This window comes from Falco peregrinus, chromosome 4, assembly GCF_023634155.1.
Source record: "Falco peregrinus isolate bFalPer1 chromosome 4, bFalPer1.pri, whole genome shotgun sequence".
NCBI classification, from domain to species: Eukaryota; Metazoa; Chordata; class Aves; order Falconiformes; family Falconidae; genus Falco; species Falco peregrinus.
The window spans coordinates 12,287,664-13,423,282 of NC_073724.1; the positions used below are offsets into that span (position 1 = coordinate 12,287,664).

The 1,135,619-nt window shown below is 38.1% G+C and overlaps 1 protein-coding gene and 2 long non-coding RNA genes across 9 annotated transcripts; 2 read left to right on the forward strand and 1 right to left on the reverse strand.

Annotated features, from left to right (window-relative positions):
• The first annotated feature begins 220,704 nt into the window (after positions 1 to 220,704).
• On the forward strand, positions 220,705 to 871,472 carry ROBO1 (roundabout guidance receptor 1). 7 transcript variants are annotated; one of them, XM_055801229.1, is made up of 30 exons: positions 220,705 to 220,845; positions 486,832 to 486,915; positions 596,782 to 597,108; positions 757,091 to 757,248; positions 784,437 to 784,557; positions 788,147 to 788,285; positions 789,541 to 789,668; positions 807,798 to 807,922; positions 809,821 to 809,992; positions 812,780 to 812,985; positions 814,407 to 814,488; positions 814,654 to 814,822; positions 814,919 to 815,085; positions 818,706 to 818,827; positions 821,256 to 821,487; positions 822,779 to 822,900; positions 826,379 to 826,550; positions 833,695 to 833,892; positions 837,299 to 837,325; positions 839,992 to 840,034; positions 843,641 to 843,795; positions 847,179 to 847,514; positions 849,963 to 850,070; positions 852,742 to 852,886; positions 853,200 to 853,451; positions 857,298 to 857,707; positions 859,504 to 859,656; positions 867,366 to 867,674; positions 868,948 to 869,147; positions 869,740 to 871,472. In XM_055801229.1, the coding sequence occupies exons 1-30, from the start codon at positions 220,758 to 220,760 to the stop codon at positions 869,752 to 869,754; spliced, it is 4,965 nt and encodes a 1,654-aa protein (XP_055657204.1). In that variant the 5' UTR covers positions 220,705 to 220,757; the 3' UTR covers positions 869,755 to 871,472. The 7 variants fall into 7 exon arrangements, with proteins under 7 accessions (XP_055657204.1, XP_055657208.1, XP_055657210.1 ...); XM_055801233.1 differs by having other exon boundaries at positions 853,239 to 853,451; XM_055801235.1 differs by lacking the exon at positions 853,200 to 853,451.
• On the reverse strand, positions 504,522 to 533,139 carry LOC129784282 (uncharacterized). Its single transcript, XR_008746743.1, has 2 exons — positions 532,976 to 533,139; positions 504,522 to 514,303 (listed from the first exon to the last, which is right to left on the reverse strand). It is a non-coding gene; the product is annotated as an uncharacterized LOC129784282 (long non-coding RNA).
• A 43,847-nt stretch (positions 871,473 to 915,319) lies between the features above and the next one.
• Positions 915,320 to 930,176, forward strand: LOC114012598 (uncharacterized). Its single transcript, XR_003555149.2, has 3 exons — positions 915,320 to 915,480; positions 929,382 to 929,431; positions 929,611 to 930,176. It is a non-coding gene; the product is annotated as an uncharacterized LOC114012598 (long non-coding RNA).
• The last annotated feature ends 205,443 nt before the right edge of the window (positions 930,177 to 1,135,619 follow it).

The window sequence follows — 1,135,619 nt, forward strand, 5'->3', positions numbered from 1 at the left end:
AGTAACTCCATTAATTACTGTACCACTAAAAGACTATTCCAATAAAAGGTAGGAGGCAGAATACAACCCACAAAATAATCATACCTGTTAATTTGAAATTCTGAATGTGACATTTCAAAAATAATTATGACTGCATTGGCTGTGAACTGTGAGATACTTATGTTAATGGTGTTATAAAGTTAAATTGTTTTGTGTATTTTTGTTTGTATGCTCAAAATGAGAATTCTAGTAAATTGTTTCAGGTTATATACATATTAAAAAAAAAGTCTTTTGTTTAGCATAAAAGGCAGCAGAAAAGAGAACTTTCCTGTATTATTGCTCAAAAAATCATAAAGAAATCTGTAACAAATATGTCATTATGTGGGCTTTTTCATCTTTATTTGTTCCCAAGCTTCAAGTAAGACAATGATTGATGGATGTGTGAAAATAGTATTTCCACTACCAGTCTTGCCCTGTAGCAATCTCTGTGTACCTTTGTCCTATTTCAAATAATCACAATCTCTAGTGAGATACTAATGTAGATATTTATGGTTGTCTTAAACTAAATGCAAAATTTTAATTTAAAACCAATACTGGTCTGATTATCATTGCAATGGATGCAACCACAACAATTTATATACAATGCAGCTTTCCAGCCTCAGCTAATCCATAGAAACAGTTATATTGGACTAGTGAACTTGCTTCTAATGTCTCATGCGATATTTTTTTTTTCCTTCGCACTAAGCAGAGACCATTTTTGAGTTTGAAAAACATGAAAGAAAAGGCGGATCTTTCTCTTTTCCAAGAAAAACAGTCTGGTGTGAATTAAGGCTTTTTAGACTCTTCATATCCCATGTGAAAAATATTTTTTAAAATTTCTTTTTATTCCCTCCATCTAGAAACAATGCTATTGTACATGGGGAACTTTAATCATAACAGTGAGACTACTTGTATCACTGAGACTTGTCCTCATAAATAATTGCAGGATCAGGTTTTGATCATTGTAGTTGGATGGCTGTTACATTACAAGATATATTATCAGCATCTACTGCAAAAGAAAATGTCCTTTGCCAGAAATTTAGGTTTTTTCATATTATCTGAAGGGACATTTTGAAACCAAACCTTGTGTTTCTGATTCAGTTTCTCATCAAACTGACAGAAAAAGAGAGTTAAATTGTTAATGCAAAGAAAATAATTTCTTCTCAGCAGAAAACCTGAAATTTGCCAAACAATTTAAATTTTCTTGTTACTATCATCTTGAATTTTCATAGTGAGTTTTGAAAAAAAACTAGTCAAAGAATTTAGAAATTACCTTTGCCTGAAAAGTGTTTCCTTTTGGCCAACTCCACATTTAAATAATGTAACAAAAATGTTTGTCTATAGGTGATGTGTTTGGCTTAATCCCTCAGCCCACAAACATTTGCCATGCTCAGAGATTAAAAGAACCTTTGTGTTCACTTACAGTCTGGATTCCCAGTCTTATCCAACACAGAGGATCTACACAAGCATGTAGGACGCTGTCTGAAATACCTATTGAAATATTTTCAGATGACAATTATAATCTGTTTTCATGTACAGATTAATTTTCATTGTCCTGGAAGTATGTATTTTTTAAAAAGTCTTTTGTCTTCCATTTTATAAATGGGAAAGTGGGGTATGAAATGTCGTATTCTATTTTCTTAGACCTTGCACAAGACTTGAACAAACACAGAACTAGCTGTTATTTCAACTATTCTTCCATTCTCAAGGAAAGTAGGGTTCAGTCATGAGCTCTGTGTTCACATATCTCAAATGATATAAGTAAAAGAAACCAAAAAACAAAAACATAAAGCAACGCCCATGTTGGATTTCCATGTATAGCACAATGTAACACAATGCATCATATAATTTTTGCTTTATATAAACACGAGCATATGAAAGTAATCTGCAGTGTATGAAACGTTCTGGAAGGAGAATGAACAGCTGCAGATTACACAAAGCTGCAGATCTATTAACTTTGAAATTACCTGTCTGATACTTTATGAAAAGCAGCCAAAAAGCAAGAAGGGCTTAAGTGTTGCTGATTTAAAGGCTATTTTTTCCCAATAATGTGCTGGATGACAAAGCTCTTTCATGCCTTGTATGTTTTTCTGCCTGCAGTGCAGGCAGCAGTTACTGGTCCTTCAGTCTTACAAACCATCACAGATTATAAGATCTTCCATGGGACAAGAAAATAAACTACACTAAGAACAGAAGAAAGAAAATTCAATATTAGCAAGTTAACATTCATTTACATTTCTCGGAATAGCATCAAGTAATTGCAGAAGCTAATCAGAGTCTGATTGTAAGAAATATACAAAAGTTTAAAGGGCAAAAGACTGAAGGATCCAGTACGTGACAAAGACATGAAGAAATAGTAAAATGAGCCTCCTGAAGTGATATTCTTGGCTCTTCAAGTAGTCTGCTTTTGTCGTTTGTTCAGCTTTCTGTGGGCTTTTTCACAATTAGCAAATTACATTTGTAGGGAAAGGACACACAAAAAAATACAAACAGAAGTAATAAAAATAGCCTGAAGGGTGAAATACAGATGGAAAGAGGCCAAGAAGATCTGCAATACTGGGTACTTTATACATTTCACCTTGGTTGAGTTAATGGTTTCCAAGTAAATTGATCCAAAGTTGTCTTCCTTAATAGTATTAGAAGAAAAATATAAAACACACGTAATAAATAAAACTGGTGCTCTAAAATAACTTGGACGATTGCAGGCAAAGGATGCTCTGCTGTAGGTATCGCACTTTTTTTATTTCAGATTCTCTTACTAAATATAGTAGCCTATCCATTTACAAGAGGTACGGTTCACGTTTTCAAGGACACTGCTGTGGAAATGTGAAGGGACGGCTTTCCTTTCTGCTAGTCTGCTGCCAGGCCATTAGTGGGAGGAATGGAGGACCGGAGAATGTATTTCTCCTTGAAGCACACCAGGGTTCACACACTGCAGAAGCAATTTGGCAACCCTGAATTATGGACCAATCACATGGCCTTGAAGCCGCCTGAGTTAGGAGGCAGTTCTCATGAATGGATTGACAAAATGTCATCCCTGAGCGGCAGCAGAGGGGTGAGAGGTAGATGTGGCTCAGCAGCAACCAGCCCAGCCATCACACCTGAGCAGGTCTGGCTCTGCCCATGACAGCAGAAACTGGCAGAGAGCTGCAGAGGTGCTGCTCACCCAAAAAGCCCTCCCCTGCACCTGGGGAAGAGCCTGGGCACACCACCTTCTCCCAGCAAACACGGCAAAGCCTGACTTCCCGGTGTCACTGTCCCGGCATATTAAAGTGTAGGGTTCCAGCTAACCTCAACAAAATCAATAACTTCAGAAGATCTAGTGCTGGTGGTAGATGTTTGCACAGGTTTTCAAGTCTGAGCTTTGTATTTGCAAATGAGTTTTCAACAGAGAAAAGTGATCTGGTAATAATATGAGTTTTATTAAAAATAAAGGGCCTAATTCCTTAGTTCATCACCCCAGGATTACATTAACGAATTTCCATGGAGTTATAGCCAGTGGAAAACTCTCCAGATTTGCACCATTATAAACCTAGGGTTTGTGTGGGGAAACCTAGAGTTACTGTGGAGTTTTTACCCACTACATGTAGGGAGTATGTGCACAGCAGAACGTTTTCAGTGAGGAAAGGCAAGGTTTGGGTGGGAGTGGAAGGCTGGGAGTAGGCTTTTCTTTCTTTCCTTTATCACCTTCCTCTTTCCTGTATATTACAAACACTACTTCATCTTTTTTATGTATTATGAACCTTCTGTGAAATTAATTTGCTGATCAGGTTTCTGATGCAAATACCGTTTTAGTTAGTCTATGGGTTAAATTACCTATTTGAATGAATCATTTTTCACAAAATGAAAGAAAGCAGGAACAGATGGAGAGTGTATTAATATCTACAAATTATTATCTCTGAGAAGATTGACATCCATTGAAATCTAAACTTTATGACTCAACGGTTTTAACAAAAAGATTTTAACGCAAGGCAGTTGATGGTTTATTCCAAGGACTTAAAAAGAAAACTGGCTTGCAAATCAGTTGTTGATGTTTGGCTTTGTAACAGAATGTAACTTCTTTAGCTACAACAGCTTTACTTACTGTACACTTTGCTCTTCATCTACTATGTGGGAAGAAATACTATATATTTACTGTCTTCCATGGCTTGATTCATAGCACTAAATTCAGCACTCAGAAGGCAGCATTTATGAGACGGAGCCATAATACACAATCCTACCACCAAGTCAGAAACAGCAGGGGACAGAGAGGAAAGGTTGCTTTAATGCACCAAATCCACATCAGTAACCGCTCTGTGCGGCTGAATTAGTGTTCAAAGATACTCATGAATAGCTTTACAGATACATGCCTTTTGGTTTTCATTATAGCACACACCATATAAAATTAAGATACTTCTGGAGCTGGTCAGACCAGGAAATGAAAAAAATGCTTCCATTAGATGCAAAAGAAGGCAAGATTAAGAAAAAGTTTCATCCATTTCTGGTAGGTGAAAGTATACCTTTTCATTTGTCGTCACATATGGAGACTTCTAAGGGCTGAACCTGAAAGCTGTTATTGCATGTTGCCCACAAAACATATGAACAGAATGAGATTAAGGATAACGGAAACCCTCAGAAATGCTAAAAGTGCACTCAAGGAATTTCTCAAAAGCATATACTTCTTAGTGTACATCTACTGCAGAAGTCTTTCTCTCACCTCTTTTACATCTCTATGTGATAAAACTATTGGAAACAAGAACAGTTCAGGAGCAGTTAATGCCAGCATTTCTAGACCAACTGGTTCTCCTTGAAACAGCCTGTAAGACACTGAGAGTTGTTTTAGCTCCTAATTGTTCTAGAGTTAGCAAAATGATATTCGGACACATTTTCTTCCAGATGTGCAATGATATGAACATGTAATCCCACAGATGGATACTAAGTAGATAAAGGATCTGGGAAAGGGAAGGAGGCTTCTGATCTCAGCACGCTTTTGCAGTACTGATATTTTTTTAATTGGCAGGGACCTGATCTTCATTTATCCTGCGGTAATCAGAAGCTGATACAAGCCCAAAGAGCTCATCACAGTCTTGTCACTTGGGTCACCAATTCCAAAAGTTGAAAAAAAAAAAAAAAATGGAGGATTGCTTATGCATTGTAGGCACAAAAACTTGAAGCACCTAGTGTCTTTGATTTCATATGGATAAGCAGAGTAATGGAAATGACAGACAGACATGGACACATATGAGAAAGATATATTAGGGAGGTTTTAATATATTTTATTATTGCCTGGTTTAAATGATCTAACATAGCCAAATTACTTCCGGTGATATTTTGGTACTGTTCTACATTCAAATTTACTAGAACTTGTGGAATAAAGAAAAGCAACCTGAAGAAAAACTTATTTAAATAAAATTTCAATAAATAAAGGGAAGGAATTATAACCATCTAAATTTATCATAGAAAAGCAATACATTTATTGTGGTTCAACCTGGAAATTAACACTGCAGGGTGCTGTATATTTCTATCAAGTTCCAAGTCTTCTGAACTTTTTAAGCTTATACCACTGACGGGATGGAAATCAACACCTTGTAGAAGCAAACCACCAAGGAAAATGTCCAGATAGACCATAAATAAAGATTTAGTAACTTGACAAAGAAAACAGGAGCATTATTTGATCGGTACAGGTAACAAAGAACTACCAGCAAAGAGTAGAGTCCAGATTCTGTTGTGGTTTTGGGCATGTGCAGATGTTGTTAAATGAGTAATCTGTTGAAGGTTTAAATAGCATGAAAAAGAATTGGCAAGCATGACAGCATGACATTGAGCCTGCAACTTAGCAATGAGGAGCATAAATACTTGTTTCATATTAGTAGAAAGAGACAGAAGCTACATTTGAGTATTAAAAAAAAAAAAAAAAGTTTCCATTGAAACAGGGGAGGCAGGAGCTGTTGCTAAAACCAAAACACCAACCCCATAAACAAACAAACCCCCATACTTTTCCTTTGTTAAAAACATAGGCAGTTAAAAAAAAACAAAAACAAAGAATAAAAAAACAGAACATGAATTAATCCTGTCTGTTGAAAAGATAATTCCTAATGTTTTCCTATTCAGGCGATTATGGCCCAGAGGAACTGCTTGCTGAAATACTGTAGGCAATAGAATAAAGGTCAGTAGACCATGCTAAAAACATCAATAGACTTACAATCACTTTACAACAGTTGATGTTCTGGCTCTACCTAGAAATACACAGAAGACATTAGTGTATGTATTCAAAGGAGCCCCAAGTACCATGTGCGGCAGCACACCTATGACATTCATAGAACATTTTGTGGTATGTTTTAAAAACAGGCTGTTTCAGGACTAATGGATGATAAAACCAATCTAAACCAGATTAATGAATAATTCTGATGGCTTCGATGAGCCTTTATCTCAGGTTTTCACACATCATGTGAAATGAGAAGGAAAAGAGCAAACTGAAGCAAGGGTGTGTATTATGTGAGTCTGTCATCAATGAACACAAGGCTGGAAACATCAGCAGTCATTGATTCCTAATGGAAATTTCAAACAGAAGCTTGGAGTAGCATTATCCTCCTCATATGCCTGAGGTACATAAACTTTTCCCATTAGAAGAGGAGTATTAAAGGGAAATAATTTATATGTTGTATGTTACAGGAAGGGAATTTACTTGTAAAATAAAAATCCTTTATACTTATGGCACAATTTACCAACAAGTGCAGACAAACCTACTTCATGTATCTCTGGACAGGCAACACCGTCTCCCTCAAGGGACAATGAGGACGTCCCAGCACTGTTCTCCCTCCCTGTTCAGTGCCCTTCAATTATCATGTGAATAAACACATAAATAGGTGATTTTCTTTGGATTTTCCATGGGGTTTAAAAATATTTTTGGTCAACATTTGTTTGGTCAACACAAGCCTAGTTTAAGATAATGACAATTAAGTTGCTTATTTTTACAGTAGGCTAAAAATATGGAGTGTGATCAAAGGTTGCAATAAAGACAACACCTTTCAGATGTGAATGATTTACCTACTTCACTGGTAAAGGATGAGATGTAAAGGTTTCTTTTCCTGCTGCTGTTATTCTTAAATTATTGTTAATTTTAAATGACTATTTATTATTAATTATCAAAATGATTAATTGAAATTTATTCCTCTGTGATGCAAAGAACTCTATGTTCCTACAGAATAATACAGATTATCGATGCCACAGCCCTCAGAGAAACCATTCCTGAAGTCCTACCCAGCTTCAGTAGAAAGAAGTGTGGGTGACTGGTCATCCATAAAAAGCATGTAAGCAAAACTGTAACTGTTCAAATGTAAATTAATGTTTACTTTTATGCTGATTTTATACCTCCATTACCTTAACTTAAAAAAAATTAAAAGCCCAACAACAAACAAAACAAAAAAAACAAAACAAAAAACAAACAAACAAACAAAAAAAACACCCAAAAAAAACCCACCGGAAAAAAAAAAAAAAGAAAGAAAAGACAGAAACAGGTGTTAAATACTACAAGAACACAGTGGAATTTTTGGAGATTTCTCTAGGGTAAAAAAGAATAATCCAAGAATGAGTTTTCCTGTTTATCCACATGCAAAACCAGAACCTTTGAATGTCACAAGACAGCATTTAAATCGTTATGTTGCATAACTTCTAAGGACTTGTTGCTAGATGTGGCTTTTTTTCTGAAGAAACTAGTAAGATTAACTTTTTAAGTGCTTTTGTTATCGCTGATAACTAAAAAATTATTTATCTGAATATTATTATGCTGTCATTTAATGTAATTTTAGTACAGTCTAACAGCCTTTGATATTTCACCATTTTTTGTAGATGGTTGTTTTTAAAATCATTACCTTCTGTGAGCACAATGTGTATTTATTCAGAGGTCTGCATAACCAGCAAGACCACTAAAAAAGATTCACCTGCTCTGAAGCAAGCAGCAAAAGCAGCATCTACCCGCAGCTCCACTGGGGTCTAGTTCTTTTGTGGTTGTTAGATAAAATAAATAGTGAGGAATCAAAGACATGGAAGGCAGCAAGTTTCTCTGTTTCAGGCTTCCCATTTAATTGCTCTAATCAGCAGACAACTGAGCAACTGTTTCAGTCTGGCACAATAAGCATTCAAATAATTATTGCAAAGAGGACTTAAAGACTTGCCTCAGAGTGCCATAGCTTATTCCGTGGGCTGGGAAAACCATGGATTTAAATCTTTTCTTCCTTTCAGCCTGAGGAGAACCTGAACCTCACTTGTCCGAGTGACAGGATGTTCTAGTCACTGTGGTTTTGCTGTGAGGGTAAACTGATGCTGTTTTCCCTCCCTCCCATGTGTTACTGTGGGCCGCAGGAGAGGGAAGGTGTGCTGACTCCCTGCGGCACGATTCCAGCTCCGACCCTGAGTGGACTGCAGACATCAGCAACTCAGCTGGACAAGATTGCTGTGTGTGAGTTCAGGCTCCGTGCTGGTGGTGACAGCTCAGCGCTGTTCGAGAACCTGCACTTTGGGTTTGATATCAAAAGCAAAATGCATTTGAACGGATTTGTGAATCCAGAATAATGTTTTACATACTATCTAGGTGTCTGCATTCTAGTGAAATAAATGAGATTTCAGTGCCTCAGAGGCTTAAAACATTCAACTACTGACTAAGCAAAATGCCCAAGTCAACATAAAATTAAAGTGCACGTATTAGTCTTTGGATCAAGAGCAGGGCTTGGGTATTACATTTACAAGTACTGACAAGTCATTCCCATTCTTTTCCTCCACTTGAGAACTCAGAGGACTCCACCAGAATGAATATTATCTGTCCAATTTAAATGTTGACATTATATGGTACAAATGTGTTTGTGACAAACACTGAAGATCTTTAGATGAGAAGTAGATGCAAATTTGAAGTTTTTTTCTTCAGATTTTCCTACGTAACCCCTGGAAAGGCACTTCAAGGCTCTCCTGTTCAGGCTGTAATATGATTCTGCAAAATATTTTGCCTAGAGAAAGTAGAAATTTGTTTTAAAAACAAAGTAGAACAAAACGTGCATAAGGGATAACTGCATTAAGAATTCCCCAAAATCCCCTTCCTTTATAAACAGCCAACCAAAACAAAAAGCAAGCAACAGCATTCCACTAGACCTTATCTTTAATATTTCCCCCCCCCCCAAGGAGACAATAATGACATAAAGCAGAAACAGGGCATTCAAAGATGAGGGAAACAGAGCATATATGGAAAAATCCCTGGAAAATAAAATAAAATATAATAATGTAGTTTGGTATAAGAAGGGTCAAATAAGAAATGATATCAGAAGTACTCATACAGGTATGTTATGTCAAGTACAAAGAAACTTTACCTCTTCTGCTAATATCCAGAGCAGGAACAGTAAATTAAATTAAACCAAAGGGAAGAATTTAAAACTGATAACAGATGTCCTTTTAAACAATATAGAGTTAATCTTCTTTCATTACACCTGCTTTTATCTTTTTCCACAAAAATAATAAGGTCAAACCACACCACACAAAGAGGATTAGGTATTACTATGTCTTTTATAAATGAACATATATCTCCTCTATTAGAGAAAAAAAAAATACAATGGCTGAAAGGAATTCCCATGGGGAAGAATCATCATTGTCCACTATGAGTTTTACTCTAGTAGCTTTGGAAACTAGTGATGCTGCTCCTTACCCATGAAAATGTAGACCTGAACTGGTGTGAACTGTCCAAAACACACCTTCATCCTAAATGAAGCATCATTTAAAAACATCTAAAATCTTCTGATTCTCCAAAACATCTAAAATCTTCTGATCCTCCAAAACCGATGGAAAGATTACTATTGACTTTGTTTAGAGCTGAATAGGAGTTTAAATATGGATTTTGTTAATGACCATGAATGCTCACTCTTGAGCTACATGAGTTTCATAAGCACTGTGTTGTGGAGTTGAATCAACAGAGTTACTTAATTGTTTTAAAGGCTGAATCTAGGATTGTTTGGAAGTGCAACTTTGAAATGAGATTAATTTGAACATCAGTTTTAGCAAAGCTAAAAGTCAACCTAATAAACTATCATTATTTTTTTTTTTAAATTAAGCTGTCTAAAGACTTAAAATAACATTTTTAATTATAGTAAAAACTGAACTTCTTGAAAATATGTGCAGGAGGTAAGAAGCTTGTTATTTAAATCTACAGAAAAAAATTAAAGGAACAAAATGACTGTATGGATCCATATGCCTTAGGTTCTGGGGGAGCTGATCCCTGTGTACATTTTGTTGAAGTTGCCTTGTGCACTGCAGTCTAGCACTTGCTTTTGATGCCTGTTAAATACTGAAGTGTTAGAGTTTTGGTGTTTGTTTGTTGTTGTTGTTTGTTTGCTTTAAATACTTAAAAATTTAAAAATCTGCAGCAGGGAATAAAAAAAGAGAATGTTTTACCACAGTAAGGAGAAAATTCTTTCTTTACAGTAATTGAAAAGAGAATTTGAGGCACTGAGGAGGGAAATGCCCCTCATGTTTCATATCTTTTACTTTATTACCAAGCAACTTAGAAAGATGGGAAGATTTTTTAAAACTTTTGATACCTTGAAATACAATTATTCTATGAAAGAACAGCATTGATAGAGCTTAGTGGCTGTATTTTGAGTATTAAGACATGTAAATTTGTACCTACAAAACCACTTTACACTGTGGTTATGAACTGAGTTATAGCTCATTGCAGTATAAGGCTATCTTCACCTTGGTTACACATATGCATACGGCAAGCAAACGCAGAATTTGATCTGGTGGACAGAGCACAGAATTAAAAAAAATTGAGTAAGGGTGTTGTGGTTCAAATTCCTGAACTGCTACTGGCACCAGACAGAAATCAGACCAACCATATTTCCAATGAGATAGTGAACCACAGTTTCATAATCTGATAGGCACATTCTCTCCAAATTCTCTCCTCTAATTTCGTAAGTCCTTCCTTCTTTTTGTCTTGATTTGACCTATTCCTGGGTTCAAAATACAGTCTCCACCACATTTTCCAGCTGTGATTTTATATTTTATTATTCTGCACTTCCTCTGGGGCTCTTTCTTTTCTAATTATCACACTAAGTAGATCTGGCTCTCTTGCTCACAGCTTGATCACTTTTTTCATGTGTGATACCATCTGCCTAATAGGCTTTCTTATCTGGCTTAAGAGGGGGGCTGCTATTGTAGATTCTGCTGTATATCCCCAGAGATTTTAATCCATGTTTTCTTATCATAAAAAAAAAAAAAAAATCCATTCTCATTTTATAGCTGATTTCAGCAACAAGTTTTTTAGCCTGGTGTAACAGAATATGCCTTTTCTGCAACATGTTCTTACAAAACCCATAGCAAGACTATAACCATTTATAATTTTTCTATTCAAATGTGTACCTCCAAGTACAGATAGTTATCACATGCATGCCCTGAAAGCAACATATTTCCTTTATTCTGTCTATCGGCAGGGCAAAATTCTCACCTAGCACAAATCAGCGCTTATCTGATTGATTTTATAGATTTTAATACTGCAGTGCTGATTATGAGAGCAGAGCTAATAATTTTATGATGATTGTTTCTGTTAGCCAAATTAATAATAGAAATGCTCCAAGAAATTAAATAGCCAGCTGCCAGTGGGGAGTGTGAGTGCCTGGGGCTGCATTGAGATGAGCTTATACAATTCTATATCCCTTCTGGAAGAAGGATCCTGCTCTTTGTGTGCAACAATGCCCATGGCATAACAGCCAGATATCACCATAAAATTTATTTACTGTATGTTTCATTGATTAATCATTTCTTTGCATACCGTGATACAGAATACTATATAGAAATATTTGCTAATGCATGCAAACACCTCCTCCCCAGTACAACTGTTTTTGTATATCAAGAGAACTGTGTGAAAATTAGGCAGACAATGATAGCAGAATGAATTTGTTCTGCAAATTTGACTTTCACAGGGGATTGTCTTAGTGTTTGATCTTGTGAAGGGAGTTATAAATGATACTTGGAGGTAAAATACAACATAATTCAGTATGCAACAGAAAACAGGTAGATAAAGAAGGAACGTGCTTATTTTCTGAGGCTTATGCCAAAGGTTAACACTTAGAAAATGTTACCTTCTTTTTCCTCACACTTCGTGAAATCCTGGACCTCACATTTCATGGCAAAGTCCCTCTTAATTTCTAGAGGACCAAAATTTTATTCATATTAAGCTATTATTTGATATGTCAAAACCTTTGTTATAAATGGCATTATGCTTATATACGAACTGTGTTGAGGAGATGGCTGCAACTATCTAGCTTCAAACCATGAGCTCTCATCCTTTTCTTTGGAATGTTCTACTTATTGTTACACCATAAAATCTACTGGACAAAACACCAGATTCACATGTAACTTGATAAAAAGCCAGTGACTTCACTGAGTTTATCTCAGCGAGATGTTAGGTCTGTATTGTTGGGGCACATGAAAACACTTATGCAAGGAAATGGTAATTAGAAAAATGCCAACTTATCACATTAATGGACAAGCAGCAAAAGATTTATGGAAGCCTTCCCAGCAGGTCTGATAGATAAGATAAGGCATCTGTAATTCTTCAAATTTCAGTTGTGTGGCATATGTCTCACAGTGCTTGCTTTGATTAAGGTCATAACATAGGTTAAGATTAATTCCTTACTTTTGACTAATCATTATGCATAAAATCATCATTTTCTGTTTTGATTGATGCTTTCATGTTGGAAGAAATACATTTCCCACACTTAGAGTTTAAGCCAAGTTTATCTTGTCCTCATTGCTATTTTAACCCTAATCAACCAACCTGAGTCGGCTCACCTCTAATGACAGACAGGATGATCTGGCAGTCCAGGCAGCACAGGGCTGGTGTAGGTCCCACACAAGCATCTGATGAAGCTATTTATTTCTTCACCTTAAGTGGAAATGCAGTTGTATTCGTCATGTGAGTGCACTACTGTTTCAGCTGAAGTCTGCTTCGGTGCACTACACAATTATTCTGCCATCTGCACAATGCCGGTACAACTAAAACTTAGGGAATTTGGATAGAGCTACAAATATATTAGTTGTGGTGGTAAACCTTTTTCACAAATCAATACTGTTTCAGTGGTTTCTCTGTAATAATCTGAATGCAATGCAACAGAAGGCAGTAAATCTCAGGTATTCATTAATTCTGTCATCAAAGGTTCCATGCATAGCTCCATTTTCATTGCTGTTGCTTTATTTGACATCTCTGTGGATATTGAATAGACTCTCAGGAGTATTCAGGTACACTCTACTGAATTGTTTGACTTTTCACCCATGTTTCTTAAGAGACTACTGTCTGACACAGTTCAATATCTATTACCTGTAGGTTAGCTTGAGTACCTGTGAAAGACATTCTTTCGTTTAGCTTTGACTTAGAGGAGACTGTTAATTTTAGAACTGCACTGTGAGTAGGACATCTGGAAGGATATAGATCAGCTGTTCAAATACTGGCTACCCAGATGTATATTATATTACGGTCAGGTCTAGCCCATCCTTGAATTTATTGAACATCATGCAAAAATATTCCACTTCATGAAAAAATTAAAGAAAAACTTTTCTGTCTCATCAGGAAGATTAGCCTAAACTTCTAGATGGGAAGATTATAGAACATCTGCCTGCCCATGGGAAGTGGTGAATGAAACCCTTGGTTTGCTTTGTTTGCATGTGTGACTTTCGCTTTACCTATTAAACTGTCCTTATCACAACCCAGGGCTTTTCTCACTTATACTCTTCCGATCCTCTCCCCCATCCCGCTGTGGGGGGAAATGAATGTGTTGCCGCGTGGGGCTTGGTTGCCAGCTGGGGTTAAATCATGACATCTAGAAATGTCTTCATTTTAAAAGATCTAAATTTTCCAGAATTATATTAGTAAGTATGGTAGTAGCAAGAACTAGTAAAATTAAAAGTAAAAGATAAAATTTGTTCTTTTACAGTTTTCTGTCTAGTTCAGTTGCAAAATATTCTGCAGCAGTTTCTTTGTTGGGACACAAATAAATATTGGAAGTAATGACAGCTTCAAACTGTGCATCTGTTTTTCTAATGATTACTTTTCAAATACAGGATTATATTCCCCTGACCGCTGTTGAGCTGCCTGATAGTTTTTATGTATGGAAGCAACCAGCATCTAGTCCAGACAGGGAGAAGGCCAGATAAAAATCCTCTTCTGGCTTGAAGAAAGCTATTTATTGCAAGAACCGGCAGGCATTGTACGCCATGATGCAGAGCAGTTACATCAGGTTCTAAAATCTTGGAGGATTATCAGCTGAAAAGATAAAATTAGCAGCTATTTAACCTACATTTTAGAACATTTTTCTTAGGACCTTTCCTAGCCCAGAGAAAGATAATCAGCTTTATCATTCAGACTTAGAGAGGTGAAGTACTTGAGTCAGCGTTATAAAACCCACATCATCAGTTTAAACATTTCTAGTGGTATTAATGAAGATTATTGTGAAAGGAAAAAATGATCAAAGGCATCTAAGTTTATGGCATTTGTTTATAACGTATTAAAAATTAAACAAATGTTTGATTTTTAACTCCATTTGTTTTGGTAGAAGCAATTAAGTGCTGACCTTTTTATATATTTTTTTATTTCATTTTAACATTTATTCATGTAAGTTAATGAGCTGTCCAATCTAAGAGTCCCAGAATCAGATCTCAAATAGCCCTAGCAACCAAAAATCATGTGAGGTAGACTGCAGGCATCAAGTTAACAACCTAGGTCCCCACGTCAAGGTTTGGCAAGCACGGAAACTACTTGTGAAACTGCTTGGACACTCGCAGCGTGGGGTGACATTCCCTGCAAGATCTCAGCTTGAAAAGTCTGGTGTCCATTGCTGCCAACCCAGACCCAGGAATGCAGCAGCTCCTCAGAAGCTGTCTTCTCAGGAAGCCACCTCTGGGTGAATCAAAGCACTTTACACACACAAAGATGTTAAGCAAGGATGTATACATTTTTGATATTAACATAACCAAGCCTAACAATCCAGCCACTAGAAGCAGAAGGTCATGGAATAGGTGGAGTGGTTTTTCAGTTTGGTTTGGTTTGATTTGGTTTGGTTTGGTCTGGTTTGGTTTGGTTTGTTAGGGGTTTTTTTTACCCCAAGAGATGAAAAAAATGGACTTGTTACACTCCTCAGACTGTAGGAACCGAGTAGCTCCTGCAGGCAGCACCTCACCCCAGATTTAAAGGGCAATCTAGAAAGGAGGAGTTTCCTCCTTTCCTCTTAAAGCTCTTTTCTAAGATGAAGCAAGGAAGGCTAATTGGGCCAAAGACAGGCATGCTTTCGTGTGACCTAGGGGACACCAGTCCCCTGGGCTGCCCTATACATTTAGAATCAGAGTGTCTTTTGATACTGCATAGCTTATCATTGAAAGACAGTGAGGGGGAGAGAGAAATTCAGGACTTCTCCCCCTGTGTAAGCCTCTCCAGCACTGCACCTGAGAGTCATTTACCTACATTTTTCCTAGATCCCAAATGGAATATCTAAGTCTTACATCTAACCTGAGATTCCTCCATTTCCTGAGTCTTTTGCTGTCATAACGTACATTGAGAAAAAAGCACTTAGAAATTGTAACAGCCAAAATAAACATTGGTAGCCTAATGGATTTTGCTCCTGCAGAGTGAAACAGCACACACACAGCTATGTAATGCTCAAGCATTTTCGCAGTACAATTATAATATCAGATCTATACAAGTAAAAGCTTGTCAGACAAACCTGCTGGTATTCTATTCCTAATTTTTTAAAGGAAGACTTATTTTCTAAGAGCCCTCATTTTTACTACACGTGTAACTTGGACAAAATTTTAGCATTGCTTCTGACCCAAGGTCTTCCTAGCATAGATGAGCTTTTACTCATTAGCCAGCCAGGTTGTTCATTACTTTTTTGTGATGGTTTTTGCAGCAAGCTGTGTTCAGCCCCAACATTTAGGAATACCTAGTCTTTTTAATGGTGTGTACCACTGAAATAGTTTGCTTTAACACAAGAAAGCCAAGAACTTTCTCCCTTTCTTCGGTGCAGTATTCTGACATATTTGTCGGTATATATGGCTGAACTTTTAAAATATTTTAAAATCTGGTTTAAGTCTGGAACACAGGATTTAATTGTAGTTCTAGCATTACCTGTATTTTCACAGCCCCCTTCCCAGGGTGAAGGCTTGTATTACCAGTTAGTCCAGCATTAGAAAATTTTTCACCAGTAAGCACAGAAGTGCTGTCATCCAAGAACTTTCCTGAGGAAAAAAAATATTATTTAAAGTAGAAAGACAGACTGGGAAAATATGTTCATTCTGTTCTTTAACCATATTCAAGCAGATTGTTAAAAAATTTTTAAAAGGCAACAAAAATGTTGTTTCAATTCCATTTAGTTTACAGACTAAATGGGGAGATTACTGCTGTTAAGTTTCTTCAAAATGTTATATATGTTCTGGGTTCTTTGATCTGCTAAAGGGGCCTACTTGCCAGAATCTCCATCATGCACAAATGGTAGATATGCAGTGTTACCATAGAAATGGGACAGCACCACAGAGAGAGACATATAATCACGCGTGTATCTTGAATGAAGACACACATAACTATGCATGGGAAACCGGCATGCTGGGATTACTTCCCAAAACGCTGATGGGATTGCCTCTAAAATTGCTGTTCATATCTCAAGTGTTTATAGTGACTGACTCCAAAGCAGAGTACAAATGGGAAACAAAAGAAAACCTCACTGAGATTCCATACAGGGGATAGATACGGATAAGGTAGGAAAATGCAGAATATGTAAATGTAGCAAATGACAAGAGTAGAGTTAAAAAAGAGACTAATTTAAAAAATGAGAAATTGAAGAAATTGTGAGAGTGAAGTGAAAGGGAGTACAAGCAAGGGAGAGCAGAGCATGAGAAATAGAAAATACAGAGAAAACAGACTTGAATGGGAAACAGAGAAATGAGAGGCTGTGTAGGAAAGGGAACAGAAAGAGGAAAAGCAGAGATGAGAATAACAAGAAGAAAATTCCTGTGAGAAAATGAAGGAAAATGAGGCAGTGAGAAGAAAAACAGAGGAGGAAATGCCAAGATTTGAGAGGAATTGTAGTACTGGCTGATTTATTGAAGAAGCTACATATCCCATAATTTGAAAGCATAAAACCTAGATATATTTCCTTTTTTAACATTAATAACTAAACAATATTGTATTGTGCAGTACCTTTTTTTTTTTTTTTTTCAAGTTCACTAATATTAAAAATACAATGAGCAGAGTCTGAAAAATTTAACCACATTTTTTATTTCTGGAAAATTATCATCCATGTTTTATACCATCACTTAAAAAAAATCCAAACCAAACAGAAACCTGAGACTAAAACTCTAAACTCATGTTCAGATACTAGGTACCTGGTCAGCTTTTCAGATGTTTGAAGGACCCTAATAGGAACTGACATCAAGAAGAGCATTTTTATTTTGTTTATTTACATGTCTAAATAAAGGATATGGAATCTCCAGGTTTTTTTTCTTTCATTTTTCCTGAAGTTCAGGTCTAAACCTTACACGGACTGATCTTAGTGAGGATAAAAGAGCTTAAATATTTTTAAATAAATAAATAAAGAAATGTGCTAGCGTCACTATTTGGTTCTTATTAAAGTTTAATTTCTATATAATTTTTATTATATAAATATATGAATATATATATATATATATAAGAAAGTAATCTACTTTCTTTCACACTTTGGAAAACAATGTGACAATGAGAGAATTTTTTAGCTTTTCTTTTAGAAGTTGCCTATAGTTTTTCAGGGAGAAGATAAGGTTACAGCTATTTTACTGTATAGTTTGGCAAGACTTTCAGATTTTTTGCCAGACAGGAGATTTTTTCAGTCCCTTTCAAAACTTTTGTGCCTTTTACAAGTATGTCTTGATGAAATACTTTTTTCTTAAGTATTTCATCATAATTTCATCATAAATGTCATAAGATTTTTTAAAGAATTAAAATAATTTGAAATTGTAGGTTGCATAAATTCACAAGCATTTTAAAAAACAGTAGCAAAAACAAAGTTAGCAATTGATTTATGTGATTTTACTTAATCGGCCTATTTATTTAGAAAATTTTAAAATGTATGACATTAAACGGCTATAGTTACCCAAATTAAAAACTAAAATAAAACAAAACAAACAAAACCAAAACCCTTAAAGTCACTCTCTTGTTTTATTCCTAGAAAAAGATATTTCTGCTCCCTTGTAGTGATTTATTCTTGTTTTGACAAAACACAGTGTGGAAATTAAGTCCAGAATATCAGACAATGAAAAATTCAGGATTAAAGTGTATATACCTGAAGGCATGACAAATGATAAATTAGAAAGGGAACCAATCTGTTAACTTTTCCCATGTTACACTAGGGGACAAATCTCTGAAGGCACTTTCACTGTTGTCAAACTTTCATTAAGACACTGAATCCTTCCCAGGGTTCTTCAGGTGCCAGCTTGATGGATGTGCACTAAGCAATGTGTTTCTGGGCACTGAAGTGGGTTGCAACACCTACGGTACAGCTGTCAGGTGTTTGTTAACTTGAGCACTTAAACCGCAAAGGCCATGTAAATACGGGCTAAAAATGCAGAGTAAACAAAGGCATAAAGCTGCGCAAGAAAAACAACACCTGGAGAAGTCTGTAAGTCTGGAGAATTAAGGTTGCTGTAGGGAGAAATTAATGTTCTGTTTCCACTATGCTCTTATGACTTTCAAAAAACAGTTTCAACAATGAATTTTTAAAATCTGTATACAATTTTCAGAAAATTGAATTAATTTGCAGTCCAGTCTTGGTACTAAAAAGTATGAACTGGCTATTGTTTCGTCTCTAACTTTATAGGGTCATTATGAAAACAAAAATATATCTAATAAAAATGCGTCAAAACATTAAGCGTTACAAGTCATTTTCCATAGTGTCAGGCATGAAAATAAATTATTAGAAGAAAAATCACCCTAAAAATACATAAATCTTTAGGTAATGTTAATTATCTTAGTAGTAACATAGCCTCTCTCAAATTCCCAAAGAGAATATAGTGATAATGAAGGTTTGTATAACCAAATATGCAATAGCGATATTCCTTTTCTCCAATATCCATCACTTTAATGTTTATAATTGAAAATACATTTGTTTATTTAAAGGATGTGGTGGCATTATTAAAGCTTGAATGAAGAGCCAGATAGCAAGATAGTGCATCAGTAATATAGTTGTCATTGCAATTCCCTGTGAATAAAATTCATTGCAATGCATAAATTCATTTGTAACCATTGTAATCAACAACATCCCAATGAAATCACAAATATATTGGGCAGAGTTAACAGCTTTGGAAGACATAGCAGTTATGCTTGTAGCCTTGTCATTCAATTAGCATGTCAGTAGAAGGAAATGTCATGAATACTTAAAAAGCCCTTAGTGTTCTTAAATTTGGCTACTAACAGCCTATAAGAATAGGATTCACTCAAAGTTTACATTTGAATATCAGGTTATTTTAGAGAATGCAAATTATACTTAAAGTAGGATTTAAACTTTTAAACATCCATTGAATATTTCAAAAATCTGCTTACAGAATGTGCTTGTAACCCATGAAAATATGTTTATCAGTGCCACATAAAGTGTATTAAGTGTGTTGATCTATTTACATTGAAGTGGTTAAAGGCTGCACACTCAAACATAAACATACACATTTCACAGCTTTTGAGAAGGCAAACACAGATGAACTTGCTGAAAGATGAAACACTGCTTTCCAAAGTATTTAGCTGAAATACTCTGCTGCAAGTTCAGACCCTCCTGGAAACAGGCTGCAAGGGACCTTCTCCTGTTTAGGTGAGCACATGAAACAGTCCCTTCTGCAGTCCTGCGGCAGAATTAATAGCACAGCCAGTTAAATTCCCAGCACCTATTTTTTCCTGTCTCATTGCCCTGAGGGTTTGAAAGCTGCTTCTAATTTTCCATATACATTCATATATGCTGAGGTTATCTCTATTTGTCCTTCAACAAGTGTTATCTCTTAGCTGAGAAGAATTTCCCCTGCTCCATGCTTGCCTTTTATACATTTAAACATTGCTTTTATTTTGGCAGGTCCTTTTGTTGCCCCTATAAGCAAGGCTCCCACTTCCTCAGCCATTCTGTTACACTTTCACTTAATCTTCTGGAACACAGGCAACAAGAAGTCCACACAGTGATGCAAGTGATATCTCTTCTGTCTCCTGTTTGGAAAAGTAAGCACGCTCTATTTATACTGGAAACAGCTTCCTTAGTACAACTTCCATAATGTCAACCCCGCCAGGGGAAACAACCTCCTCTTGCTGCTGGTGGCTTCAACGCAGAGATAGGGGTCTCTTATGAAGGTCTCAAAGTGCTGGGAAAAATAATACCAGTGACGTCAGAAGGTTTTTGGGACAAACCCTTGGATCCTGTGCTTGCTTCTTCCTCTCTGCTTGCTTTCTGTCTTCTGAAGCTGCAATAAGAAATGTTCATCTCATTCTCCTACAAACGGGTTTTTTTTCCAGTCATCCAGTACTTTGCTGCTGGTGCAACTTCCCTGAGCTTGGAAAATGGCTGTATGCTAATTCTAGGCTTCATTCATTCTATATGTCTCGTATCATGCTAATTCCTATGATTATAATCTCTCAAGAGATTCAAATTAAAATTAGTTTTCCCAAAGTTAGCTAAATACTGTGTTTGTGGCATTTCCTTATTTCTCATTTATTTCTGTGCTCTGATGCCACTCCAAGGCTTCCTACTTTAGTACGAAACGAACAAATTTGATGGGACATTAGTGTGTATTTTATTATCTTCTAGTCTGGAGTAATTTTTGTAACATCTGCTCATCTTGCAAGCTCTCTGTTTTTACATGAGAGAAGATGTTACCCACAAGAACTTTGCTCATAAAGAATTACACTGAAGAACTGTTGTTTCTCCTAACGCTTCTCCTGCCTCATTGACGTAGACACTTAAGAATTCTGAGCTCAACACATTGCACTACGGCATTCATATGAGGTAATAGAAAATGTTATGAGCAAAAGGATATATATAGTCCTTCATATGTGTACACATCTGTACATAGATGAAAACGTTCCGTTTTCAATCAGAAGCTTTTACATTTGCTATTTCTTCACAGTGATATCAGCTAAGAACTATTTAGCAACCTGAAATTATTTTATAATATTTATTTATATCTTGAGAGATCAAAAAGGGATATATTTCTAACTGCCTATAAGATTCATATTTCTATCACACTAGTTACTGAAATCAAAATCAAAACTAAAACCTAAAGCTTACACAGCTCTTCAGAAGCCACCATAGTCATTCACTAGATAATATTTATTGAGAGGAATCATATTTTTTCCAAAGAAGGCAACATACAATATTTGTGTTTGTGATTGAACTTCTGTAAGACAACGAGATGTTTCATGGGGTAGGGGGGTGGCAGGGGAAAATCCCATTAGTTAGTGCAAAGCAGGTGGGTTTTAGCCATTGGCTTTCAAAAATCCTCCCTCCCAAGCATGCTCAGCACTGGCAGAAAATTGTGTTTGAGTCGAGATCTCTTCCTGGCACCAGAAGGAAGGAGGTGGGGAACATCCCCAATCCTCCAACCTCACTCGTCCCTCGCTTGCTGGAACAGCTTTGAAATTAGAAACTGAGCAGAACTCCAGGATAAATAAAACTTTCCCCTTCTTAAGCAAATACTCTAACCATTATGAAAGTAGGTAAGGCTACATCTATTTATTATCACAACCACCACATTTACTTAACAGTGGTCTCATTTTAGAGGGAAACGTGATACATGGTTATAGCTGTGGATATCCCATGGGGACGACTGGTATCATTTTTGGCTCAGGTACCTAGGAGAGAAGGTAAAGTACACATCAATCTTTAGGGGGTTTTGTCTTTCTCAGCTTGTGGCGATGGCAGGGCTGGGTCATATGAGCAAAATATCAGCTCTGACCATTAATAGTGACAAGGATTTAGTTTCTCTAGGATCCTGTGTCCAGCAGTGAGCAGCAGATGTTACCGAAGGTGCCATCTGACAGTGGGGTGCCCAAGACCTGCAGATAGACCTAACCATCATAAAATCATTTAGGTTGGAAAAGACCCTTGAGATCATCAAGTCCAACTGTTCACCTAACACTGCCCACTCTACCACTAGACCCTGTCCTTAAGGTCCCTAAATTCCCTGTCTACCTGTTCTTGCTGTAACACCCTTAGACATGTCTGAAGACTATCATATTTCTCATCTCTGCTTCTGCCATGTTCTGTTTCCCAGACCAAATGAAAATTATCCCCTCAGCCTTAACTCACAGTTCACGTTTTCTAAGCCTTTTATCACCCTTGCTATTCCAGTGTTCCATACTTTCATGTCCATCTCCATCTGATGATATATGCCATAGCTCAGTGTGGGTTAAACTGAATAGTCACTTAATCCTCAACTTCAGGTACCATAAAGGCCATGTACAAAACATAGACGTTGCAGCACTCAGGGAGAAGATGCCTGAATCTTTCATTGCCTAGCCCTGGGATGTAGGTGTTTGGGGATATTTTTGATCTTTAGAAGTATTCACACACAAAAATGATCTATGCTTCATGAAATGGTCTCTTCCTCATGAAAGAAAAAAGCTGCAGGGCAAAAAATGTTCTGCTTCTTTGAGAACTTACAAAGTGTGATTTTCTGCAGGTGAAATTTTTTGGCAGAGATGTAGCCACTGCATACCCTGCAGAAATACCTCCCTAGCCAAAGATCATGCTTTTTACTGTGTGAATCAGTCTCGATTTTGCCTTCTTTGTCCGCTATCATAAATATATGATTAACTGTGCTTTATCCATACCTCTAATATTCTCCAACATGATGATCTTTGGAGAGCCTCATTAGATGGTAAAAAAAAGGGTGCCACACATCCAACCATCCTTTAAAGGAGACTTAAATTTCCTTTGTAATTTTTCCCGGACAGTAGGATGGTTGACAGCACTGGTATGAAAATTAAGCCTATTTTTTGTAATGATTGGTCACCACAAAAAAATTGTTTATAGGCTGAATCATAACTGGCCTTTCCCTTCTCTATTCTCATTTAATCATCAGTGTAAGCATAATGCTTCTGATTTGTAAAACATCTGAGGTGTTTGTCCGTGCCTCTCTTACTGTTTATTTTCAAACTTTTATACATTTACTGTAATAATAAAATTAAATATAGTAAACCCTGCCTTGAAAAACCATTCTCACAGCATTCTTAATAAATAATCTAAATCACATGCAGCATTTTACAATTCAGTAAGAGATGAAAAGCAATAAAACTGATAACAAAACTAGGAACTCTGGGAACATTTTGTTTTATTGCAGTCCATCATGGTTGTATTTTGCACATTGATGTTACTGAGTTTTAAAGGAGTGACATTTTTATCTGGGCAGTAAAGTTCAGTCGATTTATGCCAGCAGACTTTTCTGCCTTCTTAAGCAGGGACAAAAGTTCGAATTTAAGCTTTGATTCAAGTTTGTCAACATAACACAATGCAGACCAAGTCTGCTACAGGGAATTGGAATCTGTACATTGTGGTAAAATGGGATCAGTTTCACAAGTTATAAGAAGAAAAGTTATTTTCCGAAACAAAAACAGAAAAAAAGAAAAGAAAAAAAAAAAGAGAAAGAAAAAAAAGAGAGAGAGAAAGAGAGAAGAAATCGTTCTGAGAACTACTTTTTTTTCCAAAACCATCACTGGAGTCTTGGATAAAGGCTAGCAGCTCTGTCCAAAGGATGGTCCAGGGTAGTTTTCAGTGTCACAGGCACTTTTGCTTCATGTTCTACAATGCTATGTATGGAAATCAAAGAAGAAAAGAAAAAGAATAAGACAAAAATATTGTACAGCTGCATATATCCTGGGGAAACTATTTAATAAAACATAGTAAATTGAAATATTAGTATCACTTCTTCAAGATAAGAACAATTGTATTTTGCAGGGCATTTTAATATATTAGCTAGCACACTGGATTAGAAAGAGAATGACAACACGATGGTCCTTGTGTTTTCCTGTAGGTGATCCTTTCCCTAAGACTGATTCTGTGTCCATAAACTACAGTCAATTTACTTAAAACATGTTACGAGAGATAATATGAGGAATCCTGTACAAGGGAGTGAAAAAGAAGTAATGCAATTGAAACATATTATTTTTAGAATATTTTTATGCAAAACAAGAAAGCCTGGGAATCCGTTACAGCAAGCTGAATGTTTTGTTCTGTTATTAGGTTTTTCCTCAAGTTTTATCTGAGACCAAGCACCCTTTTAAATATATGTTTACTGAACTGCAGATTTTACTTTGGAGAATATTAAATGAGACATCTACTGGAATAATACGTGTATTTTGGAAATAGAAAAATAACGCTAAGTGAACTTATTCTGTGTTTACACTGTGGCAGCTGATGACAATTGCACACATGTAGCACACACAAAGGTTAAGGGAAGAGGAGAATTTCTTATATATATAGATACATAAATCAATCTGTAAATACACAAATAAATAACCAATATATTTATATTCAAATATGCACATAGAATTTCTTATTGTAAGGCTTAGAACTATTCTTGTATGTGTGTAATATCATCACTGTCAAAGTTTGCTCACAAACTATTGAGTGATTGAAGGCAAACATACAGTAGTGTTCATAGCAAAAAATAGATTTCTAGGTCCTTTTACAAATACAAATATATACAAATGTGTGTATAAATAGAAACACATACTCCTGTGGCATTCAATGTCTTGTTGAAAAAAAAGCTGGTTTAAGTATTATCACTAGAACAGCTCTTTAACAGGCCTGATCCCACTGTCTCAGGTGTGCCACTGACTTGCACCAGTCATCAGAGAAAAAGTGTCAGCCCCTGTCTCTTTAGGAAGGTTAGCCCAAGTCTCACCTTGCACAGGCCTGCTGTAGTCCATAATCAGTTCCTGATGGTTTTTTTCCTTTATTATTAGTCTTAAAGCTATGGCATGTATCAGAGCAAAATGATAAATATGCCTGATATTTATATAAACCTGTTCACAAATAAACTAGCAACAGTAAATAAAATAAAATAAAATAAAATAAAATAAAATAAAATAAAATAATAAAATAAAATAAAATAGATAAGAAAATAAAAATACCAATAATAATCTTCATAAAAAATTTAAAAGCCTGATCTGGAAAAGATTTCTTAAAAGTATGTTTTGGAGCCAGAAGACAAAATCTGATGATTGTATAATAGAAAAGCATAATTAAGAAATTATAAACAAATCCTTGTTTACAGAAAAAAATGTGACTTCTTGCAATTAACTAATGAAGAACATTAAAACACGTCCTAAAACCATCTAAAATTAAAGCATAAATGTTCAATAGATAAGAGAAGTGACCGTTAAAAGAATGCTAGTATATAAACAGCAGGGAGCTACAGTAGGTGTCTGAAGCAGTGGATGATTTTCAAAAGAACAAAGAGAATGTGAGGAGCTTTTAATAAGTCTTTCAAGAAAGCTGGACTTGAGCCATACAGAGCTTGGTCTGCAAATACTATGCTTAAAAATCAATCCATTGCTTCACAGGAAGCCAAGGCACTTTTGTGAAAATTAGAGCAACATGAACATCTGTCTTGGAGCCAGTTAACCATCTCACTGCTTGCACTGTTCTGATTTCTCCTTTCCTCCCATAAGAGGAAGAGAGTAGAATTATAAACAACCACAGAAACCCAAAGGCCAGTACATTTACAGCGGTATGTCTGCATGAGCTCACTTCAGGATCAGTGACAGAAAATTCAAGCCATCATCAGTGCAAGAATTTGAGGGTACAAGGTCTGGAAGCAGAAACTGAAATCTGAACAAAATTAGAAGCAATCAAAAATGCCGAGGATAAATGAGGAAAGAGCAACATGGGATGTCAAATCACACCTTCGGAGTTTCCTTTTAAAATATTTCAGATATGCTTTTAGGAAACACTGGGAAGCTTTTAGGAAGATGTTGAAAGAATTTAACTTGCAATCTCCGCCTTTAGTTAGAAACAAAACCAGACAAAAGTTTTGAGAGAAAGCGTTCTTTTTTTCTAGACATAGACACATCAATAATAATATTAACAATAAAAAACATCATCCTACCAGAAATATATTTTACTTTCAGTATATTCCTATGCAGAGTCATTATTATCCAAAGGATTACGTGCCCACTGCTATAATCACTGCTAAACGGATGACACCGTTCTCTTTCCAGAGGAGCTCGTGTGCAGATGCACATGACTTGTATAAAGGAGCATGATCAGGTTCAGCTCTGCCTTCTGAATTCTGCCCTGGAGACAACCTGCCCAAGCACTTCCATCGACTGTCATTGCCTCCAATGGCACTGTTACTTCTTTCCCTGGGGCCGGATTTTGCCCTAGCTATTTACAGAACCATTTTGATGCCATGTGAAGAATCTGATTACAGTGTCATTTAAGAGAGAGACATGCAAGTGAAATATTCCTACAGCAAATCTGTCACACTTGGGACTGAAATAAGCTGGAAGCCTGCTCCCTGAAGCTCACCCTGTTAACAGGTCTCAAAACCCTGCAGCAAGCTGCAGATTAAATACCTCAGCCTCGGCAGAGCAGAACCATGAACATGAATATTGTGTAACACACTGGGCATCCCAAGGGAAGAGATGAGATGCTTAATTTTAAAAATACTTCAGATTCTTATGCAGCACTGACTGCCACAAACTGAGATTTGCAATGGGCATTGACACGTCTACCGAAGGCACACCTGGAACTACATCTGTTAGGAACCTTGCAATGCAGTACTGTGTGGCAGGTTTCATCTTGGGTTAGAAAAATAAAACCCAAAATCAACAATATTTTCAAACTTTAATTTTGAAATATATTTCAAAATAACCACACCTTAAGAATAAAAGAAACCTTACAAGGGGAAAAAAATAACAACCCAGAAAAAAAAGAGCGCTAACATAGATGACATATAGCTACTGGCTGACTCAGTTGCCCCTTGAAGCTAAGAATAGCCAGATAAAAGAACTTCATGGACATGTAAGCTCAAGATTAATGATCATTTTCAATTTCATTTCATGTTCGCTGCTATTAAGTAGTTGGATACTGAATCCTTTTCAAGAACAAGAAGGGAGTAATGAAACTGAATGTGGATTTTGGTAGTTTGAAAAACCCTTTCCTCTCACTGGAGGGACTGAATTGCAAAAAGTGCATTGAAAAACATCAAGCTCCATTTCCTCCTATTTGCACCTGGCAAACAAACCTTTACAGTGCACCGATCAGAGCTCTTTCTTACCTGGAAATCAGCTCCGCTCTCTTTCCCATACATCAACTCAAGTAATAAAGAAAGCCAATGAAATGAGGAAGGTGAAAGTACTAATCCCTTGACTGCTTTAACACAATTGTGCTGTCTTATGGTAAGGCACAGTATTACGATTTCTTCCCTGGGTGGTAGCTCATTAATCATTTCAGAGCAATCTTTGTAAGTTAAAATTCATTGTTATATCACACCTTGTGGGAAAGTCCCAGAACTCTGTAATGTAGTGCATTAAAGGTCAATAATAAATGATATTAATTTTTTGTCTACACACAAATAAAAGGCACTTTAATAAGTGGATAAGGCAATAAACGAGACTGAAAGGAATGTGATTATGACAATGTGTCATGGAATATTAAATAATGTAGCATTGATATAATTAAGGATCAGAGATAGGGATACATCAAAATAACTTATGCTAATTATTTCATTTGAGAGTTAAGAAATATTGCATATGTATCTAGACCCATATTTGTGTCCTTATTTACATATTTATAGCATTTTAACTATACTAGGACAATGGCTATTTCCATTTTGCTCTTTACAGAGCCTCCCTGCCGTGCTAATCAAATCCTGACATCTGACTCTAACACTAAGAGTTTTAAGATAATTAAGCACTTTAACCTAATGAACTTGCATTTTAATCCACTGTATTTGTTTAGGGGAAAACCCAGGAGACTAGTAATGAGATATGGAGATTTACATACATTCGTTCAGATTAAGCCCAGGTCGGGAGCAAGACAGATCTGAAACTTCATCTTGCAGCCATAGCACAGCAAAGAGACAGCAGAGTACATTACACGAGATTAGATTTTTCTTGCTCTAATAAAATGCATTAGTTGTTTCAATACATTTCTCGCATATGGCTCCCCAAACTCAAAACTCTGTTGCAATTGACTTTAATTGATGCTCTCAGCGGGCCAAATATTGAATGGAAATGGACTCTGAGTAAGAATTTTATGACCGTGGCTATGCCAGAAAAAGGGCAAAGACATGAAGTTGGAACAGTAAAGTGAAGAATGTAACTGCCGCTGCTGTGTCTTTGGAAGGTTCAGTCCCAATGCTGTTTTCATCAGGACTGCATTCCCTTACACAAGATGATATTGCCCAGAGCTAGAAGCATGCCTCTGACATGTTCAAATCCCTGCCAGTGGACAGAGCTATCAGGTAAAGAGCTTCACAGGGAAATGTGTTGGCTGTCTGGCATGGTTTAACCCCAGCTGGCAACTAAGCAGTTCCCTGAGGTACTGGGCACCTCTCCCTGTTGTGGTCCACTTGCCTGGGCGACATATAACATCCTTCTCAAAGGGAAACTTTTCCTTCATGCTTGACAGGAGTTGCCTGCAGAGGGTGAGGGCTTGTGTCCCTCTTCCAATTGCCTTGTCAATACGCCCTTCCCTAGAAAGTAAACCCAGCTGCTTGGCTTCCCCCCTACTCTAACTGCAGACTATTAGCCCCATTATCCCAGCATTGGAGCAGCCAGGTGATAATGTGCTCACATGGACAATGGCCAAAATCTTTTCACATATCCTGCAGCTCACTCAGGGATAGGGATCGAGTGGTTACCTCTTGTGCTAACTCTTCCTGCTGTTCCTGTGATGACCCTGCTTCGTCTTCCTTTACTAAACAAGCTGCCTTTTGTGTCCGTTTCTTCTTGTGTATAGGGGCAACTGATACCAGCATGGGTTGGTCCTCTGTGTCACCCATCGCCAGGGTCTGAGTAGCCTCAGTGCCCATTGTGGGAGTCAGAGTAGTTGCCTAACCTTAAACAAGATCTGAACCACATTCAGCATTCCTAGCAACAGGACCAGGACCAGGAATAGACATTCCAAGGATATTAAAACTTTCAAAGTTCTCAAATGCTTCTGTAATTAGCCTGGAGGAGAATGGGAAGATATGGGAAGATGTCTCCCCCATAGGTTGGCTCTCCAAAGTGCGTAGGTGATGGCAGTGCTGAGTACACAGACCAGACTAGTTTCACGACCAGCCATTCTATTGTATCACAAGCCAGTATTACAAAGCACAACAAAACAAGAACCTTATTCCAGGTCCCAAAGGCAATAAATACCAAAACAGCAAACACATGGTGCAAGTAAGGTGTTACACAGTGCAACCCTGAGATCATGCACAATAGTTCTGAGAGCAAATAAATCAAAATTGTGACCAGCACTATTAAACCAATACCATAAATACTTACAACAAATATGTTTTAACGTGCTCTGGTCAGATCTGTCGTTAACCCTTCATGCCCCATGTTGGGTGCCAAAAAGGACTGTCATGGTTTAACCCCAGCTGGCAACTAAGTACCACACAGCCACTTACTCACCCCCTCCCCAGCAGGATGGGGAGGAGAATCAGAAAAAGGTAAAACCCATGGATTGAGATAAGAACAATTTAATAATTGAAATAAAGTGAAATATAATAATAACAACAGTAAAACAATAATAATAATAATAACAAAATAATAATAACAATTTTAATGAAAATGAGAGGGGGGGAGAGAGAGAGGAATAAAACCCAAGAAAAACAAGCGATGTACAATGCAATTGCTCACCACCTGCTGAGCGATGCCCAGTCAGGTCCCAAGCAGTGACCAGTGGCCCCTGGCCAACTAAGCATGACATTCTATGCTATGGAATATCCCTGTGGGTAGTTTGGGTCACGTGTCCTGGCTCTGCTCCCTCTCGGCTTCTTGTGCACCTGCTCTACTGGCAGAGTCTGGGAAACTTGAAAAGTCCCTGATTTAGAGTAATCACTACTCAGTAACAGCCAAAACATTAGTGTGATATCAACATTATTCTCATCCTAAATACGAAGCACAGCACTGTACCAGCTTCAAAGAAGAAAATTAACTTTATCCCAGCTGATACCAGAACACCACCTATTCATAGCAAGCGTCACCAATGAAAGGGGCTATAAGCTGGAAAAGTTTCCCCAGCTTCAAAAAGGTTTACCTCTCCAAGATGAAAAACAGTTCCAGGAAAGAGATTTATTTTTTTTGCCAACCATGCCTAGCTTTTTTATTTTTCCTCTCCCTGCATCCCACAAAAGGTTTTAAGAATTCATATTTTTCTTTTGTTCCACTGAAGCAAACCAAGATTTGAAAAGGAAGATCAAAGACTATCTGCTTTCAAAAACAATTACTGTTCTTTATTTACTGTTCTTTATATGATTCAGAGAGAGGAGTTAAACCTTCACCTTAGACCTCATGCAGGCATCTCCTAACCAACTGGATTTGTTTATTCCAGCATGAACACTTTGGATATTTCCTCTTTGGAGCTCTTCTTTTTTGTAGCAATAGAACATTTTTCATCATCATGGCTCTGTAGCCCCGTAACACAGCAATGCATAAGAGACTAAGGCTGAAGCCATTGTGGCTCCAGGATGGGGTGATGACTGTGGGACAGACCAAGATGTGCACTGCTGAACACCCACAGCCTGACAGCTGGAGCACTCCCCTGGGTGCTGAAGACAGGTTTAAGTTACTGTGCTCCTTCAGCATGTGAGTTTGGGCAGCTAATGTACCACTGATAATACAGAAATGAAGACACCAAGTTACGATACACAGTAATACATCTTCTAAGCATTCAAAAATAACAGGCTGTTCCCCTCTCCCTAAGTGTCATAGCCCTCTCCTGGTTTTCTGGTTTCTTCTTTTAAGATCACATTTTCAAAACTTTCATACAGCCATGGAGAGTGGAAGTTTTGGGAATTTCTGCATTTGTTGGTGTCCTGGTTTTGGCTGGGATAGAGTTAATTTTCTTCCTAGTAGCTGTTACAGCGCTGGGTTTTGCATTTAGTATAATAATGTTGATAACGCACTGGTGTTTTGAGCTTTCACTAAGTAGTGTTTATACTGTCAACGACTTTTCAGCTTCTCAAGCCCTGTCAGCCAGAGGGCTGGAGGGGCACAAGAAGCTGGGAGGGGACACAGCCAGGACAGCTGACCCCAACTGGCCAAGGGGTCAGCATATACCATACCATATGATGTCACATTGAGCATATAAACTGGGGGGAGTTGGCTGGGGGCTGGATCGTTGCTCAGGGCCTGGCTGAGCATTGGTCAGCAGATGGTGAGCAGTTGTGTTGCCATGACTTCAGGGTTTTTTTGTAATTTTTTTCTTGTTTTTGTTTTTTTTTTTCTTGAGTTTTATTTCTCTTTCTGTTACCTCCATCTTCATTAAAATTATCAGTAGTAGTATATTTTACTTTATTTGAATTATTAAACTGTTCCTATCTCAACCCACAGGTTTTACCTTTTTTCCAGTCCTCCCCCTTATCCCATTGGGGATGGGGGTAGGGGTCGGGGGGGGGGGGGGGGGTGCGGCGGTGCGGGGAGTAAGTGAGTACCTGCATGGTACTTAGTTGCTGGCTGGAATTAAACCACAACAATCAGCTAAACCTGTCAAGCAATTTCTTGCTTTTCCTTAATAGACTAAAAAAAAAAAAAAAAAAAAAAAAAAACCAACCAAAACCACAAATGTTGGAGCTTGTAAAGAAAATAATGACACAAACACGAACTGGCAACACTGAGTGCGGAGTTCCTCCCCCCGTACCGCACTACAGGGTCGGAGGTGGGAGGCAGTAGGAAGTGGAAGTGATCTTACCAGCAGGTGACCAGGCAGTAAACACTAGGGAACACCCAAATCATCAGGGCTGTGGCTCTGCTCGCATTCAAATCCAGCAAGCTGAGGATACAATATCATTTTCTCATTCATTTGCTGCAATATTTTCCTTTGCTAATTTTGGAGGAAAAGTCTATAATACTAGAAATGGCTGCAGTAGAATAAACATCAAAAGAATCTTTTTCATTCTGTTTCGATAGATCGTAGAAAATAAACTATAATGAATCTTTAAGGTTCGTTGTATCAGTATTAAGATCCTTTACAGTTCTGAGTTGAGTCATTATATATTTCACTCTTCATTTTCCAATATTCTTTATTTTTCTAAAAGATGAACATACACTATACCACTTCCACATATTTGTGCTCAGTACTTTATATGAGAACAGTTTGGTTTGTTTCTTTAAGTCCTTTTTCCACAGCTAAACCTGGGTACATTTGCTGTTAAACACTCCCTTAGCTTTTAAAAATAACTTGCAGAAAGATCCACAAAATTATTCACAAAAGTAACTGCAACAGGGACAAACTGATCACAAAAATTTAAATATTTGTACTTATACATTAATAAGCCAATGTTAGCTCATTTTCTGTTGTTAATGCTATCACTGAGGATTTGGTAGAAGAATTGTAGCCTACTGAGATCACTACAAAGAGCCAAAGGCTTCTGATAAGAGCACTTATGTGGATTATCCATTTATCCTGTAGCTCAAATAGGTTATCTAGTAGAAATATAAGCAAAGAGCCCTCCAGCCTGAGTTTCTTGCAGATTTAGCTAAGCTGATTTTTTTTCCCCCCACTCTTAACTCCTATATTTTTCGAAGTAATCTTAGCACTCTGGTCTTTGGATGCCCACCCACCATCACCACTGTCACTAGCTTGCCACACTAACCCAGGCATGCGACCTGATGTGCATGTGAAAAAATGACTTTAAGAATCACACACCAATACATGCACCCATAAATCATGCATTAATTTCAGAAAAAAATGAGACTACAATTTCTCTGGTCATATACTGAAGCTTCTACAACATATTTTTCCTGATGTATCTTATTATAAATACAGTGTGATTTCAGGCTAAATAATAAAAATTGCATCCAATTTAATTTATGAAAACAAATATATATTATAGATGAAGTGGTTGTGTTATCAGTGTCTGGTATTTATGTCTATATGTGTGTGTACATATATATATGTATATATATTTTATTTAGGAGGTTTAGAATTGTAAAGCTTTGAAGTTTTCAAATGCATTTCATTGTGACATCTTTAGTGAAAATACACAGGTGAAAGGTTTTTTCATAAAATTTTGTAGCATTTCCATTTTTGTGACAAATCATTTTACTGATGAAACTATGCTACTCTGTGGAATTTTACATTAAACATTGAATTAAGACAAGTCAGTGGTATACAAGATTAGAACAGTAGTCACTAATTTCTGACATACTGTAGAGAAGATAACATATTTCAAATGCAGAGGAAAGTATTTAATGAACTTCTTATAGATTAATGATGTGGCAAACAGTTGTTTGTTTCTATTTGATGGGGATCCCATGAAACCATTAGAGGTCCAGCTCCAGCTATTAGTCACAATTCAGTGGCAACATTGCTCCAGAAAAGCCAAACACAACGCATCCTAGTGTCATGCTGCACTGAAGAACTGATGAAATATTAATCACTCTGGCTCTACATGTAAAATGTGACAAAAAAGAAAGTCAGAATAAGAAAAAAATTCACAGCAGGGGTGCTGTATATTAACATCAACAAGCAACTTTGAAAAGCTAAAGCAAAATGCAGCAACCCTAGCCCCACATGTCTGTAATTTTAAAACTCTTGTCATAGCTAAGTAATAGCACAGCCACAGCAGGATACACCAAAATTAAAGGTAAAAGCTCTCCTAAGGGGTTAAGAGAAGACATAATACTGCCAAAACAGCCACTGAAAAAGCCATTTAGATTGAGAGAGAGAGAGAGCTCAGAGCAGAAAAACTAGATTCATTAGAAAGACTCATTTATTATTACTATTTTTTCCTTTGTGATTCCTGAAAGCCTTTGGGTATCGTCTGCTATTGCAGAAATTTGCTATGATGTGGACATTTTGCCACTCATACGTATGCCAGCCCTTACTGACACAGAAATAAGCAGTGTTCTGCAAGAGACACTGCTCTCCCCAGGTCAGGGGCTCTTTTGAACAAAATACTTCAGGAATCTGTTATGACTCACTTTTTAAAAGCAGGGGGAAGGAAAATGAGAAACACATTGTAAAATGTAAATGTAAAAATGTAAAAAAAAAATGTTGTAAAAATGTTTGTGAATGACAAAAATTGCAAGTCCTTAAGTTTCTTAATGCTTCAAAAATTTGTAGCAAACAAAATTGGGGGATAAAATAATAACTTGCACCCTGGCCCTCCCCTCCGAATGTGCTTCTGACACAGAATATATCAAAGATCAGGTTGACACCAATCTCATTTTGATTTCAGTGATTACACCATCTTGGATCTTTTGGAGCCTTGAATATCAGGAAAACCCTTCAAAATACCTTCAGAAGACACCCTTTGTTTTGTTAGCTTCAGTAGAAGTTTTTTTAAATATTGTGCAGGTAATGGGGTTTCTATCACATTACATTTTTTTCTAAATACCAGCCAACTCCTCAGCAGTACATATACAGTCAGTACTGCCCCACTGAGGCCTTCCTCTTACTCCTTGTGAGTGTCACAGTTTAGTCCACAGGCCTGTTTCTCATATTGTTTGAGTAGCATATTCATATCAGATGCATGCCATTGTTCTCAAATTATACTTAATTCCTAAAATTACTTTTACCCTTAAAAGATTTCAGCCTTTCAACATCATCAGGATCTCCAGTAAGTAGTACTGGCCGTTATCAGTGAACCTACCCTCTGACATAAAGCTACAGCAGATTTTTCTAGATGTGATCATCAGCTGCTGAATGAGATGAGCCAGTGTGATTTTCCAGCTCCAAAGTTATACAAGAGAAAATTTAGACATTACTCCCTCGTTTAAATACTGATCTCAGTTATACCAAACTCCATTAAGTGAAAGTTTCTAAGCCACACATTGTTATAATACAGTCATCAGTTCTCATCTTTATATTTTTACATAAAGAATCAATAAATAGAAACAATTTCAGTCCAGGATTATTGCTGGTGCTCATTGCTGCTAGGAATATCTTTACTTTTTGTGAAATTCCAGTAGTCAAGCTGTCAGTGCTATGAACAGTGACTCACAGCCACCACTGCACCAAAACACAGATTTTTAATTCACCTTGCAGTATCTAAAATTATTTATGATGTTAGAGATCAAAGCAAATCAAAATTAACAACATTTAAGTGTACACAGGTTACCACTAATGCGAAGGAGGGAAAAAGCAAACACAAGGTAACACCTGTGTCTTTGTTAAATTATACATCTGTTTAACCAAAATCTGTAAGGAAAAAAAGTCGGTCTTGGTTAAGTTTCAGTTTCACATAAGATTTATTCAAGAAAATGGATGCCGACTTCACTAAGGTATAAACCAGGCACTTATACCACTTATACAAAATTCATTCTAGGTAAAGAGCAGAACTTTCTTAAATTTTTTAAAAAATGTTATGCTATCAGTATAAACTGCAGAACTCCACCGATCTTTAATATTTTCCTTCTTCTTTTTGTGGGTTTTTTATCAGATAGGACTTTCAAATGTGCAAAAAGTAGAAAAACCAAGACAGTTTAATAGATGTTCATGTTTTTTTCCGTTGTGTGACTCCATGTTGGCTGCTCGAGTGTAATATAGGAAGGGTGAGAGTAAAGGAGCACCACAGCTGGACAAGTGATATTTGAGGAGCACCTTGGAGTGTCCAGGTTAAGTTGCAGACAATGGTGAAATTCCCCTTTTTTCTAGGATACCAGGCTCAGTCTTCCAGTTTTGTAACAGCTGATTATGAAGTCTTGCTGCATCTTGTATGGGATTGATTTTTGTGCCAAATACATGAATGAAAGGGGAGTTTTCAAAGAGGGAAAGGATATCAGCTAGAGATCAGCAAAAAATCATTACGATCCCCTTTTTCCTCTAAATTGAATATCTTCTACAAACGACACACCAAAGGCCCCTGCCATTTGACCTCCACCCTATCTGTCAATACTAAAACATTTAGATATTAAGTCAAAGCCTGGAGATTTTGAAGGCTTCTTGTAGCCCAGTAGATGCCATTTTTTACACTTCTCAATGGACGTATAGACTTTTTATTCACCTGACAGCCCAGAGCCACAGGACTTGTGTGGGCTGCTCTCGGTATGCGTGAGGAGGTTCAGTGGCACTTTTTCCTGGTGGTAAAGGACTCTGGATGCTGGAGACTTGTTGAAATCCCTTGTTCCCCATCCTGCCACACCTTTGGGGACAGAAGGAGACTTCAAGGGTGATCATAGCACCAGAGGAAAAGGGGTGGGTATTAGCAGGTTTTCACATAAAAATTAAAACTGTACTGTCAAAGAGGTTTTTCTGCATTAATGTATTTGGCTGCAGTCATAAGTATCGTTGCAACTGGACTGAAAGTAACTGGGTATTTTTGATCCAGCTGTTAAGAATTTAATTGGACTTATAATAAATTATTATTTCCACTTATAAAGTACATTCCCCTTTCCATAGCAAGGTTCTCAATCCTTTCCCACTTTTCAGTTTTACATGGTAGGGCTATTTACCATCCTTTACTATCGTACTGCTCTACCCCTCCTTTTCTTTTGGAAATGTCGATTGTCATTTCTGCTTTAGAAGACTGAGAAAGCAGTTCTTCTTTATCACCCCATACAAGACAATTGTCCTATTTGTGCTTATGAAAATAAGAGTGGCTGGACATAACTTTAAAAAATAATAAAAGGAAACAGCATTACATGATTTTATAATGACATGACTTTTCCCAAGTTGTCAGGTTTGATTTTACATTTTTAAAAGGAAATATAGGCCCATACTGTGGATCCCATGTCACAGGCAAAAGCATAAAGGTTTAAGAAAAAGATTCACTGTAATGGCACCTATTTTATAAGTAAAGCAAAGGATATCAAACATGTTAGTTCTGAAAAGTAAAGCTTGCAGGAAAGAGCTGTTTTTCAACTTATTTGCAATGCTTACGATGCTCATCAGAAGAAAAAAAAAAAATGGAAAAAGGAAAAAATAGCAAAAAACCAACACTACAAATCAAAGTTACCCAGATCTAGAACTGAACAGAATTTGACTCATTACATCTAATTGTTCATAAAAATTACCAAGTAGAATAATAAGCCACTTATAAATTTATCACAACACAAATCTAGAGGGTGAATGAGATTTTGTGATGCTTTGCTCCTACAGGTAGTGCAGGCTTCCCCACAGAGAGAGCACTCTGAAATGGAGCAGATTTGGTGAAATCAGAGTTTCTGCTTTCCTTTGGCAAAGACTTTAGATTTTTTTTCCGCATGTCGTAAAATTACAACAGCAACTTAAAAAGTAAAATATGTTGTTATAACTAAATATTACCCTTATTTTTCTTTTTTCGTAATATACACTAAATTAATCTTCTGTGGTCCTCATATTAAAGTTACACGGGTATCTAAGAACACCAGTGAAGAAATTTTCCCGTTTATAAAGAACTACATGAACAGAAAATAGTACATTAATTCTTTCAGGTACTTCTTCATGCACTATATTTTAATAATGGCTATGAGTAGTTTTTTACCAGTTTAATCGTGTTTATATGTTTTTTTTCTAAGTACCAATCTTCTGATAAGGACTGCAAAATAATAAACATAGCACCTAAAAATCTCTCAGTTTTTAGAGTGTGGAGCCCTCTCCATCAGGAATATAAGAAATTTCACAAACAATAGTTTTAGATTAATTAAGGTTGCATAGCTGATAGTGCTGGCAATGGTGCAATTAACCAGTAAGACAGATAACAGATATGTTATTATGAGATAACAAATGCCTCACAGGTACTGGCAAATTTTGAAGCCTGCAATAAATAAAACAATGTATCATAATTGCTATATTTCATAAATTCAAGGTTATGTTAGGAAAAATACAACACATGATTTTTATTTAAGGAAATACTTAGTATTTTCCATTGGAAGAGTACTGAAAATGAAAGAAGTAATACTTTTACTAACACAACCAAAATGAGAAATTGCATGAAGAGTATGTAAAGTGTTTTCTTCATTTTAACTTATAAAACCTATAATACCTTTGATTTTGTTTAATAGCTGTTTGTTAAAATATATATTTATTTTACAGCCTGGAGTAAAGAGTAACCAAGACACCATCTTTTAGTGGTGAATTGCCACAGTGGGCAATCATGAGCAATATTTTTGAAGCCAGCAGAACTTTGTTTTCATTTGATTTCTCCCCAAACCAAGAATAAAATTTTTCCTTAGTTTCAGTTACCAGCTAGAACTGGAGTTTTCAGTAGATTAAGTACATTTTACTCTATCACCAAATAGGCTCATCTTGAAAAATATTAATTATCTTGTTACATCTAAAAGTTTTTAATACAGAAAATGTGTGGCAACTGCGTCTTGAAACAAGCGTACACACATTACAGCTCAGATTCTGTGGTTTTACCTGGGAGTCTCAGGAAACTTTCACTGCAGCAATTAGGATTATATTACCAATGGAAACACAGTAGCCTTGATTACCATATTTCCTATTCACTCATCCCAGCATGGAGAATACCTGCACCAGTCAGTACTGTCTTTTTGCACAAGGACCGGTAAATAAATCTAAGAAGGATCTAGCTAAGAAATGGCAGCCTGGCCATCCCCAGTTACGAATCACGTGAAAATCCATATACAGTTGCCAGGTATGCCACTGACACAGCTTGCTTTCATCAAACTGAGGCCCCATGTGCATTAACGACGGCCTGCTTTTGTTATTGTGGCACTTCAGATACTAAAAGGACCATGCCTGATGCTGCCCTATATTTCATTTTTTGTAAGTATTTATTAAAATGTGTAAATGAAATTTAACAGTTACTAACTCATAATTTATGTAAGAAGTGCCCAGTGATGCCTGCTTTCTAGGTGCCAGGGTAGTGACTTACCTTGAAAAGGTTCCAGCACCCAAGCTCCTTGGAAGACTTGGTGTGAAAAACCACAGCTCATCTTAGATGCATTTGGATCAACTGGAACCTAAAATACAATCCCAAGATTACAATTAAATAAAAAACAAAACCCTGCCTCTAAAATGATAACTTTTTTTTTTTTTTTCTGATGTTCTTTTCACCTCAGCTATGCATCTCCACCTTCTTCAATAAAGTCTTGGTACTTAATTGGGAGGCTGGCCTGGATGAAAACTTTTTTTTTTTTATTTTAATAAATCATTAGGTTTTTGCCTCAGTTCATTATGCATTAAAAAAAAACAACAAAAAACCCAGCAGAAATGTGCAGTCACCTTCAATTATATAACATGCTTCGGCTACTAAAAAGTAGGGATGGGACTGCAGCCTCAGGCACCCATGGGAACAAACAGATCTCTGCCAGGCTCTGTGGCGGAGGGAGTGATGGCAAAACAATCTCTCCGCCACATCATAATTGCATGAGTAGAAAACAGATTCGTTTGTGTCTTTGATCCTGTCTACAGAACAAAGAGATTACTAGCGTGTTCTTTTTCTCTTTTTTTTTTTTTTTTTTTAGGTAATTTGCATTTTCTCCAGAATCAAAGCAACTTTTTCCTCTCATGTCATAATACAAAAAGGCTGATCATCTTGAGACAATATATATGTGAGACAGAATATATAGTTCACAAAGTGTTATTTTAATAATTCATTATTGGGTGTTCGAAGGGAAGCCATGCTTTAAAGGTTCCTTTTCCTCCATGGTTGCTAGCACACACCACGTAACATTTTAAAGGAAGAAAAGCAACTGTTGGGTGGGCTCTCCTAAGTACCTATTGTGGTTTAACCCCAACCGGCAACCCAGCCCCACGCAGCCGCTCACTCATTCCCCTCACCTAGAGAGACAGGGAGGAGAATTGGAAAGGAATGTAGAACTCGAGGGTTGAGATAAGAACAATTTAATAGGTAAAGCTAAAGCCGCGCATGCAAGCACAGCAAAGCAAGAGATTCATTCACCCCTTCCCACAGGCAGGCAGGTGTCCAGCCATCCCCAGGAGAGCAGGGATCCAGCATGCATAATAGTTACCTGGGAAGACAAATGCCAGAATCTGTCTTGAATGGCCCCCCTTCCTTCTTCCCCCAGCTTATATACCCAGCATGATGTCATATGGTATGGAATATCCCTCTGGCCAGTTGGGGTCACCTGTCCTGGCTGTGTCCCCTCCCAGTTCCCCGTGCCCCCCCCCCCCCAGCCCTCTGGCTGGCAGGGCCTGAGAACCTGCGAAGTCCTTGACTCAGTATAAACATCACCCAGCACCAACCAACCCCATCCATGTGCCATCAGCATTGCTCTCACACCACATCCAAAACACAGCCCTGCTCCAGCTACTGAGAAGAAAAATAATTCTGTACCAGCTGAAACCAGGCCAGTACTGAAACCAGGCCTGTTTCATCTTTATATCAGAAATTTACCTGGAGCCCACCAAGCCAGAACCAGATGGAAAACAGCACATTTGCAAACCTGGGGACATACAGGTTGGAGATCACACCTGCAGCCAAGAACTGCTGTTAGGGTCTGCACCATCAGATACCCAGCGAGAGCCGTTTCCACTTTGTCATTCTGGAGGTAATGTACAGGGCAGCTTGGGGGCACCTCAGGACCTCTTGGCCCAACAATGACTCCCTAATAAAAGTGGAGAAAAGGCGGGCACCAGCCCGCATGAATGCTGAGCCAGCTGGTGCTGCTGGCATCAGAGCCTGGAGCCATCCCAGAGAGCTTCTGGTCAGAAGCATTAATGGGTGATTACATCCCATAGTCTTCCTCATGACTGCTGCTGCTGACATGCTTTAAGCGCTATAAACCCCACTCCTCTCAGGCAGCTAAGGAGGAATGCGATGAAACAAGAGACTTTGCATGCTTCTTTCCTAGGTAGACAGACCATTGTTGACCACATTTGGGTCATATCTAGCAGAAGACAAAAGAAGAAAAAAAGGAGGAACAGCTGTAGCTTTTATTGCAGCCATTCACAGTCCTGCTGAATGAGGTAAATGAGGAATTTTAGAGAAAAGAGTAATAAGCAGAAAGGCTGGTGACAAAAAAGAACAGTTTATCAGCACAGCTTCCTGTTTTGAGCTGTGACCCTGTCTTGATGACAAGAAACTGTAAAATAAAATAATAATTGTAGTCTAGAACATGTGAACTAAAAAATTCCTAGAGAAATGTTTAATTTTTAAACATATAGGTCTTAGGTTACTGAAAAAAAAATATGGCAATATATAAAATTAGCAGATAAGTATAAAAATGACTGTTTCAGTGAATGGCTCTCTAGAAAATAGTATATAGTAGTGACTAAGAAGTAACTTTCCATACCAGTACTTTAAAGCTCATAATGGAGCTTTATTAATATCAGTTATAAACAAAAAAGAATCTTAATTTTTTTATGTAATGATACATTTGCATAAACTTACCACTCAAATTTTTATTCTCTATAAAAGGCATGCCTTTTCTTATGAACATCTTAGATTCCTGGGACCACTTAAATGGCAATGAGAAATATAAAGGCTAGAGACACAGGGAAATCTAAAACCCAAAAAAACAACCACAACCCAAAACTGTGACATCAAATTAAACTCCTGTGTGCAAAAAGCAGAGAAACAAACAGCAGACAAAAATGGAATTTGGGACCCAGGCTAAAGCACATTGCAGTCTATAGAAAGACTTCCTTTGACTTCGATGGTAATTTTCTCAGATACTTAAGAGTGAGAATAGTGGGAAACTTATTCTGGACATATCATTCAGAATTATTTCACTAAACCAAAACAAAGCAAAAACACAAGACATTTTCCAAAAGAAAACTCGATTATATTTAAGATGGGCAAAACTTTTCTTAAACTTAAAATGCTTTAGCTATTAAAAAAATAAATACTGAGAGGTATTTAATAGCTAAGAGACCAATTAAGCTGCATGACCTCTTACAGAAAACAGATTGTTTCCAAGATCTGTAAGTACAGTCTATTCCGTAGATTTTTGCCAGTAGTGAAAGAGAGGAAGAATTTAAAGTTCGATCAAGTAGTCATTGAAGTCATCTACTTTTACTGGTTTTGCATATTTGTTCATATGCATATGTGCATACTGTTAATATGAAACCCATGCCCACAGTTGGAAGGGGGTTTTGCCTGTTTTGGGAATTGTAAGCTACAAAAAAACAGCTTTAAAGTGCATGCAGGTGAAATCTGAAACCTACCTGTTATTTCAAAGATCTGTATTAGTCAGACAAAAATCTGGCCATATAAGTTTGACTTATATGCAAGTCACTGAGACTTGATGAATTTTCCTGCTGAACAGGGGGAGCAAAAGCAGGCATGAGCAATCATCAGGATGCAAAATCTCCAACCAAGGCCAAGGATTCAAGTTCTGGCATTCCTCGAGGAATGCTAATTTGGCCTGTCTGGTTCCAGCAACTGAAGTAGAAAAGTTGTCCTGTTTAGTTGTAATGAAATATCAAACTAGAAAACATAAAAGCCTGTTGTTAGTTTTTACTCTTTGGAAATGTATTTATTTATTTACACACCTAAAAGATTCTTATTATAAATTCACAGTTCAAATTTAGATCTAAAGGCTTCTGTCACCAGCCACACCAAACATAATCTCCTGAAGAGCCAGTAAGCTGGGGAATATGTGCTTTGAAAGTCACTGTGTTGCATCCAGATTTCTAAGGATAGCGTGATACAAGACTTCAGCTCCAAGGTAGGTATAATACTTCAAAGAGCTCGCCAAGGTAGATCAGATTTATGGTCAGTACCTAGGGGCTCCTGCTTTAGGTAAAAATCAATTGTCCTTAACACAAATTTTTCTATGTCCTGCATAAATTAAATAAATACATAAATAAGTACACCTACTTTTGTTAATGAGAGGTGCTCTAAAATTGATGGTTCTGTTTTCCACTGAAATATGGGAACCAACATTTAAACACAAGAGTAGAGGGCAGAATTATGTCAGCAGAGTGTGGAAGTGTTTCCTCCTAGTAGTACCAATTCACAAGGCAATAATTTGGTCATCGGTACTTATGGCGACCAAGAACTTACAGGAAAAGCAGCTGAAATGGTATGAAATTATTTTGACCTCTGTTCTGTGGGCAGCCTACAAGTTTCTAATGAAAGATTTGCTAACCCATGCAAGACGTCATATTGTCAAATTCATCAGGCAACTGATACAGATCCCTGCCCCCCCCCAATCCCCTCATAAATACCTGCAAAGTCTGTTCTTAGTCTGCCACACAGTGACATTTCTGGTAACAAGGCAGTTCCCCAACTGCCTTTGATACTATGAACTTCATACTTTAAGGAGGCAGAAGTAAACTATCCCTTGCATACTTCAGTCTTTTAGAAGCGATGACCAGTCCAGGCAATGTTTTGCACGGACCACTATAGCAAAATTGTTGAAGAAATTGCAATGCATTTATTTTAATGCAGATTAAAATAGTGAGACTACAGCCTTGGTTCTGCAGTGTGCACTCAGAGCAGAACTTCTGTACGTTCAGCATCCCCCCAACTTCTGCAGGGGCTGTGGCAGGGACACAAAAGCCAGACTCCTCCTTTCCTGGTTAAGCTTTCTGCCTTGTGCAATGAGATTGTCGTGGCTGGAATCGCTAAACTCTACATTGCAGAACATGACTCACTGATTATGAGGTGTCATAACAGCAAAGAAACCACAGGTGTGTTTTATCTAGGATATTTATTCTGGCCTTAACATTGTGATAGGTTGAGAGTCCTAGTGCCCTTTTAATTTTTTTAATGCAAAAGGGTTTTGCAAGAATACACTCCAATCTTCAATAAGTAGGTAAAAAAGGTTCATTCATAACAATTCTTAATTTACAATAATGGGATATTTAAAGATAGGCTTTCTAAGTTAAATATTATGGCTTTGAGAAATACCTGATACATTTTTTGCTGTGGTTTAACGCCAGCTTGCAGCTCAGCCCCAGCCAGTCACTCGCTTTCTGCTCCACCAGTGGGACAGGGGAGAGAACTGGGAGGGCAAAAGTGAGAAAACTCATGGCTTCAGATAAAGACAGTTTAAAATGTAAAGCCAAAGCTGCACATGAAAGCATAGCAAAAGAAGGAATTCATTCACTGCTTCCCAGCAGCAGCCAGGGGTTCTGCCCTCCCCAGGACAGTAGGGCTCCATCATGCCTAATGGCACCTTGGGAAGACAAATGTCATCACTCCCAGTGTGCCCCCCTTCCTCCTTCTTCCTCCAGCTTTGTATGCTGAGCATGACATCATATGGTGTGGGACATCCTTCCGATGAGTTGGGTCAGCTGTCCCAGCCGTGTCCTCTCCCAGCCTCTTGTGCACCCCCAGCCCCTTCGCTGGTGGGGCTGGGTGAGGGGCAGGAGCCCTTGGTGCTGTGCAAGCCCCATTCAGCAGTAACAAAAACACCAGTGTGCTATCAACACTGCTTTCAGCACAAATCCAAACATAGCCCATGCAAGCTACTACGAAGAAATTTAACTCTCTCCCAGCCAAAAGAAGTACAACCATAAAAAAACCCCAAAAAACAAAAAACAAAACAACCTGCTAAATAATATGTAACTTCTCAACTGCAATGGGTTTTATTTTCCCTCATAAAAACAACAGCAACAACAAGAAGAAGTTATAGAAAAATAGACAAGGAAATTAAATCCAAAAGTTATGTTAAACATAATTAACATCGTGACATAAACTGACAAAAGCCAGGAAATTGAAAGCTAAGGCTGACATTCAATCTATAATGCTCCCTGGTTTTTCATGACATGACTTAAAGCCAGAGTTACAGCCTTAACGTTAAATTTCCTGTCTTTTGTCAGTTTGTGTCACAACCTTCATGTTATTTAAACATAGGGTTTGTGCATTTAATTGTATATTACCCTTTTTACTGCTGATTCACATTTCAATAAATCAGAACCTTTTAAATATAGTTTTAGAAAAAACCCACCTCTGTGAGTTCAGAGTTGTCTGAGTCTTGCATTTGACATTCATTACATATTTTCTTCAAATGAAAGTTAGCAGGAGATCCTAATTTTCTACTAAATTGTGAAAACAAATATTTTCTGTTGTCAAACACAGCTATTTCATTTATAAACTATGTGTGATCAAAATAAATCCCTAGAAGAACATAGAAAAATCTATTTTCACTGGAGAAACAATTTTTCTTTACCATAATTGTTATTTACTGCATCGGTAGATCCATTGCATATTAATAATTTTATTTTCTGAGGTATGGCAAAAAGATGCTAGTAACCGCCGCTATGGAGTTTGACTTATGACTGTAAATGCTCTGCATGGGCCTCAGATTTCTTGTTAAAATAAGATACTAACTTTCAAGCAAAATTTATTACTGTTGCATCATTTCAAATCTGCAGAAGTAGAGGAAATGTGCTTCTAAGCAACACCAGCAGTTTCAAAACACTACAAAACCTCAAGAATAGTTATACTGTATTCTATTATATTCAGAGAAAGGAAAAGGAAGAAAAAATTAATTCTTGCTGCTTGTAACTTACTATTTTATTCAAAAAGCTTACAGTTTTCCCATCTTTTTGTAGATATTAGGTTAACACAGCAGAGATGATAATTTAAAAGATAAAAGAATATAGCTTCGTTGAGGTATTCTACAGACTACATTTTAAATTGTTTGGTACAGGTATATATATTTTCTAATAAAAACTCATAAAGATTTTAAGTCTACTGAGACAACCTAATTTTTATTTACTGGCAAAATATTTCACCATTTTAAAAATAGTGTAAAATAACAAAGTAATAATATTGGCTGTGTAAGAGAAGAAAACCAGCTGAAAGTGTGTTATTAGTTCTAATTCAGCCAGTAAGTAAATAAGAAACAGTATATTTGAAATCTCTTTCTGCAAGCCAGTAACATCACATATGAGGAAGCTAGATTATTTCATGTGTGATTAAAGGGACACATTTATTCAGTGAATTCATTGGAATTACACCAAGAATCTTCCCTTGGGAATAGTTTTACCTGGTGATGCAGCTCCTTCTCTGGTATAAATCCCCCAGGCTACTCTGACTTGATTTATGGCCACTAGGAATGAGACCCATTGTTCCTAAAGAGTAACATTTTTGTTCCTCAAGAACTGCCAAGATGAAAAGTAAAGGAATCTTAATTGTGGCACGCGTTAAATACATATTTTCTCTAAATTTAGTTATATAGCCAATCCTTTTTAAATAAACATTTTTCTGAAAGTCTAAAGAATGGTATACATATTTTAAAATATAGCTTACTCAATACAATATAGTGTAATAAAGGTATTTCCTCGAGAAAAAAATCTCTTTGACCTTAAAACAAATTCATTCACATCAAATCTCTGCATAGTCCAAAGGACTCATCCACACAAGACACGTCTAATAAGCGGGCAAGTCTAATAAGATGGTCTAAGGTTCACCTACCCAGAGCAGACCTAGAGCCAGAGAAGTCTCTCTGTAGCTCATCCCATGACCCAAGTGACCATACCTGCCATTTTCCCTGGGCTGGGCTCCTGGCTGCTGGATTCCAGGACAATTTATGCTCTCTGAAAAGGATCATGGGTATAGTAGAAGAAGAGATAAATTAGGAAAACAATTAAACAATTAAGCTGCACTGTCTCTCAGCTCATTTGTGTTGCCAGCATAAACTCAGTAGCTTGACATACCAGTGGCTGTGGGGGAAGGGTTCATTTGGCGGTGTAAACACCAAAATCTGAGCTTTCTTCTCTAGGCTGCCTGTGCCATCAGTGGAAAAATATAAACATTAGCAGTTCTCCTCATGCACAGTAATCACCAAAAACAAGTTAGCTGGCTTACTAGAAGTGGCAGGTCATCTCTCTTGACTTAAAGGCAGGTTAAGACGTCAAGCTCAGATGCAGATGATACAAACGCCACCTTAGGTAACAGAAACTATCCTTCTCCCACCCCCACCCCCACCCCCCCCCACCCCCAGAGGTAAGTAATTTAAATCAGATATGCAGACTTCTAAGACATTTCATCTCATTCTTTTTTTTTTTTTTATCTTCCAAAGTCCTAGTCTTTGATACATACCATAAGCAAGACTTACCTGTTGCTCGATAGCATTTTAAGCACTACCGTTGTAGAAACTGATATGGGAATGGATTAAGCAAACGGTTCACTTCCAACAGAAGCTGCAGCACATGTGAAACATACTTTTTCCAGTCTGAAGCAAAATTACCTTTGAATTTACATTAAGGACATAACTGGTTCATATGTAAAATTGATGGTTTTTCTCCCTATAGGCCACCATTGGATAACCTGTTCTTTCACCATTTTGCAAATCTTGCATGTACAGTAAAGATTTTTTGGCAATTATTTAGAGGCTTCCTCCCCCACAACTTCTTATGAACTCCATCTGGACAGAATGAAAGAATCTAGAGTCAAACAGTACATCAAATCCCCAAGCGGTATACTCCTAAATCCATTGTTTCTCGTAATGTTTCAAAGAATTATGTTTGAGTAAGGAAATTGAGGGCTTAGTAATATATTGATAATTAACACAACAGATGTTGTATAAGTCTTGGCTGCAATAGCATTTCTTTCTGAAAAGAAAATAAGTATGTTAAGCAACAATAAATACATTTTAGTGGCATTATTTTAGGGCTTTTTAAAACAGTTTAGCCTTGTAAGTGGCTTATTTCATGTCTGAAATGAAAATATTCAGCAGTCCTCACAATCTGCTCCTTATTTTTTTTTATTTTTGTCTTATTTCGTTCAAGTTCAAAATGAATCCATATTTTCTGTGATTTATTGGGTGACACTGTAAGAAAGGCAAGACAGTAACCTCAGGCAAACCATATGTAGTGAACAGGTTCCAGAGACACTTTATTGCTTTCTACCAGTGGTAGGTTAGCACTGGCAGTCTTCCTTCTGAATAGGTTACAACTGCTATCAGATACATCTGTTCAGCATTTTACTGCAAAGAGAATGTAATGCCAAAACAATGCTAAACTTGGATTGCCCATTTCCTGAGATTACTGCTCTCAAAAAGTTCACATAAAGTTTTTCTCTCTGTAATTTTAACATCTGACAAACAAAATTTGAAGCAATATTTTAATTTCATACATTATCCATAATCTTCTGCAGAAAATATAACTATAATTAGTGTAATCACTGTCATCTGCCAGCAGAGAAAATAGATTCCAGAAATAATTTATGCGGAGTGTTTTACTTCAAGGGGTTTGTTGTTGTTGTTGTTGTTTTTATTGTAGAAAACCTACATTTCTATGTTCTCACCTTCCCTGAAAGACCTTTCTAGGGAATTGTTTATCCTTTTCTAATAGAGAAATAGTTTATATTTTATACCATACAGTCTAGCTACTTTCAATAACATTTATATGGGGATTTTATTTTACAACTGAAAATCTTAATAGAGCCTTTCTACTTTCTGTTTCTACAGCGTAAGCCCATACAGCCTTACAGTATACACCCCAGACAGTCCTCAGAGGCTAAGACAAAAAAAAAAAAAAAACAAAACCAAAAAAAACCCCAGGACAGACAATTATCACATTAAAGGCAGTCTCACTACTTTTATCTTCTGAATGTCAATGTCTTCCCATCTATATAGCTGATCATGATAAGAACAGACTACACTGAGGTGTGATGGGGGTGCAGCCTGTAACTTAGCAGCATGATAAAGGTCAGCTCTGGGACATCTCCTCCCTCTGATTTTTGCTTGCTGCCCTTCTGCAGATTCAGTGGTACAACAGAAAAGTTTTGGGTCCTGTAGCTATGGTTCAAAAAAATGCATGTACTAATACCTAGTGCCCACGTTAATTTTCCCAAAAGGAACTTTGCAAAGCACAGGTAAATGGTTGTTTGGGGTTTTTTCCAGATTATGTGGGTAGTCGGTATTGTGGTACAATGCCTCTAGTCCAGATGGTCAGCTGGAGTTTATACTGAGCATGTACACAGCTATGCATGCTCAGCCTTGCCACTGGCTGTGGCTGAGAGCACAGAGCTGTGGCAGCTTTGCATCCATCAGGGCGCAGATGCTGGTAACACCCTGCACAACACAAATCATGAAAATCTGCTTCATCACCTGACTTCTCCAGCCTCCACAGTTTACTTGCAGACAAGTCTCAGTGTTATTTTGACCTGCCTCTGGGCAGTGCTCCATCATTCGGCCCAAAATGAGAGATAATGAACAAAAAATAGCTGAAGAACGATCAGAGCAACAATCTTCCTTTTCTATTCCTGCCTTAATCCTATGTCCAAAGACAAGTGAACTGGTGTCTGACGTAGATGGAAAACTACTTGAAGCAAGGCAAGGTTGAGTCATTTTGCAAGGGGCATTGCCCTAGCTTTAGCAGTGTTTCCAATGTTATATTTAACACAGGAGGACAAGTAGCTCCACTCATTTTTATAAGTATGAGAAAAGATTTTTATGTTCCTTTCTCCATCAGAGATTGAACATAGCACTTACATATTTTATCTCTTGTTATTCCTCTGTCCCAGGTTTTCCTGGAAGGGTGGGAAATATATGACCTGGTATGAAATACAAAATTTATATATTATTATAGATATTTCTTATTACTACCACTTTTATTAGTCAAGAGTGTGAGGTTTCATGAAGGCAGTTTTTGTGCCTTCATTCATTCAGAGATACAGGAAGAATGATTATAGATATTGCTCTTGTAAACACGATGTCTTTTCTTCCTATGAAAATTCCCTGCTTCCCTTGTTTTAGAATATTTTTTGTGATCCAAATATTCAATGGTTCCATAACATCTACTGTTAAGTACAACCTCTTCTCAAAAATATCCCACCAGCCCAGATGTGAGTGTGATGATGTATATCTGTGGAGCAGCTGACGGAGTTTCCATAGTGCTTAGGAATGAAGCTTGTAGTCTACAGAGCCTGAAATACAGAAAAGCCAGGGGACAAGCAATTTTACTTATACCCTGAAATGGAAAAAGCAACAGAGCAAAGCTTTCTCTTTTCCCATTTCACCTATATAATGTACACAGGATTATGTTGCTGTCTCAATGTATAACTTGATCACTTTCTTCTTTGTACTACACAAAATTTCTCCAGGATATATCCAGAACAAATGTAAAAAGACTTACTTTCAAATACCTTATTCTTTGTCCTTTTCAGAAATAATAGATTTTTATTTTTTTTGCTTGATAATTTTTAAGTTTTAGCTTCCATAACCCCTTGAAAAGCAAAATAGAAAAACACTACATGGTGTATTTAGTGTGATGTTTTAATAATAGTAGTTAGTCAACTTAGAAAAAGAGAGTGGTCTAGGAAACTACTAAGGTTATGGTGACAGAAGCACCCAATTGTTTTCTTGATGGAAGTAGACGCATTTAAAATCAGTATATGTTATCTTAGTTTAATAAAGTAGCTGAGATTAACGTTTGCTTTAAATCAGTCTCTGTTATGCATTTGAAATGTATTCTTCTTGACAATTAGAATACTTAAAACTGACTTAATTCACACAGTATTCAGCAGTACCACTGCGTCTGATCCTTGTGAAGTAAGGGTTTAGGACACATTTATTAGAGAAGATTTCTAATGAATTGCTATGCGTTGATGGACAATTGAGTGAATTCTGAGAGTTACTTGCATTTCTTTATCACTATGACTATATCTCACCTCTCATTCCTCTACCCATCCAGTCAAAGCTATAACTATCTTTTTTTTCATCGGTTATATAAATACCAGTCTCTGAATCAGGGAAGTCAATAGCAATTTTAGCGCTGCCCCTGAACTGCTCAGGTTCAACCTATTGCTATTGCAGCTGAATAAACATCTAAGAAGGATTCTTTTGCTTTCCTGTGAGAAAATCTCCATAAATTCTCCAACACTGTAATTACTAAACCACTGGCAAAGTCATACAAGGCAATTAACTCCCTCAGCTTCTTTCTATCTCCGTGCAACTCAAAGCTGATATTGAGGGACACACGTTAAACAGGCATTTAACTTAACATAAAGAAATCAGTTGCACTTAAACACAAGCTTTCAAGGTTTTTCTGAAGGCTCGATTTCTGCATGTCTTGGCCTCAGAATTTAGTTGGGTCAGGACCTGCCAGAATTTCATAGGCAGTTTTATGCTACTCTACATGGCCCCTAATTGGTGGCACTCACCTACATTCTAGTCCAAAGTGACTCACACTCGTAAAACTGGGATAAAAACCAGGCCATATTCCCCTCTGATTTAACATAATTGTTCATAAATGAATGGGCAGTGACACTGCCCTGCAGCCCCACGTTAGATGGTAGCAGTAAAACAGAGAGGCTATCCTGAATCCCAACCACTGAAGCCCAAAACAGCCTTCCTGGTGCACCCTGCCTATGCAAAAGTGTTCTGTGGCAATGCCACAAGTAGTGACTAAAGCCTGAAAGAAACTCATCCAAATAGCTTCACAGTGCGACACCAGGTGTTACTAGTGTGGCTGAAATGACATTAGTAACTCCTGTGTTGTCGTACATTGATGCATACTGAAAAATACATGGGTGATCCTCTGTGGTTGGAAAATTTGGAAAATGTAATGTGGTTTGCTGGATTTTTTTGGTGGGAAATTCAGAAGAGGTTAAATCTTTTATAGCATGGACTGAAATGCTTTCTACAGCAACAAAAGACTATTTAGCAGCTGTTTTCCTACCAGAAAAAAATGCAGAAATAATAATAAAAAACCCATATTGAGAAGCCTAGAACAAAAGCACACTCTAAATTTTAAGTTTAAATGCCAGAACTGTTGAAAGTTCATCTTGTGTGTTGATATTAGAGGAAGGAAATAATAAATTCTATCTACGATCGGGCATGGACCTAGTATACTATAGGTCAGTCTGATTTATTGTAGATATTTATGATTTTCTTTGTTTCATAAACAGTTATTAGCTTAATGTTAAGCAGAAGACTTTGTGAGTGAAACATATCAACTGACGTGAGACCAGTCTAATCTCAGCTGCTGGACAAGCTGTTAATAGATATTCAAATCTCAATACAGCTACATTTACTTTCCCCTGCTAAGTATAAACGTGTTTGGTATTCACTGCAGCTGGTGTTACTAGAATGATGCTAATGATAGTTTATCTGCTTCCCACTCTTGCATAGCTCAATCCTCACATTTAAATCAGTGATGCCAAAAAGAAATTACATCATATACTGCAGATCTAAAGTTAATCTTCAGTTCTGGCATCACCTACCTGAAGGTGGAAAAATATTCCACCCTTTGGCAGATGCAATTGCCATCATAAACACTCATAGATGCCTTTGTTATCTCCTCAGTCATTGACTTTTACTTCGCAACAAAAAATGCTTGTTTGTGCAAGTGGCTGGCTTTGTTGCTTTTCTTTCCCCTCCTCTTTATCAGGAAAACTAGCTTGTTGCCTTATATAGTGTATTACTTACGGTAATTTGATTTTCATTAGTGATTCAAACAACACTGAACCTTGTCATGAACTCTGGGACTACGAGGTTATTTGTTGAAACTCACCCCTCTGTCACTGCAAGCTCAGTTTTCTTAGTGTCAGCCTTCTCTCTCTTCTAAAAATTGAAGTTTCTCACCCACCTTAATGCCTCATCACTGACAGAGATCTTGCAACTGAATCCCTCTCCAGCACCTCAACCACCTCTACACCATCAAATGACAAATTCATTAAACTTTTCTGTTAAATGAAACGTTCATTTTGGTGATATACAGAAAGCTTTCAATAATGTGGTTGAAAATTATTATCTTATTCAACCAGTGCCAAAGTAGCTGTTTACTACCATATGGATAGCTATTACATCTAGCTGAAAAAAACGTTTTGTTTGTGGTTTTTTTTTCCTTTGAAATTGCCTCTTTTCTAGATAGCTACGAACTTGAACGAGCACAGTTTAACTTTGGAAAAGTTGTTTCAGATGCAAGGAAGGTTCAACTGGAACACTGACTCGTGCTAAAACATGTTTGGTTTCATCAAAGCTAATACCATAATTACAGAATAAAGACAAAGAAGATATGAAGCGAGACCTAATTTTCTAGGCTTCTGATTCTTTACAGTGTAAAAGAGAGTCTTGAAATTTTAGGACAACTTATAATTTCTCAGTCTTACCTGCCACATACCATCGCAGGTCCAGGACACCAAAGAGTTGTACCATTCAAGTGCACAGAAGTGCAGGATGGAGGACTGGGCTTCGTAACCAGCAGCTTGCTCCATTTCTAATTCTGCTAAACTTGGTACTTGAAAACAAAATCTTCCACAAAAGAGCACTGCTTCTACACCCAACTTGAATCATTAGGCCAACATCCAAATAAACAAAAAAATAGGTTAATGTTCTCAATTCAAATTAATTTTAGGGTTTTACAGTATCCTGAGAAATCTCTGCATATGGTCTCCTTCCAAAAATTCCAGCAAGACTTCTGGATCATTTACTTTAAATATGTACATATAAAGATTGTATGGAAGATATGCTGCAAGACTGCAACAGAAACGTAAGAACCCCAGAGATGGGCTAGATTTATCAAGATACCTAGTCTGCTGCTGGGACCCAAAGTAACATGTTGAGCTATGGAGGTGTTTCAGCCTTCTCAGAGCCAGGTCACTATGGTGGTTACAATGTGAGATATATTTATTGTATTGCTCTATGCTGTGCCCTCCAGGTATATTGCTGAAAACATCATCAATCCTCTTGTTTATGAACTCCATCCAGACCTATCTCTTAGTCCCATGCCTCCTATGCAAGCATACATAGAGATGTAGTGACTCATTAGCACTGCACCACTGATACGACATAATCTGGAGTTTAAACATGATAATTCTGATTTATGAGAAAAAAATACTACAAATCTGTTATTAAAGCTCTAAAGATATTTCTCTAGTATCTAAACCATACAAATTAGGCCTATCATGTAGCTAACATTACCATTATTTGTGCCTGCAACATTCCTAAAAAGAAAAAAAAAAAAAGCAAAAAAAGGTTCGTGCAGTTTACAGTTGTCAGTTTTATGTAATCCTCATGCACTCTGTTTCAGTGTCAATGTTGATTATATCCCCAACACATGAACAAGCTACAGAGGCACAACATACAATTTATTTACAAAAGACAAGTATACAGAAATATGTATTTATAGTAAAGTAGTTTGGCAAATTTTTTGTTCATTCAGCTTGCTGAAATGAATATTTTGCAATGCAGTGAAAAAAAAATATTAATTCACTATGATGATTGATTACTGTGAAAAAGGGCAGACAAATAGACATTCGCATCTGTGCTGCTAAATTTTCATGACAATTTTGCAAGGCTGTATTATGCAGTAATATTAAAACAATTTGCAGTAAATCAATTTCCTACTCTACCCATTAAATTAAAGTTGGTTGAAGCCAGATATTTTCTTGACTTGCACTTACAGAAATACTGGATCACAAGGATTTTTATTTTTTTATATATATATGCTACCATGTATATTCACTATTTATCCACAGTATGTGTTTCACTATTGCCAAAGGATTTTGCCTTCAACCATAAGCCGAGCTCTAAAAACCAGAGAATTAAATGTCAGTTATAAGCCACAAAGAGAAAACAAAATGAAAATACATGTATTGGTTAGGCAGCTTTACTCACAAATACCTGAGCAAGATAGTTTGTCTAATACTAATCCATAACGATTCTTGCTGTCTGTCTTTCAGTTATCCATCTCCTTGATCGCAGTATGGAACTACTTTGTTTAGTGTAAAATTCTTTGCTTTCATCTAGCAATGGAGAAAGATTACTTTTGCCCCACTTTAAATTTCTGCTTCTGCAAGTTCTGATATTTCTATGCTGAAAGACTTCTTCAAAATGCTATTTTAAATATCCAGACTTTTATGCCCTCAATGAAATCATCAAGGTTGAATATGAAAAACCTCATGGGAAGCACCAATGTATAACAAACAAAATAAAGAAAATACAAGTTTATACAAGGATGTAGAGTATCAAACAGTATATCATGAAAATGTATCCTTTGAATGACATTTGGAGTCTGGGATTCCAGCCAAAAAGAAAAAGCTTTTAGGTTATGTTGTTTCAAGATCAAAAGATCAGAAGTTTTTTATAATCTATCAAGTAAGAGCCAACAGATTTACACTATATTTTGTCTTGTCCTTTCAGCCTTCAAGAAAATATTAGGTAGGAAGACAATAAGAACAGTCTGCAAAAAAAATGTAGAACATAATAAGTATATTAGAAATGTCCAAATATTTTATAATATTGATTTTACTGAATTATTTTGTAGCTTAATACATAGATAAATATGTAGATTGAAAAAACAGTGATGCTTTGGTAAGTTATATTTCTATTCAGATAGACATTTTTAGGCATGCTATTGCAGCTAAGTATAAGGGGGATAACTAATTTTTATACTGTACAACTTTGTTCCATCATGAAAATAGAAACATGAAAGATAAAATTAGAACTACAGATAGATAAAATTCAGGTCTACCTCCACAGCTTGGTTGAGCTTGACTTATCTGCCTTTTGTACTTCAATACATTAGTTCATGTGGTAATGCTCAATGTGAAACCCATTGGAATTTAAGACCCTTATGTCTTGTACTTTAAAGATAAGTCAGCAGTCTGTGCTAGCATAAGTGAACGAGGTCTTCATGATCTTTTGGGGCCTGTTCGCACACAGCATTTATTCCTTAGTGAACTGAGGTGTACCCTGTTATTCTTTCACCCAACCTTGATATATATACACCTGGGCTAAGTTTAACCTCCTCGCTTCCAGGTCAGACTTTCTTGACATTGGAGGAATAATCACCTAGCAAGATCCAACTTCTTTTTAGACATAATATCAAGGTCAAGAGAAGTCCTGGCCTTTAAAACATAAAAAATTGCATACTGTTAGTGGAGTAGTACCCTTTTTAATAATTACAACAGTTTTCAAAACAATCATAATAAGGCTAGAAGGGAAAACTAAAACCTCTAAAGCAAGTAACTTTTTTTATATCAGCATATATGGAAGTGTAGTGTTAAATCTCATCTTTTGCTGGTCCCTACTGTGTTTTGTGCAAATTTTACACTTCTGGTAAAGCAGTATGAAACACAGCTTTTCCTGCTTGACAAGGCTTTAAGCTCTCAGGTTTGAAGTGTAAATGATAGTACATTGCAGTGGTCTAGGAGATACTTTCAGGGAGTATTCTGTTTCTATATTACATATCTCTCTTTTTCCTGCCCAAACTCCCCTAGGAGTTTGGGAGCAGGATAATGGCATCTTCTGTACTTGGAACACACATCAAGCACTAATGAGCCATAATAATACATATTTTGCATACTTTACTTGGATTTATTTCTTATACATGCCTGTATATTTTAAAATAAGATGCTGATATGAAAAACAAGTTCATATTGAAGGTAATTATGAGAGGTTTTTAAACTTTAATCCTATACAGACAGGTTCGAAAAAGATTTCTCTCTGCAGTATTGTCTTTACTTAGACAGCAGACCCTAATTTTTCATGTGCTGTTGTCATTTATGTTAATGAAATCTCTTCCTGCACTTTTCTGCCTTAAATATATATATCAGAAGAAACCACCAATATACCTGCAATTTTAATTTGGTGATACAGATTAGCTCATTTGTGCCAGATAATACCAAACCAGACTACCAAAAGCACAAGTTTTATTTACCTTAAGTTGAGGATGTCATAAAACATATCTCAGACTTTAGGGCATGTTTCTTAAAGTCCTAGGATTTCAGTCATTTAAAAATGCACGGTCAGGATGAGGATTTCATAATGCCTTTGGATGGCAAAATCAAGGTTTGAAAAGTCCACTCCCATATTAAAAGATGTGCTGGAGATATGAGACCTTTTGCCACGATTCTCACAATTTTGTTGGAGCAAAAGCAGCCTTCACAAAAAAACAATTCAGCATTGGCTGTACATTCGCAGGTTGGAAATCTGAGAGTGGAAGGAAATGAGCTGCAGTGCTGGAGAGCAACTGAAGAGTATTAAAATACTTGGATTCTACTCAAAGCCCCTCTACATTCTTTTATAGACTATCTACTCAGAGGAGACCTCATGTCATGCTAGAATATAGTGAATAAACATCTGTTTGTGAAACATATCTCCCACTATATTAATAGAATATATATATAATTGGCTGATTTACTTAGCCAAGGAGGAGAATTTGGAAGAACACCCCATTAAAAGAATCACATCCTGCCATTTCATATTTCGTTTGAACTTTGTTATCTGACACTTCCATTCTTTACTGGAAAAAAAAAAGAAATGTAATTACTAAAGCCCTTTCAAATCTTGTCAGGATTTTTAAAATGTCATTCTAAAGGGTAAAAGGCTAGCGATGCTGTTGACTAGTGAATGTAGTGCTCTGTGTCTTTGTTGCATAACCTATAGCCTTTTAGTTACAGTTCTGGTATCTGCATTCAGTATAAACTCAGCATGTGATAGATATACTAACTGCAGCTAAAAAGAGCTGGAGCCTGAATCAAAGAACCATTCTGCTCACTCTTTTTGCATACGAGTGAATGAATCCAAAGCTAGTAGTAAAAGAGACTAGTAGCAGGTATTTCCTTTGTTGTCTGTCTGGTTTACCTGTAAATGTAGAAAATACCTGCTCACATTAAAAAGAAACCGTTGGCATTTTAAAGAAGTTTAAGTTCAATTCCATAATGCTAAAAATAAATCACCCTCCTTCCCCAGGAAGTTTTGTTCTTTTTCAGATTTCTTTTCTAATACTGGAATGTGTATTTTAGTACTATAGACTAAAATTTGGGGGGGAAAAAAAAAAAAAAAAGGACCAGTAAGAATTCTTTCGAATTTCTTTTCCATCTACAAGACATTAACACATACATACACAAACTGCTTCATTGTTGGTCTGGGAATTATATGAAAGTAGTGACAAGCCTAATAGGTCTTCTCACTTTCTTATGAAGGTAATGTTCTACTTTTTACTGCTTTGTTTTGTTTCTTCTTTTTTCCCCCAAGGTTCAATACATCCAAAGTATTGGTAGTGCCTCTATGTGTTTAAACTATTCAGAAGGTATCAGAGATGCAAGATGTCTTCTCGGTCATATCTGTGATATGTTAATGTCTAGATCTAAAGCCCCATTAATTGCATTAGTCAAGTGACTACAGTTCCAGCATAACTATATATATGAAGCAGCTGTGCAGTATTTGAAGTTAGCTGTAGACCAAATGTAATTAGAAATTTCTCTTTTTACAGGAAAATTCATATAGACTAAACAACTGGGAAGGATCTTTCTTCAAGATAGATACTGGCTCCATTTCTCAGCTACGTATCTTTGTGGACAAAGCAAGAAAAGCATCCATGAAGGAGCTCTGAAATGTAGGATCTATCCAAAGAACGGTATCTAGAGAGCAGGAGATCATGTGTAATGGGTTATAGAGGAAGCACTCGAAGCCTTTAAGTCTCAAACTACAGGACCAGCCTTAGAAAGTGAAGGTCTGGACAAAAAGGACATGAAAGCTGGTTTTATTCGTACAGATTCTGGACTTAATTCTGCTGAAGTGACAGCTTAAGGTATGACATTGTCCTTCCCAAAACAGCTACTGGTTTTCTTTGCTTTTCCCTTTTTCTCTTGAACAAGTTTGATTTCTTTCACGAAAATCATTATGGAGACTGATATGGATTAGCTCTGAAAGTTCAGCTAGGATTTTCTCAATTAGGTAAATGAAGGTAGGTCCTTAACATCCTACCCTAATGTTTAAATCTAAAGCAGTTTCTCATGTCAGTTAATATTACACTGCACTTGCTTCAATACTTGGGCAAGAGTTTTCCTGTCTATGCATAAATGATCCTTTTTTGTTTGGATGGGGGGGCTGTACAGTTGCTAAGATCTTGCCCTAAAATCAATTTAGGAGGTGACAAAGAGTGAAAGGAGAATCTTAAATTACTTAAATAAGATCAGAGAAAGTACTTACTTTGGAACACGAATATATTGATTTCAAAAATATCAATGAATAAATCAACCATTAACTGAGATTCTTTGGGTACTTTTCATCTCTGCAATCTAATAGAATTAAACCCTATGTTTCTGTTGGCACAGGATCTGTTGGTAAAAATAATCCTATGCATTGAAGTGTCCTTCCTCCTTTTTACAGATGATAAAGGGGGAAGGGAGGGAATCCTGCTTCCTTAAAGGGAATAGCAGGATTTAAAACACAACCGGAACAAACCAGCTCTCCAGAGCAGCACCTTCCTCTGACTGGTTCTTAAACAGACTGAACAGCTACGCAAGGTCAAAATAGTGTGGTAGGAAGGGATTTGCTTTTTCTGTTTATAGCATTGGATGTTTAAGTTCAGGGTCTAGACTTTTTCATTTACGTCTGCAGTACCTTTGGCAAAGAAAACAACCTGTTCTTTTTCACAGTTTATATGACAATGTATATACTATTACATTTCAATAAACTAGTGTTTACAAGCAGGCAGTAAAATACTAAGAAAACAATGTTAATAACTGTCCAGATATCAGGTTCTGTATTAAATCTTCAGTTATTACAGCTTGCTGTGGAAACACAGCAGTTTAAGTGGTGAGTATTAAACAGTTTGTGGAGTGCTATAAATTTCAGACGCATTTATATTATATAGTACTGTGCAAATCATAATCTGAAAGTCAGTTTCATTTGTGCAATATGTGCTTTAGTAGAAGAAAAACAGTTCAAGCCTGTGTCTTCCATTTTTATGAAGATTTTAAAGGATTATTTAAGTTGAAGGAAAAGCAGCTTGTAATTAAATTTGGGCTACAGCACCAAGAAAGGATCACAAGCAATAGCTGAGCTGGCTAAGCACTTACTAAAACTCTAACTTTCTTGGGTTTATGACCAATTTAAATATTTTCTTTAACATTCCATTAGGGGGACACAACTAAATTGCCTTATGAGGTACTTGGAGCAATGCTATCACATAAATCACTTAACCTAGTCCTGTGTTAAGGGATTTGATTCCAGTCAGTTCTCAACTACTGATTGTTTCAAATCACAATTACTTTAGCAAGCAATATAGCCGTGTTTCCTTTGGCCACAGGGAAGGAGTGCCTGCCTCGGTTTTGTCTGCAAGTGAAAAACAGTGAGTAATCTGGAAAGAGAAGAGAAGGTGCAAAGGAAGAACATTTGCTTCACTGCTTGCTCTTTGCTTCTCAAGAAATCCCTCAGTCAAGACAAAAGTGAGTGGGTCCAGCAAAAGCCCAGTTTGCACAGGAAGCACACCGGAGGACCAAGCACTGTACTGATATGGCTGGATGTTAAAGGAGCTCCAAAAAGCAATGCAGGAATTGCTCTGCCTGATGCAGAGGCAGAAAGTGTAAAAAGTACCTTTTTCTGGCATGTCTTCAGCATTCCATCTTTCCTTTGGTGAAATCTAACATCCTTCAAGTTCTGGAGCTGGAAAATTAATAATAACAATAATTAATAGGAATAGGAATAGGAATAGGAATAGGAATAATGATGATGATGAAAATTATGAGAGGGGGAAAAAAGGAAGCAGGAAAAAAGCATAGGAAATAAATGGGTAAAAAAGGGGAAGGAAAAACCCCAACCAAAATCCCCCAGAAGAACCAGGGGGGGGAAGGAAAAACAGGAAAAAAGAACATCACCATTTCTTGTAGCAAGAGAGGAACTAACCAAATTGCTGACTGAAGTAATCAGGCAATAATCAAATTGTTCACCTAGTTTAAATACATTTAGCAAAATACTGATTTAACATTTATCAAGCCATAAGGTAAATAGATTAACAGTGTTGGAGCTGCAGCAGTTCTGGAACAAACCCCCCAGAGGGAACAAACAATTGGGCTTTGAGGAACGAAGGAGTACAGAAGACACACAGCCATGGAGATTTGAGGGGACAAAAAGATAACTCTATGACTAAAAGATGGGACAAACTAGAAATCAGCAGTGTTGGAGACCCTAGCAACTAAGAACCAATTTCTAGGAGGATGCCCCCCCCCCCCCCCCTCCCCCTTCTCCTTCAGGTCACCCCAACACCCCAGCTGGGGCAGCCTGGAAGCCCCCACAGTGGGAGTGTGGGCTCACAGGGCCAAGAGAGGGGTCTTGCAGACCTTAGCAAGCTGGGACAACTCAGCAATTTGAGGGTGCCTGTCACAGTTTATGTTACTGTGATGCTAAAATTTACCAGAGTTATATGCTGGCAAACACATCCATCGTAACTGTATGTGGCATTTCTATGCTTGAGCAATCGCAGTTGTATCTTGCAATGCTTACTCTATTAAAGGATCATTGTCATATGTATTTTTACCTAATTATGGTCTCTTTCTTCCCTGGATAATGCCATTCTTATGCACATTTCCATCAACAGCCATTTGTACCCGTTGTTCTTCAGCTAGCAGTTTAAAGGAAAAAGAAATTGGTTTATATTTTGTATCTTCAGTTATTATTTGGAAAAGGATGTGTTTTCTCATGGGCAAACATCCTGAATGTTGCCTCAGTTACAGGATCTAGCCAGAAGAGGATGCTAAATAAAATATAGGTTGGCAAAATTTAAAGTTTAGTGGTTTATTTATTTTTTAAATAGTATCCAGGGATCTTGACAATAAGTCTTAGTAGAGAGACCAGCCTGACTGTTAGATCCGAAACAGACTACAGAAATATTTCTTTAATCCTGTACAAGATTTCTCATGTTCTGGGATTAACAGATAAATTCTAGCAAACTACGCTGTAGAAATTAACACTCTCCTATTCTTCTTTGCCAGAGCTTTCCATTATCACAAGAGTCAGTAGAAACTGTCAGTGACAGGGTATTTGAGCTAAGACAATATACATGCTTTCTCCTGCTAACATTGCTAAGAGACAGTAAGCTCTTGGGACAGAACACAAATCTGGGGTTAAAACCCTAAACTACAACAGCAAGTTTTGCAAGTGCTTGCAAATAGCAGCAAGTAAACACATTGGTTCAAGAGTCATTTTGCAATAATGCAAAAGTATTATATATATTTAAAGTTACTCCGAATGTGTAGCATTAACTTAACAAAGGGCTAGTTCCCATGAGTAGAAAAGAATGCAACACCTTCAGATAACTACCCATCTAGCAACACTTGAGAGGCAACACAAGGGCTGACCCCTTGTTGAACTCACCCGACCAGGTTGTGGAAAGAGGAAAGGCACAAAGAAAATGAGAAGACAAAGGTTTTCAGACTGGTTTGAAAAGTATCCTTCTTCTGAGAACAAAAGTAGTTAGCTCTTACGAAATTGCACTCAGAAGAAGACCACTCCTGTGGTCTATAAAGAAACCCAAATTCCTAGGTTCCAAGGCAGGTTGGGGACAGACTGGAGTAAAATAATCATGAATGTAGATATTTTGGTTGTTGCAAACTACCCTTTGTTAGTGTATTGTGGTCCCACCATTAAACAATACTTTGAGACACCTTTCTGGTCACCATTTTTGTCACTGGTCATGAACTCCAAAAGCAGCAGTGGGAGTTTAAACTGATCCAGGCGTTTCACACATCAAAAGGCCATAGGAATTACAAGTGAAATTGCATGGTCCATCAGGATCAGTGACAGCCCAGACCTCATCCCCACTGAAGTACGATCAAAAAAGGAACAAAAGTAAAAATAGCTCTGTAGGCATAAATGCAATGTGGTAAATATTGTTTTGATAGCACTTTTCTCCCTGGAGGACCACCTTTGATAATTCTACAGATCCTATTCTTAAATTAGTCCTGGCTATTTAAGGCTTGGTGTTTTTTTTTACCTTAAGCAATTTAATCTAGAAAAAAATTGCTTGTCAGAACAGCCTAAACTACTCATAAAATTTTTCAACATCACTGACCTTCTTTTGTCATCCTAGTGAGACATGTTCCCATGCAAGTGTGCTTTAGCCTTAAGATTAGGGCTGGTGATGGTCTTCATGCTGGAGTTATCATTTTGTATACTTGGGGGGTACAGGGAGTATCACATATTTCCATTACGCACTTGGCACGTGTGTCTTTGAAAAGCATCTACAAAGTGTAAAATTATTCCTGTGTTCTCAAGCAGATTTATCACTCCAGCAATGGTAGATAACACAAGTGGTTAAGGAGTCCAGTTGTATTTAGATTCAGCCTTCTAATTTGACTCGCTTTTTTTTCTTGTCAGGCAGCTCCAGCAGAGGTAGTCATGAACCTTGAAAGCTTTGTAGTAAATTCCATGGTTGCAGGCCTCCTGTGCTGGTTTCTAGCATTCTCTGGGAAGAAATAAAAACAAAAGCAACAACAAAAACGACAAATACAAAAACAAAACCCAAAACCACTACAACCCAAAAAAACCAGGACCATGATAGTCAAACTGAAGTATTTGATTTAGCAATATATTTGACCAAAACCCAAGACTATTGTTAATATTGACCAATAAGAAATCCTACTCTCACGTCCTTTTGAGTCTCAGTTTAGCAGTCATCTATTTTAGATTGTTTTTCTACAAGTAACAGAGATCTGAAAGCAGCCACCCCCTTACAACATACATGTTTCTGACTAAATCATACTTATTCTTGCCTGTAATGAGATGTCACACAGATCTATGATGCCAAAGGAAGGGTGTCTAAACTGAACATTAGATACAATAGTTTTTCATATCATGTAATTAAAAATCTCAAAATCTCTTTTTTTGGGGGAGGCCTGGTTGAATGCCCATGAAAGTCAGTGACGATGTTCCCACTGACATACCCATGCATGGTTTATACATTCATTTAACATCAGCTAGGGTTCTTTTTTATACCTATATTGTTATAATCATAAATATTTACCCACCTAAATATATATATAAATATATAAACATGCTTTTAACTGCCATATAGACATACCATATTAAGAGGAAGCTTTGTGATACGGCTTATCCTTTGCGTGCAAAGACTTGATTGCTACTGGGCTTTTGGCAGGGATAAATCTCTGAAAGTTGCATCTCCTTCCTGCAGAGGCACCTGGATGACCTGGTGACAGCCTACTCCTCTTGGGGCTACAGAGCCCATTTCACAGCAGAAAAAGACAGCTTTGAATGAAGAAGAAACCTCTTTTAGTTCCATTTCAGTGACAGCTGGCCCAGCAGAAAGGTTAGGCAGCACCTGTACAAGAGCTTTAAAAATGTCTGTGGCTAACACACAGTGGGTAGGTTGCAGTCATGTCCTGGTCTCATCATCATTTTTGTTTATCCAGTGAGAGGTTAGTGCAAAAGGCAGTAGCAATCAAAAGAAAAGAACACAGATCTCCTCCTTTCCTGTTTGAATTTCCCTCCTCCTAGGACAGGACACGAGTCCTGCCCTTGGCCTAGAGCTTGGGTCATCTCCTGGAAAGCCAAAAATGGAAATTAAATCTTTTGAGAATGAGGAGAGCATGGAACCTGTCTTTTACTACGTGAGAGACAGATGGCTGCAGTAGAATTTTTCTATGGCCTTGCTTTGTGAAGAACACAGTCATAGAGCCATACAATTATTATACTCCAAGCAGGTTTATAGGACAGGTACCAAGAAGCTTGCTTTCTGGATCCCCAGATCCTACCTGCTCAGGCTGAGCAAAAACACCTGAGGAAACTCCTCAGTGACACTGAGATTTTGTTACACAGCGAGGAAGTGGAAAGGTTTGGTACAGGTTGGCAAAAGGGCACACGAAGCCCCATTGCACCCTTCATGGCAACACAATGTTGATTCAGCCTTGAACTTACAAATGAAAGAATGACTGACCTTTCATTAATAGTTCATTGTACATATTGACCCTTAGCACTATATTGATGGCTATACAGCTGTTATCAAATAAACACTGAGATCTAGCCTATAGATTCTGTAGGCTTAGGCTTGGACCTAAGGCATATTACGAAAGTTCCACCTATAGCAGAACAGACTAGTGTATTTTTCCAGAAAATTAAAAAGATAACATGGAATTCCAGTCATAAATCAAATGTCATCCTTGGTAATGGACCTATACTATAGGTTTACAGTTCAAAGTCTTAAAATTTAAAAAACTCTTGAGTCCCTTCTCTAAAAATGTTATCAGCTGTTAAGTGTTTTGTAAATAAATCTCCTATGTTCAGTACCTGGGTCATTTTTGCTATCACTTGGGACAGAAGACACCGATGAAACCATACAGAGCTCTGAATGAAAATAGCCACGCACCTGGACAAGAGGACCGAATTCCCAGCTCACACAACAGGCACCGTTCAAGTACTGCAGTGCTGATGTACGAGTCCCTGATTCACCCCATTTAAAAATAATACCAAAGGTTCTGGCAGATCTTTTGTAGCAACTTCCAGCAGTTATTAGAATATAAAAGTGAGCAACTGACTAAACACAGAACCCAGTTGCTGACAGAAGATAGGAATAATTTTTCAAGCAAATCTTTTGAGTGGTGAGTCTTGGAGTATAAACTGTCGAGGCCGATTTCGTTGACTGACAGTTTTTAGTATTTGAGTAGGTAAAGAGCTGTGAAAATTCTTCACTTCATAAGCATTTTGAAAGTGATTTCTGACATATAAACTTTTGGCAGCAATTTTCAAGGGGGTCATCTAAAATGACTGATATAGTAGTTAGTGTGATGCAGGCGTAGCACATTTAACAGTCACTGAGCTTCGAATATGACACAGTATGATCCTAATTGCAGCACTGCAAGCAAGGCATAAAGGAGTTGCTCATAGTGCTTGACATATATTTTATGACTATGAAAAAAGAAAGAGGCTTCAACTGGTAAAATCAGGACATGGTACAATACCTCCACTGCATTTTACAGATAAGAAAATGCCATTTACTAGCATGACCGAGGCCATTAAAAAAGAAAAATAAGATAAATCCCTACTTATTTTAGGAGGTTTTTTAGATCCTAGGTCACACATACTCAAATGTCACAAAATTATTACAGTATATTGTAGTTTAGGTTTTCCTACACACTAAGAAATATGGAAGCTGAAGCAGTAAGATTTGGATTCTGGGACCAGCTCTCATGCCAAAAACTCAGTGGTGTGAAGAATTGCTTCTGCTACATGTTGTTTTATTATAGCAATGCACATGATTTATACCAGGAGAGACCTTGGCTCTATGGTTTTAATTCAGTTCCACTGATGGCTTTTCACTTGAACTGCTCAATGCACATGAACTTGGGTGAGCTGCTTTTATGAAGAGTTTTGCACCTACAAAAAGGCTAATTGGACTGATTAATTCTTCCTGGGAATGTTATTTCTGAAGGGAATCTGGTGAGCATTCCTATCGTGTTCTGTACAGGTATGCAAAGTCTGGGATCCAGAAAAACTACCTTTAGCATTAAACCGATAGGTGGAAAATATTTCAGATCTGGCCTTCTCTTTTTTGGCAAAGGTATTGACAATGAAGTTTTCACAGCATTTCTGTATCTTTGAAAATGGATACTGTATTTTCTGATATGTAATTACTATTTTTTTTTAAATCAAATATTTGTACAGAGCAGGTTTTCAGGTTTGTTTTTTTCCATGTCTCCCTCCTTAATGATCATACTGTTTAAGCCTCTGACTTCTATTCTGATTTTCCATTTTCCTCAGCTTCCAGAGAATCCAGTACTACAAATCCTAGATTCATGAGTCCTTTTGAGGCCTGATGTTCATTTAGAGTTGGGCTGGTAGACCTGGAAGAAATCACAGTGATAGACAAAGTACAGACTTCATAATTTTCCATTTTATCTTATGTCTTATCTTAATTCTTCATGCTTACATTTACATTTATTTGTTTTTATCTTAATAAAACTGTGGACAACCATCTTTTCTGCTTGTCTTTTTGATGTATCTTTTTATATTGCTTTTTCTTTCTGTCCATTCCTCTCCATTACTGGGTTAGCCCAATCATTCGATGTATGTAGGATATGTGATTATCTTTAGAGTACTGATGCTAGACCCTGTGAAGCAGCCGCTGCAGTCCTTGATCTTTCACATGGACCCTTCTATTTGCTCTGCGAGTACTCCCAAGGGTAGTGTCTAGTGTTTGCTATTCTACATGCACTACATGTAGGCGGTACATGTACATCCATGTAGTGCATCTTCACAGGCTGGCCTTAGGGTCAGGGGGCAAGACATTGTTCACATTGGTAAAATAGCAACGGATCACAGAAGCATCTGAGCGCTGATATGACTTCAGTTTGCTATTAGGTGATTAAAGTCTTGACCAGTGAACAACCGAACACAGCAACAGAGCAAGGTCAAACATGAACTGCATCAAATGGCAAATGGCAGTGGAATAGGCAGCTGAATTGGGTTTCAGCCTACTGAAAACTAGTAGCTCAATTAAGAAATATCTAGTGCTGGTACTAATTTATAAAGATTCTTTAAGGTCTTTGGAAGGTTTTATTAATTTTGTGCTTGAAATGCATATTTTGCCGTGTCCCAATCGTCCATGATGGCATTTTTTCCTAGAATTCCAATGGACCACCATTCTGGCATCGTGAAGGGTTAGCAGAACACTTTGTTACCTCTGTCTTTCCAGTCAATTCTCAGATCGTCTCCCTGCCATTTAATTTGGCCTGGCAGAACTTCTTAATTCACAGGTTTGGAGAACTGCCCCTGCTGCATCCCAATGCCCTGCCAGGGCAAGCGCCAGTTTGGCATCAGTTACTCTACGTATACCCTTATTCCTATGAAATAAAATAAAGAGATAAGCCAATAAAATATGCACAGGATGAATGGGAGACTAGACCCTGGTCCAGGGAGTGAGGAATCAGGACCCTGTGAGCTCTGGCATCTGACTCAGCCATGCCCTTGGCGGTCAGGAGTGAGCCTTTCCCACCACGGTAGAAGGGAGCAGCCTGCCCTGCTGGGGTAAGGCAGACAAGCAGAAGCCGCCCTTTCCAGCAGAAATTGGGAAATTGTGTATTGCCTTTGTTCTGGAAGGGTGATACCTATGTTCCCTCTGGCTGGCAAGGGAGCTCACCAGTCACCCATGCAAGCAGGTTGTGTATTTTAGCAGAGCTACCTACAAGGCATGGGGGGTGCTGGGGGGCTCTGGAGCTGGGGGGCTCTGGGGCTGGGGCCAAAGTGGTTCTGCAGATGCTTTAGCCATTCCTGTGTAGTCATGAATTATGAGATGATTTCATCTGTCAAAGTAAATACATTCAACTGTGTTTTATCAAGCACACAAATTTCTGTTTCATTCTTTAATATCTTTAGATCCATGACCAAAATCTTAGCCTATGTAAACCTGATTAGATTGGAATAGTGCATAATAAATCATTTTTTAATGATGTATCTGTTTGCAAACTAAGCCTATTCGTGCATCAATAGCAACACAAGGAGTCCCCAACCATGTATCAGAACACTGCGCAAACATACTACAAAAAGATGGCTGCTCCCCCAGATGAAATCCCAAATGAAGATGTGGACAGAGGAGTCAAAATTGTGAGGTTTAGGGAATTAGGGGATAGTAAGTTGAACATAGTGTTTCACACTGTTTTTCCACATGCACTTTAATGATTATTTTCCAGTCTTGTGGAAGTTGCTAAAGAGAACAATTTTGTTCATTTTAATGTGGAAGATTTTTTTTTTTTTTTAACACTCCAGGGGTGATCCATTAGGTTAATCTGCAGTTTAATGATCTGATTTATTCAGAGTATCTGAAACATCACGATGACTTGCTATGCATCTATTAAGTCCGGAATCCAATGTGAGCATGCAGAAGCACATGGGTAAGCAAATCAAATGAAAGCTGTGAAGAAAGTTGCACAGAAGCTGCATAAATGAGATCTTTGTATCTGAAAGGCTCATGGGAAGGATAAATAATTTCAAGATTGATTTAATGCAAAGACACAAGCTGAACAAGCTGAATGATTTTTTTTCATTTTCTGTTCTCTCCAATGAGGGACAATGTTGACTCATGAATTTTCCTGAAGTGACAGGAAACCCTGAAGGGAGAAAACTAAAAAAATCAGCTAAGATGAATAAAAAAATAATTATTAATTCAATACAGAGGAACTGTAGATGGATGATGTTACTCTTGCCAGTAGTAGGCAAAGTTAACAGCTTAGTCATAATATTTAAACTTAAATAATATGAGTACTTTAGTCATTTGGGTTTATTTTAATTTTGTAAAAAGCAAGATATAAATTTCATGGAAGGTGAGGGAGAGAAAATTAACCGAAGTAAGTTCTGGAGCTGAAAACACTAAAAAAATTATACCATGGGGCACATTCAACAAATATTACTATCAGTAAATTTATCTTACAGACCTAAGTGAGATTTGCAGCGTAGAGGGCCTGTAGGATTCTTCAGAAGGCAGATTGAGGAACTGTCATAGATATAAGACAAAGGTGACAACTATGCTGTGGCAAACAATGAAAGCTTTGAGTTTACTCAGAAACAAAGCCTAAGCCTACATGAACGACTGTGTATCTCTTTCCATCTTCACATACTTCACAGAAAAGCCTCGAGCCTCATATTTTGTAGCATGGTTCAATAACAGAACCATTAACATTTTCAACTATTTTCTAACACATGGTTTGGTTCGGTTCATAAGATGGGGCTGTAAAAATAAGAAAAATCAGCCTCTTGCAGATTCTGGGAGTAGCAACAGAACTGGGTTGAAAGAACAGCAGAATCTAACATGGGTACAAATAAAATGAAAAATGTTTCCAATGCAGATTGACATCGTCATAGTCAATTCTTATTTCAGATACTCATTGCTACAAAAAGATGTCTTTAACTTTTTCTATATTTGAGATCAAAAATAATTTGAGCATTGGCATCTACTTCAAATATCTATGAAATAATCCATAAATCTCAATATATGCATTTTATATGTATTTTTGTATGCTTTTACAGGATAATTGCTGGTTATGTCTTTGTGAGATCTTCTATGTTCCCTTCTTGCCCTTTTTTGGAGATACAGTGTTCTCTGACCTTAATTTATCTCAGTCTGGGAAAGCATTTGCAAACAACCACCATGGAAGTTTTTCCATGAAAACACTTTTTTCTTTTTTTCCCCTGTCTGTATTTATGGCTGTTTCCACTGATAGACACATATTTTTACTAACCTAGAGGTATGCATTTACCCAGATGAAGGTAATTTATTTACAGTGTTAATTTCTAGAATGTATTGACATTAACAAAATGTTTGAAAATAATGGTTTGCACTTTCTCCCCAGTCTTTTTCTTCATACGATAGAGTCTGTTGGAATTTTATGCATATCAAGCAAAGCAAATTCAATTTAAAAATTGCAATATCTACCATGTTTAAGAAATGGAAATGTAAAATATTTTCCTAAAAAACACACTTTGTTTTCAGTAGCTGGAGGAACCACCATTATTGCATTATGCATTATTGCATTATTGCAACATTGCATTATTGCCTTTGGAAATGAGGATCCACAAAGCCAAGCTACCAAACCAAGTCAAGACCTAGAGACAAACATTTCCCAGAACTGGTGGTAGATTTCATGTTTGCTCTCATAGGCTAGCAGAATTTTGAAAATGCTTGGGGTGCCCACCCCACCCTGAAAGCTTTCAGGGTTAAGCCTAGCAGCCTGGAGCAACTGCTGCCTGCCAGCCTGCCCTCCGTACAGCCCCAGCCGACACCCCCAGCCCCGGTGCCCCACTCTGGGTGCCCAGCTTCCCAGTACCTGGCCACAGATCAGCTCCTGAAGACACCCCAAAGTGTGTTTTATTGTATTCGTTACAGATCGATGGGAGATGCAGGCTCTGTAGTGAGAGCTCTCTCAAAGGTCCTAATCTGGCACTGTGGTCTGAGAGCCATACGTATCTATGCACCACTAGGTTCCAAAAAGGATTAAATCCTAAATGAAAATTAAGACCATTTTAAGACATTTTTGTGTTTTTTTCCCACAGCACCCTCAGGAATAACAGGCTTGATTCTTCTTTTCAATAGAAGTACTAGACAAACTACTGTTTAACTGCACTGATCAGATAAACCTGATCCAGCAAAACCATTCAGGAAGCAGAAAAGAGAGAACTGTACACAAAATTCTGTGGTAACGGAGTTTCTTTTCAATTATTTACATTATCCAAAGTATTTTTTTTCCACGTACTGAATATAATAATCTGGTCTTTAGCTAGGTAATGTATCAATAATACAAAATCTGTTCTCTTGGTACCTTCATAATTTTCAACTAAAATAAAGGTAATGTCAAAAAGCATTGCTTTATGCTCACTTTAACTGATACACAACGAGTAAGAGAAATTTGTCATGCTCTCATCCTTTTCTGGGGCCAGTCAGCCAGCTCTCTATTTGATTCTTTTTCTTGTTTACCTGGCAAATGATTGGTCTAATGGCTGGTGGGACTAACTTTCCCTATTACTGACTACCCTGCCAAAAAAGAAGCAATGTCATATCACATCAATAGGTCAGTAACAATTTCCTTATGGAAAACCAGATTTCCAATCCCACAAAATTACCCCAGGAGGGTTCACCAACCAGATGTCACTTTTCTTCAGGAGTTGCCACAAATGTCATGGAACAGTCCTTAATCCAAAGTATTTCATTAATTTCAAAATCACTATTATTAGATTTATCTTTTCATAATAAAAAAAATTGTCATAAAAACATTTATTCTGCCTAGGTAACCAGTTTGTTGTAAGATCAGGATCTGTATCTTTTGTCACCTCAAGAGTCTGTGCAAAACAAATTTTTGTGCAAAACCCTTTTTTTTTTTTTTTCATTGTGAATGCAGGCTAGTAGATACAGGCAGAGACACGCAATAATTATGTAGCATTTCATCCTGCCATTGATTTGTGCTCAAAATTCCCATTGATATGCAGGATCAGGCACATCTTTGCCAGATGGAATTTTTCCAGACTAACCCCTTGAAATTTCACAGTGCTATGTAACGGCAACACTTACCACCTTAGTCAAAAAAAGTAACAGTGCAATTTCATTGTAAACTTGGATTTGTTCAAATCCTCAACAGGACAGTCCAAGAGAGAATGATGTAAAATTCCTGTGTACCATTATACACAATACCCTCTCCCCATCTTAAAGAAGCTAGAAGGATTACAGAGCAGTGTCAACCCACGTGACATTGGCCTGACTCACCAAAACAAAGGAATATTTTATTTCCATGCCTATTTACTTTGCCTGCCTGTCAGTCTGTCAAACAGCAACCATCTGTGACTATAAGGAAAACCAATCCCCTGATCAAAGCACTGAAATACAGTGAGCAAAGAAGTAGCAACATCAAAATGATGATTATGAAGGTCCCCATAATCTAACATGAACCACCTGTGAATTTTCTGGATTGAAATGAGAGTAGGAATAGTTCAGCAGGTGCCTTTAGGCTGAGAGACCAGCACAGCTGAAAAAAATAATTGGTCCCTTTGAGTTCACGACTCCAATCTCCTTTTTAAGCAGGGCTGTCTTTTTCAGCAGGCTCCACTACAGGTACCAAGATTAGCCTTTTTCCAGGTTGTTATGGTATCCGTGTGTTGTGGTGACTACAGTCCTGTGTTGCCCTTGATGCTGTTTTCAACAAGATCCCAAAGCTTCCAGGAAATAACAGCTTTTTTCACATTTCCATATGTTTCTGCTGTGTCCAGAACATATGTTATGCTGAAACAAAAGCCATTGCTTCCCATACCAGTGTACCAAATTACCATCCCTGGTGTATCGATTTTTTGTCAGTAGTAACATCAGGTGAAGTATTTTGTAACTCAAATTATGGTCCTGTTTACAATTCCTTCTGTAGCCCTCCCCCGTCCTTTCAAAGTGATATCCTTTCCAGATTCCCTCTTGGAGTCCTTTGCTTCCTCACTACCCATGATGGCAATGAAAAACCCAATAATTTATTTCAGTACATTAAAATTAGCTTAAGTATAAACAGCATACCGCTGATAACAAAGGAAAACGTACATCCCACTGATGTTCTCGAGCCTGGCAAAGAGAGAAAGAGGCACTCCAGGGTGCAGTTCCCTACCATATGATCCCTTTTGACTGCAATGCAGTTGTTTACATCGTCTGCACAGTACCTGATATGAAAACTGCAGAGTCTGAATTCCTCCTGTGCACTGTTCTGCCCCAAGGGAACAGCCAGGCCATGGGAAAACCAAACAAACGACAGTTCCAAGGCCAGGATCACCTTCTGCTTAGGCAGGATGAATGACTTGCACTTCTGAGACGCCGTCTCTGGCGACTTAAGTGAATCAATTCCTCCTTCCCATCACTTACTAAGGCCCCAGCGTGACAGTGGCTTTTGATCTACCAATGGCCTGTATGGCACCACTGCATTAATGCCGCCTGTTTAGCAGAGAGCAATTTCTGTGTCTACCTATTTAATCATAATTAAAATAAAATAAAATGTGTTTAATAATAATTTAAAATAAAATTTCATCTATTTAATAATAATTCATCAGCAGAGGACCTGAGAGTTCCTCTGCTGAACTATATTGATACCACTTTTGGCATACCTAAAGATATATAGCATCTGTGCAATGGGGGAGCACAAATCAAGCAGGTACTCATACCAGAGTATACCTGAGAATATTAAACCCACACAATTCAATGAAGACTCAAAAGCATTTGGAAATAGCACATCATACATCACCACAGAATGAGCTATGTAACTCCCAGGCTCAGCCTACCTCATACAGAAGCAGTTCTGCACCTTCAGTTTTTGAGGATGGTTGAGGTTTCTCTACCATCTCTGTTTGGACACAAAGTCCCCCTCTCCAGAGAAAAACACTCAGTACCAGTGCCTTGAGAATTGTGGAACAGTGTTTCAAGTCCTATTATTTAGCATTTTTCTCAGCTATAACCAACTGCTCTCAAGCTCACAGGACTAAGCACAACACCATTGACACCAGCAGAATGAGATTTATTCACGACTAATGATGCTTGGTTCAATAAATAGACTGGAATTGGCTGATAGATACTATTGTACCACTTTATACCTCACTCCATATTGTTATATTTAATACTGGAAGCAATAAACAATTCTTAACTGTTGGTTTTTTTTAAAAAAATTGCATGTGTAAGCCCAACAATATTTATTGTGTAAAGCACAGCCTGACTAATGCTTTTTTCCCAGACAAAATAAACAAAATAAAGCAAACTCCTGCAGGTATTCATGACCAACAGTAAATGTCACTCTGAAAAGCATAATATATGGAGAATAAACAAACACCAAGGGATTTTTTTCAAAGAGCCTGGAAAACTAACATTGGCCTCTTTTTCTTGAATCTCTGAACCGCAATCTTAGACTTTTCTGGTTTCACCCTACCTGTTTTCTAATTTTCAGTTACACATGGTCAGAACTGGTTTCCTCATTTTTCCCTTTCCTTCAGAACTGAGAGCCTGTGTTGAAAAAATCCCTAGGATCACGATTTTTCAGAGATTGAATTGTCTTCTGTATTTAAAAAAGTGTTCATTCTGAAGCCAAGATTAAGGTCTCAGGAAGGGCAGGATTCAGAGGATTCAGTGGCTGCATATCACTCCGGGCTGGTTTTGTGCTGCTGATAAGATTTTAGTTGCCATGAAGACAGCAGGTTTTTCCACTCAGAGCACACAACTGGAAAAAGAGAAAAGAGAATGGGGGAAATTGGGCTTCCTAAATGGGATTGCTAGATTAAAAAGAAAATTGACTTGCTTACACCCATTTGATATTATGTATAGTATATTTGTAATGCAAATACTTTTATTATTAATAATGCTCTTAAGGTTCAGTTTTATGAAACTTGAAGATCTTCAACAAGCCTTCTTTCAAAAAAAAAAAAAAAAGTCCTTGTATAAAATCTCAAAGTCAAAAACGTATTCATGGCTACAAGTAAGTGCGATACTATTTCCCCCTTGTCTAAAAGCTGTTCCCTTTCATCTTTCTGAATACCTTTTTAACCAGCACAGATCATGTCTGCACTCAGCGGTGACATGGAAACAGAGGCTAAAAGCTCTGGAATAAGAAACAGCCTGGGTTAGTAAATGGTGTTGAAACTCATACGACTGGAGAGTGCTCCCAGACTCAAACTATAATATCAAAATTGCATCCTGTACTATTAACAGCCCAGGTCATTGCCAGCTGTGGCTCTGCTCTGAGGTGTAAACCTCACATGGCAAGACAAACAACACCCCAAAGACTTTGTAACGCTGAGAGGTCAACTGGTCAGCGCAGCGATAAAGGACACCTAGTAACTTAGAAATACACTGCAGTACTTTAGAAACAGGATGGTGCATCTTCTCCTCAATCTTGTGTTTTATTGGTCCACTGCTGGTAATGGAAAGGCAGCTGAAGGCCAAAATAATCAAGGGATCACCCTAATATTCTTGAGGTAATATTACTGTTTCCGATTACTCTCCTCTGAGCAAATACAGGGGCAGAGGGAGGGGGTTTGCTTGCCCAGGCTTTCTTTGCCAAACCTGCTATGCAATCCAGTCCTGGCAGGGCAGTAACTGCTTGCAAAGCACATTACAGCCCCCTGACCAAGTACAGCTATGTCGGACGAACGGATCAGCACATGCAGAACTGCAGACTGAAAAAGGGCCAAGCTGGCTTTCCCGATGAGCTGCCCCATATGCTCCTCAGCTGCAAGCTGCAACTACAGCCTGTGGTCAAAATTCTAGCACATACCAGCATTGTCTTTGCTGTACACTACTAATTCAGTTCCTCTGGGTTTTTTTCGTGGATGCTTTTTTCACTCCGCTTTCAAGTTATGCTCAGCATATTTCGCTGTGCCAAGTTTCTGGCTGGCTGTGAGGTGCAGCCTGTGTGACACCAGGTGCTGGAGGAGTTTAGGACAGCCATGGGAGAGTGCAGTCAAGGAGCAGTACCAGAATGCAGCATCTGCCCACGTGAGCCTCGAGGCCACTGCTCCCTCATTTTTTACTTCAAAAGATCTTAGTTGTTGCCACCCCAGCATCTTTTTAAAGAAGAGCATTAACTGTAACTCCACCTAAATACAAGGTTCTTCAGGAAAAAGTGCCACCACCACCAACAGGAATGGGAAAAGAATTTGCACTGGAAGCAGAGGCAGGCTGATGAATGGCTTCTCAGAAAGCAGATATTGAAGGTAATGTTCTATGGTTATCCATACACTTAAGGATAAGTATAGCAAAACAAAAATCGAAGAAATAATTTGAAAGCAACAGATTTCTATCGGAAAAGGGCATTTGGAAGAAAGAGTTTTAGTGAAGCAGTTTTGTAACTCAGTGTCACTCTAATAAATTCTACTGCAACATACAGAAGTGCTAAGATGCAATTTATACTTAGAATGTAAGCATATAATTGTGTGAAATATTCGCTGTACTAAAATGCATAGGAAACACCAAGATCCGTATTTCGTATAGTGTGCAAAAAGAGGTTTTACAGAACACATCCAATGACCAAATGTGAATGTTGCAGCATTCATGGTGGATTCTTGCTTTGCTATGATATTAAGCTGATGTTTTTATCCTGTATTTGTAAAACACCATACAGTTTGTCAGTGCCACTTTGCGTACTCTTACAAATTTGATTAAAAACTAGAAGACAGAAAACATCAAAGAAATAAACAGAATGTGCAAAGTAGCAAGTGATGGAGGCTGAAGTGGTATAAAAACCATGCTGCCAGTAAACTGGGCTTCACATTATTTCTCCTGTTTTATATGCTGATAAAGTGACTGACCCAAAAGCTGGAAAACTAAAACTGGCTGATGAAAGGAGGCAATAATTATTGAGGAAGGGGGCAAAGAATGTGTTTCATTGCCATACACAGCATGTGCAACAAAGTCATTCTATGATTCTGTCATACCTTTCCAAACAACACTGATTGCAACTTTTTCATCAGTATTTGTACCTTTTTTGTTGGCTCGTCTTTATTTCTCTAAGAACCTACTGTCTCTCACTATCCAACTGCAGCTTCTAAAGTCTTACAAACCCTTGCGTGCTGTGGTCCTTGAACAGCGTTATTCTTCTGTTGCTACATTCCTTCTATCCAGTACCTGCAGGTACAGTGTTGGTCATTCTCATGTACCATTGCAGCACCTCTGAAAACCATTAATCAAACATCAGGGGGAAAAAAAAATCTGATTAAGTTATACAGACATTTTGCTTTTCAATCAAACATAGTTTAGCTAGTGAGTGATTAAAGTATATAAGTTATTATTAGCTGTGTCAGAAAATGTTTGTCTTACTATTTAATATGTGTGTTCTCATCCTATTCTAATTTCCAAGTCATGAAACAGAAGACTTCTGCTGCTGGTCATTAAAGATTTACCTGTTATTAAGTGAAACACTGATACCCCGTTCATTAGGCTACCTAGATGCAACTTCAGTAGCCAGTTTGTCTGCATAAATAAATTATATGTTTTGACTTTACTGCATATTTTGCCTTCAAACGCACAGCTGAATGAAAGGCAGGAAAAAACCCCGACGTCTCCCTGCTCTGGAGCATACAAACAGATTGAGAAGTGTATCATCTGCACGTGTTACTGCAGCAGCCTTCCCTTTGTTGTCAAACTTGACTCGGATTCATTCCAAAATATCCAAGTCCAAACCTAATTTCTGGCAGGACCTGCAGGATCAAATATGTCTCCTTGGCATTCATTTGCTGTGAGAAAACCTCAAAAGGACAATGAATGACAGCCAAACTGATTATCGGTTTCAGTGAGTGAAGGTCAGTAAGTGTAACATCTGCCTTGCTGGTGCTTGCCTACATATTCATGTGCAACTTTCTGCTCATCCAGAGGTCACAAAAACTCACAGAATGAACAAGATCCCACTGGAACCCTCTGCTTCCATAGACATGCAGACAGATTATTTTTTCATTCACTCAGTAAGATATTTTTTTTAAAAATTTGACTGACTGAAGGAGCTACACGAGTCAAAAATTACTCTGGATTTATTTTAAAAAAAAATGATGATGCAAAGATAAGGAGGAGGAGGATGGCAATCATGGATATGAATATTTCTTCTACCTTTTACAACATATGCTGATTCACTGAGATGATAAAAATTATTATCATGTCCATAGTGCCTTTCCTATGGAAAAAAAATCACCAAAAAAACCAAGGGGGGTGGGGGGTTGGGGGTGGGGAGCAAAATAAGTGCTGCCTCAAGCATTTTGGATCATCATGTCATATAAATTAACATAGGTCTGTCACAAATTAACACTGAATACCTGTGCAGCTGTGCTTACAAAAAACAAAACTTCAAAATGCCAGTTATAAGCCATGCAATCAAATAATTTCTACAACAAATCCCAAATGCTGCTGAAAGTGCCCTGAGTCCTCTGCCACGATCTAGGAGAATGATCTAGTCCACCATGAAGGACTTAAAAAATATTTTTTGAATGCAGTTTTTACTACATATTGCACTACCTAAATGAGACCACACCCAAATCTTATTAACTGAAAAGATAATTTTGAGTTCAGAGCGACAAAACACAAATGAGTTTCAGAAGACATTTTGCAGAGGTCAGATTCTTTGCTCTGGAAATGTGGAAATACGGGACATAGTTGGTATGAAATAATTCATAAGAAAAAGAAATAGAAAAAAAATGAGTACTTCTTCAGCTGACACCCATTAGACTTCTGGTTTTATTGTTTTGGTTTCAAAAAACATTTTCATAGTTTGGAATAATATTCCTGAAGCTTGCTAAAGAATATTCCCTTTAATAAGCTATATGGAAGACATTCAGTGTATTGGTACGTTGAACACACCTCAAGTAAATTAGTTTTCATGATTCAACAGCCCAGACAGGGATATCCACGTAGCAGGCAGCGGAGCCAAAGCAGCTGAGTCGGTGCTGTTCTGTGTTGGGTACATTTTCCACCACATTGCTGGAACATGGCCTGAACATGTGTATTTGCACAACTTCCTCAGCACCCCAACAGTGACAAGCAGCTCTTCAACATCATAAAAGACGATCGTTGTTAAAAACAGGAAACTCTTCAGACTTCTTACTATATGTAGGGTTTTTATAGTCTTTCTTTTTCTTGAGTTCTCACCGCATGTTCTCATTCCATTCCATGCTTTCCCAGTATTATCGTTACACAGCAAAACTAGGGGAAAAATTTGTTCATCAAGACAGGAGATAGAAGGCTTTAGGTTCTTGATGAATAATATAAAAGAGATGAGACAAAATCATATGTTTGTTAACCAAAACTGAGCACTTAACCATTACAAAATGTTCATACTTAGCATTGCTATAGTGAAAAAAACCAGCAGCACCGTGAAGTGCAATTAGAGTATTACAAAAACAGACTGTGAAAGGCATAACCAAAAGAAGACATTAGTAGTTGTGTAGAGTAACTCCAGCAGATAGGCTGGAAAAATCAGTTTCGTAGAGATGGGTGTAACTTAATTTGAGATATGCCTGAAGCAACAACAACAAAAAGGTAGATTTCCTTCCTCAGTCAAATTTTATATTCTCACCAGAAGTTGATATTTCCTATTGTTTTATTACAACAAATAATTGCTAAACACAACAGAACCAAGAGACTTCAAGATGAGACATGGAGATAAGATCACATCTCCATTTGCTGTAGACAGAACACAAAAAGCATAGCAAGAGGTGTTGTTTCCATGCAGTCAGAGTGTGCAAAACAAAATTCTTACTTACCTAATGCAATTTCACATATATGCCATAGAGCTTGTGAGTGCTCTGAGAATTAAATTATGAACTTGATTCATTAAACAGATGTAGCTTTCTACTTACAAGGTCCTTAACGTGCTCCACAAAGTTTCATGAAAATTTTAATTCCACGGGAAGATTTTTTCTCTTCTTAATTTACAGTAAATTACCTGAATAGCATGTTCTTTTAATCTTTATCCTTCAAATAAATTAATGAGCAGCTTTAATTAATTAGTAGATACTAAGTGTTTGCTATTAATGATCATTCTCTTGTCATTGTCCTGTATTATATCAAATGTTTGTTAGAGCAAAAAATAATGAAAGTCATGATTAATAGTTGTGTTTATTATGGTAAATTCTAATTAGTCTATAGATAGCTTGCTCCACTGTTGTAACTGCTTATATAAACACAGCATAAAAGAAAGACGTATAATGTAAATAAACTGAAGACTGCAATTGCAGGAGCCATCATGGCTCCACAATATTTCAGGAATGTCTGTTTAGCAAGGATTGCCCAGCTGGAAAAGCAACAAAAGAAAAAAGAATGACTACATCAGAGGAAGAGAGAGGAGGGAGAAGAGCAAAATGTTTTAAAGTAGAGCTGAAGAACAAAGTTGCATGAAAGACAGGAAGAAAAACACTTGCAAGAAGTAGAAAAATTTTACTCAACACAAGAAAGTGCCCCAAACCCATTGATCACTCTGTCTTCTAGTTGACACCTACACCCCTATAGCTGATTAACTACACTTCTGATGAATTCTGCTTGTTCCTGTCCCAGATAGTGTGGGATCTCGGGGCTGGAAGTTAGTTTTTGTAGAAAGTACACATGAGATTTAAGCGTACTGGAGGGAAGATCTTGCAAGTGGCCCCTTTCATTAGCCATTTCTGAGATAGGAAAAATGTACTTTTGGCTTGACTCCCCTTCACTCACTTTGTTGTGTGCAAAAACACATTCCAGCTAAGGTTGAAAGCTGACCTGCTCGAGCGCAAAGACTGTCTTCAGCTTAATCACCGGCACAGGTACCATGGCTGGTCGGAGAGCTGGCTGAACTTTTTTTAAGGAAAAAATTAATTATACAGAAAATGGCTTCTCTACCAACTTTTACAGTGAAAAAATTGCTTTCAGCAAGCCTCTTAAAAGATAATAATTTTATATCAGTGATAATCCACTGGAAAAAAGGGCATTTTATCTATTTTCACATAAATCTTCATTTTTCAATATTGCTGAGAAAGTGTAACTTCTGAGTAACGTGAATAAAGGCACGGTAGATGTGCTCTTGAGCAACGGTCCATTGAAAAATGAAAAAGTAGATGAGCTCACTGCTCTGTTAAATAAGAAAGCACTCACCCTCACTGCCTGAAAGAAATCAACCAGTTATAGTCATTTGCCAGCTTTCAAAAAGCAGTTCACTTCTGTTATTTGAAATTAGATTATTAAGCATTTCTTTCCACAATCCTAACTTCAGGGACCAATGTCTATATAAATCAGCTTTAAAACTGTTTAAGGGTTACTTTTTCTTTAAAACAAGCAAACTAAAATTTTTTATTTGGTCACACATTTCTAGGATTGGAAACTTTATGTCAGAAGCTTTTTAATATATATATATGTATATATATATATTATATATATATATATATATGTATATACATATATATATTACTTTTTATACTCCAGACATTATTTTTTATCACTGAAATGCATGGGGAGTGTAGCCCCCAGCCTGATGGGGACAGGCAGGGAGGAAATCTTGGTCTCTCAAAACTTTTGGGCCAGGTATGTCTGTTCTGCAAGATGTTGGCCAAGCAAAACACCAAGTCTTATCTGAGCATGTTTTTTGTTCTAATCCACAAGACCTTCACTCATGTGCTTAACCTTAAACAGTTCAGAGAAGCTGGGGAGGTTACTGGGAGTATATGCTTACCCAGCGCAGGAGATGGTGGGGGAATGAGGCTACACACAGGATAAGCACATGCTGTATACTTCTAAGAAATCGGTTTGATTTTCCGTGAGTAACATTTTCAGAAACATAAACCAGTTTTGCCCTTAAATTAACATGTGGCAAAAAATACACTTTTACTTTCAGCTAAATAATATATGAGGGAAAATGTTTCTAAGCTAAGCAGCCTATTAAATCTAAAAGTCTTTAGTTGAGTCATTTATATGCAGTGCATGAGGTCAAACAATTTACTTTTTTTATGGTTAATTACAACTTTTGAAGGAAACTAAAAGGCCTTAATATTGTGTGTCTGCTAATAATTACCAGTAATGTGATTAAATTCATGTTTAATGCTTATCTAAATTAGCTCATTAGCTTGTACGGATGTTTGAAAACCTCCAAAGACTGAAAAATATTCAGCTTTTGTTATAGTCCCAATACTGATCTCACAGACCGTGGCTACCATATTCATTACTCTCTGTATACATAGTACTGTATAGAATATCACTTGTTTCAAACCAATTATTATGCAAATCCCAAGATCTTCTTGCTTGCCACTCCCTGGTGACAATGAAATCTTGTTTGGCTTAAATAATCATTTGAGAGACATATACCTTGTGAATTAATATTACAGATTTTTGTGTAGTAATGAACTATATTTTCTTCCATCAGAGAGTACCAGGAAATAGCAAACATCAATCAGAAGAATGACTTCAGTTTCCCTGCAACTAAATTCTGGTGCCTTGATACTTTTATCTGGTGTATATGTTGCTAGATGAAAATAACAGACTAGTTTCGGTTAGTCTGTTTATGCTGCCTGTTTTTCTTATACTAAGATGCTTCTTATAACGGACTGATTTCAGTGACATGAATCAGAGAAGTAAGTGCATCTGATAAGAACTACATAACTTGTTGCTATTCCTTCCCCCTAAAGAGAGTATAAGAAGACAGCAAATGAGAAATATTGTCTGACTCAATAGGTAAAAAAAAAAAAAAAATAAATAACAATTTCTCTTGTAAAACCATAGCAGATGCATAATTGCACATCAATATATTATAAAATTGTTTTTACAAAGATGTGCGGTTATATACCTATATAACTTTAAAGTTATTAGAGTTATACAAAATGTATTGATTTTATTTTCTTTATTTCTTGTAAGGCAACATTTTTTAAAAAATTCTGCATGACTCTAAAGAAAATCGGAATTTTATTCTCAACTTTCATGGGACCAAATTTTAATCTGTATATGAAATCCAGTCTTCAGACCAAAAACTCTTCGGTTTCTTTAGTGCAATTGTTTAAAGCACAGATTTATGATCATAGACTATTTGTCACCATTTTACAATATTTTTTAATAAATTTAATTTCATGAATGTTGTAACTCCATTTCTTGGAATAATGAGTACTGTATTAAAAAAAATAATAAGTAAACCTCGTGGCATTCATTAAAACTACAAATTAAGATATAATTAAGCAAATTCCTGCTGGCAAAACATTGCAACAAATTAAAAAAGGAAAGATTTTTGCTCTGATTTCTCCATAGTCAGGAGAACATTAACTGTATTAATAGTGCTACCTTAGAATATCTAGCTGTAAAAATTTTTCATCAGCCAGAATTGCTGACACATGAGTTTGTTATTAGATAAGCTTCCAAACTTTCAGATGCGTGTTCTGTTTGCTCATTCTTCCCTCTGTTTCTAATAAATATTCATTTCATGAACAAATTTTCAAATCCTTATTGAAGTAAAAAGAATAGCTAAATTTCTTACTCTAACTGGTACCCACATTTCAACAATTTTTCTTCAGAATAGATGTTGTAAGTTGTATTTTATGCAAAAGCCTGAATAATTTCAGAAAGAGAAAAACAAAAAAGTCTGTAGTTAAGTAAAACAGGTTATGTTGTCTAGTAATCATTATCATTCCAGTCATTCCAGCCATATAAAAACAATCCAGATAACCGTGGGGGTGGGGAATTTAACCAGTATTACTCCTTTATCTGACGGAGGCAATTTGTCTCCAATATCTGTACTTTTCAAACCCAGGATCATTCCCCATCTATGATAAACCTCTTTCATAAGTGGTCATCAAAACCAAGGCTCCTCCTCCTTGCTGTGTAGGTCACTAGCACTTGAGGTAATTGAGAAGGCCTCACCTCTGACAATCAGGAGCAGTCTCAAGCTTCTTGAAAACACTTCAATTTAAATGCAGTGATTATTTCAAGAATTAGTGCAATTCACATCAATATCTTCTTGTTCTCTCTATTCTATATAGAATTTTATAAAAAAGAAAGACTGGAATCTTGTGGTTCTTCCCTGGAAAGGATAATTTCTATTTTTTCTCAGTAAAACATCCTTATGCATTGTAGCATTCATGGGACCCAAAGCTTTCCCTGAGGATAAGAGTCCATCTGTATTTTATTTCAAGGTTCAATTTTCACTGCAAGCAGCTAGGTTACGGCCTCTTTTTGCTATCTGTACAATGTAATCATTTATAAATTAGAAATAGTGTATATAAGTTATCCTTCAAATAAATTATTCCAAGCCATTCCATTTGTATGGTTATGCAGCCAGGAAAATGCATAAATAAAAATAATGTATTCTACAGAAGATAAAGCACATTGCTCTGACTCAAGCTTGCATTTGTATTTGAAAGGAATCATAGAACGGTCCCCCATAAAGGGACCTTTAAAAGGCATCTAGTCCAACACCCCCTCCAAGGAGCAGGGACATCTTCAACTAGATCAGGTTGCTCAGAGCCCCCATCCAACCCAACCTGGGATGGGTCATCTCCCACCTTTCTGGGCAACCTGTTCTATTGTTTCCCCACCCTCATAATAAAGAATGTCTTTCTTATACCTAGTCTAAACCTGCCTTCTTTTAGTTTAAAAGCATTACCCTTTGTCCTATTGCAACAGGCCCTGCTAAAATGTTTGTTCCCATCTTTCTTATAAGCCCCCTTTAGTACTGAAAGGCTGCAATAAAGTGTCCCCAGAGCCTTCTCTTCTCCAGGCTGAACAACCCCAACTCTCTCTGCCTGTCTTCATAGGGGAGCTGCTCCAGCCCTCGCATCATTTTTGAGGGCCTCCTCTGGACCTACTCCAACAGGTTCGTCTTTCCTGTGCAGAGCACTCCAGAGCTGGACACAGCACTCCAGCTCAGGTCTCACCAGAGCGGAGCAGAGGGGCAGAATCATTTCCCTCCATCTGCTGGCCACACTTCTTTTGATGCATCCTAGGATACAGGTGGAAACAGAGAGAGCAGTCTTTCACCCCTGCATTAGTCAACTTCCGTAATGGCAAACAAAAATGTTACAACCCCATAACCTGATCTCCACCCGGGAGCTTTCCATCTGCCCTCACCTCCTGCAGTCAGGGATGCTTCCCCTAGAAACCCCTCATGCTGCAGGGATGCCGCAGCTCCCCAGTGCTGGTACCTTCTCCGGCTCAGCAGGCGACAGACCAGAAGATCCTGCTATCTCCCTCCTCCCACCCTGTCTTTGGGATAAGAAGCCCAGCTGATGATGTTGTTTGCCCAAGCCCTGCTTGTGTATGCACACCTAAACATGCTGTGAGAGCAAAGCTCTGCAAAGATCCAGATTACCAGTTTATCCGTTCACAGCAGCTGAGGTCTCTGGAAACTAGAGACTCACCTCCCTCCTTGCCCTGCTTTCAATCCAGCCACAAATCCTGTTTCTCAGCCTGAATCTTTCCATCAGCTTTTGGGGCCAGGGAGCCAGGTACCACAGCAAGCACGGTCACATGTACAGCTTTTCTGTTAGAAAAGACTAGCAAAATTATTTTGTAGCTTGAAGAAAAAATTCAGCTGCAGCCAGGTACCTAGTTTTTCATTAATCTACAATAGCACTTTTTAGAAAGTATTGTTTGGCTTCTCCTTGGCTGTAGTATATGTATCACGGTGCCTGAGAGACTTGTTATCGGTCTACATAAGGGGAGGAAGCTGGCCATTACATATATTGGGAAGCCTGCTTGGATTGAACATGGCATACAGTGAGTGACATGCACAAGAGATGCTCAGTATGTGTTGGGAAATATTAGGGAAGTACATGGAGACGCACGTTAACATTACCATAGAGAAAACCAAAATCTTTCTATGCATTTTAGAAAGTTGACATATACACACACACACAAAAAATTGGAGTTTTTATTTGAAATGCTTTTTTTCCCCTCCTAAGAACTATATAAATGAAATATTATGAATACAGTTCTAAAAAATCTTTAGATTTTGTGAGAAATATGAATCTTAATTTCTTGCCCTCTCTGAAAACAAATCACCTTTCGAAAAACTAGTTTTTACATAGATTATAGTTTCGATATTCAAAAGCCTCAATGATTTTTACACTTAAATGTAAACACTTCTTCCAAAAAGAACTTAATAATATCTACTGGAGAAGTATTCATTTTATAACTGGTAAGATAAAATAGGCTGGTTTGACTTATTTCCTTGTTTTTAAAATACCATACTTCGATTGCCAAACCAGGATTGTAAGGAGATATGTTTCAGAGGCTGACTCCTCTCGTTAGTTTTCAATTCTATCAGCGTTCTTGTACGGACCATTTGTACTGAACTGCCAGAGAACACATCAAAGGTTTCCTGCTGTTAGCAGCAAGAATATCTATCTTACCACCGTACTGGAGCCTGGAGTTTACCTATTGAATGGAATATCTTGTTTTCACTTTTAAAGCTTCATCACCTACTATACATTTTCACTGCCAAATGAGACCATAGGATCATCTTTCACTAATGAATATGCAGTGATTCATAGAAATGATTTTTTTTTCTATGTGCAGTAAGTACATACTTGTTAATAGCAAAGAAAGGTTTAAATTATTTTTTAAAATGACTGAAAGTAACATTTTCATCTGGGATTAGTTTTTTTAAAAATCTGTCAGAACACCAATATGTTAAACTTTAGGTAGTTACCTATCGATAAATATATATATTATGCAAATAAGCAGATTTGAGGAGGAAACACGATTTTTTAAATCTAAATCACTGGCAAGTAAATGCTAAGAAAAGGGTTGAATCATATATGAAAGAACATATAGAACATATAACCATATAACAACTGAATTTTGGCTTATTAAACAGGTATAATGTATACATTTTTCTAAACATCATACGAAAGTTAAGGAAAATATTTATGCCTTTATATAAAAAGGATTTTGGTACAGCTGATATAACCATTAAGAAAAATGTTTGCTGTGTTAACTGCTTTCACTTCTGCAAATATGATTCTAGAAGAAAACAACAGAATTCAGAAATGTCACACTGTATCTGTGTAGCTAGTGGCTATTTGGCTCTGATCTGGCATGCATTAACAGATCCGAAAGATGTGCAGCTATTCATTTGCAATTCAAAATGCCTACAGAACAGTATCACTCTATAAGAAATACAATCTATTATAATAAACTATCATTCAATGGCGACTTTGATAGTTTAGGAGTCTTGATTAATGAAGCCTTCTGTCTAAAAAAAAAAATCAGGTTGTGATAATTAATCATTTACGGAAACTGTAAGAAGGACTCTGTGTGTGAGCACACCTACTAGCCCTTCTTCAGCAGTAACAGAAATCAATGTTTTCATTTACTCATCATCAGGGGTAGGACACGTACGAGCAGTTCTGGTACCATAATACAATTCATTCACGTATCTATAAGAATAACGTCCTGCACAACAAGCATATCAATAATAGATGTGCCAAACAGAAAAGAAGCCAGTCTGCTATGGTAAGTTTAGGAATAACCATTTAGTCTGCTCTGACTCGTAGGAGCTCACTATTTTTCCAGTATGTGCACAGGTTTTCTTTTTGATTTTCAAAACAATTAATGGGTTCTTCAAGCTGAGAAAGTTGTACACTCCAGAATATTAAAAATACATGCATGTATAAAAGACTATAGGCAAGCTCCATCTAGCTATGTATCTGCAATACAGACACAAGTATTTTCATTCCCATCTGTAGAAGTGAAAGTGCTACAATCTTATGGCTCACTTTATATGTTATCCTGCCACAAAGAGACAACCTGCTGAGATTAATTGGAAATGCACAGGAAAGCTGCCTCAGCCTCCTAGCACTGCTGAGTCTGTCGCCCTAATGCTGGTAAATCTGAGGCTGCTACCATCAGTCCTCCACACTTAGAAAGAAAAAAGGATACGCTTTGGAACCTCACGTACCACTACATGAAACAGAAAGGGCAGAAACAAGCAATACACTTGTACCAGTTGCTTCAAACTTGTGAAGTTGTTATTTTCTTCGCAAGTAATACTGGTTTGCATAACTAAAATATGATAAATGGAATAAACAGAAAAACACCATGATATTTACTGGGAATCTTCTTACGTTCTCTGCATCCCCAAGTCATCTGAGAAATTAATATCCTTATACAAGAGAGACTAACAGCCAGCCTCACTTGCAAAAATTGCATTTTGATATACTTTTATATATCAATATAAATATATATTTATATATCAATGTAAAATACTCCACAGTCTTTAGGTAAGAAAAGAGAAAAGTGGTTGCCCATATTTTAAAGTAAACAAACAAAAAAAAATGGGGTTAGGATGGGAACTATCAGAAGAAAAAATAGGATTGGTAGCTGGTGGGAAAAAATGGGAGATAACTCAGAAAAGATCCATGGATCTGGTAAATATAGGAAACTGAGGGGGGGGGGAAGGTAGTAATTGGCAAAGCAGAAAATTAGGTTTATGTGTGAAAGGCATTCAAACAATACTTGAACAAGGACCTAGGCCAGGGGAAAAAAAAAAGGGGGGGGGGGGGGCAATAATGGGTCTATCAAGACAAGTAGCTTAGGTGCAAAAATCAGGAATAAAGGACTGAGATGAAGAACCTTAGAAGGAAGAGCACACACTGCAGAGCACAACAAGGGGCCTTTTGGTTTGCTACTTGTGGACATGGGGCCACAGAAGAATTGGTAGCAGAGGACAGAGTTTTCTGTGCTGCAAAGCCAGCAGGAAAATGGTAGAAAGGGAAGGTGGCTGGAATAGGCAGAGACGTAACAAGTGTCATTTAGTGAGGACAACAGAAACAGGTGGTCACAACCGCACAGTCTATTCAAGTGCTTGGAATGAAATCCTGAACTTCCCACATACATCTAAATTGCTACACCCAGAATCTGTTTCTAGTTTCTAGGTTCATGTGTGCAATCCAGATGCATCCCAGCCAGCCACTGGGCAAAAGTGGCAGGCAGAAGAAAACCAGTATGTATGGATATGGTGGGATGCAGAACACATGCACAACAGTATCGGGCAGCACAGGGATCACTACCGTGGGGCGCACCAAGGAGAACAGCAGTCCTGCCTTGGCTTCCTGGCATGGACAGACTAAGTGAATACAGGATCCTGCGAAAAATCAGTAGGGTGTTCATGAAAGAAAAGTTATATAAAAGGGAAAGGGAGAGTGAAAATTATGAATACACTTAACCATGCAATTTCCTATGCATTTTAACTTTATTACAGGATTTGAAATGTGCTACCACCAGAACATCTGCTTAAAATGCTTCAAAGTGATGCTTACTGTAGCATTTGCCTAAAGCTATCAGCAAATATTTATGAAATGCACCAGCTGAGTATGTCCAAGTATGATAGTAACAGTTTGTACACAAAATGATGAACAGCTACATTAGTTACCCTGTTACATCCAGAAGCAAACATCATATAATGGCTTTAGTATGTTCCAACCATGCAGGTAACCTATGAGATGTTATTTCTTGGTTTTCATTTGCTTTTTGAATAGACTGATGAAATTGAACCTTCTCCATAAAATTTAGTTATATGAAAAAAAAAAAAAAGGTAATCCTAGATTCACAGCTGATCACATGCCTAATAAAAACACTACACCTCTAAGTGATATAAGGTCAATATTAAAATATTTTGAAGTACCACAGAAATCTGCATTTTCTCCGTTATTCTGCATTTAAAGGACTGTGTGAATAGCATACACTAAACTCTAAGTGTATTTGATGGTTAATATATTGAAGTGCTTGCTCATCATCATGATCCACTAAGACAATTTCCACAGACAATGAATAAAAAACAGCGGATTTAAAGGGAAAGGAAAAATATAAAAATTGAAGAAAAATCAAAAAACATAGGGTGCTTAATCACGAGTGCGTAACTAGTCAAAGCATGTTTTAACAAATACATTTCAGGCAAATGCTATATATGCTTTAGATACCTTTCTTTTTGGTAGTCTGTCATTGTCTTCCTGCCTTACTATCAATAATTGTAATTTTATTATTTGAGCCAGGAGGGCTAGAGAAGAGGGAAAAAAAAGACCCAGAAGACTTTACAACTTTCTTAGGATTGGGGCATTATGGTCAGAGGGTGTATCTACATACATATACAAAGGCAAATGGAAGAATTTTTACCTCATCCAGATTGATAGAGTTTCATCTTAGAATTACAGGAAAATAATACCTCTTTTCTACTCACAAATCCTTGTTCACAAGAAAAAATTTTAGGTATGCATTTAATTTCAAAAGTACTGCTCCTCTGGGACAGGTCTCATGCAGAAAGTTACCCTTGTGTTCATGTTTTCAGGATCAGAAACTTAAAAAGCAGGTGCTTCTGACTAAATTCTCACTCTAATAACAGAGGAATTACAGGCAGCAAATGGACCTGCTGCATGAAAAGTCTAACAGAGTCTCCCTGCAGCTTGGAGGGGACAACAGCGCAGATGAGAACACAACTGTCCCTGTCGGCCACTGACTCCCAATCTCTTTCATACATGCAGCTGGTCAGAGATCAGATCCCTCCGTTTCTGTACATGCAGAAGTCCAGAAATCAGAATCTCTGATCTTTATGGTACGTTTCTTAACCATTACTTCTTTTTCAGTCAAGATCATGTGTCTTTATCGAGGGATAAAGCCCCCCTTGTTCTCCCTCTCATCAGCTTGTCCTATTTTGTTCTTCAGCTGAGAAACTTCTGCTTGAACTTCCTTCCTCCCTCGTCCCTCACTGTTTGTGATAACTGAGCTGTTCCAGCCCTGGTAATTTCCCCAGCACACCTTTCTTCTTCAACGATTATTTATAATATCGATTGCCTCTTTTTTATTGTTATCCAGTTTGGGTTTATTTGCTCCATAGATTATTCTGAGTATTTACATTGTATGATAGGCAGAGCGCTTGCTATCATGTATGACTCGTTAAGAAATGCACGTGAACCCCACAGATTCTTTAAGAATTATTCACCTGCAGAGATCTACAGTCTGAATCATCACAAAGTCTAATTTAAGCAAAGCAAAAACCATGAGTAGGAAGAAGCAATAACAGCAAACGCATCATATCAGAAAGGGTGATCTTCCTTACTGCTATCAACAGTTACAGTCAGATGTAATAAATACTAAAATTGATTTGGAATGAAAGAAAGGTGTGGTTTTTTCTTTGCTAAAGTATTACATTTTTATTGTTCATTCATTTTGTTGTATTTTAAACCAAGGATTTAAGTATGATTTACATTAGGCATACCATAAAATTATTATATACTTAGTAACCCAAATAAAAATTCTGTTTCTCATAGTGTTGTAATATCAAACATTTTGACATTATTGACACATGGTATCTTAAAAAAAATTTTTTTTCAATTTTCTTCCACTGACTTTCTCATTTTTTCATCACATTTACTTGCTTCTAATCAGTATTTGAACATTCTTCCTTTCTCATTGAAAGTCAGTGACCACCCAGGGGTAGGAACAAGTGCCCACAGTTCTCTTTGATTTCAGCTATTATAAAAAAAACAGTATTTCGCAGTGAAAAAACTAGTTAGCTATTTTTGGTCAATTTAAATATACTTTCAGCTTTCTAGCTACTGCCAATGGCATGCATCAAACCCAAGATTGTGTTTAATGTCAGAACGGTCACAGTCATTACCCACAAGATTAAAAGATGTGCAGAACTGAAGACCCACTGACTAAAAACTGCTTTTATTTCAGTTTTATGGCTTAAAAAAATGTTACAAAATGAAGGTGTTTACAAAGCAAATGTATATAACATGTCCTGCACTCTCTGAGTAAGACCGAGCATTGCAGTCATAAAGCTAGGCTCCCCACCACAAGACTATGGTCAAAGTCAGCTCAGTAATTGAGGTCAGATTTTTACAGCCCATAGGAAACTTGGGCCTTCCACTTCTATGACATAACTGGGCTGGATACACCTATGCCTCAGAGCACTGGGACACAAGGCTATTATGCTTTTCTCCCTAACTGAACACAATGCTCTATCAATCATGTCAAAATGGTCAAAATGCTCCTTTAAATTTATTACTTTTTAAGCTATTTTCCCTAGGTTTCTAACCAACCAGCTTCATGCAAAAAGGTTTTGAATTTTTTAATGTCATCTTTCAATTTTTATGGGCTTAGTATTAACATTTTCCAGAGTATAGTTTTCAGAGAACTGAGATTCAAGCAAAAGGTAGGTGAGATTAATTTCTATCCCAGGGTGCAGAAGTAAAAAACCAAACTGTTTTCCTATGCTAATCAACCTGTCTGCAAAATTTTGTTTTCAGTGAGAAATTTTTGGAGGAGGAAAAAAGGAAAAGTTACCTATCTAATGAAACCATTTTCCACAGAGGAACATTCCAATTCCTTTACCTCCTATACAATACTTTTTAATCCTCAGTAGCAGTCATTTAGATCAGCAAGAATTGTTTTATACATAGAAACTTCAATGGCATAAAAGGAACTATGCTGCCAAACATAATAGTATGACAAGAAATAGGAAATATTTCACCATAATTATGACCAATAAGATTAACTATACTAGCCTACTATGTACACTTCCGACTGAAAGTATCTAAAAACATTCATTTGAAAAAGAAAAGCTAGTTTGAGGCAGATATTGCCTAATACAAGGCAGTATCACAAGTCTAGAGAAACACTTCTGACCCTCAAAAGAGGAGGAGATAAGAAAAAAAAAATTAAATCTCTCTCAATAATATGGTTTAATGATTCAGCTTATCTACTACACTCTCCTCTGGGTATTCACTGTTTCAAACCAGATATTTTTTTATTCAGTAAGTGTTGAAGCATTACATAATTTCTAGCCTTTCCCTATCATTTCATTTTGTTATAAGAAATCAGAGATTAAAGATTCTGATCATTCTGATTGCAAAGATACTGACTTCATCAAGCTGTTAACAAAGAAAAGAATGAACAATAAGATCTTTGATTTTGCTGATCAGTGAATTTGTATTTTTACTTTACATTTTCTCCATCTACTTTTATGAAACTAATTTTTAAAATATATTTTTCATTAAACATTTCTAATTAGTTAAATTTCTATTATATTCATTTATTTACCAATTAGTAATAAAATTTCTGAGTTTAATTTGTTCCAGGCACTATAAAAATATTATCCATTTTCAGGAGAATATAAAACGTTTCACCGAGTGTATGCCTTCAAGAAAGTTACTTGAACAGAATGGAAAACAAAAAACATACTTCTGAAAGATTTTTTTTTCCACTATACTTGAAAAAAATGCAATCAAAACCAGCTTTGGTTCTTATCAGTGACTGACTTTGCTGCTGAATAGACTTCTGATTTCATTGCGTCACTAAAGCAGAATATTCACTACTATAGAGAGCATTTGTTTCTGTGAATAACCTTATTTAATTACTTATACAAGTTATATCATGGATGTTAACTACAAGATAAACTGTAGTCCATGCTGTTCATAGGTATCCAAATTAATGATTCAAAGACTTAGCTTTATATATCATTCATGTGGAAAGAAGAAAGCCAATGCAAGTATAGCATTTGCACACACTCACAAAAAAAAAAATTAAAAAAAAAAAAAAAAAGGAAGAGAAGAGAAATGGTGCCAGTGATCACAGCCAGTAAACAGCACCATGTTGGAAAGAGGAATGGACATTTAAAAATTTCAAAAATTATGAGCCAAATTACATAGAAATGAATAATTATTATCAGAATACATTATTGGTCAAGAAATGAATATGGCAGGCTGTTTTGGAAGGCAACTGCTTTCTTACGAACATGTTCTACAATAGTCACACTTGTAGTACTGGTTATAAAGGTTGCCCAGTGTATGTGTAAAGAGGAAACCCGATCAGTGGCCCAAAATTTTTGCCTCCCATGTGTTTACAACAGTATCTTCACTTTAGTGTGAGCAAAATTTGCATGCATAAAGACTGAGATAGTCAGCATAACAAGAAGGTACAACACAGAAGATGACATGCCACCAATCATTATTGTGTTAAGACCTAAATACATTAACTTTAAAATAATATCCTCATGAATACAAGTAGAGTAATTTAAAAGCAGCTTAAGCAAACATTTCACGCAGAACCACAGAATGGTTTGTGTTGGAAGGGACCTTGAAGATCATCTAATCCAACCCCCTGCCATTTGATCTTCAAAATGCCTCTCACAGCAAAGATTTCATTCTCTATTATAATTCTCAGTCTACTTTATTATCCCAAGACAGAGAAACCATATAATTAAATTAACTGTGACTTTGCAACTAATTTTCAGATTTTAAAAAACCATATGGTACCTTTCATGGGACATTTAATCTGTTCATTTATTAAAAACTTTGACCCCACAAGTATTTTCCTCAGTTCAATTAAAAATCTATTATAATATTAGTCAATGCATCAGTGTCATGTAATCATCACTACTCAACACAAGCCAAACATAATGGATAAGAGCTGAGTAAACCTTAGCATTAATTTCAATAACACAGTATGAAGTCTTTGTAGTGAACATGCTTTCCTCTTTCTTTCATTTTTGGCAAGCAGATTTCAAATGTTTATAATTATTCTCATCTTCCTGAGCATGTGCCTGTTCCATGCCCTCATGGGTGAACACCAAAGTGTCACAAACTTATAAGAAAGCACAGGTCTGATGTTTGGAGCTAGAGATGATGTTGGTCTACAGAGAGAACATAAGTGAAAGCTCCCACACATGTTTACAGCACTAGTTTGATTTGGCCCCTGTTTTGCTCTAACCTGCCATTTTCAAACTGTCCAGGGTCGGGTCTGGCGACACCAAGTTTGATGCTCTCTCCCTCTGTGCCTGCCTTCCATGTTAGCACTCCATGCCCCTGTGCAAGGGAAGCACATATTCAGTGTCATGTTATACAATAAATGTGGGTTTGTGAAGCAGCCCTCCGCATATTCAAGGTATAAGGCAGTACCAACAACAAAGCTACCAAAAAAAAACAGTCCTGGACAACTAGGAGATCTCCATGAAGTCAGCCAAAGCTCAAAGAATTTGTCTTGGATCAGTTTTCAAGTAGGTCTTATACACATATATTACCATAGCATGATAATGCTTAGCCACTCCATTGTGAAAAAATTAAACCATCCTACCTGGAGACTAGGGAAGTCAACCCAATAAATGGTGTAATTTTTGCAGTTACGTGTATATTATGCCTCACCATGCCAGACCTCTGCAGATGTGGGGCAAAGAGGGATGTGTACTGGAAGAGGGGACAGAAAGGAGCTCCAGCTGAAGCCTCCAGACCAGGACGAATGTGTTGCTCTGATCAAGGCTGCATTTTCCAATGTACTCACAGGAGCGAGAAAAGAGGCTGAGGCTTATGGGACACATTATGGGAAAGCGGGAACCCTTGACCACTCGTGGCTCAGTTGCCATCCAACATAGTGAGTGCTGAGCTTCCTAGTGCATGTTCATGGGTCACAGTATAGAGGTCTTCATGCGACTGAGCACAAAGGTCAAATCGGTCAAGTTACTCAGTTAGGATTTGTCCGACTTATTTCTTGAGAGGTCTAATGTTGAACCAGATTGTTCAGAGCTCACTGTTTGCTGGCAGTCCAAATACATTGCAAACATACCCCTGAGTAAAAGCTGTCATATGTTTAAAGACAGGTAAAAGTGACTGCAAAAAGTAAGGAAAAACCCACATTGTTTTTGTCTGAACACTTATTTGTAGCCTGGCTTGTGTTACGTTTCAATTAATGAAGAAGTTGTCCGAGCCTTTTCTTTCTTTCCTCCTTCACCATCATACTTCGGGTTATTTTGTAGAATCGTGGAATCATAGAATGGTTTGGGCTGGAAGGGACCTTAAATATCACCTAGTTCCAACCCCCTGGCATGGGCAGGGACACCTTCCACTGGACCAGGTTGCTCAAAGCCCCATCCAGCCTGGCTTTGGCATCCACAGCTTCCCTGGTCAACCTGTTCCAGTGTCTGGCCACACTCACAGTAAAGAATTTCTTCCTCATATCTAATCTAAATCTACTTTCAGTTTAAAGTCATTTCCCCTTGTCCTACCACTGCATGCCTTTTTAAAAACTCCCTCCCCAGCCTTCTTGTAGGCCCCCTTTTAGGTACTGGAAGACTGCTCTAAGGTCTCCCCAGAGCCTTCTCCTCTCCAACATGAACAACCCCAACTCTCTCAGCCTGTCATTAAAGGAGAGGTGCTCCAGTCCTCTGATGATCTTCATGGCTCTCTTCTGGACTCATTCCAACAGGGCCATATCCTTTTGATGTTGGGGGCCCTAGAGCTGAATGCAGTGCTTCGGGTGGGGTCTCATGAAAGTGGAGAAGAGGGAGAGAATCACCTCCTTCAACTTGCTGGTCACACTTTTTTAGTTGCAGCCCAGGATATAGATGTAGCCCAGGATACAGCTGGCTTTCTGGGATGCAAGTGCACAATGCTGGGTCATTTGACCTTCTTGTCCACCAGCACCCCCAAGTCCTTCTCCTCAGGGCTGACCTTAATCCATTCTCCACCCAGCCTGTATTGGAACTGGGTGTTGCTCCCAACCCAGGTGCAGGACCTTGCACTTGGCCTTGTTGAACTTCTTGAGGTTCAGCTAGGCCCACCTCTCAAGCCTGTCAAGGTCCCTCTGGATGGCATCCCTTCCCTCCAGCATGTTAACCACACCACTCAGCCTGGTCAGCAAACTTGGACTCAATCCCACTGTCCATGTCACCAACAAAGACGCTGAACAGCACTGGTCCCAGTACAGACCCCTGAGGAATGCCACTCATCACTGGTATCTACTTGGACATTGAGCCATTGACCACATCTCCTGTTGTGCCCATGATGCAGTGGAGCTACATCATTTTGTACCCCATGTACCATTTTGGACCATATAGAAAATCCAGTGGGATTTTTAACAAAAACAGTTTTCTAATTTTCTGTTATTTTCAACTAAATACCTTTGAGAGTACATAGGAAAGGTAAACTCTAGCCAAAAAAACCCAACACAAAACAAGCAGGTACAGGGGGTACCTGTTAGAATCTGGAACTCCCTATAAAGCAAATAGATTGTAGTCATCTTCTAGACATGGTCTTCATAAGGTCTTTTTGGTTCCTGCTGTATAGAAACATATATGAAACAACTTTTATGATAAATGGGCATCAGACTGAAAAGATAATTTTTTTTAAAAATTAGAATCATAAAAATGTTGTCGGGTGAAATAATACCCAACACATGGAAAACCTTCACTCAAACTTTCTTCAGTTATGCACACTGCAAAAAAACCCCAAAAATCATAATTTACCAAAATAATTTGCATAATACATTTACAATTCAGGGGTTTAATACAAAATAATAATATATGTATGAAGCACAATGCTTTGTATTGCATAAAATTTATGTTTAGTAGAGCAGTGCTATTTAATGTTTTAAAATGAAAATACTTTGGAAAAAAAACTCACTCAAAGTTATTCCAATGTTAGCATATATTAACTCTTACTTCCCTGGAAAAACTGTAAAACTGCAATTTCTACCAGCAGCCAGAGTCCTGGGGTTTTGTCATAGAAGATAAATAAATAAATAAATAAATAAATAGATAGATAGATAGATAGATAGATAGATAAATCTGGTTTTACTTGTCCCCTATACTTGTTCATGCTTCTTGCTCTAACATGGTAATGGCAATGTCCAGCATCTTGGAAAAATACCACAATTTCTGTAAATTAGATATATATTTTTAATATATTTTTTCATATATTATACATATATATATCATGTATAGAATGTGTATATATATATATATATATATATGTGGTAAATAATTTATATTTACCAAAACATTGGTAAAAGGTAAATAATATATTTTAAACAATACTAGTGAGTTAAGCAGGATATTATTTTGGGAAAAAGTTGATAAACATTTCTACAGACATAAAATCTTAATTAAATGTGCTCGCATTTAACGTATAGAAAGTGCACCATAAAGCGTCAAATTTTAAGTGCATATGTTCCAATCTAGTTGAAGAACACTTGTTTGGTCTCAGTAATATGTCTCAAAGAAAACAGTGGGGTGACATTACAGCTGCCTTACAAAGGGCCAGTCAATGAAGACATGTCGTCTTTGAGAGGGTAAATCAAACGCAGATGCAGAGGAAATTCTCTGGTATGAAAAATCTGACCATCAAATAGGTCACTAGTAAATATTAAAAGGAAAAAAATGTCAGCAGAAAAAAAATTGAGGCCACAAGGTAGATGATTCTGAAGTACTGGAAACAAAGAAAATATTAAAATAGATAGAGCAAAATTGGAAGGCAGGGAGAACAAACCCACATTTAGTTCTGGCAAGTATCTGCAGCCAGCGGGGAGACGTTGCCAGCTGGCTATCAGCTGTAGATGGAAATATGTTCTAACAACTGTTCTGGATGGTTTCACAGTGAAACGGTTTCTTCTCTCTTCTAAAAAGGTGCCTATCTTAGGAACAACCATATGTATGCATCCACAAAAATATACCCATTTTAGGAAAACTTAATTTTATCCCGTCTTTCCAAAATGTAAGAAAGCATCATGAATTCAGGAAATTACAGGCAGCCAGCGAAAAACATGTGCTTGCAGCAAACTTACCAGCTCTCACTTAGAGGGTTTCCAAGGGAGTTTCCAAAGTTTCCCACAGAATTTTACTGGAATAATATTCAACATGACAAGCCAATTTATAAACCTAAGCAAAGAGGAATGATTCTACATATGATAGGAACAAGGACAATTATACTGTTTTCAATGTCGTTTCCAGCTAGGATATTGTTCAAGAAAAAAAGATTATTTAGCATTTTGAAACATGGTACATTCTTGGAAAAACATGGGAATAAAAATTTATAACTACTGCAGAATACACACTAAAAAAAGCAAGTTATACAGCAATATTTATGTGATTATTTATAATTCTGCAAGTAGATAGCACTCAAGAATTGTTCATGGACTTTACCTTAAAATTGCATGTGATACACTGTATATAATTTAGTTCTTTAGGTGTTTTATACATGTCTAAACAGTGGAATTCAATATCAGATTTTCAAAAGCATAGAAATACCTATAAAAACATCCCGTTTTCTGGAGTCCATTGGAAGTGTGTTATTTAAATCCTTTAGTGATTTTGAATATTTGTCCTTCACTGCAGGATTCAGATATCATTAAGAAGTGACTGACTCGTTGATAAAGTGTCTTTGAACAATTAGTATTGGAAGCTATTATCAGTGCATATCCGTTTTTATAACTGATAGACTGCTAAAAATATATAACCAAAAGTGAAGATTTGCAAGGCAACCACATAATTATTTCTGCTTCTCAAATGTCATTAGACCTGTTAATGAGCAAACAAAAGACTTAAATACCTTCCTATGTAGACCTAAGATCTCCAGCAACCTCCCTACTATTGTTCTCTACTTTCTTCAAGACACACATTGGAATTGCCAGGCTGAAGACCACCAAGCTCCACTTGTTCATAGGATTTGAAGTCATTGTGCTGCCAGCACATACAAACAAAAATTGCCTTTACTTTTTGAAAGGCTTGACTTACAAGAGGGCTCAACTTCTGTTTTGCCTGTAGGGAAAGGAGCTACTCACAAATGGACTTGGCACAATGAATGCTGAGTACTTACAAAATTCTGGCCAATTTGCAAACATTGAACACTTGCAAACATCCATGTGCAGATTAAAAAGAAAATCTGATTTCCTGGTATAGATGAAAAAGTCCACAGCTCTGGTTAAGGAAACCAGTTTTTGTGTGATCATGAACTGATATCCTGTTCCCTGGGTCACCTCTCTCCAACCGTAGCCTCTGAAGAAGTTCTATTTCTGTCTCCCCTTCAAATCTCCCTGCTTGTCATGTAGTTTCAGAGGCACCTTTGATATGAGCCATGGGACAATCTTAGGCAATTGTTTCTTTTCCGTAGCACCTGCTCAGGACTGCCTCTGCTTACTAAATTGAAAGGGGAAAGCATAAAAAAAGAGGACTATTGCCTGTTTTGTTGTCCAGTTAGGGGATTCCCAGAAGAGCAGTGTAAGAGTTCAGTGAACTTTCCCTGTGCCCACAGAAATTCTTACTGTCTTCTATAAAAAGGAGATTCCTCATTTTTTGCAATTCCTCAATTGCAAATGAATGAGCTGCTTACAGCTTTCTGATCATTTGCCCCAGTCCTTGGTTGCCTGAAGTGCTGAAGCAATGTGCTGTATTTTTCAATCATCCCTGGAAAGCACAAAGAGAGGGGAAAAGTATGCTATATTTTCCTTCCATTTCTCAACATAAGCCTTTTCCAGAGGGTACACAAAATGGAGGTATAAAGTCTTGGGTTTAACAGCAGTACAGTGTGTGGCTCTTCCCTGTTGCAAGAACCTGCAAATGTTCTTTGCTTATGTTATAACACCCAGGTCTCAGAAAAGGTGGGAAGCTGAATATGGTGAAGACAGATAATAAAGTTTGATCTACTGTGAGACAATATAAAAGGGTTTTGATATTTGCAAGATAGCACACTCACAGTGAGAGACTGAAGCAGTTTGGAGGTTGAGCTTCCATCACAGCATGGATTTCAAAGCTTTTGAAAGTAATAGATGGTTAGAGACAAAGCCAGCAGAAATAGCTTTCTTCTGAATTTATGCTTTTAATAAGGGTGTACATGCTTGCAAAGTCTGCAAGACACACTCCATTTCTAGAAATGCCTCTGCAGGACTAATGCTTTCTGCATGACCTGTAGTTCTGACACACCTCTGCACTGGAATAGTCTTTCTTTTAATTATATTTCCCCACCCCTCAACTGCTGACTCAGGAAGACATCACTACTTCAATTACATGCTGGAGATGTTTTCAAGCCTCATCCCCTTCCTTCCCCAGTGGTGACAATAAGAATTAAAAAACCCAAATATTGATAATGGAAGCTAAGGTTATCATTTTTTACTCTAAGTACATGATGTTGGCCCCAGATATATTTACATTTTAAGCCTCAGTCCGGATGTGCCCTTCCCTTCCATCTCCCATGATATATGTATCGTTTTGTTATACGCTTCACCTGTGAACAAGAAAGAAAATACCAGTTCTGCTAATGTGATATTATCCAAGCCATGCAAGATATTTATTTTTTTTATATAGCATTCACCCAACTTATCTCCACTTCCCAGCCAGTCCAGGATGCTATCAGCAACCTTCATAAGTCTCCTGTCTTAAAACAAAAATGTCTTTTTCCTCCAGTTTGTCTGAGGGGTTTTTTTTTATACTTCTTTCTTGGACCATTTCCCAGGCTCATGTATTCTCTCTACATTGCTTCAGTTAATTACTTATATTTGATGGCCACCTCTGCGAGCCCTATTACTTATTGCCACTTGTGAACTGCTATAATGTAAGGTGTTTGTCACTTACACCAAGGTCATAGCTAGCCCTGTTATCATTTGGTTGCATTCCCTATCTAGTAATATTGATGATGGCATGGTATGAAGCATTTTCAGCTCACGCTGACCCCATATGAACAAGCACCATGTATTCACCTTACGTTACTTCTGCTGAGTAAGCCTTTAGTTCTCAGTAGCGCAGTGCTGCAAATGTTAACTGTAAGTCATCGTGGTGAGCTGGGAAGCAACATAAAAATTCAGTTGCTGCAGCTTTTGTGGCTTGAAAGGTGACATTGGTCATTTTTCCCCTCAAGCTTTTGCTGCTTACTGCTAATGTTTTCTATCCACTGGGCCTTGCAAGTGGAAGTAAAAAAAAACACCTCTCATTCTTTAATGACAAATAAAACACAAATTACTTTTAAAAAAATACTTTTATTTAGACTCATTCTTTAATGACAAATAAAACACAAATTACTTTTAAAAAAATACTTTTATTTAGAAAGAAATTGCTTACTTTTACATTCTGGTGATTTATCTTCTTACATTTACAGTGTCCTGATTACCACTATTCTACTTTGGTCTATAAAAAATATTAACAGTTCATAGTTAACAGTTTTGAATATTTGACTCCAGATGAACTTCTGTAGTCCCACCTGCTTTCATCCTATCCTGCTGCTGTGCTTTAACAACCACTTATTAACCCTCTACATTTTTTTTCCTACATCCATCCAAATTGTACACGGTCCCCAGTTGCCAAGGCTGGCATACTCCAGCTGTCTGCAAACCTTTTTGCTTTTACCACATGTAATCTTTTCTCAAGAAGGATGATGAGCATATAAGGTTACATATTTTTATTGTTTCTTGGTATCAGCCAGACAGTAGGCTGGATAAGATCATTAAGAATTTGTCTGTGTGTCTAAATGGAGAAAAAAAACAACCCACAAGAAAAAAAAAAAAAAAAAAGGGAGTCAAACTTCATCGAAGCTGCAAACACCATTCAGCTCAATGGTATCCTGACCAAAGAGATACCTATACCTTGTCTGGCTCCCAAGTGCAGCACCTCTGTCAGTGCTGTTACACCAGCAACTGATGCAGCTGGTGGCAGTGGGCCAGTCACCAGGCTTCCTTATGCCTCTGTTTTCTCTTTTGTAAATGGGAAAGATAACAACCCTGAAATCCTGCTTTGCATTTTTTCAGTCACGGCTTAGGAAAAAAAAAAATTAAAAAAGGCAAAAAACCAAACCCAAACCACAAAACACAAGACCAAACAAGCCCAACAAACAGCTTTCATGCAAAGTTCTGGCACACAGCCTGTATCCTTAGATGACTTCCCTTTTCTTTAAGCTGCAAGATCTTTTAAGCAGGAATCCATTTCCATTTATTTAGGGAACCATTAGGGAACCAGTGCAGCTAGTCCAATAAAGATATATATGAACCCAGTCCCAGAAAAAATGTTTCAGGATATACAAGTAGAAAAATGATCCTCTATCTTTAAGCAAGGCTACAGGAAAAATGTCAAGAACAAAGGCAAATATGAAGTCAGGATTTTCCAAATTGCAATCTTATGCACAGGCCTGTAAGTTACAACTTATACCTAAGAATTCATGGCTTCTGTTATCCATATTGCAGCAGAGATTATGGCACAAAAAGTACAAAGTAAACTCAAATCATGGGCACAGAGTTTATTTAAGAAGAAATACTGAAAAGGTCACTGATCTAAATAATTGAAAATGACATTTCATGTGTCTATGGCAATTCAGAAAATCCCAATATGCCTGAAAAACATGAGACAGACTTTAGAAAGTGCTACTAGAAATACATTATTAAAAGCCAGTTTAAAATCTAGCTGGTAGAATGCTTCCCCCAAAATTCAATCATTGTTTAACTTAGTTCTCCATTTAGTTTGATTAGACACATTTGTACATTGTTTTGATCACTACACACAGATATTATTGGATAAGTACATCTATAGTGGTAAAAAAATATCCACTTAATTAAGAAAGAAAGGAGGAAAAAAAAAAAAAAAAAGACTAGAAAAGAGACGCACTAGTGAGCAAAGCAGGTCCAGGAAGGAATAAACGTGCCTGTCCTTTAGATTGAAGTGGCAGCAGGTGGAGAGGATTTGGGCTCCACCTCAGAAGGACACTGCCCTGGGCAGTGTGTACTCCTGTATCTATCCAGATAGAAAGATTTGCTACTGCAGCTGAAATATAAATTCACTTTATAATTAGCAAACAGATACTTGTGACAGATACACAGGTCCGTCCTTTGTGACAGGTGTAGAATACAAACACATCTGTGCTATAAAAAAAAGCAGCCTTCAAAACTTTAGCTGTTTTATGATACCAAATCTCACACTTTTAAATGACTTAGGAAAATTATATAATTCCCTACTATTTCCTGCATATCTAATCAAGTATACAAAAGGCAAGGTTTAGAATAATACAGGCTGATTTAGAGCAGACCTGTCAGTCCAAACAAAGCTCCATCTATGGCAGCACGGTGAGCAGTATACTGAAGAAATAGTATCGTACATAAACCAGCAAGTCATGTTGGCATGACTTTGCAATGGAGAAGAAGTTATAACTTACACCTATGAGAGAGAATACTACCCATAAAATAGCTAGATTATAATTCTAAAAATTAATTCATTTGCTTTTTGCAATTACTATTTCTAATTAAAACTTTTTTAAAAACCTAACAATAATGTACTGACATGTTTTCAGGCATTAGGCAGAGAGCACGAATAGAACAATAGAACTCAAGCCAAAAATGAGGACCAAGGATACAGAATTGTATCTTTGTATAAAGTAGAGGAAAGAAATTCTGTCTCTTACACATTTGCCTAATTTTGGACAACAGTTCAGTAAAGTCTGATAAGATGGTTGATTTTAAGTCCTTAACTATTCCTAGTCTTATTCACAAAAGCATTTATATTTGGCATCTAAGACACCTAAAATAATCACCAAGTACATGTTGATGCTTCTCCAATAAAATATTAATTTCTCATAATCTGTGGTTAAAAAAGGCACATTCTAGTCAAAAATTTCCTTTCATCAGATATCAAACAGTCTATCAATATGGAAATACTGAAAGTGACAAGTGGAACCACATCAGCAAACATTTATATAGTAGTCATTGTACATGATTATTTGCAGGTACATTTGCCAATATGAGGAATTTTTTCTTGGCTGAGTTATTTTAGTGTACTCTTAATTTCCTCAAACCGTATTAATTTCCATGATAAAAATGAAGACATTCTCCCAAAACTCCCAACGGTGAGTTTAAATGAATTTTAACATATTCCTGAGGTTATGCTGAACTTGCCCTTTTTGTAATTTGTTTTCCTATCTTGTCAATTATGCATGCATTCTGTATCTTCAGCCACAGCCAAGCTTGCTTAGTTATACAGAATTATTATTTAATGAACTTTTTTTAATGTTTGATGGTGTACTTAATGAGACATGAGGTTATGAATTTACTCCTTGTTATTTTCCTCCTACAAGATGACATAATCAGAATATAATTGACCAGATCCTTAACCAATGTAAATTAGCTCCATTGAATCAAAACCAGTTTACATCAACTACATCAGAGTCTAACATGAAATAAATCTACCTAAAGCAAGATGACATATTTAATTAGCCATAGTAGAATTGTATGTGTATTATCACATCCGATTAAGACTTTGCTCACTTGAGTTAAAAAAAAAAAATATCTAGAAACTGTTATTTGCAGCATTAAGTTATTTGCAGCATTAAGTTTCATCCTACTTCTGATAATGTAGGAACTTCCATCAGCTAACGTGATGTATAGACTGCTTCCCAAAGACATGCATGACTCACTGTCTGGAACTCATCCTTTTAGAGAAAATCATCAACACTTGTAGAGAAAACCATCTCTATCAGTGTTTCCTTCCTCAAATTAAAGATAGCCAGTTTGGCAGATGCTGAGAGTTGGCTGTCAAAAGGTTTGACAGACTGAATAGAGCTATGAACAGAGCGCCAAAACAAAAATGGATTGGAAGATTACAGTGATCCCACTAACAAGAGTGGGATCAGACCAGTCATATAACCTGGATATACATTACATAAACTAAAATTATTTTTAAACAAGTAATTAGAGTTAAAGTTATCAACAATATAAATCCATTTTTTTAAAGAAATATTTCCTATCTCTTAATCTGTCTTTCCACAGAAAAACGAACACGTGTTACAATTTTGAATGTAATTATCAAGAAGAAAAATCTGCGGTCACCCAAAGTTCTGTTGTGGGATCTCCTGTTTTGGGTAGGAAAGGAAGGTTGAAGGCAAATAAAACACATGCAAGTGGAAAAGGTTATTGTAAGTGGCCTAAACTTCCTGAAAAATAAGTGTACTCTCTCCTGCTGAACACCCATCCATAACTGCTGGCTCTGCACATCAATGGCTTTCTGACCGTACAAAGGCAAACTGTTGTCAAATAAACTCTTCTATTCTCGCCCGTTTAGCAAATAAAGTAAATCCTTTCCCTTTAATTAGTTCTTGTTGACATTTGGTTTTTTTCCCCACTGCCAATAACAGAGGGACATGCTACTTCTGTTGCAAAATACTGTCACTCGTAATATCTGTAACTGTCTCCAGGAAAGTAACTCTTGATGTCTTTTTTTTATTTTCTTGAAATGGTTCTGTTCCTCCAGATGGTCTGAGGTGTTTTGTTTGTGTGTTTGTACTTAACTATGCAAAACTTGTTAATTTAACATAGGAAAGAACTATTAGAAGGAAGAGCTATAGACTTTGTGGCCCTTATTCTACTTTGTATCTCCTGGACTACTGGTCAATGACAGGGCTCATGCCCCACTGACAATATAAAGCCCTGACCTTACTGTAGAGGAAACAGCCCATAATCCTTTATTTTCGTTATTAGGATATACATCTTACTGAGAGTGGAAGACTATAACTGCAAGGACCCCAAGGACTGGTTTACATACTATAGCTAATACGCAATCACACAGACAGTGTAACACCAACAGCTCCAGCTCCTCTGTTTCTGCTGCTGCCTGAAAGTCATGGTTTGGGCTGACCTGAGATTTTTGCATGGGGGAAAGGGGTGTGCTGGCCTACAACAGAACGTTTCCCTGGGCCCATGCATATTGGCCCTGGCCCCACAGCTTACTCCCACTGCACCAAGCCCTGGGCAGCCCCAGAGGCTTAGGAGGTGCCGTAGGAACAGGATCAGACTGCTCCCACCGGAGCCACTGCCACCTTCACCCTTCTTGTCAGCAGGTCCATAGGAGCAGCAGGCCAGCGCAGTCTACACTCATTTTCCCCTCCATTTTCCCTTCTGATATGGAGCTGTGCTGTCTCCTGACCCTTATTCATAAAAGAAAAATAAATAAATAAATAAATAAATAAATAAATAAATAAATAATTTGATATAATGCACACTGCTAAGAGCATTGCTCTGATGCTACTCAGGTAGCTGAGCTCAGCACCCATGAAACACACTGAACTACTCAGTTCTGCCAAAGCAGTGTTGGTTTATGGAAGAACACAAAGACAAAAATTAGATTCTTAGGAACATTCACTTAACAAAATTTTTGTTCTTCAAGACTTCAAGGAGGACTGGGAATTCTAAAACTCAAAACACGGAATTTAAGCCCTAAATTTATCCTCTGTGCAATTTCAGGCATCTGTGTCCTTCTTTAAAATTGTTTAGGAAGTCTGGTTTTCCTAAATGTGGATAGGTATTTTGGGTTTCACCACCTTTATCTGACTAAGCTTACTAAATGATGATGTCAAGATTTTAGCTGCCTAGGCAGAGCTGCCAGTTCATTAAGAAAAGCTTATATTCCATAACGTGCTAATTAAACAACTTCCTAAAGTCACTCTTCTTAATGCAAAGCCATCTAACTTGCACTGAATTTTTGCTGTCTTATTTTGAATTGGGTGGGCCTAAAGGCATGCCAAAAAATGTAGTGCACTGATGATGGCCAGGCTGTACCTGAATCTATTTCAATCACATTTTAATATCATATATAGGATAATGATCTGGTTTAAAAGGATTCTCACCCAAGCTAAGACAAGATTTATGGAAAAAAGATCCTTTAGCTAGAAAAGAAAATAGACTTCCAGACACACAAACTCTTCAGATTTGAAACAGAGGAAATTTCAAAGCTGCGTACAAGTTGCAAACAATTAAGTTTTACTGCACATATTAGTCAGACTATCTTAAAGAAAGATATTTTCTGACTACAGAGAAGAAAGGACTATAGAAGAGAAAAAGGTTGTTATCTTTCAGAGAGAAAATCCATACTGTCTATAACCATCAAATAGTAATTAAAGTAGGAGACAAAAGAAAGGAGATCGTAATCTTAAACCAGAAAGACTACATCAAGGAGGCTGACAAGCAGCTCTGACATTATCCACTACAACAAACTTAAAAAAGGTACTGTATCTCCTGCTCTCCTGTGGTAGTAGGAGTCTATACTCAAACTGTCATTCTAAGGACAGAAAAAAAAAAACAAAAACAAAAAAACAATTTAGGTTGAGGAGCCCTGAGCCTTCTATAAGACTCTCCTGTCCTTTCTAAGCTTTAGCAGATAAGAAGCATGAGTTTGTCGGGACTAATTTTTACCTCCAAAACCCAGCAATCTTTCCAACCAGATGAAAAAAATTCAATACATGTCTTAAGAACCAAGAGTGATTACTTATCGATATCATTATTGAAAAAGTAGCAGCAGTAGTTGCACTAATTAGTCATTATAAATTCATTTTTTCAATATAAACAATATAAATAATATGAGTCATCCCTTTAAATACCACCATATTTTCTGAGCAAAACCACTGTAATACCACTGAACTACCTAAAGAGGATTTTTACTTGACTAGAACAGTATTCAGGGAAAATACCTCCTATGGACAAATATTTATTTATTTATTTATTTATTTATTCATTTATTTTAGAAAAATTAAAGTCCTGAAAAGTTACAACCCGTGCTGGAGGAAGTTTCAGTCTTAAGAAATATTACCCAGAAATTCCTGCTTCTCAAACAGCTCCTGTTTAACATGAATCTCCCCAATACATGACAGGCATAAATGTGACCTGCCCACACTGAGGGAAAAAGACCCCTGTCTCCTACCCTCCCAGGGAGGCTCCCAAACAGCCTGTAAAAGATGAACTAATTCAGTGCAAGCTGGAAACAGGAATTCGTAACACTGGAGGATACTCGCAATTATGTATTCAGTAGAGGCACTGCTCTTATGGAACATTGTGATTTCCCTCTGTTAACCAACAACATCCCACAGTTGATAAAATCTCTCTCTCCCTTTCTTGTAAGTAAGGAAAAAAGGTAAAGACATGGTTAACACCTCCATACAGACACAAACACCAATTATCTATTATCCCATGGTCTAAGTAACACAGCTAATTAATTAGAATAAGCTAATAAGTTAGAATAATTGTTTTCAAATGGTATTTAGTTTTAAAGATTGCTGTTTCTCTTTCAGACAGGAAGAGCATGTATCCTGATAAGCTGCAGCTTTTCTTTCAGACTACATTGGGTGGTCTAAGATGCTATTTCCAGCCAAAATATTATAGACCATAACAGCTACAGTAGTACTGCTACTGTAACAAAATGCTCTACATAAATCTAAGAGACCTAATTGACCTGAAGGTGTTAAACTTCAAAACACACAGCATTAAGAGAGACATCTGCGAAAGCAATTTTAGACCAAAAGGGGAATGAAATCAAATATAAACTGTGAGACACGTAGTTACTATGCTAGTCTGCTAACCGACTAGGAAGAATCAGATGGAAACGGATGAGAAGGAAGAAGAGAAAAAAAATTTCTTAAAGGATACATCAGCTAAAAGTAAACTCTTCAAGCAAAGAGCTCTTACTATCAGAAGGAAGGAAAAAAATTATAGGAAAAAGTGGGAGTGAATTAAAAGATAATATTAGAGGACACAAACAAACAAAAGCCCACACAACTAAGATTTATTTCACTATGCTCCCACATTATGTTGCATATCTCTGGTAGGAAATTAAAATGAAAGCTATGTACTCTAACTGCTGGAAATTATTTATGAAATTTGTCTTTTGAGCCACAGAGATTTGAAGTCCTGGGGTCTGATAAAAGAAAATTCTAGTCGGTTCCTGAAAATATGCAGGTCCCCTCAAAACACTCACCAGCAATGCTCACATTTGGAAAGATTACTTTCTCTGTTGCTGTCATTGCCTTTTCCAAACCATTACATATACTGGTAATGTTGTCAGTGCCAGTTCTCCAGTACTAAACGAAAAATTCTCAGGACAGTAAATTTCTAAGCAGGACAGATTTAGACTCAATGAAGACAGTTATACTCCCCTCACTCAGACCACTACTCCCATTAAAATCTCATTAGTCAGCCAATTGCTTCGTCCTACTTAAGATATTAAAGAAATGAGTGGGTCATAAAATTCTCATAACCATTCATTTGTATCAGTGTATCTTTGCAATAGTGTACTTCATACCCTCTGATGAATAACAGCTCAAACTTCACGGTGCATGTTGTGGAGGACTCTATTAAAATGAGGTCATTTTGGTTCGAAATTGTAACTTTGGTGTCCATCAAATTGGATTTTATAATATTTCAGGCCCCTTTGGGTAGCTATCTGTATCCAAGGAAACAGAAATATTTAAAAGGACAAGAGTAAAACATCTTTTCAAACCCCAGTAAGTTATCCTTATGTGTAAACAAAGCATAGAGCAGGCTCAGTCCAGATCCCTTTCTACTATCAGTCGTGAGTAGTCTTAAAGAACTGACCTGCACCCCAACAAACCTCACAATTCACAGATAAAACTGGCATATCTTTTTCGCTTCTTTCCTCCTTCCCTTATTTCTTCCCTATTCCAGGAATACTCTAATTTTTACAGCCAAAAAGTTCAGCCTCAAGCAAAGACCACAATGTATCTTCCACCTTGAGTGCTGTTTTTTTTTCTTATAAAGGTGTATATACCTGATGACTTGCACACTAGTAGAGCAATGACATGTTGAAAAGGGCTGAGTTTTGTCCATCTCAAATCTAATCACTGAAGAACATAAGTTCTCTGCCTGCAATTCAGGCAGAGCACAAATTCACCCACTGTAACAGCCTGACCTTAGCACTGATCTTCTCCAGATGCCTCAGAGGAAGGATCAAGGGAGTCGTAACACATCTGTACAGTGGATTAGAAGCACAATGTAAAAGGTAAAGTGGGGTGAAAAAATAAACGGTAAGATGACCTATGTTGAGAAAAATTACAAGAGAAAAAATAAAAATGAAGTGCCCTGAAATCCCTAACTGTTTTAGAAATGAAAGATCCCTTCTGGGACCTTCTTCATATCTTTCTTCAAGTACTTCAGAAGGACAACCTAGCACAGAAATAAACGCTACAACCAAAACGAAGGAATTTTAAAATTGCTTTTTATACATGCAAGAACCAAATCAGTGCTATTATTGCTGTTCTAAAATTATTGAAAGGTATTCAGATCCTAGCTAAATAAACCACATAGATTAAAAAGGGAAGAGAAAACTGTAGTTACCACAAAGAAACATTCTAGACATCAGAAGTCAAGGATGGGTTTTTTGAATCAAAAAGGATGCTAAGCAAACATCAGACCTTTGGTGTCCATCAGATTGGATTTTATAATATTTCAGGCCCCTTTGGGTAGCTAAAAGAGAAGGATTTTGTTTGTTTGTTGGCTTTGATTTTTTTACATGCAGCAAGGTCAATATCACAAAAAGCCTCCAGGATAAAAATATTTTAAGAACTACTCTTTAATCATCTGAAAGTGTCACTAACATGTCACGGCTTGGTGGCAAAGGACATTAACACCTTCCAAAGGTGCTAGAATTTACTTCAGAGCATTGCAATCGCCTGCTGTCCAGCAGCGCAAGAGGCTCCAAAACAGAAATCAACCCAGCTACCTCACAGAATAGGGAGGAACGTTCACCTTCCAAGAAGATCATGAATGTTACTAGCTTCTCCAGGTTTTACCCTTAAAAAAAACCAAACCAAACCAAAACCAAAAAACAAAGAAGCCCCCAAAAAACAAAACCCCCAAACAAAAAACCACCATCACATAAAAACAATTCCAAAATTCAAAACCCATCACAAAACAAGGTCCAAAAAGCCACTACCCAACTGCATGTTCCAAAATCTAGAAATAAATATTTAAAAATTGTACTTGAAGGCCTTAGTTCTCTCTTCTATGATTTTAACTTTAATCTGTGGGATTCAAAATTATTTTTTAACAATAGACATTTTAAAAGTTGAGAGCATTACAGAGTTAACAAAATCTAGTGACTTTCAGCAAACATACATTTTCCTGTTAAGTGTCTGTTATATATCTAAATTGTTTACAAAGCCTCAGCAAATAAGTTTGAGTTTATCCTTATTCTTTTGCTCAAACCAAACTTCTTTTCTGATCAATAGCAATTTAAATGTCATCCTACCAAGAATAAAAATGTCAAGCTTGGTTGTCTATTTATTTCATGAGATAACTGATTTTCAGTTTTAATCTGCAAAGCAATCACATTTGTTCTTTCAGATTTAAGAATCACACAAAGAAGAGAGCGCTAAAGTACGTGAGCAAGAGAACAAGGAGAAAAGAGGGCCTGAATTTAAGCTGAGAATTGACTGCAACAGAGCAAGTCAAGCCTGAAAGTTTGATGCTAACCGGTTTAGGACATGATTTATAATTTAAAACCATTATGAAATTAAATCTTAAGAAAAGCTCATTGTTTTAAGCTGTCCCTATAACAATGGTTTTAATTGATGGTAAAAATATTGTAAGACAAAAGAAGGACTAAAGCACTTGTAGGACACACATGTTAGCAAATACCTTACGATCCTTACTAATATTCTTTTCCCAGTGCACCTGTAAAGGCACCATATCTCAGAATTGTATCATATTTCTGATAGTGCTGCGAGCTAGCAAATAGAAGTCAGGGTCTCATAAATGCAAGCTTTATCCCTGGCTCTACCTTTGATGAATTCAGAAAAATCATTTAAATCACCCTTCAATTCGGTTTCCCATTGGAAGAAAGTAATACACTTTCTACAAGTTTTTGAAGACTTCTGATAAAAGCTAGCTGTAATTAATTAGTACTGCACATACAGAAATGCCAGTAGTTGGATTAAATGAACTGGACAGGTATAACTTTTCACATTTTCACGTTCTTGACATTTGCAATTGCTTATTCTTTCCAGCTCAACATATGGGGTCACTTTTGTCCCTGAGCTCCATGAAGTACATAGGCCACAGCCAGAAGCCAACACAGACACAAGTTTCAGAAAAACTCTAAAACACTGATGATCCCAAAGCAAGGAGATGACAGTCCTACGTCCTGGACTTCCAGCCTGAAGGTCACTCACTCAGCTCCGGCACCAGCCTCCATGTCCCCAGAGCTCATGACGCCAGACATGCCTTGAGCGCACAAGGGCGAGCGACCAGACGTTGCCCATCATGGGTGCCCCAGCATGCTGGTAACGGTGCTGCTCATTCTGGGAGACCTTGTTTGCCTTGTCAGCCACCAACCTGTGGTGTTTTACACTTAATCCATGACCTTTTCAAATCATGGACATGCATTTCTCTAGTGCTCAGCCTTGGTGCAACAAAGAGATCTGGACCTCGCTTCCCTCTTCTTCCTACCCTCACCTTCACCTTTCAGCTCTTCGCATGTCTGATTAAAGAAGACAGAGGAACCTGACGCCAGCCTCAACAGCCTTGTGGGGTGGGTGTGGGACACACAGGCTCCTACCACAAAAATGATGCTTGGCAGTTCTGCTCTGTATTTATATTGCATCTTCCTCTCCAGCACTTCACACTGTCACAGGGATGTGAGAGAACAGTTATCGCAGGGAGGGATGGGGCATTACAGAGATAACACAGATTCACATCGACAATTAAGCTAATGTAACAGGCAGGCAGAGCGCTTGCTTAAAAGTATAGTTTCCTCCATTTTACAAATAGGGAAGCAGAGCCATCAAGAGATATTGTTACCCAAATCTCCCAGGGTTTAAAAAAATAAATATTTTTTTTATCACATCTCCCTTTGCAGGTGTTTTATGGACTGTTTTGGCACACAGTGCTATGTCTTGTTCTGTTTCAATCTTATGGACTACATTAAAATAATTTATGCATATTACTTAGAAAATCTTAGGTCATTACTGTAGCTGAAACAGAGAAAATGTACAGATACTTTTGGTGGTCCATTAGATACTCCATTAAAATTTAGATGTCCTAAAAGCTAAAGCAGCCTAAGTATTTTTTATGTTGAAATCTTTCCTCTTTTCCTCCCAGACCCTAACATATTTCTATCTATTGTGCCTAAATAAATGCAAAAAAAAAAAAAAAAGTCTTGCATGCTAGGCTTTAAGGTCTTTAGGGCTTTTTATTATTATTATTCCCCAGAACATAGATTCTTTTTTTGGTGTGCCTATCACAATTTAATAACAAAAAAATTTGTAAAATTAATGTAAATATATAATTTTGATATTCTAAGTACAAAGAAGAATATAATAGCTACAACAAAACATATTGAAACATTGAAAACTTACTTGTTTCTAAATTATTTATATTACAAAAAGCAATTGTATCTGACTGAAATGTGCATTTTTCTTTTGTGTCTTTACAACATTAAAAAGTATTACAGTAAAATAACACAGTCAAAACACTTCAAATAATAATTACAGTCCGTTTCTTACAGATTTGCTTTTTGCCCAAAGAAGGAAACCAAGCGCTTAGGTACATTTTTGACTCCTACTGAACCTGCGTGTTTTAATGTATATTGAAAACATTTCCTGGAAAACTTTTAAGAGGCTTCACCAAGAAAGATAGAATTTGTAAGCTTGCAGAGAGAAGTTTAGATATCAAGAACTCATGTTACCAATATTTTCTCAACTTGACTAATTCCAAACTTTTATGCAACAGAAAAACATCTTTTTACAGGAGCTGATTAAATATTTTTCTCCAGAAAAATCACAAAATGACATGTTGCCCATGTTTAAATACCACCTTTAAGAATAAACTTTTATATCAAACTTCAAAACATTGCAGTGATTTATTGATTGCTTTCACATTGAAATTTTATTCTAAAGTAGAGGAGGCTAAACAACATTGAAAATATTTGCACATAGGTCAAAAACTTAAGAAAAGACACCTTCAGATAGTTTCCTAAATAATTAAATGCTCTAATGACCATTTTAACATTTGCCTGATATGTCAAGATATTCAAACCCCTGGTTCACAAAAAGGTTTGGTAGGAATGATTTCTGGAGGGAGTTTCTGGAGGTAACATGATTCATATGCTGCCCAGGACAGAAAGCTGCCAGTGCCCACCATAGATTACCTGGTGCTTTGGAGCTGCACTGGCCAGGGGCTCCATTCTCTGGAGCTAATTTCTCTGCCCCAGAGCAGTTTATCTCAAGGAAAAGTGCTTAGCTGAGGGGGTTTATGCCATGGTTACATTGTGTTCAAGCAGAAGTTCAGGATGTTGCAATTCTCTGGTTCATTGCTCCTCTCTCCTAGATCCCCCATGCTGGCATGTGACACTGGTGATGCAGACCGAGGAAGGCGTACGGCTGAAAACTGACCCTTGTAAAAGCACCACTTTGCTTAATACTAGAGAGAGATGGAGAGATGGAGCCAAAAAACAAGCTTTACTGAGGAAGAAGGTTTGTTCAATTGCCCCAGATTTAAAAACCAATAAATGCAGTTGTATGTCTTTTTGTAATTTCTCCGCGAGTACAAGAGACAAAACATATGCCAATTTCCAAAATCTCAGTTTTAAACCTGTCTTCCCCAGAAACTAAAAGCCTTTACTAGGACTGGTCAGATAGTTATCACAAAATGAAAGCATGCAGCTCGTTTTGGGCCTACAAAATACTATGGTCTCTGCTAATGCTTTTCTTTGAGATTTTTTTTTTCTTTATATGAAAAAATCATAGCCAGGATAAGAGTAGCCCACATTGTGAGTACGTTGTTATTTCATATCTAATCTTTTATGTTATACCTGGTAAAACACCAGAACAGGTTGCCTAGAGAAGTGATAGATGCCCCATCACTGGAAACATTCAAGGTCAGGTTGAACAGAGCTCTGATCAACCTCATCCAAAAGATGTCCCTGCTCGTTGCAGGGGCTTTTGGACTCGATGAGCTTTAAACATCCCTTCCAACCCAAAATATTCTATGATTCTATATTCAGTTTTCCTGACAGTATAATTTTAAAGGTAAAATATAACTGGGGTGAGAGGAGGGGATCTTTAAAATGGAATTAATAGCACTTCCTATTTCTTAACTTAGAAAGTCTACAATTGCTAAAATGGCCTTTCAGACACACTCCAACTTCCTTCAGGTTAAGCAGCACATATTAATGAAGTAAATAATAAGAAAATATTGATATTCCAAAATATATGGAAACAAAACACAGAGATTTTCTTGAAAAGATAGAGAATCTAATAACAACCAGCACGTTCTGTACACATCCACCTCCATTTCCTTCCTCAGTAGTAATATTCCTGGATGATTTCTTATCTCATTCATTTTCCTCTCTCCAATGAATGCCATTCATATTCCCAGTACAAGCACTGAAGTTACAGATATGTAGAAAAATGAGGGGTGCCTGGGAAGTGTTACACGCTTCCCCAAAAATTTGGACACACAGGACATTCTATACAAAGTTAGCATGAAAGACTTGTGATCTGTTCCAGCCCACCGAGCACAAGATTAGAGTTATTAATTCACTAGAATGATAGTTTCTATGAGCTCATTGATAGTAAAACATCTGCTGCCACAACACCTGGAATCAGTTCTACTTTGCAAACAGGAGACAGAGGCAGCAGAGTCAGTACCATGGCAGCTTTCAAAACAATTAATTGTACAATAAGGTAGGAGCTCCCTCCATGTGATGGAAGTTACTGGATCTTTCTAGGCATGTGATAACCATGTGATTAGCAGACAGTGAAAATATAATTCCACACAAAAAAAGTCTTGATAATTGTAATGAAACACTGTACTCTGACAAACTGCTACAAAATATGCTTTTGCTTTGATAAATTATTTCTAAAATGAATCAGCCAATATTTCTTGTGAATAGGTTTTTTCAGTCTTCCCACTCTCCAAGACTTCATAGCCACATTATGATAAGTAAAAATATGTCATAATGGCGTAATGGAAGTAGCCTAATAGTGTTCTTATTTTTTTTCTATTATTTCTTTGAAACAGATGTGCTTTTCTTTAATAATTTAACTTCTAAGATTTAAATAAACCCTCTCTAATAAATCTAGTAGGGTTTTTTTACATATTATTTAAAAATTTGTCTCAAAGTAGACAGCATGCTATTCATTCCTTTAAATAAGCTTATGTTGGCAATAAAAATCAAGAAAGAGAAATATAAATGGTGGTGTAATGCCTGAGGGAATATTGAGTTCAGTTGTGAAACAATAAAATTTGTTTCCTTTGAAAGTCTGAGATTAGCTTGTGGTTTCTGTACAATAGCCATGAGTGATGCATACAAGTGACAATTTTTATTACAGGAGGTTCTCCTCGTGCACATCTCTTATTTCTTCAAGATAATTCAGGCAATCAGCAAGGCAAAGACAACAGATCACATTGTTCTTAGTGTTAAACAGATAATCAATAGTCCAAGGCAATAAAATTAAATGTTTTGAGCTTTATTAAACTTTGGAGACTGCTGGTGAGTAGCTAGAAAATAAAACAACATTAAAAGTCAATTAGCATAACCATTATAGCAAAAGATTTGCTTTTCATTCCACTACAGTATTGAATTATAAAACAAAATAAGTGAGCCTGTAAGCTCATTGTTACAGCCATGTGAGTATTATATATCCATTTAACACCAACAAGAATAAAAATTTGTAATGCAAATGCAGACTGAGGTAATCTACATGAAAAGCCAATAGAAGATTGGTCATATCGATAAAACGAAGAAAACAAAGCCCAACTCGTTATGTTGCTGTGTTTCAGTTGTTCTTTTACATTCCAGAAATTCCTAGGTGATTAAAGGTTAGTATGTGCCGCGTACTCATGATCCACACAAGTTATTAAGGTATGCAAGTAGTCTATTAACATCTATTAGTTGAAACTACTCAGTGTTTCCAAGCAAGCTATGGGATTAAGCATTTTAATGGATTTAACCAAAATGTTTAACACATCTCAGATAACTCTCAGATACATCAGTTACATTTCCTTTTATAGTTGTTTATTGATAAAACGTTAAAATTGCTGAAGTGACCAAGTCCTACTATATTTAAGACTGATACTCAAACTTCTACCAAAAAAAAAAAAAAAAAAAGGCAGCCAGAAAAGGTTCCACTGTATATACTTAAAGTATACACAACTGCATATTAAAGCTTTCATAAGTTCCAGTCTTCACAAGTTTATTTCTAGTATCTGTAAACTCAACAACTGAAGCTTGGGAGTGACAAAGATCAATCTGTTTTAGGCAAGATTAAATGTAAAGTTCTTGTACCAAATATGCTTCCACATCTGCTCTGTGAATCTAGCTTTTAAAAATGTCTGGCTTTTTAAGAGATCCTTGTATCCATACCAAAGTATTGTGCAATGCTACATAAATAATAATACCTATATTCCACATCAAAAATAGCTGTAGAGCAGCTCTCCAGGGAGCTCTCATGAAATGGTGGGTAGAGAGGATGCTATACCTCCAGCTGTGAGCTCACTTTACAGCAGCTCTGTTCAGCTTGTACAGCACGAAGATGCTTCTGTCTCGTTCTAGAACAAATGCCATTGCTGAAAAGTGGGGCACAATATTAACCTCCTTACTGGAAACCAGAGCCATATTTTCCCCTAGATCCATTAAACATTTTCTTTTACAGAATAAAATGAAGTTTCAGATTGCAATTACCATGAAGAAAATGCACCTTCCAAGGATCTGAGAACTGCCTTAAAGACAGTGAAGCAGGTCTTAGTGCTGTTCCACCAAACAATGGAAATATCAGCATTGATAACAGTGGTCTCGAGTTCTGCATCAAAACGGGGTACCTGTTCTTATAAAATTCACTTTAAAAAACTGTGAATACTTGACTTTCCATAAGGGTTTTCCTTCTTCTGCCAAAATTTCTATTCAGATGGAGATTGCAAATCCTTTGAGATAGTTTCAACACCTACTGAGACTCAAATTTCTATTGTGGGCTTTCATTTAACAGTTAATTCATGGATTTCCCAGTTGCTTTATTAATCAGTCATTTCATCACCTTCAGCAACATAGACAGATTAGAATTTTCAGTATTCCTACTGTGGTTTTTTTGTAATAGTAGTATGCCAGTCATTTAATGTCTAATTTTTTAAAAAAAAATTTTTCAAAGTATTTAGTTTAGCTGGCAACTCTTGCATACACGTTTAACTTCATGCATAAGTGTAATCATATCAGGTGAAGTGTTAGTTACATATATTTTGTTTTAGTTGACCTGTCTTCCCTGGTTTCATGCAGAAGAAGGAGGGAAGTGGGTTAAAAGCAAAGTAAAAATCTTTTGACATTTATATGGCCAGAAGTTTTAAATTCAGCGAGTGTATAGGAACTATATTTACAATACTTACAGAAATAAACACAAACCTTATTGATCAAAATATTTCTATTGATATTTTTCTCTGAGAAGACTCCACTAATTCAAGTCTTCAGTCATGGTCCTCCTATAGCACAACACAGTTATTGAAAATAACCTGCTCCTCCGGCACTGCAGTGCTGTGCTTATTCCCCATTTACAGACTTGGAGTGCTGTCTCAAGACACAGAAAATTATTACTTTTCCCCTCACATACAAAATATTCACTGCAGAAGCCATCATTAGGATTAGTATTTTCATCATTTGTTGTGTCTGTGGTTTTAAGAAGCACTCCTGTTTGTATTTCAAATATTACCATGGGCTTCACGTCACGCTCCATTTTCTTCCTTGGTCTGGACATTATTTCTTACCATCTCAGTCTCTGGGATTCAGCTTGTCAGTGTTTCTTACCGTTCAGTTTTCCTGCTGAGGCCCAGAGAGATCATGTTTGACTCTCACTAGTCATTATTCATCTCTTCAGCCCATGCTCTCTCTGCTGTAGTTTGACCTCTGAGAGCAGGTCCAGCCGCCTGCCTGCCTGGCACAGCTCTTGCTCTCATATTCCGATGTTTGCCTTCTCTCCCTCTCTCTCTCTCAACCCCCTGCCTATTCCTCACTGTGTGGGACTTCTCAGTTTTTTCCCTAAAGATCATGGGCTGCTTTTAGTCATTTTCAAAAACACCCTTAAAAATCTCCTGATATGCAAGCTGGAGTTTAAGTTCTGGACTTCCAAAGAGCTTCCTTCATTTCCCCAAGCTGCAAGTCTCTTTCCTAACAGAGTAGCCATCACCAGTATTAGCTTTCAGTGGCAAAAATGTGCATCAGTTTTCCATAGTCTTGGAGTTAAGATAGAGGTTTTTTGCAAGTCTTCACTGCAGAAAGAGCTGCGTATTTATCTGGCTCATGAACAGATAGGCCAGACTGCATCCTTACAGCTGAGAAGTTTACATGGGTGATAGCACTTGACAGAAACAGAGAATGGAAGATACTTTCAGAGTTATTAAATCCCTGTGGTTCTCAGTTTCAGACAAGCTTAGTTTATACAGTTTTCCAGAAGCCTTCTAGGCAATATAGCCCTTTGCCTTTGGATCTCTTTATGACACTAGATGACTGGGTTTAAATTTCAAAAAAAGACTAAGAGTGGCAGTAAATGAAAGACAACAAAAAATAATCATTGACTATTCACTCAGATTTAGTTGTGCCTCATTTTCATGCTGTATCTTCTATTCCCACTAGAGCCAAAAACATCAGGTTCAAACTGAGCAAAATGCAGCAATGAGAAATGTATATTCATTTTCTAGGGACTACCACAAGATCAAGAAAGGAATGAAAACATCAGAACAGAAGAAAGAAATGAAAACTTCAGAACAAGTGACGATCTAGTGGTATTGTTTGGAACGATGTGGGGGTTTTTCTCTTTTATAAAATCACCGAGGCTTGTTATTCATGTTCTGCCCATCCTCAAAAACAACCAACCAACTGGCTCTAATTATGAAGGATTAGCAAAACCAATCATCACTCTTCTACCAAAAATCAACTGGTAACAATAGCTTCAAATTTTAGCAAGCTGATAAAAAAAAAAAATAATACATGGACTCAATGAGCTAATATCTTCACATAGCTGGAAAATAGGGAGGCTTAGCAAGAAATATTTATTGAAGAAGAGAAAACAGTAGTAGGAGAATAGTAAGGTAGAATAATTAAACACTTCTTTCCTGAAAGCTGGCTCTATTAAAAACATCAGTTGCCTCACTAAGACACATGAACAGAAAATAGCGGCAGGCTGCTCCCCTCCTCCCACACCAACACCCACCTCAGAGCAGGCAACGGAAGATACTCTCCTGCCTTGGTGAGCCCATCCACAAACTGCTGCTGAGCTGCTGGGAGAGCTGAACCGCCTGCCTCCCACGCCAGGCCAAGCTCCTCCGCTGTCAGTCCTCCTTCCTTCACCGCCTGCTAAAATCAGATGATCTTTTTATGCTGTTTGTTCTGGTTAATGGCTGCAGGTCTGCCAAGAGCTGGTGTTCCCTGTCAAGGGCACACGCATGAATCTTCCAACTCCAAAGGTATCTCCACCAGTCCTTCTGGTACTCTTCTGCAGCCTGTGCATGGCACAAGCCTGCGTGACACTGCCTTTGGTCATTTATAACTACCTATACCACGTAGATACAGCTGGTTGGCACAGGTATGACTACATTTTCATAGTTTTCTCCATACAAAAAAACTTTTTTTTTTTTTTTTTTTTTTTTTTTTTTTTAATGTAGAGCATATATAGCCTTATGGAAATACAGGAAATGGAAATTAAATATTTCAACCATGTCATTCATATTTCTTTCTTTCCAGATATCAAAATAATGCCTTTTTTTCTCCTGTAGTTTCATTTTGCAAATACCTATTAGGAAATAACAATCAAGTAAACAACAAGTATAGATTTTTTTTTAAGCAATCTTAAATCATAGTTACATGCATAATATTGGGGGTTTGTTTCTCTTTGGTATATCACTGAAATTAATGTCTTTTGTTCTGTTTCCACCCAAAAAATAATTGGGGAAAAAGTATTCAAGAAGCCTTTCTTCTTTTAGACTTCTTCCTAAAATTGGAGGATCCTTGCAGAACACGGTCTGCAACCCCCCTACAAACATGTACTTCTTCATGTAAGCCAATTGTCTTGGCTGTTTTCCAGAAGTATTCACTATTAGCTAATACACCAAATCAAACACCCAATAATAATAATGATAATATTTAATACTTCAGCACTTGCGCACCAAGCACAGTCCAAACATTCATTCATATTTGTAATTATCAGTGTCAAAAGAGAAGGGAAACAGGTGTGGAAAGGAGAACATATATTCTTCTAATGCAATCAGCTGAAATAGATATAGAGCCTGTTGACTGATTTCACGTTCTGGTAACATCTGAAAAAAACCCAACATTCTTGAGGTTCCTTTAATAAGAAGCCAATATGGAGCTAACTTGCCAGATAAAAATTTTAAATCATTTGGCTAATGTAGAAAACATTGCCAAAAATAAATTCTGAGCTTTGAAGAAACATCATGTGAGTTTGTGATACTCCCTGGAGGACTCACTAAATACAGCACAACAAATGTGTTTCAGTGGGAGGCGGGGGGACCAGAAAGAAAATTAAAAAAATGCATTTCAGTGGTTCAGTGTAAGATTTTTTAGATTAAATTTAAGTTTATGGTTTAGGAATGGTTTGGCTGACACCCAGACTGTGCCAATTTTCTTTAAAGGTGATTCAACGAGACGTTTTGAGAGAGAGCTTTTCCACCCTTGCACAGCACTTCAGATCATCTTCAGAATTCTAATTCGCAATTTTTTTTAAAGTAAAAAGGTGTATTCTTGGCTTTGATATTTCCTCATCAGTCTAGTGTAAAGTGGATTTAAAATCAAGACCAAAATGATGCAGAAGCATTACAACTGTCCTAGGTAGATACAAAGTTGTATTTCTGAATTTAAGTATTCAGTTAATATTTTTTTATTTATTTATTTGCTTTTCTAGAGTTCAACTGTTCAATAGGAAGTTAATTTCCCTAAAAAAGATCTATTTTTTTTTTTTTTAGTTAAATACCCAGTTCCCCCCCCCAAATATTGCCTTAACAAATATTATTGACCAGCAGGGAAATACATACATTGATGGAGAAATAATAGGCTTCTAAATTTCTCGTAGTTTCAATGAGAAACTCCCTGTTCTTTTTCTACTTCTGAGCAGCAAAGATATGAAAGGAGATAGGACCTTATTTCGTAGCCAGCAGTAAACTTGCTGACATAATTACTTTGTATACCAGCCCCTTAGTACATGCACACAATACTCACTTCACCAACTTTTTGAAGCACTGCATTGAGCTCCTGACAAAATCTCTTCTGCCATTCACACTTAAAGGCCTTTCAAATACAGTCAAGTGTGGCTGGGGTGAGTCCTCCTTTACAAATCATTGATTAACAGAGAGCAAACAACATGGCCTGCTTGTTCCCTTAGCTTTGTCTCAAGACTCATGTACCCAACTAGATCTTAGCAAGTATAAAAACAACAGAGAGAGAATAGCTAGAGCTGCCACCCTTTTTGTATCCTTGCCTGCTCCAGCCAGAGCCCACGTTAAGCTGAAGGACCACGTTCACTTGTCAGCAGGGGCAGCAGGCAATCTGTACATTCCTGTAGAGAATCAAGTGACTAGAAATTAACTATCAGCTGCTCCATGTCTAGCTGCTATACGTACACCCTGCCTTCAGGGGAACCCAATCCTGAGGTTCAAAGGTCTGCAACAGCTCAAAATCTTGCATACAGCTGAAGCCCTGTACATTATATGCTTTCCATATTGTTGTTTCAGTTTGTATTGAAACCAGCATTATCTACAACCCATAAGAAAGAATTGCACCATTCCGGTTTCATATTTCAGCTGGCCTTTGTATATTTTAAATTGGAGAACAATTGTCAAGGTTTCCTCTAATATTGGAAGCTGGACTTGATGAACAAGGAAGCACTTTTCCAAGTTCATATTTCAAACAAAAATGCAAGTTGTCATGTTGGTGTAGCTGTTATGGGCTAAGGATGTGAGTGAGACAAGCTGCCTTGAAGAGCCTGTATGGTTACCAGGCTTAGCTTCCACTCTCCAGCTGCTTTCGTGGGTCTAGTTAAACATACTGTATCTTCGTATGTCAACTCGCCTAGGCTAACCGTGACGTAATCTAGAACTGGTGTCTTCCACAGATTTTATTTTTTTAGGCATGCTTTTTTACTTTTTGGTAGAAGGTCCATCAGAAATATTTTCAGAATGACATTTATTTTTCTTGAACAGAAGAAAAAAGAATACAGAAAATGAAAGACTTCAGTGTCTGAATTAATTTTCTTCTGTCTTCATTTTCCTCTTCATTTGCCAGTAGGAAAAGTTGCTCTCTGACACTTTACTTTCCTCTGATAAACACTTTTGAAGTTCTTGTTCTTTCCTGTACTCCTTGGATAGCACTAACTCGTTTAGCTTTTTCCTGACATTATCTTTTCCCTGCAGCCCTCACTAAGTGGATATATGTTGCTTTCTCATTTTTCAGAATTTCTTCAAGCTCTCTTTAACCTTCAGTCTTTGTGCATGCACCACTACAACATATGGGTTAGTGTTTGGGTTTTATGTATTTATTTGTTTGTTTATTCTTAAGCTCTGAAAAAAAAAACCCTAAGCATATAGAATGACCATCCAATGGTCAGGTCTCCAATTCCACAATGCACTTCAAAAGATAATACTACAGAACTACAGTAGAAAACATTCAGATTGCAAATTTCTCCTCCACATTCAAAAAGCAGGAGCAGAGAGCCCTTGCTCTCACAAAATGTGGGAATCTCATTGTCCCGTGCTTCAGGTCTGCATGTCTTCACACACAACAAAATGAGCATGCACACTTTGGCCCTGCTGCAATTTGTTAGTCAGGAGCGGAGAGTACAGATCCTGAAATTGTGGACTTTGGTCCAGGGCCATCTCAAAGCATAAATACCCAAGCCCCGCTGACAGATACATCAGAGCTGCAGTGCATGCACAGCAGGGTTGTAGAGTCACATTCCTTTGCACATACAAATTGACTTTGTGCTACCTGTGCGGTGAGACATGGAATACGGACTACACAGGGGCTCCAATCAGATGCCACTGCCTTGGTTAAAGGATGTTCACATAGCTAAAGGTTCTCCTCCAGTTAACTCCGTTTCCATAGCCTCCTCACAACTGAGTTTCAGCCAAAATGCTTTTCTCTCTCCTTCTTGCATCTCAGATATTCTTAGATGTGACTGTGACTGTACTGTACAGATGGGCAAAGCAATGTTATGGGCCTACAGAAAGTACCTCATCTCTTCACTAACTGCAAGCCCAACAGCAGTATCTGGGAAAAAAAAAATAAACAATGGTAACAGCTGAGAGGCCACGGAGTTGTGATCTGCAACCATTCCTACCTGTGACAACAGCTGTCAGACTGGAAGTGTCTAGGGCTTTGGAATAAAGTGATTGCACGAAGGGCTGAAAGAAACAGGGTGCCGAATGTTCCTCTTCAATTACACTCCTTCACGCATCGCAACAAAGATAACTGCCAGCCTGAGTGGCATGAAATCAGTACTTAATCCTACCTTTGCCTTACACTCCTATTATAGGAAAGCTTGTTATTCTTTATTATTGTCTACTCTTAGTTATAGACCAGTGTTTCTGTCCAATGTAGCATACTTTTTGTATATATGTAGCATTGTACTGTTTCTTTTCAAGTCCTTTTTGAAGTCTCATGTTACTTTTTTTTTAATTTTCCTTTCTCCATTCCCTTTATTTCCTTCCTACATTTTCTGACAGCTCATCACTAGACATATCGGATGTTGAGTAGTACAGAGTACTTGAGAAAGTTACAGCCCATTATTCTAGCAGAATTTTAAAATCCAGTTTCACACACAAAGATGTTGTTCTTCGGAGACCATCCCACTATTTTTCTTGCAAAATTTCACTACACCAAGTTTCTGCCTTCACCAGCATGTTCTTTCTGATCGTCAGAAGGCATCTCTCGCTTTTATGAGTGGGAAAGGAAGAAAGGGAGGAGTCCTCATTTTTTAAATCATTTCATCCAGAAGTGATGAAATGGCAGTAGTCTCTCAGACTTTTCTTCAAATAAATTACCAAATATGAATAATCAAGGATAAAAATTAACTGCAAGTACATAAGTGAAGCGATATAATGTGAATGCTACCTGCTTCTGGGGGAATAACAGGACACAAGAGATCTGGTGAGGCTTCACACTACTTTCGCGAGAACACAAATTTTCCTGTTTCATTAGTACACTCCAGCAATACCTACATATTTACAACATATAAATTGTTCACTTTAAATATGTTCAAACTTGTATGTTTTCTAATTACTCTTGCCCTGGGAAAAGCAAAACAAGTTTGCCGAATGTGTATAATCTTTTTTGCATAAGACAAAGCATTAAAATGTTGAAAAGAAATCTTAGACGTACTTCTCTACAACTGGATGTTGCACTACTTACCCTTTATTTGCATTTTGATACCTGAGAAGCTCACCAAAGCTCACCATGGGTCTGTTTCTTCTCAAATCTTACTCAACTTTTAACAGAATCGGTGCTGCTATTAGGCAACATAAATACATGTATTTTTTTTCCACATTGAATTAATCATTACAAAGTGTTTGTTCCTTACATATTCAAAATACCCTGTGTGAATGTTTCCACAGATGAAATATGTATTATATTTGACCAGGACTCTGGATCAAGGGGCCAAGTCTGCTCATTGCCATTGACTTTGCATCAGGTTATCACAGTGTGCTTATACTACAGATAAGCAAGTTATTTGCCTTTATACACTAGATTTTATTTCATACAAACATATATGTTACCACTTACCTTCCTGTATAGGAATGCACGCTTTGCTGATTGCTAGATATAAAAATGTAAAGCTGATATACAGCAGTCACAGTTTGCTTTATCAGCGCCCTAGAATGCCCCACGTGCACATGAACTCCAGTAAGTGGCTATCATTTTCGAAGGGCAAGTTGGAAACCAGCACGTGTCATCACATATACCAACACTGGAAACTGATCCAAGGGGAAACTATTCCAGAACACCTTTGGTTGGTCGGCATGTAAAACACGGACTTCTTAGAGATCTAGTAATCATTGAAATGTGTTGTATCAGTAATCTAAATGCATGTTAGCAGTTTACCCACTGCATGCATTATCATGACGATATATCATTGATATTTACTTGTATACTACAAATAAATAGCTAAACACATTATATACAGCCTGGCTGCTGCTATGGAATACACTGTAAATATATTAGGCATAAATGTGTACAAATAAGGAATGTATATGCACACAGATGTTATTACTATTATACTTCAAAGAACTTTTGTTAGCGTGATGTTTTATTTATTTGCTTGTCCTCCATCAGGCTATTAGCTAGAGTGATAATTGATCAAGCAATTGCATTTTAATTGTGGTAATAGAGCAGCTTTGTGATTTATTCCTCTTTGTTTTGTTTCACTACAAAGTAATCATCTTTGCTCAGATGTTTAACCACCCACCCAATTTATCTATTAAAACAGTTTCACAGCCATATTTCATTAATCTCTCTGGGTTCTACAATGGGCATGGCAATTCCTCTCCTTCACAGGGTAATTTCTTAATTGCGATGGTGTTCGTTCTTTCCTCCTTAATTTGCACTTACATACTATTTTTGCTAAATTTGCAGATGATGCCAAGTCGTCTGATTTCACATTATTTTGTTGAATACAACAGGCCTGAGAATGTTCTCTTTTAAACTGATGTTAATCAGGAATCTCCTTAGGCAAGTGTAAGGTCCATGGAATCAATAAGCTACAAGAGGTGAGAGGTGTATCCCGAACTCTCAGGTAGGCAGAATTTGTCATAAGCAGAACTAAAAAGAAACAAAATCAAAACAGTGAAACAAAATCTGGTGTAAACTGCAAACAACTATAATATCTTCCTTTACAACTTCTATTTACTAGTGCAATAGTCACCTGTTCTCAAAGTAGCATAACTGAAACTTAAATGTCTTCTATTTGAAAAGAGAAAAAAAATATATGCGTAATTACAGTGATAACTGAACAGCATATTCATAGAAGATTTTTATTAATTGTTCTAGTATACCTCCTCTGACAACAGAAATGTTACTGTTCTGGGATATACTTGTTACCTAAGGGATAAAATACCCAAACCAAAGCAGTAACAGAATTCAAGAACAAAGAGTTAGAATCTTCTTCCAACAAGAAGCAAGGTCTTAAAGATGCAAGCTGTGAGGTAGGTCTGAAATGCAGAACTGAAAACCTGATTTTGAACTCACACTGTAATATTCATATCATCAGAGACTACCGATCCATAAAAATGCTGATACCCCCTGCCCTCTCTGTTGCTCTCCTCCAAGGTGTGTGGAGTACTTCAAAGACTGATCCAGCTACTACTGTTGATTCTCAGAGTGTTAGAGTTGTTTAAACACTGTATTTTGCTCCATGTTTTGTTTAAAACTAATTTTTATCTTTCTACCTATATACTTGGTGAAATAACAGGGTAGCGGCAACCTTGTGCTGTACCTATTTACTTTTCAATAATATTTGTAATACTGTCTGTATTTATGTTGCTAGCTCCCAACTAGCGTGTAAGGACCTTGCCATATTAACAATACCCTACACACAGGACCTCTTGAACAATGTCCCCCTGTCACTGATTTCCATTCTTCCGTGTAGGACAAGTGGGCATGTTTAGACCTTTAACTGCATCATGCATTGCAATATATTGCAGGTTTATTTCTAGCTAATCTTTATACACTATTTAAAAGACTTCATTAAATGCTTACAGTTTTAAGCCCATTAATGTTTATTATCTAGATGCATGCTTAGTATAGAACATATACTATCTACAAGACAGTAACAGAAGTTTAGCTACGTGTGATACTCTTGCATAAATACGTAAGTGCTGATGTTGTTTTCAGTTCTCAGCTATGGTGACCTATGTTGTCATTATCTCACATCTACTCTCCATTTAGCAGTCAATACACAAATGCTGCATCTGTTTTTTGTTCTTTTCGCTGCCTGAATTTTCAAATGGGGTAATTTCTTTCAGCCCAATGATTCTTGCATCCTATAAGGACCATAATTCAAATATTGCAAACTGCCTGTCTCTGTATTCTGTAATGGAGAAAACTTGCCCCGATAATTCTTTTTTGTCACTTTTTCTCTTTTAACTAGGAATAAGTTAATTTTTAAGAATGTTTGTTGACCCTTTCTGCACAGAGGAGTGTATGCATCCTTGGAAAGCCATAACTTGAGAAAGAAAACGCATAGGTAAGTGAAATTCAGTGGATAGTTGATTACTGAAGTAAGTATAAAATTATTAGGGAAGTGACAGATAATTTTGGCAGTGCAGGAAAGACTTGGAAAAAGAAAAAAGAAAAAAAAAGAAAAAAGGAAAAGCTGTAGACAAATAAAGCCCTGTTTTAAAAAAATCAGACACATTTCTCACACCAGACTGCACAATAGCCCTGCAAGAGCAGCAACGCAAGGCGAGATTGCATGACATCCGTTCATAATGTGGCTTTCTCCCGCTTAAACATTGCAACACGTATTACAATACCCGAGGTAACGAATCAATTACAGGGGCTCGGGTCCCCCCGTCCTCCCCCCCGCCCCCGCCCCCCCGCCCGTGCCCGCTCCGCAGCGCTCGCTGCTGCTCGGCTTTGTAGTTTGGCGGCGCCGGAGCAGTAGGACCCAGGGGCCCGCGGCCGCCACCAATAGACGCTGCTACTTGGATCTATTTGTATGCAATGCCTCCCGCTCCGCGCATTAATAGTAATACAGATAACGGGTCTGAAAGAATTCTCTGCTGAAGAAGAATTTGGTTTTCCAGGGTCCTGATACTGGGAAGAAAGCCGGTTTCATCCCCTTTTTTATTTCAAAAGTCTCCCGAACATCTTGCCGTCTTAGGCGCGCTCCCCCTCTCCCTCCGTATATATTTATACAGATATATTCTCGCTCTATGCAAGGAAAGTTGCGAAGGTCTGTCTGGATGATGGAACTGCTAGTTTGCTGAGAGCCTGCTGATCCCGCAGGGTAAGTCCCCGCAACTGCTCAAGTAGCGGCCGCTGCGGGGTCTCGCCGGCAGCCGCGCCGGGGGGGGTGGGGGGGTACGGGGGCGGCCGCCCCCCGCTCCGCCGCGCTCGGGCAGCGGCTGCGGGCGAGGCAACAGTTTCCCGGAGGCGCCGGGAGAGGTCACAGCGGGAGAGGGGGCTGCGAAAGTAGCTAGTGCGCAGGGTTAGCGGAGGGAGCGGCCCAACAAGTTTCTGTGCAGGTACGGGAGGCGTGCTTATTGTCCGCAAAGTTACCGGGTTTCCGCGGGACGGAGCCCCCCGCTTTCTGGCCACACTTCGCCTCGCTTGTTGCTAACAAAGAAGTTTTACGGCCGCGGGGCCGCTGTGTCCCGGGGTTGTGGAGGGGCTCGGGGGCTCGGGGCTCCTTCGGGGCCGCCCCCTCCCCCTGCCGCGGCCGCGGAGCGGGGTCCGCGCTGCAACTTCTGGCGGGGCGGGCGGCGGGGGCGGGCAGGGCCGGCTTTGTTTTCGCCGCGCTTGCCAGCCCCTTTCCGCCTGCCCGGGGGATGCCCCCGCCGGGGAGCAGCTCCGCTGGGGAAGCGTCCAGCTCCGACACCCCACCCGGCGGGGCGGACGGCGGGAGACCCGCGTTCAGCGGGAGCGGGGGCAAGATATATATATGTGTGTGTGTCTGTGTATAGGTGTACAAATCTCTTCGGAAATGGAAAGGGGCAGCAGGGGAGGGGGCTGTGATAGCGCACCCGCCAGCGCTTGGCTGAGGGGGGGAGCGGCCCCTCTAGGCTCGGGGGCGCGCAGCCCGCGGGTGTGCGGACGCCTCCCCGCACAATGGAGGGCCCCCGGCGCGGCGGGGTGGCGGAGGAGGAGAAGGAGGAGGAGGAGGAGTAGGAGGGAGGTCTCCGTCTCCGCTGCAGCAGCTGCTGCTCCTGCTGCAGTGCCGCAAACCCGCACCGCCCCCGCCCCGCGGGGCAGCGCCCCCGCGGAGGATGCTTGGCGCTGCGCCTTGCAGCGGAGTATCCGCGCAGACCCGCGCCCCGGCTGCGCCCGGCCCGGGGGCGCAGGGGGCCGGACACCCCCCCCTGCCCCCCGGCCCAGGTGCGCGGGAAATTAGCGCTTGAGGTGGGGCGGGTCGGGGGGCGCTGAGGTGGGGCGGGCCGGGGTACCCGCTAATTTCCCGCGCAGTGTGGAGATGCGGGAGCGCCACGGCGAAGGGCGCATCCCGCGCAGGGCTGGCAGCGGGAGTGCTGCCACACCTGAGTGTGAAGCTGTAACAAAAATAATAAAGATACGGAGGGAGAAATGCAAAACACATACGCAAAAAAAATTTAGGATGCGATTAAGTTCACCTTTAACACGATCGCTATCCATATATTTTTTTTGTAAAGTGTTGTAGGGTGGGTTTTTTTCCCCTCCACGTTCATTGGGGTATGTTAAGGTTAATTAAAGATCGATGACTCAAAAATGGATTTAAATGGGCTTAAGATTTTTTCCAGTTTAATTTCACTTGTTCAGATTTCACATTTCAGTGGCAAAAAATTGGAAATCTTTAAAGTTGCTGATTATTCTGAGTACACCGATGAACTTTAGAGACATTTTTCAGGGTGGGGTGGGGGAACAACACGTTTTGTGACATACCTGTGTTTCACAGATGTGTGGATTGAAGGGACAGTTCTCTGATCCTAGACCATTGTGCCATAGATACATGTTGAGGTTCAACTCGTAGGCAAAAACTGGCATTTGCGAAGGCTTTTTATTAAACTGGAGTTTGTACTCTTCATTAAAGGAAAAAGAAGCCTTTGTTGGATGCAGTTGGGAGACAAAACAGGTAAAGAATGGCCTGGTATATAATGAAATAATAAGGCTAATCTCCCAACATCATGTCTGACTTTTTTTTACTATGTGCTTCTTTTCTTCGTTCGTTTCATAGTTGTCTGCACGCACATTTTCTGCTTACATCTTGCGCTGCTGTAAATTCCAGGGGCATTACACTGGCGTAAACAGGCTACAAGAGCGTGAAAAGAGACCTAGCTTTTGGTGATTAGGGACTAGGAAGGCAGGCAGAAAGCTACTAAAATGATTCTGGTGCTTCTTAGTCTATTGCTTTTCAGTCTTTCAGAAAACACCACCAAACTTCTGCAAATTGTATAGTAATTGTGTCCCAAGCCCCTACAATAACAGATTCCTGCAAGCATTTTTGGTACCATGACTGAGACTTGCCAGGAAGCTGCACTGATTTCCATAAGAATCCTCATTAAAAACAAAGGATCCCATTGTGGCAACTGTGAAACAGCTTGGTGGCTGTTGATTGCTTTTTTCAGTCAGTGAGAGGAAATTTCGATCCTTACCTTTTGCTTTCCTTGGTAATATTGAATCCTCAATATTGAACATGGACCAGTTGAATATTGGAGAAATAAGAAGGATTTAACGAATATTGCAATGAGGTATCTGCAAGTGTCTTCACCAAGGCATAAACAAAAAGTTTATTAGACATAAGCTTTCAATAGGTTTTTAAAGAAAACTGAATTCTTAACAAGAGGGAAGGATATTTGAGTTCTGTTGCTTTCCTTTGTTGGTGCTATGTCATCTATTCCTCTGTTTTGTCCATCCATCGTCGTGTGTGCCCCCCCTCCCCCCCCCCCCAGCTTTATGGACTTTTCATACTGTCTTTTGCTGTAACTGGATTTGGACCACAATAAACAACGTAATCCACATGGAAGTCGTACATACAAAGTATTTCCATCAAGTAACTTTTCCAGGTCTATGGGCACATGTGAACTTCAGCCTAAGCAGCAGAGGGAAGTGTGTTAGCCAGAGGACACTCAGGTACTTTTTTTTTTTTTTTTCTGAGGAAACCATGGGAAACTACATTGTATACAGATGAGTGAATGCAATATACTTTCCTCGTGTAAAGTTCTAAGTAGAAATGAGAGTAAAGAAGTCTTCTGTCTGGCTTTCCCTGACTCATTTGTTGTGGCGTGTGGCTAGGTATAAATTTAGCAAACTTGTATAGTTCAACAGGTAAGTGTGTGAAAAAAGGGAGGGGGGAAGGTGGGAGGAAGGAGGGGATTTATATTTTCTTGACTTTTTACGTGAGAGGAGCTCCATGGGCTGTGATCATTCTGGGGTGGAATCAGCTGTCAAGCAGAGAAGCGCTTAGCTCAAAACATTAAAATGATTGGGAAACCATGATTTTGTTTGCCGAAGTTTTGCACTTGCCCGTTTAAGTGTGTTCTGTGTCCTCAGAAACATCTAACAGTCTTGTGTTGCTTTGTTTAGAGCCAGACCTGGACTCCTAGGTAGCAGGTGACAGAAGTTATACATGCAATGTGCTAAACTGTCAGGGGCTACAAACCTGTGTTTGTGAAAGAAAGAGATGAATTAAATAGTGGGCTTAAACTTTACTTTTCTCACTTGTATATCTTCTCCATATAGCCTTTTCTGTGGCTTAAAATGCAAACCGTCATAATTTTAAATGTGCATAGTATACGTGCTTGTACTAATATGTTTCTCTATGTCCTTGTTACTTTCCTAGCTACATCTTTGTTAATGTACCAGATCAGGAACTTTAAATATTTTGATCTTTTCTGTTGAGAAAAATACTCAAATAATTGCAGATCAAGACTAAAGTTACTTGGTAATGCTAATTGTGAACACTATTTTTACATTTATTAGTCAAGCCCTATGGAATTACAGGTTCAGCACTTGATTCTACATTCAGGGGTAGCTTATGGTTTAATGATTTTTCCATCTCTTTCTGTGCTCCATAATACTGTAACTGCACCAATTGGAGTGGATTTGCACACCTATTTACCTGCATTATAGGGAAAATGGCCTCTTCAAGAAAAGCTCAGACAATTTCAGTTTTCTAGTCTCACCAAAGTCATACATCACACAACAGAAACATGAAAAGTTATGTGTCCTTCTCTGCTATTATATAGCCTTTATAAAAAAAAAAAAAAAAAAAAAAAAAAAAAAAAAAAGCTGTAGAAAGGACAGAGAAAATGAATAACCCTATAACCCCTGAAAGAATTCTAAGGCAAGTATGCATACTTTGAGCATGTAAGTTGAATGTGCAGCAGCACCATAAGGTTTCAGAAGACTCAGGTAATCCTTACCCAGCACACAGGGGGACAATGAAATATTTCCTCCAATCTACAAGAGACTTAATAGATATACTGTGTTTCACCTGCAATATTCTATCTGTCTAAGCTTCTCAGTCCATAAATCTTTCATTCCCTATCCATCTTCTAATCATCAGTCCCATCAGTTCTCTCTCACCACCACCAATTTATAGTCTGCCAAACACATCAATCCTTTGCCTCAATTAACACTCTCTATCCTCCAAACTTCTCCACTCATTAATCTGTCCTTGTCTCTCTGGAGGTCCAAGTGCGTGCTATCCTCCTGCCTTCCCTGGTCATCACTGCATAACTTCCATAAAGGCGTGTTTGTTTGTTTCCAATCCTGTATCATCTGGCTTTCCTTACCCATTTCCAGATCTGCCAAGTCATGAGAATTTCTCACATTTTCATATGGTAAATTTATTTCCCCAGGTGTCTTTTAGCTTTCTCCACCGCCAGTAGTGAACACATTGAGTCTACTTGTTCTCTTTCCCGACTCAACTCATCTCTTGCTCCTCAGAGTCCATGTAAATTGAGCCTTACACCAAAAAAATGAGCGTGGCAGGAGAGAGAAAATGAGTTGGCAGGAGACAGCAGTGTGACTTTGGTAGCCTACTGGTTGTCCCCAACCTAGGGGAGATACTGCTCATTCTGCTGTGGCTTCTCTATAGTACAGCTGGCTTCAGACAGGTACCCTGTGGTTACAATGTTCAAAATTGGTCTAAGGAATAGCATCCAAAGCCCAGAAAGTCTTATCTTCAACCAAGTACTTGCATTCCTGGGCAACAGACTTTTCTTACATGCTTTTTGGCCCCAAGCAGCATCTGTTTCTTCTTGCAACCTGGTACAACAGGGATGGAAGACGTCACTTGGAGTTTATTTGTACTGGGCAGAGAAGAGCCATGAGACCTGAATTTCTGGCAAGAGTGTAGCTGGAATTGAGGTTCCATCCCTTACTTCCTCATGAAGCAATTCCTGCACAATATATCATTCCTTCTTTTTCTCCTCCATCTTTTGAATAAAGGAGCTGCCATGGTTCGCGTTGTACTTCATGCTGCCTGGATCTTCACCTTGGACGGAGCACAGGGTTTCCTTCCAACCAAGAAGTGGCACTGAGTTCCAGAGCCCTTTCATCTTGTTTCTGTATTTCTGGGAGGTTAATCTAACTTCCCTAGTTGAGGAAGTTCTGCATCATCCCCATTTCTCCAGAGAAATTTTCAGGCTGAAGAGAGAAACACCTTAAGCAGCAATTAGATTGTGGCTTTTTCTGTATCACTTTCTTCAATTTAGGGAAACAATTCTGCATAAGTTCTGTTGCATGCTAGTTTCCCTCTCAGAGCCTCTGCTTGGGAGAAGGAACAGTTGTCTGCGGGGCACAGAGTGAACTTCAGTGTGTATCTTTGTTACTCCCCATAATAATAAGTCTGTTCCAGTCCTGAAAATAGCAGAAAGAGGAATTTGACTCATCTGGTAAACTAGGGTTCAGTTGCCAATGATGGCAACTTTTCACACTAGCAGGTTTGCTATGATGGTGAATATATATTCAAAAATATGCGTATTTGAATATATGATCTAATATAGCACACTTTGTTGCTTCCAGTGTTTTATGTGTCTGTTTGACCTCAGCCATGATAGTCAATTAAATACTCTTGGATTGTTTTTGAGGGGGCTGGTGGTGATGTGTTTTTTTTTTTCTTTCTTTTTTTTTTTTTTTTTGTTTTGTTGTTGTTCTAGCTTTTCTTTCTAAAAGGGAACTATAGAAAGGTAATGGAAAATTTTTTTTTTAATGTAAGACAATGGCTGTGAGCATACATGTACTAAATTGCTGTCATCAAACCTTTTAGTGTCCTGCAGTACGTTCTACAAAAAACAAGACTCAAGGAACTTCATTACAGTCTTCATTAAGACTTCCACACTCAAAATAATTCAGTGTTAGAGAGCACCAAAAAACTAAACATGAAAGGTAAAGGGATCCTCCATAACAGTATACAACTAATAACAGACCACCTAATTGCAGGAGGAGATCTGCTGTATACATATGGTGCTGTCCTTGGCAAACACGGAAATCTTAACAAATGGCAGTAGTGTTTGTAACGTGCTCTTGTTCCAAGAACACGACGACTTTAGGGTAGGATTTTATGAAGAACAGCTGGACAGAAGAGCTGTAAACTCATTTTGATTCCTTATAAAACTTTCCAAATTTACTAAGCTTTTTCTAACTTCAAGCCCTGCCACACCCAACTTCGTATCTAAAAGTCAGACGCTTTTCCTTTACTGTCATTTATCATCGGTGGTAGTTGTGACTTGGATAAATTATGCTGAAAGTTTATGCACTAAATCCACCCCAGTTGTGTCAAGAATTTCATTAGTGATATTCTTTTAAGAATGTAACTTTACTCTTTGAACCCATGTTGGAGTTGTCAAATCTGACACTGAAAAACAAAAAAAAAATCCTTTCTGTGTTAAAAATTAAACAGGAAGATTAAACAAATTATCTGCAGGCAGAAAGGACTGTGGACAATTCTAACTGAAATATTTTAATACAATAAAGCCAACTTCAGTCCCCAGATAAGCCCCTGATGCAGCTAAGTATTTTTGGCTAATAGCACTTCTGAATGTTTTTAAAATTAAGAAAAAAGCTATTATTGAAAACATCGCACACATAAGGTCTAAGGAAAGTTAAAACGTATTGCTTGGTTTTATATCATGGTATTGTAATCAAATTTGACTGCCTGCGGCATTGAAATGAAGGACTAAAAAAACTGTTTTGAATAATTTCTTTTAGATGGGGTATGCTGTATATGGATGAAAGCAAGGCACAGTTTTGAACTATCTACACTCTGTTATGGAAAGATAGGAACACTTCCCCTGCGTGAAATAGGAGAGGAATGAGGGAATGGAAAGTATGGCAGAAGGAATGACAGGGTCCAAATATGCTTCATCTTGCATGGAGACTTGACACTGCAAGTTAATTTTATCTTTGTTCACTGAAATATATTTTTGAGTAACCCACAGCTTGTGGGCTCTGTGCCCTGGTAAATCTCATTACAGAAAATAGTCATAATAAGGAGAGGATCAACATATGATATATATATATTTACCTAATGATAATGACTAAGTGGCAAGCAAAACCAAGAAGGATTCCACTTCTCTTCTGAGGGGAAAAAAAGTACATTTTCCAAAATTTTACAGCCATGATCTGTCATAGTGGAATGAAGAGCATTACATCATTTGAGTTGCCTTTGACACATTACCCGAACCAGGATTTTAATTTCCTAGCTCCTGAACAGTGTGTGGAATAAGTGGTATTTCTCTGTCTTGAAGCATTATCTCAGTTGAAAAGGTTCAAAAAAATAGTTTAATAAAATCAACAGAGTTCTGTCCATAGTTTTTAACTTGAGAAATACAGAACTTTCAATCTTGAAATGTTCATGTAAGGTATAAGATATGAAGTTTAGCTCTGGGATGTGTTTTGAGGTAGTGTTTTTTTTCTCATCTTAAAAGTTCTGGTAACAACTACTAAAATGTACTGAACATAAATAGCTAAGAGGATGGGCATTTTCACGCCTTGCCATACTTAAACATCATCTATGTTCAGCCTTACTTGGTTGGAGGGAGGATGTTGTGTTTCTATCAGTAGCTCATCTAATCAAAATATTTCTGCTTGTGTTTGCATGTAAATTGCCAATGTGTGATTTCATTATTTTTTTTATTTCTAACATTATGTCCATAACATGAGCAACCATCCTGATTGTGAACTTTTTCCAGAAAGTAATAATTCTCCCAAAAATATTTGGTAGAAGTTTGAAGTAGGTGGTTTGAATGATTTTCTCTGGGGGCCATAACTCCTCTCTCAATATCGTTCCCTAATGTCACGTGTGAGAGAGCCAAAGTGCAGCTGCGCAACTGACCATTCACACTGACAACATAGTCCACAACTGTATTTCTGTAAAAAAAATATTTGAAATATTGTTAATTTAAGTACTGCAGTCTGTTTTTCAGGAGCAGTTATCCTGAATCTGCTAGACTAGATTGCTACTGTCATTACATTAAATGTCTTGTTTATTATCTGAGGCCACAGATACCTATTTGTATGGGAAAAGGACCTAATTTGCCTGTAGGGTCAAAGCAGCTCCCTGATTTTTCCCTGATGGATAATCTTAGCAGCCCCTTTTTGGTTATTTTAGGACAAGTCATAATGGGTATGTATTTGTTTCACTCAATAAATAGCATTAAGAGCAAATACAGTAATTCTTTTGTACCTATTCCCATTGATTTCGTGACAATGGAATAATTTCACTTCATGCAACTCTCAGCAATAAGCAGCACTTGAAAAGATGAAATCAGGTGAAACTGATCTTGATCTCTGTCAAGGTATGCAGAATAGTGTAGAGCAAAATAGATCAATTTGAATGTGATACTTTTTGGAAGGCTACGTAGTTCTTCATCTGCTGTCGCGAAGCACCCTACATGCCCAGCATCACCTGACTCTAATGAGACCGCAGGTTGTGTGCTAACCAGCGGAGATCAGAAGAGGCAGTGGCCTTAACCTTGCATTGATCCAGACAGCCCAGCCATAGGTGGATGATATTATTCGGAATGTTGGTTGTTTTTTTTTTTCTGACAACAGGAACCAAATGTGAATCCTGCAGATTTCCTGCTCGTCTGCTTATCATCAGCACAGATCAAGACATTCAGAAGGGGAATCAGTATGCTTTAGGAAGAGCGGAATAATCCAGATTGCTTCTCACTGACCTCTGTACGACTCTACAGTGCACGTCTAACCTCAGACTACACACGTCTTCTTATCCTGATGGCAGCAATAACCTATAATAAAGGCAACCACTAAACATTTCTTGCAGTTTACTGCCCTGCTCTGCTAAGATTATCGTGGATGACTGTAAAACTCTTCCTGATCTTATTTTGACTATAACACGTTGCTTGGGAGAATGGTTCAAACCCTCACATGTCTCTGGGAAGGCAGGAAAATTTCAGCTGACCTCAGTTACTCAGAGTTGCACTGATTCTTGGCTGAGCTACAGTTATGAGAAGCATGAAAGCCTAAATATTTAGAAAATACTAGGCAATATGAAATCATGCAGCATGTTTCCTGCTGGGGCTACCAAAAGCATATTGACCCTACTCTCTGCATCCCATCAAGTTCAAGGCTTCTGTCTTAATATCCAGGGAGCTTAATGTCTTTGGTCCTAGATAGCCAGAATTTTTTCAAGCTCTCTATAAAATGTCTCCATCTTTCTGGACAGATGGAATGTGTTACAGTAAAAGCTAAAGTGCAATCTCTAAGAGAGAGGACCTTCTAGGGGCATATGCTAAAGCGCTATGAAACTGATTGCCTAAGGAGTTAGGAACCAACATTTAACTGCACCTTCCTCTCCAAATACAGCACTTCTCTTTGCTGGAGTCTTGTCTAGATTGATTAAACAACACACAGCGGGTTGGTTTGTTTTAAGACTGTCTCAGTCATCAGGAGGAAGATTCAAATGTGATAGCTGCTAGTCAAAAAACCCAACCAGGAGGCAGTCACCTACGTGGCATCCATGTACGTATAAGCATATACTATGCTTAGCATAGTATTGAAGTCACCTACAAGGATGCCATCAGATAGTGCTCTAAAGGGGAGATAATATATCGGTCTGCCCACTGTTTCAGAGGGTGAGGAGGAGGGAAATCCATGCCAGGTTCCAGCTCTCCCATAAACATCTTCCTTTTCCGCTACAGCTATTCTCTGGCAGGTGAGATGGATAGGCTGGACTAAAGCCCTGTCTCCTTGTAGCCTTTCTTGTCTGCCTAAGATGCAGCTGTTCTAATGAACCTGTTTCCTTTGTGCTACACTAACTAGTCACAGGACTTGTTCCAGCCAAAGCTGCTAAAAATAGTTCCAGTAGTGAATTACTTTAATCTTTTCATTAAAGTGAATTGCCGTGTAGTTAGATGCAGGCGCACATATAGAAACTCTGACATGGGGGCTTTGTAGTTCTTGAGTTTCCTTGGGGGAAAATTGAACCTTTGCAATCTCTAGGTCTGTTCTATCTGAAATATATTTCAGGGGAAAATACTGGAATTTGAAATGTTAATATATTTATACTTTAAAATATATTAATAATCTGGAAGCTCTTAAATATACCCATTTTTAGATGAAGATAGTATGTTGTTACCAAATCTTAGCAGTAAGAAGCAGTGAATACATGAAAAGCAACATCTATGTGAAGCCCTTTACAAGAGAGGAAGTAAGCTACAAGTTGCTGCTCTGTACCAGGTAGTTTTATCCCAATATCAAAGGAAAGCATGATCTAGAAATCTAAATATAATATGAAAGACATGATTTGTAACTAAAAACACACACTATTTTCAGGAAAACAGAAACAAAAGCAGAAAATCAAATGTACCTCAGGTGAGATTCTTCCTTCTTCGGGTGGTTGTTGTTATAAAACTTTTCTGTATAAATGGACCTTCATGGTCCAGTTTTTCCCTTTTTGCTCTTTGTGACACCAGACCATCCTTCACCTCAGGGTAAGCCTATTATCGTAGGTAGTTGGAAATTCAGTTCCTGAGCCTGCTTCTCCCTCTAGTGGAACAGATACTCATGAGTAAATCGGGAGAAAAGTAATGGAAATACATAACCTGGCAATGTATGTTTCTTCTTCTCCATAACTTCATATAATGGCTTGGAAAACTGAATGGATGACTGCTTCTATGGGCAGCTAAAATAATTTCATGCTGCTCCATCTGGACCACCTGCTGGCTGGAGCCATTGCTGGAGTGCAGGACTAAGGTGCCTGTTTTGCCCTTAGCTTTTAAGAGTCCTTGGTGCTAGGGAATACTCTCAGTGTGTGACAGCTAATTATGTGTCTCTCGCAGAGATGTGGCACCCTTCTCCAAAACTCTGCTTCTAACAGTAGTAGGTTTTTTAAATTGGGTTGCATTGATTATCTAAAGTAAAATGGCTGTAGTTCAGAGGTGAAATGCTCATAACAGTCCTTTTCAGTGTGCTTTTTTCCAGATGTAGAAAAAATAAATAAATAAAACCCAAGCAAATAAAAAAATTTTCCTGTTGAAGTGAAGCTAAAAACTTTGGGCAGTTGAAGTAAAGCTAGTAAAGGACTTTTAAGGAGAAAATGCTTTGCAATTAAAAAAACCCCAACAAATTAAAAAATAGGCCAGGAAATGCAATATCCAAAATTACATAATCTGTCTTTCTATTAATGTGTTTTGTTCAAACATAGCATTTCCATTTGTACAGCAATAGGCTACTGATGAATAATAAAGGCAGTTTGCTACAAGAATGGAGATTGCACACCTGTCTTGTGTTCATGTGTAGAATGTAATATGCGTATAAAGAAAAAAAGAAGGCTGGGCGTGCTATTGCATTATTAACCACCAGAAATTTTCAATGGTTTCCATAAAAAAATGTTTTTACAGTACATAAACAATTTGAAAAGGTATATCTGAAGGCCTATTACTTGCCTGGCTCATTAATGGCTGGCCAACACTCATTTGTGACACTGATGTCGGTCTATAGCTTTCCTTAGACAATTAGGAGACTAAAGGTTATCACAACATTAAAGACTAAAACCTGCCTATATATGTTAATGTGGTTGAATAGTATGCTGTATTTTACTAATACCATATGGCTTGGAAGTGTGTTAGTGTCTTTTCCAGCTAGTTAAATGTCAATTTCCATTTTTATATTACCTTGCGTAGAAGTAATCCAGTAAATAAACACCATGGTCATGGCTTCAACCTGTAACCAAAATACCTAATTTGTTTTCCCTAGGTCAGTAGGCATATATTAGCTAGAAATAGATTGTCAAGGAACACCAAGGATCTAGATTCTCTAGATCAGCAGAAAAAGCACAAATGGGAACAAAAGGCTGAATTTTCCTGAATTTTGCCCATGTCTTTAAAGCCTGTTGTGAGCTTTTGAATTGCAAGATGTTAAGGTATGAATGCACTAACAAAGTAAGGATAATAAATAGGAAAGATATCGCACAGTACTTTGTAAATGTTTTCGTAAGTATATTTTTCTTTAAGTGGTATATGATTTATGGGGAATGCCTGTGTGAATTGTACCTCCCACCAGTAGCTTTTCCACATAGAGAAAGAACAGCTTATTGCAGCTGTCAGCTAATGAAATGACTCCTGCAGTTCAAGTAGTTGCAGCTTTCGGCTGAAAACTGTGGTTCTGACATTTTTGGCAACATATACCAGTGTCCCGTGGCAGAGAGTTTTTGTTTTGTCATGATGTACAACTACCGCAGTGAGCCAGGACCATAAAGACTGGAATATAAGAAATCATTTTGTCGTTAATGTGTGTTAATTTTTTTGCTGAAAAGCAGAAAGTAGGCCAAATTTTGTGCAGAACATAGTCTTAGAGGTCAGCGCAGTTTCAGTATATATGGTTACTTTCTCAAAATGTTAAGCTTAAAGAAAAATAGTGAGAAGGAGGTGAGATTGCCTACACAGAAGGTAATCATGTCTCCACATTGGAGCCACGCTTTGGCTGTCTGGGCACAGGAGGAAATATCTTCCATTAGTGCTTTTATTTGTAAGGCCTTTGGGTCAAGAGTTGTGTCACCTTGAATGTATGCTGCACCTAGTTTTTTTTTTTAAATCAGCAAGTCCAAGTATCATGCAAATGAATGCATAAAGTAGCTGGGAATAGTCTGATACATTACTGCACTGTTCAAGGCTGTGCGTGTAACTCAAATAGAGACGACTGCAATGCTAGCATTTATGCCTTACTTCTCTGAGTGTAAATGCATCTATAGGCCTTTTATTACAGTCTAACTGCAGGGCTGGTGAAAAATCTCAGCATGGTTGAGCAGCAAATGTTGGAGGATAATTGGATCTGCAGGCTAAGATAGTATGAATGTGGAAGGTCTGGTAGGGAAGATTGATAGGCATTTATTTTACATTATGTTTGAAATCTACTTTTTGTTTGTAATTTTATGTGGAAGATAACTTACCTTTAAAAGTTTAAAATTACAAGTTTTGATTCAAATGAAAGATTGAGGTTAATGTTCCCTAAATAATGTCTTTGTAGTCATAAGCTGATAAACAGAATATGCTGAAGAGTCCATTCAATAAAGCTTATAAGCCTTTAATTAAATTGTGAAGTCATTTATACAATGTATTAAAAGCAAATCCTCAAATGTAAACTTCAAACATTCATTTGGGGATATTGAAGTATTGCACGTCCTACAGAAACAACATACTTGCTTATAGGTGATTTTTTTCCCTCCCAAGTGGGATTTCAATGCAGTATTAAAAGACAAACAAAAAAATACAGCTGAAGTACTCTGGATGCATTGTGATCTTCTTCATCTTTTTACAAAGCTGTTAGTGGATTATTTTTTTTTTTAGCAAGGGTGGCTTGGACAAGTGCTGCTGCAGTAAGCCTTTAATAATATTATTATCCCTTAGTCTCTTGTCTGTGCATTCTGTCTCCTTTTGATAAGAAATCTGTTCTTTCATTGTTGTTCATCTTAGGACACTTAGCGGCTCAGAATAGGATACACTTTGCTTGCTTCTTTGCAAAGTTATTTTATTGAATATATATTTGATAAAGCTGTTAAGTCGTTAGGTAAAACTTGTTTGAGAGGAGGGGAATATAACTCTTAGTCATGGTGTTACTCATGCTAGGTTTCACAGTGGTGGTGGCCAAAATACGAGGGGTCTAGTACCTGTAATTGGAATAATTTTACATTGTTCTCTTCTAACTTGCTTCAAACAGGTAAAGAAAAAAAGCTTGCTCAATTACAATGATCGTCATTCTCTGTTTATAGCTAATCTTGGAATCTGCTATCCAACTATTGAGCTAAATTTGCTAGAGGGGTTGAGGTCTCAAAGATATCGAAGTTCCTACAAGTAGCAGGGGAGAAGAGAGAGACCTAAATTAATGCCCACATTACCACAGTATTTATCTATTCTGTTAGTCTTGCCGCATGATTGATCAGGGTGTACTTTTTGGCTGGCTAATGAGAAGCGAGCTGTGCCAGATCATTCCCAGATCCTTTCCTAGTTTGTCCCTCTGAGTGACTTTGGCATGTGCTGGTGGGAAACAGGCATGTGGAGCTGACTTGATGATGTGCACTGTTTTCCACTGTGATAGGAAGGAAGGGGAATGAATTGTAACTGGGATTATTGTAATAAAACCGCAGAAGGGATTAGGATCTGAATCTGTAAGACGGGAGGCTTCACAGCACAAATTGTTCGTTGCAGTTGCCCACAGGGACCACCTATTACATTTTCCCAAGAAGCTGAACAGCACAATTTTCAGAGCAAAGGAGAAAAAAAAAATAATAAAATAGGGTTTAGTCAATAGTAGTTGAACTATCAATAGTAGTTCCTGAAAATGTGAGAACATTCCCTAGATTTACAGTCATGAAACAAACCTGTAAGTTGGCTCTTGCTCTATCACAAATGCAGCTACTGAACCCCTCTATTCCAATAAAAGAAGCTACATGAAACAATTTTACTTCAGAAGTTGATCAAATATGTGAGACTGAGTAAAATGTGAAGTATTTAGCCTTTATCACTGCAAGAAAGGAGAATTACAATGTCTTTAGCTGCTGTCATTCACTGTTAGTATCTTAAATGAGTAGTGCAAAATGCATAAAGGTGATTTTTCACTTTAATAGACACATTTAATAGCTGGTTCTGAATCCTGCTTTGTAACTGCAAAGAAATGACAGAAACTTGAAGCAGTCTTGCTTTTCCTACTATAGATCCTTTTCTTTTACAAGCGTTTTAAAAAAAAAAAAAGGTAAATTTTGGGATGGAAGTATACAATTCCACTTCTACGATCATGGTCCATACATTTCAATTCAGCTACCTTAGCCCTGAACATTTCAGTATTGTTCCTTCCAGACTACAAATGGAAAGGCTCAAACTACTTGAAACTATTGAAATTCTTAATTTTTAATAAGGGTTAGAGAATATGAGGGAGGGAAAACGAGCTTCAGCCTAACTCCTTGGTTCAATTCTTGTAGCAGTTACATGGGATTCAGTCTTTGGATTCCGTCTCACACATACATAGTAATTGGCGCCCAGGACTTTCTCCTTTCTGGGAATTGAATTAACCTTTGGCTGGAGAACTCCTGTTGGAAAATGTATTATCCATAAGACCAAATTGTTGTACAGCATTGTCATAGGAAAGGGCCTAAGCAAGTTTGATAGCGTGGCTCAGTGTTTCACAAAACTTCTCTGCCACATTAGTAATCGAGAGGTAATTAAAAAAGCCTGCCTTAAACTTAGCCGAGTTCACACAAAATAGCTTTCCAGCCAGATGTAAATTACTGTTTTGCTTTCAGGTTTGTCAAGCAACAGCACCACCACTAGCAAACCCTCACTGTACACACATCTGGTATTCACCTTATACTACCAATCTTTGCTGAAGATTGCATGGTTATGAGATCTTTAGTCTAACAAAAAGATAACAGTTGGCTTAATTATTTTTTCTTTGAAGAATCAGAAGTAATTAGACTGCATTAGAAAATAATAATGTAGAACTGATATTTTAGAACCAAATCAAGCAAGAGTCTGTAGATGAATATATGTACACAGAAATTGCAAGTGGATGGTTCAGTTCGCTTACAAGCACAACATATGCCAGTGTGGGAAAAATCTGCCAGGTGTAGACGATCTCCTGAGAAGCATCCTGCTCAGTAATCTGTATGTACAAATTTGCCCTTTTTTTTTTTCTTCTGTAAAGCATCTTTCATGTCTTACCCACACCTCCCCAAAACTGGAGAAAACAATGTTACAAAGTCAGCTTGCCAGCATCATACCTGGTAGGAATCTGTACAGCTACATGGTTTTAGTGAAGTTGTGCCAAAGGACAACATTTGCAGATCTCGGTCTTTGTCTTGAGGTTGAATTTAGCTCTATCGCCTGGAGTTTAACAGACCATGAAAAATTAAGTCATACTAGTGAGAACAACCACACCTTTGAGCATCATCAGAAGGGAAGTAATGCTGCTACGAACATTGAAGGAAGTGTTCTGTATTTGACAGAAGCTACGTGTTTAGATTTTGTTCATTTCTGGATGAATTTTGGTAACACTCAATGCCACCATAAACATAATGGTAATGTATGGCACCACGTTTACCGTGATGTACATGCCCATTCATTGTGCAAAGCGGTTATGAATAATGGCGCGCTGATTTCCATTGATCTCTCTGGGAACAGAAGGTCAGTAAGGACAAACAGTTTTCATGAAATGAGGGTGATAATTGGGAGTGCATTTCTCCACATATGAAGTGACTATTTTTTGCTTTTTAGGCACTGTGGTCTTGAGAACTGACTAGTGGAGCTCACAGAAATAATTGTAGTAAATAAGACAACAGCTGATGAAAGCACAAAAGATTTCTGGTAGATGTTTTTAAAAAAAAGGGGGGGGGGAGAAAAAAAAAACCCTCAACAATCTAGACTAAAAATTAAAAGCTGTACCAGTGAAGAGTGGGCATATAGAATTAATATATTAAGCAAATTTAATGCAAAAAAAATATCAAAAGAACAGTGTCAGCTCTTTATGTGCCTATTAGACAATTACTTTGAAATGTTTACCTTCGGGAATGAAAAAAATTAAAAGCTAGTATACCATACATGTAAAAAAAATTGACTGCAAATTTATAATTATTAAAATATATAATTGATTTCAGTGTGACAAAATGATTAGCACTATTTGGAGGCGCAAACCCACGTATTTTCTATCTTCTCATTTGAAAGAAGTCACTCCCATTATATGGAAGTTAACAGCTGCTAATCAGAATACTGAGTTTTACACAAGATACTGTTGAAAGGCATCATAGTTATTATAATTAGTGCTGAAAGAAGAGAAAATAAATAAATAATCCCATTATCTGTATTGACAGAAATGAAAAATCTTAGACTAAATTATTCCTGTTTTCCAAGTTTAAAATGAATAAGTGTGGCAATTGATTACTTCTTTTGCATTCCTTCTGTTGTACCACTAGCTTTATTGATTGGTTTCAATTAATGTATGCCAACAAGTAAATTAACATAGCACCTGAGGCATAATTCTCTGGTGGCTTGCATACACTGACTTCTTGCTATTCTTGCTGTTTTAACTCCTACTGAGGATATTGCTGGGAGCTACAATATTTTTCAGTCTGGACACGGACATTACCCATGGCTCTAATGACAGGTCATTTACAGCAAACCCATGTTTCACTGCAGAGATGTCTCTTTAAGTGACATCTTATCAATGGCAATTCAATTAGTCAACCTTAAGACTTTGAGATATATCTCACACTGTGTCACACAACACTAGCTGTTTTGCATTTTAAATGTTAGCTTTTGTCATTGTTATGCTTCTTTGGTATATATAAAAAAATGCATTTTCAGTCCAATTCTTCATTCGGAACTCCATGGAAAACATTCTCTGCATTAAAACCAACTGTGTTCATTCCCAAAAAAAGCTGAAGACTTGTATACTTGTACTGTGGACAGGAGCTTTTCAAAGTTAGTGCTCACCCTATCGACATATCTCACGTCATTAATTGCTGTAAACATCAGATGATTCTGAACATCTGAAATATCAGAGCATCTGAGTGTCTACAGTATTTAGCTACTGCAACATAAATGGGATTTGTATAAAAATACTACTATGGTGGACACAATCTATACATACATACAGAAATACATTTTTTTTTTCTTTTTTTAAGTAGCAGAGTAGTAGAGAATTTGAAGGTAGGTCTTGATTTTTCTGGGATGCTTACACAATGAAGACATCCTAAGAAGACACGGTCTTACTCTGCATCAGCCAACTGAACTCCTTAGGGATAAACTACATTGCTTTCTATAAAAAGGGGTTACATGCTACAGTCTTTGGTGGGAAGAAGGTATTTTCTGGAGTACCTACCATAGCCCAGTGCAATTACATTGTTCTTCACTGTACCGTCCTGTATGTACTGAGCATACACTGTTCAGCATGCATAAATATAAAGCAAAGGAAGTTGGTGCACAAGTTGTGCTATGTGAAACCCTGAACAACAGTGCACACTTATGAATATAGTACTTTTTAATAAGTAAATGCTATAGATGCATATTGGAAACTGTCTTTGGGGAAATAAGCAATAAACCTGAGTTTTAAAAAAATAAATCCAAATATCTGCTGGTTGTAATTGAGCATAGGGGCTTCTAAACTAACTAGAGATCTTGAATACCAAGCATTTAATCTCCCTAAATTCTGTCTTCTAACTTCACTGTAGTGAATTTGAAGGACTAAATACGTAAGTCCTTTTTTCCCCCTACCCTTATTTATGAAAAAGTATGTTTCTCAGGCTTTTCAGTCATACTAAAATGTTTTGTGGATCTGTACTTTCTTATTTCTACACCAGTATTTGCACATGTTCATCTCCGAGTTTGTTCTTGTAGCATCAAAGAATCATGATTTAAAGCTAATTTTGCCATTGTTGCTGAGAAAGAAAACGCTTGTTATTTACATGGAGAAAGTATTGTCAAGGCAATTACACTGGTGTATTTGGCAAGACTAAGCTAAATGTGCAAATATAGTTTTCCCTGCTACATTATGTGGTGTTACAGAAGACCAGCTTGTTTAATGTGCAACATCTGTTTTACATGTATGTGCAACATTTAAGTCGGTATTCAGAATTCCATGCTAAAGAAAAATTTGAACTACTTTGCAATTATTGAAACACTATTTTTTCTCCATTAAAATTTGTATGATAAAGCTCATTAAAAGATTTTAAAATTTAATTAGACAGAAGTTTGAAAAAAATAATGGGCAAATTAATCCTGATATGCAGGTTTGTAGTAAAAAGGAAATGAACTCACGAAAAAAACAGATAAATGATATCCACCCATTTGTGCTAGAATCACTTTTTTATTTTGGTAATACATGTATGTTTATGTGCATATGTGTGTGGGCTGCAGTATGCATACATATTTTCAGGGTGCATCTTTGTTAGCTTATCAGTTTGAATCAAGAGTATGCTTTTGAAGTGCATATTTTTCTTTCTTTATTGTGCTTTGGTTCACGTCATGTGGAGCTTTTGCAGTGCCTCAACTTGATTCCTTTCAGATGAAACTAGGATTCAGATTTGGAAGATTTAGCACACGCCAGGAGTGTAACTAATGCACTCCAGCTGCAAATGGGCATTCAATCCATAGGGCCAGACTAGAGCTAATCTAAAATAAAAAGCCTTGAAAGGTGTATATTATGGACACGCGTTGTCAGCATCAACTGTTTCTGTCTACAGGGTTGCTGCTATCCGTCCATAAACTGTCTGCTAACCTAGACGTAGTCTTTGGGTTAATTATTTTATTTTATTTTATGATTCTCCGTAAAGGATAAGGCCGAATTCCTACACAACTGTAGCAGGCACTTCTATAGTACAGCACAAAAGTATATACACATATTCAGTGAGATAGCCAGTTATAACATCTTCATTAGTGTTTAATATTAATATGTTGCAAAACCTTCAGTATCTGGATCCCCCAGCAGAAGCTTACATCTGTGGCCTGACCCATCTTTCCTGCTGGCATTGACTTGTAAAAGCTTATCCTGAAGTTTGTATATGTTATATTTCAAGTTACTGTACAGTTCTACTAAGCTGGCTGAACACTGTTGGAGTATGTATAACAGCCCTAAGATTCACCCATACTCAGCTCAGTCCCTTGCTCTAAAGTATAAATTCCAATACGAAGAATATTTCCTATCATTACAACAAGAAATGTTCATTAAGAGTGTGAGTTACTGCCTGTAGTAACTGCTTTGCAGAGCTTTTCTGAGGTGTGGCAGGCTTTTTACATTTGTGTGTGTACAAGTTTTAAAATGCAAACATCCTTCTTTCATATCTCTTTAAAGCGGTTGGTTTTGTTACTGTGCTGTTCAACAATGCTTTGCTTTCATGCATTTGATTAAAATGGAATCACTGGGGAATATTAGCCCACATGACAAAATCATCCCATAATTTGGCAGAAGCATAGCACAGTTGACAGAGCCTGCTTAGGGAGAGCCCCAGGACAGAGCCAGCAGAGGGAATAGATTCACCTTTGACCAGAAGCAAAAGCAATGCCTTTTGGATTGAGAATTAAAGCCTTACCGTAACGTGTTCCATCTGCTCCAACACCAAACATTCAAAAGCTTGCCACAAGAGCATTGAAATATGAACTTTTCAGAAATGTATAATAAATTATACTATTGCTTATATCCTTAAAATGAAATTACTCAGCTACTCCCATACTCTGAAAAACCTGCTTGTATGATCTATGTCAAGGGTAACTTAGTGGGTCTTAGCAGTTGGAAAAATGATTTTTTATGACTTTCTCTGATTCTCTAATTAAAGCTGTAGGATCACGTACTTCTGTCATCTTAGATGTCCAGTTCAGGATAAGATGACCATTTAAAATGAAAATAACACAATGTTTTCCAAAAATAAAAATTTCCAAAAGACACTGCTGCTACACAACTTTGCTTTCCTAAGGATGATAAATATATTTTATTTATTTATATATATAAATATATATATAAAAATAAATATATATATAAATATAGATATATATAAAATATATATATATAAAAAAAACTTTAGTGACTTCTCTTTGCCATGTTGTATCACTTTGTAATCGGTATTTTGGGATTTCAGTGTTATGACTTTCTATGTGGATTTTCTATTGTTATATTTTGTTTTCTGAGCCAGTTTATAGATATGCTTGTTTAGGGTTGGTTTTTCTTGGGTTTGCTTCTCCGGTTCCTGTTATTAGGGAAAGTGAAAACTAGACAAGAAGGATGAAACTGCTGCTGAAAAGGAGCTTGGGATAAAGCAGCAATGCACTGGCAGGCAGAACTGGCAGGCGGAGGCAGCCCAAGGAGAAAAAAACTTCTCTGATACAGTAGGAGGAAAGAAAGTTATCCTGCTGGATTTTTTTTATCTCTCTCTCCCATCCAAATCATAGATTTCTAAATGATGTGAAATTCGTTTCCTTCATTACAGCTCTCTAGTCTGTGTTCTGCTTACAAACTTCATTTTGTGACTTTGAATTGTTTAAATGGAGCCATGATAACTTCTGGGTCTCAGCCTTTTATAAGACCACTTAGAAAGGAAAACTTGGGCTACAAAGCATGCCAAAATTATAAAGCTGAATATCTGGGGGGTTTCTACTGAACAAATTAACCTCAGAATAATCCCCAGTTACTCTCTAAATAGTCATGACCTAAATGGATACATCTCAGGAGAAAGCTGGTTTATGAAACAGAGCCTCAGAACCAGTGTATGTATATTAAGGACATGTGTGCTGTATTTCATGTTTAATTTAATCAAGATGTTAAATAGTTGTAATATAAGATAAAAATGCACTAGTTTTTGTTGGAGAAGTTTCTGGAATTGTTAGTGCATATATGTCAGTATATCTCCCAATAACTTGTCACTAAGTTGGCTAATGTTTATTGGGGAAAATAATAGTTTGCCTAACAAAATAGTACAGGAAATCTGATCAAGATTTGTGAAATTCTTTTACATCCATCCATCCATCCATCCATCCATCCATCCATCCATCCATCCATCCATCCATCCATCCATCGCCCAAATCGTGGATGATTAGGTTGCTAGAACTACAGAACCACTACAAGATTAGGAAAACCCAAACACAAAAAAAAAAAAACAACTCAAAACAAAACCAAATCCCAAGTGAGGTATCAAAGGTAATTTGGCTAAATGACTTTTTTTTTAGTCCGCTTCATGGTCACATATATTAAAGGAACTATTCTGTAGTATATTATGCTTTCTAAATGTTTACCATCTCTATCTTGTATCCAGAACTTAAGTGTATTTGTTTCTTTTTGTGACATTCACAAGGATTACGAAAAATATACCTTTATGAAAGTAATCTAAACAAATTAGTAGCCGAGTAGCCATAATAAACATTTGCTGCATTTAGTGCAATACATATTCTCACTGAATTATTGAAACAAATCAGGAAATATTTTTGTTTTAGACAGTAACTTCTTCAGCAAATTGGTCAAATGTTAGGTAATACTCACTTTGGAAAAGAAAAGAATCACAAACTACAGTAAAAGATATTAAGGACTGACTTTTTTTGTACTAGAATATGAAAATGAAGGTCAGTGTTTGTATTCCTGAAAAGACAGTTTTCCATCAAAACAGGGAAACTTACTGGTAAGTATAGAAGTAAGTTGAAACTGGGGAAAAATTCCTTCAAAAATTCCTTCAACTTTGACTATGTTGCAGAGGTTTTAACTAAAGAGAGAATTACTACTTTAACTATAGGATCTAGCATTTTTTTTTGTTGGTTTGTTGTAAAAAATAAGAACATATGAAAACATTTACCTTTTTTTAATCCTTTTTTCTTATTTTTTCTTACTCGGCTAAATGGCTAATTCGCCAAATAGATGATAGCATTTGGGGTCCTGTAGTATTCAGATTCTTCTGCTCACCTATATGTTTAACAAAGCATCCTTACCAGGATGTTCTACAAACAACAGTGTCTGGACAAAAAGAAAAAAATATATAATGGCAAAAACATATCCCAGATAGGGAGTCTAATCTATTGAAGATGGAAGAAACATGAGTCATAGAAAAAAAAATATTCTTGTGTTGAATGCTGGTTAAGATTTTAAAAGTAGTAATAAAAATGTATCAAGTGGACTTAACATTTCTTGCACTTTCCTCTCAGTTTTGGCAAGGAGGATGTATTGGAATTATATCCTGTGGCACCGCCTTGTAGGGTTGGGTAACCCACACCTGTGTTGCATCAAATAGTGCAGATACTCTTTCTGGCTGGCATAAGCCAGAAGTAATTTAAGAGTAAATCTGTTCTCTTAATTTGGGCTGCAACTGACTGCAAAAACATAAACGTTGTCAAAGTGAATTTGGTAGAAACACATTGACAGTTTCACAAATGGCCTAAAGGGGGAAGAAGGGGGAGAGAAGCAGCAATAAAGGAATGAGGGAAAGGGAAAAAATGCATTTTTAAATTAACATTCTTATATATGTAGAACCTGTGTATTTGTATAATAATGTTTTTCTCCAGAAAGAATAACTAATCTTTAGTGGCTAAACATTTTTTTTTGTCTTTTTTTAAACTTGTTTTAAGATAAGCTCAATGCTTGCAGAGGAGTCATGTACATAAGAAAAAGAAGTTTTAATTTGGAGATTACACAAATACAAATTGCTATTGACTGAGATAATAAGTGTTAGGAAACTTTTAAAGCTGATATGTAATTTGTCCATGAAATCAATTTCTTTTACATTCAGCATGTAATTGATCTGGGGAGTAAGTAGCAAGACTGTGATAGTGTACTTCATGATCATGAATTACCTAGGAATGAAATAAAAGAGAACATTTTATAACTGCATTAGATGTTATATATATACTGTTTGAAAACACAAGGCAGCATCTGACAGTGACCTCTGATCCTGATTTAAATGTTTGGTAGATAGGGCTAATTTTTCTTTAGCAAGTTCATGTGACTGAAAATTGTTGCAGGTTAAATGAGGACTGAAGAGGGTCCTACAAACATAGATGCTGATCAGAGCTCAGTTAGAATATTGTGATTTCTAGTGGTTTTCATCATGAATCTGTACAGTCAGCATCTAATTATTTACAGATAAAAGTATATGAGAAAAAAATTCAATATTAAAACCAAAATTTTAATATTCAGAATGTGAATCTGTTCTGTTTTGCATTAGCAACATGAAGTTTAATCCACTGTCTTATGAAGGTTGTAAGTCCTCATGGGGTTTATAAGCAATGTACTTGTTGATGTCATCTTTTGCTCTTCCTATTAGGTCATATTTCTTATTCAATGACTAAAATCACTTGATTCCTGTGGCAGCATAACTTGGACTTGTATCATGGGAATCATAGTCTCTCCTTAACCTCAAACCACATCAAAAAGAATCCAGCACCAAGAGTTGCCTTGGGACCCCTTATTGTAAGAATTGTGTTCCAGCAACTTCAGGTTTTTGCTAAATGTAGGGGAAGACTTTGTTTACTACTGTATTTGAAACTGTTAGAGGTATGGTCAGGAAAGGTGCATGGAATATACTGGATTTCAACTTCTGGGTTGGTCTTGTTTTTATTCAGGTGCTATCATGTTACATTATTTTTTTTTTTTTTTTTTAAATTGAAGTCTCTTAAGCTTGCAAAGGTTCTGCATATTTCTTCAGTATAGTATTTCATTCATTCTTCTCAATACCAACAAAGAAAAGTCCCAAACAACTCCCCTACCCACCACCAAAATTTGATACCAGTATGGATAATAGCATCCCTTAAATCAGTTGGCCCAATCTCTAAATCCTCACTGAAGTCAGTTGAAAGGCTTTGTCTTCTCAGTGGAGCATTTGTGGTTCAGTGACCCCCCGAGATGAAAGGTTACCATCATTATGGGGCCCCGATTAAGGAACAAACCTGCTGTGTGTTAGTTCAGCTGGTCAAAAATCCATTACAGAATATTTATGTGGAGACATTATTTTATGTCCTTACTGTCATTCATAAAAAATTAAGTAATGTGGAAAAGGCAGTAGCAGAGATTTCCTTTTTGACTATGAAACTGTGGAATAGTTTTCTGGGAAAAGTCCTGACATTTTCTCTCCAGTATAGAATATTTACAGTGCTAATAGAAATGTCTGAGGCACAATTAAAGTAATGAATAGTTCCTCCTGGATGAGTAGACTCTAAACCAGCAGACCTTTTGGAGATATGCCAAAGATTTGAACACTCTATGGCAGTTTTTTTTTCTTTGTGAGCCATACAGCGTTTAGATCTGGAGAATATAAAATAAAGATACAGTGAAACCTGTTTGAATGGCAATTTACCATATAGTCAACTATAGTGATCTGAGCCAGCTAGCGCTGAAATTTCTTTCCCTGAGAGTTTATTTATGTTAAGCATAGCATGTCACTGTAATTTTAAAGCACACTTTCAAATATATGCAACTCATGTGCTTCTCAGACGTTGCCATCGGGTTGGTTTCGTGGCTTCCCGTACTGCTGTGGCTGGTGGGATGGATGGCTCTGCCTTTAGGCATGCTGGAAGCAAGAATTCTTTCAGTGGATTGCTTAATTATGAATTGCAGGATTAAGGTAAAAAAATGTAGGTCTGTTTATGTTTCTAATTTAGCTTTGCTACTGGAAGTGTTCATATTCAAAGTCAGTGTGTTGGCTGAATTCTGGACTGAGAGGATGGTGGTTGTTCACAACTGGATCAGACACCTTGATTTTTTATTTTGCTGTGGCTGTATATAATAGCATAATAGCTGGCATAACTGCTCTTAAAATAAGTTTGTGAAACAGTCTTCGTCTCCTCATGATATTAATTGAATGCTCCTTCTGTAAGGCTGATGTGAACTTTTATTTTTGTTCTGTCACTTATTTTAGGACAGAGTACTCAAAGATTGTAGAGTATAATATTCTATGTTTGACACAGCATAATTTTCATAGCTTCCTAGAGAACTGTTACACTTTTCAACAAGTTTAGTTATATGTTTTGCTTTTCTTTCCATCCAAACATTTGAACTGTGGAATGCGGTAAGCTTCTACAGCTGCACAGCTAGAAATTTCAGTGAAGCACGGGTGTCAGGCCTGGAGAGAAAACGTGGAAGGTATGTCGTTCTGTGCTGCAAAGTGACTGTCCGTAATTTCAGTTCTCTTAGTTTTATCTGGCACTTCCTATGACAAAATGGCCATCTCCAAGCTTCTGTGAGACACTTAACAAAATCCACGGCAGCAACAGATGCAGTGTCAATAAAAGATGCCTGTATGAATTTGTGGATGCTAATGATACTTCAGATTAGGGTGTCCTTTGTTCTTGCATTTCCTTTATTCCTTACTGCCACTGATCTGCACGTTGGTGTTCCCATTATGACTAATCCACTTGTCTCCATAAAAAAATTAAGGTTTCTGGCCCATACTAGTTAAAAAAAATAATCACTTTGAATTTAAGATAAATCCCTGACCTTGTTAGGCTCATTGCATTTGTGATTTTGGGCTTTGACTCAGAAGTAGTTAGCAAATGAACAATTTTAAGCTGTACTGTGTCCAGTGAGGTCATCAAAGCTACAGATACATTGTATCTGTACATGATACAGATACCTGACCTTAACATGAAAATGGAGAGTCTCATCAGCACTGCCTTCTGCTGTTTATTTTGGTGGCAATTTTCTCACAAGATCACTCATTAATTTCAGTGAAATAAAATGCTTATTTTATGAGTCAGGTTCATGGTCTGGCTAGAGTGATTTAGAAATGCATGTCTACTGATCTTCATACTTCAGACATCATGGGTTTGAAGTATGACATTTCTTTTCCTTGACTTCATAAATAATTTAGATTAACAAAATCCAGATGGTTTAGAGCTCTCAGTAGCTACAAGTTCAAGAAATTACTTGTCCTTTGAAAGGAAGACTCTATACTTTTTCAGTTCTTCCCGCATTTTATTCAGAGTTTAACTGTTTAGGTTTTTTTTTTGTTTGCTTGTTTAGTTCTTTTTTTTTAAAAAAAAATTCTTTAAGATGTCAATGAGAGGACATACTTTAAAGTAATGAGGTTGTGTTAAATGACTGCCTGACGGAATGCACAACTTGAAGATGCAATTTTTAGTTCTGCCAGGAAACTCAGTGCAAGATTTCCTGAAGCGGCTTTATCTTCTGAACATCAATTTCAGTATTTAAAAGTTATTTAAAGGATACATGCTATCCCTTGAAAAACAAAGGACAATGTTTGAATTATAACATGGCATTTTAATGTATTGGTTTCTGTAAGGCATATAGCAGTTATTCTAGTTTTGCTCCAAAAACCAGGTGTTTCTCTATTACAGTTTTTGCTGAAAAATAATCTTCAGTGAGAAGGTAACATCCTTGTTGATTTCTGCGAGATTAGATGTCTAAAAAAGTGACAAATTTTCTTGTGAGTTACTCCTCTCTGTTTAGCTGGTAGATGTTGTGTAATAAGTAAAAAACCACTAGATGCATTTTTATCAAAAGCCATCTACTATCTTCCAGAAGCCATATTGTTCTTCTCAATTTTCTTAGTAAAAAAAATGTGGCTTTACCATTATGGTATTTTCATTTATCATGAGGGGGTTTTTTTGTTTTTGTTAAATTAAGTTTATTTTCAGATTGCTTCAATGCTAATATTATTAATATTTTGATTGGAAAAATAGCATCTGCTTCAAGCTGAAGCACTTTGACAGGTTAAGTATAGTAAGTTATCATAAGTTTGCTGGAAGTGCCAGGACACAGCAGCAGAGTTAGATTAGAAGAAGCTGATTGTAACATCTGGGTTTTAAATCAAAGCTGAAAGTTGTTTTTTGCGTGTGGTTATTAATTATACAGACTTTTTTGCTAGTTCTATCTAAAGTGATAAAAGATTGTTTCTCTAATAGAATTTCAAAAGTCACGTGTGAAGCTATTAAAATATTCCCCCATAAACAGCAGAAGTGTTTTGGTCTTCTTTATGACTTCTTCAGTCTCATTTTAGGCAGCAGTCAAGGTGGAGCAACATTGCTTGCCACAGTGACTGATGAATGATTGCATAGCTCTAATGGGACAAATAGAAAGTAGAAATGAAAGGGTAGAAAGACATCCCATCATGCCTAGTTAGAACAGTTCCCTGTACACTAATGTTATATTTTATGGTTATTTATCCCCTGGCACTACTTAACACCACCAATTTTGAAGATAAATGTAGTAAAAGCATTTTTATCCTGCTGCTATGAAAATGTGCTTTTAATAGATTTAGGTTTTCTTGGGTCATGAGAAAGGAATAGAAAGGTTTTGCAGCTTTCTAAAGGACTGTATTATATACGGAGTTTAAAATGTCATAAAGCAGCTTGAAACACTATAGGGAGTCTGTGCAGTAATTGGAAAAATGTTTCATACTAATGTTTGGATTGCATTAGCGTGAGCCGTTGGCATACATTTCATGACAATAAACATGTCTTTGCTTAATTGTAATTATAGCTTACAAAAAGGCTTAAAGAAAGGAAGTGAGAAAGATTCTTTGGTGAGTGTGAATAATGACATTTTAATGCACTGAAGGCACAAGACACCACTCCTAAAGACCAGCTCTAGCTTGCATGCACTGGGGATAGACCAGCTTTACATTTTTATTTAATAATATTTTTCAAGGTTGGGGAGTTTGTTAGGATTCCTCTGTTCCACCCCGTCTCCTTGCAAATTAAAACTGGCACAGTTGCCAGCCTGAGTCTCTTCCTCAGATTAAATTCCTGTTAACAACACATGAGCAGATTCTAATCATTATTCAGTACGGAGCTGTACAAGATTTTCTCCAGCACTGTTGTCTACATGGCACCCCTCCTACAGCAGGTTTTAGTCAAAAAAACATAGCAAAAGGTAGAACAACCAGAATCACCCACCTTTGAAATGTCACTTGAGAAAAAACACACCTCCACAGTAGCTCATTGTGAATGCAAAGCTGGGCTTTTGTGTGCAGATTTGGACCTTGTGGATATCCCACAACATCTTTATACATTCAGTTTCAGTTTCAGGAAACTTTAAATCCACTGAAGTCGCTAAGCTGAAATTCTGATTAGTAAGAAATCAGGAAATCTAAAATTCTAGATATTTATTTTCCTGTTGTCACTTGCTTCCTGAAGGATTAAATCATCAAATTAGAACCAGAATTTGTTTATTGATTGAATCAGAATAGCTTGTAGCTGATTATTATGCATTCAAATGCATATACAGTTTATTCTTTTCCTCAGAATTTAAGCCTTTCAAGATTTTAGTAGCTTTTTAATCAGTATGGTAGTGTAATGACAAAATACCTAACGGCTTTCAAATCCTGTTGGTATAGTTTTGAGATGTAGCTGATACCTTTGGATCCTGAGTGTTCTTCTGTGCTGCTTTCAGTACTGCTGAATTCAAGCTGCACTTTTAGAGTTCTTAGTATATTTTTCTGCATAAATCTGTACTAGGAATAAAAATTTGTGAATAACCTGGCCATTTGGGAATGGTGAAGTAAATGGAATAATCCTTTGTATTCTGACTACTTGATGGATATGCTTGTGAGTGCAATTGGATAAAAAAATGTTGGCAAGATCTGTTAGGATCTGCAGTATGCTTCAGGTCACCAGAACCTGGAATGAGAAAAGTTTGGGTAAGACCAAAAAAATAAAATAAAATAAATAAATTCATTGAAGCTCATCAAGAGAAGCAATTTTAACAGCAGCACTACTTTAACTTAGTAAATTAAGTTGTCGTGCTACAGCAGAATACTGATAAAGCCTTTAAATCTGTATTTCAGTATGCTTCCAGGGCTAACCTCTAAAACTGAAAGCCATAATAATGCTTTTGGCTCAGAGTCAACATCAATATTTAATAATCACCATCAAAATAAAAAATAATGAGGCCTTTCACCCTGAACGTGATATTGGTGGGAGGGAGTTGCTATTTAAATACATAAAACACATCTTTTTTTAACAAGTGCGTAATTGTACTTCATGAAACATTTTGCAATTCCTAACTCTTAAGTGAGGGAGAATTGCCATCTAGTTGTGGTTTGTGTCTAAGTCTGAACAGCAAGATAGTTCTGCATTGCTGAGGCAGATAATTTACAGAGAAAAATATCAAAAGTTTCATTTCTAAACAAGTACAAAAGGTTTACACGTAATAGGAGGACTTCAAGCAGCATGCTTTTCTGGTTGGTTTGGCTTTTTAAAGAAGATTTAAGATGTAACTGGTGTTTTCACTGCTGTCGTTAAAGATCTTAAAAGTGATGTTGAGCGGAATAACTGACATATAGCCAAAATACTTGTGATTATAGCATCTGTTGTATGCAATAGCTTCCACAGAGTACATGGATCATGGCAGCAGTGTAGTTAACTGGGCTTCAACATGAGCTATTTACCCAGAGTCTTCATGCATTTATTCCTGGTCTCTAGTGTGTGTTACAGCCCACACCTTCGTACGGGCACTCCTGTTGTTGGCATTGCCAGCTAGATCCAGCTGGATGGCTAAGGTAGCACATGCAGTACCCATCCTCTGATTGCTGGGTAACTAGATTTTAAATTTTGTGCTGGGCTTGCAGTTCCCCATCCTACCCATGCCTTTTTCTTTTGCATTTATAGATACTTTGATACAGAAACACTTGTGTTCGAAGTTTCTGTGCAAACAGCACTGTCTTTCTTTGGGCATGATCTGCTGAACACCTTTCGTGTAGTGGAACTGCTGTACATGAAGGGTGATCAAGGTGGAATCATTAGGAAATGAAAAATGTTATTTTCATCCTTTTCTCTACATAATTTTATGTATATAATTTTTGGTCTATTGCTGATATATCTGACTGCGGTATCAAGCCTTGAGCCCTTTGAGCTTTCAGCCATTTTAATCATAGCTGATATTCTTGATAATAGAATAAAAAATTATAGAGAAAAATGCAGAAATGTGGAAGTACATTTTTAAGCTGTGTTATCTTGCAAATGCCATAGCACAAGTAACTGAAAGTGATCGACATTAAATGATTATCAAATAGGATGATATTGTAAAATGCGTTACCAGTATGACTAACAGGTAGCTCAATCAAGCACAGCACACAGGCAGATTTGTTCGTCGCAGATACGATAAGAACAAGTCTTATGAAGAGCAGCTGAGGGAGCTGGGGGTGCTCAGCCTGGAGAGGAGCAGGCTCAAGGGGGACTTTATTGCTCTCTGCAGCTGCCTGACAGGGGCTGTAGGCGGGGGGGGTGTCGGTCTCTTCTCCCAGGTAACAAGGGACAGAACAAGAGGAAACAGCCTCAGGCTGCACTAGGGGAGGTTTAGATTGGATATTAGGAAAAAAATATTCACTGGAAGGTTACCAAGCATTGGACCAGGCTGCCCAGGGAAGTGGTGGAATCACCATCCCTGGAGGCATTTTAAAGATGTGTAGATGTGCCGCTCAGGGACATGGTCTAGTGACGGACCTGGCAGTGCTGGGCTAATGATTGGACTCGACGATCTTAAAGGTCTTTTCCAACTGAAGTGATTCTATGATGCGAAGTTGTATATATGTCTGTGTAAAATATGGTGCAGAGTTTTGCAGATAAGCCAAACTAACTATGTCAAGGACCTTTAGAAGAGTGCTTTGAAGCATTAAAATTGTTAGAGTAAGTAATGAAACGCCACTGAAGACGTTTTGCACTGTTTTCTCTTGAGCAATTCGGAGAAAATTGTTTTCATAAATTATTTCTTTTCCAAAGCTAAAACTGTAACTGTAGGAAATTTAACAGAGCACAGGCTATGACAGATGAGAAAATTGACCAAGCTCTACTAGGTGAAAAACTAAAAGCTTCTGCATTCCTGGTAACAATTTATGGTAGTAAAATAAGCCCTTTAAAATGTTCTGGGTTTAATTCATCTTTTATGTGCATGGCATAAATACTTATTTTTTAAAAAGATCTGGCCCTCATTCTAATGTAATCAGTCTGACTGGATGTTTATGGATCTTTGGTTTACCTGTCCTCTGTCAAATCCCTGGAGGTCGTAATGGAGAACCATCTTTGCCAATGACTTTTATTTCCAGGGAAGAGAAGCAAAACTGGATAAAGGAATTAAGCACCTCTCCATGAACAACTTATCTGGCTGTTTCTTTGGTGTTCATGACACTGCTCTTTCTTTTACTGTATTGTGTTAAATGTTTTGCTTAAAGAGGAACATTTTCATAATTGCATAAGTGCTTTTAGTCACAGCTTTCAGTGGTATACTGCATACCATATTAAATCATTTTGGGAGCTGCATTCTTCAGAAGACAGTCCTGGGGGGGACCCTGGAGTTGCCTGGAGTGGTTGAATGCAAGATGAATCCTCATCTGCAGCACGAAGAAACTTGGGGAACAGACCAATAAAAGATAGAGCTCCAGATGGGAAGTATGTCTAGCAGAGGACAGCCATGGATGCCAGGAGCTAAATCCACCGTGTCAGGACAGACTGGGAGACAAGCATTCTGATCAGAAGCTGAGAAACAGAGGCATAGCTCCTTCTCATCCTGCTTGCTGCACCAGGAAGCTTTCTGATGTAGCCCCATGGTGGTATTGGCATCCCTGCAGTAGTCGTAATCTCTTACTCTCCTTCCAGTAGCTCTTCAACCCTGTGCTGCCCGACTCCATCTGAAAGATCCCCTGCAAAGATGCGAGGGGCTGTGCCCTTGGCTTTGGTAACCAATGCCATGTACCGAAGGTGGAAATAACACCCTACAGCTGTGGTGCTCCTGTACATGCCTGAAGCTCATGACTTTACAGCATTCCAGACGCTAGGAAATAAAGGTGAAAGCGAATACAGTGGAGCAGTGTGCTGGAAAAACACACCACAGACCATTGTACTGTTTCTTCTACTACACTCCTGCATCTATTCTATGCCTATGTATTGAAGAAGATTTTGACCAAAAGAAATGTCAGAGGCTAGATCTAGCTTCAGCATAAGCATTTCATCCCTCTGTGTGGAATTTTACTCCACAGAATGTGTCACCTTTGAGTTAGCAATGCCACCTTCAGAGCTCTTGTGCAAGACAGTTGTTTACGGTTGGAGGGAATCATTTACTACCCAGTTAGTATTTTTTTTTTTTTGACTGAACATGTTAGTACTGCTCAAGATGAGTATATTTTACTTTTTGTGTCTCTGATATTTTTATAGATTATATTAGTGGACAGAGACTGAAGTTTCTGCTAATAAGTCAGATAATTCCACTTTGTAACTGTTCTTCCTCCAACTTCTTTCATAAGCCTGCTGTCAGAAGCTTGGAATGAAGGCTGAAATGCATTTATTTATCCTCTATAGGCCAAAGCATGTGGGCTCTACAGCAAATAACCGCTGTCTGGATGACTTTATTGAGCATCCATGTCAATTCATCCTGCAAAGTATTCTGTTCATGCACTACAAAGTCTTTTAAAGGCATCTGGGACCAAAGTATGGGTACACTAACACCAGTAGTTGAGATAACTGGTTAAGACATCATCCTTCTGACACGAGAGAACAGGTTCCTTGATATATTCATATAAAAGCCTCTTGATCATTGGGAAGTGACTTCCCTAAAGGGAGGAGAGAATCAAAAAGTAACATCGCACAGTGAAATCTATAAAATACTCCCCCCCCCCCCCCCCCAATCCTTTGCAATAGTCACATTTATATGAGAATTATTCACTTGTATTTACCAACATAACAAACCCCAATAAACCCAACTTACATATTTAAAGTAAAGGGAGATGCTTAATGACTTACTTGCCCACTTTGGTTATTTTCAGGAAGTTTCTATAAATCATTACCTTGATAAATTAATCACTTACAGGAGCCATAGCTTGGATCTTTTTGCTAATATTCATTAGAAATGAAACACCACTGGGGTGTACAGATAACACTTTAATACAAAGAGAAATTGCTATCCTTCCATACCCCGGGACATCAGTTTGGTGTCATCTTTTCCTGTACCATACCTCTGTTGCAGGGCAAAATGCTTAAATGTGTTTATTATATCTATTAAAGCATGAATGCAACTGTTCCACAGAAATAGGCAATAAGAATTCTGCATACTGACATTTTTCAGTGCCTCCAGAACACGATTTCTATGGGTTTCAGCTATGTATTCATTTCCTTACCCCTGCTTACATGAGGCTGAGCAGACTGCCCTTGAATATTTAGGCCTAGCCTTTTCTGAGAACTTCATTCATAATGATTATATGTTCTGCTTGACTGACAGTTTGTGGTAGGGAAATTCATTAAGGTTAATTGAATTCTGAAGGGGGGGAAAAAAATACCCTTGGACATGAATGTGAATTACTGAGAAACAGTGTAATGTACACGTTTATAACTTTCAAAGTGTATGATAAAGAACATACTGATTTTTAAAATAACAAAGATAATTCCATGTATGAAGTAACAGAGTTAAAAATCAGTGTGGAATTAAAAATAATACCTTTTGCTTCCTCATTAGCAATCATGATTGTTCAATCGATAGCTGGCAGGAGAAGTGACACAAAAACTTGCATAGCTGCTGAAGCAGACAGGGTATTGACATTTAAACAAATGCTTTAAACATACTGTGCTTACTCTTCTAGTTTTAATATTAAAAGCTGGTGGGGGAGCTTGTCTTATATTATTCTTGCATGCACAGCAAATGTAGGGTCGTTCTTTTTTGTTATTTTCTACATGAAAGAGAATCACAAACCTATCAAATCCTCCTTTTAAGAGATTGATTGGAACTTCTGCAACATTTGGGACTTGGGAGATGTTTCCATTGATCTCAGTTGCTACAAGCATGGGTAATAGCCAGAATAACCCAAAACAAGCAACCTGCAAGGATTTCTTCATCCTAATGATTCCTATCTTAAACTTTTCAGCAGCACTGTTGGTAGAATTTGTGTCTGCGCTGATTTTTTGGGGGAGGGGGAGAGTTACATTGTATGAAAAGAGGAAGATGTAGCATGCTGAGATACGCCATGTAGTTTTCAGCTGGGTGGTTTGGGCTGTGTCACCACTGCAGTCTGGCAGCATGGCAGTCACCATGGACTCTGTTAGATAGAGTACCTGGCTTCCCTGGTGGGTTTCCACTGCGGCTGGGGGCTTAGATGGAGCATCGCCCAGGGAAGCTGCTGTCTTTAGCCGAGGATGCTTCTGCAGATGACAAGGGGCAGCAGGCGGTTGGGCTTCTCTCTAGTGGTTCACGTACTTAGTAACAGGCAGTGGTGGGAAAGAGCCTGTATTTGTAGAGTTGTTTAACAGTCCTCTCTCTGTTGCAGAACGAGTGCCTGTATAGCTAGATACAGGGGCTTGTCCTATCTCTCTCCTTCCCTTTTTGCTTGTCCTGCTGCTCCTGTAGAAGTGTACGTTCAATTCTTTCAGCTGATGAGACTGTGAGTGTCCTTGTGGCAAACCATCCTGTTGTAAACCAGGCTCATGAGAGATGTGATAACTCCTTCAAAAAGTGAAAAAGAAACTTTTGTCGGCGGGCCTGTCTGTCCTCAGCAAGGAAGCTATCAGCTGCCAAACCAGGAGCACCACTGTCCCAAGCCTCTGCTAGAACCCTGATGGTGGAGAGTGACAGCTTCCCTTTGTGTGTGAACACCTGACCTGCAAACGTGCCTTTAGGTGAGCTCCTTGGGGTGAGCACCCTGGGCAGCCTGTGTGCTGGCACACCTCTGTGAGCCCTGCGTTACTGCAGGTGGGTGAGGTAGCAAGCTGCCAATTTCGGTGCCACTGAGCAGTCTCAAACAGCAGCATTTAGGTACCTCGAGGGTTTTAATATCAAAACCTCAGTGTCAATGGACAAGAGATGGCAAGATTTAGTTGTGCTGGTGTTTCAGGAATCTGGTTTTTGATGAAGTACCTAAAGTGGATTAACCACACTCAAGTTTTCTTACACACTGGTGTGATTTTCCATTTGGCCCTACTTCTGGTTTTTCTGTTGGTTTTTTTGTGGTTTTTTTTTCCAGTGGGATCAGAAATTTATATGTGTAGTGAAGAACATAAAATACTGGCAGGGTAGTCACCTTTCAATGGAATCTGGCAAATACCAGTGTTGTATTTTGTTATTCTCTATGACTTAATGAAATATTAAGGATGCATATTTGTGGTGAGGTTAACATGTTAGTGTCCTTATTTCATAAGAAGTATGATTCTTTGACTAATTTTTAGGCTACATTAAGATCCTTGAAAGTTCAAATGGCCTTAGTGAAGGACATACTGATAAAATTATGTTCTGGCTATATTATCATTGCTAAAGGTATTTGAAGATGTATCATTCATTACAGGGAGCTTTTTGGTTTTGGTGCTTTGGAACCATGTGATTCATTGCGCGTTTTGTCTATCTTGTGAATTTGTTGGGGGTATTTTGGTCTTTGCTTTTAACATCAATTGTGCTAAATATGGCTTTAACCAACTTGACAGAGCCACCTGGAACTGGAAGAGCACTTCTTGTTAATTTATGTGAGTAAACAGAGCGGAAATACTTTTGAATCCCTACTTGTAAAATCGCCACATTCAACAGAACCCAGATTTTAGCTCAGTACTGGAAAAATAATTAAACAGAGGGAAAACAAAATTAAAGACTTCTAGAATTAGTTTTGTCTTTTTCTTTCAGCCATCTGCCTTTTTCAATCTTTCTATTTTTCCACTTTTATCGCTCTTAGTCTTCAGCTCCTGCGAGGGCAAATTCCATGCTCCATTCCCTGGGAGATGAGCTGAGGGAGGGGGGTCCGACTGGTATGTTTGGTGTGAGTGTGTGCAGTCACCCTTTGTGTTTCTGAATGTTTTTGTTGCAAAATATGCAGAAAGGTATCAGTCCTCAGGTTATAATTCACTCATCCTTTTAGGTTATGGGGTACGAACAGGGCCAACAATAACAAGCTGAAGTCTAGAAAGGAGGAAGGTTTTGTGTCATGGTTTCCTCCTTCAACGCTTAATTCCAGTCTGTTTAACATATTGGCAGGGCAAGACAGCCTCAGCCCTGGGATATTTTGCTTAATTTGTTGCCAATTAACACAAACTTCTAATGACTGATTCGGGTATTGAGGAGAAAAAGCGAGCGTAAACCATTAAGCACCGAAGCAAACACCCCTCACCCACCATAGCTGGCACCAGACCCCTCTCCTCCTCCCTCCTCCAGCCCCCCCGGGGTCCCACCTGCGCTCCCACCCCAGCTTGGGGCCGGTGCCCCCCCCTCTTCTGGCGGGCACCCGTGTGTGGCAGCCTCTCATCATCCCCCGCTGGTGTCTGATGCAGGTGGGTGGCTTCCCTGCTTCTTCTCGGCAGCTGGGAGGTTGGGTGAGCGTGGTGAAGTCTTTACAGAGCTGTGTTACTAGGGAGAAGTGTTCCTTGCTGGTGTTACTGGTGTGGGCAGCGTGATAGAAACCCGGGACACCTCATCCGAACAAGTGAGGAGAAAGAGCAGCTTGAGAGTCCACTCAAAACCTTCTTGCAAGGGGCCAAGGTCATCCAGCCACATTCACAAGGTTTTCGAGCCTACCAAAGCATGCAGGGGCAAAGTAGTCACAAAGTGCAGTTAGTCACAGAAATATCGGTGGTCGCCAGCTAGTAAGTATTTATAGGCAAGTGCTTCTGTCATCGTTTCATTTAAAATAAACAAAGATCTCTGTGTGAAGTTGAAACTTAATGTTTCATCCAACTTGTTTGCAGTGCAGGGGAAAAAAAATAAGCTTTTGACCTGTCAAAATGATGGATTGCGTCTACTTAAAGGATGATGATAATTAGCTGAATAAATATCTAGAAAGTAATGAGCTGTAAAGATGCTACTATCCAACTTTCACATATAGTAATGGAAGTGATGGAAATTATTGGTGTGTTGATCTACGAACGAAAATGATGGCTGCACAGGATATCCCTAGTGATATAAAATGTGCTAAAACACTTGTGGTTTGAAGATGCTTCTTTGTAAGTTTGTGATAATTCAGTCCAACCAATTATGAATTAAAAATCAGTTCTGTGTAAGCATTCTCTATCTGTCACTATGAGTAGTTTGAATATGCTTTTCTGACTGCATCAAACATCAAGCAATCAAACTGAAATTTTCTCATCACAGCATGATTGAGGAGCAATGCTTATCTTCAATAGAAATAATGGTAGTTTGCCTAGAAGAGTGCTGTTCTTGGGTTTAAGGATAACGCTGAGAGTTAAAGACTTAGGCTTGTTTTCTGTAAGCCCATGGGGCTTCGTGGCATAGCTGTTGGTGCAGTGGCCTGTACTGCATCCCTCTGCAAATGGTCCCCTGTGCATTATCTGCATACCGTAATGACTATGGCACTATATTAAATATGAATGTAAAAACGATTTACACATTATTATGAGTGAATAGGTGTATTTGTAATAAGATCTGACTGTTAGATGAATAAGGCAAGCTTTATACTGTTATTTCTTACTTTGATTCTCACCTTCTGGAGGACTTCTTATATATTTGATAGATGGTTTGTTCAGTAGAGGTATTCAGACATTAGAAATTATCCTGTTCAGAATTTACTATCCTTGTATCTTGAAAGAGTTTACAAGTGCACACACGGCATATGATATGTTTATATTCCTGAGGGAGGAATGCATCAAACAGTTTATATAAGAAATGAAAAGACAGAAAGGGAATCGAGGGCATACAAATGGGTTTGAATAAAAAATCTGATTCTGGCACTAATACAGCAATTCCTGTTGTTTCAAATAAGGAATCTAGTATGTCTAAAAAGATAATGTTCATCAATTGACTTAAACCAGACTTAAATACCAGTTTAGTTGAATGACTGAAATATTGGGTTTTGAACTGTTGTGGCTTATGATTGTCAGTTTACCAATACAAGGTAAATCAATATGACTTTCATCTGACTGAAATTAAGGGTATCAGGTAGAAAGGCTTGTATTGGTCTAACTGTATGACCGTAGAGCAGCTGATGAAACCTGTGTAGGCTAGACCCTATCTGGTTTGCTGGTTTGGATCTGTGCAGCACTAGCAACAAGTGGTTAAAAAAAAAAAAAAAAAAAAAGTTGTTAATTTGGAGTTTGCTTTTAAACCATCCAAAAGGCAGTGCTGGTACTTGATTGTATTAGTGTTTATGTGGTGCCAGGAGTGACTGCTCAAGCTGTGACTAGATGGGAGAGAATCTCAGTGGCAATACATGCCAAGGAGTTCCCACCTACCTGCCCAATCTGTGTCCTACCAATACAACCATTACTCAGGTTGCTCTGTTCCGGACTATGAAGATAATTAAAACTTTTAAAAGAAGTGCCTTTCTAGAGAGGTTTTGAGAAATGGGAAATTTTTCATTTTCTTAGCTGCCTCTAGCTTTACAGGTAATCAATATCAGTAAGTAATCCCAACTTCAGTCGTTCTTAAAACCTAATGTTTTTTAATGCTCTGCCCATCTATGCCTCTCTCAGCAGTCCATTTCTTGTCTCCTCTGGGCCAAAAGGCCATCCAGCTCTGGGATCAATTAGGGTCTTCCCTGAATCACATCCATGTATCTCTAGAACAGCACAGGAAGATCCATGGTCTGTACTCCAAAGGGGGAGTTTTGTAGCCCCCGGTTAACCCCCTTCCCCTTCAGCACATGCGTGGACCCTGCCATTGCAGTGTGGCTTCTTTTTGAACTATCTGTTTAAATTTTAAACTGCTTTCTGGAGTGTTCCCCCGGGTGTTGTAGAGAAAACTTTAATCTCATGGCTGTGCTGAGAGGCATGAAGGAGGTCCCATGGTAGTTCCTTCTGACAGGGAAATAGATGCTGCCTCACAAAACAAGTGTGAATTTTCCTCCCAAAGTCTCCAGGCAATCCCTTCATAGCTTAGCTAACAGGCACAGACAACACATTAAAACAACTTAAAACAAACAGACACGTATAAAAAAAACTTAGTAGGAACTGGATTTCTGTTGCTGGCAACAAACTTTTCAGAATCTTAATTTTAAATCTGCCTAATGATTTCAGACATTTTTTAAAATTATTTATTTCTAGCTTGAAAGAGATTCACAAAGTGATTTAAAGACTTCTCAGTGAAAATTTACTGGAATGCCCAGGTTGTCATGGCTTTCAATCAATAACCACTCCTTTAATAACATAGTCACCTGTTGACAAGAAACATAGTGGAAATGTCTTCCTCTAAATCAGTCAAAGGGGATAAGCCCGGAGAAGGAATGGAAGCTAAATTCCCAGGATCGATATCTACTGTAGTATATCTGTCACCTCTGCTGTGTGGCACAAGTGTGGTTGAAGCAGAAATAGTTATTGATGCATTTTCAAATTCCAAATGCTCACTTCCTTGAAGATGCTTAATGAGAGTTTTTAGAGCACCTGGTTAGTGGTCCTGGTTCTCATGATGCACTCTGAAAGTCATAACAGAGCTTGGATTCTGCCTCCCCCTCATGTGTATTCATGGCTGGATTTCTCCGAAGGAACTGAATTGACTTGCATAAGACAGCACAGGGAAAGTCACAGGTGTGGTAGTTTCTAGAGCTGCCAGCAAGTGCCCTGAGCACCAGTTTACCTTTGCTCCCTGCTGAGGGGAGAGCCCTGTCCGTATGAGGCAGCTGAGCACAGACGGCATTGTGCTGACCCTGAAATACAGCAGGGCAGGGGCAGAGACCAGGGGAGAGGGCCAAAGAATCTGTCATTATTGAAATTACTGGGGTTTCTAACCGTAAGCTGTATTTATGATTCATGATACTCTTGCATGTCACTGTATGCCCCTCTAACAGCTTTTGAGTGGTAGAATACTTAAACCAATTTAAAACTGGGGGGTGAGGAGCGGCAGGGAAGACAATAAAAAGTGAAATGGGAAAGTCTGGTAAACTCTAGGTGTGTTCTGTACAGTAAGAGCATGTTTGTCACCGAAAGGAAACAGATACCATTCGTTGTCTTTCACGGAGTTACATGGTTAACACAAACTGAGGATCTCTCTCTGGTATGTGCTGCCTCTCCCCACTCAGTGGGAGTGCTTGGAAGGGGAAGCTCACTAGGAAAGGTAGGAGGACAGCAACAGAGTGTATTGGTTACTTAAAGGTGACCTGCAAATCAATTTGATGTTATTTGATGATACACGCTTAGTGCCCCCAGTAATAGCCGTGCTTTATGCACGTTATTACCCAGCATCGCCTGGATCACTGCCCTGTCTTCATAGACTGATGTCACACCAACGCTGCTGAACCACGAGGCAGGCGAATAGGTAAGTGTCACTGAACTGCACGGTTTGGTAAAGCCATTCGCTTTTAACTGTGTTAAATATTTCCAAAATCTTTTTGGACAGAACTGTAATTCATGGGAAAGAAACAGACTTTTCCTGGTTTGTTTTTTTGTTTGTGGGGTTTTTTTTTTCCTTCCATCTTGAAAAGGCTAAATACATGCCCTCTCATGTTCATGGCCTCCTTGACAAGAAGATTCGTAGGAAACTTAATATAGTCATCCAGGTTTTCTTCTTTGGGACTTGCCTTGTACTGAGTTGCCCTAGAAAGGAAAGGGGAGAGCTTTGTGGGAGGAGGGTAAGGCTTTTCAGCACTTCAGGATCAAATTAAACTATTCAGAATGAGCCTGAGAATCTGTTGGGCCAGATACATCTGAACATACATCTCCAAGGAAGAGGCTTTTTGCAGAGGAAAGCAGTAAGATGCTCTCAGAAACAAGATTTCAAAGAGGGAGGTAACTAGACTGTTAACTCCTGAGGTGAGAAAACCCAGAGTCATTCATGCCATCAGTCCTTGTGTGTGCAGACAGATATGAGTAAACTCTTCTCCATGACAACATGGAAGACTAATGTCTGGCAAGTCTTCCCAATGATAGGGATGGCAAAGCAGTGAAATAGATCACTTGGGGAAACTGTGAATATCTGTGGTATGATCGCCTCAAGAATAGCTTGGGAACACATCTGTCAGGAATGCCATGACGTGTATTTGATGCTGCCTTTGATCAAAGGGCTATACTGGATCATTTCTCAGCGTCTTATCCACTGCTTTTGTGACTGTGAAGGCTAAAAGAAGGTCGGTCAGAGTGGAAGAGGTGTGGGAAAGACTTGGGAAGAAGTGTATTACAGGTAAAAGATAGCATTTTAATAGAAAATACCAATTTAGATAAATGTTCCATGGAGAACAGAGAAAGGGTATGTTTAGAAATGTATCTGCAGTGACTGTAAAATGTCTATGCCTAACTGTAAAAATAGTCCATTCAAAGCATAGATAAATCTATTCACATGCAAGCATAATTGACTCTATGTGATAAAAAGCAGAATATGTTAAATCATATGAGGATAGACAGATTTAACCTTGAGAGAAAAAAAAAAAATTCTGAGATGTGACTCAAATACTTTTTTTTGCTTAAATATGTAGACCTTTCATGTCTCTTTTTTCTGTTGCAAGATGAAAGTGTTTTATTGTTCTAAAAATCTCTGGAACAGTATCTCTAGCAAACATTTATATTTTTAAAAAGATGGACTTCAAAATTTTGCTTCCAATTTTGCTCTGATTTTCCCATAAGTAAAAATAGTGATCAGCTTGCATCATATAGCTGTCATTGGAATTAAATTCAACATTGAAGTGTGATCAAATGGGAGCCCGAACGTATTCCTCTTTCTCCATTTCAATCTCAAAGTCATAGTCCACAAACTGCAATCAGTGCAATAAGGAATCCTCTTGTTTATATAATAACAGTACTTGGAAGTCTAAAACAAATGATTACTTTTTCCAACTTCCCATCTCAGGGATAGGTCTATTAAATCACTACAACTGAATGCATTTGACATACTGAAATATTAAATTTAGGTAACCCATGAGCTACCTATGGATAGACCTCTATAAGCAAGCAAATGGAGAAATTCTGCTGAAGATTTCTGAGATAGCCTAGTACAGGAATCCATATAGACTTACTATTAATCCCTATCATATATCTGCTTATGTATTAATAGAGCAAGTGAACTGTATTGGAATTTGCTGTGCCTGAAGCAAAGATTACCTCCAGCTTCTTTGAAGGTGAATTGTCTATCTCTCTAATCCATCAGAATAGGATGTTCTGTGCATCTGAATTATTAGCAAATGCACTGTCAACATTGAAGTCTTTATTTGAAAAAGTAATCTTTTAAATCCTAATGCTGGTAAGAACTGTAATTTCATACTTGTATTGGGGTTTTACATCTACACACCACGCACTCCCAGAAGAAATAGTAGTCACGCTTTTCAAAAATATACACTAGTCCAATAAACACTGATGAGGTGGGCAGAGGCAATAGGATCAGCCTTTTATGGAGTAGCAATACATTATTCAGTATAGAAAAATGTTAATATTAATTTGGGGTTTTCAATTTGGTTGTAAAGTTATATTCAAACCCTCCGTATGGGTATTGAGGTTGAGAAATGTCCATTATGTGTCCTTAAATAGCAATTTGTTACATTCACATGTGCAGGGAATGATGTTTTTGTACAAATTCTGAGTTACATACATAAAATATGAAACTATTATGAAGATATAGTGGCCAGCTTTACGAAGTTGAATTGCCTTATAATTTTGAAATACAACAAAATGACCCAGGGCATGCTATAAAAATCTTAATTTAGGAAAATGTGTATGTGAAAGTGATTTGATAGCAAATATAATCATTTTCTTCCATATTGCTTTAGCCAAATTGGTAGGAGATGGATTTTGTTTTTATTTTCAGTACAAAATGGTGTGGTTGTGTTTTTTTAAAAAAAAAAACAACCCGTGCTGTCAGCTGAAACCTTGTCTGCAAGTCCCAGCCTAAAGCAAGATTTTTACAATCAAGTTTTAAATCCCTTGATGTATCTGTGTTTGTAATGGAAATGCTAACATAACCTTAGCTTCTACAGGGCAAACAATATTGCAATAATAAATAATGAACAAAGTGGTTTAATAATTTGAAGCAAATCATGTCATGGGCCTGGCAAGATTTTATGACTAAATTATATGGGCAGGAACCTATCAACGGACATGCTGCATAAATACCATAAATAGATGGACTAAGGATGTGTGTTCATGAAGCTGAAACTAAAATTTTCATGATCTAGGGGATAAAATGCTGTAAGAGACTGTAAGAAACTGGGTGGAAGCCTTAGGCAAATCAAAAGCCAGAACAAATGATCAATGTGTCAGTTTTTAATCAATGGCTATTATCTCTAGTGCTAATGATCTGTACGATCTGTACAGTGCCTCAGTAAATCTGCTGGGCTTCTGAATATGGATGTTTTGGTTAATGATCCATTATGTGGCCTGTTGGTAAAACTTCTTTCCTTCTAATTGCAAAAAATACTTTCTCCCCCCCCTCCTTCTTTTTTTTTTCTTTTCAGTACCATGAATAACCTGATTGAATATTTTCCTCTTTATAGCTTAGGGAACAATAGGAATTTCCCTGGCAAGGTTTGGATCTGGTTCAGCCAGGCTAGCGCCTTCTTTCTGAGAGCTGCTTGTGCTCACTGTGTCCTTCTAAAATGATGTGATGACTCACAAAGTAGGAAACAGCTAATTAATTTACTCCCTGATCTCTGGTACGAAGAATGAGTTTTGGGAGTTACAGCCTGAAGGGCATCTCTTTTCCTGCAAAAGGTGAAGTGCTTGATCCTCAGTTAACTTTTTTCCTTTGGCTTAGATAACAATGATGCAAGATGGGGGCAACCACCACAGGCATGCCTAGAGTTACTTGCTTTTTAGAGCTGTGAAGAAGAGTATCTACGGTTAGGAGTTAAAGGAGTGGGCAGGATGCAGGCAACAGCCCCAGCTCAGTGCAGTTATATCTCTATATATAAGGCAGTATATCGCCTGCCCAGGGCAGGGGAGAGGAGCAAGGGAACCGTGAACCCATTGCACAAGCCTCACCTGAGTCAGGATGGGTATCTGCTTAGGCAGTTTTCTTTAAGGGATTGTTAAATGGGTGGAAAAAAGACTCTTCAGGTGGCACTTCAGCAGTAGGGAGACTTTGTATAAATAAGTCCCGTCTTCATACTACAGTGGCTGGGTAGCAGGGGCCGCAAGAAGTGGTGATAAGGCTGAGTTTTCGGAAAGACTGTACTTATTTCAGGTTTCTCTGAGAAAATACAGTATTTTAGAAGGTGGGGTTTTAAGCAGTCAAAGACTGTGTTTATTTTTGTCTGTGCAGGGCTTGGTTTTAAGGGCTTGCATTGCAGCTGGCATTCAGAAATGCCCTGGTACTGCACAGCAGCTCTTCCCAAATTCCTAGTGTGATTTTCTTCTACTTGCGACCTACAGGCACAAGCAAGTCATTATGCTAGTGTTAATGCATTTGTCTGTAGCTATCTGACACTTCTGCAGACCGTACCAGAGGTGACAGGGCTGTCAGGCTGCCATGCAGTCAGAAATGAGGATGATCCAGCATAGTCTGTGAAGCTAGGGGTAAGGCTATGGGGTTAGACTACCTGGAGTCAATTTGTGAAATACCCTTTATCTCGGAGTCTTACATCCAGAGAGATCATGAAATTTGTCTCACAATCTATGGGTCTGTCTGTTGCTTCAATAACATCTTTCTCTGATTGTAGCCCTTCAAGTAACAAGGCTCCATTTTAGTTCGAACACTGAGATTGGAGATCTCTGAGGCTGGGGATCATTCAGCACATGAAGTTTTCTGTCCAAATTAGTTTTAAGAGATCATAGTTTACTCATTTGTGATGAGAAAAGGCTCTATTGCTTTAATACATAAAAAGAATCATTATTATCTTTAACCTGTCTCTGTATGATGATGATGATGATGATTATTATTATTACTGCTGCTGCTACTACTACTACTACTATTGTTGTTGTTGTTATCTGTTGGCATGCTTTAGATGTTTTTGGAGAGATCACCCTTTGTCTGTTCTCAAGGCAGCCGATTTAGGGCACTCTGATTTTATACCGTTTAATATTCCCCTCTTAACTCATCTACTTATGGAAAAGCATGGCAGATGTTCCTTAAACTCTAGGGAAAGCCTTGTGAGCCTTTACCAGGGAATCTGTGCTCCCACCCTGTCACATGGCAGGAAGGGGGTCTTCTTGCTGGAGCTCTGCTAAAGGCAGCGTACACAATGCTAAGGGTTCTTGATATAAGAAAATACTTTCCCGCAATATAAAGTGGGTTTTTTTGGTGGGTTTGTTTTTTTTTTTTTTGGGGGGGGGGGGGCATGGGGAGTAGGTTTATAAATATGGGAATGCTAAAATTGATGTGTATTCACCAAACTTGTTACATTTCGGTAAGGTAAAGGCAGAAACTTACCCTCTAGTAAGATTCAGTACTCTGCGCTGTGTATTAGCTCTGTGGATTCGGCTAAAATTTTCTGTCATTATAGTTTAACTAGCTTTAATGATTTAGGATCCTATTAAATCAGAACACAGTTTTTCTTCCATCTCAGGTCATAGCAGTTTAAATCTATTAAGTCATGTCTGTTATATATTACAAGGAATGCAAGGCTAGCCCTACTTGTAAGATAATTCCAATAATGGGCCATTGGTTTTACAATTCACTACCAAATTTGAAGACACACGCTGTTTAGGCTACGCTGAAGGACTGGATTGTATCTTTATAGTTCTTTGTTACTAACCAGTTGCTGGTTTTTGTACCCGTCATTGGTTTGTACTCCAGTGTTTGACAGCTGCTGTTCTTGTTTCTCTTTTGGGAAGCTCTTGTGTGGTCTAGAGCATGATTAATTTTGTTCTGTGCTTAAAATTGCATGGAACATTCATTACCTTGGGTTCTGTATTGTTGTTAGCGATACCTCCTCCTGTGCTTCTCAGTGATTAACTCAGCTAAAGGGACTTTACCAAGGTCTTTAGCAGGAATTCGCAGGCAGAATGCAACTCCTTCACCCCTAAACCTTACAGAAGCTACTCTCCCCCAAACTGTTTTCAGTAAATGAGATTGTATTATACAGTATATAGAAAGTGTGTGGCCGTTAACATTTTTCAGAGTGGGAAGGAGGTTGATAAGGTTGTTCTAGGAGAGAAAGAAAATGGAAAATGAATGCAGAGTTATTAAATTGCTCTATTTTTTTTTCCAAATATGAAATTAATGCTTCAAGGCTTCTCTAAGAGACAATTAGAGTAGAAAAAGCACCCCAATCCAAGCTTGCACCTACAGGTGCTTGGTATTACAAGCACTTGATGCCAAGGATTCCGGAAAATCCTTCTTGTGTCTCTTTACTAGTGCAGGGCAGATGCTTGTAAAGTGCAGTTCCTTGTACCACAGACTCTAGCTACCTCTCCAGTATGAATTAATGAAAATTAATGTTGAGCATTTTATCAAATGTGCTCTGAAGAAATTGCATTAATTATTTTTATTTTGATTGGGGTTTTTACTTACTTTTCTGTCTCTGAATAACAAATCTACTCCCACCTCCTTAGTGAAAAAGAAATAAAAGAGAAGAAAAAAAAATGCTGTTGTAGTTGGAGAAATCTGCCTGTTAGCTGAATTTGACACTTTGAAATGCTAGTAATTTCAACAGAAGAACAAAGGCATTGGGAATGAAGTGCTATTTCCCTGTTCAGACACAGTTTTAAGTAAAGCTTGGGAAGGGGAAGGCTGGTTGTGTGACATACCTCACAGAAACAAGCGATAAAAACTGTATTAATACCAAAATGTTCAACTCCCATAGTCTTACAGCATACCTCTGCAACATATTTCCATTTAAAGTGGCAGCGCCTGTTTATATACACAGCAATATCTCTTGCAAACTTTCAGCAGCATTTGTAAACATCTGAGGATGACAGACGTGAATCAGGCGTGCAGGGTGTTAGGCATGAAGCTGTAAGCGGCGAAAAAGTGAGGAAGAGCAGGTTGCATTGGGAGGGATCGTTGTGTCACTGAAAGCCTAGTGTGGTGATGTCCACATTCCTAGGAAGGAGAAACCCTGTTACATGTGCCATGTGCTTCTTTTCCAGCTCTGGCTCTGCAGGGCTCCAGAAGCAGAGCTGAAGGCAGGCACTGTACAGCACGTCAGTCTGTAACTGACAGTCCATAGCTGCTCTGGTTCTGACCTAGCTGCCCCATTGCCGTCTCTCTTCTACCTATACTCAGCAGTTTCCAATAGTATTTAATTTGGATTTCACAGCTGTGAGGTCTGACCTGTTTGATACCAGCTGGTCCTCTGCTGCTGCCTGCCTTTCTCCTGCCTTCGCAACTCTTCCCTTCTCACTTCTTGCAGTTCACAGAAATCATCAGGTTTTATGTTGTGCATTTATTCCATCTTGCTTTATTTCAAGGAAATATGTTCTGTAGCAGAGAAAGTGTCCTGAAAGGCTGAAGTAGCAGAACTTGGAAGGTAGGTAGTGGAACAAAGGAGGAGGGAAATGGGAATGAAATTTGAGGCTTCTTTCTGTCAATAACCAATAATGCCTCAAAAAGTCTTTATTATTGTTATTATTATTATTCCTTGAACAGTATATTTTCTGAAGAACACATGCCAATTTACAGATTTTCTTTATCTTGGTAATGTATTTATTTCAGAAATAGTTTGGGAGGTAGCTGGAATAAATGTTATTTAATTGCAACCTGTTTGCCACAGGGGAGGAGAAAGGCAAAGTTATGACTAGCCAAGCTCTTTTGTGTGTGTTTTGTGGTGTTTTTTGGTGTGTTTTTTAAGGGTAAGTACTGCAGTCTTTCTCTTTACCTTGTCAATCACATGTAATTAGTACTTTCTGTGCATAAAGAGTTTTCATTGTCATGTAAATAGATTGGAAAAAAAGTGTGTTCTCTAAGGCCTTGGTTCTTCTCCTGATGAATTAAATAGTCTTGCTATTCAAGTTAGTAAGAACAGGCTTTGACACATATTACATATGTATAATTTCTGTGGTGTTTGGAGGGCTACTATGACTTTCATGGGATTTAGATCCGACTCATAATGCCTGCTATCATAAACATAAATGATCCCTTATAATAAAACATTTGGCATTATTTACCATCAGAAATGCCTCTTTGCAGAATATACGCTATTTTCTGCCTTCTGCAGGCTATCACTCTAAATTTCTATTTAATTGGCACCTATGCCCTATTGAAACTGGCGTTCCACCCTGTGTGTGGGCTAACTGCCATGCTGGCAGATGGACATCAGTGCTGGTATGCTGGAGAGCCACTTTTCGCATCACATGTAAATCTGAGTGGCTACATTTTCCTTTGCAGATCGTGAATTTGAAAAATCTTAAAAGGCTTTCCTGTTTAAGGTGAAAGGGATGCACCTGTGCTTTCCAACTCCACGGCTGGAGACTAGGAAAAAATACTGCAGTAGTACAAAACAGACATTTAGCTATGGTTAGCCAGGACTGCTGTTCAGAGGGAGGATTATCTTCATCTCCACCCTCGATTAGGTCCCTGCAGGGCACACTGACTTTTTAGTGACATTATTTCTGTGGCCAAGTTTCTTGCAGAATACCTCTGCTGAATGCAGAAATCTGATCTATCCTGTGTTCCATATAGGAGTCTGTCTATTACTTCTGCTCAGTAGAAGCTTTATAAAGACAGCCTTGGCAAAAGAGCATCGTTTGAATGGCTATTTAACTCCTCAGTGAAGAAGCTAAGATGTTAAGAAAAAGAAAAGAAATCAGTAAATATGCTGTCTTATTATTCTGCAGCATTTAATACACATCAATACTTCCTGTTCAGCGTTTCTCTTCCTTTCTTCAGGCAATTAGCTGCTAAGATATAAACATAATAAAAGCTAAACTGTGCAAGAGAGGGGTTTTCATCCTTTTGCTAAGGCAAGTGCAGACTTTAAATCTCAACCTGAATACCCTTTACAGATTGACAAGGGGTGCATTATTCTAAGTCACTCCGTATTATGTGTGAAGAGTGCCCCAGCTGTGTCACTGCTGAGGTTAAAAGGTGTTAGTGCTTGCTTCTTTTAAATGAGCATAGTAAATGAAAGTGAACAATTAAGTAAGAAATTTGGCTTGCTATCTCTGCATGCTGCGTTTTATTGTGGTGTTGCCAGCTTCTCTGAATGAAAATACAAGAGCAAATTAAACAGCTTTATGAACTCGCAGGAGGAGCAGTTGTTCTAGTGGCTTTCATACAAATGTCTAATTAATTCCTGAAGTAACCCAAATTGTTCTTTTGTGATCTGTGAATGGGAATTTGTGAGGAACCTGGGCAGATGAAACTAAGTGAAAGGAGGGCTGGGATGTAATGATTAGCTGGCAGTTTGCAGTTGCTGGGTCCAGAAAATTTTAGTTATCTTTCTCATTAATATTACATTACGAGGTTAATGAAACATTTGGGTGAATATGTTATAAGTAATAAGGCATTAATGTTATTTTTTGAGCAGTCAGTTATGCTAATGGGCATCTGTCATTTTTTCACCACTGTTTGAGTTATTTTGGAAGATCCTACAATAAAGGTACATTGCAATTAAAACCTAAAATGTAACAAAAATCTGTTTGGCTAGTAGCAGTGGACTTTGTACTGGTTTCAATGAGTGGTGCTTAATTGCTGGCTGGGGTTAAACCACAACAACTTGAATTCTTTTATTTAACAGAAAGACAATGCTACTTTAGGAGAAAAGTTCACAACTGTCTAACTTTTGATTTCTTCCTCTAAACGTTTTAGTCTCAGTTTAAAAGTCTCAAAAGATGTGTTCTTTTTGTTTCATGCCAAACCCGTATGAAATAATAAGTTCCTTTAAAAATAGATATCAAATATTCATTATTCATAGTCCAATACATACCAACTTCAAAGCATGTACTTAAATTACTGATTTGTCAAAAATTATTTTAATGGAAATAGTATTCCTGTTCACTACACCGATGCTACTGTCTTACTGCCCTGTAGAATACTGAATCGATATCATGGTGTCAAACCAACAGCACCTTCACAGCTAATGTTAATCCAAACTCTCCTTTTTTGTAAGCGAATTTGGTATGTATAAGCATCAAGCATTTATATTATCGAAGTGCTGTTCTGTTACCTAAAATCAGTTAGCTTTGTTCAAAATGTAATAGTTGACAAGGTGACTCTGCATCGTTTGGAACACAGCACTCCATGAATTGTACGCACACAGCTTCATTAACGGTTGTGGTTGTTGGTTTTTTTTTTATGGAGGAGGATGCAGTCAAAGAATGGGGAAAATATAAATAGCACTGTAAGGGCACTGAAAGGAACTGGTCATTTTCTTGGAGTAGAGAGAAGGGAAGAGCTTGCTTTCCTCATTCTCCATTAAATGTGTAATACCTTATGATTTCTCCTCTGCTGTGCTTTTATTTAAACTTGAGAATTCATTTTCAGCTAAGGATTTGGCCACTGTCTGTGTTTGGACCAGGCTTTACTGATCAAGCGTAACTTACATGTTTGAGTTTATTTACTTAGAAATACTTTTTCATTTAAAACTTCCGCATATGCTTGTCCTTAGGATAACTTAATTGAAGAACAAATTAAGCTCATCATAGCTTTAAATCAGTCTTATTTAACTTGCTGTTTTCACAATAGAGATATAATTTAACTCGCCGTTGTGTGACTTGATAGTTGAAGAATGTGGATGGAACTGGGCTACATTTCTATAGATCTGCAAAGTTTATCCAGCTGACCCATAAAATGGAAACAATTTCATGTAAAAGCAAATCTCCTCACTTTACTGAGGTTTAAAATAAGCTCCTCAACTCCTTGATTCTTGTCAGAAGCTGTAGCAAAGAATTGCTTGGCATTTTCAAGAAACGCACTGTGGAATAACGACAGAAAATAATATCCAGCCACAATGAAATTAAACAAGTCTTTTTTTAAAAAATAAAAGGTCTTGGGATCTTTGGGAAATAAAAACTCTTGGTTCCTCTGCGTGTGTTGCAGTGGGAAAGGTCCTGATCCAGGAGGAACATCTAAATATTACCAAAATACAATAAAATCCTTAATGGATAAGCTAATATTGTACTGTATTGTGATCTATAGTAGTAATCATTAGTGAGTTGATATGGACAGTGCTGCTCTCAGAAATGACAGGAGATGGGCAGCATTTTGGTTTGATCAGTAGTAGTGTACCTCAAGGTGTGTGTGCGCCACTGTAATGATTACTACCAGCCAGTGAATTCATACCCGATACAACTCTGGATCTAGTATGTTAAGTAAATGTAACCTGTACTGCAGTGTAACTGTAACTCGCAAATGGCCTTGATCCTAAGGTCATGATATAAGTCAGTAAATTCACAGAATGTCATATGAAGATCAGGATTTCACATGTGTTTGCTGCGTATTTACTTGCATCCCAGTGGAGCGTTTTATTTAGTGAGAGACTTGCAAACTTACGTTAAAAGAATATGAGACCTCTAACTGGAAGGAGTTACACAAGTCTGTGAATTATATTTTAATACAAGAGCAGACTTCGCTTTTACACCAGGCAACAACTGGTGGATATTTTATGCCCACCTGCCTGTTGATAGAGTGTCCCCCTGAACACTGGAGGAGTTATCTGGAGGAGAAAGAACAAAGGCTGTGTTTCCTGACTCATGCAAATCTGTTGTTAAAAATATGTATGAGTAAGCATATTTTATAATAAGATATAATAATCTTTTCAAGAACTGAAGATGTTGACAGCATTAGGGGACACTTAATGGATTATAATGATGCCTAATTTATCGTATCTGACTATGGAAATTTTTCCAAGTTGTAGAAGTGAGTGTCAGAAATATAAAATAATTAAGAGCACTACTTAGCCTACTCATATACCCTTGTGAGGCATAAGCTGTGCTGTTGGGGTATGCATTCAAAACTTCCAGGGCAGTGACTAAGACCAGCATGTGTATGTCTGAAAAGAGAGTCTAGCTCATACTCCCATATAAATAAAAACAGTTTACTGACATATATGCGTATATGTCTATTTTATTTATACATATAATGTCTAATATATGTATATATTTAATAGAGGTCATATCTCCTTGTCAGATTGTCACTCTAGCAATATCTTAAAGTTTCTGAAAGGCTAAAGCAGAGTCGTATGCTTTAATATAGTCAATATTAGTTCAGTCATCCTTTGCCAAGTACAACCATATGTGGTATAACTAATTCTGTGTAACCCCTTCAGCTTTCTGTCACAGTTATTGCTAATGCACTATATTATTTTCCCAGACCCGTGACTTGCCTCTGATCTCCCACAGGGCTGTAAGTGACAGCTCGGTAAAGACACTTAATGCCTTCCATAGCTGCATGTCAGCTGTAATGCACTGTTTTGCACCCTTATCCAGTAATGGTAGTGGTGCTCCATAGCAACGTCAGCTTCCCAGCTGTGTGGAGGTCTGCTGTGGGGAAGCCTACTGGGAGCTATTAGAGCCTACGGAAAATCTCCAGGAAAGATGCAAGGTGCAGTGCGCACAAAGCAGGGGAGAGAGAAGCTCTGCTGCTGTGTGTGCCTGAGCACCGTAATCACTGCTAAGCCTCATGAATATGCTCAAGTGTTGCCAACGGCGCGCCTTTTGACAAAATACTCTTTCATAATGATTGGAAGCCGAGGACAAATATTAATTTATAATGTAATCAAAGGTATAGCCCAGAGTCGCTACTGTGCATGAGAACTGTGAGATTTGAAGGAAAGATTTCCTTATGCAAATGAAAGGGTGATAATCTGCATACAAAGGGATTTGGGAGGGAATCTGGACCAACTGTTTCTGAAAATCCCTGCAAAAAGAGAGGAGTCCTTCTCCCTTCCAGTGCCTTTGAAATCTGTCCTGTGTACTGTACAAATGTGCTGCTACTTGAAGAACAAAAAGTAAAATTTAGTGAAAATCTCCAATTGGTGTTCTACCTGATGACCCTGAAATTGCAGGATGTATTGTGGTTCTAATTAAAGAAACTAACTCATTTTCATCAGGTCTGAAGACACAATCAGGCTTGCTGTTCATTACTCGCTGTTCATGAAGCTTAGTAAGGCTTCTTTACAAATCTGTGCTTACCATTTCTGAAAATATTTAAACTGGAACTTAAGTGTAGTAGCATGCTTCATAACAATTTAAGACTTTCATGCAAGTTACTCAATTTTAAGTATTAAAACCAAGAATAGTTTTTAGGTTTTTTTCTTTCCAAATTCAGGTTAGTTCTGATTATATGAACGCAAACTTTTCACAAACAATGTTATGTGGCATTTTTGGTTACAGAACTCCACAACCTGTTGACTTGTGCTGTCCATGTAATTTATTTATTTTTTTTTACCCTCTCAATTTTTGTTTTGTATTAGCCAGCCCTCATGTTTGAAATCATATGAAAAACAGAAAAGTGAAAACCCTGCCATAGAAATACCAGGATACACACCTGCTATAGAGCAGCCTATAGCCAGCTTTTTGGTGATTATTGAACTCTGCAGCTGAAGACTTGGAAGTGGCTTCTTAATTTTAAATTTGCATCTGTGGTTTTAATTTCATTGCTTTTCTGTGGTTTTTTCTTTTCATTTCTTTATGTTAAACTTATGTAATACAGGGAAGTTTCCATTTTTCCCTCTTCTCCAATTTTATGATCCTTTAAGCATGTCTCTCTTATTGTGGTTAAACTGCGTTTCAACGGGATACTGAAAGGAAACAGATTGAAGGCAAAATTACTTTCTTTTTTTTTTTAGTATTTCATCTATCTGGAGAGCTATAGCTTGTGATAACAAACACAGACCACATACTTTTTGGAAGAAGTTGCTTCCCATGGGAAAACCAAAAATAATGTAATCAATACCAATGCTTTCTTGCTTACTGGTCTGCAGCTGTGGGTACAGAGTGGCGCAGGGACACCTGCTTTGCTATCTCCATTTATAGATCTGAGGCGACATCTATGTAAAGCTCTTCAGCCTTCCCTTACGTTGAAAGCAGCAGGAGGGTGATTAACAAAAACTGACCGTACTGTCCTTTAGATCCATCTGCTAAGGGAGCAGACTTTAGATTTTTGTTAGAAGTGGATGAACAGCGCATTTGAAAAGATGTGAAGTGTAGATGTTTCACGCTGCTCACATGAAGCTTTACAAAATGCCAGGAATGGCATCATAATGCCTCTGGTTGCACCGAGCAGCACCCTGACCTGTCTGTGCCAGCTTCTCCCTGCACCCTCCATACCAGCCTTCAGGCATCAGGAGTCAGCAACTAAAGGTTTATCTGTCTATAAGGAGCGCCAAAATAACCATATATCATGCAATCTGGTATTTCTGTCCAAGCACTGCATTTATGACATGCAAAGGAATTGCTTCTTGTAATATGCAGACCACATTGGCATATGCAAATGCTGCAATGGCCAAAATGGATTAAAAGATCGATTAAATAAATTCAGGAAAAGAAAAATCTATACCAAAAATTGGAGATGACCTCAGGCTTGGGAACCTCCTCAGCCAGCAACTGCTAGGAGCAAGGCAGTCACACTGGAGAAGCAGCTCTGTGTACCTGCACTGTCCTTGTTCCTTGTCGTCCTCGTTGACTGATGTGCTCAGACGGGGTACTAAGGTAGAGAAACCCCTGGTTTGACACATTCTAGCTGGTGTATGGAGGGGGGGTTGTTTGTGTTTTTTTTCTCTACTTGTTTCTCCCCTCTTATTTTGCAATTATATAGCTGTTGGTTGACTGTGTGGGCCAATATGATTTCAAGTATTACTGTTTGTATAGTCATCAAAATTATCACCCTGAGCACATCATTTTAGTGTCTGGTGGCTTTTTCCATTGCTGTTTATTACCTAGAGAATTTGAAGTTTTAATGTGAAGTGAAGAAGTTTGCTGAGCAGAAATAGTTGTAGAGCACGTGGTTAAATGCCTTGCTGGACTGATGTGCCACTACCTATATACATGCACAATTCTTCCTAGATTAATAGAGGAATAACCAACAGTTTTTAATATGCAGCTGAATTTCAAAAATGCAGAGGAACAACACGTTTGCAGGATAATACTCCCTGTTCATACAAAAGGCCCTGAGGAAGGGCTTATCCTCTCTAGTTTTCATATGTTCTGAATGTTCTCCATTGACTTTGTGTTGTCAAGGAAAAGTTTGCAGGATCAGGTCCTTAGTTCAGCATTTGGCCTGAAGTGTTTAGTGACCTTCTGCACCAGTAGTTTTTGTTTTGCGAGGGCTGACATGATTTTTACTTTCCTTGACATGTGCAGATTAAGGTGTTCTTTGCTTCATCACCCATGAGAAGTAGCATCCTGAGCAAAGGATATTGACTCAGCAATTTTAGAGGCATTGGAGTTCTTGGAATCAACATAAATTTTGCCACCATATTGTTGTATCATTTAGGATGCCAGGGTAAGTGAGACAGTAACGAGACACAGAGAGAGAGAACCCTTTTGTTGTGAAATAGTTTAGACACTTCATAGGTTTCTTTGTCTGGGTTTGGATACTATAAAGAATACCTTATAGCCTATTATTTCTCTGTATAGGAATATATAATAGAGAAGGCTTTTCATTAAATTTGATAAAAACGCCCTAAACCAATCCAAAGTCATGGTGTTTGAGAACAAAGAGCTTGGAACAAGCAGAATTTGTACATAACATTAGTTTTATGCTTATGTACTTGTAGAGTGGTTACGTTGTTATTTGGGAGGGGGGGTTAGGAGATTCTTTTTATACTGCTGTTAAATCTTATCTCTTTTTGCCTAAGCTGCTACATAACAGTTTGTTAAAATTACGGATAGGATTTTGATAGGACCTTATCGCTCAGCATACGGCAATACAGATGGAGAGTGAAGTCACAGATGAGTGACAATCTCCCAAGACTGAGAATGAGCAAACCCTTCGATATGCAGAGAAGGGAGGAGAAAACAATCTGGTTTAACAGTTTTCTGATGGACTCCCTTGCAGGCTGCGTGTCAGATATACCTATTAGAAGTGTTGGGAAGAACAGTTCTATTTCCTTCCAGTTTTAAATCATACCGAAATGTTAACCAGGTGTCCACAGTGGGAAGGACTCTGCCATCCCCAGTGAGTCACCATCAGGTTAGACTTGCACTGTAAGCTTTAACAGCTTGACCAAAGAGCCAGAGGGAAGCAATGAGCATGTCCAGAGGTTGACTTCTGTCTAAAATAGGTGTTTAAGGTGAGTCACATACCTGGAGGTACCTGTATTTCTTTATTGGTTATAGACACTTACATTAAGGTTAGTTAAAGGCCACTCTTCTGCTCAAAGAAATGCAGGAGATGGAGTTTCAGGCTCTGTAGCCTTATTTGAAAATTTCGTGCCTGTGGAATTATTTTTCCAAGATGCAGGCACTGATAAGCATTTGTGTTATTTTTCTTGTGGGTTGTTTTTTTTGTTGCTGTTTGTTTTTAGTAGAAAGAAAACAGCATTTTCAAGAGTGATTAAATACAGCTGCGAACTGAAATGAATTAATGCTTTTAGGAAGAGGAATCTGCTTCAATAAAAATACTCATACAATATATTTTATTGAAATTAAAGTGATTACTGAGGATATGTATAGATTCAATTTGAATGACAAAATTATAATATGTCAGCAATCTGAAAAGTTGTGGCTGGAGCTCGCAGATTGGGATGTGGAAGATGCAGGAACTTGTGCTTCATTTTCCTATACCCCAAGACCGTATTTTGAGTGCTATTGAGGACAAGAGGATAAGCTTCATCAGAAAGTGGTGTTGATTTATTTCTAACAGATGTTGGAAGTCCAAGAGCTATAGCAAAGTGAGATTTGTTTTATCCTCTGATCAGCTTTGCTTACTAGCCGAGACTCCTCTTTACATGAGAGTGCATTCTCAGTGATCAGTCAGCTACTGTGTATTATTTGTTACTGCCTCCAAAATGCTATATCCAAACTGCTTCCTTCACAGCTGCCGAAATATCCTGCTTCCCTCCACCGCATTCTGCAGTATTTTCGTATTCTGCAGCCTTAAGTGCATCAAAATGTAGGTGCGCTGTCAAACTAACTGCATGTAGTCATCTCCAGTGGCATCATGCAAGGATTACCTACTGGTTCTTTTGCTCTTTGTTACTAGTTTGTTAGTAAGAATGCTTTCGATTCCAAGGATTTCTCTAAGATGTCAGCTTCAGCCTCCCAGTATGCAGCACTGTGCTGCTGCAAAGCCATGTGCTGCCCAGTCAGTTTAGTTTGAATTGGTTGTCGACTAAATGGGTACTGGTTGTACCTACTGCAGAAGCTGACTGTTTCTCTTACTATGTTAATTCTATTCTTCATCAGAAGTTCCCATTTTTCTTATCCTGCGCTCTTTTCCTTGTTACTCTCTTCTTTCTGTACTGCTGTATTCCACATACGAGATCTCTCTGCATATGAGATAGTTATTTCATTATTTACCTCAAATAAAAGGCAGTATCTGCAGTGCTCCTGGGAAATAAAAGTAAAACCAAAATGCAGTTCATTTCCTGCTTGTCTTTTGCTTTTCTGAGGGACTACAAACTCTACTCCAGCCTGACTGCCTGAGTAGGAACACTGCAGGCAGGGGCTAAGCCTCCCACCATCCTCCCATCACCTGTACAAAGGATGGACCTCAGGTGAGAACTGGTCTGGCAGTGCATCTCAGCCCCTCTGCTCTGATGTGCAGGGCAGGCTTCTAGCACATGATACAAAACTACTGAAGCAACCTGTCACAAGCAGTTTCATTGCAGTATGTGTAATTTTCTTTTCACCACTTTAGATCATCTTCAATTTATCCTTTAACTTTCTTTCTGCACTCTCCACTTCAATTTTCAGTTGCTTTATTTACTGAAAAAGATAAGGTAGCCTGAATGGTGCCAGAAACAAGAATTACCAAGCTCTGAAAGACAATCATGAATGATACAAGAAGGGGAAAAAAAGGGAAGAAAGAGTGGAACTTTATCGGGTTTTTTTTTTAGTGTCAGCATGCTGACTCTTGAATACAGCAGCTAATAGATGTAGTTCACGTTGGTTTGTACAATACATTGAAAACTGTCAATGGATGTGAAATAAATAAAAGATTGATGGGAAATGTCACCTTAAACTCAATAGGTCAGATTCTCAGCTGGTGTAAAACAAAAGCATTGTGGATTTCCACCTGTTTGAGGTCAGGCCTAATATATTCACAGGTGCCTATCCTGTATTGCTATTTTTCACAGTCATGTAGCTTCCTAGCCTGCTCTTTATTCCTTACCAAACTCATCCCCAATTGATTCACATCTGAAAAATCTATTAAAGATCAGCGATGGAACAATGTAAAAGCTCAGCTCTTACATTATGACTTTAAATGAATTCTTCATATCAAGTTAGTAATAATTTTTAAAAGTAAAAAAGAGTCCATTCAGAGCTGTGAATCTGCTGTAACTTCATTCACTTAGGGGAGGTTTGCAGAGAACCTTTGTGTTGTGGTTCTAGCTAGAAGGCTGCAGGCATGCCATGCGATCCATAAATTTTTGGGGATGGCTCCTTTCATGCTCATTTTAAACACATTTATGGGCCAGGATGTTAATATTGTAAAAATCTAAATTCCTCCCCCCAGCCCCCCAGTGTGACATTATGAAAACTGGGGGTTTTTTTTACATTCATATGTGCATGAGACACAAATACAGAAAGCAGATAACTGGCTACATTTCACTTCAAAATAAATCCCCCACAAACGAACAAAAAAAGAAACCCGACTTGTGAACTGCAGGGCTGATTCTGTCTCCAAGTGACTGCATGTGGAAATTAGACTGACCCTTCTTTTGCAGAATAACCTAAAGGCTAGTGTTGAAACCATCTTTAATGCCCTTCTAAGTCTTTACTGTAGTAGCCTACTGCTATCAATAACAACTCTGACCTTCCTGACTTTTCTCCTGGTATGAGGTGCTATCCAATCCGCACAGGACCAGCGGGAGTGCATCCTTAAAGGAGCCCCAGTGAGATGTTTTATTGCACCCCACACCCCTTCTTTTCCTTCTGCAGTTTAAAGTGGTAACAAGCTCTTTTCTGAAGCATCGTTCCTCATGCCAGTATAGGATGTTCCCCCAACTACAATGCTGGAAATCCTTTTGTGGCAGAGTATCCCGAATTCCTTGAAGTTTTAAACGGGATGTATAATATGTGGTACACTTGCATTAAAAATAGTTGTTTAAAATTAGTTTGGCAGTCTTTCCGCGTGCAGGTTGCTATTAAGTTTTTAGAAATGAGGTCTGAGAGTTGTATACAGTAATGTAGCACTCGAAACTCTTCTGGTTTAGGGTACATTTTGTTACTGTTAAGTTTTATGTCCTCTGAAGCTAAAACCCTCTCTCGTATTTCAATTTTAAAATGGAATGACAAAATTTTAATCTAAATTTTATATCAGGAATCTTAGCCGTTGCTCTAGGGGCTTGAGGCATATACAGGAGGAGTCTTCACGAGGGCTCTTTCTTCTTGAGAAACATCCTTAAGGAAGAGTTTATCAGGGTGCTGGATTTGTAGGATTTCCTGGCTTTTTTGTATTGTTTTATAAAGGTGACGCTATTTGCATTCCCATTAGTGAATTCTTTGTGTTGCACAGATCGGTCTCTGAGACTTTAATTCAAAAGCCAGCAGTAGATCTTTCTTTCTGTAATCTGTCTGTAGCAGGGCAGCTAAAGGTATATCCTAGGCTAAGAGGTTGTTCAATAATGTCAAATGAATCCCTGGAGCCCTGCTCTCTGTCATATTATTTTCTGCAAATGCTGACACAAATGAAGTGAAGCATTTATTTATATTCATATACCTATTATTATGGTAATAGAATTGCTATTGTAGTATCAATATGAAAATTTAAATATATGGGGTGTAACTTTATGGTCCATTTCTATGATTATTTCACCATTTTTTCCTCCCAAAACTGAAATGGAAACTCAGAGTTAAGAAATAGTATAACTTGGTTTCTGCACGAGTAAGGAGGGTAACAGTTTGGGAGATTAAAATAGTTATAGTTTAGGTGAGGGGCTATACTTAGCTGCTTCCTGCATCTATATCAGTGAAATACACCCAGTAATATACGGCAAGCTGTGTGACTACAAAGGATACCTTAGACTGCCAATGTGTTGTGAGGCAGAAAGAGAATACAAGTTTTCTTTATTCCCCAGAGAAAAGTGAGTATCCATTGTGAGCTCCTTTTATTGAAGTGCATTATTGCACTCATAAAATGCTTTTTGGTTATGGTTCAAGCAGAGGAGAGAGTAATTTAACCCCTAGCTTGCAGAAGCATCCAAGCACTTTAGAATTCCCATTTTAATTAAGCATTAAAACATAAGATAGAAGCTTCACTAGTAAGAGAAACCAGATTTAATTTTAATTGCCTAGTTTACTGAAAAACATGGCTGGTTTGTGTGCCTTGGGACAGACCTTTTGCTGAATCATGTGAGTATATAGTTATATATGTAGTTATATGTTGGTTATGAACTTTTTAGTCTTCTTTTAAAAAATAACAACTGATTATAAAAATAACAGAGGCCGCTAACTGGTTCTTTATTTCAGTTGATTTTGTAAAACAATTCGGCAGAAGTATGTTTTAGAACTTCTAACTGATTATTGTGCTACTATTCTTCTGTTAATGCCTGTTTAGTCTTGTATATCTATGGAACTAGCTATGCTGTCTTTTAAATACAGCTAACTGCTGTGAAAGTTTTCCATTTTCACGTTACCGCTTTCCTACTTGTCCATTATGTTAAGAAGGAAGGCATGAAAACATAGTTGTGATTTGGGGCTGCTAAATGCTAGATATCTTTTCTTTTCCTTTTTTTTCCTCTCTTTCTCTCTCTCTTTTTTTTTTTTTTTTTTTAATAATAGTGTATTTTCATGTGTCTTGCTCCTCGATATTTGGCTGTCATCCACTTTTCATTGCTTTGAGGATTAAGTGGTTACTACCTATTCCTCTTTTATATTGTTTCTAGTTTTCTGCCTCTCTAGTGTATAAATATATAGTCACTTTGACAGTTTCCTGTCTTTTGATGGTGGGGCTTGTTGTGGGTTTTTTTTCCCACTTTCTAGTATATCCTTCTGTGATTTTTATAGTTCTACAACATCCATTGCCTCAGGGTATGTTCAGTAAAATCCTGCAGGAGTGAGTTGCGTCTTTAAGAGGTATCAGTTTGTTATTAATGTTACAGGACTTGGAAAGCAAGAAAACATGTGATACTTGTAGGAGGAGGAGTTCATTCACCATGACATTTTGGCAGATACATTGATATACAATTTCTTTGGACTTACTGCTTTTCTGTCAGGATGAACTCAACTTTTTCTTGTCCAGTCTCAGCACTAGCAAACTCCAGGTGTGTGTGGTGCAAGTGTGTACCCATAAAATGTAGCATTATGCTTTACAATCTTGTCTTCATTTTGACTTTTAGTTTTAAAATTATTTACCATATATATCTCAGCTATGTGGTAGAATGCAAATACTTTTTATTGCCTTTTAAATTTTCCATGTTGTCATTAAGTATCTAGGTAGCCAGCAATTGTTATGTCCCTGGTCATGGGTGTCTGAAAGAGATGCACCAGCTGGTGCTATCTTACTGAATAATCAAGAAAACACATGCTATTGACTTAAAAAAAAAACAGACAACCCCTCCCAAAAAACCCATACAAACAAAAAACCGCCCAAACAAGACCCTCTGACCAAACCCAAAAACCAGTGGAAAGCAAAAGGCTCAGGGGTCTTGTTAATGAAGGAAATATCATGAGAGAGAGAATATTTGAGAGAGAGAATATTTCACTCCTAGGTCATCAGTTCAAATGCAGACTAGCTTAATAGTTAGCTTGAGTAGCTACCATCTGACAGCTGTTCTATAATCTGTGAGAAATGGAAAAATCATCACTATGTAGTTGCCCTGGCATCTAGATCTCCAAATGTTGACATCCTACAGACAATCATAATTTGCACAGGGATATTAATCATTCGTTTTAACCTTACAGACACTGAAGTGGAATATTAGAAGCCTGAAAGTAAAGAACACTTGAATTCTCCCACTCTTAAAATAATGTTCTGTAGGACAAAGTTGAAGGATATTTGAAAGCCCCTGTGAGACAGGGAGAGGTACCACCTACCCCTGCCATTCGCAGGTTGAGTTCCGTGCATAATTGATTGAGGATAGCGAAGATGCTCAGCATCAGAAAACACAGACCCTTTCTTTAAATAAGCTTTACTGGAAGCTCTTAATGAGTAAATGCAGTAATTCCAAATTGATTAAAGAAAAATTGATTAAAGAATTAAACATTTTGGAAAAAAACCCCTTCCTTAGAATTCATAACCCTGAGGTGATGGTATCTATTCTAAGCTGTACCTTCTGAAATTCTTAAGTTACACCTTTGTGTGTACTCATGAAAGTTAATAACAACACTCTTAAATAGCTGTAGTAATTGTATAAATACAGTGATCATAGTAACAAGTTACTGCATTTTTACTTTGCATTGTTTCAAATAGTAAAATAAATGTGTGTCTATATTATATGTATTAGTTGGCCATAGAAGAACAACTACATTAGGATTTATAAGCTTTGATTTTAATAGGCAGAAAATGTCAGAACTTATTTGAAGGCACAAAAAATCCTTGGACTAGATTCTGGAAGATTTAAAAAAAACCCCAAACACAAACAGACAAAAACCAAACCAAACCAAGAACAACAAAAAAAACCCTCAGCAAGATAAGTCTGGGCTGTGAGAAAATACTAGTATGCTGCATAGATAATTTTCTTTTTTTCATTTTTTCATAATGAACAACAGAGTTCTGCATAAATATCAGAGTCAAATATTACCCTGAACAGGGAAAAACAAACCAAGGAACTAATTCCATGTGTGTCATCAGTGTTACAGTTCTGGTCCATTTTCTGGTCTTTGATTTGGAAATATAAAATTAAAACTTCTTTAGGCAGGATTAGTTTTTAAAATACAAGGTCACCTGTTCATGTCGTCTTTGTCATTTGTCTTATTTGAAGGATTTGGGAGCTTGAGTGTGTCTGTTCCATTCCTGAAACCACAGCAATCATAGATATTAAATGGGCTAAGATTTATTTTAAGGCTTCAGATTTGTTTCAAATTAGTCTACTTGCGCAGTTTCTTAATGACCCACAGCCACAAGCCTTGTTATTGGCACTGCCAGGCACCTGCACATCCTTTTGACCTCCACAGGCCTCCTAAGCGCTCGGTGCCTGCTCAGGTTCAGAGTGGCACTCCAGGAGGAGTTACATTTTCATCCTCGTAGATTCATTTTGCACTTTGGTGCATCTTGTAAAGGCTCATCAGGTTAATGCAAACCCAACCCAGCTGCTAGGAATAGGGAAATGTAATTTTGAAGAGTTTTTGGCTGTTAGCAAACATAAATGATGCATAGGGCTGATATGTTTGCAAGGGACAAGAACATCTCCTGTCTCAAGTGGTAGAGCACATCTGAGCAGCTGCTGTTCATGTGTAGTTAGAAGCCAGATGTGGTAGAAAGCTGGTCATTTAACAGTAGTTAACAACAGACACAAACAACTTCATTAAAAGAAAAAAATGCAGCCACTAGATTAACAGAACACAGAAATTAGCAACCATAAACCAGACTGAATTTAGCTACGCACCACCTTTCATTAACCACGTTTCTAAACTAGCAACTATGTTTATATAAATGTGAACAGTCATAATCTGTTTTGGCATTTTTTTGAACTACCATCATGAAATACTCATTTCAAAGTAGTATGTTTATCTGAATATAATGAGAATTTTAGACTAACTCTGCTCCTCAAACACCTTTTTCTCTGGATTTAACACTTTGGCTGTTTAGTTAACTTGTTTTTTAGGGATGTGCTTGGAAGGTTCTCCGTTACTGTCTGGATCAAGAGACTAGAGAATTACTTACCGAAAAAATAATTGCAGCTTTCAAACTGAATACACAAGCTAGGTTTTCAGTGTAGGTATGTAAGAATCAGTTTCTTACAATGGGTTAGTGGCACACAGGACCGACCCAAAATGAAAATAGCTGATGATCAGTAAGTAGCAGAGAGTCTCCTTTCCACAGGCACTTCTACCTGAAGATGAGAGACGAAGCTGACAAACAAACCCTGATTTTAAAACTGCTTATTTAAAGTGTCTCTGTTTTTACTGTTGATTACATTTTCAAGATCCAATCTTGGTTCCTGCCATGCACCATCACATAGTCTGTGATATATAGCCAACCGATGGAATTACTGAATTGTATTTTACTGTAACTTGGGTAACGTTACTTTACTTGCCTTTTTTCCTTGGCAAATATGTTCTTTAGGGTTTTTTGCAGGGAAATCAAGCATGGTCTTTTAGAATTTATTTCTCCTGTCGCAGCTCAGTCATGACAACTCCACCTCCAAATGTAGCCTCATCCCTCCAAAATATTTTTAGTCTCCCAGCCTTCCCTGCCTGCCCTTCCGACAGCACGAGGGAGTCAGGGGTTGCCCTGAGCTCGGATGTTTTCGTTACCTGGCTGGCTTGTGCAGGGGGGGTGTTCGAGGGTTGCTCCTGCTGCTGGCTGCCCTTCAGTAAAAACACGAGTGGGGATCTCTGTTGGGGTGCCCTGTTCCACCAGGTGGAAATGCAGTTCATTTCTGAGACTCCACCTCTCAAATCTGGTTGCAGCTTATGAACAGATTCAATACTTGTTATCGTCTTGGATTCAGAGTATATGGCATATGATTGCATAAATCTTATTTTGAAGGAAACGGGGGGGGGGGAAAAGGAGTCCAATTTATTAATTTTGGTATAGACAGCTATGACTGGGGAAAAAAAAATATGTTTCTATTCATAGGTAATATTCACCTATTAAGGTGTATTTTTACTGCCATTTCCGTGCCAGTTTAACATTTTTTTTTTAACAAAAGTGAAAACTACATTCAGATGTATCTGTTCACACGGGGTTTGTGGATAATTCTGATTACACAAAGCAAGATAGGAGAAATACCAAGAAGTTAATCTGCATATATGTGTGTGGAAAGCCAGTTGCAGATCCAGGATAGAGAGTTCTTTTGATAAATGCTGTGTGGTGTTTTAGAAATTCAGAATCCTCTCTTTATTTTGCATATGAAGGTATCAGCACAAAGATAAAAGAAGGCATGTTTGAGAAGGATAGATGTCTGGTTCTTTGCAATCAAATTGAAATGAGCAAAGCAGGTACAGAGGAACAGACTGGAAATTCGGTGTTGTGTTATGCCCTCTGTATAAACCTATTAGCAAAATGGACTCTGTACTTTAAAAAATGCATTCTTTAAGAAATTGTTTGAGACCAAACATGCCTGAGGTTCAGTATGGCACAGTGTTGAACAGGGGTGTACGTAAGTGTGGCATTGTAATGGGTGCCCACTCGTTCAGCTCTGTGTAGTGTAGAAGAGAAGCCCACAAAGATGATGTTATGCAAAATAGTAATGCACCCTGTGGCTTATAAAGGCTTAGATGGCAAGCCAGTGTGAACAGAGGAGAAAACCTGACAACTTTCCTGCAAAGAGGAAATGAAAGTGGTACTTCTGGTTATCAGTGCTGTTTGGATTGTCAAAGACCCTTCTAACAGTACAGAAAAGCCAATGTGCTGTGGAGCTCATTGAGATAACACAGCACACACAGTATTTAAAAAAAAAAAAATAAATAAAACGGTGAAAACTGTGAATAATGAAGGCATATTTGAGAAGAATGTGTATCTATTATGTTGCATTCCAGACTGAATGGGCAAAGGCAGAGAATGCAGTATGCAGCTAAAACTACCGTCTAGGATATACTGGAAATTGAAAAGAATTTTGTACCTTGAATAGTTGAAGGAAAGGTTTGTTAAAAGAGCAGAAATTGCAGGCTGAAAAGCTGAAAAATGAAAAAAAAAAAAAAAATACGGTTTTCACCTGCCTCAATTAAAGCACACAATGAATATTGCATTTCCTGATTGAAATTCAATCTATTCTTAACAGTTTGAGGGGTAATTTAATGGCAGCATTGGGTAGTGTAGATTGGATAGTGCTTCTCTCAATCTATTTTCCTGCATTCAACTTTTCTAATTTATGTACTTACAGATAAAACAAAGATGTGAGTTTATAGCTTGCTATTGATTAAACTCCGTTTCCAGTTGATTTAATTAGGTCCTTTGCTCCTTGAAAATCTGATCTGAAGCTTAGATACGGATACATTGCTTCAGGCATTCAGGCTAAGGTGATGGAAGGAAGCAATGAGCCCATTGTGAATGGCTTGGAATGGAGAGCGGTGGGGGAAGCCAGGCAGCAATCAATCAGTGCTGTTTGCCTTTAATAGAAAACTCTCTAGTGCCGAAGTTACTATTGGGAACAGAGAGATGCAAATGAAAGTATAAATAGCTGTATAAATGCAAACTGATAAAGAGGGAGATCCAGCAAATTTTGTGGATATTTGTATTCAGTCCATACAGGTGGAGTGTTGTGGTATTTTTTTGTGGTGCTGTGTGGTTTTGTTTAGGGGTTTTGGGTGGTGGTGGTGTTGCTGCTGGTGCTGTTTTGTTGGCTTTTGTAAAACATGATTAAAAAGAGAAATAAGAGCAGGTTGAAAGATTTGCCTTTTACTGAGGCATGATGCATGAACTTTATGTACAGATATTCTAAATGGATGCAGGGACATTCCTAGATCTGTGACCTATTGGCCATCTAGCAAGAGAGCCATACTATAAAACAAGATCTACTGATATTACAGTAAAAATAATTTCTATGTGACAATAGTTATTTTTAGTAATATGACAAGTGATGAGACTACAATTACTACAGCTTTCTAGCATCTCAGACCCTTTGTGGAAGCTGTCTCTCTCCTATGCTTAAGATGTTAATTTTTCAACTCATTAGTATACTTTATTCTTTAAGGAACAAATATGAAACAGTCCTTGTACTCCCTAGCTATTTTCCCATGAACTAAGCAGCAACAACTCCATACATATATATACAGGATACAATCCTAGCTCTAGAATAGTAATTTATGACTGCATATTTAAACTAAGTCAAAATAAGGAAGCTCAAAGTAAGATGATTATATTTCCTAAAAGCATTTCAACAACTTTTTTAGCTCAATAGGCTGTGGCGTTTCAACTTAACTGTAAGTTTTTTCAAATTCCAACTATCCCTATTAAAATACTGAAATTTATGTGATAGGTTATAGGTCTAAGATCACTTAAGAATTGTGTGTACAGTACCAGATCTTTAGGCAAGCTCAGTTAAAGCAATATGGAGTGATATAAATGGCTTCAGCAGAATTATGTGTATTAATGCTATCATGTAGAATGCCTGACTAGGAAGATGATAATCCTTTTTCAGATACGGTAAAGCATATGGATTTTTTGTTTGTTTGTTTGTTTCTTGGACAGTAGAACTTGAAATGTAAATGATAGCAAATATCTTCTTTTTGGTCAGGTGACAAGCGGAGAATTGGGATTAATGAGCTGCACCTGTGGATAAAGGGAGATTGTTTTCCCATGTCTTCGCAGTTGGAACATATACACACATAAGATGAAGTATGTTTAAATGACAGTATTTGGCACTAGTTCAACCTCCTGCTGAGGGCAGGACTAACTTCAAAGTTCATATTAGTGATACTTTGTTCTATTTCATGGATATTAATATAAAGATCTTGACAGAATCCTGAGGCAGACTTTCATAATTCAGTAGGCAGGAGAGACAGGTTTGCATATTTCTGCTGCCCAGTACTATACTAGCAAGGCTCTACCAGTTTTGCCAAAATATTGCCATGCCCACATAATAAACTGGAGGAGGGCAGAGGCAGGGAAAGAGAGAAGGTCCATCTGACTCAAACTCCTTCAAGAAAAACCCAAGAAGGTTGTGTCCAACAGTGGTGGGTGGGCTAAGTCTTTCTGTGAGGACAGGGGGTCCAGATCTTTATAACTACTTTTTTGAGTCTTATTTTATTCCTGTGCTAAGCACAGCAATGCATATACCAACACAAAGCCCAGCAGAGGTGAGTGGGTGGTGCTCCCTGGAAGAGTAAATGCAACCGCGTGGGCTGGAGCCCTTGGGTCGGGACATCCCCACCAGCCCTGAAGTGTGGCACAGTTGTGGTTGCATGCATGGACTTTTGCCCCTTAACTGTCTCAGCTCTTAGCTGCCTGGCAATCTTACCCTTACACACGGTGAACTCTGAGCAAATAAATAAGAGGGAAATCTGCGCAGGCCTGGAACAACGGCATTTTTTTTCTATTCTGATCCAGTGATGATGCGAGGTGTGCCTTGGAACCTTTCCCTACAAATGTCCAAGAGATAACATTACAAAAGATTAAGTATTTAATAATTTCTGATTATTTATGATATTCATTTATTTATTTTTGTTTCACTTTACTGAGTTATGGAGAGTTAAGAAATAAATATACAAATACGTAAGAGAAGCTCTTACCAATGCTGTCTTTGGAGTTGCATCTTTAAAATGCAGCTATGCTTGCTTTGTGACTAGTTGTAGAATCTTAAAAAATATTTCGAGATTTTTGGTAATTTGGTTTTCATTTGCTACCCTTCCCACCAGACAGTTATCCAGTCTCAGTAAGGATTAACTGTTTCACTAAGGGAAGGGAGGAGTGTGTATGTGAACATGGTGAGGGGAAAAAAAAAAATTGATTCCTGACAGAGTCTGCAAGAAATTTAGTATTGTCAATGCCAACTACAGCTGGAAAACAGGCTTACCTTTTCTAGGGAACTTTTAGATTTTTTTATTTTTTTTTTTTGCTAGAGTGAATTGCTGCAGCCTCTTCTCCCCCCACCAACCCCAAAAAACCACACATACACACACAAAAACACAAAGGAAAACCAAAAACAAAACCAAAAAAAACCCACCCAAAAAAAAAAAAAAAAAACCCAAACCAAAAAGCATGTTTTTCAGGGGCTGGAGTCTGTGTTCCCAGTTCTACTCTTAACTTCAGGGACCCTATAATCTTGTTAGGCTTGCAGGTCACTAATGTTTCAAAATACCAAACTGGCATCAGCTCACAAGGGCTATCCTTGTTACTTGAATTTTGTCTCAAATCATTTGTAAAACATTTAAAATCTTCTCGGAAGGTAAATGTTGCTCGTAGGTCTTCATTTCATTATCAAAATACCCATGTTAAAACAAAACTCAGCACCTTCTTTGTTCCCTTTTCAGTTCAGGATGTGTAGAACCAGAATAACGTAGTGTAGAGGCTGATTCAGTATTTGACATATCTTATGGACAACAAATAGATCTGGCACAATGGGACAACATGTATCAATCCTATTGCACTGTTACTGTAGTTTGTATTACAGATCTGTACAGGTCTGACACATGGATTCAGTACACCCCTAACCACTCTTACTGCCTTGGTGGTTCAGGTTGCATCACTCCTTGGCCTGGGTCATCTTCACTCCGTGGTACCATATCACCCCCGGCCCCTGGGTGATATGGCACGAGCATCCTTGGACAAAAGCCAGGGTTGGTGAGCAGTTATAGATGTCCTTTATGCAAATGTACTAAAGATGCCTATGGGTGAGTATCTGTGGTGTAAGTACTGAGCCACAGATTGCTTCGAATGCTATGTGCATTTTCTCTCACGAGTGCAGCCAGACAACTCTAAGCAGAGGTTGCAAAGAACTGTATGGATGCAAGCCACTCCGAGCCAACTGGCATTTTCATAAATTCCATAAAATTATCCTCTTTGCAGGCAAGAGGATAAATGCATTTAATTATACTGTTTGGGCTTGTCTAGAGATATAGCCTAACCCCTTTCTTCTCCCTGCTTTTAACCCCTTCTGTCTCTTCAATAACATGTTTTCAATGTTGAGGCATACTTCTGTGTCTCCATTTTAACTTTTGACAGGTAGAAGATGATTAAATTTAACAGAAATGCATGTCCAAGGAATGTGCAGAAAAGTCCATGCTATTACTCCCACAGACTTTTGCAGCCAAAGTTTGGAACCCAGCAGAAATAAGTGTTGTTACTGGCAGTATTTGTTGTGCTCTTTGTTATGCTACAGAACAAAGTGAGTAAGTCTTATCCAGGGCTGAGTATCCAACAGCATTGGTGGGAACTGCATTCACTCAGACATAAAGGGAGGAATGTGAGGGAAGTTCTCTCCAAAATTCTGGACAGATGTAAGAAAGTATGAAGTCGAGCATGAGGAACTATGAGTGAGTTGTCAGTAGTGATACTCTCATGTGGAAGTGTTATCATGCTTATTGTTACTCATGCTTATGGTTACTCCTTCTGCCATGAGACATAAGGAAAACGCATTTTATTGGTCACAAATACTCTTTCATGAGAAACTAGGGTATGCTTCTTATTGTCCGTCATTTCAGTGTCCTTTACTGTCTGGGTCTCTTGACTGTAACTTTTAGGAGAAGTGGAGCCTTGAGAGTCATGGCCAAAATATACTCAGCAGAAGACCTAGCGAAGCGGTTCTGGTTGTATATTGTAGTGACTTTAATCCTCAAGTCTCTACTCAGCTCAAATGCCATTTCAGCTAGCAACAATTAAAGGGAGAGAAGTACATGCCATTATACAAAAGATAATACCAGATGATTAATACATGTGCTGGCCATTTTATTCCATCATGGAAAATGTGCTGAATTAACACTTCTGCCAGAAATTTCTTAGTGCTTCATCCCTAAACGTATCTAATGTCAGTCATTTTTGGCTTCAGTACTAGAGGTTTTTTGTGCAGAATGCTTAATAATACATATTGAAAAGGGCTATTCATATTTCTTTGATAACTAGAGCTTTGGATTCAGTGGTTTGTTTTTCTTTGACTGCAGGCTGTAGGTAATGCATGATTTAATAAAATTACTTGAGCATTCCCTTCTGAGCACTGATCATGATAGAATAATACAAATGATTGATGTTCACTTCCTTTACGGTAAGCCAAAAAACCTGATCATGGTATCATAAAAAAGAAATAGCATTTTATAGCAGCAATCAAAGTTGAATGAAAGCTAATGAATTAAAGGGGGAAGTTTTAGTACCTCTTTTAAGGAAAAATTCCAAGTATTTTATGAATGCTTTTATATAGGCTTTAACAAAGGCTTCTTTTTATACAATAGATATGATAGTTTTTGTTGTCACATGTAGTGTTTATCAAAAATACTCCAGTAGGAAAAAAACCAACAGGGCTTATTAAATAACAGGCTTTGCTATTTTGATTAAAATAAGTAAATATTGGTTTATTTAAGAGCTGTGACATGAATATGTAAATTAAATAACATGTATTTTCTGCAGTGGATAGAAAAGAACTCCGCAATTTTTCTTAAGTGATTTCATTATGTATAAAGCTTACCTGCAACGGCTGTTGAATACCTTCTCCCTGGGGTTTTTGTTTTGTTGTGCTGTGCTCCTTCACATATATACCTTAAAAATCCATCCAGAATGTAGAGATTTACTATTAAGAATCTCTGACAAGTTATCAAGTTGTGTTTTGGGTCATGGTCTAAAGCCATGGTCACATAGTCATTTAGTTTGGAACAAATGCCAGCAGAGGCAATTCCTCCCTTCCTCTTCTATAGTCACGGCTGCTTACTCTTGCTATGTCCTTCATGCTCCCTATAGCATTTATGAAGCTAAACCATAGGCTGAATGAAAAACTTATCTAATAAAAAAGAAAGTGGCTAGCTTGATGCATGCCTACAGGAATTATACCACCAGAACTGAACAAACAGCTAGGTGGATGGATGGTCTTTTTTACAGGGACGGAAACTTTGACACGTTGAAGACGAGCCCTAGCAATGGTGCTATTTAGGGACATAGGGAACAGGACAGCCCAGTCCACTGAACAGAGGAGAAATTTTGTTATTTTGATGTCATGCGTGGTTTGCGTTCATTTGGACTCTAAAGACAAAACTTCGTATTTAACAAAGCCTCTAAACCACACTGTTGTAGGCCGGGAATCCTCTCACCCTTCCGCGTGCCCTGGCTTCGAGGTGGGTGGATGCTGGCTGAGGGCCATGGCCCACTGACCGCTCCTCCTCTCACCACTTGCTGTTTCAGAATGGCACAGGGACAGGTGTTTTTCCCAGTCCATAAATTCCCCTCTGTGACATTAAGAGCATTAAGTTTATTTCAGAACAGGCTGATGCAGTATCAACAGGTAGTTCCCTTTGAATCAGTTGTGAACCACGGCTGTTAATTTACTGCTGCCTTAGGGTACACCACAAGATAGACACACATTGTCTCTGGCGGACAGCACAAAAACATTTTTCTCTAGTTTAGCCCTTTCTTTTTTTTTTCATATACTCTTCAAAGCTTAGATTTGAGACAGTTGGATCAACAAAACTATACTGTGATAGATGAGAAAGGGGAGTGCAAGGCAGAAATAATCCGGAAAGAATGAAATATTGTATATATTTATGTATGGTTGGCTTTAAAATTGTGGTATTAGGTGTTTGATAATTTTCTACATTGCCTCTGTGCCTGAATTCTTAGAGTTATGGGTTTAATATGTATATTGAGAAATGATTTCTTTTTCCCAATGAAGACTCAATCTCATTGTAAGACACACAGATGACACAGATTGGAACATAAAATCATTGTAAGAAAAGTGACAATATGCAATCAGATATATGTTGTTTATACACACACACACATGCTTTGTAGGAATAGTTAATTGCTTTGTTACTATTGTAGCATCAAGCATCTTAAATTTAGCTGTCATTAGTGAACTGCTTCGTAGAGTTTGCTGTACCGTTAAGAACAAAGTTCACAGAGGATGTTTTATGCCAAAGGCATGAAGTGAAATGAAATTTTAGACATTTATGGGAGGAATTGGCAAAGCTACAGATAAAATAGATGGTAGCAGACAAAGTAGAATTCAGAATGCTAAGAGAGAAGAGGAGGCAAAAAAGGACAGAGTTAAGAAATTATATGAAAAAAATGCCTCATGAAACACGAGAAGGTGGCAAAAGGTTTACAAGAGTGGGTGAGTGGGTAAAATTGTCCAATTTCCATGATACCTAGGGGCTGATGTGCCATTGTCAGAGAGAGAAGCTATTGTAGATGTTCATGTGTCTAATAATAATCTGCATCTTTAGCTGCATGAGTGCTTACAAAAATGACCCATATCCATTTAGAATCTTAAATGGATTCAAGGATCTTTGGGTTTTAGGCTGTTTTATGCTTTTGGAATTTTGACCCATTGTGATAAAACCTAAATGGAGATAAAACTAAAAACTGCATTTAGAATGGGCTGAAAGGGAATGGTTGATACGATGTAATGGAGTTTGAGAATAAATGAATCAAAATGAGAACCAAGAGCTTAAGTGAGCGTTTAGCTGTGCAGGCAAAAAAGGAAGAAAATTATCTTTAATGTGTAGAAGAAGCAGCAGAAAGATTTATTTATGATCTGGATTAGGAAGGCTAGGGAGAGATGAAACAAGTGACATTTTTATTACAGGCTTGAGTGACAGGGGGGATGCTGGTGATGCAGTGGTTGGGGTTGAAGACAAAGAGGTCAGTTTTGTCCATGTTAAGCAAACAGCATGCCACCTAGGTGAGGTATCGGAGAGGTAGCTGAGGCAGGAGATTAGGCTGAAGAAGAAAGTTCAGGAGTGAAGAGATTAATCTGTGATTTGTCAATAAAGCTGTTTAGTATGTATTGTTTAGTAAACAGTTTTAGTAAGCCTGTATGAGAATCGCCAAAAAGAAAGGAAAACCCCCAAAAAACCAAACCCAAAAGCCATTGATGATGACTAGGTATTTTTAATAAAGGGTGCGTTTATTGCAGGTTTAATGACTTGAAGATAGATCTGCTACCAGAAGAAGTTCTTCTCATATCTACTATTATTATAACACTGGGTTTGATTTATGTTTGAGTCAAGACAGCAATCCATTAAAATGAATTGCCTGAATGTTTGCCCAGCAGATCAGATTGACTTTCATATGTGAAATTTAGTGGTTTAGACTTAGACTGACAGGTTGCACTAAATGGAAGAGCAGTGAAACTATTGTGTCATTCCTGCACTATTTTCTTATTTCTCTTCTTCTGATATTGTGTTCTGAATCTGCTGTGTTACACTGAGCATACAATTCAGTTTGTTCCATTTCAGACGTATGTTTTCTATATGATGTATTCTATATTATAGAAAACTTAAATGCTTTGCCAAGTACAGAGTAAACCTGCTTAAAAACTGTGAAGATGTAGTTGTAATTATGTAATTTTTACATAAATGTGATCGATGCTATTTTAGATTAGTGCAGTAACTTGCTAAAATATTTAAACGGGAAGGTTTTTTTGCAGAGGGATTTGATTTGCTGAATGCCATTTTAAGAACAGCGTTTTTCTTACCAAGGACTGTTGGTTTTCAAACTGCTTTTCAGAAGCTTTGGATTTTCTTATTTTTCACTGTAATCAAAACTCCTGTAATTTCTATTCATGCGCTACATTTGTATTTTTCTTAATTTTCCTTGCCTGCAGTGGTAGAGCAGCATTTATTGCTTTGAAGAACGTCAACAAATTGTCAGTTGTGAATTATTTTGTATTATCTGTGAGAATATTTTTAAGCTGATTGTACCATGCGAGGGGAGCAGTTATTTTCTGTAGACATTCATAAAGGTAATTTTTTTCCCAGAGTACTGATGAAGGTGCTGTCTTCCAAAACATACACTACAGCATGTCCCACTGTCCATCTTTGTTGGTCCACTGCCTAACAGCACACATTAGCATGCTCTTTCTCCTTGACTTTTTAAAGTTTAACTTCCTTGTTTCATCAAAGGCAATTTCAGGCAAGAAGTTTAAATGCTGGAAGGGATAGTGTTCATTTTATGGAAATGTGATTTTTATTTGTCATCTGCCAGCACTTCAGTTCATGACTCTTGAGCTGTTCAAGGGCTTTGCATAAGCAGAGTCTGTGTGGGACTAGAAGACACCTTGAGGAACCGAGAAACAGTTTCTCATAGCAGCATCGTCTCAACTGAGAGGGAAAAACAGCATTATCAGCATTATTTTAATTTTTACACTTGTACTTGGAAGGAACTATTTAGAAATAAAAGGTATAAACTGTTGTGCAATGACCAGGATGGTTGTAGATTTTGTGCTTACAAACAGATCATCCCACAGCAATGACCTCAGTAATGGCTCAGTAAGCAAAGTTTGCCCAAGTGTTAGGATGCTGGTGTCCATGAGAGATATTAGCAAAAGTGTGCACACAGGGTGACACAAAAGAAATGGGAAGAGTATCAAGTAATAATTAAAATATTTTGTTTCAGATACTGAAATTCTTGAATTACTTTGTGGTTATGCAAAAGAGGCTTTATTGGTATTAATTACTAGTTTATGAATTATGATCATATATTGTTAGAGGTTTTGATTTTAGTGCTTGCTGTGCAAGGTATGGTCTTATACTATAAGAACATACAAGTATGCTAGTGCATACTTGTTTCCCTGCGAAAATATTATTAGCTGTTACTTTTTTCCAGTTAAAAAGTTTAGGGACATTTTTTACTCTATAGAGCATGCTTTTTGTGTTACCCAACAAATCTGCTTTTTGTCTGCCTGTACATAATGGACATCTCCAAGGCAGATTGAAAACAAATTAAGTATTCATTTTTCAGGAAATGAATGGGAAGTGCGTTGTGATTCGGGTTGGCACAGATGAGAGCAAGGATTTACAATGAATTTACTTCCCTCTCACTAACATGAAAAGATCTGGAGAAGAGCAGTTTAATGTGTGCAAGGAATGTGACTTTGAGGCATGTTATGAACTTCTTAAATTATACTGAGTAGTTCATCTCACTATATGATAAATCACATGCTCGAAATGTGAGTAAATGTACATTGCAGCCATATGAACATCTAATCCACTGCTTTCTTCTCACTGGTTGTGGTGTTAGAGTGCTGCCAAGAACCCATCTTGTGGATCGAAGTCTCCAGACTTATCTGAAAGGAAAGGAGGGGAAAGGACGGGGGTGGAAAGGGAACGTAATGGCAATATTAGAACTAAATTATTATTTTAAAAAGGGGTAAGTGAGGTAGTAGTATCTTGAGTCAGTCTTTTACAGTGTCTTCCTTTCAATAAGCTAAGTTAATGCTGCCTTATGAGTCCTAGAGAAAACACTATTGCCTTTCAGAAGTGCCAGTAGCACAAGCCAGATATGCGTAATATTCTTTAACGTCTCATTAAAACTATTTGTTTCGGTTTCCAGTTCAGAGAGAAAGTATATGATGTTGTCTTGCTCCACTGGTGTCTTATTTCTGATAGTATAGGGCTTGTTAAAAAATGAATGCCACTTTATTTCAGGTATTTCCAAAGAGGCAGCTGCTTCAGTGAAAGAAAATAAAACCTTTTTCTAAAGTCAAAGACAGAACCGTTTCTCTTGAATCGCTCTTAGCCTTGTTAATGTTACACTGTCACAATGTCTGGATGGTAGCTAGTCTGCTAGTAGTCCCAGATTGAGGGAACGGTTGAAATGAAATATGCAGAAATACAGCTGAGTATTGTCGTGAATACACAATTCCTGTGAATTCAGCCTTTTTTTTTTTTTTTTTTTCCCCCCTACCCCTGCCTAATTAGTCATCCATTACAAGTTAGTTTGGTCATTATGGTTTATTGCTAGGAAATCAGTTGTCCACCTCTATAAATCTCCAGTCGTCTCTGTCTGGCTCAGGAATATTTAAGTGTCAGTCTCTGAAGGTTTAGGAGATAGCAGTTTAGTCCACGTTTTCAAATTCCTGCTGATGTGACTGAATTCAGTGATACAAGATGTTTTATTTTCTTGCCCACCTGAGAGTGATTATACAGCAGTTCCTCTATTAGGAAAGGTCACACTAGTTATGTCAGGCACATCCATAACTTTTAAAATATGTTTATAGCTGGTGTCTGTTGTAGTTACAAGGACTGTGATACATGTATGAGCATCTGATTGTGCATCTGACAGTTACAAAATGTGTGAGGATCCGTACTAGAGACTGGGGACCTGTCAAAATACTAGCCAGTTAATCTGAACTTTTAGTATATTAGATGTTCTGACAAAACAAAATCCCTTTTGTTTGATCTGAATGTTCTCTCAGGAAAGTTCATTGCATTAATAGGAGAAAATACAAATGAAAATTATTGCCAGGCTTTGGTTTACTGTGCTGCCTGGGTTGCAGAAACCCTAGTATTTGTTATTGAAACACATGTGGGGGTTTCATGTTTTGAATTTTGCATCAGAATTTCTAAGTTAGGATAGCCTTTCTGAGACATAAAACCCTTGTTCTCTTTTCCGTATCTGTTATGCTTTCCTGGTCAGGACATTTTTAGGAGCTATAGCCTTATTATTTTTCTATAATGGAAAACAAAACTTAAAATGGAAACAAAACTTAGAATGCTCACTCTTGTTTACTGTACTTCATTTACTAATGGACACTAAAAGCTTCTCTGTTTCTAATAGACGGGATTAATGGTTTGGGAACATCATCGCATAGGAAGTTTTCCAGGCTCAAAATATTCAATCTATCAGTTGAGTTCTCTGCTACTGTTAGCTCTATAATAGATAACTTCAGACCTTAAATTATATTCCAGAACTGGTGAAATGGTTAAAAATATGCTGCAAGGGATTTCCTTAAAAGGAGAAACCAAGGAGGAAGGAGCAGGTGGATGGGGAGGGGACAATATTCTTTTTAGGAGTGATCTACATTTTCAAATTAGTGTTTAGGTTTAGAGGAACTCTTCTTTTGCATATCCTTCTCTTGATAAAGTTTAGTACAGTTTTAAAATACATTTAGTCTGAGACTTCAGTTCCATAGATAGATTAAAAATGAGTTGTCAGGTCTTGCCTCAGATTCTTTCTTCCCTCCTACTTGGAGGAACAGGAGCTCATCATGCTCTGGGAGGAGCTTGCTGATGGTACCTCAAATTTTCACAGGTTGTGGATAGCACATAGACTAAATCAATCCCTAAATCACCCTGGAGCTGGTGCACGGTTCTGCGTGGGCCGGTTAGCCAGGTGGACGGGGTAAGGGTTATGTCCTCCCTGCATCCCTCTTGGGGCTGGGAGTGGCGACATGATTTTTGCCTTTGACCCTAAGATTTACAGTCTCAGGAGCTGTAGAAATGCAATTACTTTAAATCGTTGTGTTTCTCTTCGTGCTGGACTCCTGGTTTAAAAGCTAGTGGGAGCAAAATCAACGCTGAGGCGGCAAAGTCTGCTTTAAGTATGAAATGTAGCAAAAAAGCTACTGCCTTTGGTCCCAGAAAGGATAGGAGGCAATAGTACTCCTCTTGCTTGCAGGAGAAACTCTTATGCCTGCTGGGATATGGACAGGATGGGGCATTCCAGAGGCACAGCCAGTCCCAAACATCCCCCTGCAGTGATGGCTTGGCTGCTCCCTGCCCCAAACTGCAGCTGAATGGCACAGCCTCCTCCAAGGAAGCAGAGGAGTAAGTTGCTATTAACAACCATAACGACCTTATCAGATCAGTCTCGGTTTCAAAGGGATTCTGCCACTCTTCCAGTAGCTTCATGAAAGCTGGCATCTTCTTCCTTTCCCCCAAGGAGTTAGCATTTCAAACAAGTCTATTTAACCAAGAAGCGGACAAGGTTGAAAGTCTTTATATTGTTTAAGCTTCACCTTTACTGGTGACCCCAGAAGGATGAATGTGCTGTAGGGCAGAGCTGAATATTCTTTGCATCCTGATGTGAATTTCTGTCTCTGAGAAGGCTTTTTGGTGGGGTAGGATCTGCAAATCCTTTCTAATTGCTCTCGTTCTTATTAAGGGCAAAAGCCAAGCTGTTTTTCTTTCCCTCAAAGTTGAATCTCAGGAGGAAAACAATTCTGGCAAGCCTTTTGCCTCCAGAGGCTGCAGTCCCAAAATGCTTATTGTTTCATAGCTTTGCAGTGGGAAGCATCCCCTGTTTTGCTTTGTGCTCTGAGACATTGTCTAGTGTTCCCTTTTTATTTCACAGAGTTCTAAATTTATGAGGGGCATTTACTGCCTCTGTCGTGATAGACAGAAGTCTAAGAATCTTGGAGGCTAGATGAACATAAAGCTTTCACCATGCACGGGAGTCTGGGCTTTTCTTTGCATTGGGTGACTAGCATTCAGGTCTCTTTTTGCTACATTGTAGCTGGAGAGAATTTATCTGGGAATTTTACTGCCATATTTAAACATGCTTTCACAACACTGGTTACACCAAAGCTGTGATCTGAAGTCAAATCTTAATCTTCAGACAAGCAAAACCCCAGGACTTCTTCCTGCCTTCCCCACTGAGTATGTACACCTGACTGCTGGAACCTAAATGCTGGCAGAATGTCAGCTCTTCTCAGCCAGCTTTAATTCATGTTTATGTGCAAGGTAAATAATGACACATACAGAAATGCTGTCACTTGCTAGCTGAGAAGCTGAAAAGAAGTTTTAAAACTGTCCCTCTGTTCTTGGTTACATGATCACTACCGTTCCGTGCCAGAGTAAAGGCAACCAGCTTAGTTTGCAATGGGGGGACAAAGATTTAGACTCAACAGCTGTTGACTCCTCTCTCTGCTATGTATGTGTAACATTCTTTGTGTCCTTATTTTTAAATTATGTGAGTGGGATTTACAGAATTGTATAGATTTCATCCCTATTTCATTGCATTTGCAAAATTCCAATCAATATGCTCCAATCTAGGAGCAGGGTTTGGTCAGAAATGTGTACTTTTGAGATTACCACCCCAAATCTGCTGCATTTTTCACAAAGCAAAGCTGTATTTCGTAAAGCCTGAGGAATATATAGCTTGGTCAATTTAGTATTGTTGAAGCATTATCAGTGATCTTCTGCTTCCCATCTGTGATTCTGAACTCTGCATCATTATGTTGGTACTTTATGCTCCCCACTCCATTAACATTTAGGATGTGTAGTAGGGGCCAACAATTCGCCAAGCACAAGGAATTCAGCAAGATTACAGGATTGGCTTTTACAATTTATAGTTTAAAAAGATTCACTGAAATCTGAGATGCTACATATACCTGTGGGTTTCTTTTAACTGGTGAAGATAACTTTAAAGTGAAATTACTCTGTATTTTTAGAAAGAATTGCTGGATTACCAGTTTTTTCCAAGAAGGCTGAGGTAGATCTTCAACACTGCTGACAATTTATAAATTCTTTCCTTTTTGACAATTAAAACTATAATTGTTTAAGATCAGGCTGCTCTAAGTTTGCATCAAGAATGCAATATAAAATACTGTAAAGCCAATTTCTTATTATACAGCATTATATATCAACACAAGATGAGGTTAGACTGAGTAGTGTACAAATGCTTTCTGGAAGAATGAGTGGTGTTAAAGGCTCAAATATTTACTGCTGTGGATTTTGGAATGTAATTGTTCTGCAGTATGCAGTCCTGTTTTATTTGAAAACGTTTTACTTCTCTGGTTAAATATTGATTCTGTTTACTATTTCAACATTTTATGAATATTTTGTTTTCTCTGGAGACTTTCTATGCATTTTATCAGCTGAATAAATGAAGTAATTCACAAACCAACCGCCTCTTGCTCTCGATGGCTTTAGGGGACCTTGTCATTCCCTGTAGCCTTTTCTCAGACCCAGCTGTGTGGCTCTGAAATCACTTGGCTGGTAATTAGGTATTTATCAGATTGTTTCTGAAAAGGGATGAGACAGTTATCTGACACAATTATCTTTGAAAATTGAATCCCTCTTTTCTGGTACTGCTGAGGACATTCAAAGATACTGCTAATGTTTAAAGCTAAATGCCTTTGAAAAACCCTTGCTTTTTTAGATCAGGTATAAGAGAGGAGTCAAAATACATTCAAAGGATTATTTTTTTTTTTAACCTTTCAGGCACTGGATTTTCTTTCTATCTAATGTTTCTCTTCCATGTGACTGACTGGAAGTCCTTTTGACGGCAAATACTTTACTTCTCCAAACTTACACTACTTAATAGTGTTTGAACATTGACAATTTTTCTTATGCGTCAAGAAATTACTAATTACATCAAGGCATTACTAATGATATCCTTTTGCATATTCAAAAAGTGATGAGTATGTTGCTCTAGAAATTGAGAAACATGGTATTTCGTATTGGGAAATCTGCAACAGATACAGTATTCAGTTTTATCCAGACATTCCCTCGAAAGACGTAGTAGTTGAGACACGAGTCATTGATTTGATATGCCAAAGGGCAAAAAGAGATAATACGTTGGTTATGTAAGATATGAGATGGTTCTTGATTTTAGATCATTGCTTGGTTGTATTTTCAAAAAGCAAAACTTTTTAAATTTAGCCAGCTCTTACAATTTGTCTATTGGAAAACACAGAACTCATTCCACTGCTACTCAATTTGTCATAAATTTAGATTAGAGTGCAAGCATATTCTTACTATTTCAGAGAGACAGCATTGCTTTTAACAAGTTTAAACCTTTTTGAAGGAACCTATTTATGTCTGAACAGAAGATACTTCCACCTTTCATTTGTATAAACTCCTTTTGCACATAAGTGATGCAAGAATTAAGGATCTGATATAATAGGAGTAGAGTACCACTTTTTTTATTATTATTATTTCTTCCTGACATTCACAAGTAGAAGCATCTCTAAAGGGGAATTTCCTTTTTACTTTTGCCATGCTGTTTTCCAGACTTGAGAAACAATGAGAAAATTTTATATCATACATGTTGCTTTCTTCTGAGTAGGCATAGACTAGTATCTGATGCTTGGCAGTCTTGTGATTTGGCTTCAGAATCATGTTGAAGTTTGGTTTCCAAACTCATGTTGTTGAGACACAGTCAGAAAAGAATCATCTCACTAAAACAGGGCAAGACATTTAAATGATAGTAACCTCATAGATAATCTATGAATTTTGTTACAATTTCTATTCTAATGACTATGTGCAAGTTCTTTGCAGACATCCTGCCTTAGTCAGCGATCCAGCTACTAACCAAGAATTGTCAGGGTTTTTTCCTTCCCCTCCCTGCTTTATACCTCATTTTGTCTATAGTGCCACATCCAAATCCAGCTCTGAATTCGATTAATTTTCCCATAGGGTTTTCCATAATGCTGTTACTATAGGTTTTGCTTCACATTTCCTTGCTTGCTCTTGTTAAGAGATGGTCCCCAAAAATGGAGGCCCAGGTTGATTAACGGTGATACAATTTTGAAAAATATGAAATTGCATTTAAAAAACCCCAAACCAAACCAACACCAAACAGTCCCAAACAGATGTTTTGAAAGTCTTGTGTTTTAGAGTTATGTGGAGTGAGTGAGCTGAAGCTCCTGGAGACTGTAGTTCTGCTCCTTTGGCAGGCTTCTTTATAGAGAAATTTGGTGTTCTACCTGTGAGAATGCTGCCAGGCAGCCTGGCTACAACTGGGAAGAAAGACCCAAAGTGTCACTGTCCTCTAGGCGTGAAGCACAAGTAAATTTTAGTAGATTAGAAATGTCTCTAAAGCTACATTCCTATTCCTGTTGCCCAAGCGCTTGTGCATGTGCCCACACACGGAGAGTGTCCTGCACTGGAAAGCTTTTAGCTGAGGCCTTCAGATCTTTCCTTCTGACTGTCTTGTATGGCTTCTTGAGAGTTATGACATAAATATCTTCACTTCTCCCCTCTCTTCTCACAGCTTTTAGCTATATCAGCAGTTTCAATGGGGAAAAAAAATAATAAAAAAATAAGCTAATTAACAGAATGATGTCACCTTCTGGATTTGAGGAAGGTTTTGTCCAATGAATCCACTGGTGACTGATACCAATTACCTTCGGCCCCTGATTGCTCCCCTGAGAGTGACTGAACAAAACTTGCAATAGCAGGTCTGTGCAAAATAATAGTTTGCAAGTTAGAATTGATTTTTGCTTTCCAGGGGAATAATCAGCATGAACACAAGCACTGTGATGACAGGCAATGGCTTACGATGTTGCATAGCATATTTAAGCGTTAGCCTGTCTGTATGTTCTGCTTACCTGTGGGATCATAAGGTTATTCCTCCAAAAATGTCATCACGAACCTCTTCAACTTTCCATGTTTGACTGTGCGTTTAGGACTTTTCACAGGGTAAGTGATTTTCCTAGTATTTCTATCTTTTTTATTATTATTATTTATTTATTTAAAATCTTTTAAGCCCTAAAAGACAAGCCAGCATACTGTTTCCATCCAACCAGCCTCTATTCCAGGACCATTTGATGCTGCTGGCTTTCTAGTCACTCTAACACTACAGCTTTCCAGCATTTTGTAAGTAGTTTTCTGTGAGAGGTAGCTTTCCCTCATTCTGTGCTAAATACTTTATAATACTGTATTTCCTGAAACAGTATATGGATTGCCGATTTTGGTGTCGCGCACAGCTGAGGCAGGGAGGAGATCTTTTAGTCCAGTGCCCTACTCAGAGCAGGGTCAGCCAGGGCAGGTTACCCAGGACTGTGTCTTGTCAGCTTTAGCATATGAGGATGGAGCCTCCACGTTTATCAGGGCTATCTATTCCACTGTCCAATCACCCTTACATTAGAAAGGTTTTTTTCTTATCTTTAAGTGGAATTCCCTGTGTTTCGGTTTGTGCCTTTTGCCCTGTCATTGGACACCGGTAACAAAAGCCTGACTCCCTCATTTTCATTGCCTCCCAGTAGGTATTTATCCACATGGATCAGATCTGCCTGAGCCTTCTCTACTCCTCACTGAACAGTCCCAGTCTCTTCCCCACATGATGGATACTACCACCCCTAAATCATCTTTGTGCCCCTTTGCTGAATTTGCTGCATGCTCGGTCTTGTACTGGGGAGCCCAACACTGAACCCAGCCCTCCAGGTGCAGCCTCACCAGTGCTGAGGAGAGGGGAAGGACCACCTCCCTCCATCTGCCATCAGCATTCTTCCCAGAGCAGCCCAGGATACCTTTGGCCTTCTTCACTGCAAGGACACCTTGCTGACTCAACTTCTTGTCCAGCAGGAACCCCGGGTCCTTCTTGGCAGAGCTGTTTTCCAGCCACTTGGCCTCTGGGGTGTACTGGTGCCTTGGTTTATTCTTCACCAGGTGCAGAACTGGGGATATTCCTTTGAACTTCATGAGACTGCCCAGCCTGCAGACATCCCTCTGGATAGTGGCACAACCACCTGGTGTATCAGTCACTCCTCTGAGTTTCGTGTAAACTGCAAACTTGCTGAGGGTGTGCTCAGTCTCACTGTCCAGGTCACTAGTAAAGATGTTAAACAGTATTGGACCCAGTAGCAACCTCTGGGGCATACCACAAAGGACTGCTCCCCAGCTGGACTCTGTGACACTGATAACAATCTTTTAAGCCTTGGCAGTTCAGTGAGTTTTTAGTCCACTTCACCTTTTGCTTCTCTAGGTTTTACTTAATCAGTTTCCTTAAAGGGTCTTATGGAAGACAGTGTCAAAGGCCACTTAAAGTAGAGATAAACAACATCCACTGATCTCCCCTTATTCACTAAGCCAGTCATCTCATCATAGAAGGCTTTCAGGTTGGATAAACAAGGTTTCCTCTTCATAAACCATGGTGGCTACTCCCAGTCATCTTCTTGTCCTTCCACGCCTGTGGAGATGTTCTCCAGAATAGGTTCGTACATCACCTTCTCAGGGATCGAGATGAAGCTGACAGAGCTGCCCTTCTCTGGATCCTTCATCCTGAAGATATGGGTGACGCTTTCTCCCAGTCCTCAGGAACCTCTCCTGATAGTCAAAGCTAGTCAGAGTGGCCTTGCAGTGACGTTGGCCAGCTCCCCTTGTATGTGTCTGTATGTGTACATACATGGTGTATGTGTCTGGGTACTTTAAGTGCTCCCTAACCTGATCCTCCCCCACTGAGGGCAAGCCTTCCTTAGTCCAGACTGCCTCTCTGGTTTCAGAGGCCTGGGATTCCTGAAGGCTGGTCTTTCCAACAAAAACTGAGATAAAGCATCAAATACCTCAGCCTTTTTCATGCCCTTTGTCCCAAGGTCACCCACCTCATTTTCCCTGGTCTTTCTTTTGCTGCTGATCTACTTGTAGAAGTCCCTCTTTGCTGTCCTTCATATGCCTCACCAGCCTGACCTCCAGGTGGGCTTTGGTTTCCCTGCCCGCAGTCCTGCATGCTCAGGCGGTGTCTCCGTGTGGCTCCAGGGACAGCAGGCAGGGACAGCAGGGAGCAGCGAGGGCTCAGCAACCTCATTTGGCTCCGAGAGAGAGACACCAGCAGTCTGGTGCACGGGCAGGGGCGGGAGCCTGTCAGCTTTCTCCAGTGCCCCCAGTTCACAGCACTTTTGGAAATCATTGTGTTACAGTTAATGGTGTTAGGGTTGGCTTTTTGTTGTTTGTTTAGGTTTTTTGTTTGGGTTTGTTTTTTTTTTTTTATTTCTCTTTACACTCCACTTCATACCTTGCATTGCACGTTAATTGCATTATGAACGTATTGCTTCCTTTACACGAGAATCGTGTTCTGTCGCTCGCTGTCTCACTTATGTACTCCTCCCTGAGGAAAATGTCTTTGTTAAAGTTGTCCCTTATTCAAAATTAATCTCAGTTTATACAGCCAGGCTATATATATAGCCACATGAAGCAATTAGCAGAACTTGTCATAGAGATTGTTTATGAGACTGAGACTGGTGGCAAAAAAAATGTTTCTTTTGCCCTAAGTTTGGCTCCTCATGCCGAGCTGTCATGTGTAGGCAGCATAGTAGAGGGTATTTAGGGTTTAGGCTACAGCTGATGCCGCTTGCCCGTCTGTCAGGCTGATACTGCTGTTTGGGTTTCTGCTGCAGTCTTTCAGTACAAGTGGATGAATGTGGCCAAAGCTTTTTTTCTTTTTTTCTTTGAGTTATATTGGGTGAACTATTCCTATGGTACTGCTTGGGCAATAAGTATGCTATACAGAGAATCACGTCAGTTAACATCTAGGTGAGATAGTTTTACATATAAGTTTGCCACCTGCCAGCCTAGAAATATAAATTGAGCATATTCAATCTATTACTAATATTATTATTTTACTCTTGGTTTTCTCACTGCATCAAAAAGAAACCAAAACAAACCACAGCTTAAAATAAGTAAATAATATGTCTTGCATCAGAATTGTTACAACTGACCTAACAAACAGTTGGTTCTAAAAAACCAAATGTTCTGGAATACTAAAAGATTAAATAAGGGGAGCTTCATGAATGCCTGCTGAAACTGTCACTGAAAGGATCACAGTCCAGGTCCATAGATACTTTATACTGATAACTACTTTAGTTTAAATAGCTTTTTTTTTTTTTTTTTTTTTTTTTTAGCTACTTTGATCTTAGTAGAGTTGATTTACTTTATAACAGAAAGGGAGCTGGCCTGAATTTTTTCCCCCTAGTTCATCAACCCATTGTCATTCTTGCTCTTAAGTGGAAACAGTTGAGGCAATATATGGCAGTGCTTCCTTTCCCATCCTCCTGGAACCCCAAATTTAGTTTAACAAAGACAGGATGTTTAACATAGTAGAGGGATGTTCTTAATTTCAATGGTATATAACTTTACTGATTATAATGCACAAGAAGAATAAATCCAGAAGTAGTGTCAGTCTAAACAGAGATGACTGGATAACTGGGTGTCCAACTGATGGACATTAGGACTTTGTAAACGAAAGGATTGAAGGTACGGGAAGGCCTATCCAATATCAGCAGGCCTAACAATGCATGACAAGCTTTGGAAATGTTCTGCATTCAAATTGAGGTAACATTGCTTCAAAAGGAAGGTTTTTCTATTTTTTTTTTCTCCTTGCAGTGAAATTTTTCTAGTTTGGTTACCTGGCAAATCAAAATTCTGTCTCATCCTGTAGGTAAACAATTTTATTTAGCATAATATTTTCCAAAGTGCATAGATTTTATAAAGGGAAGTTATATTTACAAGTGAGAATCTTAATTAGCTGGCTTTTGTGTCCTTTTTTTACGACTCAACACACTGTCAAATTTAGTCTTACCAAGCTGGTTACTATTTCTGAAAGAAGCAACAATATTAATCAAATTGTAAACAAATAAATGAATAGATAAATAAATCCAGCATTGGTTTTTGTCTTGTCTTTGCTTCTGCTGCTGGATGCTGCACTGGCTATAGTAATAAATAGCACTATACTTGGGAAGTGCAAGAAAATAATTGATTAGACCCTTTCCCTGCATTTACCATAGTGCTTCTTTCCCCTCTGGGTTTGTGCAGTTTAATTTGCCATTGATTATTTAATGATTATAATGTCATAGAGGAACCAGTGTTTATCTTCATTGTGCACTGTGGGGCAACACATTGGACCTGAATCTTTTCCTGCACGTTTTGGTGTAGATCTGCAGTCATTTGATACGGAGTTAAGTGAGGTCTCAGGCCAGCTGAAGTTTATATGGCAAGTTCATCCTTCTTCTGTCACTGGCAACATCTAATTAGTGTCAGTCCTTATTTGCAATATTAGTTTTCTATTTCAGACACTGAAGGACTAATTGCAGAGAAAGACCAAACACAGAAACAGTTAGCTCAGTTATTATAATCAAAAAAGTGTTATGACACTGAGAAGTTTGTGTATGAATAGAAGAATATGTGGCAGATATTTCACAGGCTTTTACTGTGTTCTAAGGGAAGCAGCATTTTAAATTGCCAGCTGGATGCTTTGGGTTGTGATACATTTCTTTGAGTTTCTTCCACAATAGTGTAGTACTTGAATTGTGAGAATGTGGCAATAGACTATGATAAGAAAGTTCTTATTTCTCTTCTGCTGAACTCGACTTCTATCTGAAAACCATTTTCCATTCTGATGACATCTTTTTCTACTTTGTCTTTTCTGTGATCAGGGCTACTATTTCAGAAGAAAGCGCTATACTCTGAATATAGTGGATTAACCTTCTATTCAGAATTGTTTTCATATTAAATTTATTTGGCTTCGTTAAAGCCATCATCACTGAAATTTTCTGTAAGAATAATGTTTTTCATAACACTGAAATAATTTCAGATTTTAGAATTAAATATCATATTTCAAACATAAACCACATGTAGAATTAGAGGGCAGAAAACATTTTAACAGCCAGGCAGTCATGGTCTGAGCTCCCTGTGGGGCTCTGTCTCATACAAAGGGATTACAGAGAAGCCTTAGTCTACCAAGTAAGTAAAAGGAAGTGAGAGGCATGGAAAAGAAAAAACTTTGGATTTATACATGGGATGCTGTCAAAGATAGGGCAAATGCCACAAAGTATGTTCACAGGATTTATCTCTTCCCGACCCCCCACCCCCACCTTTATGGTTGTGGTGGGTTAACCTTGGCTAAAGAGCAAAATTTATTGCTGATTAAAATAGACTTGGATGGTGAGAAAGACAGGCAAGAATTAAAAAGTTACCTCCCCTCCCCGTTTTTCCTAGGCTCAACTTTACTCATTCATTCCCAACGCCTCTACCTCTGCCCACCACCCGCCCCGGAGTGGTGCGGGGGGTTGCAGAATGGAAGGTTGTGGTCAGGCCATAACAGCTCCTCTCTGCCTCTGCTTCTTCCTCCTGACATTTTTCCCCTTCTCCAATGTTGATACTTCCCTTGGGCTGTGGTCCTTCAGGATAAAGGTGCTCTGGCACAGGCTCTCCATGGGCTGCAGCTTCCTTCAGGGCACATCCACCTGCTGCAGCCTGCCCCCCCCCCCCCCCCCCCCCCCCATGGGCTGCTGTGTGGATATCTGCTCCAGCATGGCCCTCTCCCTGTTCTGCTTTCACCTTGGTGTTCTCTCTCCTGGTTTTGACCTTTTTTTTTCTTTTCTTTTTCCCTGTTCCTCTGCTTATCTGGCATTTCCCCCTTTCTTACACAGACTTTCCCAGAGGCACCACCAGCCTGGCTGACCGGCTCAGCTTTGCCCTGCACAGGGTCTGCTGGAGCCATTTGTGTCTGGCACAGGCAACCCCTGGCCTCTGCTCTAAGAGCTCACCCTGCAGTACCACCTCAACCAGCACCTTGCCATGTAAACCCAGTACAATCTGGTTCACAAATAATATTCTGCCTCCAGAATGTGTGATATTAACACCTGTGGAGATCAGTAGGAGCTGTGTCCTGCCGCTGGATTGGAAGACTTAGGCTCTTATTAAATCAGAGTCCTTGAATAATTTTGTTACGTGTATAATGAAACTAGTCTTTCATGTTGACTTATGTTATGTGAGGACCTCACATTATGATGATGAAGTAAATCCTTAACTGAATAAGTTACTTTTCTTTCTTTGGGGAACAAAATTCAATGGGCTGCCTCATCAGCTTTGCATTAGAAACAGCATTCAATCTTGTATTTTCAGACAGAAAGCAAAGATGAGGAAGCTATGGGAATGTGAAGCCAAAGTGGTAAATAGTTTTCTAAAGCAAGCCTGTGTTACTGTACAGAGAAAGAGATCGATATTCTAAAGGCCCAAAGTTACAAATCCTCATTTTGGTCTTGTAGTTATATTACAAATAGCATTTAGAGCAGCGTGTAACACCTTGGCCATTAATTGCCGTTAACTCTGCCGTTAAGAGCTGTCAAGCTGTTTGCAACAGAAGAGCAGCCATACAAGTGATCGGGAAAATTAGAAGAATGGGAATGGAAGGAACTGGGTTTTTGTGTGCAGTGCACTTGAAGTGAGAAAAATGAAAGGAAATACTTTGTCAGATTCAGGTAATAGCAGTTGTAGGAAATGGAGTATTAATATTTCTGGTTACTAAGATAATAGAAGTGCAGGTGTAACACAAGAAGCAAATGTAAAATGCACCATGTGTAGGTGATTGAATCTACTCATATTTAACTTTTTTTAACATCCGCAAGTATCAGATGATACTGAATACTCCCACTAACAATGCAACTCTTCTATCTGTAGTCATCAAGTATATATTAGGTTTACAGCTAAAAAATCTCTGTCCCAGCAGACTTGAAGTGACTGATGGCACCGTAAGTTTTTTCACTGTTAAGATTCTGTCTGTTGGCATTTAGCTAATACAGGAATCGTAATCCAAACTGTTCATCTCTTGAGTATACATTCTTAACTACACGGGGAACGAGTATGAGGAGAGAGAAATGAGAAGTGCAGTTGTAATGTTATCAAAGTCTGATGTACTCATTTGTAGAGTAGAGCTTCACGCGTCAGCCTGCTTCAAATTTACGGTTGTGTTCAGCAGTCTCTAATTGTTGGTTAGGGTCAGGCAATTGTGCACATCTAGTAACTTGACAGACTCTTAAAATACTGTCTCTTTTGTTGACAAGAACATAACATGAATCCCAGATACTGTGCAATATATGGGACATTGCAGTCACGTGCATTTTGGTTTCTATTGAGTTAGAGGCCCTTTTTAAAAAAAACAATGCAAAACAAAGAAGAAGAGAAAACCCCCAAACTCTAAACCTGTTGATTTACAGATTGTGCATATTTAATTAGATTGTTTGAAAAACATCTTACTGTTTTTAGAAACCTATGGTTAACTAAAAAACACTGTACATTTTTTTGAACCTGTAGCAGGAAGACATTTTGCACAGGTCGGTATGCTGTAAGCAAGGCCTGAGGAGTTCTGACAAAGTCTGTACTAAACACTAACGTATCTGAAGTGTAAGAAATGAGTAGGATAGGCAGAGATTATTTTTCAGCAGTGGTGGAATTGTAAATAATTTTCAACCTACAGTTGTAGTGATCAGAAAAATGAGTCTAAAAGTCGCATTTTGATTAAAAAGATATTTTCCTTCATAAGATTCCATTATTCTACCGGTCAGATGAAATTTTTCTGGTCTTAAGAATACAGAAACTCACCAGAAAGTTGCTGTAACTGTTCCTGTTATTACTGGGCAAAATTATCCTTAATCCTCATTCAGCAAAAAACCATGTCATAAGAAGTGAACTAAAGTTTAAACCTTGCTTATATAGAAAACTGAATAGTGTTGAAGCATTTTCAGCATAGGCAGGTGTTTCAGTATGTCCTTGAACTGAAATGGATTAAATCTATACTGAATTATATTGCTGAACTGAGCAAATTCTTTAATAAATTGACCAAGCAACAAGCATCACATTAAAATATAAAAGTGCACTATGGGGTTCCTCATGTCTCCCTTTAAAACACTTCGGGTTCATTTATATTCTGTTTGTGGTTTGCAATTTCCTAGAAAATTTAGCATTATTTTAATAGCTAAAACTATTGAAACCAGCATACTTCAAAGAGCTGCACTGGGCAAAAATATTTGGAAGTACCTTAAATTTATCATTAATTTGTCTGTTTTATTTCTGTTGTGTATTGCAGGTGACATTTACGTTAGCGCTGCTGAGCTGGTGTAATGCAAGGAAGGACGCATCATGAAATGGAAACATTATCCTTTTCTCGTCATAGTAGCTGTATTCAGCCTTTCCAGATGCAATCAGTTACTGGGTCAGCTCATTCCAGGTAGGTACCTTTTATTTAAATATAATTGTAAAAGTTTTTACGGATCATTTTTTATGTCGTCCATGTGAATATATGCATGTATATTCCTGATGTTCTCTCTCCATGTATTAATGTGTGTGTGTGTGTGTAGGTAAGAAATTTATGAGCATATCTGCATATATAAAACACAAAATTTAATATGTACTGTGTTGTCTGTGTTGCAATGAGTTGCTTTTTTCAATTGCAAATTAAAATACAGAAAAAGAGTGGCCTAAAAATACAAGTACGAGAAGGTTAAGGTGGCTATTAAAGCATTCCTTTGATTAGCAGTATTGGTGGAGAGAAGAAATACAGAATGCAGGAGGAAGAGACTTGACTATCAAAGAGAATAGGAAATCTATAGAGAACCTTCCTGAAGAAGAAAAATAGCAGCAACTGTGAAATAGGTGAAATGCGGTGTTTTCAGTGAAGGCCTGGAGATCAGGGATTGTCCTGATGTTTGCATATGGCAAGCCTTACTAGTGCAAAGAGTAGGAAGTGTGTGTAAATATGGCAAGATACTAACCAACTTTAAAGAGAAGGTGGTGGTCCAATAGGTAACCTGTATCAATCCAATGAACAGTGCACTTTTATTGCAGTAACATACAGGAAACAAAATCTGTGGTGTTGTGTTGGGTTTTTCGAAGAATAAATCTGTAAAAACAGCTTCTGAGTCATTCTGAGTTGTCTTCGATATTTGTTAGGGAAAACCCAAACTAACTTTGATCAATACTGCTAATAACATACAACCTTGTAGTAGCATGTAGGAAAACTCGATGACCATAAAAAAAAAAAGAAGTGACATACTGATTTCTGGTGGGTTTTTTTTTTTTTTTCTGCTTTGAATCTGAATAATAACATAGAAGACTCTACTGGCTTGATTTCTAAGTTGAGTACATCATGTATGCAGAATTTTGTGGCTATACAACTGTTCTCCATATATCTGTGGGCAACTAGTTCAAATGTAGACTACTGAATGAAAAGAACAAGGAAAAGGTGTTGGTTTTTTTCTTTCCTTCAAGGGTTTGTTGATCTATAAGGTTCATGGAAAGGAAGTTAAGGACATGAATTCGTATTTCTTTCTCCTCCCCCGCCCCCCCCCCCCCCCCCCCCCCGCCTTTGTTGGTTTCAAACGTATTATGTAGGAGATGCAAAAAGACTACAGAATAAAGGAAGGTGTAAGTTAAAATTATCGTTTTAGAAGTTTGACCTCAGACGTCAAACATAATTTCAAAGTAATTTACCTGTCACACAGACATCTACCTCTCTTTTTAAAAGGAATGCCTGCAGATCCAAATATCTTTGCATGATGGCTACCTCCATCCACTTGCATTGGATTCAATTTAGTCAGTTTTTTTTAGACTCTGCTAAAAAGGCTGTTTGCATTTTATTACGTTTTCCATCAAATTAATTTCAGGATAAAATCACAGGTGGCATTTTGATTTTGCCCCTGCTTTGTAATTTTCATCACAGACCTCAGACTTGAACCAAGAGATTACTGTGCTTGGCCAGACATCAGCATGCTCAGCCTCTACTGGCAGGGTGCCAGGAGTGCGATTATCACAAAAGATCAAATAAAGCAGGATTATTATTTTTTTTTTCCTTTAAGCAGTTCATCCCATTCGTTTTTCTCTTTTCATGTCTTTTCCTTACAAAGGCATGTCTCTCATTTTATTTTTTTTATGCACAGGAAGAAAGAGCTGTGCAAAATCTCAAACTTTTTCCTCCATTTAATGGAGGGAAAAAAAGAAATCGTGGTTCTTTGGAATTCTGCTCTATCCATTAAAAATATCAATAGAGCAATAAGTAACAGCTTTTTCTGAGGACTGCTAAAAGCACTAAGCAGCTAAAACGTCTGTGATTGCAGTACTACAAAATTGTTATTTTATTTCAATAAAACCCATGCTTTCAAAGTAACAGTTTCAATGAAATTATTATTAGATCATGTTATTAGTAACCTTTAAAAATTAATTTTTATGGTTTCAAACTCTCCAGTTCTGTCTTACCTAAAAATTGAAAAATTGTTCCAGCTTATTGATGACATAGCTTTAATTTCACATGACAACTATCAGAAGGGTGTTAAAGCTTACCCTTAGAACTGGAATTCTCAACTCCAGTAAAATGTGATGAATTTTAATTTAGGTGGTCTTAGAACTTCGAGACATTTACTGTAGTTTTTGCTGAATCTTTTCATATATTCTTGTTGAGTCTCAGTCTTTTGCATATGGGGTCCACAGGGAAGTACTCTCTCCCCCCTTTATTAAAATCAGGGCTGGGCCTTTCATCTCATGTCATTACATCTTACCTCTAATTCACATATAAAATACACTCGCAATTCCACTATGGCTGTCTCCCGAGGCACAAAGTATCTCTGCCTTGGCACATCTTTATTTAATCAGGGGTTGAACATTATCTGGGAAAGATAGGATTTTTCTTTCCAGTTGCTCTGCATATTTAAAAGCTGGAGGACTTGAGAGTTGATTTTAAAGTGCACTGGTCGAAGAAAACATGGCATTAACTGAAAACATAGAGCTAAACATATGCATCTAAATATAATATAGCATTAGTTAAGTCATTGAAGAGTTTTAAAGTTACCTTGTCAAAAAATCACAGAACTATAAATCCAACATGCAGCAAAAGATTTTAGTAATTAGACTGAGAATTCTTTCTTTTTTTTTTTTTTAAATCAATAGAAGCGAGTACAAGCTTTCAGATTTGTAGCCTGTTAATAAAGACAGTAGGAGCATTCCTCATGGATTTGGTTGAGTTTGGGGTCGGGTCCTTTATCAGCGAGTATTATGGAAATGCCCTCCATCCAAACTAGAATAGATGCCCAATATGTGGGATCCTTGAGCTTTACAAAGATATCTGGATGAAGAAAGCCTTGTAAAACCATGGAGTGACAAATTTTGAATGTTCCTGTCAGATTATTAACAGTTTTTTGTAACAGAATTTTCTGTAGATCTTGGGGAGAGAAGTACGAGGAGAAAACCTCTTTTGATCCCAGATTTTTGAGAAATTTTGATAGAGACATCCATGGTCTACAAGTACTGTTTCTCAGTACTTGTGCAAAGACTGACGTCGCATTAGCAAGCCTGACAATTTCCATAATTTTCAAGTAAAAAAAGTTTGCTTTTCTGATACTTTTTTTTTTTATTTTTAAATCTGTGAAGCGCATTGTTTCTCCAGGAAATAGGTTTCCTTTAGGAGATGCAGATATATAATAAAGCGTAGGATATATAAACCATACATAGTAAAATGTACATCTGAGAAATACGTTTTGCTAGTGTAAGTCCAAAAAAAAATCCCAAAACCACCATGAAACAACCGTCTCTGATAATCATAAAAGCTTACTGAAGTCCTGAAGAGAAGCAGCCCAGGATCTGATCTCTTCTGGGCTAGACAAGAATATTTTAAATTTCCTTTTCCCCAATGCTTCTTGGGTTACTAATGAAACACTACAGGAAATACATTCACTATACTAGCATGTTTGCCTCTTTCAACAGGAGACAGTTGTTAATCATAACGAAACTTTCATAAATTCAAATTGTCTTTTTTCACTGCCTCTAACATGTTAAGCTGTAAGCAATTGTATCTGGCAACTGAAAACTCTTACATCCCAGTTCTTGTCAAGTTAATCATAGTTCAGTTGCATAAGTAAATTGGTGTGGGGTTTTTTTGTTTGCTGCTTGTTTTTTTAATCACTGTTAACTATTCAGTACTCGGGACTCTGTAAGCTGACTAGTGAAAACAAGACTTGTAGTTTTCTTCATCACCTGCTTGTCAAACTACTGAATTTGTTGTCTGAATGTGATACTTTGGGTTTATATGAGTGATTGATACATTCTGACAAGAAATTCCATATTCTTCTGGTTCCCCTGCAACCTGTGAATTTACCTGGAAAAAATGGTTCTTAGCACTGAAACATCTTCATTTGCTGCTTCATAAAGATCAATGTCTTGTATAATGTGTACTCACTCATTCATCTGGACTTTTTAAGTACAATCAATCAAATATCCCAAATAAATCTATGATCTGGATATTGACTAGTTCAGGTGAAGAATTTAGCTGGTGCTTTGGTTGTGCTGTTTTGTTGGGTTTTTTTTCTGAGAATAATGTTTAAAAAAGAAATGTTCAGCCAAACCCAACCCGAAGTGTGTAACTATTGACTGTCTTTTGGCACAGGCTGAGGCAAAGAGATTTGGATGCTCAAATTTCATGTAAGACCCTGATTGTGAAGCTGTAAAGGAAGAGCAAAGACTCACTTAGCTAAGGAAGTGACCAGACTCCCTTGACACCCCTCAGAACAGGGGATGTGGATTTAAATTCCTTCAATTGGGAGGTACTTGAGGGTAGTTTTCACCCTTTCTAAGCAAGTGATCCAACAGCTGAGCTAATCTTTTTAAAAGGTGGCAGTTCTGTTTGTTAAAATTTTGGTTTGTTTTAAGTGATGTTCATAACTATTTTGTGATGAGCCTGTAAGCATTTCAGAGCACCTGAACAGGAAAGCCTAGTTTGTAGGTCACAGGGGAAATGAGACAAAATATAGAAGCCAAAACTCTCAAAACTTATGTAAAGCTACACCTTCTCAGCAACAGACCTTGGAGTCCCAGAGGGATGTTAACTCTAAAGACGGAAGGACGTGATTTAACAGGGTCAAATTTTTAAATGCAAGTCCCAAAATTCCATGCAAATTCCATTTATTGTTTCCTTGAATCTGAGCTCAAATGAAGATAACCTTTAGCTATTTTTGATTAAAGACATATGTATAAATATAAGACTGGAAGTCCATAGCTCTGATGTAGGAACTCTCATAGAATCATGGAAAACGTTAGTCTAGAAGGCACTTGGAGGTCATTTAGTCTGACTTTTTGCCTTTGCTCGAAGCACTGATATTCTCGTAGTTAAACCAGGTTACACTGGGCTGTGTCCAGCTGTGTTCTGAGCACCTCCAGGGATGGAAATGTCATAACCACTTGGACCACTCTCAAGGTGAATTTTTACTTCCATTTAGAGCCCACTGGAACTTTTTGTATTGCAATTTGTGACCCTTGCATCTTGCCCTTTCACTGTGCATTTGTAGGAAAATCTGCCTCTCACTTCTGCAAAACTGTAAGGTGGTTGAAGACTGTAATTAGACCGCTACTGTAGATTTCTGTATGTTAAATCAAACCACCTTCTTTAGTCTCTTCCAGCCACCTAACTATCTCAGAGGGTCTCCTCTGATCTCCCTGCTGTTTTTTCTGTGTCTGTCTTGGTGTGAGTAGCCCAGAACTAGATGCACTCTTCCATGTGCAGACTCATGAATGACAATTGGAGGGAATTAATCCCCCCTTGACCTGCAGGCTGTGCTCTCACTAAGGCATCCCACTGTGCTGGTGTCCTTCCCTGTGTCAAGGGCACACTACCAGCTCAAATTCAACTTACCAACCAGGACCACAGATTCATCTCTGTCATGTTCTTAACTTTCCATCGTATAACTTCTACTGTAGAAAGGATCGTCTTGGAAGAACTGTTCTGTTGACAAACTGTAGTGGCAAGAAATAACGTTTTTTGGTACATGTTTTCCAGTAATTTTGTTTTCACAGGCTTTATGAAATGTCAGTCTTGGCCATAAATTCTTTTTTTTGTGATTCTAATTTAATATAACTGTGACAAATGCATCTGTAAGTGATGTGTAGCAAGGAATGATGATTTAATATATTGTTTCCAGTTCTAAGTGCCATGAAGCTTGTAGGTTGTGGTATTCAAGGTCAAAATCTCAGCGAGTAGACAGGCAGTTTAGACCTTCCTGGGGTCAAGGAACATGTGGAAAGATGTGCTCCTGTCATCCACATCCAATTAACTTGAAACAGACAGAAAATATTCTTCAATCCAGATCTAAAAGAAGGGCGGGGGGTGGGGGGAAAAACCAAACCAAACACCATCCACATTTTGTCTAGCCCCTGCAAAGAGAGGGCTCTAGGCAGACTAAATGAAATAAAAATTAAAAAAGAGAAAAACTGGTATCTGTGCTCTTCTGGAGCCAGACGTGAACACAAACACAGCCTTCTCCTTCTCTCCTGTCCCTGCAATGTGCATAGGCTATGCTTTAAGCTGTTGTAGAGAGGAAGCAGTGCCAAGATCCTCTAATTTGACCGCTGTGTATTTGGATGCATGTGTATACGCATTTGTAAGTATGTAATGACATAAAATTACCAGTAACTCTTAAGAGTGAAAAGTCATCTTCCCCCATGGAGTATTCAGCTTTCTCTGAAAATGTCATCCTTGCAAAATATTTTTAAATATTTTCCACTAATTTGTATTCCTGTATCCTGATATTCATGAACTAATGCTAAATCATGGTATGTTATGATACAATGTGTTTATTATCAAGGAAACATTATGATGTTTCTGTGGTATGATACTACCATGTGTAATTTACATTATGACTGTAAAAACTAGATTACTTAATAACACAAGACAGAATCATTTCTTGTTATCAGAAAATTGAAACTGTGTAGTAAATCTTGTATACTGTTTTCAGTTAATTTAACTACATAATGATCATGTAATTTATGTAGTCATCCATCCCTGCTGAGAGAAGTAAAAAAATACATAGCTGTTTTTTTCTTCATTTGGAATATTGTGACTACGTTTGTTCGGACTCTGTCAGATATATGCCAGCTGATTTTTACAGTTTTGTCATCAGCCCATCTTTTTTTTACTTTGATTGACGTCAACACATTTTCAAAGTACTCAGATTGTTTCATATTTGTTGTATTTATGGTGTGACCTTAGGTTTTTGGTTTTCCTTTTTGTGTTTTTTTTCTTTTGTCTGTTTTTTTTTTTTTTTTTGATAATTTTTGTTTTTTCAACTTCTCTCCCTGCTTGGGAGGATGATGAAGGTTTCTAATTCCTATAAGTAGAGCTGTTGTGCCTGGAAAGAGGACGTATATTAAAAAGGGGTGGGGGTGGGGGGAGGGAAATCCTGGCAGGTGCCTTGCTTCCAGAGATTGTCACTGTGTACACTGAGGTCTTAATAAATATAAAGATTGCCAGCTGTACTTCAATTCACGGCTTCTTTATTAGCCTTTTAAAAGAAATAAATAAAGCATGACGCTTTATTTAATTGTCTGAATAGATGGAGACAAACCAAGAGGCACAGTCAGCTGCAAGACACTTAATGAAGAAATCCCTATTTTTAATCTAGCTGTAGAAGACACAACTCTTCTGCTTTGATGATGTGGCCTTTGTGATGAACCTGGCTGGAAAACCACATGTGCTGCACCATCTTCCTAATTAAGTCATCAAAATGCAGTGGAGCAACCAGAGTGACTTGCGTAGACCAGTATAAGTAATTTTAGTTCCTCTATTGCTTGGTTAATAGAAAGTGGCACTGTTCTAGATTATGACTGATAGAGGTTAGATACTACAGCTGCTATTATTGTGCCTGCAGGTAGGCGCCTTTATAAGCCATTTCTCTGTGTGTGTAAGAAGGCACACTTTGCTTTGTTTCCCTTTCTTTTCTCTTACTTTTCAAGGATGTAATCCCAGAGGTGTTTCCTTATTTATTTATTCCCTTTGGAAGCCTCTGCCTGTGATTTTCCTTAAAACATACAAATACTCTACTTGTTTCGGATGCAGTGACACAGCATTCACCAAAACTGATCTGAAAAGTAAGGTTTTGGGAAGGCTGTCCACTAATATATATGAAAAGATAAACAAGAAGAAAAAAGTTCAGTGATGACAACAATCAGTAACATAAAAAGGTCTGAGTATATATAATTAGGAGGGACCAGGTTTTTCTGATATGGGCTTGATTGGCTGCTGCTAAGAATTTTGTTACTGTGTAGACCAGATTCTGCAGCTTTATTGGTAAAATTGCTGGTAACTCTTCATTTCTTGCTTCACAAGTACTCTTACTCAAAGCTCTGCACTTCTTAGAGACAAAAATACACTATGAGGATGACATAATCAGGTCTTGAATATCTATCATGGGCATTATAAATTTGTACTGAAAAGCTTTCCTGATTTACATAGCTCTATGACACTCCAAAGTTGATAGCAATGTTACTGTACAGGCATTTACATACAATAATCTAAGAATGCATGTGCTTGAATTCTTCTATAAAGTTCATGTTTCATATGGTTAATGGAGAAACTGGCATAAATGCTGTGTATATATTTGTAGGTAATATAAATAGAATTTTCACCAGAAGCTGTCCTACCTGTATTAAAATTAACAAGAATAGATGTTTCTTTACATAATTCATCAATTATGCTGAGAACAATATTTGGTTACAAAAGTAGAGCACAAAATAACAGTGTCTCTATTGAATCTAATATTTATTTAGGTGATGAATCTGTTAGAGCTTCAAAACAATTTCATGTCTTTAACATCAATTATAAAACTAATTTCCGTCCTATCGGTGAAAGAATCTAACAATTTACAAGGGTGTTTTCACACTTTTGACTACTCAAGGGCTTACTGTAGGCGTATCTACGCTTGCTAATTTATTTTCGATGCTGTGAAATAGAGTGTCTAGAGATGCTTTATTAAATATTTTAATAAGTGTTGAACATATTTGCACAATTCCTCCCTTGACAAAGGGTGATTTATATGCACCTCTATCTGCATATGCAGAAAAAAATATCCTTTTGTCAGAGACTGCCACCTTCTTTTTGCACAAACTAAACAGGAAATTACTGCCTTTTGTCTAATCTGAATTTAACATTAAAGTGGAACCGGTGAAGGGAAACAAATCTTGTATTTTAAGGATTTTTCTCAACCTAACCGTTGAGTTATGTTGACGGTAACGTTATTGTAAGTATTTTTACTATATCCATGATGGTGTTATCAGTACAGCAATGTGTAACTGACTAGTTGCTGTCAGAAAAAATTAGCACCTATTATTCTGATCCAGAGTGAAACTTATATATGGCCCATATTCATAGTAGTTGATATTTTAGATTTGGTAGATTATAGAGTATAAGGCTGCAGGTACCATTACTTTCAGTGACTTTCTGGTTTTGTTAATGCAATTTAAATATTTTTTCCTACATTAATTGTTGAACACTAATTGTCAAAATAATGTGCCACATATTCGATGCGTGCTACTGCTAAACCAGTCAACTCTCCTTCCTCTCTTGTATGAAAACAAAGAAACGCCTATCCTTTACAAACAGGTTTTGCTCAAGGCGTTGTTAACAGGCTACAGTGAAGATAAAAGAACCCTTACAAGTGCTGTGAAGCACATCTGGTTAGCCATTTACTGTTAAGTTTCCGTGTTTAGACATTTCTTTAATTATATTTTGGGGGTGGTTTTGCTTTGTCTTTTTTTTTTTTTCTTTTCAACAATACCCTAAGGGTAAAATTTAATGATATTATTTAGAACTTGTTTTTAAATCAGATCATAAACGACTGGGTTTTTAAGCCTACTTCATTTTGACACACATTTGACACCTCTAAGGTCACACTTTTAATATATGAAAATAAAAAGGCAGTTAATGGTACACAACAAAAGGATGCTTTTTTCCCCTTCCTTCCTCTCTCCTGTCTTTGCAAAATGGATCAGCCATGCCCTTCAGGATTTTATTCACTTACAGTACTTCCTACTCACAGTAAGATTAGACAATTTCCAGTTCACTTTATGTCCGTCTTGGCACTTCAATGTATAGGTGTAAAATTAAAGGTTCTATTCATGGTACAGTACCATTTCAGGAAACATACTTTCTTATATTCACTAACACTTGCCCAAAAATATGGCACTGAACTAACACAGAATTGATCACTTGTGTTTTTTGAAATTATTTAATGTCTAAGCATGTCTTGCTTTAAACATGTTACTCTAAAATGACTAGGATAGCTTAATACTTGAAATTTGGTGCACATGTACAGGTGCAAATCTTTGCTGTTTTGGCCGGTAAGACTTGACAGGCATCCCAGTTTTGAAAGATGTGGTGCTCATGACCACTTCTGTTAATAATTTTCCACCATCTCCTTTTGCCATGTCTCTTAAGTATGTTTGCTTAGGGATGGTAGCTGGTAAGCTGGATTTTATCTGGCTATAAAATCAGGACTAAACATTGTACTAAATCAGAATTGAAGTTAGCAGAGAGATTAGAGCTTGTGGATATTTACAACTACATCTTCCACTGAGGAACATAGAGAAACAGTTTATAGATGGTTAAGTAGGAGCTCAATCATCTCTTGGTCGCACATGTTCATTTGCCTCTTTGGTACCTAGACTCATTGTTTTCTGTTTCTGTTAGTTTAGTTCCTATATTTTACAATTTCATATGCTTTTATCAGTTTCTTATCTCACAAGTTTATCTTTCAGATTTTAATTTGTTTAGAATCTCATATATATGTGAATAGCTTTACTGCAGACTTGAGGTTTACTTCAGCCACCTTCACACAAAGAAGCTAACATCTGTTTTTTAAGTTTTAGCACTTTGATGGCATGCTTCTGATATAGGGTTTCTGTTTTTAAGGTGGAGCTGTTGCAGGAGAAAAAACTTCTTATGCATTAACTTTATTTTAGCATTTGGGTTGAACAAGGTTGTTTGGATTGGTCTCATAACTTAATCATGGCAGTTTGATAGATCACAACTGCTGTTTGATGGTACTGTGTCCTAAATTTTCAAAATATATGCACAAATCTGAATCTGAACTAAAAGGCATGAAACTTAGGACTAGGAAGAGGACAATGATTAGTCCTACCTAGTTTAGTTCCCATTTCTTTAAAATAGATCTTTTCCAAAACTTCTCTGTCCTTGAAAATTCTACTAGACAGGTCAAAATGTTAAATTTGGCTTATTCTGGCATTCACACAGATTACCCGAATTGAGCCCCCTGGTGTCACAGCTAGATTACTTCTGGGACCTGAGCTACTTTATTTAAAGCTAGCCTGGGACCTCAATTTTACATTGCAGTCCGCTGTTCCTTCACTGTCTGCTGTCTTTATTTCATAGTGCTGCTTTTCTTGTGAGACTTCATGGTGGTTTATCCTATTGTAGACATTTTAAAAGTTATAATATAGCTTGTAAGTGAAATTGGCTTCTAATTCCTGTTTGGTTTGGGTTTTTGTGGTTTTTTGGGGTTTTTTTAGAAATATTCCATTATTAAGGGGTTTTGTCTCCCATGGTTTTTGAAAGGCTGTGCAGAGGGTTTTTTAAACATGATAGGAAAAAGTTGTGCGTGCTTTAGCAGGAAAGTCTGAATCATCTAGTATTTCAAAGGAATTAAGTACAGTGAGAAAAAGGATGGTCTGAGGTCAGTTGTAGCTTATGAAGCTATTCAGTCAGTGTCAAGTCTGGCTTTGAGCTCTAGTTCAAAATATTTAACCTTTCTATTACTGCAGAAATTGCAATCAATCTATGTTACAGTCACCTTGCAAGAAATAAGTGAAATCCCTTGGTCAGCATTTGCAGAACAGTCCATTTTGCTAATTCAGAAAGACTGACAAAATGTTGATACTAGAAGTAAACCAACTTGTTTCTCCTTTTTTCAAAAAAAGACTGAAAGCACGTGTGATATATATGGATGGCTACAGTAATAACATTTACAATTCATAAAAGCACATTTTTCCACAATTCTTGAAACCGAAGGAAGGACTAGAGCAAAACTGCTCCATTCTAGGCCAATTGTATAAAAAACTTATCCTGATAGTTGATGGCATAGGTAGGTATTCACGTAAATAACAAAGCATAAGCAATATTGTAACACCGCAGTGCCAAAGTAACAAATTCCATTTAAAAGCCACAGGATGCTTGCAGTCACCTTAAAACTTGTTAATGAATTGACTTCTATCAAAGTGAATAGTTAAGTGATCAGAGTCATCTTCTGTTGAAGACTGTCTTACTTCCCATTTTAATCTTCAATATCTGTCTTCGTTCAGTCTCCTAGAAGTACATAATGTTTCATTCCCCAGCTGTAGACGACTGGTTTGCACCCTTTTCTCTGCAGAATTCTTCATTCCTACCTCATTGATGTTTCTCTGTGTTTGCTTTAATCTTACTTTTGTGTACAGAAGGATTAACTTTTTTTTTTAGCCTATTTATGTAAGCAGCTAAAATAGGCGGGGCTACCATGAAATTTTTATACTTCTGCAATTATCTTTTAATTTCATTTTTTCCTGTTCAGTTCCAATCATATAGAAAAGCTCTCCATCACTTGGAAAGCTTATTTCAATTTTCGGTAGTGATAAAGCAAAGAAATTGACTATATGATTAATAGTTCCCATTATTAGGACCTACCTTTTGACTAGCTTAATAATTTGGATTGCGATTTTCCAGGTGAACCAAATTCATATGTTTGTGTAATATAGGAGAAATAGTTTATGGTGGTTTTGTGTTTTGGTTTTTTTTTTTTTTTTTCAAGAAAAGATCAGATAAAAGGACCCTCTTGTGCTCTTATTGATATATAGTTAACATTTTGGAGAAAGAATTGAAATTGGAAATAGGACTTGCCTGACATCTTTTTGTCAGCTCTTCTTCAAATGTGCTGCAGTTGCATAAGCCCATGAAATCTCATATTCAGCGTCTGATGTTGTTTGACATATTGATGGAATTTGCAAAGCAATCTTTCAGTGTTCTTACATTAGGAAGAATGAAGAAGACTTTCCCTGTGATCATTGCTCCTGAAGAACAGCAGTTGGACTTTGGTAAAGTGATGAGGAAGATTACCAAATCCTTTGTTCTCTTAGGGTGGTCCCAAATAACTTTTCAGGAGAGACCTACCGAACTGAAGAACCAGTGAGGTGAAAACAATGTGTGGAAAGAGTCAGAGGATGTTTGCATTAAGGAATTAGGAAAATAAAAAGATTATGCTGTGGAATTTAACCTGATAGGTGGAAAAACAGAGTGGGATAAGAAGAGGAAGGAGAACAGAGAGGCAGTGGTGCAGAATGACTGTTGCTGTAGATGCAGCAGTGCTAAGAAGCTGAAAACAAATGTGAGGAGTCTGGGTCTCTTCCTTCACTGCCTTGTGCTTTTCTGTTATATCATATGAGGAGATCTTTCTCTCGACCTCCTTCCAACTACAAGGTTATGTAGAGTGAAACTCCTCAAAAGAAGGAGTTGCTGTGTTGCCATTCATACTGGGATGACTCTGGGGACCTACCAGGTGCTGTTTGGGCATTGGGAAGCACCCCTGGGCTGCATACGGTGATTCTGAGGCTGTGTAGTTCCTCACAATGAAGGGTGGAAAGAGGGTTAGCCAAGGAAATGCCAAACAATGAATTATAAAAAGAGAACATTAGAGCCACAAAATTCAGTTGTTATTTTATCAAAAATTCATCACCAGTATTTAAGATAAATGAATGAATATTTTCTTCTGTCAGTTGAGGACTTCCACGCTCATAGCCTGTTTGCTTCATATTATCAACCTATTTTGTATAACATGAGATGGCATTTCATGCTAGCAGCTCTATGTCCATACTGTCAAAACTATTGTTGCAAATGTGCTACTGTGTTCTGTACATTCTGTGGTATACTAGAACTGCTCTTGCACATGTAGTATTGTTGTCTTTTTAATGTGATTTAGCTTATCTGATAGTAGTGTATGTCTGCATGTTAACTTCAGCCACTCTTTCATTTTTTTTTAATCCCCCTTCCTTCGCTAGTCTTAGAATCCATTGACCTGTTTCTTGGGATGTAACAAAAGAGAATCCAGAGAGATGTGAAATTCCTGCAAGAATTGGGCTATGTAGAGAAAGATGCAGTCTGGTATCCGCAGGCATCTATTGCTCATCAGCACATGGCGTGGCTCAGAATGAACCCGGTACGTGTAGGGGTTTGGGTATATAACCAGGGGGCATGGAGGGCAGAGAAGGAAGAAGAAAGGGAAAAGAAATGCAGAAGCGTGAGGAGGAACTGGAGGAGAAATGAATCCACTGCTGAAAGGATTTCAGAGGTTACGTCATAAAGATCTGGGATTATCATGGTAGGAGAATGTAAGAGAAGAGGCGGCCGTGCTTTGTTAGATTTACCCCTTATGGAACAACATCTTTTTTTATAATAGCCCCCACCTTGAGCGCATAGCGCTTCTGAATTGTGGTCAGGGTGGTATTGTAAAGAACTGCTGGTTTTATGTTGCCTGTCTCGTTTAATGCGCAGCCACAGAGAACTGGTGTCCTTCCATGCATCTGCCACAGGTTTCTTCAGTGCTGTTGCGCACGAGTCTTCAAACATGCTGCCAACAGGTGGACATTAGTAGTCCACAGCTCATTTCATGAGTTGTCTAACTTGGCTTCCAGCAGGCCTAAGCATTCACCGTTAGAATTAAACATAATCACATTTTTCACCACAAAAGATCATTAAGGTGTAAAATATGCTTAAAAAATCAGACTTAGCATGTCTCAGTTTATCTGTACAGTATTGGTGGAAACTCTGGATATTGCAGATGGTAGTCCCCAGTTCTTTCCATCTGTATAGTGGAAGAAATATTACCTTACATGGAGAAGATTATATTTTATAGGTATGAAGTTCAGATACTTTTGAGAGTATAGTGTACTGTGATGATGTTAAGATAATACAATTGAAAATTCTTTTACACTCTTTTATATTCTAGCATATCTACTGATTCATAGGCTTGATTTCTTTGTGTGTTTTGTTTTGTTTACAGGATTTTGGGGGCAGAATCAATAGGGGTTTACCAATAATTAAGTTTAAGTACTGCTGTATGCAGAACTCTGGATGTAACTGTTCAGAAACAGAAGCCTAACAGCACTGTAACTTTTATCAACAAATTTAAATACACAAATATTTGCAAACAAAATAAATAATATTTTTAACAACATCTTGACACAAGAAATCCTAGTTTGCTTTATATAGATATTCTCTTACTGTGTTTTATAGCACTGTGCAAGGTTGCATCATGTTGCCTGGACTCATCAAATAGGCAGATTTTCCATCTCTGTGCTGACATTTTGTTCTTTACCATCTAATTAGCATCAGCGATGCCTATACCTGATGTAGATACTTACATCTGAGCTGATCACTTAGGCACTCATACTTTATACTCAATAAAGAGAGGCAATTCAGAGTATAGTTGATGTGTCCTAGGTGCATTTTGGGGGTTGTCCTCCGTAGTTCCCTGTTCTCTCCCTTTACTAAAAAGTGTGGATATGCTTTCGGTCAGATAAATCCCATCTTTGGTGTCTGTTAATTCTCTTCTGACAGCTGGGCTGCCTCTAGACTAAATGGTGGATATGCTGTTGTTTAACTTGCACCTGTCCCACCTATAATTATCCAAATCAGGGATCAAGACAAACTGTACTGTGGCTGCCTTGTAGTCCACATGTTCATGTTTTCTTTCCAGGAAAACCAAAGCCTAGGATAAAGGTGCTTGGTGCTTGCCTGAAGCGCAGGACAGGCTGAGAATGGACTGCTAGACCCACTAAAAAAAATTTACGTGCAACATAGAAGTCTTCATCAGTTTTTAAATGTGAAACTTTTTCCATTGTCAAGCTGATGAGAGGCCTCAGGATGATACATTATAGAAAACGTACTTTTCCCAACCTATTCTGACAGCAGCTCCCAATGATGCAGAAGGTTTGTAGCTGTAGCATGCATGAAGAGGGGAAGTATTAGGCATTCCTTAGTATGTTCAAAAGTAAGCGAGGCTATGGGAACACATATTTCATGACATTGTCTGGACATTGTGCTGTCAGAAATGAGGGATTTTGAAAGCCTTTATGAAGTCTTCAGCATCCTTGCATGCGCTTGGAAGGGATTCCGGAGTGAGCCTGCCCAAAAGCTTGAAGTGTGAGTCACAAGCTTCAGCAGCTGGGCCAGAGCATCTCAGGTCTCAGGAGGGGAAAAAGAGTTATGCCTAGAGCTTGAACCTCAGGCACGGTGCCTGAAAGCTAACCAGTCTCAGGAAATATAAAAGCTCAACCATGTAAAGCCCAAGGAAATGAATTCGGGTGTAGTTGCGAGGGTCTGGATTCATTGCAGCTTATGTTAAGTGGAGACACCTGAGGTTGGGCCCTGCTGCAGCCAAGGCTGAACTGGGCCGAATGACTCCTTGGCTACCCGTGCCTCTCCAGTGACTAAAGAAGGAACCAATAATGATACCTGGTGAGGATCTGATATTGGATCAAAAGTATTGAGGGCTTGCTTTTTTTCTTCTTTTTTTCTTTTCTCATCTAGATACTTATAAGCCTTCTTAACAAATAATGCAGCTCCACTCTTCAGGCTAATAACTGTATTCTCATTTTCTATTGAGACAGGAAGCGTGTATGCTATGTGAGAAATAGAACAACACTGTGAAGCAGCCTTGACATCACTTGCTCTAGTATGGATATAGCAATTTTTTCACACTCCTCAGATCCCTGAGCTTCTTCAGCCGTCAGGCTTTGAGGACAATTCAGAATTGCCTTACTCTATTTTTATCCCAGAATGTGTATGTAATGAAAGAGTGTTTGATTAAATTGCAAACTATTTCTTTTTGTGATTACTTTTCTCCTCTTGGGATTAAAAATAATAATAATAAATACATATAAATAAATAACTGCTTAAGGATGTAGTTTAAGGGAACAACATAGGAACCATCAGAAGAAGTAATTTACTACCAGGCTTTGCCTTGAATAATAAGCAAAATGTTGGTTCACACTTTTAAAGATGATGACAAAATTAAATATTGCAGCTAGGTATTGTGACCAATGTTCAGCCCATGCACGGAAAGAGGTGTTCTACCGTGTGAATAAACTTTACAGTATTACATATATAGAAGAAAAGAATGGGAAGAAATTAAGGTTTTCTGTAAACTTTCCCAAATGTTGAGTTTCACTTTATGATTTGCTCTTCAAATAAAGGAACCCCACCAAAAACTCATGTAGAATTTCCTATTTTTGCAGAAAGCCAATAAAATAATCAATTATTTTTGAACTTGAAATCAACATCTATTTTGAAAGTTGCTTGGCATTTTCTGTTACAAAATACTATAATATAGTAATAAATAAGTAAAACAAAAATGTGTATGAAAAGTCAACCTTCTTCAAGTCAAGCTTGCATACTTTGATTGCTTCTACCAAAGCAATTAAGCTCTTCCTGAGGGTATGGTTCCATATATTGTAACATTTTTTTGTCCCATATACTTGCTTCTGCATGAACTTCAGTTGTGCATAACTATTTGTGGTGTTGCAAAGTAAACCAAATCAGTAATATGCGTAGTTTACAGGGCACCTGCGCAACTGATTGCATCTTTATAACTAAGACTGGAGAGCAGGAGATGATAGTTTCTCTCAGAATCAGTGTTGTTTTAAGGAATTGTTTTAATGTGGTGCATGTGCAATACACAGCTTGTTAGAGCATCCTTGGCAGAGGGCAGGGGAACAGAACACTGCAGAAGAACCAACCTTTGCTTTTAGACTATATGCATTAGCAAAGGTAATAATTTTTTTTTCCTATATGGTGGTTAGAAAAGATAATCAGAATCTTTCATTTTCAAGTGACATTTTAAATTCTGGTTTGTGCTGCAGGATTTTTTTAATCACAGTAGTGTGTTAAGGTTGTAAAAAATATGCGTAAATATAGGTTTGCGTGTGCTTGGTTATATCAAAACTGCTGCTTCAGGGAAGGACTTCAAAAACAGGTATGAAAAAATGAGGTTTACAATAATTAGAAGTAACAACTGCTTTAAAACTGTTTAATTGAACCAATTTAAATTTAAATTGAGAAAGAATACACAGGAATTACCTAGTTTTGCATGCTGCTTGAAATTCAAATGTTAGTTCATAAACATGAAAGTAAACCTTCATATTCAACTTTGTAAGCATATCCCAATTCCCTAATTTATAGGACATGCAGATAGCATGTGCATAATTTTATGTATAGGTATTTTACTCCAACAGCATTGCTTAATGATGCCATGCTTTTTAAAATTTTCTCCTGCACTCCCAACCAGACTTGAAGATGTTTAGATCTTCTTTAAATTGCTCTTGGTTTATCACATGAAATATCAAATGTGATATTTGAAAAATCCAGAGTGGCTTACTGAAGTGAAATAGAATTTAGAAATCTGATATTTTCCATACTTGTTTTTATAGGTATTTGGTATCCTTTGGAGTCTAAAAAATATTCAGGGACTTACCCCTGCAATTACCGTGGGACCAAGAGTGGTCACAATCCTTTACAATTAATTGCTAGTCATAAATTGATCTTATCTTCTGATTAATGACTCAACATGTTGATGTTAGTGTTTTATTGCTCCTGCATTTTTACATACTTTGTGAGTTATAGATGTATTTATCACTCAATGTTGCAAGCAGAGTAAGAATATACATTTTATTATTGTTCTAGTTTTGGTACTGTTTATTACGCAGACTTCTGCATGAATGATTTCATTTCTCTATTATTAAAAGCATCTTTAATTTGCATATACAGGTGTCATTGCCCCAGCATGGTTCAGATGTAATCTCCATGTTAGGGCTGTAATTCAGTGTAGTTGTTTGCTGTAGCGATGAGTATCCATACCTACGGATAAGAAGTGCCAAATTACTCTAATGATTTCTGAAAATTGTATTGCACAACTGAGTCAGCAAAGTTTAAACTTATTTAAATTAGGGAGCAATGATCCCAGTTTACATGCTGATAATGAAAAGGAGATGGACAGTTTTAATTACAGTCAACCTGCCATTTTTATCTGCATTGTTATTTTTCTGTAATGATTTTGGAGTTTGAGTTTTTGTTTTGGGGTACTGAATACTGCTTCTGCTAAGCTGTTATTAATGGCGCTGCATAAGACAGAAACAAAGTCAATCAAGTAATATTTAATTTTTATTATGGGCTGAGTAGATTTTGAAAGAGAAGAGGTTTCTGTTCTTAGAAATAGCTGTGTCCAAATCTTTGATGTAGCATGCATTGAAGGGAAGAGCAGATTACTGATACTGTGGAGCCCTACTCTCTGAATTTAGCAGGGGCAAAGAGAGCACACAATACATGCATTTTGGGGATTGCTAGCTGGGGGAGGGGAGAACTGGTAGATAAATAGCTGAAAGGCATTTACTAAACACATCTGTGAAATTAATTAAAGAAATTCAATAACAGAGGGGAGAGAGAATAAATGATGGAAGTCCTAAAACTTATATCCTCACAGCAGCATTTGTGGCACACACTAGCTGTTAAAGAGGCAATTTCGAGGCCAGTGAGCAGCTCTAATATGAGAATTGGAGCTGTAGCCCAAAGGCGAGAGAAAAGGAGAAAGGAGGCCCAGGTATAATACATTTACTTTCTAAGAGAAAAACAAAGGAAAAAGCACATTAACTAAAGGGTTCAGCTCAGTGGGGTGACATGTCTGGTGACATGAATGAACCTCCCAGGTGCCACTCAGGCAGACTTTTTAGTGCTCATAGTGCAATTCAAACATGTCAGAGAGCCAGCGAGTCTCTCTCAGATGTCTCTGAAGTCAGTGTACCTTAGCTCAGGCAATAACGTACATTCAGGTAAGTGTGCAAGAAAGTGTGCTTCTAAAGGGATTCCTCATAAAACAGTTTTATTAGTGAGTTGATCTGAATTCATGTGACTTCAGAATAATAATTTGTGTACTTTCTTAATTATTGTGATGAGGAGTAGAGAAGTTTTTTTAAAAAACATTATAAAGAACTAGGGGTTAATATTTGTTGAATGTACACAGCTGTAACATAAGGCCAGCTCAAGCAGAAAAAAGGTGCTCTATGGATATTACTATATTTTATGTAAAAGAAGACCTATGAATTTTGCACCAGGGTCTGGCATAGAGAAGCTCATCCCATTATCAAATGATTATTACTTAGGACAAATAGATAAACTGCTTGGTTGCAAGAAAGTCAGATATAATTTCAAAATACTTCCTTTTTTAAAAATCTTAAATTTTCCTAGACTTCATATGCTATATTTTTGAAGGAACCAAGTCAGCAATGAGGAAGACTTGTGGGTCAGAACATGAGTAAAATAAGAATCGAGCATGAGTACAACTCTGTATGCAACGTCAGGCATGTTGAAATGACAAATTATGGTGACTGTATAGTGCAGTTTCAAATAAATTCTAGAGAAAGACAGACAATGGTCTGATAGCAGCCTTGCAGGAGAATACGTTAGGGTGCTTCTAATTTAGAATGCTACAAGATAAAGAATAAATTTCCTTTTGCTTGAAATTTTGAATTTTAGGGAGTTTATTTTAATTTGAAACAAATTTTTATAATATTGAACTACAATTACTTTTCTTCATGAAGTTCACAAGCAGTTTAACAAGGATTCTTGGCAGATTAAGAGGAAAGATAAGTGGTATCTGCACACGAACATATAACAGATAATATTGTCAAAGTACCTAGTCTATGTATTACCACATATTTTTTATTGGCAATGAAACAACATCTGCTTGCGGTTTTCCATTTGGAGGATAGATGTTGATTGGAGAAGAGTACCCAAATATGTGAAATGCCCCATCCATCCTAGTTTAAAATGATACCTTTTATATTATCTTCTCCAAAAGAACAATTTCTGCTTCTCCTTAATTTATGGATCTGTTTCACATGCAATGATGCAACCTTTTATATTCAGTTTCTCTGGTTTATACATTTTCTGTTCTTTGAAGAGCTCGTTGCTTAGATTAACTTGTATTTGAAAAATATAACACAAGGTGTAGGCATTACACAAAACTCCCGTTGACTATATAAAAAATCGCCTTGTTTTAACAACATAAAATCACTTCTGACAGAGATCAGAGAAAAGTGTACATAATTTCTTTATGCAGGTCTCAGAAATAATACAAATTGAATTGATCCAGTACACTGGTCAGAGATGCACAAGATCACTGTTCTGATTATTGTGTTTGCAGATCACTAAAAGAGATCCACTTTTCTCAGATCACTGAAAGAATCACTAGTATACAGGGTCATAGATGTCTTCCAGGATTTTCCACATCTAGAGGTTAAATTATGTTGGAATTAAAATGATTTCATGGTGGGTTAATCTTCTGAAAGTCAGCAGTGTGGTAAATAAGTGTTGGGAGTTCATAAACAAGCTAACCTCTTTTAATCTATCCTATGTAACAAATAAAATTTTTCCTAGACTTCATATGCTATATTTTTGAAGGAACCAAGTCAGCAATGAGGAAGACTTGTGGGTCAGAACATGAGTAAAATAAGAATCGAGCATGAGTACAACTCTGTATGCAGCGTCAGGCATGTTGAAATATGCTGTCTGCAATGGAGACCCTCGCTAAATGTGAGGTTCCATTTCCCCCAGCTAAGTTTCTTAGAGATTGTATCAAGGTTGATTTCCAAGAGAGCTCAGGGTTTTACAGCATGACTCAGCGGGACACTGTTGTGAGGTCAAGTTTGCAAACACAGTTTCTCGAGCTTATCACAGAAGTCACTATTATGTAAGTCAAAATATCCTGATAGACTTTGAAACCACAAGCGAAATTCAGAAAAGAGCTCACTGTAAAAGGTACAGAACTATGGGATGAGTGCTTTTTGTTCTTACAGAATGCAGGAGTAGAATGAAATTATTTCAGGATTTGGGAGCTGCCAGGTGTAATTGCATGTATCAGTGGAGAAAGTGGTCTTTATCCTTGCTTCCTTGTAAATGCAGCGAGGGATAAGGAAAAGGCAGGAAAGAATAAAGAAATGTCTTTTGTCTGGACACTTGCCCACTGTGGAACAGTACAGTGGAAGGGTATTAAAAAATTGATTGAGAGAGAAGGTAGCAGTGAAGTGCTAGGTAGTAACGAAGTGATATTGATCACTTAAGTTAAAAGCAGGAAAGACTTGGATATGGAAAGGAGATGCGTGAAAAATGTGAGACCATACCATCAATTACTTTTATATACCTATTTCTAAAATTTTCACGGATATGTAATCTATGTGGTTGTTTTAAAAATATATTTTATTGCCAATCTGAAAATTCTGAATGTGTTCTGTTATGATTCCTCTTAATACTATCCTGACACATTTCTCACAGTTGAATAGCTGATCCCAGTCTGTAGACTAAGCTATCCAACTACGTCGGTTCAAGGTGGGGGCGAATTGTCATATTTGTGTTATCCATCATACAGCTTAAAAGTCTTATCCTCATATTCTTTCAGTCTGCTGAATCAGTGTGAAGTCACCATATGAAAGGAAATTCTCCTTCCAAAATAAATTAATGCATTATTCATCTTATCTTAATATTCACACTTCCCCCCCAGAAGAATCAAAACACAATAAAATGACAAGACATTTATAGGAAGTATTTCCGCCCACGTTCAGTTCTACGTACTTCAATACATATGTAACATAAACCAGAACATGGTGTCCAATGTATGTTTTTGAGGAAATGATGGTTGCGTCAGGTACCGTTAAAGTGGAGGGTGTGTGTTGTGTGTATGTGCATGTGTGCCAGCCCTCCTGGGTGCCCAAGAGCTGGGTTGTTTTTTGCAAGGAGACCAAGATTATTCTCTAGATGGGAGCCTGATGATATAAGCAGGTTATAGACGATGTGGACAGTTACAGGACTGTAGAACAGTTCAGGTTGGAACAGCCTTGGGAGGTCACTAGTGCAGCCCCCTGTTCAAAACGGGGTCCGTCACCAGGTCAGACCAGGCTTTTCGTGTCTGTATCCAGTCATTTCTTGGAAATCTCCAAAGACTGAGTTTGCACAACCTGTCTGCGCAGCCTTCTTCAATGCTTGGCTGTCCTTATGGGGGAAAAGTTTTTTTCCTATATCCAGTCCAGACCTCTTTTCTTTCAGTCTGTGTCTGTTGTGTCTGATTTTCCCACCACTGTAAGGGGCTTGCCTCCTCCTTAGTGGGTCCTGACTTTGCCTACAGGCATCATAATGTAGGTTCGGATGTAGTGTCAGAAAAAATGTTCTGTAGCAGTTACAGTAGCAAGAAGAATCAATTTAATATCTTTACTGATATATTTTTTTTTTTTACTATTTAAACAGCAACTTGTTACATGGCTTATCAAAATATAATTAGTCATCACACACAGTCTTTCCAAAGTGGGACTGTCATATATCAGAAAGATAATGCTACTTTTTGAGCGATTAATCCATATTTTTAATAAAAGAAGACCTGTAAAATATGTTTGGATGCTGGTCATACTGTGAAGTGCTGAACTATTTCAATTCATGTTATTTTTTCATTAAAATAAATCAAGAGAATGCGGAATTACTATTCAGCTACCATGACCCACTTTCGTATATTCATGCTGTGAAATTAATTGGGTGAAATACTACTTCCTTCAGTTCACCTACTGCAGCCACTGTAATGTACGGGGTGGGGAAAAGCTGATGGCATAGTCTCTTTCATCTGTTCCTTTTAATTCTAGGATTTAAAAGGAGACTTCAAGTTAAAGATGAATCTAGAATCTACTTACAGGATTGAGGCTGTGTCATTGAATGGAAAACGAAATGTCTTTTATGGTTTTTCTGCCATGTTGTCAAGTGCTTGTACATCACGTTGCAAATTTTATTATAGTAATTTTAAAGTCTTTTTTTAATACTGATCTTTAAATAATTATTTCAGATTCCATGTAGTTATGTGTAATGCATACATTGCTACTAGCTCTGTTTCCTATGACGGTTTACAAACAGAGAATCACAGAAGAAGGTCAGGGTTGGAAGGGTTCTCTGGAGATCATCTAGTCCAACCCTTGCTAAAGCAGCGTCACCTAGAGCAGGTTTCACATGATCCATCCAGATGGGCTTTGAATGTCCCCAGAGAAGGAGACTCCACAGCCTCTCTGGGCAGCCTGTGCCAGGGCTCTGTCACCCTCAAAGTGAAGAAGTTTTTCCTCATATTCAGGTGGAGCTGCCTGTGTTGCATTTTGTGCCCATTGTCCCTTGTCCTGTCTCTGGGCACTGCTGAAAAGAGCCTGGCCCCGTCCTCTCGACACTTGCCCTTAAGATATTTGTAGATGTTGGTAAGATCCTGTCTCGGTCTTCTCCAGGTTAAACAGCCCCAGCTGTCTCAGCCTTTCCTCACAGGGGAGATGCTCCAGTCCCCTCATCATTGTAGCCTCTGCTGGACCCTCTCTAGGAGGGAGTTGAATCTTCATATGAATATTTGTGCTGTATATCTGCATTGTCCGCGCTCTTAGTGTATGTAGTGATTCAGGCTCCAGCTTTATGCCTGTGTAGTTAAGGAGCAATGAAAGATTGCTAACAACATCTATTTAAGCAATTGGCAAGTCAACAGCTGAGAAGCAGAAATTTTTTTACATATTCTTTTGGGGATGTGTCCACATGTTCAAAATTACTGGTGTGGATAAAGCACCTAGAAAATTCATAAAACTTCTTGGATGCATAATTTCTGTTTCTCTCTACAAATGTGAGATGTAAATATAAGATGTCATATTAGATGAATTGAAATGAACTGTCAAATTCAAATTAGTTAAGCACTTTGTTTTTAATGACTTTTGAATAGCAAGCAAAGGAGGATATAATAGTGGAATAGGGAACACATTATAAAAGTACTTCACTAATGGCATCCAAAGCCTATTCATATATATATGTGTGCATATATATATCTGTACAGAAATACCTATAGTAACTGAGAACCTAAAGTGCTCAGTAGAGTAAAAAAAAAAAGCTATGGATTTAATGCATTTTGGAAAGATACATGACATTTATTAAAAATAAATTTAAAAATTAGTATTCTTCCATTCAAAGGGAAGCAGAGTTCTTTTTGGTTTTGTGTGGTGGTGCTTTTTCAGTCACCTGAATAAATAGGGAAGGTATGTGTCATCCTGGGCCAAGGCTTATTTATATCAGCGGACTGGTATAACATGTAATCTGCTAGTGTTAGAGTTAACATATGGAGACAGCAGGGTAGATTGTACAGGTCTAGAGTCCTACTGATCTCAGAGTGAAAAAGCTAAATAATTTCTCTTTCTCCCGATTCTTTTTGCAAGAGAGTTGGGAAGGAGGGGGACAGCAAAAGAAAGAAGCAAAGACGGGAGTAGCTGTATAGAGCTTTAAACCTTCCATGGAAGCAATTTAATACCTGCAGTATGTCTAAGCTAATTAAATGGACTACTCTGCAAGGAAACAAACTCCCTTGCTTACTACCTATGTACTTGCTTACAGGCAGCAATTATTGGCTGGGAAGCCCCAGGTACCTTCATTCTAGTGTTAGAGTCAGTATCTGAGCAGGGGAATAAGAAAAATAATCTCTTTTTTTTTTTTTTTTATCCGTAGCACTTTAATGTAAATAGATATCAATAGACAGTCCCATGGCTATCCAATTAAAATCCAAAGTTGAGGAAATCAATTTTGTAGTAGAATTTATATTGTCAGCCTGTTATGATGAAAAGTATCATATTTATGTAAGTATTTACATACACTTGAATTCTGCGGTGGAATGATTCAAAGTGGTTTTAATAACCATATATTGAAGCTGGAGTTAGTCACATTCTAAAGGTGTACAGATGGAATAGGTTGACAGTGACTGTAACTCTATTGAAGGAATTGGCAAGGCATTAAGGGAGAGGGGAAAAAGAATGATCTGCATTGACACAACCCATGGCTCTTCACAGGGTAATACCCCAAATCTTTAACACGGTGATGGATTGCAGCTTGTGCAAGTCATTTTTAGGCTCATTACTTCTGACATGGAAATTTTCTTTGTATGTGACTGATGGGTATAAACAGTTTGAGGTTTTTATGTGGGGGTTTGTTGTGTGGGTTGTTTTTTTTTTCTCCCACAGTAGTTGTGACAAAATGCATACAATAAAAACCTGCTTATTTTCATTTGAGGGTTTAGTTTGTTATACATCCCTGTGTGAGCAGTGCCAACCCTCCTTCTGGCCAGAAGTTACCTATTTCAGCTGTTGCTGCTTTTGTTGTAGAAGGCAACTGGACAACAGGGTAGAATATTATATGCTGATATTGATTGGATTTGAGCAAAAGAAGGGGTGGGGGTTGAAGAGCTGAAAAATAAAGGCAGAATCCTAGCCTCCAAGCAGAGATGAGTCAGTCAGGAAACAGAAGGTAGGAATAAAAGGCTGCTCTTGAGAGGGGAAGGAGGTCACCAGCAGAGTCACACATGTCTAGGTTGTTCAGCGTTTTCATCAGTACTGAAAAAGGGGGTGTGTGTATGAGTAGACAGAATTTGCTGATGACACAAGGTTTTTCAAGGTAAAAGAAACAAAAACTAACTATGATGAACTGAAGAAATATATTACTGTAATAAGTAACTGCAGTAAACTAGCAGATTAAGTGTAATCTAGATAAATTTGAAGTGATGCACATGGGAAATAAACAATTTTAACTTTACATATATAATGATGGATTCTTAGCTGACTATTATATGGAAATGAGAGAATGAGAACTTGGAGTTATGATTCATAGTTCTATGAAAATGTCAGTTCAGTGCTCAATAACAGTAAAAAAAAGGCAAATCATATGCTAGGTGTTATGAAGGAAGGCATACAGAATAAGGCAAATAACATTAACATGCATATATAGAAATCTTTAGTGTACTCTAGTGTAGTATTTAGAATACTGTCTGAAGTTGATTCTAATTCTACCATCTCTAAAACTTGTAGTGGAGCTGGAAAAATGCTGGAGAAAAACGGTGGGTATGACTGAACAGAAAGACTGACTCATCAGATTCGGAGACCTCCAGCCCTTGAGAGAGGTGGGGAAAGGTAGACAGGGTGGAGATTTAGAAATGGATTGTAACAGAGGAACTGAGTTTGGAATGATTGCCCACTAGCTTTTCAGATTCAAGAACTGGAAGTGTTCAGTGGTATTTACAGGAGTAAAAATTGTGGGGAAAATAATCAAAACAAACAAAAAAGCTTTTTTTTCTTTTATGTAATATTTTGTATGATATGTGTGTAGATATTTGTTATATATATAACATATAAATTATATTATGTAATATAAAATCCCCTGGGGGAATCCTTATTGCAAGATGTCATGTCAAAAATTGACTGGAAAAAGTAATGGAAGAAAAAGTGCTATTTCATATGAAATGTTACTTTTATCACTGAAAGTCCATGGCATGATTATTCCTGGATATCAGGAAAGCGTATTCGTGAAGGAGCACTATACTTTTCCCAGCAATGCACCCTGACTGGCGTGGGCCGTTGGCTGCTTTGGAGGCAGGAGCTAGATTGACCTTGGCAGAGCCATTCATACGTAAGAGAGGATTTTAGGCAAGACCTATATAAAACCTCCCTATTTATGGTACAGCTATTTCTTCCACCAGGTGCATAGCTAAATGCAAATTTCTGGGCTTAGACTTTAAAAAGTGCCAGGCTTATGATAATAAACCAAGAGGTTTGTTCTTCTGATTCTAGGAAGTAATAAATATATAAAATTTACCAGAGACTATGTATTTATAGTAATATCTCTAAAACACCAGTTCTCCAAATAGCCAAGTCATATATATATATCATATATACCTTTGCTGGTGGTGTATAACTAACAGATTGCCTGAATTTTCCTCCTTTTTTCCCTGCCAAATTGAATGCTTAGAAAAACAAATTCCTTGAAACAATTACTACAAGCTACAACCTGAAGTGATAGCTCTTTATCATAAGCAAATTTCATTTCAGAGGCACAGCCTTCCTGAATATTTCAGAGAGCTCAGACACTCGTGAAGTTTTAAGTTTAACTTTTCCAGGGCTCACTCTACAGATTCCTTTGAGTTTTCCCTTCCTTGTGTTCATGTCACCCATTCCCATACTAATTCTGTTTTGCATTTATATTAACACATGCACTTGCATTTAATTCTGTTCAACTGAAGTCAATAGATATTTCACTTCTTACTTCAGTCAAAGCAGAAATGAGCTGCAAGCAACAAACACAACAATACCTGCTTTTCAACTTGGGAATCGACTTTTTCCTTCATCTTCTACATAAGCTGTAATTGCTAAAGTGGGACCTGCAGATCTTTGGTTGGTGACTTAATAGTTTGTGAAGTCTTCTGATCGAGCGCAGGCTGCTAAGAATAGAATTATAAAGCCAGTATGTTTATTTCACATTTGTATTTCTCCCTGCCTGAAACTTAAAAACAACAACAACGACAAAGCTCTTTGGTTAAACTAAATATTTCTTCTCTTCTGTTTTTAATTGTATTTAATTTGTTTTAAGCAAGACTTACTGGCTTTAAAAAAAAAGAAGCAATATGTGTTTTAGATACACCAAGAATGTGCCTTAGTAATTTTACATTGTTTATAACCAACTGACAAGTAAACGTATGTGTTAGACTGCAGAGTCATCTTTATCGAAAAAGAATATTCATGAGATCACAGAATAAAAGAAATAGGTTTTGTGTTCTTCGTGTTGCACATACTAAAAGCAGGAAAATATGGGCAATAACATTAATTGGTATCTTTATCTCTATAACCCCTGCACAGAGTTTCTGACACCTGCAAGATACGTATTAAGGGCCCTTTTTTCACATCAAAGGTACTCATTGTAGTCAAACAGGAGTAGACCGTTTTTGCTCAGCACGACAGTGTAGCCCAGCAGACTACCTTTGTCGCTCACTGCAGTTGGTCAGGATGTACTTGAACAGTCCTTTATACACTGTTATATGATATGGTGTATAAACTCTTGAAGCTATTTCATTCCTTTAAAAAAGATACTAATGTATATCTTTTCATATTACTCTGTTCCTGGAATGTATTTGTGCACTGAATCCCTTCTGGGTGGGCTGAAGCCACGGTGGTAATTCTGCAGGTAGTTCCTGCCCAGATGAGATGCTCAAGCCAGTGGCCACAGGGCTTGCTGGGAGGGAGCCCACACAGCTTGGAGGCACTTGTCTCTGCCTAGCAAATATTCTGTCATGAAACAAACCCCTGTCGTCTAACTGAACTGCATGATCTTCCTCATGGGAGGCAGTTCAGGGCATTTTTGGAAGTGTGGTTCCAAACACCAAGGGAACTTCAAGGCCAGATACAGAAAGGGCTTCATTTCTCCCTGTCTTGGAATAAAAGAACAGAATGCAGTCACCTCGGTTCTACTTATCTTAGTATAGGCCCCTAAAATTTTTATTGGGCAGAGAAATGCCCATTTTTTCGGTCAGCCCTTTGCCTGACTTTCATCTGAGAAAAGTAGGGCTTCCTCACAGGATGTTGTGAAGAGAAGTACCTAAAGCAGCAGTGAGATACCTCAGGTACTGTGCTTAGCCCTGGCTGCGGCTGTGCTGAGTTACCCTCGGGCGAGCTCTTGGGGAAAGTCTGCGTAACATCTTCTTCAAGGTAAAGGAGGAAAGATAAGCAAGTAGACACTGGCTTTATATGTCTGTAAGAAAACGAGCCTATAAACAAAGCAGAATTCTGTAAATCCAGTTGCAAAGGTACCATTTCCTCACTGGCATGCTGAGATAGCTTGAATTTATTTTTGTGTATTTTTTTTTAAGAAATGTTTCCTTGGGAGGCTCCTATATATTGCATTTTAAAAAAATGTAGCCTAGAACTCGTTAAAATTATTCCTTCTACAAAATCAAACTAACAAAAAAGCCTTGGAGCAACAGGTAGACAAGATGAAACTGACGTTTGTGTTCAAGAGATACATTTCCCTTCTAATCGTTAACTATCAATGTGTATCAGATATATTGCTCACCTTTCTGTCATAAAATCAATGGGAAAAGAACACAAATCTATTTCAGTCTCAGAAAATAAGTTGTCAGGACTTCAGGAAATAGTTTATCATTATCCACAATGTATCTTACAAAGAAGAACAGTGTTTGTGATCCAGTTTTCTTTTTTGTGTCTTTACAACAGGATATAGTGTCATTCAGAATGTCACGTATCGTTCAGGGGCAAGTTCTCAGCTGATATTTTATGAAAGGCAATTGAAACATCTGGGCGTTTTAGGATTTTGTATGGCTTGTGTTTGATTTAGTTCTTTTACTATTCTTAGGGGTTTTTATTATAGAAAAAGACAAAATATATTATGTAACTGTTAGTTGCACTACTGTCAGATTTTAATATAATCTACTAACTGCCTGGGGGTTGTAATCCAAAGTCTTCTGAAGCTATTGCAACCTGTTGAGTGCTTTGCACTCCCGTAAAGTTCAACAACTCTTTAAGCAGGAATGTAAGACCATTATTGCATTTTAAAGTTAAATTTAGGACACTTCCCACAGCTCTTCCCATTTTATTAGCATATACTAGCTGTGTAACAGTTTCAAGAATGATACTCAGGACTGATAGGAGAATGCTACCCTGAGAAATCGTTCAGTACATTGTATTTCAATGGGAGAATGCTCTGAGTTTCTGAAGTCAAAGCTCAGTTTAGGTTTTTACAAACTAGACGTCCTGAAATGGAGGTACAAAACACTTGTCTCATCTGAAAAATTTGAGATAATGGTAGCACTGGAAATGACACATATCAGGTTGTGCCTATCCTCCTAAATTAAAGGCTCTTGTGAGCCACCAAAACCTGGCAGTTTGCACTGGTAAACACCTGAACTGGCCTCTAGCAGGAAGCCCAGGAGGTCCCCAGGCGTGGCTGCATGGTTAGTGTTGGCCAGAGAACTATCCCTGCAGCTGTCCATCCTTTGGCAAGAGGGACAGTTTGCTGGTACAGACAGGGGTTCCACCACGTCAAAGGACCTCATAGGTGTGTTTAATTCACTATTGTAGCCACACAAAAATCTTGTTTTCTAGAAAGATACTGTGTTTTTATAATGATGATTCTTAAAAGAAGAAATACGAAACTTAGGAATACCTGTAGTTCATCAAGAAACTAGATAGCACCTTTTAGAGATCAATGTTAATGTTAGCTACCTAATCTGTAAAAGCTGATACCAGGTGTGAGCACCACCTCTGTGCTCATGTGGGCATCATGGATTTCTGGAAGTGTTTTTTGACAAAAGTCATTACCACAGCAAGTGGTGAACCATTTACATATTTGCTAATCTCCATAGGTGCAAAATGCTAATGCATAACATTTTAGATTTCTTATTAAAGGTGGGATTTAACAGTTCTGTGTGTCAGTGTCATCTGCCATGCTGTCAATGGTAGGTAACCAGGAAAAGACAACATTGCACCAGAAAGATTTCCACTACCTTCTTAAGTAAATTAGTCCCATAATATCTAGAGGCAGCAAAACCATCAGCCAATATTTAATTATGAAACTATTATTTCTTTTTTGTCTGGTGTTGCTAAAAAAAAAAATAAAACCTCAACTGTTTAGCTTTCTGAATTAAAAAAGTTTCAAATAAACATTGTCAATTTCAAATGTATTTTATACAGTTTCAGTACGAGTCATTCTAACATGTCAATAATGCTAGTGAGTTTACATTCTTTTTATTTTATTGGGTTTTTTCTTATATATTAATTTAAAAAAAATAAAATCAGTACACCCTCAATAAGTTTGCAGATGACACCAAACTGGGTGGGAATGTTGATCTGCTGGAAGGCAGGCAGGCTCTGCAGAGGGATCTGGACAGGCTGCATTGACGGGATGAGGGCACAAAGCTCAGTGCCGGGTCCTGCACTTGGGTCACAACCACCCCACGCAGCGCTACAGGCTGGGGGCAGAGTGGCTGGGAAGCTGCCTGGTGGGAAAGGGCCTGGGGGTGCTGGTTGACAGCCGGCTGGGCATGAGCCAGCAGTGTGCCCAGGGGGCCAAGGAGGCCAACAGCAGCCTGGCTTGTACCCAAAATAGTGTGGCCAGCAGGACTGGGGAAGGGATTGTCCCCCTGTACTTAACACTGGGCCCGCACCTTGGATACTGTGTTCAGTTTGGGGCCCCTCACAAGAGGGACATTGAAGTGCTGGAGCGCGTCCAGAGAAGGGCAACGGAGCTGGTGAAGGATCTGGTGCACAAGTCTTATGAGGAGCAGCTGGGGGAACTGGGGTTGTTTAGTCTTGGGGGGCACTTGGGGTGGGACCTCATTGCTCTCTACATCTGCCTGACAGGGGCCGTAGGCAGGTGGGGGCAGGCCTTTTCTCCCAGGTAACAAGCCATAGGACAAGAGGAAATGGCTGCAGGTGATACCAGAGACATTTCTTTTTGATATTAGGAAGAATTTCTTCACTGAAAAGGTGGTCAAGCATTGGACCAGGCTGCACAGGGAAGTGGTGGAAGCACCATCCCTGGAGGTATTTAAAAAACATGTAGATGCAGTGCTTGGTGGCATGGTTTAGTCATGGGCTTGGCAATCCTGTGTTAATGGTTGGACTTGATGATCTCCAAGGTCTTTTCCAACCTAAATGATTCTGGGGAAATTATTTTAATATTTTTTTATTAAACAATTTCGTTAAAATTAAACTTCAATAAAATATTTTGGTGTTAGTATATCAGGGCTATCAATATATGTCATGTTAAGATATGACCCTGCATCTGATAAAGTTTTCCTAGAAGCCCTAAAGAGTACCATATTTAACATTTCTGAACCCTTTTGGTCAAGTGGTATTGCTGAAGGAGAGCTGAAAAGGAACCATAGGATAGTTGGGATGTTCCTCTGCCCCTTGTAGCCACTCTTTCTGCAAAACATTTGTGCAGCTCTACAGTCAGGAGAAATAGGTTTTCTTGGAATAGTTAAGTCTAAGAAATCAGATCTTTAGTTTGAATAGACTGAAAACAAAAAAGATCGGAAAATTTTATCTAAGTTTATTTTATTGACATTATTCTAAATTTTTTAGGTGTGAAATGATTAATTTGCTTTAAATGTCATATTAATGGCAAATAAATAAAAATATTTCTTTAGGAACAAGTTTAAAAACCGTTGTACTGAAGAAATGTTTCCCCTGTTACTGGCAAATATTACTGAACAATTCTTTGATGCATAGATAATGTCTCCCAAAGGAAGTATCAGTAAATGCTCATGGGTAAAACACTCAGTGATGAGATGCGTGTTCTTTTCATGGTCTTTGTGTAGCCTTAATTCAGTTCGTTTAATACTGCTATGTTACTTTCAGTTGTTCTGTAAAGTTAGATAGTAATACTTCCTGAAGCATATACATGTGAGAATAAACATAGTAGTAAATGAAAAAGTTAGGTGCCACAGTGTTTATATATTTCTTTGTGCGTAGAAAATATCTTACACGGGTAACATTAAGAATACACTATATTAAGCTCAGCAAATGCTCCATGGAAAATGAGTTTATATAAGTGCAGTGACCAAATGATTATTTATTGATGTTCTTCCTTATGCTTCCTTATAGTGACATTTAAACTTAATTTTCTTAGGGAAGAGAAGTGGATCTGTGAATTTGACAAATTCTGATTGATAACTTTGACATACAGTGCTGTACAGAGAGTACAAGGATCAAAAGTTAGCCATGTGCTGTAACTTCCAGGTCTATTACAAGTATTTATCTTTGGCCAGCAAAGAGTAAAAACTAATTGATTTCACACTTACCAATTCACTGCTTATTTTTCAGCTCAACAGAAAGCTTTTTAATGAGTGAAAGGAAATCAATTGATAGCAGTTGCCTCTCTAGTCTTTTTAGGGATTATCTAACCATGGGCGCTAATCCAAGAAACTGTAGCTGGACCCTAAAAAACAGGGTGGTTTGACTTCATCAATTAATCTGACATCATAGATCTATTTTGTAATAGCTACATATGATAATAAACTAAATTAAATGTGTTCCAATTTCAGGCTCAAAGACTGCAAAACATGCGGTTAAAGCAAGTCAACAAACCTGTAATAGACTTCAGGAGTTGTGTCAGGGTACTAGAGAAGAAATGAAATTAATGACTCCTGGGACTTGACCGTGCTCTTCTGAAAGGAAGAGTAGATCTACTTGCATAATGTTTAGAGTAAGGAATTGTACAAAGAAATCTGCACTGGCTTCTCAACACTTCTGGGTCAATGTGTTATTTTGGGCAAGTATTGTAATTTTTCTATGCGTACATTTTTTCATCCCTGTAATGGAGATAAACCATTCCTATTTGTATGAACTGCTCATAGACCTATGAAATTTACTTGTTTTGACACTATCCAAACTGAGACTAAATATGCTGATTTTTTTTCCAAGAACAAGTTTTCCAGAAGTTCAAGACTTTACTTTCAAAAACAGTTACTGAGTAGAATTATTTTTCATTATAAGTAATGAATCAGTAAGATTTTCAGCACACTTCAAAATATTGAGGTTTTCATTCTCATTATAGTGTCTACTGTAACCATTATTCAAATTTCTGTTAGTCATCACACATTGTATTTTCTATCTGGATAGAGAGTCTAAATTACCTCTTGTTATATGAGTGTCTATATATGCATGTTTACCTTTTTATGAAGATATATTATATATACACCATGTGCATATATGTATAAATATATGCATAGAAATAGGAGGTTGTGTTTTTAAACACAGATACAGGTATGTATATATTTTAAACTGTCTTCTATTTAAGATGTTGAGGTGCATCCATGAGTGTTCAGGAATATGGCAAAGGAAAGAAAAAAATGCTGTTTTAATCCAATGAGAGGTAATAATATGAATTGATGAAGCGTTGTACAAGCAGATTGTGTAGTATCTGTGTCAGAATTATTGAGCTTGAAATCTGATCAAAGATGCGAATTATTGGAAGGTAGTGTTTTAGAAGTGGAAATTCTTCTTTGAGAAGGCAAGACAAGACTGCAATAACCTTGACTTAGACGTGGAATCAGAATGATTAGAGTCAGTGCAAATTTCAGACCCACTCTCTGACAATAAATAAATGGAGGTGTCGAGTCTCATTTCGATCACCTTCAGTAATGACCTTGAATGCATGCAAATGTGAAATTTGCTCAATGGGGACTCTGTGGCAACTCTGTGATTCAACTATGAAATTAGAGTAGCTTGTACTTAAACTGGAATTTCACACCTGCTGAACTAGCAGTCTCTTTCTGGCTTACAATAGGAAAGAAAGAAACCCCTTACAAAGCCAAGTTTTCATTTGTTTATTTGAAATAATTTCTTTTTCCTCAGTTATGATTAATAGGCTAAAAATAATTTTAAAACCCAGCTGGGGGGGGCTGAGACAGAGTGACTGTTGTGGATTGTATTTGAAAGCTATGCTCACTGTATTTGTAAAACATTTTTTCACTGCTGAAACAGATTACAGTCTTTGTAGATGCTGTATGAGTAAGAACTTACTGAAACACCGATAGTGTTCTAGTTCTTAGAGAAGAAAATAACTTCAGCACACTGTATCTGATACATTAAATAATAGAATTGTTAGAATTACTGAAGTTGAGAAAAATAGGCATATGCTTGATTTCATAGATGAGTCGGCTTATTTATTTCTTGACCTTACTGTAGAGGGATTGTTTTTTAGAGTGGAATGGAATATGCATTAGTGGAAGAGTGGTATAGTGCCAATCACACCCTAACCCAAGCGCTTCCCAAAGTAATCAATTGAATATCGTTGGTGTAGACAAATTGTGCTTTCACAGCAGGGAATCTCAAATAGGATTGCATGTTATGAAGCTTTGTCTTTTTGTTTTGTGAGGCAGGATTGGCAATTTCTGATTATATACATCCTCTGGAATTGCATCGTTACAGTGTTGTTTCCTGTCTTGGCCACCATCTGGCAAGAGAGAGCTGTTACATCCAGTTTCCCCTGAACTCATAGCCTTGGTCCTGCCCATCAAGGATTTTTACAAGTTAACTAAATTAATATCCAGGCAAATGGTGAATTGTCAGAATTTTAACTGAAAAGTGGAATAGTTTTAGTAAGTTGCGTATTCTTTCTTAAAAAGCTTTAATAATTAGCTGCTTAAACTCTGTCCAACAAAGCAAACAGAGTCTTCTGTACATTTTTCTCCCACATGGATAGTTGTTTCTGGTGAGTAATGTTTTGTGTATTTTCTGTGAACACATCTGATTGTTCAAACAGTTTTAGTGAAATTAAAAATTACAAAATAACAGAAGTTTCTGTATGTTTTCAAATTATGACTGTGTGAAAACTATACAAGATACCATGCACAGCAGAAGAGTCTCCATTACATCCTAGAATGTCTTCCTGTAGGCAAGAGTGAAAATGTCTATGCCCTGGAGTTGAGGTGAAAATACCTGTGTTATAGAGGGTACCTTTTGTCCAAACTGGTGGTTAGGGCATCTTTCCAGTCTTTGGACTTTAGCCCTGCTCCTTTGTAGAAGGGTTGAATTGAGAACATGTCCAGTCTATGTCTGTTCCTACCACCATTAGAGCTTCAAACATCTGTCATTTCCTTGAGATAAAATCTCATGTGCTGAAACTGCTCAGAGGGAAATGAAACGTTTGCGGGGACTTTCTTGCTCTAGATATCCAACTGTTAAAAGATGAGAAGACAACCACCACCACAACCTTCTCCTTAATGAATCAAATGATGAGCCACCAAGCCACTGGGTGAAGTCAAATGTCGAGTTTTTTAATTACGATTGCCAAAGTGGAAAAAAAAAAGAAATACCTAAGTGAAGTTTCAATGTAATATTACATTGTATTATCAAACACTATTAGAAAACACAAAAATACATGTTAATGCAGTCACATTTTTTTTTCAAATTTTCTCATTTTTTATGCTCCAAAAAGGGAATTATATGAACATATGCCTGCTATTGTTCAGCTAGTCCTGCCTGGGCTTATTCTCTGATAGTGTTACCTCTTAGCTGGAAAACAATTTCTGTTTTTCATTTTTATCTTCAACATAGCAGAGCAATAACACTGTCTGGTCCTTGGGTTTTTCTTGCACTTGTTCTTAAGTGTTTGTTTACAGGTGCATTTTATATTAGGTGCTTATCTCTTCAGTTAATCAACGCACAATTGAGCAAGGTTATTTTTACAATACCTTGTTCTGTTTGTTTGTTCTTATTAAATCCGTGTTTAAAAAAGTACCACCAGCTGGTGACTGTGGTGAAGAGATCATCGGCTGACATATCCAGATATGCCTCATCCTAAAGGCAGTATTTGTTCTCTAAGCAGTATCTTCAGTGTAAAATATAATTACTACAATGGTTTAGTCCCTAAGTTTCAGCAGAGGTCTCTACTGATATCCAGAGCCGTTGCCAGTGGTCTTACTACTATCCCAAAAGACTTACTGATTTTTGTTTAGATTTCTTCTATTCTAAGAAGCTGAAGCAAAAGTTAAACACCGGCCAAGTGGCTATATTTAAATTCGATTCAACCATCATGGAAAGATTACTTCAATAGTTATATATGCTCCTAAGACACACAAATTATGAAAAAAAAGGTCGCAAACTGCATCCTCTCTTTCTGTGATTAGAGATCAGAAATCTCTTATTTAGCTTCCTGGAATTTTTTCCAGATCACAGTGAATGTAACAGCGATAGAAACATAAGCATTTTCATTTCACCAAAGCCTTTTAGAATACACTTCAATTTAACAGATAGTATTTTCATTATTGGTTAAATATGTAATTATTGTGAGGCAAATGTGTTGTGTTTCAGTGTAGTTGCACCAAATCAGTAGGTCCCAGTCTAGAAAGTGCCTTAGGCAGATGCTTATCTTTAGGTTGATGAGGTCTGTTATCTTTGATAAAACTTAACTTATGCTCTAAGTGGTTTGCTGGATTGCAGCCATAGACTGTAATTGAGTTGGATTTTTATCTTGAATCCTCCATCCATTTGTTAAAATTTTTGATGAATTTTGTTCTTTTACACAGAATTATCTTTGTTTAATGCTACTGGTTTCCTAATGTAATTATCTTCCAGGCTTCATTAATCATGTTTAAAGTATTTTCAACTATTCGTACATAATTTCTGCATGTTAATTTAACTTGGTTATTGGAATTTATTTAATGTCCTTAAATGTCAGGATACACATCTCTGTGCCTGTCCTGGTTAATGAGCTGATCTGATTCTCAAATTTTAAGTACACTTATATTTGTATAAGGCTTAGCTATATAGAACAGAGAGTCACTTCGGCAATGTTTTGAACAGTAACGACAGTGCATACACTTCCTTCATTAGACAGGTCTGCTGAAACCTGTACCTCTGAAAGTTCCCAAGGTAACGGCAGGTGGAGGCGGCTCACTTTTTTCTGTGAACATCAATTTGCATCAGAATCTATTTCAGCAGTGATATTAGTGAGAAACCAATGAAAAGCAGATCAAATAGAAGCTAGTATTTGAAAATATAATATATTAAAGAGTAGAGAACATGTTATTTATGCATATGGTTACTTTTGTAAGCACAGGGATTTGTTATTGAAGTCTCTGTCTTAATTTTCCCATTGTTTGTTTTATATTGTTGTTCGTTTCAGTTGGAATGTCAAAGTTTTCAGGTATGGATTGCATAAAATACATGTACGCTTGCATAGTATCTATCATAATGATTCTAATTAATGCCTACGATGCCTGCCTTTAAACAAATATATTACAATCACATAAGGAAATTGGATACACTTTACCAGTCTTAGGAGACAAGGGCATCCTGACAACTACTGCTGTTTCAAATACATCATAATGGGCACTGATCCTTTCCCAGTGAGCTAATTAATTATTAAACATTTTAATTATGAGTTATTGCTTATTATTAATTATGACAAATTTACAGTAGCCATGGAATTGGTAACAACAGAAAAATTATTAACAAGTCTTGAGATTATGTACCTTGAAATATGTTTACATTATTTCATACTTTTTGTGTTGACAACTTTCAGATTTTAATTTGGGAATATTTAGGCATATTGATTGTCAGATTTTACCTCTGTTGCTTTGTATCATGTAGCGTAGTTCTGTTGTTTTCTATCTAACATATTGCTTCCAAATTTTCACTAGTCCTTTTTTTCCTCTACCAATATACTTGGCCATGGTCCATATCCTTGCTGGTTCACACCGTTACAGATTAATGTGATAATGGTAGTTAATGATGAGTAATTAAAAACATCTTCCTAGAAACTGCAAATATGCTTCTAAATTGTCCTTTCAATGCCCTTTAAACATTCATTTGTTAGATCCTGCATATTTCATGTGCTTCAGTTAGAGAGAGAGAGATGAGAAGTGGGCAAATCCTCTCCTTAGGCTACGTGTTTGTTCATACCCCAATATATGCCAGGAGGAAAACTGTCAATGGGCCAGCATTCCATAGGTAAAGAAACCTAAGGGTATTGCAAAATTAAGCATAGAGCTCTGTGGATAGGGTTCTGGTAGCTTTGAATATTCCCTGTTTCACTAGTTATCATCAAAAAGGCTCCTTAATTATTTCTTTTCCTAAGCTGATTTAATGGGGAAGCTGTGCAGCGTTATGGTAGATATCTACTTCTACTCTGAGGAGAGTGTGCTCATTTAATAATTTTTTGAGTCTTCTGTTCTCAAGCATTTTAATTCTAAATACAGAGTGTAGGATTTGACCCATATAATGTTTGTCTGTTTATACATATAATGCCAAAGTAGAAAAGACATTTTGTTGTTGCTTGTAGTTCTTTTGAGTTATGACTATGTCTGGGTGAATGGTTCATCCCATCAAATCTGAACCTAGCTAATAAAAACAAGATCGGTATTGTTCAGCAGATGCTAGTGCCTTGGTATGTATTAGATTCAGACTTAACTCTGCTGAACTCTTCACCTTTTCTTAATCATTAATCAATTTAGTGACAGCTTAAACATATGAGCAACTTTTTTATGACACTAGTATCATGCCTTTAATAGCAGAGATGAAATGTTTTCGCGTGATGCTTTCTGGAAAATGTGCTGTTCTGTATCTTCTGTCTTCCTTTTATTTTATGCATTTAAGTGTATACGGTCAACCCTGAGTAATAGGATGTTCAGCTGTCAGTCCTCGTAAGTCAACATTAAAGACACTGTATGTCCAGTTTATCACTGGATAATTTGCTGATGGAAGAAAGCTGTTACTGTTGGCTACATGGACAGAAATTACCAGCAAATTATAGATAGTGAATAAAACCTAAAAACTTTGTTTTCTGTCAGTTTCTACTGGTTTATGGTGAGGACATAAAAGGATGATCAGCTTTGCAGTTAGAGATTGGGAGTACTTCATTAATTGCTAGAAAGGAGTCAGTATTAATTGTATGAACTTATACTTGGGTCCAATTGGTTGAAAATTATCTATAGCTTTATAGAGCTAAAATATGTGTTCCTTTCTTAAAAGGTTAGTCTTTTTGCTTGCTGCTACAAGTTTTCTACCTTTGTTCATGCGCATGTGTACACCTGTGTGTGATAGAAGGAGAGAGAGAGAGTATGGTGGCAAGCACAGCCCTTAACTGTAAGAACTTTTTCAAAGAGCCATAGAGATGCCAAGCCCAAAGGCACATTTGCCTGAGGAGGGGCAATAGATCCAGGTATGGCTTTGTTAAGTTTGTATAGAACTTAGTATTGCTTTTGTAACTGTAAGATAAAACCAGAGAAACAGAAATAGGGAAAAATGTGGTTTGTGCAGGGAAAGGAATAATTTATCATTATTTTTAATAAAGATTATGTGAGTGGGATGATGTTTTGCATATTAAAAAGGTAGATCTCCGTTTCCAACAGAGCATACACAGCATTCACTGTAGCGGTAGCTGGGAAATGCTGCAACCCAGAAAGCCTCCAGATAAAACATTAACTGTATTTTTTTTAAAAAGGACATAACATCAACTTTTCTGTATTTTAAATAGAGGGGAGAAAAAACCCTAATCATTTAGATCCTTTTCTTCTTGCCAATCAAAGTCAAGTACACTGAAGTAAATACTGCATCTGTATTGCAGAGTTAAATTATATTGCATGTAGCAGGGTAAGTGCAATAGTTACAATTAAAAATCACTAAAATCTCTTAGGTTCTTGTCAAACAGTTTTATTCATCTGTTCTTTTTATATAAAACACATAACACTGCAACAGAAACACTTTTTTTTCATTTGTTCAGACTCATCTGTACAATTAATTTTTGACTTAGCTACCCATGAGTGGCAATCCCAAGTGCATACTCATAAAAATCTGTGCGCCAAACCATGTCATCAACTATTCTTTCTGAAATACTCATATAAAACCAATAGCTATTATAAAGGATAGAAATGTGACACATTTGAAGGGCTTTTAAAACAATCTGTACTGCTCATTTAGTGTTCGTGGTTGTATGGATATAGTCTGAATTTATGCTTGGTTTTGAGGACAGCTTTTAATTTTCTAATGATCTTTTCCAGTTTGCTCATTCCAACAGTGTCTGAGTGATTTAGAAATGTTGTTGAACTCATATGATTCATATGAACTCATATGTTGAAGTTCATATGACTCCAGCAAGGTAAAAGGGATGTTTTCCTGATTTATAAATGAAGATCTGAAATGCAGAGAGGATTAGATCAGAAGTGCCTACTTTGTATCTTCCACCAGGGACACCTTGGACCTAGTTTTTGTAGCTTTTGAAGCATTCAGAGCACAGATCTCCTTGTTCCCAGTTGCAGCTGTGAGCGCTGGGCAGTTTTGGGCATCAAGTGTTACACAGCTGCATGGAGACCTGCGTGTGAGCCATGGGCAGGTATTACTAGCGAGGACTCAGCTGTAATGACTTGGCTATTGCCACGTAGGACAGAGCTCCGAGCCATGTCTCTTGGCAAGTTTAGCCCCAGAACTGCTCTTTCTGCTCCCACCTCTGTGCCGTATTCCTGCTTTCTGGCTCTTGTAACAAGGGCAACTTACCTGACAGAAAACTGTTTCTTTGAGTTTGTAATGCTTCAGACTTACCTGTAAAGCAGATTATTGGCAGAAAATGATTCAGGATTCTGTGCACAACTTACTGCCACGTACTGGCTGTCGTACTACAGTTATGTCTGCATCTTCTGCTTGATTACAGGTACAAACTGTAAATTCCAGTATTTCCCTACTTCTGAGGCTTAGCTGTGAAGCAGTGTGAAGTGTGGTGTTTGTTTCTCTGTATTTTCTAAACTTTAAACCCAAGATTGTAGCAGACTTTTAAAAAATGGTAAAGTGTTGAATTTAAATCTGATTCCTTGATTATGAAGAGGCCAATCAAGAACTTGGCTGAGTAGGAAGCAGAAAGTGTTATCTTTATATGCTCCTTTGTATGCTTTATATGCTTTATAAACTACAGAAATGTTTAATGAGAGTACCGACATTCTTTCATTCTAGACCTGATGATGATCTCAGTAAAAAAATATGCCTCACTGTTTTAACAGAACTTCTGAAAACACTTGGCAACTCATTTTTCTTTATCATATTCATATATATATATAAAACATAACATTGCCTTATGCGATAAAAAGGACTCACTCTTCACAGTGTATTCTTTAGAATTATGTTTATAAGGGCAAAAGGAGCTTTACATGTTACATTTTATACTCTATATATTGGCAAGGAAACAAAAAGTCCCTTTGCAACCCTCATATCTTGAGGACATGCTCATTACCAAGCCATGGGCTTGGCATTATGTTTATCACATGGATGCTAAAAACCCCCCAAATTACTTTCGGTCATATCAGGAAATGAGCAGATTTGCTGTGCATCCTTGGTGCTTTGGATGGATGGGAGCATGCTTTGCATGCTCATGGCTGTTGCTGTGCACGCACATGGTCCCAGCCCCGCTTGTGTCAAAGTTAGTATTCATAAAGCCAGAAGATTCACTTGCCTTGCCACTGACCGATAAAATAACGACAAAACAACAAGACTATTTAGCAACCAGCTAGCTACATGTCAAACTTAGTTACTACTCAGGCACTATATTAAGCTCTTGCTAAGTGTACTTGCACTCTGCATCTCATTTAAAGATATTTGGTATGTTGTATATAAAATAGTTGTATACACACACACAAATATATACATATATATAAACATGTATGTGTACACAAATATATATAAATAAGTGTATGTATACCTGTTAATGCAGATAGACAGTGCCATTGGCTCTATTCATTACTCAGAGGTGCCAGAGCAGCAAAGACGCTGCATTCCGAAGGTTGTCAATGATCTTATTGAAGATACTGACACGTCTCCAAAATATGAAAGCACTATTTTAAGAAATTATTTTCTATATGTACTGTATGTACGTATATATATATCTAACCATGTACACAGGTATATAAATATTATAAAATTATTAACATTTCTTTCTTCAACAAAGGGAAAAGAGATATTTATCATGCTTAACCACTAAAGGAAACAGCATCTGGTGCTGCTAATAAGCTAAAAATCCTGAACATCTGAGTTCAGTTCTGAGAGAACAGGTTGTCTTTTCTTTAACATATATTGTTTTCATGCTTTGTCTACGAAAAGATTGCTCCTATGATGATACTATTATTAGCATTCACTTTCATAGGAATTTGGTTAGAAAAAGGGTGTGATATATTACTTTCTCCTCTTTATTTTAGGTTCATACTCACAAAAGGAGAAAAGAGGCAAAATGAAACACATTAAGCATGGTGTTGCCAAGGCAACAAGTACTTGAGCCTCCAAGGTGAAGTGTGACTGAAATGCCTACGATGCTATTGCATAGGGACATATGGTCTACTACACTTAGAACTGAAATCAGCTCTATTTAGAAAAAATAAAATTAAAACCTCTATTTTTGATACCTGTGGCTATTAACACAGCTGGCTTTCCAGCCAATAGCACCATACAAATAACAATGGATTTCAGATCTACTGATAGATATTATATTTGTATTCATCTGTGGACAAATACTTACATTGAGTTTTAAGGTCATCTGAGGAAGGGAGGAGGTTCCTGTGGGTTTTTTTGGCTTGGGAAAACTACGGACAAACACTGATATAAATTAGGGAAAAGGAACTGAGAATTCTGGAAATATGTGCAGACCTTCTGCTTCAGTAATAACTCATTGTTAGAATCAATATGGGCTGCATGAGGGTTCCCTATCCGACCTGAAGCATGGCTGCATCAGAATTGATCTTTGGTTTGTTTTTCTCTCTCCACTTGGAAACTGTAATAATTTTTTTAATTCATATAAATAAAGCTGAAAATATCATGTATATACCACACTGCCTATCCAAAGCTTAAAAAAATCATAACACAGACTGAGAAAAGATGCCATGTATTTTCCTTTTCAATGATTTGGATTCTTTTTCTTTGAGCTTCAATTTTTTTTCAGTCTCTGCAGACAAATTAATAAATAAGTTTGAGAGCCTGACAGAATAATGTGACTCCAGAACCTGAAGATTTAAAGCTGAAATGATATGCTCTGCAATATCAACTAAATTCCTAGCTTCATAGCAATGGGCCAGTTTTCTTCTTGCTGTTCACTGAGTTTTTGACTGGACCTTATTCCGTCACAAGAGATCCAGCTGTTAGTGTTGCACAAAGCACCTGAGGAGGAAGAGTAATGGAATCAGTCTGTATAGATTATAAAGTTCTAGCCTGAATGCAGCCCTGACCAAGTCTCAGGAAAACGCTGACAAACACATGCAAAATAACTGACTCTCATTTTTAAATCTAGTTTTATCAAATTAAAAGCATGGAGAGATATATGTATGAGGCTTTTCTAAAAAAAACTCTTCACACAGATCAAACCTCAACAAATGTTTTAATCAGTTGCAATATGAAAAAGCAGGTATTTTTAAAGAATTTCTTCTTACTGTGTAATATCTCTCCTGTGATAGCAATTGATGTTTTAGGATAATGTTTAAATACTTTTAAAAGGAGCAGAGTTTGATGAAAGCAACTCTTATGTACCACAGTGTGTTTGTCTTGCAGAGCCTTGTTTGCTATCCAGTGCTGCAGAGTAGCTATGAGAGTATAAGTTGAATTTTGTGCATAACTATTTTGGGCCAAAGAATTTTTCTAATGTTTGTTCTACAGAAGAAGGAAAAGAGACAGAAAAAAGTCCAAACTAGGATTAGTTTAAGAATGATAATTGATAAGTAACAGTCATAATTGGTTTGGGATTCATTGTACCATTAAGACAATTCAGTACTCATTTCCTAGCATCTAGAGCATTAGTTTCTAAACACTTCAGTAGGAAGAAATCTGTGAGATGCTGTGGAAAAAAGGAGAGTTAAATGGAGAAAGCAGAGTAAACAGATAAAATAGATTATTCTGTTACAAAGCACGTGTAGATTAATAACTATAAATTAAGCCATGGATTCTTTGCCGTTGGAGACATATGAGTAGAGTTCAGATTGGCATGGCTGGATGTGCAAAGAAGCAGAGTCTTGATTATAAGAGGCATCTTTCAAGATTATCATCATTATTATGATTTGGATTTTGAACAAAAAAAATATTGAAAATAATTTTGCAGTATGACCAAATAAGTGCATGTGCCTAATGTACTTCTATAAGAACATTTGTAGACATAGAGTTATATAGTTTCTATGCATATGCCCCATTCTAGCATCATTTATTCTAGGGGAGGTTGTGTTTGCTTGGGGAACTTTGTTATAAATTCTACCCCAGATATTTTTTATCTTAGGAAATATTTGCTGCTAGTGCTTTATGGCGGAGAATACTAGAATACTCAAGTGTTTTTGGAGTGGACAAAATGTTGTCGGTGCTTGCCTATGGTTTGGCTTCTACTGTAAAACAAGCTCTGTCTTTCATCCATGGCATTTTGCAGTGGCCATTTAGATATTTGGTATAAGCAATAATAATTTCTCAAAAAATTGAAGCTGAATCACATCAACATTGTGATAATATTGGTGTTTTCCTTTCTAGGAATATGTATGTTGCTTACATTAACTAGACTAGATAGAATGTAGTTTAAAATAATCTCAATTTTCTGTTATAAACCAAATTGCAGTTTTCTAATGAGAACCACTTTGGCTGTTCTTTGAAAAACTTTGCACAATCTTTTGAATTTTTAAAATTATCTTTGTCTCAAAAAGTTAAAACTTTCTACCTAACAGTTACTAAATAATCCCTTAGGTGAAAATTATTTAACTTACAAAAGCTTATTCTTGTAAGAAGAATGAGACAGCTCTGCATACAATAAACACATTGTCAAAATTCTCTCTCTTTCAAGTTCATGTTCAAAACACATGTGATTTTTAGCTGTTTTGTAACTTTTGTATTCGTTAATTTACAGAGGGATAACAAGAGAGCCGTAGACAAGGATTTTTTTCTCAACTGTCATGATCAGAAGCAGCCAAAGTAACGCACCTGAATTGTGCACATGTAGTCTGTCGCACTGTTGTTTTCCTTTCCTCTGAATTATCAAATACAGGACTTGTTTTCCGTTGCATAGTAACTCATAGCCAATGCATTCCTTTCATGTAGCAAAGAAAGAAGACAGGAACACTAAAAACTCGGTGAGTGTGTCCAGCGTGCTTTTGTCTAGCAGGTATGCAGATCCCCAAGCCAGGAACTCCTTAAATGCCTTTACCTAAGATATTCTCATTTTCTGGGCACTGTCTACTCCTCTTTCCTGCCTGCCCTGGTTCTCCAGATTAGGATCTTTTTGGGTCACACTTTGTGTATTATACATGGAGGATTTCTACAAACCCAGAAGAATTTGTTAGATCCGTGAGCCTCACCTTCACGTGGTGCTTGAGTAAGCTGGGCAACACTGCGCGCCAGTTTGTTGTTCTGAGTCGTGTTGTCCTGTGGCTCTGAGCTCTGGTCTTGATGCTACAAGCCGATGTGACACTGCTTCCTGGTCGGCTGCTTTTCATGTTCTCTTGAGTCAAGTGAGTGTCTTCAGGAGAGGGAACTGAAGTGGGGCATGTACAGACTGTTCCTAGAAAAGTCAGCATCACTCCACTGCCCCGTGCCTCAAGCAGTGAGAGTACAGAAGTGCCATGGGTAGAGAATAACTTGGTTATTAAACCCTACTTCCAGCTTTGGAAACTGAAGAGACAAAGAGAATAACCACCCTACCTTGGGGTGGGGGCTCTTTCCTGCCTCTGCTTTGTTCCTAGCTAGCACAAAGGGAATATGGATGCTTTGACCCAAATCAAAGTTGATTGCAACAGTCAAGGAGCTGCTCCTTCTTCTCTTGAGATGAAATTACTTAAAGAAGCAGTTTTCGCTAATGCTTTGTTTACCCGTCTTCATCCCACACCATAAAACTGTGCTTTTAGTTTAGTTCAATATTGTACTCATCTGTTAGTATTAAAAAAGAGAATAGGTTTTCATCTTTCTTAATCTTCATCTCTGGGCAGTCTCACATGAGAAGGAGGAAATTTGGGTTTTTCTTTATCAGAAATAATAATCCTGGCTATATGTGATATGTATACATAAACCCCTGCAGTAATACTTTTTTATAGGTCTTTCACTAACAATTTTAAAACAAAAACCACTCCCCACCAAATAAATAATTAAAAAAAATAAACCACGCACAGGTGGTGGTAAAGCTTATTTCCACACTGGAGTAATTGATAATTTGTGGGATTCCCCCCACCCACCACCGCTTCTATGAAGCCTGCAAGACAGGCAATTCCTTGGCGTATTGCAGTAGCATGCGGTACAGATGTAAGGGAAAGCTAGGTGTCACTCAGGAAGGAATCCTGTTGGTATGATTGACACATAAAGCAATTTTTTTTGCCATTCTGATGTGTGCTTTCTTGCGGAGGGATATCTCAGAGACAAACCATTGGAGTAAACCCTTTCTGTTGTCATTTGGTGAGATTTTTATTTTAATGAAAGCGATCTGTCTTGTGTGCAAATACTAGCCTTTGCTGTTTGATATGCACAGAAATTCAATCAAATGCTTAATTACATCTTAACATGAGTTCCAAACAGCTGGCTAATTCCCTTGTTTCTGATTAAAGAGATTACAAAAATAAAATTTAACATTGCATTTACATACAGCTCTAAAAGGAAACACTTGCCCATAAGTTTTAGTCATTTAGGAAATTCATGTCTGTTCAACGCTAGGGATCAAAGCTTTTAGCATGATGAATTGCAGAGTGACAAGAGATTAAAAAAAAAGAAATAGCAAATGGAATTTGTCAAATGTTCTGCTTGTTGATTATGGCAGGATTTAACTTGAAGGTGTGAATCCATAGATGTATGCAGGAAGTGTTTGTTTCATACTTGTGAAAACATAGAAATTAAGTTTGTTCACTAAACCGTCGCTTCCCATGAACTCAGAAGATTGTTTTTCAAACAGGGTTGTTCTGAGCTTATGCACTAATTGGCTTAAAGTTGATTTATTAATTGTCAGAAAATAAGGCAGAATTTCATTTGTTTTCTGTCTAGTTTAATCTTTGAGTGTTTTATTTTTTAATCATTTTAAATTCAATTTTTAATCAGAGGTATAGTTATTCTAATGTCATAGTGTTTGACATTTACATATGTCTTCAGCAAGGATAGTATAAAAATTACCGGTGACAAAATCAGATAAACTCCTTTTAGCTGTAATTCTTGTCTCAGTGTATACACCAGAGTTGAAGCCAATCTGGATAACTGCTAAAAGGTAGTAGAAAATAGATTCCCAGTGTTGTCATTTAGGCCTAATTGAGATTCATTTAAACACATTAAAAGAGCTATTGTTATACATAGAGAATTCATACAAAAATGTTCTTTAATACTTAAGTAAGAAATGTGTCAATTATGTAGAAATAGGAAATCATGGGAGCTACAGTGATAAGCAGCTGAATGAATGGCATGCGTGACTTGCAGGCACTGAAGCTTGTGAACAAATACCTCCCTCTTTTGGCAATGAAGGCTGAGCATTTGGAGAGGTTCTGGGACTATTCACACTTTAAAAAAAAAAAAAAAATCAACTAGGACAAAGTTAAGTCTACTAAGAGGACTGGAGTATAAAATAAATGAGAGGCTATTAAAAATACGCAGGCTTTTCTTATTCAGGGAACTGGAGAGTGACAGGTATCACATCCACATTTTACAGATGTCTGTGTTTGAACCAGGGTGCTACTGACCTCCAGAGCACGTACTTCAGCCTCGTCTGTTAGTGCAAGGAAGGACCTGGGAGACCATGGTGTGACAATTCTAAGCAGAAAAGCCTGTGTGAAAAAGAACTCTCCCTTCTAGTTCTGTTGATATTTTACAAACACATTATAAATGAGCATATTAAGAAGATCATAACTGACATTTTGTTTAGACTCTGCTGAGACTTGGAAGAGATCTCTTGCAATGCTTACCAAATACATTGAATAGTCATGGGCTGCAAGCTGTAAGCATTGCGTTGTATCCTATCAAAAACTGACTTAGGTACAGATGAACACTGAGAGTAAATGAGCACATTTCGCTGTTAACCCCTTGTGCCCCTGCACCCTCAATAAACAAACAAACTGAACAGAGTTAGTTAGAGCTTTCTGTTTTACCCAGTGCAAGAACAACGTACTGGGTCAGGCTAATTGGCCAGCTTGTTTTTTTAGTGGCTAGCAGCTTAGAGAAGAAGATTTTTTATAAGATGGCATTTCTTCTCACATGCAGGTTAGGAAACCTCAGATGAAAGATTATACTGAATAATGGTGTTTAATAGTCCTTAAAGGCCTTTTCTTACATGAAGTGATCAAACTGTGTTGGACTGCATTAATGTCAAGAGTCTACTTCTCTCTGACCAGGTTATTTTTGATATTCCACACGTGAAGGGTTCAATGTTTAATGTCAGATTTACTTACTTGACACTATCTGAATGTGACACGGGATTTTGATTTAGCACAGTGATGCAGCAGTGCGTGTAAGATCAAAAGTACACCTAACAGCATCTAACAATTGCAATGCACAGGCGGATCCCAGTACAACGGCTGGGTGTCCCCCGCTGCTGGGAAGGAGTACGTGGGTTCAAACCAGCTGAAGCCCTTGGCTCTCTTCTAAGTTCTCTTTGTCATTTGTTCACTTTTTGTAGTCTGTATTGGGCTGAGTTGTGTATTAACCTGCACCTCGCCAGTCTGGCTGGCTCAGGGGACAGCTGATGTAGCCTAAAGGCCAGCCTGGACCCTCTGTGTTGAGGGAAGTTCAGCTTTTGTTGCATCAGGAGCAGACAGTCGCTCCCCACATCCCGTCACGAGCTTCATGAGCACAAAGCCCTTGCCTCTCTCCTCAGAGCCTTCTTCCACTGCAGTGCTTCATTGATCAGTCACATTTTCTAGTTTTGATGTTCACAGGGTTTTGTGGCAATAAGGGCTGTCAGTTAGGCATGCATTGTGCGAAAAAAAAATATTTTTATTGGTTATTAGGAAGTAAGTGTTGCAAGGCATAAAAATAAAGAATGACATGGAGAAGAGTATTTCAAAAGTCATAGATGACATCAAATAAAATGGTCAAGCTTCAGATTCAAACCCACCTGAACAGTCCTAGGGTACTCTTTCTCTCCTCATACAAACTCTGCTTCCTGTCTCCCATGAATTTTCTCGCTCTTTCCTGCATTATTTCTATTTCTGCTATACACCACCTTTGATTGTTTCTAGTATCCAAAATGTGTACTCAGTGGGTTTCTTCTGTGGCATAACAATGCTAAGCACTGGACCCAGATGGAGCTCCAGCCACCTGCTGTGTTTTGTTCCACTGCCAGCAAGAACTGAGAGAGAGAAACCAAGAGTGGCCCCAGCAAACTCCCCTGTGCAAAATCCCTCCCTGGCTGATTCACGCAGTGCTGTAAAAACAGTAAACTGTGACTGTACACATGTCATGATACCTTGTTCTGCTTTCTGATGCATATGCGCTTCACCTCGTAGCTTAGCCAAGACCATAGGTTTTTGTTTCCATTTCACTGTAACACGATCTTTTCCCTTGCAGCTCAGACCACTTAGTGCACTAGAAACACTTAAGGAGAGTGGAAAGTGGAGGGTTTTTTGCCTTTCTTGGTAAAGAATCAAAGTGGTACAGATGCTAAGCTAACCTTTCTGCTAGTAATGAGAAAAACGTGCTCCAGGTAGTCATGAATTTATATGTTTATCATATCATCAATTAATTGTCTCCTTTCTAATCTAAAGAGATCATGGCTAGTTAATCTTTTCCTGGAGAAAACTTGTTAAATACCTTCTCAGTGATCAATGGAAAGACTGTGTAAGCTATTTAAAATATTATGAACAGAACGAGGTTTAGAATTACTGGTGAGAGACCAGGCTGGCTGTGAGCTTACAGTTCCGGCTCTGAGCCATGAAATGCTTCTTAAACTCTGCTGCTGGCCACCAAGGCATGTTCTTATGGGATTTCAGGATAGCATGAACTCTCTAATTTAGTGAGAGTGGGAGGGAGGTAGAAAATACACTCTAGAGACTGATGGAGGATGTGCAGGCCATGTAATGTCTGAAAATCCTGCAAAGGTTAACAGATCTGTTGGACTCTGCTAATGGTTTGCATTAGCTTTGCTGATTTCATAACGTCCTACTATTTCTGTCATATTAGATATGCACCTGCCTGCATGCTACAGGAATCCAGTGATCCAAATTTGCCTTGACTGATTCAGCTTGCTTTGCTCTTGTGAATTTTCTGATTTTTTTTCTCATTGCTTTTACCTCTTTAACTGATTTACCTTCTCCTCTTTCTTCCCCCTACCCTACCGCTACCCCCCGCTATAATAACTACTTTTTTGAAGGAGCAGTTTGTGCAAGATCGAGGGAGGAAAAAATATCTCTATAAAAGTATTTGGGAGGTTCAGTATCACATGGTTTAAGCTTCAGTTCATTTTGGAATCTGTTGAAAGATGAAGAGTGAGAATTATTATCTTTTTAAAGTAAGTGCAGCGTTTTAGGCCAGCTGTAAAAAATCAGCAAAAGCATATTAGCTTAATGGGAATGCAGTGTTTCAATAAAGTCAAAGTGTTTTAATCTTGAATTGTTCTATTCCATAATAAAATGCTCATAAGCAGATTGTGAAACTTGGTGTTGGAGTAAAGGTCAAGAATTAGTGGGATTCAGGTAGTAGTTGGACATCCCAATAGACCCAACAATATTAGTTGTCAAGTCTTTGAAAATGAGCTTTTTTAAATCTTTATCTTTAGTAGGAATGAAGAATAATTTTTGGTTCATACTTGTACATTTCCTTGCAGCCTTCATTTAAAAGTTATATTGAATTGGTGATGATTTGTAGTAGGAGTGTTAACTTCAGTAGGAGTCCAAGGTCATCATACAGAATTTGTCTTCATTGTTTGTTGGGTTTTTTTCCTAGAATGTTTTTTCTAGGGTGAAGGTTTAATAATCAAAAAAACCCCAGTGCTTCACTAGATATATCCACTCTGGAAGTAAGATTTTGAAATGTCTTTGAAGCTGCATTTCTTTCTGTCTTTCATTCTTTATTTAGAAAATGGAGAATTGTTGGTTTGGTCTATAGTTTTGTTCCATTATTAGGAATATCTTTTAGCATGTTGCTGTGTATACAAACTACCATAGTAGATGCTAATTGTTACTAGTCTACAACAACATAGCTAACAGTAACTATATAGCTGTCATTTCTTTTGAAAACTATTTGTGGGAAAATACAGCCCCTAATCATAGAGAGCCCTGAATACTTGATTAACACAGTCTTCAACTGCATTCCTTATGGTGCAGTATTTCTCTCCATATTGCTTATTTTAAAGCTGGACCTAAATATGCCATCTAAAGTACCAGATAAAAGTCATTACAGCAGTTTTTGTGAAGAAACGGAACAGGTCAGGCCATAGCTGACACTGTAGTGTAATTGTGGTTGCAATAGCATTTCCATTATGAGTCCATCTTTTGCACAATTCTTAAAAGTCAAAAAAGGCCTTGTTTTCATATTTACCCTATTGGAAGGAGGGCAGCTTTGAGCATATACAGGACTTACTAGTTATTTTTTTCAAGTTCCATTAAAACTACATAGCCACGTATTTTGCATGTGAAGGAACACATGCCTTAGGATCAGGTTGATAAAAGAATAGAACGATTTCTTTGCTGCACTGTCAACTAAGTTAACTGCTTATATTCCTGCTTTACTGTAATTATCCTGTTTCAATAACACTTAATTTTCGATCTTGGAGACTGTTTCTGTAAATGAAACCCCTTTCCAATTCTTAGGATTTCAGTTCTGCATTATGCTGTTTGCATCGTGGGGTTTTTTTGTTTTGTTTTGTTTTGTTTTTAAAGAAGTCATAATTTCCTGGAAGTATCTGAGAACTGGTTAATTGACTCATGAATGTTTCCTCCAGTTGAGCAAATGCCTCAAAAATCAACCCAAACCCAAGTCCAAAGAAATAAAAAAAAACCAAAACAAACCACCAGTATTTGGATTTAGCACACAAATTCCTAGCCCGCTTATAGTCAGCCCTGGAAAAGCTGTAATGTTATCTAGAAATCCAGCTCAAACTGACCTCAGAGGAAAATGAAGACAAGACTTGGAGCCAGGGGTACCCCTGCGTTCACCAGTGTGAACCAGTATGAACCAGTGAGATTCTCTCTCAGTCAATGTGGATATGTTTGTGTGTTTGTGTTCAGTTTACTATCAGTTGTGCTGCAAATACTATGACCAAACACTTGTACTGTAATGAGTAACCATGCCTTGGGTTCCGCAGGCAAGTTTTCGTCAAATAAGCTTCAAAAGAATTCATGGTCTGCAAGCATGGGCACATTTAGATATTCTCACAGTCTTCAATTAAATGAATCAATACTTAATATTAAAAACATTTCAATAAAAATATTATCTTTCAGGTTTTAATTATCTTTATAAAATGAAATTCATTTAGAAATAGGCTTGCAGAGGCATGCAGTCGATGAATGGGTGAATAAGCAAGAATGAGACCATAAATCTTAATATTATCATTGTAAACATGTGAGAAGAGGTTATATCTTCTTTTGTTTTCCTGGGGAAATTGCAGTGGTTTTAGGGAACACTGTTGTTGGTCCTTTGCGATCTTTAATGGTTTAGAGATCTGAAGTGCAATCTGAATATAGTAAAAGATACAGGTAGATAAACTTTCAAAACTGTTCCACATACATATGGTAACTATCCTGTAATTCAGATAACTTAGTTTTGAATAATTACATTCATTGTATTTTCATTTTTAAATTACTGCAGTATACCACAGATGCTGCATCATGGCAGTGCCACATGCCATTATTTTAGCAGCCTACATATTTACTTAGTTTTCAAGATTACATAAAATTGAAAGGATGAAAACATATGGCACATAATTATACTTAATTGTGGAATTTAGCTTGAAATGCAAACTGCCGTATTCATAATCTGTCTCCTCCGAAGGGTATTGTTTAGGCCCCTGTCAGATAAGGGTTACATGCAGGAGATACGGAGGCAAGTATCATGCAGCATATCATCACATCAGAGAACTGACAAGTAGCCAAGAAGGCTGGAATGCTGCCAGCCCAGCTATATTTTATTTCCGTATCATTTATACTGCTTGCTATGATACACGGTACTATCTTTTAATCTTGTTTCCTATATTTAAAAGAGTTCTTTGAGGGGGAAGAAATCACAGTGATGCTGCTTTAGAGGGTGTGTTTTATTATTAATATAGAGCATAGATTTTAAAATGCATGAATTTTTAAAGGGCTCTTCCCTCCTCCTGCCCCTAAAACACACACAGCAAGCTTACCAAAAGGCTTGGGGGGAAATGTAAAGACTTAACTCTGAATAAAGTCCTTACTTTGCAGTTTTAGCTACAGCCTTCACTGAGGCCCCAGGATGCGGTCCCAGGTTATCTTTATTCTTCCTCTCCTAAATTATGTGTCTGTTTTGTTTCTAGCTCTTCCCTCAGTGAACAGGTTGACTTACAGCATCTTCAGCACTGACCTACCCAATATTAAAGTCTTTATGCTTGCATAAGAACTCGTGTTTTCCTGCAATAATTTCAATAATAAGTGTATTAGTGCTAGTAATTTGGCAATATGTATTTTGTGTGATAGCAGAGACAGGCATGAAATGGGAGTGGGTGAGTCTGTTTATGCAGCTCAAACTAATCTACCTTCTAGTGATGACCCTTCTGTCTCGGAGGTCATGTAAACTCTCTTAGGCGATGTATATACCAATCCTTTGTGTGTATGTGAATTTCAATGACATTTTACATTAAGGCTAGAATAAATACCAACAGGATGTTTTGCTGAGGGCTTAGTCAGCAGTCTTCAAAACTACTGAAATTAAATTAGAAAGAAGGGGTAAAATGTCTTTTGATGTGCAAGAAAGAAAAATATGAAAAATTCAGAAGAGCTGAGAAGTGTTCATAGCATCACTTGGATTATGGATCTTTCAAGAGTGGACTGAAAAGAAACACAACTTTGTACAAAACATCTATTTTTAAAACTTTCTGCCTAGAAGACATGTAAAGGAGATAAGCTTATGTAGTTATATAAGAGAAGTAAATAATGTGTATTAGTAGAAGACCAATGACATAGTTGTAAATTGTGGAAATGATGCAGTATTTATCAAACTACAAAAAAATCATTTAGAAACACTTCCAAAACCTCCAACCTTTTATGTGAAGGTTAAGATGTAAACCAGCTACATTTAATGCTCTGAAAAGTAATCAACATCTTAGAAATTAAATCACTGTATTCACTTTATCTGTCTCCTGAAACAGGATATATACTAAGCAATGTTAATACCATGGTTATAGGTAGCAAAAAAAAAAAAAAAAAAGCTAGGGAAACTAACATTACTGGGTTTGGCACGCATTGCATTTGACTAATGAATCACTTCCCTAGATTGGGTTTCTGGTCTAGAAGGCAAAGAAAATAAGCACATCTATGTCTGCCTTATTAGCTGATGTTTGTGAAGTAGTTGATGAATGAGGGTTGCAAATGTTAAGTGCTATTACCACAATAAGTAATCTACTTGTGATATTTGAATTGCAAGAGAATGTAAGCCTTTGGACTTTTCTTCTTAATGAAATCTTGGTGTAGAATATGACACTTTTACTACTGAAACAATTAGGGCATGTTCAGGGCTTGTGGGTCAGGAAGAGTATGGATTCCTTGACCCTATAGACAGAGATGAGATATTTACTGTCGACTTTTCTTGCTCAAGACACAGACACAAAACTCACTATCACAAAATATGATACAGGTAGCAAGAGTTATCACACATTTACATCTCCTAAACACTGATCTAGCCAAAGTCCAATCTGATAAACTTTTTTCCATTAGATTTTATAATGATAATTGTCGTCTTATTCATATTCTTGTAAATGTGCCACACTACTCACACCTTTATAAAAGCGTTCTACAAAGACATCAGAAAATTTCAAAACCTGTAATTGAACACTTTGCATGGTGCAAAATAATGAAGCAGCGGGCCCTCTGCTTTTTGTCTTGTATTTTGCTTGGTAATCATGTGCAGGAAGGATGCAAGAAGGCTTGCAAAATTTTATCTCCCTCAATCAGGAGAAAAATGTCTTACATGAAGCTTTCCCATCATGTTCAGACTCCTCTCCAGTTTTACCTTCCTGCAGGGGCATTCAGTGTCACAAGCAGTTGATATAGTCATCAGGCAGAAACGGCTTTTTACCTTTCTTCCCCTGCCACCCCCCCCACCCTCGCTTCTTTTTTTTTCCTGGGGTCGACTCTAAGTATTCCAGGAGTCTGACTTGAATAGTTATTTCCAGCTTGTTAAACACATGGTTATGCTGCTTCCTAGTGGTGGATGAAAGAGTATCTCGTTCTCATTTGGTGAAACTTTTTGTGATGAAGCATGTGTAGGTTTTTATTCTTTGGTCTTGCTGCCACACCAGAGTATTTAGAGTTTTTCTCTTTTCTGTTGCGTGGGTTTATATCAGTGTAGATTGACTTCAGTGAATTCGTCCTAGTTGATACCAGTATGTGTAAGAGAATATAAAAGCAGAATGCCTTTCTGTTTTACAAAGGGGTCTTAACTGAAGGCTACGGCATGTTCTTGGCAGTGCAAGACAAGGCTAGAGGCTGTAATCTCCCTGGGTGGTGGGCAAGCAAAATATTATTTTCCCTTACCTCAGCTGTGACTTACTGGTGTTGGATAGCAGCATGCACTTCTAAAAAGATATTTTCTAAGGTAGGAAAGAAAATGTGAGTAACTTAGAATACATGGAGATCCATTAAAAAAACAGTTTGGCAGAGAGAAACATCTGTCAATGAGAGAGCTGATTGCTTTGTGAAGCATTCACTGGGAAAGTAGTGACACTGTGCACTGACCTCCCCAGGAGAACGAAGCTGTGAGTACCTTCAACGCATTACTGATATTAGCGTGGTAGTACAGATGTAGGCTCAAGAGATCTGCACACAGCTCTTGCTTCTGCCATCGATTTCTTGCAAACAACTGAGGATGTACTACTTGGTACCAAAGTTCAGCCCTGGCAAAATGGCAGGGTTAGATTTCTGTCTCCCTCCTTTCTTCTGCTTAGGGATGGACTCAATGCAATTATTTATGTTCAACTATCGCTGGACTATTCCCACTAAATTTTAGTGATGTTATGGAAGCAATAAGATGCTACTGAGTGAGTGAGCGATGGATCTGCACTTCAGAGCAGGGCAGCCATGTGCAGTCTGTTTAAACAACACCTGGAGCTGGAGGTCCCTGTGCCTGGCTCTGGGAACAAGGCTCATGAGTTCAGCAGTAATAATTCTTCCTCATGTCCTTGCAAGTTGCATACTGTGTTTCTCTCTTTGAATTATTATTTTTTTTTTTGCCTAGAATCCTAAATCCACACATAATCAGAGAGAAATTTTAACAGAATCCACATTTTCATGGTTTTGTTGTTTGTCTTTATTTTTTGGTTTTTATTTTGTATTTTAATTTTTTTTTTAAATCAGTTCAGATTGTCTAAAATTGCTTTACACTGTCAGCTGGTTTTCTTCAAAGACTCCGTGGCTCATGGACCTACCTACCACTGTAATGTCTCAACTTAGATGGTAAGAAAGAGAACTGGTAGTATCACAGAATATCTGTGATGCCTTCTTCTATTTGTAAGAAGAGTTGAATTTTTGATTTTATATAATTCACAATCGTATTTTCTTGTTAGACATGCTTATTTGTTGATTCCCTGTAGTATGACAACGATACAATACAATATGTCAAATAATAAAAAAAATAGAATCTGTACATAGTACCTACTGCTGTTAATTGTGGTTATGTATATGACTCCCCTGTGCATTAAAGTGAAACTATATCCCTTTTGGTTTAGACAGAGATATACCTAGATTTAAGTGTTGTGTAACATTTAGGATTTCATTATTGAAAGTTAATGCAGCCTAGAATGCATCAGATTTCAAACATTTGTTTTTCAGGGTTCAAAATACCTGAGTACATATGCGCTTGTGGGAACTTTATACGTTTTCCGTAGCCTATAAAAATCTTGAAAGTGTTCTTCACTGAGTGATTTTAGCCAAAGATCCACACATTTTCCTCTCCTAAATTAAACTTTACTTATTTCAGCAACTTTTACCCAAGTTATATCGATACCAAGATGCTGTACTCTTTACTTTCATGAAAAAGCCATCCATAGCAATTTCTAATTCACATGAAAATTATCAAACCTAAACTGTGCAGCTGGTTTCAAAAGGCATTCTCCTGCAAACCTTGCTGGGGTGGTTAAGATAGGAAATGATTAAGTCTCCGCTATGTTCTTTACATCTCTGCAAGAAATTATGTCCCTCAGAGAAGGCGTTGCAGAAAGGACCGTATCCCTGTGCTCCAGGCACATCAGCCTGCCGTGCTGGCGTGAGCTGCTGTGGCTCACGTGCCCACCCGAGCAAAGCGCGGTGGGTGCTGCTTCTGCAGAGCTTCAGCCTTCGGCGCCCGTTGTGTGTTGTCGCTGCATGCCTGCACCAGCCCCAGCCCCAGCACTGCTCCTGGGTTTCAGCTATGGTTTATCGTGAGCACCACCAGAATCTGACCGTTTGAATTCCCCTGTCAGAGACTAACACACAAGGTTTTCCAGAGGATTTGGATTTTTATTGTGTTTATTTATAGAGACTGCTCTAGAAGTTTAATTGGACCTAAATGTTTTTTACAAAGCTGAAGTCTGGCTGTGGGCAGTTTCTGTAACTACCAGTGGCAAAGTGTTTCCTTTCAAAATAGAACAGCAAAGCTCCTGTAATTAACTAGCAACATCATTTCTTTCTTTTAAGTCAGAAAGGGCTATCAGCTTTCAATGGTAAATTATAGCTGAAGGTACTCTTCACATGTTCAGGAAGGCACAATAAAAACAACATGAACTAACTCATACACTGACTGATTCGGCTATGCTTAATCAGTTTAAAGAATAATTTACTGTCCAAGAGGTCTTATTTAGTTTAATGAAACTAAAATCTGTCTCTGTTTATGCTCACTATTAGCGAGGATGACATGTTTTGACATGGTTGGAGTACAGACTGTGTTCAGCAGTAATTCTGTTTAGTTAGGAACTTGCCCTGGTCTGAATGAAAATACACAGAAAAATGCAGGGAAGCAGGGAAAAGCCAGTGATTTTGCTAGACAGATTAACCAGGGACAGCACTAGCACAGACTTCGTTAATGAAAACTTTTCTTTAAAATCAACAAATTTAAAGTTGCGTTTCTTCAACTAAATTTTATAGCAACAATTGAAATAATTGAGGTGGGTTAACATGTCACTCGTCAAAATACACTGAAGCTGAACAAGAGTGTAGGAAAGCACGTCACAGAACCCCTGTGTGGTCTGCCTATCTTGCCACCTCAAATCCAAAATCACCAACAGCAAATACATAGGCAATATAAGAACAAGGGAAGTCCAGCTCCCTAAAACACTCCCAGCCCGAGGTAGTCTTTCACTTTAACATCTTTCACTTTAACAGTCCTTAATGGGGGTGGAGGTTGTCCATCAGTCTAAAGTGTTGCTTGAAATCATGTAAACTTTTAGCATCTTCTCTGTTTTATGTCAATATATATAATGGTTTCTTTGGCTTTTGAGAAAAGGTAGCCCAGAAGACAGAAATATGCCACCCGCTGCCACCTCTGTGGTTCTTGTGTTACAGCGGGAGAGTAGTTCTTCCTATCTTTGAGTAACCTCTTCTTTAGGTATTACTATTTTTAATCCAATCAATATGCTAGAGAGCTGATGTTTCCGAATAGGAGAGAGGATGTTGTGCTCAGCCAAGTGTGAAGGCTATTGAACTTAGCAGGTATATATATATGTAAGTAAAAACTGTGGGGCATCAAAGTGTTCACAGAGTTTTTGCTCTGGTGATATGTAGTTAGGGTTGTATTTTGGTTCACCTGTGTAATACTCGGACTCAAGCAGAAAACCTACTTGTATCTTTGTTCTTTATCACATACATATATTCGTCATTTTTGTGTTGGTTTTTTTTTTTTTTTAATGCCAGTTGAATAATCGTGTTGCAGTAGCAACTTGGCAACTGCTTGAAAGAAACTGGAGTCTGAGGTGAAAACCAAGCAGGTTTGTTCTCATCGAGTAAAAAAGAGCATAAGGTTTCTGAAACAGCTGGGAGCAGTGTGAGATGCTGTGAAATTACCTTTTCCACAGTGTTTGTGCAGTGCTCTGTGTTAGTAAAGAGAGGGTTGAAAGAGACCGGCGAGATGGATTCCTGGGTGTATACGTGAAGATGTTTCTACATAATATGAGGCATAGGAAAGCAGAAAAATGATAGGAAAATCAAGCTATCCAAAACCTACTTGATTATGAGGATTCTGGGTCTCCCCCCTCCGTATAGTACTTCTCCACTAGTTTGACTGATTGCAGTTGATATGCAGCTAATTAATACCAGAAAAAGACAGGAAAAATTGATCCCTATTATATATTTGTAATTTGTCATTTTGATATTTATGACTACAGATGAGAAAACACCATTTACCCCTTGTTCTGCTTTTAAAGCATACGAGGGGTAAACTTGCACTGCCTAGTTAACCTGAGCAATGCTAAAGCCTGGACATAAAGCCTTGCATAGCTCAGCTGCGAGCAGCTGTGAAAGGCAACTCATACTAGCTTACCGTGGCATCCTTTTTGCTGAAACTACCCTTCTGCAGATGGGTAAGGAATCTTACCATGATGCCAAGGCATCTGTGAGGAAAAAGAAAACAAGCATGAATCTTTTGGGGTATGGGCGTCTGATTTTCCCTGTGATCCTCTCTCGGTCATCCTGGAGTTTGTTCCCATTTCTGGTGGTTGGGGCTGGCTGCAGAGGGGGAGCTGGGGAAGGAGGAGCAGTGGGAACAACAGACCCCAGGGAACATCGGTGGCATTGCCCCAGTAGTGCAAGGGGGATAGCAGCCCAAGAGCCATATTCTCACTATTTCTACTCGTTTGGGCTGAAGTTAGTGCTTAATTCCAGCCAAATGTGCCGTTTTAAGAATGTGGCAGAACTGGAACAAAAGAACAGCCAGTGGATAGCTTATATGGAGGGGGGCTTTTTCTTCTCTCCTCCTCTCCCTCTCCTCCTTCCCCTTCCTCCCCCCGCCCCCGCCCCATCTTTTATTGACAGTTTATGTGCTTGTATGTTGATTCTTGGGAGACAATACAACTTCATCCTGCTAAAGCAGCAATCTCCAGCCTATCTTTCAGCATGAAGCTTGAAATGTTATATATGCAATATTACAAGGCTGAAATAATATAATGTGAATTATGTATTTGATTACAAATGGTCGCTATGCTGTTGCCTTTAATTTTGCAATGCATTTGAGCGAGGTCCGTTGATGCCTGGATGTGCCTGCCTTTGCTGGCAGTGCCAGGAGCAGCTCGGCGTGAGGTGGGAGAGCTCCGAGCAGCTGCTCTGCCTTCCCCAGAGCAGCAGCTCAGCAGCCCTCCACGACCATTTGTTGCCTCAGTTTGTGACATTTCTGCCTTTTGTTTTCATGTAGTGTATGTTCAGAGACCTCCTAAGGGGCTGCAGAGGAAAGCTCTGCCAAAACCAGAAAGACTGAAGCTTCTGAAGTATAACTCTAGGCGTATGAAGAAATACAACGTGGCTAGGACAAGGCTTAGGAGAGGAGATAAAGTCTGTACACATTGCTTTTTTTATGATGCTACCCAGTGTATCTAGGCTGTAATGGACGCATCACTGCTCTTATGGAAAGCCTTTGGCTACCACGGATGATGCTTACTGTGCAAGAATGAAAGGCAGGCTTGCCATGCAGCCTCAGAGAAATTTGCCATCCCATGTGAAACATGCTATTAGTAGCAAATGACATGCAGTGCTGCTCAGGTTCAGCTGTGGGTAACTTCTCAGCCAAGGCACGTTTTCCACTTACCCAAAATGTGAGTGGCTCCACTGAGGTGATCCAGTGGGATTTGTCAAAGGCATGGTGGGATACGGGAGCCTATGAGCCTGACTGTGAACGGAACGGTATTTTAACTGCTTTCAGCAGCAATGCAGCTGAATCACACCTTGCTTTTGTTAGTTTGTTTAGGCGCTTTTGATGGTTGTATTCTTTTATGCATGGAGCTGGTCAGGTGAGCCACTGTGGCTGTTAATCTCTTAATTTCTGTTAAACTCTTAATTGAGCTAATATTGTCTGTAAAGAGCAATTTCAAATTTTAGAAGAGGGAGTAGAAAACATCTTTTTAATCAATCTGCTCATTTCTGTATTTGAGTGTTTTGTGTCCTAGCATTGTTTCTGTGTGTCTTACTGTTAGATTCCTTGACAAGCCTGAATGGTAAATCCCTTTCTCTGAGCTGTACATCAGCCAGAATCCTAAATTCTACATTCAATTCTCGGTCATTTTCAACTTAAACATGCAGCCCTTTGAACTCAGCACGGTTTGGCTTCAGGAGCTGACCTTACAGCGCTGGCTGAGCTGGAGCAACACCACTCGCTTTTCCTTTTCAGGGAGGGAAAACACCTTGTGTATACAGAGATTATAAAGTATGGAGAGAATTTTTGTGTAACCACTGACAGCTTTCATAGGGAAAAGAAAAAAAAAAAAAAAAAAAGGTGAAATATTTCAACGCTTATCTTAGAAATGCTCCGTGGAAAATGCAGGCGAGCTTTGGTGCTGCCTTTTGCCAACGCTCAGCCCCAGCCTTGTTCTGCCATCTAGTGTTTACGGTGCCAAATACCAACTGCAGCAAAGCGATTTTCGAACTATATTTTGAAGACAAAACCATTTTAAAATAAGACGAAGAAATAGCGTTTGTTAGTGTGAAAAAAAAATGTAACAAAACGGGGGAAAGACTCGATACAAACGGCATTTTTTGCATTCTAAGTAGAACTGCTCTTCTAGAGAGTAAATTAACTGGTCGGCATTGAGGCTAACGTTTTTCACTGGTAGAGCTCTAAAAATGTTTATTACAGTCCCATGATTCTGGACTCTCCTTTGCTTCGTTAAGAGCAAATTTATTTCAGGAGTGAAGTCAGATGTTCCTTACACTGTAGCTGTTGCCATAAACAGTCATTGAGCACTTTGGATAATTAGCTCTAAGATGGTTGCTTTGTTTGTTTGTTGCAGACGGTTTACTTTTGACTGTTTCACACTTGTATTTGTGCTGTGTTTGACTTGTATAGGCTTTTAAACCTAAAAAAATAATTGGTTCTATTGCAGATCTTACCAGATTGGGGTTTCTTATCGGACAGATTACTTCTGCCTTCTGATGGTGTGGAAACTTATCTAACTGGACATTATAGCAGAGCACAGCCTTCTGCATTGATAGAACTCCTGTTGAATTCTGCAACAAAAACCATATCAGTTAAATACAGTTTTTTATTGTACTTGGTTTACAGCTGGTTTCATCTGCTGGTTAGTAAAGTTTCTCGTTAGGAAAGTGATTCTTGATGATTTCTTTGAGTCTTGCACAGCCACTATTTTCTGCCAGTGAGTTCTACTTACTTGGCTGGTTGCTTTTCTTTGTTGTTGTTGTTTTTTTTTTTTTTTTTTCTCAGTTGTTGTTTAGTTTTTAGTTTTGGTTGTTGGGTTGTGGTTGTTTTGGGTTTTTTGAGTGTGTGCATTTTGTTTGCTTGTTTACAAATTCGCGTTAAAATATAACCAGTTGTGGTATGACAGACAAAGAAACCCCAAACTCAACATTTTCAGAAATGTAACAGTGACCTCTTGAAGAGCAGGTCTGTATAATTTCATTATTTGTCCGAGGAAAGGCAGGCGATGGGAGGAAGAAGGGTGTCTTTACAGTAAAAATACTGTTGGCTATGGCAAACTGAAGGAAAGCCATTGGCTATACTAGGAACCAGAATGTGTTTTGTCTGGGAAAATAGGCTGCGCCATACCTTTCTAGTTCTTGAATGGAAGACCATTTACAGACTGCAAGTAAATCACATGCAAAAAGTCATGATGGAACATCAGACCATGAGAATAAAAGTAGTGGGAATAGCTGGGAGTAGTGTTCTCCCAGCTGTGCTGAGAGGCAAAGGAAATGATGGAAGAATAAAGAGGTTTAAAATAGATACAGAGGGAGATTCCAGGGGAAAGAAATAAAAGAAATACAAAGCTATTGAAACAAAATACATAATTTACAACATTTTATGCTTAATAAGGATCAGTTTCATAAACACTGAAATCCATTCCATACTCTTGCACTTCTGTGGAGTTACACTAATCTGCGGTTGCTGGAAGACCCATTCTTTAGTGTTAAGTAGGCTCATTTCCTATTTCAAAATCTGAAATTCTCTCTTCATATTTTGCAATCTTGGAAAAAATTTCTATACAATGTGGAAATCCATAAATTAATTATATAAAATGCCCAAAGATTGCATGGTTTGATAAGCACAATGGATTCTCTGTGGTGCTCCTAGTCTTCTTTATCTACTTTTAATACTTCCTCTGATCAATCCTTGGGCATCGTCCTCTAGAAGCATAATCTCATAAAAAAGATGAGAGGTGATAAAGAAAACATTATTACTGCTATAGATTTATTGATAGCTCTGAGAAATGTATGGTATGTTTTTCAGTTCTGTTTAGTGCTGCCCATATTTTCATGTTTTATCCAATTTTTCAGATTTTATTTTTACTTTTTTCTTTTTGTTTCCAAGTATTCAACAAAGTTTGATATTCTGTTAAATACTTTCCAGTCATTGCTGTATTCCATGGGAATATGAGACTGTTCAGAGTCCTTTGGGTTAAACTACCATGTTAATACATTTTCTTCAGTGATACTGTTTAGTTGTGGGTCTAAACTCATCGAGGTGTTGGAGTGTTGAACCAATTTTCTAATACATTCTGAATGTCATTGGTTAGAAATTATGACTGAAGGAGCATCTTGTGATAAGAATTACAGCAGTGGTTTCATGGCTTATTTACCTATGCAAGGTAGTAAAAAGAGTTAAACATTAAAAAATAAGAAAAATCAGCTGTTTCTCCAAATTTTTGTCAAACTCACTGAAGTTTGACAAAACTGAGAAGTTTGTTCTCTTTATGAAAGCTTACAGCTCCTGCACATGAAGACTGTTATATACCCTTGTTTTGAAGCTACACTGGATAATTAAAAATACATAAAATCATATGTTTCAAATCAATCATACTTGAGCCTAGAAGTTTTTAGTATCTTCTGACTAAGGAATTCCTCCTGCACCTTTCTGGTTATTTTCTGTGAGAAGAGCATACACAATGAAATTAAACTAGATTAAAATACCCTGTTGGCATGTTGAGCAGTACAATATAGCAGAGATCTCTAGGAGAGCGATGAATCAGAAAATTGTGCATCGTATCTCTTCAGTGATAGCATGCTTTCACATTTCCTTCAGATTTGGATCCTTTTTGGTCGTTGTGATAACTGGAAGAATTAGGGACTTTTGGGGTGGAATTAGGGATTTACCTTTTTTTCAAAAGGTAAAAAACCCCCATCATTGAAAGGAGTGTGGTCATGAAACTTCCTCACATTTCTCAGCACCTTTAAAATGTCAGTAATGATACCTTTTTTTCTCCTGTCTTAAAGAGAGGCAAGCAAATCCTGGTTGTCTACATTTCCTTCAACGTTTTGATTGAAAATTTCATGTTTCACACACTTTCTTTGTCCAAGCATACCACAGGTTTCCATTTTTCCTTCGGTACGGACTGCTTGTCCTCAAAGAGCTTCTGTAGCTGCAACCCAAACAGCATTAGAGCATGCTGCAGTCTGCAGTAGTTCACCTCTGCATTGTAATCCACAGACTTTCAGTTGTTTTATTTTCTGCTTTCTGGAAAACATGATCCTGTCTGCTGCTATTTATATGCTGTATATTTATGAAGTAAAAAGAAAAAAAAAACAAACCAACAAACACAACTGCTTTGTTTTGCTTTCTGTCAGACATGGCTCATAACCTTAACAGCTAACTTTATGTTTGTAGAATAGGATCTTTGCTCCTTTTTGCTCTATCAAATGTGCAATTTATGTTCTAAAACATTCAGTGTTCAACCTTTTTATCTTGATCTTCCGATATGAAGCAACTTTTGACCAAAAGAAAAAAAATCTACTCCATAAAAATCAAGGACAGAATGCTCATTATTGGTGTGTTTATCTAAGTTATCTAAAAAAATTGTCCACTGTTAGCACAGAAGGTCCTTATCCCATCAAGTCAGGTCTTTGTGAATGTATTCTTGCAACCATTATAGTCAACTGATTTTATCAGGGTTCAGACATCCAAAAATATCTCATACGGTGTGAATTTTATATTTCTCAGCACCCAGTCTTGTCTCTATTTCTTTCACAGTAGCTTCTCAGCATCCAGAATTTTATATATATATATATATACACACGCACACGTATATGTGTGTTATTAATACATCTGTATTCTTCATGGAAAAACAGGATTATTTGTTTTTAAGTCAAAATCAACAGACCTATTCAGAACTGTCAAGTATGTATACATTATTTATGCAGTAGTAAAAACTATGATGGATAAGTATGTTCAACTGTGTATTGAGATAGCAAAACATAGCTCTGTTATTTTTCCCGTCGGCTGCAGACAAGTTTTACGTTTCACGTGGAAATTTGCATCTCAAAAAGAAGAGATGATGTGTTTGCCGTGCAGTAATCTCAAATCCTTTGTGGCTGCATTTTTGCATACCCTATTGCTTTGTCATTTCGAATCAAAAATTTTAATGTATGTATCTTGATAATTGTCCACATTCACACGCAAAAAAAAAAAAAAAAAAAGAGAAAGAAAAAAAAAAAGATTGCATAATTTCCGGGAAGGGAAAAGACACTGAAAAAAATAGTTTTCAATTTCCATCTTACAATAGGCTTAAAGATGTTTTGCTATCCATTTTAATAATGCTAAAATAATAGACATTTGTGCTTTTGTCCAGAGAAGGGTAACATCTTCACAGTGAGGGAAAGCAAATGCCCCTCAGTAAGAGCACACTTCTAACCTTTCTTCAGTGTTATGGTCCAGAGCAAAGCACTTGGTGTGTTTAAACAAACATACAACCTGTATTTTGCAGGAAACTTTAAACAAACATGATGTAACTCTAAGGGGTTACGAGATAAAAGGTGTCAGGGAATATTTTGCCCTCGGTTCAGAACAAAAGAGTGGTTTATTGTGAAGTAGCAGACAAAAAAGGAGCCATACCAACAAGTAAAGCTTGTCTGGCCCCAATTTCTTTCTCCCTCCCCACCCAGCCCACACATCTTCCACTGACTGCAGGTGAGGAAGCATGTAGAGCTTTTTTGCATAGAACCTCTGTCTTCTTTGTCCCTTTTGTGTCTTCTGGAACAGATGATACTTGCTGGCATTCATATATTTTCTGTGCTACTCCGGCCTTTCTCCCATAGTGCTCAGAACATTTAAAAAACTATATGAAAAGTGTTCTGTCATCAGCTTCTATTAGTTGATTCGCTGAAAATTAACAACTTATTCTCTGCCGTGAACTACTGGAGTTGCCTCTGAGCTCTATTAACACACACATATATTGTTTCTTAAATGTTTGTACTGCAAACTCTGATGATAATCCTGTAGGGGGAGAAAAGCAGCAACGTAAACTGGAGGTCGTCTGTGTTTATTTGGCATGGGAATGGACACGGAAGGGCTGCGGGAGAAGAGCTGCCCAGGAAGAGGCAGCAGATGAACACAATGTTAAATGGTGTGATGGGAAGGGAAAAGAGAGGAAGGTGATTCCTTTTTTCCCCTAATTCTTAGATAGAAATCACTCCTTAAGAAAGTAAAGGATAGGGCACCAGGAAAGACTGCTGAGAAAATTATATCAATACCTTGCCCTGCCCTATTCTAGTTGGTAGTAATTACAGAACCTTATTTTCCCAACCAGCATGTTCGTATTAAAAGACTGTAAATTCAAAGTGGAAATTACTTTATTGTTTTCAGTCTTTGCAGTCATTTCATCATTGTATTCCAAATGTAATCGAGGTGCACAATTTTACCTTGCATACTGTGTGTACATAAATGTAAGTACTACAACCCATTGGACTGCAGCTGTAAAGGAGTTCCTGCTGACAGCTTCACAGGTTCAGGTGCCTCCTTGGCTGATCCAAGCCACTTAGATGTGTTATTAATTCCAAGTTACAGTTACAAAACTGTATACTGTAAATAAATATAGCTCTGACTGCATTGTTTGGTTAACTTAAATCAATTTACCATCATCTGTTTCTATTTCGCATTCTTCCATGTGGGCAACAAAATCCAATGAGATTTATTTGATTTCCAGAACAAAGTAAATACATTTATATATTGTATATATAACTGACTTTCCAAGGTGTCAGCAATGCATCTACTCAGTATTCAATCTCCATTACTCTAAGCAGCTGAAGTTTCATAATTTATAACATCAATATTACCAGCAGCTTTTTTAGTTGTCAGAAACATTTGTAATGTCAAGAAAGAAGATGAAACCTTCTTAATGTCAATTAAGAAGGCACAGCTCACAGAAAAAAACCCTGCTTAAAGAGAAGGGGTTTTTCCTTTTAAAAGCATGAAATTAGCTAAGTAATACAGAACTTGCAACTTGTTTTCCTAGAAATGCTATTACCTTCTTCAATAAGTGCATGAAAACAAAATGTGCTACTCTTTATAAAAACAACAGTGTTCTCCCGTTGTTACAGCATTTTCTGAAATACTAGATCTGCAGATGCATGGATCAGTCAGCAAAGACAAAAAATGTATCTTATGCCTCATGAAATACAGTTTCTTTGCTGATATTCCTTTTGATATTATTTGTTCTTTGAAACTCTTCCTATGTCAACAAGCATTTCATAGATCAGTAAACAGAAATGAGATTTTAATGTTCAACCCCTAACGTTGCTGCTAGACATTATATATTCTATGTAAAGGTCAGTTACTGTTGACTCATAGTATCTACTTGGATATGCAGCATACAGAAGATTTCTGTTTCTTTTGCTTGAGGGATGCTCCCTGCTCCTCTCACCTGGCTGTTGTTGCCTAAAGGACTAGTTTTCTGTTTACTGAATTGAGATATAATGTATTTCAAGATGCTTCTCTTGAAAAGCTTGGGCTCTGGTCAAATGCAATAAAAATAAGAAGGTTCTGTAAACTTGTCACTGCTCACAGTATTTTTGCAGGTGAGTCCTGGTATGCAGTCTTGGTTCCAGTTACTGCAGCAGCTCTGCCTGGCAGCCAGCTCTGCACAGCCCCCCAAAAGCTCGTCCCCCAGCCCAGAAGATGCGCAGGCAGCTCCCAGCTCTGCTACCTGCAGGGAACCCATTTTTTATGGCTTAATTGGAATTTCTATCCTTGAACTGAGTCTACTCCTTCATTAAAGGTCTAGACATATTTTTGGAAGAAAGGAAAGAATGAATCAAAATTTGATATGTTTCTGCTAAGATAGGTGATCTATTAATAGCAGACACAGAAACTTGAAGTTTCTCAGAGACAGTTTTGGAATATGATGTATTCCTTTGGGATCTGTATCCCATTGGCTTTTAGTAGCTTAGGATTAAGTAGCTTTAGGTTACCTTAGTAGCTTTAGGTTACCTTAAGATAACCCAGATATTTTGATATCTTGAATATGGCTGGTACAGTTTTAGGAAAAAGCAGAAGCCTGAAGGGTTGTCCCAGCTCTACCAGCTGCTGTGCCACCCCAGAGGGCTGCCTGCCAGTGTATCCAGGCAGACACAGGCAGCGATCTGGCATCTTCCGAGCACAGATGCAGCATTCTGAAGGTGACGAGAGGTAGAATGTGAATAGTAGTTACCTCCTACAGATTTTTTGCCACTCATAAACAAGTAGCATACATAAAAATGAATAGTAGTAAGATGTAACGTGTGTTAGTATCCAGGGCAGGTTTTCTTTTTCACCTGTTGATGTGGCAGAAACACTCTCAGAGGTCATAGACAAATAATTTATTTATGAATCAATGCAAGAGAAAAGTATGGAAATCAACATGAAATCCAGGAAAATCTCCAGGCAAAATGAAGAAAATGTTTGTATCTGTTTTTATGAAGTTGTTTCTAAAATACTGAGCTGGAACAAACAAAATATTTTAAATGTTTCTTTAAGCAGTGACTTTCTTCTGGGTTGGAAGATCTTGCAAATTGAGCCCACAGAATTCTAGAGTAAACCCAGGGGTAGTTTTTCCCCTGACTTAGGGCTGGTTTAGTGTTACCAGCCCTAAGTGTTACCAGTTAGTGTTACCAGTTTAGTGTTATTTGTTACCAGCAAATAGGTTGGTTGGCTGACCCTTCCCTTCCGCTCTTGTTGGAGCTCTTGCATAGATGGCACTGATGGAAAGCTCCGTTCTCTTCTCCCTGCTCTTGATTATTATCAGCCGTAATGGCCTGGAGCCCTGTTGTGGGAGGAGATAATGGTAATTTGCAGGCAGCTGGAAAGAAGGGTATTACTTAATTTACTTTCTTATTTCAGACTCAATTTCTGTGCTTTACTAACTATTTTTGGTTGACTCTGCCCATTCCAACTTCTCTAGATGTTCACAGCACTTCACAGCTGGTGGCATTATCTTGTATAACTCACTCCTTCCACAAGTTATGACTTCACTCCTAGAAATTGCATAGGTGTCTCATCTAAGTGATTAAAGCAACTCTTAAAGAACACTATTGATCTAAAACATTTAGGGGTTTGGCTTACTCCTTAAAAGCCATCAGTCTAAAAGCGAAGGATAGCGGTCTTGAAATAGAGGCATGATTGTAGATACATTTATTTTGAAAATGATGATGGAGAATGTTAACGAGGAATTGAGGAGCTTGCCAGTTCCAATTGGGAAGAACATTGTGGGGAAAAGGGAAGGACACTAAAAGGGAGGGAGGGAGGCAGAGTAAAAGCTGTAAATTTTTCATCATGAGGAATCATTCTAGCAGACGTGACTCAGGGCTTCTGAACAATGTAGGAAAAAATAAATTCTGCTCTCCCAGCTGCTGTGGAGTAGAGCTTTGACAGACTGCTGGCTGAAGAGCAAAGAGAAATTTTGTAGCGTTATGCTGGTGTTGCCAATAGCCATTAGGTAGGCAAAAGGCATAAGGCTAACACCTCCTCCCATGGGTGGAAAATTGAAAATGAGAGGTGCATCCTGCCAGCAGTGTCTGCTGCCACCACTGGCCCCAACCTCTCTCTTTGACTGGCACGCGGACTAGTTTTCCAGGACTGTGGCACAGACTAACAATTCAGCAGATCCATGTCTGTTCTTGCCAGGGAGAGGGAGGGAGGGCTTAGGCAAGCTTTTGCTATCCCTTTCAATGCTGTCTTGATATGAGTGAATAAAATAAACCGTATGTTATATAAACAATTTTTTCAGTTTAGAATTTTCATTCTGACGCCTATGTAAATAACTATTGAATTATGTTGAATCCTGTTGTATTTTGCCCAGGACCTCCTCTTTATCATATTATTCATGTACCTTGTAAGTGGTCTTGCGTGGGTTACCACAAGCTGTGATCATGGCTCCTGTCACCCATCATTTCCAGTGGTTGTGTAAGGGTTATTGGGACAACAGTGAAGAGCAGAAGATGTAGAAGCTGCAGATAGCCATAAGAAATGACAGAGAAGCGTCATTAAAGAGATGCAACCTCCTTTTGTTACTGGCCTTTAACATTAGGCTAATTTTAACTTAGGCTGTTGCTGGAGGCTAACGCACTAATTTAGAATGCACTGATTTTAATAAATTTGTGGAGATTTTGGGCTGAATGCTAATATTTCGTATCCTTGTTGTATTCAGAATCAGGTTTGCTTGAAAATCCTTATTCTTGTGATTCAGTTTTAGAACAGAAACAGAATGAAATGCCTTAGTAAGTTGTGGTAATGCCTTCTTCATATATACCGTGTGTTAAGATGAAGTAGTATTCAATATAGTAAAATGTATTAGGTATTGCTCTGCCAAGATGTTACTGCACAGAGGAGCATTGTGTTAACAGTCTAACAAACAAAACAAGAGATCTGGAAGTTTTACATTGATTTTAATTGTAAAGTTGAGATACATGCACATTTGCTATGAAGCAAAGTCAGCAGAAGAATGAAGTACCACATAAATCTTTTACTAGCTGGAAAGCACAAAGAATGTCAGTAGGGCTAATGTTTTGGCCTCTCACCCCTTCCTACCTCCCATGAAGTGTGTTAAATAAAGGTATTTTATTTGAATTCCGGATACTAAAATAAAAAATAATCCATGAGAGAAGACTGTATGTTTTGAACATTAGAAGTTGAGTTGTTTTGAACGTTAAATGTTGAGTTGTGGTATCTTTGGATATAATAACATTGTCTATGGGGGAGATAGATGAAAAAATATTTGGGGGAGCGGTCCTATATTTAATATATCCTTTTTAAAGTGCAGTAACTCTTGAAGGTAAAATGTTTTAAAGCATATTGATTTCTGGAGGGGAAAAGAAAAAAGAGGCTATTTTAGAGGCTCTTTGAGACATCCAGCCTTTGGAAGGTCTATTGAACAAGGAGCTTTTTTCACCCACCTTTGCAAAGGAGTACAACTGCTAACCTAAATTTATCGGAATATGAAACATTGATCATGACCCATGAAATGTTTTATCCAACTGAAAGTACTTTGTATACACAGAATGGCTTTTATTTGTTCCTCAAAGGGACTGTTTGCAGACATTCTTAATAGTCTTTGGGCTGATCATTTGTGTTAGTAAAAGGGACTTGCAAGCAATAGCTTGTGTTTCTGTATTACTCAGTAACAGATAGAAACCAGAAACCACTTTTGCTTGCTGTGTTTGAAGACCTGATTTTCAGAATATATAAGATGCTAAGGAAGTGTTATAAGAGCAAATCGGGTGATGTTTTCATACATTTGAAACAGTCATCACTTCATTGCTTAATCATTACTAACGTAGTTACCAGTTAAAACTTCACAGGCTGCACTAGAGTTACTTCTGCACTAAGTTTCAGTGGTGAAATTCAGACCTAGTATGACTCTCATCTTAATTCTTGATTATAATATGCTTAATCCTGACCATTTGCTTGCTAAGCATCAACTCAGAATCACATCTTTTTTTCTTTTCTTTTGCACCCAAGTGCAGACAAGCTTTCTAAGAAGTGCCCTTTTCTTCTCATATAACTCATCAATTTATGAAGGTTATGTATGGACAGTATTTAGTATTTTTCACCTAAAGCTGTGAGGGCATGAAGGAGATGGCAGAGATGCTAGAGGTTGGGACCCTCTCCCCGCACTGACTGCAGTATTGAATATTGAACATTTTTCCTTGGATCATTTCACACGAAACATAATCATTCCTAATTTTATGCAGATGCAACTCTCTAATTCACCTCTGCAGAAGTAACCCAAAGATGGGTAACTCTGCCAGGAAGTTCTAACCACACAAAAATATAAAAAATTTGACTGACCAAGCCATCAGGCTGATAAAGACCCAAACCGCTAACACTGGTTTGCCTGTATCTGGCTTGCAGAGAACCCACATTTTTTTCTAGACAACTGCAGGGATTTCACTTAGTTTTCTGCGCATGCATGTGTATGTGTGTCTGTGTACGTGCTGCGTATGAAGGACTAGTTTTGAATTTTTTTCACATTTCACTAGTGTTTTTCATGAATAAAACATTTTTTGGTGTTCTGATGATTTTCTGATCTGTGTGAATCATTTGTCAGAATGAACAGAAATATCAACTATCATGGCTGCTCCTTCATGACTCTGGCATGTACCTTTCTGTTGTAGCTTTCCAAGATGATCTACCAGACATAAAATGAAGGTGTGATTGGCTAAGCAAGAAGTCAGAAGAAAATGTGTTTTACTCTTTGAAATGAGAGCAGTTGCCGCCCAGATATTACTAGAGTTACTGGTGCTGTGTTTATGTCTGGTTTTGAGCAAGAATGTAAAAGAAGTCACTTTAATATATGTTTTCATTTATCCTTGGTTTGGATGTTATAGTAATTACTCCTGAAGTTTCATGATCCGTACCTTCCTGGTGTGGAGCTCAGTTCTGCTACATGATGCATCTTCATGAATAAAGTTACAGGAACTCGCGGAAAGGGCAGGAGCTGTGTCAGTACTGCTGTTCCTTGTGAATACGTGAGCCTAATGCTTTGTGATATATGTAGGTGGTTTGGATTTTAAAGTCTGGGCATTATTGACCTCAAACCACTAAAGCCTCAATTCACCTCGGTCATCCAACTGTGGTACTGCTTCACATCTCAATCAAGTCAAAGTAAATTGACACTGTTGACAAAAGCGATGGTGGTGTTCTCTGCCAGGCATCCCTTCCGCTTCCCTTGAGCCAGCATTAATGCTTGTGAAGCTACGTGCTCAGTCAGCTCAAAGTATTGATCACACTAGCCCTGATAAACAAAACAAAACAAAAAAGTAAAAAAAAACCAACAAAACAAAAACTTTTCAGTCAGATCAGCTTATCTCATATTGACATAAGCCTGATGAAATAGTTTTGTTTCTATATTAATAACATTGAGATTATATTTTGTTATATGTTTGCTGATAGAAAAGCCATAATGCATTAAAAATTGCAGATGCTATTTGCCTTTAACACAGTTCTGTGAAGAAGGGGTAACTCAAGTAATTTAAGTCCAATGAGCATGTGTAAGTTTACGTTAGAGGCATATATATGTGTATACAAACACAAGGATACACATTCTAATACTATAAACACATAGAACCAGATTTAAGGAATGTTTTAGATAAAATTCTGAGGTCAAAGTTCAAGAAATTCAAGACTTGTCTTAGAAAACTGGGCTAGAAGAAACCTGGAATAATCATCTGAGGATGCTAGAAAGTATTTTTAGGGCCTTATGTGTCAGCATAACCTCATCTTATAGGATGCTTATTAATCATTGTATTCCTAGAGCAGACAGAAGCCATAAACAAAATAAATGCAGAGGGGAGAAAAGAAAAAAAGGGAGTTGCTAGAAACGAAACAAAGCCTGAGGACTTCCATTCATCCAAATATTTATCAACGACGTTGTGGCCCCAAGTCATTGACGGTCCCCATAAACAATCCCATATATTGAAAGAATTCAAACGTCCTGGAAATTTACTTTTTGTTGTGAGACAATCCAGGGATACCAACCCGTTGAACTTTGAAGCCTCTGCCTCCTGGATCGATTTCATCCAAGCAAATCAGGCAAAATGTTTAGTTTATGCCAGCACTAGGAAAAGGGTCATGGGACAGGGTGAGCCAAAATGTGTTAGCTAATCACAACCTCCCTTCAGCCCCTTCTTCTAAACCAAATAAAACCTCAATGGCCGAAGAATAAAGCAGTCACACCAAATCCATCAGATTCTGCAGACCCATTAGTAACACCTAGCTGTCAGTAGTATCAGAGGCCTCTGATAACATTAACATGGACACCTGACCTTTGTCCACAGTTGATGGAAATCTTTGATCAAGGGTACAAGTGTTGTACCAAACTGACTCATGTCTGAAATCAAACTAAAATGGTAAAAAGAAAACCAAACCCAAACAACAAAACTAACCACTTAGCGGTATCTGAAGTTGCCCTAATTATAATGCTATGTAAATGTGTTAAATGTACCTTCCGTTAGGAGACATGCTAAAGGAATTAAAAGACTCATATTTTTATATGAGTGGATTTTCCCAGGGAGTATTTAGGTACAGTTCAATTTTTAACTCTTAAGATATCCTGATAATGTGCTAAACTGCCTATGAAGTTCTTGATTCTTCTTTTTAGCTTCATTAAAATATGTTTTCTAGTTCTCTAATGTTTGATTAAATGTTTAATTCAAGCTTCCTTATTTTATTTTTGGTTCATAAGGAAAATATTTCTCTCTTAAATATGTATTGGGAAAAACGTGATTAAATTGATTGTTCTTTGAAAGTTAGTATTTTAATTACTTTGCATGTAAAGTATGTGAGTGATTTGATAGTGAAGTATGAGGCATCCAAGGGATTCTATTTATGTCATATCTGATGCAGGTAGTAGCGGTGAGAGGTGGGGTTAAGCCTGGATTTTTCAATAACAGCTAAAAATTCTAAAATACCATTTTGCATGGTTAGCAAGAATTGTAACTTTGACAAGGATCTAAAATTATACATCTTATATATATATGTAAATTTTCCCCCCACCCCCCAAATGAACAAATGAAACTTTGACTAATATTCTAAGGTTCTACAATTTGCAGGCCATCAGCCTGATTTACTAGAGTTAATTACCTAGGTTTGCTTGTCAAATGTAGCCATTTACAGAGTATACTTAGTGTTTATCATGATAAACTACTCACATCGTGAATTGAATAAATCATTACATTCCAGGCATTGCAAAATCATAAATACAAAGTAACTTGTATTTTTTCACAGGTTCCACAAGAGGGCAACATGTACCAGGCATTTAAGTACAACGGTGTTACTAAAATTCTTTCATTATTCACTAGACTTGGATGAAGTTCATTGATTTCGTATTTAGCATCCTTCTGTATTAATTTGTACTGTTATCTAAACCTTGCACATTGATAGGTGTTAATAGAAACCAATCCTATTTTATACGGTACTGAACATGGGCGTTGTTATGTGTATTTATAATTAATTACAATTAAGGCTTAATATGCATTTCATTTATCACTTGGACTGTCTTACACAAGCGTTCTTGTATTGGAAATGCCTTCATGGCTAACGGAAGCATACAGTGTCTGTTAGAAGGTCACACATTAGCGGAGCATATGCTAAGATTCATGTTGGAGTAGATTAATGGCAATGTTGGGAGGTTTCGTGAAGAAAAAAAAACAACAAACCAACAACATGTTACACAACTGAAGGATATAATCTTTGCAGAATAATGTAAAAATCCCCAAATTGTAAAGATGGAAGTGCAATTTTAATCTGAACAGTCCTCTTGCATTCATTAGGGCAGGAGCCTGCATTTCTCATACTCACTGGATAGAACTTTTCTCTGCAAGTAATCACAGTGAAATCAATTACACTATTAATAGAATAAGGGTGGCCCAACCTGATCCAAAACAATTAAATCAGTCCTGTGAGACACTGACATCTGATCAATGGCATTGGCATAAAACTCGCTGTCTCATCAGTTTCTTGAGACTCACAAAACTCACATCTAAGGGCTGAGCATTTTTATTTCTCTCCTTTCAAAGAAAGAGGATGTTAAATTTATCAAATGTTTGTGTGGATGTCTTTATATAGTCTAACTTTTATTTTAGAGGGATTGATATGTTGATATTTTGGTGTCAAAATGGGCAGTACTGTTATACAGTATGGTTATAAAAACCGGCCAATACAGAACGATGCTCAAACTCTGGAAAATAATTTCTTTAATACATGCGAAATACTTCATTTTCAATGCACTTATCTCTTCAGCCTGACTGTATGATGAACAATTTTTTGTAACTTACAGAACATCTGACACTATATCAGTACTTAGGAAGAGCAATAGCCATCATTGCATTCACCTCATACTCAACAGTGACTTCTTCCTTCTTTATAGTAGTCTTCACTGAAATGGGCAAAATTTTGCTGGAAAAATTCATGCTACCTGTCCAAAGGCTCCAGAAACATCAGACAAATAATACTTTTTTTAATGTTTTATTTTGCTTTGAGTAATGCTTATGCAACAAAAATAATAACCTATATACCATTCAATATACTAGGAACTCACTGCTTTATGTCAGCCATATGATAAAACAGCAAATGTATGTGGAGAGTGAATACCCTCACTTAGAAAACAGGAGACATAATGCATACCCAAATGAGCCCATATATATTTCAAGGACAGTCACAGCAGTTATTTATATATGAATTACCTTGTGGTGAGCTCTGTGCTGTCACAGCTGATTGACTACTGAAACCCAAGCCAGATAAAGATTGCCTGGTTTATCTCTCAGCTACACAGCTCTGACTACAATGTAGACGTGATTAACTCTAGCATACCTATTTAGCTGTATTTATCTTTGTTGTCTAAGAGTCTTGATGTGATCTTTTTTGTTTTTCTGTTTGTTTGGTTTTTTTCCCTTTGCTTTGTCCTGAAATAGCGTGAATTGGAGGCATTAAGCATTGCTCAGTAGCTAATACCTGCTTTTGCAATCTGCTGGCCCACTGGGCAAATGGCTGGATGTGGGAGTTCTTCTGTCCTTAGGTCTTCCAGATGCACCTTAGTTGAATAAAAATCTCTGCTTGCATGTCCTTTCTCATGTGAACAAGTTCTGGATGCTATGTATTGCTTGTCTCATCACCGCACATCAATAGTTCCTTTAACAAAAACAAACAAACAAACAAAAAAAGTTTGGTTTTATAATTATGCTAAGAATCAGAATGAAGTGACCGTTAAGTCTAAACAGTCCTCAGGATCCACCTCCATTTCTTTGGTATTGTAGCCTTTTTTGGGGTTTGTTTCTGTGATAATTATCCTTTGCAGAGTGATGGGTTAAGTCAAAATGAGCTTCATTTGTGTTTTCTCACTGAGGTGTTCTTCCAGATTCAAAAGTTGTCCTGTGCTTCTAACAAAACCAAGATAGCTTTGCTTCCAATCTCTTACCACTGATATCCTTGATTGGTGCTAAAAGATTTCTAACACCACATTTGAAGCTGGATGGTAGGGAAAAACTTTATTAAGTTTGGTTTGTTCTTAGGAAGTTTTCAAAGTCAGCACTAGTAACATTTGAACCCTTGATAAAGTGTTTCTTGTAGTCCCTGTAAGATGAAGTTTCATCTCACTTTTCCACACACAGTTTTTTCTATTCCAAGTGCCATCTTGAATAAACATGCACTGAAATTAAAAACCCTCTCCCTTTGTTTGACCCTGCAAAACTACATGTCCATGAAGCTGCTGGCCTTCCTGGGAAGAGAATGTAAGAGAAAACATATCACTGATGCCACTATTTTTTTCCTCATTGACAGACTGTCACGATATGTAGTTCATGGAAAATATCTTGTAGTTAAGCACCTGGATATATTTCATATCGTGCTTTATTTCATTCTGGGCGAAGGGAGGAAGGCAGGGGGAGGGTGGAGTGCTGCTTCTGCGTCCTGCAGTATACATGCAGATCTCAGTGAATCACACTAACCCTTTCAAGGTTATGAATAGCCTGCAATATATATTGCTGCACCAGGAAAGGATATGATCCTTTTATTTTTTTCTTATCTGGGAAGCCTTTTCTGATGGCAGGTCAAGGGTGTCCCAAGAGTAATGCAATCTCCTCTGGAAATTTCAAAGAACATGATGATTATCTGCAATTGACTGAGGACATCTGTGCTGGCATACTGACACCCTACCTAATTGATTATCCCAGATTCACACAGTTACATTCAAAACCAGGGCCCCAGCTGAACAAATGCCATGGCTAACACCCCCTCGCATTTCATCAAAAAGTTCCACAAGTGGTTTGTTGTCTGTCAGAGCAGGGAACGTGTATGTATACTGATTGTATTTTATCAGATTTTTCTTTCTGTTGTTGGGAAAACCCCTATAAAACTTCAGCCAGTAGGCTGGAGGCATAACTACCTGGTTATTAAGAATACCCGTGGCAAAACCATCCTTACCCCTGGCTATGAGGTAGCAACATTAACAAGTGACTTTGTCCTGTAACTCAGAAGGTGCTGAGGGTTCTGAGGGCAGTGCCTGGAAAGGTCCCCTGGCTCTTCCCCCAGGGACTTGCTTTCTTCAGTCCTCTAAAAGAAACAAAACATTCGGTAAAACCTAATAGTGCATGATCATCTCTGTGTTTTTCAGTGGGATGGTGGCTTTAACCTTGACTTCCACAGGAGTGATTCTCCCTTCTAGTCTCTGCAGCTGACCACGTGCACTGATTTTATATAAAGATAAACAGTTTAAGCAAATTCTCATTGCCTCTAGTGAGTCCAGTCCCCATCTATTGCCGACAGATGTTTATCATCATTTCTGCCAGTAGTGAAAACGCCATCAGTCCTTAATGTAACATACGGGATACTTGTCAATATATTTTCCACAGCAATCTATCCAGCAGCTGACAATTTAAGTGTGAGTGTGTATTACAGTACCTCTCTTAAAGTTTGTTGATACGTAAGTGGGAAGTCCATCGTAATAAATTTTCTGTCTTTAATTTCAGTAGCAGGTCATGCTTGTATGTAAAGGAACAACACTTAGTCAGTGGCAAGTTTATGATTCCTGCAGACACAGATCATGTAGTTATGAGCATTACAGATAATGTCTCTTAAAAGCAAATTAAAAACATGAAGTGAAAAATTGAAACTATTCTTCCCCAACTCATCTAACTCACCTTTAATTTTCGTGACTAAACAAAGGACTGATCTACTTTTGGCTTGACTATATGTCAGTTCTTCATATGGATCTTGGCTGTAACACTTTTCAAGGTACTTTCTGTGAAAGTGATTGGGTGGACATCCACAGCATAGCAGGAGTTCTTATAGCTGATCTTTGCTTAATGTATTCTGACTTTCTGTCCTGATCATCAGAACCAGGATGTCTTTGAGGTGATACAAAGCCTACTATCTGGGTGAAGCCTGTAGTTAAAGTGGGGTTTTGTGGATTATTTCTGTATTTGCAATGAGGTCACTGCAGTGCGGATATGTTCATTCATTATCACAGCTGCTGAGCTCTCTGTCTGCTTCCACCTGTATCGTTACTTAATACAATCCATCTCACTGTCTCCATTGTAGTAACGGGTAAGAGCTAAAATGAAAGCAGTTACAGTTTCTTTCTCTCCCTTGGTGTAAAATGTGCTGTGACAAGAGGTCTGCCCACTTTGGCTCCTTGACAGGTAATAACCTTAGGTTGATCTGCTTTAAAATTATAAATCAGTGTACAGAAATGTCCATAACAGCAAGAGAAACAGAAGCCTCTTATAACTGGCTTAACGTTTCACTGTAATGGAAAATATCTGTTTCATCTAATTTTTCTGCTTTGAGGAAGATTAAATTATAGTTTGCTAGACATGATCTCGGATTTTCTCCTGACTGATATCTGAAGTTAATTTGTCTTGCAGCATATTTTCTAGAGCATTTCCTATGCTGATCAATGCTCAATTAATGGTTTAGTTCCACCCATTTATTTTGTTTTCGGCTTTCTCATTGATTAGGAAATTTTTTCTGTTCAGCAATTAAATTTGACATTGGTGTGTTCTGATATAAAGGAGCTCAGAGGAACAAGAATGGAAGTTGCCTTCAAAAGATGGCCACCTGGGAACTTGTGACCTTCAGTTGCATTGCAAGAGAATGGGAAGGAAACTCCCACTTGTAAAACAGAAAATAATAAGTTAGAACATGTCTTTGTGCTACACTACTTTGGAAAATGCAGTAAATGCTCTCCTGACCATTCTACTATACTGTTTCTGCTCCAAAATGTCATCCAGCTATTTGCTTACAGAACTAAAATGTTGAGTTTTCTTATTTGTTTGTTTCTTTTTTTTTTCCCCTGGAAAACAAACAAGGATTTTTCTATGGTTATAGAATTAGCTAGTTGCAGCCTTTCAGATTACAATAACTTTAATTCAGCTTTGAATTTTTGAATGTAGTCCTTCTCTACTTTAAGTCTCTACTTCTTGACCTCGATGCTGTGGAAGCACACAGTTTGATAGCAGCTATTGTCCCTATTCCAAAAGCAGGTTGGTGTTATCTCTCAGGTGTTCTCGTGATTTGTTCTGGAAGAGGCAAACAAATACTACAGATAACTTTATTTCCTTTTCAGTTCTTAATGCACTGAAAAATGTATAGAATTGGCTAAGGATGGGGGAATTTCCAATAAGCTGTGGGGTTTCCTCCATTAAACTCTCCATATCTGAAGTCCAGCTCAGTGCAAGGAGAATAAAAATACTTCCCCTCTCACAGGTGTGTCGTAAGTACGTTGAAAAAATGATATAATGCTTAGATACTGTAGTAAGGGGAACTGTGAATGTCAGGAAAATAGGTAAGTCAAATTCTAAGGAGAATTTTAGAGGAAAAGGTAAAGGAATGATCCCAGGAATATCCTCCAGCTGCTTTGTGCTGCTTTTACACAGCAACACGGGGCTAGACATAGCTTACTACACCTGGGTACTCAGTGCAGCCCCAGACAGAAAGGGGCTACCAGAGAATTCTCATAAATAGGCACTATCCCCAGACATGGGGCGGGGGGTGGGAAGCTGTAAACACACATGCAAAACACACTGTGTGTGAGAATGAAAAAGGTTGTTTCATTTGGTCAAGGCATACAGATGACTGAAAAGACACAGAAGGGAGTAGGCTATTTCATCAATTTAGCAGCCTGGTGCAGGGGTTAGGAGACGGTGGTAATTATTTAGCCTCCCAAAGGAATTCAGCTCAGTGTAAGAGGGATAAAATTGTATATAATAGCATTGTAAATAGTAGGAAGTCTACCAGTAACATGGGGGTGTGGGGGTGTGTGTGTTGCCTTTTGTCTTATTGTTGTCACACAGAAAGGGAACAATCATAACATTCGTATTAAGCGTGGAAAGTATTAATTGTTTCCAGCCTTTGCTGTCTGTCCTGAGAAAGGTGAAATAGTCAACCGAGCCTCTGTGTTTTGACCCACCGTTAGGCAATCGTGGTTCAATTAACAGTCAGTCTGTAAAACCTGAAGCATCCTGCAAATGTTGGCCTTAAATTACAACATGGCAGAAAGGTGCTTTTGCTGCAGTCAAAATACATGAGTGAACCTCTGCATTTTAGGGGAAGATACCATCCCTCACCTGCTGGCCAGGGAACTGGAAAAGCCATCAGATTTGTAAGGGAGAAGCGTGCTACGAAATTTATCATTCACATTGTGAGGAATCTTTTCATCTGATGATGTTTCGATTGATATCAGACAGACATTAGATTATGACGTTTTCTTTGAAATTGTGAAATACAGTGCTTGCATGTATATAAATGCACATATGTATTTGACTGAATTTCCTTTGGACAAGGTATTGGCATCCAACTAAATGGATAGTCTGGATAAGATGAAATATTTCAAGAAATTTAAAAAAATCATTATTCACAGAATGAAAGTTATAATCCCATTTCTTCAGCTATAGGAATTGAAATTAGTTTTAAAGTAAACAGTTTTAATTAATGATTGCTAACTGATAACGTCTTGAGCTTTCCTCAACACTGCTGGTCAGTGGAAAAGCCACTTCAGCAATATTGAACAAAGGATTATCCCAGGGTGTACTGTAAATTGCATTAAGATATCAGAAAGAGTTCACCCAAGCAGCAGAGGCTGCTGCATCCTTGACTGTAATCAGTAGAAAGGAAGCAGTAGCTAAGATTATATTTGAATTTAGCTAGTCTGTGACAGGAAAAATCCTGTTAGTCATGCATTGCTTTGGAATATTCAAGTGCAGCCTGTGTTGGTTTGTTTGAGAAATAATCCTGATTTAAATGTTAAGCTTCTGAGGGCTAGTTTAATTTAAAGAAGATAAACCGTGGGATTGTATAACGTATTTGCCACAAAGGACCAAAGAACAAGCTCTATATTTGAGATACTACTTAGCAGTTTAAAGAGCCAGAGAAATTTGAAGTTCTGAAGGTTGTAGAGATGTTAAGAGTTCAGTAACACTTTTTCACATGTTCTGTTGCCATATGTGTAAAAATTAAGAGTGCCTGTTCCATTACACTAATTCAGGCTTGCAGCAGCAGCAATGAAGGCAAATCTGTCTATCAGCAATGACAGCTTTTGGTCATGGATCTAGTTTATTTTGTGGCATACCTGGAGAAGCAGTGGTGCAGCAGACATGTGGCTGCTGAATGCCACAGCTCCGGAGTGCCCGCCCCAGGAGGTACATCACTGCTCCAGGACTCACATGGGCTTGTTTCTATTCCAGCAAGCAAAGTTTAGGTCTCCCTTCATACTTTTGTTTCTTTGTTCGTCTTGCTTCACTGTGTATGTACCATCTGGATGAAGATGGCTAGACATTTCTGTAACGTAATCGCAAAATGGAGGTTGGCGGGGAGCTCTGGAGGTCACCTCATTCCTCTGCCCTGCTCAAGCAGGGCCACCTAGGGCAGGCTGCCCAGGAACACATCCAGATGCCTTTTGAATATCTCTACCAACAGAGACTCCACAACCTCTCTGGGTGAACTGTGCCAGTGCTATATCACCTCACAGCGAAAAAGTGTTTTTTCATGTTCAGATGGTACCTCCTGTGTTTCAGTTTGTGCCCGTTGCCTCTGGTCGTGTCACTGGGCACCACTGGAAAAAGCCTGGCTCTGTCCTCTTTGTACTTTCCCTTCAGGTATATACATACATTGACAAGACGCGCCCTGGGCCTGTCCTTCCCTATGCTGAACAGCCTCAGCTCTCCCAGCTTTTCCTCACAGGATTGACGCTCCAGTCCTTTAATCATCTTGGCGGACTTTGCTGAACTCTCCCCAGTAGCTCCATCTCCTGTACTGGGGAGCCCAGGACTGGTCCCAGCGGTGCAGCTGTGGCCTCACCGGCACTGAGCAGGGGGAGGATGGCCGCCCTCCACCTGCTGGCAGCGCTCCTCCCAGTGCCGCCAGGGTGCCTTTGGCCTTCTTGGAAGCCAAGGCACATGGCTGGCTCCCGTTCAACTTGGCATCCACCAGGACCCCCAGGGCCTTTTCCACAAAGCTGGAAAAAGCATATAGAACTTAAAATATTTGTAGAAGTTTTGAGCGGATCATTAGCCGATACAAATTAGTGGAGCGCCGTAGAACAAATTCTAATGGGCGGCTAATCAGTATGTCGAAGCATAATGGTGAAGCCTGTGATTGGCTTGTGACCACTGTGTCTCCAGAAATTAAAATATTTACTTTTAATATTACTTACACAGTTTTAAAGTTTAATATGCATATAATGTATAGAAGAAAAAAATAACTGTAATTCCATTAAGTTTAAAATTACTTCAGACAGTGTTTTGACAATTTTTAAACTAAATAAGTTGATTTTCCCTGGGTAAAAAGAACTTATTTCACAATTTTATTCCATTATATTTAAATAAAAGCATATAAAATAATAATTAAAACATAAAAATCCTGCAATATAAAAAGAATCTAGTTGTTCTGAGATGCATGAAAAAGATCATGCCATCTGATATTTTTCTGGTGTCATCACCAGCAAAACAGAAAAACATTTTCGTACTGTTCTGTTTAGAAGGATAGTATTCAGTGGACCATGAGAATCTGGCAAAAAAAAAAAAAAATATTGAGGAAATAAGTTGACTGCTTTCAAAGGGCCACAAAAAGAGATAAATTCTGTAACCAAAACAAATGTTATTTACATCAATCAAGAACTTTTCTGTTGTTGTGGTGGTGGTATTATTGTGTTTCTATATTATATCAGAGCAAATGGTTGAGTATAGTGATTCTGACCTTTGTATTCTGATTGAATTTGAAATACATACTACCTTTTTAAAAAAAAAAAACAACAAGAGGAATATTGGTAATGACTTAATGATCTGCAGAATGAAACATGCAAGGGGGATTGTGCTTTAGCTAAGGTGGTACTTTAAATTCCATATCCTGTGATTTCCTTACAGGTTCTGGATGGACACAGCTGAATATTTTTCTTTGAAATCGCCTTTTGTGATACACAAGTTGCCCTTGTAATGCAGTAAAACGTGTTCAATACATACAAAACATAGGCGTTATATATAAAAGCTTACTGCTGAGGTGGCATTAATGTACTCTGTCTTTTTGAATAGAAAGAAATGGACAGAAAGGAGCTAAGATTATTTTTATATATATATATATGGTTTCATATTTCATCGTCTATTCCAAGTAGACTTAATGAAATTCAGAATACCAACCAGGTATCATAGAGAAACCATATTGGGACATTAAAATGAACAACAGTAAACATAAACATAAAGTCTCTTTCAGTTTCCAATTACAACATAGCCATCACTCTCCATTTTCTTTAGTTCCCAAGGAACACAGGGAAAATACTACTCAATAACCTAAGATATGATTTAGTAGCAAGCTATGTCATTGTAGCACACACTAGGAATACCTTTACATAAGAGTTTACTTCATTCTATCTTGCCCAGTTAGGTTGTTAGGAATTAGTGAAAAAGGTGCAGTATATTTTAAATCCATGATTTCATGTGATGTGTAGGAAGTTTTTGCATAGACTCAATATTTTTTTGAAGGTAGAAAACTGAGCAGGAAAACAAAATGTCTACTATTAATCTAGGGAACATACAGACCGTTCTAAGCCAGGCAAGACAGCTGGATGCGTTTATTTTGAGATTAGTGGACATCCCAACCATAAAGACAGTTTTGTGCCTGAAAAATTTCTGTGGAGTTATTTTAATACACACCTCTGAATGAATCAATCAATAAATAAATACTGAAATAATTATTCAAGCTAGTGCAAGAATTGGAGACAGTGCCTTGAACATGGCATGGACACCAACGTGAAAATCAGAGGTAGTATTTCGAAAACCATTTAAGGGGTCACAAAGTTCACACTGAAAAAGTATGATAAAAACATTGTGAACTTTCCTGTGGTATCAAAAATTACAAAGAGGGTGTAAAGTTCCTTGTTTGTACTTCCCATTCAGCTCTCCCCTGATTCATCACACTCTTCACCTTGTTTTCTTTGTTCCTATCCTCTATTCTGCTGTTATTTATCATCTTCCTGTAAATGCACTCAATCATTTTCTGTTGCTTTTCTTTTCATGTTATTGTTCAGTCTGTGGTTTGATTTATAGATTACATGCTGAAGTTTGGAGAGAGCTTTCTGTTAAACCTATCATCTCCCATGTGGAAATTATGGCAATTGCTTTGTGTAAAAGCCTGAAGACACTTAACTGAGATTTCCTTTCTGCTCCCCACCCCAGAGGGGCAGTGAAAGCAGCTGATGGCTTTTCATCCAGGATCATATTGGAGCTGCGATGGGGCAGGGAGGGAATCTGTTGCGTGGGAGGCTGGCGCCAGGGACCATTTGGGTTTCATACCAACTTCTCCATTTGAAAGTCTTCCTCAAGTAGCCGAAGACCATTGACCTTCCCAGAGTGTTAGGAAGATGTGATTCAGTATTTGCAGAGGGTGGGGAAGCCTGAGATACTGTTGTGTGTATGTCTGAGAAGGAGAGAAGGTTGCTCCCCTTTTTTCCTCCAGAATTCAAGGGCTGGGAAAGTCTTTGGCCTGTGATACTTACTTCCTGTCAGTCCTTTCTTTTTAGAGATGTCCTTCTATTTATATCTTATTAAAGCATTGATAAGAGATCTTAGAATATGAAAGAGAGGATAGCTTTATTATTTCAGATAAAGCTATGAAAGTAAACGTGTATTTGTTGTGTTACTCTGTATGCCAAGGCTCATTAATGGTTGCTAGTTTTGCTCAAGCCTATGAATGAAATTGGGCTGTTGCTTCGTAAAGGAGAAGTTAACTCTTAGATATGTGTTATATGCACTAAATAGTCCAGGAAAATTCCTAACAGCCTTTTTTTTTTTTTTTTTTTTTTTGGGGGGGGGGGGGGGGGGGGGCGTGTAGTCGTCCATCCTCAAGATACAAAGAAACATTCAAGGAAAGGAGAACCAGTACTTACAAAAACACATGCCTGACATGTTTATGAAGAAAATAAAACATGAGTAAGATGAAAATGGTATTCAGGTACAAAGTTTTGAAGCTAAGCCTTAAGTCATATAAATGTTGACTACATATTGATCTTCCAAGAAAGGATTTTTAAACAGAGCAAACTACATAAGGGGAAGAACTCTAGCTGACTACAGAGACATTGCTAAGGTGATACATTCTTGGTGCAGTAACTTCAGAACATACTTTCAGATAGAAAGCAGGAGATACGTGCTACAAAATGTTAAGCCATATTATGTTACTTGCGTATTTCACTAACCTCCTGATAAATCTGCGAAATTTCAGCATACTTCTTGGTTGTGAGATACTAATGGCTTAATAGTTTTTAACTTGCTTTTCTCATCTTTCTCAAATCAAAGGCAATATATCGGTATTCTGTGAGATAACTGGGCTTGAATCATTTCAACTCTTGCTCCCCATAAAAACAAACTCCTGTGTCAGACATTCCCTACCTGTATCTGAATTTTCTTGCCAAGAAAACCGGAATGTGAACCAACATGCGAAAAGTGAAAATAACCTGGGGGTTTGAGCTGCAGCGCAGGCTGGGGTCCCAATGTAACATGATGTTACAGTCACAGTTCTGCCTTGCTTTCTCTTCGTAAAGAGGAGGAACGATATTGGGCTCTCACACCAGCGAAATACGTAACACGTTAAAGGCAAAGATTCGTTCTGAAAGCCCAATGTGAAGAATCAATTCTAATCCATAACTGCTTGTTGCGAGTAGCTCTTTCATGCATGAATAGTAATGCTGAATTCAACGAATGCACAGGTGCTTGGTTTCTCTGAGATAGCCAAGTGCCGGGTTTTTTTCTGCTTTGTGATTCCTGGTGGAGATAGTACACCATGTTATGAACAGAGATGACTGAAATATTCTAAAACCAATGGATAATAATGGGCCAAACCTCTGAATATAAAAGAAATAGTTTCTCATATATTTACAGTCTGCTATGGCTCTTGAACATCGGCCTAGGTCCTGATATTATTACACTACAGTTTCATGCCTGTTCCAGCATAAAAAGAGTTAACTGGCCTGACCAGTAAATGTGTTCCTTCATATTTGTAAGCTCCTTTGGCAATTCCAGTACTTATTAAGGATGACTGATTTTTATCTATGGCTTGGATTGCTTGCTTAAAAAGCACGTTCTCTTCCTAAGCCAAAAATAATAATGATTGCAGAGTGATGCTTCTGCTTCCCGGCATTCTCTGGGACCTAAATCAGACCATGACACAAGTGTGACTGGCATAGCTACTGATACAGCAGTTATGAAAGTACTTTTTTCAGAAATGTACACTGGCCTACAATGTGTATTGTCATACTTCTCTATATTAACATTGATTTTAAGTTACAGTCATTTCTTTTATTGCAATTTTCACAGGAAAATCATATACTAGCTGCTAATATGCTATCTGTCTCCAGGATGCTTGAGTAGCTGAACCTGATATTAGTATTGCACTGACCTTGTAAATTTTACCTTTGAGTTTATTTGGGTTTTGTAATGGAATTTTTTTTTTTTTATTATTGTATTTAAGCTTTAAATCTTGTTTGATGTGTTAGAGGACAAATAACCGCTAATGAAACTGATGGTACTGTCCCTTTCAATTACAAAGACAAAGGAATCAATGGGACTCATTTCACACATTAAATGAGGTTGGTATTATTTAACACTACAATGAGGGACAATAACTGATGATAAATTACAAATACAGTCCTATTGGATTATGCATTACTTATAGTGGTGTGAAGGATTAATTAAATTGTGTAGGAAGCTGCAATACATGAAGTTTTCTCAACTCTGCCTCAGCTGTCAAACCATAGGATGAGCACGTGAAGCATGCTTTTCTTTTTACTTCTTTGAGGGGAGAAAAATCAAGTAATGCATTTAATATTTTTCTGTACATGCGTTTAGATGGACCATCATCAGTCTTTAATTGTTAGTTTCAGCAATGCCAGGGAAAGAAAACATAAAATTAGGAGGGAAGTCCTAAGATAAATCTTAGATCCTAAACACAGAAACTATCATTTGTGTAAGGCAAGTATTCAGTTAAACTATGTATCTTAATTTTTACTGTACACAATATATATGAAATTAGTTCATATTCCTCCTCGGTCACTGCAAGTAAGTGCTAGTGCACTTTTCTACACTAGCATTGGCAGTTCTTTTGTAAGAAAGAATTTATAAAGATTCATTCAAATTATTTCTGGAAAAACAAACCAACTAAAAAAAAACAGCACTAAAATAAATGTATTTATAGCAGTGATTTCTGTAATGTCTTCATCCACCAGATACAAATGGATCCCAGCAGTACCTCCCAGCAGCAAGTGGGTTTTACATGTTTATTTTAACTCATGTATTTAAATGGGTAAAGGTATGAGGCTTGATATTAACTTCTTAAGGATCCATTTAATACTCTTCTGCTTTATTCCCACCGTTAGTCTCCCCATGTGCTCAGTAGTTCCGCCTGGTACCCCTTGCCCTATCAAGTGAGCTCAGTTTCCTCAGCCATCTGGTTACAAAGGAGTAGAGAGACGTCCATAGCCCACCTTCGCCTCTGGGAAATGCTCATTTACAGCTCGATCAGCCAGGACTGCTGTTCCAAGGTGAATCTGGGGCGATGCTCAGGTGAGCCTTGCTGGAAACTTTAGCCAGAAGATGAATTTTTTGCTCCAGTGTCCTGTGCAGTTCTTCTAGGAAGATTACCTGGTTCTGCCTCTGGGCTGGCTGCTCTATTTCACTAGCCAATTTCTTTGAAAGTGTAAATGTTAGAGGCTGTCGAGGATTCAGCTTCATTGCTGACTTCCTATATCGTGAGGATCTCCCGTAGTCACTGTGGCAGCCTCTACAGCTTTGTTGTGATGCCCTGGCTCTTTTACAGGTAGGTAACACGGGATAACGTATCACAGATAACATCTCTCCTTCCATACAGCGCATTGTTTTCTGCTGAATCTGGGGCAGGCTAACCAACATAAAGGAAATGCTCTAACCGATGTAGGCCAATTTAGGAATGTATTTGGACAAGTTACTAGATACCCTTTTATTCTATGAAATACAATCTTGTGAAATGTAATATCAGTATCAAGGATCGAAAACAAAAACCCCAAACAAAACCAGACACCTTCTCACATGAGCAAAGAGTTGCAAGATCTGTTATGCTGGGAGTCACTCCGTTACTTACTTTCTCTTCCCACTAGGAAGAAAATTAGAAAGTTAAATATGCAATTAGAAGGTGTTTCCTAAGAGATAAAATTATACCTTTGACTGACCTTGTGAGGTATTTATAACGTTGGGAAGTATTATTTCAAGGTTTTCTGCAACCTGTTTTTGTAGTCTGTAGTTCCTTTTTTCTTTTAATATTTTTTATGTAGTGATGGCAATACAGCAAACTGTCAGTCACAACTAGCTCATGCACATCCTCCTGTCAGTATGTGTGTGCAGCACTGTGGAGATCTAATGGAGCAAGGGAACAAAAAATCAGAAGGCAAAGTCATCCCTGTATGACTTTGAAAAGTCACTTAACCTTTTTAAACAGGAGCTGTCACAAGTGGACTCAGCTGGGCTCGTTCTCCTTTGTTGTGTCTGGGAAAAGATCTGTGCATGTTAATCAACACTTCCACCTCCTGCACTTCTGTTTCAAGTCTTGAAAATCCCATCTGCTTCTAGCTCATACTCACAACATCAGAAATTTAAACCTTTTCTTTTTTTTTCTTCATTTAAAAGAAGCGTTTTCAACTCTCTTGTTGAAAGTAAACTTCCAGAGAATGCTTAAAAACTTCAAATGAATGCATGTTAAAGTCACAAACAGGAAAACAGAAAGCAAATTAGAACACAGGATCTGAACGGTATTTTAAAATCTTGTTATTTGAGAGGTCTTGATATATAGTGCTATATTTTTGTGGACTAATTATAGTGAGAGTTGTTCCTTTTGAATGGCAAGCAAGCCTTTAATACAAAAATTGCACAGTGTTTTATTAAGATATGTAGAAAGTGCTTAGCTTCTGCATGCTGTAAAATAATGTTGAAAACTCAACAGTCCCTGAAAAGAAAAATCAAATTCTATTATCCCACTTAAATGAGAATACACTTAAGAAAGGTTAATTGCGCTGTTCTGACTCCAAGCCATCTATCATCATGTTGAGAGAACATTTCCTTCACTGGTGGGAACAATGATAGGTTGTAGCAGTGATGGTATAAATTTAATAGTCACTTTTTCATGTGGATGTATGCACTTGCAAAAATAATGCTTTGGGATTCCCAAGTTGTGACAATGTAGGAAGTTGTGATTAGAAAAAATGGTGAGAAAGGGCTTGAAATTTTCAAGTATATTTCATTGACAGCAAATGCAGAACAAATTATATTTAGTAACCGCCTTTTAAAATTATTTCTAATTAGTGAGACATTCTGTCAGGTGCACTTTTCTTTTCATCTTTGAAATTTTACCTTAATTTTTTGACAGACTAGTCTCATAATGAATCCAAAAGAAAAGGCAAAGCACCTAAGTCATCTAATCTACAATTAACTCTATTAATTTCCTTGAAGAACAAAAAAGATTGAATGGAAAATGTTACACGTTACCTGATTCATCAGAATTATTGTTCAACCTAGGAATAGAACTTCAAGGCATATTTATTCTGCTAAAGGCACATCGCTGCAAGGTAAAAAACTTTGCAATGAAAGTATTTTCTGATCATATGTTAGTGTGTGCAGTAAGGTGAGAAATCAAATCCAACTCAGTGACATGCCTTTAGCCTCTGCAAATTTAGTAAGTGAGAGAGATTTTTCCTCTAATTTTATAACTAAATGTGATCTAAAAAAAGAAAAGTGAATTTTCTATAAGGGAAATGTTCTTGACTGTTGAAGAAATCTTCTGTGATGTGCTTTAATTTCAGTCATTCTGTGTTTGCAAAATCATTTCAATGTTGTAGTGGTGGAAGCAACGAGGAATGTTTATTTCAAATTCTGAATGACAAATATAACTTGGAGTCCACAATTACAAGTGCAACATAGATAGCATAGATGCAAGCCATAATTATGCCAAAACCAAGTAATGGTTCTGCTTCTTCTGAATGTCACCTGCCTCTTCTCCCATATCCTTGGAAAGTAAAGAGAGAGGGTCAAGACCAAGGGGCCATGCCATGAATGTTTTGTTTCTGATGTGCAGTTCTACTCAGTGAATGCAAACCAGCAAACCCCTTCTGTTTATGATGAAACAGCTGTAGGTAGCTATTGCACAGAGGAAGGAACATTCTCATCTGAGCATATTCTTAAACTATTTGGAGCTTTTTAGATTAAAACCAACGTGTTGCATTCTAACAGTTTCTTCTTTGGCACCATGTAGATCTGCCCAGAGAGCTGATGTAACATCCCCCAGGTGTGAAATCCCCTATAACCAGAAAGTCCCAGAACGCTGCAGTGGTTTGTTTAGCTCAATTTCACCGTGACACTTGTCTAACATGGGTTTTATAGTAATCAGATGCTCAAGTACCAAAGCCATGAGTATTTGTGTGGCAAATTTTATATTGCAGAAAAGTTTCACAGTTTCAGCCAGAGACAAATCATTAGTAGAGCTTTATTCAAAAGGCAACCATGATGCAACTCTGTTTTCTGTTGAAGGCAGCATTAAAAATCCCTGCTGCTTTTGGCAAGATCAGTTAAATCTACACTAAGCCCCTCTGAAAATCCTATTTTAGAAGCTTTATGCACAAGTTAGCAGTTCTGTCCACACTCACAATTACCAGCACCTAGTGTTCCCAAGGGCATTGGCAGGAGCATCATGTTAAGCGCTGTCCCTTAATATTATGTGAGTGGGTTATGTGTGTGATGCTGTATCTTTCTGTCTTTCTAACCTTTACAGCTTTCTGTCAGAGGAATGAAGTTACTCCAGTTTTTCACTACCTCTTAGGTTCTTTGTGAGAGTAGCATTACAGCGTTACACTGAAGGCTTTATCAGCCTCTAAGATACCTTTTAACTTGTCATCCTGTAGTGTCCTGGTATCAGCTGGGATAGTTTTAATCTTCTTCTTAGTAGCTGGTACAGTGCTGGGTTTTGGATTTAGGATGAGAATAGTGTTGATAACACACTGGTGTTTTAGTTCTTGCTAAGTAACGTTTACTCTAAGTCAAGGACTTTTCATGCGTCCAATGCTCAGGCCAGTGAGCAGGTGCACAAGAAGCTTGGAGGGAGCAGAGCCAGGACAGGTGACCCAAACTACCCACAGGGATATTCCATAGCATAGAACATCATGCTTAGTATAGAAACTGGGGGAGTTGGTGGGGATCTGCTGGCCACTGCTCAGGGACTGGCTGGGCATCACTCAGCGGGTGGTGAGCAAGTGCATCATTTGTTTTTCCGCTGGGTTTTATTACTCTCTCTCCCCCTCTCCTCTTCATTGCAATTATTATTGGTTGGTTGTTGGGTTTGGTTTTTTTGTTTGTTTTTTGTTTTTGGTTTTTTTAGTTATTTCAATTATTAAGATGTTGTTACCTCAACCCACGAGTTTTACCTTTTCCCAGTCTCTTCCCCGTCGACTTGCGGGGGGGAGGGGGGGGGGTGTCAGGGTGGAGTGAGCAAGCAGCTGCATGGTACTTAGTTGCTGACTGGGGTTAAACCACAACATGTGGATATGGGAGATTGGATCTTCTAATAGGAACAGCCAAGGCAGGCTGTAAAGCTCACCCTTTCCAATTATTTTTTTCATTAACCACAAACACTTGTCTCCACCACAATGTTCAAACCCCAACTCCCTTTCCTTTTTTCCTAATGTATTACTTTTCTAAACCCATTTACTTCACGCTATTCACCAATCCATTCCCTAAATTACCTTGAAAACCCAGTAAGAATTAAGCTTACTCAGAAGAAATGAATGGCATCTGTTGTGGGGTATTACTTGTCACTAGGGGGAAAAAAAAACAACCCACCAACAATTCCTTATGCCATAAGTATTTCAGTTTATGATAGAGGGAAACACCTTTAGGAAACATGAGCTGTGGAGGGATATTTGAATGATTAACTAGGGAATGAAAGTCACCTAACTAAAAAAAACCCCACACTGTAGATTTTTAAAGTTCTATTACTAAATGACAAGCATGCAGGTATACATAAGTAACAGTGCTGAATTGTTTCTGGTGCTCCTCTAGATAGCTCCCCCACCCCAAAAATTGTTTCAAAAAATGAAAATTCAATGTATGTTTGTGCGAATGTACATTGCTTTGAAGATTTGTGCCAAAAGTGTGGGTTTGTGTGGCACTCCTGGTTGTTTTTTTTTTGTTTTTTTTTCTCTCAGTTTCCTTTTACATATTCAGCCAAGGCTTAGAACAACACCATGCAAAAGTAGCAAATATTTGAAGACGTGGCTGAAACTAAACACAAAATACCTAAAAATATTTTGTGACTGCAAGAAATTCATAAAGCAAAGGAAAAGTCTATTTGTTTAGCAAGTCTTATAAACACTACCAGTTTACACAAAAGTAACCAAACTTTAAGTTGGGAAAATCATTAGGCAAAACATGATGTGCACCCACACGCACAGGCAGCCAGCCATGGAAGAGATGACATACAGATGTTAAACAATGGTGTATCTCTACCACTGAGAAATAATCTCAACAATAGTAACAAAATCCTAGGTGAAGGTCAGGTAAAAAGTATTTACTGCTGCTTGTTCTTTTTTCATTTACTAGGCATTGCTGAACAGGGATTATGGATTCTGACCACAAATTTCAACACACATTTCTATTTTTCCTCCACCTCTGTGTGACACTTTTTTTTTTTTTTTTTTTTATCAGGACTGGAATGTATTCTAGTGAGCTTGAAATACCCTGACAGCTAACAGGCAGGTTGAATAAATTGTTGTTGTGTGCCTGGAGGTCTACATTGCCCTGACTCCTTCTCTTTTCTGTCCCTGTTCCTCTCCCTCCCCTTCCCCTCTCTCCCCTCATTTCCCTGTCCTGTCAGTTGTTGCAGAATTCCATTTTTAACGCATTGTGTGCAGTGTGTACAAGACTGTGTGCATGTGAAGGCTCATCTTCGTAATCATATTTTACCCTTAGTAGCACACTTTGCAGTGACAGCAATAATATTGTCGTGTTTGTAGCAAGGTATTTTACATGCACAAAATTTGGAGGTTTTGTGCTGCCTAATACTGTGCGCTTTTAATATCACATGCACTTCAGTGTATGTGATGTTGGTAGACCAGGCAGTTGCACCCAGGCTTTGTTCTGGATTGTCCCTTTGATCACGTCATGCGTTAAGGAGTCTATTTGCCAGCAAATAGAAGTTGCCCCTCTGACCTTAAAGAAGAATATTGTCCCTTCCCACTGCAGTAATGACTTCTTTTTCCCACATGCCCAGAAGGATGGAGCTTATGAACTGGATTCCTAATAGGTTATGCTGACAGGCAGTAGCGCTCTGGTGCATATGTTATAATTTTGCTGGCTTAAAATTGCATAATTTTTTTTTCTCTTTGAGTGACTATAATGTTTGGTTTGGGTTTCACTTTGCTGTGGCATGATATATTCACAACTTACAATGATATGGGTGTGTTTATTAGAAGCATTTTCAATTTATTTGTATGTATCACATCAGGACCTTTCAGAATTTGCAAGGTGTGTCGTGTAGCTAGAACTGACCCGGATTCTTAATTACTAGGAGTTTCTACACTTTCTGTACAAATGAACAAAGAGAAGAGTGAGAGGTAGGGTGTCCATGGCACTGAAATATTTTAAAGGTCAAGAGTTTTTTTGTGCAGCACGGCTAAGTGCAGGCTGAGAAGCTGGGCATAAACTTTTGTTTTGTACTTTTGCTTGTTTGCCTTGGCTCCAAGCTGGTGCAAGCGACTCAGGAATGTTTTGTGTGGGCTGTCTGGTGCTGATCTCTTCCCAGGCTCCACGCACCCATCCTGGGGGGAGAAGAATACCCTCGAAGGTGTTAAGGCAGTGGCATTCCTCCTCCAGAGGTACCTGATCCATGGCCTGAGTGTGCCATGGGGGTGGTAGGACTGGCTGAGCTCAGACCTGAATTGGCTGATGCAAGTGACTGACTTGGGCTGACCGACCCGCGGGGTTTGCCCTTTGTTGACTTAGAAACAAAAGACAGGACGTTCGTATGTCAAAGTAGTTGCTACCCTCATCTTTCTGTCTTGGTGAAGCTCAATATGCTGCATGTCAAGCAGGTACTGAACTGCTGGCAGCACAGTTTGACATTGAAACGCTGGGCTGTAAATTGTGGCACCTGTGGGCTGATTCATTTTTGGTTTAGGTGTCAGGCAGAAGAGATGGATGAAGACCGTGAGAAATAAACTGATAAGCTTCCCTGTGGTAACCCATCTTCCCTCATAAATACAGTTCTTGGGCTTTTTCTTGTCCAAGGCTGACTAATGACTCGAAAAAGGTCCTTCTGCTTTCTATGGACAGATATTAATTAGTTCACTGTATCCCTGAGCTGTATGTTGTAATGTAATTTCTGGAGAGCACAAAGATTAATTTCGGTGCTAGTTACGTTTCATAATGAACTCTTAGAAAGTACAGTTTTGACATTCCTGACTTCTGTGATGTATCAATTCAAAACCTCATTTGTCTTGACTGAATTTATGGTGTGTGGTAATTTGAGAGAGATCATCTCTCTTTTATCAGCTATGCTTTTATCATTTTATTGTTGCCTCTACCATTTTATCTTCTGTACTCTGTGAGTTATATGGAAACAGAAATTTTCTTTAACTTAATTATACCTATAGGATATTTTCAGTACTTTAGTTACATTTTTTGGACATCAGTTATGCAGTAGGCACTTTGTGAGATCTGAGCTTTTTGGGGGGACTGACAGTATTAATCCGCCTAAGGTCTCCACTTATAATCCTCTGAGGACTATCTGTGGGAGATGTATGTGCTTATCATCTGTCTTATTTCTGGAGAAATATTTTTAATTGTTTCCTACAGAACGTAAACTAAAAATATTGATAAGGGGCATTTTTTTTTATGTACATGCTAGCTTCGTTGTGAGAATTAATCCACTTAAGTCTCGCATCTTAATGGCATCATATATACGGGTTAGATTTTAGAAATCTTCATGAAACTGAATTTAAACTGCAAAGGCAATGTTTAATATAAATGTAATAGGAATCTGTTTTGTAAGTATATTGTTCATTGCAAACCTCACTAAATCAGAATTAGCATTTGCTTTAGGAACAGTGAGGGCTGAAACACATTCTGCTGTATTAAATTAGTTGGAGGGGGAGGATACCAGTAATAAGAAACATTGATGATATTTCTGCTGGAAAAATTAATTTAGAAAAAATAGTAAATCAGGCTGAAGTCTGAGTAAATAATAACTTTATTGGTAAACAAAGACATTAGATGCATTATTGTAAATTACTTCAATATTGAAGTTGTCTTTACTTGTAGATGGAACATACAGAAAATTTCAGAAGGATATAGTGAAATATGCCTAACAATTACATTCAAAAAACTGAATTTTATTTCCTTAGCATGCACACTAATGAGAAGAAAGCATAGAACTGTCCTGTTCAAAGTAAAACTACTTCAGCACATTTACTAATCCTTTCCATAATTTTGTAGCTATGATTCTTATAGAACGCAGAAAACTAATTAACAAGTGCTAAATTATTAAACATTATGTTCTAAATTACATCACACAAGTTTTAAATACCTGAAGATTCTTTATTGGGTCTTTCTAAAATGAATAAAAATTACATTAACCTCCAGCAGTCTTTATTTAAAGAAAACGTACACAATCTAAAATTTTTAAATAAATCACATCCTTTATCTTTATACATTGCTTAAGTTTGTCAAAGCAAGTTTATTGGGTATTTTTCCTTGAGGGAAGAAACACTGTATTTTGGGATTTTGATCGCATTGTATCATATTTTGATATTAACATATCAGCATTAGCTGTGATTTTTATTGCATGCATATTTTCCAGAATTTATCACTTCTGAGCAAAGCAGTGCTTTGCTTCTTTCCTCAGCCATCTGATTTAGAAGCCTTTTTGAGACACCAACATTACTGTTTTCTCAAAGTCTTTGTCTAAATTCTGTATGAGCCAATGGAAAAATTTCCATTGACCTCCACATGGCTAAATCACCTCTAAGGACATAGTGTTCTGTAGGGAAGTTTATGTGACTGCCACCTACATAATTAGTTCATGTGTGTGGGGCTTCACAGCTTTGCACCATATTGATTGTAGATCCTCTGCTTTCAAAATGTTTGTCTAATGTTCTTTAAGCAAGTGAAGATTAGTTGAAGCTAAACAGAACTTCATTCAACAGAAAAATAACTGGAAACTGCTTCCATAGTGTTGGAAATTTGACATGTCTTATTTTGGATCATTCTCTTTGACGTTCAGCTTTTATTGTGACATTATAACTCTCCAAATTTCCTTAATTTTGAGAGAATGAGGAAGAAGAATGAGAAAAAAACCCCAACAACCTTAGAACAGTATTAATTTTTAAGATAGTTGAATTGGTTTTGACATTGTATGCAGTAGAAACAACTTAAATTACTCCATGTGAGCATTTTGCGATATTCAAATCCTACTACCTCACCTAACAATTTCATTGGAGTTTTATTATGTGCCTGAGAGCCATAAGATATCCTCAAATCTCTGCTGCAGATCTCTGACATCTGGTTTTATTTTTGTGTTTATGGGGCTAGGAGCAGCCCCCATGGCTAATTGAAGACTTACTTCTGTGTTCCCTTTCTCCAGAAGTTGGATGACTCAAACTCTACTCTGTGGCTGGAGCAAAAATGAATATAATTAGTCCAAAGTGATATTATTCAGCATATATGGTATTCTAATAAAATTAAAACTGGGATGTATTGTAGAGCATACACTGTTATTAGTGTTGGCTGCAGTAGCCTACCTTGTTCAATACATACTGAGTATAAGAACCTAATACTTTTACACTAGTAAAAAAAGAAATGTTCAAGCTATGCAAAGTTATAATTCCTAACTGGTAATGATCCTGTTTCATAGGATCACTAGATTGTGAAACTGAGATTGCAAAATCAGGAATAAAAATAAATTCAGTGTATCACATTCAAATTTTTTAAAGAACAAATAAGCAAGTGAACTATACACACATTTCTCAGAACAAAATGCAAAGTGAGGTTATAGTTTCAGTGATACAAAAATTTACTAGACTTATGTTGCAACTTTTGGATTGTCACTTTGTACAATATATAACAGATATTTTAAAATCAGTAATAAATCTATTGTAGTCTCGCTCCTGTCTTATGAGTACAGTACATATACTTTCTGCTTTATTTGTCAAGTTCCAGGACAAAGCAATTAAGTTATAGTTTTGAGTAAATTATACAGCTTTTAAAAGTTTCTTGGTAAACAAAGCTGCAATCATTCACTAGACTATTGTAAATTACTTCTGTTTTATACTCTGTTTAATTATAGACTTATAATTACAGTCATACAGAGTATTTCAAAAACAAGTTCTGGTGTAGAATGTCTAACAGAATTTCATTTTAAAGAATTGCTATAAGAAGAGCGCTAAACAGTAATTTTTACCTTATGGTTTTCAGACAAATTAAATGCACAAAACAAAGCAGATTTTGAGCAGATGAGTCTACAGGTATTTCAACCATGAAGTGAAAAAGGTCATGTGATTTTAGCTTTACAGTTTTTTAACTATTTTGTAAATTAAAAAGAGATGTTCAGACAGGAGTGGCAAGCACACTGCAACTGACCTCACTGGAGTGGAGATCGCTTTTTCTATATGAAGAACTTGGTTTAGAAGGTCATTGTGATACCGTATTTTAAGTTTCTTCGTTCTCAGACCTCTCATTTTCTCTGCTTTTCTGCCAAAGACTGTTGGAATAGTTTATCAGCTTCACAGCTCAAGCAAAGTGCCTGACAGAAATCTGACCAAAAACAAATCTTTTTTTTCTGCTGATTGTTTCTTTTTCCTTTTTGATTTTCATCTTGATTTTTACAGCTTTTCTTCATTGATCCTTCTTACCATTTTACTTTTCAAATTCTGCCTTATGATTTTCTTTTCTACAGTTCTCTTCTCTGTGCTCAAAGAAATAGGATGTTCTCGTGCTTTTTTTTTCATAAGGAGATGGAGAAATCCTTAAGATTTGAATAATAATAATAAAAAAAAATCTGGATGATCTGCTGTCAGAACCAGAAATCTTGCATCGAGTACTGTTTCAAGAGTAAAAACTGGGAAGGTGGTTTTGAAGGAACCATCTGCTGGCACAGAAACACAGAATAAAAGATTTGGCTCCTGAAGCTATTCCTATGCACTCTAGAAAATTTTAAAACCATTACCTCTGTTTCAAGAATGGTGAAAAATACTGACATTACTGGAAAAGGTTGACTATTTCCAAGTGCATATGTTCCTGTTTGACAAATTGTACCATTTGGCTATGTATAAATCACACTTTTATTCTAATGACTCTTGGTTTGCCAATAAAAGTGAAATATGTGCTACAATTATAAAATGCTGATGCAGAACTTCACAATTTAATTCAATCCAAATATTTATTCATCAATGTATGGTGGCTCAAGTTCAAAAGCACATGCTTGTATCCTGGAACAAATTGTATCCAGAGGTCTCAATCAATACTTTTGCAAATACTAATTAATTAGTTGATCTGTGTTGCAGAAGAACAAAATGTTCCTGTATATCAAAGGAATATTTATAGGTCTGATGAATCCTCACCTTAGGAATTTGAACTAAGAGAGCTGAGTCTGTATTTGATAGCGGAGGATTTATAAGTTATGCCCTAAGCCTTTCACGTCTCAGCATTACAGTGTGAAAAACATTTCATGATAAGTGTGAGTAATAATCATAATGTCTACAGTCACTTGTCGTAGCCTTCGTTTCAGCTGGCTACATAGTTTGGGTCCAAATATTCTTAGATTTGTTTAATCATTTTTATCCAATATCAACAAAAATTGTGTTTTCTTCATGTTAAAATTCTGTTGTTTGAAATTCATCTGGCTATATTGGTGCCATTTATAATTGCTAGTATTGGCTTTAACAACAGTTGATACAGTGACATTTACAATCTTAACTTTATTAAACAAAACATGAAGAGGTGTTTTCAAAAAAAACAGTTTTCAAAACTTACTGCTTTCCAGACTTTCTTTGGGGTTAACTTTAAAAAGCCAATATGATGAACTTGAGTTAGTCATGAAATAAAGTTCAGACATTTTCCTGTAGCTGCAAATTTAATAGACTGTTTCATTACTCTGTTAAGTACTAAGTCATCCTTTGTTTATAACTCCTGCTGATTTCAAGAAAAATTAAGTAGACTTTTCCTACTTCTTCTTTCAGCTAGTTTGTTTGTTTGGGTTTTTGTTTTTTTTTCCCCCCTCTTTTATACCATTTTCTAACCTGTGACATAGCAAGTTAAAAGTTCCTAACTTCTGGTCTACATTGCATTACATAATGAGCACAGTAAGCATGGTAACGTATGAAGCAATTACATACATCGCTGAATCATGAATTTAAAATATCTTTTTCAAAACAAACCAAGCAGCAACGCGCATTACAAATATAAAGTGACTCTAGGGATTTGTGTGTGCACTGCACAGTTCTGCAGTGTGCTCACACTTCAGATTCAGTAAATGGACCTCACAGAGTGAAACTGCCGACATGTGCTGTAAGCAGAGAATTATGTCATGTAGTGTTAAGGCTAATAGGCTAAATTACAGATAAATGGAAATGGATCCACAGGTGGCCTTACAGTGCCTGCTACAAAGTGTAGCAGTTAGCTAGAGAAAAGCTATCAACTTACAAAACAAGACGTTAGGTATTTGCTTCAATTTATTCTCCATCTATTTCCTCACTATAAACAAATAGTAAATATATATCCTAATATATGTTGTGCATACATATGTATCTGTAAGGGTATATATAATATATAGCCATGAAAAAGACTTGAACTGCTCCAAAGACAGGAAAAGAACAAATCCCTAGGAAGCTAAAATGAAGGGAATGGGCTTGTTAATTCAAGTGAGGACAACTGTGTCTGCAAAAAAAGATCCTCTGAATGTGTAGTCTGATAAGCCAATCAACTTTACGTTAAATGAATAAATTATTTAAACAAACTGAATTGGCATAACTGAAGTTATGACATGTGACTTGTCTGAGCTGTCCAGTTACATGGGTGCCATGTGAAGAAGTGTAGAGGATGGAGAGGAGGAGGAGAAAAGGGAGATGAAAAAAGGTGAGGGAATGAAGGAAAGGGTGTGCAAATGGAAGAGCTCTGTGCTCTCCTTACAGGGTTCTCTCACCCCTCTTGCCTTGTTTCCAGATGCCATAGTCATTTATGTGGGATTGAAATGTGCCCTGAGGTTTGTGAACCAAATGCTTTTGATTCCTCTGGAGTTTGTTTATATGAGAGTTGACTGTGGCTTCTCTTGGAGTGATTTATTTTGTTTTTTAACTTAAAGTAATTAATGAAATCCCACTCCATAGCAAAAGCTATTGGTAGGTCTTGGGAAATGGTAGGAGAAATAACACTTCCAGAAGCAGAGTTTCATACCAAAACCAATGTGAATGGTAAAGGTGTTCCTGTACAGCGAGGCTGAGATTCCTTTATACAACGTACACTGAGTGTATCTAAAATGAAAAAACAAACAAACGACTTTGAGCTAGCCCTCTGGGTTCGTATTAGATATCTTGAGCCAAATTGCAGCAGTCTGCAGTGGAGGGAAGGAAATGCAGAGTGGGAGTCAGCCAGGACACTATCACCTACTTCCAGGACCCCCAAAAAATGTTTATTCAGGCTGTTTCCAGTAGGAGCTGCCACCAGACCATCCGCTGCCACCGCACCAGCGTGGAGCCTGCGCGGTGCATCCCCATCCCCAGCACTGCCACTCACGCTTGACATTTGCTCACCTCTTCTGTGGCACTCTTGGTCTTGAGTTTTGCTCGCGTCTTCAGTTTGAGAAGACTAGTACTGGCTTTGCAAGGCTGTTGTACTGTGTGCTTCTGCAGGCTTCGTTCTTACAAACTACAGTTTCCCTATGCATTGTGTGCCAGCCCAGAAAGTTTTAAAGGTTTTACTCTTTTCAACCATCTTCCCTGTTATACCATAACATATGCAAATATACTTTGAGTTTATGCTAATCCTTAATAGTAGTAAAATTCTTATGCTTAAAAAAAAATAATCTTCTATCTGGAAAGCTAACAGTATTTCTGTGACTGCTAATGTTTTAGCATCTGATTAAAAATCAGAAAAGGAAGTGGCTTGTGGGTTTGAATTTTTTAAAAATGTGGTTTTTACAGACTCCCGCAAATTTGAAACTATTGTCTTAACTAGCCTGTCTGAGAAGGTCATGTTAACAGCTTTCATCTTTAAAATAGCTCTGAATGCACCTAGAATAGCTGTCGACAGAGCAGAAAGCTGTGAAATGTATCAGACAACTGGTCCACGTGCAAGTGTGAAGCAAAAGTGTTAATTTAGCTAACATGGAAAATCAAACAATCAGGAGAGAAAAATAATAATAAGAATACACTACACATACTAATTAGAGAAGAACTAGGTTTTCTGTGAGAAACAACACCTACAGGTACTGAAACCATTTTTCAACATTCAGGTTGCATTCATTTTCATATACAAGGATTTATACCGGTAACTCTAAAAAGTGATACTCATCATTCCCAACTTATAAGAAAGTATGATTGTCATTCTGTCATCCTCCCTTACTGAAGTTGAGTTTTTTTCATTTTAGTTTGATGGTTATTGATTATTTTTGTGCTATACTTACTCGTAAAAGAAAGCCTGCTAGCATATTATGTTACTAAATAGCTCTGCCTCCCAAAAATTAATCTTTTCCATAGCATAATTTAGCCCTGTTTGATCCTGGTATTACTAAGGTGAATTTGATTATTACAACCACGCTGGTTTTGTTAAAACCACATATTTCACTTAAATGTACCATTTTTTTATTCCCACAACAAACTCTTACCAATAAATGAAAGGTATCTTTGCATTATAGGCGTTCCAATTTTTTTCAGAGGAAAATGGTCAGGATTAAAGGTCTCCAATATGTGATTTGATAATGTTTAAAACAATCACTTATATATTTCTGGTTATTTTCTGGCTATTTCACATGCACATTTTCAATGATTTCCCAAAATAATGCTTCTCTTTATGGCAGATAAAAATGGTAACATGAACCCAGATTTTAAGCAAGTCTTACAGTGGCACATAAGAAATTTCATCTAGCAGATGACAAAAGGTTCTGTGCATTAATTGAGTCAGAGTTTAATATTGGAAGCAGTTACAAAATACTATGAGAAAAGTTTTGATTTTATTACTGAAGGTATTAACTTCAAGTAGCTCATATACTTGGGAATGTTTATTATCCCGTGTCTTAGTTATTATTGTATCACTCCAAACACCAATATATTATACTGGTGATGTTTCAGATTAGAAAGTGTGGAACTCATTAAAACCACATAGTCATTGGGCTGATTTCCATTAACACATCTACGTGCAATAGGACTACGTGAAACCTAGAGTGAAATGCCCTGAATCAGCTAAGAAAGTATTTTTTTGCCAGGCATACTGACCTATATTCTGAGTATCTCTATATCTTAACCCATCGAAAAATTTACTTTTATTATATTCCACTTGAACTTAGAGTTGCCTTGAGATTTTAAATGATAATTTTAGCCCCATTCTCTTTATGACATATCAGCTAGTTGTGAGACTTTTTTATTTCCACACATTGATTAAAGATACAACATTTTTAATTCCATCAGCTCAGGCTTAAATTACAGTTTAAGGTAAATGTTCTCATTTAGCTTATTGATTCTGTTCCAATTTAGGAGATTACCCCATAGTTCTAATTCAACCAAAGAATCTCACTGGGGAGATTTTCAAAGGCACAAGCAGAAGTCAGACCACTAACTTCCATTGACTGCTGAAAATTGTATTACTGGCTTCTCTCTGGATACATGGAAACCCAGTTCCCATTGTTCTCTTAATAGGAATGAGCATCCATCTTTCTCAAGTAGGCTTTGAAAATGTTGATCAAAGCAGAGGAGGCCAGATGCTCACAGTTTGCTATGGTTCTGCTACGGTCAATGAATTATTTGCACCATTTGGGACACAAGCCATATCATTGCTAAAATGATTATAAGTTACTTAGTCTCCTAATAACAAAATTCAACATTGACGAATTAAATTTGCTGAGATAAAATGGAAAAACAAAAAACGTTCTTTTAAAGAAAAATTGATTCATTAACACCAGTGCAATTGCCCGTTAAAGTTGTCCTTTAACTGGGATATTTTGTTTTGTCAGGCTATGAGACGCTGACCTTCATTCTTGTTCTGAAGATCAGCATGGAAGCACTGCAGGGGAAATGCCCTCACCTGCTTGGATAAAGATAGTGTAACGCCTTCACTGCATTGCCATTTAGGTTGGAATAGTGTTGGCAGATGCAGAGGCAGCTTAGCCAGACTCTTACACCTGCTTTTACACATTTTGTCGTAGTTCCTCTTCTCTGCCCTTCTGCCAAAATAGTTCCTCTTGCTTCTGGTGCCTCCCACCCCAGCAAAATTTACCTGATTTTGTATTCCAGCACCGTGCCCATTCAGCAAGCATGTGTAGAAAGCAACATCTTTTCTTAAATGAACAGAATGATTACCAGGAGTATCTCCATCTTCTGGAATAAATTTCATGTGGTTTTATATACTTGGCAGCCTAGCTCTGGTTTCCTGCTTTTTGAACTGAAATGTAGAACAGGGCCAGTGAGCAAGGTGTATCGCATTTTTATCTCATGTCACCTACTCAAAATCAGCTGCTGAGATAATGCCACCCTCGCCTTGGCTTCTCATCATCAGTTACTCACTTGTGTTGGCGCAGTTCTCAGCCCAACCACCTTTCCTTTGCACGTCTTCCATGTGGTAATTCATTACTGAGTAGGGGTCAGTTAACCAGAGATACAGAAGAAGGACATGAGGAACAATAAACGGAGGGTACACTGCGCAAAAAAGACTCTGCTGAGACGGAGAATGAAGAAATCAGGGCTAGGTGAAAAGGAAAATAAGATTTCAGTAAAGAGCAATTAACAAAAAGGGAAGAAATTTTAAAAGCATAAATAATAAAGAAGAAAAAATGCAACAGGCTTGTCTTTGATCTTGTAACCATAAAATGCCCAGATCTTCTCTGAATGCTTTCTTGAAACCCGCTAACGGTATATTTTAAATGTGTGAGAAAAAGTAAAAACAGAAATTCAAATTAGGCCTGACAGATTAGCCTAACAATCATTTTTTGAAAAACAGAAGGCCAACTGCAGTTTAGCTGTGTATTTTGAGAGCTGAGTAGGATGGCATATTTTTAAATGATCTTCATTTTAGTTTTCTTGTGTTTATTTTTATCCAAACACATCCTTTAATTCTCCATCGCTCAGTAAACACTCCTACATTTGCCTGAATTAATAGGATAAAGATTGCCAGTTAGTTAGAACAGATAATGATAAATGGCTTGCATACATTAAATGTGTTTTGGACATGTTTAATCCATAAGTTTGATGTTAATAGCACCAACATTATCTTATAAAATTTTACTATGAACATGATCTGAGAAGCATTCTTGTGGTAGACTCATACGGCTTCTCATTTATGCTAACATAAAACACTGGCTGTGCTGAAATAGAAGTTCACATAGAACTGTGTGGATTTGTTGGTTGCACAATCACACATAAAAATCCTAAATAATCATTAAAAGAAGGCATGCTATAGCTGCTGTTTTGGGGTCAAAACAGAAAGAGACAGAGTGCCTTTAAAAGGCTGAGGTGCCATGGTGTAATGGTCCTGAGAGCTCTTAAGATGTATTCAGGTGTTTTGCTGATTTAGTGCCAGAGCTAAGAAGGGATATTGAGATGTGATGCTGTTGTGAAAGTCGTGCTTTCTTTAGTAATGGTGTGTTGGGACTCTGTGGTACTTTCTGCTTTTAAGAAAGTACTTTGTATTCAGTAGAAGCGATTTGTCATATAGGAGAAGGTACAGACAGGAGCTTTTCTTGGTAGCCCACAGTAGCATCAGCATCACTCAGGTACCCTGGCTTAGCTGGGGTTGGTCCTAGCCATTTGGCTAGCTTTTTTTTTAATAATGACTTTAAATGCATAAACTCTCCTGTAATGCCATGGTACGAAGGGTAAGTTAGCCACCTCCAGCTCAAATAGGAGCCCTCAAGAGATTCTTTCTCATGTAGACTTCAGCTGGTTACAGTAATTCGGATGTCTAGATTGCTTAGGCAGGCTGGTATTTTTGGCCTGAGTACAAGTCTGGAGGTATGTCATAGGAACTTAATTTGCATTCTTAACAAGAACAAAAACTCTTATGTATTACATGTTTCTGGAAAAGTTTTTCTTTCATTTACTTCCTGGTGGACTTAAAGTGTCTTTTGCAAGCAAAGAGAAAAAAAATATGTGTTATAAGAGAAGAATAAAGTTGTAATTCTTGCTTTTTTCATACGAGTTAGGCCAGAAATGTGGAATTTTTTTGTAAGACTCAGTAGTTGCTGACTTAGCTCTACAGACTTTGTCTAATGCCTACTCTTCTGCAGCCAGATGGAAAAAATAAGTTTGGTAATATTTTTTGATCTCTGTATGTGTTTTGAAGTCTCTTTTACAGTTGATAGCCAAAGACCCTTGCACTTAAAAAAAAAAAAAAAATTAAAAAATTGTGTTACCTTGTGAGCACTGAGCTTGAGAATTAGATGGCAAATAGATAAGGCACATAGGTAAAAAAAAAAATACATTTTTTGCCTGTAAAACCAGATCATATCTTTTAAATTTTTCATTAAGAGGTACTTTATTCCATGTTACTTGTACAATAAATGAGTATATATGTAAGACTGGCTGACCCAAAGAAAGACTGGCTTACTCAAATGTAGCTTTAATCAAGATTAAATAATATGTATCAAAACTGAGTTTTTAATTGTGCAACTCTTGCTTTGTTTATGTGTTTGTGAGTTTATTAGCAGGAGCATATATACATAGATGCATGTACATGCACTTAAAGATTCATACGTGTGTGTATTTTTGCAGAACACATTTGTTTTCCCTTACCCCCAAGAACTTAAAAGGTGCTAACAAAATGTATAATGTTACGGGTGAGAACTGAAATGCTCTAGAAGTGAGGAAATTAAGAAACAAAAATGTGTCCTCATGGAAGTGACAACTTTTAAGACGTCATTGTGCTAAACCATGAAGTCTTTAGGGGAGAGGCAATGTCAGTTTATATGATTATACAGTGCTGGGTGCACCGCTGGTGTTCAGTAAGTAAACAGAAAAAGTGTATGTTAGTAAAATGGTAAATTTTGCATATTTTTTTAATTTTATGCATTTGGATGATACAAAAAAAACAATAAGGTATGTTTTGTACTCCCCATGAGCTACAACAAGTCTCAGGATCCTTTGGTTGCTGTATTTAATGGTTCTATATTACAAGCAAAATAAAAAACCCCTACCAAGCTGATCTGGGAACTTTACTGTTTCCCCAAGCTTTCAGGGCTAAAATGGTGTGTGGGTCTGGTCCCCACACGCTTCTGGGTTATGTGTGCGCCCTTCGCTTCACAGGACTGCAGTGTTTTCATGGCAAACATTGCTGCGTCTGGGTTGATCTCCCCAGAGTTGTTAGTCATAGGGGCTGCAAAATAAAACTTGGCAAGTTTTTAGCCTTAATGAATTCTGTAACTGTTGTCCTGTCATGCCTTAAAGTCTCTGTGTGGCTGCCTCGCAGAGGCTCTCTAAGAGTCACCAGATTTAGTCTTTCTTCTAAAATGGGAGATTGTTGGGGGAATGCATCAAAGGCAACGTAAGAACCGCATGTGTCAGCAGTTTGCATATGGCTTGTACTGCAGCAATAGAGACCTGCTTTGTTTCACAAACTTGATAAAAGACGCCTTACAATGAAGGACCCTAAAGAGCAGCTCATAAGACAGGGAGAGAACAATACTTAGGAGCTGATCCAGTCCTACTGTGACTTTCAGGAGAGGGTGGATGACTCATGAGCCCGTGCTATGGTGGCTCTTCCTTGTCAGTCTGTCCTCTTTCAGCACTAAAGCAGAGTGTGACCTCTTGGGGGGGGGGGGGGGGGGGGGGGGGGGCGGGAATCAAAACCACAACAAAACACCAACTTTCCCTGACCATCAATTTCCGACACAATCAGTAGTGGGTTCTTCAGAAGAGGTGACAGAGAGGTCCCTGTGTAAGGAAGTGGCTTTGGCTTTGAGGAGAGTGGAGACAGACTTCTGTGCACGAGAGGGCTGACCTCATGGCCTTGCAAGCTTCCAGTGAGAGAGACTGTAGCTTTCATCATGTCTTCAGTGAATGAAGTATCCCGGTGCAGAAGAGAGGAAAGTTGTTTCAAACCCTTCGTGGAAAGCTGTGCCAAGATGCTGCAGAGAGCTCTGCTACCCTGTAGAAGAAGCTAAAGGTGAAGTCTCTAATGAAGGGAGAGAGAACTGTAGAAAAATATCTGCCCTTTATGGATAAAAAGCTCTGTGGAAGGTATCAGATCCAAGGAAAGGACTGTGCAGAAAATTGCTAGTGACTTTTATCTATAACACACTAAAACAAAAATTAAAAGGCTGGGACATAATGAAAGCTGAGGAGAAAACAAATTAAATATGTCTGAAGATTTTAGAGAATGACATATATTAAAGCTAGATAGAACTAGCATAGCACACACCATAAATTCATTTTGTAATTTTATGTTCAAGCCCTTAACTTCTGACTGAGCTGCAACATAGAAGTCAGGAAGGCATCCTGTCTTGGTGTAATATCTTCAAGTGGTCCACTGCATCTCTGAAAAAGTTGTCCACATGGCTAATTCCAGAATTAATTACATTGCTTTTGAATAAGCTTTCAAATTGCTAAGGAGCTCACATGAGCAGAAATTATACAGCAGAAACTGAAACTAGTTAAATGAGCTATAAAACACTGAATCACATAGGAGCAGGCCACCTTTTATTGGGCTTCACACCTCTGAATGCTTAATCAGTTTGGTTTTACTTGCTATTACTCCAGTGGGGAAGGCAGTGGACTGGCATTGCTTCTATGGCAGTAATTGTCCTCTATCTTGCTAACCAGCAGCGCTGCATGAGACACCCTGTTAGACAGGGTGATAAAAATGCTTTTTTGGCAATGAGTTTCCTCTGCCTGACTGCATTTTCATTGTGAATGAAGAGAAAACTTGTCACTTAGGAGGTGCTGCTTTGGGCATCCCTTCATACCCATCAGGATACAGGGTAGCATTTCTGAAGGCAGCGCTCCTTCTCCTGTGACAGGATAAACAGACACAACCTGTACAAAAATGTCCGTGCAGGCTTTGTGTCCATAACGGTACCCTTTCATTAGTCTTGTAAGATAAAAAGCCTTCTGGCCTACTTTCCATTAACTCTGCGTAAGATTGCCTGCTAAAGAAAACAACTGTGTGGCTTGAGAGCTCAACAGACTTCTGCTGGAACACCAACCTGATGTGCCAGTTTACTTTTGCACAGCACAAGGCTCAATGAGGTTTGACTCTGGGACCAAATAAAAGACTGAAAGTGTTAACTACAATGCAGGGGTTTCTTCTATGAGGCAGCTCATGTTTTTGGCTCAGACTTGTTTTTCTCATTCTGGAATTCCACGCTGTATTATTTTCTTTTTTTTTTTCTTTTTTTTTCCCTCTTTTCTCTCTTTTTTTCCTTTTTTTTTTTTCTCCTTGAAAATGCTTATCTTCTGTCCTTTGAACAGTACGCTGCCAACTGCAAGATCACAAAGCCTTTTGGTTTTGGTGCTCAAAACTCCAGCTGTCATTTAAAAAGACAATTTTTCTGCATTCAGAGTAAACTATACCATTTCACATTACTGCTGATGTGTTCCTAAAGGGCCACCTTGTATCAAGTGAGGTTTTTTTCCTTTGCTGTATTTTGGTGCAGTGAACAATTTGGTACAGTCAGTGTCTCACATAACCAGCAACATGATGACACCGTTAGAGAGTGGCTATTGCTGCGATTCCCCAGCATGAGTTCGGATGGTGAAGGATGTGCAGATGGAATGTACTTTAGAAAAAAGACAATCTGAAATCCCTAATAATTTCTTTTTAATTCTGTATGTTACCATAGATCTTTATTATTATTATTATTATTATTATTATTATTTTGCTTTAGGGCAAAGACCCAATGACAGGTATAGGAGTGATGCTCCATTGTTCTTCAACCCATAGATGTGACTTCTGTAGATTAAAATGCTCACAACAAACCAAACCTCTTCATCAGGAAATTCCACTAAGGCAAGGATGCGATGACTCATTCCCCACCCAGACCAGTGCTGGGTCCATATGCGGAAACCATCCCCTCCTGGTCAGCTGCACAGAGGAAACAGCCATGCAGGGGCTGCTGGTGTCACAGCAAAAACCAAGACTACCTGTAATTTGTAACATGTGGGAGATTTGGCAATCACTGGTTTTGTGTCCTGTGCTGTAATTACCTTGGTTTTAGTTTTGAACATAGATAGCATAAATTCAAATAAGAACACATCTCCCTTCCTAATTTCTCCATCTGGTCCAAATGAAGAAACAGTATTGCTTTTAAGGGACTGATAGATATCTACTTTAGTAGTCATGGAAAACTTTCTGATACAATAATTTCTGTGGTCATCTGAAGTCTGCCAGCTCTAGGCAAAAAAATTGCTCCTGGCCTCTTTTGGAAAGTTACCATCAGTGATATGAGAATGTCTAGAAATGAACGGCTTCAGATAGTCAGGCTGTAACATGTCACTGTGCAGTAGTATTTAAATAGCACCGATTTTGAGCTGAGATTTCATAAGAGCAGTGGTGTGAACACTCTCTATTAATAGATGTAATATTAAGACTAAAATAGCTTACTTTGTCTCTCCTTTCTTGGTAATTCAAATTGTATCTAGAAATTTATTCTGGTACTTTATTAAAAAAAAAAACCACCCTTGATTCTGTAGTTCGGTTAAAGCCATAGCATCTACGCAATAGCCAGTACGGAATGTGTGAGGCAGATCAGCTTGCAGAATGTACCTAGAATTGCTGTTTTGTTAAGAAAATAAGTTTTCCTGTTGTGTAAATAACAATTATAAGTATTCCTGAGGATGATGCCTGTGATGTTAAAGAACTAGGTATTTTGCAGTTTCTTTTATTAATATAAATGTAGGCTTCATCCAGACTCTGGATGACCTCCAGAGAGAGAAAAGCACTCTGGTCTTATAGTGATTTTCAGCTCCCAAGATGAAGCCTTCCTGGGCTTCCACAGGTCATGTGGAATGATTTCATAATCATTTATTATGGTCGTGAAAGGGTTAGCAGATGATTTTCCTTACATTTTTTCCCTGAGGCTGCTGTGATCACCACAGGGAAGTTTGCGATCCAGCTCCCTGGCGCCAGTAGCTGTGGGGTTCACTACCTTCCAACCACGCTGCTGGTGGTGCTGCCAGCACCGGGTGCTGCCTGCCCAGAGCCTGCTGGGCTGCAGGGCGAAGGTTCTTTAGGTAACACAGATTATAGACATCAATTCTTAGAGCTTCTCTTACTGTCAGTGAACTGTTTCATTTTTGCAGCATCTGCTGACAGAAACCTGGGTGGGAGGTGGTAATGTTTGTGTTACTTTCCCTAGAAATAGAAGATATTTGTGCTAAATAAGAGACAGTTACTCAACAGCTTAAGGGGAAAAAAAAAAGTTTCTTTTTTTAGCCTTTCTTTCTTGTCCTAGATACATGATTTCCCCCCCACCCCCCCACCCCTTGCCTTGCTTCCCCTTTGGGGGTAGGGGAGGAAGCTTTACGAACTGTGCTTTTGCACCCATTGATAAATGTAGTGAGTTTTGAGTGTCAATGTTAAAATGTTCCATGTCATCAGCTCTGTGAAACTGCAGTGAAATATGCAAGTGAAGGAGAAAAAGACTCCTCCGGTTTCAGCCCGGCTGTGTCCCCTGCTAGGGTGCTGTGGGGAATGTTGATAAACATTGGGAAGGGCTGAGAGGTGGCAGAGGCAGGTGAGGAGCCGGTGGCTTCTGCGAGACCACGGGAAGCTGTCAGTGCATCTCCTCTGGCGTCTGAGTGCCAGAGGCTGAGGGTTAGGGGAAGCCTTTACGACTCTTCTGTTTTTACATTCCCCGGATAAAGGAAAGAAGCGATGCAATGGAAATTTTTAATAAACAGTTCTAGTAGGAATAATATGTTACATCTCCCTCTGCCTCTGCTGAGTAAGTGCTGTTAGCTCCAGTTATTCATTCCTAAGGAAAGTCTTCTAATTCATCTTTACCAGTTCTCCAGGTAGAGGTGATTTTTTTTTTTTTTTTTAATTTTTTGTTGTTACCTGGCATGGCTATGCTGTCACTGCTCCTGCTGCTTGGGCTAGCAGACATAACTGCTGCTGCGGACGTCGCGCCTAGAATAAAAGCGGGGTCAAGGTGGAGAGGTGAAAAGAATCGTGAGTAACCCGGGATTTTCCTTCTCTTCTTCTCAGCTCTCTGTTTGAAGAAATGTGTTAGGCCTCGTTTTGCTGTGTAATTCTTCCTGAGGTTATTCTTTAATAAGAGCCTTAAGGCCGTATAATTTTGGGTATTTAAGTTTGTATGGAGATAGCACGGACCACACCTTCTGTGTGCTCCACACATCTGCAGTACAGTCCTGTATTCCACTGCAAGCTCCCAACTGCCTGTGCCGATTAACTCCTCTGTTCCCAGAGAGCTGGGAGACTTCCAGGCTAATTGCAGCCGTACCTGTTCTGTTTATGGTCTCACCCTTTCTCAGGCTGTTTCACGTGTTAACGTTGATAAAGGTAGGATGTTACAGGTCTGCTGTTTGTCTCCTGGAAACTTGTAACCACGGCGATTGCACTGGGTAACTTTAGGGATGTAAATGGGTAACTGCGGCTTAAAATCCACAGATTTTAAACGGGGATTTAACACAGCCTGCAAGCTTGTGCAGGGTTTATCAACACTGCACTTACAGAGAGAAAAGAACATCACCATTAGAAAAGGAAAGTAAATGAGTCATGATAATATCAGGGAGTGAGGCTTCCTACTGCATACACAGCTGCTTGGCTGAAATAGCCAGATGATTATTTTCATTTAAAGGACAACTCAGTTCTTGTTGACATTATGCTTTATTCCCATCAAGCTATTTATAAATAAGCATGTCCACGATGGGTAACATACTGTTATCGTTATGCCTGTGGATTTTTACTGTGGATTATTTTTTTTTTAATACCTAGATTACAGAAAGGGGAAGGAGTATTGAAAACAGAAGGAAGGTTTTCAGTTTAATTCAGCTAAATGTGTTACTTGGAATTATATGTGATGGAAGTCCCTAAAATAACCAGAACTTGGAGGGGTGGCTGTTGGTATCCTTGGGATGAGTATTATCTTCACAATAGTGTTATCTGGAAGCTGATCTGCAGCTTGAGTAATATTTGTTTTTCTTAAAGCATGAACATACATATCAATAAATCTGTCACTTGACTCAGTCCCCCAAATCAGCAGCATGAAGGAAAGAGGCACTGGTCTGAGTGGAACTGAGAACCACCTCATCCACTCACGAGGAATTTACATCTAAAAATTATGCTGCCCAGACTAGCAGGTTGTTAATGTCTGCATAAGTGATGAACAAAAATAACACCCTACGGCTTATAAATATTTAAGCATATTAACTGCTTATAACTAAAAGAGCCCTTAAATTTAACGGATGTAGGAAACTCAGGCAAAAATATAATGAGACCTGAAATAATGTTGATTGAAGTTTTTCCACAGTGTGTTTTTGGTGCTGCAAAATGGTCTTCTAAAATATGTATCTGTACATCTTCTCAATCACTATCTTTTATGAAAAAAAAAGCCAATTCCCACAGCAAAAATACTGCATTTTCACTTTTGATTTATTGATTTTCAGGTTTTTGGAAGTTTGTGCTTCTTAGTATTTACTCTGATGTTTTTTTCTGTGAAGAACGATGGAAATATAGATACTAATACCTCACAAAAGTATTAATGAAGTTAATCAGTTTGGGACAACGTTTATCCACAATGAGTAAATTACACAAAGATTCAGGACACTGAGAGCACCACATCTTTTGGAAACTGTTTTGCAACTATAATAGCTCATTTAAGGTCATCTGTAGTTAACTGTTAGACCTTATGGATACAAATTGCTTGCTTTCTCCTCTAGGCTAAGGGGCTCTCAGTCCAGCACATTAGCTCATTGCTAATACTTGATTAAAGGAAAAACAGGAATTTAAATTAATTTTTATATCATATTGATATTGTGGTACTTAATTGCTTAGAGAGATCAGTTGTGGAATGTGTTAAAAGTTATGGATATGAATCAACTTTCATTGAGATGAAAAGATATTTGGATCAGACTTTAATATTCCTTTTATTTAAATATTAGCAGCAGTGTCACTAAGAACAGTAAGAGTGATTTTACAGGAATGCCATTCGCATTGTATACTATTTGGCTTTGCTATCCATGATGTCAAAATTTCTCTGCTAGCAGAATGCAGATACCATGCAGAGCTGGATGCTGTAAGAACCAGAGAGCTGCTTTCTGAGAAAGGAGAAAGCCAAAAGGTTGTGTAATCAAAGCTGGTGGATTCTTTGTTGATTGCTATTACTGTTGTATATTTGCCAGTCAGTTGACATAGCACTTTAAGATGTTCTTTTGCTGGTTTATTTTTGCACGTCATAGTTAAAATACAAATTAAAAAAAAAAATACCCTGAAAAGGCTTGTGATTGTATAATATATATGTTCGTTTAATTGGGTTACACTTACGTTGCGTAACCAAAGCCAAAAAATATGACTTTAAATGAAAGGGGACATGTCTGTTTTCTGTATCTCTTAACAGGAATTTTCACTAAAGTGTTCAGATGGAGCAGTTTAGCAATGCTTTAAAAGTATTTCATATTTACAATATAGACAGATTTCAATACTTTTGCTCCAAGTGGTGTTTTAAAAGATCGAATAATTTTGCATTTCTCTAGACTCTCTGTGATTCTTCTCCAAATAAGATCATGGTATATAAAGCATAATGAGTTGCCCTGAAAAGTTGTCAGGATCCAAGTTCTAGCCATGCACCTCAAGGGTAGGACCAAAGTGGTTCAGAAAGGACCACAACAAAACTCTCATTTCTGTGAGTAGTGTTCGCCCTATCTGAGTTTACATCGCCTTGGGTGAAGCTTTTTCTTTCCTTTCCCATAGAAGGGTCTTTGAGCTGGGAAAGTTGTAGCCTAGTTCTGCTCCACCACAGCTTGAGTGAGTGAAATCAGATTTGGGGAGAGTGGGGAGAAATTATGATTTCTGACAAATACAACTGTGACAAAAAATAGTATGGAAGAAAAATTAGTGGATTTATTCCCATAGGCATCTGTAGTTTTCATTGTAACAGCATGTGGGTAGGGCAGGATGGGGAACAGCATGTAATATTAAACTTATCGAATGTTTAAATATATTTTTAACAGTCATTGCTTAATTGCTTAGGCAATGATATCTTCTTCTGCGCATGTTACTAATTGTGTGTATTCACTTCATTTTTAAGAATGACAATTATTACTTGAATGCCTATATTTTACAACTTACGTGCTTATCACCATGGGAAATATTGCAAAGTAATCTCATTGTTATTTTAATACTGAAGTGGCAATGTATTAAGACTGTCTTACTGTCCCACGGGAAAACTGTATTATAGAGTAAACCCATAGCTGTTATTAATTGCTATATACTGCAAATAATGTTTACACTGAAGACTGTACAAGCATATTTTCCAACATTTATAACTTTGTATATTTATTTCTGTACTGTATATATATATATTTTTTTTAGGAAATTTTAATCAAAATGTCTGCTTACTCTGTGAATAAAGTATACTTTCTCATTTTATAGAGAATAAAAATGTCACTTTCTGGGATAGTTTTGGATGTCATATGTAAAGATCAGAATGTGAAGTTGTCACAGAGTAAACTGCTGGAGCAGAAACGTGCCTTTCATATTTTTGATAGGAATAGAATTGTGAAATATTAGGGCTTTAAAATGTGTTAAAATTATTCTTTCCGTTGTTCAATTAATTTTGCATTTCAGAAAAAAGAGCTTGAGATCAGCATCATTGTCTTATTTACTATAGTTGTCACTAGGAACATCGAAGTCTTCATTTAACCATAGTTATTATTGGGAATGCCACTAATATATCACTAGTAAAGAAGAGACATACCTATTTTTGCTGATTCTTTGTATGTTGAAATGTATGTATGTATACATGTACGGATACATACATACATGTATGAAATATACACATACACTTACTAAAAGCTCCATAACTTTCTCACTTGAGCACTCTGGAACAAAATACACTTTTGTTGAACCTGGATAATTGTAAAAATTTGCTATAGTTTTGTTGGGTTTTGTGAAGAACTAACTTTAATGACATTTCAATATTTTTAACAGAAACTGTGTGCTAGGGAAACATCTGAAAGAGAAGGTCTTGCAGTTGGACTGACTCTTAAGCAAGGGCTGACTTTTATTCAAACTGCTACTCTGGAAGCTTACGTGCCTCATTTCTCTGGAGGAACTTGGTGTAGGCAAAAGGATGGGCAAGAAGGCAAACCACACAGTTCCAGGATTCGGGCTGTTGCTCTAGAGCAGAATGTGTTGTACATTTGTGAACGCTGATTTTAATGTTCAAAACATTTTACGACTCGAACTGATAGAAAAAGAGGGTAAAAGTACTTATCCAAAAATAAAGAGCATAGAACTAATATTAAGATGGTAAATACATAGATATTTTGCATAGTAATGATAACTTCTTATAAAGCATTTTTAACCTTATTATGGTCTTGTTTTATAATTATTATATTCTTTATGTCTTGTTCAAAAGCACGGTTTCTGAGTTTTATCCCTACATTTTACTCAACTAGAACACAGAATATGCAGGTTCAGGAGAAGGAAGTAATTAAGGTTATCAAAGTTTTTTTAGCAATAATTATAGTAACTAGAACTAAACACCCCCCACCCCCCAAAAGTCAGCATATATGTGATATTCTTCTGGATTTCAAAACTATCAAGCTGTTCATAGACTATATTGAATTAGGGAATGTAAGAAAAATGTCAGTGTATTTCTTATTCTAATCTATTGACAAGTAAATTACCATATAAAAATAATCTATTATGTTAATGAGAATTTTAACTTTTAAAAATTAAATGCGTATATACATATATGAAATAGCAAAAATTACTGGTAAATAATTATGGTATTTTTCTACTGCTGTTTCCCTATAGAAGAAAGCCAACCAAAACAAGCACCTGTTTTTATCTGGACAGTGAATATATTTCATTTTTCAGATCTATTTAGAAGTAGACGGTAGTGAAAACTTTCAATCCATTGAGGGATTTATTGTGACAGATAGCTTTATAATTCCTGTAATGTGCGTGGTAAAAAGTGATAGAAAACATTTGCTCTAATTACTTTCAGTATTCACATAGGCTTCCAGTAACTAAGGAATTTCCTTAAAATGATAGTGGTAATCATAATTTACTTTTTGATTTTAAAATGTTTTGCTTTCTTCAGGGTTCACGCTGGTACCTAAAGCAGATTTGGTATTTCTGTATGACTCAGCTAATGCTGAGTCATCAGTCTAACATTTCATGTAGGTACATAGAGAGCTACTTCACTCCGTTAAAAGCTTTAACAATCTTCTGGTTGTGGTGCTAAAAGCCCATCAACAACATATTAGTCATTTCTCAGTTGGTCCCAGTCCAGTGTTTTCTAGGTAAAGTAAATATACTAAAATTGTTTACTTATTTCCTGCTAAAAATATCGTATTGCTGTTCATTGAAAAGTTGATAGGTTGTGAATTTATTACAGCATTTGATATCATAATTTTTACCCATCTTTAAGTGATAAAGAAACACTGTACTAACTTTTTTTAATGCAAAATCTAGCTGTTACTTTCCAAGTTTCCTCAGATTCATCACATTTTAGACAAATTGAAGTGTGCATTAGGGTTAAATGTTGCAAGTTATTCCATGGTTTATATTTTAATATAAATCATATCAAATATGTTATATATCAAATAAGTACATCCTTCAAATAGTTTTTTGTAAGAGGGAAATGAAATCTGCTATGTGATGTTATCTGTGTGGACCCATAACAAAAATACAGATTTAACAGTAATGTTACTACCTCAAATATAAATATGCTTGAGAAGCAAAGGATCAAGGCCGGTACTGAAAGAAATTAGGAGGATGTCATGGTTTAACCCGGGCCGGCAACCCAGCCCCACGCAGCCGCTGGCTCACTCCCCCTCACCCAGGGGGATGGGGAGGAGAATCGGAAAGGGATGTAAAACTCAAGGATTGAGATAAGAGCAATTTAATAGGTAAAGCAAAAGCCGCACATGCAAACAAAGCAAAGCAAGGGATTCATTCACCCCTTCCCACGGGCAGGCAGGTGCCCAGCCATCCCCAGGAGAGCAGGGATCCAGCACGTGTAATGGTCACTTGGGAAGACAGACACCATAATGCCAAAATGTCCCCACCTTCCGCCTTCTTCCCCCAGAGTTTATATGCTCAGCATGACGTCATATGGTATGGAATATCCCTCTGGCCAGTTTGGGTCACCTGTCCTGGTTGTGTCCCCTCCCAGTTCCCCGTGCCCCCCCAGCCCTCCCCCTGGCAGGGCCCAAGGAACTGAGAAGTCCTTGACTCAGTATGAACATCACCCAGCAACAGCTAAAAATATCAGTGTCCTGTCAACATTGCTCTCACACCACATCCAAAACACAGCCCTGTACTAACTACTGAGAAGAAAATTAACTCTATCCCAGCTGAAACCAGGACAGAGGAATATCTTATGACTGAAATGCTTTTCAAAAACAACACCTTAAGTTAAAAGTGGTGGTAAGAACGTGTTCCTTCTATCTGCTATTTCCATGAAAAAGTCATCTCTGCCTTCAGACCAGACCCAGGTCCATAGATTAGCACTGCAAGCCCAGGCTGTACACGTTGCTTGTGCCTGGCAGGAGGTGACACAGCTGCCCTACCTGACACCCGCTGGAGTGGCCCGTCCCTGCCTCCTGCGGCACCAGGCAGGCAGGAGCATCCTCTGCCAGCACCCCAGCTGTGGGTGCACAGCTGCGGACTGAAGCACTGGCTTTGTGGTGGGTGCGCAGTCCTAAGGTGTGCGTCCAGCCCAACCCATGCACGGCTCTCACACGGTTTGGAGGTGAGGGGGTCTCAGGACAGAGGACAGCAAAGGCCCCAAGCAGTTAGTGCAATCCAGTGGTGTCCTGTGCTGCAACGATCCCAGACATGCTTTTTCCAGGAGGACTTTTAGAAGAAGGCAGGCTCTAAGGTTTGGGGCAGGTGGATTGCTCTCCAGTCACCATCTTAGCAGGGAGCCATTATCCCTAATGTGACACCACCCAGGCATGCCACCGGCCATGCGCCCGTCTCTCCATGTGGGAGCGACCACTGGGGCCCCAAAGAGTCGCTGGGAGTGCGGCATGGACAAGAGATTTATTTCTCTGCCCAGATGAACTCTCCTGGTTTGATGTAAAAAAGTGTAAGGTTCAAATCTGCTCTTTTTGTTACAGTATTTAACCCTGACATGTATCAAATTACTTTACTAATTTTAATAATTTACTTATTATTCTTACATGCTTCACTAGAAGCTTCAAACAGAATCCCAAACCAATGCCAGTTTGTGATCTTTGGTGTCAAAGTGTAAACAGGAGGGTTTGCTTCAGCCTTTCCTAACCTTGAGGCCACTTCCAAAGTATTTTTTTCCTATTTTCAGGTAGTTTTATTTCTTATAAGAAATCTTGTTTCACACAACACTGTCTTGGACGATAGCATTTTATCACAGATATTTTAACATCAGGTAACTCAGTATCTAAAAAGAACTATGAACAGAAAAGATAGTTGCTTGTAGATGCTGGAGACTTTTTTTTCTCTTTGAGTAGATGTGGCTGATAAGAAATTTACAGGAATGGTGAAAAGAGAGGTTAAGAAAAAAAGGAGAAAGATTTTTAAAAGGGAGAAAAAGAAGAAAGAACTGGAAGCAAACAAATAAGTGACAGTTAAATAGCTGAAGGCTGAAGGAAAGTATAGAAAAAAAGGAAAACAAAGATAGGAGAAAATAAGAGGATCTAGAAGGGCATAAAGCAAACTACTTCTGCTGTTACCATTTAATTTACAATTTCTTGTGCAAACTGCTCAGTCTATAACATTAACTGCCGTGTCCCACTTTCATCACACTGTCTGTAGGAGCTAGGAAAAGGCTTCTTATATCAAGAAATAAATTTACTTAGAACTTTAATTTGTCTAAGTTACGAGGATAAAATGAACTGGTTTATTTTAAAATTGCCTCAGTAAGATTTTATGGTAGAAACGGAAGTGAGATGACATTGATTCATAAAAGCATAAGTATTTCAGAGTAATTAAAATTTGGAACATTTGGTGCCCCAGAACTATTGACCTTTAAAAAATTTGAATGGAAATTGAACTGAATTGCAATGTAAAGTGTACCATATGATAGACAGTCAATGAAACTGCTGGAAGATTACATTTCTGTGAGACACTCCACAATTTCAAGAAAGCCCTTAAATGATTTTGAAGTAATTACATGAAGATTAAAAAAAACTATTTGTGTGCTCCTATTTGTTCTATTTTTGTGTACAATTGTTTAATTATATTTTTTTAAAAAAACATCCTTTTCCATTTATTATTTCTGAGTAACAAAACCAAAAATGTTCTTTTTGTAACTTAGTTATGTTGAGACATAAATCCCCATTTCTCTTTGTGGGCCCTCCTGTACATACCATCTGTTAAAGCCAGTCTGTGTATAAACTCCTTTAAACATATTTGATGGTAATTTCTTTTTAATCACTCTGTAGTCTTTTTTTAAAGCGTTATATGCATTTCCTAACACCTGAAAGAGTAGCTTTATATTTTAATTTATTTGTAACTTCTTATTTTAGCTGTCATCTAAGGACAATGAAAGAGTTAACGTCATTCTCTGCGTGAACTCTACTAAAATCCTCAGTGACTGCATTCCCTTCTTTTTCTCCTAATCTTAGATAGTTGGGCTTCCCAATAATTCATCTCCCTCTGCCTCTTTCCTTGGTGATATATGGAATCATTGGCACCAGTATCCAAACGGGAACATGAGGACCACCCAGTACCTAGATAAGCAGTTTACGGTGCTCCAAGTCTGCTTTCCTGCCAAGAGCACTGTTAGTAACTTCAGATATCTAAAACCATGATTAAAAAAAATCTCAAGATTGAGAAAAGAACAGTAAAGAACCTCCTCATTCCTCTTAACAGTGATCTTACAGCCTTGCACTTCCCCTCAGCTCCTCCATTTTCAGGCCATTTCCCAACACAAGGAAGATTCAAACAGTCATCGCTTATGTCCAGGGCCTGAACCTGTAACTGGGACGTTGTCCTGTGTCCCACTGCTGACAAAACCGCAAGACGTGGCCAGCTACGTGAGACACGGGTGCATTGCTTACTTACAGGGAAAGAACATCTCTGGACCACAGCACATTATGTATTTCCTTTGTATCTTCAAGGGATGCTTTCAATTTGAAGATCTTTCTCCTCTTGTAAATCTGAAATCCCACTGTCAGCCTACTTTCCCACAGCCAGTGAAGGGAAAGGAACAAGGACTATCGATTCCTCCCCACCCCTCCAGGGAATAACTATTGGGACTACAGCAACACTGTGTTGCCTGGGCATGTACTTGGGAGTCTCTTTATGCCTTCATCTCATGTGTTCACTTCTGCCTTACCCTTGTACCTTCTTCTTTATCACATACTTTTCTAGTGCCCCAGTTGTGATTTTTTTAAGCTTTTCCAGGCTTCTCGAACATCTTTTCCAGTACCTTGTGTGAGTATTGCCAACCCACATGGCAGTGACCCCTGGACAACCAGCTTTCCCATGGAAATGAGCAATTTGGTACTGCTCTGATCGATATTCTACTCTGTTCTTGGGATTTTATTTCATACCTCCTGGTTAACTGGAGACTTGACTGGCATTTCCAGCATCAGAGTTACTTTATGTGGCTCTCCGAGGTACCTAATGAATTCCAGCAAGATTAAGTTTTTGAGCTGCAGGTTGAAGGATCAGAAAATCTGCCTAATGCTGCATAAATTCAAGTTATGCCAAGAACATGGCACCATTTCAGGGCTAATTGTATTAGCTGAGCGAGCTGTTTTAGCCAAAATAAAAAGCTTTTCTTTTAACTTTGATTTTTTTTCCGAAAGTCTTGATTTCTGTATCATGGGTTGCATGTGTGTGTTCTACAGGGGGCTGTTTTGTTTCCACGGATACTGTAGATGATGTTGCTTGTGCATACCTGTCTCAAAGTTTCAAGAGTGACCCAGACATAACAATCCATTTGTACCCTCAAGACTTTCTTAAGTCAGAGTCCTTTGTCTTTGGTTATAAAAAAGGCTTTATGTTTTTTCTATACAACACAGTTTTCCAGGAAACAAGTATAAATTTAGTTGTTAGTTCATTTTAGATTTATTTATTATAACATAGGTCGTAAATATTTTTCTGATGTGCCATTTGGTTTTTGTATAGCCTTAAAAATGAACAGTTGCCTGATTCATCACTGTTCTGCTTCAGGTCTGCCCTCCAGTGAAGGTATCACTTTATCATGATATGATGCTGGACTACTGATGTTATCAATGTGACCTTCTCGTTACAGATGAAAAAAAACCAAAAAACAAAAATCCTTATGACAATGAATACTCATAGAAATACTTATTTCTGTGTGAGGTATTAATGAATGAAGATACCACAATCAAGTAGAGATTATATGTGTGTGTGTCTTTTAGGAACAGAACTCGGTGTCAACTAGGAGGTATTTCTGTATTGTGAAAGGATGCACATGGGAAAAATAGTGAAACAAAACAACGTGAAGCTTGCTCTATATAGAGCACCTCTAGGGTAATGTGTACTTTATGATTCCTGGACATTCTTTGGATTTTTGTATTGGGCTATAAAAACACCAAATCAGATCCACTGTTCCAAAAGTGGAAGTTGCTGATAAAGCTGCATTTCTTTCCTTCACTATTCCAAAACCACAAGAGAGCAAACTCAAGACAATCATTGGTATAAATCCTGAAGAGGAGCTCTTGAGCTTGAGTTTTTCTAAATGGCTGTTTGTTCAGTGGCCCCATCAGTGATGTAATTTACTTGCTTTTTGCAAACAACCCTTTAAACTGGGTTTGTTCACAAGTTATTAGGAAATGGCTGTTCTTTGTGTAATTACCCATATTTGCATTCTTGCAAGTAATAAATGACAAGTATTTAAACTCTTCTCATTCTCTTTAAAGATTTGCAATGCAATTAGGCACCAAAATCTGTAATGTATTAGGTCAGGGACTAGTCACATACTACCTAAACAAACTTTATCCAAATGTGAATGAACGTAGATTTAAAAATACATATGCAGAGTTTGTCTTTCAGAAGTATATTGCCTGTATTTGCAATTAATATATTTGTAAAAATCAAGATTACTTCTTATACAATGAAAGAACACATGAGATCATTTATTTTCCATAACTAGTTTTACCCGGTATTGTGATACAACATCATGCGTTTTTTATGTGATACAAAACAACTAAGGCAAAATGCCATAAAACGTGATTTGTGCCTTGCAGAGTGCTTGGAATATCAGTGTTTTTATTCAAGATTGAATATGGTATAAACCAAAACAAGAAATTAGGACGTTCACATACAGCAGAAATAATGAAGCCTATAAATGTCTGTCTCACACTGGACATTTTTAGTATCTTTAAAGGCCCATGCATATTTTTAATTCCTTCCTCTCCCTTTCTGTCTTGGTAGAACAAATCTCTGTCCCTGGCACCCTGGCACCAACTTTTCCTGCAGAAAGGATGCTTGTAGGGTCTCTCTCTCCTACCCAAACTCCTGTTTTCATGCTACATATAAAATCTTAGTGTCTCAGAGATACTCCATGCTGTAGGACTCGGTAGGAATGTGGGTAAAATAGAACAAAAAGGCTTTTTCGTTTGTGAACCAGGTACATGAGTGCAGGAAGGCACTGGCTGCTCATAACATGCTGGAAGTTTGTATTTGAGTAATTAATGTGAAAATTGAATTAATTACAAAATTAAAACCTCTATACACTGTGTAGTAAATCTTTGTATGAAAAATCTGTCTGTGATGAGCTGAAAAACATAGCTGCTGCAGAAAAATACATTTATTTACTATTCTTCTACATATGTTCAGAATCAACGAGTTTGCTACTCTCGATTACACTCCCTTTCAGTAAGGTTTTTGTATGTTTCAGCTTACCCAATGGACTGAATTGCCAAGCTGGGAAATTACCCCTGTGGAATGTTTCCTCTGATGTATTGCAGTCCAGAAAATGGACCTGCTTTTGTTCCCTGCATTTTTATTTGTATTTTCTCCTTAACAGGCTTTGCTGAAAGGAGCTACTTTTTGGAGGTCTCACTGTCATTCATCCCTTCATCCATGGTCTCCCAAACCAAATCTTGGCAGTCACACAGTGCACAGGGAAAGCCCCTTTATCTCTTGGGGCTACCTTGGATATCTTTGGCTAGTGCAGGATGAGGAGACACATGGGGAGTCTAAGCAGAAGGAGTTCGTGAGGAAGAAATGTCTCCCAGTTGCTGACCCTTCTTTTTCTATATGCTGAATTTGAGGTGAGGAGGCTTCGAGAATGTACCAAAATCCTTAGTTTTGAAACCCGTTTTTCTCTGAGAGATTTCTGCAACAGAAACACAATGCACTGCAGAAAAAGTAAGGTATTTAATGAGAAACAGCTGGGTCCTGTGTACTGTTAGTGGAGAAAGACTACTGTTTTGTGTAAAGAGAAGCCAACACATCAGGATAAAACCAGAGCAGGTTACAGGACATTGTAACAAGATGTTAGTTTTATGTTTGGTGGTTTATTTTGGTGGTTTAGGTATTGCTTAAATAATGTCTTTATAATTTACTCTGGCCAATGTACAGTCTGTGTGTATGTCTTCATTAAAAAAAAACAAAACAAAACACCCCCAAACACAGAAACTTATAAATATATCTTCCAATATTTTTGTTGTTTCTAGTGCTTTCAATAGAATTTTACAGATATACTCTTTCTTTCTTAACACCATTTGTCCCTTTACAACTATATCCAAAGATAATTTTCTCACAATCAATTTCTGGTTGCCTGAACTCTGTTGTGATTTTTTAATATTTGGGTACCCATAAAGATACTTTTTTTCTTTTTTGTGTGTTCAGCAACATAAAAAGAATCTAACTACATGTTTCCTTGAAAAGAAAGTCTCACTGACTTAGCTTTTCTTTTTTCTTAAAGACCATTGGGAATATTACAGTTTTACATGTCAGCTACTAATGGTTTTATATCCAATATTTGATTTAAAAATCACATGGCCCTGAATAGTAGTGTTTGTTGTTTTTTTAGCAAAGCCTGCTTAGTTTCGTATCACACTATGACATTAATGTCTTCTTTTTAATGACTGTAAACATTTTAGTTTGCATTTTATATGCAGCACCTTTAAGCTTTAATTGGACATCTGATAGTCTGTGTATATAAGCACCTCCCAGATAATGTGGAAATTGTAGACTGAGAAGCAATGATGCTATTGTGCTGGTGGATACAGATTTTAGCCTGTTTTGTCGGATTGTCTCCCAGGAGTGTCTGCTGTATTTCAGAAACCCTTCTCATATGAACTGTTAGAGAAATATGAAAATTATGAGGCAGGTGCTAAAGCAAATCTTTGATGGATGTTTTATCCCACTCAGATTATAAACTTCACAACTTTTTTTTTCTTTTTTTTTTTTTAATCTTAAATAATAAAAACTTAAACCATAACCTTGGTAAGGTTACATCTCTGACTTTTGATATTTGTTCAGTCTATTAGCATATGTTGTAAGTAAATACTATCCACCATTCTATTGCTGTAGATGCTTCAGTCTATACCATATCTTACTTTTGGGGGATTCTAGAGAGTCTAGAATCTAGCTAGAGAATAACAAATGCTATTGATTTATTTTATGACAGGTTCTTTAAGTTCTGTCTCTTTCCTTCTGCAGCTGCAGCACTTTCTGCTCTGTGCAAATGCGTATCATCAGAATGAACAATTTTGACTTTCTAGCTCATTGTCACTATGTACTTTAACTACAGAAATCATCAATGGTCACCTAACAGTGCTGCATCAAAAGGTTCATCCTGGGATTCAATCTTTTGGGATGGTATTTTATCAAAAGCATTTTGTTTCTGAAGTAGCCCCAGCCCAAGAAATATAATCTAGCAACCTTGCAGCAATTGTGGTATCTAAAGGCATTAATTGATCCATTTCTGTCACATCACTACCAGGTGCTATAAGTAGTACTGTGTTTGCTGTCTTTCTTTAATGGATGAAGTCAATGATAGATGAAGTATATATGAGAATTAGCAAAAGTCACAGTGAAAATTAGTAGTTTTAAAGATTCTTGTCTTGTTCTAAGTTCATGAGAACATGATGTTGCTAAAAAAATAATACATTGATATGTCAGTACATAGTACAAAGTCTATATATGGATATTCTTTTGTACATATTTTTGGCTCTGGATGTATTTTATGATGGTTACTGACAGTGTGGCCATATGTTACGAGCAGCTAGGGAAATAGGGTCAATCCAGAAATATCCGGGAATATGTGGTCTTTTGAGGACATTGCAGCAGAGGTAGAAAGCAAATGCAATTCTGGATTAGCTTATGCATAATTTTATTCATAAAATTGTTTTGGCACAGATTTCAGTAAAAGTTCTACATAATCTAGTGCATATATATATAGCAGCATGTTCTCTCTTGCTGTATGAGAATGCTTTTCAGTACCTAGTTCTTCTCACAAAGACAGCAACACATAACAATGATGATAAGCAAAGAATAAAAATTGAAGTTACAGTTTCAGGACTTCAGCAGCTCTGAAAAATCTACAACAGCTTTTCACGATGGAGGAAAATGTGCTTTCTCTGGGTTGCAGCAGAATCAAATGATTTAACGTTTTGTTTGGAGTCCAAGAGACCAGATGTATAATTAAGGTAGTAACTAAATAAGGGTGGTATTTCCATAAAGGCTGAATTTAGCCTAGCTATCCCAAAGCTTCTCAGCAGAGAGTTTCCTTTGAAGGAGCCAGTAAGGGGAGCCTAGGGAAATTAACCTCATTAGGCTAAAGTTTGCCTTTGGACCACTCAAAATGCAACAATATTTTTGGACAACACGTCTCCTCTGTGGGCTTAGCGTCCTCAATAAAACAGAAAATATCTTAAAAGCCAAGAATATATCTGGAAGTATGTAATTCCAAAGCAGCCAGGAAAAGGATTCTCAGCAACAGAGAAAACATGTAATAAAGCATGTTGCTTAGGGAAATAAAGCATGTTGCTTAGGGAACTGAATGCTTGCAGTCAGATCGATCTCTTTGACACGTGAAGTTGAAGATTTCAATTACACATTAGTGTACCAAGACTACCTTAGAAAACCTGAGTCGCTGTGCTCTTATAAAAAGCCCTGCTTTATATTTAAGTGACATTACTCACTAAGCAAGAATAAGGTATTGCCAAACAGTAAATTCAGGTTTACAATTACACACAGCATTGTCCATGACTTACATAAAGAAGTGTTAAAAAACGTAGAATGTGATGGTATGATTCTGCCATACAGAACCTTCCCAATGATTGAGTGATTACCAAAAGGGATGAATTCTTTTGTGACAGAGCATGAAAACAAAGTTTTAATACTTGTAAAGTATGCACAGCAGTGTATGTCCCTCACACATACTTGAAGTGTTTACTCAGTACTTGAATAATTGTTTCTTTTTCCAGATAAAAGAAGTCACGAGCTATAAAATAGGTTCCCTTAGTATGTGGAATGAGGATCTGGAATAAACAGAAGTAGAAAGAAACTTCTTATTAGCTGGTTACAGAAGACCTGAGTACATATATTTCAAAATATGCTATGTTAAGTTAGGATTAAACTTCTCCAGTACAGCAAGAATTAGACAACTATAAATAAAGTAAATATATCTGCATGAAACATTCAGATGTGACATCGGCCTGTGCAGGTGTCTATGTTTTTCTCAGCAGCTTCCATAGTACACTTAATTTTTTTTATTTTTAACTGAGAGCAACCTAGTTGCATGTTACAGCAACTGACTTCTAAGAATCGGAAACAAGCGTAACACTTCACTTTTCACCATTGTACCAGCACAATAAAAAATGGTTTTGTTAGGAGCTGGCAAGGTCAACTTCTCTGTTACCAATGAAACACAGATTCCAGGTTCTTCTGTGACATGTTTTGTATCAGTGGTAGGGTTAGCTGGCCTGGGTGGAAGGCAGGATAGAAATACCTCATTCAGATGAGAAGCGTTACAGCTGCTTTAAGCAATACCTTGTTATGATACCTTTGGTACTATTTAGCAAAAACACCTCCTGAACCTCCCCAGTTTAGCCAGTCTGACCCCAAGTTTACCTGATGTGACACAATTCTACTGTTTCCTTGGAGTCAAACTGTTATAAGGACTCACCTGCGAGTTTCGATCTTTTATAGATAAAGTAGAGCCCAAAGGCCCATGTCTCTGCTGTGTATACACAAAGATGGGGAAGATAAACGATGGCAGCTGTGTTCAGCCTGACAGTGTGTTGCTGATTATTTGTAGAGCACTCGGAAGTTATGTTGTATTTGTATAGGTATGATATTTCAAATAAAAATGTCACTGCCCTGCAGCTGAGTTATACCTATTTCAGAAGGTTAGCATTTGTAGTAAAATTATAAATTACAAAAGGATACACTGAAGCTGCCAACTACGCTGAATGTGAATTCATGCTCAGATACTCAAAATGCCACTAATGTAATCATTGATGAACACCCTCAGAAAATGCCAGAATTCAGATTAAAAATTCAGCATTTAGTTTGCATTTGCATTATCCAACTGCCTCTGATCCTACAACACTTTTTCTGCCCTCTGCATATTCATAAAGTTGTGTTCACGTTCTTTGCTTGCCACAGCCTTGTTACTACAGTACTTCAGTGCAGCAGTTACAAGCTCAGCCTGCAGTCCTGAAGTGGGGGAGCATTCATAAGATGTCATCATAAGTTGTTGTTTTTTTTTTAAATTACTCTTTTCTCAATCACTTGGGTTAGTCTTAATGCCTAACAAAAATCTTTGTGGTTCACTCTATGCTCATTCCGTGTTTGCAAGCTTTGTGCCCTTAGCCCTTCCACAGCCTGTGCTACAGTGAGTCTATGGTAACTCAGGTGGTTTTACCCTTTCAGAAAAATTCAAATGTCTAACCTAACATTTCACTTGTGCAGTCTTAATTATCTCTGCACCCTTATGTTGTCCCGCAATACCCAGTGTGTAATAAGCCAATTTTACACACAGAGCCAAAGAGACTTGTTTCTTTCATGTCTGCATAGAGATGGGTTCTAGGTGGTATATCCACAAAGCTAGCACACCACACAGAAGAACTACAGCATGTTTTTCTTGTTACATGATCAGTAAAAGTAAAACCCACTTAAGTTCACACTCATTGGTTAGTTATGTTCAAATTAGCCTGTCTTGCCACGTAGATTTGCACACATGCTCCTTGCAGGACAGGACACAAGTCTTTCCAGTCCTAAATTGAGTGAGTGGCCACAATCTCCCCCAGCCGCCTTTACCTTACATCTCATTTCAGTCTTATTCTGCTGACATCTTGTCTTTGTTGTAACTAACTGGCTGTTGGCAACTTCTCGGGCAAGATGCACCCCTCTTATCTGTCTTCTAGTTCTTCTTCAAGGGCATAGCTGTTAGTAAGGCATGCGTTAGGTATACCAAGTAACTAGGTTAGCACAATGAAGCTATTGATTACTATAGCCTAGGTATTAACCCAAACGTATGGCTGCACTCACATAGCACATTCTTAGGATATAATTTCCAAGTTCAGGGAAAGAAGCATATTTTCATAGGATCATTTAGGTTGGAAAAGGTCCTTAAGATCATCGAGTCCAACTGTATTTTGTTTATTTAGTGTATACTTTCCATGTATTTATACAGTAACAGGACCAGTACCTTCCAGAGCCAGGTGCGCACAACTACTTGCTGAAACAGATGGCTATAGTAGATTCTGTCTTACAGACTACACCTGTTCCAGTTATTCAAAGGAAACATACTTGTGTGCTTAATAACACAGCAAAATAGTTATTTCACTTAAAATGAACAGGGCTACTTTTGCTTAATTAAAACAAATTACTTTCATGTGGGATGGCATTATGGAAAAATATCAGCATCTCGCTGGTGAAAGTTCCAAAAAGTTATTAGCTCTTGAAAAAAAAGGCACTGAAAGGTAACAGTTGTTCTATTTTGCCTCTAGACTGCTATTTTTTTTCTTATCAATAGTATTCACACTTTTCTGACAAATAAAACATTAATTTGTGAGTTAGAAAGTACAGGGATGAGACTGAAAGGAGTATTGTGAACTATTTAAAGAGTATTTGTAAAGAAATTTAAGATTCTTTGAATAATATACTGTAGAATGTAAGGCACATTTATTTCAATAATATACTTTCATTACTGTAAGAACGTTTGTTTTTTCTTTTGCCCTCAGCCTTAGCAGTTTAACTTTATAGTAAAATGCATATATAAAAGTTACAAAAAAGTTCTTAGATTCTCAAACTGTAAGTGAGAAAACTTTTTCCACTTGGATCTGAGCCATTGAAGCTACATAACTGTCAACAATAATTGTTATTCTGGTGATTTGAAATCAACTCTTCACACTTCACAAGTGACAAGAAATTTTGCTTAATTTGCAAAATGTGCATGCATTGGTTTTGAGTTTGAATTTCAGAAGGATGATCAAAATAATGTAGAAAAACTCCATTCATGCATTAATTCTTTTAATGTAGTTATTCATGTGTAGTATAAAGTTACAGTATAAATCTCACTTTGTACAGAATATTTATTTAGACAGTCGCATTTTAACAACCGAGACAAAAAGCCTTCCAGGCTCATGCTGTAGAAAGCAGCCCACTGTGTTCTCATCTCATGGGAAATGCGGTAGTACATTTAGTGAGATGAGTATCAGTAGGTAACAATCTTAAAACAGTACTTGCACTTTTTAGCTGAGTTTTGTTTGCAACAGTATTCATGTGATCATCCGGTCCTAAAGTGTGGTGATGGGGAAAGGAATAGTTTAGGAATTTTCATGCTTTGGGGTAGTCAGCTGTCTGAGCGCATGGGTTCTGAGTTTTGAGTAGAGAGTTTGTGCACACCTATTTATGAAGGAGAATGAAAGACTGTTGTTAAACCGGCCAGGTGTTATGATTCACTGCTATGAATTATCTTGAGTCCATCTATAGAGAGAAATAAGTGTAAGAATACCCTCAGGCTGAAAAAATCAATCCCTACTTGTATACTCAAAACTTGCATCTGATTTCAATAACTATTTAATATATTGTTACAGATCATCCAATTGATTTTATTGTTAAGATTTCAACAGGTGGATATATGTGGTCAGGTGCTATTTAAAGTAAGGAGAGTAGCTGTCTATCAGAAACATAACCATTTCTGTACTAGGTCTGCTGCATATGAGATGAGAAATGACAGAGTAGATGGAGTCTACCCCAAGCTACAGAGAGGCCCCTTCCTCAGCTGGCAGGAATTAATTTAGTGATGAGATTGATTTGTACCAGCTGTGGATCTGGTCCACTGTTAGAGAAAAGTGGGAACAAAGATGACAGCCCATTAGCAGCCCAGTCTTGCTGAAATCAAGACCTTAGAACGATGTAGGAGCTGAAGGTATGTGGTATAGAATTGCTCAGTAAAACATGAGGCTATCTTACGTATGCTATGAAAATACTGTATATTGCTTTTTGTCTTGGTGGCTTTCACTATCAGTTTTCTAGTCTGAGCTTGGTTTGGTCTCCAGCAGGTTTTTTTGTGAAGCCCTGTAGCCCCCAGGGTGATGTTTAGCTGGTGAATGCTTGCAATCTGGTCTGGAGAGGTTGTTGCTGAACTGCACTGGGAAATGAATGAAAAAACTTGAGAAGGAGCGAAGCTCAATATGCGTCCCCTCTCAGGGGCAGGGAGAACAGCGAGCTGGAAGCATGTTACCCATAGTTTTCTCTGAGGAAATAATAGTAGGGTGGGCTTTGGCCTTGAGCTGGTAGCTTAAATTCGCATTGGAAGACAAAGCTAAAATAACATAGCTTTTATTATTTTATTTTTTTTCTCCTTGTGTTTCTTTAATCCTTTTCTCTGTGCTGTCCAAAATTCCATGGTTAAAGCTTACCTCGCTGGCTCTTTTGGTGCCCCTCTGTCCTGTCTGTCCCCTGCTTCTGTTTCTCTGCTGCAGTTATTGGCTGCAGGGTCCTAGCCGTGGTGAAGCTGGCAGGTTAATACAGCATATGCCTTATGTCTAGTTCTGATCCTGGCAATCTAGCATTAAGGATTTTCTTGTTACCGAGTCCAGAATATCAAAATGAGTAAACTCATTTCTCTCCCAAAGCTTTACCTACTAGTCTTTAGGAAAGTGGTATCTGAGTTTGAATATTGTTGATCTCATTGAAGTAAGGTTGCTGAAAAGCAAGGGAACCCCTTTTGATACAAGGAGTTGAAGTGTACTTGATGATTTTTATGTCTGAAAGATAAAACTGGGGCCCTGTCAGCTGAATAAAGCTATATACAGCTCGGTGAAGAATAGTCAAAGTCGTATCTTGCTATTAACTGTTAGGTGGGTACATGCATTTAACTTAATGAGAACTTCCTAATGTAATGTATTCCTGATTATTTTAATATACTGTATAAATGCAATTAATAGTTGTGCTAAAAGTTCTTAAATGATAATGCATGGTGCATTAGGTTGCTAATATTCTGAAGCTATGGGAACAGCAGTCCTTACCGTACTGGAAAATCCTCCGTTATCCTTCCTACAAAAACATTCTTAAAAGAAGTTCAAGGAGGTGGTTTCACAAAACTGGCATTTCTTCAGGTTTGTTGCTTTCCAGCTGAACTAGGCATGTTGGCAGGTAATTGGTTTGGGTATGAAGTTTCCACATAAAGATGACTAAGGATCTCTTTAGCAATTCTTTCTCCTAACAGCAGTTTGTGATTTCCTGCTGGTATTTTGTATGTTGGGGGTTTTGTTGGTTTATTTTGGTTTTAATGTCAACAGCTGCTGTCTCAAAAAGCTTCTCTAAATGGTTATCTGAGTTTTGTGAAGCATGAGAATGCCCCTTGTACTTCCGAGGGATGCTTGTTCAGTGAGCTAGCCTTCATCTTTAGGAACCACGCTTTGTGCTTGTGGTGATACTGAGCCCGTTTCAGTCTCAAGTTTGGAATTAATGTTGTTCAGTGGGGTGTGTGGCACAGTTACCACCTAGCTTGCTCTTTGGTGTGTTTGTTTGTTTGTTTTTCTTGTGCTGTAGTGGCCTTTTTGCATACAATGTGATGTTTTTGCAGTGCGTGTGTTTAGCTAAGGGTTTGGGTACTGGAGTTCAGCGGTACAGTTCTGAAATTGTGTTTCTTACCAGCTTTCAAAGCAAGTCCCAGTATGCCTGCAGGGCACAGCGCCCTTTAGTTCTGACATATCTTTAATGCTCTCAGAACCTTATTCTTGGGTATCTGTATGCCTTTAATAGCTTCAATGTATCAACACTCTCTGTTATTTGCACCTAGTCTCTATTGAAACAAAGTATTTGGTCTTCTTGCTCTCTGGGATTAGCCCGCCTGTGGGAGCACGATTCTTCAGCTTTAAGTAACTAAAACAAATAATTAGGCTAGCAATATTTGCTAGACTCCTCAACGGTAAGCCTGTCTATCAGTTTGCCTCAAGTGTAATGGTCAGTGTGGGCTGTTTACATATTCTGCATCATGGCAGTTACTTTAAGGTCACTTTTGAATACTACTTTGTATTTTGATTCCATTAGCAATGTACTTAACTCTCTTGAAGAGCTTCATTTGATTGGAAGAAGGAATCTCCACTGATGGTAACTGTCAGCAGTGTTTACCTTGTTTTACATTTGAAAGCGTAGCTATTGAAAACAGTCTGAGGGGGGAAAAAACCCCACAACCCTCTATGCAAATAATGTGTTTAAAGCCCAGGCAGATCTCTTGGCTCTGGCAAACAAACTCTAGGAAGCTCTAAATCAAACATCAAGGCGCAGATCTCTGCTCTAACATGAATATTACCAAGTTTTTATGTTAGGTTTGTGAAACATTAAACTAAAGAGACCATATCTTTCTAAAGCAGATAGCATCACTGAGCTAATTCAAAGGGGAAAACTGAGAGCTGTGAAGATAGGACTATTGTGGAGGTAGGTAAGGACAAAGAGTTTGAGGACATACCTGAGACTTGGCTTGATGATGGAAATGCAGCGATGAAAGTTACTAGGTGGTTGTGACTTTTAATGCACTTAGAGAAATACGCTGGCCTAGCCCGAGATGCTGCCTGTGCTACGGCTAGGGAGAAAGTGTGTGACATAGTACCCAATATCCTTGGAAACGTTTTAAGAAACTCAGTGCAGTTCAGCTATCACATTGATGGTTTTAATGGTTGTTTTACCTATGAGCAGGGTTCACAGTTAAAATCTATGTTACTGCAGAAGCTATTAAGAGAATATAGGCAGCATGTTTTAAGATAACATGATCTTCCATCTCTACAGCATTCTTTCGCAAGGCTTTCTTTAGTACTGAGTGGTAAGTGAATTCTTGGTGTATTAAAGAGTCTTTCTGATGAACTGTGATGAAGGGAGAGATCCCTGGTCCTTAGTGCTCCCCTTGCACACTCTGATTGATTTGAGGAGTAGTAATTAAGGGTTAGGGTAGGCGTGCAGGCACAGAGGATTGCACTTCATCTAGCGCTTTCAGTCATTCTGGCTACGGTTAACATGTACAAGGCAGGTCTGGGGCACACCGTTAAGGAGCTGCTGCTTGCTGGGAACTCCTCCAAGTGGCCTGAGCAAAGAGCTGAGTATAAGCCATTGTGTCCTGTGAGCATGAGCGTTGCATTCTCACAGCTGTAACAGAGGAGTTATGCTCAGTGAAATTGGACTAGGCAATACGTGCAGTAGTCTTTGAAGAGTTACATTTAGCTGTGATAAAGACAAATTACTTGTTTCTTTATGACTGGATTACAACAATAAGAATGTAATGGTGATCTTGAAACAGCTTCAGCTAGGCCACTGGTCTTCTTCCTCAGCACATCCCCATTTTTTTACAGTTTGCAATTTCCTCTGTGATTAAACTTGAGTCTAAGTGAAACTACAATGCTGGCAAATGCTGGAGCTGGCAAACACAAAAGCTGGGCTCCCTGCTCCTTAGCGTTATTGCAGAAAGTCAACCACTGGAACATGAGCTAACCACACTACAATTTTTTCAGCTTTTCTTTTGTCTTTTCCAGACAGCTGAGTAATTGCCCATTCTCTTAGGTATAGAGCCTTGTGAATGATTGTCTTGTTACTTGCCTGACAGATGCTAAACCTGCTATAATTTAAGTTGTCTACTTATTTTACCAGGCGAGTGGGGCTGCATTAGTCAATAGTTGAGCTAATGGAGAAATAGGAGGAGGAATGTGGAATGTTCATGGGAACATGAACCAAAAACTTGGGCCTGGGAGCCTTCAGGGACTGGCTTGGGTTGGTTTGGGTTTTGCTTGTCCCTGATGATTTTGTGTGGAAGTTGATGCAGTTCAAGTGGTAAAGTCATCCCAGACTTCTTCCCGTTGTTGCTTATTAGGTGGAAAGCCAAAGAATCGGCATGAAGGACGTACTTTTTGCAGGTTCCCACACTAGCCTTTGCTGATACGAGGCAAATTGTAGTGCAGAGCTGTTGGCTAAGCTTGGGGAAGCTGGGTCAATATCCTGTTCGCTGTACGTTTGGCCACTGCTGGCAGGTGTTCTCGTGCATCCATGAGCCTGTTGACTTGGCTTTGATAAGATCATTGAACAGCCATGATTGTTCCTAATGAGAACAGAGGCTGGATGCATCTGAATTGATGATCTTAAATTGCTCTTGTACATCTTCAAGTTGCAATACTAATAACACTGACTAAATACTGTGAAACTTTCTTTTACATTAATAATAACAAGTTGAGGACTTAATGTTCAAATTTAAACATGCCTATAGTGTCCTGTTTGTCTACAAAATGGTTGCATTCTGCAGAAGGCATTGATTAAACTTCATCGTGAAACTATTTCTGTACAATTGCTGTTTCCTTGGCTATGTTTTTTACCAAACGCGTTGTTAGCCCTTCCACAACAGAACCTTCTGGAAAGGAGCAGAAGCCTTATGGGGGAAGGGAGCAAGCTTTTGTAACTTTAAATTTCTCACAGATTGCTAAGGGTAGCAAAACAATGAATGTTTCATTATTACCACAATGGATTAAAACATCTGCAGTAAATAATGCTGATGGCTATTTGTGATGGCACAAAGCATTGTTTTTGTTCTCTTTTATAAAATTACAGCTCATTAACCGTCATAAAGCAAAGATACCATAAATAAAACAACTAGTAGTGTTTCATTTCCCAGAAATGTGAAAGCCTGCTGGTTGGGAACTTTGAAAAGTTTGTTTTCACAGCTGGAACAGTCAAGTATCTGAATATGTTGGGGTCTGTCACTTTTGTGGCTGGAGAAGCTATGAGGATTCAAACGGTTTCATTTGTCCTCTTCATAAAGCTAATATTGCTCCTGTCTTCCTTCTAATTATGAAGTACTTTTTATTTAGACTATAAGACACCTGTATGATCAGCAAGTATATATCTCTAATACAGCCATAATTATAGAAGGGTTGTTATTTCTAAAAAGTAATTGGAAAACTTAGCTTGACTTCTGCTGTGCTACAAATCATGGAGTAGTTGCCCAGATATCCCCACAAAGAACCCTATAACTTGTGTTTATAATGGTGTTTCAAGAAAAGGCCTAACCTTAACATCAAGTTGTTTATAATAATCCAATTGGTCCTTCATCAGAGATCACCTCATCTCACCTGAGATCCCAGTGGTTTTATGTGCTCTCAGTTTTCAAGCTGTGAGAACAGACTTGCGGTGGCTCGCTCACCTCACAGATGTGCAATAATACAACTTCAGTTTTGTTTCCAATTTATTTGCCATAGACAGGCTTCTACAGAAAAAAACGTTCATTTGAAAAGTAAAATAATTAGAAACATACCTCTTTGTCTCAAGTTCTGAAGGATAGTTCAAGTTTCCAACCCTAGATTTTCTCCTGTGTGGCTTGGTATTTGTGGCAGATACAATCATGTGGTAGTTATGGGTTAGCTTGGAATTTATTTTTTTTTCCCACTGGCCGGGACGTGAGCTGCGTTCGTGCTAGAGCTGCAGACTGTGCACATGCTGCATCTTGTTGTGGGACACTTTAGCCCACAGCTGTAGACTGCACAATAGGAAATCCTCCTCTGGATTTAACATTTTTCAGCATAAAGGCTAAATTGGTAATTTTGGCTCTAGCCATCTGTATTTTGAAATGAGTGTCATACAGCACTCCTGAGGCAATTTAGGATTAGATTAAAAAAATCTTGTCTGGCAGTCTGAACCAAAGTGCTCGGTTGCCTGCACAGTGTAATCCTCCAGGTCAAAGTTCCAGCAGAGATCAGGTGACAGTTTTTTGGGGGTTATGGGTTTTGGTTGTTTGTTGTTGAGGGTTTTATTTGGGGGGTGGGGAGTGGATTTTGTTACCTTTTTTTTAAATGCACCAAAGATGCTTCTGCTGCTACAGACAGTTGCATTGTAGAATTCTTTGCCAAAGGAGAGTGTGGGGGCTGGAAACCAGCAGGAGCCCAAATAAGCTCTGGAAAAATATCTTTAGGAGTGCATGGAAGGGAGGAAAAAATGCCAAACCCTAAGCACATTTAATAAACAAAAAAATACCTCTGGCTTAGTAATTGCCTGTAGACCATATCACTATACAGGGGATACTGATAATTCAGGAGAAGTATCTGTTTTGTGTTGAATTGCAAATGTTTTTTGGACACCTGTCTGAAACAGGATACTTGGCTCTTTGGTCTGATTTACCATCTACCAGTCAATCCTCTTTATAATACTCACTCCTCTCTTTTGAAACCATGCCAATATGGAAAGATTTTCTTAATTTGGAGTTAAGTCCACCTTACTGCTAAGATGCTCAGATGGGAATGGGAAGTTTTAGGGTATTGTTTTGTTGTTTTTTTTTTTTTTTTTTGCTTGTTGTTGTTGTGGTTTGTGGTCTTTGTATTTGTTTTGTTTTTACAAATAAGCCCAAGGTGCCTTTAAAGAGTGAGGAAGCCTGTTGGATAGATGCAGGCTGTCTGCACTTGCTTCTGCTAATGATGGTGATAATCCCTTGCAGTTTCACTTTGGGATGTTCTGCAAGAATGTTGACCCTATTTCCCTTTTTCTGGGGTGCTGCTCTGATTTTTTGAAATGTGGGAAACCTCTTCTTGAGCCCTTTTAAAATAAGGTGATGTTCGAGCTTTGCCATTCAAGGAAGATCTGAGCACTCAAGTTAGTATCAGTGAAATTAACCTTGGTAAGGTTTTCTTTGGGATAAATTAGTAGTATGGCATATCCTTTTTATGCCATATTTTTTAAAATGCATTTCAGGATGGGGAGTTTGATACAAATCTCAGAAAGGAAAGTTTATAGTATGCTTTGATCTAAGTGATTTGACTTGATATTTCACCTCTAAATTACGGAGAAGAAAGGCTGGGATAACAGATGGGGTCTATATTCTCAGAAGCATACAGCTATGTTTCAGGAAACACCCAGTCTATTATATGAGAAGGAATGATACATGTGGGGATCATAGAGGAGGGTGTCATTTGTTTTTTGTTTGTGGTTGTTTTGTTCCTTGCTCCTTTGTAGTAATTAACTTGACATCTTTCAGAGTTAGGCACAAATTCTGGCTGGGCTGCCCACGTACACTAGCCATGCTTTTACTGTCTCTCTATGCATGTTTACAATACTAAAAAACCAAAATGAAGTCTGCATGTTGAAAGTATCAGCTGCTCCAAGTGAATGTGCATATGTCCATGTTGTGCAACACAGCTTTAGGCAGCAGTAGTAGCCAGAGCCCTGGAAGCAGTCTAGTCCCACTGCAACTGGTCTGAGCAGGGACTTCTCAGCTGCTTCTGGGTCTGTAGCTATTTGTTCAGAACTAGCTGTTTCTGCGCACAGATCGGTAAGATATGGTGCAGTGCAGATGTTCTTTGCTGTATGAAACTTGGCAAGACCGTGTGCGGTAGACTTCAGCAGTCTGAAACTTTTTGAACAAAAAGAGCATCTCTGCCACTTCAGCAGTATTGGAGGCTTGTTAAGAACCTCTAATTTCACAGATGGAAACTGAATACAGATTTCTATTCATGCTTGCTTCAGCGCAGGAAGTCTGGTCACTCCAAGTGCTTAATATTACTGATGAACAACTCTGTATTGCATGAGCCTATTCACTGATTTCTAAACCTAGAGAGTCCTTTGCCTTTCATTGCAGAAAGACTGCAAAATACAGAAGGAAAGTGTGTCCAAGCAATTTATCCTTAAAGGACTTGTCACTGCAGTGTAGAACGTGTGGATCTAAGGAGAATTTGTGTGTGTCTGTGCTGGTGTGATACACAACAATCCCAATGGACCATAACTTAATTTACACCCTGGAATGTGCTAGACAACCTGCCCAAATCTGGGAGATCCTGGCACTGAGCCTTCTACCTGTACCTTTTCTCAACTATTCGGTGTTATTTTATCTTCTGCTATCCTAACAGATAGGAAGGGAGCAGTCTCTAAAGGAACACTTGTTCCTACCAAGCAGTCTAAATGACATCTGTGAGCATGACATAAAGACGCAGCAGTTCCTGTTCAGTGCAGAATCCGAGTGCTTACAACCAATTGCAGCTGAGGTTGACTGAGGACATACAAAACATAAGGAGTATTTTATATCTTAAGGCTATTGGATTGGTTTTATTCATGCGGCATCCCTGAAAAGCATCGTTTGTGTGACACTTGGAAGAAACACGCAGAGAAATGCCATGGGATGCAAGAATATGTATGTGTACACACATTTTTTTATATGTGTGGACACACATAATGTAATTGCAATACGGTATAGCAGAAGACAAGATGCCTAAAAACACAGGGCTGAGAAGCTGGTATTACTCAGCTATAAATGGCCAATTCTTGAGGCTCCAGTTTACTCCTTAATAATCCTGGGATGCCCTTAAAGCTGAGGATAATAGACCAGCTGTGCACTGTGGATTGTGATGTTTCTTGGGTGGGGAAGTGTTAAGTCTCTAGTGATAATCCCATGTCTGGAATAATTTGCAAATCAGCTGTTTATGATGTGTACAGGAGTCTACTAATGGTAAAACTTGCAATTACTATCTACTCATAAATGTAGCCTAATGAACAAAGCAGTCTGAAATGCCAGGAATCAAGAATTTTCTCAGTGACCTACAGATGGCAGACCAATATAACAGATGAGTCATATGCTTGAAGCATGTTTCTCTGAATATTAGAAGCATAGTACACCCGATTTATGAAGGTTTTCATGGAGAAAGAAATTTTAACCGGGTCACTACAAAATGTAAGCACTTCTGCAGTTTCTTGCTCTACTTCAGAATATATCCAATATCTCTTGCTTTGTGCTATAAATTGTGTTCAACACTCAATCCAAAAGCTCTGAGCTGGAAATATTTTAAGTATTGTTGGATTTACAAAAGATCTTGATAATTAAGCCCAAATTTTCAGGGATTACTATGTACAGGAGCATGTAAAGACTAACTTGTATGTAGTTTACACCTTCAAATTACTCCATTTTCTTAATAAGGATGATGCATTTTTTTTCCACTGATGTCCTACATATTTTTTTGAGTAAATCTAGGTTGTTTTCTTTTTTTTTTTCCTCTGAAAGACACCAATAGATAAAATTTAGGTTGACTTTTTTTGCTAATCCAATAAAAAGCAAAAATTCTGTAAGAAACATTGGGTTTGGAAGGAAGAAAGAATCATAGATATGCTAAAGCTTTTGTTTTCTCTTGGTCTTGGGCATTGGACTTTAGTGGATGACTTGATACCCTTCTGAAGCTTTAGTTCATAAAAGCCCTAATTCCAGAAAAGTACAAAAAAACCCCAAAACCAAAGCCTTTTGCTTCACTTGGAGAAAAATGAACTTGGGGGGTGGGGGGCAGATGGCAGGGAAAATGTGGGGGTTTACCAACCTTGTTGTTCAGTGAATACCTAACAGAAAAAACATCTTGAACTCCATACTCTTTCAAGTGTGTTGTATTTATTATATAACATCATTAAAAAGGGATTGGTAGAGAAAAGCTGTTGTAGGTCATACCCTTTCCATATTGTTTTTTAAAAGGCTGGATGGCTAGAAAGACAAACTCACTGTAGCTCAGTGTTTTAGTCTTTCTGGTTTTGTGACTGTAGATTGAAATAGGCATATTTAAAATATTGCAAAGGATGGAAGTGATTACAACCTGCCGTGTAAGGCACTACTCAGGAAATTGAAGAACAGGGGCATAAAAGTAGTCCCCAAACAATGGGCTTAACAGACTCCTTCACAAAGTGCTTTGACAATTATTTTTTTTTTTTTTTAACTAGAAAATACTCAGTTTCAACCAAGTGACTGGAAAATATTTTGCTATATTCTTGAACTGTTTTCTATTATGGAAATCAAACTTTCATGATGGATTATTCTTCAGGCAAGGAGAAATGCTGGCTGAGGCTGCACGCAGGTCTGTGCTCAGCCGTACTGTCACAGCTAAGCCTGTCCTGACTGTCCTCTGACACTGGGGCTGTTAAAAACGTAGTGAGACAAAAACTCCTAAACATCATTCTTTTGGGCAATATATACTGAATATGCAAAGTGTCAGGAGAACCGTACGTGGTCTTTCTGAGCTGCTCTTGTGCTGAGAAAACCGTGACAGAGGGGAGTCATGGCTGGCTGTGGCTGGTCTGAATTACTTGTCATGTAGATGTTGGGCTGGGAAAAGAATGAATTTTCCAGAATATTAACTTCAAATGTGATGGGGAAGTGTCTGGTTGCATATTAACTGCTACAAAGGTGAAACGTGGGAGAGGCTGCAAAAGTGTCCCCTTGACTTTGCTATATGTGAATGGTAGAGCCTTGCTGTCTGTTTCATAAGTAGATGTTGAGGAAAATGGTCTTGAAAATCTGCCTGTATCAGAAGTCCAAATAAGAATGCTGAAGGACGGAGGTGGTGAGAATAATGATGCACCCTGATAATTAGAGATGGAGCATCAACCTGGCTCATGCCTGGCTGTAGGTTGCGCTTTGCTGATTGCCTTTTTTTTGTTTGGTTTTTTGTTTTTGGTTGTTTGGTTTTTTTGTTGTTAAACTGGGAATTACATGCAGTTGGTGTAAAAGAGGGGGAGATAGTCTTGCTTTGAAAACGGCTTCTGTCATGACACTAAGCTTTGCTGTCTCCTGAGGTTTTTCAAACACCAAGAAGCAACTGAGACAGAGTAATTAAATGCGAAAACTGATGAAATAAGTTATGTAAGTCATGCACTGGCTCATGGGAAGGGGCTTCTGAATCAATCCTAGAGTGATGAACTGGCATCATATAAAACGAACAGCATACTGAAAAAATAAGATTTAATGAGTCTGCAGTCTGTGAGTATCAGCATTGGAACTGAGAATTCAGGTGACTAAAATGTGACTTGTATGTTCTCACACTTTCTAGAACTTTCAGAAGATGACAGGGTTCTGACCCATTTTCTTTCTTTCTTCAGACTGGAGAAACCCTGTTTTCTGTCCCGTATGCCAATGTATAGTGTTCTTGTAGCAACAACTGTATAGTCCGAGTTACTTTGAAAGGTAATACTTACAGTGTGCTTTCTTTATAATCTGACCTAGCAGTTACGAAACGGGAGGTTAGTGAAGATTATAGGAACAGCTGTCTGCTTTATGCCACTCCCACGCATTCCCCAAGCCAGACTTTGAGGACCTAACAAAGCAAGGCATATTACAGCCAAAATCTTTTCTTTTTAAGGATCCCTGCCTACATAAAGAAGTCAAAATAGATTCAGCAGTAGCGAATCATACTTCTTTGTAGTTTATTCTGACTAGATTACCATGACTCCAACACCCCTAGCGTACAAGCAAAAAATACGTGCAGCTGCTTTTCCCAAGCTACTCTGGAGAGACATTTCCCCAGGCATCTATACAGGGAGAAAGAAAAATTGAACCGGGATCAGTTCTGTTATTTTTCTCTAAAACATTAATTTACTTAGAGTGCAGGGAAAGTGTAAAGTGGTTTCTTCTTTGTATGTCTTTGATTTTTATTTTATAATAGTAAGTATGAGCTCTGAGCCTGCAGTTTACTGTGTGCATGTGGACAGCTGCACCTGCACGGAGCCACGCTGACTTCAGTGAGGCACCATGTAGGCACAGCAATCTGCCCACCCATAAGTTGTAAATCTCAGAATAAGGAATTTAACTTGTTTGTTTAGTGTTCTTGAAGGAGTACGGGATTGGAAAGTGCCTGTGGGGTGTTAGCAGGTGCCATATGCATTTTACTGCACAATCGTGCCAAGGCACAGCATTCCTGACCTGTAACTAGCCTCCTTGTGCATATGTTGTTCAAGCTGATGACCGTCTAGGACTGGGCTAAAAGGTAACTGAATGAAATACAACTTCCAAACTTTATTCTGTTTAAAATTAAACACATTTATTTTTGTTAGTGTTTTTTTAGTTGTTTGTTTGTTTGTTTTTTTTACTGTTGTTACTGCAGTTCAGTTTTTGCCTGGACATGAGGTTCTGTGGACAAGTGGTTCCTTCTAGCAAGACAACAAGTAAAGATACTGAGCTGTAAGGGGAAAGCAGCACTGCTAATTCACCTTGCAAGAAAACACAAGAAACTGAGTCTACCTGTTCTAACCAGGCTGCACAAACTCATATGCATTTTTATCCATCTTACCTAAGAGTCACAAGCCTGGCTTGCCCGGGTACCACCGTCAAAGGAGACAGTACCCAAACAGCAGCTGCTTCTGGCCCTGGGCCAGGCCTCGCACCCTCGCACACACAGAAGAGTTGTGCCTTCTGCCGCCCCCCTCTCAAGGATCTCGCACCAAAAAGTTTGCAGTATTCCATATTATCTGCCGCTTACCCTTGTTCTGCCTTCAGCTATCATCATTCTGTCTTGACGCAATTAATTTTAAAATAATTCACTTTTTTTAACCTAGAGGTGTTGAAGCAATGGTGTGCAGTGTAACATAGGGCCAAATTCTTTGTTGGAGACTGTTTCATGTAACTGAGTTTCACTGTGGTTTTGGGTTTTCCTAGAGTTAGTCTCAGACTTGTGTCATTATTTAATCAGGACTAAAACCTGCTCTCTGTTAATAATCAAGGGTATCAGAGGGCTGTATCAAGTTTCTGTGTTTTGAGAAGACTGCAAATAATTATCAGGAGGCGGGTAGGTAAATACATGGTCTTTTGTGTCTTTTTCAACTGAAATTTCAGGAGAGTGTTTATCTGAAGATGTGAAGTAGATGGAAGTATCAGTAGTGTATATTAAATAGACTTTTTGGTATGCAGAGGTATCCTTCTTGTCATGAAAGAGTTAACATCTGTGGGGAAGCATGTGTTGCCTTCTTCAGCCAAGCAGCCAAAATGCTTTCAAATACTTATAACAGACTGAGGGTTTTTAGAACATAAACTAGGCCATTTAACTACTTAAATAACACAAAACTCAATGTTCTAGGTAAGACCGAATAACAAACCCAAGGGTTTAACCATGACTGTCTCCTTTGCCCTGGTGTCCGCTCCAGTCCAGTGCAAGGATGGGCTGCTGCCCCCTCCTTTTGACAGTTTTTAGCTTCTTTGTGCAGCACTCAGGTGCAAGATGTATTCTGTATTTTTGTGTCTGTGATAGTTGTTTTATTCTTATAATTTTTAGGTGCTAAATTCTACTGCATTCTTCTTACAGAGAAGTGAAAAGAAACTCAAGTCTTTGGTGCTGTAATTGGAAAGAACAGGATGTGCATGACTCTAGATGGAGCAGCTACTTAGTGCTTCAGATTAATCCTGTAATATGCCTGTGATTTAATTTCCATTAAATGTCGCTAGCAGATTAATCCCTCTTAAAATGCTGATGAGGCAAACAAATTACTGCCTTATTATCAAGTAATTTTAGTATGGGTTGAGAAGAACCTAAATCAAGTTGATATTTTTCTAAATCAAGGATACAACCTGGTAGGCAGATTTATGTGGAAAGGGCCGAGAATTTAAATATTTGTCTCTTCTGTAATTGTGCATTGATTTTTGTCTGAATAAATATTCATCCTGGTATCTGTATCTGGTAGGAGAACAGATAATCACACATCGTGCAAAGGATTACCATGGCAAATGCAGTAAGCATTTTTTTTTTTAAAACAGACTTTTGGGGGACCTGTTTGACTTCTTGTTTTTCTCCAAAGCTGTTTTATTAAGTTAAATTACAAGCAGCTTGGATGGCTGCAGAGTTTTATCATGTGATCCTGAATGGCTAAATCACTCTTGAATACCCTGGATATTATTTTTGTGTGCCATAGTTGTTTTGGTCGAGGTGGTCATGGTGTTTTAGTCAGTACCCTGAGGACTTGGTTAGAACCGTGGAGTCCAGAAGAACATAATGATAATCTCTCTTGCTATTTATTTTCTAAAGTGCAAGATTGAACTCTGTTGAAACCAATGGTGACATCTTGAAGGAAAATTCCTGCTATATAAAAACTGCCATAAAAGTGGGGTTTTTTTCATGGGCATCAGTACAACAAACTATAATAATGTACAGTAATTTTCTTATTTCTTTTTATCTCTTGCTGGTTTCCATTGCTAGTGCTTTTATATCTGTCTCAGTAATCCAATTCTACTTGAACTTTGTATGGTATTTGAAGGTAAATGAAACATTTATGATCTTTGCCTGAGTAAAATTCCTCCCTATTTTTCTATCATACTGAAAACAGCAGTTAATTCTTCTTGAGTTCTTTCATTAGTTGTTTCAGACAGATAGGATGGATAGATACAATATAGCATATGTCCAGATAGTATTTGCTTGGGCATGTCTCTCTTCTCAGGAAAGAGCTGAAAGCAGCTGCAAATACATAAGAGGATCTTCCTTTTTTTTTACTGTGCAGTTGTCCAGACTAGGGATAGTTCTTTGGCTGTCTTTGCAGACAGAATTCCGTTGCCGAAGTGTGCATGGGTTTTTTTGACTGTAAGTCACCTTAGATTATCCTTCCTAGTTTCCAACTGCTTCTCTGGATTGTCATTGATGTCCCATAGGTCCTGCCTTATATGTGCCAGCTACACATGGGGTGTCTGGGATACCCTAGCACAAATGAAATAGCCAGCTGGGGACTAGGAGGAATATCATAAGTCATACAAATGTCACCAAGCACCTGGATTTAGGCAACTGCATGCAATAAAACTAGACAAATCTTTGCATTGTAGTCAGACAGTATTGTGAGACCTGTAATATTAAACTTTTTCCTTGATGTTATTCTTTCCAAGGGTAATGGGCTTATCAAAGGGATGTTACTAGAGCGATAAGCATAACATCAGATGTAATGTTTCCTTTGTTTGAAATCAGTACTCTGAGAAAGAGTAGAAACTGTGATCTGAAAAACTGCTGAACTTCATACCCCAAAAGAAACTAAGGCCTCTTTCTGTGTTTTTTGGGGTTTTGGGGTTTTTTTGTGTGTGTATGTGTTTTGGGTTGTGTTGGTTTTTTTTTAATCATGGGGTCAAATCACATTCAGCAGTGGCAGACTTGGATACTTAAACCACTGAGGTTTTGTTCACGTCACCTTGCTGCACTTCAGTTAATAGCATTTATACTCTTAATCCCTATACCAGATGGAGGTAGTCTATATACACATGTTAGAAAAGATGGTAAAATGCAATCTGTGCTGCCGTTATCCCTCACAGCGGTAACTCCAATAGCAAAGAGAGTTAGTCTGGGATTTGGGAACCTGTCTTGGAAACCTCATCAGTCCATGGTGATTGGTGATGTAAAAAATGGAAAAAATAGTTGTAGGAATGCCTCTGATGGTCTTCCATGTGGTGCTAGCAATGGGGATTTTTGTAAGGCAGGACAGTAAATCATGTCATGTGTGATTGTGTGTTATGATACTGTTTTTTCCATTCAAATATTGTGTAATAAGGAAGATATTAGTTACATCACAAAGTAAGCTTTAATGTGCTAGAATTCTTCTCCTAGCACAGAAAGTGATTTGCAAGACTGCTGTAGTACATGTTGCACACTGCTGCATTTTATAGCCAAACTTTGGTAACTCCTAACCGAGACCTGAGGTGTCCCAACTTCTCTTCATACATCATCACCCTTGGCTTTAATCGCTAACTCCAGGCTTACTTTGGTTTCTGGAGTAAAGTTAGGAGTTTGGTATGTTCTTTATGACCTGCAGTGGTGTAGGTCCCGCAGCTCACAACGGGAGGCTCTGCCGCTTGGGGTTCAGGAGGTCATTCCACTCGAGGAAGTGAGTGCTCTTGCTTAATGGGCACTAAGGGCAGGATTTATCTTTTCAAAGCAGTTGGAGAGAAGCACTCTGGAAGATAATTAGGGCTGTTTCTCTCTTCTGATTGTGGAGGAAACCTAGGAGCACCATCTTTGAGAGCTTCTGGGAGGAATTCTGATTCATGTGCACAAAAAACACACCACCACCTTTCAGCTTTAATCTCAAGTGATTTAGCCTTTTTTCACATTTGATCTCAAAACATGTATGATGATTGAAACACAGTTTTTCCTGTACCTTGTCGGAATTCTTCAGGAGTTTTTGCTTTAAGTGATCATTTCCTGTGCTTACAGTTGAGAGGTCTTTAGTATAAACCTCTGGCTGTAATGATATTTACTGAACAACTCCATGCCTGGTGCCTGGCTTTCTGCTTTATAGACAGTGTTGTTTGTGCCCATTATGAGAGTTCACTTTTCTTCTCTCTGGAAAATAAAGGGACTCATTAACAACTGCAGAAAAAAAATGGGTTCTGCAATGCATTTTATTAATGATTGCTTACTACAGCTGAGTCCAGATGAGGAAAGAGATTAAACTAAGACTACTCTTGTGCTTTCTATTAGAAACATATTCCTGGTATTTTAAGTAACTTGGCTGCACCTACTAATTTTAAACAAAACAGCTGATTCCTGCATGTATATCTCACATGTGCAATTCGTTGCTCTTTGGTGTAATTGATTAGCCCCTACAGGGGGAAGTTTCTCAATGTGAAGTTATTTGCAAGGAATACCTGTATAAAGGCTTCTTCTGTGAGGCTGTACACAAAGGGAAATTTTTGCATTATTTGTCTGTCATGTTATTCTGTTTCTCCACTTACTTTTTTTTTTTTTTAAGAAAATTTTTAAAAGAACTAAGCAGAAAGTTAAAGCAATGCTGGACCATACTTACTGAAGCCAATTTTTCAACTATAAAAATTAGGCTTATAGCCAAGAAGAGATAGCTTAGGACAGCTTCTTGTATTCCTCTTTGGAGATGATGCCGTATCAGTTCATTAAAATGTCTTGCTTTGCAGGGAGGATTCAGGAAAACTTTTAGGTACAGGCTGATGCCAAATGACATGGAATGTGTTAGCAGAAAGTGATCTGTAACTTGGGTTAAGAGGGTACAGGCAGCACAGCACTTGGCTCATGGCTTGATGTGAAGGTCTGTTACAGGTTAAGCATTATGCAAAAAATCTTTGTTTCATTTAGCCAATGTGTGCACCATTGATCAGAAGAGAAATTGTACTGTCCTGTGATAAAACATTCCCAATGTCACTAGAAAAGGCTTATGAGGAGGTGTCCTGGTTTAACTTCAGCTGGAAACCAAGCACTACCTAGCCGATCACTCACTCCTCCCTTGTGGGATGGGGGAGAGAATCAGAAGAGTCAAAGTGAGAAGACTTGCGGGTTGACATAAAGACAGTTTAAAAAGTAAAGCAAAAGCCATGCATGCAAGCAAAGCAAAACAAGGAATTAATTTGCTGCTTCCCATCAGCAGGAAAGCAGGGCTCCATCATGCATAATGGTTATTTGGGAAGACAAAATGCCGTTGCACCAAACATCCCCAGCCTGCTTTCTCCCAGCCTTATATGCTGAGCATGACATCATATGGTATGGAATACCCCTTTGGTTAATTGGGGTCAGCTGTCCCAGCTGTGCCCCATCCCAGCATCTTGTGCACCCCCAGCCCACTCACTGGTGGGGTGGGGCGAGAAGCAGAAAAGGCCCGGACTCTGTGTAACCTCTGCTCAGCAGTAATGAAAGCACCCTTGTGTTATTGATGCTATTTCCAGCACAAATACAAAACATAGCCCCATACTAGCTACTATTAAGAAAATAAACTCTCTTCCAGCCAAAACCAGCACAGAAGGGGAATGCTTTTTGGGGCTATGACTGAGGCTAAAGCTTAAAAGAGACTGTTAGAGCATTCCAAGAATGAGTCTTCATTAAGAAACGAAATTGGACGTTGTTTTAGGTATCTAGCAGTTTTGAGTGTGTTGACTTATTAACATGTTAGTTGGCCATAGTGTTTTGTTGTTTGTGGTTTTTTTGTTTTTTTTTTTCTTCAGGAAGAAAGATATGCAAGATACAACTTTCCCCCTATGTATTTAAGCAATCCTCTTGTTATTTCAGAGGATATCGTAGCCTTTCAACTTCCCAGAGTAGCAGAGGACCCTCCAGGTCTAGGTGTCTTGTACAGTCAGGCACTGAGAGCTGTCATGTTCTATAGACCCGTTCCTCAAAGTTTTCCCTTTCTGGAGATCCTAGTACATATTTACCTGTGCAGTTTCTAATGTGTAGAAAAGTAGCAAAAATACCAGTGATAGTAGTAATCCCCTGTGTCTTGCCTTTCCTGTGCTTGTTCTGTGCAAGTTTTCACATTCTCCCCAAATTTTGTAGAGACCATTAATGAAAGAACTAGAGGCTGGATATTCTTCCTGCTTGCCAAATGTAGATATGCTCCACTCTTATGTCTGCTGGTCATAGTCTTCTGCCTTCTTACTTGATTCTTATCAGATACAACTTTTGAAGGCAAACCTATATTTTGACTGAAAAAAAAAAATAATTACAGAGCTATCCTGAGGTTTTTTGAGGAACAGAATTTTTTTTTAAGACTTAACTCTTATCTTAATAAATAAAAATAACGTTCAGACTAAAGCAACATTCGAAATACTACAGTAAGAACATTCTGAATCATGCATTTGTTCCTGTAACAACAGTTACGTTCTTTCCAAACAGGTCACAAGAACAAATACTATTTTCTTTGCATCTTCTGCATATTTTACTCATGAAAAGAGAACTGACGAAAAATATTTTTTGAATAACATCACTCTTGGGGCTTAAAGACAGCTCTAAATAATTGTGCACTGTTGTTTAGCTTATACTACCACTGACATTGGAAATACTACCTATAGTGCACACTTGTGGTTTCATTTTTCCAACGAAACAGATGTGAGGTACTTGTAAGAACTATCAAATAAAAAAAAATCAGAAATGAAATTTTATCTGCTAAAATGACTTAATGGTTGAAGACTTACTATAATTATTACTTATTTAATTTACATTAAATCAGTCTTAGCATGGGGTCAAGACTTTAGAAAAGAGAGAATTTTGATCTTTGGATGGTAATATTGATTTTTTTGTTTGTTTTGGAAGTACTTCAGCAGATAGAGATGGAATCTCTTGAATTCAATAGTGTAATAGTGGTGACTAGAATATAATTTTCCTTAATTTGTCTATTGGGAAGTAACCTTTGAGAATAAAAATTACTGCTGATCATAAAGTTATCCCATGTATACAGGCAGATGCAAAACTTCTGATGTCTGTTTCTTGTTAAAGCATAAACCGTAGACACGCTGTGTAACTCCTTTGAGGTTTATTAGTGATTGAGGGTTGCTTCTTTCTTGAAGGGAAATTCAGTTGTATAAAGTATTTTCAGCCTTTTAGAACTTAATGGCTAAATGCTTGTCCAAATGCTAGTAAGGAGGATTTAGACTGGAAGAAATGGTATTTGTTTTACAGAGCAGAAGGCTGAAGGAGGCACCAGGAAGTTGGTAATATTAAGAATCCCAAATGCCAATTAAAAGACTTTGAAACATTATTTATGGAGCACTCAAATGTATCATACCATCTATGTGCTAGGAGTAATTTCTCCAGGCTTCTATCCACAGGCAAAATATCCTGAAGTTTTCAGATTCTTTGTTTACCTCAACTTTTTCATAGTTCTCCAGGTATTAAGAGATTTAGGAATGCCCTGAAGAGGGCCTACAAGAAAGCTGGAGGGGATTCTTTTTACAAAGGCATGTAGAAACAGAAGAGGTAATGGCTTTAAACTGGAAGAGTGTAGATTAGATTAGATATTAGGAAGAAACTTTTTACTGTGAGGGGGATGAAACACAGGAACAGGTTGCCTGGAGAAGTTATGAACATCCCTGGAAGTGTCAAGGCCAGGTTGGAAGGTGTCTGAGCAACCTGGTCTAGGGGAAGGTGTTCCTGCCCATGGCAAGGGGGTTGGAACTAGGTGATCTTTAAGGTTCCTTCCAATCCAAACCATTCTGTAATTCCACTACTGAAAATAAACTTCACTGAAAACACCTCTAAGAAAAGCTGCTTTCAATAAAGCATTTTAAATAAATGTGTCAATGAACTATATGAAGTTTGAAACTCAGATGAAGCCGTGTAGTTGTTGTAAGTCATGCTAAACTATGAAGGCCAAGCCTCGGATCCAGTATAACTTGGGGTTTTTTTTATGTTAAGAAAGGAGTGTTGGAGAGTTACAGTCCCAACAGCGAGTATGGTCAACAGATTTGTATTTCAAATACATGTATTTATTCCTGATGTGTTGCTGGTGTTTCCCTTCTCTGTGTGTCGGGGAGGTAAATAACTCCCTACCCTGTCAATTCTGCAATGAAAGACAAATATGTTTCTGGGAGGCATTTCCCAAACGGAGTTCAGCCTCCACTAAGGTACTGCCCAGTGTCATTGCTGCCCAAGACCTGCTGTGGAGGCAGAAGGCACAGACCTCCAGGTAGCTCCACCTCTGAGAAGGCCAGGTGATTGTTGTTAAGGTAGCTTACTTTCTCTTTGAGTTTGAGAGGGGTGAAGCTGTCTGGAACCTGTGAGGAATATGTACCAGCAGAAGCTGAATGCCTGTGAGGACTAGAAAAAGGTCAAATGGAAAGGCAAACAAAAAACCTTGTGAAAAAGGTATGCACTCTAATGCAAAACCCAAGCATCTCAAACAGATTTGTTGGGGTTTTTTTTCATGCTTACTCACTCACCAAGCTTGTTTTAGTTGACATGTCTCAATACTTGGTCTTGACTTGCACACTAGACTTGCTGCCTGCTTCTGAAATGCCTGCAGCCCTCGGTGCTTCTCTCTGGGTGCCCTGATGCCCAAATCCCAGGTGCCTCCATCTCTTCCCTCCCTTCCTCTTGATTGCCATTTTTAGTAATTAGAATCTTCATTTCATTTTCAGTGAAATGATTGTCTTGTCCAGTGTTGGCATTCCTACCCAACAACCCACCCTTGAAAAGAGAAAAAAACAAACAACACAACAACAACCCCCCCCAAAAAAAAACACCCAACCCCCCCAAAAAACCAAAGCCCCCTTAGCTTCATTATCAATGACAGCAATGAAAAGTTTCTGTTCCTAAATATCACGATTACAATAAAATTACAAGAACTGGTTATTCATACTGCATAAAATAGAAACATAAAAATCACCGTTTATGTGTTGTTGATGACTTTACTGTATGCAAGAGGAACACGTAAGTGAATTTTCTCAGTGTTCCTTCACTTCTTCAAAGAAATGACTTAATCTGTGCTGGAAGTTGCCAAATTCACGTACAGTGTTGGTGGTTGCATTCCCAACAGTTAATCTGAGGACAAGTAAGAGTGAAAAGATGTATCATCACTTTTTTTATTTATAGAAATAATTAAAAAAATCCAGCTTTCCCATGTGAAATGTTTTTTAATTTTGAAATGTCAGCCAGTGTTATTCCAGTGCAACCAAACATTGGCCAAACTACAGTATTTGTCAATTTAAAATATTTTAACTGTCTTTCTCTTAATACATATTTTTTTATTGGTATTATAATGGTTAATGTATAAGTAAGTAGTAATTACTCTTGAATGATTGGAAAACAAACACTAAAATTGTAGCAGATGTGTAGTGTTGTTTAGAAACTGACCTTCTGAAATAGTGTTGCTTTTTTTGTTAAAATCTCTTGAACGCAGTTATGAAAACTGATTAATGTAGGTTAAAAGGAAGAATGTTGGACTTCCTTCCTATTTCTATTGCAGACTGTTGTTGGGGTACACAAGTAAAAGGACTGCACAAAAGCAAATTGCCCTCATTAGGAGATTCACAGAAAAATGAGGTGGTGAGATTTGAATACCTAACTTCCCTATGATTTTCAAGAAGTCAGGAGCACCTAAAGTTAAAAAGTTTTTTTCAACAGCTCTGTTCTGCTTTTTTTTTTTTACACTTTTTCTTTCTTTTCTTTTTTTCCTCCATATAGGTAAGTGCTGGTTCTTGTTTTCTTTGTCTTGAGGGTGCTGGTGCATCTTTCATGTTGAAACTACCAGACTCTGTACTGGGAGCAAGCTGGGATATTGTACGTGCTCAGGTGTTATGCTCAGCTAACAGTAACTCATTAAGCCATGGTAGCTTGCTCTTGTGATTACCTATTTGTACCCGAGTAGCTGCTGTTCACACACATAAAAACCTGTTATGAGAATTTGTTATGTACATCTTGGCTAGCACAGCATCTTTCTTGTCCCCCACCCCAAGCTTTGACAAATGCTGTCTTTCTTTATTCAAGTGTGCCATGTTGACTGTAGTAAAGATTTGGATGTCCAGTGACAATTTAAGCAGCAATAAAAAGGACAGATTGAAGTAATAACTTTGAAAATCATACTGTAGCTAAATAGGAGGGCATATAGACAGTGTAGTTCACATACTGTATCCCTAACATCTCCATATTTCCACATCTGTAGTCGGTTGACTGATAAAATTATTTTGTAAGGCACTGTGGGTTTGTGTTTGGTTGCTTTGTGATTACCCCTGCCCCACCCCCCTTCAGACTATGGCTGAAAAAGTGCTGGTTAGTCACTTTAAATATGTTCCAACAGTAGCATCAAAATAAACTGCCTTTGAGGCCTGTGAAGGAGGAAGCTGCTGTCAAGCCTGAAATGACATTATTTCTCTTTTTTCCTACTCTAGTTGTCTTGTGCGTGATCCCAGTCAGTTTGTATATAATGCTTTGCTACATTTTTAACTAATTCAGTTTCTTTCCATTTCAGTTTTTTGTTGTTTTTTTTAAACTGCCTAATTTCACCCACCAGACTATTTTCATCTCCCCCCCAAGGCAGGAACCCAAGAAGGGTCTCCGCGCCTCATAAAAGTTCAAAACTTCATTTCATTTCACTACCAGTCTGTTTTTTCATTACCAAAATTTTAGTAGCATATTCTTCCATTGAGTAAACGCAAGAGCTATTAGCTATTCAAGGAATAAAACTGCTTTTATCGACTGCAAATGAATTTAGGGACACTTCTTGATTATTTTTTTTTTTTTTTTTTTTTTCTTCTGTGGAGAGGAATCCTGGAATTCCTAAAGGTCGCAGTGGCAGCAGTGCTGGGCTGAGGCGCTCTGCCTTCACACCATTTGGCAGCGCTGATGGTGTCACTCACTCTGTGTTAAGAATTAATTGGCCATCATAGCTGCCAATGGTGGGTCCTGTGAACTTCTATACTATGGAATTCTGTGATGCAGTGACTGATGTGATAGGTTCCCATATGTCAAAAGCTATTAGCTCTTAAATACAGTGGAGAGATAGCCTGTCTTCTTCCTAGGGCAGTAATCAGCCTTGCAGGTATAGAACTTCAGCGTCTGATATTTTGCGGTTTGTTTTTGTTTTCCATATGGATAACGGGGTTGCATAGGACAAAGATTTGTTCATCTCCTATGAAAAGCCACAGAAACCAACGATGGATAGGTTGATGCTTTTTGGTTGGGTTTTCTTTTTGTCAGTTTTTTTAACGTGCTACCAGGTGGATATCTGTCTGGCAGATCTACAAATTAAGAAGGAAGGGGAAAGAAAGACCTTCACAGTCAAAAGCAGGACTACTGTCTACAACCATAAGGAAAATGTTTGCTCTCCCTCCCCAAATACATACATGCACTCCTCAGAATAGGAGGAGGGTTAGACTGGTTTTCTACAAACCAAAAGAGGTTTTTCCCTCACCCCTGTTGCACTCGCTACTTCCTGATTTACTTCTCTGAAATATGAAATGTTTGTCATGGAAACTTCCATGTGTGGAGATTGAAGTAAAAGCAATAATAAAAGTAGAGGAAAGTGTTAGTAAGCCATTAAAGCATACTTGCTTCTAGTATTTGTGTTGAAAAATCTTTAAAATCGGACTATGAAGTGTGATGTGAATAGGCTTCTTTTTTTTTTTTTTTTTTTTTTGGAAATGCACTGTGAAACTTGGATTTAGCTACCCCTTGTGTAACTGAGAAAATCATAAAGTTGTCATTGCTTCCTGGTGGCACAACCATAGTGGCATAAAAATTGGTCACATTTGCAGCAGTCAGAGTGAGAAAGTATAAGTAACTGGATATTTTCTCATTTTGCTGTCTTGATCCCCTGTCTTGATGGATTGTGTTCTTCAGGAGATGCAGTCTAGAAGTGTTCAAATGTTCTGATATTTTGCAGAGTTGGTAAGGCACATGGAAGTCAAAGGGCTATGCAAAAGTGCTTGATGTTAGAATGTTACTAATATTTGTCGCCTCTCTTGAATCTCAGTACAGTACCAAGCTCATCTTAAATGCATTATAGTACATTAAATACAAAGAGAAAAAAACACCCAAACTTGCTAACTCCTCATACATCCTTCAACTGATGTGGATGCTGTTTACCCAGCCATTTTTATACAGAAGCCCAACAGTGAAACAAATAAAATTAAGACATTCTCACCGTGACAGAGAGAGATTCATCCCAACAGCCTGTTTCTGCAAATACTATTAGATGGAATGTAACATCCAGATGTTGTCTCATGAGTTTAGCTCATATGCAAAACATTCCATTAGTAATATGAACTCACAAAAACCCATAAAACAAGAATAAAATAAAACTCATCAAGAAATGGTAAAAATTTACTTCTTTTTAATCACTGTGATAAGTCTTTCCTCTCTATTGTCAATTCAAAATTATTTTCTTTTGCAGTTCAGGTCAGAATACGTTCTTGCTGTATAAACCAAACGAGTATGGTGGCCTTCTAATTGGGTGATCTTGAATACTGGGGAGTTGACTTTGGGAGTCAGTTTAACAGTGTCATCCAGTTTGACAAATAGATTATCCAGCTATTTACTTCCATTTGTATGATACCATTTGTATGATGTCTTTTGGACAGGCAAATTCTAAAATATTAAATGCAAAACATACTTTAGACAGTTCTGTAGGATCTCAGAGGATAATGCATGATAATTGTTGCAAAATCACGGTTTGATTAATCATCACCTGTGTCTTGTAACAAGCAGTCTCCATCTTTGATTTTGCGGAAATAGTTGATGGCTTGGTATTAGTTGGGCTTGGAGGTTTGGCGTGGGGAACATCCCCCATTCTTCCCAAAAGACCTTCATGAGTTAGTTTTGGAATTTAGCCAGTCCATGAGGCATGTGCAAACATCTGTGAAATCTCAAGAAATGTGACAATGTTGAAGACTCAAAAGAACAAATAGAGAAAATGGAAGTTCAAAATATGTTTTTAAGTAAACTGGAATTCAGACATAAAGACATAGTTATACTTTTAAGACTTGTATTACAGCAGACTTCTATTACTGGTTTGAGGTGGCATAGTATAAATTTTTGTCCTTGAAGGCTATGTTTACAGAAAGAAAGCAACCTACAATAACATCAGTGTTGATAATACAGTGATAAACATCTGAGTTAACAGACCAGCATGGGGTGATTGTACCCCTATGTTAATTTTTGATGGTGTTGCAGAGAGGTACTGTATTGGACTATACTGGATTATATATGCTGCATTAGAGGCTAACTACAATACATATATAGCAAAAATTGTCTGACTTAGCCTGGTTTCAGCTCACAGTTACTAACATGTACTGCGCTGTGTTATGCCTTTTGAGGGAAGGTTTTGAAGTAGCGTGTGTGTGTTTGGTTTTTCCTTTTTAAAATCTTCCTACTTAAAATTGATGCATCATGTAAAACCAGAGTAAAAATGTAGGGTATTGTCTCCTAAAAGTTCCCTTAAATTTAACAATTACAGTTTTGCAGGCTCTTTCTTTCCTCACAGACACATATCCCTTCCTCTCCTCCAGTCCTATCATTCCTAAAAAAAAAGGAGTCAAGAATGAGGCTATCCATCTCTCCTTTTAGAGTAGTCAACTGAGTTCTAAACTTGCAAGGTTGTGACATCACCAGGATTGTGATATTTGACATAATTAACAAAATGCCTGTCTTGGTGCCAGCTGCTAGTCCTTGACTTGATGCATGGAAGCAAATATTTCCATGCTTTTCTGTAGTTCTTCAAATAGCAGAAATCCCTCCTTGGTTTTCTTTATATGACTTGGTATTGCAAATGGTTACCTAGGCACAATGTATTTTCATTATGTAAGGTGCTGTATAAATACTTCAGTAAATGACAAGAAGAAAATTGCTAATGAGAAGACAGTTGAGCTTTTATGTAACTCCAGGGGAGATTTACATAACCTTAAACTACCTTTTCCATGAAGTCACTTGTGCGTAAAGTTCTCAAAGAAGTCATGCTACTCCAGAAGCATGTTTGAGTCATGGGCCCGTAGGGATGGGATCTCTGACGTTTGTCTACCTTAGGAAGGCATGGTTAAGATTTTACTACTTTGTCCAACTAATTTCTACTTCCTGAGTGGAAGAACTTACTGCTATTAATAGTTGGAAATGCAGTTAGCAGTTAAATAGTAAACAGCAGCTTCAGTAGTGTGATATGCAGAGAAATACTGTTAGAAAACAAGAGGGGGAGAAAAAAAAACACTACAAAAAGAGAAAATCCTTAAGTATTCCTTTGCTTCTTGATGAAGGTCAAACTTAAGGCAAGTACTTCCAGTTTGATGTAATACTGTCATGTTGATACAAGGTACGATTAAACAAAACCTTTTGGTGGTGTATAGAAATAAACCTTTATGTAAGGATTAAATAGTGTACTACTGCTGGACACAATTGTGTATAGTATAGTCAGTCAATCTTTTAGACACATTTCTTTTCCCAAACATTAAGAAACAAATTATATTGTATGCAAGATAAAAATGTTGATCTAATGTTAATTTCTCTGTGTATTTAATCTCCCATTAAATTTAGATTTACATTTTTATTGGTTTGGAGGTCATTATTTGCGTATGCTGTAGCATGGGTTTTCTAAATTGCAACTTTGGGCTTTCAAGCATAGCCATTTTCATTTGAAAGGGGATATACTGAAAATGGGCTAAAGAGAGCCAACTGTTATACAATGCTTTGCAAAGCTTTTTTCCCAGGACTTAATGGCCAGCCCTCTCGTTTGACCTGGAGTGAAACAAGTGCCTCTCTTATCCAAGTGTAAGTCTCCCAAGCAGGAAATCTTATATGGGAAAAAAGTAGTATTCTGGGTTCGTTTTCTTCTAAACTCATTGTGATTTAACTTGGACTAAAATCACTTAAACTGTTTGGGTTTACTGGGAAGGGATTGTTGCACATTTTAAGTGAGCATCTGGTATGCATGCAACTGTGCCATACACAATCCCAGTGTCTTTAGAAGGTGAAAGGCCAGTGTGGTGGTAATTTTGCCCTTTTTGCACCAGATGTTAAAGCTCTGCAATGTCCCTGAGTGACCATTAGATCACAGGCAGCTGGGATCAGTGGTTTATGTTTAATTTATTATCACACTATTAATCTATCAGACTGTCAGAACTCTCTCTTCCTCATCATTTCCAGAAGTCCTTATTTTAAGGACAATTTAATTTCTTTTATGATGGATCACTTTTATTTTGGCTATATATTTATATAGGTGAAACTTGGCATCCATTTTGGGGGAATAGTATTGAGAGTGGCAATATATAACTCTAACAACTTATTAAGCTTTAAAAACATGCCTGAATTTATTTCATGCAATATGCTATGAATTAAAACACATCTCCTACAATCACCTCTCTGTTTAAAACAAACAACAACAAAAAACAAAAAAAACCAATGTACCCAACCCACCAACAACCCCCCGTCACTGTATTTTTTTCCGTTTACAGGTTTATTTAGATTTAGCTGGTATGTTTCTTGGACGCCTGGCTGGAGCTGGCTCATTTGGCTTTGTATTTGTGTGTTTACAAAAAAAAAGGGAGAGGAGGGAGGGGGGAATGTTGGGAAATGGAAGAGATGATGATAGTAATAAGGGAAAGAGGCTTGGAGTTTGCTATTGGTAATTCTTGGAATATTTTAAGCCAACAGCAGGGAAAAATTGACGACACTATTCTCATTTATTTCACCATCACAATGTTTTCTTGCTTCAGTAGTTTCATAGGCAATTTTAATAGCTTATTGACTTAAACACTGTGGCCTTGACTTACCTGTAAGGGAGCAAAAGGGAATATTTTTTTCCCCTGTAGATTTGATTTCTGTATTTCTTCCCCTGCACCCCTGCCTATAGCAGTGTCAAATATTTGTAATGCTGGGGGGAAATGTGTTTTTGTAATTAATGTTTTGCTCCATCAAGTGAAGCCTTCATCCAAATGGGATGTTCATTACACTGCTAAAAGTGATGGAGGAGTCTGTAGGACTAAATTATTCTTTGCTGCTGTCCTAGCTTCTGACACGCACCCTGCCGCCACCCCCATCAGTGCCAAACCTGCAGACCAGCAGCTATAGGAATAGTTGATGAGTGTCTGGATGCTCATCACTGGGAGCCACATGCAGGCTTCTGTCCTCAGCAAGTCTCACCCCCTCTTCTAGCCATAAGAAATTCATAGTTCCAAATTCACTTTTTGCTTTGGGTTCAGTGTGTGTATGCCCAGGGTGCTGCCTTTCAAAGACAGTTTTCAAAGGTTTTATTGAAAAAGATCTGTTGCTCTTACCTCTGGCAGACTTGTTCTTTGTTGATGTACCTTCTTTTGGGTATTTCTGGATCAAGAAGACAGAAACTATTACGTTTCTGTCAGTATCATGGGACAGGTATTTTCACACTGCTGTTCTCGTCCTAATAGGCTTGTGTACTCCTGGTAGGATATGGCACGTCAAAAGGCTTTGGAAATGGAGGGAAAACTTACTGGTCCCTTTCAGGAGCCTGAATGTTTTAAAAGAAAAGGAAAATCAGGCAAGTTTGGAAAGTCCTCAGAAGTTAGGATTTCTGTGTGCTTCTGAAAAGGTGATTCTTCTATGTTAGCAGATGCATGGATAACGGATAGCAATCATTAATTTGTAGAAATCTATGGATAGATGGGTCTTTTAATACTAATTGAGAAACAGTAATATGTTAACTTCTATGAGTAGATGCCTTTTATTATTAGAGCTTTTAACTATTATTAGAGCGTGAAGTGCTTGGGCATTGCACTGTCAGCTGATGCAGTGAAATTAGGCATGAATCTAAACCAGTACTGTTGAAATTTCAACGGGACCAAAAGGAATGTAAATATATCAATTAACAAAATGCAGCATGAATTATGGGTTTTATTACTTGAATATAAACTTTTACTGTATTTTCTTAGTTGATATAAATTCAATAAGATAATTCCCAGAGATTTTTAATGCTCATTTTTATTTACAGTTATTTTATGCAAAACACATGAATCTTTCCATGCAAATATTTTTTTCTATGATTAATGGCAATAAGTATTGCATAAAAACGTGGGAATTCTTATTTTCTTTATGAAACCTCATGTAGTGAAGTCACAGTATTTTAAAATGAGTTACTTAACATTTAATGTTTACAGCACTGTTTTGCAAAACTGGTGATCTCATTATTCAAAATATATTTGTGTTAATTTATAGTCAGTTGTATGCATGGAATTTTATGATAAATACTTCCGTTTCTACAAACATTATGACACTTAATTGAGAGCAGAGATCAGGCAGAAATCCACACGGATGCACAATGATTCATATTTGTTCACTGGGATAAAGCTGCAAAGATTACTAGGGCATTCTGTGTGTTTAATATCTAATAAATATTATGTTTGTGCAATTACTTGCAAAAGAATTTGTAGAGAGTTTAATGATGATCTCTTTAATGCAAATGAGATTAAAATTTTCTCTAAATTAGCACTTGCAATTTGCTTGGGTCAGCAGCCAAATTGTAATTACTATTTAACATGTCTACAACCCCTGTAGTTTGCATGCTCCTTTGCAGACATACCAGAAAACAAGATCTCTGCCCAGTAAATCTTAGCATTGTGTTTGTTCTTAGGACTGTACAGATTCCACTGAAGATAATGCAAATGTTCGTCTTAAAATAGGTGGAAGGTAAATTTGGCTTACTGAAGTGATAGTGTAGGTTTGAATCCTGTTGGAGTATGCACTACTTACGGTAGAAGAAAACTAAGTAAAAGTGGATTCATCCACTGTTAAGGTTTTCATGCAAGCATTACGTTTCTCAGGTCTTTAAAGGAAAAGATACTCGTCAATTAAATCATATGAAAAAGTGAAATAAAATAAAACTGTGAGGAAAAAACCTCAAGTCCATAGCAATGAGATAAACTATTTTTCTCACCTGTGGAGAGCACAACCAGCAGAAGCAGCAGTTTACCTGGCTGGGGTCAGGCTGCTCAGGGCTGGTGCTGGTGCTGAGGCCGCGGTGCCCAGTCCCCTGCAATGGCCTGGGGCAGCTGCACCAGACCAGCCATGGTATGGGCTCGGCAGAGCTCCGGGTGCGGCTGGTCGGGTTCAGCTCTCCAGGACTGGGATGGCAGCAGGGTCCTCACTCACCTGTGGTGGTGCATGCTGCCAGCGGGGCTGTCCCTGCCAGGTTAGGGTGCTGCAGGAGGAGGGGAGCAGACTACATGGTGCCAGGGAAGAGGGAGCATGGGGACCTTCATAGGGACCCTGCAGAAAGGTGCCTGCGCCCTATCTGCACAGAAGGGGGGCAGATGGAGGCTACTTGCTTGAGCCTCCATCTGCCTGTCTGCTCTGTCTGCCCCTGCAAATAACCACCTGCAGAGTAGGTTTGTTGCCCCCGTGGCAAACAAGAGGACGGGAGCTCCCTCTGGGGAAGTATCGCAGGTGCTGAGTCTGAACCTTCTGCCCACCAGGAGAGTAACTGCCAAGGAATCGTGGTGGGAGACTCTGCTGCAGGGGGCAAGGGCCCCATCTGCAGACTTGACCTAATGTCCAGGGAGTCTTGCTGGTGGCTCAGAGCTGGAATGTCATGGAGGCTGCCAAGGCTTATCTGGCCCTTGGACAATTTCTCCTTCTTTTCCACGTGGGCATCTGCAATATTACCAGGGAGACCTGGAGAGCATATCAGCAGCAACTGCCACACACCCCTCACCTTCAGAAAGGGCCAAAAGGACAAACTGGGGAACTACAGGCTTCAATTCAATCTCTGGAGAAATCAATGAGTAGAAATTTTGGCCCATGAAGGCAGTGATTGGGAAAAAATGGCACAAACAAGGTTAAATCATGTCTGACCAACCTGGTTGTCTCCTATAATAGCTGGATTTCCAGGTGAGGAAAAAGCAGTGCGTGTCACTTCAGCTTTAGCAAAGCTTTCCCCAGTGTCTCCCACAATGTTTTATGTCCAAATTAAGCTAATGCAATCTGAGTGGAAGGACAAGATGAGTAAAATACTGTTTGGATGGACTTAAGCTGCAGGAATGGGCCAGCAGGAGCATTAAAGAAGTTCAGCAAGGAAAGTCTTGCACTTAGGAAGAAATAGCCCCTGGCAATGTTAGTTGGGGACCAGCTCTGCAGAAAAGGACCTGCTTCCTGGTGACAGCGCACTGAGCGTGAGGCAGCAGCCTGCCCTGGCAGCAGGGATGGTCAATGGTTTTGTCAGCTGTATTTAAAGGAGCACAGCTGGTAGGTTGAAGAAGTAGAGATGGAAGATCAAAAGGATATCCTTCCTCTACAGAGAGTCCTAAAATCAGAAAACTTTTCTCAAAGGATACTAACAGTGCTTACACAAAAGAAGGTCTAAGATGACGTTCCAGAAGAGGAATATGCAATAGATGGATTTTTTCATTACTATTAATACTAAAAAATAAGAGCTATTATCTCATACCTGGGTGTACCTGGCATACCATCTGCAATGACACCTGAAACTTCTAATGGCATAGTTATTTCTTTTATTAGAAGCATTTTGTTTCTTCATGTATGTTCTTTAATAAAACCTAAGTATTGTAACTCTGGCTTTTTTAGGGCTTTCTATATAATGTATTTTTCATGTAACGACTATTTAAACTTAAGAAGCAGGAAGGAACAATAGTTGGCTTGGAGTTATGGTTTGAACTAAGGTTAGCTGGTTGTTTTATTTCAATTCTTTTTTGCTACACAAATATTATGGTGGTAGTTATCTATACCTCCCTTTTGCCTCCTGCTTAAGATTTTTCATAGTCAAAAAACCAGTCTTCTAGGAGTTACAGTAATGGAAGCTTTGTAACTGAGTATTTTTGTACTTGCCGAAACTTTTTGGGTTTTATTCATTCAGTTTTCTTCATAAAACTGAACTTTTGAATTCAGATACTTCTTAAAGTGTGGAATTGATAACGAGGCATGTGCTTGTATTTGTTGGGGGTTTTTAAGTAGTCTTACTATGATATCGTCTGTTACATTAACTTGGAGGTGCGTATTGATTAGCTCTGACTTCTGAAAAAATCTTGCCAAAAAGCTCAGTTGTTCTGAAACTTTAATTTGAACAGTAAATTTTCTCAGGTTGTTCTTTTAGAAGTGATGTTGTTTAGATACTCCTAACTTTTATAATCCTTGGGAATTCATACCAAATTAACTATATTTGGCTAGGTGCAAGTTAGTGTGATACAGAATACATTTAAAAAACAATCTGTTTAGCACATGGGACTTCTCTCTTCATTTGCTTACAACCAGAAACATGCAGAGAGTGAGGTTTAAAAACTTCACCTTTTGTTAATGGCCTGAATTTTCCCTTTATTCAAATGAAATTCTGCATTTTTGACAACAGTAGAAGCTCTTGGGAATGCATTTTCTAGCCAATGCTTTCGTAGCTGTATTGTATACAATGACAGCTTTTAAGTTTGTAACATTGAGTATGTTTCCGCTTTCCACTGCAATTACAGCCCGTACAGGAGCATCACTGGGTGACTTAAGAAAGGGGGGTTTGTAGTTAAAGCCGTATAATTTGGATATGGAATAAACTCTAGCAGCACAATTATAGCAGTGTTATTGGTAAACTAAATTCTTGAGGTTTTGGTTTTTTAAAGTGGTACACATAGTTATGAAAGTTAACTATGGCAATAGGGCTTTTCGTGTAGAGTGCTAATTCTTAGGGAACATCTGTTATAATCATTATCTCAAGAAAAAGAAAAATCATATTGGTCTTTTAATAACACCCCAAACGTATGATGCAGAAGAAAAATCAATTATTATAATTTAGAAGAGAGAAATGGTATTGAAATGGATGTGATTTGTTTTCTTTGTATCAATTGTATGTTGCAAAACCTCATGATGAAATTAAATCATTACCAGTGAAATGCTTTTATACATTCTAGGATTATTAAAATATGCTCAAAATACTGTAGTGGACAAATATTCCCAGAACTGTAATGGTGAGACCTTTTACTACTTTTGATGTTAAAAAGAAAAAACACCAAAAAAACCCCAATAGCTCCCTGAACAGCAAAAAACCAAACCACCACACAACTTATTTGTGTGCCTTTCTGTTACTCTTAGATGACATATGTGATTTTGCATTGTCATGTCTCTCCAATTTCAACATATCTGCCAGGGTGGGTTGGCTGGTTGTTGGTTTTGTTTGGTTGGTTGTTGTGGTTTTTGTTTTGTTTTGTTTTTTTAATAACAATCTTTTCTTTTCCCCAAGATATTAGTTGCTACTAAAAATTTTAAGCCATACTACATGATAATTGACCAGTCTGATACAGTGTGAAATAGTCCATAAAAGACTCACTTTTATCTTTTCTCTTTACTTTGTATAATCTGCTTTATTCTGAGGACCAAGCAAAACCACTGCATTGAGTCCTAATGTCTCAGGAGAGTCAGGAGGAGCAAAGCACATCCTTGCAGTGTGATGAAGAAAGCTCAGCAATACCCGCAGCTGCCAAACAGATGAGCAGTTTTTAAGAGAGTGAAGATTCACAATGAAATCTGGGCCCAGAACTAATCACATCTAATTAAGACAGACACGTTATGGTCCAGTACTGTTAACAGGGTCAGGGTTCCTGTAGCTCTAAATGAGGCATGTTATAATTATGATCTAATTGAAAAGCTGGGAGTGATACAGAACCTGTGCACTGCTGGGTCTGAAAGAAAAGTTGCTCTTCAGGTCCTGTTGTGTACCTTATTAGATTGTTAATGCTCAATTAGACAGCTGTGCATTTTAAGGAAAAAAAATAACCGTGCATGTCAGTTGCACATGGCTCAAATAAAACCTATATGAATTTTCAGTATCTCTTTGGATTTGAATCATGGAATCATGGAGATCTACTAAATTTACAGAAATAAGTTTTTTGTTTGTTTGATGTTGGTTTTTGGTTTTTGTTTTTTCTCCTCACAGCTTCTCTTGACATACAGCAAGGCAAAGGGCTCTTATATTATTTTATCATGAGGCAAAAACATAGTGGATTTTCAAAGTGTAATATGCTCATGCATCAATCTGCAGTATGATATATGAATTTTGGAGGCTGTATTTTCTAGCTCTCTTCTGTCACTATCAAGCAATCAAAGTGCTGTGGAGTGTTGTGGTTTTTTTTTTTATTCTAGACCATGATGCCTTCATTTCTGTTTTAAGTATTACTTGATGTATGGTCTTATAAATTATCCTGATTCTGTCATGCACAGTTATGGTTTCCCTTTTTTTTGGTGCAGACTTTGTGGACTTGAAATCATTCATTTCTTCTTATAAGACCATCTCTGCAATGAAAAGCTTTATTACAAAACAGGAGTTCTCACTCCACCTTGAGAAGTCATTCACATACACACTAAGTGTATAGAAAATTGCCACCATTGTGGAGAGTTCTACTTTGACGGAGTGTGTTCTTGCATCTAGCATGCACACATATGCATGAGTGACAGAGATACTGAGCCTAAATCTGCACTGCTTAGAATGTGTTAGAAATGGCGATCACTATTTTTTTTTTTTCTTTATACAATCTATGGGCAAGTCCAATATCAAAAATTAATTTTGTTCTAGACTCTTATTCTGCTTTTTGCCAAAATGGGGTTTGAAAATTCTGAATAAGCTCTGTGGAGGCTTTTCATTCTCCAAAGCAAAGCAGCCGTTAACACTTGTGTGGTAGTTTAGCCTTGCCTAACAGCCAAATGCCCATCCAGCTGCCCACTCGTTCCCCGTTGTGAGTGGGACAGTGAGTAAATAGGATGAGCAGGGTGGTGTATGAAGATAGGCAGGAAGATGGCTTGCCAGTCACTGTCACAAGCAAAATAGACTTTGTTTGGGGAAATAAATGCATTGCTAATTAAGAGTAGAGTCAGATGTTGAGAAATAAAGACAAAAGTAAAACCAGTTTCTCTCCATGCTGCCCCTCCTTCCCAGGCTCAACATCACTCCTTTGCTCCCAGCTTCTCTGCCACCTGCCCCAGGGAGCAGGGAGCGGGGCTGTGGAAAGCCATTTCTCTCTGATGCTTTTTCCCTCTCACAGTTTCCCCCTGCGCTGGCGTGGGCTTTTCACAACCCACAGGGAACCTCTGCTTGGGCACTGTGGAGCACCTCCTTCTCGCTGGCCCTGGCGCTTGTTTGCCTTTCCATTTCTCACAGGTTTTCCCTCAACACCGGGCAGCGCTGCCTCCCCTTGCGCAGGCTTTCCCTGTGGCCATGGCGGCCGCGGTGGCTACGGGGCCCAGCCGTGCCCTGCGCTGGGGCCCTTGGAACTGGCTGTGCCTGGCGCGGGGCAGCCCCAGCCGTGCTTCATGGGGACGCCCCCAGCCCCTGACAGACCCTCCATATCCACACCCTGTATACACTTTGAAAAAAAATAAAAAAATAAAAAAAAGCAACCAACAAATAACACAAAATACTGTGACTTACTCTTCTAGTAGTAGCAGCCAACTAAATACAGAATTGTACAAACTTTGTGTCAGTGAACGGCTGGTTTGTGAAACCATCTCTACCTGGGTGCTTTTCCTCAGGTTGACAGGAAGAATTTTACGGGCTCCTTTGTGCATACCCTACATCTCCTCCACCGGCTTGTGCCTCCCTCGGGTAATCAGCACAGTCAGCTAAATGGCCAGCTAATTGAAGAAACAAGAAAAGCATTCGCTACCTTGATAAAAGCTTAGGCTGCTTCTGCCTTCCGTGTATTTCAAGTTATCGGGGTAACCCTTTGATCTGCTGCCAGAAGGCTCTCTCTTCCCTATCTTCCTAGGGCTGCAAAGCCGGCTTGCCTCCTCACTCGGGGGATTAGCCAGCCTGGGACATAGGAAATAATTATGTTGAACCATTCTTGTGCTGATTTAGCAATAGCCATGTCTGCCTGAAGAGAAAAAACAAGAAAAAGGGGGGAAAAAAAAACCAAACCACCCCACATCCAAAGCAAAAAAAAAAACCACAAAAAAACAAAACAACCCAACACCGAAAACAACCACGAAACAAAAACCCCACAAAACCAAACCAAAACAAAAAAAATCCCATCAACCCCAAGTTGTGCACAACTGCATTGATCCCATCCATCTTTCTGGAGACTTTGACTTGAACTTCAAGACCTTGAATGCCTGAAGAGGTTTGAGTTGTGGCCAGGGAACGAAAGAGTGGATATTCACAGTGCTTGCTGTCTGTCGATAGCACGGCCATCCCCACCCGCTGTTGGAAAGCAGGAGCTGGAGTGAGCTGAAAGCAGGAGCGGGTTACGTTAGAAATGGCAGCTGCTTGGGTTTAGTCAGTAAACCCTTTGCTCTGATTTGCTGCATTGCCTGGTCTGTGCAAGCGGCTTCTGACAGCTTCCCCAGCAGTTACAGGAGGCCAGCAAAGGCAACCCGAGCAAGGCCGAGTTAGCCAGCGGCAGGCAGCTGCTTGTGCCTTTTCACATATCTCCTTCCAAGCAGGAGGTATGTCCAGACCTGCAGGACACATGCTTGCTTCTGTCTACTTAACGCTCGGCTAGATCTTTGTGCCAGTCCCGTGTGTGTCTTGGTTGTTTGGGTTTTTTTAATTCCCTTTCAAGCAGTCAGAGTAAAGTAACTGCAAGCTGAGTCTTCTTCATAAAGTCTCTTCTTTTCAGCAGGTACAAAGAGGGTCCCTGATGCTCAGTTATCCCTTTGGCTAACCCTTTGTGCTGATGACTCAAGATACACTGTAAAGAAACATAATTAGAATGAAAGGTGAAGCTTGACTTCTCAGTTGTTGCCAGTGTTTAGTAACCTTTAATCTTACAAAAGATCTCCAATAATTTATTCTTCCCCTCTCCTGTCCCAAAATTATAAATTTCATACAGTTATCAGATGTATTTTGGTCATTTAACTATTCCAAGTGTATATAAAGAAGGAAACAGATGATGATGGAAGTCACTGCTGTATAGTAACTGATGGGAAAAAATGCCTTTTAATTGAGAACACTTACTTCTAGAAAAAAAACAGGACTTTTAATAGGAAGTTCTTTGTAGAGTCAACATTCTTTTTGAAAGCACAGTGAAAAATACACAGGCAGATGTTTCCGTGTTCTATTTAAACAATCTATTACACAGATTTGCATAACAGCTTAACTGCTTATTTTACTTAGTATCATAAAAACTTTAGTTTTTTATAATACATATTTGTTTAGATAACATTATTCTTCAGAATTACAGAAACTAAGCTCTTGCCTCCTTTGCACCTCTCCAACTACAAAATATTCTGAATTTTGTGCACAACAATTTCAAAAATTCACATTTAATATGATTTAAACCTATATTTTCTCTAACTTTTACCTCCTACAGAAGTTGTCATTCTAAAATTATTAGCTAGTCTGTGAATAGATACTGTTTCCTAACCCCTCCTTTAAAGCCAGGAGAGGTTAGGAAAGAGGTTATATAAAGACAGAAGGAATTAAGAAGATACCTTTTGATTCCTCAGCTGAATAGATTTTAAAAGATTTTGCCAGTCACATACACTTTCTTAAAACTAATTCTCATTAATTTTGAGCTGCAGCCTCTGGAACCCTGATCTCCGTGTAAAGGCATTTGCAGTTTTGTAGGTCTTCCTGTTCTGTGAACAGTGTTTCACTACTCACTTGTAGGAAAGAACTGAAATTTCTTTTAAGTGCTCTTTTTTTCTGTGTGGATTTTTTTCATCTTTTTTTGTTTTTGTTTTTAATGGGAAATTCACATTAATATATTTCTTTGTGAGTACGCCTACACAGATTAAGGCAGCTATGAAACTGACCCTTCCCATTGACACAAAGGTCTGGTCTATCTATCACCTGCAATAATTCCTAATTATTCAGAATGTGTCATGTGTCAAGTGCTGATAAACTTCAACATTAAATTCTTTTCCACATGAGTTATCATCAATATTTCATGTGGGCTGGCAGGACATAACATTTGTTATTCTGTTTTCCTTTGACTGCACTTTATTTTGCCTTGGCGAATTACAGTGGAAAAAATACTTAATATGTGTGGAGGACTTCAGCTGATATGGCAGACTTTTGAATGCTCATTCTTCACCGGTGCTTTTGTCTTTGTTTTGGGGGACTTGGCCTTTTTGTGTGTGTGTTTGTGGGGGTGGTTTTAGCTTGGTTTTGCGTTTCTGTTCTAATTTGGGTTTGTTTGGGTGTTTTGTGCTCTGTGTGTTGGTGTGTGTTTGGTTTTTTTAACTAAGACTGTTCAACTGTGGCCTTTATCTTTGGTTTCTCCTGAGCATTTTCTCTGTATTGAGAAGTCCCATGCTAAAAAGGATCACTCGGAAAGCAAGACAGTGTGCACAGTATTCGATATTAGTTCTGTGGCTGCAGACTGGCTACAGGATTAATGCCTGTTTGAAAGGGAAGGGCTCTGAGAAATGGCTGAATGGCAGTGTACACAAAACCTGCAGATCAGGTTAAGGATATATGGTATTTCTTTCCCTCGTAAACCAGTACCTGGAATGTTGTTAGATGTACAAGCATTTGGTTGTTCTCTGTTCTTAGTCCGGGAGTGTGGTGGTTTTGATCAAAGCTCAAAGCCCTGAGAAGCTAACAGAACAGTGGATGGATCTAACATATCCTGCCTTGAAGTTTCTTTCACTAGGGCTTGGTTTCTGTGAAAATCATATGTGAAAATCTTTCAGACCAGGGTCATCTTCCCTTCTCCCTGTACCTTCTGGACTACTTTCAGTTAGATCCAAGTAGCCCTATTTATTGGGGTACAGTAGAAACAATAAGTTATTCTACTGGGAGGAACTGGTTTAGAACCACATCATAAATATAATGGCTTACAGTAGCTATACTGGGATGATAGGTCAGGGCAAAGTGCAAATATTGATGTGTAAGTTATATACATGCATATTTCTGTTCCTTTTTGCTCCCGGAAACGCTCCTAAGATGTGAAAGATACAGGGGAAAGTGTGGTTAATTGTTTCCTCTATCAACTTCTAAGTGAACATGAGCATAGATTTGCAAAATAAGGAGAGGGGGAGAAAAGATGAGGAGGGAGTTTGTTTCTTGAAGGAAAAGTATGATATTGAACTTCAGTTGCACTATTAGATGCTAGCGTGGCTTCCCAGGGGCTTGGGGGAGGCACGTCTTGGGGAAACAACTGTTCTCCAAGCAGAGAGGAGAGAAAGGATAGTGTGTCATGCAGGCCTGTGTTCCACCACCATGGCCATCTATCTCATCTTAACAAACAAAGCACCCCTTACACAAAAGGGTCTTGTGTAAAAGCTACTACGTCATCTGTTAAAGCAAAGCAGTATATTGAAGATTTGGAATGTCTTATCCAAGCTGAAGAAATTAAATTTTAAATATTAAAAAAATATTTCCCTTCTCAGTGCTAACCCTAGCCTCAATTACTTAATTTAAAATAATGAAGAAATAAATCAGTCACAAGATATATTGATAAACAAACAAACAACCCCCCCACCAAGAACAACAACAACAACAAAAAACCAACACAAAACTAGCCATGTTCCGAGTGATTGACATTCCTTGTCACAGATGGAGAACTACGCACTGTTTGAAGGAAAAAATGTTCAACTACATTAAGTAATAATCTCTGAAAGCAAGCACAATGGAAGCACGTATACCTGTCAATTAATAATTTAAAAATGCTTGAGCAGTGTAATCACTGATAGTTGTATTTATACATTTCAAATTTTTATCAGTATTTTGATCTTAAAATTGGTCCTCAATGCTCAATAAAAAAAGCCAACATACGCTATTAACTTACTTTTCAGCAGTGTTATAGAACGTATATATGGGGAAGAAGAGAGCAAGCACAGCATTTTGTACTGTTGCTGTGTATTATGCAGATAAAGGTGTCACAGTAACTGTTGTGCAAGAAGGAAAATTTATATTTATTTCTTAAATTTGGCCTGAACATTTAGGAGCCACAGGGGTTGGTAGCATTTTATTGGGGGTGGTTTGTTTTTCTTCTTCCTTTTATCTTGATTGTTGTAAAAATACCTTCAACTCTGTTAGCCTATAACCTGTAACCAGTTTCTGAGTATGAACGCCTTTATGATGGCACTATCTAGTATGCACAATGCTTGCTCTTTCTTGTTCTTTTCATTTTGCTAATCCCTTCTGTTGTTTAGCTAGTCCAGTAGTTCAAGTAAAGCTAGAAAAACTACGTGCTGCTGGTCTGCTTGACTTTGCCCCAGTGCATCCAGGAACAGGATTTGTTTTCATGCATACACGTGTAATGATATGGATCCATTGGCCATGAAATAAATGGAATTTGATATTCCCATTTCTGAACTCAGTTCGGTCAGCACATTATCAATTTACAGACTTAAGGTTTTAATGACTCGTCATCCTCTGTTCAAAAATAACTGTTTCCCTCATCCATCAGTTCTGGAAACATCAAGAATAAGTACCGACAAAACTTCTGCAATATGATAGTTTCTATTGTGCATCATGCATAAGTTGTTGTATATTTTGTATAAAACTAGCTTTTTGAGTGTTACCGCTGGAGAAAACAAAGTGATAGGACACAAAACAAATCCAGTCTTTATTCTTCAGATCTGTAACTATTGCACTGTTGATGAGCAAAAGCTTGGACTCCTGCTTCCTTAATGAAGAGCTCTAGCATTAAGCCATAATTACTGTATTGTCAGACTAGTTGCTGAAGGGAGAATCACCATACTTCTTACCAAACAAGTAGGTAACTATTAGCTTAACAGGTAATATATGTATAAAGTATCTATCTTCATTTGCTGCTGACTAGAATGCTTCGTCAAGGAGAGCATGCTGTATGCGACAGCCAGGCACAAAATGCATTCCCACAAAATCAGGGCTAACGCAAAAGCTCAAAATGTGTCTTTGGGAGAGTTTTATCTCATGAAGTTCTTGAGGAATTTCCCTGTGGATAAAAGTGAGCTGTCTCTGCCTGGGAACAGCATCATGACAGCTGTGAGGAACCTGGCGTTTATGCAGTTTATATGTAGAAAACAACTTTTATTTTTCAATTGATGCACAAAAAAACCCCCAACACAAAACCCAAAGCAAAACAACCCTCAAACCCCCAAAAAACTTATATCCATGGCTTAAGAAATATTCCTTTAAGAGTTTTCAAAATGTTGAAGGCAAATCCCTTTCATACAAGTTTTAGAGATTGGAAAGCTGACTTTGTGGAGTCTAGAATGTAATTTCAGGAAAACTAGAAAAAGTAGAATATTGCTAGTGAAACAGAACTGTTTGCATAGGCTTCCCCCCCCCCCCCCCCTTTGCTACAAATACTGAAGGAAAGCTTGTAAATATTCAAGTCAGTTTAGAAATTACTGTTACGTATTTCAAAACAATGCTGTACCCTATCTGAATCCCCAAGGTTTTCAACTTGAGATAACCAAGTAGTTGTGTTCCATTTTGGCAATCCTGTGTTTTTGAGAAAAAATGGGGGACTAAGACATTAAGTGACAGGCAATTCTTCTTCCTTTTAGTTTAGCTTTCTTTTCAGCATGTAGATCCTGTTCCTCATCTTCCTCTTTCATTGCAGTTTTTTTTAAAAAAATACAAAAGAAATCTAAATTTCTATTCTTATTAATAGCTTCTATTGATAGCAGTTTTCATCTGTTTATTTTTTCTTCAGTCCAAATCCCAGTTCCAATAAGTCCTATTCCACATTAATTTATGTCTAAACCCTGAAGACTGTAGTAAAGTCTTTAATCTTCTTTAGCACATTGAGGAGGAAAACAATTGAATTGGCAGTCATTAATGAAACATCTGTATGAAGTGCTGTATCTTGCTCCCCCGCCCTTGCTTCAGTCCTTTGATATTTGTAGATTTTCTCATTTCTTTGGCAAAAGCCATCCTTTCCTCCTTCCTTTTTCAGGGCTATTTCACTAATGCCACTGCTGATTAGTCAACTAGGTTTTCAAATTATACCATTCAAGAGCATATCAAAACTTAAATTTAAGTCACCCTGTGCCTGAAATGAAGTCTCCTCTGAAGAGCTGCAGGATGTGGAGGTATTCAGTCAGTCTTACATGTATATTTTCTTTTGGGGCTTTCTGAAGCATTACAATTTATCAGCACGTTGTATGAAGGTACTGCTGTTGATGCACTTTGTGGCTTCAGTGGCCATTTCCATATTAGCATTTACACACCCCAATAAAGTTCTGATCTGTCACTTTCAAATTCTAGACATAAAAACTAAGAACATTTTGTGGTGTTCCTTCCCTCAGTAAACAATCTGCATTTTTTAAAAATGTATTAATATAGGTTTTACCTCTGTATGTTATGCCTTTTCAAATATGAGGCAGAGAAATGAAATGAAATCTTGACAGCAAAAACCTGGGGGAGGCTTTTTAAAAAAAAAAAAAACAAAAAAACCAAAAAAACAACAAAACCCACAAACCAAACAAAAACAAAACTTGACTTGAGCTTGGCATGTAAAATTCATAAGGAAATGACAAGTTAAGAGTATGTTAGTGGTCTGCCCTAATAGCTCTAGCTATTGATTCTCTGTAGTTGCAAACACATTGACCGTGCTTCTTTCCTCCTCTGACCGCCTTTTCAAGTTAGCCTAGCAAAAGGCTAAATATCATGAAGTGATGTTCCTTAAAAAAAACATAACTTCTGGTTAAGTAACCCTGCCTATGCTCTGCTACCTCATATATCTCAAGCAGCCGAATTTCCAGTCAGTTATACGTTTAAAAGCTGCCTGTGCTCATAAGCTAAGACTTAGAGTCTCTGCCAGTTGATGAGACTTTTTGCTAGAGCTTCCGAAGTATTAAACCCTGAATGACAAAAGGTTAGAAATATCTCAGCTATGCTACTATATGATGCAGTTGTGTTCTGGTCTCAGACAACTAGTTATTCCTTCCCTTACACCAATTTTTGTGACTACATTTGGAGGGATTATTCTTCCCATCTACAGGAAAAAACTATGAAATCCTCAAGGAGTCATTTCCGTTTTGGATTTGGTCTCATGAATATCAGCCTTGATCAGTGGACACTGTAATGTTGTGTGGAGTCTCCTGTGAGAGTCCAGTATGCTTAACAGAACAGATTTCAAATGTTTGACCTGTCAGGCTGAGCAATCAAAACTAGATGAACTGTAATGGCTTCTAAATTTTGGACAATATGCACTCCTGATGTATTTCCTATACCTTGTCTCTTTCTGCATAAACTTCATTCTTAATCGACTCCCTCATGCTCCACAACATCATAATATTACTTCTTATACTAAAACCAACCCAATAACTGTAGCAAAGCAATTCTTCCAATAATGGCAGGGTAGGGACAGATAACCTCCTCCTCCTTCTCTGAATAGCTGGATACTCAAGGCTTCATTTTCTACAACACCATTACACTGTATATGTTTCAGTGTAGCAAGGTGGTAAATAAATCAGTGTGTTCTGAAATAGATGCGCCTTTTTGTTTTTCTTCTCCCCCATTACTGAGAGAACTGGTACTTTATTTACAAGTGGTGTTCATTTTTCATGTCATTGTTCCCACGGGAATTAACATAAATCAGATGAGCTCAAATGTTCTAATTTCAGTGTGGGACCAGCAGCTGTTTCCCAGAAGTTCAGACATGCAGGACTGGGTAAGTCACCAGTCAGACAGGCAAAGTCAGCTATATCCAGTTTCACGCCGTGATATATTCACGCTACATATGCCCATTAGAGATTATGATAACAAAAGGATTGTGTAGGGCTTCCAAGAAATTATGAGTTTAAGTAAACAGTTATGTAATTGTTCCCCTTGCACTCCGTAAATCATAGCGGCATAAAAATGCAATCTGCCAGTGACTAGGTCTTTGGAGGTATGCAGTAGTGAACTGGCATAAACATGAGTCACTAAGTAGTAGCAAGAGCTAAACCCACTTTTTTCAGTGTTAAGCATGTCTATAGAAGCAGCTAAATGAATTCTATGTGTGGTTTTCAATCTATAGTATCTAAACCCCCTAAATTCTTAGAGCAGCTAGGAAGAGGTAATCAACTACTGCATTATTCTTGTGGTCTGATCTTTATTCTTGGACTGATCTGATGGCATAATCCATGGAAAGGAGAAAAGCCTGCTACAGGGGTTTCAAGAGAAAGATGCGTAGATTCTTCTTTGTCCCTTCTGGACACAGATTTTCCTGGGTGGACTTTTCTCCACATTAGCTCTGACTTACTGGCCAGCATGTGGAAAGAAAGGAAAGGCAAAGGAAGGAACCTTTATAACCTTTTTTACTGATCAAAGGTATTGAGGTGATTTTGTTTGATTATTTACTGTGTGTAGTATGTGGGAATGTGCTGTGTTTTGCAGAACTATGGAGAACAGTAAGTTAAGAAGGATCAGCCATGTCTTGAGTTGAACCTCTCAGTTTAAGAGTCAGTGCCCAGACCTGGGGTTGAAGTCTCCATTCTTATGAAGTCTGTAATATTTTCTCTCTGGTACGGGTAAATCTATGATATTTTTGTGCTACGTATATGGGGGTGGAGAAGGAGTAGGTGAGAGAGTGCGGTATTCATCTCTGTCTTCCAGTTTCACCATCACTTTGCTATAGATGAGATCAGATCCTTGGTTCATATATGGTAAAGTGTATTTGTGGTAGCATTTGTCAAAAATCTACAACATTTACCTACCGTAATGTAAGCATCACCTGGTCTTGAATTTTGATATTTGTTTAGGAAAATTCAATATTAGCTTAATATGATGCACACATTTGTTCTGCACAAAGTATTTTTGTAAAACTCCTCGATCTCTGTTGAGATCATTTTGGTTTACTTACATGCTGTTTCACAAAGTGCTAGTACCACGCAGCTGTGGATTTCTGTTTCTTTATTTTATCTTGTTGAAGGCTTCCATTTTCAACAGTGAGACTTTGGCTCTCGGATACAGAATGTTTTGTGGCAGTTGGCCAGTGGATGGGACTGCCAGCTCGAAAGTGGCCATGAGAAGGCACAATTCTGTTGAAGGACGGCGTTATGGTTCTGATTTGCTGACGTGGGTTTTGGTTTAGTTTTGTTTTTTAAGACCTGTATCTTGAAAACTATGTATCAATTAATTATATACTACATATTAATGATGCATTTACCTATCTAGTGATCTGGTCCTTGATGGCATCCAAGTTATTATCAATCTTTTTCTTTAAGTATATACATTACTTATATGAAGAAAAATCATTTCCAGACTTATTACTTCAGTACTAATTGGAATTTGCTGGAGACTTACTACATTAGGCCTGAAGGTTCCATTTGGCTATTTCATTAGTATGACTGATTTTTCTTTTACAGAAAGAAAGCATTATCTTACTTTATTTTGTTGAATATTCAACAACAGTCTAGCTACAGTGGATTTATCTCCTTGAAGTGTATGTTTGTGTAATCATCTCTTCCTCCCCCACCCACCCTTATTTCTCTTATTTCCTATTCCAAAAGCAAAATGAAGCAGGATGAGATTGATTAATGTAGGAATAAGGAGGTTCGGCAGCCTGCACTTCTGCTGACTTTTGACTTTGGCCTAATAGAGATATATTGGGATATTTTAGAATGGCATGTTGTGTTTAAAGATTCATTCCCTTGTACGGTTGCTGAAGTTTCTTCCTTCTCCTGGTCACAGAGCACTAGTATAAAACATTCAATAAACAGGTTTGAATTATGCATTCATGGAAAGTGGAAATTTAAGTAGTTGTTTTCATATAGGGAAAATTATGCTTTAAAGCACATACTGGGATATGCAGGGATAATTATTATATTACAAACAAAATTAGAATGTGTCACACTCAGAATGGGAAAAAGTATTTATAGTTCATAACCAGATTATGTTACCAATCAGTTTAAATAAACAGAATCATAGATACATTTATGCAAGAATAGAAAGGTTATTTATTCATTTCTTTCTCTTTGATACATACTTAAATTATTACTAATGATATTTAACATGTACTTAGGAGTACTAGCTTTATGAAACCATAAAGATGACTTTGTAATAGCAGAAAAGGGGGTCTTTCCTCGTTAGGCAGTGCTGTGAGCCTCTCCAGCTTTGTCAGGTAAAACAGACACTAAAAAAAAGTTTGTAATTGAAACATGATCAGATATGAGATGGGATCAGGTAGGTTTTGAAACCTGCCCAGAGTGTTTGGGAGCAGTAATTGCAAGATTCACTGATCTGTCCCAAATTATATTTCTCTGTCAACGTGAAGGCCAACGAAGGAGGGCAGACAGTATGCTGTTGTTTCCTACGCATTCATTTTCCCTCATGGAGGGGGTTTATCAGTCTGTTCTGGATATCCCTTTATTAATTAAAATAAATTAAGAACTATGCACCTCGGATTAGGAAGAGGATCTATTTATTTTATTCTGTTGCATCTGCACATCTTGTTCTTGGTGCCTATAGGAATAGGCTTCCTCTAATCAGTAACAGGCTGTTCTCACTGCACTTAGTCTGATCAATGATATAAGAAAGTACCAAGTACCAGTACCCAAGTACCAGTACCCCTAGCTGTGGCGCATGAGTGGCGCAGCAGTATTTGGTTGAATATTTATAAGTATCTCACATCCCTATATGTTCAACAGCTATGCTCCTGCCTGAAAGAGGAAAAAACTTAAAAAAAAAAAAAAAAAAACCAAAAAACCAAAGTTCATAATACTCGCAACACTGAGTCAGGCAGAAGGTTGAAGGTCAGGCTCGGGGGCAGCTGTGAACTTCTAAGGGAGACAGTTCAATAAAGAAAACCACAGTGCTGGGGGGCAGAGGAGATTTATTGCCAGACCAGTGGATTCTGCATCTGCTCTCTGGTTTCATATGGATCCAAAATCGGAGTTTTGGATTGCTTATCAGCTCCCATCTGAGCTTGTTTCATTCAGTCTTATGTAGGTAGATAATTTATCTTTTTCAAGGCACAGGCACAGAAAGCACTGTGGGACTGTGATTTCATCAGTCCAGATAGTGTGTTTGCAGCAGAAATCTTGATTTCTGTGAAAGTAGCTGATACCATATTGGGAAATAACTCCTGATGTAGCTGTAGCTGGATTGAGGGAAGGGAGCTAATACCACTGAGGAGCTTCCTGCATGTGTTGTGCACGTGCCCTAGCAGCTACTGAGAAATAAAGGAAGACCTGCTTCTCTCTTCTTTTGCTAGCAATGGCCTGTAAATAGTGTGCAACCGAGTCCCATTTGTGAAATTTTGGGGCTCCTAGCATATTTAGGTGGTTCTTCCTTGCTGATTTTGAATGTAGGTACCTTTTAATTAAAAGTTTCCCCAGAATAAATAAATATATATAATTTCTAAACATAATGGTAGGTAAAAGGTTACACATTTTGTGAATTACAGATGTAGAAATTATTGTATGTTTTAAGAAGTAATTTTAAACAGAAGAACAACATTCAGAGTGCGCTACAGACAATCAGAATCACATTAATGCTAACACGCACATTTGTTAACAAGATTAGATCTGGTGTTTAAAAAAACCCCACTTATTTCTCTTGTAACCACTTAAAATAAAAAAGAAACTTCTTTTTCTATTGCATTTTTTTAATAGAGTACATTTCAGTGGCACTGCTCAACTTTGTGATAGAAGCAAGAGCTACTACAGTGGAGCACATCCGATACTTGAAAATATGCTTTGAATTAACTTGCCTTGTTTGTTGCTGTGGTTTTTGCTTCCTTTTCTTTTCAAAGGCAAGTGCTTCTTGAAGATTTCTACAATTTCTGGGGAATGTGCTCTAAGGATTTTTGGGGTTTTTTTTAGCATTCCCAGAAGATTGTTCTAAAGATATTTCCCTCCAGGGTTAGCAGGTGTGAGGATGAAATATCCATGCCTTTCTGCAATATCGGGTTTAGAATTTCTTAAGGGAATGAGACTGCAACCAAGATGGTTAATAGTTTGTTAAACCCTTTAAAGCCCGGAAGTTAACAGGGAAAACAGAGCGGCATTGGTGTGAGATGAAGCCCGTTTCGACTTCAGCTTCTCTTTTCTAATTGTCAGCTTTGGAAAAGCTTGGGTCACAGCATGTTGGGCAGACTTGGTGTTTGGGAAAGGCTGTTCAGTGAAATAGTCCAACATTTGCTCTTCAGCCACTGTTCCTTTGTTGAGATATGTTTCTGTAAAGCCAGCTGAGGTCTGTCTCCTAGCATTGTGATGGCATTTGATCACTTGGTTGCAAGGACAGCAGCATGCAGTGGGTTTCCACCGGCCCCTGGAGGCTGACCTTCTGCCTTACGGGGTGTTGCAAGTGTTATTGCGTTGTATCTTTTAGCACGTATCAGCAGTTCCTGTACAATTAGATGGACTGTCACTCAAACAGGCAGCTGAAAATAATACTGTTGATTTGTGTTTCTGCTGTAAATGAAGTAAAAACATGTCATGTTTGACCTAATGTTCACTTGTAAATTAAAGCTCTGTCTTCTTTTTAACTCTTCTCACTATCAGAAAAATGACTACAACATCCAAAAGTACACAACAATCTGAATTCATGTATGTAGGACTGACATGATCTATTAGTGTACTATACTGAATTCTTACAATGATGGGATTACCTGACTTGAACAGAGCCATGTTATGGAAAGCTCACTAAATTCAAGAAAAACTCCACGTAATATTTCACCTTTTGAGCAAGCATTTCAAGCAATTATCAGGGTTTTTTTCCATACAAAACCAAAATCCTGCTTATAATTTTTGGAAGACTGTTTTTCTGAAATACTTCAAAACACGCTGTTCTAAATTCTGCTTGGCTTTCAAACCAGAGAGCTAGCTAATGATTATATTAATCATCCCAGTAAACAAACTCCTTTTTACACTTCTGGTATCTCAGGGTTGATAGTGTGGCCAGCTGCCACTACATGTGGGGATAGTTTCTGTGATTTGGACACCTGTCAGCGAGAAACTGAAAACCACACAGAACACAAACCAGCTGCCATGTGTAATGATTTAATATTAACATACAACAAGGAGTTGGGGCATGTTTCTCTCTTTGTATTGCAATACAAAATAAACGGTATAGGTAAATCTCATGTAATATGCACTGTCAAGTGTTTAATTGATAAAAGGAAGGCTATTTTATGATCTCCTTGTTATATTAGATTTTAAACTGTCTGGCATGCTTCAGAAGGTAGTTTTTCCTTTAGTCCTGCAAACTCAAACCCAACTGTCTCTTTTCCAGAACATGCTGGAAATGCATGCCCATGTGTGTCAGACTGGAACTGAGCCAGTGTCTTATCCATCAGTATTAAGAGCGTGACAGGGAGCTGTTCTGTGTGTGCGTGTATCCGTAGATCAGCACGTTATTGCACAGTATTTCAATCTGCTTATTTTTACATAATTCTGTTGCAAATGTTCATAGAGTTGTTAAAACCAGTATTTCTAGTTTGATAGTAAATCTTTACTAACCCTCCTTGTTTGCATTAATTTCATACACAACTGTTATGGGTTTTCCAAGCCTTAGAGAGCTGTATCCTAAAAGAAGCTGCTCTCACCTGTTTTCTTTACTGGTTGACACTCAGAAATGCAATGTGATGTGATAATCATTAAAATATAATGTTGAATTAAAAATAAGAAACAGTAGTGCTGTTATCTCACAACAGATTATTCTGAGGGTAGTAGAGAAGTGCCACGTTTCTTACATTTTCTATATAGAGGGCAGTGCTTTGCAAAATTGTAAGAAAGAAATTTTATGACTTGTCATCAGTGATGCTGTGCTCTCTTCCCTGTCTGCTTGTCTTACAAATTTTTGGCCATATCCTTAGAGGGTTAAGTCAAGGGTGGAGCATGCCAAGGTAATTCACTTCTTGTTTTAAAGCTAGCTTCATCAGTTTGACTTTGGGAACATTCCAAAATACATCCATTTGTACAGGTTGCCACAGATGATTTAGTCGTTAGGGAGGGTCATGCTTTATTTTGCTTTCTGTTTAACTTAATTTCTGGTTTTATAATTTATAGTGAAGAAATCTAAGAGGTCTGGTTAAAACCCTTTTATTTTCTTCTGTGCAAATATTGACTAAAATAATTTTAACAATAAATCTGGTATTTGGACTTGGCAGAATAAGCTGTGCATTTCTAATCCGCTCAGTAAGGGAAGGTCTAACACTGGAGTGAGAGAGTGGGAGAAAGGAAAGCAACAATGTCCTATAAACGTGGAAGTACACCAGTTCTGACCTCACAGGAATGTGAAGTCCCATGAACCTGGTGGTATCTTTCACTGATGCCTGTGCCGTTTTATGGAAATGTAGTAAGTAATGTATGCTCCAATAGTCCATGATTTATTTATTTATTTAGTTTATTCAGCTGCTTTGGATGGTGTAAGGCGGCCCCATAAAATGCATCCAACTACACATTTCATTGCTTTACTTCATCAAGTACACAATTTAAAAAGGAATTGTTTATGGATTGTTAGTCTTCCTTTCGGTGTTCACTAGCTGGAAACAAGGTATCAGAAATATTCAACAGTGTATTATTTTTAGTAAACTGCTTCAGTTCAAAAAGCTATGCTGGAGCACTAGCTTTTAAAAGCCCTTGAGATGTTGATTTCTTTACTGCTGGGATTGGCTCAAAAACAGAGCATGGGCTGTATGTTTTGCTAAAATAATGTGGGCAATTTAAGTGATTGTGTCCATAAACTGTGCAGGCTCATTCATAAAGAGAGCTTCTATTTATCTGGTTTTAGGAATGTTGCTTGTTTTCCCAGGCATGGCTCCTTAGGGAAGGGAAAGTGTTGGCTCCTCAGTGATGCCGTATTTCACATTGAAGGGTTACACATTTTCAGGAGGATAATAAATGTGCCCAAAGTGACAGAGCTGACATGTAGAAATCTGGAAGTGTTTTTGAATAAGCTATTCACAGGGTACAGCCAGGTTTTCTTCTGAATCTGTAATATGTTAGTTTTAGACTGAGTCAGTTCTAATTCATTTTTATACAGATTATACCTTCCTAAGCTTAATTACCATTCTTACTCTAATATGTCCCTGAAGAGCAGCTGTTTTACTACAATTACTGAAGAAGAAAAGAATGAAATTCTGTGACAGTAAACTAGGTTCCTCAACCATACTATATGCATTTTGGGGATCTGTTTTTTGCTGGCTTTCTTTTTCCTCTGGTGAATGAAAGATAGTTCCCATGTCATTATGAATTTAACAATCAAGCTCTTAGGAGTCAGAACCAAATTCTTTTCTGTTAATCTTATTGATATAATTAAGTGAGGGATACTCTTGAATTCAACTCATTCATTTTTTGTTACAGTAGGCTTAGGATACTTTTCAAATACTAAACATTAAACGGTGTTTTCAGCGTAGATGCCATCATTGGTTGTATCTTCTAAGGGTTGTCTTTGTTGGTTTGTTTTTTTTTTTTGTTTTTTGGGTTTTTTTAAAAATATCTGGAGTAGAATTATTAAGTGAAATGGTGCATTCATTAAAGTAATTATTTTAAATATCTTCAGTTAGTGGTAAGTATCTGTGTGGAACGTACATCTGGAATGTAATTAGTAAATTAAATTGGGGCTGTACTGCGTGACTACAGATTTTAATCCAAATATTTACATGATATTATCCAAGCGCCCAAAGCAAAATCAAAGCTGTAAGATCTGAGTTCCTGAACACAGGTAATGAGAAAGATGATGAACTTCCAGAAAAAAATGATCTTAACCTTAAAGTTAGGTCAGGCTTGAGACAGCAGTAAAACATAGGTGGTCCTTTAGATTGCAAATGAAAAATAGAAAACTTTTTTTTTTTTTTAAATTTATGTGTACATATATAATTTCAAATAGCTGTAGCAGGGAAGTGATCCTCTATTCAGGCTCTAGCCTTATTCTTTTTCCGTCCGTGATTGACAGTAAGCAGGATTTCTGGATGAGCTACACCTCTACTGTAAAGAGTGGAGAAGAAGGTAAAAAAAAAATAAATAAAAATCATACACAATGGTGCAAAATGACCCCTTCCCTTTCAGTTCTGCAACTTCTGTCTCTTGATGCCAAACTTAAAAATAGCTGGTTATGAATTTTTATTTCCTGATAAGAAATAACACTTTTGTATGGTGCGTATCTCTATTAGCCCTGTGAGTGGGAAGGAGCCACAGCCATTTCAGACTCTGCCTAGCAGGCCTTCTTATTTGTAGATTTTTGCGTTCCCGATGTTTTCATTCATTTCATTCATACTGTCCTCAAAGGTACTTGAAGGTGGTGATTAGGAGAGAACTGCTAGAATATCTTCCAGTGAAGGTTCCACTTGTAATAGGAAAATGCTCAGATAGGAGAAATCGTTTGGTACAATTTACTGTACAAAACAGTTTTCAAAGGAAGACATTACTTCTTTTATTCAAAAATATTCTCTACCAGAGTATGAGATGCCCAAGTCTAATTCCCAGCAAAATTATTAACTGCATTAGTCTAGGTGATTCTGTAATTGCTTAAATGATAGAAATAGCTGATAGAATACATCTAGTCAGGCAATTCAGCATTTTTGAAAGTCCGTACTTTTTTTTTTCTTGTGAGATTTTATTATTAGCCTAGAAACACTGGATAATTCATGTGGAGTTAAATTGGGAGTGTCATGCCATGAAGTTTAGATTGGTCGCTACCCTGGGACACAGCTCTCTTGGTGATCGGTGGAGTCTTGAATATTTGAGTCTTGATGGAAGCTAAAAGGCCGGTGTGCTGAGCCTGAGCAAGGGGACAGCGAGTGCTTCCCTTGTCCAGAGACAAGGCTTGTCTCCTGGCATGTAAAGGAGTGGGACCCAAGCCTGGCTGTTTACGGGATGTGGAGATAGCTGAGCGTGTGTTGGGGGAGAGGAAGAGGGCAGACCTGCTCACCCAGGCCAGCGAGACACGCTCTGTCCCTCAGGGTTTTCCCTCAGGGTTTTCAGTCCGGTGCAGGTGCAGAGCAGAGAGAGAAAACAGTTGCAAAGGTGCCAAGATCATATTCCCTGTTCACCCCAAATCAGATCAGATTTGAGACATTTAAGGTAATTTCATAGTATTATTATTTCTCAGCTTTACGACATTGCATGCAACGAAACAGCATTTTGTTTAGATTTGGGATGACTATGTTCCCTCACTCATAAATGTTCTTCTAGGTTCTCAAATCCAATTTCTAAAGGCACGTATATTGCTTGTGCTTAGGATCCAGAGTTCAAAGCTGTAATTGAGAAGTCCCAGCTATTTGAGAATCATTGGGGAGGAGGCACTGCAAAGCACTTTGCATGAGAATTGGTCATTCACTGATGTCTTCTCCTCCTTGCTGTCTCCTCATGGGCTACCTTACCAGCCCATTCGCCTGTGAAAATCATCTTCCCTAGCTGCACTCTGATAATGCTCTCAAGGGTAGAATTAGTATCAGAATAGTATATGCTTTGTAACTTCTCATCCCATCTCACTTTTGGTTTCTGCCTCACAAAGGCAACCCTACAGTATTACATTTTTAAGGTGTTCAAGAGACTAGCATCTACTAATTTGATGTGGTTTAAATGCCAAAGGTATTTATGTCTTTTCAAAAATGTTGCCCTATTTCACGCTTACCACAACATAGTTGTGGCATTAATGGCAGAATTCAGGTCATCGTGTCTTGGTGTCTGCTGAAAGTAGGACTTGAGCTTTGCATTCTCTGGGGCACAGCCTTTCACTGGCTCCCCAGATTTTAGGATAGTCTAAAGTCATAATTATACAGAATGCGTGCCATGCAAACAGCAGCTGCCCAGACCATAAAGGAGCCTTTTTTGCTAGATAAGCATAGAGGTCACTGAGAGAAACTTCGAGAGAAGTTACCCTTTTAGTCAAGTAAGTTGATTTTTTTTGTGGATCCTGTTCCTATGAAGCTACACTTTTTAAAATACTTGGTGTCTATACGTGGCTAGCTTCAACATTATATTATTAAGTATCTCAATGGAATATTTAAGCAGTAAAAAAGAATACAGTTTGAAATTATTTACATTTATATAAAGGCACTTATAATTTAACTTACATTGTTTTTTAACTAACCTGAATGTTGTATCAAACCACTATTTTCATATGTTAGAAGCTAAGTATAATTTATTGACTGAGACTGCCTCCAGCTATGACAGATGAATTCATGTGACATAAGTACCTTAAAAAGGAAAATAAAAAAGATGAAAACAATTGTATAGCTAATAGAAATAAAAATCAATATATAATAAAGGAAGAGGTATGTAGTATAAAAAGCACCAAGTCAGCACAAATCAAGGACATTGATGAAAACCTACGGATAGCTTCAGCATGTGGAATCAGCAATTCTGTGACAGATAAGTAGCTCATACAACTCTTACAAGGCATTAAAAAGACACATTTGCAAAGGGCTGTGTAAATCTGTAATATTTTATTAATAAGTTCTAATATTAGACAAACAATAAATGTCTTGGCAGAAATTTCTCCATATTATATCAGTGAATTTAAGCTTAGTTTTCCTTTTAGGAAAACTAAAATTAGGTTAGCAGTGAAAAAGGTTACTGTTACCTGTGGTCACAGATGAGGCTCCTGACTTGCACATGCTGATGAGACCTAGATGCATGACAGAAGCATTACTAGCTGCGTTTTCCACGGAGACTAGGCAGGTATGAGTCACCACAGGTATGGTGACATGAGGTCTGATATGAACTCAAAACGATTGAATCCAAAGGGATAATACCCATTACCTCAGGGCAACGTGGCCACCAGGCACCACACGTGAAAACCAAATAAAGAAAAAAAGATATAATTCTTTATTGTAAACATTTCTCAAAACTAAGGCCCATTAAAAAGATCTGTCAGAATTTAATGAACAGGAATTATTTCTGCAATTTGGAAAAAAAGAAATCTGCATTTTTCTATAATCTATTTGCATTTCTCATTACACTTTCCTTTTCTTATTACTTGTTTATTATCCCCTATGGCACATCTAGACCTAAAACATACACTTTAAATTACACCTGAGTAATAGTAGTTGTCACACTTAACTATATTTCGTCTGAAGTTTACATCAAAACCTGAATTGTGCTCATAGAAATAAAATGGGAGTAAGAATTTATAAATAATTGATATTTGAGAACTTACTCAGTTTGGAACTTTATCTGAAATTAATTTCATGAACACTACATACTTCATTCTTTCCACTTCCATTTTGGGACACATGACTTCTACTTGCATCTTGAGTTATAATGGGGAGGCATATCTTTAAAGTTTTCCAGAAACTGGCATTCTGATGCAGTGTTGAATTTGGGGATTATAACCTTATTCTCTGCTGGTTTGGGGAAATGGGTATATCCATTTTAATACAGAAATAAAAAAAAGTTTTCTGTATATATTGAGCATCTTTTCCCCGTACTGTCTCGGAAATGCAAGGGAAGCTGTTGCTAATTTGAAGACACTTTCAGCACTGTTTCCACCCAGCTTTTGCAATATGATTAGTCCCACTAGCTGTGCTGATCAGGCCTGTGTACAGCTGAGAGGAAACCACACGTATGTGCTGTGGTAATGGGAGGGAAACCGTGAAGACGAAGTCCCATTCCACTCCCAACCCTTGACTAGTCCCTGAAGAATCAAAAAGGAAGCCACAGCTCTGGGTCAGGTTTTCTAATGTAGTTTATGTCAAGGCAACCCAGCAGCTATATAGCTGTAGGGAGAGAGATACGTAGCGTATGAAAGTAATGTGCAGTGCACAGCAAGTTTGTGACCTTTCAACCACACAGCTTTAAGTGTTCTCTACATAGTCCGTCACCAAACACGCAGGTAGAATTCTATGTGACGTGCTCACAGTATCTTTTTCCTTATTTTTCAGCTTAGATTTTATATTGTGAATCCTCATAATGAACAGCAATGTGTTTAAACAGAAAATAAAATTTAAAGGTGATGTCTCTCTCCTGCCTGGGACTTTGCATGATTTGGGTGATTTGCATGGCTCTTTCCTCTTAGAGCAGAATTTGTTTTCAGGAGGACCAAGTTCCATTTGTGCCTTTACAGGCTAAAAGCCATAAGGGAAAGGAATGCACATCAGATGTTTGTATCAAGGTGGTTTGTTTTTTGTTTGTTTTTTTTTTTTATGTCAGTACTCAGCAATTAATAATGAAGCATTTAAGTAGTTAGGAAGCATAGCAGTTTCCGGAGCAAGCATGTCCTTAAAAATAAATGAGCTGTGGCAAGTCAGCCAGAGAGAGATTCTAAAGGGAATCATGAATAGAGGTCCGTAAAGAAGACTTCTAAATGATGGAAATAATTATTGCACTTTAAATTACTAAGACTACTTATTTTGCAAGCATGAAATAAAATCTTCCTCCAAAACTGTTGGATTTGTTTTAATTAAGACAAGTACAAACCTAGTAGTATTTTAGTGTATTAAGATTAAGACAGATTAATACACATATCTGAAAGTAAGCTGGGTTTTTTCTGGTTTGTTTTGCTTTTTGTTTTTACTGGCCTAAAATATTGTGTACAGGCTTTTCCTTACTATGGTAAAAGCTTTGCAACTTTTAAAAGTTTTTTTTTAATCAAAAGCATTTAAATAGAAATTTCAGCAACCCTTTGACTAGCATAATAATATTATCTTTTACTGAATTATTGAAATATAGAGGAAGATTGATATTGCAGTAATAGAAAAAATAATACACAAGGAGTAGAACTCATTCTGACATGGGATGATAAGAGTCTGCTCTGTCCTGGAATTGTGAATGTCATTAAGAAATGCTGAGAATGGAATTTCAAAAGTGCAGTTGAAGTAATACAATATTTATGATGATAAAGAATGTACCATTGGCTTCCCACATAATCCCTTGAGGCTCGTTGGCTGCATAATTAACGTAGATATAAATTAGATTTCAGTAAAATCAGATGGAAATTTCATTTTTTTTTAACAAAAAGACAAAGACTATCAAAAGACAAGTACCAGAAAACTTAGTAACATATGACTACCTTTTTTTTGCCTATATATAAATGGCACACTATCATGTGTTGAAGGGGCAAAAGTGGTAGTGGACTAAAGCTGCTTTTGTGTGGGTGATGGCTAAAAACAGGAGACTGCTGACTGTGTGATAAAGAGTGATTGCTGCAGTCACTGGTGAAGAGGTTTGAATATTGCACTGATTGATTGTTTGCCCCCGTGAACATGTGGCATCCCATTAGAAAGCTTAATCATCAAAGTCAAAAGTCACTAACTTAAATGGAATATAACTTTAAAAAGTGGACTTACCAGTTAAAGTTAACAGTGCAGTAAGCTTTGTGTGCAGCCTATATATGGCCTTAAAAATTCCTTTTAGGACTGGAATTATTGGAACCAAACCATCAATATGTCAAGTCATTATGTATTGCCTCCTCATCTGCCTGAGCTGTTCTCATTAAACATGTCCGTTAACTGGTGTGGGCCAGAAGTGACATTGGTAAAGCAGGCACGGGTTTTAGAGGCAAAAGTAGGATATTTTGAAATGAAATACAGTTACTAAATATTGACTATTTTAGGCTTTTGGCTGCTTTCCCAGTATTATTGACAGTTGCCTTCGTTTCCCTAAGGAAAGACCTCGTCCCGGTTGAAATCAATGGGAAATTTGGCACTGCCTTAAGTATAGCCAGGAGCTCCTTTTCGATGCCTGACACTTAAGTGAATGCAAGGGAGTGAAATCTTAAATCGAAATGTTTAGCCTAAAAGTTTAAGAATGCTGTTCATTTGTGAGGTCTAAGTCTACTAAATAGTTTCTCCACGAGAAGCTGTTTGGGATATGTGTCCATCGATTGCCCATATGGAATAATCTCCTTGCAACATAATAGATATTAAATGAGGTGGTACTTTGTGGCTTATTGAGAAAAACCTCAGATTTTCTGTGGTGTTCAAATCAACCATGGCTGCCTGGGAAGTTAGTTGTTTTTACCTGGTGGAGCCTGAGACAGATGCCTTTATAAACTTTAACGCAGGCTGGTAATTTGTCTATGTGAAAAGAATTAAAATGCAAGATTGTATTTTCATTTCTCACTATAATAAGCAATTATTGACTCCCGTTTCCTTGGCATAGTGTAAAGATTTATTAGCATCCAAAATTAATATTGATCAAAACTAAGACGGTGGGTCAATGAATATTAAATAAAGGTATTTTCATCTTCCCAAGGTTAAACTAAGATTTCACTCTGTGAATTCTGTCATCAAGATTTTGCCTCAGGTTTCAGATATGCTGAAAATGTAATTGCAGGTGCAGGACTCTAATTCTAGATGTGTTTTCGTATGCAACATCATGTTTCAAGCAGTTTTAAGACAGATGGAAATGATTATTGAAATCATGCAAGCTGTTAAAAAAAAAAAAAGGGGGGTGGGGTGGGGGTGGGGGTGTGGAGACTGAAATTTTACTGTACATAACAGGTTTGCCTACAGTGCTATATCGTATCCTGGCCCTGACTGACATGATGGCAGATGCCCTTATGGTGGATTATCTAATCACGATATTTGTATACCATGGCCCTATAGAGCCTATCATGTCTGCAACACCTTGAGGAGACAAGGAAGTCTGTTGAACTGGGAAGCTCTACATTGCCATTGCCTCCACAGATCGTTTCTCCTATTTATCTATTCTTAAGACTGCCTCTACCCACATTTTTTTTTATTCTTTGGTCTAGCGTTTTCCCCTGCAAATTATAAGCATGGCTTCTATTAATGGTCATGGTCCCTGACCTAAATCCTTCACTTTAGTGTAGATTAACAAAGCATCTTTCTGAAATACACATTTTTTTCTTTATTTTTTGAAGTTAATTTGAGTTTTAATTTGAAAGATGTGGTTTGAAGTTTTTACTGGTATAAAATACCTTCACTGGGATGCACATAAGGATCTGTTTGGCCTGATGTTTTGAAGTGTTAGTTATGCACTTTGGCAAATGTTGTCAAGACTTGCCTCTTCTAACCGTTTGTTTACAGCTTCTCTACTGAATTTAGTAACTAAAGAAGAGAATATGGACATTTTCTTGAGTGTCAAAAAACCCCCACAAAAGTCTGCTGCTTAAAATGGTCATCTTCAATGAAAATTGAACTCGGTGCTTAGACCTAAAGAATGTCTTTAAAGTGTCTTTGTGTTGCCATTATGTGAACAAAGAACTATTTTAATTTCTGATTTCCACACTAAGTTTTTTTGGCCTTATGATTGACTACAAAGCTAGACCATTGGTGATGTGCAGCCAGTCCATGGACTAAGATAGCTGTTTAAATATTTCCTGCATACAATGTGATGGGGGCAAAATAAAATTGTAAGGTTGGTCAAGATACAACCCTAAAAAAGATAGAATTGTGCTGGCAGTTAAGACACAGGATTTGTCTCCCACTTCTGCTGTTAACAGAAGGATGAGCAGGTTTTGGTTTTATTCTTACCTTTTCCTGTCTCTTTTTCCTGTATTTCTTTGTCTTAACTGTCTAGATGTAGAGATCTCTTTCAGAGTCCTCAGTACTGAGGAATGTATAATACTACAAGCAAAGGAAAATTAAGTCTGTATTTAGGTGAGTATATTCATTAGAGCAGATAGCTTCAGACCGATGCCTTCTTGTTTAAAGATGATCTCCAAAGGCCGAGTAATGAGGCTGCTGCCCTACATACCACATTGCAGTGTGTGCTGAATGCACATAAAGGACAAGGCCCAGAAGTTGTCATGAAAGTTCCATGGTGGGAATGAGAAACAATGTATTAGATGCAGGCATATAACAGAGAGAGCTACAGAGTTTTGTATTACCAGTAATGCCAGGTCCCATTCCAGTTTCCTGGGATCTGTTGTAGCCCATGTGAGGCCTGGGATTTTAAGAGTGGGGTGAGAGGAAAGGAGCATGGAGTCTGTCCTTCCCCCCTACTTCTCCAGTGCTCTTATGGCCCTTCTTCAGACCTCCAGTACCTGCAATAGAACCAGCCCATTAAGAAGAGGTAAGGTTGGGAGAAGATGATGTCCAATGACCAGAAAGTTTATTCCACCTCCTCCTGGTTATGTTACATCATCTTATTCACAGCACTCTCCTGATCTATGCCAAAGCTGTCTCCTCTGAGCAAAGAGAAAGGTCACTGACTCCACAAAGCTGTCTTTCTGCGGTCCCTTTTTTAGCATCCCCTGAAGTTAGGAAAGGGAGTAGGCTTGCCCTGGCAGACACACCTCACCTATTTTTCCTGGTGCTCAGGAAGTTATTGAAGAAAACTGGGGACAATAAGCAACACATTTATTCTGCCCCATTGCAGGCTGAGGCTGTTCCTCCAAAATGAAATGCAAAGCAAAAATTATTTTTTAAAATAGCCGATGGTAATGGCTTGCCCTATGTGCCAACTAGAAAATAGGAAGGGCTTATATGGCTGAGCCACCCTCCTGTTCTTGGACTGATTTTTTGAAGCAAAGCAATTACATGCTCTCACATGTATTAGGTTAATTTAAAACACAATTTTGCCCTTGTAACATGATGACTTAAGAGATGTATTTTGCTCAAAGTTACTAATTCAATGAGAATTCTCTATTTCAATGTCATGTCTGAAAATTCAAGTACCAAAACTGAGTGCAAACACATGGGTTTGAGATGACAGATTTGCCTTTAATGCTCAACTTCTGTCAAGAAAAGTCCCTGATTTGTATTCATTTCCTGTTTCCTTTCTTCATTCTGCATTTGGGTAAAAGCTTGAAAAGTCCCTTATTCTCACTGACTTTCTTATCTTAATTTCTCTTTGATCCTTTTTTTTTAGTTCCTTTTCCCTTTTAACCTTTCTTTAGCTGTACATGTTGTCTAAAGCTGTTATTCTCTCCAAAAATCCCTTCTCTTTCCTCAAGATAATTTCTGTCCTTGAATAAAACTTTCAAAGTAGCTTGAGTCCCATATTCAGAAGCTATAATTACTTAGAAGCCTTTTCTCTTTGAGAATCATTGAACTAAATATTAATTTAATAATTTCAAATGATTTATGTTCTAAACTCACTTTTGTAATCTTTAAAATTTTGGCACCTTTTAATTTTTCCCAGTTGTATCTAGTTCTTTCCCTCTTTCCCTTCCTCACTCCCCCCCCCCCCCCCCCCCGCCTTTTTTTTTTCTTTACGATGAAGTCTTCTGGTTTTTTATGTCCATTTTCTTAATTTGTCAATTTGTCTGTCACGTTAATTCCCAGTTTTTTCGTATCTGTGTCCTCTATGTTTTGGGGTTATTTTTTTATCCAGTGGCATATTCAGCTTGCTTCCCCAACTCCCCACCCCCATCCCCCTTTTACAATCCCATCACACTTCCTACATCACTTTTTTGTAACTTTCATCTGGTCTTTCCTTTCAAGTGTGTGCAAGAGCAATGGTGGTATCTCAACAAAGGGAAGAAAAAACTCTGTATGTCAGCCAAATATAGCATTCTATTAAGCTTCTCTTATTCTTTTCATAAGACAACCTCTTCATATCAGTTTTCCAGCTCGTATTTTTTAAATGCATGCTATACAAATGTCTCTTAAGGGAGAATTTTTGAACCTCTGCAAGGTAAGTTGACAGCCTCAGAAGGGAAAATTTTAATACCTTCATTAAGCATGGCTACAAGGCAAAGATACTCTTCCATCTCCAGCCAATTCCCCAAGCACTTTCTTTCCTAAGTTATTCTTTCTACAAAATGGTATGAAGTTATGAGTCTTTTTTGCATTTATGGTAGCCTGCTACACTATAAATTACAGTCTGAGATTTTTAACCTGTTGGTTCCTTCTACAGATACTTTCTTTAACAACTTTTATAACTGAAAAAACTTCCTGAGAATTATGCAGTAAAATTTGACATCCCTAAAACTGCACCAGTGTACAAAATTCATGATGTGTGTGTTTCCTGTGGAAAGAAAACGTTGGATCTATTTAAACCGAAGCATTATAGGGAAGTAGTATAAATACAAATTAGGTTAAGAGATTATTCATCCTAAATCAACTAACGCCTTTAACTTCCAAAAGAATTGAATATTAAGCCTACAAATGTTTTTTCTTTGTATGACTATACAGTACGTTATATTAATATGTTAGCATGAGATAATGATTTAAATTTTTAAAAGAGGTTACACCTCTTCTAGTATTTTACATGTTTATTGGTTCCGCCTTCCGTTTCTAATAGGCACCAATATTTCTTAAGTTAGGCCAAGACAGTAGTTTTGTTAGAAATGTGATAAAATTGACCTGATTAAGTTATGAATTGTGAATTATTTGTGGGTGAAAGATCTGAGTATGAGGGAGACTTTGAACATAAAAGATAAAGTGTATTCTAGCAAAGGTATGCTCCAATGGAACAAGTTCTTCAGATGAAGGTTGGGTAGGGCTGGATCTCAGCTGTGAGTCTTTGATCATCTGTTATATTAGATGGTTAGATGGATAAAGCAAGAATGAAGCTTCTTGGAAATTAACTAAAATGCAAGTAGATGTAAGGATTGTTTCCTTACGTGCATATGCTTTTGTATATACCTGCTCATACTTGATGTTTTAGGAGTAATGAATAGATTGCTTAATTACTTTTACTTTAACATGACTTGGGTGTCAAGAGGAGTTTCAGATTATCTGACAAGCTAGAGGTATGATATGACAAGTCTTAAAATCAAGGACCTGGAAAATTCTTCTATTCTGGTATTAGCAGCTTAAGATACAAGCCTACAATGGGAGCAAGCCTCCTTCTCACATGGTTCTAAAAGAGGTTTAAGCTGGTAAAGCAAACCACTGGTGTGGAAGAGGACTTTTTTTCTAGCTCATCAGTTGACTCTTCAACACATAACTGCAAAAAACAAGGACAGCCTCCAGAACCTCTTTCAAGGATGTAGCTACAAATTGGTATGCATTACTCCTGAGTTACTAATATTATTGAGAAGTTATTTACTTATTTATCATTTAAGATCTCATAAATTACTGAATGGGTAAGATGCATTACTGTATGTCAAAGTTTTATTTCTAAAGTAGTGCAATCAGATAGGATTTTGGTAAGCCTCAATATACAACTTCATGTGCATAAACTTAAAACTTGAGTTTATAACACTTTAATGCAGCTGCAGCTGTTAAAAATCCCACATTTGTCACTATTTTAATTTCCTCTCAGAATTAAAGGAGGTGCTTATATTTTCCATAAAAAGGAAATGATAGAAAAGAGAGTTAAAAGATGTTACTCATTTTTATTTTTAAAATACCATTTTACTCTATGCATGTAAAATTTTATTTCTTTAGGTATCAATACATGATAGTAACAGCACACTTTCATTGCTTTTGTGTCAAAATATTACAAAATGTTATCTATTTTTATTTTAGTACATTTTTTTTAATTGTTGTGGACAGCTACTGCTAACTAAAATATTCCTCCTTTTTTCTTCAAAATGTCTCTTGGTCTGAAAACAACTTCACGTAACTTTCTTATGTATATACAATTCAAGTGTAAACATACAGAGCATGATCAGAAATAAACATACGGTAATACTTTTTTTTAATGGTAAAAAAGGTAAAATGCAGTACAAAATTATGAAATCCTTAATTTTCTAAAGGAAAACTTTAAAATTAAGTCACATTTCCCCATGGGAATTTTCTTGAAAAGTAAGCTGCTTTCCGACAAGTCTTGTTTTAAACAAAATAAATTCTAAATTCTATCCCTCTTCCTTCCTTCCTCTTTCTCCCTTCACCTCCCACAAAAGTGAAGAACTTTGCAGTAGCTCAGCACATAAATAAGCTCTAAATCAAAGATCCCAGATGGTAGTTATAAACCCATCTCCTTATCAAAAACAAAATAGGATGATGTGGAACTGCATCAAGATGCAGCTACAGCATTATACTCTATGGTATAATAGGACCGGCGATTCTGAACTAGAGAAGAGCACTGAACATAGTTTATGTGTGTTACAGCTTTATTTCAAGTTCTACTTAAAATTCAGAGTTACTTCTCAGGTGTTACATATCACAGCCTCTGCTCTATGAGCACTTGCATTTCTGTACACGTTACACCCATGCTCCCAGGTTCTCTGGGTGCTGCAGCTGTACAGTCAACACAGAGCGCTACAATTACAATCAGGTTTATTTCTCTTGTACTTAGTTTCTAGAAAAAAAAATCATCATGTACTGTCCTTCCTTGCTTCCTCAGAGAACATGTGCACTTTGAAGAAGTGGTTTTTTTAACATCACATTTTTCTCATTTCTTCTGTGCTGAGTTCGTGGCTGTTGGGCATGTACCTTTTTTATACCTTCCAGGCTCTTCTGACTATTTAGAAATTATTATCCTAGACCCCTTTTTCATATGATCAGAATATTATTAACTTCCCTTCATCTATATTTGCAAAACATTTGTTTGGTATGCAAGTTAGGAATAAACATTTCCAGACATTCAGTATACAGCTTTTAATTTCCGTGAAAATTAAGCTGACAGAAGTTTCCTTCGCCCTGTTCTGGTTCTTCCTCAGAGCATGGAATGCCGTCGGTAATCAGTGATGTGTTTAAGTATTATGAGTGATTTGAGGGAAAGTTTTAGGTTGCTGATCTGGCTTTTAAGGAAAGAAACTGAAAACAAAATCCAGACATCTTAAATCCCAGGGTGTGGAATCACATTGACACTCTTAGAGGTTATTATGAACCTGCAAAGCTTTCAGTCTGCAGCTATATCCAGTGTGAAAATCTTTTGCCCAAATCATAAAAGGTATAAGCAATTGCTAGCTGGGCCTTAGGGAAAGAATCAGCTGCAGCAACACCCAGCATTAGCAATGGATGTGGTAATCTTCACCAACAATTAGAAAAAAAAATAGAAAAAAATCTGAGTCTCCTAAGTGTGCTCTCAGTTGTGCCTTTTAGCAGAGGTTTACATGGTCTCTTTGCATGGTGAGGTAAGTTCTTCTCTTTCAACTGTTTCTAGCTTCCTACTTCTTCAGAACTTTGATTGTTCTCTTGATCCTGTATTGTGAGGTATGGTGAACTGAAAAGCCTGAATTTTTTTTTTTTGCTTGTACAATGTTTTTCATTGTGGTGTTGTATGACTCCTATTATTCATCTCTTCTGAAGGCAAGCCCACATCCTTGGCCCTACTTTTTACTCTAATTTCTTTGCTGGACAGGTTTTAAAGTACAAGTTTTACCTACATTTTCTACATGCTTATCTGACATCTTGCAAGTGAAACTGGTTTCACTATACTTAAAAGCTTAACAGTTGAAAACCAAAATATGCTGCAGTAGTATGTGTCTTCTAGTATGAAACTGTTGTTCCAGATCACAGAAACAGATGCTGTTGAGTTTGTTATTCAGTTGTAGCAACAAGAGGACAAACTTGTGTGTACCATGGTGCTATAGCTCAGTTGGGTAGTCCAGCTGGTTCTGCTGCCTTGTGTGTGTGATGCCTCCAAAGAGAACTCAGCAGATGAAGAAAGTGGTTTTCTGTATGGTGCCCACTTCTTGTAGGGATGGAAATATGATTTCATCTAATTTCCTATAAAGCAATTGGGAAAAGACAATTTTGTTTAAAACAGGTATTTTGGAATTCTCCTTTTCTGGTGACTTAGTAAAATGCCAAATTATTGTAATATCTTCTAAAAAGAAAGACTGCTGAAGGAGAAAAAGTCAGGGTTTTGTTTGGATGTGGGTTTTTTTGTTTTGTTTGGGGATTCTGTTTCTTTTTGGTTTGGGTTTTTTATTATAATTTTTAAAATTATTATTCCAAAGACACTATATACATTATTTGTCTGGCACTAGTAGCAGCTTAAAATCAAAACAGTATCATAACTCTTTACTATCAGAGGAAAATTTGGGGTTTCATTGTGTAAGTCCCACTGGGGTAAAAGGATCTGATCATGTAAAGATTTCCGGGAGTGCAGTACATTCCCAAATTCACTGTGTACACTTGACTCTATGTATGTGTTGCTAAGAGAAGTGTATTTGTTCAATGAACACAGCTTTCCAGTCTTTATGCCCCATTACTGGGTTTACTTGCATCTGGTGTACAAATTGTGTTCTTTTTTTACTGATTTTGTGTTTTTACCTTTTGCTTGAGGAGCATCATAAGGCTTACAGAAAATCCAGGGTGGCTTGTGAGCATTGTAGTACAAAGGACTGAAAGCTTTTTCTTTCTTTCCTTTTGGAATTCAGTGTTGAAACTGAAGCATTTAAGTACAGTTGTTGAAAAGCTTCTGTTGTGAGCAGAACTTGAAAAGAAAACAATACCATAGCAAGTCACTTGTTCTTTTATTGCTTCTCCCTGTGCAACCTGCTTTTAGCTGTTTATTTAATGCTGATTAAACAGACTCCTTTCATTAACTGCACTTCCTTAGATATTGTTTCTTCTGCAAACATGGCAAGTGCCAAAAATAAAGTCATCTTTTGAGCTTTGTTCAACCTGAACTTTTGCTAAGCCATTCCCATGTACTCTGTAAATAATATTGTGATTTTATTAGCCTAATCATCCTAGCACAAAAGGAGGATATTTGACCAAGTCAAAAGCACATTTGATAATACAACCTGGAGAACTACAAGCAGCTGGTTAGTGTAAGAGAGAAAACTAAAAAATACTAAATTAAAAAATAAAAAGGTGTAAAATTTTCAGGCCACTCTTTACTTTTTGTGCTTTGCATTACCTTCCACCCTTTACTGAAGTTTAGAAAGTATTTCTAGGTTTTGGGTTTGTTTTCTTCAGGAGAGTGTTTTCTGTCATTCAAGGTAATGTTATTTGTATGTTCTATTATTCAGGATAATAGAACACTATGGCATGTGCTATGTAGTGCTGGGCAGGAGCCCAGTCACCCCCAGTGGGAGTTATTTCAGTTCTGACAGGGAAACTTAATTAGTTAGCTATGAGCTCTGTCTTTCAGAGCGTCTCAGGTGCTTTTCTGCTATGCTTCTCCTTTTGACAGGTTTACTCACAGTGGCACGATGCTTCCCTGGCTCTGCCTGATGCAATACAGGACCACAGTGCCAGGCATCCCCTTGTCCCTACAGTGCGAACGTGCCCTTGCGCCGAGACTGGCCAAGCCAGGCTCTGACCACCCAGCACCAGGGGCCGAGATGACTCCTGGTAAATTCAAGGCATTTTGGTACTGGCGCTGCACTGCTGCCACAGGGTGTTCCATGAGTTTGTCTTAGTGTACCAGGTGAGGGTGGCTGTCACACACAGCTGGGCTTGGGACATGTAAGGATGACCCGAGGCAGGCATGAGTGTCTGGAACCATGGTATAGTTATCTAAGAAACAATGTGCATCCCCACTGGGTCAGAATCTACCACCATTCTAATGGGTAATGAGTAGTTTATGGCTATTATATATTCATTCTTGTTTAATATTACTTTGCCATGTGTACTCCCACCACTGTGGCTGCAGATTTTAGGAGAGAGTAATTTAGGAAGGAAAACAGTGTTACTTAGCATCTGAATTCCTTTCAGTCCTGGCAAAGGCTGAGCATACTGACCTTGATCCAGCCAGTTGTTTAAATACGTGCTGGTCCAGTGGTTCTCCTTTCCTGCTCATTAGACATTCCCAAGCTCAAAATTAAAGAAAACAATACAGTTCATTATTTCATTGTTTCCTGCCTCACACTAACTGTTTAATTTTCATCACTGGCAGAAAGAAACCCCACACTTTTACTCTATATATTCTCATTGCTGAAGACCTGCCTTCACATCTTTTTGCAGTGAATCAAAGCATGGAAATTTTTGTTCCACACTGACGCTTGAATACTTATACAAGAATGCATATAAGGTTTTGATCACCTCTTTATTAGATTAGATATGGATCAATTAATACCTACTCAACTCACCTCTAACTAATCACTCTGGGATTTTTACAGCAAAAGTAGAGGTTTATATAAGGGCAAATCTAGAGTTTGTGTTAGCATTCATTATTCTTCAGAGCCAAGTTAGTTGTATGTCTTGTTTATATTAACTAGGCCTGCCAGAAGTCAGGTATTAAGTGGTCCAGAAAAACAGTGTAAGGATAGCTCGCCGACCTTAAGCATTTTAAACAAGCATTTGCCACCTTATTGTCCTATTTTATATATTAATAAAATAGAAACTCTTAAACTGTGTTTGGATATAAAATTAGTGTGCACTTCTTGGCATGTTTCTGTTGTTGTTGTAGTCTCACACTTCATCACTAACTATACATATTCTAGATAGCACTATGTATTCTAATATATATAATATTCTGATATATAGATATTTAAATCTAGCAATAGTAATGTACCTCTACTTTCCTATAGCAAATAAAGTATTTCTTAACTAGTCTTCTGGATAAAAGGGCTCTATACTGTGACATCTACAGTTTACAAGATTTATTTCAAAGTGAATGAGATTTATTTCAGGCTTTTCAGGTCTAAATTTTCAAAAAAATCCTATATTTCGGTTTCTTCATTGCTTAAAAAAAATAAGACCAAACTGAGTCAACACATCAGTAATTCAAAGTGAAACTGTCCCTTATAATAGTGTATTTCATGTAAGAGAATTTCTGGGCTTGTGTTAGTTGAGCATACTCAAAATTAGTGTCTATAGGTCAATGTATTCTTGAAGTCATACTGAAATGCATCCAATGGAAACTCAAACATGTCCAAGAATCATTGATCCGTTGTTTTATTTATTGTCCTGGTTCCATACTACAGTAAACAAGAGCTGCTCAACTGTTTTGTATTTCTACTAGTTTTTAGAGCAACAAATACTAGATTCTTAAAAACTGTATGCAAGAAACTTCACAGGTAATAGATCTATCAAATAAGGTGGCTGAAATCAGTAGACAGACTGCATAGCTTTACATTTTACTTAGCCATTCAAACAGAGATATAGTTGAGAAGAAATAAGGAAAGGGTTTGAAAAATTAATAAAATGCTTAGTTGGTTTGAATCACCTGTCAAGATCAGTAACAGATTAACTTTTACAAAAACAATGTTTAAGATGATCTGAAATTATTTAAAATTAGAAGTACATTCTGTTATCAAGCTATCTAGGGGAGAATAAATACCTTTATTAAGTCATTAATGGTAATGAATAAAGCAGTTAATAAAAAACTTAACTGCATATGATTTTCTTACAGCCCCTCAATTAATCTATTTTCAAAAATGACCTTAGTAACACAGGTCCTGGCTGAGGGTAAGTTGCATTTTAGAAATGCCTCTTACTTACGTGAATGAGAAAGTTGGCATATAGCTTGCCATCAGTGCATCACTAGTATTTAAAAGCAAACTGCAAGGCTTCTGTCCTTATTTTCACTTTCTTCCCACTCTCTCTTTTTTCCTCATCATAGTTTTGTTTGCCTGCCTCTGTCTCGTTGGAGAAGCTCAAGGCTGTGTGTATGGAACAGTTTGTCCGTGCTGAAATGTCAGTCCAAGTGGTTATTTAGTACTAGCATTCTCAAAAGTCATAAAAAAATCCATCAGCAGAGTGAGCTGTGGGAGCAGCAACTGTAGGAATGAGGGTGAACTTGTGAAGGCAGGGATGCTTTAGGAATGGAGCAGGGGATGAGGAGGAGATGTGGTGCCCAGGGCTGGACGTGGCACATTTTAGGTATGAGGAGTGGTAGAGCTCAGCAGAGAGGAGAGTGGGTTTGTGGCTCCCTTGCTGGATTATTTAGGTCCATCTGTTCAGTCTAACTATTGAGTTGCTATGGGACCATGGTAAATCACTTCTGTTCCTCATCTGCAAGGTGAGGAATGACAGCATTTCTGTGATGAGTGAATATATCCCAGATATAAAACACTGTGAAAGAGACAAGCAATATTATTTTGTCTGGGGATTTAAGATGGAAAGAAGGAACTTCTGGAACAGATCTGAGGAAGGTTAGCCACAAAGACCAAAATTAGGAGGGGCCTCACCCATTTGCCAACCTATTAACCCTATGATACTCAAAACGTGTTCCATAGTACAGTACAAAATATCTTCCTACTGTTGAAGAAGTATGCTTGATGGTTGAAATGAAATTCATTGAGAATTGTGCTGATATTCTAGATCAAGAGGAGCACATCTTGCTGGTATTTTCACAAAGCTGGTTGGGAGATGTAGTTTGTCTCAAATTTTAATACTTTAACAAAACTTTAGAAGACATTGAAAAATTGAAAGGAAGTCTTTAGTTTTGTGATTTCATATTTTCCTGTAAATTCTGGAGATCTCTTATTTAATCTGTTCTTAGTGTAAAGTAAAATGTAGTATTTCCATTCTAATTACCATATTTTTCTAGCACTGTACAAAAGTATATAAACAGACATGCTCTTATTCTAAAGAGCTCTGAACAGACTGTTGAATGTTCCCCTCCCATTTTACTTTTCTGATTTATAGCTAGAGTTGGCAGCAATATCTACAGCTAGAGTTTCTTAACACTTGCTGTTACCACGTCTGTTTTCAATTGCTTATACTTTTGCCAGCTTCAGCTGCTTCCCAGTGTTTTTAGCCCTTTTGGCTTGGCCAGTGGTTTTGAGCTTTTATGATACTGGTGAGTTACTTCTGAAGTTTTATGGACCTCATCCTGAGCTGATCTAAATTTGTGTAACTTGAACACTGGGCTTAGCTATACTTTCCTGGATATAATGCTACAAAAAGAAGCCCAGCTGGTTTTATTTATTTTTTATAGAGTTGTGATGTGAATAAGAATGAGACAGACAGTAAGGAAAATAGGAGGAAGTTAGGCTGGAAACTCTACAGTCATGACATGTAGTAACTTCTTTCTATTATTCTGCCTTTTCATGTTGCACAAGCATGTGGATTCCATTTGACTGTAGCCAGCGCTGCCCTTCATCAGGCTCAAATTTCTTACTATTGCAAAAGCAAGCTTGAAGGGGTTATCCTAAAGGAAGAAAACTTCAATAAGTAATGTAGTGCATTTTTCACTGAATTCCTGCACAGAGGAGTTAGTAGAAAGAGTTGCCTCCTTTGTTCAAGCAGTCCTGCATTTGTGACCCCACAAGACTGAGCTCCCATGTTTGCTACAGAAGTGGATGCCCTGGGGTACCTGGTTTTCTGCTGTTTACGTGCCGTAACACAATGTCTGTAGTAGGAGGTTCCCCTTCAGCATGGGTGCCGGGGTGTGCTTACTTGGTGACGGATGCTACAGTCAGAACAAGTCTGATCCAGCAAAGTGGGTTGCTCCGCTTCCAGTGGCTGCAGTAAAACTGCACACATAAAAAGCTTCACATGCATAGTGCCCTAATGGCTATTGTGAGATTTTTCTTAGTTTTATGAATAGAGAATGATAATTTAGTCAGAATTTTGAGTCCTGCAGCAACGTTTTAGCGTAACAAAGTGTACTCAGTCAGCATACTTATTGCTAGTTCCTCTCGGACACAACAATTTTTCTGCCGAGCTGATCCACAGTTTGGGTACCGGACTCAATTTATGCTAAGCTGGCTGTGGTTAAAAATAAGGTCAGGTGTCTTGCACAAAGATAATACCTAGTTTGTTCAAGAGCATGAGACTCTTCTGAGCCAACATCTTCCTTTTCATGCTGGTTTCCATAGTGCCTGTGCCTTTATTACAATTTTTCATCAAGAAATCAAAAACTCTGAGAAATAAAGGATTTTCACTAAAAATTGTATGCTTACCTTCAACATCTTCATTTTTTCTGCCTAGCAATTTTAAGTCTTTTTGAGGGGAGTAAGCCATTTAAATATCTGATAGATGACTGTAGATGAGTGGTATCAGGGAAAAAAGACTTTAACCAAATTGTTTTTGTTAGTGAAAAATTACTTGAAGAATATCTTAATACATTTTTGTGAATTTTAATTTGCAAATTGTTAACTCCTCAGGCTCTGTGCTTGGGCCATATGTTTTGGTTTCTGTGACTCAGTTTCACTATCTAGTCATTTGCTTGATAGTTAAGCATGCCCCTTAATATAAGAATACCTTTAGTATTCAGGTTTTAAACCCTTTATTGCAAATATATGGGTTTTCACTGACTATGACTCAGATTTGTATTTTGTATGGCATTGAAAAGCATTGTACTTTAAAAAAAATAATAATAATGGCCAGCACCTACCTCTGTTCATTTTCTCTTGTGATTTCAGCTTTTGGACTTCATCCTGTTTTCTTATCTTTTTATCTTTTAGTTATCTCAGAACAGCAGTCTTTGTTATTGTGAATCTGGGCTTACTCTATTTCAGGCATATATGGGTTAAAGCAAAGAAAGTCTGTGTAGTATTACTGTATTTATTTTATTTCCAGTACTTCACTGAAGGTGTCAGTATTTTCAAGGAGACTTCAGTGCTGCTGAAAATGTCAGTCTTCTGTAGTCAGCACTATGGCTAAAATACACATGCAACAAGTTAAAGAGGATACTTAATTAAATCCATAATTAAGTTTCAGTTTACTTATCTGAACTGTTAGAAGGACACATATAATTAGTAATGAAACCCAATTGTTGCATTTCTCTTTAAAAGAGGGCTATGGGTAGGGCTTGGGAGGGGGACTGAACCAGCAGCTTTTTATTCATGTGAGAAATACCTGCTTTAGTTTGACCATATTAGAGACATTATGTACTGTTGGATTAAGTAACTTACTAAGAAAATGATCTGAAGAAAGATAAAAGACATCCACAAAACCCTCAAGCAGATTATTTTGAGCCTGAGTCCATTCTTGAGTATGGTTCTCTTCATGGTGTCATCACTAGTGTCTTGGTCTGACGAAGGGATGTGGTGCTAGGAGGAGGAGAGGTGCTTTTTAAGTCCACACTGCTGTTGCTTGGCGAACTGAGGTTTGAACACAGCGATGGGCAGAATTCCTGCTCATGAAACTGTTGCACAAATGGTATTGGCAGCCAGTGAGTTTTAGACCAACAAATCAATACTTTGTTATTATCAGTGCATTCAGCTATTCCACTCTGCTCCACAGGAGAGCCAGTACCAGAGTAATCTTTGCAAGTCATATAACTTCGTCAAGGAAAAACGTTCAAATTACCTGGACAAGTGGCAGAGTTCTTCTCAGGAGACTCACTTCTTACTCAATATAAAACAAGTATGATGCCTAAATCTAAGACCTCCTGGATGTATCTGAGTTTTTACCTAGCTGGATTTTTTGACAGATCATGTCTTCTGTCTGGTCTTTTAGAGACTGTTCTAATTTTTCCAAATCCTTGTCCTGCTTCTCTTGCCCTTCACCATTCAGGATTATGATTCTTTTTTCCCCTTCCCTTGCGTCCTGACAAATTCCTTGTGAATGCATCTTTCAGTAATATAATCAATGCTTACTTCTTACTATGGGTGGATGCAGAACTCCACGCTTTTGGGTTTATACAATTTGAGCTAGTAGGATGCAACTTGGAGCATCTTTATCATCCCCTCATCTCTAGGTGTTGAGGCCTACTTTCAGACTAAATGTCAAAGTTCTGAATGCTGTTCTAAATTATCTTTTTCTGAGGATTAGTTTAAAAGGAACATTGAAAGCAGCCCTGAGAGAAAGACTTGGGGGTGTAGGTGGATGAGAAGCTCGACACAGCCTAGCAGTGTGTGCTTGCAGACCAAAAATCCAACCATATCATGGGCTGCATCAAAAGAAGCATGACCAGCGGGTTGAGGGAGGTGATTCTCCCACTCTGCTCTCATGGGATCCCACATAGAGGACTCCTATGAAAACAGGCTGAGAGGGTTGGGGTTGTTCAGCCTGGAAAAGAGAATGCTCCAGGCACACCTAATAGCAACCTTCCAATACCCAAAGGAGGCCTATAAGAAAACTGGAGAGGGACTTTTTACGAGGGTATGTAGTGACAGGACAAGAGGGAATGGCTTTAAGCTGAAAGCAGATGGATTTAGATTGGATATTAGGAAGAAATTCTTTGCCGTGAGGGTGGTGAGACACTGGAACAGGTTGCCCAGAGAGGCTGTGGATGGCCCCTCTCTGGAAATGTTGAAGGCCAGGTCGGATGGAGCTTTGAACAACCTGGTCTAGTGGAATGTGTCCTTGCCCATGGCAGGGGGGTTGGAGCTAGATGACCTTTAAATTTCCAACCCAAACCATTCTATGATTCTACCATCAGAGCACAGTAATGCCCTGACTGCACCCAGCAATGTGCCCTAGATAGCCGAGTGGTACGCAGGCTCCTGTTGCCTATCTATTCCATTTGCTGGTTTTCATCTATTAAAAGTAGGTGAATGAGGGTGCAACTGGAAAACAGGGGCATAGCTGATCACAGGGTTCACTGCCACTGAAAGGGATGATCACATGTTCTCCCTCTGCTCCTGATGCTCAGTTGACCCTTTGTTTAACAAGCAGAAAAGTAGTAAAAGGGGTAGAGGGAGGGAACTAGACTTTCTGCTACTGTGGTGAACCACATCAGCTTGCTGTTAAGTCAGATTAGTACCAAAGTCGGTGCAAGAAGCACAAGAGTATGAGTCTGGGAGCAAAACAGAGAAGAGGTAGAACCAGGAGACAGTGAAAGAATAGGTGAACTGCCACTTACAGTAGCCTTTTAGGTCAGCTGAGCTGTCTTGCCTGCCATCACTCTGAATTTTATAGTGGTTTTATGCCAACACAGACAGGCAATGTGGATAGATTGTGACCCACAATCTGGCCCTTCGTATTCTTGAGAAGTCTCCCAGAAGGAATAATATTTGAAGGAGAATGCAAGACGACTTTCTTAATGGACCATGAAGTGCTGACAGGCTGCTTTTAAAACAAATAAAAGCCCAAACCATCCAAAAATCCACACTTGTTTTTGTATGTTTTTTGTTGTCAACTCCTCCAACATGTGTAGATGTCATACATAATATTACACTTTGAGAATGTTTTAGGTCATCAGTCTGTTACTTGCAGGATTAAAAATCTGTCTTAAAAGACATTATGATCTGTCTGGAAGGCCGGTGAAAATGTATCTTTCTCATAGTTGTTAATCTCCACATCTGCCCCTCAAGAATGCTTTCATGTGATCTGCCCCTGTTGTTTTTCAAGCTTATGTGACTGATGCTAGATAAAGATTATATAGATCAAATGGGAAAGAAGTATTATTTTACATACAATATAAAATTCAAAAAGCATGCTTTCATCTACCCACTCAGGAAAAAAAAAAGGGGGGGGGGGGGGGGGGGCGGAGAAAGGTGTCAGACCTTACTCGGGGGATAATTATCTTCTCCTGCACAGTGAGTTAATATAAGAAACATTGAACTCATCAATATGAGAATATCCCCCCAAGTTATAAAGTGAAAAAAAGAGGGTTGAAACTAAGAACAAAGGCTTGTCAGACTAAAATGGATACAGCTGTGTGTACTATTTTAATACTGTTCATAAGGAATTATGCTAAGACTTCTACAAAAGGAATCATGTGATCATCAAAGTGGACATTTCTGGAATTTAGAAATATAGCAATAGTGGTGAGGTTTTTGTTCAGTGAATTTGAACACATCATCCTGGTTTAGGTATGTTACGCTACTACTGCTATTTGCATTTTGAACACCAACACTCAGTTGGCCAGGGCTTTTTGTAATATCTAATATCTGAGAGCTGTAGCAGCTGTTGGGATGTCAGAGGGTGGACAGTCACTGTAAGCAGCCCTGCCCTAAAACCTCAGAGGAGCATGGTAGCTATTATTTGATGTAACCAAGGTTTTAAAAGAAAAACTTCTTCATCTCCCACTGTTTTTCCTGTGTTTTGATAATATTAAGTGATTTCCTGAGCTACTTCTATGGTAAGAATACTTAGCAATTCAACACATGCAAAGCGTAGAAGGGATTCTGCTTGAGAAAATCACTTGCAAATTGTTAATTTTGCACGCAATTAACATGGTGTTGCCCTTTCTTAGTACTAGTCAATATGATTGATGGCTTTTTTTCAGGGCAGTCAATTTAGTTTATTGAGGACTTTTAAACAGTGACTGATAGCTCTGTAAGTCAAATAAAGAGTAGTTTAAAGGACTGCCAGAAAAAGTACTGAATATAAAATAACATTTTTTTGAGATGAGAAGTTGTACTAAAAAGTTTCATGAAAACAGTAAATCATTGTACCTTTCTGAGAGAGACTGTATAGCCAGAAAGTTTTAAATCCAGAAAGTTTTAAGTCTTACAGAAAACCCATTGAGGGCTTTTTAAGTATATGTACCTGTTAAGATATCAATAGTATAAATAGCTTTCTTTTTTTTTTAATTTTAATCTATCAGTTAACATGTTGTGCCAGTATTCAGAATAGAGTCAAGATGTTATCATTTGAAATACAGTGATACATTTACCTGTCTGAAAACAAAATACATACTTTGTGAGAATTATTCTAAAAGCGTTTCTTTTTATGTGGGGGCAGAAGGTATTTTTAAAAGTGAAAGTGATATGAAAAGCCAAACTTCTGTGGTCATGGGGTGTGAATTTCCAACCCACAATCAGCTTCCTAAAGGTGTCTCAGTGGCATGAATTTCACTGACAGTCACAAACTAGTCAAGGCAGGAACGCACCTTTGGAGATTGCCTGGTCCGACCCTGCTTAGAGCAGCAGGGTCAGCTAGAGCAGATTCTTCAGGGCCATGTCCAGTAGGGTTTTGATTATCTCCAGGGATGGAGGTAACTTCTTCACTATTTCCTATTACTTAAAATATGCTCTGCTCTTGCTACTGGTTGTTGTAAATGTTATTGTAAGGAGCTTAGCTCTCCCCAGGTATTGTAGATTGAATTCAGGTGGCAAACTAGAACAGTTCTGCCTGAGCACTACATACACACACAGATTCGCAAGATTTATTTTCCTTTGTACCTTTTCAAAATTGTACCTGGAATCTGATTTCACAGGCAGCTGAGGCCTCTTTAAAGGCAGAATGGACCACTAGAGGAAATGATCCAACTCTTCTTTCTTTCCAGTTTGGTTCACAAACTTGGTTCTTACCAAATACCCAGTACCAGACTTAGTACTGTGTGTGGTATACCTTCATCCCAATAAAGGATCTGATCTAGCTAAAAACAAATTTCTGGGTTTTTTGTTTGGGTTTTTTGTGGGGTTTTATGTTTGGGTTTGGGAGTTTTGCTTGGGGTTTTTTTGTCTTTTTTTTTTTTAAGGGACTGAGATTAGTTTTCAGCTGGATATGTTGAAAGACTGAATAAAAACAGCCAAGCTGCCTTTGGTGGGCTGAAACTTCTCAAGAAAATTTAGCCTAAAAACAAGTTAGTAGGCATTTCATTCCTATGTCCTGAGCTTTTTTCAAATTATAAATTTTTGCCTTTTTTACTTACCGGTCTTGGTGTCTTTACAGTAATCTCCCCTGTGAAATAAATATGTAGCTGGATGAGACTATTTCCTTAAACTTTAGATCTCTTAGGTTTCAATTTCACTTTGTTTGAAATACTAGGGATATTGTGTGTTCATCGTGGTAGCTCTTTGCGCTGGAAATGGAGATACACTTCCCCGCCCCCCGATAAATTCTATATTAGTACAGACTATGTCTGGGAGACCATTTCAGTAATAGAAGTCAGCAGTAGGTTGGATGATCTTGGCGAAGTCATCTGTTATAATCCCCTCCCTCATATAGCTGGTGGTGGTGTGGCAAATGTACTTATACTTCCTTCATGGTCTGCATGTGATGAAAGGGGTTTGGTACTATTACTGTTGAACTTGATGGTTTCTTTACGTGACGTTAGTAAGAATAAGGAGGACTTGACAGTGTTTGTAAAATTATCTTCCTATCTTCAATGAAATTATTTCATAAATGTTGGTAATATGGTGTTATCATGCAGTAGTAGAAGTAGCTGTTGTAAAGGTGTCAACAGTAGTTGCTGCTTCCCTCAGGAAGTTAAACATTTTAAGGCATTTTATCATTTCAATTTGACTGCTTGCGGCTCAGGAGTCAGACTTAGAATATGTGTGTTCAGATTTTGCTGCAATGGAAATAATCTGTGATGTTGAGTCAAGCAATCTGTAAGCATTAATTCTCTGGAAATAAATTAGGGATGACAAGATGGTTCTTACCTTATGGGATATTAAAATTTTACTAAATAAGTAGCTGGAATTCTACAGTGTCGAGGATCATACAAGATCTTGGGTCTGGACAGATATGCTGTTCATTGGAAGCATCATCTGGAGAAAAAGTGTGGTGGGTTAACCTTGACTGAGGGATAAATGCCCACCCAGCTGCTGACACACTACCCCTCCTCAGCAGGACAGGGGTAGTAAATAGGGTGGAAAAATTTCATGCGTTGAGATGAAGACAGTGAGATCATTTACCGATTACTGTCACAGACAAAACAGCCTTGACTTGCAGAAAACTAAATTATTTCAGATTAATATAGTGAGAAACAAAGCGGTTGAGTTAGTGAGAAACAAAAAAACCCCAAAATTAAAACACCAGTTCCTCCCCACACTTTCCCAGGCTCAACTTCATTCCTGACTCCTCTGCCTGCTTCCTCGTGAGCAGCACAGGGGAATGGGGGCTGTGGTCACAACACTGCAGCTCCTCTCTGCTGTTCCGTCCTTCGTCCTTCGTGTGCCTTTCCCCTGCTCCAGTGTGGATCCTTCCCACAGCCTGCAGGCCTCCAGGGTAAACCTGCTGCAGCGGGGCTCTCCATGGGTCCTTGGGCAGCAGCTTCCTTCAGGGAACACCCCCTGCGGCGGCCTGGGGCCTGCAGCAGAGTCCCTGCCTCAGCACTTGTAGCACCTCCTCTCCCTCCTCCTCCTTCTTTCACCTTGGCGCTCACATTTTTTTTTTTTTTTTTTTTTTTGTTCCTCCTTTCTTTTTGGCATTTTCTACCCATTCTTACACATGCTTTACCAGAGGTCCCCTCATCATGCCCTGTGCTGGGGCCACTGGAGCCAGCTGGAAACGGCTGTGCCAGCCCGGGCCGTGCCTCATGGGGGCTGCCCCCAGCCCCTGAGAGACCCGCCGCACCCACTCTGAGCACAAAATCTCAGTAATTCCATTGAAAATTTTAAAGCTTAAAAGATCGCATACAATGGGCGCGTTTACTTTTCCCCAGATTTTGGGGGGATCAAAATCTGGAGGTCTACTACCAGTTCTGTGAAAACATAGCAAGCATTGCATACAGACAGGTAAGTTTGCACTGTTTTGGAAACTTCCTAAGCCTCAACTGACTAAATGCCTCGATCATTTTTCTATTTTTTTTTTTCCAAGAGTAATGTGAAAATGTTGGGGTTTGTATCAAAAGACACCTAGCATGGATGCAACAAATGAAAATATTTTCCCTTATTTTGTTTCATTAGTAAAGAAACAAACACTTTTTTGCTTTGTTCAAAGTGGGCCACATCATTCCCTGTGGCCTTTCTTTGCCTGTGCTTCTGTGACTGGTGGGATGGCGACCGGGATGGACTTGGTGGTTATTTTGCAGCAGGCATTTTACTTATCTGCCTTAGGGCACGTAAAAAGCCTACAGCAGCAGTCATATGGTATTTCATATGCACATAGGATTTCCAAATTTTTTTTTCATCTTATTTGTACCTATTTGAAGTGAACATACAAATCTGATAGTAAACAGAATAAATGTCAATTATGTTGGCATTTTTACCTAGCAATGTTTTCAAAGACAGGGGGAAGACACTACTTTGATAGGTAGACATTAGGACACGTTGTTATTCCCTTTTCTACAATTTCAGCAGAATGTATGGCTCATTTTTCAGAGCTCCCGCTTGTCCTTCTTTGTGTGACATTCCAGTTCTAAAACAGTTGATCAGTGACCTGTACAAATCAATGGGCTATCTTTTCAATATCTGAGAGATAGGTATGGATGAGTTGCAGGCAAACAGACTAACGTCATGCATTACTAACATGTTCTTGGCCAAAAGACACCAAAGATCAGAGAACAGGAGGCAGCCCAGGGCTGCTTTTCTGTCTTTTGCCCTTTTTGTGGCTATCTCAAATCCATCAGGCTTGCATGCTAAAGCGAGTGGGAGTGGCAGTCTGCTAATTTCTCGTCAACTGGCATCAGTAGGTACTGTGGTTAGGTATATGTGAACAAAGAGATGTGGAGGAGGAAAGAAATTCTCAGAAAAAGACTTTGTGTTTGGACGTATTGCTTCTCTTGCCTCCTATGAATGTACTTATTTATACAGAAAACTGCTTTCTTACACAGGAACCTTCCTGCCTTTTGCTGCACTGTATTGTTTACAAGTTGCTGGTACAGTTCTCTGGGATCTTGATGTGTCTGTGTTTCCATGAAAATTTAATTATGGAATGGCTGCTCTTCCAGATAATTAATCTGCTAGTTCCAAAGCATCAGAGTGTGTTAAGGGTTCCACTTTCAGAAATAATGTATATTCATAAATCAGTTTGAATTGGGTGAGAGTTTTGGCTCAGGGGACAAGGCTGTTGGGGATTCTTACATTACTTTATTAGATGAGGTGACACAGTTGGAAAATACAGATTCCTTGGCTCTCAGGCACCAAGGTCAGAAACAGCAAACTTCAAGCTAATCACAGAAGAGAAGAGTTGCTTCAAGCTTAACTTAATTATATTAGGGAATTAAAGATAAAACTCTTGTTGGTACTTTTTAGAGCAGAGGTGAATGAGCAAGTAGAGACTTGGTAAGTTCATACAAAATCTTTAACACTTTGTAAATGAAAAATACTGAGAAGAGTGAAATGCTTTTCTTGGGAAATCTCTTGCTGTCAGGAAGAATAGTTCTGAGACCAGAAGAGGTGCAAAGACTCACTTCCTTCACCTCTAAAGACTTATATGCTCCCATTCATCCCAGCAGCCTAACTCCCTGCCCAATTTCTTCTATATTTCTGTTTAAAGTCACTATGTTACTTGCCCTAGTCTCGTACATTCCTTGGTGAACTCTTAAACCATCCTGAAAACTTCTTATACTTTGACCAAGTGTTAAAAGCAACAGGTTCTGCAGCACATTGATGCTGTTTGATCAACGAGAAATCATATAGAATAAAAAGTTAGTGTTAGAAGAAGTTATTATTACTAGAGGCTTCTTGTGAGTGTTCTATTATTTATACTTTTCTGTAAGTATACACATTGCAAGGAAAGGAAAAAACTATTTAATCAGTTACCTTCTAAATTATACAAAGATGTGGTTATTTAAAAAAAAAAGGGGGGGGGGCAGGGCGGAACTGTAGCCTGTTCTAAATGACTAAATCAAACCAAATACAGATGGGTCTCTGCTTTGCCTTTTGGGAGAATTAGGGAAGGGAACTCAAGCAGCCATAATTTTTTATTTGCTTAGCTTGGTCATGTAAAGACAGTATTTAAACACCTAAGAAAACTAATATTTCACTTATATTTGCAATGGGCTTCACATAGGTGTTATGAACGAATAATAATATGTTGATTGATTGGGGGTGGGGAGAAAGAGCGGCAATACAGCAGTATAGTCCAAGAAGAACTACAAAAAACGCTGGAGATTAAAAAGCAGTTGTTGGTGACTCTACCCCATTTTTAAAAATAAATTCAACTGAAAACCTACATACAATTAAAATGAAATCTGGCAGAGTTAATATGAATACTATAAGGTTGCCTAGAACTTTTGACATAACTATAGAGACCCCAAGACAATATTTTCATTATTAAAAGCTTTAGCTTCTTAATAGCACAGAACCATCTCCCTAGACCTTCCTAGTTAATTGAGTAAATCCTATTTTCAGAATTATTTTCCTTAAGTCATAGCATTGTAGAATAGTTTGGGTTGGAAGGAACCTTTAAAGGTCATCTAGTCCAGGTCCCTCTGCAATGAGCAGGGCCATCTTCAACTAGATCAAGCTGCTCCGAGCCCTGTCCAACCTGACCTTGAATTTTTCCAGGGATGGGGCATCTTCCACTTCTCTTGGCAACGTGTTCCAGTGTTTCTCCACCCTCACTGTAAAAAAATTCTTCCTTGTTTCTATTTCTTCTCTTTTCTCTGTCTATATTCTTCCTTAATCTAAATCTACCCTCTTTAGGTTTAAAACCATTACCACTTGTCCTGTTGCTACAGGCCCTACTAAAAAGTCTGTCCCACCTCTCATATAAGTCCCTTTTAAGTATTGAAAGGCCACAATAAGATCTCCCTTGTGCCTTCTGTTCTCCAGGCTGAACAACTCCCAACTGTTTCAGCCTGTCTTCATAGCAGAGGTGCTCCATCCCTCTGATCATCTCTGTGGCCCTCCTCTGGACCCGCTCCAACAGGTCCGTGTCTGCCCTGTGATGAGGACTCCAAAGGTGGATGCAGTAGTTCAGGTGGGAGTTCTCACCAGAGCAGAGCAGAGGGGCAAAGTCGTCTAAGAATTAATTATACAATACACTGATAAAATACATACCAGCTTTGTTGCCAAAATGAAAATTGTAAGAGCTCAGTAAAGCTGGTCTTGTTTGTGGACACACTGCATGAAGGAACAGTTATAGACAAGGCACTGTTGTTTTCCATACACAGAAGGTTTTTTCTTACATGCTGTGGCCATCATTTTAAAAGTTACTATTTTAAAATATTAAATTATACGTGCTTCCTTGTGTGTACTATAAGTTAACAGATTTTCAAATGAGTTTTTTGCCACTAATCCAAAGAAAGAATGTTTTTACTTCTAAACAGATACTAGCTTAAAGGAATAATTAGACATTTATGTGTATCTATAGAAAGAAAATACAAAATGCCATCCATTTATTGAAATGGGAGGGGGGAAAATTGGTTCTTCTTCTGACTTGCAGGTTCCAGACTACACAGATGTTAGCACAGAGTACATTTGATGTAGTCCAGAAGCGACAGAAACTATTTTTACAACAGTTAATTAGATATTTCACCTCACTTAATAAAGGATTTAAAAATATCTTTACTTTTTTTTGTTGTTTTGTTTTGTTTTTACCATATTATCAAGGAAACAAAAAATATATGGAACCTCTGTAAGAATAAGAACTACTTCTAGTAGTGTTAGTGTTGCTTTCTCTTTATCGAATATTAAGTTGCATAAATATACATACATCACATCAGCAGAATTGATGGGAGAGATTGAGGGCAATGTGAAATGCAGTCCTGATTCATCACCAGGTGATTTAATGTATCATTTCTTTGATCGTCTCCATAAAAACTGGTAGCAGTATATTATCATACACTTAAGAGAAAAATGAGCAGCATGGCTCAAAAAGGCTTGGCAATTAATTAAATGATATGCTTGTTCATCTTGCAGGTCAAGCAGTTAATTGTGCCAAGAATTGCTTTGAAATCATGCATGCCTCAACTTAGACCTTTTGCCTCCCGAGAGAATTCCTCAGGTCTTACTGTGTATCATGCTTCCTGTGGATGCCAGTCTAATGCTAGTTAATCCTGTTAGCATGTATAATAGATACAGTGATATTTCGAAATCTGAATCTATTTGGCAGGCCTACACACCAGTGTAGGAGAAAATTGAAATCTTTGTGGCTTCTTGAACTTGAGAGTAAAATATGATTCATGGTTAAAATTAGCGTCATGTGTTTTGATAAGTCATACTTCACAGGGCAAAGGAATAACTGCAAGGATTAAAGATTTTTCAGCTACTTTTTTATATTGTTCCTGTACAGTGAAATTGTGTTTGAATGAGTTCTGCACTTCTCAGCTTCCCATGTTCCCATGTGTGTAGAAGTCTACTTTTCTCGTGCAATTTTCCTTCTGGTATTGATGTTTTCATACAAAACACTATCAGAATGTATACCTGGTAAGGAATGTTTTTAATTTTTCATTTGTTTTATAAGGTGGGAAAAAGATTCCTTCAGTTTAAGAATGCTGAATCTGGAATCTTCAGAAAATGTCCAGACAGTGCAAAAGCAATCTAAAATGAATGGTATCTGATCATTTATAGTCTTTCCTTCCCTGCAATAGCGAGTATAAATTCCAGTCATCTTTAGTGTAGCAGTAAAGTAATGCAAAGATCAGGTCCATTGAGTTGTCAGGTTCATTTTTGAGAGGTCCATAGTTGTAGTGATTATTCAGAAAGATTCAAATGGAATTGTAACAGAAGTACTGTGTTGCAAATATATTAATATTGCTTATTACTTATAGTCCAGCATATTGCACTTCAAACAGATTTTATTAATGTCTATACATGTTTTTTCCTGAAGAACTTGAAGTTGGTTAACATACATCATTTTGAGCGGTTTAAAAATATTGCTATTAAAAAAAGGTTGTCTTTTCTTCAGAATCTGTGAAGTTTTTTAATAGAAGTACTCTAACCAGAAGGTGAAGCTGATTAAAAATGGCTGTATCTATAGATATGTATTTGCTGAGACAATTGAGCAAAATCAGGAATTTACAGTTTTGTAAATGTTTGTGAGTGATGTCAGAGTTTCCTCAGCTGCAAGTACACCAATTAGTAAGTATGTGAACCATTAAGAATCCCCAAAACAATGGCAAATGGACTTGTGCCTGTAACAACAAAACAACTATGTATTAGATTAAGAATGTACAGGGTAAAGTACATTCCTGGCTACATCCCAGCTATTGCAAAGAGTTTTCCTCTCTCTCTTCAAAGCAAGAAAAAGATGTTTTTCAATTTCCTGTTAGTGTTCCTCCTAGAAACTGAGATCTTTCCTTCTTTGCAGGTTCAATATCTTTTCAGAGATGAAAACAATGATCATACACAAAGATATCCAGCAGGATCAGACCTGCTACAATAACTTCAATTAATACAATAATATATATTACTATATAAAAATAATTTTTAGAAGCATAGGCAGCTTTCTTCCCTTTTAAGCCTGCTGTGAGAGACAAAAATTCCCATGCTTTAAAACAAAATTAACCTCATTTAAATAGAATCAATTTTGTTCAATCTGGAGGGAGGACTATGTCACATTGTTAAAGCAATAGTTTTTAAATAGTGTGAAGGCTTAAAAATAGTATATATAGAAGCAGAAAAGTCTATCCCATAAATGAGTGTTACACAGGGTTAATTTTACCATCCCTGTAAAAGTGAAAAATATTTTCTCTCTTTTTAATGCTTTTCTACCTCCACATTCAGCAGATAGGGAAAGTGGATTGGTGTTACAAGGATGTTCTGTAGAAAGACATTCTTTCTTGGCATCATGTCTCACTAATTATTAGTACAATACCACAAAATTCTCCAGGGCTTTGTAAGCCATGTGGTACAGGCTGTGCATGTAGAAACCATTTCTGTACGAAGCCTTCATATATAAAGGCATAAAGAAATGGAAGGAATGGAAAAGGAAGCAACTTAAAAGGCAAAAAAAATAAAATAAATCCATTTGTAAATCACTGACATTTATGGACAATGTTATTTGTTGAAGGTCTTCCATGATAATATTTTAATGACAAAGTCTGTTTATTTCAAAACTAGCCTTGTGTAACCTGTCAGTGAGAACTTTCAGTATTCTTTTGTATCTTCCAGAAGAAAACTTGGAATTTACAGTTTCATTTTTTTCATTACCAGGTCATGTTGTATAAGACAACACAATCCTAATAAGGATCCCCATTTCATATAAGAAGGTGGCAATGAAGATCAGTGGGAATTTACCCCAGGTGCTTGTCAGAGAAGATCCCATACCCAACTCTTTTTAGACTTGATATTCACTGACACACCAGTCTTCAGGATCTCTCTGGCCACCGACCCATTCCTCATAGCTTCTGTGAATGGACATGAATCCAGTCAAAATTTCATTGTCTTTGTACAGTTTCTGGCTTTTAGCAATTCTCTTCTCAGTTTTGGTGTGTTTTTTTTTTTTTTCTTTCAATCTGTCTCATTAGGTCAGAGAATGTTTATAGGTACCTTGAAATACGTGAATATTTCTAAGATCACCTGACATAAGTGATGCTTATGTATTCCTCAGGAAACACTGATGTATCCTTCATAAAAAAAAAAAAAAAAAACAGAATAGCGTCCTCACACCAACGTTCTTTGTTGTTCTTTGTTCTTTGTGTTCAATATTTTCAGTAGGGTTGGTTGCTGAAAAGATAGAAGGGGGAAGTAATCATTAAAAACTGATCTGCTCATTCAGATCTCAAGGTATTACAGGCCATCCTTCTACAGCATGTCTTGGGAACACAAAATTCGCTGTTTTGGCTCACTGATCTATTATTGATTCAATGAATTCACGTTGCCTGTCTGCAAGCTTCATCCCTTTCTGACCTCTGTGCTTCTAGACATTCAGTAAGAACAATTGTAAGTCTGAACCATGAAAAAGATGTGCTTGATAGCTGCAGTGGTGAATGATACTGTAGTGGGTCTTTTTGTTCTCTGATAAAGTCTATCCTATGCGTATATCAAGGAATTTGTTTGAGAGGAATCCCAAGCTTCAAGTCAAGAAATTATTTTAAAGTATTTTTAAAGTTGCGTTGAAAGCACTGCTGCTTAGGATGAAAATAAGTATGTGCTTAAGGAGTTAGCTTTACAGGGATGCTTGCCTGGATTGGGACCTCTATAGAATCACAGTCCTATTTAGTCTACATTTTTAAATTCTTGGTCATTTCTCTTGTGAATACTTTTGCTGTCTTAGTTGTTATGAATGGAGTTCTTTGTTTTCTGTATCTGGAATTTAGTCTAAATAATGACCTCCAATGAAGTACTTCTGTAAGGTCACAAATGTCTCTCAGAGCCAAGCTAAAGTAAACATCCTAAATAATGATATTTTATTTTTTATGGTCCTAGTATATCACTGACAAATATTGAAAGTTCTCCAGTAAGGGAACAGCAACTCACCACCTAAGTTTCATTGACATGCTGTCACGTAGGCTGCTTTTTCTTCTGAAAAGTTGGTTTAATTGGAAAGGACTGAACCCTTGACTACTCATGTAAGCACATATGGCTAACTTAAAGCCACTAAGTTTGGTTCAGAAGAAGATGGTTAAAATGGGCTGATTCTGTATTGGTGAAATTCCCTCAGCCAGGCAGTGTAGAGATGTTTAATTTTGAAGCACTCGCTTCATCCAGAGTATGATGGTCCTTACGTACTCTCACACTGGGATGCCTGAACAGATGACCTGCTTTTTCCTTTAAAGAAAAATGATAAACCCAGATCCTGAACAATGTGTTATTTGATCCCATTATTAGGGAAGCCTGCAGCTGTTCATATTTTCTCTCTGCAGCACGTGTCACTGTGGCAAATGGAAAATATTTTCATCCTCTAGGATTACAGAGCTGCTGAAAAGCCATAAACAAAACATAACTAGAATTGTGCATGTAAGTGACAGTTTATGTGATGTCTCAGAAGAAGGTAAGGTAGAGAGGAAATGAAATACAGGAAAGAATTCATACTCTTATTTGCAGCAATACACTTCAGAGTTTCAGAAGAAACTATTACACTTATCAGTGGATAAGTTTTGCTTCCATTGTTCTCAAACTAAACACATAAACCTGTTTTCATATAAAAGAGATGTATGTGTGTACATATGTATGTACCTGAAAGGAAGGCCCCCCTGTTTCAAGTGGAGATCCATTTCAAGTCATCCATATCAGGAAAGTCGCACCGATGTTAGTGCACTTTAATGCTTTCTGTTCCCAGGGTATCTCTCAGGCTTGCAGCCCTTATTGATAATGAAGGAGAATGTGTCAATACTCCCACTTTAAGATCTGATTTAGAAGGAAAGTGATTTTTTCAAGGTCAGACAAAAAGTCTACATCTTAGTTCTTGATTTCATCAGGCTAAGGCCCTAATCCTGGCACTCTTACTCCTTTCCTGTGAGAAGGTGGCCTTAGCATATTTTTTTTTTTCAGTGTTGCTGATCCTTTCCACATTCTATCTCGAATTTATCCCAGCAGTACAGATGTGCTCAATGAAGAAAACAATTACTAACAAAATAATTTGGAAACTTTTGGTTTATGTGTTGTGGCTGGTTAAAGTGTCTTGAAATAGGATTGGCAGTTCACACCAGAGCAAAAGAAGAAGAGTAGGGAGGTGCTGTTTATTCAGACTCAGAGGAGAAGACACAGCACATCCTCTGCTTTTCGTACTAAAGATGCAGGCAGTGATTATTTTATTTTATCCAGCTGCCTCCCATGTATCTAGAGGTCTCCCATCTCTCTCCTTTCCCCACAGTCATGGATTTTACTGGAGTTACATGGCAAAGCAAAAGCGCATTACCAGTGTTTCCCAAACCTCACCTTTTTGCCTTCCTGCTTTCTATCACACACCTGCTGAGCAGGGCTGCTGGCCCATCCCAATGTTACAGGCATCCTTTCATGGGGTGTCATTTTGACACTCCAGCACAACTGTGACACAGGTATTCCTGAGTGAACTGCACCTCACACTGCTTGAGTGGGTGCTGTTCCTGCTGGAAAAAGAAATTCTTCATAACTTGAATAGAAAAGTGGTAGTTGCAGCAAGTGTGTAGATGTATCAATTCACTGGGGTGGTGTCCTAAATGTAAAAAAAAAAAGATGAAGCAATGCCAGAAACCACTCATATAGCTAATTAAGGGTGACCTGATAATCCATTTTCTTCATTTGCAAAGCCTTTGAGCAGAGAAAAAGAGAGGCATTTCAAAAAAGGGGAGAGAGAAGCAGGGCTTAAGAAACTGGGTTTTTTTCAGCCTTGGCACCTATAGCTACTCAGCTGCAGAGGGCAGTTGCCTGCAGGCCAGCCTGGCAGGGCTCTGCTGCCAGCCGGCCCTTCTCAAGGCAGAAGGAGCCATAGCAAAGTTCCCAGTCCTGCCACCATATGTGAAAGTACATGTGATGGTTTATTGCAAGTACGAATGGACCAAACCTCAAAATGGCATGACCTTATGTCTGTTTAAAGTTATGGTAAGGCTGTTGGCTATGGGTAGGCTGGAAATAGAAAGATCTTAGAAGGCATTACTTCGTGGCTAAATATGGTCTGCTAATTCACTTCTGTTGCTTTTTCAAGTGTTCAGGCTAGTGTCTACAATTAAACCCAGACATCTAGGCACTAAAACAAGAACAGTATTTTTAGGGTTTAAAATGTTAATTCTGAAGTAACTGTCTACTGTTTATTAATTTAAAAAAAAAAAAGTGACATTGTTACTACTTTAAAAATAATCTGATTAATGTGTTTTGGTAACCAGCTGGGACTCAGTGTTCACCTCCTTACTGAAAGCACAGAATAAAAACAACACAAGTGAAAAAAGGTTTTAAAACGCTCTTTTCCTGTTCAGGTGACAGGAAGGCTACAGCCAGCAGTGTTGGAAATGCATATTTCACATCACAGACATGAATAAACATATGATATATTTCTAGTATCAAATCTGTCCATTGCATCAGATCACGTTTTCAGGCTGTACCATTGAATTCAGAACTTCATCTGCTAAGGGTGTTTTGGTGAACAAAAGCTATGAAATTGTTTTTTCCTTTCCATCTTTTGTAATTCCACCACTTAGAAAGCAATGTTGTACAAGTAGAAAATACCTGGGCATTCTTTGTGAGGCAAGCTTTACTCTCTTGTTATCCCTTTTTTGGGGGATCAGCTCCTGGGAACATACTCCAAGGTGAACAGTGATTTTTACAATGTTAATTCTATGGCATCAAGACCGTATACATGTGCAGAAACCGGGTAAAAAGGGTCATTCATATCTCTGATAGTGTGGATGAAGTGAGAGAAGAGTTTTGTATTTACAGTTGGACCTTGGTTAAGGTTTTGTTTTATTGGGTTTGGCTAAAACGTGAATATGAATTTCACTTTCATTTAACTGGTGACAAAAAGTCATGGTCTTTCTTCACATGCTGGCACTAAAGTGCTGTTGGCACATCCACAGCGCCGAGAGCAAGTCCAAGAACTCAGCACCCTCAGGCCCAGCAACGTTGCCAGCTCCTGTGGTGCTTTTGGGACTGGCTGGAATTTCTAGATTTCACTTTTGGCCCACAGACCCCTGAAGGATCCTGCAGCAGACAAAGATTGCTATTGTAGATATGGCCTATGCCTTATCATGCTAGTTTGTTTTTCATACTTCCCCTACCGTAATGTAGATGTGTACTACATGCTAACTGTAGTATGTAGTCAGAAAAATCCTGCTTGAAATTCCCAGATTTTCTGACATCTATTAGCTATCCAGAAAGGGGCAGAATTCAAGGTATAACTTGTGCAATCAACCTGTTTCAAGTGGGTTCTTCGTCTCCAGTCTGGAATACAACTTTGGCACTATGAGGAGAGCCATAGTGATGCTGTTCAGCATGGAGGCAGCTGAAGTCTGCATCCAAAGTGACATCACAATGTCTGGTGGAAACAACTGGTTCTGTCTTAAGGTGGTTGGATGATGTCATTCCCTAGGGGAAAAGATGTCAAGCTTTTTACTTAGCGTTGTTGATATGACTGGAACAGATAGCACAAAAGGGTGGAACTTCGTGACTGTTACGGCTGCTAGATATTGCCACAGCTACAAAGTGACCTTTGTAGATACCATGACCATGTAGATTGGACATGGGCTACTGTATGATGTGTAGTTTAAAAAAATGTGAACAATTACAAAATCTGTCTTTATAATACCCTTTTATCTTGCATACTTCTTTCTTGCAGTTTTGAGTGTTTTAATTGCACCATCTAAGAGGGATGACATCTGGATGACATGTTATCACCTAGTATTTTGAAGTATAGGAACATATGCAATTTTTGTGATGGAATAGCTGTGTGAATGGTTGTCTAGCTTAATGAATTTCTCATTCACAAGTTAGTATGGAGCTAACATCCATTTTACAAATGGAACAAATGGCTCATAGGAGCAGGTGGCTGTTCACAGGAATTACTCCAGCAAGTCTGAGTTTATAAGGGAAGAGTATCTTGTGCTCCATTTTAGTTATGCCTATACAGTTTCACTACAGATAGCAGTAGCAGTTTCTCCAGCAAGGTCTTCTAAAGACCTCATTGACTGACCATAAAGCAATTGTTTCATGTCTTCCCCAAGGCACAAAAATCAGAACTGTGTCTAAGGAATTCTGGAATTCCTTTATAGTTGCAAGAACACTGAGGCTGCACCATAACATGTCAAAAATACTGCTTTCCTGTAACTCAAGCTTAATTGGAAATTATCATCTGACAGTATATATAGCACATAATGTTTTGGTGCTAAATCCACTAAAATATGATCTTTAAATTTATTTCAGTTTAGTCGTAATCTTTATGATTGTAACAATTATTTCTGTGGCTCAGTTTAGAAAGCTATTGTGCCTCTTGTCTAGCGGCACCAAGAATTTAAAAAAATATTTTCTGTTGTGGTGGTTAGTAAGGAAAGATTACAGAAAGAGCATCTTAAAAAGGAGCTGCTAATTAAAATGCCTTTGTAATAAGTTTTTGAAACAAACATTTGTTGCTTGACTTTTTAAATATTCAAGCTGATTTTTATATATTTAATGATTGTTTCAGAAGTTTAAATTTTGTCATTTAGTTTTTAAAATGACGGCCATATGCTTTTGTAATTCTTGAATGCCTTGGTATAGTTTTATACCATGGACAAAATAAGGAGAAACTGAGCAAGGAAGACATTTAAAAATCACTCTGGAATGATCAATAAATGCCCATTAAGGAATCATTTTTTTGCAGTACTTGGTAGAACCTCATTGTCTTTGTGAGATTTCCCTCTGTTCACTTACCTCAGACTGCACAGCAAGATTGCTGTTGTTGGTATAATTTGGGGGGGGATTGAGACTATTTCATGGAAATACATGTACATATATAATTCTTCAGATAATTAATCACATCTATTCTGTGTCATATCTGGCACACTTACAAAACCATGACAGATGTGGCCAGATTTTGGCTCTCCCTTTGGGAAAATACTACTACTGTATTTCAAATCTTGCCAAATTACTGCATGTAAAATCCCTACTCTTGCTACAGGGGTAATAATTCATATTCAGATTCTTTTTTCTACCGTTTTACTATGAATATTTTGTTTAAACTAGTTACTTTGTTATTTTAGATTGGATAGTGCCTGTCAAGATCAACATTAAATTACTAAAAGAAAGAAAAAAGAATAAACTGATTATTTTCTTTAAAATTCAGGTTTATCTTACTTTTGTGACGTACAAAGAAAAAAATGCTTTGTAGTTCAGTGACATCTTGATTGTTTGCAAACTATAGCCCATCATCCATAGTAGTTCCAGCTTTGGAAGACAAATCCCTGTACATGGGAAGGGATACATAGCCTTGCATCCCTCTGATACTTTCCAGAACTGAAAACTGTAGCCAACATTAAAGGCATTCTGTGGTGATTTTCTTGTAAATTTGACACCAGTGATAAAAAGCAGCCCTGCAGCACCCACAGTTAACCGCTAAATTTCAGGCGCCAGTGGCATGATGTTGTTCCCTGTCCATGAAATTACCCATGGCATGCATTTCCCCTTCTGAAAATCCTTGTGTTCAGGACTACCTGTAGGAAAGTGGCTGCTCCCTGTCAGTATCCCAGAAAAATGACATTAATTGGAGGTGGATGCAATGGTTAAGAACGAAACGCTATGTGAGAGTAGCATAGCACGCAGAAAACATAGATGCTTATTGCAAAATGAAAAAGAGATGCCACTCTAACAACCATTAGTGAAGAGAGCTGATAGGTTTAAAGTTTGTGGGGGATGCTTTATTCCAAGTTCTTGGAATCTTTATTCTGAAATAACATATGTAGGCAGTATGTCATTTCCCTCTATATCTACCACCTCATTAATACAGGCTGGCAGCAGGAAAAGAAAAAAGAAGAGGAATGTGCAAGACTTGCTACACATAGTAAAAGGGCTTTTGCATACTGTAAAAACAGGTTTCCTTTAGGTGTCTATCCTGTGTTATCACTACTGATTGGTGAAAATAATGCTTTCCTAACACGTGCCATTAGATTGCAACACCTATCTGAGCTGCCGCAAAATCTACCAAGTGACCTGTGAAAGCCTGGGCTTCATGTAAATACCAAATCTAGTTTCAAAACACTAGTGAAGTGAAAATCAAAGGGTCTTGTCTCTGGTTTAGGAAGGAAGTGCCTAGTGTATACACATACTCTGATTTAGCGTACAGATTCATAATTTGGGTAGAGGGTATAACAACAGGTGGTTATTGAGGGCAGGGGGTGAAGATTTAATAATATTGTGCTCACACCTAATATTTCCACAGTAACAGCTGTTCAGCAAAGGTTTGCTGCTTTGGGCTTCATCCCCCTGAAATGTGTAGAGAACTTTGAGGACCGGGGGTTGTCAAATGTGGACTATGGGGAGCTCATTTGAACAGGCTCCATAACTTCTAGCTGGAGACCTGGGAATTTTGGTCTGTCAGGACAACTGCAGCAGGTTTACTTTTCATTTGCCAAGTAGCTGGCTTGGTTCACAGCTAGGGTTAGAAGTCTCTCAGGGGCTGCAAGGCTCACAAGGCCGCAAAGGTTGTGAAGATTCGTCTTTTGCATTGTCATTGTTTTGGAGCTGTTAAACTCCAGTGTGATTAATTTATTTTTTTTTTCTCACTTGTACCTCCATGGGTGAAACACATGAATTCTCCTGAATTCAGAGCATGACTGAATTCATTGTTCATCTTCTGCTTTGGTACTGACCCTGTGTTTTATCTAGTATGGGTCAAAATAGGAATTCTCAGAAGTGAGTAAATGGTGGCACATTTCTTGCCAAGTGGTGGTAAGATGAATCAAGAAGGTTACAGGAATATTGCAGAATGTCATATAGGAAAGGAAGTACCTCTCTTACACCTTTGCATTAATTATTTTTACGTGTCAGTTGCAACTGACTTACCCACTTGATTTGTAAGGTGTATGCCAATGGAATATAACTTCTTAGTTTTTCATGAGTCTCTCTTTGGAGCTTGTATATGGAAATATTTGTAATACTCCCTATTTGATCAAAGACTTTGGAATTACTTTGCATCATCCATTTGTATAAAGTATGGACTTGTGTTTTTAAGCACATTAGAGTGACTGTAACTTGTAAGTTAATTTCATAAGTTTGGAGAGAAGGAAAAGTGTTACAAGTTTCTATTTCTTTTAGGTCTTTTATGACCTAAACTGTTTTTCATCATGGAACCTATTACTAAAACAGTTTTCTGAAAAGAAAATAGTGTTTACAAAGTAAACATTTTTTCTGGCTGCAAGATTGTTTGCTGTCCAGGAAGCAAACACATTCTAGTTCATTAGATATATTTTGAGTGTATGAAAGGAAAATAAGTTTATACATTTTAAACGTGCAGCTTACAGACTTTCCGGCTGGAACCCACTTGGGAGTCATAACACAGTTCCAGGACCTCCCCTAGTGAGACTCCTCAGATATCAGAGTAGTAGTGACTCATCGACCGCAGGAGAGGCAATTGAATTAAAACTTAAATATTTATGTGTCTGACTCACTCAAATTGCAAAACAAATACAGCCCGATTTCTGGGTGAGATATCTGTGTTTCTCAAGAAAAGCTGGAGCTGGTGTTTCAAGAGCTGCAAAGGCCTGAATTTGGCTATTAGTCCCTGTTTTCACACCACTTTTTTTTTTTTTTTTTTTCCTCCCCAAGTAGTTTTCACAGCTTTAGAACTATAGAAGTAGGGCTACGATAGCTTAGTTGTTAAATATGTCTGGACTACTTGATAGTATGACAGAAATGGAATTTCTATCAGATGGTTCAGCATGGTCTGTTGCACTCGTAATTATTGCATTTGGATCTACTGAGGGTCCAAGGTAAAGGTGGCTGTAAACGTTACTGTATTAGAAAAGGGTCATCCTCCCATCACTTTCCACATACATAAATGGCTGGCTGAGAGGAATTACAATGAAAAACTGAGCAAAGAAAGAGATGCTGTAACTACTGCTGCCAAGCTGTGTTTTTGCCAGGTTCAGAGATTGACAGTAACAGCCACCAGGTCAAATGTCTTGCTCTCCCCAGCACAGCATCAAGATCTTTGCAAAAAAGGTTGAGCTTGATCCTCTGAATTTGTTTCTGAAGTTGGTCTTGCTAACAGCGTACAGCACAGATGTTGCTACCCTCACTCCACCGCCCCTTCCCCCATAGTCAGGTGCTGGGTCTGAGGCCATTTCATTCTTCCAGGTCAGTCTGTCTGGAGAAGGCTATAATGTATACCTAATTACCTTACAGCTAAGAAAGCCTTAGCAGATCCTACATATTGAAAACTGAGCATGTGCTTGATACAGTCATAATTTGAACCTAACTATTTCATTACACATTTTCTGGTCCAAAATCCTGATTTCCAGCTTGCCTTTGAACAAGAAGCGCAGGCACTTGTCTGTCATCAGCAACATATAAGGTATTTCATGAGACCACAAATAAAGCTGTTGCTTGGCAAATCCAAGCACAGCAAGTGGCTGCTTTTCTTAAGATAGCTTTCTGAAAAACACCAAAGTGTGATCTGAAAATACAGCTGAATGTCCTATACAATGTTCTTCATTTAAAGAATGTCTGATGTCCTACTGCCAGTAATTATCAGCTCTTCATGGCCCATGGGAAAATTATATGACTTGTTGCATTTTTTTGGTTGGTTGGTTGGTTTTTTAATGTTCTTATTTAGCTTCAGATCAGAAATATCTTCTGCCACTCCTGTTTCCAGGTCTTAAACAAATTTATAGATTTGGTTTGAAAGATGGCATCAATATGTTAATGTTTAAATTCTACATGTATAGATGAATTATCCAGATGTATATCATAATACTGTCTCATTAGGCTCTTTTTGTGATGCTGAATAGCTCTGCTATGCAACGTGTGTTGTTTATCCTTTTTCTTCTGGTTGCAGTAGGGACAATTCCACATACTAGATAAAATCAAATTAAGCTGGATTTTTGGTGAATCTTCTTAGATAGACTTCAGCTTCACAAACACTTGAAATTAAATTCGGATGATTGGTCCCATCCCTAGTTGTAGCGGTAACTGCACCTTGGAATGGCACAGTTGCTTAGCAAAAAATAACATTCACGTTTCAATATGATTTTGTGATTACAGGTGTGTGTTTTTTATGATTAAAAAAATGTTAGGATAGCATGGTGTTAAATTTTTTCATCACAAAAGTATATGGTTAACGTTGAGACAGCTGTTTTTTAATACACTGGGTACTTTTTTTTCTTAAATTCTGTTGTGCTTGTTGCGGGGGGAGGGGGTGGCACGGCGCAGCTGTAAGTCTTTGGCTATAACAGAAGCTAGGAAGAGTTCATCCAGTGTAAAACAAAACAAATATACCTTGCTGCTGCCATCTCTGAAGGTCATAAAAATATTACAGATTTGAGGGAGCTTGATCAGTTTACATAAGGGATTACAAAATGTGGTTGCTTGTAATACCATACGACTGTACTTGATGACCTAAGATTTTTCTTCCAGTATTTCATTATTAAAATCTAGTCATAAGAGAGAAAACAAAACCATAATCGCTGATGTATTATATTAGATGCTCGGTACATAGTCTGCTACTCAGCCAATAAATGCTGTGTTGCTGAAGTCTGCCAGCTGAATGGCATGAAATGGAGTGAATGACACAGCTGAGCATCGGATGCTGCCCAAGTTAAGAATGGTACAGACCAACATTTCATGGATTTCCACTTGCGTATTTGCACATTGTAAACAGTACATAACAGGTTATGCCAAGAGGACCTAAACTCTAATCCATGTAAGAAGGTGAAAAAATGGCAAATTTCCCTTTGGGGCATCTGACATCAATAACCTGAAAGAGCGTTCTGTTTGGTTTGCTAAAATTCTCAGGCGAATCAACAGCATGTTTTAGTCATAGTATCTGAAGCTGCTTATGATGCTAATAAAAAAATCACTTGAGGGCAGCCTTTCCTGGCCGTTATGTAGGTATGGTTTTAGTTCCATTTCCACGTTATTTCAGCCTCTTAAGAATAAATACCAAATATTATGGCATCCAGTTGTTCCTGAAGCTGCCTCATTACCACACCCTTAATAACTCTTTACAGTCTGTCTGGCAGCTATTTCACTATTTAGGTTAACAATACTGACAAATATTATTGTTTTCAGTAAAAAATCTACCCAAATTTTCCTGCAAGTGTCCTCTCAAAGGAAAGTATTAACAAGTATTGCCAACTGCCTGATATTTCTGTATCAGCTTTATATTTGTATCAGTTCCATGTATAACTGATGAAAGCTACATTTGTTGAAAGTAAAATAAAACAGCAGAAATTGGGGATTTTTTTTTACAGGTTTTATTTAAAAGAAAAAAAAGAATATACTTTTAGTGTGCTTTTCAGGAATGTATTTGTGGCTTGCATGCTTTCAAATTGCTTTAGTGAAGCTTCTAAAGATTGCTTAAAAGGATTAATTATATTGTTTTACAGCCGTTTTAATCACATCGTTATTATTCTTTAGGAGAACTAGGAACCTCAGATGTGTGCTGTGAATTACTATATTCAGAATTAATCTGAGGAAATCTCTTAATAAGGAAGAATACACGCAATGCATCACATTTTAAAAGTACTAAAATTTATACAGTCAGTGAAGAAAAAGGTAAACTGTAAGTCTTGTATTTTCTGGGATGGCTTATGACTGTAATAACTTTAATCCTTTTGGATGACTTGGCACTTTGAAAAGGTAAGAATTCATTCTTTGCTGAATATAGGCAGACAAAGTAAGCAAAATCTTTTGAAGTGTCCTACTGACTCTTGGTAGTGAAAAACAAAATACCCTGGCTTCACCCATCTAGATCTCTAGTAGTCACCTAGTTTTAGATGTCTAAATGTGGTGAGATTCTTGTCTCCTGTAAAACTGTTTTAAGAAGTTATAATACAAAATAAAATACTGTGTGTTGCTAGTGTTATCCCCACAAATATGTTATGCATAATCCACTCTTGGCAAAACTGAAGCTTGTGGAGTCTCACTTAGCGTGATCATCTAACTGTCTTTCATTCTTTAGTTCCTCTTATTTTTTCAGTTGACTTTCAAAACACCTCGTGTGAAACCTCTTCTAGGATTTCAACTGAAACAAGTATTTTCTCAGAGAATATTTCATGTTTCAGCAATACAACAAAAATTATTTGGGTTTTTTTGACAGTGTTATTCTCTAAAAGAAACAGTGCTATAAATGTGGGTAAATTGCAGGAAAAGGAAAAGCACATAGTCACAGCAAAGATACAACTCAGAGGTCATGTAAAAAAAAATAATAAATCAGTTACAGCTAGTGGTGGGAACAGAAATAACCTCGCAGGCATCACTGCAGACCAGTCAGAGTTGCTTTAATCAAGAAGTCTCTCAGTAACTGAAACAAAGGGCTAAGGCAAATATGCCAACACAGAGAGAGCTGTGGCAATTCTCTGTAACTTTTTACATTACTTTTCTGTCTTTTGTGTACATGGAGTTTTCTCTTTTAGAAGCTCAGTATTGAAGGTTTTATTTGGATAAAATCAGGGTTTTTGATCCTCTGGTCCACTTTTGCTACTCGGCCTAAGAGAAGAGTGTAGGCATATCCACCCTAAAGATCTGGCCCATTCAGCAATCCCTGCAAGAAGTGGAAAAAAGCCCAAGTGATAGAACACCACAGCTTCAAGTTTATTGGTTTTTCATCTTTCCACAAAATGAAGTTGTTTGAGTTTCTGTAAGACAGCCTGGCATGTCTACTCAGCAGGGATATTACAGCAGGTGTCCAGTATTACTTGTTTCATGTACAGAATTGAGTTATTTTTTATTATTTATATTTATGTTGTGACTTTGTTCAAGTCGCTAGGGGATTGCAGTGAATTATATGAGTGTTTGATTACCTTGGAGTGTCACAAGTGATAACACAGCACTGAATGATACTTTGAAGAAATACTTTTAGCTTGGTTTGCTACTTTTCTTTTTCTGTTGTTTGATCGAGATGTTTGTATTATTTCAAGACAGACACAAAGGCTCTGAATTTGACACTGGATTTCAGTATTCAGCTCACAAACTGATCTAACATGCTGTGGGGAGCAGGCTAATGCTTAGGTACTCAGGTGAAAGGACTGGAGTTTCTGAGGAGGAAAGAACTTTAGTGTGCAAGGATCCAGAAAATCATCAGCCTTTCCCCAGGCACAGCAGGGGCAGATCCACAGCCAGCTCTTCGAGGCATTGAACAACTCCTAAGCCAGCCAGCTGCCACGAGACTCGCCACAACACAGGCTGTCATTTACTGTCAGCAGTCACTGCTGTTGTACGTATTTTAGCTCATTTTTATTTTAAATAAGCCCAATCCAAGATGAATATGGCATTCCAAAACCCAGCTGGAATCAGCTAGGTTCCAAACTCACTGATTTTTGCAACCAGGATCCGCTCTTTGAAGAAGCCCAGTGGAAAATCACTGGCAGAGGTTTCCATCAGAGATGTAATCAGCCACATTGGTGAGAAGGCCAGGCAACAGGAAAAGGGACACACTGAAGTGTTTTATGGGAATATTGTAGTTAACCTACGCAGGGTAACTTGGAATGGATCCTAGAGTGCAGTAATCAGACATCGCTTCTTAAACATGCCTCATGGACACTACAGATGTGAGACAGAGATGTTCCCTACAAAGAAAAAATATTTTACGTGTACCCTTCTCAGCCTCAGTTTATTGCAATATTTAATACCAGGTGCAAATCTTGCTTCCAAGATTTCTTCACACTGAAAGCATGGAGAGTCGCAGGTGCCTGGGTAGTGAGGAACAGGCATGCTGTGGCTGGCTCTGGTTGTGCTGGAGCCCCTGTGTCTCAGCTCAGCTTGTTCTGCTAAGCTAGGCTCTTCAGGAGGTGAAAGCTGGATACATGATACCTGTGCACGTATAAATATTTTTGGTATAAATAATGGAAGCCGGGGCATTTAGTGGTCCCTCCAGAAATACCGACCCCCACTGTTGTGATCCTAATCATCGTGTAACTTTCACCTGTGAACAGGCTATTGTGTTTGACATCTGTGAAAGTCTGCTTCCTACTTGGGCATACTGCCCTCTCAGTGAAGTGTACTAAATCTTCTTAGCAGGGAAAAAAAACCCTAAACTGATAGAGATAACATAGCCTTGAGTCCATAGAGATTTATGAACATCAGTGCAACTAAACATTGAAGTTGTATCATGAATTAGCTCCGGCATGCATGATGTTCTGCTTCTGGCAGCCTGTGACCAGATCCTGTAGAAGTTCAAAAGTAGGAAACGTATGCATGCAAACATACAAGGAATTAAACAGTATACAGAAATGGATGTTAAAATGTCAGTTGTGTTGTGAGCACTGAGTAAGAGAAGTACACCACAGTTTTGAGAATGTACTCGGAATCAGTACAGTTGCAGAATTACACCCAGTCCCCAGGTGCAGCAATTCCCACTGCTTGCAGAGGAGCCACCCCAGAGCTACAGCACTCAGTAAGCCCCAGAGCTGCTGATCTGTGCGTTGCAGGCTGGGACAGCTTTCCTTGATTGCTATCATCAAGCATCCTCTAGAGCAATCACTCTTGAAGTTGGAGATAGAAATCCTCTACTGTCTTACACTTGCACTCTGGGCACAAAAGGTTTGCTTGTTACTTGGCAATGTAACTGCTACAGGTTATTTTTGCTTTTTGACTTAGCCCATCTGAATTCAAAACCAAGATTTTTTGTAGTCAGTGAAGATGCTCAAACCATCTTGCCTTTTTTTTTTTCCCAAGATGATCTTCCTTTAGTGACTCTTGCTCCATTTTGCAGCAGCGCAGTCCTAAGAGATGGAAAGATCTGAGACTCACTTTATCTGAGAAAATAGTCCTTAAAGGAAAATAGTAAACAGATTGTACCCAGTGCCAGCAAATTATTTCAGGTGAAAAGTACTTTGTAAACGTTTTAATTTTGAAATCAATATTTTATAGACTTGCTTCTCACTGTCAAGATTCACTTAGTTAATGACATATGAACCTATTCTTGTAAATGAAATTTTTCATCTAAATATTACAGGAAATGTGCTTGTAAAGGACTTTAAACTGTCTCAGAGGGTACTGTAACGCTTTCCCCTATGCGCTGCTCCGATGTATAATCCCTAATCTTGTTATCAAAGCAGTCCTGTAACAGAAAGCATAACTCAAGCATAATTACCTCCTGATTAATCAGCTCATTTGCATGTTTGCCACTCCAGTGCCTGTGGCGATATTATGCTAAACACAGATGGGTTCTCTGATTGTCCTCACATTTAGGTTTTGGTGCAGCTGCATGTGAAACTGGTGGTGGGAATAGCAACACATACGTGGCCACAGCTAGTCTGGAGAAACCTGAGCAGTTTCACCTTTATTGTGTAGAATTGGAATTCCTTAGGGGTTATCTCCTTCCCTGCACATATTTGGAATTTTTTTACTAATCTTGCCCTTCTGTATCACAACCTAAATACATTTAACATGTGGCAGTGATTTCCACTCCAAGTGTTGTTTGGGCCTCCTATTAGCAACAGTTCCTGAAATGTTCAGTGCATCTCTCTGATGTGCAGTATATTTTGTTTCTATAGAACTACTTGTTTTAGTCTTTTCTCTTGAAAAAACTAATTTCATTCCTCTAAGCATAAATGGATTATAAGTAGTCTTCCTCCATATCTAAGACTGTCTAATAGGTTAGGTGTATTTTAGTTCTCTGAACATCCAGCACGGACAGAAATCTGGGCTTGATAGAACCAGTTATCAGATATAATATGTCTGGTTCTGCATTTCATCAGTCTCTAGCCACATTATAAAAAGATGCCAGGAAATAACATTGTGCTCCATGATTTACCACTTGCTTACACGTGAACAGACATTTGTATCCTTTTCAACTCTCTCCACCTCTTCTATCCCTCCCTAGCTTACCTTGGTTTGTAATTTGATGGTTTAGTTCCAGTACTTGTCTGTCAAAATCGGCCATATTCATTCAGTAGGCTGTAAGAGCAGGTGTTTAATATTATTGTCCAATATTGGAGAATAGTAGCCAGCCTTGATACAGATGCCTGCAATTTTGTGTGGCTTGAAAAGAGGTTTTGCTAAGTGTCTGCGTGTTGAATTCACAGGGTATTACAAATTATGTTGTCCTTTTCCACAAAACAAAGTGTTCTTGGGGTGGGGGTGGGGGGGTCTTGGGTGTTGTTTGATTTTATTTGGAGGGTTTTCTTAAATATTTCATGTATTTTGCATTATTTTTTAAAATGCATTGCAAATACTCCTCAGCTCCTTGAAAACATTCTTCCTACACTGTAACCAGGATAAAGCTACTCTTTGTAGTACAGAAAGTTGTATGGGTAAAACTGCAGCTCAGCCACAGTGGAACAAGTTATCTGCGACAAAAGTATAGCAGAGATTTGTTTCCAGATGTGTCTTCAAACTAGTGAAAAATAAAGATTGTGGAAGAGGTAGGCCCTTCTAGATCTACGGAAAATGTATTGAGTAACTTAGAGTTAAATCCAAGGATTTTCACTGTGTAGCTGTCTGAGGTTATTTTAAAAATGCACAGATTAAAAGTTGTTACCTTAAGTAAAGTTAGCGGAAAGCTGTGTCATATTAGCCATATGATTGAAGTTCTGAAATAGACAGCATTTTATAAAAATCTGAGAGAAATTAAAAGTGAAAATATGCAATGAAGTGGACAATGTGTGCAGTATGAATAAAACCATTGATAATAGCAGTCTAATATTTTCTAGATTTTTTTAATTATTATGTACCCTAATCAATTTAATTGAATTTCATTTGGGTGTCACTTAAATTTATTCCAAAGACATGTCCTTTAAATTCTGATGATAAATAATTAATTTTTTAACTGTGCTGCCAGACGTAATTAGCAGGATCCTTTGCATTGTCTACAGTGTAGGTGGTAAAAAGCTATTTCTATTTTCTCAAAAATTCTGACCAGTGTGTTAAATTAAATTTAGAAAGCAGCTTGATTTACTGCAGCACTGAATTTGCTTCCTGAACATATTCCCCACAGCTCTGGCTCCACTAGCACCAAAAAGTTGTGCTTCAGGGTTCCTGGGAGTTAAACTAACTTGTAACATAGAAATATACTGGAAATGAACTTCTAGAATTAAAAATCTTAAAATCATTAAATTACTGCTAATAATTAGCCTTTCTTAAAAAAAGTCAGAATGTCAGGTAGCATCTTCCTGCCTTTTCTTCACTCTCTTTTTCTAAATGTCTTAAAAAAAAAAAAACAAACAAAAACACCTTAAAAACTGAACTTTTTTTGCGTTTTAAACCCCCATATTAATACCATAGAATAAAAACTCTTAATAGTACTATCTTTTTTATTATTATTTATACTATGTAATATAATAATACTCAGTCATCTAACACCAATATAGTCTTTTGGAAATTATCATTTTCGTTTAATTGCTTTGCAAGAAAGAGTATTGGTGAATACCTTTTATTCAAGTGCAAGTTTTATGAAGTGAATGCATTTCCCTTGGCAGCATACTCAATCTCTGAAGAGACATTTCTCCAGAATTCTGGAATATGGTGCCTAGTGACATTGATTTTGTGTATGTGCTTATGCCCCATTAACAACATTCGAAGAAAAATGGATCTTTTGTATCTACAGCACAAATTATGTGCAGCCTATGCTTTCAAATGCATAGTTTCATAATATAAGTCTTCATTAGAGAGGAGTTCAGTTTGGCTGTTTTGCTACAACTACCAGCTGTTACTCATCGGGAATTTTACTGTACCAGGATCTGCTCTTGGATTACTTAACCTGATTCACATGTAGCTCATGAAGTAGCCATTGCCTTGTATTGACTTTCTGTCAGTATTCATCTGACTGAATTTGAACCAGTAACCTACAGGTGACAGGCAATATATTTCTTAATTCTCTGAGTATTTGTATCCTGCCACTATTTTGTTCATATTTCAAGTTTCAGAATAAATGAAATTTCAGCATATTTATAGTCCACAGTTCAATATAAAGACATGTTCTTTTCCAAACTCTACAGGTCAGCCTGGCTGTATTTCCCAAATTTCTCCCTCTGAAGATCATTACAGATATTTTTTAGATCGTGTCTACACATTTTTCATTCTAAAGGTTCAATGTGACTTGAGTGACTTTTTTCCTAATCTATACCTGGAAATACTTTAAAAATAAGAAAGTTTTTTAAAACTTGTGTGTCTGTGCTTTACTGTGCTGACAGATTAACATCCAAGTGTGCGATTCTATAGTATGCTTCTCAGAAGAATTCCAGAGTCTCGTCAGCATCAACTGATAAAATTACCACATTCCTTCTAGGCCGGCACAAGAATGAGAGTTTTGAAGAAAAGCATCTCTTGGGTTCTTTTAACCCCCTGAAGGGTCGGGGTTGGTTCTTCAATGTCTCTATTCCTAACACCACAGCAAGGCTTGAAGATTTTAGCCCACTGTTGCAGAACAGGAATATATGCAAAGAAAACTTAAGAAGAACCTGAGTGATGTTAGAAATAATGTACATATTCTAAACTGTAATTAAAGCTATTCTCAAGTAATAATATACCGTTTTCTGAAGTTCCTTATTGTTTTGTTAAGCTGGTGAAACATCAGTGGTTTAGGACTCTACCTTGTTTGTATTTTTTTGTTTGATTTTTGTTTTTTTAACTTCACAGTCTCTACAAAACATTTACATACAACTTTTAATTCTTTCTAGAAATGCAAAATATAGAACAATTATTCGGATGAAAGGATATTAATAATGTACTTTTGATTATACACAAAGCATATTATACTTCTTACTAATTTTAAACAATCTGAAGACATTTATTTTCTGCACGTAATAAATGACAGAGCTGGAGCTTTTCTTTTTTGTGCCCCTTCCCAAGATTTTAGATTGGATTGAGATATTTTAAATGATTCTGTTAGTTTGTTTAAACAAGAAACTAAAAACAAACAGGAAAATGAAAGGGAACAGACTCTGAAATCCTGAATCATTAACTGAACTGAGTCAATCAAAACTCAAATATTTGGAATTTATCTTTCTTGCTTTTATCTGATGGATAAACAATAGGGAGTACCAACAGTAGGGCATCTTGCATAGCATGGGCACCTTACACAATTGTACTTGACCTGCTTTAGGTTACGGTTATTCTTGTTGGAAAGCTTCTAAATATTAAGTAATATGTGTTTTAAGAGCTTGTTGACAAACCTATGAATTAAAAGATTTTTCCTTGTCCTTAAATTGAGGGCAAGGAAAAATTTTCTGAAAAAGCACAGAGATTGTTTTATTAAGCAGTACGTTACCGATATGAAGTTCATTCTAGCCACAAGTACTCAAGGAATGGTCCATCAAACAGCAGATCAGGTGAAACATGGACATCTGAAGTGCCGGCATTTTTCTCTCAAGGTGTTGAACTGTGAATGGTGAATTTGAGTTGAGTCAGCAAGTGTCTTACTGTAGGAATAATTAAATAATACGGGGGTTTTTACCTTTAGATGCCACTTAACCTCTTTATTCCACTGTGGAAAAAACTCTCATGCCAGCTGAACACTTTAAAGCCAGGCTTGGACATTTCAGTGGTTTGTCGCTGCCTGTGCAGTTTCTGGCTATAGAGCTTTCCATTGGGGATGGGACTGTGGAGAAAAAAGAAAACGGAGTCTGTCATGACAGGTCGATATGAAAAGAATCTGACATAGTCACATTAGGACAGTTAATAATGCAGCATTTTCTATTGCTGTTTCATCCAGTAACAGCTGCATGCGTTTCCAGAATAGCTCAATGCAAGAAAAGAATCTTGAAACAAGGTAAAAAGAGACAGGATTTTTTATGTGTTAATAATGAATGTGTGTTTTCCTTTTTTAATGGTGAGCATAAGGAAGAGCGATAGTGGTGCAAGTCTGGGATTGTCTTCTTCCTTTACTACTTGAATCTCTACTATATCTGATGGACTCATTTCCAACTTATATGAGGAGACTGATATACTTTCATACACAAAATTAGTAACAGACGAAATTGCTCACATACATGCACACATATTCAGGATAATCGCTTGTGTATCCCAGTCTGAGAAATTCCTCGTGACAAAAGGGTTTCCAAAATTTATATTTCTTTCTTCTGCCACCACACAAAGTCACACAGGCTAAATTTTGGGCATGTGAAGTAAATGCCTTCTGATTTTTTTGGAATTCAGAGTAGTGTTTCTGCCAGAATGGTTAGTTTGCATAGTGGGGAATTTCAGCTGATGGCCGTCTCCGAGTTGGTTGTATTAGCAGCCATATAAAAAAGGGAAAGGCATGGTATGCATAGATCGAAGATTTTTATAAAAGTACCCATGATCTGGTGGTTTATTATAATTTCTGTTGATTCCTCAAGGAGTAAATGCCATAGTGCTTTCTGTGTCTTTATTCGATATGTGAGATGAGACTTTCAGTGAAGCCAATGTATGTGGTTTGTATAAATGAGATGAGCAATATCACATTTAAAATTTGATTCAGTCTTGATGGATGCAAATACTGGACTAGAAATAGCTGGTAGTTTCTTCTCTCTTACATGCTTTCATATGAACACGTTCTTTCATAATGTTAGTGAATCTTTAATAAAGATGTGCTCCAGAAAATCCAGGTGGTACCTAAAAGCACCTATGCTGATAGATAAATGTCACTACATTCTTCTCCCTCTTCTTGTGTGTCACATATCTCACTTCTAGTTGTCTGCATTTTGAAGTTGTTCCTGGTTTTTCTTTGCAGAGTTCTGTTCTGATGGGCTCATGATTCTTCTAAAATCATGTTTTAAACATGAAGACCTTTTTATTTTTGACTGGTTTTCTTTCATACTCTTAACCTAGTTTATTTTTACAAGTATTTACAGCATACTCATAATGGTAGATCTATTTTAACTGTCCAGAGTTCTACAGGGAATGAAATGAAGGTCTGTTTAGGAGGTTTTTATCCATTTAGAGCTTGCTTTCTAGAAATTAGCCTGCATATACATTTTTGGGGAACCATTTTGTTCAAGAAATTCTGTAAAGACACCTGAAAATGTATAGACATCATTACAGAAGCAAGGTTAGGTAAATGCAACAAAACTGTGGTAACTGATGGGCAAAAAGTCAGTCACAAGGTATGTGGGAGGATTAATACTTCCCAAGTATCTCGGTGTTCTCCTTTGCATCATGTCTCTGTGTATGCATGGTATCATACATATGTGACTTAAAAGCCTAGGTAAGCTTAAGGAAGATGTTCATGTGGTTTCGTCCTAAACTGGGATAGGAAAGGAAATACAGTAAGCCATTTTTTTGTATCCCATAATAAAGTTTTCACAGCTGTGCTTTTATTGTTCACAGACTAAGCATTCCCTAAGGAAAAGATCCAAATCCCATTTGAGATTAGTGGGAAGTATTTGGATGCAGCTCAAAGTCATAGAATAGCATGTAATCTTTATCTTAAAGTGTGGTAGCTGTTATCTCACCCTTCGAGATAACTTCTTTGCATCGGCATGAGAAGGCAAATAGCAGACATGTATAGCAGCAGGAGAGTCCAGCAGATCAAACGCTACTCGGAGTCCTCCCCAGGAAACTGATAAAGTATAGTTACAGGAATTATGTGTGGCTTCAGGTTATAAAAGACACGTGGCTTTACATTACCCCCTGAAACAGATTTCATATTTGAAAAATAGAACATATTTTACTGTACTGGTTTGTAGGGGAGGGTTCACAGCAAATTCCAAAAGCAGATCCCTAAACCATTGATTTTTTTCTGATTTTCACACAAAAGTGTTTCTCTGCTGTTACTCTATTTTTTTCACAACTGCTTTTGAAACAACACTTAGAGGCAAAAATAAAAAAGGGGGGTGGGTGGGGGGGGGTGTTGGAAGAAAAGGCCAAACCATCTGATGTACTTTGCCTTCTTTGTTGAAGTTCCACTGAGTCATTCTGAGATAAATGGAATTTTCTTCTTCAATCCAAAGCTTAATTATGGTAATTAGCCTGTGCAATTTGTAAAGTTTGGCAGTCAATTCAGCTCCTAATATGCATAAGCCTTTCTGTTACAAATTGAGTAGGTTTAATCAGTTTTAAAAAGACAGTGTCTCACTATGTCTGCATGGCACACTCTTAGATTTTCAGATTGGTTGTTATTCCAAACTCTGCTAAACCATTAGCAGTTTTGTTATTTTTAATATTCATGAAGCTTTTATTTTAGTATTACTCCCCAGCATCTGTGATTATGATGGGTACTTTTGGGATCTGTCTATTGTGTGTCTGCTGAGAATGAAAAGCCCAGCAGTTCCTGGCAGTAAATTAACCCTCACAATGCCAGTTGGTGCTGAAGTCCTTTTGAAATGCTGCCTTCTGCTATGTTCTTTTCTATTCAGATTTCACACTAAGGTCTGATTCCCTTAGCAGACACAAGCTCCATTTCATCCTGACAGCCATCTGTGACACTAAAAATTTTTCCTTTTTTCATTCAAAGAATGTATCTTTCATTGTGTGCTTCCCCACCCCCCCCACCCCCTGAGTCAGTATGGTAATCAAATGGGAAAAAATGGAGTTCAGAATACAGATTTATATCTTAATTGAGAAGATGAAGGCATTAAAGAATTTTACGTTTTTCCTGATTCAAGGAAGTGAGAAGGATTTTTTTTTCCTTTTTTCTAGTATTCATGGTAGAATTTTCTTTAGTGGGAGATTTTTCGCTTAAATTCTGTATGTGGTCATACAAACTTCTTTGGCGGTGCCCATGAAACCTAGTGAATGGAGAACAGACCTTAGGTACTGTTTCCCCTTCTGCTGCTAACTTGTGGCATATAGCAAATGAAGCCTCTGCCCGTTTTCTTTCTGTTCTTATTTAGAGCTGTAAGCATTTTGAGGCAGAAACCACCTAGCAGTATTTACAGTGCAGTGTCATATCACCAACTTTAGGCGTGCAGTTTTAGCTGCTTGTCTCTAGTTGACAAGTATTTAATGAATGAGAAGAGATTCTTCCAGCCACAGTTGTAGTTCAGGTGCTTTAAATCACTGGAGAGGAGCTTCCCACCATGGAGGGATCCTCAGGTGTGTAGATTGCATCCAAATTATGTTGGCAAGTAGAGATAGTGTAAAATATGTACACTCTTCCTTTTTCTTCTGTGCAAAGCACAAAGATGTCGCCATCAGCAGGGTATGAAAGTCCAATCAAAACTAACATAATATAAATATAAATATAATATAATAAATAAATATATATAATAAATAAATATAATATAATAAATATAATATAAATAATAAGTTTTTATGCACTGCCATGATTATATTAAGAGTGGTCACAGCTTGTCATACTTTGCGCCAGTTGTGGGGCTGAGTCCATATCCTGAGTAAATTCTGAGCAGTGGTAAGTTAGGGCAGCTTTGGATTCCTCTGTAGGCTGTGTCAAAGCCCTTCTAACAGGAATTGCCTAAAGATTGAAGTCTCTCTTGGCAAGCGTCACCTGCTCCTAATTGCCTTACCAGGCTCCCCTCCTGGGCTCAGCTACCTGATCATAAGCACGAGGTTGTCAGGGTTTGCTGTTTCATCCATTGTTCCAACCCCCCTTTGTCTCAGGCTGCTTAAAGGCTCTGCCAGCCTGCTCAGATTGAAATGAAATTTCTGTCTTAAAAATATATACAAGTAGGTGGCTTTTAGCACATTGTCGATAAAGGTGGAGGATTCTTTTGTCTCTATTCATCAAGGTTTTTCTCCAAGACTGCTTTGTTATTTACTGAAGCCATATGGGTTTAATTACGTAGTTTTGGAGAAATACAATTGTAGGTAAGTTGCTACCCTCAAAGATAATTGGCCTGTCATTAGAAGCCATGGTCTGCCGTACCTACTAAAGCACTGTACTTACTGTAGTGGGACTTGCCAGCCCATAGTTCCAGCAATACAGGGAGCACCGAGAGAGTGCATCAGCAGTAAATGCAGCGAGAAAGTTAGGCATGTAGTGTAGAATTAATGTCACAGGCCAGAAATGAGCTGCAGAGAAAGAAGATTGAGGCTGTGGTGTCTCAATGATGACAAGCTTTTCTGATGTCCTAATGGGACAGTCCTGAATGCCCAATACGGCCTGAGGCTGGGCACACACTGGTATGTTTAGTGCCAGATTGTGTGGCACGACTTCAAAGCTAGTCCAGGCATCCTGAGAGCTTTAAAAAATTACAGTGTCACCAAATTTTCCATACTTACTCTTCCAAAGTTCCTAGTATTTTTGACAGCAGGAGGATGCTGACATTTGAGTGGAAGAGTGTGCATCAGCAGGCATGCAGCAGATGATACATCTATAGTCATCTTCTTGTGTCACAGGGTTTAGATTCCATCTTCTCCGCTGTTGCATCACAGAAGTGCAGAAGGCAGACTTTCCCTTGGCACTACTTATTATATTCCTCTCAGTTGTACAGCCTTTTCAGGGCAAAGATCATCTCAGGTTTTTAAGCCTGACATATTTACCTAGGTTTCTCAGTTATTGTACTGTTTGTAATATCCAGGGAACAGTTTATAGGAAGATGCAAGTGCAAGAAAGCCCCAAACCTTGTCTCTTTTCCTCAGCTTACTAGGTGCATTGTATGTGTTGTGTGTATACAGTTTCTCTAGCGCTGTCTGGGAAATACTGGATATTCTGCTCAGATTTACGGGCATGCCCAGGCTCCCAGGAGTCTGGGAATACAGGGGAAGTGGAAAAAAAATCTTTGATTACTGCCTGGATGATGTTTTGAGAAAGAAAAAGTGAACGTGCTAGGAAAGCTGCAGAGTTTTCTTAAGCCCTGTTTACCCAGCTCCATGCCTTATCAAGGAGTTGTTCGGCATAGTAGCATTATCTGTCCAGATGGTGAGAGCCAAACTGGCCTCCGTCAAGCCATACGCACCTCCCAGCCCAGGTACTCCCTTCTGCCGTGCCAGTGGCTGCTCTGTGCTTCCACTGCTGTGGTCTGCATGGGGAGGCTTGTAGCCCGTCACTTACAAGTAAGAATGTTCCGCTACTCCCTGCCTCTTCACAAATTGTGGCACCTTTTTCAGTCCTTTGGTAGGATACCCATCATGGACTGTGTTCTCCCAGTGCACTCAGATTCTGTAGTTACCTGATCCTGAGTACAGCAATCATTAATATCTTCAAGTACTAAGGATGGAATTGTAACAGAGGTTCAGTTTTTATTATGAAAGGAACAAGAGCATTGCAGTTTAACAAATGAAAGAAAGGTGACGGCTGGAATTTGATTTAAGGAAGCAGGACTCTAAAACATAATTCCTTCTGTGTAATTTAATAGCCATTGAGGAAGTACTGGAATCTACAGTATGTGGTCTGTTAATCTAATTAATCTACCCTAAAGGTTAAGTCACACAAGCAACAAGTATAAGTGGATCTTGATCAAGTTTTACTGGGCCTATAAAATATAGGATATATGAGGATGTCCAGATTTACTTGTGTTTGCATTGGAAATAGCTCAAGTTTGTAAAGTCACATGCTGATATACATGCACACATAGAGAGGCATTTTTATTTTACTTTCTATTTCCAAACATAACATGCTGTGGATTTAAGAATTGCTTTTTATTAATCTGAATGTCATCGAAAAAGTATGGCAAAAAAGGAAGGAGAAAACTGCTGTTTTTTGCCAGTAAGGGAGTGTGTGTAAAATAAGCATTGAATTCTAAAGCCTATTATTTTTAAGGATGTAAAAGGGATCCCCATTTAGTTCTGTGTTGCACTTAGTGCTCTGCAGATCAATGTCCCTGTTTGCATGGACCCTGTCATCCTGAGAAGCACTGAAAACAAAGATCAATTTTTCTGTTCTTAATTTCTCTTCAGCTGCAACCAGATTCTTGTGACAATGACTTTTCATGAGAAAGATCGGGCAAAATTAACTTCCAGGATTTCAGATGAGACTAGCTCACCATAGCTCGCAGTAATCTAAATCCCAATCTGACCTAACAGAAAACTAGTCAAGTTTTTAACAATATGAGCTCCAGCAGCTCAGGTGAACCTGAATGTACGCAAATCTGTAGATTTATTTGGTTGGCAGAGACTTTGCCATTTGGTTACTTTCAATCTGTGTTCTCTGTTCTATCAAACCCCAAATTCTGCTTCTCTCTCCATGGTTTTCAATAGATCTTCTGCATTCCTGGCAACAACATAAATATACAATATAAATGTATGTATCAATACACTTTTAATTGAAGTTCTTATTCATTTCACAGTACATCTGCTATAGTTACTGTTATCATAGTGAACAGCTCTCAAAGAAACCTCCACATGAAAGAGAAGTCCCAACAAAGGGGCAGATTCCTACCTGCTTTTGGGGATCTCCAAGAGGTTTTGTTGCTTTCTTGCCCCAAAGGTTTTTGTTATCTGTATTTAATTCAAAAAGGCTTTTCTCAGATTGAATTTGAGCTCCCTCAAATCAGCACACCTTGTTACAGGTATGCCAGGCCAGATCTCTTCAGTGTGGTAGATAGCAGTGGTGAGGAAGCAGGAGGAGCTGCTGGTGAGGCCAGTGCTCAGATTTGTTACATGGGTCAGTTGTGAGTGTGGGTTCATCAGCAGACACACTCTCCAGGAACCTCTTATATGTATCATCATAGTTGTAGTCATTTCAAAATACAAATTAATTGCTTAGTATAGGAGTAAATTATGTAAAGAGGCTCTAGAGAACATAAATATTTAAACGTGTTTTTAAATACATTCGAATATGTGTGTATGGAGAGGGGAGGGGTTAGCGGAGGTAATAGATTCAAATAAACGTGTTCGATACTCTATTGTATAATGTATCAACCCAGCAAATTCACACTAATTAGTATTTTGAGCTCTCATGGTGTTGCTAAATCATTGGCATCAGATGAATAAAATGTTTAGAAAACTTTTTTATGATCTTATTGGTGCATTCACCCATATCAATGACCAAAATTTATCTTGCTTTAGCAAATCAACAGATTTCTTTCTTCTGCTAAATGTTTTTGGCAACACAGATGGAGAACGCAGCAGTCAGGGCCCTGCTCAAAGGCGCCAGATAACTGAATGGGTTACTTCCTACATTAAAACCAGCTTGTTGACTTGGCAAAGAGCCCTGGTCAAGTAATACAACCAGTGCTGCTGCCATTTGTTAATTCTGCATAATTAAACACCAATTGTACATAGTATTGTTTTCTAGCAGGCTCCTCAGCTGGCTTTTCTGTATTATGATTCAGTGCCAGTTTCCTTCCTTATTACTAAAAAGGACTTTTTATTTGTTATTGTAATTAGGAGGTTTTTAAATATATAATTTTTTTCTAAAGACAGAATAGCAAATAATTATGGAAGTTGGCATATCGTTTTACAGGAAAGACCTTGCGTATAATAGTCATTTTGATTTTATTTTTTTTTGTATAATCTGAAGAATCTGCACTGTACTATTATGGGACTCCAACACAAGTCTGTTAGTGAATATATAATAATAAATGAACATATTTACAAACCACTTCCAGAATCTGTCTTTAAAAGACACCGGGAAATTTAAATGTAGAACCAATATTAATTTCATAGCACTTTTATCCTCATTACACAAGGCATATAACTGCTGCTAACCATATGCTTAAATCCTATTGAAATGAATGTAGCTTAAATATGCCTAAGTGGAGTATATGCTTAACTGCTTTTTAAGGGATAAAGCTAAATACCTGTTTGGTGTTCTGCTGAAGCTGGAACATGTTATGCATCCTATCGTATTGCTAAGAATTTGGAAACTGTAACAAGAGGACATTGACTTCTTGGTGTTCTAAACCGCATTGTTGTTGTAATCAGTGATGCAGCTCTATTAGTAATGACGATGGAGAAATTTCAAGAAAGGTTTTGCCTGTGTTGCTGTTTTAAATGGAAACTGTGGAATAAGAGGAGCAGAAAGTCAGAGCCAGGTTTTATGCTTTCTTAGAGTTTATATCTTCCCCGCAGTACTGATGATCATATTTGTTATGTAGACTCAGTATTTATTTTTCAGCTACTTAAGTTTACAAAAATAGTCTGGAAAATATTTTTTCCCTTTCTTTATGATTGATTATTTAGTAATATCACCAAAGGTTACTGTACCGCCGAGATCACTATGGGAACTCTCTAGAGACTGTTAAGTGTGTATTATACAACTTATAAACTTTATTGGAGGGGAAAAAAAAGAGAAACTTTCAGGCTTGATTAGTCATTAGAATTGAAAAGCTCAGGATGGATGTTAACTGTGTCTATGGCTCTTAATCCATGGACTGTTCAGCAGTCACACACGCGCATACTGAATCCATATGCAACATCCTCATGAACTTTGTTGAGAAATGTTGCTGTGAGTCAGCAGCTGGAGCTCATTTCTCAACTAAACATTTCTCTTCCCTTTTCCATCCTTGTGACTCTACTCTTATCTATCATTCCCTTTCTTTGAGCCCGTATAATTATTGGCCCCTCACATAAAAATGCTTAGTTTTAAGCTTGGCACTTCTTTGTTCTTAATTTGCTAGATCACAAGCCAACTAAACTATAAAGAGGAGAAGATGCAGTTGCCTACTTCACCTTCAAAGCCATGATATCAATGGGACTTCCCACAGCACATAAAAGCACAAAAATCTTTGCAAGATGAAGCTTCTGTTCATGTTGCAGTCATGTCAATGGAGCTATGTTGCATTGTAATTGTCAGTAATTTCTTTACTCTTTGTAAGGAAAGGTCAGCTGCTTTGAATCATGTTGCATTATGTATGAAACATATATATTCAAAATTCCATAAACTCAGTAAAACAATACTGCTTTGTCTTATTTGCTTCAAGGAACACGTTATTTTGGCATCTTCTTTAGACCTTCTGTTGTCATAGCCCTTATTCTTCCTGTCTCAGGCATACACTTTAATTTTAATTATGATTTAAGAATAAAATAAAAAAAATAGAAGAATGATCTAAAGATCGTTTTCAAATATTGTATCTAGATACAAAATTACTAAATCAGGTATCCCTTTGTTTTACAACTTCATCAAATGCTGCAGATTTTAACTAGTGATACGTTTTCATGATAGAAAGCTTCCTTTTAGTCTTTTATCCTGAAAGAAATATTTTAGAGGACACCAGTGAGGAACACAACAGACTGTCTTGAAGAGAGGGAGTGGTGGGAATTACAAGGGAAAAGAGGGAGAAAAAGAAGTTTTACTCCTCACTGGCAATTCTTCTAAACACGTCCAAGGGATATTATTTAATATAGATATTACAGTAAGGGCCCAAACATGGCAGATGTTGAATTGTTTACCTGATGTACTCAAACCTGTCCCAAGTTTTGAAATGTTAGTTTGTAGTCTAAAGAGCTGGGATTAGATCCCAGTTCAACAAAAGCTGCTGAAAATGCATAGTTAATTTCTCTAGTAGTTTGTCGTTGATTCCATAGCTTTGTTTAAAGAACACTCCCCAGTCATGACGCTAAGATTTTGCTTGAAGCAATGTAACTGCATAAATCCTATCTTGGATTAGGAGAAGCAGGGAATACATGCATAAAAGTGGGTCACAGCAGCATAAGGGATGCAGCTTGCCTTACCTCCACTGAATGCCCATTTTAAAATGCATGCAGATATATCTATTTATAATATATATTTTATATATGTATTCTGATTGTATGGTGATATCCCATTGATTCATTGCAGAATGATGTGATAAGCTGCATTTATAATGCACCTGGGAATGCTCCCATACAGCCGTGCTATTGAGGCAAATCTCCTGGAGTCACCACTAATAGTCTTTCCAGGATCAAAGGTTGAAGGTCACCTGGCTAACAAACCATGACGGTTAAAAACAGGAGCATCAAGCCATGAGAAAGGATGGATCCTCAGCTTTGCTTGGGGAGGGCATTAGCCTCAAGCCATGGAAAGTCCCACAACAGTAGGTCTTAATAACGTGCAGTTTTTATGCCTGGAAAAGCCATTTCAGACTATAGCTGGAGTCTTTAAAGCTAATTATTTTTCTCTGCTTCTGGAATCAAAAAAAAATTAACTCTCCTCCTCCCAGATTTGGAAGAAAAAGAACTGGCAGAAATGTCAACATGTAATAAATAACTTGGGGAAAAAAAATAAAATTGGGAGATAATTTTGTCATACAACAATGGCACATGGAAACTCCATATGGCATTTGTAGATGCCAAGAATATTTTTTTTTTGCCTGGACTTCTTTGTATTGAGAACAACCTGGGCATGCTGCAGCTAGCACAGCTTCATGAAGCAAAAATATTTAGACCACGTTGTTATTTAAACCCCTTTCCAAAATAGATTTTTGGGTATACTTAAAATGCCAGTAATTCCTTAAAGTACAAAAGAGCAAGCTGTTGTGGTTTCTTCACCTAGACGTGATCCCGGAAATCAGTTTGGTGACAAGAGCTGTTTCTACATAATAGAAAATAAAAACCACACTCATTTTGCAGTTCATAATAAAAAAATAACAGAACCTGAGTTAACAGTCTTAGAAGCTGTTAATTAGGTTTATGCAAATGTGGGGTTTGCATTCAGCAAGACATTTGGAAGAAGGGAAGTATTTCCAGCTTGTGTCATTTCAAGATTGCACTGAGTTGTACTGCAAAATGTGATGCTTAAATACTGCTAGGGGCTTCTGCAGTATCACAGAAATACCAGAAACAATTTTGACATTAGTTTAGAGTAATGACAAAACCTAATCTGTTAAGACTTGGTGCTCATATTTGGTAGACATAGTTAGATTTTATAGCTTAGGAGTCTCATACTAAGACAGTTTTTTGTAAGACTAAGTTGTCACTTGAGCATTTTAAGAGACTTGCAGAAAGAACATTTTTAATACTTAACATATTAGTATTTCTCTTTATTTAGAAGAAAATCCCTGGGTTTTGCCTCTAAAACATGAATGGTGAGATAAATTAGTATTTTACAGAATACTGAAGACCTAGACATGCTCAGCAAAGTGCCCAGCTGTCAGTAGTGCCAAACTTAGGCTTAATAAAACTACTTTTTTTACAGGGTGCAGCAGTTGACGTTTCTGAAGATGTAATTATAATGCAAATACAATGTCCTCTTCAAAGTATAGGATTAGTATAGATAAGAGTTGTACTTACACTTTCTTAAACTTTCAGTGATTAAGAAGGTTACATGACTAAGAAACGTGTTAGATAAATTTATGCCTCATAGCTTGTAAGACACTGAGATTATTACTGAAACATATTTGATAGTGTAACTTATAGTAGTAACAAAGACATTAAGACACATTTCACTTTGATATGGACATACATATTTTATAGTTCAGGAATCTTTTATTCCCGTTTCATAAACTGGATAAAGAAGGGCTTGGGAATAGATCCACAGAGGTGTCTGGCATCTTAGTACCTGGTTGGTTTTGAGTATTATTGATCCAATTGTGAAAACCCAGTAAGAAAGTGACAAATTAAGACACTTGCTTTCAGAAGTTAGCAGTTGAGATGTTTTCCAGGCTAGCAGTCTTTCTTTCAAAACATCTATCTCTCCTTAAGGTTTTCTTTCCTTTAAACTGTCTTGCTTCCGGGAGCCAAAATATTCTCTAAGATAACTTTTGTTTTCTTCATAAGCAATCAGTCACAAACTGTTTTCTTTATTTAAAGCTAACCTTTGTCAGCATGACCCTGTTTTCTGCAGCACATAGAGAACCTTGCCTTGGCAATCATTTTCCACATGCATACTTAAAAATGGCAATAGGACTTATTTGCTTTGTTGGGAGAGGACTGGGAAGAAGGAGACAAAATAGAAAAAAAACAATCAAAGTTGATTCCATATTAGCCATGCAAACATAAAACCAGATTTTAAAAGATTGAACATAACATTAAAATGTATTTTTCAAAATTAAACATTAAATATGAATCCTATTTGGAATACTACAGATTAACGATTATATCATTTAAACACATTTGGTGGAAGTGAAAGATATATTTCATGCTCACTAATCCTTTCCTAAGAATTGGAAATGCTCCTTTGTAGGTTAAGCAACTAATTATTCATTGGTCTAGTAATGTTCATGAAGGCAGGAGGTGTCCCCATTTTTGGGCTTTGTAGCATTTTTGGCTTGCTGGGTCCCTCAGGTTAGCTAGGCTAAAACTTTGAAGCTAGTCAACCTTGTTCTATCAGACAGCAGACTAAAAGCTCCAAAACAGAGATCACCAGGGTATTGGGACATCATTGGGTGTCCTTTTCTCCCTGTCTAGCTCCAGCATTACAGACTTTTAAACATGGAGCTGGGAGCGTTGATGATGGAAGTCTGAAGAAAGCAACTTTCTTCAGAGAACTTGACTCTAACCACAATGGCATCTCAGATGTCCAGCTTTAAAATGGATACGATAACCGTACCTCCTCCACCTTGCAGGGTTTTGGGGAAAATGCGTTAGTTTACATTTGCAGAACATTGAGCAGTGATGTCTGCCAGTTTGTTAGTTTTGAAGAAGTCTGATTCCTAATCAGAGTTCACTGTCTACACACCTCACACACTTTGGGCTTCAGTTACTATGGGCCAGAGTCACTTAGCAAAACGACACTATGGTTTCAATGATGTTTTGAATATGTATTAACAGTAAGGACAAATCAAACGTTGCATAGTTGCTTGTATATTGAATATTATCTGTTCTCTGCACTGGGAGAATACTTTGATATGGTCACAGAATTAATGACAAAGACGTGCCTGGGGAAGCTGTAGTAAGATCAGTCATGCAGCTTCACTTTTACAATTCCCTAAGTTTCAAGTTTGTGTCTTTGTGACCATAAGACTGTAAAAAGTATTTTTACTTACAAGTATTTTTGGTTGGGAGAGTGTGTGTGTTATCCTATAACTGCCTATAATTTGATGTTATTGATTAAAAAAACTGGTCACAATGTTTGAAGGAACGTCTATCTGCCTGCACTCATTTCGTTGGGATTCAGGCAACAGTTTGTGGGGTTTTCAATGCTTGTTCATTTTCACTTTATTTCTACTGTCTGTAGATGCCTGCAAAACATAAAGACAGAGAAATCATACTTTCAAGGGAACTCTTTCACCCCCCCTAAAGCAATTCCTGAGAATATTAGAGGGATGAAAGTAAAACTGTGTTTTCATCCCTTCAGACATTCTGTTGTTCTCCCCTCCCTGCCTCCCCGCTCTACGTTATAATTCCTCCTCCTCCCCTTCCAGCAGCAGCAGCAGCTGTAGGGCAGCCCTGTCAGCCCCGAGGAAGCTCTCCCCGGAGGGGCCACTGCACCTCCCTGACCTCCGCGGGGCTCCAGCCCCAGCTGCAGTGCTTGGCGGCTCTTCCCAAGCCCAGCTTTTCCCTGTGGTTCAGCACTCCATCAGACACCAGCCAGATTTTACGGAGTGTCCTTGCAAATGGGAGATCTGGTTCCTTTTTCTTCAGATATCTGTTTTCAGTTTTTTCCAGTAATAAAAATCCTAAAGAAATCAATTGATTCCTTAAAAGGAGTCACAGACTGGTCCAACTGTGTGCGCTCCCTCCTCTCTCTTTTTCTTTTCTCCAAAAAGCTTAAATAAAATGGTAAGATAGACTTACCTGCCACCTTGCACCTTCCCGTAGCACAGTGACCTTTCAGCAGCTAATGGAAGCTCCTGTGAACACAGTTTTCACAAAGATGCGTCTTCAACGTTGTTTTGCTTTCTGCTACCTAAACCTGAAATACTGAACAATGAGAAGCATTGGAAAAAATGGCAGGAGACTTTAGGCTAGATTGGGGAAAAGTTTGCCGCTGAGAAAGAGGTTTTTAAATAAAGAAAGTACCAAAAAGATCTTTGCAAAGATTAAACTTTCTAAATATGCAAATAATACAGTAGTGACTGATTGAATTGGTCCAGGAATCGAGGACTGGTCATTAGTTGAGCTGTTTAGTTGGAAAATGAAAACCAGTTGTACAAGAAAGGTAGAACAGTAGTTACATTTGGTGAAAGGGAAGTCAAAGAAAAAACTGACACTGCTTCCAGTATTTTTTAAAGACGTATTGTGTTGATAAGCAATATTACATGTCTTGTGCTGTGGTTCAGTCACACAGTAGTTCAGTGTGCTCTATACCTTTCTTCACAGATTGAAGCCAATTGCACAAAGAGCAGAGCATCCTTTCTCCCTGTGGAAGGCAGATAATTTTCATTTCTGTCATTGATCAACATTTCTTCAAAACAGAAAAATGTTAGAGTGGGAGTCATCTGCTCTGCTCTTTACATTTCAGTGAGAGCAAAAAACCAAACTCTATAGGATGCCTGTGAAATCAGATGTGGGTAGAAATTGGATATTTTTCCTTCTTCTCATCTTTATAGACACTTGTAGGCTAGAGAAACCCTGGTCTCAGGTACCTATTTCACATTGTTCTCTGAATGATCACAGGTTTCCAAGCAATGCAGTACTCATGAATTTAGGCTAAAAGTGACACTTAACATGTATCACATCCTCAACTGAAACAATTCTGTTGAAATCCATTGTAGTTACTCACAATACACTAAATCCAGGGATCTCCTAGTGCATATTATGTGATATTTCCCCCTGAGATTAATGTGTCCTGTAATTTCAGTACAGCAAACCCATTGTATAATAATCACTCTTAACTGCAACTTCAAACATTTATCATTGCAATATATTTCTCTAAAATTAATATCTTACGGTTACTTTCACCTTGGTTGGATGGTGTGTATAAGAATGAACATAAAACAGAATCAATATAGTCATTAACTGACTCACTCACAGGATATGATAAATGAGGGGTCAGCTTAAATTCAACTAAATTTTCTTTGATACTATATCATCACAAAAATCTTCATGTCCCTATAGCATTTTTCATCAAGTGAATTTTCTTCTTATGAATGGCTTTTATTTTCAATTGTAATAATCTTTGTTCAAAGTGTGAAATTGGAGTCAGTCATTCAGATTTATGAAATACATCATTTGTATTAATGTTATTAATTCAGATTATGAAATAAGGGTTGATAAATTGAACTGAGGGGGTGGGGGAGGGCTTGGAAGTGGTTTACTTTAGTCTGATTTTCTACAGAATAGGGTTTCTGTTACTACATAGTCTACATCTGTTGGGCATACTCCTCTAGTGTCTTCTGAATTCAACTGCTAATCTTAACCAAAATCTTAAATGAAGATGTCAGGAGTCTCAAAGCTATGTCCGAACCAGTGGACGCAAGATGTAGTTACATTTTGTCTGCATATTAGGACAAGATTTCACTATACATCAGTTTCTGCCTTTTGGTTGTCTTGAGAAAGATACCTATGGTGAGAAGCTGCAAGGCAACCGGGAAGGTTTTGTCTAGGACTCTGACCGGGATTCCTGCAGGGACAGGACCCTGAGACACACTTAGCCTGAATCTAGTCAAACATAATTATGTTCAAGTTTCAAGCTGATTAGAAAAGCTTTAAATAGGAGTTTACCTAGCAAGCCTTCTTAGGCATGAATGTCAATCAGTGTAAAACTGTCAGTCAGTACTTATGGAAGATTTTATTGATTTATTTCATTTCTTTTACCTAGTTTACCTTTCATCACTGAGCATGACTTTATTTTGTATGTGTCAGTGCATTCTTTTCTGAGGCAAAATGCATTTTCAAATACACAGCCATTTGTTATAGCCATTTAAAAGAATAAAAGCTATAGTGAAAACATCTTGAATTATTTTAAATTATATTATTTCTAGTGACAAATGTTGCTGTTTTCATTGTTCAGCCTTTTGTAGCTAAGAAAAATTTCTAAAATGTTTAACAGTTTTAGAAGCTTTTTGCTTAAGTGGGCTTGAAACAGTCCATCTCAGATGTAAGCTCTTTTTCCCTGACTTGCTTAATGCTTCAGTTGTCCTCAGTTTTGAACAAACATGCTTACATATCTTCAGAGATAAACTTTCAAGACTGTATCACATCATCTTGGTTACTCTCCAGCTGCAGAACAACAACACACGTTTCATTAGAGTTAGATAAACTGTAAAACTTGAGTAATGGGAATGATGTGGTAAACTCATTACTGTTTCAAGTTTAAATTTTCTCAGGAGCTCTTCCGGTAATTTTTTTAAAGTGGAAATATTAAAATAGTGTAATAAAACAATACTATTCTGCTTTGTGTTGTTTTCTTTCAAACTAGTGTTCAATGTCAGATCAGTCTCTAGCTGGATATGATGATATTTGATCCAATCTGTTACTCTCTTTTTTTCTTGTAACTAGCACCTTCTGAAATTACATTGTTTTTCCAGGAATTTTATGTAGTCTGGCCTGCTAAAATGAAAGATGATTAATTGACTTTAATATGCTAAATATGCTTTTCTTTCTCTAGGTTCTTACGTATCTGTTTTGTTCTCTTGTCTCCTTCTTCCATAAACTTTCATACCTATATTCTCACCAAGATCAATAAAGTAAATTTGAAGTCTGTAAAAATATTAAATGTTTTTCCATTGTGGTCTGTTGTGTGGTAGAAGTTTAGTACACTATTTGAAATAATCTTGATCATACCTAGATATATTTAATAACATAATATGGTGAAGTTCCAGAGTAGCAATCTTTAGACACAGCATGTTATCGTTTAAATTCAGTAGTAGTAGTGATGTATCTCTGAATTGTGGGGCACCTCTTGTTTGCAGCTGGGAGTTACGGGTACAGATCTGGTTCAACCTCTCTGTGTTTGTCAGTGGCTTAATCTTCTGATTAGACTCCGTTATGTGGTATGCTCTTATTCTGCTCCATGTATTTAGTTTTAAAGGTTCATAGCAGTAAGTCAGTTTTCAGCTTGAGACTTAACCTGATTATCAGCTTCTCCGTTGACTAGGTAGTAAAAATGTTGCTGAAGGACATTCGTCTGGTCTACTGACACACCTACTGTGCTCCAACAGCCTGTTGCCCACCTGCAGCATGCAGCAAGGGCTAGGTGCTGCTGGCCCCACTGCCACAGAGCTGGGGCACCCCTGGGCTGTGGTCTCAGCCGTGGACGGTTGGAGAAGAACCCTGAGGGCACCAGGGCATGGAGCAGTGTGGAGGTGGCTGCTGTGGCCACCTCAGGGCTCAGGCCAGGTACTCTTACTGGCAGTTTGTGGGAGCATTCGGTGCTCAGATTGAAACCAGGCCATCATCTTCCTTGTTGGAGTTGCTGTGCTGGATAGCAGTTATCCTAGCCTGTAGGGATAAAGCATCTACTTGTGACTTTTATCCAGTTTGACATGTTAAAATTTGCAGAGGAACTCTGCTAGAGGCACTTGAGGGCCCCAACAATATGGAACCAATCATGCTAGAAACATATGATATGTATCATGTTGCTTCAGAAGTATTTTTTATTTCCTGCCCAAAGCAGCTGCACCAACACATTTAATGAAGTTAGGACAAACAAACAATTGGGTTTTGCTTAAGAAATTTTTCTTTTTTTGAGCTGTCACTCTCACAGTGTTGTACTTTAGAAATATTAAAGCTGTGACCTAGTCAGCAATGGTAGACTTGGGAAACTTTCTACAAGTAAATCTGACACAATGCATTCTTAGTCATCTGTGCTTTCATTTTCTGTTCATTGCTGTGATGATAAATGAGTCCCTTACTATGAGAAGCCTAATTTCCTGATCTCTAGCGCTATGGATTTTCTGGTTTTGCTTTTTAAGGGTGGCATAACTGTTTCCTTCCATTCGCTATTTAGTTGTTGTTCTGTATCTACCAACACACAAACTGAAGTTTCTGACAAGTTTATGTCTTACTGGGTAGTTTATCTGAAAGGCCTGGTTGTTTTTTGAACATAGAAACGTAATTTGGTCTGTCTTTGCCATCTTGATAGTCTTATCCATCAAAATTTTGATGTGGTTCTTTTTTTATTTACACTGGTATTGTCCTCATCATATTTGTGTCATTTAAAACCCATCATTTTTTCAGTGTTCATATGTTATTGGTTTGGGCTCTGCGCTTCTAGCTACAGCTCTAATTATTTCAGGAGTTCCCATGGACCTACTGAAGGTCCTATTTTGTCTCAAAATTACTGCCTTTAGCTAGTAATTCCCATGCTCAATGTACTCAGTATTACAAATTGACAATATCTAGAGAAATCTGTAGATCCTTGTAAACTCAAGTATCCCATGCTGTGTTGTGCGATTTCTTATCTGGTATTAATTTTGCAGAGCTGAAATCTGACAAGAATGAAGAGTTATTGATTGTTCTCCTCCTTGGCTATTTCATTTTATCATTGTTCTATTTTGTCTGGAGTTTGACTTCATAAACTTGGAGTAATTTTTGACCCCGTGCTTTCTTTTGAGGCTGACATTAATCACACAGAGAAATGAGATTCCCAGCTGGAAGATGCTAAAGAACCACTAGGAACTAATAAATTAACTTACCACTATTTTATGAATTTTGCGGTTTAGACTGAGAATTATTAAGTTGATTGGGACATATGTGTATGTTCATTATGAGCTAGATAGTAATTGCTAATTCTTTATTTGTGGCTCTTTCTCCCATTTCCCTGAAGTATTCACAGCTGTGCTAACAGAACCCTGCATACAGTCAATGGAAGCATTTTGCTGCTTTAACAAGAAAGGGCTTTAGCCTAATATCAAATTTTCCAGGCAAATGCTTACATGCTCCATCATTTGTTTTCTTAAGGATATGATTTTGAGCAGCGAGCAGTCAGCTCAGGTAAACAAAGAAAGGAGGAACACCTGTTGTACAGCTTCTCTCCAAGGGACAAACTTAAAAACCTTCTTTGTAGAATGCACTTCACTATGCTGCACAAAAGAAGTAGCTCTTAAAAAGAGCTTTACAGAAAGAATCCCTGTGATCCAATAACAAAAGACAAAAACTTCCCTGATGTACTTACCTCTGTTTAGTATGAATAAAAGCAAACACTCTCTGGATTAAAAAGAAGAAAAAAAAAAAAACAAACAAAAAACCAAGTGTTGCAAGTGAGTATTGTTTGAGATCTGCAGCTAATTCACTGTCTTGGAAGGTGAATAGGAAAGGGAATTCTGGACAGACTTGACTTACTACTACTTTACATGGATATGTATTTGTGATTTGATGACGCTTGTAGCTTGCTGTAAATTTGTTCTTGTAGAGCTGTGCTGATTGACATGGTATGTTTTTCAACTCCATGCCTTTTTTACAAGTCAGCGTGAATATTTGTTAACCATGCAATTCTCCTTTTCATTTCACTTCAAAATCATCCCTGTGTATCACTTACTAAATTACTTTCCTGTTAGGTCACAAAGATTTTCATTGTAAACTACGTCAGGGTTAAAACCTCATTTTTTTAATCTGTGAAGCACCCCATAGGAAATAGCATCATCAGTTTCTCGTTTTGTGCAGGAGGCAGGTTAAGTAGAATGTGAGTGGCTTGAAGTATGGAGGCCTGTCCTGTCTGCTGGCTTCTCCGTCATAGCCAAAGGGATGGGACTGTGGAAGGCAAAAAGGAAGGGAGAGCACAGCAGAACAACTGGACACATTTCCTCTGAGAAATCCATATGCTGAGCGTATCAGTAATCACAAGGTGGCTGAAGTCACTGTTGGGAGGTAAAGAACGTGTGTTCACAACAGCAAAAAGGGTCAAAATGCAGTTCTTCTAAAAGGGGGGGTGGGGGGTGCTAGGGGATCAAAACCAGGACAGGTAGAAATGTAGGTAGGAGTATCTCCTGAAAAAAAGGACCTGGGATTCTTGTGGTATCAGACTTTCTTGCTTATATAGCTGTTTTAATAGGCTTGCTTAATGTGCCAGTGTATTCCCTTGCTTGACAGTGTATTAGTGCAAGTATACCCATTATTTCTGTAAACAAGCATTGACATACATTGATTTAATATTATTCTTCATGCTGAGCTCTGCAGATAGATTAGTAAAATGTAAATGGCACAGCTGTGTTGCAGATATATCTGACAGCTTAGAAGATGACTTTGCACATACAGAAAAGCAAAGGAATGAGAAAGAGCTTTCTCAGCCCTTGAATTGTGTACATCCTCTTCAGTGTTCATTTTTATGGTAGTTGTAATTTCAAACCATGTGACTGCAAGGCTGTTGGCATTGGCATGTTCAATGAGTTTCTGCATTTTTGTTGTTTATTATAGTCATTAATGGAAATTCACCACCTTTCCTAAGTTCAACACTCGGCTGAATAACATAAGAGGTAATTAAGTACGGTGGGTTTCTTGCTGTGTTCCAGTTCTGTAGTAAAGAGAAATTGAACCCAGTTCTCTGCTCGTATTTTGGGGGCAGCTACTCATAAAGCAGCTGCATATTTGAGCCTCAAAACAACCTTACAGGGCTAAAGTCATAGAAGCAGCAGCCCCAGGGGTTAATGCCTGGAGGGGGTGGGTGTAGTCTCCTAGAGTTGCTTAAAATGCTTAGGGGGTTATTGGAAGGAGTGGAGCTGCAGGATTGCACGGGAAGCTTGCATAACCAGTTCTTAAACTGTATGTGGTGCTGGTGCTAATTGCTATTATTTAGTGCCCTGATGTTGGTTCCCACAGTAATCAGAACTCCTTTGAGTAACAGGTAAGTTTACTTGGAAGAAAACAAAATAAGAGAGCTTCTAAAGGAGAGGAAATTTCCTAAAGTAACTTCAAATTCAGAGCTTGTAGTAAAAAGAAAATAAAAAATATTGCTGTGAAGAAACCTGTGCCAAATTGCTTATGCCATATTGAATATAGTCAAGATGACTAGTGAGCACTTCTGAATAGGTAATTCATTTCTGTACATTCTGGAGAAAGTTTGTGTGTTGCCTTAGAGAAGAAAAATCTGTTATAAATCTGGTTGTCCCTCCTTAGAAAATGGATTCTTGCCCTAATTAATCATAGTTCCTCATACAGGCTACTGATGGGTCTCTTATCTACCCCTGCAACTAAAGCAGCTGAGGCCACCACCTGTTACCTCACTTCCAGCACCATTTAATTAGCCTGAATGGCTGTTACCTTTGGGTTTATCTGGCAGGGAAAGATATGGGAGCAGATGCAGAACAGGAGAGAGATACAAGGCACAGCTAAAGAAGTATAAAGAAGAGCTAGGGTAAGTCAAGGTGTGTAGGGAAGTGAGGACTATAGACAGGATTTGGGGCATCAAAGCCATACTACTCATGTTTACTTGCTGTCTGCTGAACTCCAAATTTTGAGAATTTAAGTGTTAAATCAGAAATGTTGCTATGGAATTATATTGGTAAAGTCTCCGGCATGACTGGTTCCACATAAGATTTCAGCTTCATAATCTGAAAGGAAATTATGCAGATTAAAACCCAATAAATAATAAAACAACAAAAACCCAACAACAAACCCAACAATCATAGTTATACTACTCTGTAAAATACGTTTGCTGGATCTGTTTTGAAGTTGGTAACACCTATGTTTACTACTTACTTCCTAAATAAAAAAAAATAATATGCAAAGAGGTTGTTTACCTGTAACAAAGATGCAAAGAGGTAGTTTGCTGCTTTTGCATAACTAGAAGTCCTCATTTCCTTTTTACTATGTTAAAGGCTATTTCAGAATGAATCATGAAAACGAAGGGAAGGAAAGGTGTTTAAATAACATTCACTACCGAGATTTTGTCAGGATTTCAGTCATATGCACAGTTGCCTGAAAACAACCAAAAGAAAGGTACTCAAATCATTAAATAAAAGCTAAATTCTTCTTTGTATTAGAAAACTGTTTCTAAGGGATTTTTTTTACACCACAAGGTATTCTGTTCTCATGTGAAAATTGTCTCCTGTGTGTAATGAGTAACATTTCTGTACCTGCCTATAAGTGCACATTTTATTTTTAGAACCATATATTGAGTTGCTACAACATACTTGTACAGTTTATTAATAAAAGCCTCCTTATGGATTCATTCGTAATTTATTTGTGCCATATCCTCAGATTAAAGCCAATATGTGTGAACAAATTCTTGCCTTTTCCCCTTAGCTTAAACCTTTCTTAATTTTTAAGACAAGGCAGCTGAGCAATATAAACTTTCAATGAAGAACTGAATAACTTGTGAAGACTCTTAGCTGATGAAAATGGTCATAACTCCCTAAAGTTATCCAATTTAAACAAGTTAGCTGGCTGAATGTGAATGTCTCTAGAAAATTGCTCTTGAAGCGATATGAAAAATAAAGAATATTTTCCTTCAGCTAATATGAAACATCAGTAAGGATATTCTCCAGGTCAATCAGCCATATGCTATATAGGCTTCTGATACAGACCTGTAAGTGTTTAACAAGCGGTGATAGTCCAAGGGTAGTCTAATTATTCCCAGTTCTACGCATCATAGCTTGAAGCTTTTCCTTTTTGCTCTGGATCTGAAGCATAGGTCTACAATCTTGAAACCTTGTCTGTGTGTTTCTAAATACAACCCCCAAATTACTTCTCACAGCTATATTAACAGTAGTTTTTTCCCTAAAGTATTAGCCTTACTTACCTGTACTCTGATAGCATGAAATCTTTTGTTATTATGAATAACCAAATGAAGAAACAGAATTAAATCAAATATTCCTTAAGACATATTATGGTGTATTTCTACTGTAATTGCAATAAAAACCTACAATCAATACTGGGAGAAAACAAAAAAAAGGCTACTAATTTAATTCCTCATCTTAGATTGTGGTTTGATGTAGTCACAGCTGTTTGGTTTTTTTTCTGATGTCTCTTCGTGAATTCCTCTAGATCACTAGAAGGGAATCAATGGGAATTGATCCAATTTGTAGAACACAATTCTAATATTGATAGTAGTTTATATTAATTTGCTTCACCCTAATCTTTTATTAATGTTCATTTGCAAAATGCTGTTCGTGCTGTTTCCTCCCAATTTTGTACCCCCAAGCTGATGATGATAATGAAATTTAGAGAAATGTAACAAGAAATAATGAAGTTTTATATTTTGAAATTAAATATGGTAACAGTTACTATTTTTGTAATCAGACATTGTTCAATAGATGGCGCTAATTTCAGATAAACAATGACCAGGGCAGATACATGAGATTCCTACAGTAGTAAGTTGTTTCCTAGCTATTTTCCATTTTTCTTTATTTCCTCCAGGAGGATGGGTCAGGGCATCAATACTGATTAATTTGGGGACTTTTTGAGGATGCATTGCCAATAAAATGTGTCACACAGACATATCTCCCTGGTACAAAAGACACAATAACTGATGGCATCACTTTCTCCTACCAGTGGGGAAAACCAAAATCACTGGTGAATTTTCAATGAATAGAAGAGCCATGGTTAAAAATATATTTAATATAATTTTTGAGGTTAGAATTGCACAAAGCACTTGAATGCAAGTATCCATGAAAATAAATGTGGCTGTGTGGTTTGAGGTGTTGTAGGAGCCAAGAGAATGAATAACAATAGTAAATATTTAGTATTTTGATTTTCTGATCATTTTGAAGACTTAGAAGATAGGTAATTTAAAGCATGATTGGTGTTTAGTAGTTCCTGCTGCAGTCCAATAAAATGGAATAACTTAGAGATTTCAGTGGAAATTTCATTGGAAAAAGTACCCTGCATTCACATAAATCTTCGGTGCTATCAAACTGCCATTGGACCACTTAAACTTGTTATGAACTTGTGTGATTAAGCTAAATCCTCTTGCTGCTTTGAAGATATTGTCTGTGCTTGGGCTGCAGTGACTAAACCTGAAACCATTCCACCAAAAAGTTAGACGGCTCAGTGTTGATAAACTTAGCACTCTCCTATCAAGTCAAAATAGATGCTTGTTGGGGTTTTTTTGTTGTTTTTGGTTGGTTGGGGGGGTTATGCTAGAAGATACTTGCCCAAATTACTGAATGGTTGCTTTGTAAATGGTTGTAGAGAGGGAATGAGATTTTTTTATCATGATGAGGCGCTTCCTCCTCTCAAAGGCAGCCTTTTTCAAATGTTCCTATGAAAGAAAACTGTAGTAGCAATCAATAAGGGGCAGCTTGCACCTTTTTTTCTCTTTGGTAGTCAAGTCTCCGCTTTTCATCTTCCTTTTCCAAAATAAACCCATTTGGTACTACAAAAAAAAGAGGGAGGGGGTACACAAAAAAAACCCTTTTACCATCTTCCTGAAGTATTGGGTATTTACAGGGAGAAATAATATTCTGTTGAATTAAATATTGTGTTTTGTTCTGTTTTTTTTGGTGGTTGGTTGGGGGTTTTTGTTGTTGTTGTTGTTGATTTTTTTAACTTCATGAATCAACCAATTTCTGCCTAGGTTTTTTTAAAGTGTAAGTTTTATTTCACTGAAAATGGTCTTCTCTTGGCAGCTAGAATATCAAAGACATTGGTTTAAATTCCTCCTGTCTAATACACAAATTCAGCCAAGATGTTCAGCCTTACTGGAGAGCTGTTTTGAGGGACATCTCTCTGTCAGTTCTGTGGAACCTGTTATAAAGTGATTATGCTATTTCTCTGAAGGATGAGGCATCAAGTTCAGCCTCCACTTTGACTTGGACCGAGCTGTAAATTTTTTCATATATCAGGTGAATCTTTCAGGTTTTATAATTCATTCTCTACACCTTTTTTTTGGCATGGTGACTGTTCAAGAAGTGTAGTGATGTAAAATTTTTCGTTATGTTTAACAAAGGCAAGTCAAAAATTGCCTGATCCTACAGCACACTAGTCATAAGAAATACGTCACTTCTTAACATTCAGGCACTTTACCACCCATTCAGCAGTGTGCCTTCACAGCAGTCTCATGGTGAAATGCACTCTTTTAAGTCAATAGCACTTATTTCTGTTAAGTTTTAAGAGGGAGTCCCAAGGAAAGGCAAAGCTGGATCTTGTGACAGAGCTAAAATTACATTCAGCCAAGTGCAAGGGGCCACAGCCCAAAATGTAGGACTTGGGCGCAGACTTACCATTGAGTGAAATGGGTAGAATTAAACCACAGCAAGAGCTGAACATCAGTGAGCATCATTATTGAAAGTAGTTTTCAGCCAGAGACCATAAGTTAACATTAGTTGACTATCATGTTTGATATCAGGTAGAAAAGCCATGTTTCTCAAAGAATGAGTGAATATATCTGTGTATTTTGGACTGTAAAGAACAAGTACGTTGTCAGTAACAGATATCATGTAAGTATCATTACTGTTAAAAAGAGACTAATCCCCTCATTTCCATCAGTGGAGGATTTGAAGCCAAGATTTTCAGGTCTAAATGGCTGCAAGTAGTTGCAGCCTAGTTTCTAAAGCTGCTGCTCTCGTGTCCTGTTGGCTGTATTGAATGCACAGCATTTCTGAAACGCAGACTGCTCCTATTTAAACTCCAAAGTGAGCCTTGCTAAGGGCATTAGCATTGGTGGGTTTGGGAGGTATTACGAGGAGGGTGGCCTGCTGGTGGGAGTGCCATGTCTGAGGTCATATCTTGGGTAAAAAAGATCAATTCATTATGCAATTATATTTTGTACGTGACACCAGACAATACACCAAGACATAGAACACTCCAGTAGCTTTCAGTGCGTCTTCTTCCTTCTTCATCATTTTGAGCAGTGTGTGGTTAAATCTCCTAAAAGGCAATCAGTCTTACAAAATGATCATCAGCATGTTTGTTGCTTGAAATCTCCGTCTGAGCTTTCTGTAGTTGATTATAAACGTTTGCCCTAAAATAAGTAGGCACAGCCTCTGCCACTTGATGTAATAAAAAGTCTTGTCCTTCTGTCCTTTACTGCTGTAATTTAAAACTCTGACCCGGTCCACCCTTGAATGCAAATAAGTGAGCAATCTGGAGAAGCAGAATGTTGATCCAGTCACTCTAAAGCCATTTTCAGAGCAGATTTTAAAGATGTACGTGACATTGGCCATTAGTGAGGCAAAAAAGATGAATGGACCAATAAACGAACATATTTCACTTCTTTCATCTGCCAAGATGAAGCACCATCTTGGTGTTTAGTTGGTTTTTGGGTTTTGGTCTCTTATTATATGTGCAGCAGTACTTTAAAAGACATGTTATCAATTCTTTAATTGACTTTTAAAAATAATTGTTTCTTCCATTAAGTCCCCTTAAGTGGATTGGTCTTGAAGATTTAGGTTTTATTTTTGTTTTTCTTTTGTAATTCTGTAAAAAGATTTCTATTTGTAAGGATGCTGTCTCTCTAAGATTTAAAAAACAAAACAAAACATGGAGAATATGAATGTTTGGCTTCACATTTTTAAAAATTAGATTGACAGAGCTAGTAAAATTAAGCATCCAGGGGGAAAAAAAATCCTCTTTAGTTTTGTTTTTATTTCTAGTTTGCTTTAAATGTTTTGTGGAACTTCAGAATACTTTTTTAGCAATATGTGCATTTTATTGAAAAGGAACAGTAACTTTCAGTGATTATAGAAGTCCAGAATAAGTCTGTGTGGGAGAAAGCATAACATATCTTTCCTATTCAGGGTCTTTACAATAATTAATAAATAATTTGACACCTGTCAACAGGAAAAAGAAATAAGCAGCTTATTGTTGTGTAGTGATATTCCTGCAAAGAGATTTGCTTCTTGCAGTTTTTCCTAAACAAAATATAAATGTTTCTTTTTAGGTGTTTTCTGTTGAACAGTGCACTATCAAAAGTAAATTAAAAATAGAATTTAAGTTTAACAAACAGTTTTACATTAAGCTGTATAGACGAGTAAAAAGATCTAGTGATATTGACTACAAATTCCTTTGGGTTGTGCTGTTTTATTTTCAGAGCCACTGGGATTTTAATTTTATTTTTTTCTTTGAATTATTTAGTTCATTATTATGAGTTATCCTCACAGTGCTTTGTGGTGCTTTGATCAGCAATTTATCTTGGGGTCTTAAAACACATGTTCATTTATGCGTTTAGCTGACCAGCTGCCTTTCCATTTTTTCCTTTTTTTTTTTTTTTTTTATGTGACATTGAAATCGAGTGTTTCTGTGCAAGCATCTTTGAACTCAGAAAATGCATCTTACTCCTTATGCTGCTGAACTGCTGCCTTTTCATAAAGGGGCTCTAGCCCTTTCCTCTGCCCCATCTTCCAGAAGAGGTAGAACAGCCCCCCCGCCCCTGTGCTTGCCAAGACACAGTCGTCCAGTCCCCCCCCCTCTGTCCCCCCCGCCTCCTCCCCACAAAGAGGTGAAGTCCCCTGAGTCTGTAATTGCCAGGAGATGAAGCGATGATGGGGAGTGATCACAGTCAATAGCTTTGATTAACAATAAGGTGGAAAATTAGCAATGCTAGCATTCAGCTCCCCTGCCTTCCCGTCCCCATATGCTCACCACAGCCTGTGCTGGCTGGTTGGCAGGGTGGCCACCACGCCTGGCGGGCTGCAGAGCGAGACCTGGAGTGGGCAGAGAGGGACAGCGAGCAGCATTTAGGGGACCTGGGGTGATGCTCCCCGCCACCTTTTGCTGGGCACCACCATGTCGGCAGGGGAAGGACAAAGTGTGCCGTGCGCTGGCACTGTGGCTTTTGCTGTCATGTGTGGATTTAATCGTGTCTGGACGTGTTGTGATCAAAATGGCAACTACTGTTACTCCTGTGACCCCATCAGCAGCTCTGGTGTTGTTTCCGACAGACTCCGGCGACCTAGAGAGGGGAAACGACAGCGGGACACCACTCCCCACCTCTGATAATGGCGACAATTCGCTGGGCTACACAGGTAGAGTGCATCTTTCCAAAATATTCCTGACTGCCTCCTTCTGACACTTTCAAAATACATCTGCCATTACCACCTGTACACGTTTTTTTAATCATCTTTGCTAGCTGACTATCTTTCACCATCACCCTAGAAGTTCAACTTTGTTAGTGCTGTTGGAAGATATTCTTGTGCCTTTTAACTAACCAAGATGACTGTCTTTTTGTTGTGTGTTAGTACATTTCAATTATTTAAATGTTTAAAGTAATTTTCTGTTCTTGAAACAATGCACCCATTATTCTCCTTCAAACTGTGTATGTTAGTGCATGAGGCAATGTATCATCCAAGAGAAATTTTTCCAAAGACCAAAGACAGGGATTTTTCAATGTGTTTATTTGGGATTGTTTTTTGCTTTGTTTCTGTTCTAAACAAACCCAAAATATATTGCAGCAGGGAAAAAAGTCCAAGTCAAACTAAAACGTGATTGGAGAAGAATCTATTTCACTGACCTCTGCATTGCATAAACTAGAGAAACATGTCTCTAGGCCAAATAAGAAAACCCACAGATAAGCAGCACCATACGATACGTAGCAGCAGGGATCTCTGAGGAGCCCATTTCTGTAACTCCTCTGCGTGCTGAGACGATACCCAGCTCCAGGAGTCACTCCAGACACGCTACTGACCGCAGCCCGGGCTCAGCTTCAGAGTTCCCGAGTTCAGGGGTTTCATGAACTACGGGTGGTCCAGGACAGTGGCAGACTCTTAGATCTAAATTACTTTAGGTTGTGAAGGTAAGTAATAATTCTTCTGGTGGTAGCAACTTTTGGGAAGGGAAGGAGTGAGGAGTTGGGCATTTAACTGGAAGATGTTCTTTGAACACTGTATTGGTGGGTTACTAGTGCTACTACTGCTCACACTGTGTAAAATTGCTTATAGTCAAGTTCCTAACAAAAGCGTATGAATCAGACATTCATAACTAAAACAGTCTTATAGGATAGAAGAAGAGGATAGGCAGGTATAACAAAGAGGGCATAATTTCTTGTCCATTCATAAAACTTCAAGTCTGTTATACACCACTGACAATGATTATGGCTTTCGTTGCCTACGCCTCACAAAACATCCCTGCATGTGGTTAAAAACCTTGACACAAAATTTTATTCCATTTTAAAAGTCTTTTTTTCTAAAAAGGTAAAAAAGCAAGGCAATACAAATTTCCCCTCAGTCAAGAAGATAGATGCCTTCTCAGAAAGCCATGGCATGAACTTTACTGCATGTGGTTATTAACTTTTCTATATTCTGATTATTCCTATTTTTTTTCTAAATGCCCCCCCCCCCCCCCCCCACCTCCCCCGTGCCCCGAGTTTGGCGCATCTGTGCTCTCTGATGCATATGGGGTCATCATATTGAAAAAAAGAAAATTAATATAGCTTAAATAATGCTTTCTTTTTGAGTTACTGGAAGTTAGATTTGGGCTTTCAGAAAATGGGGCTGGAAACGGTGATCCCTGGGTTTTGTGTTTAAGCAGCCACTAATTTACGTGGGACCACGAGTGAGACTCTATTAATAATAAAGTTGCTTGCTTTTACCTAGAGAGGAGCAATCAGTTCCCCTCCAGCTTCTCACCCCTCCCTGGCCTGGGGCTGGTGCTCAGCAGGTGGATTTCTGTGCCCAGAGCCTCACATCTCCCTATGGAGGTGGGAGAGGGGGCCCTGCATGTGCTCTCCATAAGCTCCCTTAGCCACAGGAGTAGCAGGGATAGGAATTCAGGGGGATACACCATCACTTTTCCTACTGGTATATTTCAAAGAGGGGCTGGAGACTTGCATGGCAAGCGTGCCAGGTGGGTGATGGCAGGCAGAGGGTGCGAGGGCTGCAGGTGGTGCTGCACTTTGTCGCCCTCCTGCAGGGCAGTATTTAAGGCATACACGGTGGTGTTTAAAAGAGTAGGTCCCCTCTGAGTGTGGGGACATGGGATTGCTTCCTGAGCAGAGCACAGACCCTTCTGCACCTGCCCATCCACAGGGATCCTTCGCCCAAACCAAGGTGTGCACCTGCACCTGGGTGCCATGTCTCTGCAGGGCATTGCAGCGGTTTAACCTGCCTCTCAGAGACTAATGGGGTCATGGGGAAGGCTGACAACATCAAACCCTGGTCTAGTAGTTCCCCCGAGGCTCCGGATCTTAACTCTAGGCCATGTTTTAATAGGCATTTTCCAAACAAGCACAAGAGTCAGGATCAAGTTAGAAGCAAACACAAGCTGACCAAATATGAAACCCGAGAGGATGGCCAGTTTTGTTTAATTGGAGTTTTTATGCCTCTTATTTGAAAGAGCACTGAATAAAGAACAAGGTTTTTCATGTTTAAAGATTTAATGATCCAGTATTTCTTCACCACAATGTAATAGTAATGAGTAGCACTATGTGTGTATACCTTGATTTCTATAGAGAAGCCCTAAGGTATTTAATAAAATTACTCCAAGAGGTTTCTGTAATAATCAGTAAAGATTATTAAGAACAACATTAACTGTAATACAATCTTATACGTAAAGTTACAGGGTTTTTTTTTCTAATTTATGGGCTCATTTATGTGAGCCTAATATGGAGTTCCTGGATTTTACAAAAGTATTCTTAGATCATTTTTTGTTCTCTCTTACCTATGGAATTCCATTCTCCAAAAGGAAAACCATTCCAGAAGCTTGCTTGTGCTGATAATTCTCTGTTTCGTTTCCAAAATCATTCAGCTAAGTCCAGGATGTCTGGACCCATGGGCAAAAAACCTCAGCAATTTATTCTCTAATCCTGTATTTATCTTCAGGTGGTGTCTGAATGGACAAAACCCAAACAAGCTAATAACTGCTGGCATACAGTAGGATCGTACATTTTTACTCATACTAAGAGCAGTGATAGATCTGTAGGGCACGTCTTCCTAGTTGCATGTAAGTTTAGCTGCGAGGTAAATAAGCAAAGCATTTGCTACTATGGGACGTTTCAGGGTTAAAGATTATGATTTCTTCCTACATCTTTTTCTTTCTGTATATGTTTTTCAGGATGAATATATGCAGCCGTTTCATACTGTTCTTAAGTGGAGGTGCCTGACTCCTAGAGAGTGTTTCAGTGTGTTCTCCTAAAGTCTGCTTTAAATTAGGAGATTTTTGGCTATCGCGTTAGGTTCTGGCTCCGCTGTGGATGTGAGCACTTGCCTTGAGAAGTAACCTTGTACCAAACAGGAAGCACGTCGCTTTCAGGCAGGGAAGAGGAGTTGCTGACCCAAGTTCTTTCAGATAATGATTAAAGTTCTTGGTAAATTTCAAGACCGATGATGAACTTGTATTTGACTTTTCCTGATTCTTAGTATGTTACAGGACCAAACCCTAGGCTTTTTATTTCCCTAATCAATGTAGCAATGTGGTATCCAATAGATTTTTGCACTTTTTATAGATCACCAGGTTTTTTAATTAGTAGTTTTTAACTGTAGACTCAAATGGAGAGACTGTATACACATCTATATTAAAGACGATCACTTTTGGAAAACATTTGTAATGTAAATAAATAGGGGTTGAATAATAACAAATCAGGATAAGAATTTCAGTCACTGAGGATTGTTCCATATGCACGACAATGATGTTAGAGTGAAGGAGTTTATAGGTTTTTCTTTTGCATATTTGATATGAGAAAAATGCTAAGAATTAAAAAACATCTAAAAGCTGATGTGACCAAATAGGAATCGTATTAAAGATGCCAGACATACCTGGCTTGATTCAGCAGAGGATTTAGGGTAAAAAAATAACAAAAAAATTTACTTGTAACTGTCAGTTTAAAGAAATGAGCCAACAAGATTACCTTGTCACCTTGTCTGCATCTTCACAAAAGACCAATTCTACTCTGTCAAGACCAGATTGGAAAATAATTGCATAGTTAAGACGTGTAATAGTAAAAATCTAAATTACTATTTTAACTATGTGCATAAAGAACAGGCCAGATCACAGTGACATTCAAGAGGGTAAAAGCATATGATTTAGATGCTTTGTGTTTTATTTAATTTGCCCTAAGGAAGACATCCAAAGTAGTTTTCTGAAATGCTTTATAACTCTGCCGGTTTCTCTTCCTACAGACTTTAAAGGAACTTCAGGTGACTAGCAGTGATGTAGATACCCAAAACCAATTGCCAGTAATTCCACCGCTCCAACAGTTTTGATCTAGGTTCTGAAAGGAGAAGCAGGTGATAGGAGTGTGCACCAGAGAATATAATGAAATCTTTTCTGGTCATCAGAGGAAGGCAGGGGAATGGAAGGTGCAAGTAGGAATCCAGATCTTGATCAGGTTTAGACTGCAGACATGTCTGGCAAAGACTATTGTATGAACAGTTATTTTACAGTGGAAAGAAACCCTTAAGTTGCCCATTGTTTTTTGGGGATTTTTTTTGTGTTTTTTTCATTGAAGTCCTGGACATAAGTACAGGGACAAACAGAAAAGAAAGGAAGCAAGGAAAGAGATCAAGGAGAGTTCCCACTGTGTATCAGAGGAGAAATATGGAAAATCATCCAAATAAGATACTGGAGGAACTCAAGAGATGGAGAATTTGGAATAAAAACTCATAGAAGGAAGGGCCTTAAATAACATCAGGATTTCCAAGAGAAGAGCTTGTGATTAATGGTCAGATGGGGTGTGTGATGTGCTGAATGATGTCCTTCGGTTCCTGAGGAGCTTTGAGAGCCAGAACCCTGCAACAGGGAGCAGGGAGTGAGGAAACCTGAATAAGAGCATAGGATAAAGCTGTCCTGACTAAAATGACTAAACATATTTTTCTGTTTAATTCTTCCTTGTTAGAGCTGATTTTCAAGAAAAGAGTAAAGCAGTATTTCCAAATCAGATTTCCCATGTAGTTTGCCAGCCTAATTAGTAAAGTACCCATTCACTCTTAGCTCATGAGCTTCTGTTTTCCTCCCCAAAATAGTGCAAGGGCAGTAAGCACCAGGTATGAGCCTCAGTTATTTTCCGCATAATCAATGGCTGCAGAGTAATCTCTGAGATTGCATTGTGCTGTGCTATCGAAGTGTGCGCGCTGAATGATATTCCAGGAAGTAGCACATTTCCTGTTAAATCAACTGTGACACAAATATCGGGGATCATTTAACAGATCACAGCGTATTGCTTGTGTTACGGAGACCAGAATGATGGCTTGTTAAATTAACGCTATATAGTCAAACATTTGCAGACAAGGATCACCACTCCTCATTAAGTAGATTCATGACTTTTGAAAGGAATCTTTCCAAATAAACTTTTTTATTCACAGTTTTCTCTAAAGACTCTTCCAGTATGCAGAGAAATCTGGTGGTTCCCATGTGTGACCCAAAGTTAGTGTTTTATTTTTCCCTCCCTGATTTTAATCACAAAAACATTGTGATAGTGTTCTGTGGTAAGACAAAGGATCCCATCCCTTCTTCTCACACTACCTTTATTTTTCATTACTATATTGTTATGTGATTAGAGGAGTTGTTTGTAGTGGATCGCTGCTTGTCCAGTGTCCAACAGGACGGATTGCCCTTGGTGAGCATTTCAAGGGGGAAATCTCTCTTCATTGCACGACCACCTCTAAGATATTTCTTTTTCTATTCCAGTAACTTTACACTAGTTATCCATTCAAGAAACACTTCTAAGACTTCTATGACATCAAAGGTGGAAATTTACAGTAATACTTAATGAGAAATGGAGTATTTTTCAGCCATTTCTATTGTAACAGATTAGTAGAGGTAGTAAATGCATATACAGATTTTGTGACTGAGAGAAAGGGGTGAGAGAAGAAAAAGCTACGATACGCAACACAATGACAAGTAAGAATGTTGTAAAGAGATAGTTGCTATTTGATTTGAAATTCCTTCTAGATTATCATCTTTAAAGTTTAGTTGAAAGAATAAGTAATATTGGGGAAAAAAAAAAACAAACAAACAAACCACCCCACGCTAAAAAGTAAGCAGTGTTTGGCTAATGGGGTGGAAAAATTGGTGCATGAACATGTATGTTGCAGAGTTTGGGTATTTTGGGCTGGGAGGCAGCTGTAATTTCAGGTGTGAGGCAGGTAGGTAGCACTGTCTGAACAAAGCAAAGGTCTTGTTTCTGTACAAGTATTCCAAGTAAGCTATTGGCATTTCTCATATTGCACTGAGTTCATCATGGCAGAAACCTGAAGAGAAAAACAAACACTCGTTTGCACTGCAGAACGAATAGACATCTGACAGAGTCGAATGAATCACTAGATTAAACCGCAGCAATGTTAATTTACTTGCAGTTAGTGAACCCTTATTGCTAGCAGTAATGCACAGTAGACTTCTGCTTGACTTTTACACCGCAGGATGTATGCAAAGCTAGCAGTTAAGACCTTTTTCGTAGTCTTTCTCTTTTTTAAAACTTGCCAACTGAGCAAGTGTGCTCTTGAGTCACTGGGAGAATGAACACAGAGCCCCATGATACGGATTTTACAAAGTTACTTCTCAGAGTACATCTGCACTCTAAATCCAGGAACAGATGGATACTGTTATGGTTATTTAAAAAAGAAGAAAGAAAGGAAGAAAAAAAAAATCCCCTGCTCTTGTCCATCAGCAATCTCTCTGTTCCCTATGTCAATCTAAACTGCCAGAGAGGTCTTTTCAGTTTTGTGCTTCTCTTTGCAAGCATTCTTCTGAAACAGATACTGAGGCTTTTTTTTTTTTTTTTTAATATGTATTAAAATATAGATTTAAATATAACACCAATCGATAGACTTCTCTGTCAATGATAGTGATGTTTGGGCAATAATAATTTTATTAAAACATATATTAGCAATATTGGAGCACAAATACTCCCACTGATATAAATCATGCTTTGCCAGTTTTTATGAAAAATTTTAAAGAAAATCTCCTCCTCCAGTTATTTCAGGGCAGAGCTTTGATTAAAATGGGAAGCAACGGCAACATCCCATGCTTCTCAACCTGTTAGTGAGTTTTCTGGTAGCCATCAGACCAATTTTAAATGACAGCCGCTCCCCACCCCCCAGCCACCCCCAAAGAAACCCCAAAACATTGTGTGAAGAATTTGTCTAATAGTGACATTAATATCAGTATATGACCCTATATAGCTGAGATACTAAGGATTGTTCTAAATACCCATATCTCAGGAAGATAAATTTGAGCTAGAGAAGGTGCATGAAAGGGCTATTTAAATAATCAGGGAATAGAAAGTTTATTTTGACAGAGGCCTTAGTGAAAGGGGGATGTGGTTGGCATTTCTTGCCAGCATTATGTTCTTAAGAGAAAAAAATAGCTACAGAGCATATAAACTCTACAACCTGAAGAAATCCGGTTATTGGTAAATAGCCTATCTTCAAACAGTGCTCAAAATGTGAACTCTTACCTTGGGTGATTCTAAGCTTTCACTTACACATTTCTTCTTGACAAAAGAATAAGCAGGCATAAAATGGAGCCTAGTTAATTTAGGATAGAAAATTAAGATGTTTTAAAGCAGCAGATTCTAGAGCAGTTTTCAGACAGAAGTTTGAAATCTCCTTTCCAAATATTTTAATTTTGCGATAAGCTGTGCATGCTAGATTTGATTCCCCAGGATAAGCATTTTAATCTTGAGTTTGTGTGTTCCTAATTAATCATAAGGCAAGTGAAATCAAAACAAAAGGCGTCCACAGAGTATTATACTTTCTCTTTTCTGTTTGGACTGTCACAGACAGGAACCCCTGGAGTTTGACGAGGGGCTTTCTGCTGAGGGCCTCCTAGCAAGAGTAAAGACAGAGAAAATTACGCTTAGACACTGCTGTCAGTTCAGTGAATTAAGGATACGAAGCAATTTGTGAAGATGTTCAGAAGTGCAAATTTCTGCCGGTAGGTCAAAAGAGTATGAGCTATCACAGGGTGAGAAATGCAAGAGGAGATCACTCCTAATCAGGCAAGTTAGTCTTTTGTTTTAGCCAGGAAATTTGTTTTATTTAAAGAAGTAGGAAGTAAATAATGCACATCTCATTAAATGCATAGCAGTGCAATGCACTGTATAGATGACAACATATTTTTTTTGGTCTAAAATAATGCACTTTCTAAAGTGTTACAGGAAAATAAAAATGTTGAAAGGTAATTTCTTGTAATTCAGATATTAGCATTTTTGGTATTTTGTCATAAGGACTATATAGGATCATGGATTTACAGGATAATTCAGGATCACAGATTTACAGGACAATTCAGGTTGGAAGCAACCATTGGAGGTCTCTACTCCAACCTCCTGTGCAGGCAGGGTCGGCTCTGAGGTCAGACCAGGCTGCCCAGGGCTTGATCCAGTCAGGTCTTGAAAACTTCCAAGGATGGAGCTGGCACAGCCTCGCTGGGCAGCCCACTCCACTGCCCATAGGGAAAAAACTTCTCCATATATTCGGTCTGAACCCCTTTTGTTTTGACTTAGGCATGTTGTGTCTCACCCTGCTTGGACCACTGCGAAGGTGGTCCCACAGCAGGACTTGCATTTGCCTTTGTTAAATTCCTTGCAGGTTCCTGTGGCCCTCCCCACCAGCCTGACTCTTTCCAAGTGGCAACCCTGCTGTTGGGCACGTGGGCTGGTTCCCCCATTTGCTTTTTCCTGCAAACGTGAGGAGCGTGCCCTCCCTCACTGCCTCCAGGGCACTGCCAAAGATCTTAAGCAGGCCAGGTCCCAGGACAGACCTGGTGGTCCCTCTTGTTACTGTCCTCAAGGTAGGCTGCAGCCCAACAACCATTATCTTCTGAGATGATGAATCATCGAGTTTTGACTCATCGGATGGCTCACCCACTCAGACCATAATGTCACTGCTTGGATACATGAATATTATGGGAGACAGTGTTGAACCCAATACATGGGGAGCTGAAAAATCTAAAGAATCTACCAAATTAGGATTTCCCATAAAAATTGATCTCTCCTTTTAGCACTGTTTATAATCACAACTCTTGTCCTAGCATCACCGCTTGATACATCAACACTGAATAAGAAAATAAAAATCAACATCTCTCGGAAGGCGCGGAGTTATTTTTGTCAGATCCTTCTGGAAGTATGACCAGTACTTTCATTCCAGTGCTTTGGATGTGTTGTGAGTGTGTGATTCTTTTATGTTCCTTATCCGTAAACCGTAACAAGTTGAACCATCACCTACAAGCGTTAAAACATTGTGGAGTGCTTTTTAGAAGGAAATGTATTGATTTTCACTGACCCTTGTTGAAGAAAGGAGACATTTTTCTGTGGCAACATTTACAATTTACTGGACAATACTTTATTTATAGTGTTTCTAAGTCTGATACTTCCTAAAAGGCAGTGAAAAATCACTACTAAAATTTACTGTTGGTTTCTTTATTGAGAAAATCCTAAATTATTTTGGACTTCTAAGTACAGGCAGAACCTTTCCCCCCCCCCCCCCAAACAATGAATATTATGAAATAATCCCTTCCAAACCGGCACTACCTTTGTGACTAGATTCTCTGCCTCTTCTTAGACTCTTCCTTTTATTCCCATTAGATGGTTCTTGTGAGGTAATAAACTCCGGTTGCTTCATTCTCCTGATTGGTTTTGGTTGGTTGGTTGTTGGTTTTTTGTTTTTTTGGTTTTTTTTGTTTGTTTGCTTGTTTGGTGTTAATTTCGTGTTTAATTTCTGAATATACAACAGGAAAAGAAGGGTGGCAGTTTGGCTAAACTCGGAATGGAGTAACCAGCCCACTCCAACACTCATAACTCACCCGTTCAAAAACCACTGAAAAACTAAGTTCTGTATTTATTTCTATCTAATCTTTAGCAGAATACGGTTCTCTATCTTGTTTCTAGATTAGTGCAAACCCAAACAGAAGATTTTGCTCTTTCTGTTAGGAGTAAGTATTGTGTGAGAGAAACCAAATTGCCTTTCTGTAGATTTAAACTTTTGGAGAGCAAAGTTTGTTTACTTGTACTCCGATGTGTACTGACGCCTTTCATCATTTCATATGTAGATTATTTTTCTTTATTTTTTTGCTTAAATAAATGGATAATATTGTAGTCTTCGCACCAATAGAAATGGTAAACTTTGACAGAAAGCACAAGAGAAAGGAAAAAGAATGTGAAAGGATCATGAACTTCCTGAACTAGTCACTACAAAGTTAGTGTTCTGGATTTCTTACAAAACCTCAAATGACAAATTTAGCATAATAGTATGGTGGGCGAGGAAGGTGCTTGTTTCTCTGGAAAAAATAACTGTGCGATGTTCAAGTATTATATAGAGGTTAGAGACCATTTTTATTGAACATTAAGCACATCACAGGAGGCTGAAAATGGCTTAGGGGTGATCTTTTCCTCCAAAATTGTAGCTGTTAAATTATACCTTCCAGACCATTATTAAATAGATAAAATAGAAAGAAAACTTATTTGAAAAAGATAGGTAGGAATTTGTGGGAATAGTGTGAATATTGTTCTATAATATGCACACAGTTGTTGACAGCATGATTTTCAGATCTTGAGCATACAATATCACCCAAGGCATAACTGGATTTTTGTGCAAAATTTATATGCATAAACATAACTACTTCTACTTCTGGGTTTATTAAGAATTTAAAAAAAATGCATCCATAACATAACTAAAACAATCGGATAGTATGCAACAAGAAATTAAATAAACCTTCTCTAAAGAAAATAATAGTAATTTTGAAATAGAAACTGCAATCAACATTTGACTTCCCCTCCTACGTTTTGGGGACTTGCAAGAATGTTTTGAAGATTTGGAGGAAAAAAATAAAATTCTGCATAAGGACAATGTTTTGATTCCAGAGAGCCCCTGATGGAAATTCTTCAAAATTCAAGATCTTATAAGGGAATACAAGCCAGGTAAACAGCATAATCATCCCAAAGGAAAGATTTCATAATGAAGGGAAGGACTTGCAGAGGGAATGTTTGTTTAGGTAAAGTAGGTGTGCATTTTTCCTACAAGTGAGATTAGTTTTAACACATTGCTAACAGTTGGGCAGCCATAATCTAGCTTTATCTCCAGTGCATCAGCACAGTATGCCATTTTTAGCTTATTAAGAATAGACATTGAGCTAACAGTGCACTCAATTTTGTAGTAACATGTGGAGATCTTATCAATGTGTATAAATACCTGGATGCAAAGAGGATGGAGCCAGGCTCTTTTCAGTGGCACCCAGTGGCAATGGGCACAAACTGAAACACAGGAGGTTCCCTCTGAACATCAGCAAACACTGTATCACTGTGGGGATGGCTGAGCACTGGCACAGGTTGCCCAGAGAAGTCACGGAGTCTCCATTCTTGGAGATATTCAAAAGACACCTGGACACAGTCCTGGGCACCAGGCTCTAGGTGGCCCTGCTTGAGCAGGGGGACTGGACAAGATGACCTCCAGAGGTCCCTTCCAATCTCAACCAGTCTGTGATTCTGTAAAGTAAGAACTTTGACAAAAAAACCCACCCACATTTGTTGATCTTAACCTACCTGTAGCTAACTATTTTCTTGGCTTAAAAATTATGCTTGAAAAATGAATACTTATAAGATGTGATGAACAGCAAGATTATTTGGCTGCCCTTAAACTCCAGAATGCAGAGGTTTTATCTTTCCAGAAAAAGAAAACTCCACAGAGGTTAGGAGTTGTTTGCTCTTCCTTCCAGGAGCACAGCCTAGAGTTGTAGAGCCCTGTTTTTATGGACAGGAATGTGCTTTTGCCATACAAATATGTTAGAATATACTTCTATAGTTTAAGGGCTTTATGAACTAATTAATTTATAAATAGATTCAATATAAGTTTATTATAAGCTTATTCATGTGTATACATGCAAATATGTCGGTCTAGCTTCTCTCTGTGTTTCTGTACTTGCCGACATACTGAATATCAATCCAAAGCAAAACAGCTACAAATATCAAGAAAGTAGGGACTCACAGGAGAACAGAATAGAAAGGATAAGTGTTTTTTATTTTTTTTTAACCCACGTGACTGTGAACATAATACCTAGAAAGAATATACTTGGTGAGATCTCTTTCTTAATAGGTCTATAAAAGTTCTCTGAAGAGTGGATGCAGCAAGTTTTAAAATCTGAATAATTAATTCCTTTGTAATACCCAGATGGCACCTTTATGAGTTTTCAACTACTTTGGTTGGCAAATGTCCTTGTATTAAGGTTAAGGTCTTTTTGTAGCTGCAGATGCTCTTAAATTCTACTGTTCAGAAGCTGAAGTGAGGTAAAGAAAAAGCATCATGACACATTTATTTTGGCAGCCTGATCAAAGCAGGACGGCTGTATTTAGGCAGACAAGTGTATCAAAGTGATGCAGTTTGAAAAGGCTGAGTTAGCATTCCTAAAACTGTGTCCCTGCGATAGGATCTGCACTGGCGCTGGCAGGGTAGAACAGTGTTAGAAAGTGCGTGTCCATCAGGACACAGCTTGAACTGAATATAGTGAGAAATTACAATTCACTGCGACCTTTTGCTGCCTGTATTAATTTCCCTCTAGCCATAACACATCTGTTCATGGTAAGACTGATCCAATGTCCATCCAACTACAGTCCATTTACTTCAGCAAGCCATGGAGCCTATTCATGGGAAGATTTCAAAAAATGACTAAAAACTGAGTTAAGGGTATGAATCTAAGTAGAACAACATAGGAAGCCAAGTCCTCTAGCAGTATTTGAAATGTGGTTTCCTTCTTTCTTCTGCCAAGAGAGCAAAGTCCAGTCTTGTGAGGTATGGAGCATTTCTTAATTATATTTTTTGCTTGCTTATTTGTTTCTCTTTTCCAATAGGGGTAAAGAACATACTTTCAGGACAATGTTAGGGCATGCAAATAATAGAAAAAGTGGATTTAAAATCTGTCATTTATCAGTATGGTTGAAGTTAAGTTTGAAGTCTTTCTCTTGAAAGAATTTTTTTTTAAGTAAATAGATAAAAGCCTCTTCTGAATTTGCTTTTCATTATCTCAGAATCAGTGGGGTTTGTTTATCGTTTTCACTAGATGAGATCCGTGGAATAAAAATATTCTGGATTCTTCTTAAACCAGCTGATTCCAACATATGCACACAGAGTATATAGTCAGGTCTGGGACTTGGATTACAATGAGCCTCTCTTGTGAAATAACCTGCAATTTGGAATAAAGTGGAGTATGCCATATGAGTGGATTGTTTTTCCGTAAGTGTTACGTAGAAGTCAGTGGGTAAAGCACTGCAAATACCCACTGGCCTCTTCTTTCTTCTATTCTAATGGAGCAACAGTGGAGATTTACAAGGGCCTAAGTGGTTAGTCTGCCTTTTCCCTGCAAAAGGACTCCTTAGAAATTATTTAAACAGTATTTCCTGCTGAGTCAGTGAGCTTGGCTTCTTAGTGCCACTACAAGCAGGCAAGGAAGAAAACAGTATGGAGAGAAGGAAAGTGAGAGTCTGGGGAAGAAAATGAGGAGGACTGGAACAGTCTGAATGTTTCCTGTACCTTTCTGTACTCAAGTAGAAGTTCAGTTAAAGAGTTAGTTATGAGCTACTGAGAGTCATGACACGTATTGTATGCAGTTTTCTGATTTACAGGTATTGATGTGTGTTTCTTTAAAAATAGCACTGCAGTTATATGTAAATAATAACATTATTTAAAAAATACTTTTAACTGCAGTTAAAAATAACACTTTAAAAACAACACAGAACACCTTTCTTGGTTAAAGAATTTCTTAGCCAATAGGCTAGATTACTGCCTATCCTCAACTTTCGCCCTGAGGCATAAAGGGACATAATTTTCATATTCTCCTGTGCCCCCAAACTATGTGTACTACTCTGGTCATAGAAGAATTCTTCTCTACATGTCCTTCTGTACATAGAGCAGAAGAGCTGGGAAGGAGTAATGGGCTGATACAGCACTAGGCTTGTTTCCTTCTCCTCCATCACCTGCTAACACATATGCCACACCAGAGGCACTAAGATGAGAGACTCTGTGTTTTGGGGTAGAGACCCAGAAATGCTGCAGATAAGTCCATAAGTCCTGGGCCTGTACTCTTGCTCTCAATAAAGGGTCTTTGTCCAATGTAAAGTAATGCAGGAGGACTAGCAGCATGCCGCACTTACCCTCTTGCTTTTCCTGCCATTGGGCTGTATGGCACCCACTTCTTCTGGCCTTCCCCCAAGGTCCCCACCATCTCTCATCCCCATTCTTCAGTTTTCCCTTCTGCACTTTCCCTGGCTTTACTCATCAAACCCAGATTCAGAAGCAATTCTGTTGGGAGCAGGTACAACAGAGCGAAGAGGACGTGCAGACAATATACTGCAGCAGATAAAGGGAGCAGCTGGTCTCAGCTGAAGTGAGAGCTCCTAGACAGTGGCTGCCACTGAGTCACTATTTGTTTTAGTATTAAGAACTTAGTATTTAGAATTTTAGTATTAAGAACTTTAGTATTTAGAATTAAGCCCTGTAACAAACAGGTTGCCCAGGGAAACTGTGGATGCCCCCTCCCTGGCAGTGTTCCAGGCCAGGCTGGATGGGGCTTTGAGCAACCTGGTCTGGTGGAAGGTGTCCCTGCCCATGCCAGGGGGATTGGAACTAGGTGGTCTTTAAGGCCCCTTCCAACCCAAGCTATTGATTCTACAGTTCTATAAATTGGACTGATAGACAAGCCACAGCTTGAGCTGCATGATTTGTAAGGTTCAGTGCACAGTGCTCAAAACAAAGGCCCGAGGAACTTTTTTTTTTTTAGTCAGAGATGACCAATTCTTTACAATATACAGAAAAACTACCGAAACTCAAATATTTTAATAGTATGCGAGCATCTTCTATTCCAAACAGTTAGATAACTACACTTGAAAAAGTACTGACAATTACAACTCCTCGTGTCCTTCCTTTGCGCCATTATTATAACATCCAACTCTGCCTCCATTCTTTTCTTGAAAATTTATTTTATTGATAACGTTCAATATTTTTTAGGGAAGCCTGTAAAAGAGTTAAATAGGAAAGCAGTCTTATTTACAAGGTATATTAAATGCTCCCAGGGTTGTCCTGACTCTTGATTTCATCTGAAGAGATACCAAGTGCGTGAGTTTCCATATCAATGGTTTCTTGCCTTTTCAAGCTCTAAATAGCTTAAGGCTCACTAATTATACTGGTTCAGAAACCACCTCACCAGCAGTACGCATCTGAACATATTTCAGGTGGTCAGCACAGAAGAACTAGGTCAGAGACCTCTAGGGATTTAATCAAAAGGTTAGCAAGCCTAGCAGTGCACCTTAAGCACCAACCACTGAGGCTAAGGCTAATGAGACCTCATTTAAATAGTTTTTCAGAGAAGCAGAAAAAACTACCTTCTTTTGAGAAATGATATCTTACTCTGATGTTTCTATCACACATCTAGTAGTAGATTCTTGTTTTATTTTCTTCACAAATTTTCTTCTTTATTTGGCAGGATATTAGATTAATAAACTTACCTAAAATATGCTGCCATTAGCACAGCAAACACTACTTTCCTGGGACATTAATTAAAAAAAAAAATTCTTCCACAGCTCATACTTTTTCTTTAAAATGGAGTCTTTTAGATCTATCACATTAATATTAGCTACTAAAGAAAACAATAACATACCGTCTTTTCCAAAACAATGTATTCCTTGATTAAGAGCATGCAAAGAATAATCTGAGTAAAGACTGAATAAAGTATATTATCTATGATGTTAAAACAATAACATTTTATACATTTCATTATTGAGATTGTTAAGTGAAAGGACTAATTGCTGTTTATCAAAATTAATAACGTACATGGAACAACAGTAAATGTATTGAATTAACATAATTTTGTATATAAAATGTTAAGTATTGATTGGTCTTCATTTTAAATACCACAAGCAGACCTACCACATAACTGTTCTTTAAAATAATCCCACTGAAGCTAGTCCTTCAGTGCTTTAGTGCTGAGAGGTCTTTCATCAAAACCTAGAGGTGCAAAAATATCAGCCCAGCATGCCTTCAGTACTTACATCACCTGAAAATTATTTCCTGTGTGTGTTCTTTCTAATTCAAAGTGCCTATGTTCAACTCACATTCCAATTTTAAATGTACTTTGATTTAATTTCCTTTGGCATAAGAAAGAATCAGCAGAGAAACTAAACAGTTAAATCCACAGTATTCAAATAAGAACCCCCCCCCAAAAAAACCCTAAAAAAAACCCCAACCCCACAACACAAAAGTAGTAAGCTGTACCTTCCTGCACAGACTTTGTGTCATTCTGAATTTGTTTTGATTTGCATTGTGTCCTTTCATGTACAAGAAGGCAAGAATGAGAAGGGATGTGAAACAATGAAATTTCCTTAAAGAGTGATCATTTAATAAAAGCCTGGGAATATAATATTAAAATAGTAAAATTAACTGCACCACTACACTTGAACTACATTTAACAGCATTATGTTCCCCAAAGGTACGTGGTGTATGTGTTGTGCTCAGTCAGTTTCTGATTTATAGACAGAAAATCCTCTTGACTACCAAATCAGGCATAATACTTTTTTGTTTCACATTGTATTACTCTCAGTGTGATATGATGGAAAATTCTAATTCACTAAAGAGATTTTACTGTAACACCCTACATATATCAAAAAGCTCTTTCAAAAAAAACCCAAAAACCAAACCACATTCAAGATACTCTGAATTTTATGTGGTAGCTTTATATCATTCATTTTCTTAAATGACCTCCCTAGAGATTTTCATTGTATTCCAGTAAGTGGAGTATTGAAGGGATTGTATTATTAGCTGTCACTTAAAAATAAGAATACAAGAATTTCTCAACAAAATTATTGTGACTTTCTCTTCTTTTTCAAGAAGCTTAAAAACTAGAAGCAGAATACAGGGATATAATGTATTATATCTCTAGGAAAACACTATGATTTGTATGAAATGCCAGGAGATGCAGCATTATTTTGGCAAAGTTGATTACACGGGAAACAAATCTCATCAAAGACCCCCTTTGGCATGGGTAAATTTAGTTAGATCGGGCCCGTTGATCTTTGCCAAGTGCTGTCTTGAATTATTCCATACTAAAATGCTGTATGCACATTACTAAAAGCCATGGTCCCTTTTATATTGATTATTCTAACCCATAGAGTTACAAATGAATTCTCAATTTTTATGAAGACATGGTTCAGTTCACAGTGGCCAGCAATTCAGGGGCTATTGCTTTTGATTACTAGTCCTTTACTCAGTACTGCTCAAAGCAAGGATTAAGCTTTATAAAGATCTATACGGATCCATGCCTAGAATTCCATCTATCTGAGGATCCGACCTCTGTCTAACTCAGTCCTTCTCTTCTGTAGGGTAACTAATGGAAATAGGTCTAACTGGAGTTCGATCAGTAGGAATTCTACCAAGATAGGTGTGCAAATACAAGACTAATTATTTGTCTGATTCAAGCAGCGAACACCTCATTTACTCTGCAGCTACCCCTACAACTCTAGCAACCTCTAAGTGCAGAGAGGAACAAATGCCCAGCATTTAACTGTTTTAACTGGTATAGAAAACTGTAACATTTTTGTGTTAGATTATATAAGGTTTCTCCCTCCTAAAATACAGGCTTTTGTGAGGACAAAGAGTAAAAATAAGGAAGACATTATAAATACCTAGATGAATTACCTCTGTGCAAGATGAACAAGATTTTAGAGTAAATTTTCACACATCCTCTTTATTACAAGACAGGTACACACATACATTGTCCAAAACACTAAAAAAAATGAAGTCGTGGATTAAAAAGTGTTGAATTTCACAATGACTGTGTTACATAAATACATTTCCATTGATGAACTGTAAACATGAGCAGAAATCAATGATGAAGCAAATACTATTTCTTCATATGTCAGAAGGAATGGATTTACATTTTGGTTCAGCATTTAAACTGTTACAGTGGATGGAGAATGCCTGGCAATTTATATTAAAAATATGAGACATGTTTTTCATAGATAATCACATCGAATGGTAAGACAAATATATACAGATTCTCAAATAACCTTTGTTTGGAACTCAGAGACTAGAACATTTCATGATATTGCTGCCATACATCAGAATGAATCAATACAAACCAAGAATAAGTTTCTCAGGTGAAACAAACATCAGAAAACACGTTCTGTCCTTATCGATTCCAACAATCTACCAGCAATCTAATGATGTTATAAGTTTTATACAATATCATGTTCCACAGCAAGGCATACGGTAAGGAGCTTTTCATTCTGTCTCTAGAATACTGTCTCCTGGGTTCTAGTTAAATAAGACTGAGCTCTGCAAGCAATGAATTACAAGGGTTCATAAGAAGGTTGTGTTTCACAATTTAATTCGATCACAGTTGTTTCCATTTTTTCTTTAATTTATGATCTATATAATTTCAACTGAATAGCAAAAAGCCTCTCATATTCATAATCCTGAAGGAAAGCCCCTTTTGAAATGATGGTTGCAAATATTGCATATTGGAGCAAATATAATCAAAATGAAAGGATAATATTTATTAAAGGTACATTACTTTGATAAATGACAGATAGTCATTTTGGGAAGTACAGTTAAGTAATGAAAACAGAACAAACGCTCAGAAGCATGATATACTGGAATCACGAGGCCTCCCTAACATTGTTATGCACTTCAGCCTTTACTAGTAAATCTCTGTTGAAAAGCGAAGGAAGAGGGTCAGGGGTTGCTTCTGTAAAGAACATAAAGCATAATAATCAGACACTTTGGAGTCAATAAAATGTTAACATGACATGTTAAGTAGCAAAGAAAAAATAAGTGAATAAAGTACTTGCTTCAAAGGTAGGATAATACATAAAAATAGTCTGAGTATTTTAGATATAAGGGCAAAAGCAGGTTTTATTTGTCGGAACTTCTGTGTGAACAAAATACCTCTGATCTTAGCCCTACTTTTAGCGTTTGAATGGCAACTAAGTTTGATAGAGGAGGAAGACTATATTTTGTCCAAAAGGCAGGTCCCATTCCGTTTGGACTGGCTGACAAATTAACAGATACTAGCTGCAGGCTGCCTACAAGCACGGACTGACTCCTGGGCAGCCAACATCTTCAAAATGGTAAATAGAAAACACAGGGGAGAGCTGAAATACTACAGTGTGCAAGGAAGATTGTGGGAAAACTGATGATGGTGCATTACACTGCGGACAGTACAGAGATCACAAGAAGTGAGAGCACCAAGACGTGGCAACGTGAGCGCTGGGAGAGAAGGCCAGGAACAGCTCCTTAGGAAACCAGGCTTCGCTGATCTGGCTGGTCAGGAAACTAGTTGTTCTCATGCCACGTGCTGTACTAGTCATATATTATTCATCGCTGATGACACTGCACAATTTGAAAGAAAGCTACATTTGTTATTGTTGTATAGAAAATAACTTTCCCATTCTCAATTTTAGGGACATATATATAACCAGAGGCATTATGTTACTCTCTCCTGTGATGCAGATAAATAGACAAAATATCAAGAATTGACCTCATGATGAAACTGTTGGTTTCCTGTCATTTGAGAAATGCTTTCAGTAAAGTAGTTTCTTACTGGGAAATAAGTACATTTTCCTAAAATACCTCCAGTATATAAAACTGCTTTGCCACAGGACAGCAGCAGTTACGCAGAAAGCTCTCTCACTTGAATGCACTAGAGATTCAGGTGTCCCCACACGTGCTTTTCATTCAAGCACAGGGACTATCACTGAGTTTCTTCCCCTTGTTGATGCATTTACAGACCTTGGCAGGCCTACCAAAAAATTTCTGGCTCATACCACCGTATTCTTCTAGCTGAAGGATGAAAGGTGGTGATGGGATTGTCATTACTGTTACCCTTCTTACCTCTCAAGCTCGCTGCAAAGTCCAGGAATACTGAAAATCTCTGTGTGAGCAGGTTTTTAAAACACACTGACTGCAGAACTGAGTCAGTAATGGCAGTGCGGAAAATCAAGGTAAGGCAGACACTCCAGTTGGCCTAAGTGAGCATCGCTGCCCTAGCATATTGCATACAACGTATACGCTCTACCCACAACAGAAGCCATCTGTCGGGATGGCTTAGTGCCTACACACAGCCGATACGATCTTTGTCCCTGCAGTATGGGTGCCAACAACAATAGACTTGCTTCAGGAACCACTGCAACCCTGTGAATAACCCCTCATCATGCAGGAAGCCCTTCTCTCTGTTGGCAATGAAGTATTAGTACCACATGTATCTTTTCAGTTGTTAACACCTGCTAATTAGCAGTAGTCATATTCTGAGCCTCATTTGTCAGATTGCATCTTGGCTAAGCGCTCAGCACAGTCAGAAATAGAACTGTTAGAAATAATATAAAATCATAGGGCCTCTGGAGCAGAAATTGTCTTTTTAAGAGCATCGTATTGCAGTTGGCTCAAAGTAAGCTTTTGGGTGTTAATGTAATGGAAACTAAACATGATTTTCTTTTCCTGTGAGAAGAAACCTTTGAATATGAAGTTCAAACCCCATGAAAAACATACTAGTAATGAAAAATTGTCAGTTTCATTTATATTGCCTTAGTCTGAAAGGGGGCAAGAGCCAGTAAAGGAAATAAGCCCTGACAGTAGGACCCTAGGCTTTGAAGCTTCAGTTGCAGACAAAAGTCCGATGCAAAAAAAAGTAGAAAAACAAAAAAAGTCAGTGGCATAGTAAAGAAGCTGCATCCTTTACATGAAGAAAATCCTACTATTGAGCATTCTTCTTCAAATGGATGTGGAGAATTATCAATTAACTACCTCTGCTAAGCAATGGACAACCTACTTGATTGCCTTGAGTGCCCGCCTGTCTTGATGAGTAGCAGTAATGTTGGATTTCTGTGGTAGATTTGCTTTTAGGCTCTCTCTGAAAGTCCCAGCAACACATGCACATACATGATCCTCATTTGCAGTCCTGTTTGCATTTCAGCACCTTGCTTCTCACTTCATGCATCACAGATGAGGACTAGATGGGCAAGGTCAAAGAAGAGGCAGCTGCAACTTAACTTTAGTAAAAGAGGTTTTTTTACACAAAGTATTTGAAGGAAATTTTCTGTCTTCTTTCAGTTCAGAGCTCAGTCATGTTCCCTGTTGGTCAGTGTTCACATTTTCTTTTCCATTTCTGTTTTAATGGTCATGCTTGGGTCCTACTCTCCTTTCTGCTGGGGTAAAGCTTATATTTTAAGGGTCTAAAATTCTTCCCAAACCCTCTCTTGTCGGTACATATTCGTCTTTTTGTGTTATTTACCAGTAGAGTAGTGATGTCTTCTAAACTGTATTTCATGGCACTTTAAAAACTAGTTCTGATCACTAAGATGTCATAATGAGATGTATTTTACTTGCCCTTACTTATCACTATTCATTTAGATGCAAAAATCCACTCTAACTGCCCAAGTAATACTGGAGACCTGACTTGAAGAATGCATTTGAACAATGCAGGAGGTTCTAGGTCATGTCTATAGCTCTTCCTTGCTCGTATAAACATCAGATGCAGTAGCAAAGTCAGATTTTAGCTGGTCAATTAACCTTGTTCCCAAATGCAACAGTGGGAAGAAATTAAACATCACTTCTTGAAACAGTTCTACATATTCTTAATATAAACTGGTATGACAGTGTCTCTCTCCCTGTCTATTTGATTTTTCCACTTTGCGCAAGAGACCAAAGGATACAGAGGGAAAAGTAACAGATGCCAGGGGGACAGTGAGCAAGACTGTGCTGGGATGATGATCTTGAACCAGTTCTTTCCTGTGCTGACATCTAGCATCTCTGCTCCTAGCTGAGACAGCCAGCACACTTTTGGGCCAGGAAAATTTTAGAATTTATAATGAAGCAGGTAACTATGAGGAGAAGTATGTTGCACCGTGATCAGTTTATAGCATTCTGGAATATCATTATGTGATGAAGTACCTGTTCAAGTCTGACTCCCATAGGATAAAGGAACTGGAAGTCTGGCTTTCGTACAAAATGCATTAGGTAATGTTATCTATAGTGAGTGGGGAAAATAGAGCTTATGTAGGTGTTTATTAAACTCTGGAATGTATATATCAAAATCTCTTCTTCCATACGCATGGATCAATTTTAGCAAAGTGGCTAATCATCCCTTGCTGACTTACGTCTCCTTCTGTTCAATATTGTTGATAATATGAATCAAATAGAAACTTCCTAGTTCATGTCTGTCACATGGAGAGACTTTCATTCTTGCAATTAAATCAGCCGCATATTCATGACACACTTTTACTTCAAAATAGATGTGGATTTGAAAACTGGGACTAAAATCCTAGCATATTCTAGAAACTCGGGGCTCTGGATGTGCAGTATAGGGATTAGAGTTCAAGTGAAACATTCCATTTGCTACACAGAAGGTAAGAGTTGCATAATAAGTACATTTAGGGCCATTTGAAAAGAAGGAATGAAATCAGATTCCTATTTAACAGTAGACTCTCCCAAGAGCTCTAAGCAGTACTCCATTACTCATTTAGAGAAGCAATGAAAACATTAATTGACCTCTTGATTAGTATTTAAATAATAAATTCCACAGTGGATTAATGCACTGGCCTTTTACCTCAAAGACATAGTTTAAAAATGACTTGACAAAAAAATCAATTTAATTACATGATACTAAAATTGCAAGTGCCAATAGGTGAGAGTTTCCATGCACAAAAGGCCACACATCACATAATCATGCCAAATTGGAATTTATTCAGTGCTTTCTCTTTTTTTTTTTTTTTTTTATTTTTTAATGAATGCATGCATGGTGTGTGTTGAAAGAAAGCAGGCTGCCACCTGCCACAGAAATATCCCACAGAGCAGCTCCCATCCTTGTGAACTAAAATATTTGGTTTAAATGCTGGAAACCTGAAAACTGACACAGTTCCATTATCACATTCAGCTAATTAAAATAGATGCATTCTGGAAAGAAATGTGAAATGTTTTCTGTAAAGGGTATATTTAGTAGAATCATTGCACACATAGATTTGTGGAGAATAAATTCAGATTTTGTTTTTATAGAAGATCTTTAAATGCAAACTTGGTGTTGGCCAAATTATTGGAGTCTGGAGGTACTTGTTTCTATTATATTAAATCAGTTAATGCGAGGCTTTCCTTATGACTTTGACAGCTGGGAAATATCATAAAGTCCTCTTAGTAGGCTTCTACTCTAAGGAGTGAAAGTCTCGTGAGGTCATCTATTCCTTTGAGTTTTATCTTACTTAGTCTGAAACTCCGTGAAAACAGCTGGCCAAAACAGATCAGGAGAAGAGTCTGAGTCCACATTTGGGCAGGTCCCAGAAGAAAACTCCTTAGGGCAGGCTCTGACATTTAACATTTCTGATTAATACATCTAGATGCATGCTATGTTTTGGGGAAATTAGTTGTGAACCCTCATACTGTGACTGTGATCCTGTTTTTGACTTACAACATCCTTAAAAGTAGCATTCATTAGATAAGTGGGATAAATCTTCAGCATTAGGCATCCTGAGGCATCAGCTGGAATTGAAGCGTTACTGGCAGGTTGCAGGAAAACAGAGATACATTCAAAAGGCAAATGCAAAAACTTGTTTTATTTTTATTTTTTCCAACTTTTCAACAACTGAGTGTTCCGTGGTGCCAACTAAAGGTCACTCCCATTGAGAAAATCTATGCAGAAGAAACAAGCATTTTGTTTAAAAAACCGATTCAAATGGCTGGCTCATTTCTATTCCAGAACAACTGTGCAAAGCTTGCATTTGCAGGAATTTCTCTAGCACATATTTTGGTGGGGTTTTTTTGTTTGTCTCTGCATATGTTCTCGACTTTTGAATCATATAAAAAGGGCAGTGAGATTCTGTTAAAATTCAAGAGCTATCTAGCTGTAATAGGAAAAAAATGAGATTACATCAATTTGATCAGTCTTTTCTAAGTTGTTTTGCTTTACCAGCTTTGTGTGATGAATGTACAAATTTTGCCTCCTACTAAAAACCCTGTTGAAAAATATAATTGTTATAGATTTTCACATATTAAAAAAATTTGGTTCAGGCAGCTGGATACATATTGTGGCAGAGAGACTACATGGTATTTCTCTTTGTAATCTTAATTTTCTCTTCCCCTCTTGCTATTCATAATTAGTTGTCTCAAATATTAGAAAATCTGTAGGTCCAGAATCATAAATTTTTCCACTTTGTAAAACATCTAAGGGAGCTTTATTATGGTACCATTTCACTACACTTGCAGCACCATTTTATATCTTCTTCACACTTTGAAAGTCTTGCTAAGAACCTTGGACAACTTTGGACTACTGAGAAACTATGCACTTTTTCTATGCTGTTTCATCCTATAAAATGTGCATTTCAGAAAAAGCTTTCATAAGGCCATGGAAGCAAGGCATTTATGTAAGTTATTTTTTTTTAAATGTATTTCAAAGTAAACAAGAGAAGGTCTGTTTTGAAAAAACGGATCTCATTTTTTCACAATGTTGCCTGTTTTGCATAAAGTGCTTTTAGATGGAAAAGCTTAATACTGAATTGTTTATTAAGTTTTGTAACTAACCTATTTTTGTGCTTCATCACAAATCCTTCCTAGGGCTCTGTATGTCATAGCAGTTTGTTCACTGACATATTCTTTGCGTTGACCCACAAGACATAATATAGCCATGAAAGCTACACCTGCTTTATAATAAGAGTCACTTTACTCATGAGAATGACTTACAGCTACAATGTAGGAATTAGTGTTGAAGTGCTGTATTTTAATTCTATTCAATTGACGCTTCTTGACATTAAGTATTTATTCAAGTGGCAGGTGTCCTGTAATTTAGGAGGGTGATGGGTGGATTCCACTCGAACAAGTTCAAAAAATCATAGGCAAACTGTAATTGCAAGTTATGTAGGTGCACGGCTATGAATGTCTTGAAAAAAATCTTAATAGGTAAAAGGATTTTGTACTGGAGTTTTGAAAACATGACTAGTCAGAAAATGTGACAGCTGAAGGCCCAGTCAGCAAAAGACCAATTCCCATATACAACTTCATCATCTAAATAGAATGGATCCATTCACACAGATAAGCATCTTGCTCGTTTGGGAAGGGTTTTCTGGGCTTGACTGGAAATGCACTGATAAATTATCTGTTGATGTCAGTCATAATTGTCTCAGACCCACAGTCTTTTAGAAAACTAGAAAATTACATCATCAACACCTGCCTAGGTGCTATTTATGTTAGGCTTACTAGATCTTATATCAACAAAAAATACCACTTAAATAATTTTAGTGATAATTTTTACAAACTTGCTAAGTCCCTTCATGTGTTTCAGAACCTGTGAGAGAGATTATTCACAATGCAAGTGTTCATTTTTGACAGAGGCAACAAAACAGAGCTCATCACCTGTAGAAACGCAATCGGCTTTGGAAGCAGTAATCATCACGACACATTTGAAAAGCAGTGTAATGTGTTTTGGCAGCACATAAATGAATAGCAATCAAAACCAATGCTGTTCTGTTTGATCTCTTACCAAATGATTCAGCGTTGTGGCTTAAAAGTCATACAGGTGTTCTGAGATTAAAACAGGACTACACTTTTCTTAAAGGAAAAGAAAATATTTGGGTCGTTTGGCTTATGGGATAAAAATTGACTGGAAAAAATTCTAATGTATTTCTGGACCTTGGTTCAGAATCAAAGGCAACAATTATAACTAGCCTTTATGGCTCAGCTAATTCATTTTGGAAATTAGTATGTATTATCAAATCACTTTACATGGGATAATCTGGTAGGAAATACAGTCTCCATTTTAAAGAGCTAAGAAGAGAAATGCTATGCTGAATTCATTTGGTCATAAATAAAAGCAGAGGTTGTAACAGGATAAATTACACAAAATTCTCAGTGCTGCAGCTTGCATAGCACCTCTGCAGCAAAACCAGTATTCTATAATAGTAATGTATATAATTTCAAATTGTCTACAAAAGGTCTGCAGGTAAAATGATAGGGTTTTATATGTGTATGGTGCCTTTCCTTCATCGGTATTCGATGTCTATCTTTTTTGACAGATCTTTGAACATTCTTACATTCTTCTGTAGCACAGTAACACCAAAACATCTTGAAAAAATGATTTATTTTGCTGTTAAGCCTTCTCTGGGAAATTACAAATGCTAAGTATTCAGTCCACTGATGTCAACAGGATTTTTCCATTGATTTCAATGAGCCTAGCATCCCAGCTGTCATTCTGAACAGCTCTTCTGTGTTCGAATTGCAGAGCGAATCATCCCATATGCTTAATGATTATAATTTTATATTAAAAATATAATTATAGTTCCATTAAATGCTTATCTCTATAGCTTATATATGACCCAGTCTCCCAGTTGTAGCTTTAGAAGGTAGACGAGTGGAAAAAATGTCTCCAGTTTAAAAGCTTATTTTAGAACCTGAAACAGATAGAAATCCTGATAAACTGTCCTTTTGTGGCCATTCACTCTGCCTCTTATAGCTTCTATAGTTTGAGATTTTAGATGCAAACCTAGAGGATGGAAGGAGTCCTATATTTTTCTTTTTTAATGTTTATTAATATCAGAAGATATTGAAAAAATGGATTCAGGAGAGTGTCAAACAGGTGGTTCTGTGTTTGTCACTGGAAGACTACTGACAAGCTTAGTTTGTTTTAGCTGAATTATTAATTATTAATTAAATCAAGGAGAAATTTGATCACAGTGTGTTACGATGCTCATGAAACAGCCTTTGGTGCAGAATGTGGCTGCACGTCACAGAACAATGAATGGCAGTTAAACCCAGGTATTTCATTGCCAAAGTAGCAACATATTTTAACATAATGGCCAAATCAGCACTGAATTCTAGATCATTCCGTGTCTTCAAATGCTTGAAACACTAGGCCATGACAGTGCAGTTCATTCAGCAATGCAGGTTATTAAGCACATATGGCAAAAAAAGGCATAAAATTGTATGGCTGTTTTAGGTAACATAGATGATTTCATGGTCTTCAGGCTTAAAATCTAGTCGGTGTTCCCATGCTCATGTTAAGTCTTAGTGACCTAGACCGTGCCAGGATAATCCACAGCCAGCTTCCACCTGCCTTGTACTTTCCTGCAGAATGCCATGCAGTCTGCTAAAGGGGCAGGGATACTCAGGGAGGTACCTATTCCTAAAGCTTTACGTTAGTCTCATAGTTTGCTGGTGGTGACAACTGAACCTGCCTGAACTGGCTGGACTTCCTCATCCATCTTCAGCTAGCGCCTTTGGTCTTCCCTCTCTTTTCCTTGCATCACCTTGCAGGAGGGTACGAAGGGTATGGCCCCAGCGAGCTGCTGGCTCAGCTGCTCCTGCAGATGCTCCCGAGTCAATGAGTGATGGAGATGTGCAAGTCACTGCTTCAGCTCACATCATGCATTTTCACTGAGCAGGTTAGAGAGCACCTGTATAGAACCTGACTTCCAGCAGGGAGGTGTTAGGCAGTGACTCGTGGATAAATCTTCTTCAGTTGACACAGCTTCAGCTGAAAGAAGATCTGTGAATAACGCAAGCTGGATGAAAACCACTATGTCAGTTAAACTAATTTACCACCCCTCCCAAAGCAAATTATTTACGTTTTTACTTTATCCTCCTGTATCGTACAGTGGCCTGATGTATGTAGACATTTTGTGCACTCTGAAATATGTAAAGTACAGTATAGTACCACATCCAATAATCAAAATTAATGAGACACTTCTGCGAGTGTACAGTAAGATCAATACACTGTATTTGTGAATAAATATGTTCAGGAATCAACCAAGTGAAGAACATCCACGTTTCATGCTTATAAAGGCAGCAGTTCCCAAGGGACAGAAAAAATTATCTGTTCATCATCATAGCCAGGCAGCACAAAAACTACACCTTTTTTCAGCTGTACTTTGGTTATTTTCATCTCAACTTTCCCAGCATACTTGACAGAATGAAAACGCTTCATGAATCATCTCTCTGAATGTAAATGTAAATGCATGTGACCATAAATAGATGTGAAAATGAATTTGCACTGTATATATGCATGCTAATTTTTCCAAGCTACAAATTTGCCATCTTTTAGATAGATAAATGATTTAATTTCTCTCCTCGGCATTCTTTTTAAAGATTGCCTTTTGTACCCTTGAAAACAGTATTTCATACGGTATAACAAATTGTCTTTAAGATTTATTTTTTGTTTAAACTTACAGCCAGCTTAGTATTTCTGAATTTTAAGGAAATTCTAATTTTCTAATTCTGAACCCATAATACTAAATTTGTAACTGAAAATACATGAAATATTTTGATATATATATATTTTAAATAAGATCTATTAAGGAAGAAGAGCTTGTACTTTTTAAAAATCAACATCTAGGATATGACTTGAATATAAACTTTCTCAGGTCTAAGTAATATAAGCATCAGCAAAAGCTAGCCAAATGTGTGTTACTGCTTGATTGAGACAAGACAGCCAGAGATGTCAATTTTTGAAAAATACATCTGTTTTCCAGTCTGTGAACCCGTAGCTTTGTTTAACCAAACTTTATCCATTTGCCGCCCAGAATGCATTGCCCCTGATGATAAAACTCCAGTACACTGCAATATAAATTGTGAATTTTCTTGAGTTAACTAACTTGCTGTGCTCTTCTGAAAAATTTGCAACATACTGCGTTGCCCTTCATGCAGCCATAGCTGCTCTGAGGCGCAGGAGGAGGGGTGAGCCCTCTGACTGTGGCATCACCAGCGCCCTGATGTTAGCAGCACTGATGGACGTTTGATGGCTAGGACATTTGATGGCTAGGACATTTGATGGCTAGGACAGGCTGGAGTCACTGCCTCGCACGGGAGCATGTCAGACTCTTGTACCTCTGAGAGACAAGGGCAGCCCCTGGGTTCCAAAGTCATTTTGAGGGGGAAGCCGCTATCACCATGGACACAAAGTGCCATTATTCACCTAACTCAGTACTGGAGGCAGTGTGCCTGCCAAGTTTGGAATTTTACATCCTCACATGACAAACTATTTTTTTCCTTTTTTTTTTTTTTCCCCCCCCTCGTTACTATATTACTTGTTAGAAAAAGAATGGTGCCTTTACTAAGCATCTTGGCAGGAGAGTAAAAAGGATTTGGAGATGTTGGGAGAGGTGTAGCTCAGAGCGCAGGGCAGTGAGTCCCTAATCTCTAGTGGAACTTGAAGTGCGAGGAACAAAACAGTTTCCTGGTGATGGCAAACTGGGAGGTGCTGTTGATTCTCTTGAGGGACAAGAATCCTTCCAGAGGGATCTGGATAGACAGGAGCATTGAGCAACGATTAATGGGATGAAATTTAACAAGTCCAAATGTATTTTTCACGTATGACAGGGTATGCTGGGCACAAGTATAAATTGGGAGAGGAGTAGCTGGAGAGCAGCCCTGCAGAAAGGGATCTGAGGGTGCTGGCTGCCAGCAGGTTCCATACGAGTCAGCAGTGTGCTCTGGCAGCCCAGAAGGCAAACTGCATCCTGGGGTGCAGCAAACACAGCGTAACCAGCGGTCAAAGGAGGTGATCATCTCGCTGTGTTCAGTGTTGGTGTGGCCTCACCTCAAGCACTGGGTGCAGTTCTGAGCCCCACAATTTAAGAAGGATGTGAAGGTCCCCTTGGTTATGTCCAGAGGAGGGCAACAAAGGTGGTGCAAGGGCTAGAAGGAATGTCCTATGAGGAGCAACAGAGGACTTCAGGCTTCGCTAGTTGGGAGCAAAGGAGGCCGAGGTGTGACCTCGTTGCTCCCTACAGCTTTCTGCAGAGGGGAAGGGGGGAGGGAGGTGCTGACCTCTTCTCCCTGGGATCCAGTGACAGGACATGTGGGAATGGTTCAAAGCTGCACCAGGGGAGGTTCAGACTGGGCATTAGGAAGCATTTCTTTGCAGAGAGGGTGGTCAAACACTGGACAGCCTTCCTGGAGAGGTGGCTGATGCCTCAAGCCTGTCAGTGTTTAAGAGGCATTTGGACAATTCCTGTAATAACGTGCTGTAACTTTTGGTCAGCCCTGAAGTAGTCAGGCAGTGGGACTAGATGGTCACTGTAGGTCCCTTCCAACTGAAATACTCTATTCTGCTTTATTCTTACAGGAAGTCAAGTAAAGATAGATCGATCTGCTAGATATTACTTCTATTTGTGTGATAATATACATATTTCAAATAGAACAGATGCAAGCATTAAGACATTAGAATTTAATGATTAAAATATGGTGTTATTTCAGTTCTGGTAAAACCATTCAGACTGGATGAAATAAAGATTAAACAAGCATGAGACTATATAAAAATTGCTTATTTTAAGGTGGAATGTAACAATACATTATTTCTAGATAACAGATTTAGAAGGAATAGTTGCTGAAAATATTAGACCATGGTTCCCAAGCTGCCCTAGCTGCCTAAATATATATACACCTGTAGCTCAGAATAAAAGGAAATAGTGACTTAAAAAAAAAAAGAATTTAAAAAAATTGTTTACTACAAAGTCACTTTTATAATCTCTGATCAGTCCTAGAGGCCTGATCTTGGACTAGGCAGGCTGTGTTTGATAAGAATACAGAAGCTCTTATATTTTTGAAACATTAGAAATTATTTAGGCTTGGTGTGCAAAGGGGCTAGGAAAGAATTCTTACTTTTTCCAGTTATGGATTTTTATCTTAAAAATTATAGCTGCTCTGGGTTGCAAGCTGGGCAAGATTTAGACTGTTACCTAAAGGATTCAGATGTAACAGGCAAATGAATATGGAAAATTAACTTTTTAAGTGCTCCTGCAAAAATGTTTGTAAAATCTATGAAATAGAAAGAACTTAGAGATTTTAGAAATTGTCACGGACTAAACTGCTTTTGTGGTGACCCGTTTGGGGCATTTGCAAAAGAAGCATCCACACAGTGCTAGAAAATATTTTATACTACGTGCACATTATCATGAAAACCATTTCAGTTGTATGTATTAAATATGTGTGTTTTTATATAGATATGCATTGTGTGACGTGTATATATATATAAATATATATATATACACACACACTGTTTTTGCGCATTTTGTCTAAACTGGCTAAATATCCCAGTTCTTTTCATTAGTGTTTCACTCAGTTTCCAGTTCTAAGGCATAGAAGAACCCAATTTGTTGTAACACCATGAACCAACAGAGTCATCATAATGAAACCTGTACTACTGGTTTTGAGAGTGAAAGTTATTCATGCTTGGACATTAGAAAAACATACAAATACATACAGATTCTAGGGAGGTGTTCTGCTTTTAAAAGGCTGTGTACCAACAGCATGGTTATAACTAAATGGTAACAAGAAGTGAAAATTGCGAATTCTGGGACATGACTTTATAAAGGATTCTCTCATTTCTGTATTGTGTTGGTTGCTATCAACTGTAAAATACTGAGTTAGTAAGACATGATTTCAAATTTATTTTACTGTTTTTATTTTCTAAATGCTAAAATAATTTAACTTCTTTCTTCTCCTTCAGAGAATTATCTTCTTTTCATGAGGGAGATAATTGAAAATCCAAATTACACGCTTAAGTACTTCCTGAGATACTAAATTACAGTATATGCAATAAAATGTAGAGGTCAGACACAAGCAAAACATCAGTGTGATCATGTCCCTGTATTTCCTGAGTATTTACGTATACTTTTCAATTATAAGACATACTAACCAAAACTGCAGAATAAAAAGGTAAACATGAGGATTTGATGAGATCTCCAACTCCAATGTAGAAATTTCATGTTTCATAAAGACGACAACTTTAAAGTAACTGAAATCCATAAATTCTGGCATAAACATGCAAACAACTTGAAAGCATATGTAGGTGGATCCTGGTTACTTAAGAATGCCTAAACAGCAACATAACTAAAAAGGCCAGTTTAGGGAAAACCAGGATCACGCTGGTATCATCCTTTCTGGATACAGAATGTTTGTTCTGCTTTCTGCTGACCTCCCTCTAGTGGGGGCATGTAAGTCTGCATGCAATGAAGCTTCAACGTCTCTCCACAATTTTTCATGCACCAGAGCTGTAACACATGATGCATATGTTACAAACATCTGTTTTCAGTAATCAAGACAAATTCTGTCAGTTCCTTTAGGGAAAAGCAGTTTATGTAGTATACACAGAGACTGGAATTACAAAGCCTTGGAATTCAAAGGCCCATCAGAGAATGGCCAGGAATGTCATTTGATTGCTCGCTAAACCCATTCCTTATTGATTGCAATTTTAATTTTTTTAAAAAAATAGAATTAATATACTGGCTAGATTCTTCCTAGATGTGACACCGGTGCAGAAGGAGAAAGGAAAAATAGAGAAACAGGTGTTTACAGAGACTTCTTTATCCCTCATCCTTATGGGGTGAGCAGGCTCTCAAGGGGATAGGAAATAAAGTCTGGCCTCACCTCCCCTAATCTCCACACCAGCCTGCACTCTGTGTTTGGTATGCAGGAGGAGTATATTGCACCCCATAAATCAATGTAGTGCCAAATCTGCTCTTTCCCTCACACCCACGTTTTGTGCCTTCAGACAAGTGGAGCTCTGATGCAGAATGTCTTCCAGTTCCTGCCGCAGAGCGCTGTGCCTCAGCTGCCCTCGGCTTTCCTTGGGTCGCAGTGAATGGTATGACGAGCTCCTCTAAAACCATGCACTGGTGATTCACAAATGTATACAACAAGATTACTTGTGCACGTATGACACGTGGCAGCCTTATACACAGAGAAGCAAACCTCTTACAGATACAGTGGGTAAATAGATAAAAGCCAGGAATACACACACATGTGCATACCTTCACTCCTGTATACCCTCAAATGCAACTTGTCAGTCATTTTAAGGAAGACAAAGTAGTTGCAAGATCACAGAAGGTTGTTCTTCTCATATCAATAGCATTAATCATATATTTCACTGTGAATATAACAGTAAAACACAACTTTGATTAATGATAGTGTCGCTGTATTTAATTAAGTGCATGCAACACAGCACCGGTTGGTTGTGATTATTTCTCCCCTTGACCTCGTCTAGCTGAGGAAGAATGTGAGTGAAATCAGGGGTGTTCCACTGATGCAAACCTGGCATGGGAGGGGACTTCTGGGGCCATCTTTGCCCAGATGACTTCTCAAAACTCAAGAGAAGGAAAAAGACGATCAAGTCTGAATGTTTGAACTCACATCAAACATTACAGTAATCAGTTATAGGCAGTTGAATCACACCTGTGGATCCCAACTCAAAGCAGCATCTTCTTGTCCTAAACTTTGCACTCATGTATACTGGGGAACTATTCCAAAGAGTTTCCAGTTGTTGGAAACAAAGGTTAGGGAATGCTTACAGGTGCAAAAAAGTTACTGATAGATCTGGACATTGACTTCAGATAGCCCTCTGGTACGCAGCCGTGTGCTAGATCGGTATGGTTGGGCTCTGGCTCTTGCTTTGGCAGGGGTTTGAGCTCTCTTTCACAATTGCCTTTTTTGTCAATACAATGGAGCCTCACAGTTCTCAGAGGGTGTGTTGCTACTAGCTGCATGCAACCCCTAGTGAACTGACACGAGCAGCAGAACAAAACCAAATGGAATGGCTTTGCCAGTGAAAAAGAGTAAACTCCAAGTAGCAAATCTCACAGAAGGGTAGAGGAAAAGAGAAGAAAGGTCAGAAAGAAATGATGGGAAGAGGGAAAAAAGATGGAGAAGGACAGGTCAACTGCAGCATTCATTGCTGCATATAAAGGAAATGGAGGTGAAAATCCTGCATGGATCTATCTGAAAGAAGAGGGAGAGGTCTTTACATAAAGACCTTGCAAACCATTGCAGTAGCCCCCAAACCACATTTCCTTCCACCGCACGCTATTTGATCCTGCTGCTGTATTGACTTTTGTGTGCTTTTAGTAGTTACTTCTTTGGCAATGGGAACGGGAAACGTTCTGCAGAGTTGTGGGCATGGCATTATGTCAGTGAGCAGGAAGGAACTGGAAGGGTTTTACCTGCCTGTGGCAAAGATAACTAAAATGCCTCCTAGGGCGTCTTGCCAGCAGCCTTCAAAAGCGCCACTTTGATTGCACCTTTAAACTGGGCAGCTTGTGCTGTTCACTGTGCCAAATAAAAATTCTCTTGGTTTCTTTTTAGACAGCTTTTGAATCATGGTGAAGCCAAAAAAGAAATGTCTCTAATAAGTGCTATTTTTTCCACTCACCACTAACACAAAAATGCTGAACAGATTGAAGGCAGGGGGATGGGAAGGCAAGAGGGATGAGTGAGGAGGAGTTCCATTGTGCTGAGACCAATTATAGAGGTCTCAGCCCAAAAAAAGACTCTTTCAGAAAGTCACAAACAAATGAAAACAGAAGACTGTGATAAATCGTGGCACAGCTTTAACAGCCATGCGTCTCTTGTTCCCCCCAAAGCTATAATAATAAGCAAATTTGAATGGGTCATATCCCTCTGAGGACTGTAAATTCTATCAGTATTTGAATACTTTGCGTCTTCACTGTGTTAGATTATTTCACTAGTAATTAATTATATTTTTTTATTTAAAAAACCTGCAAAAACATACCACTTTAAAAAATCTATTCATCTTTCTGATACCCTAATATAGTATTGACAAAAAAAGCTTTCAGCTTGGTGTTGGAAACAAAACAAAGCATCAGCTGGAATTAAGGCTTGTTCTGTTGAATATGAATTCATCCACCTCCTTCAATTTTGAAATCTTAACAGCCTCACACCACATTCAGGTTGTTCCCTCGTACTTCTCTGCCTATTCATGCATCTTTATGCTCACAGAGCATTACATCTCTTTTGCCTCCCTGAACTTGTTTGTCCAATATGTTTTTCACATAGCATATCCTTCCAGAGTGTGTTTTCAGAAAGCAACACATGGGAAATGCTGTAGAACCTCCACTTTTTCAAGCTCAAGAGGGAGAATAACCAGCTGATAATCATTAGATTGTGGGAGCTGAAGGCATATATGACATAAGTACGTAAGCATAGCTTTCATTAAAAAGTGTATAAATGGCTAACCGGAGTGGGTAAATCTGTCCTGAAAATTATTTGGTGATACCTATCAGACGCGATCACAACATACAAGTTACACTGTGGTGTTTTCCTGACTATATCTTAAGGCAGTTTGGAAGACAGATTATGTCACCACTCCGTTTCTGGTTGCCATTATTCATGCTTCTATTGAATTCCATCTATTTCTGTTCTCATCATTGTTCAAAAACACTGGATTGTGCCACCACAGTTGGGAATCAGTAAGGAGGACCATGTCAGTTCTAAAAAAGGAAAGCTTTATGCTTTCACAAAAAAGGCTTTGTTAATTAGTGCTGCACAAGGAGGGAAATGACAAAACTCCATACTTTTCCATTTAAATGTTTGTAAAAGTGACTTTGTTTAAATTTCACTGAGTGTAGCAGGAAATGTTAAAGCTGAAAGAGACCAGACAGAACATACTAATGTCCTTTGGGGTGGGAGTGAGAGGGAAAGGGACTTAGGATTATATTTTCTTTATTTATACTCTTTCCTTTCCACTAGAAAACTGTGAACTTTTAAAGCTTGTAAAAAAAACCCTATTGATTTGACAGCCCTGAAGATAGAACGCTTCTTTTTATATAGACAGCCAGCACAACATGAGCAACCACAGTACCAAACCCCTGTGTTCACTGCTGATCTGTGGACAAAGGGAACAATTACAGAGCCAGGGCAACAGCTGTGCGAGATGCCTCCCTGCACACATTTGGCTGGCTGTTTCAGAACACCCTTATACCAGGACACATCTCACCTATCCTTAGGTATTTAAATTCAGGCAACCTATTTACTTACTCTATGCAGATAATAGCTAAAGAGAGCTGCTTCTAGAGCATAAGCGAAATCTCAAATGGATTCTTCCATTTGAAAAAGTGCAGGACGCTTACACTCCTAACTTGGAGTCTTCAGTTACATGCCCAAAATTAGGTGGATGAATCTAGATCTTAGCATATCCATACAAGGAATTGATGTTGAGTAGCAAGTATACTTTTAATACACATGCTAGTGCACACTGCATTCATTTCCTCATATAGACAAGATATAACTCACAAATGGGACTGTTGTTTATTAGACAAATTAGTAAGATTCTGCTGCAGCTGTACAAGATAATTTCTGGAAACCGTATTGCTCCACTATCAAATAACTCATGCTCTGTACACAAAAATAATGTGCCTAAAGTACAAAACTTTAGCTTTTTTTTTCTATAGAAGCAAGGTTGCCTGTGGCAGTAAAATTTTGTATTTGGCTAGTCCTAAGAATACTGTTTATTTATTAGTGGAAATGATAATACTTATTTTGGCAACCAAAATTGACCTAATAAAACACAGATGTGTGAATGTAGCTATATTTGCATTCATGCAGAGATCTGCAATTTATAGTCACCTAGGGGCTCCCTGTGTCCGCAGTGAGCCACAGGCATTGGCTCCACACTCAGCAAAGCCACGGAAGCCTTTCTGTTTGGACTTCAGCTTCAGAGAGAGAAATGTGGATGTAGGTTTCATATAATTAATTTCCCGTTCTCTGCCTCTTCACTTTTTTGCTTGATTCATGAGAATCCAAAACCAATCTCTTGTGGCCAGCTAACTTTTATTTTTAGGTCAGAAATTAAGCTGCTAATATAAAGATTATTTTTCTCGCTAAAGCCAGGAAAATAGATTTCTCCTTTATCCTCTCCTGTCCAAACTGATCTCTCCTCCACAAGGTAATCAAACATTATTTCATGTTTCAATTCACCAGCTTTCTGAAGCTGATGAAGATGACCTTGCTTCAGCCACGTTCATCCTCCTCTCACCAAAATTTGACTTCTGCTCCACTACACCAGGGTCTGCGAGTAAAACTGACATAAAACCTGCCTTTATAAATTGCATGCCAGTTGACGATTTGTACACCTATCACATTTTTTGGTGTTGGTTTGCTCCAGACAAATATCAGCCAACCTGGTGCCTTCTTGCAACACTTCAAAGCAAAATTGATTTGGTTTGTATTTCTTTGGGACTTTTTATCCTGCGTGGTAGCTAAACAATAGTTGCTTCCCACCTGTTCTGCAGGTTCATCCTACAGCTTTTGCATGGATGGGAATACCTACACTTGCCTGCAAAATTTTAGAATAACTTCCATGCTTTCCACTAGTAGTTTACTGCATTAGATCTTGTTTACGTGTTTCTTCTGGTCTTCAAAAAACAACATACTCCACATCTCTGTTTTGGTTTGTTCTGCTTTGTTTGAAGTTGTGGCTAAATAATGCTGGCATCCCTATCTTAGCTAGGTATTCTGCAGCATCCATGGTCCATCCATGAAAGTCAGTTACGTTCCATAAGAACAGTTTTGGTTCAAGGTACCACTGGGAAAAAGTAAATAAGAGCGATTGGCTTGGACTTGAATTGAGGCCACAATTTCTAGGGAAAGCTAATCTATCAGCCTAGCTGCATAAAGAAATCTTTGAATATTGACCCTGCAGAACTTGGTTTCATTCCCTAGCAAATCTTGAGCAAAATTGTTTATCTGATTTTCTAGAGCAGGACTGAGTTACTGGCTTTGTATGAATTTTTGGTTCTCAGCGTATGCTGGTTGCCAAGCAAAACTCCATTGCCTGTAAAATGCCATACGTAGTTTATCTTTTTGCTAAATACCTAAATCAGTATCCCATGATTCTATTATAACTTAGAATGAAACTTACTACAGCTGTTTATTCCTCGGGGTTTTTTTTCTCCATAGATCATGTTATTTAATTTACTTCATTGATCATCTTGTGCCATCACATGCAAACTGCAGCAATTTACTAAAATAGGTCATGAATTTGGCTCCTGACGTATAGGTGTAAAGCTGGTATCTCAGCATGAGTTCTTACCTCGCTGGCTAATCTGGGGAGGCATCGGTGTGTGTTAAAGCAGGTTTGCTTCATAGCCAAGCTTGCCACATAAAAAGTTAGTAGTGCACAAATGATTTTAGAAAGGGAAAGCCCCAAAGTACTAAAAATAAAGTTAATTTGATGCTTCCAGATTAACTACAATATGCATTTCTCCTGGATTCAATCTGATCAGCCTGGTTTTCATTTCGTTATAGGAGTAAATATCTGTGATTTCTCATGAGACCATAAAGTACAATCATTCACAAAGAGATAACAGCACGCCAGTGTGCTTTGAAACATGCAGCTGCATTTTGGGTTTGCGTGTGCACGAGTCCATTACTTAGGCTCCATTTATTATTTGATATAAAGTACTGATGTACCTACGAAGAACAACTGTGCTGCTTTGTCCTACACTACTGCAGTAAAAAGCAACTGACTGCAGCTTTTGAACATGTCCTTTGCCCTGAGTATCTCATTAACACTTCAACCTTCGTTGCGCTGTATCTTTTTAATTTTTAATGCAAAACCTCAGATTGAAGTTGAAAGGAAAAGGAAAGTAAATAAGAATAAATAGGAAACGAAGATATTCTGATACAAATATGGATGTATGCACATGCAGGTTTTATACGGTATCTAGACACCTAGAGGGAAGGAAGTAACAGTGAAATACAAATGTTCGATGAGCCTGTGTGAGTGCATTGAGAAGTGCAGTCATTAGATTGACACAAACATTCACAAAGACTAAACTGAAAATTATTTATGCTTTTTATGTCCACATATAGGTAATGTGGTGTGTAGCTAATAAAGAAAACATTTTGGGTTGGACAATGGTGGAAAGCCCTTGAGTTCATATGCTTATATGTAGGACTCCTTTAATTTCTTAAAGTCATTCATTTGTCTGAAAGGTATCTCTGATATTGTTCTATTTTTTTAGGGTATATGTCTTTGTGCTTGGACTGTGCATAATTTTTACGATTTTGTTTTTCTCAGTTACAGCCCAGTTTCATTCATAATATATAATAAACTGCAAAAGGGCCAAATTACACAAAATAAAACATTAACTTTTTCTAAAAATACAAAAAGCAGAACATTCCTGAAGTCATGATTATTGGTTTATTCTGCTCTCGCTTCAGGAATTTCACTGACTTCAGGAGTTAATCCCTAAATGTTAATGTATATATAGATTATTTTGATTTGCATTTGCTACTCATCCTTAGACAAATCAATAATAATGTTAATATTTTTTGTAACAGTGAGTACATACGCACTGTGTATCTACACCGTAGAGTAAGAAGGGGGAAAGAAAGCCCCACAGTTCATTAAAGATGCATCAGGCTTTATTATTATTCAAAAAAGAGGAAAGAAAAAAGAAAAATGGGTGAAGAGGCCATCCTCTGCAGCGTGATAGAAGCTAGGCTCATATAAAACAAGCCAAAGAATTAGTTCCTTCACCAAGGAATGACATGAAACCCTAGCCATGGTAGCTGTAAAAACAGTTAAAGGTCTTCTTTGTGCTCATTAGCACTGCTGTGCTGGTATTCTGTGTTGGCAGCTTTTGGTTCTGCTGAGGCAGTCCTAAAGAAAGTTGTTACCAGCCTATATTCTACAGTTCACAGGCTCTCAAAAAGGACACATTAAAACAGCTAGAATCCCCAGGGCAAGTGGGGAGATTAAGTAGCCCTCTCCCTCGACAGAAGCCCCCACAGACAAAGCTTGGCATTGTGCATTCAGTACACTATCTCTTTCCAGTACTGAACTTTACTATTGTCCTCCCGGATCCTAGTTTACAAAGTGTTTGGGGGACTTTGCGTAACGGTTCACTGGCATCACCATTGACAGCCATCTGAGTGTGGGAACTTTTTTAAAGGACGTGATGCCCCCGAAATCATTGGCCTGCTCCATCAGTCCTTAAGCAGACGCCAGTGGCAGCGTTTTAGCGTGTGTGTGTGTTGGGGGAGTTGTTCCTCTGCAGTTTTCTTGGAGTCTTATCTTTCACAAGAATACAAATTCAGGCAGGCAAAGCAAACATGGATTAGTTGTTTCCCAAAGGATCAGGCTTCTTCACAACTTGTCAGTTACAAGTTGTGCTGCAGAGACTGCCATCACAAACACCACAAGGTGCCTTGGAATACTTGTAGAGTTTGGGGGGGGGGGGGGGGGGGGTAGTAAACTACTGGGGGGAAATAACGGTACAGCATTAAAGTGCTGCTGTTCCAGTTATAGCAGCCATGGCAAGGATTCACTACCTACCCTGTTTAGTTCCATGTGCTTCGATGCTGAATTTTTTTCAAAATTTTTTTTAGTTAATTTAAATAAAGAGTAACAAAAAGATCTGATCTGATGCTAAGCCCCATCCCTTTTGATATGCTGGTTTTGACTGAAGGCTCAAAGATGACCTGGTATGAGAGAAGCAGCCTTCCAGGAAACCCAAATTTGGAAAGAATACTGCAGCTGAATCTAGTATGTATCGTTCTCAGCTTGTTTCATGTTCTAAACAGATTTACCAGAGATTCTTTTTCTGATTCCACAAATGTTAGCATTGATGACTGGAAAACAGAAGAGGATCATTCTGGGCAAAAGCATGTTTAGAAGCAGAGTAAGTTCTGATGAGGAGCACAAGCTTCCCCCTTCCCACACAGTTTTCCTGTTTGTCCCTCAGCTGATCTGAGGAGCTCCACCAGTACCTGAGGATACAGAAAGAGTCAAGGTAACAAAATGCCGAAGGTGTGGAGCATGGTTTCTGTGAGGAGAGGCGTGCAGCAGAAGTGCTGGTGGAGCAGAAGGGAATGGACATTGGTTTGTGTTCTCTGGGGGAAGCTGAAAATACAGTAGAAAGCTGGTGGTGGTAGAAGACCAGGGACAGCGTGGTAGGGTTTGGTAGGAAGCTGGATGTCAATGTTACAAACCCAGGGCGTGAGATGCGCCGCTCTTCAGTTACCCACACTTGCCTGACATTCACAGCTGTGCGCTGGTAGTATAAGGTGTAAACTGAAGAGAAACTGTGGGTTTGCATGGTTTGTATTTACAGTATGGTGGGTGGAGAAAGGCTGTGTGTTGACAGGCACATTGATCTTTACATTGGAAAATACTGTGATCACAGTGGAGTTAAATGAGATTCATATTTATGACTGAGAAAGGGAGGAGGAAAAAGGAAAATGGAGTAAGATTTTCTGCGCTTGATGACCATGAAGACAAATCACGGGATCTCAGATTTATCTTTGATAACTGATTCCTGGAGATGAGACAAAAGCAGATATTAGATAAACCTGGACTTGGGTATGTATCTTTTCTGTTCTACAAAAGCAAAAATTAAAGTACGCTGCAGAAGATTGTAACTATTATGAAATCAGTAAATTGAGTAAGCAACTCACAGGGTGATGCTGTCAAGAGAACTACAGAAATACTGAAGCTGAAGTAAACAGTTGAATCTTTCAAATATTTGTCTTTAGTCTGCCCTAGATTACTCATTTTCCTAACCATCCTTGTATGAGAACATGATGTATGGTAGGATTTGGAGATACCATAAATACAGAAGAAAATCAGACATCATTTAGGGAAAACTGTATTGACTATAAGGACTAGCAAAACTGAAGTGGGACTGAGTATGTGAACAACAAGGTCATAAACTAGGGGACTTAGATTATCTACAACAAATTTGAGAATTCTTGATTGTGAAATGATAAAGGAAAACCACCTGAGTGTACACATCAATCACAAAATGACAACTGGTAAACAGTGATGCAGAAACAAAGCTGAGGGAGAAGGTTTGCTCCCAAAAGCAGTCATTAGGAGATACTCATCAGGGAAAGAGAAGGTAATGGTGAAACACAAAGGTGGTGTTCACACAATGCTAAGAAAAGGCATGAAGTGGCCATCAATAAACCCACCAATTAGAAACGGGCATCTGTGCATCAGAGAAGTAAAATTCTGGCACAACCTTAGGGATAATTGGTGCAAAATCAAATGTAAAACATAATTCCTTTGCAGAAAAGTTAATGAGTGAATTAGGAGTTAATGTTTAGCAAAACAGTATTTCCTCTGAAATGATGATTTATCAAAATCAAAACATCAGATGAATGAAAAAAATCAGTTAAAAAGAGAAAATTAAAAAAAATAAAGTTCTAATAAGACAGGATTGAGTGAGGCAATAAAATTTTCCTTTTTAAAACACTTCACGTAGAACTTAATATGTACTTTAGTAGTAAAGACAAAATTAGAGAATGTCCTCTTCAGCAACCACATACTTCAGACTTTGTAGATTTTTTTTATTTGGCTCCTGAATAGGAGAAAAACACGGAGTTGCAACATTCCTTATGAAGCCCCGAATACAATTTCCACACTGCCCTAGCAATTCTGCTAGGAGCAGCAGGTTTGTGGATGGCAATTCTGCCAGCAGCAGTCAGAACCGGGGGGACTACTCTCTGGCCTCGGTCCAGCTTGCTGCAGATTCCCAACTGAATAGATGGCTGTGGTATTTGGGAAAAAATAGTGCATCGCTTTTAAGAGCATGCAGTGCAGTGGAGAGCACTAGCTGGCTGGCTGCTCGGGGGGAGAGCTGACTCAAAGCAGCCATTTGAAGGCAGGTGGTGTTATTGTGGGCACGAGGAGAACCACCAAATGAATGCTTCCTCGAGGACATTCTGAATCAAAGGGTCTGTTATAAGACTCCCCAGGCATCTAGCCATTATGTCCATGGTCTCTGCAAATTTTTAGTCTGCAAGTCCTGTGTAAACTCATGACTACAGGATAATAATAGGAATTCTGTAATTTCAAAATAAACTGTTCTTCAGAGGTTCTTGTTTATTAATATATTAGTGGTATGGAAAATTAACTTGGTCCTCTTCTGTAGATACTTTATCTTCTTTCGTACATGTTCCTGTGAGGGTATACTTATTTATAGGCTCATAAATAAAAGCTTAAACTGGTATTAGTTAGAAAATATGTCACCCCTGATCTTGAAACTAATTGGTTTATATGGACTCTGTTTAATTTGCATAATTTCCTCAGCATGATGTCTTTACTCTTCTTTCATTTTAAAGGAGGAAAAAGTCTTTTTTTTCAATACTGAATGGAGAATTTTAAAAAATAAGCCTTCCAGTGATTAAAGGTTAGGTGTAATGTTTCATCTTGTACTAAATGGATCTATTTCTGTCACATACTTTGAGACTCAGATTTTAGTCAGAAGCCAAAAATATTATTCATAGACATGGATCCTTGTTAAAGAAGCGTTAACCTTGCTTTACCCTTTCCGCACCAGGGTTGTACAGCAAAATGTACATTCTAGTGGGTCCTTACTTCCCTGTGGCAATTACTGGAGAAAAATACACTAACTGGTGGGTCACTAACACCTGGCTGGGTTCCCCCACACCAGATGAGAGGTTATCTCATCTCCCTCCTTACAGCTGCCTAAATCTTTCTAAATACTCAGCATTTAAGAGTATAACTCCAACCACATTTCTCTAATGAAATAAGCCACTTGTTGCATTTGCAGTGTTTCTCAGTAGGCTGTAGCTGGTGCCAAAGCAGTTCTTTTAAGTAATCGATAATTTCAGACCTCCTATTTTTGGATAGCAGTAGAACTTGGTTCTACTTAGCAGTGGCACTTTTCATTTAAATTACCTTTAGAAGAACTAAATCTCCAAAATCTGAGGTTTAGAAAGGAAAATGTATGTAGCCCCCAATTCTCTGATGCTTTTCATTGCTTTACTTTAAAGTGTATTGACATGTTCTAGCACTAATAAAAGGGTGTATATTTTATTTCCAGGACTTGCAGGGGTGTATATTTTATTTCCAGGACTTGCCACAAAATGGTAGTACAAATAACGAGTGAGTGTGGTTCTGTTCCACATGGAAGTGAAGTTATGCAATAGCACACCCATTTCTTTTATAAGGAAGCAGAATGACAAGAGTGGCACTGCTTGTTAGCTAACTGATACTTTGCTTTTTGCTCTGTTTTTAATATTAGCTACTATTAAGTCCATGATGACCACAGTGTATATACACAAGAAAAAAAAAAAGGCCAAGAGTTGTTGAACAACTCTCCTGTGTCTTGTTAGCTCAAATATGAAATATTGCTCCCATTCATTGTTGGAATATAAACCATATGACCTGTTGTCATGCGGTCCTAATATGAACATTCCTTGGTTTACCTGAAGGAATAAAACACGTATTAAACATGTAGTTTTGTAAGTGGGCTATTAGGCCTGTATGCAAATGGCAATTCAATGTGATATATATAGATGATGTAAAATTTGATTGGTGTTTAAGAAGGTAAACTGTGATCTCTTAGGTCTTATCCCAGTCCTGAAACAATCCTTTTTATTACTGTCCTAAGCAATGTACTAGGCTGCTGGGCAAAAGTCTTTCTCTTTATACAACCTGCCTGCCTCACTGACATTGTTAGAAAAGCAGATTAGGAAATGGCAGAAAATAATGAAGTAAATGAGAAGTATTACCACTGTAATTTTGGAATATGAATTGAAAGTGTAAAAGACCAGTGTAGCAGAAGAGACAGAAGTGACTGATTCCTCCTTTAGTTAATCACCTCTTGTTAGGTGGAGGGAAAAATGCAAACTTGCGCTATAGGCAGTGCAAAGAAATGCTCACCCAGACACCACTGCTTCAAGGGAAAATCTTTGAAAGGGCTAGGTTAAAAACAGCCAATATGCCATGAATTGGGGATTAAATTACATTGATATCAATTGAAATCAGTACACTCAAGGTGAGAAGATTATGCAGGAATACAGCCAAACAGAAAGTGGATGGACATATATAGAAGTACACGTGGTCTGAATGTCTGGTTCTCGCTAATAGGTGAATAGTATTGCTCAGAATGTAGGGATCTATGGCAAATCCTGACTTCAGGATAGTGTGTGGAAATCTGTTTTGCAGTTTGGTACAAAGGCAGTTTAGTTGGCCAAGTTTCACGCAGTTTGACCAGCGTGTTGAAATTCAACAAAGCAGCCGCAAGTCTCAGCATAAAGAAACTGAGAGTGAACAAATTAAATACTCGTTTTTCTCATGCATCTCCTCATGTTGCTGTCCAATTAGAAGTCAGGTTTGGCACTGATTTCTGGGGTTTTGTCCTAGAAAGGTAACAATGAAATCCAAATACCTTGATTTTTGTTCTGCTATTGCAAAACACAAATCATGTAACGTATATTAATCTGAAAGTAGTATTGCATAAACATACAAAAGCTGAAAAGTAGCTCTGTGACATATTTGTCACTGTGCTAGGACACATGCATGATGCTGTGATAAACACTCTACAAAGCACTTGTTAAGACAGCCCTTACCCCGCAGGAATTTGCAGCCAGGGAGACAGAGAGAGATAAGATAAGATGCACCTGGTAACCAAGAAGTGATGCTATTTACATTTTTCTTTTCTGTTTGCTTTCTTTTCCCAGTGTTTCACCCCCTGTTTTATAATGAAGTGCTGGATTGGTTGATGTGACACTTTTGAGTCTCTAGGAAGAATCTGATTGAAGAAGAATGGTGGCTGGCACTGGGCTTGGGAAATCATACTTTACAACTTAGGCAGCAGCGAGGAAAATAGAAAGACAGTGATGACTGGAGATGATTCTTAAGGCCCAGTCCCTGTCAAACACTCAGCATTTTGACTCCTGTCAAAGATAATAAGGAAGGGAGTATTATTCAGAAAGGGATAGGAAGTCCTGTGTGCTCAGAGGATATTTTTTTTTTCTATTTAGATATTTAATGCATAGCCCACTCCTTCTCTCAACAGTGCAGTCTTTTGATGAACAGCAAGTAACTGTCATAACACAGGAATAAGAACTCAAGTGGTGCTGTTGCTAAAGATTTTCATTTACCTTGATAGCTTCCAGACTAGATATGAGGCTTTGTTTGAGTTCCCAAATGTCATTAGGTTTCTCAGGGTTATTGCTATGCTACAAGACTTGCCAAAGCTATTCTAATCCTTTCCACTTCTCATTAGAAGTTGCTGTCACTTTTCCCCAGCTTCTGTATCTGCCTGTTCCCTGGTTTCCTTCAAAATATTCCATCTGAACTGTCTTCAGCATTATTTCCTGCATTTCCTCTCCTTCACTTTTCCCCTTATCTCCTTCTAGTAGCATAGTATCATCATGTGAAACTCACAGCCAAGTTTTCAGATTCATTTTGCCCACTCCTATCCTACTCCTTTCTCTTAGTGAGCACTTTGTATGGCTATACCTTGCAGCATCTGCCACGTCACACTGTACATTTTCCAATGTGTTCTTTGTCACCTGCAAAGGTTTTTAGTAGTCTCAGTTATCTTCCCATACTTCAATTAATTTTGTTGGTGATACTGAAAAATAACAGGCTTACCTCACCTGAACCTCTGTGTTTTGTTTTGTTGTTTCAAGAAAGGTTTGCTTTTGTTATCTGAATTGATTTGGTTCCTGTTCTCCTCCCCCAGTTTGAAACTGTCCTTCCCAATGAGAAATGAAAATAATATCTTTGGTTCTTCTGCCTCCCCTGCTAACAGCCCACTCCTGTAAGAAAGTGGAATAGGCTTGAATATATAGCACGGGCTACAGCTTTGCAATAAATTCTTAACAACTGTAATATAAGAATATGCAGTGATACTCAAACAGGTAAGGCTGTGATACCCACCTCACAAATACTTACTGTATAGTTCGAGTGTAGTCTGCACAGACTAATAACAACATGCTTTTATGCTTGGTTATTGTAGCACAGTAGATGGCAAATGATTATGAATCAGGTTGAATGTTATCCAGATGCACTATAGCTGTTCAAGTACAATATTTATGATCGTTTTGAAATGGTATAATATCTATAGCCAATCTAAAAACTCTTAAACATGCATTCAAACATGATTAGCAGTAATTTATCTGAACAGAACATGAACAGATAAGCACCTCAATTGACAAAGTTATACTCAAAGCAAAAAAGAATTTGATTAATATAAAGCACCTGTACTCTTTAAATCATTTTAAAGGTGGCATGTGTTTTCTTACGAGATTAAATCTATGTAGTATCAGTGTTTTATCTCTGCTCTGTGTGTCTGATAATCTCAAAAGTAGTATAAAAGACACATACAAAGGAATGGATTTGAAAGAAGACACAGAAAGTTAGCAACACATATGTTTTCACAACAGCATTTTAACCATTTATCTTAAGAGCTTTGGAAGAATTTGTCCTTGGCTTTGAAAACAAACAGTAAGAATTAAACACTTACTTGGGTGTTAAAACTCAAAAGATGTGAAAACAGTAAAGCACGAGGCAACTTCTTATCATCATCACACTTCATATGTACTATACAGAACACAGGAGAACACAAGGAACTCTGTTGGTTTCCATTTAGAATAGCCGGATTTATTATTCTTTTCTTCCCCTGCTTAGTGTCTAATGTGTAGCATGTTTGGAGAATAAGACTTGATTTTGATGCTCATATTTCACATAGATTCATTACAATTTCTCTGTCATCTTCTCTAATTTCAAAGAAAAATGCATGTTCCAAAATGGGGCACGAGAAGCAACGTTGCCCCTGATAAAGGATCTCCTGCAGTTCCACAGTCATGAAAATAAAAAGCCCATCTTAGAAATTTTTACTGGAAGAATTAATAGTACCATCATGTGCCCTGCTTGCTTAATTAGACTATTGATTCAACTTCTGCACATTGACAATATAATTTCTATAAGCCAAGAAGTAATGCAAGTTCATAGGAAAACATTAAAAGATTTTTTTCTGTTGATAGACTATTATGATACTCAACACCAAGAAGCCAGCCACCTTAAAGCAAGAGGGATTCAAGACCTCTAATAGAGACACTGGCGCAAGATCTTAATTGCACAGACAGTTCATTACGGTTTCTTTCTGAAATACAAGAATGGGTAAATGACAAATGGGACAAAGAGAAAAAGCACACACATTGTGTACATGTCAGACTCAACAGAAGTCCTGCACTATGGCTTGACCAATTTCCTCTTGTACTGCAAAACTGCTGGCCAAGTGTTTGTCTGTTTGTCTTTGCATAATATTATAAGTAATGTAATGGTGGCAAAGGAAACTGCAGAGTAATTAGTCCATCCCTTTCTTGCTGCCACTTCAGTTTTTAGTTCATTTATGTATGCAAACAGATGATATATAATTTTATGTGGAAAAAATCAAGGATTCAGATGATTCAGTTGGCTGATGATTCAGCCAAACTACTCAGATCCAGATCTCTTAGAAGTGTCACAGCTTCTTCACAGACCGTGTCTACAGCAAAGGCTCCTAACTCAAAGACCTCGTTAAATATATCTAAAGCTAGATATTGAAAACGCCTTTGTGTGAACATCTTTTCCAAACAGAAGAAGGTTCACTCAAGTGGACCTCTAGTATTACCTGTAAAGATTGGATTTATCTTGCCTCACTTCAGGTGTACGAAAATTTGTTAGGCCAAGTCTAAACCAATCATGTAGTAAGATGGTAAAAACAGGCGCTTCCAGAAGATGCTTCATCGGTTCTATGATCAGTGTTAAGATCCACCCATTAAAAAGCCTCTGGAGTTGCCCACTTTTCTGTGCTGGCTGTAGATGGAATAAGGACAGAACTCACTTTCAGACAGCTGACCTTTGAAACACTATTCCCAACCAGGTACATAGAAGTCGTTAGTGCAAAAAAGAAAGTGCTCTACAAATTTCCACTTTGGCTTTAAGAAAAAGATTTGAAAAACACACAAATAAAACAAATGATCTTTGAATTTTCTGATGGAGATGATGGCTGATATTTATGTTCACAGAAAAGAAATCTGGGTTCAACAGAACAGGTTCTCTTTGGAGCCCTGGGCTCCACAGAACTGTACTCTATGTGATGTTGCAGACATCGATAAACTCTGGTTGGGACCCAGTGCTATACTTTCAATCACTGGATAAGGTTGTGAGTTTGAAGAGTATACATAATACTGTAAATACAGAGTTTTTTTCTGAAGTTTCTTCTGCTAGATTCTATACTATTTGCAGTCACTAATACAGCATTTCTACCTTCCTGTTTCCAATGCATGGAAGGGGGGGGGGGGGGGGGTGGGGGGTGGGGAAGAGAGGAAAAAAAAAACCCCAACAAATTGGGGAAATCACCTTACTGAGAAAAGCGCTTATTCTCTATATATTCTGCTAATTCTTGAGACTAGTGATCACATTTGAAGAAATGTGGCAACTTCTCTATTTTTTATTTTAGGAAGCAAAAAAAAAAATATTCTAATTTTAAGAATATAATCCATTTAAGGGGAGTTCTCCTTTGGTTTTAGTAGAAGCGGTGTTGTAAAACTAGCACCACTGAAATTTTTGGTAGTGTTCAATTTAGGTAATATGGTATAGTTTCATTTCTGACAAACATTTTCCTACTCAATGTGCTGATTCCACAAGAACACATTCTATCCTTGTTTTACTCTCTTCCCCCTGACACCAAGTCCCACATGAAAGCATTCCAACTTTATTGCAGATTATCAAATTGAAATAAACGGGATCTCTCATTCTAAAATGGGAGAAGACGAGAAACATTCTCTGGCATATGTCTGTTGCCTTGATTTAACTTACAAATTCATAGCCTACTGACAAACGCTTCTTTGTCTGATGGTGTGGGTTTAAGTTTTTTAGTAAGTTGGAGAGTGTATGCATTTTTACATATGAAGTTTGCTATCAACACTACTCAACAGTGTAAAACTAAGATAATAACATAGAAATACAAACCTTTCTTAATGGTGTACCTTCCAAGAAAATGATTCTTTGTATCCCAGTCTTAAAAATGCTGCAGCAGAAAGATTATACAATCTGACCATCATCAAACATTATCTGATGTCACTTTATACTTCAAATAGTTCAACTTGACACTCTGTTTGGTTTACTCTTTGCTAAGATGGAGGTTTTACCCTGAAATGACCTCTTTGGCTTTGCAGTGAATTGTTTTAGTAAACAGATGGATCATTTGACTCAAAGAAAAAACCCTAAAATATTCATTTAGGTCTGCAAATCATTTCTCTGAATGGGAACAGTAAATTCTAAGTGCCTGAGGCTTCAAACCTTTCAGGAGTTGGAATTCTGCATGAAATTGGGCTGTTAGTGTCTTGCCTTTATTTTATGTGATTTATTCTTTGTACTCCATGAAGCTGCATACTATAAAACCTTTAATTACTTATTTCATGGAAACATTTGAGGAGTTGTATTTGTTTCACTTTATTGGCAGCTTTGCTGAGCAGCGTGTGATTGTATTTAGTACAACTGTGTCACATATTTCATTAAAGAATTTGTTTTCCAATCTTACTTGTAATCAACTGAAGACATTACTTCATTGAAAGGTATGAAAATCTCCTTAACTTTCATAATTAGGAACATAAGTGTAATCAGCTTGTGTTGTAGTCTATAAACCACAAACTGAAGAGGTGTCAAAGGAGTAACCCATTCCCATTTTGTGGGTATGAACTATCACGTTTTGGATCTATGTTCATTTTTGTCAACAGAATAGAAAAGAATTTTTACAAGCTGTAGTATGGTTATAGCTGCAGACACAACTAGAACCCTTTCAATTAGTTGGCATATATAAAATCTTTAAAATGTTGATGTTGATTTCCTAGATAATTTAGTTTAGTATCAGTTACATGACTTGAAACATTTAAGATAGAAAAGACCACCTGATTAACAAATATAATCTTATAAAAGCCATTTAAATGTCACACATTTAACCCCTGTACTGGGCTCCATATGACATGCTTGTATTTGCTTAGGCTTCCAGAAAAGCACTTTTTCTTAATTTGCAGGGATCAAGAAACTTCTTCCCTTGACTCTTCAGTACTATGTTATTTTAGGTGGTTTGTAATAATAATAACAAAAAATTATTTGTAAATATTGGTTCTAGAAGCTGTATCTGATTTCAAAAGGAGAGCTGTATTTTGTATGTTTTATTAAACTTGTTAACAGTTAGGCATAAATGCACCCAAAAAGCTGTTTTTATCTTGTTGTTTTTTTTCTGTGAGTACAAAATACAATGTTCCTAGTTTTTCCAGGATTTGACAGAAACCAGACTTTATATTGCTCCAGAAGTCATGACCTCAAGCCTCACGAGGCAGAATTGTTCTGCTCTTATTTAGACCTGGCAGTTGAATGAGTGGGCAGAATGTAAGTATTTTGTTGTGGTTTTCTGTATAGACCTAGATCCAGCTTTATGGAATCTCAGTCTGACTTTGGGATTGACACCTGTGCAGCAAAAGAGCATTGAAGAGACAAGGGCTGTCAGTTTTCCTTTCTGCCTGCTGCTGTTAGTGTGTGCTTGGTTATGAGATGCAGGGAAGATTGCTATGCCACGGCAATGGCTGCCAGCGCGGGAACAGCTTAAGTTTACACTTTACCAAGACAGCTTTTTTTCCCTAGAACTGAGACCTTTGCTCTATTTAAAGTATCATGGCAAGCGTGGGAGCATTTGGGCGAGGATATTACATGATTGCTACACTTTAATTACAATGTTAAAGTGCCGCAAATGTGTATTTTTGTGGGCCAAGATTCTAGTAATTAGTTCTCTCCTCTCTGTAAGAGGGGTTTTTCACTGTATGCTTACTTCAGCCTCTTCACTGTTCACGTGAGAAATCAATGTAAAATCAATAGATAATCCTGAATCCAATAGGTAACAAAAGAATATGCTATTTCTTCAAGATGTCTTGTTTTAGCCGCTGGAGTCAATGCTAACCTCTTTAGAAAGAAATCGTTACGTATACTTGGGACTAACATTACCTTTAATACTGTATTTAATAGATAAGAGCAGAGAAAAGAGACAATTCAAGAATGTTACTTTTAGTAGACGACGTTGGACAATGTTTTCTAGAAAACCAATAAAGCAAGTGTCACAAAGGCTAGGCATCACATTATTTCACCGACAGGAACTCCGATCACTGATCAAACTGTTTCCTGTAGTGATTATGTTAAGTTTAAAACCCAAACAAAATAAAACCAACTACAATCCACATCAGAGCAAAGCAGATTTCAGAGAACCACATTATGCTCTTTAACATTTATCTCCCCTGTTGTCTTCACTGTGGCTTAAATGACGTGGACAATCAGAGATACAGCAAATATTAAAATGTTGGGGAAGAAAACAAATGGACTTCAGCTTTTCATATGTATCTGAAAAGTAGCAGTCATGCCTCCCACACCTGCTCTCAGGCAGTGGGTTGTCACCTCAAGCCACTGCCAGCTTAGGATGCAGCAGATCCATGAAACTAAACCCCTCTAAGGAGTACCCTAAATCCACACAATAGTCTTGAGTGCTAATTTTTGCCTTTAATGTGTTTATTACCCCATCTACGTGTATTCACATTTGGATCCAACACCATTGTGTCACATAGAAGCAGAATGGTTTTGCCTTCTGAAACGATGTTGTCTCAAAACAATATGGTATCACCTATTGTGTAACGATTTGTCTCATGAAAGCATTTTAGACTATGCAAACCCATATTTCTGTTGCACTAAAATTGTCTGGGTTTCGATTGTGAAACATACTGTGAGCTCAAACATGGAGAAGACAGGCTGGTTTTGAACAAAGGCAGCTCTCCGGAGAAATGCATGTCCAAACTGTAATCAAGGAAATCCTTCATGTCTCCTGTTAATTGGTGATTTGCCCTGCATATCTGATGGGAAGATTTCTGGCTTCAAGCAAAAATCTCTTTCAAGGGATTCTTAATAAAGGTTTAAGGCTGGGATTTTCAAGAATACCAAAGGGATTCAATGGCAGTTGAACATCCCCCTCTGCAACACACTTTTGAAACTCTCACTCACATTTCCAAGGTACCACATTCAGGACAGGTTTATAATTTTTATTCTGTGCTCACACAGAACTGAAAGACATATCCAAGAACATCCTAGACCTTCTTTTTATCAGTACTTCTATCAAATTAAGGCAATTTTAACCAAGCCACTACGAAATACAGACTTCAAGTGATATAGCACTTTAAAAATAATTACTTGATTAATCTTGCTGCACAGAATGTGTTTGGTATTTATTCATGGAAAGTATTAACTCCTTGGGAATGGGTAGCATCTCACTAAGCTTTCTGTAAGATAGTAGTAAGTTGGGAAGGAAAAAAACTTAGTTGATTTTCTGTATTTTCTTCTTCCCGTGTATTCATGCCATAAAGGTATTAGAGCAGGATTCTTCAGTACATGTATATTTAACTGTCAAAATTGTCATTCCCATTTTCTTAAAAGCTATTCAAAATATTGACCAAGAGCATCATGTAAGTCCTAGTGCCTATATTCAGTTCCTTGCTTGAACAGTGGCTTCAGTCTGTGGTTATTGTCATGGGTTGGCTGGGTAAAATATAAGCCAAAAACTGAAATTCCATTTGAAATACTGAAATCTAACATGACCATTCTGATAAGACTTTCAGTCTTGATATGCTAATGCAGAATTAACTTTTTGAAGTTAAATGGACATCAGTTGATGCTCTTAATTTTTTCTTTCTTTAGCCCTAGAATTTTCCACAGGATTTTGAGAATTTAGCAAATATTCTTTCATAAGAAATACCAAAAGGTCTTGACAACTTTGTAAAAAGTTTATATCCAATTTGGTATCGTTTAAGATCAATTTGGCTGTTTTTACTTAAAAGCCTCTGTAGAGTCTCACCAGCCTAGGGTACTGGTAGAAGTTCATAGTAGTGTGAACTCTCAATCTTTAAACCACTTTATACCTCTTTAAAAATCACCTAAAATGGGTATCTAAAGTGCTTTTACCAGGTTAACACCAGCAGAGGGCATTACAGCATAGTTCACTAAGACATAAAAACTTGCTGGAAACAATCCAGACAGGGACAAAGTACGTTGGAGGTTTGATAAGTAATTTACTGAAAGACATGTAGACTCTTTAATGATCACATTGAACTGATTGAGAGGATTTCCCCATTATAATGATAAAAATCAGGTTTCTAAAACCTCATTCGCTTCTTTAAATCAAAATGTCAACGTTGCAACACGAGTAGTATTGCGTACCAAAATGTGTTGCAAAATGAAAGCATGTATTTTTTCTTAAAAATTGGGGTGCAAGTTTAGAATTTTACAATTAAAAATAAAATTGTTCCTAATGAGAACCAACTGAATATGTTTGAATGAAATCTCTCCAACTTCTATTCAGCTGAACAGCTTCCCCTACCGGTTAAGAAGAGGTCCCTTGGCAATGTCATATTTTCAAGGCAATATGCAAAGTTTCAATATTGCAAACCCTCGCAATGCCACAGCAATCTCCCCTGGCCTGAGGTTGTTGTCTCTATGTGAGACTATTAATTTTGAATACAGAATACAGAAAAGCGAGTTTCCCAGCTCCATTATTAGGAAGCAACATTTAAAAATGTCCATGAAAGCTAAAACCAAAAATAATTTATTAAATAATGCAAAATTATCATGAATACTTTTCTGCGTGCATATGTGTTTATAGGTGTAGATTTAGAATTAGATTTTTGGTACATAACGTTTAGTGTCCTGCTGTTGCTTTTCTACTTACATGTACATGTACAAATTAGAACTACAAGGATCCTATGTGGAAGGAGTAGATCCTGGGTAGTATCTTCCACTGTTGTGGTCTAGAAAAACTTCACTTGAGACTTTCTTTGGTCTGAGTATTTATGTAGTCTGATATTACTATCTGAAATGCCATACTGGCGTGGTGTCCTTCCAGCATTAAGACTTAAAGAGCAAGTTTTTTGTTCTTGTTGCATTCTTTCAGGTTGGCTACGAGTCCACGCAGATCTGACTGTGCCCTCCAGCTAAAAGTAGGACGTTTCTTCATAAGTATAGTTGAGGGAAAATGCAGGTAAACTGTGTCTACTCAGTAACAACTGGGGAAACACAAAACTCGTCCTTTTATATAAGGGAGAAGGGCAAGTTCTTGACTTTTTATTTGAAAACAGATTGCTGTATGTTTTAGGCATTCTCCAGCACTCAGTGTGTAATTTACTCTTGCATCTTCTCTGTTAAGAGGTGATAGGAGAGAAAACTGCAGTTGTATACCTATGTGATCCTTGCTCAAGGTCGTGCTTTCTACTTGTGAAAACACCATTATGGTGTAACACAAGTGATCCTCTGACCTGCTAGAGGCAATGAGCACTTCACAACCTTTCACAAGCATACTATTTTTCAAATGTTCTTCTTTTATGCCAGTACAGTTTTTTCGAGAGGAGCAGCTGCTAGCTTTAAATTAAATGACAAAATCCCCGGGAAGAAGAGGAGGAACACGCTGACGGCATGTCTACACAGTCAGGAGCAGATACTTAAGTGCCTGCTCCTCGCACACAGCAAGCCAGGCACACAGAGCCAGCTGCAGTGCAGCAGCCATATAGCCATGTTATTATAGTAATGAGCCTGAGCTAATAAGGCCTGTTGAGACACAACCTGTGTTAGCTCAGGCTTGGCACTATGATAGCATATTTACTCAGCTTCTGGATTGGAGTTGGCTTGTGTCAGGCCGTCTCAGAGAGTGGGAGGAATAGCTGTGTTACTGGATGCTCCTAACTATGTAGACATACCCTGACAGATTTGTCCTTTGGGAGGTTTTAAGGAGAACACATGCAAGACCAGTTTTCTTTTTAATGAAATATTTAGCTGAGGCCCAAGGCCTTCCCTCTAGTTTGTTCTTCGGTTTGGCTTTGTTGTTTTTGTCTTTTTATTCTAAAGGCAGCCTGACCTTCAGTGAGAAACGAGGTGTATGCTGTATGGGAGCCTGGCACTGCTGTTTTCTGCACAAAGCTGGAAGGAATTATATTAAAATAAAATAGCCTGCTGGATGAATGGGTATACAAGGCTCATCGACAGCATCCTCTCCCTCAGCAGCAATCCTTACTTGCCCTGCAGGTTTTGTACTTTTATCAGTGTCTACTACAAAACTTCACAATATACAACACCTGGGCACTTCTCACCAGAATCCATTAGGACCTAGACCAAAAGTTTTGAGGGGGAAAAAAAAAAAAAAAAGCAAAAAGAAAACCCCAAAATAAATGTTTCTAAGGTCCAGAAAACATTTAGTATCTAGCAGACTAAGATGCTTTTGATCAACAGAACTCTATTCTCTGTTTTGAGGGTGAGGTATTTAACTAATATATTTTCCATTTTTTTCCTTCATTTCCTATCTCAAAAAGTAGCAGTACTTTGGTTTTACTTGAACACTTGAAATACATTTATACAAAATTTTGATTTGGTAATTAAATTAACTAATATACATTTTTACAGTTCTCTTGAAGTGTTGGCTTTGAGAGCTTTTACTATGGATAAGGATTGCTGGGGTCTTTATACCTTTTCACCTAGGGTATTTTGCAAGAAATTTTACATTGTATGTATTCCGTATATGCAGAAAAGGCTAAGCTGGGCTAGCCCTTACACACAGAGGAAGGCAGTTTTACTTGTTCGTTAAAACAGATATATTACCACTTCAAGAAGGATACTGCCAGCAAACCGTACCGCTAGTGTAAGATTTTGGCTGCTGGTTCCAGTAGTATGCTGTGTCTGCTGACAGCTAGTGCTTCTGACACCAGCAAATAAGCATACCGTCATGGGGCAAAGACTTCCTCCCCTTCCAATGCTGGTCAGACACTGAAAAATTTGAGGGGGTGCAATAAAATGTATGCTCTAGGCACTAAAACAGGGTGTCTCTATCATTTATAGTTCCATGTATTTTTCGCTTCTTCTACTCAAGGGCAGAAAGCAATATTAAAAACATAGTGAGCATTTTTTTAATTAAAAGAGGTTAAATATATGGGAACAGATAGGCTTTCATTATGCAATTATAAATTGTATGCTGGTTATTTTAAATTTCAACATGCAATTGAAATTGTACTGGGTGAGCTAGCCTGGGTGTCTGCTTCACATTTGACTGAGTTAATTCACTGCAGGTATTCAGTTCTTAAGTGGTGTCTGCTTTAAATATGTGCAGTAATTCAATCAAAGAAATAAGATGGATAGTTTATGTAATCCTTTTCATCTCCAGATTGCTAAGGTTAACCTTAACTATTCATGAATTATAAATGCATACAGCAATCTCAAACTAATACATGTAAAAAACCCTTTTTTGATGGCCTGTTGAAAACCATGGAACAGTTCCTTCTTTTAAAATATAATTGGTGGAACTTACAGGCACTGTATATCATTTCTTCCACTTATTTGTAATCTTAAACAAAAGTTTTGTGCAACTCATTTAAAACAGTCATCTGTGGTAATATTAAACCTCTCCTCTGAGCCAGGAACATAGGTAATTTTCCTTTCAAAATTTTGGATGCATCATTCTTACAGCCTTTTGCAGTGCCAATAGATTCTGTGACATGAATGGGAACCCAAAGGCTGATATTACAGAACAATAACGCTCTGTTGTAAGCCTTCACAATTCCTGGAGTAATTAAATAAAGAAAAAAGAATCCTTTTTCTTTCGTTTTGTTAGTTCATTCAATGCCATTTGGATGTTTTTGCTTGTTAGTTCTCTTACAGGCAGTCCAAACAATCCACTAGGTGACACCCTCATACTCTCCCTATACTCTGTATAGAAACAAGGAGATAGCATGGCTCATTTGTTAAATATTTGAGGCAAATACTGAGATTTCAGGGACAGGTCTCTCTTTGTTTAGTAGTATCAGAGATAACACTGTTATTTGTAATAAATACTGTGCTGTTTGTATATAAATAACATATTAAGCAGATTAGCATTCTGTCATTAACAGGAACAAAACCGCAGAGCAGAAGTTGTATGCAATATTTCCTACAAACATTGTTAAAAAGCGCTTGAGCTAGTCTGCTGAGTAGACTGAATAGAAAATAATGCCCTTAGCATTTTTTACTGGGGGAACAGAAGGAATATAGCTTCAGTGATGTTTTGGTTGGTTTTTTGTTGTTGGTGTTTGGGGTTTTTGGGGGGTTTTTTTGTTTTGGTTTTGTTTTTGTTTTTTTTTTTTTCCGGTGGGGATGTGCTATAGCATCTCTGAAACAGAAATGAAAAACCACATTCACTGCGAATGTAAAGGAGTCTTAAAAGACAAACTTCAATGAAATTTTGCATGTTTATGCCAGTGGTGAATTTTTCTTGTAATTCTTTATGTTGATAATGATGCTTTATAAATCCTGTGAAGAAAGCATCTTTTGTCATGTTATTTTTATACGCCTAGCATAATGAAGCTTGAGCTTGTTTACTGTCTCTGTCTATGAGTTCAACATAGCAAATAAAACCTTATATTTTATTGATAGTATTCCTTACCCTGCAATGACTATAAGTACTATTCTAAACATTGTACATTGCAAAAGGCACTAGAAGTCTGAATTCACTAGTGGTGTAATTCAGAGTAACATCAAAGAAATATGAGTTACATCCCAAAATTAAGGTAAATAAAAGCAAAATCATGTTAAGGCCCTAACAGTCAAATACAAGAAAATAATTCATTTGAATTACATGTTTAAACAGTAACCGGCCAGGTCAAGAAAGGCACAGAAATTGACTTATATGGCCATGGAAATCATAATATTTTTTGTGTAGTCATAATTATCCCAATTAATTATATGGCAACTGTAGGTTTTCAAGTTTTTGCTATCCATGCACTTTTTATATTCAGATACACTTCACAGTGCTCCTTCTAACAACTTCACTCTCTATTTACCTCTAATGTAGAAAAATCCATTTTTTTTACCACTGAAACCTGCAAAAAAACTACTGAAATTATATTCTTCTGCTGTCATGTATGTTTATTGACTTCAGTTAGGATTGCTACCATGGGTTAGGCCCATAATGCACTTAGAGACACGTGTAAAGAGAGAGATGTATCGCTCCTTCCATTTTTCCATTTCAGTGCAGTTTTTAATGCTTACACTTAGAAATAAGACTTTTCATTGGTTTTTTTTAAGACAGTTTGCTGAATTATCAAACAGGTCACTTCTGTGGTGTCCTAAATATTCTGGGAAGAATTGGTTTTCGAAACTTAGCTATATCTGATAGAACAATGGCAGGAGTACAGTGGACTCGTTAAGTGGGTACCTTTTTAAAACAAGTATTACATTATGAGGGTGGCATAATGTGATACAGTAATTTAAACATATTTTAGATTATAGCAGGTAAATAACTAACATTAAAGTGATTAAGAGATTAACTGGGGGGAAAAAAAAACCCAAACACCAAGGACACAACACATGGAATTGCATGAGTTACTACGAGCGAACGTGTAAGTGCATTGGCTACTTTTGTAGGAATCGAATCTATATGGCTGATCACATGAAAGCAGACCTAAACCTGGGAGGGATGTCATGCACACCTTGACAAAAACCTGTGAAAATAGTTCTAGTTTGAATAAATTGTACATACAGACATCCTCATAGTACTCTAATTGGTAATACTAACATTGCAGCCTTATCTGAACTAGTTCTCTGTGATGTCAATGGAAGCTTAATTTTAGCATATAGAATAATGTTATTTAGTCATCCTCCCTGCCAGCCTCAGAATGCTCAGAATCGTAAACTCTGTGCACTTATGCAGACATGTGCACGTGTGTTCATATAATATTATACACACACATGCTCATAGCTATTTCTGGCAGCCAGCTCCTGGAGATAACCAGAAGGCTACATGGTAGTTTTAAGATCAGGAAGGTAAGAGTCATTTGAAGTTTAAAAAGGTTTGTGGGGAGAGAGTGCAGTTGCCACTGTGACACATCCAAGACTTCAGAGAGAAGTACCCTGGGATCTTTAGTACTTGCAGAAATTCAGGTTCTTCAGGGTAACATGAAAAAACTAATCTCTAAAAGCACATTGTCCCTTCTATTCACCAGCAGCACTGATTTCAGTCACTTCGAGGGAAGAGTGCCATCTGCTGAATCACAACTATCAGTTCTGTAGAACCTTCTCTTTTTTTCCTGGAGGTTTCCCAACCAGAATCCCATGCCTCAAACACAGGCAGCATGTGTAATTGTGTGCATAGGAGTAGTCCTATTCTCTTGGAAATTAATTACATGTTTGTAAGTCTTAGAAATGACAGGCAGCAGGGGGTGTGTGGGGTGTGTGGGGATGTGTGTGTGAGGTTTACAGGAAGATAAATACCAGATTAAAAATTCAGCCCTACAACTGTTGTGCATTCAGTACTGTATGAAATTTAAATAAAAAGATAAATACTGGGAATTAGAGCTAATGTTTCACTTTGATGAATGCAGTAGATATATGTTATTGTACAATCAAATGCATACATTACTGTATTTTCTGTAGTTTTAAACTCACTTAAAAACATGACTTTATGCCACTGAAAGTGGGCTATTTTTTCCTAAGCGTTTTGGAGTTAGAACAATCCATTGATATAATTTAGAGTGGAATGTAATTTTATGGCATTTTTGCCTTCGCCTTTTCAGATGCCACCAAATTTAACTTCTCTTCTCTGATTATTTTTCAGGCATTCACATTTCACATATTACAGAATTAACACAGCAAGCACACCTGCATTTTAATACACATAGAAGAAGTGTTCCTCAGTTCTGAAGAGGTTAAAGCCATATTTCTTTTCCTAGAAACATTTTCTGTCAGATACGTGTATGTGTCTCATATAGATATATATATATATGTCTCAATATCAAGGATGATAAGGATGCTTGAATGGCACACATTTTGTAAGAACATCTGCAGTTAAAGATGATGTCAATTACTTATAAGATATTCTGATGGATTTCTGTAGGCTTACAATTTCAGAAGATTCACTCAGCTGTGCAGCTGTTATATATTATTACAATCTAAGTGGGGTTTTTTTAAGAAAAAGATAATTAGAGCAGTATATATACACTCCTAGTAATTTTTTTTTTTTCTGAAGCAAGAAAACACTGACAGCTAAACATGTTATGAAGTACCCGACACAGTATAAATTGAACAAGTCTTTGAAGCTCTAGTGTACTTTCACTATAGGTACCTAAAGTAGAATGAATCTGCACTTCTGAAAGGATGAAGATTTCTTTACAGTGGTAGAAACAGTCTCCAATGTCTGTAAAAGATGGAGTAACTGTGGGACAAAAGCTTTAAACTGTTTTACTTATACTCAACTCATGATCATATGGTAAGGTCATTCAAGCTTCAAAGCTTTAATCCACTGCTGTATTTAGAATATATCTGTATCTGAAATGGGAAATTAGAAAATTAACATCCAGCATGCATCAGACTTCAACACAGCATAAAATTTCACTGGGCATTTTTTTGAAAGACCTAAGCAAAAGAGTATGTGAATCTAGAAGCCTACTATTTCACTAATGTGCAGGAAACAAATTTATCTTGAGTAGAGGAAACACTCTGAGAATTAGCTAAATGCTTTATTTACTATCTCTGGACATCATATATACTTATTGCAGTTAAAAGGTAAATGGATTAATTTATGTTGCTAGAGGATACATATGTCATAGAAATACATTAAACCTGACATTTTTACAATTAAAGATTACAGGGAATATTGACAGCTTCATATAAAACCAGGGATACATAAAAATTACATTTTACAAGTAAATAAATACTTGTATATATAAAATCTATGTGTGTAAGTACATTCACAGAATATGTAAACCCATTTATTCCCTACAGAGTGACCTACTTGTAGATTTGTGGGTTTGCTCTTTCAACAGAAGCTATCAATTAAAATATGTAATTCAGTACAATGTGAGTCTGCCAATACTACAGAAGGAATAAAAAACACGCCTTCAAAATGTTATCGGTGGTGGTGCTGGTGTGTTTTCTTTTCTCCCTGGATACTATTTAGTCTAGGCTTTAAAATAATAAAAAGTCTGACTATATAGTTACTGGAACAGGTTACCTAAAGACAGTATGAAATTCAAGTCATTAGAAATGTATAGTAATCGGATTAAAAAATACTTGCTGGTGGGAGTCTACTTATATTTGACCCTCTATCAGAACAGTGAGGTGAAATAAATGAACTCTTGAGGCTCATTTTCAGCCCTGCATGTGACTCCTGTTTATTTAATTAAAAATGAAAAACCTCAAACCTAATTTATTGAAATCTCAAACTTCTCACAAGGGATTATCTAGGACCTCTTCACTGTTTCTGCGGTCTGTTTTAACTCTGGAGGTGCCAATGCATTTTTGCTTCATAAAATGCAGAATGATGCATGAGGTCACTGAACAGACAGAGAAATTTTTGACTAGGTACAGCCTGAAGAAATCTGGTCATCTCCAAATGCATTCACTGTTGTTGATTCCACCGTTATGATTGTTTTCTAAATGCATTTGAAGTAAGAGCTAATTCCTTTTTCTCTCTGAAAATTAATGTGCAGTTGGTGTCAAAACACTAGATTATTTTCCTAAACTTTTGAGTGGTTTAATGTCTGGTCTGTCCTCATCACTTTTAGTGGAAAATCTTGCCAGGGTCATTGCCGATGATACATAAAAAACCTGGATATACATAACCAGGGACTTCCTTTTGCAATGTAAAAGTTTTGTTTTAGATTATTGAAAAGTTGTCTTTACTACAGATCTCGTGTAAAAATGGACTGAAATAGATTAAGTGCAACCCACAGGACCTTTCTGTTGTTGGACTTCTAGTCAGAGTTTGCCCTGCGCCACCCTGAGGGAGACAAAATGGGGCAAATGCAGTGGGAGGCCAGCAAATGAGCGGTTCAGTTGGTGGTGGCTGAGAGCATCCAAACCTGTTTGGCTGACAACAGCGTGGGCTGCGTATGAATCCTGTGACAGGGAGCTACAGGAAGGTTCTTCCCCTGGTGTTTTATTATCCCACTGCAAGAAAAGCTTGCTTGCAATGGGGTTAATATATTCAACATGCTTCTTGGAAATTTAAATTTCCTTTCGCATCTCAGTCAATCTTCCTAACTTAATGAATCAAACCTAGGAAGAGCTGGAGCTTTGCTGTGAGGTGATAGTGCTGCTCGATGTCCGCCTTCCCTTTCCCCCAACAGCGTTAAGCCTTCCAGCCCCACCACTACTTCTGGTGGTGCCAGATAAAGCCCACACAACCATGTGGAGCTGTTCTGAGCTGCTCACGTGGCTCTGCACAGCACCTGTCCCTGTGCCCAGGCACTGGAGCAAGGGGTGGAGGACACTTGTCCCAGAGGGCTGGTCCATGCCTGGAGCGCGGCTGGGGATGGGGATCACCCACCAAACCATAGTCACCTCACTCCACCTGAAATGCCAGACAGTGCTGTTACCTGCCCACAGTGCTGCCTACTAGTGCCATTGATCATTATAGGAGAAGAAAGGAAAATAAACAGCCGGGTAAACCGTGAGGGGGAAGGCTGTGGCGGCGGTGAAGGGTGCCCGGGGCTGAGCGCGCCCCGCGGTCGGTAACGCGTGGGGCGGCCTCAGCGCGCCTCACGCCATGTTCCGCCTGGGCCTGGGGCTGCGGGGAGGCGAGCTGGGGCTGCTTCTTCGGGGGGGGGGGGGGGATCTGGGAGGGCCTGTGACCGATGCGACCCTTGGCTCGGACCGGAGTCGGGGGGTGGGTGGGGTGTACGCTGTGCCCCGGGGCACGGCCGGGGGCGGAGGGGGCTGCAGCCGCTTTACCGGCGGGGTCTGCCGGGGCGGGGAGGCGGGAGGCGGCGCCACGGCTCCGCGCGGGGCGGGATCCGCCGGGCCGGGCCGCGGCGCTCGGGGCGCGCGGGGGCCGTGTAGGTGCGGCTCCTTTAAGGTGTCCTGAGGCGGCACCAGACCTGCCGCGGCGGCGGCGGCAGCGCGGGGAGGAGGCGGGGGCGGCCGGCAGGGGAAGGGGAAACCCGCGGCTGCCGCGAGCGGCTCGACGTGACACCAGAAAGTTCAGGCGCGGCGGGCTCGGCCCCGCCTGACTCGTGCACCCCTGCCCCGGCAGCGGGGAAAGGCGAGGGGCCGCTCCTCCCTCCTCCTCCTCTCCTCCTCCTCCCGCTGCCGCCGCACCGAGGGCGGGCGGGGTGGGTGGCTGGGGGCGTTGGCCCGGGGAAGTTTTGCTCGCCCTCTCTCTCTTTCCTTTCTTCCTTCCTTCGCCCCTCTTGTGCCCTCCTCCGGCGCTGGGGAGGGGGCGAGCTCGGGATTCCCGCGTGCAGGGGGCGGCGGCGATGCTGGGCAGGGCGAGGGGCTGCCGCCGGGGCTCCCCTGCCCGCCGCCGCGCCTGACTGCGGCCGGGCTGCGGCCCCCGACGCGCCCGCCTCCTTCCCCCGTCATGGGAGCGGGGGCTGCCGCCGCTCCGCCGCCACCGCGCTCTGCCCGCCGTTCGCCCCGCGCCGCCGCCCGCCCCTCGCCGGGTGCCCAGTGACTTGGCGGGGACTTCGCGGAGCGTGCTCCCCTCCCGCCTCTCGCCTTCGCCGAGGGCGGCGGCGGCCGGTCCCTGCGCGTCCCGGCTGCGTCCCGTTACTGGCTCGTCCCGAGCACCCACAGCCAAGTCTCGGGCCGGAGCAGCAACTTGTGATCGGCCGGCGGTGGACCTCGGCTGCGGGAACTCGAGGATCTTTTGTTTTCTCCTGTCGCTTTGGATGGTCCTGGGAAGTGTCAAGGCGCCGCTTAGGAGAGCCCGGGCCAGGAGTGGGGAGGCCGGCCGGAGCTGCCGGAGCCCCGCGGGTCTGACGGCCCCTGCCCAGAGGGGGCTCGCCCCGGCCGTCCGGCGGGATTAGGGAGCCTCGCTTACGTTAAGCTTCTGTGGAATTACAACTGGGGGCTCCTCGTTTCTCCCCCCGCTCTTCTGGCATGAGACTGCTTGCAGGCGCCACCCGAGGACAATGATCGCGGAGTTTGCTCACTTTTACCTCTTTGGATTCATATGTCTCACCTCAGGTAACCACCACGCGTAGGCGACTCGGATGTGAGGCCGCGGCGGGGCCGCGCTCCCGCCGCCCGCGCCGGTGTGGCGGGGGGATGCGCTGGCTGCCCCCTCCGCGCCTCCCGCCCCCCTCCCTTCCTCGGAAACGGAGCCTGCCTCCCACCCGGGGGGCGCCCAGACCGCGCTTCCCCGGGGCGCGGTGCCGGGAGCCGCCGGCGGGCGGGGGGCTGCCGGGGGACCGGCGTGGGGAGGGGTGCGCAGCGCCGGGTGCGGCCCCAGCGCTGCCGGCGGCCGCCGCGCCCCCTCCCCCCGCCCCGCCGGCAGCTCCTGAGGGCCGTTTGATGTGACCGCGGCCGGGGACGAGCCCCGGCCGGGAGGGGACGGCGGGAAGTGACCCCGTCCTCCCGCGGGAGCGGGGCTGCGCCTCCGCACGGAGGGGGCTCCCCACGGGTAACACGCCGGGGGAGAGGCCGCAGGTACCGCGCACCCTGCCCCGGGGGGGACCTGGAACGGCCGGGCCCCTTCCCAGCGAAAGGGTTCAGCCTGCGCACCCGCCGCGGGTGGGGAGCACGGCGGGGTCGGTGTGTGGGGTTTGGGGACAGGTTTCGCATCACCTTGGCGGTTAAAGTTTACCCACGTGTGTGAGGTGAAGCGCCAGCGTGATAAATGGGAGCGGGAGAGATCGCCGAGGAGATAGGGGGGATTAGTGGTCATTAGTCACTGTTTGCGCGGGGCTTATGCGTGTTGGGGCATTTTATCGTGCCTGTAGATTAAAGACAGGGTCGTACTAATAGCGTGTGGCTGGTGGCAGGTTTTGCTCCGTGTAAGCACCCTAGCAAGTGCCGGTGTCGAGGGATGCGCGGAAGGGCCGCGTATAGCGCCCTGAGCGGGGTGCGCATCCCTCCGCCGGCCCTGGCAGCGCGCACCCCCGGGCGGCAGCGGGGCCGGAGGGGTCCCGAGGGTGCTCGGGGGGTTTGTGTTTTGTGTGTCTTTTTTTTTTTTTTTTTTTTTTTTTTTTTTTTTTTTTTCCCTGCCTAAGCTTCCTGTTGCTTTTAGGAGGCCGGATTTGTCTGCCTGCAGTATTCCTTCCCGTTCTCAACAACGCCTTTTGTCATACGTTAAGCTATGGGTAAATGCAGTAAAACTTTGTGTTATAGTTAAGGTTAGTTTTGGGCGCGAACTTTTATGCCTTAATTGATTTTTATAAGTTCGCTGAGGACCTCTTCTGAGTCATTAAAGTTACAGTAGCGTGAGACACCTGGTCAGTAAATAAGTGAATGAAGTTTTTGAAAGACTTAAGTACACTGCCTGAAGCTTTAAGTCTTAATTATGTCACCAAATGCAATAACTTACGTCTGTTTCTAGATTATATCATAAATTCAACTTAAATTTTTGCTGTTAGGTACTAGGTTTGCTTCTTGTGGCTTTGAATATGGAAAGCTTTGCATCTTCCTCTTTTAAAAGAAGAGAGTAACTCTAACCCTGTTCACTTTTGACTGTGTCAGTTGTGCAGTCTTCAATTTGCTTTTCTCTGTATTGCCTTCTTTATCTAATAGAGGGAACAATTGGAATGGGGAAGAGCCTCTTCACCAGTTTTGTTTTTTGTAAATCTTCCATGTCAATCCTCCCCACCTTGGAAAAGCAGACCTCATAGATTATGTACTCCGTAACTTAGTTCTGTGCTAGGGTATCTTAAACTCCCAAGTTAGGAAACAGTTTGGTAGGTTGTTTTTTGTTGTGTGGTTTTGGATTTTTTTTTTTTTTATTATTCTCTTACCTTTCTCAGAGAAATGCTCAATAGAGTAAGACAGATATAAGGGGTTTTTTATTATTTAGACACACCCTCCACACCCCAGGGATGAGGAAGATCTCTTTAATAATGTTAATTCCAGCTGAGTTGTTGGAAAGGAGAAAAAAAAAAAAAGCCATGAATTTTTATGGAGGTTTTTAATTTTGCCATGTAAGCAAAGTCAGTAACAAAGAGACAAACACCAGAGAGTAACTTTGTACCCATTCCCTCACCAGAGGGTGGGGTTTTTTTTCCTCCCCCTTAGCTAGAGTGTGATCGAATAGTGGGTCTTGTGTCTAGAACAATGGAGATGCCAGAAACCTTTTGCAGGATGAAGTTTGAGGGCAGATGGCTGCAGTACAGGAGGAACAACAGGAGTCATCTACAGCAGATTCCACACCAAAATCCTTTGAGTTCTACTGACAGCTGATATGCTTGCAAGTTGATTGATCCTTTCCTCCCTTTTCCACTGAAGGCTTTTACTTCCCTCACACCCAATACTGAATCAACGGGTTTTGTGGCCACGCTCTAAATAGAATGTTAGAAACTTCTACAGAGAGGTGGGAAATAATTGGGGGATGGGGAGGAGGAAAATTTTAGTAATAAACAGGTAAGTGGGTTAGTGTTTGTTAAAACAGTAACTGGTAAACCACTTAGAATTTTAAACCCCTAATTTTTACCCTGGCGTTGCTTCTCTGCAATCCTGTGAAGTACCTTATTTCATCTAAGCCTGTGGTTTATAAATGTTGAATACATTTAAATTTGAATAATTTTGAACATTGGAATATAGCTGCTTTCCTTCCTTAATGTTCCAGTGCGATTTCAATACTTCTTTGCATAAAGATAAGAATAAAAATTGCTTTAAGGGGTACTTCTTTGGTATCCTTGTTTTCTTGAATATTTACCTGCGGTCTGCCTTTTTTCCTCTGTTTTGTGGCAGCCTTTCCTTTGTAATCCATAGAGTTCCCATCTCTCTACCCCCCAAGAAACAGGAGCATCAAGTTAATATTTTTGGAAAATAAAAGCTTTCAGTTGTCTGGAGAGTTACAAGCAGAATGCTTTTACTGTGAGTAAGACTGTCAGGGTTCTGGTTTTCCATGTGTGTTCGCGGCTCTGACTACTTTCAAGGCTATTTATAAATATGCTACTTTTTGTTTTTTCTGATCCTTCCACAGAAATCTTTGTATTTCTATGAAGTATTTCATTGCATTGGTGATTTCCACCTGCTCAATATGTTTTCCCCATTTCCTGTCCATGATATCCCATACTAATTACTGTACTTCAAACGGGATAGGTAGACTTGCTCAAGAGGGCTTTCCATGGTGTGTGAAATAGGCAGCTCTGACAGCAGTGAGGCAGGCATGGTTTCCAGCGATTGTTCTAGCCAGTGGAGGGCAAAATTGTCTCTTGTATTCCTTCATGGGAGAGTAGTTTATAGTTTGAGGGTGTTCGTGGAGTGTCCCCAAAGTCCTTTCCAGTTCCCTAGTCTGCCTGTTGGAGTAAGTCAGCTGTTTCTTTGATGCATGTTGTTTGCCTCATAAGTTTGTACTCAGAGGGAACCTTTCGCTCAAGAAGTGGTAGAGTATTTCAGGAAATGTTTCAGCTCTTTTACCATGTTCTCTGTCTAATAGTAATAAAAAAAGAGAGATTTTTTTTTTAAAAAAAACACAGTAATTCAACGGATTATGAACGGCTAAGTGCATAATCTGTAAAGCAAATGCTACCCAAGAAAATGTAAAACCCAGCTGTTTTTTCTTCTACCCTTAATGCATTGTATGCTGTTGTAAGTGATTTTACTGCAAGAACATTTAAGAAAGATTGAGCCAGCTGCTTACAGTTGAAGAAACTGGCCACACTTGCATTGTGTTTGAGAACTTTAAACTAGAAAAGAAATAACCACATCCTATGAAACTGACAGTTCCTTACTTGTGATGGAACATTTTCCAGGTAAGTATCCAGGTGTTTGACTGATTCAAAACCACTTACCCTTCTGAGTAGTGATAGCATCTGTGGAGATCAAACTTATTTTCTTCAATTTGCATTAGTATGGGTTTTGTTGCCTTTCAACTAGAAAGACACTTCTGGTAAAACTTAGCAATTAATTTTGATACCCGTTTAAAACAGAGGAACACTCAGGCTGCGCATTGGTCACTGCAGTCAGTGTTGGTTGTAAAATGCTCTCTTGCTGCTGTGTCATACAGTCTCACATCATTGTCCTGAAGCAAGACAGTATTTTCATTATCAGGGATAATCTGTAATATTCAGGGTGCTGAATTTTGGACGATTTCTCTGTACTGTCCATAAGATTTTACTAGAAAACAAATTTATTTTAAGAATACTCCTGAATCTCCTGTCCAAAGTCTACAGGCTCAAAGTTATGATTGGACATACAAAGACAGATAGACCATTACGAATATTTTTAGAAACTAGTGACACTAAGGTAACAAAATTGTTTAATGTCAAATATTAACATGTGATATCCATGGCAAATTATGCTTTATTATAAAATGTTTTGGAAGTGATAGCCAAAGAGGTCCAGTGGGGGATCAACAAATCATCTTTTGTAAGAAGTAGAGAGAAAAAATATTTAGACATTTGAGACTGAGAAATCTACTGCTGTACTTTACTAATCTGAGAACGTATTCCCACACTCTCAAATAATACTGGTTTTGCTTTGACGCTTAATTTTCTAAATAACTGGAAGAGTTTTGTTTCACAATCCTAAACAAATGTAATACCATGTCTCATTCTAGGTTAGCTTTGTCTAATTATTTTAATAATATGCTGGGGCTAGCAAGTCCAGTCAGTTGCTCATCTTCTACAACTTATTATTTTTGTCATCGTTAAATGTGTTGTGTGAATAACGGTCACTTGGCTTGGTGTCATGGTAGACATTCTACATTCTTCTTCAAAATATTTCTCTTTCATAGTGAAGACTGGCATTGTTAATGTGTAAGTTGTAGATTTGTTGGGGTTTTTGTGTGCTTGAATGGTTGGGAATGAGGCTTTTTGTTGTCAATAGTTGCTAATGTTTTGAGGTTATTTTTGCGGTCAGGAAGCTAGCAGGAACCTTGCTATTTCCAAGCAAACTGAAAGGCACCTAAGAATTTTATATGCTGAGGTCCTGACATGTTTTATTTGTGTGTTCTGCTATATAATCTCATTCTGTAGTGATAACCTTCCTTAACTTTTCACCTGAGTGCCTCTTCATAAAACTGTAAAGCAAATAGTGAAATAACTGAAGTAGTGACTGAGGTGTATTTTGAGTCCAATAAATGGTGTAAACAGAGGAGATTTGAGCGTTTTCCTTTTAGTGACTAGAAGCTTGACCAAAAGGTGAGACTAGAGATACAAAGAAGTACTCTTGATAATGAGAGCTGCTTTTAAGGGCAGATAAATTTACTAGTTTATACTTTTTCTTCATACCTTCTTTAGGATTACCTACGTATAGGTCCTCATAGCACTGTTTGACTATAATAGCATGTTACACCCATTGACTGATGTCCCTTAGCTGATTATTGCATCAGCCTTAAATCAGCACTGAATTGGTGTGGGTAGAAGGGTATTTTGTGCAAAGAAGGAAGTTGTCTTATGAGAACAAGTATCTTGTTCTGCAGAGATGGGCTGTAGGTGGCAGCCAGCTGTGCTGAATTCATACAGTTGAGAGCTGGTACTATGGAAAAAATCTCAACAGGTGAAAAAGCAGAGCAGCTGGGAAGCTGCTAATGACTTCGGTTTTCAGTCAATGAGCAGAGTTCTGTTACACTGTTGTTTTATTGTGTTTGGCGGTTTTGTTTTCTTAAAGAGCTAAGTTAATGGTCAGAGTATGGAAAGACTTAGGTCAGATGCTGAAAGCTACCTTTCCCTGAAGATGATGGTAAGTGATTTTGAAATAAGATGGTGGTAAATTTAATTCTGGGTGCCAGAGTGTCTCTGTTAGTTGACACAATGAATTTATTGGAATAATTGTGCATTTACCCACAAAAATTCTAAGATACGGTTCTGGAACATCTGCTAGGAGGTACAAGGTAGGCCTCACACCAGGAATATTTTAATTGGTGTTACAACGGCAGCACAAAGTCAGCCTGTGGCAGAGGTAGGCAAGTATTTATTCTCATTTAACTTCCCTGAAGTACTCACTTCAGGTGTAAGTAGTGGGAGCAATGTCCTATGCTTCCATAAAACAATGAAGAGAGGCTTAAGGAAAGTGTATACTATTTCTTTTCATGTCTCTTGAAAATAAAGTGGGGAAACTATTTTTCCTGGGAAAGTGAAGGAGTGGGTGAACAACTAATGGGGTTAAATACTGTCAAATGTTTAGAACTGTTCTAGGGTTCTCTGAGATTTGTAGAAATTTTCCATGCCTGTCTTGTTCTAAGTCTTGGGAAAGTTTCTGACCAAGACTGTGTGTATGCATGTGTCTACCATTTTTGTTTTAATCATACACAAATTGGCAATAATAAGATCTGTGAATGGTGTCAGGCCAGTCTTTTAATTTAGAGCCTGCCTGTTACCTGAGCAGCTGCAGTTAAGGGGAAGGTGCGGAATGCTCTGTTCACACCCATGATCAGAGAAGTTGTTCCCCCATGGCTGAAGACGGAACTGTTTATTGAATGGTACATCCTTAAGGTGGCTTTACCAAAAGAAGAACTCTGCTGAGAAGGGGAATAGAAGACCTTTAGTCTTCACTTTTTTTTAGTGGGAAGTAATGTTAACTGTGTTTCCCAGGTACAGAAAATTAGGAAGGAGGATCAACAGTTAATCAGCAGAGGATAAATCTGTAGATTTAAATAAAGGATCAGCATGTTTTAAAAGCTTAAAAAGCAGTTTTGCATCTTTGTGAAAACTGTTTTTCTGGTCCTCAGGCTTACTCATAGTTACTTTCTGTGCCGCTATCCAAAGAACTGCACAGAACTGGAGCACTTTTCCAACTAGCTTTTAGTGAAGTGATGTCGACATGTTTCTGCAGGAGTGAAGGCCTTGGTGGTGTAATTTGGGAATATTCTTTACCTTCTGATACAGATGTTGAATACATGGATTTTGATAACAGCAATAGCATTTTTTAATGTCATCTTCAACCTCATTGGTAGCACATTTGGTTTTTATCTTAAGAGATTTTTCTTCTATATAAACTATATACAGCTAGTATGTAAAAACATCAGTGTTTGGTATTGGTTTTTTTTTACACCTCTAAGGTGTTAATTTTCTCAGTCATAATGCTGACATATATAGAATACCTGTATTAGCATATATACTTTCACAAAGTAGTCAGTATGTTTCTGAAGATTTCCTTCTTAGTTGGCTTTCAAAGAAATTCCAAAACAAACAATTCAGTTGGCTGACTGGTGGTAGAGGTAAATTCAACAATGTCCTCCCATTCAGCTCTTGTTTTCTTCCACTAGACTTTACACTGTTAGAGGGGCATAGGACTTTGTATGATACTAAATGCTTATATTTACTGAAATTTAAGTAAATCCCTGTAAGTTAAATAAAGCATTTAAGTATAATTTACTATAAATTCAACTTAGACCAAAATGGCTAGTTGAATATAATATTATTGAAATGTATGAATGTGGGTTTTTTTTAATCAGGAAACAAGCATGTTTTCTGGACTGCTGCAGTCCTGAAATACATATACTTTATTTGATGAGATGCATAGTCAGATAAGCAAAATTCTTCAAGCTGCCCTTTTCTGTTGGCAAGTATTTGCTCAGTACGGTGTTGCATTACCTTAAGTCTAATGCTAATATAGTGAATGATTAAAATAATATGAACACCCTTTACTGTAGATTGAAGATCTGTAAAGCTGACAAGCCTGTGCTGAGCTCTGGGATTTTAAAATCTTAAAGTTAATATTTTATTTTTTTTTCGCCTTGCCTAGTGAATTAGCAGTTAGATAAGCTCAATTTCGGAACAACCTGTCTTCTGGGGTGTGCAGGGCAGGGTATAGCGAGGGTCAGTCTCCAACCAAGGAAACCTGAAGCCGTCCCTGGCAGCCATGTGAGAGAACTGTACGGTCTATACACTTTTGTTATTACTCTTGTTAAGTAGTCTTTGTCTTCCGCTTCTTTAAGTGTCTTGTACATAAATCAGAATTGTGATTTCTTTAGTACTGTTAAACTGTTTCATGCTAGTAATGCATTAAAACTTGCTTGGCTGGCATTTTTGTGTGTTCTGAAATTTGCATATCCCCGGGGAAGATATTTATTTTTCTTTCTGGGTTAGCTATATTGCATCTTATCTAATTGCTTAACTGCCTTTACATTGAAGATTAGACATATAAAGCGGTTCATGGTTTTAAATTCATGTATAGAAGACTTTAGTTTTACTGTTTGCTTCGACACTACCATAATAGATATTAACAGTTTCTCATTTTGGAAATTAGGATTATAATATATGGCCAAGGATATAATGTAGGCCTAAAGCTATGCACAAGATGAACTTACCTTTCTTTTGGAAGTAGGTAAAGGGGAAAAGAAATGGTGTTTTGATAGTCATCAGATGGATATGGTTGAAAGAGTGGTTTGATTTTCAGTAAGCAGTAAAACTCAGATTTTTTTTTTTGTAATTCAGGGTGTTGTGAGTTCAATTCCCAATTGAATTTGGGAAACTACAGCTAAATCGCAGGAAGTGTTTGACTTTATCTTCAGTTGTGGATGTTTATGGGTCACTGTGAGTACTTGGCCCATCTGAAAATTGAGATTGTGGTGAACATTTCCTTCAGAGCCAATTAACTGAAAAAAGCTGTATACCTTTGAATTTGCATGTGAATCTATAGCTCTGTGTAAGGTGATAAGCCAATAAAAGATGTGCTTCAGTATGTATTCTTTTAGAATCTTCTCAGCTTGTCCCTTTTGTAGTGTGTTTTACTAACATTGCTTTTCAACCTAGACATCTCCTGTTGGTCAAATAAAGCCAAGGTAAGGATAGCAGCCTCCAAATCAAAAAATAGGTTGTGCCTGTATAATACAGGGTCATAAAATACAGATTCTGGATCAAATGTTCAGCAGTGTCACTAATCCTTTTCTTCTTTTTCTTCTTTTTCTTCTATCAGAATTTCTTGGTACCTGATATTAAACTTGGCACTTGGTCTAGCTTTGTGCTGGGAGATGTCTTGGATGCTAGGCAGGTTCAGAACTGAGATTTGCAAATTCTGAATGTTTCCCCACCCGCCTCCTACTTGCAGAACAACTCTGTCAGTACAACTTTCTAATATTGGAATATAGCTGTTGCCCTAGGTACAACAGTTGATGGATACTCCACAGTCAAGTGTTTAATGGTAGGTGGTGATAAAGGGAAAAAAAAATATTGCGAAATAGTGTAAGGAAATAAGGAAAAAAGAAAACAAGATAAGGGCAGTAACAAATTATTTTACCTTTTGCTACCCAAACTAGGAGCTCTCACTGGAGAGGGTAGAGTTCGGGACTGTGATGCTTGTTGCAGCAGAATATAGGAGAGTGGATGTTTATAATGAACAGGCTTAATGAAAAGGTGTCTGATGTAACTGTGGAAAGGAACTGTGCTACTGCTCAGGCATAAAAGTGATTGGCAGGAGGCCCCATGCAAGGAGTAAAATCCTGTCTCCACCAATGTGGAAAATTATGGTTTCAACTGCAAAAGGAGGTAAAGCTTGGAAGGAATTAGCATATCTCTAGCACTGAGTGGCATCTGGAACTGAATGGCTGGGTTAAATCATTCAGTAGTGATTAATGAGACTGATTGCTTAGGTTATACAGCCCTTAAAAATTAAAAGGAATAATTTCAAACTAGATGCAAAGCAGAAAGAGGGAACCATTACTACTATTGACCTCTTCAATACAGTAGGTGAAGGAAAGTTTTACCTGCTTTGATACAAAGAGAAATCTGTTATGTGCACTGTTAAGTTTAGAAACTAAGAATTTAACTTTTGACAATTGTTCTGAGGAATACTTGGTGACTTTAAATGTGTATGCAGCAGTCGGAGCCTTGACATGGGAAGGAGTGTGCAGGATGGAGAATTTTGCTGCTGGTAGGTACTTTGCTTCTTGGGAAACTTCAGAACAATTATTTCTATTTTCACTCTCACTCAGGAGTGTTAATCTGTATTGCCTGTAGGGAAAGCAAAATATTGAAACATATAAAGTGAAACAAAATTAAGAGACATGCAGAGTACTTTTAACTTTTCTTGAGCACGGTTCTGGAAGTTACTTAGCTGAATGGTAATGCCATTTGGTATCACATCAGGAGTAATGCTCAAAATGTTCAAAGGCTGTCATTCCATAGGAAGATTATAGTACTGATACATACACGCATCTGTTTACTTCCAGGTTTTTAGTGGAGGGAATAGAGAAACCAGTGAAGTGTGTGTTCAGGTGTTGAATTTTCCAGAAATGTAAAAAGAAGCAAACAGTTGTATCATAAATGATGCCAGTGATTAAAATGGTTGACCTTTCTGCAGCAAATTAATGGGGGTAGAAAATGAAGGGCCTAACTCCCTTTTTAGAATAAGATATTATCCCGCTGGGGCTTATTGCTGCAAATATTAAAATAGAATTCAGCTTTAATCTCTACCAGCTAGGGGCTAAGGTTCCCTGAACTGCATTGCTGAGAAATCTCTGCTCACAACATTTTTGGCTTCTGGATTGCCAGTTTTCCTGCTTGTTTAATGTCCGTCTCAATTTTCTTTAATTTTAGGGTTTTTTTTCCCCTGAGGAGTGTCCAGCAGAAAGCGAGCAAGTAGGACTTCTTAAAGCTAAATGATTGCTTCTTTCCCATCCATACATCTATGTGGTAGCTGCCACCATAATTTGGAACAAGACTATTTAATTCCCTCCCGCTACCCCCCCCACCTCCCTAATACTCCAGGTCACATGGAGGTTTTTTTTCCCCTGCCTTTGCTGGGATAGCCCAGCTAAGAAGTTTGGCAGATTTAGGTTGACCCAGTGTTTAATGTTGTGACCAGAAGGAGTACATGATATTTATACAGTTGGCTTTTGGTGGTGGGTTTTTTTTTTTTTTTCTCTGACTATAGGATTATTGATATTGTTGATGTTTGTTTGGTTTTGACTGTTAAATGTGGTTGTGTGGTTGTGTGGGGTTTTTTTGTTGTTTTTGTTTTTTTTTGTGGTGCTGAATTACTATTTAAATGTCAATGAAGTCAATTGTTACTATTCCAAAAAGACTGGCTTAATATCTGCACTCAGATTATTTTGTGTTCGGGAATGATATTTTTGTCTTTGAAGGATTTTACATTTTATTTTACATCAGTTTACAGAAAGACACTTACATTTTGTTTGTCTGTTACCTTATTGCAGGAAGGAAAGCAACAACCTCACAGCTAAAAATTTGTGGTGACCTACAGTCCAGTAATAATTAGAATTAAACAGAGTTAGTCATTTAACTTGGTCGTTTCATCACAGTTCCTGTAGGCTTGCAGCTGATCATTTTGAATCTCATAAAAAGAAATTTTATTTTACTCACTTTACCCAGGTCAAGTAAAAAGCCACATCAAGTTAATGAATCCTTTTCTTTGCAATGAACTGAACGTGGCATTTGTTTTTGTTCTGGCAGTCATGAAATCACAGGGTGTTGGCGACAAGTCCATTATTGGCTCTGTGCACTGTTTCTGAGGGCTTTTACTCCACCCAACGCATTATGTGTGCAGACTGCAATGTACTTGTTAAAACTTGTTTTAAAATGAGGATTCCTTTTTTTTTTAAAAAAAAGCAGTAATAAAGAGAAAATAAAAATAGCTACCTGTTCATTAGCATAAATTAAAAGAGAAACAGCAGCTCATTCATTTTGTGGCCTGAGGAAGAAAAAACCTGGATGAATTCTTGGCCCTTGAAAGGCAAAGGAGGTTTAACTATTGATTTCACTTTTTACCTTGTCTTGCAAATACTCAAGTTGTGCGCCGTTCTTCGTCATGTGATATTACATAGAAAAACCTAATAGTGGGGAAAAAGAGATGATTAATAGTGTCACTTCTAAATTTTAAAAGTGAGGAAATTTTGAAGACTAATAAAATTCTGCAATTTAGCTTCCATGTTTGTCATTGATTGCAAGGCTGGATTTATTGCAGAGTTGTGCTATTGGTATCTTTCCTGTGGTGGTCGTTAATTCCCCTGCTTCCTCAAAACCCAAACTGGTTTTGTTTTAGCTCCTCATTTTTATCTGCTTTGTTTGATTTTTGTTTTTTTGTGTCCCTAATAACTTATTTCAAAGCACTTCTGGCTTTTAAATTTTCATGTGCTGTATAATATTCTCTTTTTCTGTGGTGTTTAGCTGGAATTGTGAGAGTAAAATCTAGAGTTTCTTCTACACAGTACTGATTTTTTCTATTCTTTTTTTAGATAGCAAAAATACTCAAGTATTGGTGTTGCTCAGCTTTGAAAATTAATACAGTCTGCTTCCTACTAGCACAGTGTTTGAAGGGAGCGTAATATAGTATAAGCGGAGTGTTAAGCACTGATGACTTATTTAAAGAAAAAAAAAGGCCATTTAAAATAATAATGTGCTCATCAACTTTTAGAACATGCTGTTTACAAATTTCTAGATATTTTTTTTCCCCCTGGAGTTTTAAATTACAGAAAAAATAAAGCCAAACTGTGACTAGTCTTTTTTTCCTGAAAGTACCAGGTGTCTGATCAATAGCATGTGCTGGGAAGCATGAATTTAATCTCTGAGGAGAATTAAAATGCACTCATTTTCAACTTTGGTAAGCTACACATTCTGTGTCTTGTTTTGTTTTCCTTTTCAGCTAGGTAGAATTTTGTTGTTTTGCTACTGATTTCCTTTCAGCTAGGTAGAATTTTGTTATTTTGCTACTGATTTAAGACACGGATATGTACATATTTTTCTTCAGGCTTTTAAGGGCTCAGGTTTAAGTGGTAGATCATTATTCTACGCATCAAAAGTGAAGGGTGATTAACTCCGTCTGGGTGCATGCAGTGTAATTTTAGAGGCTACAAATGTTGTTACAAGTCAGGTTAAGGTTTAAAGGTGAAAGTTTGCCTGAATGAGTTTTACAGTGTTAAGTTAATGTATACAAACAAAGAAACTCTTGTTTTCTACCCGTTTATGTCTAGTGAGCAAGCAGCTCATGTGGTACAGAAAAGAAAATGTGAAGATTGTGTAGTTTGCCATAAAGTTCAAACTACATATTTCTTATTTCAATTTAGAAATCCCATTAAATAAACTGAATCTAATACAGCTTTTATTTAGGCTGTTCATCTTCTAAATGTAAAATGAAAGGATAATGGCTTTAAACTATGTGATAATGATAAACTAAATGATAATGGCTTTAAAGTCTTACAGCTTAACTTTTAACATTAATGTGTTTTTGTAGATTTCCTCATCTGCCATTAAATAATTTTAAGAACCTTTTGAGATAAAACCCTAATACCCCCTCAAGTGTGTTTAAGCTTTTCTTCTAGATAGTTCTAAAGTTGCATTTGTAACTTTGCTTTTCACTCAATTCTCTAATTTACTAATGAAAATTCAAGTTCAACAGTGTGTGAGAAGAGAATGAGTGTTCTTTGAGTGACAGGGAAGTTATGAAGAAAGGCTGGATTTTATTTTTTTTTTTTAAGATATCTACCTGGTTCGTGATGTTATAATTGTGAGTAATGAGACAGGTAGGACCTGTCCCTCTCTGTGTGCTCCCCCTGCATCCTTAAGAGCCAAGCAATTTGGAAGCTTCTTTGAATTTCTGTGATGGATTCCATTTACATCAGATAAAAGCTAAATGGTGTGGATTTTTATAGGGCTGTATACTAGTGAAGGAAGCTGTTCATCTGCATCTGAAGAAGTGATCCAGTCTGACAGCAATTCCGATTGCAAAAGCCAGGGTGTATAAATGGAATAAAACAAAATGGAAGTGATTAACAGGAATAAAAATAAACAGTTTTTGGTCTTGGTAAATGATACCTTTAAAGCACGGCAGCCTTGTTGAACATAATTAAAGTTGTAAGAACTGGGGTAGGGTGAGTGGGCTCTATTCTCTGAGGTCATGATGGCGATACAGAGGTCAGGATTTTGCACTTAGTCTTATGTAAACAATGTCATGCCCTGGTAAGTATAAGAATTGATTTAACAAAGTTAAGCTAATTTAAAAAAAAAAACCCACACCAAAACAAAGGTGCACTCATTTGGTATCAAAATTTGACTGCAGCCTCTGTATCCTCATTTAACCAGGTAATGAGGAAAAGTAGGAAATACAGGCTTTTATTCACGCTTGCTGGGGGATGCCCGTTGCTACTGAGTGAGTCTTGTGGTGCCAGGCTTTGCACAGTAACATTGCTGTAGCTTTCCCAGAGCCTGCTCCTTATAATCTGCAGGTAGGCAGTTGTTCGTTTTTGCCTCCAGTTCAAAATGAGACTTCTTCTTAGAACTTTTATTTCTAGTTTTGTCTATTTAGCATTACTTTGCTGTGGAGCTTGTGTGTTTATCAGCCTTGCACTCATGAATGGTGCTGTGTATCTCCCCAGGTATATTAACTCGTTATTTAGTTCCAGTGGTTGTGGAGTTTGGTTGCTTTTTCACCCTTTATTAGTGGTTTGGATTATGTATTCAGATACACATTTGTGTATGGTAGAAAAGAAATTCAAGGGTGTGGAAGTATCCTAGCAGGTGTCCCTTCTGAATTACATGAATTTTACTTCTTTTTCCCTGCCTCATCTCTGACTCCTTTGTGTAGAGCCTCCTTTCATTACTGTACATGACCAGTCAGAAGGAACCACCAGCTCCAGACAGAACATGTCTCTGACTGTTAAAAGAAGGATAGCTGGCAAAAGCCGTAAGAATTCAGTTGAAAATGGGGTTCTGTAACTTAAGTCTGGCAAGCACAGGCACCACTCCCTCCCAGAACTTTTTAAGGGCAGTTGCTCAGGCTTTCACACGCTTCGTCTAGTCATCCACCAGCTGTGAGCTGGCAGGGGCTGACCAGTTCAGAAGTTGCTGTTTGTATAAGCTGTCACTTTGTTATCACTGCAATGTAAGGAGGGCTGCAAGCCCTCAGAGAAGAGGAAGATGGGTGTTCAGCATGAGGATTAAGTATACCGAAGAAATACACTACAGTTCCTGGCTCCAGCTGTCTTGAGGCAGCTCTTCCCTGGTGTGAAATGCTGCCTTAATGTAGGTCAGCTTTAACTGTTGTAAATGAGTGTAGTTCTAGTGAAGTCAATGAGCCGGTGTTAATTTACTTCACTTGAGAATCTGTCCAAGTAGATGAGCAACTGGCAAACTCTAAGGCAAGCACTTATCCCACGAGAGGTTCAAATCAGTTAGGTGTTTTGTATTTGTTTTCTTCTCTTCTGAGGAAGAAGTTAACATTCCTACATCCTGATTGTGTTTATTGCAAGTAGAATTGTGTTCACAAACAAACGTTTATAAACTGTTGCTGTTTTGGAAATAAAGAGATAATAAGTACTTCAGCATTTCATTCCAGATCCTCTCCTTACTAATAAAATGAGTGGGTGATCTGAACTCAGTTGAAAAATAGTTGAAATCACAAAACTGTCAATCATCACTCTGCATGACTGACATAATTAGCAGCTTCTGTGTGGAAAAGGCTGAAGATTGCTTTTAGCGGAGACTGCTAGCACTTGACCTGTCCTATTCACAGAACAGAGGCATCACTTACCCAGGAGTTTTGAAATGCTGTGTTTTGCCCCCAAAGAGCTGTATTATAGTGGTGTTTACCTGACACTTATATAGCAGAAGGGAGAGGATATAGACTAGTTAAGCCTTTGGTGAGGCTCATGAGAATGAGTTCTGTCTGTTCAGAACTACTTCACAAAAGACAGACTTGGATCAGCCTAGTCGCTGTAGATACAAATACACGTTAGAGAAAGTTGCAAGACATTAACATTTAACATTTTCAGTTGTTTAAAAAAAAAAAAATGGCCTTACAGGTCAAATGAAAATTATGGCCCTTTTGGCAAGCTGAATGAAAAAGCTGGTGACTTCAAAAACCACATCAGACTAACTAAGCCATTAAGAGTTTCCTAATCTAGTGTTATCAAGTGATGATCTCTGTAAGTCTCAGAGAGCAGTCAGATGCTTTTAGTACTGGATTTAAAGATGTGCAAAAAGGAGAACACCCCCCCCCCCCCCCCCCTTATTTCTATAGCCTACTACATATCTACCTGTTGGAAGAATGTGCAGTGCGTTAGGAAAGAAAATTCCAACTGACTCTTGGTTTTGTTGTTGTCCTGAACAATTCAGCGCTACCCAGAGACTCTAGGTCTAGACGCTTCCAACTGATGGGATGATTTTGTTATCTAGATTTCTTGATGTTCTTAGTGTTTGCAGGACTGGAGAGGTTTATTTGGTTCAGCTTCAATTGCAGCTCTTTACTGCCCAGTATTTTGGTTCCTCCTGCAAGCAGATTTATTGAAGTTTTTTACTTAAGGTGCTTCGCATACCAATTGCTGTGCATTTACACCAGGTGCAACCATGTAAAATGTTTACTCTTTAACGTGTACTTCCTATTTTTTGTGATCAATTAGTACCAGGAATAAGGCAGTGTACTTCTTAAGTGTTCATAAACATATACTCAAGGAAGACTTGTAATAATCAAAAGAATTGCTGTATGCAGAATGCCACATCTTGTATAAGACTGAAAGTATGTGGAGATTTGCTCCTTTACCCCATCCACTGGCACTTAAAATGAAATGTTTATCCTAGAGCGTGTTCCGGATATTTCCAAATGTATCGAGTATCATCACATTGGGTTTTTTTGTGAGTGGTTGATACTCCTAGGTGGAAGGCTTGGTTGTATCCTGGTTCACTGTTTAAGACTAGTTGCCATTTGTAGCTAGGACTTCTTGTAAGAGGATCTTTGATTCATCAGACATTTCATCTGTCAGCTGTATAACTTAAGGCGATGTAAAGAAGAACAAAGCCAAATGCAAAGATAGATTCCTCAGTACTTCTTTATACCAGATCTGTAATGTGCTTTGTATATGTAAGAAAACTGAGTATCATGGTTTTGTGTTTAGGGTAACCTAAGCATGGTTTTTTCCTGTTAAATTCTCAAGGGTTGCAGAGATAAGTCAGGTGTCAGTCACATTTGTCTGTGATGAGAAAGCATACTGCAGGCACAGGGTACCTGTGGTTTTGTGGGTTTTTTTGGCATCACCTTCACAGCATGTGAATTCTCTTGCCTTCTGTACATCAGCTGGACAGCAGATGCAGTGGTCCAGAGGTCTGCTCTGAGCTACGTGCCTGCTGATTAGGAAGTCACTTTCTAGGTCCAAGTCAGTTGGAATTTGAAGGCATTTGTATGTCAGCAGTTTGAGAAACAGCGTTTACACAGCAAGCATGATTGTCAAGAGTAATGAAGATGGAGAATTAGAGACCTGTAGGTCCTCAGTGACATGTGATCTCTACTAATTATTCAGAAAAGCCTTGTATACTGGACTTCCTCAGCAGTTCTTTCCTACCTGATTTGAGATTCCTTAACATGGGTAGTGTTGTGGGAGACTGCAACAGAAAATCTCTTGGTTTGACTTAGTTGTGTGGTTGCTCTGTCATTTAATGATTGGCGTAGTTTTTTCTTTCTGTTTTTTTTTTTAACTGTCTGTACAGACGTTTTGCTTGCCCTGCCCTGCTTATAGGGTTTTATTTTAATTACAGCTTGAGTTAACTTTTCTTTGAACATGTTAAGGTATGTTTCTGTAATACATATGTATTTTTTAAGTCAGATATTATATAATGTATCTGGTATGTTTTGGAACGCTGCATAGTTCCCTGGCAACTGTTAGGCAAAATAATGCCTTTATGTATATTGTATGTAGTGTAGGAAATTATTATTTTACTCTTAAGTTACATATGAGTTAATTTTTTTAAAAAAAATATGAAGTAATACCCTTGGGGATAAAGTAGAATCAGAAGCCATTTCTGTGTAAGAAGTTGGTTTAAGTATTATCAGTGTTAATACTGCAATTTTGCTAACGCTTGTACCCAGTGAAATGACTTGGCAGTCCTAAGGGCTAAAGCCCAGTTTTGGGGCTGGTGTCAGACAGGACTCTTTCTTAAAGTTTGTTATTTTATGCTATTGCAGACCAAGTCAGTATAGTAGAGGCCTATTTGTATCTGAGTAGGAATTAAGCTAAAGGAAACAATGTTTCCACAATTTGATTGTGAAAAAGTGTCAGAAAGCATGCTAGTGTGGGCTCCTGCTGGAAAGGTTACATGTAAAACTTCGCAGTTTTCATGGATTATGTGGTTATAAACTGGATGTATTAGACTTAAAAATATTAAGTGAGCAAAAATTCTGGGAAAAATATGAAAAGTGAATTGGGAGTTTTTTTCTGAATTGAAACCTAACTAGAGCATCAAACTGCATCAAACTCTTTAATTAGTTTGTTTGTTTTTTTAACTCTACCTGTCAACAGCCATTCAGTTCATGTATTCACCCCTTCTTCCTAGTGCATTATATCAGCAGATATGTAATGTTAGGACTCTGTATGTTTTAATTAGCTGGAATCTAGAAAGATTAGGTAGGGGTTTTTGTCGCTTCTGTTTCACATTGACTAAGGATGCTTTATGGGCTCATTTGGTTTGACCTAGTACAAATAGCTGCCTGTTTATGCAACAACAAAGGCTAACTTAAGGTTCAGGTTGGTGTTTTGTTTTTTTTTTTTTTTTTTGTGTGGTTGTGTTGTGTTATGGTTTGGGTTGTGTTTCTTCGGGTTTTTGTTTGGTTTTTGGTGTGTTTTTTAATTTTTTTTTTTTGTTTGTTTTTGTTTTTTAATGGGATTAAGTAATCACTAATTAGAACCCCATGAAAGTCACGGAAGAGGATCACAGTACCAAACCTTCAGAAGCAATAGTAGTCTGGGAAGTATTCAGCAGTTTAGGTAATTAATGCCTTAACTGCATTAAGCTGTTGATATATTGGCCAGCTTTAATTATGTGCATTCAATAAAAAGTAGATGTTGCTCAAGCTGTGTTTGTTTCTTTAGGAAGTGTTTCTACCATAAAGAGAATTGATAGAGAATTTGAAGAACAAGATTTATTAAAATAGCTATGTATTGGCTGTTGAAATCATATTTTCCCTTTTTTGGTGTAGCCTTGGAGCAAGACCACATTCGACATCTTGAAACTAACAGAGTGTATCCAATACTATCTTGCCATCATAAGAAAGTGGTTTTAGTCTCACAGTTGAAGGAATGTTGTGTTAGGGATAAATATTTTGTATATCCTTTAACAATGAAGCACTGTTCTGTTTGTTGTTTTTGTGTGTATGTATGTACATTTAGACATGTGACTCATTATTGTACAATAGAGAAATACTTGATGGAATTCTTTATCTATCCACAATGCATTTATCTGCTCTCATAGATTATTAAGAAGGATTGGATACTCACTTCACTTCATCTTCCCTGCTGATGTGTATTATATGGAACTCTAATGACATTTGATTGTTAAAATGTTACAAGTACTCTTCCTGTGAAGGTTTGGTTACTTCAAGCTGTAGTTGGAAGTATGAGTTGGATTTCCTTGTCTGTGGTAGGAATGCTAGCATGATGTTGAGTTTACAATAGGCAGAAATGTTACTAACAAAAAAAAAGCAAGCAATAATTTTTTATCTGCAATTTTTGTTACTACCTTATTATTTTGGAATTGTACATGAAGTTTCACACCAGCATGAAATTTGAGTATTAATCATACCACTTTTAGTATAATATTTGTGGTTGAAATCTACGATGTTAGACATTTTCTCAACATAATTAAAAGAAAAAAGTGCATGTGTTAATTATTCTCTTCCTGCTGCTCCTAAAATTATCTAGATAATACTTAGTAATACTTTTTCTGTCACTGGATTAAGTATACCTACCACAGTAGTAAAATCTTAAGTATTTTGATTGTATTTTTAATTCTTTTTTCACTTTGAACAGTCTTAAGGAGTAAACCTTGTAAGCAGAATTTATATTAGTTTCTAAAGATAAGCTCTCTGTCTCTTTCCTTGCTTTTTAGGAAATGAAAACAATTTGTCATGGGAATAGACTTCAAAGTTCAGTCTGTAAATTTGATTAAAAAAATCATGCAAAAATCATTAACTACTTGTTAGAATAATCAAGTCAGAGGCTCCATATGGTAAATGGTTTTGGTACACTGATATTTCAGTGTCAGAATTGAGAGACAACTAGATTTAGGAATAGGTAATGTGTGTAAAATAGTATATTATGAGTTTTCAGTTCCAGCAAAATTCAGGGTAGACAAATGAAGTTTATAGTAATTTTAAACAGGCACATAAATAGCCTGTTATTGGATGATTGACCTTTTCAAGTTCTTTGTAAGTTTTAGCTTTCTCTGTGCTGTATTGCTTTTTTTTAATTTATTTTTTTTAGTTGAATACAGTTGCTCCTGACTGTATTGGACAGCTTTCTTCACTTGCATTGTCTTTTACTTTCTCCAAAGGAAATAAATCCTGCTGAATTCAGTGTATCCTGAATATAAATAAATTGCTCTTTATACATTTAACTAGCAGTTATTTATCTGCTAGACAATAAGGAATATTTTTTGAAGATAATATGTGATTATGTTGCTTGCTACTTTGATGTAATTCTGTTGTAGCTATGGAAGACTGACTTATTATTTATTGGATCATTAAATCCCAAACTCATTGACAATTCATTGTCCTAGGTAAGGTTGAAGTGTTTATTTTATTTTTTTTTTTTTTTTCCAAAATCTCTGGTTTACTTTAAATTCTGTCTCTGAGATAGGTGAAAGGATTAACCTGTTCTTCCAGATCACAAAATGCCATATTTTATATCCAGGATACCTAGTTGTTTAGTTTGAAATAGAGTAATCCTTGCATAACATTCAAATATTAGTCTGTTGTTACTATTTTTTATAAGAACTTTCATCCTTCCCGTGAATACTTTTGACAATTTTCAACAACTCCTTTTAGACAGGTCTTTAATCCTCTGCTACTGCCTGTCTCCATCTTTATAAATACAAGTTTAGGCATGCTAGAGAAGGGGGAGAACGTTTTCTCTGAGAAAATATTAATCTTTAAACAAAAAATGAAGTGTCTTAGAAATTTATTAAAATAAGGAAGCTTATATGTAATTATAAGGAACAAAATAAGGAAGCTTTTATATAATTAGAAAAAAGCTATAATCTTTCATGTGCATATTTAAGCAGCTTGTTTTAATTTGGGAAGCTGCAGAGTGGAAAAATTTATTTATAAAATGTATTTTCTGTTCCATTCGAATAGACAATACCATTTAAAAAATACATAATGAGGAGTACTTCGTTGCCCCTCCCCATCCATGTTTCTAAAAATTTTTTGATTCCTTCTACATCTGTTGTTTAAGCAGTAATTGAAACACCGCTATAGGAATGCCACAGTTTCCTTAGGAAGAGCCACTCTTCCCTCTGCATGCACGCCCTCTTCTCTTGCTTCCCTACCTTGCTTGAGTGTGCTGTGTGAACACAAGGCCACACTGCTGCTATTCCTTCTCTAACCGTAAAGGAAATGCCGGTCCACAGCATAAAATTCCAAGGGAATTTAAATTTTGCTTAACATACTGGTTACAGAGTTCTATTGCTCTATTGTTTTATATAAACAGCATAAAATGCCAGGAGCTGCCTCTTTTTTATTTTTTTTTTTTTCCCCCTCTGACAGGTTGTGGTACTACAGTAGAAAGCATTTTATTTTTCAAGTAAAGATAATTTACTCCAAAAATAACCAAACAGAAAAAGTCTGGAATTAAGTTTTATAAGATTAACTGTCACAGTGTAGTAGCTTACAATTTTTTTTTTACAGCACTACTCTTAAATACGGTTTGATAAACTGTTTCCACCTTCTTTGGATTAAGGTACTATGTAAATGCAGAAAAATTCTTTTATATTACTATTATACACCATTAAAATTAAATCTAATGGAAAATACTGTGAGGGTGATTTTGACTCCATGTTATCAGTACCATTCCATCATATCGAACTATGAATCTCTTAAAACAGTCTCATGTGGGTGATAGTGGCTTGCAGCTTACAGTTTAGGAACCACCTTCAAGGAAAGACCAAAGATGGTCATCTTTTATAATGGCAGGTAGTAGTTGAAAGGACTTTTGGAGTTTTGTGTAAGTGACACTTTACATCCTGTATTTTCTCCATATGTATGTATTGTTTGGTCAGACTTAGATATTGCAAGTAGGCTGAGGTGTTGCTGGCTTCCTTAATCTGAATATGAGCATGTAGTTGCATCCAAGAGTTATTGCCTGTCTTCAGCTGCATCCTATGGATTCTTTCAGAAATGGTTTCCCTTCTACCACAGTAAAAAAGGGAGGGAAAAAATTTTGAAGTTTGCCGTGCCAGTGGAGACATAGTTAAAATCAATGAATCTTTTATAATTAAAATAGCAACTGTATGACTCAGATTTTTGTGGTAGGCAGGTGGAATGCTTTGTAGTGGCTAATTAAATTATGATTCTTCTGCTCTTAGTTCTTGAGCATTTTCCAAGGAGTTTTCCTACCATATGCATTGCCTGTGATAAGACCAACCTTTTCTTTGTTTGGCTTATGCATTCCTTTCTGTGTGGGTAACAACCAAAATTATTGGAACTACATGTCTGTCCTCTCTGAGGGTTGATGTTCAGTGTTCAGCATCTGCCTCCACCTTAAAAGAAGAGGAATCAACTATTGCTTCTTTCAGTGAAGTTTCTTATTGGTGAAATAAAGTAGGGCAGTGGGAGAGACTCTGACTTTCTGAATGTTCTAAATATTTCTGAGAATTAAAATTGAACCTTTGAGCTCCTTGCCACAATATGTGCTGTTTAATGTTATTGCTACAGCTTATTTTAATCAGTAAACCAACAATGAGGAAGACAGTAATCCTAGGAATATCTATTTCTAAAATATGTTTAATTTGTAATAATGATATTATTTTACATATACTAGTTGAGCTTAGCCAGATGGATGCCATTTAATCACTGGTGCTTACTTCTGCATAAATACAAAGCTGACTTTGTTCCTACTGTATTCAGCTATTCTATCAGATTCTAGAAATCCTTAAGTTATCAGGTCCTATGAAAATACACTGCGTTACAATGGTAATATTTTAATTCAGAAATCTCCTTTGTATTTTTGGTGGTTTTTTCCACCTGCAAGACTTTCTGTCACTGGAAGCTAACCAAGTTGATTTCAATGTTTGTGAAGGATTTTAAATTCATGTTTGTTCATTGAAGAGCGCCGTAAGAATGCCTCACATTTGCTGGCATCAAACATTTCTGGAATGTAAATTCAGATAATTAAACCAGATACATTTTAAACTAAAACATTTAGGAGTTATTAATCAATTAATTAAAATTTAATGAATTCTGAACATGAGCCAGCAGTGTGTCCAGGTGGCCTAGAAGGCCAAGGGCATCCCGGCTTCTATCAGGAATAGTGTGGCCAGCAGGACCAGGGCAGGGACCGTCCCCCTGTGCTGGGCACTGGTGAGGCCGCACCTGGGATCCTGTGTTCAGCTTTGGGCCCCTCACTGCAGGAGGCACGTTGAGGCGCTGGAGCGTGTCCAGAGACGGGCAACGGAGCTGGGGAGGGGTCTTGAGCACAAGGCTGATGAGGAGCGGCTGAGGGAGCTGGGGGTGCTCAGCCTGGAGAGGAGCAGGCTCAGGGGGGACCTTATCGCTCTCTGCAGCTGCCTGACAGGGGCTGTAGGCGGGGGGGGGTCGGTCTCTTCTCCCAGGTAACAAGTGACAGGACAAGAGTAAAAGGTCTCAAGTTGTGCCAGGGGAGGCTTAAATTGAATAGCAGGAAAAAAAACTCCTTACGGAAACGGTTGCTAAGCATTGGAATAGGCTGCCCGGGGAAGGACTGGAATCACCATCTCTGGAGATGTTTAAAGGATGTATAGATATGGTGCTTAGGGACTTGATTTAGTGGAAGACCTGACAGTATTAGGTTAGTGGTTGGACTCAATCTTAAAAGTCTTTTCCAACCTAAATGATTCTATGATCACATTAGTAGGAAGTAGAAACCCTGCAACAGGGGAAGGAGGAGCACAAACAGCCATGACTTCCAATTTTAAATGTATCAGTGAGAAAATAGCATTACATGTCATCAGTTCCTACAAGAAGACAAAAGCAAAAATGTAGGACTTTGACCGGAAAGTCATAGGATCTGAGTGTTTCACCTGTTCAGACCAGCTGTCTCACGTTGGGTATTACTTTTGGTTTAAGACCGCAAAGTCTCAGACACTAGCAATAGTTAGTTTTATGTGATATGTGGGAAAAAGTGTCATGTATTGGAAGGTTGAGTTAACTTCTTAATGTACTTCCCTGGTGTTTATATTGAGTGTTTAAGTGGCATTTTACAAACCCCATCACCATGCTGCTGCTGAAGTGACTAATAGGCAGATCTATTGACACCATCTGTCTAAGGAATCCACAGCAGCTTTTTCGAAGTCTGGTTTAGTTTTCAACTGAAAAGCGTTCTTTATAGGAGGATTTATTTGTGCGCTCCTTTCTTTTTATTTTTTTTCTTCTTCTTCTTTTTTTCTCTTCTGTTCCCTTTCCCTTCCCAAGGATCCTCAGGGTGATTCATGCTGGAATTTCCCGCAACTTCCCCTAACTTCCTTTTGCACATCCAGTAAATACCTCTGTTCATTCTCCAGTACTATAAGATATGTTGGCACTTTTTACCATAGTATAGAAGCTGTAGGGCAATCTGGGCAGAAATAAAACATGAATAGCTTATTTTGCAGATAATTCTCTTAAAACTATTCAGTGTGTATAGATACTGTTCTTAGAATTGAGGTGATGTCTTCTGAATTCTTCTGTTTGCTGGCAGAAATACTTATTTCTGCAAGAGGGTGTTAAATCCTACTTAATACTTAGAATATCTGTTTATTTAAAAATTATTCTAGTTGAGTACTGTGGGGGTGTTTGGGAGTTGGAAAGCACAGACTGATGCGCACTGCTCCAGTAGTAACTAATGCTGCTCAGTCTTACCATTGGCAGAAGCAGCGTGATGCTCTAAGGAAATGTTGTTGCTAATGTGATGATTAATGGAGGGACAATTGTATACATTTATATTAAAATGTAGACTTTTCTAAAGAAGGTGTTCTGAAGCATGGTGAAGCTTCAGCTTGTGGCTCACTGAGCCATTTACCAATATCCATGAAGTGAAAATACTGTGGTCAGTCTCCAGAGCGATAGTGATTGCTTGGGCTTGCTGAAAATCCTGGTACGTCAAAACAAAATTTGTAGTTTGTAAATGAAGACCTAGTCAAGATGCGAGAGTAGCTTTATCACAAGTTGATATGAGGAGTTTTATTTAAAAAGGGGTAAAAATAGCAAAAAAACCCCACGCCAACAAACAAAAAAGCAAGCTAGGTAAAGATGCTAGTTGAGTCAACAGTGAGCACTGAAAGTGAGCTGATGATGCCATTGCAAGTGCTAGAGATTCTGGGAAGTGGAGCTAACTTCTCTCAGGTAATGACTTAAAGTTTAATTTTTCCTACTAAACTAACTTTCTTTTGTTCAGCTGATGTGTTTCTAATTTGGTAATTTTTAATGTGGGTTAGTATTAAACAATCTCAGTCTCTAACACCAGTACTGATGTTGTAGGTACTTTCTTGATTGAACTGTGCAACCTGACCCATGTAATTTAGTGGTATTTAGAAATTTAAGTTAATCTGGTCACAGGTTCTGCAAAACTATACTTTTATGTTAACAAAAAAGTACAAATATAACAAGAATTTAGAAGAGCTGTGCCCAAACCTATTCAACAAGTATGTTCTAACCTTATGAACATTATCTGCAGTAACTTCATAACTAACTTTCACCTTAAAAATACCTGCTGTTTATGTCCATTGGGTTTTTTCAGGGATCACACAGGAGGAACCAAACTACAAATCCTGTCTAGGTTTCCTGCACTGGTCTTCCTCATGAAGGCTCTGTAGCATCCTGAGATTCTTGTTCTCCTGTCCCAGAGAATCAGTGGACCTGCTACTTCTGTAGGAGTTCATGGGATATGTTCTTGTTAGTTTGAAGGACAGGGGAAAATAAATAGTACTCTGCTAAATTTACTCATTCATAGCACTAAAATTAGCTATTGGTCACAAAGATGGGAGCAATATTAAAGACGTAATAGATGTCTTATTTAGTCTTTCATCTTTTCCAACTGGTTCTGTAAGCAGACATTTTATTTCAGACATCTTATGAAAAATGTATGAGTCACACCTCTCAGGCACTGCATTTGTTTATGCAGTCCTGGGCACGTCCTGTAACAGTTACATTGTGAGCATTTTGAGGAGGACAATTTTTTTTTTTAAAAAAAACAAAAGATATATAATGAATAAAAATTATTTCACACATAACTTAGAAATCTGTAGCATAAAGGAGCTAATGCTTTGTGAGGAAAAATACCTGATTTTGGTTTATAGAAGGGTGTAGTTTTTATTTAGTCTCATGTTGTTTAGAAGTTACAAATTTTACAAGTTACAAAAATATTCCTGCTTTTTACAAATGGCTTTGTGGTATTCAGTCATTGCTTTTGCTGAGACCTAATCACAAACAAAAGTGATCCAAACGTGGCTGCAACAAAGATACTGGAAAGCCTACAATCTCAAACCCGTACTAAGAAATGAAAGGAAAGTTTGACAATTTAATGAATTCTAAGTGTAATAATAAGTAACTATCATGAACATCACACTGTGTTAATTTGGATGCAATATAACTTTGAACTATATGTTTAAAATAGAACTTAAACAGGCTTCTGTCAGTATTCTGTAGATTTTTATAAAGTATGCATAGTAACTTGTCAAGTTAAACCACATTTTCTTTCAAACTTTGTATCTGCAATTATTTCTTTTTCATGAAGTACCATGAACATATCTTTATATGCAAGACAGAAAAATCTGTCATCTGTATGCAGCAATTTGGCCTTGAAAATAGGAAAGGAGCATGTACAAACAGTGTTTTGTTTTTTTTTTTAAAAGGACTCCCCGTTGTGAATATGTATCTGTTCTCTTAGCTGTATGAAGTAATCTTTCATTTTGAGAATAGTACCTCATTTTGTAAAGTCGTAATGTCATCCTATCACATTTTGATTGAAAGTTCAACTTAAAAGCATATTTACTTGGAGGAAATGGACAAGCCAGCTGTACTGTTTTAAGTTACGGTGTATATTGATAATGTTTACTTTTAATGATTTATAGAATTTTTAAGTTGTATGGATTAATATTTGATTCAGAGTAGTTTCTGGTGAACATGTACAGTCATATTATGCATAGAATTTATTAATGAAGTCTTTTTTGGGGTTGGGTTTTTTGTGTGTGTGGTTGTTCTTTTTTTGTTTGTGGTGTGTGTGTGTGTTTTTTTTACAGATCAGTTTCAGGAAGGATACCAATCATTTCAAATCTTTAATGATTCCTATTTTTAGTTGCTGAAATTTGCATTTCCCTTTTTCCTCCTTCCCCTCCTTGATGAAATAATCCTTAGGATTAGATTCCTTTTTCCAGGATTGAAACTTCAGTTCCTCTGGTTTATTATCCCTTGTCGTGTACAGTCTTACCTACATTGGAAGCAATGCACTGTTAGTAATGTACTATTTATCACTACAATTTTGTCTACCCCTGCAGATTATTTTTCACCAAAAGTTATTAAATAGAGTTCTGTCTCGGTGGAGAGCCAGCATGCTGTAGACTGAATGATGGGTATTCATAGGGAAGGGAGTCTTCTTAATGGAAGGGGAAAAAAAAAAAAAGTACATTAGTGAAGGAGAACAGGTAAATTGTTGTGTGGAGAGGGGACTACAATGAGCAATACTAATAAGCATGCAAGGCTTTAGCACTTGCATTCACAGCAGTGTTCTGTGGAGATGGCCTCTTTAGCATTATTTGTCTTTTTACTTCCTGTCCCAGGCTAATTCATTCTTGTCATTGTGAGAGCTTTTAACGTAAAAAGTAACGATTTTTAGTAATTCTTTCTGAGCTTTATGACAGCATTAACGGGAAAATGGGGATTTTTTTTCTCCTGAAGTATATCAAGAAAGGCTTTTTTCAAGGTCAGGGATGATCTCTACTATGGCTTGATTCTACATGTTTATATTAGTACTACTTTTGCAGTTAATCATTGAGGATATTTACTTAAACTAGGTTGGAAGGAATTTTTGAGATCTGTTGTTTTGCTTAAGAACAAAGGTTAAGTATGTGTTTCATTGTAGAGTTGGATTTATGGGGATATAAGAGAGAGACTAGTCTGTGTTGTCTGACCAAACTCCTGTGACTTCTCATGGAAGAAGATAGTGAAAGACGGTAATTAAGGGAAGGTGAAGAACTGTATTCTGTATTTTTTTCTTTGTTACAGGTGAAATTTCAAAGAATTGTAAAGCTGGTATTTTGTCAAGGTCAAGGAAAGAGATTTGTGTTTCATAAACAAGGAATAGAAAATTTTGTTTCATGTTTCAGTTTCCTTTAGCCAATCTTGTTTGAAGATGGGTGCTATTAGGCTACAAGAAGGATGGAATGAGATACAGAGTTTACTTCAATTATTTTATTTTTTTTAAGTAAAGTTTACTGAGTGCAGCACACTCAGTGTACAGCTTCCTGTTTAATCATTGACTTTATTGCTTCTAGTCATCATCACACAGTATTGCGTTCTTATAGCTTGGCTAGTGAAACCAGTATGAATGTTGGTAAACACCTGCTGAAGTAACCTATTTGATTTGACCTGTTTGTAGGCATACTCTAACAGGGGTAGGGTTCTATGATCAAGGGATCTAAAACCCAAACAAATAAAAACATTCTACATTCTTTTCTCAGTACTATATTAAGGTTTCCAGTTTATACGTCAGCTTTAAGGATTTAGAGACTTGAATCCCATTGAAATGCACTGGGACTTAGTGGTTCGTAGAATCTTTTTGTCTAAAGTCATAAATTGATTTCAGTCTAGGTCTATGAGTACTTTTAATATGATTACAGAGGCACAGACAATGATGACAATTACTTTAATTGGCAAGAACAGACATATCGAGGGTCTGTTGCGTTTTTAATATTAAGCGCATTTTGCGACCTTTAAAGAAGGCTGCCTGCTACATGAAACACTCTCTGCAGTGTGTATAAAGGGTATAGAATGACAGCTTGAAAGTATGTTATTTAGTATATTCAGCTTCTGTCATTAGAAGAAAAGACTTAAAATATTTTTTTTTTTTTTTTGTAGTTTGAGTGCTCTGGTCTTGCATGTGGAAAAAAAGCCTTTGTTTTGATTTTGTAAAATTATTTTTTTAGGCCTGATTGAAACCCAGTTCACTCTCTGATGTGTTTTTCAAAGTAAATTAGGAACTGTGGTTTGATTCAACATTTCATCCTATGGTATCAATTTAATTCCAAGTAAGACGTTCTTCCATTTACAGGTTTTTAGTAAAGTGTTTGTATAAAAGTTGATCTCTGTTCATATAAATAACACAAATTGAGTTAAAGCTACTGGAGCTTTCAATTCCCTGTTAATTTCGTTACCAGTTAACAGATGACTGTCTGGAGAATTACAAGTACAAACAGTGAACTTACTTGTCTCATGGATAATGCTGCATAGTCCATTAAGAACTAATCCAGCAACTAGTTGAAAAATGGTCCTCTTTAAAGAAGAGAAAGGCAGAGATTTTATTTTCATTATAAAAGCTATGTATCCTGACTTATAGTTAAGAAGTTTTCAGCTTTGGCTCAGATTTCTGTGTCTTTTAAAACAGAAGTCTGTCTTGAAGAGACTTCTGTAACATTGCTCCTAATTAATTTTTTTTTTATAATCAAATACCATCTTATTATTTTTTTTAAAAGTGGTGTGGTGTCTTGTTATTTTGGAGAAGCCTGTTTCATATGCCAAATATCTTTGCAGAGGGAATGAAGCTAAATAACAAAGCAGTTGTGAAATCTTAAGGTTGACCTGTAAAGAAGAGTTGTTTGCACAGATTACAGCTATATTGTTTGATTATTTTTTAACCAATATTTAAACACAAATATTAAAAAGGAAAAAAAAAACCCTAAAAAACATGCTTACTGTTCAGCAGCTAGGCCCTGTGAATCTGTTTTGTTATCTCGCTGTTTCTGCTGGGACTTGGGATTTCTGGATGTTCTGAAAATCGCTTCTCAATCTTTTTAATGCTGTAGCATTGACTAAATAGCACTAAAACCAGCATGGAACCAGCGTTTGAGATAAGAAAAATCTATTTTTTTCTCCTTCCCTTTAATTATTATTATTTTATTTAGATTCTGCACCTAACATACTATTTTCAGTTTTCTGGTTTAGTTCTTCATTATTTATGGTAGTATTTAAATAGGGCTATGCCTAAGTGTTAGTAGATTGGAGTGCTAGCAGATTCCATGAATGGGTGGATAAATATCTTGTCTCTCTTCTGGACTTGAAATAATCACCCAGGTTAGTTGGGATCCAAAAAGGAGTTGGATACTTGAAGTGAACCAGTGACTAAAACTGCCGTTCTGAAACATGTATCATCTATTTCACAACCACAGGGAAGCCTGAATGCTGCCAGAGAAATTCCCCCTCTTTCCTCCCCAACTTTCTGTGCCCTTCTTCATGCCTGCTACTCTTCCTATGGTTTTCAGGGCATTCAGCCCACTAACAGCTTACGTCTGTCTTAGACCTATCGGGTTGCGTTTGTTGAACAAGTCGCAATTGCTTTCTTGTAAACCTGGTGTTTTAATTGGTTTGTGTAAAATTGATCCATAGCCCTTGGAGTGGAGACTTCTCTATTTGCCGATAGAAGTGGTCCCCTTCATCACCTTCCTCACTACTTCTCTGAGAAAATATTCTTGTGTGGTTTTAAAAGAAAGGGCATAAACACCAGGAAAGCATCCAAAGTCTGTGGACTGCTTGTTCCATGTGGAAGGAGATGACTAATTTACCATTACTGAAGTGGCAAGACACAAAGAAACAAGAGGTTTGACTTTGGCTTGGTTAGGCAGTTTCACACCAAGTAGGCTCATTCTACATTTTCTGCTTAGAATGTAAAAAAAACAAAACCAAACACACACACACACAAAAAACCCACCCCAAAACCAAACAAACAACAAAACCTATTATTTTGTATTGAATTCATCTGTCTTTCCCCTGCACTCGGGGGTGTGTGTGTGTATGTGTGTTCCATGTACCTAATAGAAAAATCTTGATTTATTTATTTATTCTAACTGCAAAGACCAAGCACTTGGTGTTTAGAAATAGTGTTTTCTCTTAGGGGTTATATCCAGAGAGGACCTTGAGTAGCTTCTCATCACATCACTCTTAAGCTTAAAGAAGAACATATGGTTGAGTGGCACACCATTTTGCTGAGAGCTTTGAGCTCTCCTTCAAACCCAGTTCATTTTTTCCTCATGCTAAAACTCAGGGTTTTGACCGGAGTATTTTAGAGACCTTTTTCTTCCTTTCTTTGAAGTCTTATGCACCAGTTTCTTCATTTATTTTTCATTGGATTATAATTTTTAAAGTTGATGAATTAACTCAATTGCTCTTTTGATGGTAATCTTTATCAATGATGATGGTGTGCTCTGTTGAAAGTTTTAAGCAGATAATGTGGATAAAGACTTCCTAGTCTTTCCCCAGTTTCCTTCCTAACAGTCTTGGAAGTGAGCTGTTTACTACAGTCCTTATGAAGAATCAAATGGTGTTGAATCTGCCCTAAGGAGCTTGACTTCTTACAGTTCACTTCTGCTTATAAAGTCCTGTATCTATTCCAGTGTGGTGTTCCTGCTGCAGTTATGCCAGTTCATAAGTACTTGCAGCAATCATGAAATTACAGAACAAATTAAGAGTAGAATTCCTGTGTAACGCATAGAGGACTGACAATTTGCAGTACAATCTCTCAAGAAAAGACCCATTCATTTTTAATGGATTTTTTTTTTTTTTTTAGCACTACTTAGCTTCTGCCTGTATTCAAAACACTGAGGGGAAATTTCCTGTTTATTTAAAGTGAGAATTTAAAACAAGGACTGATAATTGTCATTCAGATTTCTTTAAACTGATATGTGCCATAATGTCTACTGATTGGTCATGTGGTATATTAAAAAATAATAAAAAAAAGAGATTAGGGCTCTACCTGTAGAGAAAGGACAACTGATACCTGTTAATCACTTTAAACCCCTAACCAGGCATTTAATACTGAGCTTTTGCATAGGGTACTGGTGAGCAGCTGTGAGCCTCAAGGCCTAGTGGTTCTGTCTAATTAGTCCCACTGAAGGCTCTCAGCCTATTCAGGAAGCCTTAATTTATGTTGAGGGGTTTTGTTTCAAATGGCTGTTTACATAAAGCGGAAAAGTCCATATGCTGATTGCCTTTTAGTGTTTAGAAACTACGCCGTACTTACATGCATGATGCAAAAAGGTAGTTTAGCCTTGAAAACCTTATTGCAAAAAAAGCCTGCTTAAAACTTTGCATAGTCCTTTGCAAGGATGAAAACAAATAAAACCTGTAGTTCCTTCTGTCTACCTCTCAAGTCACGTTTGATAGCCTACCTGCGTTGAAACAGAGGTGGATGTAGCTAGTTGAACAGTCTGAATTTCTAGTGAGATTAATGTTACACATTGACAGTAAAGGACCCAGCCTACTTTGATCTCTCAGAAGCAGTTGAGCAAGTTCTGCATCGAGTAGTCATGGGAGAAGAGAGAGAGGGAGGCAGGGGATAGAGGTGGTAATTAAAACTAATCCACTTTGTAATGAATGACTGGAACATGCAAACTTAGTGAACAGGTAGCTTCCATGCATAATAGGAAGTATTACCCTGATGCTGGTAGTAGAAGATGAGATGCTTGTACTTCAGATTAATTTTTTCTTTGAGTATGTGGCTTTTTTCCCCAGCAGTTCTACATCCTTATAAAATGCAATTTAATTTGTTGGAAGGAAAACTCTAATAATATAATCATACCTTAGAGTCTTACAGACTGGAGAAAAGTAGCTTTCCTTTTCTGAAGGAACATACTTAGTGGAATTCTTTGCATCTAGCTGCCCATTTTTATTATAGGTTTTTCCTGTTGTTTTTCTACTTACCTCTCTGTACAGAGCTATCTTAACTTACAAAACAAGCCTTCTGCAGAGGGGTAATATCTTTTGTTAGATCTACTGATAAAGTTGCAAAAAAGAGGTCTAATATTTTCAGGCACAGACTCCCCTAAGGCTTATTAATTTTTGGTGTAACCAGTTTTTCCTTGCTGTTGAAACCCTCCCCTGTCACTTTATTACTTCCAGCATCAATGGCTAATAATATTAATACTAATGATAATGGTGATTCCTTTCCCTTGTTTTCAAACAGCATTCTTAATAATTTCGAGGCTTTGTCGTCATTTGCCTTTGTGTGAAACACACAAACCTCTGCCTGCTCGCCTGTGGTGGTGGTGTATTATACATTGTATTCTTCTCAAATCATACAGCTCCCTTCCTCTTAAGTTCAATTGCTGTTTTGTTTATATTTCTTGGGCACCTCTACAGAACTCTTGAGATCTGTTTCTCTTCCCTTGTGTCTTGCTACTTGTGACTTGGCCTCATGGTTATGTAGCACTGTGTCTTTCTCATACCTCTCCGCTTTTGTTCCTATTTCTGTTTTTGACCTCTGAATATTGACCTCCCTGTTTCTTTGTCAGTACTCTCATCCCTACACCAGAACCACTTACAATACTAATACAAAAGGTAGTTGTTAAAAAAGCTATTAAAATAACTGTAAAATAATTAAAAATGTACAAATTAAAAAGTCCTGACTTTTTTCTTTTGATCAATTTGATCAATTAATTTGTCTAACTTTTTCTCAGACTGTTTGTTAGTAATGTTCTTCGCTCCCTTAAAACTCATCCTCAACAACTACAAGCTACTGCCCTTCTTGAACCTTTTTATTTTTACTCTAAGCTTCAGTAAGCAGAGTCAACAGCATTTTTGTTTATCTGTGAAATGCTTACATTTAGCATGCTATGTAAGTATAAACATGATGTTCATTAATGTTCTGGATACGTCAGAATTTGCTTTTAAGATTGAAAATTGACTGAGGTGGGCTGCATTCCTCTAGGGATTTGTTACTAATCCTTTAAAAGGCCATTTCAAATATTTTGTTTTCTTAAAGCATAAATGACTCCAGACAATTATCCTTAAAATTGTGGTTCAGTACTCTGTTTCTTGATGAAGTTAATAACTTGCCCAAAACCAGTGCTATGTAAGTACCTTCCTTGAGTGTGCCTATTATATGGGACATCTCAAAACATTTTGTTTTAAATGTTCAAAGGTATTTCAGGCTGCTGAGCACTTAGGTGATTAGTCACAGGTTTCCTGAAGAATTCACTATGCACACGCAGGAAAATAGTCTGTGAACATTTCTTTTCGCTATTTCTTTTACCAGTAATGTCTTGATAAAGTATGCTTTTTCTTTTTCTGCTCTTAATTTCGTATAGAGATAAGTTAAATATAATTTTCATGCTTGAAGACTGAAGTTAGCGTCTACAAAGTGCTTTGAGACTTAAAGTTGTCCTGAAACTACTTCCTTTGAGGTTTTTTCTTTATTCACAGATTGTGTTGTAGTGTAAAACAAGACACACCAAAAAGCCATGTTGCTAACTGTATTTTATATGTTTATATCTATGAAACTGTGTAAATACTGTACAATCTTCTTTTACGGAGAAGGAATGCTGTTACGTTGGGACAATTGAGAGGATAGTTCAGCAATTATCTAGAGATGGTAAAGTAAAAATGAAAGTCCTTTGCGCTGTTCTCGGCTCTGTTGATACCTGTATGTTTCACTTGGCAGTGTCAAACTGCTGGCTGTGGGAGTGCCTCTCGTAGCAGGTACCATGGGCTGATGTTCTGTCACTCTTCGTACAGGTAACATTCACCTGGTTGGCTGAAGCATCTCCCTGTGCTCAGCAATGAGAACATGGAGAAGTTTCACTGAGCTCCTTGTTTTTGTGCTTCTCCACTGTATGAAGTCTCATGTTTTCTACCACAGTCACTTTAACAAAATACTCTTCTCTACAGGTCTTACTTTAGTATTTGAATAATGGGGGAATTTTGTAGTGTGCATTGGTAGAGGAGTGTATAGAGCTGAGCGATTCGCTGTGTGCCTTTTCTTGGCATCTTCCAGAGGGCTTTTCTCATAATGTGATTCAGAGCTCAAAGGGTGAGAGCTCTGCATGCAAATGTGTAGGTGATCAAGATGACTTACGGTTTACGTAAGAGTAAATACACAAGCTGGATTAATGGAACTTCTCCAGGCCTTGTGTTTTCGAAGCTGTGTGGTAGCCACTGAATGATACTGAAGTCTTCACTGTGGTTGTAATCCAGTTGTACCGTTTTTACTACAATCAGAATTAAAATCCAGATGAGAAGATACAGGAGTGGCAGAGGTGTTGGTTGAAATTTTTGGTGATTTTTCACTAGATTTTCAGCAGTCATGCTCTGGGATGGAGAATCAGAGCACAGATAATGGCAGCATTAATTCTTCATCCCTGAGAGGAGAAAACTCACTGTGTTGATAGCCTTTTGTGTCCATGCTGTGGTACATTCAAGCTCATCCTGGGATATGGCTTTTTGCATGTATTACCATACATCTGCAGTGGATGCCATGTTAGTGTTGTAAAGCTATGCTTTATGCAAACGATCAAGTAGAAACATTTCTAAAAGAAATGGGTGTGTGGATCTCTCATTTTCCTTGTTTGGAACCAAAGAAACTTTTGAAGCAACAAAAAAAACCAAACCCAGTGGACTTCCTAGCCTGCTGAGGGTTAGGAAATTCAAACACATTCAAAGGGAATTGCACAGTTGCTCAGAAAAAATTATGTTGATGGCATTGATAGGTGGAAGTTTATTTTAGGTGAAAGTTTGTTTACTGTTTTGACGTATCTTTACATTGGTGAAAAATAGCAGTAAAAAGGTATCTTTGCTTATCATGTAGTGAATGTTGTGTTGATTGCTATGCCAAGTAACTCATGGCTTTTTAGTACAGAAATGAGCTGAAATATGTTTTGAGGAGTATGGGATTAATCTGCGTTTATATGGGAAAGTGAACTATTTCATAAGTTCTCTGAAAATGCTGTATTGATTCTGGCTTACTGCTACAAGCAGTAATTTCTCACTGAGTCACTGATGTGTCAGTGTCTAGCAGTATGGTCAGATGTGACTAGCAGTTCTTACAAGTTCAACAGATGTTTAATACCTAAACCAATGTGATCATATTTCCTTTTTCTCTTCCTCTCAGGAAGAGATTATTTATTGCTTTCCCCTGAGAGCATGTTATCTTTTATATTTTTCATACTGATTTACTTAGCATTATATTTGGATAGAAGTATGTTTTGGAAAGAGGGTATGGATAGATGGCTTTTAAGTAAGTGATTATTTGATTTTATTTTTTGAAAAAGTATTATAAAATATTTTGATTGACACAGATATGTACATTTTATGTAATTGTAAACAACTAATTGAAAATAGTTTTCCCTTTGGATTTAAATTTCCATTCTTCCTTATGCAACTAAAACATGACAGTATTGTGTTACTCTAGTAACAACTTGTAATGGAAACTGCCCGGCCTTTTTGTAATTGTCCAAACTTGATGTACAAAAAGCCAAATTGTTTTAAACAAAGCGAGAGAAAGCTGTTTTAATCCAAATTTTTAACACATTAACAACAACAGAGATAAAGAAACTGAACTGCTTAATAGTGATCCTTTTTATTCCATTGTATATTTTTTTCTGAATAGTGAGCACTGAATAGTTAAATTCAAACTTATTCCTGAGCTGATATAACCCTCCTATTAATACCTAATATTTGGATTCATGAGGGCAGTTTTATTATTGCATTCACCCTTGCATCTGAAACAAATCTGTAATCGTCTAAGGGAGTAGGATTTTGGATGGGTGTTTTGAATCCTGGTATTTCTTTTTAAATCTATTTTGGGAACAAGAATAAATGGCAGTATCATTTGTATGCAATGTACCAAAATTAGCACAGGCATAAGCCTAGGAATGCTATTGACTGTGGTGGTATAATATCGGGCTTCTGTTGTCGCAGAATTCAGGAGTGTTGCCTGATACTCAGAAGAAAGCCTTTGGTCCTATCGGGAATTGCTGTTTTTCTGGTTTCCTGATAGCCCTGCGGAAATGAGGATCCATTTTCCCTTCTCTCAGCGTCTCAGGGAGATTTGAACATGCAGTTGATCAATATCAGATTCAGTCTCACACTGAATCAGGAATTGGAAATGTATTAGAGGCTGGCATTCCTAAGCTTGGTAGGAAGTGGCCTTGAGAAGTCTGGAGGTACATGGGGTAAACCATCTGAAACAGTACGAAGAGAAGGCGTTAAATTTGTTTTTACGACTAAATGATTTTTAAAAAGAGCAACCCAAAAATATATCTTTAGATGTATTGTTTTTTATGAATGAGTATAATCATCCAGATGGATGTTTTGTGGTTTATTTGTTTGTCCATATAGATAAAATTTTGGAGTAAAACAGCCTAGTGTGCTCTAATCACACCACACACAGGTGAAATCTTTTACACACACCACAGACACATCTCAAGGTGAAGTACCATTTTTCTGCATCAGTATGTCTGACATCTGAATTATCAACATAGAATATATATTAAAATATATAACATGTCATTAATATAATAATACTTTATATAATATGTGTATATGTATATGAATTTGAGTCCTAGGAATCGTCACTACATTGACGGTGCATTTGGTTTCTTCCGTGCAGCTAAAAAAACTCTTTGCTTTTGGTGCACTGTCGTTTTTCTCCCAAGTTCTGTTTTCCTGTCTCAAATAGCAAATCAGTGGTTCACAGCCAATGAGATATTCTTTCTGTCTGGCATAAAACATGATTGAGGACAATGCTAAGAGATGGAGAGGAGGGCAGAGCCTGACTGTCTGTTTCCTAATCCTCTCTCCCTCCCTCCCTGCTCAGCAGAAAAGCAAGCCCTCGAAATGGCAATTCTCGTGTGACTCACATCAGCCCCTGTCCCCACACTTTCCCACTTACTGTGCCTGGTTTTCCTTCCCAGGTGTGCCAGTGAAACTACTGACAATGGACAGAGCTGGGAGCCCTTCTTTTCTAGGGAACATGATACTTCAGGGAAGAAAAGGGTAACGGTGGTTGCTCAGAGCTGTCCCAGATCTTTCTAACACGTCCTAATTCCTCTGTTTAACCAGTGATCATTTCCAATGTCTTCAGCTCTGTTATCCACAGAATTATCCAGTTATCATCAAATCCTATCACTTTAATATAGCTCAAGTATCTGGTTCCCTAGTCATCTTCCAGTCACTCTTTACTTCAGCTCTACCTAATACTTCCAGCGTTTCACTAATTCTTTGCTACCTCTTTCCCCCAGCCATCTTTTTACACTCTTGACTCATTCCAGGGTCTGTACAGCTCTCAATGTCATGGTGGTCTTTGTGTTTACCCTGTACTGGCCTGACCCCACTGCTTCACTCACCTTGCAGTTCGGTATGATCATCACCAACAGTCTGTCATTGCCAGGTTGTCACATCCGATTGTCCAAAGACAAGCTTGCCTTCAGAACCATTCCCATTCTTCTTGTTGTGCACTTCTTCTCATTTTCATCCCAGTGTGGAAGGTATCTCCAGCCATTTCAAAGACAAAATGAGTAATGAAGTAGCCTTTATTACCTTTGTGTTTGTTTTTGAATATAGTGTGGTTGTTTACTGACTGGGTCATAGTTCATTTTACATTATTAATTAAAACATGCCTGTAATTTCATTACTGTGTTCTTTAAGGGAAAATACTATTCCCAACTTAACATTTTGGTGTATATATTGTAATTTTTACTGCGTAAGGTTTGGTTTCAAAAGTCAGTGCACCTGGTACTGCTGTCTCAGACTATTCCAGTATCCGCTAAAGTTGAATGTGATAAATATCTTACCAGAAAGCAGAATTAAGAGAGAGAAAAAATACATCTGAACACTTTCTTAAACAGGGAACATTACCTACTGCCTGAGGTTTTATGTAAATGTCAGCCTCTTGCATAGCTTAATATAAATATTGCTATTTAAAATTTATATTCCAGCTAATTTAATGAATAACCAGGTCAGGAATTATGCTAACTGCTGGACAAACCAGTAGTGTGTGTTCATGTAACAAAAATTGTTCTTGAAAAAAACATCTCTTTTTCAAGAGAGACGGTTTTAGAGTCAATCTTTAAGTGTTGTTTTTAATTTTAGATGAAGAAACTAAAACATGACTCCTGGTGTTGACACTTTCAGCTTCTTTGTTAAAAGTGATTATTTCAGAGAGCTGGTCTCTCTTAGCAGCTCCTGGGAAATGTGTCTTTGGGTATTATAACAAAAACTCAGTGTTAACATCTGTATAATATTAACTCAGTTTTAATATCTGTACAGATTTTTTTGTTTTACCTACCAATATTTTTCTTTTTCATTTCCACCAGGCAGAAAATTTAAATAACTATAAGATACTCTACACCTTTCCAGAAGTCTTTTTGACTAAAAATGTATGACTTTTTTTTTTTAATCTTAATAATATATGTCCAGAATTACTGCAGAATAAGGAACAGAAACCATTTAAAGTAACGTGATGTATAAATGTTTGGTTTTTATTATTTTTTCTCCGTTATTTAGCTTATTGCTATAATACTTCAGCTAACTTCTGTTCAGTTGACCAGGACATGATTATTATGTAAATGGAATGTCTATAGCTTCCAATGTTCGGGTTACATCTTCTTTCAGTATAAGAGCCAGGCACAAGATCAGTCTGGATTTGAGGCATTTTTAGTACAGCTCCCATTTAAGCTCCCGTTTCAGAGAGACCAACAGACGTGGCTTTAAACTTCAGGCTCTGTCATTATTCTAGGGTTTTTTCCCAGCTGTAAGTGTACAGTAAATTATTGGTTTCTGACATCTCCTGATAGTGTGTTAGCCATGACAGAAATGTATTTGTAATTCATGGTGTGGTAGCAACAAAAAAATACTTTTAAGGTTATCTTTTTAAGTGGGGAAGAATGTTTTGTGGGAGCCTGTAACTCTGAAGTTTAAAAGCCGTGGTCCACACTATTTCTTTTTATATTTTATAACCAGACTTTGTATTTAAAATAAAACTTGCTTTACCCCAAAAGATCCCTTCTTAACAGAAACAATGAAAAAAACCCAACCATTCATTAATTTAATTTCATTAGGAACAGGAACTCAAATAGCAATTAAAGGAGGGGAACAACTGCAGTCCTTGACATGTTCTTTTTTCAGTTTACACGATTAACTTCTCATGCAGGAAACGCTGCAGTGGTTTCTTAGTAGGAATCGTCAGTTAGTGTTCAGTGTCTGTCTTTGCAGTTACATCTTGCTCACCTGCTTTCCATTGTGTGCCTAGGAAAAGACATGGGAGATTTTGCTCTTTTTTGGAAATACGTAGGAGAATTGCAGGTTCTACTGATCCAAACCGAGAGCCTTGCTTGTTACATTTTATGTTATCCAAGTTATTGGAAAGAACTGGACCTATTCCCAGATCGGTATTTGGAACCATTAAACACATCTTAAAGTGCAGTGCAATAAACCTGTAGTCCTGGGTGGCCATTAATCAGCTGATGTACCAGAACTGTTAAATTCCAACTATTCATTTTTGTCTTTTGTGTACAGATACTGGCTCACTTGCAGGACTGTAACATCTGCCACCTGACATTTTTGTTAATAAAGGTGACATCCTTTTTAAGTAGGTATGGATATGGTCACGGTTATGACTGTGCGAAGTAATGGGAAGATTTAGGTTAAAAACATGACTTCCTTTTTTTCTAGACTATATGTTCAGTACTCAGTTGTTTGAGATGAACAGCTGGTGTAAATAAAACTCTGTGCAAAGATCTACTTACTGACTCCAAAGTGACACATCAACCAATGCTATTCTCAAATCAGTATTCCAGAAATATCAGTTCGGTGCAGTTTTGGCTCTTGTGCTTTATAGCGAAGTAGAATAAAAAATGAAATTTCTTTTCTTACAGTTAACTATTTTGGGAAAATCTAAATAGGTGCAGCATTATTGACTTTGGTAATTCCTTCTTGTCTTTGGTTACTGAGGGAAGGCTGCAACACCTGTAAAAAAAAATTCAGAATAGTTGCATTTAAATATACACTGCTCTTGCAGGCTTCAAAGCTCAGAAAATAAGATGTTTTATTCAGGCTGAACAAGTGTAGTATCCAAAGAGTAAGAATATTGAAAAATTGAACTTGAGAGAAAGAAAGTAAATGGGACTGAGATCTCTGTGGATTTTCCTTGTTCTGTTGTTTTTCCTTGAAAATTATTGGCTGTGAGAACAGGTAAACCCAATAGGTTGTTAGCTGCATGTCTTGGGGCAGAAAGTCCACTTTCAGAAAAATGCTTTTTGTTGCCTGTAGTTGATTTTCCCCTGTAACATGATGTGACATTGCCTTGCGCTGTGTGTTTGAAATAGCATTCGAAGTCTGCTTTGCCTCAATCTAGAATTTAAGACAGGGAAAAGCTGAGTGAATCTTATGAGGGGAAAACCAGATGAGATTAGTTTGCTGGCTTCTAACAGCAACAAGATCAAAAAATCCAAGAGGATGGTAAAGAAGGAAAAGATGGCAATCTGCGTGTCAAAGGGATAAAATCCCAAGAAGCCGTGGAGAGTTCTGAGTTAAAGGGCAACTCAAGCACAGGAAGAATGAGATATTTATTACTCAGGGATATGTTTAACCTGAGGATTAGAAAAAGGTTTCTAACCACTAGAGCAAGAGAGTTACGGTATATTTTTCCAGTCAATGTAAATAAAACCATAATAAAATTCCGCCCACTTTCTGAAAAGTTTCTGAAAGAGGTTAAGTTTATGTGTAGTGGAAACACCAGGGAATTGGGAACACTCATATGTTCTGGTGAAGTATAATTGTTTGAGAGAATCACCTAATGCTGGTTTTAAACCAGTGGTCTTGTTTGTTAGCATTTTACTAATAACTTTTATAGCAATTAGGCCAGTTACTCCAATCTTATGTTATGACGTAAAGCATTTCAATAAAAGAAAAGAACAGAGATGTGGTGCTCTGAAAATCAGTGTGAAATGCTATACATCTGAAATGGAAAAGAAATGGGGCCAAGAGTGTACTGGCTTTTTGGCCGTTGGCCAAAGACATGGTCTGTCATGTATCATTGTTATAAGACCTAGGATAAATTACTATTTAGATATATAGAGCTTGGGAATTCAGGTTTTCCGTATGTACCTGAGCTGAAATTTAGATCAACTGTAGATACAATCTTGATTTTTAGCTGTCTTGGGCTGCAGTAGTTCGAGTTTGAGGCACTTTGTTCCAGTAGCACATAAGTTGGATTTTTTGTCCTGCTAAAGGAGAACAGCACACTGTTTTGTACTGATATCATCAGCTTTCCCATTGAAAGACATTCCCAACTATTTTTCAATAATTAGGTTTATATATACTACGAACAGCAAGATTTAAGGTGGGAATAAAGGCAAATCTTGCCGCTGAGTTTAGCATTCATCTAATACTGGTCTTCTCTGAACCTTCACATCTTTTCATTCCAGTGTTCAAGTTCTTGTAAAAATAGTTGTGGCACAGTCCAAGAAACTGGAAACATGATTTCATATAATTGTTCTTTTAAGTAGCAGCATGAAATTGTTAGTATGGCATACTTTAATTGGTGGTATACAGTTGACTTTTTATGAAGAACTTATAATAAAAGCAGAGAACACAAGTTGGTTAGTTTCTATAACCCAGTGCTGTCATCTTGGGGGAAAGAAAAAGTAGCTCTGCTGTACATTTAATGGCAGATCCAGCATGTAATAGGTGTTCTGCCTCTTTTTTTTTTTTTAAAAAAAAAAAACAAAACAAAAACCAAGTATCCCGTTCGGAAGGATTTTTGACAGGAAAATTACAGGATTGGTGCCCACTATAAGATTTATGTTGATAATTGAAGCTGCTTCTTCTCAATAAAATGTAAATGCAGCTTAAATAGCTAGGCTAAAAGGAAAGAAATATTCTAAAAAGAAAAGAAAGAAAAAGAAAAAAAGTAGATATGTAGAAAGATTACAACTTGTTTTTCAAGGCCATTATACCCCTCAGGCAGTTGTCACTACATCCGTGGTTAATGCTTACTACTCATGCAACTTTGGTCACTTTCTGTTTTAAGCAGTTTTATGAAATTTCCTAGAGAAGTGTTACTTTATAAAATGCTATGATAAAAAAAAAAAGTACATTTCTTTCATTTTAACTCCTCTAATTTTACCCAGTAAGGAAATTTAAAGAGTATATGAGCATTTCTGGAGTTTCCTGAGGACCTTTTTTCCCCGACAGTTTTGAGTCTAAGTTTTCAAGAAAGTTCAGAGGTCATTCTTTAAACTTTAATTCCATACAGTACTTGAAGTGCAGTGTACAGTCGCTTTAATGTCAGTATGGGAAGCGTGCATACAGTGTATGTGAAAATGGTACTTCATTTATTTGTGGTCTGGGCCAGGCTGACAGAAACAATGGGAGGCTTGTACTATATTGTGTGCTGGCTAGCTAGCATTATCTGTGAAAATAAAATGTGATATGTACTAGTATATGTGCAAACTTTGAGTTTTAAACAAATTTTTCTTAACTATCTTTAAACATTTCACATCAAATTTGGCTTTTTATATTTTCAGAGTGACTTATAACACTGGTTTTTAGTGCTCTAATTCATTGTTTCTGTGCCTCTCCTTATGAAGTACATAAGTGAGTGGGATTGTAAAACAAAAAAAACAAACAAACAAACAAAAAACCAAACCAAATTATCCCTGTATAGGCATTTTTACCTTGGAAAGAGAGTTCTAAAATTGGTCACCCCATTTATGAGGGCAGCATTGTTACATGAGGGGCTTTTCACAAAAGGTCTGTAAAAGTTCAGGATGAGTAGGCACAAACACAGTTTGCAAGGACTGAGATGTGCTCTCAGGGAAAACAGAAGTCCGTTAGAGGCTGCAAAAGACCTGTGCTGGTTGGCACAATTTTCTTTTCTTGTACTTTTACCTCTCCTCTCACTGGGTCTGACCTGTTTGTTACCTCTAGGAGGTGCAGCTCAGTCTTGTGTTAGTGGCGTACAGGGCTGGGCTGCACAGGGACGTGTAGCCCCCAAAAGGGTTTGGGAGCTTCCTGACTTGCGTTCTGTCTACCCATACTTTACTTTTCATGTCTCAGGCAGTTGTTGCAGGTAAAAGTAAGTGTAAAATATAATTACTTGTTTGCTTTAGGTACTATGAGATCTTGCAGTATTGTGAATATCCGAACAAAAATTGGCAAAGTAGGTACTACATATATTATCTTTCCTCAAAGGACTAAAGAGTAGGTTTATTGCTTTTGGAATTATTTTTTAGTCAATGATCAATAACGGTCATGTACAAGTGTATTTTTTTACTGCATACAGAATGCATACATATTTCAGTGTAGCCAAGCCATGCTACCAGAGATTGGGAAATGCGTGACTAGCGCTAGCTGATTAATGTAACATAATTTGCATTGATTATCTGGAAGGGAAATGTGTGAAATAAACTTTACAGGAAAATTCTACATTATAGAATATTGTTATTTGTATATAAAGACATATTTATGGTATGCACACATATAGTATATATTGAAAGCAGAGCTCTCTGGGACTCTGCTCTCCTTGTCTCCTTCCCTTTTGCCCTACAAATTTACGGTCTATTAACCTGCAGTAAATAGGTCTTGTATTTCTTTCTGCTGCTTCACAGGTGTTCAAAGCCCACATTATAATGTTAAAGAATCTTGGCATCTGAACTTTTAATAATCAGCAATTAGTGACCCAAGAGACTATTTTTATCCATGGCAAAGTTGTATATCAAGAAAGAGAGAAATAAGGAAAATAGTTTTAAATTGAGTCAGGAATTTAAAACCCTCAAAGCTTTGGTAGCTGCTTATTCTTGATTTGGAATTCTTGGCACCCGGTTGGCTGCCACATTCTTCTGGTATGTATCTATGCAGACAGTTGCAGGTGTTTTTTTTTTTATGCCAGTTATCAGCTTGCAGTTTGAATGAGTTTGAAATTAAATTCTTTTTTAGAAGAGTATTTTGTTGACTTGTAACTTTTCTTTTATCCCTGATACTGTTGTCTCATATTGTATCAGAATTCTAGATTCCATGCATTTGTACCTCGTACAAGTAAAATAAAGCAACTTTGTGTGTGCTGGTGATGTTAGTCTTACTCTGCAGACATCGCATGAATTAATGGACTTTCCAAGAGGTTAAATGAGGTTGACTATGACTTTGTGCTATGAATTAGAGCAGTACCAGTTTTGCTGGTAGAGATGGTCTGATGTTTATAGAGTATCTGTAGAACTAGTATTTCATAATCTACGTATACATATGGATGTGTGTATAAACTTACAGACATGAATAAATAAACAAATACATGTTTAGGAACATGGCAGTTAAGTTCACTAACATAGGTTGCCTGTTAAAAAATGCTTTTGAATGTATTCACTTGGGAGAGCCTTACAATCAAAGAAGTGCATTAAGGTTGAATGTTTGGTTGGTTTTTTTTTTACTTTAAGATTATGTCAATAGTTGCTCTTATTAAATCCTGTACTACGAGGTAATGGTTAAATAGTTGTACTGCAAAACACAGTGACTATACCTGGCAGTGATCTCCTAAGAAAACTGCTGTTTTTTTTATCTTGCAGGTTCCCGTCTTCGTCAAGAAGATTTCCCACCTCGAATTGTTGAACACCCTTCTGATCTAATTGTTTCCAAAGGAGAACCAGCAACTTTAAACTGTAAAGCAGAAGGAAGGCCAACCCCCACCATTGAGTGGTACAAGGGGGGAGAAAGAGTAGAAACGGACAAGGATGATCCACGCTCCCACCGCATGCTGCTGCCCAGTGGATCTTTATTTTTCTTACGCATAGTCCACGGGCGCAAGAGTAGGCCAGATGAAGGGGTCTATGTCTGTGTGGCAAGGAATTACCTTGGGGAAGCTGTAAGTCATAATGCATCGCTGGAGGTGGCAAGTAAGTGCTTTTTTTTTCTTTTCTTTTTTCTTCACTCTTCGGTAACAGCCGCTTGCTTTGATGTTATTTGAAGATTAAAAAAATTGTGAGCTGCCTCTGAGGCATTGACTTAAAACCAAAGAAGGAATGATATGCTCAAATATTACAGAGAGAGGAAAAAAGAAAAACAGTCAGGAAAGGTATCGTATCACTACAGAAATTCAGACATTTTTGTGCTTTCTCACTACTTTTGTGCTTCCATGCAATTATAATTACTTAATGTTTTTCAGATTTTGTATATTTAATTTCAGTTTATAGATGTTTTTCCTCTCCAGATAACCATGCAAAATGCCATATGGAGGCAGGAGGGCCAGGGTATGTTTGCAATTGTTGTTGCACCAATAAAACATTAGAAACAAAAATTGGCAGATTTAGAAATTTTTTTGTTCTTTTCTTTTTCTCTCCAAAAGAAATGACTTACAAATTATGTCTCTAGTTCTAAGTATTTGGGCAACGGAAGAAGCAGTCAAGTACGTTCACGTTAGTTTGTACTGCTTATCTCTTCCTGTATACCCTTTAAATTCTACAGGAAGAGAGAGTGTACATGAAAGTGTTTTAATGTTTCATATGGAGGGCCAAGTATAGGTCAAAAAATACCAGTTTTGGGGTATGAAGTATGAGAGGAAAACTTGGATTCAAAAGTTAGGTGTCTATTTTAAGTTGCTTTTATAGGCTTCTTCTGTAATCTCTAGCCATCAGTCTGGTGTAATGTTGAAGAGCTAGCACAGAACTGGGTGAGTCATTCTCTGAAAACACCTATCCCTGTCTAAATGATTCATGTTGTCAAATAGCTCTGACAAGGCTCCTAACTTTTAGAGAAGTTAAATGCTCCTGTATAACTATAGAAGAAGGGCTAGATTTTCCTAACTCTCACAGAAGGTAAAGGAAATAGACTTTATATTTGTGCGTTTACTTGAGCCCTTTGCCTGGTCTCACTCACATTCACAGGCAGTCCCAAGGTCATTCATAATGCTCGTACCAGAAGGATCTTGAGCATCACATGTAATATGGTAAATACGCATGAGTAACATCTATTACCATGCAGTTTCCTTGTTGCCACTTCCAGTGATGAAAGAAATCGGTGTCTGGCTAGCTGGAAGTATGCTTATCCAGTAAACGTATAACCTGTTTAAAGCATCTGTTGATTGGTTACTCACAAATGTTATCTTCAGTATCTTACAGGTGTAATTTTGAGGGGGGTGTTAATGTTCAAGAGATTTTGATTTTTATCTGATTGCTGTTGTTTACTTCATAGCACTACTCACTGACTCTTCCAATGAGTTTTAATGTTCTGTCCATGCAGCAAAGCAGTGTGGACAGTGTGCTTATTTCACATTCTTTTGGTTTGCGACGTACCTTGAAGTAATATTTGAAATACATGTGGTTTTGTGTCTTCCACAATTTCTCATCAGAACCCAGAAACGTGAGAAAATTTCAGTGGTTGGTACACTGTGGCGTGCATCAGTTCAAGTGGTGATAGTTGCTAAATGTGTTTGTCACTCCTGCCTGAAGTCATCTGCATGTGGTTACAGTAGAGAGCCTAACTGACAGGGTCTGAATGCAAAATATTGATATTGCTACAATTTTTTTCTAAGACCATCTGTCAACACTCAAGACAATAATAATAATAATAAAACAAAATTAGTATTTTCTTAAAGGGATTCAAATGCACACCACCTAACAATAGTATAGCATTAATTTGTTAATCCAGCTCAAAATTACCCTCATATTGAAGGCTAGTGTCAGGAAAAATACCTATCAACAATGCTGAAGGGAAGCTCTGCCCTCCCCCCAGTCTATATTTAGACATAAAATTTGTAAGTATAACTGTATACAGTTTTAACTGTATACCAGGAGATTATAGTCAAAGAATTTTAACAGAAGAAGTTAGGATTTTAATATAAAAGGTAGTGATGTGACAGTGCAAAAGCACAAAACCACTTTAAATAGTACAGAAGAGGTAAGGAACACTGAAAGAGTTGAAGGCTGTTGGAATAAATATTCATCAAATTTAAAAGTTATGTATTATAGCTGTAATGCTGTTGTCATTATAAAGTGCAGTTACATTCACAGTGGATTGCTGCAAATCAGTAAACTGTTTTGATTAGCTTCTCAGTACGCCTGTTCTGAGCACCGCAGCATTTATATTTTGTATACAGTCATATGCAACTGCTGGTTTCGAAATCCTTATGTTATAGTTTAATTTTTGTATGTTTATAGAGTAAAATTGTCTTTATTTAGTTTCCATTTGCAAAATACAGATGACCATTTAGAGTACTCATTTGGTTATATGCTTTGGTACTGTAATTTTGACCAAAAAGTTTCCATGAAACATAAGACACAGAAGCATGTTTGGCACTGTACTTGTTTTTCCAGCTTTTGCTGGAAGAAGCAGCTTGTGTCCGCATCAGTTTTTGTGATGGGGAGTTTATCACATTTTCTTCTACCAACTCATACAGTAATGGCTTTAATTGGATGACGTTCTTTCACTGTTCAATGGATGTGTAGATTTGACTTCAGATTCAGGTTAATACTAAAAATATTTTTTTACTGTTGCTCCTTTGTGCATATCAAATTTTTTTTAAGCAGTTCCAATATTAATGTTTTAAATAGTCCACAAGGAGAGTTTGTTGCCTGTGTAATAAGGTGGACATCTGCCGTAAGTATACTGTGCATACGTTTTGCAGTTTAAAAGAAGGAAATGTGGAAGGATTTCAAGACTATAAAAATTTCAGAAGTGCACTATGTTAGAAGTTGGTTTATCTTCTTAAATACCTGTGTATTTTAAGAACTTTAAAAATAGCTTTAAATGTGATTGCCGCAATGGGGGAGAGATTAAAATCATAAATCATAAAGTTATTTTCCCTCTTCTTTGTCCCTTTCTATTCATCAACCTTTCTTTGGTGACTTGACTGAGGTGTGCATGTCATTTAATCTAAAGGATGCTTCATTTTCTTCCACTGATATGTATCTCGGTCATGATAGTGTTAGTCCTCAAATAATACCATTGAACGTGATCTAAATACCATTTATTATCAGGAAACTGAATTCAGTCAGTCTCTTATGCAATCTCTGCAACTTATGGCCCTTCCAAAATGTTTGTAGATCCTATGTGTCTGCTTATAGTGTTGGGGATTTGTTATATCTTGTTCATAATGTTATTTTATATATGTATATCTATACACACTGTTTGTAGCTGTATTTCTTGCAGTTTCTGTTGCTATTTCTTTGAAACCGTGCCCCATCCTTGTCCCCAAAATAGCCTTAAAAACAAGATGGTCCTTCTGGCTGGTGAAGAGCAGTGCTGTTCTTAAATCTATGAAACAAGTGCTTGAACCCCCACTGACTTTATTGTGTTTGATTATGTTGCAGGGACTGTAACTTTCCCAAATCAAATGGGTAGCCACTTGATATTTCAATAATTAAATCTCAGACACTTTAGAGACTAGTAAAACTGTTCTAAGATACACAGCCCTGTGCAAAGTAGCTTTGTAACTTAGTATTATGTGACATTTTCTATGTAATTTAGATCTATAAGATTTTCATAAAGGGGAAGAATAAGAATCTGCCTAAATAGGAACTCAGCAGAAAGCAGAATTCAGAGTAAGTTAAGTAAGAGATGTAACTCCTGTTTAATTGGGGGATTCTGGTTTTGGTAGTTGGCTGACTTCATTTGCATATGAAAAATTATTCCCACAAAATTTCTGAAATGGGGAGTCACTGTATGCGTTCAAACTTAATTTGTAGTAGAACAGTTTCAGTAGGGTGGCCTAGAAAGGGTGTGCAACGGGATACTCGGGTAACAGGCTGCAGTCATTCTTCAGACTTGGGCTGCTACAAGTACATTTACCTTGCTCTTCTTGAATTCCTGAACTCAGCCTTTCGATCACTGGAGTCCTACGTAAATTAGCTCCATATTTTGGATTTGAGGAATGTAACTGGTTATGGATTACTGCCTACCAGTCACATGTTCTCCAGTGGTGAAAGATGCTAAGGAACATGAAAAAGGACATAGCCCTGTCAAAACAAAACTGAGTAATTCTCTCTATAAACGTCAGCTTTTACGGGTGGGAGCACAAAATGAAACCATGCTTGATCCTCAGAGTAAGGGCTTTTATCACATAAACCCTTGGGAAACAAAAGTCAATTTTCACGGTAGAGAAATAAAAGCAGTTTTGGAAAACTGGAAAGTTACCCATTAGCAGACTGGAAAGCGGCTGCAGCTGCTTCATATGCCTGAATCTCTCTGGACTGTCTGGTGAACAGTGCACCTGTTTAAGACCAGATTCAGTTATTGGTGTGTGTGGTAAGTCTGATTCAGGGTTTAATTTTTTTCTTTTGTTTTCCTCCAGTTCTTCCTTTTTGAGGAAAAAATTATCTCTGGTTCTCACAGGTGTCTGTTACGTAGCATTATGTAGACACCTACCCATGTCAAGAGTGGCAACAATGGCTGCAGTGGTATATTCATTTTATTTCTCCACTCTAATGTTTTTAGGGATGTTAAGAAAAATAAAATATGAATGAAGTTGTTTTCTTGTCAGTGGCTTTGTGTGTCTTTATTTCAAATTGCTTTTCTCTGAGACACATTTATTTCACTTTTGCCATGAAAGTTCTAGGTTAAAAATTGACATAGCATTCCTATTTCCCACTGATAATACGGATTTGCTTCTGAAGAGCAATGCTTTTGCAAAAGTATTTGTAAAGTATGTACACATGTATGTTACCTCTAACCTCAATAACAGGATATTTTATGCTAAGTAAGCTGCTGTGTATAGAGGTTTGCATGCATTTGTTTTCAATTTATGATCAATAATACTCCAAATACTTTCTACATCAGATCCCAGGAACATCCCAGTTACAGACTTGCTATGCTGTGATTTTAAAAAGAAACGTAACCCCTTACATAGCAAAGGATTGATACAAAAGAGAAGTTAACAGCTCTGTCTGTTTAGTGGTTTTAAAACAATAGTACCCTTCTCACAATGAAAGTTGCATTTTTCGTGTGTATTGCTTTCATCACATTTGGCCTGTGTGGTTTTAGGCTACATGAGTAAACTTGCCCTACTGCCTGCCATTGTACAGCATCAGTGTTTCAAACCAAGCTGAAATCAATGAACAAATCTGCAGATCTTGTTACTTGAGCTGTTAATGTCTTACTGATAAACAAGTGACTCAATGCAAATACTTAAATATATATAACAAAGATGAATCTCATTAAGTTGCTATGTATATATAAAAAAAAATTACTGAAACTATGCCATTCCTTACCACAAGCAATGGCATTAACAACAGTCGCTTGAGGCATAGAAGGTTTTAATAATAGTGCTGTTGCTAATGCCTCTTAAAACCTACTATTTGTCAATGGCAGGTTTACCTTGAACCTGACTCTTTCAATGCTTGTCGCAGTGGTATGCTAAGCCTGGATTACTATAAACTGCCTCTGAAGCATATTTTACCAAAAATGTAACATCATTTAGAATAAATTTATTTGCAGTGAGGTCAAAGTTGCATGCAGATGTGCTGGCTTTATAATGTAGTTAACTGTGTTTGAGGAAGGCAAGAACAATTATTTTAGCTACTTTTACAAGTTTGCTTATATTAATTTCTTCTGCTGTTACAACTCATTGAGAGTTTAAATGTCATTGTAGTTCTGGAAGTCCAGCACCTGGATTTTGAAGATGCATAGAGCCTTATCTTTAGTGTTCATATATATTGTTTCCTTTAGTAACCAACTCCCTGGTAACTGTAGAACTGAAGTATTTTATTAGTACTATTATGAAATCCCACTAAATGCTACTTCTAGGAAATCTAATTGTCCCAATGAGACTTCAGAATGAACGAGAACATGCGAAGAAACTAAAAAAATAATGTCTTTGAAATATGCTGTTGTATTTCTAGATGCTAGTGTGTGTGTGTGTTTCCATGCACATGCTTTTTCTCTCTTAAGCATAGTAATATTGCATCCTTGAAATTTTGGGAAGTGAAACTTGTACTTTTTTCCTTTCTATTTTTTTTTTCATTAGATGAAAATGATGTTGTCACATATTGAGGTGGACCTAATGAGAACAGCAGATGCTTAACGAGCCTTCCATATTTTAAAGAATGCTTATCCAGTTGTGTTTACTTTTACCTATAAAAAGGGTAAAAGTAGAGTGAAATAAGGAATTTTTGTCCCATTAAACCTCTATAACAAAATAGGGAGGTTTTATGTTCATATTTGATGTAAATATTTCTGCTTTGTAGACCTTCTTTAAATTATAACATGAATCAGCCAAACACGAAAGCAGATAGAGAAGTGAAGCTGCACAGAAATCCAGCAGTGCAGCAAATGGAAATGCTTAAAAATCGTTGTTCCTACTGTACTCAGGTTTAATCATGTTGTTATAGCTATTATATTCCTATTTCAGGTTTAGAAAAAATGGTCTTCCATGAGCCTTCCATGGCTGTCCTGACAGCCCTCTATGAAAGTCCTATAGCATGGTTTAAAAATGAAATATTGACACATATGAAGAATTTCAGTTGAACTCATAGCATGGTGTAATTAGGAAAAAAAAAAAAATTTCAAAGGATTCCAAATGAGAACAGAAATTGCTAGGGTGATCTCTACTGGGTGGAAATAAGCTATAATTTTAGATTGTCTTCAAATTGGACTGTCCTGACACGTGGAGGCAATATGTTGAGTTTCTTATGTTCATGCTCTTTATGAACAGAAGTTGCCTTCATGCAACCAATCGACACAGACCCTGTGTCAAGTTTCAGAGAAAGTGGCTGAATTATTTTAAGATCATTTTGTTTGATGAAATCAAGATCTGAAAGCTCATGTTTTGTACTGAATTAGTACAAAATTTCTTTTCTCTCACCCCTTGCTATGTCATTACGATTTTTTGTAGAGAAGTAGTATATTTAAGACCAGGGAATTTGGCATGATTCTTTCATGTGTAGCTTTGTCATAGTTGTAACATGGTCTTCAGTACATATTAGGTGACTGTTCTAGTTATAAAAATGCTTTGTTCAGTTTTGAAATTGCAGAAAAGGAATAAAAATGACGTACAGTCAGTGTAGGTGTCTTACAGTTAAAAACACTTCAAGATCTTTGAATTACAAGAAACAGAGTTAACCATTCTCAGGAGGGGATAATTTCATCGGTAGCCTTGTTAATTATCATTGATAAAATGAAATGTCCCCTGTTCTGAAATTCCTTTGACAGATGAAGGAAAGGTTTCTCCATAATCTAAGGATCAGTGATGACTTCATTGTGTTATACAGAATATGAGCTGTTTGATTAACTGCAAAATTCCTTGTCATTTTGCATGAATTTTAGGTGATATAAGTTCTCCCTGAGTTGTTGTTTGTATCATTAGCTTCCTGTTATGCGATACTGTCAAAATTCAAACCAATTAATTTTTATAAATGTTCTGTGTTTTAAATTATACTTTATGTGCAATAACTGGTGTGGTAGAGGAATCAGGCAAACAGGTTACTACCTTCTTCAGTTGTGTGATAATGAATATAACCTTGGGTATGTATCAGAATCTCCAACATTTGAGGCACCTGTGGTCTCAGAGAAAAAAAAGTCCTTTTTAACAAAACATTTAGTTTTTTTTCCTCATTGAAGAAAGGAACTTAATATATTGCTGGCAGTATATTATCCTACTAGGCCATATGATTTTAGCACTGGGCAAACCTCAGAAGAACAGTTCTGTTTATTTGCTGTCACGATCCACAGATCTATATATGCAACTATGCTCAACAGTGGTATGTATTGGCTAATGCTGTTACATTTTCTGTGCTTCCAGCAGCTATCTCATTTACTATATTTTCACATTTCTTACTGAAAAAACTTTTAAGGATTTTTTTCATTAAAAGCTGGGTTAAAAAGATTTTAATGACGTTTTTCATTAGCAATGTTTTACTGTCATACCTCATCAGATCAGGAAAAAACCACCAACCCTCAACTTCTGTTGACCACCTCTCAGTGTTAGAGTATTTGTTTTTAGGTTTCTTTTTGTCTTGGGGAGGGCAGCCCCCTTCACCTGTTGGTGGAACGTTGCTACTAGAGCCATGATCTGTACTACCACTTCATTAAAAGTTTAGCTCAATTTTAAATCATGATTATTTTGTTTGCTCTGCATGCTCTTTGCAGTGGGCCAGTAGACAATGTTATGGTGCATGCTACAGTTTCCATTTAGTGCTTGATAAATACATGAGAAGTCATACTTGTTTATCAATACTTTGATATACAGTAACTCAAACTACATTTCTTCAAGTATTAATGTCTTTTAATTTTTTTCTATTCCATTCATGATAGAAATAATTTCTGTGTACAAAATGCACGTAAATTATGACTCCTTTGGCTTTAAAGTTGTTGCCTGCATGTTGATAATTTGAGATAAAATCTCATATTGGATCTGAAGCAAACACTCCTGTAGTGAAGACAGCTAAGATTTAGTTGTTCGCCTTGGGATTTATTTGGTAGAGTAGGCTACAGGCTGGGGGCAGAGTGGCTGGGAAGCTGCCTGGCGGAAAAGGAGCTGGGGGTGCTGGTTGACAGCCGGCTGGGCATGAGCCAGCAGTGTGCCCAGGGGGCCAAGGAGGCCAACAGCAGCCTGGCTTGTGTCAGAAATAAGTGTGGCCAGCAGGACTAGAGAAGTGATTGTCCCCCTGTACTTGGCACTTAGTGAGGCCGCACCTCAAATCCTGGGTTCAGTTTTGGGCCCCTCACAGCAGGAAAGACCCTGAGGTGCTGGAGCGTGTCCAGAGACGGGCAACGGAGCTGGGGAGGGGTCTGGAGCACAAGGCTGATGAGGAGCGGCTGAGGGAGCTGGGGGTGCTCAGCCTGGAGAGGAGCAGGCTCAGGGGGGACCTTATCGCTCTCTGCAGCTGCCTGACAGGGGCTGTAGGCGGGGGGGGTTGGTCTCTTCTCCCAGGTAACAAGTGACAGGACAAGAAGAAATGGCCTCAAGTTGTGCCAGGGGAGGTTTAGATTGAGTATTACGAAAAATTTCTTTATGGGAAGGGTTGTCAAGTGTTGGAAGAGGCTGTCCAGTGATATGGAATCACCATCTCTGGATGTTGTTAAAAGTGTGTAGATGTGCTTAGGGACACGGTTTAGTGGTGGACTTAATGATCTTAAAGGTCTTTTCCTACCTAATTTATTCTATGACAACATATTCATGCCAAGTCAAAAGCAGGTCTTATTTTATATTTTTATTGCTTTTTACTTCACCATAGGTTCTGGAGATTCTTTCGAAACTTTGTCAGCAGCAATGACAATGCCACAGTAAATTTTTTGGGAAGAGAGTCTCCCATCCATTTGTAGGCTGCTTAGGATGGTTGATAGGTTTTGAAGTACGTTGGTACAGAAGTTCCTACTGGAAAGAACTGATTTGCTGCACTCACAGGCTGTATACAGTACTTGGCAGCAAGGTATAATAAAATGAAAGCCTTGTATGGCAAGCATGTGCCGTTTATGTTGGTTACAATTTTTTTGGCAAAGACTTATGAAAGTTTTGGATGGTTTTTGTTTCAAGTATGCCGTTAGTTTTATAGTATCAGAAAAGGCCTTTCTTTTTTGAGTTTTTCATTTATCTTGTTCAAAGACTAGGTTTCTTCAGGCAACTATCTACGCTTGCAGGGGCAGTGGAGGAGACAAAAAGAAGGGTTGCTTTTATTTATTTATTTGATGGTGATTTGGTGATTCAGTCTTCCCTGTACTTATGAAAGAAATGTATAAAATAAGGAATGTGCCTTACCAGAGTTACTGCATGTTCATACTGTAAAGAGGGTTGCAGGGTTATTGTATGAATTGAGGAATAAGATGTACAGGTTTAAAACACAATAAACAACAGAAAACCAAAACATGACTGGAAATGCCATAGCTTAAATGTGTTTCCTAACTGATACAGTTTGATATGGTAAAACTTCATCTATAGCTATGTCTAAGTCTGTTCTTAAAGTATTGTATGTGTGTTATCTAAAATACAACAAGTATGTATTTGGGAATATATAAAAGTAATTTTTAAAGGTTAGAAGGTTTTATAGTCTACAGTTGTAAGAGTAGTGTTTTAGGATTTTGGTTGTTCTGTGGAGATGTTTGAAAGCCCATATTGTTGATACTTCATGCTAGATCTGAAGTGCCAAGGTTCAATATATTTTGGAAGCGGACTAAGAGGACTTCTATTGAGGATGTGTGTCAACATATTTAGAGCATTATAGCTAATTCTGTACTCAGAGCAGTTCACAGGTCAGTGTTATTGCTGGTGGGTAACAATGAAACCGATACAACAAATGAAAGCTTTTTCTAAATGCTGATATACGAGAACTACATGATACACATTACAACTACTGTGAAAACAAAGCCTGTAAATAAGATTGCTATTCAATGCAGTTATCTACTCCTGTCAAAGTCAGGGCAAAATAATAGGCTACATAAGCACTTGGTCCAGCCCAAGAAAGCTGTTCTTACATATTTGTGTCTTTCCAGAAACTATGCAGAGCAGAGGAATTTAGGTTGCCTTTAGCCAACAGAGTTCTTCATTGGTTATGATTCTGTGACTACGCAGATTAAGCTGATGAGTAATTTAGGATGCTATAGTGGCCATGCTGGGATGGATGATCAAGCAAATTAAGTATTTAGTAGTCTTGCCAGAAATTGCTGTGCAGCTTGGCACATTCATAAATCAGAAAATGTGATGGCAGTCTTTCTATGAAATGGCCACTTCGATGGGTAAAAGATTATCTGAAACCTTGAACCAGAACTGGAGAAGTTGGTTCTTAGAAGAAGGTGGAAGCTATTTATTTATTTACTGCAGATTTAGACTCCTCAGTCATTAGTGTCAGAGGAAATAAAATAACTGAATTAAAAATTTTCAGGTTTAAAAGACCCTACTTTTCCAAGCATGAGCCTGAGACAGATATGCAAGTAATTTCTTTGAATCCAGCTGCATTGTGAATTGATAACAAAGCTCTCCTTAATTTGCTGTTGCTGTTCAGAAGCTTCTGACGTTTCAGACTGATAACATCTAGTATAAATACCAATAAAGGCAGGCATCCTAATTATATGAAGAAGGAAATGGAGGTTTTGATAGCACAGTCTGTTTTCAGCCTCTGCTGCATACTCCCCTTCGTGTGATGCTCGGTGATGTGCTGTTTGATAGGTCTCAAGCCGGTATGCCCTGTGGGCTGTGAAAGGTAGAACCTCAAGCAGAGTTCAGGGGGAGCTCCTTGGTGGAAGTTATCAAATGAAATGGGACCATTGGCTGTCTCCTCTTTTTTTTTTTTTTTTTTTTTTTTTTTTTTTATTTTTATTTTTCTGGTCGGTGAGCTTCCTCTGGTCCAAGGGAGTTTTTATATGCCGTTTTCAGCTAATAGATGTCTAGTGCATTTTTTTCCTAGTTTCTGCTTTAAACTCTTGATCTTCACCACCCGCCCCAGACATCTTGGTAGAACTAGATGAAGTGAAGGAGATTCTTCCTATTTTTATAAGCGTTTACATTTCTTAAGTGATATAGGGCGTAGGCCTGTAGGCAAAATAATAAAGTCAGACAAATAAGTGCTGACTAGTAATCCTCATGCATTGGTTCTTCTGCTGTTATTTTCCCCCCAATACTACATTTTAAAACATGTTTTCCTGACGTACTGAAAGACTTGCTTCTGAGATAAATTTGGAGATAAATTTGCATGTGCCAGTACCATTTTGTGTATGAATTTAGAACCGTTGGCAAATACTTCATATTGATGAGATATTTTGTTGTTATTTTGAGTCATCGTTCCCCAGAAAACAAAAGTATCAGCTGTGTTTAAAACTGTGAAGAAATGGATTTTTTTACTGTCATCACATTAAAAGCGTTCTTTAAAAATCATACTGCTGACAAAGACACATTTGCATCTTTGTGTCTGTGAGATGTTTTGATGAGAGCTGTCTGACTTAACTTGCATCCTCTATGTAAATTGATTTCAGCTGATTGCTTTGAATTTGAAAGAAATTTAATTTGAAAACTGCCCTGTTTCACTCCCTGTGGTAGTAGATGCTTCTCTACGTCATCTGTTAAGCAGTGCATAGTCAGCATATGTCTGTTCCTCTCCTATTTAAACTGTTTTCTCCAGAGAAAGAGAAACTCCCTTTAGACCAGACAGACATCTGCTGACTCTCTCCTACTAGGAAAGCAACTGAAAAGATATCTTTCCCGTGATTAAAAGAAATATGTCTGGAAGAGCTTGGTTTTTGTTCAATTAATCGAAGATTAAACACATGTGGACACTCTAAGCTGGGCTTCTTTGTGTTTCTGTGCTAGCAAAAGTGATTGGAGGGAGCTGTGTGCTTGAGCTGGCTTGACTGAAATGTAATATTTTACCTATATGCATGCTATAATTTCAGTTCCAAAAGTTCATAATGAAGTGCAAAAAAGCCACCAGAAATGAGCTTTTTTATTAGCTTACAACTTTGAAATATTTCAATTAAAAAAAAAAAAAAAAGAGGAAAAAGTGTCAAATACTTTTTCTAACCCTTGTTTAAAAAAAAAAAAAAAGTCAGGGTTGTGTGACTGTGCTACTTTATACACAGTTACCATTTTGGTTTCTGTAACCATTTCCAGATGCAAAGGCATTCTTGGTTCCTTTTGTTCCTCAGTTGCTATTAGTAAATGCTTTACTGGCAGAAGCGTAGTGCTAAAATCTGGTATTCAGCTCAGTGCTTTATTCTTACTCACATTATACTACAGATTGACTATTTATTAAAAACCTGCAGGTTTTTCTCTGATGTCAAAAAAATGAATACTTTTTTTCACCCTCAAGTATAGAGAATATATAGACTAAAAATGCTACAAGAGTAAGATGGCAATAATTAAGCAGATTCCTTGAATACCATGCTGTACTTAAATTTTTCATCAGACACTAGCAAGTCTCTGTCGTAGACAGCTTTATCTGAAGATAATTTGTTTGGCTCCAGCTTTATTAGTGGAATTAGTTCTTTGGTAGTAGTCTGTGGTGAGGTTTTAAAACAGGAAAGGCTCTGCTGATAACTGACTTCACTAAAATATTTTATAAAATTGTCTTCTTCTGGACTGTTCTTTCTATTAGATATGGCTCTGGTTTATTAACTGATCAAATTTTCTTCAAAATATATGAATACTTACCTATGTATGACTTTCTGAATAAACATAAATTAAAATGCAGTGCAGAGGTCTGTCCTTTCATAAATAGGCATCAAGCAATTTTTTTGGCAAGATACTCGATATGATAGAAAAGTTTCCTTATAAAGTAAGATGTACTAGAGTTTAGTAATTACGGAAGAAGCAGACAATGAAATATGCAAAACAGCAATCATGGAATTAGCTAGTAAAATAAAAACAATAAAAATCTCCTCAGTATGTAGCTTTTTCACTATTAATGTGCTGAACTGGTCCTTTGATGTTAATAAAAGGTGTAATGGTGGGAATTGCAAACTGTTTCTTTTTAAAATGCTAACTTGAAATAATTAGGTTTTTAAACCAAAAACAGTAACAGTATTTTCCAAATATGAAAAAAAAAAAATCATAAAGGCCAGCTAATTTTAGTAAATATTGTCCCTGTATAGAGTAAAGAGAATCAGTGCATATACTTTGGTATCCTGGCATTCCTTTGTGATATGTTTCCTTTTGCAAGAGTACCCTGAAAATCCATTCTTCTCTGTGTATCTGTAGGTGTTTCAAATGAAGTTTTCAAAAGCAATTTATAAATGTTAAAATATGCCCATTATTGAGGGGAAAAAAAAAAGAAAAAAAGGTGGTTTTACTGTTGCTGTTCTCTAGACAGAAAAACTGAGGCAGGAAGAAATTAAATCTTGGTCTCAGAGGGTCACAAAGACGGCTGTCAGCCATGGAGCAACTGGGGAGTCACTCACTGTTACATTTGTTCTTCACAAAACTGCTCTTCATTGCTCTGTTTTAAGAATGGTTTGAAATGTTTTCTAGCTATTTTTAGCACTAGTTGCAAATAACTTTCAAAGTCCTTTGAAATGTTCCAAAAATTATCCCTTTTGGGTGGTGCTGGGATATAATTTGAGTTCTTAACTTGTAATTTTCTATTTTCCTTCTATGGATTTGTTTCTCTAGAGCCTGGATTGCTAATTCCCTATGGATGTGGGTCACCTTTTTTTTTTTTATTTCTCCCTGCCAGCTGCTCATGGATCAGATGAATATATCAAGGTGATTGTGTATTTAACCCTCCGTTGTTCAGAGAGAGAAGTCTACAAAAGAGAAATCCTAATAATATGTAGGTGAGCATGGTACAGGGACACTTCTTTTTCTGAATTCAGTTTAGTGTGTTCCTGCCAGATTTGGGACCAGTCCTACAGGAACAGAATGAGTGTCACTGATTTTAATTTCACCCATGCTCAGGGAAAGCCTATAAAGTCAAATTAATCCCCTTTGCTTTAATACACAGTGGCTGCAAAGAAAAGAGGGCCTTGTGCCCAGGCCAGGAACATCCAAGCTATCTCTCTGCTCCAAGAGTGCAACCTCCTGTTGAAAAGATTGTAGTTCCCATGCAGGAGTGGTACTGCCTTCCCCTCTCTTTGCAGGGTCCTTGGGGCACTGGTTCACTTCTGGTCTACCCTAATTGTCTGGTAGATCTAGCAAAGCTACCCCTTAAAAGCCCATCACAAAAGGCATGTGGGCTGGAGAGCCTGGCGTGGTTGCCTCAGTCACTGCAGCGGAATCAGTCCAGACCCAGTGAGGGACCCAGCCTGCTCCAGCTCTGCTCCATGTTAGCTGCTTTCCACACAGGCGACTCAGGAAAGTGCTGGAATGGTTACACTCCCATTTTCAGCTCATCAGCCATTCACCCACGCTCTTTCATTCCTCCCACCACCTATGTCTCCTCCTTCCCTTTTTTTTCCTGCTCTCCTGTGAGCTGAGCAGATTGTTCAGCCCAGTACATGAAGTGCAGTCTTGCTGTAGGCCACTGTGGGAGCCCAGCAAAACAGTCCTGCGGAGCTGAATTCAGCCTTCAGGCTGCCAATTAGTTTTCCCTGTTCTGGAGGGAGAATCGCAACTCATGCATATTTGTGCTCTGTCATGGAATAGATTTAGAGCTTCAAAGTTAAGAGGGTAGGAAATGGGAGCAGTAATTAGCAGTCACAGTCCCTGGTTTTGCTCCTTCAATATGCTGTCACCATTTAAATATTTTGTTACTGAAAAGAAGAAAGTAAGTTTAATCTTTTCCTGACTTCAGTTATGACAAAAAAGAAACTTGATCTAAACCAGTCTTCATAGAGGATTAGATGAGTGTGAGGAGATTTTGTCTATAGAAGAACAGTGTAATGGTGAAAAAACTGATTTACTTTTCTTCAAATTAACTTATGATTTTATAGAAAGAATCAAGCAGTGACTGTTTCCTTTAAGCTCACACAAAACTGCTGAATTAATAGATAATATGTAGAAAGAGCCACCGAAGTAGAGGTACCTAGCTCAAAATGAATTTACCTGATAATAGTTAGTCACAACTTGAAGGGTTTGCACACAAAACAAATGTTATCAGCTAAACAAGTAGTGATAAAGCTAAGTCCGCCCCCCATATTTGAACTGAACGGCTTGGCAGGTATATATGCTTGCATTCAAATGTTGCATCGTATATCTAAGTACGAAAGGTGTATTTTCAGTTTAGCATTATGGGACCATAGTCTGTCAGGGAGCGGTGCTGTAAAGGACTGGAATTACATTATATAGCCTTCTAGGATTTTCCAAGTTGTGTTGGCAAATACGAATAGAGAGGTACAGTACAGGTGAATCATTGATGAGACCGTTATTGGAATGCTGAGTCCAAGCACACGCATGAAAAAGGACACAGGAAAGTTGGAACAGACTCTGAAAATGTTTGCACAAATGATTCCAAATTTGACAAGCTTGGTATATGTGACGCTTCTGCTCAACCTAGTATAGTTTTTTAAAGCAAGTGTTAAGAGGCAACTTGAGGCCAGAAATCTACTCATACTATATAAAAATTCCAATTAGTACTATATTAACATGAAAATAGATGCAGGGATTCTGTCTCTAAGATGATATATATATATATATATATGCATACCACCCTGACCACAGTTAAGGCATTGAAGAAAGTAAACAATTCTGTGCCTACAAAGTAAATCAGTAGGTGAAACATTGTTAATTCTTTGGTTTTCATGCGGCTCTGGCAACTTCAATCAGAACTGGAGTTTATTTCATTACTGTCATTTATTCATCAATTAAGAACACAGTAAGGGAGGCTGCAGGATAAGAAAGTGTGATTTGCTGTTCAGACTGTTTTGACTTCCTAAGGAACATTAGTGTTTTGAAGAAATACATAGTTATTCATATAGTACGCAAATTAGTGAACCCAGGAGAAGTGGAAGGGACAGAACAGAATTGTGGATGAAACTTCAGAAGCACAGCGTGTCAGAAAACAATAGTAGCTTTTACTCTGCCTTTCTTCATGGGAAATGTAGACTCCTTGGGACGTATTTAACTGAAATATGATGTGCATTTTTAGGTTTTGTGGCGTTTTGTGTTTTCTTTTTTGTTTGGCTGGGGTTTTTTAACACTTACTTGAAATATTCCTGTGTTGAAGTGAGCTGCTGGTATGCAAGACTGCAGAGGATCTGTGCAGTATCTTTATACTTGAAGAGGAGAGTAGAAAGTTTGAATTGACCTGTGGTCTGCATCTGAAGACATTAACTATTAACCAGATCTCACATACTGTCTCTGCCTGTGATTCATCTTGATGGCATCTTGTAAATCCATAGACCACCAGAAGAGCAGGGAACAGTTGAAAGTAGCTGGTTACACACTAGTCTTTCTCAGCAGATTTCATTTAAAGGTAGCTTGATGTGTGCACGTTACACAGAAAAGGGTATTTTATATCCTCGGCCACCTCTGCTGGCAGGCACTCAATTGCATCAGGTCTGCCAGCTGGCCTTGTGTGAGCAAACGGAGCGCTGTGCCCAGTGGCAGAAGGTGCCAGGCCCTCGGGGCTCTGTTCCCTCCCCTCATTCCTCTTTCTGGGGGCTCTTAAAAGTATGTATGTTTTCTGAATATGCTGTCGGCTGTACCTGCAGTTTTAGTCCTTGCTCAGCTGTCCTTTGTCTTCTCTGCTGGATCTAAGGCTTTTGATGCTCTGCAGCGTGTATAACGGGGCTTTGGCAGCTCTGCAGGGGCTCGACCCCTGGGCACAGGCTGCCTGGGCTGGTGCTGCCAGAGGGTGGGAGAGGGAAGCCCCCAGGGCTGGTGCTGGCTTGGGGACAGCAAGCCAAGGAAGCTGTGGTCATGTGTCTCTCCAAGCTAGGTAGAGCATTGTCCATCTAGTAGTTCCAGAAATTTGTATTTTATTAAACTCTGTTGGTGGACTCTGAGGAACTCAGTGAGCTGTTCCCTTGTGAGAGCGAAAGGGGGATGGCTCCCAGCAAAAAAATTGGGTGGTGGTGGCCCCAGGTTCAGCGCTGTGTTGTGGCTAGGACCTGAAACATGGGAAGGTAAATTAAGAGTAGTGATCTCTTTATTCCTGACCTTAATAATTCAAATTTTTGTCTTTCTCTTTAAATGATTTGGAGAAATAATATCCTCCCAGGGAAGTAATTTTTACTTTGGCTAAGATGATTTGTTGAGACATATGGCTTAGTGTGTCTAATGCCTGATGATTAGTTGTGTCTGATTGTTCCTGCTATAGAAGTATTGGAAACTCTTCTGGCTGATAAGTAAAAATCATGTCTGAAACATGTGTGCATAGTGGGAATAATCATAGGTAGGCTCTTCTGTAAGTGTAGTAGTGTGTCAGACTTTGGAAGAAGTTACATTGCTTTTTTTTTTTTATTGTAAGGGAAATGAGTCAATTGAACGGAATGTTAAGGCATGTCAGTGTTCATATAGATTCAACTGTTTTAAGTAATAAACACATTAACTTTAGACTTTAACTTAATTCCTCGTGATGATCTAAATAAAATATATGCAACCTATAATACACACGTGTATGCTTAATTAAACATTTTTAAAACAAATGCTAGCGTACATCTCACTTGAAATAAAAATTCTGTGCAAATTTATTCAGAGATCTTGTTCAAGACTCTATTATTTTAATACACGGAGAAAGTCTACCTTAAAAAATAAAATAAAAAATATATTTTCAATTATTGTATGTAATAAAGATCTTTTATGAGCCTGCGCATTTTATTTTTGTATCTCAGATTTACTGTATCATCCCTAAAGGCAGTAATATGGGCACTATTAAAAGTTATGGCAAGCTTTGCAGATGTACTTTTTAAGGCACTGATTGGGAAATAGTACAGATCTCACCTTTTTGAGGATGTTTTAAGAAGTTTAAGGTGTGCTTGGAAATGAGAGTGTTTCTACAACAAGAATCACGAAGGAGTAGAGCTATGCTAGAGCTAATTAGAGGGAGGCAAGTGCTTTTTATGAAAGAGGATTTTATCCAAAATACATTGGAAAATACTGTCTGAAGGCCCTCATCCTTTTTATGGATAGAAATAAAGTTAATGCTGGCAGATGCTGTGTTTTGTTACACTGGGGAGAAGTAAGCTTTATGGTGATGGGAAGGTAATTGTTTCTTTCTAACAGCAATAAAATATAAGGTAGGGTGATTTCTTTTGGTAAGGTAGTAAACATCTTTCTGAATATTTTAAGCGTGCAAATGCGGTGATGATGAAGATGGTCAAAATACACAAACGCCTTCTGAGCATGCTTTACCATTTTGTTTAGAAAAGTAGCAGTCACAATAAATTTCAGGTAATTCACAGTAAGCGGTTCATAGTAGAGCATTATTGTTTCTTGCAGCTTTGTTCTGTGTTAAGGATTACTGGTGATGTGAAATGAGACTTGTTAGCCTATAGAAATCTCTGCAACACAGTTTATAATTAAAACTGGTGATAAATACGATGGTAGCATGTGGAGATAGTAAGAGCCTTTCATTCCAGTGAAGGTTAAAGGGATTTTGTTTACAAGGGATTTTATTAATTAGAATTTTTTTTCATAATTATTTGACGTCTGGTGAGTGGGAGATTTATTTCAGGTTTCTGTTCTTTTCTAGGATTTGCACATTATTTTGGAAATACTTATTGTGTTAACTCTCTGGCCATTTATGAACAAGTGCCGGCATCTGTCTGTGTCCTGGGGCAAGCTGGCCTTCTGGTGATTGTAGGCACCTGAACGTGTTCATTAGCAGGGCCAAATCCCTGCAGTTCTACGTAGATTGTTGGTAATGCATAGGAAGATTTTGAAGGGAGTGTAATGCAAAGAGTCTCCTTTGTCATTTAACCGTTATAGTTTATGAAAATTTTAAGGAGGCAGGGAAACTTGCTGTTAAATGTGTCTGAATTCTATTTAAGATTAAGTACAAAAAAGATTGTAGTTGAGGACAAAAACGATTTGTGAGCACCTTTTGGCGATACAGACATGCTCTTCTGGTTTTGAGTGGTGGAAAAGTTATTTTTAAATCCAGTAATGTTTTTATTGTTTGCTTACTTTCTGGTAGACAGGAATCAGAAATACACTGGATTTTTTTTCTCCCCTCTGTAGTTAAGAATGGCAAGCCCTAATGTGAAAGATTTTCATTTATTTTAATGATAGAGTATTCGCCTTTTACCCATTGAATCTTCCACCCAGCTTTTCCTTCAGCCTTGGGTATGCTTCCAGTAAAAGAGCTGTTAATCTGTATTTCTAGTGCTATTTTTCATTTGTCTTCTGAAGGCCTAGTTATCTTGAGAAACTCGTCTGTCCTTAAAGTCCCTTTTATGTGCTGTTTTTCTTTCTTTACAGATTTTTCTTTCCTAAAGCGGGGTTTATCTCTACATGAAGTGATCTGTATTGAATAGTTCTGTGTAAATAGACTGGTACAAAGGCTACAAACTAGGACTTAGGTTATATCTGGAATACTTGCAAAAGAAATAAAAAGAAATGAACTAAGAATGGAGGCTGTGCCTACACAAGATTTCAATCAAACTGCTGCACATTTGTTCATAGCACACGTCATTAGGATAATAGTAATTACAGAGGTAGTATTGTATCAAATCTGTGGGCTGTTTGTTAGTCTGGGTGGGCCATAGCCATCTCTAATACCTGTCATGTTGGCAGACAGTGTCCTTAAGCTGTAAATACACCTGCTGGAAGTGTATTGCTCCGTTAGTTAGATTGCTAACTTGACTTTGTCAGATTCAGTAGGCATTTGACAAGCTAAGTAATGGAGACATTTCTTCTTTTAGATGGTTAGCAAAAACATCCTAGTTACTGTCTGTTCTGTGTTTTCAGGGTGGTCAGCACTGGGCTGTTGATTTCTGAACCACTGGTACAAATATGAATTTGTATAAATAAATTTATACCCCAATATTTACACTACCTATCACACATCTTTGAGGTATTGGTTTTTTCCTCATTGAAGAACTGTATGTGTGTGTGCCGCCTTAACATTTAGCACACCAAACATTTGCACATATGAGGGTGTTGCAGAAGTTACGGTATTTAAAACCTTGGACCTTCTTTTAAGAATTTTCTATAAAGCAATCAATACGGTAAAATATATTATTTATATATATATATATTTAAAAATTCCCATTGTGTCCTTGCTGCCTTAAAAAGTGATAAATTCATTAGTATTTAAAAATAATACAAAATACACGTAAGAGTATATTATTACCTATTTTAAAAATATAACACAGCTTCCTCTTAGCTTTCAGGACTGTCTGTATTATGTCTTCAGGTTTTATAATAGACTGTAGTGCAAGGGTAGAACTGGCCTAAAAGAAAAAGAAAATGGGTTTTTAAAGGAGTTATGTCAGAGAGTACTGAGGCCAGGAAGCCACACTATATTCCAGACTTTAATTAATGTGTTTTGTGGCCCTGAACTAGTATAGCTTTTTAACCCTGGCGTCAGTAGAATATGTATCTATAGAGACCTATGGCTATATAGAAATGCCTTGTATAGGAGCTCTATACAACAAAGGTAGCACTTTATTGACTACTTTGAGGAAGAAGTGCCAGCTGAGTCTTTATTGCTGACTATTTAAAGGAGGCTGGCCCTTCTGCTAGGACAGCTTTACTGAGATGGGCAGATCAACATTGTAATTTGCTTATTGTCAGATTTTAGGAAAAAATCAGTAAAATATTTTGCAGTGACTTTTCAGGCTTCATTCCAAGTAAAATATTTTCAAAAATTGGTAGAAACAAAACCTATGTTTAAGAATTAAAAAAATAATAGCTGTTTATGTGATTCATATGCATAGTTTGTTTGGGGGTTTTTTTTGGAGAGATCTGCTGTGTTTTCCACACTGGAATCGGTAACAACTGTAGACGATAGAAAACCATTTTAGTTCACAGAGTGATTCCTGGTTTAGATGAGCTGTGCAGAAACCCAGGTAACAGGAAGAGTTCAGCCAAACCTGTGGTACTCTTGTTGCGGGTAAAGATTTGCCTTTTGAGTGTTTCCCTCTGTCATTTATTGTTTAATGTTCCCTCTTAGATCAGAGTTATAGTTCCAATAAGGACAAGGTAGCAACACAAAAATGAGCCAGAAGTAGGAAATGGACTTAGTTTGGAAATATTTGGGTGGGGAGATTGTAAAAATTGATGCAAACAATATGTTGTTTGCTGCAAAAGTACAGTAAGTCTGATTAATATGCAAAACCACAGTAGTTGTTAAAAATTAAGCAATGCATTATTTTCCTGTAGATATTTTTTGATAAATTCTACAGAAAAAAATACAAAAATGATAGTTAGATGTACTCATGATAAAAAAAAAATACCTACTTGCAAATATTATAATTGTCCAGTAAATTACATCCCTGCAAAATTTCTGTCTGAATTGCAACCCAGTAAGTGCTGATAAAGCAGATTTCTAGAAATGGTACTATTTACTAATGTTTTCCTCTCTTGTAATCTGGATGCTTGCAATTTTGAAAGTAAATGAAGAAGTCTCTTGGATTACAAAGTAAGATTTGTAGTTGCCTTTACTTCCTCACTGTAAAGACACTGAATCATACTAAAATATACATTTTTTTACAGTGAATTTATGCAGATACTAGATGTTAGGGTCCTAAACTTGAAAGGTCCAGTAGAGTTTTATATTAATTTATTCAAGATTGTTTGATATTAGGGCTTATGAGTTTGAACAGAGATTTCACGTTAAGAAACAGAATGTTTTAAAGCAATATTTCTCTTTTCTCTTGACTTGCAATCGTTACTTTTCCAATTCATTTCAGGTAAAGATTAACTTAAAGAGGAAACCAAAACTCAGCAACACCTGACTTTTCCCGTGTTTTTCAGTTGCCTAATATTCTCAGAAGCAAAGTAAGGTCTCTTGTGGAAGATGGTCTTCCTTGATCATACCATTTCAGACTTTTAAGTTCAAAGATGCTCCTTGAGGGCATGCCAGTTTTTTTTATACAGCCAGCAATGTGTTAGTCTCTTTTAAAAACACAGAGCCTACAATATAAATGAAATTAATCATAAATTTAAAGAGTATTTAATTTTTGTTTGTTTTATATTTGAAGTACACAAATGCTGTCACTGAGGCTTTTACAGAGGTCGTTGTACAGCTAGCTAGAGATGATTTGTTAGAGGCTGTGTGAAGTGGCCTTGCATGTTTATTGCCTTTGTGAACGTAGTTGAATATTCTGTGTAGTGTGCATGAAGGAGGTCTTCTGCTGCAGGGTTCATTTAATAAGAATAGTGATTGAATTATTGAAGTTGTAACAGAAAATACACCTAGAAATACTTTATTAATCTGAGTGTTTTAACATGTATATTTAGCAGGGTGTTGTTTATATAATAGCCTCAGAATTACGGTGGTAGGAAGGTTCCTCTAGAGGATGTAAAGTCCAACCCCCCTTCTCAAAGCCTCTCAGCTTTTACTCATATGGGAAGAGTTCAAAATAATGTCAATGCCAAACTATGTTTGAGTTTATAAGGGAAAGTAATAGATTTCAGGTTGTCATAAATCTGATGCAATAAAGTATCTCTCTTAGCTGTTGTTTAGAGCTTACTTCACTGCTTTCTTACTCGGGAGGGAAATCAAGAGATACACTGAGGAAGGCTAATATCAATCCAGCACAGGTCTTTTTAAAGTTGTACTCTCAGACTTTCCATTGTGGATCTTTTTGTGCACACATTTGTATGGGAGAAAATGAAAATTCTGGTAAATGCAATGTGAGATTATTTTACCTTTTCTGTTAATAAAATAAATGTCTTTATGAATATGTTCATTTTTGATCAAGAGCTTATAATGAACATTTCAGAGCAATAAAATAGAGGCAAGTATAAACCAGTTAGGAATACATTTTTGTTCTGGCTATGTTATTCTAGGCAACAGAGAAAAAGATGTAATCAATTTCCTATATGAAGTTTTGCAAAAAAAGACTTATAATCTTTCCCAGAGTTCCAAAGATCACATATTACAAGGAGAAAAATAATTACTTTATCCTGGTTATAACATCTTTGGTTGGCTTATTTTTGTTGCTCTGTTCTTTTCATATAATGATATCTGACATATGTCTGTTACTACTTTTCTTGTAAGGAAATTCTTCAGTATGAAAATATAGATCATTGTGTGGCTAACTTTTAATGTATTAATAGTTTGGGGTTTCTTTGGGGGGGGTGGTTGTTGTTGTTGTTGTTTTCTCCTCTAAATAGTATTTTGTTAACATGTCCTTCTAAGAAATCGGTATTCATCGTCATAGATCCTGAGCAAGTCAGGAACTTGTTAAGAAAATTTGCTTAGTTTTCACCCTTTTTAATACTGACTATAGAGTGAAATCCAGCATTCACAGGATCAGAAGAGCTTACAACCTAGCCTAAGAGTAAACATCCTGAAAGTGGATCGGAAGAGATGAAAGCTGCAGGGAGCAGATGTGTTTTACTTTTAAAAAGTGCTGTTGTAGACACCTTCCTAGGCAGAGGCAGCAAGTGCTGTTAGGTGAGTCTCTTTGGATACTGAACTCGGGCTTTGCCCCTAAACTTCTTCCCACTGTGTCTCCTTGCAGCTTAGAAGAACAGCCTTGCAGATTAAGTTCTCCAACAGGTCATTAGAAACAATTTTTTCTAAAGTTTGCAGAAGTTTGCAGTGAGTCACAGACAAGGTCCAAAGATGTTCACAGATTGCTTTGAGTATCCCAGATTTTTCAGTTCAGGTGCAGGGTAAACCACCCTACTGTTGCAGGTCTTGTGATGCTGTGCCACTGCTCATCTTGTGCATGGCGAGATAAGCAGTTTTTTGTGAAATTTCACAGGGGAAATGGTGCCCCACAACCACGAAGTTTACTGCTTTACTAAGCCCATCGGCAGACATAGTTATGAATGAGAAGACGCAGGAGATGCTAATATGAATGAGTTTGTCTCCCATTTAAAATCAGTAACCTGAATAAAGTTTGGAAGGGTTTGTGTTAGTATTAATTTTATGTGAGAGTTTTATGTGAGATAGCTCAGCCTAGAAGTCTGTTCACTGACCTAAGACTGCAGAGAAAACCTACCAATAAGTGGCTGGTTCTAGCCTGCTGCTGGTCTGGCTTGCTGTATCTCAGTCACAATACTGGAGGAAATCAGGCCTGGTATAATCTATATAATAGTTGCATAATATAACAGGTGATTAAATACTTGAGAGGTTATATAGGCCCAAAAAAGAACCACAGCAGAAACAGAGGAGGTGCTTACTCATTCTTCGTAAATCTTCTGGGGGGGTGAGGGAAAAAAGATATTTGTGACATTTAGAAATGCAGAATTACAGCAAGCACAGGCTGGTTTGGGTGCATGGGGAAAGAAATTCCAGTACTGTGGAGCTGACCTCCAGATGGCAGCTGTTGAAGTACCAGACTGTGGTGTCCTGGGCAAATTGCTTTTATTACTGCATGGCTGAGAAAGTGGGGACTAGGAGAATAACCTCATCTCTTTGTGGGTGAGACCCCACAGAGGTGGGGGGTTGGCTGGGTGTGACACTAACTGTTTTTCTGTCAAGTTAGGTCAGATGTGCTCTTCTGGCTACTGTTAGGCCAGGTTATGAGTTTAGTCGGGTTTGCTTTAGTCCTCCCCTACAGTTAGTACAGCCCCACTCAGATGCAGCAGAACTGCATGTGTAGCCACTGCCAAGACAATCTGTTTTAAGAAAAACTGAATTAAGTTATGCTATTTGAAGTCTACAGAATTATTTTGACAAAACTATGGTAGGGAAAGGCTATGTGCTAGCTGTTACTTAGCCTTTATTTAAGCTAACACATTTAAACAGATCTTTATCGGTGAGGGTAGCTTTTGGTAAAGGGGTGTGAATAAGCAGCCAAAGGTGATAATCTCTTCTTGCCATCAGGGTAGCATGCAGGGCTATGGCATATTGCTACCAGACTATAATTAAGTATTTGGCAAAGGTACGAAAAGATCATGTTCTTCCAGATTGTTACTTTTTCGTGACTTCTGTATACTGTATTTGTGCCTGTAATTGTGTGTTGGGGTTTTGTTTTGGTTTTTTTGTTTGACTTTAACCTAAGGATCAGCTGAGCTCTTAAAATTTCACCTATTGAAGTTCCTTATTTTCACCTGATTTGTAAGCCTTAAGTAATGACATCTGGTAGGGACCGCTGTTTCTTGCCTGGATTACAGAACTGTGTTTGGTTACATAGAACAAAGGTCTGATTAGACTGAAGCAATAAAATTTTGACTGCATAGAAGATTTATTCTTTCAAAGTGCCTAAACTATAAACAATTTATTTATTTATAAGACCGTGTTCTAGAGTTTGTGTGAGCTGACTGTTAAAAAAACCTATGCATTTAATATAGTAGCTAACAGAATAAATTTGTGTTTACAGTATTTACTGCTTACTATAATATAGACAAATCATAATGTAGGGTTTTAGGTAAAATATTAGACTACTCTACAGGGAATAAACTTATGAAAGCGATGAAATAACATTTTTAATGGTTAACTTAATTTTTCTGCTCTTGAAAGAAAAAGAGCTCAAGGCATTCCTTAATTTCTGTAAAAATTGCTGTAAAAAGTAATTTATTTTTATCTCTTGGTTGCATGTTTTGGGGTTTTGTCCATTTATAATAATCCAAGACGAATCATTCAGTGTAATTCAGTATTATAACCATTGTTTAATGGGCTGTTGTGGTTAGGCTTAGTTGGAGTGGCAAAATCTGTCATTTTGAGGCTGAAGCAAAGCTGTGTCATTGACGCTCGGGTATTACCTCTGGCACAGGTGGTGGGAGCACACTGCCGGGGCTGAGAAGTTAATGCTTGGTCAGACTTAGAGTACTGATAGCTATATCATTAACTTGTATGTGATACTTTTAACAAGCAGTTGAATATGCTCAGAGCAAACCTGTGTTAATTAAGTTACATAATTCTGCATGTATCTGGAGATAGAGTACAAATGAATAATGTGTCTGCAGTTCAGATATAAAAGCTATTTTGTGTTTCAGTAGATTTACAAGTGTTGTTTTAAAATCTGATTGAAGGAACGTATATTTCCTTACAAAACAGGGAAATAATTTTAAGAAGGCAAATGCCTTCATGTTTATCTTCAGAGCATTTTAAGCTTTATTAAAAGCAACATGTGAATCTCAGTTCCTGTGTAGATCAGCATAAGAAAAGCCTTGACTTCCTTCAGCTGAGGATAAAATTTTATCAGCATCAGTGAAGTGGAAGCTAATTAAATGACGTGATATTTTAAGGTGATTTGTCAATAAATTGTGAATGTCTTGCATGTTGAACGACAATATAACATGTTTTAAAATTGAAAGTTACCTTGGTTTAATTTTATAACAATAAGTTGTATGTCACTGTTGAAAATCATGTTCTGTGGATTTGGGGTTTTCTGGGTGGGAATTCTTGTACTTATTTTTATTTTGATAACTCGGCAACTTGATACCAAGTGCAGACAAGGAAGGAATTATATATTATGACTAAACATGTGGTAACATTTTATTGTTTGAAATACTGAAAAGTCTAGTGGTGGATTTATGATTTGTGTCATTATTTTGGCAAAAACAACATGTAGGGATGGATATGGTGGTGTTTCTGCTTAGCTATCATGAATTTCACACCTGATGTAATAGTGAGTTGTATGAGTGACTGACTAGAGCTTTCACATGGAATTTGTGATCCTTCTTTTCCATTCAAATCTTTCACAGCTCTGAGTCTTTTAATTTTTTCTAAAACTGAAAGCAGCATAAGTGAATACTTGATTCTGGGTCAAAACCACAGTGCATTGTCTCAGAGCCCTGCAGTAACTAGCAGTTTTTTAGACCATGATGCAACAGCTTCATACAGAATAATCATTTCATCATTTTTTACAAACATCTGTTTGAACATCTGAACAGCTGCTAGGGCAAAGTATTTGCAGGGATTGAGCAAGGCTAGAGAGCACTCCAAATCTCTGAAGTTTCAGAGACAGTCAAAATTTGAGATCCTTCATCTCACTCCTCATTGATGTATTCCTGACTCCTATTCAGACATCCTTGCTATTCCTTGTAAATGGGTGCAGCTTTTAGCCACTAACATCTGGCTGACAGACAGCAGTCAGCTGTATTCTATGCCAGTGCTTCCCAAGTGCCTTTTTTCCTCTGGGATTTTTTTTTTTTTTTTTTTGGTCTTCAACACAGAGAATGGCAGAAAAATAATAATAAGAGGAGCCAGAATATTCTAATAACGTTTGCAGCTCATGTGTGATCTGAAGATTCAGGTTGAGAGTGTTTTTTTTGGTAGAGCTATGGTTGTGAAGGTGGCAGAGTTACACCGTAGATGATTATCTTGCATATTTCTTTATAAAACTCAGACTGTGTTATAAAACTAATAATGCGGAGCCATATTTCAAAGATAAAAACACTCAGTTCACTTGTGAGAACCAATGTCTAAATCAATAGGAAGTTGTTGCTGAGACTTTAGTTATTTGCTCTTAAACAAAGTGCCGATCATGATATTTGTATCCTAAATGGCATGTTCTACTAACTTTGTAAAACTTACTGGAACAGATTTTATTTATTTATTTTCTTGCCGTATAGCATGTGGGAAGATTATTTTTTTCTTGTTCATGTTGGTTTGAAAGCTACAGCAATATTTATGATCTTACAACTATTTGGAGCATTGCTTAAAATGTAAGCAGAACTTCTCACAGTATATAAAACAAAGCTCTTTAACCAGCCTGTGATTTAAAACAATTTTTCTCTAAAAAATTTTGAAAATTTTAGTATATTTTAAAATTCTTTTCCTCCCCGTGTGCATGTGTGCAAATGCATGTGCATATGTTTGTCTTCCGTTGTTTGCCTAAAGTAAGGATGTTAACATAACACACTGTAGATTAAGGCTTCTGAGAGCTAAAGTAGGCGTGAAGTTCAGCCTCTAGCTAAACATCACCACTGGACTAATCTATGTTTTAGAATGATCCATCACGACTATTTACAAGTAGGCAGAGTGCAGCACAAAATTAAACAGCATATGGGTACAGTTATCCCTGTTAAAATGACCAACGTGCTTTGTATTGTGTATGGAAGATAACAGGACAGGTGGTAATCTGTCTTCTCTGAGCAGAGACAGCTGGTATTTTCCTTGGGCTTCAGCAGTGCTTTTCTGTATGGTCTTACCTACCAGCTGATATCTTGTTTGTTACAAAAATACCAAGTATATATTAACCCTTTTATCTATTCCTATGTGATGTCCAAAGGGGGAAATATCAGGCTACCTGTCCATAAGCACGGTGATTTTGTTTCTAGTAATGTAAGATCCATGCAGCTTGTCTTACTGACCTCTTTACATGCATTACTGTGATTATATTTATCAGAAGATAGTAGATAAAAATCTTAGAGTTCACAATTTCTATAGATTTTTTTTTTAAAAAAAAAAATTGTCTGATGAAGTTTCACACTCAAGGAACGTTTGAGAATCAACCCCCTTTAGGAGACTCTGAGGAGTCATATAGGGAAGAAATAAAATTGGTTTGTAACTGCACTTGTATTTACTTCTAGCCACATTGCTAAACATTCGTGCATTTGTAACTTTTCCTTTCTGAACACACTAATTTGGCTCTCCAGCCTAAGCATAATGGGTTAGGAACAACTGCTGTATTATTCATAGATAATTTTAATCTTAAATATTGACTTATTGTCTAGATTGTTTGGAAACGGGGTAGTGATGTTGCATGAAAGGCAGCACGCACTGGTTCAGCAGGACTTGGCCTTCTGTGCCTGGCAAGCGGGAGCCAAACTCTCCTATCTCTACATGTGGCTGTTTTCAGTTAATTGATAAAAATTAAGCAACAGTTAGGTTGTTCTGTCACAACTGATGTTGTGGTTAGAGCCCCGGACGAGCTCTGGTAACGTTGAGCTACTGCAAGGGACAGCAGTGTTACAGGACACAGCGTGGATGGGTCAGGAGTGGGGAGGAAGCTCCAGGAATTATCATCACAGAAGTGGTCTTTAAAGCCGTATCGGTGAGATCAGCTAACACCAATCCTGGAGGAAGGAGGAGAAAGAGGTACATCTGCAGAAGGATGAGACGGGGATGCAGGGACTGCAAAGCCTGAGAGAAGCCAATGTTCAGACACTTTATTTTTAGTAGGGCGTAACATAACAGAGAATTTCATGTATTTATCAGAATAGAATGGTGGTGGTTGTTAAGTCGTTGCTGTTTTAGAAAACATATTTGTGCTTGGACTTTTCTTTTTTTGCTTAGTAATAAAAATGAATGTTGGAGGAAACTTGGAGGAAAAAACCCACCCTAGATCTAAAAGCTACAGCAGAAGGGTTCTGTCCAGAGGAAGAGCATGCAGTTTGTGAAATTGGAACTCGGTGAGCCCAAGCAGAGTGCTTGTCAAGGCTTTAATTTGTGATGAAGATTGGACAGATAAAACCAGAAATTCTTCAGAAATTCTGATGAATTAAATTTGGAGCTAGAAACTTCAATGTTAATCAAGAGAACAGCCTCAACTTTGAAGTCTTCATTAACAGCCAAATGTAGTATCTTACAAAAAAGTAGAAAAAATTGGTTTAATGGCCTTACTAGAATGAAAAGGTTAACTAGAGAGTCTGTAATAGAGGAGATGAAACAGAATTGCTTTGGAAAATCAACAGTTTTACCAACACTGTGCATGGTTAATTGCCATTTGGTAAAGTGGTTTGGTGTGGTTTTGGTTGGTTTTTTGTTTGTTTTCTGTTCTTTTAAATTAAAGGTAGAAGAAACATCAGATTAAGATCTATTGAACATAACCTTCATTGTAAAAGACTATTGTAGGTATTGTTTTCTCCTAAGCAAGTTAAGACAGAAAATGTCAACATTGTTTTCAAGTTGAGGTATGGATCGCAGATTTTTTCGAATTAATCTTTTAAAGATATTACCAAAGAAAGAAAGATATTTTATTTTTTTTAATCTCTCTATATGCCTAATATGAATCAGCCAGGAATAAAAATAATATTAAAAATATTATCTGTTTAAATAATTAAAAAGGCATGGGTTTTGGTTTGTTTTTTTTATATAACAAAGAGGGATTTTTTTTTTTATGCTGAAAATGAAGTTCCAGCATAGTGTGTTATTTGGGATTGTTTTATAGTATTACTTTTTTTGACGACCAACTGTTTAAAGCCTAAATAGATTTGATGGCCAAAGAGAGATTTTTGGCTTAGTTAGTAAACATACTTTAGTGATGGCACTGCATTAAGTATTGTATTTAAGCTTTTAGAAAAAAATGTTACACGATCTCTTCTGCAATGTGACAGTGCCAATATAACTTTTTACTCCTGGTTGCCCTGTCCTGTGTTGCACGTGCATATTTAGGCAGCACATAGCCACCCAGGGAGGCATCACCAGGACTTTGAGGATCTTCTGATCTAATGGATTTCACTTGACTTTAATTGGTTCCAGCTTGTTAATCATATGTGTCCTTGGAGAATATATATTTTTTTTTCCTGTCTGATTACTGCTCACAGACCCACATTTAGCAAGTATTTCCTAAGCCGGAAAATGTCTGTACTGCCTATCCACACATGTTTTTCACTCATACAGTGATGATCAGCTACAAAGATGAAAATTCTTCTCCATTTTTATATTGAAAACTTACATTAGAGACATCTCATTTTCTGTCTAGGCTCCTGGGATAAACACTGATTGATTTTAATGTCCAATATTTCATGAGCCAGTGCACTTAGATGCTAATAACATTCAGTGCTGCTCGAAGGCTGGGTTTTGGCCTCGGAAGGGAGAGTATAATGAAAGTAGTGGTTCATAGATTTAGTTTTTTATGCTTTGTTAGTTGCAAGAAGTCAAGCTTGGAATTTATCTAATGAATCACAGCAAACTAGTAAAAAAATAAAATAGGTACGATTTTAAGGCCCCAGACCTGTCAGTTCTAGTGTGAGGAATTATAAGACATTGGAAATAGAATTCTGAAGTTGGCTCGATATATTGCTTTATTTTCCATCTCTGATTTAAAATATACCCTATATTTTGTCTTGTTTTTCTTTGTCATTTAAACTAGCAGCCTTCATCAGAACCCTGAGTCTTGGAGCATTATAGCTTTATTTTCATTATATAAAATTCACTGCACCTCAGAATTCAAGTGGCATGAAAAGTTATACTTGGAAGAAAATACTGAAATCTGCAGTCTGACATTCTGGGCTTTTCTCCACAGTGTTTTTTTGTAATAGAATTGGTTGGAAATAATACTGTGAGAACATGCAAAGTCACTACCATTCTCGTTTGAATTCATACACTTCAGTTGGTCAGTATGAAAAAACATGTATCCACTTAAAGCACAGTCAGTGAAAATTTAGTTTGTTGTTAGTCACTAAGGAACAGGGCTGTAACTAGAATGACAGTCTTGTCCAGGAGTCACAGAAATATCAATGTTTAGTTTCATAAACATAAAAAATATGAACAGTTTTATCCTAGAAATGAGTCAGGTGGAGGAGAGTTCAAATGTGGCAAAAGCAGGTTCACTGAAAGGGAGCAAAGTAAATGTGAAATATATTTTGAGCTGATCAGGAGTTAACTGATGATGATGATGATTGTTTATTTTTAAATAAACAAAATAATCTTATAACTGACCTTACTTCAAAACAGTCCAGATGGCGAGGGAGATGGTCCCTGAGGATATGATGATAAATGGACAAGGACTTTGACCACTGAATTACTGAATGTAGAGAAAGTACACTTCCAAATGTTTATACTTGGATTGAATCACTCCCTCTTTCTTTTAAAAGAGAGATCTTTATCACCTCAATCTAGAGGGCTACGGCTTATGAATTCATTGATGAAACATATGCCAAAGTCTCTATAAAGGATGACATTTCATGTGCTCCCTGTTCAGCATTTAATAGTTCCAGCAAAATTCTTCTGCCTGGAAGTTTTAGTGAATGTGTAGTTCAGGTTTATATAAGTGCATCAGTGTTTAAAGGAAAGTGTAAGAATTTATATACTGAGTCCAGGAGCACAATTATCAAAACCCCTTTGTGTAAATTTGGTTCTGAGCTGTCTCTTTCTCTTCTGCAGTGGAATAGGAAGGAACTAAGGTGCAGGGCAGTAAAGTCCAATGTGGAATTCTGGTTTTTAAAAACAAGTAGTCGTTTTATAAATCAAATCTTTAATTTTGTATGAGGGAATGACTGTACGGTAATACTTCTGAATCATTTAACCGTTCTCCTGTCTGGGCATCCTGATGAAAGAGGGTTATATTCTCAAGTAAATAAAATTTGTGATTTGCCTGCATAACAAAGCTATAGACTATTCCAAATAATTTTTATACATGGACTCATAATTTTTGATACCTGGCAAGTCATTAAGTCTTTCATGAAGTGTCTGCTTCTGGGAAATGAAGCCACAGTCAGTGACAAGCTTTATGCTTCTATCCATAACGAGTTACTTTATGTATTCCATTCTAATTGTTACCTTGGAGTCAATCGCGATCTCACACCGCACCTACTGACAGGAATCATCAGTTATGTGCATGGTGTTCTGCAAAATTGCAGATTCACAATACATCTCTCTTCAATGGCAGCAGTGTTTAGCAGCTCATTAGCTTTTGGGGTATGCCTTCTGGTCAGTAGGTACTGGGAGAGACAGCCAGCCTAGTTGATTTACAGACATGCATTAGTCAAGATGAGCACTGCAGTATAACTGAAAGGAAATACAACAGAATAAAATAGCATTTAGAGTAGACTTCCATTAGCCAAGAGATTAAAAAGATAATTAGAATGGGATTAAAAAAGAAATAAAGTTGATATTTTTTTTTTTGGCTTAGCAGTCTCTCTCACAAAATATCCTTTGCTGTCAAGTTTGATTTTTTTGATTATAAATTTAAAAATGCTCCATTTTGTCTATTTATATTTGAGGAAAAGTAAGCATACAGCTAGAAACCGTGCTGCATGCTTTTGTCTAAATGGTGGAGTTCTTGAAGTAAAATGTAGTATCAGAAATAGGTCCCATGTGTAATATACTGGATATACCATGTAATACATTGTCCATGGTTACAGTTTCAGAGGTTTTGTTCAGATTTGATGACTTAATATTACTTCAGTGAATAACATGGACTGGAATCGGATTGTGTAGTACCGGAGAGCCACTGTAGACAATTTTCAGTATTTAACAGCAGAATGAGTGAGTAGAAGCTTTGGTAATTGAGACAAACGATAGGATTAGTAGGAATTGCTACCAGGGAACAACAGGAGAGCGTAGTTGGAATGTTATTAATAAAAATGTGTGAAAGCTATGTTAGTTCAGAAGAGACTAGGACTGGAGGTATTTCTTACCAAGTGTCTATTGATAATAAAGAGGACGAATGTGAAAGGAGCTCTTGACAAGAAGAACTTGGGTTTTTTCCCTTTTTTAAACTTCCTTTCTTTCTCCTTTATCATATCTTTACTGCTAACTTATGGAATGTGAAAGGGTTATGTTGATCAGGCTGAAAGTTCAAGTAGCCTGTGTTAAATGTTAAGAGGGAAAAAGTTTTAATAAACACCAGGTGTGCTTGGAATGCTTCCCCAGATTCTGGTGGTGAACAGAAGCTTGTAGCTAGGTTTTTTTTTTTTTTTCTAAATGCACTTACAGTTTGGCTATTCATATTACTTTGAGGCAATAGAAATGGGCAAAAAGAAACCTCATACAGTTCAACAGTGGGAAGTGCAAAATCCTGCACCTGGGGAAGAGTAACCTCATATACCAGTTTCAGGCTGGGAGCTGATGGACTGGGAAGCAACTCTGTGGAGAAGGAACCAGAGGTCCTGGTGGACAGCAACTTGACATAACCCAGTAGTGCACCCATTTGGCTGAGAAGGCTACCAGCCTTCTGGGCTGTGTTAGCAAGAGTGTTGCCAGCAGGACAAGTGAGAGGATCCTTCCCCTCTGCTCAGTCCTGGTGAGACACAGCTGGAGTCCTGGGTCTAGTGCTGGGCTCCCCAGTACAGGAAAACTGTAAATCTTACTGGAGTGAGTCCAGCGCAGAGCTACAATGATGCTCTAAGGGTCTTGAGCATCTGTTGTATGAAGAAAGACTGAGAGAGCTGGGACTGTTCAGTGTGGAGCAGAGAGGGCTCAGGGGAATCTTGGCCATGTCTGTAGATACTAGGTGGAAAGGAATGCGTAAGGGGGAGCCAAACTCTTCTCAGTAGTGCCCAGTGACAGCAGAAGAGACAGTGGGCATAAATTAAAACACAGAAAATTCAGTCTGAACGCAAGAAAAAAAAATACTGTCATGGTGGATCAGGTTGCCTGGAAGAGGTCATGACGTCTCCATCTGTGGAAATACTCAAAGCCTGACTGGACATAGTTGACCCAAGCAACCTGGTCTAACTGACCATGCTTGAGCAGGAAGGTTGGAATAGAACAATTCAAGAGTTCCCTTCTACCTTCAGTGATTATTAGCATTGTGGAGCTATTTACAGAACGTACGGTGTTTAGAAGCAAAACAATTACAGAAAACTGTTTTTAAAAAAGGCATGAGCATATATGCTGCCTGGTATTTTTGTTGGTGTACCCAGTCATTCTGTTAAAAGTGACAAAAAGTGATGAATCTCTCACGTGATCTTCAAATAGTTCTATGTCAGCTGGAAGAATATTATCTTTTTAAGTTCTTTTCTGATACTCTTCTTTTTAAAAAAAATATTTCTGTAGTTCAACTTTTAATTCTAGCTCGTTATTTCCCCTTTTGGATGTTAATTGTTGTGTCTTATAGTCACTGTACTAAGTAGTTCTTTGTTAGTGACGATCTTGTATTTGAGACCAAGTTAACAGTTGTTTCTTCATGTTTTTTTAGACCACCACCACTTTTTTCAAGGATTCTGAGCCTAATATCAACTGTGCTTGACTGTTTTTACAAAAAAATATCTTAATTTGGCTAACCAGTTGTTAACTTGTTGCAATGTATTATATATCTGACTTAGAATGTGTGAGCTTAAAAAGTCCTTCATGTTTTTTTTATGTTTTTGTAAAACGTAGAAGCCCATCTGGTCCTAAATCTACCCCAAAGCCTATCCAATCATTCCTGTATCATTCCTGACAGATGGTCACCTAGTCTGATCTTGGAGACCTCCAGTGAGAAGTCTGTAAACTTCCCAGGCAGTCAATAATGCTTTGCAGTCTTCAGCATTGCAAATATTTTCACAGTCTTTGACCTGGCTGTGACATTTATGTTGAAATACAAGACTTTATACTTTGTCCAGCATTTTGTGGTGATGGAGAGCACAAGTGTCTTTTTTGCAAGGTTTTTTTTTTTTTTGCCTACTTGAAGACCATTATTACTTCTTGCACCTAAGTTTTGCTTCCTTTGTCAAAGCAGTCTGAACTCTCTCGATTTTTCCTCTGATGTCAAGTTTTTCATACCTTCTGGTCATTCGTATTGCATTCCCACAGACTATTTCTAAATGTCTGACTCGATTTTATTTTTTGTATTTTTTTATTTTCTTGGAGAATGATGCCCAAAATTGGACGCAATATTGCAGCAGAAGCTTGACTGATGCAAACTGTGTTTGTAGTCTCACAACAGCGCTGTATTATTGGCTCATCCTCTTACCCCTACAGGTTGAGACTCTTTGAAGATTCCGAATTATACTAAGTGTTAGGGCACTGTGGGGAAGAATGCATCTCATAGATCTGTGGTTATACAAAAAGGTCTTTTTTAGTCTGTGGACTGAAAGCTTCCTTATTGATGTGTGTCACTAGATAAGGACCGTAGAAGTAGTTTTCATCAACGGAGACTGAATTAGTTCACATTCATTATAGCTGTTCTGTCTGTTCAGTGAAAAAGCTGAGTTTACTTGCATAGTGTGATCATTAATGTAGAATAGTTTTTTGAGCTGGGCCTTATTTTTCCAATGCATTCCCTGCAGATTGCCTGGCAGGAGCTGGTAGCTGTAGCTCCCATCACTGCTGCTGTTGCTAATGAAGGACTAGGTTTGGCACTTCAGCAGTAGAGTATCTATATACCTAATTATATATAATATATATAAAAAAATACTGTATTAATTCTTTCTTCCTGATATATGATTTTTGGGGATTTTGGGTGAGTGATTTCGTTGGGGTTTGGAATCTTTTTTTTTTTTTTTTTTTTTGTTGTGTGTGCATTGGAAAGTAGGGTAAAAGCATTAGCCAAGTTATTGAGACAACAATCCCCAAATATTACCTAATGCATGGCTTTTGCTAGAGCAGCATATGAAGCTCTGATCAAAGGGACTACAGGGAAATATATAACATTTAAAATACATGCTTGATAATTTTTTTGCATGTGTTATTTTTGTTTGTATATGATAAAAATATTTTTTATAAGTAATTGGCTATTCAGTTGTTTAGTTCAGAAAAATAAGGGGACACTGTCCCTCTAACATCTTCTGTGGCTTTCTGTGATGTTACAGCATTCCTTTTGGCTGGATATTCATGGTGTATTTCCAGTAGAGACTACTAAAGGTTCTAAAAAGCTGCATTTATTTATAGGCAAGTTAAATATTCTTTTGTTCTATTCAATTTGTTCATTTTGGGTAAGAAGCTGCATTCTAGCCATTAGGCCTGATTTATTGCTCAGTCGCCTATGTGAAGTGAATAAATGAATATTCACTTAATTTCTGGTGCCCAGGTGTTAAAGTTGTATATTAAGTGCTGTAGTAATTTGCATTAATTGGCAAGCTGTCACCCAAGAAACACCAAATATTTAAGCAATAATTTTGCAAAATGTTGAAGCTTATTCTTATGTCACTTTGAAATCAAAAAGTTTTAAGTATGTGAAACTTATTACTAAGCATGTATCCAATTCTTTTGCTTAAAAGGATCAAATTGCTGAATTAGAGCATGAAAATCAGCACAGAACCATTTTGCTGAGAAATCCCTCCTTTACAATTATGGTTTAGATAGATTTAATTTTTAATTACACAGAAAAAGAAATTTTGTTCTTTGCTGGCATTGTTCTGGCTCTGTTATGGATAAATAGAATGTAAGATATACAAGATTTCATTCTGAGTCCCTTCATATTTATTTAAAAGTAATTTTCAGTGATTTCAATCACCTAGTGTAGTCAGTGATAGTCACCAGCAACTCTTACATGCTTTTAGAAATAGGTTGTAGGTATTGAAAATAGTATCGGTGACATTGTGTGAAATGCAACAAAATCTTGAAACCCTTGATTTACAAATGCTATTAGGAATTTGTATCAATGACTGCCACAGCATGTTAAAATGCTCCCCCCCCCCCTTTTTTTTTTCCAGAAGGGCTACCTCTAGCTAACCAATTCATTCCATTTTTTTATTATTGTTGTGGTTTTTAAGGGATTATGAAATTGTATTTGCAATATACAAAATTATGGATAGATATAGTGACTTAACACTGGTATTAATCAAGAACTAAACAAAAAAGTAAACCATAATAAAGCCTTAGTATCATTCTACAGATTTCAGAGATAATTAAGGCCACTGTTTACCTTCTTAATTCTTTCTGCATTCACTCTCTTGTTAAATTAATTCTTAATATCAGTGCTTATACAGCGGAAATTTCTTCCCATCTTTTGTCTTCTGAATATTTGTGAATATTTTACACAGATGAGTGAAATCATAAAACTTATTGTTTGAAAAATCAGCTTTTCATAATGTGAATTTTAGGACAGTATGAGAAAATATATGCAGATAGCTTTCCTTTTTAAAATATGATTTTGATTCTGTCCAAGCCTAATTATAAATATGCAGATTTCTTAGAAAAAGTGATGTAAAATCTCAATAAAAATGTTTTGCTCCAGACTGGGTGGAGGTTTAAGGTTATCCAATGTGTACTGAAGCCAACAGAGGATAAGGAAAAGGAAACCAATTATTTGTACTAGTTTTTTAAATCTCTCTTTATTGCCTAACCTTTTCAAACAAGAAATGGATTTATCCTCTGTGGAGACAGTAGTATAAATAATGTCATTCTCTGACTAGAAATGGCTCTAAAATCCTTTGATCTGAAATAGGGTTGCTTAATTTTAAGAACATCCTGTTCTAGTCTATGCACTCTGAGTAGATTTTTAAAAAAATCCATCTCTAAAAATTTTTATCAATAAATGTTTTCTTTAGACCAATTAAATCCTATAACATGTACAGTTATTTGTGTATTTAATTTCTAATGATTGCTTTTGATGCTTTGGACTTTTTCTGAAAAGAAGGGTAACATTTTATTCTTGAACTTGTTAAAAATAATACAGAAAATCTCTAAGTGAAAGGTTAATGAAGCGGAAAACTATTCAGTCTATAAAGGTTGGACTATAGTGACTCTAGAAAAAAAGTAATTTTTTTGTATTTGATTTTAAATTGTGTATAAAGATATCAAAGAGCATGTTCACCTTTCCTTGGACATGGCCATCAACTACTGTATTTTTTTGTCCTGTTTTATTGAATTGGTATTGGGGGAGGAGCAGAGAAGGGGAAAACTGACATAATCAGAGAAAGAAAACAAGCATGGAAATGGCAAATGCAGAGGGAAAACTGGACTATCACAGTACTTATTAGAGGAGACACTTGATGTGGTCTAATTTATCAAAGGTATAGGTGTGAAGAAATGATAGATAATACGTTGTCTTCTAAATTTTGGAAGACAGGAGCCAGTTCATGCCTGTCAGGGTAACATTTTATAGGTGTAAATCATTTCTGTTCAAGATTGTGTTCCCCCACTTTAACAAGAAATTTTGTCCAATGTCAGTTTTATGGTGTTTTGCCCACCTACTTAAAAAAGGAAAAAAAAGTTGATTGGAAGTGGCACATTTTTTGCAATAAATGTTACCGCTTTAAAATCACCAGTATTGTGCTACTGTGCTGAATTTTGATTAGTTCCTAGATGATGTTGTTTCATCATAGATTTGAAAAATCCTTTCAAACTTCAGTCCTTCAAATGAAATGTTTCTGTCTTTAAATTTTGAGAAGATCACAATATTCCTTTTCAGAATTCTGTGTTTAACATTAGTCACAACTTCTTTTCTGTTCTGATATTGTATGCCACTGCAAGATTATTCTTTAATGAAACGGAGCTGGTTGATCAACTCTCCGTGACGCGCAGAGGTGGTTGTCGCTTCTTGTGGCTGTCAAGTCATCGTGAAACTCTGGATACGAACTCTTGTCAGAGGGAACTTGTGAGTTTCCATGCTGACTTCCACAGAGATGATGGCCTCTGTGTTCCTGGAGATCTTGCTGCAGTATGTGCACTGCATATTAGTTTATTCTAGCAAGAATAAACCTAAGATATATCTATGAAATGACAGTTTCTAGGTATTTATTTATATATTAAGCAATTTCCACTCTAAAAATAGAACAGCAATTAGAGGGGAGAATATTGCCGAAGAAAGAAAAAATATAAGACAATAAAGCAGATATTTATGAAGGTCCCAATTGTATTTGTCATCTTTTTTCTTCGATTACATAGAAAATGCAAACAGTTGTTCTGAATTTTCAGATTATAGATTTGTCCTTTGGTTTTAATTAGTTAATATAAATCACTTCTCATAGATTTGCATAATTTAAAAAAATCCTCTGCAAATATGAAAACCGAACAATAATGAAAGTTTTTCTCTTCATTATGTAGGGTGAGTGGAATTCTCCCTTGGCCAGTCAGTCCTGGAGTTTGGGTTTGGTTGGTATAGCAAGTCACAGCTTTAAAGTTGGTAGCTGTCTGTATAAAGCAAGAAAATGTGACTAATTGGTCTCGTTTTCTCTGTGTGGGGGTTTTTTTGTTTGTTTGTAATTATTTTTGTTTGTGTTTTGGTTTTTTTTTTTTTTTTTTAAAAAGATGCTAAGAGGAGAAAACATTGTCTATCTTCCCTGTTAAAAAAGCCCAGATGACTGTATGTAAAGTCAGGAGAGATTATGGTAAGTGTTTACAAATAACATGGATGATTAAGGGGAATATTCAATAAAGCAGAGCACTGTTCAGGACATGCAGGAGCCAAATGTTATCACTTTCAGTAATTCTTTGTCATGTTTTTTTAAGAACAATCCTTTGCCAAAGGCTTGTTAGAGCAACTATTTTGAAGATAAACTTGAAATTGATGTTATTTTTTAGTCTTATGACAGCAAATTAGAGAAACATGGATGCCACATGTCTGTGTTTTGCCTTTCCATTTAAATTCTTTTGAAAAACATTCAAACAAAACCCAAGAACCCCTTCTCACTTCTTTTGCAGAAGCTGTACCCTAGCTGGGGTTTTGGCACATTTAGGACTCAGGTTCATGGCAGTGTTTATAAGTGCTATATATTCACATGTATGCACTTGCTATGCTTTGTTTACTTTTTTAAAGTAGGTTTTGAAGCTGACTTAACTGAATAAGTTTAGTGTCCCAACTGAGTATTTGTACTGGTTTCAAACTGCTTATGTCAGCATGGCTTATTTCTGTATATTTACTGACACGTGTTAAAATATACAAGTCAGTGGTGGAGCCATTAAAGTGTGTCAGCATGTGAAGTTCTACTGATTTATTAAAACAGTCCAACTCTGTATGTGGACCAGACTTGTTTCCTTAAGGATATTCTTTGGATAACTCCCCCTGTCCCACTTTTCTCTCTCCCCACCCCTCAAGTCTGTGCTGGTAGTATCAGAACTGAGAATGAAATCATGACGTCAAATATGTACTTGTCGAGATGTTTTTGTCCTGAAGTTCAGTTAGGAAAATAAAAAAACCATCCAACCAGCAAATGGATATTTATTTTTTTTTTTGGTGGGGGGAGGATATATACCTGAATTAATTTTGTACATGTTGGAGAATAGGTTGCCTTGTCAAAAGGACCTTGCTTGGAATAAAATTAAATATTAATTTAACTGTTTTATGAAGGCTTATGTGGCAATACTGATAAAATTTCAAGAGCCGCAGCTATGCATAACTGCACTTTCAAAGTTCCTGTGGTTAAAACTGAAATTGCTGTGTCTTCTGGTTTCTGCATTTTCCTGAAGCTCTGATCACGTTTCTGTCTATGAAAGCCTAGAAATAACAGCCTTACACTTTTCAAATTCCCACAGGCCTCTGTTTGCTTTCAACATGGACTGTTTTTCTTGCAAGCAGGAATTCTTTGCGCTGGCAGGATATGAAGAAAGGCCAGTAGCTACTTTTGTTCTGTTTTTGAAAGATTAATTTTTATGACTTAATTTATTTCTGTGTTTCTTACACATAGAAATGTTATGGTAGTCTTGATTTACAGGCAGGGTTAGCAGTCTTCCTATAACTCTTACTTCTCTGAGTAGTATCAGTAAAATAATCTGGATTGTTTTGTGACCAAAGTGTATGCCTGTGGTGAGTGCTTTTGCAATGCTTCTCCCATGACAGCCCAGGTAATAAAGAGTAAGTTGCTGCTTTTATGAATTACTGACATTGATTCAAGAACGAATAACAGTTCTGAAATTGAGAGGCTGCATCACTGTTCTTCAAAGTTTGAGCATGGTAAACAGACTCCCATTTAAAAAAAAAAAAAAAAAAAGTTGGTGCTGTTTAGGAGAACTTAGATTTTTATTTTTTTTTTGTCCATCCAGTGAGCTAAAACTATGCCTATATATGTAAAATATATATATATATATGTCTTGTAGAGCTCCCCCACATGACAAACAGTTGTGGTACAAGAAAAAAAAATCTCATGCTTTTTTCTTGCTAAAGTGTTTCATCAGGTCTTATTTAAAGGTTTTATAATCCTGAGTACCTTCAGAAAACTGACAAATCAATGTCTCCCCTTCAAACAATGGATTTCTTCCACAAAAATTGCATCAGCCCAAATAGAAAATAGGTAAGCCAAATAGACAACATCAGTATCTGATTTTAAAGTGACTGCCCCTGTGTGTCCCCCCACCCATTTTCAAGTAAGACTTAATAACTCTGGAAAAACCAGGACAGACATTGAGAGCCATGTCGAAGTTACTTTGGGGAAGGTTGTGCTGGTTGCTTGTCCTTGTGGGCCCTTTAACTTCTGCATCAGTAAATGAAACATTAAGAGTGATGGCCAATAATGAATGAGTCATCCCGATTTCACAAGGCCCAAAGCGGATACTGATAATTTAAGTTTTTATTTAAAACCATTGTTAAAGAGAACATGAGCCAGCTGCAGACCTGCAGCTGGATGCGCTGTGCAGCCTGGGAACCGCCTCACTACCCTGTTTGTCATTTGGGTCTGTGCAGTGGGAATGCTCTGCCTGATCTGAAACTGAACCAGGTCAGGCTGCAAGGCACCAGGGGAATCCCTTAAAACAAGAGGAAAAAATAGTCACTTATATCTGTGTAAAATAAATTGGTTAAAACCAGTTCAATGCAAGGTACAGCGACAGAAACAGAAGCATCATGTTTGAATTTAAAGGTCTTATGGCATATGTGTGAGATATACCTCAAGTAAAAGCAGTGTCCTCTTTATCATCACTTACGCTAGAGGCCTGAATCCTCCAGTTTTTAACCTTGATGTGTAATCTTTACAAATTTAAGTACATTGACTAAAGCTAGTGTGTAAACAAATGCTTTGTGGAGATCTCTTTCTTTGTCCCAAAGAGTTAATGATATTTGATTTTATATGTTTAAATTTATTCTCCTGAGCGTTCATTTGCTTGACTAGCGTTATTCTGCGTATGGGTTCTTGTAGCTTAAATAAAATATGGGTGATTAAGAGATGGCCGTTGATTGGATTTTAGCACGGTGTTGTGATTAAGTCAAAATCCTTCAATTAAAATGTATTGTAAGAACATCAGATGACCCATGAAACATCTTTACCAAGCATGATCTAAATGTATGGATGGTTCAGTTTCACTTTTAAAGGACAATTTACTTGGAGAATTGCAAGGTTTGGAAGAGATCTTTTGTATCATTCAGTAATAACAAATCTCCTGTCTTCAAAGATTCCTCTAGGGCATCAACCCTGTTAACCAGACAACTCCACAAATGAACGGGACTTAGGGTATGAAGAGATAGGATTAAATTAAAGGAGTTTAAGTTGAAATATATACTTAAGCTCATTTAGGAACTATAACTAATTTATATTGAGTATTGTCTTTGAGACTGTTTGTAATGCATATATATTTTTATCTCAAAAATTAAGGTAAAAATTTCACTTTCAAGGTTGGGAGTTTTTTTAGCAGTTCTTTAGCAAATGTCATCTGAGAAGGTTCTTTTTGCATTTCAATAAAATTATTCAAGGAGAATATTCTTGGGAGATGTAATTGCATAACTAATACTTGAGGGATGAAAATATAATTTTTGTTTCATAGCATATTGACATTTTTATTTCTACATATAAACTTCTTCGACAGCTTTCTGATGAAGGGTATTTCAGAGTTCTCTTAACAAATTGTTTTGTCATTTTCAAGTATCTCTCAAACATTGATGTGCATCTAGCTGTAAACAAGAAAAAAAAAAAAATAGGAGGCATTGCAGTACTTTACCTCTCTGGATGACAGATTACATTTTAACTACTTTTTTGTGAGGAAAAAAACCAAAACAAAACACCAAAGAAACCAACTCAAAACAAAACCAACGAAACCCCCATGTCTGTGTGTTTTGCTAGTCTTTTTCCTTCTGGTGCTGGCATGAGCCAACTATTCTAGTGGAAATGTACATCATGAAAGTCATCTGACAATACCTCTCAGGTGCAGAGAAGGTCTTTTCAGAACTTCAACTTGGAGAGTCTTGGGCCTTTAGCCCCCCAGTTAGCATTTCAGGTTTGAGTGGTGGTATTCAGAAATTTTACAGCAGTCCTGCTGCTTGAGTGACAAGAGGTCTTTGATTTGGACACTTCCTCATCTGCATTATAAAATAATTGTCATTACAACAAATGCTTTTCTCAGTAGACTCGGTGAAGGCCAAGGAGCACCTCAGAGTGTATTACTCTTGCAATTATAATTGCAACCCTCAAGTTGAGGATTTACTTCAGCGGGCAATCACAGGGTGTGTTTGCATGGGTACACAGTATTTACCTATTGCATTCTTGGTTATGGCATGCTAGTTAGAAAAAGAATATTTACCTGAATTTGTTAATCACTGTCAAAACCCATGTTGTAACTGTGAGGCAGACACTAGCTTCTGTAGGGTTAGTGCGAGCTGTGTGTCATCTAGCGGTGGCCATTTGAATGGTGTTAGTGAATACGAGGTTTTTTTAGACCCTTCCTGTAATAAATCAGTAAACAGTGTGTGCATCCAAAGCTTCAGCCTTCAGTTGCCAGTCCTGGTCCTCTAATTTCAACAGGGAGCTATGTAACCAGCTAAGGCTAGTAGACCAACTTGACTAGTCAAGTGAGGTAAACATATTTTTATTTGAAGAACTTAGATTGAATTAGCTTGATTTCTTGTACATGGAGCTTTGATTTCTAAGTATTACAAGAGATGTAATAAACTTTATCCTCTGTTGTCCTATTTCATCCTGTAACCTGGTTTTGAAAAGGACACTTCTTTTTAAAATTTTCTATAGCTAGCTAAATACTGGATTCTTGGCTCTGTAATCCTCTTCATTCTTGCTTTTTCCCCAAGACTGCTGTCACTGGAGAAACTAATAAATTCCTTATGGCTGATTTCAAAGTCTGTGTACTTCATACGTGGTAGGCCTCAGACTTGCTCTGGTTTTCTTCCCTTTGTATTGCCATCATTCAAATTATTTTAAAATAAATAAATACCAACTTTGCATCAGAGTAATGCTGTAATTGTAGCAGTTTCATCTATTAGACTTCCAATGCAAGGAAAAAACTGTGTATGGTGTTTTATGTATAGTTTTGTGTACTTGCAATGTTTTTGCAAGTGAATCTTAGAAATAAAATGAATAGTGAAGTTTGGTTGGGTGGTTTTTTGTTGGTTTTTTTTTTTTGTAAAATATTTTCAAAGAGAATTTTCAGATGAGAATACATGGATTAGAAATGTTTATTTAGGCTCTGAAATTTGAAGCTGATGCTTTAGAAGAAGGTTTTGGATTTTTCTAAGAAATCCTTGTTTAGAATATATAATAAAATGTTCCCTTAGAGCTTTGTGAAAATAAAGGTATTGTGAGGATGAAACCCAGAAGCTTGGAGCGCTTTACTTGGATGAGAATTTGGGCTCAGATGATGTAGAAGTTGGGAAGAAGAGTATTTTTTTAATTTTAATTCTATTTTAAGGACACCCAGTAGACACTGACGCAAATCCAGTTAGTATAATGTTAATAGGTGTAATGCTGTACAGCCAAATGGTACATCTGGTTTTGCAGCTAACGAAGGCACTGAAGACTGTACATGTTGTATTTAAAGTAGGATTATCAGAGGGATTGTATTCTTTACAGGGAAATAGCAGATTATTCAAGTAAATGTGAATACTCACTCCTTGAATGGAGAACACAAACCTAAATTTCCTGGAAATAGCAGACAAACTGTAATTGTCCACAGGCTGTCATTATATTTCCTTTGAGTTTTCACACAGATCACAAAAAACATTTACATTTACATACATTGCACAGATGGCACTTTGCAACGTATCTATTTTGGGCTGGTGTCAGAGTTTATTTGGTACATTTTTAAACTTGTGACCTCTGGCTATTATCATGGTCTTTGTATTTCGAGTTGCCGTGATTTCCTTTTTCTTCCTGAAACAATTTCTTACTGTTTCTTCGTTGTGAAATGCATATGTGTTAAGAATTCTACCATGTAATCTATGGATTTTGTCCACGTTACAGTAATTTGTATCTTAGACAAGAAAAAACCCTGAAGTTGAGATGTGCTATAGTAGTATTTTTGCTTTAAAAATAATCTGTATATCTCAAGATAAAATTTACATATTAACTGCCCTGTAATAATAGAAATGTGTAATTATTTTTTCTAGCATTTGTCACGAGGAACAATATGAAATTAGAATTATACATATGTGCATCTTTTTTGCTCAGAGAGCTTTTTGTCCTTCCTCTCTTCTTGAGTAATATTTAAGAGGACTGGACTTACTGAGAAGATACTACATTATCATATGTACTCTGGGACATAAGTATGTAACAGAAAGAGGTGATTTCTGAGATAAATTTTCTTTAAAGTTTTAAATACAATTTCCCTAGACATAAAAAGTGAGAGATACTTTTGAAGCTTCCATCTCAGGGTTAAGTTAAAAGGGCTTATACAAGAATTCTGGAAGTACAGGAACATGGAAACTGGTTTTATTTTTCACTGTTAAGGGCACACAACTTTAAAACTTCCATAGCCTTCTGAGGGAGGTGTAGATATCTTAATTTATAACCTCAGTTCCAGGCACTTCTAATTGACATTTAAGACATTATGTATGTATAATGGCAGTATTCATGACTCTGTGAGCTCTAATTTTCTGGAGTCTCAGCAATTATACAATACTGCTAATCAAAATGAGGCATTCATTCCCTTGGGATGCGTTGTGGACGTTGGCTGAGGTGATTGCCGACATCACATTTCCCTCACATGGCAGTTAAATGGAGCCGGTTTGACTGTGCCTCCGTACGCCCACTGCCACGTCCCCCTTCTTCTGTCTGTTGGTGGCAGCTTCCAAAGTACCAACTTGTTTTGTGTCTGCTGCGTGTTGGGCCGGGTAATAAATCACCCGTGAATAGCCAGCTCTGTACTTCTGTATTTAAAGCCCTCCTGAACATTGATTAATGTGGCTCCTCAGAGGCAGAACAATGCTCAAGGCACACAGGCGCATGAAGAGCTCTTCTAGTACTGGAGGTACCTTTGTCCTGCATGCTCCCCACCCATCCCTTTAAATGATTCCCCTCCTGGGCTGGCCTGGACCTTGGCTAATAGATTACCAGAACTTCAGGCGGGCTGAGTTTGGCCTCAACCTGAGGGGGTAATGAGAGCCTTTGCAAAGTCTGGCACTCGGCTCTGGAGAGGCCAGTGGCACATGTCCCAGCCGTGGTCCTCAGCCATGAGGCCACTTACTCTTTGGGGGACCCTTGGCTGTGTTTAATAGATAACCTAAAGGACTTCTCTTTTCTCAAAATGGTTAATGAGCTTCAGTTGGCACATGACTAAATGAGTAAGACTAAATTTAGAGGAAGGTGTTGAGTTCTGGATTGTGTGTTGGGTTGTGTTTTTTTTTTTGTTTTGGATTTTTTGTTTGTTTCTTTTGAAATTTTTGCTCAGGTTTTGTTTTAGGCTTGGAAAAGTCTGTACGGGTAAGTAATGGATTATATGAGTTCAGTAGCTCCCTCACCTTGTGACAAGGTACCATTCCTAATTTGCAGTGGTTTGTATACTCCTGCTTCTTTGAAACAACCCTCGGTGACAAGCCTTGGAGAGTAGAGCCTCTCCTGGCATTGGAAGGCACCTTGGGTCCTTAGCATCAATAAATCTTCTGAGCAATCCTGCACAATTCAGCCAATTAATGGAGAAAAGCCAACACACAACAAGGAGAATATTGTTATTTTTTAAAAAAAAACTCTTCAGTGTTTCCCACTACCTTGTTTTGAACTGTTTTCATATAAAATCTAAATATATGTAAAAATAGCAGTAAAATGGCAGTTCTTGGTGGAATATAAAATGGCTGCTACAATGTAGCAACTATGTAGTATGATCAACTCACTCTAACTTTTCAGTTGACACTATAAAACTCTTCTTCAGATTGCTGAGAATGTGGAATAAAAATTGTTCACCTTACCAGTTAGCAGCTTAAATCCTTCCTTTTGCTAGTCCATTGTGAATTTTTTTGATATGACAGAAGAATAAATAAGGAAATTGTACCTTTTTAAACCCACCTTATGTTAATTAGAAATGGCTGCAATCTGAAAAGTAATTTCTCTGTGATCGATAAAGTTCATGCTTGTTTGTACTGTGGATGTACTTATAACGTACCTCATGCTGGATTTGTACAGAACTCAGAATGTGTGTATGTTTGATTTCCGTCACATTTATAGATGAATCTATTACTGTTGGAACTGGTAACTATAATTATAGTTATAGATTAATTAAACTATATAATTATAGTTTAAATATAGATTTAAACATTGAGCTTTTTTACTATTTAGTGACAATAGTCATTTATTTTTATCATTGTCTGGAGTATACACAAATATTTTTTTTAATCTCTACCACCAGAAGAATTAGCAATATCAAGGTGGTTGCACTAGAACCTGAAGGTTTCACTGGATCCCAGGGTTCTCATAATTTCAGGGATGTGCTTTTGCTCTTGAATTAATTTTTGCTTCCTTCAAGTTCTTCTAATGTTAATTTTGAATACAGAAAAATACAGCAGATTCTTCTCTCTGTTCGTCTTTTCCCCAAATCCAGGAGTCTTCCATAATGTCTTGTTTGACTATTCAGTACAAGAAAGAATTCTTTGTATTTCTTTGCGAGAGTTTATCAGAGAGAAGTATTTTTGTCACAAACAAGACACAGTAAAAAATAACGAATTTCAATATAGCTTGTAACTCTAAATTCTTTGCCTTCTCTGGTCTTTAGTTCTGATCTGTTGGTGACTTTTTTTTTTTCCTTTTGGAAACATCTATGGTTTGTATGACTGTCTGAATTTCCCCTTGTGGGTAGTGTTTTGGGGTTTTTTTGCTTGTGATAGGCTTGGCTGTGTCTTTAAATCTTCTTCAAAGTAAAGAAAAAGAAAAGCTAAGATCAGACATGCCAGTATTTGATTGATGTGCCCATTATAAAAATTAATCTTTTGTATTTATCTATCAAAATGTTAATGTTCTGATTATGTTTTAATGTGAAATTGACATGATGTGATGGAATGCTGTAATTAAGAAGTTTTTAAATAACCTGGTGGTTCTGTCTGAACTTGTATCTAGGTTAAAAGTGTAAGTCCTGTTTTGTACTTGTAAGTGTACAGGTGGTGTTTGATGCAAGAGGTAGCAACATGCTGAATAGACTTTTGCTTCGGGAGGATGGGGCTAAACCTAAAATCCCCTCACTTTTGGTATTTTGCATTCTTTGTCATTTGGAATCAGCCTTCTGAAGAATGGGGATGCTGTTCTGGAGAACTCTTTTGAGGGAGAAACTGTCAGAAAAAGGTTCACTTCATGAGATGGTCTCTTGGGGATGTGATGAGCTCATGTCACTTCCTGAAGTACTTTGAACAGAAATTTAAATCAGTGTTGGAAGAGGCAAATAGCGTTTTCCAAAAAAAGAGCCATTATAATAGTTCTTCACTTTCAGAGAAGAGAAAGAAGGGACTGACTTGGAATATCTTAAACCTCCTCCTGTTGTTAGCATCTGAACTCTTGTTACTCCATTCTCCCAGATATCCTCTTACACCTAGATAATGTTGTCTCCTTGATGTCTGGCAGCTGTGTGGGATATGAAAATCAATTTTCCTTTGGTTAAACTCTGCCAGCATAAGCTAAAGGACTTAGGAAGACTGCCATTGTATTGGTGTTGGCAAATACTACAGTGCAGTAGAAGTGAAAATGTTTGGGGTAGGGCCCCAGTATCAGCTGTTTATGGCTGTTGGAGCTTCTGCTTTAAAGGTCTGATCCAGATGCCTGGCCTGAATGACGTTTGCTCCCCTTCAGGGCCTTGTCTTCTGTCTTACCTTCATCTGAAGGGAATTCAGTTCACAGTGCAGGACTGCTATGCAATGCAAACTAAAATGCGGTAAGTGAGGATGTTTGGAAGTATTTTCAAAAACAGACTTACCTAAATCAAAAAGCTAATGTATGCACATGATTTGAGGCACAGCAGGGGTAACAAATACCTTGGTATGTAACTGAGCGGTCCTTTTACTGCAGAAGATGATCTAGACAAGGAAATCCATTCTTAGTTGGCAAAAGAAAGAAAACTAAAGGAGTTTTAATTTCATCTTGCCCTAGATTACTTTTTTGTTTGGTTGGTTTTTTTGGTGTGTTTTTTTTTTTTTTTTTTTTTTTAACGCATCCTCTTAATAAATCCCTGATCTATTATCGTATGAGGAATGAAATCTATTACTAGAGAAGACTGGTAGGAAGATTTTCCTATCTACTTATCTTTTATCATATTCCTTTGCTTTCACTGCAGGCTTGTTACATAATAAAAATAGACAGGGCCTTGATAAAATCCACTTACCCAAAGTAATACTCTTATTCTCCCCCCCCCCCCCCCCCCCCGTGTGGACTGTAGTGATGCAGATGCAGGACTCTTGTAAAACATGCAGGAAGATTCCCTTTTATGTGGATATTCTTGTAAGGTGTTTATGCTTTGCTGCCCAAGTTTGGTTTGGCATTCTGTGAATAAAATGTCCAGTTTCATTCTGGTTGAAAATGGACTGTTTATAAAGGAATCCCAAGGCTGTGTCTGAAACTGGATTTTCTGTATATTAGTATATTATAATACCTCCCCGAGCTCTACATAATTAGCTCTTCCTGTTTTCATATGTTCATCAATTTGCATTCATTGAAGGATTTAGAAAATTGGATAAGATACAAAGTTAAAGCTTAAACCAATACTTAACAGTGACAGCATTTTGAAAAAAAATGTGTAGTCAGTGGCAGTTACTGGCTCAATCCAAAAAAGGGATAATTTTGCTCCATTGCTGATTTCTGCACCCAGCCATAAGCTTCATGCCTCTCCTAATTAACTTCATGCTGGTGAGCAGATTGAGAATGGCTCTAGTCAGCGCTAAAAATGCCTGGAAACATGCTGTTTTACAGCCGTATGCAAAGTTGCTGCTTTTTTTTTTTTTTTTTTTTTTAAAATCACTGCCAAAAGCCACAAGGCATAGATGCATATGTTTCATGCTAATCACAAAATAATAAGGTAATTGATATTCAACAATTTAATACAACAAACAGAGCACATACTCTAAATCTGGCTGGCTGCTTTTAATTAATGCTGTTGCCCACTGTTTGAGTGGAACCACAAAGGAAGTGGTGGGAACTTGGTTTTGAAAGAGAGGTCTTTTCCAATATGTTGATAAAGCATTTAAATAACTCTTTATGTGTCCAGGAATGCAGCTGATGAACTGTCCTTTCTCTGTTACTCACAATAAATTTGAAAAGCAAAAGCAAGGTTCTAGGGAGATTAAATCCTGAGAAGGTCTGGGAAGGGTTTTGTTTCTTTCAAGATTAGCTAGTGCTTCCTAAGAAATTTACTGTAGGATTTGTCCAGATTCATCCAGATCGTTTTAATCATACCTGTTCTAAAGGAATATAGAGCACTTTCAGTTTTTGAGACTGCTGCTCATCTACATCAGAAAGAAGCTGAGGATAGAAACAGTTTGTCTTGGTTTTGGCTGGTATTCTTGGTGGAAAATTAATAAGAAAAAATATATCATTTACTAGAATGGAACAGAAAAAAGGTCCTGGCATTGATAGAGTAGCCACAATGAGCTCAAGAGCTGATTCTGAATACTAAGGGGATTTTGTTGGAGGGGCTTTTGTTGTAGTAATTCTGTCAGCTCCAGCAGTCAAAATTCTAGGCTACCATGAGATGTTGGAGGTTCCAGTGAGTGTATAAAATTTGAATGACACATCTTCAACAAAAAAATCACATTTCGATCAGTTATTCAATTTTAACTTTTCTGTGCTGGATAGTAACTGTTGATAAAATTTGATTCCTTTTTCTCTTCTGGAAGACCACTAAGAATATCTGGAATGACTCTGCTGTGTGAAGCATTAGACCATTGCCCTTGTTAGCTTAGCTAGTTTAATTTGGTTATTTATCTGTTTTGTTTGTGTGTGGGTGTTTTGTCATTTTTTATGTGTTTGTTTTTAAAGAAAGTGGGAGAGGAAAGCAGTAGAACTATGATAAAGAACCTTTCTGTTGTCTTCATAGTCTACCCATCTTCCCCTGTGTTAGTTATTGCCTCATAAAACCTAAAATTCTCATATATGAAATTCTTGTTGCAAAGCCGTGTGATGAATGATGCATTAACTGGCTAATTCTGTGTAAACTGATTAGCTGCTTTTTCATTGGAATAACAACCATGATATAATTTTTTTAAAGTACTCTTCAAGGAGAAGCTTGGGTAATTTTCCTCCTGGAAATGCTTTGGAAAGGACAATTTTTCCTCCTGGAAGTGCTTTGGAAAGGACAGTTTTGTTCGTTTGGCCAGATTAGGCAGTTATCAGAGGCAAATGGCCTAAGGATCCAGTATGAGCATGGAAAGTACATTCTCTAAAGCATTTATTGTGTTTTGACAACCTGCATGTGACAATCTGGAAAAATTCCATCACTCCTTTTTAGTTGTCCTTCCTAATTACTATGTAATTTTTAAAGATGACATGGGTTGTGAGATGACTGTCAGAAGATGATTTCTGCGTCTCTTCTCTCGCACCCATGAAACGGAGAATGATGTATCATTTTGTTTAATGGAGGTGCTGTTCTGGTGAAACTCTGAAGAAAATTACCAACCTACCGAACTGGAAAATCTCAGCCTGGGTTTTTTTTTTTCCTTCTAGCATGATGAAATGGCTTCGTTGGTGCAATATACTAGTACAAACTGCTTTCTAAAGGAAATAAGTAACTATGAAGAGTAGATCTGTCAGTGGCTACTAAATATGTAAGTCCAGATGCAAAGTCTTTAAAACTACTGTTTCTGGCTTCCAGAAGCTGAACTCTGTGTATTAGGAAAACAATAATTCTGTTAGATCTGTTACTTAAGAATTTGCAGCTTGCCGCTAATGGGAATGTAATACTGGGCAGAGCAGTCCTTGAGCCTGCTTTTTTGCAAGGAGACATTTTGTGTTCTTATATTTTATAGGTAGAGGTGTTTTTGTGTAGAGACTAATGGAGAAACAACGAAGAAAATTATTGTATACGACATTTTTAAAATGCAAAAGACTTCAAAAAGGGACATGAAAAATATAGCCTGGAGTCATACTGAAGTGGCTTTGCATGGTCTCTGAGCCTTTCAGACCTTCTGTTGCCTTGGGCTCCATTTCATTACTTAGGTAGCCTGCTGCGTCCATTGCCTGCGCCAGTTTTCCCAAGGGTGCAGAATCTCAGGAACCTCAATACAGCACTGTCAGTTACTGAAGTAAGCAGAGTAGCTTTTAAAAAAAAATTAAGAGTAGTATTTTAGAAACATGATTAAAAAGAGATGGAGTAGCTTATCAAAGTTAAGGCACTGATGACTTACTGAAGGTGATTTACAGGGAGAAGTGCTGAAATTCTCTCTGTTCTCTTATGTTGTTGCTCATAAATTTGATTTCCTCTGGCTTTTTTAGTAAATCCTTGATAAATGAAGCCAAACTCTTCTTTCTCATACCAATTTGCCTTTGGGAGAAGGGAAGAGAAGGTTACAGTATTTTGCTCCTTGTATATCCTTCCATCAAATCTATGGCTATGGTAAATAACCCAGCTCTGGTGTTTGCCATTCTGCAGCCGACTTCTTGTGTCTGTATCTTCTGGGCATGCTTGTAGCAATAACAGAATGAAGCAAACCTTTGCTCACTCTTGCTGTTCCTGCAGCAAGGCTTGCCATTAGGTCCTGCCAAGGCCCGCTGTGACAAGGTCAGGAATGTGGGACTCTTTAACAAACAGCATTGGTAGAGGATGGAGAATCTGGCAGATTTGTTCCAGTTGTAAACAGTTCATTTATCTAGCCAGAGATATTTTTCTTTAATGCTGTATTTCTGACAAAATAATAATATGAAGTTGTAAGTATCAGGAAACCCGAACTGGCAAAGATTGCGTTGAGCAGTTCAGTGAGGATGAATGTAAAGCCAAAAGTGTCAGATGAAATGTATGCTTGGAGAATCAGGCAAAAGAAAGAATTCGGTTCCAGCTCACCTTAGGAGTATTTTATTTTTTTTCTGTAGAAACATTAGGAGTTAAAAATAATGACTTCCAACAGGTTTCTGGATCATGTGCTGGTTTGAGTTACTGGATATTTCGTGGCCAGTAAAGATATTTTTTTATACATATAAAAAGTCCAGAAACCACTGGCTTTAACAATACTTTTTTTACCAGTAAACTTGACATTATTTTTCTATCTGCACCACGAAGATTACTATTTGCCTTTCAGTTATGTTGCAGACAGATTCCCATTTCCTGCTGTAATCTCTCAGTGTCCTTCAGAGATTTTTGCTCAATGATTTCAATTTTTGTAAATCTCCATGGAAAAGCTAACAATGCAGGTCAAAGTTGAACAACAACAACAAAAAAATACTGAAGAGGCTGAAAATTTACTGGAATGCAAAATATTGTACAAGTTCTATATTGCACTGTTAGATATTGTACAAATACATGCTTTGTGTAGGAACTGTGTAACTTGGGTATAGAAAATCCATGCCTACATGAAGAAAATAAAAGTGAGTATAGAACTTTTGGTATTTCTTCCTCTGCTGAACCCAAAGCAAACTTTATATTGCATAGATTACAATTTAGCACTTGAATACTCCTATTGGCAGTAATGCTTTTATCAGCATAGGAGCAATGACTGCTGCTGGAGATAAGTTTGTTGTCACATGCAGTACATACATTTTGAAAGATCAGTTTGCAGCTTCCTTAATGCATGCGTTATTCTTGACTATTTAAAACTAGATACATAGTTTGCATTAGTTCTTAATATTTCTTTGCTGTGTTGCTGACTCTGGCTGTCCAACTAAAATCATATTTAAAATCAGTTGTATTAGGTTAAAAAAAAAAACAACAAAACAAAACAAAAAACCAACATTGCTGCACTGTTTCTTTTCAAGCAGCTCTTACAATTTTGTTGCAGTGTAATAAGTAGGTATTTTAACTTACGTAATACGGTAGGCAAAAGACAGAGAGGGAAGTAGTAGCAGTTCTTTGACTCTCCAGGCAAGCAAAGGGGAAAAAAATAAATTCATTACCACTTTGGCTTAGTAGCATTGAGTTGGCTTCCAGAACAGCAAGGAAAACTTCACTTCCCAATATAAAACACGACGTTTCATCTAGGTGAGGTATTGAAAATGGAAGCAAAGTTGGTCTGCCTTTGTTATTTTAGATTTACTTTGTGATCATAAAATTTAAAACAAAATCAACCATGCAGAAATTGAATTTCTAGGAATAACAGTCATTTTGAAAGAATTTCTGCTGAAAAAAAAGTCTTGCTTCTAGTTTAGAGCTTTGGGAAAAAGGCTCTATACCTTGCAGTTTGATTTGATTTTATTACCCTCACTGGCTAACTTTGTGTCCTTGACTTTAAATGCATATATACACTGTTACTAACAGTTTTCTCTGTGTAAACATTTGAAGAGCAAACAGCAGTATCTTGTAAAGGGTAAGTGGAGTTTCTGAGGTCAATACCCTATAGGTAATGTGGACTTGAAAGAGCGTTCCAGTAGAGCTCTGGCTTTTCCAAGGCTATCTCCAGTGCTCAGTTGTCCTTAGCCTTGCTGAGAATTGTTCCGTCAGTATTTTCTTCAAACTGTTGGAGAAGCAAATAAACCCTGCTTTTACTGGGATTAATTTACTGCAGCCTGAAGCAACAAATCTCTTCTGGCAACCATTCATAAGCTGAGTAAGCAGCACCCTCACATCTGTTGACAATGTGAGTTCATTGTGGAAGCCAGTATCTGAAAAGACATTAGAGTGTCCAGAATGGGAGAGGGAATATTAGTTGCTAACAGTGAGAGCTCTGAATTGGAGCACTCTGAGTCAACTGCTCACATGGTAGAATATGGATATGGTATTTGTTTTCTTCTGTTTCTCTACTATTTATGTAGTTCAGCTGGAAAACCAAAGGTCATTATGCTGGGAGAAGCCTGTCTGTTCTGGCTAGACCAATTACTGAATATTTACTTGATTAAAGTAATATTTTTTATTTTAGTGAATTTACTGAAATTTTAATTAAAGCAATTTTTTGCAGTAAAGTTAGCAGAGACGTGCTTTTTCAGAGCTGCTTTATAATCCATCTTAAGTAATTAAATTATGTTTGGGGATTTGCTTTTTTTCTGAATGGCCAGCTGTATTTTACCAAATCACTTTAAAATATTATTCCTTGTAATCAGTCTTTGGTCCTCCACAGCAGTGCTAGACTAAACAAGGGATAACACTGAAAGTCAAAATTAGGTTCAATGATGTAATCATGCTGGATACCTCAACACTTACTGACTTGAGTCATTTCCTTCTCCGGCTTAATTACTGCACAACACGGATCATCTTTATTGTTACACAGTGCTTTTAAAAGCTACTTGTGCTTTATCTGGGCACTGGTAAAGACTTTATCTGATTTTAGTAATGCTAATACAAGGTCCTGGAGACCTGCCGTTGCCTCCCAGCTCAGTTATCTTGCACAACGTTGGTATAATGTTTTCACTTTTTGTATAGCATTTTCCTAGCTATAGGATCAGGATAGTGACGGGCGTTACATTTCATATTTCCATAGTCTGACAATATGTACTACTCCTACAAAGGTATTCTGCCTTAGCTTCAAACTGAAAAATGTTTTCAGAATACAGATTTTAGTTAGTGATAGATAAGATATACATGTGTATTCAGACAAGAAGCAGGCTAGTTGCATAATTGTGATTCATTACCAGTCTCGCATGCTGATTTTTCTTTAGTCAAAGTGAACTATGAGCAGCAACTACAGAAAGGGTAAAAAAATAAAATAAATATTGAATGCTAAACAAATAGAACCCACCCATCTGTTTGTGAGCATTCGGTGAGTCAAAGAGAAGAAAATGTTTTGAACATGTATTTCTGAGCGAATTCATTGCTTACCTCTACAAATTTCTGTCAAATGGTTGAATATGATATAAGCTGTTGAAACTTGTCAGAATATGTGTCCAAAATAAAAAGATCTAGTTTTCCTGTAAGGGTTTTGGTTGCATGTTGTAACTAGCGTTCATAAATTATCCTGTGATTAAGAAAAACGATGTGGGAAACGGAAACACTTTTAAATTGCTGGTGAAGCACGTTAGTGACTTTTAATAGAATATTGCTTTGTACGTTTATCACTTTTGTTTCTAAATTTAGGTGGTTCCAAATGGGTCTTTGGTTTGGTGTGTAGTCAAACTCTTTTTTTATATATTCAGTATAGCCTTTACTTATGTTGATACCTCATTTATTTTGTTTAAGAACTACTTATGTGCTTTTATCATTTAGTTTTCTATTGTTGGTGCCAAATCATGAAAAATTGGTCCCTGTAGTGTGCTGCAGCCATTAAATACCAGTTGGTTGCAGAATATCATTTGAACTTATTAAAATGTGATTCATCTGGTGCCAAGTTTATTCACAAGCCTTGTGCTGGGCCAGGCATTATACATCAAGGGAAAAAAATGCAAACTCCCGTGGGTAGAGCTGGACAACTAAATTCTTTGAGGGTAGTTAACTTCTGTCTACATTCGATCCGGGAGGGTGCTGCTGTCCCTTTTCAATTCTTCTTCACTTAGTTTTTTTCTGAAGTGGCCAAGGGAGCAGGCGCTTGAACACGTGAGTGAGCAGAACTTCTGTGGTCCTAATCCCCTAATTAAAGTATCTTGCACAGATGGTATTTAGATTCCTTTTTCTGTGTGAAGAAAGCATGTGGTAACAATATTCATGAATTTTATAAGATCAAACATGCTACGTAGGTTTTGCTTGCATATTTCTTAACCTTGTACTTGGGCCAGACCACTGGGTGGAAACAAATGTGAAATTGAACCTAAATACACAGTGAAATTCTTAGCAAATCACTTTACAGCATGTGATAAATAAGTAAATGCATTGCACCACGCTAGTGGTATTTGTGACGAGGCAACAATTTTTTTTCATTTTCTTGGTTGTTGACCCTAAAAGTAAAATTCAGTAAAGTTTGCATTATTGCAGTCATTCCAATGTTATATCCATTACTGTATTACAAACGAGCTATGCTTTGCTTTTGTTTTGAATAATAAATGCTGACAAAGACATACAGAATGTTCAGGTTCAAAATATATAGTAAGTTAATTTTCTGTAGAATGATATAAGCATTTTGGACAAAAGGATTATATAATATAGATGTGAGAGGGAGACACATTATAAAGACCTTGTATTGGAAAGTGGTTTGCTAACAATTTTTTTAATCTATCACATAAATAAACCCAATATTATATATGAGAAAAAAAATCATACTTTAAAAATTACTCCAATGATGACAGTGTTTTGCATTTTCTTTTGCACCACCAATGGAACCAACAAATAACATATAAATGAGCCATCATAAAAGCTGAGACGTGCTGTATTTAAATCTTATCTTGAACTTGCCAATTACAGTGACAGTTTCTCATTCTGTTTGGCATTTATATAGTGCAATTGGAATCAATTTGAAGCTTTTAAATTGTCCAAGGTGGACTTTCAGTAAATGAAATGGGAATTTTCCACACTGTTTTGATAAAACACTGATTTATCGCATTTTATTACTATTACTGAACATATTTAAAGTGTTGGAAAGATTCTCGTAAGAACTTCAAAGGAACAAATGAAAGAAAAGACATGGAGGTAACATCCAGAGTGCAGAACCAGGAGATCAGATGAGGTAGAGAACAGTCAAGAAATAATGGTTATAACAAAACATTGTGAGTCCAGTGCTAGTGGAATTAGAGAGAATTATGTAAGGTCTAGCATTTATTTTAATACTAAGGAGTGGAGATTCGAGGTGAACATGGGAGATGGTGTAGATGGAGGAAAGGTGTAACGCTGACATATTTCCTGTTGTAGGTAAGAAAGATGGGTATTATCTCGCGTAACAGTGAGGCAGAAAGAACAGTCACATTGTAGGGGACAGGAAAAAAAGGGATGTGGACACCAGTCTGAGCCCCACCCCTCATTCAACAACAAAAAGTTAAGATACTGTGCTAAAAATTGCATAATGTTGAAGGCTGGGAAGGGACTTCATGAGAGTCTGTAACACAATGATGTTCTAAAGTTTTTTTTAACTCTGTGTAGAACTCAAATAATTACAATGAGAATATATTACCTGGATCATTTCAGTGCCTGAGAAGTAATGGGTGAATTAGCATGTATTAAAGAGAAATAACATGCAATTTAAATTACCAGATTCACAGATAGAGTGTTTGTGGGTGCCATTAAATTCCTTGCAATCATAACAATATATTTTGGAACAATAGAATTATTTAGGTTGGAAAACACTGTTAAGATTGTTGAGTCCAACCATAAGCCTAACACTGCCAAGTCCACCACTAACCCATGCCCCTAAGTGCCAGGTCTACACGTCTCCAGAGATGGTGACTCAATCGCTTACACAGGAAGCCTGTTCCAGTGCTTGGTAACACTTTTGGTGAAGAAGTCTTTCCTAATATCTAATCTAAGCTTTCCCTTGTGGAACTTGAGGCTGTTTCCTCTGGTCCTGTTGCTTGTTACCTGGGAGAAGAGACTGACCCCCACCTGCCTACAGCCCCTGTCAGGTACCTGGAAAGAGCAACAAGGTCTCCCCTGAGCCTTCTCCAGGCTGAACAAGCCTGATTTCCTCAGTGGCTGCTCATAAGACTTGAGCTCTAGATCTTTCATCAGCTTCGTTGCCCTTCTCTGGACATTCTCCAGCACTTCTACATCTTTCTTGTAGTGGGGGGCCCAAAACTGAACACAGTATTAGAGATGTAACCTCACCAGGGCTGAGTACAAGGGGATGATCGTTTCCCTAGTCCTGCTGGCCACACTATTTCAGATACAAGCCAGGATGTTGTTGGCCTTCTTGGCCACCTGGGCACAATGATGGCTCATATGTAGCCGGCTATTGACCAATACCCCCAGGTACTTGTCCACCAGGCAGCTTTCCAGCCACTCTTCCCCGAAGTTGTAATGTTGCGGGGGACTGTTACAATCCAAATGCAGGACCCGGCACTTCTCCTTGTTGAACCTCATACAACTGGCCTTGGCCTTTGATCCAGCCTGTCCAGATCCCTTTGCAGAGCCTCCTGCCCTCCAGCAGATGAACATTCCTACCCAACTTGGTGTCGTCTGCAAACTTACTGAGGGTGCACTTGATCCTCTCATCCAGATTGTTGATAAAGGCATTAAATATTTTAGTGGAAAGGGGTGAGTGGCTAAAATATTGTTCTGTATTTGAATTTTTTTGTGTGCAGAAGGAACTCGATGATTCCTTCTGTGCCCTCTTGAGGAGGCAGGCTGCCCATGTATTACTAGAAATAGGTAGCTGGTGTTTTCCATCTGAAAGATGGTAAGTTACATGTAATGAAGTTCAAAATTCAAGTGGTGATGTGTGCTGCGGTGCCATATTTGAGAATATTTGATTTTGTTTCCATGTTACTGGCTCTCCAGTAGGAGAAGGAAAAGGACAGCATTTGTTTTGTGTTGAGAACTATAAATTCTTTGAAGAAGTGACTCTATACTCTCCTTACCATGAGGTTTATTAAGATAATTTTGCATTTACTTTGTTTTGTTAAGCGTCATGGGTATTCAAAAAGAAGTACATAGGAGGTTGAAGGAAGTTATTTTTGTTACATATATAAACTGTGTCCTTCCATATGTTTTTTTCTAAAATGCCTAAGAAAGTCTTGGTGGTCTTCACACCCTGAAGCAGAGGTGTGTATACCTTGTTTAACATGGATATTAACACACGGCTGTTGTGACTATATTGTAAAGTAAGTTGCAATTGTCATTGGATAACTGATGGCATTGCCTGCCTTTTGTTACCTCGCTGCATACTACTACAGTCTTTCTCTTGATTGTAAGAAGCAAGCCTTGCACAAAACTTGGCTTTCAAATTATCTTGTATCCCATGGAAGCGAGAATGGACAGCATTAGAAAGCTACACGTTCGTTATGAGTGTACATATCACTGCCTTGTATTTCAGCTAGTTGAAAGGTAAACCTGGGAGAAAGTGCCAACAGGAGGCATTCTCCACTACTGTTCAGGAAGAATTGCAAAGAAGATCTCTTGAATCAGCCTCCAGTATCAATCCTGGTAAATGTCTTGCCTAAGCCATTTTTAAAGATCTGCAACATTGGAGACTCCACTATTTCCCAAGTGTTATCCATTCTGCTGTTTCAAGATGTCATTCCCTAACATTCAAGATGTCATTCCCTAACATTCAAGATGTCATTCCCTAACATTCAAGATGTCATTCCCTAACATCTAACCTGATTTATCCTTGCTATAATGTAAATGTATTACTCCTTGTCCAGTCTACTGGGGACACAGAGAATCGTTACATTTCTCTTTGCAGCAACTATTTTCAAATATTTGAAAACTGTTAGCATGGCCCCATATCACTTTTCTCCCAGCTAAAGGTATGGATTTTGAGAGATTAATATGATTTGCATAAATCTTATGTTCATAAGTCTTGTGCAGTGCTTACAATAGTAAAAGCCAGAATACATTTTCACGTAACTAAAATAAGTAAGCTTTTGAAAGAACAACTCTGGTTTGTAGTTGTGGTAATCTTGGCAAGATATGAGCAACAGTGAACTTTTGGTGAGGGGAAAAATGGCCCTGCAGCTCTGTTGGCAGCAAGGCCTTTGCTATTTGCCCTGCCCATTAGTCCAGTTTTGTTACTATCTTAATTCTCCATGCTGAGAAAACAGTGATTATCTCATGGTGCCCTTTCGTCATACACATTGCATACGAAGCATGTCCACATTGTTAGAGCTGCTGTATTTGTGCCATGGGAGGGGCGTGCTGGAGTGGGATACAGGACACATCTCACTGTTCGTTCCAGCTGCCAAGAAGGGAGGTAAAAGAATGAAAGGATGAGTCGGATACCAGATGGAGTTGTGAAGAGAGATTTGGGGGGAGTATGTATCGCAACACAGCTGCAAGCATTCTCCCTGGGCTGATACTGAATGGCAATGCGTGCTGATCCCCAGTATCACCGGACTAGGTACGGAATGTAGCACTCTCTCTTAGAGTAGGATCATTCCATATCCCTCCAGAATATTCTTCTTGAGTAATACACCAGCACTAAAAATAATCCAGATGAAACTATTTTGTTAAAAAGAAGTTCGTGGTATAGTGAGTTGAGGAGCAAAACCGCTAAGATTTTCTTAACTCACAAGTGCTTTCAAGCAGTGCAAGTGAAAAAGTAGCAAAACCTTTGCTACAGGAGAAGCCATGTGACTATCCCACAGTTGTAGAATTGTTCACTGAGGGGACAAATACTTGTTTTGTGTATCAGGCGCATTGCATGAAGGTGAATTCAACTCATTTAGATGTAGTCGCACTGGGCAAGAGGAAGATCTCTTCTTCAATGTGTTGGGAGATCAGATTTTGCTGATTCAGAAGGTTGTTGGCAAGGCTTCTGCTATTTGGGTGTCTGATTTTTAATCTAAATGGGGAGCTATCAGGGCTGAATATAAGCACGAAAGGAACCTTGAAACTGATGAACTTTTCAAGCAATTGTTTAGACATCCCAGTGGTATTGAGATGTTTATCCAGTAGCCTGGGAAAGGAAGGAGACCTGGTGCAGGCATACTGCTGCAGACAGAGCTTCAGTCGATGGACAAAGGAATACGGTCAACCCAGAAATAAGATCTAACAGTTTAGCTAGCCCATCTATTTCTCTTTTGGCAGAAGAGAGACAGCAAAATCTGATCTCTCCAGAGGGAGATAATAGTGCAAACGAAACAATAAATCCTTCTGAAAGTCACAGTTACCTCTGTTCTCTTGAAAAGGTGAATAAAATAAATCAGACAAGTAAGAATAGCACTCTTTGTCAGGCGGTTTCTCTTTTGTAAAGGAAGGAGAACTTTCGGATTGAAGAAAATGAGAAAAGGGAAAAAATTAATTGAGTCTGATAGCTTAGCGCAATAGTTTTATGAGTAGTGTAATGTTTAAAGAATTTTTGAAGACAGATGAAGTGAGAAAAGGCTAAATACTTTTCTTTAGTTCTGTGTCCTTCTTCCTCCAATGCTGAAAGATATTATGGGAAAACTGAGAGTTCAAAGTAAAATTAGATTGCTAAATTATTAAAGCATCTACGCAAAAAGGAAACCATATTGGCTGCTCAATACAGTGTAAAAGCAGTGTGAGGAGAAAAGTATTTTCAACCCTGTGCAACAGCAAGGAAATCAACAAAGGAGCTGGTTTTAAAAAATAGTTTGAAAAGTGTACAGCAGTAGCAGAAATACTGCTTGGTTTTTGGTGGAAAAACTTTGAAATTCACTTTCATTGTGAGGAGGAATAGTTATCTTGTACACAATTCCTGTAATTCTTTCAGCGTCCCTGATACTGAAAATATTTGAGTTGCAACAGCAGAAGTTGGGACATAATTCAACAAGTGGAAAGGCCAAGTTTTAAAACCACTAAGTAGGTCAGAATTTTATGGAAAATACTGTGTCTTGGGATTGTATCTTGTAAAGAACTGATGTTATATACAAATCTTCCTCTGCTCTACAGCAGCGATAGCATGAAAAATGAGAGTTTTTATGTTCTTGAGAGTGAAGCAAACCCCAAAAGACCAGTCTGTCTTTAAATTAGTCTGTGGTTTATGGTAATGATCCATTATTCTGAATTTGCATCTTTATAAGCTGCTGGCTGGGTTCTCCCTTATAAAAGGAGAATCCAAGGTGCTTGCTTTAGTGGTGGGGTTTAAGATTGTATTCTCAGCGTTTCTCTTACATAATGACAGGGAGCTTTCTTCAGAACATGCTGACTTAAATTTTTTTGTTCAGCATTATGGGTGTTCAGCATCCTGCTCTGAATATGTTTTTTACCCTGTCAGTAATGTCTGGTGAAAAATGCTGCATTTTGGTGTGAGGACAGAGAGATTAACCCAGCATTGCAAATGTGTGACTCTCTATAATCCTTACATTTGGGATTTTATTTCAATAATGAATAGGATAGTGGGACCGTCAAATAGTATAGAAGAAAAGTGGGAGGAAGAGCGGATGTGTAAGGTAATTTGGTTTCAGTTTTGGAAATTGTTTGGGATTGTGAGGGTTTTTTTAATTTAACAGGTGAATATTTGATTCTCACCTGTAATTCTCTCACCTTTTCAATGATAGTATATTTTAAGGAAAAGACACATTAGTTTGTCATTAAATGGTATTTTTTCCCCTAATTTTAACTTCAAAATATCGTCACCTTTGGTCTTGTTTGTTAGCATGAGTCTACAGATAGTAGTATTAGGATTTTAACTAGCAAAGATAATAAAATAATTTTAAATTCAGGATTGGCTGAAGCTCATAACCCTGTACTAGAACGATGAACAGAATGTCCTGTATTTAAGGCAACTAACAGAATTATGAAATATAAGCAATGATCTTAGGCAACAAAAGTGACTGAAAATGAAAAGGTTTATGAGGGTATCAGAATATGACTGATCATCTCATGAGATTCAGCTTTAAGATGTTAGATAAGGAAGCATCTGTACCACTGTAGAAAGACTAGATGAGACCTCACCTCATCTGAAATATGATATAGAACATCTATCTCACATGTTCCAGAGACATGAATTGAGACTAGAAGTGATTCTAAGGGGAGCTACAAGAATAACTGAAAGAATGATGAATCAGGACTGTAAGAAGAGACTGTAAGAGCAGCTTTGCTTTACTTAGCAAAATTGAGAGCTAAAAAAAAATCTATACTGTATGAATGATGTAGGAGGGCATGGTATTTCCTTACTGTTAAAAGACCAGACTTTACCCAAGAATAAATGAGTAGAAAATGATCTTAAATAGAGCCTGACCAGAAGTTTTAGAAGGGGGGTTAATTATAAGAGATGCGAGGTTTTGAAGCAGTATTTTGGTTGGGGTATTGGGGTCAAAAGTATCACTTTCTGAGACAAATCTCAATAAATGTATTAGAAAGTTTTTATATATTTTTTTTTAAATAATATGTTTAAAAATAATAGATTAAAAAACAATATCAGTTTTCACTTGCATTTAATTAAAAAATCCACAATGTAAAGCAAAATGTTGTTTCCTGCAAGTAGGATACTTGGTGTTTTTCCATTGGAAATGGACATCACATGTTGGAAGGAGTACTACACAGTTGCCTTGTAACATACAGTTAACTCTTGTTCCTTGTGTGTCTTTTGTTCCTAGTGTGGTCTGAACTTGGATAATTACAGGTAATGGAAGACAGCTGTGATGCGCCAAACATATTTTTTCCCTTTTGTGTTAGTGGGTAATGTCTATGACTGTCCCTATCCCTGACTGTGAAAGCTGTAGTTAAAGTTTCAACTCAAACTCTGTTGTAAATCTCTGGTTTGATGCATTTATGGATTTCTTCCGTGGAGCTTAAGCCAGATATTTTTTTATTTCTTCTCCTGCTTTTGACAAGGTTGCTATTTTTTTCTTTGTCTTTTAACAGCATACTTTAAAATTTAGTTGTAGTGTGCATCAAGGACACTGAATTCCCACGTTATTTTACTTTTTTTAAAAAAAAATAGAAATGTTGCATCATGAAAAAAGAGGAATTTCTGTAGTACTGTTATAGTCCTTATATGCCTGTTTTGTTGAGTAGCTTTCAAATGTTTATGATGCATTTGGTCAACTAAATAAAAGCAGCAGTTATTTTCTGTTTATACTGGAGATAATAGTTGAATCATTTGTTTCTGATTTCTGTGTATTAATCTACTGTGTATGTACAGTCAGGCTTTGGTGTCCCTCCTTTAAAAAAAACAACAAGCCAACAACAACAACAAAAAAAAAAACAAAAACCCAAAAAGATTTCAGGGGCCAGGAATTTCTTTTGTTTCATGCTAATGGAAGTCTGGATAATGAAGTAACCTTGTCACCTCAGTCAGAAAGTTTAGTCACCTTTATCAATTACAGTGCAAGATAAATTATTTTTGCATTGGTGGAACTTGTACTATAACTCCTTATGTACAGAGCCATCCTGCAGATTCCAGGTGCTTTTAATTTTCTGCAAGATTGTAAGAAGAAAATGATCCATTAATCAAAATAGTCACTTATTCTTTTTTACGTAACTTTAAATTTACCATGGATTTTTGACAGTTCTATCCTACTATATCGCAGATGCACTTGAGCCTTAGTTAATTTATTAACTAACTTAATGGGTAAAATTAACAGTTTCTCTGGTGGGAGAGGATTTACTAAAAAGGATACAATCCAACTTATACATATTCTAGACATTAAAACCTCAAAGAAAATTGTTATATACACTTAAAATTTGAGCTGATTGTTCCTATTCATCTCTGAATCTTAAGTATAATTAGTTTAGTATGGTTGCCTAGTTTCTCTTTAATCACCATTCTATAAAGCTTAATTTAAAAGGCTCCTTCTGAGTCACGTTTTTTTTCTTTTCTTGAGGTGTTTTAATGTTTTTTTTTTCTGTAAGTGTACATATATATCTCCTGTGTAATATTTTATAATTTGAAATGCATCTGCAGCTAGTTGTATGCTGATTGCTTTCCTACATGCAGCATTTTCTAGCTGAGAGGGTGTGACTCTTAAACAAGTCATTCTGAGTCTTCTGAAACTTTCAGTTCATGCAGAAAGAGCAAAATTGATAAAGTACGTGAGTATTCCCAACCTGTTTCCTCCAAAGTGTTGGAAGTTGACTGCTAAATTCATGTTTGCACTCAGTTGTTCATGTCCTAAAATACAGTTCTGTTGCAAAAATTACCTTATTGTCTTTAGAAAGAAAAGGTAACGATTTTTTATGATGTGGGGGAAGAGTGAATTTAAGACAGGAATAGGTTTGGTACTTGGGTTTTGTTTGGCTGTTTTCAGTGGAAAAACTTTCCTTCTCAGAAAGACTCACCTGCATCAGGTTTTTTGTTTGGTGGGTTTCGTGGTGTTTTATTTAAGGGCTCCCTTTTACACATTCAGCTAAAGCTTTAGGTTAAATATAGGGAAGCTTTTACTTTGTCTGAGTATCAGGATAGTTTAGTATGAAACGGTGGTAATGAAAAATAGCTTCATTTAGTGCCAAGACTGTCCAACTCAAAAGTAGTACAGCCTAATTGCAGTATTCTTTACTGGTTTCCCTTATGTTTGTATTCTCACTTTTCACCTCATGAGTGCCATTGACTCATGTGTGCCTTTGCTTGGTTATTTATATGTTAAAATTGAAACTTCAGAAGGAGAAATGAATGGAAGAGAACACATCTCAGTGGAGAACTTCCTTCAAAAAGCTGTCCATTTATTCCATTGAGTGTTTTCCAAGCTATAATAGGGAATTTTTAATGCAATTGTTAAATTAAAATTAATTTAAATTTTTAATTAAACTATTAGATCTTTTTCCTTATTTCTGATTCTACTCCTTTGACTTGGCCTGGAGATACTACCTGTTGATGTGGTGGTTTCTCTGAGGCGACCTGAATTTCTTATGCCTATATCCTGATGCTTTGTCTCTTCAGGTTAAAGACCATCTTGTATGAAGCCACCCAGTGTAGTAATTGTTCATTTCTGAAGAGGAACAGCTTATATTGCTGATTATTTAATGAGATTTTCACAGTGCCAGGGTGACACCCAGCTACCAGAATATCTTTGACCTATAGAGATGGAAGTCTAAAAAAGACAAATCTTATAGAAAAGGAAAAAAAAAAAACAACAACAACAACATAAAAACAAACAAAAAACCCCATAAAACCAAACAAAAAAACCCATAAAAACAAACAACCAACAACAAAATCCCCAAAAAACCAACTGAGGTTGAATTTCTTAATTAAGTTTTCAAATAACTGCTTTTTTTTTTTTCCTCTGCTACAGTTGTGGAGCATATTGCCTAGGAATTAACCTTACTGAATGCCATGAAGCAATTGTTTATTTTAGTAAAGACATTAAATGAACAGAGACAGTTGACCTTAACGGGCTGAAGCCTTGTGATCTCGTTTATTGAGAGCAACATAGAAAGAAACATGCAGAGGTGGAGAGGACAGCTGATGGATGCCATGAGCAAGAATTGGAACAGTTACTGAAACTGTATAAAGGAGCATAATAAAACATCATCTCAGAGCTGATGCCTTTTGTAGTAACACAGTGATGTGTTTAACCGAAGCTGAAAAAGCAGCTTACTTGGGTTTTGTCTTGGACATGAGAGGAAAGCAAAGCCAGAGAAAGAAGCACACTTTGTCAGCTGTCTTACAAAATAGAACAGAGTTTAAGGACAGAAAAAATGAAGTGCTATATTTTGATCACTTGAACTGAGCTTTTAAAGTCTTCTGGAAAGAGCAAACCTAGTACATGGAATTAAAGAAGAAACTTACATGCAAGATACTTCCCATCGGATTGATAAATCGTGTTTAGACTTATGCATAAATAAATCTGGTTTTCAACCTGCAGTTTGTTCTAATTGCACAGCTTAATAGGGTCATTCTCAGAACAGCTGCATTGTCTGGTGGCGCAGCGTGGACTTGGGTGATATAACAAAAAAAAAAAACCCAAACCAAACAAACCACCAAAAAACTTGGTTCTGTGCACAACAGCAAGACTAAGTCAGATATCTGTTCCCATTCCTGTCTGCTGGAACCAATTTTTTGCAGACTTATTTTTACATTTTAGTAGCAACTTCCGAAGGACCTGTATCTGATGTGGTAGCTAGCAGGGTGGTCTGGTTTAGTAGCTGCCTGATGCAGTATCTAACTTCCTGAACTGGTATCTTTGAAAAAGGAAGGGAGAATTGCTTTGTTGGATAGCTCACTGCCGGGAGAATTATGCCATGAGAATTAAGGAAAGAGGAGGACTCATCTTCATGGGATCCAGGCCTTTTGTTAGGGCTAGTGAGATGTATGCTAAAATCAGTGGGAAATACTTGTGAGTGATAACTTTAATAGAGGACACCTGTGAACATTAAATGCTTACCTAGGGATCTGGGTGTATGCTTGTTGTTACATAAAACAGATATGTCAAGGCACATGTAATTACACTACAGACTCTGTAATTTTTTCTTGGCTGTTGTTTTCTCTCTCTCCCCCCCCCCCCCCCTTTTTTTTTAACTGATAGGAGTAATATAGGTATTTGGCATAAAGAAGATTAAAGCTTTAAGACAGAGAACATAGGAAGAAGTAGCTTTCAAAACTTTTTTCTTACAATATTTGTAATTTTTTAAGAAAAACTTATTTTCACTACAGAATTCCATACTTTTTGTTCAAAATGGATTGTAAACGCTTTTCTGTGTTCTTTTCAGAATACCGGCGCGTTTATTAACAGAAGTAAGGATTTGCACAATAAGATAATCTAAAATACACTTAGAACTTGTGTTTTCATTGTTAATAATTACTTATGTATTTTAATGCATGCAGATTACATTTACGGATTGTAGTCTTAACTCTTCCAAGTAGTTAATAACTCATTTCACACTTAAATAATTTGAATATACATAGTACTTCCATAGACAGTAAGGTACCATTGATCTTTTCGGTAGACCTATTCATGTTTTGAAGTCTTCCTAAATTTTAGTGTTACACTCTGCAGGGTTTTTTTAGTTTTTGTTTGTTTGTATGTGTGTGTGTTTGGGGTTTTTTAGGGTTTTGGTTTTTTTAATAGTTTTTAACACTAAGTAGCCTTTCCTATATACTGCTTTTATGAACCTCTCCAAATTTTGATTCTGAGCACATCACAGAATGTTCATAGATCCTTACTCCCAGAAAAATGGACTTGTCTTTTCAAATCTACTTTTGTTGAGATTGTGGAGCTGATATGTCAAGAGTTACGTAGGCTTTAGCCAGCAAGATCAACATGAATTTTATTTCGTTAAAATCACTGTTTTCAAGGTTGCTATTCACAGCATCACAAGGGCAAGCCTTTTTGGATGGTAAGAGTTGTATGTACAGTTAGCACTGAGGAGAAAGAAGAAACAAAAACAAAAAGAAAAAAAGTTGTAAAACTTCAATTAGTCTGTGCGAGGGTGAGAATCTAGAGCTTGGATGCTGGATTCCAGTTTGATTTTGTAGCTCCAGTAATTACATTGGTTGGTTGGTTTGTGTTTATCCCTGTAAATAGAGTGTTTTTGATAAGTAGATTTCTGAAAGAATAATCATGGAATTTCACAAATGCTTTACAAACAAAGTTGAAGTTAAAGGTAGAAGGTTGGTGTATTTAAAGACCCTTAGGATCCTGCTGCTATACATGGTTAGATGTCTTGTGTAGCTTCAAAAATGCCTTAGTGGACATTTAGATGTTTGGGTAATTATTCAGTTGGACAAATACACTTTTAAAAGTGTATTGCCAACCGATCAGCAGCATTCATGCCTATATATTTTGGGTTCTTGTAGTTCTGTTCATAGGGTGCTTAGTACCTGGCTAGCACTCATCTTGGAGCTCATTACGGGTATTTATCATCAGGTAGTCTGTTTCTCATTATTGAACTGTAAAAACTTGTCTAGCAAGGAATTGGATAACGTTTGAAAGGTGCTGCGCTATGAAATAATCCCATGAGAATCTAGCGTCTCCTTTTCCTGGCTAATGCTTTGCATTCAAATAGTAGATTCTAGTTCATAGGAGCACATGTATGTTTTTATCCATCTCCATGTCTCCCATGCTTTCCTCAAATTAATTACTTTTTTTTTTTTTTTGTCAAAAACCCACAAATAAACAGTGTCAAAACCCCAAATCCAATATTTATGTAAAGTAATGCAGGGAAGATACAGCTGAATGTGCCCATTTTCCAGCATGTTCAGTATTTTTTGTCTGCTCACTGAGCGTGAGATAGAATTTTCAACTAGCAATTTCAGATAGACTTTCATTTTGCAGAAACCATTTTCTGGTAATTCAGAGTGTATGCAATATTTGGTTGGGCAAGCTAGAGACTTATCTTGATGTGATGGCTTGTCACCGTTAGCGACATCCCTTGTTTGAGGCTGGAGAAAAAAGCATGAGCCTAATAAAGAAAAGATTTTGTGTGTGTCTGTGTGCCCATACATCTGTGCATATACTTTCCACTCGAGAATAAACATTCTTCACCTCTGTTAAATTTGTCCTTTTAAACTTCCTTGCCAGTTTTTAATTTGGCTCAGCTTGGTCTTTCTGGATTTGTTAGTCTCATCCAAGAGATAAATAAATACCTTTGTCTTTTGGAAGGGGATAGAAGTTACCTCAAGATTTGATTATGTTTTTGCTGCTTACATCTGTTATAAAAATACACAGGCTACCACAAAGTATTGTTGTTTGGGTTGAGTAGCGCTCATGAATGAAGAACCCCAATATTGTGTTTTGATTTTTCAAAATGATATTATAGTAATAGAAAATTGGTGGTATGGTGTCAACGCTGCAGGCCCTGAAGTACCATAAAGCTGATCTTGGTTGCGATTACAGCATGTGTCCAACTTACTGCAATTGGTTTCTGCCTGACTTACCATCACCTACTGAAATGAAGAGGAAAATCTTAACAGTATCGATTTATATCTGAAGGGTTTCATTTATGCTGAATTTCAGATGAAGGCATTTCGTGTTTATTTTACAGGGGGTGGTGTGGGGGTGGGGGTCAGAGAAAATCATACTGTGTGTTTTGGTGGGTTTTTTTTTCCCCAAGAAAGCTGGGACCAGATGATCCTTGAGGTACCTTCAAACCTGGTATTTTATTTTATGATTCTATGAAGATTAAAAAAATATATGAAAGACAAAGCACATAATAGTTTAGAACACTTTTCCAGACTCCAATAATTATCATGAAATATAGGAGATTTTTACTTTTTACTAAAATAACAAAGAATAATTTTATTGTTTGCTGCAAAACAGGGGTACAGGATGCTGAAGCTATCCAAGTACCTTGGGCCTTTCATGAAAGTACCTTGGGCCTTTCATGAGAGATGTGTCTAAAATGTTGAATTAGAAGTCTGTAATTTCATTTAATAGTTAATTAATTTTCATTTATTAAAGATAAATCTTGTTTAGAGTCATAGATAGGGTATTTTATTTTTTTTTTTTTGCTTCTTTCCCCCCTGTTTTCTATGGTATTTAAATTTAATGGCTATTCAAAAGTGCTTCTACTTGGAGGCCAATACAAGTAGTATTTGCCTTCCATCTTTTATAACTTATTTCAGAGTCCTAATTCATGCAAATTTGGTTTTCAGTGAATTAATACCATTTACTACACAGAAGGATCCAAGTTTGTTACCTAAAGGTTAAATGCTGGTAGTATCTGAATGTATTGTTGGAAGAAACTGATAGTAGCACAGAAGCACTGAGAATTCATGCTCCTCTTTTCACACTATGGGAAGTAATGAACAACACAAAAGAAACATGATTATCATGTAGTTACTGCTGATGATATTTTATACTTTTGCATAAAAAGTATTCTTTTCACATACAGTGTTAACAATCTTTTTGTGATGCATCTTATTTCAATATCATTCTTCATATTAAGGTAGCAGTCAAAAGTCTTTACTGAGGTGGTAAAACCGATAGGTATTCTTTGGGGTTTCTGCTTTTAAGTACATTAACATCAGTTTGGATATTGGATGAGATTTAATACATAGAAAAAAAACCTGAAGGTTTTTGTATTGTCCTCTGGAATTCTGTCATACCACTTTCTGGCACTTGCTATAAGATGTTTGACTAAGATCACAGTTTCAGCCACTTTTTTGTGATGCTAACAGTCACCAGCCTGTTCCACCCTAGCAATACTTCAGGAAACATCTGCCAGTTAGACAGAGAAGCCAAATATTTCATGTCTATTACTCTATTCTAAGCTTTGCCCCTTTCATCTAGAAGAAAAGCCATTTTTTCCAGGATTTGGAAAGTGCATTCTTTCAAGTCCAAAAAACATTTCCTAAATTAAAATATTTGAAGGGACATCAGTTTAGTCTTCTGCCAGCTGCTCATCTCGAATGAGCCAGAACAAAACTTGCTTTTAGTCAGAACTTCACAAGTTTGCCTTGTTTTTGAAATGGACAGTGTCATTCCCCTCCACCACCACCCCACCCCCGCCTTTTTTTTTCTTGTTGTGTGTGGTTTGGTGTTTGGTTTTTTTTTCCGTAAACGGCTTCATTTCTGCATGTGAACATTGCCAAGATGTAATTGCTGCCTAATATGGCAAGAGAGAGTTTTTTCACAAATGTATTTTAGTTTTTATCTTGCTTTACACCCTGCCCTTTGTCCTTGGCTTGCTTGAAACTGTCTTGGTTTCTCCTCCTTTTCCTTTCTTTGTCTCTTTGTAGTTCTTGATGTACATACCTACTGAGAAGGCAGTCTAGAAGGGAATTTTTTTACTGCCTCCCATCCAGTAAATCTAAACCCATTTCAACACCTGTAATAACTAGAATAACGCCATATGTGATGCATTGCTGGTTTCAGTTCTTACTGTTCTTGGTGTCTAGCTAAGCACATAGTTGATAAAAGAACAGCCTAGGAAACTGGCTGTTTAATAAGACATTTTTGTGTGCTCTTTACTTCCATTTGGCTTTTATTCTTCCACCTCTATTTTATATAAATCCAAAACATCTTGGAAGCCTACAGACAGCGATGGCAACTCTGGTGAGTGAGAGGCATCGCAGCCCTGCAGCAATCTCCCCCTGCCATTCACCAGGCAGAGGGGTTGTCCTCAGTGGAGTGTGGCATGCTGCTCTTCAAAGCAAGCCCTTCAGCCCTGGAGGAGAACAATTAGAGTGCCTGGACTTAATAGCCATTGTACTTTTCCTGTGACAAGTCTACTCCAGTAGACATCCTTTCGGTTAGTATGAAAATAATTGTGTTTGCAGCATTAGTGAAATGCTTAATTTCTCTTCTTCACAGCAGTGAACAAAAATGTTCAGAAGTATTTCACGTTTTATTTTTATCAGGGCTTTACTGGGGTGATACTTTCTAAATGCACAAGTAGAGGCTGCACTTACCGGCCTGCTGGTTTCAATAAAAGGTCCCTTTTTGCCAATGAAAGTCTTCTCATGCAACTGGCTACATTTAGTTGGAAAAACTATTAGATGCTCAAAATTAAAAATAAGTTATTTTGAATATTGACAGTGTGACATGTTCAGTAGATAGCTGTAGAACTCACTGTTGTCTTTACAGGCTATTTTTCACATTGCTAATTTTCTGAACACGAACTGTGAACATTATAGTGAAATGTGAATGTCTAACTGTTCAAAGGACTCAAAAAGATCTCAAAGGATTTTACTTCTTAGTGCTTCCTGCTATTTTCTCACTCCATATAAAGCCTAGAAGTGCAGAAGATGCTGCCGTCATAGAAAGTAGAGAGTACTGCTTCCTCTAATATAAATTGGGACAACTTTATTGGTTGGAAAATAGTTATAAATCCAGGTTTCAGAGAGAGGATTCTTCACTGAAGGATCAAAACTCAGGTTTCCTTTCTGGCTTCCAAGCAGTGCTTATTCCATACGTTAGAGAGGATATGGCTACCACTATCTGCTTCTTTTTTTCTGGGACCCTGTTTCTATACTTGCGAGGTTCAGTGGAGCCTGCAAGCCTGTTCAGTGCAAGTCACAATGTGAGGTCTGTAGTGGCAAGCCATGAGTTGAAGGCTTTCTTCTGTAACAGCTTTCCTTTTAGACAGCTGCTGTGGGTGAATGTGGGCAGTAGGTTTTGTTTCAGCAAGATGAGACTTAAGTATAAGCCAGGTTGTGAGTTTTTCGTAATCGTCCCAGCGTGTGTGGAAAGGAAACAAATCCCAAAGTTCACTCTCAGTTTTCAATTGTAAGTTGGAATATTAAAATTTTCTTGGACAAAGCTTAACTTAATAAAATGTTGTTCAAAAGGTAATGCGTTTTCCATTATGAGAGAACAGTAATGCATGTTTTAAGGAGTATTGATTATTTATCACACTCAGCTTAGTGATATTGTGTAATTGTTTCATTCAAATATGCACTTGCTTGTTCTTCAGTTGTTGCATTTCATAAGACACTAGAGTTTGTTTTCCCTCTGGCAAGCTTCTGAAGTACAAGCAATTTTTGGCTTGAAAAACCAACAAAATAATCATCAAATCTGAGTTCATGAGAAGGTGAGCTACTTACTGGCATATACTGCAAATTATGTTTGCCTTCTCAATCCCTATTTTGAATACTGTGGATTTATTAACTATGCATGTTTGGAAGGATTTTACTTAGCATAGTAGTTTTGCATTCGCGTAGTAGATTAACTGGAAAATGAGTCATTAAACATTATTAACATTTAATTTTTGCTAGGTAGAGACAAGCTTAAAATAACATTGTACTTCCAATGACAGTAAAAGTGAACCAGGAGCAGGGTGATCCGCTGGGTTATGTTTGGAATATTCTGCTGCGATGAATGGCAGTCTCTCTCTTCAGTACAGATTTTAGTGGCTTCTAATGGACCTTTGTCTTGATCTTTTCTTTGTACTTATACAAAGCCCTTGTAAACCCTTAGTCGTCATATAAAGGAAACCCATAGAATGGAATGCTAATGTGAATAAGTATTGTACAAAACCTAAAAATATTATCATCTTTGGTTAGATTGATCCTGTTAACTTTTGCTTTAGTAACTGAAGACAGTAACCTAAGAAAATAATACCTTTTACAGTCATTAGTTTTTTGTGTTGATTAATCTTTACCATTTATTTTCCCTCTGCTTTTGTTTGATTGCACCACTACATCTTTTTTTAATTATTATTTTAATGCAGTAGAGTAGGTCAATTTATAATTAAATGTCTTTATTTTTGTACAATGATGCCACATCTGGATCTGTGTTCAGAATAGTGTATTTCCTTGCCATTGTGTGAAACGTATGGACATGGAATTACAGTGAAATAAGTTCAACATTTTTACTTCATACTTCCTGTCAGTATAAGCTTCTGAGTGTAATATATCAAGTGTACCTTTCAAGTGTAAAGAAATACTGCTAAGAAATAAATGTGTGTAATGCTGTAGACTAAAAATTTCCATATATTTTTCATCGTGATTTATTATTTAGTATTACTGCCATGCCTAGTCTTACTCTCTCCAATCACTTGATCCTGCCAAATTATAAGAATTTAGGCAACAAAATTAATATATTTGTATGAAGATAATATATTACATATAATCCACAGGAGTTGATGCTTTCTGACTCTAACAGTATTTGGCTGAATATTATGAAATATTCATTGCTGGAGAATTTGAGAGTCAGCATGTGATTAGAAGGACTCAAATCTGAAAATATATTAGAAGCTGTTGAGTGTTTGATCTGTTAGCACTTAGTAGGTCAAAGATGTTTCGGGGTCAGTGCACTTCCACAGATAAAGACATCAGAGTAACCAGGGGGGTTGCACAAATTATTATTTCTACAGCAGTCGTGCTGGAGGATTAATAGGTTAGCTTTATCAGTTTTGTTTAACAGCTTTTAGGACAGTCAGATGACTGAACTTCTTCCACTGTTTATTTAGGTTTGTTTGTTTTTCTTTTGGTATAAATGTTCTCCCAAGTTACAGTGAGTGAAAGGGATATTGTGTTCTGTAAATCCTGCTATGAACCTTGCCCTTTCAACTTTATCCATTTGGAAACATTTTGTGACATTTAATGAGCTTGAGCACTGGATAGAGGAAGATTTAGACTTCTTGTATATGTGCTGCTGGGCTTTCAACAGCAACACAGAAAAAAATAAGGTATACCATAAAGAAGTAGAGGATTTGCCACAGGTGTTGCCTGAACTTACTCATGGCAGATGGAGGGCATGTGGCCGTTAATGTTTCCTGCCTGGAAGTGGCAGCAAAAAGTCAAGTGTCTGTTTCATCCTAGTTGCATTCAGTCACTTTTTTTTTTTTTACATGTGTAAAGCTATTGCATAGGAGTTGAATTCAGTACATATTCAGTGGTTTTAGAAATAGCAAGTTGTGCATCTCTCTTTTTGAATTGTGTGTGTCCCCCTCTTTTTCTTCTTCCTTTTCTTTTCTTTCTTTTTTTTTTTTTTTTAATGTCTTTTCCAAAAGGAAATACTCTCTATTCAGAACAACAGAAATGGCCTAATGCTATTGGTATGAAATGCCAAATTAAAGAGAGAGAGAAGCTATTAGTAGGCTGGAACTGTTTACTGATATTTATGAGTTCTTAGATGCCATTTGTTATACCAGAGCAATCACAGCTGAAAGATATGTGCAGGATGTACAGTGTGTAGCACGATGTTATGCCAGTTCAGCTTCTGCACGTCTGGCAGAAAAACTGCAATGATCTGTTGCCAAAATGCTAACAAGGGCCTATGTGTGTATCTTTTCCACTGAAATATTTTCTGAATCACCAGTGATCCATGTGGCAGGCGCCGATTTCAGAATGCTTTGTTCATGCAAAATCCTCTAAATCACAGTCTAAATTCCAAAGTCATGTACTCCATCATCCCGCACTGCTCTTTCATCATCTCAGCAAATGTAAATATTGCAACATTTCTTTCTAACCAACATCCTGGATGGAGGAGACCTCCAGGCAATCATGGAGTTAGTCTTGAAATTCCTGTGCACGTCCACGATGGCGTGTAATTTGACTTCTGTTATTTTGTGTAAAAATCACTGATCTGTAAATGAGCACAACTTTTTAGTAGTAGCATAAATGACATTTACCTGTTTTGAACCTCAGAGGTCTGTAGGTCTTGCCTGGAGAGCAGGCTCACTTCGTGCTGGTAGGGAAGTCTGCTTTTGTAGCAGTTCCATTGTACTTTTACACAACGTAAAAGCACCTTCAGGTTCAAATATTTACACCATTATAGAAAATTCTTGTGCAAGATTATAATCTTACAAAATCTGCTTTTAGAGAAAATAATTACTAGTAAATCAAGATACAGCCTAATGCTTCGTAGGCATGTGAGGTGCTTTGCATACAAAATAGTTACAAATTATGGCAAAATCTACTCTGTTGTGTCCTGCAGTGGAGGTATTCCTGAAGGACTGGCTGGAGGAGCAGGTTTCTTGACCACTTTTCAGTTTTCTATTTCTTTTTAACTCAAAGAGAGTAGTATTCCAGGGTGTGAAAGTTTTGCCTCGTTAGTCCTTGGCAGAATTCCACAAACCTGTTGTATGATTGAGACTGCCTTCTAGGAAAAATTAGCATGAATGTTAAGGAAAATATATGCACTCCCCTTCCTCCTCTTAGAACATTAACTCTCTTGTATCTTTCCATCTCATCTGCTCTCTCTCATATGTGCACATAAAAGAAAAGTGTGTTGTCAACTGTCATTTGTTTCCTGAAGTATTTTTTGCCTGGTTTATTTTTTGCAAGTATGCTCACTCTGTGCTGCTGTTAGAATGACAGTGTATTAACTCCGAGCTGATGAAATGCAGGACGGCTCTTTGGCAGTTGCTGCTGTTCCGAACTCTAACGTGTTTTCTAGTTGTGGTATCCTTTGATGCTTCAGAAGTCATATCCATTCTAAATTGACAGATACAGAGAATCAAATGTTATATTTTAATTAGAGATAAGAGTAGTGTTCAAGTCATTTTGGACAATAGCCATGACATGCTTTAATTAAAGTGCTGTAACTTTCAGTTAGTGCTCTTTCCAAATCAGTACAAGCACTTTCTCTCCTACATACAATAAATGTAAGCCATAGTGCTCAACTGCTATTACCCCAAGCTGCAAATTCTAAAAAAAAAATTAAAATTTATAGCTCTCATGTAGAAGAGTACTCAAATACCTGACTTATCTAAACTGTTTAATTTGGATTGGTTTTAAAACTTTACAGATTAATCACATTAGTGTGGTATTTAGGATGGAAGAGACATTACTTGTAATTTATGTGTGGCTGTCTCACAGCCAAAGAGAAAATTAGCATTCCATCTTTTGTGAAGAACAGACAGTTCTTCCGCTTTCTTCTGCTAGTCTTCTGTCCCCTGACCACTGGGGGGGAACAGGTGACATTGTAGTCCCATGTTGTCTTTCCATACCTGTTACCTAATTTCTAAACACAAGTCTCGACATTTTCTCTAGGTCTCTTTAGCGGACATCCCATTTTCTTGGCAAGATTTACTTTCCCTCTCACCTTCTCCTTGTGTACCATTGAACCACTCTTCATTTTGCCATGTCTTCCTTCCCATTTTTACCCTTTAAATCTTCACCCCTTTGCCCCACAGTCTACAAACACTTTATACCACATTTAAAAAAAAAAAACCTAAAAAATCTGTTTTACCTTCTCTTTCCCTTGCTATTGTGTTCACAATAGAATAAGTGCTTTGGTCTTTAATTCTTCTGATTATAATTTTTGCTATATAATTACTTATGAATGGTCTGTAATTAATAATTACATGATTTTAATGTTAATACTATGCAAAATAATCTTTAAGGTAAGAAATCCCTTAAATTCCTTAAGCTAATGTTACGTACATTATGTTGTGTAATTAAAATAGATGAGTTGGGTTATTTTACAGGTCAGAAGCAAAAAGTATAATAATCTTTGCTAAACCATGCAAGTTCTATCTGCACAACTCAACCAGATAAGAAAGTAATTCTGAGAGATGATCAGACTCGTTTTGCTGAATTGTTCACGTAATGTTTCTCTTGCCTTTCAGTGTTTGCTTTAAGTGGTTATTCCAGTACAGTTATGTTCACCTGTCTGCACCATAGCGTTTCACAGGGCTGAATTTCAGTTGAACTGTGAAATAGTTTAGAAGAAACAGCATGTCCGAATTCAGTTGTGTTTCTGCTCTCTCTTTTTGCTTATTAGCAAAACAGTATTTATGTACCTCAGAGGAGTTCAGTCAGAATTTAACTGTAACTTTTAAATACTTATGATAGTTCTATATGAATGCTTTTTTTTGTTGTTAATTTAAATGAAACATTTATTTTGATAACAAAATCACCGTTCCCTTATGAATGTTTTCATAGACTGTAAACAAGTCCTGGTGGTTTCTATTAGTTGTGCATAATAAATTACTGCTTACCTTAAGGTCAATGTAACTTGTGGATCCATGAGATCCAGGGTCCTTGGATATTGCGAGAGTGTACCTTGATGGAAAAAGAGCCTGCCTTTAAAAAATAAAGGGGTAAACTTTGTTTTTCAAGAGCTGGCTTTCAGTTGATTTCTTCCACAGGTAGGAAGAGATAGCTGCCATAGCCATGTGGGCCAGCTGCTGACACTGATGTATCAGCGACTGTTTTTTTTCAGGATGAGAAATGGCAATGCATATCTGATTTTTAAACTGTTGTTCTTGTTTGAACTTCCAAGATGTATGCACATTCTGTAAATTTCAGAGTCCACATTAAATCATTGATCACCATTTCTGTATGTAGCCAAAAGCAGCCATAGTCTCCATGTCTATGTTCTAACCATCTGAAACCAAGAAATAATAGATCTCTAAATATTTTAAACTAAAAAAAAACCCACTAAAAATAGCTTACTGAATTTACTTTCATTTCTTCTAAAAAACTAGAATACATTCCATTTTAATTTAATTCTACTTCAGAGTTTTAAGTGCATATTACAAACTTAAAATACAAATTGTGCTTCTTTCTAAGGGAAGTAAAGAGCTGCATTGGAACATGTTTCTAGTGCATAAATCTTTACAGGACTGAGGTCTAAAAATTTATAGAAATGAAGACTGATAAATGCTTTTGAAATTGCAGGCAAGTTATGAAATAAATGTAGGTCTACATAATTAAAATTCATTGTTGATTGAAAATAATGATAGTTTTATTATCTCTAGTGAAAGCATGCAGTTTATTTATTTAGACAATGATAAACTTTTCGTTGTAGATGACTGAATAGAAAATGCTCATTTGTAGGCCTTCAGTGAATAGCTGCAATCGTTGTCAGAGGATTGTTGAAAAGGCGGCAAATAAAATGAGACATTGGGCACATTTTCCAAGGTTGAAGTCTGGGACCTGAGCCATAATATCGCCATCGGTGACTTTTGGATCACTTATATATATAGGTAGATAGAGAGAGAGAGATTCTTCTCTCAGAATTAATTTCCTTTGAAAACATACATAGCTTATTCTGTTGTTAGTGTGCTGAAATTATTTACTGTATCATTTACAAACATAACGATATTTTAAAAATATTCTTTATGAAACAAAAATGAAAATAACCAGTTAAAAAGAAAAGGGAACATTCAGAGTGCCAATGAAGGTGATTTTGTTGGAAATGACAGTCAGCCAAATGTATTTTGTGTGGAAAACAGTGTTTTGATAAATGATCTTCTTAACCTTCTTTAAAACATACTAATACACCTATCTTAAATAATAATGTGGTGTACTTTAAAATCAGAACCTGAAATGGCTTCAGGGGTGGCTGCAAATTGGCAGGAAACATTAAAGTGTTTGACTGCCTACCAGAAGTGGTGTTCCATTTGCCAGGTTCTACCAACAAATTAAAAACCTTCACTCATTTGCAGAAAGGCCATCTGAACCATAGGAATAGGCTTTAGACTCATGTTATATATAATACAGAACAGTTGTGAGTTACTTGTAATATTTATAAGGAATGCTTAGTTATGAAAGAAATATACCTGTTTAATCTTGTACGTTTTGGTGTAGAATTTCCTTGGAAACAGAAGTAGTTACAGGTACCAGATGTTAACCAGTAAGATTATCTTGTATTTAGTTCTTCATTTAACTTGCTTTTAGAGATGACATTTTAAAGTGGCTGGTATTGCAGATGGTTTCTATGCAGCCTGGAAATAGAGCTGGGACTCCACATACGTAGAATATCTCAATATTGTAGGCTTTTTGGGGGTGGGGGAAGAAAAAAGTAAGGTGTACTTAATGAAAAGTCTATCTGATGCAATTAGTAGAATTCTAACTTTGTCCTAACATCTGATATGAAGCTTTTTATTTTCCTGTTCTTAATGCATGTTTGGAGTGCAATGGTAAGATCTATGACAAATCAGCTTACCCCAATCCCTGGCTTTTGCGACCTTTTTAGGGTTAGCAGATTTTGAATGAACACAAGCAAAAATACAATGAAGTCAATACCTGTTCCACCTTTACTATTGACTTGAATTCAAGTACTTCTCCATGACTTTGTTAAACTTCAGTATGCATCAGTTTGTTACAGAGACTGTTATCTTAATGAATTCTCTTAGAAAAAAAAAAAAAAAGTTGAGATCATCTGCTTTGGGAACAGTTTGCTTGGTCTGAATAAAATGTGTAATTTTATAGGGAGATCTTCAAAACATGATAGACAAAAGTCTGGAGGCCATAACCTCATGCAAAGCCTGAGATCCTTGTGATACCAGTTGTCAGGTTTGGCATTTAACATTGGTCAGATCCTCTTTGTTCAGCACTTCATAGATTTGGTTTTAGCCAGTATTTATCTTTTGACACTGAGGATGAGATGAGGAGCAGCTTTCAACTACTTTCCCGTGGCAAAGCCTCTTGAGAAATAAAAAATGAAGGCAAAGTGTTGTGTCTGCTGTTCATCTCGCAGTTCGTGACTCGTCCAGCTTCAGGTTTTTGGTCATGGTTGCCCACAACAACACCAGTTTTTAGGTCATATTTCTCCACAAATAATGGTATTTCCTGAGTTTCTTAAGGCGTAGATTTATTTTCAGGCATTTTGACTCAGCAGTAGTGTGCCATTGGCATAATTATTTACAGTTTTACTGCTGCCCACAAGGTTCTCTGAAAGCAGTAGCAAAACTTGAAGATTTTTTTTTTTAACTTTGTAGAAAGAATGCTCACAAATTATGTGCTGTAGCTGATGGTGATGTTGCAGTTTTAATTAATATCCTGCTTACATTCACCAAAAAAAGGAAAGAAGTACAAGTATTTTAAAACAATTACTTCAGTTGTGGAGGTGATGTCTTTAAGAGATGGATCTGCAAAATTTCAGCAGAATTTTTGTTCTCAGTCCAAATAAAGATTTCAAAAATGCTCTGTCAAGTTTCTAGTAGCCCATGCTTTATCAACTGTCTAACTTTTTATTATCGTGGTGATGTGCAGTTAGCACCGTGCCAGCTAAGGTGAACATCTCGTTCTGAATTCACGTCTACAACTGCTTGGGACCTGCAAACTAAATGCTGCTATGCTGTCTGAAAAGTTTGATTCCCAGGGTTATCTCCTTTGTGTAGGATGGGTTCTAAAGCATGGCAACTGTATCAATAGTAACCTTCATTTTAGAAAGACAATGGCTATAATGTCTATAAAAGCCAATTTTCATGGTGCTGTTTTGTTTACGTGGTAGGCTGTTAGACTGCTTGCTCAGGAATCTACACTACAAGATGTAGGAGAAATTAATTTGAATCTCTTGTGAGTCCCAAAGGAATATTGACAGTTTAGACTAACACTTCTTGAGCAAGTGCTTGAATCACATAGACCTTACCTAGTAAAATCAGAAGTAGTTGTGTATTTTAACTGGAAAATTATAAACCCTTTCAAAATAATGCCCTGATTGTTGTCACTTACCAACTGTTAAGTAGAGCTGTGCTTTTGTTTTTAATGTGAGTCGTATGACCTGTTGTCTGTCTTTTTGCTGATAGTGCCTCGTGGGTATATGAACTGAACTAAATATCCAAGAAATGTGTAATTAATAGAAACTTTTTAATTACAATTGGCTGATTTTAATTTCTGAGTTCTAACTGATACTTGAGTAAAATAAGTAGCACCATTTTAGATGAAAAGATTTAAAGAACTAGTCTAAAGTTTCACAAGTAGTTTTACCAGATTTTGTGAAGTTGTAATTTTTCCAGCATGTTCGACACTCAGAAATATGAAATTCACTGTCATCTAAAACATTGTTTTCAGTTATTTTAAGCTTAAGAAGTTTAGGTGCTTTATTCTGGAAACTTAAACTTTTGTTGAAAATAAATGAACTACTAATAATAGATTAATATAAATAGAACTAAGTAAGGATTAAGAAAGCAAAAGGGTATTTCTTACTGTTTTATTTTATCTACCAATACTTCCCTTGAAGTCGTGGAGGTTTTGTTTTGGTTCTAAATGCTAAGTATTCTTACTACAGTGGTGGCAGTCAACTGCTGGATCTATCCCAGACGTCAGTTCTGAAGAAGGAGGTGATGTAATTATCTTGAAGCATTTCTAAGTGAAAATACCACAGGTAATGTTCAGTAGTCAAATGGAATTACCTGCTGCTGGTACCTATGATTTGCAGAAGGCATATAATGGTTCTTTTCTAAAGTAATGGTTATTTCTGGTGAGGCAGAAAAATTTCAGTGAGTTTCTTTCAAACCTACTTCACTGCTGGACATTTAAGGGGGTGGTATTTTAACGTCAGATTTTCAAAGGAAGTATTAAGCTTACAACATGTTAATATTCTAGCCCTTTGAATTAAAAGACATTTTTCAATATTTATTCTTCATCTGGGATCTGGAGCTGTGTCTGGATGTACAACACAATGTATGATGTTGAAAAAAAATGATTATTTTTTAATTTTCATTAGTATCTGTCACCACAATGATGCATAATGGGATCCCTGCCTAGCCACGAATACGAATGGTGAGAACTGTGGGGGGGTGGGGGAAGGTGGAGAGCTATCTTACATATAAAACTAGAGTAGAGTAGCAGTCTTCTGTTTGAAGACTAAAGAGCTGTTGGGTGTGCTCTGTGCTTTGCATGGTAGTCTTTTGCCAGGTTTTTTCTGAAGTCTGGATTATCTCCAGGGGACTTAAAACATGAGCAGTGTGAACGGCCATGGATCCTATGGGAAATCAAGCTTTCACGGACTTCCCAGCTTTCTGCCTGTCAGGGCCAGATGTTCTCCGGTCTGTAGGACCTGCTGTGCTCTGGCTTGTGTGACACTCTTGTGCTTCTGGCTGTAGCTAATGCTTAGCTATCTCTGCTTAGGTATTTGCACCATTTGCTATATATAACTGAAATAAATGAAGTGGTACTTCTTCACAGACTGCTGGATGTGATAAATCAATCCACTTCAGTGGAGACTTTGTCTTCTGCACTGAAATACCAGCAGTGCCGCTCCTGTTGATACGGGGAGCTTCTAAAGCTGGAAGTGAGAGAGCCCAAACTATGGGGGCCAATTGCTAGCTTAGAAAGAAGTATACCTTTGAAGAATAGAAAGAAATTCTAGACCTGCAGTAGCCAATTGTTGACTTCATTAGGTCCAGAATCCTACTGTAAATGAATAAATACTTGCCTCCTATGTCCACATTTCTCAGGAAGGTTGTGGGTTTTTGGTTTGGTTTTTTCCTGACTACCTCTTAAAATTGGAGGATGTGTGTGAAAGCTCTGAAAGCCATTTTTTCTGAAATCCATTTTCCAAATATAGGATAATTAAAACCAGCAACGTTAAAATGGATCACTTCTCACACTGCAGAAACAAAAGCTTCAAGCATTTGCACCTGCTTTTGAAAGTATATAATAATTATTTATCGCTGACTTCTCTGTGAAGCTAATTTCTTGAGCATTTGCAATAAAATGTGCAAAATCCTTTTGTAGACACAAAGATTCTACTTTCTTTTTTAAAAAAAAAAGGTACATAATTTAGTAACAGAAGAATTCTCTTTATTTTAAAACCTGCTTAATGGAGGAAAACCATGATTGGATTCATTTCAGACAAGACAGATTTCTTCAGGGTTTTGATCAAAATATAAATAAATTTGATCAAAATATAACTTAAGACTTATGTGTATGGTATACGACAAAACATACAACATTTCTTTGTGTTAGAACAGTAGTTTATGCCATATCTGTTGCTTGGTGGTTCATAAAGGAGATTTACTGTGGAGAACGACTTTTCATTTGTTTACTGTTTTAATTAATCATGAACCAAAAATGATGATTTTGTAAAATTCCATTACCCATCCCGAGACATAAACCAAGACTGATCATATTACAATTAACAAGCATGTTGTGAGTAAATAGTTTTGGATTTTTGACTGTTTAAATGTGTGTTTTCATGCATACTGACTTGCAGCTTTTAGTTCGTATTGATTTCCAACTACCTGTATGGTTTAGCTAACTTAATAGAATGATGACTGCTTTGATATAAGTGGTTATTTGCTTTCAGTATTTTCACTGTTGGGAAAGAGGGAGAATTTATGAATGAAGTCTTGAAGAATATCTTTTATCGTAGCCAGTGATGAGTTTATTAAAAGAAAAACAAAAAACATGCAAGCATATAAAACTAGTTGGAGGCAATTTAAGATACAAGAAAATATTGCAAATTTGGCTGATGGCAGACAAGTCATCAGCTTCATAAGCTATATTCTAGATGGCTGAAGAAAGAAAAAATAGGTCTGATGCAATAACATTGTAACATCCTTTATATATAGCTGTTGAATTTCAGTCCTCAAGTTTTCTTCCAGAAAAAAATCTATGACAAAATAATTTCTGATCTCCTTTTTGTATTTTGAAAAAAGCCACATTTGAAATACCTTCTCCTTCATAACATTGGGTACAACACAGTACAAAATAATTCTACCAGTGACAGCAGGTATTTATTTGAAGAGGCCATTGGTGTTATTCCTTTTTTTTTTTTTTTTTCTTTGGAAGAGGTGGTTTATTTTTTAACAAACACTTGTTTGCTGGCTGTTGTGGGTTAACCCCCATAGACACCCAGCCGCTCGCTCAGTCCCCTTAGGGGGATGAGGGAGAGAACTTGAATGGTAAAAGTGAGAAAGCTCCTGGTTGAGATGAAGGCAGTTTAATAGCTAAAGCAAAAGCTGCACGCGCAAGCAAAGCAAAATAAGGAATTCACTGACTGCTTCCCAGCAGCAGCCAGGGATTCACCCTCCACAGGACAGCAGGGCTCCGTCATGCCTAATGATGCCCTGGGAAAACACATGCTGTCACTCTCAATGTCCCTTGTCTTCCTTTCCCCAGTCTTATTGCTGAGCATGATGCCACATGGTGTGGGACATCCTTCCGAGGAGCTGGGGGCAGCTGTCCCGGCTGTGTCCCCCTCCCTTTCCTGTGCACCCCCAGCCCGCGCTGGCGGGGCCGGGTGAGGGGCAGGAGCCCCTGGGGCTGTGCGAGCCCCGCTCCGCAACAGCTGAAACGTCCCCATGTTATCAACAGCGTTTTCAGCACACATCCAAAACACAGCACCGTACTAGCCACTATGAAGAAAATTAAATCCATCCCAGCCAAAACCAGTATGCTGACTAAGAAAAGAACATTGCAGAAGGCAAATTCACAAAGTTGCTCTGTTCATGTTTAAACACCTAAAGTGAGCTGCTGTCATTTTTGTTGTTATTATTATTATGTTCAGTGGTTTGCATTGTTCTCAGTTGGGAACTGAAACCTTTTTGTAAACTGAGCCTCAATATTTGAATTTGAGTTTCTGGTTTGGTACTTTCCTCTATGCTTTAAAAAGTTACCCAGATCCTGGAACAGATGATAAATTCAGTTAAAATACTAGGAATTTTCAGGTTGGTTAAATAGACTTGAATACTTTAACAACAGCTGTAGCCGTGCTACCGATTTTATTTTTAAACCAGTACTTGTTTGTAGCTAAGTCTTGAAATTGTCACTGTTACTGAAATTGAATGTATGAAATAGGATGCTCATTTTCTCCAAACGCCATATTTATGTGTTCTTTCTCCCCCACCCCCAGCTTTCAAATAAAGTTCCCAGAGGGGAGGGTACAAGTGTCACAGAATCATTTGTTGAACAGTCACTGTTCAACAGTAATTATCTTAAAGATCTCCAGTCCTTTCCACTTTAGGTTATTACTGGCGGTTTTTTTTTGAAAACGTGCTTCATATCTGCCACGGTCCACATTTAATAGTATTATCTATTACCTAGCATTCTGCAAGAAACTTCTATAACTATTTCGTATATATATGGGTTGCTGTATATCAATTAAAATAAATTGTGGGGTTAACATAAAAAAAAATAACTTTCAAAAAAAAAAAAAAAAAAAAAAAGGCGAGCACTGACTCACACCACTGGCAGTTTCAGGCGGAGGTGGTAGTTCAGTGTGTAACAGAACCTGGCTTCCTTCAAATCAGCCCACTTCAACCTCCAGAGCTAAAAGCTTAGTGTTTGATTAATTATTTTGGAGGATTTTAATTCTATTTAAGGACTGTTTTTATTAATGCATTCTTCGAGCTGAGGCATAAAACGTTATCGCCTTCTCCATCACTGTAGTAAGTGTTGAGATCTGAGCGGACCAGCTGGAGCAGCTGTGTTCCCCTCAGATCTGGAAGCTAGAAAACTTTCATCTCTTGCTGTCTCAGCTGCCGGTCTTGGGCTGTGGCCTTCCCATAACTCAAACCAATTTCAAAGCACTGTAAGTAACCTCATTGGAATGCTTTTGGAAAACCGCAGGAAGGTGGGGTTTTTTTTTTTCTTCTTCTTTTTTAAATAGCGCCTGTCCATTTTAAATGGATGTTTCCATTTTAAGGTGATCTATGCATGATGTCTGTCAGTTCACGACAGACCCATTCTACAGCCAGGTTGGGAGTTTTGTTGCTGTTTTTCAGATGAGGAAGGAAGCACCGTGATTCCAGCAGGTCACAGGGCATGTGGAGAGTTAGCTTAAGAGGATCATTTAAATCTTTTTGATAGTTGCCTATAAGGGTATGACCTTTGAATCAGGTTGCATGCAGAATTGTGTTTCAGGCACAGTTTTACTATAAAGAGAAGATAAAGTTCCTGAAACACATACAGATATAAGTTACATTGATATGATGGGCAGAAATGTGTTAAACAATAGCAAAGCAGTGGGAGGAGAGCTTTTGAGACCTCATGTGAAGACCATGCACTTACATGAGGGTTACTTTCTTCTTGATGTTTCTGACCTCAGAGGGAACCTCAGACATTTTAACCTTTCTTGACTGACTCCAAAGAAGTGTAAAACAGTAATAGTACGGGACTTTCCCGGAAGGGAGGAATTCCTGCTGCTGACCTTCATCAAAACTGAGAGGAAAACATTTGTCTGTTCTTCTGAATTCTAAATCTGTGATTGCCAAGCTGACAAAACGCAGGAGAAGGCCTGCCTCTCCCCTGCAGTGTAGGGACAAAGTGGCTTACAGTCTTGCTAAAAGGAATCTGTGAATAGGGAAGAAGCTGAGTGGTTACTAATCGAAGTTCTGTCAGTAGCAAAACCTCGTTGAAACTGATAAAACTTTAATAGATCAGAAGAAATGATCAGACAAGGCAATGCTAGTAAACACTGGAAACCCCAGTTAACAGAGTTTGTACTGATAGGAGAATCAATGATGACTCTCTGAAGGTTATATCATTAAATGTATTATGCTTTAATTTAATAATTTGCAGCAATTTATCTCAAGATAAGATGCGTCTATTCCACATGTGTGAATTAGCTCTGTCTTTTCAGTGTAGACAATGTACGTGTTTCTGTATCACAAAGGACAGTTGGAGCTACTCTGGATTCATTGAGATGCTTCTGTTTTCAAAATAAATGCTGTCTTCTAGCCTAGCCCTGAACTTTCTCCTGTTTGACCTGGCTCAGATCACGGCTTTGTGACGGGATGACCAGGGAGGCCATGCAATAGAAAACATTCACTCGGTACCAGAAGGGCTTGCCGTGTAAAGACCTCACATCCTTCCATACAAGGTCAGCTACTACTGCTCCAGTCATCGCTTCTCCTTGTGTCATTGCAGCTGCATCCCGTTGCTTGCGGTTCCTTTCAAATGCATAAAATTTCTCTAAGCAGATAGCAAAGCATGCTTGAGTGGCAGACTGTCACAGCCGACTTTCACTTTCTGGCTATTGACCCAATTAGTAGTCTCATGGTGAATTTCAAATTAAGTGGTATTTTACAGCACTAGCACAGCGCTAGTAATCACTTTCTTAGGCCAGCAGGGAAGGCATCATCCTCTTAATTTCAGGTGTCAGGGGAACTTTTGGAGTTTATAGATGATGATTTCTGTCTTTCTCCCATTTCTGACTGGCAACTGAGTGATTTATAGTTTATCATTTCATCTTTCTGTTCAGTAAAAGAATAATACAGGAGAGTAGAAAAACGGAAGAATTTAAGCACAAGGTTTCATTACTATTCTTTGAACCTTCTAAATCATTTGACCTTTCTCCATAAAGTGATCGCCATGGTCAACAAAGGCTAGTATTGATTTACAGCACAGCTAAGCTGTCAATTCTGAGCTCAGCCTTTGACCTTTTGTTTTGTTGCTGGAAAAATTATGGTACATGCCTGAGTCATACTGTTTAATAGGGTTTTTTTCTATATTCAAAAGGGCAAAAGGCTCATTCTGAATAAATCAGCCAGTTTAATAATCTAGGTGGCAGGAGAAACAAATTGTCTATAATTAAGAAGTTCAGAAAACCTGACTGCCAAAAATATTTCTCAGAATTAAACAATCAGTTTTTTCAGGAGACTGTAAATGTGTGTGTTTCACAACGGGTAGCTGCCTCCTGTTATCACATACATTTTTCTTCCTTATTGCTTGTCTTTTAACTCACATCTGTACCAAGTGGGGGGAAAATAAAAAGAAAGAAAAAAAAAAAAGTGGTAGACAAGACCCTGATTGCTGCATTTTTCATGTTTTAAGCTTCCTCCTTTTTAATCTTGCTCAGAAACAGAACACCACTGAGAGGGCTTGTTTCCTTCCCACTTCTTCTTTATAGATAAAGTCTATGTTTGCCCTCTTCTCTAGAGCAAGATACACCACTTCACAGCAACTTTAACCTCAAACACATGAAAGATGCATTTTTTTTTTGCCAGGATGTCAGCTCAGGAGATAGTGTTTTCATTGTTCAGTAATGTGGCCTATGTAAGTTAAATGTGCTGACTGACCATTGAATTGTGCAGATGGCTTCTTTTTGGTTTGTCTTTATTTGGTTTATTTGAAATTGTTTGTAAAAAACAGTTAATGGAACTAATCTTAATGAATTATAGGCTTTGCCAATGTGCCCCCCTCCCCCCCCCCCCCCAAAAAAAAAGAAAAAAAACCCAACCCAAAAAACAAAAAAACAAACACAACTTTATACATTGAATACTAGTTCTTTATTTCTGCAAAGTAGATTACAGTATTATCTTTGGGGGTGTATGGATATATAGCATTATGCATATAATATTCATGACAGTCTCAACTCTAACTGCCTTTTAGTTTATTATTTTAGTCTAACATTCCACATATATTAATGTAAAGTACTTCCACTAAAATGTGAATAAAATTTCCAGGGAATGCAAAACGTTGCTAAATGTCATTTAGAGCAAAATTTAACTTCTCTATTTTGATGGGAAGAATGTAATTGGGTTTTAGGGAAGATAAAAGCCTTAACTGTTAGAGTTCTGAACAAGGCTGTAGTTTCTCCTTCTGAAACAATAGAAAAACAGAACTGTCCCATGTCTCTGCTGGACACCACTTAGAGTCTACACATGCTTTAAGAAAGCAAAAAGATTGACTATGAGGAAAAGCTCAGCAAGTTGCCTTCGTTATTCTGGATGTTTTTACATAGTTTACATGAAAAAAAATGTTCTTTTATTTCTTTCAAGCTGGATGGCAAACGTGTAACGTGTCTCAGGTAACTGCTATTACCTTCAGAAATATTATTTTTGTTGAGCAATGACTCTGTCATAAATGCAATGTTCTGAATATCTGGGCACCCCCCTCACTCCCACCCTGGATTGTGCATCTATAGGTGCAGATACCCTTGTAGCTTCATTTTAATCTATGATGCAGTCTAGGTCTGTATGATAGGGGATTAGATATGCTTGCAGAAACACAGAGCTGTATCAAAGAGTTTGTCAATACTAACCTCCTTTTAATGATCATTCATTTTGAATTCCAAATTCAAATTGATGCTTGGATCTTGTTTCCATGACTACAATTGCACTTCTCCGAGATTGGTATTATTTGATGCCTATTTATGTCAGCAATTCATGTACTAGAAATATGTAGATAGGTGTAAATTAATAACAGTTTAGATTCTCCTTTATGCAAAGACTGGAACAGAATATCATGTAAACCTAATAGATAACTAGCAGGCATGATGCTAGAACACAGCGTTGAGGATATATAGTTCTGTGCAGTATTAATACACTAAAAGGAGTCATATCTAGACTTTGCTGATTTGGTTAGGCAGGCAAACTCCCTTGTTCTACTTACCCCAGGGAAAACAGATGCCAATGCAGAGGAAGAGCTTTAATAATAGCAGTAGATTTGCCATCTGTCACCTTCCTGGACAAATAATCAAGGATTAAAGATTTAACGCCTGAGAGGGATATTTTTTTTTTTTTTTTTTTAATTTCTGTTCTGGATTTTGTATGTAAATCCCTATGAACACTATAGTGGAGTTTATTATATTTACATTTTCCTATGGAGACCAACCTTCAACACTCTTCTCCTGAAATCCCACCTTTTGTAAGCAGCTTTAGAACACGTGTAGTTATCAAGGGTTGCAGCACGGAAGAGATCTTTTTTGATTCCTTTCCAACTAGATTTGTTCCTATCGTTATTTTTCTGGAATGGAAAGACGAAAGAAATTGAGTGATCGTTACTATGTATTGCTACAGAACAGGAGATCTGAAAGCAGTATTTCAAGGAGTCCCTTACTCACTGGAATTAAGTGCAGAGGTACACTTAAAAACCAAACACCTCTTCCTGCTCCAGTTTTGTATGACCACTTTGTGTGATACGTTTCAGAAGTTTGAACTTTCTGAGATGTTAGACCATACATTTTGATTGTGGATGTTAAAGTTGGTTCTTGCCTGTGGGAGGGGCACTTGCCCCTCTAATATTTTTAACACTCAATAAACAGTTGCTGTTGTTTAGTCATTTCAGTTGCTGAATAGAGAAGGAAAACAGGAGAGGAAACTGTGTGCTGTATATGATACCACACACAGTGCAGGTAGGTCTCTGATGTGAGGTAGTAGATGGGTGAAGAAAAAAAAACAGCCAGAGGGAATAGAAGCTAATAATGAAAGAAGTAAATGGTAACTGATGATGGCAGTCCATCAGCAGCCTAGCAATTTTTGAGTTCTGTGTAAATATTGCAACAGGACAACTTTGACAAAACTGCTTTGTGACTTTGAGACTTTTGTGGGAAGCATTACTGTTACAGGGATGCTATTTAGAAATCATGGAGTTAATAGTCTGGGGGGGGAAATGGAGTGAAGGGAATGTTGATTAAAAGGAAGACAGACAGAGGGGTCAGATGTTAAGGGGTCTCAAAAGTTAAGGTTATCACCAAGACTAGCACTCAAACTGTATTTGTCATAATAAAGCTGTAAAAATGGTCTCACATGCACCTTCATTGTGTGACTAAATTCACAAGGGGATAAGAGGGCAGAATATTTCAAAATATCTCGTTCCAGCTATGAAAAAGGTTGTGGGACAGGTTCCAGTCTTGAAGAATGACAAGATTGAAATAGTTATTTTGTATTTTTGGTCTCAGTTGAGTACTTTAGTTTTCTGTGTGAGGCATGGTGGTATGCCATTGAGTCTTTTTGACAGCATTTAACTAAATGAGTGCAAAACCCTCAGAAATAATTTTCCTGTCATGTTGTGTGTCTTTATAACATGGAAACCTCCAAGTCACGTGCATAACTTTTTCACTTTTTTTGGAGACATTTAGCATGGAGAAAATGTCACAGGAGTGTAAGAAAAGTGTGTACAACAGGAGCAGTGTCCTAACTGCAAGACAACATACTGGTTTGCGATGGTTTTCCCAAGAGAGACAGCACCGGGAGTTCCTCACCGGGAACTCCTCTCAGTTCGCTTAGGAGCCCTGGAGAGGACAATGTTGCTTGTGTTGCCCTCAGCCTTCTTGTAGCGCTGACCTTTCAGTCAGTGGCTGTTCTGTCGGTTCATCTGCGTGGTGAGCCAGGAGGTTAGAGTGTTCCCTGATGCACAGCTCGTTAAATGCTTTTTATCTTCTTTTACTTGTTTCCTTCTTTGGCTCTGTAACATCAGAATATCTTTCGAGGGAGGCACTGGGCGGTAAATGAGATGGTACAAACCCCATACTTTCTACAAATGTCCTTGGTGGCTCTAGTCTCATGCTTCAAATGATTGCCACATGTGGAGCGAGGGTTTGCAGACGATGTGGGAAGGGGCTTCAGAAAGGGGTTTGCTCTTCTAAACAGTGTGAAACACGTACTGGCCGACTCTGACCACCTTACCTAGTCAGTTCTTTGATGTTTTAGCACCTCACCAGTTTGGTCTCTCCAGTTCTTTGTGGTACAAAGCTCCTTCTAACAAACGGGACTGTTCTGGCATAGCTGAGGCTGGTGGATTTGTCATTGCGCTATCGAATGAAAATTCACAGTACATTCACAGTACACTGTTCACTTGACCTTGTGCACTGCGAATTTAATACCCTTAAAATTTGATACCCTTGCAGAGGATATCATCCCTCTTGCTCATATGGGGAAAAAGTCCATTTCTTTGCTTTCCATGTATTATTTACAGTTTGTTTAGAGAATTCTGAAGATCGAGAGCAAACTAACCAAACCAATATTTTCAGTTGTACAGTTGTATCATGAGATTAATACATTGTAGATACAGTCTTAATTTGACTCAGATGATGATAATATAAAAACTAGCTATCATACCTATTGTTGGCCTCCCCTGATTTTATCAAATAGTTCTGAGACTATTTAGTTCACGAGTGAGCAGGTCACATTATTGCACATTTGCATATAATTACACATTACATGAGTCAGCATATTACTACTGCCCTTAGAAAAAGCCAGAATTCTTTTTAATAATGATATGTACTGCTTGTGTGTCTTCGAAAACCGGGATTACAGGACTCAGCTGGGATGTTCATTGAGAGAACAAGAGGACTTCTCTGGAGCCAGTAGCCTCGTTTTGCCTAGAATTTTATTTTGTCCTTTTTGGTTTTTTTAATTACTGGGCTTTAAATTTACTGTGTACAGAAGAATTAAGGAGTGGGATTTTCAAAAGACTTGGCAGTGGCCTAATCTGTACTCAGTGAAGTTAGTGATAAAACACTCAAAGCTGGATTTGATAGGATTAAGCCGATTTACACCATCTGTGAATCTGTCCCCCATTAACTTCAGTGGTAGCAGATTTAACCAACACTGAGAGCTTTTGAAAACCCCATCCTAATTTGGTACTAAATACTCTTGACTGTAAACAGTAGATGTCAAAGAGGAGTTAAGCATAAATTGGGTATTTCCAAAGCATCAGTCTGGGTTTCCCACTGTCCTTTGCAGTTATATCTCCTTTTCTGTCTTACAGGTCTAATATATCATGTACATGATGGTGTGTAGATTTTGGGGTTTTTTTTCTTTTTGACTCCTCTCAAATCACGAGTTTACGAACAAGTTTCGTCTGTGCAGACAAGTATACAATGAATAGATGCTTGGATTTTGTGGTGCATGTTTGTACACTTGTTCTTCTGTAGGAGTGAAGGGGGCAAAACCCCAACAAATTTCTCTCTAACTAAACAAGTATAATGCATAGTTACTTTATTCTTATTTTGGCAGTAGGTAGTATCATACGACCACATAAAGCAAACTTGCTTTCTTTGTACATACATATGTCTGCATATTTCTCTGTGTGTGAGCGTATGTATATATTTTTATGTATGTTAGACATAGGTCAGCTGTTCTTAGCTATTGTGTCGGTTTATCATTACAAAGTCTGAATAAGACAATGTATGTCGTAGTAGTACTTAAAAGATTGGTGGTATGTCATAAATTGTGCAAAAGTTATTTTGCTTTTTGGAATAATCCTAATTTGTTCATCCGAGGACTAAGATAAAATGCCTAATAATTTCGTATTACTGCTGCAGAAATATTTGCTAAACTGATAAGTAGTCATGTACTGTGGTTTCTGCTTGTTTGACCATTTGTACTCAAATATTTAGTGTTTGGGTGGTGTAAAGGACGTACTTTGAGTTATTTTTTTTAACTCATAAATATTCTGTATGTATCCCACATGTTTGGAGTTGACCACTGCTAAAGCTTTCCATTCAAGACAGATGTGCAAAAATGATGTTCCAACTTAGTAATTTGGGAGCCTTTTCATCAAGGCAGTATGGCTTTTACATTTCTGTATGCAGGATTAGAATTTTTCTTGAGGTATTTAGCATTGACTGGAGCGGTTAAAAGCTATCACCAACAGGTTTATGACAAATATTATGCTTATTGTTCTGCTGCCGTTTGAATGCAAGTTACTTGCTCCATAAAGAGGAAACAGCTTTCAGAAGCAGCGTAAGCAAAGCCTCCATCAACACTTCAGTTCCCAAAGTGGTAATTGAGAGTTTAGCCACAAGACTCTGCTTGACTGTAACCAAAGTCAAATGACTAAACCTATGTTGAACTCCTTGAACGCTTACTCATTAAGGGACTTGGAACATGAGCTCTGTGTTTGCTCAAATGAGAGATGTAGATCTTTTTTCACCTTGAGCAAATTCACTCTTTTGGCTACTTACTATATTCTGCTTTAATCTTGATTTCTTCAGCCAAGGTGTATCAGCATGGTAAAATTGGGAGTTGCTGAAGCAGGGTTTTTTCAGCTGCTGTAGTACTAAGACATAAAGTGATTTTACTATTTACATCTAAGATCACTGAATTATTTAATAATATAAATTTCCAAGTCATTGCCACGGGAGGGATTCTGCATATTTAAAAGTAATTGTAAAAGTTAACTAAAATATAGCATGACGCCCTGATACAGTTTTTCACATGTGGCTAGAAAGAAAACAGAAAAGTAAGCACTGCTTCTCTAGAGATGTCTTTAAACTGGGAGTTTTTCATGGGCCATAAAGCAGTGTTTTAGTTCAACAGGTGAATCAAACTGTATCTGTAATCTTCAGAGGGTATTAGTATTACAGGTATTAAACTTGACTAAAATAATTTTCTCCTGTTCTTATTTTCTATTATTAATGTAGATTGCTTAATTATGGTTACAATGGTTTACAGTTTAAGAAAAAAAATCCTTGAATAGCACGTTGAATGTCTTGAGTGATAGGGCACAGCGTGCCTAGCAATGATTGCATCGTATGGCCTTAAAATAATCTGTATTCTCATGGAGGTGCTAGAATTATTCTTGTGAGCACAGTAGTGCAGCGATGAAGGATGCTCTTGCTTTCAAGACCCAAACTGGCATCTGTTTGGTGTGTTACCTTGAGGACTTGACAGGACCATTTGCTTCAGGGCTAGTTTATGGGTATCTCCTACATAGTCTTTTGGAAGAACACAGCTTAACGTGCAAAAAAGTAAATAATTATTTTACTTAAATCAGATATTTCATTATTATTCAATCCTTTTATGATAAAATGTAACCATCTCTATTCTGTGATCTCTGTCAGTCCTGTTGCTATACACTGTGAATGTAAGCAAGGTTTTAGTCCACAGGCTTTTGTTAATAGGCTTTGGAATGGATCTGAAATTAGCTTTGTAGCAGAAGATGCCCTTTTGAGGTCCAGTTGTTAATTGACGCTGAAGATGTCAAACTGATAAGTCAAAACATTCTTCTTTGGGAAAGAAAACCCACAACAAAACACAGCAATAAACTGTCCTGATTTATTGCTTTTAATTAGGAGAAATGGAAAACAGGGCTAGGTAAATATAGACTGTTGCATGTATAATTGCGTTGGAAGGTTCACAAATTTTCCTTGTCCGGTCCTTTTCACATTTCGTTTGCTCATTGAAACTTGTTACCATTTACAGCACAAGAGTAACACAAAGTAGTGAGACCATTAAATCCAAAACGTTTTTACTGTTGTATTGGTTTGATGATGGTTTTTGAAATGTCAAGGATATCTTATGTTTATTTAAGTGTACCTTTCATTTGCCATAGACTGACTGTGCATGGAGCTGAGCTTCTTACAGTCGCCGACGAAGGGGCTGGGGAGAGAGGCGGGTCAGAGGTGTTTTCTGCCGCTCCATGGCAGCTGTAGGGAAGCATCATGGAAAGCTTTCCTAACGTGAGGCTTGCACACCGGAGTGCTCTGTCCTATCTGGAGTTCTTCTGTTAAAACCCCAAGAGTCTACTGGCAAAGGCAAAAATACTGTTCAGAGGGGGAAAACAAATTCTGATGGCTGTTTCTTGATACTTTTTTAATGTATAGATAGGTACACACGTAACCCCACTTGATTCCTGTGTAGTCTGTGATGCTCAGGTGAGCCATGGAGCTGTTGTGGTTGATGTATATTTATGCTGATTTGTAAGCCAGCTACTGCCTAAAAGCTTTGATTGCCTTTTTCTTGCTGGAAACACTGGTTTAGACTCTTCTGGCTCTAGCTGCTCATTTTCACAGAACTTGTAGGAGGTAATTATCTTGAAGACCATAACCTGATGGTTAAATGCGGTTGAAAGCGACTGTATTTGACAGAGTTATTAGAAGGAGACAGGTAAGCGGACAGACAGGCACTCTATCCATATAAAGCTTGCTTCTTTAGGAAAGCTACTTCTATTTAAAAGCATCACTCACACAAAGTTGAATCTTTCAAATCTCATTATGTCCTACAGGTATAACAGGAACTGTGTAGGAACTTGTTTTTGCAGACAGCATCCTGTAGGGTGGAAATACCCCCTGCAGCAATGGCAATATTTTAAGGCTTCATATTGAACAGGCCTGCCTTGTGTACGTTTTTGTAGTGCCTTTACCATTGAAGTGTCTTTGAGTTATGCATCAGGCAAAAGGACAGTTTCTCTTATTCCTTTTACAGAAAGGATGATGTAGCAAATACCATATTTGACTAGGTTGTTCTTATGAATTCCTTTTTATCACATATTAGCAATAAAGAAGAAAATGCCCAATTGAAATGCATGTGTTTGGATGCAGAAGGGCCTCATTGGAATAGCCCTCTGGATCCATGTGGGGAGCTATACTTGTCAAAAGCTTCAGGTAACTTTAACTCTACCATTCACCTAAATGTTGTTCATTAAGGCGTATTTGTCTAGTCCTGTGTTTTTCCATCATACTGCTCTTGTTTTGGGACTGTGTAATCACGCACATGCAGATACATGCACGCGCACACACAAACCTGAGATGGAAAGATTTATTCACTGTTACAGTGACTAGTAATATGAAGAAAGTCTTTGGAATTCTCATCCCTGCTAGTCTGCTACATTACATGTCTCTCTACATAAAACCTCTTAAACCTTTCAATATGGTGATTTTGCAAACTCTTTTGAAACTTCTGAAATTAGCATTTAACATCTGTTAACTTGCTGACATATCTCCACATTGATTCAGAATAAATTAAAAAAAAAGAAACAAAAACCTGAGTGAAAAGGGGGGTGGTGGTGGGGAGTCAGTCTCCTGTCTCCAGATACTATCATGACAGACAAAACCAAGTTTACTTTGAGTCATTGCAAAGAGCTGTGGGATGCAGTTCGTGGATGTTGGAACTGCCTCTTACCAATGACTTGTTTTTTTAAAAACTATGGGTTCAGATTACTTTTTTTTTTTTTCCAATTTGTGATTCTAAGTGAAGATATGAAGACCAGTTAAGAAAATAGCACAGAAGTCACAGTTTCTACATTACACAATACCAAAGTTTAATTCATTCCCTGGCAGCATTTTTCGATCAAGATTTGTTAGATCATTCTCCTAATCCATATCTCCAGAAAGAACAAGCCTCAAGGGATCATCCTGTTGTCGTCCTGACAGAAAGTTCAAACTTGAAGAATTAAAATTAAGCAAATCAAAAGCAGAGGTTTTGACACTTGAGGATGTCATCCGTCATAGTTTTGGCAGTACGGTAATTTTGCTCTTCATATTTTGCATGTGAGTGAGAGGAGGCATGTTTTTTAATAGGACGCAGGAGTCCCAAGACAACCTTACTTCAGCCATTTGCATCAAGTAGGCGCCCAAATCTTGCAACATGTAACTATGTCCAAGTAAAATTTCTCAGCAGTGTTGAAGAAACTGAAACATTTCTGATACATTACTAAGTTAACAGGAAAGGGATTTTTACATAAACAAGGAGTATTATCATTGTCCCTCTTTTAGTCTTATCCATCCTTTAGAGCACTCCTTTTCATCTGAGGACACATCTAGTCTTTTTGGTTATCCTTTTATGGTCCCTTTTGAACTCTAGAGCTAGCTGACATCTTTTGTGAAGTGTGATGGCAAAGCTCAATCTCCAACTAAAACCCTGTCAGATAATTAATAAAGTATTTAAGGAGTTTCAGGAGACAACCAAAGTTTTTGAATTTATGACAAAGTTGGATTAAATATGGATATATTTAATGTTTTTTTTTAGTTCAGAGAGCGTTATGGGCAGGGATTTGGGGGAGAGGCATGAAAGGGACTATTGTTTTTATAAAGGTGTTGGAAATTTCCTGGTTATGTGGGTCGTCTTTCTGCTGTTCTTTTATGAATTATTACTCTTGCTGTATGTTTGTTGATTAGTAGGTTCCTAAATACCCATGAGTATATCTAAATAACATGAATAATATCATAGCTGATAAGTATTGCTACCTGCTCAAGTCAGAATTTGTGGAGAATTTATGATGAGTGCTATCCCATAAGTCTTCTACATGTGATATTGTTAGAAAAGGATGCCTGACATCCAAGCCCATTTCACACATTGGGACAATAAGGAGAAGTTTTGTTCCTAAACGTACAGAAACACAATCAAATGGCCTTTAATTACACCCATGTTGATGCACATTTTAAGACTGTAAGAACTTCTGGGGAGCAGGGTTTCTTCAGCAGAATGCATCACTTAAACATGGTAGCAAACTAACTATAAGGAAGCTCATCCTATTGCCTTCTATTGCCTTCTTTAATGGCATCCAAAAAATAGTAAAGTCAAATATGTTTTTTTCTTTTAATTAATCAGTCCTTTCTATTGTACCTGAATTCCTAATGAATACTTAAGCTTTCTTAGCAGGGAATGTCTTTAACACAATGTTAAGATGTATCACTGTGCTGTTCAAAGATGTTGAATTTGACGGGGTAAATTGAAATACTGGAGATTAATACAGCATTAAAAATACAATGAAATGTGCATTTCCCAGTCGGTTAAATACAGGCAACTTAGAATTCTTAAGTGGGTATAATTAATCAGTTAGATATACTGCCTCTGTAATACTCAGGTTATATCATTTCCCAGTAGGATTTTTATGTAAAAAATTATTGCTTTATAATTTAATACTAAGTGCTCCCTGTAGAAAAATTAGAATGCAGTCCTGTAATGTAAACAATGTAGATTACTGTTGTGTAGGCTCAGTTCAGTCATCTTTGTATTTCTACCATATTTATAAAAATTATTATGAAGCATATGATACCAGATCACTTTAAAAAAAAGTTGGTGGACAAAATTTTCTAAACAACAGTAATGTTTTCTCAAGGAACTTTGATTTCTATTCACTAGAACCCATCCACACAAAGTCATTGCTTTGTGGCTGCCTTTCTGGAGATTTAATGAATGAAGCTTTCCTTTTTTTTCAAACTACTGGATTAAGGTACATAGATTTTAGTGAAAGAGACGTTGTTTCCAATATCTTACTGTACTTAAAAATTAAGGTAAAGTAGCTTTTCCTAAAAAAAGTAGAACATTATAAAGTCTATATAGCTGTTTAGTATTTAGCTACAGCAACAAAAATTGTAACCCAAACTACTGACATTCTCCTTGTTACTGATTTTATTGTATTCTTTTCTAGTCGCATTAATCTGTTTGTATACACAATTTAATAAATGGTCTACGTAGACACACTATAAATAGAACTGCAAAGCAGATGAGTGACCTGGTTTTTAATCCTCATTAAATTTTGATTTGTTTTATTGGAGATGATTTTTGACCTTGATTTCTTTTTTTTTATTATTTTTCTTTTAAACCATATATTTAAAACCTTCTGGTATGGGAAGCATTTAAAATATATATTTTGCTTTATTAATGTATCATAGTGACAAGAAAAAGATCTGTGTACCTTGAACCATTGGGTCAGTATAAAACTATGTTCCTGGAAATGGAGTACTGTAATTAGAATTCCTTGGAGGCAGTGTTTTCTTTTTAACTTGATGTTACAAGAGAATGACTTCAAAGACTTCTGCTACTTCAGCTGATAGCGGAGCAACTCCCTAAGGCAATCTTAGACAGCTCAGGCATGGTCATTCAGTGGCAGATAAAGGAGTCTGTGAAGTTCCTGCCTAATTCTGCCATTCAAAAATGAATTGCATTTTTATTCATTGATGAAAATTACAACTTTGACATCTTAGTTAGAAGTTGAGTAGGACTAGGGAAATGGTGATGGTATTGTGAGAATGACAAGAGCCGACAATGTCACAGCACTGGAAGGTCAGCATTTTAAAATTAAGAGTTTTTCCTTCGAGAGGCTCACAGAGGAAAGAAACTTGTTAGAAGGACTCATCACCAATGCAGTTACTTCCCAAAGGAGAGTGGCTAAGTTAATTACTTAAACATTGGTGCATCTTTCGGGTTCCTGGAGCAGCTTTCCACAAGCTAATTGCACATTATTTGATAGTTTTACTCTTCCACACACCCACCCCTTTTTTTTTTTTCCCCTCCTATTTTCTGTGTTTTATTTGATTCTCTTGCTTTTATGTAAATGAACCTGTTTGGGGAATGACCGTATTCCAACACAGCCCTTTTGTGCTGCAAAAAGCAGCGGTGTCAGCAAGACGGAGATGTTCTGTGTGCACAGCCCACAGCCCCGAGCAGGCTGGCTGGTGTGGGTGGGCACCCTGGTGTCAGCGTGGGGTGTCAGCCAGCACAGCCCGGCTGCTGCTGGTGGCACATCCACACGGGCTGGGGACTTCTACACATGGTTAGCCCTAAGCCTTGTCCTTCCTCACTCCGGTTCTTTTGTTCGGAGACTGGGTTCCCTTTCTCCATGCTCTGGGGTATATCAAGAAGTTGATACGCAAAGTATCAGTTGGAGCTGGGAAGCAGCAGGGAAAAAGCCCTGGGTGGATAGGATGGAAAAGGAGGGCTTTTGGGCTGCAGTGTCCCAACACGGATGGGCACCTGCCACTGCTACAGAGGCTGGCAAGCAGCATGGGAAGTTAACCTGGGAGAACAGGTTATCCTGAGCTGCTTGTTTCCAGAGTGCTGCTGTTTACATGGGCCAGGACTCCTCTGGAGCAGCCTGTCTTTCCCTGCAAGGCTGGCGTTGCTTATCCTGGCTCCGCACCCTTCTGACAACTGAATAGGGATGAGCTGCCTGCAGCTGCCAGCCTGGTGCCAGCCCACTAATGGCAGGAACAGGAGTGGAGGGGGAGGGAAGGGTTTTGTAACCCTGTGGACTTCAGGGCATCTATTCAGGCAGCATGTAGCGCTGTGTCAGCCCAGCCTGGCCTCGCAGCATCTAGGGGGCTCCGTGCTCCATAGCTGCTGTTTAATAATGAATGCGAGTTCTCAGCTTCGGTTTACAGTTCAAAGCTTAGCGTGACTATTGGTGTAAATAAGGCTAATAATAGACTTGTACAGTCTAAGCAGGCCCTCTCCTTTCTGCCCTTGATACCAAGGAGACAGTTTTCGTGATAGTCCCATTTTATGTCGTCTTTGCAAAGGGCGCAGTTAGTATGCCTGCATACTTCTGCATAACCCATTCCTCTAAGTCTTTGAGTACATTTTTTGTTGCTGTGCCCTTAAATTCTCATCAGTTTGTTGATATACTTCTGAGTTACTGTGTGGAATGTTCTCTCTGTAACACGCTCAGCGCTAAGAGATTATAAAATCTTTTTATCATGTCACAGAAATTGTTTTGTAGGCAATTATTAGACATCTAGTTTAATTCCATTTTGTGTTAATGGGAAGGAAAAGGCATACCTGCTAGTATGTATTTAAAGTGGTAAAATCCCTTGATTGTTAAATGGTAGTAATATTACCCTTAGCTGTTCCACAGAACTGTAGAATAGTAAGCTGAGATGGTGGCTGAACAACACAATGACAAATCGGTTAAGTAACATTTATTCCTATTCAAAAAATACTTTATTGAGTTTTTCTAATGCACTGGCATATTTCCTAGAGCCTAGGTTCTACTACAACAGCTAGAAAAGTCTTGTCATAAAAGAAAGGTAAATTAGCCTACTCATTTAGAAAAAAAGGAGGCTGTAGTCTGTGTGCCTGCATCCTTCCTTTCTTTCTGACCATGGAGATCACACATTGACTTCAAAATTTACAGAAATCAAATTACGTGCTGCTTAGTTTTAGCGTGCCTTTCATCTCAGTATAAATGTAGACCAGGAATGGACCTCCTGCGTAACACAAGCCTTTGAATTTCACTCCGTGATTTTGACATCCAACCTACAATTTGTGGTTGAGCTAGAGCATATCTTTTAAGACAGACATCCAGTCTTAATTAGAAGATTTTAAATGAGGGAGAATCTATTGCATTCCTTGGCTGTTGAGAGTTCTCTGTATTTTCTGGACTAAATTTGTCCAGTTACAACTTAGAGCAATTGAACTTTAGCTTTCTGTTTGCCAGATTAAAAGTATTTTTTTTTTTTTTTACTAGAAATATTTGTCTTTTTAGATACTGAGCTAGGCAATAGTGGTTTAGGTTTGGTATACTGCAAACACAATCAGGACTATGGTCAGCCAGAATAATTTATCAAGTGCAGTACCTAACTGTATTACTTTACATTGTTAGAGGTTTGTGGTGCAGAATCAGTATATTTCCTTATATTTTCTATGCATCATAAATAATATAAAAAATAATCCAAATATATAGATTCATATATATACATGTTCAGCAGAAAAAAACCTGTTAACATGGTGTAAACTCAATTTCAGGGTTTGAAACAGTAAGATTCATCTTAGAACAAAAAAGGTTTTATTTTATGGGCTGTTGTGTGCTATTTCTTAATCTTATTTCTCCCTGAACTTTCATATGGTCTTGCAAATCTATTGTGACAGTATCTTCCTACTGAGTTTCAGGTAAAGGGCAGGTGATACAAACGTAGAAAACACAGTTTAGTTCAATAGAAGGAATTAGATTTAATATATAACAACTTTGACATATAGCATGACAGGAATCCTCCAAGATGCAATGCCCATGCAAAATTGCATTAACCAATCACTTCAGTATCTGAAAATTATTCTTTATCAAGTATTGTATTACTTCCACCCATCTTAGAACTACTGATCAGATTTTTCAACTAACCTAGTTTGGTTTTCATTTTAAAATCTGGTCAAAGATTGCAGGAATTTTCATGTCTGTAGCAGTTATTTTAAAAAGGAAAAACATTTACTCTTTCAGTTAAGATAAGCTCGCAATAAAATCTCATTAGTGGCATTGCTGTGACAAATCCATCCACAGGCTGTCTTGGCAACAAGAGATGGAGGTGGAGAAATACATCTCCTGACACAAATTTCTTAAAGTATTTTTTTTTTTTTTTGGATAAACCAGTAAGTTTTACCTTTGCTTCACATTGTCTAGGAAAAGTGTTGCATTTTAAAATACGCAATTAAAAAGCCCTAGAAATTATTTTAAAATCTCCATTATCATTACTCTGGCTGTAGCATAATCTCTGAGGATTGCCATTTTAATGCTAATTCCAGGAGCAAATGGAGCCAGCTGACATGTGCAGTATCAAGAGAAGAAGGTCAGCGTAGCAGTTAGAGACACAGGAAACAGCAGGAGGCTGCGTTATTACTCATTACATATATTACACTAGACCTTAGGGATTCCTGCTATGACCAGGACATTGTTGTGCTTGATACTGTACAAATGCAGCAAGTTCAGTCCATGGCCTGAGAACAAACTAAATGTCTATGTAAATTGTCTTATTTTTCTTTCTTTTTTTTTTTTTTTTTTATTCTCCTTTATTTGCACATGTTGAACCAAAATGAACTGGCATATATTCAGAGATATGCAAGAACTCTTTTGCTGTCCCTTATGCCTCTGGCTGTGACTCAGATCTTTTACTTTGATGAGTGTCATTAGAGGAAGCATGGGACAATCAGTTGGGTCAATCAGTGGTTTATAAATTCCACCTGATGGTATACATATATGCATATACTCACGTAAGTACACATGCAGTAAAAATCTTTTCAAATTCTGTGATGCATCCGACTGCATGCTCTGCTTAGTCAAATGAAATTAGTTGGAAGTGGAAACTATTTTATATTGCATTGATGTTATTTTTTTTTGTTACCCCCCCCATGCCCCTGCCCCACCCAGGTCCCACACCCCCACACTCACTCGTCATTATGCACAATTGTTGTTTTCACTTGGGGATTCATGATAATTCAGATCTGTCTGCTATGCACACTAGGTCTGGCTTTCATAATGTTTAAGACTGGGAAGGATCAATAAACCATTTAGTCTCATTGGGACTGTGCATGTCACATCTGCTAAATTTCACCCAGTTATCTGCATGCTAAAACCGGCAAGTATATAAATAATATTATTTTTTAGAACAGCTGAAAACAGCAGAGACTAGAATGTTATCACTTTTTGTGGTCTATGCAAAATGATTAGTTTGCTAAGATGATCTCGGCAGGTGTGTCATTGTGCGTGCTGAAAAGGGAGATGATTTGTTTCCTCCCTCCCTTCCTGTCAGACTGACAGTGTGCATTATACATCTGTCTGACTGTACACGGGGGGATCACCATGAGACTCTGTGGGCAAGAAATGCACACAGGCTGGTATAGGAATAGCAATTCGTTGGTAGTTGCTGACCAATATGTAAAATTTTAAAGCAATTAAGAGGTTTTTTTTCTTTATTCCTGTTTTCCCTCTCCCAGAAATAGAAAAAGAATAATAAAATGTGAAAATTGAAAGCAGAGCAGAATGCATATGGTCACTTTTACATAGTCATCTAGACTTGCTGGGAATCAAAGAAAGAACGGGATTTCCTTACCATCCTAAGTTTAACCGGGAAGACTACGTTCTTTCTTAAGACATAGAAGTGACAGCTGTTTGTCTGTGTTGAGCTTTGGGAGCCAAAATTGGTAGGTTGCCTTCTACCACTGTGTAGACGTGTGGCCAGTTCCTCACTTGTACTTGAAGATTCTCATTGTGTACAACCCGTGGTTGTTGTATTGCTGGTGCATTTTTTGTCTTTTTTTTTTTCTTTATTTTTTGGCCACTGTATTACATTAGAAACACATGTTATGGCAATTGTCTGCAAGAATTGCTGTATGGCATGTTTTTCTTGATGTGGTTCTGGAAGCACTGTAACTATTTATTGGCTTAAAAGTTGGTCAAAGCCTGCATTGCTGCTGAAGGGAACGGGTTGTTCTTACTTCAGCCACACGTTCCCATTCCTCCCCCTGCGCTGGCTCTTGTACCGCAGTCGTAGCATGGTGAATCGAGTTTGCTCATCTGACTAAACCTACCATGGAAAAAAAAACCAAAAAACAAAACCCAAAAAACCCCCAAACAAACAACAACAAAAAAGAAAAACAAAAAACCCCACCACTCTTGTCTCCATTTGTATCGGTGAACTGATCCAAGTCCCCATGAAGAGCACTACAGCTGCCTTTTGGCCAGAAGTAGAGAAATTTGTAACCCTTTTTCAGTGGTAGTGTAATCTTAGATTAGTTTCACTTGCTTGGGACCAGATTCTCCCTCGGAGCGGTGCTGTGCCAAGGTTAGTCGGGCTCTGGCATGGTGCCACACTGCTGCGGCTATACTTCTTCCCCTTCCAACAGTAGCTTTTTTTGGAGTCTTGCAGTCTGTATTGTTTTAGTTGCACTGTAGGAAGGCCTTCCAAACTTTAGGTTTTATTCTTTTATTATGCTAGGTTGTATATTAATCTCAAAGGTGGTATTTTCTATTTGTCAATATAAAACATATTTTGTTGATTTGCAGTTGTTTAACCAGGTAGATTACTCTGTAGCAGTAGCCAAGTTGCTTTAGTTCTTGGATTATTTATGTATTTACTAATCTCTCTGTCATCTGCATGCTTGCAATAGAGATTTTATGTTTAGATCATTGTTTCCAAAAAAAAACCCCAACACAACAAACCAAACCCACAACACAAAACATTTGGAAATAGCAGTGTACTAAGAACAGTTCCCTGAGGACCTTAAAGCACTTCTGCTCATTCTTTGTGAGCCAAAACGTCATAAAAGATAAAACATACAATGCAGGTATTTAGTAAAACCAAGTTCAGCTATTGGAAATGAAAATCTGGGGTATCAACACAGACCACTAACAACATCACAAAAATATAACAGATTGCTTTGCTAGCCCTCCTGGTTGACACTATTAATATATGTAGGCCCTAACTATTTATTGGTAGAACAATGAATTTACTTGTTTATAGTTTCCAAAGTATAGTTCCAAAATACTGGCTAACGGTATTTTCTTGGCTTACTTCGTTTTCTTTTTCCTGCTTTTTTAAAAAAATATTTTTTTAGTGATGCACTTCTAATAATTTAAACTATTTTTAGATATAAAGATAAAAAATGTAGAAATGAAGATAGAACATTTCAAAATCTTTGTGCAGTAGGAATTCTCTAAAGAGATTTACAAAGAATCCCTATATTTTTTCTCAGCGGTTCCAGCTTTTTCTAGAAGAATCTTACTCATGTCTCAGAAAATCAATTCTTCTACTGAATGTATTACATTCCACATTTTTTCTAATTACTAATATATGTCATAATTAAAACTCAACATCTGTAAATATGAGTCGGTTATTGACAAATACTTATTTCTGCTGTTGCTGTAAACAGAGCAATTCTGACAAGTATACGAGTACATGCTGCTTATTGGAGGTAATTTGAAATTGAGTGCAGTTTTACTCCCAGCCACAGAAGAGTATGAACTTGATTTCGAGCTGTACAGCATCAAGCAGAGCTCAAGTTGTTTCATGTGTCATCGTTTTGGACATATAATCTGAAAGAAACAGGTCTTCAAATAAACCGCTTACAATTGAGAAGTTCTCTTACTTCTATATCAGGTGATGCAGTTACTAGAAAATTTAAGTTAACACCAGCAAATTCTTTAATATATTTCAGCTGACTGACTTTATCAGTGTAAATAGAAAATATGTTTCAGTTTTGTCCTTTTCCTTCAAAATAATCTTACTGGCTTAAAGCCAAGTCAAAGCACTCTGAAGAGCCTTTTTGACAAGCATTGAGTTTTATTGAGTGGATCTGGGGTTCCTGGTATCAGAAACATGAGAAAGAGATAGTGGGAAAAGTTTGGATTTGCTAGCACCAAAACCCAAGTAAAAGAAAGGAAACAGAATGAGATAACTTGTATGAAGTCTAGTACACTGGTCATTGATTCCTTTTTAATGTATCTAGTAAAAGTGTTTTGGCACAATTGAGATGAGGTACTTTGGGGCTTATTGTATATAAATCCTGGGCCATATTCTTAGCTTAAGCAAATAGAGGGAGCTTCACTGATTTCAGTTAAGCTGTGTATATGTAAATAAGGTGAGATTTTAGCTTTCTGGATCAAGTTAAGTAAGAATTCCCTGTCTCTGTCCCTATCTATTAGTATACATTGCCATACACAGATTGCAATGCACAAGGGTGTATTGTACATACATACGATGCCAGGTTGCTGGAAGAGACAAAATGGGGTCTCTTAAACAAATCTGCCTTGAATCTTATCACAGCTGTATATGCTAAAAACTCTGCATGAAGTCTTAGTAGCTTTGGGGTTTGTAGGATTAACAGAACATAGGATTTTTTTTCTGTGAAGAACTCTGTTCACTGTTCTTCCAAATACAGTGCTTAGTTCAATCTGTAGCAGACTAACAGATCGTTTTTGCAGTCATCAGTTTTGCATCTAGTTTAGTTCCAGGTTACGATAGTACAAAATACCAGTTTACAGTAAGAGGAATTACAATAGCGCACTGAGTACTCTACAGACCTGCTTCCCTGTGAGCGCTGAAGTCCTTTTCCATGTTCTCCAAAGGAAAAGGGTAGGAAGGCTCATCTGATGCTGGTTGTCCTGATTTCCCTATTCACTGAAAATCTGTGTAACTGTGGACGTCTTGGCTCATCTGTGCTTCAGTTCTCTGTCTGTAGCAAGCATATAAAAGTGTTTTCCTAGCCATAGTGTTATTTTGAAGCCTGCAAGTATCATGACAAGCAAGATCAGAACAATAGAATTGCTTGATCGCACATCGTGAGTTATGTATCCCCTGGATGTATATTGTGAAAATCCTGTTTGGCTCAAAATGTACTCAGGCATCCATCTTCTGGGAAACTCTAAGTACTGAATAACACTCATAGAATAGTATTGCCCTTCCTTTTGTTCAGCGTGAGATGAATTCAATTCCATAGGCTTATTAAGATTTACTTGGAACTTTGGTGCTTTAATTTCTACTAGGGGATTGGAAATGTGAGAATCTATTTAAACATCCCAACAAAAGGTGCTTGGTCTTTTCAAAATATCCCTTTACTTTTTTTTAATAGGAAATAGAGAATCCTGGTATATTCCGTTACAGCCTTCTTAAAGAATGTTGTACAAATTTGGTACCTTTTAATAACTGTCTTCAAGGTTATTGATGCTGGCATTTCAAAAGTTTCTTTCTTCCTCATTCTTAGGATCAGATCTAAGGACAATAACCTGGTTGCAGTATCTCACTTTCATTGCCTTAATTTTTTTACTCTGTTGAGTCATCTTTCTTATATAGCACTGACCTCAGGAGTACTTTTCAGTCCAAGGCAGCTTCCATAGTTTCATATTTCAATTTTTTTCTTTCCTTTTAAACATATAAAAATGTCTTTAGATAGAAAACTACGTTCTCCAATGTGTCTTTCTCAGTATGAAATTCAACACTGGGAAAAGTGTTTTGTCTTTCTTTGGTGGCTCCCTTCTGTTATTAAATTAACATTCAGCATTCCAGTAGTGTTCTCTTAATGTAAGCCTTTAGCTACTGCCAGCTCAGAGGAAAATGGAACCATTAATTTTTGCTGTTCCAAAACTGCAACTATATAAAAAGGTTAAATGGACAAGTAATTACCAATACATAAAAAGGAGTTATGTTTATGAATGAGGATCATAGACCTGATTTTACAATTCAGTGCTAAACCAACCAACTACCATCAGAGGACAAGAATTTTCAGCCACCAAAAATCCAGTCTATGTGCAGACCAATGATTAGGAGGTGTAATTTGTGTGTCCCATTAGGAATCTGAGCAGTTCTCCGTGATGACCTATCTTAAAATGTTTTCAGCTGGGTTCTGTTTTGCTTGACTTCACCTTGGCACAGGGTGAGCATGGCTGAACAGTTTGTGCTACCTAATCTGCTGCAATTTTAAAACCACTTTTTAGCATTTCCTTACTTATATCCCATGAACAAATACTTTGATTTGAACAGATTTTCAGGTTGCTTGGTTAGATAAAAGCCGCAAGAGTTTAGGTAATTTCCAATCAATATGTAGTCCTACCCATTTAAGAGACAAGACTGTGGTTTTGTTTGCTACTGGCTCTGTGAGGTGCTACATCTTTTCATGGCTGAAGAGTCATATTTTTCATGATTTTCCCAATCTGTGACACACTTACATCTTCCATTGGTATTGACAGTGTTGAAGCAAATCTATGCCTAACATCTGTGTCCTTAAAATGGAATGGTATTTTAGGAGGAAGGATGTGTGAGCTAATCCCCCAATTTTAAAGAAGTAGATGTATTTCCTATAGTAAACTTTTTTTTCCCCCCCTATATAATTTCTGTGGTTGCTGTTACTGTAAATTGTCCTTGGTTTCAAAACTTTGCCTTTTAGGGATTAATAAAAGCATAACACTTGAGGCCAGTTTATATGCAGATAGTCATACACAAACATACATAGCACTTTTAAATGCTTGTAGATCTTCAGCATAACTCCTATGTTTATAAACACATCTGAATCAGAACTGCAGTTCATTTCAGTAACCAATTTTGAGCTTAATGTATATATTTTAAAACCAAACATCCGGTTCTTTTGGAGCAGAGTCCTAAAATGTACACAATCCAACAGAAAAGACAATGTTCCTGGTTTTTCATGTTATCTGGAGATCCACTTACACTATTTTCAATTTGTAGTGTAGGCTATCTCTAGATTATATTTCCACACAATATATTCCCCACTTACAGTGGGGTGTTATTGATTGAACAGAATCTGTACCTGGCAGCAGATCTCTAGAAGTTGAGGTATGTGAAGTCCACAGAAGGGGCTTCAAGTGTCCCGGTGGGTGTTTGTCCTTCTGCAGCTCTTAGTGGGAAGGGGGACCCGAATCGCTCATATGAGCACAGAATTCAGAATGCTTATTCCCCCATGTAAAATGTCTTCACCGAAAGGGTTGTCAAGCATTGGACCAGGCTGCCCAGGGAGGTGGTGGAATCACCATTCCTGGAGGTGTTTAAAAGCCACATAGATGTGGTGCTTAGGGACATGGTTTGGTGGTGGACTTGGCAGTGCTGGGTTAAGGGTTGGACTTGATAATCTTAAAGGTCTTTTCCAACCTAAATGATTCTATGAATCTGTCTCACAGGTTATATAGCTTATTTGGGTTGTTGTATATTGTTGCTTGATAACAAACCAAAGATTGTTAAAGATTTTTAGAACATTAGTTTTCACAGCATCAGCTGGACCACAGATCCAGAGCAATTTTATTTTTGTTGTGTCTCTTACATACTGGTTGCTGCTGTGTTCTATTTACATTAGTTTCTAGCAGTATATGACATTCCTTTGGAGTATTTTGCTCCTTCGGGACCAAGAGATGTGGCTGATCAAGGATGATGGTTCTTCACAATAAAGCATGTTCTTAGATGAATTAGGCAAGTGTAAGACTTGCCTATTTAGTCTATATCGAACTATATCACAGTCCTGAGATTTACCTTTCTGCAATGTGTGAAAGACAGCTACTTCTTCTAATCAAAGGATTTCCCATTCTTTACTTTTAAGGAGATTCGCCTGTGTAACTGTGACTCCTTTTGTCGCATTGAGTTTGCAGTATGTTGTCCGCAGGACAAAACATGCAAAAACTGCAGTTAGTGAAAAAAGAAAATCCACATGCTAATGATGTTTTTCTCCTCGGTGTGTCAGTAAATGCTGTCCCTTTATTTGTACAGTCTGTCACACGTTGTATTTGTGAGCTTTTCAGGATAGAAAGTATCAGGATCGTGTCAGTTTTGTGATCTTAATCTGAATCCAGCTTCTTTGGACCTTCATCTGTTCAGTTGTCAGAACCCTGATGCAGAATTACAGTTGCAGATGGTTTGAACCAGCTAGGGGATGTTTCTTTGATTTGGAAAGAGACAAAGATATTCCCTCTAATTATTTAAACATTACCTTTTCTTCTTTTCTTTTCTGAGTAACAAGGGTTACCTTTGCATTAACTATAATTCTAATGGCTCATATCCCAGTACGAAGTCACCTGGGTCTTTTAGAAGCACCTGAATACGTGATTATTACAACTTGTAAAAGGTGTTCTTTATTAAAATCCATTAGTTCCTCCCCTCCCCTTCTGTGTGTGAGTGTTCTGTGTTTTTTCAGATGCCTTATCAAGCTTTGCTGTTTCTTATGAGAATAGATGCTTAATGTAGAATCATATCTGACCTGGAAAGAAGTAGTTCTAACAAAGGGTTGAATCTTCATTATTGAAGACATTGAAGTGAAAAGTAGCCTGATTAAAGACAGCGGTATTGAGTTTTTGCCATTAGACTAGAAAGGCTGAATTGTTACTAAAAGCCATGGAGAGGGGGACTCTGGAATTTGTGGTGAAAGGAAATTGAAAAGAAACAGAACATTTGGATTCATGTTTCATGAAATAATGTGTGTGACAAAATAGGAAGGCAGTCTGAGGGAAAATTGACATAATTTTTTCCTACAACTGGGAAAGGCCAGATAAATATGTCCGTGGTAACAAGTGAGCTATTGTATACTTGGAGAAAAAGATTCAGAGCAATTTGTAAATATTAATTTGCATTGGCCTAAGAAGAATATTTTATCATGTACAAAAATGTATATATTCTCTGTAGAAACTTTATAAGCCCATACTAACTACTAATCTTTCTTTGGTGTTCTTTAGTTTTATAGGAGCAGTTCTTTATTCAGCTTCACTTATCTTAATTACGAAGCTATAAAATTAAAGATTTCCCACTGTATTTTGTTACAACCACATGAGTAATAGAGAAATGCTATAGCATTCTTTTTCAGATAGGAAACAACATTAGGGAAAGAAAAAAAGACATTATTAGATCGAGCGTTAAAGAAAAAGACAGGAAACAAAACCAATAAAGTTCACAAAGTAATGGAGCCTATAGGTTAAAAAAATAAGCAGGAACAAAATCAAGCTTTAGTAATTGCAGTATGCTGTCCAAGTAAACAAATCACCAGAACATCAAATTATTATGAATAAATGGGTGCAGGATAACCTATATTTTAAAAAAAAAAAAAAAAAAAAAAAAGTAATTTGTTTTTAGCAGGAAGCAAAAAATCGGGAAGTGGTCACACAACAGATGTCCTGAAGCTTGCTTATGGAGAGTGGTTGGATCTCAGAACCCATGTATTCCCAGTGGCAGCATCAGGATCTTGAATTCTGTATTTCAGCAGTACAAGTGCAAATTAGTCATTGTTCCAGCCACTCTGTCATTGCTACATGGTGACACCAATACTTCATAATTATTTTGGTGGTAATTATCTGAACTGCTTCTGTCCTTTTTTTGTGATTATTGAACTGCTTAGTTTTGTATATTGTTTTCAGCCATTTATATCAAACTGAGATAATTAATAGTCTCAAAATGAGAGAAAACCAAGCACTTTCTTGGTCTACTTCAGTTCATGGCTTTTATTAACAGTGTTCTAGAGTATTTCTCAAGCATGATGCTGACTGTAGACAGACTGATAGGTGTCTCACATGCTGAAGTTGCACACATCTTAGATGTCTAGAAATTGGATGTGTAAGAATAGGAAGAGTTGAAAAGTGAATATATTTGTGCATTTGACTTATTGCGTAGCCCTTCTTTAACTTAATCCTTTCACTCAAGTGATGCTCAAGACTTTTGACTTTTCTCTAGACCATAGGACATTCTTTTCTCCTTTTCAGCTACTTATTTTCACCTCTGATTAGAGAAAATTCCTGTATTCAGATAAAATGAAAAGCAGAAAGCTGAGTAATTGCCTTAAAATAAACATGTGCAGGTAGGTCGGTAGGTATTGGAGCAAGATTTCTTGTTTGTGTGTTTTCCCTGGCAGCCAATAATAGAGACTCCAATGTACAGAGTGTTCTTTTCCCTGAAGTTAGACCCTGCAAAGCTGCTTGCTCTTCTCTGGCTTCTGCTGCTGTTTGCTCCAGGAAGTCCTATACAAAAGCACTGTAAATATTTAATCCACCAGCCTTGCGGGTGGCATGGTACATTGCTACAGCTTGCATGACATAACATTATTTATGTAGTTAGTTTTATGTTGTTCGCCTGGGTGGCTGTAAAGCACGAGTATAAGCCCCTTGCCCATACACTTATTTTATTTTCAGATCTGATGTCCATTCCTGTGTGACACTTTCCTACTACTGTTTAGGAGAATGGAGATTTGAATGTTGCTCCAGGGAAAGAGTGATAGAGAGGAGAAACAGAGAGGTACAGAAAAGAGAAGTAACAGCAGGGATGTATTGGGGAAAAGTCTTGGTGGCATTTATCAAGCAAATTCCATTGGTCAAGTGGTTTGCAGCCTCCAGTCTGAGGGCATGATGGAGGCAATGCTGCTGTTCTTGATGAAAGAATTTGTGGATACCAGAATCCCTGTCCAGTATGTCCTTGTCATTATGTACAGAGACAATAACGCCTTTTCTCCAGGAGGGAGCAGAGAGGCTTATGTACTTGTTAATGAACCTTGGGAACCCTGTACAGAACGTTAACAAATGCCTGCTCTGTTCATATAAGCGGGATTTGTTTTCTTGTTCTTCCTGTGCTTTAGTCCATAAACTGTTGATATTTCCAACCTCCCAGCCAAATTAATGCTCAAGGGGATACATGTGTCATTAGTCTCCGAAGAGCTAGGTATCACCCAGTTACATCCAGGAATTTCCTTTTTAAAGTGTGTTAAAGTCACTAGGAATGTTTCCTCAGCAAATTGAAAGAAGCCTATGTTGGGCACTGAGTTAACATATGCTAAAGCATATTAGTTTGATTACTTCTGCTCGCACTATCAAATCAACTAAAAATACATAGTTGATAATGTAATTATTAACAACACAGACTTTTTTTCTCAGATTGACGATATCGTGATAGATAGGATTCACAGTTTCAAGTCACAGAATTATAGCAGGTTGGTACGTACATTGTGAGTGGCCATTGAAGAACCAGAAATATTAACATGAAAAATATCTGAAAACTTTGGGATTTTTTTTCCATTCCTTTCTTTTATTCCTTTTTATCCTGAGGCTGAAGAGAACAGAGTGCAAACTCGTTTAAGAAGGACAGCAAAAAACAGTTGTCAGATTGTCTTTAAATATAGTAGTCCCATTGATTCAGCTTGCTGGACTGCACAACTTGTCAAATCAATTTTGGGCTATCTTTCCACATAAAATAGTCTCTGAGTTCAGTATTCAAATTGAGAATTTTTCTTATATTAATTTGTTATTGGGAAGACTTCTTTACCAAAAATTTTCATGACAGAAGTATCATTGAACTAATGGATCTGTTTGCTGTGGTCAGGTGTTCTCATTTGGAAAGTTCTCCATCACCAAATCTGCATGGTCGTATGTCACATTAAGAATATGCACAAAAGGAAAGTCTCACGTATTTTCAGAGCATTTCATATCCTTGTCTTCATTTGGAACTTGCTGGTAAATATTATTTCATTAAATGCAAGGTCCCTAAATTACATTAATTAGACTATAGATTGAAATTAACCTCTTTTATACATTTCAAAAGTGTTGCATGTTAAGTCAGCATTTGCAATATTGTAATTTTTATTTGGCTTTGTGGTTTTTATTTGTTTGGGCCTTTTTTTTTCCTTATATGTTGGTTAGAAGTGGAATGTTGTTTTGAAACCCCAAATCTTGGACAGATTTAATATTATATCATAAAAAAAAGATTTAAAGGACATGAATGATATATAATCTCTGCCGCATGTACGTGACAGTCAAACAATGCAATCACAAGAAGAAACCCCACGGGGGTAAATGCAGCTTCATCGAGCATTTTTCCTTCGCTCCATACTTAACTATCACATCCATACTTTTATTGAAAATACAAGTGAGGATTTGTTCTGGAGACAGTTCATTCAGATGCCATTTTCTAATGGTTGCTTGCAACCCCCAGATGCATTAGTATTTGAACTGAATTCTTGTGCTTTAGTTACTTATTGCACATCTATCACAGCTGATAAAAATCCAGATCTGTGAATCATAAGGACCAAACAAAGCATTTATATTTATAGATTAACAAGAAAATTTGAGTTAGTAATAACTACCTTCTATAAAACTAGTTGTCAGTGCTTTGTAAAATTTCACCTAGCTATGATCATTTGTTTAGTATTTTTATTTTTAGTTCATTCGCGTGTGCTTGGTGTATTTATTTACTCAGACCTAAGAAATTTAGCTTACACTCAGAATATTTTGTGGTGATGTTTTACTTTTTTTTTGTTGCTGATAATACCCCCATTATCTCTCACACCATCTTTCTTATTCCTTAAATTTTAAAATGCATCTGCCCATGCCCTCTGCTAAACCTTACGTTGGCCACAACATTTAGCTTTGCATAGTTGATCTTCCTCTGCTTTCCACTCATAGAAGAATGGTTCGCTTGCAGAATTAAACACATTCATAGGTGTGTGGAAGAGCAGAATATGTAACAGCAAATACTCCTCGGTTACTGAAATTCTTAGATGAATTTGTTGAAGAAAAGGTAATGTTTATTCTGAGGGCATTAAAACCGTACTGTGTCATTGCATATGATTTCTGTAAGTGAAGGTTTACTCTACCTAATGCCCTGAGTTATTATAGCCAAGACTAAGGAATCAAATTAGGAAAATGTTGGTTATATTTTATAGAATTTCAAAGTCTAGTTCTTTTGCTCTGGTTAGTGTTGGAACAGTCAGCTTCAGTGCTGTGCAGTAGCTTGATACCATATTTCATTACCTCATTTAAAAATGATATACTCTATCCCAAATGTATGACTTCAAGAATTAAAGGAAAAAATCAGGCATACATTATTTTTTAAACAAGAGAACTAAAGGGAAAGGAAGGTATTGGACATCGCTGTACGTACAGCTGATTCTTTGTTGGGAGAGGGTTTGTGAGGGAAGTCTTGACTGCACTAAGTGAAAACAGCGATGATTGGGAAGAAGTAGATGGCAGTCGATTGAAAGTGGACAGACTGCAAAAAAAATGTCCCAAGCAAGTTAATAGCCTCAGCCACATCTGTTGCTGCTTTTTTATTGGAAATTTTCACATGAAAACCTGGTTTGCAAGCTGGAGTTTGGAATAACTTTTCTTTACATTGGACCCCGACTTCCCTGCAAAAAGCAATTAAAACCATATGTATCACTTTTTTGGATGCTAACTTCCCTTTGTCCTTCACAGACCTGGGAGCATTACGGGTAACATAAGAGCTGAATTATGAAAGTAGCTACAGAATGAAGTTACTTTTCCAATGCATATTACAGAATAATTTTTTCACCAGATGCATTTGCTGACATAGTTTTTTTGGGGGGGTTCTTTTTTTTTTCTTTTTTTTTTTTCTTTTTCTGTTTTAAACAATGTAGAAATCTTGGTAGCATGCTTCCCCTTTGGCATTCCTAGGAGCAGTTATTGACCTTAAATTGATGTAATGTTTTTTTAAATGGCAATCCTAAAACACACATTGGGTTATTTAACACCTACTGAGGGATTATGCAAATGCATACTGATTTGTGTGCCTATGGAAACCACAGGAGTGGAAGCCCATCATATTGATCACTTCAGCCAATTATACTTGTACAACACATGGTTATCCCATTTTATTCACTAATATGCAGTAAAGAAAGCCGGCCCCTAAGAGTTGTTATATGATGAAAGCCTCTTTACTTACTAGTCTGATGTCACTACTGTGAAGGACAAGTCCTGTAACATATTTAACAGTCTTCAAGAATGCGACTAAGTTACGGAGACGAGAAAAAAAGAAGTTGGCACAATTAGTGTTTGGTTGAGAAGTAGCAGTTCCTGGCCAAATGAAATGTTTTAGATTAAAGTTTGGATTCAGCCATATATTTTGAAATGAAAGCTGTTGACAAGGCTACAAATATTGTGAAGGGCTGTGGTGTGACAGGCTTGATCTGCAGTGGAAGTTCTGTTTATCTCCGAGATTTCTGTTATCTTTGAAACTCCTATGTGTTAATACCTCACCAACTAAAACCAGCCTGTAGTACTGGCTTTAGCCAGACGAAGTGTCAGGGACTTATTTAACAATCTGTGGGTTTCATTTTGTTCAGGTGGAGATGCAAAGCTGGGCCTTTGCTAAACAGAATTGAAAAGGAGTTAAATGAGTATGCAGATGCAAATGCCTTTGGTTTGAGACTTAGCTAAAAGTGAAACCCTGCCTGCAGTCATGGGGATTAAGTCCTTCATCCATTGTCATTTAGGCTCCCTCTTTTCTTCTGCTGTAGGATTCTCCATTTTATAAATCATTCTGTGGGGCTAAGAGCTCCTTTTCAGCTCATTTGAGCTGAGGACAGAGCACCCTCCTCCAAAAGGTCAAAGCTTGTTGTTTATTGTCAGTGAAAAGGGTTGGTGGTTTTTTTGTTGTTTTTTTTTTCTTTCCTCCTTTAACTTCTAATTCCATCCTTTTCCATGCCACCAACTAGCTTTGCTTCTCTCTGAAATGACCAGCAAGAGTACTGTGAAAATTTATGTGGTTTAACCTCTTCTCTGTGGAAATGGCCAGCAAACCTAATATCCCAAGGCCCTTTCTGAGCCTGCGTGTTCTACCCTGGTTAAAATAATGTTTTAGTAATGCTTGCCAAAATATGGGTGGGAGAGAGGAAGGGAATCACACGATCTTAATTTAGAAATAGCATCTCTGGAAAAGTTGATATTGAGGCTTGTTTAAAATTGTTAAATCCATGTTTTATGTAGGGCTGCAAATACGGGCGGGGGGGGGGAACAAACAAAAAAACAAAAAAACCAATCAAATAGCAACCCCCTAAAAACCAGCTTAAGATTCTCTTTTTAACATATTTTCTTAATGCTTTGTGCATGTGGAATATATGAGGTCTATGTTATCCATCATTTCTCCATTATGAAATCTCAGTTCATTAAGTCTTATCTGCAGCCTTTGAATAGAATGCAGTCTTCCTTTTTTTTCGTAGCAGGGCAGGTTTCTCTTTATCAGCTGTTAGACCTTGCAGATGTTTCCCTTGTAGCCATATATGAAATGGTTGATATGGCATGAATCTCCGTATGACAAATAACCTTCAAATGCCAGAAACCTACTTTAGATTTCACTTCAACTCCTAATCTCATACGCATCTTTCTGTGATATGACAATTCAGGGTTATAGAAATAATTGACTAATTAAAAATATTTTTATTCAGGAATATTTACAGCGTTTTAGTAAGGAATGCATGAAAGTAAGATTGATAGGATAATGAACTGTTGCGATGTAACACATAAAAAAGGACAAAGTGGTGTATAGAACTGTAAAGAAACACTTGTTAAGGTCTTCGTGGTGGTGCTAATATCTTTAATATTGTAAAGCATAAAATAGTATGTTGAACCGATAACATGTGCCCGTGCAACCTGTGCTCCACATTAAGAAGAATGAGCTCCGTATATTCTTGAAGTTAGGTGCATGCCAAGTTCCTTGTTATCTCAGGGCTTCAGTAGCAGCTTTGTGACTGTCACTAAATCCCAAAGCTAACAGATACCTGGTGGCACAGGGAAATGCTAGTGTGAATGCTTTTGATCCTGAATGATATGGAAGAGCTGCCTTTAAGAATCTGGTTCTACTTTTGAGGTCTTTCTGTAATGGCAGCAAGCCAAATTATTGCATATAAATACTGCTGGATTTATTGTCTTTACAACAAATAACTTTCCTTTCCTGACTCCCTTGAAGGTACTCTCCCTCTAGGTTGTATATCCCCATCAGCAGCACAGGTTTCATAGAAGAGTTCCTGGCTTCCTTACATTTCGTTATGGTGAGTAGGTGCAAATCAGAAGAATGAGGCATGGATTAGTCTGTTTTATTGTGCCCATTAGGATCCGAAGTCAGATTAATTTCAGTGTTTCATAGCTGCATTGACTTTTGGAGTTAACAAAAAAAGAGAAAGCATGCATGTGCGAGTGATTTTTTTTTTTTTTTTTGGTAGATGAAATCTAAAGAAAGCTTCCATCTTTCAAGTATGTTGTGCCATTTTTTCTTACCAAACTGCAACCATTTTCTCAGCGGGGTGGGTTTGTCATCTAAGTAGACACCTACATCTGAAAACTTGCTGGAATGTTAAAGAGAATCTATCGGTGTTAGATCACTAGTCGAGAGAAGAAATGAGCCTAGGAGGAATCCTGAATTCCAGACAAAAGGGAACAAAACTGCTGCTGACCTCTACAATTTGTTTTAAAGCTTGGCCTTGTGTGATGCTAAGCAGAGTACTGCTAGTTAAAAGAAGGGAAGGATGAAGGTAGCTGCTGTGCTGAGACTTGCACCACAGATTGACTCATTACTGGAAAGGAACTATGAAAAAACTGGTGCCAGAACCAGCTCCGAAAGCAGAAGAGCATGGAAAAGGCGGGAGTTATGAGAATGCTTATGAGTTTAAGGTTTTGGGAACTTGATCCAAGAAGAACAGCAAAGAAATCTAGAGGACTGCAGGCTAGCCCACGGATGTCTGAGCTGTCCATAGAAAAAGGCATCATGAGCCACAAGTATTGGGAAAGCTTCCAGGAGGGAAAAGGACTTTGCCAGAAGATTTTGATTTTTATTTTTTCTTTCTTTCTTTCTAGTGAACTAAGCAGCCAAGCACTGGCAAGCTGATCCAGGATGTGCCAGATCCTGAGGCAGATTCAAAACAAAAATCAGTTGCATCTGCTTTACTTTAAGGATTCACTGAGGAAACAGAACTTCTCTTTCATTTTAGGTTTTGTTTTACTTTTGCTTTCTTAAACTGGAAAAAAAGTGCAGTTGTTACTACTTTAGGGAGGTTGAAATAACATTTTGATGCATAAAAGCATTTGTGTTTTACTGCAAAGAAATGCATAGTATGAAAATTTCTAATGCTTTCTGTATGTATGACTATGCAATAATGAAACCAACCAGAACCACTGGAGGGTTTCCCACCCACCCACCCCATCCCCCTACCCCCCCCCCCCCCTCCTTCTCTTTCAAACAAATTGTAGCAAGTATTGCTAAACTTTTCACTGGGATAGAAAACTGTCTTGTAAAGTTAGTGGGCTCCGCCTCGCACTGTGATCTGGCTTTGCGTTCTCTGTTGCACAGGATTGCGTATTCAGTTTGTATTCTGCAGTGCAGATTGTGTTTCATTGATCAGGCAGCAGTCTCAACCTAAAATAAAACCCACACTGATTCTGAAGAGTCCAAAACACATCTGGGAGGACAAACGCTACACGACAATATTTACACATTTCAAGGGGAGGAATATCTTTCGAAGGAATAGTGTGTTTTACAACTGTCAGATCATATTAAGCTTATTATTATTTTACAAGATCATAGACATGAAGAAGTATATTCTAGCAAAGTAAAAGAATAGACATGTACTTGCAGAATTGGAATTGATACAAAAAAAAACCCACAGATGTAATTGGAGCACAGTTCTAATCCCAAACACTAAACAAAATTGGGTGCTAGTAATGTTTCTCAACGGGGAGCACTGATAACATCACTCAAACCAAACAGGTACACAGGAGACCAACTTCTCAGATCAACTCCTTCTGTGATTACTGGCTTCTAATTATATTCCCAATGTATCAGATAAGCACTGACAGCAATTAAGCCTTCAGAATTAATCTGGGCACTCTTACTTCTGTCTCTGCAAATTTGGTGACATCAAAAATTATGAGTTTTGCGGGTTGTTGAAAATGCAATTGAAATGTTTGTAGAGTCATCCTAGATGGAGTTAGTTTTTATGCTTATATTTCATATCTTCATTTCCTGGCTTCATTTGATCTTCCTTTTCCCTCCCCTTCCTAAGTAAACAGAACAGTGAGTGCTCAGCTCAGAGGTGGCATGTATTTTACCAGTACCAAAGTACTTGCTGCATTGTCATCTCCACTGAAGTACTTTAAATCTCATATATTGTAAGAAACTTTTATTATGCAAAATCTTAATAAGACTCCAATTGACACTGTGCCCCCAGCATTTGAGAAAGATTAACTGTGGCAGAATGGGAAAAACTGGTAAAACTGAGAATGGTGCTTCAAACGGGGATGAACACAGGTGTTTACAGAGTTGCACTCAGTTTAGGAGGCCTTGCCTCGACAACTGCTTTATTCATTCATTCAAATGTGGAAAAATACTGTCTGTTCAACCAAGTAGAAGTATTACCAGCAAAAGCACATCTCCCATTTTGGACAGAACGAAGCAGTGGACAGAAACTTTGGAATGAGTGGAAAACATTTCAGTTTAGGTAACTAATCCCAGTTACAGCTTCTAGGCTGGTAATCACCAAGTTTTTACTAGACTTATGCTATTTGTTCTCTGAACATCGAGAAGTTGAGATACTGTAGGGTATTGGTGCTTCACAGTACATCCTAATAGCCTTTAGTTTCAGTTCACAGCCTGAGGATATATGACTGCAACTGCACTCAATATCAGATGCATATAGCTCTGAATTTCTTTTAATTTTTACCCAGATCTCCCTTGCAGAGGTGATGTAAGTTTTACTTGAGTTTTAGTCCATACAAAAAGGAGACTGTTAGATTTAGGAAGGCAGCCTGTAAGTGAGGTAGCTGTTAAAATTTTGATTGTTGAATATTTTTTTAAAAAAATTGTTATTTCCAAATCCAGTATTTCACTGGGGGCTTTTATTTTAGTCAACAAGGGACCAGCCACACAACTAAAAAATAACAGCTCAAACTCTCTCATCTCCTATGAAGCTGTCCTCCGTTTCAAAGCAGAAGTTACATTAAACCTACTATAAAGCCCAGTGAAATTACGAGTTTAGGAAAATAAAAACCCTCCTATAAAAAAGGGTTGGACTAGATAATCTATAAAGCCCTCTTCTAATCCAAACCATTCTATGATTTTTTTCATGAATGTCTGATGTTGTCCAACATCAGAAGGGAGAGCCACCCTGCGGGAAGACCTGGACAGGCTGGAAGAGTGGGCTAACAAGAACCTTATGAAGTTCAACAAAGACAAATGTAAGGTCTTGCACCTGGGAGAATGTAGTCTAGGAATGTAGCACAGACTGGGATCTGCCTGGCTAGGGAGCAGCTCTGTAGAAAGGGACCTGGGGGGTGTCCTGGTGGACAACGAGCTGAATGTGAGTGAACAGGGTGCTGCTGCAGCAAAGCAAGCCAACAGGGTGCTGGGTTGTGTCAACAAAGGCATCACCAGCAGAGATAGTCATTATCCCACTCTACTCGGTGCTTGTCAGGCCACACCTGGAATACTGTGTTCAGGTTTGGTCCCCGCTATACAAAAAAGACACAAACAGTCTGGAGAGAGTCCAGAGAAAGGCCACCAAGATGATCAAAGGACTGGGAAGCCTGCCATGTGAGGAAAGGCTGAGAGAAGTGAGTTTGTTCACCCTTAAGAAAAGAAGTCTTAGGGGAGACCTTATCACCGTGTTCCAGTATTTAAAGGGTGGCTACGAAGAAGACAGAGGCTCGCTTTTTGCAAAGAGTCACATGAAAAAGATGAAGGTTAGTGAGTACAGGTGGTACCTGGGGATATTGTGATGGGACACAAGAGCACAATTTTTCACAATGAGAACAATCAGCTATTGGAATAATCTCCCAGGGAGGTGATGGATCCCCCAGCACGGGACACTTTTTAAGATCTGCCTGGGCAGGGTGCTGGGCCGCCTTGTCTAGACCATGCTTTTGCCATGAAAGGTTAGACCAGATGATTTTTGAGGTCCGTTCCAACCTGGTATTGTGTGATTCTGTGAATATGGTCAGAACACTGTAAAACTGAGCCCTTGTTAGAGTATTTCAAAATGTAGTTGAATTTTTAACCTTTTATTGCATTTGCCATAGAAGCTGTTAAGGTAATGCTTTTTACCTCTGGAAGTGGTATAAACCCGGCAACTAATACTGTCTTTAACTGTCTTTATGCCAGTTTCATACAGGAAGCTTTCCTGGAGGAGTACCTGGAGAGGTGATGTAGCTGCTATGACGAACTGGAGACTAATAATATCAAGCCACATATATACTAATAATAGATTCTTGAACATGTAATGTCGGGGGGGGGGGGGGGGGCGGCATAGGGTGTGTGTGATTAGAGTGCTAGCTTTGGTTTCATCTTGAGCTTTCTGAAATAGATGAGAGAAGAAACGTGGGATGTAAAAGGTAGATATGCTATGGACTTCTTTAGATTAAATGTCTCTTGCATAGTGGAAGAGGGGACGATGGGGCTGGATTCTGTTGCCCCTCAACTTCCCTCACAGTCCTGTGCTTTTACGGTACCAGGATAACACATGACATAGAATAATTTCCAGATGACTTTAGAATTTGTACGGAACAGTGTTTGCTAAATGGCTCTCATATTGGTCTAAGAGAAACCAAACTGCTTTTGAATTGCAGCAGCAGCAAAAAGCTCATCTCTCTAGTTAAGACTATAGGGCTATTTTGCGGTGATACTTGTTTCCAAATGTCTCTGGGTTCTAACTCTTTTATTATGAAGATTTTCATACGTATTTTGTCAGTGGTAGATTTTGGAATTTATTAAATATATTCATGCATGGCATGGAGAAGATATAAAAACATTATTATTTATGTAAGTGCAGCCAGAGGAATGGGAGATATGAGCACACCCATATAAAATACATCAGTGTACTCAGAAAGAAATCCTGACTGTAGATTTAAAAGTCAAAGATAAAGCTTCTGTTGCCTTCACTGGGTAAGAATTTGTCCTAGAGAAAACAGGAAACATGCCTTACATGAACTGATATTAAGATGTACGTCCTCTACCCCCCAGAAAGAGGATATTTAAAAAATTTATGTAAATATTTCAAAGGCTTGCCAGTTGAGCTTTGTTAAAGAAACCTGTATGTGTGTTGACCTTATGTTTGTTTGTTTCATGGAAAACTCTTGCAGCTGCTTCTCATAACTGTGTTCACATCTGCTGTTGCTATGTCATTTTTAGCCTGGTTTCCGAAGGAAATGAGGTTTATGTGATTACACTGTGTGTGCCTGGGAGTGCATGCACACGTGCACCCACATGCTTGTGAGTGTTTCCCACAACGACAGAATTTTTAGCTTTATGGCCAATTTCAGCCAAATCTGTAGGGGTGAGATAGAGCCCAGTTTCTTAAATATTTCTTTCCTACAAATTTCCTGAAATACAGGCACCTAGCTTTGAAAGCCAGAGAGCTAGAGACCTTGGAGGAGGTACTGTGCATGAGCTCAGCCCTTACAAGACACTAGAGAACAGAGCTGTTGTAAATTACCTAGCTAGTGAAAAGCTACAGTTTAAGTTGCCACCTTGTTAGTTACTAGGAGTAACTGGTTACGAGATACAAATCTGCAAGAAATCAGGCTTCATTCATTACACTGTTCACAAAGTTGTGTTTTCTAATGAATTTTCTTTATTTACAGAAAAAAACCAACAAACAACAACTGGTCATTTTTCAGTAGCAATAACTATAGACTTTTATAGGAGAGGAAATCTTAGTTTTAGGAGAGGAAGAAAACATGAACGTTTGGTAGTAATTTTTGTTGGCAAGAGCTTGTGATGGTATTGCATGTGAAAGCCATAAGTTGCTTCTGCAGTTCATCCTAAGGAAAAGCAAATAAAACCTTTATGTTATACCAAAACACCATGAATTCTCGATGTATCACATAACTTGCATGGAAGAAAAATCTAGCTTCATAAAACCCTCTTGAATGATTTCTTGTTTGCATTGATGCTATTTCTCATCTCTTCCTTTGCTGGACTGAATTCCTCTCATAGAACAAATCCACGTGTGTGGAAAGAGAAAGAATTATAAGCAATAAATTGTAGAAACCTCTAAAAAACACTTAATACACATTTCCCATGAATTTCGTGTTGGAAAAATGTGCTTGATGTATATAAAGACATATGTATTAGGCTTAGTGTATACCTATACCTATATGTGTATGTGTATATATATAAGTACACACTTACAGAGAGAGACAGTGAGTAACCCAGAGCAGGATCAGGATCCTGTCTTATTGGAAAGGGAATTTCTAGCTCACTAAATGCTAAAAAGCCTCTCTTTCCAGCCCTAATGGGCTGTGAAATATTATACTTTAAACCTGACAGTGTTCCAGGACTGAATATTGCTTGTCCTATGCCTCAGGGAAGTGTAATTTGGAATGTGTGCATGGGGGTGTTTCGGGGATAAAGAAGTAAATGGAAATTCCACTGATGGAGAAAAAGAAAGGAAATATTTCTTGGGAGTGGGTGGGGCGGGTGTATTTTTATTTTTAAGAAATGTTTGGAAATTCTTGAATGTCTTAATGTTAGAAATGTTAGAAATGGCTTTAGAGAAAATTAATTAGTAGGCACAGATCTATAGGATAGGTGAGTGGTCAACAGGACATGATGAATTAATTTTACCCTACAGTTACAGGCTTCATTACAAGATTTTTAGATTTATTACATGAATTTACAATATGTTTGTCTTTAGAGCACTAAAAATAAAAGCAGACTTTTTGAGGTGGAAGATGATGCCTTACTGAGAAATACTTTATCTATGACATCATTGGTTCTACCACACAAAATGGTTAAGTGTTTTTTTGTGATTAAATTTACAAAAGTAATCCCACCCCAACAAGAGTAGGTTTTTCTCCCGATGATCGTATAATGCTGAGAGAGAGACAGTTTCTGTGTGTGCATACAAAAGTTTCTTGGAGGAGGATTCCATGCTTGTACTGTGATGTAGAAATATGCTTTTGAGAGCCAAGGGGGAAAGTCACTTTAAAACATGTCGTACTTTAGCTGGAATGCCTCATGATGCAAGCTCAAAATAACTGCGGAGCATCTTTTGAATGTAGTTCAAGAGTAATTGGAAAGAAAGAATACTACTAGTCCTGCATATCTCATTTATCTGAACATCAGCAAATGGACACTTCATTTATACCGTGACATTTCTTGGGGTTTATATATTTGGCTGGTATACATCGAGGAAGACACACTTCAGTTTCTTTGAACTTTGTTCCTGAACGTCTGTAAAAGTTTACTTAGCACATGGTAGCAATTTCAGGCTATGTGTATGGCAACGTTGTGTCTATGTCTCTGTACAGAAGTTAAAGTGGTGAATCTACCACATTTGTCTAAAACATTTCATTTATCCAGCTTTTTTAAAAAAGATATATCAAGTTAAAATGTAATATTGAAAAGATCTTTTTGTGCTTAAGTGTACCTTCGAACATTATGCTGAAAGACGACCCTATATTAGCTCTAGTATTTTGGATGAAGACATATATACAAATATGCATATATTTAACTTATTTATGCATATATTTCATTCACCATAGACATTGAGAATCGATTTACTTTTATTTGTAATTGTGATCTGCAACCAAACAGTTTCTGGTATAAATGAGAATGTTTGGATTGCTAGCACGGCATGGAGGACAATGTAAATCCCAATTTTCCTCCAAAATTAAACTTTGGGAGGTTTTTTGTTAATATAGCACAATCATGCTCCTTTTTCCTCCTAGGATCAAATGACAGATGCTTTTCATGAAAATACACAGGTACTTTCTTAAAATCTATTTCCTATTTCTGTTGCTGGAGTAGAAGCTTTTGCTCATGACGGATGTGTGCTTTGGGACTCAGTTGCCATTTCAGGGGACATCACATAAAATCCGTAGACTCTGGGGGGATACAAGGGACTCTTTGTGTGGTAGTCTGTAGATTCGGAACCTTTTTTCCATCACATTTACTTTTTTATTTGATTATTTTTAAATATAATAGGAATACACATTTTCCTTTCTATAGTACTTGAGTAGATAGCGTAGAGGACTGTCAGCTGTATGCCAGCTGAACTCTCTGGTGGAGCCCAGGGTACCAGTCTCCAGTCACTGCTTGGAGACTGTCTCAGTCTACGGACCAGCAGAAGACACTGGAAATAACTTGGAAGTGGAAAAGGAGGCCTGTGAGAGCAACTGGTGAAAGGGGACACAGAGGTTAGCACGGGCAAGGTCAAGGCGCAGAGCATTGGGAGAGAACATGGATGAAACTCTTTTACTTGGAGGTTGGATTCAGTATTTGGCAGTAAATGTTAATTTGGCTTAGGTTGAAGATTCAGTTTTGAATTTTGTGGCATAAAAATCTTTTGACTTGTTAATTAACAAATCAGTCCTACCCTCTTTAAAGCCAACATTTATTGCCACTCATCAGACATTTCTTTAGAAATGAACCTTTGGTCTTTGATATGTTTTACACATCTATCACTTATTTTGATAGTAACTGCATAGCTAATAGTGTAACACAGCACTTAAATGCTTAGTGCTTACAGAAAGTGACATATCTTAATGGCAGGTCTATGAGTAAATGCAGAGTGTACTGTGTTACGTTTCTGTCGATGTTTACAGAAATAGCTGTATTTTGCAATAATCAATTATGCAGATTCATATTTTACATTGGAAAATCTGCAAGAGCTGTACTGAAAACTTAGATGTTTGCCTTTTTAATTCCATAACAGAATCATCAGAAAATCTTGAGCGTAAACTGAGTGTAAAATGCAACACGTTTTACACTTCTTTCCTGTGGGGGAAAATACAGTGCGGGTCCTTGATGTCAGTGTTCTGAGAGTCCAGTATTTGCATTAGGAAATGCTTCATGTCTACTGCTGGGAATAATTAAACTGGATTCCTGTGGTGTGAATAGATGCCATAGCTTTTATTGTGCTCCATTTTTCCATGTGTAATTGAACAGCTTTGTAGGAGAGAATAAAGGGTAGATATGTGCAAGCTTTTCTGGATGCTAGGTTTCAATTAGAAGAACCCACAATTCCTTCTGCTCTATCCAGGTCGTCTGAAGCTTGCATCCAAAGGACATGCTAATTTTCTCCTCCAGTACTACACCAACATTGAATTATTTTTTATTTTTAGCCAGCATTTATTATTTTTTTTTGCCTTAGATCTAGATATCTGGGAAACATACAGGTTAGAAAAGGTGTAGTTAAAAAGAACTTCAGGACCATCTCACAGTGTACTTAGGAGAAAAAAAAAAATCATGGCAGGTAATATTTGCTCTTTTTTATGGTTATTCAAGCTAATATACAGCACAGCTGAAAATGTCCAGGGAGGAAGTGAGCAGTGTCCTTTGCACAAAGCGGTTTAGCAGATGCACTGTAACTTTTAAGGAGATGTTGTTGTTATTATGTTAGGCTGCAAATTTTTTTGTCGTCTCTAAAATAACCTTTGAAGATCTCCAGCTTCCTGTATGGTGATACACTTAGTAGCACAATGTGGTCCAAGCAGTGTTGTGTTCCACATCATCTGTCTCTAATACCCATCCCTATCAAAAAAGTGAGGTTTGGTTTTGAAGACTTTGGGTTTTTTTCAAAAGCTAATGTCATTTGAGCTTGCAATATCTGCAAATGAAAATTAAGACTAAATGTTTGTATATTGATTTGGAAGAGTTTATCTTGCTTTAATTCTGATTTCACACCTAAAAGTTTTTACAGAAGGCCTGATTTCTCTGGTTGTAACGCTCCTTTATAACACAGTACGTGAATTTTCTTTATTGTAAAAGCAACTAAACTATGGAGAAAATTATAGGAGGCCGGTGGCTGTAAATTTTACCAAACCCAGGTTAAAGGTAACACAAATGTAAGTGCCCATGGAAAAAGTAAATCGAGTTGTGATAAGGTACAGTAACTGAATGTAAGCGATGCAGTTCTGCGTTTACTGATGTGCAGGGATTATGTGTCTTCCAGGTCTTTCTAGCAGAAGTAGTGCAGGCAGCCTTCATTGCTCTCTCTGAAAGCGTTGGCCCTCTGCATTTCTCTGCCAGGCTGTGGGGCAGGCAGTCCCTCATCCCTGGGGCTGGCCCTGGCCGTAGCCTCCTCGCCACACTGTCAGGGACCCCCTCCCAGCCTGGGTCAGCCCCGAGCTCCCGCAGCCCCGAGCTCCCGCAGCCCAGCCCCATGGCAGGGGAAGGCGCCCCGGGCCCCTTACTGCACTCGCATGCTCTGAATCCAGCGGTCAGAATATCTGGGGAAAAAAGACGTCAGGGCAGCAATACGTTTGCAATTCTGCCGGCTACTTTTGTGATGAAAGGTACATCCAAAAAGATTGGCTTTTCTCTTCTTCCAGCCATACTGGGGTCAAGAGATCAGCACAGCTGCATAGGACATGTGTTACGTTTGGTTCCTGATCTGAGCCACAGGTGACTTCCCATGAAACCAGGGAAGCAAAAATGCTTTTTCATGTTCACACCTCAAGTGAATGAAAAAAAGCAAAACTTTTTTAAAAAAAAAAACTTTTAAAATACACAGTATTTTGTGTTTATGTTTCCATTAGGTCAGGATTATTTTTCCTATTTTCATTTCATGAGAGTGACAGCGCCAGTGGCATTATAGCAGTGCTTTTGGTAGAAGCAATTAGGTGTGATAATACTCTGAACCTTTTAGTGGTATTTTGTGCATTTTTTATAGAGAATACTCATAGAGACAGAATTTTTATTTAGGCTTTCTAGCTGTACCGTTTGAGAGATCGCCATTTCCATTCTGCTTGGGGACTGAGGCAGAGGGATGTGATGTGAGCTGTTCAGGCTGTCGGGAGAAGCTGAATCAAACCCAGCAGCTTCTCTGACCCCCAGTCCAGCCCCCTTGGAGCAGAGCCCCCTGCCACCCCAGAGCTGCTACGCTGGAAACTGGCCGCAAACCCCATTGTTTGACATAGAGCGTGCCAGACCCCGGGGGATTTGCACACTAATCCTTTGTGTGACAACACTCAAATCTAGGCTTACAAACATGGGAGTGATGAGTGTGTTATAAGTGTTTGGATAGATAAAAATAAAATAAACTGTGAAAATGGCTCAATTTTTCAACTCATAAAAAAAAAAAGTCTCAACAAAACAAGATATTACCAGTCAGTGCTAAGAACAGCTCTGAAAGGATGTCAAGATAGTGCCACTATCAACATGAGCGTTTGTGGTGATCCTTAAAAAGAAAAAAAAAAATAAGCTGAGAAACAATTTTTATTCATCCTGTCCCCTGGGGACACACTGACTAGTGATGACTTGTCTGGCTCAGCTATGTGTCATCTAATTCACTTTGTTTGCCAAGATCAGTCAACACTCCTTAGAAGTAAACTTCAGCACTTAGTTCAGATTCGGTAAATAGGTTTATTAGTTTAGGTGAAATGCTCTTAAGTCCTCAGCCTCACCCAGACGACACAGTGGTCTGGGTGTAACAAGGAGAGAAACTATTCATAAATCCTTCTATTATTTTGGTGCCACTGAAATGGAGTTCAGTTTTATGAATTAAGGGTTTGGCTCTCTTTTGAGAGATTCTGCTGTTACAGACCCAAGATTCACACATTTTGTCTAGGTGTAAGCTTAATTTAGTTCAGAAAATTATTCAATCAGGTGATTACAACTGTCTAATGCAAACCTAAATGTAGACTAGAGTCTGAGTTGTAAAAAAATCCTTCTATACTAGAATTAATAAAAGGAACTAATTTGGAGGATATAGATAAACTATTAGTGATGACAAAGTACTTCAACATAAAGGTTTATTGATTGTGGTAAAAACACTTCACGCTTACTACACATACAAATGTGTTTGTACTTGAGCTACAAGTTTGTTACAGCAGACAGTTCTTAACCACTGAAAAATCATAACAGGCTAACACCAAAGAAATCAAACAGGTGAACATGTCTTTTTTGTGGTGGTGGTTTTATATAATGTTTGGAAATTTGGTACCATCCACCAGTGTATACAAATATAAAATCACCAGTAGTTATTCAGTGTGATAAATAAAAAATTACACTGCATCTTAAATTTTGTAACTGCTTTATTGGTGTAAGTTTGGTGATTGACATTATTTCAATATTTGTTCTCTTCTCCGTACTTTGCTTTAAAAGAAGCTCCAACGATGTATTGCAATCAGTGAGCTCGTAGCAGTGTTACAGATTCCCAGCCACAGGAGGAGTGTGGTGCTTAGCTGGAAATTGTTCTCAGGTACATTAGATAGGAGCTGGCCTGTATGTCAGGCTTTTAAAATTATTTTTAAAAAATCCCGTAGTGTGCTTGGAAGCAGGCTTCCTTAAAAACAGATTCTGAAGTTAGTGCTAGTGAAGCTGTTATGACCCTGAGACCTCCTCTGAAATTGGAAGGACAAAGCCGCTATCGGGGTCTTGGGAGGTACCAGGACTCCCAGCGGGTCACCTGCTTTTTTGGAACTACTGACAGGCAGGGAACATGAGCATATTTGTTTGCATGTGTATATATAAATACGTGCTGTGAGTTTTAAGCATGCGGAACTGTTGATTCTTAGTTTGGGGATTTTTTTTCTGTGAAAAAAAGGAGGGAAGGCAGTAAGATTTCTTCAGTTCACGGCATGATATGAATCTTTTGTATCAAGATGTGTATTGTGATAAGATTCTGAATGTCTGTCTTGTCACCGAAAATTATTTAGGAAATTCTAAACATTGAAACCTATGGAAGAATATAATGCTTGTGTGTAGTCCAGCTCCATGAATGCATGGAACTGTTATCCTCTTTCTTCCTGTCATCTCTTGTAGCTATTCCTGGACTTTTAACAATCTAACTAGAATTCAGCTTAACATGATTCCTTGTAATTTTCAAGCACAGCAATAATTAGAGTACACATAATATTAAGAGAGCTTCAAGGACCTTGTTAAAGAATGTAAATTTAATTTGAGCGTGCATAAAACCGTAGTCTAGACCCAGGTATGGCAGCGGCCTCATTATCCAATAAAAATCAGGGATGTAAAGTCCTCATATATTTTACCCTAGGAATCTGACGGCCGTTTATTCTGCAGGATTTGATAGTGTGAGAGCAAATGAAAAGATGAGATTCCAATTATGGTACATTTCATTTAAATCGACATCTTTTATTAACCTCGTGCTCCCATTAGAACAGGTGAATGGAAATTATCAGATCTGTATGGCATAAATTATTACAGTGCTTTTTATGTTATAAACAGACAATAGAAAATCTCACTTGTACAGTTTCAGGATGATTTAAATCTATTTAATACTGGGTTGCAGGCTTTCATTTCAGCATTCGATGTGGTATAAAAATACAGTGAAGCATCTTGTTAATACCTTCTGAGGTTAACATACTGATAGTGTGGTCAAGGAAAATCTGTCTTTCTGGCAAAAATAGGACCTTAAGCACAGAAAGCTATGAATTAAGTTGAATTTCTTAACATATGTGCATGGACTTTTGGCAATATGGAGAGGATGGAAGGATTTTCATTCACATGAACCCATTTTAGTTTCTCAAGGGCTCAGTGATCTAAATCCTCTCAGTATTTATCTACGTTTCGGTATTTACATCTAGATCTAGGTCACGTTCTACATCTATCCGAGGTTTTCATACAGCCCTCATGTTGCTAGTGTTTTGTGACTACAAGCTTTGTGACTTGTAGCCCTGTATTTTTGCAGATGGGAAACTGGGACTGGAGAAAGTGAAGGTATGTTTGCGCTACGGAGGCTGTCAGTGTGGTTCTGTTCACAGATTCGTAAATGCTGAGGAGGAGGTTTGTTACCTCAGGTGCCGGGTTATGTGGCTTTACTGATTTCAGACTTGCAGTGGAATCCCCACATCACTGGCACCACACCGTGGGGATGTACCAACCTGATTGTAGCTACTCTGCAATCTGCTGGAGGAGGCAGATATACCCTGGGTGGCCCACGGATGATGTATAGGATATTTTTGGTGGAACAGGAAAGGCATTTAGATGATGCCGTAGCAGACTAGTGTACTTAGCAGACCATAATCCTGTGTGATCCATTTCTAATTTTGCTGATTTTTTGCAAGCTTTCAGACAAAGTCATGAAACAAGAATAAATTAACCTGAGTGAGTCCTCGTCCGCACGTTTTGGTACTGATAATGATATACTTACTGCTTGAAATCCTTTTGAAGAACTCTCCATTTCTTGGAAGCACCAAGAGATTAGCCCATCTTTGTGTCACTGAAGCATCATGTGAATACTGGTAGACTCCATAGTGTGCACTTCCAGCTCCTTCTGTGTGAACAGGGCATCAAAGATACAGGCCACTCATAGCATGCTGTATTGTAAGCTACAACAACGTGTTTGCTAAAGCCAGAATTTTGACAGTATCACTGTAAAAAATACGATTTTCAACACAAAAGACTTAAATCAGCCTGAAGCCTAAAACTATTGCATGCTAAATTACTCCAGTAATATACCTAACTATTTTGCAGAGAACAAAACTCAGAAATAAGAATAGGATGGAGCTGCCAATGCTAGGTTTTTATTTTTTAGATAAACCAAAAGCTTAGTGTTTGAGACATTATTCAGGAAAAGAACGTTAAAGTTTCTCCGTGAATCACAGCAAGGAAATGTGAACTTAATTGCTGACCTCTTGGGTGAGAGGTAACCTGTGTGCGCCACTGGCATATATGCAATAGGTGTCAGTGCTAATGTCCTTTCCTTCCCGGTTGTGTTTGGGAGGAGATTTAAGTATTGTTAATATGACATTGCTGAAATGTCAATGCATACTTGTTGAAGTTATTCAGTGATTCAAGGCAAATAAAGAAATAGTTCACAAAATTTCTGAAGCTGATACTTTTTGCAGAAAAAGCTATATTTAACTGCTGTCAGAGAACAAATCAATCAGCCAGAGCTGTGGCCAGGGCAAAGCAAAGAAACATGCTATTATTTAGTGCTTAGCTTAACCAGATATAAGTAAGTAAAATCCTGCACCACAGCCTGGTTTTTAGATTGGTGTGTGTGTGTGTGTGTGTGTGAGATTGTGCCTCAGACTTACTTTTGTGATGGGGCAATTGTGATGAGAAAGTTATTCTCTATTTCGCAGTTCTCCCATCCTTTCTCTTGGAAGAAATATTTGAAAGTGTGAGAGGATGACAGATCTTTTAGTCATCAACTAAGTCTGCAGCTGTGAGGTCATTATACAGACATGAAATGGTTCTTCTGACTCATTGTCACTTGCATATTTGAGAGATGATCAGCGTCTCAGGAACCTGCCTTGGATGTGACTGATCCTTGACAGACTGGTTCAGAGAGATACATAGCCCAAAGGGTGCTATATTTTTGTCTTAGTTGCCTGTAGAGCCGAGCTAGAAAAGAGACCGTGAGCCTGGCTTGTAGTTACAGGTCTGTGCTCTGCAGAGGAAACAAATGGGGACTGACTCTCCTCCAGACAGGTAACACTACGAGGTGGTGGGAAACAGTGGATTTACTCTTCCCATCTGTGACTCTCAGTAATTATGTATTTGTTATTGTTAAACACCTGTCAGATGTTTTCGATTATTTTATTCTAAATGAAGATAAATAAAACACGTATTTGAGGTTGATACGAAGAACAGTTTCATCCCTCTTCATGCTTAGAGATTATACAGGAATATGCATGCATAACAGTGCATGTATTATTGTAGAATAATTGCATTTAATGTTCTCTATCGGTATTCAGAAACCTTAGGGAAAGGCAGTTCCTCTCGTGCTTCTTCTGTCTGCCCTAACGCTGAGCAGATGTCTTGTGGCATGATTTGTAAAAAGACATCTGAAAAAATATGGTTGATTTTCAGTTGCAGTTTATGCCATACATGGATGTTTATTCCCTTTCTGACACTTGTTATTTACAGGGAATAGCAAAGCAGTGCAGAGAGGCAGGAGTCATGGAATCACCTGAAATTATCAGTAACGTTTAGAAACCAGTAACTGTAAATTACTGTTTGTAAATACTTTACAACCAGGAGTTGTAAAGAATGCCAACAGGATTTCATGCAGCATCTACATACACACCTTGCAAGATACTCAGTTGTGAACCATGAAATAGATACTGGATTTCTTGGAAAGTGCTGATAACTTTATTGGTTATTTCCCATGGTTTCTTTTAATACAGGTGCATAAGCATCTGAATTTTGTGAGAAATGAGGCTGAGGGTAGCTAATCCATACCTAGTCCCCAGTCTTCATGTTGACTCATCTTGAGTTGTTCTTCCTTCCCTAATAAGTAGGCTTAGGTGCAATGGAGCCCTTGAGACAGGTGATAGCAGCATGCTGTCTCAGTGTGACATGGATGCCTCTTGGTCTTTTCATTTCCATGTTGAATGTGTATAATTTGTGTCCAGGCAACTCAGACTAACTCAGAAGTCTGCTTAAGGCAGACAACAGTAAAGCACTGTTGCATAGACCATGGAAGGTGGACAACGCTAGTCTCTGGCCTGTGCTCACTCACCAGAAATTAGCTATTCTTGAGATGCAGATTCTTGCACCTCTCACAAAAGCAAAATTTTACACATATGAGACAGCCATTAACTTTTCTCTTCCTGCTTTGCAAATGCAAATACTTTTGCTGATGAGGGACTGAAATATCGGAAACTAAACACAGTGCAGATCTCAGTTTCTCCTGGCTTGTGAGTACACTGGTGGGAGATCTTCAGCCCAGATATTTCTCAGTGTTGGTAAAGGAAGGCAATTTGGTTTTCACTACTGCCCATAGTATATTCTGTCGGGTCAGCACAAGTTCTGCTGCTCTTCCATACATTACGGTGACTCATTTTGATAGAAATTACTACTTTCGCTTATATGAAAGGGTTCTGTGGTGATCAGATTCCACAGAGCTGCTCTTCTAAGCTCTCCACCAACTTTGCCTGGGTCTGTGTGTCCTTTACTTGTTGCATCTCCTTGTAACATAGGAAAATCTTGATTACCCTCTATTGCCATAACTGAAGACTGGTGCCAGTGTATGTCGGTGCAGAATAACTGCTAGGGGTTGGTTGGTAGGTTTGCTCTGTATTTGAGAACAAGCAGTGCACTTTTGGAAATAACCTACATGTTAAAAAGCCTCAACTAACAGCAACTATGCTTAATGATGGGGTTTGGATACAATGTAAAATAATTATTTATAAGAAACAAAAATACCCCACACCTTGGTAGAATCTCTCTGAACAAATGTATAATGGATAACAGCTCCCAGAGATACACAGAGCAAAGAGTACCTGTGGGGAGAAAAGAACAAGACGGGAGGAGGGCAGAGGGTTGTGAGATACGGAAAATGGTTTTCTTGAGATGTCCCTTCTGTAGGCATGGTTCTGCAGCAGTCTCTGGTGAATTCATTAGACATTACTTACAATGTCCTACCTTCATCCCCTTAAAGTGCAATTTCTGGTTGTGGTGATGAGGGCCAGTAAATGTAGCAGTGATAACATCTGCAGGCAAATCTGTATCCTGTCAGTGCTGAGTTTGCTTGTCTTCCATCTTTGCATACAAAAGAAAAAGGTTTTCTCCAGTCTACACTGCTTTGGAAAGCTCTTCAACAACTTTAACCTAATAAGTATAATAGTGTACATTCTTACAGTTTGAAAACATTGAACATTTTTTTCACATGTTGATGCTTTATTATTACTTTCTCTGCCTTGAAGCCTAATATTTTCCCATAGCGTCAACAGAAGAATGTAATCTTCCATTAGAAAAAATGTTGGAACTTCCTGTTATATTTGTTTATGTGTGTGCGAATGTGTATAAACCAGTGCTTTTTACATAGAAGTCATTATGAAACAGGAATTCTTTGTTTTCTTTCATTTTGTTTGGTCAACTGAAAAAGAACATCTGTACCATCACCCTCACTGCAATTTTCCGCCCTGGCAATTACCCACATGAGCAAAGATCATGTGCTGTTTTAGAGAGCTGGATATAATTGTGCAGGGTTTCTGTTGATCTGGGTAATTTAGTGGAAAAACTCTGATTAGACTAAGCTTGCCAAAAGGTAGTAAGGGACACATTAGATGGCTTACCTGTAATTTAGATTTCTTTTAAGCTAGATACAAATTGGTGTTTTTGTGTACATAAGAAGACATTAGAAAAACATGTATTATTCATAGGTTCTGCTTCTTAATGGAAGCTAAAACTTTTTAAATGCATAATGCGTTCTCACTAAGGCAAATATGTCCAGTACTTAAATGTCAAATGTATTTAAATATTAAAAAAATTAGCTGAATTTTTGCTTCATTTAGCAATATATTTAAAAAATACATTCAGCGCTGGGAGTTGTTTTGCAAATGCATTATGCAGTTAGCAATTGAATAAAATATTTATCTGACATGCTCACATAAAGATGCAAAATCATTGTAGTATAATTCTTTTTATAGAGGTCATAAATTGAGGTCAAACGCAAATTTCCATTCATTCATAGGCACAGAACAAGGTTACTAGAAGGTCACCTCTTCCGAATCAATAGACAGCAGTTACAGTAGAAAACAATGAAAGCTGCTCAGTTGAATCTTTACATGTTTATTCTTTGTGTAACTGCAGAGAATTGCAGCAGTTGTTGAATCATATTATTTTGTGCATTGCAACCTAAAGATTCTGATGCAAGTATCATTACAGTCTTTGCGAGGATTAGGGCTTGGTAGGGCCTGATCCATCCTGTTAGGTGCTCTGCCTTTCTTTTTCTAAGACCTTTGACACAAATGTGTCTGAACCATCAGTTGCAAAACTTGTTGGTTTTGAAGCTAGAGATGCTTCCGCCATCAAAAGGTCTGAATCCACTTTCAAAAATCTTGTCATTTGCTGAGATGTACGTAACGTTCAGCCATTATCAACTGATTGGGGGAGTGTGCCAGTCCTGACTCTGGTGAAACTTTTAAGTGCAAGTATATCAAACCTCTGAAGAGGGTTGGAAAATAAGCCAATAGAAGAAATCAAGCACAGGTGCAATCAGGAGTAATAACTAGGGAGAGAAAGAAGTACAGAAGGAAAGCACGGCACCCAGACCTCTCCCTCCTCTTCGCTGGCTCTCTCCTGCAGGGAGCTGAGGGAAACCTGACTTTCAGGGGCTGTTCCATTTCTCTGTTGGAATTTGCTCTTCCCCCAAACCCCGCTTTACAGATAAGTCAAGCAAAAACGCTTCTCCTAAAGATAAGACAGAGGACAGGAAGGACCTGAAGCAGGCACCATTGGTTGTTGGCTCCCCTTTAGCACGCACCAGGTCGTGTTTTCAGCAGCGCCAAGTTACTCTGCCCATCTGTCTTTCCTTCCCTCAGCCTCTGTGCTGAATGCTGCCTGTGCTCGGAAGGTTGGGGGTTTTTTGTTTTATTTTTCTTGGTAATAGTATTTTGAACGACAAGTTTTCCTAGTTTGGACCACATGCTTCCTTTCCCAGTAAATTATATGGTCAGTCATGTTGTACTGTATGACGTTTGACTACTTCAGCATCCTAGTACGTCACCATCCCTACTGCAGACGCTCTATACTGCAATAAAAGACAAGTCACAAGGCAGTCAAAAGTAGCGTGCCATCCTTAGTTAAAGTCATGTCTGAAAATTCTGCTGATATTACCCATTTCATAATTCAATTTAGGAAGCTTGTCTGTTGTGGACTCTGACTTTTGGGTTTGCTTTGTTGTTGTTTTTTTTCTTCCTTGCTTCTCCAGTACAATTGTCTATTGTCATTGAAATGCCCAGGGACCTTATTTTCAGTGATGCTCCTTAGCCAGAGCTTCAGCAGTTCAGTGATGAATAGGTCTGAAAATCAGGCTCCTTGTGTGCATCCCGTTGAGCACTGGCCTTCTGTAAAAGACATGATGATCTCTTCCCCATCCAATCTTGCAGAAGTGCCTAAGAAACAGATTTTGCTGAATTAGTGAACTGTTCAAAATCTAATATGATTTCTATAATCTAAAAATATATAGAGATGCTTATGCATCTTGCTGGGGCACTTTATTCCTGCTATTGTAGAAAATGGTGATAAGCCTTTTGTTTTCCCCCTTTTAAGGAAAGCTTTTATTTTATAGTTGCTGAGTGTGGCACCAGTGTTTCTATTGCACTCTTCCTAATGACATTTAAGTCTTTTCCCTGACTAGCATCATTTAATTTATTACTAGTATGTATGCATGCATGAATAGTTCAGATTTCATTTCCTAGATACTAATTTGCACTTCTGGCATTTAATTTCATTTGCTGTTTTGTTGTATGTTTTACAATTTCTGACTGGCTTTTTCCTCAACAAAACGCTGCCAGCATGAAATAATTGGTATGGGAAAAGTCTGCGCACATGGTTTATCTATAAAGGGACTTAATTGATTTGCTTTGCAAAAGATCCAAGCTTTGTTTGGTGTACGATTGCCCCAGTTCAGTCAATGATACCAAATTTTTATGGATGGCTCAGCACATCACAAAAGTGACTTCTCTTTTCTCATGAGAATGGATGCTCAGCTGTCCTGAGTACGGACCTGCTAGACTGCACTTTGTAATTCTTGAAATATCTAGCAAAATCTCAAAGTTTTGTGAGTTTTGCTTTTGGGTGGTGTTTAGTGTTTGTTTTATACCAAAGGAACTGGGTTTTTTCTGTTCATCTCTGTGCATTATTATTACAAGATGGTTGAATGCCGAATTGAATTAGAACTTTTCTAAGGTTGCATAACAGCATTGCTTTAACTTTTTAATATAGCCTTTTCTATATGGATTTTATTATGTAATTTCCAGCATTCACTTTGCATTCTATGAAAAATTCAGACAACATAAGATATTGGTAACAAGTAATAAAATTTTCAATAAAAAATAAAGGAAAGGAAAAAGTGGCTTGTGTGGTTAATAAAATTATCAAGATACTTGTGAGGTAATTGTTTCGTAAAACTACTGAAAGAGAAAGTTCTGTAGAACATTTGTGCAGAAGCTTTTTAAATCAAAGGCGTATTTTTTTCATTTAGACTTGTCAAAGGATTCACATAGTACCTTTTTTTTTTTCCTTTGTGCTTTGACCTAATGCTTGAGAAGAGAGTTATGAATGTAAATAAATACAAATGAGTAAGAATGCTGTTTTACTATTTCACTGGGAATTTCTGTACAATTTGAGAGCAACTTGCTACAAGTTGAGCAGATGATTAACTTTAACCTTGATCTTAAGCCAGCTAGGTTGGCTTACATTTTATCAGCAAGGGATTTAAATTTACTCGGACACATTTTAATTGGCATTTACGCAACATGTACTCACAGATGCTGAATTCATTGAGAAATCCTGAGTGCCATCTGTTTAACTCTGTTTCCTCTCTATTAAAGTATAATAAAATAAGACCAGATCCTTCTGGCTTGCTAATATATTTATATTTCAGAATACAGTATTTTAATTACTACATTGATAATGTGTTATTTTGTGGTAGATATTAATTTCTGTGTTTAATTACAAGTAACCTTATTTTTTTATTGCTCTTTTTCATAGCTGTTTCCTAAAAAATATGTAAATCAAATTTTTCAGACCTAACTCTTACATCTGACATAAAGTATCTTTAAAAATACTAGCTGATTGTTTCAGTGTTTGCTGAATGTGGGCACTACCAATATTGACTCACATGGAAAAATAATTAAAGTTAATAAGTAACATCCAGCCCATTTCTGAATTCGGCTGCCTTTAAAAATGTGATTGTTATTGATTGATTATGTTGCCTAAAGTAAATGTGTGAATTCTAGACACATTTTATGGTAAACTGTACATGAGCATGCTACTACACAACATTTATTTGGAATCATGAGAAACAAAAGTTGATGGAGTATCTGGACAGTACAGGAATATATATATATGAATTTACAAAAGCATTCATTTAACAGCTTCCAGCCTCCTCATAAGCTAAACTTCAAAAAAAAAAAAAAAAAAAAAAAAAAAGGTTTTAAAAAAGTAGTAAAATCCTTGAATGTATTTCATAAATGGGCAAAGGTGTTCAAAGATGATTTGCATCCCTGGTACCTCATGTAGAGCTGCATCTTCTTACTGCATACCAGGCCTTAGTGACTTTGGGTTCAGCTTCGGCATTCTGGGTAAGGTTATACACGGTCCCTTGTGTGTAATCACAGGTAGCATAAAGCAGTGCTGAATGTAATTCATGCAGTCTGCCTCCCCACTCTGATGTAAGGAAGTAATAGAGAAGGCAGCTCCCATTTTGTAAAAATGATGGATGTTAGTGTTATTCAAGGTTTTGGGGTTTTTTGTTTTATTTTTGTTTCAGGTGGTTGTTGGTTTTGTTTTTGTTTTTTTTTCCCCTGAACCCCATATTTGTGCTTTAACAAGATCAAAGACCTTTTTCCTGCTTTCCACATTTATTGGGAGAACTGACAGGACTGTTGCTGGCTGAAGAAAACTTTTAAGTGTATCTTAAAGTCACTGATGCATCAGAAACAGTGGGACATGTTTAAGCACTCTTCTAGCTTGGGTTCCAGTATTTCTCTTTTACTTCTGCATTGATGGAAATCATGAAACTGATGGAGGGTACAAATTTTCATGGTGCGGAGTAGAAAGTTCTTCTTTTTTTACTTTAAAACTTATAGTTGTCTCCAAATTCATGACCTCATGTATATGTTCTTAAGAGTAGAAGCTGTTTAATGTAGTAAGAGTTCTTCAAATTGCTGTTTAGGTCATACTTCTACTTGCGCACATGACACTCGCGTCATAAATATTCTAGCACTGTTGCTTGCTGCATGAGAAATACTATTTTTTTTTAATGACAGAATTTTCTTAGTCGTTTCTCTATTGCATTTTCATATTTTTTCTACCTTATCTTAAACTTACTTGAGTAGTAGTTTGGACCTCTGTTATTGGAAAACATAAAACTTGCAGAGGAGATTTAAATATAAAATAAATTGCGAGTACAGCAAGTTAATGTAATGACAGATACATAGTAACATCTAACCATGAAATCACATACCACCTTCATATCTGCATTCTCCTCACTCTCTCTCTCCCCCCACCCCACCCCCCACCCCCCAAGGATTTCTTTGCAAGATAAGCTGGCCGATATTTGAATGTAGTTGTTAAGGTTATAAAGATAATTTTTGAAATTTTCCTGGTTTACCTGTGCAAGATATTTGCCTTTGATGGTGTGTTTGTGGTGCTGTCTTTATGTAAAGCTTGTTACAACAGGGCCTCAGCTTTCATCGTTTCTCTGTGGTGGGTTCTATTGAAATAATAGTAATTTCCTTGCATACTATGCAATTAGCCTTGCTAGATGATATTGGATCTACAGGTTCAGTTTCAAAGGAAAGGTTAAGACACCATAAGTATCTTTTTCCTTTGAAGTATGCTGTTGAGACTTCATATGGGGATGAAAGGGTATGGACTTCTAGGGCAGTGGGGGCTAAAAGAAGAATGCCCATCTCAAATATGGACAAATCAGATTGTTTCCATCTCTCTGCAAATAATGCCCTATAAAACACTGATGCTTCAAAGAGCTGAAGAGTTAATCAGATAGATGTTGACGGATATAGCAGGTTCAGTGTCCAATCACACCATAGGAAAAAAAATCCCAATCCCTTCTGGGAAAAAAAAATCATATAAAATATAGGTGCATGTAATAGGATTGCCTTGATATTTATTTCTTTACTTGTTACCAGCAGTGCTAAGCTAAGTGTATTCCCACTTGGAAAGTATCTTTTTAATTATCCATCTGTTTTTCCCTTACCTTTTATTATTCTGTCTGAATTGGTGGTTCGGTGTGCTTCAAATGGTATGCAGATTAATTTCAGTTCTGGAAGTCTTAAATTATTTATACTGTTTGGGAATAATGGTGCATTTCCATTGTTTACAGCTCTGGTGTTTCTGATTATGTAGCATCAGTCTTGTTTCGCTGAGAGTGTCCTGTGTTGATTAACTCTCTAGATAGTTTGATAATGGCCTATATCCAAATGATGTATGTACAGATCCCAGTTGTTTCTATGAACCTTAACAGAATTTAGTGAGGTATTTGTTACTGTTTGTTTAGATGAATATGTATAGAGTTACCACTTTGCTCTTCAAAAAAATTTCCTGAGAGATCAGATAGTTTCGTCTGTTGTACAGTTTTTCATATTAAAATAACAAAAGCTACCTAGGCATTACTCATATCGACTTAGAGTGAAAACAGACGTTTGGCACAATAAGGGGAATAGATGCTAGTGACACTGCTTACTTCTGTTTACTGGGAAAATCACTCCTTTTTTTTTTTTTTCTTAAAAAAAAAAAAAAAAAAACCCACCAAAAAAACAACAAACAAAACCCCTCCCTGCTCATTGTTACATTCTTAAGGGTTCCCATTTTAGAACAGGTCCATCTATTCAATGGATTTGTACATATGTAATACTGTTATTTCTGTGGCTGTAGTAAGGACACAACAGATATGCTCCTTCTCCCCAATAAATACAAAATATACAAATATGTCGTAACGTTTACCTGTAGTGTGCACACATTGCAGTTTTGGTAGTACATAATACCCTCGGTGTATTTCAGTCCTGACACAAGCATCTCGTTGCTGTAAAGCAACCAAGAAAAACAGCAAGGAAAACCAACACCTTACAGTCTGTATGAACATTAGTAGTGTCTACTATTTAAAAGCGTTTCCTACATGAAGTAACTGTAGTCCCTCAGTGTGAAAGTTCAGGAAGGCTTCTGAGCATTCCCTTGTCATGGTAAGCTCCCGAAAGATGCCAATCAATTTTGTTCGAGCACAGGACTAACAACAAAGCAGTTTCTTTAGCAAAGAGATTGTCTCTTTTTGCTTTAGTTTCTCATATGTAAATGAACATGGTGACTTTGAAGATTCTTATTTGATGTTTTGTATTTTCTTGCTTCCTGACAAGAAAAGGCTTGATTCTTCTATCTGTTAGCCCTCTTGCTCCCAGTTGGTTGTGTAATCACTAACCAAAATGTAATAAATAGATACATACACTGAAAGAAAACCTGTAATATGAACTTAAAAAACTTATCTGTCCTTTATAAGATTGTTATAGTGGATCTTAATAAGAAATGTTTATGATGCCGAGTGTTCTTGGTTCTGCTATATATGCATTATATATGCAGCAAGTAGTTGCAAGTAGCACAACCCAACAGAAGCGTATTTATGGAGGGAAACAGTTGGCCTGAGAAATGGTGTCTACACTGTGCATGTTTCACGAGAACTCCAGTTTGGTCTGCTGCCTGAACATCCCTTGGAACCCCGTGTTCATCTTCTGCTCTACTTCCGTCCACCCCCCTCCAAAAAATCAGGTTTTGCATTCCAAGCCCCATCCCAAGATATGAATCAAAGCCAGGTTAGTGGAGAAGGTTTGGCACTTTCCTTCACAGTGTATTCCTGATCCAAACTCAAGTACTGACTTAAACACATAAACTTCTGTTTTGCCTTTGAGTTTGGTTTTTGCTCTGTTTGGAAGCAAACTGAAGGTAAGCAATAGAAGCCAAAATTTTTTTATTTTTATTATTATACATTGTGTATTTACTAGAGGCCCATATAAATAGGCAGATCAGAAATGTAACAAATTAATTGAAATTCTGATGTCCGTGGTACAGCTTCTCTGCATTAACTAACTAGGTAAGGGGGGAAAACAGGAGTTGGAATTCTTCCTGACTGAACTGCTGAAGCCAGTGTTGCTTTGCACTAGAGACACTCACAGTAATGAGTAACAATTAATAACCTCAACAGTGCCACTCACCAGTAAGTTTTAAAGTGCCTCAAGGAGGGTAAGCAGTACCAAACCAGCTGGCGTTTTTCTTTACTGGAAGGTCCTATAACAGCAAAAATATATTCTCACTGTATATCAGAAAAACAAGTGTAAGGATTTTGGCAATCCACTAATTTTTTGGTGTTGATGTTTTTGGTTTTGATGTTTTTCGCATCCCTTGACTCAGTTGTTTCTGAGGGAACTATTAGAAGATACCAGTAGCCTTTATCTTGAAAATTCACTGACTTCTCAGTATCTTGTTTACCAAAATCAGTCATTAATGTATTTGCTTTTTAAAACTGTTGTGAAAATGTATGACTTCCATTTTTCTGCATCTATTGATAATCGAAATCAAGTCTCATAATGTTTTCAAGCTTACTTTTTGTGCTTAAACATACGTAAAAGAACCAGTCCACTGAACTGATGTGAAAAATTAATTATCTTCAGAGTTCATAGAGAAATAAAAGAATCCCAGTCTGTCACAATACCGCATTTGCTTTTTCTCTCTGAAACAATTCTGAATGGAAGACCGAGTCTTCTGATTTGCCAGGAAATTAACCTATATGGGCTGTTTAGGACTGACAGGAATTGAATTAACAGTGTTGGTCGCTCTTTAAGAGTGTGTCATGGCACCCCACAGTTCAGTTTGTAAGGGCAAGGGAAATCGAGCATGGGTGCTTCTGCTGATGGTTCCACAACTTGTATGGACTCAAGAAAAAGCGTGGTCTCTTGAATTTTGTCGCAACTTAGGTTTCATCATTAGTAGTTAGAAATAGCTAAGGGGAAATAGGAAAAAATCAGTTAGAAAAAGCAAAGGGAAAATAGCCAGTAGACAAATTACTAGAATAACGTGTTACAATTTCTTTACCACCATTGTTTCCTGGGAAGTTTTGAAGGAGTTGCACTGTCCTGCAGTTTCTCACAGGGTGCAAAACAGAGGTGAAAGCAGCATTTCCACCAAATGCCCTCACCGCCTTGATCCTTTTAGATTTTCACAGCCATTTCAGTTTAGGTTGGTTTGGTTTGTTGTGAAGGCATTTTTAAGTTTCTAGTTCAAACAGATTAAGCCAATGTTACAGTCATCTACGTTCCTTTTCCTCGGTGGTGAGTGCAGACACGTTGTCTTGTATGCCGTGAAATCCCTACCAGCCCACGGTGCCTCACAGCGTTACAAAGTTGGACAGCAATGGATGCCAGCATCTCTTTTGTAGCTGTTATTAAAGATGCTATCATTAGCCACAACACTGAAGTTACGCAATTTAATGTTCTGTGCGTACTAAAATATTAATGAAAACACAGGGCTGAAAACAGTGAATGTGACCCAATATAAAAGGAAGTGTTTAATCAAAATTAAAATCTTCAGTAATGAAATCTGGCTGCCTTTATGCACATTTGTGTTCATGCTGAGCATCATCCTCTGTTTCCTTTTGTTAATTCTGAATCAGATTTCTGGCTGCTGTTTTACCACATGGAGCGAACCAAAACTTAATGCACTTCTTCCTGCCAGCAGCAAGGCAGACTCTGCTAAGAGGCAATGTTTCTCTGATTTTTACTCAGTAGCACTTACTGCACACTAAATACTAACATATTGATCAGTTGGCATGTTGCCTTTGAATATCTCGTAGGGATTAAAGCCAGAATAAGAGTCCAAATGCAGAAGTACTTTTCTCATGATTTTTATTGTCTTTTGCCATTTATGATAGTGTATAAATCTCCAAGAGCTGCAATTCAGAGTTTCAGCTTGGTAAATTTGATAATGTCCATTTGCTTACAAAACCTTTTTTTATTGCTGGAGCTATTAACTTTGCTACTTTTTGTAATGGTCTATGTAGAATTTTACATTTGCAGCCTTTGGATGATTGTCTGAATGAAGAGCCATCATTGTAAATCATGAAGACGTCTGTCTAGAGATTTTTCAGATTATGAAGAATAAAAACTGTGAGTGTATGATATTGTGCCATGGTGCTTCATACTGAGAAAGCAGGATGATTCATTTTATAATATGCCTGAATAGAACAAATGTTTGCCTGTGCTGTTTGGGACCTAACTCAAAGTAGTTAATTGAATTAGATGAAGACTATATTTCTGTATGACCTCTGTACAAAGCTGTCTGCCATTTTTCCCTGAGGTGACTTCCTGAAATGTTTTCTAAAACCAGGAAAGGTAATTTGAAGCGCATATGATATCTGGCATAAATGTAATTTTGAAAAAGTTTACCTGTTTCTACTGTGGTAATCTGTTGTCAGTTTACATCTTGAATGATTAGGAGGCAAAGAAACAAGATAACTTTACCATAAGAAAGTTGTATTCTGCATTTGGTCATGCAGAGTATAATTAGCAAAACATCTACTGTCTAACTCGGGTATATCCTGCTGTATAGCAGTCTTGAGAGGTGAGAAAAAGACGGTGGGGATTAGTGGTCTATAGTTCCTTTCAAGAAAATAAAATCATATATAATAACAATAGAAGAAATAAAAGTGTATATAGTAGTTCAGCAGCATTTTTGGGCAGTGTAGCTTTGCTATGGTGTCTGGCACCAAGAAATGCTCTTCTTAGCTCTGCTGTTATTATAGAATTAGCCACTCAGCCATACCAAGTGCCTGCATCTTGCAACTTCTGACTGATGTTTCAAGCTTGACCTCAGATGTAACGGGGGAATATCATTCTCTGGAATATTAAAGACGTGACTTTGCTGTTTGAGTGTGATAATGATACTGTATCATCTTAGATGTGAAAATGTCATATTTTTCCACCACTTTAACATCATAATGGCGATTTTTTTCATGGAAATAGAGACCTTTCAAAAAATGTTGATGGTAGTGGTACAGTTATAACATGCTAAAATTTGAATGCTAAGCAGATGGACAGGGCTAAAATTGTTGCCTTGAGGCAGGACCATGGCAAAACAATAGCACAGTCCATATGCAGATTTAGGTTGTGCATTCTGCAGAAATGGTGTTATCGCAGGCGTGTGAATCTTTATGGCTTTGAAAATGTCTCCTCTGATAAGTTTCTGGCTTCTTGAGGGTGAAAGGATGATTACAAGCAATTTTACAAGTATTGGCTCTTTAAGTCTGTTCTGTACTACAGAAACGGTGCTGCCACGGCTTCATTGGCAAGTCTGTGGAACAGTTGTATCTCCGCTATTAACAACACAAGACAAATAAGATTCCTTCAGGTTTCACCTAGTGAGAGATTTTTCCGGCTCGGAAGCTATGGGAAGAGTGTCAGTTTTTCACATGCCAGGCCAGTGTAAGTCATTATTTGGCAGCAACGCCTTCTCCCATCAATTGTAATCTGGCCCCATTTGCCAGTGCTGTATATCCTAGCTTTAAGCCCTCATTGAAAACTGGCTAAACGTTTGCTTCTGTCCTTGCTACCTGTATTCCTTCCTTTATTTTTCTCCCTGGAACCCTGAGTTACAGGGCACTGGCATTATGGTGTTGGTTCATGTCTTCTTAAAGGGAAAACCGTTCTGCTCTTGAAATAAGGTTTAGTATGTAGTTAAGAAAAACACTGGCATTTTGGTGAAGTGTCTTTTCACCTTTTCTCTTTCACTGTTTGGGCCTTCTATCTCCTCTGGCATTTCAGTTACCTCTTTATGCTTTAATTTGGAGGGCCAAAACAATGTCTCCCTACAGCATCTTAATCTGATTCTTTTTCTCTATTATAATCTGCTTTGAAGAAAGCAGCTGACTGTTCATTTCGAACTGGACATCGGAACCTTGATTTGGAGTGTACAGAAAAAAAAAACTTTCTTTAGAGAACACACCCAAATCCTTGGATTTAAAGATGCAAATCCTTCTTTGCCTAAGGAAAACTTAATTTATGATATCCCAGAGACACATTTCTTCTGTGAGCTGTGTCTAAACCCCTTTGGTTTGTGTCCATAAGTTTGGAAATCTGCGGTGTTAGTCACACTAAAAATGCTGTCTGTAATGAAGCGTGATTCATATAACACCAACACTCTTAAATGAAAGGTACAATAAAATAATAATAGAAATAAATTGGAAATTTAACTGTAAATATTTAAAACGAGTGAAGGACAACTGTCTCTGCAGTCTGCATAAACAAATCTACTCCTCCAGGAGGTAAATTTTGACTTACAGGTAGTAAGTGCCTTTTCCTAGACCATAATATGTGGAAAATGTTGAGAGGGATCAAATTAATAATTAGGTCCCTTCTCCTTATCTATTTTCAATTTTTAATCAGCCTAAGGGGTGCTCTCAGAGTCGTATGCCTGAGGCATCACAGATCCTTCAGGGTTTAATCAGGTTTCCCAGCACTGCAGTGTGCTCTCGTAGGCCTGTCAGTTACCCTTCTCACAGGAGTTAAATTACATGACTTATCAGATTTGGTCATTTAATTGTTTCCCGATTCATCATCTAATTAATATACACCTTCCTTTCCACACATGGAAATACTGTTACGGGCTGACAGCTCTGTTCCCCAGTAAGATTCCTGGCAATACTTAAAGCACAAATCTTCAACTAGTAAAATAAAATCAGACTGATTGTGAGTAGTTTCCATAAAATTTTGTAATTCTCATCAGTAACTTTCAGCTGGTGTTTTTTACAGTCTTTGTTTGGAGCCTGCTCCTTAAGCATGCATTTATTTCTATTCACAATTGCAAGTTTCTTAATGACAGTAACGAATGACAATAAGTATATTTATTTTAACAACTTTTATATGCATTCAGTATGTCTATTGCCAAGTGCCTCAACATTTGATTGCTTTTGCAGTGTAGCATATTGCTTGAATCAAGCGTGTCGCTTGTATTTGACATCAGCACCTATTAAAAGGTATGATCCAGCAGGTGCAGCACTCCTTGATTTCTTTCTACGTTAATGGAATAGAAGCATTGCAGGTCTTGTGTTTGCTAATGTGTATTGCAGAATATAACAGTAAACAACTTTTTCCAGAGAAGGTAACTATTGACTTTCAGTAGATATTGAGTTCCCAGTTTGGTGGTGCTGTATAAAAAGCAATCGATTAAAAATATTACTCTTTGGAGAGAATACATTTTAAAATAACTTATAAGTTACACTAATTGAGGCAGAACATTTTGTTAACATTTTAGAGAGAGATCTAATTTCACTACTGCTATTTCATACGTCTACCACCTATATTTAACTCTATTTCAGTTAGTTGTGGGTTGTGTCTTGGTGCTGTTCATCGCCACCAAAAGTTATGGGGTTTTGTTTCTTTGACCACCAGCAGTCCTTAATGATGCCATCAGCTAGGCAGTACTAATAATGCCAATGCTAAATTACATAGGTTCATAACATGAACTTAATACTCCTCCCTGACACTTTTAATCTGTTAGCATTCTTTATAGCAGAATGTGGTACTAAATGCAGTAAAATATTGCCGGATCTGCGTGTTTGATGAGAAATAGGCAATTTCCCATTGCTAGAAATTCTGCGTTCTTCTGGTGGATCGTAGGATGCAGGTTTTATCAGTGTCTCTTCCTAGAATTGTTTAAAGTGTTCTATGTATACCATTCATTCTTAAACTCATTCATTTTTTTTTTCATTCATTCAAGTTAAATAATGCTATTCTTTTTAACTGTTAATTCTTCTAAATTTTAATTGCTGGTAACATTTTTGTATGCCCCTTACAGTGTCTACCAAAATCTTAAAAATGTTGTAATTTCAAACTTAAAAATAAATCATAGACAATATGAAAGGTTAGGAAGAGAAAGAGCATAATAATAAAAGGTAGATTTTGAATTGTTTCAACATCAAATTAAAAAGGAAAGGCCTTTTAAAATTTCTTGCATTTGTCAACCTTACAATTTCTCCCATGATGAGATCATGGAGGAAGCGTTTATGAACAAGGTAGTTAAACTAAACTAGTTGCTCTCCATGATAGTGGAGCTGAAAAAATACAGGGATTGTTGTTTCCTTTAACTTTGCTGTTTTGAGCTTGAGAAGGAGATCTTGCATACAAATGTATATGATGCTGTGATCTCAGTTACAAAGACAATTCAAGGATATCGACACTAACTGATACAAATATAGATGAATACTAAGCAAAAAAGTACCACTTGATTTTAAAGTACTTTTGTTTCTTCAGGTTTTGGGGTAGCAAGGTTTACTAAAGGGCAGTGTTTAAAGCAGAGCAGGACAGCACTGTATGAATACATTACCTTGATGTCTTGTCATAAAAGTATAGTCGAAGATACAAAACTGATCTCTACTGTGATGGTGTTAAGTGATGGCCATCATTTTATGATTAGGCTCTTTACAATGAGTAATCTCTTTTATCTGGAAACCTACTCAATGTGATTTTGTAGACTGTGTAATGAGGGAAGCCCCGTGTTTTTGGGGGTGACTCCACGAGAGTCAAACTGTTGGACCACATGTCCAGTGTTTATATCGTTCGGAAGCTCAGAGAAGGCTGAAAGAAGATTAAAGATCCAGATACTGAACTGGTTGACACCTGCTTGCCTGCAGAAGGCTTTTAGTCCAACTAAGAAAGGTGTAGCGAGATCCAGTAACCGAGGTCAAAGTGCCTGAAGGTGAGAATCGGATGAGGACTGAGGATGCTGAAAGCGAGGAGCCCCAGTCAGGCCAGCTGCTGAATGAGGGGACTCCCTACCTTTGTAGGCCTTAAAAAAGTGTAGCCATCTTTTGAAACGTTCAGTATAGTACTGCTGGACTCAGTAACTGCATAAAAGTGTTGCCTGGATTATGTGGGTGATCTTGTTAAATGACGAAAACAGTAATTTCTGACTATTTATAGCTATACTCCTTCTGTTCCATTTTAATGACTACGTACTGTAGTTAACACCAGTGTTAACCTGTTTTTAACATCTTCCAAATGGAAAAAGAATAATTTAATTTTTTTAGGGAACCAGTTTTTCCTTTAACTTTACATGACAGCATGGAAACTTTTAGGGTGTTGTCTTCAGAAAAGAATATTTCTCATTTATAAATGATCAAGTTTTTGGTCAAACCAGATAACACTGTGAAAGAGTTTAAAAAGGCCTAAAATACATTTTGGTAAAACACATGCTGAATTAAATCTTATCTCATGCATGCTTTTTTTGTTCTTTTTTTTAACTTAATTGGGTGCTATAACACTTTCCTGTTAGTGGTGTGCATGTATTGAAAATTATATTCTGGCATCTGTATAAATCTCATGCCAACAAAGTCTTTAAACGAGGTACCATAGTCTGGTTGATGCTTAAATTAATTATAATTAAAATTAAGCACTTTGTTTGAAGCACTGTTCCAACGGACAAACATTTCATAATATATTTAAATGCCAAAAATATCTGCCGTATCTCCGTAAATTTGAATTACAAGTTCAGTAGGTAGTGGGGAAAGGGAATCATTACTGGTCCTAAATTACAGGAACTGATCTGCTTTTGAATAACAGCTCAATCCTGACTAAGAAATAATTAGTTTATCTTTAATTATGGCTTCATGGGATTGGAACATCTATATAACCTGAACTCCTTTTTTTGTTTTCTTAATCGTACAGCATTTTAAAGGAAGTGCTCATTTTTGTTGTCTTATTTCTTGTATTTTATATGATTAAGGATTAGATGGAAACTTTCAGGGCAGTGGGCCATTAAGGTTGCATTGTACTTTGTTGTTAGCATGTTTTTGTTTGCTGGATGAAAACTTGCTCATTAGCTGAGGTCTGGTTGCTTTCTAAAGCAGTGTGAGGAACAAGCATGTCTTCTATTTATTTCTTTTCCCCCAATTTTGAAGCATATGCTACAATACAAAGAAACATTTAAATTATCTTTATGCTGAAAGAGTGGGAATGGTTGGGATCTCTTCTGTTAGCTAACTGTGCAATACTTTGGCTCTCCGATCTCTAACAAGTAGACTTGCAGAATAGCGTGCTTCGTCTGGGACGATGCAAGAGAGTTAGTGGGAAGCAAGTCGGGATGATGTCTTTTATGAGAATTGAAATGGATTAAGATTGCCTCGATCTGATTATGAAACTGCACCCCAGACATCTTCATTTCCCTCTCTTCCTCTGTTCACTGGGGGACCATGGCTGTAATACCTTAGTTGATGGGGATCCCAGGTATATTTTGGTGCACTGCTTTGAACTGATCTAGCATGAAGTGTCTAGACTAGAATAGACGTGTAATCAAAATTTTCAGAAGATTTTCTTACTTCTTAAGTGATACGACCTATTAAGGCATGATGGTAATTATTGTGTTTCTTACAAATTCTTTTTTTTTTTTTTTTTTCACATATTGACTAGAGCTTTCTGGTTGATTTCTTTTTTCTTGTGTCTTCTTTATTTTCTTTGAACTAGATCACAGTTATTTAATGATAAACTTTAGCAATAATCTTTCCTAAATATCTACAGTGTGCATATGCAAAAAAACCCTGCCTTACCTACCTCCCATTTCACCCAGTAGTGACTCCCTACTCTTTTTCATAGTAGTCAATGACAAATTTAAGAAAACAACCACCTGGTGCTGCATTTTGAAAAGCTCTGTTTAGAGTTTATACAAAAAACACTGTCTTTACTTGTCAATAAAAAATTATCCTCAAGTGATTGCTAGTTCCTTTCTGCTCTGGGAAAGATTCTCTGGGGAACGTGCAGTTGTTCTGTTGATTGAATAGTACACCATATAAAATAGTTGCATGAGTGGTTGACTTCTTAAGTGGAGTTACAAAAGTTGCTCTTGAACCTGTTTAGTTCACCAAGCACAGCCGAAAATTGTTCGCAGCACACAGGAGTTCGGAGTTCACACAGCAAGATCATGTAGTTGTCCTGGCTTTGCAATGGCAACAATTGTGATTATTATTCCTTATATTAAAGAAAACCTTACCCACAGTATGTCAGAACTGTAGGGGGTGGTGGTGCATGTGTGTATGTATGAAGATGCTACTCTGAATTTGTGCAGGGGTGAAATTGACCCCTTGGTGACTGAAAGCACATGCTGTACTGCATTACAAAGTATACTTTTAATATATCTTCAAGGGAAATGTATTCTCAATTTACAGTGAGCCTTGACTATGAGAACTGAAAAGAAGAAATGATTTATTTTTTTTTTTCAGTAAGGGAAGAAAATTTTAAATTTATAACTTCATGCAAGATTGCCAGGGCCTGAGGCAAAAAAACAGAGCATGTATATACTTTACAACTGCAAAAATAATTACATGATGACTGTCTATGGAGGAATCTCTAACGGATTACATTTTGTTAGCATTTCATTATGTAATGTTAAAGCCAAAATAATTCATAGTAAATGGAAAAAAAAAATCATGTTTTGATGTATCTATGGCCTGGACCTTTCATGTCCTCCCAAGGCATTCTAGTAAGCATTGGTTAATTTATGAAAGGTCTTGGTTTAATAGACAAGGCACTGTCTTGTAAAGCTGATGGAAGACTGAGGAGTGTAGAAATTACTGAATTAATTTGGTTTTATTATGCAAGTAATGGCCGCCTTTGTTGCTTCAAGGGTGCTAAAAGCCATCTGAGCTGCTATCTGTTAGGCTTTCTTAGAATTATCAAGTCCTTCAGACTTGAGAAGCACTTGCGGTTTATTAAGATCACTTCACTTGATTATTATTTTTTTTTTTAAACTTAAGGACACTTTTGTTTTAGCGTATCTCTTAGCTTTATCTAAGCGATACAATATTCAGCAGTAAGAAGCTTCTTACTCACGGTGAAAACACCCCTTTTATCGTGTTGCAGTGGAACTGTGGAGTAGCAAACAAGCTCTTCGGCACTTTTATGTGCTCCTGGCACTGGGAACTGGATATGTAGGGTTTTTGTAGAAACCTGGTACAACTTCTGTTTCTTCTTCTTCTATGTTCTTCTGTTTGGAGAAGTGGTAAAAAGAGGTACTAATCTGACCAGTGGCCCCAAGCCAGATCAAGTCTCTATGGAAGTAAAAAGAAAAAGACCTTTGACTTCAGCAGAAGCAGTGTCAGCCTAACCACTTACGCTACGTGATTTACTGTAGCTGGGTGGCTTGAGGGCTGCTTGGGAGCACAAGAAGTTGCATCTGGTTATTAATGCCATACTAAGTATAAATGGAATAAGTAAATACAAGGTTTTCAGTGTATGTGAGTAGTATTTTAATGCTCCTATCATCAAAATAATTTGATGTATCCAATTTTGATGCATTGATATTTAGGGGAATTCAGTAAGAAAGCTGTAAGAGAATGCAGGTTAAATTTAAGTTTTGTTAAAAGCAGAAGGGAGGCCAAAGGATTGGTCTTTTGACTTACCTTTCTGAATAACTAAAACTTACATCATTCCCCTTTCTGAAAACATATTATTTCCTCTAGATTTGACCTGGATTAACTTTATAGCTGAAATAATTTTCAGTTTTCCCTAGTCACCAAAGGAAAATATCCCTGTGGTTTGCTTTCTAGTGAGAAATTCTTTGTTCTTGGATGTGGAGCATATTTTCTCAAGTTTTTGTACACCAAGCGATAGGTGTGTGGTGTGTTTTGTTTGCTTTGTTGTTTTGTTGTTTTGGGGTGTTTTTTTAATAAACTTTCTAGGCTAGGTCTGTTCAAGAGACCTGGTTCATCCAAGAGAGTGTATTCCTCCAATAGCATCTCGTTGTGGACTAGATGACCTCCAGAGGTCACTTCCAACCTAATTGTTTTCTATAATTTATTCATTAAGTCCTATAATTCTGTTATATTAGTTTATATTGCTAAAGTGGTAGAGACATTTTATCTTTCAGTTGTCCTGTTTCATTGCATCAGTATTTCCTGATGCCAGGGCATCCATAAATGTTAGCAATTAAACTGAAATATATGAAATGTGCTTCCGTATGGAAGAGGATTGGTAAATTCTGATGATGTCTGGTGAAATCTGCAATACACTTCAGTCTTGTTGATAAACTGATGTTCTTTGGTACATCCAGAAATTATGTCCTGTTTCTAGAACAGTGGTAAAATACTCTGTATTTATTGCTTTTGATTCCCATTGACACTTATATGTCAATCTGGAGCTTTCCCTGTTGTGTATTATGTTATAATGAGCCAAGCTGGACACATAGGACGCGGCTGTAGCTACTGAATAGTAGGGTATCAGAACAGGATGAGTGTACTGGAGAAGAAAAGATAGAAGATATTCCTACCGATTATTGACAGGGCTATTTGTCAATAAGCCTCCAAAATGAAGAACTACAAGTCATTTTTGCTCCATCCCTTTATTTTAGATTATATAGCATTACAGGAAGTAGGTGTGAGCAAGGTATGTACCTCTGTCACAAAGGAGATGATCCTTTGGCCCTCAGACCATTTTAAAAGGTTTTAACAACCTGAAAGACCTTACAGAGAGGAATGGTTTGGTGGTAGTTCTGTACCTGCCAATTTATAAGCACACCCACATTCCTTAACATCTAACAATAAATCACACCTCACTTTGAAGCGGCATTAACAACCAAACCGCCATTCAGGAGCGAATGCCCATATATCTGTGGTCCGTGGTTTTAGGGATATATTTTTTTGCAGTTGACACAAGATAGTTGCAGGTAGCAAGAATGAGACAGTTTTGTCAAGTTCCCGAGTTCTTTGGTGGTAATGTGCTTTTCCATTACCATATCCTTTGTTCAGTAACAGCAGAGGGGAGGACTGGAATGTTATATTTGTTATCATATTATGTATTTATTTATTTTCAGCTTAAACCTAATGCCACTTACATGGCAAGACTTAAGAATGCCATTATTCTGTTAAACTGTGCCCCTGTACAGTGGTCTGCTGAGCACAGTGTGATGTCTCTCCCCTCCCAAAAAGAAAAATAATCAGACAGCTATTGATAAAATTCATAATGGGTGATTGGAGGGAGCTAGAGTCTGGGCTTAGCCAACTGATGAGAAAGAATTCTAGTAACAATGCTGAAAAAAAAAAAAAAGTTTCTTACTATGAAAACATAATAAAATTTACTTTTTCCAAAGGAAGGATGTGGTCCTGGCTGAGGCGAAGGGATGACTCCTAGAGATCAGGAAACATCTTTCTCTCTTTTGCTTGAAGAAGACACAAGGCAAAATGCAAAGTTTAGCTAAGGGTGCACAAATGTTTGATGTTTTAGAATGTTATCAAAGAACTTGGAAGTTTAATTAGTTTGTTAATTTTTGTCATATATTTAGGGATGGGTGCAATTCATGTGGCCAGTGGCCAATCTTTAACCATAAACCTTTTAGTTACTGGCAAGCTGACCTTGTGTCTCAGAAAGAGAGTGGCAGAAAGCAGTCTCTGCCATGCTTTTTCCTAAGCAGCATTCTACCTGAGCAGAAGACATGCCTTCTTCGCCTGTGATAGGAATCGTAGAATGGTTTGGGTTGGAAGGGACCTTAAAGATCATCTGGTTCCAACCCCCCTTCCATGAGCAGAGATACCTTCTTCTACCAGACCAGGCTGCTCAAAGCCCCATCCATCCAGCCTGGCCTTGAGCACTTCCAGGGATGGGGCATCCACAGCTGCTCTGGGCAACCTGTGCCAGTGTCTCACCACCGCCATAGTGAATAATTTCCTCCTTATATCTAGTCTAAATCTACTTTCTTTTAGTTTAAAGCCACTACCCCTTGTCCTACTACTACATACTCTTGTAAAAAGGCCCTCTTCAGCTTTCTTGCAGGCTCCCCTTGGGTACTGGAAGGCTGCTCTAAGGTCTTGTCAGAGCCTTCTCTTCTCCAGGCTGAACAACCCCAAACCCACTTCTCAAGCCTGGATGACATCCCTTCCCTCCACTGTTGTCAACGGCACCACACACCTTGGTGTCGTCAGCAAACTCGCTGAGGGTGTGCTCAGTCCCACTGTCCATGTCACCAGCAAAGATGCTGAACAGTGCTGGTCCAAATCCGACCCCTGAGGAATGCCACTCGTCACTGGTCCCCCCACTTGGACACTGAGCTGTTGACGCAATTCTGAGTGCAACCATCGAGCCAGTTCCTTATCCACAGCGTGGTCCGTCCGTCAAATCCATGTCTTTCCAGTCTAGAGACTTGTCACATGCAGGACAATGTCAAATGCTTTGCACAAGTCCAGGTAGATGACATCAGTTGCTCTTCCCTTATCCACCAACACTGTAACCCCATCATAGGCCACCAAATTTGTCAGACTTGATTTGCCCTTAGTGAAACCATGTTAGCTGTCACCAGTCACCTCCTTGTTGTCCATGTGCCTTAGCATAGTTTCCAGGAGGATCTGCTCCATGATCTTGCTGGACACAGAGGTGAGTGACTCCTGTGCTCACACACTAGGCAAACACTAGCCAAGTACCACCAGCGAGGCAGCTCTTCTGTGCAGACAGTGCTATGTCTGTGCCAGCCTTTCACCTCTGTCCCTGTCAGTCACTTGACTTGTATGTTGGAAGTTAAATGAGTTGTATATGGGTTTTCTGTGTTACTCTGTGGAAGTACCATCCACAGATGCCAGATGAAATTCATTAACTGTGAATTGTTCATTAATATAAAGTACCATGAAAACAGGGACCATTAAAGGCATAAACAAAACAATTGGTTGTAGGTGTATAGTTGGGTAATTTTTTATTTCTTTTTCTTTATTCTTTTAGTTCTACGAGACGACTTCAGACAAAATCCATCAGATGTAATGGTAGCTGTGGGTGAACCTGCAGTGATGGAATGTCAGCCCCCAAGAGGTCACCCAGAACCCACTATATCGTGGAAAAAAGATGGGACCCCTCTAGATGACAAAGATGAGCGAATTACAGTAAGTACAAAAAGTCTTTCAAACAACGCAAAAATTGGGTAATCTGAAATTATTGGTCTCCTTAGCATGTGGGCATCCAGCCACGCTGTACTTTCTAGGATCTGTCCTTTCCTTGCCTCAGAGGCAAGGCTAGTTTGCATTTAGCTTGGAATGCCTCCTCTTGTCTCCTACTGCTTCATTGCAGGGTATGCATTTGTTTGCTGAAGAGGACCATGCAAAACCTATGTTCTTCTCTTCCTCAGGCAAATTAGAGGCTTGTGGAAATTAAATTCGTTAGATTTGTCACTGTCCTATAATTTTCTTGCCTTTTATCCACCTACAAGTTTCTGCAACCTGTAATATCTGCCTTCTTTGGTTGGAAAGAGGAGCTTTAGTGTAGGTGAGACCTTCTTTTGTAATTCTGTTGAAAAGAACCTGTGCGGAAAAGTTGTGCATTTTATTAGAAAGGATAAGGCTTTTCAGATATAGTCACTTTTCCTCAGAGAGGTGATGGCTTATCCTGCTCTTTCAAATTAAGCTGTTTTCTCCTTAGAGGTGTTGTCATACTCATTTGTTTCTGTAGTTTGATGAATACAGTGCACAGTTATTCAAAAGTATGGATAAAGCATCTTCTCAACTTGGAAAACTACCCTTTTAGTTTTTGACATGTGAAACAATAAGCTACTGAGCCTAGATGGCTGGAAGAAATGACAATGAAAAATGGAGTTCAGAAATCATTTACATGCTGCCAATGTGGTGATAGAAAACATCTTTCCATACAGTGAGAAACCATATCATCTGAAAGTGTATACCATATAGGATCACTTTGGCACTAGGAGGATTACTAGAGCAAAACAAGACCAAAGGCACATACAATTCATACACCTCAATTGTGCACTGAAAAGAGGGAAATCTTTTACAGAAGAACACTTAAACCTAAGCAACCTAAGTACAAAATTACCATTTTTGTTTGAGATTTAAATTGCCTGTTGTTCCATTTGGGTTTTTTACAAACAAGACAAAGCTCAGGATTTCTGTGGTTGTGGCATATGCATACATTTAAATTTTTAAGTACCCTCCTGAACCTATCCTGATTGCTGGCTATTAACTCAATTCCTCCAATCATACTTGCTAAGAACTTGCAATTTCCTTTTCAAATCCCCTTCCCACTGTGACAAGTCAATTGACCTGAGATAAAGAGAAGATTCCAGTGGTACTTTTTTTTTTTTTTTTTTTCTTCCCCCAGGAAATGCTTTCTGAACTTGCATTTTCTATTGCTATAGTTTATTCTCTTGAAGGATTTTCAGGTGCTGCCTATTAAGTACGTTTCTTTTGTTATACATGAATACTGCTCTTGTCCCAGCTGCTGGAACAAAGACATACCCAGAACAAAAGCAACTATCAGTGGCTGGCAGTGCCACCTTTATTTATTAAAACTGTGCTTAGGATGGGAAAAAGGCCCTCAGTTTGGTTTTGTTTTCCGGTGATTGTATCAAACACTCACCTACGTAGTATCCTTTCACCGTGACATCTGGTGGAGGAATTATCTTGCATTATCAATTTCTGCTTCCAAAAACAAACACATGAAAATGAGTTTTGATGTAGGTGCAGATATGCAGATATTTCATGTGCCCAAATGAGTGTTTCTTTTCAGAGGTGTAAATTACCAGTGCTGTGATAGCTCGCTCAACTGCGTTCACTTACGTCATATTTGCCTGGCATTGTCTTAAGCAGCACTATTAATATCACGGCTGCTTTCTCACACAGGCAAGAGGCTGAAGCTACATTGTCATGCATATTTGCATCTACTTACAGCTGTAGCAGGATCTTGCCAAGAGGGTAAATACGTATTCAGATGTACATCTTAACAGATTTTGCAGTACCCATCTGTATTATCTTGCTAGTGGCTGGGAGGGGAGACTAGGACCTGGAATGGACAACATGCTAAAGGGCAGATGGGCAGAAAATATTAAATTTGAAACCTGACTTAGAATTATTCCATTTCTGTTAACTTATCTCCTTTAGATCATTTCCATTTCAGTTTAAACAGGAACGTAAAGAATTAAAAGAAGACAATGGCTGAAAGAAGGGTGAAGTTGTTGGGTTCTAAGTAACAGATTTAGTTTTTACATGAAATCAACATTTTATTTTTTAAAAAATACTTTTCAATTAAGTGCTTGTATTTATATATGAACACCTATGTTCATTTGATGGCAAAATTATTGACTCAGGCTAAATTTCAGTAATATATTTTACAGGTATTACCTTCCTCTTTTTAAGCCATGAAATTACCAGATCAAGAAATATCAAACTATGTATGTTGATGTTCAATATATATGTAATGCTACTGGACATTTGCTCAATGAAAACACTTCAGTGGTTCCACTTCTAAAGCATTTCCAGTTGTTTTCATTCTTAAAGGCTTGTTGATCTTTGACTCATTGCCATTTTAAGAGTCTGTACGTGTCAAAGGCTGTTTAAAGCATTTCATATGAATGCTTTCCTGTCTGATGAGATTTAAAATAAACATTAAGATTATACTTTTTTTTAGAATAAGGGATCATGCTTGGCACCTCTTTTGCAATTAGTATCAATACTTTCTTAAAAAAGGTGGTTTGTCCATGAAGCTAACTTATTTTCAATATATGGAAGCTGGTTTTTTCTCATCTGCAATGATAATGTTGATCTCTGAGTCAGCAGAACTAGGCTTTACAGACTGAGTGTTAAGTCAGTGCCAGAGAAATACAGGTGGTAGCTTTGTTCCTGACAGAGTTTGAAGCAGTAGATGTAGATAAATAGCAGTTAAATAAGATCCAAGTTAAGGCACAACTTCCTCTGGAATGCAGTAAAAAGAAAGTATTATTTTGTCCTGGTAGGGTTAAGGAAATCAATATGTTTTTGTAGGTGAGATAATAAAAAATCAAAGTAGTCTTTCCATATTTTTGGTCCATTTGTAGGGCAAATAAATGTGCTTTGAAGCCAAATAAATTTATGTGTCTTTCAGCTTATAAGCAATAGTGAATGGAGCAAATAAGAAGTGAAGGTGAGGGTATGGGCACAGCTATCTGTGATGAGGATTATAGGCATTTTCTTTGAGCTCAGCTCTCCCAGTACTGCTCAGTGTTAGGACAAGTCAGACTCAGTCTAGGCTTGCCAGTGCACACGTTTCCACCGGGTGCCCCTGATGAAGAATCATTATCAAAACACTTTATTTTTCTCTCTGCCCTTGAATATGTTGTCTATAAACAGTTTTCTCAGCACATTGGAGCAAAACATGATTTTTCTCATGTGTATTCTTTACACCACAGTATGAAAGCATGTGCTTGATGTGGCTAATCCCTCTCCATATATTACAGATGAAGTGGGAATAGCAGCCTTGCATGTGAAGCAAATGCTTATCTTTAACTTAATTTGTTGAACTGAAAAACAGTTAGGAGGCCAGAGCAGAACTAGTGTGATTCTGTGCTCATCTAGTTAATTTTTCTCCTGGGATTACTGTGGAATCAAGAATCCCTCCTATAATATATATAGCTGAAAAGGAGTGCCTTGGTGCAGAATAGCTCTGATTTCTCACTGCAAGCAATGTAAAAATAAAATGTGCTTTCCCATTTGGGAAATGTCCTGTCTGCGCCAGGAGAGGCTGTCCTGCTCTCTTCTTGGAGCTGAGACAGGGTGGAGAAAGAAGGTGCAAGGTCTCCCCTAGGAGTGAGAGAGAAGGGAGCTCAGCGAGGTGGGGAGGTTCCTCCTGCGCCCAGCCCGCAGCGGTGTTTGCATGTTCGGAATCACTGTCTTGCCGGGTGAGGTTCACAGCCCCACGCATTGCTTGGAGCCAGGATCTAGGCCAGGACTCCAGGCTTGTAGGTAACCTCACCAGGAACTGGTCTGCTCCCAGCCCCACCAGTCTAGCCATCTTCTTTGCATGGCAGCCCAGTGTCATTAGGACATAGTCAGGTGTTTCAGGCACTTCCCTTGGCACGGAAAGCTGTGAGTTTGCATTCCCTTGGGCTGAGGAGGGAGTGCAGTCAGTCTGGTTTCTGCTGACTGCTGCGATCACTGGGCTTGGTCTTGCGAAATGTATTTTGTCTAGATGCAGTTGGCAGGAGCATCAGTGGCTGCGAGGACCATTAGCAGTGCCTTGCTTGGGCACTCACAGTAATTGCAGTGAATGTTGGCTGTGCGTAAGCCTGTGAATACCTCCGGTGTGCCTCCATTCCCTTCTCAGCCATCTTCCTGTTGTGCACCAAAATCTCCCACTACTTTTCAAGCCGTGTCCCCACTGCCTTCCTACCACACACCACTGCAATGGGATCATCTCATCTCCTCATCTGTTTCCTCCACCTCACAACGTGCCCTGGCACCCACCCAGCCTTTTTCTTCTACCTGTCCGGCCTGACTCTGTCATCTGATTAGTGCTAACTGCTTGTGTGGAGGTAACAATTTGGAAGCTCAGATAAGCCAAACCTCCCATTTCATGCCGTAACGTAAACACACTCTTCCTTTGGCTTTGCTGTTAATGTACGTGGCTGGTGTGCTGTGATACGGTATGAATGCGGCGTTCTCTGTGTTAGGCTTGCTCAGAGCCTTCCTTAAGGAACTGTGTTGCTGCTCCATCTTTGTGAGTCCCAAATGCAATTGCCTGTAGATGAGATGCTGACATCAGTAATCTAACCAAGATGGTGGGGCCTTTGAGCATATCTTTAGGCAAAAACTGGCAATAATTACAGGCTCTCAGGAGCGCAAAGCATGCAAAGAGGATTTTGTGGATCTCCCATCAAGACAGGGCAACCTCCCTGTGCTTTTGGATCTCTTTCTCAACTTCTCTTCATATTTTAGGGGCAATGCCTGCATAATTAACCAAGCTTCAGTAAAATCAGGATGCAGTCAGAGTGCCTGTAATTATCAATACTTTCCCAGTGGAAGAATGTGTACATAGCTTGCGTAAGCTCTGGAGCAAGTTGATGTGTTTGAGCCAGGTTTGGAGGTCAGGATTTCATAGCTGCTTCTGTGTCTGCCCCATGACCAGCAGTAGCCCCTGCTTCAGAAAGCTTCCTAATTGTTAGCATGAAATCATGGTGTAGATGGTAAAAGAAAAAAAGCTATGCATGCTGAACATGAAATTTTAATAGGCAAAGTCTTTTACATATATGTGAAAAAAAGATGCTGATACCTAAAAAAGAAATCCTTTGTAATTGAACACAAAAAGCAAAGCTTTTGCATTGAAACTTCGGTGCAGCACTGTGATTGCAATTTCCCCCTCTTTCATATTAGCTCTTATCTATCATTTATCCTGAATCATCCTCATTTGATTTTTAAAAGGAAAAGGTTGAGAAACCATTTATCTTTCCTTGTTCAAGTTTCTTAGCTTTTAAGATCAAAGTTACAGGATGAATAATGCATACAGGTTTCCATTCCTTTTTTTGTGGTTGTCTTGTGAAATCAACAGTTTTGAATGACTTACACTTTTATTTTAGTTAAGTTGTAACTTGAATTCTTGATTCCTGTTTCATTTCCTGGCCTTTAAATAGTACATCACAAATACGAAGCATTTATTGTGTCTTGCACAATGGTATTTTTACATGAATAAGTGATGAAAATGTTTTCTACAAATGTGAAAACAAAGCTCCTGATCTGCTGCTGTGACAGGAAAACCTTCTTAAATGTGCCATCCACAGGAAGATGTTTTAGTTACTTGCCCAAAAAATTTTTGTTAACGAATTGCTGAAGAGTCTTGGTTCATTCTTCTGGGTGGAGGCCATTCACAGCCTCATTGTGCTTTGAGAAGTTTAAAACTACATAGTTGATCCCAATGTGATTTTGGTCATAACAAGAAAGAAAAAAAGAAATAGAAGATATTACTATGCCTATCTGTCAAAAACAAAAAGAGAAAGGGTTGTTTATATTGGAGGAAGCAGTGGAAAAAGCAGAAATTAATTCCCTATTTAGGAAATGGGCCTTTCCTTCCAAAGTTAAATTGCAGTGGGAAAAATTGCGGAGGAGAGGTGAATCAAGAAAAAGGGGACAAAAATGATCGAATTCACGGTTGTGTGCTGTGCAGGAGTAACAGTCTAAACCCTTTAAAACAGTGATGCTCCCGACACAAACCATACTGTTAAAATGCCACTCCAAATTAATTTTAGATATCCCCATTTATTCTTCTCCCTTTCTCTTTTTCTTCTGGCCTCCTCTCTTTTCATTAATTCATTACTCATTAATCTCTTAACATCTTAATCTCCCCAAATTCCATATTTTAGGTACACCGCAAAAGAATGCATATTCCTGTAGAAGATGTCACACTAATGGTAGCATTGTGTGTCCCATGGAGAGCTGCATGAAAGATCCTGGCCTGGGCACACAGCACACAAAGCAATGGGGTTGAGGGCAAGGGGGGAACGTGTACTTACAGTTCAGTGTTTTATTTCATTTTAATTGTTTTTCTTTTGGGGGGCAGATTAAAGGGCAAGCAACAATTTCCTATGTGCCCCAGGAGGGTTAGAAAGAGAAGTGTATTTTTTCTTCTGATTCTCAATATGTATTAGTTGCCCCCCAGCAATTTCCTTTCTTCCCAGTCCTTTTTCTTCATTCTGTCTCTTTCTCTCACTCCCTGGGAGGGTTGGCATCCCACTTTACCTCTCTTTTTCCTTCGACTGCTGACCTCTACAATGGTGGCTTCCTCAAGGATCAAGAGTAGTTTTTGTTAATGAGTCGTACTTCTTCTGCTATTAGTATTGCTTCCTCTGGTGACACAACTGGAGCTGTTGTGAGTTAACCCCAAGCGGTAAAAAAATTATAAGATTGTGAAAAATAATCTGGAACCACACAGCTGTCCCAGGGGATAGTGAGAATGGCTCTAAATCCTGCTGTTTCTTGCTCTTAGTTTTTCCAAGATACGACATTGTTTTTCTGTGTTAATGCTTTAAGCTCTATTTCAGGCTCCCTATGCTCCTGCTGAAGTCTCTCTGCTCTCCAGATTCCAGAAATCATTCAAAATATGTCTTGCGGATTGTCTCTTTTGTTTTCTGTTCTGGTTGTGGCATGTGCTTCTGTGGTCTCCTGCATTATCATCGGGGCACCTTTCCCATCTTCCTCCTCAATTCTCTTTACATGCCTGCCATGCCTAAACCATTTGAGTTTCCACATCTGCACAACCACTCTTTCTGTGTTAAGAGAAAGAGATCTCAGGGTATCTTCCCCTACGCTGCTGTTTCCCATGTCATTGTTTTATGATCACAGGCATATCTAAGCTCTTTTCAGTGGTACGTTAATCTTTGATTAGCATTTGTCACATCATTTTTTACTTTTTTTTTTTTTTTTTTTTTTTTTCGGGGGGGGGGGGGGGGGCGTTGGCTGAGCCTAAAAACCAAAAAAACATTACCTTTTTCTACAGCAGACCCTGCTCATCTTGGAAGGCTGTGAAAAATCTGACTAATAGCCTGAGCTAACAAAAAAGAGAAAACATTGGACATACTTTTATTTTTGTGTTCATTTTCCTCTTTCTCTTTTCATGTCCTATTTGCAGTCTTACCATACTGGCACCATTTTGCAGACGCAGCTCTTCGAGATGGATCTTTTCATCTCTAACACATCCACATGTAGTTTCCAACCCTGACCACAGCTGTTAATAGCAACAGCTTGTATTTCCACAAGCACTGAAGTAAATGTGGATTGAAACTCCCAACCTATTACAAGATTCTCTCCTCGCAGCTTTTTGCAGGTTTGCCATTTTAAAGAGCATAGCTATGCGGACTTTTGTCAGGCAGATGTGAGCTCATTCAGTTCACTCTTTGAATCAACCAGAAGCCATATGGCAGCGGTTACTGTGGCGCCGAGCCTGAGCTAATAAGCCCTGCTGAGAGACAGGCTAGATCGCTCCGGCATGGTATTGTACAAATGTGGCCACACAGCTTCTGTTGCGCTGAGGGTAAGGGCAAAGGGAGCTTGCATTGGCTCGAAGTCTCTCACGTGCCAAGCCAAAGCAAATGGCCTGAAAACATCCACGTGGACATTCCCTTCCTTCTCTGTACCTCTTACAGTCAACCGTCCCGAATATTTGTTTGGGGGACAAGATGCTTTCTCCATTAGTGTGATGTTTGCTGCAAGAAAATGTTGAGGGAAAAGCCCGTTACTCTAAAGCGTTTGAGTCGTGCTCAACGCCTGGCATTGTTCTAATTGATTGAAATGGCTCATTTTAACCCTGAATCTTCTCTGCAAGGTTGCCGGGTAAAGTGTAGGACAGGGTAAACCATGGACTGGTTCACATTTGATGTGATGTGTCTGTTCAGTAGGTATCTCAAAAGGCTAACATGGGTGTGTGGAATTAGTGGAAAGAGAAGGAGCATCATGATGCAGGGCAAAAGGGTGGGCCGGTGTCAAACATCTGTGGGCTGGGGAGGACACCAGGTTCTGTAGGTTTGTGCTGGCTATCACAGAGACTAGACTTCGCATTTAGGACCAAACTGACCTCCTGTGTTCCCAAGGGCATGCCTGCTGATCGTGTAGCCTATTGTGTGAGGTTATGAGGTTTACAGACTGTTCACACTGACCAAAACTACTGGAATGAAAACGTCATCATTCTGTGGTAGATTTAATGTCTCATCATGGTCATTTAGTTGCTGGCATTTTAAACCAAGCTATTGCTGATCATATTGTCCCTGTAGCTAAGAGTATCTGTTACTTCTGGGTTTTCTCACAACTTTCAAAAGTGTTCCTTTGCATGAGTGATGTGCATTGCTTCAGCTACTTTGTCTTCTCGCCTCCTAAAATATTAGGCATTAGACATATGTAACTATTTTCCGGGTATTGTTTCACCCAGCAGTAGTGAAAAGTACACCTTTAATGTGAACTAAGAATGTATTTTTCTGTGCTCAACTTCATTTCACACTGATTTCTACTTTTAAATATAAAAGTAAAGTGAAGATGAATGAAGTTCTTTTGCAGATGCTCTGCGGACTTAAATGGATTTGAAAACTCCTCATTGAGTAAAAATTCTCCACAGATTTCTTTTGTCCCTAGTCATGAACTGATGACCTAGATAGTAAAAGAAAATAAATGCCTGCAGCAAATAGGGTATGTGTTAGATATCTGAGTTTTGAGACTTCCAGAGGCCTAGACATTAGACTATCAGAATTTTCTTGTTAAAATGGCTTATTGAGAGTTTTGAACCTTTGGGACCATCTGAAATTACAGAAATGGAGTCTGTGAAGTCTCCTTTTAAAAAATAATAAAAATCCAGGTGGTTGTTATCACAGACTAGTTTACTTGAGCTATCCAGAGTGTGTAGGACTTTATGATTTGAAGGGTTAGGAGCAAAGGTGATTTATTATGCTTAGAAAGTAAATACTTTGTTTTGTTTGGCTGACAGTCTGGTTGTTGGGTTTTTTGGGGGGATGGGTAAGGGAGATGAGGGAAAGGATGTGGGAGGGAAATTATTTCTTCATTCGTTCTATTCTCTTAATGAAAAAGAAACATTTTTGTTTGGTTAGGTTTTTCAAGCAGTCAGGAAAGGAGCCTTTGCTTTTATCATGCACAATAAAGATGAAGATTGCGTTTAGAAAGTTAATTCTTCTCCTCCCCTCCCTTCTTCAGCTGTATGGAAATCCTACATGTAGACTGTGGACATCCTCCTCTAAGTTAAAAAGCCGTTTCTGGAGACACCGCTCTCCCCAGCCCCTTAGGGACTGCTGTGCTCTGTGCCTTCTCCGCTTCCTCATCAGGAGCAAAAACAACGAGAAGCAAAGCAATAATCAAAGAATCAAGCTTTTAAAGCCTTTTATGAATCTGACACACCAAACTTCAGGACTCCTGCTGGGAAGTGTGCACACTGTGTGCAGGCAGAAAACACGTTCAGAGCAGAGTTCAGTCCATTGCATGTGGGAGTTTGGATTCCTACAGATCAAATGTGCAAAAAAGCACTTGAATTTTTCTGTTCCAAGGTTCTTTCATGCAGATTCACAAACCTATGAGCGTTTTACTTTATTTTTTACTTTATTTACATTTAGTTTATACTCATATAACAGACATTTCCATTAGTAAAACATGAAAGGCCTTTTAAAACACAAATACCCTACAGAAATCAATGTGTTACATGTGGCAGGTCTGTATCAGTGGAGTGAAGCAACCCAGCTCCTCACTGTGTTCACTGTTTTCCAAACACTGAACCCCCCCCTCCACTGGGGTGGGTGTGGGTGTGGGGGTAGGAGGTGGTGAAAAAGAAAGTACATTTTTGTTCTTGAAAGCCTCTAGTGGACCTTATAAATTTGATCGTTCTTGGCATTTTTGATGTTCCTAGTCGTTTGCACACTGCAGCAGCCACATGTTGTCACTTAAAATCTAAATATCGGATAACTGCTAACTGAGACTTTATTGTGTATCGTGCTTTTTTTAGGAATTAGTTTTGTAAAGTAAAAATGACACTAACTCTAAAAGCATGTTTAATAAAACCTCAACAATCTATGTGCTGAGTTTGCACATATTCTTTTCTCATAATCAAAAGAAAAATGTAAAATAAAAATAGTAGAGAACAGTGCCCATTTTTGGAGCCTTGAACAGATGTAAGTGATTACAGCTTCTTGTTTGGTTTGCTTTGATTTTTTGGTCTACTTTTTGAAAGTTCTGTCAACTTCATTTTTGCTTATTTCACTTTGTTTGGATAGTTTTGCCTTACTGAGTTTCCTGTGATGCTTCTGGTTATATGAAAAGTCTAGTCCAAATCACAGCACTTCAAAAATAATAATTTTTCAGTTCTTGGGTTTCCTCAACCCAACAGAGTACTTTTCTCTCTCCAGGTAATCATATACTCACTAGTACTGCCAAGTTCAGATATTCAGCATGTGCAGTAGCGTGGGACTAACACAGACATCGCAGGGTGTTGTTCCAGACTCCTGTGTAATGTTATGCAGGACCAAGTCTGCTGTCTTCTGGTTGCCCTCCTAAAAAGGGAAAGAAAAAACAGCTGCTTGCTTTCCTAACCTAGCTGTGGGACAATTCTTGCTAATACCCATGCTGCATTGAGCAATTGATCTTTTTTTTTTTTTTTCCTCTTGAAAAATAGTTACCTAACAAGATACTTATGTGGCACATGGTCACATAAAGGCTGCTCTTTTATTTAACATGGAAGTGTGGGTGGTTAGTTATACTTGGGTCTAATTAGACTATTATTCTTCAAACTCAACTGCTTTGCTTTTGCCTCTGTCTCTGCTGCTGCGGCTGTCAGTTGTCTGCTTGCCTCTGCAAGGTCGCCTGGTCCTGGCTGCATGGGGGACAATAAATGACACGGAGGTAAGAGGGGGAAAAGTGAGTTCTTTCCCCCTATATGTTAAAGAGAGAATAAAACCCACAAACCTTCCAGCAAAAATAATGCTGTTAAAAAACTAAAACTTGAGAAACTGAAATGCCTTCCAGGTGTATACCTTGAAATTTTTTGTGCTACATGGAATATATTTCATTTTGAAATTAGCCATAGAGATTTATGCTTACGCAACTTTGTCTTCCCTCACAAATTGTGAAGTTTGGTTGCTTGAACAAAATTATTAAGACTCAAGATCTCTTAACTGTAAGCTTGTGTATTTTATATCACGGCTTTTCCAAGTGGCTGTGCCATTCAGAATGCCACATTTTTGAAAGCAAAAGATGTTGACATGATGGGTTGGACTCCCTCCACCACAGCCCACATTTCGGACTCTGCAGATCTTGCTTATCCCATTCATCTGAAATCATGTGTCTCATATGACTACTTTGAACTCTGGTGTTCAGTTTGAGCATTTCTCTTGGAATAAGACCTGACACAAATCAAGTAGGAAAAAAATTGGTTGCTCAGGGTAAAGTGTTGCCATAGAAGCTGTAGGTATCTGATGAAGCTGTTTTATGGTTCATGGTAGGTATTCCAGGAATTAAGTGGTTCTGTTCTCTGGCAGACCTGTATACTGAGTAGAATTAAAGATGAGCTGTCATTACCACGAGACTATACAGTCATTGCAACATGATTTTGAAAAGTGAGCTACAAAACATTTTCCTACAGAGAAATTATTGTGTAGTAAAGGAAAGATTGCCTTGAGGTAGAAAGTCAGCAAGCTAAGCAAAGCAGGTTGCTGGGCTGCTGCAATCTTGCTGCGTGATTCTGGGCAAGCCTTGAAGCTGTTCAGTACTTCTTATTCAGCATTTCTTGAGCTGTTGGGACTGAATTCATTCATACACGTAAAGCAGCCTGATACTGTTGCAACAAAGCTGTGTTGTGCGCCTTTGCCAAAGTGTTACTACATCCTAAATCATGAATAGACTCTTTTTTTGTAGGCAAACCAGTATTGTAATAGTCCCATTAAATACTCAGGCCATGCTCCACTGTAGGTGCTTCAGATTGCATAATACTTGCATGATCTAGCCCACCTACAAATATTTTGAGATTTTCCTTATAATAAAAGTAAACATCACTTTACCATTTCAGTTATCTGCTGAAGTGTCAAAGTGGTTTTGAAGTTAACTGTCCCTTGTATTCAAGGATCTCAGAAGTTTATAATAAACTAGGAATGTCTTTACAGTAGGTAATTTGCATGATTATAACTCCTGGGAAATTTGCATTGATAGTGACTGTCGTTAGTATGTTTCATGAAAATACACTTTGCACACATCCTGAACTGTCAGTGCGAAATTCTGGCATTAATGAAATCAGTATATTACCATTGTCTTCGTTGGACTAATATTTCACCCTTTCCAAGAAAGTATATAGTATAATTTACAGCAAGGGAGAAGCCCCTTTTTGAAGTGCTGAATGAGTTGACATTCTTCATCTTTTTGTTGCTGTTGCTGTCACTGCTTCACGTTTTGTTGTTATTGGCTTGTTTGTCATTAAGTTACTTTCCTTTTGCCAGCTGGAATTTTATGGACATACTCCATATTCATTCTCATTTTTGTCCTAATGAGACTTTCTGCTTAGAAAATGTCCATGTTATTTGTCTTGCCGGTGTCTTTTGCATTTGTCATTCTTAAATATTAGGAATTACCCAACTGGAGGTGGCAGCTGCTATTCTGCTTTCGTTATCCAAAATCACAATCTTTGGTGGTAAAAGAGGTCATGTATTATATCTGTTATTCCTGAAGCTGAATGTAGGTAGTTGTAACGGGTTTTTGTTCAGTAGGAGGAGAAACCTTAACTTTAGCAATCTGGACATTTTAAGTAGGACATGGGGAAATAACTTTTTAAATTTGCAAAGAGTCGTTGGAGCAACCAGTGTAAATACACCTGTGAGCCTGCTTTTCTAATTTTTTCAGATTCAAAAAGAGAACACAACCTTCAAAAATGTTCACTTTTAACATTTCAGCTTTTTAACTTTTAACTTTTAACATTCACAGTGGCAAACTGTTCTCCCTATGTTTACCCATCTTAACCAAGGCCATTTCTTTTACTACTATAAATATAAAGTTCAAGAAAAAGGCAGTTCTTCGTCTTTGAAGCATATATGCTTTTCAGACTGCAGTGGCAGTCTTACTGTGCTGCCCTGTCAGTGAGTCTCAAATTCACCTTGAAGGATCACCCCAGGGATGTCAGCTGAACCTCTGACCCTTCTGACTGTCACCAAGGTTAGCACATCATTACAGCTTGTGATGCTCGGGATACCTGTTCTTTTGGAGCGTTTATCAGCCTACACTGTTTCTGAGAACTTAAACAGAAGCCTCAGTCTCTCATTGCTTTTTCATAGGAGTGTGTTTTGTTGATTTTTGAGAGTGAATTATATTTCTTCCTAGTTTTGTGTTTCCCTAGATGGGAAATTTTAAAACTTACAGCTTTACCTCTTTTTTCCCCTAAATGATTAAAATAAAAACTATATGACCATAAGCAAAAATAAAAAGATGAGGAAGCATTTCCTTTTAAATACAAAATGAGCAGATTCATGCCTGAACTGTTGCTTACAGTACTACATAGCTACACAGTGCAAAAAAGTGTGTGGGGACAGACAAAAGGACATCATTAAGTATTGGCTTTGTGGAGTAAGTTCTAGCTACTTACAGGTTAAGGATACTTTATTTGTTTGCAGTTGTCTTACCAAGGTACCATGTTGGATAATTAGCTGGTTATAATTAAAATGGGTTTTGGTTTGCTAACCCAGAAAATTATATGTGCAAATACTGTTCCTGTCTGTGGGACTGATACTTAGCCAAGGGAACTCTTTTAAGAGAAGTCTGCTGACATGGATTTTTCCAAATATGTATTACAATATTGTTTTAATACATTGTACCCTATAAATGTGCTCTTAGCAGAGTTCATCATCCCCGCCCCCCCCCAAGATTGTCCTCTGATAAAACACACAGGCCATTTGATTGGCCAGATCTACTTCTGGATACTGTTAATGGCCATCAGTTTTGTGGTCATGAAATAATAAAAGGAATAGATACCAAAATCAGTTTTATTCTCTCCCCTACATTCTTTCAAATGACTTCCACATATTCTCATTTGAGAATTGACACTAGCTAATGTTGAAAAGTTTTATAAGGTGAAGATGACCTATTTATTCATGTGCAGTGGAGAATGCCAGATCAATTTTTGTTTCTGCAAATGCAGGAGATTACTTTTAATCCCAAGCAGCCAATAGGCTATTAGGTTTTACCTTTACATTCTTTCCTCTTTACTTTCTACAGGATGCAGTCTCTAAAATAGGCCTATAGGCATTAAACCTGGGTACCTATCTGCAGCATTCAGACTATATGCAAAGTTATTTTATGTCCACTTTACGTTCAGCTGAGAGAGTTGAGATATTCCTGGGACAGTGTTGTATCCTTTTCTGTCCTCTCTGTAAACACTGAACACAATTTTTTAGGTAGCAAGCCTTAAATCACTTACTCTTTTCAGTTAGATTTCTGTCATTTTCCTTCTCTTACACTGGTCTGGAAACTTAAAATAGTCAGGGTAACAGCTACACTAACTCCAGTTAGGTGTGATCCAATGTGTTTTTTTTCCCCCTTTGGAAGTGTTTGAACAGTAGTTGACAATGCCAGAAAATAGGTTTCTGAAAAGGAAAAGTATTATTTATTTAACCACATGGTCATACAGAAGAAGAAACAACACTTCAAAACATTCTAATACCTGTGTGCCTAGCTGACTAATTTAGCATCTAAAATGTCTTTCTGATGGAATCCCGTATGTATACCTTCTTCCAAATACCCACTGAATGAGCTTCTGGTCTTCTACTCTTCAAGGAAGTATGTCAGGCTCAGCAGGGGCCCAGTCCTCTGCTTCAAGGGGAATCTCTACTAAGCATTTGTTGAAAAGTTACCATTAGGATCATAAGCTCATGCCTTTGTGGTGTGTTTCCACGCAGTCCTGCTGTGAAATTAGCTTGCTGCGTGAGCAGAGTGAGCCTAGATCAAAATCTAACACGTTATTAAAGGAAACTCTAAATACAGTAAATATAGTATTTTCATATTGTGTGCATAGAATGGCCTGCATTTCAGATTGTTCTTGGCATGGATGGTTAAAAGTGTCAGTAATATCATCTATAGTACATAATTTATGCTTCATTTCTCTCAAAACTTGAAGAAAATTTGCATCTAATAGGATTTTCCAGAATTTCTATATTCAGAAATTTAAGAATTTTTAAGCTTTTTTTCTGAAATATAGTAGAAATATTCATATTATATTCTACTAACGATTTCTTGCCAAACTTTAGGTCTGGGGAAAACATGTAACTTTGGTAAGATCCACTTTCAGTGGATTGCAATGAAAAGGACAAAACGTTTTTAAGTTTTTATGGCACTTTAGTCAAATGTGTAGTAACACAAGGAATTATTTGAAAGATGAAGAGAATCATCAGAACATTTTTTTTTTCCCTCTGTATCAAAAATTCTCTAAAATTGTAACATTTCTGGTCATGACTGACTGCCATTTACAGTAGAACTTGGCTTTCATTTTTCTTCAAAAAATCAACAATATGATTGACTTAGAAAAAGTCTGTATGAAGGTGTCCTGGTTTTGGCTGGGATGGAGTTAACTTTCTTCTCAGTAGCCGGTGCAGGGCTGTGTTTTGGATGTGGTGTGAGAGCAATGCTGATGGCACACTGGTGGGGTTGGTTGGTGCTGGGTGATGTTCATACTGAGTCAAGGACTTCTCAGGTTCTCAGGCCCTGCCAGGGACAGGGCTGGGGGGGGGGCACGGGGAACTGGGGGGGGACACAGCCAGGACAGCTGACCTGAACTGGCCAAGGGGATATTCCATACCATGGGATGTCATGCTCAGTACATAAGATGGGGGAAGAAGGAGGAAGAGGGGGGACATGTGTCATCGTGGCGTTTGTCTTCCCAGGTAACCATGACACGTGCTGGATCCCTGCTCTCCTGGGGATGGCTGGACACCTGCCTGCCCGTGGGAAGTGGGGAATGAATCCCTTGTTCTGCTTTGTTTGCATGCACAGCTTTTGCTTTCCGTATTAAATTGTTCTTATCTAAACCCTTGAGTTCTACATCCCTAGCCGATTCTCCTCCCCATCCCTCTGGTGAGGGGGAGTGAGCGAGTGGCTGCGGGGGGCTGGGTTGCCGGCCAGGGTTAAACCATGACATAAGTATATGAAGGATAAACCTTAATGGTACAATGCAAAGTTCCGCTCGCTATTTAGTTTATATACTTCTTATATTTGAGGGGATTTAGAACTTTCCCCCCCTTAATTTCTGAATGTTTATTCAGGGTTTGAAAACCACATTATGTGTCTTCCATTAGAAATGAATCTGCAAGTGTAGCAAGTATAATTTCTTTACCTTTTCTGGACATAAATAAGCAAAGCAAGTGGATCTATGTTGGAACAAACATACCCTGTAAGATAAACAAGGGTGAACTTTTCTGTTAACAAAATTTTCTGTAAGGTTATGCCTTGGTTCAGACATCAGGGTACTTATGTGACCTACTTGAAATTTGTTTACATAGTGCAGTAGTGGTTGATCCTGCTAATGTTCCTGTTAGAAAAGGAGGCAAGAAGACTAAGGAGGCTTATAGATAAGGTCTTTTGTTTGCATAGATACTATCAAAACTGTCCTTTAAATACTGTCTTCCATGCCTGTTCACATACATCAAGTTTCCCCAGCATTCTTTAGTGTGTGTTTTTTGCATCATTTTCCTTATCTTTCCTTGAGGTACATCAGCATGTGAGGGAAGTCAGCAAAAGAAAAAAATCACAGTAAAGGGAGCAACACAGAGAAATGCCAGTCGCAGATACTTCTGGAAATATTTGTATGTATTTGTGGTGCTGATTGAAGTCACAGAGTGTCTGAGGAGTGGTGACTCCAGGCCTTTTGTAAATGGTCTCCGTTCGGTCAGGATGGGACTCATTGTATTGCATGCCATGAGCTACAGGCAACACCTTTTGGTGATCTACATGTAGGACCAGATTTTGAAAGTGGAATTGCAAACTCGACTACCTGGATGTGTCAGTATGTTCATCTGATAGTCAAAAGCATTGACTGCCCCTTACTTTACACAGTTGCCAAGGACTCCTAACTTTTGCCATCTGTTTTTGAAAAATTTGGCCAGATGAGTCTTTTTAAATGCAGAATTATGTCGTCTTCACTGTTTGTCATGCTGAGTGCCTGGCAAAGAAACAGTCATGTCTTTAAAAGTTAAGTCTTTACTTCAGACTGAACATTTGGGTTTGTATCTGTTTTGGAAGCATAGTGAGGCTGTTTCTGTGTTTTTAGGGAGGAAAGGTTTACTGTGGGAATGCAATTGCAGATTTTAACTTCCTGGCACTGTCATAAAAAAAGGTAATTTGTACCAAAGGAACTGAAATCTGATCAAATAACACTTAGTTTTCTGTAAAGATCGCTTCCTATTCATTATGTGTTTTTACACTGCTCACACAGAAGACATGACAGCTTCCTATTTATGTTAGGGTAGTAGTAGTTTAACAAAAGGCATGCATGCAGCCATGAGAGAAACTGGAAAGATAAAAGTGCTGAGTAATTTCAATTTCTCTGCTGTTTTTACAAGCCCATTTTACCAACGCCAAACTGCCACAAACAAGAGACACCAATTTCCATACAGAACTTGGCCATCTGGATTGTACTTTACTTTGTTTTGTAGATACAAATGGAAAAAGTTGGGCAGCGAGTATTTCCAGTATCCAGAACAATTTCTTCCCATTTCCAGCCACTTTTCTTTGCCTTGTCCATTGGTGCAGTTTACAATACCCTTTCAACAACAAATATTGTGCCAGGCATTTAAACCCACCGTGGCATCTGAGAGGAGTAGCAAAAAACCTCTGCAAAGGAAGCAATTACCCCAGCAGGGCTCCACAGCCCCCCTGAATAGCTCGGGCAGCCCCCAGCTGCGAGCAGACAGGCAAGGGGAGAGGCAGGGTTCTGCAGGATTCAGTCTCCTCATTCTCCTTGGCTATTCACACGGCAACCGCTTCCATGTACACACTGAGCAGTAAGTGGTTCGCTGCTCCAAAGGCAAAGGCTGAGTGGGAGTAGCTGAACTGGTAGGCAGCCTGTTCCTGCTGATACTGGAGCCGTTTTTCTCAGTGGCGAGCCTAGCAGTAGCCCATGAGCAGCTTTCAGAGGGTATCGTAGTTAAAGGATGGCGGTAGGAAACGTGTGAGCATCAGGGAGCAGTGATCCCAGGACATACCGAGAATGAGAACAGTGTGGGCTTTGTTCTGCTTGACTGCAACCTGCGCTGGCTTATTTCAAGAGTAACACGCCCAAGTAGCTCCTGCTTCACTGTCCGTTGCTAAAGAACAGCTGAACAGGGGCGAACAGACCGAGAGCTGCAGGTCACCCACTCCCTGTTGAGCCTGTCTGGAGTATCTAAAGTTGAGCACAAAAATAATAATCATGGTGCTGGACTGCTGTGTGGGCGGGGGAAATTGGGGGACTTGATCTTTACCTCTCTGTGCATACATTCTCCTCCTTATTTTTTGTGTGTTTAAATTTTAGCGTCTTCCAATCAGGGACCTTATCTGTAGCTATATTGTCTAGCACAATGGTTTTCAGCATTCCTTCAATAAAAATGAAAGTTACGGTCGGATTTACTAATGGTTGCCTGTGACTGCAGGTTTTTACCTCAGTCCTGTAGCACAAATTTCTTGTGCAGACCACAAAAAATACAAGGAAATCTGTGATTTATGATCTGCATGTGCTGCAGTCACAATAGCTGCGGTGATCACTGATGGAAGAGTGAAATGTGGAAGGTTCATATATTACTTTTGTGTTTAACTGTTCATGAAAGGGACAATGTGGTGCATATGTTCCTTTTTTTTTTTTAACAGTTACACAAATTATGTGAAAGGTTTAACGTTTTCACAACTTTGTACATCCAGCATAGTCTTAATATAAAAGTTAGAGTTGTACTAAGCCTAGGCTCTGTCAGAGATAAATGCAATAGAAACTCAGCCCAGGTTTATGTGCTCTTTTTGAAGTGTGGTCTCATTTTCATGACATGGCATCCTGTTCAAAAGTCAGAAAATAAGTAGGTTTTAATTATGTTACAAAAAAAGTTACATTTTTGCAAAATATTAGTGTATTTGTAGTGTTAGTTGGTAGGGCCAACACTTCTTGGAAGTAAGCTTGATTGTAAAGTTTGAAAGAAAATATTTTGAATGAGAAGTCAGATAGATCTGTCTCAAATTTTAAGACTGTCAAAGTACCAACTTGGAAATGTATGAAAGAAACCACTGCATTTTTGCCACCTGTGACTAATTTTCTTTGCTTGATTTGGTTCTCAGTTTATATTCTGTGCCGTAAAGGGCTCAGATTTACCCTCAGAAAAAGACAAAATCTTTCTTGCCCTGGGAAGCTGCTGTGCCAGCCTTCACAGGCAGTCGAGTGCAGGGAATGCAACAGTCACAGGAAGGACCCAGGAGCCTGTTAATTTGCATCCCCTTCAGTGAGGAGCCAGCACTGGACAGCCAGTCTCAGTGGAGATGTGCCCTCTCCTCAAGGCAACTGGGATTCTGTGCCAAATCTGCTGTGTCTCAGAAGGTCACTGAATGACAGAAGCCAAAGCTGAAAATAATGATCTGCTGCACAGAGCCATGCAAAGAGAAAATACTTGAATAATTCTTTTTCCTTTCTGTTCTCTGTTCTTGGACGGTGATGATTTTGTGCTGTTGTTTCACAACTGTACTTTTAAGTCTAGAAGAACCTTGGGTTTGCATGTTAAAAACCTTTTCATTCCTTGTGGGAGCTCATCGTAGAAGACCTGTGAACATCTACTTCAAAGCTCTTGATAACTTGAGTCCTGTCAGCACAGTTCTCTTCAGAAGACCCTATATAAGTACCTGGAAAAATCCCACGTTTTGGCACGATGCCTGTGAGAGTTCTGCTCTCTGAGAAATGTCTCTCATCAGATTACAAGTCTTGGTGAAGCTTTATCTACCCGTGCTTCTGAGCTTTGAAGTTGAAAGTTAGGACTCTGCCATTGGAGACTCATGCTTTGCACAGCTCCTCTTTCCCTAGGGGAAAATAGGAAATGTCCTATTGACAAAATACACCCTGTGATACCGAGTTGTCTTAAATCCACGTCGTTGTCACGCCAACATTAACTCCAGGCTTAGAAAAGTAAGACAGCATTGGTCAATACCTACAGTGGCAGTTTGGAACTGAAATCCCCGTGAACTCAGCGGCAGAGCCCATGCCCCTCAGATGGCGTGGTGGTGGTACTGTGCCCCTGCACCCCCCGGCGGTGCTGCCCGCGGGGTTTGGGCAGCCTGGGGGAGGGGGGCAGAGGCTGCTCTGGTCGGGTACACGGGCCCTTGTGGTCCCTGGAGAGCCAGTCTGAAACCACCCATGGCTTCGTTCTCCGTGACTTTTCAACACAGCCCCACAGAGCAGCCCCGCATCTGTCTTTCAAAGCGCAGGCATGCTTAGTGGGGAATCGCTGCTTTGATCCTCTGTAGATTTGGGCTGTATTGTTTCTTTCACAGTTAGCAGGTAGGACTCTTTCATATGTTTTAAAATTTGTGGTTGGTTAGGATTATTTTCCCTTATTACATTTGCAATACTTTAGGTAACATAAAAACTGAGAGATTTCGTGTGGCAAATTAACCCCAGCTGGTCTGGGGTTTTATCCTTGGATGTGTGTAAATAACACAGTGGTGGTGATGCTTAAAAGAAAATTCCTGTGTAACAGATACTTCAAATCATCTGACTTGCTTAAGGGGAGAGAAATGAGGACATTCCAGACACTGGGTTCAGTTCAAGTTCACTTTGCTGATTTCAGTCACTGATTGCAGTGAAAGCTGCAGCAGTGCATCCCAGCCAAGATTTGTGCATGAAGTGAAATACACGGTTTTACAGAAATATCATAGTGGTCATTACGAACATGTCATTCCCATGTTGGGCTCAGTTGGGCTTTCTTTGGGTGTTGCAGAAACATCGGTTATTTTCATATATTTTTTTATTGTCCTGTAAGTTATCCTTATGTGTTGCTCGTTAGTTGTTTTGTGTGTTTTCTGTGCTCAGTAAATAGCGTTGTGAAAAACAATTTCAGGCAAGTGTTTGCTACTTGTTTTTTTGGGGTTTGGTTATGGGTTTTTTAGGTTTTTTTGTGTGTGTGCTCTTACGTATGTTTGTTTGTTTTTTGACTTGGTAGGGCAGATTTAAATCCATGAAGGTAGTCATAACATGGTTTTGTTGTAGGAGGATTTTAATCTTAGCTTATAATCAGAAAGGAAGTATTACACAGTAAATGTTTTGTGCTGTAGCTGTGAAAACATTTCAGGAAAGTATTTTACTGGTTCAAATATTTTTATGTAAACATAGCTGTCTGTTCAGAAATTAGTTGTGATTAATGTGAGCCTATATGGCCTATTTTGAATTAAATCTTCCTTTGTGATTAACAAAAGCCAAATGTTTATAGAAAGTAAGTTTGGGATTGTTACAGTTTTAAACTTCTGAAAATTTTACATGCTGAGGTATGGATTTTTTTCTTTTCTGAAGCTGATTGATGACATTCTGCATATATCCTGGCTGTTTCCACGATCTTGTTAGTTGGGTGAAGTATCAAACACATATGGTAATTGTGATATTTGGTGTCTTGTGATAATGCCAAGGGCTGAATAACCCTCAGCTGCCTCTGAAGTCACCAGACAATTCAGGACACAGATAACCCTTAAGCCTTTGTAGGTATCCACCTTCTTGTAGATACAGCCATTAATAATGAGGCCATAAAAGAGGGGAAGGCAGTCTCATGAGCAGACTTGAATCCGATTCTGACTCTGATGTATCCTGTCTGGATTGGCAGGGGTGCCAGAAGCAGCAGCTTGAATCTATTGTCATTTTATCTACCTTAAATGCTCTTTCTTTTTAAGTAAAGGTACCTTCCTGTGCATTTTGCACCATCCTTTATAGACTCTACCTTCAGGCCTGTCATCATCGCAAGACTGTTTTGTTGGTCTGTGTGGTAGGGGGGAACAATTGACTTGCACTTTGTCATGACACAGCAGAGGAAGACCACTTGAAAGTATGTTTTAAACGTCTTTCAAATACTTTTTTTGTGTGTGTTTGATCTGGACGAGGCAGCACGTACCTTCCTGGGGTTCCAGGGAATGGAACCGAAAGCAGGACAGACTCCTCTGTCTGAACTTTGAAGCTGTACAAGAGCAAACTTTAATCATTGTTGAAGACCTATTCCAAACACGTTTTGATGTCTAGTGTCTGATATTTAAGTATACTGTAATAGATAGAAAAGAATACTTGGGGTTCCCAAGGCTTAAAACAAGACACACGTTTTAAAATGAAAATTTAAGATAAGTATTCATTTATACTGTTTTTCATTCAAACTTTGTTAAAACTGCAGATTTGTCTTCTGTTGCTGACGTTCCATGCCTTACATTCTGTGCTGCAACAATAGGTCATAATATGGATATACTAATCTGTTTCGGGATGCTAGACTGCATAGAGGAAATCAAGCAAACTCTGTGTTTCCTAAGGAATAAAACCTCCATTTTACTTATAGCTACCATTGGTGACACTATTAATTACAATTGCCCGTATTTGCCTTGTTCTTTAACTATGTTATTGTCATTTATAATTAGATGGCACACTTTTAAAGCAAAGACCATGTCTGACAGGTTAGTATCACATGCCTGTCATGTCTCATTTAAATAAAATGTGATACGTATGCTGTACTATAGAAGACTAAAATATATAAAATTTGAGATACTACATATTCAGAAACGCTGGCTATTCAAACAGAGTATTTTACCCTGCAGTCTAAATTTCATTTTCTTATGGATTTAAATTTGTTTTAGAATTATTTTGCAATAAAGCAGATTTCATTTATTAAATAAAATAAAACTAGGAGCTAAAAGAAAGTAAAAAAACCCAACAAAACACCAGCCACCTTTATATTTGGACTTCCCAAGGATTTATCTCATGGCAGCATTCTTTCTCATATTTCATAGCACATTTCTGTGAAAAGTAAATTAATCACCCATATATATAAAAATATTTCTTAACACAGACAGATGGGTATGGATTTATACGTACAGAAATTTCCACATGCACACACAACATGCATAGGTATATAAAATATGGTCTTAAAATAAGTATATATGTGTGTACAGTTATACTGAATACTTGGTGGTATGTTGTAGAACCCTTGGGTAAGTTTTTTATGGATTTGATTTATTGGCTGACCGAGTTGATTCATTATTTGTATATGATTTTCTGCTGCTGGGTGGCCATAATTTACAATTCTGGACCTAGTTAACTCTGTGGGTGCCTAGAGTGTTCTGTATGAATGGCTCCAACTATTGTTTAAAGAAATAAATGAAGTGGACTTGCTTGAATGAACAATTTACTCATGAGGAGCAAAATATGGTCAGCCAGGCAGGTCATAGAAAATAGCTTTCAATAACTCTTTGTAAGGCACCATGCTATCATATATTCTTTTAACGTACATACAACAATCCATATGTGTTACAGGCAACTGAAGATCATCTGTGAACCGCCGATCACAGTCTTGTTGTTTCATCAGTATTCAGTGCTGTTCTTGTATTCTCTGCTTGCAAAGCCCTGATGAATTTGCTGGTAGGCACAGAACGGAACAAAATCCTGAAGAGGCGTGAAAAGTCCAAAAGTACCTTGGCATCATTTCTGTATAAATGGAACATGATACTTACTTCCATCTTTTCAAAATTGGACTTTAAGCTTTGGCAGTTAGCAGAGTAATTTCTTTCCCATGATTTGCAGTATCACCCAGAGCAGTGTAATAAAACTGTTTGCTATATCTTGTTTACTAGGAAGAAAGGACTTTCTTTGTATTCAGTATGGTAACAACTCTTCTGGAGGTTTGGGATGAAATACTATACTGCCTGTCACTTTTTCAAACCATTATATCATTTGCTCCTATAAAGTCCAGCTGGTGTGTTCCGAGGCAGGGGCACAAATATGGGAAGAGCCAAAGCACCCAAATTAAAAGGCCTTGATTAATTAAGTATCCACAGACTGTGAATAGTTCTAATTTGCAGTATTTCAGATACTGCCCCCAAGGGTGATTGGCCTTTTTACTGCTCTAAATACTGGATACGAACTTACAGTACAGGACTTACGGGATATGAACTTAGTCAGACAAAGAAATGTAGCAGTGATTCTTGATGTGTTCCTGCGAAACTTCACAGGCGTTTATTTCATTGTGTACTTTGCTACTTAAAGCCATTGCTCTACAGTCTGTAGTTATTTCTAGGACTTCCTACTGAGAGAAAAAGTAGCAAACATTGGGTGTAAAGAACATAAATTTGTCATAGCTACAGATTTGATTTGCAGTGTCTTGTTGATAAATAGAAGGGCTTGATCAGTCTTACTAGAGATGGTGGGTACCTAATTGTTAAAATTTAGTGGAAAACTGGGGTAGCGATGCAAGAGTGGCAGTATGCTTTTGTTTTTTAAATGTCTGCGAATGCTCTAGTTACAGACACACAATTCTACATGCACTTGTGGTACATTTTATTGTAACTCTGTAATTCATCACAATTTAATGTGCTAAATTGTAGCTAAAGTTCTAAACCCTTCTTCTGTTTTAAGGAAAACAAACAAGATCAACAAACTAAAAACCCTGGGAAAAATAAATCAAATGCATTCAGAATTCCGTCTTGGAAGGGCAGCTTCCTGACATGTCTTTGGAAGTCTGCCTCAACGTTCAAAAGAGAATGTTTCCTCTACCTCTCCTTCCTTATGTAAATCTCAAATAAAGCGGAAGAAAAGCAGCTTTCGATGATATTTTGTTGTTCAAATGTTTCTACTTCAACGCTTCCTTCCATCTATGCCTTTAAGAGAGCCTTGTGGTGATTCCTAAAAGAAATTCCTAGGATAGTTCTTGTGGGAGGTTACAATTTCTGCAAAATAAGCAGTTGTGTCATATGGTAATGGGTTTGAATGGGATTTTCATAAGGGCTAAAATCACAGAGGAACACAAATGCTACTGAAAGTCAGGAGGACTTAAACTCTTAAGACATGTATGAAAATCGCTCCTTTTAGTTTACATGGGTTTGAAATCATCAACTGAGTTAGTGAATTTTTGTGATATGTAAGTACATTTCTTTGTTAAATCCTGTGCATTCAATATTTATATACATGTAAAGTATATATTTCTGCATAAGTATCTCAATATATAAATACCCTAAAATGCCTGTGGAAATCTTTCTAAAATTGTTTTTTAAAAAATTATTTGCATAGATTAATTCAAAATAAATAGCTTTCTGTGATTTAGGGAGATGTGAAACAGGAATAAATAGAGACAGACTTCTAGTTCTATTTTACATTCTCTTCTCATGCTTACCAGTTCAGTCAGTCAACAATCTAAAATTGCACACATATTCCTGAAATATGGGCGTTTGCAGGTCACCTTTACTTTTTCATTCTTCATGCCTCAAATCCCTATTGAAGTTTCAGCATTACTAGATTTCTGGATGATAAAGGACCTATCTTTTCTGCTCTCAAACGAGTGCCAAAGGCAACAGAATGAAATTTGTATGCAACACTATCTACATTACACGTGCGTGTTCATTTATCTCAATAACTGACTGTCATCTTTGTGTGCGTACATCTTACAATGATAATAAGAGCCCAACAGTGCTCAAGGTGTCAACTTTTCAGGGATAGATTTCTAGCTGCAGGCAACTTGAACAAAATACCTCGTATTAAGAACACTCTCCTCCTTGTCACTGACCACATTAGACCCTTTCATGTAGCTTCATCTGCGGCTTTTATTTATTGTGTACTTTACTTCCGCCCATACCTTGAACTGCGTAGGTTTTCCTATGTGAATGGACTCATAAGGCTATGTTTGCTTAGAAGTGTAATTAATGTAATTAAGTAATGGATTGTATCTCAAAATAAATTTGGTGTGTATTCAGTTGCCTACAAAAATCTGGCTGCATTTTGGTGAACTTTGAGACTTGTTGAACCATTCTGTCAATCAGATGGGAAAATAAATACTTTTAAAGGGAGATCAGATATTTTCATATCCATTTAAAATATGTATTTATTTGTAATTATATAAAATAATAAGATTTGGAATCACAAAGGGAACGTATGTTTTTTGCATTTTGGGGTTATCAGAATTCCATTTTCTTCCAAAAACTAAATTCAGAATTAAGAGCAGAATGTTACTCACTTCTCAGTAAGGATTTAATTGCTTCTTCCCAATTGCTTATCAGCCGTTAAAATTATTTATTTAAAGATGAAGAATTAAAGAAGAAAAAATTTCCTTCACTTCCTTAAGAAATGGAAACTAAAACCAACACAGAATTCATGAATAATAACGAGCATGACCAACGGTAGGATAACTATACATACTTATCAAGACAAATTAATTGAAGCACCTGATGTGAAAATGGAATTTACATCTAGTGCAAATTTTTATTCTCCACCTGGTTATATCAAACTGCAGTAGTACATAGGAAGGAATTGTGGGCCTTCTGGCCAACAAGTATTAAAAAGGCTGTTGAACAGCCAGTAGTACATTACACGAAATGAAGAAAAGAGTAATAGGGGTCCAAATCTGAGAAATGTTTACATACTTAGGTAAAACTAAAAGAAGGAGTTTTTGCATAAGAGAAAGAAATTAAGTTAATAGGTTGGGGGGCGGTGTCCACTTTATTGTGTGATTTGGAAAATCACTGATAGCTTGTTTGATTTCATTGTCTGTAACAAAAGCTTTTTGAAATTAATAAATAGTATGAAATTGCTGGTTCATATTAAAGTATTTTTTGTTGTCCTTGATTTGTCCTAGATCAGAGGAGGAAAGCTTATGATCACATACACAAGAAAGAACGATGCTGGCAAATACGTTTGTGTTGGAACGAATATGGTTGGGGAACGTGAAAGTGAAGTTGCAGAGCTCACTGTTTTAGGTAAGAACTCCTTTTAAGACTGTGTTAATAAAAATTTCCTACTTTTGTTGTTCCTAGTAAGCTTTTTATTAAGGATTATTCTCAACGATTTCCTTTTCAGTGTTTATGTTGAAAATGCTTTTGCCATGGTTGTGTTCAAGCAAATGGGTGACAATTGATGGTTTTGCAGTCCACCTTGGACTGTTTTTGCTATCAGAAGACACTTTCTTACCTAGCTCTCGAACTGAAAATGATTCCAGTGTCCACTGACTGGATCAGTATTGTAAAATAATAGCAAAACAAAAATTAACATCAGTAAGAAGTAGAAGCTTAATTTTCCCTCTCACTGAAGAAAATCAGAATTATTCTAAATTTCTATTTTAAATAATAATCCTTTCATTTATAGTTATGTGTGCTGCATACAACAAGTCTACTTATTCGGGCCATCCTAATGACAGTTCCTCTGAGCATCAAAAAATTAAAATTAATTTATGATAACAGCTTAGCTGAAAATGACACTTTTTGTTGCTAAAGCTGTGACTCCAAGTGCATTCTCAGAATTCCTTCAGCATGGGAGAATTGCCTCATGATCACTGTAGATGCAGCTTTGGTAGTTTTTATTCAGATTGTGTCCCATGTTGCATTTAAAGTAGGGGATGCTTGAGGTAGCTTGATTGTTTCTGCAGAAGGAATAGATATTTTGTCATCACAGGATGAGAATATCGAAGCCGTGGTTCATACATCACAGTGCTGCTGCTGTAGTCCTCCTAGTCCTTTTACCTTTTTTTTTTTTTTTTTAAATGCAAAAAAATCAGGTTTAAGACCTCTCCTCTTAGTCATTGACACTTTTAACTGTCTTCACTACTTTTTAGGGTTAGGACTTGGGCAAATGAAATAGAGTTTCAATTGAAGCAGGATTTTCTTTAATAAAGCAAGGTTGTAGGCTGTCATAAAGTTGTTAAAACTGAGTATCAAGCAAGATAGTGTGTAACTTTTTGGAAGCTAAGAAACTTCCAAAAAAAATCTAGAGTGAAAATAAAGTTGTAGAGACACTGAGTAAAGTCCTTGCACTGGGCTCCTTGTTAACTGTACCAGTTAATTGCTCATCACTAGTCTACTAGTAACCAGGGAATGATGGTATGGACTGTTACATAATCCAAGCTGTAAATTACTACTCTTGCTGAACACCTGTAAGAGGCATGTGTTGCAGGGAGAGGTCTGTCTTTGCCTTTTTCTTCATCTTGTTTTCCCTTCAAACGTATTTCTGATTTTCAGCCTGGGAAGACAAGTGAGGTTTTCTTTTCAGATAGGACAGTAAAGCTTTGAGTGTCTTAGCAGTCTATGTCTAGAAATCTTTAATACACCTTATTCTTTCAACTCAGCCTTAGATTTGTGTGAAAAGGCATGAGAAACATGCTGACTTCGTATATTAAAAGCTTTCATTGTAAATGTTCTGTTTATGGGGTTTGGTTGTTTAGAGGTTGAACTTTTCCTTTTAGGTCTCTGCTTAAGATCAGAGGGAGGTTTGCACACCAGAAAGTGTAATATTAGAAAATTTCAGAGTGAATCTTGCAAAGCTTTCCTTGTATTTACTAAATAATCATGTGGCAAAGATAGATACTTAAATCAGTGTCCATTATCAGTATTCCTTTCTCCATTTATGCGTTGGAATAAGAGTGTTATGAATGAGCAGACAAAAGCTTTTACGCTATTACTTTTCCTTTAGCAAACTGATCTAAAGAACAATGTGCTCTTGCGGGTTTTGCTGTTGTGCGGCAATTCTGGCCTTACCAAATCAGTCATTTTTCTCTTGCATAATTAAGTTGGATATTCTTCCCCAAACTATTCTTACTCTGAAGTGTAATCTGGAACGTTCTTGCATTCATGTTGCGTTCTTAGTGCACCTACAAGAAAGGAGCTAGGGTTGGGGGTGTCTGTATTTCTATTTTTTAATTCACAGCTACATTCATGTGTGTAGGTCTCTGGTTTATTTCTCACTCTTATACGAACCCAGGTTAGAACTCACACTTAAAGATCAACTTGCTATTTCATATATCATTATTTGCATAGCATTACAACACAAGCACAAGCATCCAGCTGGTCTGAACATCCTTGAGAATAAAGGAATCTTTTTTGTAGGGTTTTGTTCAGTTCACATTTCCATGTCAGTCCTTTTTGAACCATTCACTAAGGGTTTATAATACCGAATCTCTGTATCTTCATCTGCAAATTCAAAGTAATATTCGGAACCACCTTTTTCAAACACAGATGTGAGACAGTAAGAATATGGGATTGCCTGTCTGTCTTTGTCTGGTGTTTTTATATTCCTATGAGAAATTTGTGGTGTATTTTGGGGTATTCGCCCTTCCTGATTGTGCCAATGGCTTCAGACTTTTCCAGTTCTAGGGAGATTACATTTATATCTTTAATACATACAAGTCAAAACATGCAATTGCCTTCTCAACTGACTCAGAGCTTTCACAGGTTTATAGGCAAAAAGGTCATCTGCCTGAGGCAACGGAACCTGCCGAGCACTCTCCTGTTGAACCTTCCTTGTTCTTTTATGGACATTCTGTTGTCATCTTGTGCTCCCTTTCTAGATGGGGAATCCTTCCTGGAGTATCCCAGAAATTGTTAAAAATACTTTTCTTCCTTGTGCGTGTGCAGACCCCACTGCACTCCAGACTGGCATGGAACTATGAAACTATGAATAGCCCAGCACCATAAAGTTTTCAACCCTGTTAGAGGTAGAAAAATGTATTGAACCCTTTCCTGAAATTTCAGGCTAGCAGCTGGGTTGCCAGAAAAGCACACAGCCTGTACTGAGATCCGGTTTTGTTTCACAACACCTGAGAAAAATTATGCAGTAATCAATCTGACTCTGGTGAGCCAGGATGCGGGTCATCTATGCCCTACAAGATAAATTGGGGATAACTGCAATTTTTGTGAACAAAAACAATAGAGAGGACATTGTGGGGGTTTTTTGGGTTGTTTTATTTTATGTGTGCTAGCAAAAGAAAATGCTGTCTTTCTAATGTAGCATCGGAAACGATTGCATTGAACGCTGGTTGCTCTGCTGACACCTGCAAGCAGCCTCACAGAGATGCTGTGCTGGGCCTCATTTAGCCTTCAGATTCAGAGGCACCGCTGAGTCAGAACCTCCCGTGAGATGATGTTTGGTTTGTGCCTTCTGTCTTTCAGCAGCAGTGCAGCAGATGTGTGGTCATTTGTCTGGCTCCTTGCAGCAGGCCTGCTTCTATCTGAGGATCAAGGTGTATTTAGATTTTCTGTGCACGTTGTGTTTTCCTTTAGCTATATTAGCTGTGACGGTGATATTTCCTTTAGCTAGCTAGGGCGATGATAAAAGAAGTGAGGAAGTCTGTGCTCAGATCCTGAGCCCCTGTTGAAAGCATCTGCCTCCTGCGCTGAGGTTCACAGCACTGGCCATCTGCAGGGCTATGGATCTTCTGCCTGGGGATGGGAGCAAGAGGCACCTCCGTCAGACTCGTCACCCTGCTCCCCTTGCTCCAGCAGCCACAGTTCAGGGAAAATCGCAATTTGGACACAGAAGTGCTGGAATAATCCCTGTTTTTCTTTCCTTTCCTTTTAGAGAGACCGTCTTTTGTGAAGAGACCAAGTAATTTGGCTGTAACTGTGGATGATAGTGCGGAGTTTAAGTGTGAGGCCAGAGGGGACCCAGTCCCAACAGTAAGGTGGAGGAAGGATGATGGTGAATTGCCAAAAGCAAGGTGCAGTACATGGAGTTACCTTTTCTATGTCATCTAGCTTGGTGTCTGATGTAGCCATTCAACATTTGACACGTAGCATTTATTTTTCTTGAGTGGAGAAGGCCTGGCTTGATCTAATAAGACATTTCTAATTACTATTGAGCTCTATTTGAAGTTATTTATATTGAAACTGAAGAACAGCTCGTTCTCAAGCTTTTGTTGTGACAACACATGACAAACACCACAAAAAATAACTTCCAGTCAGTAATATTTGACACAGATTAATGCTTCACCTGAAGAGTCTTTTTTAATTATTACACATTTTGGAGGATGTATAAGAAACGGTAAATTAGATTACCACATCAAAAAGTGTATACTGGAATTGCAGTTGATATAAATATAGTCTGGTAATGTAGAAAGCTGCCTTGGTTATACATGTTTTTGTTACTAAACTTCCAATTAACTTTTTTTTTCCCTGTCATTGCTCTAATTCAGGCTAAAAAGTAAACCACCTTGTTAAAAAGAAATATATTCTGTGATTGATAGATAGATTAGGTATTTTCTTACTTTGAATTCCCAATTATAAGTTAAAAACTTATTAGGGGATGGGACTGAAAGAAGAAACTCTGTAACAGTTGGCTCCAGCCATCCAAATCCAGCTTCCTGTTAATCTAGTCTACAGCTTTAATAAAAACTAGAGCATTTTTAAGAGAAAAAAAATTTTTCCCAAAAAGAGAAGCACATTGAATGCATTATACGAAGAAGAGAAAAAAAGGTGATGAATGCAGAGGAAATTGTAAAAGGCCACATTGTTCTTTATAAAAAATTATTTATCTTGACTCTCAAACAATTGTGATCTTCTTGAGAACAATATTTTCTTTTCAACCATGTTAAAAAAATCCTTCATTTTTTCATGGAAAAATTATAGGGAGAATAGTAAGTATTACTACATTTAAATGTTAAAAGCCATCTAACAATTAAAACATTCTGCATTAGAGCTTTATGATTGTATTATGCCAGTGAAATTCTACTGACGTCAGTAAAACTGACTCACATTGCGAATGAAATCAGGATAAGGTTTTCAAATATTTAGATATATTTTGCTTTTAAAACTTTAATTTTACATTATCAATTTATAAGGATTTATACATATTTTTAAGGGAAATACAGGTATAAAAATATTTAAGGGCAAACCCATCGTAATTTTTATCCATTACAGAAATTTTACAAAGGTCTATTATTTCTATTCACTGTTTACTATTACGTATATTTAAAGATACGAAATCCGTGATGATCATACCTTGAAAATCCGGAAAGTTACCGCAGGAGACATGGGCTCATATACTTGTGTTGCAGAAAATATGGTTGGAAAAGCTGAAGCATCAGCAACTCTGACAGTTCAAGGTAAGAATGTTTCTTTGCATAGTACTCCAGTCTAGAATAAATTTTTTTTGGTGGAGTTGCTATATGCAGACAATTCTGTATATACACAACTATGAGAGTTGTGACTTATGCAGGAACTCTATGCTGTGTTGTGGAAAAAAAAAAAAAAAAAAAAAAAGAAGAGCAAAAATACAAGTTTGGTTTGAGTCATATTCTTAAGAAATTAAAGGACTTCACATGTATGATTTTTCGTAAGCAGTCTTTATGGTACTGGGATGGGGAACAGAGTATGTTTTCAACTTAAGTGTGATCCAAATCGTATCACTTAAAATCTTTGTGTCTGAAACCCTGACAGAAAGAAGAAAACCAGTATTACCAAGCTATATTGTTTTAACTCAAAAAAGAAAGAGTTATAAGCTCAAGTATCTGCCAAATTTTTTCAATTAAACACAGTAAAGAAGCAATGAATGATAAATTTGTGTATCTTTTAATACACTAACCCAGACCACTGGAATTCCTGTTCCTTTTTAATTATAAAAGCGTATCGTAGCACTACTGTTTCTTTGTAAGATAAAAAATCAATGGAACTCAGTGTACTAATACGTATAAAAATCCTTCATTGCCTTTATATACACAATCCAGATGTTCACTATTCGGATAATCCCTCTCTTCCTTTCCTGGGCAGCAGACAGGCAGTGATGTCATCCCGATGCTTTTTTCTAAGCACTGATGGTCCTTCTGTCCTTTTCTCTGCTCAGTGGGAATTAGCCATTATGGAGTTCTGGGGAAGTATAGGCTTAAAAGTATTTTATTGGTAACAGGCCTCTATTTTGATGCATTTACTGTAACAGGAAAGGTTTTCTCCTTAACCTGCTCTCCTTTCTCCACCAGAAACATTTATTGTCCCTAACATCTGTAGCTGTTAGAAAATAGGAATTACTTTGTTGAAGCTCTCATAAACCCAAGAATTTTGAGATGTTCTGTTTTGTTGGTCACCATGATGTTTACATCAAACTGATACCTTATGTTTGCATAATAACCAGCACTTATGCTCAGTGTTTTAGAATAAAAGATTAACACATGAGCAGCAAGCACAGTTTATTCCAAAGAAAAAGACTGAATTATTTTTTAAATGGCATTTTGTTCTGACGATCACGCCTTATATCAACTGTTACATCTTCTAAGATATTAGTATTAAGAAAATTTGCTTCATGCCTGGTTAAGCACTTATATTTCTGGAAATAAAATATTGGTAGCTCTAAACCTTTGTAGTCTATTCAAAATAATAAGCAAACACATTCTTGTAATCCCGTTTAGGTAACGGTGCTACTTAGATGTAAAATTATTTTAACTATGTAGCTATTAGAGATCTAGAATGAGATCTTTTGAACTTTGTAATGAAATGGTACTTTTAAGGAACATGATCATAACCTAAGTCTTGATTCAGCAAGATTCTTACGTTTTTTAAGCACTGGTATTATACAGTAGATATTTACATTGTAACAGCTTTGCTGTGTGGATATTGGTATGGGATAATTTGTTTCCCAGTGGGAATGGATTACCTCCTGAGCCCTTTGTCTGTACTAATGTCTTTGTAGAAAGGACTGATGTGAGAAACTGATGTGGAAGGTCAATTTGTAGCTGGTAATGTAGTAAATTATGATCAAAATCCATTTATTAGAGTATCCAGGAGACCTAGTTTTAGGGGGGGGGGGGGGGGGGGGCGGGGGGAAGACTCCCAAAAAACATCCTTTTCCCATTCAGGTTTTTTCTCATTTTTCCTTCTTTTTTTCCTCCTTATTCTCTCCATCCCTCCTCCTCTCCCCTTGTTTAAAACACTGTTCTTTTTCCCTAAAGGGTCAGCTTTTGGACTGAGCTCCATCTAGACAGGTAGATATGATCTTCTTGTTTCAGCACTAAGATGCCATTGATCTTACTGTTTGTGGACACACCGCTCTTTGAGAATTTTTTTTTTTTCCTTATGAGTGGTATTTTTTCCAAGTGATTCAGGCAGTGAAAATGACAAGTCTTTTCTGCACTTTTGGTGATTGTCATATGATCTATTGACTGTAAGGCTTAATAAATATGTGTTCTGGTATGCCAGCTATAGTTATTTCAGTTACATATTTGTAAACAGAGGGCTATGTAGCAAGTCACAGCCTCAGAAGTTACAGCTGCCACTGTGCAGAGTTGTTAGATTCAGCAAAGGACAGAGAGGGTTTTTTGCTTCGTTTTTTGGGTTTGTCTGGGTTTTGGAAGATTTTTGTGGGAGTTTGCTTTGGGGTTTTTCCCCTTCAGTATCTCAGCAATAGGCTGTGGTGTTTTCATGCCAGGTCATGTGCCAGATAAAGACTATGAGGGTTGTTAGCGGTAAGCCCAGAAGATGCATGTCCGTGTTAGGAAAGGAGCAGTCGTCGTCTGTCCAGTGTAGGCACGGTGGAACCGCCGCACCGAATGGATCATGGCACACAGCAGCGAGGGCTGTTGGTCACCCTCCCGTTCTTCGGGACACTGCTCGGGCCTCAGCGTCGCTAAACTGCTGACAAGAGGACATACCCTCTCGTCATTTTTCGGGTCTCTAGCACTGTGATTGACCCGTGTATGCTCTGCACTGTACAGGGCTATCTAGCGTTTTACAAGGTGGAGCATGCAACACCGGGGCTAATAGAGATGCCTAGGTGTCAGGCATGCGTCGATGCAATGCAGCGGGTAGCTAACCTGGTGCCGGAGCAGAGAGCTTCCCTGGCTCTGGTGGCATTATTGCCTCCAGGTCAGCTCTGAGCCTGCTTGACGTAGCGTGGTGCATGCCCTGCAGTGCTCCCTGCCTCTGCCCTAGGCGAGTGGGCCCAGGTGGCAACCGTGGGCTAGAACTGTCACCTCAGATAGTTCAACTATACATAATAGGATGCGAAGTGTAGAAAATACAAAAGAGAGGAGGAAGTAGCAATTCCATTTTAATGTTCTTCCTGCTTATGGCAACCAGCATCACAGATTCTGGTTATTGGCATTAATATTCCTTTATACAGACTTTTAACTTCGGGGAATATGAGTGCGTCCTACATGAAATACAGATGCTGTATTTTTATTGTGATTTCAGTCATATCCTTAAACCAAATTTGGAGTTCTGTATTGATACAGAAGTTTGAACCCTTCAGTTAATCTTAATATTGCAGCTTAAAAGCATTTCCACCCTTGAAACTGTTCATCAAGTTATCTTATTTTCTCCTTGGAAAACTAAATAGTTAAGAAAATGCAATCCTGCTGTTTGCACTTCCCTAAAGTTACAGTATCTCAGTCCAGTTTTCATTCTGCAGTGATGTGTAGTGCATTTGTAAGGCATCCAGAGATGTTGCTAAATATATGTGGAAGCATTTCATTCAGGAGATGATTAATTACTCAATAAATACCTCAGTCAATACAAAGTGCCAGGAAGCAGCTCAGAGCACAATACATTATATTTTACCTATACATTATGTTTTACCAAGTAGCTGATGTGCTCCAGAAAAGGGAAACAATGGCCAAAAATGCATCTCTGGAACCAGTGGATTTCTCTCTTGCTCTAGCACTAAACAAATTGGATATATTTATTGTGTATGTATTTTATATATAGATGGAAAATGCTTTTCATGTTTTCACGGAGATATATATTATGTTATTTACTTGGTTTTATGTCTTGAAGCAGGACTGTAGAAATTATAGTAGTATGTATTTCATTATTATGTATAGAATTGAAGCCCACATTCTTAAGACACACAAAATTACCAAAAATGCATGCCTCAGAACTTCAGTTCTAAAAGAAAACTAGTTTTACTATTAATGCAACTAGAAGTAGGGCTTCTTCAAGAATCTGCAAATTTCACATTTAATCATAGAAGTGCTTTAAAGAAAATCTAACAACCAAAGGTTTTACATATTTTCTCCTACTTCCATTTGCTTCGCTCCCATTTGTAGTGTTTGATTAGGCTTTTTTTAACATCTAATTTTGTAAGTTTATAATTTATGCTGAAACAAGCTTTATTCTCTGATACGTGCAGAAATTAGGGTTCCAGTGGAAGTCCTACTAATGCAGTTGACCAAGAACCACTATAGCAATGACAATGTAGTTGCTGCTCAGCAGGAGTTAACAGAGAAACAGGTCATGTAGGTCAGTTGACTTAAGGACTTCACAAGAAAAATACCAACACTGAAGCTGTTGGTGGTTGGTAGTGAACAACAATCCTCAAACTTTGAATTAACTCTTCTTCCTTGAGCAGTGGCTCTGGAGGACCTCACAATACTTGTTACAGTGCGCTGCCTAATATGCACCTAGACATGCAGCAACAGTGACTGAACTGTAAAATATAAATTTTGCCATTCAAAGGCACTAAACACATTCAGTGTTATCAGTTTGGCAGAACAAAAGAAGAATTCCTATGGAAATTACACTGGCCAATTCATATATTACAGTGGTGATCTTTGATATCAAGGCTTTTTAGTTTACGATGTCAGTAATATTAGGATTAACAGAGTGTGTCTGCAAGGTGGATAGTGAGCAGAACTTTTGATAAGTGACTTCTGGCTGTGATTTTGCTGTGCTCATCAACTGGCAAGGAATTTTAATCTGAAAAGGTGGCACATGCTTCAGGTCTGGAATTTCCTCCTCCTTTCACTCCTTCTTCGTACAAAGTAGCTTCAAGGCAAGCTGTAAAAGACATCTATTTGATAAGGATTCTAGGTAGGGCTGAGAATACCACCTGGAATGAAAAGGAATAGAATTTGCTCTTTTTATCTGTCAAATACCATATAAATGTTTCCACTGTGTCAGGCTGCTGGTACACATTATAAGTTGCCTGTAAATGTAGTTGCTTTATAGGCATCTGAGCTACTATATTAAAATAACAAAGACAAAATTCAGATTTTTATGGGATTGGAAAAATGCTATTGAGGTATACAATGGTTATTATGTGTTGCAGGAAGCACCTCACAGTGTCATGGGTGAATTTAACCATTTGAATTTTGAAACTAGGATTTCGTTTTAAATCTGAACTTGTCTTTATGTCAGTGTTTCTCCTGAAAGAACTAATTTTAGGCCATATTGTGTCTTCAGTCTCCATGAAAAAGGAAGGAAGAACAGTGATTGTCCTGTGTACTTCAGGATTCTTTTAATTAATAAACTTTTGGCAGGATGAATGAGGGAAACCCTCTCTTATGAGTTGTATAGCTTAGAGATACAGCCCTTTCCCCCTTAATGACTGCTGTAAACTACGACAGGACTTCAGATTTCTATCAAGGATCTGAGGAGTTTGACTGCCACCTATTTCTGGTGAAAGAATATAAATCTTAAAAGTTCATCAGAAGGAACCGAGGAAACTATCTGAAGAAAAGATTAGTGCCCTGAAGGTGCTTGTTCCACTGATGCAGTTGATGAACACTAAGATTCCTGAAACATTTCTAAAATACAGGTAAAAGGAGGAATCAGTAAATTATAGTTGTCTCAAATCCATGTAACATGTTTTAATAAATAACTGCTTCTGTGGCTTTAGAGTTTTTTAACGAAGTTTAATTTTTTTACATAGTCTCACAACAGTGACAGCAATTGCTTACAGGGATATAAAACTTCAGAAACTTTTGAGATTCCTTCCTGCAATTTAGTACTTTGAATTCAGGACATGAGACAGGCATTTCTGAGCAAGTAGAACAGAAGGAGTCAAAATAATTTGGAGAAACATTACTACAGAATTTAAATTAAGTTGAAGCTAGAGGCTTTCTCCTGCTTAAAGGGTTCTATTTACTGTAAAATTCTTAAAAATCCTACCTTTTAATCACTTGCTGCAGAGAATTGAAGTAGATTTGTGTAGCATACTTCAGCACTCAATTAAAAAGTAGCAAAGAAAATCTGAAGACTGCTTTCTAGTGCCTGCAATTTCCTAAATCCCATGGCTCAGGAAAAATCAGGGGGTTTTTTATCAGACTTCACTGTTGCAGACTTTATTTTGTGACTGCTGTTCTAAAGATAACATTTCAGTAATTCTGTCTTTGGAATAGACACAGTAGAATTTTACTACAAGTTGTTGAGTTTGCAAATTTTTGGGTTTATGTATAAAATTCAACAGTGCAAGGAATACTTTTCATTGGTTGTTCATTAAACAGTACTTCTACTATATGTTCATTCTGAAATAAACTTAGGCTTTATTAAATTATGCTAAACATCCATAAAAAGGTAAAACATACTTTATTTTTGCCTTGTTTATAGCCAGAAAGTAATTTTCATAAGGACTATACAGTGATTATAGTGCACTCTCTTATTTTTGTTAGTTTATATGCATCATTAAAATCAGTCATCTCTGAATTGGTTCTTGACCAAAAAAAATGCTGACTTACAATAACAGTGCATTCAACCATTATTTTGATAAGCTGTTTTGAATACCATTTGTTACTATGAATTCGGTTTTATTTGAACACAAAAAAAAATTATTCTTAGGTGTTGAGGTGTTCAATAACACTCAAGAACTGGTAAAAAAGTATATAACAGTCTTTATACATGAACTAGATCACCTAGTAAGCTCATTATCAGAATCTTCCAGTGCAAGAAAAAAATGGCACCTTCAGGTTAAACTGCTAAATATCATGTATGCTCAAATCTTTATTTTTTTCCTGCAGGAGGTATCTGCATGCTCATCTTGTGCCTATGACCACACATTAATTCCCAAAGTTTAAAGTGATTTTTTTTCCCCCATTTAAGTATGGAATAGGATGAGAGGATTAAGAAACAAAAAAACCAAAGCGGGACATCAGGTTGCTTGTCTTGTTCTCGTAAGTGTCCTGTGTGCTCTCTGAACACAGCATTGAGTGGGATTCTGTTCTCTTTGCATCTTCCAGGGGAATAATGAGACCCCACTTAGGATTTGCATCTCCCCAAATTAAACAGCCCCTCTGTCTTTTGACACAGTTATGGTAGCACATTGACACCTGGGTCTCGGTACAGAGGAAGAAGTCACCCGAGAGTTACTCTGTGGTGTGGTCTTCCACCACTGATGGCCTTTTCTGTACCTATTCCTTCAGAGGTCTTGGGTGCTCAGATCTTGCTAGATACTTTTTTTCCTTGAAGAGTGTAACTAACTTAACTGAAGACTAAACCTCAAAACGTATTTGCTAATATCCCTAAACCATCGTAGCTGCAGCAACACTTTTGTCTCAGACTACATGCAATTTTTGATAGCATTATCATATTTTGGCAGAGGTGAACCACTGCTTCACTGTATGAAAATCAGGCCAAGTGTCCCAGAATTATTTTACTTTATTTTATTTTTGCACATTGTGTTTGTTCCCTTAAGCAACTTGTTCCCTCTTTTACCTCCATCACAGTAAAATTTCCAGTACCTGATGGATAGTTCTCTCTTCTATAGAACTCTTATATGCTGTATTTTTTGCTCCCCATAATTAAATTTTGTTATTATGTCAAGGTTACCTTCCTCTTAATGTTAGTAAAAAGTAAGTTCAGGTATTAGTGTCCCAGATGTGGACTTGGGTTGTCTCTATGTGGGGGGTGTGGTGTCACTATAAAAAGTCTAAATTTCTTTTCAAATAGTATCTGTTTCAGTTGGTAGTATTCCTTACTAGGTATTGCATGCCAAAAATAAGATTTTTTTAGTGATCAACAATTACTGCACTGTAGGGATTTATTGTCCTTCCATTTTTAGTGTGTTTGGTACCCATTGATCATGGAGCTTTGGCCACTGTTCACAAATAGCTTTAACTTACTCTAAGAATGTTGCTATGGATTTCAAGTACTTCTTTCCAAGAAGAAAACTGTGCTATCATAAACAGCTGGAAAACAAATCCCACTCCTTTTCCTTTTCAGCTCTACTATCTTTTACTGCAAGTCAAAAAAATGCAGTAAGAAGCTCCTAAGAATTCTTCAAATCCCATCCAGCTATCATAATCTTTTTGTATTTCTGCACAGCTTATTTAAAATCTATCAGTCCTTTTTCACTCTTTTAAAAGGCTTTAGTATAAATATTTGTAGCCGCGACTACTTAGATTGCAGCACTGCCCCAAATTAACTCAGTTCTTTTTAAACACAAGGGGAGACAACTCTTCTCTGAAAAGAGAAGCCTGGGAAATGGGACTCCGTAGTCTTAACTGCATTAGTGTAGCTTTTAAATAGATGGAATTACACTTGTCGTAAGTGTGTCCTCTAAATGGTATTTGGTTTATAGTATGGTTTAGGAAGACCCAGAGCAAGGAAGCAGGAGTGGAGACCGAGAGAGGAACTTATGGAAGACCTTAAATCCCTCCCTCTGTCTTCTAACCCCTGCATTTCAGGTTTCTCTTGTCCCCTCAAGGCAACAACTACAGGATTTATAAACATTTTAAACTGCATGCTACATGTATTAACCTGAGAAGTGCTACCTTTTAAAACCACACTGCAAAGTCTATTTCCACAGGTTTTATTTTTATTGTAGAAATCTTCATTGACTCCTGCAGAAGGAGAGGTTGTGAACTTCCTTATTTTGTAGCTAGTATCAGCAAAATCAGTTGCAAATCAAAAAAATCTCAGGGGTATATATTGCACGCTGTTCTCTGCTCACAAATTTTTGCGGTAGGTTCCTCTCCTACATGCATATACAAACACACACACGCTTGTGTAGCCTTTTTCATCTTGACTTTTAAAAAACACTTATAAGGCAAGATTCATTAGCCTGCTGTGAAGCAGACATTAAGAAAATATAGTTCCACAACTGAGACACAGCTCAGATAGAGCCAGATTTTACTGCCCAAGCCCATCAATTAGAGTTGAGGAGGGAAACACCTCTCAGCCTAAATTAAATCTCAAAATGGCTAGAAATCCATAAGGAATCAATGCCATTTGATAGCTCTTGAAAACAGAATAGTACCCAAGGCAGAGGTGCAGTTAATGCACAGGCCTTGTGCCATTGATCCGCAGAGGGTGGCGTTTGAGCAGCCAAAGAGAGCAGAGAAGCTTAGTGACATTTTAATGCCGATAATGAAATCAACAAACTGTTGAAACAAATTGCTTATTGCTCCTGCCACAGAGCTGCGAACAGATACCTTCCTGCTTGCTGCAGGAGGGACAATCGTTGGGTTTGAGTCTATGGCACTTTAAGGTGGTCTCAGATTTGTTCTGCAGTTGATGATGTTGAACTGCCACGCTGCATGTGTTGTGACGTACAAGTTTAGATACATGTTCTAAAGCCATATCCTCGCCTGTGTCTTTTCCCTGGTATGTGTACCAGCTCTAAATGCATTTAGATTTTCAAGGCTTTATTTCTACCGTCAGCACCTAGGAGTCATACCTGCTTTTTTTCATCATCAGACCACTTTCTCCTAGAAAGTGTGAGCTCTCCTGAGTATTCACAGGCACCTGCCTTTTTCCTCTGGGTATCAGGTTGAGAGGCAGAAGCTAAATCCTACCTGCCAGGCGTGCACTGAATGAGAGGATGTATTCTACCCTGCACGGTCAGAGCAAGCATCATGGTGATGTGGGTACCAGGTTTCCAGACTGCAGCTGTCTCGCGGCTGCTGGCTCAGTGCAGCGGGGTAAGTGCACGGTGAGAAGTGCAGCTGGCAACTCTGGTACCCGAAGAGCAGCACTTCTGTGTAAGACACCGACTCTAGCCAGCCTTTTTCTAAGTTACTGTGCGGCATGTGACACCTCTTCACTATTCAGACAGGAGAGGGGATGTGGGTCAATTATAAAAAAAAAAAAAAAAACAAAAAAAAAAACCCAACCATAAAAAATGCAAACTTGTGGGGAAGTATGTTGAGGAGCCACAGCAGCTAATTGATACTGAGATTTCCCCATTATTAACTTTTCTGGGCATCAACCTGACAACATCGTTAGAGTTTTCTAGGCTTCCACTACTTCTAAAGGTGATCTTACGATCAGAACTATTTTTCCTAGTAGTCAGTCAACTTCTTGCTTGCTTCATTTCATTCTTCTACTTCCAATACCATTATAGAAAGCAATTAATCTGTTTCTTTTCCATTCAGTTAGATTTCTATCTTCTTGCCTTTGGTAATTTTGAAGTTACTGTAGTCACTTGTTCCTTTAAGCTTAAGAAGTGCTTATCTGACACACGAGCAGCAATCCAAAACAGAATTTTTCCAGTCATCATGAATGTAATAAACCACAATCGTTCCCTTGCTGGGCGTTTGGAATTACAAGTCATCACTTTTGATTTGAAACATCAACAATCTCATGGAAACATTTTGCCTCAACTCTCTGGCTGTGATGTGCTTGGCACCAGACTGTTAGACCTTTCCTCAGAAGTTTGTACTGTACTGAGTCACACTTCGTGCTCTGGGACTACATACTGTGAAAGCACTCGTGGTGAGTAAGGGTGTCCCAGTCTGGTCTTACATGAATGTGAACTGTAGCAGAAAATCTGGGAAAATATGAATTACTCATATTTATATCTAGACCTCAGGAAGTGACAGCTGAAAACAGGGAGACCAATGAGGGATGAAAAGTGATATACCCCAATATAAAGTGATATACCCACCGTAATGTACCTGGTGTTCCCATATTTTTTCAGGTTGAAGCCAGAAGACAGGTGAATGGCAGCGTTTATGTTTTTTTCAGAACAAGAGAGTTTGGTCTTTGTTTATTTCTCTGTACAAAGTGGTATTTTCCACAAATGACTGCAGAGAGATGTGGATATCAAGGATATTGGGTGTTTCAGATTGCTTTGATAAGAGCAAATAGGCTACAAATCACTAGATAGGAAATGAAACAAGGCACATTGTCTTAAACTATCTCCCTTAATAATAGTTTTTGCAAAACACCAACATAAATATCTGATAGTCATGTTGCAGAAAGTCATTCAATAGTTCTTGTTCAGACACTTGAGGGTAAGAAGTAGTTAATTAGATTTCAGAGTTTAGCAGGCTTAGCAATGAAACATTTATGAACGAAAGAGGTTGGCAGCTTTTTAGTTGAGGTTTTTTTTGGAAGTAGGAAAGAAATTAGAAAATGCAATTGTTCAGAAGTTTTTGTTGTTTCTTTGTGGTTTTGGGGTTGGTTTTTTTTTTTTTTTAAGGAGTGAGCAGTACAGTTTGACCAGTTTGCTAAACATACTCAGACTTTCACTTTTCCTCTGCACGTAGCTCTGCTACCCAGATTTTCTGTACCCACTCATTGCAGACAGAGGTTATAAACAGTGGGTTTCTCACCTGCTCATTTCATACCGAGATAATCAACAGCTGAGTGTCAGCCATTCTGGAGAACTGCAATGCTCCATGGCACCTGATGTAGCTATCTCTGCACTATCTCTGTTGCTAGCTCTTGAGTTTCTCCTCTCGCTGTCTAGCCTCTACCTGGCCATCCACATCAGAAATGCCTACTGCCGAGCTCCGATGTCTCTTCCATCACATAGGCTCATACACTCATCCCATCTCCTACCGGTTTGTTTCTACAGGCACATTCAACCTCTGATATTTATCACTTGAACTGGGATTAATATATGACAAAATTATTTGAAAGCAGCCTAAATTTCATTGTGACTGCCATTTCCTGGTTAGTCATATGGCCAAGGGTTCATACAGAAGCTGAAGTGTGTATATGAGCTTCATTGTTGTTTGTAATTATTGGCCTGAAGATTGGGATAGTTTCATTTCTCTGGTGTAGAACTACTTTCCTGCTGCCTTTATAATAGCCTCTGTGGCTGTCAAGCAGCCCTTGAAGACGTGAAGATTTTTATTTAAGTAACTAAAAATGAAACACATTGAGGTTAAATTGAAAGTGTTCAGCTTATGTCAGCTGAATAACAAGGTATCTTCTGAGCACCTGGAAGGTATTAATAAATACTAATCAAACAGTAATTAATGAGCATTTAATATGCAGAACAAGGTACTGTTTAGTAATTAAGTACCACCTGGCATCTCAGGATCTCAAAAGCACCTTGTTAGTATAAATCAATGAAAACAACATTACTCTATAATTTTACTCTTTTTGAAATAGATAATTACTACCACAGCTTTCAAGAACGGGGTACTTGAGGTTTATAGCTTGTCCAACATCAGACTAAGAAATAGGCATAACCCTGTAATAGTAAATTCTAAATATGAGGAAATCAGTGAGTTACAGAGAAACACTAATCAACATTGGTGTTCATTTTTGTGAGAAGAATTACAAAACGTGTTACTTAGAGATGTAGTGTTACAGTATGTTAAGGTCTCATACATACCTGTGAGGAGGGCTGAGAGAACAGTGCTTGCACAGCTTGGAGGAGAGGTGGCTTCGGCGGGGGATGTGACAGCCACCGCCAGTACCTACAGGAAGGTTGTTGGTAGGGTGGAGCCGGGCTCGTCACAGTGGTGCATGTTGGGAGGACAAGAGTCAACAGATTTAAAGTTGAAACAAGGGAGATCAAGGCTGGATATGAGGAGAAGTTTCTTCACTGGGTGGCCAGTCAGGCAGCAGAGCAGGCTGCCCAGAGAGGCTGTGCATTATCAGTCCTTGCAAATTGTCAAGGCACAACTGGATCAAGCCCAGTGCAACCTGGTTTGACCCCATAGTTGACCCTGCTTGAGCAGGAGGTTGGACTAGAGACTTCCAAGGTTGCTTCCAGCCTGGTTATCCTATGAACCTACAATACCACATCTGTCAAATACAATAGTTGCTCTGTTAACAGCGACTATACTAGTCTGTAGTTTAAGTCCTAAAACTGCAAATTCTTAATCCTGCGAGTGGATTTAATGATACCAGTAGTCCCAGTGAGGTTGATAGTATTGCTTGCAAGAATAAGGCATTAAAAGATCATGTCACTAGTCTGGAAACCACTTTTGTTTTGTTTTTTGTTCAGAGACTGGACATGTCTTCCCTAAAAACCTCACATGTCCAGGAAATTATTTGAAAGGCAAAAATATTATTCCTTTGGTATTTGTGGTTTTATATGCTAACTTCCTGTCTTTACAAACAGGTTATTCCCCCAGTTGCCATGTGGAAAACCATAATTAACACAGGGAAAATTAATTTACTTTGTAATTGAAGGTGCTGTCAAATAAAAAGTGCTGTAATAGAGGAAAAACTATTTACTTCTTAGTTTTAGTAACCTTAGATATCAATAGGTTGTAAATCAAACTAAGTGCTCTTTGTTGTAGTTGTTGCTATTATTGTTCTTTTAAACCACATGATGTTCCTCTGACAGAACTGTTCAATTTTTTTCTGGGAAATTTCATCCTTTGTCCTTGCCACAGATTTGCAGGCAATGTGATGCCCTGTATCTACAGGGACTTTTTTCTCTTCTACCAGTATCCCCTCTGTTTTTACAAGTGAGCAAAGAAATACATTTACTTGACAGGGGTTTTTTTGACCTACAATAACAAAACCGTCTGATAAAAAGAAGAGTGGAAATTCAGCACTTACAACTTAATTTCGTTTGTAGAAGTGTTATTGAGCAACCAAGACAGATTTCTATGTTTTAGAAACTTTAAAGTGAGCTTTCAGTAGAGGGCTTAGGCAGCTTCGCATTGCTACCAAGAAGGATGAAATTTTCCCTTTTTGGCACTACTCAAGTAATGAAAAATTGTTAATTCAGAGTTACTTCCTGCGTGCAAGAATTGCATCCTATTAAGTTTGTTATCGAGCTCTTTCACATAGAATATGAGTTGTGTTTTATGGAGAAGCATTTCTAATTCCAGGGCAGGTCAGACTGTAATTGCAAGTTTAGCAGAGAGCTTTTCAGTTAAAAAGGAGTGGTTACTGGGTAATATATTTAGACACGATCAGGAGTAACTGGGAGCTGAGTCTTGGGGATGAGCATATTTCTCAGGAATTCTTGCATGTCACTTCTTGGCCACTCTTCTTACAAATCATAGACTTTCAGATAATCTGAGCAGAATAATGCCTACTGATTTTCTCTTTGAGAAATACCAAGCCTACACACTTAAAGAAGGCTAATGTACATCCAGAATATTTCCTTAAAATTGAAACTCAAAATCTTTGAAAAACGGTATATTTCAACTTCCTGCATTTGGGATTATTTCTGAAAAAAAAAAAAAAAAAAAATGTCTCTAATAACATAAACCCCTAAATTCTCTGTACCATCTGATTTTGTCACGTTCAGTTGCAGCTTCTTGGATTCGACGTGATCCAAATTCCAATGTTATATCTGATTCTCTTTCTGCTTCATTTTCATAATACACCTGGAGTCTTTTGTATTTATTTGAACAGTAAGGCAGTATTCCTCATGCCTAACGAATGTTGGCAGACTGGCTATTATTAGTTTCCTCCACGTGTTTTATCAGAGAATGGTGTACTGCAGGTGCTTACCTGCTTGATATGGAAGTTTACCCTGGTGAACAATAATTGTTTTACTCTCAACAGAAATAGGTAAGACCGAAGTGTTGAAGGGCTTAGTGTTTGTAACATGCATTAAAAAAAAAAAAAAGCTACATATTTTTGGACTTTCAGTGTAATTATCTTATACCAACTAGCCTTTTTTTGGTTGACTTTTTTGTCAGGATCTGTATATATTTTTGAAAAGCGTGATTTTTGCATTTTGTTTTCAGTCTGCTCTTTCAGTCAGCAATATGAGGTTGGAATGCTTTCTAACATGCCTTTCTCTTGTAAGTGAAAGTAGCCTGCCAGGTCTGTGCCGTTTTGAAATTTATGAAAATTTTCGACTATGATTGAAAATAAAATTGAGTAATTTGCCACTGACAATTTCTGTTGAAAAATCTAATATTTTGGAATAAATCTCTTCTTTTGAATATTTCAGTGAAATTGAGGTTTGGGGTGGGAGGAAAGAAAAGAGTTAAGAACCTTTCCAAATTAATTTTATTTGTGGTTTAGTTTGCATTTACCGTTTAGTAACAAGTATTATGACCTTGATACAGTGATCTTACACTAAAGAGATTGGTGTGGGGGATAAATGCCTCAGCGTCTAATTCATTTTTTAATAAACTTCCTTTGTAACAGTTATTTGCCTCAGAAAAATATTTTTCCATTTGTAGATGTTTGGATGCCTTAGACAGGGTGTCAATGTCACTGTTCCATTTCAGCAATGTTGCAGGTGGATATTTACTGGAAATTTCAAGTTATTTTTATCATGAAGGCTCTTGGTGCAGATAAATAATGATAATATGAAAAAAAAAAAAAAATTACTCAAGGTTCCACAACAGTTCATTGGAAAGGCTTGAAGTAGAACTCGGGTTGCCTGACCATTATTTCGTTCTGTTACATTTTCCTCTACAGACTGCTTTCAGCATGTCATAGAGAATTCTGCTTAAAAATCAAATTAAAAAAAAAGTGATCCAACATTTTAAACCTATTTTTCAAGTATCAGAATGTATGTGTACTTTCTAAGGTCCTTACCAAGGGTCCATTTTATTTCTTTTTTTTTTTTTTTAATTTTACTTTATTCTTTGCTTTGTTTCATGTCTATTCAATTTTATTTATTCCATGTTTTCTTTTTGTTTTGTTTTTGTTTTAGTTGTGTCTGGTAAGTTGAAATTTTATTGGCCATCTTCTAGTCATCGTATCACTGTGACGGGAACTTCTCCTCCCCTTCCCATCCATCCCCTTCCATGTCCTTCAACCAGTCAGCTCCCATCTTTTACTTGTTATTGACAAGACACATCGCACAGAATAAATTCTGCATGAAGTATGGGTAACTTAATGGCAAGGAGAAAGGTAATGGGTTGCTAACTTTCTGTCTTTTTACATGATGTAACGAGTCATATCCTATTGTCTTCCTTCTTCAGTGACTGTGTAAGTTGAACTTCAAAGTGTTCTATTGAAAAAATCATTTTTGTTTTAAAGGTCTTAAAAATAGAAGTTGTTCTTTCCTTAAGTGGATTATTATTTCAGCATCTTTTACAGTGTATTCAGCACATACCACACATATGTGACCCAAGATGTGAAAGCAAACTGAAGTAAAAAAAAAAAAAAGACAGTGAAAACACTTCCAGTATAGTGGACACCGAATGGAATTTAATAAAGTTTCACTTAACCCTGTTCTAATTCTTCTGACATTGAAGATAATAGAGTTTGTATTATTTACCTTAATGGCAATAGATTTAGAATAATACACATAGGCATAATACGCATATACATTTATAATAATATACATACAAAATACATGTTCAGAATAATATCTAGAGAAACATCTGCCTATTTAAATTTTACAAATTCTACCATGGTTACCTGAAAGACTGAATTTCCCCTCGTTTTTTTGTATTCCTGAACGGTCATCTTCAGGTACTAGAACCGCAAGCATTCAGCTATTTCTTCGGTGCTCAGAACCATTTTAATCTCGTTATAGCTGTACCCATTCTCAACTTCAACAAAATCTGAAACCTTATAAATCCTGTGCACTAGCACAGAATTTCGAAACCCTCAATTCCATTTTGTGTGGCATTGTGTCACAGACTAGTACAGAATCAGCCAAGCCCTAAATACAACTATATGCTAAATTTATTCTTGTTATTGGAATTCAACAGCATAACAAAGGCGCTTCACCCTCATCTCCATCTTCCCCACCATACCTTACAGTCCTGTGGCACACCCCAACAGTTTTTTACCTTCCATTCTAAATTATACATGCTGTCACGTCAAAGTCTTCCCACATCTTCCAAGATACTGATTGAATGTTTTAGAGCTAAATGTTTTGCAGTCTGCTAATTACTGTAGGTGAATCTCACCGATACTTTGCGTAGTTTCTTGTCAAAGGAAATTCTAGGAAAGGTAGCATTTGCATCGAAATGTGAACAATAATATTTTGTACTTTAAAAATCCCTCCCAAAGCAGGAGGGTCATGGGAAGAATATAATATGAACTCAATAGAGAACAGAGCCACAAGGCATGAGGAACAGGCAATTGAAAGTATTGGCCCACAGGAACACTGAAAGCAATTTTTTTTTTTTTTTGGCTTTTGAGTGTTACTGAATTTGTTTTAGGTAAAGCCACAATTACTTGATGTTTATAAAACACATTGAGTGAAATCTCTAAATTCTATGAATCACACTTTTTAAAGGAAAAGCTTGTGAATAGAGAAATGTTTGAAAGGAAGAAAAAAACCAAACATTTGTCTTGAAATTTAAATCAGATGCAAAACATCCCCTTTATTCTCAACCCAAAGAAGAGGGAGAACATAATTAGTTTTGGACAGATGATCAGAAGGAATTGGAAATGAATAAGTAAATGGACTTTCATTTAATGCACTTTTTTTCAAGAAGTAAGGGTTAACAGCCTATAAAACAAGCTGGCTTTTTCCCCCCCCCCCCTCCCCCTGTTCTAGCCCCATCAAGGTATCCAATGCTGTCATATATGCTGATATTTTTTAAAAAGTAACTGACATGATTTTTTGACATTTTCTTTACTACTGGATGAAGGGGTTGTTGAAGCCTGTATAAATCAAACAGTTTGGACAATGCTGGCAGTTGTTATAATGTTAGGCTGAGCAGATGTTTCAAATTTACCTTCATTTGCATATATATTTTGTTTGAACATGCCCTTGCCTGTGTAAATGAGGAAGACATTTAGCTCTGCTGTTCCATTAAATTAATTCCTCTTCAGTAATTGAACTGAAGATTTTAAATGGTTATAATTTGTTCAGTAATATATCTGGGGCTTCTGACTTTAAATTTTTTTGAGATCCTGACTACATCAGAAGTTTCTTATATAAGCAATTAAGGGCTTTTTTCTCTCTTCAGCTTTCATAAATCAAAGATGATGACGTTTGTGCATGTAAGCCTGAATTCATAGTTACTCGACAGTGTTTATTGCAGCCCTTGGCAAAGTGTGGCCTGTGGGCCAGTTGTCCCTCATAGTTCTCCAGTCTGGCTTGTAGGTGGATTCCTTCCTTACAAACAGAATTATGACAGATTTGTCTGTATTGGTGACTGTTGCTCCGCAAGTTGTCTCGCTAAGTTGGTGAGACTTACCCCCTTGTATAAGTGATCAGTAATAAAAGCATGTGATGCACAGTCAGAGTTGTTGTAATTGGGAGGTCCAGCAACAGAACAGATGTTCTGAGGGATGCTGAAGCTGTGGCTGTTAGAGGCTGATGTGTCTTTGTGCTGCCACTCCTTGTTAAAGAAACTGAACTATTCTGGTTTACACCGTTTAAAATCAGTAGGCAAACTGTGCTTTCAGATAGGCTGATAATAGTGTAATTTAATTTTTTCCCGGTGCTTTCCTTTCAGAGCCTCCACAGTTTGTTGTAAAGCCTCGAGATCAGGTAGCTGCACTGGGGAGAACGGTGACTTTCCAGTGTGAAGCGACGGGAAACCCTCAGCCAGCCATCTTTTGGCGGAGAGAGGGAAGTCAGGTAAAACAGCCTTTGTATCCCTTCTTCCTGGCACTTCCTCAAAGAAATGATATCACAAGAGAAAAACACTTTAATTATTGTTTTGAAGATGCTGGATATCTCTCCTCTGCTTCTAAGTCACATGCGTGCTTGGTGATGTCAGCCTTACTTGAAAGGATATCTGTGTTCTGCTCAATCTTCCATTTTCTCTATGAATGTGAAAATAAATCTGTGAAATAACGAGAAACGTTCTGTTTCACTACCATGAAAATATTTTTCACCTAACAGGACTAATGCTGAAATTATTTGAACAGCCAAACAATCCCAGATTTTCTGAAAGTTTGCCTTGGTGTTTATGGTGCAGCTATTAGTTGGCCACGTGTTTGCGTGTGTCTGGCAGCCTAAATCATTCGCTGTATTGATCCGAAGCAGTGCGTGGGGAGGACTCTAGTCTGGAGCTAAGGAGATCTGCTTTGCCACTGTCAGTTGTCTGACAGGTCCTACCTGAATAGGTCACTTTTTCTCCCAGCTTCTTTATTTGAATGGAATGGAAACATATTTTCAGCTTCTTTGTAAAAAATCTTGAAAGCCAGCAGGTGAAACACAATATAGCACAGGAAGAGAATCGTACTTTTCTTTCAGAGTCATCTTTTGAAGGAGGGATGCGACACAAAGTATTCTTTATTGGAAGGAAAGAAGGAATATGGGATTCTGGTTTTCCTGTGAATGAAGGAATGAATGGTGCAGTAGCATATGACGGGGTTCTTTGTGTTACAAAACAATAGGCCAGAGAAATTGAGAACGCTTAGATTGGCTTCCTTACTCCATTTACAAGATTTCTGTCTAAATATCTAAGTACAACTAGACTGCTAACCAAATTTAGATGGTAATCTTCAACGGTATAAGTATCCCAGTATATTACGTTTGTATTTTTGTATGACCTGGGGTTTTTTTGGTGGGGGGTGGGGGGTTTCTCTCTGTTCCCCCCCTCCCTCCCCCAAAGTGTTGCCTAGTACGTGATATTTCTGGCTGATTTTTGACTCTGCTGAGTGATGACCATTTGTGATGAATGGGGGAACTGGAGGAGAAGGTGGTCAGTGAATGGGGTTTGCTAATACTGAAGCAGAGGATGTTGCATCCCGTTCCTTTGGATGATTTTTGAAAATGTAGTTAGGCAAAAAGGGAGATAAAAAATAGCCTCTGTGACCTTAAAGTGTTCTCATTCTCAAATTCTTCAGGCAGAGCTAGAAATTAGGAATCGGTATTTCATGTAAAGGACTGCTATTATTTTGATTGCAGTTCTGATTTTTGACGAATGTTGGTAAATACTATGTACTTCATACCAATACTGTCTAAGTAGAGGCTGGCATAGGATTTAATTCTGTATTATAAGACTCTTTATAGAACAAGCCCACTATAATTAGAGGGCCCTAAACAGCATCTCTTTTTTAAAAGTTCCTCCATTCTTAGGAAGGCAAAAGTTAAAATACAAATCAGTGAACTGACATCTGGATTTACATGAAATAAATAGAATGCTGTGGAGTAAATTCTAAAAAAGGATATTAAAGCAAGTTACTTAGGTTCACCACTGTTTCTTGCACCATTGTGGTATCTGTACATATCACTTCTTCGCTAGTGCCTGTTAAACTTTCTGTAAAGCCCAGCATTGACAACAGAGGGTATCAGAGCAATCCCACAGGATTTACACAATTATATGTGCCCATCTGCACCTTTTTGTCACAAAAAATCCTGTAAAAGCTATCCACATTGTGGTATAAACATGCTTAAGGTATGACGAGCAGAATGTTTTATGTATAATGTGAAAAAATTAATTTATTTAGATATATTAAAGTTTGGATTATTGATGCTTGAATTTATTTAACCCTTGTTTCCCACTTTCTTTCCTATACATCTTGTAGAATCTGCTTTTCTCATACCAGCCCCCTCAGTCATCCAGCCGATTTTCAGTTTCCCAGACAGGAGACCTCACTATCACCAATGTCCAGAGATCTGATGTTGGATACTATATTTGCCAGACATTAAATGTAGCAGGAAGTATCATAACAAAAGCCTACTTGGAAGTCACTGATGGTAATGATACCTTTATTTTGTCATACCCAAGTTTTTTATTGTTATTTAAAGACAGCAGTGGGGTGATACGACACTATTGAAATCTGTTTTGAATGAATGCAGGTTGTATGTGTCTTTGACCATATAAATCCTTTTTTTGTCCAGCTCTGTCAGGGGGTTAAAATTTTGGATACTGTTTATATTGCCATTTTGTATTTAGTACGTATATTCAGTTCATGAATGTTTGTCAGATCTGTTAATTTATCTGGCTCTTTTTTAGCTTCCCCAACTAGATTTAGTTTACTTTCAAATTCCTTCCTGCCTAGCTCTTTATTCCTATTATTGTGTGTCCATTTGCTTAGCATCACCCTTTACCCGTTTTTCCCCTACTTTTTAATATTTCAGTATAGTAAAGAAAAAAACGACCTCTATGGAAGTTGGTGGAATAACATACAAATGAGTAGTATTATATATTCCTTTTTAGGAACAGTTGGGAAAAAAAATAGATTAAAAAGCTACAGGGAGCATGACTGCAAGCAGTAATATATGCTGATGCAAAACTAATTTGCCAATTATCAGGAATACTTGTTATTATTAATAGCAAAAAATATACAGGAAAAGTAATAATCTTAGCACTTACAGAAAAAGAGGGTGAGCTGAAAGTGGATAGATTCAGAGAAGATATGAGGAGGAAATTCTTTACTGTGAGGGTGGTGAGGCACTGGCACAGGTCGCCCAGGGAAGCTGTGGGTGCCCCCTCCCTGGCAGTGTTCCAGGCCAGGCTGGATGGGGCTTTGAGCAGCCTGGTCCAGTGGAAGGTGTCCCTGCCCATGCCAGGGGGTTGGAACCAGGTGATCTTTAAGGTCCCTGCCAACCTAAACCCCTCTGTGATTCGAAGTGCAGTCTGTGGAGAGACTTTGAGGGGAGGAAAGCTGATGCCTGAGAAGAGTTCCCATAAACTAGGCCTTTGCCCTATAGAAAACATAGAAGTAGCACAGTACTAGAAACATGCAGTGAACCTTGAGAATAAAATTGTGTATTTGCACCCACCGGACTGAGATTCTTTGGAAGAATAGGACTGCATGCTTTCTGGTTTCTCACAAATGGTAAGCCACATTTCTTCATCCACTTGTATCCAGTTTTCACTGGAGAGAAGGCCATGGCAAGGTGAGAAATAAGTTTAAAATAGAAAATTAAGGTGTTTTCTGTTAATGACTTATGCCATCTGAACTTGGAAAAATCAAATTAATTTAAATATATTTCCTTTACTGTGACTGTACGCTCTGGATTGATCTGATGGGTAATTGTTTTGTTTAATACCTTGGGACAATATTTTTTTTGGTACTCGTATAAAAGTGAAGACAGGATATGCAGAATGATACCCTGGTATTCCTAAAGGTAATAGAAGTTGCCATCAACTTAAGTGAAACTTAAATTAGCCATGGATTTCAGTGGCATTAGATTTCTCCTGTACAGCACAGATCAGTCAGCCTCTTAACACTGACAACTGCAAAGTTACTTACAAACTTGTCAAAGTCAAATACAAACTAAAATGAGCTTGTTCTGACTGTCTCGGCACAGGAGGATACCAGTGGCCTCACAGTGCATTGCAGCAGGTTGGGACAAGAAGTAAAGGATAAATTATGCAGTTGAAAACAGAGAGTGTCATTTGAACATGCAAATGAAATTACGGGAGTTGGAATTTAACCAATAAAAGCAGTACTAACACCCTGTCTGTTGTTACAAAAAGTAATTTAGAAATATCTGATGTTCACAAGTTATTGGAACTTCAGGTTTATTTTTCAGCTACCAAACCAGTTTTTAAGTTGTATGAGCCCCCGTGACACTGCTGAACAGATTTATGTCATTTGAAGTTGTGGCTATTTTCTGGCCGTCAGCCCTGTCATGTTGGATGGTACAGGTAGAAGAGGTCACACAAATACAGGAAGATAGCTTTTACCTCTTTTTTTGATTATCCATTATAATGAATTAAAAAAAAAAAAAAACAACCAACTTATGCAGACAGTCATACTTTTTTCTGTGAATACCTTTTCTGCTTTATACCTTTCTGTGCAGCGTTTAAATAACCCATCAATAACATTTAATTTTCATTGTGTGAAAGAGGCATTAAAATTGATGCAAATGCATTGTGGGATTCTCTTTGTGACTTTAAAGTCATATTGACAGATTAAGTCATCATAGAACTAAAAGTCAGAAACTACTGGGAAAATATTTCTTAGCTGAAAATTTTTAATATGGTACTATTGATTAGCTTTGAATTTACTTTACCCTACTGCTAGGCATCTCCCAATTAGGAAACAGCACCAAGATGAGTTGATGGTACACAATAAAATTTTTTTAAGTACATATTTGCCAGGTTATCCCCTGCCCGCCTACCTCCTTTTTTTCTCTGTCTTTGAATGCTGAAAGTATGAAATTCTGTTATACCAGCCTGGTGCATGGTAGAAGATGAACAAGGTGAAACCTGTGCCTTGATTAAGAATTTGGGAAGTCCTTTCTCATTCCATTATCACTTTATAAAGACATTGGAATTAGAAAATGGCTAGCAGATACCGCTATGTAATGCTTCTTTACTTTCTGAAAGTACTGTGTTGTGTATCATTTTAAAATTCTGTAGCTGTACATCATTATAATGCACCCTACCCTGAATAATGTATGCCTCCAACTTTAATTACTTGTTTAATTATCTTTAGTTTGTTTCAAAGCCTGAAGCAACTGCTGTTGCTTAGGCGATCGGAAAATTGCTTCCAGTTGCTGAAGTCTCTTCCCTGTTGTTTCTTCTGGCAGTGATTGCAGACCGGCCTCCCCCTGTCATTCGGCAGGGTCCTGTGAATCAGACTGTAGCTGTAGATGGTACTTTAGTACTGAACTGTGTGGCCACAGGCACTTTAATGCCCACCATCCTCTGGAAGAAGGATGGGATCCTCGTTTCCACCCAGGACTCTCGCATCAAGCAGCTGGAGACAGGAGCATTACAGATCCGATATGCCAAGGTAGCTTGAGCTGGCAAAAGGGTTTTCTTCTGTGTTTCACTTTGTTTTTTCACCTCCGGGCACATTTGATGTTGTAAAGCCTACATTTAGAATTAATTAAATGTTAAATAAATGGTTTAAGATATTTGGTACTTCATGCTCTCAGATAGTTCATTCTTTATGCTTAACACCTTGGCTTATTCTGCCTAGGGCACATTATTTCAGATTTCATAAGGAAAAATGCTTTTAAAAGGTATTAATTAAGGGAATTGTTTCGTACTTAGAATACGAAGGGGAAAGCAAAACTTGCATTGCAGTAAGACGAAGCCTTAAATTATTAAAGCTTTAACACTAATAGATTAAAATTATCTAATGATTTCAAATGTTTATAAAGAAAATCTTTGTTTAGCATACTGCAGTAATATAGCCATGCACCCAGCTTTTGCAAAACAGTTTTTAAAGTTTAAACATATTCACTCAAAGTGTAAACAGAGCTTAAAATGGCTAACCACCTGTGAAATACCTGGCTTCCTTAGGGAATTATGGCAAGTACCTGGTCAGTACTGCTGGTCATGCCTTGCATGCTATAAAACGTTTTAAACTATTGTTAAGTGTGGGCATACTGGCTATTCTCTGCTATCTTTTCTGTGGTTCGGAATGTAGTAATTTGGTTTTTTTTTTAAATTAGGTTGAATACCCCACTTTACTATGTTCCCTAGGGTTGCCCTGTTACCAATTACAAGTTACACTGGCTTAGAGTTGGAACCTCTGATTTTTGAGCAGTTGTGTTCCGTGCATTTGCTGAGGCTGGGACCTTAGGAGGATAGCATTTGCGGGGGGAGGGGGGGTTGAAGGGAACCCTTTTGAAATGTGATTAAGTCACATATAGATAAATAATCCAACATTTAAAACTGGATGAGAATAGCAAGCATATGGAGATTCTTTTTTGGATCTGATGTAGAGAGAAATTTATTCTAACACAGGGAATCCTATATGTAGAAGGCCCCATGCAATATTTAAGCTTTGTTTTAAGGATGACACGCTCTCTGGTGCTGCAGTCCAGAGAACTCCCCAGGCGTTATTATAGGCAGAAGGTTGACAGTTGCATGGGGTCTTGTCATCAAAATTCCTTCTCTGTTTATTAGGACCTCTGCAGGGTGAGAAATAAATGCTACAAGAACTGGCCTTCAGTTTGTTCATAGCAGAATAGGTAACATTAAATTAGTGGCCTTTCCAGTCCTTGAACGAATGCTCAGAAATAAATATCCATTTTCAGTTTGCAGAACACAGCTTCTAATGGAAGATCTTTCTGGTTCAAAGTTTTTGCAGCCTGATATGTTTATCCATATTCATGGGGGAACACGGAGAACTGTAATTACTTTTCTAACCCACTGAGTGGCCTGATTGTTTCAAATATTTATTCTTCTCTTTATCCCACTCAGCTGGGCGACACTGGTCGGTACACCTGCATTGCTTCAACCCCAAGTGGCGAAGCTACATGGAGTGCATACATAGAGGTCCAAGGTAAATCAATTAGGGTTTCCTTACATGGAGAAAATACATGAAGGAAAATCAGAAATTGAAATGCAGAAGTTATCTGGCTCTCCTAAATGGCCAGTGCGGATGTGAACAGCATTCAGCTTAGGGCTGCTTCCTGTCTGTACTCAGCATTTCTCTCTCCTTTGTTAGAGTTTGGAGTCCCAGTGCAGCCACCAAGACCCACTGACCCAAACTTGATTCCTAGTGCTCCATCAAAACCCGAGGTTACAGATGTCAGCAGAAATACGGTCACATTGACATGGCAACCTAATTTGAATTCAGGTGCAACACCAACCTCTTACATAATTGAGGCTTTCAGGTATATAAGTCTCGTGTGATCTCGCTGTACTTATGCTTATGCAATGTTGTTAAAGAGGCACGTGCTAACCTGCTGTTATGTGTGTTTTACCCTTAGCCATGCATCTGGTAGCAGCTGGCAAACTGTGGCTGAAAATGTGAAAACAGAGAGTTTTGCGGTTAAAGGGCTAAAACCTAATGCGATTTATCTCTTCCTTGTGAGGGCGGCTAATGCATATGGACTAAGTGACCCAAGCCAAATATCTGATCCAGTGAAAACTCAAGGTAAGCTTTTGATAACTGAACATTTTAGGTATCCACAGTGGCTGTCACAAGTCGATTGAGCAATCCAGATGCAGAAATCCCAGTAGCTTCTGACTCTCTGCCTATTCTGGCTATAATACATACTAGATGGTAAAATACAGTGTTTAAACTTGCATTTCTGTATAACATAGACTCTGAAAGCTGCTTAGATAGCATATTGTGTTGCCTAAGGGAACCCTAGTATCTCTTACCCAGAAATTGTTACATCTTGCAGAATAGCTCATTAGCAACAAATGTAATCTCTGATTTTTTTTAAGTTATCATGCAATTCCTCAAATTCCATGGAAATGTTGTTACTATGTCCAGTGAATCAAATGAGGCATAAGACTGAGAGAGAGAAACAGCACATAATCTAAGTTGGTTTCTTCTGCATTGGGAGAGGAATTTAAAATTTGAAGGAATTGGGCATTGTGAGCTACTAAAGAAGAGGTTTTGGCAATATATCAGAAGTATTTCAATAGCGTAACTATTGAAAGTAAAATACTAGGGAAGAGAGACAATGCATACAGATAACCAAGCGGAAGAAGAGGCTGGGTGGCAGTGGATGAAGGAGTCATCCACTGGCTCCAGCTATGACAAGTCAAGCTATGGACTGAATCTGGCTACGCAAAATTTAAAACAACTTCTGTGTTCACTGTAGAAAACAAATGACACTTCTGATGGTGTACAGGAAATAATGCATTGCAACTTTGCAGCCTGCGTTTTTCAGTAGAAATATTTAAGAAGAAAAAAACTGGAGATTTTTTTTTTAAAGTAAAACTGATAGAGGTAATTATTTTTTACCCCCATGCTTTTCCTACTTGCTGGGGAAATTGACCCACTGGCTTGTTAAGAGTGCCTGTGTTGTGTGTTGGTTTGTTTGTTTGCATAAGTACATGTTCGTTTTTGCAGAGAAGTTCCTTAAAGGAAACAAAGCATTTTCCCTTGGTGACTTTTCATTTTTTCTGAAGTTGGTCTGAAAGCAAGTCTTTCTCGTCACCCCTGGGGAGTGAACAGTTTCACATTGCTGTCCTTTGTTACTATGCATCTCTCCTGATGGGTGACCATTTTGGTGGATATATATAGACAGCAGAGTCATGGTCACCTGGAAAATAGGGATTGCACAGGTTCCGAAGTCTGTTACCAAGGGGAGATTTAGTAACCTGTCAGTTATCTCTGTATTCCTGGGAACAAGGCAACACGCGTTATTTTGTAGGCAGGCTGCAGTGTTCTGCATGAGTCTGGTTTTCATGCAGTAGTTTCAGTCCTGGAGATGAGGATGAGATGAGGTCTGAATGTCCCAAATGAACTGATCACTGACCTGACTGTGACACAGTGAATGAGGCAGTGTTCTGTCCACTCAGCAGACCGGAATAGTTTATAATGAATGGCATGGAAAAGCTTTATATAAATCATATAAAGACCTGAGAACCGTACAAAGCCTGAGTGAAAATACCAACTGATAGGTAAAGTGTTCATCAATAGTAAGAAATATAATCTCGTGTCAAGTTCTTTAAAGCAGTTCCATTTTTCTTCCAATACCATTGCAGTTTTGTGTAAATGGTGGTCTAGCTAAGTCCAAAAATTTCCCAGCTCACTTTTTGTCTAGAGAGTGGTATAGACATGTCGTAAATCCGTGTCCAGACCAGGAACCTGACCTACCTTCATCATTACACCTTACTAACATTAACAACAGCATGCTTAGGTGGTCTCACTGACAGTCCCTGTCTCAGAAGCTTGGAGCTGAAACAAGAAGACACATGTATTGTCCTATAGTACAGACATGCAAATAGATGAGCCTATTAATAGTTTGATTCATATTATTGATTACTCATCTTTTATGACTAGCAAAGACAGAGCTAATTATTCTACTCACTTTCCTGTTACAGTCTTAAGAGGGTGACGTTTAGGCAACTCTCCAAACAGAAGCTTCTATCTTAAATGCTTTCAAACTTTGGAGGGAGGGAAATACTCTAATAGATGAACTGTTTGGCAGAATATACTACATCTGGCTACGGAAGTGATTCAGTGGAGGGTTTTTTGGTTTCATTGTTTTATTGTTATCAGTGTTCCTTGTTAACAATGCAAATTTGTCACCCACTGACTCCACACTAACCTCAGTTTGCTTCTTTAACTTCCAAGAAATCCCAACTTCTTGTAAATATGTTGAGGAAACTGTATGGTAAAAGTTCAAAGTGTTGTAAGTTTTGTATTCCCAAGTGGGAACTATATTTCTGGAAAGAAGCTTGTCCTCATGCCTTGTCATAATGCAGTTTTGCAATGGTTTTATTATTGTTTAGAGAAGACCAAAAGCTGGGAAACCAAGAATATTACCACCATGCAAAAAGCATGCTTTACAACTGTTGCACTTGCATTTAATAAGTGTCTTCTATATCAGCATCAACTGTGCTGTCCAAACCTTAGCTTTCAAGATAGTCTACACAACTACAGTGACTTGCTGTAGTAGTTGTAATTGTACATAAATATATATGCAATTTATCTGTACTCTCTCTTTGGCAATTCTTGTAAGCAGACAGGTATTGAAATTTCCAAGGTCTTCAGAGAACAGAATCCTGGAAGATTTCCTGATACTGCTTTGTCACTAGAGGAGGTCAGGCAGCAAAGTAGTAGGCTGGAGCAAAGTTAATGTAATGCATTGCTTTGTACCTGGAACTATTAATTAAAAAAATAAATAATAATAATCACTGTTAGTACTTTTCATTAATTTCCCAGTCTGTGATTTTTAGTCCTAGTCAGCATGGTATATGTTTAAAATGAAGCGATCAAGGAGAGATACATGAAATCAATACAGAAGCCATGTTATCTGCTGTCCATAGTACATATATATTTTAGACACCTTATTAGTGATTGCTCTATAAATTTTATGTCTGACAGTCATTCCATTTCAGTTAAATATGCTTTTCAAAGGCTCTGCATGGAGAAAATATGTTTTTCCATTGTATCATTGTGTATCTTGAGAGGAATTTGTCCCTTCATGTGTATGAACAATTATTTTAGCTGTAAGATGGACCAAATGTCAGAAGAGGCAGACAGCAGTCAGCTGTGCTCTGCCTTCTCTTTACAGAAGTCATTTGCCAGCAGAGAAGATGCAGCCACGTGACTCATTTTTCATTTCTTCATTTTTTACATTTATTTTGTAATTAAAAACAGTAAGTTTGCCCATGAATTTATCTGAAGATACAGCTTCTGATTTTGCCACTTTTTATAGGTTTCCTGGTCTCTTGGAATTTGCAATGGGTAATAGGACATTTCCCTCTCCCTTCAGAAAAGAATAAAGAGATGCTGCTGTAGTCGTTTACCAAAGACATCCCTGAGTGTGCTTTTTCTTTTTATGTGGCATTTCCCTCCTGTTTCTCTCTGTCAAAGGAAGTGCGGTGCATTGATTTGGTGCTACCTAAGCGCTAGTGATTTGCTCTGGAAAATACTTAATGTAGGTTTTTTTCTTACATAATTGGGAAGTGCTTAGGGTAAACTTCATTGGTGATAGCATGATATACTTTATGATATATTCATTTGTATTTACATATACTTATTTTTGCAATCATGTATCCTTGTGAGAAAGGAATCTTGAATTATTACAGATGTTCCACCAACAAGTCAAGGTGTGGATCACAAGCAGGTCCAGAGAGAACTAGGTGATGTGGTACTACATCTGCACAACCCTACTATCCTTTCTTCCTCCTCAATTGAAGTTCATTGGACTGTAAGTATAAACCTGTGTCGGGGAGGTGGTTATATATGCTGCTGAACTGTACCAGTTGTGGTGGAGTCACACTTTAAGAGTCTGTGTAGTTTCTATGCTTGCAGATGTTTTTCTCTGGGGTAACTGCTACTTGGTCTTTGCTTTCCTACTTCATTAAATGTTGTCCCATTGTTACCATTTTATGTCTCCGTAGAGAGTGCTGTTTACAATATGGTGGGAGTTTCAGAGTCCTCCTCTGGAAGCTGAAGGACTGATCAAAGCCTTCTTAAATCCTATCATCTGAAGCTTTCGCACTGCGTTCAGTAGGAAGCGTATCAGTCCCCTAATGAGATAGCATGGGCACTTCCCTGTCTGTCAGTCACCAGCAGAGAGAAATACTGCATAATTCCGTTTGAAAGTGTTACCTCCGCCCTATATACATACTGATAAACACACCCAAACCCCTATAGCCTCATCTGAACCTGTGCTTTCCCATGATGCTATGAGAATGCACAGTACAGGGAGAAGAGACGGAAAGAGCAGGTGGTTTTCAGATGTTGCATTGAGGTTGCTCTGGCAGGAGGAAGCGGGAAGCTGAGCGCATGGAGGATATAGCAGAGGAAAGGAGGGAGGGGGGTACAACGCTGTGGGAGTCCTGAAGCAAAGGGAATGGGAACATACGTGAAAAAGATTCAAGTAGGCTTACAAGGCTGAGGCCTCTGTGAGAGAAAGGATTAGGAATGTTTGCTGTGGGAGAGAGCTGGCAATCAAGAGGTAGGAATGAAGAGAAAGAACATGTGAAACTACAAGTACCAAGCAGTAAGATAAGAAAATGTAATTCGAAGAAGAGCGGTTTTAAAATAGAATGCAGAATGAAGAGAAAAAGGGGGATAATTATACCAGGTGCAGGAATACAACCAAAGGGAATGAGCTTTGAGGTCTTTTTAGGACTTACATCTGAACATGTCAATATGTTGGCAGGGACAGTGTAGGGAAGCACAGGGTGTAACCCCTGCCATGCCATGCCAGAACATTTCGAACAGGAACAAAAGGCATTTTGACTCTGTAGAAGAGCCATAGCCCAGTGGAGTCCTGGTCCATGACCAGATCTCCTTGGTGCTGCAAGAGTACAAATAATATCTGCTGTGTTGCACGGTAATTACACGGCCACCTGCAGCAGGCAATCTCCTGTTTAAACTAATAATGTTAAAACATCTTTGTAGTGCCTAGCACGATTTTGTTTGACCTTTAGTTACAGAACAACCTTTTCCAGACAGGCAGTTTTTGTCAGTCTCTGGGGTGGCCTGTGGCTTCTCTGCAATTTCAAAAATAAGCATTACCTCAGTTTCAGTTAACACACTCATTCTTTATGTGATTATTAAAAATGAAACATGTTGCTTTCTGGAGTAAAGTTGCAAGCAAACAGTTTTACTGTATCACTGTGTGAGATTTTTGTAAATAGGGAAAATTTGATGCACTTTTTAAAATGTTGTTGTTGTTGTTACAGGATTTTCTTATTCATCAGAAATTGAAACCGGCCGTTAAAAAATAAGTGACTGATCATTGAGAGATCAGTTCCATTAGATAGCTTTCTGTTTCGGCTGTAGCCGACCATGGAATCCCACCCTGGTTCACATTAAGATTTCTTTTTCCATACATGTGATATGCAATCACCTCGCTCTAAAAAGCATTCAGGGCCAGCGAGGATCATTTTGATCTGCTTTTCCGAGCCTTGGCTGCGTCACCATACTGTGCTTTATGAGCCTTCTCAGAGCCCCCTCAGAACAGCCCTTTGCCTCCAGCAGAGGCGGCTTCTGCTGCGTGGGTGGACATGGAGGAAGAGCCGGGACAGATCTGCCCTCTGACAGCCCAGCCTCGGCACGGCGATGGAGGCAGTGCCAGCTGGCTGCCCTTCCCATTCCCTTTCTCCAGAAGGAAGCAGGCAGGAAGCACTGCTCATTTCATGGATATTGGGAGGCTTCCACACCTCGGGAGAGTTGGCAGGCTCTCTCTTTGAGCTCCGTATTCATCACCCTGACTTGTGGAGCCATAGAGCCCCTGCCCGTGCCCTCCCCCCCCCTCCCCCCCGTGCCTGCCCTGCCAGGCAGATGTGGGTGGGCACAAGCCTGCCCTGTGCTGAGCTCCATGGCCCTGCAGATGCAAAGGCTGTTCATTTCACGGAGCTGGGGCATATTATACAATTCCGTTATCCCCCTTTAATGCCTTCATAAATCCACGGAAACCAGCACGGTTCTACCGGCTTCAAACAGATTAATGCACTAGTGACTCACGCCTGTAATTTGCAAGCCACCTTTATCTGCCTTGGCAGTGTTGTTGCTTTGAATAAAATGAGCGGGTGGATGGTCTGAGGGCCATGCACAGTGTCACAGGCATCATTCCTGGGTCGTATTTGTTAAAGGATGTGTTGTGTGTTCTGCTGTCTTGCCAGGTTGACCAACAATCCCAGTATATTCAAGGCTATAAGATTCTGTACCGACCTACCCCGGCATCCTACGGAGAGTCAGAGTGGTTAATCTTTGAAGTGAGGACTCCAACCAAAAACAGCGTTATCATTCCAGAGCTGAAGAAAGGTGTAAACTACGAAATCAAGGCCCGTCCTTTTTTTAATGAGTTTCAGGGAGCAGATAGTGAAGTGAAATTTGCAAAGACCCTGGAAGAAGGCAAGTAGGAGCCAGATTGTCTTCATCTTTCCTTTTTGAAGTAGTAGTCTGGCCTGCTTTCCTCTGATATGTTCATTATTTGATTTTGTTTGATGTGCGTGCTGTTTGAGAACAGCAATCTGCGGCAGCAGAGGCTGTGTCGGACTGATCATTATGTGAATTGTTTGGTGACACAGAAGTAAATATTCAGAACCATGTGAGAGAGACGGAGAGAGAGGGATGTGCAAAAATCCCCTCCAACACACAATGGGAAATGTGCTTTTTATCTTCACTTCAGTGTGCACTCCTCCCTGCTGAGTTCATGGTCTGGTCACAAGTGACTTCTGTCAGATTCAAGCACTTGCTAATCACTATCTTGAGTAGATAGCAGACACCACAGAAATCATCAAAGAGCTATAGCAGAGGGAATGGAAGCCACAGTTTTAGAAGGCTTTTATATCTGGATCAATCAGGAAGACAAAGTGAAAAGATGAATGAGGGCAGCAGAGATAGTGGACTAAATTATGTATTTCCATCTCATACATGTGCTAAAAAGAGAAGATTCGTGAAGCTCTTCCTTTTGTTGCTGCTCAGGCATAATGAGTATGCAAGATGGGCAGTGCCTCTGAATAGGGATTTCGGTGCCTCTGTTGGGATGTGCAGCCTTTCCCCTCCCCAGCAGAAATGCTGGGTAGCTCTGCTTTATTGCTGCCAGGTGTGCTTAACTGCACCATCCTAAGCATCAGCTAAGCATCCAGTCTTTAGAAAGGCTATTTAAAATGCAGAACATAAATTATTAGTATAAATCTCTTAATACGGATTTTAATTAATATTAATTATTGTGTAATGTTATTAAAGTTATTTTAATATTGAATTATTATTATTATTAATCCATATTTTAGTAAGTTTTGTATTAATCGTTGTAATTTACACACTAGAGGAACTGAGATTTAGCAGTCTATTGGGGTCAACTTACAGACTTTATTTTTCAAAACTGTCTATCCTGGGTGAGATGATTTCAGACCAGTGAGTAAGTCAGTGCTCAGGACCGTGACATTCAAGTACTGGGTATCTGATTTTGGGGAGGTGGTGACAAGTGTGACTTACTGTCCTGCGGCAGAACTCGGGGATCTCGATGCAGGTTCCCATCAGTTTCCTTCTGTCTTACTTTATCTTGTGGGCAAGAACTGTTCTCAATGAAGGGTGGGGTGTAAGAGAAAGCCTTTGTGTAGGCCAGAAACCATCTTCCTCTTCAAAAACCTCACTTCTGCACGCGAACTTCCCCGTTCCTTCTTTCTTTCCAACCAAACAGCTCCTAGTGCTCCACCTCAAAGTGTTTCAGTAACTAAGAACGAAGGGAATGGGACAGCGATTGTGGTCACCTGGCAGCCGCCCCCCGAGGACAACCAGAACGGGAAGGTTCAGGAATATAAGGTACCGCTGGCCCTGGGGGGTCCCCTGGCAGGTCCCCTGGCCGGGGGGGCATGGGGCAGGTAGTGACGGGTTGTTCGTGGGTGCTTGGCTCCATCTGCTGGTTAGCCGGGACAAACCGGAGAGAAAAATCACTTCGATTCAAGCTCCGTATTTAGTAATTCTGTCTGGATGGGACAAGGCAATTAAAGCGGGCTCCATAAATCAAAGCAAAGGGTCAGCACTCTTAATTAAAACAACTACCTGCTTGCCTTCATTATACCTCGAGAAATGCACACGCAAGTAGAGAAGGAACCATACCTGTTTGAGAACCATTTTGTGACTCAAAAGACATTGGCTGAGGTAGTAAATATAAACAGGCTTAATGAGTTGAAAAGCTCAGGGATAATAATTAACAGTGTTAAGATCTGAGTAAATTATGCGTAACTGTGTAGTTAAAACAAATGGGAAACTCTCAAGTAAAGAATGTACTTGTATAATAATAAATGTATTTAATGTATAGAAATTTTTCCTTTCACACAAACACTGCCTCATTATGCTCTTTAATTTTTAACAAATTGTAAGCACCTTAAAAATATTTATTATTTGGAGTTAATTCAGCAACATACACTATATTTTCAGTTCAAGCTGTTTTGAGATAATTTACATAGCAAAGTAACTGAAGCAAGCTACAGATGTTTTAAATGCCTGGTTGTGGATATCAAGTAAGCTTTATAGCCACAGAGAGGCAGGATCTTTGGTTTTAGTCTCCTGCAAATGCACATTATTGAGAAATTATTTCAAATGAGAATGTCTTGGCTATTTTTCAGGTTAAAACTCTGTGCTATAGGCATATATTCCTAGCCATCAAAACTCATTCAGCTTTTTTTATCTCAGTAGAAATGGGAAAGGGAAAAGATCGCTAAGCTTCATGGTCAATTTAGAATAATAAAATGCCTTTCAGAGCCTGGTCAACTGTTAAAGAAAATCGGTTTATGGCTTAGTTTCAGATATATAATGTAAACGGGGGAAAAAAAATACTTGCAAAGTTATATTATTTAAAGACAGATCTTGAGCTGAAGAGAAGGAATTATTTCCATCAAGAAACTGCATCAAAGAAATGTTAAGGTTGTAAGGACAAAACAATAAAAGTCAGGAAACTCACCTTTCCCAGTGGCTCTAATACCTAACATACCTCCTGGCGTTCAGAGGTAAAAGGCTATCAGGTGTAGGAGCAAGCCTCTTGTAGTGCTTGTGTAGCAGTAGATGGCATACTGGCACCTTTCACATCTACATTTATTGTGTGGATGCCATCCTTTGTGCTTTCTACCATGCGCAGAGTGTTATTTCAGTTGCTATATGTAATTGGAGTTTTTGTCTAAATGCTAAATAAATACAGAACTAATAACAAGAAAAAAAAAAAAAAAACAACCAAATAGGTGTCCGGCAAAATTTTCTCTTTTTCCTTTCCTCTTTATTTTTCTGTCTCCTCTTTTCTCCTAGAAAAAAGGTATGTGTATGTGGGGGAATTCTTTGTTTCCTCAGCAACTCTGTTCTAAGGCAAGAGTGTACCTACTTTAATTAAAGGATAAAACAAATAGGCAGGGGGATACCACCTTAACTGAAGAAATGACAGTTGCACACACAAAAGGCCAGAAATTCAAATCACAGCAGAAATCATTCCCTCCTTTCCTAGCACATGAAGTTAGAAATTCTCATTATACTAATTCTTTCTTCGCTTATGTGTCTATTATAATGTGAATTCCTCCTTCCTTCATTACATTTTTAAAGTTATTTTTCACTTGCCTGTTTAGGTGTGCAATTAAATATAGCAGGCAAGCACGGAACAACCTGATGTTTAACCTGACATTCTTGTTTTGTGAATTTTTCCATGTGTTTGAGCACCCAAGAACAAATGAATTATGAATTTATTATTTATTAATTAGTAGTGAGCAGTTACAAGTACATAGTAAATTGGTTTTGTTGTTTGCACACCCCACATTGTACGAGGTGGCAGTAACAATTTCTGTGAAAATGACATAAGTCAAAATGTAGATTTAAATCTTCTGTTCTTAACTTTATGGAGTTCTTATTTACATAAAAGCATATTCATGGACCATGTTTTAGGATTTTAGAGCACTATTACTATTAATACTAATAATTCTACTACTGCTACTGACTGAAACAGTGTCTAGTTTGTATCAGAATATAAAAAGGAGATTCTCTTCTCTTCATGTGCTCTGACCTGCGCTGCAGCAGCGGTTAGGTATATGCTGTTGGGGTTCTATTGCAAAGGAGCTTAAAATACGTTTCAGATCCTCACAGTGTCCCACCAGCCCTTTTTCAATCCCTGGCATCCAGAGAAGGGAATAGGGTCTTAAAATGTCCTGAAGGTGGAATAGCGTTTGCAGTGTCCAGCAGAAAGGGCTCTACAGGAAGGGCCCTGGCAGCTGTTCTGCACGTGAAACTCTCGCCCACTCACCTGGCAATCCCCACAGCGGCAGAATTGCACACGGGATTAAGAGCAGCTATCTGGGTACTGCATCTTTTAGGAGCTCCATAAGTCAAAAGCAAAATCATCCCTCCTGTGTACAATCAGCACACGTTCAGAAATGCTGCTGTTCTCAGGAAAGTTTGCTTCTTTACAGATAAGGTACTGAATTTAACTAATCTAACTTTCTGGATAAATATTCATTGTAGAGCAATACATTTGTGGGAAAGTAATAAAGAGGAAATCAACATGGCTTCATTAGGTTTTTAGCAGACCTAGATTAGCTGCTGCTTCACCTTTAATAGCAGTTGGGAGTTCAACTATACTCTTAAAAGCATTTGCCACATCAATGGTGCAGGCCTGAGGAGATAAAAATATCTCATCATACTGTTTCTCCCAATCATTTAATATCATTGATATAATTTATAAAGGGGTGCATTGAGGTTGTTAGACCTGTGTCCTGATCTGAACCAAAAAATGAGATCTGATGCCATGCTGTTGTCTCTTAATATTTTTTTTAAAAAATAACATCTGGATTCCAGCATGACATCGATTCTCTTGTGATGTCATGTGATGAAAGACTTGCCCTTGCACTTCAGTGAAGAAAGCCTTGCTTGACATACGATTCCTGAACAGGAGAATTGCAAATTCATTTAACTGAATGCTCTTACTTTGTTGTTTAGGTGACCAGTTCTTGGCGATGGGGCTTCCCTTGTTTGTTCTGTGTTACTAATGCTTTTAGTTTTATTAGCACTGATGTCACTGGTTGAACTGTAAAAAAAAACGAATAACCCATCAAATAATTTTAGTAGTTGGAACTGCTCTTTGGAACAAGAAGTATCTTTTCAGTATTCATAGTGCCTAGGACAGCAATTCGTGACCCAGATTAGAGTAGTGGCAAATTCTAAGGTTCTTTATCCAGCAGGAAGGAATGTGTCATCCTTCCTTCTGCTTATCCTTCGATGTTGAACTTTGAACATGTATACGTACCGTGCACTTCCTTCCCTGCAGGTTTGGTGTCTTGGCAATGAAAGTCGATACCATATAAACAAGACGGTAGATGGTTCCACCTTTTCTGTAGTCATCCCCTCCCTAGTTCCTGGTATTCGATATAGCGTGGAAGTGGCCGCAAGTACTGGGGCAGGACCTGGAGTGAAAAGTGATCCCCAGTTTATCCAATTAGGTAAGCCTGCTGGTAATCCTACCTATTGGTCTCAATGATTTTTGTTTGTTTGCTTTTTTTCTTTTATGGCACCAGAAATACTTGCGAGACAAGTGAAATAGATAGTGTTACTTGATCTCTAGAATAGCAGGATTTAGCATTTCTGGTTTAAAACTTGCCTTAGAACTGCATTCTAAAGATGGTTTTATAACAACACAGGGTTTTTTAATGTTCCAATTCAGCAATGCTTTTCAGTTATTGATTCTTCAAAGTGAATTTTCACACTTAAGACTGGTGTAATAAAACAAGTAGGGAAGTATGAATCACTAAGTGTTGTCTTACTTTAGTTTAGGAATATAATTTGTCTTGATCAGATTTTATCTTTCTTTATCGAAGCAAAAAACCAAGAGCATGTCAATGTTAAGCACAATAAGTATCTGCTGTGTGTGAAAGCTAGTAAACAACCTGAGTACAGGAAAAAGTGGTACACGGATTATTTACGATAATCTTGACCTCCTAACTTCGTTTACACCCAACATCTCTCTGTCATGAATGCAGATCAGAGGCATTGCTCCTGGATGTATCTGGGAGAAACGCATCTTTGCTGTTGGTTAGTTGAAGATTATTTAGAGTAGGTCTAGGTATAGTCATATGCTGCTTTACCAGTATCCCAGTATCAAAATACCTTATCATTGCAGTATATAATTGTGAAAGTAAACTGACATGTTGCTTTGGACTTTATGTCCTGTTTCTCTCTGTATCATTAGTAGATCTTCCTTCTTATCTCGCTTTTTATGTTTAAAAATCTGTAATTACTGCATGTGAAAACCAGACCGACAAATTGATGTATTCTCTGGAAAATTACGTGTACATTTCCTTGGCTATTAAAATGAAGATCATCTTTAACTTATTTAACTAAAATAGGCGTATGATTCCCAATTACATTAATAGAGCTTTTATGACAAAATTACACACGGCTTATATGACATTGCATTAATATGTGCAAAAGCCCACAGTTAAACGTGTTGGATTGTTCTTTCCCGCAGCCAGCCACCGTTCACAGCTTCCTACAGCCAGCTTTCCAGTCACAGTTGTTTGTTCTGTATGGCTTAAATTTTGAAAATTTTGAATTAGTGAGGCTTATGAGTGCAAAATAACCTTGATGTTCAGAGCCAAAAACTTTATAACCACTTCCCCCTCACCTTTTCTCTGATGATAAACAAATGCTAAATGAAGGTGAATTTTATAATGGAACTTAAATCACTTGGGGATTTTGATAAGCTTAAAAAGAAACAAATTAGCCTCTGTCCGGGTAAAATTTTTGCCTGCTTCTGGGTTCCTGGCCTTTACTGACACTATGTTAGAAAGCATGAACCAGTCACACACCTCAGAGGGTGTTCAAATGTGCAAGTCTGGCAGAATCTATATTTTTCTTGTGGTTGGGTTTGCTTTCATAGTCTGTGTTGCTTACTTCTAATTAGATGGCATGGCCAGATCTACATGTATGGTAGTAAAAATCCCATAATTTAGTTGTTACCTGGCAAAGACCTGGAGGCAGGAGTCTTGTGGACATCCATGCCACTAGAAGCAGCACAAAGACATACCTAGATAGTGCTGCAGCCCTTTCAGCAACTGGAGGAGGCTGCGGAAAATTAGTACTTAAATTTAAAAGGAGTACCCTTTAGTAGCACAGATCAACCTAAAATCAACAAGGCAGAAGGATGGCTGCAGCTTCCTTAACTCTACCTTGTGATACAAGTTCTCCTGCAGCCCCCGCGAGGAATGGCGTTCCTCGCTCTTAGATGTGCTCCCAGCATGGGTGTGGAGCAGACACTGGAGTTTTTCTGGTAGCTCTTCTGAAGAAAGAAAATTAATTTGTTGATGTCATCAGCTGGCGCTTTTCACCAGCAATTAATTACATGGTTATGGAGAGAGGGAAGGGAGGCCAGGGATGGGGGAAAGAAGGCTTGGGAGAGCCCTGCCCTCCTGTACCTGCATTTTTGCCACTGGCAACTTCAGGTTTCTACATTTCTGTCACTGATCCCAACTGTTCCTTCAGGAAATCTTTTTCTGATAGCTGAATTAGTGCAATCCATAGCTTTTTTTTAAAAAAAATAATAATTAGCTCATTAGGAATTCCATGTTTGGAAACAGGATATATGATGTTATTTAGATATTCAGAGGGGTTTGGTTTTGGTTTTGTTTTTCTTAAGAATGTTTCATTAAAATCAAACGTTTCATCTCCTTACAATATGTTTTTCTTGCAAAAACATGAGGCTGTGGCTGGCTCTGGACCATCCAAAGAGTTTTTCTCCCTCAGTGTAGCCTACTGTCTGGTGCAGCGACCTCACTTTTGAGCCTGGTGCTCGGCAGGGTGCTGCCGGGGTTGTGGCTGTGAGAAATGCCTGGGCAGTTTCAGCCAGCTGTACAGCAGAAGAAAGCTTCACCTTTGGGAGGCCAGCTTCCAGAACGAGAAGGGAGGACAGGAGACATTGGATTCTCTGAGAGCCGAGGCGTGCAATTGCAGTCCCATGCATCAGCTGAGCTGTGATAAATGACCTTGTGCACACGCTTAACCTGTTACAAAGACAGGTACAAATTGTAAGTTCAAAGCGCTTTCATTTTCCACATCTCAGCTGACATGAAGCAGCTCACGGAGCTGCAATACCCCAAACTTCCCATGCCATCAGGGACAAGCCAACAATCTACTTCCTTGTTATTCAGAACTCACCTTTCTGTGTTTAAAATCATGAGATCGACTGACAAATTATGTGTCTTCTTAAAACCCTCCCCTTGCGGCTTTTGAATTTTCCACTTGGCTTTTGAATGACCTTTTAAAGCTTTCTGTGGAATTCCAAGGACTGGAAAACTATTTGTTTGTTTATTTTAAAAGAAAAGTTGGTATTTTACATGAAGAAAGACTGCATGACTTTGGTGTTAAGAAAAAAAAATATGTATTTCATGAGAGCTAGCCACAGCTCACTATATTATGTTTTTAATACTGTGCTGTGAAGGAAAAATCATCGAATTTTGATAGAACTTCTTTTCTTGTCACGATGCGTAATTTCAGGACATTGGTTACAAAAATGCTCCATACAGAATGGTGGGAATTATCACAATTTTTAATTTTTTCTTTCTGATCTCTAACCTAACTTTTGTACAGTGATGGGATACTACCTGTGATAGCTTGGCATTATTACCTATACTTGTTGGCAAATAACTAGTGCAATCGGAACATACTGCAACATACTCTGTTCAGGGTACCAGCTCTGAGAAGCTGCAGTTAGTGTTACTGTTAAACACGTAATTTGTGTGCATATACAGTGTGCAGCTATTTATTAAGTCTGCACAATTATTTTCTATCTGGAGTGCGTTATTCAACCAGTGGATGTCTCAAGTGTACAAAACAGAAGAAAGTCTCATTGCATTTTTTATTATTCTAATTGCTTCATTTAGGAGAAGTGATTTGTAAACTAGCTAGCGTGCCTTCGGGAATATTATTCTGTCAGCCCTTCAAGTACTTCTAGTGTGATAGTTGTAAGGGTTTTTTTGTTGATATTTTTGTCTTGTGGCCTGCAACCGACCTAAAGAAAGTAACCTTTTTTTTTTCCTCACAACAAACCTTTCCAAACCAATTTGGTGCTGTTTCCTCAAACCGTATGTTACAAGATTAAAGTGCAAACCTGATATTTTTCCAGTTTGGGGAATGTATATAACTAGAAAGGAGACAAAACAGCATATTCTTAGCCTGGTATAATACTTTACCAAAGATATACTATTGCATCATGCATGTATATTTGAGGAAACACTCAGACATGTTTATATATTCCAGGTGTTTTGCACGTTTTGAATTTCCAGGATTAGCAAAGTCAACAAAACTTAAATCTTCCTACTTACTCTTTGTAGATTTTCTATACTAAATGAGACAGACATATGGAAAAGTGCCGTTCCATAGGTTGTACACCATTCCATAGGGCAAAGTTAAGGTTCTTTGCCCACCTGTGAATTTGAAATTATGTGTCTTTTTTGAAATTTCAGCATTCCAATCTTAATTGTATGTTAATCTTTTATTTAACATTTAACAACTTAAATGTTGGGGTTTACATTATTATTATTTATATGAATATTCAAGATTAGAGAATTAGAGGTCCCAGTTCTTCTCAATGTAAACTCTAATTAGTTTTCATTGAAGTTTGAAACTTGGAGCTTCAAGACAGTCAAATCGGGTAGCTTGTGAGCCATAGCCACAGCGACATTATCTGTGATTAAAAAGAAGCTCTTATCTTGGGCTAGAAGAAGAAGGGGTGAGTCACGGTGATAATATGGTGGTTTCAGGGAGCTGTGCGATCAGCCTGCTCCAACAGCTCTGAGGCATTTTTCAAGTACATTAAACGCTGCGGCTGCTGCTCTGGCAGTACGATGCGCTTTGCCGTAGAATGTTTATGTTCACTTATTATTTTGGCACGTCTCCCTGAAGAGTGCAAGCAGGAACAGGAATGCTGATTATGAGCCATTTATATCTCAGTCAAAGCTTCCAGAAGTTTCCTGGGATGAGGAAAAAGTACTTTTTTTTAGTTCAAGAGCCTTTTTTCCTGACTGATCATTCAGGATGTCACAGGACTATTATGGAAAAAGAAGATGCCCTTCGCAAAGAAAGACTTCCAAGATAATGTTCTTGGAAATCTTTAGTAATGAGAAGTTCACTAGATTTCATTCCCTTTGCTTTATATTTAGCTTACATTCTATTTTTGCATTATAAGAGGAGCAGGACATGAGTCAAATGTGGCCTCTTGAAAGCCCTTCCATCTTCTGTTCTATGATGCTGTTGTATGCGACTGTACATGAACGCATAGGCATTTTTCTCTTCACCATGCGTCTAAATATATACCAGCTAATTTAATGCAATGGCTGTAACGGTCCACCCATGTATGACATGCCATAAGCCTAATTTCTTAAAAGCAAATATATCATTATGCTGTTCTTACGCTTGCAATGGCTAGCAAAATAATACCATGAAATGCATCTTAATTAAAAATTAGAACAATAAATGTTCAAAGTGATTTTTCAGTATTTTGTAAGCTTCAGGCATGCATTGACTGAGTGACGTCCTGAGCAATTTCTATACAAAAAAATGTTTGTATCTATGAAAATGCTGTCTTTCTGTATGGCTGAATTGTTGACATGTTTAAAAAACATTCTTATTTGGCTTTTGAGTTTTGATTATTCCCCTACCTCCTGCCCCGGATTTATTCTTCTTATATGTGTGTGTGTGTGTATATATATATATATATATATATATATATATATATATATATATATGTAAAGGATTAGAGGAAAAATATGTTTCAACCTTCTAAATTTATTCAGGACCACAGGTTCTCTGGAAATCTTTCGTTCTATTCCATTAAGATGTACGAGGTAGTGTAGCTGTTTAAAAATACAGAAGTAATAAGCTTACTCATTTTGCAAAGAGACCGATGATGCAAGTTTTCATATCTTAATATGGCCTCAGCTGCAAAGAGACAAAAGATGAGAATAGAGAGTGACAGATTTAATGCATTGGTCACAGTATACTTTATATGTTTAAGCCCATCTGGCCACTTGTGTGGAACTCCACTTGGCTGTCTCCATAAAATCTGAAGCAACCCATCTTAACATTGCACAAATAGGCATGAAATCTACAAACCCAGCAGACACAAAGGGTGTATTAGTAAGAAAAAATTAGTCTGCCTGGTGAACTTTCAGACTAGGCAGTGCGCTTAGCATCACAGAGGATAAAGGGACCTGAAGTATGAAATATAATTTCCAGTAAGGTAGCAGTCAAAAGTGGTGGTGATGCCTCAGCAAAATAGGTATTTGACCTCAGTGTTGCAAAAACTGACGTCTGGAATTCTTCACTGGAAGAAGGTGTTATAATTTAACCATTTCCCATTCAAAAAAGGTATCCTTTTCCAGAGGAGGTTTATAATTTGTATCGTTTATTGTGATTCCATCTCCTGTTTGTATTGCAGTCTCTTATATTTTATTTAGGCTTATTTTGGAATTGTGCAACACAGTCACCATAAAAAAAAAATTAAAATCTATTCACTTCTTAGTTTGTAGGGAAAAAGTTTGTTTACTTAAGTAAATACCTTTTCATTTCTTATATAGGTTGTATTAATAGAATTAGTAGCAGCACCTTTCTCTTTAAACACTAATCTCTCATTCTGAATCTGATGTCACTACCCATAGCATAAAGCCATTAAATGTTGGATTTACACAAGAGTGAAAAAAAATGGGTATTTCAAAGGCTAAGCTGCGGAATGTGTAAAGCAATATCCGCTCTGAGTAAAGGTTTTGAATTCTTGCCCTCCGCCTGTGCAGTAATGAAATTTCCAGTAAGTGCTCATTGTAGTGGTAAAAAACCAGGACGGCAGTATTTCGTCTTTGAGTTGCTTCAATTCAGGTAGAAAGCATTGGTCACCAACTGAATATTCTTACTGCTGTTCCTACAAGACTCTTGTAAAGGTTCAGTACAGAAAGAGTAGAAAAGGCTGATTTTACAGGTGTTTTCTCTATTAAAAAAATAATATTAAAAATATGTGGAAAAATAACACATTCTTTATTTTCAAGTGGGATATTTAAGGATAAATTGTATTTGAAAAGGGCTGCTTGTTCAGTAATAATGAGAACATGTGATTGTTTTTACCAATTCATAACTCATTTTTTAGTTACTCTATAGCTTTTTCATGCAAGTCAAGAAGGCAGGATTGATTATTTTGTGCTCTTACGTCTTTACATCCTTTTAAATATTCAGTCTTCTTTAATTGAGGTCAAAGTGAGAGACTACAAAGAGTACATTAGAATGTGTAATACAAGATTTAAGTCATCTGTCAGGAACTGCTAAATTAAAATTTATCCCTCAGTACCAACCTCATGTGAATGTACTTTGAATTTGTAATTCTGTGATTTTCAGTTACAAGAGTGGATGTTGGGGTAGCTGACTGGAGGTATCTGTCTCATATGGAAAACAAACCATTTCTATCTAGACGTGTAAATAGAGATTTTGAAGGAGTCTTAAGGATTTTTCCTTGAAAAACTGGTTATGTCCGTTCTTTTCATGCTGCCTTTTAGAGTTACTCAATCAAATTAATTGGCTATTTTGGGTGTCTTTTTTTTTTTTCAGATTCTCATGGAAACCCTGTGTCTTCAGAAGATCAAGTCAGTTTAGCCCAGCAGATTTCTGACGTAGTAAAGCAGCCAGCCTTTATTGCTGGAATTGGTGCAGCCTGTTGGATTATCCTTATGGTCTTCAGCATCTGGTTGTATCGCCATAGGAAGAAGCGAAATGGACTCACTAGTACTTACGCGGGTATCAGAAAAGGTGCCGTATTACATATTTCAGTCTGCTGGGTGCTGAATGCCTGTTTACTGGCTATTTATTTTAAGTTTCTTGTACTTCTAAGACTCAACGCAGGAATTATCAAATTACTTCAGTGCTTTCAGGAAGTATGGATCAGGAGCCGATGCAGAAAGCAACTATTAAAGTGTTGAAACCTGGCTTTAAAGCATAAGCCTTTAGCAAAATACCTAGACTAGCTTTACATAAAGATACTCCTACAAATGAGAAATGTAAAGATGGATTTAAGGCCGGGAGCTTCCAATATGCCATTGCTACCTGACGCTGTACCAGCTGAAAAGGAGCTGAGTGGATGGTGGTTTGCCGTCCCTCCTGTTCAGTCCTTTGCTTGCTGCTGAGAACGCTAACCGTGGTGTACGTTTCAGTAACGCTTCTGGTGCGTGTAGCTGGGTTCCCTTGTGCTCCAGGGGGATGCGGTGAAGTGGCTGTTTGCAAAAGGACAACAGTCAGTAATACTTTCCAAGGCTCTTCTGTAAATGCTGTTGTGAGACCCTTTGCTGGGACTGAATTCTGGGGCTATCACATCTTGCATCTGCATTCAGTTAGAATGGCAGCAGCGGGACTAACTTAAAGCACTCTTCGTTTTCATGTTATTGATAACCTTTTATACCAGATTGTCACTGGCCAAGCAGGGCTTTACAGTGTACTCTATAGCAAACAAAACTAGAATCTCTACCTGGAAGATCTTCTGGAACAAAAACTTGCTTTCTCCTGATGCAGTAATCTTTTGATTAAGCCCTGAAGTTAAAGCTGAATTCAATAAGCTACAGTTCATTAAATTTCAAAGCAGTACCTCATAGGCACTCATAGAGTAAGAACCATAAATTCTGGAATGAATCAGAAAATGGGACATCCTGCTTTTGAAGGACTAGAAGGAGAATGTATGATATTTAGTAATCAAAAGATAGACTTTGGCTTAAAAGGTGCTCACACCTTCATGTATGAATGGTGTCATGAGATCATGTTCTTTAGTCGCTTCGGGAATGCGTATGTGATGGGCAAGATAAATGGGCAATATAACAAATGTTTTTAAACAGTAGCAGTGTGTTGCTATGCGAAAGAAGCAGTGCAGAAAATAGCAACTGAGTGAGTGGAAACATGGAAATAGTTTTGGAGTGTTGCAGATTTTGGGTGTCCTCTGTGCTATTAAAGTATCAATGCTTGCAGTAGACTTCAGGCACAGCAGTTGTAGCAGAGTTGTAGCCACAGAAACCGGGGATGAATTTCACCTTTGATTTTGTTTTGCTGGGATTTCCTAGGTAGGACAGACCCCGACATACTGCTGCATTGACCTGCGCTGTTTTGTTTTACTAATAGCATGCTGCCATGCTGCCTTTCTACAGTTCTATCAAACTAACATCACTGTGCTTTCAGCAGTACCTATGATTAAGCAAAAGGCATACAATTTGTCCTTAAAAATGGTTACTTTAATGACATGAGCTATTGTTCAAAACAGCTGTGTTTATCAATATCTGTAAAAATATCTTTCGTGTAATTTGGTAGGGATTTTAATGAAAATATACAGAAAAGTAGGGTCTGCATCTCCATTAGCAAGTATTCTTCACGAAAAAAAGCCATCTTTGGTGAAATACATATTGCAAAGTATTTTGCCACTCCGCAGTGCATCAAGTCATAACTGCAAGCCCAAACTTTCTTCAGTCTTGCATTTACTTATTTATTTTTATATTGAGCTTCAGGCCTGACATCTGTTATAATACTTCACTACTCCCACACATACATATTGTACTAGCACTGTTACACACTCAGAAGAGTTTATTAATAGAAGCTCTGTGTGTGGAGTTGAACCTCTGTTCATCTGTTCCTCAGTTCCTTAAGAAACTAAATAGGTTTAGTACTTAGCTCACAGAAGAGTAAAGAGACAGTAGTTTAAGATTTTTTTTCATGTCATTGTGCTTGCAAATTAATTTTGAGACACTTGATTCTTTTGAATAGCTCTGGTTTAAATGCACCTTCTATTTTAATGAAAGCTTGTTACTATGGTTCTCTATTTTTGAGTATAGCTAAATTAAACTTGACTGTGTGAAAAGACCTAGCTCAAAGAAAACACAATGGAATTCCCAAGATAAGGAGCAGTGCTACAAATGAAGCCTGAAATGGACAAATGCGCAGAGGTTTTTCTTTTTTTTTTTTTTTTTGTTTTTTTTTTGCTTAGTGTCATATCCCTGGAAATAAATTGGCTCTGTAAAAGCAGGGGAAAACTACAGTACATCCTGAATTATAACAACAAAGACACTCTGGCCACCCCCCAAAACATCAGAGTTACTGTAAAAATGAGATTAAGCAGTTGTTCTCTTAGCCAGAACCTTTTTTCTGTGCCAGGTTTGCTGATCGAATTCTGCCTCAAGGCTACTTTCATTGAATATTTTGTTTTTCTTATATTTTTCTTTGCTGTCATTAGATCGAAAAGGGCAATGTTAGCCTTTTTCTGCCCATCAGTGACAGAAAAACTGTGCTGTCTTGTCAACAGGAGGGGGAGCATGTGCTAATAGGAAGAGCAGATGCTGGTGCTCTGTATTTGGATTAGAGACCCTATTGATCCGAAGAGGATTTATAGTAGCTGTGAGAGTGAGGATTGTCAAGCAATGTCATTGTTCCGCTGTTAACCTTTCCCACTTAAAGCCAAGGGTTGAAAGGTAGAAGGGTGTTACATCTAGAGAGATCTTTTATCTTTTTTGTGGTTATTTAAGGAAGATAATAACTCTGTTTAGCAGTCTTGTCTATGAAAACAAAAACTAATTGCTGCAGTAGATTTTAGTGCCTTTATTACAGTGAGAGTTGGTGCCATTCTTCATTCAGAGACAGTAAAACAGCAGTTCTCTTTGTTCCTTTATATGATTATTATTTCCTTACTGAATACTTGAGTGTGCCTGTTAGTTCAGTGTAATGAGCATTTACTTAGTGAACTGCAGATAAGATTCAATAGGACCTTGATAAGGCTTTGTTAAGGAATTTGTCATTCTGCATTCTAAAATGATTAACAGTGTGGGGGTTTTGTTTGTGCTAGGATTTTCAGGAAAACTTAAAATACCAAACTGACGGGTATTTGAAAGGCTAAACCACAGTCCAGTCCAGCCCCCTCAGGAGCACAGTAGAGTATCAAGCTTTATTCTTTCGGTTGGTTTTTTTTTTTCCTTTTTTTTTTTTTTTTTTCAGAATAGTACTTGCAGAGACAAGCTTCTTTCTGAATCGCAAATTTAATTTTATTTCTATATCAATGTGACTGAACTACTGGGTTAGTTATATACATTTGTTTTATGTTCAGCTGTCTGCTAGATTTATACTAATGTGGTATGTTTCCCTTTCTCTCTTCAGCTTAATAACCAGTTTGTATTTTGTTTTGATTTTTCAGTCCCGTCTTTTACCTTCACACCAACAGGTATATATTTGCACTTTTCCCCCCTTCTTTGTTACTTTAGCATGTGTTTGTGGTACTGTTTTTCTTTTTCTGACATAACCAGCCCAGCTGTTCTGAAGGTGGTTTTTAAACAATTTTATTAATGAAAGTGGCATTATTTTGTTCTTCATGTAGTGTATATTTGCTTTGTAGCTAACACTTTTTTCTATTTGTGTGTACCATTTTGTACCATACCACTTGATGCAAGCATGCCATTTTGTAGCATGATCTCATCAGCTTGTACAACCTGGGTGTGACCTTCTGTATCTAGTGATGCAAAAGGTGCTTCTGATGGAGGAGGAATGACTTGGCAGAGCCCAGATGCTGACTTGAAAGGGATTCAGTGGGATTATACTTGGTGAAACATTTGCTTCTTCTCTTTCCTCTGAATTTGCGTTAATCCAGTGACCTAGGAGTTGTCTGCTTTGGAACATTCAGAAAATCAAAGTGTTACAGTGGCTGGATTTCTTTGCTTGCTGCCTTAAACTGTATTTGTGCTTTGAAATTGTAAAACAGTCATCCTGTTCTACATAAACAGAGGTGCATTTTAAATTCAGGGTGGGTTTAAAATATTTTCTATTCATTTTTCTTTGGAAATGTAGAAAATATGACATAACCTGAGCCATCACTCACCGAAGTCCGTAAGACCATGCCGTTTTGTAGAGCTGACCTTCAGCCCATCCCACAGTCTAGCAGCTGAGCAGCTCTTCCTCTACAGCAGATACAATTCAACATACTCAGTGCCCACCAGTATACTGCATGCATTACTCCTAGCTAAGCCGGAGTGAACAGACAGGGTGCTTATCCCTCCTTTGCTCTAAGCCCCTTATTTTCACAAGAGGTCTGTGAGACTTGCAGGACGTATATCCCAGCAGGGTAAAATCCACCCACCCCTTCCTCTGCCCACTTACGTTAGCAGGGCATATTAGCTCAACACCAGCACAGTACTAATGTGGCCCCTGGGCAGCGGCTGAGTTACATCCATCCAAGTTGGACCGCAGATGAAGCAAGCTCATGTCCTTCTGCGTTCATCCACGCAGACCCAGTCACAATGGGTTAGATTCTTATCCATGTGCTTTTAATCACATTGAATAGTATCTTGTTTCAAAAGTCATCCCATTATGTTCAGCGGAGTTGCTTACTGTTCGACATGAGCCGGAGTGGCCCGTAATGTTTCTGGAGTCCTTTGAGGTCCACGGTGGACACTAATTCAAACTATTATTATTTTGCTGTTCCTTTAATTGGCTTAACAGAGGGCTACTATTGCAATCACAAGTGTTGCACACTACTGAAATTCTGCAGAGGTTCGTAGATTAACAAACTTACATTGTCTCAGTTGGCTTCTTAACATTAAAAGAAAATATCGGGTCTCCGTAAGATAGATACATCAAAGCAGCAAAATAAATAGCACTGAGATTTTTTAAAGAAGAAATTGGAAAAAAACCACAGATGTAAAACATTTAAAGGAGGGGGGGAAAAAAATAATCCTTTTTCAATCCAGGATCCCAGTTGTTAGTTCCATTGACTTTAAATGGAACCAGACCCTCTTCTTTAGCATTACCAATAGTAAATGACTTACCTGTAGCAATGCATCCTACATTTTAATCCTGTTACTGTAATCACTGCCAGCATTTATCTCTCTCTTGCAGACTCCCAGTTTGGAGTTCTTCTAAAGAGCAGAATTTGGCTGCTTTTTTTTCAACACATACCTAGCTGGAAAATGTAGAATCCATCAGCATTTGCAGGAAGACAATCTCCTTAACCCTTTGCCAAACCCAATGCAAAACTGCAGAATTTATATCAGTGTTTCTTCTTGGGTGTTTGCATCCTAAAAAATAACTTTTCAACCATTATGCTTCCTGTGAAGGTTATGCAATCCATGGCAACAAATAAATGCATGTGGAGATCCACTTTGTTAATGTGTAATGCTTCTGAAAAGCTAGCAAAACTCTTCCTTCTAATTTAGGGAGTATTCTTTCTGCCATACATTTTTTACGAAGATTTATACTCTTAAATTTTTAGATAAAAGAGTATCATTAATAAATCCAATAGTAAAATGTTATAAAATTCAAAGCATCTGTGGACTTTTAGAGTGTGCTTGTTCCACGAATACGGTTCAGTAACATTCAGAAGGAGGATGTGTTTTTGCAGTAGGTTCGGCTGTAATAAGCCATTGTTTACACTGGAAGTAAGATCTGTTATAGAATCACGATACCTCTTTAATCTTACCAAAATAATAAGGTAGAGCAAAGCTTTACCATCTACCCATTCGTGAAATAAATATATGACCTAAGTTCTTCCACAGAGTAACTCCACTGAAGTCAGCAGAGTTATGTTAAGGATAAGTTCAACCTGATGTATGGCTTCCTGCTTTCTGAAGTGATACGCGTGTGTTTTGTGTTTTGCAGAACAGAACTGAAATATAAAACTTTGTTGGAGCTAAGACTAGCAGTTATCAAGCAACACAAGTATTACGTATAAACTCATGTTTGAAGGAATAGTTTGCAGAGTGAGATTCAGGATTAATGTATAAACAATGCACGTTTATTGTCTTAGCTAAAATGAAACAAAGGCAAATGTAATACTGCTATTTAAGGAGTCTTATGGTTTTTAAATTATTTCCTTTTTTTTGTCTTTAACTATTTTAGTAACATATCAGAGAGGAGGAGAGGCCGTAAGCAGTGGAGGCAGGTAATTATGTGCTTTACTTTAAAAGCTGTGAATTGTGTGCAACTAAATTTAAGGATGCTAGGAGTATAATTTTCCTAGTAACTGATGGCAGAGTAATCACTTGTAAAGATATGTTTTAATTTATGATATTAATTTTACATTTTAGCCATATATTTTTCTGTTTAGAAGGAGGATGTATGGTTTGAATTTTTAGGTTGATTTCCAGGGAATGATTAGTAATATTTTCAGCTTTGTTAACCTCTAAAAACTGCATCTCAAAATCTGAGCAGCAGAGGGAGCACTTTAACTTCAAAATAAAGACCTGGTTTAGCAGCTGATTAAAGTAATTACGTCCTGGCATTTCTGAAGAAGTATAGCTGGTTCACAAATACTACAAAGAAAGAAAACGTTTATTGTAAAAAAAAAAAAATTGCTGAAGACATAAACGGCTTATAAGGTGACTTTTTAAGAAAAAATCTTGCTGTGAATGCAAAACAGTTAAAAGTGTTGCTTGCGAGAGACGAGCACCGAAGGAGAAGGAAACAGAGAGGTTTTACATTTAAAGCCCCCCACTTTGAGAACCTAGCCCATTCCATGCTGAGGAATTAACTAAAACATGTTTACTGGGTTTACGTTGTTACTTAATGAATGGCAATGGACAAAACAGTAATTTACATTTCCTGTGTAGAGATGGAGTTTTCTTCAGGAGGGCAAAATAACAGTTTGGGCAAAAAAGCAGGTCAGAGCAGGCAGTGTCACTTCAGTAACACACCTTTTAGTTTTTTCTAGGTCACATTCAGGCATGCCTTTTTATAAACTCTAAAATCTCAGAGAGCAGCTGGGTGATAAATTCCTATATCAATTCCTGTTTCACAAGTGGCATCTTGTGATTTCTAATTTGCAAGACCATACAAAAATTCAGTAACTGTAAAGATTAGGCATAAAATTAAACATTCCCAGTCTACTTGAATGCTGTGCAGAGGCGAGGCTACTCTGCTGCCGCTGCTGCTGAACCTGGCATGTTAAGAGCAATTGCAGATATCTCTGTCCAGCACTGTATGTTGCTGTGTTGTCGTAGTCATAAAACCATGGAGAAAAACCTCTAGAGCAGTTACCATGTGATTTCTGAATGGACAAATCTGTAAATCACTGGGTTGCTGCCTTCACCCCAGGATAGTGAGAAAATAAGAGAGAACAGAGATGAACCCTCTCTTTTGCTGACAAGGTTGTTCAAAAAGATATGCAGTTAACATCCTTTGTGTTCTTTGTGCCACTGTGCTTTCTCGCTCTTCCCATAGCACAAGCTAGAGAAAGCACACTCACATAGAGGACAGAAATGAACCTGGAAGTGTCTATATTGTGTACAGTCATTTTGGTACTGCTAGAGAAGCATCATCATTTTTTACTGTCCTAGTTTTAAGGAACAGTGCCACAATCTAGCAGTGCAATTGATTCAAGGTGCTGACATTTATGCTTCTTTTGTTCGTTTGCATATGTAGCGTTTACAGGATATATGATGTACCATATTTTGTAGAATGTGAAACATACTTCTGCAACATTAAAAAAATGTTATTTTTGCATATGAAATCTTCTTCTGATTTCCAAACCTAAGGTTTTTGCTTCCTTACGTTTTATTTGCAATGTTTTGGAGAGGTTTAGCATTTTTGCCAAGTGCAGTTATGTGAGCATGTTAAAGCATTATTCAGAATTCAGAATGTCACAGAGAGATATTTCAGCATAATCCCTGCTTCTGCAATGCTGAAAAAATACTCATTTCTGTGGCAATCCCTTTCCTAGCCAGGATTCAAGTAATAGTAGTTGTGGTGGATTGACTCCAGCCAGGCACCCACACAGCCACTTGCTCAGCCCACCCCTGCTCCAGGCGCAGTACAGTGATCCTAAGGACCAAAGATTTTGCTGCAAAGTTTGAAGATCTTTGGAAATTAAGATCTCAAATCATCACTGGTTATAGAGCTGTAATGCCTCTTGCCAACAGTTCCACCTAAATGGCTCCTATTAGTAGAGTTTTCGTCTGCTTACATACCTCATACCACATTTCTTACATGACAGCAGGTGTGAATGCAAAGTAAATTGTAGAAGCAAAGGACCTTTAACTCTCTATCCAAAAGTCCAGTACCAGGTCTTAGAAGTGCTGAAACATTCTGAAAGGCTTTGTCTCCTCCAAATGTCTTGAGGTAAAGTTTTACTGTAAAGAGCAATGTGGTAGGGGGAAAACATGTGTTTCAAATCACCTGGTCTGCTCACAGGACTACATGTCTTTACATTTATTTCAGATTTACGGAAAATACTTCAGTGTAGGTGTATTGGCTGGTTCCTGACAGTGAGTCAAGCCTCATCACCTCCTAAGTAAAATCGTCAGGTGACATATGCAGTACAGAAATATAAATACACATATATCTATATGACTTAAGCCTGCAGCACTGACAGGCTATATCCTCCAACACTAACTGCATGCAATTTGTATTCTCAACTTGCAGTTTAAGAGGATTAGCATATTTTATTTTTGAAGAGCATCACATCTAATATTATGGAGACTAGTTTCTGCACTATTTCAAATGGAAAGTTGCCTGTTAAATCCTGTGATGAAAGAGACTGCATTCCTTTTTAAAAAAAATACATGACAGTGGCTAAAATTATCTATTTTTAAAAGCACCTTAGTTATCAATGGCAATTTTAAGTTGTTAGGGGATGCTACATATATGCGACTTTATAACATGCCATTGCATTGTTAGTGTGAAAACCGAAGAGGCATCAAAGATTCTATAAAACATTTGCCAGAGCATCTTTCATGCTCACTGAGAAAATCCAGCAACGTGGAAACCAAGGAATGCTGTTTCTGCCGATTGTAGAAATACACTGTATTTCAAATGTAGCCAGTATGCAGCACTGATTACTGGATGTTTTTAGAGGTGTTGAGTATTCCCAGTTACTTTAATCTTGCTTAGGAGCTGCTGCTTTTCACCCATGTAAATATTAACCGAGCGGCTTACCCATTAACGAAGATACATTGCACCCTCAGTACGCTTAGTGAGATCCAAATACTCCAAAGGACAGAGGTTTCTGTAATCTGCTCTTCCCTTTGATCCACTGCAGTAGAACTATCTGATGATGAGGAGAGCTCAGCTTCACAAATCAGAATATTCACATCCAAACCTGGCTCTTACTTCCACAGATCCGTCTTGCTTCCATGTGTGAATTTTTTGATTGACTTGCCAATTTCCCCCTTTTTTGTTTTGTTTTCTGTAAGAAAGGGAGAAATGGCAGAAAAATAAAAATACAACCTTCCCAGAAAGTTAAGGAAAAAAAAAAAAAAAAACTTAAACAAAACCAAAGTGTCAGATAAAGGTTGCACACCAACACTTGTGTAGCTCAGCAAACCGAACTGGTGTTGTCCTTGGCTGTTCACTTCAGAATGTCTTAGCAAGGAGCAGGTTATATAGGAGACTGCAAGCCATTAAATAATGCACTCAAGCTGTATTTTCCAATGTTCAAGCCTTTCAGTATGTGATATTATTTTATAATAATCTAACCTTTTGAGAAGAATATAATTGCAATGTGAAAATGCTTTTGTTTAATATGTTTAATGACCAAGCTTTGTTTTTAAAGGCCAGGACTCCTAAACATCAGTGAACCGACCACTCAGCCATGGCTAGCAGATACGTGGCCTAACACAGGGAACAACCACAACGACTGCTCCATCAACTGCTGCACCTCTGGCAACGGAAACAGTGATAGCAACCTTACGACGTACAGTCGACCAGGTTAGATATGTTTCTACCTTGCTAAGGAATCTTCTTGAAAAATTATATATTTATAATACTTAAGAGAGTATACAGGTTTGTTCGGGTTTTTATTTCCAATGCATTTAGACTTAATATAGTTCCTCCTTTATGTCACGATTATGCTTTTGGTCCCTTTCTGGAACCCTTTTTTTTGGTCCCCGTTGGATGGTTGTAGCAAGCTGTAGGTGGAAGGAGCCCCTGCATAGTTCAGTGTTACCAAAGTCCCGCTGAACTGATACATTTCGGCAACTGAAGAAAGCAGATAAGGTCATTTTTAGGTTGTTCTGTACATCCTTGTTGCTTGGGTGGAGAAGTACCGAAATGACACTAGTAAGATTTTCCTTCTGGTTTGAATTTGTTGGGAAGCAAGAAATAAAACATTGTTACAGTACTTGTAAGACAGTCCGTCTACTTTGGCACATTCAGAACCTCCCTTGGGGTGCCACTCTGTACAAAATCGGATAGCTGGTTTTCTGTTTAGGGCGTGTGAATAGGAGAGTTAACTTCACAGTCTAAAAGCAATTATGAAATGCTAGGTTAAGTGGTAGTTCCCAAGAGCTTGGGCAGGACTCGGAGTGCTCTTGAAGAAAACCTTGTGAGTGCCATGGGAGCACAGATGGGGAATTATGTCTGGAAGCACTCATTTTTGCACATTTTGTTTTAAACAGACCTTGGGTTTCTTTTGTTTTAACCCGGTTTCTGTCACGTGGTGAGGAATAAAATTGAGATTTTTCCACTACCAGCATCTCTGGCTGATATTTGCTGGTAACATTTCCCAGAACTTCGGAGAGGGAGTATAATTGCCTATAGTGAAGTTGCATAAGCGCAAAACAACATTACCTCCTGTAATTAACATGAAACCAGCCATAATGGTTAGTAATCCATGGATGGTGGTAATGGTAATTCAATTCATCTCCTGCAGTAATGCTGTCTGGCAATGACCAGTGCCAGGTGCTTCAGAGGAAGGTGAGAGATTTTAACATTAGAGACTTGTATCTTACACTGCCCAAGGCTATCATGTCCACATGTACTTAAGTAAAAAGATTTCTGATACGGAGATACTTTATTGTGGCAAGTACAGACATACCAAGTTCTAGTAACTGAAACTTACCAAATTCAGAAAAGGAAGAGAATGCTCATTTTTGAGGTTTGTAAACTATTATAACGTCTTGTCGTGAGGTGCAGTGGATTCATTCTCAATTTAACTTTTGTATTAAGCTTGGTTGTGTTGCAAAGTGATTCCTTCCCTTCAAGCAGAGCTTGCAAACTTGAGAGTCAGACATTATGCTCATAGTGGTCTCTTCTGTCCTGGAAAATCTGGAAAATATTCTTAATTATGTCAGCTTGGGCTTGATTTATGATCTGAAGCAGCTGAGTTGAATGTCCCCTCTATAGCTGTCAATATGCTAAGTAACTGTGCATTTCTAATTTTGTTTAAGTATAGTACTGTCTTCCAAGTCTGCAGAGTGGGAATGGGTTTGGGAATGGGTTGTTCTAAAACTAGATGTTATAAAAAAAACCTAACAGAACAAATCTTCTCTCATATAGGTAAACCAGTGTTGTTTAAGTACTTTGCATAAGGAATTCTGATGTGTCTGTGTAAAAAAATGTACCTACTGCATATACTGTATCGGTAATATTGCCCTACACACAAATCAGACGTAGCTGAAAACGGAAGGAAGTAAAAATATATGTTATAGGTGACTCTGCAGGGGTTTTATAGCAAAGCAAGAGGTACTAAGAATGAAGAATACACTGGATATCTAATTGCCCAATATAATACAATAGGCTTGAAAGGACGAAAGACCAGCATGGTTTCAGTAGGTGAAAGAAAAGCAGAAATGAAAACGTTTAAAAAGTACAAATCAAGAAGCTGAAGACTGTGAAGCAATAAATAACAGCTCACATAAGAAAGAAAAATATATCAAACAGTAAAACCTTCAGAAAACACAAGCTGGGGGGCATGAAACGTGCAATGATAAGCTGTATGTGGCATGTTCAGATACTGTTCCTTAATTACTGAAAATGTGGATCAGTGGTTTTCTTCCTCAATGTAGTATTTTATTTCTCTTTTTCAGGAAATATTTATCAAAAAAGATGTATGTATTAGGGAATATTTTTGAAATTGAACGTACTCTATATTTAGTAGTTATTTCATTTAGTATAATGGTCAAATCCTGAATTCTGTACTTAGTTTTACTTGGCACCCTTTCCGGTAAATTAACTGTGGCCGCAGGTAATGGACTTCAGGTTTTGAATCAAATTCATTAGCATAAATACCACATCTTTTAAAAGAAGAAAACTATATTCCTGGTGATTGTTATGTAATTATTGATGCACTAATCAGCTGGTAAATGAGAATTTTTGCTTAATGATCATTGCAAGCTAGTTTCAGTAAGCCTTGTAACTGCCGACTCACACACTGTGTTACTCCATTCAGTATTCTTCCCGTGGGCTGGATACAGAGAAGGGAAAAGGTGTGTGGAGTTTCTGTCATGCAGAGGCAAGGGAATGTGGAAAGGCAGGCACGCTGGTCACACCGCAGTGGCCAGAGCACCAGTATCTGTCTAATTTGCTCTACGCAATAAGTGGTGATCTCATCATGCGATAGCTATTAGAAGAATTAAATCATGCTGTCTATATGATATATACTTAGCATACAGGGCAATGGTATTACTGTGGTATTACTTACTTTGCAATATCCAGAGCAACTAAAAATTAGCAAAAAATTCCAGATTGCTTTCCTGTCTTTTTGTTTCCAACAAGATTGTACAAGGAAATGATGTTCAAATAAAGACTTGGCTACTGGGTACTGAGTTTACCTTTCACATTGTACTTTTACTCTTCAATTCTGTTATGTGTAATCATTTTTCAGCCTGTTTTACAAAAGTCTGTTGTATCTCTGTTTCTTACCACGAGAACAAGAAAGTCTAAATGCTGTTGAGGTGACATGAGATGACTGTCGTGTTTAGTTATTCCCGCTATTAAGTTTTGGTTGATTTTTCCTTTCGATGCAAATTCTTTTAGTCACAGTTGTTGGTTGGGTATCTATACTGCTTTGAGCGTACTGTCTAAACATGTGAATGTTCATGTGGCCACACTGGAAAAAGCCCAGCAAGGTAAGTCGTTGTAGATACAATTCAGAATATCTGAATTTACAGCGAATCAAAACAGTGAACACTACTTTTGAAGCAGTAGCTTATAAGGTAAATAATATTCAGTTAATTATTTAGTTAATTACGGTATCTCTGCTTCATGGATGCAAGCCGTATAGTTATGCACTAAAAAATTTTTAAAGGGAATTTCATTGGCATTGTAAGCGAACAGAATGACCTTTTCTTTTTTCTTTCCTCTGTGGTTAGCCGATTGTATAGCAAATTACAACAATCAGCTGGACAACAAGCAAACAAACCTGATGTTGCCTGAGTCAACTGTATATGGTGATGTGGACCTCAGCAACAAAATCAATGAGATGAAAACCTTCAATAGTCCAAATCTAAAGGATGGAAGATTTGTCAGCCAGCCTGGGCAGCCCACTCCTTATGCCACCACTCAACTCATCCAGTCAAATATCAGCAATAATGTTAACAATGGCAGCGGGGATACGAATGAGAAACACTGGAAACCCTCTGTTCAGCAAAAGCAAGAGGTTGCACCCATACAGTACAACATTATGGAACAAAACAAATTAAACAAAGGTGAAGAGCTTTTAGCTTGTTTCTCCTCTTTAGGCATCAGAGGAGCTTTGACCTTCTGGTGCTGGGAGTCTGAAGCTTTTAGGTTCAGCAATTACAGACTTCTGTGGTGCTTTTAGACTTCTCTCTCTTTAGATTTAGAAATCCGCTGTTAGCAGCGTCAGAAAGTTAATTAGCACCACAATAACCTTCAGATACTGAATCTATTATAAAAAATAACAAGCGGTATCTTTAGAAAAGAGTTAAATAAAATAGATTTCCTATGGATTTGAGATTAATTTAAATTTAATAGTAGTTCAGGGATTGGTTAGGACAGAGGCCAGATATTTTATTCATAAGCCAGATGCATGGTAGTCACATTATACTCTACCTTAAATTTTAAATAGGTCAACCCACTCTTCCCAGTCGTGGATGGAGACTAATTAAATCTACATGTTCATGTAAACGAATGATATTTTGCATATCAAACTCTGTAAAATTGTATTGTGTTGTACACTGGGGACACAAATGGAGTGATCCAATTCATTTCAGACTTGTTCCTAGCAAGCCTCTGATTCACGTATTGAGAGGCAGTGCTACCACACGCAGTTTTGGAAACTAAATTCCTTTGTTACCCTGACTGAAGTCTGTGGATCCAGAAGCTAAAAATAAATTGATTTCAGTGTTAACAGAAAACATCAGAATGTACTTTTGTGGCCTTGAGGGCATGTTACTTTAATATAATGTGTTGGAGTTGGAAGAAATAGGTATGTGGTTTCTTACTAGTCCTCCAGGCTACCATGCAACCTCTTTTAATAACCTGATTTGCAAAACAGTATCCCTAGGAACTGGACCCATTCTAACTTGGAACTTTTTTGCATGGATTGTTGTAACTCAACATAGTGATAAGTTATCCAGTAAAAAGATACGTTTCCTTACAGGAATGTTGATTTCTCTACCGGACCCATCTACTCACAGAGGAATTCAAAGGGCAATATAAAATGTGACACCTTCCCTTGACATAAACATGTCAACAGAAAATTCAGTTTTTGTGGCTCCTTACTGGAGGACGAAAGTTGTAATTTTTTGTAATTATGTTTTCTTTCATGAACTGTATATTACATATCTGTTTTGGAATTAAAACATGTTTGGGGTTTATGCCCTGGAAGATACTGCATCTTTCAAACTGTGTATATTACAGCTGCATATTCTCTAGCATATTGTAGTGTGGAAAGGCCCCCTTAAAGCATTGTCTGCTGACAGTCATATATACATATTTCAGAGTGCTGATTTAGTGTTTATCCTCTGTGTAAACATATGCGGCATGTAGAGCTTCAGCGTGGTCTCTGGAATGCAACTAGGCTGAGAAACTATTACAGAATACACTCTGGTGTGGAATTTATCATTTTGCTCTTTTTCCCATGCTTACATTATCACAAACATTTCTGCAGCAGATGGGGACTGGATTCTTAGTTTTGTTTATTTTTGTTTTGATTTGCTATTTTATGAGTCAATATTCTGATCTTGGTTTTCTCATTTCCTAAGTCAAAACCATCTTGCTGATGACTATACCTCTAGCTTTTGTGATGGGAAATAACCAGTTTGATGAGTTACATGCTGTGCTTCATTGTCACGATTTTATGTCCAGTGGTTCTGTTTATGATGCAGTTTTATTTGCTGTATGAAGAGTAACTCAGCTCCTTTCTTTTCTCTATATAATTGTAATTCCTTTTTGGCATGAGAGTATTGTTTTGTCAGATGAGTATTTTACCTCTGATAAAGTTTTACAGATCTGGTTGCCAATTCTAGATTTAAAAGTAACTCTACGTTTATCAAGTACTTTGGTACTGAAGAAAGATGTTAGGGTAACAGCAATTGGCCAAAAAAAAGGCCCTGGCTGTAGCTAGAACCTGCATGACCCAATGTAATAGAAATCTTGGAGCCCGCAGGCGTTAAACAAAAACCTGTTCTGTTGTCAACCAAATTCAGCGGAGCTGCATTGTTGCTCCAGCAGATCATTCGGCCCCTGTAATACCAGGCTGACTCCTGTGTGGGTTTGTCGCCTTTAAAACACAAAAAGTCACTACCACAGTCCATTGGCTGCCCTGCACGTGTAAATTAAGCAGAGACCATGGAAAATCAATCAAGATGACAGTCTATTCATATGCAAAACGCTCACACAGGTTGTATATATATCCATTGAGACTTAATCGTTGCAGAGGCATTGCGACAACCCCTGCACATTTTACTTCATTTTTGCTGTGGAGCTACTAAGTTTCCACAATTGTCCTTACACTTGCAATTAGAGACAAGATAAAAATAAAGCATGAGTGTAGGATTATTTTCCTTTCAAAAAAATTATGTGTTTCTTCCTTACTATTTTCAGGAGATTTTGCTTTGTGTTATAACACAGGTATATAAAATTAAATGTCTTTCTGAAGGGTAGCATTAATTATACTATTAAACTTGCAGATTACCGGGTAAATGACAACATTGCTCCAACTATTCCATACAACCAGTCATACGACCAGAATACGGGTGGATCCTACAACAGCTCAGACAGAGGCAGTAGTACATCTGGTGAGTACCTACGGCGTTTTCCAGACCTTGGGGTTTGGTGGTGGTTGAGTGCTCTAGCCATGGTTAGCGCTAGTTACTGGACTCACAGAAGGGCTGAAGGGCAGGAACCCACTGGCAGTCATACAGCACAGGGATGTTAAACATCAGAAAAAAGTGGCCTGATAGGTGCCTATGTTTCTGTTGCATCCTGGTGATTGCTCAGTGCCATCTCAATGTCAATTAAGTAATTGATTGGCCAAAATTATGAAAGTGATGAAATGACATAGAAGTTGGATCTCCTAATGTTAATGCTCTAGTGGTTAATGTTATGGTCTCCAGATGGGCAAGCCATAAAAATGCCTTTTCAGCTGTCACCAAAAAAAAAAAGAGGATTTAATTTATCTGTTACCTTCCTGGAACTATTATTGACTTCTTTTCCATCTCTTGGGTCTACTTACCCAAGACAGCCTTATTCGTGAACAGGCTCAAGATACCAGAACATTTGAGTGATACCTAACAGAACTGCCTTAAGAAAATTTTCATTTTTTTAAGTAAACCCATACGTTTTATTAAGTAAAAAAGCATGCATGCATACATAAAATTTTCATAGATTTCAGTGGCTATACGTCAAAACTATTTTTGTACATCATTCAAATGTAGAGAATTGACAAGTAAATTTTCTCATCAGCATTTCCTATGCAAAATATCTAAAAGTTCTTCGTAAAAATCTTGAGGCAAGACAGCCCTTTGCGCTGGGGAGTGCTGACTAGGGCACTGAAATTGCACTCTGTGCTTTGGAACCGCAGAACATGGTTTAATTCAAAAGAGACTGCTGCTCATTGGAGTATAATCTGTTCACTTGCAGCTTTGATGTCTGGTAGAGGTGTGTGAAATGCTCAGAACTGGCTTTACTGTAAGTCTGATACTTAGTCTATGTTTATTTGCAGCAGGCCAGCTATAGGGTGAGTTCATGGTCACAATCAGAAGCCCCCTGGACTTTACATCTGCTAATCAAGACGAGGACTTTTCTTTTCCCCTTTTGTTCTGCTGTTGCCTTTGATAGTCCAGTTGCCTCAATCCCAACGTGGCTCCATCTTGACCAGTTGTGACTGAGGCAGAGCAGAGGCATAAACCTGTGGGTGAGCCTGCAGCGCCTTTGGGCGACCTGAATTCTCAGTGGCTGGGGTGAGATGAGCATGGCTCCCGATTCTCCCAGCTGCTCAGGGGTGTTCTTCTGGGAGCCAGCCTTTTGCCCATGCCCACGTCTGCAACATCAGGATGTGGTGCTGAGCCTGTGCTCAGTGGCGTTGGGACCTGAAGTTCGGCATGAAACATCTCAGGGGTATGAACCCCTGCAAATTAAAAATGAGAAGGTGGTATTCTCCATGCTGACACCTATTACAGTTATTCATAAGACTAACAATTTATAGTCCTACAAGGATTCCAGCAGGAATGAAGCAAGGTGACCAGAGTAATAAATTAATTGTGCTGAACCTAGTATATATCATGTTGCTTAGGGTAGAGAATGCAGACGATGGTCGCCTTGGGATAGTTAGGATCTTGCATGACATACTGAAATAGCAGAAAAATAATTGCACATAGCTAAAACGTATTTGTATCTGGCAGCTAATGTGGGACAATAATAAGCAGAACTACTGTCCATAAGAATGGAAAAATCTGAGACAGCAGAAGTGAGAAAAACAAGTTTGCTAAATCTTGCTGCAACATATTTAATTGCGTATAATACTTAACTATGGTACTATAAAACCATGCCTCAGCTGAAGAGAGAAATATTAAAGATTCTAAAACATACTAAAAAATACGGTGACTTCATCTGCAATTAAAGAAGTAACAATAACAAAGGATAATAACGTATACTGAGGAACAGTGGTAGGGCAGTTCTCATCATAGCCATGTCCAAAGTTAAAATGGAAGATCACCTGAATAATTGGTCTTATTCAAAGTTATTGGAACTGTTAAGGCTGCGTTGTTCTATTATGAGCTATAATTTCCTGGTAATAGTAGTTGAAAACATTTGTGCTATACTTCATCGATCTTCTTTCTTCTCTTTTCTGTTATTGTAGTTCGTCCAGCAATTATTTTCAACTGCACCTGCCATTTAAACTAAAACTAGTAATTTCATTGTGCTTAAAATGTTTCAGTGGACAAGTACAAATTACATATATTCAGTGACTTAATGCAACAGTGGAACTTTAATAGATCATATCTGTATCATATTGTATTTTAGGTTCCAGCAATTAAATAGTATAAAGGCACTTTAGAAAATATGTCTACAGCTCATTTGTTTTAGATGTTAATCTATAATGTAATTAATAGAAGTAGGAAGCTCACTTTTAATGGCATTGCTTGTAAAATTAATGTATGGTTTTATCACATTTTGACTATTTATTAACAATTCAAGTTTTGTATCCCATGTGCTTTTTTCCATGCTATGTAAAGTTTCTGGTTAAATTCAACTGCTTAAAATGCAGAGTAATTCTGCGAAGCAGCTACAATTACAGATCGGTGTAAAAAGGAGGAATGCCAGTTTATTCCAACTCAGCACAACAGTAAATTCCCAGAGAATTCAAGAGGATCTGGGGAGGACTATGGTTATTTTGGTTTTCAGAGCTAATGAGTGATGAGGAGGTACTTAAAAGCATTACAAACATGTTCTGCTTTTTATTCACAGGGAGTCAAGGGCACAAGAAGGGTGCTCGGACCCCAAAGGCTCCCAAGCAAGCTGGCATGAACTGGGCAGATCTTCTCCCACCCCCTCCCGCACATCCACCTCCCCATAGCAATAGTGAAGATTACAGTCTTTCAGTGGATGAAAGGTAAGAAAAACGAATCCATCAGCCATTTCCCACTTAAATCACTAGTTGATTGAACAGTAATTTGACCTACAAGCTGGCAGCGAGACCTTCCTTCAGTACCATTCTGGTGCTCCTCATCTAGCTGTGGTGTGGCTGTGTAGAAGTCACTTACTGACAGTGGTACACATCCAGTCAGTGCATCTTTACTAAGCTGTTTTCAAGAGCACATATAACAATGATTATTTTTTTTTTCTGGGCTATTTATACATGTATCGGATCTGCTAATTGCACAGTACAAATTTAAGTCCTTATTTTCTTAAAAAATTAATTTTAGCTATGACCAAGAAATTCCTTGTCCTGTCCCACCTGCAAGGATGTATCTGCAGCAGGATGAGCTAGAGGAAGAGGAAGAAGATGAGCGAGGTCCTACTCCACCTGTCCGAGGAGCAGCTTCCTCTCCAGCCGCTGTCTCCTATAGCCATCAGTCAACTGCCACTCTCACCCCCTCTCCCCAGGAAGAACTCCAGCCCATGTTACAGGACTGTCAGGAGGATCTGGGACACATACAACACCAACCTGACCGGAGGTGTGTCAATGCAAACGTAGCGAGAGAGATGTGACAAAAGTCATCCTAGCCCCACTGAAAATTCCTGTTGAATTCAGTGAGGCCAAGATCTCCCCCGTGATATTTATTCTGTTAAAATTTAACTTCTAATCCAGGACACTAGTACTATTTGTAACCTAAGAAATGTGTAATTAAGTTGTTTTATTTTTATACCATGGAAAGAAATGCAGTATATCACTTTACGGTACATACGATGCTGACATAAGTTAAATTCACAGTCATCAGGATATTAAAGTGGTATCGTTAACACAGCTTACCATATAATTACAGTTCCATTGTTTCCAACAGATTTACTGCATTATTACCATAAAATAGCATGCATTATTTCACAGTAACTGTGCAATTAACTTGTCACCAATATGTATGAATATATATAAATATATAATTTATATAACCTATAGATTTTCCTGCATTCATAAATCCTAATACAGGAAGATATTGCTTGCAAAATTTTCTTTAACATTTCCACCTACCCTTATTTAAAGGAATAACCAACATTAATAAAGATAGATATTTGTTAGAGGGAAATTTTGTTTCTTCTCTGAGTTTCTTTTAGTACATACTCTTTTGCATATACAATCTCAGAGCTTCTCTTCCATAAAACAATGAAATCTGAATGAGGCTTTTTATGTATGATGCTTACTTGTCTTGCTTTTTTTTTTACGAAGGCACAGCTTTTCCATCCCAAATTATATTTTATTTTTTTCTCAGGTGGTTTGCACATACTGTTTCTTACCACAAATACAAGAACTACCTGCAATATTCTAGGCACACTTTCTATTTTTAGTGACATGCAGGCCTATGATGATGAAATGAATTTGGTCTCACCAAGTAGACTGTAGAACTTTGATTTTATTTAATACAGCTTACTGGACTTTTATGCATGTATTTTCCAGAATGCAGTTCGAAAATTTAGTTCATTTTTATTTTTCCCTTTTTTAAGTAAACAGTAGTTATTAATCTTTTTTTCAAAGGGACTGTATCTGTTTTTAGTTTTGCTCCCCACTTCTACGTGGTCTGCCTTGTGTTATTTTCTTTATTCTGTATGATAACACTGTAACACTTCTTGTACTGTTTATCTTTTTCTCTTCCTCTGACTTCCTGAGTCTTTGAAATCACTCTCTTTATTAGTGGTGGCTAATAATATTTTCTTGTAATTTCCATTGGCCCTGGTATGTCAAGGCATAGAAGTGTTCGTTTTAATCACTTAAGTTGTCTGGGTTATTTAGAGGTTAAACTAGCCGGACACTAATGGAAAAGGGAAATGCTAAGTGAGCGATGTGTTGTGAGTGACTTTCCACAACCTCAGCTACCATGTTCTGGAGTGTGGGAGATGCACACTGACATAGAGAATGGAGTAAGTGTTGGAGCAGACGTATGCAAACATGTATAACCAGCCAGCAACTGCCTGGAAAGTAGAAAGTTTGCTCAACACAAAGACTTATGACTAGTCACCATGAATGTCATCAAAAGTCGTGGCAGAAGTATCTGGAAGGATGTTCCAATTTAAGCTTCTAGGGCATACAGCTTAGTCATTGAGTGAAAAAATAAAATGTGTATTTATTTTGTTCTTCCTGCAATGGTTAAGTAGTCTAGCTTTGCTGAAAGCCTGAGAGTTGTTAGTGACTAAATTTGTCTTTTTCGTCTTACTTTTTCAAGCATTGTTTCTTTTCTTTTTGCTACATCCATCTCATCAGTTAAGAAAGATTCACTTAATTCTGTTTACTCGATTTGTAAGGCTTGGCTGACTGCCTTTTCCATCTAACGGCATTGATATGACCCGTGGCATTGCTGTTTAGGAGCTGGATATACTGTGCTCAGCAGCTGCAGCCCATTCGGGAAGGGGGGTCTGTTTGGAATATGGGGTGACGAATACTTTCCAATTAAGAATACATTCTGAGTGGTGCATGGCTGTGTTGGTTTTGGGGGTGGGTGGGGTGGGTGTCCAAATGTTGATTTCTTTAGGGAAAATAATGTCTAAAATACTGTTTGTCATACTTTTTATAAGCTTTACTTGTAGTTCTGCTGAATGTTATGTCAGTTTCTAATCAGAACCAGGCATCTAGAATGCAATGCTGGTGGTGGGTGGTGTACTGTAATATTTCTCTGTCCGGTCAGCTTGCTAGAAGTATAGCAAACCGAAATAGAAATCTGTGCTCTGGAACAGTGGATAAGCAGAGAAAAATACAAAGATTTCATGAGATAGCAGATGATGTCAATGTTAAAACAGGAGCTGATACAGGGGACGATGTCACTGTTGAAAGGAGAAGCAGTGCATCAGATAAAACGAACAAAGTATTGTTAATTCTGTATGCCCATGAACCAGCTGCTCTCAATTAGCCTATCCTTAAAGGCTGGCAGGCAAGCTGTGTTTTCAAGAACCCTAACATATTTTGTAACCGCTTGCCTGTCTTCGAACACCAAAACCTAGAGAACAGGAAGACTGGCAAACATATTGCAAGGACAGTTGTCACAAGAGCTTTAAATTAAGGCAGTAAAACTTTATTAGGCAAGGTCTCTAGTCAAAGGCAGGTGGAGATTCCCGTGCAGCAATGGCTTCTGCGATTTGGGGGGATGGGCAGGTTATTAAATGATTATTGGATATATATCCCAGGCTGACCTTTTCTTCATTCCATTCCGTATTTAATACAGCAAGTGGAAAACAGTGGCTAGGTGTTGTAGTCCAGGGAGGTTCCAGCTTGTTTTTGCCACAGAGTATTAGGTTTTTCCTTGCTAATTTTTCCTTCCAAAATTAGTAAGTATTCCCATTTACTAAAATAATAAAATAAAAAAAAATGCCTGTGCCCCTCCCTGCCCCCTTCAAAAGAAAAGATATAATTTATGAGAGCCACCATTTGTCAATGAGATAGTAAGAGGGGAAAACTGACAAAGGAAAATTACTTTGGAAATTGTTGCCAAGCAGAGTGCAGCAGAAGTTTCTGGTGAGAACGCCAACGGTACAGCCTTTGCTGTGGAGAGTATTTTTTTGCCTGTCAGACAAATGGCCATTAAGGAGCGTGCCCCTGGCCCTGTGAAGAAAAACTGCTGACAGTGTTACTACGCGGGACTTCTGAGCGAAATATTAACTAAACAGAATGTTGATCTAATGATATATAATACTTGGCCTCTTTAAGCTTGAGACACCGCTACTGATGATTTAAGCTCAAAATAAATTAACCTATGCATCTATATGCATTTTGGTATCCTTAATATCTAGAACTAACATTACAGTAGAGAATTCTTTCTTTAAATTAACGCCTAGAGCAATTAAAAACATAATGAAATAACAGTATCTCTTTTTGTATCTTTCTGAATCATGAGGTAGGTGGAGGGAAGGTAATGTTTATGAAGCAATCTCTTTGGATAGAGGCATCTGTTGACATTGATAGTTTCAAGCTTCTAGAGCAATATACAGACACTTCTTTTGCTCATATTCTCAAGGGTGCACAAATAATTATTTTTTTTTAATATCACATGAACTCTGCCTACCTCTTCACCTAGCTGTACATGTACTATTTGTAGCATTGTGCAAAATAAAGCAATTTTCATTAAAATACGTGATAAAGGAACCATGTTAAAAAATCAGATTTCTTTGTGGTAGATTTCAAACTACGTAGCTGTCGGTCCTGATTTACAGCAAAAATAAGACGTAGAAATAACAACCAACCCTGAACCTTTCACATACCAATTCTGTTGATTCAAAACGGCAGGTCAGGCTTGTTGGGAAATAAATATTTTCATCAATCTACTATTCCTCTGACTCTGTTATGTGACTTCAATTCTTCTTACCCTTGTATTTTCATGCAGACGTCAACCTGTGAGTCCTCCACCCCCTCCAAGGCCTATCTCCCCGCCACATACCTATGGATATATCTCAGGGCCCTTGGTCTCTGATATGGATACTGATGCACCAGAAGAGGAGGAGGATGAGGCAGACATAGAGGTTGCCAAGATGCAGAACAGAAGGCTCCTTTTGCGTGGCCTTGAGCAGACACCTGCCTCCAGCGTTGGGGATTTGGAGAGCTCTGTAACAGGGTCCATGATCAATGGCTGGGGTTCAGCCTCCGAAGAAGATAACATCTCAAGCGGACGGTCTAGCGTTAGCTCTTCTGATGGATCATTTTTTACCGATGCAGATTTTGCACAGGCTGTTGCGGCAGCTGCGGAATACGCTGGCCTGAAGGTTGCCAGACGTCAAATGCAGGATGCAGCAGGAGGTGAGTTTGTCCTCTGTTTGATGGGAGAAGAAAAAACAATGGCTATTTCGAAATGTATTTATCCACAGCTGCTTCCTGGGTTCCTGTTGTTCTTACAACATTCAGACATTCAGGAGAGGGGCAGTCAGTTTGCACTAGTGGAAGTGCAGAAAAGGAGTTTTGGTGAAACAGTTCCAATAAATTGCTGCTCTACATTGTTTTTCATAAGTAGATCCTAATTTTTTGGTCTCATTGATTACTGCCAAACCTCAACCCTGCTGGTGGATTTGCGCCCAGGATTGAATGAGAAAAAAAATTAATTACAGAATTCTATCCTTTTCCTATTATAAAGCTCCCAGTGTTTTCAGTCACTCTTCATGAGAGATTTAATCCCTCTGTGTTGACATGTCCACATAAATAGCAAACCTTTAGAGTCATATTTCCCCTATATTTGAAAATAATGTAATAATAGTAGTTTTCCATTTTATACTTTGTTGTTCTCTTTTGGAGACTGCTGTTTAAGCTCTTACTGCTGTGTTATTGAGATGAACTGAGTTTGTCCAGGTTTCATAATTTGACAGCTCTTATTAGCTGCAGTTTAAATTACAGATTATGCATATGCAGCAAGGCCTTGTGCATGTGTTCCATCTTTTTTTTTCTCCTCACCGCTGGACGTGTGAAATACGGTATTTTAAATATTTCATGTTTTACAACATACGGGATATTAGTAATGCTGGGTGTATACAGGTAATCAGTAACCTGACCATGCCAAATGGATATTGTTATAGTTCAGCTAAGAAATAAGAATACCACAGCGTGGAATGCAGGTTTCAAGCAGATCCATGAACATTTTGCCAGTCATTCTTATTAAACTTCCAGACCTGGGGATGAGGTACTCTGGCACAACTGTGTCCACCCTGACTTCACAGATTTGCAGCCATCCTCCCGTTTCTGATATCCTCTCCCACTTAATAGTCCTTTGTTTCATTTCAACACAGCTGTTCATCATGGAGAGTGAGAGGGGAGGTAATTTAGTAATTCTGGATGAAATCCTGGCCGATTGAAGTAGGTGGCAAAACTCCCATTCATACCCACGGGGCCAGTATTTTATCTGTTGTATACATATAAGTTCATATACAGTTGTGTCTATGTGTGTGTAAATTCATATATTTAGAAAAGGTCTTTTTACATCCCGTTGCTATTACAGGTAAAGAGTTTTACAACAGTCAAGTTCACGTCGCGCAGGATTTTTATGTATTGATGTTACCTATACCTGACTACACATCCTAAAAATGTGACACTTCCTACCTGCAAATAAGCTGTGATAAAATGCCAGTTGAGCATCCCTGATGCATTTCTGGTAACTCTCTCAAAGCAGCAGAGGCGGCCTCTGTACCTGGGACCTGCTGGCGACTCGCTGTGCATATGGCACGGGTGTCCTCGCGCTACCCGAGCTAGGGGAGGTGAAACCCGTCTTGAAAGTAAAAAGTTTTGTTGTTTCTGGAAAGTTGCTGGGCAGGAAACCTGCTTGTGCTTGCCTACTGATGGAGTTCACATTCCTTGGACAGGAGCTACCAGCCTCTGAGCAGTTGGATAATTTCTGTGTGGCTAAGCCAGCCTGCCTACTGATGGGGTAGCAAATGTGTCGATTTAGTTACAGCTCACTCTAAAACTGATTACAGGAAGGGTGAGAGCTTTATTTTTGTTCCAACTGTATTTTCAGGTTTCATATAGCTAGGTCATTCTGAAAAGAAAGCGTGAGGTGTCTTTATTTTGGGTGAGAAAAATAATAGCTATTGTTCTGTAACAACTTCCAGGCCGTAGACATTTTCATGCATCACACTGTCCTAGACCCACCAGCCCCGTATCGACTGACAGCAACATGAGTGCTGTTGTAATACAGAAGGTCCGACCTGCCAAAAAGCAAAAACACCAGCCAGGACATCTGCGCAGAGAAGTCTACACAGATGGTGAGTCCACTGAAATGGGTGAAAACGTCAGTGAACCTTTCTAAATAGCATTCAATGTGCGTGTGTGTGTGAAATTTTTCCACAGAGATAACATTATGTTTCAGAATTCTGTGATTTGTGTTTCCTGTTGCTAAACACACTGCAGAGATTAATCATTCTAAATGCCAGAGTTCCTTAATACTGTACATTGATGCTTCCACTCCAGAGCTTTGCACCTGTTTTCTATAGTGTCCTAATCTGCTAATTACTGTCATTATTTAAGAGCCCAGATAGCATAAATAGTACAGTCAATGAGAATAATGTGTGGTTAGGATTAAAATCTTCATTCACATGACTGACTACTAAAACCTTCAGAATGTATCTGTTCCTGAAAAAAAACCTTTTACCATTCAAATGGTGGACAACACAAATCAATGAATTTTAATCCCGACCATGGCATTGTTGCAAGCGGTTACTTTGTGAGTAAAAGCAAAATCTAATCATCTTCTTTCGTGCCTTCACACACAATATCAACTCCTGCTGAAAAGGTAGTGCTTGTGTTCTCTTGGGAGTGTAGGAGGATAATGCAAACATTGTGATGTTGTCTAGAGAGAGCCTTTAATGAAAATGCCTCAGGTGGTGCAGCTTTTATTAAAGCACTACCTTCCAGTTTTATAAAACAACCCACGGGCTTTGTTGGAAAATCATGTAAGATAAATTCTCCAAGACTTAACCCATCTTGTCAAGTTTGCTGATTTTGCTAAAGGTGGGGGGGGAGCGGAAAGAAAGGCATCTTTCCCCACCTCCTGGTTCTCTGCAACAACAATCTGATAAGGACTTTCATTACCAGTCTGAAATTTTTCAAAGAGGGGCATCATTTGCCATTATCATATGAAAGCCTAATATTATAGATCCTTATCCAGGGTTACAAGAAGGGAGTTTTGAGCCACTTCTCCCCATGATTCCTGCCACTTGACAAAAAAATTTAATACAAAGCTCACAGCACGATGAGCAGAAGTAATTTAGCAATGAGTGGTTGTCCGTGCTATTATCTGTACTTTATTCTGAGTATTTTCTCTCACTAGCATCTATCTGATATTAGGCTGCATTAAATACTGGCATGACACAGTGCACCTGGGCCTCTTGGCTTATGCCCAGGCCCCTTCTGTCAGTGAAACTGAGCGGTTGGAATATTATCTGATTTCAAGAGGTTATTACAGTGGTTTTGTGCATGTTTGCTTCTGTGAAAGGACAACTCAAGGTGTAAATCCCAAAACTGTACCAGGAATGTTACATTTATGAGACCCTCGTAATGGTGTATTGCAAGATTTTATGGACATTTTATCAGCTTTTATTCTCTTGAAGAGAATGCTCTTAACTGAATAATTGGCTGAGCGGCAAACCTTGATAGAACCAGGACATCAGAAATAAGATCTGGACAGGAGTTTTATGTGGCCGTTTTCTTCTAACAGGAATAAATAAGAGATGGGCCTGTATTTGATGACAGGGTTTTGTGAAAGCAGTTATACAAAATCAAATCACAGAGCATTGTGGTTAGATATGGCAATAGACTGGACAATCATGATCAATATTTGTTTTGTGTTACATAGCACCTGCTTACTTCAGCATATTTCCTAGTTAGGTAAGAATTTCCACTAACCTGTTCAGTGTGCAATACAGTGTGGTCATTCAGGGAACAGCAAATTACGGCTTTAATTTCTGCAGATCTAATAAAACACAGTTCAAAGGTTGAAGATCTTGTTTGGTTTTGATGTTTCTGTTTTTCTTCCCTGATCCATTTACATAAGCATATTTGGAACCTTGTTGAATATTATAAGCATTCATCTTAATAGCCACATCTAGTATATTGTCCCTTTAGAATTAGCTATAAAATAACATCTATAATTGCTTTCCCTAAGTGGAGAAAAGTGATAAACATTTAAGCACAATTGACCTTTCCCAGATATACAGGGTTTTTTTTCTGTTGGCTTGATGTCATACTGTTACTTATCTTTTTTTGTAAAGGCGTGCCCGATTCAAAGATTATTTTTTTCTTCATAGTGAGTGAACATATGTGTGTAGTACATTTGTAGTACAGAAAAGCAGATATTCTGAATTTAAGCAGTTATTGGTGGCTAAAAGCATTGAAAAATACTAATAAGAGAAAAATACATTATTTCTCAGCCATTAAAATGTAATTCACTTTCACATATAAAGAATTTTCTACTGTTCCCAAATTACCTGCTTTACTATTTGCTAGCAGTTTCATGACATCCCAGTGTCATGAAGAATTTGCATGATTAGTTGACAGAAAGGATATATAAACAAATTCTTTGCATCAGTGGTTGAAAATGCCAAAAGGATTATCAGCAGCAATATCTCTAAGTCTTAAATTCTGGATTTTTTTTTTCTTTATACCACAAGATTTATGAAGGAGATTGCTGTTTCTGAAAGTGTGTTTGTTACTAATGTAACAGTAAAAAGTCTACTACTACCCTTTCTTAAATAAAGGAGAGTGCTCTCTGATCTACTCTGCATTGTACAAGTAGTAACAATATTGTCTTTTCTGCTAGCATTAGTTCAAATCACTTTCTGCTTTATGTGAAACAGGATTTCAGCTCAGTTGTATTGTTCCTTGAAAGTCATCCAAGCAGTGAAATGTTCTCCATATTTGTTGCTAAAAATCTTTGCTCAGTAGGTGGTAAGGATTGAAATGTATGAATTTTTAATTGCTCTTCATCTAGCCTTTTAGAGTTAACTACTAAGAGTGCATTACAAGAACCAACTAACAGATGCATCCTCCTTCTCAACCTTGCCTGACCTACTTAAATATTTAATTTAAGAAACCGAATTTTAACAAAATACTTTTGTCTTTTCTAATATTAATGTGAAAGTATCTTCTGAACTGCCTTGACTTTTTAGTTACAAGCCCTCAGAATTGTAAGTATTTCGATAAAAACAGCTGACATTTGTACTTTGACATTGCTTTAGTTCAATAGGTCTTTCAGTAGGAATTATGCCATTGACTGTTCACATGAGATTTTAAATCCTGATTCTTTTTAAATCTCGTGAGTAACAAAGGAAGAAACACTAACATTGTCACAACTGGTGGAGACTGAGTTTTTTAGCTGTGTTATCAATTACGTGACATAAGGGCAGCTGAATTTCTCACAAAAGGCAATTGAATATCTGCCAAATATTTCCATGAATTTTCACTTTGAAATGTTAAACCATTATGCATGCCAGCATCATTTGTACTTTTGTCTCCCTCTGCCTGAGCAGTACAAAAAACCTACTCTGCACAAATTTCAACAAGGTAAAATGTGAGTAGTAATGCATTTCTTACCTCTGCTAAAAACCAGCTTGTTGCTGAATGATAATAATGTTCAGATACCTGTCCGCTTTGCAGTCCTTACTTCTGATTCTATTGTGAGATATTTTGTAAATGTTGATTTTGATACTGAGGGAGGTTTTGTGGAGTGAAAATTGGTTTGATAAAAGCATTATGTATATGTACAGAAAGGCAAAAAATACCTACAACCCACTGTTTTTTATATATCATCCTGGGTTTTGCTGTATCTATCTATTAATCTCATTATAGTACAGATTGAGCATGTTTCTTGAAAGATAAAACATGAAAATACTATCAAAACATAAATAATTGTGGCTGAGGTTATTATGTAACTAAGAATCTTAAATGATCCTAGAACTTTACTAAGTCGGGAGGAATCGTGAGTTTTGCGTGCCTGCATAAATTTGCAGTAGAAGACAATTCACTTGGTATCTTCCTCCAGTATCGCATCAGGTCTGTAACTGCTGTTTGCTTCAGGATGCGACCATAGAAATCTACAGCCCAATAAGAGCTTAAAAGAGCGAGTTGCCTAATAAGGCCCACTTCACTCATTACTCACTACTTACAATTCATCTTTTTGTGCTTGTTTGTGCATTCTCCACCTCAGTGCCAAATAAACTAAGCAGATTCTTTTTCCCCACTCCCCAGCGGTGTTTTGCCTATCTCGTCATTCCTGTATATGTTCTCACTTCGAAAATTATCATCGCTCCTTTCAAAAGACATATGGAAGGTTTCCCCTATACACTGTGCTATGAAATGGTGTCCGTTAATTGTTTGTGTTACGTGGGAAGCGGTACGACAGTAATACGTAGATATGAATGAAACGTGAACACAGCTGACTTTAACAAATACTTCTGAGTTCTTTATATTGGTTTCATGTTGCTTTGTGATTTATTTTTTATTCTTTACAATAGAAGCTTCCATTTGGCTTTTAATAAGAAGTGTGCCAGTTTGTACTGGAGGCAGATTGAATCTGGATTTTCTCTGTGGTCTGAGCTGTTAAAATAAATACCACAGGGGTGTAATAGTGTTGACCTCTGAAAAGTTTTTTGGGTTGGTTTTTTTTTTCCCCTCTGTAAAGGATTCTTTTCAGCGAGAAGCACTGTGTTATAATGAAGATTTTTATAGTTTCCCTGCAGGTTGCAAAAATGTGCCTGGAAAAGAATATCACTTTTCTTTAGTTATTACTGTATGATAAAGCTACTGCCATTTTATGAAACTTTTTTTATATCAATGCATCTTTCCTTTCCATAGTCAAGCTTTAACACCACTTTGTTCGTTGTCCTCTGTAGCTGGGTAGAATTCTTGAATAAAGTGGGTTGTTCCAAGTTGTATTTTATAGGCGACAGGAAGGATGCTGTTCCTTCCCTTTGGTATGCAGCCAGCGCATTGCCGTGCCGCAGCTGTTGGAGCCTGGCTCCAAGGGTGACGGGAAAGCTGATGTTAGGTACCTACGCTCCCTTTTCCTCTCCAGCCTCATCACAAGGGCTTATTCAGGCCTCCAGCAGCTTAATGGAGACAGCGAGTGGGGAATGTGAGACACAAGATACTGCGTGAACAGCTGTGGTTCCAGTAACCTATGCTTCTGAGTTTGAGTATCTTCATCCACTTCTGATTCAGCATGTCCTTTTCCGAGAGAAGACATGTTGTGAGAAGGATGCTTTCCCCAGAAAGTAAAATACTGTTTGAATCTCTGCAGGCTAATGCAAAGTTTTATTTTCTAAATCTTGACCAGGTTTTATAATCAGTAAAAGTATTCTGCAAAAGGTGGGAACCATCACCATCTTCAGCCTTGCTTCTGCAGAACAGTTCTTGTGCTTGATAAACTTTGGTCTGGATCTGACATGGTCTGAAGCGTTGGGCTTTCAAGGAACATGTCACATGCAACTCCAAGGTCTTGGGCAGTCTTCACACAATTTTTCACTTAGTTCTTGCATTCTAAGAGGTTATGTACTTCTTCAGACTGACATTTTTTGGAGCAAGTATTGAAACTTAAGATCGCACAGCTATGGATGTGATCAAGTATCCAAACTCACAGGTGCTTGGTTTAAGCATCTACAGGGCTGGACAGCACCATGCAAGTGGCTTGGTTCGCTCTTTGGTGGCTGCAGCTCCCGGAGCATTTTTAGAGGAGGTGGTCTGAATGCTCCTCTGATGTCTGGAATTACAGTTTCATTGCTAAGGTCATGGACTGGACAGAGGTTACCTCTGCAAACCACGTTTAAACAGTTATGGGTAACAAAGGAGCACAATCTTCTGTGCTTTCTTACCAAATCTGTTGTGTTTCCCATCTTAGTGAATCAGAAGTTGTCTCTCAGTTTTACCAGTTTAGTTTCCTCAGATAAAAAAAATCTGGTCCATTGCCCACAGATCTGCCTTTGTTCCTACTTTATAGTCTAATATTTCCCACTTTATAAATAAAATTATTTTGATTCAGCCACTTAGTATATCCAAGCCTGTAGCTAATTTACATTGTACCTTCTCAAGTTTTGGAAATGACAGTGCTTTTCTTTAAAAGATACCTTTATCTTTTAATGGTGAATGGTGAGTGTTAAGTAGAAACTTAGAATGATGTCTCAGTATTCAGTTGTTTACCTTTAGCTGCTCCCTAAAACTGCTGCTGCCCAAACAGCTCAGTTTTGAAAGACAAACTACGCTACACAAATTGCAAGGAGTATAAAGCCAGTTGTCCAACCTGTTCTTAGCTAAGAGGAACAGAAATAAAGAAGTTTCTGCGTTTTTTTGTGAAATAGATTTAGCCCCTTATTCAAGCCATATATTTGAACAAGGAGAAGTTTTCTTGGTTGCTTTGTTAGATTTTTTGTGGGTGTTCTTTTCTTTTTTGCTCTCTCTTTTTGTGCTTTATACCAAGACAGTGGAATTAACACAGCAAGAATGATGTTACAGATCTCATTTACCTGAACTATGTCCAGCCTTAGGAAATGTCCTTTATGACATCTTTCTTCCTCATCATCCCAGTCCAGACAAGCAATAAAATTTCCAGTCTTATTTAAAAGAGGTCAAGGGCAAATCCAAGTTACGTCACTAGCCGAACATGGAGGGTGGTGCCCATTAAGCTTGTGTAGAGCGCTGAATTCTGCAGTGCTACACCTTTCCACAGAGCTGTACCAAGTCACTTGTGCTTTGTGTCACTGGGAAACCTCTCAAAAACCTCTGGCATCTGCTGTATCTGAAATTATACATATATGTTAGATGTCTGCTTTTTTCTTATTCAGGAGTACTACCTTTATTCGTGGCCCAATTTAGTTAATTTTCAGATGGAACATTCTCTTGAATAGACTGTGAATTAGCTGTATATATAGGGATGGTGTTAGAAAAACACAGCTGCTCCAAGATTTTTGTGGAAGTAGAAAGAATGAATGCACACTATTATAAAATGCTGAAGTTACATTTTTTAAATAGTGCCGCTATCTTTTTTTTTTGCAATCTCACTTGAGAATATTAACTTCAGAAACGTCTTTCACATCTCTTTTTTTAACCTGTTGTTCTCATATATGCATGATTTGTTCCTACAGCTTTGTTGTGAACTGCTTTTGTATTGTCTCTTCCTTGTTTGATTTTACCCTGCTTTTCCTTCACATTTTGTATTCCACAGAGCATTATTGTATCCTGATGAACAGTTTACACATTCTGGTTTTAATTCTTAATGCAGGAATAGAAAAAAATAACTAATTAAACATGTGTGCCTTATAATTACTATTTAAAATCAATTTTAGAACTCCTTAAGCTGTGCTACTTTGAGGAGACAAATTCTAAAATCTTGTGTGTCTTTTTTTTCCTTCTTTGTTCTTCCTGAGAGCTTGCTACTTCATCGATGTGTGGATTTTTTTTTTGTATCTCATGACATACCTCTGGACATCAGGGATATCTATGTTAGATCAACCTATTATGTTGAAAGAGGAATGCAATAATTATAAATAGATATTATAATAATATATTATAAATAATACATGCAATAGCACAAGCTGCTGTGTTGTTGAATGGACTTAGCAAAACGGATAAATATCAGCAAAGATATGTTAATATATTTAACTCTGTGTCGATAACTGTTACCGATGTGTTAATATTCAAGTGTCTAAAGTTTATTACAGCTTTTGTAATGATTGTTAAGAAAATACTGTGATTTGAAAAGTCAGAAAGAGGTCATTACTTTATGTTTTTAAAGCTCAAGCTTTGGTAAAAATACCCATCAGCAGTTGTAACAGTAACATAATAGTTTTGGTGATGGAGAGGGAAGGGCAGAGTGAGCGCCAGAAGTAAACAGGGCATCTGTTTCTTCAGTTGAAGTTAAATATTATTGTTTAATTTCACTAGCATGTGATGTCATCATAATTCTTATTCTTTTTCAACTTTCTAGACTTGCCACCCCCTCCTGTGCCACCTCCAGCTATAAAATCACCAACTGCCCAGTCCAAATCCCAGCTGGAGGTGCGGCCGGTCATGTTGCCAAAACTTGCTTCTATAGAAGCGAGGACAGACAGATCTGCAGAAAGGAAAGGAGCGAGCTACAAGGGGAGGGACGGGGTGGATGGGAGACAGCATTCAGACGTGCGAACAAATTCAGGAGAGCGGAGAGAATCACAGGATCAGCAAAACGATGGGAAACTGCGAGGAAATAAAGCACCAAAACGAGAAGGCACGCCAGCAAAAACTCATCTTCTTCAAGGTTATTTTGCATGCTCTGGGTTACTGGAGTGTTGGGCGTTGACCACAGGGAACAGGGCAGCACTTTTCAGGGCTCTCACACTGCCGGTGTGAGTGAAACTAGACCTCCTGACTTGTCACCATTTATTGTATACAGTGCTAATATAGGGCACCTTGCAGGTTCTCATTAGGGTAAAATGGAAAGAAAAGCACAGATTTTCTGTCTTGCCTTCTGTATACCCATCACGTATTAAAGCTAATGCTGAGGAAGCCCAAACAGAAATATTCTTTCAGAGTTGTAAGGATGAGTGTCCTTGCCCCTACCATACGTTTATAATGTAGTTATATTTAATCTATCTAATTAGAATCTAATTGATACGGGAACTGAGTGAAGTCAGATAGTAGATCTGTAAGTCAGAGATTTAACTTTTCTACCAAAGAATTGGTGCTTTGCCCATTTTTACCCATTTGTAAAAGAGAAAAAGGCCAGAATAATATCTGGTCCCGTTTAAAGAATCAGAAAGATGCAGCAGTAAAACAGTAGTTATAAATGCCAACTGACATGGCATTGTGTGAATCAGACCTGATCAATGTAATCTCTTGTGTTTGGAAGTTGGTAAGATTAGTAATTAATGGAACATGATTAATGGAATTTGCCAAGTGTTCACTAAGACTTTCAACACAGATTATACAAACGCCTGGTCCTTTCTTCCCACAGGTGTCCAGGGTCAATATCAGGGGTGACTGGGTAGTAAGTTCATTAAATGGGCACATTAGTAAGAGGTGCTTATGTTGGATTGCTAGAGAGAAAAAGTATTAGAAGGTTACCTTAGAGGACGGTGCTGACATTTTAAAACACACCTACTAATTTTGTTTCAAACTCAGTCTGAGAAATGCAGGGCCTCATATTTAGGTGGAATGAGCTCCTTGTGAGTATCGTGCATATATTGTCATTTCCTCCTACTCAGTCATACTGAAAATACACTACCAGGGGTTGTTTTTTACTTAATTTTTCTGTAGAACATAGAGCAGGGATCATAAATTGAAATGAAGTGGACAGTAATCATGAATTAGTTTTTTCTGTAGTGAATGTTACCATGTGAATACTATAAATTTCATCGAGAAAGCTTCTATAATGCTATTATGGCAACAGTATATTTCATATTCCTGTCAGGCATCACTTGAAACCTACTGAGGATCATAAAAAGTGAAATAAATCACCTGCATGCAGAAATGTTAGGATCACAGTATCTCTGGGCTTGTAAACATAACAATGTATATATTTAATTATACAGAGGACATCCTGCCATATTCTAGACCAACGTTTCCAACATCAAATAATCCTAGAGATCCCAGCTCCTCCAGCTCTATGTCATCAAGAGGATCAGGAGGCAGACAGAGAGCAGATCAAGCAAATATAGCCCGAAGGAATGTTGCAGAAATGCAAGTACTGGGAGCTTATGAACAAGGAGAAGAGGAAGAAGAAGAAATGGAGGTAACTGCGGTTGTACTACTGCAGAGGACTAGACTAAGATTATTTCCTGTGCTTAGGCAAATGCCAAGAAAAAGCATTTTTGAATCAGGAATATTTCTCTTCAGAAGAAAACCAGTACATTTCACTGTCTATCAACATTATGCCCAATCCAGGAAGAGAAACTTTAAGAACGTGTCAAAAACATAAAATTCAAGGAATATGTAGCATACTATAACTGTCACCGCATTAAAGCCTGTGGAACAGAACTTGTAGAAATATGGTATTTAAATGTGCAATTTATATTTACAGTTTCATTCAAAAGTGAAAATAAAAAACTGGAGCATTTTAGAACACCTTGACGTTGCCTTTCACATTTTTTGAACGTTTATCATTCTAGATTCAAGGCATGAACCTTTTTCTTTTTTTTTCTGCCTAATGATTTTAATTCAGTTTAAGTCCTTATTGTAGAAAGAGTATCTAAATGCAGTCACGTTGCTGCACATAATTAAAAGTAGTAATTATTTTTAAAAGGTAATAATTCTCTAAGAAATATGTGAAACAAATTTTAAATGATAAAATCTAACATGTAATTTTTAATTTTTTTTTAATACAGGAAACAGAAAGCTGAAGACAACGACATGTACTGTAACAGGCTTTTAAAATCTAATCTGAAAAAAAAAATCACTTAAGATGCCTCAAGTCTGATGATGTTTGACGCCAGAAATAATGTTCAGTGCAATCAGAGTGTACAATTTTTCATTTTTCTCCATGCCATCAGAATGCTAGTTTTTATTTTACTCTTTCTTTGTAAACCCTCCTTATTAGGAACAGCCCTTGCCTATTCCGTAACGCTAAGGGCATCACCTTCGCTGCCCGAGAAGGCAGGTAAGCTGCTCTTCGTGGTACTTGGGTCAGCTGCTGCTTCAGGATTAGCACAGAAGGGAATTCCAGAGTCTGGGATCCCGAGGTTTCTTCCCAGCAAGGCAGTGCTTAGAACACTGCTAGTACACCAGTGAGCCCAATGGAGAACGTTGCAAGTAATACAAGTAATACAGCATTGATTAAAAAGACCCCCAAAGTGAGCATCGTGCAGAACGTTTTATTCCAGGGTTTCACTAGAGCCTGCAGTTATTGCAAATGCTGTCTTGCAGTTTCTATACAGACTGTGTGTCTTGTTTTCTGCCAGTCTTTTGCTAACCTTTTGCAGATGATACAGTTTTACAAATGCAAGTAAAATTAATTTGGGATGAGGTGGCTCTTATTGTAAATATGTACTCATTTTAAATCCCCTGTGGTACTTTGATTTGTCTTTCCATTTTCATCATTAAGTACATTCTTATTAAAAATGCCCTTTGGGATAGGCAGGAGGTAAGCCAATGTGATTGCTATTTGCCTAATCGTGGCATGAGCAAGTTTATCTGAAACTTCTTCTGATTTTCAGCTTCAACAGTGCTGATGAAAATAAGCAAAAAAATCAATGGACATTTTTAATAATGATTGGGTAATATCATTAACTGTTACTGGCCCAAATCTCAGACCTCTACTTGTGTCAATTAACTTTAAAGAAGTGCCACTTAAAGAAATTTTGTTTGATCTTGGCGGTTAATTTTTTTTGTAATGCACTGCTTATCTTTTTTTTTTTTTTTTTTTTTTTGGTTTTAAAAGCACAATCACTAAACTTTGTTTGTAAACCATTGTAACTATTAACCTTTTTTTTTGTCTTATTGAAAATGTTAAGCATTTGTTTGGGATATTTTTCATCTTTTTGTTAATGCTCTATGTTTGTATTTGGAATATTTGAATGATGACAGATGGTAAAGTAACAAACGTAAATGTGGGCCGTAATCAAAACACTTCTCACTTTTCCTGGACTTACAGAAAATTACCAATTTTGCTGTGGCCTCTCTGAACATTGGATTATCATTAAAGCTGAAATAGAGGCATTAGTTGCATTGAATTTGCCAAATGATGTCCTCTGTCTGTAGAATTTATGATCCTTTTTGTAATTATAAAATTTCTTTGTCATTGGTGCTAATGGAAAAATGTGTGTTTGTTTATTGACAGCTATCAGGTCTAGCCCCAATGAAAAAAAAAAAAAAAAAAAAGAAGAAAAAAAAAAAGTGTTTTGGTGTTTACCGAGGACTGAAATTTTTCATTTAGCTAATTTTTGAAGAAAGGTTCCATAGAAAGGGTGTGCAGTACTAAAGGAACAATCCATGTGATTAATGTTTTCATTATGTTCATGTAAGAAACCTCATATTTTAGCCATAATTTTGCATACTGAGGATCCAATAATCAGAAAAGTAATTTTTGTCACATTATTTATTAAAAATGTTCTCAAATACATTATCTTTCCTGCGTAGTTTCTTGTGTTCCCTGCAACGTATTTTTAGGGCCAACTTGATCTTACTTCTGTTGGTAGGAGTCAAAATCTGTTCCGCTGCAATCTGCCGTTTCAGTAGCGTGAGCAAAGTGGGAGAGCTGGATGCAGTCTAAAGGTTTTACATAGTCACAAATGATTGCCTTAAAGATCTGATTTCTGGGCGCTTCATGAACTGTGATAACGAAAACATCTCTTAGCCTGCCAGTTTCCAACGAGAGATGATGAAGGAAATCTGTACCAACGAAAGTATTCACCTCAGGGGTGAGACACATTTGTTACAGGGGAAGCGAGGTCCAAGTAAGTGAAGGGAATGAATATTACGACTCATATGTTTGTTGGGACCTGCACAAAGGCAATTTTTCTTACCTGCCTGTCGTCCTCCTGAGCTGTAGCCATTCTGTGGTCACCAGAGTCCTGCTGTGGATCACCATCAAGTAGGTGATGGTCCCTTTCCCACTTTTGCTTTTTTGTACTCCTACTCATCACCCTGTTCATGCCCTTCCTTACCCTGCACCTGTCATCCCAGGTAAAAGAAAAGAAAAAAAAAAAAGGAGAGAGAAAAAAGATAGCCAGCACACTGCATAGGAAAAAATCAGTACATCTTTTATTCAACAAATGTTTTGGTTCTTGTCTTTTTGATGACCATACTTCCCTTTCCCAAGAGCTGGAAGCGCTCCAGAGCTAGATCCTAAGGTTCTGCAGTGTACTGCACTGTCTTACCATAGAAGATTGCTAGAGCTTGACAAGACAACTTATATCGGGTGTAAACCTTCAAGTATAATTTTTTTTTTTGTAGTTGTAGCTTTGATGGAGGTATTAAGCAGAGCGAGTAAAATGTGTAATGTTTCTGTGTTGCTTAAAGGGTTTTTTTTGCATGTCTTTGGTCCTCCTGCCTGAGTTCAGCCCACCCGGTGTTAGACCTGCCAGTATAACCCAGACAAGAGCCCACAGACCAGACCGTGCTGTGCCGTAGGAGATTCCCATCTGCCTGCCCCTTTCCCTTGGCGCAGGCTGGAGAGGTTGATGTGATGGGCACAGACTGCTTCAGCAGCTGCTTGTGTCTTTCCTGGCACCAGGAATGGCCTCATGGTTTGGGATCAAACCGTTGCTATAGCAGGGTCTGGGGAACAAGTGGGGCTAGAGGAAGGGTCCCTGAGTGTGTCACAAAAGCTGAAGCTGCTGGCAAAGGTGTAGTGGTGAATCACAAAAGTGGGGTCTACTTGCAGCTCGACTGTGTAGACCTCTCCAAGGTGTATCTGTCCAGAAAGGCTGGTGCTGCAGGCCTGAAATAGCAGGTACTCACCTCGATCTTTACTGCCATGGTCACGTGCTGGAAACTGCGCTTCGGATCCCCAGCTGGTGCCTACGTCCACCTGTGTAGCTTTGCTGGAAGTCAGACTCCAGCTGAAGTTCTGACCTCAAACAAAGGTAAGTGGAAAATGTTGCCCAGTGAGTTCTTTTATAAAGAGTTACTACAAATTTGTTTGATCGTTGATGGTGTCCCCTAGGAAGTTATTTGGATTGCTTTGCGATTGCCTTCACTTGTGATTAGCAGTATCTTCAGTGGCAGAGTTGTCACAGAGTTGATGCACCCACGCTGGGTCCTCAGTGCCTTGTGGTTTTAACAAAAACGCCATAATGAAGATAAAATATACAACAGTTTGATCTTAAAATTACAAATCCTGTTAATCAGTATTGGTAGACACTTGGCTTGGTCTTAGGCATTCAGGTACAGTAAAACTAGGTAATTTACGCATTGCTACTTTACCTAAAGACTTACTCAGTGACTGGAAGGCCAACACAGCAGAAGAAAGTAGTGTTCAGAGGCTTTGGTTGTGCTGTATACCTGAACAAATATTGTACTAGAACGTCTGTAGCATGTGTGTGCTGAATTAATATAATGGATGTAGAAGTTTGATTTCTTTTGTGTAGTGTGTTCTGTGAACTCCCATATGAGTTGCTTTTAAATTTGTCTTCACTTAATTAAAATATTTGTTAGGATACTATGAAAGATGTCTAAAAAATCAGAATTGTTAAAATTTTAGAAAATGCCGTGCATATGATTTAGAATTATATATAATTTTATTTTCAAATGAGTACTTATTTTGAAACATAAATGCATAAATGACAAAGTGGTTTTATTTTAGTGTAATGCAAATATGCCCTAGAAATGTATTTGCAAAAATTGTATAGGAGTGGGTTAGCTGTAAGTGATCATGTATATAATTTGCTTCAACTCCTGGAAATATATTTGAACTGTCTGCCACCTTGCTCCCTGAACCTTCCTTCCAGAAGCAGCTATTCTTTAAAAAAACAATCTAGTTATTTTATTGCTTTAGTGAGCATGTGAGTTTTATACAATGTGTGGCTTTTAACATTTTCTGCTTTAGTTTTCCATAATTATTTTCTTCTTTGAATAAGCTTAAGGAAGAAAGAACTTCTACTGCAAAAATGTAGGATCTGCCTAACATAACATGTATTCTGCAATATGCTTTTTCAAAAGCTAACCTCCAACCTCTGTATTCACAGCTCCTGAAACGTTTTTTTACTGTCAACAACAGAACCATCTACTAAATTTTAAGAACAATATACCCCTTAAGTGAAGCGTTCATTGATTGAAGCACATTAATTGAAGGATCTACTTAACAAGTGGAGGAAATGTTTTTATACATTATTCTTGCTTATGTTACGATGAAAGTTCTTTGCAAATGAAAGTCCTACTGCTTATGTGTAAGACAAGCATTATAATATGTTTAGTGTGTACACAGGAAGATACTGGTATCTGCAAATGCAGCTTTTCATGTGTATACACTTCTGTATTTGCTGAGATTAAGGTTGGCAACTGAGAGTCTGTTCCAAACACTCAGTTGAAAGGTGAAAATGTTTATGGATGTTTGAAGTTCACCCATGCATGAGTAACTCACAGTGTTGCCATGGTCTTCATCCTCACTGGAGATGCCCTTGAACATCTTCGTTTTGTGTTGAACTGACTGAAAATTTCAGAATTTAAATCACAAGATGAATCTTTAAAATTGACAACAACTGTGGATCTCAGTGTGAACTGTTTACCCAAGTCTGATTTTCTTTACTTTTTTTTCATTGTATATGACTTTTCTGTTGCCTATAAATAGGTCTTCACAAAAGCCAGTGCACTGTTGTGCTGCTGTCTATGGCAGTGAAACATTTGAAGATTGGGAATGGTATTTCTTAAATGATTCCTTTCTTTCTTTCAAGCCACTGAATTGTGTATCACAGAAACAGGCAAAGATTTGAGATGACACGATGGAAATGAGGATCCCTTTACATTTTACTTCCGTATTGAGGATAGGAAAAACTTCCATCCTGTTCAGAAAGAGAAAAAGGAACTGGAGAAACTGGAACCCAGTTTCTATGAAAGCCATAAAGCAGGAAGGCACACTGGAGAAGGGGAATCAAGGGATAGAAACAGAAAGAAAAAGGAGCTGAGAAACCTGAGTCTCATTGAAGCTAATGGCAAAAATCCTGTTGAACTGTCCTGGAAGTCAAATCCTTGCTGCATGCTTGTTTTGTTCTGTTTTCTTGCTAAATGTACAAAAATGGGCTTATTTTAAGCTATCAGAAAAGTGGGGGTTTAATTCACCATGGATTTCAACTTCCTTGTCACATGAGATGGTGGGGATGGGATCTACTCAGCTCTAGCCTCGGTATCTGACATAAAGTGGAGCAAATTGCTTTTCAGATTTTTTCTGGAGCATAACAATCAAAGCCATGACAATAAAAACTGTTTATTGAATATATTTTCAGACCTAAGATATTTTTAGCAAGAGCAACATAAGGAAATGTAGAATGAAACTACTTAGTATTGACTTTTATTTTGTGGCTTCCCACTAGTCTTAAAACCCAGATGTGGTTCAAAATCAGCAGCAAGGGATAATAGTAAAGGGGCTCTTATGGGCTTTGATGCATAGAAAAGCGAAAGCAAAACAAGGCAAAAAACCCCAACCAAAACCCACTCTCAACCACCCCTTTCAGCAAATGGTAACTAATAGGGTATTCCTAAAGCATTTGGATAGCATGAAAATAATGGCCAAGAACCTTTATTTCTGTAATGTTAATTGTCACAGAGTCAAAGATTTCATTTTATTCCTGAACAAGATGTTTGCAAAAGAAGTTGGACGTCACTGAACCAAGTACAGAGCAATGCAGTTTCTCATACCTCATAAAATCCTGGAAAAAGTGGAGCTGAGAACTAGATCCTGCCACAGACATTAGTTTCCATAGCATCATTAACAGGTATTACAAAGGTGGCAGCATTTGATGGCTGAAACAGCTTAAAATTCAAAAGCCATTGTAAACCTGAAGTTTTTATTTCTTGGATACTGGTACCTGAAATAATTGTACAGATAGTATAACGATGGAAGGTGCTAATGGAGCCTGGTCTTACAGGAAACAGAATCTGTTTAGGCAGATGTAAACAATATATAAGTGCCAAATGGCTTTGCATGCATACATACATACATACATACATACATATATATATGTATATGTGTGTCTTCTGTTTCTTGAGCTAACCTCATTCTTACTGTGATCCATCTGGGAGGGACATGGGTATTATGCTTCTGCTGCTGTAGGTTGAATTTCTGGAAGGACTACACAAGAGTCATCATCAGCTTTATTGTGTACAAGGTGTAAAGGAAAGAATGTAGATTTGCTCATCAGCCTACAATTTTCCACCCTTCTGTGCTTGCATTATGACATTCTTTTAAGTTGAATTTTACCTTTTTTCCTACAGAACCTGTTTCATAGAGTGTACAGGATAAGACTGTCTAATTTGCTATAACCATTTCTATTTGTTGAGCAAGTCTGTGCCTTTGGTGGGTATTTTGAAAGTGCTTCTCTTCAGGGAGAATTTTTAATTTTTTCATTAAAACTCTGCACAGTACTGTGAAACCAAACCCACATCTTCATTGGGAACCTAATCCTTGAGAGCTCACTTTGGTTGGCCATCATAAAAGCAGGCAGTAAATCCAGAGTGCACGCTACTAACACTGTGCTGCCGATGTAGCTCTTCATACTATCGAACCTCTTATGTAGGTTTCATCGCATTCCTGTGACACAGGTGGCATTTTTTCCCCAGCTACACAAAATATAAAGTGAAACTTAGATTCTCAGAGCACTTTGGAGAATTTGTCAAAATCACAGAGGAATACTAGCACAGTGCTGATGTCCAGTTTCTGAAGTCTTGCAATGTTTTCCTTCGTTTCAGGTTAGTAAGTGCCACAAATACAGGCTCAACCTACTGATGCTCTGGGGATCCAGCACCTCCTGCAGTTCTTGATTACCTCCAGATGTACTTATGTATTCCTCTGCCTTTCGTGGGGCTTTGTCCACTGTGCTCCAAGGAGAAACTTAGAAGGGGGAGCAACATGAAGCGAGACGTAAGGCAACGGGTGCTGAAGAAGCTGGTTTTTTCCAGAATATAAGTCTCAGATCATGAAAGAAAATCAGGGCGTCTTACCCAAAACCATTTGCTCCTCTTGGCACTCGGGTCTCTAATGAGCTGACTGAGCACACAAGTGCTTGGAAAAGAGTTGGTCAGAAATGTTACATGTCCTGGAACAAAAATTTGAAATTGAAAAAGGGAGATGAAGAGGGGGTTTGAAAATGTGCTTTAATGTTTAGGGGGGGTTGGTTGGTTGTTTTTTCCTCGAAAGAGCAAATAAATACTGTTATGTTCCTACTTTATTGTGTATGAAAGCTTAGGAAAACAAATAAGAGGTGATATTTCCTATGGAGATCACCATTTTTGGCTATCACAGCAATCATCATAAAACTTTCAAAGGAGAAGTTGCAGCTACATCCATTTTTTGAACAATGATTAATAAGGCTGTGCCAACAAGATACCAACCAAGGTGTCTCAGCCCCATTGTAAAATGTAGAAAAACAATCTTGAGATAATATTCTTACCAAAAGAAATGGGAGCTTAACTGCAGCAGGAAGGTGCTATGGACACTTAACTTTTGCAGCAGATATGCCTCAGAACAGTCTGGATCCCTATGGCAATTAGAATTAAGATACAGTAGGATTAATTTGATGTCTGACAGGCACTCTGAATGTGAACATTTCTGTGTAAGCCATAAGCAGTAGCAGCACTTCTGTCAGTTTTGCTTTGTGATCACAGTCAGGATGGTTTCTCAATAGCTTTTGGAGAGCTTTTATTTAGTTAGTTAACCAGTCCACTGAAGTGCAATAAATCTATACTACAAAAGAAAAGGAAAACAAAAAAATAGATTATATGTGGATTCTTTTTTTGTTGTTTTGTTTTGTGCCATGCTCACTGCTTGTAGGCTTGCTTTCTTGGATGCATGCACACTGTCACTACATTTTGACATCATGCCCACACTGGGGAAATGCAGATTCCAAGTGCCAGGAAAACACATATGTACTAATTTCAGTTGCTTTGTACTTCTTGTTGAGGGCAAACTATGGAGGATATTGGTCCAGCTAACAATAGGAACATTTTGTTGCTGTCAGTGATCAGTGATACACTGAAAAAGTTCCTGACAGTGAACGATTTAAGAAATTCATCAAGTTCTAAAGAAATTAATTCAAATGTTACCATCGATTTATAGAAAGGATCAAAGGAAAACTGACAGGAAAAATATAAATGGTACTTTTATTAAGTATTTGGTGGTTGCAGTACTTCAACAATTAGAATCAAACAGTTCTTCATTGATTATTATTGTCATCAAACCACTTTTGTGTTGGTGAAAGGTTGTACGGTAAAAATTTTCCCAGGAATACTGAAACTAATGTTGAAAAATGTTTCTATTAAATGCTCAGGAATCTCATTCAACACATCCAGAGAAGCCTTGTGTGACAGCATGCTGATTTGTGAAGAACATCAAAGAAAAATTCTGAATATTTCTTCAGGCATTATAGTAGGCGGCAAAGTATCTTTATCACTATCGGTTTCCTTACCAGCTGCTTAGTAATTTTGATTTTCTACTAACGTTAGGTCATCATTCTTGTAGTTGAGTAAGATGTAACAGGGTTGGAGTTTTTTTCCCCACTCTCTCAATCTGCAAATAGCAGAAATCTAAATTTTAAGCTATTATTATTAGTATTATATTATCAGATAATCCTTATTACAAATGCCATAACATCATCTAGATAATGGCCTCTCAAAACAGTAGAATGCTACTTCCAGCCTGTCTCTGTGTATCTTGCCAGTTCAGGTGGTTGGCTTCTCTGGACAAGGGCTCTCTCTTACAGTGTATGTATATGTGTAGTGCTGCAGGACGGCCGAGTCTGGCATTGCTGCTGTAATGTAAATAATACAATATAATTAGTAGTAAAATGTAAGGCCTAATGATATTCTGAGACTATCAGTGGAACCCCTTGAGAATCAATTTTGGGACAATCTTATTTAATATTTTCATTAAAGTACTTCGCACAAAAGCAGGACTCCTATAATAAATGTGCTGAGCATGGAAGTTGTGAGCAATTGTCAGTGTGGAGGAGGAGTGGGTCACCTTCAGGGCTGGAATAACAGAAATGGGATGAAATTAAGTAGTTCACTATGCAAGGTCATGCATCCAGGAATTAATCTGAATGCCTGTTATATGCTGGAAATTCATCAGTTGTAAACAACTGTGAGGAAGAAAAAGGCCTGAATGTATTTGTTAATCCCAGGAAGTTTTATAAGCTCCCAGTGAGATGATGCAAATAAAAACAAAGGAAAATTAAGATATCTCATAAAATGTATTTCCAACAGAAAGAAAGGGAAATGCATACGTCATTGTCTCAGCACTTACAAAAACACAAATGGGATACATTGTCCAATTCTAGTTGTTCATGGAGCTGATGCTGTGGTGACACTTTTAGAAAACTGGAAGTATCTACTCTCTGTAATCAGATACACTCCTTGTAAACTGAAGGATTGTGGTAACGAGATTTTCTTTCATGTCATAGCGCAACTTTTTGATAAAGTCTATTATAGACAAATGTGAAAACAACTATTTGCTATGTTTATATGTGAAAAATCCAGAATAATTTTTATTTGGTCTCTGTATTTGGTCTAAAATTCCAGTGAAATCTTCCTCTTCATTAGGAAACTTTTGACAGCTGGACTCATGAGGAAAGTAATGACAGAACAAAATGCAACTTTTCTCTGTACAGTGGTTTCTGAAACTGCTTCTGAAACAAGCTGAAATGATTGAGTACCACATTCACTTTCAGAGCAAGGCATTAAGGTTAATACTTAAGTCAGAGTTTTCCATCTAAACCTCAATCTAAAGATAGAAAAAGAAAACTGAACAGTTATCTTGGTGACTGAAGAAATGGCAGAGGACCAATAGCTTGAGATAACCTACGGTGGTCAACTTGGTTTCACTTTTCAGACAATTAAATGGATAGACAGAAAATAATGAACTTCATTCCTGTAATAACTTATCTTTTGGAGATGGATCCAAAGTTAAATGTTTCACCCTAACTTGAATCTGAACGAGAGGTATCTTAATGTATTTGTAAAGATGACAGCTGAGACCATCTGAATGTCTGAGATAGCTCAGAGAAAAAACATAAGGAAGTGAAAATGAGAATACGAGGAGAAGGGAGAAGACGAGCGCTTAAAAATAAAGCTGAAAAAACCCCACTCAATGGCATGGTCCAGAAGACAAAGGGAGGACAACTCTATGAGATCATGGAAGTCACCAGGAAGCAGGGGAGAATTAATACCCTGTAACCAGCAGGTGGATTTGATGAGGTGCAAAGGAGCAAGAGTGTCATCAGAGCAGTACCAGCATGGCATCAGAGAAGAAGTTTGAGTTAACAGAAAACAGGATGCTCGTGGCGTTGCACAGATCATCTCCAGGCCCAAGGAAGGCTCTGCTGAGCCTGGTGGATAATTCTGGGATGCCTCATTAATGATGAGCAGGACCTCTCAGTCTGTCTCACTGGCACTAGCTACCATACATGACAGTAGAAAACAAGTTCCTTCACATGTTAGTTTAATGCACTTGATTGAGGCAGCTTGGCTCCTCCTGCAATTTTGTTAGCCTGGTGCTTTTTTTGTGGCGTGTTACGTATTGCTTTGAGTCCTTTTGGGGTGACTGCAAGGGTGATTCAGTGTCCTGAGGGCACATCTTTTTCACCCAGGGTGCTAAGTGTAAAAACAAATTACGTTCAAACATGCTTAAATCATTTAGAAGTCTAGGGTTTAGCCCCTGAGCACATTTTACTACATTCAGATATTTTAAGCCCCTTCACACAATGGTTCTGCAATTTTTAATATCTTGATGTAATTAGAGATAAGCTTCTCCCCACATATTGGTGTAAGAAAGTTGCTACCTTCATAGCTGTATCCCACACAGAAAGGGCAAGGACATTTACAATAGTTTATAATGTTTTTGTTGATTTTAAAGTATCTTACAGTCACAGGATCCTTAAATGCCAGTACAATTGTAATCACAGTAGTTTATAAAGCAGTAAATCGACCACTCTAAACTGAATCTCCATTCTGGGGCCAAAAAATAAGTGTAGTTTCCATTTAAGGGTTTTTATATCTACTACTGAAATATCTTTATGTATTTTCTTGACTGACATGATCTCTCCTGTGGCTTTCGCCAGCGATATACACCAGAGCATGAAAGCTGTAGCATGGTTTTTCAGATGGAGTCTACCTATGGCCACATTCAGGCACCCCTCCGGTAGACGTTACTCTTTGCATACACCTCCTGAAATGCATTCTGTATCCAGCTTGTATCGCTGAAAAAGAATTACACCCCAAAGGCTCTGGAGCAGATCTGTGGAAAAAATACTTCTCCTAGCAATCCTTGGAGTAACTGCCTCTCAGCAGCCTGAGCACGGTGCCTGGTTGGGCAGTCTGACCTTAAACTCTAACCTCTAGTTTCTGATTATCATTATTGTCATATCTGCTCCTCTGTCATTAAGAGACTTTCCAGTTTCGCTTTATTCAGCTGGGAGCTTTAAACCCTCGGGGCCATAATTTCCTTTCCTTTTTTTGGAGTTTCTTTTTCTCGGTCCTTTCATGAAACTTGTCTGCTGAGTGACATGCCCTCTGTAAAACATAAACCATAATTACTCTAGGATTGCTCATACTTGGCATAAATACAGTACTTGCAAGTATGTAGCTTATAGCAACACATGCCACATTTAATTAAATTGCAAAGCTACATCTTATGATGTTGTCCTTCAGGAGAAAGAAAAAAGCAAGAGAGAAGGCAAACTTGTCTAAAAGAATTTTTTATTCTAGGCAACAACCTTGCATAAACTGAGGATATGCATGCATGGATGACACATACCTTTCTCTTTTTTTAACTGGCAGGATTCAATCCATGCTTTACAGGTAGGACAGTAACACCTTCCTCCTGTCTGTTGTTGTCATCTATGCCCCATGGGTGACACTCTTCTGAACTGACCATAGCAGTCTGCACCTGAGCTGGTTCTGCATTCTGCCTCCTTGTATGGGAGAGAAAATGGCACGTTCCTGGTGTGACTCATTTCATCCTAAGACACGTATCTAAAATAGGTCAGATAAATCATGCTCTGACACTGCTTCTTTCACTTGATGGATGGCCGGTGCCAGGGACCCAGGAGGACCAGCGCTGATTTAGGTATCTGCACTGCTGATGCCTAAACTTGGGTGAGATTAATTCCATCCCTGTCATCTTTACTTAAAAAAGAAGTTGCAGTGTTAAGATACAATCTTAATTTTTACCGCTGAGATAACCGTTCACATTATACTGCAAAACACTTACCTTTGAGCACCTCAAGTGCTTCCTTCCAAAGAACAGATTTATATATATTTATAGCTACTTATATCGCCTTCATTCCTCTTAGAATAATAAGAATTGTTATTCTAAAAAGAGGCAACAGAAGTATTAGCTTACTGAAAGATGGAAGTTTTTTGGAGCTGCACTTCTTTTAAGGCAATTTTCTCTTTGAAAAAATGGAATTAGTTATTTTCAGTTTTCCATTTTTATGAACTCTGTTATGTCACTATGTGTTAACATAGCAAAAGTGAAGTATTATTAATTTGAAAGATTTCAAAATTCTCTGGATTATTAGGGTAGGGGTTTTTTAAATCCTGCCAGTGGAAAATTTGTGAAACACTAACCTTTTGTTCTTACAGGGAACAAAAACAAACTCAAGAATTCTGTTTTCTGTCTAGCTGTGGATTTCTTTAGACGCTGAAGCTTAAAAATGCTGGCTTAGGAAAGTCTACAATTTCAACAAAACCCTTCTGGCTTTATATAAATGCAAATATAACTGAAATCTTCATCTTGGTGGGAGGCCTCTAAGCAGAGTTTTCATTCAAAATGTAGGTCTGCTTAACTTCCAGACTCTAATGATGTGAAGGCTGCTTGAATCCATATCGTAGTCTTTCAGGCTACCCTTCCAACTGAACTGAACTGTAATCTGGAGTGATATATAAAGGACAACATGGAGACAGTTTTAACAGCTGATCTGTTGAAGTTTGGTAGTTTTGTTTCTGAAGCAAAGTACTATGGCAGGTAGCTTTTATAGTCTCTTAAAAGGTCAGATTTTAAAATCATTTTTATATTCTCCTGGAAATTCTTAACTGTGACTTTGTTAAAAGTCAATGTGAACTTGGCAATTATAAGATACACGGTTATCAATAATACACAGCACTTTGTGAAAGAAACCATAACTTTTAAAATACTTTTTTAATGTTCTTTGTATGTTTTCACTATGAGCTGGAAATTGAGTTCCTAATGTTACTAAATTTGAATCACATTCATAAATAATTTTGGCACAGTTCTTACTGTCACATCAAACTAATTATGTGAGATTAGTTCATGAAGAGGTCACCAAAAGTACATAAAAATTAAAGCGGACTCTACTTACTTCTAGGACAATGCAAACACTATGGTATTTAAAGCACAAATTTCTCCCAGTTCTTCCTTGAATGTGACTAAACTGTTCATAATATTTTACTCTTCTGTTATAAAAAGCATTGTCTGAAATTCTATAAATCCTATAAATATATATAAATCTGGTATATAAACCTATAAAATGCTATCCATGACAGTTTAGTCCTCGCTATTTTTAAGCAATCCTAACCTTTGTTATAATCTGGACTTTTTAAGTGTTTTTTTCTTAGTGCTGTTTTCCTGTCTGAGTCCTGCAATTCACATCTCACTAATTCCTTATCATATCTGACAGTTGACGGATTAGTGGGTGCTTTTTTTCATGCAGTTTTAATATTGCTAATTTATAGAGGCATTTGACACAGAATATGGAAAGAACTATTTCATTGTTCAGCAGAACACGTTTTCATTACAGCTGCATCTGGCTGTGGTAGTTGACCTTTATTTGAATGTAAAAATTAATGCTTTGTCTAAACCAAAACATAGATTATTTCCCTGCAAATTACTAGCAGAGGTCTTTGATAAATGGTCACAGCATTTTAACACAAAATGACTTTGAACATCATGAGTATAGGAAAGCAAAATATTTGTTAATATTTTTCAATAGCACATGGGCATCTCATTTTAATTCTTGTTGGCTGTGGTGTGTGGATTCTCTTAAAAAATAGTAATTCAGTAGTATTTACAGATCTACTGACATGCATTAAGCACTTTTACAGACATTTTATTTATTTATTTTTAATACATCTCCTGTCATGAGTATATTTGCAAAATGCATTGACATGATATCTGTGGCTGGAAGCTGCACAGGCAAGAAAGCAGCTAACTTGGGGGAAAAAACAAATGTTCCCAGAATATTTCTTGGAAAAAAAAAAAATATATATATATATATATATATAAAACACCTGGTATTCAGCATTTAATAGGTTTTCTTTGCTGCCTGGATATTATTGCACCTTTATTTCACAAATATTCTGCTTTTCTGTTGGTTTTTTTGTTTGGGTTTTTTTTTCTGGCTTTACTTTTTCTTGTCGGTTGGGCATTTTATTATTGATATTGGCAGTACCTATTGTGATTATTTAATTTATTATTTACATATAATTTAAAGAGTACAGAGTTTATACTTTTTTTATAGTGTGCAGTGAATATTGCTTTGGTGTTTTCTGCTCTGGCTAGAAAGATCACGTTTTCTCTCTCTCTCTCCACCCCATGATCCTTGTATCATTGGTCCAAGTTTGATGACTGCATACCAGTACCCTAGTTGTGTACATCTTATCTCAATAGCTTCCTTTTTTTTTTTTTTTTTTTGTTTTTTTTTTGTTTTTTTTGGTTTTTTTGTTCCTATTTTTTATGTTCAGGTCATAAAATCTAATGGAAAACCTGGGGTAACCTTTACCAGAAGAATGATTGTAACTGAACAGATCTCACTTTGGATCCAAGTAGTGCACAGAAGTACTCCTCTTGTTCCCTCATACCTTTATAATGATACCTCACACTGCAATCACAGCAAGGATTTACAATGATTTCTGTTTGACAGAAACAAGCCATAGAACTGGCATTAGGAGAGTAAAATATACTCTATAGTTCCCAATTCCAGTCACAGCATGGCAAACACTCAGCCTGTGCAAACCAAGTAATATTGATATCAGTATTAAAATAATCCTTTTGAGCCTGATACATAACTAAACGACAAGTAATCTCTTGCTGCTAAGCTTATTCAGAGTCACTCAGATTTATACCTAGTGACAATTAAATACTGTGTATTAACCTCAAGTTATGCAAGCAGAGCAAGCTTGTAGCTTTTCTACCACTCTTTGATCCTTGATTTTTTTGGTCTTGTCTAGGTTTGTCTTTGACTACAAATCTCTTGGGGTTAAAGAATCTGCTGCTCAGGCATTGTCTGACTGCTTCAGTATGTGATTACCCTGAGGTTCGAGTTGCTGGAGCTAATAGCATTATTACATATTTCAGGAAAAATATTCTGTTCCCCTGCCCTCCCCACCCCCCCCAAAAAAAAAAAAAAAAAAAAAAGTTATTCTAAAGAATTAGTCCTGTTATCCTGTGTACTTTCTCAGTTGTATTAGTCACCTAGCATAGATACCAAAGCAGTCTTAGAAGACGATCCTCTGCTTAGTTTCAACAGAGCTTGAACTCCTGTGGATTACCATTGATTACTGTTGATGGTGATTACTGTTACATTTTGACATTTTGGTTTTCCGAGTTCTTTTTTTTTAATTTAGTGATTAAGGAAGCAAAGATATTTCATCCTTAATGAATGCTTGAAGAATGTCTATGCTGCTTTTACTTTCTAGGCTTATGGCACTTCTGTATTAACATAGGCAGATTTTTATAGCCTATTCACTGTTATGAAGCTAAAATAGAATCTTATAACAATAATAAAGCTTGTTTTAAAAGAAATTTATTTAGGCATTTAAAAATAGAGTATTATTTTTAGCTCTTCTGTGAAAGTGTGATACAATAAATCACAGAAGATAACACAGGAGTAACATCAAAGTTAAATATATCTTTTTAAGTCTATGGAATTTGAGCCAAATGCATTCCTGGTAATATTGAATAGGAGATTCCAGGTGGAAATGTTGGTGGAGGGTTAGCTACATAAACCAAAGAAAATAGGGACATTATTTATTGGATTTTTTATGAAAATTCTATTTACTGCTCTGTTAAATAATTATAAAATGGGCATGAGCTACTGTGTAATGTGATTGTCTGGAAGCCTTACAAACCACGAGTAATCAGCACCATTCACAACACTGAACTCACTCGCAGTGAATAGGACTGATTACAGCTACGGCCCAGACTGCCGATGCTTAGTTAGCTATATAAATGTTTCTAGCTAACATTTCCTACGAGCAATAGGGTGGAGAAGTACAAGACTTGCGTATTGTTGGCCTAAGCCTGGTTGTACTGGTGTTACTTGGCTTCTGTTCTGAGGTTAACAGGGTAAGCATGAATGAATGCAACGGAGCATGCATCCCATTGCTTAATTATCATATCAGAAATATGGGGGTAGCTGTATAAGGGGATTTAGCTGTGTGGGGTCCCATTAATGTCACTGAGCATCATGTGGATGAATCCCCTTTATATCATTTCAAATATTTACCCCACAGCGAGCAATTGAGTCTGATGATATGGTTGTATTCCGACTTGTGCTCACTGAATCTTTCTGTCTGCTAGGGCAGTTCTAGGTTTTCTGTACCACGGTATTATTTTAAGTGGTTGAAATGACTATATTATTGGCAGAACAATGGCACCGTCATCATTTTCATTACAGATTCTGCCTTTCAAGTTTCACGACTCAGCTATAAAAATTTTCTCCAGATGTAGGTTTGGTGTATTGTACGAAATATGATTCAGAAATATTTTTATTTGTTTTTATTTGTTCTGCAGAAAAGCTGAGCTGGGCGTTTTCCTTAGGTAGATAAGTGTTCTTCTCATAGGTGGTGATCAAGAAACGGGGGTTCTGGCTGTCTGCTCACTTTTTCTAACTTATCTGCCACTTAAGCACAAGCACTATAAGCTAATTTCCAGAAAACTGCATTAACTGGAAGGATCTGCACAACATTTTACTGTATCCCAGTTCATTCCTCCTAAGTAAAGATGTGTTATAGACTTCAGACTGCAAAATGTAGCTGCGCCCCTGAACATCTTAGCAGCACCATCAAAGAATCTTTTTGCACATATGGTGGCAATTTCTTCTCTGGTGAAAGAGGGCATGTGAATATATTCCACACCAAGCTAAAAAAAGAAGAGAAAGGAAGAAGAGAGTGAGAAAGGGAGAGAAGGGGAGAAGGGAAGGCAGAAGGCAAAGGGGAAATGATTGAGCGTAAGACAGCAAAAGAGCAGGACTGAGGGAAAGGGAGAAACTTCTCTATCCAAAAGTTTAAAGAAGTCACTGCACTGTAATGGAGGAGGCAAGGTCTGATCCAGTTGGCAGAGACTCTGTCACTTCAGGATTCTTCATTTAGGAGGCAATTACAGAAAATCTGCCCATGTGACAGTCTGCCTTATGCACCTCCATGGGCTCATTTCCCTCCAGCCCTGCTCCCCTGAGCCCAGCTCCCTGTCCCTGCTGCAAGGCGGGAGTGGAGCAACCGCAGCACTATGGCCGCAAACTGCAGGGGCAGACCGGGATGTAGCATGTGCTCTCCACTGCTTCCTCTTCTCCTAAGGTAAGAGTGAAGAAACAAATTGGGTATCTCCCCTTTTCTTGTAGGGAAGAGTTTTCTTTAACTTCTTCTATTCAGACTAATGCAGGGTGTAACTAACTGATAACCACTGCAGGCTGAGATAGACAGGTGTGCATTTAGCACAGGAACAAGAAAACAGGGGCTGAAGATCTGCTTAAACTTTAAGTTAAAGATCCAATCCTATATCCTGGCAATTTCATTGTAAGAAGTATGTATATTATGGAGCAAATGAGGACTGGACCGACTGCAAGCTGTGAAACAAGGCTTTCAGAAGGGTGCAGGTCTTTTACTTTAGAGCATCAGTATGTATTGCTGAACCTTTAAAGGCAGACTGGTTTTCCTTATATTTCCAGAAGTCACATATTACTCAGTCTACTCAGCCACTGTAAGTATATGTATAAGCATAATTTTGTCACAGTTTTAAATGTGTTTACTCTTATTTGTCAGAACTTTTAACTGTCTTAATGTAATTATTGGTAGCATATTAACACAACTGCCTCATAGCTGAATTTTTCAGCTTCCATGCTGAGCAGAATCGGTTCTGCTTTCAGGCAAAGCTTTTCCACAGTGATTGACAGAAATGGATGGCAAGAGAAGTTCCAATTCAGTGCTGTGGAAGCCATTAAAATGGTCGTGCTGATTATTATTTTGGATTAATAATAATGCAAAAGTTTGTGTTTCATTGCTGCACTGATGAGTGGGCTTTGGGGAGCTACCACCACACTGAAATCCCTTAGTGGTACTGCCCGGCATCTAGAGCTGAAAGAGATTTCCTTCCTCTTAGGGACAGATGAGATAAGGGAGTTGAAAATGTTTGTGTGAATCGTTATCCAAAAGAGAAATTAATGTTTTGTAGTAGCTAACGAAGTCCCCATAAGAATTAGAAGCTTAGTGAAAATTTGTGTGGCAGGGAAAATTTAAGGAGTTTTGTCTGTTTGTTTTTTTTTTTTTAAGATAGAAGAGCTAGATGGTTTAAATCCCAACCATTGAGCTCTAGCTGGGTGGGTTTTTTCCCATATTTACAGTAAGTAATGAAGTCTAAAGTACCATGAGGGTACAAACCCCAACTAATCAGAATACTACAGCATGAGATCTGCACTGTGGTTCTGAAGTGATGAAGTCATCAAAAGAGATCTCTGTCTCTTCCCAGGTACTTTGGATCAAATTTTTAATCCACCAAATCATGCATTTGGCTGTGCAGTACTTAGTTGTGAGATTATGATGGACAAGTCTCTACCACATTTGGGCATACCTGAAAAAACGAAGGGAAGAAAACTGTTTTACCCTGAAAGATCGTTGTCTCTAAAATTGGCCGAGTCAAGGAAAAGATATAAGCATAATAAGCATCTATACTTTTTGTATAGCTCGAGGAAAAACGTTGTTGGCAGAAGTAGTACTTGGACAAAAGATACAGTCAATAAGACATTGCTAGCCTGCAGGAAGAGGGCCAGCTCTGTTGTCCCATTCTTTTTCAGATTAACCCAAAAAAAGCATACATACACAGTACCATTTGACAATGAAAAAAACATCTGAGCTCTGCTTTAGCTATCGAGTCATATGAATATTCTATACATATTTTTTTTCATATGGGAAACAAACTAAAAACCGATAGGTCTGGCAAATATGAAATCTAACCTTCCTGTGACCACAGACATTCTTAAAAATTACGGTCAAATGTTACTGCCTCTGTCAGAGAACAGAGATACTGTAGACTTAATGACCCATAACTGTATAATTATTTCACAGATATGTAGTTTCTAGCATTCTGTTTGGCTGGGTGGATCACATCTGAATAGTGCCATCTCTGCAACACCACAGCGCTGCTACATCTGCCCTCACTCGGGCTCTTCCGCAGGGCATGCTCCCACCGGTACCGGCTCCCTGCTGCCTGCCTGCCCCGCCATCGCTCCTCCATGCTCTGTCACATCTGTCATCGTGCCTGCCCACTTCTTCTGCCGATATTTAATTATGGAAGAGTAGTAGTGTGCTTTAGCTGTGTAATGGAACAGGAGGGCACTTAACCTGTTGTACTGGGTTTGGGTGGCAAGGTGTTGGTGCGGGGCTGCAGGGGCGGCCCCTGTGAGAAGCTGCCAGCAGCTGCCCCCATGTCCCACAGGGCCCGTGGCAGCGGCTCTGGGACGGACCCGCCGCTGGCCGAGGCCGAGCCCGGCAGCCGCGGGGGCAGCGCCTCGGGGGGGGTTTAAGGGGGGGGGGACCCCAAAACCCAGAGCGAGAGCAGCCAGAGAGGCCTGAGAGCGTGCGAGAGCCCCAGCCCCGCAGCCCCCCAGGCCGGGGCAGGAGGAGGCCGGGGGGCTCCAGGCGCCGCAGCAGAGCCCCCCCGGCAGCCCCTGGAGAAGCCCCCGGCCAGGCGGGCTGTGCCCCCAGCCCATGGAGCCCCCGGGGGAGCAGCTCCCCCCCGCAGCCCGGGCAGGACCCCCCCGGGGCAGGGGGTGCCCGCAGGGGGCTGTGACCCGCGGGCAGCGGCGCTGGGGCAGCTCCTGGCAGGGCCCGTGGCCCCGCGGGGAGAGGAGCCCGGGCTGGGGACCCCGCGGGGACCCCCCTGGGGCCGGCTGGGCCTGGGGGGCTGCGCCCTGGCAGGGCCCCGGGCTGGGGCAGGGGCAGGGGGCGAGGAGCCTCCCCATGGGGGGCAGGGGCGGCAGGGACAGCTGTGAGGGACTGACCCCAGCCCCGGCCCGGCCCGGCGCTGCTGGGGGGGCCGGAGGTAGAGACACCGGGAGTGGAGCTGAGCCGGGGAGGGGGGACGGACGGGGGGAAGGGGGTTTCAGATGTAGGTTTTATTTCTCATTATCCTACTCTGATCTGATTGGTACTAAATTAAAGTAATCTTCCCGAGGTCGAGTCTGTGTTGCCCATGACGGTAATTGCTGAGTGACCTCCCTGTCCTTATCTCAACCCACGGCCTTTCGTTCCATTTGCTTTTCCATGCCCACCTGAGAAGCAGAGCAGGTCAGCCCACCACACCGCTCCACGCAGAAAAGGGTAAAGTGATGTATTGAGCAAAGAGGCACCAGGAAATTGTCAGACTATAAATTAGGTTAAAAATCCTGAAACAGAAGTTTGTTGCCAGGGCACGGCTGGAGAATTTTGATGGTGGTAGAAAGTCAGAGCCACATTAATATTCAATAAGTAATGCAGAGATGAAAGAAAGAATAATGTTTTCAGTAGCTGCTTATAAGTTTGGCTCTTAGCCGGTTTTCAGTCCAAAATGCAGCATGCCCTGATAGGCAGAGAGGGATGCTGAATGGTTGGTCAGATGCAGTTTAGGGAATATAAAAAAAATGAATGCTGGAGGTTGTCACCCCTTTCACCTGCTCCAGGATCATTCCCCCAGTATTGTCTCTGGGCCATGGAAGCACGTTGTTTGTCTCCTGAAGGAAAGGCCTCCCCTGTAACACAGAGCTTACAAAGATGTCCCCATAATGAAAGGGAGAAGTTATTTTGTCTTCTGTCTGGGAAAAAATGGCTTTCCTGAGCTCTGACATTGTGACAGCTAGCTGTCTTGGAGCTGGTATTATAGCTTTATTCCTTCCATTAGTTGAGCAACAGCTACCCACAGACTCATTTCACCTTTGGGTTGCACTTGTTTGTAAGCTATTTGTTACACTGACTTTTTGTCCTCTCCCTGCTTTCTTTCCCCTTTGCACTGCAGTTTGCTACTGTTGGCTTCTGGGCCAGAGAAAATATCTGTGTCAAAAGAGTAAATTGGTAGTCTCAGCTATTACTCTGAATCCCACTTAAGAAGATGATGTAGGATTCCTTGGTCTATAAACTGAAAAGAACCTAAAGTAGAGGAGATAAATTGCCAGAAAATAAATAAAGAAACACACATAACCGAGTAGAGTAGCAATGAAAGATGAAAAGGTAAATCTTTTTTACACATAAAATCATACTCAATACAATTTTTTCTGAATTAGAGAAGCAGCTACTGAGCTTTTAGAAATCATTTAGATCCTAGACGCACCAGGTGCCAACCACCCTTTTCTCTTAGTTATCTCAGAGGAGATAAGGGAGCTTAATAGCTCACAGATTTAATAATAGCTGAGATTATAGCCCAAAAAGCATGCAAGGAGGTATTTTCACTCAAGAGCTAAATGTTTTCTTGTCTTTATCTGCATTGAGAACACAACAAGCTATGCATGCATGTACATATATATGCATGTATAAAGAAACAGGAAAAAAGCAGCGGCAGGGCAAGGTAAGCCTCCAGATTAGAATGTTATTCTTGTAGTGTTGCTGATCAGGAATATTCTCTTGCCTGTGAGTGAAAGGAATGATTTGTGACTTGGACCCCATCCCAGTGGATTAGCACACGCATGGTAAACCCTGGTATGTCCTTTGGGGCATTTACAGAATTGCGGACTTTCCCACTGCGCCAAGCTGGCCACCGTTGCATGACAAATCATGAAACTCCAACTGTGAAAATTATGGACTCAGTCAAACTGTCAATCCAGTCCTGAAAAACAACTGCTGGTAGAAGTAACCTTGACAAAAAATTGTTCTAAATATGGCGATATTTGTAATCTGCAATAGATGGATTTCAGTGGCAAGATACTATGAGTGACAAGATGCCTCTCCTAGTGACACAGTATACTGCTCCTATAAGTGCATGGAAAACACCCATACTCGCTAGACTCTGTGTGTGATGTGATGCTTACGTTTTTTGACAATTCTTGACTTCTTAGTTAAAAAAAACCCTTCAGTTTGTGGTAGAACAAACACTGTTATTACACTGAAGGGGATGTACCATTTTCGTAATTGAAGCTCTACAAGAGTCCAGTCTGTTTGAAATCCAACTTCAATTAACATAGCATAGTTAATTTTCATGTTTTGTGAAGTTCTTATTAGTATTTTTCCTTTCTTACAGCTAAATTCATTTTAAATACATTCCAGATTTACCAGGACTTCATCTTTAATAAATACATTTATTTTTAAGAATGCAGAAGTGCAATTGTATGCATATGGTTTTTCTACTAATAGCAATATAGATGAAGAACCATTTTTTTAAACAAAGAAGAGGAAATGGAATAGTTATAGCTTCACAATGTATAACCTAAAGGAATTCTCTTTTGGAGCTTCTAATGCCCGGAGTCTCCTTTTAATACATCAGTGAGAAACATCAGGTTCAAGATTTTGCATTCACTAACTTAGCAAGCCAACTTTTTTTGAACCAAAGGTAACTTTTCTTTTTCAAGCAAATTTAACCAAGCTTTTAATCTTTTTTAATTTGATGGATTTTGTAAGGCTGAACTAAAAAAGTGCAATTTAATCATCTGCATTATGCTTTCCTCATTTCTCTCTTTTAATCTTTCTATTTCTTTCTTCTTCATAGCACTAAAAGGAAGTCAGAAAGTGAAAGACAAAGCAATCAAATATATATGTTTCAGTAGTATAATGAAAATTTTATACCAATTGAAAACATTTTCAGAGCTGCAATGATTTTTTATGCTTACTTATGTTCTTGACTCTTCTTTCCTTCAGGGTTGCGATCTAATTTGATGGTACTTTTGCATCATTTCAGACATTGTTTACAGTGCTTATGGCATGCTCAGATTTTTATTTCTTCTTTTTTGTTGTTTCATTTTGTTTTGTTAATTCTAAGAGATATTGATATATTATCATGATTCCAGCAAATATATGGAAGTTACTAACAACAGTCTGAGGGAATTAAAACATCATTTGTTCTGAATAGCAAATGGTCAGTGAAATAGACGTCATGATTGTAAGATTATAATGTGACATTTTCTAAGAATGACTATAACATGGAGGTTTCTCCAGCTATACCACCCTGCTCCGCTGAGATATGTCAGGGCTGGAATAAGACAGTGAAGAGAGAAGTTAGCTTTGGAAGACATAACTTACAAGTCAGACAAATGTCAACTTTCATTCATAAATTCTTTCAGAGTAAAGAAAAAGATAGTATTAATTTGCATTATCGTATGAAATTATCGCATTAGTGTATTGTTGCAATACAGCATAAAACATTACATTGGAGAAACTGCTGGTAGATGGCTGATGTCAATTGATTCCAGATTGTTCAAGGGCTCAGACCTAGATGACAAGAAAAAGAATAAGGTTTGTCACAAATGAGGAATACGTGAAAATGGATGGCAGCTAGCACCATAGCCTTGTTTGGAAGCAGTGTGAAAATTATAGACACCTATGGAGAGCTCATAGCAGGTAGCCTTACTGCTAAACCGTTCTGAAGATTTTTGTGTTTGCTCGCTATGGTTTTACTTATAAAGCCATGTCAAAATATTATGGCTGTGAAAAATCTTTTTAACACCCTTGAAGCAATATACATGTAGGAACCTCTCCTACATATTGCCAGGTCCTTCATAGGTGGATGGGACAACTGGGACCCTTCTTAGTCCGTGTTTAATCTGTAATTATTACCTCCAATCTTTAGTCCATCTGGCAGGTTTTATTTGTTATACAGTGTGGTATGAATTATGAATGCATATGTAGAAAATGGCCAAAGGCTGACAAAACATTTGTGACTAAACTCTATTTTCTACTGAAGATACTTATTACTTTAGATATTTTCTCTTTTAACTATTTAAAATGTTATGATTATGGAAACATCCCTCAGTCATGTAATGTTTTAATTTTATAATAGCTGTTATAATCTCATTCTCAAAATAGAACTGCCTGCAATAAAATAAAAACAGGTACTAGCTGACTAGAAATGGAACTGCCACCCATAGTATTTGCATACCAGAAAACATTCTTCATTAGCACTTGAGGCTGTGAGGGAAAAAGGAAGAAAACAACGATCTGACTACAATCATTGAAGGTCTTAACGTCCTTTAAGTTATTATTCTGCACAAAGCATGTTCATTTTAATGTTGATGTTTACCAGCATTCATTAGAGCATGATTTTAAAGCAATAGGGTAACAGAAAATAAAAAGAGAATAGTACCCAAATTGTGTCAAAGGTTTTCCTCTTGTGAGGATTCACCCAATAGTACTTGGAGGCTGGCAGTCCTGTGGAAGCTGGTGCAGGTTTGGTATCCGATTCACGCACAGGCTCGGTGCTAGACGTGTTTCTGTAGCACCGCAGCAACGACAGCTGCAGAAGTGAATGTTTTCAGCAAGCTTGAGTCACTGGGATTTTTAATTCTTCCCTCACAACCATACGAAGCATTTTGTGGCCTTACTTACTTTAACTCATTGGTCTCTGACAAGGAAATGGTGGACACCATCCCCTTCAGCTATGCCTGTTGTGTAACAGCAGGGGACAGGGTTTGAATACACATGTAAGTCCAGCTTTGGGGTTTATGTTCTACTTGACTCTGGGACCGGTTTCAAGCTCTCTCATAAAGCCAAGCATCTCCTTAATTTCTCCAACAATGGGCCAGTACTGGTGGCAGCAGGCGGCGAGCAGTACTGAATAACACAGATGGCAGTACATCTGACTGTGGATTATTCTACAATAAAAAAATAGTTGTCATTTTTATGCTTGCTATTATGAGGCCACCTGTATTCGGTCTGCTCTTGGGCAATAGGAAGTGATGGGAAATATGTGTACATTGTGCTGAGCGTTGCGTATCTATGCATTCTGTGTATGCGTACAGAGACATATATACAGAGACATGGACACGGACACGTGTAAATGTGTATGTGTACATAGACATCTGTATTGAGGCATATGATGAAAAAGTATAGGGTTTTTTCCCCATGGACAGCAGAAAATTTTGAATTCTGAAATTTGCAGAAACATTTATTGGTTCTTAAGAGAGTTTTATGCTTAAAATACAGTGTCATTTTCCAAGAAAAAGACTTCTTTCCCTGTGCTGTCAGGGAGTGGGTTACTTATTTAGTAATTGTGGTAAAAAAAGAAATTGCTTAGTAGCCCACAAGATAAGAGAGATGCAGAGCAGCTTGCAGCCATCAGCATGTTTGAATCCAGTTTTCAGGCTAAGTTATTCTGGTAGCCACAACTCGCTCAAGAAGCAACAGTGCTATGTTGGTATCGTCAGCTCTGGGATCACCAGCTGATACTGGTCCCCCACCCTCACCCAGGTCCTTCCTCTATGAGAGGTTCATGGGAGTGGCATGCTGCTTTCTCTGTAGTTCCTGTCAAGGGAGATTTTGCCTCTGTGGATCTAGATATTTTTGCATTACATCAGCCAAAAGTCAAAAAGGTTCAGAGTCTGATGATGTGTGTGATATGATACTATGAGAAAAGTCATGATTCCAAGGAAAAGAGTCTTGTTTGCTCATAAAATCATATTAAGTAGTTAAATCCAGAAAGAAGAAACACCACAAACAAAACCCTAGTCATTTGGTGTGAGGTGCTCCGCTGCTGCTGTGGCTGGATGACAAGTAAAAGACAAAATGCAAGGTAGGTCTGCCAATCCCTCCAAGAAAAAAATATGTAGAAAACCCAGGAATTTTGACCCTCAAACTCAAAGCTTTTCTGGACGACAACCTAGAACGTTTACCTTTTACACAGGATCTGCAGAATAAGACTGACCTCCCACCCACTGCGTGCTTGCAAAGACGGTCCTTTTTCCTCTTAATCCAGTAGTATTCCATGGGGTTTTGGAATACAGAAAACCCCCACATTCCTGGGTCCCTAGAGGGGGGGTCTTTTCTGTCTTTTAAAGGTCTGGATTTGTACCTCCTGTTGCTTCTTGAATATTTTTCAGTCTCTATCCTGCAGTGAGGTCCCTGCAGACAACGTTCCTCCTTTTTCCTCCTTGCCAGCCCAGTTTGAGGAGACAGAAATCCTTGCAGCTGCACAAATGCCACATGCGGACACATGCAAGGATCCATCCAGGAGCTGGAGTACCACAAACCACAGCCTGCTGTTCAGCCAAACACGAGGTACCCTCCTAGCGAGCTACCAGCAGTGGATAAAGCTGATGCTTCCTCCACTAGAGCTGTGACATAAGGGACTGGGTCAAACATTTTGATCTGTTGTAGGTCTGAAAGACACTGATTTGTGCTTTTTATAGTGGTAAACCGTTTTCATATCCTAAGCAGGATAACAAGACTGTAGAGCTTTGTTTTTCAGATCTTTATCTGTTTTCCTGAAAATAACTTCCCTGACCAAAGTGATATAAATAAAACTTGAAAATCAAACGAGGGGCAAAACCATTTTAGTTTACGACCATTTCTTAAGATTATGAGGATTTTACTGTGTCATGGTTTGGTCTTTAACCATTTATCTGACTGAGTATAAAATGACAGCTACACGCTTCTCTAATTCATGTTTCTGAAAATTCAATAGCAGGAAATCAATAGAGAGAAACAAGTACATGAATTAAGATTCAGCACACAAGCCTTTACTTGTGTATTGAACTCGGGAAGTGTGATAGTCACCTGTAGGAATTAATAGATCTGTAGGACAACACAACTGCTTCTTTCCCCTTGCGCTTCACAGGAATGACATCTTGTCCTCTTCATCCCAGCCCCTAGAAACCCCCCAAAATAAATGCCTTTCAGACCTTAAAAATTTACCCTTAATATTTCAGGACACACAGACACAACAGAAAAGGCATTGACAGATACAATAATCAGAGCAAGATCTGTTTTCCTTAGAAAATCAAAACCAAGTAAAAAGTGAAGTCCTGGAATGGGATAGTGTATAGGATGTTCATAAAGTAAAGAGTTCAAGCAGCTGGGGGAAAAAAAAAAAAAAAGAAAAAAAAAGAAAATGAAACCCCCAAACTCCCACACCTTGGAAATTTTAATAAGTTTCAAGAGAAAAGTGGTCTTCTGATGGACTAGCTTTGGCTAGTGCTTTCCCATTAGGTTAAACAGAAGTTACTGAATGTGACTTTACATCAGGCCTCAGATCTTCTCCTGTACAGATATGACCATAAAGACTTTTTTTCTTTCGAGATCCAATGAGAGATCCTTTCACATTAATATGAAAAGGGAAAAATTATATTCAGTGAGATAAGTTTTATCTCTCAAAGCATGGTGTGGTGTTAAGTTCCTGTAAGTCAAAGAAGTCAAGAGATAAACCAATCCAAATGGAGTAGGTTTAGTGCTACCTGAGTCCAGATAGTACAGGAATCCATTGCAGATCATTTTGAAATTTAAGTGAAAAACTCAGAGACTCAGACATACCTGCAGAGATTAATTCCATACCCACTGAAGATGACATTAAATCCAAGGCAGAGGTTGAACAGAATATCCCATTTTATCTATTGCAACTTAGACTGGATGGATTTCAGTTTTGAAATATAAAAACAGTCCTATATCAGAAGATTAGATTTCTTTATTTCCTAGAAAAGCCATTTGATGATATACCTAGTTGGTTCTCTGTCTTTCTCCATTTTCTCTTCCTCAACTTGTGCTTTCAGACAACATTTTAGAAAATTTTTGTACATGCTACTAGCAAAAACCACAATACTGTATATGCCACAGTGTTAGTGGAAGGCACAAATACTTTTCCTTTTGCCGGTTATTTTGCCCATACAGTGCCAGCCTGTTTGGCCTGACTTTGTTAGTTTGACATTTTTTCCTATTCCGTGTTTGTGAGTGTGAGACCAGTAGTTGTGTATTAATTGCAAAAATGTTTGAACTGCTGTAGTAGCAATGGTCTTCAGATGCAGATATGAACCAACATAAAGGATAAGCCTTCCACATTAGAAATTATCGTGAACAACGAGCAATCGCCTGTTACTAAAATGTCTAATGGCAGGCAGGATAATCAGAGGGCTCAGTCTATTCACTGTAGGTTTTATAAAACTATTTTTACCAGCTTAGGCCATTGGCAGCATGTCTGTGTGACAGCTTCATTTGAAAGTCTTGTTAAAGAAGTCAAAAGTGATAGAGACTGATATGCATTTGCAGTAATATTTTCAATAGTGATTCTACATCTAGCAGAAGAGGTTTGAGTAGGTATTAGTAAAAGATTTGAAAGCTCCCATAAACCTGGATCAATCACTGTCAAAAGCACTGGAGTCCTTCTTTTAGTCTTACAAAGGTGAGACTTTGATTTGGTTTCAAAATATCCAGCTGGGGTATGGTTTGATGTATTTGAAATCTGTTATCGTATGTGTGGGCATGACCAAGCCTCAACAGAAAGCAAATACTGGTTTGATGTATAGTCTAGATGACTAGACAGAATGAGGGCTTAACTAAGGTTATTTAATGAGTAAAATATCTCACACAATATTTAAGAACCAGTTACAACTGCATTTACTATTTCCTTTTCCCTGGACCCAGGATCAAGAGTACAGCTCTTTCAAAATAAGACACTAAGTTTTCATGTCTGAGTTGGACTAATTTCTCTGAAGCAGGTATTATTTCCTTTTATTGGAATGGTTTGTCCTACATTTATACTGATACACATCGGGGCTACAGTGGGATATAGCCTTATGTGTACAGACTGCACTGTGGTCAGAAATACGAGTTCAGCTTACCTGGATATAAATGTCTATCTGACTTTTGAACTGGCTTAAACGAGTTTGAGCGTCAGTGCGTTAGCTGCAGTAGAGCAGAGAGCAGGATGGGCTATGCTTCCTTTAGTTTACCTGGTCTGTGCTCCTAACTCCATACTTATCTCTAGCCCTACTCATACCCAAGCTGGTTAGCTTCAGAGTAACTTGGAGATTGCTGAAGAAACTCCTACTGCAAATTTAATTGTTATGGAGTAGTTATCTTTTTAAATATAAACCCGCTAAAAATCACCTATTCCAAAAAAGGGTTAAGTGATCATTGTGCCTTCAGATATGGGCCAGTGTCTCTTTCCTCACACCAAACAGACTCAAACTCATTGAGCTCATCCTGTCAAAACTGAACAAGGTTCATAATTTTGAAAGTTATTAATACTGCAAAGCTGTTTGAAAACAGAAGTCTGGGTGGAGAAGAAAACCTGTAAATACTACAGTATGATCTCATACAGTACCCGACACCAGAGAATCCACACAGAATATGTTCATTTAAGCGGTCCCACTCAGAGAAAAGCTTGCATTGGAGTTTACATCATCTTAGACGTGAAAGTCAATAAAACTTAATCCAAGGAAACCAAGCCTCATTAGTTCTACATTTTTTTCCAGAACAGCAATCTTGGGTCAGGTTTTCTGGCTACATTATTCTGTGAAAATAGTAGTTAATAATATATGAGATGGTAAAATAATAATTGAAGTAGCATTAGTACCACAATTACAATAAATTAAAGATGGTATGGTGCTTTTTTCTAATTTTTTTTTTTTTTTTTTAGGATATGTTTGATGTAACCCTGTGTTGTAAGTCCATATCTAGCTTATTTTTAAATGTAAAGCTTTAATCCTGCCTGTGTTTAGCTTTAAAACATCATGGACTAAATCTCCAAATCCTCTTATCTTCAAACTTATGTTAGCAGCTATGACAAAATGACATCTGTTCTGAAGCTGTAACAAGAATACTGCATTACTTGACACTTGCTTCGTTCCCGTTGCGGTACAATGTCTGCCTCCCACATAACAGATGCAGCGATTTCTCTGCTGAAGGTATGTGATTCAGCTGATAACTATACTTAGTAACTGGTTAATAATTAGTATTTGCTGCTTCTATTCCAGTGAAAAAAGTCAGTATTTTGTAGCTTTGCACTGATCAGAGGAACGTGACACCTTTTTCGGAAAGGAGGGTGGGGCAACACGTTGATTTAGTATTTTTTTCCAGAGAACTTAAAGGCTGGATAACAGCACAGCAAAACCGCTTGCTATCTCTCCTTGCCATTCATTGTGTGCATTTAGTCTGTCAGAAACGCTCTGCTGCTGCAGTTAATGCTGAGCAGAGATTGATTGCGGGCTGTTGTTCCACAAGACATCGCTGAGGCAAATTAATAGCTCGTTGCTACAGAAAGGGGGTGGGGGACCCATTCCCACCTTTCCTATTCCCCTGGGTAATCCTGGCCTTGGACTCCTGCTGCTTACCTTGTCAGGGGTATTTAACCCTGTGGTTTCCTTGGACACCCCTCGTGTCTTTCTTAAGGGGCTAAGGGATGGCGAGCAAAGCCCGCAAAAATCTGGCTGGGTCTCTGGCAAAGAAGAGCAAGAGCTGCATGGGCCCTTCCCTCCTGGGAGCAATATGCTTTGGATGAACTAAGCTGTCCCCGGAGCTGCCCCCCCTCCTTCACTAATGGCACATCTGGCCAATAGTCCCTTCGAATCAGGGGGCTGGCTGCTTTTTGCTTTATGCAGAGTCTGGTTGCTTGTGGCTGTGTAATGTAATGCTCCAACCAGCACAACAGCTCTAGTGGCTCAGCTCTCTGACGATGACTTGCTATAGGTACACCCTCCCGCACCTGCGTTCTGTGGCTAAGCATAGTGATATTAGCTAGTAACAGCAAAAAGGATGGTGAGATTTCACAGATGTGTTCCCCCTATAAACCAGTGATGTTCTTGTAGCCCCTGAAGCGCCGCGTGTTGCTTCACAGACAGATGTGTTTCTCCATGGGCTCCAGCAGTGCTATTTTTCTGGGCTTTCCAAGCCCTGAGGTTGAGCAGTGCCAGTCTGTTGTGTCTGAAAGAATGGCAGGAGCATCACCTCTGGTCTTCCCCCCTATCTGCCACTGTAGAAAGGGATGTTAGCTTTTTCTGAGTGTGCCTGTGAGACAGGAACAGCAATCCATGGACCTCTGGTGCTAATTCCCAGTGCTGCTGATGTCTGTGACCTTAGGACTACTCACTTTCGGTTTGGGGCATTAATGGAACGTTCCTCACTTGCAAATCACAGTAAGAGTTTTGTCTTGTTTATCTGGAAGGTTCGAGTGCCTCTCACATAAGTGCAAACATATTTTCTGATTTCTGTCAAACCAGATGTTATCAGCTTGCAACCTATATTTCACCGGTCCCAAGCTGTAATCTAGCACTGCTAAATATGGAGAAAGATCTGGCTTTAGAGTGTTTTTCCATGTTTCCTATTTGGATTTTCCACAGATTATGTCAAAACATGTAATTTGCCAAAAATTGCATAGTCATGCCTACTATTTTAGGGATAGTGGGTAACAAAAATAACTGTTGAACTGGAGTATTATCTAGTAAGGCTATCTGAAGGAAGAGAGTCTAAGTAGTTTAGGACAAGGACATACTTTCTTACAACCAATATAAAAATGTCAACAGCTACCTGCTAATTTTTTTCAATCCAAAAAATTCCATTCCTGGTTCAGTTTTTGCTCTAAATTACTTCTTGTATATTTGAGCTGAATATAGAACCCTGCAGTCTTCTTTTTATTGTTTTCTTTTGTTTCAGGTCCTAATAGATTTCGGATTTTCTTTTAGACCTCTTTATTTCCAATGTCCAACAATCATCTGACTTATGTTCTTCAGGAGAATTCATTACATACTTCATAAGTCTCGTTCTTTGTGTTACCTAGGTCAATCCTGACACAAGGTGTCAGGAGAAAAAATAAGTATCAGCTATTTGCCCATGGCTATTTATCATTGTGTGTAGTGAACAAGTATTTAATACGTATGTATATACTTTATTAAAAAATATCTATTTTAGTGATCATGGAGGGTACTGAGTCTCTTGATCCTTGGCTTTGCCTTCTGTTTCTTGAAGCTTCAAAAACAAGGAGAACTGGCACATTGATTTTAACGTTTGTAGTCCTTCACATCCCTTTAATCATTTGTTGAGATATTTTCTATGCCTTTTCAATGACTCCTCCTATGGCTTTATTCCACTTTGCAAATTTTAGTAACCAAGGACTGCCATGTTCTTAACCCACAGAAGTATGTTTTCCCTTTGAAATTATGCTGAGTTTCATCTTTTCTCATTTCTAATCAGGAATGCCATGCATACTCTGCCTTAATGGTCATGGACTCCACCCTTGGTACATTTAACAAATTATTGCTCTGTTGAAAACATTAATGCAACTCTTTCTTTCACTGAGGGTGGGATATTGCCTTGGCATGTTCCTTTTGCAGCAGCATGTGCAATCTTTTGCAGACTCCAGTTTTGCACAGCATGAGATTTTTTTTATCAGATATCACTTCTTGTACTATTTTGGATAATAACTTACTTCATTTCTGAGCACTGTCTATTAAATGTTCCTGGTTTGATTCAGTCAGATTTACTCTCTTCTTTGTCAAGGATTCCTTTGCATAAAATTCCAGTTTTGTTCCAGATTCCCTCTGGTTTATTACTCCCCTTTACTTTTTTCCAGTTGTGAAATGTTTTTTCAGATATTCAGACATTCATGTGCTTTTAAACAGCACAACATGGTGGGAAAAGATCAAAACACAACTCATTTTGCTTTTTAATGAGTAAGTCTCATTTATTTGCAATTGGTTTTCATACTTAGTCTCTTTTGCCTGCATTAAGGAGAAAACTTAAGGAAATTCAAGTATGTCAGGAAAGTCATAGCTGTTACCAGAAATAATAGCCCTCGTACCTGAGGTGAGAGCCTACTTGAACAAAATCCTGTTAGCAGCGAGAGTGTACATACTTTTATGGGTTGAAAAGTTTTTCAGGAAGATAAAGAATAAGACACTTGTAAAACATAAAAAAACAGTTAGAAAAGATATTTTTATAGCCAGTTTGCTCAGGAGTCTTTGGAGTGGGCAGTGTCAATCATTATATAGCTGAAAGGAGCTAGTGAGAGATTTTTTTCAGGAAAAAAGTCACCACAGTGTGTCTTTGCTGCCCTGCAGCAAAATATGAATCACCCAATTCAAACTTCAAAGTATTATGGCATCATTTTACAAACTTTATAATTACTCTGTATTATGAAGGGGAAAAAAGTGTTAAAATGACTTCTACATGTAAGTACAAATTTTAATATTATAGTTTACAGATAGCTGAATGCTTTCTTTATGTATAACATACACCCACTGTTGTTACCAGTGTCTTTCAAAATAAATCAGTCAGAATTTCCAAATGTTGTGATAATCTAGGTATTGTTATGCAACTGATCAAATTGCCTCATGCAGTTGTAATAGCTGGTTTTGGTGGTGTCTTCTGACTGGAGTGATATTTCTTACTTGTTTTCTGTATGTCAGTACGTACAGTAGGTAGTTTCTCTTTCTTCTGGATGTGGACTGAAGCACATAAATACATGCAAAACAGCAGCTCAGGAGGAAAAACTCTGCCTAAATTAAAGGTATAAAGGGAGGATTTCACACAAATAGTTGTTTTTATTGAGGGTATTTTTTTCCTTGAATGGCCTATTAATTCTGAAGGCCATTTGGGTTAGAATTCTTAATCTGAATTATGTTGTTATTCATGGCCTCATTTTGTGTCTTTTCATCATCTTCTTTGTCTGATGGCTATTTTAAATAGGGCTTTTAAGAACCGTATGGATTGCAACAAAAGGATGTGTTTACTTTATCCATTGTTATGGCCTGATTCCACTATACTTACCCTCACTGAGGCATGCATTAGATTTCAAATCTCCCATTCATCCCAGCGAAACTAATTGCAGAGCAAAATAGACCAAATGTGAATGAGGATTCAAAGAACCCAGTTTGCAGTAATTATTGAAGCAAATAAAAACATTTTGTTTTGGTGACATCTCCTGTAGTGCATAATGGCTAGATGTGAGTCCTCTGGGGGTTTTACTATACACTTGAATAAGAGGGGTGACCGCTGTATACCTGAAAAGATGTGATTTGGCAAAAAAGCTGAGTTGACCAGAGAGAATAAGATCTTATGGTGCTGGAGTTGAGAGTCTTTCATGTGCTAAATGCAGCCTAAAGGATTGTCTCCATTCAGTAACTGGAAATATTTATATATTGGAAATATTTGAAATAGTATTTATTTTTCTTTTTATGAAGGTATATATGGAAAAACCTGGTAAATTTGGAGTTTCCCTCTAGAAATTCTTCAGGAGATTAGTTTTATGTCAATAAATTTTTAGGCAGAGCGAGATAACATCTTTTACTAAAACTTCTAGTACAATTAGCAGAGGAAATAAACTTTTTTGCACACCTTTCAGGTTCAAAATAGAAACAGCAAACTTCAGGTGTAAGCTGAATTTAATTAGCTAAATCTCTATTAGACCACGAGAGAAAAAGTATTAGATCTGTTGGAAGTAGAGGGGGTGTTACTGCTGGAGAGGGATGATAAGGTGGAAGAAAAGGTTAGTTCATACCCTCCAAAACTTTAAGAGATTAATAGGGGTGCGAGTGAGCATGAAACTGAGAACGTTTTACAGCTAATAACTGTATAAGCTATGACATTTTTGGTATTCAGTAGATTTACAAATTTCAGTTCCCGAGCTCATGCCTGGAAATGTTTTATACATTTCTCTTGAGAGCAAGGCTGAGAGATCACTGATAGAGTGGTTGCTTTGTGGGAAATACTCTCATGTGAGTCGCTGGGGCTCTCTGTCCTTTAATCATCACCCAGGAGTTCATTTTAGTGCATTACTGTCTTGGCGAAGGCTTTCTGTGCACTGGGAAACACAGCTGTCGGACCTCTGGGTCCTGATTGCCCTGTTTTGGGGATATTTATTATGATTATTTTAAAGGTGTGTCAGCAAGTTTGCAAAAATTTATGGTCTGGAATTATTCAGCACATGTCAGATTGTGACATCCTCCTCCTCCTATTACATAAACGTGGTCAGAGCCATGAAGAGCTGCAGCCTAAATAGGTGGTAGGCAAAAGACGGCACGAGTATAACTCAGTTTTCTTTTACCCTCTTGAGTAAAATATAGCCTGTGCAATGTAAGACCAGGCAGAGAAAGAAAATCTGGCTCTGAATAAGGCAGCAGGTCAGTGTGGCATGCTTTCTGTCTTCAGCAGACACAGAACAGCCACTTCACAATGTAGTAATTACTCAAAGCTGGCACTACATGATGTGGCTACACTGCATCCAGAACATCAACTAAACCATCTTTTGTCATAAGGTGTCCCTGAACAGTACTCCCTGCTCTTAATTTACAGTTGTTGCACTCACTCTGTGCCTCCTGCAAGGGAGCTCTTTGTCTTGGTAGGACTGACAGCCACTTTTCAATTAAATCCTTGAGCAAAGCACTCTTCTAATGAGAAGTAATCAGCCCAAGAGAAAGTCACATCCACATCTGATGTAAAATGGATTATCTCCATCTGGTTTGGACTCTCCCCTGGTATTTTGTGTCTGACTTTTATCATTTGTGTCTGGTTAGAGGATAAACCCCCCAGGGCAGTGTTTGCACAGTACCACATGCCATGACAGCAGTCAATAAATTATAGGAGAAGGTGATCACACAGGGTTGTTTCCAGCTTCACACCCCTGATCCCACTATCCACAGATCCCAAGTAGTGCAGAGGAGCTGTGTTTTTTGAGAGGGACACTGTTCTACACTTGAACGGGTTTCTCTTTGAACTAGTATTTTCCTGCTAAAGGGATGTTGAAACATAGCCATTCATAATTTAATGAGGGTTTTCTTCCTAGTCATTCACTCCTTAATAATTTAAATCTGTTCCAGATGTTAAGATACCTAGGACAGCTGTATACAGTCAAACAATATAAAAAAACCTCTAAGCAATTCCATCACCCTACCTCAAACGCAAATGACTCTTGGTCTCTTTTGTTTCCTCCACTTATCACCCGCCTTTGCTTTTGTTACAGTCCCTTTTCTGTGCTCCTTCCCCCCAAACCCAAGCTTTTAATGCATTTTATCCTCTTCTTGGGAGATACAGATGTATAGCCACAAATATCCATACTCATCTCCTTCAATATTTGAAAATACATAGGCATGACTGTAACCAAAAGGAAACCCTTAGCTGGGTAGGATATGCTCTTAATTTTAGCTTATTCAAGCTTTCTGGCAGAAGCCTGATTTTTACACTTTGTGCATTTTTATTGTTCTTCTACAGGCACTAATGAAATACAAAATGCTGCTGGTTTGAAAGGCAGCATTTACATTTAAAGGACAGAGTGCACAAGGTCAGTGGAGACTCTGTCCCATATAGTTCTTTTAACCTTTTTTCCATCTCACCCCTTGGGTTTTATGGTATCCTGTGTTTTTTTCTTCCTTTTCCCTTATAAGCATAAAATAAATGCAGGAATAAAAGCTGATTTTCCTTACCCTCACACACACACACCCATAAACAGCAAACAAAAATAAAATCTATCTGTGTGGATATGTTAAATGTTTGCAAATTATTAGGCATGACGTCTAATGGGCTATGCTTCTTACCTGAAATGTACAGATTCTCTTAAATCACAAGTTAAAATCTCAGTATTACTGAAATAAGCATTCTCTGGTTTTCAGAGACAGTTGGATTGAATGCCTTCCTACTTACTCTGCAGTTCCCATTAACATTAACAGGCATATTTCTTTTTGCTTCCGTTGGAGTCGACTTGATACACATGTGGGATCCTTTGATAACCTCTTAAAAAGACACCCTTCTGCTTTACATGCACTTTAGAGCTTTAATGATCTCACGATGCTTCTTTATGTCTCTGTGGCCAAAATGTTATCTAATACTTCTTGTAAATAATACAAGATAGCTTTTTACTCTGTAAGTGACCTCTGCAGCATGTCCTAACCGTCTATTTGCCCACAGGGTGTTTCGCTGGAGTCAGGGGAAAGCATTAGGAAGCAAAGCAGAACTGCCATTCCCTTGCTTTTCCGCAGCTCAGAAATAACTGTGTCTATTCAGCTACTGGGCAAGACAAAACCTGGGAGAGGGAAAGGTGAAAGAAGGAGGAGCCAGTACCGTTATCTTTGCTTTCCAGTTCATCAGTCCAAAGACTTACAGGAGCAAGTCATTTCTCCTGGGGAGCCTCTGAGCAGCCCCTATTGCAATGGAGATTTTTTATATCTGCTTCAAAGGCCACTGTAAACATACCATGATGAATTGTAATGTGTCTGTGTGTATATTTGTTCCTACTTCTATTTATAGGCACAGTATTTAAAACTTTGAGACCTTAGCTCACATCATATGCTAACCGGTTTCTTTGGGTAAATTTTCCATAAAAAGCATGACATCAGAGCTTTGGATTCCTTTTTATAGCTACGTTTTAGGTCCATAGGAAGTGTTGAACAACTGTTGAAATCCAGCCTTATGTGCAGATCTCTCTGATCTGAAGGTATTCAAAGGGGTGGGCTGCCAGGCTTTGAAGTCCCAGCGTGCCTGTGCACATCACACGCTTCAGCGTGGCTTTCCTCTGCGAGCATTAGGATTTCTGCCATCTGTAAATCACTTGAGCAGGGCGGTTTTAGCAGTGGGACGTGGGGTGGGCTTGGCGGATGGTTCTCCCTCTGCCTTTGGCCCCCACCCCTGTGCCCTCTTGGCAGTGCTTGGAGAACAGTCCTGTGCCCTCAGTTTTGGCCATCAGGCAGCAGCTTTGCATGCAGCACAAAGTGCAAGAGAGCTGAGGTAAGGGCAAAAACCCTCCCTTCCCTCCCATGAAGGCATGTCCGTGTGGTGGGATCCAGGTGGGAGAGGGTCCTCGCCCTCCACCTGCGCTCGTGAGCCTCCTCCTGCTCCCACCCCATCCCTGGCCAGTAACAACAGTGTAAGCTGCATCTTTGGAATCTGCTGAGTAAATATGGAGTACTCTGCTCTGTAACATGGAGCTGCTGGCTGTTTTACAACTGTGACAATGGAACAGGTTGTTTTTGTAAATTAAACAAACCAGGAGCGTGATCAGTGTAATTCAGATCCGGGATCTAATGGAGGAGACTAGAAAGGGTGATACCTGCTGTGCGTCCCTTTGCATGCATGTCACACAAAGGGCACTAAATACAGGCACGTGGCCTTGGGTTCCTGCAGTTCTCAAGCTTTGTTTGATGTCGGTAGGAAGTGTGAAAATCTGAAAATCTGCATGGGTAACATCAGAAAGCAGAGGAGCCAGCTTCCCTTCATTTCTCCAAATATAGATGCTGTTCTGTTCCTTCTTACTACAGCTGGCCAGATAATTTACATATATCTTTATTCCATTTTTTGTGTTTCTGGTAGTGTCTCTGAAAGAACTGAACGAACTGAATACTGAGGCTACTAGCTCACAGTGTCGCCCAGATGTTCCTCTCTCTCAAACCTGTACAAAGCTAGTGTGACTATTATTGCATTTGAGACAAATAAGATTATTAAAAATGTGTTCACCATTTCTGATACTTATAGCAATCCCAGTAAGAACTATGTTTTAATAGTTGGCAAATTCTGGTTGTTGGTGTTTTTTTGGTAGATGTATATTTGTACTACGTTACAATGAGTATTAATTTTGGTTGCATTCCACTTCCCCATCAATGACAAAGAGAGATTAACTAAAACAATATTTTATTTCCTACTTTAATGGTGAGTACATAGCATTAATTATATTATTAATCCAACTAGAAACTCTTGTACAAAGCTATTTCAAGCCATTAGTTGCCCCATTGTAATTGATGGATTACTGCATTACCATTTAATTTAGTATTGTTTTCAAGGCATTACGTTCAGTTTCATTGAAGCTAATTGTATAGCCAAATAAGGAAAGAACTTGCTTCATGAGCATGAGTGATGCAAACATGGATTTTTCATGATTTCTGATGTATAATGGGATGTGATCCATATAGCAATTCTGCACAAGGGCCTCCAGTTAGCATTACCTTGCAATTTATGGCAACAAGAAATGAGGGCATGGACCAGAAGATTGCACGGCATTTGGATTCTGCATCGTGATAGTCTTCTCTGCAAAAGGAAATTAACATCAATTATTCAAATCTAGTTATGCTTTCAACCCTCTTAATTGCAAAGTGTTTTCCATTCAGTGATCAAGCCCAATTCCCTAAACATAATAGCAATTATAACTGTGCATCCAGAGGAAAATATACCCTCTTTGGCCCAATTTTCAGCTCTGATATGACCTCTTTATGCTGCTTTTTACACAAAGGGGTTGTTAAGCTGGAGCAACTGTTCTGTTAACATAGAACGTATCCCAGGGCTGCCCAGAAACACGGACTATAACCTTTACTGCCCCAGCCTAAAAACAGGGAAAACATGATGGGTGGGATTCAGCTGCCTAGACACAAGCATCTAGACCCTTTAGACAGAAGCCCTTAGGTACTGAAGACAGCTTCACAAGGGTAGTGAACGTGGTGTAGGACTGGGGAAGATCTGGGGCAGCTGGAGGCAATACTCTAGGGTATCTAAAACAGAACAGTGGCTGGTTGCCTGAATTACCCTGGTTTCGCTTGGCAACTGGGAATGCTCTTCTGGGCTATGCAAGGCGAAATGTAAATTATATTATTCTTGAAGCTGAAAATTGCTTCATGCACGGCATTACATAAAGGCATAATGAAATTTCTTTCTTAGTGCAATTCCTATTTTTTATTAGAGTAACTTCAGGCAACTCCTGTCCATCTTCCAGCTTTTCTGTGCAGAAGCAATGATTCTGTTGCATTCTTTGCGTGTTTAGTCCATAAGGGTTTCAGGAATTGAAGATACTGCACCTGTCACTGGAAATAAACAATAATGCATAGTGTGTGTCTTGAACTACAGCTGGGTCTTTACTGAGTGGACAATAAACACCAAGGTTAATACGAAGTACTAGTCCTCTGGTTAACCTGGTCCAAATGTGCTATGTATCCTTCCCAGGCACCTTCCCTGACTATGTATCTGTAACATGAGAGTAGAAAGACCAGGGAGCAGCTGGTGATATGTTTGGCGTGGAGAAGATGCCTTGTCTACTACTCAGGGACCATTCCAGATCTCTCTTTCCTTTCCTTTTAGTAAACAGTGGCATGAGACCAAAAATCAATGATATGTCTACTGACAGAGAATAAAATATTAACTCTTTTGAGCCAAGTGGTTACTTGAAATTGATGTCCTGTGGATTTTATTTATTAGGGATAGAAACAGTTGATGGAGTCAGATAATTCCTTGCTGTGTTCTCCTTTGATTGGGGGGGGGGAGAAAAAAAAAAGAGGACACAAAAAGAAAAGAGGCAAAGTCTAAGTCTTCTGAATTCCTAGCAATCAAATTGGGGATTCATTATCCTTGGTTACAGTTAACGATTTCCTACCAGTCCAGAGCTCTCCTCCTTCAGGTTTTACTCCTTGTGCTTTTGAGAAACAGATTATTTTTTGCTGCCTTTTCTATTTATTCATGGAATTTTTTGGACTCACCCTAAAACAAAACAAAAAAATTAAACAAACTCATTCAGTCATAACGCTTTGGTTAGATTTCATCTGGTATTGAATGACCTGCATTTGGGCACAGACTCCTGCTTCAACTGTCTCTGGCAGAGAAACTGGATTTATAACTTTGTTCTGAACAAGGCTTTTTCAACCTTCTTCAGCTAAATTGTAACTTGCTAGGAAAACTGTATGGAGGTATGAATAATCAATAACATTCAACCTGAAAAGGTGACATCCTTATTCTGGAAATTCCTGGATTAGGTGTGTTTAGGAGATTTTGTTGGCCACAGAATTTTATCCTTCTAAAACTGAAAGGCTACTTTCTAAACATCAGAGGCTGAAGCAAGGATCAGTCTTATCTCCAATAACAATCTGTAGAGATTGGGGAAGTTGCCATGGTTGATGCCACTTTTTCCTTGTTTGCAAAGTTAGTTCTTCACTTCCAGAGGATTAGCCCAATATCTATGCAACACCTCCTGCAATGTGAGCTTCATTTTGAAGGATTAGGGAGGATTTCACTTGTGCCCAGAGATTTTGCTTTGTTTCTCTGCAGAGTCGTGATTTTCAAGCTTGGAAAGAAGTGGAAATGCTGCTTGACAGAAGGAAGCTTGAATCCCATGCTAACACTTATGTGGAGTCCACTCCTTTTATGAAAGGCTGCAGTTCATGTGTACTGAAAGCTTTGTTTTGTATTACTCTACAGATGCATACGGTAGGTTATTCTGTTTATTATAATTGCAGTCTCCAATTTAATGGTAGGCATAGTGAGAGTATAGTTTATCTCTTCTTGTAACTTACCACAGGGTGTATATATGTGTATATTTCTGGTGGAGTGTATTACTGCTGTGTGGACAGTGATCCACAAGAAATGAGAGGCGTTAACTGTGATAATGAGGCTGTTGTCCTGTAACCCATTCAGTACAGTGTGATCTGCTCGTTCTAATGGACGCCTTTTTATTCATGATTACTTTAGAACAAGTCTCTCATTCAAGGGGGAAAAAAAAAAAAAAAGAAGGAAAAAACTGTAACAGAAATTACTCTAGTGGTGGTAACACATTGAAACATTTGCCATGGGCATTGGTTGGAGTAGTTGTCATATATTTGTGTCATGATATAATAGCATACTGTAGGCTATTCTTGCATGCGTTCTAATTCCGAGCTCGTTTGTCACTTGTCTGTATAAATTCAGCATCTTCCTCATCTGGGGGAGTTTATATATCTCCTTGCAGCTGACTGTAAACAAATTGGAAGTGCTGCTTGGCAGGTGACAGATAGATCCAGTTGGTTAGGTAAGGCTGTTGCAGTCTCAGTGCAATATGAAAAATTTACACATTTTAGAAATTCCAGCCGGCTGCTTTCTAGTGTCAAATTTGGGATATGACAGCAGATGTCCGATTTAAAAAGGAGAAGAGTGAGATTCTGGGGGGGGATTGAACTAGTCTGTTTTATTCTTCGGAACAAAAAGTCCAGACACTTAGCTGGCTTGCTGCTGTAATTGGTTGCTTTAGGTGCACTGTGCGAAATGGGCCCATATGCAGGGACTGTGTTGCTACACTCCGCGAAGGCAGAGTTTGGGTTCTGGTTTCCAGCATATGACAGCCTCTGAGCCTTGCATGGCAGTCACGGAAAGGCTTCCATCGTGTACGACTGGATCGAGGTGCTTGAATCCTCCCCATCTTCAGAGTGACTGTGCGCACACTGCCGTAGAGCTCACTGCAGCCCCGGGGCCTCGGCATATCTCTGCCTTGGATGATGGAAAACTTTAATAACATGTAGGAAATTAATTTGGACCTTCTCCTAGCACAGGTCTTTGAAGTCAGTGGGAAGCACTGAGGATTTTTGGCATGCCAGCTCTTTATTTCTCTGTATACAGCTACTATACCTATCGATTTCAGTTGATGTGAGTCACTGTCATTTCCATAAGCACCTCTTTAAATATGTAAAAGCCACATGCATTTGTTCCTTCTTGGTGAGCAGCCTCTCACCTCTCAGTTGTGGTGAAAGGTGCTACACCAAAGGAATGAATTGGTAGCGTAGCTCTTTGTGCCTTGCTAAGATAAGACACTAGCCGTGTGGCTCCAGTCCTGGGCACAGAGAAAGCAGGGGAGAGCTGGGAGGTTTGGAAGGGTTGATTTTTTTGTTTTGTTGGTTTGGGTTTATTAGGCCATTTTAAAAATTATTTCTTATTTCCTCTGCTCACTTAGAGCTGAGACCTTGTGGGTTCTGTACATAATTGTGCTAGCTTTTATTCAGGAGAAATCATATGGATTTATGTCTCTAAAATCTTAGGGAACGTTCCTCAGGTCATCAAGGGCAGCCACAGCCTGCCTTGTGTTATCTAATGACATTCATAGATTTACTGAATTCCCTTTTCATTAGTCTCCTTGTTCTGCCTATATCTACCACTAGAAATCTGCTTAAAAATTTCACTCCTCTGGAAAATTCCTCATTTTCTGTGCAAGCTTATTCCTGGCCATGTTGTCCTCCTCTTTGTTCCCATACCAAAGACTATATTGTCTTTTAGTGTAAATAGCTTTTCTTTTGAATGTTTACCCCTCTTTTCCCATAACACACACATACTCTCTTGCAAAATACATATATCTACTGACATGAACAGTAATTTCTTTCCCTAAACTGAACAAAGGAAGCCCTTTGATTCCTCATATTAACCTAGATAACCTTCTTTCTTTCTATTCCAGTTTGAAGCTGCCTTCCTTGACTGTACATGATTGGAACTACACAAAGTATCCCTATAGTATTCTACATAAATTGTTGTCAAGATCTTATACCATAGAGTTAATCTTCCATCTCCCTATGGAAATATTTGGTTTGCATTTTTGTGCAATCATATTAGCTTCTTTAAAATAAAAAATGCACAGATGTTTCACGTTCATCCTGCTTATATGTTACCTTAATTCATCTATTTTATGCAGCTAATATACCCGTATTTTCTTCTCAGTCATATAGAAATGCTGAATGTGCATAGTAAATTATAAAACAAGGTGGATAGAATAATAGAAAAATATGTAATCCAGCACATAGCATATAGAGGTGGAGACTCTAGCGCCTTGCCTCAGACACTTTTTTCCCCCCAAAGAAAAACTATGTAGAAAAGGTCACTTCCAGCTGCTTTTTGAAAATGCAAATTGTAACTCAGGCTAACAGGTTAACCATTTTGAATACTACTGTATAATTGACAGGAACCAACCCAATTCTTACTTCATTAGTTGAAAAAAGAGTTAATAACTGCATTGTATGTAACTTTGAAATACGCAGGTCAAAACAAAGGGCATTTTCATCAGTGATCACTGCATCAGCATCTCAGTGCAAACATTCAGGAATATTTGTATTATAGGGTGAAAATATATTAGATGTTTAATTATAATAAATGATATTACTGTATCAGAATCCATTCATTCTTTCTAATAACATCCATTCAGTCCAATAATGTGTGTAATCGTCAGTTTTATAGGACTAACTTACATCTTGAATTTACTTTCCATTTTAACCTTTTCCAAATATTATCCATAAACTTAAAAGTGTACAGCTCATTGGCTCAGTAGTCACACCAATTAATACACCTCTGTAATATTTTTTCCCCTTTGCCTGTATTAAATCAGTTAAATTACATTTTTATTATGATTTTGAATTATCATAAATATGGTTTGAACAGATCCACTATAACCTTCCATATTTGCATATTATTCTAACAATGCATTCTTGGCATGAAAATAATACATTGTCAAAAACCCTGTAATGTCCTCAACCCCCTGTTTGCATGTTCTGTTTCTAGGTTTGATACCTGTGCAAATCAGCATTGTATAATATGCTGACCTTTTTTTTTTTTTTTTTTTTTTTTTGTGAGAAAGTATATATCTGTGTGCATATATCTAGATAAATAAGGGTAGCTACCCAAAGGACTGGCTATGGATACATTATTTATTATGAGTTACTGATGATCTTATAGCTCATGAGTGACAGAGCAAAACAGAATGACGAGGTGGTATGAAAGCTCATCAATAACTTGATGCAATAAATAATGTATTTGTCGCCTGCCAATTGAATATATTTCTTATGCGTTAGTATTTTTTCCACGTGTTCAATAATTATTTTGGAATGAGATAGGGAATTGCATCATCTAGATTCACAGAAGTATTTTAAAAATCTCATTTTATTCTGTGGCACACCTTTGTTTTTGTTATAAATTATACAGAGCAATACTAGAAAGGAGCAACTAGTCTTGATGAATAATTTATTTGAATTTAACCTCCTTTTCTACTATTGGAATATTCAAACAATAGGCCACAACTTATTCTGATTCATATGTTACTAAAATTTTGTTTGACAGATGTCTTTTTGAGTTTTTATTTTATATCCACAGAGATTATTTGAAAATGGAGCTCTGTACTCTAATCCTGCTGAAATAAACGGGACACGCTTTATCTGATCCTTGCTTAGCTACAACTGGCCTCATGAATCCCACGGTACTTTGTGTCCTGGCTGCATGAAATCACAAGCCATTCTTATGTGAACATTTTATGTACAGATGTAAAGGTCGGTTTCTGCCAATTCTCATGCATGTAACTTTGAAGTTGCTTTCAAAGCATATATTGGTCAACTGTGAAAAGCTACTGCAGATATGGAATGAAATAACTTCCTCTAAAATGTCAAACATTTTTCCCTTGCAGGTTTTTAACTAAGTTCACCATCAAGGCTTCATGTTTTACATCATTTTCTCTACTCTGTACACTGTGATGTGCCTCTTCCTGATGTTCACCTGCCCGATCCTGAGATGATGAACTTCCAGCAGCTGCTTCTTTCACTATGGAATGAAGGTGAAACTAAATGTTATAGGTAAGTCACAAAAAAATGTAGGTGCTACGGTACTCCATCTGCTCTTATTCCTCTTGTGTTTTCTATAAAGAATAAGATGATTAAATTAACATATGTGAGTGAAAGTAAAGTCCACAAATCCCTATTGGACAGAAATTTATAGGCCCAGATGCTTTCCACCTAATTCCAGACATATAAATGAGGATCTTACGTGAGGCGCAAGAGGTGAGCCTCACTCTTAAACTATTTATTTGATGATAGCCACCAGTTTGGCTCCCTTTTCAATTGGCACTGAGGGAGACTGGAACCACACAAGAACAATTCAGATCACAAATGCTCTGGACTGTTCCCCAGATCATCCTGCACACTCTCATTGCTGATCACAGTGGTAGATCAGGAGGCTCAAACCAGGTTTTATATAACTGAAATGTAGAGGACACCAGTGAAATAGGCACTTCTAGACAATCATAAATTATATCCTAAAGCAGCGCGATGCTATGGTGGTTAGCTCAAGGGGAAATTTCTATATTGCAGATATCTGAATTTAGGTTAAATGAATCCTGGCTTCTGTTAGGTGCCTAAATCCAGTGAGGGAATCTACATCACAGACTTTTTTAATGCAGTGGAGTAAGTGAGTTTGGATAGTATCAATGACTTAATTGCGCCCAGAGAAGCAAAATCCCTGTTGCCTCACTGGGAGCAGCTCTGCTACACACCTCTCCTGCTTATTAAGGTTTTCATTATGCCTTTCAGGTTAGATATATTCTTGGCCTAAAGTCCAGGGCAAATTTCTCATTTGATTTTTACTCAAAACCTTAGAACAAGGCTTTGAAGGGAAATGAAGTGGTCCCAAGCTGACCCCCTGGTCTGGGGCATATCCTCTTGGTACATGACAGTTCCCAGGCTGTCTTGATAAGCCATTACTGCACTGAGGCATCTGTTCACAATTCATATGAAGTAATACAAACGATCTCATAAAAATGAACTTGGGCATATGCCCCTTTTTCATAGGTTCCCACAAATGGTTTGAGAAGATATATGTTTTGGGGAATGTTGGTGAAAGGCAGCCTAATAATGTCATTTTCTTTTCTGACAGAACAGTGTTCGTGGAATCTCAGAGGCAGACTCCCAGCTAGCATAATTTGCCATCTCTCCCTTGGATTGCCACTGTTTTATTGCAGCTCAAGAATCTGGCCTGTGACTCTTGTTCCACTCCAAGTTTTGCAATTCCTATGTGCCCCATATATCCTGATTTTATTAAAACTGAGAAGGAGGGGTGGGTTTCCTTTGTGCCACTCCAAAAATACAAAACAACTTAATTGGCCAGAGCAGGCAGGTTTACAGCTGCTTTATGTTGACAAAAAGGCACAATGGAGGCAGAAGGTACTGCTGAAACGAGGTCTGCATCTGGTAGTGGCAAGATGTATAAAGGAGTGTATGGATCATAAATACATTTAGATTTGACAATAAGTCTTTTCATGGCCCATTCCTAGAGCTTCTATTTCCTTCTTCCTGGAGATTCTATTTCAATGCTCTTATTCACTGGAAGAAAGAAAATATTTATTTGGGGAAAAGTTCTGTTCTGAATTGACATTAGGGCTCTGCTCTCCCCTGTGTGATGAAAACTATTCCCCCTCCATCGCCAAAAGCTCTGGCCAGTCAGAGAGTCTGCAGTAAAAGCCTGGTCAGTGTATTTTTGAGTTGTAGTAACATGATGGTCAATCCCTACAGTAGTCTGATGCAGCTGGAAGATGCTGCTTTAAGAGCCTAAAGCACTTGCAGACACTCGGAGCTCCTACCAGAAGCCCTGCTGTTTTAAGGACCTTTTCCTTGGAGGAAGCCCTTTCAATTAGAAAGTTGCTCCAGTTCTCAGACATTACACTTCGGAATACTGAAAATAAGTATTCTGAGAATATGAAGTGCATATGCCACTTTGATATTTTCTTTATTCTTACCACCGTTGAAACCCAAACAATAAAAAATGATTGCAGCAAATATAACTAGTAGTTGCATTATGGGAAGAAATTTCTGATCAGTCATAATTTATTTTTCATGGCACTATTTTTTCTGATATTCCCCCACACACACACTCCCCACGCCTAACTCTCAAAAGAAAAAGGGTGAGAGAGGGAGGATGGGAGGCGGTTCACAAGCAAATGAACTTCTGAATCTTAAAAAGGCAGCAGTAGCTGAGATTACAAATCACTTTAGTCCCCAAACAACAAGGAGGATGCATCTGCCATCAGCAGCAGTGGGGTTAATAAAAATATGTTCTTCTGTATCTAGCTTGTTTTATAGATCTCTGTGCTTTTTCAGAATTTCTGTAATGAGCATGTTGTGCCTGTCAGGGGTTGGTTTCCTCAGTGAAACCTTCACAGTCACTTTCATCCCCAAAGTCTCAAACTTCTTGTCAAAATCTATAATTACCTCCCAGAGTCAAATCTGCCATTACTCATCTCAGAAAGACTTTTGCTAAGCCTTATCACTAAGAGTGCTGAAAATGAATAGGGACCTCCTGTCTCTGTGCCACCTCTCTGGACTGTGTTGTCCTGTTCTGGGAAAATTGAGAATTAACTAAAATAAGCTTAACTGAAATAACAAGGCTTTCAAACGATAATAATGCATAACATAAAGGTAATCCAGATGTCTTTCTTCCTCTTTCACTCCTTCCTTTTCTTTCATCAAAGGTAGAGAAGCACCTTCCATCCTTTGCAACAATACAGCTATAACAATCATAGGGGGCATAATGTGTGAAATATTTCTGCCAGTATCTATATTTTGCAGGAAAAAACCCCAGTCAAAATGCTAAAAAAAGGATTTTTTTTTCCTGTTCAGTTATAAAAAAGCCAATGTAAAAGCTGTTATCAATGTTAAATATTCCAGGAAGCGGAAAGGAATTTATTTAGGAAAAATAATTTAAAAAAATGCATCTTTAATCAGAGGTGATTCTTCTTTTTCTTTTATTTTTCATCCCTGTTCTTTTGATCTCCATATTTTACTTTTTTCACTGAGGGAAACAAAAATTTGTGGGAGAAAAAAAAAGGGGGGGGAAATAATGATTGTTTAAAATAAAGTTCAGAAAGCCTTCAGAAAACTACAAGAAAAACTCCTTTTTTTTTAAATCCTTTTTCAGAAAAAATGCTTGTATTTAAAAACAGTAATATATAATTGTTCCAAAATGTCAGGTAGCCTGAATATTAATATCAAAATGAATACACAATTGTTTTAATGAACATAAAACCAGAGGAACACCTCCTTCTCTGCATCCTTAACCCCAGTGTATACAATGAATTGAAATCACTAAGAAACTGAGTGTTTCAAGGACAATAACATTTTGGTATTATAAGCATTCATCTACTTAATGTGGATAATTTGCCAGTGTAGGTAAAAGAACAATGTGGACAACTAATGCAGTTTTCAGGGCATCTGCAGACTGAGTGCTCCATGGTCACGTCTTCACTATGATCATCGTGTGAACAAAGGCCAATGCTAAAACAAAGGAGTCCTGATGACTCTCCCTTACCACCTAGCATTTTTCTCAGCACCTGGCAAGTTATTTGGTTTAACTAGGATAGATTAAAGGCAAAGTTCAGTCTTTCATTATTTTTTGTCATTTTGGGGGGGGGGGTGGGGTGTTGGTTTTTGTTGGTTGGTTGGTTGGTTTGTTTGTTTGTTTGTTTGTTTTTCCCAGTCTGCTTTTTTTTCCCCCTTCTTTTTTTTTTGTGGAAGAAGGGAGAAGTGATTTAAACTCCATGGAAGATGTTTGTATTTAAAATATAAAATATTTATCAGGTTTTTTTGAATATATTGGAGATTACTATTAGAATTCTGGTTGGTAAAAACAAAATAAAGTGAAAATGTGTGATGGAGGAGCAGTGGTAGAACATGGATGATCAGGCTGTGGAACAGAAAAGAAAAGGCTGCCCATCCATCTACCCTCTGGTGCTCTTCTCCAGGCACTGCTGTGCACCTGTGTGCCACTGAGAGAACAGCTGAGGTCAATGTAAAGACACCAAATTGGTTTTGGTGGATCATTGTGAAGAAGTTTGGGTTCGAGGAAGCAAGTGGACACATTTCTGTGTCTGCTGTGTTTGTAACAGTGCTGAGCTGGCATCTTCGTAGTTGAGGGCAGCTATAAGTCTTAGTTGTGCCCTGTGTAACTGGACACTGGGATCAGGAGAATGTGCTTTGGGCAAGAGCTGGCTCCTCAAGGGCCACAACGTTAAACCTTCCCCTAGGTTTTCTGTACTCCAACATAAGTCATTACAGAGGAATGCAGTGGTAACCCTGCCTGGGATTTCCCGGGTAGGGTGTTCTCAAGGCTGAAATTCTCCCAGTGTATTTCTAAGCTGTTCTTTTCCCATAGAACATGTGGGAATTTTAAAGCTTTCAAAGTTAAGGTGATACCACCAGTTTGGGACATCTGGATCCTAATGTGAATGATCTGATAGTTCCCTGAAATTCAGAACTCACTTGAAGCTTTATTTCCAAATCTGTCGCTAATGCTTGATTCTTAGAAGACACCAGCTAGAAAAATGATATAAAAAACTTCACTGTCCAAGTGCCTAAAGTTTTTGTAGCCATTTGCAGGTGACTTGGAGGCAGGAGATGCATGCAGCAAAGGAAGGAAATAAGGGGATTATGTCATGAATTGAGATGGATGCAATAACTGACTTGCGTTTAGATAACCATTTAGGTTAGAAGCGTAAGGCTAATTGGAAAATGATTATTCAGCACAGGCCAAATGCTAGTGAAGGTAATGAGAAGCTTGATTAGTGAGTTGAGAGGAATTAGAAGGATGAACCTGGTGCAGTTTGTTGTGATTCCTGAAATGAGTATCACATGGGAAACATGCAACTGGAAATATTTTAAAAATTCACGTGGAGGATTGTACCTGTAAAAATGAAAAGGAGTATAAAATTTTATGTTTGGCTGATGGTAGGTGAAGTAAAAAAAAAAAAGAAAAAGCTTTAGTTTGGGGAAAAATCATGGATATGCTCAGGGATCACAGGATACATAATTCCAAACATTTTTATTAACATCTAAAATGTACCTTATTCTGTGTTGAATCCTGCACAAAGACCCTTGATTTTGTGCAGGCTTTTCATCCTACCTATCCAGGTAACTTCCCTGCAATTCCAGCTGTCTTTGCACTCTTCCACTGCCTGAGACAGCTCTCAGTTAATGCCTTACTTCAGTGACTGGGATATTTTTCTCACCTCTGGTATCCCTCTCTCCATACCTCAGCTCCCTCACTGGTGCATTGCACCCTGAGAGCTGCACCCCCATTTTACAATCACTCTGGGATCTCAAATGTAATCAAACTGTTTTCTGATCTCTGTTTCTCTGTCTGCCTGATCTATCAAGACTCATTTTCCACTTGAAAAGGTAAACAGATATCCATCTCTAGCAACAGCATTTTTACTGACAGCAAGGGAGAATCATGAGCCTGTGACTACAAACCCTGTAACTTGACTGAGGAAGTTAGGCAGGCTTTAGCATGACTATCACATTAAATTCTGAAGCACTTATTCATATTCTTTTCTGTTGTGCATGTGCATCTTGCCAATATTTTTCTGTGCACTTATATTATGCTTTTGGATTTTGTATACTTTTTATATATTTATAATTTGACAATAGGACACGTTTTTAAATAATTTTACAAAGAAATACCTTATAATATGAAGAATACAGAATCTTCCAAAGGGTTAAGTAAATTAAAGCAGAAGGTAAGTGAACTGGTTAGGCAGAACGTTGATTTGTGAAAAGAAATATTGTGGCTGACACAGAAATCTGTATAGAAATTAGAGCCATAAAATGGTAAGTTGATTCTAGGATGCTACAGAGAGTTTACATCTCTAGGGTAGTTAAAATAAAATAACACAGAATCAGCAAATGTTTTTATACATTGGAGAATCCTATAACAAGGCAGGATATTTGATCCTGGCAGAGTTTTAATTACTCAGATGTTGATTTGGATGGCACTCAATATAAAAATGAAGAGGAGGAACACATTTTGAGAGGTATTTCAGGATTGCTTTCTTCCACAGCTTATTGAAGCATTCAGATGGTTAGAGGGTATTTTGGACCAAGTCCTAGAAAATATACCAAGTATGATTAATAGTACTGAAGCAAAGAAACACCCAGGACATTACAATATCATTAGTTCAAAATATTCTTGGGGGCTTGTGGAAGCAAAGTAAACATTCTGGACCACAGGAAAGCTGACTTTGAGAAAATATGAAATGCCCTAACAGGTTTTGGTTATTATTTTATCGGTCTAGATTTTATTATGCAGAGGGAATCTCATGGAGACTCTAGGAAGTGTTTTAGAAACAGTTGGTGATGCAATTAAAATCCATCCTGGTTCAGTCTAGAGGGAAAAAAGGCAACAGATGCAAGTTTGTTTAAGTGGCAATGTAAAAATAATTATAAACAGAAGGCTTCTTTAAAAATATATACAAAAAGTAGTGAGGGTGGATTGGGAAATCTCAAAAAATAAGCATAAGCAAGTCAAGAACATAATTAGCAGTACTGAATGTCGAATTGTAAAGGGTACTTCATCTAACAAAGGATTCTGCTGCTGTATTTACAGTAAACGAAGAACAAAATGGGAATGTGATCTACTTAAAAGGTAGATTGGGGAACCAAAAAAGTTTAATAAAATAACAGATTTTGCGAAGAGATGAGGGATGGCAAGCTGCTCAGGGCAAGGATTATACTTCCTAATTAAACCAATTATCAACACTTAATGTTACATTTAACGTGTTCAGAGCTCTGCACTAGCTGGTAACAGATGCAGGGGAATAAGCTTTGCTCCATTTTACAGACAAGGAAGCAGAGGCAGAGATGAGCTAGGGTTGGTGCACAGCGAATTGGTAGCAGTGGTGAAATTAAGTGTCTTTTTGATTGACATTTCCCTGCCTCGCTGTTCCCATTCTTGTTGAATTGCCAAAATCTGATTATAGACAGGGGGAGATAGCAAAATAGCTCAGCAAAGCAAGAGAACAGGAAGGAAATTAATTCCCCAGTTTTACAAACCTTTCCACACCGGCAGATAGCTTTCACAGCCCCAGTGAAGCCAGCCATGGTGCAGGTTTCCACCTAACGGGAATAGCAGTTGTACACTATCTACTACACGGAATAAATGGAATGGCAGGGGGACATCTAGGGTTTCTGTAGGAACCAGGAACTTGTGAAATAGTTTGGGTGGGCTATCTGAGGCGGCAAGGACCTGGTTACACTCACTCGGTGAGAGACCACATGTACGATCGTGTCATACAGAACCCAACCTGTAAGCCTAGGCTGCAAGCAGGCTTCCTTCTGTTCTCCTTCCCTTCTGTCCTTCCTTCCTTCCTTCCTTCCTTCCCTGCTTCTACCACTGGCTTACTTGTATAGTCCAAGAGAAACAAATTGAACCTCGGCTTGTAAAACACACCTCACATTTAAAATTATAAATGTGTCCAGCATTTTCAAAAAGACCACACAATTACTTGAAGTTGAAAACAAGTTTATGTTCTTAAATGATTCAGTGCCATGTTCCTCATGACGTAGACCTGATCATAAAGGAAAATTTCTAGTATCTTGAGAAAAAAGAAATACTAGAATGCAAATAATTAATAGCTATGTGAGTTCAAGAAACTGAAGTTAGAAACAGATGAAATCTTTGGGAATTTACTTTCCAGGTTCCTTGATGAGAGCACTACAAACTTGCAAACATAATGTCGTTAGTCTGAGATAGGTCTGTGTCATCAGTTATAGAAAAATATTTGCGAAAATGTGTAGGGTCATTGATGGAGCATGCCGTGGTACTTAATTTCTTTAGAGACAAGTAACATAAATTTATGAGAGTTGGGTATTTCTTAATTCAATTGTCATTTCCCCCCAGTTTTTATTATGTGGTATTGTCTGCATTCAATACAAAAAGAACTGACAGAATTTTATTTTTTAATGTATACCATTTTCACCCTTGACAGTGATTAATTTCATGAAGGAGTTATCTTGGTGATGGTGGCAAAGATACCCATATCCTCTTCCTCTGAAGACTGAGCCTGTTCCTACAGTTTCATGAGGTGATGCTTCTCAGTGTATGGTTTGGGCTTGCCCCTTCCTCTGCTCTGGCTGCAGCAGGGACAGGGGGAGCTGCCCCTCCTGTGGGGCTCTGCATGGCCACAGCTTGGCTCCTCGCATTAGATGCTGATGCAACACATCGCTTCTGGTTTTGACATATTACACATCACTTTTGAGAGGGGGACTGAAGCTTTCAGGTCAATTATTTTTCATCCAAGGTAGTGCGACTTTCTTGTGTGATGATTTCATGGCTTTCAAATTGCTCAAATAGTTTCCAGAAAATATCAGGCAAAAGGTTGCTACTGAAGGACTGCAGTTCTAGATTAAGGCCAGCCAAGTGGAAGTGTCCAAACAAGTATGTCAAAATAATTCAGATTTTGAGACAAATTTTGCTTGTAATCAGCTTTATGATGTATTTCCTTTTTTCAGTTCTTTTCTTTCCTCCCCTTCTGTAAATTTCCTAAAAGTGTGATGATGTGGTTTACAGTGGACTTGGGGAAGGGGATTTCTCTGTGCATCAAACAGCAGAGCAGTGCTGAGGTTTTAGAAGACTTTTGCCTTCTCACAGGGTTGTAAAGTACTGAGTGTATGGGCGTTCAACAGGTGCAGAGTCTTCTTGGTCGAGAACTGATACCCCCGTCATAGTAATGTCGGAGATCGGTGACTGGTGCAGGATTACTCTTTCAGTTAGAAGTCAGATTCATCTCTAAATATTGACTACAGTGACTAGAAAATGAGACTTACAGACTATTACCATGTTATTTGTTATTCATATAAATATATTACCTTTTATTCAGTGCAACAGATATTGTGTTCCCTTTCATTTGAATTGTGGCTCTTTTGCATGCAACAATTGCGCCTGAGGAAGGAACATGTTTCAGGAAAACACAAACAAAATATTGAGGTAATTCTGGAAATACAGGATGATGAGTCAGCCAGTGATGTCACTTGCAGGAGTGATTCATTCGTGTTGGAGCCTGGCTTTGCCACTGGCAACTACAATGAGCAGTAGCTTACCCGTGGAGCTTGTCGTTCTGCTTGCTTTGCTAGTTCCATGTCCTGAGCTTTCTCCAGGTGCTTGCACACACGCTCCTACTTGCTACAGTATGTGGCTCACTAAGGATACAAAAATCCTTTAATGATGATAAATAGCTGCCCTACAGAGGCTTCATGACCCAGTTAGACACTGTACCTCACCCTGTCAAATTACATCGAGTATCAGTCGAGTCTCTTACTAAAATCCTTAAGTAGTTGTGTTTTAGTCATGAGTATGAATTATTGACTGACACACACTAAACTAAAAGGATTTTTGAACCTGGTGAAAAAGCAAGTGGAGAATATGTCTGAGATATGTGAAAATGCTTATAATAATCAGTTGTAGTCCATGTAGTGTCTCTAGCTTGAACCCCACCTAGTAGCATCTTCAGGTTTTGTTAGTATGGGCTACCTCTTCTTCCATGTGACTAATTCATAATACTTGTCATTCTAGCATAGTTTACTACTGGTAGCAGATCTGTAAACAAAGCAAATTTTAGGGAATGGTTTGCAATAGGATCAGAAACTGTTACTGGTTGAAACACATAAAAATGTCATCTGACTTACTTAGGACACCAAAAATTACTATTTTTTTATTAGCATTCAAGAAGTTTGTAACATTTTTGTCTTCAGCAATCTTCATAATGGTGAATATGGCCTTTATATCCCCTCTTCCCCTCAGTTTCTGAAGCTGCCATAAGTAGACTAAAGTACACGCTTGCATGTGTAAAAGGAAATGCGTGACAAATAATAATAGCTATAGGAAATTTAAGACACAAGTGACAAAAAAGGGCGTTATTGTTTAACAGTCCTTGAATCCCTGACTGCATGTAGTGGAGCTGGAAAAGACAAGCAAGCTATAGAGGCATCTCCATGGGGAAACGGATTGAAATGCTATTGTTTGCCACACAAGCTACTGGCCAGACTTCAGCTCATTCACCATGTTCGGTTTCAGTGACCTTTTCAAACAAAGAGTAGTGCCCTGCTGAAGGTACAGAGCACAACGTCAAAGATAATTCAAAGTGATGGGAAGAAGATGTTCTTTATGGTGTATAATAAATAACAGGACTATTCCTGGGTGGCTATTTTCTGGATAGCTATATTTATGATTCAGTAGAAGTCCCTGACATATATGTTTGTGGGGCGTTTTTTAGGAGGAAACAATTTTGTAACTAAATGGAAATTAGTCTTACTGGAAAAGACTGAAGGAAAAATATAAATGAAACTTCCTTTTTTTATTCTTATTAGATGAAGCATCTCATAGCTGACCATTGCTAAACTTCAAAAAGAGATGTGTAGGTTTTTAACTCCTGAGCCAGGAAAGTTGCTAAACACATTATTTAACCTGAAGCGTGTGAGTTGCATTTTGAGTTCATTAAGATTACCTGAAGTTGTGGATTTAAAGTGTATGGCTGGATTGGCACCAAAGCTCTGTGAGGAAGGATTTGTAACTTTCTGTTCTTGATATTGCTGTAATGCAAACAGTAAGTAGTTGTAATTATTGTGCTGTTTTACAATCTTTATTAAAATAAAACTTTATGTAGCTTGTTGGGTCCTTTGGTTAAAAAGCATCTTTTTGGTAATTTGCATTATATAGCTTTGTCTTGTTCCTTCAACATTCTCCAACAATGTTCATAAAACATTTCCTTGCAGTTTCTTTTCTTTTGGTCCTGAGAAGCATCTTGCACATAGCAATTAGTGGGACAAGTAAAGGAGGAGACACCTAGCAGTAAAAGTTAACAATGGCAAAAATAAACTGATACATTAAAAAAACCCAAACTGGTAGCTGCTACCTCAAAAGTTAGCATTTGATAGGACTGGGGTTTTTCCCCTCTGTAAATGGCATTCCTTCCCATAACATACCTCATGTATGCAAAGCTGCATGTTGGCATGAGGCATCTAACTAAAAGTTGCTGTCTGATACTAAAAATGAAAAATGAAACAAAAAAATTTCTCTTAAGTAAAAGACTCTCTGATTTCTGTCTCAGATTTCTAACACAGAAGAGGATGCTCATGTAACATATGACATATTAAGAGTATTTCACGTGTCCAGGACTGATTAGACATACTGCTCCATACAATTGATCTGACTCAGACAGACTAACCTGGAAGAAGTGAGCTCCAGGATCCCATAATCATATTTATTGCTCATATGCGTGCAGTCTGCATCAATTCTGAATTGCATCTCAGAGTCAGTTCACACATGTATGATGACCACTTGCCTAGGATTTTGTATGTGCTACCCTCTTGCAATGAAATTAATAAAAACTTGACTAGCCAAAGGGGTATATTGAATGGTAAAATCTGCATATTAACTCATAGTGTTTTCATAGTAAACCCATTAAAACTATGTCCTGCAATTACCAGCAGTTCAGTGCTTATTTTGTTTCCCTGGGGAATGGTATAGTGTAAAAAGCAGCAATATATTTGACAATAACTAATTGTTGTTAATTAATAAAACAATTGGCAATTAAATCAAACATGGTAACAATTTTACATGGCTGATCATTTGTATGCAAGCGTACTGCAAACGGGCATTCCATCTTATGCACCCCCATGGGTGAGATAGTGGATTATGGCAGCAGACATTTTCTGGAAAGGGAAATTCTATTTGATTGGGTGAGAATTTGGAGTATGCACTTATCTAAATTTGACACAAAGGAAGGTTCTCCAAGTAGCTTGCAAATGGAAGGGAAGCAAACTTTTGTCAGGATTGTGAACCTGTTAAAAATATTGAGGTGAGAACAATGAGATAAAATTGTGAGCTGCTGACAGCCTTAAAAATTGCCTTAATTGAGAATGAGACTGTGAGACACATCTAAGTGTTGCTAAGACCTTGAAAGGACTGGCACTCAATCTTCTAATTCCGTGTTACGGAGTGAACCTGCAGTGTCTGTGACCTTGCAAAATCAGTTTGAGCCCAGCTGACTTTTAAAGCTTTAAATCAAGATCCTGCCAGAATGAGATGATTCTTGTAAGAATGATAACCCACAGATAAGGCAAAATGAAATCTAGTTGGCTCTTGAAATGACTTGGACCAACTCTGGCAATGGAAACGTCAATCACAGAGCCTTCTGCCAAGGTTAAATCTCAACTTCCCTGTGATCCAGCAGTCTGGACACCTTGGCAATTGTTTCCAACACAAATAACCATAAAAAAGCAAGAAATTTGTGTTAATAGCTGGTGTGAGGTGACTTGATATAGACTTTTTAGCTTTACTTGGAAAGTAAGTGTTAGAAAAAGAGAAGAAAGCGATTGCTTTGAACAGCAACTGGTCTCCACACATATGGACCCAAAATACTTCTCTGCTTGCTCATATATTTGAAATGTAGAACTAAGTCAGAGGGCTGTATCTCCTAGCTAAAACTGGGGAACTGACCAATGCTTTAAAGTGAATCTGTGCATTTAGGGTTCCAGGTAAATTGTGGTTTTAAATCCTTACCATAAATTCCAAACATCATATTTTGTTTCATATTTCCTCATTGCTCTTAAATTAGACATAGCAATTTTTAAAAATGTGGAAACATTACAAGTTCTCTGCTGATTTACAAGGTGCATATATTAATAGACTACCATTGCTGTTCACCCCAGGTCCATACAGTATCCTAGTTTTTCTAGAACAATGACATCTGTCACTTGTTTCTAAGTGTAGAGGCAATTATATGTTTTCTTCCTTCTGTTCCTGGCCGTACCTGGAATGCTATACCTAGAAAGACCTTTCTCTTAAATAAAATGAAAATACAGTGAGGAAAAGGTTTCTGGCTGGGCTTCAGACTTCATTTCATTTAAATGTGGCATTTTCTTTCACTAAAAGTAAAAGCAGAGAGGAACCTAGGACTCATTTTGATACCATGGCACCTAGTTTCAAATCACTTATTTACCTTTATAAAGTAAGAAGGATAGGTAATAGAAGTAAGCAATATGTTTTTTGGGAACTTTCAAATCCTATTCCAGAGGTGGATTTGGTATTAGTTATGTTTTCACACTTAGTGGGGAATAAAGGAAATTATAAGGAAAATCATCAACATAGGTGCTCTAGGTTTATGTTATCTTCTCTTGCAGCTCTTTGCAGAACTGGCTACATGTACCACAATATCCTGTCATTCCTAAGCTTGGAGAGGTTCGCTAGCTCCTAACAAGGGTTTTTGCTTTTACCAGCCAGGCTCTTCTCAGCACTACAGATCCAGGTTCCCCACCATACCCCACTATTCTGTCTCTCCCCTGCCACTTCTACCACTTCCCTACCACACTACTTTTAAACTTTACAATACTCACAAAAATGGAGCGCTTAAATTATTTGAGCCTTTCGTGGGTAACAACTGGCCAGTGTGGCTCTTTGTTGTTCCCTCCCATGCCTCAGCCAGGCATGTCACAGATGCAACACCTTCCTAGAAATACGTTTCTCTCCCAGTTCCTTCCTCCCCTGTAATTTCATGCCGATGCCCTGTAGAGTATATTTCCCAGGGAACGCTTTTAAACCTTTTGCTGCTCTGCTTCCACTGCTTTGCTAAATCTGTTCTAAGCAGATCAGATGTGATAGATAACTGAAGTTATAGAAGGAACTCTGCTGGAGTTTTCTGAGAGGCAGAATGTAGTGCAGATCTGTACGAAAATAGAAAATCTGCAAGGCAGTTTTGCTGGGTTCGAAATCATTTTATCTGCAATGTCTTTTTAAGTATCTGTACAAAGAATTCTGTTGGGCCATTTGATCTGGGATGAGAAGTAATAGAGATGGTATGGATCAGTAAATTTATTCTCTTTAGGAATGCTTGATTGAGAACTCTCCACAAAACACTTTTTATGTTTTGGTTTTCCAGGTACCTATACACTGTTGTATTTGATGTTTCCGTGTCATTCACAGCAGAAGGTGAGTTTGTCATTTCTGTTTCAGGATTTGGAATGTGTGCTATGTCTTCTAGAATAAAGAACCACTGGAAAAGATTATTGATATGTCTCAAAACTACAGATTTCAGTTTTGAGAATAATTCCATCACTGTCATGGAATCAGTGAAATCTACTTTAGAAAGTTGATTCTTTTTTTCGTAGCATTTGTGCAAGTCCTTGTCCCAATTGAGATATATTTGAAAAAGCCGACAGATGCATAAAAAATGAAAAGAAAAAACAGATTCAAGACTACATCACAGATAGAGAAAAGCACCTGATTTGCTCAAAAGGTATGTGAACCTTAGAAAAAAAAGAGTAAGCTAAGTTTAATGAAAATAAACCAATGTATCCAACAGCTTTCTCATCCTTGGAAGAACTGTATACTTATATCTGTGCTACTAAACTGAGTGTGAACGGGAGGGTTTCTGGACATGGAGACCAATTTCCAGAGCATGATCCAAGTCTGTGTTTGTAAAATGCCTTATCCCTAACACCAAGGTTGGCTGCATGCAAGTTGCCTACGAATAACAGCTCCGGAAGGACCTAGTTCCTCAACTGTACCTGAGAATTGCTTGGAAAAGAATAAGAGGAGCATTGACAAAAGGTGAGCTGGCTTTTCCAACAGTATAACACTATTACACACCATATTCCATTTCCAAGCAGTGCTATGTTTTGAGATATATACATACATATATGTCCCCTCTGGTTGCCGGGAAAGCTACTGCTTTTTTTTCACCTGTCACTAAACCACCAGAACTTCTCTCTTTACAGGGGAGAGTATCCTTTTCATTAAAACAGGACGTTTAGCTTTTGAGAAAAGTAATTTTCTGTACCTAATTTAAAAATAAGTAAGCTGACCATAAAATGTGGATACATTAACACCTTGCCAGAATTCCTCATCGAAATTATATAAGGTTGGAATGAATCTGCCACGGGTTTTATGAAGAAAAAGCAAGTTTCAAAGTGGTATTTTCAGTGTTTGCTTCCTTATCTGTTATCAGATATTGTATGCAGTATATGTGCAGATTTATACTGGTTATTTTATGTCTTGCTTTAGATGCTGGCACTGAGTTAGATCAGGATGGCCAACTTGCAACTCTTGAGTTGCATGCAGCTTATGAATTGCTCAAGTGCAACTTCTTCAGTTGCTGTGCTTCAGTTAACTCCTCTCAGCGATCACCCCTTTAGTCTCTGCAGTGTGTGCGGGGGTGTTAAATGGCCCTCAGTCATATGATGTAAGAAGTTCACACGGCTAGAAGGGTTGTCAATCTCTGATTGGATCATAAGATGTCTTGGCAAGGAGCACAGGTACAAAAAGACTTTCCATCTTTCCTCTGCACAACAATATGAGACACTGGCACGATAGCTGGCATTGCACATCATCCCTGCCCCTCCCTTCAGGGAATAAAACATTGAGAACTGGATAGGAGCTGCAACGAGCACGCATGATCTCCAAAGCAATGCTTAACTTTGTTCTAAGTACAAGTGCTCTACAATTTCATATGGGCTGGATTTTCTGGTTCAAAAGATATACTTTTAAAACCAGAGAATTAAATTATTAATATTACATTTTGATTGACCATTTTGTGACCCTTCTGGATTAGTTCTGATCTACTTAGTGAAAATATGGTTGCAACAGTTATTGAAATGTATCATTTTTCAAACACTGGCTATTTCAATTAAAAATATCGATCATATGTCAGTTTCAAAAAAAAGAACAGAAAATAGAAAAGAACATGACCAGTTTCAAATGCTTTGAACTAAAAAAAGAAAAGGTGTTTATTCTTTAGCACTAGTTCTAAATACTCAAAGCAATGAAACACTTATCAACACCCCTGAGAATATTCTGTGTAGCTGAATCAATATTGTTCTCAAGTGTTTTCCTGAAATTCAGTGTAAATTATCCTTTTCTTAACATCATTCGGTAACTCCTACATGTCTTCAACGTCCTTATGAAGCATCAGATACAATCATTACTAGGTCTCTATTTCAATGATAAAAAACATGCTCCACACAAATCTATCCTTCCATTAGAGCCTGGGTAATGTTGGCTCTGTTGGCTTTGGATTAGACCCTAAAAGACAAACAGGAGTGAAATGCTGTAGAAAAATATAATTTCTCATTTTTTGTTCCTAAAAATTTGGAGAGAAATTATTTGTAAGCTCCCAGGCCAGTGTTTTCAGATAAAGCACTAACTCATGCTCAAGCTGAGGATGACTACAGTAAAGTCCTGTGAAAATCTGTCAATTACATTGAAGCTGTTTTATTAAAACACACGTAAATTTGTGTTCTGATAGAGTCTTAATTCTGAGTAACTTTTAAAGTGTCATGCTGTAAGATTGAAATATCTTAAAGATTGCCATCTATACATATTTTTACAAGCTAAAAATATTTCTCATCCAGCATGTAAATAATCCACTATTAGGTCTTATTATGACAAAGAATCTTTTACCTTGAAGTGTCAAGAACATCCTTAAAAAAGCCTCACAGAGCTACGAATTCAGGAAGCTGATTCGCAGTGGCTGTCCCATTGAAAATGAACTCCCCATAGAAATTTTGGCCAAAAAAAGGCCAATGGGATTGTTTAGAGCAGAAACCTGGGGTATAGATTTTCTATCAATGAGAATAAACAATTCTGGAACACTCAAGTTTAGAGTCCACTCCTGAAGAAAATAGTTGAAGTACTGTAGAAGAATCAAATAAGAATAAAGAAAATGGTTAAAGAAAATGGATTGTTTTGAGAGATTCCACATGATCTGTTTAGTTTAGCGAACAGACATTTAACCTCATCTCCATTTTTAAGTGATGAACAAAAATTTGTTAAAGAACTCTTCAGTCTAACTGAAAAGAGCTGAACAAGATCCCGTGACTGGAAGCTATTAAAAAAAAAAAAAAACAAACAAAAAAAACCAAACCACAAACAAACACCCAACAATTGGAGATCCAGGAGTAATATGGGTGACAATTTGCCACTAGGAATACCCTACATTGTTTGGTATTCCGTAACAATTTCCATCAGGCATTTACGGGACATAACTTTGTTCACATTTGACTATTCAACTGAAAGTAGAAATCGATACAGCCCACTGTATTGATTCTGGATCTTTAATTAGAATGCTTTAAACTTTTAATGCTGAATACAATCTGTGTGGTTGCCATATTTTAAAATAACAGTAAAGTGTAAAATAGAATGGAAAATGGAAACTCAATGTGCTTCCCTATCCGGCTTTTTTAACATGATATTTGACCTGGTATAGCAATTTGTTACTTTTCAACTTTTCATAGGAGTGGGTTATGGTATTTTTAACACTTTATCTCTCTCCCTCTGTCTCCATCCCCCTCTCCCTCTTTTTTCTTTCTTTCTTTTTTTTTTTTTTTTTTAATGACACAAATGATTAACTACTTATTTGTGCTCAGCAGTCTCAGCAGAAAAATACGCCTTTAGCATTTTGCAGAATGATTGCAACAAAAGTGTTCAAGGGAATGTGAGTAAATAATGACAGTCCACAGGCACAAGTGATGCTATGTTTAAGCTTCAAACATTGGATTGAATCACTTTGATAATGAAGACATATAGAAATATTTATATATATATATTGAGAGAGATACTGTGATGCACTTATAGGTTGTTTTCGAATGTACCCCAGCTACTTCAGGAAATCAAAATGTAGTGGTTGCTCAAAAGAAAAGTGAAGTCTCCATACCATTCATATTGCATATGAAGCAAATGCCATTATGAAAACTTCATTAATATGTAAATTGCAACATTTTGATTAGCACTTGCAGACCCCTTTTGTTAAGAAAAGAGATGGAAGGAGCTAACCAGATTGCGATAATTTACATAATAACTCAGTGGTGGCAATGCCACCACGAAGAGAACCTAAGGAAAGCTATAATGTCTTTTTAAACAGCTTAACACAGTATTAAAATACATTGTACAAAAGGGAGGAAAATATTTTTCTTTAAACTGACAAACTCTTTCGGGTACTAGCACAATATAATAAAAATATGTTGGAGCTTATTTTAAAATAATAGGATATGCATTTACTTGACAAAGGAATAACAATATTTTGGGTCATTATACAGTAGTCTGAAGCCAATTGAAGAGTAGCTTTTGAAAATTTGTTTTATTATGTGTTTCTCTACAGTGATTTTGCAATGTGCCAGATCCTATCATTATGGAAAGCAATGAAAATTTGTCTGTTGACTTCAATAGCCTCAAGATTTACTTCTGTCCTCTTAGTTTTCAAACCAAACTATGTAAATCTCTCACTCAGATTATCAAATCACAGCATCATAGCTGTACAAAATGGCATTTGATTTTTAAAATTCTAATATGTGCATCCAGATATACCCTTTTCTGGTGAGATCTGTTAGTGGGATTTACAAGTATACTAGATTTTTAGTCACTTGAGCGATATAAGCGAGCTAGTGTGTTACGGTTTTGCTTTTACTTATACCTTAAATATTTACAGCAGTAAGTTAATGAAGTATGTCTTTAAGTACCAGCATTTTACTTCTGTTACTGGTCATTTGAAAGATGTTTCAGTGGAGCACCTACAGATGGCTTACAACAGCATGGCTTTTTTAGTGGTAACCCAGAAGATGACTAGTAACAGAAAAAAGAGAAAGAAAATAGTGGGGATTCTGAGGACTTTCATATTCCTACCAAAGTTCAGAGACCTCAGGGCAAAACAGGGAAAAGAAAAGAAAAGATGTATTTGAAAAGCAAAGTTCAACGGCTCTGCTTGGTGCTGTTTGAAAGTACATTATAGGCTTCATTCTATATTTATCAGAAAATATAACTGTGATCTTTCAAAATTAGTGAGCTAGGTAGCATATTCTGTTTGTAACAGTTCCTATGGGTTGTTTTTTTTCTCCCAGCTGATTTCTATAGCAAGGGCTTCACTGTGATGCAACTAAGGCAAATATTGGTCTAAGAGTTAATAAGAATACAGCTTTTTGCCATTAAAAGGATATTCTGTTACACTGGGAAAAGAGTTTCTATGAAGCAGTGTGCTCACAAGGAACTTCAGAATAGGAATGGATGAACCTGCAGAGATTATTTTTTTATTATTATTTGGCTTTGTTAAATCTTTAAAACATTTATAGAGGTTTCTAATATTTTAGGGCCCATTGTAAAAAGCATGAAACTTTTGTCAAACTTTTCAAAGGTATTCAGGATACAGTTAAAAAAAATTACCCAAAATAACTGGTCTTGCTTATAGGAAGGACTGGGCTTTCAGCTGGTGATAATCAGCCTTGCTCCATTGAATTCAGCAACCTTACACTGACCGCCTGGCATTGCAGGCATCTGTGGGAGGGAGTCTATCACAAAAGCATCAGCCTAGCTCCAACAAATGAAATATTTTTTTAGTTGATGGGATAGACTGATGTGCCACAGATAAGTACCTGCAATATAGGATGCCTGTGAGTCAATAAATGTGAAAGAATTACCTTAAAAAAATTCTTAAATGCAATTACTAGGTATTACTGATGTTTTAAGACCTTTTGTGTATCATTAGTGTTTGTGAGATGAACTCCTGACCGGATTAGTGGATTCTTTTCAATGGATAATACTATCACCTTTTGCTTTTTAAGTATGTTAACAAACATATAGCATCTTTAGCCCCCTTAACAGTTACGAGCTGTTATATAATAAACAAGTCTTGATAATGGGCATTTGATCAACATGATTACAGAAAAACCAGCACCAACTTCCCTGTTGTACCTCCTTGAAAACAACAGTTCCTAAAAAGATGAAGGGCTGAAGGGCTGAGGCCAAGCAGGAGTTGGTGATGCAGAGCACCTGGTACCCTCCCCCCCTAGGCAGGAGCTGACCAGACCTTTCAGCTGTCTGGCCCAGAGTGTCTGGTTTGCCTGAACTGTGCTTTGTGCAAGCTCAGAAGGGAAAATGTGACATTTCAGTTATCATTCTGCTTCTTCTTTCAGGACCTGCCAGGTGCCAGTTAAATCTTTGCCATAAAACATTTATCCTCAAGCTTGTCTGTTTTATGACCGGCAACCCATAGCTGCTAGGACCATTCCAGTGTCAAGAGACTAGGAACTCCAACATGCAGGAGACCAAACAATATCTTCTTTTCAGCTGCATTCATGTTGGCAAAGTGGATGTTTTAGGAGCTATTGTGCTACTGTATATGGAAGGGGTAAGACTCTAATGAGGGACCAGGATGAATCAGACTTGCTAATCAGGTTTGTTGTCCACATTGCCAGAGCTGCTGCTTCATGATAGCATAAACAGTTCTGCTAGCCATTATGTGGGTGTAACAGAAGTGGCTGGGATTGTGTTAACGTTTTCTTTATAATAGGGCCAGAACTATCTTGAAGCAAATTGCAGATCACCCTACCTTCCCAGACGTCGGTTTGGTTCACAGGATTAGTCTGGTGTGCGCAAACCTGAATCCTTTCAAGGCAAACTAAGCTGGAAATTCCTCACCTAGTACACACCAAATGTGCTCCAACCTCACAGAGGGGTGCAACGTGATGACTGGTTCACAACAACACAAGGGCATCCTGTTCATGCTGAGCATGCATGTGCTATCTGAAGATTTGCAAACCAGTGAGAGCTCCTGCAACATTCAGAACAGGTATTTTATGGTATGCTAAGATCCATAAGACATATGTTCCTTCACATTTGCAGTCAGTTGTACAGCCGTTGTACAGCCTTCTCTTTGTTCAAGATCCTCTCCCTTCTTGAACTGCTTTGTCTTCGATTGCTGAGGTTTTGGGTTGTTTTTTTATTCTATCACTATTTTAAAGAATTTTAGTTCCTTTCTTCCTGCTCATCGTGGAAATGGCAACAGATCTCCCTGCATTCTCACAGAAGCTCCAGAAATGTGCTCCAGTGACACTGACATCAGCCTGTGCTCTGAAGGACCCAGACTTTTTTCTGATGACAGGATAGCGTGTTTCATTATAAACAATTCAAGCAAACTTCTGCATGAAACAGGCAAGAAGACCATACAAGGCTTCCTAGATTTGCCTATATACGGACCTGCATCCAAGAAAGCCAAGATTTGGGGACTGCTTTATTGTGAGCTTCCTCTATGTGTGTGTGTGTATTTTGTGCCCATTGGAATAGCCTAATCTGCTGAAGTACATCCCAAACCGTATATATTGCAAATGTAAGGATGCCATTACCTACCAGTCTATTCATCTGCTCCTATTCCACTAAACTGCTTGAATTTGGCATGAAGTTCCTTGTTTTCAGGTCCTTCCCTTTAAGGATCTTTTAGGGAGACATGGCTAGCCTCAGAGGATGGCGCATGGAAAGATCTCAGATTCACACCTATCGCACAGCTTGCTTTGTCTCACCCATAGGCCCCTCTGACCTGCACTATATTCAGTGCACAAAAGTTGCCTGTTCTGTACTTTTCATATACCCATAATAATTTTCACAATGGACCTTCAAGTGTGATGATTTATTTTTTCTAAATGCATCTTCCTTCCCCCTGCACACTGCCAGTTCTGGGGTGATTTGAGGCATAAGCCTCCCAGCCATGCCTAGAATTCTCTGGTTCTGAGATGTTTTAGCTATTTTAAGGTATTTTAATAATGGATGCTTCTTTGTAATGTGCCAGAGATGACAGGCTTTTGCATTTGTGTTCTGATAACATGGCACTTCAGGTTGTGCCCACCGCAGGGCATGCCAAGAGGATGCAGAAGAATGCAAGACGTGTTAGCGTCAAAGGACAGGTCTCTACAGCAAGAGAAAAAGCTGGTGCAGACATATCTATACCACCCATTGGAGCAGTGCCTGAGCTGATCTAGCCATGATGCCATGCCTGGGGTTTAGCTGGTGAGAGGAACTTACCTATTTATCTCCAGAAGGGATCCCACAGGTGTGCAGTGAGGCTGGTCACTGCAACGGGGCACTGAAATGAAACAAAGGACAATCAATGGACAGTGTAAGTTCAATAATGTGTCTACTAGCTGTGATCCAGGGGGATTTATTTGAGACATGCAGAAGGTGCAAATGCATTGAGAATAAGAGTAAGTATGCTTAGTCGGCTCTTTATTTCTGATTTCATGTACCTCTACATAATTATTTTTGCTAAGAAAATTAATTGTGATCTCAGAAATGAATGTTCTGAATTTTAGCCAACTTTATTTACTGTTATTAAAACATTCCATTAATTCTCTTTCTGCTCCTCACCCCACAATACTGTTTACAGCAAGCCAGGTATAATGAGAGGCTCTTAATTGTTTCAGTGTAGGAAATTATCCTCAGTCCTCTATTTTTATTGTGAAACTTGAAAAAGCCTATCTATATTAATTGTAGGTTTGTTCCATATATAAATATAATGCTGATTATGCTGTTGAAATATTATTTTCAACATCTCAAGCAGCCATTGTACCATTTAGTGTTTTCAAATGAGGAGCAGTGCTCATGTGAAAGCAAATTGTCATGAACAACACTCAGAAAACATTAATGTGTGTGGAGCAACTTAAAGCATTAACTGTGGCCTTGGACACACAGGCAATCATTCACTTGAACTACAAAGCAATCATTTTGTCCAAGAAGAGAGAAAAATAGGTTGGAGCAACAATTTGTTCCTAAAAAAATTGGAATCAGTTAATCAATTTGCAGTAACTATCTGATTTATTTGTGTAATAACATGACTGACAATTTACAGCCTTTTCCAATAAATCGCAAAGCCATGATTTGCTGCAACCATAAGCCATTTATTTTATAAAGATGACCTTTAATCTCTCTGATGATTAATTAATCAGTATATCATAAATAGAGTCATGAGAGGTGAAGAGAGATTTGCTTGATGATGACCAATCTTCTGTTCCTAAAGAGCTCTGCAGGTGTGTCCAGCACACAGAGAGCTTCATTAAAGACAACGGAAGAGTGGAAACGGTATGTGGTGTAGCACTGACAGAAGATGAAAACAATAGGATTACTTAATATTTATTCATTCAAAGAAGCCCCAATGAGCAAAAACAATCTTTCAGTCATAAAGAACTAGCCTGTTGCCTTGCGACACATCCTAAATAAAAGGGAGGTGGATGGTTAACCCCTGGATGGAGGAAAGAATGAGCTGTGGCTGTGATTTCAGTATCCTCTTAACCCTCCCCACGCTGGGGTGCTGAGTAGGTACTTTAGCCCATTTGGTAAACACTGTTTTCAGCTGTTCTTCCTAATGACTACAGAGAGAGGGATATTGCCAGAGCTTCTCCCACTTGTCTCTTTCTCCACTTCTGCTCCCTAGCCACGCGCTTGGAAAAGTGAATAGCAGGTAAGTACTGCTTACCCTCCTGACTGTTCCGCTAAGTCTGTCGGACTCCAGAGAGTCTTCTCACTCTCTGGAGAAGTGTTTCCATGACACGGCTTCAGCTGATGTAACTGCTTGTCAGCTCTGAAAAGGGGTTTCCCCTTCCCTCACAACCGTCTCTTCCCTGTCAGGCTCACACTCCTGCTGTTTCTCTTGAGCATGGTGTGACACTCGTGTGACCTTGCAGTAAGTGTTCCTAAAAGAAAGGGAGGGACATACCTGGGGGGAGAGGGGCAGGTGGGGGAAGTGAATTTGTTTCTTTCACTCAGCAACAGCTCATGTACCTAGTGGCTGGGTAAATGTCAGAGAATGGCTGTGTGTGTGCGAGGTGGTGGTAAGTGTCCTTTCCATGGAGGTGAGCATTCCGTTGGCTCAGTTGCAGGTCTGAAACTACATCCACAGAGCCTCTAAAATGCTGCTCCTGTGAATCCTTTGCTTCTTGGTTGCACCTCCCTCGTGCCTGTGGTCACGCAGTCAGCTGTGTCAGCATGGTGAACACAGGTGTCCGTGGCCAACCCCTGTCCTAACGCAGAGGAGAAGGCAGGAAGGAGTAAAAGGCTCTGGAGAAGTGTATGGTTGTTTTATGGACCTAAGCTTGAATGAAAGGTGCAAGTGCCTTGTCCAAAATCTTTAACCCTTTTAAAAGTGGGGATGGTTTTGGTTCAAAAGTTGGTTGCTCACTTCCAAACTTTATATTACAGATTTGTTCATAAAGTACTACTGAAATTAAATAAAAATACATGCCAACTGGTTTTCACTCAATTTATAGAGAAGTAAATGATTGTACTAGAGGTGATATAGTGAGGAACCAGGACTGCAGCATCTTAAAATGCTACTTGTGAGTGATATCTGAGGGAAGCCTGACAGTAGCTGGGGACATGGTCTGTGATGAATGCTGTGTTCATTTTAGGCCCCTCGCTTCAAGAGGGACACAGAGGTGCTGGAGTGTGTCCAAGGATGGGCAATGAAGCTGGGGAGGGGTCTGGAGCACAAGGCTGATGAGGAGCGGCTGAGGGAGCTGGGGGTGCTCAGCCTGGAGAGGAGCAGGCTCAGGGGGGACCTTATTGCCCTCTGCAGCTGCCTGACAGGGGCTGTAGGCAGGAGGGGTCAGTCTCTTCTCCAGGTAACAAGGGACTGGACAAGAGGAAAAAGCATCAAGTTACACCAGGGGAGGTTTAGATCGGGTATTAAGAAAAAATTTCTTCAGGGAAAGGTTTATCAAGCATTAGACCAGGCTGCCCAGGGAGGTGGTTGAGTCACCATCCTTGGAGGTATTTAAAAACCATGTAGGTGCAGTGCTTGGCGACATGATTTTGTGGTGGACTTGGCAGTCCTGGGTTAACGGTTGGACATGATGGTCTCAAAGACCTTTTCCAACCTAAATGATTCTATGCTTCTGTGTTATTCCAGGGCACTCTCCCATTCCTGGATTGCAATTTCTTTTTCTGCATGAGTCACACAAGTGGCAGATTTGATAATTCTTCTACCCCTTAGGCACATCTGTACATGGATAGTGTCTAGAAACCACATCATAGTAATTCTTCCTAGAATGGAGAGAAAAGGAGTGCAAGCTGCTGAGCTGGGAAAAAAGACAGAATAAAGGTGCGTGCCCTGAGGGAAAGCTGTGCACAGAGGTGCAGTGAAAGCCAAACTGTGAGCTGGCCCATGCTTTCCTCTCACTCAAAATGTCCAGCAGGCCATTTAGACCTCTGCAACATCAGCAGTGAGTCTGTGGGGTGTCTGATCGTTTTTCTTCCCGAGCTTATGATATTTCTGCTACTCAGCTTTCAAATGGGGCAGATTGATTTTGACAGCACAATCTTCCCAGATTCTGCTGGATTTACAGAGACTTATTTAGTAACATTTGAGTCTCTGGTGAACGGCTCTCTGTAGCTTTGTTCATGCATGTCCTAGCAAGCAGTTCTATTTAGTGACTCGCTGGATTGGGTGCTCTGTTAGAGGCCAGATGAAGTGACAGTATCCTTTTTCTGCTCATGATTTCCACAGGCATTTCAAATCTGGTTACTTCACTAATATATATGTTACCCAGCAGAATCATAAATCTCTCTCACAGGGTTTTGGATTAAAAAGGAATGCAGAACTTTGGTTAAAAATCACAGATGGTTTGATTGTTATGAATGGTGATGTTGCTATATTTATTTTCCAAAAATCATCCTCTACAATAGCTTTGTACTGTTTTGCAACTTACATGTGCTAGAAGACTGAATGTGATCTCAAAAATCCTCAATCTCAAGCTTCAGGTTGACAAAGTCCAATATCTGAAATCCAGGAATGCAAGCAGGGCTGCCCTGAAATACAGTGATTTTTGCAACTCCACCTCCTCTCCAGCAGAGCATATGTCTCCACCATATAATTAACTCTGGATTTCTCTTCATTTAGCCTGTATTTTTAGTGAAAAGAAATAATATTATTGTCAGTCCCATCAAACAGATGCTGCCATAGGCTCAACAATGCAATGGAGCAAAGCATTAAGAGATGACAGAATTGCTTTATTTTGAGGCTTAGGAGGAGGAGGGAATCATCAAGTCATTGGGATTTTTTAATGCATATATTAAGTTGGCTGGCAGAACATTTCAACAGGGAAGCCAAGCCAGCCAAAAGGCCTAGCCCATAACCTCTAATCTTATGGAGCTGAACTCTATTATTTGCCATTTAAATTAGATGTTACTGAGTTGTAACAGATGTCTTCAGCAGACATATTTTTATTATTGAAGAAGTTTAGGTAAATGGAAACTGAGCCCCAAATTTTATTTTGTAGATTATGGGACTGCTGTGCTTTGTGGTTGAAGCTGGCATTTTAAACATGAATTTTAAAAGGTTTTAGAAACCACACACTAACTGATGCCTCAGCAGTACTGCTGATTCACAATAAGAACGCAGGCTGCCATGAAAAAAAACCTGATTGCAATAACCAGTTATCCAACACACTGGTGCATTTTTTTGCACAATGACTGACACTAGTTAGTGGGTCCATGTTGTGCATCACCGTGGAAGTATTTTAATTAACTGTTCTGAAGAAACAAGGAAGGGGCCAAGAGGAAAATCTTCCCAAAGACCTTTAATAAAAACCATCTGGAAGATGTATGATGTGATATGAAACATCTTTATGAATATGCACCAGCACAGGTGTTTGAATACAAACAAGAGGGATTAAGACAATCTCTGTATTTGTAACAGTTCAACAAAAAAAGGTCTGAAACCACAGGAAAACTTGTTTTGACAAAGCCATTTAAGCTAGGATATTGCATTAGTGAGAAACCACCCTCTTCAACTTGAAATGTCTAATATAAATTTGAATATATTAATCTTCTGCAGTATGTGGATATGGTTCCATGTGCCTCTAGCACTGGATTAGAGACCCTGGCTTCACATCCTATATATGCAGCGATATTCTATTTCCAATTTAACAATGCCATTCAAAGGCACTAGACAGTAAAATGAACTTAATCATTTCAATAACATTCCTCTCTCCCTGAAGGTACAAGGGGAATAGACACTTAGATATATGGATCATGTTTGCTTTATGAACTTTTCAGGAAAGAGTTTGCTGTTTTTCCCTATTTTGCCTTAGGGCATGCTATTTCAATGTTGGTAGAGGTGAAAGCATAATTAAAGAAAAGAGGGTCTTTCTGGTGTTCTGCTTTCTGAATGTGCTTCAGTGTGATAGCAACAGTAGTGAGAAATCTGGACTTCATGAGCCCTGAATGATACTGTGAATGTTGTTGACAATGAACTTTTTCATTCTTTTAGAATTATTTCTGTTACCTTCATAACCAATTTTAAATTACAAGACAGACCTTAAAAATATGATGCTGTATATGGAACATACTTCTCTCATTAGTATTTTAAAATAGAATGAAACAATAAAGCTTCCATAAAAGGGAAAAATATCTTGGGTTTACTTTCAAAAACCTGCTACCATGGAGGTCAGTAAAATAACTTAGTGAGATTATTTGTGAAGTAAATCAACATGAATGAGCTGGGGAACATTGCCCCGGGGAAGCATTTCTATCTTTTCTTCTGTAGTATCCTGGACCAATCAAGGATGCAGTCACTGCATGTGAACCTTTTATGTTGCTCTGGCAGTGTAATTAAAATCATCATTTTGCACCTTGACACAATTAATTGTTGTTTTTAATTGCCATGGTGGATAGAACAGAAAAATAATGTATTTTCCATCCTCAATTATCTTCACTAAGCAAGCACTTTGTGCAGAAGGATATGCCACTTCTGTACTGCTTTAGAAAAACAGTATCTGCAGTTTTTAAACTGAAAACCATTTCTGACTTGGAAGAGGTTGTAAAGGATGTGTTTGTCAGGGAGCATATTTCAGTGTGTTTAAAATGGCTTTAGGAAGCATTTATTCTCTGAGCAGTTTGTGAGCAATGGCTTTGTAAATACATATTAGATGTAATCTGCCTTATTTCTCCATGTCTTGTACACGGTACCATACACTCGCTGCTGGTGTTTTTAAATAGACTTGAACCATAAATCCATGACCTGGAGAAATCATGATTTGAAGGATGTATTCCAAAAAGCTTCTGTGGGTTTTTTCCCAGCTTTATTAGTTAGCCTCATAGAAGATACTGTCTCTCCTTACAAAATGGCCCATTCATTAAAGACTGAGGTTTGATTTATAGTAGCATTGTATTATTTATCCAATAGCAGGAAGTAACTGCAAAACTTAGAAGCGTTTTGTGCAGTACATGCATTTTGTGGCTGGGTAGAAGGTGGGACAAGGCAAACACATTGCCTTAACTTTGGGATACAAGGGAAGATGCAAACTGTGTCCTTCCTTTCCATCTGGAGCAGGAAGACAGAAGGGAACCAGAGGCAGTGCTGTTCTTGTGGAGGACATCAGCATTTGAAAACTTGCACTCTCTGAATTATAAGCTCTTTAATTAGACTGGGAGCTGTACGTTGAAGAGTGTCTGGCATGAGGAAGTTGAAGGTAGCTGACACTGAATGAGAGTGAATGAATGGCTATAAGCAATTGATGTTTGCTTTCTGGAAAATTAGTAGCTGGGTAGGCAAGAGACAGCCTCAGGGTGTGTCTCCCTCTTGGCAGCCACAGACCTTGCCTTGGCTCTTCTGAATTGGTTCTTGGTGTCCAAGAACAAAACCAGAGCAAAGACCCATCAGCTCAGCTCTGCCCAGAGGGAGCACTCGCCTTCCTCTGCTACTGCATCTTCCAGTGTCTTACCAACGGGTGGGGGGGTGGGGGGGTGTGTGGTAAGAAAAAGCAATACAGAGAGTAAAAGGTGACATGGAGATGGTGCTGCTGACAAATGGAGTTAGAGGAGTCCAATGAGCTGAACTGTGATTGGAGACGGGGGAAAACTGAGGCAGTGAAAGAGGATTAAGGGAAGGAGCTCAGGGGTGGCAAAGTCTGGGGCTGTGGGGAAGTTTACACAAGGAGGTGATGCCTTTCAGTTCCTAAAGTTCAAAAAGAGACAACTACCTCCTTTGTCCCATGCAGTCCCAATCCTTCCCCTTCTTAAACAAGTCTTTATAGACTTCTGCTTTCTCCTATGTAAAGAAATGAATGTGTTGCTAGAGGACTTCATTGAATTTGGAGATCTTGGGGAATTAGAAGGGTTTAGTATGGCTTTTGGCCAAGTTGTCTGTGTTGTGGCCCGAGTGGGCCCAAGAAATACCAGACCCGTTGCTCTTCCCGTGTTGCTGCAGTGTAACCTGCAGCTCGGCTGAAAAGGTTTCATCTCCATACGTACCGAGCTGCCGTCAGCCAGGTGCTTCTTTTTCAATGGGCCTGGGTATTGAGATGCTCCTTTCCATCTCTGATTAATTCTATATCTAATCATGAATTTTTTTCACTGGATTAAGGTTAAGGTCTTCTTAATGTGTAAGTCCAGATTCATTCAATAGCCTAAACTTACAATATTTTAATTGAGGAAAAATTAGCCATTAGAGTAGATGCTAGATATATTTCTAGGGGGGAGGGGGGGGGGGGGAGCGAAACAGGGGGCTATTGTCATTGTGCATAAGATTTTACTTATGCTTAAATATCCTAATTCCTTTACATTTGTAAATATTTTTCTGTATTTTTAGTTGTTTTAGTTTCAGTTTTTAAAAGACTGGTTTTAATTGTAAGGTTAAGCATAAGTAACTTAAAACCACTGATGGACGGGCACTGTACTCACCGAGATATTTTAAACCCCTGTTTTGATTAATCATTAAAAATTAAATAACAGCACTCCTTTTTGCCATCAGCTGAAGTATGGTCTTTACATACAATTATTTCTGCAGTCATATAATTAGTAGTTCAACATTGCATGTCTACAAAGAGGGAGAGTTAAAGTTGAACATACAGCCCTAAATTTGTCATTTTCTGACTTTTCAGTCCTTGACTCGGTAACCTGAATACTTGTCTTTTAAGGTGAGTTTCATGGGGAATATGCTTAAATTTTCTGTTTCATGACCTAGTTCCTTTGTTCTGAAGATTCAGTGCCGAGGTAAACTGTCAGAGCCCTGACAGCTGGCACCACAACAGAAATACTGGCATTTTTTAAGCTTATCTCATAGATTAACTCCTCAAAGAGCTTGCACACTTGAATGGCAGACCCTTCCAGGTTCCACTTCATCACAGTCAGTGCTTTGATTTTCACTGAGCAGAGATTGCTCAGAATTCATTTGTTCTCTGCTGTAGTACTAAAGCTGGATCTCTAGCCAGTTCTTTCTGGAAATGTGTTTTTCCTGGCTAGAAGTTGCAAGAATTGTAACCCTGGCTAGTGTGGCACCCTGGTAGGAACTCTAGCAGGGCAGCTGAAGAATTCAGTAGCTCTGAAACCTGCTTTTGTAGGCTTGACATGAATTGCTTTAAGGTAATTGATGAACTGTTTTTCCAGACCAGGGCTAAAGCGAAGGAAGCAAAAATCTGAGCTGTGCAATATTTGTATGTATGTAATTATGAAGTGCATACCATATCCTCAACTGCTGTACATTGTCACAGCATGGTACAGTAACATTTCTACCTGCCTTCAAAACTGAGCAATTTGGGTGTGATTAGGTGCAAAGATGCAAGGTGAACAATGTCCTCCTAAAACTGAACAACAGGAGTTCCTACTTTGGCAAATATTGGGTACCATGTTAAACGTACGTTTCAGTGTAACACGCTGGTGGTGTTTTCTTTGTTTGAACTCAGTAAGTTACCTTATTACTGAACTAGAGAAATAGCTCTTTAATCTTTTTACTTTTAATTTTCCCTTTGTCCACCAGCTTTTCTCTCACCCTTTCAACCCAGCTAATGCTCTAACCAGAAATGAATGCATTACTCTGCTGAAATTTGAACAGAAGGCTAATTCCTAATCAAAATAGGCACTAATTTCTTTCAGTGCAAATTATCATCATTCATTGCAAATTTGCTCTCCTTGAGCTATGCCAACATGTTGTATGAATTTCAGTACTTGGAGCCAGTTTCTTATATACATCAAATCAAATAATATATTATTGGCTTTTTATCACTTCTACTGCATATTTTCATGAAAGAAATAGCCTCAAAGACTTACTAAATAAATATTGTTACTGCTACTGTTATGATGAAAAGAAATGTTTAAACTTTTGTTAGATTCTTATACCAGTAACAGATTGTTACATAAAAAGAAAAAAAAAAAAATCCCCTGAAAACGCAGAGAAAATAAGTAACATGACACATTGTTTATCTCTTCCTCGCTGAAACAGATCTTCCATAGGGAATACAGAGCTTTCAGGAAAGAGATAGTGCTGAGGTACCAGTGGAGATCTTTATTCCTGTACCCAATGGATATTATTTTACAAGCATTGCAAAGATGGCATTTGATATTATGAAACAGACATACCTATCAGCCATCCTGGGAAACGGGGCCTCCCAGTTGGTGTGCTTATCTATTTTACATAGCTTTTGTGGTCTTCTAGGTGTCATCACATGTATGCCTACACATATACCATGTCTTCAAACACCTCTTCCCAGATACAATTGTGTTTTATAGCACCATCTGTTCAAAGGATGGATTTCATAGATTTATAATAATGCCATCAGGCAAATAGCTTTGCAAATTGCAAATATGGTTAAAATATACACAAAAGATACAAACATTAAACACAGCAATTACATTTGGTTTTTTTTTCAGTCTTGAAATGTGTGTGTATCTGGGTACAATTACTTTTTGCCGTTGTTCAGGTGTAGTACATCTTGGTATGCAAACAGGATTTGGAACATTTTGTTAATCATGCCCTTTTATTCTCTTTTTTTGCTGGTTTCTCTTGCATGATAGAAACCTCTAGTCCAATACAGTGTTCCCTAAATGTGAAAAACATTGATTATAGTATAAATGAAATAACTGAAAATATGAAATGTGTGAAATCTAATTACCTGCAGTCAAAGTGTCTGCTTCAAGTAGTCTAGCAGTGGGGCTGCTTTCATCATGAGACTTACTTTTTAGGAGGAGGAAACTACAAAAACTGGAGAATTTTATATGCTCAAAGTTTAAAATATCTTGCAGTGAGATACTAAATCTGAACTTCAGCCCACATTCATTTACAGTATGCTAAAATATTTTCCACTAAGGTGTTCATAAATGTCTTTGATTTGTTTGCTATTCAGTCCTGGTTTTGGAAAGCTCCCAAACAAAGTATGTAACATGTATACAGCTACCTGAAAATGTGGGAAATGATCTTCATTGTAAAAGCAGGGGGTGCTAGGATATTTCCTAAATCCAACCATGGATGCCAAGTCACAAAACAGCAAATCTGTATTCCACTTGACAATAAGATTATCTTAAATGCTATAATTAAGAAAGTTACTTTCATTAAATACCGAACCCCCATCATGCCGATTATCCTCATGATATTTTGCATAATGCTTGTGAATCTATAAAGCTTAAAGATACAAGATGAAACATACTGTAAAGACAGTGAGGGGCAAAACACCGCCAACCCTTAAAACACTGAGGTTCTGCTTTTGTTGTATTTCCATCAAATGAGGTTGAATAGCTGAACACTTAATGTCACATGTGAAATACGTTATGATCCTCCCGCTATTGAAACTTGGATATTAAACAAGTTCAGTTATTACAGATGAGAATTAAGTTCTATATATAAGATCTATAATCAGCTATTAAATCTAACATTGTTTCTTGGGCCAAGCACTGAGAGAAGGACTTAGAGTCAGCATGCTATATTTTTTGATGAGGGAAATCACTCACAGTGGATAGTTGCAACACTGTCTCTGGAGCTGGCTGTAGTCATTCAGGCTGCAAGTTGCAGCTGTCTCCTGCTGTTTCTTCTGGACAAGAACCACCTCGTGCCAGGTGGTGTGCAAAGACAGAGTGAAAATGCAGTCCTTCCCATAGGCCTTACACTCTCAGGCGAGTGATAAAATGGATGCCAGAAAATCTTAACCTCTTACGTGGTGTCAGAATCACAGCAGAGAGGAGGTATAGCCAAGTTGTTCATTGGCATCAGATGTGTGAGTTTTTGGGGGGGCATCTAAAGAACCATGGGATGGCTTTGTGGTGGTTTACAAAGAGCTCCCCTGAAGAATAAGGATCCACATGGCAGAAAGCATAAGGATGTTTGATGAACTAAAAGCTGCTGTCATAACCTGACTAGAAACAAGATACATTTTGAAAACTAGTAAATAAATGCTAGCAAAGGTAGGAATGGACTTGAAAAAGCTCAGGTTTTGGCATAATATAGGAGAATCGGTGATGCAATGGATAAGCATGGTTATAAGCTTTCTAAGTCACGATGGGAAACTCCTAGCTACCTGCTCACCTTTAATAAAGGCATTTACTATCAGAGGAGAACAAAAGCTTTTCACAAAGCAACTTTCCCATATTACAGCAACAGAGAAATTTTGCAGGAAGGAGAAACCGGAGATGTATTGTGTTTTTCTGGTTTGGTTGTGCTTTTTGCGTTGGTGGGGTTTTTTTCTGCCTATATTTAAGACTTCTTTCTGCATCTTTGAGTGGAGAGACTACAGCACTTTTTCTTTTTTTAAGATGAATCAAAGTACTGTGTTAGATTCATATCTGTGCAGTAGTCATACATCCAGCAGATTAGTCTTTCTTTGTTGAGGAATTCCTTAATTCATGGTCTCATTGTAATGGCTTTAATTTCTTCTTCTTGCATGATGCAAGAATACGGCCAGGCATAAGGATTTGAGACCAGGACACAAAGCACACACCTGGTCCTTGGATGATGGGAAAATCCCTCTGGAATATTAGTGGCTTGACTAAGAGAAGCCTTTGGATGCCAAGTGAATTTCCAGTGGGTTTAAGCCGTTCTGCTTTGTGCTGTCAGCAATACTCATGCCACTGAGTTCCCACACTGGGACGTCACCAATAACTTCCCTGCTTACCTTTGAGCTCGTGCCAGCCAAGCTGCCGTAAAAGACCCAAAGTATCACGTTTACAATTCTGGTGGGCTGACCCTGGCTGGACACCTGGTGCCCACCAAAGCGGCTCTGTCACTGCCCTCCTCAGCTGGGCAGGGGAGAGAAAATATAATGGTTGAAGTAAGGACAGGGAGATTGCTTAGCAGTTACAGTCATGGGCAAAATAGACTTGACTTTGGGAAAATTAATTTAGTACCAATCAGATCAGAGTAGGATAATGAGAAATAAAACCTACATCTGAAACCCCCTTCCCCCCGCCCGTCCCCCCTCCCCGGCTCAGCTCCACTCCCGGTGTCTCTACCTCCGGCCCCCCCAGCAGCGCCGGGCCGGGCCGGGGCTGGGGTCAGTCCCTCACAGCTGTCCCTGCCGCCCCTGCCCCCCCATGGGGAGGCTCCTCGCCCCCTGCCCCTGCCCCAGCCCGGGGCCCTGCCAGGGCGCAGCCCCCCAGGCCCAGCCGGCCCCAGGGGGGTCCCCCGCGGGGTCCCCAGCCCGGGCTCCTCTCCCCGCGGGGCCACGGGCCCTGCCAGGAGCTGCCCCAGCGCCGCTGCCCGCGGGTCACAGCCCCCTGCGGGCACCCCCCTGCCCCGGGGGGGGTCCTGCCCGGGCTGCGGGGGGGAGCTGCTCCCCCGGGGGCTCCATGGGCTGGGGGCACAGCCCGCCTGGCCGGGGGCTTCTCCAGGGGCTGCCGGGGGGGCTCTGCTGCGGCGCCTGGAGCCCCCCGGCCTCCTCCTGCCCCGGCCTGGGGGGCTGCGGGGCTGGGGCTCTCGCACGCTCTCAGGCCTCTCTGGCTGCTCTCGCTCTGGGTTTTGGGGTCCCCCCCCCTTAAACCCCCCCCGAGGCGCTGCCCCCCGCGGCTGCCGGGCTCGGCCTCGGCCAGCGGCGGGTCCGTCCCAGAGCCGCTGCCACGGGCCCTGTGGGACATGGGGGCAGCTGCTGGCAGCTTCTCACAGGGGCCGCCCCTGCAGCCCCGCACCAACACCTTGCCACCCAAACCCAAGCAGACAATGAATGTTTAGGGGGGTACCAGCAGACAGAGATCATTTTAGGAAGGAACAACAGTTTCACTGGTGTGACAGTGCCTGAAGGAGCACAGAGGCTGTCCCACTCGGTGTCTGTGCTACACCTCACACGGTCCCAACCAGCAAAGGGAGGAAGGTGACCGTGGCTAGAACTTGTTCAGAAAACAGTAAGTATGAAAGGGAGCGTTAGGATCATATAGAACAATATGCTGAAACTGAGCAAAAATAATATTTAGGGGATAAGGCCGTTTCCAACGGTGAGCTGGAAGTGACCACTGTAACAAATGCTGCTGGATCATCGATCGCGGCGGCACCCAGCGAGCTGCAGATTTTGTTCCTGTCACAAATGAGAGGGGCAGCGGAGCCCCTGGGGCGGCAGAGGGAAAGCTGTAACCTGACTCACAGCTGTCATGGCTGTGACCGCAGCTGCCAACATGCTGTCGGCTCTCATGTCAGATAAGATGAGCTCCCTTCCCTTGGCTTACTCTCCAGTTTCCGCTGCTAGTAGGCCCATGGCCAGCTTGTATTCCAGTAACTTGCAGGATAAATCTTCCCATCATCTCTACCATTGCCTTGCACTCTCCAGTCATTTCTTATTTTTAGGCACATGTGCTTTTGGCTAATCTGCACTGCCTAAGGCACGATCCGTTTGTGTTCTTTTTTACTGTAATCAAAAGGAGCCTGGACCCAGAAAATGCCAAAAGACATCAGTTTCCCTTGTAGACAGTGTAAGCTGAGTGTGCTCATCGCCTCCAAAGATGCATAACACACTTCTAAGATGGTGCCTTGAGTACCCATTTATTCAAGCCCAGTGCTCAGAGGGCAAAAGGCTGTATTTCATTTTTATTGATGATTAATACCATATTTCAAAATGGATTTTCTCCAGCAACAGTGAATTTTGAGACCGTAAGAAATGCACTTTGTCCTGGAATCAAGATCATTCTGTTGACTAGCTCAGATGAACTCCACAGAGCTGTAGGCAGCTTAAACCAGCCTCATCAACAGAATCCATTAAAACTTAAGGAAACAGTTGTAGACACGTTTTTCTTTAAAGTGATTCCCTGATTTTATTATTTATTTTTAATAGTATATTCCACACAGCCTTTCCCACCACTTTTATTTTGCTTTTTACTAGACAGCACCATCAATGTTAACCCAGAGTTGTCAATCTTTCATGGTGTACCAGTGTTTAATTTAATTTACAGGAAAAGGAGATAATTTAATAATTTTGCATACAGTAGCATATAGATTAGTACATGTTGACAGTGGCTACGCTGTGTATACATGGCTATGAAAGCAGAGGTGTTTGCATGTATGTATCTGTATATACGTGCCTGAAGAATACTAGCACACTAAATACTAGCACGCTTACTTCATGTACAGAATATTTCGCATTTTAGTGTGTTTGCAGAAATAACTGTGTGTATTTCTCATTGTGATATGATAATAATATCTTTAGAATTGCAGTACTGCAACTGCCTGGTACTAGAATATGATACCGTGTTGGATTATCTTAGTTGCCAGTACGCAAATGCCAAAATACCTTCAACAAGGCACCTCATTTTACTTTTCTAAGTAGCTAAATAAATTATGAAAAATATAAAATTCAGTTCATGGAGTACATAAGAGAAGTGCCTACAAAGCATGGCAAATCTCAAGGAAATGTTGATGTTTTTAGTACTGTCATCCGTCACCATAATGAGTGCCAAAACTCCTTTGAAAATTAGTTGTCTGTGATTAGGCAGGTTTCAGAGAGCAGGTTGTTTCTGTATCTGATTCTGAAATATATTAATATGAATGTTATGCTAATTTGTCTACTTTTGACCTAGAGCTTATCTCAAAGATTCAAGAGGATATTGCCTCATTAACTAACTCACTCTCAAAGTAAAACTACCTTCACCTTCTCACTTCATTAGATGGAATTGTTACTCCTCTTCTTTTGGGGAAGAGTGAATAAACAAGAGTCCTTCAAGATGTGTTGCTTATTTCAACCTCAAGTATAGTTGTCTTGTGCATACATAATAGAGGTATTAAAATTAGTATTCAGTTCTAATTCTCTCCAGTCTAACTGATAGTGTTTTGATGAGTTTTGGAGGTTTTGTTCTGTCTGGGAATTTTAGTGATGAGGTAAGGCAGACAGACAGCAGCTTGGTTTTCATAGCTTAGTTGACCTTGCAGGACACAGAAGCATAAAATGTTTATCATGAAATTAAATAAATGTTCCTAACAGGCAAAAAGTACGCATAAAGGAAGAGAAAAACACAGATACTTTTATAAATATCCCAGACTGGCCAGGAATTTGTATTACTACATTTCTGCAGGACAAAATCATCCCTCTCAAAGTGCATGATAGGCCACATTTATTTTTAATATTGCAATTTTGATTTCTTTATTTTTCTGACACTGCAGAGAGGATGTTTCCCCCTGTAGTCAATGGGAGAATTGAGTTGGACTGTATTAAAGTCCTCCCTCCTACCTGCTCCCATGTGTAGTTTGGGACACATTTACTGGAGAGGGCTGAAAAGTGGAATTTGTACCCATACTCTAATCTAAATTTGCCTAAAATTGGGATGTGTTGCATCCAATGATTCTAGTTTAAACCTTTTAAATTTTTATATAAAATCTGAAATAAATACAGGAGGAATATAAAATCTTCTACATATCCTCATTGTCTTTTTTTAACTGTCCCGAGTCTTAAGTTTGGATGTAAATTTACTTTTAAAAAGTGACACAGAAGGCTCTTTCAGTGTTTTACTACCATTAAAAGGCAGGTTTGCAAGCAACCTCTCTAAACCACTGCCTTATCTCTTCGTCCCCATTGTAGATCTGTTCAGCTATAGCACAACCTGACCAGTTCCTTTCTTTGACTTCTGGCCTATGCAATATCCACAACGATCCCTTAGTTTTTCTCAAGGCAACTCTCTCTGGAACTGGGGATGCAGCCTAATTTTGATTTACTTCTGAAAATAGCCATAGAAATCCAGGGACTCTAAGTGCAGCCCTGGTCCTTAAACTCTGCAATGACTGCTTATATCATTTGATTTAGCCCAGTGAATAGCCCAAAGAAGATTAAAATGATTTCTTCTGGCTAGCTGGGATACACTGTTTTGCTGAAATATGTCCCTGACATCTTCTGCTGATCTGTAATATGGAGGCTAATAGCCCTTATAACTGTTATCTTACCTAGTGTAACTGCAAAGGCTGTACTTCACATGTTTCAAGTGGTTTGGTGTGCCTTTCCCACTTCCCCCCCCCCCCCCCTTTTAATCTGAATCAAACACCTTCAAGCAATCTTCAGAAGGTAACATGGCACCTCTCTTTTCCAATCTGAGCAGCTAGGGCTTTATATTTTCCTTCCTGCAGCAGGGCAGCTAGCACCAGTAGTTTTGTTAGAAATGACTCATGGACTTCTATGTCTGCCTTCATCCAGGGGATGCTTTCCAGGTACAGAAATGTCCTGTTGCTACCCAGGGGTAGGTGGGACCTTCCTGCTAGCCAACTCGTTGTTCTGTGGAGGGACAGTTCAGGAAAGGTTCATGGATGGTTGGTTGGATGCATCCATGTATTCATTTGAACCACTGGATTGGATACTTGCTGTTTCTACTCCTGTAGTACTTAAACATCCTGGGGATGTTTTGCATCAGAAATGTGCCTCATCCCCAGTAGTAAGACAAATATTTCCAGTCAATGCTTTAAAGATTGTATTCTGTCCTGAGATTACTCATCAATAATTCAGGCACTGGGAGATCTGTGCAGGTACAGCTAAGCGGAAGTGTGTGGCCTTGCTTTACCCTGAGAGTAAATGTAGACCTATGTAAAGCTACTGTAGAGAATGACTAATATTTTCTAATTCTGTAAAACTTGGCCTTTATTCTATGAAGGGGTCTTGGTAGTGTAGCACAGTAAATGGTTGAAGGTCATTGTATGAATGATAAATATCATGCCATATAGATAGCAGCAGAACCCCCTGATGGAACTGGAGCAGTGCTTATCTGTGCATACTACAATGTTGTTGTTTATATTTGGGATGAAAACTAAATTACTTGTATATCCTCTTGGCTATCCCTTCCTTCATATGCTCACATATTTCTCATGGCTTTTATGAAACAGAAACACAATGCTACGAGATAAGAGTATATAAATCTTATTTGGGCCACTGGGGAGAGGAAGTATTTGTATACTTTTTTTTTTCTGCTACTATGTGTTAAGATAATGTAAAGCAGAAATGCAAATACTTTCACAAATTAATAATTTCTTAAGAAAAACAATCAAACAACAACCAACCAACCAAAAAAAGAACCCCACAGTAAGTAGGCAATATAAAAGCCAAGGCTCAGTCCTGGTTTGGCAGCAGTCAGTTAGTGTTTCAGTCTCGGATATTATGGTGGAATCTGCCAGTGCAGCCAGGGGTAATATTTGCTGAGAAGTCAGTCAGATGTCAGCTTCAGCTTCTTGAAATTGCTGTATGTGCTGATGAGAATGATGGCACAAATCCGATTCTCTTTCATTATTTACAGTTCACAAAAATTCGTGCTGTTTTAATGATCTGTCCACCATATAAAACTTGTCTTGCTATATTCTGGAATCCAAATTTTTGAATGGTGCACCAATTAGATGTTATTTTCAGGAGATGGGGGGAGGGCAGAGGTGATGGCTGATGGAGGGAGTCACTAGTGTTTCTCTTGGCAAAGGAACAATGCCTGGTACTTGTTATCCTCCTCTTTCTTCTTGGGGCTTTGCAGTATGTTCTGAGGAGCAGACGTTATTTACTATAGAAACTTAAATGTCTTTATTGACAAATAGTAGGAGACAGACCCTCGGGAACAGTGGCTTCATTAGCATGCAGCTTATACTATTTTTCAAGAATATGTTGGAGTCTTTACACTTTTAAGTGCAGCTGGCAGGATAAAACCAATGGTTTAAAAAGCCTCAATCTGTTTTCTTGATCTGTTTTCACCATGTGTGATATAGTCTTAAAAGCTATACATTTTAAAAGACGGATGCAGTATTTATAGTAGTGATTTTTATATTTCCTTTTGCCAAGGAAGGGCAAAGAACTTAATTTTATATCACACAGTTTACAAGCAAGGTATCACAAAGTCCTTTTCCAAAGAACTGCTGCTGGGGGAGGACAGAAGCTGCGTGAACGTGACTGCAGTGGTAACTGCTTCATTTTAAATCCTCAGCTTCATTTTTAGTGCCCCATTTTGTGTAGAATTTTTATAGGTGCAAAATGTCAGAGAAGAAAGAGGATAGGAAGAGTGCCCGAAGGGTTTTCCTCCACCTGTGTGGACCATTACAGCCCTGTGCTCCGCGAGGAATTGCTTCCATGTTTTTCCCTGGGGTAAATCCCACTGGCCATGGACGGCAGCAGCGCTCCCAGGGGTGTGCTGCACAGCACCGCTGTGGCACTCTCTGCTTTCCTCAGTCAGAGTTCATCCCCCCCCCCCCCCCCAGCAGAGTGCTGAGGGGGCTTTAGCAAAGGGGCTGGACCCACAAGCCACGGCTAACTCTGTAACACTGCATGCATGCATCTAACGGAACGTGTCTTTTCCTGCTCACTTTCTCTCATTGAGGACCCCCCAGCCTCCCTCTTGCTTATCAAGGAGAGCTAATGAAGAAGCGTAAGTTACTGGTTTGGCCCTTTCTGGCTGTGCAAAATCACACTGAGAAGTGATAAAATCTGTTTTGCACTAGGAGCTAATAATCCCCGGTTAATGGGATCTGTGGGCTACTACCTGTGAGTAGCTACTCGAATATCTTCTAGACCAATTCCTCCTTCTCTCTCTGACTGCAAAATGAAAGCAAAAGTCCTTCATGCAGCCTCTTCTAATGGATTTGCATTACATGAGAGAAGGTATCACCCCAGTGTATGAAAACTACTCACTTTGTCTCTCCTTATTAGTTCCCAACATAGTTCTTTCTGAGGGCTGCTTGCCCTCACTCCTTCTTCCCTTCTCCCTCCACACCCTCTCACTCCTTTTCCTCATGTCCTCAGAGCTGCTTGCCTTCCTCTCTTCAGTCAGTTTATTACAACTCCCTGAATCTATAAATCTCCTAAATGCACTACAATAATAGCCATTTATGTCAAAATAAGCATCTAATTCCTGTGTTAATCTAAAATTTAAACAATGCAAAGAGATAAAAAAGAGGTAAAATTGATGTAATTTTGGAACACTGGTACATATATATCCTTAAAAGAAGTGTATGGTACATGTTCTGTGCCTTTCTACACATGGAGGAAAAGGTTTCTAGAGTACACCATCATGTAGTGACTTTGTTCAATACCTTAGTTTGAAAAACAGAAAGATACTTACAAGACCCCCAATTCAAAACCAAATTTTATCAGTATTAAGAAAAATCAGAAGTGATTGAAATGAAACAGAGGTGAAGCTAGATGGTGCAGTAAAAATTAGGCTACAGCTTATTTACAGGAAAAGGTATTTTCTACTAGGTTCTGTTTTCTGAATGTCTTGAAAAAGTAACAAGGAAAATTTGGAATTAAGACTGTAAGCACTTTCAAGGACAATCTTTTCACACTGGAGAGAAGCTAGACTAGTAACCTAAGGGCACTGCCTTCTCACAGTATTTTTTAATTGATTAAGATTTAATAGTAAATGCTGAAAAATTGAAAAAAAATATGAAAACTATCTCATGCAAACCTTTGAAAGTGCCTGCTGAAAATAATTGCTTAGATCTGTACAAAATAAAAGACAATGTGTTTGCTTTCAATTGTGCATTCAGGCAACTCAAAGTATGATCATAAATCTAAGCTTGAAATCCCCTCTGTGAGTTAAGCAATATTCCCATTTTGCTTATAGAGTAATAGAAAATACAATGCACAGCTTCAACTGCATAACATGGTAAATTAATTTACATTATTAGGACAGGAAAATGTAACAGAATTGTCTTTTGGTATCAGCAGGATGATAGTCAAAAAGACAGGATCCTATTTACTTCTTTTATTGGTTGTAGGTTATGAGATAAAATTTTATTATATATACAGTTTACACCATCAGAGGTCTGACACACTACTTGTGAAAGTTAATGGAAGACTGGCCACTGAGTTTTGGATTATTCATTAAACCTGTGAAAATCATACCATTACTGCTAATATTGAAGCTGGCAATTTTGAAAAGCAAGTAACTCCTTATTTTAGCATTATTGATTAAAAGTATAGTAAACTATATAACAAGACATGTAGGTACATCTACAGTCCAAAAAAAATGAAAACTGTTTGGCATGCAGCCTTAGGATGGAATTAAATAGATGGTATTTAAATCTGTAGCATTTCTTTGATTATCTTTATTTATCTTTTCTGCTTTATTTTTTTTAATCCTGGGAGCAGTCAATGTGTTGTGAGAACAAGTCAGTTCCAGTATAGGTTTACAGTTACCAGGATAGGAAAATTTAAAGTAATAGTTTTCTCACTGATACTTTAATATGTAGAAGCTGGGACACAGTCACACTTATTGTAACAGTAGGATGTATCAGTTATATTAATATATTTAACTCAAGACACATCTAGTCTTATTGACACTATGTTGGTATAATATATTATTATGTACATTATAGTTACATGTTATATAGTAATATGATATATCAGTGTATTATATTAGATTGAATATGTGGTGTTATGTTAAGTTATATAATATTACATTTATTATATTATATATTTGCCCAGGTGGCCAAGAAGGCCAACAGTATCCTGGCTTGTATCCAAAACAGTGTGGCCAGCGGGACAAGGGCAGTGACTGTCCCCCCGTGCTCAGCACTGCGGGGGCTGCACCTTGAATACTGTGTTCTATTTTGGGCCCCCCAATTCAAGAGGGATGTTGAGGTGCTGAATTGTGACCAGAGAAGGGCAACAAAGCTGGAGAAGGGTCTGGAGCATGTGTTTCATGAGAAGCGGCTGAAAGAACTGGGGACATTTAGTCTAGAGAGGAGGAGGCTCAGGAGCGAGTTTGTCGCTCTCTACAATTACCTGAAAGGGGGTTGTAGGCAGGTGGGGGGGGTCAGTCTCTTCTCCCTAGTAACAACTGATGGAACAAGAGGAAATGGCCTCATGTTGCACCAGGGGAGGTTTAGATTGGATATTAGGAAAATTTTCTTTGTGGAAAGGGCATTGGAACAGGCTGCCCAGGGAGGTGGTGGAATCACCATCTCTGGAAGTGTTTTAAAAATACTAAGCTGCGGTGCTTAGGGATATGGTTTAATGATGGACTTGGCAGTCTTGGGTTAATGGTTTGACTTGATGATCTTAAAGGTTGTTTCAAACCTAAATGACTCTATGACAGAGAAAATGATTGTGTCTTAATTCTGAATTTTCCAGAGAACAGTGATTCTGTTCAATACTGAAGCTTCCTGCCCTTTGAAATGGCTTTCTAATTCTGTATGGAATTTTACATTTTGACCATTTGGGAGAAATACAAAATTGTGCTGAAATGTCCCTCTTTTTATGTGAAGAAAAAGAAATTCCTCAGTTTTGGATGGCTTTTTTGGTACTTAGTTTGTTCACTTGCGTGTGAACACACTTGCTCTTTCTTTGATAAAGAGAAAAAATTCATTACCCAAAAGAGTACTTCCTCAAAAAAAATAACAATTAATAATAATTTTGGAAAGAAGGTAACATAACTGTGTGACTGGTTTCAAACGAATTTTTTCCCCATTTATCTGATAATGGCTAAATATGTTCCTTTACTTGCTGTTCTGCTTTAATTCAACCTACTAATTGTCCAGCAATTCAGAATTCTTGGATTCTTGCTTGATAGTTTCTGATTTAAGAAAAAAAACAGACCCAAGTAATTAAGCCCTTTACTGCAGAGCGTCACTTTCTCTGTGTATATACATTTGTGTCAGGTATACAAATGGTATTTTTAAAATTTTTAGATTCTCACAGGCAGGTATTGAAATGATCACATTTTGCTTGACAGCACAGGGCAAACTGATATATGTTTTTTTATTTAGATGTTACCATCCTCTTCTGTTACTGATTTGTGATGTTCCATCTGCTAATAATGTAATAGTTTACAGCAACTTTTTCCATTCATCTTTAACCTATTAGTGGGTTTTGAGAATTTTCGGCATGTGGGCAGTTAATCCAGAGGTCTCATGGCAACAGCTGGAATACTGGAATGACTGTGCAGCTTAGAGATGATTTCCAGACATTTCATCTCTTTCTCATATACTGAAGTGGAAAATATCTTTCTTTGTGGCCAGTCATGAGAATATCTTTGACATCAACTGTTTTCTGAGTACACAAGGACACAATAATATGGATAATGATGGATACCAAGTGTTTTTCAGGGGCTGGCACCTTGCCTCATCAACACATGTGCCAAGATAAGATTTCTTAATATTAAGAGAAAAGAGTGTTTCTAGAGTACAGAGATCTCAGGATCTCTGCAAGCAAATCTTGCCATTCTGAGATGAATAAACACAAATGAATAGAGAGCATTGCAAATACGGAACCATTGTACTTCTATTTGTGCATACTTACATCTTAGATGTTTATGGGGAAATGGGGTTCGATGTAGCTACTCAAATCGGTGCAAAAGGGAGAAGGGCCTTTTTGTATGGATACAACTTTTTACCCTGTCCTTAGGGTACAAATGCCACATCTTTTCTTTCACTTGACTAAAAGGAATTCCAGGCCTCTTCTACACTCATTCATCAGTGCAATCCAGATGACTCTGCTATCGCAAAGTCTGTCTTTTCGAAATGGAAATCCATAGTTTATTAATCTTGGTTTAAATTGAATTCACTCATGATCACCCCATTCAAGGTTATTTTCTGCAATCAGCTCTTCTTTTCTGTCCTTGCCACTTACCAAAACGCCTCATCTAAAAATAGCATAAAATCATCTCTTGCTGACTCAGTAGGTATTTGGTGAATAAATCTGTTTACTATTATATCCTGAAATAGCTGCACTTTATAATTGTACTTAGCATTAATTATTCAGTCTATGTTAGTTACCCGATTTCTTATACTTCCACATTTTAGTTTCCTAGTGCACATAACTGTCGATATTTGTGTTATAATTAACTTTCTTACTATTGGATTTTGCATTTTTCTTGAAAATTATGTGTTAAAACCAAGGTTTGATTGCTGATGGTTATCAGTGGTTGTAATTTCTGGACAGTTTAATCCTTTCTTCCCTGTAACAACTTTTGGAGACCCAGAACTTCCTTGCCAGGAGTCCACAGCTGTTGCTGTATCATCCAGAAACTATAACCATGAAATAGGTATTCTAACGACTCAGAGACAGACAAACACAGCAAAAAAACCCCAGTGTTTATTGACCTTAACCAATTAAAACTAAATCCGATGAAGCTTCATTATAGCTGTTTCTTTAGTATCTGCTCTTCTATTTTATACTGGTATTTCATTTTGCTGCTTCATTTACACTGTACATTAGTTTGCAAACAGCTCAGATGTTTCGCACTGTCCATACCAATTTCTGTCTTCCAGCTCATTGACACTCCTTTTATTCATTGCTGAATCTCTATTTATCTGTTATTTTTCTTTGGCATACTAAAGCCAGATGGAGATTTGCCTGAATTTTTGCAGGCCTTCTTCCACTGCTACTTAGTTTCTTTTTGTCATTTAAACCTTATTGAACGTTATTTAGTTGGATAATTTATTTTTTTATTTGTTATTTGGCGTTTGTGCAAAGGTGCATTTGTTGGTATTTCAGATGGAGACCTGGACTCTTGGGACATGCATTTTTTAATAAGCAGCCTGTATGAATATATAGTAAGCACATACTAAAAATAAATCACTTGAATGCATTTAGAACTCAAACTTATTATAAGTATTTTTTTTCCCCTCCAGGCACCTTCCCCTTTTTTTCCAGTCAGACTAACTTTACAATCACTCTTGTCACTCAGAGCACCTAGTGTTCAATTATTGCATTTTCTTCCTAAACAGCTAAGGCTAGAGCTCTGTTCAGTGTTTGGAAATAAGAACATTTTCATGAAGATATTTCTTTTATATTCAATCCTTGCCAGCACAGAGGCAAGGTAAAAGGCACATACCTTCTTCAGTGTAAGACCTCAGAGAGCAATATAGAGCTAATTAGTACAAAGAAAAATAATTTTAAGTTCTAATGATTATACTTTAATGTACCAATTCTCCACAAATTCCCTTCCCTCTTCCCCTTCCCCAAACGCAGCACTGAAAGCTGCTTAGGTCTATTAGCTTAGTTCATGTTGGCATAATTCTGTTGTGCACAGAACAAGCAGAAATAAATCATCTGGGAACTCTTGGTTTTTTGCTTTATTTTTTTTTTAATGAAGTAGTAAAATGATGAAAAAACTAATGGATGCTCTGCTTTTAAGACTGTATTGAAAAGTATGTGGCACAAGGTATTTTTTCCCCATGGCCTCAAACACGGGGGGGGGGGGGGGGGGGGGGGGGGAAAGGGATCACCTTAAAAATACATGTTAAAAATTGTTTTTTAAAACAGTGCATTTGGGATTCTCACTATATGACTGCAATCTACTAGGCTTTTCTGTTCCAATGTGAGGACTAAAAAGACATTTTTTAAAAAATACAAATGTGTATTTAAGATATTTATTCACATTTATGTTGTTGTCGCCAGGGTTATGATTTCTGAATATTCAATGTTTTCAGTGATGGGGGGTAGTCATAGTTATAAATGTATTTATAATATTGTAGATTTCAGAAAATGCACTATGGAAGTATGAGGAAAAAATAAGCCAAAACATTGTGGAGACAATGCATAGCATAAGCTGTAGTTCTTAAGAGAACAGAGTCTGCGTGATTCTCTTTTCTGATTTTTACCTTTTCCATTAGGTTAGACAGTTTTCTAGGCTGAGCATTGTTAAAGCAGTAGTAGCCCAAGGCAGTTGATTCAGGATGAGACATCATAAAATCTGGAAGATATAAAGAGAAAAAAGACTGAGGAATTTAAAACACAAAGGTTTGTTGGTAGCTATAGCTGAGCTTGTTCAAAGTAATGTAGTCAGATGTAATATGTGAGCAGTGTGTCCAGACAGAACATTCAAACAACAAGGCTGAATATTTACTTTGTGCTCTGTGTTAAGGATAAATGAGTTCTCTGCTGTCAGCTTGTCTCGTGTTGTTGTGAAATCAAATCAGTGCCCAGTACTCCCAACATGCCTAAATACAGAAGAATTTTCAAACACACACATTTTATTCTTTAGACTTTATATTCTTTATACTTTTCTGTTTTATTAGTCTGGGACAGGAGATAATGTAAAAGTGAGTAAGCCAGCATCATGGCATGAAGTTCCCAAATAATTGAGCACAAAAGAGATTTATACCTGCACAAAATATTCTTCTTTTCCTATTAAATGTAAAAATCTATCAATCTGCCCATCCAACCACACATACCACACTGAAAGCCCTGTAAATCCATTATACAGTCATTTGTATAAGCATGCAGTATCTAGAGTATTAATAATATCAATTAATACCTATGTTATTGTTATGACTACTTACACATGCACATATGAATGGATGATCTATGTATACCCTTTCTATGGGTAGTAATCCATAAAATTGTTTTGCACTGTTCCAAAGTTAATTTTGAAAATTCCTCCATTAATGCAGTGCTACTGTACAAAATCCACAGAATTTGGGAAATTGCAGAAGAGTAACGAGACATATTGCCTAATAAAAATTACTTTCATCCATAAACAGACCTTTATCCTGGAGCTCCTGGTTCCATGTTATGTGTGTGAGGGCATTTTACTGTAGTAAGCAAGACTCATGTGGTTTGATTCTACAACATTCATATGTCTGTAAACATGGATATTTTAAAAAAGATATTGCTGTGTAGAATCTTTTCTCCTCTGATGTCCTTCTATGGCAAGGCGACCTGCTTAGTCGATGAGGGAAAGGCTCTGGATATGGCTTAGTGGTGGACTTCGCAGTGTTAGTTTTATGGTTGGGTTTGATCTTAAGATCTTAAGGGTCTTTTCTGATCTAAATTATTCTGTGTTTCTATAGTATTCACTGTTCACCAACATGCCCAGCTTTACCATAGCTTTTTGTTTTGAGAGATGATACCATGCGTCTAATCCTAGGGAAGCAGACCCAGGATCTTCCATCAGCTAATGTGGATGCAAATTAAAAAACCCACAAAATAAACCCAAACAACACACATAGACTGATTTTCAGAATTGTTACTGTATAAACCTGTTGGCTTCCTGCAGTTTAAATTCCGGAGTATCTTTAGAAAACAGTTTTGTGAACCCATACGTTCTGATAAAGACTGTCATGCCAGCTCAACTATCTTATCAGACAGACACCAGTAAATCTACACTGGAAGTGTGAATGCCCCACTGAAAATAAAAATCTGGCAGACTGGGAAAATTCAGAAGTAAAACCTGAAGACAAAGGAAGCTGAGTTTCTTAAGTTTTACTACTCATAAAACTTATTTTTCTTGTTTGCAGATTTAAAGACATATGACTGAGCTGTCAGTATAACGTAGAGGAGACATAATGAACCATGAATTTGTGCTGTCTGATTTACTCAGGTATCTAAGCTCTTCAGCGCTTGCAAGCAAACAGCCTTCAAACAAAACAAGTTGCTTTTGTTCTTTTGTTTTTGACTTAACTATGATAACGTGACTTCACTTTCAGTTGTACTGAACAGAATAAAATAAGGAACAGTGGGCTTTTCTGTTTTAAAGCTTCAAAATATGCTTATGAAATGAGACTTGCTTACAGTATTAACCTAAACTCATGAATATTTAAGGTTGTATTATACAGTATGTGGAGCTGTCTTCTACACCCTTCTTGAAACTGGGTGGTTTGGTCCCCATTTCTTAAAATTTAACTAGCTTGGTTGGTGTGGGTGTGTGCAGATTAAGAAGAAAATGTATGAGACTGTGGCTGTATTAGGGCAGGCAACGTATAAATTGTTACTTTAAAATCTTCATAGCTAACATTTTAGGAAAAAGTAATGCCACTCCCAAACCCTCAAATAATTCAGTCCAGAACTGTTTCAGTGGTTTTCCTTACATTATTTTGAAAATTAGGTTAAATATTGAATATTAATATATGCATTTTATTTCTGCCTTATTATTGTCCCACTTGCTTGCAATTACAGGGAGGGGCATGTGAGGTTTTCACATGTTTCTGTAGTCACTTCACAGCCTATATCTGACTTTTACAAGTCACTGTCAATCTGTGGACCGTAAGCAGAAGAACACCGTGTGAGATTACACGGGAAGTTTTTCACAGTGATGAATAATAAGAAATCAGAAATTGAAGTGAGAAACCTGCTAACAACATATTTTAGTAAGTTTGCATTTCCTTTGGTGTGATACCCACATACAGAAAGTCTCCAGAAGTTTCATTTAATGGTGCTTCTTCAAAGTATTTTCCCAGTTTGTGGCTGAGGTTTTCAAAATCGGTGCTATTTCTTTCTATATTTAATAGCCCTTGGCAGATATCTCTTCTATTAGTTTTCTCATTGAATACAGCTGAACTCTAAGCACCCATAGCATCATGAAACAAGATGCTCCAACTCTTGACTATACATTCTTCCTTTTCACTGTTTTGAACTGGATACCTCCTAAGTTCATTTGTTGTCCCCCCATTCTTGTACTACAACAGACAGTTCATCAATCAGCCTTTATTAATCCAATTTGTGGAGCCACTGTGGTAATGCTCTTTTTTGTTCCTACTGAATTAAAAGAAAAAAAAAAATCCTTCTATTTTGTCATGTGTAACTCTGTTCATGCTAATATACAGTGTCTTTTTCCCCGCTTTTTTCTCTCTCAACCTCCATATTATTTAGCCCTGCTCTGGGCAAGGTTATATGATATAAAAAAATGGGTTGGCTTCTAAACTCCTTTGCTGCTGTATTTTGATCACTAGTTCGCTTCTCTATTAAACCAGTATGTTATCGTGCACCAGTATATACATACTGATATATATATATATCTCTACACATATGAAAACATACATGTTTCTATAGGGGAACTGTCCACAACAGGCAAAGTAGGCTGTGTGTCCATTAGCTTATTTGGATGCTAACAGCAGTGTGGGTTTAAAGCAAATACCCTGATTATTGTCTTATACTGCATGTTGGTTCAGTTTTCAGAAAGTTTTCACATACCTTTTTATGAGCATTTTGTTCCTTGGTAATTGTGTAGATTTAAGTAATATCCTTTTTTTTACTACTCATTTGAAATTATAATGTATTCTTACATACTATCTCATATAGCAGGTGACACAGTAAGCTTGTGATAGTTTTCCATTGTCTGTTCTGTTTCAAATGTTCTTTCTCTCAGTCATAAAACCTTGTAAATTCACTGCTTTGATGAATAATAGGTACATGTGTAGAAAAAAATTCTTTTTTATAAAAAAATGACTACAAAAACTTCCACTAAATTAATGGAATATAATGTTATCAGTGAAAAATATTCAACAAGATCTAGCAACACATTGGAATCTCAGAGGGATAAATGATACACCTTTTATTGATTCCCTTTACTGTATCTTTTTATTAGTTTTGGAACTATCAGCAGCTACTCACGTCAAAAAGTAAAGCACAAATTTGAGATAGCTTCACTGAAAGAAAGGACATATCCATGCAAATTTTTCCTTAGCTATAAAAGCGATATTCTCCATTGGACTGCTTATTTCACTAGTCATACTTTGTTAAAAAATTATTTTGCCAATGGATGGTGTCGTAGGTCACTGATTTATTTCTGCTAGTGATCTTTGCCATGATAATGCATGAGTGCCTAACCTATTTATTGCTGAAACTATAGGCCTGCCTGATATGTTCCAGTGCTGTCACTGAAATGTCTGTAGGAGGCAGTTTGTCATTAGTGACTGCTTTAAAGTGGCCACGTTCATTCCAGATGAACTTTGTGTGACTCTTGGTTATAATGCTTGTTTGTTTGGCAAAGGAATTCTGTCTGCCCCTTTGGAATTTGTTTCAATGTGTACTGCTATTTTGTAGATTGTCCTCACTTGCAACTATGCTCAAGATACAATGTAGGTTCAAGAACCATTTATTCGTTGACCTTTAGAGATTTGGGAGATAAATTCATGTAGATTCTTCTAGAACTGATTGAGATTTCCCCTGAGGCTTCGTATACAATAAATTTAAGGCTAAATACAGAAAAAGAAAACGTTTACTATACTGTAGTTTAAACAAAAAAAACAACAAAAACAAACCAAAACACACACACATATACCACACACCCCAAGCTTTTGAGGTTTTCCTAACAAAGTTTAATTTCTTACAGGTTTCCAGGGTGGAGACTCAACTTCTCTGGTGTGTTCCCACAAGAGGAAAGAAGCAGGAAAATATTACTGCTTTGTCTTTTTAAACTTTCTCTTTTCAGTAGCATTTTGCAATTTTGACACTTGCACAACATTATGTTTTTCTTCAGTGCATAACACTTAATCCTTCTAATGTGGTCAGCTATCCATGATTTTGTGTAAACACAACATAAATCTATTGTAAATCAGTGTGTTTATATAGAAAATGAAAAATACCTCTTTAACCTTCATGAAAGGTAAGAACAACACAAAGCAACAATAGCTGAAGATGTATGTTCTTTCAATGATACTTTATTGGGACTTCTAAAAATGTGCCCGAGTATTAAAGGGAAAATAGCAGGAGCTATTTATCAAGAGTTTTAACAAAATCCTCAGAAGACATGAAACAACAAATGATGAAATTGAAATCCAATAAGCGAGCATTGGACTGATGAATTAATCATTCTAAGATGAAAAGCTGAATACATTAAGTAAGAACTACACTTGTCAGAAACGTAAAATACCAGAAGGAGGCTTAGACATCTGACAGCTTAAAGCATGAGCCATAAATCTTTAAATCTTTGCATCCACATCACATGATGGACAAACTGGAGTCAGTTCCCATTCCCTGTGTGTTCTTGGGGAATGGGGTTACTAGGATTTTTGTTGAAATTCAAAGAGGTTCCTTAAGTACGTTTTTCCCACTGAAAAGGCCATTCCACACCCAGTGTGTTCACCCATGCACCCCTCCATGGACTCTCCCAGCCTCCCACAATCTGCCCTGCCACTTTCAGGCCAGCACTTTGCCCATTTGTAGAGAAGGCTAATGGAGCGTGTTGGGAAACAGTGGAAGCCAATGCTCTCTGCTTTTTTGTGATTTTATGGAGCATGTTTTTAGCTGCTACCATCACTAGTACTTTACTGGCACTTTTTGTATCAGCCGTTAGTCAGTTCAAAACTGAACCTTAGGTAGTTCTACAAACACGACTTTCTGGGACCAGTCAAGAACAGGGATGTGGAAGACAAGTGTGGAACGAGAGAGGAGTGGGGAGGGAGCAGGAAGAAAACAGAGGTTTGTATAGGAGAGGGATTACATTCCTTTTGCATTCCTTGAAGTGTGATAGCTCAAAACTCAATGTAGTTTGCTGGTGTTTCTGTAGTAAAATTAATACGAATAGAAAAACCAGTTGACAGAGCAAAGAAGACCTTCAGCTTGAGGAGCTGCTGATTGGCAATGGTACGGTGGTCCTCCAGTGGAGGATGGCGCACATCTGTAGGGTGGCCTTGCAAAGTCATAGCAGACCTGTCACCTTGAATTTCAGATAATTTTCACTGGCAAATGGCAGCAAAGCCACACAATGATGATTTTGCAAGTACTGTGCTGCAGCTGCTGAGGATGTACCTGTCAGTCATTAAGAGGCATTTGGACAATTCCCTTAGTAACATGCTTTAACTTTTGGTCAGCCGTGAAGTGGTCAGGCAGTTGGACTAGATGATCGTTGTAGGACCTTTCTGACCAAAAATATTCCATTCTATTCCATTCCATTCCATTCCTCTACTCTCTACTCTACCTTCTACTCTATTTTCTATTCTATTCTAAGATTTGGCTATGTTGGAGAAGGAAATGATGACGTTCAAGCCACCTCAGAGTACCAGGTATTTGGAAGGCCACCAAGTGAAGGAGTTATTGATCAAAAATGTACCCATTGCTGATTTTTCCAGGTCTGTAGAGTAGTGAAGTGCCTGCTTGCCTCCCACCACCAAATCCACCCATTGCCACAGGGAAGTTGCGGCTGCTGGGACAGCTTGGTTCACTGCCAAAGGTTTATGTGACAGAAAGCACAGCTTTCCCCTGTGAAAACAGCATCAGGGGCAGCAATAGTGAGGGGGACACAGGAGTACAGAGGTGGGAGTGAAGAGGTAAGCGGCCACTCCAGGTTGCTGTAGGGAGAGCTCTGGTGTGGTCTGGCCATGACGGGGGTGCAAGGGAGATGTGGATTTTGAAAGAGCAGGTCTTCGGGACAGGTCTGGTGACATGAAGTCCTTCTGCTGCCCTGCCTGGCTGAGGGCCACCCTGTGCTGCCTGGCCCAGGAGCTGAAGGGTGCTTCCCAGGGGCTGCCAAGGAATGAGTGGATGTAACTAACACTGCAGTAAACACTCTGGCTCTGCCCTGGGGTTGGAGTGGAGAATTAGGCTTAATGTTTAGGATCTCTTAAAGCATTTTAAAGCAAATGAGTGAGTGAGACCAAATTTATAATCCATCCGTTCTACTAGAATATGTCTCTGTGTTTTGTTTTCTTGCATCTGAAGAGGAAGCTCTAAGGGTAAAAATGTAAACTTCAGAAATGTGCAGGGTTTAATAGTTGCAATAATAGTGCTCTTTCCTGAAGGATCTGAAAGAGATGCATTTAACCTCCTAGAAAATAATTGCAGGTTTAAATTATGTAATAAACACCCTTTTTATTTAGCTCATGCGGTATTTTCCCTTGACATTTAAAATATAAACAGCTACATAGAGGAAAGGATTTGTAGCAAATGCAGTTTGGTTCTGAAAACTTGAAGAACAGCAAACGACCTATTATTGGAGCAAATTCTCCTGTGCTGAAAAATAGAAATCCCATTAGAACAATTTACTACCAGAAATGTTGGCTTTTTGCAGAATTTTTAACTTTCTCTTAGAAAAGCAAGGTCTGGCTGTATTTAATACTTCGGCTTTCTTTGGAAAAAGGTGGAATGTTTTATTAAAAGTTTGCTGTCTCTTGCTTTTCTGTTTGCAATAAAGTTTCGCTAATGAGCAGCAATGTTTTCCATCGAAATCTGCTAATGAGTCTTTCCTGGAATTCTTCGATGTGAAGTCCTGTAGTGACTGAAAACAAGCCTTTCAGAAACATGTGTCATAAAGTGTTACTTATATTAAGACTTTTCCCAAAGGGAAATAAGTGTTTGTGTTTTATCTTAAACCTAGCAATGTAGCAGCATTTGATTACTGCATGTGGTAAAACAGACTGAGTAAGACTAAGTGAATGGCTATGTCAATATTAAAACAGGAGTGTGATTTCAGGAATTGAAGATACTGTTCAGAAGCCACCAGTATTTCTGTAATGTAGTAGATTGGCTTGCAAAAAAGTGGGAAAGAAGGATAGTTGGGATTACATTCTTTAGTGTCTAGTCCTGGACTAGTTTAACTTTCTAATACTCTTATTTTCGGTGCAAGACTATCTGTTCCTAGTTTTTAAAAGTAATATTGCCTTTTGTTTGGCTTCTACCTATGATCTTTGAGGTTAATTACAGCCTAGGTAACTTAAAAAAACAGAAGACCTGGCTATTTTAGTTTTCATTTACGGCCCTACAAGCTGTGTATGCACTGAATGAGTCAAAAGCTCTGCAAATAAAGTACAAATTTTAATGAAGTGAGATTTAATATACTATCATTTAAAAAATGTCCTGTTACTCAACTGGACAGTGCAGTATGTCCTGTGGTTCTGGACAGTGCAGTATGTCCTGTGGTTCTGAAAAAAAAAAAAAAAAGGAGATTAATCAGATTGTTTCCTGTGTTGAGTATGTTCTTAGCTGGTTGCTATGACAATCCTCTTCCATTGTCTTCCTCCCTTATAGGCTTATCTCTTTTTGATTCTATACAGGGAGTTTGCCAAGGTAAGAAGTAAGAAGTTTCTCCTTTTTTTCCTACTTCAAGGATTTTATATTTTGAAAAAAATATTACAGCCAAAGACTTAGATTTCTAGTGTGTCTGTTCTTATTCTGCCTTTTAAGATTTACAAATGAAATATGCAGGATTTTAGTATTTACAAAACACATAAGCAATAATTCTTCACTTAAGAGAAAGTAAATGTTCTTGTTCTCATGAATCAAACCTCTGATGACTATGAAAATTATTTCTTTAAGAACTTACTGTAGAAAATACCACATGTACAGAGCCCGTAGTTTAAACAACTGTTTTACACAGCTGCCCAGCAAGAGTTTCAGTGGTGTGACTATGCAGACAATCTCACAGAAGTCTATTTTTAAAGAGTGCTTGACAAAAAGAATGATGTAGCTGGAAGGAAGAATAAAGCCTGTCTCTACTCTCTGCTAAGCCAGGTACACTTGCTTCTTGTTCTCAAATGCTCAAAGTATGGATATGCTAAAGTTGAAGCAACGTTTAAATTTGGTTTCCCTGAAAGTTCTTGAAACAATTTACCTAACTAATTTTAAAAGCAAAATGCCTTTAGCAGCTTTAGGGATCATTGTCGGTGTTGGAAGGGTATAGTTCTCTGGAGAGATTGCTTGAGGCTTTTAACCCAAGGGGTAAAGCAAGAGGTTTAGTTTGTCATTTCTTGTGTAAGTAGAGGTGTGTTGTCAGATTCACAATTCTAAAGACAGAAAAAAAACTTTCTTAAACATCCTTTTAAAGATTCCTTCATCCCTTCTGTTTATAAATCTCAATGGTGCATTTATATCATTCTTCTCTTGTGCTCTTCTTACATTTCATGTGGTCTTTGAAACACAGAATATGTTACCTGTTCTTTGTTCTGAAATATTTCTTTACTGTTTTTCTTTGTGATCCTTACCTGATCTTCCTCAGAAACTTCACCATCAGGTCCAACTTTTTCCTGCAGAGCTGAGAAATATTGAAAAAGAAAGTAAAATACATATCATTAGGCATATAATACAAATGGACTGGAAAGGTATTTCTAGCAAGCAAAAATATTCTTACACTTACATTTATCTTGGATGCTTCACTCGAGCTCGGTAGGCCCTGATTCATTTGCAATCTTTTCTCAAGAATGGTTCTTTTCTGGACTCATTTTTGTAATGTGCCTGGGAAATCTTTAGCATAAGAACATAAGGATAACCATACTGGATAATACTTAAATTCAGTGAGGTAGGATCTGACAGTGGCCATCAGTAGATGTGGATCAAAGAGTATAATAATGACACTACATACAACATTTCCTCTTAAATCCCAAAGGTTTGTGGCTCAAGGACTACCTGTGCCAGAGGTAATTTCTTTTCATATAAGGTGTGATGATTTTTTCCTTCCAAGAACTTAACCTGCATGAGGCATCTGAATTTTGAAGATTCACATCGTTCCACAGCTTAATGGTGAGCGGATCATTTGTTTTGTGTTTTGCACTCAACACCTGCTAGCTTTCCTAGTTCTTATATGGGAAGTTATAACTCTTTCATCATTCTATTTACACCACTCATGATTGTATTGACCTCTATTGCATCTCCTATGACTTAACTTTTCAAGCTTAAGAGTCCTAGTTGATTAAGTCCCCGTACAGAAATAATTCCATACCTTTCACGTCCTTGTTGTCCCTGCCTGAACCTTTATTGCTTCCATGTTATTCTTTTCAAGTTGCAGAAGATCAGACCTGTACACAATTTCAAGCTGTGGGTATGTTACAGATTTATACAGAGAAGTAACAATTTTGCTCCATTTTCTATCTGGTTTTTTTTCACCCTCTACCAAGCATTCAGTTTAGAACTGCTAACCCTCCAAGATCATTCCGAAATAGGAGCAGTTATCTTAGAGTTGATCATTTCATATATCAAGGTAGGAATTTTTTGTGCCACACTACATCTACCTATCTTGAATTTCAGCTGCCGTTATCTCCTTTGATAAGTCCTTTGACAGTGATTCACTCAGCTATAATCTGTACCACTATCCTTAATGAATTGGTAGCACCAGCAGATTTTGGCACATCCTTTTCCAGATCACTTATGAAAATGCTGAAAAGCAAAAGCATAGACCCCTGTGGACTTTTCCTTTGCTATGAAAACTTCCCATTTACTAATACAGGATGCTTTTTCTTTCTTGTAATGACTTATTTATCTACAGAAGATCCTTTTCTCTTATTTCATGGTTGTATATTTTTCTTAAAAGCCTATGGTGAGAGCTTTTCTGAAATTAATTGAGATCAGCATCAGCATTAACAAGGCCTCTTTTATCCATAGGCCTTTGACTCTCAAAAATTCTAACAATATGTGAGTTTGGACTTACCCTTCAAAGCATGTGCTGATTTTTCTTTTCCTGTTTGTGCAGCAGTCCATCTGCTCCTTGATAATGCTTCTACTAATTTTCCTGGTAGGTTTATCAATTTTCAGTTCCATGGATATCAGATCCTCAAAACCTTTAAAATATCAATATTTGGCCACTTCCCAGTCACCACATGTGGATGTAGAGAAGTTGTACACCACAATTAGTAGGCAAGGTAATTTATTCTTGAATTATGCTAAAATGCTGGGTAAGTATCATATGAACCTGACCATTTGTTGCCGCTCATTTAATCTGTTCAGTCCACAACCTCTTCTAACTGCACTTTTATTTGATTCAGATGCTCTGCTGAGAAAACTATAGTGAGATCCAAATTTAAAACCAAACCAAACCAAACCAAACCAAATATTTAATTTTTCTTTATTTGCCAGTCTTTCTTATCTTTCTTACATTTTACCAGTTCTGGCCCCCAGACGTTCTTCACAGATTTTTGCTCTGATACATTTCAGAAGAGGATCTGTTGGTTTTCTTGATGATATAGAGGAACCAATGATCTAGTTGCTTTTAAAGCAGCATATGTTTAATATCTCTGTCTCAATTCTTTATTATAAGTAGTCTTTTAATAACGGCTCTGTTTATCTGACAAAAAAAGGAATATATGATTTTGCAAATATAAGTTATTTGGGAAAGAATACACATTAATGCAAAGCTAAATAGGAATGTTTCTGCATGTTTTTACAGCACTACTAGTTAATCTATGAGTGGATTTGGAGTGTGAGTAATGCTGCAGGTCTTTCTCAGATATGTTGAAGAAAGTTGCATCACAGATATTTACTTTTGTTTCCAAGTTGTTATTCACTTTGAGTTTTTCAAATTGGACATTTCTTCCCAGACACCTGGTAAATCCAAAAGAAACTTGGATTCCCTCCTCTCAACTGGCAGAAGAATAAACTATATTTATTTTCAGCATGGTTTGAAACATCTTTTGAGTTACAAATCCTACAACCAGTGTCTTACCAATTCTCCTACATGATCATAACTATCCCTCTGGATACTACAATTTGCTCTTCTGTGAAGTGGATATTCTCTTACCTTTCCAGGCTGGGTGAGATCTGTGAGGTAGCTACTGTATGGCCCTAGAGCAAGATAACACCAATGAACCAACAAGCTGTACATGTTTCTGTGAACACAAGTAATTTTGCTGTGCTGGAGACCATATCATAGAATCACAGAATCATGGGATGGCTCGGGTTGAAGGGGTCTTTAACGATCATCTAGTCCAGCCGCTCTGTACAACTCTCTTCACAGTTTAAGCACAGTAACAGTAGATTTGAGGTTTTTATTGGCACTGTGCTAGATAGATAAGCAAAGCAGACTATATTTTATGAATACAATTTCTTGCCTGTATCATACAATTGACCTGGTTTTCTGCTTCAAAGAAAAGCTAGGTTTCTCACAGCTGCTTTCTCTAATTGAAAGACTCCTATTTTAGAAAGCTGTTTTATTTTTCCTTTGCTGTAGTTAAATTACTTAGGTTGACACCTTTCAGAATCTATTTCTCCTATTTAAGAGTCCTTTGTGGTAGTTCTTTGTTTTTTGTGTGACCATTATCCCAGATTTACTGTAGACATTGTAACAAAGAGTAGGCAGCTGTAGCTGTGCTTTTCTAATGTCAAACAATCTCTGTCAGCATGCCTGTTCTTCCTGTATAGATTATTTTTGTTTGTGTTTGGCGTTATGTTCACAGTGGAGCCACAAGGGATAGAACACTAGCCCACCTGTAATGTTTAAAGCCTTACATAGCTGAGTTTCTCAGTGTGCCTGTAGAAAACCAAAACATGCAAATCCCATGCTGGATGGCTAGCACAAATAAGGTTGGTTTCCACAGCACAGTTTTGGACAATTCTAGGTATTCCTGTCATGTCCCATTTTACATAACGTTGCCATTGCACATGGAATACATTTAGACATCTCAGAGGTGAACATAATGGATGTCATGATGAGGAATTAGAAACTGTTAGGAATGCTTGCTGGCCTGAGTGAGTTCAGAAATACAAAGAATCAATTAACAGCTCTGCCAGTCTATCGTGCAGATCTCAGGGAGATAAAGCATTTTTGTCAAGGTAACAATCACATCTTCTCCAGGAAGACCTGATAAAAATGCTGTTTACATGTTTCTTCTTAAATGAACTGTGTATCTTGCATGCTTGCTTTCTCATTCCCTTTCTAACTAAATAAAAAAATAATTAAAAAAAAAGTTGAATTTTCTAAAGCAAAGTTCCCCCAGTCTGCACCTGGCTCCTGGCCAGTTGGTGGGTTTATGCCTTTGCTCAGGCTCAGGCTTCTCCTGAGATCTGAGGCTAAGTGGGGAGAAAGGACAGGACTCCTGCTTTTCTAAAATCTGCTTTACTAAATTTGGAGTTCTCATGATTTGTGAATCACAGCTCTTTAAATAGGTGGGAATTACGCTTGCAGTAGAGGTAGCAGCTCAAGCTCTTGCTGTGCTTGCAGGCGAGTGGGATCACAGAGCTGGGAGCTAACCTCCTGCAGAGCTGAGCCAGCGGCCAGGAGGCAGTGGGAGCCTGTTTTTCTGGGGGAAATGGGATTCTTGCCCCTGCAGGAGGCAACACATTTAGCAGAGTGCTGAGTTCAGCAGGAGCTGGGAAACAGAAGCAGCCACTTTTCAGAGAGAGGAGAGACTGCAGTGCAGCGGGGTGCTGACAGCTGGCTCCCAGGAGAAGGCCTTCCAAAGCACCTGTAGGAGTGCAACTACCCCAGTACTCCCTAAATGAGTGCTGGCACTATGATGCCCAAAAAACTTAATCCAGACTCTAGAAAAGGTGTCACGTTCCTGGTCATTACTGACCCTACCCACATAACAGCTTCCTAGATGCACATTGTGCTCTGTACCCTGCTTCATGCCTTTTTTGTGTAAAACCCATGGCGAGTTAACAGTAAACTAAGCAACAGCATCATGTGATGTGAGAGATTTACATTTCTAAAGTGTATTGTGACCTTTTTTATACACATAGGAAACTCCTTATGGCATTCAAGACAGATTTTTATAGAAGTTGGGTCGGTATGCGGATATCCAAGTGATTGTGTTATCCTCCCTCCCTTCAATTGGCCATGTATAAATGTTTCCACAGCTGAAAAGCATCTGGAAATGATATACAGAAGCCCACTGGCAGCTGTGTTACTGCTTCTTTCTGCTCTGCTTTAGGTAGAGAGTCCTTCCAAGTAGTGGTTTCTCAGTAGGGCAAGATGGGTCTGTCAGTCTTTCCATGGTATTAAAAGCTGTGAGTACTAAAAGCTAAGCTGTGAAGCAGAGACTCTTCACAGGATGGAGGTTTTACCTTTTGATATATTTCTAGTTTTTTTAAAAAAATCTTTTTAATTTAGTATACCGAATTGAATGGAACGTGAAATGGTGCCCTTATGACTTGTATCAAGACACTGGTTCCTCTAGTTACTGGCAGGTGTCATGCTATGACGGCATGGTGGCTGGGTTGGCAGCTTCCTGATGATATGGGAATTTTGTCCAACAACTTTTACATCACAGGTGAGTAAAATTTGTGCAATAGTATATCATTTTGAAATTAAGCAGGAAGGTAAATTTAGTTTTAAGCTGGAAAAAAAATATCTTACTGCCTTGAGGTTTTTTTCAGTGGGATTAGAAAAAAATAATTAGGTCAGTATGCTTTGTAAATAATGGTGCAGTTCCCCTATAGAATCTTTCACAGTGGTTTTGAGTTACTTTTCTACATTTTATGTAAATTATCATCATTATCACTTAAAGGAATTCATAAACACTCATAGCAATCAATAGGGAAACTAATTTTAATTCTCAATCTTTGGCAAATGCTCACTTGTTAGTGTAGGAAAGGGAAACACTTATTTTAATCTTGTTTGTTGGCTTTCAAATAATCACCCTGGTAATATTTGAAGGTGACTTACAAACCTTTATATAATATTAGATGTGGGTTTTGTATGTGCTTTTGGTGGTTGCTCTGGTGGATCTATATAAAAGCATCAATAGCTATTCTTCAGCCTTTTACTGAAAACTTTTTTTCCTCCTCTTTACAGTAGGTAAGAAAGATTGACCTAAATAATTCTTTCATAGGAGGCTGTACAATGTGGGACATGCAGTGCCCATTGCAGCATTTCTTGGGTATTCTGAAATCATTTGAATAAACCATTAAGCCCTCAAATAGCAACACTGGAAATGCTCTCAGCCCAAATAACTAAAAAGAAACTGAACTCTAATGACATGATCAAATGTCTTGCCAAAGCCATGATAATAATAAACATTTTGCTTTGAAGGAGGTGTTTTAGGGTAACATACTTCCACTTAGAATATTCCAGTGTTATGTCACCTAGATTCCACCTTAAAGCTTTCATTTTATCTTTCTCTATGTAGGTTATACAGTGAACAGCATTTGGATCAGAAGTCTCATTGTGCATATTAATCTGAGGGGGATTTTTTCACTGTTCATATGTGGGTTTTGAGACAATGATTTAAAAAGGCTGATGGGATTTTTGGTATGTCCTCTATGAATAGTTAGTATAATTGCCATGAATTTGGCCAGGTGTAGCTAAATAATGTTTCAGGCAAAACTGAGAGCAGAGCTTTTTACACAATAATTTCCTGGGTAAGGTTCAACAAAATGAAAACTCATCAGAAACCCTGCTGGGATTCCATCAGCAAGCATTTATTTGCAGTTGCTGGTACACCTGCTTACACAGTAATAATACACCAGTGAGTTAAGTCACTATGCCAATGCAAATTAGCTTTATTTTGAATCAAACACTAGATTTTAAAACATATGATACGTTAAAAAAAACACCCTGTAATGCCACTAGGTGCAGGCAGGAAACTGACGGGACTGAATATAAAAAAAAAACCAAACAAAACAAACAACCAAACAACCTTGCACATTTATTCTGGCATTTTCTGTTGCTGCTCTTCTGTATGCTGATCTATCCCATAAGAGTGCCTAGTCTATTTATAGTATGTATCTGGAACATATGCTTTTCTCCTCTGCTATAACTAGATTTTCTTTAGCCAGAGCCTTGCCATCTGCAATATTATCCCTTTTCAAAGATGATCCCGTGTTTCAGTCTGGGGAGAGATTTCTCAAAGTGGCCTTTTCTGTCTGTTTAACGTGAACTTCCCTCACCCCAGATGGACTCTGATTTTCCTAAGACCAGTTTGTCCTGTATGTGCTTGGTTTTGATGAAGCAATCTCTAGTCTTAGAAGGGACTCTAACATTATGTGATTAGTTTCTCAGTGCCATGGGCTGATTTCTGGTGTTTGAACCCCAACTACTTTTTTTTTTTTTTTTTCTTTCTCCTTTTTTAACAATTTCCAGACATAACCCCCTTATTTTGTGTACTGGGATTATCAAGGTATCGTGGGAGAATCAGGTGCCCAAATTTCACTGAAATTCAACTTGCCTTACAGTCCTTTTGAAAACCTCAGCCATTGCCAGCAGGCACTCGGTGATCACAGTGATGAGGTGTGGGATTTTGAACCTGAGCAGAATAGTAAGAATTCAGACGTCAAGCCATGTAGCAACAATAGAGATCTAAATTTTATCCTGTCTTTCAATCTTCAGCGCATTACAAATTTATTCAAACATTCTCTTCCCTGAAGTGCTTTTCCTTTGTTTCCAAAAACTAAGCACAGATCTATGCTGGATTCTGCCAGCACAGCTATTTCAGTCAGGAGTGTGAAGGCAAAGCCGTGCTGACAGAAGAGCAAGCAAGACACTTGTTCTGGCACTGAGGCCCCTGGCATCTTGCGTGAGCACATACAGAGGGTAACAAATGCTCAGGAAGCAGCAAGCTTGCACATGGCTTGGTTGGCCTGAGACAAACCCTTTTGCAGAGAGAGGTGGTTGCTGGTGCATTAGCAGTTACCCCTTCGTGCCTGAGTCTGTGTGGTAAAATCATACAACTCCTGCCACCACTCCTGGATTCTGGAGCCCCTGTTGTCTGCCCACAGATACTAACCCATTCCAGAACTTCACTTGAAGGAAATGTAAAGGTTCCCTCCCAGGCAAAATCCAGGGTTGTTCTGGTGATCAATTAAATCACTCTTTGTGAGTACTTCTTTACTAGATAATATGGATGAGACTGCCAGGTTTGGCTCTCTCTTCTCTTCACAGTCCTCCATTACCATCCTAGCAGACTCTACACTCAATTATTTCATGTTTTCTCATGAAAGCATCCTGCATTACTTACTAAAAAAACCACACACACAAACCCCTGCAAAACAACAACAAAATCCCAGGCTGACATTGCTTGAGCAGGGGTTTGGGCTAGACGATCTCAAGAGGTCCTTTCCAACGTCAACCATTCAGTGATTCTGTGGCATGTTCTCTCTCTACCTGTACACAGAGGTGTGTGTGTGTCTATCAGGACAGCAATACCAAAATCTGCTCTTCTGTCCACTCTGCAATATTTATGCTATTGGTGGCAGGACCAGTGTAGGGTTAGGCACAGGATGGATTCAAAGGCATTGGACGCAGAGTGACACCAGCTCTCTTCAACCTCAGGAGATGTGCAGAGACGTTCACCTCCCATTTTCCTTTGTGGTGCTCCTCAAGCTATGACAGCTTGTCACTATTCATTTCTACTTTTTAAAGGTAAAGCTTACAGATGCCAAGGAAGTGTACTTGTGCACTGCTCTTTCAGTTCCACTAGGAAACTGCTACTGGCCTCAGTGCTGATTATTTGCATCAAAGGATGCCAGATCTGGCCTTTAAACTATATTCAAAATTTGCCTACAGATAAATAATTTGCCCATAGGTAAACAAATTGAAGGGTTTGCAGTGTATGCGCAGGCAGACTTCAATGTGCCACAAGGCTGCCTGTTTCATTAGGAAACCAAGTGAACCACAAGAGAATTTGTGTCTTGAAGGAGTTTCATTTTATGCTGCTCTAGGAGAGTTCTTGATTCTATGGGAAAATCAGTACCATCACTGTTGTGGTTGAACATCAGCCACCAACTAAGTACAATGTGTCTGCTTGCTTGCTCTACCCCTTCCTGGAAGGATGGGGAGGAGAATTAAAAAAAGGTGAACCCCATGGGTTGAGATAAGAAAAGTTTAATAATTGAAATAAAGTTCAAAAAGAAAATCCCAAACCAAACAGTAATAATTGTAATAAAGACGAGAGGGAGAGAGAGGAATTAAACCCAAGGGAAAACAAAAAGTGATGCACAATCCAGTTGCTCACCACCTACTGACCGATGCCCAGCTGGTTCCTGAGCAGTGATCAGCAGCTCCCCGTCAACTCCCCCAGTTTCTATACTAAGCATGATGTTCTATGCTATGGAATATCCCTGTGGCTAGCTGGGGTCACCTGTCCTGGCTGTGTCCCCTCCCAGCTTCTTGTGCACCTGCTCACTGGCCAGAGCACGGGAAACTTGGAAAGGGTAAGCACTATGCAACAATAACTAAAGCATCAGTGTGTTAATAACATTATTCTCATACCAAATCCAAAACACAGTGCTGCACCAGCTACTAAGAAGAAAATTAATTCTATCCCAACCAAAAGCAGGGCAATTGCCTTGTGAGAGCTACACGGTGGTATGGTTTTGTCCCAGACAAGTGAAGCTATAGGCTGCCCTTTTTCGGCAGACTAATGTAATGCTTTCTCCTGTACACCAAGGTGCTGAATGCCAACTAACAGACCTACTGCAGTTCCATTTGAAGTCAGTAAGTTGGATCCTACGTTAAATCTGGCAAACAAACAGAATCATATTGAAGAAGCTGGAAATCCTGTTAGTGGCTCAGATTCTTCAAAAGAAGCTGCATGCTTGGCTTTCATCTAGCCATTCTCCAAGTACATTATTAAAGCAGCAGAAATATTTTTAGCTTCGAAAGTATGTGGTCATAAACATTTTGACAGTAAGAAGCAAATGTTATTCAAAAATGTCTTTGACTGTAGTGGTGGTCTCCAAATTAATTTTTCCAGCCTACTTTGTTTCTCATGGAAGGAATGCATCTACTGTGGACCATGTGTCCGTAAAAGGTGGACCCCTGAGGGTGTCTCTGATTGTGGCTCCTTTCTGCTCTCACAAGATACCTGTTCAGTAAACTCACTGTATGATTTCTTTCCTCATTCTTACATGTTGTACACAGTTTCAATGTTCATTAAAACCCTGTTGTCTTAACTGGTAAACAGCAATTCTCTTTTGAGTAAAACATTTATATTCAGCTCATTAAAATAGATTAGTTTGACAAAGTTGTAAATTCATCTGCTTTCATTGTATTTGGGAATGTGAGCTATAGAAATTCATCAGCACTCACATGTTGCTTTTCAACTAATGAATAGCCCTAAGGACAAGATAGCCGGTGAGAGTGGCAGCTGTATCTGAGCTTTTCAGAGGTTGTCACCAACTGTTACAAAATAGCCAGCTTGATAAAAAGAAAAAAAAAATCTTTGTAATGTTCATTGACCAATATGTGTGGAGCAGTTCATCCCAGCGTTGTTCCCAAAGAGTAGGAGTGACAGAACTACTATTGCAGCTGGAAAGCCGAAGGCAGAATGGGCAGGTTGATTGACTCCTTACCAAGTAAGAAACAAAGAAAATGGACAAATCTGTATGGAGGTCCTGCATCTCCATTGACTGCAGAGATATTTTCTTGTAGGTGATCAGCTGATCTGGTTGTGTTTACAGTTAAACCCTCTACACAAATCTGGTAATACTAGCAAGGAAATGTACAGGTGTGCTTGGGTTAAGGCTGGTTACATTTGCAATAGCTGTGTTTGCTATCGGACAAGTGTGAGGTCCCTGTCTTGATGTAAAATACTTGGATAGAACAAGGCTTGCAAAAAACCAAAACCAAACACCCCCCCCTAAAAAAAACAAAAAACAAAAAACAAACAAACAAAAACCCCAAACCACAATCCACAAAAAAACCTACCAAAACCCAAAGCAAAACCCCAAAACAAAGAAACCCCCAAAATCCCCAAACAAACAAAAACAGATGTAATTTTTCTTGAGTATATTTATAGAACAAGAGCTACCTGTGTGGTTTTGGTGTTTGGGTTTTGTTGGTTTTTTTGTTTTGTTTTTTTTTTTTCCTGTTTGTTTGTTTTCCTGCAGTATTACACTGGTATGGCTGGCCTTTAAGATGTAGGGTAAAATCAATCCAGGGCCTCTGTCATCTGGATGGATGGGAACAAACCCTTCTCACTGAGCCCCCACTGATTCCAGCTGTCAGCACTGCCCATTCAGCTGTTCCAAAAATGAGAATTATGTGAAGGATGAGAGTTGTAGGGTCATGAGCTGAAAGGATTCGAGGAGTAGTAAAGCTACAACCAATGTAAAATCAAGTGTCTTATCACTTCAGGGAAACTGGAAATGAACTTCACTTGATCTAAAAAATCAGGTGCACTTTGTTGTTATTATACGTAGGGTTACGGCCACATTAAACAGCCAGATACAAATTATCTGTAATCCAGAAGACACATTTTCATGCTTCTGAGCCAGATCTTGGCAATAAGAATTGAGGAATAGGTTTTTATTTCTAGATTTGAACTAAAATGAGCTGTATGTTTGAAATACTAGATGTTTTTATTATAGTTTCTCTGTTTAGTGCTTTTTCAAAGAAACTAAGTGCTTGCATCTGCACTGCAAATTACTTGTCTGGAAGAGAATTCAAGGTGTGTTTCTTCATGTGGTGATGAATGTATGCAAAAGTCTGGTGTAACTATCTGAAAAGGAGTATGCCTCGACTATGGTAACATCAAATGTTCTCATTAGCACATGAGGTAGCTAATGCTGATAGTTCATTTTTGGAGTCTTACAGGCAACGAAATATTCAAAAAAGCAAAGTATCATACAGTTTTACTGCACGTATGCTGCTGTTAAATTCCCTTTGCATATGATACTTCCAAATGATTTAGCGAGAATATAGTTCCTGCTACATTTTACCCTTCCCAAAAAGAGTTGTCCTTCCTCCACAAAAGATTATTTAGGTTGTCTCAGTTTAAAAAACACTGGCTATGGGGATTTTTTTCTTTTTTTATTCTTTAGACAAAGAAGAAATCAAAATTTGCTTTGCTGAAATAATTCCTTTGTGTGTGTGTAAGTGCAACAGTGAATGTAGCAAAAATAGCTGACGTTCAAACTTTTTTCTTGCTTTTCTCTGAGATATTGCAGGTCTATTCAAAGCAGGAATATTGGAAACATATTTTTAGAGGGACTAAATTTAACAACACAATCCAGAGAAAAACAACCCCTAGGTGATCTGCTTTTTATAAAATACATAAATAGTTTTTGAGAATTAGTTGTAGAAACAATATGTCTTATTCCTCTGTTTCCTTTATGTAATAACATTGTGGTCCTGAGGGATGACAAGAAAAAATAGTTTCATTTACTAGGGCTTGAATTTTAGTGGTTTTAAATCTATAATTTTGTGACAGAATGGCACAACTCTATTTTCTGTTTGCAATTTATGTCCAAGACAACAAGAAGTCGTCTAGCAGCATTGTTGATACTATAGATCTTTCCATGGTTGTTTGTGCTTTGCTTTTCATTCTCAATACTTTCCTCCCATAAATAATTGATACTGTAACATTTACATATTGAAATCTGTAGTAATGTTTTCCTGAGTAAGTAATCAACTCTCTGCTCTGGAATAAAAAACTCTGAATCTATATTTTGATAGTGGCTGCAGATAAAAATCTCATCACGCCATACAAACACTACGACCCAACTAATCCTGTACAAAAAGCTTACAAAATAAGCACTTTCTGCAAGAAGCACGGTGATTTAATTCTTATTTACTTCAAAAATGTAAGCTTAGGTCCAGTAAAGTAATAATTTGAATATAGGACTGACATTTCTACATATACCTATTGTACATCCAAATGCGATGTTTCAGTACTGCAGAACATCTTTCATGTATTATTGCCCTTAATTTTGGTTCATAAGCCACAAAAGTATTTAGCCTGGGAGGAAGGAGAAGGTGGTGTAAAGCTATTTTTAATTTATACCATGCTTCATGGAAATTAGCTTGTACTTACCCAGTAAACTGCAGCTACAAAGGCAAGCGATGCCATGCTTGGGAACTTTGAAAGAGCAATGAGAACAGGGTAGTGGGATCTTCATAAACCAGGAATAAGAATTTGGATGAAGTGTTCTGCAACAGTTTAATTTGCATTTTTAAAAATTTCTCATTGTATTTTAGTGTTTGGGAATCCTTTTGTGTACCATGCTTTTCAAACACTGAAAAATAGGCAGGTAATGTTTCCAAGAAATTATAATATATAGTTCATTTTCCATTACTTATTTTTTTGTAAGTGTGTTAAATAACTAGATACTATTTTTTTTTAGTGCTTTAGTAAGCATTCAACATATCCCTGTATACAGGATATTGCATTGTTTATAGCTATAATGCTATTAGTTTTTAGTGAAATATTAGCTACAAGTAAGGGGTAGAGGGAACATCATTTGAGTTATATATCCCAGGAATCACTTTTTACGGTTTTATATATAAAGAATCCAAGAGAACCTCAGCATAACCTCCACAAAGAAAACTCTTATTGTTATGTTTCATCATTGAGAAATGTTTATGGGTCCCATAAGATTTCACTCAGATGTTTAAATAATTTGTGTAACCTTTTGGTCATGTAATTTATTTGATTTATCTGAAATGATTGTAGACAAGAAATTTCATCAGCTCTGCTTTGTTTGAGAGTTTTCTCATAAAGCAATGGAAAGAAAATAGTCCTCAAGTTATGATAGACTTGAAATTATTGTAAGCAGCCCCCCCAAAAGCTAGACAAATTGTGGGTTTTGTCCCAATTTCATCCATACTATGTGCTTGTCCTAGGTGCTTCATATACTCTGATCAGAAAAGAGACAATAAAGATTTGCCTGCAAAAAACCCCCACATCTTCTTAAAGTGGAGCAAATTTGCAACAGCACCTGCATGAATGCACAAGGAGATCTTCAGGAGACCCCTTTAGGACCACCACCACCCCCCCGTGTCACAGGCAGGCACAGATGCCTCCATGCACTCTCTCAAGTATGGGGACTGCATTCTGTATCTCAGCTAGCTCTTCCCATCTAAAGTGCACAGGTAAACCTTTTCACTTGATGTTAAAATTAAATGCATCCGCATTAATATCCAGCTGTGTAACAGTTTAAGTAGTATCAGTAGTACCATATGGTACGTACTAACCAAGCTTGACTTCAGCTAGCAAGCTTTTGTACGCAGCCCTGTAAACGTGTTCTGAAAGGTTTCCCGCCTCTGTGCTTACACCTGAAGCTTGCACTTGAAGTGTCTGGTTATATTTTGGATAGAGTATTGGCCGCTGCACCTCCTATAGGCATATGTTCTCTGTTGGTGCATATGCAGAAAGCATTAAGCAGTGGAACCATGCAGGTGTAGAACCGTGTAGGCTGGCAAAAGCTAAGCTGCTCTGTCCTCAACCAGCCCCCCAGGTGAGTTTTGTTAGGATGTATTGACTTCTATGGGAGAACAGAAGGCACTGATTAAAGGACTGCTTAGTACTAATGAAAGGGCTTAAATGAGTTAGAGGGACATCTTGCAAACAGCAGACCTGAGCTGTGCCCCTTCTCGTCAAGCCATCAAGGGAGTTTGCACAGCGTACAGCTTAGCTTGCCAGTTCAAAGGAGCACATACGAACCAAGGGTGGTCCCATTTACAGCTTCTTCAGAATTTAAAAAAAGGTCTAAGAAAAATAAGGACGTTGTTGAAATAAAAGAATTTGGATATGATTATTTTCAAAACCTGGCAGAAAACAGAAGCAGCCCCAATGAAGTCAGGGGAGTTATTTTGATATAAAATAAGTGTGAAGGAGACTGAAGGCAGAACTGACATATTAGTTCTCTTTATTCTCATGGTGATAAGAACTCATGACTGCTCATTATGCTTTGAAGAAAAACATTCCTAGTGAATTTATTAGTGAAAAAGCAGGTGCTTTAATTTGTGATCTTTCCTAAGCAAACATTTTTTGCTGAAATTCCTGGAGGACTCACAACTGAAAGGATTCATTCTGGTAATAACATACTAATGTACCTGACAATAACAATCATTCTGGACTGGTAAGAGGTTATGAGGATTAACAGAACAAATTCTTCAAAAGATGCAAGCACAGCTTAGTTACAGTAAATCAAACTTTTTTCTTCTTTTAAGATGAATCATTATGAATAGAAGGAGAATATTAGATGGTGGTGCTAAACTTGCATGTTGGTATGGGGGTTGTTTTAATGCATAAGGATATTTTTCCCTTGGATACCTATCTGATTGGCCACTTTTGTGCTGTTTCCATTTCCTTCCCATCCTGCTGAAAGACTCTTTTAGCACAGTCTTCCTTTGGCAACTCCACATATAATAGAGAATTCCTATTCTGAAGTAGGATGCAGAAAGAGAGAAAACTGTCCTACAGACAGGGTACTTCAGTTCTGCAGTGATGCTGTAGGAGGGAATAACTCCTGAGGCCATGGACAGCTAGTAAAAATAGAGTAAGTCTTGATATCCTCTCCTTTTGATTGGCCAGTCCAAATACCACCAGTATTTAGGAAAGAAAAGCATACTGATTATTTCACTTAAGCTGTCCTTAGAAGGGGACAGCAGGTTGCTCTTCTTTGGTCAGTTCAAATTTATCTTCTTGGTATCTGAGTTCACTCTTGAAAGTGAAGCTTGGTAGCTAAAGTGTGAGTTCAGGCTTGACTCATCTTTGGTGCATCTGTTTCGTGGTAAGTGTTTTGATGAGTGGGAACGGGAAATGTTAACACCTTGTAAGACGATTTGCTATGTGAGAAAACTGCACTTCACATCAAGATAAATAGAAACCCATCTAACTTTGCAACTGCCAAAGAAGTCTCCCAATAGCCTGGGGAAGGGAGGGGAGGTTGAACTCCAGCCTCCCTAAAAATAATGCAGAAGAGCTGACAATTTGTCACAGTGCCTATGGATTACTAAAAGTTTTATTCATGGCCAAAAAGCCTTTGGGACTGAAGTAGTTATAGTTATCTCTTAGAAGCACCTGTCAAAGACATTGAAGTCTGTTTATCCCTTACTACATTTTCGGAACATCTTGAATTGTCGTATTCCACCTGTTCTCACAAACACAATGCTTTTCACTAATCAAAAACCATCAGATTTGTAGCCTCAAGGCATGATCAAGGTGTCAAACAGAATTTGATTTTTACCTCTTTATATTCCTCTGAAGTGCAGATGACTCTGACTTGGCAGCATTATTCCATACAGAAGCAATGTCTCAGGGCTTCCAGGTACAATAAATGATCCTCAGCAGAGAGTTTGTGCAATACATCTGGATGTAACATTAATGAAATAAGCCAGAAAAATTATACTTTGCAATCACAGCGTGGGTTTTACTTGAGAAAGCAAGGAGACGCAAAACATATTTACCAACAAAATACATATTTACAAACAAAACCCAGCTATATTTGAAATAGAATACCATCTATGAATATTACTGAGTTTTGATAATTAAATATATATTTTAAAGTAGTACCGTTCAAGCTGTTGTTCAGCTGTCTGTAAATTTTATTTTGAAAAGTCAGTGAAGCCTCAGCCTCAATGAAGTCAATAAGCCACTTGACTCAGCCAAGAGTTTTCATCAGATCAGACTGGGGATCTCTTCTGACAGTCTGTAGAAAGTGACTAGGCTATGATCCAAGTCACAGTCACCTAGAAGACATCAAAGTCAAGGTATTATCTCCATATTTTTTGACTATTCAATGTAATTAGGTGTGCTCAAAATTGTCTTCATTTAAGGTTTTTGACAACATTCATTATTGAAGACCATTTTGATGAAAATGAATGTTGTTGGTTCTTTTATTCTTTCTACCAACTCAATAGCTCTCATAAACCCTGCATTTTCAAATCTTGCAAATCCCCTGCAGTTAGTTCCCTGTCTGTCACTGGTATGTTTGTTAAAAAGCAAATTCTGTTAATAATGTATATATATTTTACAGTTGATCTTACTACTGCAGGTATTCCAGTTCACTAATTATACTTTTTCCTTGGCATCTAATTTCTGGAGGCTAAAATTTAATAGGAAGCTTTATTATCAGCATGTTGCTTTTGTTCTCTTTGTTTGATATTTATTGGTGCCGTTTTCTGCCTCCTTTATGAGAAATACCAGAGGAGGTATTTTGCTTCTCAGTTACTCGTTCATTTTTGAGCCACCCAAATGTTTAGTCTCTACAGAAGAAAAAGAAAATTCTTCAAATAGCTTAATTGATGGTATAAATGCAGCTCAATGACACTTATCTCTGTCCCTAGCATTTTTGTCTAAACATGTATTTTTGGCTCTGTGAAGCAGTCGAATTTCTACTTTCCTCAGAGTTTTCCAGTATGAAGTGTCTAGATGTTAATGATAGAGCGCTACAGGAATCTTTCTTCCAGAAAGTATATCCCTTGAACAGCTTTGAATCATACATTTTAATCTTTCTGGGTTCAGGTGGTCAGCAGGCTATCTATTTCAGCCCCCACGCTTCATTATCCGAACATTAGAGTAGTGCTGGAAAAAGGTAGACCCCCAATGACTCTTATGAAAATATTGCGGTGTTCAAATACATTATATTATTGGTATTAATAAGATGAAAAATTAGACAGTACAAAGCATGCTATGACATTTTTCAATTCAGAAAAAGAAGCTTTCTTCAGAAAATATCTAAAGGAAAATATGACAGCAGGGAAATAGATCTGAAGAGAGTTTTTTTAAGCTTGTGAACCAAAGAATGATGGTAAAGAATGTAGAGTCCGGGTTAAAATAGATTAGTGAAATAGCGACATATTTCACACAAACAGAAGAAACAGTCTGCATCAAGGTTGCCAAACAATATATTTTCATTTGAAGATGGTCTGGTAAATGAAAGTCCAGCATGTTGCAGGGGTACAAAAGTATCAAAGAATAATTGAGGTATTTCTATTTATGAAAGCAACTAGCATTTCACTCTCTTTAAAAAAACAGCTGAAGCCCTCTTTACCAGGAGGGATCACACTGCAACAAAGAAAAAAATTGACAGAACTCAAATCAGAAAATGGGACTGCGAACTATAAAAGGAAATGGCTTTGCTTTAGCACAGCGCATATAATACAAAGTGGGGGAAAATATGTATGGTACTTAACAAATTTAATACAGTTAATAATGAGCTTCTGGATGTTTGTGTTAGATAGCAGGACCGGGGAAGGCAGTGCACAATTTCTTTCTGCCAGTGAAGGCAGAGTGGCTCTGCCCATCTGTACAGCGATGCTGCTGCTGAGGCTATGAGACCTTTTCCATCTTAGCTTCAGGAAAGTGGCAAGGGCAACAAGGCCGGCACTTTAGCATGTGATTTGTCTTTGTAGACAGCCACTAAATCCTGCTGTTAAAGGAACAAGACAAAACCGTAGCATATTAACAAAGCAGCCATTGTTTCACAGGCAATAAGCAACAGCACCAAGTTCTGCGTCACCGGCTTTCTTGTATTATTCTTACACAGTCACCTATATGACAAAGAATGATGAAAATGTTCTTGTGGATTGCTCCAGGAAATAAGACTTTTTCTAGTTTGGCTAGTTAGAGAGGTGTTTACCAACAAAAGCCTTCCTGTTGAAGCTGCTGTGGCATACCTTGAGAAACCTGTGTAAGTAATACTAACAGAAGCTCCTTACTGTCAACAGGAGCTGCACCTGCAGCGTAACGTTTTGTTAGTGTATCTCTAACAATGAATCATACCTAACTTCAAGCAACGAGCAGACTTCGTCTAACCAGCATTCATTCTTATACCAAATGTTTTTTAAGAGCTGTTGAAAATCCTTAAAGAATTTAGGAGGCAAAAGTATACCTTTTACAGTTTCAAAGCAGTTTCATCACATTGGTAAACGCAGTCTTTCCAGCTCCATGTGTTGATATAAAAACTCTACTGCTCTTATCTGAAAAGATACAAGCACTGTAGAATAGCCAGTAGTTCTCCAGTTACATGTGGGGAGAATAGTTTACTTACTGCGATCCATTCTCTGTTTCAATCTGTTGTCTGTATCTTCTGTTACTGGTGCTTATATTAGAAGGGGCGGGGGGGGGGGGGGGGGGGGGGAAGAGGCAAACATAAACAGTACAGAAGTAACCATAAAGAAGCTTTATACAAAATTCAGGCCTCTAATTTCACTGTTCATATGTAGGCTCTGTTTTCTTAAATGGTACAATGAAGAAAATGCTGCTCATCAATGATGCAGAAATAACAGCACTTGATAAAATAGGGGAATATTTAATGATATACTAATAGGACTGATTCAGCCAATGAGACTGTACCAAATTGTACAGCTGCTCATAATTTAGTATCCTTGGGAAGAGTTTTACCAAACTAACTTTACTGAGCCTGTAGAGTTACTGCAAAATCAGATTTGCACAATGGTCCTGTGCAGATAAGTTATCACAAATCCTTTGCACTTTACAGTGTACTAGCGAGTACACATAATCATACATCCCAACAGCTGATGGGGAGAGAGACTGGACAAAAAGAATCACTCTTGACTTTAGAAACTGGAAATCTTTTCTATCTGTCTACTTGCTATTGACTGGTAACCTGACAATCCCAACTATTCATGTGTAAGTACTAACTGAACAACTGCTAACCCCACCCCTATGCTGAACTGGGAGTAAAATGGGAATGCCTTTAATCAGTGTAAGTAATATTTTGCCATATATTTTTCCATGCTTCATACAACCATAATATTTACCCTGCTTGTAGCCTTCACTGGTGACAAAGTTAAACAAAACGTATACACTAAGCATCCTTCAATAAATGCAAAATTTAACGTAATTATAAGTACAGCAATAAATGTTCCTCTATCAGTAACTGCATCTAAGCCTCTGTCCAAGAACTTGAGTCATAACAAAGGTGACATCAAAGCCAAAGGTACAGTAGAAGACCTATTTTAGACCCAGCTGGAGTGGCTGAAGCCTGTACTACCCTTTTGCAGTTGTGATGCTCTGTGCAGGTCAGCCCATGGACTGTAACTTGTGAGTCCATCAGAGCGCAAAGGTAAGGAGCTGGGTGTCCTTGCTGTGGCAAGGTGAAACGTTTGGGTTTGCATAGCAGCAGTGACATCCCTGTGCCCTCTCCCAGCCCCATTTGCCGTGCTCTGGCTGCAAACAGAGGTGGGCAATAACTAGCAGTCCAAATCTTGTATTTTAGAAATAGAGAGTCAGAAGGCAGGGAGATAAATCTGCCTTGTTCCTGGGACAGAGAAAAGAAAATTCTCTTGTGAAAGAGGTTGCTGTGGCTTTCTACTTGTTTCTCTAACAAAGAAGCCGTTAACAGTCTTGGAAATAGTGAGGCAGGAAACTGACCGTTTTTCTTCTGCTTCTGGGGAAATAATTCTTCACGTGCATTCTTTTTTTAAAAATGGTTAAACTAAAGACATTGCACCTAAGAAATAACCAGCTGTTAGATGCAATTCTTCTCAGCAGTTAAGCTATAGTGCTGCAAATGGATGATTTCGATCTCTTAAAAAACCACTGTCAAAGGTATTAACAAAACCGTTTTTATTGAAATATGGTGTTGTAAAAGTAAGACAACACAATTTGATGGCAAGGTTCATGCTATTACTGTACTGCATGATCATTTGAAGAAGACAAACCCCAAAGTTTGCAAGGTAAAATCTTAACGTACTATAATACAAGATTATGCACAATACCGGTCACTTACCAAAGGCTGGCAGTGGTGAAAGGTCTCTGCCTCGGGGAGCAACCTTGAGCGGTGTCCCTGCTCAAGGGGACATCACCACCATGGTGCACGCTTAGCAGGGAGAGCTCAAAGACAGCTCACTTAGGCTATCCTATTTATAGGATAAAGTTATTGGTTTGTAGTCAAATTACATGTGATGGAGAAGGTATGCATGAGATTCCTTGTACCCACAACTTTCTTTGTTCCTTGATAAATGAGTCTTGGAGAAGCCACCCGCTATCCATATGTTAATCACATGATCAGTGTTCCAAGCTCATACGCATCGATGCTCACTGTGTCACTGCTCCTCTGTGGGTTTCAGAGAATGGATCAGGATTAGAGAAGCTCTTGACACTATTATGACTTAGACCTTTACCTCCTTTGGAGCCTGCACCAAACTGCTGCTACTCTGGTTAAGGGTTGAGTGAATCCATCACAGAAGCTTATACGTTAGTTAGTTGAGCTAAAGGACAGAAGCATTGGTAGGGTGGGACACGATTTTACTTCTGGATACTATATTCAGACCCAAAAGATATGGCATGAAATACCATACACAGAAAGGAAGCCGGTCGAAAGTTAGAACACACTCGGCTTTGTTACCCCTCCACAAACATAGTAACAGAAGGAAGGGATGAAAGAGTTTGAACACTGATATTATATAAAATAAATGCTCTATATGTCAAGTATAAAGTTGTCACAAAAAATGTTTAGATTTAGAAGACTTTGTAAAAAAATCGTTATTTTGATTTATTCCAAGACACTTTGCAATCCCTTTCTGAACAATGAACCTACAGTATTAATAAGACAGTACCCAATGTGTCTTTTTCTTTATAACAGTAGGAAAGAATACTAAAGTATTGGGGGGGGGGAGTGAACTTAAGCTTTGAGTGTTTTATCTGGCTCCATTCCAAAACAAATGGAGCACAGGGAGGGCGGTTACTCCGGGGTGATGAGAATAACTGTCAGACTTAGAGTACTGAACGGTCTTTGTTCACCTCTAAAAAGAAGTAGTGGAGAGAGATTATATATGGTATGTAGGATATATTTATGTTATGTATGTATATACATTGCCGGTTGTTTCAGGAGGACATTAAAAACAGAGAAAAGCAGAAGGTGATTTTTTCTTTTTTTCCAATGGATGTTTTCTAAGTTTAGTCAGCATTTTATTTTGAGATGCTGTGAGACAAAATTGGTGGTCATATGTTGTTGAAGTCCCCACCTGTTCCAATTATTTCTGTATGGAGTTTGATTGTGAAGCTGTTGCATACAGAAACATGAAGTAACATCTGTGCTTCTGTGATGGAAGGAGAATTTCTGTCTTAGCACAATGCGCATGTGTACTTTATCACTGAAATTAAAATTCCTGTGTCAGTGTTGGTATAAATTCTGAGGCAGAAACAGGTTAGCAGGCTTTAAATGGTTAGCTACAAGGAGAATGGGATGTTGTTCATGATGGCTTTATGCCTCTTACTGCTTTCCATGTTTTTTCTAGTTAACCGTAAAGATTCCACAATGGGATCCACTGCTGTTCTTCTGAAGTGGACGCTACTCTTACACCCTGCTTTTATTTTATTTCTTTTTGTCATTTACCTTGATGTTGCCGGGCAAGGGGTAATATACTAAAGTCAGTAAAATGGAGTTGTGCTAGTCTAGCAACCCATGTGTAATACATCGCTGTTTCTGCTCAATAAAATGTATGTGTTTTGCTCTCTTTTTTTAATGGCTCATCCATTAAAATGGCCTTAATATTCTTCACAGGTCTGATTTGAGATAGTTTTTAAAATCTAAATAATAGAAAGTGTATTCCCTCCTTGATCTGCTTTAATGGAAGTTGTGCCTAGGGATGAGAGGACAATAGATCTTCCCGTGTCTGAGTGAGATTACTTCTTTGGAGTTTCAGAAAGGCAATTTGTCTTAAAAAATGATGTTTAAAACAGCTTTGTTTGTTACTTAAATGCAAAAAACCAGAGCTGCCAGCTGCAAGAAGTAACCAAAATATTAGAAAAATACTCTGGTACTTGGAAATTATTTCTAGGAATCTTAGAATACGGGATTTACAGGTTTAAGGTATGTGCAAAAAGAAAATCTTAGAGCAGTAAAGTAAACCACGTATACACAGCTTCTGCTTACTTTCAAGTGTTTATTCCCTGTGTCCTTCTAACATCTGGCAATGACAGAAATTCTTAAGATTGAAATGCAGTACCAGGGCTTAATTTTTCAGAGTGAATGTAGTTTAAATGGCTTGCTGTAAATGCATTGCAATGAACAGCAAGAAAACATAAAAATTAAGTAACTAGTTACTGGGATGGATCTGCTCCCATGCTCTCTCTGCAATAAAGTACCAAGCTTAGAAGCCATCTTTTAGTGTGGCAGCTTATCTCTCTCTGGGAAGAATTAACATGGGGGTTTTGAATGTTCTAGAATATGGGATTTTTCAATGTTTCACAGGTCTGTGTTTTTTGTTATTTACTGGTTTATTTGCTTATTTGTCCCTCTGTATTCGTCACTGCTGAGGCCGCACCTCAAATGCTGTGTTCAGTTTTGGGGCCCTCACTACAGGAAAGACACTGAGGTGCTGGAGCGTGTCCAGAGACGGGCAACGAAGCTGGGGAGGGGTCTGGAGCACAAGGCTGATGAGGAGCAGCTGAGGGAACTGGGATGGTTTAGTCTGGAGAAAAAGAGGCTCAGGGGGGACCTTGTCACTCTCTGCAACTACCCAAAATGAGGTTGTAGGCAGGTGGGAGTAGGTCTTTTCTTTCAAATAACAAGCAACAGGACAAGAGTAAATGTCCTCAAGTTGTGCCAGGGGAGGTTTAGGTAGGATGTTAGGAAAAATTTCTTCACAAAAAGGGTGATCAAACACTGGAACAGGCTGCTCAGGCAAATGATTGAGTTACCATTCCTGGAGGTATTTAAAAGAGGTGTAGATGTGGTATTTAGGGACATGGTTTCATGGTGGACTTGGCAATGCTGGGTTCATGGTTGGACTTAATGATCTTAAAGGTCTTTTTCAACCTAAATGATTCCGTTCCTGTACTTAACATTCATTTTTCATAGGATTAACAGCTTGTATCCCTGATTGTGCAACTTTTTATCCCAGCAGGAGTACACAAAGGATATCTTAAGATTTCTGAAATGCAGATTCAGTTAAAATACTGATTATTAAACTATGAATTGTTACTGCCTACCGGTCTGAGAAGGAAGCAGCCTTTCTTTATTGATAGAAATACAGCTGGCTGTAGCACTCTGTAGCATGGGATGTACAGCAGTAGCTGCCCTGAATAAGACGTGGTGCAGATGCATCAAAGAGTAAGAGGACCATATTTTACTGTTAAATAATTAAAATATACCCTGTGGTGGAAAAATTAGTCCGATGACAACAGAACATTGATATATATCAGTTTTGGTGGCGTTCATGAGAAGACATTCTGTGTTAGATGAGTGGTTTCTCATCAAGCATGTTCAAAGACAATCTAAAAACCAAAATGGAAAGTTACTTAGTTCACCAGTTGCCTGCTGCCAAGAGGTGTCTTCAGCATAACTGTTTAGTATAGTTCTCTCACAGGACAAGATTATTGTACATGTTTTTTCTACATACAGTGTTAGGTTCCAGTTTCAGTTATGTTGGCCTTTCCAATTTTCAATGTTTATTTTTTTAATATTATTATTATTATTATTCTGTAACCTGTAGAGTGTGGTTAGTTTTATTCTCCAGGTACCTTATCTCTAGTCATTCCCCCGCCTAGCCACTCTGCGTAAACCTTTTTGAGACTGCTTCCCCTGAGATTTAAAAATATGATTTATAAAAGCAGCAGGGGGAGAACATAAGGTTTATCATTGTATAAATAATTTCTGCCGTGACATGGGAAATATTTTCAAAAGGAAGACATACCAATAACTGAATATATTTTGAAAATAATGTTTCTTATAAGAAGCTTTTAAAGACTTAAGGCTGAAGTTGCGGGGGCAATATTGCTGGGCTCCCATTTACCAGCTGGTATAGAATAGGTCTTATTTCACATGCATGAAATCTACTGTTCATTCACCATATAATCACTTTGCTTGAATGGAAAAATCAAGAGGCAGATTCCAGCCTCGCTGAAATAAGTGTCACGGAGTGACACACTCTGCGTGTGTGCGTCTTGCCTCCGTAAGCCTAGCCACCGCTTATGCGGGTACAACTTTTGTAACTACAAAACTGAGACATCAGATGGACGCTGACATTTTCCTTTTACAGAAGTCTGTGCAAATGCTAAGGCCCATGGTACAGTACTCCCAAAGCAGGTGGCACAAGGATGCCAGTCGGAGCACATCCCACAGGCATTTCTGCAGCATGGAATAACTCACTCAACCTGCTGGAGGTTTCTAAATGAAAGACAAAGATACTCTGGTTTGGACAGCTGTTGCCATGGATTTCTGGTTTTGGGGGTTTGTTCCATTCCATTTTAACCATTTATCAATATGGTCTGTATCATTTACATAGCTGATGGGTTTAGAAAAAACAAACTAAGTTCTTCCAGTCGTCGTAGCACCATTTTTCTACTAAAAAATAATGCTCAGAGAATAATGAATTACACCTCTTTTGTTCTACCCTACCTCGCTGCTAATTTCTTAGTCTCCTTTGAGAACAGAAAGTGATTACTGTATCACTGACTTCTGGGTTTAGTGTTTCTGCTAACTCTCCTGTTTTTCTCCAGCTATAGTTATTTCCAGATCTGGAGGTAATTCTGTTTACTACATGCAATGCAATCCAGTGCAACTTACATTGTGCTGCAATAAACTAAACTTTTCTTGTCGGAAATCTATTTACTAATAACACTTCACTATGAACTGCCTTTACAGCTAAGTGTTGCAGCCGTTTCCTGTGCAATAACAAAAATTTACTACCACTTTTTTCACTCGGTAACAGTTTATCATCTACAGTAGGAGAATTACAAATCTAGCCAGTTAAATCCTAAACCATATTTTTTTCCGATTTAATAGTGGTATCCTTTTGCCTGGAGGATACATAATAGCTTTAATTACCCCCATTGTTTACTAAGGAAACAGCAGCATGACACTTAAAAAAACCCTTTTGCCTTATAGTAAAAGGACAAAGTTCATGAAGTTGATGAAGGGGTCTCTGCATGCAGGTGTGAAACTTCAGTGCAGCTATTGCTCTGTTTTTACAGCTGTTGATCTTTCACACCTCTCAAGCAGACCATGCTGTGCAGGAATTAGTACATAGAAAATAACGGGGCACAGTGATCGGGTATCACTAGCCTCGTAATTCTCCTGCAGGATTTCAGGGTAGTGTTTACATTTTCTTTCTGCTTATTGTAAATTAGATACAAAAGGAAAGAAATTGGTTGGATTATTTCAGTTGAAAAGGGGTCTGAATGCCGGCTTTATATACAGTTTGGTGGTGTTTGGTTTTTTTTTTTTTCTTTCACATTTCACTTGTTATAATTCCAGTTGCGTAACTTTTATTTTAAGATGATGAAATTGCAGCAATGATCTGAGAATATTTTACTTCAAATCTTGATGAGGACACTTGAAAATTTCAGAAAAGACACCTCTCTGAAATAATTAATTCCCAATCTCTACATAGCCCTCATGAATAATGTGACAGTGCTAAGAATGAGATATTGGCAGCTCGGTTGTCTGATGGGTAGAGACTTTTCTGATTAAAATAGTTAATTACATGGTTTAGCGGTGGCATTAAGGCCAAATATAGAGTCTTCAAGACACCAAAGGACATTTTCAGCAGAAATAATAATGTCTGGTAAGTTAGAAGGGACTAGAAAGAACCAAGTGTGGCACTAGATCATTTTTATGTATGCTATTGCGTAGAAGGAAGCAATAGTGAGGAGCAGGGTTTCAGACCAGGTGGAAAGTGCAACTGAAGGAAACGGGGGATGGCACGGAAGTGGTCGTGAATGTTACAGGTACTGTCATGTGTGATCTTCTGGGGAGAGCAGATCCAAGGCCACCCCAGACCCTGCGCGGCAGCTTCCATCACATGGTGCAGGAGCTGAGCTGAATCTGAGTCTGGGATTTAAAGCTGAAACTCCATTCTACTGGGTCTAGGCATACAGAAGTCATTGCAGAAATGAGGGAAAGTGTTTTTCGGTAATATATCGCTAATAATAAGCTACAGTTCATAAGAAAGCATAGTAACATCTCTGGTGTAAATGATTATCAGGCAACTGGGTGCATTCTAAAATTAGACCCTAACGCTGCCAGATCTGATCTCTCTCTCCAGTTTTGGGATGTTATAAACATAATTCATCGATGCTGTAATTATCACAGAGGGAAATAGTATGCAGATGTGCATTATGACTCTGAACTATCCAGAAAATTTAAGCATCTAGATCCAGTTAAAAATACAGTTTTCAGTGAATCAGAAGGAAATTGTTCCCTGTATCTATCTTTCTCTTACAAAACTGAATCAAGTGAATAATTTATGTAATTCAATTTTTATGTTATTCCTTGTCTGTTTTATTTTAATACAAGAATTATTTTTTTCTTAGGATATACTTACACACAAAAAAAAAAAACCCAACAACCCAAACAATTAACACAGAATGGATGGAATTTACCTACCATTTCCAACAAAGAAAGAACTGGTTTTGATGCTTTTACTGTTATTCATGCCATAATAATGTATGTGGCTTTCTAAACTGTGCAGTCTTGCATACAGCAGCATCTTTACCCTAGAACTGGTGGGCTGGTAGCTGAGATTGAAGTAAAATTTAAATCTTTTTCTCTTTCCATAATGCACACTATTCATGCTTTATAGAACTGTGCTGTTTGACGCTTCTCCAGATAGATACAGCCTCCTGATGATGTGTCATGCTTCATTATGTTAGCAAGTTCTGTTCCTTAGGGTTAATCAAATGTCCGGTCGAGTTTTCTCACATCTTTTTTCATGTGTGCCTTACACAAGTTTCTTTGCTGAAGGAAGGCATTTTATATCCCTCTGAAATTGCTTTTAAAAGCAGTTCTATAAATGATGAAGAGCGTGTTAAGGTCAAAAGTGGGGGACGCACTAAGAAGGTGGCCTGGTCCTCCAGTTGTTTACACAGGTGCTCTGCTAGTGCAATTCTGTTGTCCTTGGGGAACTTGTGTCTGCCTTGGGACCAGGCTGATTTTCAGCTACACCACCAAACCAGAACTCCCCAACTAATCTCTGCAACTGTGGCCTATGTAGAATGATTTGTATGAACACAGTTCCAGAGCAGAAGTAGTAACATACTAGAAAAAAGGACAGAGAATAGGTAGAATTATGCATATATTGGTAAAGGAATTATATTTTATAGCTCTAGGGCTGTAGCAATGTATTCAAACACTAACATGCATGTTATTTTGGTGCTTTAGAACATCACAAGTTCCCAATGAGAAAGTTAGGGTTATATGTGTCTCTGATGTTTGTGCATTACTTTCCTTATTCCACTCTGTACTTACAATGCTTGTTTTTCCTTGTGTTGATGCTGGAATCAAACCCTGGCTTTAATCAGACCTAAAATATCTACTAATGTATTTTTAGGTCCAGAAACTTAGCTTCTGTACTTCTGAAGGTTAGGGGGTTCTCCATTCAGAATAAGTCAAAGCCAAGTCATCTCAGAAGTCCCCATCTCTCTTCATTTTTTACTGAAAGGTGAATGTGACAACTTTTTCAGGAGTATTGAGATCACCCAGTACTCTGGCATCACTCCTTCCACCTTCCTCTTCCTGCAGGAACTGCTAGCAGAAGTGCCATTACCAGGTGAAAGGAACCATCCCTCTATGTAGCACCTGTGGGTGCTCTGTAGGGCAGGAAAAACTTTGTTTGCACCAAAGCATGCCAGAATATCAACCTAAGTCAAACTCATTTGTGTTTTCCTGTAAACCAAATTAGTACAAATTTCCTTTCGTGAACACACTAGTTTATTTATGTTAAAACTCATTTCTTTCAAAAAAAAAAAAGAATATTAGGAATTATTTTGTATTTACATTCTCTGAGCATATGAGTTAAATCCTCAGTTCTACTTGGCTAATAAGCATAGCTGAGGTCTGATCAACTATTAGCTCATACTGAGACTGAAATTCATAATAGCAACAAGCACTTGGAGAGCTTTTGGCAGTTCCTGTGCAAGGCACTCGGTCTCACAGCCTCGCCCAGGAGGTGATGGTTGCAAGGTGCCTTGAGGTTCAGAAAACATTATAAACTATTTTTCCGTCATTCGCAAAAGGATAAATGGACTTTTCTTCTAAAAGGGAGCCGAACAGCTACATACAAAACCACACTGAAGGTCGAAGCTTGTTTCTGCTTCATCACCACTGACTGAGGTTAAACAGCAGAGCTTTGAGTTTGCCAGCTCCCCGCTGCTCCAGCACCAGCAGAGGGAGCACGGAACATTGTTTGTTTGTTTTCTTGTAATTTCTCGGTGATGGGGTGGATGACTTAAAAATGACAATCCCAAATCCCCGAGGTTGTTAGAACCCATAGGACATCATCAAGTTACATATTTTTCTAGCTGTCTGCTTGGAACTGTTACTGATCATATCCCTCATCTCCCCCCGAAACAGCACACACAACTTCCAGGTATGGCTTATTTTCTTCAGAAAAGCTGTCTAATCTGTTTGATGGGTTCGACTTTAAATTAAGTTTTCAGCTGAACTTCAGATGCCACACCTTTTGGTCACCTAAAGGTCCAAATAAGCGGTAAAATAGTTGGGAATATGTAAGATTTTCTACTTCAAAATAGAGTACCTTGGCTGATGTAATTCTGGAGCACGTTAGCATCATGATCTTGTCAATTCAGTTTTCATATCTTTTCAATGTTACACAGCTATGTGTGTGTTCTGCAGTTCTTGAAATATCTTCTTCCAGCTTCACTGCCTGAGGCCACAAGTGTGCAATGCAGTTTTGTCTCCTGAAGAATGTCAAACATAATGAAAAAATGAACTTGCAAAAGAGCTGAATTTTGTATGCCTTCCTGCTTGATTCTACTGCCTGCTCTTTTTGCTTTCTCCAGTTCTCCTAGGGTTTATTTTCTGCTTTTGGAACTGTATCCAAAGCTTCCTCAGAATGAATTGCTTTTAAAAAGCTTCCTCATAATGAGGCTTGTCACACAAATTAATGGAGCTTTGCTGAACTCTCACAATGTGGCACAGGCTGAGTCAACCTTTCGATGCTTGCGCTCAGAATTAACATTCTTGTCTGACAATAGGTTTTGCCCCTTCTCTTTCTGCTGCTGAAGCTTGTGACCCGATATATTCAAGAAACTGCACTCACAAAACCGAGTGAAAAGTATGAGGATTAAAGTGAAGGTTAACCTCACAGAATAGGAAAACTTTAGAGTTGGGTTGTCTTCCTTATCCGTCGGACCTAGGTATTGTAGTAGAAGCAGAAGAGCGAGTGATCTTGCATTCAGTGCCGAAGGTGAAGGCAGCTTTCTTCACAAGGGCAGAGCCTGCGTGCTTTAAGAGTAACTTCCATGAAACTGCTCTCAGGTCTGAGGCAAACAGGGTTGGGCCACAGACGCGTACTCTTCTGCTTTACCAAGAAGGACAGAAGTGCTCAACATCTTTTGAACACTTTGTTCTCCCTTAGACCTCTGAACAGCCTAAGCGTGAAGGAGAAAAGATGCAAGATACTTGTTTTGAACTGGTGGATGCTGGAAAAGTATAGGCTAGAAAGCCTTCCTGCCAAATTGTTGAAGACAGCAGCAGTAAATAGAAGAAGAGAGGGCAGCCCTGCTGCCTGGAGTCCTGAGAACTGAACAGCTCTCATCGGGATCAGTGGTGCTGAGCAGCCCTGGGGGCTGTGTCTGTCCCAGACCGCAGCTAACCTTACAAGTTCTAGAGAGTTACTGAGGACAGCCTTCTTCCCAAAGGGGATGTGGAGCAGAAGACAAAAGAGTGAGAGTTTCTTTGAAATCCTGAACTTCCATTCTGCATGTGATCTTAACCTTGTAAAGGAAGGAAAGAGAGACAAAGATAAGACAGAAGGGAGGAGAAAGGAAAAAAGCAAAAATACCAAGTCTCCAGCTCAGCATTTACTACTGAAACGTCCAGTGGAATGGAAACTCAATTTGTATTTTTTTTTTTTTAAATAATCACAATAACTTCCTATTTCAACCTTTAGAAATGATGTGTTACTCCCGGTGCTGATCTGACAAACTTGCATTTAGGCTATCAGCCAGCTATTGTGAGTGCTGGGAAAGCCTGGTAGTCCCCAGCTCAACCCAAGAGTGTCTCTGATGTGCTATATGGTATGCATGGTATCCTCTACAATCAGGGTGTAAAAATCTGATGACTACAGAAGTTCTTTTCATGTCTTGGCTTTTTCTGCTTAATATTTTTTGCAAAAGAAAGCAGTTTGGAAGCATTGTGTAAAGTGGACAACATCACATTTCTTCCATGCAGTTTTAACCCCAGTTTGCACTGGTGACCTTGCACAATCTTTGAAAACCTCCATTGCTTCACTGATTAAGCTGATGGGCTGACAGTTTTCTGCTTTCTATGCAAAAGATGCATAACACCTTGCTTGATTACAGATACAATTGCACAGAATTATTAACATTATGCAGTAGAAATGATGAAAGTGCAATTTATGATCACCTGGCTCCCAGCCCACTGTACTTTATTAAAGCAAAAGTATATTTTGGGGAAAAGAGGAAGCCTGAGCAGGGTAGCTGATCATAACATATTCAATTCCACTTTAGGCAGAAAGGAAGCATGAAAAATTTAGGCCAGAATGATTAACGTACCTGGGGTTATAAACTATACTGAAAACCGAAAGCTATAAAGGAAATTATTAGACAACCTTAATTAAAACACTACCAGCTCTCTGCATAATAAACACTCAATTTGAGTGAAAGAAAATGCAGTTAATGGTGAATAAACATTTGAAATAAAAGGAAATTTTTACAACTTAGTTCTGGGGCGGGGGTGGGGGCATGGGCAGGGTCTTCTCCCTGCCATGGTCCCCGCAGCCCCACTTCAGCCAGTGGTGATGGATAACCATGAAGCTGCTGAATCTGGGGACGATGTACATACTCACCCCGTCACACAGAGGAAAGAGGAAAGCAGAACACCCATTACCTCTAAGTTAGTGCTAGATGAGGAAAGAGGGAGAGTGGCAGAGAGGCTGAAGGAGGCAGCTGAGAGGTCACGCAGGGAGGGGAGCTGACCTGACACCCCTCTTTGGGAGGGAGCCAAGGCTGGCTGCAGAGGTGAGCAGGACCCCAACAGGGAGCACCCGACAGGTACAGCCTTAGACAGGTCCAGGCTCACTAAAGCAGAGGTCAGGCTGAGCAAACCTGATTAACTTCTCCTTAGGAAGTGACAATGACAGCTGACAGGAGCGCTGCAGCAGACATAATCTCCTTGGACTTCAAGAAACCTTTTGCTGTAGTAGGGCTTTGAAGGCTGGTTTTTAAAACTGGTGTTGCTGGCAGGATTTTCTTAGTTAAATCAGCATCAGAGTGAAGGAGGCAGGTTAAAAGGTCGTTTGAGTTTGGTGCTAATCACCTTGGTGGTGACCCTTTAAAATAAAAAGCATTTTAAAAATAGACTATACTGCTTGCAGCTGTAAGCGCCGCCTATACTCACCCAAGCAGAGAAGGCTGACTTCAGTCAGAAGGATGAGCTTGATAGCTTTCTTTAATTAATTCTTAATAATAGAAAAATAAAGCAGATGAAAGAAGCCAGTTCAAGTACTTAGAAGAAGTAAGCCAAGAACTTCATACTTAAGGTCTGGATCTTGTAAGTACAAGCATCAGAGTAAATTTATTGCTATGTGTGAAAATCAATGGTGTTTGTCATTGTAATTAAAACCGTACTTAAAACGTATAACTATTTTCATTAGGAGATGTTTTGCCTGCTTGTTTCATTAAGAGTTATACTACTACTGGCAGACGGGGAAAGTCTCAGGCTGCACGTAAGTTATAAAGGCACAGCACCATTACTTCTTTCCTTGTTGAGGTATAAGCTGCCCGAGCACATCCTGCATCATGACACCATCCTGCAGCTCTTTTCGTAGAATCGTCAAACCACTGAAACGTAGGTGGGAAGTGACCACCGAAGGTCTTTTAGTCAAAACCCCAGCTCAAAGCAGAACTGTAGCTGCTGCTAGATCAGGTCAGCTCTGGCTTGGCCTAGCTGGGTAGTGAAAAACTGATCTGCAGGTTTGGCAGCCTCCCTGGGCAGCGAGTTCCACTGCTGCACTGCCCATCCAGCTTGCTGTTGTTGCTTTGTTTTGGGAGCTTTTTAAGTGCTTTACCTATAAGTGATTGATGAACAGGGATCCCTAAAGGCTAATTCAAAAGGGGACAACCTTTCTGAATAAACACACCCATCTTCTTCTATTGTTTCCTACCTCAGGAATGTGATAAGGCACTGAGTACAGTTTGTTGACTTTTGTTGATTTTATCTAGTTTACTAATGTTTAAATATTTTTTTTATTTAATTATTGCAGTGCATTGTCTTGGGGCCGTTTGAGGCTGAAAACCAAGACTTTAATGATAAAATACAGAAACAAAGACAGCCTGCTCTTGTCAGTTTCAGCAAGTAAACAGCATTAATCTGTCTTCATTACTGCCTTGCAAGGTGTAACACAAGAGTCCACCAGGTGGGAAGAGGTGTAATGTCTTTTAACCCCTCTACGAATGCAAAGAATTAAGCTGAAACTTAAACTGAAAAATTTTCTTTGATCAGCGAAGAGTAGCGACAGCCATTTTGTCTTCAGAAGCTTTTTGACATCTTTCTGTTAGGATGCTGGGAGAGTGCAGAGTTGCCTGACCTGATCTGTCATCGCCAGTTCTCAATGGGAGGTGCCTCACTGCCATTTCGCCTTTGGAAACTGTCTTATCTGTGTGCTCTTGCGCGATGCTTATTCCAGCTGGAGTTGTATCTCTTTCCTGCTTTGTTATTTAAAAGTATGAAGTTTTAATTAGCATGTAGTTATGTTTTAGAGTGCTTTAGAATATGTCATATCCTTAAAGGCTTTCAGCAAACGCATGTTCGGTTCCCACCCCCCCACCCCCCTTCCCCATCTCGAAAATAAGTTATCTGAGCAATCTGTGCTAAACGTTTTTGAGAATGAGGGTTGGACACACACAACTAGATTATGTGGAGTGTAAATCAGAACTGCGCAATTCACCTCAGTGATTTACATTACCTGAAGACCTGGACTATTAATTATAGGAAGCCCACCTTCTAAAAAGCAAATTTTTAGTCACTTTGACCTCTAACCATCTGGCTTCAGTTTCCCTGGGTATGCACTTCCAGGCATGAACACTAGTAAGCTTTGTTTAAATATGCAGATTACCTAGGCAGCAGGCAGGAGCTGGTGAAAGATACAGCTTTGATTGCACAGTTTTATTTCTTTGCTGAGTTGTCTTGGTTAACCTTCTCATACCAGTCAGTAATGGATTTGATTTGCTGGTCTCTTTACTATGGCTTTGTACTACTCTTCAAGAATTTAACTGATGGGATAAGAAAAAAAAAAGAAAAAAAGCCCTGGATCATGTGAGCATCTGCCATCAGTAACCAGTCCCCCTCTGGTGAAAACCGGAGAGGTTTAGGGAGTGCCTGTGAGCCTGGCCACTTTCGGCAGTCTGTTCCTCTGGCACGTGTCTGTAAAACTTAAGTGTGATGTACTTTGGGAAGAATAGTGGCTACTGCAACATTATCCACACAAGTTTTATGTCGTGGCCTATTTGCAACTCTTTTGTTGGAGAGGCTTTTGTACTCATTTTTCATAGGTGTCTATGCCTTCCTACATGTGCATGTGCTGGGGTTGCCTCTCTCACCCTGACTGTGCTCACAGATCGCAGTGAATTCTCTTAGGAAGAGAAGAGAATTTTTTTTTTAACTTTTAATTTTTATGGGTTTGTGCTCTTTTTGTTGATGTGCATTTGTATTTGAATAATTTGCTACATTTGTAAAATGTAAGAGCTATATATAATATATGTATATTTCTAATGTAAAAAAACCTGTATTTTTTTCTTTTCAAGATTTTTTCTTAAAAAGAGGAGAGAAAAATATTTTTTCAGGAAAAATATGACCTCACACTGCTGGGTGTCTCATTGCCAGCCCAGAGGCTTAGCCCTCTTTGGCTGCCACTGCTCCATCTGACAAGGAGGCTGAGTGAGCATCCTCACCCTGCAGAGTTGATAGCCCGGACTATTATCATCAAGTCAAATGGGCAGAAGCTGCAGGCTGGGCTGTGAACCCACAGAGATTTAGGCTATCTCTAACAAAATGCTCGCCAGGAACTGCAGAGCTCCTCAGTCCCAGCTTGAGACTCATAGCACGCTCTTTCATATAGCTCCTACACATGGACTGTAATTTTCTTTACCGCCAGAGAACAGTCTCATCTATAAAGTAAGATCAAGTGTTTGAACACAGAGTTCTGTTCCCCCGAGGAATATGATTTTACCCAGCACAATATTTCTGGAGGCAGTAGAGTTATTGACTGCAATACTTTTATGTTGCTGCAGAATGGAAGCCTCTGTAAAATAGCCTTTAATTGTCAACCTGTTTTGTCATTTGTTTTATGTTCAGGTGTGGATTTAGAGGTGGGTGCAGGATACAGAAGAAACTCAAAGAGCTTTGGACCAGTTCACTACTTTTTCCTCCAGTTCTGCTGAGATTTTTCCGTTAATCAGATGTGGAGACAACCTGTGGTCCTGGGCAGGTGTATGTGCTCCTCCACCTTCACAGTCCCAAGCCAATGCCTCCTCCAGCCTCCCCCACCCCTGAAGCAGGAGAGGACTCTTGTCATCTGATATCCCTGTAAGAGAAAACGTTCTAATGTTTCTGTGCTATCCCAGCTGTGAGGATGCCACCACTCTTGTTGATAAAGTCTGAAAGTAACTTATTTAACTTGTTTAGGAGTTGGGGGGTGATTTGTATGTGCTGCTAACAGAAAAAAAAGTGTCTGCGAAGTTTTTTCAGTAACCTCAGTTTTGCAGCATTTTTGACATCTTGGTTATACTTAGCTGTTTAATCAAAGGTAATAGTATGTAAATGGTTAATTTTAAGTTCCATAAGACCTTTCTTAGCAAATGCATTTCCTATTGCCACTGTAATTTTTAGCTCGCTGCAGTTTAAAACAGCTGTTGGTTCTGGTTCAGCTAAGACTCTTACATATATGTTATTAATGCAGCAAGAAAGATACATGTTTGCATGAAGAAAAATAGCTTAGATGCCATTAAGACCCTCTTCACCCCAAAACATGTGACAGTGTTGAGAATCCTCTGGTCTTCACATGTGCAGCTGAATTTCCCAGCTTGATGTGTGGATCTAACAAAACCCATCATCAGCCAATTGGAAGTCTGATTTTCGAGGACCATTGAACACTGAACATTCCCAGTGAGCTGCAATTACAGAAACAATTGTGCTAAATAACTTTGGACTGATGGTGTGTGAACATCAGCCCTCCCAACTTCCCCTTGCTTTTTTCCAGTTGGAGTCTGACAGTGCACAGGGTTACAGTAGGAATATTTTAGGGAGTGACGATGTGCCTCAGAAATTCTGGCGTGGCATTTCTTCACCTGCCAGTGAATTATGCCTGTGTTTTATGCCTCCATAGGCTGAATAGCCTCATATTTACAGTTGTGTTTGATGTTGAGAAGAAAAAGGGCAGGATATGCTTTACTGAAGATGAAGCATCTCAACTCCCCTCACACAATTCCAATTCCACTTCCAGTCATAGCAGCGTAAGTCAGGAGGCGTAGCATGTTTCACATGTTTCCATAGTGCTGGACATATGTCAAATGAATGAGACAGTACACCTAAGACAAATAATAGACTTTATCAGAAAATCTACCTTTGTTTAATAACCTTGTGATTTTTCTCATTTTGCATTTTTATTTGGCACAGCAGAAAGTGTTAATATACATATTACAGTCAGAGTGAAGGGTTCAGCCCCCCCTTAGGAGTCCTAAGGATGTGAAAAACATTAACTTTTTGGTCTGCGACCGGTAAATTGATAGCTGATGCCAATGCATGCATCATGCGCTCATGCTTCATGCTGACCACCACCGTCAGCAGAGTGCTTGAGGTCACTGCGCCCCGTTGTTGGTGATCAATGGCTTGCCTCTATGGATTTTATACAGGTCTGGTTTTTTTCTCTGCTAGCTCTCTGGATCAAATGCCACACACTGATCATGACGTAAGTTTTCCATGTATGATGAGACTTTTCAAGTGCATTTGATATGTTCTAGTGGTTGCACTTAAATTCTTAATAACTTAATACTTAAATAACTTAAAAATAGGATGAGCCTATACACAGTATAGCATGACTGTCGTTGCTGGCTGCACCTAAGTGAGACCAAAAAGCTGTGTAACTGGGCTAGGTGCTTGGCTGTCTTGCCACACGTACAACTAACCCATCTCAGGTTTGCTACCTGAGTGAAAATACGATGCAAACATCCCCTAACCTCTGCAGGCAGCCAAACGACCTGTTTTAGGACTGCAAACTTGTTACCTGCGGTGAGCACAGAACAGACTTAATATAATTGCTATGTAATATGAATATTAAATGTAATAAATAAAACCAGCTGCATAAACATGAGGTAATCCAGTAGCTTTAACAGGTACTTCTCCAATCCTACTCAAGCACAGGTGGAAATGCAGGCTAAATGGTGTAAATCAAACCTCCATGAAGCAACAGATAATTGGGGATGTATTGTGACAAGGTAGTTAACAAAGTGGAAGGAGGAACATCTGTCGCCTGCATATGGATTGGCAGGTACAGTTAGGACTTGAAGTACATGAGGACTTACAGAGAAACTTGTGGAATACTGCCTATGTAAAACCTCTCCCCAGTGCTGTTTCTAAACCTGGGCTTTTTCCACTTACTCTAAAAGGATGAACTGATTGAGGAGAAAAGGTAGTTTCTTTATACGCCTGTCTGGCAGTACAGGGTATTTATATTCCGATCACAGAATGGAAATAAGTATGATTTAAAGTTAAAATGTCTAGAAGTAAGGATTAGACAGCCCATAGGGAAAAGAGTGAAGGAATGTAAAAAGGGAAGCTGTCATTCTAGTAAGAAATATTTAGTTAATAAATAAATATATTACATTTGAATGTGTTGTACTGTCAATTATTAGAAGACTTAAAACTAATACGTGATAAAGAGGTGTTCTATGTTATTTGTTTTGCTTTGGTTTTCCACCTCTGATAATACAGAAACAAATGCTTATTTTTAAAAAGAAAGAGAGCGAGATTAAGAAATTGCTTTCAAATTAGTCTGGAATGATAACCAGACATTTCAGTAAAAAACAAAAAAAGAACATCTTCCTGCCTTTTAAACATTAATGTTAATATTAATTCTGCCTTTCATATGTGTGTACAGTAGGAGCAAGCTGCTGGCAAGTCAAGGATTACATTTACAATGAAGAGTAACATTTGTGAGGCCTCTGAGGGAAGAGACGGTAAATATAATAAAATGGTAATTTACTATGTTGGGCTGAATTTCTGTTCTCATGCTTTAATGTTATTGCATCCTTTGGAAAACTGACACAAAGTTTTGCAATTAGAGATCTAAACTCAGAACAAATAATTGAAGTAGTGTCCACAAGTACAATATGTTTCTCATTAGATGATAACTTTGCATCATTATTATAACTTATGCCACCCCTTTCTCTTAAGTTCTCAGGCACAACATGAGAGGTGAGGAGACGTTCTTAGAAACATGAACACAGGAAAACTCTCTCTGGAAATAAGCTGCTCAGCACTTCTGCTTTGGTGCATCTTCAGTTCATGCCAGAACAACAGTAAGGTGAGCCTGGGGAAAAACTTTCTACTTCTGCTCACTATAAATAAGGTTTTAAAAGTTAATTGTTCATAAAGAGATGGGATGAGAGTATCTGAGTGACTATGGGACAAAAAAATCTAAAACTTTTCTAAATATGAGTAGCTTAGGCTATGAAATGGAACAGCCATTTAAAACCTTCCTTTCCTTTCCCTGTATATAGAATTAGAGCCACACATGGCCAAACAGAGCTGCATATGGCTGTGCGCAGGATTTCCACTGCTATGCTATAGGTCAAGCCATGGAGGATGGATATTGCTGTTTGGTAAAACCACTGGAATATTTCCAGAGTGGGGTTATCCCAGCAGCCTGATTCTGAGCCATAGCAGAATCTGCAAAGAACAATGGCAGTTTAAGCAGTGCAAACTTATTTGTTTTCAAGTGGGTCATAGATTTTTTTCTTCCTTTTTTTTTTCTTTTTTTTTTTTTTTTTTTTATGGTAGAAGAGTGCAGGAATATGGACCATCAAGGTACTAGTTGCTACGGTAACGATAAAATCACATCCTCCAAAACCTTTCTATTTAATTATATACATCACTGACTATTGAGTGGGGGAAATTTTATTTTTTCTTTGAAACTCCACATTGCAAAGGAAAAAAGGCATATCATTGCTGTTTTAATCTTTCCTTTGTCACTGATATTCTTAGGAAGAGCATTTTTTCCTTTTTACAGGCGAGTTTTGCTGATGTTCCACCCAGTTTTATTGACATAGTAAATTATTGTATTGGGCTGTAGTGGTACACAGTTAAGGGTTAGAGGTTTGTCATTGTTTCTGTGTATTTATAGCCTAATTCTCCAGACTTCTTGATATACATGATTTGTTCCCAACCTGCATGCTACCAGGGTTGTATTTCACCTTTGAAAATACCTGCATTGTGCTAAAATCCATGTCTACTTGAAAACTACATGAAAACACCACTTCTAGACAGAAGATTTTATACATTGAAAACAAAACAAAGATACTAAAATCAAAACTAAGATTGTGAAATGGCTCAGATGTACTTTCTGAACTGCTTTTGTGCACCAGGGTGATTTAGGTGAATGGGGACTAATAGCTGGACCAGTCTGTACCCAGATAATTCAAATAACTCTTCTGTTTCTAAGCTACCTTCTTTGTAAAATGGCATTAATTATAGCTAACTTTGATATCTAGGGAAAAAAATGCAAATTATTATTATAATTTATTTCCTTACTTTGATCGCTTTAATGACACATCATTTTTATTTTAGTAGAAGAGATACATATGTGACTGGCTTGGATACAAAAGTCTTAATTTTCTCACTTTTTTACAATATATGTTTTATGTAAACTTAATTTTTTCTTTGCCCTCTTTAAATATTTTTCTTTAAAATATGTTGATTTAAAAAAAAAAAGTAGTGAGAAGTCATCTCCATGTAGATATTATACATTCATATTCAATTCATATAATTTTCTTCATTATTCTAATACTGCATTGTCACACCTTACCAAAATTAGTATTTTCATATAAAAAATAAACCTTTCATATTAAAAATAAAAATAAAAACCAGTTTGCACACAAAATTATTGTATGAAGTCGAACTGTAAATACTGTTGGAGGTTTTCCAAGCAAGAGTTCACATGCTAATAATTATGTTTATTAGCTACAGAGGTATTACCATTGCAATCAAAATTGCACATTGCAAATCGTTATTACTGTTTTGGAAAGTAAATAACAGAATTGAGAGATGTGTTAAGACAGTTCATAAAGTCAAGCTTGCTGAAATCAATATACAGAATCCCAAAACAGTAGGTACCTTTAGCCAGGTAATAAATACAGTGTTCAAGTTTTACAGAGTGACTTATACCTAACCTGAATAATATTTTTAAGCCTAATTCATAATAGCCTTTGTATTGGACAAAATAATTCAGTATAAATACAATGAAAATAAAAAGTCAGGTCAGGAAATTTAAAGCTATAGTGTTAGTAAAGTTACAAGACAACTTTATCAAAATTAGAGCCAATGAGTTTCTTTTCACCAGAAATTAGTCTGTTGCTGTGATTTTGCTTCTAATGCAAAAGTAAGTTATATTAAAAAATAATGAGTCCTCTGAAATGTATGTTTGTACTATTTGGTAAGCATTTTAGATCCTAATAGTACTGAAAACCTAAAATTACTGTCATTGCTTTGGGTGTTAAGTACCAATCCTTTTCCTGTTAAAAAAGGAATTCCTCCAAGAGAGGGAAAACTCCTAGAAAAGCCCTACTGTCCGCCTGAGCAAACAGCCTCGCTGTCCTGAAGAAAACCAAAGTCCTGGCACACTGCCTAGAAGGGTGAATCTCGATCTGTGGTTCAGGTTGAATCAGTGACGGACAGAGAGTTCTAAACAGTCCTCAGTCCAGCATCAAGCTTTGAGCTACAGACGCCGATGCTGGTAACTGTGAATTGTGAAAAACTGTGAAAAAAATGAGAAAAAAAATCTATGAAATTGGGGCGATTCTCAATTTTAATTTTCTTTAATATCCTATTTCTAGGCAAGGAGTTTCTTGGGTAATTTTGAAAGATGCTTCTCTGCATGTATAGACTCTATGTTATTGTTATGTCCTAAAACAGATCAACATGGTGGAGATGTATCTTCTTGCATTTTTGAAACACCAGAGAAATTCACTGGGGTATCATGCATCCTGCAAGTGTTGCCAGTTTGTTGCTGGATCCAGGTTGCAGAGCAAGTTGCATTTATTCCCACTTATTTGTTACACTCAACATCTTGTTACAGGGGAAATAAGTACATATCATACACAAACAGGAATTGTATTGTTACCTGAATTTAAGTCTTAACAGGTTGATCAAAGAATAGCTGTTAGTCAACTTACAATTGTATGAACACTTACTATTCAAATTATATACAGTTAAGATTAGTAGAGACCAACAGTCTAGTATTTCCATGTTTCTCTGGTATTGCTGTCATCCTTCCGCTGTTTTTCTGTGTTGCAAGGTTCAGGCTTTGGTTCAGGGCAGAGAGAAGGATTACAGGCAGCCGTCAGCATCATGGGAGAACTGTGGTGTTGATGTACATTTCCTTCCTCCTCAATTTTGGGTCTGTCTGGAGTAATTTTATGTGGTTTATATTATCATCTCTGCCCTATTGCTTCTTCATTGCTTCACATTTCCACATTACTGTATACAGTACATTTAACTTACGTTAGATACCTGTCCATTGTTCTCTTTTTCATCCTTAAAGCTACTTCTATCCTGCTCACATGGTTGCATTCCTTTAATGTCCATTAACTGACCATTGTAACGTATTTATAGCCCTGGGGTCCCTGGGGTCATCCTGTGCCCATAGTTTCAACTCCCCTGCTATGACCCCATGCCAGTACTCCTCTTACTTTTCATTTTATTCAAAAGTCATAAATAGTTCATTCTGCACTGAAGAACTGCTTGCTATTGCTCCACACGGTTGTTCACAAGCTAAAACAAAGTAAAAGTCACCAGGTGATTAGGTAATTGTTGTTACAGCTAAACAAGACTAAATATGGCTCCAGCTAGGCCAAACCAAGTCCTGGCAGAACCTGATAGGTGTTGAGCTCTGTGCGACTAGCTTAATGCAAAGCCGGTTACAGACAACGCTGTGCTTAGTGGGCGACAAGGCTACAAGCAAGGAGAATCTCAAAGCCCTCTTTGTAAGGATCCGTGCAAGTTTGAATGAAATACCTACTTGTTGGTTTGCAGCGAAACATCTGTAACACAGGATACAGAAACAAATACCCTGTTCACTTATAGTTTTGCAAGGGTGCAATATGGTTACAAATAGAATAACGAAAGATACTGCTATGACCATACTTAACAAGCATCATCCTAAGTACTTCCGTTTTTCGTGCTGCTTCGTTAGTTTCTGGGAGCCATCCCCAGGCTGGCACACTAGAGAGAGCTCTTAGATCTGAATGTTTTCTACTTGAACTGTTAATGTTGGTTAGAGAAGCCATTTGGAACAGTTTCTTCTTTGGCCCACAATCAAAGGACCTGTTTTTTCTCTCTCTCACTTGTTTACCTACTCATCATTTTCCTATGTGAGAACACCGAGACACTGCACAGTGCCAAGAGGATTATGTAATCGCTTTCCCCCATCCTCCCTAAGTTTACTTGATTAACATTTTTATTGCATATCTTAATTAGTAGATTCCTAGCTTTAGGCTTCAGGCCACTTTCTCTTTCTTACAGCTTTCGTCGAAAACATTGGTTTCATTTTCAAAAATCTGTAACATGGGAAATTTTAATGGTTTAAAATATTTGCTTTGTTACAACTTTATATACAAAGTACCATAATAACACAGTAAAAATTACTTGAGAATTTTCTTCTGAGAAGGAACAGCTTCTTTCTTTACACTCCATTAAAGTTCAAGAAACTCATTTGTATTGGCAAAAATTTAAAAAAAAAAAAATGGATGTCCTTAACGTGAAGAATTTAGAAACAGCTTTTTGGAAGAATATGGTGACGTATTCTTGCAAATATAAAAGAAAACAGAGGGCAGTATTGATCCTTTTCTAGTTCAACAGTTGGAAATGTATGTATTTCTTTGTGTGGGTCACCTGAGGAATTGATCCAGAAAGCAGTATCAAGCCAATTCCAAATCTGCAGAAAGCACAGCTGAAGAGAGTGTGCTGTATTCTTTTTTCTCTAATAGTTCAATGATTATAGAACTCGTCTGTAAAATTATATCTCTGTTACTTGAGAATGTTTCCTACACTGGATGGAGTTTGTTGGTCACCACATTGCAGCATATTCTGGTTTGGGGCTCTTGTGATCTGTCTTGCTGAATCCTTTGTGCTTTTTATAAAAAACTTACCTGTCATGGAGCAGAGACTTGAATCCTGACAACAGTGCTATCAGTATGTTAGTTGTCGTTCTTGCATCGTCTGTTTCTACTTCCCCGTATATTTCATGATCTGGAGGATAGGGGAACAGCTTCAAAATGATGCTTCTGGATACCTGAGGTGACTGGATTAGGTTGGCCCCTGGCACTTGGTGACCCCTGGATCCTCTGTCCTCGGTGAGATTCCTTGTGGTGGGGAGAGACCCTTCACGTGTAATATGTGGTTGCAAATGCCATCAAGTAGCAGAATGACTACAAAGATGTCCAGTACAATCCAGTTCACATGGATCAAGCCTAATGCTACCAGCAGCTTGTTAATGCAATGAACAGCTGTATTTCCTGGTTTGAGGGTGGGGGGCTGGTGCTTTTTTTCAATGTATGAAAAAACCACAAGACAGTTTGCACCTGTACTGTGTGGTATATCGAAAAGGTCTTTCCCATGCATTTTCCCTTTCTAGGTATAATTTATGATGCATCATTTGCTTGCTATGGAGTTATGCAGCAAAATAATGTGCTGGGATCTGTAGGTGTACGTGAGAGAAACCCCTTGTGTCTCTTGTTTCTTTCTACACTACAAATCAGGCAGTAGCAAATATAACTTATTCCCAAATCACATTAAGAGTAACTTCTCATATCGTTATGCCTTTAAAGGAATTCTGGGGTTGGCACATATCTAGGGTTCTGCCTATCTCTTATCCTAGGAACAATTTCTCTTTTGCTAAACTTTCTGGCTTGTTTCACATTAAAATCATCTCATAGGATGGAATGAGGCCAAATATTGCATTGGCCAAAATACAAGGTGATGAGTATAATTGCGTTTTTATTTATAATGTGGCTTGGCATTATGATATCTGAATTATCTACGCAGGCCTACACAAGCTATATAAGAAAATGAGCCTGCTAGCTGCATTTTGTGCCTGGGATTAATCATTCATATGTTGCTTCCTTTCTTCCTCCTCGTCTCTCCCTCTCCCTCTCCCGCTCTTTCCTGCAGGATCCCATTTGTGTGCTCTGTGCCAGGCCAGCTGAAGTAGCCAGGTACGTACGGATGTTTGTAGTTGAGTGGAGGGTAAAGCACGTGGGGCTGGAGGCATTATCCAGTCCATCCACTCCTTATCTTCTGTGCAAGGGAGCTTGTAACATGAGGTTATCTTTCCAGAGCCTAATTCCTATGTTATGCAGCAGAATTACACTGATATCCTTACCAAAAGAACACCTCCATTTTGCAGGCAAGGAATGGGCTTGCAATTCCCTGGAGGTTCCAATTTTTAATTTAATTTCTGCATCTATTTTAGCTAACTGTTAGCAGTCCTATTTTCCCCTTTGGGATATGCTAGTGGCAAGCCCAGTTGCCGACCAGATCAGTTAGTCTGTGTTTTTATTGTACTAGGATGTCAGAATTGGGATTTTGGTCCCACAGATCACACTATGAATTGTACTCTTCCCATTTCTTTGAATTTATCCCTGCTGGCCTGTCTAGATACCTTCAATATGTGGCATAGGAAGTACCTTTAGATGCAAAACCAAGGGGAAGAATATAATGCTTACGAATCATTACAAAAGAAGTATTTCCATAAGTTACAAATTACTTTGTCAGCTAATTCCACAGATCATGAAAGTTTCAGGAGAGGAATTATTTCAAGTCTCTTGTCCATGGAAGCCTAGGAATCAAACACTTTGTAGTTAATGTTAAATTTAAATCATAAAAAGTGCAAAAATCCTTTGTGTATGTAGTTTTTTGCATGAATATAGAAACATTCAATAAATTCTGTAGAAATGTTATGGTGGGGAATAATATATTCACAGGATTAATAACACCAAATATTAGTTCTGTATAAAAAAACTATGATATTTAATTATTCAATGAAACCTCTTTTTTTGGCATATAGTTTGTGAGAACACTCTGACTTGCAAAAACCATTTGGTTATTCAGAGTAAATCTGGCTCTTCAAAGTGCTTAAATATTCAGTATTCACAGTGTATCTGCTGCTTTTTCTGAATTCCACAATTTAACAAAAAAACATCATTTGTGAAACTGCTTTGTAAATAATATTGTACACGCCACAACTGACATACTGGGAAAAGTAGTGACACAGCTATAGTCCTATGAAAATGTATTGTACTAACAGGATTAATTCCTTTCTCTTGAGAGGAATATATTGCTGATCAAATAAGTATCAACTCAGTTGTAAGTGTAAAACACTTCTCTGTTTACATGACCTTACTGTCAGTACTCTGATGTGAATATCTGGGGTTTTTAAATGGTTCCAAATTCAAGAAATATAACTGCTCAATACAGTATGTAGCTGTTCTGAACTAGGAAATGGGAAAAGTGTTTCAATTAATATCCTTGCTCATGGTTTCCAGAGATGTTATTCCCAGAAAATGTGTTCATCACATCTTCTTATAAAGTAAGTACAAATGAGTGCAACCAAAATAAAGTAGCTTAGCATGTATTTCTTTTTTTTCTACCCTGATTTTTGTGTTGCTTTTAGCTGAGTCTTCTCAACTCCATTGGAAACATATGGCATTACTTAGAAGCCGGTGTGTTTCCCATTTTTTTTTTTTTTTAACAATTTTAACAATTTTTTCAGTGATTTAATGTAATTACAGAATTGTGCAATGAATAACCAGTGACTAAGACATTTTCCTAATAAGTAATGAAAATAGGAGTGAAACAAGGAAAGAAAATTAAACTACTTTTAAAAGGTGTTAGTAAGGCTGTGGTCATAGTAATTACTGACTATGCAGCAATCTAGTACATTCCATGAAAATTTCCCACCTCTCTAAAAGAAATCTGTCATTCTTACAGTAACAGGGAAAGCAATATTATTTGTATTTATCAAACTTTCTGCTACTGAATGTCCTATCATCACTAGGTAATTGCTTTCCACTTAATAATGGTGTTGCCTTTAGGCTTTGGGCCTCACGTGGTTGTATTCAACAGTTATGGAACTGGAAGAAACAAATATGGGCTCTGACAATTGAACTAACAGTGAGGGCACACATATAGAGATATTTGTGCATTTGTAGATACATACACAAACATATATATTTTTATAACTTTTTTGCACATGGCTCATGAAGCTCCATTAAATGACCATTGGCTATATGGTATTTAGGTGGCTTCAGTATAAAATAACAGCTATCTGCAATGAAAACAAAGAATTCAGCACCATTCACCTGTTCTGTAGCATTTTATAGTGGGGCAGGGAGGGAAAACCAGGTTCTGTCGACATTATGCGCACTGAGAAACTTCTTCTCGTGGAGTCCCAGGGTTTCGTTACTGTTTCTCACAGTACAAGGCCATACTCAGTGGGAGTAAGTGTGGCAAAATTTGCCTTGAGGTAAACCAGAAACAGATGTCTAGTTGTTCCGTAGAGTTCCTCGTTGGCTTGAATGGGGAACTCTAAAAAGGCCACCTATGGCCCTGCGCTATTTCTCATGTGCAGCGCAACTCACGGAACTTACAGAGCTCTGGATCTTTGCAAATATCCAGTCATCTGAAATGATTAAAGTCCAGCGTGGACATGTGTGCCTTATTACTAATCCGAGCAAGCTTTTTCTATTAATTCATGAAGTCCATATTAAATGTAATGGATCTCTAGGTTTATCAAATTAGAAAGGAAACCACTGGGAATCTAGCCCATAATGGCTTAAACACAGATTATACTGCAGCCTCTGCAGACACCCACAGCACTTCAGGCTGAGAGAAGTTTTCTGATGCACTGCATAATTTTAGTCCCAACAGACAGGCTAAAAATAGAACTGTTGAAATATCTTACTGCCTCCCACAGAGTGCTGCAGACATTTCAGTGATAGGGCTCGGGGTAGAGGCTCTCAGGCCTGATCCCTAACCCAGTGATGGCGATGAGATTTTGCATGCTACTTTGATTCTACTTCATGCTGAAAAGTATGTGGAAATACCAATACAGTTCATCAGCATTTTTGATGGAAAAGGACAAGGAAGACAAAGAAGGAAGGGTGATAGGGAGGGAGAAGAATGACTGACTTTGAACAAAGAATTCTGAAGCTCTCTGTAAAAATCTTTACTGGAAGACTGAGTAAAATTAGGATTTTTAAAAGCAGAGGAAACAATGGCTGAATATCTTTTCTCTTATTTCAGAAAAAATAGAACACAAACAAGTCTATTTAAAGTCATGTGAAATTGAACCAACTGTGCCATTGTGCATTTTTTATTATTAAAAATACATGGAAATATCTACTGGTCAACAGTATCATGAAGTCCAAGAAATAGGGATAAAGGATTTTGGGGAAAAGATCAGAGGGAAGATAGAGTGACTGAAAATTCATTTATCCTACAACAATGTATAGTACAATTATCTAGTAAAAGAACTCAGGATGGTTTGTACCTTGGTGGACAAAAAAGGGAGTGAAGGAGAAAAAGCTGAAGTCAATAGATCTTCCAGACTAATAAGATAATTATTTAGTGCACAAATTCACAAGGTGTACTGAGACTGAGGTCTGATCAGCTCATTGTTATTTGGTGAGAAAGAGATCCAAGAAAGAGCGTATGTACCTCAAAGTTTCTTCAGAAAGGGAGGAAGAATATTTCCTCATCTTTCTTTTAAATTTGTTCTTGCATAAGTGAAAAATGCTTTGGTTAAGAACCAGAGGAACCTTGTCTATTTAAATTAATAGCATTCATCAGGAAGAAGGGGGACATTTTTCAGTTTTTATTTGTCTTTGATCCCCAGTACCACCACAGGTCTATCTAAGAACACTTTGATGAACACATTCAGGCAGGTCTGGAAAATAAAATAAATAAGTACCTGGATTACAAATGCTGATAATTCTTGGCATTTTGAGAGGTACCTTTAAAGTAAATTGTCTTAACTATTATTTGGTAATAACAGTAGATTATTAGATGCTACTACATTTGACAAAAAACATCACAATATGTCTCCAGTCCTTAGTGAGGTCTATTAGAAAAATAGGCTTAGTAGTAACTTCAGAAATTAGGACATGTCTGTCCCTGCAGACATAATTTTCCTTAGGGCAGACTGGCAAACTTCTCTGAATTCATTGATCTTACCAGTTAAAAAATAATAGCAATAAGCTGAATGTCTGAATCTCACTTTTAAAACTTATTACTTAACTAAAACTTTTCCAAGCATTTTGCTCAGGTAACCCACTACTTTTTCCACTTTCAAACTTTAACCAAAAGAGAAAGCTCTCCACATAAATTACATCATCTGAAGATGTCTTCTACTATTCAGCCTTTGCTGCAATTCTTCCCTGAAAAGGGTTGTCACCTACACTGTAAATCCTTTTTACTCCAAATCATGAAGTTCACTGAATGCACATAACTCCAATTAACTGCAGTCTGCTGGCTCAAAAGCAATTTGGTCTTTCATTAATTACTCAGGTAAACATAGGAAAAGCTCTTTTAGTTTCCCTGAATTCACAGAACAAACAAACTCCCCTGTCTTTGATGATCCAAGACAATCTTGTCTTTTGATGCTTATCACTTAGTTGTTCAATAAAACGTAATTAAAACCAAAACCAACATCCCCCTATCACCAACCCCGAGTTACAACAGTTAATTGTCAGGCTTTCAAACTTACTCTCACAGTGCAAAGCTTATTGCACTTTAGGTCACAGGACTATTTGTTTAATCTCTTTCCTTGTGGATTGACTCTCCTGAGTCTCACAATGGGATTTCTGGAGGTGAAATTCACTTACAGCTGCTTGGAGGTTTTTCTCACACGTTTTTTATTGAATATATGCAAAATCAAAAAGATTATGCATGTTTTTATTCAAAGGCATAAATCAGCTCTTCTAGAAATCCAGAACTATTTATGATGCTTGGCAAGCCATTTGATCAACTCATTCTGCCTTTCAACATGGGGGAAAAAAAAAAGAAAGCTGTTACTATTTATCTTAATTTAAGGTTAATTCAAATTTCAGGTAGAATAAGAAGAGAGGTGGAGGCCATTAGAAAGTGTATAAATATAAAAATCCAAGTAAATCCAATCTTGTAAATGCAAACCCCGTCAACGGTAACTGAAGTATCCGGTATGATCATGCCAAGGAGCCAATGCGAAGCTACCAAGGGCTTCAGAAACTAAATTGAGCAGTGATATGGGCATGCAAGAAGTAATTATAAAAATTAATGGACTGTTATTCATCTAGTTTTTTCAGTGTTAATGAACAAATTAGTCTTGCATGTGAGTGTACCACATCTGTTTGTGCCTACATACACAGAGAAACACATCCACATGTCACGCAAGCTGGCTTGATTGCACTTTGCAGGACATATTTGTATACATTTTATCACCGTTTCTGTAAACAGCAGTTTCTTTCAGTATGTTCCATGCTCTCTGCCTGGGTCTTAATGGAAGTGTTAATTAGAAGCGCAGTAGGAAAACAATTTATGCTTCTAAACATGTCTTGTGTATGGAGTTTGAGTAATGAGAAAAAACAGGCCAGAACATTTGTATGAACAGATACTAATTACTGTTTCTGAGTCTAATGTGCTCAGTGTTATTGCCAAGAGTACAGCACAGAACTATGAAAAAGACAGATGACACGAGATTTCAAGCGATCGGAACAAAAAGGGCTAAAGTCCCCAATTTCCATAAAGGTAATTTTACATGTTAAGCTGCAGGTAGAATTATGGTTTGCTTTCAAAAAAACTTCATTCTGCAGTGTCTTTAATTTGCTTCATGTTCAGTGTCTGTTGAAGTCTCTGTACACTTAACATGATGAAATACTTACAGATCTGCGGAAGGATTTTACCTGATCCTAAGTATTCTGCCTTAAATATAGTTTGCATGTATCCCCATACGTGTATTCTTCCAGTGTCAAAATCAGGTTCATAAGCACTCGGGAAAAAATTCTGCTTTCTCCTATATTCCTGAAATTAACTGAGACTTTATCGGGAAAGAGAGTGTGATAACAATATAAACTTTTGTACGATTAGCTAGAGAACTTACATTGACATGCTTATAGTGATGGCTAATTAACTTTATAAACAAAAATGTGTTTAAATCTGATAGTAAATAAATGTCACTCATCATAGCAATATCAGAATCCCAGAAGGAGGAGGAAAAAGGAACAATAAGGAAAATGTAAAAGGGAAATACTGAGAATACAAATGGCAAAAAATAAAGACCATTAGGAAATAAAAGGCCTAACACTGCATGGGGCTTCTTATTACTTGCAAAATGGTAGAATAAATACCACGGCTAATGAAGAGTATAGTTTAATCATTTACCACCTGGTTTCATTTTTTTTTACTTGAGTTCATTATACTTCATATATCACACACAGTTGGAGTGAAACAGTAAGTATATAATTTTCTGCTGCTTAAGTACAGTGCTCACTATAAATCGAAAACTTTCAGCTTGCTTTAACTTTCAGTGCATCCAGCCAAAGAGATCAGCAGCTCAGTTCAACCAGGAGTACAGTGGGTTCCTTTGAAACTGTATTTTCTAGTTGCCTGGTGCCTGTAAACTGCTCCTATGGAGTGGCTTGATACAGCTGTTGCTCTCTTTCCTCAGAAGTGTATGCCAATGCATGATTTTTTACAGCTAGGAGTGATACAGATTGCCCTTAATTTTTGTTGTGATCCTTACTGTATTTTTGTAGTGCATAGAAGGCATCATCAGAAAGCTCTAGCTAAAAATGAAATAAAATTTAAGAGATGGATGCAGTGTTTGTATATATATATATATGTGTGTGTGTAGGTATACATATGTAATGAAGAATGCATACTAAAGTATTGTTAATAACTCTACACATAACTCTTTTCTGCTTCAGTATAGGGCTTATATTTTTCAGATTTGCTCACTGTCCTGTTAACATGGAAATCAACAGTGAAACCAATGACCAGATTTGGACCAACTGAAATATGTTCTAAGGCCCCACTAAGGACTTTATTGTCCTGCTTGCAAGAAAATTGGATGAATATAAAACTCTGAATATTGCGTATGGAATTCATAGTAGTTCTTTGAAAGGTGAGACCAAAAAAACTGAGGTTAGGGTTCCTGGAATACTTGACTTCATAACAAAACGTCAAAAAGGAGGTCTAAATATAGACAAATACATTGAAAAATGGAGGGTAATGAAGGTGGCATTTCAGGGTTAAAGTTCTGAAAAAACAGAGCAATCGTCTCTTGGAGCCACATCTAATGTCATTTCCTGATGACAACGGTACAGTTTGCCAGTTTGGGAGAATTCCCATACTTTACTATGTGTAAGTGCTCATGGTTTTTGAAGTGTCCTCTTTTGTTTTCCAGTGGTGATGAAAGAGAGAAAGCAGATGACAGAAGCAGGTGGACACTGTCAACAGTAGCTTCTGAAAAAGAGTTACCAAGCTGTGTAGTTTGAAGAAAGACAGAAGATAGGTGGAAAAAAAGAAGATGAGAGGGTTAAATGGAAAAAAAGGTGAGAAAAATGGTAACCAGAGGAATAACTAGGATGTGAAACACTGAATGCCAGAGTCACCAGCAAGAATTTATGTCCTGTCCATTGACCAGTCCTTCCAGTTTCTGGCCCCATGTTTTGGGTATTTCACATAAAACTGGTTTGCTGGGTTTGGTTTTGTTTTTGTTTTTGTTTTGGTTTTTTTAATTATTAAAATGGAGAAATCTATCTCACCCCACTGTTGATGTTGATAAGGTAGAATGCTACACCAGCACTAGTCACCTGTGTTTCCCCCAGTGAAGAGAAACGAGTATTTTTATGGCATGATTCATCTAACCTATTTTAGGCATCTACATTAGCACGATACAGATTGTGCCATGGAAGTGCTTGTTTTCCTCCATTGCCTGGACCTTTCTCACATTACTGTTTCACGTACAAGCAGCTACAATAGATCAGATTACTTAGCTCTTTTGTACCTTTGCATTTAAACAGCCTGGTGGCTTGTAATAGTTGACTGTGAGTAGCTGAGGGTTTTGGCTCACTGTCAACATTTTTTAAAATTGGTAGAGTCCCAAGCTATTTTTTTGTTCTTCCATTTTCTAGGCAAAATTAAGCACTGAAAATAAAGATATTTTTCAGGTTCATCAAAATATTTTACATATTCTAAAGCATATATTTTGGTTTTAACTTCGATCAACTCTTAAATATATTTTTATGGCACCTCTAAGATACAGAAAAAAATTAAATCTTTTAAAAATTGAAGTGACAGTCCATTGCCTTTTGAAATGTTATCTTTGTTCTTTGAAACTTTTTGCCAAATCTGACTCAATTTTGGCTGCAGTTAAAAAACATTTTTGGCTAGTAAAAGATTTTTTTAAAAAAAAAAAAAAAAAAAAATCTTTGACCAGCTCTAATGGCCTGATTAGATGTGCTTTTTTTTCCAAGCTTGATCTTTTTTTGAAAAACTCTCAGTTGTATGTCTGTGAAATGATTGCTTGCCCTTGCTATGAGTCACGGCCAAGCGCTGTACACCAATTTGCCTGTTCAATAGCTGGCAGCCAGGCAGGCGGCTGCAGGATGTGTCTGTGTTCTGTATGAAGTCCAGAGGCCTGCTAGGCGGCTTGCTAATTGCACGTTGGCAGCCGTGGCAGAGGACAGGAGAACTGTGGAATGGGGTGTTGGATGTTTGGGAGAAGCTGTAAGATTCAGTGAGTTAAGCTGAAGTAGCCATGAACCTCTCCGGTCAACTGCCTTCTGTACCTTGAAGTATGGTTTGGATTGTTGCTGGGGTATGTGACACCTGGAGGTGATGCTAAGGAAGAGAGACAGCCGATATAAATCCTTCCCTTAAACGAGAGCAAATGCTGTGTAAGCCGGGGCAGAAGTAGCGGGGCACTGGCAGCGGGCTGGGGAGCAGGCAGGAGCCGTGGGGCTGCAGTGGGGACCCCCGGTTATGGTGCGAGTACACAGCCAGGAGGAAACATGTTCGATGCTAAACCAGGCAGAAAGAGGCACTAGTAAATAGCCATATGATGTAGTTTAGACAAAGATAAATACATACAGGTGACTTGTCCTCACTAGCAACTACCTCCTCCGAAAAAATAAGCGTCTCCATTTTCCACATGCCAGTGTGCCAACATGTTTTTGTTAATTTTTTTTCCCTAATCCTTATGTCCTTTCAAGAATCACTTCTGTTTCTACTCATACCTTTGGAAACAGGACTAGGAAGTCATATTTTTGCCTATAACTGTATCTACTAGGTAAACACCATAATGACTCATTCTTTGTGTTAAGACTTGGGCTTTCCCAGTGTTGCTGGCACTCAAGTGTTATTAGCATAATGTATTTTTAGTGAACTCTGTCAGCAGAGCACTGTATGGCTAATCAAGCACTCATTGGGGATAAATAGTAGACTTAATATTCTTATCAGGCTACTGGAGCTTAGAAGTTACCGACCCTTGTTCCACTTATATCAAAGCCACTTACAATGCTACTAGGTTGTAGCAAATTCATTTTCTGTTCATGTCTGATTGCCTGTGATGGTGCCTAGAAACAGAAAACAGAAAATGGGAAATGGGAAGGAACGAGGGCCCCTGTTGCCCGAGGCCTTAATGCGATTGCAAGATATTGATCACACTGGATGCTTCAACCTAATCCTCACAGTTTCACAGCTTTGCAAAAAATGTTTCTCATAAGCACATTTTCAATTATATCTGAACCTTAGTGATTCAGAAAAACCATTCTTTAAGAGGATCTATTTAATATCTTCTGGCAGCAGAAGTAGCTGCCAATTAAACTGGGGAATCTATTCATTTCCTCCAGTATTTAATCTTTTCTGCCATCCCTGTGAAATCTGGTCAGCCTAGGTCAAGGTAATGCCATGGGTCAAACCCAGGAGCTGCTTCCCTCTAGCACTCCACCTTTTCCCTAGGAAAGACCAGGACTGATTGTAGGGGCAGTGACATCTGCCCAAGCACCAAAACTCCTCCTGCAGTGTGCTACCACATTTTCCCATTGCTGCCAAAGTTTCCCCATTCTGGCCCAGCAGCGTGGAAGCAGGGCTCCTTCAGCCCCTCCATATCAGTGTCGCTGGCAGCATCACTTCACATTTATTGATTTATTTGTTGGACAGTAGATTTGACATGAGATTCAGTTTTCCACTGAGAGGAGAAGCCACAGCCAAAGGCAAAGCAAATAATTTTTTATGTTTTGGGGTTTTTTTATACTAAAAGGAAGAATGCTATAGGAAGGAATTGTGCAGGCTGATGCATACGCAGAGATCCTTAAAAACAATCTTTTGCGACAGCCATCAGTAAGGGTATAGAAATGAGAAGAAAAGTGTCTCACTTGCTCTATAATTTTGATTTTGTATTTCTTGAGACAAAAGGAACCATAGTTTTCTGCTGTTCTGAGATTTTAGGCCAACTGGATGTTGTTCAGGATTCTTCTGTGGCAGGTCCAGAAAGTCTGCTGCCCTCCTGGACTGGATCTATGCATGAGAGTCTGCAGTTTTGGTCGTGCACATGTGTGCATGTGTGGACATGTGTGTGTGCCTACATACGTGCCTATGTGCATTTATGGCTGTGTATGTCTGCACATGTATGTGCGTACATCTGTGTGTGTTTTTCAAAGCTTGGGCTCTGTCCCTGCAGCTGCACATGCTGGGTAACAGCCGCTTACTTTGAATTACTGATAACCTCTGCTAATGCCTTGTCACCAACCCTCCACACTATGATTTGTCTGTGTTTCAAAGTAATTCTCACAGTTTCTCTATGCTTCAGTGAGATTTAAGCATATACATTTTTTAGAGGAGAAGGTTTCAAATAGTTTCAAAATTTACCATGAAAAAGATTTTTTCATGAGACATTTCTGTCATCAGTTAATTGGTCACCAGGTGACTTAAGGTAGTTAACATGCTTCTCAAAGGCTAGAGGACACTACACACATTTCTGCTGCAGACTTCTGATGTTTCTGCTTTGCCCTAAGCAAATCTAATATTAAAAGACTGGCAAATTTTCAAATATTGATTGTGTTGCTACTGAATGTATGTTTCACTCTTCTACAGTAAAGTCATTGCCTTGAAAGATGGAACAAGCACAAGGGTTATTGTCCTTCTACCTTTTATCCAGCATTATTGGCTGCCGCTAGTAATTCAGTAATCAAATAATTGTTCTAGTGCTCTGTAGGTAAACCTGCTTTAGGAGAAGCCTTAAAGGTTTTTGAGATTAAATAAGAATTAAAAGGTAAGTCTTGGAGACAAAAAGATCTAGTTGTAAAGTGTTTTGTCTCAGTTGTTAGTCCATCTGGTATTTGTCTCAGTTTAGGTAAGTGAAAGAATTTCTGCATAGTGTTAAACTTGGCCTTACCTTGGAAGTGAACTAAACTGAATGAAGCTCAGTCTAGCTTTAAATTAATTGTTAAAGTTTTCAATGAATACTTCAAGTTTAATGTGATTTAACAAAGCCACAATAAACGTATTTAATTTCTTTAGGTCAACCTTGTTGAGTGACCTTGACCAGACAAACTAGCAAATCTGTTCCAAAATAAACTACATTACAGGCATTGCCACATGAACAAGTCACCGCAGGATAAGCAAGCTACACGTTGTTACTTTGAAATAACTGTGTGCATGCTACTATCCAGAGCAAGTAAGTAAGATAATTTGCTCCTCACATTTGCTGTAAGGTAAACACTTGCAAACTGAAAACTGGAGAAATTTCAATGCAGTAACTAACACACCAGTCTAACATTCTAGCTTAATGCACAGAAATTTTAATTTGCACTTTAAAAAGTAACTTTACACTGAGTCTGACACTTTAAGCGCCACTTAGGAGTCAATGAAGGTCATAAACCTCTCACTTCCCAGAAAATGTCTTTTTTTTTTTTTTTCACCCTAATTGTTTTCCAAGTACTGAAGTCAGTGGAAAATGATGTTCTGTTACAAGGAACAAATGAATCCTCTGTTCTGCTCTGCTTTTCTCTTCCCTTTGAATCTGTACAGCTGAGATATATCAGAAAAGTATATTCATAGTATAGGTTCAAAAATAATTGTCTCAAGAAGTTAAAAAATATTTAGGTAGGATGTTGTTTAGCTACTTTTTTTCATCAGCATTAATCTTTTAGTACCAGTAATATTTCTCACAGAAATATTTTTTCCTCTCATTGATTATGTGACATTAGATAATAATTTCTTACAGTTGTATCATGCCTTCCATCCAAATTATTCCCTAGCTTTTGACCAGTTATATACTGCACAGTGGACAAACATCTACAAAAACAGTTGCCTAAGGTAAAGGGCAGAAATAAAATTGGAGATTTATGCCTCCTTTTCAAAAGACTGCAGTGTTGTATGTGTTGTGTAAGCATCTGTGGTCTTGTTGACTGAGATGGGAACAGCTGCCATCTTTGGCAAAGGAGTGGCGGCTTACATACATGTAAAAAAAAAAAAATTACTCTCCAGTCCTGACTAAAATCCTTTGGCTGCTTGTAAGAGCCACAAAAGACTTGTTAAACATATTGAAAGAAAGAAGCTTAGTATGCTGGATTTTATAGTGCATTTGCCTAGAAGTGAGCATTGGCTGTGAGTCGCCCTTGCAGGAGTGGTACTGGTCTGTGCCTGTGGATGGAGGGGAATTCCTCCCCGGAGCCTGGTACCAGCAGGACCAGCCTCCACGCTCTCTGCACACTTTGGCAGGAGACACTATTCCCCCTCCACATCCTGGGCTGCAAGTCCCCCCCAGGGATGAACTGTACCTACAGCTATGTTGGGATTTCTTATCTTCAAAGCACTGCAACATCCTAAATTTATTTCCAGAGTCAAACCTGTTCACTCAGTCACATCTTCCCAAGCACATTTGCCAGAGGTATATTGTTCCATTTTATGGCAGCCGAAGCATTCAGAACTTAGCTGGAAGTAATTATCTTTCATCTTTAAAGCATCCATTATAAGTCTGTTTCTAAAGCTTTCTTACCTTTCTTCCTAAAAGTGTGTTGCATTACATTTTTTACCAAGTCTTTGCTTTCCCAGATGGTTAAAAAACAATCAAAAATAATTCTTGATATTTCAAATTTAACATACATAAAACAAAGTGACTGGCTTTAGTTTATAATTTTTTTGGTATGTCACAGCTTTTCTGTAAAGACTGCATATGGTGATTTAACAATTCAGTTGGCAGATTTGGTAACCAGCTGCTTGGGCTAAGGAGCCTTCCTTCATTTTCAAGAACTTCCATTTGTTTCTCATTAGCAGTACCACTGCGGTACAAATATTTAGGGGAAGATATCCTGTAACTCCCATGCAAGGAGAAATATGTTATTTCATCGTCAGTGTGTGAAAACAGGACAACAAAGCCACCTGATCAGTCAAGTTTTTTCCCTGTTATCCTCTAACCAGAAGTTTTCTCCTCAGCAAAACGGTGTTGTTTTGTAGATCGTATACAGAGAAATATCTTTCAAAATGGTTGTCGCCTTCCATTGTCAACAGTGCAACTGAAGTTACCAACTTGCTGTCAGGAGGTTTAGGACATCCACTTCTGCTATTTTCCTTACATCACTGGGAGGTAGCCTTTGTGATTCTTTCCCGGAGGAGAGGTTATGCAGCCGCTTCTACTGTTTTGTGAATGGCTAGCTATTAAAAATGATGGCAAACCCCATTATTTCAATAAGGGTCACGCTTCAGGAAGATAAAAGAATTTGGACTGGAATAGTTTTGAGTGAGGTAACACAGGTACAGAAAGCAGAAGGAAGTTGTTTGGGCATATGTATGCTCATATATGCACATTTGTGCAGAGTGGAACATGGACAAAGCAACGGGAAGGTCAAAGCAAGTGTATGACCCAAGAATACAAGGCAAGATTTGGGAATGTACATTTGTCCATGCCCTCCATGGAAAAAAGGGATTTTTCATTTACCATTTTTATTAGGACCCCTTTAAGAAACTTAGCATATTATGCTTCTAATGCTAAATTTTATGCATAATAAAACAACATAAGCATTGCAAGCTCACTGTAATTTGACCTATGCCAAATCTTTGGTGTAGAGTATGTGATAATTTTTGTTTAAAGACTAGATTATAATTAACTCATTTACCTGTAAATCCTCAGAAAAATCATTCTTTGTTCCAAAGGAGTGGAAATTTGTTCGGAGAGAGTCTGAATATCTCGTGTGTGGTAAAGGGATTAAATTCCAACTTCAGCTTTTATATAAAGCTTCGACTGGCACTTCCACAATGCTTACCCTAAATTCTGTTTGATGTGTATATCAATGTCCTTCAAATAACACAAGCTAATAAAGCCACTGTAAACTGACAGTTTTTCAAATTATCTGATGCTGGCTCTCTGATTAAAGCAAACTTGTCTATATGCTGCTGTCTTTTATGGTATTTAAAACTTAGCCCCTTTTTCCCTCTCTACTTTCAATGCCATTATCCACCTACCCTGTTTGACTGGGAAAGGATCAGCATGAGAAATTCCTTTAATGGCAGATGGGTGGGTTTGTTTGGTTTTTTTTTTTTTTTCAAATATTGCTATGAATATTGAGAAGATCTGGCAGTGGATTTTATTTGTGCTTCTAAGGATAATGGATATGGCTCTTTTGATACATTCAGTATATGTTAATTCTTGCTGTTTGTCAGACTTTATGTTCTGTAAATAGAACATTTCAATACCAACAAGGCATTTAAACAGAAAGCAAAGAATTGTAAAGAAGTGAGTTATCATCAGGTGGAATATTAGGCAGAATTTAAGACCACCATAACAGAATTCTTGCTTTGTGTCTCACCAAAAAGATAAAGCCTCCACCAGCATAATGTGTGGCTCCCAAACACCAGTCTGGTACATTATTTTAAGGGGTCAGTTAATGAAAATAATTCTACCTTCTGAATCTCAACAGTAGGGCTGGTCTAAGCTGGGAAGCTTTGATATGAGGTGGAAAATGTTCTTTTACATATTGAAAGAAAGGGTGTTAAATAAGCATTTAAATATTTATTTTCTATGCAGAAAAAAGGGTGATATTGCATAGGAACCTTTCTATTTATTAGGAAATTAGAGGTTTGGGCACTTTTCAGAATGTGGGAGGTTGAAATGTTTGCTTGTTGCAAATATTGCCCCCTTCTCAGATATCAGACTAGGCTTCAACTGCTGCCATGTCTTACATCTTCTAGACACCATCCCTCCAAGTACAACCTCATTAAGTGAGTAAAATATGACACAAAGGCAGCCTGGTTAATACATTTGAAATATCATCACAGAGCAAAAGCTCAGTGGAAGTCTGTGGTCATGGTCTTTAAGGGTGAACCTCAGCAGACCAAGGGAGTTGTTCATTTTAGGTTTTAACAGCTGGTAGTTCTGGTTAAGATACTAAATACTCTTGTTTATCAAGTAACCAAAGTGAAAATATTCTTACACAAAATATCTGTTAGAGGTAAAGGGCAGGAGGTCCAATTCTTTAACAGCTGTTTAATCGTATTTGGAATATTTTGGTGAGCTCAAGTAACTGAATTCCTCAAGATTCAAGATTCACGTCTGGTATTTTACTGGTATTTTTAGACAAGAAAGAATTTACCCAGTATGTATTTACAGCTCCAATGTCTTGCAGCACCCATTACAAACAAGGTTGTACATACTTCCTCTTACCACAGATATATATTTTTTTTTTAATTTCCTGAAGTCTTCATGAATAAGTCATTATTACATTATATTATATATTGACTCTTCATGAGCCAACCATATACCCTAGATATTTGGCTTTTAGAATAAATATGTCTTTTCTACCTTAATAACATAAAGAGTACTTGGACAAAGCTACACATCAAAACAAATTATGAAGATCGTTATGAAATAACAGTGGGCCTCCAAAGACTCATTGCTGTATGAAATTAATTACAACCTCCACAACAGCCCTTCACTGAAGAAGTTCATTTTAATCTTACCTTCTGTGAACTTTTTATGTACTCAAACAGATGACCTTCTGAAGGAAAAGGCGTGAGATGAGGTTAACAAGAAAGGGAATGAAAGTGGTCAGTGAATGGGTCTGTATGTTAGAAGGTTAGCCACAATACAGAAAATGTTAAAAAGCTGTCTGAAGTCCAAAGAAGTGTTTCTTTTGCTCTGTGCAACTGGTGAAAACCACACTAAAGCTGCAAACTTGATATGCAGCAACAGCAGAATGCATCTCTAAACATATGAAAGGCACTGGGCTGAAACTGGACAAAGCCTTTCACAAGTCTCACCTTTCAGTTTATTCTCAAGGGGATTGCTGTTTCAGAAACTGAAAGATACTTTTCCATACTAAAAAGGCCTTTTTTAACTAGTGCTTAGTTTATTGTTGACTCATTCAAGTGGCACCCAATAGAGCAACTGAATTTTATTTGGAAACCCACTTAGGGCTTAACCGTTTTGGCAGTATAACTTTCCCCTGGCTTTTGCAGATTTTCCTACAGCTTTTTACCATGTAAATGTGCCCACTGAGTGATTCAGTTAGAAATTTCCATGAGAATACACCCTGACAGCAAGAACCATAGCTATGCCCCAGCATACACTTTCACACAGGATGGGCTGAAAAGCTTTCTGGGAATCACTAAGCATGCAAACTGATTACTTAAATCCTTTCCTTTCTGCATTAAATTTCCGAGGTGAGCATGTGTTTCTAAGTATACCTTGCTGTTTTAGCTACCGGTGGTTTGAAGCCATTTTCCCACTGATATTATCTTGATTGATACACACTTAGAGCTTTTTCCACATAGAACTTTAATGACATTTTCTCTGCTGCTCATGCTTGTCATGCTTTGTTCTTAAACAGTAGGAAGTCTGTGGTTTTATCTCCTCCAAGATACCAACCTTTTTTAACATTTTGGTGTAGGACTGAAAATTTCTATTACACTGTGGTATTTTAATAGAGACCTATTTCTTCTAGTTGATTAACTGCCATGCTTTCAAGATGCTAAATTCTGTTCAGATCCCATGTAGATTGATGGAATATATATTTTTAAAGGTGGTTGCAGTTTCACTTGCTCCCTGGCATCTGATATCCTATCTTTATCTTCCTGTATAGAACTAAGATGAGTACAGTTTTCATAGATGAGAATTTTGGAGACTGGCTCCTTTGAGAACTGGCAGCTATGAATATCGTTACGTGAGGAGGGATGGGGACTGGAAGAACTGCCCAAACATTTCAGTTGGGGTTGGAATGGATTGCCTGGAAAGGGTAGAGAAATTTTGTTTTGAAACCAACTGATGAAGAAAAGGAGAAGCAGTTTTGTTAAGGATACTTTGATTAGTAAATTTTGGGTTTGGGCAAGCAGAAGTTTTTGTGGGGGATAATGACAGCTTTAGCGTTTCATAATTCGGAGGAAATAAGTGACATTGACTGGGCAGCATTTTTTTGGCTATGGTATATAAACTTACAGAGAAACAAATTGTTTTTGGTTTTGCATGGGGATGATATGCTAACTGAAAGGAATCAGCATAAACTTGAGAGCCTGGTATTTCAGGTAGTCTTCAGGCAACTCTAATTAAGGCAAGTAAATATATCGGGTTTGCTGACTGCAAATTAGTTTGTTTTAGTATTTCTTTTTCTGGAAAGCTGTACTTTGTCTGCTACTTCTAACGGTTTTCCTGCTGTTTTATTTCCTGCCAACACTACTTAGCCAGTCTGTGTTAAGGAGTGGCCTTTATTGGAAGTAACTTGGCTACTTATGTAAATCTGTGCATTTATATGTCCTTAAAAATATATAAAAAGCTGCTGTCTAATAACTTAGGTGAGGCTGAGAGCTCATGGTAACAGCCCAGAATACCAAAGAACGCTCTGCAATATGAGAAGGAGCGGACCTGCTACAGTATATCCCTTCCAGTATCATTCTGTCTGTCTATTCTCAGATCAGCAATTGGTTAAGTCTGGTGTAAGTGTTTCTCTTCTCAACCATTTTTGCACATCATTGGTGGAGATCTTAAAATGTTTCCAGAAATGCATGTATATTCAATTTGTTACTGTTGCTGAAATTGCTGCAGCAATGTTCAACAAAGTAATGCTTTTCTGAACGTAACTTGAAGTATTTTGATTTAACCTTGTAGGACCCCTATTTTAAATCCTATATGCATGAATTTCAAATTTTAACTCCAAGGTCTGAGTATATTCAGTCTGAATTCTTCTTCAGTCCTTTACAGAAGTGAGATTAGTGTTTGGATCCAAATAAAGAAATTAAACTCCATCTGCAGTTCAAATGTGTTCGCATCCTCTTTGGGGTTTTTTTGGTTAATGTCCACTTCTCACCACACTGAGTTCCAATTCCCATTTACTACCTAACTTGTCTTCAATAAATTGTTTCCACAGACATAATTAGTAGACAAGTGACACATTTATACTGATCAAGGTATTTGTTGATATGTGTTGTCATGGTGACAGTAAGGCCATGTGTGAGAAGGTTAGACATTGTATAGAGTTTTTGAGTGGCCACAGATGCATCCCATGGCATTGTATATTTGCTTTACTTTATTATATTTTTTTATGAGGGGGGAAAAAAACCCCCTGTACTTCCAGGCATAAACCATAGAACATAGATTGGAGGAAGTTTTGCCTGAGGCAAGTCATACTGTTGCTGAGCTCTTAGCCTCAGGAACTTGCCAATGCTGGAGAGGGGTTCCCTGGGACCCAATCCAAGAGAGACCACTGGTATGATGGTTAATTTGCTATTTTGAACATTAGTTGTACAGCTAAGGAGAAAGACCCTCATTTATATTTCCTTCTAAAACTAAAAAAATAAGAAAATATGTGACACTTTCTTTTGGAGAACTATTTTACAAAAGTTGCTGCCAAAACACACAACTAATAAATAAGGAAACAAAACATCTTGCTAATGAAAAGCTAATATACAAAATGTCATCAAAATTCTACTTCAGCAATGATTAATTTTGTAGTTATATGTCCAAAGACATAAATTGTGCTTTCAACATCTACACATTATTTGGAAATTCTCATTTCCATTGTGAGCTTAGTATTCTGACTGCTGTCATCTCCATTTGATTGTTGTTGTTTTGTAAACAAACATAAAAAGTCTTTAAAGTGGGCTTTACTACTAAGTCTTCAAGAAAAGTATCAGCTAACTTGTGAAACATTCTTCTCTAATAAGCATACTGACAATGAGCTATTTTTTTACTTTTTTAAATAACAGAAGCTAGATGTCTGTGCATTGATTCCAGTAGGATGTTGACAATATGGCTATGACAGAATAGATTCAAAAGAAATGAAAGAAAGTTCAAATGGAAAAGAATTTTACCATTTGACTTTGAAGTTTGGTGCTCCTACCCTTCATGGATTTTCCAGTTATTTTCTTTACAATACTTTTTTGTTTCATACTGTCCATAGTTAGTTAATCAGTTCTTCCCTCTACATTCCCTTCTAGTGAACATTTGGCTTCAAACCAAGCCTCATCTCCAGTAGTAAATAACCTAACTCTATGTAATTGCCTAGGGGTGCCCTATGGTTTCTCTCCTTTCTTTTCTGTCCAAAGTACCCTGAAGAAAACAGTTTAGTCCATCTTCTCAGTGATGCCTGTGGCAGCACATTCCTACCCCTATGATTTTCAATTCACGAAAAGAAGCCTGGTTTGATGCCAGTCTTCAGAACACCAAACTGTTTCATAGAAACTGATACTTTTGATTTTCTGTTGCTCCAAGCAGAGGTAGTTTGCATAATCACAATTTACTTTAAGTAGATCTTATATTAGAAGAACAAATTTAAAATGTCTTTTTTTCTACTTTCTAGTGGACCGTAGTTTTTGAATATCACAGGTAAGTTTAAAAAGGAATAATGAACACTGAAAGAGATAATTTTGCTAATTACAATTAGATTCATAGTTACTTAGTAGTTTCTGAAAAAATATAGAACCATAGTAAATTCACCAAGCAGACCTACTAGGTTAATATCAGAAGCGTAGTGTCATTCTTAGCTATATATTTTAGTGTGCTGTTACAGTTATTCTCTATGAAAAATAAAATACTACAATTAAATAACACCTCTGTTGAGAATATGGTGTAAAACTGTTGTATGCTAAAGATTATTGTTTATTTTGCAGTTTGAGTACCATTTCCTGCATATGGTGGATCTGCCATGGGAAACACGAGAGGACTGTGGACGAGAAGGTACAGGTAGCTTGATATGTGCATGAAAGGAGGTGATTGCAAGATTGAGGTCAAAGACAGATTTATAATGGGAAAGAAAGGAAAGAGAACGTCTGGAAGAGAACAAAGTCGTATTCAGATCCCTCAGACCATATCCCTCTTTGGGGAGGTAGCAGGTGGACCTGCTTTTTGTATGCCTTTTCCAACCTTGATGTCATTTCTACTTCAGTAGTGTCTGGAAACCTTCCGATTAAACTGCAGCCTCATTTGGCTAGCTCCAGATGAGCTGCTGAACAGCTCTCCCTTTTAAATCCTGACCCTGCAAAGCAGAGTGTTTGCCCAGGCTGCTTAGGGACACAAACCCTGGTGATTTTAGTGGAGATGCTAGCCTAGTGAAACAGGTCTCAGGCACTGTACGTGTGATCTAAAAAGGGGAGAGAAAGGACTGGGGATGAAGAACAGCAAAAGGGAGGCAAAATAGCTTGCATATATCATGCAGGCTATGTCTTCATTGCTATTTAAAAATAACAGTACAAGTAAATGCAAAAGTAAATACAACTCATACAGACATACCTGAACTATTTTCAAGCTACCAAGCTTGAACAGTGAAAACTTTGCCTCTGTTTCCCTCATATTCCTTTAAAATAAGAACAAGGCAACTCCTCCTGACTTTTCATGATAAGAAGTCTGGTACAATCTGATGACTATTACATGATTCAAATAATATTTATTTGACTGGGACAGCAATTATAAGAGATCATCATATCTTTGAGTATAACTTTATCTGACCTCAAGCAGCTTTCAGCAAAAACAGCAGAACCTGTAAAGACAGATTCCACACCAGAAAGAGTAAACAGGACAGTACCAAAACACAGCGGTTCATATAACCATGACATTTTACTGTATTTCCATCAAAACTAGAAAAGCTAAAAATGAAAAAAAGCCAAGAAAAGACAATTCTTATGGAAAATAATAGGAACAGTAAGAAAGCAGGCTGATAAGGTGAAGCATTCTTTAAAATAAACTACAACAGACATACATACAGAGGGCAGAAGAGACGTGACACACAGGCTTTTAAGAAACAGACAAGGAATTACAAATGTGCAGTGTTTTGCCCTGAACAAATTAATTTGTCAGGAGTTTGAAGAGTTCTTGGGTTTGCTGGTTGTGTGTTGAGTTTTGGGGTTTTTTTTTTTTGGAAAGAAGGTTTTCACAGAATACACTATGTGTGCATAACAAGTCATCTAAATCAATGTTGTACATTGTCTTTAGGCAATTATTTTCTCTGCTATTTGTCAAAGGTAAGAAGTTTTGAACTGTTATTTCATTGTAATTATCCTTCCCTTTTAAAAAGATACTGTGATTTATGATGCAAAATGAGTGCTTCAGGGTTACTTTCTGGCATTCATTATGTCAAAGAGAGAAACAATTAAAAACCAGGTACATAAGAGACTGGTAGATGCAAGAGTGTGCAGTGCAGCCTGAAATTAATTTGAGCACTGAAGATTTATAAATGCATTTTGTGTACTTGATGGTGGTGTTAAATCTATTCACTGCCATCTGTGTACAATGTACGCCTATGCTAAAACCTAATTTTAACCTTTGCCAGTATTGTAAGAACAATCTTGTAACAGCTTGTGCCTGCCCATGTGTCTGTGTGTACATGCACACGCGTGTCTGCCCTGCACTCCGCCAGGGAGGAAGGGACCAAACGCGCAGGATATAAGAAGGTTAATGGTGTACTACAAAGTATGGCTCAGGGGCAACAACATCAATATCTTTGTCCAGGGATGTGAAAAAAATGCACAGCAATAAGAGATAGTTTAAAAATAGTAATTGAATCTGTTCTTAGGGTTGTGTTTTCTGAGTTTCTCTGGAAGGAACTAGCTGTGTGATTTCCATTAGTATCCTTCAAGTATTTTTACAGCTTCTGGATTACAGCTACCATAAATCCCACTGGAAATGCTGTAACCATTCCTGTCATCAAAATCCTAGCCTATAATATCCATACCAGCTTGCTTCTCCCACTTGACACACCTTCCCTGTCATTCCCGGTACATGTCACCACTGTTCAGGTGCAGTCTTACAAAAATGAGGGAGGCCATCGACTTCCTTTCATTGTCTTGACTTGAATGTTAGAAAATTCTCCGATTTGGAGTCTAGGGGCATGAAATTAACCATATGACAGTAATCTTTATAAAACCTTCATGCTTTGTTTCAGAAAGAGGAAAGCAAAACTATTTTATACAGAGGTAAGAACAATGATTAGTTTGGAAACTTTTTTTTTTTTTTTTTTCCTGAAGTACTTGACAGGTTATGAATATAAGGGCATGTTCACAAAGATTAGTGTCAGTCATTAAGAGGTTAAACTCTCTAATTTGCAAAAGACCTTCCAGGGTAAGGTCAGAATAAATAAAACCAAGCCCTACTTTGACTTAAAGGAGGATCCTCTCCCTCTTGCACTTTCACTCTCTTTTTCTTGGCATTGAATACAGAGCTATCTTAGGGTGTTCTTTTCTCTGAACCTGTAATTAATTAGTTGTTGAAGATGACCTTGCTTTAAGTGGTGGACTAGGACCCAGTGAATTCTGAATCTGAACCTGGCAACCTGAGCTATTCAATTATTCTGTTTGGATCTAACTTCACTGAGAGTATGGATTGTGATGTTCTTATTGGTGATACTCTCCCTTCTCTTAATAGGTACATTTTTGCATTATAGCTTAATACTTCTGCAATTTAGGAGATAAAAGTATTGTTTAAATATGCCAGTCAGAAATACAAATGTTTTCTGCTGGCAAGTATACTGAAGATATTTTGGATAAGCTAGAAAGCAGTCAAAAGAAACTACACGTGTATTTCAAACATCATCATGATTTCCTTCTTCATACAAGTCACGTCACTGAAATAATTTTGCACAGTTCCATACACCTTATCGTTAATTATTGATTTGCACAGTTGGTAGCCTGCACATTTCTGTACACTTAAATCCATTGCTAATTGGTTTACGTTCACTGATTATACAAGCTGGATTTTCATAAGCTTCAGGATAGCTTTGGGAGCTGATAACCCAGTAGTCCCTAAATGTTTTAAGTCATTTTGATGTCAGCTGTCCCACTTGTTTGATCAGAGTATTCTCTGCTGGTCTAAAGTGGACTCCTTTTTGCCCAAGTTTTAGTATTCTCTGATTTTCCTTATTTAGAAATGTATCAACAGTACAGTGATCCCAGAAGTCATACTGGTCCATAGCATGCTCTATGCTTCTAGCACAAAGAAGGATATTATTTTACTAATGTTAATAACATTTGGGCAGATTTTTATCTAGGCTTTCTAGCATGTTGGACACAAAAAAAGCCTGCTGAACCCAATTATATCAGTCTTGCACAATGATCAAACAGCATCTGCTGTTTAAAGAACGGAGGGCAGGCAAAATAGCTCACATTCTTCTCCTCACTTAATATTTGATTGATTGATTTCCTTAGTATGATCTTTGGTTAAGAGATCCTTTGGTTCATGTAGATGGACTTGCACTGTAAAGAGATTACTTGTTTTATAATTCAGGTCTGTAATGTGTTGGATTTTTTTTCTTCATATTGTGACCAAGAATTTGATTAAACTAGACTGCCATTCCTAAGGTAGCACAGCTTTTCTTTGTGTTGTTGGAACCTATCACATACAATTTATGTGTTTTGAATTAATGATTGTGCTAGACCTCAACTAGAAGGTATAAGGCAGTATACAATAAAAGACAGTAACTCTTGACATTACATCAGTTCTAAAACCTTCTCTCTTCCTGTGTTATTTAATCATAAATGACCAGGCTCACTTTACAAATATTTTGTTGAGCACATTCCATATGGGATTATCAGCCATACAGCTAGATGACATACAGATGGCTAGTGAGCCCTATTACACTGAAACAGAACAAGGCCTTAAAATAAAAAGATTAGTCAGGATGAGTTTGGTGCAATGCTCTGGCTGATGCTCTGTTTCTGTTGAGAAAGGAATGCACTCTGAATAATTAGAAAACGTTCCACTGACTGTACTCTGAATAGTTAGAAAAGATAAGGTGGGCACCTGAAGGAGATAAGGAGACCATCAAGTCAGGAAATCATTGAACAAAGAAAATTGAAAGGTCTACTCCACCTAGATCCCACCTATTGTGAATGGAATGATTAGGTGTCAAAATCAAATGAATATGTATGTAAAGATGTTGTGTAACGTCTCATGGAAACTGTATAAAATACCTAACTTTTCACTGAAAACTTTGGAGCTGGTTTGTCCGGTGGGAATCCGCTAGCTCCCCAACGTTGCACAGAATAAATACCTTTGCTGCTTAAAGACAAAATTGGTCTCTGAGCAGTTACTCTGTGCCGCTTTAGCATCAATACTCATCATTGTCTCCTGTCCATCGAAACTGTAATTTTAAATATTTTTTTTTTGTTCTTTAAATGATCTTCCGATATTGTCAGTCCCTATGGAATGTGGCCGGATGGCTGTGTTAATTCTGTTTTTGTTCATATTCCTCTCTTGTGCAATGCCTTGCTTTGAGCAGCAGTTAATGGGTTTACAAATAAAGTCTTCATTCCAGGTACAATGTCTTGGTGTCTATTTTCTTTTCTGCACGACTTCATCCTTGTGCGTATCTGTTTGCAGCTCAGCCAACACTTCAGAAATCCTTTCTATTTCCATATTTTTTTCTTACTGAAGATAGGTTTTGCTTTATGCTGCTCCACCTTGCTCTTTTCATAGATGATTTCACTTAGACTTCAACTTGAGGCTTTGTCTTTCTCCTGAGATCTTGTCTTGTGCCATGGATCATAAATATCCATCTTGATGCGGACACTAGCTCCTGACTAAGAATGGCTTCCTACAGATTTTTATCTCTTTATCTAATGTACAGTTCAAGAAAACAAATTATAAAGAATTCTAAGAAGTAATCTTAATTTCATTTTCTTTGGTAAGAAAAGTATCTCTTCTTTCATGCACATAATTGAATTCCAAACTATACCATCTCACACCACTAGAAGAATTCTAAGGAAGGTAGTCCCTGGAGTCCCCTCCTAATAAAAATTTCTTTCAACTAAAGACCGATTAATCAAAGCTCAGAGTGTATGAAAATATGGAAGCCCCTAGCACTGAAAGACAGAGGCTGGCTTTAATTATTTGGAAATAATTTTATTTTTTTTCATGGGTGGAGATATAGATGATAATTCAAGTAGAAAATGAAAGCTGAAATTCAACCTTGTTTATGCAACAGTGAAAACTGACCTTGGGTGCTATTTTCTGAACCAGGAGTATATATATGTGCATGCTTGTCTACACAAATAGGATTTCCTTCCCAGTTTGTGTGTGCGTAAGTCCTGTATGCACATCTTTCCCTCAATTTTCTTAGCAGATAAGCCGTTCCAGTTTGGTCTGGTAATGTTTTATTGCATATCATAAATGAAAGCAAAAAAAAAAAAAAAAAAAGTGAATGTGCCATTCACTGAAATAATATTTATTTTGTCAGTTTGAATAACATCTGCACTCGCTGCTTCAATCTTTCTACCACTGTTTGACCTCCATTTTCTCTCCTATCTCTACTGATTATGACTTATTAAGCTTTAAACACAAAAGTCTATTATGGTTTTTGACCTTGGTCATTCATGTATCTTCTATATCAAGGTCTCACACTTACCTGTTCTCTCATAAATTAAACTGGATTTCATATTTATCAGAGAGTCAGAAATATAGCTACAGCACAACTGGCTCTTGACTTTTGGCATTAAATGTTAAATAAGCCACAAGGAAAAAGGCAAACTATTTACACAAAGGACAGTATAAAATATGGTTTTATTACAGAAGGTCTCCATTTTTCTGCCTTTACCTTTCAGATACCTTCCTACGATTCTGATGCAGATTCTCTTGTACCAAGAAAATGTGGCACTTCTACAGAAGCAACACGCTAGTAAAAAACATGCAACAGCTTGTGTAGGGGCCCTTTCTGAGAAAAGGCTTTGTTCACTGTCTGGGTGCCAGGTTGCAGGGTGAGTGCCTGAAAATGTAGTGAGGAAACAACTAACACTAAATCTGGCTCTCTGAGCTCACCTGCAAATCCATTCTGTGCACACCTGTCTGCAATGAGGGGCTGCCCAAAGCCTCCCACAGCTTAAGTATGGGTGGGGGAAGAAGGGACCTCCTGAGATGGGCATGGAGGGAGTAAACAGCTTGGTGGAGTGTGGACTGGCTGCAAAGGTAATTTGCTGCGCATAAACACTTTCTGGGGCAGAACTTGCGTGGATAAGTGATTGTATATAAATGTTACTTATGTATACAGTAAAGGTTCTCACTTGGTGTCTGTGCCTTCATACACAACAAGCTAGGTAATCCTCAAAATTCAGGATAAGGCCTATGCTATTTGAAGTAAGTTTTCCTGCTGTTATTATTTCTAGACTTGGAAGTACATTTCTGAAGAGTAGACATCAACCTTGGAGTTATGTCAAAAATTGTAGCTGTTGTACCGACTGGAATAGTCTAGATTGTCATGAAGCTCTATGGCAGGAAGGCAAATGAAAAGACAGAAAAGGCCTGGGAAGTTTTCTAAAATTCTCTTTGAGGCTGAAATATATGGACACTTAGAAAGGGCTATACACTTCATCCATCAAAAAGAGGATGAAGTGGTCTTGAGAAAGATGGAGGAGATGGCTGCTTCTGTGCGAGGCCTTAGAAGAAAGACCAGGTCTACAGGGGAAACTTGGGGTGCATAAATCCAGAAATTTTGAAACAGGTCTGTACTGAATGTGTCTGCACGCTTCCCTCCAGTATCCAGTGGTTTGGATGTTAGGATACCAGCCTGGTCAGTGCTTTGAGCTTGCCCAGGCAGAGGACGTCAAGAGCCCAAGTCCTTTCCCATTCTGTCACAGGGTATGTGAGGGCCCCATGAACAAAACTCCTTCACCCCTCTCTCCTCCCTGCCTTCCAGCCCCTGAAGTGGGAGAGAAACGTCTAATTAATATTAAGTAATGAGATCTAGAAATTTGTTTTAGTTCCAAATAAATTATTTGTATCAGATTTATAGAAGTAGTTTCACTCGGTATATGAAGGAAGTTTGGGCAGTTGATGGTTTCTCAGGATAGCAGATAGCTGTTCTGCTCTAATTGCAATGTGCCAGTAATCTACTCATAAAGATTTATTTCTGAAAAATCAACCATCCTCTTTTTGAAGTTCCATAGAACAGGGTTGTAATGTTCATGTGAATGATTGAAAGCCATCTTTTGAGCATGCTAATGTGATTTCATACATTAAATTGTCTCTTAATAGCAGTAAAATTGTGTTTTCTGTCATCCAGGGTTTATACATTTGCTTTAATAATTATAAGAGCAGGCCATTTTCTAGATAATTGCAAACATTGGCAATTCACATTTAAGTTTATGCATAAGGATATTATAGGTACTGTAAATTTTATGCTTTATGAAAGATGCAGGATTAGTCTGATACATATCTTTTATGCACAACCATTGATTGATGTGCCAAAGTCTAATAAATTTTGTCAGAAGAGTTTCGCTGCAATCTGATTCCCATTCATTTGCATATGACTTCATTTTTCTGAGCAGTGTAAGGGTGTAACTATTTCTCTGGAGCATTAAACTGACCTAAATCTGATGTGGGGACATTAATTCTGGGAGGTGACAGACCAGAGATGCATAAATACCAGTGACGGTACTGAAAAGACTCAGGCATATCTGTGTGTGGTACAACTGATTTTGTAGATAATACAACACCCTCCAAAGAATAAGTCATAATTTGGGGATTTTAAAATTGGGGAATATTTTTAATCATCATCTTTGAATATCCATGGTTTTTTCCAGCTGTAAAGAGGTGTTACGGTATGGTTTATGACGTACTCAGATGGTATGGTAATGATCAAATCAGAAAAATCCACAGGGCAATCGATATATCTGATTTCAGAGGAGGATTGACCAGAGTGATGTAAATAAATCCTAGAGACATGTATTGGGCAATAATGATAAAAGAGATCTTGAATAGCTGCTCATTATGCAAGCACTATAGCAAACAACTCACAGGGAAAAAAGAAAAATGTGATCATGGAATTTAGACTATTACACATTTTTAGCCCAAAATACCTGAAATTTTCACCGAAGTTTTAATATTATTAAATATTAATTAATATTTAACCTTAATAATGGTTTTACATGTTTCTTATTGCAACTTTTCCATGGTTTATGGAAAAAAACCCCAGACATCTAGTTTTAGGTCAGTTTGACTAGGCTGTCTCCTGCGGTTAACAGAGGGAGAGAGGTAACAAATGAGAGAATCCTCCAGAAGACAATTCAGAGCACTTATACTAGGCCTAGGGTAATTTAGCAGATATGATCTTGTGCATCTCTACTGAGTGTGTTCAAACCATACATTTGGAAGGTTTATTCATTTTAGTAGGTTTTCTTTTAACTGGAAACAGGTCAGCAATATCTGCTGTGGTCCAAAATATTTATTAATACACAGAATCTCCAGAGAGGATAGTAATAATAACAATATAATAACACATTATGTATTAACACAATAACATGTAGATTATTATCTGAATAATGAGAAAGAATGTTAAAAGTTGGTATAAAAGCAATGGAAACTAAACCACTTTAAAAACAAGAAAGTCCTTATAATTTACTAATAGCTCATGCTGCAAGTACTGCCTTTAATAAGAGTGACGTATTAATAAATTGTTATTTGAATACCAATATCCCTTAAAGTAGGTCCATATGTTTTCAGAGAAGGTACTAAAACTAAAATCTGCTTTGTGAGAAGCCTTTGTAATGCTGTGTCTGGAGCGTCAGTGATTAACAGGCATACGAACCATGGTTATAAAGTCCACGTACAAAGCTATGGTGTACAGATTTTACATTAAAGAGTGTTCATTTAACTGAATGAAATGGCTGTATATCCTAAACCTCCAAATCTGGATCACATTTTCCAAGGTGAATATCCCGTCACACATTTCTGATGGTCACTATTGCAAAGGGGAATACAAGCTAACCCCATCCCCTTATTTCACCGCTGTGACTTTTCAAGCCATCTCGTTTAACCACTTTGGGTGGTTAAATGCACTTTGGGCCAGAGCTGCCTTTCTAACTTCTTAAATGTATTCCCTATTCCCCTACTTTCATTTGTTGAGGTTTTCTTTTTTTTGTCTTTCTTCGTATTCCCAACCTTTACATATAACATTCTTAAGACTTGGATAATCCAGTTGTCAAATTTAAGTATGCAAGTCTAAAAATAAGGCCTCTGTTCATGCTTATTGAATGTTATCGGGCTACGTATGACTGGGCAGAGTTTGGGCAACTACTGTAATTTCAGCTCAAGGGTCAATTCACCTTTGTCCATTGTCATAATGACCAGGAAATCAGTTAATCTTAATGCAGTAGTTTTATGTAATGAAACTATCTTAAACCATCTGAAATAACTGTTCATGCTCACCCCACTGCAGTTTCATTTGTAACATCATTTGATTCTGTTCAGACAATTGCTGAATGTGTAGCTTATTCTCTTGGCTATTTTACACTGGCCATAACAAACAGTGACCCCTCACCCTGCTAGGCTGTGCACTGATTTACATATGTTCATGACTCTCCAATTCTGAATAAGAGATAACAGTGTTTACTAGCAAATACCATTTTCCCTGCTTTGTCCTTCCTAAAAACATTGTGGACAGTGATTTTTTTTTTTTTCCACATTTCAACCAAACAACCCTTCTCACTGGCTTTCAGCATTGCAGGTTAGACCAGATTACCTCTTTATGAGGAGAATTTCCAGTTCTTCATGCTTGTTGCCTGGAAGTTTAGCACCAATGAATAAGCAGTTAATTTGCTTGTTCCTTTTCCACCTCTATACAAAGCAAATGTATCACCTTGCGTATGACACATATTTGTCTTCCCACCCACTGGCATCGTTCGCAGGTGATGTTTAAGAAGGAAAACAAGAACTGTAAGAGAGAAACCATCAAGTACAACTTGTACTTACAAAGCATAAATTATGGCAAGAATGGACCGTGTGATTACTGTAACAAATCTGAAGAACAAACCTATAAGAATAAATCCTGTTGCTGTGCTTTTTTCCAGGCCCCCATTCTCCTTGCAAGCTGAAGAACAGCAAAGAGATACGGTGGTTGTCTGTTTACCGGGTTCATGAGAGGAGCTATTACAGCCCAAGTTCCTTAGTTTCACAGTTGCCCTGAGTATCAGTGCTACATGGTTAGGGATCCTGTGGCCACTATAAATGTACTACACAGAGCCACTCATATAGTAAAATTTGGCCCTACGTTCAGAAACTACTGAATCCCTTTTTTTCTTGTTGTGGGAATATGTTACAGGCAGGATTGCATGCAATTTGTTTAGGCTCTGTCCCTGCTTGTTGCTCATAGTTTCCCTGCACCAGAAAGCAATCATGACTGCAGCAGAGGAATGGGCAAGGAGGCAGCACCTCCTCTAGTGCCAGGTGAGAAAGGACCTGAAGATGCAAGGAAATATCAGGAATATGGAAGAACTCAGAAAGCAAAAAACCCCAAAACAAAACAAAGAGTTGGTAAAATTTTCCAGACCCAAAAAATCTTCATTTAACATACTGCTTATAAACAGGACATTGCTTTATTACAGAAATACACGCTTGAAAGATGAGTAGGAAAGTGTTGTCTCCAATTTACGCCTAGGGCAGAGAAAGGTGACAACAGTTGTCTGAGATCACACAGTGTATGTGACAGAGGAGTCTTGCTTTTCCTTGATAGACTATCCTAAGCTATTAAGAAAAGTGAATCCCAGGAATTCAGTCTTTTGGTGGAAAAGTGTACCAGAAATCTTTACTTTAAGCTAGATAACACAACTCAAATGTCACACAACGCAGGCTCACAGTGAAGTGCTCTGAAATGAGATGCAGACCAGAAATGTTAATAGGAATTATTTAGCAAGTGTATTTATGAGAATCATAAATAACTCACAAACAGGGAGGAGGGAGTGAAATTAACCAAATCAGTAATTCATTATGAATTATTTGCTCGCTCTTAAAGGAGAATAACGAGGATCAGGGTCTCCTCCTGTCTCAACAGTAAGGTGAAGTGAGGTCAATCAGCACAGCCTGCCTGGGGGACAGGAGCTGGAACAAGAGGAGACCCCTGTCACAGAGCTATTCCAGCTATTCCAGCCTGGCTTCCTTGTGTGGGACATACAGAAATGCCCAGAAAAGTTGGGGAGGAGGGAAGCAAAATGGGAAAGGTGAAAACAAGCAAAAACCCCAAACAAACAACACTCAAACTCGGACTAAAACCCCTGGAATTATTTTCAAAGATTAAGGAGTTTGTTTTTAAGTATTTTTTTTCCCTGACTTTTAGCTCAGCGTTCTTTCACTTCATGAACTACAGAAGGAAATGCTCAGTCTGAATATGGTCTGAATACCAAAAAGGCTCTTACTTTTTAGACAGCTGGAGTCAAATTCCTTAAAAATAAATGTTGGGAAAGGAGGTGATATTTGCTGTGTATCTTCTGGCAAGTCCTACAAATGTGATAGCAAACTTTTTCTACTATCCAACCTATGTCCATTATCTTTGCCTAACAGTTCTCAGCCTATCTGTACAAACCATTGTCTCTTACCCACTTTTTTCTGCAGAGCTAAGTTCACATGTCTAGCCAGTTGTATACCCTTTGCGTTATTCCCCTCACTGGAGACCTGTGATCATGAGGCTCCAGCAAGCTATTAGGTAACACAACAGTCTGTTATCTATGCCGTGCTGATTAAAAAAAATAAAAAAAAAATTTGGAAGTTGATGGGGACCACATTTTTTTCTCATTTTCCCCTTATATTAATATAATTAAAAATATTTTCTTCAGTTGCAGCCAGCTTCTGAAAAAACTCCAGTCTTGATCTGAAGTCAGCAAGAGGTAGAGAGTCCACCATTTCCCCTGATAATTTTCAACAATTTTTACCTTTCCAGGTAAAAACGTGTACTGTATTTTTAATTTTCAGTTTCAGCTTTTAGTCATCAATTCTTTCTATACTTTCTATACTTTCTTTTCCCCCCCTGTAGATTAAAGAATCCTTTGTTCCCTGGTGTTTTTTCCCTATGCACGTGGTTACAAACCATTATCAAATCACCTTTCAATCTTCCTTTTTATAAGCTTAACAAAATGAGTGTTTTAAATTTCTCACTGTAAGTCATTAAGTCACCAGCCATTAAATAATTTTTATGGCTCTTTTTAGCACCCTCACCAACATCCTTTAAAAATATGGAGACCAGAAGAGCACAAAGTATTGCAATAACAGTCTCACAGAGGTAAGCTTACCTCCCTCTCCTCCTGTGTTTATGTACCCATGGATGGCATTAACCCTTTTCCTGCAACACCACATCAAGGCTTTTTGAGTCGTATATCTACTGTGACCCCAAAATTCCTTTCAGAGTCACTGATTTCTGAGACAAACTACTCCATTCTTTAGGTTTAACTTGTATTTCTCAGTCTGTTTTGTGGCATTTGGTGAGACAGAATGAAACATGTTTTGATTGAAGGGTACCCATTTGCCAAGCAGGGTAGCCCCTGCAGTCATCTTATTTTTTTTTCCATGGCATCTTTTTTTTTTTTTCCCCTCTTTTTGCCTCTTCTGCAAGCTTATCAGAAGTAATTTTATATTCACTTCCATGTCATTGATGGAAATGTTTTCAAAGTTTGCTGCTAAGAGCTTTCTCAGATCCCAGGCAATACAAGCAGAGAGAAGCTGGCACCACAGGCTGGGAGTGGGCTTTGTTTCAGTCATATGCAAGGTACCTCCAAACACCACCACCACCCAAATATGTCTCTGCTTTCCACACAGCTAAATGGAGAAAGTCAAAACAATACTGCTGGAGGAAAAGAGGCACAGAGAAATCAGTGGGCTTGCTCACAGTTATGCTCAAAAGTGAGGAATGGAATTTCCATTTCTATATCTTATGGTTTGTACTCCTTGCCTAACAAGCTGTGGCCTGTCTAGATTTTTTTCCCTTTCTTCATGTATTTTCCCTTCTCCTCAGACACACACACACACACACAAAAAAAGGGTGGGGGTGTGGGGTGTGGAAATTCCATTATTTTGTTCATCTGGCTATCTTTCTAAAGGGTATACGCTACCTAAGTCAGAACTTACAGTCAGTAGGAATTTTCTGCTGAAGTTCTGGAAGCTGCTTTAAGTAGACTATCTAAGTAACTGTAGTCTCCTTTTGCCTTTAAAATAATTATTTTTTTTTTTTTGTGGTGTTGCCTTTAAGAAGAGTTTGGATGCATTTGCTAGTAGTCACTTGCTGATAGCTGTGGAGGTTTTTCATGCACTCGAGTTCTATGTTTGACAGCAAAATGGATGGGTTTAAATATAAGGCTGTCAGGAGGTGGGTTCAAGTGTTGCCTGCACCAGTGTTAGTGGTGTCTTCACAAAGAGTACAAGGTTGTGAGATGAAAGAAACATCTGACTTGGAGCCAGATCTGCTGGGAGATTTATGGACAAAAAAGAGAAAAATTTGTGGGGAGGATGAATCATTCAAGGCCAGGAAAGAGGTAGGCTAACCTCTGAAGGGAGGTCCTTGGGAAAGAAAGGTGGATCTGTCTAAATGATGAGGCTGATATCCCAATAGGATTAGAGTGCCAGGCTCAGAAACAAAGGGGCTAAGATTAGAATCGCTGCTTATGGCTTCCTCCTCCAGTCTAGACTTCATTAAACTGCAGGAGCTGATTCAGTGTATGGAAGTTACGTGACCTTGAGGTCACACAATAAGCTTGTTTCATAAGACATATGTAGCTGCCATCTCTGCTTTTTCATTCTGTTTCTCTCTTGCTCTGCCTTCCCACACACACTTTATAGCCTCTAGTCCTAGACTTTTCCTTCAAGACCTTTATTACATCTCACTGTCCTCATCACTCAGATACTTGTCCCACCATCACTAACCTTACAGGTCCACGCTTTTCTACCATTACATTCTAAGAACGACAGTCCTTTCCACCTAAGGCTGTCTCTGTTTCTCCATGATTTACCCTGGGATCTTTCCTCGTCTACTGCTAGACTTTATCTCCAGTGTATTTACACCTGGGAAGTTTCTTTCTGGATCCCCCTCGAGTCCTTTCTAGGATGTGGCTGAAAGCCTGAGAGTGAGATTCCCAGTTTCGGTGCAGTTGCTGCACCAGGCATAGCCTGAAGCATCTTAGAAGACAGTTGCAGGGAAATTCCTTCTGGAGCATTGCCAGTGCAGATGATATCCTTTAGGAATATATTAGTGTTAAAAAATCTAACAAATTGCTACCAAGCACGTACAAATTGTGATTTCCCAAAGACGCCACAAGTTTGAGTAGAATTTTACAGGGATGGCAAAAAGCAGATAAATAGGGTGGGCTTTGTCAGAGTACTAACTTCAAATACTGGTTACAAATCATGAGAATGCTAGGGTTTTCCAAATAATATATTTTCTTTTATTAAAAAAAAAAAATATAGCTTTTGAAAATCTTTGCTTTGCCTTATGCAGAAAAGGTGAGAAAAAGTTTCTTAACAGAATGATGAAATCAACTTACCTAACTTGATCTGACTTTGCAGTAACAATTTTGAAACAAAGCAGAAAAAGCTATCATTTCAGGATAGAGTCACATGAATTTAAAAGTAAAAGTCACATAAATTTGAAGTAAATGAGTCACATCATTTGCTCTATATAGCCTTCAATATAACTAGCTATTTGAAATTATCCATGGAACCAGTATTAACACACTTGGCTGCTGAGGAAAAAAAAACCAAAAAAAACACAAAACCAAACCACAAATGCACAAATGCATGATGTTTTCTATAAAGTCTCTGAATGCAGACAAATCATGGCTCCATGGCATCGTCCCTAATTCAGTGGTGCAAAGTTGTGTCAGTGCTAACTCAGAGGGTCCCTGTTTCAAACAGCTTCCTGCAGCAAACAGGCTTTTCTTAGAGCAGTTCTACTCTGGCATTGACAACTCCAGGGTCTGTTGAGTTTTTAAAACATGAATTTAAGTTCCAAGTATTTATTTATGTCATATAGCACTTCCCCATTTAATGGAGACTGGGTTTCATTCTCCTGGATTGACCATTGTTCTGTAACTATATTTTAACTGCATTTCTAATCCATTACTATATTGATCTAGAACTCAATTCCTCTTAGTTTGTGTTCTGATAGCATTGTATGAAAACTTTAACACATGCAGTTTAGCATGTATTACTAAAAAAGGTGTGAGCTATCACTATCAAGACTGGTATTTATTTTGTTGAATAAGTAACTATTTTCTTCTCTTAAATTATCCTAACTGTAAAGAAAACCTGTATTGCAGTGTTAAAAAATTAGTTGTGGATACTATTCTTTCTGCAGTTAAGCCATTGTTTCCCTCTCAACCTATTCTGGTACAGTATTTACTGATAGCTTTCTTTTTAAATATTTGGAGGGTTGATTTACCTATTCTGATTTTTGCTCTTATGATGTGATGCCTAAATTTCATTGTATGGCAATGATACAATACATAAACTGTAAGAAACCCAAAACCTAGATCTTTGCATCAGGCTAGCCATGGAAAAAAAAACACAAAAAACCAAAAAACAACCAGTAAATCCAGAATAAATACATTGATTTCAAAGGGTGTATTCTGAACTGTTAGACTTACGTGAGAAAACAGTGTTTGGCCTATTGATTTGTACCAAGTATTTGTATTTGCCTGTGTGATCATTACACTTGTATGTTTGTAATGCTTGAAGTTTGAAATAAAGTTTCTCAAGGTTGACTCTACAGCAAATTCTAAATCATTAGAGTTTAGGAAGTCCCCCCAAGTACCACCATTTAAGAAATGCTAGACAGAGAAATGGGAGAAATCAGATGCATTTTCTAATTTAAAGTCCAGTTACATAACCAAACAGCCTGAGAGCAAGTGGAAAAATCAAGTGTAGCTTGGTCTATGGATCAAGTTCTCAGTATTCAGTTACAATTTGATTTTCCTTGGACTGTGGTATACATGCAATGTAAACCCCCATCATTTTATTTTGATGGGCACAAACCCAGTGATCATTTATATGGCCAGGAACATGTTTTGTGAATTGAAGTTTGGAAAGTAATAAAAAAGGACACTAAAAAAGGAATAACAGTGACTGCATCTTCTAATCGGACTCCATGCATCAGATTTTCGGAGGTTTATTCCAGTAAACCTGGAGCTTGCAGCAAGAGTTTCTAAAGATTGTTTCTCCTGAGATTTAGCTGCATCACATTTCCTCTATGGCTAGCGAAGGCTACTCTCCGAGTGCCTGAAGGCCAGCTGATTTTTCTTCACTGTTGCAATTTCCAGAAACTGAGGCCAACAAAGGTTGTGATTCAACACCTTCTATCAGTATTTCATGACACGTTCCAAGATGCACCTGGCTGCCCTTGGCTCAGGGGATCATTTCAGCTTTTAGGGATTATTGGAACAACAGAATTCCTTGGGCTCATACCATTTTCCTGGGTTTTTTCTTTTAAATATTAAGGGCCAGGGCTTTCACGATCTCTATGGTAAATAAGGATCCCCTATAGAAAAAATTGTCCCAGGTTTCCTGTCAAATTTGACTTCCCAGCAACTCTGTGCAGCTGGGGTGGTGAGAAATTGCCAGATTGCAGGAAATAATTACGGTAAAATTTCACAAAAATGCAAATATGCAAACCAAAGCTAATTAAAAAAAGAAAATGATCATAGTAATTGACCTTTACAGAACTCTTACAGTTATGGACTTCAAATGGCAAAATAAGTACAACCAGCTGAAGGTGATGAGACAGTATGTATAACTCCATGGCAATCCTCCCTTTTTATGCATGTCATTTTAATTCTGTTCAGACAAAGGGCGAATTTGTGCTTCAGGAATCCCTATACAGAATTAAAGCCCAAGAACTTCATTCTAAATGTCCTAGGTTTTTTGTCATACTGGGTTTTTCTTGAGCAGATTGAGGAGAAAATAATACCTCGATTCTTTTGCAAACAGTTGTGAAAGATCCTGAGCCAATCTGAATTTTGTTTAGTGAGTTAAAGTGGCCCACAATGGTCCACAAGTGGCAGAAGTTAACTGGCAGGACTCCACAGCCTCCGGGGGTGGGGTGGGAAAGGACCTCTACCTTTTGGTGGCAGCAGACTATGAGATCACATCTGCTCAATCATGTGGGTTTGTCCAAAAAACACAGAGCCTTTTTGACAAACCGAGCGTAGAAAGAGCTCCACAGTGAGCACCTTAAAACTGTGTGTTTTTTTTAGCAAAAATACAACAGTGCTCCAGAAACATCTTCAGCCTAGCAATTAACTAACCAATTTTTGACCTCTGAAGATGACTATCTTTTAACTGGGTCAGCTAAGAATCTGTAAGGCCTAACATCACATGAAGTGATCCTGCTTATCCTATACACAAGGACAGAAACCCAGTGTAACTAGTTAACAGCAAAATGTGAGTTACAAGATGCGACACTTCAACTCTAGCTTATTGTTTCCTCACATTTCTACATCTTAACGCATGACGATAGTGCAAACAGTATCCTATGAAGAAATTAATACTTCAGTAAAGAAGTGAAAGGTTTCAGTGAGATAAAATGCTGTCCTGAAAGAGCAATGCTTTAAGCACCATACTAATGAGAGATGAAAATCACAGATTACATAATACAAACTTTAGCTAACAGTGTTATTTAATCGGGATTAAAAAAAAAATCTCAGAAGAGCAAAACCAAAGAAAAAATGTTATGATTTGACTGAAACAAATGTACTGAATGACATTTTTTTATTAGTTCATCTGTCTTTCAATATTATATTTGGTAGTTAAGTGAATAGTGAAAGAGCCAAGGTCTATGATGAAAGAGTTAGAAAATAATGAGAGGAGGGAAAAAGCTGCTAAAATTATGTGTAGCTGGTTACAGATAAAGATTTGTTTGCAGCAGCAGGGGTCTGCCCTGAGAAAAGCTTCCAAAATACGGCCAGAAAGTATGAAACCTTAAATGATCCAACAAGGGAGGAAGCAATATACCTTTCATTATTACATCAGTGTGTAGGAAATAAGTACATATATTTAAATGTTAGCATTGCATAGCTGAGTCCTTGCCAGAGATTTTGGAGCGACATGTATTGTAAAGATTGTGTGGATTAACACAATTCAGTAATCTTAAGGATCCTTTCTAAGATGCTGGCTGGATTTGCAGGTCTTTATTAAAAGTCATTTTCACATAATTTTCTTCTAAACAATCCTTTTACACATACAGTCTATGGTCTCCTGGCTTTTGTAGAAAAAAAAACCACCCCAGCATTTTTTAGAAGACACTCTTTTTCCCCTTGATTAGACAATTAGACTTATAGAAAATTTATCTGATTTAAATCAACAGACTTCTGTGAACTATTTTTTTCTGAAGTCAGCAAGGCACTACAATAAGTTTGTGTGTCATGCAAATATGGGGGATTAATTTTTATTTAATTGCAGAAAAAAGAATGTTTTGGTATTTTTCTCTAGGAAAGCAAGCACCAATACAGAAATGCAACAGACTCTTAATTTGAGATGTCCGGTACAGCAGTTTTTTTATTTATTCTCATGGGACTGAGCTTTCCCAGATCTACCTTGTACCACAGAACTGCCTAATGTTCTTCATCAGCTTTTAAAAAAACAGAATTGTTACAAATGAGAACTTACAGTGGCAGCCCTGGTTTATTTTATGCAATGCTGCCACATAATAATTGTATTACAAAAGTTTGGCAGCATTTCACAGCTGCACTAAGTCATGCTAATGGGTGGTATCCAGTTGCTAATGTTGAAAACTGCTTCTACACAGAAGCTGATTGAATAGGTTTGCTCACTAGCAAAGGCTCATTTGTTTCTTTCATTTTTTAAAGAGAGGTCTCACATTATCCAATTTGTACGTCTGATGAAAAGTTTCAAAAAAAGGTGGATAAAATGGTATGGAATAAGATCTGAGTGCTCACAAAAAAACCCCAAATGAAATCCTCCATATATATCTATTTTTTCTAACCAAGAGACCAGAAAGAAGACATTCTTAAGTTACAAATTTAAAGTATTTTCAGGTTTTTTTGATACCTCTAAGACTGTACTAAATTTTCTTAACCTTACAAGTCTGTCTCCCATGCAGTTATGTAAAGCTCAGCTGAAGCCAGAGTGGTTAAACAGAGATTTAATAAAGAGTTCTGGCATATTGGGAAATAGAGATCACATAGTATGGTAACCAAGTAATAGGATCCAAGGTGAACCAACTTACAGATAGTACCAAGTAAGTTTGTGGAAGTCCTTCCTCCTGCTGACTCCAGAGCAGCTGCTGCCTCACATCCCCGTAGGTGCTTCTCCCCTCCATTCCTACAAGGACACCCCATGCACAGAAACAGAAGACACTTACCTGGCTGCACGGTGCAAACAGCTGCTCTTGGACACTTGCACACCTTCAAACATCTATCCAGGCAGGCAATCCACCTCCCTGCACAGTGGCAGCAACCTGCTTCACACCTTTTTTCATCAGCAGCTACCTGTTTTGTTTGCCCTTGTGCCAGCAGATGCCTATGCTTCCCCGCTGCATGCAGCATGGAGTTTATCTGCATGTGGGGGGGTGAGTGCAGGGGGAGCTCTGCACCTATTCCTGCCTCCAAGAAGGTAGTGGCCTGGTGGAGCAACTTGTGGACCACTTTTGACCTATGGGTGCCCCTCACTAACAGGTAAGTGGGTGACACCACCAGTTTCAAACTGTGTCTTAGTTGTAGCATGCTGAGCAGGCTCCAGATGTGAGCCCAGCATTGACTCCCTAGGAACCACGAATGGTAGTGCTCGATTCTGTCTCTGAAAGGAGATCTAGGCTCATCAGATAGTTCAAGTGAGTCAAAGCATTCTGCATTGGTGCATGAAGATGATAAAAATCTCATACACTGAGGGAGTTTAAAGCTTATAACCACCACCATCTATGCATTTGGATGGCTCTGGAAGAAAGGAGCAGACAGAATTAAGCACTTGGATAAACATACTGTGTGTAAGTCTCATTGTAACGGTTCAGCTTGGTTTATGGGACCAGATTACTTGGTATTAATACAAGAAAAAATAACAGACCTGAGAAAATCTGAAATATTTTAAAATAATAATAAGAAAATCACATCCAAGGTTATTAATCTATGATAAACCTAATAATGTAAGTGCTTGCTTTCTGTTTTCGTTTTTCCAAAGCTGTCCCATTTTTATGCTCAAAGTCAGGAAGCCTCTGTTGCCTTTCTGTTTCTGGAACAGACATGGCCGATACTTTTCAGAGCATCCTTCATGGCAGGCTACAGGCAAGTCTGACAGGGCCTAACTTGTCACACAGAAGCTATTCTGCCTTTCCTATCCAAGTACAGTAAGTGTTAAATGAAGCAGACAACACCTTACAGCTACACAGGAAAATGAAAAGGCAATATATATGACTATGATCAAAATATCATTCACTTGTAATTAGAAAGCAAAAAGAGTCAACAGTACTTCTTAGGCTACGGTCTACAGATCAGGACCAGGCTGAGAAGGTAAAGGTTATATGTCTAAGACTTTTAGCTAAATAATAAAGACTACACAAAATAGGAACTTTTTTAACACAACAGAATATTCTCAAAGCTGAATTAAAATATAGTTCACCTTTCAGCCTTGTACAAAAGACACTGTTAAAATAAATGGTGCTAATTTAGCATGAGGGTAAAATGGCCTGATTGACAGCTGTGGGAAATTTTATTCAGAAAACAGTGCTAGAGAGGCAAATTTCCCTACGTTGTCATCACCAATTTGCCTTACCTAGAAAGAGCTATCGTAGGGGTAATTACTGCATCAAACCTACTTGTATTTTTTATCTTTTTTTGGTCACGTGGCTTCTGTCTCACTAGGTTTTTGATTGATACTGTTGGGCTTACTCCATGTAGTCCAGCAAGCAGATACCATACCGCATAGGTGACAATACTTTGAGGCGTGTGACGGATCCTGGACCAAATATCAGCATTTGTCACTCTGCAAGTGCATCTGGGCACTAGTGAGACGTGGAGCACAGCAGGCAGAGGATCGGCTGGCGTTGACAGATGTGCTCATGCCCATGTCTGTGCCCATGCCCATGTATGCTGGTTCTCAGACCAGCTCAGCCCTACTCCAGAGCTGTGCCGGGGTTGGTGTGGGCTCAGGGTACCCTGGAGCATCCCTTGCAGGTGAGGCACCAGGGCAAAGAACCTCGTTGTGCCACTGTGTGAACCACGGCATGGTGAACTAGGGTGATCACTAAATTTGCTTCCAAAAAAGTGCACTCCTGTTTCAAGTTAGAAGGCCGACGGTAGCAGCTCCTCCAACCCACTTCAGTTACAGATTTTATTGGCTGAAAGTAATTCTATGTGCAAAAAAACCCAGAAGCCAAATTTTTTAAGAACTAGCCCAGAGGTAAACTTTAAGTATTTTGTTTGAATTTGTATTGACTGTAGCTGTCAAGGAGCGGCCCCTGTGGGGAGCGGCTGGGGCTGCCCTGTGCTGGGCACAGCCGGTTCCAACGGCCCCAGCGCAGGGCACGGCTGGGCCCCGCAGCCGCCATGGCCGTGCCATGGAGTAAATGTATGTAAGAAGGGGCAGAAAGTGCCAGACTGAGACAGGACAAGGAGTGAAAAACAGTAACGGCAACGTCAGAGGAGGAGCAGAAGGTACTACCTGGCACCAGACCAGGCATCCACCACAGCCCGTGGCTATTCCCGAGGAGCTGCCACCATGGAGAGCCCACACAGGAGCAGGGAAGAGATGTGAGAAGGAGGGAGCAGCAGAGAGGAACTGCTGCGTGTTGCCTTGACCTTCACTGCTCAGGTGGTGGGGTCTGGGGAGAAGGGGTGAAGTTGACCCTGGGAACGGACACAAAGAGTTGTTTCAATGTTTATCTTTTTGTTTACCAGTACGTGCATCATGAGTTAAGTATTTATTTTAATTGGCAATAAAATAATTTAATTTTCCCCAGTTTGAATCTGTTTTCCCCACAAAGGAACTTGGTAAGCGATCTCCCTGTCCTTACCTCAGCGTGGGAGCTCTCTCTTTCTTCCCAGTTGCTCCCCTCATCCCACTGACAGAGTCGATTAAGAGAACAGCTGGGTGGGGTTTTGGCTATTATCCAAGGCTAACCCACCACAGTTTGTTTTTTTTTTTTTTATACATGAAAATTATTTTTAAGTACCTATTTTTCTTTTTTGTTGCTGTTTTTGCTTTTGGGCATTTGTAAAAATTCAAGTAATTCCAGTTGCAAGAAGAGTACTCTTAGTTTGGGATATATTGCATTTGAATAAAAGTATTTCCCAAAAATTGAACCTGAAGGATAAAAGAGACGGTTCTTCAGAGACATCAAGTGAAATTAAGTCACTGAGAATGTTTCGCTAAGCTTTGGATGAGCCCCTTGGGGAAATATCTAAGCAGAGCCTGGGTTCCCTCCGTGTTGTCTACAGGTTAAAAGAAAATTTACAATTGAAGTTAATACTCTTTGAACCTAAAATCAATACAAACTAAGAATAGCACAGCAGTGAAAAAGTGATTTTAATTCAAAACAGAAAGCAGAATGCATCCCTGGTCATTTTAGATTTAGAAAAAATAATTAACTTTGACACAACTACAAGTGAGCTGGCTCATTGCATGTCTTTCGAAGTCCAAGACAATCATCTTAGCTATCATGCTTAGTATAATTGGAGTAAATGAAGAAATAAATTTTAAAGTGTCAGAATCACAATCGATATAATTGACCAGAAAGGGAGGGGAACAGCTTTGTTACTCCCTTATGCAACCAATGAAAGGCTCTATTTTCATGAGACTATCCCAGAGAGGTTTAAATTTAAAATTATAAAGAATATGTTCAGCAGGCTGCAGAAAATGAGATGGAATACCATTCAAATTCTAGAGTTCTCACTGCAGATAGAAGTTTTGATGATAAAATTTGAAAAAAAAAATTGGGTTCTTGTCCCAGTGAGACATTAACTGATCTCAATTACCTTAAAGTTAATCAGTGTTATGGATGCTGAAAGTTAATAGTTTCTGATGGAGTACCATGGCTTACTTAGACTTCCCCACTACTTGAAAAAAGTGCTTTTTTAAGTTCTTTATCCTGAAGATTAATTTTATAAAAATTCATGCTAGGCTGAGGAATAGAAGTACAGGATGAAAATAAATGAAGAGCTTTGACAGTCATGTAATAAGTTTGAAGCTAGATTAGAAGAAAACTTTCAAAATTAAAATAAAACCCCATTTTTTTTCCTCAGCCCATCACTGAGCTTGTTTGGAGATCTTACTTGTTAACTTTTAAAAAAATGATGGAAGTGTGATTTATATAGATCAGTTTTTGCTTTCATTTTGAATAGCTCACATTATTCACTTCTGTTTTAGGGACAATCCTTGTGCTCAAATTAAAATTACTGATGTTAACTCTTGAGCTGGACTCCATAATGTCGTTTTTGTTATCAAATGTATTGGTTTCTTTGACAAAATAAAAAAATCTATTTCTTTGACACTGAATGAGTCAAAAAACTCAAAATGAAAATCAAAAGTGGCCAGCAGCACAGAAACAAAAATTCTGTAATATGAACATCCTTTGGTTCTTTTCATATGAGCTCTTCACCAGTGTTTGGTGTCTTTCTACTTGCTGCTTCTGTTAGAAGGCAACATAAATTATTATAACCATGTTTCTTTGAAAGAAATCTCATTTTACAATAATGTACTCAAAAACAGTCTTTCTTGAACAAATCAGAAACCTCACAACAGTGGACTTGTTTTCTGGAGATATATATTTTTTTTTTTTTTTAATAGAGGTAGGTTTTCACCAGCACAATATCCAGAAAGATCTGTTTTCCTGGGTTTATTTTGCAGGTGATCCTCTTGACTGTTTGCAGCTGTCTGCGTTTGCCATGCTTCTGCTGTGTCTGTGCACACACAGATACCCATTGCCAAGAGAATTGCTTCTTACGTTTATAATGACTGAAGGGCAGCCCGTATGTCCACAAGCTCAATGAGATTTTATCTAACTGTCAGACTAACAGAGAAAACGGAGAACTGGAACAAAATTCAGTGCAGTTTAAAAATACACTGGGGTGGATGGACAGTGAATGCAGGCACGTGGTTACCCTGGGGAAGAGAGAAACCTGGTATTCTGTATATTGCTTTCTAGTGCATCCCAAAGGAAAACATGGGAAAGCCACACTTTGTCCATGGATTTCAGCGGGTATTTTGTCTCTGTGGAGAATACGAATGGGCACAAGCATAATTTTCCCAAAAAGCCTGGGCATTAATGAAATGAGGACAAAGTTTATGAACAAAGCCATTGAAATAGATATACTGATCAGAAGCCAAGGCATTTGAATCTTTTCTGTTGGTAATGGATATGGGGACAAACACTGAAGGCTTTATTCCATGCTTAACTGAACCAATGAAAGTCGAGAACTACTAGTACGGAAAGGAAGCAAAGCAAAAGCCTCTATACAGGGATGTCACCTCCCACGAGTTTGCAGAGCTGTTAACCTTAGGTGCTCAGGTGTGCACAGATGCAAGAAGATGGGTTAGGTATAGAACAGCTTTGTGGGGAGCTTTACATGTTACCCTGACATTTCTTAGAGCTGAAAATCAAAAAACATTAATTTGCTTTCCCCACACCCCCACCTCCCTGCCCCCTCTCATTAGGCCTCCACAGTTTTCTTCACGCCGAAAGATAACAGTGGAGAGGGGCCCATTACCCCCTTCCCTTTCTTTCCTCTCCCTTCCCTTTTTAAACCTTTCCAGAACTGTAAAATACTTTTAATTTCAATGTCATCTAGAACAGAATAAAATTCTTTGATCCCCAAGATCACTCTCGCTGTTTAATCCTTCTGCCCAAGCATGCAGCACTATCATAGACTTTCCTGAACTTCATACAAATTCAGAAACTCCTAAAAGACTAGGAAAAACTATAAAGGTATGGCTACAAAAAGCTAAAGCTCAAAATAAAATATCTGAAGTGGAGGTCTGTTAAATTAGTGGTCTTTCCCGAGTTATTAACCTGAGTCCAGGAAGAAAATTCATAAGGATTTGAAATACTGAGTACAAAAGATGAATGCCTCAAATCTACACAGCTGCTGAAACTTTTCAAAGTATAATCCGCAGAGTAATTCAGTACACACCCAATATCCCTAATGGTAGTGATGACATTTTAATCTTTGGCAAAATTCATGTAGTACACAGGCAAACTTGTGATATTTGACTGCCTGACAGCTATTAATCTAACATTTCACAATGTCAACTGAAATTGAATGAAGTAATGCTATAACTTTTTTTCCCCCAGCAGAAGTTATAGAGACAGACCTTAAAAATAACAGCAAATGAAACTTAATGTTTATATTGCAGAATCTTTACATACCGGCTGACATTCTGTAGAAAAGGTACCTTAACATCACTTCCCATCTGGTGAGTTTAGGTGGAGCCTCTTCATTGTAAGCCAGGAAGATCACTAAGGTGTGATTTCCTTCTTTAAATCTGTCCCCTTCACTGACCTTACCCCACAGCTGAACCTGCTAGAGGTTTCCATTCATGATCACTTACACTTTTTACCAGACTTTTTCCCACTGACTACAGGATATAAATCACTGTCTGCCTCCTGGTGCAGTCCAAGTATAATATCATGTGTGAACAGCGATGGTTAATGATGACCAGATGTCTGGTTCTCAAACTATGACATCTTTCTTAAGACAATGTTTGAATACCAACTGCCTCTAATATCATCCCTCTCTTTAACTTTGGGCTAGTCATTTGTTACAAAAAGAAAGAAAAGACCTCCCCTCCAAAAAAAAACCAAAACCAAACACAAACAACCAAAAAACCCACAAAACCCACACCAAAAAAACCAAACACAAAACACAAACCATGCATTAATTTTGTCTGTCCAGCTTAGGTTATCTAGAGTTTGAATTTTCAAAACTTAAGTCCTTGCAGAAGCTAAAGGGAAAAGTAAATCTTCAGTATGTTTTATAATCAGTTATAAATATTCAAAGTGGGTGGTGCACCATCTAGGGTTGTGGCATACGAAGGCACAGACCCCAAACGAGATCCTTCATTACATACATAAGTGCTAGTTATATACAACCACTTATCCATGCAAGTTCTGCGTTTATGTGCAGCAAATTACCTTTGCAGCCAGTCCACACTCCACCAAGCTGTTTACTCCCTCCATGCCCATCTCAGGAGGTCCCTTCTTCCCCCACCCATACTTAAGCTGTGGGAGGCTTTGGGCAGCCCCTCATTGCAGACAGGTGTGCACAGAATGGATTTGCAGGTGAGCTCAGAGAGCCAGATTTAGTGTTAGTTGTTTCCTCACTACATTTTCAGGCACTCACCCTGCAACCTGGCACCCAGACAGTGAACAAAGCCTTTTCTCAGAAAGGGCCTTTACATTAGGTGTAAAAATGAATTGTTGAAGAGCAACACGGGAAGAAAGCCAGGTTATACACAAAGCATCTTCTGCTCAGGTGCCTAAACCTGATTCCAAGAAATAAGTGGCATCATTATGCATTCCATTTTATTAAGAAAGAGTAACCAAATCTAATACTGTCACTGGTAATAACTTTTGAGAACACTATTAACTGAAAACAATAGTTTGCCATTTATGCATAGTGAAGGACCACCAGTATTTCCTGCTGGTTTTGTTTTGATTTACACATATAAAATGTTTCTGTACCCCTTAATAAAAGTAATTATATCCTATTCAGGTATTTCTAATCATAGAACCAAAAGGTTGCCAGTTCAATTCCTGCTTAATGATTATATTAGATGCCATTTCGTAACTGGTCTGAGGTTTTTCTTTTGTTGTGAAATACTAATTTGAGTTTTCCTCAATATGTGTGTTGACAATATTATTTATAGTTAAATTAAAATTCCTAATAGTAGAAAGCCAGTGAGCATAGCAAAGCTTTCTGTTAATAGATACACAGCCTGCTAGAATGATGGTCTGCTATGTATGTTCATCATGCAATGGAAAAATGGCATCATTGGGAAGCTCTTTCCCAGAGAATCAATTAATTAATTAATTAATTAAGTACTATCAGATCATTGGTGAACACCTTTTATAGTGGCATGTGTAACAGGAACAGGCTATTATTAATATAATTTAAGTAAAAAGTAACTCTCACACTAAAACAAATTGTTTAAGAAGACTTAGTAAATAAAAGGTAATCCAGAAAGAATAAAAGTCCATTGAGAGTTACTCAGGTTTGGCTATTTTCCCCAACCACTGAGTTTCATTGAGAAGGACTTACGTATTTCTCTCCAGCCAGTGAAATCTAAAATAAAGAATGACAAATCAACAAGAATGCAAATGCTTACAAATAGATCATCCCATTTCCAGTCATAACAAGACTCAGAAAGCTGAGTTGTTGTCCTCTCAAGGGGCTGCAACATGGTGAGTATTTTTTACAAGGTGTTAAATGTCCTCTGTATTGAAAGCCAAAGGTTATAAAAGATGTTCATAACTGCAAGGAAGGGTACTTATACCACCATTAGGAAAAAAGTTTTAGTTTGAAGGACAGGCAATTCCAGAATAACATCCATGGTTTCCTCTGCTGAAAGAAGCAATTTCTATTTGAAGAAAGCCATGAATTTGTCATTCAGTTAAAGCAGTGTAGAAAGTACCAAAACCTATGATCAAACCGCTAAGAAGGGAGGTGGTCAGAATACGACCAACTCTGCCAGCTTCCAGTCTTGCACTTTTGTACCGCTTTTGATCCCACAAATATTACATATGCTTTGCAAATGACCATATCCTAACAGAAAGAGCATGACTTGCAGGTTACCATGGGCTTGAGGTCAGCCTGGCGGACAAGCTGTGCAACCAGCACTGGTGGCTGGGCTGACAGCGAACTCCTTGGCTTGGACATTCTGGTCAATAACAGGATAATAGATTTCTGTCCTGCCAGCGAGTTACTTTCAGATTATATGAACTTTCCATATGATTCTGATGTAATTTTTCTTCCATCTGATTTATGAGGTACTTCTGGATGAGACAAAGGTAAAACTGTGCTCTGTGGAGAAGGAATAAAGAACTGAATCATTGCTCACTATGACTTTTGCTATGCCGGTGGTTTTTCTTAAGCAGAAGGAGCTAACAGTAAGGTTATTCATACTGAGGTCCTGTGCCTCCCATTTGAAATCTGTCTTGAAACAGGCCTTATAATAATAACTTACGGACAAAATAATCCCAATTTCATGGGAAACTGAACAATTGTAATCACTTAGGTTTTATAAAGAGCTTTTACTAATCAGCTGAGTGAAAAACATTTCAACAAATATTTGTATTTGTTGAAATATAAAGTATTTGTTGAAATAAAAGTATTTGCAAATGCATTTTCTCTTACAGATTAGGCAAATAATTTTTAGCTTATCAGCTATGTAGGAACTCTGCATAAAGCCACTGTTTTGTAAATGGCTCTATGCACAGAAATATACATGCAGCTGATCAGTTGTCACATGCACAAATTAATTTATTTGAACTACAGAACCGATGGAAAAAAGCTCTTAATTCTTATATCCTCACAGATGCTTCTTCTTTCACTATTTTTAAAGAGAAGTTGATATAGTTGTAAGAACTGTCTCCATGAAGCCAAATAAAAAGCTGCTCAGGAGTTCATCCAGTGTGGAGACTTCATGAACCCAAACACATTTAAAAAAGCACCAGTGGTTTTAAACATGTCAAGGAATTACTTGTTTTAGTTAAATTTTTACAGACTTTCTAAAAGATTTAGACTTGCTCTAGTGCCTGCTTTTTATTCCAGAGAAGAAATTTCCAACTAATTTCTTAATATAAAAACTATCTAGAAATTGCTTCATATCAGTTATGTTCCCCTTGTCTGTTAAGTGCAAACAAATACCCAGATCTGTTAGTCTCCTGTGATTTCAGTTGTGTTCTTTGAAATGATGTGCCAAAACTGTGAGTGACATATGCACCCTGTGGTAATTTGTCATTGATAGATTATTCTTTAATTAAAGTTTCAAGATGGATTTTCTTGTAGTCAGGAAACGCTGCCTTTACAATTTTTAGCTGGAGGCATAAGGTAACAGTGCAGATCTCTAAGTAGGTGTCATTTGTCATAAAGATAAATAAATATATATTTTTATATATTGCATTTATATAAACATTTGTAATATATTTATGTTATACACAGAGAGACATTTTAACCCCCAAATTTAAACACCTTTCTAGACTACAAATACTGATGTGAATCGATACACATTTCAGTAGACTTGTGTTGATGCATGTCTGTTCAACATACTGCTGTCTGATCCCATGGCTAGTAATGTTAATAACAAAATCAATCAAGTGCCACAAAAGTAAGTGGAAAGACTGCTATGGCCAAATATGAAAATAGAATTAAGAACCACAAAACTGATTAACACTGCATAACCTTGAGACCACTTGAACTCCACAATGGCTGTAGTTTTTTATTTAGCGAGAGAAGCATAGAAGTATTTTTGGAGTATGACAGGGTCAAGCTCATCACAAAATGAGATGGCAGGCACACTTGCTTAAAAGGTGGATGCAGTAGGAGATGGAAGACCATTATTTACATCTACCTAGCATACAGAAATTCAAACTCAACTGTCTCAAAATACTGCACTTACCACCAGGTATCAGCTATTTATATTTTCATTCGTGTATTTTCCAATCCTGCTACTGTGCAGGAAAGGATTCAAGACAAAGCCGTTCAGAAAGCAAACAAGAACAAGATATCACAAGTCTGTAGCTGCCAGTTTACCTCACTGAAAGGCCACACTGTAAATACATGCAGGGCTCTGTGCACAAGCCATGAAGTCTTTGAGTGCCTCTCCTAAGCTTAGCAAGATCTACGTTAAAGGTCTTTAGGATCAATGGGAGCAAAAATCCTATAATTTTGATGGGATTAAGAAGCCTTTTGCTAGTCCCAGTGACTTCTGATTGTTCATGGAATACTGAGACACCATCCCCCTTTACTGAACCTAGCACTTAATTCCAGCTGTGAGCAGGTCTGTCTCAAAAATAACCTCTTGGCTGGGGCACTTTCTGTTGTTGCTGACATGTGTTGCAATAAAGCCTTAGTCAATGTAAGACATCCAAACTGTACATACAATATTTTGTTACTGGATATAGAATCTGAATATACGACACTACTGATCTGATTGATGTACCTTTTTTTCCCCTATAAAACTAATCTTCAGCGAATGATTTCTAAAAGCAAACAAACCAAGCCCTCAATAAAATACCCCTCCCAAGCAAATAAACAAACAAAAGTAAAACAAAGAGAAGTGAGACAGAATTTTTCCAAATCAGAGGCTAGGTGACTTAAAAACCAAGAAGATGTTGACTCTTCCGAGTTCTGTAGTTGCCTAGCCATCCCAGCCAAGCACTTCTTAACAAAGGAACATTTTTCCAGTGAATTCATTTCCAAGTAGCAGCCAGCTTGCTTTCTAGTTTTTATTTTTTTCCTTGCCTGTCGCAAGGTGAGGAGTTGGGAGGGAAAGAGCTGACAGATTTTCTCTTCACAGACAGGTGTGATTTAGGGGTATTATTTCTGCTTTTAGGATACTGTGAATCACAGATTTAAAGTGCAAGGACTGCACAACATGTAATGAGCCAAATCCTTAATAAATATTTACACCACTAGTGCAAACCCAAATAAACTATAGGTCCAGAGTACTGTAACCTGTCATAAAAAAAATGCAAACTAGCCCCCACAGGACATGTCAGCTTCTCATACATCATATGAAATCCAACACAAACATTCAGGAGCAGTAGCATGCTTTGCAGCATTTATTAAACTTGCTCCTTTATCCTCCCTCCTTATGATTCTTCTAATAATGTATTATGTGGCAAAAGATTATTGGGTTTGTGTTGGCTTTTTTAATGAAAAAGTCACAAAATATGTGCTGTGGAGACATGAGAAAATTACAGTTATTAGGAGAGGGTTTGGAACCTATACTGCAACACAGCATAATTATTGTGCAAGTTACCTTCCCTTACTGATTTCTGTCAAAATCCTAAATCATATCTTGTTTCTTTCCAACTTCCTTCTGCAATTTTATATTGCATAGAAAAGGTTCCATTTGTTTATGGTTAATAAATAACTAGAGGCTAATAAATAACTGTAGCATGCTTGTAGTTATTAATAAGTGACTATTAACAGCTTATTGATGTTTAGATTACATAATAATGAACTATTTATTAAAACATATATTCATCTTTCCTTGACCTTTAAATTAAAGTGTGATTAATAAATGATCCCCAAGAAATGACCTATTCCCATTTATGAGGTAGTCTTAACTCTCTAAGGTATTTATGATTTCTAGAATGCTGCAACCACACTCACTCTATTTTGGATATCAGAAATACATTAAACCCATATTCTTTTGTATTTACTGCCTGGCTTCCTCTGGCTGCTCACACTTCTGTTTTTCACCATCCTTTTCTGAACATTCATTGTGCTTCACTTCAGCCAAGGACCCTGCTTTAATTTATACTGGTCACCTCATCCAGAAGTCATTCCATTCTGGTGAGACAATATGTCTTTGCTGGAGACTAAAAAAAGGAAAAAGAAAAAAAAAAAAAGAGAAAAGAAAAGAAGAAAATTTAAAATGTGGTTTAGATTATTGGGCTGTTGCCAGAAGCACAAAATAGCTTGTAACCTGGTCTGATAGCAGTCTGAAAACAGTAGGCTTCAAGCATAATTTTAACATAAGAAATCTGCATGAACACAAATTTATATTCATAAAACATACAGGATTGTGCTCAAGATGTTTTAAATCTTTTGCTTTAACCAGTGAACAGCAATGCCTAAGTTATCCTTTTCTTCATGAAATGTATAATGGTGCTCTTTTAAGGCATGCTGCATTGTAATTACTGCTTTGCTACTGCAGTGTACTTCAGGGAATTGTAACTCACTGAACAAAGGTATCTTGCTTTTAGTTGCTGAACAGGCAATTAGCTTGCCCCAAAATGGCATGTTCGTATCCCAGCAGCCCCATGAAACAAGAAAAGAAGTCTATACATCATATCCTGAGCTCTCTCCTGTTTCATAGAGTCTGAAGTTCCTTTCACACATACTGCTGAACTGCGTTTGTCAGTGAAAAATCAGAATAACAAAGCAACATTCCAGTTCCTCTTGTCACTTGTCATATCTTTTCCACCAAAGGAAATTTGCATGGATCAGCTGTAGCAGTTTGGGAATATTCAACATAGAGACTGTGTCCTCTTTCCTGGCTTTTGCAAGGAAGGTACTGGGGTTGTGCATACCTGGGGAGAATTTATCCTGAGTCCTGGCATTTTGATCCTGTAGGTCCCCCAACTTTCACATTTTCTGTGAGCAGTGCTCTTGTAAGGTTTTCCTGCAAAACATCACTTCAGTTGAATGTTATCCCCATGAAAAAAAAAAAAAAAAAAAAAAAGAAGAACATTGTAGATTTTTCACCCATGAATAAAATTGAAACTTAGTAATTAAAAAAAAGGGTTTTTTATGGCAAAGGAAATGGTTAAATTTAGGGGGGAAATGTTGCAAAAATAAAATATAGTCCAAACCAACCCAGCCACCCCGCACCCAAACCCAGGCATCAATCACCTTTCCTTGCTGTCTCCTAAGATTTCTTGACAGTGTGTCTTAGGAGGGAAAAGAGTCCTCCATGCCTGACTCCTACCTTTTAAAACTGACTTCTAAAACTAATGTTGGAAGCTGGCAGCATAGCCGCCTTCACCCTGTCTGCATTGCCTCAGGGAGCATCTACATGTTCTTTTTCCTTTTGCCTATAGTAAAACTTCCCCTCCTATCTTCCTTTTCACCTCATCCTTTTTTTCACTTTTTCACTAATGCAGGTTTTAGTTTTACAGTTACTAATCATCCTTCCTCGTTCTTTCAGATTGGTATCCAAGACACATAATGCAGTTGCAGCGAATGGGATCCTTCATCTTTGTTTAGGGTTTACAGTCCCATAGAATTCCTCATTTTCACATTCTTTATAGTGTTTAAATGACCTTGTTACTGAGTTGAGTGTTTTCAGAACTCTTACTATGGAAGGAACAGGATAGTCCTTTATTTAAGGGGCCCTAGGATTGCCCTGACTTGCCCACACTGTGGACAAAGATTCCCATAAATTAGAGTCAACTTTTGCTTAAATAAGTATTCATCTTGATATAAGAAAGAATTTTTTTACAGTGAGAATGATCAATCACTGAAACAACCTCCCCAAGCATGTGCTGGAGTACCCATCACTGGAGGTTTTAAAGATGCAATTGGACAAGGTGCTAGATAATCTCTTGTAGGCTCCCTTTCCCGTGAAAGGCTGGACCAGAGGATCTTTCAAGGTCTCTTCCAACCTGGGCTGTTCTGTGATTCTATGATTTGCAGGTGTCTGTGAGGCTGCAAAGAGCGGGGAGTTAATGGTTTTGTTTTGCCGTTTGAAACATCTACAGCTGTGCACTAGGAGATGACATATATAACAGCTATTACACACATTGGCCAAACAGAATATTAAAGTACTCATTCTCACAGAATAGTCATCTTGACCACATTTATTTTTTTAAAACAAACTGTTTAGTCCCCTCAGCTAACCTTTTTTCTTTCAAAAGGATAACAGTTATTCCCCTTTTATTGTGCTAATGCCATTTAACTATTTCATTTTTATTTCTTCCTCCTTTTGGTATTTAATATTCTCTCTGGGAAATTCTTGCACACATGCTTGCATTTTAAGTCCAGTTTTATCCATTGTGCCTCATATTTACTCAATTAGTCTAAAACACACTACATCAGAATACCTGTTATTCTCACTCCCCACAAAGCCAGGTGTGTATCATACATCATTCCCCATCAGTGACACACGCCTAACTAAAGCAGTTTCCAGAATTGCCCTACATATTCAAAATGGCATAATTACTCAAAACAAAACAAACCAAAATGAAGGTTTTGAACTCAGCTTCCTGAATTAACAGAAGAGAAGGAGCTATTTTCTATCGGTAATTCAAGGGAATTTTTCAGGGAAAAATTGTGGTTCTTTCTAACAAAAATAATTGTGTCACGTTGGCAGAAATTGACCATGTGTGGCTATTTCAGTGTTGCCACAGATTTCTAGGAGGCTGACATGGTAGCAGACAATTGCAACTGCCATTGAGAAAGCAGCAACTCCTTTTAGACTCTCTGCAAAGTGCTGATGTGTCCACCGATTCAGTGAACAAACAACTTGCTTTCTGTACAGCTGAAGCAAGCTGTGCCAACAAGGCAGAATTTGAATTATTACATGCTGCTGTTACATCTATAGAAGCAGAAGAAGGGAGTGCATGATTATGGCCTAGAGCTTGTGGTTAGGAAGGGAGTAATAGTAGCTCTACAGCGTTAGTTGTTGATGGAAAACATCTGCTTCCTTTCCCATCCCCATGAAACAGGCACTTGGGAAATGTCCCCTGATGGTATCTCTCTGAACTGGGTCATTCCTCTCCTTGGAATTCTTATGCAACATTTGGACCCACTGGGAAATCATTAAAAAATCAGAATGGAAAGCAGATAAGAAATCTGGGAAGCCTGCATTTCTGCATCACGTCTGAAATGTGGCATATGGCCTCTAAGTGTATGAAAAGTGATGCCAGCCCCTGTTGCTATAGCGGGGAGCACAACAGTCCGTTATTCTTCCCCGGGGCAGGAGAGGGGGAAATGCAGATTCCTGCACTCCTTACATCAGAACCCACCACAGCCCGAGTTGATCCTATTCATCTTCAGCTGCTGCACACAAAGCTCAGAGGTTAACCAACCCCACAGAACGAGTGGGAGGTGAACACTACACATGTCGGGGGGGAAATATATTTCCTACTGATTATAAATATCCTTTTTTTCCCCCCAGGCACATGCCTTCTTTTCAGGCCTAAAGTTCATTCATGCTTCTCAAGGTAAACCACAGATGTATCACTATGCAAAAAATGTACGGAATGTGATGCAAAGGAATGATGGTTTTGCTTAGCCACCATGTTTTCAAACTTTGTTACCAGCACATTTAATCTACCGTACAAAAAAATGATTCAGGTTGTGAAATGACGATTGAAAGAGAATAAGGGTATTAGAAGAGAGGCAATTTTATATTTTGAATCCAAATTTAGCCAAAAGGGTGTCAGGATTGATTTCATGGGCTTGTGAAGCAGCACTCATGACGGAAGAAATGTGGGTCTTCCATTTAAAGAATGTCTGATTTCAGAAAGCTTCAATACAGGAATGGTTTCCCAGCCTGTCTTCTAATCCTTCAGAGTCTGAAGGGAGATATATTTGTATATATAAACTATATATGAACATGTACGTAGAGAGAGAGTATATATTCTTACAAATAGGAGCATTACTGAGTCTTACAGATAAGCATGCAGAAAGATAACAAGCCTTTCTTTTATGTTCCTTAATTATATACATACAGGAATCTTTTTTTTATTGTGTGAGTTTATGTGTAATTAGTAGATAAGTGAGGTGAGGGAGATAAGAGTTTTATTTCAAGGTGCCTTTATTTTATGTGTGTAGAATGTATCAGTGTTAAAATACCTGTATATAACAGCATTTCATTCACATTGTGTGTATGTCAGATTGGTTACTGTTAATTGTGTTCAAGTCTCAAAGCAACCTGGTTTAAAACCTTTAAGGACTGTAGTAAAATAAGGCAGGAAAGCAAGTCTTAAAGTTCCCCCACATAATGGTGGACAATGTGATAAAGCATCTCTTCACAGCTAGAGCATCCAGCCATTATGCTTCATAAATCCAAATCTGTATTACTTACATTTATTTACAATATTTTGGGAGAAATCTGGCAGCCGACCAGAAATACAGTTTAAAAAGCAATAAATGTCAGAGAAAAAAAATCCCTTCTGTCATCAAGTGATAAAAGAAGGAGTTTGCTAAATATGTGGTGATGAATTAAAATATTACAACTAAGACAGAGCCTATACATAATCCTGGAAGAGAAATTCTGGAGATTAAGAGATACTGGAGTACAAGCTAGCTATTTTGTAAATAACAAAATAACACACTACAATGAGCCATCTGCTTGCTCTTAACATAGATAATTGGAAATTCTCATACTGCAAGTATTTATTTACTTTAAAAATATGTGATTTCTTTCATTTATCTTTAAGCTTTTAGGAATATTAATTAAAATGTCTAAGGAAGGTACAAAAGGGGAATGGGTTTGAAGTAGCAGATTCTGATTCTTATTCTGTTCCTTGGCCTGTGACAAATCAATTTAAAGATACTATTCTTCCCTGTTACACAGAACGTGATAGCAAAGCCAAGAAATTATTCTCCTAAATGCAGACTCATCTCTCTTGATTCAGGGGGACTATTCTTCACTACTATTGTTCACTAAAGTCTAAATCCACAGTGGTGTTTTCCTGGGCAAAACCCCACGAAAACTGACCAAGATCAAAGCTGGCTTTCCAAAATTTCCTAATGCCTATTCCTGATGTATTCGTAGTCCAAAAGCGACTAAGTGCAAAACTACACAGGCTGGTCTTGTCCCAGCATAATGAGGTTTGGTGATGTGTGGTAGTGAATGCTGGAGCTGCCTTTCAGACTCACTTTCAAATGGGCTGCCACATACTGTCATCTCCTCTTAAGGTATTCTGTGTACCTATAAACTTTGGCTTAAGTAATCACCCAAATTTTAAAGCATTTGTCAGTGAAGGCCTTCCAGGATCCATAAATATGGAATTTCTCTGCCTGTGTTGCCTACGGGGACCAATTCAGTAAAACAATTCCTGCCTTCAAGATCAGACACCATACCAAAACTAGTTGTCCATCAGCATAACAACAGAACATTTATCCATTATCTAGGGGATTTGGATTAAGTTTTCTCCATCCAGCTATTCAAACACCTTTCTATCATTTGAATACATTTTCTACTCTTCCAGTCTAGAAAATAGAGGGAAGAGAATAGGAAAAAGCAGGAACTGATGGGTCTTCCAGTTGGGCTGAAAAAAAATCAGTTTGGTTTCTGTTCCTCATTGCCACAGATTCTAATTAAGGTTGGGGGTCTCTACTTAAGGTTGTGGCACAAAAGTGTCAGCACACCATTACTAGTTATTCCAACCAGGGCACACCAAACTATCCTTGCCATGGACCTGCTGGGGCAAGCATCTCTCCTGCCTGTGTTGCAAGAGGCGATGAGGATCCAAGCAATCACTGCTGCTTTTCAGTTATGTTCTTGGTAACCTACATATTACCACCCCACTCAAGTACTTACCCCTCCCTGCTTGGAGTTTGTGAGTTATATTCTTTACTGTGATTACGTTGACTGCATCCATAGGAACAGATGGTCTCTCATCCTTGGATAGATGAAGCTGAGGTAACATGACTAAATGATAGCGGAGCTTCCCTGGCTTGCTACAAGCATAGTATACTAACCCACCATGTCAGCCTACAGAAAACCCAGATGACGTGCCTTGTCTTTGCAAGCTAAGGGGAAAAAAACCAGAAAAATGTGGATAATATACACTCAGTAGCTGGTCTCAGGACTTCTTTCTGAACATGCTGGCAACCTCAAGCAATATGGCTATCAGGTTTTACAACTCCTGTTTTCTGATGCGGACTGGTTCAGGAGATTGCACGTGTGGCAGTTCCCCTAGCTGAAATTGCTTTAGTGTGCATGAAATAATGGAATCTTCACAGGACACAATAAGAGATCATTAGGAAAGTGTAGTGTAATGGTGAAGAAGTAGCCAAGATTGATATTCCAACGTGTACTAAAACAGTAGCAAACACCTAAAGGAATGCTTTATGGCCACATAGGTTAGAGACACATTTGAAGATGGTAAAACACGTCGTCCCATAATTTCTGCATTCAGAATTAATGCTTTTATTGTTAGACTGACAGGGAAAAAAGCATTCCTTCCCTCTGTATTTTATCAGGAATGGCTGGATTTAGACATCGTAGATGGATGACAAAGCAGAGTCCTGATCCTGAGATGAAGCTCCAAAAGAAAAGGAGTAAGTATAGAACATAACCTTCTCTGCTGCGCTTCCCATTTCCAAACTTATTAGAATGTCTGAGGCCAGTCACATGCTTTGATGCCTGATTTGCCACATGCATGTTTCAGGACTGCACAGGCAGCCTGGGACCAGAAGTCACAGCTGTGAATTCCCCTATATTAACAAAACGACTCAATACTGAAGCTGAATTGCTGAACATTTCAGTGCCTAAGCTTTTGTGTGGCTTCAGCTCTGTGCCACATACAAGGCAAATGACAGAACTATGCAGGACAAAAAAAAATAATATTATATCGCTATGCTGTTATAAGATGGCAAGTGTACAAATACTTACAGGTGTATGCCTAATATTGTTGCATCCTACAAATAAGAGGACTTACCGCCCAAAGTATCTACAAAATCATGAATATTTTCTGATTGTTTTCTTATGTAAACAGTTTCTGCTGCTGTCACAAGGATATTATTGGTGGAAAAAGGGGAAAAAGTCTGTGTGGTAATGAAGGGAGACCTGGCATTCCTAAGCTCTCACACTCCATTAAGATGAAGGCTACACTGAAAAAAATACGCTTCCCCCCCCCCCCCCCCCCCCCCCAATATAATATAAATGCCCATAGCCAACAGGATCAAAAATCTGACAGCTTTTACACTGCCATTTCTGATACCATAGACAATGCTGCTTTGACAGGCATTGTCAAAGCCCTGTCCCACAGTAAGGGCAATAGGACAAGGAACTGGTACTTTGAATGCTCAGCCATGAAAAAGCCATTTCATTTCCCTGGAGGTATTGCAGAAAGTCATTAAAGAACATTGGTTACTTGAGCACAATGGAGGCCTGGATGATACTCCAAAAAGCAGACATGGGTTTGGAAAAATAACCTAGCTCACATAATTCCTGCAAGGTACCAGTCAGAGAGTTACTTGAAAAGTCAAAATGGAAAATTATGGCTTTTACCTTATGAAGTGATTTAACATCTCTAGTGTTGATGGGAATAGGACTAGGTGGACAGAAAAAACTACAAAAGTCAAGACTAAAATATACATGTAAATCTTTACATAAGAAAAGATTATGCAAAAATGTGGGTGTAAAAATATTACTGTTATAGAATTGTTTCCAGTGCCTAAATGCCAAAAGAATGTAGCTTTAAAAAAAAAAAATAAATAAAGAAGTAACATTCAAATAGTAGAAAAAGATCTTTGGATTTATGACTGTCAGTGTTTATTCTTCTTTTCTTTTAACAGATCATTAACTTATAATACAACACATTTCTGAGTCTACCTTGGTCTGCACAGATATGAAGCCCATGGGAATATATGAAAACAGTTCTTTCAAACTGTGGCAGGCAAGTGTCTTTTCTTTCTTAATTTCCTTAAATCTACCAAAAACCTGTGGCAGATGCCATTATTCCCCCTCTTTTCCAACAAGTGTAATAGAAAGTCCATCCACAAGTGAACATGAGGGAAATGGCTAGTGATACCAAGTTCGGTGAGTTGCTACACCTTCAAATGAAAGCATCACGCAGTTGGATATCAAAGCACACTAAATATTAAACTAGCACCACTGAAAGACAATTATGCGTTGCTAGGGATGCCTTTAAAGAGAAAAACTCTTTTCTGATCCTTCTTTATTCACCTGTATAGCAAAAGTTTCTTCCATCAGGAAAAAATCTATCATTCTATCAAATTAACCATGTAATATTCAAATATAAAGAGTTTTGATGGGGTTGTCAAGAATCTTCAGGATCTATTCAAAAGAAAAAGAGAAAAACCACTACCTCTCTGTAAAAGTACATAAATATATATATACATATGGATACTTGTGTATACTGAAGGCTTTACAGTTACAGAAGTGTAGCCGAGATGATAATTTTTTTTAACTCCATTTATTTGGTATGTTATGTGTACTTTCAATGCTGTCTTAACAGAGGAAGATTTGGGTTTGTTTGCTGCTTTAAATTGAAAAATCCATTTCTATTTTCCTCCTGGGAAAGATGGCTGGAAAGCATTAATCTTTGAGCAGAGACAAATTATAGGAGAAGTAATAAAAACAAACAAAATAGTAAATAGTATAGAATGCACATCAAATGCTTCTTTTCACCTTTTCTTCTTAGATGGAGAGAAGGGACAGCTAGTGAAAATGAAATTGAATGGAAAATAGTGAAATTATTGGCATGATTAGAAGAGACGACTGGACCTTTTCTAGACAGCTTCTTCTTGCAGGATTTCTTGCCTCGTTCCCTGAAGCAATTGGTTCTAGACACTGTTCCATACAGGACATCAGGCTCTGGATGATCTACACCATTTGCTTTTCTGTTGGTCTGCTCTAAACAAGTTAATGCAAGGTTTGTTTCTATGAAATTACACATTCAAAGTTTTCTCCTAAATATATCTTACTATTTCCTCTGCTTCCCTAAGTAGACCTACATTCTTTGAGGCGACTCCTATGGCACAGTTAATGTAATACATTAGTCTCAATACATTTTGTCATCTCTTTGGCAGAACTTGAAAAAAATATTAAATTACTATAAGAAAGCTTTTGCTTTATGTGGTCTGAAGATCGATGGCAAATAAAAAAAGACATAGAATATGCCTGTGCTGGAGTTGTAATTTAATGTATTGCTAACATCTGCTTGCTTTGTATGACTAGGCACACTCGCACTTTTGTTTGTTCTTTATTACCAAAATTTTCAGTCCTTTATATGAACTATGTGTTGCTGTCACATCTAATACAGAAATCCTGCATAAAACTGCTCTCACACATGTAAGTTTAATGCTCCCAGCTTCAATTCCTTTCTCTAAAGGGCTATGAACCCACTTCTCTCACCTTCCAGGTGAAGGTTTGAATTAGTGTACTACAGGCTTATGTGAGAGCAGATGCTCTCATGCCCTCCTATTGTGATTGTTCCACTTTAATATTAAATATAATATTTTCATTCCATGTTAAGTAGACCAGAAGGAGAGGGTGAACAAACAGAAAGATGACCATATAAGTTAGCCATAAGGGTACTTACCTAGAAAAAAAATTACTTTTGGTTACTCTCTCTGCTACAATGCATACTTAGATTTAGAATGCTTACATTTTTCTTGGCATTTGAAGAAGAATCTAGGCTTCTTAGGCAAACATCTTTAAGATAACGGGAAGTACGCTTGCAGGCCACCTTCTCTGGTGCACACCATATGGAACTGTTTCAACAGGATGGATGAAGACTGAAGAGTATCATAAAGATCAGAGCTTAAAGTATTAAGTGGAGGAATTAATTAAAAATATCTGCAAGACCACCAAGAAGAAGGGAGAGATTCAAACCTCTTAATAGTGGAAGTGTATGCTAATAGCTAATCCACAGAGGAAGTGACAGTAAGAAAAAGAGAGTTTTTTTCTCCTGTTTTGCACAAACACAGTCCAGAGGCATCTTCTAAGGATGAGTCTCATCTCAACAGGTGAGAAAAGTGAGGACTGCTTAGTGTCTCAGTTTCAGCAGACTTTAAAGTAAGCTAAGCATGGTCTTACAAGAGTCAGGTAGTTGCAACTCTCAGGGTCTTTATTAGTAGAAATCCAAAACACTTGGTGATGATTAGAGGTTAAGGATTGCAGCTGAGGTTATTTGACTATCTAAACTCTACATTAGGGATAGCTAATGAAAGGTCTGAGCATTTAAGATGAGCAAGGGCATGCTGACAAAGACATACCATGCCATACCTTTGTCCCTATGTTTCAAGCTGGGCCAGCACCATGCTCCGGACCCCTAGATGCAGCACTGCCCCAGGCTCCCAGACCCACTGCCCAGAGGATGTGTTCATGCTCTCAGCTGGTATCAGCTCAAGCTCCATCACAGTGGACACCAAAAGGCGTGGAGAGGTTTTATGGATCTAGGCTAAGTGACAAGAACATAGATATTTCATTCTGAAACCGCAGGTGGGATAAAAAGCAACTCTGGTCACCTCTGCCATCCCAAAAGCTTAAAAGCAGCTGGAAATCTGAATAGAAACTTGAACTATGAGTTCAGATCACAAGAAATGACTGCATAAAATGAAGAAACCTTATGCTGTTTTCCAGTTACCTATTTGCTTCTCCACAAAGAGCCTTGTATTATTTCAGTCAACTTGTGACTAAGCTCTCCAGCATCAACCAAATGCAGGCTGTTTCTTTGATTTGAGTCAGTTAATGTGGAGGTAAAGATTAAGTCAACCATCACCTTTTCAAAAGCTTCTTCACTAACCTCCTTAGACTGTCTACAGCCTTAACTTCTGTACAAAATGAGTGATCAGCATAGCAACAAATTCCTAAAGTAATGAAGAAGTAGCACCTTACATTTAATACAAGTCTAGACAATAGCAACAGTGTTAGTTTCTCAATTACAGCATAACAAACAGGGGCATACACAGGTTAATTAGTAATAAAGTTGAACTATTAAAGTGGATCTCAGTTAATTCATAGGTTTTCAAAGTGTTTTAGGCTAGATGGATTCTAGCCAAGGCTCCAAGCTTATGAAACAGTGAATCATGGTTAATAAGGGCAAATGCCCTAGAGATATGAATATTTGTTGCCCCAACATGCTGACCTTTCCCCAAAGAGTCAGAAATTTAATTATCTCCTTTGAAAAGCACAGTTATAGAAAAAGTCAAAATCTGATTTATACTCAGTTCTGCATTTTTCACAGATAAATAAGTAGGGAGAAAGAGAAACTAAACGAACGTTTCCAATAGACAAAACCAAAATTAGTATACGTGTGTGTGTATTTGGGGCGGCTGGAGAAGATCTCTTCTCCTGCTACTCATTTAAATTTTGCCAGCTCTTTCAGTTTTGGCTCACTGTAGCTCATAAGCCATATGAGCTTACACAACGCTTGCTTTACAGTGAAGTCAAAACTCAGAAAGCCACCTCATCTCTTTCTCACTCTTTGTTTCTCAGCACTGGTTGGCATTACTCTTTTCACTGGTAAGTAACTGGACAGAAGGGTCAGTGACATATCCCAAGTGACAGAGCCAAGCACGTAGCTGCCAGTCCTAGATTCAGCACATTGCCACACTGGCAGGTCTTGCAGGAGCTGTTGCTTTAAGTCTGAATGCAAATGGCAAACAATAAGTGATTGTGGTCAGGGATCAAAAAATTAATTTTTTTAAACTTTATTCAAAGGTATATTTTTCATCTGTTTATCTATGTGTGGAATTATCTGCATTAATTTTGTTTCTTATAGTAAGACTCCTCCAGCGGCTAAAATTATGACACTGTGTAAATGTGCTGATTAAGTCAGTAATTGTCCATGGTTAAAGAATCTGCATTAAAAACCTAATAAAAACCCCCTTCTTAATTATAAATGGAAAACAAGTTGAACGCAAATTAGCTGACACTTTCATCAAGTATACTTCTTTAAGAGGGATCTGAGCTCTGATCTGCTGTACTCACACAGGATCTCTTGGGAATGCATCTCCTGTAAGATCATATCTTAATTTGCTCGGGTAGTATTTTTAGCGATTCGATGTCTTCCTCCCCCCTTTCCCACCAATGAAACAAATCATATTGTGGTCATTAAGTAAACCCATTCATCCAGTTCCATTTGCTATAATTCTGCCTGCTACTGTGTAGCCTAGGGCTATTGATCAAGCATAGCGTTCCCATCCAAGAGTGTGTATGTGAGCATGTGTTTAATTAGAAACTTAATTTATCGTAATGACAGCATGGAAACTTTTAAACACAGGAATTTTTAGCCCCGTTTCCAGCTCTTAAAAACATAGATGCTTTCTTTGATTGCAGACATCTTATTTCATTTATTTAAAAATATTTCCATAATTAAAATTAATTATGAGAATTTTATATGAAAATTTTCATTTAGCTATTTTTCATAGATTTCCTCTAAGAGCTTATGAGTTTCCCAAAGGTAGGAACAAAAGTTATTTGAACCAGTGCAATGTCTCTGCAATCTTACAGAATCATAGGTTTTTTTACTGGAATACTGAAATTACTGGAAGTCACCTTCAACCCCCTGCTCAAGAGCAGGGTCACCTGCAAAAGGTTGCTCAGGACCGTGTCCAGTTGGCTTCTTATTATCTCCAATGATGGAGAGTCCACAGCCCCTATGGACAACCTGTGACAGAGCTTAACCACCCTCACAATAATAAAGTGTTTTCTTCGGGTTAAAAGGGATTTAACTGAGCACCACTGAGAAAAGTCTGACTGTCTTCTTTACTTCCCCAATCAGGTGTTTATATACATTGATAAATGTCAAAAGCCTTCCTGAAGGAAAGATAAACAACATCCACCGCTCCCCCTCGTTCACTGAGCCTATAATTTCATCATAAAAGGCTTTGAGGTCAGTCAGGCATGATTTCCCCTTTATAAATCGTTGCTGACTACTCCAAATCACCTTCTTCTACTCCATGTTTGGAAATGATTTTGCAGAGACCAATGTGAGGCTGAGTGGCTTGTAGTTCCCTGGATCCTTCTTGAAGATGGAGGTGACATGTGACATTTGCTTTCTTCCAGTCCTCAGAAGCCTCCTTTGACCACCACAAGCTTTCACAAATAACGGAGAGAGGACTCACAGTGCCATGGGTCACTGTATCCTGACAGGTCCCAGGGACTTGTACATGTCCAGATGATTTAAATCTTTCCTCACCAGGTCCTCCTCCACCGAGGGTCAGTTTAGCTTGCTCAAGACTTCCCCTTGGGTCTCAGAGGCCTGGGACTCCCAAGGGCAAATCCTACCAGCAAAGGTGGAGGTGAAGAAAGCACTAAGTACCTCAGTGTTTTCTATGCCTCCTGTCAGCGGGTCCCCTGCTTCATTTTAGCAGCAGGTCTGCATTTTCCCTGGTCTTTCATTAGCTGTTGAAATGTCTGCAGACATCCTTTTTTTTGCCCTTCACATCCCTTGCCAGGTCCAGCTCCTGGTGGGCTTTGGCTTTCCTAACCTTGTCTCTCCACAGCTGGACAGTGTCTCTATATTCGTTGCAGGTTGCCTGCCTCTGCTTCTATGCCTTGTGCGCTTTTTTTTTATTTGAGTTTAATCAGGAGCTACTTGTTCACCCGTCCAGGACTCCTGCCACCTGCACAACCCATGAGGGGTCCAAAGGGATGGTGTGCCTAGCTGGTGTCATGATTTCAGAGCAGGAGCATGTTGCCATTTTCTACCTGAAGCACTGGAGGCTGTCACAATCATTTATTTTGGGCACTCCAAGCCATGTAACTATTGTTTTTCCCCACGGGAAACCACCTCCTAGAGACTGTGAAGCCCAACACTCAGCATGCCTCTTGCAGGGACCTCTCCTCTGAGAATACACGGCAGCAGGCTCCAGGGTTCTGATGGAGGTCACTGTCCCTCCCTCGCAGCCACGGCCTTGCTGGCCACAGGCTGAGCTGCAGGGAACAGCTGCTCTAGTGAGGGGTCCCCACCTCGCCTACCTGCGTGGGAAGGAGATGGATCCAGGGCACGGCCTCGGGTCACTGCCTGCTGATCAGGTGCAGTGCAGATATGAGCTGAATGACAGTGAGCAAAAGCATCTGTGAAGCAAACAAATGCGATAAAAGATGCTGCAAGGGTGGCTTGAATAATTCTGTAACGAGCACTGGTTTATCATTGGGGTACTAAAACCTTATAAAATTCACATTCACATAATGTGGAATTTTCCTCATTTCTTGGTCGTAACACAGCAATCCCAAGATGTATTGCACAGCTAAACCTTAAATTGCAAAAGACAAATTGAGTTGCCATAATTTTCATCTGGATTATCAGAATTAAACTGCATAATAAATGACCTTCCTTGCTCTCCTTCAGATAAGACCTTTCTCTGCCTCTGCCTCATTCACTTCAAATCATGCAGACATTACTCATTGGCTTTATTTCCTAGTTCTTTCCTCCTAAAACTACCATTTTTTTCCTGATAGTTGTGTACCGAGCATGACCATGCTAACTGCCAGAACAGAAACAACTCACTACTCTCTTAGAAGGCTTCAGCTGATGTGCTGCTTCTAAGGTTAAGGGAAAAACCACGGTAGGTATGCTTTGATCTGGGCATTATCGAGACGTATCCGTTAAGATGCTAGCACAACTATCCAATACAGTACACACTCCTCTAATTTATTATTCTATTTATTTATTTATTTAATAATTTCCAATATAGACAGTATTGTTTTATCTAACACTTCATTTCCAGTAACCATAAGGTGCTGTCCAAGAAGTTGGCAAAGAAAAAAAGCACAGGTAACCTCAAGATTCATCCTCTTCCCAAGCAATACACCCCTGGCCACAGTAGCTAGAGAAGAGGGAGGAAGAGCTCGTGCTCTTGTCAGGAATATCCTTCAGCTTAATGGTTTTCCCTATATTGGAAATAATTAGGAATTGTACCGGTTCATCCACATCCTAAGCTTTGTCTCTGGACACTATCTTACACTGTGTGGTACTTCAAACAAGGAAAAAGAGGAGGCAGAAAGGAGATGGAGTTTTAAAAATTTTCTGCTGTGTGTCACTTTATGTCCAACATTAATAAACCAACTTAGATGTAGCCAAGAAATGAGAAGTACCTGTGTCCTCTACAATAATTTGACAACACCATCTATTGTCTCAGAACCCTGGAAAATCCACGTTACATAAGTGTTTAATTATCTTTTTTTTTTTTTTTTTTTGTCATCATAGGGCAAAAACCACTCATGCAAAACTTTGCCACCCAATGAAATGCGAAGATATCCTTCTTCAGACACAGAAAGACAGTTTTCTACTACTGAACAGTTTGTGACTGATATCCTGCCAGTAGTTTGATGTTCAATATTTCCCTAAATATATTGCAACTGCTGACTTGTTTGGTTTTTTTGGTTTTTTTTAAGAACATATTGGAAAATACATATACCTCTAATGTTTTTTCTCTTGTGCTTGTTACTGCCAACAACTGGATCAACTGCTCTTCCCTTTTTGGAGGAGAAAGCTATCTTTATCATATGAACCATTTTTTTGTGGTTTTCATCTCCATCTGTCTAAGAACCTCTGTTTAGTCGTGCATATTCCCTCACTGGGATAGACACAGCAGAGAGCCCAGGGTAGTTACACTTTTAAGAATCAGTCGTTCCATATGGTAGTTTGTGGTATTATAAGGAAGTGAAAAGCAATGTTGTAACAAAGGGGTTACCAGGAACAGGACTTTAGGTTCTTGAAAAGGAAAAGGTTAAATTTCTCTTGCGTTTGCTGTTTTCTTACTCATTTTACTTATTTTTCTCGCCTCATCCTCCACTCACAGAGGGCAGCTCCATCACAGGGATATTTCCCCCTGAGTTGTCCCTCCAGGGCAGGCAACAGCCACTCATTTTTCCTATTTTATTCTTCAGATGCTCTTTTCTACATTTCCTCTGTTTCATCCAATGACATTGTATCTGTGCCAAAGTTTTCGACTCCATGCGTTTTTGGCTTCTCTGTTGTTACTTGCAATTAACTTAACAACTTATCACTCACCCACAGAGGCTTTAAATAATTTATATTTCATGTTTTACTTTGCAGTATATCCCCACAATCTTTTTGCAAATTATTCTTTTTTTTTGTCCTCAGAGTTCTTTGCTCATAAACACTGCCAATCTATTTTATTTCACACACTTCTGATTGTATTAAATTGGACCATTTACATGTTAATACACCTGTATTTGTATCCAAAATCCATCCCTAATGATCGTGGTACTTACCATATCCATTTTACTTAATAAAATTCAGTCTGAAGTTTTTCCTTGCTGAGTTGCCTGTAACACATACTGATATAAAAATGAGTTCTACATAAAGCTCAAGTTCTCCTTATTAATGACTGAATAAATTATACAAATTAAAATTCCCTAGATACCACTGCAGTCACTAATCTAATGCTCTCAGCTATCTCTGAGTGTGCTTCCCTACCCTGAACCACAGGTGGTAAACACTTTTTTTTCCCCCCTAAGCACTTCAATTTAAACTGCGTCCATATTTCCACATTCTCCTTCATTTTTAATAATTCTCATCACAAGTTCAAAAGAGTTATTAACTCTCAGTGCCACCTTCCCCTACTTCCCCTTACCAAATATTCTGATGCAGAGTGCCCTCAAGATTGCTAATCTAATCACAGACACCAAACACTATGTAGATAATAATTGACCCGGGTTTACCCAAAGTTTTGTAAATAATATTAAAAAAAAAAGAAAAAAGAAATTCTTATAACTGTCAACAGAAAGACTATTGAGACCTTGCGTTAACTTTATGTGCCAGTACGCTGTTATTTGCAGAGCCTAGGAGCCTCAGGAATCAACCTGCAGCCAACAGTATTAAGCACTTCAGAGGACATTTAACAAGCTCACCCAGCAACTCTGCAAGACTGCTGCAACAGCATTATTAACACTGTATTTCAAGATCTACTTTTTGTTTTCTGTGAAAAGCCATATATCTGCCTCACACCGTTCAACTGCCAGCCTAGATAAACGTTTAAATTAGAACTTTCATGAAAAAATGTGTTTACTCTGATTTCTATATAAAGGAAAAAGTATCCCCCCTATATCTATGAACTGATTTAAGATCAGCATTTAAAAGTTGTTGCTGTTTTAATAATAATATTAATTGTCAATAATTATCAATAACAGAATTACCAGCCTTGTCTTTCTCACAGAATATCATCAAACAGCCTTTTCAGAACCAACAGGGCAAAGATTTTGGGCTTCAGAAGGGGACTTTTCTTTCTTCTAGGATGCTATTTAAAAACCCCAGTTTGTGTAGCTAATTCATTGGTATATGCATAATAAAGGGAATATAAAACTGAATAAAAATATCAGCAAGCTGCAGCAGTGTTGGAGACTGATTTCCTTTAGTTTTGCATTCTGTCATCAAAATTATATTTGCTGCTTCCCCTCTGCCACATAGTGCATTGCCTCACAGCTTTTCCTTGTATCCTTGTCAGGATGGACCGGGTGAATGTGGTACAACCTGCTGCTGGGTACTTGTTCATATGTAGCTATGGAGGCACGGGCAAGTTATTCTGGCTTTTCATGAGCTAGAGTTACTGATTTGAGTATGTCTCCTTCAACAGTTGTCAGCTGTCATGAAACTTATACAATTGAAAAGATCTTGGAAAACCTCTGTCTTTCCATTCTGTTTAGTTAAAACTGATCCATGGATTCAAATGTTAATAGAAAACAGAAAGAGAGCAGACATGAGCGGCAGCATGCAAACACAAACTTCCTTTTTTAGGAGACCAGGTTAAAAAGTAGGAAAGTGATTATCCCTGTCCCATGGACACTTCATCGTGTGCCTCAGAGAGAACACCATGCCCATGAAGTCAACCTTTTACATTCCTTCTCTAAATGTATTGGTGTCAAAGGAAATCATGGGTATGTTCTGATTACCTGCCTGCCAGTGAAAGTTTCCTTACTGCTTCCTGATATGCAATAGGCCAGAAATCTCTATTTTGTGGTACTAATGGCTTAACTACATGACCAATACTCATGCACCTGACCAATGCTAATGCACTGTAAACTATGCATAATGAAAAATAATATGAAAATCCGGCCTTTCTTCTCCTCATTCACAGAAAATATGTTTCTTTCTGCCAAATACCAGAACAGTATTCTGGACCATGAACTTCAAAAAGAAACTAGATTTCTGCCTATCTGAGGATGACTTGAAACTTCAGGATGCACAAATAAAAAATGAGCACCTGGCAAAGAACACTTCTTAGGCTTATATCTGTACATGGTCTAGTTTGAAGTAACACAACCTGCCAGTTACACTACAGGACAATGCTAGAAGTACAGATGGCTATCCTGAAAATAATTATACAGATAAAAGCAAGTATAGAATAGCCCATAGTCTGTTACTGAGGTTGCTCCTGACCTTGACCTCGAGCTGTAATATAATATACTATAGTATACTATTTACAATCTATACATCAATAAAGTTTATCTAGTAGGTAAATGTGTCCAGCTATGCAACTCAGCAGCAGGCAATGAATCAAGAACACCAGATAAATTAATGTTAGAAAATGGTTTTTCTCATCTAATTTGCCAATCGTGTAGTATTCAGCAAGTCAGACATTTGGACAGCTACAAAATAGTGTTTGCCTGAAAGTCAAGACTCCTTCTTCACACAGATTTCTCAAAGTCACCTCCACAGCTGCCCTTCCACACTATCCACTGAGCCACGTGAATGGTTTGCAGAGCAAGTGGTCTCATGGCATAGCTTGTTTGCCTTGATTTATCAGTGGGAGGCAGAAGAGCTGTGTAGCTTGCTTTAGGTGAATACGTTTCATATCAGTAAGACAGACATTTGAAAGCTGTTAAAGAAACCCAAGAAATTTGCCTCAGTCTAACATTGCACTGACTGGCATAAGAATGCGATTCTTCCTCTGAGCCTATCCTCTCATAAACTATTAAAGGGGAAAATGCACAGAGTAAAGATACCTTGCATTTCTTCCAGAACAATTTAAAAACATTTTTTTTTCCCTTTTTTTCTGTGGCAGAGTACATACTTGACAAAAAGCCTCTCAATTATAATTTCTTCCTTTCCCTCATACTGCTTCACCATTTCTTTCAAGGCTGTTTAGGAAGTTAGTAAATCTTTTTTTCTCTTTCTTTCTTTTTTTCTTAACGATAGTTAAGTCTAGAAATCTGATCAAAGTAATGGACCGGTACAAGAATACAAAAACACTTTCTGCACCCTATATTCATTATCAGTCCCTGGCTGCCACTAATTTTTTCTGTATCCTCACTTCTTTTTTAGAATTTGTTCTGATTTTTTTTCTTCTGGCTCTTCTTCTCCTCTTTCTACAGGCTTAAAATACACCAATGTTTTAAAATGATGAATCAAATCCCCTTTTATTCTCTTTTCCCCTCTAAAATTCATCCGACTGATGTACACTCATGACTTTATAATAATTTCTGAACTACATTTTCTTTATTCTGATCCATTTCAAAGCCAGAATGATCTTTTCTGAAGTGCTTTCTGCAGCCACAAGTCTTAAAATTTTTTTCTTCCTAAAATAAATGCTGAAATTTTATCACAGTCATAGGCCTTACACTCATTAGAACTTTAAGAGAAACAAAAGTGTTGCAAAACTCATGGTAAAATGGAGTGAGTAGCACAACTGTTTCCCCTCTCTGTCTTCAATGTGCTAAAAGGGACACAAGAAGGAAAAGGGAAACAACCACAACAGAAAAGCACAGCTTGAAGAAATGGGCCAAATAAATCTCATTCTCTTGTACTGATGTGTTAGAAGCATCCCTCCTGTGAAACAACTGTCTAACATGCAGATGGTCCTTGGCCGACAGCACATCTCCCTTCTAGAAGGCAATTGATTTGGATTAATATACTCATATATTTTGTGTTGGTGCTCAGAACAAATGTACACCCACATATTTATGTACTATCATTGTTTCACTGTGTGAAAAACATATTGTTTGAACTTGCTCGAACTACCAGTGTTAATAAATCATATAATGAAATACATTTGATACATCACTTCTGTCAGTAAGCCATGGGGGGAAAGGAAAAAAAAAGTTCCTTCATGCGTATGTTTTAGGGACATTTTGTACTTGCCTCTCATTGTCTCACTTTTCATGACTCCAGTCAGAAGCTCAGCAAATGAGGGCTGACTTGTTTAGCACCCTCCAAATGTGCTGAAATTAGTTTAGTCACAGCCCACACAGACTGCTATTTCTATTTACTGCAGTCCAAATCTGCTTTACAAGTGAGGATCACGGATCAAAGATCAGCCAGCAGGCAGCAGATATTTTATTTCCAAATCTTGCTTGTGGAAGAGGACAAAAAATTTGTCACTTAGCAGGCTTTACGTGAAATACATATAAGCATCATGCAAGTGGGTTTTACATGAAAAACATATAAGGGTCATAAAATGGGTTCAATCAAACAGCAAGATATATTAATCATAAAAGTTTGACAACAAATTTTGACAGCAGCGTGATTGTCCAGCTGTTACAAGCCTTTACTTTGTAGAACATTGTTTCAAGTCCACATTAACTGTTTGCTTTTAGATTATACTATTAAAAATACTATTTGCCTTAAACAGGCCATCCAAAATGCTTTTAAGACATGTTTATGGCATACCTGATGATATAATAAAGTTCTTCTAGTTCTTATAAATATTCTTAAAGCGGTGTTTTATGCAGGTTTTCCTTTTTCCACACCAGGTCACATACTGATATATGATGCCATTAGTAGGCCATCTTTAGCCCAGTTTCTTCACCAGATCCATATATTTTTAATGATTCTTTCCTTGTCAGAGTGAGTGAGATTTTACTGGTTGCTATACTGAAAGTGGCAGGTAGTTGATAAAATGCTCTATGGATCTCTCCTTCCATTCATCAATTTCTTGCAGGTGTACAGTTTTGTTTTTAAACACTATAATTCTATGTCAGATGAGATGTATATAGGCTTATGGGGCCTATTCAATAAACCATAAATTCTGCGGGTGGCTCTTGATATTACTATTGGGGTGCCTTTGCTCTTTTCAGCTCAGAACCCTGCTTTACTTTCTCCACATTCATCTAGAAGCTCATGGTCATAATTAGAAAAAAAAAGACAGAAGCAGAAAGGCAAGCTTTTTTTCTCTGCAAAAAAATGTGTATTCTTCTCTCCAATCCTACATATACACAGCGTGCAGCCCCTACTTGAGGTCGCAGCCATTGTGCCCCACTTGCTTTCTGTCTCTTTATCCTAATTGGGTCAGAGTAAATGTTATATTCCCCTGTGACTGCCAGGGAGGAAAGCATTTTTGAGGAAAGAAAAAAGGGAGACGGAAAGGGGAAATGCAGAAGGAGTAGAGACCAGATGGAGTTTTCCTGGATCCTAGGGAACCTGCCCGATTTGAGAACAGTCAGTTTAGCAACAACCTTAAAATTCTTAAAATAAGGTGCAAGCTCAACATCAAGTACTAGTTAAGATCTTCATGTAGTAGCCCCTATACTTATTCTTCTGTGTATCTCATTTTACAAAGATGTGATTAGCTGAAAGGTGCTACGGATTTTTATTTTGGAACAGCAAAAATTTACACACCCATCTCAGCTCCCTGTCTTGACAGATGGCTTTATACATTTGCTCATCTCTTCTGTTTTCAGGCTCAAACATACGAATATGGCTCACAACTAATTGCATTAACAGGTTGGATCCATTTCTATACTGCCTAATATGCTTGTGAAACAAGCTGTCACAGAAGTACTATAGCTATGCTAATGCAGAGCTCTGCTAAGGTGGGTGTCTTTAAGCCAAATAGTTATTTTATTAGGGACTAACATGAAGACATCAGAAATGGAAAATTTGTCACTTATGCATGTGGTTTATTGTATTTGTTAATCGTCTTTGATTCAAAACTCTGTTATTTCTTGTGTGAATTCATACAGCTATAGTTTGCACTTACTGGCTCTGTTTTTTCTCCGTTATATCACAGAGCAGTTAGTACCTAGACATTTTTCCACTGGCAGAGATTATCAATATAATCAAAGTAATCTCTCAACCTGCTTTTCCACAAATTAAACAAGGTGTGCTCTATATGTCTCTCTTGAAATGCATGGCATTTTTTACTCAGTGTTTAGCTTTCTTTTCTCTCCTTTTCTGTATCTTCACTACCTTTTTAATATCTTGTTCTTGTTGGACCAAAGCTGTGATAGATAGCGTCAAGCTAATATCCTTCAGCTCTGGAGATGAAAACTCAGTCCTTTCCCACGCTTGTAGTTCTTGTGCAGCAGATACCACCTTAACCACTTCTTGCCACTGCATAGCTCCACTGGAAACCCTGCCTTTTCTGAACTGCTGGCCACTGGTTCTGAAATACTTGCACACTCCAAGCCAGTATTTAAGCACCATCAAGCACCTCTCAAAGTTCTTTTAATTGAAATAAAAATCTCTTTTTGTTTGTTCTAACCCTCTGATTTATCTTATGCAAACAACCTATGTCAGTAAAACACATTCATACAAGTAATGGACATTTAAAGCAGCAAGACAATTTTTTTAAAAAAGAGAATGGACCAGATGGTCTGTACAGACTGAGTGACTTATAAATCCAGATATTTTTTTTAGTAATTTCACTGCTAAAATGTTTTGAGGTTAAAATCGAATTATATTGTGTAAAACATTAATTTAATGAAAATTTCGTGTAGGACCTGGATTTTACACTAGGCCAGACTCAGGAAACTTATCTTCCAGTACCAGACTACAGTGCCTCAGCTAGGGGTGCCTTTGTTCTGTTCATGGAGAAACAGACTGCTCAGAAATTCACTCCACCTAAAATCTCCTGTGGTTAAATTTATATCACTGAAAGCATCTACTCCACTGCAGAAGTCTTGGTCCCCATGTGTAGAGACAGACCCATGCCTACCCCACGATGGACCATGTCTCTCTCAGGTAAAAGGTCCATGCCCACACTGAATAGGATTATTATTCCTTGTAGGGTTTAAGCAAAAAGCTTTGGGTGCAGCATGAGGATACAGAGGAGTAGGTAAGAATGCAGACTGCAGGAATTGCGTTGGAGGTGTGCGGAGAGCTGAGGGAGTCCAACCTGCTGTAGTTGCGTCCATATGGTACAGGGGTGGTTCTAGGACCATTTCCCAGAGTTGCATCATGGTTTCCTCTCAAAAGGAATTAGCCCATTTGCTGTGAAAGACAGCTCAGGAGTGAACTGCCTTATATCATATATAATAAGGAGACAGGAGTCACGACCAAATCAGGTTCCAAGTTATCTGATGGTGTAGATTTAAAGGATTAATATTCTAGCCATTCTAGGCAACATCTACTATGCTTAAAAAAAAATTAAAAATACCAAAAAAGTATTAAAGCGCAAATCTGAACACTGGTCCCCTGATCTCTGAAGGAGATTAAATTCTTGAGGAATTTAAACTTTCATGTCTCTTGCTTTCAAAGGGATTGGTCTCTGGTCCTTTTAAAATTTAGTAAGGTAGTTATATCTCATTTAGTCAGGGTGAATTCAAGCCTATGGATTTTATAGTGATAATAAAATTGCTTCAGTTTTACAGTGATATTTACTATAGACCATTAGTACATGAAAAACCTTCTGTTTGCTTCTGTTGTACAGATTTTTGCAGTGAAGTAGCAATTAATGAAAAATCAATAATCTTGTTCTCTTAAATTATTTGATAAAGCAAATTATTGCATTTACAGTCACAGTATACAACTATATTATTTGTAAACTTTCCCTGTGGAGGTAATGTTTCAGAAGAAAGTGAAACTTTATGTTACAAGCCCATCATTAGATCATCACATGGGTAAAAGTATAAATACAATTTTTCTTTGGCATAATGAGTTAAAAAGGTCATCTTATTGACAGCAAAGACCAGTTTATTGCAACATGTGGGTAAACATATTTTAATCAATTTTTTTCAGTAAAGATCCTGCTTTCTCTTAGCTAAGTCCTGATATGTCAGATGTCATACTGGAACACACAAACAAAATATAACCTGTGCATTTTTTATTATCTCCGCTTTCTTCTTCCCTTGGAAAAATTAGATAACCACAACTGGGTATGACAGAAATGTGACATCTGCATAGACTGGTCTTGCCATTATCTTTCAATAATCAATTAAATTAGAATATTATGCAGTTAAACATAACTAAATGATTTTTTCAGACAGACAACTAAGTTCCAATGAAAGTCATTGAGGTTCAGGGTCTTAATAGCCTAACTCACTTCCGAAAAATTACCTTAAGTTCTTAAAAATCCTCTAGGTGCTTTTGGAAATTCCAGCCAAAATAAGTATTTTCATGTTCTAGAATGACTCTTCATAAACTGCAGCAGAAAAAGTAGCATATTTTTGTATGTGTGTATATATATATTTCAAAATAGGAATAGTTAGCAAAATAAAGAAACAAGCTATAGCCATATCTGTTGCAATGCACATAAAATATGAAACATGTATATAATATAGTGAGATGCTTGGACTATTTGCTTAGTTGTTTAACACAGAGATACATTACACCCATTAAATACAGAAATTGTGTAATAATAATCCAGTAGGGAGAGCTAGAGCGTAATACTTTTGCCAAGCACTTAATGGCAAAAATTCAGACTGCATAATCAATTAGAGAAGACATTGCTATTACGATATGCATTTCTGAAGGACCTCTCCAAAATGCCTAAGCCCTCCTATTTACATTTTGGCTTGCATTGGCTGCCTCAAGGAAAGAAAGCAATTGTTTCTCCCTTCAGTATGAATCTGCTAACTTGCAAGCCACTTACTTTGCAGCTGCCTTCAGAGACGCACACCCATGCCCTTTCACAGCTGCTCGTCCACCCTGAGCTGAAATCATCCTGCAGCACAATCCAAAGACTATGACACTCTAGAGTCAATACGGTCTCCAGAACAGTGACATCAAGCTGTCAGCTAAGTCAGTACCCCTTGGTACGTAGCACTGGTCCCATTTTTCTAACTTTGAACTTTGCAATAAGATTTGAATGTGGTCCAATCGCTGTGCACCCACTCCTTGGATGCAGCTGTAAATCAGTCTTAATCGTAATGTTCCTATAGGGTTTCATGTCAGCAGAGAGTATAGATTGGCAACTTCCAATAAATAGAATGTTATCTGAAATTTGATGAAACCAAGATACATTGTATAAAAATATTCTAGTTCATTATGGCCCTTATTTGGGTGGATTTTATGTCTTTCTGCATTTTACACAGCTATAACAATTACAACTCTACACAAGATAGATAGATGGAAAGATAGATACCTGTAGAATGGACAAGACTGTACAGGCCAGGATTCTCCAACCCAGGGAAGTGCCTGCAGGGGCTTGACACCGGTATTCCCCTTTCTGTTTTCCTCCCTCTCCATATGATTAAAAATCGTATGTCTGTAATGTGTTAACGGATCTTCCAAATCTTTTCAGCTCTGTTTGTATAGCCATCTAATAAATACAGTTCAGTCATAGCTATAAGACTTGCTTCATGAAAAAAATACACTTCCCTCGAGCTCTTGCAAGTGCCAGTTGGAAGCAGTTATGGTGTGGAGCAGAAATTCACGTGCAGAACTGTGTTACGGAGCACTGAGGGGCAGAACACAAACACTACACAAAGGAAATCTCTAACAAACGCCTTGGCTCCAAGTGATTGCTGAGCAGCCCACGCTAATAACAGCAGGGAAATTACTGAGTAGAGAATGAAGCAATTAAAAGCTGTACTGGGTTTGGCACATTCCTGAGACACAGAGGGCAACAGAATAAATTTAATAATGCTGCACTCTACATTTGTCAACACTAAAAATATCCACTCACAAAATTTATTTCTGTCTAATATTACCCAGTTCTAAGGCACCCAGATATTATCAAATTTTTGTGGATAAAATTGTAGCATAGACATATGGGCAGTAATGAATATCACATAATAGTTATCCAGAAGGTAGAGTAATGTTTGTCTAGAAAGTGTGTTTATCTAGGGAGTTGTCCAGAAGGTGAAGACAGAATACAGTGGTCTACTAACACTTGGAAAAAATGATCAGTGTTCAGAGATTCAATCTTGCAACACTGAGTTGTGTTTGAAAAGTGTTGTAATGTGATAGAGTAAAAATATTGAAATCTGAAAACTAAGGTTCTAATTAAACATACCTTCTACCTGAGATGTTTTGACAGTAATAGAAACTGCACTGTCCATGGGTACCACCGGTATTTCTACCACATTATTGTCTTCCTAGAAAAAAAATAGCCAAATCCTCTGCCAATAGATAATAATATTAAAAAAATGTTGTACACACCAAATAAAAACACAATTTCAAATAACATTTGCATTAAAGACGCCATTTTTTCAGGCAGAAATATATGCAATGTGCAGTGACATACAGATGTATCTGATCACTATTACTCCTGATGGGAGGGTGGGAATTGTGTTCAAGTAACAAAGCACTTGCTGAATAGGAACAAGAAAGTGGATACCAGTTCATATTTTTCACTATAAAATTACAAAATAGAACCAGTATAACAGGCGCTGTCCCCGGCAACCTTTCGTTCAGGAGAAAATGGAAAAAAACCCACGTCTGCACCATTAGAAACTGATGTCAGAGTCATTTGGGGCTAAATAACAACACAAGAGATGAAACACTCGCTGTAATTTGTGATTCCAAGAGCTGCTATTACTTTGGGAAGGCTGTGCTATCGTGTGTGCGATGGGGAGAGATGGCAACTGCAGCTGTGCTGTCATAACAAGGTTAACCCCGCAGTCACGGGAAGTTGTCAGTCTAAATGGAGACGTATTGTGGAGGACCAGGCTTGGCTTTCCCTGCCTCCCTGGGGAGGGGAACCGAGGGAGCCAAGTCACGCCGATGGCCCAAGGAGGTCCCAGCAAGACGATTGCCATCACAGGCTGAGCCAGGCTGCGGAGCTTGTGGCCATTTAGTTTGATAAAATTGCAACTAATGGATTTGTTCTTTCACAGCAGCAGCACTGCTGAACTTTTAGAGGATAGCAACAGATTAACAGAAGAGGATTAAGCTTGTTAATTGATATTACTGGTACATTTCACGGAAAATGAAGGTGTCAGGATCTGGGTGTTGAGCTGGCTCTGTACAGAGACGGCTGGGACTAAGTGCTCGTTCTATAGCACAGCAGCTCATGGGTGAGAAGTTCCTCAGCACTATGTAAACCAGACTACTTGGGACTGAAGAGCACCTAAACAGCCGAGGCTCCTTGTTTCATGAGTGACTGTGGCTCTGATGGGGCTTGGCAGGCCCCCTTCTGCCTTCTGCCCCTTCCTCCACACCTCCGGTCCTGTTGGTAACATCCACATGCAAGTGAAGGTGATGAACATTCTCTCTCTCCCTGGTATTTGCCTCAGCACCTTTCATCAAAAATAAAAGCTGTACCTTTGCCGATGTTTATTTGAAAATTAGCAGCTTCAAGAGATCGCATAGGAAATCAGACCGGCTTTAACTTGCAATGAAAACTGGTTAACATTTATGCTGTTCTTCATTTTTATTATTTATTACAGTCCCTGCCCGAGTATATTGATTTTGTGCCAACCTCTGTTCTTGTTACAGTTTTTGTCACACAAATGAGGTTCCAGAAATGTAATGCCTATATTTTATGAAATACAGTCCTATGGCATTTCAGGATGACCTTTTCAGTATTCTGTATTCTGATGGGTTGGCTGTTTCTGAGGTAGGGGCCTATTTCCATCGACACCTTGTCCCCTCAACAGTTATGTTTTAAAAGTAATTTAAACAGAGGTTGATATATCAATTTCTTCTGTTTATATTGGCATACAGAGTTTATAATCTCTGGAAAATCGGTGAACTCTGGACAGCTCACTCTTCACCGTACGTGCCTCCATGCAGCCTCTATGTAGGAATGAAGTTTTAATTACAGTATTAATTTCAGTATTAGAATGTGTTAAACTGAAGGGATTGTTTTGCTTTTGTTTCCAAGCAATTCCAAATGTAGGTTTAAAATAGCACTATGACACACACTGACGAAACAACAGTTTACTCAAATCCGTAGCCTCGGCTATAGGACTCTGAAGAGGAGTCTGCTCCGAGGCCACAATAACAGACGTACACGTACAGAGCCATCATAGTATCACCATAGGGTGGCTGAACATACGCAAGATGCAGAGAAGAACCTAGCTAACTAGGTCCTACTGTGGCTGGGTAAGTCTTTACAGTGTCTGCAAGTCAGGCATCTTCTGCAAGCAGTATCACAATTGCAGAATATGAATACCATAAATAGCAATTTCTGATAATTCCTTATTAACTTTTCCAGCAGTAGCATAAGAAAACTATGCAGCAGAACTTTCTTTAAAAAGCACACCTGATTCTCTGATTTTTTCCCTTTATGCTCAGCATGGTAAGAGTCCCTTGCAGGCTTTGTGAAGGCATCTGTTCCAGTTAATCACCCCCTATCACACCGAGCACAGGAGCTGCTGACTCTTGATTTCTTTTGTGATAACTTTAGTATGTGGCATTTCCCCCAGTACAGATTAATTTATTTTTTAACCAAATATTTTAGAATATACAACAAAAGACTGTGAAATTCTGTATCCTCATAAAATAATCCAATAGGTAGGATATTTAACCAGAATTCAGGAAGCTGATAATTTTGTAGGTCCCTACTATGGCTTTGAAATCCTCTGAGCCCATGCTCTGTGCCTCTGCTCCCCTGGCAGCACTTTCTATCCATCTATTTAGACCAGCGGTTCCCAGAAGCTCCCCAGAGGGAGCTGACAGCTATCCAGATCTCAACACCACAGTGCATGTGTAGTGACTATGACTCATCTGTGACAGATCATCCATTTTTTGCGTGCACTGTGGAGATAATCTGTATATGCACAGTGAATCCGGTACACCCAGAATATATCTGACTTGCTACACATGCTTTTGTCACCTGTGTAGCTTGTCCAGAAGTTCTGACACATCACAACCACATCAGATTCATAGTGCATGCACACTTTTTGCGTGCATTTCTTTCTGCCTAGAAAATACATCATCTGTGAGAGACTCGAGGATGTGCAATGGAAAAGCAATCCTGACAGATTTTTAACAGCTGAAGTCCATCCAGCAAGCCCCTGCTATGTGTACACAGGGTAGGCAACTTAGACATAGTATTTATTGTTGTAAAACATAGGGACCCCTGAACTTATCAAAAGAAATATTTTACCAGGGGGCAAGGGCAGGGGAGAACAAAGCACTGGATTTTTCCTAGCCTCCTTCAGAAGGAAAGCTGAGCAGTGCAAACTAATAAAGAGCAAGTGGGGAGCTGCGTCATCCACCAGCCGCCCTCTGTGCAGCAACATGCCATGCATGCCACCACTGCTTTGTTATGAACATCAGCATCCTGCTGCTCCTTCTGGGGAGCCTCTGCCTCACACTCAGGTAGCATCAAGGCAAGCAGGAACCTCCCCCAGGAATCTTCCAGGCACTGCAAAGCAGGCCAGCGTGAGCTGATCTACACTATCCTGCTGGAACTGGAAGTTTCTGCTGAACCTAAAATCATCCCACTGTACCTTCCTTCTACAGCACAGGGTGTTACAGAATAGCCTATTCAATATTCACAGAAAATTTACTTTGGATAACATATTTTGGCGATAAAGTAGCAGACAGAACACACAAACCAAGGGGGCATTTACACCACACACATTCTCATGCTGAACTGCAGTTCAGCCAGCAAAAAGGCCTTCCTGCCCTACCTGAGCTGCTTCTTGGAAGAATTAATTAAGTCAGAGGGAAAAAAAAAGCACTCTCCTCCAGCAAACAAGCAAACTTTTAAATAACATGTACTTTAGTCCCTGAGTATGTAGTTAGACCTCTGAGCAGTTAGTTATCTTCACACATTTCGAAGCTATTACTGTCAAAAATGCAAGAAAACACGAGCAAAAAATGAAAGCGTAAATGCGTGTGAGGCAAAACCTTTCCTGCAGAGGAAAGGAACTCAGAAAAGCCACTAGATCAAACAGTTTAAGAAAATAACATTTCCATTTTGGATTCATAAGGTTTTCCTTAGGAGGATTAAACATCATCTTCTTTAGAAAGAGTTCATCTTAAAGGCTGTCACTTGTCATCCACAATGCCCTGGAGGTTTAGCTGAGGTCTAGACAACATTGCAAGTCAGAATTTTATTCAACATTTCCAAGTCAGTCTCATAAAATTCAGGCAAACCTAAATGAACGTTTGGGAAAGACAGATTTGTTGAAAAACATTACTGAGCTGTATAAACAACTACAGCCAAACAGCAGGAGTAGGGTGTGGGATGAGGGAAGGCTATAATAAATGCAAGCAAGAAACTTCGTGAGTAACAATGCAGGGTTATCCTGTTAGCACTAACATGGGTACTAGCAATAGCAAACATTTTCAGAATGGGATACGTTGTAGCTATGGTAAAGCTGTGACACTTCTGATGTAAAAAACAATGCTTTCCTGTCCCAGCTGAGTACCTGGCTCTCGAGCTCTCTTCAGATCTGCCACTGCACGGAAAATAACAACCAGACAGCGCTGGACATCGTACCAGTCAAAACCAAACAGTAATTACTATCTGTAAACTGCACAACATGCGCTAACTACACGAGCCAATATGAATACTTACACTTTCCCTGGAAGGACATCATGGGCTTGCAAGCCTAGAAATGCATGGCCTGAGCTCAGCTGCTAACAGCGTAGGGTCCCAGGGACACCGGCCAACACAGCCGAGTCCTGGTGACCTCTTCAGCCGTTACCATCCAGAGGGTGAGAGGGACCAGGCCAGGTTGAGCTCACCAAAGCTATGAGGTGGGCGTGAAACAAAAGGTAGCACACAGCCAAGATTCCCAAACCCTGGCATGCAGTGAATTGGCTGATGGCACATTGTCTGATTTGTTGTTCTTATGCCCGGCTGCCAAATCACATTAAAAAGAACTAAAACATTAAACATCTCCTAATATGAAGCTGCCTTGAAACAATGGCTGGAGTTGTCCCAGAGATGCTATATGAGTATGGGAATTGTTCCATGTGATCCTGATGCCTCCACAAAACAATTTCCCTTTTAAACTGTTCCAGTCAGCTGTGTGAAAGGCAAAATAAGCAGATGCTTAGGCCAGTAAAACTAATCTTGAGAAGTGTAATGGGTGCTGCCCTACCACCTAGAGCCAGGCAGGCAGTGGCAGCTGAAGGACAGAGAATCCATGCTTGCAGGGAGGCAAGCCATGGAAGCATCTGGATCGCTGCCTCCAGGGCTCCTCCTTAGTCCCACAGCAGTGATAGCAGTGGCAAGGCTCCGTCTCTGAGACCCCATCTTTCCTACATATTCCTCCCTTCATCCCAGATCAGCTTTTCTGTACTCTTCTCCAGCAGCCCACTGCCTATCTTTGACCTGTAAGAAAAATCAGTTTCTGTTCATTCTTGAGAATTTTTTTTGAACTTTAAACTAGTGCTGAAGTTGTGCTCTATATATTGAAGACACTTGCTGGGTGGAAAGAGGCAAAGACATGTCCCTGGTACCATGTTCTTAATTTGTTCTGTTTGTATTTAAGATAAAATAATCTAAGCTGGGATTCTTCCCTCCAGGCAGTTCTTTTTTGTTCCTGGGAATCAAGGATATTAAAATCAAACCTCAGCTTCCCATATTTAAAATGGGAAAATAAGTGCCTTCCTTGCTGGGGGAAGAAGTGAAATGGAGCCATTTGAAGATGGAAGCATTAAAGATTATGAGGCACCAGGAGCTATATCAGTGGGGTTCCTGTAAATAGCAGAGATCAAAAGAAAGATTTGCATGCTCTATACACACCTATACATTTTTGCAGAAAAAATGGCGTAAAAAAATTTATTGTTATATTCTCCCTGTCTAGACATTAAATACAACAGAGAAGTACAATTTGACAAGACATTTACCTAAACACTTCCTCATAAAAAGTCCCACTCACTCACTTCTTCTAGCTGAACATTATCAGAGGGTGCTTTCCTACTCTGTATGGCTTTAAATGTTGATTTTATAGCTTAGATTCTTCAGAAAAGGGATGCAAACAAAAAGTTTCAGTCAATATGTAAACGCTTCTGTTACAAAGGAGCCTTGTCAGAATTTCATGTAAGTAAAATACGCAATTTTGAAACAGTGGCAGATTTAAAATAGAAACATAGAATGTTTTACACACTTTAAAAGATTTAGAGATATAAAGTGTTCCTCTTTTTTTATTTTCTTTTTTTTTTTCCACTCATTGGCAATATTGCCCCTTTACCTGGCATCCTGTTGGCCTAGATTTCAGACAAAAGATGTGAAGACAGCATAGAGTTACTCACTCTGTAAAAATCTCTTTTTAGATGTGAATAAAAACCCCTTATTTTCCTGAATGCTTCAGGAACTTCCAGCTGAGACAATAGAAATCCATGCAAAAGGGTCCCTCAAGTTCCTCGGTCCTCCTCTGTGCTTATACCCACACCCGCGATCAGAAGTGGCATAATAACCTGTTTGTTGCTGCTGGTGACAACTTCTACGGTTCAGCCATTCATGGTGGAAAGAGACATGCAGCAGAAATGCCATATCTTAAAAAATTTAAGATATTTATAGCATTACATAGAAAGAGAATAAATATTAAACAGGTTTGAAGGGCTATTGAGCCAGAAACTAATCACCCCAAATTGTGGTTTGGGTTTAAAATCATCTTTTAAAAACTGAAAATGTTGAGTTCTAGCATTGGGAGCATAAAACTTCACAATTTTAAAGCTTTTTAGAACAACCCGGGAGAGCTGTAAAGGTGCTAAAAAAAGAAAAACAAGGGCTTTGGAGTGTTTCACACAATAAGCTGACTCCAGGAGCTGAGATTTTAAGGGGAAAATGAGCATCACAGGGCAACTCATGATAAAGAACACAAGAACACAGAGAACAGAAATCAAGTCCAGAAAGAGCAATAAATATAAACAAGTATTGGGTATGGAACCAGAACATTGAGGTGACAATGATTAAAAGTGAGCGTGAAAACAAAGTAAAGTTAAATATCTCTTGTTTCTTCCAATCCTTTTGTTCTCCCAAGCAAAGGGATTTCCAGAATAAAAAGACTAACTGTGATGAAATTCCCTCTGTTTTGAAAGAGATTATCCTATAGGGATCAGTGTTTTACTCTTCCTTATATTTTTAAAACTTTTTCCTTCTGTACATGGGTTTCAAATGAAGCACATTAGAATTGCTAACGACATGCCTTACTTAGCTAAGAATATGTCAGGTCAGCTCAGCAACAGAACGAGCCCAAGAACAGCAGAGCTGGAACAGAAATAGATGTAATTATTCCATTTTCAGTACAAAGTATATTTGCAAGATACTGCAAAGAAATGAATATTCAAAACAAACACATTTTCAGGAAAAAAACCCACAACACTCTTATTAGGCAAAGAAAGGAAATAGAGAGCCATAATCTCTGTAAAACAACAAACAATTTCTGACATCAAGGAACAGGGTGAGGAAATGGAAATATCTACCTTTGACAGCTGAAAGGGAAATGTGATGACTAGTGAATCCAATGAATGACATAAACTGTGTTTTATGGCAGCTTACATCACCCAAACCCAGTCCAGAAGAGCAGTAAAAAAAAAAGTTCAGTGGGGTGTGTGAAATGGCTTTAGGGATTTCTGTTTGGAACTTATACCCATGAATTCATGTTTCCAAAAATAAGTTCTAAATAATTCAGTTGAGAGTAAATATTTTTGGCTCAAAGTCTTCTGATATAAATGAATTGATGGCTTATAGTTTGATCTATCATTTGCAGATGTATAATAAACACACATTGATGGCCACTGTGTGAAAGTCTTGGTCGTTTTACATTAGAATCCCACATGCACTTGCCATCTCTCTGACCACAGGCACCACACTGCATCTAGACTAGCACTTACACAAAGGGTGCCTCTCCTGTCTCATTTTACTAGCTTTTCTTTCATTAATAAGTAACAGACATAATATTCATCACAAAAGTTGATGTGCTTAGTTTTATTAAATAAAACAACACTCTATTGTTACATACAGCTTTGGAGCGGTAAGTGTTAAGGCAGCACAAGGTCTTATTCTGTGGGTCTGAATACACCTATAGCATTCATCGGCTGGAGCAAATATGTCTGTCTCTCTCTATGATCTATCAACCAGAGTGAATTTGAGGAAAGGTGTAATATATCACAGCTGGTAAAAAGGGATTTACCCACCTAAAGGTTCTAGTCTCACAGTGGAATTTAAAAAAAAAATTACACTGTACATGTAATTTTTACTCATACTCTAGGCAAAAAAGAAATGAATGTCAATTTCATGGTCCTGGTGCTTTGGTAAGCTGTAAGGACCCCCAGAGAACAACACATCCTTTGAGAAAGAAGAAAGTAAATGTTCAGGTAAATATGCTGGCACTTAGCAATTAGTGTTAACAAGATGCACAGGTGATCCCTTGCACCTTAAGCCAAAGCTTCAGTATGGAGGTGTGGTTGTCTTACTCATCCCACCAGGGCCCAGTTCCTCAGCTTCACCCCACAACAAAACAGACTTTAAGGATCAGAGGAGGTGATTTTTGGTCAAGCCTTTGCCAGGTGGATCTAGCTTAAATTAATTCTGATGGCAGGGCACCTCCTTGTAGTGACTCTCCCAAAAGGGGCAGCTGAAAGTTGATGATCTTACAATACGGTGCTGTGAGTGTATTTTGAAATTGATATTCCAAGTAAGTTTACCAAATGGAGAGCAAATTCATTCTACTTTGAAACACTAGAAAGGATATTTCATTGTTCTCTGATTCAATGGTGGCATTAAAACTTGTCAGTTAATTATCAAAGACATTATATGAGCATCTTTGTTTCGCTAACTATAAGGAAAAGGCTTGCTCAAATTTATTTTTACACACAATTTCCATGACAAGACTATGAAAAACAAGGCACTTCTGTCATTAAACTGCAGTTTTATTATTCCTTTGTTCAGCCATTTTGGATATGCCCTGAACATCAAGAGGCAATCTGAAGCATGACTTGGATATCAAGCCTGGTGTAACCTGCCTAGAAGTAAAAGTCTCCCTACCTTCATACCCAAATCTTTTCGCTCTTTGTAGTTTAGCTCTTGGATCCTCATAAGCAAGTTAATGACTGGAAAACAATATAATTGGAAAAATGCCTTTAAGGCCTTGAAAAATTTGGAAGGCTAAAAAGTATTTTTTAGGTCTACCATTGGAGGGATGCAAGGTGGGAAGGGGGCTGTGAAGCCTGGGAAGGTAGCACGAGGTGATGCTGTAGCTTAAGCCCTTATCTCAGCCTGCAGAATTAAATCAGGTTATGGGTTTGGCAGAAGACAGGAATATATTTAAGTACTTGATCTGCTCATTAAGCTGTTTGGGGTCAGCCTCAGGTAAAATGCTACTTGTAGCCCTTCCATACCCTACAAAAGGTGGCCAGAAGTTTAAAGTGAAAGACCAGAGACATCAGAAGACTCCAGAAGGAAGAGATGCTCAGCAGTACCAAGGAGTGAAAATTAGGTCTAATCATCTCCTTTGTTTTCAGTCATCCTAGTTGGACAGGATACACTGCTGAGATTTTGGGCTCTGCTTTAGTTTATAAGTTAGATTTAAGACTTGATTTTAGGTGCCAAGATATGACTTAGTTTGAGGGCAAAGTTTCAGGTTGTAATAATTTGTAGTGTTTAAAATTAAAAACAGAAGCCTCACTTGGATCTTATTTTATCTGAATAGGAAGAGGAGCTTGCCTGTAACAGTAAGTTGGACTCAGCACCTATACAGCATTATTTTATGATTTACTGGACATTTATTTTAGTGAAGTCTGCATCTGCATTACATTAAATTTGAAAGGAAAGACACAAATGAAACTCAAATTCAGATCCAAGCAACAGTTGAATCAGCTATGGAGTTGCTAACTACATTTGTATTGATTAAATTTACATTCTGGAAATAATGAAACTACTTCTGCTGCATTTACCTTATCATGATCCTAAGAAAGTCAAAAATATTATGTGAAAGAAAACAGTAATGTAAGATAGCAGGTTGAGGGAGAGAGAAAACAAAACAAAACAACGCCAAAACATAACCTAAACACAAAAACCTCTCACTTTTTTCCTCTCCCGCCCCCCAAAGCTACGTAATTTACTCCCAGTCCATAAGGTCCTTAGTTCCAGTGATTGGGATGATGGATGGCTCTACTTCAGCTGCAGCAAGAGAAGATACAGCAATGTATCACTCTGCAGGAAAAAACAATAGAGCGAACGAAGCAGCAGGACAACGTGGAGGGCAGAAAAGCCAGGGGAATTCTCTGCTGGTGGAAAAATAGACAGTTCTTACTCTGGAGTTGTGTAAGATGCATCATGTTAGTTTTGCACTCATTGTGGCCATGCTTATGTGAAACCTGATAAACAGGAGGTGCCCAACAGAAGGGGAAAGATCTTTTCGGTTTGAGTACTGGTGGTTTTACCAGAGTAGAGTCTACAGTAGATGTGCCAAAGCCTTATTTCTGATGACACACCTAATTGTAAACATTTGGAAAGGGAGTTGGGTCAGTTCACAGTTAATGTCTGTGAAAGCCTGGTGACTCGGCCCTTTACCTGTGAAAACTACTATTGCTTAAATCATTCTACAGCAATCAATTAAAACATTTGTTTTATTGTAAGTCACTGTTCAAACTGAAATCCAATAAATCAACAATCGCTCTGCTAAAACCACACAGTTCCTCTCACAAAACTCAGCAACAAATGTAGTAAAAAAGGGAATACTAGTTGAATATGACACTCTCTTCCACAAGAAGCCAAAGCACTGTTCCTTGGCAAAGACAAGTGATGGCCTGAGGAAATTCTTAAGGCTTAGGTGAAATGCTTAAAACTAACAAGACACACCCAAATTATGTTAACTGTGTATGCTTTCAGTACATAATGTAGTAATAGTTTATTAATTACAGCCTGTAATTTAGATGATTTAGACAGACACAAGGAGAGAAATACAACCACAAACAAATAAATTTACATCATTCACATCAAAAAAGTTCAAGGACACTTTCTAATGCCTACAAGAAACAGAAAAGTTTCAAGCTCTTTGTTTTAGATTAGATGCTGCAATAGGGCAGGTTTTCCACATTTTACAGGAAAATGGGTTTATCAGCCAGAAAAAATCATATGAATCTCTAATGATTTGTCATTGTTAAGCATGTTAATACTGCTTACTAGTCAAACTTTCCCTCACTTTCCATTGTAAAACCTATGTGAGTAGCATGTAATTTGCTGAACTTTAAACAATGAAGTTGAGAAGGTTTTTTCCATTTTAGTTCAATTCTTTTAGAAAACACCTCTACCATTTCTACAAGACCAAGGAAATAAACAGGTTATCTTTTACTCACCTGTAAAACTCAGTGACTGTTCTTTGAACAGCAATGACGCCTGCATTTTTTTAGAGCAGTTTTATGAAATCTGGAAGGAGAGGCCACTAAATATTGGATCTCTCTTTTGCTTTTCTTCTACAATTCAACAACAATTTACACAAATCCAAAACTTCTGTAAATGCTAACGTGATTACAGTTAATAAAATATCTGGAAAGTCGAGCCTTGCAGAGCAGGCTGTCTAGTCTGAGAGCCTCACCTGGTCTCACAATGCATCTAAAGTCTTTCTGTAAACCCTTTGCAGGGGAGACAACGGGAATCTTGCATTCAGGGTGGAGAGGAACACCATGTCCAGGATGTGGATGTCCTGCCTGTGCATGCCTCCCAGTTCCTGTGTGTGCTAGGCAAAGAGCTGACCGGGATTAGCAGGACGTTTCTTCCTGGAGGTGGGGCCGATTGACAAAATGGTTGAGCCCTACTGTTGCGACTGAGTTAATGTTTTTCTTGCTTTAACATCTGAAATAACAGTAAGTTCTCTGAAAAGCCAGTTGTAAATATTAAGTTAAGCCCCAAAGTGAGTGTACCCTTTAAACCCCTATCTCTGTGACCCAGGTCCCAACATTCCTCAGTCACTGCACGGGGAAGATACATTCATTAACGTCTCTAAAGCACTGAAGTAGTAAAATGGTGATATGAGAAAATGATAGAATCATTTAGGTTGGAAAAGACCTTTGAGATCATCAAGTCCAACTGTTTACCCAGGACTGCCAAGCCTATCACTAAACCATGTCACCAAACACCATACATAACAACGTGCATACATTGAACTACCTCCAGGGATGGCAACTCAACCACTTCCATGGGCAGCCTCTTCTAATGCTTGACCACCTTTTCAGTGAAGATTTTCCTAATATCCAATCTAAACCTCCTCTGGGGAAGTTTCAGGCTGTTTCGTCTTGTCCGGTCACTTGTTATTTGAGAGTAGAGACCAACCCCCTCCTGCCTACAGCCCCTGTCAGGCAGTTGTAGAGAGCAATAAGGTCCCCCCTGAGCCTCCTCCTCTCCAGGCTGAACCACCCCAATTTTGTCAGCGGCTCCTCATAAGACTTGTGTTCTGGACCCTTCACCAACTTCATTGCCCATCTCTGGACACACTCCAGCACCTCAATGTCCCTCTTGTAGTGAGGGACCCACAACTGAACACAGTATTCAAGATGCAGCCCCAACAGTGCCAAGCAGGGGGGGACAATCACTGCCCTAGTCCTGCTGGCCACACAGTTTCTGGTAGAGGCCACAATGCTCTTGGCCTTCTTGGCCCCCTGGGCACACTGCTAGCTCATGCCCAGCTGACCGTCAACCAGCACCCCCAGGTCCTTTTCCTCCAGGCAGCTCTCCAGCCACTCTGCCCCAGCCTGTAGCACTGGTGGGATTGGTGTGATCCAAGTGCAGGACCCGGCACTGAGCCTTGTTGAACCTCATACAATTGGCCTTGACCCATCAGTGCAGCCTGTCCAGATCCCTCTGCAAAGCCTCCTGCCCTCCGGCAGATCTACACTCTCACCCAACTTGGTGTCTGAGGATGCACTTGATCCCCTCGTCCAGATCATTATTAAAGATATTAAACAGAACTGGTCCAGCACTGAGCCCTGGGGAACACCACTTGTGACCGGCCACCAGCTGGATATCACTCCATTCCCCACCACTCTTTGGATTAGCCATCCAGCCAGCTTTTTACCCAGCACAGAGTACACCCATCCAAGCCATCAGCAGCCAGTTTCTCCAGGAGAATGCTGTGGGAAACTGTGTCAAAGGCTTTGCTAAGGTCCAGGCAGACAACATCCACAGCCTTTCCCTCATCCACTAGGGGGGTCATCTTGTCATAGAAGGAGACCAGGTTTGTCAAGCAGGACCTGCCTTTCATAAACCCATGCTGGCTGGGCCTGATCCCCCGATTGTCCTGCACATGCTGTGTGATGGTACTGAGGATGATCTGCTCCATAACCTTTCCCAGCACCGAGGTCAGGCTGACAGGCCTGTGGTTCCCTGGATCCTCCTTCCTGCCCTTCTTGTAGATGGGCATTACATTGGCTAACCTCTGATCTTCTGGGACCTCCCCAGCTAGCCAGGACTGTTGGTAAATTATTGGAGAGCAGTTTGGTGAGCTCCCTTGCCAGTTCCCTCTGTACCCTCGGGTGGATCCCATCCAGCACCATAGACCTGGGCATGTCCAAGTGGAGCAGCAGGTCACTGACTGTTTCCTCCTGGACTGTGGGGACTTCATTCTGCTCCTCATCCCTGTCTTCCAGCTCAGGGGGCTGAGTACCCAGGGGGAAACTGGTCTTTCTATTAGACTGAGGCAAAGAAAGCATTAAGTGCCTCAATCGTTTCCTCAGCCTTTGTGACAATGTTCCCCACTGCATCCAATAAAGGATGAAGATTATTCTTGGCCCTCTTTTTGTTTCTAATGTATTTGTAGAAACATTTTTTGTTATGCTTTATGGCAGTGGCCATCCTGAGCTCTAGCTGGGCTTTTGTCTTTCTAAACTTCACCCTGCATAACTCTGTGACATCCTTACAGTCCTCCAGAGCTGCCTGCCCCTTCTTCCAAAGGTGGTAAATTCTTCGCATCCCCCCACCCCCCTTCCCGAGCTCCATCCAAAACTCTCAGCAAACCCATTTCTGAAAAGCCCATCAGGAATTTTGAACAGATTGCAGTTAAGTAAAGCCTATAACCTTGTATTGACCATAGAAGATGCAACAAAATATTACATCGGTAAAGGAGTACTATTAATTCTGTACACTGAATAAAGAAAGATTCCTATGGACATACTCTAGATGTTCTTGCAATTAAAGATTAGTGTATTACTAAATGCATAGCAGAGCGAACAAGACATAATCTTCATTTTTGTGTTTCCTGAATTCCAAATACTGGATTTTACAAGTTTATTAATATTCTTCTTTCTTATTCTTCTGTACGTGTTCAAGAGAAATGCTCATATTCAACATGAATATTCAGAATTACAGAGAAATGAATCTTCTGCAGAACTGAAATCTCTCTTCCAGTTGGAACCTACTCATCTCCCTTTTTTTTTTTTTTTAACCCCCAAATCTGAATATTTGCTTTTGTTGAATTGGTATGAAATAGCACTTTTAAAATCTCATTATAAAACCTTTTATTATATGTCTCTTCTAGTGAATTGGCATGTTTCTTACAAAAAAGTAATGATCACGCCAGGTAAGTAAGAAAATATATGTTATAAAAATATTAGTAAGGCTGTAAAATCAAGCGTTCAAAACAAAAATTTGAAGGATTTACCTTCAAATGATGCCTCATCCCCTCCCCCTACCATTTATTTGCTGTACTCTAATTAGGAAAGCACTCTGAAAATTCATTCTCTGCAATGGATTGGACTCCCTGTAAGACTGCCTATCTTCCAGCAGAAACTATACCCATGTTTTGACTGCCATGTGCAATCCTGGTCATGCCATTTCAAAGTTTACATTTTAGTATGAGACAAGGTACAGGGAAGAGGCAGAAAGGATGATTATCATGCTTTCTTTTCTATGGGGAATTGAAACCAACTATAACTCCAAAGTTTAGAAATGAGGGAAATGTAAGAACATGCCTTATATAATAAAATTTAACGTGAACTAAAGTAAATAAAATACAATAATAAAATATAATCAAGTAATGGCTACAAAATCATGAATAGCATAGAGAAAGTAAAGAATAAAATGTTCACTGTTCATAATAGGAGACTGAGAGGGCACTCAGTAAAAGAAAGTAACTTGCACTGTAACTAAACAGCGGAACTCGTTGCAGTATTTTTTTACTCTGCTCAACGTATGAATGAGTAAGGAAGAGATGAGATAAAACCATGAAGGAAAGGTCTGTGGATATCTATGAACCATAGATATGTAATTGAAACTTCTGGTTCATCAGATCACAAACGACAGTTTATTTGCTGACTGATGATAGATTGCAGAATTTGGAGACTATATTGGAGAAAGATTACCCTACATCTGCCTGTTTCTTAAGCTCTTTCCAAAGCACTTGTAATTTGCCCCTGTCAGAGGCCAGGTACTGGGTTGGAGGTAGCTTTGGTCTGCTCCTAACTGCTATGCTTATTATGTCATAAACCTGGAAAAAAGCTTTAATTTTAATATGCTATCGGCTGGGCTGGCTTCTGAATGAGACAAAGGATATATTCATTTGAAGGTTAAAAAAACATTTCTCCTAACTGAGAAAAAAATAACTGCTATATTCATGAACACATCGGGTTGGGGTGTTGGGGTTTTTTTTGCAATATGCAGTGTTTTCATTTCATACACAAAAGACTATAGATTTTTCTACCCTGCCAAAGATCTCACTTTCCATGTGATACTGAAAGGGTTAGCAACTACAGGGTTAAGGACTAAAACTTTTTGAACACAAGGCATGTATATTTTACTAGGTGATTGGAGAAGGTCAGCTTGGCTCCAGCCTGTCTTCCTTTTATTTTCCAACTTATTTATGAGTTTTCATGAAACAGTTTTGATCAAATGTGTTGTGAAGCCAAGTGGGATCAGAGTCCTCTGAAGTGTCCTCAGAGTCAGAAGCCCTGACTCCTGCTCACATTGCTGTCAGGCACCTGCTGTACCTGCTGGCTGCATGCAGACACCTAGGTGGTAAAGCCCTTGGGAAGAAACTGGTTCTCACTCTCTTTTTTTCAGTAGGGTTTGGGTTTTTTTTAATTCCACCAAACAGTGAATGTAAGAGTTTAATTCAAAAAACTCCTAAAGAGCTTTGACATTGGGCAGTGCTCTACACTCGCTCGATCCCACATTAGGCTTAATGTGCTGTGAGAGGTCGCATGCATCTGACATGACTCCAGAAGAAGAGAGGGGAAGAAAAGAGCTGATTGAAATCATTAGTGGGATTCTGAATCTAGCAGAAATGAAAGCCACACACTCCAACTGTTCTCTGCTGTCACCATGATTATTAATTTCATGATAACAATAAGGTTATAAGCAAATTTGTATCTCAGCTGGGGAAAAGATTGGAACAGGCTACAATTTTTTCTCTCTCAATAAACATTTCAAATACAACTGAGAGGAATTTTAATATTTAAAAAGAGAGGTCCAAAAGCTATTTACTTCTGAGCAGCTTATTCTAACACCACTTCAACTTATTTTTACTCTCATGCATATCTCGTAGGTAAATATATGCTCATGGTTAACACTAGAAATCTTTGCCATTTAATGACTATGGAATTAACTTAGGTCTTTAAACCATTTCCCCTTAAAGCTTCTCTCCTCTCCTCCACTCTGGCCTCCTTTTTCTTCTCCTTCCAGCATTAATAGGATAGACAGACAAGGTTCTTTACTGATATTCATTATTAAAATATAGGATTACCCCCGTTTTGGAAGACACATCACTACTTATTTGGCTGAAAACCATCACCAGGTGTCAGGCTATTCAACTCAAAAGAAACCTATTGTGGCTGAAGGTCACGCTGTTGTTTTACTATATGCCACCGTTGCTTAAGCTGTACCGCAGAAATCCTCCATTTTTCCAGCATGAGCAGGCAGTTTTATGAGCTGACAGAGGATAAGATGGTAACAAGCAGTGCTTCGAGAAGGGACCCGTTCCCTGGTCAGTGAAAGCATACTGGATGACTGATACCAGTGAGACTAAAAGCCTGATGCAAGCAAGAAGGAGCTCAGAAGACCAGGGTGTGGAGACTTGTTAGGGCTAACAAAGCCACTCATTGTCTTGAGCCAACATATATAGTGAAGTGGTGAAAAGAAATAAATATGTAACAACCACAAAATTATTAGTTCTAAATCTGTTGCTAATTTTCAACTGAACGGCTTTGTTTAACTAAGGAAATTATTTTATTTATTAAGGATAAAAGCACCTCCAGTAAAGCTCTCATTGAACTTACTAAGCATAATAAGAATAGTTTCTTTTATTTAGCTTCTTTCAAAAAAAATAACAAGTGAGGGAAGAGAAGAAATATTCCCGCTGCCTTTAGTAAGGCCAAGATTATATACAGAATAGTCCTTTAACCATCCTTAGATAATATGGTCACTGTTTCAAAATCCCATTCAATAGTTCAGAAAGAAATCTCTTTACAAGTACTAACTGAATGCTAGTAGTGGTTAAGGGTTACTAGAAGAGTATAACATCATTTTCAAACATATTTCTTCTTTGTATATCATACATATTTTCTCCAACATTTGGCTAGGCAGGTGGCCAGCAGGCACTGTCAAGATAATTTATGTCTCATGTTTATTTGAATAATTAAAACAACAACAACACTGGAACCCTGCAATTTTTGCACACCCCCAGCTTATACAACACTTTCCTGTTCCTTCTACTCTTGGACTCTTCTCCCACAGAAGAAATCTCATGCCTAAGGAGGAGGCTCCTTACGAATCACTAAGGGCCAAGGAAGCAGATCTTTGTAAAAGCAACAAATTTCTGTTCTTTTAACAAAAGAGAGAAGAAAATCCCTGTAGCAGCTTATGAACCTGCCTCCTGCCCTGTTTATCACGAGTGCTCACACTCACCTCGGCATTGCCTCCTTCTCCAGGGAGCTCAGCAGGCACCCAGCTTCACCCAGCTCTGCTATACACGTGCCGCCGGCAGCATTTGGAGACCCACTGCGACCGCACATGCAGCATGTGTAAACAGCTCCGATTCTCCTATTTCTGAAGGACATAAGGACTCAGCCCAAACCCTGTAATTCCAAATTTTAACCAAGGAAAGGAAAGCAATGAGTTCTGAATCTCACTTCAACTCTCATCCTATCACAGCTTCTCTGTGGCTGCATTCACCCACATGTGATGCCTCTGATGTCTGTAAGATCCCACCTGAAAGAGAAGGGGCTAAACCATAGCAATTAAATTGTAGCAGCTGATTGTGATCCAGATTGATTCCTCTGACCAGTTAAATCCAAAGCATTCTACTTATTTTGGGCAAAATACTGTTGAGCTAAGCCACATAACATCGCTGACCATAGGACAGCCAGAGTAATTTACAACAGGCCTAGAGTCTTGACTTGCCTCTGTGTATTTTCTTTGTCATTACCTTTCTTTTCTAGACAACCCCTATTTTCCCCACATTTCAGGAGATTTTTCTGAAATGCACGTGGTACGTGGACATCTCCCTGCACTATAGCAATGCTGCTGGTCTTGAGACACAACACAGCTGCATTTTATGGGTGGTGGGTTGTTTTTTTTTTATATCTCTCCTGCACCTTTTAAAAAACTGTCAAGTGATTTTAAAAGATGAGAAAATAAAGTGATCTAACCTGAGGCTTTTTTTTTTTTTTTTTTTTAAATGTCTGTAAAATAATTAGCAGCCCCAACTCCTGCGCTCACAAGACAGGGGCAAAGACTGAAGCTATATAAATTGCCTCGCTGATGAGCGCATTAGGTAAAAGAGGTCTGTTTTCCTGCTAGGCAGAATTACTTTGTGCCAGTATGGGGCAACCAAACCATTACCGTATTAATCCTTAACACTGGTGGGTGGCATATTAATCCTGGTATTATTGTCTATGTTCTCAGCTGAGTAATGTCCAAGACTCTGAGTTGTGAGGTAGCAAGTTCCTTTAGTTAATAAAAGATTTTAAATTATCACGTTCACAAAGTTTCTTCTGGTATGTCTTTTCCTCAGTATGCATATGTTACTATGAATCAATAGGTAGTAGTTAATGTGATACTTGTAACGTGCCAGCTTGTTCCCTTCCTCCCGCAGAAAATAAAGGATATCTAGAGTAGGGTAACAATTTATGGAGTATTACCAGCCACTCAATTTCAAGAGTCAGAATATTCTGCCTATGTTATCGGCTACTTCATCACATAACTGAATGTTTTCCTCTTATAAAAAGGCAATATTTTCAAACCATACATATATTTCTTTGCAAAAGTCCAGAGCAAAATCAGATGTCAGACATAAACAAATGAGATGCTAAAATATGGTAAGCATATCTGACAGTTCAAAATACATTATTTCTTTGTTGTCTGTCTTCGTGGACTTCTGAAAGAGAAAATAATATTACCTGCTTTATTGTAAATTGTGCTGTGAAACAGAAGGGTTTTGTTCTATAGCCCTAGTAATCTTCTTGTATTTCTACTACTAGAAACATTGTCTTTAGTCTGGGACATTTCTTGACTTGAATTCTACTTCTTTCAACATACCAATTCAGCAACAAAAAGCTTTTATTTTGGAGGCTTCTCTGTTTTCAGAATAGTGTGTGCCTTCATCCTGGAAACCCTGACATTATCTAAGTTTATAACTGAATATAACAGTCTTGATGCTAAACTGACCCTTGCTTCAAGAATACATATTTATTAACTTCTTAGCTAGGTTTGTCTTCTGAAACAAAACAAAACAAACAACAACAAAAATAAAATAAAAAAACCAAGGAAAGGAGGACTGAGAAGCACTCAGTTCAGACAACTGGAATGACATTTCTGTATGTATTTCTATTTTGGTATTCTGCCTATAGCTCTACAAAACCTATCCTTTTCAAAGCGCTGTTCATAATTAACTATTGCCACTGTTATTTTAAAACAATTACAAGCCCACTTATTCCCTTATAAAGCTGCTACAATTCAAAGTTATTGACATATATATGAATGTATGCATTCATATCTACTGATAAATATATATAAATTCCTAATGGGAAAATGCCTCCAGTTTCAGTAAAAATACACCTTAAGATGTGTAAAAGGAATTTACATACAATTACAAAAAAAAAATAAACAACCCACCTTAAAAATTAACATTTCAAGGAAATCAATGATTTTAAAACTGAGATGTTGCCACAGTAATCTCGTTGATTCAAATAAAGAATTTGTCACGTATTCAAGCAATCTGATAGTTTTGCTAGAAGCAGCATAGCCAGTCTTTGTCAGTCAGAATCCCATTTGGTTATTTCCTTTTATTAAGGCAACAATTACAAGGATTAGAGGCCAAGGCTCAGCTCACTCATTGGAGATGATAGATATTCAGCCGGTTGGGTTCCCTGGCATTGCTTTAGGGCACGCAGACAGGTTCCCACAGGCCCCGAGCCACCGGCAGGCACCCAAGCAGGTACGTTTTGCTGATGCTGCAACTCCAGATGGGGCATACCACAGGTGATGCTCATTATGGAAGCTATATGGATATAAAGGAGAGCATGGGTTATTGCTGATGGTGCAGTGCCAAAGGTTAGTAAAAAGCTGGATTGTCTGCTGGACCAGGGTAGATAAGAACACAAAAGGGCACAGAAATGGATTTGAATACAACCACTTATCAGTGTGCCTTTTAAACTACATTATGCTGTGTATAATGGTGTGCTGTTAGCACTAACATGGGGAGTCTCCTTTTATGAGTGTACTAATTTATTAACATCAATTTGTGTCACCATTTTAGCAGCTCTGCTACTTGCCTGAGCCAAGGAGTAAGACACAACGTCAGCTAAATTCAGACTGAATCTGAGCGGCTCTAGTTCCTTTCAAACAACTACTGTAATCTGCTCGTGTATCTCTGTTGGCCACTGTATTGTTCTCTCCACAATAAAAGCAAAGAAGCACATATAAAACAAAGATGTTTATGATTTGGAATAAATTGTGGCTTTACTATTCTTTATTACTGGAAACCAGCCAATTACTATGCAAAAGAATAAAAAAGGATCATTTATATACCATACTGTTAAATTTTATATCAAGTGATATGATAAAATAGCCAACTGGGACAGTGGGTGGGGAATGGGAGGAATGCTAGATTTTATTTATGTCATGTTTATAGTTAGCTATGTTTATCCCTTTTTGTCAGTTAAAGGAACATTAAATAGAATTATCTTGGATTTATGGGAAGTAATAAAGCAGATTTTTTTTTCCATGAATGCTCAATTAGATTAAAGTATACAGTCACAAGTGCAAACTATGCACCTATTTATGATTTCTTTCCTGAGGCCATCTTCATGTTCCTCTCCTGAGACTGCAAGAATTTGGAAGACTTTGGACAAAACAGTGCATGTGTTTACTGTAACACATGTGTGAGCATAATGCAAGACTGGGAGGACTGAAATATGGAGTTGGGGGATTGTTAAAGAGAATAGAAAGGTACAAAAAATGTTAACACCTAAAAAACCCCACAACACCCAGTGGGGATTTTTGACAAGAACTAATGTAAATAGATATTGCTTCGAAAGGGCACTAGTGCTGCATGGTATTTGTGGAGGAAGACTCAAACAGTCTTTGTTTAACCTTTGTGCTGCTGTGATTCACTTGTGCCTAAAAGAATGAGAAGCCTAAAAATCCTTGGTAGAATGCACCCAGTGTCTGGCTGTGTATCACTCTGGCACAGAGTGACATTTTACTCAGACAGGGATCTGTCATCTAAAGCCAGGAGACAAATGTATATGTTTTTCTTGGCATGAAATATACTTTAAAATTCTTTTAAGACGTGAAGATACCATTTCAAACCATATCTAGGGTCCTTTTTTCTTATTTTATGTTTGTGTCCTTTTTTAAGAGAACACCCTTGTGAAACAAGGAAAAGGTAAGCAGGATTAAGTTTTACGTTTTTCAACAAGGTTACACCTGCAGTTCAAGGTTTGGAAATGTAGTCCTTGCTATTGTGTGTGCTCATATACAAGATACAGGAAAAAAAACCCAAGCAATTTGAATAAAATTATCTCAAAGCATTCTGTAAGGCTTACACCCAAATACTGGCTCAGTCTGTTGGATGCCGTTTTTGGATTAGCTGACAAAATCTCTAGCCAGTGCTGTCACGAAAAAAGCAAAGACCCAGATTCATTGACATCATTTTGTGCTGCCTCTCATGCCGCCTTCAACATCATTTTAGACTGGGCTTGTTGCATGAGGACTTCCCCACACAGCAGGTTCCTTAGGTAGTACAGTGATTCTTCTCAGGTCCAGCACAGAGATGCTGCCTAAAAGGAGTTATAGCTGGGAAACTGCCAGACCTCCCAGGACATAAGCAAGACAGGTAATTGATGGTGCCAAGGCTGGGAATTCTGAAAACCTGCTGTTTCTCCTCATTTCTCTCTAATCCACAGATGAACATCATTCATGCTAAACTAATAGCAAGGATTATGTTATTACAAGCCATACTTCCAAACAGACTCTTCTTACTAACTAACAAGCGCAGACTTTGAGGCTTCTGCTTCGGTTTTATCCAGCAAATTGTAAAGACATGAACTTCTCTGCACTTTATTCCTGAATTTTCCATGCCTCTTTTGTCCTTCGTGTGTATCTTACAGGTAGATGCAATCAAGTAGCTATTGTTCAAAATTTTATCATTCATATCCTAAATAACTGAAACAGTAGGACAAGTTTTAAAAACCATCTTGCTTCACTTTGGGGAAACTTCTCTGAAAATCCCCATTGCTGCAGATTTTCTTAGTTAATATTTATTACAGAGAGTGAAACCTGTTCTTTTATTATGGCCTAGGATGTAAGTCATTGCAAAAAAATCATTACAGGTCGATTTTATTTACCTAGTAGAGAAAGGTAATATTTATCACGTACACAAGTGCTACACATTTGTATTATTGTTTAGCTATGAATTACTCACTGGCCTAACCCTATGTGCTTTGATTTTTTACCAGGGCAGAAATACCTTTGAAGCTTGTGAGGCAAGGAGAGTTTTGGTCTTCAAATATCCTTCAAAGCCGAGGAGACTGACAGAAGTCTGCATATGTACCAGCCAAGTACAAACTGCTCAGACACATCAGAAACCGCTCGGCATGTTACACAACAACTTGTTCCAACAGCTTTTGCAGCATCTTTCTCCAACTGGACATAAAACCTACGGAAAAATAAACAGAGACCCCCAGAGAAAATTAAAGCTATAACTGACTCATACCCACTTGTATCTGAAGTACCTACCTCTGCTCTGGGTGTTCTGGGAGCAAACAGCAGCAGGGCTGCCGGCACAGGCAGGTGCTTTAGTTCCGTCTCCCTCCCTGCCAGGATGCAGAGCAGTGCCGGTCAGGGGCAGAGAGGCTGATGCTGAAGCAGCCAGCTTTGTTACAGACCTTGTGCACGGTACAGTGCGTGCCTATTCAGTGTCTGCACGGTCCTTTGCTCTTCTCTGCTGCTCCTCAATACCAGCAGGTATGATGCTGGGGGATGATACTGGGGGTTACACCAGTGTCTTTTAGGCATCTGTATCGTTTGGCTGAGACAAACACCTCTATATCAACTGTAAAGAAAACAGAGGAAATACATTAGAAACCTAGTTTCCTAACACTGGAGATTCCTGTGAATTGTATAAAGAGTGTGCCTCAGGTGGCTTAATACTCTTTGTGCAAAATGCACCCCTTTCCCAGAGCGGTAGTGCCTGCTGGCTTGCCAGGAGGTCTCAGTGGTTCTGCCATTGAAAGAAGAAAAACGTAGACTGTGGAAAAAAGGTGGGAAAGTTAGTCAGCCAGTGGCATAACGGCCAGTCAATAAACAAGCCCTCTCCTTCAGCAGTGATTAGACTGTCTGTTAGCAAAGACTTGCAGTAACGATGCATTTCCCAAAGAACAATAACCTGCAGTAAACTTACTTTTAGTAGCTCAGGCAGTTTAACTAGAAATCTAAGCCATCGGCAAATCCTCTTTTAAGTTTTAATTTAATTTAATCTTTTCCTCAGGGCATGGAGTATGCACAGGAAGAAATTGTTATTATATTTTTCACGAGAGAGAGAAAAAAAAAAGAAAACTTTTTGGTGAGACTGATGGGGACGTGGAGCAGTACAGAGGCGGGGGCTAGCAGGGAGCTCACTACTGCAGATGCCTTCAGGTGAACCCTTGAGAGAAAATGACTTTTCGGCTGATGACACCAGAGATTGTGGATGGATGAAGACAGATTATGAAAGCCAGATATCAAAAGAGAGATCACAGCAAGCTATTAAAATGTACATTTATATTGCTAAATATTTTTAGGGTTGCTGAATTGAGACAGCTAGCAAACAGCACATCATGAAGAACATTGATTGAAAAGCTCACTGGGTTGGGAAAGAATTTTTCATTTCATAAGTCATTTGCTGTAACCATTCCAAAAAGTCAGCAGATTTTTAAAATTAATGAGAGTCGTTCTGTGATGAAGTCTGGCTTGATGGCCACTTCCTTTCCTGGGTTTTCTCTGGAGAACTGAATCACATCTTTTTTGTACCGTTAGAATTCTTTCAGTCAGTAATGCTAATTCATTTGGCATGTTTACAGCATAAGAAATTATCTTATCCTGTTTATAAAATTCCGTACAGTTATAATGTTTTACAGAGATTCTAAGTCCAACTCCAAAGAGCTCTTTCTAAGGAGCTGATACTACATATTAAATAAACAGTAGAGCAGAAAGTTTGTCATTAGAAGAGGCTACAAACAGCAACAGCTATATTTTTTCCACTTGTGGAGATCTAGATGTCTACTGTTGTGGGTTTTTTTTTTTTCTTATTAATAAAGTGTTATTTTTATTTATTTATTTATTTGCTGCTATCTATTTAAGTCTGCAAACAAAGGACAGGATTTCCTTGTCCATATTCCGTTTCTGGAGAGGAGAACAGGCACTGGACAAAAAAAAAAGTCAACATGTCTGTTACTCAAAATGGGCATTTTCATTGTTTTCCATTGGTCCTTTTCCAGTACCAGTTTCAATCTCACAGTAAGATACCTCAATCTATGTACAAGTCAAGCCAAAGGTACTTCAATAAAGACCTACCATGTCTTTGAACTAGTGCAGATATAAAACAAAATCTTCTTTTGTTGGTATACTGCCAAACATTAATTGATTTTAGCAAATTTTAGGAATCTAGACATGCTTTTTTATATACATAGGACGAACATTTGTTTCAAAGTGACACCTAACAGGACTTAATCTCAGCAGTGATTTATTCATTGCAGATAAGAAATGTTGCATAAGCATAGGCCTCCTGCTTGTTAAAAGTTTTTCTCGTAGTAAGATCCTGAAAACACTGCAGGACATAATATATGAAGGTGTGAAAGTCTAACAAATAATAATTAACACCTAATATTTGTCAGGTTGTTAGAAATCATATAGCTACTAATATTCTACCGAGAATAAGCAAGGGTTGTAAGATCCAACCTGCCATCTGCAACCTGAATTGTTGTCCTGCAAGAGCTATTTTCTCTCTGTTGTCTGCAAGAGAAGTCCAGATGACAACACAGTAGATAATGTAAGTCAGATGGAATAAATGTCGTCCCTATTCCCTTGTGCATCAGATGCAATCTCAGTTATGCTGCATTGTCACTGAAATTACTGTTGTCCATAGCCTCATGAGCGCTGAAAATTTCTTTTTCCTTGTGCTTAGTATTACATTACATTAACAATAATAATGTATATTCTGACATCCTGCTACTGTTGGTCTTGCCTTTTCCTTCTTAATGCACCAGGAAAAACAGTGTAGTGATTTGATCAACTAATTTGCATATGCATTTTGCTTTGCAAATTATCTCACTATTCCAGAGCTTTAACCAGTCTGGACCACAATCCTATAACAGTCACAGCAACTGTTGTGTTTTGTCAAATGGATGAGCTTTTTTCAGTTTCTATTTTTGCTTCTTTTACCAAAACAAATGTAATTATGAAGAAACTAAATTTCCATGACAATCATTCAGAGTTGTAGTTAAATTCCTAATGGTTTAATGTAAGTTTTAATTTCTAAAATTTATTTTGAATGAAATTTACATGTAAACAGAAATAGAAGTCTTAAAATAAGACAATTTAATTCACAAATGTTCCATTCACAAAAAATAATTCTTTCCAATCCTCTTTGTCGACAGTTTCTTTCACATTTAGACACTGCACAATCAGGAACTGAAATCTAAAAGGTTTTCTTTAGACAGAAAACTTACACGAGGATATACCTAAAGGCAAATGACCTTGGCCAAAATCAGCAAGCCTTCTCTGTGTATTTCTATGTTTCTATTTACTTCCACCTCATACGGTTGTCTTCTTGAAGAACCAGAAAAGAATGAATGCTGAGGAGAACCAGCAAAATATGATTATAGAAATCCAAGGTGAGAAAGATGACAGAAGGAGGATGGGATGGGGTACGGCTATCAGAAGAAAGCTGGTAAGCACAGAAATATAGACAGAACTTGCAGACCTCAGCCAAACAGGATCCTTAGGAGCTGTGCACAGAAACCAGTTGTATATGGCCTTTTGTAGGTTTCCTGGCCGCTGTACTTTTCTGGTTCATCTCATTGCAGTGTAGGTACTCTTCCTACCTTACTTCAGACTCCTCATTTATACTTTGTGTGCTGCCTGAGTGCCCAGGCTACTCTTATTACTTGGCAGTAAAAGAGATGGAGGACAGGCAATGCTGTAGGGAACAAAAACAACAGGGGGAAAAAAAAAAAAAAAAGAAAAAGAAAAGAGGAGGATCGGAAAGGAATGTAGAACTCGAGGGTTGAGATAAGAACCATTTAATAGGTAAAGCAAAAGCCACGCATGCAAGCACAGCAGAACAAGGGAACAAGGGATTCATTCCCCACTTCCCACGGGCAGGCAGGTGTCCAGCCATCCCCAGGAGAGCAGGAATCCAGCACGTGTAATGGCTACTTGGGAAGACAAATGCCACAAAGCTATATATCACCCCCCCTTCCTTCTTCTTCCCCCAGTTTATATACCCAGCATGATGTCCAATGGTATGGAATTTCCCTTTGGCCGGTTCAGGTCACTTGTCCTGGTTGTGTCCCCTCCCAATTCCCCGTGCCCCCCAGCCCTCTGTCTGGCATGGCCCAAGAACCAAAAAGTCCTTGATTTACTATAAACGTCACCCAGTAACAACTAAAACCATCAGTGTCCACTCAACATTGTTCTCACACCAAATCCAAAACAGAGCACTGCACCAGCTGCTAAGAAGAAAATTAACTCTGTCCCAGCTGAAACCAGGACACTCACTTTCGGTTGTTGTACCTTCCACTGATGTTCCAACACTTTGTGACTTTTACAGCCATCCTTAAATTTAAGGGGGAAATTTCCCCCTCCCCAGTGCTCACGCAAGTTCTGATTGCCACACATCCCACAACAAAATGGCTTGGGTGGGAACACATCATATTTCTGTAGGATTGCAAACACATGAGCTGTTCTGACCAAGATCTAGCTCCTCCTCATGTCAGGGGCCACCCACAGTTTCCTCTTCCTCGTCTATCACACACGGTACCCTGAGTGCATACAACCTTCTTCTGATGCTTTCACACCAGGTGCTCTGGGAGTGACTGCCGTCTCTTCAGGCAGTGGGAACACACTCACCACGAACACCACCTCATGCTGAAACGTGCAGCACAAGGTACATCCATGCCGGTGCCCTGGCATTCCTCAGTCTTTCTCCTCGCCACCCTGTGCCAGCCTCTCCTCCCAGGCCGGGTACCCCTCCATCCCCTCCCAGGTGCAGGTCCCTGTGCCAGGCACCCTCCCCCTAGACCCCCCCATCCCCTCTCCTGGCTGTCTTTTATATGTAAAGCAGCTTTCCAGGCCGTGCCCTAAGTTACTGCTCTCATTCTTCCCCCCCTAACAGGCTGTCTCCACCCAGTCTCTCAGACAAAGTCTAATCCCTTACGCTTTGTCTGGGTATAGACTGTAAACTCTTCATATACCATGCTGTTGCTGTCACATATTTGCTCAGTTCTATATGTCATTGCTTTATAAAGGACCAAAATCATTGCTTTGCCTTCAGAACTATTAGTCTATTCAGGTACCAATTCAGACGCTATTTAAATGACAATTGGGTTCACAGAATATGGCTTCCAAGTATTTTAATTTGATTAGGAATCAATCCTTCCTAATTACTTTACAAATAATTCCTATTTTCCAGCTGGAAATAGAGATAAGGTTGTGTGTATATATATTTTGCTCTGAGACTGAAAAAAAAGGTTTAATAATTGTGCATCTGATAAATCAGACAAGAGAAGACAACTTTTAAAGAATTTAAAAGCAGATCTGATTCTGGTAATAATCCCTATATAAAAGCCCTAATCACATTAGCAGAAAATAATCTATAACAAGTAAAGTGAATCAAGGGCATGTCAGAGCAAGGGAGAAGTTTTATGATTTGGGGGATAGATAAGTGATTCACCCAGTGAGATGACTGGGTTTAAAAAATCAGAAAAAGCTCTAAATTCACAGCAGGTGTCAAAACCCAAAGATGATCTTTTTTACTACTTCATAATAAAGATATACACATGGTTAGTTTAAAGGTATTGGTGAGATAGTCAATAATATGCTAAAACCAGGAAACTGAAATAAATTTTATTTTAAAATCTTTATGTCTATACTATTTAAAGCCAGTCATTTGAAAAATTACAAGAAACGTGAAAGTATTATAATGCATGTTCAAGTTCTTTTATGCTAGACACTCTCAAATGTGATATTAAATAACTCTGTGAAGGAGCTATATAAAGAGTAACAGATACAAATGTATTATTACATTTTAACCACCTACAAAAGCTAAGCCAACTATTGCTGTTTTTTTCCAGGCCCGTGGTGGAAATTGTGGGAGCAGCCATGGTGTCACAGAGAACAGCTGTGGTGCATTGTAGCAGAAGAAGGAATGAGACAGGGCATGGCTGCAACCGTACGTATCACAGAAAAATGCTCTCTCTGGGTCCTACTGACTAAAAAAATGATTCTTTAAAGGAATAATAAGCTATCATCAATCTATATAAGACAGGTTTCTTTCGGGTTTTTTTCATTTTGAAATATAAACATAAAATCTTCTAGATGAAACAAAAGCAACTTGTGCTCATTTCTTGCTTTTGATGAAAAAAATAATTGAAATTACTCCTGGAGTTACAGGAAAAAGGTTCCTGTGCATCACATACACCAACCTGCTATAGCCTGGAACAGAGATGATGCCCAGTGCTCGCCTGTCGCTGAGGTGGAGGTCCTTTTCCACAGCTGACAAAGCACACGAGTACATCACCTGCTTACAAAGCGATGTCCCTGTTGCAAGTCTGCTCAAATGCAGCATAAATACAGTTCCAAAAGGAGTCCCAGGCTATGGGCATGACCAGACTGCAGCAACAGTAAGGAGGAATGGCACATGCTCCATGGCTGTTTCAACACCTTCTACTCTCTACAAATCACTGCATTGCCAGTCTCTTCTCTGGTCCCCCAAAGGCAGTCTAATACAGTCCCAGTGCTTCACTGGCTAATATGGGGACAGAATTAAGTAAGCCATGTTTGTGGAGAAGAGAGAAGCAAGATGCCATTCCTATATTTGCACTGTGAGATGATCAAGCAAGTGGAGAGAATGCCACCACAAAGCTGCTCTGAACTGCAGATCCCTTCCAAAGTCAAACTTTTGAGACCTTTTATGCTTCTCCTTTGCTTCTGCTGGGACTAGAAATTGACTCAGAGTAACTTTTACTACGATTTAAATTAAATGCATCTATTTCAAATTCAATGTCAAATGGGGCAGCTAAAATAAGTAAAATCAGAATAAATAGAAGTTAACATTTGTACTGCCAATGCAAATACACATTTTCTTTTTAACAGTTCAACCATACAAGCTATTCAGCAAAACACTCACTTCCTAGACCTTGTTGAAATGAACAGTATTTAAGTACATATGCCTAAAGTTAGGTATTTGTTGGCTAATATTTACCTAGGTTCAGGTAAGTATTGGGTTTTGCCCAATAGCTCAGCACGTAACATACACATGACATGAAATGAAACTTTAGTTCTCTAATAATTAAGCATCTAGTCCAGGTTATTTCATTTTGTAAAGCTGTGGGATCTTTCCAGATGCATACAGCAGCCATTTTCAGAGGCAGTCAGAACGAGATCCAGGTGCACATCAATACCCCTCTGCATACTAGTTTTGACTGGAGGTTAGTTATGCCCCCCGCAGAGAGCAGAAGACAATTTCTGCAGTCAGTACAGCAAAACGACAAGGCCCACCTCACAGCCCAGCACACCCAGCATCTGCCCCTCTAATTAGATTTGGCTGGAGACACCTATCGTACCTGCGTGCCCCTGTCTCTCTCCATTGTGGACAGATAACAACTCCAATCACAATGGTTATGTACGATGCTTCTCATTCACCGTGTGGGAGAACAGGATTTTAGTGCTGGTTTAAGGAATAAAAGATTTAGAAATCTTCTTCTACAGTTCAGAAAAAAGCTTATTTTAAAACAGGAAGCTATGTGTCGAACTACATCAACTGTGTTGTTGCTGTTTAGATGAAGGGACGCAGGAGCCAAATTTAGACTGGGTTTGGTGGTTTTTTGCTGAACAAGTCCTGACACTGTACAAAAATTGAAGTTAAGACAGATAACCACATATATACACTTACATTTACAACATGTTTGTATTTCATATATAAAGATATATCCAGACAGATTTGGATTTCAGTTTTGCTATATGATATGTTTACAGGTTCGGCACTATTCAGTACAGCAACAAAAGCAAAAATTAGAGTTCATCAAGTCAGTCACTGAATGAAACTGTGAGCATATAATTTCATTTCTTCTCTTTTCTCTGGCTGGTTTCAGTACACTGAGACAGTTTCACATGTTCTTTGGCCTCCTAAAATGGCTTCGATATAACCTGACACAGACAATTTCAATCTAACAATAAAGAAAATCAAAATCCATAATATGCAGAATCATTCAGAGCTGCTGGGATTTAAAAATCCCATGCCCTTTAAGGAACTTTCAAAATAAATGAAATGCTTTATTAATTCTAACAGCTTAATGTACAGAGCTAATAGAGGTGTAGTCCATTCATCGTAAAAATCTTTGTCTTCCCCTATAATACATTAATTTCTTTATACAGACAGATTGTGTGGCTATGTTTGTATGACACTTTTTTTCCCCACTCAGATCAATCCTAAGACCTCTGAACTAAAGAAAATCATCTTTCTAAATGGAATACTAATTTTAGCTAAGCTGCTTTTGAAGACTATGCTCTTTCAAAAAAAGCCAAAGCTCCGTACAAAAGGTAGGGAGAAGAGGAAGAGTGTAGCTGATGAAATGCAAATGAGGCTTTTCTCAGACAGCTGGCTGCTTTGGGATGACATGTGTGATGAATGGCTCTTAAAACATGAGCAGGCATCAAGCTCCAATTCAGTGTCAGACTGGCAAAAACAGCAGCATTACTGGATGCTTCCTTTAATTAATGCAACACTTCTGCATTAGTCCGGACACTGCCGATAAATGGGAAAGAACTGATATCAGTGGTAATATCAGAAATCTTTCAACCTTGAAGCTGGGATGCATTAGCCAAAAGCTGCGGTATCGTAAAAGGTTTAATTGTATTTGTAATGTACCAGTGCACCATGACAAAAATAGGAGATAGTGTAGGCAGGACAGAGTAAGCCAGTGATAAATGAGTGTGAGTGAGTGATTATAAAGCAAGAAGGAGTGTGAAAACAGACAATAGACAGTGAAGGGGAAGGGGGCAGGGAATGGGGGGTTATGATAGCAACAGCTACTCTAACGTGAGAAGTAGGTAATGAGAGAAACCTGGTTATAGTTTTGAGCAGGGCTACAAGCACAAAGCAGTTTAACATAAATCTCTCCTCCTAAATAGGTTTCATTGACAAAAGTGAGATTTACCACTGCGTCTACTCATAGCAGGACTTCATGGGGAAGGCTTTTCTACCCAGTTATCTACTACAAAGCCTTACAACTCACTAAATCAAAGACACAGCACAAGGTTTTCTATTAATTGCATACCAAAGTAATAGGATACACACAGTGGTCGTCCATTGTGCTTAAAATTATGTTTTCTGCCACAACATACCATAAAACTCCCATGCAATTTTTATGCTGTCACATAGGCACCAAGTATCAGTATGTGGTAGTAATAACAGCTTTCTTGAGATTATTTGAAAATAAAGACTAACCTTTCACTGGAAGTATAAGAGCCTATCACACAGAAAGGCTATAAAGAATTCAGGTACAAAGTATTCATGTTTTGTGATTGCCATCAGTTGCAAACATTTCTAAAGAGTCCCTCTTCTTAGCATGTAGGCTAAGGCACATAATTAAGATTAACAAGTTCTGGTGAGGTTCTTGAAAATGGCCTGTGCTTAGTGTTTCTGAGAAAGGTGAAGTATTCCCGTAATGTACTCAAAGTGATTTGCTGTTCCTTGATGACACCTTTATTCATGTGGTGGCCTTTTGAAACCATTCCAGTTGTTCTCTCCCTTTCTCATGCACACACAAAACGTATTTACTGTGCACTGAGTATTGACTGTGTGGTTTCATAACTGGGTTTTTTTTCTCTTTTTAATTAAACTTTGTTCTATGAAGCTCCCCCAAAAATAAATCTGTTGCTTTTTAAGATGAACACCAAGATGAATTACTGTCAATGCATATCTACATACTTGCAGAAAGAGCAGGGGAAGAGAGAGGTATTGGAGAAGGCTAAAACATTTTCAGACATCAAAGTCAGATTCTGGAAATACATACTACAATATACAGAGGATTTTATTGACCACAGCACAGGAAAAAAATGTTATTTTTTAGTATTTGTGTGTATGCTTTTCTTATTGTATTAGAACACAGGTGACAGACAGTTTATCAGTTAGGAAAGTACCTGCAGTTAAGAGCAGATATATCTACATATATGTATCTGCTTCCCTGAACTGAGGCTAAAGACATTAGAAAATCCTTTCAAACTTTTTTTCCAACTGTAGCATGCTTTCTTAAACATAAAAGACTCTAGAAAAAAAAAAATCAAAATATGGATACTTAAGTGATTCTTCTACTGCTTTCCTGAATCGTTTTCCTTGTTAAAATATTTCTGCATTAAAATTATTATGCACACACATATTTTGATACTAATGCAAATGTCTGAATAGAAGGAAAGCTGGCCAGGGTTACGGCCTAAAAGGTTTGCCCAGAAGAGAAGGGGGATAAGAAGTTAACATTTTTGTTTCTTGCTTGATACATCAGTTGTGCTAAATCTCTTAGGTCTGTTTTTAAATTCTGTGTCTTGTGGGTAAAAGAACAACTACCATGGTTCCAAAATACCAATGTATCTTCAGAAATTAAATTGGAAACCAGCTTGATATTGATTAGTAAAGCACTCGAACAGGGAATAGGATCAAAAGGGTTGGGACCAAATCATTTTTTTGCTAAGACATCTCCAAATAAATAAATAAAAAACCAAAAAAAACCCCACAAACACACAACCCCCCCCCCCCCAAAAAACCACAAAGCAAAATGATCAAAATGAACCAAACAAAAAAACCCAAACCCACAGACTTCATAAATTAACAGATTTTACACAGATGCTCCTTAGTAGCTATATTTTCAGACTAATAACTTGACATAGAACTGACAACAGTGATGTTAATGTTTACCTCGTGCCTTTTTATTTCTAAGGCCCAGTAGCTATCCCAGCAAAGTGTCTTTATCACATCAGAAACTTTCCCAGTGAGGTAGGCAAGGCATCAGTCTACTTAGCTTCACAATTTTGCAGGAGAAAACTCCATTATAATAGATTGAATTAATTCCAGTGTTTCTGGAATTTTGACAGTAGTGATGAAACAGGGGAAATATAAAGACAGTCTTGACCAAGCTTGTCTCAAAGTTAGCAAGCAGTACTTACTGTAATGCACACCTATTCAGATGGTCTGTTTTCATTCTTAACTCCCCATGCTCCTGTAATTTAGTTTATCTCCTATATTATTTACAAAGTGCTTTACCACAGGGTAAAGAGGCTATGATCCAACCATTCTCTTCAGCCTACAGTCAGGAAGACCATTTACTGCTCCTTTCTCTCCCTCACTTGTCTAATATTTACCGTTCAGGACAAAGCATTCATTTCCACTAAATGAGAGATGCCATCAGATGCGAAAGCTTCATGCTCAACCAGGATCAGATAATGATATGCTTACTCATGCTTACTACATTAAGAAGTTTTAATAGGACTACGTGAGGATCAGGTGCTAATGGCTGGAACAGTATCAGATTGCAGTCCATAATCTGGCTCACTCCCTCTGCAGAGCAGCTATTCAGTGCTGATGACAGTATCCTATCCATCTCTGAAAATTCAGGAAGGCAAAATAGCATAGGAACAGAATTTTACAGGTCCCTGACTGTATGGCTGCACAGCCAGGGGAAAGCTATCAGGTAATTGTCATCGCACTCTGTGGTGGCTGGGGCACTGGCTGTGCAGATAGCTCCTAACAGTCCCCCATTGTGCTCCGCCCTCATGGGATTTCACTTGGACAGCATTTTCCACTAATGGATGCTGGTCATGAACAAAGAGCTATAAATCACTTTGGCCAAGGTAACCCAAAGACATGTGCCAAATTCTAGTGTCAAACTGTCTAACACGCATTTCCTAATAAATAGAAATGGTTTTTAGCGGAAAACAACCAGCAACATCGGTTAGGATGAAATCATCCAACCGCAAAGACAAACCCAGATGGCTCTGGATTTTCTGGTAGAGTCCAGAGCTCCAGTGATCTGCTGCAGTAAGCCCAGATCCAAGGAGCACGGAGGGATACATGCCGTTCTGCTAGAAAAGCCACAGGAGTGTGATCAAGTACAAAAAACTCTGATGAAAGTGAAACATCCTAAAGATGAAGTGTTTATAGCAAAGATTTTGATGTAACAATTCCATGCAGAAACCATATATATATATATATATATAAAATATATGTTTTAAGTAATAAGTAACTTTTAGACTTTGCTTTCATCATTGACCAATGTCCCTAGTTCCCTGAGATCTCATTGTAAGATGTAAAGATGATCTTTATAACCCAGGTATACGACCTATAATACTCAATACTGGCAAGAGGCCACGAGTCCAACTTAAGTAAGTTTCTAAGAATGTAGAATCTGATTATTGTGAGCTGAAATAATTTTGGGGCAGAAGTTTTGAAGAAAAGCTTCAGAGATTATTATGAAAGCAGATGCTTGAAAACAGACATTTTCCTGTCTTCCTCAGAATTATAAGCCAGGCACCGAATCAAGGAGCTGGCCCTGTTTTCCTTTTACCACTGACTAACACAAGATAAAAAGCAAAAGCAATGTGGTAGTTTTTTAGTTCAGAACAGTTTTGGGGTTTTGTATATTTTATATTTCAGACACAATCGATTTTGGAATCATTGCAAATGGAGCCTGCATTTGGATAGCTGATGACACAGCAAGCTACACTTCAGCTGGAGCTTTGTTATGAACATTTTTCATGGAGTAATGGACACACTAGAAACCTTTTTAGCAAAAAGGAGGCAGAGGGAAGTATAACTGAATGCCTAAAACTCCTTTAGCAGGAATATAGTAATTGATAAATCCTCTGGAGCAGATGGTCTTCTAGCTGATTTAAGAGATATGAGGTCCCTGGGAGCAATTGCTCCTGAAACATCAACAACTAATTCCCATTCTTCACATGTTCCAAACTCTGTATTCTCTGGAATGCTGCTAATTGTTTTACTTTGGCTCTGTCCTCAAGAGAAACCTAAATAATTTTATTTCACAACCAGTTTATTCATAATCACTGGAACAACTGAATTTTGTATCAGAAACTACATTTTCTATGTTCTACTTATTGACCATTTTACATGCTTGGGTAATCACATCGAAATTATTTTGAAGGAAATCAGAGAAATACGCCACGGTTGAATCACTTGTGTAATGCACAGATGATTTCACGCTCCCAGAAGAAATTAGTCAGGGCAGATATGAGGTGTGTACTGCAGAAGGTGATGTGAGTCAGAGGACAGAAATGGAAACCAGAAAGCCTGGTGCTTGGCCTATGGCTACTCAATTCACTTCTTTATAGACATTTTTATTTAGATCGTAAGCTCTATTTTGGACAATGTCTATTTCCTGCCATGTGTTCACTCAATGCTTTCCACAGTGCTGTCCTTAAATCAGATCTCTGGATCCCATTGAAATACAAATAAAAAAGATCATAAAACACAACATCGGTGACAATGTTACCACAATTTATTGTAATTTTCCCTTTCTGCGTGGCTTGAAAATGTCCTATATTAAGATTTGGGCATAAAACCTCCCCACACTTTTGTGAGAGGACAGCATGAAAAAATCAACCCTTTTTACTACAGTTATAGTTTAATCAAACCCAAAAAACTATGGAAATCAACATTCAATTAGATGGGGGTTTTTTTGTTATTTTTTTTTTAGCCATTACCCTAGTCCCTCCTGAGCAAATAAGAGACACAAACCAACAGGCAATCAAATACGATATGGGTAGTTTACTTGGTTTAGTTAACAAAATACCTTTAGCCTTCTAAGAGAATTCTTATCATCAAGATTGCTGCTGTTGTTATTTTTCTTTTACAAACTTATTTTGACATGACATTACCTAACAGGCAGCACTTGCAAAAAAAATTAAAAAAAAATATAAATCATCTTTAACATGATAGTTTCACACCCTGCTTAGCATAAAACCCACTGCGTTATCATAATACTACTCCATCCATTTTAGGACTAATCCATCTGCATTGTACATCACTGCATTATATGCATCATTACACTGTAACTGTAAAGGTGTGATAAGACCTAAACATCTTCATAACAATTTCAAGTTTCTGGATATGTAAGATGTAAGTGTCAATAACACCACATATTCAGTTTAAATAAAAGCCTGGTTTAGGAAAACAACAAACATTGATTGTGCCTACTTTCCAGTTTTTCTTTTGTTTTTGCCTCAGGTCTTGGCTAAGTCCTTATTCCAGTCACAGTTAATTGGAACTAAGTGGAAAAAAATCAGCATTTTTCTGCATTTTTTTCTCCCAGGATTTTTGGAATCCCAAAATTTAAAGGTCAAAGAAATGCGAAAGCTCAGAAGAGAAAATCATTGCTCAGTTGAGATGATCTGCCAATGCACAACGACTTATCTAAGAACAGAATATTTAAAAATTTGTCAGCTTTTAGCAAATGCCTTATTCATTGCAAGACTGAATTACATGGGGTTTTTTATCAATTAAGAGAGAAGCAGTACTCCAAAGAGATATCCCATTTCCTTTGATTCGTTATCCAAATAATTAAAAATTCAGAAAGTCTGGCCTCTGATTATTTTCTATGGCATATCTGACAGCTGGCTTAGACTGAGAAAATCCTGGGGATGAAGCTTACTCAGTCTTGAGGAAATCTCTAAAGGCTCCAAAACATTCAGCAGCCCTCAACTGTTCTCTCCTTTCCCTTTGCTCAGGGGTGAAGCTGCAGTGGTTGGAGTAGATGCACTGCTGGGGTACATCTACCTCAATTAACTCCTTAGCTGTTATTCTGACCATCTAGCAAGATGGATGAACGTTATACATCACCTCACCACCATCAGTTGTTCACCCCATTAGAGCAGAGCAGACGAATATAGACAAATGATTTATTCATCAAAAAAGAACAGGTTCAGCTGACCTGAAAAATACTCGCAAAACTGGGTCAAATCCATCAAAGGTTTCTACTGGATTTCTCAGACACACACACACAAATTGCCTGTAAAAACTATAAGGCCTGGGACTCACCTTTTGTAAGTACTGCGGTTGGGGCAATCACGGAGGAAATGGGAGCCTTCAAAGGTCATTTTTTTCATCTGCTTGGACCCATATCTGCTGATCCTGGCAGGCCCAAGCCACCATGTTTCATGGTCTCTCACAACAATCCCCTTGCTACAGCTGTCCTACATGGCGTGAGGTTTATTTGGGACAAGAGAAATGAAAATAACTCTCTCAGCAATGATGAGTGACCCCAGAGACAGATGTGCTGAAATGTCAGTGCCCCAAGACTGAAGTCAATGAACTGGTGTCTCCTACTTCTGAACTACCTCAGCTTCAGGCTGCAAAGCTTCCTACAGCTTTGTCAGAGCACCTACATACATGTCTTTACCACTGCTGGTGAGCATTAATTAAGGATTCCCTGTATAGGATCGAAATATTTGCTCTGAGTCAACAGAAAGGGTTTGATTGATCCAGAAAATGTTAAGGAAGAGAGCTGGAAGAGGAAAAGCTCACATCAGTGAGAAAAAAACCAACAATGTCTCTCTTCAAAATGTCCACATGGCAGGTCAGCGGGCAAAACAGTACATCATTAGTTCTCTCCTGTCCCTTACTGACTTGCTCTGGTGAAGGGCAGGTGCCCCCCTTGCACAACAACACCGAGAACACTTCCCATGCACCCTTATTCCCTTGAATGCCAGGTAGATTGGATTCTGATTCAAACTAATTTGTTCACTGGTAATGAGCTGTGATACCATCACCTAAATATAGAAATAAGTGTTCAGTGAAGATTTTAATAAATGCAGGAGTGGAAAAAAGTATCTCTTACCTAGCCATAGCCCTTGTGAAAAACTAGAGATCTAATAATGGAAGTTGTTTCTTCTAATGCTTCTAATGAGATCATATTAATAGCTTTCAATCAAATTAACTGCCTGATGCTGAATAGCCACTGACTCAGATCCCACGGTCATTTTTATTCTTTTTTATTCTTTTTCCAGTAGGACATCTGGTGCATTGACACTTTAAGGACTGCCTTCCTGAAATAAGGCTAGGCTAACAAATCCTATTTAGATTGCCATCACTAAAAAGCAGTAAATTCTCAAACGTTTTTCACAGGACAAGGACGACTTCAGTTCTTTTGACAAAGTGTTAGAAGTCTACAAAATGCTGTCCTATAGGAAGATCATAACAGGTTCTGCCAGTCATTCCCAAAAGTATGGAAATTGTTCTCTGTGCTATAAAAATAACTGAAAATGTTCACTGTCTTTCTGTGCCTATGAACTTTTTTGCAAAATGTTTCTAAGCTCCACAGTATCATTTGGAAGTAGTCACAAGTTTGGGCAAGTCCGCCTGCATAGGCCATAAAAGACTGGAAGTGAGACATGAAAAATTATGCCGGTGGTGCTAGACTGTCAATGATGAATGACAAAAATAAAGATAAATGATTCATGGTTCATAGCTTGTCTTTTTTCTTCAGCTGAGTCCCAAGTCGTACGTTCATCTGAAATCTGCATATCACTAAAGGCCAGTATTTGAAGTATACGGTGTTCACAGCATTATGAACATGACAAAAAAATTACCAGGTATTTATGTGCTTTTCTGAGTAAGAATGGGCACAAGCATGCAACCTACTGTTCACAAATACTTTGTGAACTTGTACAAAACTTTAAACTGACTTGTCATTCTGCTTCTTGCAGTTCTACAACTTAATATCCAGACAAAACAGCTCATTTGTTTTCTTCATCCATCCAAAGAAGTCTGCCCTGTAATACCTTCTAACATTTTTTATTCACACTTCCTCCCTTTCATTTTGATGTTGGTTAGGAACTTAACAAGAACCGTAAATCAAGTCATTTCTTACATGTTTTTACTAGGAAGTTTTAAATCAAGATCAGTGTCTTATTATGATAGACAGTTGCAAAAGGAACTGTACGCCCAAAATGTCACTGATTTATGATACGTTTAAGAGAAATCAAGGAAAACAAAAGGAGTGCTGTAATAGCAATGTTAATTACGCAGTTGCCTCAGCCAGTCAGTTCCAATTTAGCCAGTTTGTTTTTCCCGCCTTGTTTTTCACCAGTTCCTATTCTCTCTCTCTCCAAATATTTCACCACATTTCCTTCTTGATCCCTGTTTTACAGAACAACAAACAAACAAACAAATAAACAAACAAAACCTCACCAAACACCTCTATAGTCTTCTGTAGAGATTTAAAAATTTAGGTAATTTCTAATTCCCTAATAAACCTGGGGAAACCATACTCAGGAGAATAATGGTTTCTTTAATCAAAATGAAAAGGTGGTAATAAAAAAGAAATATTATACACTGAAGTCCAGAATGTATAAATTTGAAAAGCAATAGTATTCTTTTTTGCATAAACCCTTCATATTTATAATCTCAAGATTATATTCTTTATAATTTTTATAGCCTTAATTTTGTAAGTCAGATTCTGACAGAATCGAGCTGATTTTGAGAAGAGAAAATTCCTCAGCAAGACTTCTTCTGTAACTTTTAGCTCACAAGATGACTTTTCTCTGGCTGAGGAGACTATATTGGAACAAAACCAAGCTTTTCAGAGTCTTCAAGGCGTATTCACAAAGACACCTAGACAGTGGCAGCTCCGTTCTGTTCCTGCACTCCCTGTTTATCAACAGACCCTGTTGTGTAATATTGTACAAGTTTGTATTTCCATATATATAGGCCCTGATTCTGCAATCAGATCCATTTGGACAAAAGCTCTTTGTCTGTGGAGAATACTCATGATTTCGAAGTATGGCCATCTGTTCTGAGACTTTAAAACTAAGGCTGCATGACAATAACTGTTTTTTTCTGACAACAGAAACGCTGCACAATGCTTATTACTTATTGTACATTGCTATTGTAGAAGTTGCGGCTGAGTTGCATTTTTATTTTGTACAAGAAGTACAGGGTGAGAGACTTGACAAAAAATGTTGCAGGTAGTTGAAGAGTGCAAATGCTCTATACCTAGAAACTACTGATCGCATCTGGTCGTATTGTAGTTACTATGCAGCAGAAGCAGACATAGATGTCGACAGGTTTATGTTATTTCTAGTTCAAACAGTATTCATTACTGCCCTCCTCCCTTCCATATACATATCCATATGCCCTGTTTCTGAGTTTGTGTTTCTTTTTTCTTTTTCTTTTTTTTTTTTTTGGACAGCTGCATGGTGAATTAACACACATCTAGTGTATGGACATCATGCAGCTCTACTGTTGCATAATCTCCTTCTCCCAGGTGGTATTAATAATCATTAGTGTGTTGTATTGAATAACAAAAGAAAATCCATAAAGAAAATCTGAGAAATTAAGTTTGGGGTTGATTTCCAAGTAAATCATAATCTATACTGAAAATGCTTCATCCAAAAATAATTGGTAATTATTTTTTTTTAAATTAAGTGAGAAACTGAATGACCACGAACAATAAAAATATTCTCAAGCTTCATCACAAATGGTTAATTTCTGGTCAAGATGAAGGCCTTTATCAGTCAAGCTCTCTGAAGCTCCTGTTTGCATCTGTGTAGCACTAAAAGGAAAGAAGCAGCTTGCACTTTTAAGTGTATTTCTCATTACCCTCCCAAGAGTGTTTTAGCTTTATTTTGTAGCTGTGCTAAATAAGCAAGGGCTGCAAAAGAAATGTAACTTATTGCTTAAAGCAAAAATATGACCAATTTTGCTTCTGCAAGCAACTCCTTTTTTATAACTAACCAAAATAAGGATGTAGCTCATCATTTGTAGAATCTACCACTATGGTCAGAGATTCAGACTTACTGTAAGCAAAAGAATGAGGTTTTTTCCACATTACTTTCAACTGACTGAGCAGCAGAGTCTCTTGGTTCAGCCATGTAGAGAGAAATCATTTTGAAACATAGCGTGGGAGTTTTCACAAATAATGTAAGTCACAGAGGCAAAAGTAAGAAGAATTATTTTGTTTCATTTTTCAAGTGTTGCCATTCAGCAGAAAAGATCTGAGCAAATTATTACCAAAATGATGGGATAACTGATGAATTATTTTTTTCAGATTTCAAAACCTATGTTGGAGAAGCAGGCTCTGATTCACAAGGTTGTGTCAGTAGCTTCAGGTTTTATCATCTGATTTGTTACACTCTCATCAGCAAAGCGCTTTAGCATATGGCTGATTTGAAGGCTTTGTTCAACTCGGCTAGAATCAACAGAACATACCTCATGCGTAAGGATATTAGTGAGGGGAGATGGACTTAAGCATGCACTTAAATGGCCTTACTGAATCAGGGTGTAGACAATTTAATCTGTGCAGGCAGGCCTCAGTAAGCATGAAACCTCCCTGATGTCAATAAGGTTTTCTATGAGCAGACCACAAAATGAGAGCTCCATTTAGCAGGTGGACAAAAGCTTTCAGATTTATGCAGCTTTTAGCTAACAAAGGAAAAAACAACAAAGCACAACAGACATAAAAAACTGTATCCTTTATGCAGTTATATATATATATATTTAAATACTGTATATAAATGCAAGGAGTGTTACATCTGCTGGCAGAGATGTGACTATTAAAGCCACCCACTAAGAGAACTTAAGCAAAGTTAGGTGATGAATTGCAAGCAGCTGCATCTTTACTGCACAGTCAGGATTTTATAATAAACCTCTAGGTAATGTTTCTTTGCCTAATATTCTTAATCAGCTAAAAAAAAAAAAAAAAAAAAAAAAGGTCTTCTTGGGAGAACCTCAAGAATATGCACTAAAGACTAAGTCCTACAGGGAATTAAAGAAGATTTAGGCCTACTTTAGATCCTCTAAACCCATACCTAGCCCTAATAGCACTGCAAACCCATGCAACCCAAACTGTCCAACAGAAGAATCCCCTACGTGCCTTAATATGAGACGGCAGTCTGCCATCTTAACCAGCTGGCCTGATGGTCAGGACATGTACGCACGCTTAAACATAAATTCCATAAACATAAAATCTGACAGACATCAGAGTAGCTCCAACAAAAGGTAATGGGCGTGTGAAGCCTCAGCCTAGGCTGGCTAGCCTGCAGAGTGCTAATTAGGGCACTCTCCTGGGAAGCCTGGGTTCAGATCCTCTCAGATAAAGGATGCTGAACAGTGTCCTGAGCCTCCTTATCAGCCAGTGCCTGTACAAAAAGCGCACCCATGCTTTTTGTCTTCCACAAAATAGTCTTAAACCCTTATTGGTTTTAAAAAGATGAGACTTTCACTATGGAAGGGATTTTTGAAGGGTATGAAGGAGAAGAAAAGGCTGTGTATTAATTATGTCCTATCCAAGAGCGGTATTTCCTATTAACTTCTGTAGGTGACTCACTCACTGTCCTGCATTTTACAGCATCCAAAGCTTCTCATGAACAACATATGAGGCCTATGCACTGTTTTCATATTCTGCAAGACTCTTCCATATTTAACTACCATAACACTCTAATCTTCTTTGTATAGCTGAATTTTTCCCAAAATATTTCTAAATTGTTCCTTTGGCCATATTTCAGGCAAACTGAATAAGTCCAGAGAGTCATCAAAGTATCACAGTCTTTCAGCCTGTTTAAATATTTTAAAATGTACATTACAAAATAACTGTTCAGGGCCATATTAGCACCTCAAATTATTGTATATATAGAGAGAGCTTTTATTTTCTAAGTGGTATTTATGTGAA

What these genes read in the sequence shown, in the direction of transcription:
- ROBO1 (XM_055801229.1), top strand. Translation starts at nt 220,758, where the DNA reads ATGAAATGGAAACATTATCCTTTTCTCGTCATAGTAGCTGTATTCAGC. An exon ending in TGCATCGCTGGAGGTGGCAA is followed by an intron (nt 597,109 to 757,090) that starts GTAAGTGCTTTT and finishes TTATTCTTTTAG; the next exon opens with TTCTACGAGACGACTTCAGA. An exon ending in CAGAGGCAGTAGTACATCTG is followed by an intron (nt 850,071 to 852,741) that starts GTGAGTACCTAC and finishes TTTTATTCACAG; the next exon opens with GGAGTCAAGGGCACAAGAAG.